The sequence below is a fragment of the Apis florea genome, unplaced genomic scaffold (assembly GCF_048593485.1).
Source record: "Apis florea isolate Af1SG1 unplaced genomic scaffold, ASM4859348v1 contig_3158_pilon, whole genome shotgun sequence".
In the NCBI taxonomy this organism is placed as follows: Eukaryota; Metazoa; Arthropoda; class Insecta; order Hymenoptera; family Apidae; genus Apis; species Apis florea.
The window spans coordinates 2,277,434-3,369,589 of NW_028256713.1; the positions used below are offsets into that span (position 1 = coordinate 2,277,434).

Here is a 1,092,156-nt window from a genome sequence, read left to right on the forward strand (position 1 = left end):
AATTCTCGAAATTATTTTCGACACATCAGGGTTTAATCGAAATAAACTCGAATCTATTTTCGCAATTTTATGGAATCATTCGTTTCCCGGCTTCCTATTCTAGTCGAAATTTATTCCCTAATTTGTATTGTCGAGTATATGCATCGGCTAATGTATTTTCCAGGGTATCCGCGCCTAAGCAATTATTCAACGTGGAACAACGTAGCAATCGTTTATGCGGATTCCTTTTCATCCGCGATACAGTGCACTTTGCGTGCCGGTGATTCCTTGCATTCTGCGGAACGGATCGATCGACACGAATCCGCGTAGAGGACTGGTTGCGTTGTTCGCGATTTCCTTCCTACGCGAGCGAGCAACGGCAGGAATTGTAAAGGTGGTAGAGAAATAAAATAAAAAAAAAGAAAAAAAAAGAAGAAGAAGAAGGTTTAATGGAAAAGAAAGTTGCGCTCGAAAAGAAAATTAATTTCTCTCCATTGAAATTACTTCACCGCTCGTTCTGTTCGTTCGCCGCAAGAACGAGTTGTTGTTGACAATTTTTACGTTATTAACGAAACGTTTTCTTTTTTTTATGGTGAGCGTAATTTTGGCTCGATATATATATGTGATCAGGAAAATATTTTATTTAATGGTTTTAAAAATATTCCGCTTTGTGAAATTTCAGGATTATATGTTGTTAATTAATTCTACGCTGTTAATGAAAAATTTATCCGTAAGAATTAATATGCATCGTCAGAAGAGAATGAATATTCTGAATTTTTCTAATTCAAAATTCTTGTCGATACTTTAATCGGCAAGTTAAAGTTTGTTGCGATTAAAATTTGAAAAATTTTTCATCTAATATAAATTTTATTTAATCGAATTAGAGAATATATAGAAAAACGCGAGGAAATGGAATCTGTCGAAGAGAGAAATATTGTAGGACAGTTTCATAATATCCAGTCAGGGCCGAGTGATTTATTTATGCGCAACACGAACGTAATATCGGAGAGAAAACTCGTCAAATTCAATTATTCCGCGATATTCCTTCGACGCAAGCGTCTCATCCATTTCTCGCTCTCTTTCTTCTTTTTTCTTTTCTATTTTATAACGAAGAGACTTGAAGAATCGTCTCGACGCTCGAGCTCGATGGGGGATTTCGATTAATTAATTAATTCCTCTACTAACTCTGACAGCGCAACACAGATAGGTTGCGCAATTTTAGCATCTTATCTCCGATTCTTCCGCTTTCCATCTACGCGATTTGCATCTACTTTGATTCGTGAAAAATTTTTTCTCCAAAAATCGATCATCGAATGATTCCACGATTCGAGAGAAAACGAAAATTGTCGAGACGACGATTTTTCAACATTTCAAAATCTACATTTTATCCTCTCTATATCAAACTTCATTTCAATCCCACAGTGAAAGTTCCATCAATTCCTTTTTGTATGCAGAATTGCGTACACCATCCACGAATTTATGGCTCATAAACGTGTACCTAAGAAACGTAGAAAGCGCTTAATTTTGAGAATGTTGAAAAAAATCGCATTCGCATCACCGATCTTTATTATACTTCCTACTCCTCTCGAAAGATTATATCGGAATTTCGTCAGCGATAGAAAGTTCGCTCGGTAACAAGGGTTGTCGAGCGATAAATAACAAGATCCACGGGATCCACGAGGATCATTATCGCGTATTCTCGCCGCTGTGTATCGAGCAGCAACCTAATGAGATGGCAAAGACGATACCGCGATCCATTATATCGTCGTCCGCATTCAAACTCTGGATACATAATGTATAATAAATATTACGAAACCTTCCTCTTCTTCTTATATATATATATATATATATTCACCGGATCCCTTTGGCCTGGCCGCCATTTGGAAAATAAGTCGCTTCCTTCCTACCTTAAGGAAACCTTAAGGGACCACCAAGATTTCCTTTTATTCGCTGCAAGTATCACTTATGCCGGGAAGAGAAGAAGTTGAAAGTAAGAACGTTTCCTCTTTCGTGACGCGGATTTCATTCTGGTGGTGGATTGTATTCTTCCGTAACGAAGAAGATTTCTATACCACTTTGAAAATAATTTTTAGATTCGTCTTCCGAAGTCGAAGATTTTAATAATTAAATTATTAATATTCTTAAGGAATATACGAATCTCTGTGATATACGAAATTAATCTCCCTTTTAATTAAAATTTGACTTTGAAGAGTCAAGACTTGTCAGGAACAAGGAAAAAAGTTTGTTTTCTTTTTCGTACAAATTCGTTCAGCTTTATAACTCCTCGCAATGATCATTAAAATTTTAAAGATCAAGAAAAAAAAAAGAGAAAAAAAAGGAAAGGAAAGAAAAAATACAAATATATTCTCGTGGCATAATAAGAAAAATTTCATGGAAGCCATTGAGGTTCGAGCAACGTCCTCGAGGCAGCGCGCAGTATATCGCATAATGATTTCGCAATTTCAGTATCTTTTCTGTGCGCGTAACGCGAGTGCCGTAATTAGACCAGCTAGCCTCAATTTTTATTATCAGGCAGGTTGTTGTCTGGAGTCTGGGACGTGCATGACTATGCTACAAATCGGGCCGCCAGTGTGTCAAGGTGAGCATACAGGTTCTGCCATCGGATACACACGGAGCCATCGACAATTGTACATAATATTTACGCGATCGATAAAATCCATCGATCAATGAACCAATGGTGAACAATGGGAATAGCGCACAATACACTCGAGGAATGTTCTTCGTTTTATTTCTGCGCGAGATGGAATCGAGGTAGAATTATCCGTATTGAAATATTTACAACTTTTTTCTTTCTTTCTTTTCCTTTTGCAAATTTTCCTCTCCTCTCCTCTCACTCAACTGATGATTCAGACGAAATATAATTTCAATCACAATTTTAAATTTCCCATCCGAAAATAAATTAAACCACGATAAAACAATTGTTAAACCATCGAAGAGAAATATACGAAAGAGATTGTTGCGACTTGTTGTTAAACGATATCGAAGCCGGCAAACTCTTAACTCTGAATAAAATTCCGATTTTACAAATTTCAAACGAAAAAGCAATATCGTCATAGTAATAACATTACAAAATAAATAAATGCTCTTCTCGAACCTAAACTGGAAACCTAAAAATTAATATTTTCCAAAACTAGCGGGGAAGAAAAGCAATTTCCAAGCTTGAAATTCGCACAAACATCGAAGCGAGCGGCCGTCACGCTTTTCCTCCATCCGCCAAAAGGTTAACAAAAGTCGGGACACGTGCAAGAGGAGCCAATAAATCTTGGCACGAGAACGAGAGGAGGACCGGTTCGCAAAACACAGGGCGAAATTAACCCGCGATTTCCCGCTACGTAAATCAAAGCGGCGGGGTTGGCGCAGCCCCGAAGGCGCGTAAAACCTTTGGGGGGGTAGTTTTCCCGGAACAAGTTGGAGGGGAGAGGGGGAGGCTCGTCCGCAGGTGCAATCGCAATTAACCAAAGACGTCTGGAAATTGAATTCGCGCGAAAGGTAAAGAAACAAACCTATCCCTCCACCCCTTCGATCCACCTCCTTTGCTATTTATCCTTCCCCCCCCTCCCTTTCCCTCCTTCAACCTTCTTTCAACCCGTTCAACAAGGCGCAACGTCGTCCAGGAACCAATCTGGCGAGTGTAATGGAAAACCAGCGCGAAAGAAAGGGGTGAGAGGGGGAAATATAGCGAGAGAGAAAGAGAGAGAGAGAGAGAGGAGGGTGGAAAGCGGATGGAAGAGGGAAGGGGCTTTCAGCTCGGGTTGGAAATGCGATATCAAACGGATGGAGAATGGCTGAGGGGTGTTTGAAACGCGTAGGGTAGAGGACAAAATACAGGGGAGAGGTACGCGGTTACCTCCGCCACCCCTTCTTCACGAAGCGGAAGGCCACGCCAGCTTGAGATTTCAATTCAATTTTCCGTGGTCGGGCTACGTAAACGCGGTGGTGGCGCGCAATCGGTGGAAAGAATTCTCCCGTTTCTTCTGAAATTTTTATGAAACAACCTGATGGCCTGAAGAGTTGGGTGAGGAGTTAAGAGCGCGAAAAGGATTTTGGCACTTTGAATCTCGAGGGCCCTGTTTAAATATTTGTTTCATTGTTATATTCCAACGATTGTTCTTGGAAAATTATGCATACCGAATTCGATTCGGCAAAGTGTTGCCTCGCCTTCTGGAAATTTTTAAAACGAACGGATTCGTTTGGATCCGATTGGATTTTTTAATCGATTGAATTTTTATTAAAAGTGATTTATATTATTGATGAATTGTTGTATTTAGTTTTGAAGAAATATTTATGCTTAACTTAAGCTTCGGTTTGTAAATCTAATATTGTCTTATATACTTCGCCACAAATCATGGTTTCGTAGACACGTCAAATTTTATGAGATTTGAGAGAGGGTGAACCACGAGTAATATCCCTTTTTCGAACACACTATCTTTAAACGATATTTATTGCCATATTTTTCGATCCAAACTCCATTTTGTAATAGAAAGGGGAGGGGAAAAAACAACAAATCATTAAATCCTCCTTTATAACCGAACTGATATAAGTGAAATTTTGAAAATCATAAGAACAAATCTAATCATCGATCTTCAAAATCTAAATCTTCAGCACGCGAAAATCAATTCAAACTGAATATCCCAACACTCGGATGAACAAATTCTCGAAAGACAATCCTCGATTACCAATTCGATTCTACGCTTCCTCCACTCTAAATGGCGCGTCTTCATCGCACAGTCGTCGCAACGACACCTCGACAATCTTTTTCCAGAGCAAGTAAAGAAAACTAAACGTGTCGCAGCGACATGTGCTCGCGATAAATCCAGTCGTGCAAATAAACGAGGCAAGATGATCGTGTTGTCACGCATGTGGATCCCGTTTCTCTTCTCCCCTCCTCTTCTTTTTTCCGTGAAAGCGCGTATTCGCGAATTAGCGCGCCAAGTCTCGGCTTAATTCCTCCACCGTCGGGAGGCGTCGCCTAAGTGTAAATATTTGCTATATAGCGGCACTCCCTCCCCCTTCCTCGCCCTTTTATTCCACTTTTTCTCCCCCTATTTTCCTTCCCTCCACTTTTCTCCCCCTTTTCGAAGCTCGCCACAGTTCAAGCTCCTCGTTCTCGATTCTCTTTCGGAGAACCACGCGGTTGCCGCTTTGACTTTCACCCCTCGCGGTGGCTCTCCACGCGGTTTGCTCCCGTTAAATCAGAGAGCTTGACGCGTTTAGAGGATCTTGCGACGAGTGCTGCTATGATGGATCACACGTACATGGATTTATTAATCGCGACGAACGATATTGTTTTTTTTCCTTTCCATTCGCGAAACGAGTAATTTTATGCTTAAGATAAAACTTTCTCTCTTAATCTTTCGTATTTCGAATATAAATTAGTGGATTGAATAATTGATTAAAAAGGTGAGGCTTGAATAATTTGCTTTGTTGCCGGATATTTTCTTGCGTATTATTTTTGGTACCTTTAAATTTTTACATTATAACATTATAATAAATTCGTACCGAATACGATTTTTTCGTTACTATGAAATTTCCAAGTTGAAAGTTCGATCGCGAGCTGTGGAAACGACGAGTTTGTTCCCCGCGACGAGAGGAATTTGTTATCGCGTAAAGCAAACGTGTCTCTGCTTCCGCGAAAACATAACGGCCGGGTTCAAAGCCACTAACGAGTTTGCACCCGATGCGATAATTGCCTTGTTGTATTTCCGCCATTGTTGCACGCGTTGTTGTAGGAGTTTAAAAAGCGACGAAAGATGCCTGCTTTCGACAATTGCTCGAATTTCTTTGTTGGCAAAGTCTTTGTTGAAATTGTTATTTTTAAATTGTTACATATAATATTTATTTATTTATCTCGATAAATTGTTTGATTATTTTTAGACAGAAAATTATATATATATAGAAAAAACATATAATGATGATTGGGGTGTTTTCCTTCTTTTTAAAGAAATTTAATCGCAATTCGTGTATGCCTTAAATAAATAAAAATCAGATATATAAAATATCCTAAACTTATTGAAATTGCTATTGTGCCAAAATTTACATTCGAAATCCTTCTAAATCAAACCTCGTCAAACCAAATGATAAAGAAAAATCAAGAAACCAAGAAAAATCAGATACACAAAATATCCTAAAATACTTGAAAAAGAAATGTAAACTTTCTGAAATTGGTACCGTGCCAAAATTTACATTCGAAATCCTCCTAGATCAAACCAAATGATAAAGAAAAATCAAGAAACCAAGAAAAATCAGATACACAAAATATCTTAAAATACTTGAAAAAGAAATGTAAACTTTCTGAAATTGGTACCGTGCCAAAATTTACATTCGAAATTCTCCTAGACCAAACCCCGTCAAACCAAACGATCAAATCGAAATCATAATTCCCCCGTTCGCTCGTACGTAGCTTTATCTCAAACGCGGCTCTCAACAAACATCCATATCTCGCGAAACATGGCGCAACATCCAACACAACGCACGCAAATCGTCCAACAAACCGTCCTCTTAACGAGCATCTCGATCTATCGCTTTCATCTCTTTGACGTCTCCTAGTTTCTAGACAAGACGCGCTCGAGGAGGAAGGGGGACGAAAACGCGGAGCGTCATAATCAAAGCAGAGTACTGTATCCAACATATTTACAACCGGTGGGCGTATTTATGCGTGTATTTACGATTCTCGACTCGTTTACACGGGTAATTATGTTTGGCTCGAATTAATGCGCCATCTTCCCTTGGACCCCTCGCCCCCCCTTCTTCTGAAAGAAGATATCGGGCGCATGCAAACTGGTTCTTAACCGAGCTCACCACGCGGAAGGCCACGGTTCGTTAATCTGCGTACACACCGAGTTTCTCTTCTCTCCTCTGTTCCATTCAATAATCGAGAACGAACACGAAGGAACGACCACCTGCGGCCGACGATTCCTTCGTCCGAGGAAGCTCGACGATGAAAAGAACGATGATGATGATGATGATGATGATGATGATGATACCGATTCTGCACGATGAGAAATCCGTACGCGGAAAGAGAAACGGCCTGGTTACGGTTTCATGATTTCTCTGGGAATTGTAACGATTCTTTGGATCTGTTCAATTTGTTATTAAACGAATCAATTATTCGTTAAACGTTTGCTTTCTGTTTGGGAAAAATTAAGAGTCGGCCTCTTAAATTCAGTAAAGTACCTTTTCTCTTTGCATTTTATAATCTCGACTTTTATTCCCGTCTGTAAAATAAAAAAAACGAAGAAACTCGAGAGAAAGAAAGAAAGAACGAAAGAAACGAGAAGACGCAAACGGTGTCAAAATTATCCACCGTGTCCTTTTTCCCCTGAAAGGGGCTTCGATTAATTCTCTTCGATTGTCCAAGAGGCGGAGCCAATCGTGGAGGATAATTAGAGGCATCTTTCGGTCGATCGACGTGCAGACGAAGGAAGATAATTGAAAGAGAAGCGCGCGCGGAGCTTATTAACGGCCGCGATTAGCGCGTGGATCCGAATTGAAACGGTCGTCGCGAAAATTCCGTGGCTCGTTAACGCTCGTTATCGGCGTGCAATTACGCGTGACGTGAGATTTACGTAAGGGTGTGCCGTTTATATACGTGTAACGAGTACGCACAAATATACTCGAAAAAGATCGTACCTTTTTTCAACCAAATATACCGATTTTGAAATCGCGCAATTAAGAAAGGGGATTGCAATTCTCGAGGAGGGGGAAATTTGAAGAAGATGTGAATCGAGGATGTGAGAACATGCAGCGATTATCTCGAAACTTTTCAACGTTATGATATTTCTTTTAAATAATTATATTAATAGATTGGTAAAGGAGAGAGGCAACGGGAGACATCTGACATTTAGACGGACAAAAATTTTTTGTAAGAAACGTTTGAACATGAATCGAGTTGCAATTCGATCAGCTCGAGTTACAATACGACACGGCCGATTTCAACGATAAATCCTTCCATAGGAATAATTAGAAGCAACGAAATGGACGAATAAATACGTGACGGCGAAAAGGATGGAGGCGGTGGATTGTATGAAACGTAATTGCGGGGAGAATTCATGAAGATTGCGATGATTGTTATGCAACGTGGCAACAGTAATAATAATTTGGGAAGCTGTTCCTGGCACGTATTCGTGCATATTTCAGGAACGCGTACAAATTTATATTTGCGCCACGCAAACGCCTCGATAAAATAGTAAACATTTTCAGGCGGCGATCGATACGCATTATTCATTGTAATAAACATTCCTACGAGATGCGCAATAACGACCGATTAAACGATCCGTTATTGAAACTGATAAATTAAGCGGCATTGAATCGAGAGGATGAAAAAAAGAAGTGTCTCCTTCTCTTCAGACAAAACGCTCTTCGCTTCGAGCAATTCAAAATTCTCACAAAAGTACGCTGTATTATTTCGATGTATCAACTATTTTATAAATATCCCATATTTATTAGAATCTTTTCATTCCACTTGTATAAATATGCAACACTCGAAGCATCCTTTTACCTTTTACCTTTTTATTTTAATCTAAAGATCTAGAAACTAACTAAATTTGCCCTAAAAAAAAAAAAAAGAACAGCACGAAGGAAGTGATAAAACTTGAGACTTTGGATAGAACATTTTAAATAAGGAAGTTCAACTTTTCCAAAAAAAAAAAAAAAAAAGGAAAAAAATCGGAGAGGAATAAATTAAAATAAAAAAAAATCGATCGATCCCCTCTTCTCCGGACATTAAAAATACAGAAGCAAGGCGGATAGACAATAAGGAAGGGGCCCACGTAAGCAAAAAACAGAACATCATCCGCGTTCTAATGAGGGTCGGGTCTACAGTGGCAGGGGGTTGCATTCGTTACTTTTATCGTCGGCCTTTCCGACACGAGCCCGAAATAATTAGCATTTTAATGTATGTATCTGCTTATCTAGCCCAGTTGCTCGCTTCGTAGTTTTGCATGTTAATCTCTATGGGAAATTACATGCACCATTGCGCCATCCGGTGACAACACCCGAAAACAACTTCGACCATGTTTTATTTTCTCCCTATGTATTTTAAACAAGGGAGAGTTCCTCGAACGAGGGACCCTTCTTTTTCGAAAGTACGTAAATCGATGAAGAAAACGACTGTAATCGATTGTATCTGGATTTTCCTTCTGAAAAGTTCGTTTAACATTGAGAAAAAGAGAGAGAAAAAGAGATAAAGTTTTGAGATATGCCTTGCAATTTGAACATTTCTTTCTCGTACGCTTTTAAAAATATTTATCGATTATCGAGAGTTTAGATATCAATTTTGGATCATTACGAGGATAGATTTTTGAAAGGGGTTATGTTTCGATATTTTATAATCGCACTTTTGACAAATCTTGCACAGTTTGCCTTCTCGATCCAATGGTATCCTCTATTGCGCAAACTCGATAAACGATAATCGACGCGCAGTGTCAACCGTTATAAAGTGGAATTCTTAGACGAGCGTACGTCGCATTTGTCTAGAGTCAAGACTCGTGAACTTTCTCGTGAATTTTTTTTAAACAATTCTTTTCTTTAAACTATTAAAAAAAAAAGAAAAAAAATATTGAAAATCCACAATATTCGTGTAATAACTTTCGTCACGACACAAATTCCTTGCGTGAACTTTAAATTAATTCGCGACTCAAATGCGAAATAATTAATTAACAATTCGTTTATTTCAATCTTTACATTCGGAGTTACGTTATTACCCAATTTTATTTAATCACTTACGCGCAACGCAAGCGTGGTAAACGAAAGAGGACGTGGAAGGGATCAGGCGTTGGATGAAAATTCCTCGTTCGGAAGATCTCGAATGGGAAAGAAATCGTTATCGATCCGTTGCCACGATAACTTGGGGCTGGCTTTCGAGGAATTCTGCAATTAATAGTTTTGGACCCGTGCTCGCCTAATGATAGCCACGGATGGTGACGTTGATTACAGGGTTCGACGAAGTAACTAACTTGCTGTGGGGTTGATTAGAGAGGCACGTTGGCGGCCGATAATATAACGTGACTACTAATGACGATCGATCCTTGTCTTGGGTCCGCGATTCCTGACTCGTTTCCAACGCACGATCGATGAAAATCGATAATAATTCTTTACTTAATAATGTTTGCAAGAAGAAAATAATTATTAATAGTTAATAATTAGCTTATTCGTGAATTAAATTTTCATGAAATTAAATATCCTGAAACATCATGAAACTATTACAAAAATTAAATATAATTATTAACTAGTTGTTAAATAGAAGTGACTATTATCATAGAAACTTATTCAGAAAATAGAGGGAATCAATGAAATCTTTTTTTATTCATTCATCCCGATTTCATAGAGCTTAATATGATGCAAAGATTATGAATGAGTTACCCAATCAAAAGCTGTTTCAAAGAGTAAAAGTTTCATACTTTTAATAAATTTTCATTCATTGATCAAAAATCAATATCTTCGAAGATTTATATTTGTTCAAAATTTTCTTAATCTCGTTAGGATTCAATCCGATTTAAGGTAAATCATTAAAAATTAGCCTTTGCGCGACTTCAATCTTCGAAACAATCGCGTCGAAACAAATCAAAAAGTAGTTCCAATATTTCCAATATTTCCAAATATTTCCAATTCTCTCACATTTACCACGAATCGTTCGTTTCGCAATTATAGCGATTTCAAAATTTCTCTCTAATTTCATCTCTAATTTGATCGAATTTCGACGTATACATTAATATCGTGGAAAAAGGTATTGAAAGAACGTATCGAAATACACGGCATAAACAAATAAACAGCGCACACTATCGGATCAACGATCCGTTCCATATCGCGGTTAATCAGGTTCTCCCATCATTGGTCTGTAAATCAACAACGGAGCATCGACAAGTTCACCGCTCGGGGATAAATCATCGTAACGAAACGGGGTTACGTAAATGTTATCGCGTCCATCCGCTGAAACATTCCTCGCGGTGTTTATCTAAGTTTATTGCACGCGATCCTGACGGCTAATCGGGACGAAAGGCCGGATCATCGGGTTCCAAGCAACTCGAGTCGAGAAAAAGAGAGAGAGAGATTCGAAAGATGGCGAAAGAAGTACAGTGGGTATAAATGTATATAGATCGGTAACGATAAATCAACGTCGAAGGGGCCATAGATCGTCTCTGTCCCCGCGATTATTGGCCAAAGTATATATCGGTGATATTTCATTGCTCTCTCGACAACCACTTACCACCCCCGTTGATTCCTTTCGGGAATGGATCGTGGACCGACGTGGACATCCTCGAAAGAGATCCTCTTTCATTTTTTTTTTCGCGCGAAAAATAATCATTTTCGAAAGGAATAATTTCAATTCGACGTTTAAAAAATGAGATGGCGAGAATCGCGAAATAACGAAACGTATTTCGTTCCTCCCTTTCATTGTTTGTTCGATGCCAATTTAACATTTCGTCCAACCCCCGTTCCACCGTCGTTTAAAAGTATACATCGGCTACAATTGCAGAGAGAGAGAGAGAGAAAACCGTAGCCCAGTTTCGTCCAATTAAGTCACGCGAAATTCGGGAAAATTCACGGTGCCCAACTAATTTTACGCGGCAATTGTCCCGACACGCGTTTCATTCCGAATGTTTTCGAGCGGCATTCGCGCGCATTTGCGTCACAGCCTCGAATATTTCGGCGTTCGAGGCTAGGATTAATGACGAACCGTAACTAATTACCGGCGAAACGATGCACACACCGTTTGACTTTCGCCACTGTGCAACCGTTCGAGATGCGGGGACACCCGTTATAAACAACCGGTTAAACGGTTATCGCCGAATGGGACGCAATTCTTCTTCCGTGGACGCGTATTATTAAACGCGCTCTCGCGACGTTCGTCGCGTAAAAAGGTTCGTTAATCAATCGTCGTTGTTCATTCGCGATCGATCGATAGAATTCTTACGTAGAATTCAGAAGAAATATACAGAATTGGTCTCCGTTTTAATGGAATTCTGATTTGCATTGGACGTATCATTGGAGAGAGATTGTTATTGTTATAGAGTATAAAGTTGACTGAAATTTTATGTATAATTTTATTATCGAACGTTGCTATTCCGTAGTTGGTATCCTTTTGTTTATCTTCGATCTTCGGTTGTAAACAGACACGTATAACGGAAATATATCCATTCAGCTAAACCACTGCGTAACCAGCCAACAGTTATAAATATAAATTTCGTAATTTTAATTGTAAAAGAATAATTCAAAATAAAGTAATGTTCTATTCGATTGTAATTTTATCCTCGAGAGGGGAAGAATTATGTTTTTTTTTTTCAAACGGTACGATGATAAATGAAACTGTTTAAATAAATTCTTTGGACAAAGCATGGGGCTTCCATCCCTTCGATCATCGAGCGAAATCACGCTCCCTCGACCTGATCTACTTAACTCGGACACAATCGAGAGCCTCGAAACTGGGTTATGACGGTGCAATCCCGCGTGTCCTCGCGGCGGACACTCATTATCCTCGGCGAGCGGGCTTGTCGTCGGCCGCGCGCACATCTGCGTGTGCAGCTCGGCAAGCGTGGAAATCCTCTGCGCCTGACACAATGACAGATTATGCAGCCGACTGTCTCTCCCACGAACGTCACGATTCTGTAATTTGTTTAATCGTGGCCATCTCCCTCATCCTATCCGAATTTCGAACCGTCGAAACGAAACAAATCGATTCCTCGAAGAGGAGGGACGAATTTTGGAAAGTTGTTCCTTCGTTTTATCCAGATTTCGAAGATAACAATTAAGTTGTTCGATACGTTTTTATTAAGATTAAGATATTATTCTTTCGTTTAATTTCTAGATCTGAGAAAAAAATTCCGAATAAATGTCCTACAACAATGAGTTTGAAAAATTGGAAAATTGTTCGTTCATTTTATCGAGATTTCGAAAATAATAGTTAAGTTATTGTATAATTAGGAAGAGAAAATTCGTTCGATACGTTTTGTCAAGCTCTTAATCTCTCGATTAATTTCGAAAAAAAATTCCGAACAAATCTTCTGCAATTGCATATTTCTCAGTACGCAATTAACAAACGAAATTAGATCGAATGAATCGAATCGAGCTTCCACGTCATCTGGAAACAAAATGCTTTCCAAACTTATGCAATCGTCGAAACCTAGAAGCTCGATTCAGCGCGAAAAGTGAAAGTGGTGTGTGTGTGTGTGTGGATTCGAGGTGAAAACAGCAAGGCGCCAAACAAGGGACACGCGGACACACGGCGCATCGTAACTCTGTGGTGGTTCACTTTCTCGATTCCGACTTTGATGGCACGACAAAACTCGGGTGTTTCCGTGGTGGACGTGGTAGGCAGAGCAGAGAACGGACTGAGCCAACGTTTGTTTGATAACTTTATGACGCACGGATCCCCGTTGTCCGGCTGGCAAATGACCACAATGGAGTTGCCGGGACATCAAACGCGGTGCCGTCCAATTTGCCGGCCGAATCGTGAATGACTCGTCTCGTTAACCCAGTTACACGTGGTGACTACGGTGAGGGATCAAAGGAAGGGTTGTTAAACATTCTATTGCATTTCCTCCCTTCGATTTTCTTTCTTTGTCCCTTCGGGAAAGGACAATTTTCTTTTTCAGAAAGTTTTTCGAGAATTTCGTGGAAATAATAATAATTGAAAATATTGCGTGCGTGTATCTTTTGTCTGTAAGGTGATTGAAATTGCTTTGAGAAAAATAGATTAACGATTTATTGTTATGGGAATGATGATGATTGAAAGATTTGGAGAGACGATCGTTTATTTTTCGTTTCGTAAAAGTTGAATTTCGGATTGATTCGTAAAGCAGAATATATTCTTAATTTCTTTGCACACGGATTATACGATTACTCTCGAATCACGTATAGTTAATCGTATGATTGATCGTACGCAAATATGATATCTGAATAACAGTGGTACAAACACATAAAGTTTGCCAATATCATTAATAATCCTCTAAATCTCTCGTCTCGCGTATCAAGGAATAAACCAGATATAATCTCTCAAATATATATATATATATATTTTCCCTAATTAACATTCCTTTATCCAAGCGTGAAATAACCAAAATAACGAGCTAATAATTCTCTACTTTAAACATCCACGATCCATCCGAATAATTAAAAATAATTCCATGTATACGCGACCAGAGAGACCAATTTCAACTTGTAAAATCGAAATTTCGTTGTATCTCCCCTCTTCCTCCTCCTCTAGAAACGTTCAAGAAGCATCGACCGAATTTCAAGTGGGGGCAACGACCGTCATAACGTTGGAATCACCTTGGAGAACGATGCGTTTTCACGGTTCGTTAATTCCAACCCTTTTAACGGGAATAAAATTTGCGGAGCGGAGGTAATCGCGGAGAAAAAGGTTGAACGCGTTGATACCATGTTGCGCTCCCCTTCTTTGGTCGGTACACACGAGAATTAGAACTCTCGACGTTAATGCGGCCCTCCTCCGCGATTCTTCCCTTCCCTCCTCCAGCTTGGTAAATAACTACGATTCCATGCACGGCTCGCAACCACGGTTTTCCGTCGTTGGCCCGTTTCCAACTTCCGGGTCAGCAACTTGGGCATCTGGGATATCCGCCATCTGCGATGTCCCGATACTTCTAACCATCTTCCTGCCTCTCGTCAACTCTCTCCTTCGTCGAAACCAGATATCCTCCTCTTTTTTCGAAGGGCTTTATGTTTCACGTGTTTTTTCTTTTTTTTTTTTTTTTTTAGGAGAATATCAAACGAATAATCAACGAAGGATTAAATTATTGTACGATAATTCCAATGGAGCAAATTTTGAAAATAGTTGTAAGGAATATCGATATGCTTCGAAGTTGTAATATATCTCACCATGGCGAAAAACATTGAAAAATGGCAAAACGATCGTCCGATCTCTTCCTTGGAAATTCAACGCTCTGGAGATTCCAATCCGGATATTTCATTGTCACGAGATCCTTCCTTCTTCCTTCTAGACAACTCGACAACTGACGTCCTAAGAATCGTGATCGCGAGATCGAGGTCCACGATCGGTGAAATCGTCCGTTCCTTTGCTCCTTTCAGAATTCATTGCTGCGAGCGAAGTGTGGTTCACGCACGAAGGATGTGACGCGATATCGGGGCGAAGCCGCTATTTCTGGAATTATGGTAATCAGAGCAACGGTGGCTTATCGCCGACTGATACGGTCGGTTCGCAATTCGAGCGTTCCGCGAGGGAGATGATCCAGTTTGATAGGATTTCGAGATTTCGAATACGTCCCGCGGAAAAATTCCCTCGATATTGCGCGGGATTTCTCGAATTTCCCGCGCGCCATCCCGCTTTTTCCCCCCATTTTTTCCCCTCCTCCTTTGTCTGCTCTCTTCTCCCTCTCGTTCGAAAAATCGAACCTCCTCCCTTCGGTAAATTACCTTCGAGCCACGATGCTCGAAATCGTTGGGTTGATGCGACGGTTCATCTGTTTCTCTCTCTCTCTCGTTCCAATGACGAATTTTATAGGGAAATATTGTTGGAAAATTTCGAGAGTGAATTCCGCATTAATCTTTTTTGAAAATTGTGCCACGCGCATGCAGTCAGTTTTTAGGTCCGTTTATCGCCGGGGAAGTGGCTCGTGCTTTTATAAAAAAAGTGGTGGAAAAAGAAGAATTGTTCTCAGAGAATTTATTATTTTTACTATCTCTTCCATGTCTCCTAATTATGCAAAGCAAATTTAATAGATCTCGTTCGCGAATTCAATATTTCGCAATTAATAAGGTTAGAAGCGAAGTTTCCTCTATTCCAAATGTTACCGCAACCGTTTCTCATTGCCATTTCGTAATTTGTTTCTTAACCGTGCGAGCCATGCCGTGCAAATTCGATCCTGCTCGTCCAGGAAACCTAATCTAGGAAAGAATGGCGTGGGAAATCGAAGATTCTAAGACGATTGCTTCCCCGACGAAACGTTCTTCTCGTCGAACTCTCTCTCTCTCTCTCTCTCTTTGTTTATATCTCTCGTCGGTGTAATTAATAATTAATTATCCACGGAGCAAACGAATTCGTTCGAAATCATTAATCTAAATGATAATCCAAAGGAAAATACGCGTGTATATATAATAACATAGCAGCCGATTTCAATTTCTTCCTTCGCGATAATAATAACGAAACCGCGCGAAATTGTCGATTTCTGAAAACAGCCATCGACCAGAAACGCCCCCATAAATAACAGAAATTACACAGGGGGCAATTAACATCGCCGCTGTTCATTGCTGGTCGACGTGTAATCCTCTTAATCGAGAGCTTAGAGAGCGAAACGCTGAGCCATAGTTTCGCGGCTGTCGTCGTCGCCGAGCGATTAAGCTACGGATAAGCGAATCTTGTCCCCTCCTTGTCCCCCTCCGTTGTTAATTCCACGCTGTCGTTTCAATGATACACACGAGGATGCGTGGCAAAAGAAAGTATTCGCGTGTCATTGTACTTGTATGACGACGTTTAAACGGCGATTAATTAAACGGGGACCAAGCGTATTATTACGTGATGATCGTGGTGATCGATGATGGTATTTTAAACTTTTTTTCCAAAAATTAATCGAAGATGAAGAAACGTTTTTCCTCCAAGAGAAATATATTAAAGATACATCCATTGAGAATGTCTTTCGATTTTTGACCTCGTCGAACATATTTTCATGCGGTTGGAAAAATGTCAAGCTTGAATCGCAAAGTACGAGTAATTCATTTAAAAAAGGATTTCCAATCTTTGGGTCAAAATATTCTTTTCGATTCGAGGGACAAAGAGGGAAAAATTAATGGAAGATGAACAAAAATTTTTCCTCCAAGTACAATAAAATATATTAAGGATACATCCACTGAGGATCTCTTTCGATTTTTGGCCTCGTCGAACATATTTTCATGCGGTTGAAAAAACGTCCAACTTGAATCGTTAATCGGCAAAGCACGATTATAATTCGTTTGATAAAGGATTTCCAAACTTTGAATCAAAATTTTCTTTTCGATTCGAGGGACAAAGATCCCTCTATCGAGACTCGGTAACGTTAACTCGATAAAGAGAGATTCATTTTCGCGGAAATTTCCTCGCGATTTCTGTCAGGAGAATCGTCGTTACGCGCGACCTGTTTCGCGGATGGGGAGCCAGTGGAACGTGAACAACGGGGGGTGGAGGGTAGCGGGAGGGTTGGTTCGAATTTTTTTCTTTTTTTCGCGACGACAAACGAGGAACGAATCGTTCCATCAATTGGACGGACGCCGCGGAATGCAATTGTCGTCCCTTTCGTTTCGAAACGTGCGGATTGCCGCACGAAGGAGAGCCATCGTTTTTAACAATTACAGATCGTTGTGACGTGGATTCGAAAGGATCGGCGCTACGATCGTGGCCGAATAATCGTTTACTCGTTTTTGGGGTCTCCATCTCTATCGGTTAAATTTTTATCAGTGAAAAATATTCACGGCAAATTACATCGCCTATTAAATTCCCTTATCGATGAATCATTTGATAAATAATAACTATGACGGATAACACGTTCAGTGAACCGAAGTTTAATATGCCAATTTCTCACTACTATTCTCACAACACGAATAACGTAAATACATACACATGCTTGGAATAATTACGTCGTCGCGTGTTTTAATCTCTACGTTTCATCAATTAGGATAAAAAAAAAAAAAAAAAATAGCACATAGTGCTATTGATTTTAAGAAATGTGCGTTATTATATGAAAATAATAGTCGCAACTATCTTATATCGTGATCTATCGTGTTTACACATGTCGCATCGTTCGATAACATCATACATTCGTACGTTCAAAAAATAAAAATAATAATTTTCATCGACGATTAATTAATCTCGCTCCATTCATGTTTCAGAATCGCAAAACGTAAAGCCGACTCTTCAACTTTCAAATCGCGTTACCTTAGTTTCCTTCCTCGTGAAAAACAATGGTTTCGAAGGAATGGTAGACAAGAGTGATCATCCAAGGATCCTCACTCGTAATAATAAATAACGACGATTGTTTTAATAACGATCTAACGGCGATCGTTTCTCATGGACAGGACAGGAACGAGCACCTTTCACCCGTCGGTCAACCAACTGTCGGCCATGGCGTCGGGTTGCGTCACTCGACACCGACGTCCACCGCCGCATCGGCCCCCCTCATTTGCATTTCCTCTCGTTACTCCACCGACCTTCTCCCGATTTCCCTCCCTTTTTCCCTCGACAAATCGACGACGCTGTCGAAGAGAAGGGAAAAATATCTTATTGCAAAATTTTAATTTCAACGAGTCGAAGAAAGACGTTGGATGTTTGTGCGCTGACCGCTTTCTTGCAACCGCTCTTTCCTTTACTCGTAATATTTTTACATTAAGCCATTCTGCGCTTAATTTATTCGTGAAATTCAGATAATTTATCGGAAGAATATTATTGTTACTTCTTTTTTTTTTTTTAAATCTTTTTAAAAAGATGCACTCAGATTCACGTACATTCTTCAAAATGTAACAGTTCACGATTTTCACGCGATCGTTCCATTTTAATTTAATTTCTCATTGCGATAAAACGTGTAATGTTGCGAATACAATTTCAACAACCGACGTATCATAACATTGTGGGCAAATTGTTTCGCCGTAGTTCGAAATTATTTATCGTAGAATATTTAAAGTTTCGAATGTTACATGTTTCTACTGCAATGCAATTTGTTTTGCTTCAATATTCGAGATTTATTTATCGCTGATAAAAACCACCATTGCTTCGCTATATTCCACTTTTTTATTTGCCCGTAGTTTTAACTAAGTTTTACTTGGGAGGGGGAAAGATGGCATCAGAATGGATCGCCGTAATTAATTTTAATTTTTCCGCTCGGGGCAAAGGAAAAATCGAGTCGTAAAGGGTCAAAAGTGACACGAGCGTTTTGTCTAGATCGCCGGTTGCACGTTCACCATGGCTAACGATGTACGCGATGAACGCTCGTCAAGGAAATACGAACGATCGCGTGATCTCGTCGCGTTTGCATTAATGATGCGAGCGATACGGTCGAAAGAGATACGGGCGTGCGGTTTCCTTGTAAATTCTACTCGCAGCCTCTGCCACGGCAAATTGAACCGAGCGAAATCTCGCCAAATCTTTCCTCCCGTATTTTACAAATTTTTTTCTTAAAAATTATCCACGCGCGATTCTTCAATCCTTTAATTTTACGACGTTTCTAAAACGAAGAAACGAAGCGAAGAAGGAAAATTGATTAAGACGGGCGATAATATTTTTAAAATCGTCTGGATTTGTAAAACATTATTTATTTCATTCAGCGCGACCAGGCTACGAACGTTTATGCATTTATGTAAAATTTAAATGAACATAAAAATGCGTGTAGAATAATGATATCGCGAAAAATATTCAAACTATAGCACGCGTTTGAAGGGTAATGCAAATTTCTATCTAAACGCCATTCTTTCTTTTTCTTTTTTTTTTTTTTAATCGCGTCCGTAAAAAATTTTATTTCGCGTCCAGACATCCGCCGTCCATCCACGACCAGACCGTGTGAGAGCAAAATTACCGAAAACAATTTTTAATCTCGAAATTTAAAAATCTGATCATTCTGAAATATTTCCAAATCGCTTCGATCAAAATTTTCGACAACTAAATGTCGCGATAAATACACGTAACCGATATCGAAATTTTATCGATCGACATTTAACATTTCGATCAACAAAGCAGTGTCGAAACCTTCGAAACACCTTCCTTGGACGCGCCGTTCCTGTGAAAAATGTTTCGAAAACACGATCGGTTTCGAATCCCTTTAATCAACGGCGCGAGCCACAAAGAAACGCCGCCAAGAACGGGGGATCAAAATTGCCGGCCGATTAATTTTACGTTTTCGACGCATTGTTCCTTCCGCAGAGGCGGAATTGATCGCGTCCGCACGCAGTCGCACGCGAACGCGCTCTTTGTGAATCGCGTTAACGATTCCCGCCAGCATGGAACATTAATTGTTCCCGCAAGCACAATAGAGGCGACTGACCGCCGAAAAATTGAAAGAACCGAGCCCGAAAGGGGATGAAAAAGAGGGAGAGAGAGAGAGAGAGGAAAAAAAGAAAAAAAGAAACCGATCGCACGCCTAATCGAGTCCGCGGATGTAACGCGATGAAATTTCTCGATTCGTCAGAGATCTCGCCGTTTTACAGGGAAACTTTCCTCGCTCGATTTCGTTTCGATTTCGTTTTTTTTTCCTTTTTTTTTTTTTTTTCTTTAATACATTTGTACGTAATATTTTTATCGAATACGGTAACGCGAGAAAAATATATTTTGCACGCGGAAATGGAAAATGTTTTCCCGTTTCATCGAGATAGTTTGACGAGTAAAATGATTACATCGATGAGATCGATAGATATTTCCTTTCTTTTTTTTTTTTGGATCTAAGCGAGAAAATACGCGTTAGAATCTCTAGGTGCAGGATTGGAAACAATTAACGTGATATAATATTTCTTTGTCGAACGTTCCATTACAGAGAAGTATATTTAAGAGGCGCCGGGATGCAATTATTTGTCTACTGGAAGTCAGCGAGTGGATTTTAATCATAACCCGTACAGCAACCCTGTGATTACGCTGTAATAAATCTTGGAAAGGTTTCAAATTTGTCTTTCTCCCTCCCCCCTTTTATTATTTTTACACAAGCTTTGCAAGCATCGATATGCGAGATACGGAAATCGATAAGGAAAAAAAGAAAGAGACAACTTTCCAAATCGAAATTTGCTTTATTATGCAAATTGGGAATCGTGTTTTATAGCAAACACGATTCCCTGAAAAGTTTTCCACATCGAGAAGAAAATATTTTCCGCGGTATTTGAGCTCGATGTTTGCAGCGGCCAGCGAAACTTTTCCCTCCCTCCCCGTATTGTATACACGGTGTTGCATATCACCGAGTGTTATTCGCCGAAATTTACTTCGGCGTTGAGATATTAAAAATTAAACGAAGGGTAAAGAAGCCACGTTTGGGAAAAAAAAAAAAAAAACGTTTACACGTTTGAGCGAAAAAAACTTTCGACGATTATATCGTGTCGCCAATATATCGTTTAAATTGGAAGAAAAAAAAAAAAAAAAAGAAAGAAAGAAAGGAAGATTATTCTGTTTAAATAACGAAACGTAATATCGTACAGCTGGTGATATTGATATGAGATTTATACAGGTGTACAGCCGTTTAAAACAGTCGTCGCTCGCTTAAAGTCGATCAACTTTTCTATCTTTCGCGCGGGGATTTCGCATCGTAGGAAGTGGAACGACAAGAAAGGTTTTTGGGAGATTTACGCGTGACTGGGCTTAATGCCACTCATCCAGAGGCTGCTCAAGATGCAAAATTTTAATGCCACTACTTAATACAAGTTTTTTATTCTCGCCCCGAGAGGAGATGATGCTTCGTTTCGCGAGGAATCTCTTCTGCCTGTTACGATGGGGAAAAAAGCAACCTTTCCAAACTATCTCTCCCTTGTCCCCATTGTTGGGGACGGAAATTAGAAACGAAGACAAACGAGAAGATGAGAATTATATAAATCAATTTGTTTTAATATAATGAAGATAACAGGTGTTTAATTACAATAACAGTAACAATTTTGAAGGCAAAATTGTATATATGAGACGAAAATCCTTGCTATATTTTCCATGCAAATTTTAATTGTCAACAACAAATTCTAAACTAATTTTTAATTGTGATTTTATCACGCGTGTCGGATTTATATTTTAACTTTAAGCCTCTTTAGAAATTTTTTTCAAAGAGACATTAAAACGTGGAATGTTTCTTTGAGTACGAGGCTTCTGCGATTTGTCGAACATTGAGATTTTATATGGATCGATGAGCAGAATGCAAAGTTCGAAATTAATAAATATTTCGATAATTATTCTCGAGATTATTATTTCGCGAAATTGTTGAAATTTCATCGAGAATTCGAATCAGCAACCCGAAACGAGTATCGAGTAAGAGAAAGAGGGAACGTGAAAGCCGGTCGGCGAGAGGAGGTTGTGAGACGGGCGAGCAGCGTGAAAAGGATCAATTCTTTCGAGCAAATAAATCCTCGTCGAGGATGAAAGCGCGTTAGAAGTGGGCAGGCGCGCCCCTCGGAGAAGAAATGGCGGAGACAAAGGGTGGAAACGGAAGTGGTGAAACGCCAGATTATGGATTCTTGCGGTTCAAGTTTCTCTTTGCGGTTCGAGCATTCATTAAGGATGATTTATGTCTGTCTCGTATTTTGTTTAGTTCCTTAACATCTTTAATTACACAAATATAAAAGATGGTAGTAGTAATTCGTTTAAAATAAATTTTACATAATTTTGAACACTCGTTTCGATTCTTCCTTTCAGAAGGATAGTTACTTCTTCCACGCGAATTTTATTGATATAGATTTATTTGTCATTCTATGGATCACTGCAACATAGACTGATTTAAATCCAATTAAAAATACGATCTTAGCCATCCTGAAACCTGCGAAACGAAATACTACTATTTGAATAAACTGCGCGACAAACGAAAATTGCTCGTCTCGTGACGTAGCTCGTTTCTCCCTCGATGAATCCACGCAAATCGCGAGATATCCCGGAGGCATCTTCGTGTCCCGAGCTCGTTAAACCGTCACGAAAGGAAGCTAAGCAAGAGGAACAGGTGTAAAGATGAAGTCTGCTCGCCTACAATGGATGAAAAATCGCCGCTCTTTTGTCGGAGCACGCCTCCTTCCGCGATTGGTCGCTCGTGAACGAGGGGAAAAATTTGTCGATGGTTGGATAACCATCCTCCGCTTCCGGTATCCATCATCCGTGCAGAAGAAGATCTTGAAAAATTTATATCACCGCCAGCGGGCGCGTGGACAATTATGCAGTTGAAGGAAATTTCACGGTGTCGAGATTTAACGAAAATGAATGAATTATGCATTAAACGATGATGATAACGCTATTTGTTTCGTTGGTTAATTACTTTTATCTGATTTCTTTTGTTAAAAAAAAAAAAAAATGAGTGATGTCAATTAAATACATCGTCGGATATATTTTTAATTAATTGTATTCGAATAAATTTTTTTCGGCGATATAGTTGTTCGAGTATATACGATGATAAAGATAAGAAATCATTGAATTGATAAGAATTAGTAAGGAAACGTTTTCTATTTTTTTTTTCTTCTTTCCATTCTTTTCCAATTCCACGCGTTATAATTCCATTTTAGGAAAATAATCATCTCGTTCGAAGAATCTTCGCTTGAAAGGGAAAAAAAAGAAAAGAAAAAACGAAATCGATCTTAGAGGCAAACTGCCGCGCAGATTAGAATTACGTCTCCTCTGCGGCTGAATTTCCACAGTCTGTGGTTGCCTTTTCCACATCTGTTACCCGCTCGAATTACCTGACTTCAACTAGAATTACGTCATCTCCTTCTAAACGAGCCGTAGTAGAAAGGTCATGGCTAATTTCTAATTCCCTTTGCCTTCTAATTCGCCAACTGCAAGTTTCACGAGTCTTGATGATGAGAAAAGAAAGAAAGAAAGAAAAAAAGTAATCTTTCGACTCGAGAAAAAGAATAATATATCTTCAAAATTCTATTCCGCCGAAGATAAATATTATGAAAAATAAAACCCATTCGAACTAATCTCACGTTCCATCGCAACCGTAAATTGCACTGGCCAACTTTGAAATTAACACGCGTCAATTAAATCACCATAAGAAATACAGAAAGACTTCCTCCCTCTAATTTGCCACGTGGCGGTCGCGCTCGCAAGAGCATGATGAAAGGAAATTGCTGTGCGTTGATTCTTCAAAAAAAAAAAAAACACGAAGAAAATCATTTCACTTGTCAATCGGCCATTTCGAAGTTATCTCGAAACAGATACAAGCAAGATTTTTTTATAATGAGACGATATAACACGTGTTACAATTACGAGGTTCGCATTAATACGTGGCTCAATTAATTCATTCGTGCTTTAACAAAATTTTTTATTACATTCAACTTTGATTCAATCTTTGATGAAACGCGATGAATTCGAGTAGAATATATTAACGAAACGGCAACGGGATGGAATTGAATTCAAATACTTATCATCGAGTAAAATTTTCATCAAAATCGTATCCGCAGAACGCGAAAATAAATCAAAAGTCACAACTCTGGATGCTCTCGACCCAATACGCGACATCGTCCAGACTAATTAAAGCCACGGGTGGAAAATTCACGCTTCGAGGCAAGAAGGAGATGAAAAAGAAGAAAAAAATAAAAATCCTCTCGCTTCTAATCTTCGAGAGGTCCTTTCGTCTCGACGCGCCCGAATAATTCGATCGATCATCGATCTGCATCGAGAGATGCTCTCCTCGTCGATTGAGCGTATCCTCGTTGCAATCTCGATTCTAACTCTCCTAAGTCGTGGATCTTAGCCGTTCCTTGGGTCAATCTTGAAGGGAAGTCGTGGAAAAACGTACGCTCCCTCGACAGTCAATTTGATCGTCTCGCGATTCAGAGTTTTCGTGATTCCTCGCTTCGTCGCCGTTGCGAGATACGATCGATTTAGGGACACGAGACGATCCTCGTGGTTTTTCTTTTTTTTTTTTTTTTGGAAGAACGTTATTCCAGGATTTATCTGATAGAACGTTTCTAATTAGATTGGATCGTTTGATTATAGAGAAGGTAATTGAGGTGTTCGCAGATGGGTTGCTCGATATGGCTTGTTTTTGGAATTGGTTAAGTGGAAGTAATTGCTTTGGAGTTTTATGAACGATGTTCGTGGGAAAGTTTGAACAGTATCTGAACGTCGATCTTCGTGTGAACGTTGGAACGATAATTTGAGATATTTTGAATGATGATATTTGTGACACGAGCGACTGAACTAGAAACGAAATGGAAAATGGCGAAGTTCTAATAATTTTTGAATGTTCGTTCGAGTATTCGATCGGAGACAATGTTGGAGCAACAGACGAAAAATTATAAGGATTATGGAAGGTTGAATCGATCGATCATACGTTATCGTCGTCGTACACCCACGTCGTCTATCTCTCTATGGTGGTTCGTTAAATCGAGTCGATCCTTTCTTCGGTTTATCTTCGATGAACATCAGCTGCTCTTCAAACCACTATTTCCTACTATCAGATTACCATTGGATCTCTGCAAATTGGATCTTCATCAATTCTGTCTTAACCTTAACCAAAAATATTCGCACAAACGAGATCAATAAACAATTTTCAATCGATTAACTCGCATACGAAAAATTAACACGATGAATTTAATCCATAATTCAAAAATAAAATGTAAATCGTGACAATCGAAATTCATTTCAAGATTTACACGATAAACAAAACTTGACATTTATCCACCGATCTATCTCCTCCAGTCAAATCTCTCTTTATATTTTCAATCGTCACGAAACTAACGTCACAGAAAACGAACGGATCGATTATCGATTACCATTCCATTACGCTCTATCGAATTTATCATTTTTTTCGAGGAGGAATCTAATCGACGACGAGAGAAGAGTCCTTGGACGAATGGGCAGAATCGCGGTCGAAATCTCGAGGATCGATATCCACGGAGGATCCGTGCAGCGCGCAGAGGTCATCGATCCACCGTCACGGTTGCAGCTGCAATTGCCAGCCGAAGATGCGCCGCCGCGTTTCCGTGATCCGATTAGGATTTATTATTCGAGCGAGCGCGTGCACACCTGCGCCTTTCCACCGATTGGCCAGCCCAGATAAAACGAAACGAATCCCACGCGTCTCTCTCGATCCTTCTTGCGTCCAAGCGTCCTCCTTGTCTCCTCGCAATAATCTTTTTTCGCGAAATTACTTTCCCCGTTCGAAAGGAGAGCGGTGACGACACGGTTTCTTCACGAGGATATTTTTCTTTGAAAGAAAGAAAGAAGAGGTTTCTAAGAGAGAGAGATAAGTTTCTCGTGATGTTGCTTTCAGGATCGAAGTTTCGAAACGGACATTTTTTTCTTTTCTTTCAATCAATTGCATAAACAATTGCTACAAGATCTCGATAGACAGATAAGATAAACCATCCTGGTGGAATTTAATCTCGAATCTTTAGGAGGGAAAATCGAGTCACCCGAATGACTCTCTTCCTCCTCCTCCTCCCTCGAAAAAAATCCTTCCCATCAACTCGAATCTCTCGGCTGTACCCCACGATCAAGATAGCCGAAACGAAATCCACGTTGATCCAAAAATCAACTCGAGATCGCCTCCGTGCCGTGGTGGCGCGGCGAGGATAAGGTAAATTTTCGAGGGGGGAGGGAGAAGCGTTTACGAAGCGCGTGATTCTCGCGCACGGAGAGGAAACGTGTCGCCGCGTGACACGTAAGAAATTTCTTCTACTCTTCCGCGTAGGTTTCGCAATCCTCGACGCGTAATGCGAATCAAACTCGCCTTTGTTCGCCGCGGGGAAGCGTTTTCCCTTCGTCACGTTCCTCGTATAAATTCGAGGAGGTTACAACGGGCATAAAAGACAACGGGAATAAAAGAGGAGGAAGAGGACGAAGGCGAGGCAGGCGATGAAAAATCGGATGGAGGGACGGACGGAGGAGGATTGGTCACGTTGGAGCAGCTGGCCACGCGGCTCTTGTCCCGCCGCGCTAAAAGGGGATTCCAAGGGGGAGAGGAAGAGGAGAAGAAGGGGAGTGACGAACGATGGTTATCGAGACCGAGGGCAGAGAGCTCTCTCTCTCTCTCTCTCTCTCTCCAAGCGGTTCCAGGATAATTGAAAGTTATGATTGCGGTCGAGAGATCCTGTTGGACGCGGCCTTCGTATTTTCGCCTCCTCGAAAACTGGCGAAAGGAAAAGTTTGCGGTTGATCCGTTTCGGTCGGCGCTATTCTTCTGCAATTTAATTTCTGGCAAACGCGGTCCAGGCTTCGGGTGAAATTGAATATTTTCTGTTCACCGTTTCAACTGACTTCCTCAGTTGCAGGGAAATATGATTCTCGAGCGTCGCGGCGATACTTTCAACTTGCAATATTTATATAAAAAATGATGGATAAGTTAGGTATAACAAAGTATAAACATTTTCGTGATTTCTGCATCGCGAAATGTATAACACGTGAGATCAAGGAGACTACGTTTTACAATTTCGAATCGCAGTCTCTTCAATGTCGACGAACCCGTAATCTCTCTCGAACTTGGACGACAATAGGCCAACGACAAAGGGAATCGCGTGTTTTGCGAACGATACGTTGGAAACACCCACGCGTGTACGTATTCACGATTCGTATATATATATATATATTTCGTTCTTCTCTCGCTGTTGGAACGAATGACGATAGCGCAGCTGCTACGAGTAACTTCCGATTAGCGTGGATCACGAGTGAAATCTACACTCGGAGAGTAGAGGAATTAAATTAATCTATTCTTCGCCCGCCCGATGGGATGCCTCGCGGCCAATGCTCCGTTCTTAGTCACGAGCCTCTTAGTCACGATTATCGTCGTTACGAGTAAGAAGATCGGCCATCTTTTGTTTCGGGATGCGAAATTTCGTGTGGAAGAGATTTTATTTTTTTTCGCGATTCAATCCAATCGCGTATTTTTTCCAATCGAAACGAGTAAAGTGAAATCTGTTGGATGGTGATTCGATGGACGAAACTCAGGATCGTTCAGAAACCTCAGACGGAAAGTAAAATCACAGCAGAAGAGCAAACAAACCTGAAACCCAACACGGACAGACAACAAACAAATGTGGCGTATAATAAAAGGAACGATGAGGAAGAGAGATTTCTAAAACGAAAGGCAATAATAATAATAATTGCCTTTCGTTTTAGAAATCTCGAATAACGAAACGAATTTCAACTCGACGGCAAACAGGCAATATTCCTTTTCTCCCGTCGATTGTCAAACTAATCACGACGGGACGTTATTAACTTGGCACGCGTCAAAATCGCAGGAACGACAGGTCGACGTCCGATTCGATTATTTATCGTGGCGATCGTGTAGCAATTTATCGGCCGTACGACAGATTCCAAGCTGAACGAGGTCAGGGAACGTCGATGTCAATTTCCTCGGGTGTTCCCACCGCATATTCGATCGCCGATTTGCCACCCGTGTCACGGGTAGAGGGCCGCCGATAAAAGCCGCGCCAATGAAACTCACGGGGATATCGTTTCATACCATTCCCTCGCCCACCCACAAAAACCTACGATTCTCCTACGATAGTTTTTATTCCATCCGTCCTCCATTCTTCTTCCATTTACAGGATTCTACTAATAATCTCTGGTTTCCAACACCGCTAATTTTTTTTCATTTCGCTCGATACCAAAAATTTTTCCACTCGAATTTTCAATAATTTCTTCGAAACTTCGGTTTAAGAAATTTCTTTTAGTTTTAATCAATTCTGAACTTTCTGAGCTAAAATTACAACGTACGATACAACGAGTCGGTTTTTTTTTAAAATATGTTCTCCTTAGAAAAATATTTACAATTTTCCGTTGAAAAATTTTTCAACGGACGATTCGTAGGGAATTCTTCTCGCGCCGTTAAAACTCTTGCGGATTCCTTCCTCGCCGCAATTTTACGATTTTTGTTTACGACACGCGTTAAATTCTACCGACACATCATAAAAATTAGTATCTGCCCCGTCCGTGGTTTATGCGCCATACGATACGGGAATGCAAATGCGTTTACGCGCACAATGGATTTATGCATGGAGATAGAAGCGGATTTCGGTTCAAGGAAGGCTTTGCCTTCGGATAACTTGTCGCTTCTCTACAAATTTTTATGGCCGCGTATCGATATTTACCTCGAAAATATAACGCTTTAGCGGGACAATTTCCCCTTCACCGCTTACTAAATATCATACCGTGTCATAAAATCGAAATCTCTTTTTAAATTGAAATTTCACTTTATAGACTCGCGTCGATTCTTTCTTAATTCGAGCGAAGACTCCCATATTCCAAGTATACATAATTACTTAAAAATTATACTCTCTGAAATGTGATCGAAGAGTAAATTGTTAACGAAACGCCATTTCCTAAAAAAAAAAAAAAAACTATCTCGTCCAATAGAATCGCGAAAAAAATCGACCTTGAGAAAACGTTTTTCCACCCCCTCCCCCATTCCTCGAGCTCCCAAATCTCCTTCAGGGCGTTTAATTTACTCATTTGAACGTGAAGCTAAATAATATAAATAATAAACCCCCGTGGCCGTCAGCTCGAAAAGCTGATTACCCTTCGCGATAATCCGCGAGAGAGGCTCGGTTGCCACCTGCAACCCGTCCGCCTTCGACGCCATTTCCGACGAGACACCCTTCTATACCCGGTTAACGAGGTCGGCCGCGAAACAACCCAGTCACCCTCTCTCTCTCTCTCTCTCTCGCCTTCTTCCTTGTCCATCTCTCTCTCCTCTCCTTTTTTTTCTCTCTCTCCCCGTGTATCCTCCCTCATGCATATTTAAATTGACCGAGCCGTGGAAATTTGTAGCCGGCTCGTCTCGTTACGACACCCTCTCCCTCCCCCCTATCCGCAGAATCGCGTCCTCGATTCGACAGAGGTTGGAGCCGAACGATCCTTGTTCCGATGATCATCGATTGATTTCGACCGGAAGGAAATGCCAGAGGGATTTGAAATCGGGGCTTTCCGAGTTTTTATGGATTTTGGATTTAGGATTTTGTTATTTTGTGCAGCTGAAATAGAAGATTTGAATTTATTATGAGTAGTGTTGTTACGGGTAATTTTGGGGTAATTTAATTTGATCTATTTAGACTCTATTAGCTTATAATATATATCTCGAGCGGAACGATTCTTGTTCCGATGATCATCGATTGATTTCGATCAATTGTCAGAAGGAAATGCCAGAGGGATTTGAAATCGGGGTTTTCCGAGTTTTTATGGATTTTGGATTTAGGATTTTGTTATTTTGTGCAGCTGAAATAGAAGATTTGAGTTTATTATGAGTAGTGTTGTTACGGGGTAATTTTGGGGTAATTTAATTTGATCTCGAATTTCGAAGCGTTTAGAGTCTATTGATTTATAAAATAGTCATGTTTATACTTTTTTTTGCAAAGGAAAAGAGGAAAGAAATATGAAGGGATCCGTATCGTGTTAAAGATTAACCATGGACGAGTATTCTCTACATGAAACGAGGTTATAAATTGAATACTTTAATATCAGAGATAAAGTTTTATTATTAACTATATATGGTATATTAGAACTTGATATAATTTTATTTAATTTTAACTTGGATTCAACCGCTGTACCATTCATGCCTCGAAGGTTGAGATATTAATTAAAAAACGGTGTTATTCGACAAATCTTAAAGGAAAAATAAAAAGTAATACGAATCGTGAATAATCCTTAACTCGATTTCAAATGAAAAGTAAAAAGAAACAGAAAGTTAAATTTCTGTCACCCCGTAGAATTGAGTAGGAATTGAAAAATAGATAGCAAAGATTCAAAAGTTCGAAACACTTTTTGTGTATTTAATTTTGTAATTTTCGTTCCAAGTTTCTAGTTTCCTCGATACAAGGGAAAAAATCCTATCGTCGATAGGAACAGGGGTGAATAAACCCTTCTCTCGCGAACGTTCCTTCCACGCGAGGCTTCGAACTCCCGTTGATCCGGATGGAATTTCATTTTCCACGGATTTGGCCGGCCCTTGCCGACTGTTAATTCGGAATTCAATTCCTCGAATTACGCTTCCGGCTGCACTTTTACGCCTGGGAATCGCGTCAGCGACAAATCTCGTTACCCCGGGACGCGATGCCCTTGTCCTGCTTTCCCGATCGAATTATCCGCTCGTTCGACGAGTTTTTATTCCATCAGCCCACCTTAGGGTCGCTTGATCATTCGGCGTGAACGGTGGAAATTTCCTTCCCCTCTTCTGTTTTTTTGCGATTTTTTTATATATCTTTAATTCTTGAAAATTCTTGGAAAGAAAATTTTTTTCCAAGGCGTGGAATTAAAATGACAAAATCTTGGCGATTTTATATTTTTTCCTATTATATTCCCTATACGAGCACGCTTGATTAAAATTATAACTTTAAAATTATTATTCTAAAATTTCACGTGGAAGGAATGTTGTATCGAATTGGTATCGAATTTATTTCAACTAGGGAAGAATGAATATTTTATTAATCCAAAAGTATCAGCCAGACGGTGCGTGTGTAATTTTGTCGTCCTACTCGAGAAAGGATCGAGTTCGGTTAAAACAGATATTTGCTTAATTATTTCCGTTCCGTGTTTTCTCCTTTCTCGGGAGGAGAGGATTCGTCTGGCAACTTCCGATCAACAAAATGAAGGATTCCGTTTGTAAGCCTCGCGTTTTCTCAACTCCTTACGACGTTCATTTACGATTCCTCGTTGTATTTCGTTCGTTTACCGACGAATAATTTATCCTCTCGTTAAGTAAAATATTTGGATCGGAGAACGCACCATTTCAAAATTGCATCGTGCTTTTTTCTCTGAAAAGATTTCTTCAACTTCATAAACGTTATCATCATCGAGGGCTAAAATATCTCGTACCATGTTATTTTGCGTTATATTATTACATCACATGCTTCTCGAATATCTCGAATACGTACATAAATTTCAAGAATTTCAAAATTTTAAAACTCCAAAGTTAAAATTTCGAAATCGTATTTTTCCAATCTTGTCTAGTCTTCTCGACCCCTTCCTCGTTGATAAAAAACAAAAAACTCGCATTTCTCACCCCCCTCTCTCCTTAAACTTCATCAATCTTCGAGAAATCCGAAGAAAAACACATGGAAACGCGTCAATAAGATCTCTCAATAAAGGGATCTTGAATCGTGCGGGTCGTCTGTTTCTCTCACTCTCTCTTTCTCTTTCTCTCATTCCGGTAAACTAAGGGTAGGGGGAGAGGCGAAACGAGAGGAGTCGAAGAAAACATTTCAACTCGGATTACCAGCTCGGGCTATTCCTATCCCATTCTCCTCGCCCCTTCTTCCTCCCCCCTTTTTCTCTCGTCGAGCGATGGATTTGGCAGGGACACCCCTTCAGGATTACGGGCGAGCTGATCGTTGATTAAAACCTCGAAAGAAGTAGAATTAAAGCTTTTCCTCGCGGGATGCCGTTTAATCTCCCCCTCGTGGCATCGTTTTTTCCTTTTTTTTTTTTTTTTTTTTCCCGTTGCTCGATTTCCACTTCGAGCGCCACTTTGCACCAGTTGATCTCGTTTCCGTTTCCGTTCCGTCGTCTTGTCTCCGGAGCGGATTCAATAGCTTTGTTTCTTGTCAAATTTCCAGAGAATTTTTTTTTCTTTTTTTTTTTTGTGCTTTGGATTTGGTTCGAATGGAATTTTGAGAGTTTTTTTTTTTTAGTAAAATTTTTTTGTGATCTTGCGAAGGAAGAAATATTTCGATACTCGATGAAGGAAAAATGGTAAAAACTAGCAGAGAACAAATTAATTTCTGTCGGTCGAGGAACGAGGGAAGTTATAAGATTTTTTAAGAAATATGTCTGGAACTTGCCTAATAAAACTTTAGGATCCCTAAGATTTTTTATCTACGGTTCGCGAGGTGCATCTCGAACACAATTATTCGCGAGCTTCAGCCTGCCTCTTATCCTGATGTATGCTCCCTACGTTAAACTTTTATGAAACGAAGGGGTATAAAATGCTAGTCGAGTACTTCCCTTATTCCTTTTTCTCTCTTCTTTCTTCTCTTTTCCTTTTTCCTTTTTACTTAACTTTTCCCTCCTCCGCTAATTTCTTATAATCTTATAATTCACATTCATAATAAATGTGAGCCATACTCGTGAGAGATAAAGCTTAATTATATAATTTCAAAAGTTTCGAAGTTTGTGAATTTTTCGTATTTCACCGTATTTTTATTTGTCTCGTTATCGAAAATCTCGTTAAACGCAAAAAGAAAAAAGTAATAGTCCGATAATAAGAACAATCTTATTTTTATATGAAAAAAAAAAAAATTCCATCGATCTTTACGAATTACGCGCGAATAATCGAGAGCTTCAAAGTTTCGAGTTCTTCGAAAAAAAAAAAAAAGCACGATCTCCTTTTCCCGTCACACGAATATAATTATTCGACGAATTCGTGCGACGCGAGGCTGGATTTTTCGATGGAAATCGGGTTACGTCAATCAAAATATGGAAAAGACATCGGGGACGGATAATTAACGAACGAACACGGCTTCGAACGCGCGAAAGAAACGGTAACATCGACTCGAATTTGTTTAAATAAACGAGAATTCTTTTTTCTTTTTAACACTTATCACGACTCGAGGTGACGCGAACCATTTCGCGAGATGACGGTTCGAATTATTCTCTCGCGATAAATTATCTCGTTCGTATCAAAGATATCGTTGTACACGATATTTATACCATCAAAGACTGAATTAAACGTATATATATATATACATCTATAATTAATTCGCCTCTCCGTTCATTTCCAACTCTCTATCCAAAGCTCGTTTCTGATTAAGAAACGACCCAGTTATGAGGTTAATATTCAAGAGATTCCACCCTCGTTAAAATGCATTTCTCTCGTGCTGAGATACTGTTCTTCATTTCGAAAACCATTTACGACTGTTCTTCTCTCATTCTTCTCTTCCCCTTTGCATCCATGTACAATCTTTAAGAAGTTATAAATGTTCGAAACAATCAAAAACTTGTGATTCCAAAGTATCGAGGAGCAGACGTGAAATTTGCGAGGGAAGGGAGGATGAAGACCGGGTTTTCGTGGATTTCCCGCAAAATTTCCTCGTCGTCGGTCGTCGACCCGTTCGGGAAGCGTGGTTTCCTCAAGTTCGAGCGTGCAAAATCGCGGCAGTTAAACCAAAAAGTTTACGCGCGAAGGCTGTCGCGCTCGTACACTCGTCGAGTTAGCCGTGACGCGAGACGGAAATGAGAAAATTCCTTTCTTCGTCGTCACGATTCTCTCTCCTCTTTTCCGAAATTAAGCATCGTTGACCTTCGCGCGGGGAAACACTTGGAATCACACTTTTGCAAAAATACACGATTTCGAATCATCTTGCGATAATTGACAGAGAACATAAACAGACTATGAGATCCATCTTTTTAATCGTCGAATCGATCAAAGAGTAGCCGATTGAATATCATTTATCAGATACCTTCTTATATTATTCGTTGGATATTTTACGTTTTCTTGAATAACGTTAAAATTCTTGCGCGTTAATTTTTTTAAATTTTCCATGAATTAAGCTCGTGGATAAGTAGAACACGTCGAGAGAATTTGTAGAGAAAACGATCGGTGACAAAATTTCTGGGACAGCGCGATTGATCGGTGATTCGTTAAACCCAATAAGGTAGAACGACAGAAGGGGAGGTTTGAATGGGATTGGCAAAGGGGAGAGGGTTCGGTGTAATCATCGTGACGCGGATGAATTTAAAATGGATCTCTTCATATTAGGGCACACCCCTGTATGATGATCGCTCCATTTCTTCGCCAACAGACCCCTGTCGCGTCGATTTTATTTACTCGTGTCATTGTTGTTGGTTTGGAGGGTTTGGAGCCTCCACCCCTCGAACTCTCAAGATGGATGTATACCGTGAAATCTTCTCGGTGTCGAGTGTCGATAAATCGTCGAAATTTTTGGATTTAATAAGAAAATCTTCTCTTTTGATAAAATTTAATTATCCCACTCGACGACGATAACGATATCGTTACAACATTGTGATTGCAATTCTAACGAAATATTTATGATTACACGGAAATTTTGGAGAATTAAAAAATTAAAAAATTAGAAAAATGTGTATTCGAAAAAAGTTCGAAAGAATATCGATTCGAAATCTCGATAATTATGTTGGAAATCTTCGAGAGGAGATTTGGAGAAGGAACTATTAGAATTTAACATCAGAAATCGATACGGTTTGTCTCTCGTTCTCGTGTCTCGACTTTTTACAAGAATAAACGATCCCAATTGCCGATAGATGATCGTCGTGTCTATTTTTAAAGGTATAATCGTATTATCACCTATGATTTTTAGTATCAATTGCTATTCCATAAACGAATTTTCATCTCGTACCGTTTACTTCGTAAATTTATGCATATTCTATTTAACTTACCTTCCATTATCTCGCACGTTCTAAACGCTTCTAAATATACTCTATTATTTGTACAATATTATTCGAGCATAATGATGCATAAGAAAAACCACAGAGGAAACAGGATACGAAGACGCAATATCCATTCCCGGATAAATTTACAGATGGTAAATTTCATCTAAAGTTCATGAACAAGGCTGATCGGAATTCGCGTGGGTTTATCCTGTTCCGGCCAAAAATACCAAACGATGATCCAACATATGTATACACACACACACACACACACACACACGTTACGATAATCGTAACTGAAAGTTAATGTCCGCGAGCGAATGGGCGTGAAAATATAATATAAACCAGCGAAGTGTGTGCTTATGCGAAGCAGCAACGTTCTCGTAATCTCCATCACCGTCTTTAAAATTAGTTACAGCTAAAGAAATAGAATTTGCATATGTAATAAACGTTGTACAGATATATTATTCACGCACAATTTGGCAAGCGTACGAGCATTAGATGTACTTGAACTTTACGTTTCACAATTCTAACGTGCCGATATAGCGTTCAGATTAGCTTTCAGAATTGCTTTTGCTCTAAAATTAATTCTTGAAAAATAATATTGTTTACCAAAGCATTTGGGAACAATATCAAAGTTGGAAATATCGCTCTTCTCCTTCTCCAATATCAAATTTAGAAATTGCTACCTCCAATTTTTTGAATTAAATTTAATTATAATAAATGATATTTCAAACTTTTTTTCAATCTTCTTCGAAACTTGTCAATTAAAGAAAAGAATATATATATATATCGGTGACGAATATTTCCAAAATCAAGTCAAAACTGATGTTCTTCGTATCCTGTACTAAATTTAAAAATTCGAAAAAAAAATCCTAATTTTCTGAATTAAATGATATTAAAATACGTTCTTACACGATCCTCGAAGCTTCTCTTCAAACGTAGAGAAAAATTACGATCGATATATGAAATCTTCCACTAAATTTACCAAGTCGCAATTTTCCAGCCCGAACAAATCTCTAATTGTCGAATCATATTGTTATCGTTTCCACGGTGAAGAAAGGAGAGCGCGTGTTTACGCGTCCCCGTCGCGACGAATTTATTTTGCTTTCGTTCGAAACGCCTCATTGTCGTTTCTCCTTCCGTGGGACGCGCACGCAAACTGTCGTCGATACGAGAGAGAAACCGCTCGACTTGAACACGATTGACGATAATTGCGCGGTATTCACGGTGAAGGCGTCCAGCTCGATATTGCGTTTCGATCTCCGTCGATGAATGTTCGCGAATCCGTCACACGCGTCACGTCTCCGTTATTCGACAATTTCGGAGGCCGCGAGATATCCACGTCTTCCGTTGGCCTTGTTAATCGCCAATGCACCTCTCGTGCCTCTAATGAATTCATTATGGGATAATTATTGCGGCGATCGAGTATATTTTTCGTAATTATAATTGATGAGCAAAATTCTATCCTTTTTTTGTAAAAGAAAGTGTGGTTGGAGATTAAAAAAATTTCGATGTTTCGAAATTGTTAAAAAAGAGATTGTTAAGTTTGATTATCGTTCCAAAAATAATTTTTAATTCGATTTAAATTATTTTGCAATGATAATTTTAATTCGTTCGGATTTAGATATATATGTGTGTGTGTGTGTGTAAACAATTGTATATTCGTCACGTCGTAAGCGCTTGATAAATTCTCCTTTCATCATCTTCCGTATTCATAAATAATAATAATTCGTTTGAAGGAAAGAAGAGATAGAGGAATTGTACGCTACATTTTCACCAAACAATATTGTGTCACGAATATTGTAAATCATAACAGCGGCGAATAACGATCCTCGACAATGGAATAACAGATTTCAAAAAGAAATTGGAATTCTTTCTCATCGTGGCCCCTTAAAATCGAAAAATATGTGCGCGCACGCGTATATCCTCGTGCGAAATCGGGAGCATGGAACATTGGGGATCGATCAGCGCCATGATCGAACGATGCTCCACGGCTGATCGAGGCGATACGCGGAAAACGGCCGCTTAAAATTCATAACCCGATTTCACGCTACGATCCTCTTCTCAAAATATTGAATTTCATCCTTGTAGAAATCTTAATTTTTTTACCTTTGCGTTTTAGGACGAAATGGAAATCAACGCGCGACTTCGAGAAATATCATTCGAATATTAAATCAATTTTAATTTCGATCCTTCGTTATAGAAATATATCTTCTTTTAAGAAGAATCGACGATGTCTAATTGTCGAGGACCATTTTCGATTCGGAAACGATCCGGAAAGGAAAAATCGGGAGGAAATAAAATTGGATAAAGAGGGAACGAAGAAAGATGCGGTAATAACTTACGTGGGTGGTTGTGATTCATTGTTCTCGCGAGATGCGCATCTGAAACGGGGGAGGGGGAGGATAATTGGCCGCGTGTCTATTCCTGTCAGCCCCGATCCATCTTCTTTACGAGGCCGTTCGTCACTGGTCATTCATTGGAGGCGCTCCGTTCGCGAGACCATCTCACGTGAATCCCTGTTTCACGATGAATAAACATCAAAGGGAACCGTTTCGCGCCATTAACTCGTTTCCATATTCGCAGTGTCGTTTTGATCTCGCCACGGAAATTATAGCTTTGCATTCTTCTTCTGAAACGAGACGAGAATAGACAAACTTAATAATAATCGTTCCACTGATCGTTATTATTTTTCTTTTACCCATTTCATAAGCAATATTATACGGAAGTTAGGTAAATTTTATTCTATTCCATTGTAAATTAAAAGTTTTCGCTTTCGACGGAAATTTTTCGTCGATACGAAAAAGATCGAATTTGCATTCTTCTTCTGAAACGAGACGAGAATAGACAAACTTAATAATAATCGTTCTGATCGTTATTATTTTTCTTTCATCCATTCGATAAGCAATACGGAAATTAGGTAAATTTTATTCTATTCCATTTCAAAATTAAAAGTCTTCATTTTGGAGCGTGGAAATTTTTCGTCGATACAAAAAAAGGATTAAAATCGAGCAGATTTTATAAATAGATCTCTATTTATTTGCTATTGGAGTTTGCAACGTGGAGTGTATTCGATGTCGCGGGATTGTAAATTCTCGATAAATGATCGAAGAAACTTGGAAGCGGCGAGTTTCAAAGTTAAATTGAAGTTCGATGTATGAGGTTGGAATCTATTGGACGACCATTGTTTGGTCGATGGAGGAAGTTCGATTTGGTGAAGGATATTCGATATCGGTTCGGAGGAGATATCGCGATCCCCCGATATTATCGATGTTTACGATAATGAAAAGAAAATTGTGCCTCGTCACTTTTAAAACCTGAAATAACGCATCTTCTTCTCCGTCAACCGTTGCGAGAAAAAAATTCTCACCACTTCAACCCCCTCTTCTTCGACCAACGATTCAATTGCACATAAACGGCCAGGTGGAACTGGAGAAGAAAATTCGAGTGGAAAAATCGAAGGAGACCACGAAGCTACGCCGAAGGCCAGTGGGGTGAGCGGTTAATGGACCACCCTTTGGTGGTCAAGAGCTGGCTCCAATCAAACGGCCGTGAAAAGGGTGGAGGCGAGGACGGGCGCAGCGCGAAAGTTAATCGTCCGCGAGGTGACATTTGAAGAGAGAGGAGGCGAAGGGAAATAAACGAGGGGTGGAGGTGGTGAGTCGCGTGAAATGGAAGTGCGAGGCCCGCAGAGATGGAAGATGGTTCTCCTCTTTCGAACGAGAGAGAAAGAGAGGGAGGAGGGGGAGAGAGAGAGAGAGAGAGAGAGACGGGAAGCGGAAAAGAGGGAGAGAAAGGGTGTGGGTGTCGCGAAGGGTGACGAGAGAGAAGAGGGCGACCGTGCGAGAGAAAGAGAAGGAAAGAGGGGGTGAAAGCTGCATTGCAGTACCCGAGCCTGGCTAACAGAAGCGCCATCCATTGGTTCGTCCGTGTGATTCTGGGATCGTTCGCCAAGTAATTGGCCCTCTTTGAGCGGGAAAGAAACGCCAAGGCGGTAGTCGGTTCACGCTCTATCGCTTTCCAGTTCGTCACCGTTAACCACTGGTACTTTGCCTGATCACAGTGTCCTGCTACATGTAATCAGACGATAAAATATATATATTAGATCTGTTAGCGATCGAGAAGAAATAGCTAGAATCTTTTTGCGTTTTGCAATTCATCGACAAAGCTAATGAAAATTGACTCTTTCACACTTTCGATCCTCAACTGTGAGATGTCTCGATCAGAGCACGTTTAGACGAAAATTTCTGATATATCCGTAAAGGAAATGCACGTGGTATCGCTGATCACATAAGTGAGGACAAATCTCGTAACTCCTCCAATCCCTGAGCGATTGCACGCCACCTATATCCCCATTCGAAGTCGAAGCCGTTCCAATATCCACCGCCTCGAGAGAAGATTCCATCAGCGGGCGCGCATCACCGAGCCCCACAATTGCCCTCGCAATTTCCAGCGTCGATTCTCGGGGAGAAGTCTCGTTCGATGAGAAGGGAGGATGCATCGTCGATGGGGTTCGCGTTACTTTTTCAGGCAAATTTATTCATTGAGGAGAGACAACCTTCCCCCTTCCAACCTTGGGTGAGAACGATTCTAATTTTCTGAAAGACGCGACAAGTTTCCCCCGCCGAGATAGCGAGCGGATTCGACGCGAGCCTATAAAATATCTTATCGCGGACGTCTCGCGAAACTCGAACGCACCACGACTCCGCGAATAATTTGTATTCCCCCGCCGTTCTTTTCTTCGTCGAATTAGCTCGAACCTTCCCTCCCCCATGAAATATTAAATTCTCTCCTCGAGGAGGATCTCACCTCAGCCGCCGTTGATACCATCGCGAAAGCGTAAAGTTGCAAGACTTCGAGTTTCGAGCCGTGGAATTTTCAACGATATGATTCCGTGCCACGATTTTTATCGATAATCAATTGATGATCAAAGAAAAAGATTCTGTTTTATAGTTTGATTCTTTATATCAATATCGCGATATTCTTGTAAAATAATATTCTTGGTGATCGAAAGAAATTATTATTCACCCTTTGCGCTCGTATTTGTATTTAACAAGATTATCGATCAATTCGGAATTTTTTTTCATATTCGATCAAAATGAAAACACTTTTCATTGGGAATATATTAAAGTTTGAAAAATAAGAACAATATCCTTAACAATAACTATAAAGAAATTTGTCTTTTTATTTTTCTTCGAGGATTTTTTTATAAATAAATGATCTCGGGAATTAAAATCAATTAGCCGGAACAAAAGAGGAAAAACCTTTTGTTTTTATTTATTTGTTTTATTTTGATTTTAATAATAATAAAATTAATAGAATAGCGAATGCAAAGGGTTAATATAGCGTTGACATTTTAGAATCCGATTTTAAATAATTAATAATCAGAAGATGGGGGAAAAAGTTATCACGTACGCGTAATCGTTCATCTCCGCCATGATGAAAATTATGAATCCGCTCGAGATCTATTCAACGCCGGCAGGAATTCTGGTGGAAGGAAGGAAACGATTATTTCTCTCCGCGAGATAATCCCTCGTTCCATTTTCTTCCATTCCCCGCAATCGGTATAAGTTAACGTGCCGATTTCGAAATAGGTGAAACGCGGATAGAGTCTTTAAATTAAATTTGTCCAACGAGTTTTTCCGTAAGTATTAAATAGCGAGCGATCCTTTTGAACTTGCGTGAGATCCTCCCATCATTAATCAGAAAAGAGAACTCGCCGTTCTGTGAAATTACTTCCACGGAAAATTTCGTTTATACGTTGTTGTAACAATTCGACGCAGGTTTTTATTCGACTCGCTGATCTCGTCCTTGGCGGACGTTAATTCGAAGGAAAGATATATTTCGAAAGATTTGAAACTAAGATTGCTCATTGGCAAAAAGTGAATCTCGATTTCGAATTAATAATAATTCGAAGAAAAGTTTGAGGATCTTTCTTTGATAAAATATTTAATTTCTACGTATATAATAATATCCAAACGGATTAAAACGTTTCCCCCTAATGCGACATCAGTCCTGAAACAAACACAGATGAATCGAATCTCGTTGAGGCAAGTTGAAATGAAACGAGGCCCAACAACAACGAACGAAGCCTAGAAAATACAATTATTCGAAGAAGCTTCCGTCGTTCGATATCGCAATAAAATTTTCTTTCCTTCCCTTCCGCTCCCAATTCAAGGAGGATAAATTCAATTCTCGCCCAAGACACGAAATTTCTTCAGCCTTCAGGACGTGCTGTTCGAATTACGTGCACGATTTTATATTCAAATTTTCGCGGACAAAGGGCTTGCTCCGCGATACACACACACACACACACGCGTATACCCAGAGGCGTAAATTTAATTTGGAGAGAACTGCGAGGCGGCGGAAACGTAGCCTCGAATTCGAGTGGCCCGCAGCTTCCGCTTAATCGGCAGAACCTGTGGAACGACATCATCCCTGCAGAGAGACCACCATCGTTGGAAATACACCGATGAATGGGGCTCGCAATTTAATCGAACCGGCCGAGTTTAAATCCCTCGTAGTGTATCTGGCCGATCCTTCTGGTTATCGCCTTTTCCACCTTCCGCCTTTTGTGCTTTCCTTAATAATGATATAACGTGGAGAAACATCTTTTTCTTTTTTTTTTATTTTATTTTCCGTGTCGTTTGTTTTAATAACAGTGTGTTATTAACGTTTTGCAAACGTGCGAGGATTAATTTGGGATTTGTTATTTTTGGACTCTCCAAAGAGTTCTCCCGTTCTTGGAGAAATAAATTACGTCGCTTCTGATACTTTGAGTAAAACGTTAATGGAATGAAACAAATGTATTTTTGTTTTGAAAGAACGAAAAGAAATGAGAACGTCGATTAATAATAATCGTAACCGTCTTGTTTAACTCTTTAAATTTTAGAATTTATTGTAGCAGCACTTTATTTCGATTAATCTTTAATTACCAATCGAAATTAAATTTAATCGCGTATCCGTCTTATTTTCTTTTTCCAAAAATTTCCAATTCGAAAGATGGAATACTTTTATCCTAGAAAAAAGGCTGCCTTTTCGTCTCCTCTTCTCTCAGCTTCCTGCTCGTTACAGATTCATCCGAAAGTGCCTTTCTTCTCCTTTAACCAGGGATGAGACCGAGATTCAATTTATTATTCGCGAGTATCATCCCATCGCGACACGGTGTTTGCGCGTCCTCCTTCGTTGGCCGGAAAAAGCTGATGAAATTTGAAGTAGCCTTTTTAACTGGCTACTCGAAAAAGTTCTCCAAGTTTTGGAAATTCGAGGAATTCTACGTATAAACAGATCCACAACAAACGATTTAATTTTCTTTCAATCTTTGTTCCAAAGAAATTCAAAGAAAGGATGAAATTTCAAAAAGAGGTATCACATTTTAAATCCCTCGTCTTTCTCGTGTCGTGTTACGATCGAGCCAAATTTCATCATCACCTTTTACAACTTTCACGAGAATTCCAGCATCCTCGTTCATCTCGAGCAGAAGAAACGAGAGAAGAATCCCGTGAAAAGATCACGATGATATTGGGCGGATGAGAAAAGGAAGGGCCTTCGATCCTTCGACCCTCTCCCCGATTTCTGGCAGCACGATCGCTTCGCAAGCTATTCGAGGCGACGGTTTCGGCGTGTAACCGGCATCGGGGACCACGTTGCAGGCATTACTTTCCTCCGCCCGACCCTATTCTCGAATCGGGGCGAGCGTGCCCGCTCCGCATTGTTCGCGACTTTCTCGCCGATCCGCTCGCGCTCCCCGAGTTCTTGCCGCGACGGACATCGATCCTGTTCGCCAGGAAGAAGAACGTTTTTTGAAACGAGATGGAATTATCGATGAAAATTTGTCGTCGTGTGAAATTTATAACGAAAGGGAGAGACGCGATACTTTTCAAAATTGTGTAAAAATTTTCGAAGGCAAAGATGGAAAGGGAGGTCGAAAAAGGCAAACGAAGGCAAGACTTAAACTTCTTTTGAATGTACAGTTTGCATTCTTGGAATACATCCATTAATATCAGTGCATCCTTTATACACGTTATCTCGCAAAATCTCGAGCAAAGTTGTATAAACAGAGAGATCAAAATTAGAATCGTGAACAGAGAATGAAAATTTTTAATGAAATATTTCAGAATCGGTTGGAAATAAGTCTGGATCTAGACGACCCTGAACCAAAGACGCTAAATACCAAAACTTTAGCATTCAAGCGCGAATTCACTCCGCGAATCTTCTTCCCAACTGAACCACGGAAACTTGGTTCATCGACAATCCCTAATCCCTGTTCCCGGTTTTTCCACGCCCAATCCACGCCCAATCGTAATTCCGATCGAGAACACCTCGAGGGCGGTGGAATTGCGTCGGCAGTTGGAGGATAGTTAGGTCAGGCGCGACGAAGAACGAGACCGGAGGAAGGAGGGAAAACCCCTTTGAGAGCAACTCGATTCGAAGTAATTTAGCGGCCTGGTCCCTAACTTGGAGGAGGAGGGGTGTGCAAGTTTCCACCATTGACGAGGATGAAAGCCGCCACCCCTTCGCCTCGAGAGGCGACATTAATCTATTCCGCATTGGCGATGATGAATTTCCACCCATAAGCTGTTTCGCGGCACTCGAATTACCTTTGGAGCCTGGGTTAAAAATTAATTACACCTCCGGCCGGTGAACGAGCCTTTTCAGGGATGCTTCGCCGGATTGTTGCCCAAGTTTCGGTTATTTAGGTGTTTGGTCGAGAGCTCTGCCGCAAAGTTGCGCGTGTTTCGTTTCCCTTCCCGAAGGAGAGATGAACGGGTGAGTGCGAGATTCCTGCTTATCTTTCGAGGATTTGGATTTGGAGTTTTTTTGCTTTATGAGAAATTTTATTTGGAAAAGTTAAAAATATTGTGATCCCGGGCGAAAAAGATTCTTGAAAATGAATGTTAATGGATACTTTAAAGATAACGGGGACAAAGTGAAATAAGTTGACCGCGGATGTTTATGGATTTGTGCAAGTACTTGGAAAATAGCAAATGACACGCGAAAAGAAAAAGTATTACGAAGCAAATCTATCTGGTTAATCTTCAGTCGTATTCATAAAAATCATGACACAAGAATCTGTTAATCCAAAGACACGATATCGCGGCATCAGCTGTTCATGAAAATTTAATGAAAAGAGGAAGAGGAAAAGATAAAGGATTCGTAATTAAAGAAACATGTTGTGCGAATTGGACAACGAATAAAATTAACTATAACGAGAAATCTTCGTTAAAAATTAACACCATAAAATTAATCTCTTCAAGGAGATACCGATACTTATATTTATATTTGTACGTGGATAGTTTTCTCCTCTAAAAATTCTTCGTCGTAGAATCTTTTCACGATAAAAGAACCGATGGTATTTTCTCAAAAAATCAACCACTTTAAAAGTATCGTAATCTTCGCTGCCTTACATCTTTCCATATCTCTTAAAAATCGTTATAATTTTCCCGCCGAACGAGAAACAAATTTAATAACCACCGAATTCTTCAATCTTCTTCCTTCCTTCCTTCCTCGCGCAAAATCAGATAAGATAAATCTCTTTATAGTCCCTCCCTTCCCCCCTCCCCTTCTTCGCGCAATCAAATCGTATTTCCTCTTTCCGGGACGTCGCCGTTTCACGTGACTTTGATTTTAATTAAACTCCTCCCCGGAAACCCGTCGAAGGCTCGACCGGACGTGATCAGGTAGGAATACTTTGGCGGCCGCCGCGACACTATAACAAATACCGTTCACGTGGCGTCGAGGGGCGAGGGGGGGGGGGGGAAAGGGGAGAGGGGAAGAAATTGCAGGTGCGGCGGGTGACAAGTTCCCTCGCAATAAGCCCGCCTCTTGCAAAAGAGAATAAAGTTTCGACGGGAATTCGCGTGTTCGTCCGTGTTGCGCGCCCGACGACAGCTCTTCGATCTTGTATCGAAGTGGAAATTCGCCACGAATCCACGTCGAGCCAATTCTCCCCTTTTTCTTTCGTCGATCCGTCGTCTATCTATCTATCCATCTATCCGAGGTGGAAAAAAATTGGATTGCGGAATTTCTTCGCAGGGGAGGGAGGGAATTTTGCGAAATTGAATTAGGCGGAGTTTCGACGACGAGGAGGACGAGGCGTGGAAATATTGGAGAATTTTTAACGCGTGACGAGGGATCGGAAGAAAGTTGGATTTGGATAACGATAAAGATGTTTCGAAGAGACGAAGAAGGGGTTTTTTTTAATTTTTCCGTCCTTTGGTTTGGGATTTGGACGGTGACCCAGTGATTCCAACGATTTGGAATTTTTCCGCTCGGAGCTGTTGGCTACTTTCATTTACCTTGGATAATAAACGAGGCTGCGGTACAGAGATGGTTTCTACGGACGAGTTTCGGGAACTTTCCTTCTTCGGGCTGAAAACTCGGCCGGATTTAATTAGAGCGAACCGCGATGGACGTGCACGCCTCGCAGGATTTTATTTCCCCCGGATTCGAGGGGCGACGAGTACCATTTAAACCCGAATTTGTTGGATATTGTTGAAATTAAAAGTTTCATCCACCGAGTACGATACTATTTCTGATCCCAAAATATATTACATTACTCGCAACGTATGATGTTAACAATGATATTGTTATAAGAAAATCGAGAAATTTTAAACCTGGAGAAATTCAGAAATTTCGATAAAAGAAAGAATTCGTTTCCAAACGATTGGACGCGAAGAAAATTGCTCGTCGAGAATTAACCCAATAAACGGTGGCTCCTCGATTCGCGATTATTTAAGGGCTGTTTTAATTACGAGCAGACAAGGAGGAGGGGGATGGCGGATTAAGGGGTGGCCCGCGCGTTAATCCGCGCGGGAGTCGTTTGCCAGGCGTGCCTCGAGCGAAACCTCGAGGCGAAGTTGCCGATATCCAGTGGCGAGGATCGGCTAAGAACTTGAGCCAACTTCCATTTAAGTTCCACTCGTCGCCTGGCCGGATCCGCTCTGGTAACGCGTCCCTGTTGCCGCAACCAGATCGCGATTACCGTAATGAACGATCGTGTAAACTGCTCGATCACAAAAGGTGTTCGATCGTGGAAATTTAAGGCTGTTAAGACTTTCGGTCGCAAGTAGTAACGATGGATTATTACGCTCGAGGTTGAAATAGAAACTCGAAATTGGATTTGGAAACTTAACTTTCCGCTGCGATCAAGAATCTGGCTTTTCAATTTTTCCTTTCGAGATCGAAAGTGATCGGTGAAAGATTGATCCAATTGAACCGAGAAATTTAATTTTCAAATTTTGCGCATTGGGACAGGAACATAGATCTATCCGGAATAGATTCTATTTATTCCTAAGTCCTAGATATTGGACGATGGAATTGAATGTTCTACTCTGCCTAATCCAATCCGCTTGTCGGCGACCCTAGAGAGAGAGAGACGTTTGAATGCTCAGTATCTTGGGAATCTTGATGAGGTCTTGAATTCGAAATCACGGCTTCTCTTGATCTTGGAACGAGCCGGCAATTGGGAATTTCGCGATCTTTGCCAATTTTTCCAACAACGAATAATAAACGTACGTAAGATGGTGTACGCGAGCTTCTCGATTCCGAATTATACGATCTCGAGATAGTCTAACCCGATTCCTACAACTCGAGAAGTTCGATATTGCTCAACACCAAGCCTTATCCTCAGATACGTGCTCCGCCTCGGGATAAAGCTTGATATATCCTTGCTCCTCGATCCACCATACTCTTGATATTCTCCCGGCCGGTGAAAAATCAAAGTATTCCACCGGTGACTTTACCACTCGGTGACGTAATAGAAATTTTATCCAACGATCCAATATTCTCGTCAACGCAATGAAATTTCACGTTTCGAATAAATTCTATGTTCTAAGAGATCCCCCTCCTTTCTTTCTTTTTCTTGCCATCTACTTCTTAATAATTTCACGTTCACGACTTCCAAGAAATCCATCATACGATGAACGACTCTTCAATCCCTCTTTTCACCGATCCGTCCTCCGATCTTTCGAGCTGACTTTGCGCACTTTAGCAACACGAGTCACGTACGATTATCGCGAGCGGATCGGTTACATCGTCGTTCCTCGCCTCGTCGCGGATCCTTATTTTAAATATATATAGAGAGAGTATAATGTTAATTCAATAGAGAGAGAGAGAGAGAGAGAGAGAGAGAGAGAGAGGGGGATAAATATAGTCGGCAAAAAGGGGGAAAACGGTGTGAGTTTGGATTTAAATAACGAGGCGATCTCTTCTCGCCGCTTCTTTTTTCTTCTTTTGATCGACAGAACCGTGAATAATTTGCGAGAGAGTGGCGAAGGTTATCGTTGTTTTATTCCCTCGAATTTTTTTTTTTTTTTTTTAATCTTATCTAGCGCGAAAAATCTCTGATCGAGATAAAAGGATAAATTTTATTGGTTTCGTTTAATCGCTGTTATAAAAATAATTAAAGTGTCTTTCTCTCTCGAGAGAGAAAGAGAGAGTTTTGAACAAAGTAAACGAGAATTTCGTTTCGAAAATAATTTTACTCGACGTTATTTACACGGAGAAAGGAAGGAACACCAACAAGTAACCTTTACGGAACGGAATCGAAAGTATAAACTTTCGGAAGCGCAAATATTTGCCATAACAGAAACATCAGGTTTTCTTCGATCGATCGGGTCTCGGCTACACTCGTGCCACGAGAGAAATTTCAAATAAGGAAACATTTCGAAATTTGTTACGCCAGAAATACGCCATCCCATCCAACTCTGAAACACGATATCGATGTTTCATCCCTTCCCGGGTCGCCACCCTTTCCTGATAACTTTGAGAAACACCATCAACTCGTTCCACGATGCTTCCAAAAGTTGGAACATCCTTTCGACGGATGTGGGTTAAACGCTCAAGTTTAGACTCGCGTTGGTTATACCTTGAATTTCCAATTTGCGTTGGATCCAACGTTTGATCCAGATCAAGTTTCTGGTTTAATGCAAATCCTCTTTTTTTCTCTTATTTTTGTAAGGAAAGATTCCAAACTCTTGGATATATCCTCAAAGTTCGAATCAAGTTTTTAACATTTTAATTGGAATTCTGAAGATAATTTTTCTTTGCAGAAATTTTATTTCTTTCTCTCTCTCTTATTAAATTACCGAATATTTCTTGTGAAATTTCTATCCCCTTCTCCAGAACGGGATTCGAGGAAATTCGTTGAAAAATCGACGATCGAAAAATCGGGGAAGGGACCGAAGAAATAAAAAAAAAGGAGCACGGTTGCGACTTTCAACCTTTCTTCACCCTCTATTCTCCACCCTTAAAGAACGCGTCCGCCTTTTAAAGGAACGACCAACCAACCAACCCGCTCCTCTATTTTTCCATTTGCATAGCTTAAGCGATTTGCCCCGCCATTTTTCCATTTACATAGCTTAAACGGCCTGTCCCTCCACCTTCTCGCTCGCTCGAAACTTTCTTTCGAAATTCGATTCCCTTCTCTCCCTTTTCCACCTTTCCTCCTCTCCTTATCTTCTTTTTCCTTTTTTCCTTTTCGAGGCGACGATCTATCGGAGAAGAAGAAGTGAGAAGAAAAAGAAAAGAAGAAGAAGAAGAAGAAGAAAAGAAAATGGCAGGAAACGCGACGCGACCGCGAAGAATGCGAGGCGCGGAGAGATCGGTGGCGGAAAAGGGGAAAAAAGGAAGCGGGAAACGCGAAAATCAATACGTCTGAGCCGCGTGGAAACTATTTCCGCGAGCATTCGTGCCTCGACAAATAATTCCAGGAGACCGGCATTGTGACCGGGATATATCGTAACTCGGTTTACAACTGGGACAGTCCCGCCCTTACCCTCCCACCCTTACCCGCGTCGTCGTCGTAGGGGAATTCGCCCGGCTGACAACCCGTTCCGCCCCGTGCTACACGTTTTATTAACGTGGGGTAAGTGAACCTTATGTTACGAGGTGTCTGGAAGAATTTGAGGACGGTTGAGAGTGATTCCCTCTTCTCAAAAAAGGGGGGGATTGAAGAGCGTTAGGATTTGCCTACATTTAAATTTTTCTCTTATTTTATTATTAAATGGAAAGAAGATTTTTATCGTCGTAATTTGAGGATGTAGATGTACAATCGAGAAGAAAATTGAGTGTATTTCTGTAATTTTTTATATAGGATAGGAGGAGATGAGAAATGGTTATCGTTTTCATTTAATTTTTTTTTTAAAAAAAGAAAGAGGATAGTCTGGTGGATGAGGAAAAACGATCTTCTCGTCATCTCCTCATCTCCGTCAGAAGAAAAAAATTTTCGAACGAAATTTACGGTAACGTAAAGACACGAAAGACGCGGAATATCTAAACTGAAGGAGAGATCAATTTTTTATCGTCCTCGTAATCTTCAACAAAAAAAAAAAGTATCTTACGAAATTTACGGTAAAAAAACGCGAAATATCTAAGCTGAAAAGATCGATTCTTTTCCTCATCCTCGTAATCTTCGCCAAAAGGAATTTCTATCGACGGGAAAAAGATCGATTCTTTTCATCATCCTCGTAATCTTCGTCAAAAAGAAAAAAAGAATATTCTTACGAAATTCTTACGAATTTTACAATGAAAATTAAAACATAGATCGATCCTTCTCCTCACCAAAAGAGGAATATTCTTACCGATGAGAGAAAGATCGTTTCTTCTTTCATTTCTATAATCTTCAAAAAAAAAAATTCTTACTAAATTCACGAAAAGAAAGACGCAAAATAGCTAAATTAAAACACAGATCGATTCTCCTCCCCATAATCTTCGCCAAAGGGGGAATATTCTTACCGATGAGAAAAAGATCGATTCTTCCCATCATGCTCGTAATCTCGATCAAAAAAAAGGGAGAAATTTTCTTCTTACCGACGAGAGAAGAAGAAAAAGAAGAAAAATCGCTCCTTCTTCCTCATAATCTTCATTCTAATCGAGAGGAAGAAATTGCCGGGGAATTCAGTTAAATATCGGAGGATAGAGAGAAAGGGTTGGTCGTGGCGAGCGGAACCGTGTCAGTGGTTCCATTGTCGCGACGTGGCGCTATCTCCGTTTCGCCGGCTGGTTCTTAGGGCTTTTCTCGGCTGTTGTCGCCGCTCACGATGCCGCGTCGACGTAGCAGCGCCGTTATTGACGAGGCGCTGTGACCTCTATTCGGTAACTGCGCGTCCCGACGCTCTTCGTGCCGAGCCTCGTCCCACCCCGTCGTCCATCCGACAAAGACGGCCAGCTGCGACCGGTTACGAGCACGTCGGAATTACCACGGGCGATTCGATCGAGCGGCCTTGAACGGACTCGCCAACCGATGCATACCTCCTCCGAGATCTCGCTCCACTCACGCCTTCGTAATTATAGTTGCGAATATATATGAGTTACCAAGCTTCTTGAAACGTTGGTGAATGCCATCCGTTGTGACACAGAAATTGTACGTTTGTCGAATAATTTTGAATCACGTGAAACATATCGACAGACAGTCGAGTCGATGCCAAAATTTTTTCCTGAGATATTATAACGCGTCTTCTCTCGCGGGATATAGTTGGTGACAAAAGATTTGAAAGATTTTCGTAAGTTGTAGGAAATGTTGATAACTGTCAGTGATAGAAATTGTAAAAATTTGTCAAACGAATTTCTCCTTTTCTTAGTAAAAGAAAAATAAATAGATAAATAAAAATCGCAAATCACGGAAAATCTGTCATTTTGCGTTAATTACAAATGTTTTTGCAAAGAAAGTTCGTAAAGGGCTGCGTAAACGGTTAAAAATCGCGGGCAAACAACCCGGTTGGTTCAAACTTCCAACCACTCGACGCGTATCTCGAGTCCTCGGTCAACTCTCGCAAACGTTGTCCGCCAACGTTCCTCCTTCCAAATCTTCCGTTAAAGAAAAGACAAACACCTCTCTCAGCTCGAAGACACAAACTTTCGTCCCTCCCAAATTATTCCGCGCGAATATACCTGCATATTTTCTTCCAATTTCCAACCAGAATGGAAATCGATCCTTTTTTTTTTTTTCTTCTTCGATCGAACATCAATTTCATTCTCCCTCTTCGGAAGAGTGATGAACGATCAGGTTGAAACAATTAAAACCCATCCGATGCTCATCAACAATCCTTTTCCAACAATTCGAATACCAGCCTCCCCCTCCCCCGTATGACCGTGACAGTGGCGTAATCGTAAGATTTATTTACGGATCGTTAACGTGGCCGACCTCTCAACGGCTCGTTAACCGTTTTACCACCGCCGCTATTATTGATTCGCGGATCTTACCCGAGTTTCGGCCACCGCTCTCGTCTCACCACTCTTTCCTGCCGCAAATGTGATTCGCTTGCCGAAGAGGGGCTGTTTCGGAACGATTTCATTGTCCGCGGGAAGTAGGTCGCTTCACGGCTCGACGATTTTCAACCCGGGGGGAGGAGGGGAACGAATTGAATTGCGCAAGATGAATTTAAACAGATCGCTAGGATCTGCTGTTTGACGATTATTCCGCTCAGGCATTGTTGGGATTTCGTTAAACGAATTAACAATGCGAGGAGGATATTTTTTTTTCTTTTTCGACAAACAATTTTCTAACTTTCGTCGGATGATTTTATCCGCGTATTCGACGTAAAATTCGAAATAGATTTTTCTAAACTTGAGTTGTAAGATTACGGGTTATTATATTATCGTATACATTCACGACACAAGTCTCGTTTTAAAAGAAATCGAACGGGGTGCAAGAAAGTCATTAAAACGGAGCAATGCATCAATGCTTGCCAACACGTCTGCGCCAACAACTGCTGTTTAACAATTATTCCGCTCAGGATTTCGTTAAACGAATACGAGGAGGATATTTTCTTTTCGACAAACAATTTTTTAAACTGTTTTTTTTTCTCTTTTATTCTAGCTACTTTCGTCGCCAGTTCGGATCATTTTATCGTATACTTTTACATCGTATACTTTTCTAAATATTAATTGTAAGTTGTCGTATATGTTCACAAGCCTTCCTCTAAAAGAAATCGAACCGAACGGCGCGCAAGAAAGTCATTAAAACGGGGCAATGCATCAATGCCGTGAACACAAGCTTTCAACAACAAAACACCCGCTCGCTGACCGTTACAACCCACCCCTTGTTACAACACCCCTCAGCAAATCAACCTCATCGCCGAACCACCATTCGGAGGCAATACTCCGGCCAAAAATCGGGAACCCAACCTGTCTCGAGCCCGGCTACATCGTTCTCCCATTAAACGAAGTCGCGGAGGAGCCGCATCGAGAACAAGAGGGGGGAGGGGAGGCGAGAAAGTGGCGCCAGTGTTTTCCCTCTTATGCAAAGCTGGCCACTTCTTGCCTCCCCTTGTCGATCCGGGGCTGCCTCGCGGGGTGAAAGGGGGGTGAAAAAGCGGTAGTGGTGGTTGCAGGATCACGTGGGCGTGCACTCACCTACACCACGCTATCGTCGGCCATCTTGCCAGGTTTTTAAAGCGAGTCGGCTAAGGATAAGGCCGGAACTGGCCGCCTCGTTTGCGGGGGAGAGAGAGAAAAAAGAAGGGGGTACGAAGAAAGGGTTGGGTTTAGATAGGGTTAAATTTCTCGATTCTATCTTTCACAGCGGAATTTTTGTCCAGGGATTCGAAAGTTTTTGAAACGGGACGCTGAATGTTGTGGAAAAATCGGAGAATGTTTGACGTCGTTTGCGATGGTGTCTTGTTGTTGAAAGAAAGAAGTTCGAAGGTAAAATCGAGGATGCGTATTGCGCTATAGTAGAATTAATATTTCGTTTACAATGGGAACATAAGGTCGATGAACGTTTGATACTGTTGTTAATCGAAGGGAAATTCGTATTGGAAGATGAATAATAATGGATCGAGTCGGGAGTTTAGAGATAATGGGATTGGAGGTGTGCACTGCGTGGACACTTTTTGGGTTGGTGTCGATGAGTTGTGGATTTTGATTGATGCGGTTTCGCGAAGTGGTCGGTGAAAGTAGTTGGGGATGGTTGGGTAGTTGTAAACCTATCGTTGTCCCTGGATTTAATGGGGATGTTTAATTAAGTGGTAAATAGTTGTGTGCGGTAATTGGAAATTTGATTGAAGTTTTGGCTCGTTTGTTACGGGTCGCGTCGAACTTCTCTGCCACGCTCGAATTAATTGATAGAGAAAATTATATTGTTATTAACCGTGGTATTTACTTCATTTCCAATTTGATCGAGAGCGAGCAATCTTTGGAGAGAAAATTATCCATTAATTATTATAAGAAAATGAACAGAGAAGAAGGATTAAAATATTTCATTGAATTTTACGAACGAAATATCGTTTGGAAGATAAGTAAAATTCGAGGGAAATTTGATAAAATTATAAAGGAAGAAATTTGAAAATGCAATATCGCATAAATGAAACTGATTTCAACTTTCCCGGAACTTGATTCCCCAATCATCGTAAATGAATCTCAAATAAAAAGGCTGGTATCACGAAATACCGGGATATTGCGCAGCTCCTTCCTTTCGTTAAGTAAACGTCTCGCAAGGATCGCGTCTCGGATCGTTGAATTATGAATGAGGATAAATTGAACGAATCTTGCCGTGCTTTCCGCCACGAAAGAAAGCTGGCTTGGTTGTCTGCTTTAGAAAAACAACGTCTTTCCAAGGAGGAAACCACCGGTCACGTAATAAAACGTCATTTCGTGTGCATATTATATTCATTATTCTCGAAAGCCACGTTCGAAATTTACTATATATCCTCGTGCAACATATATATAAAAAGTACGTGAAGAAAGAGAAAAACCTAGGAAAGAAGTAGCCGCAATATTATCTATTCAAAACTATTCGGATATTTCATCATCACTCTTACCCTTTAACAGCAGTTTCAGAATTAAAATTTTAAAAATAACCCTTTGAGCTTGAGTGAACAAGAAAAAAATATCTAGCGAAGAAGGAGTAAACGCGTTAATAGACCTGCGATATTGTTTTCTAATATTATCATTATCGATTCGACGGTAACGCTAAGCTTCCTATCATTCATACCATTCATTCAATTTTAATGAACAATATCATTCATTTAAAGTTTATCATACCTAATTCTATGAAACGACAGAATAAAGGTTCATCTCAAACTCAGAAAGGAAACAATTAGGAAGCAAAAAAAAAAAAAAAAGTAATCCAATCGTAAGATCTTCAAACTCCAATCCCAACGACAAAGTATACCTCTTCAACGAGGTACAATTTTGAAAGGAGAATTTGAAGTACGTAGGGAGAATTAAAAAGAAGTAATTTTAGACTCGATCCATCCTAATCGCGTTTCGTGATGTTCCTCGAGCAAATTTGCTCGCGATTTTTTGCGCTGGAGAAAGCACACGGGATGCTCGACGGTCAACAATATTTTCTTCCCCCGGTTTCCTCCATTTCTTTTCTCGCCGCAGAAACGCCCTCTTCGGAGTTGAAATAAGGGGAGGGGGACGATGCACGAGCGGCGCTCGTCGCAGTCTCATATTTTACGACTGTTTAAAGTGTTCTGCAAGCCATAACTTTGCATTTGCCGACTCTAACTCACGCTGTGTCCTCTCCTGACGCCTTCCACAGCCTCTCTCGCTTCCGCCTCGTGATTTCTTCCGCGATTCTTTGAACTCGCACGAGGCGGATTTCGAAATCCATCTCACAGATTCGATTGTTTGTTTCCTCCGCTTGATCGCTTCATCCCATTGTTTCTTTTTATTTTGTGTTTGCTGTGCGGTGTGCGTGCTTTTGAAATAATCTTACAATAAGAATAATAATAATAATAAATTCATTAAAATAATGGAAAATATAAATTTTATATCGTTGATTATTCTATGCAATTCTAATTTATTTTTAATATATATATATATATATATCAATTATCAATCGTAATTGAAATGAATATTTATAATTGGTATTCCCTCGTTATTTACATTTGAAATTAACAAATTAACAATCGTTAGATACAAAATAATTCTAATCCGGATGAATGTAAATATCGTAGACTAGATATGACGATTCCTCGATATTATCCATCTTCTGCTGACACTTTCCATTTAATTTCAAGTCACGCGTTTCATTTCATACCCATTATTATTATTATTATTATTTCAAATCCATTCGAATCCACTTATTTTTCTCGCGATCAAAAATCATATTCGATCCGTCGTCAATCGCATCCCCTCTCGTCCGCAAAACCTCTCTCTCTCTCTCTCTCTACGAAAGATTCGTACGTAGATCTTCCTTTCATTCCCTCCCGGTATCGAAGAGGAACGAAATATCCAAATAGATGTTCACAAACGAAATATCACGAGAAGCATCTTCCACGAACGACGTTCGTTTCGTCACGATGTTCCCCTCCCTCCAGTCCTTCCTCTTGCCCACGCAATATCATCCCCCATTTTCTCGTTGGACCTTTGCAGATTCGAGGCTCGGTCGTGCAGGAAATAGCCTGGCCTTGACCTTTAACCGCCATCTCACGTTCTCTCTCTTAAGGGTGTCCGGAGATGGCGGAAACGATGGAGAGAGAGAGAGAGAGAGAGAGAGGGAGGTAAAGGGCGAGATTGCAACCCCCATTTATCGATTCGAGCAGAGCGTGAAGCTGGCCTTTCTCTTCTCGAACTGTCGAGCAGCCGATTTTTAAACGTATTTCGGTGGGGGTGGGCAAGGTCGAGAAAAGGACAGACGGGCCTTCGACTCGGGATTTAACCCCTCGAGTCGAATGTAATCCAACGTGACGTGAAATATTCATCCCCCGTTGATACGGTAATTTTCATCCCTTTTAGAATTTTAACTTTTTAACCGCGGTTAAAGAAAGTGAATTGAAACGGACAACTCGACTCCCCCTCTCCTTGACCGCGGTTTTACACACTTTCGCTTGATCACGTGAGGATTTCTCGGTATTTTTGGACGGGACGTTCGAATAAAGAGGGTGAAGTGGATTTATATTTGGATCGGGATGATTAAGGAACGCGACGTGGATTTTTAAATTTTATATCAATGTTAATAGAGTGAAACCTCTGTACTCGTCGAATCCAATATTCGTTGTTAAAAAATTTTTCCATCGCTATTTTTCAATAAAAATTAGATTTTCGTTCGAAATTTTATTTATTTAAGTCCAGATTCGAATCGGTTGCGAACCGATTATTCCTTTTTTTCGTTAATTCTCATCGAAAAAAATTGATTTTACATTCGTCTAATTCGATATTCTTCAGGAATTAACGACGAATATACAGTTTCCATTGTACTTTACATAACGAAAAAATTTGAATTTCTCTCGAAATTTTCACCTATCTACCTATCTTTTCCTAATTTTTCTAATTTTTTAACGATAAAATTCTATTTGAAATACAGATCGATAACGAATTTCATACCCACTTTATCCCAAGTAAACAGAATATCTAGAAATATCAACGCGAAGCTTAACAAATTTTCTTCTCAAATTTCCACCGAAGAACCGACAATGGCAAAAATCTTCCACCCTCGAAACCCCTCCCTCCAACGAGAAATCGAAACAAACCGAAGAATCATGGTGAAGAAAAATCGTGACACGTGGAAAGATGTGGAAGAGAATCTCATGCTCGATGGACGACAACGAGGGTGGAATTTTCCATATTTTATTGGGGCGAACGCGGTCGAGTCGCCGCTCAATTTGCACGTAGAAACTGGTCCATCCGTTATGCGCATAACTAAACCGGTCGCGCTGGACGCGGGGGTTGGAAGCGCTATACCGGAAGTTTGCCAATTAATCTACACCGGACTCGTTCAAACGCGGACCGCTGCACGATCACCGATAACATTATTCGGCTGCGAAACACGCGCTCGTTTTGTCGCGCGTTTATTTACTTTCGAGCAGCGAAACGATCGGGCTCGATTGTTGAATCGAATCGACGACGGGGAGGGGAATGGCAGTATCGTTCCAACGGCATTCGTTCGATCTCTCTTGTGAAAAATTGTACGAATTTCCTTTTTTCATTCTCTCTCTTGCTCTCGTGTTTTTGGTTTGTTGGCATTTCTTTTATTTGGTTTCGTTTCTATTTTATGTTTCGCGACGCGATACGGGCACAAGAGGGTGGGTTTCGTTGGAAATTCGGTAGCCTGGCGTGGAAACGTAATTCTGACGTATTGTTGTAATTTTTTCCCAGTTTGGAAGAGGGACGAAAAAGGATGATGAATATAGGAAAGCGAGAAGTGGAAGGTTAATTTAGAAAAATTTCATTTCTTGTTCTTCTTTTTTTTTTTTTTTTTTTTTATATATTTTATTTTCTCGTTCTTTGTTTCCGCGATTCGACGTGTTATTTCTTTTTTTTTTCGGGATAATATTTGGCATGATGGATAATCTAGTGGGGTAACTATAATTATTCAGAGACTTGATAAAATATGGAAAGAATGTTAATTGTACGATATTATTCACGATTGTTATTGACGAGATATTAAAATATTATTCGAAATGGTGTGATTAAGCGGACGATATTATAATATATCGTTTAATTATTCTATAAATTTGATATTATCGTTGACGTTATTGTTTCGCGTCTAACATTCCTATTTACAATCGTCACACGCTACGCCAATAAGCGCAATATTAAATAATAATTAGGCAAAATATTTCATCTCTTTACGACGCGCAATATTAGAAAATTTAATGCGTCTATACGTTTACGATTTATTGCAACTGGCAATAACATTTAATAACGATTTCGTATGCATAGTGTAATTGAAACTTAATATCTGCAATAATCTCCATACACAGCGCGAATCGATAAATTCTATAGGAAAATAAGTAGCAACGATATTACACTTTAAAGATATAATACCCCCTATAATACCCTATAAAAAGAATTCTAAGATTAAATAAAAACTTCATAGAAATACAGTTTAAATTACGAAATCGTTCCTGTATCGTTCCTTCCGAAAAAAAAAAAAAAACAATCTTCAAATCTGATAATAAATATAAAATATTTAAAAATTATCATAAATACATTTTATAAAGTTATCCATAATCGATTAATCGCATCGAATAGCCTGCCTCCAATTCCACACCCTCTCTCAACGATCTCCTTCGTAATAAAACCTTAATCAAGTTCCATCCCTGGAAAATCAAAACCAGAGAGAGAGAGAGAGAGAGAGAAAGACTTAAGTACCATTCACGAGGAACAAATCCGGATCATTGTCTGTGACGAAAGAGAGAACGTGTTGGGATCGAAGGCGCGGAATCCGGGAGGAACGATTATCCAGAGGATGAAAAGGGGAAGCCAAAGCCATGAATGCTAAAGGCACGTTATTAATGCCATCTGGCAAAGTCACCGCGATATTAGGAGGGCCGGTTATAGCTGCGTTTTAGCGCGGTTTATTACAGCGATTGTGGAAGAAAGAAGCGGAAGACGTGGATGGGTGAGAAGAAGAAGAAGAAGAAGAAGAAAAAAATGATGGCCTAATGGCGAAAACCAGAAACGCGGCGGCCATCCCATAATGGAGCTCACCGGCCGCCATTATAATAATCGTAAATGCGAAACTACGCCACCGTGTCGCTCCTCCTCTCGAAGAAGGGGCTGCGAGTGCTCCTTTATGATAATAAAAAGGGCGGTATTGGCCTTTTGCCTGATTATCCTTTTGTCTCGCTTCGTTGACGAGTTGGATTTAATAAGTTTGGATTTAAATTTCCAACGAGTTGTGACAAAGATTAGAAGATTGATTTCGAAGGGATGGTCGAATTTTGAAAATGATAATTTACACGAAGAGAAATTGTGAGAGATACTCCACAAAATTCGAATTTCCTAATAAATTTCTTTCGACTATTTTACAAAATCCGAAAGATTTTGTATGATTGTTATATATTGTTTTTAACTGATAAAATTTACATTATAATTCGTGTTTTCAAGGATTGAATTTCGACGAGAATCTCCAACATTTGGAACAATCGATCTCTGTCAGCCTCAGAGATCTCGGCCAATATCGAAAGAAATCGCGCGGCAATCAGAATCGTGGGAGAGAAAAATGCGGGCAGCATTTCGAATAGGAGGAAGTTAACCGTGAACCAAGATTCGCGAGAGATGCATGCGCAACGAGACTGCAGCAAGTAGACTACAATAAATCGGTAGATAGATTGGAAACGGCCGTGAACGGGCCGTGAAAGGGCGAGGACGTATGAAAGGCGAATGAAAAGTGCAAAAGTGCGACTCGTCAGTGTTTACCCGAAGAACGAAATTTCATCTCTTTGCCGTGACGCTGCTTGTTTGAAGCCGGCCTTCCTTTTCAACTCGAAGTGTAGAAAAGAAAAAAAATAATAACTGAAATCAGCGCTCGCTATTGAACTTGTATCTCGCATTGTGCTTTTGTTTCGACGACATATCAATCCTGCGATATTTCTCGCTTCTTTCGGCCGGTGCCGGTTCGCTGATTTCGGCGACCTTGAAACAAGTCGGTAAAAAGTCGATTCCATTTGTTGCAAACTATAATAATAAAAGTAAGATTTAGAAAGTCGTAAAAATCAAGGAATCACGCAGCACCGAGGAAAGAATAGACTGGGAACGCAAGAAACGTTCGAGTTTTGGAAACAACGATGGGTCAGATCACGGCCAATTTTGGCCCAGAACCAAATATCACTGGCACAGCGCACCCGGCCACCCTTCTTCTCCCCCTCCCCTCGAAACAAATAAATTATCAAACTTCCTGCATCCGGTGATCATTTACAACGGTTATCGCCGTTCCACACCGCGAAAAGTAATTACCACACCCCTATACTCGAGAATAACACGAACCTCTCTCCGCCTCTTGTGCGCGCTAATCTACGAGAATAAAAAAGAAAAAAAAGAAAAAAAAGGAATTCCCTCGACACACCGAGATACATCCACCACGGGCAGAAATATAAATGAAAACGTTTAACATAACGTTTCCATTCCAGGTGAAATTCCACCCTCCCTCCCCCGACCTCTCCCCGAGCTTTTATTAGCTCGGTCGAGCCATCGCTGATACGCCTGTGCAAACACTATCGCGACGATTCTCTTCCGTCATCCCCTAAACTGAGTGATACGCAGCCATAAAGCCTGGAGGGCTTGAAACGCGCGGAATAAACGCGCTCTCTCCAGGTCTCCGGACGCAAATTGCACTCTAGATCCTCCTCTAGAGGGAGGCAGAGAGGGAGAAACGATCCATTCGGTACGGGGAATCGATATTTCCACGACGAGCCGTGGTGGAACGTGACTCGTCCCCATCGTCGATATTACGAGAGTGAAAGACGAGGATTCGAGTTCCAGGGATGGATTTCGGATCCTTTACGAGCGGCGAAATGTCGTGGGTGGAAGTGTGCGTTGTGGCCATGCGTGAGGCGCGAAGGTGGCGCGATCTCGCGGAAGTTTTCTCGCGGATCTTCTTCCTTCTTCGATTCTTCTTTCAAGAGAAGGGGAGAGACGGGATTTGCCGTTCGATTTATCTCTTTCGACCTGAATTTCGTTCGATTCGGGGATCGATTTCCGAGGATTTCGCCTGTGGCGGCTCTTGATTTCGAATATCTCTCGAGTCGAAGGTGGAAGTCGAAGATGAAGATACATATTAAATTGCGAATATGGGATATGGAACAAGTATTAGTAGCTTTGAAATTGTATACATTCAAATTATACGGTATTTTTAGGCATCCTCGATCGATTTATCTCTGGTTACGAGCTGCATCTAGGGAGTTGGAGTACGAATTCAACATTCGAAAGGGGGATGTCGCCTGATTCGGAGAGCGCGAGGAAAACAAACGGTCTTGAAAAGCCGGGGGAATAAAAAACGTATGAATGTCATTCCTGATTGCTCGTGCACGCGTTTACGATCCATTTTCGCCGTTGGTTGGCGAATTGCCACTTTTATCGGGAAATATATAAAAAGAAAAGTCTGAAAGTGCGGTGGATAAATAAAATGCGAGACAAAAGGAAAAATAAAGGGAGACTATACATTTATTTTTATCAATATGTGTGTTTACGAAGATGCTATAAGAACATAATGAAAAATAAATAGCTATACGGTTTCATCAATTCATGCTCGTTGCTTCGATGTTCTGAAAACATCGCGCCGCGATTAAAAAATAGTAAAACGAAGCGAAATAACGCGCGAGTTATTCCACACTTTTATATTTATCACCTCGCAACGGACTCCATTAAAAAACGATAAAAGCGGGCAAATGGCGCTCCACTGTCACGATCTCGAAAAAAAATCTAATAACTTTGTCGAACGGAAAACTACGATCAAATATACGGGAGACCTTCGTTTCTTTGGTCAAAAATGAAGAGAATGAAAATATCGATACAAAAAAAATGCAACCCCTTTTTATATTTAAACCTTCGTCCACAAACATCGGCGAGCGGAAATTTCGTAAAATATTTCGCAAAATCGAGGAACGATCCACCTTCACGAAAATATTGAATAATAAAATCGAGTCGCGTGAACGATCTCGAATTAATCGTAAGGAAAATACAGCTTCCTTCGTTGCGTAAAATAATAACAACGTCAATACAGGAAAAAAGAAAAGAAAAAAGAAAAACAATCCCGCACCGAACAATACGGAACACTGCGAGACAAAGCGACCAGTCGGTCCATAAACCATCCCCCACCCTCGCGATCCTCTCTCGAGCAGCAATACCCTTTTTCCCAACCCCTGTGAAAGAAAAAAAAGGTGCACACCCATATATTAAAGAGCGACAACAACTCTAACGAATCAAACCGCGATAATAAACCGCGAAAAGAGCACAGAAGAAAAGAAAAAATAAAACGGAGGAAGAAAGAGAGAGAGAGAGAGGTCGAAAAGAAACGAGTCCTTCTCTTTAACAAAGCCCCCTCGTCTCCACGCTTGTTTACTACCACCCTCGTCGTCGGCGACCTGGCAAAAGTCGGGCTCGCAATCGCGATCGATGTACGCTCACCCCTCTCATTCTCGTAGCCGTTCGCTATTTTTCTCCCCCAACCCTCAGCTGGCTCGTGACCCAATTCGCGCTCGCGTAGGCGAGCGTGCATTCTACGTATCGCGCGGACGCCCTCTCCTCCACCCTACCCCTCGACGTGCCCGCTCAACGGGGCGTTTTCCTCATCCCTCCGTACAGAGAGAAGGGAGATCGGGGAGGGGAGGAAGGAACGGCGGATCAACGAAAGGAGCCGCATTACGGGGATAATCCTTGCTGCGAAAGGGTTGAATCCGGCCCTGGATTAATAACCAGCGGTGGGGTGGGGAGCGCCGATTCACGACGTGTTCTTTTCACGATCACGTTGATCTTCCTTTTCACGAACGAAGGTCTTAGGTTAGGGATATACCAAGAGGTGACAGAGAAAGGGTACGAGTGATTTTCTGGACTATGTTGGAAATGAGAGAAATTTTTTTCATGGATAATTGTGTAACACTTAATATCGTTCGAAGAAAAAGAATTTTCCACTTGTCGTTCCTATTATATATATATTATAAATATTACTGTACATACTTTCGAGGATAGAGCAGAAACACCCCTCCCAAAAAAAAAAAGGGGGTATCCTTTCATCGAGTTCGTCGCGAAAGAGATGCCAAGAGCAGCACACAGGGAAATCAAATAGAGTTAAACTTCGCTAAAACCATTCGGCCCGTTTTCCACCTTCAACCACCCCCTCCGCTCCCTCCGTATCTTCGACTGGAAAAGGGGCATAATCCGCGCCGGTTGCGTGGATCGCTGTGTGCGCGCGCTCGCAGTCCTCTCCTCTCCTCTCCTCTCCTCGTAGCACTCGAAAAGGGAGAAAAGCTGCAGAGATTAAGCTCTTGTTGCCGTCGGCCGTGTGGGGGAGGGGGGACGTGGGTGGCAATTCTTTTTCATACTCACGAATCTGCCGTGTTCCGCCGAGCGGAAAGAGTATCGTTTGTTCACGAACGCTTGTGACGCTAGGTTGAGGAGGAGGGGGTGGGGAGGAGGTGGATAAGCTGAAATGGTCTGGTGCGTCGTCTCTTGCGATAAACAAAGCGGGCTGTCGCGTGGACCGGGTTTACGCTTGTTTCAACTGGGATAAGGAGGAGCGGTTCACACACATTTTCATTGAAAATTAATTGTTGCCTCTTTTCCCTCTCTTCTTTCTTCTTTGTTTTCTTCGTTTGATTTAGGCTTTCTTCTTTCGTCTTCGCGGACGAGATGTCGAAGGTGAACTCGAGACGTGATATACTCTTCTTTAACTCTTTATTTTTTATTTATTCATTTTGCTCGTTTCACTTTCGATTTTTAGGGTTTCCTCTAAAATTTGTATCTTTTTATGACAGAGAGTTGCAGCGCGAAGTAAATTATTCGCTGAGTACGAGAAATTTGGCAGAGACGCGGAATTCCTCTTCTTCCTTTTTACGAAATTTTAAATTTTGTTTTACGTTTTCCTTTTGCACGCGCGTATTTCATCAGGATAATGAGAATAGATCGTCCCTCGTTTCCTCCCTCACTATGTTTTAGGCGTTCGGATTTTTGTGTCGGAATTTCGTTGAAATTCTCTACAAGGGAACGAATGTATTAAAATAGAAATTGTTCGTAGCGTGTGAAACATCTCTTTTTCAGATACAAACGTGTCTCTTCAAATATGTTAAATATAAGTAATAAGTAAGAATATTAACCTAATCTAATCTAACGCGCAGTATCTTCTGAACGCACGGAAAACAAGAAAAAGATGAATCACAGATAGATGTTTTTTAAGGTATTTTTAGATGTTACACTATAAATTTGTCTCGACTAGAACGTGTCTCTTCCAAAGTACAATCGATCGAGTTCTTTTTATGTTCTTCTTTTTTTATAGATTCAAGAAGATAATTTCGAACCGTCTCTTCTCGTCGACCGATATCTAATATATTCGACATTGATCCACGAATGCTAATTTTATTAGAATTAGTTATCGCAGATGTGTCTTTGAATAATCGATTAGGATATCTTCGTATTTCAGGATCCACCAGATCGACTGGTTTCCTTTATTCGACACGAGAACAATTTTGAATCACGATCTTATTGATCCATCGCTCTGTAAATGCAACACTCTGATGAAAGTACAGCAAACGTGTCGCAAGTCGAATGCGTATCATGAATATGTAACACTCGATCGATTGGATATTACATTTGGGACGATTGAAAATTTGATTTTGAAAAATCCGATATCACAGAAAATAAATACGATAAGTGACGATATTAATTCTTTTTTTAAAGATTTTTAAAAATATCTTAAACTTCTCATTGAAATCTTTGCGTAGATTCATTTAAACACCTGCATACTCGATAAATTGCAAAAGATAAGATACCTTTCTCCGTGATTGAAAATTTAATCTCAAAATTTTAAAATCCCTGATGATAAATGTCTACATAAAATATATAAAAATAAAAATCCAACGGTAAAATCTCGATAATTACTTTTATCAAATAATAAAAGTAAATGGAATTTAAAAATCGCATACTCTAAACACACCCGTGTTACATCTCCTATTTATGACATTTCGAAAATATTTATTCCTAAAATTTTCTCAAATTCTGTCGAACAAATTCGTAAAGAATGTTTCTCATTCGTATATAAAATTTCGAAAAATTTCTAAAATCTCGCGCGGAATATTCATTTTTCCTATCCCCTCTATTATTCGGGATCGTGCATAGGCCGATTGCATGGAGCAGGATCCGACGATTTAATAGCGGAAAAGGTGGACTGTGGAATTATTCGGGCCGAAAGAAGCTCCACGCTTCGCCGCCGTTTAAACCTTTCAGCACATTAAACTCTACTTTACTTAACTATCTCACGGTTCGCCGATTCATCCTAATATAATAAAGTCCAGGATCGACTTTAAGCGATGCATCGCCCATTCGCCGTCTAACGATTTCCAAGTAATTAGCATCCGGCAACTTTCGTTTTATTACTTTCCGATCGCACGGCTCGTCGGCCGTGCAAGAAAATTATTTATTTTCAGGGATGGATAGAGTGGAACAGAGTGGAGAATCAGCGTGAATCTTGCGAATGAAATTTTTCGAGTCGGTTTCAATTTCGAAGCGATGAAGATAAGAGGAAAGAGATTAAAAAAAAAAAAGGAGCCATTGAGAAAAGTAATTCTCTCGATACGACGAAGGAATTCGATTGCTACGATTTTTTAATTTTCTGTTCTGGGCAATGACATCTAGTGGAAATATAAAGATTAACGTAGGGGGATAATTTTAATTAATAGATACCATTTTTTACACTTTTTCTTTAAATATTTAAATCAAAAGATGGGTATAATTGGTTCATCAAAAGTTGAATTCAAAATAATTAAGAGTTTTAAATAAATAGAATTCGCAGAAATATCAATAAATTATAAATTACATTTCCCCGTGAAATAATTATTCTCATCTTAGGGACATTGTGCCAACTGGGTTGAACTTTATATTTGTAAATTGTGCGTCCGTGTGCATTCTGCGAAACGAAATGTTGTTAAACGTGTTTTCGACAGTCGTCTTGACAATCGTACCACGAAATTGACGTAAATAATCGTGACGCTTTGAGCCAGGGACTAATGATCGTTATTACACCGGTACGCGATAATTAATTCATTAATTAAATGGGTTTTGCTACGTGGAAACGAGTACGTTTGATGTGGTTACGGAAACGGCAATTTCTGCATTAAATCTGACCCGAAGAAAGCTCAACGAATTTCGGTTTCGTGGCTGGCAATTACAGCTTGTTTGGAATGTAGGGTAATCTGTCCCCTGCTGAAACGTAAATTCGCATAACCTCGATATCACGAATATAAATGAAATTTCGAAATATCAATTGGTAACCAACAATTATATCAATATTCTATTCTATTTATCGATCAAAAACTCTATTTCATTAATAACAATAGAAAATTTCTTTTTAAGATTTGTATCGAATATTATTTTAAAAGACTCGAGGAATTATTTGATAAATTAGTTGGATTAAGAAGTGTTTGGCTCTAAAAAAAAGGAAACATCGAGGAAGATAACAAAGCGTTCCACATTTTGGGAACGATCTTCGTAAAGGATTTACGGCACACGGTGAAAAACTTGAGGATCGGTGGAAAGGTTGTGTCCCGAATTTCAGCGATGACGATGCTCGAGAAACCGCAAGATTGAACACCGCGCTCGTAGCAAAATCTCGAATCTCCGTAAATCCATGGAACACGACGCTCCACTTTCCCCGAACAAAGCTTCAAAGAGCGTTCCGTATGAAACAACCCCTGATGCACTGGGAAGAACAGAAGCCTTCCCGATCAGGATACCGAGCAAAGAATTCTATCGTTGGATGCGTATACGTTTTGAAAAGAGACAATGTAAATTGAGATTGACGATCCCTGATTTCCCATTTCCCTGTAAAATGTATATCCTATGCAAAAGTATTATCCTATTCTATCTATTAGATAAACTAAAAAATGCTGGCACTGTTTTGAAAATAATAAAAATATTAGAAAAATATTGGTAGTAATAATAATAATATTGCAAGAATAAAGATATAATGTAAAGGATGTTAACTATGTGTATTGAAGAACATTATTAAGAATAAAATACTAAAATTAATTAATAAATTAATAGAAATACTAGAATATTGATACTAATCCCAAAAATAATATATCAAAGAATATTCCAGTATCAATATAAAAATAATAAAAACAGAATATTAACAGTAACGTCAACGTTAAAATAATAAAAAGATATTTCTCTTACTTTACACTGATTCTTCATAATTCATCACGAGATCCAAGAACGTTCCAACTCCTCTCTGCAGAGGACGAACGTGGATCATGTTTCCCTGTTCACCGACTCGATTTCTCTTCGTTCTTTTTAATCGGTTGATTTATTCAGAATTGTGAAGGGGCAATTAAGCATTGCTGTATGCGTGATTTAACAGGTGGCCCCGCAATAATTTACTCGGGAATTGGGTTACGTAAATGAGCGGGATAATTAAATGTGAAGAGAGGAGGGGAAAAGGGTTGAAGTCGAAGGGGGCACATGGCGACGTTTTATGATTCGATGTGCGTGTATGTGTGTGTGTGTGTCATGTTTCCACGAGGACGATTCGCGCCAATTTGAATAAAATTGACGTCCATTTCGTACGTTCGAGTATCGAACAATGGCGGACGCTTCTGACGTCATCATCCCCGGATTAAAATAATGAGTCGATTCCAGATGGGGTTGATGGAAGGTTCGCACGGTGGAATTCGGTGGAAAAGGCTAAGTGTTCTTACGGATTAATTAATCGTGCTACTAGATTAATTCGAAATTGGACGAGGAAAGGTCGGCGAAGACGAAAACAATATTTCAAATGAAATTCCACGGATAATTAGGATCGAAACCTTTTAACCTTCACCTTTTATATTTCACATCCATCGCGTTTTCTCGAATTTTCTTTTCCAATAATTTTCTTGGAACTCTCTGAAAATAAATAACACGTTCCACGAATCACACGGCAACGCAATTACAAATACGAATCTATCAACTGTCAAATATCAAAAAGAAAAATGAAAATTCGATTAATAAAAATCGAAATTTAATTTAATTAAACAATCATTCGCGTGTATAATTAAAATCAATTGTAAGTAAAATATCGAACGAACGAATATCGGATTCGTACGAATTTTCCTAAAGAAAAAAAAAAAAAAGAAAGAAAAAGCGTGTCGTAGATGTACATACGTAGGAGAGCGTGTGTTCGATTTGATAGATAAAAAAGAAAAAAAAAATTGATTTTCAATCTCGAATTTTTGGTGAAGGAAAAAGAAAGGCCGCGAATTTCTACGATGCGTCGATGTCGAACGAGTAAAATTAATTTCCAGGTAAATTGTTCGTGCTCGCGGACCCAACCCCTCCCCCGGGATTAATTGTCGCCACTAATCCCCCCTCCTCCCGTTATGAAATATCTCGTTAGCGTGTACAACGCTCGTGTCATCGTATACCCTTTTTTTTTTTTTTTCACTCGATGACGCTTCTTCCTTGCTCGAATTTTTTTCTAATTCAACGATACGCGCCAACAATTCGAAACGAAATTTTCGTAGTTTCGTAGTTATTCACATTAGAGAATTTCATCCAACGAAACGAACATTGCGCGCGTAAGTTATTCAAATTTTCAGATATTCGCAGGACAAAAGTGTCAAAAACTTATCTCGGTATCATAATAAAAATTCTATTTATTTTTACCTCGAAATCGAAAAAATGGATCTCGCAGGAGTTCGCGCGAGAGTCGAAAGTTGGAGGCGAAACTTGGAACGTTTATTTTCCATCTGGTGACCGGGGCCGCATAATCTCGAATGAATTTTATCGATTCGGTTGGAGGAGGAGGAGTTGCATCGTAGAACGCCAATACGATTGCACTCGAATGTGCACTCGTCGCCATGACGAGCACGAGTTTCGAAACTCTCTCTCTCTCTCTCTCTCACGATGCTTATCGTGGCCCCGTAAAGGAGTGGCCCCTGCTAGGATTCCCTTCTAACTTCGGAGGGAAACTAGGGGGAGGAGGAGGAGGAGGTCAGGAAATCGAGCACTCTGGTATGGGATGCCGGAAGCATCCGCTGCTCGAGACCAGCTTATATCTTCCTGTTGGGATCGTGTGCCAGGATGCTCTCGTGGACCAGCGTGGACCGCCTTTGCACACGCCAATCTCGCATGATCACGAAATATCGTTTGAACGAGATAAGGGGCTTTCGATTATTCGATCCCGACAGTTTTAGCTTTCACGTTTTACCGACTCGATTGTTCGAATTTTCGCAGGATATCGCGTCACGAGACGCGTCGAAAGAGACGATTCCACTCGATTTGGGGGGAAATTTAGATCCTTGTCGCGTTAATAACGAACCCGTTTCGAGTATGTATAATCTCTGATTCCCAGAACTCTGCTATTCTAATCAGGCGTCCATTCTCCTCGTTCCATTGTATACACTTTATATTTTCGACGTTTTAAATTATATCTCGAGAAATTTCCAAACGAATATATCCTTTCTCCGAGTTATTAAAATTCGATATTCCCTGACAATCTTTCGGATAAGGTATCGTTATTATCCTGAAAACACCAAGGTTTCTCGCGAGAGAAGGAAATTTCCTCTTTTCCACCCTCGTCGAAACAAATTCAGCGTAAAACGGAAATTCCCGTTTTGAGGGAAAGGGAAATGGGTCAACGCGAAGGCGGCCATGCATTGTCGCAAGGTCGCGCTTTTCCCGCGAATAATTGCGCCACGGTTTCAACCCGTTGATCGATCGAATCCGAGGAAATTTCGGGAGCACGAATTAACTTGGAAACCCGAGTCTGGCCGAGCGATTTACGCGCGGAGGATTAAATACACGGCAATCAGCGATTTATTCACCGTTCATTAATATTCGACAGACGTCCGATTCATCGTTTTATTATCCATCTTACGTGGCAGTTTTCTCGTTTGAAGAGATTTAATCAGGGATCGATGAATATGTACGTGTTACATATTTCGTGGTAATGATCCCGTTTTGTAATTCTAGAAACTTCAAGAGATCGAAAAGGAAATGAATATTGAATTATAATAATTATAATTACACGCGATTATAGTGCATAGATCGTGTTCTTTTAAAATAATCGAGTGTAAATACGGGTAAGTTGGATTCAGACAATGAAGAGAAAGATCAAATATAGAGAATGCATGATCTTTCGACATAATAATAATTATGTTTCGCGTCACATTGAAAAGAAACGAGGGAAAAATGTTATAGAAATTATTAATTGAAATATCCACTCTCTCTCTCTCTCTCTCTCTCTTTCCGCTCAAAGATATATAACTCTCGTTATCATTTTTCTAAAACTTTTTTACAAACCTTTATTAATGCCGAGGAGATTAAAACCCTTGAAAGCTTAAAGTAAAAACTACCTAAACGAGTTCACCGCGAAAAGGGGAAAAGTCGCCAAGAAAGGTGAAAAGTATTATAAAATTACCCGCCACAAGTCAAAAGGTCAGGCCAGAAACAAAAGATGCATAAAAAAAAAAAAAAAAATTCAAAACGCATCGATATAACTTCAAAAGTCAAAGATCATCGTAGAAAAAAACTCAACTGTGTATGTAACTTGAAGCAATGATGGATAATATTTGATAATTGAATAAAGCCACTTCGACAATTCGAATAATCGTAGCCAAATTTATGATATGAAAAACGGAATGTTGTTCAAGCGTTTTAATAAATAATCATTTTAAATCTCAAGTCCGAGATTCACGAGAAAATAATATACTTTAAAACCGACTTAATTCTCTTCTGCTAGATATATATAATAATGTTAACAAACAGTGTGTCAAATCACGATGGCTTGTTTAGCATACAATCAACAATCAACAATGTACAGGTAACAAGGTGAATTTTCACGCGCGTTAACCGCACCATTCCGACTCGTTCCGTTACTCACGCGAACAGCTCGCGAGCGGCACGCACGTCGACCAACGTTAATCGTATGCACATGAACCGAGCGTGTTTCAATTAAATTGCACGTTTCATTGGCGACGCTCTCTCTCTCTCTCTCTCTCTCTCTCTCTCGTGAACGTCGGTGTAACGCAAATGTCGTACGCAGCTGCGACACGCGCTGCTTATAACTAACGTTACGCGAGGTACCGTAAGATCTTTCCACAGCTCGACGATCTCGAGACGCGTGGAAAATTGGATTGGCGAGAAAATCTTGTCGATTCGCTTTAAAATCTAATTTATTCCGAGAAGAATAGGATAGTTCGAGGATCAAAAGTAATCCTCAAAAGATACGTAACTTCTTTTTCGTTTCGAAGAACAGTCCAATTTGTCGAGATTAATTCGATAAAATTCAGTTTAAAAATCTAATTTGCCTCGATTATATATATTATCTCGGTTGCTGTCGACCGATGGTGAAATGGAAAGTGGAAAGAATTCAAGTTTGAAAGATCTAATAGATATATCTAGGACAAATTTTTTTGAAGATAGTTTCAAGATGGAGCGAAATTCGAAAAAGATTAATGAGGAAAATCGATTAATGAGAAATCTAATTCATCGTTTCATGATCAATAGAAACGAAAGAACTAGTGATCTTCTAGGACAACTTTCTTCTAAAAATCTATAATATTTATAATATAATGATTAAATTGAAGAGCGGAAAGAAATTGCGAAAACTTTTATCTAGAAAAATTCCACGATATTATATCTTTGGAATTTGAAAGACTGGAAATTCGAAATGTAATACCAGTTCTGTAATTGGACAAAGTATCGGCACTCTCGATTTTCATCACGGATCTTGGTCCACCGACGAAATCGCTAAATCAGAGACCGAATCCACTCGATGTCGGTCGATCGATCAAACGGAGCAGAGAAGCGTGGTTGAGCAACGAAACTTCACTCATCGACATCGAAGGGAGGCAAACTTGGAGCCAAAGCACGACAAGTAAACGGCCCACTTTCGCCACGATGGGGCTGCTCTCTGTTCCCTAATTAACAAGCGAGCCTAATTATAGAATTACAGACAGCGATTCGACGTCGGTTGCCAATAGGCGGAAATTGGGAATCAACCAGATTCATCGGACGCCGAGAATCACCTTGAGAAGCAGTGGACAAAGGCGTTCGAGGGTGACGGTGTAACAGCCTTGACCCAAAACGACCCTGATATCCCCCTCCTAGAGCCGGCTTAATGGTTATTTCGTTCGGGAACTTTGTCGCCGAAAACAGAATCCCCGTCCTCGATCAAACGAGATCCCGGTAAATTGTTACCGCTTCCGTCTCTGTTATACAATTTCGTTTTACGACTACGAAACTTGGTCGTCTTTCGACAAAATGTACTGTTTATTGTACCGAAAGAGATTCTATATTACTGGTCGTAGCGTGAAACACGTAATTTCAAATTTTTATCGCGAATAAATTATGTAGCAGTCACTTATGAACTTGTTTTTAGAATAAACCAAAAATATCTACGTTGTTCGATGATGTTAAAATGATACAGTAATTCGACGATTAATTTTATGGAATCCTCGAATAAAAATCGCAAAATTTAATATTGTCCCCTGCACCAAACGAGCAAACCGTTATATCGCGTAAATAGAAAAATAGAACCTCCTTAAAGAATCTCCCCCCGTTCTCCATTTTTAAGATTTAAATCTCCGTGCAAAGCGAAACATGTACAGGATGTGCAACGTTTTCGCCGGGCTGAGGCAAATGTCAAAGTTCGGTATACACACACACACACACATACCGGTTCTCTGGTGATCAATATTGCTCGATGTGTTGGTTCGGATGGCAGTGGCGCACTTTGAGACGCAATTGTCCTCCACAGCAAGCGGAATGGACGCCGTTTGACCTTCGACGAGGGATCTTCCGCGGGATTTTCTCAGCCGCAACGATTCCTCGCCACGCCCAGCCACGCGTAGGCCGAACCCGGCCGTCGAAAGGGTAAAGGGCGCAGTGCACCCTGGAATTCCACCACCAGGAAATCAATTACGAGGCTTTAAATCCCACGGAAGGCGACCGGCTTTCTATCGATCCCCGCCTCCCACGGTGGAAATATCCGCCACCGTTTTGCATCTGTTTATGAAAATCTCGTTACGGAGCCATTATCGAGTATCGAGCCAGCGGCTTTTTTAAACGGGGTTCCAACGTGACTGACTCGGTTACGTGGCGGAGTGTAAGTGGTAACGGGGACTGACTGGTTGGCGAAGAGAAATTTAGCGATCGTTTCGATAGTTTGACGATAGTGGAACGAACGTTAAGCGGTTTTTAAAGAGAGATTATAAAGTCCTTTCGTACGAGGATTTTTAACGTTTGATGTACGATCCAAGTTATTGAATTCGATTAATTGAATATGCGGACGTACGAACGTCGTAAAACGTTATATAGATTTTCAAACTGCCTCTCTTCATCATTAAAATTTCCATGAAATTGCCTTGCGTAATGATCCTTTCATAAAAAAAATATTACCATTGTTCATCGTCACGACGTCGTGCACACCATCTACGCGGCCGTTTCCGCGAAGCGGATCCACGTCTGATACACGTGACCCGTTCGTGAATCGTTATCCAACCCATCCATCCAGTTATCCGCAAAGCCTGTAGACCGCTTAGAGAAAGGGTCAACGCATTCCGATCCCGCTTAAACGTATCGTTGCAAAGAAACCACGCGCGCGAACGAGCGAGCGAACGAGCGAGTGGCCCCGATCTTGGCCGGCCGAGCAAGGACGAGGTCGCGAGCGCGGCCTAATCGTCGACGTTACTCTCCTCCGTAACTCTCTCTCTCCGCAAAAGGGGTTTGTGTGTGCAGCTGCAGAGTGCAGGCGCACCCCCGGGCCACGCGTTATATAGATAATACACACGGGCGCGCGAGGCGTCGCACGGCTGGCGAGGAGAAAGAAGACGAGAGAGAGAGAGGGACGAGCGTGGAAAACGCATACACGCGGAGATAGAGAGAGGAAAATGGAAAAGAGTGGGTGGTTACCGGTGGCGGGTCGCGAAACGGGCCGCGCGGAGGGGCGAGGAGGGTGGCGAGGATTCGCTTCCGTGTCCTAGTAGCACTAATGACCGCCATCCTCCCCTCCTTCCGTTCACCGTTCTCCCCACCAACGCGCCCTTGCACTCGCTCCCCACCACCGACCCCCCACTCCCGTTCTCTCTCCTCCGTCTCCCCACCACCCACAGGTTCACGATGACTCGCGAGTTACGTCATAGCGCCTAGAGCGTGCCACTTCCCCCTCCCCCATTCCTCGCCTCGCTTCCCACCGCGCGCGCTGCTCTAGTAGAAGCGCCCCCTCCACCGCGCCGATCTCCTTCCATGCCCGCGCGTATACTCCCCGATCTTCCTCGATTCTCCGCGACACCCCTCCACCCGTACCCCGTTGTTGAGAATCCAGCAGCGTATACACACGCCACGAGCGAGCTATATATCTTTTCCACTATAGCGGCCACCACTCGGCGAGATCGTGGGGGACCCGGCAGTCTCCGCTGGTACACCGAGCTGTGTGTTACCGTTCCTCGCTTGTTGTTATATCACGTTCTCCGCCGTGATCCACCGTCGACGCGCGTCCCATCTGACAGTAGACCTGTAGTCGTGGCACCGCGTCGTCGTTCCACACACACTCACACACACACATACACACGTACACACATACACCCGCGCGCAATCCTATATATATATATAAATATATAAATATATATGATATATATATATATATATATATATGTACATGTAAACTCATATATACGTGTATATATATATATATATACCGTACGTAGAAGCAGAGAGAAAGAGGGGGAGAGATATACACACTGGTGACCCAGCAACGTACACGCCATCCCCTGTAATACGCACACCGTGTACGAGGTCCGTGCACACACCATCCGCCGGCACACGCGTCCTCTCGCGCACACGGACCCACCGGTGAACAGAGGATCCCGATCCTTCTTCGTGTACCGAACGAGGAGATAGAAGGGAAGGAAGTAGCGACGCGGGTGTTCCAATCAGTGCTACGACGGAGACGCGAGGACGGAATTAACCTCGCGTTAATCTGGCAACGCGCTCGTCATCAAATAAGTGAAAATACGTCACGGGGAAGACAGACTTTTGGTGCGAACGGTTCCCCCCCGTCTGTTCTTCGTCTCTTCTTCGTTCATCGGCTTCCGACATCGAGGAATAGCACGTGCAGGTGTGTATCCGAACGCGGCGGTGCACGTGTACGGTGCACGCTCGTCACGCTACGTATGCATACGTATTTCTATGCGTGTATGTGTGAATGTGTGTGCATGTATATACATATATGGACGCGTGTGTGCGTGCGTGTTGCGTGTTTGGCTTGGTTTAGGCGATCGAAAGAGGAGGAGAAGTAGCTAAAATTTCGACGAGACGAACAGGTAGGCATAGGCGAGTTTCCATCCAGTCGCGAGTGTTACTGTTTATTGTTATTGTTGTTGTATCCTCAGTGCGTCTCATCGTTTTTAATCGATGGTAAACTCGTCGAGTCGCGAGTGTTTCTCTTTAAAGTCGAGAGGTCGCGTAAACGATTGAGGACGAAGTAACAGTGAAACCGGAAACGGCTATCCGAGACCATCGCGGTTCGAAGAAAACACAGTGAAATTAGAGTGGATGAACGAGGAATATTTCGAGGAAATTCCTTTCGATTATGCGCGGCACACCTGGTCAATCCTCTTGGCCTTTCTTTTTATCTTGGATGTATCTTTATGCAGATACGAAGGTTCGTCGTTTTTACGTATATCTTGATGGAATTTCTTTTCTTTCCGTGAGATTCAAATTGACTAATTAATCGATCCTTTCTTTCGATTTTATTTATTATATCCGAGTATTGCAAACTCGCGAAACTTCATCCCAATGTTCAAGAAAACACGTTTCTTCTCAGATCGCAACATTGTACAGATTATCGATATCTTGCGAAATTCAGCAATTTGCATAGGATAATTCTTCGAATTTAAAAACTCGTTTGAAAAGGATGTAGGATTGCGAATCAAAGTATCCACGCGTGTGCTGGAAATTAGCGTATTATTTTCAATATTCGTAAGAACAGAGGATTCGAGGTCTCGATCTTTCTTCTCGATCTCGTTTGAAAAATTCTTCTCGTCACGCCACTCGTCACGAAAATCTTGTACGAGGGTCTTAATGGTCTGTCGAAAAGGATTATTTACCGACGAATCAAGTTTCAAGGTGAGCAAAAGGCGAGGGAAACTTTCCATCCCACGTCTCACCCTTTCGCATTAAGCAGCTCGTAAATATTGACTTACGGTCGAGTAGGCGTAAAGATCGGTTCGTCATTTGTGCTCCACGAGTGGCTCCGTTGACAGCTATAATTTGTATCGTGCGCAGTTTACATTGTTCGCGACCAAACCCGCTGCCTGCATAACAGCGCGGCTTTAAATCAATGTACCACCACGTAACGTTATTGATAAAAGGGGTACGTACATGTGTATCACGTTGCACGACAGTTGCGTGCCCGTACACGGATGCTCTGTACTTTTCCTCTTTTTCTTTTTCCTTTTTCGCATCAACATCGACTTTCCAACCGTGAAACACGAAACGACCCGAATTTCCTCTGTTTTTCGGGCGCCGTATCCGAAAGTTCGAATTTATTTCGTTCGTCGAGAGAACCAAAGGATAGGAAAACGAATATTTTTTTTTTTTTTTTTAAATCGCACGTGTTCTTCTTTGCGTCGCATAAGATCTTTTCAATTTAAGAGTGATATATTTCGCGTATACGCGCCTCTTCCAATCGTCGAATCTATTTGGTCGAAAGAAATGACAAGGAGACGAATATTTTTAAATCACAGCGCGAGCGATTAAAAACAAATTTTTTTCTCAAAATGTATTTCAAAGAGTGGATAGAATTCTATTTAATCTTAATATCCAATTTTTTAATTTACAAAACCTGCGACGAATTATCGAAATCATTCAATCATTCGCGAGATTCAGATCTATCAACGACGAGATAGATTCGTCTCTCTATATTCGACGTTCTCTCAAAATCGGACACGATTCGATCCCTAAAATTTCAAAGAATGAACCGCGGTCGTAGAATTTGGCATGGCGATACGATTCGGCTTACGACAGGTGTTGTAACTGGCCCGGATTCCGGCTCGTTTACCAATAGACCGCTTAAATATATCGGTCGATTGCGCAAGAAAGGGGATGCTCGCGGATTTCTCGCGATCGGCAGGATCGATAGACGAGGAGAGAAGCCGAGAAGGAGAGTCGATCTTTCGTTTCCTATCTATCTTTCGATAGAATGCAATCTGCCATCGTGGATCTGTAATGGAAGAGCGGCCAATTAAGTTTGCTAAATGTCTCGCGCGCATTTCGATTCATCCGAGGGCCAATTTCTATACGCTCGAATCAGAGTCGATTGTGTCCACGACGCTTCTATTCCCGTGTCTATTATTCATTTGACGAGATTTATGGGTGAATCGGTTTCGCGAAGCCTCTATTTCGCGTGTGGTATTTGCGGTTGGTTTTTTTCTTCTTCCTTTTTTTTTTTTTTTTTTTCTTTCTTTGGAATTGCGAACCTTTTAACGCGAAGCGTGTAAATCAAGCGTGAAAGTTGACGACGATTGGGCACGATGGTATGTTGTGATGAGTTTCGTATTGGTGTGTTGGATATACAGGGTTAAAATTTAAACGAGCATCGAGGTTCAAGATGTTAAACAAGTGTCTTTTGAGATATTTGAATGATCGCGTGAATGCTTATGGAGATTATGGAGATAGAGTCTTTTTTTTTTTTTGATTTTGGTAGTGAATCGAATGGAGGCGTGATATTTCGATATGCACGGTGTATTTAGATTGTTTATCGAAGTTAAAGTTTTTGATATAAGACTATTGATAAATATTGAATCAATGTTTTAAAAGTTTTGTCAATGTTTAGAGTGTTTTTAATTTTAGTATTAAGCAGATTGGGCAAACTGAATGATTTTATTATATCGATATCCTTGTGAAAAATGAACATCTGAAAATGATTAACGTCTTTTTGGACACCAAAGAATAGTAAATATTTTTTTTCCTTCTCTCTTTTTTTTTTTTTATTCTTTTCCATCGATGTGTAACTTATAGAGTTGGGTAAATGGCGTATAAATATTCCGTGAAAATGCAGAATTCTCCTTAGCAAGCATTAGTAACCATGGCAACCATTCAACTTTCATAATTTTCTGTTTATTACTCGTTGAGTTATTACGTTATCATGGCAAGGGTACGGTGCGTTATTTAACACATCCACGTGCAGCATTTAAATAGAGAATTTAAATGCTTGCCTCGTTTTCGGAGCTCGGCCATTTCAAGAAGTCTGATCACGACGCGAGTTGCAAAGGATAATTTGAAATGTGATTAAATTTAAGCGAAAATACATGCTTGTTTTTAATGCATTTTACATAATATATATACACGCATGATTATGTACGCAATGATTAGGATGATAATGATGATCGTAATTCTAATAACAACTTAATTAAAGAATTAAATTGTATATTATAGATTTTACGATGTTGTTAAATTCGCGTTGAAGAACCTGTTTAAACATCAATTTTACATTCGTTCAATGATAATTAAAAAACAAAAAAAAAAAAAAAGTGAAGAAAAAAATTTACTATCAACGAAAATGAATATATTAATAAAAAATCACTTACACACGCGTTATAACTGATAGATACTTGACTTGGCGTTGAAACAATTAAGTGAAAGCATAAACTCGATAAAAAAGAAAATATCAAGTTCCTAATATTCGAAATTCGCTATCGCGTTTCCACGATAATAAATTAAACCGAGATTAAGGAATTCTCGGTTGAAATACGAATTCATTATCTTCTAATTAAACGCTAATATGACTAATATACTCATAATATACCTAAAAATATATTTAAAAAAAAAACAACTGAAATCAAAATACCTGTCACGTGATTCAAACCCAATTCGCTTCGAGTCTCTCGACCCTTCTCGATTTTTATTCCAAACATCGCGACGTTTCATAGCCGCAAAAATAACCACGAAATTCGAAAAACCTCTGAAGAAAGATCGAAAAAAAAAAAAAAGAAAGAAATAAAACTCGCGAATCATCCAATCCAACGCAATGCAATGAATTTAATTAATAACCACTGGCGATTAATTACAAGAAGCGAATAAAACGGAAGAAAGTTCGGTTGGACAAAGGACAGGCGTCGCGACGTCGTCGTTAATCGTCTTCGGGATTTAATTACGCGATTCAACCATTGGATTTTTGCGCGGAAACGCGCGCTGCCCGAAAGCTCGTTGTCGGTCTCGCGCGCGATTTCAATTCGTGCCCATATTTTTTTTTTTCCTTTTTTCTTCGTTTTCCTTTTCCATTTCCTTTCTCCTCCCTCTCTTTCTCTCTCTCTCTCTCCTTTTTTTTCCACGGCTTTTGTACGCTCGCTGCTACCGGATTTTTGCATACCAAAGGCCACGGAATGTCGGCGCGCGAACGCTTGAACCTCGCCTCGACCAATTACGTCCCCTGAATTACATACATCGCGACGCATCGTTTACAGAAATCCCGTTTTTTCATCTCGGCGAAGGTGTCTCGTGACTCGAAGTATACGATGTCAGCGTTTTAGAAAGAAAAGGATCTGTTTATCGCGATCCCAGACGAATTGTTGCCGGAGGAGAAGAGATCTTGTGCAAAGATGTGGAAAATTTAAAGGAAGATTCGTCTTTTTCGAAAGAGTCGTTTAAGCGTATCTTTCGTGAATTTGTCCGAAAAACGTTTGTTGATTCGAGAATACGATTGGAAAATTGTACAAGGATATAAGCCTTACATCATTTGGATGAAAATCTTTTTTTCGTTTTGTCACGGTGAAGATTTTTTTTTTTTTCCATCGAATTAGCTGCGCCGTGAACTTTAAATCATTGCGAGAAAAATTGAATATGGAATAATTTCTTTGATACGTATAGAAAATTGATTTAGATGGGCGTGACAATTTTTTCTATTGTTTGGGAACAATATTTTAATAAAGGTTCTTTTATCGAATTATTTATTTTTATTTCATTTTATTTTATTTATTTTATATATTTTTTATCACCAATTTTTATCGATTCTATCGTTTGAAAAGTTGCATCGAATTGTTCTTTTTCTTTTTTCTTCGTGGATCTTCTATCTCACCCGGCGAATTTGAACAGTTGAAAATGAATATGCATACACGTCTGAATATTGTCTTTGGATAATTAGAGACTGAAGTAAGAAATTGGCGACAATGGTGACGTTCGAGCTTAGCAAGGCCAAACCTATTTAAACTTGAAACGCAATTGCGTAGATAGGTGACAAATGGTATCAAAATGGTTCTAAATAAAGTTCTTTCCACTATCAGCATAATTATCAAGCATAATTATCAGCCATCACTCCATATTTCTTTTGTTTTCCTTAACACTATAACCCACTTAACACGATATATTATTTTATTTCCAACAATAAAATATTATCTTCTCACTGATATTATAATTAAACTATTTAAAATATCATTTGCTTTTTTTCTTCTTTTTATATCTATATAAATTATACACGCGAAAGACAAGTCTAAAAAAACTTGATCCAGCTTTATCTAAATTTCTTGTTTTCTCGCGAACTCAAAATTATAATTACCGCATTGTCGATTATTTTTTTTTTTTGTCGTCAGCAAGAATGACGTGTCGAAAAGTACAATGATATATACTTTAACGTTAATTGCAATATCGACCAGTCATTATATTAATATCAGTCATACAACTGATACATTTTTATCGTTATTGCGTTGTTCGTAATACTGGTAAATCAAGTATCATCTGCCTTATCTAAGAACACGTGGAAATTTTCGAAAATTTTCTTCTCGCAAATCGTTTAGCGAATTCTTATTCAAGTACTTTTTTTTTTTTTTTTAAAAAAAAAGTGTCTTTGCGTATGAAATATTTGAACTCGTGATGAAAATATTTATGATTTCGGATGGAATTGAAAATCATCGAAATGAAAAATTTTCAAATTCAGTTAAACGAAGATTTTTTTTTTTATTCATTTTTATTTCCATTAATTGTGAAGTTAGTAGGGTACAACGGTGTGATTGATGTTTTTCACAGCGTTGTTTACAAAACATGATAATATCTGAACATAGAAGATAGAAGAGTGCGAAATTAATCAATGTTTTTTTCATATCTGTTATCGAACGGTGTAACGGAACAAGTTATCAGATACAGATGAAACGTGAAGAGTTATGTGATGAAATGTAATCATAATTGTTGTTGATGGAAAAGAATACGTAGAATAAGATAATTGTGCAACGTTTTCTTTTTCCTTTTTTTTTTCTGCGTGTAATCATATCAAAACCAATATCACAAGTGAAGAATATAATAAAAAATCAAAAAAAAAAAAATCATTAATATCAAATCGAATAATCAATATGAAATTGAAAACAAAAGTTGTTGCTTCCTTAATGATTTGTTCTATTTATTATAAATCTAATCTATTTTTCAAAACTTCGATTAAGATCATCTTCCGATCATCTTTCTCTTCTTCTTCTATATAAGAAATTCAATACTTCTTAGCGACTTGGATTGACACTTTTTTTTTTTTTCAAAATTCCAATTTGATTCAATTAAGATTCTCGATACTTTCTGGTCAAGCAACTTGCTAAATTACACACACATACGCACACATCCCTCTTTTATCCATCGCAAGTGGATCCAATTACGCGTTATTGTGGGTCATGTTATTGTATCGTGCGTGTAAAGGCAACAAAAGTCGCGTAACTGGTCGCTTTTCTGGGACGTTTTTCCCTCATAACCGTGATAATAACGGCCATTAGCTGCGTTAATTATCAACCTTATCGCGAAATTTATCTCTTCAAGGTTGGCCATACCGGTGTACATTACCGAGATATTACCGCGACTGACCTGCGCAACGCATTACCCTTCGTCGAGCTCGGTTATGAATCGGGGAGGAGGGGGTTGAAGCGAGTCCTCGGTGGTTAAACCGATTTACGCCCGATCGTTTCAAAAACCGTTTCTTCGCGAATCGCGAGAATGTGAAGTTAATCTCGCGAAATTGGAACGAAGTTGAAACGTTTCTCTCTCTCTCTCTCTCTCTCTCTGACGCGAGGATCAGATTTTATCCTTCTTTGTAGTTCGTGAAGGTTTAACAGATAGTTGGAATTGTGGAATTTCATCATGGGAGGTGGAAGAAGTACAATTTCGCGGGAATTAGTGACCCGTTTTAATCCGAATCTGAATTATTTGATTAATATTTGGAGTAGAAGGGGTGTAATAACGTAATTGTGAATAGGGAAAGTTTGCTTGGATATTGGTTAAAATGGTTTTTATTTTGATCGTGACGTGTATCTGTTCTTTTTTTTTTTTTTTTTTTAGATTTTGTTAATTATTAGTTAAATCAAGTTAGAAGAAAGATCGTTTTGATTTGTAGAAGAATATATACGGTTGATTTCCGTTATGACAAAAAAACTCGGAGAAATTCGAGATACACAATTTATTTATTTACACGGAGACGTCTAGACAGGAAATTTTAAAGCGTTGAAAGTGTGGAATAATTAGCGTGCTTTATAAACCTCGATACACCATACGCGCAATGTTTTTTTTCTCTTATCGACTGTTAATTGATTTTTAACCAATTGCTTAGAATTATCCTTCAGAAAATTATCCTTTCACAGCGTTTGAACAACTCGTTAACGCGTGCTCGGTCAATTTAGAGAATTATATACGTTTTAATATAATGTGACTAAGTGATTCAATGTTGCACGAAGAAGTAAAAATAATTGATGAAAATTGCAACGATTATAGACAAATGTTATTATTGCGTTAATTATAACGTGTTCCACACTTGTACGATAATTATTCGATTTAATGAAATCTAAATGAAATTTGAACGAAGATTACAATGTTCAATGCTGCAAGAGTATAATCAATTTCTAGCTTTTTCATCGCAAAAAAAAAAAAAAATGAGAAAGAATAAATTAAAATTTATTTTTATTCATTGATTTTTTTCCTAGACAAAAAATTCCAATCTTGATCGAAACTAATTAACGTTTGACTCGGATTAATAAACGACAGTTCCTTTATAAGCAAAATATATCGATACGATTCCATAATTGAAAAATCAAACACAGATCCATTTACACCTCCATGAATGAATCGATCGATTACGCGCGATAATTGTCGACATCCCTACACATTTTCAACAAATTTAATCCGCGATATCTAGACGAGTCGAAAATTATCGCCGCTTTAAAAGCCACTGAATAATCATTCCGAGGAATCAAAAACGAGAGAGAGTTTAAATTCGAAGATTCGCATTCTAATTTCTTCGATGAGTATATATACGTTCATCCTTGTTTACCTCGTGCTCCAGTTCTTTTATTTAGAAAATATGAGATTCGAGGATGATCGAACGAGTAATAGCATCGAAACTCGGTTCTCGTTTCCATTATGTAACCATGTTTTAAAAGCCAGTCGAGGAGGTAATTAACCAGTGTTTGCCGTGCAATTATACGAAACGAGGTGTTTTCGATCCATTAGCGCGTACTTGAACAAGCGGAGAGCTATCGTTGTCGGCCGAATAGGGAAGCATTGCGAATTCACGATGAAAAATACCGTTATCGAGTCCTGGCATTTGCGGCCAAAGTTTTTCAACGGGAATAATTATTAACGATATCGTTGTTTGCTCGAACATCCAAGTCGAAATCGATCATTCAAGCGGATAGAATTTTCATTCAACTCGAAGGGATCGGTTTCTTCTTGATCGGAACATGGACCGAAAATAATAATAAAACTTTCTTTTGTTTCTCTAAGATGGAAATGGACGATCCACGAGAAAAAAAAAAAAAGAAACAAGTTTAATTAATAAACTTTCAAGAAGGACGAGGTCTACGAATTTACGCAAAAAAAAAAAAAAAAAAAAATGAACGCAAATTCTACGTGCGAACATAGAGATGGCAAAGATGACGTGGAACTAGGCTAAAAATAGAATGCAAAGATTCCTCGGCAAGCGAGTCATCGAGAATATCCACGATATCCGAAAATATACGCGATATCCGTTTTCGAAAAAAACAAAAAAAAAAAAAAAAAAAGAAATATCCGATGAAGGCAGAAGAGAGAGACAAAGGATGGAACAACGATAATTCGAACGTAACGATTAACAGCGATCGAGGAAGCGGAGGAGGAGAGGAGGAAGCGAGTCGAAGGAGTCGCGGACAGCGTGGAAAGTGGAGCAATAGCGGAGGGTTTCCGGGACGAGCGCGCGACAATCGATCCCCGGGTCTAATCGATTCGATACTCCCACGCCCGTTCCAATCACTGGCCGCACCGACTTTACACAAGAACGCCGCGGATTGGTCGGTGCAACCCACCACGGTTGCGCTTCGTTTTCGTTTCGGCATCATCCATCGCGTTTTCCGGCAACCCATAATTTTCGTCCGCGATCGCAACCGATATTCCGCGCCAATTTATGGCCTGTAGACGTGTCGAGGTGCATATGCGCCTCGTCCTTTCCAACTTCCGCTCGATTTTTCGAAAATCTTGCTTCTTTCCAGCTCGCGTGCGATGATAAACGAATTTTAAAAACTTAAAATATCGTTTATCAGTAACTAAGGATCGGTAAATGTTTAACCCAGGAAAATAGATTTTGAAGATAAATATTTTATACGTGACGGAATAGTATCTCGAATCTCGTCGAGTACGCTAATAACACTTTTTAAAATTCGATCGTAATAAATTTTTCCCAACTCTGAATACCACGTCGAAAGAATATATAATTGTTATTATTAAAGAAATAGCGGAGTCGATTGAACCGTTATACCGAAATTTTACTCGCTCTCGAACAAATACCTCGTCTGTTTGATTAAGATAAATTGGAAGACGAATCGATAGCTCGGAAATTGGAATGGAAAAGTGGAGCAAAGTAGGGATTCGCGTTGAGGATGAGGTAACGGAACGAGGCATTGGCGATAATAGGCCGTGGTAATAGCAGGGACGTTATTAATGAGCGATAACAGGTAAAAGGTGTAACGGTTCCCGTAACACGATGACAGATGCAGCTGGCGTAATTTGAGGCTGCAATGACGCGCGATTATTAATTGCGCAGCGTGGCGCGGGATCGCGAATTTTCAATGTTGGTCCGCTCGATACTTTAACGGGACATTGTTGAACGCGATGGATGGAATTGGAAATACCGCAAGCAAACCGGATAGGGCACGTGCTCGAGCAACGTGCAACCGAAACGAGTGACGTAACGAGAGAAAAAATGCCATATATATATTATATTTTTATACCGTACGTTTGATTAAATAAATATTTCTAGAAAAGTACGGATTAATTGTATAAGAAAAATTATCTCCTCGATTAGTTAAAAGATCAAATTACCTTAGCAAAATCTTCTTACAGATTGTCGAAGATGCTTGCCAACCTTGACGTTATTTAACGAAAATCTGAAATGCAAATAGAAATAAGTCAATTAGAACTAGAAATCGTTGAAGAGATATACGAAGCTGTAATTTAAATAATTCATAAATAAAAGATTCATTAGCAAGTCGGTGTAAGTAACACTCTCTGAGAGTGACTTGCGTCACTTTACAATTAAATTAAATTAAATCCTAAGTAATGATACTCGAACGACTCTTGGAGAAAATCGTTCGATCGATTTCCAAACTTTTCGAATTCCTTTCAATCTTCCACAGCGATAATCCCAAAACACGAATGTATCGAAATATCGATCGTTCGACGAAATTATTCGGTAAACGAATCGATCGTCGTCGAAGAATGAGAATGAAAATGGTTCTCAAGCAACCGCGCTCGTTATCGAAGCCATACTTCTTGGCTGTGCCTCATGCTAATGAGGTTAGTATATCATAACGTCTAGAGAACGAGTGTGCAGCCCGGAGATAAGTCCTTTATTTATACAAGGAATTAGTATGGCCTCGGTGCGCGCCACCGCATCGCGCTCTCTTCGCCGCGCTATTATTCAATGGAGGCGCGCGTGTACACGGCCACGATAAATTACGCCACGTATACTTTGCCGTCGGAAGTAAATCTTGCAGGGGTTACGCCCCCTTTTCAGAGACTGTTTTCTCGAAACAGCGACCGGTTCCGCCGAGAAATCGAGAGTCACCTCCCTGCGTTTCGTCCTGTTTTATGGGTGTACGAGCGCCTCTAATGGCTGCGCTTGCCAACCTGGTGGTCCCTGCTTCCTTTAAACACGGTTTCGATACCTTGAATCTCGTCGAGATTCGTGCGCTCCATTCGTCGAAACGAAAAGAGTATTCGAGGCTGTGCGAGTATATATATATATATGTAGGAAACCTTGAATTTTGATTTCTTCTTAAAACGAATAGATAAGATTCATATCTTCCATTCTGGAAATATTTAATCTGCATCGAATTTTGGATTTGAATTTTTCTAACTCGATTTTTATAAAATTAATTCTGTGTAAATTAAAGCTTCCTTAGTTCCATCACGTTAGGGGAATTATACTTAAACAATTTTAATTATTGTCGTAGTTTAAAGCTAGCATTATATCTCGTCGAACACACGAGTATTCGTATGGATATTTGGTAAGAAATTTTGAATTTTGATTCGTGGAATTAATCTTTATTTTCTTTTTCTAGTGATTTCTTCTTGAAAGGAATAGAAAAGATCCATATCTTCCATTTTGGAAATATTTAATCTGCATCGAATTTTGGATTTAAATTTTTCTAACTCGATTTTTCGCTTTTTATAAAATTAATTCTGTGTAAATTAAGGGAGCTTGCTTAGTTAGGAGAATTATAGTTAAACAATTTTAATTATTATCGTAATTTATAGCTACCATTATATCTCGTCGAACACACGATGTATTCGTATGGATATTTGGTAAGAAATTTTGAATTTTGATTCGTGGAATTAATCTTTATTTTCTTTTTCTAGTGATTTCTTCTTGAAAGGAATAGAAAAGATCCATATCTTCCATTTTGGAAATATTTAATCTGCATCGAATTTTGGATTTGAATTTTTCTAACTCGATTTTTCGCTCTTTATAAAATTGATTCTGTGTAAATTAAAGTTTCTTTAGTTCCGCCACGTTAGGGGAATTATACTTAAATAATTTCAATTATTACTCATAGTTTGAAGTCATCAGTGTATATTTCGTCGAACACACGATGTATTCATATGGATATTTCCTCATAATTATGTGTCGACGTGTCTGGAAACAGTGTGAAATACGGCGATAGTGCAACGTTCATTAGAGATACAATAAGGTCGATAATGGAACCTTGACCGTCACGTCAGTGACGACGTTCGAACAGAATAATAGAATCCGAAAAACGTCGTGAACGTCGTGAAAATTTCAATAGTTCGTTTTTCTCCCAAGTCACGATGATTCCTTATCTTTTACTCCGATCCAATAAGAAAATTAAACAGGGTTTGACGATGACCTCGGTGTATCACAGGTTGTTTCATGGTGATAGAAAACGTCCTTTTCGAGTGAAAGTCGGTCAAGGGATCGTGTATAAAAATTGGAACGAGTCGTTTATTGCAAAAAAAAGACAAAAGGAGAGAGAGAGAGAGAGAGAGAGAGAGAGAGGATAAGTTGGATTTGTTTCTTTTTACAACCTTCTTCGTATTTTTTTCTCTCTTGTCCTGAACGTTTTTTTTTTTCACTCATGGTGAAAAATGTGATTCTCGAAGAATCAACAGTTTTTTTTTTTTTTGCGAGTGTGCATCTATTATTTATTCGTTGGGTGTGTCCAATGAAAGTGTGTCGATGCGAGTTTCATTTCAAACAGATGAACTTGATACGCGTTGTCTGACCGCGAGTGGCATAATCTACTTTGACCGTATTCTTCGTTGTGAAAGCTTTTTATTGCATAAAAACCATTGGATTTTTCTTTCTATTAGCGAAAATTAAAAATTCTATTACTATTCCAATTTTCTAAAATTTATCGTTTCTTAATTCTCATCTCTTTCGTAACGATGATTGGACGAGTTAAATTTTTAATATTTGAAATTTCGAACGAATCGCGAAGGAAATAGTTTCGAGATTAGCTGACATAAATATTTTACGTTATGAATATTTAATTGGAATATGATATACGTTTTTAATCGATACAGTCATGCATCATTAATGCTCTAATGAAAATACAATTGATATTCCCATCTGTCGCGTTCTGTATGTTAATGAGTTTACACGATGTTTTCGTATTTCGTTTTATTTAACTTATACTTTGTGTCTTCTTCTTTCCATTTTAAAACTTTCAAAAGAATTAATTTAATGGACTTTGAAAAACGTATATATTAACCGCCGTTACGTAACGTTACCGATTGTTTCGTTTTAAAAAAAAAAAAAGAAAAACTCAAATATTTTTCTATTCAAATTAAAAATCCACGTGACCAATTATTGTTCGAATAATCTAATCGAAACTAGACTCAAATTTCTCAAAATTACCCAAATAGAATTTCGAATTTTTCATTTTTATTATTAAAAAATTCTGTATTAAAAACTTTTTCGACGCGATTCAATCTTCTCTATATTCATTATAACTTTAATTTAAAAAAAGAAAACCGATTTTACGATCGTCTTCAAAAACTAGCCGAAGAAAATTCCTCCACGTCTAATCTAACCGCGTTTATTCACCCAAAAGATAAAATAATCCACGTGTTTACCGCGAAGGGAAAATATAGGGCGGAAGGCAGGGAGCGAGTTGTCTAATCTACCGCGCGCGGAATTAATGTTAGGTGGCTTCTTCCTCATCGCGTACGTCGCACGTAGAACTTTCGAACCAAAGTAAGTTGCAATCCCCCTACACAATGGCGCATGCGAATCCATCGTTACGACTTGCTCGTTTTGGAAAGGAGGTCAATATTTGGAGGGACGGTGGCACGAGGATAAAATTGCTCGTCACACGGAAGAGATATATGCGTCCAGAGTTGTATCTATCGTTCCCTTTGCTCGAAAGAAGAAAGTCTTTCCATGTTTTTGTTTCCCCCTCCTCTTCTTTCTTTTATTACTTCCTTGCTGTTCCCGAAGTGGACAGTCGATTCTTCGTCGTTCGATTGGCGTTGTTTCCAAGAGATGTATAGAGTTGTTTGGGCGGAATATCGTATCGTAAAATCGTTGTATCGCGAGTTATACATTGGAAAGCGTCCAAGTAATGCATGAATTTTACGCAATGTCGATGATATTAGCTTTTATGAATATTTTTCGTAATAATAATGTATATATTATACCACAGTAATAATTATTTAGTTATGGTAACAATAAGTGGAAAAACAATGGGATTATTTATCATGGGTTATTTATCAATAAAGCTTACAACCTCTTTATTCCAACCCCTTACATCCCACGAGTTTACACGAGCATTTACAACGCCCATCCATCAATCGTTCCCGCATCCTCCATCCACTCGTTCCTCTCCGCCTGACCAGAGACTTACCAATTCTACTGGTAGAACTCTCCCCGCATCTAATTTCAACCTCCAAATTACACCTTCTTAATTCATCCACCTGTTAATACTAACCAAACTATCCATGTATCACGCGAAATTGTAGAAATTGTAATCCATTATTCGTGCGAAGAAACTTTACCTTTTTAACAATTAAAAAGGAAGAAAGATATATTTTCAAGCTTTCTTCTTGACAATTGTTGCCTTCTCCGCTGCACCACAAGACAAGATGATAATTGAAAAGAAAAAAATGATAACGATCATATCGTCGGATCAGATAACTCGTTCGTCGATCGGAAAAAGTACGCGCGTTTGCCGCACAGGTTTTGTGCACGGCCAAGTTGGCGGTGAGATCCGACGGTGTTTGGGATGGCGCCACTTGCCGCGCAAGTGGGCACGGGCGGGTCCACACTAGGTCACGGGTCGATTTTCACCACGTAACGTTCCAATTCGCGCTTGATATTGATCTCAGCTTTTCCGCCCACGTTACAAACCGCCTTCCGGGGCTGGCGTGGCCCCGCGAGAGGGTTGAAAGCGTCCCCAAAGGCTTGCGGGGAATTCAGGAGGGCGGTCAGAAATCAGGATCCGCCGGCTTTTAAGCGCGGCCCGCTTTGATGCATTCTTAGCCGCGTGTAATGGGCCCGGATGCGAGACGGATTCCGAGTATCTCGTTCGCCTTTTCTTAATGTTATTATTTTTCTGTCTTTTTTTCTTTTTTTTTTTTTTTGTTTAATCGTAGAAGGGAAAGAAGTTGAAGAAAGTAATAAAAGAAAGATCTTTTTTTTGGAATTTGAATTTTTTTAAATTAAGGATAGATGAAATAATTTGAAGGTATTTTTAATCATATGATATTTCGTATGATTCTTCTTCTTCTTCTTATTTTATTTTGTCCTTTTATGTATCGAGAAAAAAAATGTGTAAATGTGTTGATGTTTCAATTTATAATTTAAGTTGATAACAATATATTTTTTTCTTCAAAGAGTGAAATTTGAAAGTCGTGAAATCGTTAGTGTCTTCTTCATTATTTCTTATTTTTTTTTTAATCGTTGAGGGAAAACGTTGAAGGAAATAATAAAAGAAAGAAGATCTTTTAATAGAATTTAGATTTTCTAAATTAAGGATAGATGAGATAATTTGAAAGTATTTTCAATTATATTTACATTTCATATGATTCTTCTTCTCCTTATTTTATTTTCTCGTTTTAATTATCGAAAAATGTGTGACGTTGGTGTTTCAATTTATCGTTAAATTGACAACAATATATTTTTTCTTCGAAGAGTGAAATTTGATGGAAATGGAACTGGTGCATGGAACTTTTGCGTGGAATAGAACGTGGCATTACAAAGTCGTGAAGTCGTTCCCCAGTGACACTGGTTTCAGGAAAAGGACCTCGAACGTGCAATCCTATTTTTAAAACACTCGTAACTTTACCCTTTCAGAGGGTTGGTTTGCTTGCTTTTATTCGTGCGTGGACGCGTTATGTTTGCGCGGAATCAGCGAATTTCAATTTTTCCTTTCCTCCGTACTTCCGATATTTTTTCACCTTGCTTGTCACGTCTAGTTTTTACTTAACTTAGCGAATAAGCAAATATTTTTGATTTATAATTCGAAAAAAAGAAATTTAATCCTCGTCTGAAAATATCATAAAAAATGTTGAAGTACGAGATGGTGGAAAAAGATTCAATCATCTTGTTGAGACGATATTAATCCAATTCCAAATATTAGCATTAATGAAACAATGACTCGGCGAGGACGGAAGTCTAAGATGGAAGAATCACTCGTATCATCGCACGATACGCTGTGACATTTCTTTCCACGAATAATATTACGAATAATATCAAATTATTACGCAAAAATCCTCTAGGAAAATGAAAAAGAGAAATTAATCAAATAAAAAAAAAATATATATTTCGCTTACTCTTTCGTTCTCTCGAATTAATTAAAAACAAAAATAAAATCTTTCTTTCTCGTTATAATTCCCAAACAACTTCCAATCCAACAGAACAATAATTAACACACCCACGCTTCATCAACGTCAAACATTTTTTTCTTCAATTCGAATTCTCGCCGATCTATTATTCTCCAATTAATCGATCAAAGATCAAACATTTCTCTCTCTCAAAAAAAAAAAAAAGAGCTCATTTTCAAGGAGCACGATTCGAAGAAACGAGGGCGGGTTTATCGGTCCGCACGAATTTGAAACAACTGTTGGAGAAGCGGAAGTCCGAACAAAGGTGAAGGTAGATAAATCCGCGAGATAGGAATGGCCGCAACCCCATAGGAAACGGTCGATCAATCGTGGCGCGCGAAGTGGAGGTTCGCCACGGTGAAGTTGGCCCGTGTGTGGCGCGAGTCAGTCACGCCCAGGGTTCGACGACCTCGCGTGGCCGAGCGATTCGAAATCGTGCGGATCCGGAGTGGCACGGAATACTTCTCTCCGCCACGTCAACGCCACCACCGTTTAATTCGTGGCCGATCGATCGTCCAGGGTCGCCGGTTAAAATAGCGCCTCCCCACCCCTCCTCCTAGTTTTCGACGTCACCGCCGCCGTGTCCTTGAGAGAATTCAACCCCCACCCCTTCTATCCGTGGAGGGAGGGCTAAACACGACCGTCCTTTGTATTAGCTCGCATGAAAAAAAGAAAAAAAAAGAAGAAGAAGAAGACGTTGGAGAGATCTCGTGGTGCGCGAGGGGTTGATCGAGGATGGGAAAGGAAGGTGTTTTCAGGGAAGAGAGATTTGGAATTTAGGATATTGGTGAGAGAGAGAGAGAGGTCGAGTTGATGGTGGAATTTTTGAGGAGTAAACGCAACGATAGTTTTCAAAATTGGAAATATCAAACTGGAGAGATATAGAGTAGAGCCTATATTCCACTATATTTCCCTATTTCTAGAAATCTTATTTCCTGGATTTTGTTTGTTCGCGGGGCAAAATTGTTTCGGCCGCGATGCACAAACACGGTTACGCTCCGGGATTAAAGACTTTCATACCCCTTGATACAATTATTCATGGAAAGGGAAACACTTCCCTGTTTGCGCACGCCTTTTAATAGAGATTGACGTATCGTAAATCCACGGTAACCCCGAGCTTTTAAACGGATTCCACGGAGCTGGGGAGGGCCGTTTAATCGAGTCAAGGGCACCCTTCGTCCACACGTCCGCAAGTTTGCGCCCCTACGTAAAATTCCATTATATATCACCTGTCCTGATGAAAATTTCTAAATCGAGCACAAACGTAGATCCGGTGTTAAAATTCCCCTCCGCCCCCAAAGAGGGGAACGTTTTATTCTTGAATTTATGATCGAGAAAATATCCGTCGGTGAGTCGAGTTATCCTCCGCGTTTCGAAGAGAGATCGCTTCGAAGAAGAGACTGCGAAAGCTGAAGCGAAACAACAACCTGGGCAATAAAAACGAAACGATATCCAACACGTGTATGTATATATATATATAAAACTCGTTACCTCCGCCAGTATCTCCGAACAAAAGTAGCATCCCTTGACGGGCTAACAACCCCGAGTGTCCTCTCTTTCCCTCCCCCTTTCCCTCGATTTTCCACGATCGTCACGGATGCAAAAATCGAGCCCGTTTACCTCGCGTCGCGTCTCGTCTCGTCTCGGAAAAAAGTCGGTCGTCGAGAGGGAATGTTTTGGGCGAGCGGATCAATACCACACCCTCCTCTTCTTCCCTCCTCTCCTGCTCCTCGTTTCGCACCCCCCGTTTCGAAGAATCACGAGGCGAACCATCTCTTCTCCAAACTTTGCGCGAAAATCGAAATTTTCTCGCGCTGTATTATTCGATCGAAATCGATTTTTGGAGAAGTTTCTTCCGGAGGATCCATCCGTGGATCCTGCCTCGAAGGATGCTCGAAGGATTCGTTTCGATGGACCACGAAAATTACCGCGATCTTTTTTCTTTTTCGACCGAGGATTTTCCGTTTCCTCGGAGGAGGGATGGATTGGTTGGAGAGGATGAAAAGTGTTACGGTTACGATTTCGAGTAAACAATTTTATTCTGGAAGAGTGACGCACGAGAGGAGGACGCATGAGGGGGATATGTAATTCTTCTGGGAAACGCTCGCTTCGTGACCCGTATTTTTGTCACTGTTCTATAAATAATCCTTTTTACACGTGATGATGCGAAAGAGGAAGATTCTACATCTTATTTGAATTTGCCTTTTATAAATTAGAAATTGGGATTTAAATCGAGTTGTACGAAATACACGAGGCCTAACGCATAAGTACAATTGCTCGATTAGAGGATGAAAGGGAAGAGAGATAGAGATCCGAGACTAGAAATAGAATTTCTTGGAAAAAGGGGGATATCTTTATCGAAACGGGAATATCTATGCAGGATTCAAAAATAAGTATTGGGAGCGGTTAAAAAGATTCCACAGGCCCAACAAAAGAGCAGAAAGTGACTTTCAACCTAAAGAGGATTAGCATATCAAAGACTCTGGAAGTGAAATCGTAGAAATGATGGATTCATCGACGCGCAGCCTTCAATTGCGAAACGAGGGATTGGAAGGAAGTCGCAAGTTTCTTCTTCGCAAGAGGAAACCCTCGTTGTTTCGATCGATATTTTTCGCCGCGCCACTTCGCGGTGAAATTTCACTTGGTCGTGGAAGTGACGACTGGACGTGCATTGTTCGATCGTTTCGTTGTCGTCCAACTGGTGATCGTGTCGAGTCACAGTGACAATGGAAACAATGGGGAACGCTTGGCGTCATCGTGCCGACTTTCCCCGTCTTTTCGTATTCAAATTCCGGCTTCTAGAGCATCATCGTGCGTCGAATGATTTCGCCGACGAGCATTCGTTATGTAAAACATTTACCGATCGACTCGATCTCAAAATCTTTTCCCCCGAATAATAATTAAAACTTTGACGTTTCAACGATTGTCCATCCGCGTTTACATCCTGCGACAATTTTGACGATTAAATCGAGATCGATTCTTCCGAATTGCGCGAATTGAATGGAAATTTTAATATCAAGACGAGATTCGAGTTTGGCTCGGCTCGAGTTGGAATTAGAAGGGAAAATGTAAACGCGGTTTCACGCGGATTTTGATCGTCTCGAAGAGCGATTTTCCAATAAAGGGCGCGGGGTTCGAAATTGCGTCGCGGCCAACGTTTAATAAAGCTTCGTTTTAATGCCTCTCGGTGGTGTGCGCCGCGGAAAATGAGATTCCCAATACGTGCAAGCGTGTATTTATTGAACGTAAAATTCATAAACTGTTTACGATGTTTCCCGACAGGGGGGAGAGATGCACGAGGAAATGGATCGATGCGCGCGAGGAAAATGTCAGATTTCGGGATATATCTTGGGAGAAGTTTCGTAAAATTTGAATATTCTTGCTTTTTGCGCGTTTATTCAACGAGTTTCTCTTTGGCTCGAATCGACGGCAAAAAAATTTCTCCTTTCTTGAAAGCGATTCATCGTGTTTTTCTTCTGCTTTGAAGCAACTTCAACACAACTTTCCATTCCCGCTCTCCCGTTCGTGCTCAACTTTGCGAAATTTCCCTCTTCGGAAAATTCTTTAAACTTCTTCACGGATCAACCTCTTTTCTTTTTTTTTGCAACTTTTCCTACATCCTTCTACTACGTCTCGTTACAAAAATCATTTCAACGAACTTCTTGCGCGTGTTGCAAAAATTTCGCAATTTAAAAATATTCCAAACAAAAATTGAAATGCAATAACAACAACCTTCGACCGAACACTTTACGCGTCTCTGAAAAGAAGAAAATATTTCTGCCCAAATTTTCTTCTTCACGTAGCCAATGTAAAGGAAGATAAAAACCAAACGTATCCGTAAGAATCCGATCGAAATCAATTTCGATACATCGATGTCGTTTCGATAGAATTTCTCTTCATCGGATCCCCCAAACTAATTTCCTTTTTTTTCAAACCTGTACCTACCCCCTCAATCCTCGAGGATCCCGCGTAACACGATCCCCTCCCCCCAATTACTCGCAATATTTCGGCGCGCGAGAGAACACAACACTCCATAATTGGTGACAGCGGACGAGGTTTCGCACGTCTTCCCAGAACTTTTATTACCGCGCCTGCTATTTCTGATGCTCGGTCGCAGCCGACGTCGATGCACGCGAACCGAATTGCACTCGAACCATCTTTCATTTCTTTTTTTTTCTCTCTCTCTCTTTCTTCCACCCCTTCCTTCCTTCCTTCCTTCCTTCCTTCCTTCTTTCGTCCAACGGTTTAAAAATTGAACCGGGTCGCGCCGACTCGCTCGTATTCCAATCGAAACTCTCTGGAATCCATTTCGAGGGGACTCGTATTAATGATAATAATAATAATAATGATAATAATATCGTTTTCCCCGAATGAATATTTCCTGGTAGTGTTATATAGGCGGTCGTGAAGGAGGCGTATCGGTGTATTTTTCGAGACGACTTAATGGATCGCCCTGTGGGCAAATGGATTGCATTCGAGGAAGAGGTAATGGAGTCTTGGAGGGGGAGGGGGAGGTTGGTTTTTACGACCAAGGAGGGGAGGGGACCAGGTTTTTAATTTGTTGGATAGCGAGCGCGTAAATCAAACGAGGACGAAAGCGATTCTTTTTTCCTCTTTCTTTTTTTTTTTTTTTTTTTTAAGTAGCTCGAATGGTCGGTTTGGAATCGTTGCTTTACGGATCTGTTCGCCGATCATTCGAGCGTTGCACGTCGAATTTTTCTCTTTTTCGAAAATTATCGAAACTTTGAATACAATCGGGCGGATATTTTGACGGAAGAGTGAATGGTTTTCGAAATATTTTGATAATACGTTTGTATATATAGGTGTACAGGTCGTGAAAATAACGAGGGAAATACAGGACGAGGCGATGTTGGAAAACCGAGGTTTTTCGATCGTTCCGCCGACCACGACGTGATATAAACATTGATGACCGACATACGCGGAACTCACGCACAAAACTTTGACCCGTGAACTTGGTTAACAACTTGGCGGAGCAGCACTCGATTCACGGTCACCGTGACGATTTTTCCTCGATTAATTCGACGAGACGATGAGCAACGAATCTTTGATACACGTGTGTTTGTCTCGACGCGATGACATTCTTATTGACCGATGAAACGCTTTGCATGCATTATTAATAACGAAAGGGATAATTCGCACTGAGCACTGTTGAAAGTTGAATAAAAATAAGATTAGATATTCAAGCTTGGAATTACGTCTGAATATCTTTGCCAACTTAATCCAGTTTCTACTTTCTAAATAGATTCTTACCGAATTCCATTGTCTACGGGCTCGTCTACAGGTCGAGTCGTGAAAGTGAAGCAGTAGAGAGGAAAGAAAAAAGACGCGATTTAACGCGAGAGAGTACGCCAATTAGCATTTTGCCGATCCATCGATTCTCGATTTCCTCGAGAGTCGGCCACCTACAACCGTGTCGAATCGATTTCGCGCCTCTACGATCGCCATTTTCACTTGTCAATCCATTGCGTTTAGTGAAAGTAAATATCGAATAGCGATATCAGATCGAATCGTTTCGTCCGATCGATTCTATCCTCGATCGTAATGTTGTTATTTTTGATCCTCTTTCGAGATTCTTGAGACAATTTTGAGAGAAAAATAAAAAGTGTATATTCAATGCTGAATCTCATCAAAAATTGTTCTCAAATATCATTCTCTCACTAATCTGGCTAATCCAATCGATCTAACAATGTCTTTCTTTTCGTTTCCAGATCGGGGAACGAGGCGGCGCGATTCGAGGCGGCAGCGACCGATCACGACAGAACCGCGCAAGGTAACGCAGCTTTCACTTCATTCGTCTCGCCTTTTGGCCAATCTCAAATCCTCTGGAACAGGTTCAAAAATAAGAAATCTAACGCGTATTACTATCGCGTCGAAGTATCAGAGGAAATAATGAAGCAATTTCGAAAACGTGGTAAACAAATTTCGATTCACAACGAGATCTTCCTCGTCTCGGAAGGAAAAAGAGAAAGGAAAATTGATTTCGAGAAACGAAAAAAAAAAAAAAAAAAAAAAGAAAAAGAAAAACAGTAACTCTTTTCGACTCCCGTTACATCATAATCCAGCCAGCGTATATATCGTTGACTCATTTCCGGCCGATTTTGTTTAATATTCCGGTTGTGACGCACGCCTTTCGCCTCCACGTCCTCCGTGGTTAAATGCGTTCGGTAAATATTCAAAGGCCGAGAAAGTTATTTCATCAAAGTTAATTGACGGCCGCCCATCGTGATAAATATCGCGTGGACGAAACGAACGACGGTTTTTCATCGACGAAATCGAAGGGATCCGTCGACGTTTTCAAAAGCTGGCGTTGAACCAGCTTCCGAAGGAAAGCGATTGGGAAAAAACAGAGCGGTGATAATGAATCGTCAATGGAAATTGATAGAATATCGCGGCAAAATATCGATGACACCTGGCCACCCCTCTGACTCCCGGTTTTTCCAATTGCTTTTTGACCGATCGTCGATAAATTATTTTCGACGCTTGGATCAAAGGTGATAAATCAATCCCAATGGATTCGTGGATATTATTCCGCAACGCAACGATGAAACGCGAATAGTTCGATTTTTCGATGGACGTCGATCGATCGATCGATCGATCGAAGAAAAAAAGAAAGTTTCGCAAAGCTGCCAAGAGATCGAATCGTGTATTTTAGTAGTCGGAGTATTTCTGGACCATTGTTATGCTAATCGCGCGGCTTTTGAAATTTGACTGGTCGCCAGCCACAATACCGCTCGCTATTATATCATTTAATCGAAATGTTTACGCGAAATTGCGCTTTCTAGATGCCGATATTTTCGAGCGTTGTTACCCGTTGTTGCGTTAAACAAACAGTAACGCAATAAAAGTTCGCCGCTTCGGTTGAATGGACGCCAAATCGGTTTGTCATCGCTTCCCCGAATTGTTGTCGAGAGAATTCATCGGGAGGGGAATTTCCCGATTTTCACGCGAAATTATAATAATATTCGCAAATCGATGATGGAGAATTCGATTTCAAACTTTTTCCAACTTTTTCCGCCAAACGAACGATGTGAAACGATGAAAGCACCTCCCCAAAAAAAGCCTCGAACGTTTTTCTCGCGCGTGATCCCCAGAAAATTTTCCAATTTCAAATTCGTAATAAAAGATAATGCGTGCCAGCTGAGTCGAAGGGGGAGGCTGGCAAAACGCGCGCCTCTTTGATTTATCTGCCGTCGTCGTTGTCACGTGTTAGGCCGTCGAGTTTCGTACGTACGTGTGTCGTAACGAGAGGGGCATTCACGGTACATCGGGAAGAACGACCTTGTCTACATTATTAGACACCGCGCATTAGTTAGAACAAAAGCAGCGCTCGCATACCTCTTCCCTCGTCCTTAGAATACCGAGGGTAAAAGTTTCGAAGAAGAGGAAGAAGAAGAAGAAGACAAAAATTCTCGAGAGTATTTTTTCAGAGATATCGATACCGACCGTTCACTTGCACTCTCCTTGCGAGTTTTCCTCTTTGATTCATTTTACAGAGGTTGATAATTTTTTCCCGTTTTTCTTGCGATTTAAGTTAATTTTGGTACCTTAATATCGCGAACAGCTGCGAAGAGAATCTAAATCCACAAATCCGTACGTACAGGAATACGTGCATACGTATTTTAGATCGTGCAATCTCTTGAAATTATTTATATTTGAAACGAGTGTCGCGTATACAACTGTCCGACACGAATAACTTTTTGAATTTCTATATTCCGTCGAAACGAATACTTTTTTTTAGGTTTGGGGAGAAGAAGGGAGAGGAAACGGGAATTTTTTAGGAAAATGGCGTAGCTTAATCGCCAAGGCAAAATGAATTTATAAGCAAGGATTCGTAAGAGATAATTAGCAATTTCAAAGGTTACGACGAAGGATAAATAACGTAATAATAATAAAATGTCACCGCTCATTACGAAATGAAACTCGAAGCGAATGAAAAAGTGGCACATGTACACGCGTATTTATAACGGGATAAAAATGAAACTTTCTAAACACTCTGTATATATATCGAAAATTGAATTTCAATCCCGACGAAGAAAATAAGGTAATCCGATTAACGCGTCGCACAATGGTTCGAAAGATTGTGGCCGAACTTGACCAAATTATTCTTTCCCCGATTTTGATCTCTTACATGAAGATTTAATTTTTAGAAAACGATATCGATAACTTTTTATCATTTAATTTATTATTTCGTTAAAAATGAACGTAACGTGAAAATATATAGAAAAATTATCATTTAATCAATACAGAATAAAAAAGAGAATACAAGCAATCAAAATATAAAAATCAACCAATCAACTCGGAATTTTTTCTTCATATTCGATCAAAATGAAAACATTTTGCTGGGAATATATTATACAAGTTACAATTAAAATATTAAAATATATATACATCTTTTATTATCTTTATTATCTTTTTGAATAGAAACTAAAATTGAAAACATTGTAAATTTATAATAATAAAACGTAGGATAGCGACACGCGAGTACAAGGGATTAAAAATATACTAATTTATAAAAATATCCCAGTTTTGTATCCTATTTCAATACGAATCCGATGACTAACAAGGATGGGATAAACGGATTGGACAATTTGATTATTACAAGTTGACAAGAGAGATAGTCGAATCTATTCTATTAAAAAAATAATAAAGCTTAAAAATTCGCGCGATAATCATAAACGCAGCACCGAACTCGGCTGTAGCCGCTGAAGCAAGAAATCGAGGGAAAAATACGGCCGCACTCGGCACACGGATTCATCCGGCGCAATGCGGTAACTCGAGTCGAAAGTTTTGCTATTTTTTTCCCCTCCTCCTTCGTTCGTAAGCGGCCAACCACAATATTAGCAACCGCGTTTGACTCATCGCGGCGATTTCCCGCACATTTTCCCCCTGCTGCGAATTTCTCCCCCTCCGTTAACAAGCCTCTGAAACGGATAAAGCGAAAAATACTGGATCTGGAGCGGAGCCAATCGGACTATTCGCAGACCGAGTGGCACAAAATAGCTTTGTTGTGCGTTGAACAACGTCTTCTACCGGGACGCTGTTTCCCGCGCGAGGAGATGATGCGGATCCCCTGGAATCGTGACGCTGGAATTTTCCTGGAAACGCGATACGAATGTAATGGATGCGTGTCAGGGTAGTTTGTGTCGTTTGTTTCGAATTTGTGGAACTGCGAGCGAAGAAGAAGTCGAACGAAGGAAGAAATTTGGCGGGTTCGAATTTTGAGATGATTTTATAGGTAAAAAGTTGATAAAATTTTGCAATCGGTGTTTTTAATCTGAATTAATATCGTGATAACAAATGATAATTTGTAAGATAAAAGTAATAATTTTGAGATAGTTTTATAAAGCGAAAAGTATAAAATTCTATAAATTTGGTGTTTTTATCTGGAGTTAATGATAAATAATAATTAAAGTAAAGATAAAAGTATAATAACGATGTATCGTCCGTGATAGTAGGCGAGACAATTGCATTGACGATTGGTCCATACTAATTAAAAATCCATCATAATAAAGATCTATCCGCTACAACCACGCCCTAAAAACGCCGTCTCAATGAAACTTGGCGGCAACTAATCAAGCTTCATCATCGATCACAGACCAACCATCTCCAATCCCTCGCGAAGAAAGTTCGAGAGGGTCCAACTTCGACAAAAGAACCGTATATATATATATATATAGAGAGAGAGAGAACTCTTTTCCAAGTAATACTCGGGCCATCCATTCTTATATCACTTGGACCATCTTTTCTATTCACGATCATATAATAATAAATAAGATCGAGGAGGAAAGAGACTCGTAATGGTTCATCGAACGATCGATTATTAAATTAATAATCGTGCAAAATTTCTTCTTCTTGAAGTTTCATCGATGGTAATGCCATTCGAAAGAAAAAAGAAAAGATTCGTAAGTTTATCGCGTAAAATTTCTTGGAAGTTTACTCGGGCCACCACCGATACGATAAAATATAAGGATGGAAAAGGATACCCTATTCTTTATTCCTCATTCTTTAGCGAACAATCGACGTTATACAAATCCCAATGGTGCCAACCAACCAATATGAAAACAAGATCCAAAAAAGAAGAAAGATTCATGATGTCTCTATTCTCTATTCGACATTGAACGACGTCGTGAAATTTTTTCACGGCTGGATCTATAGCGCACCACCGATAAACAAAATTCAAAGGAAAAATGTGAAATTCCCTTATTGGAAATAGTTCGCCAATGGTGCCGATCATTGACACGAGAAACGAGATCCAAAAGAAGAAAAATTCATGATATCCTGTTCTCTATTCAACATCGAATGACGTAAAATTTTTTTAATTGGCTTTCCATCGATAAACAAAATCCGAAGGAAAAATTCTCCACTTTTCAATTATTATTCACGCGAAATTATTGGAAATAGTTCGCCAATGGCGCATCGTTGATACGATGAGAAGAAAAATTCATGATATCCTATTCGATATAAAATTTTTCATTTTCATATTGAAAGGAAAAAGGGGTTCGCCCTATTCTCTACTTTCCAATTATATCCACGTTTAAAAAGTTTCGTGCATCATTGATACGAAAAACAGAAGATCCGAAAAAAGAAGGTGATATCCTATTCCCCATTCGAACGACATCGTAAAATTTCTTCACTGGCTTTCTGTCCCAATAATCCACCATATATAAACAAAATCGAAAAAGAGATTCGACCTATCCTCCGTTTTCCATTCGTTACAATCGACGCTTTGTAAAACTCCATATCATCGCTTCACCAATGACGCGCCACCATTATACGAAGAAGATCCAAGATCAAAAAGATATCCTCCACTCGACATCGAACGATCAACCTCGTAAAATTTGAACGAACGCGAGATCTTCAAAAAGAAGAAGAAGAAGAAAAAAAATAAAGATTCCTTCTCCTCTCGTTGACCAAACGACGAAACGTTGATCGCGGGCATTAACCGTTATCCACGTCGTAAAAATCGATGATAAAATCGTGCACCATCGATACGAAACCGCGGTTTACGAGGCGGTTCGGGGGCGAGGAGGAAGCTGGCGTTCTTGTTCGGCCCATTCACAGCGACGCGGTCGGTCACTCGGTCGAGAGCGGTATTCCTGGGGTGACACACGCCGCCGCCGTCACCCCGACGGAGGGAGAGACGAGGCCTCCTCTCTATTTATAAATGTGGGTCGACGTGGCTGCGCGGCCGGCTCGTTTCGTCATTATTACGAGTCCGCGCGGAAACCGTTGTCACTCCTCCTCCCCTTTCCTCTCCTCGCGAGAGAGAGAGAGAGAGAGATCGATCGAGATCTCGGTGGATCGGCAATTGGGTCGAAATAGAGGCCGATCGAAACAATCCGTTTCTTGCCGGTTTTCCAACAAGGGGATTGCTCGTGTTGTTATTTGGTGGATATTTCTCTCCAGGGGGAGGAAGAGGTTGGAATTGAACGATATTGAATGGTGGAATCGAGCGAGGATGATGTTAAATATTATTGGCGTATATTTTCACCGCGAAACTGTGCTTTTTGCGCAGTTTTTCGAACGTTTTCCATAAATGCATAAACATTAAGTTATAATGCAAATGGAAATTCCGGTGAACAATACAGTTTTGAAAAGGGGAATGGTTGACGGTGACGAAAGATAAAAATTTAATATTCCTTTTAATTAGTAGTGGTTGTATATCCCGTACGTATCTTTATTAAGTATTACACCCGATTATCTTTTCCTCGCCACGTTGTATTTATATCGTATTGTATTTTAATTGCAAATTATTTTGGCCTTGAATTTTTTATTAAATTCAACACCGAAACACGCTCGACGATACTTGGAAACTCGAGAAAGAATATATAAATATCGAAGCGAAGAAAACTCCCTTTTTGATCGCGTGAAGATAAAAAAAAAAAATCGAACTCGAATGGCGCAAAAAGATGCAGGAACTCTATTTCGAAGCACGGATACTTTTTGCATCAGCGGAGCTCCGATCGATCGGCGCTATTTTTTTTTTTTTCTTCTCTGGCATACGTGCCGGGATCGTGCTCCTCGTCGAGAAATATCACTTCATTCGTGCACCATGCGCCGCTATAAACCATGTTTACGAAGCGTATAGGAATTTTATGAAATCCGGCATCGAATCTGTCTGAGCGCATAACGACGAGAATAATAAAGACGTGGCTTCGCGAAATCTCTCGATCCGTATTCTTTGAACGTATATTTCATCCATCGAAATATGTATATCAATAACGATCTTTTACCATATCTTTTCTAACAAAAATGAACAAAAATTCGAATTTTTTACAAATTCTTTTTAATTTCCTTAATTTTGATCGAACGATCGTACAATGAGATTGAAATTTTTTTTTTCTAAAGAAAAGTATCGGAAAGGATCAAAGTTTTAACGTTCACGTTCGAATATCTTTAAATCGTGGAAGACGATCCGCAAGATGGCGTGTACACGACATCATTTTCACGAGAAATGATCGTAGTAAACACGATTGAACTAGACGAGGAATTCGCAAGGTCGATTTCTTGAATGGTGGTCGCGAAGGAGAGGGGAGGTGTATTCGTCGTTCGAGCTTGAGCTCGTAGAATTTTGTTTAGACCTTGGAGAAACGTATATCAATCGGGGCGCGCAGCCTTGCTCGTGGAGAGCGGTCTCTTATTTTTAGAAAATTATTGGTCCGCCTTGTAAACAAGAAACTGATACTCTGTTTATCCCCACGGTGAGTATGGGTGAGGATTCTCAGCGATCCCTACAATTTTCATCAATCCGTTCCACACTTCGTTCGAACATCGATCGCTTTAATTGCTTGGAATTGGCCCATTTTAAAAAGTTGTAGAGAAAATTTTAACGAAACGAAAATTGTAATTCTTCTTTGGAACAATCACCATTCGTTGAATCCACAAAATCTTCGCTCCATTTCGCTCTTTTGTTATTGCATATTATTCATTTTTAAGTATTCGAGGAAGCCGAGGAACGAAGAGGAACGAAGAGGAGAAGAAGTTTGACAAGGAATAAGAAAAAGTAAAGGGCAGAGATAAACTGCGCAGCTTTTTGTCTTTACGATTACGAGCTGTTCTTTGTCCGGATAGAGAGAGGAGCTCGCTACATTGTGTAGATCTTATTTTTGGAGGCAGAGTTCGCGTACACGACATCGAAAGAGAATAACAAAGCTGTAAAACATCGAGACCGTTCGAACGTCGCAGTCAGCTCGCCACGTATGAGAGAAAAAAAATCATTAAATTTATTATTCTATCACAATCAATAACGAGTAATAACGAGAATAAATCCCGAGTGAGCAACGAAATTCGATATTATTATTCGGCCGAATAATAATCAGGGCATCCATCCTTCTCAACCGCGTTTAACACCGGTCTTTACGTCACGAAAATATCACTCTTTCCCCCCGGAGCTTGCATAACACCCGTTTCTAAAAGTTTCGAAAAGTGACTCACCGACCGAGTTTCATCCACGGATACGTGGAAAACGCCTGGTGTTTTTCGGTTGGACGCCGAGACGGCACGGAGCGGAATGTGTATTCGTGACATTTGAAGGGGTGTCTTAAATTAAAACGATGGCAGAGCTGGCAGCGGGAACGAAAGAACGCGGCGATTGCCACATCGACTTTTTGGCAGTCGAATGTATAACTCGCTCGCCTCCTTTTCCTCTCCTCTCCCTTCCTCGCTCCGTCACCGCCGATCATCGATGATTCGTCGATCCCGCGAATATTATCCTTCCTCTTTTCTTCTCAAAAGGGTAGGCTGTATTTTTAATACGAAACGAGTCTCTCTTCCCTCCATGCTTTTTTTCTTTTCTTTTCGATCTTTCCCGGGGCGAGCAGCAATATTCTGTATTCAAAAGAGGGTACGGCTCTTGTCTTTGGCGCAGGATTTACTCGAAACGGCGTACGAATATCGAGAGAGGGATGCGAGTTCGCTGTTGCGAATTGGTTTTCGAGAACGAAGAAGAAAGATTTGCAAATTTTCAAGATTCGAATTATGTTAAACTTTTCTCCCTCTTCGTACGTTCTTTGAGCGAACAACTTGGTTCGACATGGAGGAGGAAAAAAGAATTGGACCAAACTCGTTCGTTTTGAATTTTTTCAACAACGGACGATTATTTTGTGGAAAATTGATCGGACGAGGAAGAGATATCGAAGCGTCGGGGAAATCGAATTTATTGGACGGGCGGAAACGGAGATTCAAGGACGTGACGGCAGAGAGGGGGCGCGCACACACAGTTTACAACGTAACGTTGTAAATTATGGCGTCGTTACGTCGTCGTCGTCGATGATTGTGCCGCTGCGTTAAATAATCGTCGTTGCTCCAAGGTTACTCGAGACACGGCTCCCTGCACCCTTTCATAATTGGAAGCCGGGCTAATTACACCGTTACGGGTCAGAGCACTTTGCTCGAAACGCAAATCTCGATCCGATAACTCGATCGTGGCTAGAAGTTTCGAAACTCGAGAATTATTGGGTTTGTTCGATTCTATTTCCAAACGAGTGTGTCTTCTATTCTTGCTTGTTATTTATCGGAGATAAACCGCGAGAAGATTTTTTTCTATAATCTTTCTGAGGACGTTCTGGAAATTTATTTTTTTAATTTATCGCTCGTCTTTTACGTTCCACTATTATCCGATAGAATTGCATAACTTTACGTAATGACAACCTCTCTGTGCGTGAATATGTATATACGTGTGTGTGAAAGATTGAAAGAAGATGTTTAAACATTTCATTTTCTTAGAAACTATATAATTATTACTCTTTGAATTGTTCCTTATTTACCTTTCGCTTCAGATCTTGTTATCTTTCGAAGAAAAATAGAAAATTTTGTATTCAAAGATCGTTGGGAAAAAGAGTCATTAATCGTTCCAATTTTCCAATTTTCGATCTTCACGAGGCGAATCTCGAGGCGAGGAAGATGGCTCGATCGAGGCCGTGACAATGACAGTTGCGAGAAGTCACGGAAGTTTAATCCAACCGAATAGCGCGCCGGATAAATCGTTTTATCAGCGCGATAACAGCGGGATTTCTGCCTCTCAATAAGAATTCCGCTAATCAATTCCGTGCCCGTTCAACGTTCAGCGCGAAAAATCATATCCAGTTAATTTTCGCCATCGAGCAAGGCCCCCTCCTCCCCTCTTCCTATTTTTCTTTTATCGTTCATCGACTGCGGAAACGGACCGTAGGAATATATCTCGATATTCTCGTTTATTTTCGACACGCAAACGAATTTCCAGAGGAGAGTATTAATTGAATCGTTCTTTTTCCGATTTCACTGTCCTCCATCTGACGAACGAAGAAAAATTTAGAAGTTTTCCAAATTTAACGAATTTTCTATTTTCCAAACTGCTTTTCAATCACTATTTTTTTTTTTTTTTCGTTATTCGTGATATTGTATAAATTAATGATCGAAATATCGAAAAAAATATGTCAGATATGGAGAAATAATGCTTTTTGTACGTCTATGAGATGATCATAAATCTTAACCATCGTCTATTTAAAGTAAAGACAAAACGAAAGGGAAGAATATATATTAAACGTTTCACGTTTTTTATATCATCAAGATATGTGATCGAGCGAATGCCACGACAAATGAATGAAAGATTAAATAAAAGAGATCCATCAAACGAGGAAACGAGGTTCTGCGAGAAAAATCGAGGCTTACGAGATTATCCGTGATTGGCCGACCGAAACGGTTTCACGGGTGACCCACTAATAACAAGACCTTGGTGCGAGCGGCGTATGCCGAAGGCCGATCAATCGTCGATCGATTATTGCCAGGTTTAGACCGACAATCGGCGTTCGTCGAAGGGGAAAACAAGGTACCAGAGGATCGATTGAACGGTCGAGAAACCAGATGAACCAGATTTCCGATAGAATTCGCGCCGCGAATTTTACAGTTTCCCTTCGTTGAACAAACCGCCACTTCACTGTTTCTTCAACATTCGTTGGAGAATAAGATAATCGAACGTTTTTCACGATCGTCAATCACTTTGCTCTCCTTCTACGGGATAAAAATCCATTTTTCACTCGAGTCGAATTAAATTCGAAGAGAAAGTTCTTAAGTTCTTAAGTTTGATTGAAATCCCATCGATAATCGAAATATTCGAGTATCGTGATTAGATTATCTTCGATTAACTTATTCTTTTCTCTCTTTCGTGTTTGTCGATGAATGAACGTAATACAAGGGGATGGTCTTTTCGTAAAATCATACCTAATTTTATCTTCGATGTTGCATTCGATGTTGGTAACGTTTCACTAATTATTATTCCGCTAAATTCTTGACTTTGCACGCTTATACAACCCGAAATTAAAGAGAGATCTACGATCAAACTTCGTATCCACAATATTTTCGCACAAAAATATTCGAAAAAATGGTTGGGCATAATTTACGAATAATTTATAATCAAATTTCATTAATTCATTTTCATTCGGCTGTATAATTTTCGCGTTGAAAAGTTGTTGAATCCAAATAGTTGTTGAATCAAACTTTCGAATATTCTCGATCAAGAAAGTTGAAAGTTTTTAATAATTGTGCCGCGAGATTATTCGTAACATCAATCGAACGGATCGATCCTTTGGATCGAGCGCAACGACCAATTTATTAGAAGATTTCAGAAAGAAACATATGTTGCACAACATATGTAAACACGATCGATGTATTTATTACGACTAGTTGGCGGGATGAATTATGGAAGCTTGGTCAGATTCAAAAAAAAAAACGAAGGTGGAACGAGTGCAACGGGAGAATTGTACACGGTGAATTATTCAAAATCACGACCGATACTTACGTAAGAATCGTTGTAATAGGTTTCGCAGCGATCGCATGGAGCGTGGGTTGCTTTCTGATAAGTACGTGCGAACCGATAGAATTCCTGTAGCATCGCCCGTGTATTCCTTATACTTCGAAAAACAAACACTTTTTAAGCCAAGTTTCTTGTGAAACGAAAAGTTTGAAGAGAAATTTAATCTAGTTATTTGGTGAAGAAATATCGAAAGCGGAATAATTTATCGATAACGCTTCTAATCTAAATAATGTAACAGAAGAAAAAAATGCATTTTCGTATCTAATTTATCTCGAACAATCGCGAATCTTGTTAATCTTGAGATTATTGATTAATTTTAAAGATCTTATTGGAAAGACCTTAAGGATAATAAACTTCTTAAATGTTTCGATGGAGCCTCCGTTGATACGAACCAATTAAGGAGAGGTTGGCAATTTTGTTCAATGAGGACAAAACGAAGAATATTCAAGAATATTGAAATTCAAGTTCAAGAAATACGAACGCAAGGATTCTAAATTTTTCTCTCCGTCTATAAAAATCTTTATCTCTAAATTTTTTTCTCTAAATTGTTAAATTCACTCAAATTTATCCAAATCTTATTTTTTTTAACGATAGATGCACATAGATGTCCATAATTCCCCTCGATCGAGAAAGAAATTGTGTTTTTCAATTTCAATTCGAGTATTTTTCTAGTGAGAATAATATTTCATCGAAAACAACAAGCGATAGAACTTAATTTGCGACATATTAACAAGCATTGCGACTACGATGGAGATCACGTGTGACATAGGTGATCGAAGGAATCATGTGAAAACAGGCGACAAACGCGGTATTCCACGGTCACGTCAACGGAACTGACGCAAATCGCCCGTGGCGATTACGAATTCAATTAGAATCCTCGTCTTTCTCTTTCTCTCTTTCTCTCTCTCTCTCTGTCTCTCTCCTTCCTTTTCTCGTCAATTGACGGAAATTTTTCATCGCTCGACGCGCTCGCGTGTCCCATTCCTCGATGGTTCAATCGCAGACGGGGCGTCTCTTTACTGTTTGGCCCACGATCAGTTGAGCAATCTCGTCGACTGAATCACACGAGCGGCCGTGATTAACGAAATCTTTTGTAATTTATGACCCTCGCCCCGTTGCTGGAGATCGACGACCAACTTCGTTTAATTTATTCGTATCGCGAGAGGAGGCGTTGAGTGAAAGTTATTTCTTATTTATGAGAAAAAAAAAAAAAAAAAAAAAAAAGGAAAGAATTCAGGAAAAAATAAATTTGCGGAATTTTGAAGCGTAAAGCGCAATTCAATTTTTCAGTTTGTTAATTTTATATGGAAATTTTCCTCTTACGAGGAAATTCTGAATTATCGTCGATATTTATGAAGCAAGTATATACATGGAAAAAAGGTAATGCGGTTTTTCATGTGCTATGGAGTGATGAGTGGCAGAAAATTATTTTTTTTCAATTTTTTTTTGACGAGACGAGAATTGTTACGTTACGTTTGAACTTTCGAGGATGATTAATCTTATAATTAAATCGCGCTGATTCAGCCTCACTTCGAAATATTGTTAAATCTTATAGGTTTCTGATAACGAAATGAAGTTTACACGGTTCGTTGACAAGGTTTATTTTAAGATTCCTCGTTGGAGATAATTTGAAGAAACATAGTGGTTACTTTTGTTTAATATCATATCACGTGATTTTGAGAAGTTTTCTTTATCTTCCGTGTTGCGTAAATAAAATAAAATTCGTTTCGAAATTTCGACTGTTTGTAAATAAATCGAACGTTTCATTGTTACAATTTTGCGTAACGATGTTCTCGTTGTACGAGACGAACAAAAAATCTTCCTTAGAAACAAGGAGTGATTTATTTGCCGATTGTGAGCCGATTTTCTTTATCTGATCTTCGATGAAAATGGGTTAAAGTATTTTTAGAAAAAAGATTATTGGAAGATTTTATATCGATTGATAAGTTATCGGAGTGCCGAATTAATGAGAACTTCAACTGTAATATTTTTCGTTGACAGGACAAAAAATTACGTCCATATCTAATTAATTTTTTAGATAAAATAGATAGAAATAGAATTAGAGGATTAACCTTTTGCACTCGTATTTATTTTTAAGAAAGTTACCAATCAAGTAACAAGAATGTCCATAGAATGTAATTATATATAAATAAAACGTAGGATGGCGGCATACGAGTGCAAAGGAAAACTGATGAAAAGGAATTATAAAAAGAAAGATACACTTTTACAAAATTCACGAACGTTCTTTCAAGAACGTTCCTTGTAAATCAATTCTATTATTTTATCGCTTGAATTCTAAAATCTTTGCAAACATTGAAAATTTTTCAAAATTTCCAAAACATTAAACTTCTCTCGCGGTTAAATTAAATCAATATTATTCGACTATTCGATATCGAATTTTCGAGTATCGGAATAAGAGACGCTCGTGTTTCGCTCGTGATTTCGATTCCGATATTTCCATCCATATCGATACCTTGAGATAATACCGCAATTCGAACGAGATAAAATAAGATACGCTCGAAATATTCCTATCTCCATTTTTCAATACAATTGTAATATTCCGTTACGTGCGCACAACACAACAAATTTTCCAGGATTTAACGAGGGGGATTCGAAGCGAACGAGTTGCAATTCACGCAAGGCACGTAAGAAGACGCAATTAATTATCGTATTCGAGCCACTGTCGAACGTTGTTTCGCATCGTTTTCGAATTATTATCCGTTTCGTTGTGCAACCGTCACGCAACCGGAAAACGAAGAATAAAATTATGTAAGGTGATTAAAGAAAGGGAAGCGGAATCGTGACTTAACGTATAAACATCCGCTCGTGTGTGTTGCTTTATAAACAATTGCAAAACGCGTGCTCCAAGTGGTTGGATAACGCGTCGGGGGGAAAAAATGTCAGTTTTCAATATCAGCAAAAATATTAATCGAAACGTAATGTAAACGAAGAGAAATAACATTTTCGTTGATTTCGACGATACAAACGAATTCGAGGGAAATTCAATTCTTTCTTTCTTTCTTTCTTTCTTTTCTTTTTTTCTCGAGATTTTTTATTCTTCAGCAAATTTTCAATTACTACGAACGACACGATTTGTGTTTTCGTTTGTTATTTTCTTATTATTGATAATTTCACGGGTAATTTTCATATCTTAGCAACAACGTTTGCCACACTGATGATTACCATTTACAACAGCTTAATAAATCGACGAGTTATACACGAGTTATACTCGTTGTTTTTTCCAGTTTCACTTATGGTAATTATTAAGAGATTGCGTCAGAAACGCAGGATCAGCCGATTGGGACGAGCAAATTATGCAACTATCTAAGTAAACGACACTTGAGATATATATTCGAAAAAAGTCTCTCCAAGTCTCACAATCTCTCTCTCTCTCTCTCTCTTTCAGATATAGAAGCGTGCAAAGCAAAAAAAGAAAGAGAAAAATCCTAAATCTATTTTTAATTTCGAATCTATTCCTGCAAAATAGATTCCACAAACGATCGAACAATTTAATCGCTCGCCTCGATTCAATAACAAAATGAGATCACGAAAAAAAAAAAAAAAAAAGGAAAAGAGATCAGAGCTCATAAATAGAGAAGCTCGTAAATAGAAAACATATTCCGACGAGCAAATTTCCATGGCTGACTAATCGCGATAAGAGAGGCTTTCTTTCAACTTATCGGCAACTTCCTTTATCCAACCGATAATAACGGGTCACGATCTTTCCACGACAAATTGCCAAGGCTTATCGAAACATGGCGAGGAGAAAAGGGAGTTGAAAACATTTTGATACGGAAGAGCGCACCATGAGACGGTTGAATGAATGGCAAGGCTGAATCTCGCTCGAGGCGCACGAACCGGTGCCAGTGCGTACAACCGTGCACACGCACGCACGTGCGTCGCCGTGCTTGTGTACACGCCGAAGTGGCGCGCGGCATTGCATTTAACGTGGTGGCATTGCGCTGTACTTGGCCTGGCCACGCAATCGCGCTGTTACGTAATTGGCAGGGATGGAGTCAACAATATCGCGGCTCGTGCGATCGATACGGATGAATTTTCCACGAGGATCCACCACGTGTTTGCAAAGTGGAAAAATTAGATGTGTCAGGAGGACGAGGAAAATTTGTTAAAATTACGGGTTCTTTTTAAAACCCGATTTTTAAAAGACCTTTTGAGTAGTGATTTTTTGGTTAATCTTCCGACAACATCTTTTATCGCAGGTTTCGTTGCGCGAGTTTCAAAATTTAATCACGCAATCTAATCTTAATTTAGACGTTCGAAAGTAACAATGAATTTTTAATAACATAAGTCTAACGGAAGATATTCGTTGGAAATATTTTTCAGTGCGATTAGAAACGTAAATGAAAATTAATTTACGACCGCGTTAATGCAGAGCGACATTAGATTGTTACCTTAGGTGCAGTTGTACTTCCATGAGAGATGAGTCTCGTGACCGAGGACTGGTGCAACTTGGCTCGTGCAAAGTCGAGGTCTTGTCTTGTCGCGGCGTGACAGACAGGAATTAACCGAAACAACCTGATTCTTTCTTGTTTACTCGTATAAATGTAACAATTGCTAGATCTTGGATTTGATTTATTGTACCGCGATGTCGCGGTTACGTTCTAGACGTGTTCCTCAACTTTGCTTTCACGTTGCATTTCGCTGTACTACTACCGATAGAGTTAAAGGTTATAACGTAAAGGTTATATCAGTAACAGTAATCTCGTTTGCATTATATTATTTTTATACTCGACTCGAATGATTATCCGTATAATTGCTTGGAAAATATTGGGAGGGAGGGAGAAACGTTATCTTTATCGTAATAATTTTGTTAAAAAAGTGTTGCATACACATACACTTTTACATCGCGTATCTATTTTCCCACTCACGATCTCTCAAATGTTCTGTTCAAAATGTCTTTCTTTCGTTCAAAGATTCATTGTCATTGATCACTCGATCGATCGGTCACAAAAATTATGTATCCCTTCTTCCTTTTAATCTAACTTTTGCTCAACGTCTCATTTTCAATTGGTTCCAAAAATAACGGATCGATTCCAAACAAATATTTCTCTTTAATATTTTCCAAAGCGATTCGGATTAATAATAATAGCTATTAGGTAATTATCATCGATCAATGGTGATATACGTAGACACGGCCGTGAAAATAGTCGAGGAGCTATAAACGATATGCGCATTTTTCCGCGATAATTGCGGGCAAGCTGGTTACGAAAGCCTGTTGTTGGGTATCGAGCGCGTTTCGTGCGCACGTCGGTGACATTTCGAGAGAAGTTCAAGATCGAGAGAAGCGAAAAAAATAATTCTTCAATCTAGATGGTGGTACGAGTAAAGGTATCAAATACCGTTCGATATGTTTCTGTTATGCTAATCGAGATCCTCTAGCGGAGGACGATGCAAGAATTCAGGTTTTGCAACCTGAACACTTTGCCGTGTAGAAATATCTGTGCTTCTCTCGCCTAGCGTCGCCATTTCGATATTTTTCGAACTCGTGGAGAAATATAGTATAGGATTTTTTTCAAATTTTCAAAAAATTTTCCAGGTTTCGTCTTGGAATTTTTCTTGGAATTTTATTAAATTTCAAAGTAGTTCCGTAGTTTAATAAAATTCCAAATTAATGAACGCGTAAGATCTAACATCTATGATAAATTGGACAATTACTAGAAAATTCATTCTAACTTCGATTTGCATCCAACATCATAGGAATCTTCATATTTTTTTCGATTCATCACAGCGCATGAAGAAGAAAAGAATTCGCAAAAAATAATCAATATGGAATAAAATTTGTCTTGACATAATCGAAACATCGAAGCTTAGAAAAACATTTTCATTGCGTTACATCGAATAATCTCTCCAGATTTAATACATATGTATAAAAAGAAGAATGAAAGTCTTAATTATCTCAATTAAAAGGATCGTTTATTTATAGATGAAAAAGGAACGATCAACAGGAAAAGAATATGTTGTATTAGAGAACCAGCTTGACATCGACCTTTCTCCATAGATAGTCAATTAGATCCAGAGGAAGAGCGAGATCCCGCATTTCACGTGGGATGGATCGAGCGAGCGAACACGAGGCGAACACGGAAATGAAGCGAGAAGGGGGTGGAGGAATGGGGACGTCGATCGTTTGCGCTCGTTGAAAAGCCGGGGGAAGCCGGAAGAAATATTAATGAGAAAGAAATAGCGTGGCGTAATTAGCAATATAAAGGCGATAGAAGGGAAAAAAAGAAATATGGAAGGAGAGGAGAAGGAAAAAAACGGAAAGAGAGAGAGAGAGAGAGAGAGATAGAGGCAGCCGACTTCCATTTCCATTCGATCGCCGATAAACTTATCGGCGACACGTTCTAGAAAAGTCGGCATTTGCAATTTAAACCGGGGTACCCCCCCGGTCGATCGCTTCGTTCCCGAGTTTCGAGGAGATTAATAATAATCGGTCGAATGTTTCCTTTAAACCGTTTCCAAGTCACGTGAACGTCGTTACGTAAAAATTTCCGTCGGACAAAGATATTCTTTTTCTTTTTTCTTTCTTTTTCTTCCACCAGCATGGTGGAATTGGAATATAGAGGTCAAAGCGGTTGGTTGTAATTGTGTCGTTCGGGAGGATTTCGTCAGTCTCCGCCTTTCGTTATCTACGAAAGCCTCTTCGTTTCGGAGAATTTATATTTGAATTCATACAAGTGAATTTGTCGCGCGTAATTTAATTAACCGCGATATTGGTGAACGCACGGTTTAGATAAGATCCTGTTGAGAATTAATTAATTTGCGAATTCTGTTTACGTTTAATTATAAAAGAGATCTTTATCCATCCGTTATTATTACATGCATTGTATTTTTCAATTACAAATATTCGCGAACTCTTCACGAAAATCTTTACAACCTACGATCTATACAAAATTGGAAGCTATACTCCGAGAAAGAATATAAAATAATAAATCGATCCACACGCGTGAATCTATGCGCACGAATCTATCTTTCAAAGCTATTCTAAAATTAAACGAAATGAACCGAATGTTAAATATTTTATCGCGAGTCTAGCTGAGAGTTTAAAGTCCTGGCAAGAGAAACACGTTTTTCAGAAAACGGATGATCAGGTTGGCGAGGAACAATGAACGTGGCGCGATGAAGGTCTCCGTGGTGGCCGTGGCCAAGCCAACGAGCGCTCACGCGTGTACGCACTCGATTCGCTTGGAAATTTTATGATCGGCCGAGTTTGCGTCACAATAGCGAGCGATACGCGTTACACGAACCGAGTAAATCGAAAAACCTTCGCCTTCGTTCGAAACACACGACGACACGAGTGGATTTTTTATTCCAGTTTGGGATCGATTATTCGTCGATTTCATGGTCGACGCGGTATCTTGATGGCCGCTTCTTTTCCGTGACATTTTGTTTGGACTATTATATTCGGTTTTGTTTTTTTGTCGCGAGGGCAAAAGAAAAAATGGATCAAAGTTGAACTTTGGTTCGTTCTACTCGTAACGCTCGTAATATCGTTTCCTTTAATGCCTCCCATTTTCTCTCTTATCTCCTCGTTTTTCTCGAGATAAGTGTATTATCAAATTCTTTATAATAAAACACGAGGAAAGAGTTCTCTCGCGGAGATTTTCTTTGAACATCTTTGGCAAAGTTAAAAATTAAACATTGGTCTTCGTACGATCTATTATCCAAATAGAATATTCGCGAATTCCTTTTCTCTTGAACAATTCTATTACTTTTTCGCAACGACTTTTAAAACGTAACGTTCTTCGTAAATTTCTCGTGAAAGAAATCACAATGTTATACCGAAGTATTACAAATACATTACATTTCTCGACTGTGACGAAGCAAAAGCAATGAGGAAAAATCTAAATTACAGATTTTTTTTCTCCTTCGAATTACTTTCGAACGTGATTTCAGTCGATGAAATGCGAAGGGGATTTATCGATTCGGTTGAAGATGAAGGGGAAGGCCGAAAGCGTGAGAAAACGTTATTCATCGTTTCAAGCGACAACAATGTGTTTCCCCGTGGCAAATAACAATCATTTCTCCGACGTGCGTCATATTTACAATTCGAAATTTACCATTTCACGCTTGCGCGGCTGGTTACGAAACGAACTCGCCGAGGAAAAAGGAATATCCGAGGAGGCACGATTGCCGTCACTTTTCCACCACGCTCGATTATGCATAAATTTTCCATCGCGTTGGAACAATTTACCTAACGTCTTTACGTAACCGGTCGAGTAAAAATGTAGTCCGAGAAATTTTTGCCAATTTTTATCACAGATCATTGTCAATTTCTCGTCGAGTTCTTAGGGGAAGAGAAAGCAAAGTGTGTTTTGTGTCGCGATCAACGCGAAAAAATGTGTAAATACACGTTGAATGAAAGTTTAAATAAACAAGAAGGAATTTAATCGAGAAGAACAGATACAACGAATTCTTTGTGTACACGCTTTCCAAGTTGATTAGATCAAATAACGCGTTTCCAAACCAATTTTTCTAATAATATCGATTGATCGATCTTCACGAATCAAGAAAAGTTATCATCGGGACGAATTTCATTTTGCTCTCTTGTTCCATCTTGCTGCCAGAATTTCCTGCTCTCATCTTTTTTGAAACGCGCGTTTCCCTCGCCTTCCTTTTTCTTTCTTTTTTATCCCGCGATTCGTTAGAAAGCGCGGAAGAAATAGAAACGCGTACTATTTTTCCACAGATTTATGCAAGAGGCGGGAGAGAACAGAGAGAACACCCATTTTATGTAACGATGACATTTTATGTAAAATCGTCGATTATTCGCGCAACGATGAATTCGCCGAATGGAATCGCGATTTGTATTAAATTTCGAAAAGAATCGTCGTTTTATCGATGAAAGCGATTCTCTTCGAATCAAAGCGTCTCGGCGTACACGGGCAGAGGCCAGATGTGATCGATAATAGGATCGATTCGATGCAAATGTTTCACCGTGTATGTATATTTGACCATGTTGTGCCACGAATGTTTATAATACCACTATAAAATCATTTTTTTCCTTTTTTACGAATTCGTTCGAACAAATGGACGTTTAAATGAACGTCATAACGATGTACTGTATCGTTCCGAATTTTATATTTCTCGAATATTTATTTATGTATACGTAAAGAGCAAAGATTCGGAACAATTCGAAATGATCTCTCGATCTCACTATTATTTAACCACGCGACACGTGTTCAATGACGTGTTCGTTATCGTCACGTAATACGATCGTTGGTTACCAGAAGCAAGTTGGTGACCCGGAAACGAAGATCAAAATTCGCTTCTCGCGTAATGTAAAATGGATTTTTGTAGTTGCCAGCTCATCTATCATCCACTGACTGATTAATTTGCAAACAAGCCGGTGTTTCAACAACTCGGGGATATTTTAATGAAACGTTCTCGAAATATTGTACGAGTATTGTGGAGGGCAGGTGTGATGGCGATCGCGTCATTCATCCAGGGAGCAAGGAAGAGGAGGAATGATGTATAGGTTTAATGGCAAAAACGGGTTCTAGAGGGGACCTATTTCTAGACAGGTCGAAAATTGGCACGAAGGAAGTTGGAAAGATTCGGTTGGGTCCGGGAAAATATCAGTTTATATGACGAATGGCGACAGTTGAATTAGCTTCTTTCTAGTCTAAATATACTTGTTTTCGAGTTTTGTTAAATGTTATATTAGACACTTTTAGAATGAAAATCCAAAAATTTTCACGCTCAATTTCGTCCAATAACGTAAATAACATTTTCGCGAATTCACGTGAATCACACATAGATTATTCAACCGTTGAGAAAGTATTAAAAATATGTTCGAACGAAGCAGAAATGACCTTTAAAGTTGCATAAATTTAACTTGACCAACCTATCGTGTCTCAGCAATTTACAACAAGTAGCAATTATCATTAATTAATAGAAGAGCTAATGCGAAATTAAAATATAAATTAATCCTTTAGTGCGTATATATTTTACTATAGCGTAGAATTTTCTAGATTAATTTTTTTTTCTCCATATACGTTTACACTAAGTGTGCATTAAACTATCTCGATCTTAACTTCGCAACAAACGATTCAAATACACGAATAAGTCTAAAAAAAAAAAAAAAAAAAAAAAAAATGCGATCAACGATTTATCTACAAGGAATTGCATTTTAAAAAGTTTACTTCCAAGAAACCAAAGAATTTATCTCGAAAAAAGAAAAAAAAAGAACAATGAGAAAGAAGAAAGATAAGAAAATTTCTCGATCGAATATAATCCGAGAAAAGAAACTTTCCAATATACGTAAAACATATAAAACTCGAGAAAAAGAATCTTTCTTTCTGCTCCGATTTTAATAATTTTTGTCAAAGAGAGAGAGAAAAAAGATAAGCGAATCTCTCTCTCTCTCTCTCTCTCTCTCTCTCTCTCTCTCTCTTCTTTTGGAACGAATCTTTAGGTTCCAACGAGGGATCGACGACGAGTATGGCGCACCTCGGTTTCGACAAGGGAACGAGAGAAAGGGCGAAAAAGACGAGCTGGTAGGACGAGCAGAAGCTCGAGTGGAGTGCGGAACTCGAGACCTTGAGTGCGTGCACTCGCGCGTTGGCACGTCCCTGAGCCGCAAACAGGAACACGGCGATTATCCGGCAAATGAATGAAATCGAGTGAACCCGTTCACTCGCGTACGTACGTACGCCCGGCTCGGATCCGCCTTAAACCAGAACCACTTCTCCGCCGTGAATGGCGGTGCACGGCTCGTGCTCCGCACCGAATTACGCGGCGGAGTTAAACGGCTGTCGTACGATCATTAATCTATCTGGTCACGTGGCGTCGTCCGAGTCTTATTAGTTTCGATGCCGACGCGTGGCGTATGGCTTTGGAATGAGAAGTTGGTCGCACGCAGGCTTGCGTGAAAAATTATCGATCTATTCTCGTTTCTTCGATTCGAAAATTGATCTTTTCACGTTTCAGTCATTTCGTTTCAAGTGTGAAATTAGAACTTAGAAGTCGAATGTTTACGATTCGATATTTTCGTTGATTCCGATTATCGGCATTAATTTTTGAATCGCGCGTGATTCCAGACAATTGATTCGAATTTTTCACTGTTTTTATATTTTAGATATGGAAAGAATTTTTTTTTACGAGTTCGAACTTTGATTTCTCCTCTTCTTTATAACACTCTATATAAAACTTGGAACGAACATTGAAAGTTTTTTAATTGCAACTATGATTTATATATGTGGAGAATATCGATAATTTGTGTTGTTATTATTATTATTTTCTCTCTCTCTCTCTCTCTCTCTCTCAGAATAATAATTTTTATCGAGCGAGAGCTGAAGAGATATCTGCGCGACGGGTTCGATATTAATACCGATACTTGGTACGATTCCACGATCGCCTTGATTGTTAACTCTGCCGAGGATTACGCGTAAACATTTCGATTAACCCAAATTTGAATTAACCCTTACGAATTGAATAATGGAGTGCGAAATAATTACTTGGTCGCCAAAAGAGATGAGATCACGATTCGGGCTCGTTCTACGAATCGTACGCACGTTGGGGGATACTTCGATTCGATCCAAACCAAATTTTTATCCATCCTTGATAATATACCGGGAATAAAATTAATCGTAATGAAAACCACCGTCGTCGTGCTATAATAAATACGTGAAATCGATTGCGTAAATAGCAAGAAAGATCGTAAACTTTTTACGGTTATATCTATACTTAATCCATAAACATTAAAGTTTCAACTGTGATTTGCAATAAGTACCAATTGCATACTGCATAGTTAAAGGAATGATTATTTTTCACTGATTACATTACAAATAACAGTCGTTTGAAATAAACGATAATAGGAATGTATTCCGCGATATCGCGGCGTACACGCGAATATAACGAAAATTCGCATCGATCCCGTTGAAACGAACGAACGAACGAAACATCGTCGTGTGGAACGAACTCGAGCCCGATATATCGAGCACAGATCGAAGTAAAGCGATATTAGAGAGCCACAACCACGCTCGTAATTGTCAACCAACGTTCGATCTAATACCTAATGTCCCGTGCCACGACCAATTCATACGTTTGTTACGCCGCGTTTAACTCGTAATTAATTACACAGCGATTCGATAAATAAGCAGCGCGCAACCGTTCATCGCCGTTCGCTCGTTGAATTCGTAATCAGTCGTTATTGCTGCATTCGATTCCTTCTACGAATCGAGAAGCGCGGGAGGAAAAGTCGAAAATTGTTTTCCACGGGGAATCGGAGGTGGCCGGGTCGAGTTTCGACAACGAGTCACGTGTATACTCGCTTTATTCCACGACGTGCAATTTCACGCTCGTGACCGGTGTGCGGGTCCGCTGATAAAAGCTTAACTGGCTATCGCCGGTGTTCTCGTATCTCGCTTGACGAAATAGTCTGAAAGGCTGACGAATGACTCTGTTCTGCATTTTTCTTTCTTTCTTTCTTTCTCTTTTTTTTCTTTTTTTTTTTTTTTTTTTTTTTTTTAGAGCTATTTCGTCGACTCGAGTTTCGATAAATTTTCGCTTTGGCGAAATGGAAGCGCGCGACATTTGACCTGTTCGACGACCTGGAATGGAGATTCCAGCCGATGATAGAGAAAATTTGATGAATAATTAATTTAGAAAGCATTTAAAATCGGTACATTTGTATGATAATCTCACGAAACATCTTCGTGACTGTTACTTGAAAAAAAAAAAAAAAGGCTTGATTTTTTTTCTCCCGAATTTCTTGAACAAACCTTCTATCTTCGATCGAATACTTTTAGAGGCGAAACGAAACGGAACGGAACGGAACGGAACAATTTCATAAGAACGGAAGTAAACAGTTATCCGAGAGCGAAACGTAATTATCCAATGTCCGGTGAAAGAAAATCCCGCAACCTATCCCCCATCCACGCGGAAGTATTGGAAATAAAGTGTTCGATTACAGTTTTGTTCGACTAGAATCTATAGACAATTCCATGGAAGAGGCACCGATCGAATTAGATCGTTCAAACCGATATACAATGAAACCAGTTCCCCGGATAAGATATCGATCAACGACTGGATACGTCCCTTCCGTATATATATATATACATTTACCCTTAAGCTCCATGTGGAAATATTTCCTTGTGCGAGTGTGTTTACTTTTATAACAGCTATCGATTTTATCACTCGATAACTAACAATATCGAGGCTCGTACGACGGTTGAAAAGGGAAAGAAACAAGGCGTTGTGGATATTATTCCACACGAGACTTTAGCGACCGCGTCAGATGTAATTTCATCTCCGAGAAGAAGAAGAAGAAGGAAGTCGAGAGCGGCTCGAAAAACTCGAAATCGAAAAAGTTCGATCGATCGGTTGGTCGGTCGATCGGTCACGAGATAGATATCTCGGCTCTCTGCCGATCATCGTGGCCGAATATGCATACACACGCGGAAATACGAGGTTTGCGATCGCCTCGACTCGCGCAAATATTTGACTTCGATCGAGGCTTCTAAAATTCCTTGCCTCGGATTTTCGCAAATATATTTTTATGTCGAACGGAGGGCACGTACGTTTCCACGAATTTCTTCCACGAAAGAAACGGGAGGAGGCGCGAGTATTTCCCCGACTCGCGGTCGGCCAACGAGTCGCGTGATATTGAGAAATTGTGTTTGTTCCTTGGCGAGAAAAACAATCTCGATATCGGTTGTTATAACGTCGATTCGCTCGAGCAACGAACGTGAATTTAAGGTTGGAAACGAGTTGCCTCGCGAAAAGAAATTTTCTCCCAACGGAATTCTCGTTGAAACGATCGAAATTCCGACACGTTGTTGCGTTCGTTCTATTTTTTCCCAAAGGATCCGATTGGTCGGAAATCATTTTCATCTGGAAATGGATAGAGACACGGCCGAATTTATTTAACCTCAAGAACGATAGAGATAGGAGGAACTGCATGCCACAGTTGACATTTCGCAATCGAGAACGAAATTAAAACTAGATTCAAAGCCAATCTTGACTATTAGCTCGACGCTAACTCGATCTCCCGTTAACTGTCCCCCTTTCATTTTTAATTTATCCTCAAAAAATTTATCTTCGAATCGATAATAAATTATCAATTTATTTTATGCAAATTACCAATATATTCAATTACATTATTCAACTGCATTCCATTAAAAAATGAAAAAGTACTACTCGAGTAAGCAAGCAAGAAGAGGTAGCCGTGGCAAAAATACGGAAATTGGGATGGAAAATGCAATTGGGTAGTTCGCGCAGTAGGAGGTTTTTTTTTTTTTACTGGCCGATCGCAATATCTCGATGTTGGTTGAATTCCGCTCGTTCACGTGCCACGAGGTCAGTCGTAAAACGGTGCTGGAAGAACGTTAGCTTGTTACGCAAAATAACGATGGACGAGCGAGCGAGCGAGCGAATACTAATACAAGTGTGTTTTCAGCCTGTTGGCCGTGACCACGAAGAGAGGTGGAACTGTGCAAAATAGAAACTTGGTTGAGCGGCGCCTTCGGTAAAGGACAAACACGATTATCGGCCTGGTTATCGGTGGCAATTAATCAAGCCACGATTTATCGGCGAGCCGGGGTTGCATAAATTTTCGCATCGTACCGATTACGTACACGACCACGATCGATTAACTTCCTAGTACACGTAATCGTAACTACGCAGAAACGTAGTTTTTCCCCCGATGTATATGTGTTTGTGTGTTTATATTATAATTACATTTCCCCCTCCTCCAACTTTCTCACTTTTTTCCATTTCCTTTTCCAGAGTTTTCCTAATGTCCGAGATGTTGATCCTCGTGTCGCAATGACTTCTCGTAAAACGCGTACGATATTTTTATTTTGTTTGTTTGTTGAAAACAGAAGTGAGATTTATTAATTATAAAACGTGCTGCATGCACGATGTTTCGTTGAATTTAGAATTTAGAAGGAATATAATAAAGGTTATGAAAATGTTAAATATGTCGAAAAATATATGTGGCAAATATCGTCGTAAAAGTTATACTTTATTTCGTACATCAAGATATGAATAGACGTGAAATTTCGCGCGACATATTTTTATATTCAGTTGAAAATGAATACGGATACGATGTTAAAAATTCGGAATATTTACGAGTAAAATCGCGATGAATCTTGGTTATTTTTTCGACCGAGATAAAGTAAAGCCTACGGATTAATTGGTAGATACGCTCAAGGTGAAAATAATCGTGGCAACCGAAGAACGAATTGTTTCCGTTTCTTTCACGAGCCGCGTTGTGTTGCATCAAGGAAACGAACTTTTCCGTTGCTCGTCGCGCAACCGGCTGCTAATGTTTGCTCAGATCGTATCGCGAGGCTATATATTACTCAAACCGGTGGCCCCCGGTTTTCATGTGGAGGAAATATTAATTTGTCTACAAATCGCGATCACGTGCGGTTACCTGAATTACTCCTTAAATTAATCTATTCTAACCTCGTTTCATCTCGAATAAAATTTGATCCGTTACAAAAATATTCTATTCGCTTCGCTTCGATTAATGCATCGTATAAATTTAACTTCATCAATAATTTGATTATTGTTCCGTGAATGAGAAAAAAAAAAAAATATTCCAAAATTTTCCAAAAAATTCCTTCGACCATGACTGCGATATATTATACGCGCTTTACGATAAATTTACTTATCGGTTGCCTTGTTATTGATACAAATAATTTCTGAAATTCTTCTATCTGAAAAAAAAAAAAAAAAAAATAACAACTTAACAACTTTTGTACCTTTCCGTCTCGGAAGATCTCTAAAAGCCGAATCATCGTTACTTGGCATATTTACTATCAATTCACGCTCCGAGTTTTAAAATTGTATTATCATAAAAAATTATAGGAACTGAACGTAAATTTCAAAAATTTACATTTATTTTAAATAATACTAATCAGTCCAACCACTCGAAAAGTTAACGAACCACTCGAAAAGTTTTAAAAATCATCTTCGATCCCTTCGCATAACTAGACGTGAAGAGATTAATAATCCATACAACCTATAAAGTCTCTTAATTTATATTTAACAAATAAGTCTCGATCGACAATTTTATGTTAAAATTGTTAAAATCAATCTATATTCAATCTACACAATATATATATAACACTCTATCGAAACTTCTGGATGATGCACAATGAAACGACTCTGTGTCTCAGGATATCCCATCGATTATAACCAGAAAAAAAATCCTACTCGATCAGAATTTTAAAGATTTCCACACGCTCGAAAAGAAATCGCACGTCTCCATCGAGATCGAGGGATTAAAAATTCTAATTAATCGTCACAAACCGAAGCCAAGCCCGATACCAAGTTCCCGAACTGTTCCCCTCGTTAATCTGTCGCCGGTAGTATCGCTGTAGTAACACGGCCCCCGGTTTCCTGCTCGGATATATTATCGGATTATTGCGTTCGCGGCCTGTAAAAGTTCATACCGGTAATCCTTGGCATACTTAGACCGGACAAAGTCGCGAGCTACTACGTGCTCGCTCTTAATCTCGGTCGAAAAACCTGGCTCGGTCGAACGATATAATATGCGCGACACGTAATGCGTGTATTGTACGAGTGCGGTTTTCCGCGCTTTATGGAGAAGAGGCATTCTTATTCTCACCGTTTCTCTCACGTTGCTGCGCCAGAAAAATTGGCCAACCCGGTGCAACGAAGGAAAGGAGAGGAGAGGCAGAAGCGAGAGCGTCATGAAATAGTTTCGAGGAGATTAGAAGAAGGATTAAAAGGATGAAGAATCGAATTGGAATTCTCTAAAGTTAAAATTGAAACCGAGAGAAGAGAAGAAGTATATATATTTTTGCCTTATAGTTGGACACTTTCCCCGGAACACGAGAAAGAGATTCGTGTCGATTCGAAACCGCGTACCATGACGGGGTTAATCCAAACACGAGGGAGAGTGATTGCAAATAAAATTATATGGAGCGGCGGGAGGAACAAATAAGAGATGGGATCCGTAAATACGGGTTAAAAGGAAAGTCAACAGGGGCGGACCAAGCGTTACGGGCGTGCAAACGAGGGAGTAACTGGATCGTGGGGAGGGGAGGTGGCAGCGGAAGGAGCAGCGAGCTGGAGCCGCGTCGGGGTTGGGAAGGGGTATCGAGGAAAAAAATGGATAAGAAGAGACGAAACGATAAGAAGAAACGCGGTCGGCGTCGATCGATCGAGACGAGACTAAACCGAATTCAAGGAGGAGGAAGTGTTTCTAAGGTGAGGGGGTGGTTGGTAGGCGATAAGGAGGTGGACGCCGTGGATAACGCCGCAGATAACCGGGTCGAGTCGTTAAACATTGGAACGGAAACGAGTCGAGGAACAGTGCAATGCGCCCTGCCTTTTATTTACCGAGCGCGTGCTGCTTTCCATGGGACCTTTAAAAGGCACACGCATGAAAGGAAGAGTGAAGCGAGGAGATGAAGAATGTGTGTGTGTGTGTGTCTGTGTTGGCGTATATACGCTCATGATGTTTCCTTCCTGTTGAACTTTTCACGTGCCCGAGCCCTGCACCCCCTGAACTGTGCGCTCGTGCGTGCTTTTTCTATCGTCCCCCCATCTCTGTAAGCGTGACACATTTTACGTCCACGCCACCACGACCGGCAAATACGTCGGAGGGGATGTTAAAAAGACACACATCAGGGCTTTTGATATAAATACGCGCCGCTTGGAAAACATCCACTCGTTGATCGAATGGTTTATAGCGGAATGGGGGAAGTTGAATCAGAGTCAGATTTCGCCATTTTTATGAATAAAACGTTCGTCGTTTAAGCGTGGATGTTCGTGGACGGTATTGCAAAAGTTTTGGAAAAATTCGAAGAATTCGAGTCGAATAGAGCGAATTTGGAGCGAATTTGAAATTTATTTGACTCACTTTTGACTCGTTTTGCGAAGTTAAGTAAAGTTGGAATTGCAATAACGTGTCTCGTTTCGGAAGGAAATGGGGCACTTTTAACCACTCATAATAACTAAATGCTAGGCACCGTTTCTGAAAACTGACTCACAAATCCGCGATACTTTCCTTTCTCTCTTCCTTCGCAAGCACGCAATCTTTGATATTTTTGTTGCAAGTTTATGTAACCAATTCTAACCGATGCGTTATTTCATTTATGCATTATGTAACATGTTGTTTTGATCTTGAACAACGTTCCCTGGCCGAATATATCGTAAAACGTCTCGACATCTCCGAGATAGATCTTATAAAGTGCATTATAAATCGATACTTTAAATTCCACGTGTCTCAAACCTATTTGAAATTTCGATCGATTGTACACATCCGTGCATAAAAGATGCGTTTAATCATAAACAAATATCGATTCGAAATGATTGATGCAAGAAAAAGGAAAAGATATCGAACCAGACAATTCCATATTAGAAAATCAATAAATAAAATATATATATATAAAAAGAAATACGAAAATTCGATGCAATGACCGTGCAAAGGAGCGTGTCGAATCGAAAAACGATCCTCTAATCCTGGCGAACGAATTTACGGTAGCTGCGATATCGCAATCATCCGGCGAAACCTTTCGTCCGTGTATTACGAGAAGAAGAAAAATGGATTCCGCCCCGACACGAGTTTATAATCACGATTACGTCTCGTCGGTCTTACCTCATCGCGGAAGTCGCGATACGAATCTACCTTGCGATTTGTCGCGATTGTCTTCAGATAGGAGGCTTCCTGCACGTTCTGTTGTCGTTTTTTGTGCTTACGCGTAAGTGAATCAAGGTCACTCGATCTTGACGCGATTAAACGATAGCCCGAAAGATCGAGGCGTTACGATTATCGTTCTCCAGGTCGAACGATATATTTAACCCCCGACATTATTATGATCTTGGAAATCATCGAGTTATCCATCCGTCTTATAGAAATTTGTGTGAACGATAGAATAAGTAAACCAGATCGGAGATACGATTTCGCGCGTGATATTACCGTGTTAGACTCGTTTGCATCGTGCAATAAGTTCCATAAATAACGAGATTACGAAAAACCTAAGTGCAGAAGGCTGAATCACTAATTAAAGTTGCTGGTAATATTTTCTTGGGTAATTTGTATTTACGAGTGGATATTAAAAAAATTCAACGAGTTAACTCGATTTATAACGGACATCGTTTATACCAGCTACTCTTGGTGTTCTATTTCCCTCGCTATATCTCAACAACGGGTGGGAAACTAGGCTCTAAATATAGTTAACCAACTCGAAAGGGAACAAGCTCTCACCCTATCTTTAGTGATAGATTCACTAGATAGTTTTCCTAAACGTATAAAATAGAGCGATCTTCCCCCCTCCCTCGAAATCATCCTATTTCAGATCTCAAGAAAAGAGGGGTTCTTCGATGTACTTTCCTTATCAATGTGGCCGCAAGAAAGCAAGAACAAGCGCTAGGAAAAAAGTAGTACGTAGAGCGACCGCGACACGTCGAAGTCTCGCGCGTCCTTGCCAATTATACCCCTCTCGTGGCTCGCGGAGTGGGATCTTCCCCCACCGAAGACCTCGGTGGCTCCCCCTACTCCTCTCCCCGACTCCCCCTTCGCCCAAAGCGATATGTAAGAGGCCGCACATGTTTCCCCGCGTTCCAGTCTCGCAACGGCACTCGCGAGTGACTGTTCGTGTAGGTTTACGAATCGGTAACCGTTCTGACCAAAAAAAGAAAAACGTTCGCTCGCGGAACGAAGGACATTACAGGGGCACGCGTGTTGTATATAATATCTATACTTGTCTATATATGTATATAGATATACGCGTGTGCGGTAACGCGCGCGCGCAAAGGACGAGTTCTTTCCTCAGTGCTTCATTCGAGAACTGACACGACACACCGCGAACGTCGTTGCAACGAGCAACACGACCGAATATCGATAGAAGAAAAAACATAACGAAGAAAGGAGGAGCAGTGTCGATCGCAACCGTGACTGTTCCGATCGTTTTCCCTTTCTTCCGGATCTCCGCGTCTTTCTTTTTTTACTTTTATACGTAACGTATTTTACGCGTCAACGATACGAGACATAACCTTATTTCAATACCGGGTGCAATACCGGGATCGCAGTGAGAATTGATTACGCGAGTGACAGCTTGTTCCCGTTTTTTGGGGGAGCCACAATCTTTAGAATAGAAAAGAGTGTAATAGAAGAAAATATTTCGTGGTCGTACCTTGTAGGAGCACGGTGAGAAAGCAGAAGTGTGGATATTCCGTATTCCGGACAAGGATATTCCGAGGGTGTTGCCGAACTTAGTGATCTTCCACTGACGTCATTTCGTGCTTTCGTACTTTCATTCGAGGGACGAGAATAGTGTTCGCTGATTCGACGAAAACATGTGAGTATCGAACTTTTCTTCTATGATTCGAGAACACCTTCGAGTCTTTTGATCGCGTTCACTCCGGGGAACAGTAACTCGCGTGATCACAAGCCTGTTTTTTTTCCACAACTGTTGTGTACACACGCGTCACACGGTTAAGTAATGTATGCACAAAACCCGTCGCGATGCGAATTCTGTAACGCGTCACGCGATCGGAGCACGTTCGACATCGTAACGGTTCAAGAGTATCTTTGCCGCGTTCTGTGGCGCAGTAGTCGCGCCAAATTCTACGATTCTGCGATTATCGCAATTCATTCGATATATCGATTGCTTTGAGATAACTTCACTTACAACGTAATTTCAAATATCGCGTCGCGTCGAATCAAATATTTTATTTCGAATTGGTGATGCGTCTTTATTGTTTGAATTGATAAAAAAAAAAAAAATTGTCACAATAGCGTATATAAAATTGAACAATCGAGAATCGTTTCGAAAGTACGAAACACATATGTTGGTGATATTTTAGTAACACATATAGCATAATGATATATATATATATATAAGTGATGATTTCGTAACAGTCACAGCGATTCATCTTTGGTAATCACGAAGTGATGTTATATAAAAATATTAATCTGAAAAAAATTAGAATATTCAATATTATATCGTGAAAAAATTCTGCGATACGAAATAGTTATCTCTAATAATTTACTTAGAAGAATGATTGTTAAATATGATAAAATTCTTTAGTAATGCGCAGTGAATCAATAACCTCATAGAAACATTCAATGGCACGCTTTAACAAAACAAAAATAGATGGACAGATTTGTGTGTCATAGATTTTTGTTTATATTATAAAGATATGTGATCACGTTATTATGAATTGCGCAAAATTTCGCGAGACAAAATTCTACTATCTTTTATCCATTAAATCATTTCTATAAATAAAAATTTAATGGAAACAAGCTTTAAAAAAAATGAGCAATATTATCAATATCCTTGAATTTTTTTCACGATATTACTTACAAAATAGAAATGAATAGAAAAGATTGTGTGATGTCATTTAAAAAAATTAAAAGCGTCCCTGACTTCTTTATTAAAGAAAAAGCGTTTCAGCGATGTTTGATCCTACAATATGCATTCTCCACTCTTTTTTTTTCTTTTTTTTTTTTTTTTGCATACTTTTTACAAATGCAAATCGATACGCGATGCATTTTATTGATACTTTGCAATAAAAATATTATATTAGAATTCTTTATGAACATATTTACTATTCCAGCATTTATATTGCCTTTCGTTATCGATAGAATGCTGTTTAATATCTGTTCTTACTTTCCATTACATTGTTGACAATATTCGAAAAACCATACTAACATTTACGATGGATATCCTATGCTTATAAGTGATTACCGATCGAGCGTGTTAAGTTTTCGCGGTGAAGAAAGGTGTAATAGTGTTAGAATATCGATTCATCGAGACGATTCATCCGTTGGAATGCAGCCTCGTTTAAAAGGTAAATGAAATACCATCGGTTCGACGGATCGATCTGGAAATCGCAACTCGTTGCCAGTCGATCCGAGGCGTTTCGCTTTTCTTCAAGGTTGGATCTGGAACGATCGCCGCGTGACTCAGACTCCTGGTATTACATCAAACAAACATGCCTATTATGACAAATTACGTTAAAGTCGTAACGCCGTCTGGAACTCTTGCTTTTACTACGGAAATGGCGATTTCCATTCGCGATTTAGGCTTTGTGACGCATCGCGTTGAAAGAATTAATTAATTAGGCGCGGGTAATGTAATGAATTATAATGGGTCAAAACGCAATGTAGGTATTTACGCATTTATTTACGTCAGATTGCTCGGGTTGCTCACGAAAATAGCGCGACAATAATAGCAAGGTCGCAGTAAGCTATTCGAGATGGCGTCGACGATTCGCGTTTGATGAATTAATTGACCAGGATGGTTTAATAAATTATAATGAAATCGTGATGCAGATTTTGATTTTATTTACGATGGAAATTTTTATCAACTTATCTTATCTGTCTTGGTAATTGACTATATAATAATTTACAATCGAACGAGATTTTTTTGCGTCGTAATAAAATGATCCATAGAGCGAATATTTAAATACATTTATTTACAGAAAGCGACAGCGTAGCGCACGAATATACGATCTTTCTCTCACTTTTCTCGCGGTATAAATTTACAGATTGCAAAATAGTTTCTAATTTTTAATCATTCGCTTAATTAAAACATCGTTAATTTGAATATCTTTATTCCCTCGTAAAATATCCACGCGTAAAACATTGTACAAATACGAATATTCAACATATGGAAATTATTTAATATAAGTATTTACTATTTTGCATTCCAATATCTTTCCAATATATAATAACACGTGACGTGACGACCGATCTGGCAACGATTCTTCGTCGACTGTGACGTGTTTCTTCTGTGTTATATTTTTATTCGATTAAGAAAATAGAATGGGATTTCTGGGATTATAAATGCCGAGAATCGCCGAGATCACAATTAATTCGGATCGCAGCTAATTACAGCAACGGCGCGGATAATCGGAAGAATTTTATCGGCAAGAATTTCCTATATTTCACGTGGCGGACGTGGCCGCGTCATTTCGAGGCGCTTTTCCTCTTCCACGCAGTTCGAATTTTTTCGCGATTCGAGTCACGCGAGTCGAGGAAAACGGAATTCAATAGTTCCATTCGACGACAGAGAGAGGAGGGAATAGGGAGGAGGATAGAACCGGATCGTCCTCCCTTCTTCCTCTCTCTCTCTCTCTCTCTTTCTCGCCCGTCCTCCCTCTTCCTCCCTCTTTGGAATGGCACGAGGCAAACGAATTATCCAACTCGTGCCGTCCATCGAAATCGGATTATCGTCAATTCCTCTGCACTCAACCCCGCCCATCCAACACCCACACAGTGTGTATCGATTTTCGACGCTCTGTATACAAGCAACTTATTCCATCCCCGCGTCGTAAACATTTCGGCCCTAAGCATTCGTCGCGCGGATTAATCACGGTTTAATTGGAAAATCTCGCTCGGCAAATAAAGCTTTTGAGGCCCGTGTCAGCCCGGTCAACGAAGCCCCTCCTCGTCAGCGTGGGTGGAGGCCGTTTGAATATTTCCGCTACCTTTTCAACAGAAAAATGTCCCGGTAAAGGTTAAGAGTCAGATTTTATTTACGGAACCATGTGTATAAACGAATCTTGATATTTCGATTCCTAGTATTTTTCGTACTATTCCGTTATTTTTCCTTGTACAATAATCTATCTCTATTTCGGATTTTTACTTTTATTATTTTTAAGAATTAAAAGTTTATCGGAGCCTATTTCCTTCTTTCTTTCTTCATCCTTGTTTTAGATAAAAATTTATTTTTACTACTTCTTTTTATTATGAACTTGAAGTTTGGAAAACTCGCGAACTCGCAATTAATCAAAAAAAAAAAAAAAAAATAATAATAATAATAATAATAATCTAATGAGAACTTTGCACGAATCGTTATAATTATCAACGAAACAATCTTGGTAATTCTTATACATCGATGAATCGCGACAGAGCGGAATCGGGACGATGAAAAATCGGTTGGTAATTAAAGAGTGCGGTCGAAAGTTTCTGGGTTCGTGTACTCGGCCGAAAATTAATATGCCGATATCGAAGGCAAAGTATTCGTGCGGGCGATAAATTCTAGCCACCACGTTTCTCCGTGGTTGCGAGGAAGGCGAGATTAATCGTAGTCACTATAAAAGAAAAGAAAAGAAAAAGAATCGAGGGTTTTGGTGAGGGATGCGCGTGAAACGTGGACGATGGATGGGTTTAATTCGATGTAAAATCAATCGTGTTCTTCGTCTCCTTCCTCGTAACTAGTATTCTCTTTTAATTATCATCCGTGATTTATCCGTCTTATGGATCCCTCACGTTATTTATCGTGATTATTGGAAATCACAAGAGAATACGTTTCATATCGTGATTAGTTAGAAATTTTTCAAATTATTGATCGAATTATTGTCTGAAATGATAGTTCAGATTTTAAATAGCAAGGAATAAAATTGCAAAATTTGGGATTATGATTAAGGGGATTAAATTTCGATTTCTCGTGAATTCTAATTGATTTCTTAAATTTCATTCAACAAACAAATAAATCACCAATTTACATTCTTCAGATCCAATCTCTTAACGAACGATGTAAATTCAATTACAACCCTTTTCTTTCTCTCTGTAAGAAGAGCATATAAAAAATTGTGCTTGGAGAAACGAAAAACGAGTCCTCGCTGATGTGATCGTAATAAATTTTCGTGCCGCATTCGGCCTTTACTGGGCCATCGAGCGACGCGCGTTTTACGAGGACGAGAGCCGAATTTTCATCGCCTCTCTCGCGTAACGTTTATCCCAGATCCCTTTTCAACGAAACGGGGTTCAGAAACAGGCTGTTAATCCTCTCCTCTTTTCTCTCTCTCTCTCTCTCTCTTTCTCTCTTCCCCCCGTAAAAGGATCTCGAACGTTCGCTTCGTTTTACAGAGTTTGCGATAAATGCTATTGGCCTTGTAAATCAGCGTCCGGCTTTTACACGAGCCGGGGAATCGAGCTTCTATTTCCACGGTCCAATGCAATTTCTCACGTTTTTTATACGATCGCAAAAAGGATCTGAATCTTTGTAAGGAGGAAACCGATTCTCCATGCAGCCAGCATTAATTATTCCGTACGTATTGCAATGCTTCGAGGAAACGGGAAACAAAATATCGGAGGGGGAATGATACGATGAATCGTTGCAAGGCTATTTTTTCTTTTTTCTTTTTTTTTTTTTTTTTTGTTTCCATGCGCGGATAGGTCGGATTCGTAGGAAGATTGAATTATTTTTGTTCTCGGTATTCCTATAAAAAAAAAAGATTATAAAAAGAAAAGGATTATCTTTTGTCTCGATTATTTCTCGAAAGGGAAAGTTAATCAAAAATGATGATAAGATAATAGTTTATAACACAGTTTTACTTTCTGATAATGCGTATGCTTGCACCCTCTCGTCTTCGCGCGATAGAAATCTGGGGGAAAAATTTTATGTCGGGACAATTCTCGCGGAATTATCACGACGCAACGCGTAATTGAAATTGTACGAGGCAACTTTCCTCGTATCTGCAACGGTCACCCAATGGCGAAAGTTATTTCGAAATGTCTCGTTAATTCTAATCCCTTCTGCTTGGTTAATTCACAAAGCGTTTCGTTCCTGCACGATCTACGATCTCGAAGTACGGTCATCGCTTTTCACGCGTCACCAACCGATCCATCACAGAGGATCAAGAATAACGCTGAAAACCGTGTTCGAAACGCTTCATTGTCCGCTTCGTTGTTCCATTCTGGACGCGTAGCGGTGTACTGCTCCGTGAATCGTTGGTATTTTTTTTCGGTCGATCCGCGAAACCAAGTCTCCCCTTTTTTTGCGAAAAAAATCGAAACGTGAACGGACTGGGGAATTCGATGCAGGTAAATATCCATTGGTGGACGCGTCTCCTCCAGCAATCGTGCGATCGTTGAATGTTTCTCGAGACATTAACTCGTAAGAAAAAATTATTCCACGAGTGGAATATGAAATTATTACTGCCTCGTGATGGTTTAAATTTTCAGCTCGTTGAAAAATTGTTTCTCTACGAAATGAATATAATAACGCGTGTGTAACCTTGTGATTCGGTTCCTTTGTATTTTCATTGTTCAAGAGATATAATCGATGAGAGGAAGGAAGGAAGGAAGGATCAGGAATGAGAAATTCGACGTCTACGAGAGGATTACAAATGAGAAATTTGAGTAAATATCTTTCGCGTTTTCTACGATTTTCTACGAATCGGGAAGATAACGGATGGGAAGAATCGAAGTGGGTAAATATCTTTTGGATACGTTTCAAAAAGATCTTATTGATATTATCGATAAGTGTTGAACAGTCATAATTTTAGTCTTACGAGGAAATTGTGCGAAAGGATTACAAATGGGAATCGCGAGTGTGAGTAAATATCTTTCGTGTATATTTTTCCGAATTCCTCCGATTGTTGGATAAAATCGGAGTGGGACGTATTTAGGTAAATTGAACGTTGAATTCCCATGTTGTTGCGACTAATAATAGTTTCAGAGGCGGGAACTTAGAAAACTTAATAAAAAGAGGAAAGGGCAATGTTTGTCTCGAAGAAGATTGATTTTTTAATTGCTATAAAGTTATATAATGGGCGTAAAATTTGATTAATGGCTAATTTAGATAAAATAGCAAGAGGGAAAGTCATCGTGTCTATTGGATCGTCAATGATCGTTGTGAAATTGACGGTGAAAGCAGTGACATTTAACAAAGACCCTTTTTAGTAATCGTCATCCGTGAACTCCGTTTGACATATCGTTTTTCTTCGGTTCTGCTTCCCCGGCGAGCAAAGGTTGCAATTCTTAAATATTGCCCGTGGCTCGACGTGAACTTTGCTCTTCGCATTTGCCATTTCCTCGTGTTATATAGATACACCAATTCCGTTTTTCAATTTTAATTTCTCCTTCCCCCGAACTCTCTTATTGAAAACGAACGTCTCTCCTCGAACGTTCTCGAAATAATCGAAAAAATATTATTCCTACGACGGGAATGTCTGAACAAATTTAACCAAAAGTCTGAAATAACAATTGGCTCGAAAACAGGAGGTCACGTTATTGCTATTTCATCGTTTTCATCTCTAATACCGAATCTCTTCGTCTCTCGCTATCGAATCAAAGATCAAACAATTTCGAATCGACAATGATCGATCGCAAAACTTCTCGAATATCTCAGGATGTTTATCTTATTTTTACATAAAAGAAAAAAAGAAATTACAATTTGGAGAGTTTCCACCGATTCGTTTGTTACAGGCCGATTCTTTCGAAAAAACATTCGGCCTGAAACGAAACGAAAACTTTACAGTACCGACACATTTTAGTACCCTTCGATAGAACGGACGAGTCGAAGATGTTCTCTGTTTTGTGTTGAAACACGCGTTGCAACCTCGTTGTATTAGGATCAGCATGCTCGTGACGTAAGCGGGGTTTATTGATTCGCAGAATCCAATATAACGAAGCCAAGCGCGGGAGGGGTATCCCACCTCGTTTTATAGGCCGTATTTCTCGTATTCTTGGCAAAAATCTGAACTCGCTTTTGACTTTTTTCTCTCTTTTTTTTTTTTTTTTTCCTTTCTTTTTTCGAGCGTTCTTGAGATTCGATTGCGCAACCTCCGCGATTTTCGCCGACCCATTTCTCACCCCCTTGCGAAAATGGAACAGAAAGATCGCTCTACGCGATCGATTACGAAGAAACCTACTTCCTCGATGTATTACGAGTCGTGTAAATATAATGAAAAGTTACGCAAAAGGTATCGAGTCGGTCTGATCAATGACGGTGGTCTCCACTTGAAAGTTGGTGAAGTTGATCGCCAGTGGAAAAGTCGAGTTATAGGTGAACGTAAAGTTGAGGTTAGGTTGAAGATAATCGCGTTGGACTCTATTATGGGTAGAAAATTTGTTCAAGTATAACGAGTGAATAAACGAAAAGAATAGAATTTTAAGGGGAAGACGAATATCGATTCGAAATCTTGAACTTGCGTCTTTTATTAATTTGAATTACCACGAAAAGAAAATTGAATTCCGATTCTTCCATCGTTACGTCCTCTTTCGAAATTTTAACTACTTAAAACGTCCATTAAAATGGAAGTTTTAAACTCACCTATCGTCTACGAAAAAAAAAAAAGAAAAATGGAATTTTAATTTTTCCATGCAATTGAATTAAAATTTTAACTTGCCTACTAATTGCAAACAATTAAAATTACCATCGAAAATAGAATCCCAATTACAACTCCTTTCGTCGACTTCCAAGAAGACAGAATTGATTCCACGTTTCGAGTTCTACTTTCACAAACGAAACTCGAAGCAAGCTACTTTCTAAATAAAATTTTTCCCCTTCAACCTTTCCATTTCCTTCCCCCTTTTTCCCCCGTCGAATCTCAAAGGAAGAAGAGCAATCGCTTGTTTTACAACGATCGTAACCCGGGGATGCGCCCGTGTTTACCGTAATAAATTTCCATGCGACGTTATTGCTTGTCCCAACCTCGTTACCGAGTGTAACAGCTTTTATTTCACCTTCACTCCACCCCCTTCCCCTCGGTTTAGAGAGGGGTTGCATTTTTCGAGGGTGGCGGCACGAAGGAGAGGCCTCTCGTTAAGGGCTCTCGAGGAAAATGACAGGGTTGCCAAACGTGGCTGCGAGTCGGGGCGTAATTTTAACCCTAGGTTGTACGTAGGTTGTGCCCTCGTGTGTCGAGCCCTGTCCTCTGTTTGCTCTCGCAATTTCGCCTTGTTTTATCGCTCGCGCGATCAAAATTACGAGACTTGGCCGGCCACGTTTCGTGCGCTCCTTCCTTCGATCTTCGCCTCTTTGTGTACGTTTGTATATTCACGGAATATATATATATATATATATGTATATATAGGCACGATGTGGAAGATTTTCGGTTACGTGACAAGCGTCTTTATTCCCGTGCGTCACGAAACGGTCTCGATATATTGGTAAACACGCAGTCTGATTAAGTTTATGGCCGCCTATTTAGGAAGCCGGTCGCGTTTCGAATGGGAACGTTTATGGAGATTGATCGGTGGACGAAGCTTTCAGCTTTGTGGGTCAGTTAGAGGGTGGACGAGGAGAAAGAAAATCTTGTTTCGAGCTATGGAAGGGTTAAGATGGCGGTACTGACGAGGCGTTGGAATTTTAAAATTCGCTGGATAATTTAATTGGAAAAGTGTACGACCTGTGTGAGCTAGATTTATCATAGATAGAAACTAAAATACAATAAATAAATATTCAGTCATTATCTGTGTACTTAGTTGTAGACTCGATGTGATAATTTCAAAGTATACACACTTGTCGTAGAAACTCAAATACGGCGGATAAAAATAAGAAAAATTCCTGTTATCTGTTTGAAGCGCGTTCCTTCGAGTCATCATCGCTTCGTCATGAAAAAAAAAAAAAAAAAAAAAAAGAAAAGAAAAGGAAAGGAAAAGTAACACGTTTTTAACTCTCTCGATAAATGATAAGACGTTTCGAAACAAATCGCTCGTTAAGGTGACGTTTTTATATATTTTTTACAAAATATAAAAATTTCATTCGTAAAACCTTGAATCGTGGTCAAAGGCAACGACAGATATCGAGTGTGAACGCGGTGAGAAAACGAAGCGCCATCGAACCGCAGCTTATTCGGTGTCACGTAAAAGTAAAAGTGGATGAACGGAGGAAAAATTCTCTCCTCCTCGCGCACACACCGTGCAACGTGTATCTCGGACGGGATGACCCAGTAGCCCGTTTTCCGTCCGATTTACACGACCCTCCAAGTTCAAAGTGGCCGAGCCAAGTCGTGCATAAGCATTATCGACTATAACCGTTTAAAACGAAGCCTTTCGTTCTCGCCCCGACAGAGCCTCGTCACGGCTTCGAATCATTTATATTTATACAAAGAGGCACAAAGAGGATCGTCGAAAAACTTTGGATAATTAAGGAGTTTTGCTACGTTTTTTTTTTTTCTTTGAAATTCTTTGAATTTTAAATACTTTTACTCGATAGCTCGAAAAGTAATACATATATATGTATTTTTTCTTTTAGAATAATCAAGAATCGTATGGTTTCATAGAATTTCATAATGAATCTGGAAATTTCATCACTCCCTCGAGTCGCTCCTTCGAGTACCAAAAAATTCATTCTTATCGCGTTCGTATCTCTTTAATCGCTATGCACACGTGACAATCGTAGCTCGACGGCCGATTCCTCGAACAGAAACGAACAGTTACGGTTGGCGAAGAGCATTATCGCAGAGCGTCATTGATATATTTATCGATAGAATTTTGTAGATTCGTTATCGCTGCATGTGGCTCCCTCGTGGATAGGAACAATGGGAAGTGTTAAAAGTTAACGGATCGATCTGGCCCGTTGTTTTTTTCACCTAGGTCTGCTTTACATACTACGCGATCGAAGGAAAGGAGGATCGCAAAGGAAACCGTAATGAAACGCGAACAATGCGCAGAGATTACGCTACGAGGATAAGTGATACGCGAGGTATGCACTTTGAGACACTCGCTCTCTTTGATATACCGAGCGATGTCTCAGTGTCTTTGATGTGTCGCTGCTATGCACATACAGTATTTTGCAGTTTTATGAACTTGATACGTGTCTTACTTAAGCCTTCGAGAGTTGGTATTCGTTTCGAGGGGAGATTTCGAGTGTGCGAAGAGCTTTCGATTTTCACTCTTCGCGTTTGGTAGAGTTTTCTTTTTCGAGATCAAAAATTACGATTGCTCATTTTATAATTCGAGGAGAAATGATTTTCTAAATGATAAAATTTCTATCTCGAATAGAGATTAAATTCGCATCTATGAGAAACTTTCTATCTATGTCCAAGACAAAAATCCTTATTTTGATAGAAAAGAATCGTTATCGCACATGTGAGAGCTTAAATTAATCGTACAAAGTTATCGAAGATTACGTTGATCTCTTAAAGATAATTAATAACTGGTTGATAACTTCAACTTATCGAAAGCGATCAAAATATGATTTTACGAGAAAGTACAACATATTATGTATTTCTTTGAATGTAATTTCTCCTTTTTTTCCCTCTCTCTCTCTCTCTCTCTCTCTAATATTTTTCAGTCGTGCAGATTTCTCTGTTTCTGCCACGCTGCTTATTCATAGCGCACGATAAAATTTCGCCGATACAATTTTTGTTACAATGAATCACGTTAATCCTTGGAAACGACAACCGATTATCAGAGCACTCGTTCTCTCTTTTGTTTTTTTCCAAATGCGATTTCATTCCGTCTGGCTTTGTGTTTACAGATAAACGAGAACGCGATACAATTAGCCGATTTATTAATGTTGATAACATATTTCTCTCTTTTTCTTCTTCTACGTAACGGAATGTGTATCGATCCTCTCGTTATCTTTATTTAAATCAACTCGACGTTTATTACATAATTGACGTTTTTGTTATTACGATCATCGTTAATGGAATTACGATCTAGTCCGAGAAATTGTATTCAATGCGAAATTTCCATTTATTACACGTAACGGAATGTCAAAACGCAGACAAAAACATTACGATTCCTCCGAAATTAAAACGAATCACGCCGAAGCTACACCAAAAAAGAAAAAAAACTAATTATTCATTTTCCGATATTTTCCAATGTTTCTCGTAAATAAAGAAAAAATTCTCACGAAAATGGCCCGATTCCACGAACCTTGCAAAATAAACAAAAATAAAGAAAACGATGAAACGCGATCGTGGATGACCCAATCGATATCGTAATCGATACGATCCTTCCAAAAAAAAAAAAAAAAAAAAGAAAGAAAGAACAAGATGCAATTACCAAAAATACGTTTCCACGATCGGCGGGGGGAGTATCGAGGAGGCGAGCTTATCGGGAGCACTTTGCGCGCACCGCTCCGCCTGGCCTGTTTATCGCGATGTAACGGCTCCATCGCGATGAACGCGGTCGTGCGATATTACGTAGAGCCGCCATCCGCGGGGAAGGACAACCTGATACCGATATCACGGCGTGGAACGAGGGGGGAGAGCGCTATCACGTTTGTATCGCGCATCCACGATCCCAATTTCGCGATACCATCGATCGTGAACCGCAACCCGGGGTCGGGGTTATCTCCGCTCGGTTCGTGTTCCTTCGTGTCCCCGTGATTTCGAAATTCACGTGCCCATTCACGATTTCTGTCGTACGATGAGCACGTGATTTTTCCTCTCCCTTTTTTTTTCCTCTGTTTTCTTTTCGAAGATTAGGCTGGAAGGAAGATGGGTTATGGAAGTATTTGTCCATTTGTGAATTTTAATGATTTAATAATAAAGGTAGGGGTGGAGTGGTTTAGCAGGATCGTCGTCGAAGAAATCCATGAATGAGATCATCGATATGGCGTCTATAAACGGCAAGATAATAGAGATTGGGTTGGAGAACGTAGCGAAAGTATTAGGAATTTATCTTTTTATCTGTCTTGCGAATGGAATTATCAATAGTATATGTGGAGCGTCTGTTCCACGAGCTTGTCTGGACAATAGGGGTATTTCTCTTTTTTTCTTTCTCTCTCTCCTTTGTTTGTTGAACGGTGGATATAACTCATTTGCGAGCGAAATTTTTCTCAGCGTGCGCACGATCCAACTAAGAGATTAATTAATTTTTCTCGCTATTTTTCGGCCATTTCGTACCACTCTTTTCTTGTACAACGTTCGTGTCCAGCCGTGCAGAGACGGATTAAAATTTTAAAAGCGATCGCCCCGAAAAAATGTTTATAATAGCGTTACGAGAGCGTTGCATTTTATACAACATTATGAACCAAGTCGTAAATTCTTTGCTTCGCGTAGAAAATTAATCTCTTGTTCAAAGGGATCTTCCTAATACGAAGATCAAACAATTTTTTTTTTTGAAATATAAATTAATTAATCGTTGTATTTTATTCGTAAAACTAGTGTATATATATATATATATATATATATATGTGTGTGTGTATGTGTTATTAAAATTCTATGAGAAGGATATATATATTTTTCTATCAAAAACAGGCGTGTTCGTATTTCATTAGCGGGAATTAAGTTTGCCAGATGCTGTGTTTAATTGATACACGTCTACGAATTAATTGAAACAAGGGGAGGGAGGAAAATGGAACGAGGGAACGGAATAATTGTTGTTCCTGTTAGCATCGTTATCGACAAAACTCGCGCCATCGTTGAAATTGACATCTGTCGCAACTTGTCTCTCCTCCCTGTTCGCCTCGCGTTATCACCACGGCCTCACTGTAATATTTAAAATTGCGCGATTTCTATCGAGTTTCATAAAATTTCCCGGATTAACTTCGAACCTTGGTTTATCGATCCCCTTGAACTTTTTTTATCTATATCACGAGTATTCGTACCCTTTTGAAAATTTCGAGAATAAATCTTTTCTCCAATTTTCTCTATCCTGCTGCTATTTTCATTCGTGCATCGATTTCGATCGATATCGAGTTTTCAATTATTCCTCCGATGTTTAATTCTTTTAAATTGAAATTCCAATTTTCATTCCCGGAATTTTATTCTTCTCTTAAGATTTTCCTTAAACGCTCGATAAATGTTTCCTTGAGAGCTGCAAATCTTCCCGCATTTTTTCCAATTCTAATCTCCCGCCACTAATCTCGTAAATTTCAATTTCTTGCCCTTTATCCCTCCGAAAAATTGGCGAGAAATACGCGCGCAAACACGTCTATTTCTCGCCTATCAATCTTCTTCCGCAGGGTTCACCTAATCGCGGTTGATAGGGGAAACGTAGTTTCGAACAATTGCATCAATTTCGCGGAAACGTTTTAGTTGAGAATCAACACGAGAGCGAGTCTGCGTCTCAGGAGTAGTACAACGTGTTCTTCCCCCAGACGCGTGAAGTACAGATACGCGTGCCAAATTGTTTTCCGCAACCTGTGTGTTGCGCAATTGATAATTTATTGGGAATAATTGTACGCGGAGGCCGTACGAATATTGCGTCATCGTGTGCATACGTAAAGGCGTGAATGAGCCGTTTGTCTGTGAAACATCGTCCCGTCCTACGATGAAATAACGAATATTAACCCTTTGGACTCACGTTTGAGTTCAAAGACGACGATACGAAAATTGTCGGTGAGAGTCGTCGCGTACGTTTTTTTTTTTTTTTTTTTTCCTTTTTTTCTAAAACCCTCTGTGTGCGTGTATTCGAGATCTCACTCGACAATATAATGATTTGCTAAGTTTATCGACGCAGATAACGAGTAATCGTTATATACCGTTGCAGTTCTTTTCCTGTTCAATTGAAAATTCGATATCGAAACGATTCGTGTATTATTTTCCGAATGGTTTATGAAGAGATAGGGAATTTGAATTTATCAACACGATGACGCGTGAAATATGAATTATTGTTGGAGCTCTTCCGATGATGAAATTTTCTTCGATTATTACTGCTAAAGAAGAAAAAAGAAAAGAGCTTACAAGCTTTGCAATATTCGTGTGATAATGAAACTGATACCAGTTATCAGAATCAGATAATGACAGCTGTATTAGAGTCAAATTGAATTGATGCGAATGAAGAGGACGAATTACCAGGATTTATTAATTAAATTTACCGTTGGGATAGAAGAATGTCGATCTTCAATTTCACGAAGAAGAGAAGACGCGACGTTTCGTCTTTTACATTATAAAAAATAAACTATGTAATGATAGAGAAAAATAAACAAAAATTGCATTGCATAATTTATCGTTATATAAAATAAGAACCTTAAAATAAGAAGGTAGAAATGCGCAACAAATCGAGTTCAAATTCGCATCGATTCAAGCGACGAATCGGCATCTCGAGATTGGAAAAAATTCTCTGAAAAAATCTTTGATCTGAAAAAGAAAACGTAAGCTAACAGAGCCAATTCTCGGAAAATTTTAAGATTTAAAAAAAAAAAGATCTTCTCCACCCCCTTTCACTTCGTTCGCGTCCACCGATTTCTATCGACCCGGTGACCCAAATCGGAACACACCGATCAACGTCAGACGCACGCACCTGTGAACGTGTGAACTCTCCTCGTCGAGCTGTTGAGCCGTCTCTGATGGGCGAACGCGACCACCGACCTCTCCAAGAAATTGCCTGGCGGGCAAACAAAGCGGGACGCGCAAAGGATTTCGATAAACGATCGTTGAACCATCCAAGTGTTATCGCCCTCCGCACCGATCGAAGATCGGCCGAAGAATCGGTGGCTGCGCGGAATCACTCTTCCCACTTCTTTCCTCCCGTCTCGAGCCCCTCCCACGCGTGTAAAGTCGCGATAACCGATCGTATCGATCGTTCAAACGACCCTTGCGAACGAGCGACGTGGCGGCTGCTCGCAATTATTTTCGTTGAACACGGTGATGCATGGCGTAATTTTCGCCACGATTTTTCCTCGCTCCTCGCTCTAACTATGCAACAAATTATGGCCGACCGATCGTTGAATTTTTTTTCCTCGAGATTTCGATCGAGACGAGAAGGGGAAAGATCCACACATTTTGGTGTTTATTCAAATTTGGAATTTGTCTCCATCTCGGAAGAGAGAATCTTTCATCCGAAACGATAGAGTATATAAGTCGTATAAATAAACGATGAGTCGTTTTGGCGGGATAATAAAGATAGCGATACGATAAACAGGTATAAAAGGAAGGATATTAAGAGAGTCACGTGGCGTGGAGAATTGATTGAACCATGATTTTCGAGTTTTTATATCTGGTGTATACGAGTGAGCTTCTTGAAGTAGAACGTTACTCGCGTTATCGCTTGATGGAAGATAAAAAATTCGTCGCTCGCTGATAAGACATGGAAAGACATTTTCCAACGTGAGGCTATTCCCTGCGTTACTCGAAGGCATTGCCCAACATCGATAAGTGATTTTTTTTTTTTTTTCTTTTTCTTTTCCTTAGAACGAGTTAGAATCGTTATCTCTCCCTTTGCTATTGTTTCGCGGATCGTTTATTCGGGAAAATTTCGTAAAATAATGGACGATCAAATAATTTTTTGGAAAGAAAACAGGGGTAAAATCTAAGATTCGCGTTCTCGTAAAATTCTCATTAAATCGAGGTTCGATCTCTGGAAAAGGTATCGATTTATTTATCGTCGGAATGTTGGAGCGCCCCTTGAGAGCTGAGCACCGGCCAAACCAGACGGTTGCCAAGTGATTACGAACGAGCAAAGAATCCCAGCTTACAGAAAGTCGAGCCAAAATTTCGTGAAAATCGATAACGCTCGATAATAATACGTTAGGTAAACGTTCTTGAAGCATTGTCTAAACATAGTCAACCTTGACGAATCGAACTTCGTAGCCCATTTTACGTAACGGATAAACACTTGCCGTCCCTTATAATTATAATTACAATTATTCTCCCCAAGAATCACTTTCGAAGAATTCTTTTCACATTCAAGCGTTGTATTCCAAGCATCGATAAATCTGATACTCGAATCGAGCCTCCTAATCGAACCTCCTAATAGTTCAAATTTCCAAGTAAATTCTTTCTTTAAAAATGATTTTCCAATTAACGTGGGAACGTGGGTCGATCACGCTTCGAGCAGCCTGCCATTTAAGCTCGATAGCGGATTCGTGAACGGAACGGAAAGCGAAAAAGCGATTTACCATCACGGTTAATTGGCGTGCTAACGAATCTCTGTCGCGATTAAGATCCCCGATGATAAATTTTACAGCGTGTCGCGTCGTGAAAATGCTTTATTGCGCCGACTAATCGGCGAGAAGCGCGCGATGTTGCTCGGCTCGAACGAGTATTCGCCGTATTTTATGGCATGTAATACGTGTCTCTCTCTCACTCTCTCTATAACGCGTATCACGCGTACCCTCTCTTTCTCTGTTTGCATATTCGAGGGCTCGGTTCACTTCCGTGTTGACACGAGGTTGCAGCGTGCATGGAACGAGCTTAAACTTCCACGCTGTTATACAACTCACCGTGCGTACGCTTTGATACGTTTCTTATTAAACGGGTGTAATAAGAACGGGTTGCGTTTCTTCGAATAAGAAAAAAAAAAAAAGAGGATTTACGGCGGAATTCTTACACGTTGCTTTGGATCAATTTAACTTCAATTAATTTACATTCGTTCGTTTCTTAAACGCGATGAATCGTTGATTCTTATCTTACGGAACGATTAAATTTGTTTTTAATTAGTGGAGCGAAAAAAATGAAGAAGCGATACAGAAATAAGTTGAATCGAATCTCTCGGTTTCGTTAATACGGGGAGGAGGTTAATTGCCGCGTCATGAATGATCGATGTGTATCACGATGTTTGACTCGTTAATGGTGTTAATTATTGGCAATTCTATTGCATTAGCTTGGTCGAGTCGATGACTAAGAGGAGACATCACGGCAATTCGTCATTATTAATTGCTACATCGAATTCGTGTTTCTGGCTCGGATTTGTCGGCCCGCGTGCGTTATATATAGAACGATCGCGGCCCATTCTATTTTCACGTACCGATAAATAATCGCGTTCAGATGCGTAACATAACCGCGGTGTCTTGCCAAGTGTCGGGACCTGTCGATGACATTATCGATGAACGCTCGCGAATCGATATAATTTTTCGTCAGAAAGAAAGGGTGAATATAGCGAAGGAAATTTAGAAAAAGAAAGAAATTAGATTGTTTCTTTTTTTTTTTTTTTTTTTATCGACAACAAGATAAGAAAAGAGGATTGAATCGATCGAGGAGAGCGTAGACTTTGAGCGAAGAGAATTTTATTTTTGTAGAAATTCGTGACACAGATAAATCGAGGTATAATGGAATGGTACGATATAAATAGATAAGATTCCACCCATTTAATATCTATTCTTTACGGTAAATTGAGATAAATGAGTTCCAGCCAGCCAATATCTCTTAAGCCTAACGCTTACGTGTCATTACTTTTTATAATACCCCTCTTCTCCTCTTATAAATACTATCAAAATTAACTGGAAATTATAACGAGGATCGTGGTTAATAGAACGTGGTTTACAAAATCATTTATAAAATTAGCAGGGGAACGTCGCTCGATTGGCATTTATCGTGATACACGACTCCACGATAAATATTGAATACAATATCGAATTGTTATCTTAAAAACTCTTATTAACTTCGATCGTTCGAAACAATTACTTAATATAGAAGATATCCGTAGATACCTATTCGATACGTAGATCGGTAATTGTATCCGCCAGATGGCACCCCCGATTTCCCTTCACGAGCCAAATCCTCTCCCGGACAGCTTTCGAAAGCTTTCCTCGCGGTGAGCATTAATCCCGCCAAACTTTAGCCTCGTTCTTTTGTTTCGTCAATCCTGTTACAAAGAGAGGCGAGGCTTAGAGCCGGAAGCGCGATCAGAAGCCGTAGAAAACGGCGACTCTGTTATTTCCCCGGTTTCCGCGATTTTCGCCACCAACGTCCCCGCTTTGAACTGATTTAAAACTGCACCCTCGGATTTTCCGAAAAGTTCCGCTCGAAAACCCTCGAATTTTGAACTTTGCAGCTCTCGAACTTGATGGATGTTTTAAAAAAGTTAAAAAAAAAAAGAAACTATGTATTTTTTTTTCTTATGTTAAAGTTATGCAAAAATATGAAGAATGCGATTTATTCTAGGACGAGATATAAAGCATTTTTCACAAAAAAAAAAAAAAAAAAAAAGAAATGCGAAAGATAAGAAAGATTGGAAGGATCATTGTGGAGACACGCATGAGACAAAAATTCGTGAAATTTCACTTTTCAAACGCGCTGGGTACGCGAAGTTTATCGCGTGACCCAGTGGCGATTAATCGGATATGTCGTTATCCGGGTTAGACGTTGCGGCGTTAGAGCGTTGGAGCGAATCGGTGGTGGCGATTGTCAGAGCTCCACTTGGCAATGGTGCCGCAGTTTTTGCTCCGAATATAAAATTAGGTCTGTTTCCCCGCCGCGGCCGCTCGCCTCTCGAAGAGCACACAGCGCTCTACGTAAATAGATCACCGTTAGAATGCGCCCAAGTCTTATTCACACTTACGTAAACAGGTCTCGAGAGCGCGTCTAGGCGCTCCTCCTCCTCCTGTTCGCGCAGGAAAAGGTTGCGAGCGAGCTTCGATTCTTGTTGGAATTTCGAAACAAGAGATTGGAAAATGGAACGGATTCGGGTATGTTTATTAATAAGTGCTCTCTTTATTAATAGAAAAAGGTGGAATCGTTGATGAGAGCGGAGAGTTCGAACGTTAATGGTCGCGTTCTTTAAAAATAACTTATTCGAGAATAATAAGTAATTCGAGAATCGGTAGAGGCGTATCGGTTAAGTGAGTTTTGCTTAGCTCAGATTTAATCGATTCGGTAAAGTTTAAACGAAGGAATCGTCCAATCGCGTGAACCATTTTTAAAAAGATGTTCGTTTAGTGGATATGGAAAGAAGCGAAAGAATTAAATTAGCAAGTTACGTGGCAGAGTAAAGAATTATTCGTCGGCTTGATATTCGAAGAAAATAGATAGAAAAGATAGATTTCGTGTGTAACATTGAAAAGGTTTATTAATAGTGGAATCATTACCTGCTATTAATAGGAGTGCGGTACTGTTCGATGACAGCATGCGCTAGAATCTAGGTGACCAGATCTGTTTTATTATTATTATTATTATTATAAATCCTCTATTTTAACACGTTGCCTTTCGTTTCAAAAATTCCTTATTTACGCATCCCAATTTATTTATTTATTAACCGAACAATTATAAATTTCAAATTTTTACCAATACCAAATTCGATTGTTTAAAAAAATGGAAATTCATTCACATGATTTGAAACAATAACGATGAAAAGATTGTTCATCCAAGGTATATTTATATATATATATAAAAGAAGCGAAAAATCGAAACAGGAAATAGTGTCAACGCACCCAGAAAAATTCGACGAGCGATCAGCCGTTTTTTACGACAGGAAGCCGCCGCTGGCATCCGCCGTCTGCGGGAGAAGGATAGGATAGGCGGATGGCGGAAGCTTTTAAGGAACGGTCGTCGATAGGAAATTTTAATACGTTGTACGCGTCGTATGAAGGAACACGGAACACGGGTCGAAAGCTGGTGTATTCGTGAGCACGGCTCGTCGATGCCATAGGGGAAGAAAGTATCGATCGTCTCGTGCCTTGAAAACGTGTTTTATTTTTCGTTTCCTCTCGTGCGCGCCGAGATTAATTTTCTCGATCGTTATTTGCTTTTCCCTTCGAATCAAAACCCCATGGACGAATGTAGATTTGTTTCTCTCGATTGTATTTCGTTGGCGAAAGAAATTTTTGGAGAAATTGCGAATTTGTTTTTTTAAAAATTGAGTGCAGACAATCGTCTCTCATTCGAAAGTGTTTCGTGTTCGTTTTGTTTGAGAGTGATTGGCAAAAGCTAGACAGGTAACTCTCTCTCTCTCTCTCTCTCTCTGTCCAAGATTTTGCTCGTTTATATTTATGAAAAATTACGGAGAGGAAAGGAATGGTTAGAAATTGAGATCGAAGAGATAAGAAAGTTGTTATTGTTACGAGACACAATAGGGATGAAGAAATCACGGTGCGGGTTCAAATAATTTTCCTCGGCCCAGTTTCGTTGCAGGTTAGGGGCCTCGTTATTTCTTCGGATCGAACGGTTTTTTTTAGGATGGACTTCCGGCTGAAATATTTCTACGAAAGTAATCGGGGTTAGTGCGGCCTGGTGTCGGAGTTATTGCGTCCCGCTAGCCACAAATCTCGATTTACCGGGGCCGGTGGATATCGGTGAGATATCGACGGTTCTTTCTCCATTTTCCATCGCCTCTCTCCGTTTCTCTTTTCAGATTCAAGATAATCTATACTTTTTCGATAATTCGTTGCTTCCATTCCCCGGAGGAAGAAGAAGAAATGATTGCTCGAACTCGCTTACAAAAGAGACTCGGTATTATTATATCCAGAATAATTTTCAAGAGAGATTCCAACGTTTTCCATTCCGTTTCCGTTACAAAGGTAAATTCTTTCTAAAGAGACCTAATATCGAGGAGGAGGGAAAAATTTTGCAAATATCCGTCTGCAAAATTTTATTGCTGGAAGAAGAAAAAAAGAAGAAATAAAAAGTTTGTCAAATTCATTTCTCCTTTCTCTTCTCAAAATTCGTCGTCTTTTCGAATTTCTTTTCGAATACGAGCTCTCTCAAATATGAGCCCGCTCACGTTCCCTCCAAAAAGAAAGAAAAGTTGGCCGATTCGAAGGCATCCATTGGCCACGCAGCGCGTCAGTTATCGATTTCCGAAGCGTAATAAAGCCGTTTCGAGAGGATTCCAAGTGGCACTGCGCAAAGAATTCACCTTCTGGAAGACGTTCTACAACTCTCCTCCTTCCAACAGCATCGCCTTTCCCTTTCCGCAAATTACTTCTCGCCTCGCGTCCTATCCAAAAACTTTCCTCCAACTTTGTTTCCTCCTCCTCCTCCTCTTCCTCCTCCTTGCTGCTTTTCCGGATACTATCGAGAGAAAATTCTTCTCTCTCTCTCTCTCTCTCTCTCTCTCTCTCTCTCTCTCTCTCTCTCTCTCTCTCTCTCTCTCTCTCTCTCTCTCTCTCTCTCTCTCTGATGGACCGCCACGGGCGCGGTTTCCGATCGATCATCCTCCGCCCACGTCCTCTTCATTCCGCTTCTCGCGATAGAAATCGCGGCCAGCCCGAAAGGAGCTCCCCTCCTCTCCTCCCCCTCCCTCTTTTCCATCGGGTACACCTCTCAAAGGAGTTGGTTTTCGTGGAAAACCCGTGGAAAACTGTCGGCCCCAGCCCGCAACCCTTTGACCGCCTTTCATCGGCCTCGTTAGAGGCGGCCTTTCTTTTATGCAGTCCGTGTCAGCTACTTGAGAGGAACTCTGCGGTATCCCTTTAACGTGGTAATTGAAATTAAACCGGTCTTTTTTTCCGCTCCTTTTTTTTGCTTTTCTTGGATTTTTCGCTTTTTTTTTCTTCTTTTTTCTTTCTTTTTTTTTTTTTTTTTGGTTTCGTTTGAACCGGTTTGTTTTCGGCCGATCGCCGTTGCTCCGTTTAAAGTGAAGAGAGTTCTTCGAGAGAGAATTTCGGTGAGTTGTGGCTCGTTGAAGAGGAGTAGCTTGAAGAGGATTCTTTTTTTTTTTTTTTTGTTTCTCTTTTTGAATTAGTAAGTGCGAAGAGGAAGCTTATAGAGATTTCATTAATCCTCTATGTATTTTTTATATATAAATATCTTGTTGTCGACTTTTCCGCTTTTTATAAATTATTTAGCAAGATTCGTTTCCGATTCGCAATATATTCGAAAATAACACAAATAAGAAATTGTTAATACGTTTTCCAAAAGTATATTTTTCCTTTCAGGGATGAAGCAAAAGGAGGGATGGAACGAAGTTTCGATTCCCCTCGATTATTATCGAAAGCGTTCCGTTTTCAAAAATGGGAGACGCGTTTATCGCGAGAGACGATTTTTTTCGAAATCCATGGCGCGCTTATCCGAAATCGCGACAGGGAAGAGCAAACACCGATAGGATTTCCATGAACGCGCGCGGTTTCCGCACGGATGAACGAAGAATTTCTGTGTCGAGGCGAGATTGTCTTTCGTTTCGCGCCAACCACCTCGGCAATCCCGCGAAAACGCAACGTTCCGCTGAGAGGAGGACGCGGTTCGTCGATCGATTTGAAACGTCGATCCAAGACGAACCCGCGAAGAATCTCGTCGAGAAACCTCTGCTCGATTCCTTTCGGAATTTGGATTGGAACAAATTCGCCCGAGAAATATTTCGTTTTATCGCTCTATTATTTTTAGAAAAGTATAAATAGTTTAATAATTTGAATTCGAAACGAGAATATTTGTGTTTGCTACTTGTGTAATGTAAGCTGTTCGTTATCGTCATTTTCCTATGCACGGGAACAAAAATATTCCATGTCTAATCGCGTACGATGAATATTCATCCTCGAGGAATTCGAGTTCCTCGTATTATATTCTTTTCTCGCGAAGAAAACTACCTTTTTTTCTTCTTCCTCTTTTTTTAGTACTACTACTACTACGCCTATAGAGAATATTTTTCGTCTAATAATAATGGACGAGTGTTTTTGTGTCAGACACGTCTGACGGTAATTAAACGTCTAAGTATATCTCGGAAGAATTTGAAAAATGCAAATAAAAACTATTTGTTCAAATGTATGAACATTTCTATTATTTTCCTGCTGTTTCCACGCAGAAATAGCAATAATAGTGGTAGAGAGAGAGAGAGAGAGAGAGGGAGAGATACAGTCAGTTTAACAAATGCCGATAAATCCTCTTCTCGAATATGAAACAAGAAGGAAAACAGAATTCCCATCCTCCAACGATTTCCTTGAACGATTCCAGAAAGAGGAATCTCGTTCGTGAAGCGATGTCAATCGATCTTTGGCATATACAGTTTTATCATACCGGTTGATGAGTAATTACGAATTAATAAAGATGAGACGTTCTTGTCTCATTCTCGACCAATAACAATAATAATAATAATTCTCATTGACGCAAAATACATCCGCGTATAGACACGCTCGCCGTGTCTCGATCTGTCCGTCGACTGTCGTCAAGCTGTATCTCGTCACATTGACAGACGAATGATAGTACGAGTATATTAATTAATTTCAATTTGCTAATTCGATCGATCCATTGTGCCCTCGACGCTTGATCTCAAATGTGATATCGAACTGATTAATACCGATTAATTACAATTATCAAGCATCCTCAAAAGCTATATCTCGCTTTCCTAAATTTACCGATAAAAATACCGAGTCGAAATACATTAACAATATCGAACGATATTTTTTTAATTGCAACTTAAATCGATCCGTATACGATAAATGTTAAACGACTGCGACGAAAATTAACAAACGTTCGAAGATGGAAAGTGATAAATATTGACCGAAATCCGATTGCTGAAACTTGAACAATCGCGATCCCACGATCGGGATATTTCTAACGGTTCTGCCCCACCCTTTAGAAAGTGTTTAGAGCGTTCTTTTCGATTCTTCTCGAATGCAAAACTGCAAAGATCCCAAACGGTTCCAAACGGATTCCTGCCCATTCTCCTTTTCCCGGTTTCACGAAAATCAATTGTTTCGCCTCGGCGTTATCCTTGCAATTATCGAGGCGAACGCCGCCGTTTCTCAACTACTTCCTGCAATAACTAGGAACGATAAGGTGAGGCAATTCTCCCCGGGATTTCCCAAGTGTCCTGTCCCCGCTTCTGTTCTCCCGATTGCGGCCGCTCTGCTCCTCGTTTCGCGCGGAGGAGGGCAAGTTTGAAACGGCGCACAACGCCGCTCCCCTTAATTGATAATATTTTTTATGACGAAGTTTTAAGACGGTTACGCGGAGAATTAAGCGCCGGTATTAAAAATCGTTGGGATTAGAAACGTTGCGGAGAAGATTTCGTTATATCTTTTTTTTTTTTTTTTTCGTAAACTAATTTCAATCTTTCGTTTTAAAAATGTTTCTTCGGATATAATTTTGGTGTATATGTTATTTTCGAATTGTAATATTCCCTTCCATTTTAACAAGTTATATCACCGAGTTTCGATACCAATCTTCGATTTATAAAATATCTTCTATAACCAATACACTTTAATTCGTTCATCAATTACTTAAATCGAGTCCAATGGAAGCTTGATATTCTAAACTCGAGATAAGTTTATCGTATAAATAACTCGTTCACCTCGTCCAAAGATCGCCACAATATTTACCCACGTCGAGCGGAGAACATTTTCATTGCCCTCGATTCGTGGTTCCGCGCCGACAAATTCGTATAAACTCCTTCGACCAACATCGAAAATATGGAACCGCGAAAAGTTTAATGCGCCACGCGTCGAAAGATCAATGCCAGAAAACGATTCTTTCTTCATCAACCGTTCGATCCCTCTTCGAGAAAATAAAATAGATCGTTATTTCGATTAAATCTCGTCGTTTCCTGTTCGAAACCGTTCGAAAAACGATGGTGGATCTTCGATTAGATCGCGAGACGGTCACGAATACCACGTGAAATAACAAGGCGAATCTCTGGATCGTCCAGAGCCAGGCTCCTGAAGATGACAACCACCCGGTATTTTCCCGGATAATGGTCCTGCCTTTTCTTCTTCGTCTTCCATCTTTTATTCCTATTGCCTCGCCATCGGCCCGATACTCTCTTTTTAGCTATTAACTTCGCGGTCGCCGATTCAAACGCTCGGCTCCAGACGACGAAATTATCGAGCGAGCTGTGCTTTCGCTTCCGCGTTCTCGAGCCTCGATCATCATCTCTCGAGGACTTTATTCTTTCTCTACCTCTTTTTCTAACAAGTTTTTCCTCTTTTTCCATCAATCTTCGAACACACAGTTTGCAAGATGATGCTTCGTCGCGATCTTTTTTATCGCCCAATTTGTCGAATCGATTGATTTTTTTCTCTCCACTGGAAAAAATATAAATCATCCTATACATATGCATATATAATTTCTTAGTAAAATCGAAACCTGATCGCAAAAATTCATAAAAAAAAAAAAAAGAAAAGAACACGATCTCTCATCGAAGATCGAGTCTCAACTGTCCAAAAGGGAAAAAAGGAAAGGGAAAATGATTCCAACTCGTCGATATTCAATCGAAATCCCCATCGGTGGCACGGTAATTTCCGGAAGAGGGAGCGAATTCGAAGGGATTGACCCAGGTCGGGTCCTTTCCTCCTCCTCCACTCTCTCCGTATCTCGCGAGAGGGCGTCCTCCCTGTCGGATTTAGGCCGCTATTTAAATAGAGGCTTATAGGCCACTTTTCCCTCTTCCTCCCTCTCATCCTCCATTTCTCTCCCTCTCGCTCCGTTGTTATCTGGAGCAACAACGGTCCAACGGTGTCTGCGGAGGCTGTGTCGTATTGATCTGTCGCTCGGTCGGTCGAGAGGAAAGAGAGAGGGAGAAAGAGGGAAGAAGAGAGAGAGAGAGAAGCGGAGGGAGGAAGCCCTCCCTCTCGGTAATTTATCGCGAGGCAACGGCGGCGAGATGATTCGACGCCTCGGAGAGAAGATCCGATCGAAGACCGCGACGCCTCTCTTCTCTCCCTTTCGGTAATTCGGTCACGCGCGGGATCGATCCGGGGCTGAAAACCACCCTCTCCTCTACCCTTTGGCGATTAATTGGAGCCGCGAGATGAAACGTCGCGTACCGAAAACGCCGCTTCTTATTCCTCTTCTTCTTCTCCCTTTTTTCTCTCCACTCGTTCGTTCAGATGGCGAGTTTACTGGCGCATCTTTGTCGCCAGTGTTCGAATTTCGATTTAAAACGATCGAACGTGTTTTTTAATATCTTCTTTTTTTTTTTTTTCCTTTTATTCGAATTAAATTTAAAGAGATTATAAATCGTGAAAAGTGTGTACGTTTGTTTTTTTTTTTTCTCTCTCGATCGAATCGTTTCTGTCCATCCTTCGCGTGTTTCGATATGGCGAGGGAAGAGCTGGAGTTTCGTATCGATCGAATCGAAATATTTAAAATTCGTAATAAAATACAGCCGCGCGTCACCGAATGAAACGGAACCGTGACGAATCGCTCGATCGATTCGATGGAATCCGGTTCCGCATCGAAATTCAAGGGCGACGAGACGATTGTTACGAGCGACGTAAGCGCGTCGACGAATTCGTAAAAAGGCGGCTCGTGCGTTGGCCCCGAACGAAAATTCCACCATTTGTATTCCCGTCGTGGCGCCGTTCCGTTGCGAAATCGGAAAAATGGACGAGATCGAATCGAGAAGATTGTTGGACGGAATGTCGGAGGAGCGAAAAACCACGACGTTTCTCGGTCACGTGCGAAGGTTATTAATTAGACGGGATATTTAACCCCCAACCGACCGACTCGTTTCTCGAATGTTGACGTCGCGACATCACGCGACTTGTTACGCACGTGTCTCTCCGGCTGATGTGATGAGTGTTGACGCGAAACGAAATGCTGATCGTTAAAAGCTAATTTTTCGTTAAGAAGGATAAGAAGGAAACTAGAGGAATCGAGGGATATTTAAACGTTTGTGCTTTTTTCTTTTTTTTCGAGTCTATAAGATTATCTTTATATTTATATAATAACATTCGATTTGATTTTCCTCTCGAAGTTGTTAAAAATTATCTCAATAGACGCATCGAGTATTATACTTTGAAAGAATTATCTCTGATTTATTTCGATTTTTATTATTCGTATATATTTCAAAATTAATATTATAAAGAAATACAGGCGTGTTTACGAGGTAACGTGCACGATAAAGAAAAAGATCTTTTGCATTAAAAATAAGGAAAAAAAAAAAAAGAGAGAGATGAAGAAACGAGGCACGATTCGTTTTGCATATTTTATAATATTCCATTCGTCGTAAAGCTACTTGTACGATTCTCCTAACGGCATAAAATCATAGTGCAAACCGCGTTATTATCCTTTCCTATTATTGTTTCCCGAGAAATGTGTACTTACCTTTATTAAAAGGAATAATTAACAGAGTTCGTGTCTTCGTTCCACGTAGAAGGATTGCGATGGAAGGATTTCAATGGAATCGCGCTTACGTAGCAGAAATAAATTTCCTAGGCCGAGAAGAGAAGAGAAGAGAAGCTGGAACGGACGAGAAACTGAATGAAAAATGCTCGATGCGCTTTCGATGCGGCTCTTTTCAAACGTGGTTTCGAAAAAGATCGTATCGACGGACGTCAAAGTTCCGTAATTGAGCAAAGCTCCGGTTGAAAGGTTTCAATTCCTTCGGTAAACCCTCGTAACACAATCGACAATCTTCTTTACTTGAGAGGAAACAAGAAAATTAGAAACGTATTACGTATTGTCGATTGTGGCATCGAACACGCTTCGAATTACTTTTCCTTTTTACTCCTCCTTACTTCCCGATGTTATACCTTTTCAACAATCCTCGACGATTAAATAAAATAAAAATCTTCCCTAATCTTTATTTACTCCATGCACCAAAGATTTTCAACGCGTTTCGCAATTCTCGTTTACAATCACCCCAAAATCCAACCATCAACATCCACCGCTCTACGTTACAATACGTGAACTTCCTTCGAATACTTTTCCAATAAATTTCCACGCGTGCTTCTTTTTTATCCTCACAACTCGCCCCAAATCCACTCTTCCCCTAAAACCTGAAAAATTTCCATCGATTAATCGTATCGATTAATTCTCGAAAATCTTCTCCTCTCTCTCGAGGAGGAGGAAAGAATATAGAATAGAGAAAAGTGACACGTTCTCGCGTGACACGGCCGAAAATCGGGGAATGTCGGAGACATGCGGCAAAATGGAGGCGCGAATCGATATCACCCTGACGCGTTCGCCGATTTGTTTATTCGCGACTCCGTGCAACCACGACCTTTAAAACGTCGCCATCGCGGCGCACGTGTCCGATCCGTTGTATAACCGGTCGTTACGTAACCTCGATTCCGCACCGTTTCCTTCCCCCTCCCCCCGCCTATTCATTGTCAGAATAGAGTAATCGGAGAGTTGCCAGTGGCAGCCGCGTCGCTACGCCGATTCGCCGTAGCAACGTTGCCATCGTCGACGAGTTTGACGAGCGGGAGGGGAGGGCAACGTCGCGGCAGCCTTGAATTTTCCCCGAATCGAAGACAGGACGACGGGGAGGAGGTGGGCAAAGTTTGGAAACTTGGAGCGACTCCGAGTGAAGGATCCTTCATCCGCAACCTAATTCTAACTTGTTGTGTCGCGTTGTGTGTTTGGCTTCTGCTACATTTAGGGGTTGGTTGGTTAGTTAGTTAGTTAGTTAGTTAGTTAGTTAGTCAGTCGGGTTGTCGTTGAACAGATTCGAGGGATGGGGAGGGAGGGATTGGCGTGGAAAGACGTTTCTGACGATTATTTTTTTTTTTTTTTTTTTTTTTTAGAAACGAGATTTTAACGAGAAAGTATTCCTTGGAGAGTTATTCCTCGCGTTGAATAAACGTGTAGCAAAGTAATCGTGTTACGTTTGTTCCTCTCGTCTCCCCTCGTTTGAATACCGTGGTATTTTTCAGTGGCTAGTTTCGCGTTTGACGAGGGAGCAATTTAAACACCTTTCCACGTCGGCAGGGGTGGCTAGGTCGGGTCGAGCACCCGTGTGTCTTGACCCTATCTGGGTCGAGCCGTAATTAAATCCTCCCCCTGCCTCTCCCGTCTTCTCCATTCGACGAATACTTTTCTTCCACGGGAATCTTCGAGAATGCGCGAAAGAATTGTTAACACGTCGCGATAATTACAATTCGTTAAATTTCTTTCTTCTGATTTTGCAAAACAGAATATATATATATTATAATCTGCACCGTTTTTCAATTTCACGGTGTTCCAATATTTTCCTATATCCCACGTACGATGATAATAAAAAAAATGATATGGCTCGATTCTCTCGTTCTGAAATATCGTAGCAAAATATTCGTTCTCAACGACGGAAGAAGAGAGAGAGAAAAAAGAATCGGAAAATCGCCAAGTCTCGTCGCATTTCGCTATATTACAGTTTCAAAGTGGAACGATATAATCCCCCGCGAGAAACATTTAACGGAAATCTGCTCGTGCATGCATCCACGAGAGAGAGAGAGAGAGAGAGAGAGAGAGAGAAGTCGGAGAGAATTCTGGGAGGGAAAACAGCGGCTCGCCTTCCTAAAATCGATTCCATCGCGGTCGAGCACCACGTGGAGCGCTCGGCACAGTTCCCCCTGCATGCACGGATGCGCAATTACGCGTCGTTCATCGAGACGACGCCGTCAACCTCTCTCTTTCTCCCCTTTCTCTCTCGAGAGAGAGGGAGAACCACTCGATACGCGTCACGATTCTTCTTCTTCTTCTTCGATTCCTCTCGCCGTGAATAAAATGTAGTAAAATAAAGGGGAAGTGGAGAAAAGAAAATGAGAGGAGGAAATCGAAAGAGAAGAAGCAAAGAGAGAGCGAGAGAGAGAGAGAATAAGAAGAAATAGAACGAAAGAAGAGGGGGGAAAGATGGGATCGGATGGATTCGTGCTCCATTGACTTGGTTCTCTCGGTGAAGAACACTTCTCTGGCCCATATTCGGTGCCCCTTGAGTGCCACGTGGCCTCCATTCAGCAGGCGGCCGGGAAAGGGCGTACTCGTGGGTCTTTACGCGCACCTGCAACCAATCTCTGGAGTTCTCACCCTCAAGGTTTCACGGGGAAAAAAGGGTGTCCTTTGAATCACCCCGCGTCACCCTTCGCCAAAGCTTCCGCCGTCTGTGGTCGACAGCCTCACTTGACGCGTGTTCGTAAGGTTAATAATCAACATCCCTTTCGTCGTCATAATTTTTTTTCGAGTCAGGGGTTTCGACATTCTGTTTTGTCGATTTTTACATTTTTCGAAACGTTCGTTTGCAATAACGAAATGGAAATAAATAATTGAAATTATAGATAGATTAAATCGACGATTAAAAATCAGTAGCCTCCATCTAAATCTAAATTGTCCATCTTGCCCGATTAAAATTACCCACTCGCTCTTAAAGTTCGCGAAACGTCCAACGAAAAAATACAGTTGAAATTACGCCCCAAATTCTCTAAAGACGACTATCATTAACGCCAGCCCTACTTCGGCCTTCTACTTTTACCCCATTCGACACGATGCCCCACTTCGACTCCCCGTTTGGGCCTATTCCCATCCAATTTCAAGCCTACTTCGATCTTATTTCCTACTAACTCGCGTCGCGTATCGCTCGAACCCACTTTCGATCCATCCACCGCTCACTTCCTTCCTTCCTTCACTCGTCATCGACTCTTCTCGAAATACCCGTTCACGCCACCGCTCCGCTTCGATGGCAGCAGAGACTATCAACCCCCTCCAACATTATGACAAATACCTCGTAACCTTCTTTTCCATCTGATTAAAAGAAAAAAAAAAAAGAAGAAGAAGAAGAAGAAGAAAGAAACCCTTCTAAAAATTCACATCTTCCCTAAAATTCTCCACAATTCTCCACACGTTCAGCCCTGGACTCGATTCGTTTTTTTTTTCTTTTTTTTTTTAATTGCCGCCACAGGCACGGGACGAGTGTCTTGTCTCTTAATTAGTAGGGGTTGCGGTTGTTTAATAAGTTGTTGAGACCGCGTCGGTAAAACGCTCGAGGTCGCGAGAAACTTGGACAACGAGGCTCGCTTCGACGATAATTATCAGTCACCTTTAATCGTCCCTCAACTCCTCCTCCTCCTCCTCTCTCTCCCTTTATTGGAGGAGCTCTCCGTAAGAGAAAATATCCAGTGCGCGAAAGGAGAGGGCACGAAAACGGTTGGCAAAGCCGCGCGACTCCGTAAGGCCGTGTATTTTTAACTTGAGAACCTTCCGGCAACCCTGGTCGTGGGATCAATACCACCGGCAACCCCGTGTCGTCGTAGTGTAGTACTACTGGAGAGGCAGAAAGGGTGCAGCGGGGTTAACCTACATATCCAGCAACGACCGCCCGAGGAGGAGTTGGCTGGAACGAAAACATTTTCCTTTTGGACGGTGACGAGAGTGGTGGTGGTGATGGGGAGGGCGATTTCAGCTTCCGTCTCTTGGCAAGTATCGACGGCTCTTGAGGAATGAACTTTTGCTGCGTCGTTTCGAGCGATGGCGTTTAGATAGAAAGAGAAACGAAACAAGGCCACTCTCGAGATGGTTTTGGTCATTTTCGAGCGGATCGATCGAAATGCGAATGCGTTTTAATTTTTCGAGGCGAAAACGTTTAGGGCGGTCGGATTATTCTGGAAAAATCGATTTAGCTTTTTTTTTTTTTTTTGAAGCGCTATTACGTTGCTTGTAATGGAATTACAATCGCGTTGCACAATGTTATTTCAATACCCTGTGTGTTTCAATTTCGAAGTGGAAATTGATTTGCGATGGAATTATCGTTGGTGAAAAGATTGATGAAACGGTTTTAAAATATTTGTTGACTTGTTCACAGATTTTTCTAAAACAAAAGTGAGTTTTTCTTTCAAAACGATATATATATTTGAAACGAATTTTCGATCAAAGTAAAAAAAAATATTTTACTTTTCCGAAATTGATTTACAAAAGAATAGATAGAGTTGGATGTCTGTTGGAGTGGAGGGGAAGGATCGATGAGAATTAAAAAGAAACAAGTATGAGAACGGAAACAAAAATGGCTCGGCGCATTGTAAACGAGTTATATAAATCAAGTCGGCTAATTTGTACAAGTAGCGGTGTGTAAAGGTTGCACAAACCCTAAATTGTAACGTCAATGCCAACCGAGAATGAAGTGTATGTGTTCAATTCATTCACTTCCTATTCAACTTTGATTCATCCGCATACTGATCCACGCACTATTAATCCTCTATAGAGCAGAGCATACGCTTTAAGCAAAACTATAATACTAGCATGCTCTTTTGTTCTTTTTCTAAACGAGACATCAAAATTCAAATCGAACGAATTATAGTATTCCTATTCAAATTTCTTCAAACGAATTAGAAAAATTTTCTCGATCAAAAACAAATCGAATTTATCATTTTAAAAAATTAGACAAATATATAGATTGCTCGAGAGATGATATAGAATGATGGAGGAAAAGGACGATGGATGAAAAATTCAAGCGTCGTAACGTAAATTAAATAGTTTAATCTTCCCTCCAACGTTTCGATTCCACTTACCGCGCGACGCTAGATGCGGCACGACTTCCGGCAGAAAATTCAAACATCGCCGGTTATTTATTCACCGTTAAAACGACCATGGTGGTGGCGTTTTTTTCACGTTTAAACCGCAGCCAGGGTGTGCGAACGAGCCGCACGGAGACCGCAAAAGACGGCGTGTAGTCGCGTAATTGAAAAATACCACGCGTTGTCTACCGCTCTATGTTTCGACTGGAAGGGGCGGAACTCGCCCCTGTATACGTTGCTGTTGCAGAAGGACGAGACTGGAAAGAGAGAAACGAGTTAACCGTTTCCATTCAAATATTATTTAACCTACAATTTTCTTTTCTCTTCTCTTTTCTCCTTTTTAACTTGCGTTCCATTCGTTTTCACCTGGCTATTACATGCTTCGTAATTTTAAATACGTATAATTTTTAATCTTAACATCTTTGGATCGATTGATTCTAGAGAAACAAATACGAAAGTTAAGATAAAAAAGTATTAAATATAAATATCATTATTAATAATATTATTATAATTTATAACATTAATAATATTAATGATATTAATAATATTAATTATTATAATTTAATAAATTATGATTTAATAGATATTACTATAATTTAATATTATTAAATAACTCTATACTAAGTCTTAAAAAAAGACCCAGAACAGAAGAGGAACGGTACATACCGACGTTCTCTCACGTTTACAAAATGGCTGCCAGTTCACTGAACTCTTTACAACTCTCTCCTTCTTTCTCTTCCGAGAAAAAGAGAAAGAGACCATCACCGTGGAATCGAAGGACACGATGTGCCTAAGAGCCTCGATCCTCACCTACCAATCCTCGAAGAACGAATAATAGAACCGACCTGTGTACCGACCGTGTGTTTGAGACAAAAGACACGTGGATAGAGAAGATAGAGAAGAAGAGAGAGTGACATGACGCGTTGACGAGAGACAAAGGGAGGGAAACGAACACAAAAGGATAGGAGAGCTAGGAAAAGAAAGGGCGTCCTTTCCCTCTCGATATCGTTCGGGTTCAGAGAGCAACTTCCGCAATTGCGACGAGACGCCGGTTGCGGAAGATGGCCACTCGGCCAAGGCAGTGACTGCAATCCCTTTTATTGGCGTTTGTCTCGCCGGTCAATCGCGCGACCAGCTGAATATTCTTCTTGATACGCGCTCCACCGCGCTTCACAGTGGACGAACACTCGAACTTAACCGAAGAGGGTTGCAAGACGGTTCGGGTGATGCACTTACCGCTCTTCTTTGCGAGTTTCTCGGACGTCTTTTTAGCCGACTGCTCGACCGAAAACGAGGATCTTGAAGAACGGTTACGCCGTCTGAGTGCTTCTCCACCCATTAAGCATTTTTGTCGGAAGTGGACACGCGAATGGACGAAACTTTGAACGGGTGAATCTCGTGAACGTTTCGGATAGGACGATCGTAGAGTCGAAATTTCGAATAGTTGTTCTTGTTGCTCTTAGGGGACGAGATTGAAGTCCAATTGAAGTTCCATTCTATTCGTCGCGACTGTATTCAATATAGTTTTCATAGCCACGTTCAAAGAAGATGTTCCCATCTTAACAATCGTTAAAATTCTCACGCCGCCGTTCGAGTTCCAAATTATTCCGGGCAGATAAAGCGAGAAAGAGGGACGAGGATTCAGGTAAGAGGGCTTTGTCGGGGAAAGGGTGGGAGGGAGAGGGTATTATGCGAATACGAAACGATTGGCTCTCGTTCGACTCTGTTCAGAGGGCGAGAAGGAGTGGGTCGAGTAACCGGAAGCGGTGTTCCGTATCAATGCGCGATCGTGAAAAGGAGCCGATAACGCGGGGCCCAGCCGGGGTGAAAGCCTTTCGAAGATACTCCACTCTTTTAATGTGATTTCGCCACTCGTCGAAAAACCACTCGACACAGCCGATGGAAGAGGGCTGTGCTTCTTTCTTTGTGCGTCGCTCGCGAATTTTTATACCAACCTTTTTCCCCCCTCGTTCGAGACTCGTTAAAGGCAGTCTCTTTTCAATTCTTTGGAACGCGGCCGAATATAATATCTAATATAATGGTATTAAACACTTTACGTACGACGATAAAGTCTGTCTCTCGTTCTTTCGAAATTCTTTTGAAATATATATTGGAAAAAGTTACCAATTTTATAAATCTAATATATTGTAAATTAATTAGCGACAACTCGTCTAACGAAAAATTTCCGATTTCACGTTGCAGTCAGAGGGATCTATCTGTCCACCGAGACGAGGACAACGGGCCAATCTCAAACACCTAGACGCCGCACAGTGGACGGCCGTGTCGTCTAGTGGCGCGTGGTCGAGGGGTCGCGAGTCGTTGACGGCAAGACGGCCGATCGTGCGAGGGTGCTGAGTACTATTCCGCGGCTGCGAGGACAAGCAACAGCCCGAAGATTCTCCCAGCAAAGGGCAAGATGCACATCGAGGTGCAGGTGGCGCTCAACTTCGTGATATCGTACCTCTACAACAAACTGCCGCGAAGGCGGGTGAACATCTTCGGCGAGGAGCTGGAGAAGGCGCTCAAGGACAAGTTCAAGGGCCACTGGTACCCCGAGAAGCCTTTCAAGGGATCGGCGTTCAGATGTTTGAAGACGGGCGACCCGGTCGACCCGGTGCTGGAGAAGGCGGCGAAAGAGAGCGGCGTGCCCATCCAGGACATCTTGGAGAACCTTCCAGCGGAGTTGGCCGTGTGGGTCGATCCCGGTGAGGTGAGCTACCGCATCGGCGAGATGAACGCGGTCAAGATCCTCTACTCGGAGACGGGCGACCCGCACGACGAGAGCTCGGCCGACCGAGAGGTGACCAAGACGTTCAACCCCGAGGCCCAGTGCTTCAGGCCCATCGAGGCCGTGGGCACGTCGTTGGGCGGGCTCAGCCTTAGCCCCAAGTCCACGTCCCCGTTCCCAAGCTCGCTGGGCAGCAACGCGAGCAACGGGTCGTCGAACAACCAGCAGAGCGGCCACGGATCCGGTTCCTCGTCGGCACCGTCGCCGACCCCCATCACCACCTCGTTCAAGGGCTCGCCCAGCCCCGTTCCAGGATTCATCCCGCGAACCACGGCGCCGCTCACCTTCACCACGGCCACATTCGCGCAGACCAAGTTCGGAAGCACCAAGTTGAAGACGAGCAGCAAACGAGCGAACAGGTTGGTGGTTCTAGAGATGTGCACAGTTTTTCTAGAGATGTGTTTGTAAAGAGAGAGAAGGTAATTGTAAGGAAGTAGGAAGACGATGTAGGAAATCATGGATCAATTTTACGTTAAGCATTCGCTCACGCGATATTAATCCATTGAGAACCGATGCGCAATTTATTTTCAGCCAGATTAAATTATTGAGCTCTGCCTTTTAACATTGAGAGTTATGAAAGGGGGATTCGCAAGGGATTGTAAAATTTTTTTCGTCGCTATTTCTTTCGCTCCGTCGAATTAAGATATTTGTAGCACCATGGTGAACATTCTTTCTTTCTTTGATTTTGTGTACTGAGCTTTTGCGTGCATTATATCAGTATTCGGTCCTTAATGAGTTAAAATCGTGAAAATTTTGAAAAGACGAAAAAGTTTTTTCAGAACCACCGTTCGAAACCGAGCCAAGTCAAACTGGCTTCGAACTTTATAACACGGAATGGTCTCCGAGATACGGTCCCCTTTACCTTTCACCCTTCAAATTCCCAAGACACATACACGTACGATTTCCATCCGATGAACTTGCCTCACGCCACGCAGTGATCACACAGCTAGGATGGTTAACCTAGCCCGCATACCCGAGTGCAATCTTAACACCGAAAGGGTTGAGATACACGACCGAACAATCGCCTTCCTCCCCTCCCATCGCCCCCCGACCGCAATGGCAAACTGGCAATAGCAGCAGACAGATGAACCGCACGTAACCGTGTTGCTTTCAGAATGTCCCCGACCGAGTTCTCGAACTACATCAAGCAGCGGGCCATGCAGCAACAGATCCACCACCACCACCACCACCAGCACCAGCAGCAGCAGCAGCAGCAACAGCAGCAGCAACAGCAGCAGCAGCAGCAAGCGGCCGCGGCGGGCGGGCTGCCCGTGTCGCAAAGCTCGCCCCGAAGCCGCAGCCTCTCGCCCGGAAGCATAGTGGCGGGTGGCGGGCAACAGCACACGGATCCAAGCGCGTACTTCTTCCAGCACGGGCCGGCCGCCTATCATCCCCAATTCCCCCACCGCAACATCTTCGACTCGTCCAGCCACGGCGGCTACCTGTCCGCCGATCTCTACACAGGCGTCAACTTCCCGTCGTCCTATCTCGACCCGACCACGATCGCCGGCCACCAGTTCTACGGTGGAAGCGTGAACGGAACGAGCAACGCGGCGGGCAGCAACGGGAACTCGCAGAGCGCCGGGAATCTGGGCCCGGTCGGGTCAGCGGCGACGAACAGCAACGTGAACGGGTCCGGGCAGCAGCAGGACAAGACAGCGCTCGTCGAGGGGCTGAACAACTTTGGCCTTGGCTCAGTGGCGCCGTACCCGGCCAGCCAGTACCAGCACCTCCTCGTAGCCAACTAATACCCCGCGCGAGTGGAGACCGAGCGGCTCGAGTCGCGTCTGATCCTCTGCTGCTTCACAGGACAGGAAGGGGAGACGGGGAGGATAGTATGAGAGGCCGGGCCGTGCGAGCGTGAGTGAACGGGTGCCACGTTCCAGCCTCTATTCGTGCGTCGAGACGTCTTCGTCGTCCAGAGTCTAGGTTCCGTACCCTGACACACGTAATCACACACACACACACACACACACACACACACACACACACACACACACACACACACACACACACACACACACAGACACAGACACACAACCAGTACAACCAGATTTCGCTTGCACCATCCGATCGGAGCTCACCTTCCTGCTCACTCACCCCCACGCTATATAGAGTTCCCCCACTCTGTCTCTCTCCTGGCGAAACGAGCGTCCAAGCAACAACAACAACAACAACAACAACAACAAGCGGCAAAGGTCGGTAGCTCTGCATTGCTAGTGCAACGATAGACTCAGCCCCCCTCCCCCTCCCCCTCCCCGCCCCTTCGAGGATCGCCGGATCATCGCGACGACGCCTGAAGCTCATCGACTCCTGTCTTCTCGTTCGATTTCTTCTCCGATCTTTCGGGAGGGACAGAGAGACAGAGAGAGAATCGGTGCGCAGAGGGAGCGTGCTGATGTTGCTGTGCGGTGTGCTCTCTCTCTCGCTCTCTCTCTCTCTCTCTCGAATATGGCGATCCGCTCGATCTTACGCGTGCGAACAACGTGCGCGAAACAGGGAGACAGGGAGAGAGGAAGAGGACGAACGCGATGGAAGATGGACAACACCGAGGTCGACGCGCGCGAGAGCATCAAGACGGCGCGACGTGGACGTGGAGAAAGTGAAAGAGAGAGAAAGAGAGAGAGAGGAAGCGAGCGTGAAAGAGGGAGAACGAAAGAGAACGAAAGAGGGAGAGAACGAGAGTTAGAGCGAGAGTGAGATTATATAGAGCGTGTATAGGGGGATTCGTGTTCGGTGAGCCTGAAGCGTGCGTGGAACGCGTTCTGAAGGAGAGAAGAAGCGGAGGAACGAAAGAAGAGGAGGTGGGATTGTTCGATGCGACGGTACTCGCGAACGCGAACTTTGCGACCGACTAACATACACACACACATATATATATATATATAGAAAAGCCGCGTGTATCTTAAACATTCTGTAACCGAAAAACAGGAACAACAACACCGACACCATGGATCCGATTGCGCGATGGCGTTTGTCGTTCGACGAATGGCTACCACTTGTGTTTCAGACTAATTTGGTCGGCAGCCATCTTGAGACGAATAAATCTTGAGATAACCGTACGGTTGCGTAAAAATGGAATTGCGTGTATATAAGACGCGTACTCTACGTAGAGATCACAGAGAGACCAATTCGTGATATGCTTGAAGAAGGATGGAAGGAGAGAGTGAGAGAGAAAGAGAGAGAAAGATGAAAAGATCGAACGATGCGCCATGCGCCCACACCTGGGACAGCGAAAGAGCCAAGAGACACGTACAAATTCGTACGCGACGCGTACATAAAATTCCACACGGGCCAGATTCATACGCAGCGGACACACTCACTCCCAACCGTTTACCTGGCGACCTATATACATATACACATGCATATATATATATGTATATATATTTATACATATATACATTGTATCTACATTTGCCACGTGAACACACGGAAACGCCCCGCCTGGTGGTGGCGTGGTGACACGATCACGAGTATATACGAGTATATATATATATATATAGAGACATGGAAGGTATGCATACATATATATGTATATATATATACACACACACACAAACACACATACACACGGAGGCATCACGCGTCCGTGGCAAAGACACATTGAGAACGGGGTGTGCGGACACTTAATATCGCGCACGACTTCACCAACACGTACACACAGATATTACCAACGTGTAATAATTTATTTTTTCACTGGTATAGTCGGAGAATTGATATTGAATATATCTGTAGAGCCTATGTATTATATTCAAAATATGCACTCACTTCGCGGGTTGTCGCGAAACGGTGTAGGGACTACCAGTATCCGGTCTGTCGAAGCGTCGACGAACGAACATCCGGGAAAGCTGTTTAATCGTGACGCATCTTCTGCTAGATTATTCCTCTTACGCACATTTGTCCGATTCGGGGGGAGGGGAAAAACCGACGACCGAATCGAAGAGGAAGAAGAAGGACGATCTTTGAAAATGTGGCGGTGTTAGAAAAGCGAAGAGGACGATGATATATATTATATATGTAACACGGCTGCCGGTGGGATTCTTTCTCGATCGAGTCGCAGATGGTGCTCGCGGTTCCATACCGTTCGGAAAACTCGTCCTCGGTACGATTTTACATTTTATTTTTATAATAAATGCAGTAGAACGTAGGAGAGAAAAAAAAAATTGAAAAAAGCGAAGAAGCAAAGGAGAGGAGAAAGAGAGAGAGAGAGAGAGAGAGAGAAAGAGAATAGAAAAAGGGAAGAAAAGTAGTGGTGGCGCGAACGGGAATATGGCCGCGTTGCGTCGCTGCCCCGCCAAGGGAACCGGAGTTTCTCTTCACGGCCGTGAGCGCACCGTGGCGTTAGAGTCGACCGTCGTATTGAAGAGGAAGAAACGAAAAAAAAAAAAAAAACTTTGAGAAGAACGGTCAACGAGAAGCGATCGTTATACGGGCTTAAAAAAAATATTTGAGCTTAAAAAGAACTTGTTCTCGACCATGGTCGACGCTTTCGGTTATCGTAGTCCGTTCGTTTCCCTTGTAAGATTTTCTTTCGACGCGACCTAACCTATTTTATCGCGTAACGGAACAATCGAATGACGTTAGATTCGTCCATAACGGGGCAACATTCTCAAAATTGTGATCGAACGCGCGAACTTTCCTAATTTTCCTGTTTTCATCTCCTTAAATTCCTGTTTCTAATCTATTCGATCCCATTGACAGGAGCCATTTTCTAGGAGTTATTCGAACTAGCGTGGTTGGTGGAGTCCTGGTCCAACGATGTTCAAAGATGATGGACAAAGGGCGCGTCGAAAGGGAAACAAAGCCGCGACGGTGAAGAGGGTTTGGAGCAGCGAGCAACCAGCCGGTTCGCGTTCGCGAGATTAATTAGATGATTACGTTATTAAAGGCCGCTGTTACTGTCCTCGACGGCCGGAGATGCGACCGTGCTCGTGACCTCGAACACGCCTCCGGGCGTCGATCCGTTCAAGAAAATTTTGCCTGGAGCTATGTATCAGGATTCAAATATTCATTTTATTTTTCCAACGTGTGCAATATATCGAAGTGCAATATAGTTCGGGGGCTTCGCGATTGTTGTCGTTGTAATTCTATGAATATTTATCGATCCGTGGGGAAAGAATTAAAATTATCTTAGCTCTCTAACAAAAACATTTGAGTTTAAAGTTACGCTTGGTAGTTTTTTTTCACAAGTAAACAAAATTCATTTACCACGAATTTAAACTCGAACTTGCTCGAAACATATAAATATATATAAAGTCGGTTTTAAAGAAAAAGATCGCTCTCTTACGTCGCTCCACGCTCGACCTCGGGCTTCAAATCCAAGATCCAGTCTCCGAGCATAGCACGGATGAATCATAACCTCTCCTTATTTGATCATCGGCTTGTCAGATCGGGTCACGGTCGGCTTCGTCCGTCGAGCAATCGCGAGAAGCTGCGACAGCAACAATGGCGGAGGTGCCGCGAGCCGCGGGCCGGGCACTAGGTGCTAAAAGTATTAAAAAAAAGTGTTTAATCTTGTCGTCGTGGGACAAACGTACGGAATAAACGCGGTCATGGATTGTCGAATTGCTCGCGCGCAAAGTAAGAAAAAGAAAAAGACGAAGAAGAAGAAGAAGATCGTGTTTCGCGTCGATCGATCCGCTCGGTCCTCTCTTAGACTAGTTTCGAAAAAAGAAAAAAAAAAAAAAGAACTTTAGCGTGAACTTTGTATCGTGTAAGTGTATACAAGTAGTATAATTTTTAGGCGTGAACTTTCGTCGTCGTTCTTTCGTACGGATTTTTATATAGCAAGTTTTGTATGATCGACGCCGAGCAACCAGCTTCCTGCGGTCGTTCCGTCACGGATCCGAGAGCGTATCGATCGACCGGCACAACCGATCCTCGACGTCTTTGCTCGCTTTTTTTTTTCTCCAGTCGAACGAAATTTTCTCCTAATTTTGGATAAAACGAAAACGGATTTCTTCGACGCGGATGCGGTAAATTTTGTCGAGGGATAAGGATAACTCGTTCGGTGTTCTGAAGAGAATTCGAAAATTTCAGAAACCCGGACGGAGAATTCTCCCTGAGAGAAGAAAGTTCCTTCGATACAAGTTAAGAGACTCTCCTTAAGAGAAGAATGGAGAGAAACGATGCCGTGTCGAGGCTTCTTCCTCGAAAATCTTGACGAATCTTAAAAAACTGTCGAGCGATTCGGCAGTTGTGGTGGCCGCGCGAGGGGGTGCTAAAAAAACAAGTGTTTTTTAACCGCGGAACTAATAAGGGTAGGAGGAAGTGGGTGGAAGAGGAAAAATCGCGGGGAACAGAGGCGAGAGGGGACAAGGTGGGAGAACAGTACCCTTTATAGTAATATCTAAACTTAATTGTAACTATTAACGATACGTACGACTGTGGTAGCTATGCTAGTACCTGCTATTGTTAAAGAGAGAAAGAGGGAGAGAGATTGGAGAGAGAGAAAGAGAGAAAGGTAGAGCGAAAGAAATCGATTGAATTGAGTGGTGAGTCGAGGGAGAGAAGGGAGGAGTAAGGACTTTCGAGGGTTGGTACGTGGCGGAAGACGTCCATCGGTGTAAGGTGACCCAGTTCCCGGGCCACTTTCTCGATATATTCGGATCGTTGATCCTCGCTAGATAGAAAAAAAGAAAAAAAGAAAGAAAGAAAAAAAAAGAAACAATTTTCGATCGAGCCTCGAGAAAGAGAGAGCTCTCCTCGCGCCTGGATTATTTTTCTAATCTAATCTTTGTAATCATCGAACGAATCGAATGTCCGCGACGAAACGAAATCCTCGATTCGTCCTCGAACAAGATCCAACACGACGATCCTCGTCGCGCTTTGGCCGTTCATTTTAGATGTCTCGAGGCCTTTTTTTTTTTTTTTTTTTTTCTTCAACGATCCGATCAGAAATAGGAATGGCGAGAGAGGAACAGTAAGAAGGGAAGTTGGAGCAAGTGTTGCAATGAGTTGCGAATCAAATGTGGATCTCGGCTTGAGACGAGAGGCTCAGCTCAGCGAAGAATCAAACACACGTACACGATGTATACTCTTCTAGCAAAACTAAAAAAAAAAAAAAGAAAAAAAAAGGGAAAAAAAAAGAAAAAGAAAGAACGAACGAAGAGAGAAAGAGAAAGAAAAAGAAAGGAAGGAGGAGGAGAAGGATAGAAAGAGAGAGAGAGGAACGAGATATAGAGCATACATTGAGATACATACAAAAAGATAAACATATAGTATTATACGATTACAATACGATTGTAATGAAACACTTTGTAAGCAAGGAAACAAAAAAAAAAACAAAAAGAAAAAAAAATTAAGCATAGTTTTCCATAATCTGTAATGGATGTATTCGTTAACGAATAAAAAAAAAAAAATGACGACGAGTGGTTAAGGATAAATACACACACGGACACGAACACACACACACACACTGACACGCATATACCGTACACGAACACACAGCTGAATAACCGTTCGAAGTAACTCGGGTACACGACACACAAGAAGTAATATGAAAAAAAGAATAAAAAAAGTAACTAATAATTAATAAACACGTGAGTAACGTGACGACGTAAACAAACGGTAAATCTGTCTCTTTAAAGTATCATGTGTCTATAAACTATAGCGATCGATATTGTCTTTTTAACCGTAAATGGAGAAACAAGTAATCGTGGTAACGTAACTAATGTCATAGCGATAACCGAACACTGCAATATTAGATATAATATATATTCATACATTTATAGAGGGGAAAGTGAGGGAAAGAGAGTGAGGGAGAGAAAGAAATTGTGCGAGGCTCTGGCGCGTGTGAGAAAAAGGAAAAAAATGGAACAGAGAAAAATTCGAAACAACTCGAGACGATGTATCATCGATTCGTTCTCGAAAGTTTTTGTTCGTTGTCGAAAGTTGGATGGGAAAAAGAAGGAAAAAGGAAAAAAGAAGAATGTAAAGAGGGAGAACGATTCGAAGAACAAAATGATGCGAGACTCGCGTGTCAGAGCGGAAGTGAGCAAGTGTGATACGATCTCCAGGCACAGTTGAAAAGAGAAAGCCGTTTCATGTTGAAAAATGAAAAAAGAAAAAAAAAGAAAAAAAAAAAGAAAAGCAGCAAGAGTAAAGCAAAATGAAAGCTGAATGGAAGCGAACAATATTAAATATGCGTTTTGTGTATCGGACACACTCGAAGCTACACACTCACGCGCACACACAGACAGCAGAGACACTACTTCTACTACTACTACTACTACTACTACTACTACTACATACACACACACGCACACGACACACGGAGAAACACAAAGAAAGACCCAAAAAAAAAAAAAAAAACCTATCGATTATTCTACCAAATAATGAATTAACAAGAGGATGATCATTAGATTTGTAATTAATTACATATATATTTTTCAATACTTTAACTACTTGCTGAATGTAAACTATATACATATATAATTATATATTATATATATTATATATATATTATATATACACACACATACCGCGTAGGGCTGTATCTCGATTACAGCGTGGCGAAGAAGGCCGACCCGTCGACTTCCGATCCTCAACAAGATCGCAGCGACCGTCGACGAACGAACACCGCCAAAAACGAATGTGAATCGTAACGAGAAACAAGACGAATTGGCAACAGACACACAACGTAAAAGAAAATGTCGTTTAGACCGTTGTCGAAGACCGGAAGTGGCGGGATCAGCCCTCGATTGCGGGACCGGAGGACGCGCCATGTTGACTCGAAGGCCGCGTTCTCCGGGCAGGGACGGAGAGATCTGCGAAAGAGAAGGAGAGAAAGAAAGAAAAACCTTTTTGTACCCCACCCAAGTCACACTCTCGGTGTCGAAACGGTAAAGAAAAACCAAAAAAACAAGCAACTATGTTACTCGTGTAAGTGCATCCTAAATGTAACTGTTACGAAATACCCCTTCTCCGAAGCCCCACCCCAGGCCCCAGTCTTCATCGTTTCGTACGTAGCAAGAGAGAGGGATGAAACAAGCGGCGGAGAAAACGAGGAAAAGAAACAATAGTGCGAAAGGAAGGGAGTGAAAGAAAGAAGGAGAGAGAGAGAGAGAGAGAGAGAGAGAGAGAGAGAGAGAGAGTGAGAGAGCTTGAAATTTTGAGCGAAAGATATAAAACGTGCGTGTGAAAAGATTGCGAATCGCGTGAATTTTCCGATCGAAATATAATCATATATATATATATATATATATATATATATATATATATCTGAGAACAGTGCTTAGACGATGATTCGAGGGACTGTTGAAAACCAGTGTGCGTGGAGAAACGAAAATTTCCAGAGGCTGAGCAGTTGTTTCTCGGTTCTCGATGCATACGTGGATGGGTGTCTCTTGTTTCTCGACCCCTTCCGTGACGCGACGTTTTCCTTTTCGTTCTGTTCGCTGAGCACGGTTTGTTTACACGCGTGCGCGCCTACGTTCTTTTTTTCCGCGTTTATCGTCGTTTTAATACTTTTTCATCGTGATCCGTGTACACTCGGAATCGAATGTGAGAACGAGAGACGATGCGACGAGTGATATACGTGTGCACGTGCGAATGATGAAACGTGTATGTGTATGCATGTATGGGAGAGAGAGAAAGAACGAACAAAGTGGGTGAGCAAGTGTTGAGGATGCGTGCAAGCGAGACAAATAGCGAGACACTGTGCGCCTATATATGTATATCTGTATATAGGTACCATTTTCAACCGCTACCGTTGTTTCTTTCATACTACTTTTTCTCCTTTTTTTTATTATTATTACGATTTTATTATTTTATTATTATTATTATTATTATTATTATTAATATATTATTATTAATATTGATTATATTATTATTGTAATCGAGATGTATTTTCTGTTGGCTTTAGATTTTGTTCCTTTATTTTTGTACGAGAACCGTTTTATCTTTATTAAGTGTGCGTTAAGTAAGCTATATAAGAACGTTTTTTTTCTTACCGTCGATTCGACGATCCATCCAGATGGATCTATTGCGCGAACGACGCCGATCGTTAACAAAGATCGTCAACAAAAAAAAAAGGAGATCCCTTATCGAACAACTTGATGTTAATTTTTCGAGAAACGATCAACGTGAAAACGATCAGCGATGTTCGCCATTATTTTTTTAGATGTTAAGATGACCCTTTTCACGAATCAATTATGCATATATATGTGTATATATATATATATATATATATATATATATATATATACACACATATATATTTTTTTCCTCCTTTTTGTTCTTTTACCTTTTATTTTAATTCTTTTATTCTTTTTTTCTCTTTTTGATAGTTTGTTATTGTTGTTTTTGTCCTTTTTTTTTGTATGACATATTTGATTATATCAGCGTGCTTCGCTCCTTCTGATAATATATATCATTATATATATATATATATATTTTTGTTAATAATATAAGTGGTTTGATATAATTACAGTTACAGTGATTATCCTGTTGTAACGGATTTGTTTTCTATATCTCTTACGATCCACGAATGAGTTATTAATATATATATATATATATATATATAGAAGATACGTGCATATATATAAAAGTATAAATATATATGTATAGAACATACTTATGAGAAAATTATACATACATACATACATATATATATATATATTATATACATACACTGCTATTATATTTTGTTTAACGAGGAGACAAACCAAAAGAGCAAAAAAAAAAAAAAAAAAAAAAAAATAGCGAAAAAATCTAAGAAAAAAACAATGGGTGAGGTGAAAAGTCAGAGTTTTTCGGCGTGTTGCTTGTTCTGAATTAAACATCAGGGTGAAGAGGGTTGGAACAGAGAGGAGAATGAGTGTACGAGTGAGAAAGAAAGATTTGAAAGAAGCGTTTCTTGAAATTTTTCAAATATCCGGGTCATCCTCTCGACCCGAAAAAAGTGAAGAAGAGGAAGAAAAAGAAAAAAAGAAATTAGCGAATTATGAAACGAGAGAGGGTGAGAGAAAAATGGAACGAAACATATATATATATATACACACACACATAGCATACACGCAGGCATGTACACATATTAAACACGCGCTAACACACACGAACAATCCGACAAGTAACACACCGGCTGAAACGAGGGAGAGTGGACGAAAGGGATAAAGAGAAAAACCAAAAAACAGTCAAGTGTGAGACAAAAATGAAACTCGCGTGTAAAATATACTTATAATATCATTTTGTAAATTATTTTTTGTATTTTTATATATATATATACATATATATAAATATCAAAGCATACGAGACAAAAAGCGGAACAGTGTTTGTGCGTACGAAAAAAAGGGAGATACGGAGAGAAAGGACGAGTGAGAGAAAGAACGTTGGAGAGAGAAGAAGAAGAAGAAGAAGAAGAAGAAAGGATAGAAATTATTGAGGAGTGGAAGGATGCCGTGAGTAGAAAGAGTGAAAGAGCGAGAAAGAGTGCGTTAAGGGAAAGTGTGAGGGAAAAAGGGAAAAATGGGGATGAAAATCTCGTGACGCATTGATAACACTGACGATACTTAAATCGATCGTTGATCAAAAAATCGTCCTTTCGTTGATCGAGAGCGGCGCCAGAAAAGATGCTGTTCGTTTAATGGATAAAAGGAAAAAAAATAGAAAAAAGATTTAAAAAAAAAAAAAGAAACAAAGAAAAAAGCGTAAAAGACGCGTGCGTAAAAAGAAAAAAAAATAAATAAATAATATACAATGCGCCTGTATGCAGCCTGTTCGTGAAGGAACAAAACGTGTACACAAACACACATACAGAGAAGACATACACAATCTCACAATACATATTATGTTAATTCGTGACACATAACAGAGTCCTGAGATGATGATGATGATGATGATGATTTTTTTGTTCCCTATTATTTGTACCTTTGTATTGTATTCTGCAGCTTGTCAAATGCTTTGTTTATTACTACTATTACTACTGTAATATTATCGTTATTCTTATTACTCTTATAAAAATGATTATTCTTATTAATATTATTATTATTATTATTATTATTACTATTATTATTGCTATGAATTTGAGAGATATTGTATCGCATATTGTCGACCTTGTTTTCGTGTACCACTCGTTTGTCGCGCGCGTCCATGGAAACGGAGGCATGTGCAGCCAAGTGTTTCTTTTCTTCCACGAAGAGAGATAGAATAGGGAGAGAGGGAGAAAAAAAAATGAGAAAGAATAGGAGGAGAAAGAGGAAAGGCGTAGCACGATCGCCTCGAAAGAGTACGGACTATGCGACAACAGTGGAAACCTCGCAACAACCAGTTTAGTCGTATTTAGTAAAGCCGAGAGAAGCAGCGGCGTGTTGTTAGGTTTATTAATTAAGAGCACCGTGCGCTTGGCTGGCGAACGGAAGCGACACGCGCTTCCGGCCGTGAGACGCGTTCACGAACTCGCTACGCCGATCACTACGATCACCGGTCGAGGAGGGATGAACAAATTCAGGAGAGTCGACTCGAGAAGAGGAGGAGAGATACGGTGGATTTTTTATAATTTTATAGAAAAAACGGAGAATACACCGTCGATTCCGAACGAGTATCTCGGTGTCGACGGAATCGATAGGAAAAAAAAAAAATTAAGAGACAATTAGATCGCGGATTTTTTTACGAAAGCTTCGATCGAGAGCTCTTGAAAACGTCTAGAGGTCTCTGCACGTTGCAAATGGCGACCTCTCGCGTAAAGCTGCGTTCTCACTGAAGTGTTACGACCTGTGCAATCTTTCCTTATCCTTTCGTATTCTAGAAGATACTTGAATAAATTATTGAAATATTTTGTCCACACCGAAACACGTAATCAGAGTTTATGGTATATTTGAATTTTATTTTTGTCATCGGTCGTAAGAAAGATTGTTACTTTCTTACTCGGCGAGAAAATGTAGAAAATATTTTTTCTAAGAAATCTGGAACACGAAGAAGTTTCCATTTTGTTCGCTTCGTTGAGGATGCAGCTTAGAATGATTCGAAACGATCATCCTTCTCGACACTGTCGATCGACCGATATTTCGAACTGGATTATTCGAATTAGCGCTGTTGTTGTTCGTGGTGTTGTCTCCATCGTTCAGTGGCTTCTTCTGCGGAGATCCGTCACAGAAAAGTTTCAAGAAAATTTCGTTTCACGCGTACAAGTTAAGAGCGAGTGGGTAATAATAAAGGCGAGGGCGAGGAGAAAATGAGAGAACGTTTCCCGATTGTTTGCCTGTTTCGTGCGTGCGTGAGTGCATGCGGTGGCGGAGGGAATTTTTCGTTTCTCGAGGGTGTGTTCTTTCTTATACGATATTGTTTCTCGTGCAAGTACGGTGGACGAGGGTGGTGCCGATCAAACTCGCTTCCTGGATCGAATCCCCGCTTGGACCTCGGTCGATTCAACTCGTGTCGCCACCTGTCTCGACAATTTTGGGCAGAGTCCGGTTCCTCTGGTGATACTCTCGAGAAAAGGGTGAAATGGTCTCTCGAGTCGTGATATTTCGAATCGCTGAGCACCGAAAGTTTCGGGATCAAATCCATCCGCGATTTGGGGCGCGATATTATTTTTCGGTTATTATTACGAACGAATGAACGAGTTAAAAAGAAAACCATGTTTATTGCTATACATGATTTATTAAGAGGCGAGGCGAGAGAATATTTTATTAATGGTTAATCGAAATTTTGATATTGTAAACCTTAGGAGGATTTATTTCTATACTCCATTCTGTAAAATTGGATAGAAGGAAACATTTTACTCAGGTATATTTTGATTAATCGTTCGAATAGGATATTAGAGAAGAAAGATATATATCGTTGAATTATTAGAATAAATTAAAGAAAGAATCTAAGTAAATATAAAATATTTCTATATAAAGGAATGGAGGAAAGAGCGTAAATCTAATTGTAGAATTGGACCGTAAATCCGACGGAAGAGGGGCGCTCGTTTGGACTCTGCCCTCGGAGATCGATAAATAGATAATTTAACACGTTCGGGAGGGTGCGGTATCGGACCGAATGATCTCTTCATCGACGAAACGAGATCGGGAGGATCGAAGAGAGGAGATCCAGGATGGCGTCGGTGAGGTCAAGGGGAGGGCGCCTGGTATTAGTACACATTAGTTTCTTCGATAGGAGGCGCCATTAGTTGTTGGAATTTTGTAGTCTAGGCGATAATTCTCGATATAGTTCAATGTTGTCGAGTTTTTATTAGTTGAAGAGAGCGGACGCGCGCGGTCGTCGATGGAAACCGGAAAACGTGGCAACGAAACTTACATCACGGAGGAAGGCTCTTCCGAGGGATCGAAACGATTCGCGCGACGCTTGTTGAGTCGATGTGCGTTTCTTCTCGACGAAAGATAAAGATATATATTATCCTAGATCTGTCTCCTTGTCTTTGATAAATTAACAAGAAGACACGTTTATGTATCGCTTCAAGATCGATCGATTTAGCGAGAATAAAAATATTATTATTATGTTTTCTCCCGAAGGTTTTCGGTTTTGTTTTCTTCCTCTGTGAAGAAATGCAAAATTTTAATAGTAAGAAGTATAGAGGATGCTGGAATGAAGACGAAGCATAAAAAACGTACGTAAGGCATTGAAGCCGTTTGATGGTAGCCGATGTAATTCCTTCGAAGCGCGTCGATCTCTTTGAAACGTTTGACAAATGGCGAGACTCGATTTCACTAAAAAAAAAACCTACTAAATAAAAAAATAAAAATATCGTTTCTTTCGAGAAAAGTTTCGTTCGGATTTTCCGTTTGCCTTCCCATCGAGATCGGTGATGAAAAGCTCGGTGATGTCGGCAAAAGTCCGGTCCGATTATTCGCGATCGACGAGAGGATCGCGAGAAACGTGGAAGAGGGCTTCGAACGAATACCAGTTGGAAGGCCCTTCTTTATTCGTTTTGATACAACAACGCAGAATAGAATCTACCTGTTTAGACTAGTTTCAGAACTTTTATAGAAATTTTATACAGACCTCGAGACGAAGCACGTCCTCCAACTACTGTTCGCGATCCTCCACTTTGCTTGTGAAGAAAACTTGTTGCGATTTACGAACGTTTGACGAGATAGACGGACGAAAGCGGCGAACGAGACGTTTTCCACGAGGAATCTCGGGGAAGAAAAAGATCCTTTGACCAAAGAAAGAAATCGAGTCTCGAGAAAGAGAGGAACGACCAAGCCTAATCCGTTTTCTCCGGGCCCGAATTCCGGTTTCCTTCCGAGACCCGGCGACTCGTCTCCGCGAATCGATGTGCGGTTAGTCGCGACGTTTATCGAGTGATTAGGAGAGCAGTTGGAAAAGTGTCGTTTCGAGATGGACACTTTCCGAGTGCACCGCCTCGTTCGACACGCGACCACCGATCGCATCCCCGCGAGTCTTCGATAGACTTCCGCTTCCCGCCTCCCCACTCTCTGCTCTCTCGACCACGCTTTCGTTCGGTTTCGTTGGCTAGTTCTTGGTTGGAGAAAATCGAAGAAAAAAAGAAGAAGAAGAGGAGGAGGAAAAGGAAGGAGAAGGGAGGTGTTCGTTCGACGACCCATTTATCGTGGATGATAAATGGGTCGAAGAACGATGAAAAATTGGCGATGGAAGTCTGTAGGGTCGCGGGGTGTGACGATCGAAAATGGAAGAGAGGAGGGAGAGACGCGTCTCCGTTGCACGGTCGCTAAATCCACGACGTGTGAACGTTAGATGAAACCTTTATCTATATATTTGCCACGATATTCAATACGTGAATGAGTATATCTATTAAATAATATGGATACATAAATACATAGAGAACAGAGAGAGAGAGAGAGCGTGGAAGAATGAAAGGGAGAGAGCGAGAGAATTGCTCGTAGAGAGAGAGAGAGAGAGCGTGTTTAGGGAGAGTGTGCGAGAGCGAACGACGAAGAGAGAGAAAGTATGGTAATATCATGAAATTATTATTCTTTGTTACTTCTTTATAATTAAAACAATAAAAAAAGCTGCTGAATAAAAATTATGCCTGAACGTTCTTTTCATTTCTAGTTTTAGGGGCTCGCGATGATAATCGTCCAAGCTCTAGGATCTATCTAGGTGCGTAGATAAAAACGGTAAGGAGAATCAACTTTCGACTTCGCTGCAATTCCGTTGCCTTTAACTATCAGATTTCGTTTCGAGATGGATTTTCAAAAATTTATAGATTCATTTTATTAGAAAAAAAACCATTCTTTTCGATGTCTATATTTTAAATTCATTTTTCAACACCGACGTTTCACACAATTGATTTATCCTCTTCTTTTTTTTTTTTCAAAATCGTTCAATTCAATTCCCGATCAACCGTCGATCTCAACCGTCCATTATCATCCCCTCGAAACGTTCTCACGGCGGGAGGGGGGAAAAAAATGTCGCGAGCGCGATGGTTATCCGAAGCGCTCCCCCATTTCGATCAGGGCAAGCGGAAAACGTAAAAATTTATTTTCGTCGAAACTTTCTCGCGACGATATCACGAATATCACATTGGTGCGCCGCATTAATTCAGCGCAGATCTGCGAGCGATACGAAATGATATTTCGCACGAATCGTTCGCCCGTGATATATATATTCGTCGAAATATTTTCCCGTCCGCTGTTTATTCGATGCTCCCGTGAAAGGCGGAATTTTAAAACTCGGCACGCGTGCGAACGGCCGGGGAAAAATATTTATTTTCAAGCGTATCGCGATGAAACGTGCCCGATTTTCTCCTCGCTCCATCGCTTCTTTTTTTTTTTTTTTATTCTATATTTATTTTTGTCATCTGTGTAGTTTATTAATACGAATGGTTCAATTTTTCTTCCTGTCCCCTCCCTTTTTTTTTTTTTTTTTTTTTTTGATACTTTGTATTGTATTGTTGAATTATTTATTAAAAGAGTAACGATGCTGGAATAATTGGAGGTTCCTGTGATGTTCCGTGAAAATGGAGGTCTCGTTTATTTGTTGATTCAGTGACGATGTTGCGCTCATCGAGGCGTATTTAACGTTTCAACAGGAGGGGAGGGTGTATATTCGAAAAAGTAAATACCAGTCACTGGTTTTAATTGAAAAATCTCACTTTTCCTTTTAAATATATTCGACCAAAATCACAATGTCGAGCGACCTTTTCTTTTTTTCACCAAAATTCTAATTTATAATTGAACCGGTATTCAGCATATTTTATATTAAAAAATTATAACTTACTAGCAGAGAAGAAAATAAATTCTATTTTTAAATCCATTTTTAACAAACATTCTTCTATTGTTCTATCTAACTACGATAACTCATTTTATTTATTCTAAAACGATCATATTGCAATTACCAAAATTCTTAAACCTACGAAACTTTATAATACATAAATTCTAAAATATTTCTCTCTCGAGTGTGATAATATAAGTGCAAAAGTCTTGCATCTCAAAATACAAATACATTGCTGATCGAAAAATTCGGTCGGATGGTGAATCGAGCAACCTCGCCTCGTCGGATCAACTGTCACGGAATCCTCGAACGGTTCGCGTTCTCCGGGATTCCGCGGCCTCCGCGTCGCGTAAACTCTTTTACGTAACTCGGCCTTGAAATTGGAGAACCGGCCAGATGCGAACGCAGCTAGTCGCCGATGGTCGTCTCTATGGTTTCGCGCGTTCACCGCGTTACGTAAATCCGATTCCGTCGCAATTGGATTCCTGCGACCGGTTTGCCGGGACGCCCTCGAAACTTTGCGCCGATAATTATTTGCCTCGAGTTCCTTTTTCCCTTCCATCTTCCCTTTCGCTCAAATTTTCGTATTTCGAATTTTCAGAGTTCACCATCCTGACGTATTAGGAAATATTGAGGATGAAGAAAAAGAAAAATGTTCTCTCCGCTTCTGTTTTCGAATTTTAATAGAGAATCGCGCTAATGAAAATTGGTTTGAACACGAGATATTAAAAGGGAAGAAAAGTATGAACCTGATTGACAAATTTGTTGAATTAAATTTTCTTTTTTTTTTTTTTTTTGGATATATTATTACGTTAAAACAACAAGTATGTCGTTCTTTTAAATATTCTTCGGTTTAGAATCTGTAATTCCACGAATCCATCCGTGGAAATCTCGAGTAAAGTGAGATTAAGCAAGATTGCCATTCTGCGTGCATATCCATTATTTACAAATTTAGTAGTGGGTTCTGTTTCATAAACACAATATTGCGAAACATGTCCAGGAATCATGCAGTGTACAGAGATGTTGTAAAATGATATTAGGCGCAGCGTCTCGCGTTACCGGTACCTTCGATCATTTTCGACCGGTGGATTAACGATTTCGAAAAGTGAACACGAGCCGTGCAACGTGCGCCCGATATTTCCACCAAATGTATTGATTTACTTCACTTGCGTCACGAACTCGCGTCACGCGCAATTTCAAATTCGATTTCGGGCAATTTCTCGAAATTACATTTTGAAAAAAAGGGAGAAACAAAAACAGTTTTGAATTTCCTGAACGAGAAAAATATCAAAATATTCTTTCAACGAGAAAAATTGAGATATTCTTTAATCGAATGTCGTAACACAAAATTTCGTTCCGTTCGTTTTAAGAGTTTTAAAGAAAGAAAAAGAAAAGAAGGAAAGATCGATTCGAATTTTTATCTTTATCGCATTCTCGATGCTGTTACTCGTGGCAGAGGGAATGTACGAGAGCGTGGCAGAAAGCGTGAAAATAAAAGGAGAAATCAAGAGTGGAAACGATCAAACAGGAATAATAGTTCACCATAAATCGAGCTCGCCGCAGCGACCAATGGGAAATGATCATGCAATTGCTGGAGGAGACCGAAGTGCATGTGCATCGCGCATTGAGAGCGAGGTCGTTGAAGCGTCGATCAAAACAGACACGAAACTGGCTCAACGCGAGCCGTTTTAACGCTTAATTTTCCGTTTCTTTTACTCTTGCCTTCGTCTTTCTCTCCTTCCCCCTCTCCCTCGCTGAAGAAAACCAATGACACGAAGACCAACCATTCGAGAAACACGTTTGGAAGGAAGGAAAAACTTAGCTTTCCAATGAATATTTTGCGGTCACGAAATCGAGAGCACGACGGAAGAATATTTGCGCTTCAATGTCAAACTTGACAGGAAAAGTTAACACGTCGACTCTCGTACTCTCGAATTTTTTTCTTCTTCTTCTTCTTCTTCTTACGTACGCGTTACGTTAGATTTCGAAGCTGGAAGAAATATAATTCGATTAGAAGCAGCTTCGACCGTGACCAGGTTTACCGGGCTTGTTATAATTGCCGATCGCATTATCAAGTGTCAGAAAATCTGCGAATGGCGGCGTGCGATTCGCGAGACGTTAACTCGATTTAGTCCCGAGGCCGAATCACCGTTTCCAATTATTCGTGGAAAAAAGAGCTGATTTTACGCGGAATTTGGGATAATCGGGCTTCGCACGAATCGAGGATTCCTTACGAATTACGAATAATTATCCATTAAACGGAGAATATTCGAAAGAAACAAAATTTTCCAATTATCTTACGTAAATCGATTAAATTTTTCTGTAATTTAATCTTGTAAAAATATTTCTCCTCCGAAAAGAGGAAAAATAATTCAAAAGTATTTTCACGCAAGATGATATTTGGATGAAAAAAAAAAAAAAAAGAATCTAAAGGAATTCGAAAGATGAATCATAATTGTGGATCCTTCAAATTCAAAAGAATTTTCCAATCATCCACACAAGATGACACTGTAGATGAAAAGAAAAAAAAATATATAAAGGAATTCGAAAGATGGATCGCAATGGATCCTCGTCCTTTCAAATTCAAAAGAATTTTTGCAACCATTCGCGCAAAACGAAACTTGGATGAAAAAAAAAAAAAAATAAAATATCCAAAGGAATTCGAAAGATGAATCATAATTGTAGATCCTCATCGTTCGAATTCAAAAGAATTTTCCAACCGTCCGCGCAACACCTATACTTGGATAAAAAGTAAAGAAATATGTAAAAGGAATTGGAAAGATGGATCGCAATCGTGGATCCTCGTCCTTCGATTCGGATCGAGGTTTCCACGCGGGATACATAAGCGGCGAAGTGTCGCAAGAGAGTCGTTTCACGCCACGCATGATCAACACTCGCCTTGTCACCGTATCGGATGGCAGCAGAAGGGAGAGAAAAAGTGAAAATGGGATCGAGTTCACTCGTTCGAGGTGAATCTTTTCCTCGTCGGAGGACTTTTTCAACCGAGGAAGAAAGCCCAGGGGAGTCGCGATACGATCCAACTTTCGCTCCAACGACCCTTTCCGCCGCCAAATATGAAGCGATCGACAAATTTGGAAAACCAGCGTTACGACACTGGTGTTCTCAGAAATTGCGATGAGTTAGATAAAAAAAAAAAAAAAAAAAATGGAAATAAACTAAAGTTAAACAAGAAAGGAGAAATGAAATGGAAGGGAAAAGGACGAGAGATGGATCGATGTTGATTAAGAATGGGGGGGGGGGGAGGGAAACGATATTACGCAATTATTCGTCGGTGATCCGGTGCCAGACAAAAGTCGTTACGAAAGGCAAAAGCTGTTTGGACGCTGTCGCCGCTAATAAACCGGCCACCTCGGGCGACCGACATTTTTTCTTTGATTAAATCACCGATCGATCATGCATTTGCATCCCAGCGTCCCTCCGAGTAAACGCCTCCAGCCAGCAAGAAACCTTTCTTGTACCGACGTTCGATAAAAATGACGTTTTCCACCGACCCAACGTTTCATTTCAATTTATTACGAAGCATCTGCGCGAGAATTCTTCGACGAGATTTAATTCTGATTGACATTTAGATTTGCGATCGATCCTTCCAAAAAATTTATCAAGATTCTCCCTTTTACTTTCATTTACTCTTGCCTTCGACATTTCCTTCATCCCCAAGATATCTTTCAAAAACAATTTTCAAACAAATATCTCCATAAAGATTCCTACTTCTCTCTTGTTAGAGAACTCAAGTGTAAATTTATCTATAAAAAAATTCGTGGTCGCGCAGATCGTAGGAGAATCGAACGAGGGACACTTGGTAATCGATTAATTAAACGGCGAGGCAGCGGCGTGTCACTCGAGGCCGCCTAATTAATCGAGCAGTCTCGAATGGTACGTCCATACCATCTTACCCGATTAAAGTACCGTCCATTGTACACCAGAGGGAATGATTAAACGCGTAGCCAGCATCGCGAAACGAATCGCCCCGGTCACGGTTGATCGATGGATCATCGATCGAGGCGACGATTCAATCCCGGTTGGTCTATGATTATGTAATCGCGGCGAACGAGCGGTTCAACGTTCCTCGAATCGTTCGAGGAACACGCGAGTTTCGAGGAGCCTGACTCCCTTCGTGCTCGCGATTTCGCGATCACGAACGGATCTCCTTCGATCGCTTAGCACTGTTCGTTGCGCAATTGTCCAACAGTTCTTTTGGAATCATGGTCAAGGATGGTTGCGCGTGATCTGAATAGCGTGAACAAGTCAAGGTTGCAAAAAACGGTTTTCGAAAATTGAGTCTTCTTTTTTTTCCTTTTTTTAGAAAAAAAAAGAATGCTCGTAGAAGTGGAAAGTATCATCACTTTGAGATAGTATTTGAATTCTTTTTGGTCTAATCGATGATCGTGCAGAGCGATCGTCTTGTTGGACAACTCAAACACGGTCAATGATGGATGATCTGGTGATTATTACTCTTCGTTGTTACGTAAGCCGATTTTAAAGTTTGTACTCGTGAAGAATGCGATCTTTTTTTTAAGTTAATAACGAATAAATAACGGGCGTGACATTCATTTCGAACGAAACATGCCAATTATGTAATTTTAATTCGATACGATAGTTAGATGCATTTAAACGCAGCTCCATCCAGAAAAGAAATCATAATTCCTACAGCGTGAACTATATTAGAACGCTAATACGACGATTAGAAACTCGGCGTGTGTACGGCGACCGAGCTAGTTAAAAATCCAATCGATAAACAGCCTGTGACCTAACTCTCGCGTGCTGAATAATTAACAGCGTTACAGATACCAGTGCCTTTGATTAAGGGAATCTAAGTCAATTTGATGTATCGTCACTTCGAGCAGAGTACGAGTCAAAGTATAAATGGCATCGACGACGCGTTTTAAAGACTCGCGTATCTCTTCTTATTCTGTCCCTCCTTCGATTTCAAGAATTTATATACAAGGCGAAACATCTGTGAAAAAAAAAAAAAAAGAAGAAGAAAAAAGCGAGATCAATCAACAAAGATCTTTGGTCTAAATGTGCGTTACGATAAATCGAACGCGTGTCTTACGCCACCGTTGAAGCTATTAAACAAGTGTGTATGCCTAGGCTCGAAACGTGTGCGTGATTATGTTGCAATGGAATTGAAATGGAGCAGCCCACGTGACCTTCTAGCCTGCTTCGATGTCATTCATTTCTAGTTAACCGACCCAATTTCTCACTGTCGACCGCGAAACTTTATCGTGTAAACGTGGATGCATGAAGATGCATAAAATCGATCGATTTTACCGAAAAGATGACACGAGCTTAATGAATAAATTTTCTAGATACGTTTCCTAAATAGTCGAGTCTCCTTCGAGATTATGCCACACGTCGACTTCTAAACTGATCAATAACAGGTCGCAACACATTTAATTCGATATCGAATACGTATTGATTTTGCTCGTTTACGATTATTCCATTGTGTAATTTTATTCTGAAAAATATATTCATTCGTTCAATTTAGAGAGAGATCTAAATTAGTTGTCAAAATTTATTCAAATTTTTATTCATTCGTCGATAGTACCCATGGATCCCCATTTTATGCATCGATCACGAAAAAAGATAATGATAATAAATTTATATATAAAATACGTAAACGAGAAAAAAGAAACGTGAAGGGAAATATATTTCGTCATCGCAGATGATATCAGTTTCGAAAAATTTAAGACATTCGATCAACGCATTCTCTTTCAAAATATGCGGCAGGTGGTCTGCGCAAAAAGGACTCTTGCAACAATTTTAAGGTACCGTGCGCACGTGCGCTTTCAATGTGCCACACGTGCATAGCTTCTTCCGATGAGGATGGCTGCGTACAAAGCCGCATAAGGAACGCGCTCGTTGCACGTGGTGTGTAATTTAGCGGCTATTCGCTCGTCTATGACGCCATAGAACGCCACTGAACGCGAAACAGTGGAACCGAGGCACAGTTGTACCGCCATTATCGCCGTCTGTGATCGTCAATAATTACATTATTGTACCGATGACGTGTCTTCCGACGTGTCTTAAGATTGAGAGCGAAGAGCGAAGAGATACGAATTTTAGGGCGTGATACAACTTTATCGATTTAATTATGCAATTTATATATTTACGCTTGATACGTATCTCGTGTATCAGCAGGAAAATCCCGTGAATATTTCCTTCTTAAAGAATAAAAATTGTTTTATTTCCTTTCCGTAGAACTTTATTTTTAATGTAAAATTCATTTATATTTAAAACTTATCGTAGTTTATAATATAATATAATTCTTAAATTTAATTTCATTGCGCGCTTGATGGATGTCTCTGTTCGCGAAGAAGACAGAGAAAGAAAATGTTCCCTCATCTTTTCTTCGGATTCTACAATACTTATATACCAAAGGAGATATTGAAATCAATAGAGGTAACTATATATCGATGCAATGTACACACATTTATATATAATATGTATAATATTGATAAATATCTGCGAAAAAAAAAAAAGAATTGCAACGTTCGTGTATTTGCATAATGGTTTAGTAGTGCTTCACAGTTTTTTCACATTGTCGTCCGTTCGAAGAATGCATCACATTGCATCTTTTTTTTTTTTTTTTTTTTTTTTTTTTTTACTTGAACATCAAAACGTTTCTGTGCACTCTTCCTTAAGAAGCAAATAACGAACATTTACGATTTACGTTGCTCGATAACCCGTTTCGAAAACGTTTCGGATCGTTTTTAAAAATGCTCGATGCATGAAATGAATTTCATCTTTACAGTCTTTCTTCATGATCCACATAAAAAGACACTGTACAAAAACATTCCATGTACAGAAATATAGTTCTATATTATTGTTCCTTCATTACAGATATACAATTATCGTCTGAAAAGTTCGGAACTATCGTAGTTACGTAGAATGATCATTGCGGGAGCGTAATTATCGTCTCAAACATCTGGTGTGAGAAACTTAACGATAGACGGAATGGTTGGACGTGCAAATATTCCATAGTAGGAATAGCACTTTAATTTTCCTCATTCGTTTCGTAATGTCAAAAAACATTCACGTTTCTAGCGGTCAAGGATAAAATTTATATTAAATTCATATATTTAACGATGATGGATGTATACAGTGCGTTTTTTAGAAAATGGCGGGTGGAACGAATGCGCGATACACTGATTTCACATTCAATGGAACCACCTTCTCTAATATACACGAGATATACAATAAGTATGAAAAAAATCAAAAATTGCGTAACTAGTCATTAATAGTGAAAGAAACTTGCATCCAATATTTCAATGTATTAAGCATAGAGGTAACAAGAGGTAATTTCCATTAAACGAATTATTGAGGTTTATCGTTTAGAAGTTTTGAATTTTTCATTTAAAAAATTTGTCTCTTGAACAAATAAAAGAATTTTTATAAAACGTTTCCTTCTTTTCACAAAAAAAAAAAAAACTATCGTTATATAAAACATTTAGATTGACTTACGATGCCTCGAAGAATATGATTTGCATTAAATTGTGAATTTAAACCGCAACTTTCTTTCACTATTAGAAGTTATAAATAATACATGAAAAAACATTAGCCCTGTATATTGTTTCATCCTAATATACAATCATTAAAATGGGGCACACGATATTTTCATTATTTACCGAAAGTGTTAAATTTACAAATCAAATCATACAGCATTGCGTGACAAAAAGAATAAACGATAGACTATATCAAGATCAACTGACCTTAAAACATTAGGTGTGGACATAAACTAAGCGTAAGATGTAATAAAATATATAATGCTACAACATATCTTACTATTATATCAACATTTTCCGCTAAAAACTTAACAATGGGAGGATTTGGAAACATGAAAGATGGAGTCAGGAGGAATGAGCGGAATGCCCTTCCTTTTTTCCCTTGCACCGTCACATCAACAACAAATACTAATCATTAAATACTGTTCAAAAGCAATTAGGAATCCGATCGTTCGAATCACTATATAGTCAAAAAATTAACTACGAGTTAAAGACTTGTCCAGACTTAAAGACACAACTTGTAAATAAGTATTTTTGAATAGCACAAACATTTTGCAGTTACATAAGATATTGATAAACAATACGCGCACAGTCTGTATGTACATTACTCGCAGATATTGTGCGAACTCTCAATATCGTGTTTTATTATCCACGAACACATGTCTGTAATTATGAGCAAACCTTAACTAACAATGATAGTTTGGTAAACAAGGTAAATTATTATGTACACCTTTTATATCTGCTAGAGATCTTATCAGAGAAGCTACCTACTTGTTACGTTTAACGCGTGTTTGCAAATACACTGTACGCTAAAAAAGAAGATCTACGATTAGTCTGATCTAAAATCAGTACAAGAAGTCAGATTGTTCCCCTCTACCGCTTTAGCACAAATAGAAAAAGAACCAAATTGCTGGACCGCGATTCTAAATTGGTTATTTCTCACCCGTGAGTTGCGAGTGTTCTAACCGATCGAGCTGTTCACGCCTGGTCTTTGTCTTGCCAGGTTCTTTCTCACTAGGTCTGTTGCTCAAGATGGCTGCCATCTGCAGTATCATGAAGCAATGATTATGATTGAGACAACTAACCATACACACACGAGAGATGCGTAATCAACATGATTACATCTGGTAAAATATATTGAAAAAAACTTTTTCCAATCTATGATACAAAATATTTGTGAATCTATATGAAAGAATATAAGGTTAAAACCCAACAAGACCATGAAGCGACGGCAGCCCTCTGATGGCCACCACGGGAACTATCTCCATAAATGCGATAGAGATGTATTCACTGAGGAACATGATAGCCTAATTATTATGAGCAGTTTTAAAATAGAAAATTCGAAACTTATATATATATATATATAAAAAAAAAAAAAAAAAACACTATCCTCACAGTGTTATCCTGTGAACGAGGAAAACATCGAATGATTCTTGGAAAATCGAAGATCTACACTTATTAGTTCTCCCTTTATTTGTTCACTATATGCAAAAAACGCTACAGCTTATACATTGCATACATTACAAGTATGCATATAATAATAAAATCTAGAACAACAGAGTTTTCCATTTTAGCATCCAGAAAACAGCAGTTTTAGTAAAATAAAGTGCATAATCTAACCTCATTATCGCTCACCCCTCCCAATCATCCACCATCTTCTTAACCATACCATTAAAAAATATGTCACTCCTTCGTTTCTAACTTTTAGGAATGCACAGTTTTCCAGTTGTCACGTTTCTACGGATCGCAATGGAAACATTACCGTTGCTCGATAATAAAAAATAAAAGAAAAGAAAAGACAAAATAGGATATACTATGTAAATATTTCTCATATAGCAGAGATCACGCAGCATGATATCTCATTTTTTGTCGAATGCATCATTCGAATCGACACATTTCAAATCAATGATTGAAATTATAAACTAGCTAATCGTCAATTTCAATCTGATTCTCAATAATATTTATCAATTATTCATTTGAATACGTTTCAAAAATTCATTTGGATATGTTTATTATTTAAATAAAATTCATCATCAATTTGATTAGTCGATTTGAAACGTGTCAATAAATATTGTTATTAATTCCGATTTAATAATATATCAGTGTTCACTAAACGAAAACTGACGTCTTGATGTACAAATGCAAAATTCATTCAACAAAAACTGTATAACTTTAGTAAAAACATCGAACGAAAAGATATATAGACAATTTCTTTCTCCCATGTAGGTCTTTTTCCCTTTTTCTTGGTTTCTCTACAATGCCTTATTTACAAAACTTATCGATCAGGCCTGCCATAGCCTTAACAGGGAGTAGCTCCCGCGATATCCAAAACGAAACAAAAAAATGTGTATATTTAAATCGTGCACACTAAACGAATAAACGTCAGGAGACACTAGGTATTCCTCACGTTCTTATGAACATCATAATTGCTAAAGTTGGATAAAGAGATTAACGTGTGCCTTTGTGATTTGGTAAAAAAGAATGTGAATGTAAAGCAGCGCCTATTCAACTCGCAGAGTCTTTCTGTTCATAGGATCAAGCATTCGTTACATCATCCATATTCGATTCGTCATAAACATCTATACGCCTTGTTCGAATCCCCGCAGATTATTTCAGATATACGAGAAGATTCAAAATTCTACTGATTCGTGCCCTCGTGAATTTTGAAATAATGAATCTTCATAGCCTTGTTGTTGGGATACTTCACTTTACATCGGGGGCAAGTAGCATCTACCGCACCTTCCACCACGTAACTACTCAAATCCATCTCTCTATGGAAATTCTTGTTCTTCTCGGCGTCGTAGATGGTGTTGTGCACTGTCAGCATATGATTCGTCATAGCTGCTCTATTAAACACGTGTCTATTGCACAAGGAGCAGCTGAACATAGTGACTGTATGTGACAATTCGTGATGCTTTAAGGTCAATTGCGTAGGGAACGTGAGCTTGCAGCCGTCTATAGAGCAAGCATATTTATATTTGGGCCGGTCATTCTTGTGTTTCACAGTGAAATGCTGACGGAGATTCGGCACACCAGAGAACTTTTTATAGCAAATGTTGCATGCGACTTTGCCGTCATTGCAATGCAATGGTACACATTCCATTGTCAATGATTTCGCGATGTTCCTTATCATGTGGGACTTGTTATGTACCAATTGTTTATGTTTATACAGCACACTCATATTCGGGAAGAACTTCTTACAGCCGTGGCACATCACCGACTTTCTGCCTGCGCTCATGGCATCCATAGCAAATGGTATTTTTTTATCTTCTTCTTCTAATTTTATTTTTTTGGGTTTCGATTCTTCTTGAGACATTCTTCTCGTATTATTGTACTGTTGTGTTTGAGGTCGTTGAGAAAATATATTGCTGTGCAAATTAAGCCTGTGACGTTGTAATGACTGATTACTGTTAAATACTTTATGACAAATTGTGCATAAAGGCTGATTGCTCGAAAAAGTGCTAACAGCCACGGAGCTCGCTTTATGAAGTTTTTTGTGTCTCGCCAATACCTTTTTGGAACTGTAAAGTTTTCCACAGATATCACAAGGGAAATTGGTCTTTCGAATATCACTCAAAATGGGTTGAGCCTTGTGCCATTGTATATGTACGTTCAACGTCTCCTTATCAGGGAAAATATTCGTACAAAGTTCGCATTGGAATTCATCACCTGAAAAGGTTTTCTCGCTTTTGTTACGAGCACAATGCACATCCCATAAATGTTTCCTCAATTCTGTTACATCGTTAAACTTATCACTGCAAACTTGGCATTGGAAATTGCCATTAGGTTTTGTCGGAGATGAATTCGGATAGGATTTTCGTGCTCTAGCCGGCCGACCACTAACGCTCGTATTGAATGATTCTTCTTGTTTAGGTTCTACCAAAGGTTTTTGATCCTCTTTCTTCATAAATTTCAAACTCTGCCCATAATTTTCTCTATTGTGCCAACTTCTATGAATTTTCAACGAGCCTTCCTTCAAAAACTCTTTACCGCAAATATCGCATTTGAAACGACAATCTTTATGATAATTTTTGAAATGAAGATCTAAATTGGCTTCAAAGACAAATGTCTGTGGACATTGAGGGCATCGAAGCATAGTTTTCGAAGCCTTTGAATGTGCGGATGTGATGTGCTGATCTCGGATTTCTTTGCTCTTAAATGATAACCAACAATGAGAACAGTTGTAAGGAGGTTTCTCGATCGGATGAATGTTTCTTATATGCCTCTTGAGATTCGCGGTATTTGAGAATTGTCTTCCACATTTTTTACAATTATTATGTTTTGGCCCTGGATCCGAGATAGCACTTAAATTCATTGAGTTTGAATCTCGTGAATCATCCTCTACGGTACCGTATTCTACGCACGAAATATTTGCATTTCTCTCATTCGGGTCTTCTATTCCATGATCCTTCATGTGAATTTCCAAAGCACCTGCACTACTGAACATACTACGACAGATAACACAAGAATAGATTTTCACTTTCAGATGAAGATTTCTGTGTTCCGTTAATTCAGCTCTATTTGAGAATTCCAAATTACACAGTGCACAACTGTATTGATTGCTATCAGATAATTGATTTGAATTCATTTCAGCTTCGAATTTATCCCAGTCCTTGAACGACGTCGATATATTCTGTTTGTGCTTCATTAAATCGCTTTTCAATTGAAGAGGCTGTTTCTGATTACGCGCCATTCGATGCATCTCATGATGCTCTAAGAAATCACTAGGAGATCTGAATTTTTTGCTGCATTCAGAGCAAGTGAACTCTTTCTTTTTATGATCTGCCGTGATATGACTATGAAACTTTCTAAACACGAGATACGTCATGCCACAATGAACACACTTATAGGACGTTCTAACCTCAGACGATAAACGTTGACATAGATCTCTGTGTTTTAGCATATTAGGTTTGTACCTGTAAATCATACCGCACAAATCACATATATGATTGTGCGCAGGATCGCCGTTTTTGTAAGGATGTGGTATATTTAAACTTTCATTGTGTGACTCCTTCATTATTTCTTGTTTCGGAGATGGTAAGGGAGTTATTGGTTTTAGTTTAGGAGGAGATCGTGTAGGGGATATTAATTCCTCGTATTGTTTATCCGAATGTTTTGATAAATGACTAAGCAACTGTTTCCTATTCTGCATAGGACGTAAACACATATTACAAGTGAAATATTTCTCTTCACCTTCATTCGGTATAACGAGTGCAATCTTCATTGCACATTCGAATGACATTTTACAATGTTGTTTGTACATCGAGCGATCTGGGAATTCTGTCAAACACGCAATACACGTGTATGGCCTTAAATCAGGCATGTGTTGACGAATATGGGAAAGTGTACTTCTACGATCGTTGAAAGTTTGTTCGCAAGAATAACACATGAAAGTTTTCAATTGACTAATAATGTTTTGTTGCACTTGCGTTAATGGAGCATCTTTTTCCATGCTCATTAACTCATCTTCTAAATCTTCAACAAGCTCTTCTTCATCTTCCAACTCTGATTTTTGATTAGTGCCATTCTGTTTGTCACTGTGAAATCTTTCCATGTGCTTTGTGTAAGAATATTTAGAGTGTAGATTAATTTGGCAATGTACACATTTTTGTTTGAAAACACGTGCACCTCTAAAGTGAGTATGTGGGCCTCTTCTGGTTTTTTTCTTACTTGCTGATGTGGATGCATTGGATTTTTGGGTAGAATCAGCCTCCATAATTCTATCCTCTGTGTTTGAAAGAGGATTCAAAACAAGTTCACTACCTGTTATAGATTCTATCTCTATAGTACAATCTGTGTCATAATCCTGTGGTTCAGATTTTATATTTATATCCACATCTTTTGTTAAAGTTGATTGCTGGTCTTTCTCAAAATTAATTTCATCATCAGTTAATTCTACTTGAACATTGTTCGTTAAAGAATTCATATTCTCTTCAAGATTAGTAGCTTGCTACAAACAAAAACATAAATTTAATATAGCTTAATTTTCTAAAAATTGTTTTGAACCATAGTAAAACTTACCAAATCTGAATCATTGGTAGATTCGGATATGACTTCAATGTTGTCCTCACAAAAGTCCAAGTCAACAGGTTCATCCTTAATTGTTACAACCTATAACAAATAAAAATGATATATTGATTAAAATATATTATATATATTAAATTAACAAAACACAAAATTAATATAATATGTATACTTACCATCGGACTTGATTGTAAATTCTGTTCCAACCATTGTTGCAATTTATCTTGGGAACGCAGACATATTTCCTTATAATTATGCCACTGATTCACATTTTTAACACATTGCGCGCATATTTTCGTCGATAATTTGTCCGTCGTTAAAATCTAAAAGGTTCATGAACCCGATCAAAATATGTATGCTCCAAAATTTGAATAAAAATCGGGTTTTCTTAAGAGTATTATCGCTATAAAAACGTATTCCTTTGCCTAACAATGACCAACAATAATAAAAAGCAAAGAAACTCATGGTCACAATCTTTATCAATGTTTTTATCTATAATACATGATCCAGTATAGACCTAACCTCAATGTACCCGCATTATTACAGAAATAATATGCAAAAAGTTGAAAGATACGAAAAAAGAAAGAAACATTAAAAAGAATGAAAAAATTACTAAATAACAATATATCAAACGTACCTGAATCGACAAACACGCTTGTATTTTATTGGCCAACGATACCGGAGACTCTTCCGCTTCGAACACCGATGATTTTGGCTCGTCGGTGGAAAGGCAGAGCCTGCATACGTTTTCCATATTTTGTAACTCTATCACTTCGTCCATTATGGACGTAAACACTCGTGGTACTTCCTTGCACGATATCAGCTAGGTGTTCTGGCTGCCAGCGATACGCGCTTCTCAGAAGCAGGTTAGGGACGCAGCGTTTTGTTTGTACGTCGACATTTGAAACTGAGACCGAGCGGTCCATTTCGACTCATTCCCAGGGTTCAAGGAACAAGTTAGAAGAGGAGCGCGCGTTAGGCAGATGCACGCTCTGCTTTTTAACGTAGTATTTATTTATCAATCATAATGTTATCACGATTCGCGAGTGTTAAATATGTGGAATATATATTCAGTGATAAGAAGAGAGACAGATATTTCATTGTGGACAATAAATATATAATCGTTGAATCGTTTCGAGAGTTCTTACAACACGATTGACAGTGACAAACAAGGAAACGGAGGCAATGGTGGTAAGTCAAAAAACAATTTTATAGTTGGTCGAGTGGTCGTTTATTTTATATATATACTTCTCAATATACATTTGACATGTAACTGTTTGTCATTTGTACACGTTGATAAGATACATTGCACATATATTGCAGATAATGTTACATGATTATATTTCGTTCCATTTTTCCTTGTGTTTGTAATGACTTCGCTCGTTTGTTCAGTAATCGCGAATGAATAAAATCAAACGTTCGGTATTCTATATCAATTTTGAAATATCGATTGCAAATGATCATTGTGCGACTATAAAAGTAATATAGTAGGTATAAGATCCAAAAATTTGAAATGTAAATTGAGTTAATCGAAAATATCGTGTCGTATATATTCCATTAGATAGAAAATCTTAAAAATCAGACGTGTTAGTCACGTGACTAATGTTACTAATGAACGTTATGAAAAAACTACACGATTACACGCATACATTATAAAACAAAGTGAAACAGGATAAAATTTGAAAATGAAATACAAATACACGAAATTTTTTAAACAATTATCAGTCTAAATAAATATTAAAAGATTTACAAATATATCTTTATACACACACATATTTTTGACTGAAATATTTCAATCATTCACATCTAAAAACTAACAAGTGAACAAGCTTTTCAACAAAATATTGAGCGTTTTTAGTAAATCATGTTGTATATATGGCAGCTATAGTATATTTTGGGAAAGCTCTTCTACATAACGGTTAGTCTAAAACCGTATATCTACTTGGTACATGATGAGCTTTCACATGACATTTCATTAATTTCTCGATACCAAATTAAATACAATTTTTTTTAAATTTTTTTTTTAATCTTTTTCTTCTTTTTTTTTTCACTTTTTTCTAACATCGTAACGATCATATACAATTAGTGCAAATTAGAACCATGAAGAGATTCCCTATATCTATGTTATATATTGCAGATTTTTGTTTCGCGTTAACTATTCACATTAATGTACAGTACAGAATTAACCATCGATAAATAGATTTCTATACACGTATCATCAACAAGAGTTTTCTATCGGTTTCTTTCAAAAATACTGACATCCTATTCGTCTATAATGTTCCTTTATCCTTTAACAAATATACTTTTCTGGTGGAACAAAAACGTATTTTCATTCTTTTTGAGATTTTTCGACGATTAAGATTCGAGATTTTAAATAACTTCTTGTATATAATAATTCTACGAAGTATTATAGAAAATCAGTTTGTTTAAATAAAAAAATTGTGACAAATAAATTGTGCAAGTTCACAGAAAAATGCATCTTTCTTGTAAATCTGTAACGTTTCAACGATTTCCACTCTGAATCACGGAGACGAATATTTGAACGATCAAAATAGTTTCGCGCCATTTTTATGACCAGTTCCGGTTCATGTTCCACCATTCGTCTCGATCTATTGTAGGAAAATGTACGCGCAGGGTTATTGCGCAGTTCAGGTAGTCAGACAATTAGAATTGAAGCATGAATTTCGTTGCGATTGTTGACGAACGTAGTCCTGCACGTTGAATTTCGTATCGTCTGGGTCGTTGCTTTTCCTCGCCTTCAATTCTCTGAAATTATATAAAATAACATTTAATGACTATCAAATGCACATTGTTGGATCCGATCCAGATAAAGGTTCAATGTTATTTTGATGTTGTAGCAAAGATCAATTTACCAACTTTGTATCGCCAAAATGAAACGGAACATCGTATGTATATCATACTCTATATTAATATAAATATATATATATATATATATTATAAATATATACAATTATAAAACTGCCAAATCACATAGCGTCATCAAAATAGCAACAACGTCGTTTCGTTTATCTATTTTTTTTTTTTTTTAATTTGACAGTTAATCAATTGCACTATGCTGTTGCGAAGTTTCATTTCTAATTAGAGTCCCACATGTTTCATTTATTTATCGTTCTATTAATGAATAATGATAAATCGATGACGATTGATGGAAGGATTCAGAAGTACCTAGCAACGGCCAAGAAGGCCAATTCAACGTTCAGGCCGGTTTTAGCTGAGGTTTCCATAAAGGGAACTTTGTACTCTTGCGCTAACCGTTCACCGTCTTCCCTCTTCACCACTCGTTCAGTTCCGCAGTCCGACTTGTTACCTGAAAATATTAATTTCAATTTATTAGACCTCGTTTAACTGGAAATTTTGCTTTGATAGTTGATTGAGATGTTTGTTTAGAACTGGTCTAATGGGATGGACTTAATGAGATATCTCGAGATTAATATACATATATAACTTGTTTAGTATTACTAGTTAGGTAAACTTTTGAAGCAATAAACATATAAATTCAGTTGATATGTTCGTTAACTGATTACTTTACATTATTTATCTTGCTTTGGAAAAATGGACATTTTTTGTTTTAACAATTGATAATTTTTCACAATTTATTTTTAGGAACAATTATTTCCTGAGATCGATCCCTATCTGACAGAAAATTCGAACGTTTCATTGATCACAATTCTCTCGATCCTAATTCAAATATATACAAACTTAGTTCGAAACGTAAAGGAATTATTTAATTAAATAACTCGAACGATGATATTTTTAGAACGTCTTTCTATACTTTTACAAAAACAAGAAACTTGTTGAAACTACTGTTACAAAAACTAGTTGATCGTCGTGATAACTTTCTCGCAAAGACGATAAAGAAAGTCTCTCTTCCTTTTCTGCGTTTTTCCTATTCACTCGTATTCAAATGACACACAGATACATCTTTAACTACGCGTTACATCATTCTATGACAATGGATCTAATCTTATATTTATTCAACATTTTATTCCGATCACTTTTATCCACTCAGAAGATCTTGGTTTGCAAGATCTTGCAGCATAGTTGAGTCAGCAGTCCTTGTCGAACAGTGCTGTTGCTAGATTAGTTCCTAAGTCGTTCAAACTTAAAATAAACGATGATTTCACTATCGACTTCTTCACTAGACACTAGATTTACCGTCTAGAAATAATCGAAACGTACCCAATAGCATGATGACCACATCCTCGTTCGCGTGTTCCCGAATTTCACTCAACCAGGCTCTGATGTTATCGTAACTCGTCTTGTTCGTCACGTCGTACAGCAATAAAAGAGCTGAAACGAATAATGGTCGTTATGCAATCGGCCGTGATACTCGCGATTGATAGACGCTCGGAGACAAAAAGTTTCTATGCGATGTTTCACGTTACGCGTAAAATACCGCATACAGCTCGTTTATTCACTTTTTTTTTTATCATCAGAGGAATTTACACGCGTTTGTTTCGTTATTCGTTATCACCATTTCGCTCGTTTTTGTCGCGTGAAACGAATATTTTCACGGGTTGGCAAATTGAAACGCGAGGAAATTAAGTGTGTCTTTGCCTTTGTTCTCTCTTGAGAATGACTCTCTCGGGATATTATTCGAAGTTTTTGAAACAAGTTGCTGCATACAGCTCCTTCAATTTGAATTTTCTCGGAAAAATATTCTTTTAAATGTTCGAGCGTTCTTTTAATTTGTATTTTTTTATTGAAAATTAAAGTTTCTTTAGTTTTAAAATTCTTATAAAAACTTATAAAATTCTGAATAATTTTATTTCACAGTGTTAAAGTAACGAATAACTGTACACTCATAAAACTAATCATAAAACAAAACATTAACCTGAACACGTGGCTGCAGACCCAAAAACCTATCAGATAATTAAATACTTCTAGATAATAATTCTATTTAGATCTGAACAAAATTGATCATACTTGTTCCACAACAATTAATGAAAACAAGAATCGAATGTTGTTTCTTTTTTCTGCCATGAAAAATTCAGTTTTCTCATGACGGCTTAAAGCTCGTCACAAGACGAAAGCTCGATCGTTCGAGCAATATCCGATGATGGAGACACTATTGTCGAAACGTCTCCACGTCGTAATTGTTACCATGCCTTTGAGACGTCCGACTATTGTCGTGGCTGCATCTACGGTGAAAGAAGGTTCCTCCCCGCAAACAATGGCCGACCCCCTACGGCGGACGCCGAGTTTCCTCCACCGTTCTCTTTAACCCTTAGAATTCGCTTAAGTAGCTTTCCAAAATGAACGCCATCCTTTAGTTCCGAATCGTTCCACGACCTATTTCGGCGCTGCTGTATCGTCGAAAATGGTTATTGCATTTTAGGGAAAATTTTAGGGAAAATTTATTTTACTCGGTTGGTAGCAAAACTACTCGATTGTTTCTGAAACATTATGGAGAGATGCAAAAAAGTCTTGTTTCATTTTTATCCACGCATCACTATCGATGAGAACAGTCGTTGTTTCGAAACATTTTAGGAAAAATTTATCTCGTTGTATTTGGCAACGCTTGCTTTTGAAAGATTATAAAAGGTTGGTAGAAAAACTGACTTTTCTAATTTTTATCATACCGTCATTGTATCGATAGAAATCGATAGTCATTGTTTCGAAACATTTTAAGGGAAATTTATTTTACTGGGTTGGTAGTAAAAGTGTGGCCATTGATGGAAGTAGTTGAAAATTGAGAAATAAAAATGTAGAATTTAAATGGAATTATTACTAATTAAAATTTTTATCTTCATTCAGTTTTTAATTTTCTCTTTTTTATTTTAAAATTTATAGATTGAATATAAGTAATTTCTAAAAAAATGTACATGCATCATTTAAATTGAAATGTAATAGAACGTTTTGTCCAAGTACTTTCATTTCGCTGTTTCTAGAAAGTTTTCTTCAAAGAAATCGTTTCTGTATAGTTGAAACGTAGTTAAAGCAATAATATAGAAACACAATTTACATAAATATTCATCTATCTGTGGATTTTCCGATTTTTTTTTTCTTTTTTTTTTTTATCTTTTTGCATACCAGTTACGCGAAAACGTCGTAAATTTTTTACGTGATAACCATTCTTTTTCATTAGTCGATCAGCAAAAACTTGATACATAATTGGTAATAATAAATTGACTTATCTCGTTCGCCAATTTTTTGTAACGATATCATATTACATGATTTAGAATTAGAAATGTCGCACAATAAATAAACTTGCGAAATAACTAAAATTATCTTGTATTACAAATCTATAATAAATTGTACAAATGCGCGACCAGATTTGATTAGTATCGCGTGGTTAAAATTAGTTTCACAGACGTATATGACACAGGTATTATTATTGTAATGAAATCATAGACACGGCGGAGAATCCGCTAATTTATGCCTCGCAATGAATATTGTCATGTTATTGTCCTCTATTCCTGCTTCTCCAGACAAGTTGTCCAACTAGCAATTTCGCTATCGCCTTGTCTCGTGATTATTAGATGCAAAGCTGTTTGTAAATGGAAAACTGATTGTATAGGCGAAACGAGCTCTTGCCTATACCTCTTCTGGAAATTATTATGAAAAATTCCTTTTAATCCACGCTATTCATATCGTTAATTATTTCTCTAACTGGCAGCAATTAGAAAGATGTCGAAAGATAAAAGAAATACGTATTTAAATTTACACGTGACTAATCTAATCTAACTATTACACCGATTCTAATTAGCGATTCTAATTAGCGATTCTAATTAGCGCGTTATGTAAATATAGAGATTAGATAAAAACGGTAATGCAATTAAAATATTTTGCAATTTGCCTCTTCTGTCAGTTTTAATATTTTGCGAGTTAAAAAAAAAAAAAATGGAAACAAATCTATAAAACGATTATAATTAGATATTTTTTGTAATAAATTTGAAAATTTTAAACGACCATTTGAAAAATTATTTTCTTAACGAAAATAAATATTGATCAACTGATACAGTATACGCGATATAAGTTTGTCGTATTAAATTTGAATAAAATTATGGATATATTTTAATTGTAACTAACTCTTTATACACTTTTTTTCTTTTTTCCTTTTTTTTTATCTACGCTAATCTATAACAATTTGAATTAAAATAAACGATTCAAAATTACTTCCACTTCTCGCAAACAATCAATGATAATTTTGTCAATTGTTTGGCAACACCGTGCACAAATTTCATATCAACATAGCATAATTACCATGAGCATCTCTGTAATAGGCATGCGTCACGCTTCGAAATCTCTCTTGTCCGGCCGTGTCCCATATTTGAAGCTTGATAGACGTATCGTCAACGACGACCACTTTGTTCTGAAAATACATAGAAACAATCCATATACTCTGTCCAATAAATAATTTTCTCATTTTCAAACTATTTTCACAACAGTCACTTGGCTTTATTTCTCGTCTCTTTGATTCTCGATCACGATAATCGATTCGTTATCGCTTCGTTTTCGTTTGCGTTCGTTCCTAATGAAGATTTATAATTTCTCACCCTAAAATCAATGCCGACGGTGGTTATATAGTTGCCAGACAGGAATCTTCCGTCTCTGAACCGCGTCAGAAGACAGGTTTTCCCGACTCCGCTGTCGCCTAGTAGCATCACCTATGTTGCGTACAAATTTTCTGTGAAAATGTCAATGAAATCTTCAAGTTTTCTCGAATCGAATTCTCGCTTGATCATTTTCGCATCTATTTTCGCAGTTTTTAAACTTAAATTATTTATATCCCTTAAAAGAAAATAGGACGATATTCCTAATTTCTATAATTTTCTCTTGTAATAAAACTCGACTCAACCGTTAAGGTATTTATCCATATAATCTCTAATAGAAAGAAAACAGTGATGCACGATCCTTCGTTATTTATTTACGATGAGAAAAATGAAATGAAATCATTAAAATTCCACGACCGTTTTTCTTTTTTTTTTTTTCGTTTAATTCAACGAAAGCTAAATTTAAGATCCAGATCGAATTGTATCACGTAACGAGTTCGTGTCCAAACGCATTCAAGTGATTATCTCATTCAATTATTGATCTAAATCAATTGTAGTCAAAGTAATTTCTTGTTTTCACTTGGATTTTGATCGTGAAATTGTTCGTCAAACGATCATACTCGATCAATCGTAAATCGTTAAAATGTGGATTATTAGCATATGAGAAATAGGAGAAATGGAAATAAATGATAAAATTAGTAATTTCCACGGACTATTACCGGGATAGGAATGTTTTATAAATAGATTAAAAGATGGCCAGCAATGGTGTTATAAAGTAACTCTGAAAATTAAGTTTCCCTCTTGGAAAGACTAAAATTAGAAGAGTGAAATTGGAAAAGTGGTTTCCTTCCAAGAATGAACTCGCTGAAAAGATCGTGATTGCGAAAAAAGAGTGTAGAAGCTTACTTACAAGCATGCTTACACTTTATAAGCATAAAAATGTTATTCTTGATTGAAAAAGTTAATTTTTGCTCGTTAATTTTAGAGTTGCGTTTGGAAACGGTGATAACGTGATCGAAAGTTAGCTATCAGATAATTAAAGTGAAGTAATCATCATAAAGTTTTTCTTAATTTCCCTAAAAATCAGTCAAATAATATAATCTAAAACTGCGCACGATATCGTCGTTTCAATTATACGAAAACTCGAAAACCGGGTATCCACTAAACATTCATTCGCTGTCCATCAAACTTGTGTTGACAAACTTTTCGAATAAATTTGCGACGAGAAGAAAATGATTCGTGCCCATATAAGAAAAGAAGAAAAAAAAAAAAAAATCCCTCGCACCCTCCATCGTCGAATAAAAAAAAAAAAAAGAAAAAGCACGAGCGCAAATAAATTTCCTTCGCCGCAGCAACACAGCGTAGGACGGTAAGCAAAATCAATCGTCCACTTTTGTTTACCGTGTCGATGGATCTCCGCTGACGCAAATCCACGTCGGCGTGCGTTCGTTCGTTCGCAAACAATTCACGCACCAGTGGATACCCGGTTGCAAACGCGGTAAGGGTTGGCGCAAAAAGGTGATCCCTACACCACCGATTCTCTTTCGTTCGAGACGTGTGTATCAGGAGAGAGGGCAGGACCTTGAAAAGGAGCTCGCCGTGTTCGGGTGGGGCCTGTTGGCCCGTCGGCTCGACGCCGTCCCGCGAGGACTGCCGCCTGCCCGGGCTCTCGCGGTTGTACGCGGCTGGCTGCGAGCTGGAGGGGGTAGCCTGGCCCCTTCCCCCACCACCGGACCCAGACGCGGCCGGCCAATCGGAGGCGGCTGGCCCCGCTGCACGGGGACCGTGCCTGCTCCCGCGCTTCGTCACGCCGCGCAGCTTCTCCTCCATTCCGCTCATGGGCCCCTGCTACCGGGAGCACCAATTTGCTCTTCTTCTTCTCGGCCACTCCTCGTCGCGCACGTCGTCGTTGTCGCGGCCGTCGTCGCCGTGATCGCCGTCGTCGCCGTTAACCCGCTCCTTCTTCGCTTCCCGCGGAACACCGCCACCTCCTTTCTTTCGCTATCGAGGTCAGTCAACCCGGGACCAGAGGCGGAGAGGGACGGAGTTTCACCTCGCGCCTCTTCTCTCTGCCTTCCGCTTCGCCCGCTCGTTCGCCGCTTCGGCCGATCAACGGACGCCGAGTGAAAGTCCTCTCGGCGAGAACCGCGACCGATTGGATCGAGAGTCGGATCGATGCTCTCTCTCTCTTTCTCTCTCTTTCTCTCTTTTTCTCAATCGTGGCGCGCTCGGTGTACGACTCGAGCTCGGTGTATCGAGCGCGTGGCTCTTAGGGGGCACCTGGATTAGAGGAGTCTCGATGAGTGACTGCGCCGATTTTCTTCTTCTTTTTTTTTTTTTTTTTTTCGTTTGAGGAGGAGAAGGTTTTAGTAGGACGAGTTCGATGCGGTTCAATGGAGGATAACGATCGGATCAAAGCTGGAATGATTTGCGATTTGATTCTGAGAGATGTTTGTCACAATTTCTTGCATCTATTTGTTCAGGTTCAGGAATTTGTAGAGAAGAGAATGAAGCCTATTATGGGAATTGGCCCGTGTAATGTTTCAGCTTATATTAATCCTCTGCGTTTGTATTTACCGTGGCCATATATGCACATGTAATGAAGAGTCTCCTTTACACACGCGGAAACACCCCCGTTGTCCAAACAAGAAAAGTCGTCAGATTGCATTGTAAACAGATGATATCGCGAATAGCTTTGACAATCGAGCAGTCCGTTGCAACTTTCCAATCCATTAAACCTTTCTTCCATCACACGAATGATCGAAAAATCTTGTCGAACGTCGTTGAAAACGCGCTCATTCGTGAATGAAATTCAACCAATCTCATACACGCTCTTTACACGCGCGAAACGCGCGAAAAATGTAACGTGGTTTTTGAGTGGAAGATTCGAGCGAGGATCGAGGCAAGTTTCGCTTGGCATCGAACATTTTCGTTTCTCGTTCGAGAATGAATAATCATCGACGGAAAAATGGAACGATTCGATCGAAACGAATGGAATAGACACATAATTCGCAACGATCTGAAAGCATCATTGCAATTGCTTGGCTTGTTACGAGACGGATTGTATAATCGGGTCGACACCTATGTTGATTCAACGCGAGCGTCACGAGTCCGCTTACATAAACACGACGAGTGTTTTAATTAATCCACGAAACATCGTATCGTTTAACGACTCCATTCTAATATTTGGATGAGCAAATTCAACTTTTGGACGTTTTCGTTTCGGTTAATTGGTCCAGTCGCGTGGATAATGAACGTAAATATGGTCGGTTGAGGTTCGTCGATCGTGGTTTGAATCAGATTTCGACGATATCTGTCTGATATTTTGTCTGGCACTGATTTATCGATAGATTTTGCAACCAATTATCAGAAAATGTTGGAATGCGAGTTGAAAATAATTAACTACGTTGGATATTTCGATTCAAAATGTACTCGATCTCTCCGCTTTGTTGTGAAAATTTCAAAAAGGGTTTTTTGTCTGATTAAAAATTGGCAAATATTTATTATTATCCGAACTTATACAATACTACATAATAAAATCGAATAAATTGCCAATTAAAAATTTTCACAACTCTATTCTAAAAATTCTAAAAATGAATCGAAACTTCAATTTAAAAGTCTTTCCAAAATGTCGATTTTCCATTGTTCTTTCCAATCCCTCCCTCATCGAAACTTAACAAAAATATTAATATTAATTATCAATCAATAATAATCACCTGTAACACAAAATCGAATAAATATCCAATTAAACATTTTCACAGATCCAACTTTAAAAATTCTAAAAAAGAATCGAAACTTCAAAATCTTTCCAAAATGTCGATTTTCCATTATTTCTTCCAATCCCTTCCTCATCGAAACCTAACACAAATATAGCATTAATTATCAATCAAAAATGGTTCCAAAACAAAACGCAACAAATCGAACCAATTTCCAATTAAACATTTTCACAGCTCCAAAATTTTAAAAATTCTAAAAAAGAATTTTCCAAGATCTTCATTTCCTCACCTCTCCTCCTTCTCCAGGATTCCGCAGGATGGACGAAAGAAATAAAATATAATTCTCGTTAACGAGACGACCGCTCTGCTTAAATGAATCAAGCATGCGACGTTGAATAGCCGCGTGTTCGCCGATCGCAAAAATCGACGATCTTTACGCGGTGGCGAATCAAAGCCGGGCAATTACCAACTTGTCGTGACGCAATTATCGTGTCAAGGCTCGTGCTAAACGAGACGTCTTGCGCACCGCTCGAAAACCAAAGCCACCAGGTGGTATTGTTTCGAATAAGTTTTGCGAGCATAATCGAAACCGCGAATTAAGTCGCGGTGGTGTTCTACTCTCGTCGAGCCATTATTCTGCCGAATTCTGATTGGAATTTTGATATTGGAAGTTGGCGACGCCCGCGTGGTAAGAGATGCCACAACTACTTTTTTCGAAATTTATTTTTTACGAACGATCGTCCAAGGAAAATTGTAGCTTCGTTATTTACTTATCTCGCGAGCAAGTAAATGAGCATTAAATATAGAAAGACGAGAAACAACCGTTAATGTAAGTTTGTATTAAGGATAGAAAATAAGAAACTTATATCTTAATCCCCAAACAGGTTGGGCGAGCATTTCTACTAGAAATCGTTTGTATCCTCGTTAATATTTCCTCGTTATTTTTATATCATGTATAATAGTAAAATAATAATAATAATAATAATAATAGAAAAATATAGAGAAACGTATTGGAGGGGAAGAAGAAGAAGAAGAAGAAGAAAAAAGAAAAAGCGAGAAGAATGAAAATCGAGGAAGGTGATTCGAGAGGGATCGGATTAGCGAGTTAGAAGCGGAATCCGGGGCTATTTCGTTACAAAAACCGAATCGTGACGCGGATACAAGGCTGGCTGGTCCAGCCTACCGCTTTGGGCCCACCCACGCCGTACCTGGCGTCAAAAAAACCCTCGAGGTTACGAGGGAACGGGGCCCTCTTGCCGCCGGGCTCTACCCGACTGGTGGCGCCCTTCCCTATTCTCTTCCTCACTGTGCTTTCAAACATTTCGCTTTCACATCTATCCTATATATCGCTCTATTTAAATCGAAATTTCTCATCGAATAAAGTTTTTCTATATTCTATTTCGATTCAATGGGTATATATTCGATCAAATTTTAAGGTTTCAATTTCATTATCGAGGTGTATTCGATCGAAGTGTGCTTTGAATAATCATTATCGACCATTCATTAATTCCAAGATTTTCATTAGAATCGATTACGCATTTGATTAAACCTTCGCTATGGATAAAGAACAATCAATGTACAAGCAAGGAGATTCTGTAGAAATTGAATAATTGAGTAATGAACAGCTTCTTTAAATTGAATCAATCTTCTCGAAAGATTATAAATCGATACATCTCGATTCGTCGAATCGAATTTCATATCCTCGCGAGATCGTCGAAATTTTCACGATTTAATCGAAATATCTGCAAAACTAATTCTTACAATTTTCTCGATCTTCACCCCTGAAATAAAAATTTACCAAACTCTGAATAAATCGCAGATTCTTCACGATACCATCTCTCCGTTCCGGGACACGAATCATCTCGATGAAAAGAGAGACACACTTTCCCTCCCCCTACAATGGATCATTCCGTTTCCACACTTTCTCGAAGAACAAGAACGATCAACCGTTTTAATGGAATGTAAAGTGAAGAAGTGGCGTGTTTCATAGATAATAACACTGGTTTCCCCAGGAATTATTCTGCCCATTGTGCAACCGCCCTCGACTTCGCGCGCTCGAATATTATTATCTTCCACACGGATGACCCGTCCACGGTTTCCCTCTTTGTTTGCCCTTAACCTCGGAGGAGAATTCTTTTTCTCACTGCTTTAACCTCGAGATGGCTTCATTCTTCTCATCCCACCTATTCTGATGTTGCTGCACGAATATGATATTCCTTCTTAAAATATCTCGATGGAAGATCGTGACAAAAAGTCGGAATACCGTGTCTCAATTAACACGTTTAACAGTTGTTTTGAATTATTTTTTATCCTTTAAACGAAGAATCGATTTTAGAATTATATTTCAATTTTACTTCGTCCTGTCGTTCACTAATTTTCGACAGTATTAACAAAGCTTAAGGAATAAGAGATTCATAAGAAATTCTTCGTTTCGTAAATTTACCTAAAAATTTGATACGAATAATTAGACAAGAACAAGTTGAAAAGTTCTAAATCTATCTCAAAAATTATTAATACCAATTGATCAAAAATTATTAAAAAAAAAAAAACTAAAGTTTAATAAAATCAAAAGAAAGAACAAGTTTCTAAATAAATTTAATTCACCAAGTGACGACGAAAGTATCCAATAGCCACCGGTCAATAATGGCGCGTGCGATTTCCATCGCGAATTCGACGAACAGATTAATTAGCGGCCGGTCGAATATCCGTAAGGATTCGCAGCGAGCTTTTCACTGAAACATATCGCGATATCTCTGCTCCCAGGATGTTGTAAGCGTCCGATGCATCCGACACGACGCATTAATTAATTACGCGTCCCCGAATTAACGATCAATCGAAGCTACGGCGAAGCTCGATCAATAATTAATCCCGCGTACAGGTAGGCGTGCTGGTATTCGAGGTGTACTCGTCGATGGGCGCCGTAATAATAGGCAATCGGGAACGAGGGACACTCTGGAATGGTATTGCTGTCTGCGTTGTTCGAAAGAGATGTAAATATTATGTGGTTGATATTGGATGTATACGTACGGCATTGAAATGTCGACTTATCATTCGATAGTGGCGTGTGCATATATATGTTTTCACGTGACAATTGAGAAAATTTAAAAATAACTAAGGTATTTATATTTGAATTAAGAGAAAAAAAGCGGAATTTACCAAAAATATTTTTAACGAATTAATTATAATGATAAATAAAATTTTCTCGAATCGAGGATATCTCGAAACGATCTACGTTTCTTGATTCTACTACATAAGAAAAAAAAAAAAATAGATAAGTGTGTGGAACAGGAAGTCTTTACGTAATTGAGAGACAGAAATTTCTCGCGTAGAAGAGAGAAGAATTCGGTTGAATCGATTTTAATTGAAATCGCAGGATCATTTTGATTATTTATAATAATAAAAACGATGTTATTAAAGTTCATTAGAAGTGATCGTTAAAATTTCATTTCGAAGAAAGTTCCGTTCGAAAGGAAACGAATTACCAATTAAATCTTTCATCCCACTTTTTCCGAAGCGTTATATTACTCCATTATTTTGACCCTCCGTTTTTTTTTTTTTTTTTTCTTTTATTCTGAACTCGTGTCACGCGAGATTGTTAAAGAAAAACGGGCAGAGATAAAGGATACGGATGATGAAAAGCCACAAAGCGAGCAGCAGAACGAGAAATAAAAATTGCACGAGTTCTTCAAAGGAGAAGCCATAAATTCAAGTATGAACAGAAGGATTTCCCCTCTTCTTTTCTTTTCTTTTCCCTTCGCCCTTCTTTTTTACTTATAGTCGATCACTCGAAGCGTGACCATAATCGAAACGTGTCCCAGAAAAATGAATGGCTGGAACAAAGAGATACATCGCGAGAAACTTGGGAGAAAACGTTTCGAGAAACGAAGATCGACCAAGAGAAATAATGTTCGCAATGTGAAGAGGTAACCTTATTGTCACAAAAGGAACTTCCGCCCTTGTTACCCTCTTTGATTCCGAAATATTATTCGGCTTCGTCGTGATTCCCAGCTAACGAGGTTAATAAAGCCTCTGGCACAGTTTCGTCGTTCGAATGCCTCCTCGATTTTGTTTTTCGAAACGTGGAATCTACCTAGCCGAGCCGAATATTGCGAAATTTTCGTTAAAATAATACCTTCGATAATTGGATGGAATAACAATCCAGAGAGTTATTCAGATCAAGTTTCGGGCAAATATTTCCTTCTCTCTCGACTTCGAATGTGTTCGTTCTTGGAAATTGATTCTTGGAATTGATAATTCGCGAATTTTTCCTTCTTCTCGACACTTTCCACAGATTTTTCGTTTCTATACTTTTCTCAGTGTCTTTTCAAATTTAAAAATTTAGCGAATGTTAATTGTAACGTAATATAAGTCACGTTCTCCGTATAATTTTTTTTAGCTTTTCGTTTTAAAATAGTATCAACTAATTTCATCTCTGAATGACCCAATATTCTCTAACCAAATTAACACGAAAGTTTTATTATCTTTAAGCAAATGGATAATATCATCTCACAAACACAAACAAAACTTTCCCTGTACGAAGGTTCTGGATTCAGCTGTGAACTGCTTAAACTTTTCCCACGATTGCTCCGTAACGTTTCCAGCAATCTTTAGAACATCATTCTCCATTTTTCAGAATCAAAGAAATACCTTAGCTTCGTTCCAATTTATTACTAAAAAAAAAAAAAAAAAAAAGGAAGAAAGAAACGTGATATCAATTCGTTCAGATCACGTTCCAAAATATTTCTCCTTCAAAAATAAAATTATATATATTCATCTTCATCGCACGAGATAATATGTGTGCTCGAGCTGCAGCCATTACGAAAATTATTTTAAAATTCTATTGGTTTGATTACGACGCGTGGTGAAAACCTGCTGTCTAGTTGCGTTTCTCTTGAATAATTTGAAAGGGGGAAGGGATCAGTGTCTGCTAAGATCAGCGAAGAGGCGTTGACTGACAGAACAGTCTCGATCTGTTCACTAATTAACATGGTAATTAACGTGGTGATTGCCAGCTGACCGCGGACCGACCTATTTCCGGAATTGTGTGTAACCATTCCCTTTCCTACTCTGTAATGAGTTTTGAATTTTAGAGTCGCATCGTATCCGGTGTACAACACGTGAGAGGTATGCATTAAAACAAGCAATATACAGTTACTATTGCAGTCGACATTGCTGTGATAAAATTGAAAATTCTCTTGGAGCGTATATAAGTGAATTCTATTGAAGGATAATTACATATTCATCATGCATCGATTTGATAATCTAACTATTGTATGACGTGATGGAAAAAATTATTGAACGATTTTTTTTTTTCCGATAATATCGTGTGAATAATTCAAATTGAATATATTGGAATTACGAATTCATAAATATTTTTTTCCAAATTTTTTTAGGAAAACGTTCTCCGATTTTCGATCGATTGTACTATATTCGTGTGATATTAATTATTTGCAAATTAAAACGAATATTATATATAGGTAAAACATAGAAGAATTAAATATTAAAAAGAAGAAGTTCATACTCAGCGTAACTATGACTCTACACGTTTACTTTTTTCATAGTCTGGACGAGATCCCCAGAAATATTGAGGTTCGATCGACCAGACTCGGGGTGTAAACTGTTTAAACTCATCACTGTATGAACCTCGAGGAGGAATAAATTATACGAATATGCACTATGAATGTAAATTTCAATTGCATGACATACTTTGTTCAATATAAAAATTCCAAACGAGGGTCTCAAAGATTCGAACCTACGACCGTTCGTGTAAAATTGGGAGGACTTGAACAAAGTCTGCCACGTTAGCCATTACGCTAACGCAGCTACGAAATTAATTTTTCCTTATGTTTGTTATAAAGCAAGAATGGAATAAGAAAATAATTTTTATCGTATCGTATTTTTATAATAATTTTGCATGTTTGATTGTTTACTCGTAATATAATCGAGTTCTATTTGATAATAAGAGATAGAGAATGGAGAATAAGTAGTTTAGTTACTTCGTGCTCTATTAGATGGCACTGCAAGGCACTTAAGGAGGAAAATTCTCTTGTACGTCTAGTGTTATTTTGCGATTGGTATTGGTATGAGAATGTCACAATTGATTTAAATATTGGAGATTATATTAGAATAATTATTATTTAATTATTATAATATTTTTACAACGTAATGCGTCATTCTCGTTATTGAAATATGTTAGTAAAAAAAAAAACTTTTCTTTGTATTTAAAAATAATACAAATGTATAATTAAAAAATCAAAAAAAGAAAAAAAAAAAAGAAAAAGATTATAAGATTAAATAAGTTTAATTTAAATTGAATGATACGATTCGAATAAATTACAATAACGGAACGGAAGAAAATATTAATTATTTCGTATCGTGGAAAGATTCAGTATGAATGATCGATAGTCGTTTGTTGTAAAAATAATAAGTATTATTTTACTCTGATTATTTCTTTTTTTTTTTTTTTTTTTATCGACGAAATGAATGAAATTTTTATTTATGACGAAATGAATTTTTCATTTCCTCTGCGTATTCTGTCCGAACAGAAAGGCAGCGAAATTAATGAAAGAAAACATTGTCCTCGCTTCTCTCTAGTTACCGCCATCTTTTTTTCTTTATGCTCCTTTTCCATTGCGTATTGTGCATTGGGAACGGTGTTTGATTAAATTTTCTCCGGCTAGCGTGCGTGTTTCCATTGTACGCCGGCACATCGTTCAATTCGTTCTCCAGAGGCTCTTTTATGTCTTCCTGTATAGACACATTTAGCCAAACTCTTTTAAACGGGAGAAAGCGTGCGACGAGAAATCAAGAACGATTAATTTTTCCCCGAGTAAACAGTACACTTTTGATAATTATCATTATTTTTAGAACATCTCATGATTACTCTTCTAATCCTATAGAATTCGATTTTTCCAACAAAAGATTCTACAGTTTTGAAACAAATTGCGGTGTACAGAGAGAGATATAAATTAATGAACTATTCGTTTAAAAAAAAACGATCGAATGAAATTTAAAAATTATAGATTCGATTGCGTATTGAAGTTGCTTAAGAGTTTATTTTTAAGAGTATATTTTATCGATCTTGTAGAGAGGTTTCAACGATTGCATTATTTAGAATGAAAGATTTTTAACAATAGTCTCAATTTGTATTGTCGCCGGGAGTAAACGCAATAAGTGATTAAAAAGATTAAGAAGGAAACGAATGAAAGTTATAACAGAGTATAGTTGAAACGAATCGGATTGAAAAGAGAAGTGCGAAAGTAGGTGGTCGTAGAAAAAGGGGAAAAATAGAAGGATCGTTGGATGAATATTAATCGAGGAATAAATATGGCCGACACGGAGAATTCGCAGTGACACACTGCCTTTGCACGATAAAATACAAATGCCGATCCAAGTGACAAATTCGTGATTGTCTCGCGTCTACGTGACGTAAATAATTCCTCCATATTGTTGGTTAGTCGCCGTTCCGTTCAACCGGAAGTGACTCTCTCATGAATCTCGAAAATTCATTTATATCATATCTATGTCGAATTTTTGATTGAGCTCTGTCGGATATGTATTTTAGAATTTGATCTTAAAATATTCTTTGAATATTTTACATGTAAATAATACATATATTATTAATTAATTTCTAATTTTAAAAATCTTAGATCTTTTGCTATTTGCCGTTTAGAACAATATTTTTTTTCTTTCTTTTATAAATTCTCATGATGGTGTAAAATTTGGTTTTTAGAACTTTTCAGAGAAAATATTTGAACAAAAGTTGAAATATTAATACGATTTCGATGATTAAACGTAGAATAATTTCATGCTTTTAATTGTCGAAATTCGTCTCAATGATTTTGATCATGAATTGAATTTACAGATATATTAATCCACATCCTCCAATCTCATCTTTCAATTCATTATTTCGTCGAACAATTCAACAATTTTCGATGTCTATGACATTACATTTCACGATTAGTCCAATTCATAAATATATAAATATTCTTCATATAAAATCAACGCTATTTGTTCGACGAATATCTCTCCACTCCTTGGAAACGATAAAATCGCATTTACAAAATCATAAAATTCAATTTATTATTATTATTTTTCAGATATCGTCACTCGTAAACCTTTCTTCAGCCATTTTTACGGTGCAAATATGTTTTATGTCTCTTTATATTTCAATCGTTTCGCTCATTGATCGTACACCCGATATGAATATTTCATACAGGGATCAATTTATTCGAAAATTCGTTTGCAAAGAGTTTTCAATTGTTCTTAATCGTTTCGTATCCAAGCGATCTTTACTTTAACTCGTTCCTCCCTCGTTTCAATAATACCAATTCTATGCAAATTTCCCGCCCGATTCAACCTCAATCGAGAATGTTATTATCCTTTATCAAAGTCGATATTTCCTTCCTGCATCAAATGATACTCTCTTTATCAATATAAAATGTTTACAACGTTGGAATATAATAATTGATCCGTTTGGACGAATATCGTCGATGTGTTCTCTGTAAACGCGCCATTGCTTTTCCGATTTTCTCTTTAAATAATACGTGACGATGATGGAACATGGAAACTTTGCAATAAATTCGACGTTTGACGTATCTTTGTAATTTGTTCGACGTCGAAATGCAAATATTCGATCGTCGAAAAAGAGGAAGGAAATATAAATAAAATAATCATTTTCTACTGGAAATGCAAATGAAATGAATTCCTATCATCGAGAATTGTTTTTTAAATTTTTTTTCACTTGTTTCGATTAACAACTTTATCTTTCTTTACTGTTCCGTTTTGGATTATTAAAATAATTAATGATAAATTTGAGGATTTTGATAGAGTTATAACTAGAGTTTTGATTAAATTTTAAATTTTTATGGTTTTAATGATTGATAGTGTTTTTCCATCGTGTATTTTATTTTTCACTTTGAAGTTTTCTGTTCTGTGATATGAAATTGAAAGGTTGATCGTTCGCCGTGTTTGTTTCCATGGAAAATGGAAGCTAAGCGGTTCCATTCTGCAGGACTCGAATGAAATGTCGACATGACTTGGATCGCATCGATCGCGGGTAAACAGTTGAATTTTTCGATAAAATCGAAGGGAACGTATTTAAAAAATGTGGAAATTCTCTTTGATAGTTTATGAAATTTTTGTTATTCCTTTAAGTAGAAAATTTTTTCGTTCGATGATATTCGATCTATATTATTCGATAAAAAAATTTTTTTAAAGCATAAATCTCACGAATATTTTATATTTGATGAAATAATCTATTTGATTGAATAAATTTAGAAGAAGGAAAAAAATATATAGAACGGAAGAAATGAAAAAAAAACGGAATTCTAAATTAAAAATAATTTTATATCTCATACGTAAATGAATTTACGCGATTTTATTTTTACTTGATAATTCAAAGTTGTTTTAAACATTAAAACTCAAACTCAGATTTATGCGAAACATAAATTTTCACCGCTTCGTCCGCTCATTCGATCAACAACATCAGCGAGAGATGCAAAATGAAATAAAAAATTGTTCTTCGGTGCACGAATATATTGTAATTAAACTATTACACTCGAATAAGAAAATTCTTATTTCTCTTCCCTTCGTGAAATGAAACATTAAACAACAAATTATTTTTTCCAATACAAAAATCCTCCTTTATCTCAAAATATTTAAATTGTTATGCACATTTAAAAACGAAACTTCATGAATATTCACGCGAAATTATTGCAAAATGTTCCACGGGAAGAATTTTATAATTTATGAATCATAACAAAATTGCAAGTTATCGTTAACCAAAGCTATTAAAATCACATTTCAATTCTATGCGAACAAAAAAAGAAGAAAAAAAAAAACAATCCTTCATCGCATGCAAATGAAATTACCGATCGTTTAGATTTCTCGTCGATTTCCACCTTCAAGTGCAATCACTCCGCAGAATATTCAATTTCGATTACGATATATTCCCATCTTATTTTTATCTTAATTGTTCTTCAAGAATATTCTTCTCAAGTGCTTTGAGAATGGCTATTCGTGAAATTTCCACTCTTTCGCAATTTGTGAAAAAATATTCTCCAATATAATTTTCCAAAATTTTTACTCTCAAATATACTCGTTATATCCTAAAGTTAATGCATCTGGCAATTAGTTATTTCGCAACAAAAATTATTATCGAATGATTAACTTGCATTTGAAATAATCTGGGAAACCAACTCTCCAAAGTATCTTTCACAAATGGAAAATAATTTTAAACTTTCGAAAATTTCAGCCCTCGATCAAACAAACAGATAAATAAGCAGCTTCAATTAGAAATTCGAACGATCGAAAATCAATGGAAGAAACGTATATCCCAATTAAGTCACCTCGGGATATTCAATCGGCGAATCGAACGACATAATCGTCGCTATAAATCATTATTAAATGCGTCCATTAAGTTGGTTTCGATCGCCACGTTTGGAGTCGGTCCGCGAGGACTGGTTCGATGCTTTTTTGCGATTCCGCCTCTCCTCGCGCTTCGTTTTCTGCTCTTTGCCCTGTCGAGATTATCTTTTACCGTGGAACAGTAGCGGTTCGCGGCATACATATTTTCGACGATAACGTGGCCGTTTGCCGGTCAATATCGAGCGATTAAATTCCGCGAATTCCTCGTTTTAATCGGTCGCTCGACGTGAGATCGCGCGACCGTAAAATGCTCGAAGAGGCGAATGGAGCGCTTTTTATCGCTTTGCTGAATACTTACTTGAATTTTTCTTTTTTCTCTCGTTACTTTTTGGAGATATTTCGCATTCGAAGTGATCGAATATGACGAATTTGGGTACTTAATCGTTTTTTTTTTTTTTTTTTTTTTAAGTACGATTGAAATGTTGAAAAGGTATTGGTGAAAGGTTTTTGGAAAGATTTTTAATAATAATTTTTAATCTCGGTTCTCGATCCTCTCGAATAAATGTCTCGGTTTTAGAGATATTTGTATCACTCACTTTTGTATCGAACGCGTCATTTGATTTGGATTTTATACCGGATCGTTTCATTTGTTGTAATTAGATACGTGTGATTATTGTAAATATAATTTTGATCGCAAATTAAAGGATAAATTCTATATACATGATATCCAATGCAATGAAAAATTTAGTCTTGCATTTTGAATTAACTTTGTAAATAATTCGTTACGTAAATGTTATCAAAATCTTTGTATCTAGCGCAATAAACGTGATAAGTTATCGGGTAATAGAGAATGAAAAACGATATGCTTATTATACGAATAAATTGAATTCGCTATCACTGGGAACAATAATTGACGAAAATAAATAGGAAGGAATATAAATAATGCTTGTGATAAAAATTCTTAACGGATCTTTAAAGAATTTTCAATAGTCACTTTTTTAAATCCAAAATTTTTACTAAAACTTCTCTCTTCTTCAAAGTTAATTAAGTTTTTCAAACTTTTCGTAGTTTCCAAAGTTACGACTAGAAAGCGTAGATCGCGAAAAGAAAAATTATAATCGGATTTTTTAATGCTTCCTAATAAAAATCGTTCTTAAACGTTGCCAATTTTCGAAACCCTTTGTCTAAACTTTTATCCAAAGGACTACGAATACGAAACGGCCGTTTCCACGAAAGAAAACTGATTTTTCCTAAATCCAAAAATTCCTAAATAAAAGAAAAACTCTCCTTAAAGGTTACGTATTGTTAATCAATTTTTGAAACCTTTCGAAACTTTCACCCCGAAACTTTTACCCGGAACGGAAGACGGATCACAAAAGAGAATCGTATCTTCCTAAATCCAAACTTCTTATCGAGAAAAATCCTCGGTCCAAAGTTACGCTGTTAATCAATTTTCGAAACCTTTTCAAAGTTTTCCGTTCGAAAAGTTGCGGAGACAAAAAGAGCAAACACGAGCAAAAGCATCACACGATGATGCGTACACACACACACATATATATATACACCATAAGTCATCAAGAAGAAGATCAAACATATCGAAATAAGGTTGTTTTCACGAGCGCGCACGATCGAACGTTTTCGTGTCGCGAAATTTCGCCGAGGCGAGTCGTATTGAATATTCAGGTATTCCGTTACATTATGCTAATTCGAAACGAAACAGTGAGAGATCCATAAGTGGCATGTTGAACCGTTGTTCTACCGACGTAGAGGAACACACGAAAACACGTGGCGCGATGGAAGCAATCGAAACTTTGCTCGGCCGTTAATTTATGGAATACATTACATCGAACGAGTTCAACGTCACAATTTCTACGAATTGTTCTCTTTCTCTCGTCCATTCGGCTCGACCATATTACACGGCCAGAGGGGGAGGCTGAAGTAACCGGCGTGCGGATTTGATGATAGAGAGCTGTACGTAACGAACGAGCTCTGTTGCTGGATTTGGCCTCCACGAGAGGTGGATTGAATTATCGATGGATTATTGACAGATTCGTTTTTTTTTTTTTTTTTCTTTTTCATCGAGCCTTTAAATTTTGCTCGATCGAGTGTGGGATATAAAGTAAACGAGAATAGAGGAGGTGATCGGGTAGATTATAGGGTTAGTTAGCTTTGTTTTTCGGGGATTTGGAAAGCTGATGCGACGTCGAGTTATTCGGGAAAATGGGATGGAAGATCGAAATTGTTTATTTTGTTTTTATCTCGTGTTTTTTTCTTAGAATTTTCTGTCAATTATCTCGCTCCATCTTTCTTTTTAAAATTTTCTAATTAGTGTAAAAAAAAAAAGAGTTCTTTTTCACCTCTCCCCCCTTTAAAAATTTTCTAGGATAAAACAAGTGATTTACGGAATTTTTTACTTTTTATTCTTTTTTGCTTCTTCTCTGAGCTTTTAGTTTTAAGCTAAAATACATATTGCTCACGTTTTACAATTAACAGTTTGATTAAAAGCACGAGGAATCAAGACGACGATTCACAAACCGATTCAATTTCGAGGCCATTTTCGATCCGTGCGAGACACTAATACGTATAGCTAATTTGAAGAAGTGTGCGCACTTGTTTCATTTCGATTTGAACGGCGGCGAACCGTGAGAAAGGAAGCAAAGTCGTTGCTCGCGAACGAACTCGGGGAAAAACTCGTTTAAGGCTGACGAGGTCCAACGAGGCTTTTTTTTTTTTTTTTAAACTCTCGATCGGCAATTGTCAATTAACAGGACCTTCCGCCACGCGAATCGATCGCCATTTCGGGCAAAAAGGACGTAACGCGAAATATTAATCACTTTAAATTTAAATCGATGTTCCATCTACTGATTAATTTTTTTTTTTTTTTTTTACACATATATTGAAAAATCGTATTTTATATTTTTCGACACTTTTTCAACCTCCTACAACCTTCATCTCATCGCGTTTTTGAACTTGAAACCCATCCAATTCTCCAATTATTAAACGATTGAGATAAACGATTGAATTGAAGATTTTTTCTCGACGATAATACAATAATTATCAAGATGTTTATATTATTTCATCACGAGAAATCGTTTTACCTTCGTGTTCGATCATCGAAATTGAGAATAAGAAGAAGGAATGCAATTTCGAATGGCGCGTGTTTGGTGAGAAGAAGAGGATTTGCAGGTTATGTAGCGCGTGATAAATTCAACGTGATTAAATCCTCGAACGATATGACGCAAGATAAAAAAGACAAACGTTGAATCCAAAGTAGTCTCTCGCGTTCGATTAAAATAAATTTGCATTAAAATCGACGCAGAGTTTTCCTCGCCGGTCTGTGTTGGGATCAGCGGTTGGTATCGCGATAGGCCACTGGCAACGCACAATAGGCCGTGCAGCCTAATTGCGTAACGAAATCGACGATAACGAAGGCACGGCGCAACAGAGCCGTGGAAAGAGAAAATCGCCGGGTAATTCACGTATCGGCGAGAGTCGGGCTTCCAGAGTTGAGCCCAAAGTGGAAAGTAATTGGCTACCTGTTTACCAGCGATCGTACGATGAAGAAATTGCGCTGAAAACCGATTGCGTTAATCGAGTCTCTCCGCTCTGTGTGATCCACACGGTGAAAATATTTATATAATTGCCGATTAAGATGCGCCGAGGTAATTAACCACGAGTACGTAATTTAATGTAGGGAAGTAAAGGTTTCGATTAAAATTTATGGAATATTGAGAGGTTGTTCGAAGTAGGAAAGTTGAGAAGCAAGTTGAGAAGTTGAGTTTGGAAAATTGGTTACAACGATAAAGTTTGTGTTGTTTTTTTTTGTAGATTAGAATAAAGGAAGAGATAAAGAAAGAGATCAATCATGAATATGAATGAATATTTTAGACAAATTGCTTTCGGTTTGATGCACGCCACGCGACGCAAGAACCTTCGATTGACCTTTGTCCTCCAATAAGCGAGATATTGGAATGCGAAATCTCTTAACCTGAATTTCGCGAACCTTTCATCAAAAGCGATTCTCTTTCTATTTAAAATTGCTAATGTTCGATCGACCTCGATCGATCTTCCCTCGTAATTTGGCTTAAAATAAAGAAGAAAAGAGCAGAAAGAAGATCGTCACCTTTGATAATCGTCACATTTGTTTTACGTTCAAATTTTCTTTTCGAAAAAATTAATACGAGTTAAGGGAGATGAATTGACTTGAAAAAAATATTCTTTTCATTTTTACAACTTCAATTTGGAAATTGGACAATGAGACGAGAAATCCAAAAATGGAATCCTTTTTTTACGATGTTTTACGGGCGATCCCTGGCGTTCGCCACATAAATGGCCACATCGTCCAAACGTAACACTTGTTCAAACGTGACGCACATGTAAGGATAATAAAAGCTCGTGGCCGTTTGTGTTACTGTGCAAGTCGGCTACAATAATTTGTTTAACTGCTCGGCCGGCGTCGCGTCGTCGAGACCTCGAAATAACAAATTACGTGGCACGACTAATGATAATCCTCGCATATACGTATATATATATATATATATATATATATATATATATACTCACTTTTGTGTAATAACACGTTCGAGACCATTATTCATTGATATCGGAGAGGAATTCATGGTCACGAGCATTTTTACATTCTTTTCTTTTTCTTCTAATCCTCTAATCTTTAAAAATAAAAATCTTCCTTCCGAATATTTTTAAATTCTTTTCGAATAAGCAACGTATTTCCCAATCTTAAACGTTAAAGTCGCTGCCAGAGATATGAATATATTTTATATTAGATGGAATTGCGGTCAAGATTAGTGTGACGCTCTTGCAAAATAAAAAAAAAAAAAAGCGAATATGAATATTTATAATTTTGTATGGACGTTGTACGACAGTTTCCAACTTTTGAATCTTTTATATCGAGTAGTGTACGTATATTAATATTAATTTAAAAACGACCACGAGGGTTTATTCGTAATTTAAAAAAATGTGGATAAATTTCTTCTGAACCGCAGATTTTTTTAAACTTTTTAAAAACCTTCGACCAACTCGAGTCAAAATTCCAAATTGGAAATTTTAATTTTAAAGAGATTTTCGACGATCATTCCCGTTTAAATTTACAAAATTTTCACAAAAAAATTTTCTCAACGATATATATATATATATATACACATCTCGATCACATTCTCGAGAACGCGTCGTTTTCAGTCGGTTACAAAACACGCGTCAGGTTGGAGGCAAGGCCCGGATCACAAGTTTCCAATTAAAACCCCTTCCCCTCGTTCAAACTTTCTACAGACTCGCGGAATGGAATCACTGGAGGTATTCGACTAATTAGAGAATTGAACGGTTTCATTACGGGCAGTGGAACAAACGAAAGGATGAAAAACGAGCAAAAGCGTACGAAACGCGTAGCTCGGCACAATGCTATCGGAAGTCGAACAATTATTCTCTATCCTCTTTGTCCCTCTCCCTCCCTCTCTCTCTCTCTCTCTCTCGTCGCTTGTTTTCCTGCGAAATCAACGGAACACAAGGTATTCGAGGTACGAGCCGTGTAAACCAGGCGTTATTCCATGGAGGCGAGGTTGCCTTTACGACCAATTACACACACGTATCACCGTCCGTAGTAAAATATTCCCGAGCAATCGTTTGTTTCTTATCGTCACGAGACCCACGATCTCGAATCGCGTGGCGTTCTTCATCTCCTCAGAGAGCGGGAGTTTTTAAATTAAACAGCGTTCCTTTTTTCTCTCTTTCTCCCTCTCTCTCGCCATTTCTTCTTGAGAAGGATCGTTAAGGAGCGTGAATCACGGCAGGTGAACGCGATAAAGGGTGATTCTTATTGTGATTCAGGCACAATAAGAATCATGGTCTCTCTCGAGGAGGTCTGGAAAGAAGAGGAAGAAACGGAAGTGGAAGTCGAGATGTTAGAGGTTCTTCTTTCGTGGCTTCGTAGTCTGTTTTATCTTTGCTCGTTTTTTATTTAAGAAGTCTTGTTCTTTTTTTAAGCTATGGGAGGAATATCGAATAACTTCAACTGTTATCGGAAGAAATGTTACGAATATTTCGTATATTCTTGATTATTATTTCCCAAATTGTCGATTTTTAAGAGACACGATCGAATGTGAGAATGCACGACGATGTGGCATCAAATTCGATAGTATAAAATAACCTCTATTTTTCTCTTCTTCTTCTTCTCTTTTTTTTCCTCTTTTTATTTTCATTTCAACTTTTCGAAACAAAGCCAATAGAAGAGAATAACAAAATAACTTGCACGGTGGAAGATCGTAAATTTATTAGTATTTCCATGTTTTTCCTCCCATTTTTCCCGGTATTCTCGAATATTTATTACGAATCACTTGTATATCACGTGCGAATATGTATTTATTTACGTAATACGTAATTTGAAAAGGAGTTTCAGATCGGTTTAAGGAAACGATCTAGCGAGATCTTGGAAAGTAGTTCAACGATAATCGTCTCGATGGTACAGTCGCGCTTATTGAGCTTCGTTTAACGATTTCTGACCGGCAATGTCGCGATAAGAATTTAATTCCGTTGCGAATAATAAAAAAAGTTCCAGGAAATACAACTTTTTTTCCTTCTATATCTCGCGAATCTCGCGATCGTGAATCTCCGTCCGTTCTCGATCGATAATTCCCGTGTAATGCGAAATTTTAATATTAATCACCTCTGCAAATCGCCCACTGCGGATCGGACGAAATTTAAATATTAATACATAGGATTTCGACAAATCCGAGAAATTCTGGATCGCTGGAAGATCGACGCGATCATTGCTCATTCGCATATCTACGACTCGTAATCATCATTCGTACATTTAAATAATTCATGCGTCGGGTTTAATATAAGTAAAGAATTCATTTTCAAGTAGAGTTAAAATTTCTGAATTACAGCACGAGAAATGAATCCTCGAAGTAATTCCACAAACTATTTAGAATAAAAATTTAATACATCACAACAAAAAAAAAAATAATACAAAAGATCAAATTTCTAGTAATCCACCTTTCGAAACGAAAGCTCGATGCAATGAAAATATAACAATTGGACCTTAAATCCTTAAATTCCAGAACGCAAAGATCGAAGCGCAGCTCGAAATCGCGCGATATTACTCACAATCAGTCGACTGTTGGAGAGGGGGCACGGTAATCAGCGATTAGTATCCTCGCGAACTAACGCAACCACTTTTTCTCTTCTCCAGATAAAAGCAAGTTTATCGGCGAGGCGTCGAGCCTCAATAAATTTGAGCCGGGTCGCTCTTTATCGTTGCACGATTATCACTATGGCTCCGATAGCGACTTCCTTTTCCATATTGCGCCGCCGTTTGTTAACCGTGCTGTAACTACGTATTTCTGTGCCGCACTCTTTCACGTGTCTCTCACGTATATCGCGTATTTTTTTCCCTTTTCTTTCTTTCTTTTTTTTTTTTTTTTTTACATTTGTGTACGTTCGTTCGCGCGGATGAAATTAACGCAGCCAAGGGGAAGAATTAACGAGCAACCCCTCTTTTTGAACGGGGTTAGATATCGCGTAAATTTCACGGACGTTTAATTTAAGGAAGCTCGGATGAATTTTCCTTCGCGGAAAGAACGGGCGAGAAAAATTTGTAAAAATTTGTAAAAATTGTACAGGATACAGGTTATGCACACAGGGTTGTTGAAGCAGTGGTTATTAAAGCCCCGGTGATTGAGATCACGATTGTGATTGCGATTATATATAGTTGTTGCAATTGTTCTTGTTATTATACGAATGAACTACGGCTGATTATATGATTTTACGAGCCAAGTGTCGTATTAATTGTTAAGAAATCGTTGATTTTCGGTGGCAATCTTTTTTTGTAATTAAGATGAGAATTTTGATTAAGGAGGATCACCGTAATGAAAAGAATATAAACAATCCAATTCGCAGATGCTTTTAACGGAGACGAGAATTTCTACGCGGTTAATAAAATCGAATTTTGTTTCGTTATTTTCTTTTAAAATTTCGTAAAAAAAATAAATAAATAAAATTCCGACCAACGAAATTCCACTGCAACGGTTTTATTTCAAACCCTGTGCGTGATACCACCATTTCACACTCTGGATTTCGAGCAATTATCGTTGGGGATAGGAATAACGATGAACCGAATGTTGGGACACATGGGTAAACATTCGTGAAAACAGCGAACCACAAAGGATCGTAATTAACGGAGCGGGCGATCTCTGGAGGAAGGCGAGTGGGGGTAGATTTCATTTCAATCCCGTTTACGATCCATTACTGCTTTTTCCGCACCGATGAGACACAGTAAAAGTCACATGCGCCAGCGATGAGCCATGGTTAAAGAGAGAGAGAGAGAGGATTATTGCGCTTAAAAGACTCTTTTCACTTGTGAAAACTGTCTTCTGTCGCGCGACAGTGGCGTTTCAGAGCGCCAGGAATTCAGAAGGAATTGGAGGGGCGTGACGTTTCGACCTTCGCGTAAAATGTGTATACGGAACGGATGGAAAAAAGATATACGTATTTTTGAATGCGACACTTTGAAAAAAATAATTTAAGAAAATTGGATAAAGAGGATAGATATAATCGCGAATATTACTTTACAAAAAGTTAGAAAACAAACTAATCGTTTGCGAACTTTTTTTTCTACGTATTTTTTTTTTTTATTATTATCCGAGATGAGTACGTTGGGATTAAAATTAATTTAGAAAAAACTTTCAGAATTTTTCCATCGTTTATAACAATTACGTATTACTTGACAATATACCGTTTAATAATTCGAGTAGATATCGCAGAATATCATAAATATAAATATAATTTAAGATAATTCCAGTTAACAATTTTCGATTACAGGCAAAATTTCTCTCGATGATAATAGTTTTTAATAATAATTCTCGAGCGATTGATCGGTTGGCCATGGGTCATTAACACACGGCTATTTATTTCCACGAGCGTTGTACGCCCTAAAAATTCGCGCCGCTATTTTTAAAACGTTCAACTCGATAAGGCGAGCCGTGCGTGAACATTATGTAACAAGGGGTGGAAGATGTCGATTAATTATAAGTCGTAGAATATATCGGGCAACGCTTATGCACGGAGCTTGACATTAATGACGCAAACAGCCCCTCCCCCCCCCCTACTTAGGGGTGGAAACCGTTTTGATTACATTTACGCCGCATTAGTGACAGCTTTGCCCTGTTGTGCGAAGGGAAAAGACATCTTTTCGTTCTTACGAACTCGTTAAAACTTGTTTATAGAAGAATTTTATAGAGAACTCGATTTTCGTCGAATCGATATCGAATGGAAGGTTCTGTCATGCGTCAAATTTATTAATGATTGCTTATACGAATTGTTTGGTTTATTCGTTGTAAATAATTATTGCATGTCTAATTTTTGTTGAGCCAGTCAATTTTTATATGAAAATTGAAAGAAACTCACCCTCTCAAGTGTAATTTTCTCTTGCAATTTCTCTTTCACGGCAATATATTAAGTCAGTATTATTAAGTCACGAATGATTAAGTCAAAAATCTCTCTTTTTGATGCAAATTTTAAACCCATGTCTCGTCAAATGTATTTTATAAATCAACACTATCTCTTCTTATCCTTCTAAATACTATCATTAAAACAATCATTATTAAAATCGATAAACTCGGCCAGAAAAATCACAAAAATCACAAAAATCTCCATCCCTCCACTCGAACGCGAACTAATAATTTAATTCAATTACCTAATCGAGAACCCTAATCTGTTCGTCAAAACAGTTTCGAATCAACCACCTCGGCAACAACTTCATAAATCTCGCTTTACCCAACACGGATCCACACACGATCAAACGTGTCTATTAATTCTGTAATGTTGTATACTTGATCTTATCGCTTGACCAAACCGACCGACCCGATCAATTAATAAATTACAAATTTCCAGTTTCCAATCGAGCCGCGTTTATTCCTTCTCGTTTTCAGATAACCCGGAAACAACACCGGCTTCCAACCAGTTCCATCGACTGGCACTGGAATTCTTGCGATTTCTCTATCGCGACGAAACACGAGGGGGAAACGAGGACGATTCGTATACGATTCGTGGCCGGCCGAAGGTTGTAAATCATCCTTCTGTCAAGCGGTGGATCGAGGGGGATCCTCGAGACCGCGTTAGACCGTGCAGCTTGGAATTTCAAATCGCGATTCCTTGTCGCCTTCCAGGCCCCCTCCATGGGTCGATAAATCAAAAAAAGATTTAAATCAAAAGGCCGCTTATTAGAGTCGTGGTAAACGCGTTTTGTTTCGACCTCGTGAGAACAAGCAAATTCGATCGTTCCATTCGTGGGATCGATACGGTTTACGTTATCTCGAGAGGAGATTGACGCGGTAATTGAAACGAAGTGTCAGCAATGAAAGGGATATTGCGGTGGATATTATTGGTGGCGATTGGGGGGAGGATTAGGGGGATGCCACGACGAGTTGCTGCAATGGAAATTGGAAGATGTTTGATTTTGGAAATTTTTTTATGTCGTTTAGGATCGATGAAGGGATTGAATTTTTAAGGGATAACTGCAAGTTGTGGCAATTGGAATTGGAATAAATGATACTTGGGAATTTTTAGATGTGATTGATGAGGTTTGTAATTGATTTCTTATTGAATTTTTTATTGAATCGGTTATGGCGATGAAAATTGAAACAAGTTTGAGTATTTTTGGACGATCTCGAGAAGCTTGATGATTAAGTTTACGATTGATTTTCATGTTAAATCTAGACAAAGGTTCGTGAATTAGTCTCGAAGATCATAAATTTTCGAAGACTGGCGTGACCCATATTTGGCTGAAAGATAATGTTAATAACTTTTCTATCGCGCTCTAATATCTGTTTTCTCATCGTGGAAATAGAACAATAACCTCGTGGAAAAAATTGATTGTTAAAAGTTAGCGTAGTAGAAATTTTCTTGTATAATAATTCCTTGATATTCTTAAATAATCATTAAATAATTTTAATAGTGATGAAAATATTATACAGGAACATAGAGATAAACTTTCTTTGTATAAAAAAAGATTATCTTCTGACAAAAAAATATGTTAATTTGAAATTTACTGAATTATAAAAAATATGTACATAATAGAAACACGAGGATATTATTTTCAAAAATTAATTTCGAGATAAACTACGTTATTTTATATAATTATAATTTGTAGAAGGAATTTTATTACATCTCGAGGTTCTCAGATTTTAAAAATTTCCATCATTATAAATCCGGAAGATCAGATATATATTAAAAAGGGGGAAAAAAAAATACAAGACAAACAAATAAATTATAATTAAATTCAATCTTGATTATAATTCTACGTAACGAGATTAAACTTCATTGAAATTTTACGATCTATTCTTTTAACTTCGTTATTTCAACTTTTAACTTTGTTAATTTCTACTTCTTCTTCAAAGAGAATGAAAAATTATGATCATATGTTACTTTTATAACGATAAGAAAAATTCTACTGTAATTAGAAATAGTAATAACTTCATCTTCAAATAAAAGCCGATCTTTAATTAAGTTTTCCAACTCCGATCAATCACGATTCTTGTGATCGATATCACTTTTAATAAAAATAGCTTCGTTATATGTAAAAATACAAACTTTTATTTTCTCGTGAGATCAACTTCAACAAATTATATCACATAAAAAAATTCCAATTATTGATTCAATTTAATTATACCATACCTTCTTCGATTCAGCTCAATCATCACTCTTCTTCCTATTGCAATTATATTTTAAATCCTGAATCTTCGCGTCAAACTTTTCCACTACCCCAACAAAAATCTTCAATTTCAAAATCTTCAATAAATCTCTTCACCCTTTCAATAATTCCCGCTCGACAAATCCCCAATCAACATCTTAAATTCCTACATACCACAATTAAATTTCGCGTTGAATCTTCGCTTACTAATACCTTTCCAACCAAATTTTTGATCTTCGATTTCCACAAAAAAAAAGCTCCACTCTCAATCGATCTCTTCAAGCATCTCTCAAATCCTCTTCTTCTTTCTCATCTCTCAAACTTTCTACGCGCCACGATTAAAGTTTAAACTTTACCTCGAAATTCACACTTGAATTCTTTTCAACTTCAATTTTCACAAAAAAATCAACCCTTCAAACTGTGCACGCGCCAACACAAAATTTAAAATTTCACCACCTTCTGAACCTTTCCACCCAACCACCTCTTCGTCACCTTAACCCCCAATTTTTCCACTCTCCCTAGAAACCACTATCACTCTCGATCGACCACAAAAATCCCTCTCCCTTACACCTCCTCCCCTTCTCCTCATCCCTCGAGAAGAGGCGAAGATCCCTCCCCTTCTCTCCCCTAAAAAAAAAAGAAAGTCTCCTCGTCCTTTCGATGAACTCGTTCCTCCCTTTCCTTTTCCACAAATGGATGGAAGGAACCGACGCGAAAAACTGTCGAGAAGCGACTGCTGCCCCCCCTTCCCACGGGCGGCTTTTCCACGAGCCCGAGGGCGGAAGCACGTGTCGCGATAAGCGGGAAGGCGAAACGAGCGGGTTGATAATCGCGCGGAACACGAGGAGCGCACACGGGGAATCGCTTTGTGGCGACTATTTGCGGAGGCAGGCAGGCAGAGGAGGTTGGAAGCCGCGGGAGAAAGGGAAACCAGAGGCGAGGCGAGGCGGGGAGGGGAGGGAGGGGTGGCGCGCGCGTTCGAGAAAAAAGGGTGAGGGGGAGAGAAGCGTATCGGGTTGGAAAATATGTTTTGCTCGCGGATACCACGACGCGTATATACCTTTTTACCCTCCTCTACCTATCCTTCTCTTCATCCCTTTACTATTTTCCTCTCTCTCTCTCTCGTTTCTGGTTTCTTCTTCTTCTTCTTCTTCTTCTTCTTCTTCTTTTGGATCATCGTCGAAACGGGGAGTGTATTTCGAGTGTATATCCGCAGTTTGGATTATTTTGATCGATCATTTTAGCGTCGATGAAAGGTGTAGACGTTTATTAAATCTATGCAGTTTATTAAACTGCGTTATTTTATTTGCGATTTTTTTCTCGGTTAATTTCATCATCATTGAATTTATATCATCCGTTTCCTTATGTATATAAAAAGGAATTTTTCTTTCGTCTTTCATTTTGCAATTTTCTTTTTTGGAAGAGATTATCGGTAAAATATTCGGTTAATGAAAAAACTTTTCAATAAGTGACGAAATTTCTTCCAGGCTTTATGCTTGGAATCATGCTGGAAACGTTGGAGGCAACAGAAAAAGCGAAATTATCCACGTGTACGCATCACATCCGTGTGTACACACAGCACGGGAACAAAGAAATATAAAATGAGAGTAGGAAAATGGCGGGCGAAAATACGAGAGGGAAACGCGATAACGAAATCTCGACACAGTCGATGAACCTTTACAGGGATCGAATGGTTCTTGTTTAAACTCATTTAACGTTCCACCATCGTTGTTTCCTTTCTCCCCCTTTTTTTTCATCGAGATTTCGCGGATTACTCGAAGCGAATGGGACGCGGAGGAACGCGCAGTTTCCGCTCTGATGGACGCTCTAATTGTCCGAAAAGAAACTCAAAAGTAAGTAAGAATGTTTCTCCACAAAATATTTCGATAATTTCTCTTTTTTCTAATTTTGTTTGAAAGAGTTTAACCCTTTCCGATCGTAGAATTTTTTTAGCATCGTTGAGATCTTCGAGAAATTGTATCGATTAAACGATTCCTTTTTAATTAGAAGGATATTACAAAAAGTTTAACGTTTTTTTAAATCACTTCTAATCGTAGAGTTTCGTTTGGAATAGTTAAAAATAATTTAGAATTTATAATAGAATTAAATATCGCTGGGATATTTTTTTTTTCTTTTAGTGAGAAAGATATTCGATACAACGAACAATTGTTAAAAAAAATTTTTCATTGCGACACGGCGAAACTCGATAAAACGATCCAATTGAATATTTTTCGTTCCGAATATATTAACGAATTTGTGTATCCTCCTTTCGAAAAAATACGTCCAATTGAATCGTCAAATATTCAGCTTTATTATAATGAACCGGAATATGAATTTTCCTTTTGTATATGCATATACATATACATATACATATATATATATATATATGTATATATATAATAACCAACACCGTGAAAACAGGAATAATTTAATCTTCGGAAAATGGAATTAAATTCTACGCTACGAAGATCATCATACTTTTCAGTCTCGTGTAATTTACTAAGCGTAATTCGTCTATGGATAATTCGAGCAACGCGATTAAAAATTAACACGTTTAATTTCAACTGACAAGTACGAGTTTTTCCGCGACGATAAACGGAGGGGAATAAATTATTCCCTCTTTCAAATGCGTATCATTATCTGTTGTGTAAATTTTAATCTAATTTTTTTCTTCTTTTTTTTTTTTTTTTTTTTTTAAATAAAACGACCGATTAAACACGAGGTATCAACGATCTTGGATCATATTAGAAAGCGAATGAACGACGATGAATGGCACTCTTGGGAAATAACTACAAGTACGAAGTTATCGGATTAATTTAATGATTGTCGCGAACGAAGTCATCCGCCATGGAATATTTTATACCGCGTTTAACCGCGTGTAAAATTCGATCTGAATTTGCTGGCCCCGTCCGTTTAAACGAACCCCTTTTTTTCGATTAATGGTAAAAAAATTTCGCGGGCGTGCAAATATCGCGACAGAGCAATGAATCCACGCGAGGACTCGACGTAGATAAAGAACGTGCTCCGATTTTTCGACGAATCGAACCGATATAGGTAAATATTTGAAAGAATATTTTTCTCGTCGATCGTAATAAAAGAGAATATTATTTTACAAACAGCGAAATAAAAATTTTCGAAAAACAAGTATCCAGTGGATTTCCATAATGACGGATTTAAATATGAGGAAAATGTTTGAAATCGTTCGACGAGGAAAGTAAGGAGAAAATATAGAAAACTATATGATACAATGATCAAGTTAAACGAGTGAGGATACGAAGGGCTGAAGTGACGACTTTATGGCGCATTTCCATGCGAAAACACCACAACGAACATTTATTTCTGGTGATGGAGAGTGAATATAAAACGCGTTGCACAGGTTACGATATTGGGCGACGCAGGTGACAACGAGACAAATATTAATTGCAACCGTTGTGTATCGCGTCGCGAGAATTTACAGCGACCAATAATTGATGGAAAAAAACTTGAGTCGAAACATTCGTGATGGAAAATTTACGATGCGATGATAACAGTCGACCGTATTAATTAGAAATTTCAATCGTTTCGTTCGCCACAACAGGAAACTATTTTCGAAATCCATTGTGATTTCCTTTTTCCAAAATATAATCGTCTCCATTTTAAACGCGTTTTTCGCGACGTGGTATAAATGCATCTCGGGACAAATCTCGACGACCAATCGCGCGAATTTAACGATTTTTTCGTGAATGATCTTCATTCTCGAACGATACTACGTTTAACGATATTCATAATCATCGATATGTTATATTGTCGAGGAATCGACAAATTTACTTTTCAATACTTTGTATCAAGTATAATCATCGTGCCATTAATTTACACATTTTAATAACCTTTTAATTACAAAATATTAAATTATACCACCTCACCCGATGAAATAATTTCAACGAAGTACGAAACTCCTTTCCCCTTAATTACCTCCCCTCCACGAATGAAATTATTATTCCACGCGCGGGGAAGAGTGGAGTGGGAAATAATAGTTGCGTAAAATTAATCGTATAATCGTCGAAAAATCTTGCATGGTCAAAGGATGAGCGAGATGATTGGTTAGGGGAGCATTATCGCCGCGTTAATAAATGTGGACAAAAGCGCACGGATAGTTTCGCTCGATTTCAACGAGATTAACGCCGTCGGCGGTCTTTCCTTTTTCTTTTTTCCCCCCACAAATTTTTCACGTTTAATCCGTTTGTGGATCCGTTGGTGGACGAGTTTGGACACGCGTTGGAGGGGGTTAATTAGCCGAGCGAAAGAGGCAGAACACGGACGAGACTTCCGCCAGAAGGGTGGATAAAAACGAATTAACGCCCTCCTTTTGAACAATGAATTTTCTGTCATGGGGAAAACTCGGTGCGCAGCTTCAACATTTGTAACAGGTTGGGCTAATTTTTCAAGCCTCCGTGAATTTCGAACTTTTCGCATTATCGCCGAAGGGAAATTTAGGGACAAATTGGCGAGTTAAAAAAATTCCCCGCTGCGGAGATGTTTTGGTCTTGCTTTGGTTTGTTTCATTTCTTTTTTCTTCTTCTTTAAAATTCATTTTGAATTTATTATAATATAGGATAAAAAGGATGAAAAGCGTGTAAATTCTTTATTTAAAAGTATCATTATTAGCAAAAAAAGCTTTTCACGTAGCAACTTTGTGTAAGCGATCTTCTTTTATAAATAATTTTATTTTCTTTTTTATATATATATATGTATGAAAGAAAATTTCCAAATGATAGAACGATAACTATATTCCAGATCGTATCGATTCCCCTTCTTCTTGGTATTCTCTTTCCAAGATCTCCAAGAAATTTCCGAAATAAAGCTCCACATTCTCCTCGATCTTTCCTCGAATTCCTAATCTATCTATCTCCGAAACAGCCGAATATTTCCTCCGTACTTCCAATTCCTTCCCCGATTCTCATAAATCGATTCTCGAAAATCTCTATAGAGATTGCCTCTATAAAGAACGCATCTCGAGATAAATTTTTTTTCATATTTCGTCGATTTGCGATCTGGCTCAGGCCAGAGATGCTCTGGATGCTTTGAATTACGATCTCGGTTTGCGACAAGCATCGGGTTGGGGAATTGTCGAGGGAGCCGTCACGTTTCGGGTGGAAATTTCGGTTGCTCGACGATCCGCGCGACATCCTCATAATTGAATAACCGGCACGCGTTTCACGGAGAGCTCGTTAATTAATTGCAGCCCGCGTAATCATATCTGGGATGTGATCGCGTAATCGAGGAACCGCGGGATCCGATGGATGTCGTTTTTCCTCCAACCACGCGTCCTGCATCGTTACGAGGATTAAGATTTTTGGCCGGTGATGTTCGCCGCTTTGAATTGCAATTTTCTTGATATTTAAATAATTTGCGACTCTCAGCTAGATAAGATTTTGATACCTTTGAATTCGTTTTGCGATTGCAATTGCAATCTTTGCAAATTTATCAATATTCGAATAATTTGCAACCCTTTTAGTTATGTAAGATTTTGATACCTTTGAGTCCGTTTTGCGATTGCTTTTTTGCAATTCTTAGCTACATAAGATTTTGATATCTTTGAATTTATTGCAATTACTTTCTGCAATATTGCTATTATTTTATATATACATAACCAGTTATGTAAGATATCTTTGAATCTGTTTTGCATTGCAATTTTTACAAATTTGTCAATATTCGAATAATTTGCAATCCTCAGCTATGTAAAATTTTGAATTTGCTTTGTGTTCCAATTACTTTCTGCAATATTGTTATTATTCGAATAATTTGCAACCTTCGGCTATGTAAGATTTTGATACCTTTGAATCTGTTTTGCATTCCAATTACTTTTTGTGTTCTCTTTTGAGTTGCACGATTTTAATATTTATGAGAATTTATGAGAATCATAAATGCCACTTTTGTTGTGCCTTCATGTATCGTTTATGAAAATTTTGATCGATGATGTTTGTCGTTTCAATTTTTATTAATATCCATAAATAATGTTTTCTAAAATTTGAACTCTAAGATTACGTTGATGTGTCTCTATAATTTGCACGATTCTAAAATTTTGGTTCATTTTCTCGATTTCTTTCGAATAATGATTCCTTTTTTCATTTAGTTTTATTTATTTACTATTTTAATAATCCATTTCTTTACTCAAGTATAATTAATTCCTTGATGCTTCGCAATTCCTTTTTGAAATATTCAATATGTGACTACGCAGCTACGAGTATATTCGTACTACATATAATTTGCATGATCTCGGCAATCAACTTGATAAATAATTTTCGACTTCCATATAACATATAATTCAATGCATAAACCTCACCTTGATACCCTTGTACGATATAACGCAATTACATCAAAATAAATACTAAAAATCGTCATCTAGAAGAAATGCAAGCTTCTCGACGAACGTTTCTCTTTCCCAATATTCGCATCACGAAAAAATCGAAGATTTGGATCATAAGAGAATTCTTGCGAAAATTCAACCTCGCATCTCAAATCTTCCAATCATCCATCGAGTTTGAAGGTATCGACTACAACGATTCAACGCAATCAATTGGACGAGAATCCTTCGCCATTGGTCGAGGAGAGAGATTCGTTTCAAATTAATCCCCACGAGAACGCACACGGAACGATCATCGCGTCGATTCTGCTCTTATTAGATCTCGAACCGCGAGGACGCGACTCGAATTCCAACGTGTATCTTCGAATTCGAGCGTGTTTCCTCGAGAACAACGATATCTCGAGGTATTCCCGATGGAAACAGGAAACTAGACGAGCCTTCTCGAAATATCGAGTTTACAGAGGCTTCTCAACCGTCTATTATTCCCGTGGAAACCGAGCTCCCGAAATTTCAAGTAGCGTCTTCGCGCTACTTTGGGAATACGTGCCCGCTTGTTAAACGAGGAAAGTTCGCGGTGAATTTCCGCCGAGGGTATGGACCGTTTTAATTTCAACCTGGATCCGATATTATTGAGTCGAGATACGATAACATACCTCGCGAGATTGAATTTAACAGGTCGAACAGGGTGATGAAAAATTTTACGAAGAATGAATATTTGGGAAAATGTGCTTTGCAAATGAGACGAAGAATTTTCATAGATCGTGAAAATTTAGAGAATTTAGAGAAGTGTACTTTGTAACACTTGGAATTGAAACAGTCGAAGATAGTTTGAACATAAAATTATTAAATTTCGAGAATATGTAACTCGAGATCAAACTGTGAAAGAAAATTTAAAGAAATATTTGTAACACTTGAGGGAATTGAAGACAGTTGAAGATAGTTTGAACATAAAACTATTAAATTTGGAGAATAAGGAAAGTATATAACTCGAGATCAAACTATAAAAGAAAATTTAAAGAAGTGTACTTGGGAGAATTGAAAACAGTCGAAGATAGTTTGAACGTAAAATTACTAAATTTAGAAAATAAGGGGAATATGTAACTCGAGATCAAATTATAAAAGAAAATTTAAAAAAGTGTACTTTGTAACACTTGAAATTGAAAACAGTCGAAGATAGTTTGAGCATAAAATTATTAAATTTCGAGAATGAGAAGAACATGTAACTCGAGATCAAACTGCAAAATTCGAGCTGCTCTTAAATTCCATAATGAAACAAAGAATTACTTCCGACGCGGTACGTTCGAGCGTCTTTATTCTTCCAACAAAAACCAATCCTGTTCCCCAATTCCATCGCATCGACCATTCCCGTCCAAGTAATCGGAAACTTTTTGCTGACTTTTCCACGAGAATGTTCCCTTCGAACACAACGGCATCCCCATCGTAAATGTCGCTTCTAAACTCCTTGTCAGCTACTCCTAAAAGATTCTAGTTTTCATGGCGCCTGCCACCCCAAATGTCCCCGTTGATCTCCACTTGATCGAGTGTACATACACATCGATATCTAAATCCCCAAATTCGACAGATTAGTCGAATGGCAAAAGAAATTTCCTCACATTTTTACGTGCTTTAGGGAGAAATAAAAATAAAAATACGATGGTGAATGCGAATTTATTAACATTATCATCGAAAATGAACTTATTACTCGAAGAAATAATAAAAGTAGAACATGTGGAATATATGTTTAAATAAAATAATAAAATAAATGATAAAACTATGATTTTCTACTTTTGAAGGAATTTGACTTGATTGTTGGAAGAAATGAAAATACAAACAAATATGCATAACGATGATGGAATATATTGTCGGGAATCGACAAGGTCGACGACACGGCACCCTTGCTCCCGCACCCTTAAGAGCTCAACGACTGGAAGCAAGATCGAATCGCTTTTATCCTGCATCGGTTGCTGGATAAGGGTTAGGGACGATGATCGATGGATGCAAATGGAAATATCAGCTTTTTTTTTTTTCTTTCTTTCCTCTTTCGTCATTTTCCTTTATGGAGAAATCTTTATGGGATGACACTGATCGAGATGGAACGACGTTGATTTCTCTTGTTGAAGAAGAATGTTTGACCGGATGTTTTTATTTCGTGGCGAAGAAAGGAAATGTTACGAAGTGAGATACGACTTGTTAATTAGTTGAGTTGGAAAAGGAGCGAATTTTTCTTCTTAAAAATATCTTCTCGCATCTAATTTAATGGTTAAGTGAACACGGATATTAGATAATTCGAGTTGGAAATTAATAATCCGTGGAAATTGAGGGGTGTTTAAATGTAAATTTTCAAATGGACGAAAAAATGTAATAGGTTGCAATTTATAAAGTGACAGAATAATTTGAAGTTAACTATATCGTTAAGTATGTTGATCGTATAAATAAATAGATTGCAGAGAGTGGATTTGCATTCATGTTTATTCTACTTTTGTTATGTAAAGCTAGATTCCGGACAAACATGTTTGCGACAGATTCGTTAACTATAGAAAGCATTAGCGAAATTGCTTTTCAGAGAATTTTGCTACGCGAACAATCGATTCACGCCATTCGCTTTCGAGGTTAAAAAAAAAAAATAATAATCGCGCAACGACGATTAATCTGTATCGTTGAATTAATTTATTATAAAAATAAAACACGATAAACATTACCATAAAAGGTCAGAAAATTTTTAAAAATATTCTCAAAATATCCTGAAAATGTTTAACGATCGAACGAATTTTCTAAAATTTGAACATTACAATTTGAAGAATATTTGATCGATTTCGATCGATCGAAAGATAGATATTTAATATCTGGTGGAAACAAATGGAACACGAGTCAAGATGCAATATCGAGTTAACATTTGCCTTGTCTGTTCAACTCTTGCAAACGTTAGCATTCTATTCGTTTCTGAACAAACCCTTCCAGTCTTCAATTTTCTGAATTGGCATCGTAAATAAAATTTTCGAAATTACGATTCATTTATTTCGCTTCAAGATTGAATAAAAAAAAAAAAAGAAAGAAAAAAGATCGATTTAATCTCCACAAATTGAATTGTAGAAGCGACGTTTACGAAATCTTGCCCTCGTGTTTCTCGCGGACGAAGGTGGAAGACAAAACAGCAATTAAGGCGTTGGGCGTCGTGTCGAGCGTTTCGAGTTTGCACGCACGTGACGGTATTTGAGAAGTTTGAGTTTGTCGCAATGGATTCAGCGGCGGTGCGATCGTGATGGAATTTGGATTTGACGTTTGAACAGTCACGTAGATTTCCTCGTTCCTCCCGATTGGCCCAAGATTAACCGTGAAAATTTCTAACAGGATGATGCTACATCGTCCTATTATCAATCGTATTTCAAACAGGAAATAAATAAACAATCTGTCCCAAATTAGAAAATAAACAATGGGTAAAAGAATTTAATCAAATTTATTTGGATTAAATTTGAACAGAGATGAATTTCGATTTTCCCAATTTATTTCAATTATTCTTGTTTAAATCTCCGTTTCATGGAACGGAATTCTCGCGACATTATCTCTAATTTTTTGGAGAACAGATGAGGCGAGAAGACAGTTTCATCGTGCAAGTAACTCACTGCGTAAACGTTAATGACTGCTTCCAGTTATTTCCTGTAATGCGGCCAGATGGGTTGCGCTTCGAGTCGAACTTGCGGAAATTCCGACCAAGTTTTCCAAGTGGCTGGTCCATCCGAAAGTTTTCCAACGCGCTCAACTATCCATTTATCTCGTAATTTATACTTTATAATCGTCGAGTTATTTGCTTTCTCTTCTATGATTGGAAATTGAATTTTCAAATATTTTTCACGGGAAAAATAAATATTGTATTCGAACGATCGCAATTTTTTCTTTTTTTTTGGAGGGGGAAATTTGAAACGATTCAAAACGTAGATTTGCTTGCTCGCGCGAAAAATTATTTAATTGCTTTTGCAAAATTTAAAACGAATATCGTCATAGACGTTTATTTCATAAATTCAATATCCTAAAATCAAATTAAACGTAACCACTAAACTACTATAATATTTGTGAAAAATAAAATGTTTACGAACACGATTAAAAGAAACAGAATTTCTCTAACTATAATAACCGTAACGCATACTTTGAAATGATTTTTTCTTCGCATATCACGTAGATTTTTATGATATCCGTTTTAATATTAATAATCTATACGAATATAAGTCATTTAATAGAAATCCAAGATCAATAAATTAATTCTACGAAAGAATTGAAAAAAAAAAAAAAAAAAAAGAAAGAAAAGAAATTCTAAAAGAAGTTCAAACCGCTTATTCGTGAAACGATGGCCAATTACCTCGGGGACAGGAAGGGAAGTTTGTGGCTGCCAGGTCTCTAAACAAGGATAATGGGTGAAATAATTACAGCCACCTTAATCTCTGGTGGAAAACTCCGTTCTCTGGGAAGTTCTCAATGGCTTCCTCCTTGTCAACGTCTCGCTAGGCCGGCGTTCACACAGGGTGGAACGTGTCCGACCAACGATTCACCGGTTTGTCGCGCGATACCAGCCGTTCTCTCTCTCTCTCTCTCTCTCTCTCTCTGTGACGGAGCACAAAAGAAGGATAAGAGTGTATCCGCCTGTGCCTGTGCGTTTCCCCTCTCGTGTGCGGGAATAAAGCCTTGTGCATAATAGAGGCGTAGATCGTAGCCGGAATTAGGATCAGGTTTGGAAAGGTTTGGATCGAACGAATGTCGAAGATTACTTGTCCAAGTTTAAATTAAGATTTATATATGATTCTTATCGTAAAAAATGATTGTTGAATACAGCGATGACATTTTGGAATCGAACTTGGATGATTCTTAGAATCGCGATTAAGATGATATTAGAATATTTTTGTTATCAATTTTGACGTGTAATAAAGTGATAAGGTTTTAATTAGAGTTGCAATTTTAAAAAATAATTCTACAAAAGTAAAAAAAAAAAAGAGAGAAATTTTAAAGGAAATTTAAACTGTTAAATTATTAATAAAATATGTTGATGGAATCGAGTAGTATTGTGTGAATAATTAAATATCGTAAACATCGATGTTGAATCAATTTGATCGTAGTTTCGAACCTTTTTGAATCGAATTTTGCAAGATAATTGAATTGAAACAAGCTGAATGCTGGATTGACAAAAGGATTAAATTATCGATCGAAGAAGTATCGGAAGATGGAGCTTAACTGAAATGATTGGAAGATAAAAATGAAGATAAGAATTTCAGCTCTTTTTCGATTCTTCTTCTTAAACTTCTCGCTCAGATTTCCGACTTAGTATTCAATCGATCCATATAAATTATTTCACAACCGACTCACGTCTTACGTCAACGATTTATCGCTCTTCGACAAAGCGACTTCAACACTTTCCTTATTGAAATTTCATTTCATATTCCCTTCACACAAGTGATATATATATATATTTTCTCATCATCGTGTCCCATCCAGATGTTCATATCCAATTATCGTTTGAACAAACTATCGAAAGGCAATGAATAAAATAATAATTATCACTATACGGATAAACGTGTCTCGTGTAATTCGAGATTGCAATTCTTGCGAAGAAAATTGGATTCATCGAGTGCTAACTCTTTACAAGCATACTTTTTCCATCGATCCAAATCATTCTGAACTATCTCTTTTTTCTTTTACTCTTCTTGGCTCTCGAGAAACCTAAACAAATTCCAAGATACTCGTTATAAATTTTATTATTACATTATCGTTTACCAAATCAAATATTTAATAAAAAGCTTATCGACAAAACTAAAAATTCAAGTGAAATTTTTCTTCCAAGTCATTCGCCGAAGATCGATACGATACCATAGTTTTAAACATAATCTCGATTATTCTTCAAGACACAGCGCGATATCGACATGTTTTTCAATTTCTAAAAAAAAACTTCTCGATTCTCTTAAATCGCGAAATTTTCAAAAAAAAAATTATCCTCTCGATTCTCAGTTCAACTGCGTTGTAAACGACTTATCTTAAATCGCGAAATTTAAAAAAAATATCGATTCTTGGTTCAATTGCGCATCCATCGTGAAAGAATAGAGAAATTTTCGATTTTCAAAGAAAAACGATATCCTCTCGATTCTCGGTTCAACCGCGCATTGTAAACGACTTATTTTAAATTGCGAAATTTAAAAAAAAAAAAAAAAAAATATTCTCTCGATTCTCGATTCAATTGCGCGTTGTAAACGACTTGCCTCGAATAGCGAAATTTTCAATTTTCAAAGAGAAAAGATATCCTCTCGATTCTGGGTTCAACCGCGCGTTGTGAACGATACCTTAAATCGCGAGTAAAAAGGTAATGGGAAGTCCTTGCGATAAGGGTTCCAAGGCGAGGTTCCTTTTCCGTTTTCCGCTCCGATTTCGTAGCCCGGATACGCGCATATAGCGAAGCGTGGAGATGGTTGGCGTGGTGCAAGCGTATGCTATCGGGATAGTTAATTAAAGGCCGATTAAAGGCGACGCCTTGACGTGTCGGCCTAGGAGAACTGTCTTGCCACGTAAACGATCAACTTTGCATAAATTAAACTCCGTTAGAGACTGCTTAATTGGACTCTGTCGGATGAATAAGATAGCTATTTTGAGACTAATGTCTAAACCTGACGTTTAAGATAGATGTTGAAATAATTATGTATAGCTTTTCAAGGTTGGTTTCCAAAGTTGCTTAAAATATGGATCAACAGTTGGATCAACAATTATATTATTCGATTGAATTATTATAAATAGTTTGGTAATAACGAGAAATTTGTTCCAAATAGTTAAAATGATTTAGTAATTAATTTGCGAATAGTTAGAATATCAAGTATGTTGAGTTTCCATTCTAATATATATGTATACGCACAGCAATTTTTTTCATTTAAAATAATAAAATTAAACAACTCGATCGAACAAATCCATCCATTTTTCAATATAATCGATTTTAAATTTCGATATCTTTTTCACACTGCCATTAATAAATCCGATCAAAATTAATCGATTCAAAGACTCAATTTTCTCCCAAATCTTATCTTTCGGCGAAGCTTATTATTTTCTCTCAAATTATATTCTTCCGAACGAAATTCGAACGAGCCATCTCGAATTTCCAATAGCCAAGTAAACCAGTGGCGGAGGAGGGGAACTTTGGAAACCGCGTCTACGACGATAATTATTTCAACTAATTACCGGGGAATCGAGCTCGTTACAAGCGTTACCGGGAGCGTCTGAACGCGTGTAACACACGCGATCATCGGTGCCGCACGCGAGCCCTGCAACTCAACGTGCTTTTTCGTGAATATAAACCGATCCACGTATCGATTCGAGTCTATAATCGTTTTCGTGTACCGGCGACACGATTCGCCGCTTAATCGGCTTAACGAACGATATTTAATTATTAGTTCCAATCAGAGACTGGATTGCTTTCCTTGGATTTTGAATCATCAGATGTTTCGACTTTTCTTTAGATTTTCCCTAGTTGCTCGAAAAGATGATTGAAAATTTTGAAGAATTGATTTGTTAAAATCAAATAATTTGATATTTAATTTTGTACGCAATATTGATCGCGGAATCTAGAAAATTATCTTAATACTTAAATTTAGATATTTAGAATTCATATTGTATCGGAGTTATATCGATTTGAAATGGTGTAGATATTGTTTGAATTAAACGATTTTAAGTATAACTATATTTAAGTATAATTTTATAAATTGATTTTCTGATGCAACAAATGTTACCTAATTGGAGAATGTTTGAATAATAACATCGATATTGAAGGAATTCATTAATAACATTTGACAACTTTTTTAAAACAATTACATTCTCCGCTTGAGCGCGAAATCAGAAAGATATCTCGTCGACTATGATAATTTTAACGATTTTAGAAATTTTTCTAAAATTCGCAAACAATCTCACCCAATAAACGGCGATCTTCCACGACGATTATCCGCATTGAACGAAGGCAGGAAAAAAGCCGCGATATTCTCTCAGTGAATGCATTCCTCGAAGAAATCTGAGGAAACGATGAAATCCGATTTTCTACCGGCGGATGAAGGTGTGTATCCTGTACAACGCGATCTCAGTTACAATTGGAACCGGTAATCCCGAGCTGGCTCTCAATAAGCCAAGCTTCCTCTTTCGAAAGCTCACGAAAGCTTCTATCCGGTCACGCTGCTGGTCCATTCAGCTTCGACTAATTAAGTCTGTAATGAAATGGTAATTGGTCGAAAGTTGAATCTGACCGTCGGCCCTCGTTCGTTCCGTGCCGCCGCGTTTCGTCAATCGTTTTCGAATTAATTAATTAAGGGGACGAATTCATCGGCGAAATCGTCCCACCGTGAAAACTCGATTGTTGTTGTTCGAGTTGTCGTCTCGTGGCAAGAGTCGCCATATAAGTTCATGGCGAACCATCCGGTCGATCGATTTCGCGAAAAGTTATCGACGGATGGTAATTTAGATAATTAATTAGGAGTCGAGCCAAGATTTTTGAACGATTTGAATATTAATTAGAAATTTCGAACGATGATTGTTAACAGAATGGGAATTTAAATTTGCGAAGATTTGAATTCGGTTAGAGAAATCTTTTTAAAAATTATATGAAAGATATTGCGATTGTTTTTCGTAATACGAAAAAATATACATTTTTCCTTTCTTTATTACGTTCATTTATATAGGTATTATATAGGTATTGCGATCATTTTCCGTCAAAGCTTTTTCGATCGATGATAAATCATTTAATTATATCATTGCAGATTAATTAATCGTAATATATAATTATATTAATTATATCGTAATAAACAATCATAACAAATTATAGTCAATAAATTTGTGAATGTCATTTTTAATAATTATTCCAGAACAGATAATTTATTTTACTTGGAAATAAATTATTCGATCTGATTTTGATTTATTAAAAGGATATTATGCAACAAATTACAGTCTTCGAAACGTAATTATTCGGACGTAGAAAGGTTAATTAATTCACCAGTCTGCCACAAAATTGGTTCTCGATCAGTAATCGTGTTTTACCATAATAATCCACTGCAACCTGTTCGGTCTCGCAATTAGATAGAAACAAATAGAGTAACGCGCGTTAGAGTTTACGCAGGAACATTAATCCAACTGCTCCAAGTATGAATAGAAAAAATTTTACCGTTTCATTGTAAATTTTAATTCCATTCCAAGTTTTTTTTTCTACTGATGCTAATTACTAAATTATTAATATTTTCGATCAAATACTAATTCCTATGTTAATCGACGAAACGAATATTAAACGAAAGGAAACTAATTCTTAATCGAAAGAGGATAAATTCCACAATTTCCTTCCCTTTCCATACTCAAATCTATAAAATCATATCTTCGTCCAACTTTATTAATCAAAATTGTTCTTTAATTAATTATATCGGGATGTAATTACATCGGATAATCGATACATTCTGTCTGCGAAGTGGACAAAATTTGATCTCGAAATTTACGATCGAAAACTTGCACACGATTCGCCTTTAACCCTTTTACGGCAGGGAGAGCTACTTCGATTTCATGATGGACATGATTTGGCTCTATGAGAGAAGAGGCTGCAACACTGATGGAGCATTGGTGTCATCGTGGATAAAGATATCGAGGAGATATCCTCGAGGAGAATACTTGGAGAAAATTTTCGAGGACTTTAATTGAAAGATTCGAAGAGGAAACTTGTCTAGTTATTTTGTATGCAAAGATGCCGAAGAGTCGTTGAATATAACGTGACGTTATATTTAAGAAATATAGGATGACGAACTTTTGATGTCAATTAATTGAAATCTTTGAGAATTTGTTTATCTATTCTGTTTGCAAAGACGTTATATTATATTATCAATTAAAAAAATGATGATTGAAGAATTACTTTGAAAAGAAGAATATTGATAAAGAAAATTTTCTATAATTCGTGAAGACGTCGTGAATTTAAAGTGATGATTAAGAAAAGTATAAAACAAGATTTGAAAGATAAAACAAAATTTTACGATATGGAAAAAACTTCGTATCGAATAATAATTGAAGAAATCCCGAAGAAAGATAGTAGAAATATTTAATAATTTCACAATAAAAAGAGAAGAAAAAGACTTGGAAAACTTTTAATCTATCTTTAGGTATAACATCTTTTCAAAAAATATATATCTGTACTGTACTTTTCCATTTTCCAACTATTTTTCTTTTTTCTTTTCTCGCGATCTCGTATCATTCCTTCCTATTAAACCACGTCAGAATAAAACACGTAAAATTGCTTGCAGAGAAACATTTTGCAAAAACGAGCAGAATGGAACACTTCCATGTTACTTGTCAAACTCGCGTTAATATGTTTCCTCCTAACTCTACTAACGAATGTTTATTAAAACTGGAAAAAAGAATTGAATGACACGTGTTGTTTCGTGTTTGATATAATGTTTCTTGCTTTTATTAAAAAAACTTGACTTTTTTTAAAACAGCAGTTTGCAAAACAGAAATATTTTCTATTCCTTTTTCATACGCAAGTAGTTTTAATTCTTCATACGTTGTCTTTGAAAAAAATAAACTTGGAAGATAAAAAACGAAAATGTAAACAAAGATAAAATGATTAAAAGTTGCATTATGTTGCATAGAAAAGACTTATTAAAATAAAGTCGAACATATTTTTTAAATTCATATAAATTTATTGGTTAAATCAATTGAAAATTAATTCGAGGATAACGATTATGCCATTAGAGAATCTTTTCGTTTAAAATTATCTCTCTTTATAATTTACTGCTAAAAAATGTCTTGGAAATTATCTTAACCCGAATGATTTATTATAATCAGGAAAATTAAATACTTTGAACTAGTTTCTTAATGCATTTTTTAATCAGATGGATACTTTTAAAAAGCGCAGTATTTTTTATTAAAAAAATAATGACAAGAAAAAAACATATTTTTCATTCTTTATGAAATCTGCTTTTCATCCTTTTAAAACTGTTGTTGGTAAAATCTTATGTTCAAAAATATCTTCTTCAAAAACCACATACGTCACGAGCACCTACCTCGAGGAATTAAAAATCAACAAATCAACAAATCTTCACTTGGACAGAGGTCCAAATATATCTCTTCCACGTTGATAACTCTTTCCATCCCCTCCCTTTTCATCTCTACGAGTGAAAGATCTATGAAACAAGTGTATCTTTCGCCCAAATAATTCTCTCTCTCTCTCTCTTTTAATTCATCTTTGGAAACGTTTCAACATCTCAAACACGACCTTAATCGTTGAGAAGGAATCATCTGACCGGATTTACATCCATCTGGAATTATTCATGAACATTCTTGAGAATCTATCTTGAGGATCTTGGAGGAAAATATCGTTCGATCGTTAGGATGAAAACAAGGGGTGTTTTTCGCCGATAAAGATGAGAAGAACGTTCTAAGGGATAAGCGTTTTATGAGAAACCCGATCTGGGATCTAAATTTCATTGATTTGAATCTATATATCACGATTATTTTTTGTGAAAAATAAGGGAAAAGGACTCGTGAGTTTCTTTTTTCTTTTCTTTTTTTTTGAAAATATCTTCTCCCTCAAGAGGATATTTCTACTCAGAATCGTCAGAGGGGAAAGAAGAATTATCGTATTTGTTATCATTACGGAATCTTCATTCTCTTTTCTTTTCGTTTGAAAGTTTTGCTTTTGATTTTATTTAATGAATTTAATTCTTTGTACGATTTTACTGCTGCTAATGAATAAGGATGATGTGTTTTTTAATGAGCGGATTCGTTACGATGAATGATGAATTTAATTTTTTCGGTGTTCGAAGAAAGGGATGGATTTCAGGAAATGATATCTCAATATTGAATATTTGGATGGTGATTCGAGAACCGTGAGTATTAATTATAACAACTCTTTTCGTTTTGCCAATTATTTTTAAAAGACTGCTTTGAAATAATCTGATTTTTAAGAATCAAACACTGGATGAAACCTGAAGATTATCAATTAACCTTGCAGCTGGATAATAACTCGATACATTCTTCGTCGAAAATGGAAGAGTCCATTTTTTTCCATCTCGAAATTTTTAATAATTTCACAAACGAATTTTACTAAAAAATTCTCAACGTTTTTCAATCGATCCGATAAAAAACGAAGCGCGTTGAAAAGCGTTTGAAATTTCACTCGCGTAACAAATGAACCCAAAACTTTTATTACACGCTTCAAGAATTCTTCGAAAAAATTTGCCCCGAAACAAAAGGTGCGAACAACCAAAACAAGGTGCGAACACGTAGGGGATAACACGTAAACACAAATTGCACACAATTTTGCAATACACGAACGACCACAAGTGGCACAGCCGATCGAGAAGCAACCCCCATGCAACTGTAACCTCGTCGTTTATCGGTGTGAACGACGGGGCAAAGCGAGGCAACAACATCGAAAGCGAGCATTGGGAAAATAAAGGCTCGAGAAACTTGGAGATTCGAAGTCGGATTCGCGGTTAGTTATGGGTTAAAAGAAAATAAACGGGGGAGGAGAAGAAATTCGCGAGAATCTTCCACGCATGGTTGTTCGATCGAGAAAATTTCAAAACGTATGACGTCTCTTCCCTTCAACGCTTTCGATTTACTTTTTCAATAGATACGTGGGTAGATAAGATTGCGAATTTTTAATTTTTTAAACGAATGAAGGTTAACTTACTTTGCGATACTTTGCGTATCTTTATTCTGTAAATTTCATATATTCAAATTTTGTGCACAAATATCAGAGAATTGTAGAATTTTCTCACGATTCTAGGTTCAAGTTTTCGATATTTTTTTTTTTTTATTTGCAAAGAAAAGAATCGAAAGAAAGTCGAATACGAACTTTGTCCTCTTCGATCGCGTTAATTAAAATCACGTCACTAAAGCGCAATATTTCCTGCTTCGAAATTCACCAAATTTAGCAAAGATTTTTTCCTCGAGAAACACGAATGTGTTCGCGCGGCACGAATTCAAATACCATAGTTTGACACTTTGACTCACTGAGCAAGTGAACGAAAACCACATCCGCGCGGTTTTATTAAATTATTCGATACCGAACAATTCACGAATTCAAAATGTCTTAATGAATCCCTCGAACAAAACAACCACAATACTATCTTGACACTTTTAACGAACCCGAGCCTTTATTGAAGAGGATTCACCGGAAAATATCAATTTTTAAATCTCAAATCTGAAGACGAAGATCCGTTTTATCGCAATATAATCATACGTCGCAACATTTCATTCGATACAATTTCCATTTTATCTTCTTCTTCCGTATCAAATTATCAAATTACAATTACCTTTCCCTTCTCGAAAAGAAGGCCGAGAAAAAACGAGAATTGAAAACTCGCGGGAAAGGGGGAGGAAAAAGAAAAAGTGAATAGATAAAATTCGGAGAAATATGCAGATTTACAACAACTTCGTATCGACTCACTTATCAGGAGACACGCACGGAGAGAAGAAGAGAGGAGGCGCGGGATCGACTCGGACAGTTCGGGGAAACTGTCGGCACTGTGACGCTTGTCGAGGGGTTTTCTACCCCCTAGTGCCGCCACCTGAGGCCGCAGGGGGTCCTTGGGGGTTGTGTTGGTGGCCGCGGCACACGAGGAGGAGGCACGCACACGCTCGCAACCGAGCCTGTCAGCAGCCTTTCACCGTTTCCATGGCGATCGGCGCGCGCGTGCTGCTCGTCCGCGCGCCGGTGCATGCGCGTACCCTCCAGCGAGCGGTGGCAACAGGTTTTCGTTTCCTCGCCAACCCCGGAACAACCGAGAGAACAACGGAGAGAGAGAGAGAGAGAGAGAGAGGAACAGCTGTCCAATCCCGCGATCGAGATCGATCCGTCCACCAAACCGAGATCATCGCCTGTATTCTTCGCCTGAGGTAATCCTTGTCCGAGGTGTCGCGTGACGGATGATGGATCGGTGTGGCGGGAAGATTGGAGAGTCCGCCACGAGGAAAGAGTTTGAATTGGTTTGGTGTAAGAGGCTGAGTATATCTTTTCGCTTGGGTTTTAATCTAATGAAGATGCGTTGGCAAAGGGGGAGGATTAGATTGTTTTGAGTTAAGAGTGCTGAGATATTGGATTTTCTTCTCTTTCTTTTTTGTAGCGAGGAACGTGTTGAAGATAGAATTTTGGATTGGATGGTGTTTCGGAATGTTTAGATATTGGACTTTTTGTAATGAAGATGTGTTAGTAAAGAGAGAGAGAGAGAGAGGATTAGAGTTTTGGAGAGTTGTGGATTGTTTTGGAATGTTTTGCTGAGATATTGGATTTTTGTTACAAAGTATGAGCAAAGAATAGAGGATTAAACTCTTGATTGATGTTGGATGTTGGAGAATTGTGCTTCTCGTTGAATTAGATATCTCTTTAAATATTTTGCAAGTTGAAGTTTTACTGAGAATATAATAAAGAATATATGTAAAGAATATAAATAATGAAATTAAGAAAAAATGCAGTAAGGAATAGTTGTTAGAGAAATGTAAATTTATCGTGTAAATTTTGCTGAAGATACTGAAAGATTTCCGAAAGATATTTCTTTAACAAGGAAAATATTAACAGAAATTGGAAGATTAGAATTTTGATACGAAGGATGTTCCTAACTCGACATCCTAACTCGTCCCTAAAAATCTTTCTTCCCTTTGCCCCAGTTTCAAATGTCGACCGACATCCTCGAAAGAAAAACTTCGTTCGCTTCGTTACGATACACGAGATTCCTCGGCTTCGTAAATCATACAATTCATCTTCCAAGAAATTTCATATTAAACACGACTTATCCCACGACCGAGGAAGCATCAATTTTCCAAGAAAAATCGCCTCGAATAATTCTCGCACGCTCTCGGATCACTTTGATCCACGGTAGCAACGTAATACAACGAGGGGAACAAGAGGTGTTCATCGTCATCTCTTAGGAGATTATGGAACAGATCCACGGGCCGTAGAATGAAGGAGGTCGAGAGACTCGAGGAGGATCGACCTTCGAGTCGTGAGAAGCCGCCTCCTCTATAATCGTCCACTTCTCCACGATGTCGATCCCCCGGCTGGCCTTGCGACTTATCTCGAGCCTCGATCGAGGCTTCGACCTCGTTATCGAGCCGTTTCACGAGTTCATCTTCTTCGTGCACGCGCGTCGGCCCATTGATCGCGAAGAATAGCCGCGTTACGTAAGGGCCCAAGGAACCTTTGCTCGATAAACACCGTGAATCATTCTCCTCGAAACCTTTGCATCCCCTCCGCTGTCCACGTACAATCGGATGCTCACGCTTTTGAGTAAAGCAGTTGGACAAAGTCGGCGCTTTTCGAAAGTTTTGGCAGCGCTGCTCGACGATTCCATTTTGTTTCGTTTCGAGGTGAGAAATATTTGGATGGATAATTTACTTGAGAAATTATTGTTGTTAACAAATTGCTTTTGTTAAGAGTAAAATGTCTATTTTATTTTTCTCGATCTTCTTGATTTTGTTGGATAATATTTAATTATTCAATTATTCAAGAAATTAGATATCGTTGAGGCAACAACGTATTCTCTTCTTTCAAATATGCAACGATGAAAATTCTGAAGGAATAACGGGCGTCGCGTTGCAATAAAACTCGCTTTATTTTTACGACACCTGTAAACAGGTAACCTTGTGCCCTCTAAAGTTGACGAATACACGTCGTACGTTTCACGCTCCATTTCCTGTCCATCCGCATAAATCGAAGGTGGGCTCAAACTTATTCCATCAATTTACCAATACCGTCCTTTATAAATACCTCCACGATATTGCATCTCTGTAAAACGTTCTCATTCCAATATTGTTTACACGTGGAGAACGAATAAAATTTACATTTTTACACACTCTTAAATTCCTCGATTTGAGAAAAGAAAACTTTATCCATAAATATCTTTAACAGATAATTACTAATTGCACACCATTATTAAGATACCAATTCTTTATACAAAATAAAAGAACTATTGCGATTTTCAAAGCGAAAATTAAAATTCATCGAAAGTTTTCAATTTCTAAATCATCTCGATCTTAAATATTCATTGAGATGATTTCAACACTTCATCACATTCATAAAGATTATCTAAATATCTTTAACGTACCGTTTAATTACAACTGATTATTATTTCAATAACTAATTAATTGCAGATCAGATAAATTCTTTGTATGAAATAAATTATTAAACGATTTTCAAAACGAAAAGAATTTTTTAATATCTACAACGTAAATATCTAATTAGTTTGCAAAACTTGAGATTAAGATTCATCAATAATTTTCAAAATCTCAGAATTTTAAATATTTATCGAGGATATCTATTTTTCTCTCGACTATGCAAATTCGTGTTTGTAAGCCGCCTTGGAACGACGAACAAAGCGAGCGAGCAACAAAGTGGTCGAGAGAAAAGAGAGCAGAGGTTCCAAATTGAAGTTCCATCGAAGGCAATTTCCCTTGCGAAAGTAATTTCGCAAAGATTTCGCACGAATATTCACGATGCATCCTGTCCTTTCTTCGGCCCGGAAGAGAGTGGTAGCCGCGGGAATTTTAAATAGGGCGCGGAATGGCTTCGAATTTCCATAAAAAATGAAACGCGTTTTTTCACCTGGCCGCGTTATATATATATACGACATCATAAACGAGTCCCATAGTACAAATGCTGCGGAGGAAAATGTGACAAGCGGAAGTCGCGTGCGTGATGAAATCCCATTTTTAAACCAGTCCGCGTTTCGACTTAATTCTCGTTTCGAGAGATCGTGAGATTGCAATTTTTCGCGAGGGGGAAGTTTATGGTAGGTAGTTAGTTAATCGTTGGCAATTCGCGTTAAAATGAAAAATTTTTAATGCATTCAAGAGAAATTGGAAAAAGTGGAAATCCGAGCTTCAAGCTTCGATTTAATTTTCATGAGATCGTAAGACGGGTTCCACAATTTTTAAGGAGTAAAGGAAAGTTACACGAATGTTAAGTAATTTGGAATTGGAATGAAAAATGTATAAAGTTTTAAAAGAAATTCGAGAAACTTTTTGATAAATGAGAAATAGTGAATATCTAGAAAATAGTTGGAGAAAAGTTCGATTACTTTAATTTAATCCAATTATTATATTATTTATTACGCCACTTTAATAAGCAAATCGAGGAAGTCCATAAACGAAAAGTCAATGAAGAATGGAAGAAATGAAAAATCCGATATTTCTCAAATCGACGAATTTCTCGAAATAATCCAAAGAAGAAATCGTGCCTGTTTCAAAAAGAAAGAAACTTTTTGATTTATACCAAGCTCCGTCTTGTATTCAAAAAAGGAATCACGAATCATTTTCTTTGTCGAATGTGATTTTTCTTTTCAGAAAAATTCACGTTTCAATATGTTTGAATTGAACGATTAGAGTGAAGATTAGCGTGAAAAGGATTAGGAAAAATGAATCCTGCTATTTCAACTTGTCCAAGTTTCGCGAGGATCAGGCCGAGTTACATTTCTCAGAAGAGGCAAGCGGATTTTTATGAAATAGATAGAGAATCGATGCCTGTGTCGCGGATCTTAAACGGAAGCGGGGGGGGGTTGTGAAGTTAAAATTAGGAAGATTTATAAGTTGATGAACGCAGTTATTTGAATTATTGTTTCCATTGCAAATTCTTATATATATATAAATTTATCGTCATTTCATAATTTATAAAGAAATTATTTGTTTCTTTATTATTATCAAGGATTAAAGTTTGAGAGATTTTTTTAAGTTAAATTAAATTTACATCGCCGTTATATAATTTTGGGGGGAGAAAATTGCTTTGGGATAATTAAGAAGTAAAATTTAACTTTGACTTGAATATTATTCTAAAAAATATACAATTTTTACGATCCCCTTACGAGACAATTCTCTTTCTAAAACGCGACGTCTACCAAAAGAATAAAAATCACTGGTAGAAATTCAAAAGAAATTGTGGAGAATCGATGGATTCCAAAATTTCCGCGGAATACTCGAGGAAGATGGAATGCGGTGAAATAATTCAAGGCGGATTTTCCATACCGCGAACATTGCCACGTTTTATGCATGCACACAGCGCGCGCGCGACTTTTAAGCACTCGTTCGCAAATAGTAATACGCATAAATTTCTCTCTCTCTCTCTCTCTCTCTCTCTCTGCGATCCTGTTTCTCATTTTCCTCCTTTCTCGTACGCATTGCATTTTTACAGGTTGGAACTCGATTGAAATTGAAAATGTTACCGCGTCTCGGAGAATGGTGGAAAAATAAAATGGTGAAAATTAGTGGTTTATATAATCGTAATAATGTAAAATGTGATTAAGATATGGAAAATCGCTTTTATGACTATTCCTAAACGATTTCCGTTTTTTAGCCCAATCTTGACGCAGAATTCTAGTTCGAAAAATGGAATTTTCTTCCAAAAAATGTAGTTTTTGGACGCAAGAATCGCAGTTATGACAATATAGGGATTCCAATATAGCAGGAAATTAGTTTTCCTCAACTCAATTCTACCGAGTTACGTCAAATTTTAGTCGGAATAATCGATTTTTAAATTGTGGACAGGAAAATCTTATGATTTGAGCAACGTAGAATTCTAGTTCGAAAAATGTAATATACTGTAATAAGCTTAAACTATATCATGAAAATACATTAACGAAGAAATAAAACTCCAATTTTATTTAATAGTATAATGTAATGAAAAATTCGAAATTACGAGAATTAAAAAAGATCAAAATATTCTTTCTTTCCCAATGCGTCATTTTCTGAATCCCTAATTCAAAATTCGCGCGCTACACGATCCAAATCTCTCGAATGTAAAGCGAAAAAAAAGAAAAAGAAAAAGAAAGAAGACAAGAAGATTTTTCGTTCAAGTTTTATTTCCTTCCGGAATAAAAAAGGGGAAAAGTATCCTTTGAAAATTAATCGAAGCTGATCGAAGAGAATCTTGAGAATTTAAGAGAGGATAAATTTTTTCTTTTGTCTCTCTTTCTCTTTTTTCCTAGAACTATTTTCTCCAAACTTCTTCGGACAGGTAGAAAATGGAGGGGAACGGGGTGAGATTCGATTTAATCAGAAACTTGCGAGCGAGGACGAGGTCGTGTTGTACCAGCAGAGAGAAAAATGTATCGGGAACTTTTATCAGTCAGAAACTCTTTATTATTTTTCTCACTAAATTAGCAAACGCAAAAATAACGGTCGGATCTTAATAATTCGGAGAATAAGAGAGTTTCGATAATTTCGAAGATTATATTCGACGAATACGAAATATCTGGTCCTACATCCATTATTCACCCATCTCGTCCGTAAAACATCCGAATAATGCAAGGCGTGTGCGAAATCGATCACGTGGCGAGCTTTTTCCAAGTGGACCAGGAAGGTAGAGGAAAGAGCAACTCGAGGATTACCTCGGATTGTAGTTTTTATTTGTAAACTGAAATATTTAACCATCGGTCGTGAATTTTAAATCTTACTTTTACTTAAATTTTTTTTTTTTTTTTTTGCTCCGAGAACAAACAATTATTTTTTCTGACTATTGATTCTTTCTTTCTTTCTTTCTTTAATGAGATTTAAAATTTTGAAATTCATTAACAGCTGATGAAAGTTAGAAATCGTATAAATATATCTTGATCGATATTGCTGATAGGAATTAAATGATTTAAGTTTCATTGCTCTGTTTTAACGTACTCGCTATTGAAATCAAGTAAAACTATGCTACGCTGTACCTGTTGTGAAATAACTATATTTGAAATCTAAATTCTATGCATATTCAAGATCTTAAATACGCACACATTTAGAGAATATTCTAAGAGAAATTTATAAAGGATTTACCATGAGAATTTCTGTCAAAATTAACTCTGTTCCTTTCAACTTTCTCTATTTTTAAATATTCTCTTCGCTATAGAGAGAGAGAGAGGGAGAGAAAGAGAGGGAGAGAGAGAGGGAGAAAGAAAGAAAACACAATTAGCTCGATATTTTTCTTCGACACTCGACGATCCCTGTTCCTCTATGAATGAAACTACTTCCTGCAATAAATATATATAAATATTTCTCCATTAACTTTCGATATTAATTATTTTAGCAATAACTGATTTTACAGGTACAACGAGACATCGATTCTTAATTTTATTCGTCCCACCAACACTTCTTCCTTCTGTAAAATCACAATTAAATTCTCGTTTAAATTGAAACGGTAATGAAAGAATTTACAAGCCGTGAAAAATAAACAACGAAACGAACCACGGCTATAAACCGCGGGTAGAAACGATACGTCAGATGTGTGCACAGAAATTATTCTTGATGGTAGCGAACCAATATCCTCCCTCGTCGCCTATTCAAATTACGCTTTCTCTTTGTTGCCACGATTGTTTGGCCACGCGTTTACCATGAAGTTTCACCGCCTTATATTAATTACCATCCACACGGACGTAATTCCCGATTCGTTTTCGTTTGTCCCCGTTAATTGTTTCGCGCTGACAACGACGAAATTTGGAAATTTCGTTTGGAAATTTTTTACTTCGTTCATCATGAAAATCATCTTCGAGCTTTTTAACATAAATTTGTAAATATATATTTATAATTAATCCTTTTCTTTAAAAAAAAAATCCCTGAGAAGAGGGATCACAAATTGTTCGCAAATCTTTGCCTCGTCGACGAATCCGTTTCTTCGATATTACAATTTTTAGCTCGCGTTCCAAAAAAAATTTTCAAAAATTTATTATCCCAGCTTCCATCATTCGAAGATTTCATCGTTCATTCATTTCATTTCACAACCAAATCCGTAACAAGATCGTGAAATCTTTCAAGCGCGCGTGAATTTTTCGCAAGAAACTCTGGTCCTCGCAAAAGTTTCGTCTTTCTTCGTCCAACAGCCACTTTTGCCGCCGTCATCGTGTCCGTGAAATTACGTTTCACTTCTAAGGAAGCGACGCGATGCAATTCCTGTCCGTTTTTCCGGTTATCGGGTCTCGTTTATCGTCGAAAACCAACGTCGAAACCCGAAGATCCTTGTCATTTTCCCTTCGCTTCTATCCACCGTGAACGTCTATCTCTAACTTGTTCCTTCCACGCTTGTTGCCTTCCTTTCCAACATCCTTATACGCGTGTGACTCTTTATACTTGTACGTCCCTCTCTCTTTCTCTCTTTCTCTCGCGGATATGCTCGTCCTTGTTCGCAGACGAGCGTCTGAGTCTCTCTCTCTCTCTCTCACATATATGTATATATGTACGTATGTGTTCCCCGTGGTGTAGATTCCTTTCGCTGCTCGCGTGTACGAATTATATCTACACAGAGGGGAGGACAGAGTTAGAGCTAAAGGCTGCTATCGAGCGTCCCACTGCGAGCGAGCCCTGGAGGCCGGAGTTTATTAGCTCAACCCCCCCGTTCCAGCGATGGCTACGACCCTGCTTCGAGCGCGAATCAGCAAAGTTTTTTTTTTCACGCTCTCTTTTTTTGTTCTTCTTATTGTTATTAAAGCGTATGATATAGATGTACAGAGTGTGAAAGAATATTTAATTTTTGTATTTGTCTTGGCTTTTTTTTTTTTTTTTTTGAAACCAACGAAATTGATCGTTCATCGAGGAAAGTTAATATTAAAAGAAAATTTATTTGTCATTACTGTAGCAATTGAAGTTTGAAGAAGCGTTAGACAAAGAGAAATGGCAATTTTGTAAATACAAAGATGAATAAATTTTTCAAAGATATTTTAGGAATATTTTATACAATTTTATACAATTAGTTATATTAATATATTTAAATTGCAACGATTTTGAACGAGATTTTCTGTCTAGTTTTGATAACAAATTTTTGTAATAAATACCTCAAATAACATGATCAAAAATATCGATAATATATAAATCAATACAAAAACATCAAAAATATTATAACAAAAAAAAAAAAAAAAGGAATAAACGAGTAGGAAAATTAGAGATAGAAAAAATCAAGTTCAAGTTTTCACAACATTCGCGCGTTTCGAATCTTTCGCTGCGCCAAGTTTCGAGCCTCCACCCTAAGGCGCTCTAAGGTTTCCCTGGCGGGGAACTCGCAGGAGGCACGATAGAGAGAAAATACGCAGGGACGGGTTCTCTTGGGTCTCTGCGGCTCTGCCATTACGAGGCGAGGTGGCTAGGGTGCGTGGCAAAAACGTGGAAGGAACGGGGCGCGTAGGAGAAGAGCTTATTTGCAGTACACGAGCGGTCAGATGACTCGGTTCCAGAGTGCCACCCTCGACCCTTTCGACAGATGTTGGATGTTCCCCTGACGTGGGTCCGTCCATGGGCCTCCCACTCGCTTCTGCCGTCCACTTTTCAAAATGGCAGAGGATTGGCACGCGTTCAAGGACGCGAACTCTTATCTACCATCGCGTCTTCCTTCTTTCTCTTTCTTTTTTCCAATTCCTCCGATTTGGATTTTGAATTGGTGGGGTAAAAAACGGTTGGATGGAATAGAGCTTGATGGAAATGAAATTTTCGAAAATAATAACGTAGACGAAGTTGAGAGACGTGTTTGAGGGTGAAAATTCTTTTCTTCTCTTTCTTTCTTTTTAATCTTTAAAATTTAGGAAAATTGTAACAGTCATCGTGTTGTGGAAATGTTGGAAGATATTTGAGAATGGGAAAGGAAATGATCGCGGCGTCTTCTTTTGTCGGAGAACGAAAACGACGAGGGATGGATCAATGGTGGATTCTATTGGATGGAATCGGTTTCTCAATGAGAGATTACGTACTTCTTACTAGAATATTCTACTTCGTCTTCCAAACGATCGAATAAAGCGTAGCAGAGATAGGATTCTTCGCGATTGGTGGCGGCACCATGTGGCGGCAGAAAAAGAAGAAAATGAAGAGAACGAAGGCGCGCGTGGTGAGAAGAAATATTTTCTCCATTCTCGTTATTATTTCAAGGAAAATAATTGGAACGCGTAAAATATTCTTAAACTTACAAGATTTATTCAAGGTGTTACGTTCCGCGAAATTACAAGTCGAGACTGTACAACAATACGCTAGAGAATCAGTTACGTAAAATATAATTAGAGGTACTCGAGAACGCGAAAAAGAAGAAAAACGTAAAAAAACATCGTAGAAATTAAATCGAAACAAGATGTGTCTATTCATTCGTTTAAATTTTATCTTAAAATTATCCTTACATTCGCCTCAGAGAAAGCTCAGTTTCCGTAAACGTTGCGAGAAACATTGAATATTAGATATTCCTTCGCAGATTAAACACTTCAATTGTTTGAAAATTATCGATCTTAATTCTTTAAGAATTAATCCGCGATGGCGTGCTATTTTTTTTTTTTTTTTCGCTTCACGCTTCGTTTTCCCCACATTCCGAGGAAACCGATCTGCCTGATGCAATTTAAGGAACGAGAGTTGCCCCGAATATAATCGAGAGAGGGAGAATTTTTGAAAAATTTTGCGAAACGATTCTTGTCGCCTCGCGAAAGAATTAACGTGTCGCGGTTAATGCACTCGAGGTACACGCGTGGCCGCACTTCCTCGAATTTCCAATGTAAATCCGGCACGCCGGGGGCTTACGTAAATTCCCCGCTGCAAATTCTGCGGGGGGCTGTTACATAAATCCTAGCGGAGCCTCATCGAAACGCCTCGGTTACGAGGAAAAAAATTATGTAACGCCGATTCAAGCTTTGGAAAGTCGCCTATCGCCTCGAAAGTATCACGAGCCTTGATTATTCCTCGCATAACGATATCTCTGAGTCCAAACATATTTTTGCCTTTGAATTTTATTTTTTGGCAAATGGTTGGATTGCTTTTTTTTCTTTTTTTTTTTTTTTTGGTATCGATAGATAGATGAGATTTTTTTTAACCAAAATCGAGGAACGACGGAGGATCGAAAAAAGATCGATTTTGGAAAAATGTGTAAAAAATTCTTGGAATTTTTCAACGAAAGTTGAAGATATTTGACGACGATTCTTTTCTCTATTGAAGATGGATGCTTATTAAAAGAGGAAAAATTTCAAAAATACGAGTTTAAAAGTTCATTTCGAACGAACAAACTCGAATCGTTTCGTACCGAAATTCTTCTATTCTGCAGTTAGATCATGTTAATTAATACGTTTCAAGATTGACATCATCGACAGTGCAGAGGATTTCGCAGGGACGATTATGTAAATTGATCGTTTGCCACACTTTCCAACGCAATTTCGACGAGGAACGTGTTTATTCACGAGTTACGTAAGGTAAGCGGTATGTGTTTCAATGCTTTAAAACGGATAAATCTCACGATTGAGACAGAGTAACTAGAGTTAAAAATTTCGTTACTTCGAGTTCCGATTCAACTTGTTAAAATCCTTGAATATTATAGTTGATCCGCTTCTCATGTAACCTCGACCAGTTTGTCGCTACGATTATTTCCAATTATTTTATTTTGGACGATAAATTATCGGAGTAACCATCGAGGCAACGTTATTCGTAACTTGGAATATTAAATTTGTATCGTTCCTTCAATCCATTTAATCCGTTCAATCGACCGCATCCACCGAATGAATAATGATTAATTCATAATTATATGGTTTCTAAACTGGCCGCTTCCGAGAAGAAGAAGTTGTTGCACTCGATGGCATTAAAAATTCATGAATTTAGTGTTACGTATTCGGTAACGTACACTAATGAAAAGTGCATTGAATTTAAAGATAAGTTTCTCAGTATGGAAAAGATCGGGAATTAAATTATCATAGATAAGAAGAATGATAATTACTTATGAATGTTTCATAAATGTTCGTAAATGTTTGTATATTTACTTACAATGCTTTCAAGAGTTCATTAATCTTTCGCCGTTCCTAATTATTTAATCCATGAATTACGTAGGAGTGTGTCTTCGTCTTTCGTACGATAATTCTGGTGTTGAAAATTCTAAAATGCATTATTCTTTCTTTTTTTTTTTTTTTTTTAATAAGATTGATCGAAATGCTGAAGATAAATAGCATAGAAATAATATTTCGTCATTTATATTTCCGTCATTATGATTGATGACACGTCTAATAAATTGTTACAAACTTAACGAATAATTAATATCTCGGGTAGAGAGAAAGAAAGGATAGAAAACGATGTAGATTTCTATCTCTTGAATGCAATATTTTCGCGATATATGTAATAAAAATTACAAGAAATTCAAATATGCAAATATCGTTATTTAAACAAATTTTATTCCATGTATTTCGCGTGTGTGATACATACATGCATTATCATCGCGCAATCCACATGTCGTACAATTTTACCCGAAAAATTTAAGAAGTATGTTTATCGTGACATGCAACGGAGACAAACCTGCGAGCCACATGCTGCGGCCAAATACGATACGCTCAAACGTAAGCGTGCTTCGTACTCAAATTTTTAAAGAAACGTTTGCTTGAATAACGTTTCGAGCTTAGCGTTACATCGATACCAGAAAAATATACTTTCAGAATTCCATTCCACGAATTTTGCGGATATTGTGATGTGTCAAAATAACACATATAACAATTTTTATAACGATTGCATACTAGTTTAAATTAAAAAAAAAGAGAGAAGAGATTTATTCCATTTTCCAAATATTTTGCATATTTTTAAATATCACACTCTCATTCTTCGCTCGTACAAATTGCATAAAAATCGAAATAATGTTCACATTTTTTAACAAATTTTCGATAAGAGTTGGTGCATGGTGAATAATTCCAATTCGTGTGTTCAGTAATTACACGAAGATTAGAACACGATAGCGCACGGTGTACGAAGAAGACACAGAAATGCACGCAATATTTAACGAATGAATAAATAAATAAATCGAATCTTCATTCGAGTCTCCTTTTCGATTTTCCAAAATCAAAGAATCGCGTATCATCATCGCGTATGGAAACATCGCGTGCAACGCATCGTTTATGTCATCGCGCGCGTTTTCGACGCCGCCGCTCTTAATTCCCTCAACGAGACCGATCTCGCGCGCTTAATCCTCGAATTTATCGAGGCCGAGTGCGACTCCCTTCCCCTCCCCCTCGGTCGTGGATCAGGGAGGAGGTAAAAATCGTTACGTAAATCGTTTTGGCATCCGACGAGGCTCGCGCAAAGGCTGTTGCGATGAAATATTCATGGAACTTTTTGCAACGCGTAATACTACACGCGTTACAGGGCAATTAGGGGCAATCCGCGGGCCGGAAATGGCAGGTTCCTGGTAACGAGTTGTTTGTTCTGACCACCGAGAAAGAGAGAGTGTGTGTGTGTGTGTGTATGTGTGTTGAATTTCGGCTGATTTGTCGGGAACTCGTGCGTGGTATCAGTGTTTCATTTGTGATTCCTTCTTTGATTTCTTCCTCCTCTTCTTCAATAGGTTTATGCCTTCGATTTGGGTTATTCGATTTATTATTTTTTTTTCTCTTCGATAAGTGAATATAGCGAATATATTTCCCTTTCTTCTTAATTTAATTTCTTGTTGAAAATGATGCGATGCGTTTGAATTCATGAAATATGAACGAGGAAACGATAGATTGATTTCGAAACGAAACGATGTTTTTTTTTTTTTTTTCTTTTTTCCTTTCTATCTTAGATCGAAACGAGTTTTAAAATGGATCGCGAGCAAGTTCCATCTTGAGAAAGTTTAAATTTACTAAGCGTAAAGTAGTTTTCGATTGAGGCGAAATTCCCTCCCCTCCCCCCCGTCTAATCCATTAGGCGAAGTTGCTACTAACAGACAATTATCGGAAACGAGAATGTATCCAACGCCAACGTTGGTCGGTGTCTATCAGTTAAATTAATTCCAACATGGATTCTACGCTATTAAGTCCTCAAATTGTTCGTAATACACGACACACGATGTTCCACCAGTCTCCTTAATCTAAATTCTCTGTCTGTTCGTTATTATTGCATCGTTGACAAAACCGAATCAATGAATAAATTCGCTTCCGTACCAGCTAGAATTGTTAAATACTTCTTACATTTTATCCACTCTTCTTCCTTCTCTTTCTTTTAATTCAAGATGATTCGTTAAAATTCTCCTAAAAAAACAAAGAGTACTAAAAAGTAAAAAATATCGTTTGGAACATTTATTATTTTTTCAATCTCCGTCGAAGATCGTCTAATTGTATCGTTGATATAACGCGAATTTCTCAATTTATCCCCAAAAACAAATATTATTATACATACATCTCGACGAACAACAAAGTAACAAAATATAAATTCTCAAATATACGAGAAATCCTTGTCCGCCCAGCCTTTCTTCTCTCTCTCTCTCTCTCTCCCTAAAAAAAATTAAAAAAACGCGAACGAAACGGAACGGAGACAAGAGGACGAAATATCGCGATACGATAAGCTGATAGGGCGGGGGGAGAGGAGGGATGGCGATTTTTTGCCGTGTGGTTCCAATACCGACGAAAGCAAATCGACATAAATATTGATAACCGGACGGCTCTGTAGGAGGAGACGGTAGGACACCGTGGAGAGGAGGGAGGGAAAGAGAGAGAGAGAGAGAGAGAGAGAGAAAGGGAGGCCGCGAGTTCGTGACCGGAATAACGAGTGGGCCTCGTGGTGAGGCGAGCAAAAAGGGCCCGAAAAGAGATTCGACCGACACTCCCGTGGCTCGAAAACGGGCGCAGAAACCGCAACCTCGGCCAAAACCGAACGTGTCGCACGATTGATTCGGCGATGGTAGGCCGGCCTCCTTTCGCATTGTGGGAAAATTCCAGGGTCTCGATTCGTTGATATTCTCCTCCACCTTTTTTTTTATCCTCCTATCCTTGCTCGTTAAGAGTATGATTCTGAACGATTTTCGCGGGGAGAAGGGATCTTCTTCGACTTCTTGGCTGAAGTCGATCGACGTTCTCCCTTTTTTTTTTTTCTAATAATAATAAAATTTGGAATATAAGGGTAATACATTTTTAATTTTGCAACTTGTAATTACATTATAACATTGTTGTTTAATCAAGTTGTGAAGTTTTATGTTCGAAATTGAATTTCATATTAATTTAACGCGACAACGAGCATCCAAAGGCGAGAGAAAAAGTTGACTCGATGATTATTTAAGATTATTTAATATCGAATCGATATAACGAAATTCTGGATAAAAGAAATCGATCCGAAAAGAAAGAAGAATAGAGATCGAAAGGAACCGAAAGTTGTTGTCTATTCTTTTTCTGGAGTCGGATTTTTCCACGAGACAACGATCCACGAGGAAGCGAAATTGCCGGTCGATTATTCGCTCGATCGTTCGGGACATGGCCGTCGAGGGAGAGTCGACAATCCCAGAAAGGGAGATCCGATATGAGACAGACGATAACGAGTTTAAGTTCGCATCGACGAAGAAGGTATCCGCTCGCTACTCGAGAAATTCCACCATCGTTGCCGTCCACCGATCTATGCTTCTCTTATTGTTCCCTCGATCTTGACAGATTCTAGTTTTCGTCCGCTTTTCCCATTCCGATAAAGATCCTTCTTCCCTCTCCCATTGGAAATAATCGTATCGTTTGATGATCGGATAAATCAATAGCGAGACGATATTTTTCGCCATATTTTATACGAATATTATCGTTGAACTTTTTTCATAATGATGCAGAATTTTTTGAAAGCACGCATATTTTGAAAGCTGAAGAATATTTAATGTATTTCCTGCAAAATTTCCTAGGGTGTTACGATGCTAATGAAAAAATAAAAATAAAACAAGGATGCAGAGGATGAATGTTTAAAACATGAATCGTAATTATCATAAATAGGTATAATTGATATATTCGTTCATAAATTCCAATATATAAAAATAAAAAATACTCAAATATTAATTTAGAAAGAAAAAATTCTAACGAAATTCAAGTTTATTTGAGATTAACGATAATAGCTTCTCTTCGAAATAAAGGAAAACACGGCATTTCCACGAGAGAAGCGAGGGAGTTTCGATTACGTTCGTGAATTCGTGTCCCTGTTAAAGCGAATATAACTGTTGCGCGCGTCTAGAGACAAGGATCGATGTTTACTCGAAACATACCACGGTTGTCTGTGTCGCGTGCAAACACGCGCCGTTGAAGAGCATTTTGGAAGGCGCGGTTTGTACGCGATGCATAAGCCACGATCCGATTCACCCTTTGTGAATTTTCTACGGGGTAAATATTTGGCGAGGGGGGCCAAATCCCCTCATCGAGGATGCGAAGATCGATCGAGCCAGGGCTCTCCAGAAATCCTGTAGAACGTACAACTTTTACTAATTTTCGTAATCGAAATTCGCGGCACAAATTTTTGTCGATCGTTTTTTAAAGTTTTATTTATAGGTTCCGTGGATTTCTTCTTTGTTTGACTTTTGCGATAATCGATCGAACGATCGATCGATCTGAAAGTAATTAGAAAATGCTAGGAGTACGAGATTTTAAAAAGAAAAGAATTTAAAGAGAGCTGTCAATTATTTCCACCGTGAAAAATGAATCAAATACGAGAATTATTCCGAGTTTCGTGGCGGCTTTAAATTTTTTCGACGCGTGGGCGAAAAGGAGAGGAAGGATACGAGGGGGTGGATACAAAGCGGAGGAAAGAGGAGAAGTCGTATCCGCCTCGTCATGCGGTCCAGCCCCACTTGGGGCTGTCAGTTTGCCTGATTTATTGCTCTCTCCCCCTTTCAACCCCCGATAAGCTGGTTACACCCTTGGATCGCGTTCCTCTCTATCTCTTTTCGCCGAGTCGAATCGCGATCAATCGTTTTTATCCTTCGTATCGATCGTCGAAACGTCTCGATAAGAATGGAATCTCGATACGATTGAAAAAGATTTATCTTAATTTTCCTAGTGTTAATAAGAATTCGTTGAAAAATAATCTCTTTGAATTTCCTTCCCCCTCCCCCTTTTTTTTGAATAAAAAGAATAGAAAAATATTTTAAAATGTTTCATTGATAAATTTCTTTGCTGCAAAATTTAACCTACAAGGTTAAAAAATATAGAAACATCGGTTAACTGGATAATTATAACACTCTTGAGACAGTTTCAATCAACGTTTTTCCTTCGGAAAAACTTTCGTTCCAGCTTTATTAACAAAAAAAGTATCGGCCAATCACAAGCTCTCGTCGTGTTCACAATGATATTGCAGAAAAACCGACTTATACATAGTAAACTCACATAGTATTTCGCAATAATTAATCCTCAATCCGTCCCAAAAACATTCTTGCAAATGAGGATCCATATTCAAATCCAAAACTTCGAATAATTTCAATTCCTTAAATTTCCCTCCAATTTCCATTTTTCACGATGCCTTCGTGCCTTTCCAAAGCGCGAGATCCAAAAATCCTTATCCCCCTAAAATACACCCTCACGTTCAACTAGAAATTAAATGGATCAACAAGACGATTTAATAAGACGTGCTCGACAGCTCGTCCAGTTTTGTATCGGGATGAGTGGCAAAACTTGATTGGCAGACCGGTCATTATCGGGTAATTCCACACCTGTGCAGCCTTATTGACCGAGATCTCGATCAATCGTGCCTCGACGGCGCGTCGAGGGGGCTCGAAGTGAATATTTTCGTGGAGAAGCAAGATGCAACATGTTGCGAGCGGAAGATAACAGGGGATGGAAGGTGAGAGGGAAAAAGGGTGGAAAGGGAGATACGATCGGACGATTATCGTTGCTTCAGCTTGCAGGAATACCGTGCTGCAATTAGTTAACACTTTTCGAGAGCGGAGGGGTCGAAATAAAATCGCGTACGATTGGAGATTCTGGGGAAATCGATGAGGATGATATGTTGAAAAAAGTTTTTTGTTTGTTGTGAAACAAATTTCTTTTTTTTCGATCCAATAAAGAAATTTTAAATCAAAAATGTAAAATCGAGATGATTCGAGTTTGAAGAAATTAAGAAGAATGTGAAGAAAAATTCGTTCTATTTAATTGAAAATTTTAAATGGTCGAAAAATGAAATCTACGCGCGATCGGACGTCAAAAATTTTTCCCCTTTCCCCTTGTCAAAATTTCAAAATTGACTGATCCGAGGAGAAATCTGTGACACGCGATGGTAGATTGGATGATTGAAAAAATTTTTCTCATTCTCTCGCTCGAAACCCATAAAAACATCAAGAATATAAAGACAGGAATACGAAGATCGAGAATACATCGAGAATGTTCTTCGTGCGTTTGAAAATGTATTTCTTCCCTCGCTTTTCACCGATTTAAAACCGATTACGTGAATATACTCGCCTCGTAAATATACGCATGGAGCGGAAGTTAGAATTCGTGCATTACGTGATTAAACCAGGTTGAGACTGGATTATCTGTTCGCCGTAGTTGATCCGAATCTTATTGATAATTATATAATTCGTTGTGCATCGTCCTGGCTTGGGAATCGAGGAAGCGACTGGTTCGTGAATCAGGTTCTTAAACGGCATAAACTCTTCCCGCTTTCATTTTTCAATTCGAGGAAAAATATTAACCAGACTGAGAAGACCGATCAACGGGATTTATTGGTAAACGTTGTTTTATATATAGTAGAGTTGTTAATAAATTCACAAAAAATTGCTCGTTGAGATTTATTTAGATTAGAAGTTACCAGAAAAAATGAAACCTCTCGCTTCGTCGCTTAATAGTTTAATAAACAAGCTTCGTTCTCGAAAATATTCCACGAAGCTAATACATTTCTACATTTTTACGAATATTTACAATTATTTAATCGGAGTCGAATCATTTTCGAAACATTGTACAAAGTAAGGAGTAAATCACGATGGAGGAACCTTTCTTAAAGAAAATTTGTTAAAAGTTACAATTTATCCTAGGACAGGCGAACCGTTGAACAGAGCACAACTCCCGCACGTTTGAAAATTGAACTCGGATATAATCTCCGCCGAGCTAACATTAACACTCTATAACGCCATTTACAATTTTCACTTTCATCCACCAGTTAGATCTTCCATGCTACGTTTAATTATCAATTGAAAACACCGATTATCAATCTCGGCGAACCAAGATCAAACGTAGCGCGCAAGAAAAAGGAGGAGAAAGAAACGGAGAGAGAGATGATACTTTGTTGAACCTTTGCCCATCGGGATGACCCGTTGTCACGAAAACGGAAGCCGGCTCCCCCGTTTTCCTGTAATCAACTCGCCTCGAGTTTGTTACACGAAGGAAACGCTTTGGCGAAAGCTAATTAATTGGCATGGATTCAAACGCTTCACGGTTAATCACCGACCGAAAACGGACCGAGAAATCCGAGTTTAATTCCTAATTAAATGCTTACGCAGATTTCTTCGCCGAGAGTTAATTAATTTTAACCAGCGCATGCACACGCGTCGCGCGTGCTGTCCGCTAATGGATAATTAGAGGAAGAAAGGACGAACCTTTTCACGTGGCTTGCGTATACAGTTCGAGTGATTAATGTTCCTCATGTTGCCATTTTTTTTTTTCTTTTCGATTTTTAATATCGTTAGAAGGAACGAATCGAATCGAAAGGATTAAGAAGTCGAGTGTGGTTCGACATTATACATCGTCGTTTTTAAAGTAATTTAAAAAATGTTTAAATCTAATTCTTTTTTTCTTCCAAATACTTCGTAACACGTAAATAGAGACCGAGTTGGTATTATTATCAAAACGTTTGTATTTTATCGAGACCCTCTTATTTGATCTGTTTCGCGAATGAATTAAGCAATTGTTGCTAAGTTGAAAGAAATTAATTAAGCAGCGCAAAGGGTTAATAGAATTGTGGATTTTGAGCAAAAGTATCTCGTATCTTTCGAATAAACTGGGTTGAACTGAAAAATTTATTCGGATCCAATATCATTTAGAATATTAAATCTAGTAACCCTTTTCCCTCGAAATATATTTACAAAGTGTATTCCCCTGCTCTAAATAGAAGAATATCGCATCCCAGAATGTACAATACCCGATACCCGATACGGGGAAGGAAACGGATAAATCCATTTGCCAATCCGAGAGGCCGCAGAAATTTTCAGATTCGAATTCGAGAGGAAGATGCGCGCTCGATACGTGCTCGATGCACGCGTGGAAATTGAATAGAAATCGGGCAAACTTGGAGACGGAAGTCGTGTACTCCTCCGGTTCGTACACTTTCCACTCTCGATGGACGGACAGGTATCCAGGTAAAGCGTATATATATATATATATACACATCTCGACTGTATCGTCGAGAAAGTTGAAATTGCTCTATCAAACAGCCGCTCAACTCGCTGCAGATTTCTCCTGCAACACGTGTCTATCCCGTGATAGCCGTGTCTCGTCTCGCGGCTTTCCCGCGAAACTTTCGTCTCTCGCGTTACGAGAGTTTCTGCAGAAAATCGATCGAAATCGCGTTGAAAATGGTTGGAAGAGGATGGAAAGCTCGATCGAGATGAAAACATTCGATTGTCCGGGAAAAGGTTGAACGAGGGATAAAGAGAAGCAGCAGTCGTGGTTGATGGAATTTTATTTTATGCACGCGCCGAGTCTACGCTCGTTTGTTCGATTATCGAAACCAACGAACGAAAAGCCACGTGCGTTTAATTATTGTGATTTATCGCAATAATTCAAGCGCTCATTAACCGCACACGATATTCGATATTAACGTGATGCGAAACGTGATGGTGAACAACGTGATTGAATTGGGAATAAATAAATATAATGTAAAGACGAGGCTTCGTTTATTCATCTTGTCATTCATTGTATCGCTCGTAAAAGAAATAATATTTTCCATTCTTTTCAAATTTCTCTTATCCTCCAAGATATCCTCCAAGATACTTACTTACTGGTAGTTAATTAGTGATGGTTTAAACTTTTAATTTTCAAAGCATTTACGAATTCGTTCAAATTACAAGAAAGTGGAAAGTCGTTCGTTGCTGCGAATCTTTTCGTCTCATTTATTATTAGGAGGCAAAAAATACGATATTCGAAGAAACTGCGAAGAAGCGTTTTGACGCAAAAGTGACGGCCGTAAATTTGGTTTGGCCGCGCGCCTCATGCATAAATGCATCGTTCGCATTGTGGGCGCAAGTATCCTGCGCCGAATCGAAAAAAATTGCGCCTTGGATCGAATTTAAAAAAAGAAAAAGAACGAAATCGAATATTAATAACATAATCTTGAAAGAAGAATTTGTTCATGCTTGATTTCAACTTGATATCTAGGATATGGAAAAATTATATTATTGAAGAGAATTTTTAAGAATTTCGCGTATTAATTTTTGCAAAGTTTGTGCACAATTTTTCTCCACCAAAGTAAGAAAATATAATTTAAATCGCGCAAGATAAACATATTTTGCGACAAAACATTTTATTTTATTTTATTTTCGTACTTATGTATGCTAATTCTGAAATGTAAAATTTAGTAGAAAAATTATCACGAGGAAGGCATGACCGTTCTCTAAAAATTTTCTAGAAGAAATCACTTCGAAACGACCTCGAAGAGGGGACAGGGACTAATTGGAAGACGGTTATGAGAGGTGAAAACAAGATGAGGTTAGAAAATAAACCAAAGCGAGCAATTAAGTAGAATAAACGAATGGTTGGGATGAGGCGAAATGGAGGAAGATGGGGTTCAAAATTCGAGATCGAGAATAAAATTAATCGGCGATGCAAAGTCAAGAAGGATCGGATACTTCTTCTAATTATTAAGAATAATAGCAAACTTCGATGCTGTTTCGAATATCTTTTTCATCGATCTGGGAAGAAAAAGTAAGTTGCGAAAATTGTAAAAATTTATCGGACTTATCTTCCTCTCGCTCGATGAAACATTCAAAAACCAAGTCACTGTTGTTCCATGAAGATCGCTCTATTACATTTACCCTTTTTAATTTCACTTTTTAATATGATATTGAAAGTGATATTACCGATTTACAATTCTATTTGCGTAAGAAACACAATAATTTTCCAACTATTTTACACTTTTTTAGCATTTTGCGTGGTAAAATATCTTTGCTTAATTATCATGCAATTTGATAAATCAATAATCAAACGTAGATATTATATAAAACGAGTAATAGCTTTCTCAGTCGCAAATTAAGAACGATTTGATAGAAAAATAAAATAATACGAAAGCCATTACAAATAATACGACTTACGAGAAGAAATTTAAATCATCAAACAAATCTTCACTTACACTTTTTTATTCTTAAAAATATATATATATATATAGAACAACATTCGAATCAACTCTTCAGTTCGTCCAGTGTTGCAAGAGGTGAACAATAAATAAAAGATAAATAGAAGAGCAAGATACGTACCGTGAACCCGATGCCGACCGTAGCCGCGAAATTTCCCGGTTGAAATTTTCCAGTGTCGAACTGGACCAGCAGGGACGTCTTGCCCACGCCACTGTCGCCCAGGAGGATTGTCTGGAAAGAAAAAGAGGGGGGAAAAAAGAGAATAGTCGACTCGTCCTCGACCGCTATCGACTTCTTATCGAGTGCACGCTCGATCCTTCCATCCAGATTACCGTTCCATTCGTCTTGAGAATTGAATCGACACTCCGTGGAGGATCGATTTCGATCCTTTCGAATTTTTAAATAACATAAATTTCCTTTTCTTCCGCCACCGATTTTTATTAACAATTAATCTACGAAATTTCAAATATCCTCAACTTCTTCGTTCGTTTCAAAACGAACATTCTTCCCCGGAAGGAAGGATCGAAAACGATTTTCAACTGGGTCCCAATCCCGTTAATTAAGAATCGATCACGGGCGTGCTTTACGATTTTTTTCTCCCTTCTCAAATTACGCACGGTTCGATTTCAACCGTGAACCGTGGCGAGGTGTGTGGTCCCCCCGTAAAGGCCGCGGTCGTCAGTCAACTTTGTTGCACTCTGGCTGTTGCACCGTCCCCCAATATACCAACACCTGTACCCGCCAATAGACGTTTGACCCGCTGGATTATTACATTACGAGGCTCTGGCACCTGCTTCGCACCGCCACACGTGTTCCACGCGCGTGTGCGCGGACGTATAAGAAGTTGTCAGTATTTTTCAAGTATTTCGATTTTTTTTTTTTTTTTTTTGGGGGAGAAAGAATGAAGACGAGAGTTATTATTATCGGTTACACAATTGATTTGATAACGCAGAATAGCGTTAAATAATATGAGATCTTGTTTGGAGGGTTTTCCAGAGATGAAAACGAACGGAAAAGTTGGTTATACATTTACAAAATTATTTATTATGGGATAATCATGTTAAAAATTACCATAGAAAACTATGTACCTAAGGATCTAACTAATCAAACGAGTTCGAAAGAATTTTTATTCGAAAGAGGGATTTTTTTAGAGGACAGAAGGATGCATAGATGCTCCTTTTCTATTTTTAAATAACACTCGAGAAAGAAAAGAAAAAAAGAGAATTTTTTTACGTTTATATCCATGCGTTTGCGCCATCATTAGACACGTGATATACGGATATATATTCGCGTTTATAATTACGTAGGATGCATAGATTACTCGCTTTACGTATATGCACGAATGGCCACGGTGCCACGTAATCGGGGGAAATGAATTACAACTCGGAGAAAACGATTTTTTCCCCCCACGGATGGTCGTAACATCCGTGGAATGTTCGAATGGAATATTTCCTCGGATGTGGCGGCGAAAGGATTTTAAAAGTGTCGTTTTCCGACAACCGCACGCGGTCGGTTTAAGCGTTCGACCGCCGCGAATGCGCGAGGAATGTTGCTGATTGATACTTCGATATTTGCGAAATATCTTTACGGTTTCTTGGAATTTCACAGGGAGCATAAATTTCACTCGTTAAAATTGGGGAGGGGGAACGAGTTTGAATTAATTTTTAATCGGGAAAGGAAATTGATGACAACTTAGCAGACTTATTGGAGCGCTCGTTTATGCAAAAAAATCTTCGAAATGATTCATCGTCGATATCTGCGCTCTATTAGTGGAAGTATAACAATCAAGCGTAACGCGATACGATCGATCGCAATGGATTGGAAAATTTATAACAATAATAATAATAATAATAAAAAATTCGCAAATTCGCAATATCGAAATTCATACAATAATGGAAATACAATAGCGAAAATGATACGCGGTTATTGATAATAATGCATCGAAAAGTGATGAAAACCAATTCTATATAATTTCAGCCTAACCAGGGTAACTGGATTGTTCCGTGCAATGGCGTGTATGTAGCACGGTGACAATTGGTAATTTAAAATTTCATTATACGTGATATAAAAATGATATAAATACCGTAAATACGTGGACGACGAATGTTATTACGCACGACACGCGTGTTCAACGAATAGAATGGATTCTTACTTCTTGAATTTGAAGCGTCGTCAACACGTGTCAATGTATCGAATCGTGTGAGCTTGCAAATATCGAGGGAACACCTGGATAATTCGAGCTCATAAAGGAGATCAATGATTAGGTACGAACAGGTTGGGGTCGAAATGGAAAGGTGGTCATTTCGAGCACTAGATCCGAAGATAAGAGGATCGGTCGGCATAGAAATGGCCATTATGACTGTTATCCTGTTAGAAGGTGTATCCATAACATAAACTTTATAACGGCGTAAGGAATATTAATTATAGGAGAAAGTACTTGCCAAGACTCGTAATTTTGATTCGATCGAATTCGTCTCGGTACATGCCTTTCAATTATTAATATTAATATTATTATTATTATTATTATTATTATTATTGTTGTTGGGAGAATGTTTTTTAACGATCACTGTTTTTCACAACAACGTTCGAACGAATTTTTTCGATTCATTAATTCGTTTACAAATTCTAATTCATTAATTAGAAGGGGAACCAAACACTCGTCTCGATACCTACACGAGCTAAGATCATTGTTTCGATCATTATTATTTAGAAAATTATTTTGTTGTAGCTATTACTACTCTTGTAGATCGAAATTTTGCAATTATTTCAAAATTCGTTCGTTCATTGAATTCCACGCTATACGATCAGATCGGTGGAAAAAATTCGTTTAAAATCCAAAAAAAAACGAAACGAAACGAAACAAAAAAGAAAGAAAAGAAAAGAGAGAAAAGGAAATGAAAAAAATTGGACGACACAGGGGCTGATAAGGGGAGAAAAAAAATTACACGTTGGAGAAGGAGTCCCAGCTGCTTGTCGCCTATCCCGAAGGGTAATGCAGGTGGAAGAAGCGGTCGGTCGTAATAATGTAATAATTTGGCCCGTGGCCTGGGTCAAACGACGAGTCCCGTTTGACTTGGGTCCACAGGTGTGCGTCGTGTGGACGACGAGCCTAAAGGATACAAAGCGCGAGGGAGGAAGAGGAAAATAATGGCGAGGTAACATCAGGAATAATTTTTGGGCCCGTCCACCGATCAGCAGAAATTTATGACGAGGTAATAAAAGTCCCACTGACTAATTCTGTTACTTTTACGAGCTTCCACGGATGAAACCGGATGGACATGATCGTTTCAAACCTCAAATTTGCCGCTTTTTCTCTGTTTGTATATGATCCTCTGGATTTCTTTTCTTTTCGTTTTTTTCTTCTTCTCCTCCCTATTTCGTTTCGTTTGTTTGGAAAGAGGAATGGAGGATAGAGGGGGTCGAATGGAGTTGGAAAGTAGTTTTACCAGGGGAAAAGAAAGAAAAAAAGAAAAGAGTTTACGAGTTATTCTTTGAAGTGCTTTTCGCGCGTCAAATTCTTCCCGAATTTAAATTTCGTACAAACGCACGAACATTTGCAACGATCGATCGAAAGCGGAGCAAGAGAAAAGGATTTTTAAGGATTTTTGTGCAAAATATTCCATGCTATAAAGCAAAGTCCGAGCAGTAAGTATTTTATACGCTTTACGAGCGATCGTTCCTTATTTTCGATGATAAATAAATGGATAGCGTCTACGCGATCTTCAAGATCAAGATTCCACTATACCCTCCCCCTCCCCTCGCCTATATCGAAATATATTCTCGTTGCCGTTACAACTTCGATTCGTCTCTCGATCGATGGACAAATCGTGTCTCTTCGATAAAGCTTACGATTAGAGGAAACGAGACACGAGTAAAGTAAGCAGTAAAAGCGGGAACGAGCGAGCTTTTGTCGCGAAAGGTGGAATCGCTCTTTTCGCTCGAAAACAGGCCAGCGAAAGTTCGTCTCGTTCTTTTTTTTTTTTTTTCTTTTTCTTCTCTTTTTTTTCGTTCATGCCGTATTGGCTCTGTGACGCATGATCACGTCTGATCCACGCCGATGGATATTTCGCGGCGGAAAATTTCGAGCCGACGAAATTCGAAGATTTTCTTATATATAAATCTCGTTGTATATAAAAACACAACGATGTCGAAACTGTTTAATCGAAACGGCCTCGTCGCTTGGGAAAAATAATTTCTAAAAAAAAAAAAAAAAAAAAAAAAATAAACGATAGAACCGAGTTTCGAAAAAATTAAGGAAGGACACGCGAATTATCGAAATGTTTGAAAAAAGGAGAAAGGGCGAGAAATAATGGATCGACATGGGTCGAAAGCATGGGAAAAGGGAGCGAGAGCGAGAAATTATCTGTTCTCTGCGTGGAGGGTGAGGTTTGGATGAAGGATAGAGGGGGGAAGAGAGGGGGGGGGATAGAGCGGAACGAAGATACGAAGGATCTACCAGTTGTGGAAGGAAGGAGAGGAAGAGAGGGGAGGGCAGTGAATTAAGTTTCTCCGCCCCTGAGGCCGACACATTCGCCGACACTCGTCACGACCACCCCCTGGGGGTCCTGCGAATCTTTCAATGGAAATTCTGCGTGAAGGGGACGCCGCCTCGAGCCTCGCCGATACCAATATCGCGTTAGATCTCCCGATTGAGAAACCTCCCTGATTTAAAACAATAATATGCTCGTGCAACATGATCTCCATCCACCTCTTGAATTTCCTCTCCTCCCTTCCTCTTCCTCTTCTTATTCCAATCGTTCTGTTTCTTTTTCCTTTCTTCTCTTTTTTTTTTTTTATTCCACTCCAACAGCCTGAATATGCGCGATTTCAAATAAAATGAAATTGGACGTGGATCGCGTATAGGATATATTTATTCCTCGTGAATTTAGTTAGGTGTAGTCTTCTCAATTTTGCGTTTTTTCTCGTTGAATCGCAACTCGACGAAACTATCGGTGAAAATTCTCGATCAGTAAACTTGGATTCGATTATCTATCTTTTTACGTTTCTTTTTGCATTTCTTCATTTTCATTCAGAGCTTTCCTGACTTGAAAAGAGAGAAAAAAGAAATTGGATGACATTCATGCTTACGTTTGATTAATCGAGTCGAAAATATTCGCAACTAACGTAAAGATTTGAATCGCATCGAGTCGAGTACTTTAGTAGTAGGATGGAGAAGATTTTTATTAATGAGAAGCTCGGTCGTAACAGAACACGAGGTAACCATACCGTCCAACCACGATCGTAAAAATCGATCGACACGCGTAAACTTTTACGCGTCTATCTAGCTTCTACGTGTCATAACATTCATCTTTCCTAAGAAAATTTCAAAGAATGACAAAGAATCAGGGATTCGAGAATTTGGATGATGAGGTGGAATATCCAAGAAATCTCGCGCGAAAAAGTCGAAAATTTCGTTGCGCGAATTTGAAAGGAAATTGAGAAAAGAAAAGAGGAAGAGGAAAGAAAAAGCGGGATTCACGGCGGCAGCTGGAGCGAGGTTTGGGAGGAGGAGAGGAGAGAGGAGAAAAATCGGGGAGTCGCAAAGTTTGCGAGCGACTGTCGAAGTCGAAAGTCGTAAAATTTACGGTCAGCCGAGGAAGCGGTGCAAAAGGAAAGCGAGCGCGACGTTCGACGTGACAATGGTGGACGTGCACTTATACGGGTCGCATTGTAATTTGCATTGTGCATTCGCGCTCGAAAACGCACGAGATATCGCGTTACACGCGCGAGACGGTGTACGCGCACGTACACGCGTCGAGTTCGGAACATATGCGAGCTCGGAACGAGAAGAACGTTTGTTCCACAAGATTGTTGTTCCCCTTATCCATTGAATTTCCATTGTCTCGATATCCAAACATTCTGTAATTTGATACCTTTCCTTTTTTTACCTCTTTTTATCTTATTGTCGAAAAATTGATATTCCTAGGATCTTTCTTTATTCCCTAGTGTCTAGATACTAATTTGATACTTTTTCTTCTGATGATAATTTGATTAACCTTTTGTTTTCTTTTTGTAAAAAAAATGATATTCCTAGAATCTTTGTTATTGTCTAGTGTCTAGATATTAATTTGGTACTTTTTCTTCTGATGCCTTTTTTTCTCTTTTTATCTTATTGTCGAAAAATTGATATTCCTAGGATCTTTCTTTATTCCCTAGTGTCTAGATTTGATACTTTTTCTTCTGATGATAATTTGATTAATCTTTTGTTTTCTTTTTGTAGAAAAAATGATATTCCTAGAATCTTTGTTATTGTCTAGTGTCTAGATATTAATTTGGTACTTTTTCTTCTGATGCCTTTTTTTCTCTTTTTATCTTATTATAGAAAAATTGATAGGATCTTTGTTTATTTCCTAATATCTAGATATCAATTTGGTATTTTTTCTTCTGATGATAATTTGATTAACCTTTTCTTTTTTTCTCTTTTTGTAGAAAAATTGATATTCCTAGGATCATTGTCTAGTGTCTAGATACTAATTTGATACTTTTTTTTTTTTTTTTTATTGTTTCTTCCGATGTTTTGTTGAAGGAACATTGAATACTTGAAATTCTGTTATGTATATATTCTCTATAATTCGATACTTTTCCAGATATTCCAGATAATTTCCTCCTTTTTATTCGATCGATACAATTCTGTCCAAATATTCTGATATTTTCTGGTACATTAAAGAACATTAGTATTCGAATTCGTACTTGAATTATCCAATTAATAATCATTATTAATTAAAATTTCTTTCGTCGTTCAAAAATATTCCATTTTTCAAATTCTTCTCTCATCGAATCTATCGTCTGAACATCTCGCAGGTATAATTTATCACCTTTCGAACAGTTGTTAAAAGAATTTCAACAAAAATCCAGAATCTACCGATCTTAACCTCGCTTGATTAATCTTAACCTTAACAATAATCCCTTGGTAATAATTATAAAGTAAGACAGGAATCGTGATATGTGAGAAACACAGGAATATTTTCGGGAATTTTCCAGATACAATGCGCTTATCTCTCGCGGCTGTCCTAAGGGTTATCGATACGCGGTCAGGGACGAAGCGATCGTTTTTTCGCTATCGAAAAGGCGTAAAGATAGTCGTACAAGTGCACGGGAGAGGAAAGTTGCGGCCCGTTTCATTGGAACGGGCGCAAATTTATTACGGCCGATCCTGTGCAACGTGCCGCTGGCAGACGTTTATTCGATGCCTCGAAAGATAAATGGGCCGACATGAAACGGGCTTATGGACGTTGTAAAATTTTCAAGATGCACGGGGAAACGACTCGCGCGGCTCATTAGGCCCCCGTGATTCTATCTCGATCGTGTATCGGCACGTTCGAGTACGCGAGAAGAATTTCATTCACGTTTTTTTTACAAATTTCTGCGAGAATTTCTAAATACCCGAGGAATTTTTTTTTTTTTTTTTTACGATTCAAGTGAAACCTTTCCAATTGTGGAACATCGGATATGTTTGAATAATGTGGAACCTCTTGTTTTTGTAGGAAAGTATATGTTAGGTAGGAGTGTATATCGATCTTTGTAGATCTTTCGATTATATCTGTCTGTCTTCGATTTCGATGAAATTTTCTAAACAAAATGTTTATTCGTCCGTTAGCTTTGCGATTCCCAGCGATTGAATTTCCTTCGAAATTCTTTTACGTCTAGTGAATTAATCCTTTTTACTCTTCAAGGAAACTCAAGTGATTCGATCCAATTTTCAAATGTATTTTGAAGAATGACCGAATTTATTTGAGATACGATTAAAATTGGTGCTTCTTCGAGAATGGATCAATGTTACAGTGTAAGTAATTTGAAAAATTATTTTTGCCATTCTGACGAACATGATGAAAGATGTTCATGTTCAGAATTATTATAATAATTTTAATGGTAATTTTATTATTACACCATGTTATTTACAATTACTATTACCTGTTGAAATTAAGAGATTCTTTGAACAATACTTTTTTCAATTTCTTTCTCTTTAAATTTAATTCTCTAATACAAGCTATCTAATTTATATGCGTAAATTCTTGGATATATGGCAAAATATTTCTTTTATATTTTTTATAAGTAACAATTAATCAAGGAGTACAAAAGGGAAACAAGTACAAAGAAGAATACGGAAATTAAAATGAGAGGAAAGGAAATTACGTATCTTTATTTCATTCCTGAAAAACAGAAACATTATTTCATGGATTAAAATGTTTTCTTTCTTTTTTTTTTTTTTTTTTTCTTACTACGTATTATCTCCAATTCATCAAATTATTGGATTCACCTGTATGAACAAATACTTTATATCCCACGCAATACAATTTTTCTTCCCCGTTAAAAATTTTCACGAAAAATCCTATCTTTTGTACGCCAACCATCGCCAATTCAATTTTTGAATTCATTTCCAAGAATTTCCACGCAAAATCTTTCGAAATTTTCACCAATTATCAAAATAAAACTGGGAAAAAATTTTTTTCCCCTCGATCCAAAAATAAAATCCATCTCTTTGACAAATGTTTCAGGAAAAATCGAATTCCCAAATTAAAACGATATACTTTCCACGATCAAATTTCCAATCCAATTAAAATTCATTCATTTTCCAAATCATCCCCCAAATATTTTCCCGCAAAATTTTCCTCCTCAAATTTTCCAAGAAAAATCCATCTTGTTCGACTCGTCGCCTCGCTTCCAATCCATAAAAGAAAAAAAGAAAAGAAAAGAAAAGAAAAGAAAAAACATCTTTTCGCATCCGACGACGCAACACGACTTTTCTTCCCGACGTCCAATGGCGAGGCAAGGTCGTGTGCATTCGTATGCTAATCGTCGCTCGACAAAGAGCAGCGAGGAAGGGCAAAGAGGAGAACTCTGGCCGGAACGATAAACGCGGACGAGGATAACGAGATTCTGGAAAAATGTCCCCGTCACCGCTAAATATAGTTGGTTAATTGGCACTAATTGCGAGTATGGCCGTGCGCCATACGATTCGTGAGCGGCTCGTGATCGAATTTGGAAGCAAAGAACGTTTCGAACGTTTTAATGGGCGGAGGGCGCGGTTGGCAGAAAAAAAAAAAAAAAAAAAAGAATGGTGACCGATAAAACTGTTTCTTTACCCCCCTTTTTTGGGGACTAGTTACGCAACTCGAACTCGATTCGATATCGAGTTTATTTCGCGAGCGAATGGAAGATCGTTTTCCTCTTTGTCTTCGAAATTTCGGCTCGCTAACACGAATGAAATGTATCGATTTTGCAATTTTTCATATACGATGACGCGATTTTTCAGATCTTTGTGGCGGAATTCTGTGGAGAAAATCAATTGCTGATCGTTGATGAGATGATTTTTAAAAAGTATTTTTAAATTTTGTTCAAATAGTATATTTTTAATTTATCTTTTGGAAGTTTAAGTTTATTAGGAGTATTTTCTTTTTCAAAACTGATGAGAAAACTATTGAGTTCAATAAGATATTACGTAGATAACGTGTTTTAAGATTTGAATAATTATTCTTGGAAATAGGTGCCTTTAATGTTTATAATTTCAGTTATGCTATAATTTAAGAGATTAATAATGATAATATTACGCGAATCATGTGAACATTTCATTTGATTTGAAATTTTGTTGAAGCTAGATACCACCGCTATTAATTTAAACTGCCGCGATAACAAGGAACAAATGCAATTTTCCAGCCGGTTAATCGTATATAAGTTGCCCGTGAAATGGGGATAAACAAAATGGCAGAGGTAAATTTAATTTCCTGATGCCGTTACAAATTTTCCTATCCATTCGAAATTTATATTATCCATCACCTCGCACTTTCTACGATCAAAAGTTCCTCCATATTCATCCATATATATTTTACCAATTATTTCCTTCTTTCTTTTTTTTTTTTTTTTTTATCCTTTCGACGGAAGGAGACTTTCAAAAAATCCGAGAAATCGAATCCAACATTGTTAAAATTTCTATATTCTCAATCACTGAGCCTCTCTCCTCTCCAATCCGTCGAATTCAAAATTCGTTTGTCGAAATTAAAAAAGTCCCTCCAAGTAGATTCCTTTTTCAGATTCAAATTTCCAATTTTTAGAGAGGATTTCTTTCGACGGATGGATCCAGGACTCGAACGATCCAGCTTGCCAACGACGAGGATCAATTTAAACTTCTGTTTAATAAAAGAAGAAAAAGAAAAAAAAAAAAAAGGAAAGAAAAAGACAACTCGCGAGTGGATATCGAGAGGAATGGAGGCAAAAAGGTGGGAAGGGGAGGACTGTTTCGATTCGTCGAATATATTAGGGAAAAACTCAATTACGAGGAGGGAAGAATAAGAAGTACTCCGCAATCCCCTTTTTGCTCCCGTGCGATAGCGAAATTATTACCCGACCGCCACGTTTCTTCGCCCATTACCAGGGCAAACTAACTTCGTATCCCGTTCAGAATTGCAAATCCGCGCTCTCTTTATGTATTATGGATCTTCGGCCACCGCCCGATTCGTGAATGAAATTTAATTGATTCACCCCGTTCCCGGGGCAAAAATCGACGAATCGGGCGACGACGTTTGTGAATATGGAGGAAATTCGTCGTATAAATTAAATCCTCCAGGCAATCGTTGATTATCCTTTTTTTTTTTTTTTCAAAGATTAATTCGAGATAGATATCTGTTGGATGCTCGTGTTATGTTGGAATGATTTTTATATATATAGATTTTTGAACAGTGGCAAGTTGATCGAATGTATATTTTTTATTTGATAAGCTTCGACAAATTTATTTTTGTACAGCTTTGTACGTTCAGATAATTGGAGACGAAGATTCATTTCTGGATTCGAAAGAAAATCTTCGAATTCTCTCGATGCTTCCATACACACTTTTCGTTTATTCGTTTATTTCTCGTAAAATTATCTAAATTTTTATATAGAATAACATTTCAACGTTCATATTTTTCCTTCAGATAACCGAAAATGAAGTTTCATTTCTGAATTCAAAAGAGAATCATTTCGAAAAATCATTCTCTCGACGCTTCGCATTTCATCTGTCCATTACCTTTGCATTACCTTAATTTTTATCGCTAAACAATCTTCCTGCCTGCCTAATTTTCAATCCTAACGTTGTCTCGCGAAAAACGAGAAACGAAAAAAAAAAAAGAAAAGAAAAGAATCGCAACAAGAGAAATGAAAAAAAAAAAAAAAGAACCTCGTCTTATGATAGATAGGATGGAGGTAAAGGTTCCCTCGTTCTTTATCGAGGAGCGTTTATCAATTTACAATTCCCAGTTCGGGGAGGAGGCGAGCGGAATACCAATGGTTTCGCGGACGCGAAAAACGCGGCTTGAATCCCTCGGTTCGCCTCGACTCGGTTGTTTCGATCCGTCACGATAAAAGGAGAGCCTACCTTTTCGATCGCGCCAATGCCAGCTCGTTGGAAACGCGGGGATAGGACTACAGGGACGTTTGCCATTTTTAGGGACATTATTGTCGCTCGACACGAATTCTATTTCGGTCTACGTGTAATGCGCGCGGAATCAGGAGTCGAAACACTCTCCTCGTCCTTTCGAATTGAAATATGAAAATTCTTAAAATATCCCCTCCTCTTATAATTTCTCGTCGAAATGAAAATCTATATTCTCGTTTTACCCTATATTGAAAAGAATAATTCTAACGACTCCAAGAAAATTGAAAATTATGATCGCCGGGATATCGAGAAACAAAAAGGATCAAGGATTTTCAAATAATCTTCGAGATTATCAGATTGAAATCGTAGGTAGAAACCCTGGAGAGGTCCTCCACCAAGCTTCGTCGTGTCTTCCTCCATTACCACGAGGCCGCTAACTCAATTTGTATGCGACTGCGCGAGCCCGCCAAATGCACGGCCGGTTAAGGTCACCGCAGTTCCTAGCCGAGTTCCAGGCCGGTGCACGAGGAAAAAATCTTCCTCCTTGATCCAGCTGCTCTTTTTCTTTTCCCTTCTTCCCATCTCCAGACACCGTTGGCTTTCCTCGCCAACAACTTGGCAAATAACGACGAGAGGAGGAAGAGGAGGGAGAGGAATAGCTGGTTCGCTTCGTTGTTTCGCCAGGTAATGTGATTATAAGTTGAAGAAAGATTGGTCGCTTCTCTTTTACTTTTTCTCTTCTTCTTTCTTGTTTTTTTTTCTACGATCTGCGTGTACTTTTTCCTTTCTCTTTCTCCGTTGCTTATTACACTTCTGTACGCTTATTACTTTCTCATTGCGTCGGATGGTGCAATATTATAATTGCAGCTTGCTGGTCTTAATTCGTTGAAGAGCGGTACGTCTAGTCTTCGAAAGAGGCAAGTTTCGAGGCAAATTAAGAATAATCGTCGCACAAAATGATTCCTCGAACGTTCTATTTACGTTTTTCGATGCGCACAAATTTCAGTGAACTCGATCGTGAATGTTTGTGTTTTCAAAAGAGAACGTAATATTACAATTGCGGCTTATCTTCGAAAGAGGCAAACTTCAAGGCAAGTTGAGGAGAAAATATTCTTCGATTATTCTTTCTATTCTTTCTATTATATTCGTTCTTCGATGCGCAGTGAGATATCTTATCGCATGCAAAATATTCTTCGAGACGTCAATCAACGCTTCAACATCGCATAAGCATACGTTTCGTGCTGAAAATCCAGCCGATCTTCGAGAGAACAGAGTTTCGTCGCGCGTATCGAATCAGGAAATTTCCACGTGGATGGTCGAAATCAGCCGGATTCGCCACGTTAATGCCACGACGTTACGGCTTAATCATATTCCATCAGTCCGGCTTAAACACTCCACTGCGGCCAATTGTGTGCTCTTAATCCTCCCACGCTGCCGTTTCAGAAGCGCTCGACTCGAGTGGCGTGGATCAATCCATCGATCCAACGAGCAACACGTATCGAAGATGATTCGTTGGCGATCGATGCTTTTTAATCCCCTAGATTTCCACTAGCTCCTTATAATGGAGCAATAAATTAGGTTAACGGTCCATTGCACGCCAACGGTTCATTCATGCTTTTCTTCAACGAGAAACTTTCCCATTTGATTGTCTAATTAGCGATTGTCTAACAGCTCCTTTAATCCCGCTTTGCTACTTGATAGAATGAAGAAATTATTTTCGTATGTCGTCAGTTGATGGCCAAGAATTTTCTATTTGATCGTTGCAAATTAGAGATATACTTCCTTCTAATCTATATTTACACATCGTACGAGTTAAATTTTCTAATTATTCGATTTATTTTTCTTTAATTGGCATTCCGATGATTTTCGTTCAAGCTTTTCATTTATTTTGGAATGTGACGTGTTTACTTTTACCAATCGTATATTGTAACTATTATAATCGAGATTTTTAAGTGTTTTTGATCAACGCTTGAATAATCTTCCACGTTCATCAATCCCCTTTACTTTAAAAAGGATACCTTTTCCTCCCTCTCAAGGAAATTTAAAATCCTGAAGAGATTCGTAAATCGAGAAATTATTTCGATGATTTTCGTTCAAGTTTTCCATTTATTTTGGAATGCGACGTGTATTGTAACTATTATAACTATTATAATTTTAACTGTTTTTGATCAGTCAACGCTTGAATAATCTTCCACGTACATCAATTCCCTGAAAAACCTTAAAAAGGATACTTTCGAGGAAATTTGTAAACAAAGTCCTGAAGAGACTCGTAAAATCGAGAAATAGGATATCTCGCCTCCCCCCGCGCCGAATGATTCGCAACGGTAAGAGCCGATCGAGCTCTTCAATTATCCCCTTATAGGAGTGAATACTCGGATGGAAGGAAACGGGAGGCAAGAACCGGCTCGGACCCCCTACCGGTTTTACTTCGCCCTACCGATCACTGGAGCGGCCTTCTTCCCCTCTCCAACGAGGATTCCCTCGTTAATTGCCGTGACATCCTGAAATTCGCGAATCATACCTCCTGCGTTTCTCTTCCTATCATCTCTCGTACTCGATAATATTATTCTCGATCGAACGCTTTATCTTTACCTCGAGAGCGAGACTTTAATCAGGGGAGAAATTGAAACAAACGGATCGTATTGTTGTATTCCGTATTTAATTGGACTTTTCAGCACCCGATTAAGTTCGATCCTTCTGAACAGAGAATGTGCCTATAAATACGTGTGTACATCCTCCAGGAATAACCATCCAATTCAACTGGTCCCTTGTGCACGATAATTCCAGTTAAAATTGCAAGGATATATAATATACTTCTAGAAAAAAAGCAATAATCCAAAAAACAAATCATTCAAAATTAACTTTCATTGCTCGTTAATTTTAAAACTCGTGCCTTTCAAACCTTCTTTCCAAATGAATATCGTTCGTCCAAAACCGATCTTACTCCCGAAATTAATCTTCATATCGAAATTTCTTTCGAAATTACAATTTCCCTTAGAATCCTTAAAAATCGGCGCATTCGAACCGAAAACGTCGTCCGCGAAAAGAGAGGCGTTCGGGAGTGGAAAAATTCGATGGCAGGCGTTACGAAACCGTTAAAGATCGGCTCGACCGGTATCGATGCGATGCACAGCGCAAGAATCGCGGCCGATTCGAGGCCCGATAAACGCGAGTTTCGTTCGAAACGCGAAACCAGTTCGACGCGAAAGAATCGGCTCCAACGTTGACCAACGATCTCCACCGCGGGATGATATCTCGCGAGCACGACGGCAATCGGCTCTTCTGATCCCGCATTGTAATCGAAGGCGAATCGGAGGCGATATCGCTCGATCGTAAAATAAACCTCGATTATCCCTTTCGGATTTATCCCTCTCGAGGAGGGATTCTCGTTGCGGGAAAAGGATTCAGAGCGGGGGAGGGGGATTACGATTTTGTTTGTAGAGGATGATGGAATTTGTAACACGAATTTGTAGATTGTTTTCTTATTTTTGTGGAATGTCGAGAGAATTAGATCGCACGATTGTTAAGAATCTGAAAAATTTCTATTAAGAAGAAATTTGAATAGAATCTTTAATTTTGAGATTTATTATTAATATTAACGAGCGGTTAATGAGAGTGGTGTAGATCAGAAATATATATCCAAATCACTCGAAATGACAATCATCGATTTCCATATCTGTACAAAAAATAAATGAAATGAAATTTCAAAAAAAGAATCTAATTAAACATTTTATTAAAAAACACGAACGTTCTGAGCCCCTTCTTGAATAAAATAAATACCTAAAACAACGTAGATAAACGCGAAAATCTAAATCTAAAAATCCAAATCGCACGATTATTAAGAATCTGAAAAGTTTCTACTAAGAAGAAATTTGAATAGATTCTTCTTTAATTCTGAGATTTATAAACGAGCGGTTAATCGCTCGAAATCATTCAATTTCCATATCATTAAAAAAATAAATAATTGGCCGGCATTGACTTACAAACTTGTAATGTTCAGAAGAAAAAAATGAAATTTCAAAAAGAAAAAAAGAATCTAATTAAACATTTTATCAAAAAAACCACGAACGTACCCTTCTTGAATTCTACAAATCCATCCTGCCCTATCGCAAATTTTCCATAATCTATAAAACAACCTAAAACAACGTGGATAAACGCCTATAAAAACCTAAAAATCTGAAAATCCAAAATCTTAGAAATCAGGTAATTCTCATTGCGCGAGCGAACGAAACAAGCGAAAGCAAAAATCAACGAAACAGAAAAGCATACCGACAAAAGGGTACAGAGGATGGTTGGTAAAGAAACGGGGAGCGGAGTGGAAGGGGACAGAGGATGGAAGAGGGAAGAAAGAAGTCTCTCTCTCTCTCTCTCTCTCTCTCTCTCTCTCTCTCTCTCTCTCTCCTGTCGAGAGAGGGCCGAGAGAATAAAAGGAAGAAGTGGAAGGAAGGACGTAGGGTATCGTGTTGGGGGCCGTACCCGCGATCCTCGGGCATTCCCGATCATTATTCCGCCGGCTTGCCACGGGGAGGAGGCTGACCTTGGTACGAAGGCATGACTGACCTTGTTGCCGCTGCATCCGAGAAACACATTGTGTCGCATCCATCATGCAAATGAACCGGTAATGAATATCAAAAACCAACTTGAATGTATTTCTTTTTTTCCCTCCCTTCGTAGTAAGAGCGAGTAATACATGCCGAGAATACTCGAAATATTCGGCTAAATATACAGATACAAATATATATATTTATTTACGTGTCAGAGAGATTCTGATGGAAAGAGAGAGAGAGATATTTTTTTGAGAAAATGGAGTTTGAAGGGAAATATGTTCCAGGTGTGACCTGGGTATCGATGGTGTGGATATTGGCTTTGGGAAAAGGTGTTCGGGGTGAAAGTTAGTTTGAAAGAAGGGTATTGGTAGAGAAAGAAAGTAAGGGCGTTTTATCCTATTAAATATGAAAAGGGAAGAATAAAAGGTTTTCCCGACAAAGTGGCACAGTTTCCACAGTAAAAGAGGAAGATGAAGAAGAAGCGTACGTAAGTAATATTTCTGAGACGAGTTTTATTTAGATGCTCTGCGAAATCCGGCCTTAATCGTGCAAATCCTCCTCGCACATTCCTCTCACAATCTGCAAATCCATTTTCCACACGGTTGGAATCCATTTTCCAATCGAAAAAGACTCCGTTGCAATCCGTATGTAATAAAAATCCATCATCCTGTTCCATAAAACTCACCTTGTGAGTCAAGGCGGAGTCATCTTCTTTGGTCCTCTTGAAACTACTCCTTATGTCGTTGTAGTCTCTGGACGAGTAGCCGTAGCTGTTGTCCAACACTTCTGCGGGGGGTTTGTAATCCCGATATCCGGTCGGCGAGGGGGTCGTGGTGGGTTGACCCATCAGAGGTGTTAAACCGGTGGAAAGCGCGGCGGAGGTGTCTTCCTCCATCTCGAACACGTCGTCGCTCATGCTGTCGTCGGCCGTCATCACCTGAGGATGAAAAATCGAGATCGCGGGATGAGTAATGGGGGCCATTAATACGCTTCTCGTCTCGTTTCGAAATTTAAAAGAATTATCGCAATGGTGGATAAAATAACGGACGATCTTCTTCGCTCGTGAGATTGATTTCCTCGAGGAATCGATCTCGATTATTTTAATCCGATTATTTAAATGTGAAAATTCATTTTCGTTCGTAATTTAAATTCAAATTTCAAGTCGGATATGAACTTTTGAAATTACATCTAATCTTTATATTTTTCGGTCTTAGTAGAAGCTAAGAAACTAAGAATCTATTTTCAAACAACGTGAAAATATCCTGTATGTATAAAATTTTACAAGACGATTCCTCGTTCGTTTCTTCGACATTTTTAAATTTTTACACATTTTTCAGAATCATTCGAAATAATATCGTAAAATTTTCTCGAATCAACTGTAAAATATATAAATTTCCCTTTTATCTTATAATTTATAATGTAACCTTATAAAAAATTAATCTCTTTTGCATAAATAATTTTCTATCTATAAACTACCTTCTTTAAAAATCCACAAATTCTCAAACCCTTCGTTAAATCAAATCTCAAACCAAATGGAAAATCCAAAACAATTGAAATCCTATTCTAATCGCATCTCCAAATCTTTATTCTGAAACAATATACAAAATTCTTGCCCCCTTTGAAAATTCAATTCCAAACAACATTCACATCTCTAATCCCTAAGATTCAAACCTATCTCACAAATGAATTGAACGCATTCTGAAACAATACACAAAATTCAGCCTATACAACATTTCAGAAGAAAGCAACAATCTTTAAAAATCCGAACAACATCTCACGCACACCTCAAACTTCCAATTAAAATCTCGATTCGGCCACAATAGGCAATATCGGCCGCCTACACCCTCGAATTCGCACGTATATACCAATCGAGGAGGGCGCCGATCGAGAGACAGAGACTCCCCATTGCCAGTGGCGTTTGGTATATGGGTGCCTGTGCTCCCAGCCGGTTAATATTTTATTATAATCCGAAGGACGCGGCGTATATGGCGAGGAAACGGTCCCGTGATACGGGCCGCGATAATTCCCGGCAAAACGAGAGCCACGGCTGTCGCATTATCAAAGCCAGCGAGAAAACCAGTTCGCAGAAGCGTGCACGCAACAACCGGCCGCGAAAGCTGAAATAACTGTCCTTCGATCGGTCGGACATCTCCATCGGTTGCGGCCTTGCGACCGCTTTCGATGCCAATTAGCGTGCCACGTAGCGATCCATGCCTGATTATGAAGCGTGGATGATGCTTGATTCCTGATGAAAATTGAGACGAGCCGGCTACCTGTCTTTAGCGTTTCATAACGTTTAAATTGGCGATTAACGGCCGATCGTGATGGGTATTAATGAGTAAGTTTCTTGCGTTTTTTTGTTGTGACGATGGATTAATGAATTGAGTATTTTGCGCGTGTCTAGTAGTTTGTGAAAGTAGATAATTAATTTGAAAGCTTTTTATTATAATAATGAAGAATTAAGTTTTTTTTTTTTTTTGCTTTAATGTATGTCTTAGTATTTGTGAGAAAGTGGTAACGATAAATTGCTTTTTGTGTTTTGATAAGGAAGAATATTTTGTGTGTCTAGTTTAAATTGACGATAGTGATTGACGATGAGTAAACTCTGTTTTTTTTTTTGCTTAATCTTGTATCTTAATATTTGCGAGAAAGTGTAACGATGAATAGACAATTGCTTTTTGTATTTCAATAAGGAAGAATATTTTGTATGTCCAGTTTAAATTGGCGATTAATCACGCGATGGTGATGGATATTAATGAGTAAGCTGTTTTTGAGTTTTGTTGTGATGATAGATTAATGAATTGAGTATTTCATGCGTGTTTGTGAAAGTAGGTAATATTTGAAAGGAAGAATATTGAGTATTTTATGTGTCTAGGATGATGATGAGTAAGTAGGTTAGTATCTGGATACTTTTTTGTTGTGACAATGAAAAATTGAATATTTTATATTTGATGTTGTATCTAATATTTGTGAAAAAGGCCTCTGATGGAAATTGTGGATATAATTTATAAAATGAGCGAAAGAACCAATCCTTAGAGAAAATTTATTCCAATTATTCCAAATTCCAATTTCATCGCGAAGAATGTGTTGTCGAGTAGAAGCTCGTGATTCGTCATGACGATGCAATTTCTATCGTTACGAAAACCGATTTTGAATAAATTCTAATTAAACGAGTAAGGAATGAAAACAGTAAAATATATTATTAAATATTATTATATCGAAGGGAACAACATTTACGAATTTAGCTTCCTCTAGAGGGAAGAAACTCTGAAAGAAAGTGAGCATCGGTTGTGAAAGATTCATACGAGACTTTCAAATACGTTCCCCGTGAAAGAGAGATTACATCGGATTTCTTTGCCGCTCCCCGTAGTAAACAGAACACTTCCATAAATCATGCAGCACGACTCTCGTCTCCTGCTATAGAAACGTGTCGATACGAGCGATCGTCATGCGTAACACGAATTACTTTTATTCCACAATTAAAAACTATAAATAATACACTGTTCAATGTGTAACAATTATTAAAAACGAATAAACAAATAATCATGTTTAATAATCAATTTATAATAATCAATCACACTTAATACAAGTTATCGTAAAAGTTTATTATTACTTCTTTCAATCGCAATTATTTTCCCACCGTTATATCCACGTTTACACGTTTTTATACTTATTACCATTTTCATTGCCATTAAATGATAATGCCATTAATTATATATTTAAGTGTTTTATAATAGTTCTAAAAATGATTACCTATTCGATAATTTACAGCGTTTCGAATGCGAATAATTTTTATTGTTACGTATCATCGTTCCTTCCAGTCGCCATTGTTACGCACTCTACTATTCTACGCTTGTTTCTACCTTCGCTCTTACTTAAAAGAGCGAGAAGCTTCTTTCAGCCATCATTTGTAGATAACGTTATATATCAAACGTTAGTAAAATAATTAGAATCACTCGCTCGATATTTCCTATTTTCAACATATGACGCGCGTGAAAGATTTATTTTAATAATTTGTTTAAAAATCGTCCTCCCCTCCCCGTAAAAAGATCCTTCGAAAAGATTTCTCTCTCTTCTAAATCTAAAAAGCTTCTCAGCAAGAGAATCATTTGTTTCTTACGGAGGAGAGAAACTATTAAAAATTGTCCTTCCTCCATTCCTCTAAAATTAGATTCTCTTCTTCGCAAAGAGATAAGAGCCGAAACAAAAGCCAGCCGAGTTCGATCGAGTCGATCTCCATTGCGTGGAGAGATTTCACGATTTCACGAGAGGTTAGTTGCTTTAGAGATCTTCATTCGATGTGGCAACCCTTGCCTCGACCGGCTTCCGGAAAATTTAATTTCCGCGACGCGACGAAAGCTTGCGTCGATGATACGTGTTTCGATCGATCCTCTCTTTGCTCTCTTTATCTCCAACTTTTTAAACCTCGTTTATTATTAAAACGTCCTCGTGACGTTTCCATAAATTTCCATCGCCAACGTTTTAATTACCGCGATAATTGGCTCGATGAGCTACACGACACGATGCATAATAATTTCTTAATCGAAATCGCAATATGGAGACTCGGAGATTTATTGTGCTTTCGTTGTAATTTTATTTTTCGAACGGATGTCGACGTGATTATGGATGAACAATTAGCATAAATCTCGAGCGTGATTAACTTTTCACTTCTCCCGTAAATGAGATGAAATTGGCGCGTCTCAGAAAAGAAGTCCTTGAAAGTGTATGAGTGAAAGAAAAATTCAGTATCATTTGAAGTATTTTAAATCGAGACTAAAATAAAAAATCTTAACAGTAATCTACTTTAAAGATATTATTATTACATCAAAAATGATTTTTTCAAAAATATCAAAAAATTACTAATTTCATTTACCGAGTGAAAGTTAAATTTTTTAAAAAAACAAGTATTAAAAAGTATTACTACTCCTAATTAAAATCTAAAATAATCCTCCAACGATCAATGATTCTCTCCCACGTGACAAAACCATTAAAAAAATTAAATATATACACCATATGTTATATAAAAACTGGTTAACGTTTCAATAATTATTTTCTCACGAAATATACCTGCTTTCACCTGCCTATTCTTTTTTCACAAGTAGCAAGAAGATTACAGACAAGTCGAGGAGCGCGTTAAACCTCTGTTCGCCCTCCATTTCTTTTCGGCCAGCAGACCGCCCCGAATCGGTCCGTGTCGGAGCCAAGGGGTAGTCCCACCCCTAGGCCACGGCTCACAGCGTTCGTGCCCCATGAATTTATCAGGCTGCTCCCGTTGGAAGCTCTGCCGATTAGCCAGCCCGTATAAACCTGGAAATTAGCATTCTCGAGGGAGAATGGAACGGGATCGTGACGCGCGAGGCGTTTAAGAGCGGAAGTGGCGCGATCGGATTAAATTATTGCTGCTTTCAGCTTGATTGATCGCTACCCTGTCCCCGTTAGAACGATGGAATTGATTAAAGTCGATTGTGATATTTTTGACAGGTTTTAATTTATTTTCTTTTTTTTTTTTTTTTTTTTTATTTTTCTTTACTTCTGCTTTTTGAAATTTAAATTTTAATGACGTTTGGCATAATTTTTGGTGATTTTCGGAAAGATGAGTTTGTAGGAGTGTTTATAAAAAATGAAAATTTTGATGTATAAGCTTATTACATTTAAGTCTCTTTTCTTGACAAATCTCTTTCTTGATAAATGAAAATCTTCATTGATATTCATCGACTTCAAATCCTAATAATTTATTATTATTTGTATTATTTTCGAGAATTTTAAAATCTGTAATTTGTTCTATTCTAAAAATTTGTCAAATTCAATTTTTTGCAACTTAAATCTCGATTCGAATAAAAAATTTTTCTAGACAGTTATCCCTTATTCAAAATCTTGTTTATAAAAATTAATCCACTATTCCCAAAATCACTTCGCAATTGACTCTCAAACTCCAATAAACAAAACTTCCACTTCTCTGTAAGAACAATATTACAATCCAGAAATCTACAAAATTTAAAGTTAATTAAATAAAATTAAATTAAATTCTACCCTCCAAATTTACCATTTCCAAAATCACGTCATCCCTGATAAACAAAATTTTCACTCGACTTCTCTGAAAGAACAATATTCCAATCCAAAAATCTAAAGTTAAATTGAATAAAATTAAATTCTACCCTCCAAATTTACCATTTCACGTCACCTCCAATAAACAAAATTTCCACTCGACTTCTCTGAAATATTACAATATTCCAATCCAGAAATCTATAAAATTCCAAAACAAATCACGTCGCAATTAAACCTCATCCTAAACCTTAATAAACAAAATCTCCACTTAACACTTCTCTGGAAGAATCGACTCGAATCGACTTTAAGAGACATCTAAGAATCTAAAGAAGAGGAAAGAAGAAGGTGGTACACTTGCGTGTCATCGATAGAAAGGAGGAAAAGGGTGAATCCCTCGTTATCGCGAAGAATATCCAAGATAGGATCGATGGTCGGTCCCGATCCCGGGAAAAGAGGATCGATGGCGACCCGTACACGACTGTCGGAATACCTGCAGCACCGGTTCTCGCGTCGTCCACGACGATAAACTCGACCGCGGTAATTGGCTCGCGAAATCATCCCTTTCGAACCCGCGACGCTTTAAAAAAATCCCTTCGAGACGCGTGGATGAGGTATTATCGAACGTGGAGGATTCAGATGAGCGAAAGAGAAAAGCTTCTCAAGAAAAATTTGTGCCTTTTGCAAGATTTTTGTTGGAGAAATATAATCTCGATCTCTTTTATTTGTCTTTGGAATTTTTATTTCGGTTCCGGCGATTTTGGTTTCTCCGATCGATGTTGGAATTTATTCTTGGAATTTTTATTTCATTTTTCCTGATTTGTTTCGATATTGGAATCGTCTTTTATAAATTTTAATACAAATTTCTCTACTCGTTGTGAATTTAAATTTATTTATATTTTTATTACTATCGCAAATTTTTCACGAACGTTCTGATATTTATGAACAAAGAATGAGGATTTGTTCCATTTAGATATTTCAGAGAAAAATTTTTTATAATCTTGAAACAAGATTAGACCCTTTAACGTAAGGGTGGTATCCAGATATCGATAAAGTACAATTTGTACGATAATCTTGTACATCGTGAGACTTTATATTCACCGTTTAAAATTTTGCCAGGATTTTCCACTTATCCAACAAGAAAGTTGTAAAATTCCCTAATATTTTGTCAATATATCACGTCTTCGACGTAGTTATTCATCGATCCGTTTTTCCCTTTCTTCGAGAAAGATAATAATAAAGTTATCCATTAATATATTTTTCTTTTCTAAATATTTTACCAATTATTCCTATACATCCTAAAGATTAATCTTTCATGAAATAAATTAAGAATCTGTATCAGAGAATTGTTGTTTTACACATCGAATAAGCTATTGAAAGAAATAATTATGAACAGATTGTTTATTCCTTGCGTAAACAATCAATTTATTATCGTCGTGTATTTGCAATTGGATATCGAGAGTCGATTATTTTAGAATTATGTCAATACCATTCCGATTAAAAGCATATTCTATCCATAATTCCTGATCGTGTAATAAATGACGAACACTATGGCTATGTCTTTAAATGGCGAAACTTTTAATTTCCATCCACCCACACACACACACACACACACACAATTTCTCTCTCATTGGACATCTCTGGAAACCTACTTTCGCATTGCTATACTTACATTGAGAGACGCGGAGGCGGGGACGGTGACCATGGCAGGGACGTCACCACTTCCACCCCTCATTCTGCCCTTTTACACGGCCCACCACCCTATTCAGCGACGTCACATCAGATCTCTGTTAACAGAGAAAGCATCGAGAGTGAGCGTGCTTATTGCCTCGTAATTCGATTCCTCGTGGGGAATATTTCGTAAAAAAGAAACGAGCACACCCTCGATCACGATTATCCGCGGTGACTCTGACCATTTGTAAGGGAAAATGATGGCAATATGTCGACCTCGAAATAGGGGAAAGCGACGAAGGGTTGTTTTGACTCTTGAAACGAGATATTTTTTAACTCGACCTCGGTGAAAAGGATCAATTTTGCTTAATAAAGTTGTTCTATTCTAAAGAGGTCAGGGAGAATATTGATAATACCAACAGATTATCGAAAATTAATTTGAAATTATGTATCAATGTATTTATTACACGATTCGTGTAACACGTGTTTAACGATGTGCACAATAATCCGCAATTATCTTGTAATTGAACGTATCTACCATTCTCACCTATTATATTTCATTCCACGTAATCACGAATAAATTATATCGAAGTATAAGCGCGTTTCCGTTTCGACTCGTGTTCCTGAATCGACGATTTTTAACGAGACGTTTGCTCGGCCAGTCTCTTTTCTCTCTCTCTCTCTTTTTCTCTAACGAACTTTCGTCGAGGCGGGGTGGTTTTCAATCCGCTTAACCGCGGTTTCATTTATGCAAAAGTGACGGGGCTCGCGCCGTCGAAGATTGTTCGACTCCCTCGAGGCTAAATCCGATCCGTTTACGCAACCGTGACTTCGGCCCGATTGCGAATTCCCATGCAAAACGAGTCCTCCTGCAACCGACCATTGAAACGATCTCGTTAATTTGGATCGGAGATCTCCCAGTTCCGTGATATTTTTACGTTACGTAAGGCCTGTTATGTAATTATTTATCACTTATCTCGGCCGGAAGTCATCTTCATCCCTGCGCCTTATAATATATCTTAGCTGTAATATTAATTCTGCCTCATTGCTTTCTTAACGGTTTTGATATTTTCTCCAACGAGAAATTCAGGTTGTTGAAACAATTCCGTGTCAATCGTATTCATAATTGTCGTGAAACGAGCATCGTAAAATTAAAAATTTTATAAAATCATTTATTCATAGAAAGAGAGGAATTTCAACCAAAATTCCAGGTCAGATTTAACTGCTTAACTTCGATACGCAAAGAGAGCAATTGCACGGGTATTCAAACACGTCCGTCGCTCAAATATTTCAGCGAAATCACACGGCCGACCGTAATACCAATGCGATTCAACTCACGCGATCTACTCTCGCACAACCACCACCGGGGAAAGCGAAAGTTTACTCGAAATAAACATCCCTCGAAGCCAGAAACCAGGCTTCGAAACGAGACAAGTTTATTCAATAATCCGCCGCGTGCTTTAATACCATTTGCTCGGCACGCATTCATGGCCAGTCATAAATTCTCTTTAGGGACTAATTTCACCGTGTTCCGCTGCTCAATTCTGACCGTATTCTTCGCTAAGTAGCCACCAATACCCGTACTATATAAGTCATTTCATTTCATTCTCTTCTCTTTCTCTCTCTCTCTCTCTCTCTCTCGCTCTCTCTTTCTTTTTCCTTCGTCCAAACTCGGGGCCAATATGAGGCAACAACAGAGATATCCGCCTCTTTTTTCCTCCTACTATACTCTATGAACCTCTATCGAGATAAGCGCATCCTCTATCCTCTTCTCAGTCATGGATTTAATATTCTCTATCTTTATGTTCCGTATGTTCCGCGCGAACTTTCAGTCTCTGTCAAACAATCTGCCTCACCGTATTACAGCCTGTCCTTTTCGCAGCAACAGACTTTCTTGTTCAGTAGTATATTCTCTTTCCTCGTTCCATCAACTGATCTTCACCACGCTCCATCTTTCTCCGTTCCGTGCACGGATTATCGCTACTCTTCTCCAATGCTGATTCTTTCTCTCTCTCTCTCTCTCTCTCGTTCCACCACTCGTTGCTCGTAATACCGTCCTTGTCCCTCTATCCTTCCTCGTCCCACAAATACATCGCTCCTCCTCCGACAGACTTGCGTGCACAGTTTTTTTTCTCTCGTTGTTCCCTCCAAGTATCGTATATCGCTCCTTCTATCTCTCTCCTTGTCTCTCTCACTTCTCACCGTATACACCTCCTTCTCAGGTTCCTCGGGAACAATTCTGTTCCCCTCTCCTCGTCTCTCTGTCGTTTCTGACTCGCGTCACGCACGACGTTTTTTTTTTTGCGGCGCTTCGACCATCTTCCATCTACCTCTGTTCCTCGTCCGTTTCACGTATCGCGTCCTTCTCCCACCGATCAAGTCCAATAACTCTTTTCCTTTTTTTCTCCAACAGTGTCCCTCCTCGTCCGATCCACGGACGTCCGACTCGGTTCTCCTCGTTCCACGTCGGTTGGCTCTCCCTTCTTCACCCGTCCTTGTCGCTTCCTCGGAACCAGTGCACGCGAGAACGAAGGAGAAAACGGGGTCTCGTTGGCGGTCTTTGTCGCACGCCCGCTGCGTGGCCCACCCACCGCAATAAGTTCCACCCGCCCACGTTACCTCTCACGCACTTCTACCGCGCGATCATCCGTTGCGAATTGGAAAGCAGGCGCGTCGGCTTATCTCGCTGCGGGATCTCCCTTTCTTTCTCTCTCTCTCTCTTTCTCTCTCGACAGGATGAGAGGGAAAGAAAGAGAGAAGAAAGATGCGTTCGTTTCCTTCTCGTTTGTTCTTTCGTTTCACCGCGCCACGTGAGAAAAAGAAGGAGGGAATGATAAAGAGAAGGCGAGTTTTCGCAGCCGCGCGAAAATTCAACGATGCGGAGATGAGATGAGGACGATACGTAACGATACGTAGCGCAGCGACGATGAATCGATAGGAGAATTTTTACGGATTCGACGTGAGGTGAGGTTAGGTGAACGTCACGAGTGGCTATTTTTCTTAATCCTCTGGAATGATGGAAGATACGTGGCGTGTGTATCTGTATTTAGATTGTTTTATCTTGTTTGTTCATCGGGTCAGTGGACTTGTTAGAAAAATACTGAAAGATCAATTTATGAAGATAGATTGTATTTAAAAATGGTGGATCACCGTTATAGAGTATACGACTATATAGAGTATACGAAATATATTCCATTTCCAGCCAGTCTACTTTCATTCTTTCGATTAATAACGAGTTTATTTTTACTTCTACTAGACACGTTATCGAGAATTTTATTCGGTCAAGAATTTTTCCTTCATATCCTTCGAATTCTAAAATTAGACGTTGTTATTTTTTGACGTTTTGACGTTCACGTTTGTGTCACTAAACACGTAACATATCGCAATATAAAGTGAAACGCTTTTTGAAAATTTCATCGTGAAATGGTAATAAAATTATATCGCAAAATATAATTGGATATTTTTCACTTTTCGACGCTATGCAGATAACATATCGAGTTTCATGTCGAAGACATATCATTATATAGCTATTAGAGTGAAATTTAAATAATCACTCGTTTTTTTCCACTAGTTAATTTATCGTTGTTATTCGACGCACCGTGTTCACTCGCGTTTATCAATTATTCATCGTTTAATTGATGGATTCGCTTATATTACACGTTGTTCGACAAATTAATTTATGTTCTGGTAACGTGAACGATGAGGAACATTTTCAAATTGGTTATAGTTGATTAATTCTCGCGCATTCCTATATTTCATCCTCCCAAAGAGGAATTGGAACAGATGAAATTTCTAGGAAAATTTCTTGTATTCCTTGATAAAATTTCGTTATTGGATAATTAGATATATAATCAGCGTGTTTCGCTCGTACTTTCGCAAAAAAAAAAAAAAAAAAAATTGAAAATTTATCAAATCTTCAAACGAAAATAGTAAAAATACGAAATTCGATGATATTATCCTAAATTATTTTCATTTCAACTTCATTTTTAAACGAAGCAATCGACTTCATATCGATCGCTTCAAAATTACGATCGTCATAGATAAATCATTCTTCTCCAGCGTGAAACGAAAATTCTTCGAGATCTTCGAAGATCGAGGTCGAGAAAGAATTTCCAAGTGGCAATAGATTTTTCAACGAGCACGAAGATCGATTTGCAAGAGAGATTCCTTTGTTGTCCTTGAACCCTCCGCCCAGTGTACTTCCTCGGTCGTTGTTTCCTCGACTTCCACCGCCAGTCAAGCGAATCGTACTCATGGTCGGAAGCTTTATTGTGATCCATCGTTGAACAAAGACTCCACTCATCGGCCGCCCGTGAACCTTGACGATGACGTTCGTCTAGCCGGCGTTCCAATTAAATTAAGACGAGCTCCTGTTTCGCGAGACAGACAACTACGTTCCACAAACTTTTCATCTCTTTCGAGGATTTTCTTTGCTCGACCAACAGTTCGAAACAGTTATTATTAATCTTATACAACCACAACATTTCAATAATATTCCAAAGATATAAGAAATAATAGAAATAATCCCTAAGGCGAGCGTAACAACAACAATCCTCCAACAACATAACCTAACTTTGATAAACTAAAAGAAAGCACATAATTCTTTTTTATCCTAAGAATCTAATCACACTATAGAGATTCACATCTCCTTCGAGGATTTTCTTTGCTCGAAACTTCTATTATTATTAATCTTATATACAATTACAACATTCCAAAGATATCTCTAAGACGAGCGTATCACCAACAATCCTCCATGATTACCACAACTTTGATAAACTAAAAGCTAAAGAAGAAACACACGATCTTTTCTAAATGAATCTTATCTTAGGACCGAATCTAATCACACGTTTGGAGGGGATTAAAAACCCTTCCTCGGAGCTCGGAATCGCGATAACCGAGAGGAAGCGAAAAACAACGTTCTCCCCAAAGAACCCTTCTCCCCCCCCCCACCCCCAACTCCTCCACCACGATTTCTCGAATGTTTCGCCTCGCGAAATCATGGCGATCCGCATTGGATAACGCCAGGCTGCCCTAATGAGAGGCTTACCGGGGAACGGATAAAGGGCATCGGGGTTCGTGGATCGTCGGTGGATCCCGGTGGCACGACCGCACGCCATAAAAGCGCTCTCTATATTTAGCCACGGTTCCCCATATGTCCCCCACCTACGGACCGCGAACCACGCTCGCACGTGTTTTACGACTGTGCACGCCGGTGATCCCGAGCACCCGCCACGATTCGCGTTTCCTAGCCCGGGTTACAACCCTCCACGACCCTTTCGCTCTCCACACGCTCTCTCTCTCTCTCTCTCTCCCGGTTGTCGCTCCATTTGCGATCAAAAGCGCCCTCCGTTAATTTGCTTGTCACGAGGCGATGATCGAGGCATTCCTTATCTCGATTGGATATGGGTGTTTTCAATTGTATCTGTCGTTGTCTTCGTTGTATTCCAATTCCAATATGATCTTTTTTCTTTTTCTTTGAGAATCTTGGCCACGTTAATTATATTATCGATTATACGTTTTCGTGTTATTATTTATTTTGGGAACGAATGATTAATAATTATACCAATTCTCTATAAAATTATCAATAGAGTTATACGATATATCTGATATATATAAGAGAGGATTAAATCATCATTCGCAAATTCTTCTTCTTCTCCCCCCTCGAGTACACGAAATCGAAACGATAAATTGGCAGTGGCGATGGCCAGGCGTGAAATAAAATAAAAGGGAATAGACGAATTTTCCCCTTCGATCGCGATTAATCGAGGCTCGGTGCTAATAAAAGCTCTCGAGGAAGCAACGTTTGTCCACGCCACGTGAATAATCGCGTTAACGACTCCGACGCGTTGACTGACACGGTCCATTAATCGCGGCCAAGTAAACATTATACCTCGCCCCTCGATTTATTAATTCGATCGCGCGATCGATCGATCGTCAAACAGCCACGGGGCTCGTTTAATAAAGATCGATCGAAGCCTCGCCCGTATTCCACCGCAGAGATTTCGCGATTTATTATTGCGACTGACGTTTCAATCTAATCTTTTTTCTTTCTTTTTTGTTTTTCTTTTCTTTTTTCCTTTCCCCCTTTCCTTCCATTCGTCGATTCTCCACTCGTACACGCATACACGCGTTACGCCACAAGCTTGATCATCGCGAAGAGATCGATATCGTGATCGAGATCGATGTTGCGATCGATACATGATCGTCGCGAGTTGGGTACACAGAGATGGATAGGGAGAAAAGATAAGGGATTGGTAAGAGAAATGTCAGGTGGTTTTTTTTTTTTTTGGATATTTGGATTTTATTTTTTTTGGATTGTGCTCCTTTTTTAATTTTTCGCCGAAAGAATTTTTGAGAACGGATTTAACACGGATAATGCGGAAGATTTGTTTAATTCGAATTTAATCATTATTCTGTTCTCAAGTTGTCGCAATTTTTTTTGATTCAATCGGGAGATCGGGGGATTCGAAGTAAGTAGTTTAGAATCGATGAGATTTTACAATAAGAGAATTCACGCGCTTGATTTTCTAATCGGAAAAATTAATAAAACTCGATCTTGAATTCGATATAATTGAAAAGTTTCCATTCATTGAAAAATGGTAAATAATGAAAAAATTGAAAAAAACTTAACTCAAGATCGAATAACATAATTTTGCTTCGTTTCGAATCTTAATGCAATTGCTATTTGAATTGCCGTTTAATTTTCTTAAAAGAGTCATAACAAGTCAATAATACGGGAAAGAAATTTAAATTTTAAACGCGACAAAAATTCAATTACGATTCTTCCTGTGTTGCAAAGTTATTATCATTATTATCATCATTATTCCGGAAAACGATGTTGTTTCTAATTATAAACGTTCTAATAGGGAAACGTGATGTATTCGTTTTATTTTTTTTTTTTATCGTTAGAGCCCACATTTTTATTCCACGCGCGACAGGTCGTTTCACCTCGTAACATTTGATATTGGCTAAATGTTAAGCAATTCCGCACTTAATTAACCACGATTCGACAAAGACTTGTTCGAGAACTCTTGTTTAGCTTTAGAATTTATTTAGACAACATCGTAATGGAATCGCATCGAAATATTCTTCGAAGTTTCAAACGTCAAATATGTAATTTGAAACTTCTCTCTATCTGTCAACGAGTAGCGAAGTATATTATTATTATTAAAAGATTGTTTAAGAAAACAATCTAAATCTCCACGTATCCGTGATTCTAAACTCTATACACTTTAATAAAACCATAAAATCGAATAAAATTCTAAAATTCATATTCCAAATTCTATTCGTATTACAAAATTTATCCACAAATGAAGTAATAATGGAAACGAAATATTTATGTATCCACGTCTCAATTAAAATTCCACGAGAGAGAAATCGTTGCCGGTTAAGATACCAGTTATCAATCAAATCGTTATCATCGATCGGTGCCATAATGACAGTATATTCGACAGTAATTCGAAGATAATATTGATTAAGTATCAACGAATTTTTATGAAATGAATATGCCAGTTCGTAATCGCGCCGAATATACCAGTTTCGAGCGCGGCGTTATTTTCTCCGTGTTTCTGCAATTATTGTCCCCGACGTTTCTCCGGGAAAGAGAACTGGGTCGAAAACGTAATTCGCGATCTCTTATGCAAAAGGTGAACGACATTTCAACGGTAACCGACTTATTGCCACATTTCGGGCCCCCTCTTTACGATAATTCCGATCGTTGGAATAAACTTGTGTAAACGGAATCTCGTTTGCTTGTGAGAGAAAATATTTTAGATGCAATTAATTCACAGTTTTTTTTCTTTTTTTTTTTTGAAAAATATCCAATTACAATTAGATACATTTCGCGCGTATATTTTCAAAACTTTTGACGTTTTGGTTGGAGAAAAAAAATTGTTAATTGTTTATGATTGGCGTAATATTTTAATGAAAGAAATTAGGTGAATTCGTAATGTATCGTCGCGTGTACGTGGATAGGAATGCGCTAGACACGACTTTGAAACCACGGTTCGATATCGATTAAATGCCAGTGTACGAAAGGTTAGCCCGACCTCCATCTTGAAACTCCTGACTTAACGTTACTGTCTAACATCAAGGTCACGATTTTTGCGAGGAAAAAAAAATTCATATTGAATATTGAACGTGATCTCGAGAGGCTTGACATTTTCGCTATAAATAAATTCTAAAGAGAATTTTTCCTTGTTAATAATTGTTCAAATTTTTAACACCCTCGATTACGAAATGTAAGTAACTCGTGTTGCATTCGTATTTGTATTATAAAGAAGAAGAAAAAAAAAACAAACAAAAAGATTCGTTTAAAGCCATGTCAACTCTCAAGTACCCTCTCTCTTTCAAGCACCCTCTACCCTTCCTAAAGATTGAACCAGAGCCCGGAGGCGTCGACACCGACCAGTGACCCAGATACCCGAACCAGCCTCAAAAACATCAACATCCACCCCTTCCACTTTATCTTCCACTCTATCTTGCTTCAATTCGCGCGATTTCAACCTCATTTCCCATTCTCAACCCTAATCCAATATCATCTTCTAATCCAAAAAGAAGAAAAAAGAAAACTACATCGAATTTTAATCTCTCTAATTTTCGAAATTTCAAAAGCGTTTAATCCACTTTCCGTTATATTATTCCAATTCGACAATTTCAATTTTAATCGATTTATATCGATGCCATTTATTATATTTTCCCCTGCATTACACCGACTCGTAAAACAATTTCAATCTCACTCTCAAAAGAAAGCCCAAAAAGAAAACACTCCCTTCCTATTTCACACGAAATTCCAATTTCATCTTCGAACCCCCTCCCCCATCAACACTCGTTTCCTTCTCATTTTTTCCCTTTTTCCAACCGCTCCAATTTACAAACACACCATTCCGTTCCATTACCCAGAGAATCACGCACCAATTAAAATCGTAAACAATTTCAATTCCCCCAAAAATCAAATCCCCCACCACCAGCACCACTCTGAGAGAGCCACGCGCGCACGAAAACACCCACCGACAATTTCACAATTTCGAAGGACCAAGAAGAACATCCACACCCACACCCCAATTATTCCCACCCCTCCCGCAATCACACCGAACTCGCACAATTTCGATTTCACTTCGATCCCCAAAAATCACCCCCTCCCCACAACCACGCACGTTGCAACCCCGTAGCAACGCGCATCACCCCCCCGAATCATCCCCCAAAAAACCCCATGCGCTGAGGCCGGTGCGCGAGCGGGTATCGCAGGTGGTATTTCATCCATGGTGCATCTGCCGTGCGTCTCACCTTGTCTCACGACCCCCTTAGTCGGCTATCGATCACCACGCTCCACCCACGAAAATCCCTGGAAACCCGTGGTCGTCGTGGTCGTCGTGACTCCAGCGTCCTTCGACGCCTCTCTGCACCACCGCTTGCGATAGGTCGCGGTCTCGGTCGTCACGTGACGCGATCCCACCGACTGACACCGTTTCGTCGCAACGTGGCGGCGACCCCTTCGCTCCTCTTCTCTCTCGCGGATGGAAAGAGGAGGAGGAGGATGGAAGGACGAGAAGGGAAGCACGAAGCGAGCGTTGGAGGAAAACTGTGTGCGGGAAAGCGTGGTATGCCGCGGAAGGAAAGGAGGACGCACACGCAAGCGCAACCGGCGAGCTAACCTCCACTCGATAAAACGTCGTCCTCGGCCGTTACGTCAGCTTACGTGTTGCGTCAGCGGGACGCGTGCGCGCACGTGGTGGCCCACCATCGGTCGGCCACCAAGCTCGAACGAGAGCTGTTTTGCGTGCACGCACGGCACCCCGTCGTCGCCGTTTCTCTCTTCGTTCGCCGCAACCTTGGCAAGCTTGTGAGGGAGGAGGAGGAGGAGGAGGGATAATGGATCGGGTGTTTGGGAAAATGTGCTGCTCTCGGGGGTGTCTATGGGGGTTGGACGAGGAGAGGCTTCGACGAGGTGCGCTTCGCGGAGGGAAGGGGTTGTTCCGCTTTCGTTTTCGTTTGGAATTTTTGGCGAACGTGTGTGTGTGCGTGCGTGCGCGCGTTCGATGAGTTGATGCGTTTTCGAAATACGATGATGTTTCGCCTTCGATCGAAGGATTGCTCGTGTTACGCGTGTTTCTCTCTCTCTCTCTCTGTATATCGATTCGACTTGTTTCGACTGTTCCAGATTCAATTATTTGGATGGAAATGTGTTTTTGCGCGTCACGATGGCGCGAGTGAATCGAAAGTTGTTTTTTGGCAAGCTGTCAGGACGGAATGGGGAGGTGAGTCGAGGAGCGAAGGATTCGTTCTGGAAGGATTGTTTTCCTCCTTCCTTTTTTTCTAATCTCGTCCAAGTGGATAAGCGCGAGTGCGAGTGTCGTAAGAATGGGTAACAATGTTATCGCGTTATTTGTATCGCGTCTTCGTACAACATCGACGAAAAACGTTTCGCCGGGACAATCGATTGAACGTTGGTTCGCCGTTTCACAATTCCTGACAACCGAAATAAACGGGACGACAAGTCGGCGAAGGTTGTCAGGAAATATTTTTAGTTATAAAGTGTTATAAATTTGTTTTTTTCCAACACTGACCGAGATTGTAAAGTGGTGTAAATTTGAATTGATATTTTTTTGTAAGCGACTCTAGGTTAAAGGTAAATTTAAATCGTTGAAAAACAGGAGACGTAAGAGGTAGGCCACGAGTGGATAATTTTTTGGTAAAAGGATTAATAACACGTGTGTTATTCGGGGCTCGGTCGCCTCGTAAAGCACGGGAAATGATCCGGTGAAAGGGAAAGAGGCTAAATATGCAACGCGGACAATCCACCCTCGTTGAAAGAGAGTCCGCTGTATGTCGGTCGAACTTGCGCAGAATGTTCGAGAATTTTATGAATGAAAGCTCGTGCTAACGATCGACCAAACTCGGAATTCTGATTCAGGAAATATCGATCGTATTTAATCAACTTTCGAGGAAAGTCGATTAGACGAATCTTCTCGCAGTCAGAATCGGATCGACAATAGTAGCGATTTTCCAAATTATTGTTATCGTTTTATCATTTGTTAACGTAACGCGAATTTCAATTCTCTCAATATTCCAAATTTTTCTTTTTTCTAATATCCTTGGAATATACGTTAAATTATCGAAATGGATAGAATCGTAAAAAACAGAACGAAGAGTTGAAATTTTGCGAATGACAACACGCTTCGATGAGAGGAGGAGGAGAAGAATACAGAAAATGGGAGTAACCGCAATGTCTTCTGTCGAAGAACGCAGCAACAAGTCAAGAGACCGCACTGACCGTGGCTTTCAACGAGAACCGGAAACGAATAACCTCGCTGGCTGCGCTCGATCGTCGTTGGAAGGTCCTAAGTGATTAAGAATAAGCGGAATCCGCGTGGTCCACGATACCGGGTGACCGAAATGTCGCGCAAACTGTATTGAAACGGCGATTGGGATACGGATTGCGTGACTTTTCGACCACCCAGTGTGTGAAACGCACCTCCCCCTCCAAAGGCCGTGTTCCACGTGTTCGCGATCGATGCGGATGGAAATCGCGATCGAACCGACTCCCTGGAAGTGAGTCTGTCTGCACACCGGAAACGGCGGCTTCGAAGACGACGGATGCGCGCCCACCACGTGCTCGAGATCGCTCTCGACGATTGTGCGAACTTTTATGCGCATAATTGACTGCTGGAACCGACGGATGGAATTTTTCGAGGGAAGAGGACGGTTTCGTTCGATCGTGGATCGCTTTAATAATTCGTAAGTTAATAATGTAAACGAATGTAAACGAGAATTTCACATTTTTTTAGAGACGTTACGATCAAAACTCGCGTTTTGATTAAGAAAATTAGTTGTTGGTCGGAGAGATCGATAATAAAACGGAGATAAAAAATATATACAAGCAGACGCATCAGAAAGAATTTTCTTATCCTTATTGAATTGATATATACTTTTTAATAAAAAAAAATTTATAGACAAGATTCACTCCTTTTTTTGCTCGAGCGACCCAACAATTCCACACGATTTCCCGCATCCGTTCCGGTGAATTTCTTAGCTAACTTAAAATAATTTCACGGATAAATAAACGTAAATAAAACTTGAAGGAAAATTTGTTGAATATAATATAAAGATTATATTCTTATTTCGATTTTTTTCGACAATCCTAATGCTCACTGTCTATTATTCTTATTTTTCATCTTACTACGTCTCTAATTTTCTTCTCTCGTATTTAATAATGTCTTCATTCGAATGCCGAAAATGTAATTCGATATTATTCCACGCTTTATTAAGATCTTAGCAATCTATTCCATTTTAAAAAGAATCGACCGTAAATAAATATCGCCGTTCGCATCGATCCAAACTTTGGAGTCACCTCTCTTCGCGTCCAGCGTTCCAGGATTTAAATTCCTCGAAATTCCGTCGAATTAAACTCGCCATCGCGCGACACCCCTTCGAATAATCCCAACAATTCCTCTCCCAATCCCGACCATTCCTTTTTACACGCATCGCCAATACCCGATATGCTGCTCCCCCTCGCCCGTCCACCCTCAATTCAACCCCCAACCCAACCCTCCCCGAACCGTCCCCTTTCCACGCACGCGGGCAGAGACCTCGCGTCCCGTCGCGAGATTTCCCGAAACCGCGACGAGCAGCGCCGCCGATAAAATCGCATCTCCACCCTTCGCCCTTCGAATTACCAACCCCCCCTGCACGAAACCGGTGGAAGAAGAGGGTTGCTGCCGCTCGAGGGGACGCGCGCTTGCGCGGGAAAGCTTGGCTGCGAGGTTTCGAAAGCTCGCCGCAAGATGGCGACGCTTCTTGCGAGGAGGAGGAAGCGGGCGACGAGGAGGCCGACGACGACCCCTGCGAGGGCCAAGGGCGAATCGGCCAATCGGGGATGCAGCGAGTCCGCCGCAACAGTTTCTGCAATTCGACGCGTGGCGACCGCCATTTTCGCCCGGCCCTCCCTCCCGTCCTTCTCTCCACCGAGTCGATGATTAATCAACTCACACGCGTACGCCCTCTTTGTCGCGGGACAGGGAGACGAGGATTGCTCGTGGAGGGTCGGTGAAGGGGGCTGGAAGGTGGGAAGGGTGGCTGGTAGGAGATGACGGTTTTTTTCAAAGGGGGAGGGAGGTTCATCGATTGTTCTCTTCGGGTGCGGAGAGGGTGGCAATTTTGGAGTTTTGTGGTTTTTCACGCGGTTCTTTTTTGGGAAACATCGGGTCGATCGGTAGTTTAATTGTTGTTGGTAGAATTGCGAGAAGTTTAGTAGTAAGTGGCTGTCAAGAAGCTTGGATTTAATATATTGAAAAGTAAAATTTGGAATTTGATAAAATTGTATGGTATAATTGAATGGGCAATTTCTCTGGTCAGTTTTATTAACAAATTCTCGGCTTTCCAAGACCATCTTTCCAGACTTCGTCCTCGAAACACCGTTCCAACCAGAACCAACAACTTCAAACAACTTCGCCATCCTGTTCGCCAGAAGAAATCGTTTCTTCGGCGAAGCACGCACCTCGTCGACACTTGCTCAATTTACCTTTCACCAACGTGTCGGCAGCGTCCACCTTTCATCAACGTGTCGAATTATTTGTCGATCACTATTGCTCCACCTGTGAGCAACTTTTCGAGCAACCCTTTTAACATCCTTCGCCGTAAAATTTCCTCGAACGCGTAAAATTCTTCAACTTCGTGGTCTCATCGATATCCAATAAATATCGATAATTTTATGTGACACTTTTCTACGATATTTCAATCGTTACACGCGTATTTTTAACGTTTTTTCAATTTCTCAGAAAATTTTCAATCTCGTGGAGCTTTAAAAAAAATTCCAAAGAAATATTCAAAGTTACTTCGTTAGAATACTTTTTTCAAGCGGTTATTAAATTTCGTTTCGTGTGTAAAAAAAGACGAAAGGATATTGTAGATGGTTAAATTGTGAATCTTTAATTTGTAAATCTTTAATTTGCGTATCCCCTCAATTAAAAAGATATCGAGAAACGAATGGAGGCGAATTCGCGAGGGACGGAGGATGAATCGCAAGCAAATCAGCTTTGCAATTGCGTTAATCCATTCGCGTAATCACGAAGCGATTCAGCTGCAGCGAAACAATCAGCGATATCAGGGCAGCGTCGTCATTATCATCAGCAACCGATATTCACGTTATATACTACGTATACGTGTATCGTTCTATACATTCATCGGCTATTTTTAACCGATGCGGCTTGACAATTATGCGTGGTATCGGCAATTCCATTCATCTTGCGAAAGAAACTTATGGAATCTAAAACAGAAAATTTAACAATTCTATCGAATTGAAAGCTACGAAAATATAACGAAAGAAAGCAAATGGACAAATCATAAAACACATATCTACCACATCGTATTCCATTAAATTCAATTAATACGAATATCAGCAAAATTTATATTTGTATATTGATATATTCGTTGCCATATATACGACCATTCTCGAACATTGGTTATTAATTTATTAATCGGGGAAATTTTATCGTATCCCACGAATACGATTATTTGCTTGTTACATTTTATGCGAAATTAATATAATCAAAATGTTTCTCTTTAAATGTACGAGAACATGCGAGAGGAGAATTACAACGTATTTAATAGTAAACAATGTTCTCAACGAACGTATGATTCACCAAATCGTCCACGAAAACAAACAGTCACGCCACATTCACGAAGCTATGTTCTTAGTAAACATACGCTTCGTAGCGCTCGCACAACGCGACGTACAAATTTCAATCAAACGCAATTCGTCCACGAAAGAGAATCGAAGTCACGCCGTATTCGAAGATTGCACGATATTCTTGGCAAAAAACACTAAGAACGCTCATCGATTCCCACAAATTTCAATCTACCAATCCAAAATCCAGCAAATAAAGCCAGAAAGTCACGCCACATTCACAAAGTTTATATTCTTAGTAAACACACGCTTCGTATATAGCGCTCGCACAACGCGACGTACAAATTTCAATCAAACGCAATTCGTCCACGAAAGAGAATCGAAGTCACGCCGTACTCGAAGATTGCACGATATTCTTGGCAAACCCATCGATTCTCACAAATTTCGATCTATCGATCCACGAAAACGAACAGGCAAGGAAATAAGAAAGTCACGCTAACGCACAACACCACTGTCACAAATGTTTCACCGCACTCGTGGAAGCCGCGTGTCGAGTCACCAGCGTGAACCCGGTAACCGCAGCACCGCGATCCGTGACACGTCAAACCGTGCATGTAATCCTGTTTCCACGGCGGCAGCGAGCGACGACGGCGTCTGCGTGGCGACAGTTGGGCGTGCCATCTTGCACGTCTGCGTCCGGCTGCCCATGGTATCAGGATAACACGTCACCCAAGAAGGTAGTCGGCTCCGTGTGCGCGAAAACACGCGAAAGAAGAGGGAAGGAACAGGAGCGACGGCGCGGCTGAGCCTCGACCGAGCGAACGAGGAGAGGAGCGAGGAGCGTGGAACGAAGGTATACAGGAGTGTGGAACGGAGAGAGATGTGTTCAGCGACGGTGAGAGCGAGAGGGAACGATCTCTCCTCGTTCTTCTAATCGCGAGTTGGCCACGGACGGCGAACGAAGGGGTAGCCAGATGGAGAGCGTGTGGACGAGGGAAGGGTGATGGATGGTGGAAGCAAACCGGTGCTGCCGCGACGAGGAGAGTGTCACGCTCTCTCTGCCGTGCGTGGAAGAAACGAGGAGAGGGTCGCGGTTCTAGCAAGGCGGCAGGAAAGGCAGGAAGTAGTACGTACATTGGTTGGCGAGCAACGAGTGCAGTGGCTGAGTTGATGGCTCTTTTTGACACGATGCTGCCCGCTATTAGGAGAATACGTCGCCCTTTCTCTTCTTTGGAAGAGAGGAGGTGGCCGAGGTGGTAAGTCTGGATCGAAGCGTTGGGTCGGCTTTACGAATACGTCTGCGCGCCCGTGTGTATACGCGTGTGTGCGCGCATGTGTGTGTGTTAAGTACTTGGCGAGGATGAGGGAGGAGTTCTTTTAGGAATGTGCTCGTTTTGGTGGGGGATGGGTAATATTTTGTCTAGTATTCGGTTGTAGTATTTTATAGGAGAGGAATCTTGAAAATATGAAATTGACGAAATGCTTGTTGATTTACGATTATGATTGTGATGGATCTATGTCTAATTGTTTATTGATCTTGACACTTGCATCGATATGTTTTTCTTAAAACGAAACGAAAGAACGAAGATTTCAGCAAATAAACTCGACGATAATTAGATTCGAGTGGTATCTATTCGCGATATTTTAGCGATATTGTGCAGGTGTCAATCACACTGTTTTGAAAGCAAATGTTTAACTTTAAAACATGTAGTCATAAAACAAACTGCAAAGGCAGGCCGTTAATTTTTCACCAAACATCTGCCTTTATCCTTTTTTGTTTAACTTTGATAGCCAATTAAATAGAAACTCGAGAGATGGAAATTTAAGTTTAATAGGTAAAACAACTTCAAGAAACGCGAGAAGACTAATCACTGAATAAATAGTTAATAAATCGATCTAATGAGGTAAACAATTGGAGAGAATTACATAAGTGCCGAACGATTTTATTTTTGAAATTCTCGTTGTATTTTCTCGTTTATCGCTCCCGAAATACATAAATTTAAGAATAATCGACAAAAAAAAAAAAAGAAAAATTCATCGAAATTCCACGAAAATTTATCAACGCAATTTACCTCTTCAATAAAAAAATAAATTACTACCCCTTTCTCTATTAATCCATATTGATCTCTTCGCAAAAAAAAAAAAAAAAAAAAAAAGGAACAACAACAATTATTGGACACAACAAATTTCGCACGATACAATTTATTATTTCTCCAACAAAGAAAAAATGGGGGAAAAAAAAAATATTAAAAATTCTTCTAACAATCCAATTTCGTTGTTTCGCGTCGAGCGATAAATTTTCAAAAGCGCGTTTTAAATATCCACGCACATGCTCTAATCAAAGAGCGTATCGTTCGATGGACACGAGTTTACACGTTCCGCTCGCTCGTCCAAAACTGCATTAAACACGGCTGGTGGAATGTGGGTCGATGCAACGTTATAAAAGCGAGTACATCGCGTTGTTTGCTGTTTCAGGAAGGGGTTTTATGAAATTGCGCTGACCCAGTTTCCCTTGCTTTCCTTCGTACACGATTCGATTGAATGGCTGGTCCGGATTGATCCTAGGTTTTAACGGGGCCACCAACTTTTTACTATCGCTCCAAATGAATCGTCTTTCGTCTCTCCGCTATATTCTAATCTTACTTTATCTCGCCATTCTTATCCTCGAGCTAAGTAATAATACGATTCCAAAAGATCGTCCCCGAAATTTTATATTAGCTTCGAATTCATATTGAAGAAAGTTTCATATTTTAACTCTCTCCTCCTTCTTGACCGAATATCAGGAGAATTTTTTATACAGATTTGGAAGCTTTTCATCCGGAATTTATATATAATTTACCTTACCATTATTTTCTTTTCAAAATCCACTTTAACTAATTTTCGACGATATCGTGGAAACGAAAGGGTTAAGGATCCTTCAAAAGCGATGAACACGATGAAATCGAAACGGAAAAATGGAAAATCCATCAACATCCGTTATTCACCGCGCAAGAACGAAAGGATGTTGGAAGACGGTCGTCCATCGTCCTCGGCGAGATGAAAAATAATAAGGTGGATCGGAGCGAAGTTATGGTGGAAAATGGGGGCCGGTTTCATCGTGGACGATGTGTCAGTGACCCTGCGCTCGAGGCTGGAGTGCAGCAGGAAAACGCGAAACTACAGCGCGGGTAGATATCGATTTGTCTGTGTGTTCGCTAGGAAAAAAAGTTGGCCGGCCTTCTGACGTTCGCCGCCGATATTGCCCGCAGTCCACGCTGACGTGCCATTTACTCACTCGAACGAACCACCTCCTCGTGGCCTTCGTTCTACCTCCTGCCACGTTCCACCTCCTCGCTCCATCGAGGAGGGAACACTGAAGGATTGACGCTCGGTGTAGCGATTGATCAAGATGAAAGATGACCAAGATTTCGAAATTCGATGATTCTTTAACTTGCAAAAAGATTTTTGTTCGGCTTCAGGAAAAATTTTGGATAAAGGATTAGGATAAAATATATATATATATTTTTTATCAAGGAATTTTTTAATAACAGACGTGCATTCCAAAGAACGTATCTAAAAAAAAAAATAATATTCTCTGAGAGAAATTAAGTCCATCTGCCAATTTACTTAAACCCGATCCACAACCGCCATCAACCAACCAAGTCGAGTTCTCCTTCGTTAAATTAAAGACTGTCGATCTATTTATCCATACCAATCGCTACCACCTGTCACCAATATCATTCCCAAACACATTCAAACTTTAATTATAACGTTTTCCTTTCAATCTCTCGATATTATTAAACACTCGCTCTTTTTTTTTTTTTTCAAAAAGAAATTAATTTCCACCTGCCAACCGTTGAAATCAAGCCGACGAATACCGCCAACCAATCATTCACGAAACTCGGCCCAAGTTTAATTACCCAAGCAACGACATTTCCTTCCATTCACCTGACCAAACGGCGGCACGTGGCACGAGCCAGGGGGTGCACGAGAGAGCAGGGTTCTTCCTCCACCCCTTCTTTTCCACCTTTTTTCCACTGCAACCTTCTCTCCCCCGTAAATCACGTCGAGGGACGTGGTTGCAGCGAGTTGTGGGCGGCCAGTACGGGAGGAAGGGTTCTCTGTCGGGTAGGGCCCGAGTGGTTGGAGTGGGACCACGTGTGGGACGGAACTCGTCGGTACCTGCCAAGCTGGATACTGGGGGCCAACAGTTAGCGCCAGACGGTCAAAAACTCGCTGGACCGGCTGGGGATCCACTTTTCCTTCTCTCTTCCTCCTGTCCTTTTTCGACACCTCTCATTCATCTCGACCCTTTCGACCAAGCCGAGCTACATCACAACGCGCACTTACTTTTATTTGAATATCGAATTAGCGAGCGATGGAGTCCTACCTTTTTCTTGCCACAGTCTTGTATACGATACAAGAGGGGGCAAAAGTTATCGTAAGGAATTTCCAATTAAGCGGGGGGGATAAATAATTTAGGAAGTAATGCTATTATAAATATTGAAAATGTTTTTAGCCGCGAGTTTCGAATTAATAAAATGATATCAAAAAGATTCGATGGAAAGGAAGAAGGTCGTTACGATTTTTTTTTAGGGATGTACGTGTATTTTCTTGCTCAATGTGTCGAAGAATATTCTAATTTGAACCTTTTTAGAAAGGTGTTATAGAACGAAACAATTCGTATCGCGTACGTTCAATCGCTTTTCTATTGAAATTATCATTTAACGGATTGGCCAATGTTATTGATCGTGCAATGGCGATTGTGTTGATCGAGCTAATAGGAAATTGACGTGATTACGCGAGTCTTTTGCGCACGAAGTATGTCGATTTATATTATGGCCCACTAAATAATTAGTTTTCCGGATATTCGAATAGCTGACTTTCCAATTCAATATTCTCAATTCTCAGAGAAATATTAAGAAAGATCAAATATTACATTCTCTCGTAAAATTATTTACTCCTTCTTCCTTAACATTTTATATTTTTCGTATTTCGCGCAAAACATCTCCAGTTTTCTTATTAACAAACTGTCTTAATATTAATCCTTGACCCATCGATACCTTCACATCGCTCGCACCTGTTCCTGCACGCAAAAATTTCTGCAAAATGCAGGCAAACACTTGGTTACTAATAATAATAATATCGTATTATGCTAATTATATCGATCATCTTATTGAACTGTCAATATACAATTATACACCATCACGTTTGCACCTGTTCTCAAATTTCTCAATTCGGGAATCGTAAAACTTGCCTCAACCATCATCCGATCATAATCGAAACGACGATCTAAATAAACTCGAACCAATATTCGATAATACATATTATCATAATTGCATCGATCATCTATATATATATATATATATATATATATATATATATTTTGGACTTGCAACGTGCCCCCACGTTCGCTCGCACCTGTTTCGAGCAAAAACTTCTTCCTCGATTCCTTCGAAAGAAAATCGTAACGCATCCCTTAAGTAGCGCGTAACGATCGGTCCAGCTGCGCGAGAACGGCCGAGAAAGGAGGCGAAAGAAGAAGGAAGAGGAAACCTCTCCGACCCATGATACCCGCGAATTTGCATGCGAGCCGCCTTGGACCGGCCGCTCGAGATATCGATTCGCAGGTGGCTAGTCGAGGGGATCGCTTACAATACGATTTATTACCGGGGACCACCTGCTCGCAGAAATCTCAATCGTGCCGCCACGGATCCCGCCACGGAGCGGAATGATGGAAGCGGCCGGGGACCGCTTCCCACGGATCTTCATTAGGACATCTCTCTTTCCGCTCCTCTATTCCATTTCGAGCATCTTTGCTTCGTGGATTTCGAGTTTTTGGGTTCTTTCTTCTTTTTTTTCTTTGGAAAGATAAATTTAGAAAACGTAGAAATTTAACGTTGAGTCGAATCGGTGTTTTTCTCTCCCGTTGATCATTTCTTTTATTATTTTGTGCGGTATTAGCACTTGTGTAGACTTTCTTTTTTTTTTTTTTTGGAAAGATAGCGTAGAAATTTAGCGTTGAGTCGAATCGGTGTTTTTCTCTACCGTTGATCATTTCTTTTGTTATTATTTTGTGCGGTATTATATAGCATATTTGTATAGACGTATACTTCGTATTCGTGCAGCTTTGCTGTTGTAATTTTTTACCATTTCGTAATTGATAGAGTATGATTAATTATTAATCTTAAAGTCTAACACGACGATATTTTTAACTAGAGACACGTGTATCAATAAATAAAATTAGGAAGGGAAAGAGTTTTCGAAGAACGTGAATTCCGCTCGATCGTTTCCCACTTGTTGATAGTAGATTCCGGTGCGGTACATTTTCGCCATAAGATTCCGATACGTGAAGATGGAAATACGAATTTTTTTCCTGGAAATCGATTGCTGGAAAACGCGGTATGCACTAGCTTAAATAAATAAGAATCACGTCTCCATCGATCGACAAAAATGAAAACAGATAGCGTCAAGTTTCTGAATAATTAATCATTAATTGAACTTGGCTTTCATCTCACTCGCAGCAATAATCGATTAATTAGCAATATAATCGATACACGAAAATCGATCGTATCTGCACGGTGGAAATTGATTTCCAATTGTTCAATTTTCGAACAACTCGAGTTAATTTATTAAGTATCACGAATGATTATTGTCTTAACAAGAGCGTTTATTGTAATTGCGTAATACATACATGTGTGTTTATTTATTGAGAAATTATGTATAGCAGATTGCTTCACAATTTTCTGATAGAGTAGAATTTCATCTATCGCGTGTATATATAACATCTGTTTTAATTAATTACGCGATTCTATAAGCGAATGGCAAATATTTCTTGTTAAATGAAAGAAATGGTCCCGATTTTTATAAGGAAGAAATGAATTTTTAATAATTTATGCTTTTCCTTATCTCTCGAAAAGTATTAACCACGTGCTTTCTTGGCTCGAATCAAGCTTGAAATTTTCACATTCTGAATCTTTTGTTCAATTTGTCATTAACTTATATTTGCGCGTTGATTGAATTTGAATCGAGTTTGAGTTACGATTCTTGAATTTATTTTGCTTCTTATTATTCGAATTACATTTGAGTTGCATCGATTCGTGTTTTCACGTTCGATTGAATTTAAATTTTTTGATTTACGTTTACAAATCTGAGCCCGGTTTAAGCGAAATTCGCGCGAGTGTTTACATCCCAACATCTCTCCTCTCGTTCATAAAATACAGAGATACTGTCACGAAGAGAAAAAAAAATAACGTACTTTCAAGTGTGACGTGTGACGCAACGGTGTTGCTCGTCTCTCCTCGAGGCGTTAAAAGTCAAAGTCACGGCTTGAAATATCATTATTATGCGCGTAGCAGATATTACCGGGGACCGGCTATTGATAGACCAACCGCGAAAAGAATGCGCCTGTCGCGTTTAAAAATAACTCGTGACACGCGTTATCCGTGGACGCTATTTTAATCTTGCTCCTCCGCTCCCGTTGTTCGGGAGCGTTGTTGATGTTGAATCGCAGATCGTTGCCGGTGATTGGCCAAAGTGGCGGACGGTTCTTGGATTCTCTGACCGGTTGCGATGGACGGCCGACAGTTTGTGCAGATTTTTAAACGATCGACATCTCTTTCGACGATCTTTGTTCTAGATCTAATTCTTCTTGGAAAAGAAGAAATCGTATTTTATTTTATTCTCGATCAAACTTTCGATTTTTTAGCAATAATCTCGTGTTTATAAATCTTTTAACAAATTCGAACGCAGATGTCGATTTTCGATAAATAAGTGCAAAAAGATTTTTAAAGGATCTCGATCGGTTCTAGATCTAATTTTTGTTAGAAAAGAAGAAATCGGTAAAAATGATTGCGATCGTTGATGAATCGAATCATGGACGATTCTTGTATTCTGGCTGGTTGCAATGGAGGATCAAGCTTTGCATGGATTTTTAAAGGATCTCGAACGTTACTAGATCTAATTTTTTTTAGAAAGGAAGGAATCAATATTTTCTCGATTGATTTTTTAACAATTACCAATAATCTGGTAATAATTCGGTGTTTATAAATCTTTTAACAAATTCGAAAGCGGATGGATATGGATATTGATTTCTGATAGATAAAAAAAAAAACATTAAAAACGAAATCGAAAATGCGTATTGATGACAATATTTGCATCGAAATTCCGTGGAAAATTACTTTTCATCTTTTAGCATCTCTTTTTTGAAAATATTCTCGACAAATCAATCGTGCGCTCAGCTCGATTTTGATAATAAAAATTTCGAATTTTAAAGAATCGACGAAACATACCAAATAATCTTCCTCTCTCTCCCCCCTGATATACAAATTTATAAATTTTTCCATTTTGCCGGATATCGCGTATAACAAATTTCATTCGCAATTCTCTAAACATTCGGAATTTTCCATTAAACAAAAAAAAAAAAAAAAAACAAACAACAAAAGATCAGGATTGGAAAAAAAAAATACTCCAGTCAGGTAATATTACCACCCTGCGACATGTATCGAAAAAAAAAAAAAAAAAAAGAGCGAGGAACAAAGGACGGAGGAAAAAAAAAAGAAAAAAAAACATTCTTTCAACGTGTGTCGTCCCGTTATCGAGGATGTAACCCGCACTTTTTCGACGTCCGTTACACGTCGCAGCGATTCAGCGTCGGATAAGCTTCTGAATGGCGGGACGGCGAGTCGATGAATCGATTTTCACCGAGGAGGAGGCATCGTGACGACGTGGCATGCGATGCGCCTCGATAATTCATTATTCAACCAACCTCGGCCTCGGGACGAGACGACGATATATATATATATACCTGGGGACCGGAAAAATTTACTTTTCCAACTTGAACTTGGCCACGTTTTCTCGAACTGGAATCTAGTTCCAGTCGCTCTTCCTCAAATTCGTCGTTCGATCTTAAAACGTTTGTTCTTTTCCCCCTTCGAGTAATTCGCCAATTTTCAAGGTTGAATCGTATCGTAAACGAAAACGTGACGAATTTACGATCCGGCTTTCTCCAAAGAAGGATTTCACGGAACGAATATTATTTTATTATTGGAAAAGAAAAAAAAAAAGAAACTGACGGAGGAAAGACGAAAGATTATATCTGAATAATTTGGAAAAAAGAATCACGTTTGGATTTTTATCGGATTTAATCCGCCCTTTTCGGGTTAAGAATTAGCAACAATTGCCGGGAAAGTAATAGCACGTATTAAGCCATTGATTTGTCGCGGGAATCGAGTCGACAGTTTCTACCTGCGTTCGGAGAAGGGCCGATAACATCGGTCGGGATCCCATTATAACATCATTTAAAGTCGTTAAACGATTCTACGATTGCGACGAAACAAGAGCAAAAGGAGGGAGGGAGGAGAGAGAGGAAAGGAAAGCACGCGTATTTCCATTCTTCTCTCCGGGCCGCGACAATACAATGAGCATTGAACAACATTGCGTTGGAACGGTAGCGAAAACGCGAGCCGTTTATTCGCCGCACTCGAAATTATGCGCTCGATCACAGAATTATGGGATCCGACCGGTCGATAAATCAATCCCTTATGGGGAACGCACGTGGGCAATGGGGAACAGGCGTTCGTTTACTTTCCCGTTCCATCGATCCCGATCGAGTCGTTATTTCCTTTCCCTTCCCTCTTTCTCTTTTTCTTCTTTTCTTTTACGCCGCGCGCAAAATACTCGACGAGCCACAACGAGATGCAATGGATAAATTCGTAGAAATTTGGAGGAAGTTTTTGGAAAGAGGCTCGAATTTTGAAAGTTTGGAGAGAGAGAGAGAGAGAGAGAGAGAGAGAGAGAAAGAGAGAGAGAGGGATCGGCAAAGGAAACAGATCCATCGGAGAAAATAGAAGGAACTTTCTAATACAGACACGAAGGAAACTGGAATATTTTTACGTACGCGCGAGAAAGTTTCGAAACTTTCTTATCCTGAGACGCGTGTACCTATTCCCGGGAAAAATTAATTTCTACGATTTGAGAGTGGAATCGACCACCTAAGTCTAGGATCCATAAATTTCGATCCTGTTGAGAGAAGCAGGGGGAGAGGAAGGAAGATATAAAATTTTAATATTATTAAACCACGATTGTGGTTTTGCAATACGATAATACAATAAAAACGCGTGTTTTGCGCTGTTTACGCGTGGTCGAACGTGCGTGAATTCCATGGAATTTACGATTCAAACTGCCTGTATTGGCTTCTTTTGTACCCTCGGAACAAGTAGGAAATTACAGGGCCGATCGCGAAACATCGTGGCATTCAAAGGCTTTCGACCGATCGATAAATCTGTTCCATACGCGGAACGCGTACTGTTAAAGCCGCGTTTCCACGAGTGAATGGGCACTTGGGCGGCTCGGCTATTAACTCTTTGGCACAACTGTTGGCGAAAAAAACCTCGCCTCTTCGATCTTGTTTTCTATTATTTTCTTTTATTTTGTTCGTTTATTTTTTGTTTTTCTGTTAGATCAGATTAAGGATCATAGGCGAAGGAATAATTTGCATTCGACAACATATGATGATATAGAAGTCGGAAAGAAATTTTGCGCTCGATCGTGGCTGGTCGAAGAGGTTGAAATTTAAACAACTCGAGTCTTACGAATGCAACAAACGTTTGTTACAGGAACGTGAAGTCGGAAACAAATTCATTAAAGTCAACAACTTGAATAAGCATCGAGATTAATACATTTTTACCAATAATTAAAGAAATAAATCGTTTAACATTCGATACCTGATCTATTGAAAACGATCTATCGGATATTTCGCTACTTTCTAACGATATTCAACGAAACGTAACTCTTTCTTTCAATGAAATCCACTGTTGCAAATTCCTAGACAAATTCCCAAACAAACAACGCGCAATTCCTAGAACGAAAATATGATTATCCTCTCTTCTTCTTCTTTTTCGGATAACGCCATGATCTGGCGCTTTTTATTCGTTGCACATTTTACGAAACGAGGCAGCCCGTAGATCGGGAAGGGCAGTTTAATTGGACTCGTTAGTCTCGATAATCGATGAGGCTCGCGGCGGGCGAGGCATCGTTGAGCGTGAAACGTTAACGCTGTTAAGTCGTAGGCGCGTTCACGGCCGCCGCTTAACAGGATTTAGCGGACCCTCGCGAAATAAATCTCGGTTATTTCGGTCGTGGATCGTGGCTGCCCTCCGGCCACGCACCGCCCAGGGAAACTCGCATAAACTCCCTCGTTACCGGATTCTCTTCCGAATTATACGCGTATCGTGCCCTCGTATTATTCGATTACCTGTGATTGTCGAGAGAAATTGAAAATTTTCGAAAGAGATGAGATGAAAATTGGGATAGAATTTTAAGGAAGTCGAAGGATTGTTACGAGCGATAAATTTTTTTCTTCGATCGAAGCGAAAACGATATTTCTTTCCAATATAACACATTCGAATTACTTTACAAACCGTTCGTGGCGCCATCTGAAACAGCGTTCTTTCGTTTTTAAAGAAGAGTCTTATGGAAGAATTTCGCGCTTACTTTTTGCACTTCCAGCTTGGAAAATCGGCTGAATGGTTCGTGCGCCAGAGAGAAGGCTGCATCTTCTTACTTGCGAAAAGTCGTAGCAAAGATTTAAAGCCGGAAATTTGGAGGACGAGTTCAGGTGCACCGAGTTAGACGAATCGGACGCGAGAAGAATCGGCAGACAAGCATCCGACTGAAACGATCGGCTGATCTAAAGAAGAAAAGAAGAAGGAAAGAACTCATAACACTTAATAACTTCTATTATTATTCTGAATCAATGATGCATTCGTTTCCCACAAATCCATGGTGGATAAGAAACGCTGAAAATCATTTGACGTAAGATACTAGTCGCACGCATCCGAGAAATTATCCCGAAGGGACCGGCCAAAATCGGAAACGAGGTCGAGGAAGAAGGAGAGGAGAGGAGGCAGCGTCGTTTCGATCGCGGTAATTAAGGATTTTTCGAGCGGTGAGGCGAGGTTAACGAGCTGGTAACGAGGGAGCACGCTCGTCATAATCATCGAGGGATCGAAGGAGAAAAAAGTGGGAAAGAATCGGTGGAAAGCATGGCCGGCGGGATCCGGATCGAGGAAAACCAGTCGAGGCGTGTTAAAGCGGAGTTAAGCCGCGATGAAAGTGTCGCAAAACGTCACTGGATCTTAATCTAGGATTAGCGAAGCCGGTTTATTCGCCTCTCTCTTCCAGCCTTCCTTCTCTCTCGCGTTGGCCCCTTTTGCAGGTGATCTTTCGCGGACCGCACACCACCCTTCACCTTCCCCGTTTTTCTCCTCCTTTTATTTTCCCGGGGAGAAAATCTGCCGGTGGTGCACGGTTTTAATGAGTCCTCTTGCGGACCGCCGCTCCTCTCACAGTGGCGTAAAACTTCCGTGGCCGCCCGTTTTCCAGGCTGCTCCGTTTTCTCTCATCGAGGACCAAATTTTTTTTTTTTTTCTTTTTTCTCTTTCTTTCGTAGACAAGAAACGATGCGATAGATATTATTCACCTTTGGTACGTTTCTAATTCTTTGTTCCTCTTTGTTTCTTTTTTTTAATTGCGCTTTTATCGATTGTTTTCATCATTGTTTTCATCGTTTCGATATTCTCACTGACTTTGAAGATCTAACAATGTTTCTTCGTTACCTAAATTAATTTTTCGTGGACATAATAATTACTTTCGAAATAAAATATGTGTGTTATATACGTAGAGAGAAAAAGAAAGAGAGAGAGAGAGAGAGAGAGACAATTTAAAATAAAACGAAATCGTCCAATCCAATATATTCGAACGTGAATATATGAACAGAAAGCGGCGTTCCATCGATCGATGAAGCTTTCTTAAATCCTCGAGATTGGAATTAAAGAGATTGGAAGATGTTTCTTGATCGACAATCATTTCGAGAATTCATCACGTGCTACGACACTGTCGCACGACGGCTGTCGGTTACTTCTCTTCTCCGTTCCTCGCGTCATCTTTCTCCACGACCCGCCCCCGCAGCCCGCCACGGCCTCCTTCGAGGCTTTCAATATTCACGTGGTTGCTCGGAAACCACTCTTCCGCACAGAAACGTCTTTGCGGATCCACCATTTTTCTGCATCATATACCGCTCTCAACAAAGGAAAGTAAAAGGAACAGTGATATTCCCAAAGTGTATTTTTTCTCATATTCTCATCGTGAAAGAAAGAAAGAGAGAACTACTGGTACTACTGGTTTCAGGAATTAACAGGAAAAACATTGCCGAGTTTTTATTTATCCAATAAGTAATCTAATAAGTACTTAATTAAGACGCTTTCAAATTCTTGAAGAATTGCAAGAAAACGAATTAAAAATTGTATTAATTCTCGGTGCGTCGCTGCTACAAAACTTTATCCAAATTAATTAGAAATTTACCAATTGCTTTCCGGAATGTTCCGTCTCTTTTATCCCACGCGTTTCGAAAATTTATGTACCTTCAAATTTTATTAAATAACACCGAACAACACCGTCTCGTTTCCATTTTTCTTGAAAAAAAAAAAAAAAAAAAAAAAGGAGCACACGTCACATCGCTGCACAACAGAAAAAGAAAATGAAAATTCGATGTGCACGGTGATCGAACATAATATTCGATGGAAGGAGACAAATTCGCTGGATATCCTCGGGAAAATCATCGAATGCAAAAGTGCAACGAAAGCACGATTCCACCCCCTCCGAGACCAATCTCTTCTCCCGTGAATTCCTGTTTCTTCCGATATTTACGCGTGCCACGGGAAGAAAGGGCACGTCGCGCTGGAACAAAGTGGCTTCGTTAGATGCAAATCACTTTTGGACCCCGTCCAAGTAACGAAAAGGAGGGGGGGGGGGGAGTGGAGGGATAAAACGCGGCATTTCCGCTCGACAAATTCGTGCGGGATGGAAATCGTGGGATGCCGCGGACGCCTTCGATCCAACCTTCCATTTCGAAATTGATTTCGAGGATGTCAGCCGACCTGGAATCCACCCGTTTCCGTCCACGACGGAATTCGACCGCTTCACGACGCTTGAATTCGAGTTGTGCCGGGTATGACGGACGAACCTCCTTGTCGGGGATAGTAGGCATTGAATGTTGCATTCAACCTGATTTTAATCATAATTTTAGGACGAAATTTGTTTATCCTTTCCATTTCGAATGAAGAAGAATCTATTTTGAATTCGAGTTGTATAAAGTATGATGAATATAGATATTAGAAATGTTAAATGTCGCAGTGAATGAGATCATGTTGCGATAATTTAAGGCGAAATTTGTTTGTCATTTCCATTTCGAATTTTTTCCTACGAAGAAGATATATATATGTATCTATTTGAATTCGAGTTGCATCAAGTACGATGAAAAGATCTTGTTGGAGAAGCTTGTTAAATATTGCATCGAATATGGTTATATTATGGTAATCACGATGATTTCGAATTTTTTTTTACGTCGAAGATGGAGAAATTTAATATAACGATGGAGAAATTTAATGAATTGCGTCAAGTTTGAATTTTACAATTAATGGAAATATATTCATTCGTTATTGAACGTTGCATCGGTAATGATCGATATACGATTTAGAAAATATTGTACGACTTATTTTCTTATATTTCAGCGAGCCAGAAAATTTTTTAACCTTGTTTTTTAAACAAAAATGTTATTCGTGTTATCCTCTTAAGTTATAATAATTTTAACTTGGAATTTCATAAAGGATTAATGTATGATAGTAATAGGAGGTACGCATGATGTATGCAATTCTGATGTATGCAAATGAAGACTATTCTGAATATTTCAACGATAAACTCAACGTTGTTAAGCGTGTCTTATTCAGATAATACAGGATGAATTAAATTACGTATTGTTAAGATGTCTGTGATATTCGATTTGAAAGGAACGAGATGGAATTATTTATGGGAAAAAATATATATATAAAAATAGTAAGAGTAAGTTCAAAGTCGACCAAGGATGAAGGAAAGGCAGGTTGAAATTTGAAAAAAAAAAAGAGAAAAAAGAACGTGTCATATATTAACATCGTGGTTCCATCGTCTAAGTGGATCTTTCTCATTAACGCTGATATACTGGTTTCGTTTCTTTGCCGAGGATGTTTGAAGAGATGCTCGAAGAGCATTCGTTTAACCTTCTTCACCGATCTTCTCTTTCAGAATCGAAAAAAAAAAAAAAAAAAAGAAAATATCGATCCCAAAAGTAATAAAATTAAAAACCACACCATCTTTTACAATCGTATTAAAAACATTCCACGGAACACGCAAATTACACAAACGAATAAATTACTTATCGATAACCGAATAATAATAAAACGTACACAAAACACCCAAAAATTCCATATTCATCTCTCATCATGCACCCATAGCATAAGGTAAAAAAAAAAAAAAAAAAAAAAAAAAAAACATCTCTTCCCTAATCATCCACGCATCGATCGTTCGATTGACGAGAGCTGTGGTTGGTTAATAACAAGGTCTCCTTCACCGTGAATTCCTCGTGATCCAACCCCAAAGGCGGCCTTGCCCGTCACTCCTGTTACGTTTTATGTCATTGGGCTTTACGGGGCTTTCACGGTGGCCGAGAGGGTGGTCCGTCACGACCCGCACTGTGTTTATCGACTGTTGCCACTCGTTTGGCGCCGGCGCTTATATCGCCCCTCTCCCTCCCCACCCCGCGCAACCTTTTTAATCTCCCTTCTTGCTCGCTGCCCCCTTTTGTTCGCGCCTCGTCGTCGATTTCCTCTCCCAGCCAAATTTCCTTTGATGTCGATGATCGACTCGTGAAACGTGTTGCGCGCAGTTTCTCTTTGATTCTGGAGAAAAAAAATTAGCAGTTCGAGGGAGCACGGGCTATCGATAGCTTTGAATAATTGTTGAAATTAGATGAAAAGTGGGTGTTTCGTTCGACGAACGCGTTTCGAAGGATTCCTCGCATCGTTGCTATGTGAAGATATCTCTACGTGGAGTATGGATTTATTCTTCGAACGAGTCGATGCTAATTTGATCGAAGGATGCGTGAAAAATTTGCGACGCGAAAACAAAACACTTTTCTCTACTACGTTATTAACGAGTTCCGTCCGCGCATTTGAATTAAACTAAACCGAAGTACAAAGGATATTTTTTTAAAAATCTTTAAAAGGCCCCGAATTCCAAAACAGAATCACTTGACCCAGAAATAACTCTCTTTACAGAAACAACGTGTTTTGAACGAAGAGACACGAAACAACCAGTTAAACGAAACCAACCGAAATATAAGATGATTTTAATTACAGTTTCATCGCACTTGTTCAAGTATTTCTTGCAAATAATCCACGAGCTTTCCACGTCCGTTAACAAACAACGCAAAATCGAAGCAACAAGAACGATCGACAAAACCTTAAAAACACGAGTCGCGCAAATGAACCTCGATGAATTCAAATCCAATTCTCTCCCTTTTTCCTTCCTGCATCTATATATATATATATAGATATATATATATATATTCGAGCGAACTCGCGCAAAGTCGGTGGAGCACGAGCTAATATTTACCAGGAGACCAGAGACGCGGCGGATTTTCGTCCTTTGGCAAGGATTCCTTCCCCTCCGTGGATCGCGATGGTGGATGCAGCGGGTGGGGACAGGACGCGAGGAGGTTTTTCGGGACGAGGATACGAGGCGCGCGTGGGAGTGGAGGCCCGTCAAGGACAATAGAAGGCCCGTGAAAGGATCAGAGGAGCAGGACGCGGTGCTGGTCCCCCGTGGAGCGTGGCGGTGTTTTGGTGCGGTGCGCTGATTGGTCGGCAGGCCGGGTGGATCTTCGATTTACGATGCTGGTGCGCGCCGAATGACACGCGGCTTCCTTCCAGCGCCGATTTCGACCCCTGCTGCTCCTCTGTTCGGCCTCTTCCGTGATCCGGAACTAATCTCGAAACTTTCTCAAGGGGAGGGAGAGGGGGGACGATGAGATCTCCCCCTCCCCCCTCTTTCGTCCTCCGCTTTCGAGGAGGAATTCTCCGAATTGATTCGATAAATCGAAATTTTGAACGAACGAATGAATGGACGAATCGTAGACGAGGGAAGAATCGAGGGAAAAGGAAGATTTGTTAATGATGGTTATTTATTCGTTGTTGTCGAGCAATGTGGAGGAATAATAAAAAAGGAGGAATTAAATTAAACGAGAGGAAGCGGCGTTGTTCGAATCTATCGAAGGAAAGATTGGTAAAATGTGCGAGGGGAGGGGGAGTTGGTTTTTGATTTTTCATTTTATAATTGAAAACGGCGAGGAAATATTATTATATTCAAAGGAAGGGACGAGTTTTTGCAAATGCAAATTTTTGTTTCTTCGACTCTCGTCATCGAGTTTCCGTGGTGTAGTGGTTATCACATCCGCCTAACACGCGGAAGGTCCCCGGTTCGATCCCGGGCGGAAACATGTCTTTTTTTTTATTTTTCTTATTTAAAAATATTACTACAGTTTTTAAATCGAGATCGATGCCTATATCAAATTATTGTTTCATGCTTGAAATCTATTTTTGAATCACTTGAGTCTGAATGATATCTTCAATAATATTACGATTCAATTACGTTCTAACCGATATCGATTTACTTTCACCACTTTTCATTCCACATTGATGCGATATCGGCGACGTTCACTTTTTAAAAATTTACACGATCGATATCCTGTTGCACGATATTATTTAATATCGGCTTCAATCATTAAATTAATATCGAAATCGCGGGTGATGATGTGATAAACAAATTTTAAAAAAATACTCGATTTAAAAAATGAAATGGGAAGTATTAGTACCGTGTTGAAAGAGCTGCTCCCAACTGCGTTTCCGTGGTGTAGTGGTTATCACATCCGCCTAACACGCGGAAGGTCCCCGGTTCGATCCCGGGCGGAAACAGTTGTTGTTGCGTTTATTTTTGCAACTCAATTTTTTCATGAATTTATACAACGACACACGTGCAACAATTGCAATCTTGGACAATTTTGATTTATTAAGAAACGTTTGCAAGCGTAAGTTCAATGATCGCAAACGTCGAATATCTCTGCAAGAGTTTCGTTAAAAACAGGGGACGCAAAACGCTTTTCCTCGTTTTAAACGCGTCCCTTTCCGCGTTAATCGCGTTTCATTCGCGAAATTATGCACACACGCAGCAAGAAAACTTAATTCAAATCAATACTTGTTTCGAATTAAATATCTACCAAGATTTTACGCGTGTATTAAACGATATTAAACGATAGTTAATCGTTAATGAAAAAGATAAAAAAGAAATAACAATAAAAAAATTTCAAGAATATTAAGAAATTTTTCAGAACGAAGGAAAAAAGAATTTGTTTTTCCCTCTAATGTCAAACTTTCTTCTTCAATACTTTGGATATTTCGCGCATTATCTTTATATACGTGCCTAAACTTTGCATAACAGAGATCTCTTAAAATCCTTCTTCGATGGATAATTTTCGTTTATATCTTTCTTTCGTAAAAAAAAAAAAAAAAAAGAGAAAAAAAAAAGTATAAAAACGATACACGCAGAAGAAACCAGAAGAACACCAGAGGAACACCGGCAGAAAATTCGAGGCCGCGAATTATCCGGAACAGAGGCATCGTCCCGGCGAGCGAACAACAGAGCGGGGAGGGAGGGAGGGGGTTGGTTGGTCGGTTTTCGAGGGTGGAGCGGAAAGATATCGGAAGGAAAATCGGGCCATGAGCCAACCACCGAATCAGGCGGCCGACTGCTAGCTAGTATCGAGGTCACGACACGTTATTTCGAGACCTCTTTCGCATCGGTGCTGGCTGCGATGAAAGAGTCCGAGATGATTAACTGTGACCGGAGAAAATGCTGGTAAACAGGTAATAAAGAGGGAAAATATCAAGCAGGAATCGGTGGGATAAAAAGGGAATATAGTTTCTCGTCTCTCTTCTCCGCGAAATAAAATAAAATAAAACGTGTCCTCTTCCGATACTTTTGACCCTGGTCTTTTCACATTTCGCGCAAAATATACGGACGGTATAATGAAAATTTTATGTCGCGTTGGATTCACGGACGAGAATTATATTAAATTGTAACGTAACATTTTCACACGTGCGCGAAATAACACGAGGGATCGTACACGTGGAATTTCAGATGGAAATTATTTTGAGAAATTTCATATTTCAAAGGAAAATTACTTTTTTTTATACTCTACAGTAACAAATTGATTTTAATCTGTAACTAGCACGTCGAGATGAATTATAAGTAACCTAAAATGACGTGAAATAACGATACAATTTTATTTCCTATCGATCGAACTCTCCTCGTAATGCAAAGTTTGACAAAAAGAAAAGAAGAAGAAGAAGAAGAAGAAGAAAGAAAAAAGGGCAAAAAAAAAAAAAATGACCAATCTAACAAAAAAGTCAAAGTCATTCGCAGTGCACCCGATTTAATACCACTGTTAACGCACCCAAAAAGATTAGCAAGTGTTGGATTTATCGATGATCGGCCGATTCACCGTGAAAGTACAACTCGCCCATCTTATCGAGAAGCAACGCCAGCATCCGAGCGTTGCAGCGCTCGATTACGCCTCCTCGATCGCCTCGAGTCACCCCGTAAATATCGCTGCCCGATCTTAATAAACCAGACCGGGGTACCGTTCCCCGGTTTTATCAATCGAACGACGAGGGAACGCGATTCGTGGAAGCCGATACGACGAAATACGCGAGTGACGACTCGTCGATTCATTTTCTTCCGCCTTGCGATACGATAAAAAGAAACGGATTTACGAGCTCGCATCGATACGTGAGGCTGGTTCAAGCTGAAGATACCGTTTTGATACAACGATTAAGATATATTTAAAGTGTTTAAACCAGTGCTATTCCTTTTTTCTTTAATTTTTTTTTTTGAAATCCCAGCGTTAATAAAGTAAGTCGATAAGTGTAAGCGTGCGAGGAAAAGTTTAGGATTCTGAAGAAGTTTCTGATTAAGGTGTATGTATTTAAAGCAGTGCTTTTTCTTTCTTCTTTTTTTTAAATGTTTTTTTTTTAAAATCGCAATCACGAGTCATGGCATTAAAGTAAGTCGAGGGATAGGTCCGATATTTTCGAGGTGATTGCGTAAGTGGATTATTAAGATATAGGATGGAATAATGGAAATTTGTAAAGAGTGTTAATTTGTCAAATTGCGTTCATACTCGTGGGAATAATTTTTGATATATGAAAGTAGAAGTTTCTCATACACGAGATATCGAAATTTAATTGTTACACGTTTTTGCACAAACGTTTTGCGTGAACACGATTTGCTGCATAACTGGAAAACAAACGTATAAAACAAACTTTTCAGCTCTTTCAACCATCGCGAATGCGAATCGGCCATATTCAACATTTAACTTTCATATAGAGGATTTAAAATAAAATACCTCGCGCCGTAGCAATGAACAAATTGAATACACCATCAATATTTCACGCGTTCGAAGCAAACAATATTGAAACCAACGCGCGATCCTCTAACGGTAATAAATATCTATGCATGAAACTTTCAAACTAGAAAACTATACGATCTATAGATCGCGTTACAAATAATAAATCATCGTGAAATATAGCTCAACTCGATTCATTCTAAATTTATATACTTTCCTATCAACGCTCTCTGTATTACATAAAAAAAAAAAATCCCAAAATTTGAACGGAAAGAATTAATAAATTTATCGTCGACGTAAAAAAAGAAAAAACCGAATGTACGTAAAAGTTAAAGAAAATATTTATTCCCCAAAAAACTTTGAAATTTGAATCCAATTATTCAAATGTATCCACGATCGATTAAACGACGTGGAAAATACTTTTTGTGCGACAAAATTTTATTCTTCCTTCGTACAAAAATCCTGATAAAAATCCTGTTTAAAAATAATTACTTCGATATAAATAAACTTGATGGATCCCGAGCAACGCAAACATCCTCGAACAAAAATTCATTAAGCGTGTCGCATAGGTTCCAATTAAATAATCCTGAAACGATGTAAAAAGAAAGAGAAAAGGTTTTGGAGGGATCGAAAGAAGTGAGAAGAAGGCAAAAAACGTTGTAGGGGGCGCGATCGATATCCCGACATCCTGGCCCACGCGTGAAATCAATGCCTGCTGGCGCCGTTGAGGGCCGGTCACCATATTGCGGCCGGTCGAATCACGAGAAATCTCAGAAAAAGTTGGATCATCGCTCTACGTCGTGTGATGAAATGATTCGATGAACGAGGATGTAAAAGGATTGTAATAATTATTTATTTACAAGTATATTACAACAATAGTGTCTATACGGATATTTTACAGACGAGTTTATCGAGATTAATCTTAACGGCATTAGAGAGCATTTTATAAAAAGTTTTGGGAAAAAAATAATACGAAAGCTTTGAAAGCAACGATACTCAATAATGACAAAATTCGTGAATTTCATTATTGTCAAGCCCTTGGAGTATTATAGGTGTGTATAGTTGTATGGCGAAGAGGAAGAATTTCTTGGCAAGTTGTCAAAATAAATGTATTCTTTCGAAATTAATGGAATCCTTTTTTATTTCTCGCACATAGATTGAGCGATTGAATAATTCTTGAAAGAAGCGTAAAGGTTTGAGTGAATTGTGTATTAATATTTTTCCAGAATGGAATTATTTATTAGAGGAGTACAGGTACATTTACGAAAGTTTAAAATTATAAATCTGTAAAAGATTCATACGTTCGAACGTAAGATTTATTTATACGATATATCTTTCTAAAGGACATGGATAAAAATGGTGAAGATCGTAAATCTAAAAACGATTTGTTAAATTTGTTGCGATGTATCTTCTAAAATAGAAATTTAACGGTCGTGGATCGTAAATTAAAAATTGTTTTCCAAAATAAAATTACGAGTCATGAAAACGAAAAGTGTCAATTTTATTTGATTTTTAATCAAAGAAATTAAGCGAATTAGCGACGAAAGTTCATCAGAATCACAAGTTCATCACAATCGCCATATTGAAAAAATGCGGCCGAAATTTCTGCACAAGTTTCCTTCACTTTAATAATCCACGAAAATTCGATGCTTTCTTGCAATTAATACTCATCACTTTATTAACAACTTTCAATCCTTCGTTCGATTCCTTCATCCCAAATTTTAAGTCCCTTTTCAAACACCTCTTCCTATATTCAACGAAAGAAACACTTATTTGCTACAGAAATGGATGATATCCCTCTCGTTCACGATTTTCAGTCCCAAATTTTAATTATTCAACTTCCGCCAGTCAACGAGCGAATTACCCAAATAGACAAACGAAAGCCAAAAATTTTCTTCCACTTATTAGAGAAATGGATGATCTTCCTCTCATTCGCAATTTTCAATCCTCTTGTTGGAAGCTATTCAACTTGCGCCAGTCAAATTACCGAAAAAGACATTTTTCGGTAGAAAAATGAACGATCCTCCCTCTCGTTCGCAAATCCTTTCAATCCCAAATTTTAATTACCCAAAAACTTGAGCCATTCGACGGAGCAGATTGTTCAAAGGGAAGGCAAAAATGGATCATCCTTCCTCTCGTCCGCACAATTTTCAATTCCTTCGTCCAATCCAAATCTCTTGCTGGAAACTATTCAACTTGCTCTCCGTTCAACGGAGACGAGAAAAATTAAGCAAAAAGAGAGGGTGGGGGGTGAGAGGAAATCGCGTGGAGATTATTAATCTAGAGCAGAAAGGGAGGATGATATTAATATCGGTAGTCGCGGGGAATCTGGAATCGGCGATATATTTCACGGCGTGACTCGGAGTTTCGAGGCGAGCCGCCGCCGCCGCCGCCGGAACCGGTTTTTTTTACGCTCGGCGCGCCGCTGCGGTTGCGCCCGCTGAAAATTCTCGAAGCAATGGCGCGTGTCGCGTGACGAGGCGGACAGATACGTCCGCAAGGACGCGCTTAAACGCGATTACGTAAAACGACACTTTGCTCCGTCGCGAATCGACGAAGCAACGTCGCTACGAAAGCTTACGAGAACCTCGTTTTTCGATAGCGGAACGCTTCGAAACGCGGGAGAAATTTCGAAAGCTGTATTTGGAAGGAATCGAATTTCCACGAATACGATGGATTTTTTTTTTTTTTTGCAAAATATCTTCTTTATATTTCTAGAAAATTCGAGTGTATTTGAAATTTGCACAAGGAATGCGTACAGGAATAACGCAAGAACGAGGAGGGATTGTGTAGAACGCAATTACAGTTACAGTCGAGGATGAAAGAAAATCTTTGTTTCGAGGTTTTGTTCGTCGTTTCAGGCGAGGATTGATTTTTTGAACAAAAATCCGCAGTCCAGCAATTTACATTGGTAGAATATCGCGTGCACAGGGTACGTTTTATCCACGAGGATCTTTATGCGAGGATTCCATCCTTGATACACCACCACTATCGCTTCATTCTGAAAATGTCAGCGTTGAACTTTTGGCACGGTACCAAAACCGCACTCCCTGTATTTTGCATATAGATACAACTGCTTAACTTTGCCCCGATTAGATTTCTGGAAAATCAAAGCGTCGGTATACGCGTTGTTCTTCTCGATACCAATTCCATTATCGAACAAACTTAACGAAAAGCTCTCTAACAACTCCGTTTCCAATTACGTTATTAACCGCCTGAAATCAACGATTTCAAAGCGAACAAATTCTCAGAAAACAAAAGATGTTTCGCTCGAATCGAAAAAAGGCTTGAAAGGACGAAACCTCGACCCTCCTTCCTACAACCTCCTCTTTCTCGAATTTATTCCCGAAACGCGAGTGCAGAAGAGACGCGGGTAAGTCGAGCGCACAGAGTTATCGAAGGAGACTGGCGAGTTGAGGAGCGGAATTCGTGGGGCAAAGTCTGAATTCCATCGGTATTGGGGACAGCTGAATAAATTGCGCGACGATCGCAGCCGGTCGCACGCCCACTCGAGTGGACGCGCATCGGGGCGGCCGATTATCTTTTAGTAGCCGATAACAGTATCGGGTATGAGAACGTGGATCTACCGGGTGACCCACGCCACCCATGCCGCATCGAGCGAAATAATGGCTCGCGTCGCTCTCTCCGCTCGCCGCTCTCTTCCTCTTTTTACGACCGTTTAGACCTCGAGTCGTGATAGAGGCCATGGAAGAAGGTGAAGGAGAGGCTATTCAACCGTTTCTTCTATTCTACTTTTATTCGATATTTCCCGCGCAAATCGATCGGGCCACCGAGTTTTCTATAATTTTCCAATTCAATGACTCGATGACGTTGGGGGAACGTAGAAGAAGAAGAAGAAGAAGAAGAAGAAGGAGAAAAGCGAAAAGTTGTTCGTTGGTAATTATATCTTCTCGTTTTGTCGAGATTTGTTTACGCCTGAATTTTCGGAAGTTTTTAACTCTGAGATTTCTTGGTCTCGGCCAGTTCATAAGATTCCTTAGGAAAAGGACAATTTCCCGGGACAGGAAACTCGAGGCTAATGATAACTTCCGTTCTCCCTTGATAAATCGGCCTCCCAGCCGCCCTTTATGTTTGTACAACAACTCGAAGGGACTCGGTCTCCCCGTTTTACGCGTATTTATTTGTCGCCGCAGAGGGATGCGGCGATTTATGACGCCACTTCGAGTGCTGCTTCCTCTCGTTTGGGCCCATTAACGGTGTTAAGTAGAAAATAGATTATTACCGAACCACCGGATCCATTGTTTCGCCGATATCACATTTCAAATCAATGTTCCTGTGTATAGATGTATTCAAAGATACAATTCAATATCGATTAAACCAAAATTCATCGAATAATATCCATAAAAATCCATAAGAATCTCGAGAAGATCTACGAAAATCGTAATTCCTTAGATCGATAAAAAAAGATCGGAAAAAGGAAGATACGACAATAAAAAAAAAAAAAATAAAAATACAAAGATCCTAGAAACGAATTCGATATTGATTAAACTAAAAACTCTTCGAATAATGTCGAGAAAAATCGGCCTAAGACTCCACGAAAATCGTAATTCTTTAGATCGATAAAAAAAGGTCGAAAAATAAAAATAGAAAGATCCTAGGAACGAGATCCTCGTTCGCGAGTTAATGCTCGATAAATCCACGGAAATCATGGGAAACGGCCAATTCTCAGCATCCGGTGACTTCCAATTACGTCGCATTGTGTCCGGGAATCCTCCACGTTCCATGCGTCAAAGAAGCGCAGAGCGGGGACGAAAGAAAAAAAAAAAGGAAAAAAGAAAGAAAGAAAAAAGGAAAGAGAAAAGAAGAAAAAAAGAGAAGGGGAAGGAGAGAAAAAAAATTGGATCGTGGCATTGGAAGAGTGACAATAAAGAGGAAGGGGGAGGGGAGGGGAGAGCAGTGGTGATCGCGGTGGTGCGTGCGAGTGAAAGTGGGCTAACTTTTTGATGCGCCACTAAATAAGGGTTCGACACAATTTGTGACACATGTCACTCACACCGGGGGAATCCCCGTTCCTACGGTTCAAAAAACAATCCCGCCGGTTTCTCACGCGGAAGAGAGAAAAAAAAAAAAAAAAAGAAAGAAAAGAAGTTCCGTTTCGAATTTTTTCGACCCACGTTTCGATCTTTTTTTATCTTTTATGAATTTTCGATATCTTCTATCTGCGTCTTCTCGACTTGCGATTTCCGCTTCAGATTTAAACACAATTTATAGATAGAATTTACGAACTTTCCATTCTTTCCATCATGTTCCCATTTTCATTTATTCACTAATTGCAACTATACGTGTCGAAGTTGCAAGATGCGACTTTTATATCTCCAATTATAATTACGTGGATTTGATAAAAGTATCGAGAATCTTCCTTTCCTTTATCACTACACGATGCGTGTATCGAAATATTTAAAATCTCGAGAAATTTTTATTATATCATCCTCTTGAATCTTGCTAGGGGATAAGACTCGACATTGCAAACTCGAAGAAAAAGAAAGAAAGAAAAAAAAGAAGAAACAAGAGAATAGAGAATAATTAGGGCGCAACAACAAGGGCGCAACGAGGATAAACGAAGGAAAAGAGCAATTCTCGCGCCCTTCGTCCCCTCTCCTTTTTTTCGCCGTCGTCGTCGTCGTCGTCGTCGCGGTGCCCCGATGCTCCCTTCCTCCACCACCGGTGATCTCACGAGATTTATTAACACGCCTCGCGGGGATACAGAACCGCGTTGCGAATTACGGACGGTCAAACCGCGTGAACAAACCATCAGCGATTCCTCCCCGCGTGTAAGTATGCACACGTACCATGCGCTGTTATTTGCACACAATGCTTGACTTATGAAAAATATCTGTATTAAATAACCCCGTTTTCGACGTGGACGTCTCATTGTTCCACGCGGAGTTAAATTACGGAGGGCGGCCAGTCAGCCTCTCTCCTCGTCCTCTTCTCGACCAGGCTTCGAATTTTTTCTGTAAAAAATTTTGAACGAAAGGAATCGAAGATTCGAGTTTCTTTGCGATCATTTTTTAATGCAATTCTCGTCGTCTTTTCGATGATCGTTGACACGAAGCTTGGAATTTTTTGTGTAAAAATTTTGAACGAGAGGAATCGAAGATTTGAATTTGTGGATTTTTCTGGATCGTTTTTTCATACGATTGAATGAATAAAGGTAAGAGAGATTCGTTTCGTGTATCTTTGGATATTTTTGCCATGCGCATCTCATAAATCCTGTTAAATACCGTTGCTTGAACATTCGTCGATTCGATTTTCGCAAAGGGAATAAAAATTCTGAGAATTAAATAATCGCTGCACATGTTTATTATATACAAATTTATTGTATACAAAGCGTAAAATGAGGAAGCGTTTGCTTCGAACACTTTGATTCGCTCGTACATCCGTGTCTATATTCCGTTTCCCAAAGAAGTTAAGTTTGCTTCGAACGATTACACATTCACTCTTACATCGTGTCCACGAGATTCCATAGAGATTCTTCGTACTCGAACTCACATTGTACATGTCGTACAAACGAAATAAACGAAAAAATAAAACATATATATATATATAATTTTGACAACGATACGTGTCGAGTTGAAACGAAGCTCGAACGAATGATGGTATCGCGGATGGGTCACGGTTTTATCGGTCAGAAAAAGGTGGAGAGCCGTGACAAAAGGAGCCATAACGGAACACCACGTTTGCCGGCCAAAGACGAGCGCGCGTTAACGGTGTCCGAGGTTTCACCGCGCTAAATACGCGGCCGTTTCTCTTTCTTTCTCGCTCTAAACGTCGCGTTAAACGTCGATCCATCCGGCGCCTCCTTTTCCCGGAGGCGGCCGAAAATGAAAAGGAGCGGCGTGGAAAAAAGGGGGAGTGTGGAGTGTTGGAAAAGGAAGCGAGGGTTGGGAGCGAGAAAGGAACAGGGGGTGAATCCTCCCCTGTTCACTGTGGGAATTTCTAATTGCGGGGCCAATGTCAGGAATACGGCAGTGAAGAGGGGAAGGAATGAGATTGTTTATTAGGACTTAATGTTTAACAGATTACGTAGAGATGCGTGGATCTCGTAATTCTTTGAAAAATGTTAAATTGTTTCCCTCTTTTTCTGACATTTCTTAGATATGTCTTGAACGATCGAACATGATGAAAACTTCGAGTTTCGGATTGAAAAAGAAATCGAACGATCCAAGTTTCAAATCCTTTATTTTCCAATCGGTAAACTTTTCGACGATATAATAATTTAATTTTAAATTCCATCCAAGAAAACAAACGAAGTAAAAAGAAAAAAAAAAAGAGAGAAAATTAATTCATTGCGCGATTATACTCGCAACCTTTTTTTTTTCTTTTACCTTTTCGCCAAAAGAGTCGTGAATCCACGTTTTCGCAAAAAAAAAAGCTAGAACAAAAATACTTCTAAAAATGACAAAGAAAAGAAACATTTCGTACAGAGAGAAAAACTAGGGAAAAAAGAGAGAGAGAAATCCAGCGTTATTTGCGGCAAAAACTAAAAAAAAAAAAAAATTGAAAAAAAAAAGTCGAGGGCATCTTTTAACGTAATAATGAAAGGGTACACAGTGGGGCCGACAAAGGAGAGTCGGTCGCTGTCAATAAAACTCCTTTAGTTGAGCGGCGGAGGCCGCTTTAATTAAGCGCATTCGTTTTAATTCGACTTAAAAGCGGCTGTTTAATTTGATTTTTCTGAGTCACGATAGAATCCCGGCCCGATGCCTTCTTCTCTCCTCTTTCCTTCCTTCCTTCCTTCCTTCCTTCGACCTTGATTTATCGAATATCGCTGGCCCACTGAAAAATAAAAAGATAGTGGTGAGTGGAAAAATGGGGGGAACACGTTGAACTTTCATGGTCATTATCGTACAAAAAGTAGAATTTATCGAGACAATTTGTCAAAATCTTCCACTTTTTATTCTTCTTCTTCTTCTTCTTCTCGTCTATCTTTGATTCGATCGAGTCAACAATGCGATTGTTCAGTAATGAAATTTTCATTCAAACGATACGCGTTCCTCTTTAATTAATATTTAAGCGTTCAATTTATAATCCTCGTTTCGTATTGCGACGATTGCATCGTAGCTTTGGCAAAACACGAATCAAGACTCGTTGATTTTCGAAAAAAAAAATCGAAAGTGTAGATTTACGCAAAAGGAAGATGTTCGACGCGCGTTTTTCCATCCCCGTCATCCCGAATAATGGAAAAATCAACAACTTCGCGGGGAGAATGGCACGAGAAGGGAAGTTGAAGAAAATGGTCCAAACTTGTTGCATGCCACCCACAGACGCTTCTCTCTTCGCCTCCTCCTCTCGTTCCCCCCTCCTTCTTTCCTATCTCCCCACGGAAATTTCCCCCCCCCGTTTCCTTTCGTAATAATTCAGAATTTTCAGAAAAGGACCTCCACCACGATTCTCCCTTCTCTCCGCAAGTAATTGTCCCTGCTCCTTTTTTTTTCCACCGGCATATTTTTCTTAGATATTTAGCTCTGAAGAAAAGAAAAGAACCCCGCCTTCCGTTTACTTCCTCCTCCTCTTCTGGAGGAGGAGGAGGAGGAGAAGGAAAATTTTTCATTCTACTCTCTGCTCTACTCCACTTTTCTTTTTTCTCTTCCCCCCTCCTCCTTTTCCTCCTTCGTAATCTCCTCCTCGCCTCGCGTTCTACTTTCCCGCTTTAATTCTGGATTTACGAGCTCGTTCGCGAGCTTACTTGTGTTTCGTTTCGTTTCTGCACCATCGCGATTCCGGGAATTCCACGATCCGCGTGGAAAAATTCCGCGACGATAATCCTCGCCAGCATCAATTGGAAGAATTTGTTTCTTTTTTTCTCGACTTAAAATAAAAATAAAACGGAGGACAAATGCAAATATCCTGCTCATCTTCCTATCTTTGAAAATATACCGAGATACTGTGTCGATGAAAGTCGAAAAGTCGAAAAAAATTAAAGAAAAGGATGTAAGATCGACGACGAGTAAACAGTTTAGGATTAAGAAAAGTGGGAAGAAACGAAAATCGGGGACGGATAAAAGAAGGAGGGGAAAAATGGAAGAAAAGAAAAAAGATTGAAGATGAGGGTTGAAAGAAGGAGAGGGGGGGAGAGAGGAAGAAAGAGAGAGAGAGTCCCAGGAGAAAGCGTGAAAAAGTGGAAAGAGTGGAAAAGAGTCGGCGGAGGAGGGGGAGAGAATGAAGGTACGAGAGAAATCACGCTCTCTCCTACTTTAACGCGTGGCTCTTATGAATCGAGGGGAGGGCGTAACCCAGATTACTGTTCACCGGACTATAATATTACGCGAACAGATCGGTCTACGCGTATAACGGGTGATTCTCTAGAAATTGCCCCTCCTATCCTATCTACGAAAATAACGGAAGAAAAGAGATGATCCAAAGATCATAAGAATCATATCGTTGGAGAAAAAAGTACTCGACGACTTCCAAACGGAGTTGGGGCATAATCGACGTGATAAAAGAGAGATCATGGAAAATTATTATTTTGGAAGAAATTTTACCTGAAAATGGAATTAGAGGATGAAGGTGATGTATATAGGATGGGATATTTGTAAGATTTCTATTTAAGGAACGAGTGATTATTTTAAAAGAAGATTGGAGTGTCACTTCCTCTTAGTTAGTTCGTTATAAATAACCACTTCTAAAAAGATCACAAGTTAGTAGTCAGCTTCCATCGTCAACAATTTAATTATCGCGACAGTTACGTTACACCCACTTTGGGGAGGGAGGGCTTCAACACTTTTCTTAATAAGAGCGTTTCTCTTCGTTTCCAGAAATTCCTCGTCCTATTTTCTTCTCGGGGGAGAGAAATGGGGGAAATAAAAAGGAGTATGTTAAATGCTTCAATATAGTAGAAGTAACTTTTGAGGATTGTTAAAAAAAAAAAAGAAAAATCTAATATAATTTTGTACAACATTCTTTTGTTTTGTATCGCCCGTAATAATAATATGGCCGATATAAATGTGTGACGTATTTTGCCCTACTGTATTCCATTATTACGCTTCCACTATTATATGTAATCTTGCAAATGTGCATGATGATGACTACAATTTCAACGTGGTCATAAACGGAAATGACGTATAAATGACGTATTCAATCAAATAACATCAAGTAACGACTCGCGTCACGAAACGAGACATTGTAGCATAAATGGAAAAGTTTCTGTCGTCAATCATTAACAATTGTAGAAGAAGGAGGTTGACACGATAATCGAAACGCGTTCTGCATTGTACAATTGATTATTTATAATCGGTGCCTAAATATTTCGTAATTGCATCGTTTTATAAATTATCGAATTAATATTTTATTATAATATCGAACGATCGAACGAGCACAATCTACCTGTATCTCGCGCGCGTACGTAATTTCATATTCGATAAAATTCTAATAATAATAATTAAACCATAATTAAATTTTTCAACGATACAACGAACAAAATCTTTCAAAAATACAATTCAAATAAAAAAAAAAAAAAAAAAAAACAATCTCCTTCAATCTTCGCATTCACAATAAAAAATTCTAACAACAATCGATCCAATTAAAATTTCTCGAATTAAAAAAAATTACAAAACGTCAAAATTATTCTATATCAACATCCGTGATCGATGAACAATACAGGTAAACTCGAAACAAACGCGTCCAAACTCCTCCCTTAACCGAAACAGGTTTCCCAAACGAAGCCCATCCGCGGAATCCTGCGGGCTCACCCGGTAGGTATTCCCGAAGGATACGCTCTGAAACGAGACGCGATGGCCCCTCTCATGGCTCGACCTCCCACTCTCTCTCTCTCTCTCTCTCTCTCTTCCCTCGCGTCTCTCGGTCTCCGTCTAACGGCAGTCGGTCGTTCAGGTAGTAGTGTCAGAATTGTGGTGCAATACCGAAGGGGTGGGAACCCTTGGCAGTCCGAATTCCCAACCCCGCCGCGACCTTGCGCTTGCACATGCCGGCACACACCAGCGGAACCCGCTCTTCTCCCCTCTTTTTTCTTCTCTCCTTCCTCTTTCGTTCCTCTCTCTCTCTCTCTGTCTCTCGTTCCGATCCCGGTACACTATTAGTCATAAGTAACCTCTACCTATTATTATTATTATTATTATTATTTCGAAATGCTTCTTCTGACTCTCGTTTCGGCCTTTCTTTTCTTTTTCTTTTTTTTTTTTTTTTTTTTAAAAGAAAAACGAAAGTGAAACGTTTGAATCCTTGCGTTCGTTCAAAACAATTTTTGTGCAAAACAGTTTGAGAATGGAATTTCTCAAACGGGGGAAGAAGGGGGGATCTAAAGATAGTTTAATTTCGTTGCCTCGACCTGGTGATGTCGAGACAGACAGAGAGAGAGAGAGAGAGAGGCCAATTTCGAACAATTTACGCAGTAACGATGGTTGGGGGATTGGAAGGGGGAATTTAATGGACGGATGGATGGATCGGAATATATTTTTATTATCGTATTTTCGTTAATTTCATCGTCGTCCCTTTGGCTTCTCTTTACGGGGAATCACGCCTGTGTCAAAGGGGTCGGGTACTTTTGAGATGCAGTGTATAGATATGCATGCGCGTATGTATGCAACGATCGCGTGACCGAGTGCACGCGTGTGCGGCGCGTATGCACCGCTGCTACGTCAGTGCATTCCGGCGTGCACTTATGCGCACGTTCGTGCCGGATACGCTCAGCTTGTGCGCCTCGTCTGGCACTCGACGGCTGCGTTATGGTTACCATTACCTGTAGTCAGCGCGGGGGGGGAGGGGAAGGGGGGAGGGGGGAGATGGGTTATGGCCAACTTCGTTTCTGGCTTTTAGGATTATTAGAAGCGTCTCCTTTTTAATCAGAGATCGTTCTTTTTGAATCTTTATTTAAACGCGAAAAAGAATTGCTCGATTTCTCGTGTTTCTATATTTTTATCGATTGGATTTCCTTTCCCGTTCGAAAGGATAGTTTATACGCGTTGGCGAGATAGAATTGATAAAAGAAAGAAAAAAAAAAAAAAAAAAGAATAAAAATTAAGCATCGATGATAGGAATTCAAGTGATTCGAATTAAGACGTGATTCGACACCATACTCGCTCGAATACTCGAACGATATGTAATTCGAAACCATTGTATGTACAATGGTCGACTTTAAATACACTCGTTTCGAGTATCCAATACTCGGTTCGGATATATCGAATTACTCGAAAACGTTTTACAACCAAAGTAATTCGACACCGAGTTATTAAATTCAACCGACCACCACACCCCTACCCTATCCATCCATCTACGATTCGAAATCATCGGATAGAACACGCTCTATCCATCCAAATACGAGTATCGTTCGAGTATCATTCGAATCGTGTCAAATTGTTCGATCGACGAAAGAAACTGCTCGAATTCAAACCAAAACTCGACTCGTCCAATTCCACGTTCTCTCCTCCGTTCGTTCCATTTACCTACAAATGGAATACCCTTTCGAACGCGCGCCTCCATCCGCGCACGGCCCAAGATCACCATGGATCGCGATAATTTTGCCGCCCGATGACAACGCGGCGAAAATGTAGAGCGGGCTGCACCGATCCGCGGCCGTTATCTGGGTCAGGCAGCGCGACCGTCGCGTGCGTGTATACGTTCCCACTTGCGCGCGACGAATAATGCGGGAGCGGGCGCGTGCGTGCCCGCGTTTCGATCGGCGCCGGCCGCCTCTATGCCGGTCAGGTGCGCGCCCGATCGTAAATCGATCGATCGGCCCGATTCGAGCCGATCCAGCACCCGATTCGACTCGCTGGGGCGGCAGCGCCCCCCCTCTCTCTCTCTTTCACTCTCTCGTCACGCGTCCAGAGAGCGTAGTTTGGGACCGTTTTCAGCCCGTTTTGAATTTCAATCGCTCGTTTCGCATTTTCTTTTTTCTTTTCTTCTCTTTTCTCGTTTTGTTTCGCCGAGCTTCAACGTGTGGGTACTTTTAAAAGGTAGTTGAGATTAACGGATCGTATATATAACTCTTTTTCTTTTCTTTTTTTTTTTTTTTTTTTTTTGTATCATGCCAATCTTCTATATAAACGTCTATATAAACGAAAGATCCTATCATAAATTAAACATGGTAAAAAAAGGTTAATCCGATCTAATCGTGTTCTCCACGATTCTCACTCACGTTCGATTCCCTGCGATATTTTTCGAAATTTTTCGCGCGGTCCTCCTGGCGGTTCGATTAAAAAATATGGAGGGAGGGGAGTGGAAAGGGAGAAAGAGAAGGAACGAGGTCGAACGGAAGACAAGATTGATTAGCGGAGGGGACAAAGCAGAGACAAAACAGATCGAAACACCATGATCCACGCGCTTGGGGCGGGTTTCTATTTGAGCACCCTCCGCCACGCTCGAGTGCCTTGCTAATTCGATTAAACGACCTTACCCGTACCTATCTCTACGGCACACGTGACAGTCTAATTAACGTTGCGATTATTTCTGGCAACGCGACGGAGAGAGAGGCTGCGAGTTCGAACGAATAAATACGCTCGAAACAATAAAATTTCTCCACCGGTATTTTCTCGATTTTTCTCGAGAATTAGACGGCGAGAAGGACAGGAGGAGATCGAGTGAAGTTTTTCTCGATATTTGAATATTTGCAAGATGATTTTTTTTCTCTTCTTCTTCTTCCTCGTCGATTAATTATTTATTTCTTTCGATTTCGACGCGTTCCTTTTTAACTTCTTTTCCTTCCCTCGTTATTCCGCGGATATACAATAATGTCGCGGAAATGTTTTCGCGCGCGATGCACACGCACACATTGGCATGCGTCACGTGCACTGCGACCAAGGCCGGCCCATGACGCACCGACGCATTATAACCACTTTACCAGTTAACCCTGCATAACCCGGTGTAACTCCAGGTAACGTTTCGCGCGTTCGTGTTTCGCCCGTTGTCCCAGTTGTTCACAGGATCACAATTTTAAATTGTTGTTCAACTTAATTTTTTCCAATCTCTGTGGAGAAAACGTGACGCGATTTACGGCGTCCTTCGAAATCTCGAGGAACAAAATTCATCTTCACCTGGTAAAGCGAATTTCAAAGAGAAAGATCCATAGAGAAAGGGGATTTCTGAAAAGTTATTTTCAAGATTTGAAAATTTCGAATTGTTACAACTTCGATCAAAATTCGTCTTCGTCCTTTTTTAAAACGAGAATTTAAAAATCTTGCAAAGTATTAAATTCCATTTATCTCTATCTAACATTATTTAATTCGAATCAAAATTCGCCTTCTTCTCTCTCTTCGAAAACCCATGGACAAAGAGAATTTCTGAAAATTATTTCCATCCCTTTTTTTCTTCTCTCGCAAAATTCACAGGAAAAGCGAATTTCCAATCAAAAGAGAGAGAGAGAGAGAGAGAGAGTTTCGAAAATTATTCAAAATCTTGTCAAATTCCATTTATTTTTATCCATCTAATTCAAAACTCGCCCTCTTCCCTCTTTTTAAAAATCCATTTATACAAAGGTAATAATTTAAAAGTTATTTCGAAAGAGTTTCGAAATTGTGTTGCGACTCCGATCGAAACTCGCCTTCGTCCCGTTTCTCTCTCCTTGTTTCGAAATTTGCACAAAGGGGGCAAAGGGGCGATTTTCTTGGCGGGAGTTAACAGGTTAACAATCGGCAGGGGTTATAATTAGCGGCGCGTACAAATGCCGCATGCAAATAGGGATAACGCGGTTAATCGTGGACGCGTGTATCGAGTCGATGAATCGTCCGGGCTGTTGCGCAATCGTGCACAACGCGTGCCCGACGAACAGACGTTCCACTGTTCTCCCGGCTCCCGTTTTTTTTCCCTTCCTCCTCGACAAGCCCTCGTCGCCGCGCTCCTCTTCGTTTGCCGCGGAAAAATTGGAAATTTTTAATCTTAAACAGAGAACGGATGAACGATTTTTTTTCCACCGATTGTTCAACCGGTAAGAATTCGCGTTCGAAATCTCTTGCGAAGAGATAATGGTCTTTTTACGCAAATGCTGAGAGTCGAACGTGTCCATTAGGGAGAAGAAGAAATAATTGTCGAACGTTTGCACGTGTGTCTATTCTACGATTATTCTTTTATGGTAATATTTTTCCATTTTTTTGCGCTTAAAGTTATCCAATCCTTTAAACGTGAGTTAAGCGTTGTATTTTACTTTCAGAAATCGAGAAAAACCATATCTCTTCGGAGGGAAAATTGAAAAATCCGTCGTTTGATAAAGATGAGAAAAATATCGGGCCGGGGGTTCCGCAAACAACGCTGGTTTCGAGGGAATAATGAAATCGAATCTATTAAAAAAAAGAAGAAACGTGATTCCAAGGAAAATTGAATTTTATTAAAATCCTTTCTTTTTCACATTTCTCCGATAATAATCACGCTCCGCTCCATATAATTCGCATATTCGATTTCCTACTCCTTTCTCCAACACTCCTCCCTCATTATTTTCAGAATAACAACAAACTTCTTCCAATTCTTCGTCAAAGATTTTGAACGAGCACAAAGATAACCTCCCCCTCCCTTCCTTTCTCGACACGTTAATTGCGTGGAACACTTTAGGCGATGTTGGGCGGCCGTAAAAGGAACTGTGGAAGATGATTTCGGGACAGGTGTCGTGGCGAAACACATCCCACGGAACACAACGCAACAAGGAGAAGAGAGTTGGGCCGCCGTTTACGAGTTGGCCACGTAGAAATGGCCGCTACCGCTGGCACAGCACGCCATTTTGCCCGGCAATAATTATTTAGCCGAGAGAGCGGCGTTCGTCGTTATTTGCTGTTGTTGCACGCGACCACGTTGGAGATTCGTGGTGTTGTTAATCCACCCTCGGCGCAGGACATGGTGAATTTAACGCGACGAAACGAGACGTGGCAGGAATTTATCGTACGCCCGCGAGGCGGCCGAATTATTGGAGATATTATTGAAGACTTCGAAAGTGATTCGTTTTCGTCCTCCTCCCATTTCTTCTTCTCCTCTTCCTCTTTTCCCAGAATAATTTTCATTATTGCCCTCCGATTTTTAATCCCTCTCGATCCCTCGATCTCAGATTCTCGGAGAAGAATCGCTCTGTGTTCCGAAGTGAAACGGATTATTTCCCTTCAAAAATACATATTCCAGCGATTCCAAAGCAACTCTATCCTAAAATCCTAAAATCAATCCTCTATTCCATTAAATTCAAAAATTCGTTTTGAAACCGCTTAATCAAAAGGTTGAGTTAAAATTGATCCTTTAGATATACATATATATCGTGGAACGAACGAAATATAATTCATATTGAATTTGGAAAGAAGTTGGAAAAATATCGTCGAGGAGTTGGAGATGGTCGGTGTATAGTTGGACGATCCCCGTGTTTCCCGTGAGCAGCTTAAAAAGACGGCTCGGCTCGTGCCACAAAGAGGATAAATGCGACTGACAGCCGACCAAGTTTCCAACGGATGGTGGAAGTTCTCCACGAGAGGAGGGGGGAAAGAAAAAAAAGAGGAGAGAGGGCGTATTCAGGAGAGCTGGTGGTAAATAGGTTAAACGGCAGGTCGAGAGGGCAGCCAATTTAAATCACCGCCAATTCCGTGCACCGCCACAATTCCGATTCGATCGCTTTGAGGAATCCTCCGCTTCCGCTTTCCCTCTCGTGTCTTTCCTTTTCCACTTCCTTTCCAAACTTTACTACGCTCGAATCGAGGCTTCGTTGGGGTTTCTTTTTTTCTGGAAACAAGACAGTTTTTGAGTTTTCGCTGAAGAAAAAGACTTTCGCTGTTTTAAATCGTTACGGAAGCAAGACATTTTTGAAACGATTTTTGTCTTTTCTTGCATTCGTTGCAGAAAGAAGGAATTTTTCGAAGAAAAATTTTCGTAGCTCGAATTAAAGTTTCGTTTACAGCTATTATGGAATTATTTCGAAGCTTCGAAAAAGTAATTTCTGTGACAAGTTTCGAAATACATATCGAATCTATTATTCGAGCAATTAAGAAATTTTTACCAACTCGTAATACGATTAAACAAACACCCACTCCGTTCACTCTTCCTTTCCATCGACGACTAAACAAACCCCCCACCCCCTTGCAAATGTCGAAAACAAATCAAAAGGAAAGAAAATTTCGAACGGGAAGTAGAAGAATGGAGGAAAGAAATCGCTAATTCGGCCAAAAGCAGCTCGAGAACTTCTTCTCGACATCGAGAGTAAAAGAAGAGGGGGAGAAAAAGAAGAGAACAGTGAAGGGGTTGAAGGAGAATGGATGGGGGAAGAGAGGGAGAGGGGTGAGCGTTGGGAGATCTCTCTTCTCGTTGGCGTCGGGCCAACCATCGTCATCGCGTACTCTCCTCGTGCACGCGTAATAAAGATCGGCTTGCCGCTCGAAATCGGCCGCTTTCTGGACCAGCCGAGCCTCGGCTGATACGAATTAAACGCGGCCAACGATTCCAAAGATGAATATCGCGAAAATTGTTATTGAAATCGTGGAAAAAATTTTGGATTTAAATCCGATCGACGATATCCGAATCGATATGAGTATTTGACCAAGTTTGAGATGTTTGATTTAGGAAAGGATCGGGATTTTGTTCAGATTCTTTTGAAAGAAAGACAGAAAAAATGTTCGTAGAATTTGGTCAATAATTATCGAATAAATTGAAGCTTTTTCCTTTATTTGTAGAGTGTATTATAACGATAATATTGAAATTTACAATTTGTAGAATTGCTGATAAAACTTTTACACGTGTTTTATCATAAAACTCGTGTTATAATAACATCGGTAACGTCAACACGTAACTTCTGGCTCCCGTGTAATATTCGTTTCAATCGTACTAATTACAACAATATCCCGTTATTATTAATTTTATCCCGCAAATTGTAATTTAAAATTCGCCGTCGATATCGAATTCATCACACCTTTTTCTGAAATTTTCACAATTACTCCATCCCTCCAAATTATTTCTCCAAAAAAAAAAAAAAAAAAAAAGGAAGAGAAAAAAAACACGTCGCAAAAGAGAGTATAAAACGGTAACCGAATTATACCCGCGAATATTAAAAAAAAAAAAAAAAAAACCGTGGACCAATAACCAGGAAAATATATAAACGCGAAATTTTCAATAAACGCTGACCAGGAGAGAGGGGGAGGGATGTGTGTATGCGATATGCATGCACACGCCTCGCAAACGAGCCCTTTGTCGAGGGCGAAATTTTCGAGATACGGCGATCGATGCACACCGCAACGAAAATTCCAATTTCACCGTTATGGCGACCGTATTTTCAATTTCTCCGCAAACATGTCGGCCGAACCGCAAAATCGGGTCATCGAACGACGACGACGACGACGACGACGCGGAACGATCAACGCGGCTCGACGTCATCGCGAGGAGGAGATGAGGGGAGGGGGAGAGGGAGGAGAGTTTAGAAGCGAGAATTCAAGGGAGAATTAAAAAAAAAAAAAAAGAGAGGAACGACGACTCCTCTCTCGAGGTGTAAGTGTATCCTCCTCGATTCGCAATTCATGGCTCGAATCAAACGGAGGGAAAATCGGGTTCAAAAAATCGGGATTCCTTCGTATATACACGAGCGAATGATTGGCAGAGATTATATGTTAGCGTGACGTGATGTAGTGGAGAGTACATACATTTTGGTAAAGGAGGTTGGAATATTGAGAAGAATTTCTGAAAATCTTTTCATTTTCTGTTATTGTTGTTGTTGCAAAGGATTGGTAGATCAAGGAGCGAATTTTATGAAATTTGAAATATTCAAAGGATTGTATGTTCTTGGAATATTTGAGATAGTTTCTTTTTTTTTTTTTTTTTTTTAGAGTATTCTAATAATAATTGGAATATATAAATTAGAAAGAAGCGAATAGAGGGGAAATAATTTATTTAAGAAGGAAAGGGGAGTGGATAGAAACTCGTGCTTTAGGAAGTTGAGCGAGCTTCGCCTGCATTGCAGTTGGCTTGATTAAGGATCCGATGACGCACCGATACCACATGTGGTGCTAACCTAGATCCTTGATTTGAGAGGACGTAATAACGAAACTTGCAGTATCATCATCCTTTCCCATAAAACATCTCTTTCTCAAATTAACAAAATTAACGAAACTATCTTGATCAAATTTCTTTCTTCGAATTTCAAAATACAACAATATTTTCCAACCGACACACTGTTGTTACCAAAACCTTGCAACGCAGGAAACGAACAGATCACACGAAGAAGAAAGAAAAGAGCACAAAACTAGATATAAAAAATACAAAGATTCATTCGGTCGTTCATTTCATTCGAGTAAATAATACGAATTTTCGTACTGCTCGCTCGTAACCCATCGCGATAAAAATATCCAACCGATATTAAAACGTGTCGTTAACTTTCAAAAAAAGGAAAGAAGAAAGATCGGGAAATACTGTTACTACAGAGTAGGGTCGCGAATGGGTTAAATGGGTCGTCGTTTCACTGCAACACCGGACCGTGTCGCATGCGCAGATTCGCGTGCCGTCGCGAGAACAAGCGCCGGCCAACAATCCGCTTCACGGACATCCGCATAACCGACTCGTTATCGCGGCAAAAGCGCTTGTGATGCCGGTGTTTAGCCTCCCTGGAACGAGCTCGGCCGAGCGACGTTCGGCCGGTTAAAATAGAGTCTGATTCATCGAGTCGGTTGGACGTCGATTATTGGGGAAAATAATTGGGAAAAATTGTGAAAAATTGGTATTCCACGGTTGGAATACCACCGCTTGCTTTTCCAATCGATCGATCATCGTTTGTTCTACGGGAGAAGAATTTTGAGAAAAAAAAAAAAAAAAAAATAATGTTTAATTGATGGAGAAGAAAAAGAATTATTGGAAATTGGGAAAAATTTATATTGCTTTTGAAATAAAGAAAAAAAAAAAAAAAAAAAGAAGAAACATTTAACCGATGGAAAGAAAGAATCGTGAAAAATTATCGATGATACCTGCTTGCTTTTTCGATTGATCGATCATTCATCATTCGATTCGAGGAAAATATACGACTCGTAAAATATTCTTAGAGTAAAGATTTCACGATCGATTAAATTTTGAAGTTTAAACTTCCAAAGATATTCTAAAAAAAAATATCAACGAATTTATATTAAATACTCGCGTCTGTGAAAACTTGCATCTACGAAATTTTAATTCCAGAATTAATTAATCAATTAAGTAATTTCTAATCTAATATCAACCACGTCGAGAATTACTAAAAAAAAAATTGTTAAAAAATCTCAAATATCGTTATCTCAAAATATCAATTAATTTCTCGCATAATCAATTTCACGTCTGATATTTCAACTATTATAAGAAAACATTATCACGATAGTCAAGAGTATTAAAGTCACACCAGGCTCATTATCGGGCTGTTTGTCCATTTACTGGCACCGGTAAAACTCATTTCATCGGTTGTAAATTGCGACGTAACGACGATGTAACGTGAATATCTACTTCCGGCCATGGTTTGCCGAAGAAACGCATATTGTAACATCGTCATTGGCCAGCCGCAAATTATTTTCCATCGTTAACGAACATTGGCTCTCTCAATATGCAAATCGAAGGAAATTCATCATCGAGCTGCCGCCCGTGATAATTGCATTACAGTTTAAATTTATCCTTTCCTTCCGCTTGGAAAAAGAAAAATATCTAAATAATGAAATACATCGTATCTCGATCTCGTCGGGAATACGCCGCTACGTGAATTTTTAAAGACTGAATCAATATAATTTAGATTGGTAAATGACACAAAGAAACGTATTCTATTCTCTGAAATTAAAGAATTAATCGACGAACGATTCAAATTCATCAAACAAAAGAGCACTGGAATTCAATTTTATACAAATTTAGGATAAATTGGAAATTCAAGTGACGCAAGTACAGATGTTATTAAAAAGTATTGCAAATACTTTTCGAACACAATTACTTCGATCTAAACTTGCAAAAATTTATACTCGCAAAGATTAATCGAATCGTATATGACAACAACATACATATATATCTCACGATTTAAAATATTTTCCATAATATAAATTTTCAACGAAAATTAAAAAAAAAAAAAAAAAAAGGTGTTCGCGAAAACAAATCACGAGATTTTCGTCAAAAGAGCAGGGAAATCAGAAGGGAAAATAACAGAACGAAACATTAAACGCGATATCCGAGAAACACGAAACACATTTCCCCAGCGAGTTTTCCCTCTATTTTCGCGCATCGTGCAGTATTCCAGCATTCGAGATCGTGTACACGAGTTATACGCGTAATGCCTTCCACGGGCGGACAGAGAGAGAGAGAGGAGAAGAATTATACTTGCATGAGCCAGTCCTCCCTCTGGCCCTCCGGCTTGAATGGTAATTAAACCGTGCGAGACTTTCTTACGAGGCTCTTAATTTCCAGGCGGCGGTGGGGAAACTCGCCGATTCGTCCACGAATTTGCGATCCACGGGGAAAAGGAGGGGGGGAAAAAAAATAGAAATCTACGTTTCATTAACGATCGTTTCGAAGGCGTGGAGAAATACGCGGAAGAAAGTAGAGTTCGTTTCGTTTTGTTATTCGGATCAGAGGATTTATAATTGGGTATTCAGGATTTCGCTTCGACGTGGAGCGAATTTTGGGAGAATAACTATAATAATTTTAATAACGATGATTGAAAAATTCGAAAACGTCGAGTTATTTCTCGATGATGGAGAGTTTGATACGTTTCGGAGGATTCACAATAATTATATAATAGTATCGCTTCGATATATTGGCGGAAAACAAACTCGAAGGTGAATCGAATTTTGGAAATATCGGAGGACGGCAAAATTCGAACTGGTTTGTTTTTATTCTTCGATCGTCGACACTTTATATTTCGGAACGTTTATAATCATTCGTCGAAAGGTTGTGCTTCAATGCGGACGAACGCTTCAATCGTGGAAGAATTTTTGAATTTTAAAGATGCGCGGATTCTACGGGGACTCCAAATTTTTCGGATTCTGCGGTCGAAAAGTTTAAACAACAATTTTTGCAACTCGAGATTCCTGCCACTCGCTTCGAATAACCACAAACACAATCCTATCGGATAAAATGGATGAAATGCAACGTCCAATATGCCGATCTCGACTCGACTTTCGTCCGATATCGTAATAAATTTTTCCCAGAAACCTTTCATACCCGATCTTAGCCACGAACGAGTCAATTCAACGCGTACAAACTCGTTCCATCTTTACCGGTTTCCCCATCTATTCCCCTGCGACGCGCGCGGACCACGATCGCCCGTATTTGCATAATAAAGGTCCAATTAGCGCGACGAATCATGTGTCAGACAGAGGGAGGGGAAGAGGGACGACGCGAGAGAGAATACAGGACCCGATCCTGCACGACCGGAAACGTCGAATATGTTTTTGTTTCCGGTGTTGCTGCAAACGTCGTACGATCAACAGGTGACCAGTTGAACATCGGCCGAAAAACGACGAGGGAAACGATAACGGGGAGAATATGAAACGGGAATATCGATTCGACGATCGACGAAAATACGTTCGAGGAGGAGATGTTGGAAAATTCGGAGAACATTGGACGAATGATTCCCCCGGACGGGGGGAAGAATAGAAAAGGGGGGAGGTTCAAGGTCGAGCCGAGTTTGAGCGAAGTGTTTGAAAGTCGACTCGAAAAATCATCGTAGGAAAAAAGGATATTGGACAGTTAATGCTCGAAGTGGATGGATTTGGAAGAAAAAAATTTCCATTTTATAATATAAAAAATGACGATTGAAAGTGCGTTCACTTGAAATATATTCGATGGCGGTTGAGATCAGTTTGACAAAGGCTAAGCTCAAGCTTGGAGTACGTTTAACACTTTTCGCAGCGCGGAGCACAGTAGACCAATTGTTGCCGGTAATTGCCAGCGGTTAGAAGCGGGTAGCGAGTAATCAGTAGTAGCCTTTAACCGGCTGTAACGCGTGTTGAACGCTTCGCAGTTCAATTTAGCCTATCGATCGATATCGAAAAGAAGAAGGCAGAGTTTATCGCGCACGGAGTTGAATTAATCATCTCTAAATAAATAGTTCCAATTATAGATCGAATAATTATGTATCGTGCTCTAGATTCCCAATTATATCACGGTTAAATCATAACAACTTTTTTCTACGAAGGAATTAAATAATTCGAAAGCAATTGAACCAAGAAACTCAAAACCGAATTATCGATCTTAAAAAAACTCCAATCTAATTTCTTCCTTTTCAGGAAGAGAGATCCATGTTCGAGAATCGATCGATCGATCATTGCAACTTTCCACTACTCTTACTTCCCCACAAGTAAATAAAGGGAAATATCTTCAAACCCATTCGTCCAAAGGAGGGAACAAATGATCGAACTTTGAAACACCACGATCGTCAACGAGCGTCCTTTCTCGAAAAAAAAAAAAAAAAAAAAAAAAGGAAAGCGCGACGCGTGTGATAACGTTTTGCACGATTCTCATCCGTCACCGCGATAAATGGAGGAGGGTGAAGAAAGCGTCGAGGAGGAGGATCGGTTCGTTACGTCGACGTATTCCGGTCGATCGACTTCCCTTCGTCGAGAAGATCGTCCGTGGCCGCCGACAGCAGAAATTCCTCCAAGGGACCGTGGAGCCGTCTACGAGATAAATCACCAGGCTGGCTGCTGGCTGCCTCCCTTTTTAGCTCTCTTTCAGCGCAACGTTTCTGTCTGTCCACGTGTCCGCGCGTGTTCGCGCGTGCAACGCGAATCCGACAGAACCTCGCCAACTGCCGCTTGTATATATATGTATATATATGGTGTATACTTGTTGATTTATCGGCAGCTACACCCGCGACAAGCCGGCTTTTACCACGCCACGAGGAAGTAACGGGTTCGTGCGTCTTGATATGTCTCTGACAACGCTTCTTTTCGGTTAGACGAGGAGGAGGAGGAAGCTTATACGAGTAGAAAAAGTGTTGCTTCGATTATATTTGCGTTAGAATAATTTCGACACGAAGATCGATGCTTCGTTTAGTTCGTGTTAAGTTGTCGAGGAAGGTGTGTTTTTGGGTTATTGTTTCTTTTCGGTTCGATGAAGAGGAGGAGTGGTTTTGATTTTTCTTTTATATAATAGATTTGTAATAGGGAGGAGAGAGAAGAGTTTGAATAGCAGTAGAGGAAAGTGTTTTGATAGATGAATTTTAAGAGAAATAAAATTCCCATTCATAAATCTATCGTGCAATTTATCAGATATAAATCTTATGTATTCATATTATACTTGTCTCTATTTTTAGAAAAGAGTAGTAGTTTTTTTTTTTTTTTTTCGTTTCGAAAATTCGAAGGTAATTTGGAAAGGATAAACTCAATCGGATAATTACCGAGCATTAATCTACTCTCACTATTCACGCAACCACTTCTCACAGCCACTCACCGCCATTACATAACCACAGCGTGGATTAGACATACCTGAGCTCGACTCGTGTTCTAATTAATCCAAATTCACTGTATCCCTAATTAGAGGCACGAGCAACCAATAATCTAACCCATACACCGGCACCAAACACATAACAGAACGTTATAAAGCGATAAGATTAACTCGTTATCTGAAAAGCTTGTTTACATTCGAACGAGCACAATTTCGCTTAACTTTTAAAATTACAAACTAAAAAAACACGGTCAAAAACTCGTCCTTTAATTCCTCGATTTCATCCATTTTATCGTCGGTCGAAACGACGAGAAAACATCGTTATATACCTTGCAATCTAAAATAATCTAAAACTAGAGGCCCCTAGAGTAGAATCCGAATCGGGGCCAAAAAACGATCGACACTGTTAACGCACGTTCAAAAATTCCGCTCCATCTCTCCTCGTCGGTTCCCTCAGTGGTTGCGGTTGCCGTACGTGCGAGCCTCGCGATCCTAGAACCCGATAAGGATCCCCTGGCCCCTCTGGCGGGCCCCTCCCGAGCAGAACGATCCCTCACGCGCGCTCATCGTGCCTCCTCCTCGACCTCACCGCGTACCCATAAAACGCTCCATCCTTCTCCCACCACCAGGCCTCTCTCTCCCACCCAGAACTCAGCCCGCCACCTCCGTTTCGCGCTTGAGTTCCAACCTCGAGCTCCACACACGCATACACACACATACTCTCTCTCTCTCTCTCTCTCTCTCTCTATCTTCCACTTTTTCACCTTCCTCTCTCGCTCTGTCTCTCTCGCGTTGAATAAGACAGCGCTGTCCACAAGCCTCGCTCGCGGAGTAAAATTCCCTTACCCCCACCAGACTTGTGCGTGTCGTCTTCCGTCTTAACCCTTTATGTCCTGAAAGTAAGTTGAAAGTAACCATTTTGATTAGAATCGTGATCGCTGTGAGCGATCCCAAGCGTGCTTGGAATCTCGACGATGATTGTGAATGGGAGTTTTATGGGAGGCTTAATGATTGTAGACGAAATGGAGTAGTAATAAAGTAGTAGTGCCTATAAAGACGGTAATGAAAAATAAGAATGACGTGATATAGGATTGAAAGCGTTCAATAACGAGGAATTTTTTTTTCTTGTTTTTTGTTTTTTGTTTTTTCTATAACGAGAAACGAAAGGGGATAAAAGCTACGCGAGGGGCCCCACTCCGATGGGCAGAACCACTCCGTCTTAATCGAGAGATATTCGGCCCTCTTAACCCTCATCCGTCCCTTGTGTCAATGTGACACGTTGCGTTATTAAATATGAAAGACTGGTGTATCTTTGGCACCATTCATTTATTATCTGTACGGAATATGCTAATAATCGTATTACTCGAAAAATTTTTATTATTTTATCTCCAATAAAATTTACCAATGATCCCATCCATCGCTAACCAATTAATTAAATCGTTAAGCACTCTTTATTCCCTTCTTCCGAGTATCGCGATCAATTTAAACTATCTTCATCTCCCTTCTCGACTTCTTATAAAAAAAAAATATAAAATATAAAAAGACAGATCGCGACATTCGATATATAACTTCCCACTTTCCTTACTCGCGTCGGTCTTGAAACCAGAAGAAGACGCTCGCCAGTGGGGGAAGTCTTTTTACTCGCGAGTAAGGCTCGGACAGCACCGAGATATAGTATCTATTTATCCATCTCTTTCCATCACTGAATATCCTCTATCTCTCTCTCTCTCTCTCTCTCTCCCTCTACTGCGACACCCTCGTTGAACCGCTCTATCCTCGTTCCACCGTGCTCGATCCGTTCAGGAACGAGGGTCGTACCCGTGGTGTTCCACTCCCGTCCGTCCGGTTCCCTCCTTCCGACACACTCGAGATACTAGCCCTATCTCTGTCCCACGATACTATCCTTATTCTTCTAAGAGATACTAACTCTATCCTCCTTCCACCATAATCCCGAATATCGTTCGCGAGACCATCTGTCCTTGTCTCCCGCTCGACGAGATACTAAATTCTGTCCTCGTTCCACTCTAGTCCCGAATATCGTCGCCTTTAAACAAGGTCCGCGAGACTATCTATTCCACTCTAACCCGAATATCGCTGTCTCCAAATGAAATTAACTATTCTTGTTTCTCGTTCGACGAGATCTATCTTTGTCTTCCTCTAACACTCGAACGAGTATCGCCGTCTTTAGACGAAGCTCGCGAAACTAACGCTATCCTTGTTTCATTCTAGTCCCGAATATCGTGTCTCGTCTTTAGACGAGGTTCGCGGAGATCATTTGTCCTTGTCTCTCGCTCGACGAGATACTAGTTCTCTCCTCGTTCCGTTCTTCCGTCGGCGAACGAGGTTCGTGAAACTAACTGTCCTTGTTCCTCGCACGAGGAACAACTGCAACGCGAGACTTGCTCGTTTTTTGCCGGCTTTTTTCCGGGTTTTTTTCAACTTCGTTCACGCGTGGTCTATGAAAGTGTTTCTAGTTTCTTCTTTTTTTCTTCTTTTTACCTGATGTCTTCTTGCTCCTTCCCGAGTATGTGTTTACACGAGATCGACACGATTTTTTGTCAACTTATAACTTTAGTCGCTTTGCTTTTTTCTAGTTAAGTTTCATCGAGGATAGAATAGATTATTATCTCGTTCGTATATATAGAAGATTATCTTTTTTTTATTTCTGTGTTAAGTGTTTTTTTTTTTAATAGGAAGAGAGAATGAATGAACGAACGATCTTTCTTTCTTTCTTCTTTTTTTTCTGCGAAAGGAAATTACGACTGGACATCGTTGCATACAAAATACGCGTTATATCCTAATATTTATTTTCCTTTTTTTTTTCTTTTTTCAAATTTTAAAATTAAATTAAATTCACGAGAATTTAATCGTCGTTCGTTCAATTTTTGCTAACAAAGCAATCCTTCCTTAAAATCGATCGTACCATAAATAATCAATTAAACATCGTGCTCGTAAGCCTTCGTAACACACGCTCGCCTCATTTTCCCTCGGAAAGACATACGCTTTGTAATTGGACATCGTTGTCCCGTTTCTGCACGCGAGACCCCGCGAGCACGCACGCGTGTCTCCACGGTTTAATACTCGCAATCATTCGAGAGTGTATAGACGCGTGTACGTGACGATCACTGGCTCGTACACCGAGTCGAAAATGCTCTCTCACCGACCCGATGGGTTTATGAATAATAAAAAGCGCGGCCGACTCGTATTTTCGGAACGCGGCTTTCGCTGCCACACACGCCCGCCTCGTGAATATCGTGGAAAGTAACGTTTCAACGTTGAAAAGAGTCATTTTTTTTCCCCCAAGTTCGTGGGAAAGGTGGGACGGAAATTTTCACCCCGTCCAAAATTTTAATCTCGATATTAGCAATTTTTAAAAATTTACATCGAACGTCGCTCTTTGAATAATCGTTGAAAGAGCAGGCTAAAAATTTACGCGCTGGCTCGATTCGATTTAAAATAGAATTTTCATTGGTAGCTCGACAAGAGAAAAAAGAAAAAAAGCTTTATGCGCAGCATTTTGTCGTAGAACAAAATGCTAGCAAGCATTACATTAATTTTGGAAAGGGTAATTTACGTTAGATTTTACAGGAACCGAATTTCAATTTTTTACGAAATTTGGCGGGGGTGTGGAAAATGTACGTAAATGAAAAATCGAGGAAAAAGGAAATGGGAGAATTTTTATTTCGCCTGGAAAGAATCGATAGAGAAAATTGGTGAAATTCGCGAAACGAATGGGAAACGCGAAAAGGATCGTGCGGAACGCGCGATTTCGCGGCGTCGAGTCGATGACACTGGATTCGCGACGCACGGATCGATCGAAGTACCGTTTCTAGAACCGATAGTTCGCTCGACACGCTCTCTGGGATTGTGATTTATCGTCGGCAAACTGTTGCTTGCCACGTTGTCGCCGACACTTGCTCTCTCGCGAGGACGACGACGTTCTATGAACGAGCGTGACCACCGTTCTCGTTGTTGATCGACCCCTTCCCCCCAGAAACGCGTTGTACACGTTGTAACGACACGTGCGATAAAAACGTAGATACCCAGTGAAATTTGCAAGTATCGATGTTGATTGCGCGCTTTCAGATTTCACGTTGGAAACGCATTCGAAACGCACGAAACGCGCGAAATCCGGGCAAAAATGCGTTATAGAAAATACACATGTGAAAATACACACATTCTCTATAAATAAAACGAATAAATCAATAATATCGATCGAGAATTAACGCGCATTCGTAACCCGTACAAACGTTTAAAATCAACAGAATTTACATTAACGAATCGTTGTGTTACTTTTTACGAATTACGAAAAATTTCACGCTTATTCGCGGTACATACATCGTGAAGAACTGTGCACAATAATTTTACTTCGAGCCAAAGCCAAAAGGTTTAGAGAGAGAGAGAGAGAAATAGGCTCGATCGGGCAAGGATGCACGTGCATTCGAAATGCTAGGGCCGGTTACCGTAGCGAGGAGGCGTTTTGTTCGCGAAAAGATTCGAGATAAGAGGATGAACAGCGCGCGCCGCGTGTTCGGGCACGTGAAACATCTCGGTGCGCGCGCGCACTCGTGCGAATCGTGGGCCGATAGTGTCATCCGAACGCACGAACAAGGGACAGGCATGCATCCCCAAAGAGGTTCCCCGCCATTTTTCCGGGAAACGGGACGGTGGAATATATTTTAACGGGCAAATCGAGCGGGACGCTCGCAATTGGATCAACGATGGTGTTAATTAGAGAGATCACGATTCGTAATCCTTGTTAATATTACATGTCTCGAATCCTTTGGAAATTTTTGTGTCGATGTTAAGTAAAATCGATCGAAACGTGCGATTTATTTTTTGCGGGAAGATGGGATCAGCAAGCAATCAGAATCTTCTTCTAACGTAAATTCGTTTTTACGTGGTTTCGTTTCGAGATCGAGAAATCTCTCGAACGGGATTTCATTTCCTTGAATTCCCTGACAATTTATTAAATTTCTATTTACACTGGTTTCGTTGTTATTGGTCGTGGTTGAGCAAAGTTTAGAAGAGAAAAAAAACGATAGCGTAAATAAATAAATGCACGTGTAATCATCTCGACATCACCGATAGCTTCGCAACAACGCGAGAACTCGACTTCCCCTCTCATGATGGAAGAGCGCAACACCCGAAGGGGTTAAAGACTCGTGAAGCGAAGCGGGAGAAGGGTCAGCATGGCGGGGAACATAAATCTCTGCTCGGTGGTGGCCACCACGACCGCAATCGTAGGACAGCAACCGACCAGCACGAGGAAACTCGAGGAAACAGGCGGAACGAAAGACGAAAAGAAAGGATGTAAAGAAAACTCGAATCGAAACTTGATCATTCTGTGAATTTTTCTTTATAAGTTTTCTTATTCTTAGAAAGAAACTATACTGCAACGTAACCCGTCTCCCCTGCAATATTATTCTCACGAGATCCAAGATCCGAATCTAAAGTGGAAAACTCGTGTCCAAAAATCTTAATTGCAAAAATTCTCGAAAACAAGGTTGATCTCGAATCGAAACCGTGGTGAAAATCGTGGTCGGGAGTGGAGGCGGTGAGATTAAGGCGGAATGAAGTGGAGAGGTATCCCGGCGAGGGGATCGGCGGACAATTCGTGGGAAGGAAAGGAGGGAAGGGACGGGAGAGGCGGCGGCTGGTCGTTTCGCTTCGTAACGACCTTCGAGCGTGTTCGGCGTTGCTTTTCCCGACCCTTCGCGGCGAAACAGAGTCGTCGACTACTTGTCCTACAATGAGGACCGCCGCCACGCCAGGAGGTGGTCCCTGACCGGAATAACGAGCCGAGGAACACGGGGCCCGCGGTGTCCTTCGGCCCGTTTCGCTTTCGTCGCGGATTTCGAGGGGACGGTAACGACCCTTGAAATCGTTTCCACCCCGCCGTGGGAGGGACGCGGCTCCTTTTTAATTCTCTCCCCCCTGAAATTTACCTAACCTTTGTTTGTATTCCTTTTCTTGTTATTCTCCTTCTTCATTTTCAGTTTCTTGTCCTTCTTTTTCTTCTTCTTTTTTTTTTTTTTTTTTTTTTCGAAGAAAATATTATATATCGTGGTGATCTTTCGCGAGGTTTGGTCCAGTAGAATTTAAGAATAGAAAAGGAGGAAAGACAAGTATAGACAAGCTTCTCGTAAATGAACCGATATCTGGCTGAAAATTTCGAATAAAGTTGCTTCGAGTAATTAATTAAAACGCTCGAATAACATTCGTAGCTATCATAATCGATTCCTTGTTTCGTATAATCTCAACCAATGTTTGGCACTACAATTACTCGTAATTACTCGAACGAATAAATAAGATCGAAGAAGTAATTCGTAGAGTTTGCTCGTAATCACCGAACAGCTCGAAAGAACGATAATTGAAACGAACGAGAGGAGAATGGAAAAGTGGGCAAGCAGAACGCTGTAGAGTCGAAAAATTGAAACGAATCGGACGGAAGAAAAGAGAAGAGAACACCAGAACGATCGACGACGACGATCGATCCTGGAAGAGGACGCACACGCGACGCGCGTAACGATATTTCAGCGGTTGACGATTAACGTCCCCGCTGAAATAGCGACAATGAAGCAGCGCGAATTTACGGGCAGAGGCCGGTGTAATGTCGGCTGCTGGCCGCCCGTTATCCCGTGGAACGAGCTGCTCGACCACGCGTAATTTCATACACCGCCATAACCGCGTTTATTCTTTCCCTCCCCTCCGCAACTCGCGCGCGGTCGAATAACTGAATCTCGAGTATTTGGACGGTGGGTAACGAGGTCAGGTGTTAGAGAGACAGAGAGAGAGAGAGAGAGAGAGAGAGAGAGAGAGAGAGAGAGAGAGAGAGAGAGAGAGAGAGAGAGAGAGAGGCCAGTTGTCGAGCAGTGGAGGTGAAGTATTAGCTTTGGTATTATTTAGCTTTCGAGTCAAGGATTTTAGGATTTTATCGAAGGTATAAAATGCTTACGGCCTTGAAAAGTCCAAGTCTAGACTTTTTGGATTAATTTGTTCTTAGAAGGAAGAAATTAAGAAAGAAAAAAATCAAGAGACACATTTCGAGACAATAAAAATTCATTTAAAAGCCAGCGAACGATCGGGATTAATTTATTAACGGTTAATAAATACGAATAAAGTTACTTGGGTAATTTATCGTTCGAAACGCATAATGATAATTGCGAATAAATATAATGGCCGAGATTATACGAGAAGCGGATCGATAATATAGCTGCGAGTAAATGTTGTTCGAGCATTTTAACGAGTAATCGCTTAAAGTAACTTTGTTCTCGAAATTTTTAACTAATCACTTTTTCAACTCTGGTATTCTCTGGTATTCCGTTTCCGGAGTAATTAATTCGCTGCGCACTCCTTGCACATCAGAAAATTTTCCAAATTATTCTCTGCAATTTTCAGCTAATGAACTTTAAAACTTTGGTAACTAAATATGGGGATAATGATGATCCGGTTAATTAAATATTGGGGAGGGAAGAAAGGAAAGAAAATGGTAAATAAATAGAGATCCATAGAAGAAGAGAGGGGAATGCGCAAATACAGCCGAAAAAGACGTTTCGTGGTAGAAATCCGTGGTCCTCCTGACCTTGTTAAAGCCGTATCTCGGGGAGATCTTCAGCACGTACGGCAGGTTTCAAGAGCATACTTGCCACCTGGCGGCGAAGTATCTTCGCCTTCCTCTCCCTTCCTTCCTCCATCATTCCTGCTTCTGTGCTGCTGCTGCTGCTGCTTCCTTTCGCAGTTACGCGACAAAAACTAGTCGCATGCTTAGCTAAATGCTCTCCCGTTGCTCCTTGTCCTTGGTCCTCGTCCTTTTAGAAAGAAGCCGATGCCGTCTCCTCGGTTTCTTCCTCGCCATCGCCACCGTTTTCCTCTTCGCGTTCTATCGAGATCGAGGGAAAGGAAGGAAAGATGCTCTTCCTTTCTTTTTTTAAATTTGAAGCGTTAAAAATGAATGTTTCTTCTAAACGTTCTTCTCTAAAAGAGGGGGGGAAAAAAAAGAGAAGAGCGAATGGAATGGACTTTTTTCTCTAAATTTTGTCGTTAGAAAAATTAATTAGAAAATTTTATTAAAATTTGATGGAAGAAAATTATTTATTTGAAGAGAGAGAGAGAGAGAGAGAAAAGAAGAAAAGGAAAAAGAATTCGAATTCGCGCAAACGTTTGAGGAGCGTTTTAAATTTCCTGAAACGGTTTGACGGAAGTCGGACCGTTCACAATATTGCACGTGTTCTCCCACTCGTAGCGCCATTAACCTCGACAATTGCAGCCAGTAACCCGATGTAAGTGTCCTTCGTGTCTCTCGTACGCTGCGCCATTTACATGGCCACTGTCGTGAATTCCAAGCTTCGGATTTTACGATCGCCTTTCCTCCGCGATAATTTCGAACGAAGGAAGAAAATGGAAAAATTACAGCAATAAAAAGCGCAATACGTATAAATTGTGCTCGACAAATTGATTAATTAATTTAATTGATCTCGATGATCTTCAAAAGAAGAAGAAGAAGAAGAAGAAGAAGAAGAAGAAGAAGAAGAAGAAGAAGAAAGAAAAAATTTATTTCTTCGATTAATTAAGACAGGAAAAAAATAGATATTCCGCAAATTGGAGGAAAAATAAAATTCTTCTCTGTTGCCGCGAAGATCCCGTTGCGTTTCCTGCTACACGCACGCGCCTCTTACCTCGTTCACCAACTACAGTTACCCAAACAAATCGCTTTTCCACATACTCGAACACCCCGGGACACATCGCTAGAAAAGCTACGGTTCTAAAGCAAACGTAAGCAACCTACATGCTACGCTGCACTCCCTCGATTCTGAAACAAGTATTCTCGATCGGACGACAAATCGGCTTCTCCACGCCTCGATTCCTCGCCCCCTTCCCATCACAACCTGTCGATTCATCGTGCAATCAAATTTCTCTACTCGAATTTCTTTTTACCAAAAACACCTGTTTTAAAGAAAAGATAACAACACTCGTTCGTTCACTCGTAAAATCATAATTCAAAAATTCCAGCCTCTTCGATTCAATCAATATACTAATACAACGTATTCAAATTCGATTCTTTTCTCGATTAATTTTCAACTATCAAACGCTTTAAACGCTTAATTCTCGTGTCTTCGGAGATGAAGATGAAAATGATTTCGAATTCGTCTTCTCCCAAAATCCTTGATCTCTCTTATTGTTTTCGTTGTTGACGACACGTACAGGAAGAATATGAATCGGCGAAAAATGGGTTGGAGGTCGTTAAAGAAGGAAACGTTCGATTTACGAGGATCGTGGGTATTACGGCGGAAAGAAGAAAGCACGAGAAGAGCGAACGAGGAAACGGGAACGGTGAACCGTTATATTCCATCTGGCGAGGCGGATTGCACGGAGCATAGATCGCTGCAGTCGCGACTAGGATCGTGACGTAACTCTGTCACGCGCCATCAAGCATCGTCGTCGTCGTCGTCGTCGTCATCGACGCTGCTTCCTTCCTTCGTCTCAACTGTCCCCGGTTTGAAAACACGGGCTGCATCCAACGTGCGAAACATGCCTATGAAATATGATTCTTTGGCCATTGCCAATCTGCGATTGCCTATCTGCTTTTAACAATCGTATTACGCGGAGTGGCGGCCGCCAATTGAAAAATCGAGCGATAACTTTATTTTTAAAACGCTTGGGTAACATTTATTCCTGCATATTATTATAATTGATCGGTTTATATAACCTCGGACTGAGTAATAGATTATTAAAACTCGCTTATTCGTCGAAGACGTCGAAGAATCGAAGACAAGGAAGTGGAAGGGGAAAAAATTGGATAATCTAGTTTTTTTTTTTAATCACGATTAAAAAGGAACGTCAACGTAAGCAGATCGTTTCACTCGCGAAATTTTGAACCCTGTGTTTGAGATCACGAATGATAATCTCCTCTAATCTATAATCTCATTACGAACAACTACGCTTCGATAAGAGAGAGAGAGAGGTAGAAAAAAAAATCTGTTACATCCAACGAAAATTCTACAAAATACCATGCTTGAACAAGAAAGAAGCAACGATGCGAACTTGCCGTTTAAATTCCTCCCTTTCCCTCTCCCCCAAAAAAATCAATCGATGGAAAAAACAAAGAAGAAGAAGAAGAAGAAGAAGAAGAAGAAGAAACACACCCGTTTGTGTTTTCTCTTCCATTAAACCGAATCTCGCCGCGTCATCGTTCTCATGGATCCACAATGGACAGGCGTGTGTCTAATTAGAGGTTGCCAGCGGCGCTCGCGATGCAAAGCACGGGATGCTTTGCTCGGATGCCCTCCCCCTCTTTTGTCAACCATCGAACGGGGAGGAGGGTCGGTGGCGGAAAAGCTGGCTCGATCGAGATTAAGAATCCGGGTGAAATCGTTTTGTGCTACGTCATCGGGGCCATTGTGCCCCTCTCCTCCTCCTCCTGCCCCCCTCCCTCCCCCCCCGGTCTTATCGCTTTTCCGACCGTGTCGCGGCAAAACCGACCTCGACGTGCACTCTCCTTCTCTCTCTCTCTCTCTCTCTCTCTCTCTCTCTCTCTCTCTCTCTGTCTCTCTTTCGTTTTGACGGCGTTCATCCGCGCGTTCATTGTTATTCAGGGGACAGGGTTCGAGCATCGTTGCTTTATTTCGTTCGACGATACGCACCTTGCAATCGAATCACCGATGCGACGTGCAATGGGAATAATTTCGAACGTAATTTTTTTCTCTTTTTCGTGGTATTTTTATTCATTATGGTGTTGTTGTGGGGGCGAGTATCGTTTCGGGTATCGTTTTCTTCCTCTTTTTTCCCTTCGCGAGGGAAGAAGAGAAGTAATTAATTCGAACTAAACTCCGATTTTACAATCGATCGGTATTGAATTTGTGCTAATCTGTAAGATTGAAATAGAAAAATAGTGGGCAAGTACACTTAATTCGAATCTTATTGTCTTCGTCGCTCATTGTTTCGCTTCTTTCCTTTCCTCGTGAGAGGAAGAAAAAAAAAAAAAAAAAATTAATCGATTCTTGCAAAAGAGAATTTTATCTTATTATATCTTGTATTGTCGAGTGAATCGCTTTTAAAAATAAATTACAAACGAAATTGTTGGGGGGTTGGAAAAGTAAGTGTTTAAAAACATACGTGTATCCATAAAATTGATACGCGAAGAGAACGTTGTTATTCGGATGGATGAAAAGTCTAAAGTTTACGTTGGATCAAGGCGAGGAGGAAGGGGGTTACGGTTCCACCCCGGATGAGCGGATAAGGGGATCGAGGCTTCTCGATTCCGTGCTGCATGGATGGCCAGTGATTCAGTCAGGTGTATCGGTGTGCCTTTTCAAGGTGTGCCCCTCGTATTCGGAACACAAACGTTTACCACGCTACGATAATGCTCTTAGCATTTACGATGTTAAATAAACGAGATACGTGAATGATATTTTTCAAAAGTGTCATATTTTATCGAGTAGATCTTTGTCATCTCGAACGGCGTCGTTCGCTTTAATCGTGAAAAGAAACGTGAAAGAAAAAGAAGAAGAGGAAGATTTCCGTAATTAAAAATTCAACGCGAAGAATAAACTCGAGTTAGGGATATTATTATTATAGGGAGCGTTCTCTTAAATCTCTTTCGAGACAATGGAAAAATTAGAAAGATCGATTTTAATTCGATTTCCTCTATTCCTGTTGAAACTTTTTCAACATTAACGCGAAACGAATTCATATTTCGAAGAGCGAACGATGATTAATCCCAGGATGATGAAGATGGTCTCGATTCGGTCTCCGTATAACACATTCGATAATCGCGTTAACCCACTTTTCACCGTAAAATCTATTTAAAGATCCAGATAGTGCTATATCCGACGGAATAACTATATATATTTCTACAACAACTCTGCTCTTTCTCAGAATTCCTCATTTCAAAATCCTCGCGCGACAATATATTATTATCTTATAAAAACACTGTATAAATAAATTCAATAGCAATAATCGCAATAATCTATAACCGCGACTATAATCCATCGAAATGTCAAATATTTTACGTTTCGACTGCTCGATAAAACAGCGACCTATCATATCCTGCAATGGCGAAAAAATATATCTCGACAAAAGAATATACGCGAATAGAAACGAGGGCTTCCCCTATATTTATTTTCATTCCATCCCGCTATATAAAAAAAAAAAAAAAAAAAAAAACTGTTGGAGAAAATTAATAGACGGGTTACACGCGCTTATATACTCGATGAAACGCACAAAGTCAACGCGTTAAACGAGCACTGACCTCCATCGACAGCGATCCCGCTCTTCTTTCCAAGGGTTCCTTTCCTCCACCACACGCGTACGTTACTACACACACGTATAAATCCCCAAACACCGCAAATTATCAGTCCCTAAGCAGAACACCGTCCCATCGACCAATTAGCCGCCAATTAAGTATTATATATATATATATATATATATTCTCTTTCTTTGCGGAACAAGCGTGGCGAGACGTGGTTCGCACCTGTCGTCGTCGTCGACGTAATCGATTCACCATCGCCTGACGCAAATGACCAGGCCCGAGGAACGCGATAACGATAATAAGGGGGGAGGGGAGGGGAAAGGGGATTACGTGGCGGTAATAACGATAATGAAAATGAAGTGACACCCGGGCTATCGGAGCCTGTAATTTCTCAACACCGTTTCCAATCGTTTAAATCGCCCCTCCTCTTCTTAAAATTTCGTGGCCGACGAAGGGTAAGCGAGTTTCTCGTTTACTCCGTGATGCGAACCTTTTTTACATCCATTTTCTGTCGAGTTATCGCGTTGAAAAATTGAATTTTGATGATTCAATTTGCGAGCGGAGCAGCAGGATCGACGAGGATCGGGATAATCGGTCGTTTGCATCATTGCGAAATATTTCTCTTTCTTAATACGTTAATATACTTTGATACTTTGGAGATGAAACAAGAGGAAGAGGGATGTTTCGAGATATTTTTGTTGTTCGCCGATCTTTTATTTGTTAGAAACTCGAAGCGTCGAGCATCGATCATTGGAAAAATCGTCTCTAAAAGGAAAAAAGTGACGTCTCCATATGGGGGGAATCCCCTTTTAAGGATTATTAATTCCGACCCTCGATCACGACCCCGAAAACGTTCACGTCCATGTTTTTCAAAACTATAATCCCTATGCGACATCCCCGTCAAAATAACAGGCACGCGCTTTTATCGTGATCCTGACAGAACCAGCTCGATCGAGGCACGGTTACGTTCCGTTCTAAATATTTAACAAAAAGTTTAGATCGAGGAAAAGTTTTCCAAGTTTTAATCTTGAATAAATTTTTAAAATTTAACTAGCTACCTAAAAAAGGGAACAAAATTATACGTATTTCTATACTGCAAAAAGAAAAAATAAAAATATTTTTTCGAGATCGTAATAGATCGTAATTAAATTTCTTCTCTGATTAAAAATTTACCAGAAATCTTAAATAAAAATTTTAAAATCTAATAGCCACCAAAAAAGGACAAAATGACACGTATTCTATACTAGAAAAAAAATTTACACGTACGAAATGTAGAAAATCCTACTACCAAATTTCTTCTTCTTTAAACATTTTTCTTCCACTAAATCCTATTACAATCGTACAAATTTAAAAAATTTTGCTTCTAAAAAATTATACATATAATAGAAGAGGGAAGAAAAAGGATCCAGGTATTCTTGGAGCGCGCAAAAATTCTATCCCGTAGAAATTCGACGAGGGAAGAAAGGTGTGGACGCGGGAAAGCCCCCCGTTTAGGGAGAAAAGGACGAAGCGAAACAAGGTGCGGCATTGGCGCGTGTCGCAGGAGCCAGCTGGCCGCCGTTCGTGAAAGGAAAAAGGAGGGAAAACGGTCCCTGGGGGGAGAGAGTGGCGGCGGATATATCGCGTATAATGGGCCGAAATGGCCAAATTATAGAGAGACTCTCGAGTACGCCGACCCTATTACGCCACCGAGATCGGCTGGTTGCGCGCGGGTTTGCCGTGCACGTGGATAGCCCCTTGTCGGATCATTGTGCTTCCACTCTGTCTCTTAGATTACAGGAATCACGAGATGGAGGATATGTTTATTGGAATTATCGACCGGTATTTCGACTCGGCTTCTAAGTTGTAAATTTTACGAGGGAGGGATCAAGGTGTTGGCGGGTTTTGAGGATCGAGGTCGAGATTAAGTATGCGACGAGGCAAAAATATTTATCGAGATTATTTTTAGTTGTACAGACTTTTTTAATTTTTATAAAAGTTTTCTCGGTGGTGAGTTCATTTTAACTGGAAGTAATGTGAAAATAATAAAGAAAATTCTTGACGAGAACAACTAATTAACATAATCGGTGATCGAAAAGGATCGAAAAAGATGGAAAGGAAGGAAGGATCGTGATCGAAAAGATGGTTTTCGATCGGGAAGAGGCTGCGATGTAAATTTAGACCGAAGAAAGAGTGTGATATCTAAGTGCCCTCGTAAAAATGGCTGCCGTTTAAGAGCCAATAATAGATAGCCGGATTAAAAATAAACGCGATGTTTGCGTTTTCGCCACGGCAACTGCAAACCTTTAAAAAGCGGTATAAAGAACGGCACAAGTTGCAGATTGCCTTTCACGATAAAATTATCGGGAATTTAAAATTAAATTCCGGCTGCTAAAGATATCGGGGTTGTTTTAAAGTCGTTTAAATCAGACTTAACAGAAACGATCCCTGATCGATATCAAAGTTCCTCCGCTCTATAAATAATTATTCTTCTATACGAAAAACCTATACAAGAGATTATAACCTATACGAAAGAATATTTCAAAGCTATAATATCATTAAAAAATTACATTTATACATATATATACATATATAGAGTTTTACCTTTAAAAATATTCATGAAAACTACTACTTTCAAATCAACAGTTTTTTTTTCCGAATTTTCGCAAATTCCAATCATAAAATTCAACGTGTAATCGTAAAAAAATTATTGGAATTATTCATCTCACGAGGAAAAACGAGGAAAACGTTAAGACTTAAAAAAATTTCCCCTATACACATATAAAAAAAAAAAAAAAAAAAAAGAGAGAAAAATAGCAATCGAAGCGTGCACTCCCACTTATAAAGATACGAATTTCCAACAATGCACCGCTCGCACCACTCGGTAATTATCGTGTTTTTCCAGTGCACGCAGGCTTGCCAACCTGGCTGGTGCGTGGACTGGAGAATTATCCTCGAGAGGGTAAAAGAAAAAAGGAAGGAAGAAGTAAAAGAAGAAACTCGCGGGGAGAGAAGACGCAAGAGAGAGAGAGAGATGGAAGGGAGAGAGGGAATTCAATGAAGACTCAAAGGATGCTTCGCACGAGAGGATCCGATCTCGAGATCTACGTCGAATCAATGACCGGCTGAGAGGCTTGTCTCAGGAGCAGGGGAGGGGAGGGGCTGTGAAGAAAGAGAAGAAGAGGATTACTGAAGCGACGAGTTGCGCAAAAACCGACCGAATGAATCCACGGCCCGCTCTCGAGAACGCTATACCCTCTCCTCTCCCTCTTTCGCGATCCGCGTTGGAGAAAAATAAAGAGAGAGAGAGAGAGAGAGAGAGATATCTCTCTCGTTGCTGGGTGCCGTAAATAATTGCAGGCCGTCTCGTTTCGTGGAAGTCGAAATATCCTCGCGTCGCTCCATGGGAAACGATGGAAATTCCTTGGATCGAATCTGTTGTTCTTCGGAAACGCGGAAAAAAGGGGTTGCTTCAACCTCGTCGCGCGAACGGATCCGAGGAAATTCTCGGTGATTTCGCTAATTTTCTGAAAATAAAACTTTAACCAGTTCGAAGTAAAAAAAATGTGGAGTCGAAAAAAAAAAAATTCTCCTCGCGGAAGAAGAATTTGTAAAATGTTAAGAATTTTCGTATAATAAATAATCGTGGAATTCGTTTGGAATATATTTACGTATACTGACACCGGTTATGTTGGAAAGAACGGTCGACAACGGGGACGATTAAAATTATCACACGACATTATCGTATATTCCAAGTTGCTGCAGAAGTTAAATTTTCTATCGATGAAAATTTTCGAATGGTTATATTAAAAATATTAAGGGATAAGATAACACGTGTATCGATATATATGTATAGGGGAATAGCGGTCCTTGCGCTACCGGTCGAGCGACATTATGCTGGCTAGATGTGTCCGAGGATAGGATTACTCAGCGACACCGGAGACTCGTGAAAACCGAGAATAAGGTCTTTAAATCCGGTATCAAGAAGAACCGTGACGATTGCGTGTCTCTGAATTGCGTTGCACCTCCGCGGTCGGAGTAAACAGCTCCTCCTCCTCCTCCTCCGACTAACGCTACCAACGTGACTACCGCGAATTTTCTGCGCGTCTAGGGATTCCTAGAAGTCGCTGACTCGAGACCGGTCCATTCACGATGCTCCACCATCTTCGTGGATCGCCATCGCGTAGATCATTTAACGAGTTTTTTACAATTTTGATACGATTCCATGCGATTTGTTTTATGATAATATTTCTAGTAAAATAGATACTTAGAAGATATCGCTACAGAACCGATAATTCTAGCGTTAAATTGTATCGGATCCAAAAGATCGCGTCTCACCGACACACAATCCTCCGTATTCTTTATTTTTGGAAAAATAAGAAATTTACTTGTAAATAGAAAAAAAAAAAAAAAAAAAAAGAAGAAGAAAAAAGAACACGGAAATCTAAATATTAAATGCTTCATTTTCAAAAAGAGGAGGAGTAAGAGAGAAACCGTTTCCCGTCGAACAGTGCAATATTAAGTAAACAAAGTTTACACGCGATGAACCCCGCGCTCGACTTCCCGCTCGTCTTTCCACCACTCGTCCTCTTCCCGCATTCCGTGGCGAGAGAGCATCGGGGCCGGTAAGAGCCCCGTCTATTTAGCAAGCTGTAAATCAACGCGAGTCGTCTCTTTGACTAACGGCCGTGGCCGCGCCGCGCCGTGCCTCTCCAGCCTCTCTTACTCTACTCTCCTTCTCCCACTTCTGCCCCGCCACAGATATTCCTCCGTTGGGCCGCGTTGCGAGCAAAGAGGAGGAGGAGGAGGAGGAGGAGAAGAGGAATCCGACCGATTCGATAGATGTTGGCCGGATCCGTTCCACTCCATCGAGGACTCTCCACTTATATTCCGCGATCGTTCACCAATCATGAGAAAATCGTGGAGCAACGGATTTTGCAACGATCGAGATCACGTATCGTAGCTCAAACAATCGTATTGACAAAACTTGGTCGACGCGTATATCCATTTGTTGCAAAAATTATTCGAAAAACATACTCTCACAGAGAGAGAGAGAGAGAGAGAGAGAGAGAGAGAGTATTACGTATTAACTGATAACTTTTGTTCCGGAAGCACATTGTCCAGCCGTTTCGTAATCGGCCAGTATTGCGTCATCACCGTAATCGTCCGCGAGGAGGGTATTATCCGTGGCCAATAATCACGTTGGGCCGCCAACATCGTAGACGCAGTTTTCCAGGAAACCATTACGATATACCATACCCACCGGCCAGCCAGCTACGCGTAAATTACCGGTATTGCCTCTTCGATCGATCGTATCTGTAACCACGCGGCCTTGCTCCGCCGTGTTTACTCGCGCTCCCGCCCGAGTGAAACGAGGATGAGGCGAACGTCCATAAGCGCCGGATTCCGCTGTATTCGCGTGTATAAAAATACACGCGCTCCGTCGGAACGGAATTTTGGACGAATCGATCATCCGTCAAAGTCGCATAACTCGATGTCAAATATTTCTCGCTACGAATTATCTCCTTTTTTGCTTGTATATATCAGACACGGCCTAGAAAGCCGTATACAACGAATTTTTTTTAATAAAATAATATAACTTTTTTAGTCGCATAACGAGACATTGCGGGCCGTAAGTCGAAAAATTAAAAAAGGCGAAATGTAAAGAGCCCGTGTAGCGAGATATAGGTATAGCATTCTCTTGATATAGCAAATACACCGATCCAAAAAAAATCCGAATTTCGAAGGTAAAAGATCGTTGCATCGTTAACCGTATCCCAAAATCGTTGCTACGAATCGCTTGAACAAACTATCCGAAACGAAAGATTATCGAATTTGCGCTTCTCTAAACGCGTTTGGTAAAAATGCGAGGAGAGGCGTGAAAATGAAAAGTGACGCTCTTCTCGATCGTGGAGGAGTCTGGAATCGGGAAAAGGAGGACGGTTGGTGGGATTTGGAACGGCGCGTAGAAGCGGGGGAGGAGGAAAGGGGGTCGAAGGTCGAGCCCGCCACCTGTTGCACAATCGACCAAAAGTCACGCATGAAAGGAGATTAAGGGAGAGGAAGATCCCTCTCCCTTTTCGGATTCTCTCTCCTCCGCGAGAGAGAAATCGTCCAATTGTTTCGTCCACTATCTCGCGATCGTGGTTGGCTTAATTGGTCCAACTCTGAATACGTTCACTCGAAGATCTCTTTCTGTTTTTTCTCTTCGAAAGCAACGTTTCTTCTTTTATCGAGGAAAAGTGCACACGTGAATAACGATGTAATTGCGCTTAAGAAGCGGTAGCAATTAGCTGATAACATGTTGGATGCAGCGTGTTTGTTCGTACTTTATCTCGTCTTATTTTAAACGTGTTTAAAGGATATTAAAGCGTGCGTGGATATTTTTATCCCCCGTCTTTCCGTACGCGTTACGTAAATCGTACGAAAGGCGCGGATGCAAATTAAGTAGATAAAAATAATGCGTAATTATTTATCACGAGGAATCGAAATATAACGGGATGGGATTAATATATTAAACCCCGTTTTTGATATTATTTTTGTGCGGCGGATGAACGAGTCGAATTCTCTTATTCAAGAATTCAAGAAATTTGTAATAATAAATGTTTTTGCTATTTTACCTCGCCCTGCCTTCAATTATTCAAACCCCTTTCAGGAATCGGAGAACAATAGGACGGAAATAATCCAGGTTTATAAAACCGGAATGAGATAATGGAAAAAAAGAAAATGAATCGAATGTTTCGAATCTAATTACCCGAAGATTTGCATATTTCCAAGTTGTGAAGCGAAGAATTAAAAGAAGAATATATTTCTCTCTTATCCCCTATAATCGGAAGAAATCGATCTTTAGAATAAGAAGATGTCGACCACCGACCAACCCCCTGATCCTTGGTAATCGTTTTTTCTACGTTGTATCCGAAAGCTGACCGTGCAGTTGCGTGCCCGCCGGAAATAAGACGATCCTCGAGGACTCTCGAGGGCAAAAGTTGCAGGAACGGTAATTAGCGGACGTGGTTAAAGAATGGTCGAGAGAAAAGTAGAGGATTTTATCGTGCGCCGATTCCATTCACCTGGCATCGATAAATTAATACTTAATATTATTTTTACGGCATAGAACAACAAGTCGAACGGATTTTATTAAAATCACCTCTAAATCATCCCTTTCCTTCAAATGGAATGAAAGAAAAAAATAAATGCGCGATTTCATTCATTCGGATAAACTGAATAATAGAAAAATGCTCTTTCAACAAGAAATTATCCGAATCAATCAGAAATTTGGCAAAACGTTCTATTCTATTCGAAATGATCTTTAATCTGACAGACATTTAAAAAAAAAAAAAAAAAAAAGGTATTAGCAAAAATAAATAACGATTCGAGCAGGTAAACGAATCCGTGGAAACGATTCTTCGTTCGCAAAGGAGACATTTTTCAAGGGATCCGTTTATCCGTTCCATCGGACACCATCCCTTCCTATTCACCGTTTCGTTTCAATTGTGTGTACGCATCTCGAGTCCCTTTCCCCCATCCTTCCCTCGTCCTTTCACTTTCTACCTGTTCCTCTTCCCATTGCTTTTTCCACACGCGCGATAAGCCCGCGCGGATAAGAGAAAATCGTTGGTGTAGAGGGCCTTGCAGCGGTCGGCTGGAAGTTCTTGTCAGTAACTTATGACAATCCTTTCGAAACGCCACTCCTGCGTCGCGACGCATCGTCGTTGCAGCTGCGATTCATGGCCGGTTATGAACGATGGACCATTCCTTTTCCTGTCCTCTTCCTTCGGCTCCTCCTCCTACCTCGTCCGCCGCCAAACCTCACCTTCAACCTCATCTCAACTACTCGAGCAGCAACTTGCAATCGAGTTTGCTCGCTTTCTTTCTTAGTGTTCAATCTTAGTTAAGATTTTTCCGCTTTGATATACATGTTTCGATCACGCACAATATTTCGATAAATAAATATCACTTCAACACCTACAGTTTACAGGTCGTTCAAGCTTTTTAAATTAAATAATCGACTCATTCGTAACGAAATTATCCCATATTTTTTCCCACAACGAAGCAAGCTAAGCAATCGAATTGTTGAAGATGGAATGGAAAAAAATTGGACGAAACGGGACACCATATTTGCGCGAGGCTGTAAAGCAGCCTTATCTGCCACGAAATACGGGTGGCACGAAGTGACGCGGATAAGGTGGATGCCTTTCAAAATGGACGTTCTCTCCTCGACGGGGGTCATGCCCCCGCGAACGGATCGCCGCTCGATATCGCTCCTCTCCGTTCCATTCCCCCTCCTCCATCATTCGCCCTCCACTACACGTTTTTTTTTTTTTTTTTAAGTTCAGCCGCTTTCCTTTCCTTTCCTTTCCAATGTTTTTTCCTTTGCTTTTTTTCTCTTTCTTTTCTTTTCAGCCGTTACGCAACTACCACCGGTCGCGGGACAATTTTGGATGGCAGAAAACGAAACGGGGTCGACTCGGCTGTAACTCGCGAGACGTGGTCAATGCGGTACTTACTGGCAGTAAAAGTCGCCTGGAAACGACTGTCACGCGTTCGTGGTTTTTCTCCATCATTTCGAAGGAAAAATCGGTACCTTTTTTTCGCGATTTTTGCAGAGAGTTTAGATTTGAACTTTTCTTTCTTTTCTTACTCTCCTTAAGAATTCGATTCGTGATCAAGTAAGATTATATAAGAGATTCGAGATAAGATCCAAGATTTTTTTTCTTTTAATTCTGGGAACTTCGATGAAGTTTTATGATGAACGAAACGTAATCAATCGTGAAAAGTACAGTGTACAGTGTATAGAATTTTATTATATCATTGTAGGAAATGTTTCACATGCGACGATAGTGAAAATAGAATATAAAAAAATGACACTTTTATAATTAGAGGCAAAATAATTTTCAAAGATCTCTGTAAGGAAAGGAAAATGTAAAAAGAAAAGAAGAAAAAAAGTACGAGTACAAGTCATTTTTATTCGAGGATAATATTTGCTCCAGAAAGCTTGGCCATATGTTACCAACACCGTGAAAGCTCGTTTCCTGGTTCCGCGTTCTTCTCTATCATCGAACAGAAAAGACCACTTTCTTTGCGTTTCAAGTCCACGAACTCGCGTGACGATAAAAAAAAAAGAAGAAGAAAAAAAAAAAAAGAAACGAATCAAAAAAAACATTCGAGCAAGAGGAAGCGTGGTAATTTATGTGTGTTATCAATTTTAAGCAGGCAGGTGGCGCGCCAACGTATCTGAAAATCCGCCAATTTGTATCTAAACTGGTGGAATGAAATATTTTTTTAATAAAAAAAAAAAAAAAAAAAAAAAACGAGCCAACGTTCAATCTGTGAGATACGATCGGACTTCGTGACTTCTTTTCATTTGTTCCTTTCCATCGCTCTCTTTCCTTTCTTCCTCTTTTTCCGTTTCTCCAACAGTTCTTCTGCCCTCTCTCCTTCTGCCGGTTTAATGAAATTCGACGGCGACAGAGCGTGTAATTACCGGCTTTCGCGGACCGACGCTTGTTTAGCACTCAATTCATTAACCGGCGAATTCGTAATTATCCGAAAAAGAGGCGGCTGATTCAATTTATTTTTCCCGTCTCTCTCTCTCTCTCCCCCTGAATTTTTCTTTTCTTTCTTTTCTTTCTTTTTCTCTCTCCCTGTACGCCTTTTCATCTTGAACATTGAATTTTACAATACGCGCGAGAATTCAGGGGAAGAGATTTTTTTCTGCTCTAGTTTTAGATTTCTTTGGATTCGAGATATATATAAGAGTTTGCGAAAGAGTTTGGGAAGATTGGGTGAATTCGTTATTCGTTATTCAATATGTTCAATTATTCAAATGTCAGAACAAGTAGGTATTTGTTGACGAATGAAATAAACGTGAGAATAAATCTTAGAAAAATTCCAAGTATCTTAAACTTACTCCACCTGACAAGAATATTTGTTCAGAGAAAGGCATTCAATTAAAAAGGCACAGAGTGTCATCTTGTTGACACCCAAAAATATTGTATCCAGCTGAAATTCAAAAATTCGATTGGACACTCAAACCTTAAAATCCAAAGATATCCCATTCGACTCTATCATTTTACATTCGATATCCAAAAATATTACATCGACTCTAATTTGAAACTCGTCAAATCCAAAAACATTACACGGATTATCATACATCATATACCCAAAAATACGTAGCTGAAATTCAAAAATTCGATGGATCGAACCTTAAATCCAAATATATCCCCATCAACTGTATCATCTTGCATTCAATATTCAACTATTCCACTCCAATGATATCGCATCGACTCTAACTTAAAACTGTACATCATCAAATCCAAAAGAATAAGTTCAAACATTCACATTGCGCTTCTTGATCCAAAAAAATACTCCTCCTCGATGAATGAATAATCATCACTCGTGGCCCGCAACAAACCAGTTACTAAACCAAAAAAAAAAAAAAAAAAATACGATTCCTCAATATGGAATATATATATTTGTGGAGCAACGAGGAAACGGTTCCCTTTTCTTCGATCCGTAATCCGGGCGCACGGTTTTGAGGCTCGGATGAGACGGGATGATCGCAGCTGCCGCAAGGATATATAGGAGCATCTGGTCGTTGCACGGTCGCAACCTTGCCAATGTTGCGGGTTATAGTCGAGCGGTCCGTGGCGCGGTGGAGGGCCCCAGAGGGATAGAAAGGGAGAGGAATCGAGGAGACGAGGAGGGACGGAAGAAGGGGAGAGAGCCGTGTACACGGCGTGACGTGGCGAGGGAGAGGAAAACGACGGTGGCCTCTCGAGTGGGCTGTTCTCCAAATAGCTCCACCTGCCCTCGCGATGCCAACGCTCTCGCCCGTCTCCTCATCCCCCGAACACGCTCTCGCGATTAATGCGACTCGCCGCGTGGTTCACGGCTTAATGATCGCCCGACAACCGCGCGGCTGCCTCCTCCTCGACTCGATTCGAGCCTCTTCCTTCGCACCTGGCCCCGGAAGCGGATTCTCCTCAAACTTGAAAAAGGAAGGACGAGAGAGGAGAGCGGTCACAGGTGAATCACGGGAGAGAGATTTATTTAAAATGGCGGTGGAAGGGGTGGCATGTGTCGCAGGAATACGTCTCTGGAAATTGAAGCAAGTAAAGGGGAATGTAATTGTACGATTCGATCGATCTTTCTATATCGATCTTTGGAGAAACTTTGTCGTACACTTTGTCAGTTTTGAAGATGAAAAAGGAAAGGAAATGATGGTTTTGTTCCTGGGGCATCCTGAATGAAAGTCAACAATTAACGGTATCTTCTTATCTTCGAACAACTGGAAGATCTCTTTCTATAATTAATTCTAGCATTTTACGAAAGCGTTCCATCCCTATATATGAAATATTCGAATCGATGTGATTTGAAGTTGCATCGGTAAGAAAAAAGTCGTCCATCTTGCACAGGATGCACACGACTTAACACGAGTCATCGCATCGTGGCTCATCTTGCCTCCCTCTTCAACCACGATATTTTTATACGTTGTTTCGAAACGGGGATTGAATTCGTTGAAAATAAAGATCTCTCCTCGATGGAGATCACAAACATCCATCGGTTACAACGGGGCGATGCGACGAGAGCGTGGCGTGATTTATTAATTCATCGCGAAACTCGACGTCGGATTGAAGGCATAATGAAAAAAACGCGGCACAATGAGACGGGTAATTCTGGCTGTCCCAGAAAAGGTAGGAGGAGCACGATGAACTCGGCGATACGTACGTGTCGAGACCGACGAGAAATTTCAACCTTTTATCGTGAAAACGAGAGCCCGTGTTCCAAATACCAAATTTTTGTAGCCTCGGCGAATTTTTGTTTGGAGAGCATCAATTATGAATATAATTGCCGCGAGACGAAACTCTTCAGGGACGGAACGGTTACCCCGATTAAATTCCAACTGATCCGTATCGTGCGTCTCTCCTCCAACATCCGATTAAAAAATTATTCCAAGGAAAAAAAGAGAAAATTAAAATCTCGAAGAATTCCTCGATCGCGGAATCAAGAATTAACACGAATCCGTTTATCTTTTTCTTTTTTTTTTTTTTTTTTCTCTCTCATCGATAACTCTTGTTCAACTCTTTTGTTCAACAAAATTCTTTCAGAAAAAATTCGTTTCAGAATCGAGGGCCGGGAAAAATTAAAATAGCCTCGAACAGCACGGAAAGAAGGATGATCGGTCGAACAATCCCCCGGTTCTCCCTCCACCGTGCCCCCAACCACCCCTAAACCGCCCCCGCTCGCCCCCCTCCATCTGCGACCTCTATTAAGCGTTATATTCCGCTATCCAGCAGCGATGGAGGATAGTTCCAGTGTATTGGCATGCTGAAATACGGGGCGCGTTCGAAGCGCCGGCAGCCGTCAGGGTATTGATTTACAATGCTTACTCCACTCCGCCACCGACTCCCATAACTACAGACCCATTCACCCTTCTCCGTCCAACCAACTTGGCCGGAGAGCTTTGCCACGTACCCTCTCTCCCTCTCTTTTTCATCTTTCTTCTTCCGTTCTCGCTCTCCCTTCGCCTTCGACGATCTCTCTCGCGATCTCGATCGAAACGCGGGTTACGACAGAAGAAAGCGCGAATGGCGCCGTCCACACTTTTATCGTTTCGAATTAATGCAATGAAATAACGAGCAAAGAATGTTTGCGGGGGAAATTGGATCTGTCGTCGCTTCCTCTTTAGATATATATATATATATATTTACACTTGATCGATATTTCGAAAGTGTATTCACGTAATGTGTATCTATAACACGTTCACTTGATACTCCTGCTTGAAAAAGAGATCGTGTTAAATAGGCGAATTTCCGTCCAGAATTATTTGTCCGGAAAAGAAGAGAAAAAGTCTGCCCTCCTTATATACGTTCGATATCGTTCCTCTCGAAAACTACGATTACTCCGCAAAAATAAAATAAACCCGTCCGTTTAAAAGATGCTTACCGCGTTATCCTCCCCCTCTCTCGCAACGAGTGGGAAGCCAGTATCGAACGTCGTACCGCATCAATATGAATGAATAAAGAAATATATGAATTTCCAATCGATTCCACTGGTGTGGCCCAGTTTCCCACCCACACACACACACACAACTTTCCCCCTCGTGAGAAATTTTATTTTCAAAGGGTCGGCGCACTCTCGCGGCGAATATTGCGCGGATTTCCGTGATCTCGCGGAGGGGGGGAGGAGGAGGCAGGAGGCATCTAGGATCGGTGAAAACGTCCGATGCGAGGGGAATGATCGGAAGCAAATTCCTCTGGGCGAACGCGAAATGAATATTTAAACAGGGACATCCGTGGTGTCCTTTTCCTTTCTTCTTCTCTCTCTCTCTTCCTCTCTCTCTCTCTCTCTCTGTCTCCTCTCTACTCGTTTGTTCGCCAAACCTGCGCGCACACCTCCTGCATCGATGTCCCAGTTTACCTATACTCGCCTTTTTCTTCTTTTGTTTTGTTTTTCCGTAGCGAGCAACGTGCAACTATTTGTATCTACTCTTTGCAGGAGAGGAATGGTTGTTGTTGTCGAGGATGGAGATATTCGATGGATAACATTCCCCCAGTGCGGAATGTTAAGGAGAAACGTGGACACAAACATCTTATCCGAGCGACGTTCGGGAACATCTCTCTGGGGAGTTTGTTTCAAGGTTGCGTTTAGTTTCGACTCGACGAGAACTACGTTGCGTCGAACAGGGCTTCCTGTGTTTCGAAGGAAACTTTTGGGATTCGGCGTTTGACAGAGTTTCAATAGAGATATTGGCGGAGGAAATATCATCGAAAAACGATCGTTTTTACAATCTGTCTCGCAGAGATAGCAACGATTAAGATCTCTTAAGAATCAAAAAGAAAAAGATTATTGTTGTGGAGTATTCGGATAAAGTTCATTGAAATTTTATCTGTAATTTTATTACTGAACGTTGGTAGCAGTGTCGCCATTTCAGAGTTGGTTCATCCTTTTTTTTCATCTTCGATACGCGATCTTCAGTTGTTTTGTAAAACAGACCATTCGGCTAAATCCGTATATTGTTTATTTATCGTTGACCACTGCATGACCAGCCAACAATTACAAATCCCTTCGATCCCTATTTTATTTAATATTACGAATTTTAAGCGAACAAAAACAAAGTTAATCATTTATCCGACCATCTTTCTCTTCGCCCATCTCGTATTTTTCTCTCCCTTCAGGGAGGAGACAACGAATCATTCCCTCGACTTGGCAGAAGAAATTCAGGGTTAATACCTGAACGAAGATTCACCGAGACGCATTCTCCATTTCCGTTTATTGAAAATGAAAAAGAGAGAAAGAGAAAACGCGAGCTCTCATCCGAGATTACTTTCCCTTCCCGACGTTCTTCCGCGACGCGGAGAAACCGCTAAAAATGCACGTTTCTTCTCTTCATCGTCGATTCATCTTGTGGAATCGCGTCGAAGCAAGGGATGCATGCAAGCAGCTAATAACCAACGGTTGAACGAGGCGATTCGAGGACCCTATTGTGCGCGTTTCCACACGTACGACCGCCACGCGTCCGAGAATCCCGCGTCGCAAGGAAAACGCCGCTCTGCCTTTTACAGACCACTCACTTCTTTCACAATAACGTTCATCGTGTACTTGCTCGCTCGCTTATTTGCATGGATGAAAATAAGCGCGAAAGTAACGCGAGTTCCAATCTTGATGTACCAATCTTTAATTTTTTGGATCGTTTTGTTAATTCTTCCTATATTCCTTTTTTTATTATTGTTCGATACTATGGGGATGAGTTTCCAATTGGATCCGCTTTTGATACGTAGGATAGTTCGATTGTATCGATTCGATGGAAAATAAGGGAAACGGAGAGCAAGATTATGCTATTAGATAATCGTTCAGACTATACGATAAGAAATGCTAATTTACGGACTACTGTTTCATGCATTTCGTGAATTCTCAGATTTGATCGGGAAAAAACGCGTATCCTTCGAACCACGCTTGAACGTGCTTTAGCGTAAAAGAATTCAAGGTAAAAGAAAAAAAAAAGGGGAAAAAACAAAAGAAAGGAAATAAATAACTCAGCGAGGACGCGGTCCAAAGTAATCGTAAATTAGCCTCGCGATCTCGACGTCCCCCCTAGACGCGAGAGCTCGAGGAAAAGGGAAGACAATCGGGAGAGGGGGGGGAAGAAGAAATCTCCCTTCTTACCTGCCGAACCAGGGCGACAAGGGTGGTCGTAATAAATATATTTACACCGACGTCGTCGCCGTAATATCGCACAACTCGGCCCACGTGGCCGCCCACACTCGAAGGGCTGCCTCGACCGGAAGTTTATTACCCGATTATCCGGACAGTAACTCATTTTACGCGGTGTCGTAAAGCCAGCACCGACTCGAGACGACGCCTCTCTGTATACACGCATTTTAATAAATATCGGTAGTTGTGAGATTTATTTTCAGCGGTTGGAGAGGGATGAGAATATTGCTCGAGAATTATTGCATTCGAACATATTCGAGAATTGCTCTCGAGATTTTCACTAAACCGCTCCGAGGAAAGTAATTCTCGTTCGAGAGTTTTATGTCATCCTTTAGGTGTTTGCAATCGATGCGTTTGCGCAATTGGAAAGAAAAATTTTTCGTCGATGAGATAATAAGATGGGTTTGTAAAAATACTTATGGAAAAAGCGAAGAGTTTGAAGCGTGCCACGCGAAGAAGGGATCGCGAATAACGATAAGAGGGGAGCATCATCCCGGTAGCTGCATTCAAGTCAATATTTAGTTGTCGCTTGAATGCACGATTGCCTATTGCAATTTGAATACAATGCTATCGTAAGTAGAACAACTATTATTCGTATAACCTTGATAGTTAAATGGGGAATTGTTGGATCGTTTTGTAATCGCAACGTTATTGGCACACGTGTTAATTCTATCGAATTCCATTCGAGTGAAATGAAAAATATCGGATTCGTAAGAGTCCGAAAATTATTCGCGACGAATATTACAGAATTAATTTTATCGAAGAGGAAAAGCTCGAGCAACAATTTACAAGCTTAACCTGACGTCCTATCCTCGCTCGATTCGTTATCACTGGATCGTCGGCACTGTGGTAGTTGCAACATGCAACATGGAATATAGGTGAATCCCACACTTCGGTGTCAATGGCTCCCTGGGGACCCTGGCATGTGCGCAATTCGCAAACACGAAGCGAAACACGAAATTGCTGGTAGCCGATCACCGAAACTCGTCCTATATTTTTTGTTTCTCGAAGAATGGACATACAATGGAACGTATCCTTATTAATCCGTTTTCTGAAAAACGTACCGAATATCGAATATGGGATCAATTTTTTTTTTATAAGAAGTATCGAAGGAAGGGATAATTGGTTCTCGATCAAGTGTCGATAAATAAATGTGGAATTTTTGGACGAATATCGAAGCATTTTCCGATCGAGAAAAACGTGACGAATATTTATTGAGCGAAGAATGCGTTGAAGGAAGGAATAATTGATTCTCAACACTGTCGAAGTAAATAAGTAGTCGATATGTAAATAATAGAGGGAATATGTTGAACTTTTGGACGAATATCGAAACGTTTTTTCTTATGAAAAAACGTGACGAATATTTAACGAGCAATCGAGGTGCGTTGTCACCTTTTGACAGTCGTTCTCAACTCTATTCCCTTGCGGAAAATACTCTCGAAAATTCTATTCAGTGGTGGGTAAAATATATAATTTGTCCAAGTTGCGAATAAAGTTACTTCGACAAGTTACTTCGATAATTTATCGTTCGAAACATAATAATTATTGCAAATAATTGTGACGGTGAGATTACATAAAAAGCGGATTGACTATAACTGGCTACGAACAAATGTTATCTAAGCATTTTAACAATTACTCGAAGTAACTTTATTTTTCGACTATATTTTTAACCAATTTTACTTATTCGACCGGTTAATAAACCCTCGAATATATCCGCTTCCATAAACCAAGAAGATATACCTTCTTTCCAACTCCAACTAGATCGATAAACATTCGACGTAATTAACGGGTCAAGTTGTTGAACGGTTGGAAAAGATGAGCTTAGCACATTTCGAGCACAACGAAATCACATTCGTTTCAAGTACTAATACTAGTATAATAAAAACACGGGCATACGTTGCGTGCAGATACAAAATTACTATAATTTACAAATATTCGACAAAACTTACTTTCGCTTACTTTCAAAAATTATTTCTCAAATTATTTCCACTGCTTTCTCGTCCGCAAATACAACAACAAGCGAATAATATCCGGATATTAATTTCTCACGAGGGCAAGTCTATACATCCCTACAAACACACCTGAATAGAATAGAAACCAAAGTTCCGATTCGCTCGATGAGAGGGGAAACGAGCGGTGCGCCATTTTCGCGAAGGCGAGTCCTCGTGGTCGTCGCGAGGAGAAAAGATGATTCGAGCGGGACGTAAATTCAGCGGTGGCGGCTACCTGCGCCGGGACGGAAGCAATCGATAAGGCGGGTTAAATTACGGGTGGAATCGTCGTCGACGTCGGAAGAAGGGAGGGCGCAGAGGGGGCGAGCGCTAATAACCCAGATGCAAATTGATAGTGGTCATTATCATAGTAGCAGCGAGCATAGTAAACGCAACCTCGTAAAAGGACGTGGCGCGAGATTTATTTCGCTCGTTTAAATTCCCTCTCCTTATCGACGACGAAAAACTCGAGCGAGATTTCCCTGCATTCCTCGCGATCCTTTAAATCTTTGGACCAACGAATTAAAAAAATAGTTGAAAGGAAATAAGCGAAATATAAGAATTATTAATCTAATAGAATGTGAGAAGAGCAACGATGCTGTTCAACGAATACGAAGCGTTAAATGTACGATATTGACGTATGATGGTTATAATATTAATAGAATCGGTTGATATTAAACGAGGATGAAATTTGAATGAAAATTTGTTCGATCATTATTTTTGATATATTTACGTTCGTAATAGGTAGAGCTCGTTCGTTGGAAAATCTTCGTCGATACGATCATTCGGGGAAATATATGTGTATATATCGATCCTATTAGGCAGAAGAATATATGAGAAAAGGAAAAAGGAATTTCATCGTGATTACAATAAAACGTGATGTATTTATCATCGAATTGAATACGATGTTATGCATACGAATGCATTAGACTTTCAAAAATAATTTTTATTCAGAATCACGAATTGCGTTCGTGTGTGTGTGTGTGTGTGTCTTCGTTCGTAAAACGTATTTATGATATTCAATTCGAATTCATTAACGATACAACTAGACGGATCTCGATACGATACTTCTCCACCGATTAAGATCTTTATTCGTGCGATTCCATTATTTGTTCCTGCACTCGATCGAACTGCTGCTCGTTTCCACCATGGGAAACTCATCGTTTCGTTTCTGACAACAAACAATAAGCACATCTATATCTATGCGTCAGCATATTCATTACTTAAAAAAAATCGTACGATAGCGAGCAACTAGTAATGAAAGTAATTGGAATTTAACTTGAACTTTAAATAAATAATTCAGTTTTCTCGGTTAAAAATGGAAACGATAAATGTAACGAACGAATCACAAGGAAAAATCTTCGACGTCCAATTTCGCTTATCACGTAAGAGATTTCGTGGAAGGAAGAATCGCGTTTAAAAGTTCCTCGACCTCTCACGGCCGCGATCGATCGGCCCTAACTCGATTCCAGGGAAAAACGTGGAAATTCCACAGCGTCTAGGCGCACATCGCCGTCCCGACGAGGTGTCACCTGTTGAATCCAAGCCACCTCGCGAAACACGAACCGCCTGTTTCCCTGGAAATTTCGTACGACGGGAACAGAGGATAAAATCGAAAGGGAAACTAGTGAGTTGGCAACAATGATCGAGAACTTGTGAACGAACTTTTTCTAACTTTTTACCAGAAATCTCTTTTAAACGATAATATGTCTTGGCGATATACGGTTTCTTGCGAATTTGTTTAAAATTTATTGCTCTGGATATTGTTCAAAGTATTTTTATTATTATTAAGTCAAAGGCTAAGATCGATATTGGAGAATTTTGAAGTGAAAGAAAATTACAGAGACATTATAGTCGGGGGGAAAGTTGAGGGATCAACCTGCTCGGGGTTTTAAGGATTAAAGATAGGTAGATATTATTTATTGTCATACAAATGAACGTTGGCAATATACGCATTATCGTTTACAACATTTACAACATTTTTACCGTTTTTTGAAAAAATTCGCGATACCTAATACGACGATACGAGAAACGATAGATATGAAAAATACGCGAAGGTGGAATAAAAAAAAAATAAAATAAACGATTGACAATAAAGTTTGGAAGAATCCAAATACAGAAAGAAAAATTTCACGAACGAGAGTAAAACGCGGATGGACGTCCAGCAACAAGTAGAGATCGATCGTGAAACGGGAACAAAGCAGGCCGTAAGTAAGCAGGTCGCTTGGCGAATTACACATTTAATAATTCGTATCGCTGTTAATTGAAATTACCAGGATAATGGATTATTAGCGGTGAACGACCTGGGAAAATTTGATTAAACGCAACGAAACTTATGGAGAGAAAACGTACGTACGTTTAACGACGCGCTCCAATTTAGCGATGATATTGGCCCACCGCACATATGGAATCGTTCGTTTCCTTCGATTAAATTAAAACCACGTTGGATCCGTGATATTCCGATGTTTCATATTCTACGCTCGAATAAAGGTCGTATAGATGGATGCGTAATAACCCACGCGTTTCGATTAATAAAACTGCTAGCGATACGAATAACAAAATAGAAGAATATTACTCTTCCTGTTATCTTCCTGTATACATACTATAACCAATGTATAAAAATCGAAAAGAAACGAACCTCGAAAATTCGAAAACTAAATTATTATTTCCCTGCTACTACAAAATCGTAGAAATCTGCTGCGAAATCGCGAGATCGAGAATCGCGATCGAAATCCATCTAACGATATAACCTAAAAATAAAACCTAACCTAGAAAAAGATGAAGAAGAAAGAAAGCAAAGCGAAAACGACGGCGAAAAGATCAGGAGAGAGAGAGAGAGAGAGAGAGAGAGAGAGAGAGAGAGAGAGAGAGAGAGAGAGAGAAAGGAAAAGTCACGTGAGAGGGTCGCGTGCACGCGCGTGTCTCCCGACATGTATACGCATCGTGAGGCACGCACGGCCGCGTATCCTCTCTGGCTACGTTCACGCCGCTACGCTTCCTCCCCTCCCCTGCGCCCGCTACGCCACCCAACCCTCCCCTCCCCTGCACTCCCCTCCTCCCTCCCCCACCCTCCGCGCCGCGCTCTCCCTCTCTCTTTCTCTCTCTCCCCCGCCCGAGCGGTCCCCCCACCCCCGGCCGGCCGGTTACCCCCCTCTTGTCTCCGCCTCCTCAGTCGTCTCTCGCCCGACTGCGACGGGGTCCCGAAGGCAGCGGACAATTTATGCCCAATTACACCCTAATTACCGTAATGGCACGACTCCATGGGTACAGATGGTGCACACTGGAGTTAAGTAACTGTCACGGGAGAGACACTTGGGAGAGACACGGTTCTTCGATCGACTGTTACAACACAACCGCGGCGCTGTTTTCTACGCCTAGCCGCGGCCTGCCTGCCCCTCTCTCTCTCTTTCTGCCTCGCTCTTTCGTTTCGTTCTCGTCTAGATCCACGTCCCCGCGTGCCTCACGCCGCGACTCTCATTACTATACACGCGATCCATAAGGGATCGACAAATGGGTGGAGGGGGAAGGAGGGGGAGTTGATGGTCGATTAGGGTCGGGAGGTGGGAGGCTGGAAGCGATGCGTTTTTCGTTCCGATTTCGGCCACTGTTTTTAGATAGACGTGTGGTATGGTAACGCCGTGTTATGTAATATCTTGGATAAAAGCTCGTAAGTAAGCTACGGAAGTAAATTCGCTCGTCGCTCATCGAGTAGAGGGCGATTCAAATTGAATCCTTTCGCGTGATTCCAGATTGATTCTGGATTTTCTTTGTCCTCTTGGGGATGGAGGATGGAAAGGGAGTAGGAAGTCGAAATAAACGTATCGATGAGTTGGCGTCAAGGAGAATCCATCCCTCCCCTTCCCTCCCCCCCCCCTCCTCGATTGTTTGGACGATTATTATTATTAGACACTTAGAGATCGTTTCTTATTACGCAATATTATACGTGTAATAATTTTAATACCGGTGTCTCATGCAATGATCACGGTGATCCAACCGATGAATAAATAATGTTCACGTAAGAAGTAGTAGTCGCGAAAGAAACGACGAGGCAAGAAATTTATCCGATCGACAAAGCGGTAATCCGTCCGTTTTTTTTGCGACGATTTACCGGGAAACTCTCAACGACGCACTTTGTTTTTCTTTGCGAAGCCGTTCATCGGTTCCGATTTTCTTGGAAGAGAGAGAGAGAGAGAGAGAGAGATGAAGGTTCAAGGTTCGTTCGTTCAATGGTCACGAAATTCATTCGTTTACGGTTCGAAAGTAAATTATTGAAATCGAAGGAGGAAAATATCGAGGAATATCGATGTTGCGGATGAATTATTAATCCGAGGAAGTTCTCCGTAGAGGAAAAATGATAATGAAAATGTACAAATATATTCATTCTCGTGTAAATTTGTATTCAAACTCTTCGTAGTATCGTCGTAGAATTCATTTGGAGATGAGCAAAATTGATGAAAATCTTTAAATATATCGATTTAAAATCTCGTTATGAGGATAATAACGAATTTCGAAATTTTTAGAATAGATATTCCTCTCCGTTATTTGTCATTCCTCTGTTACTTAATCGCATCGAAATTAAAAAAGATCGGTAGGAAATCAGAAAAACAACCGATTCGTCGATATCCGAGAAATATAAATACTCGATGCAAAACAGAAATCTAATTAGATTAACGCTATTGAATTTTATTCTTTTATCCAGGCGTAACATCCTTTCGAAATTGATCCTTGTTGCCCTTACACCATCGCCATTTCTCTCTCATATTTTCCATCCTTCCACCGATCCATCGTTTTCAGTTAAGAAACGTTAGAAGAACACGAGTGAAGAAGAAATTAGTGGGATCCCATTTTCGAAGCAAATTGCCAGCCAACTTATCACCTTCGATAAGATGGTTCGATCCACGCGTTATCGGATTCCTGTTGGTCGGTGGAAAGCTTGATAGGCTCGTGGACGAGGAGACTCGTTAATAAATGGTTCTATTTCGAGGAAACGGTCTCGCCTAATCGACGTGAACCAGCCAAGATAGAAAAGCAGGCAAACGGGACCTCGGAGTGGCATGTGGGATGCACGTGCTCTGCAAGCCTCACCTTAGAAATCGTGGTTCAGCCTTGTCTCGGCTGTCGTTCAAATGACTGGATCTCGAAATTTGAGAAAAGACATTTTTCGAAAGAGAATACATACACGAATGTTTGACTCTTTCATTCATTGCTCAACCAGAGTTAAAATTAGATGGAAGAAGGTTCAAAACATAGAGGCATTTGGAATTTTTCCACTCCTTTTCTTCCTTCGAAGATCGAAATCGATTAAAATTGGCGAGAAGAAAATTAAATAACGTTGCGCATCGAGGAGAATTAAAATTTTAGAAACGAAATAAGACTGATCGATTAACCAACGTTGAATTGAAATTGGCGAGAAGAAAATCAAAGAAATATAATTGAAATAAAAAATATTGCGAAAGCGCGTTTGGCTCATTGACATCAAGAAAGAAAAAGGTATGAAATTTCTATCGCTCGGATTTAACAATTTATTGTAATCGTCGGATAATTTATCCCGATGGTAATTCGATTCTTGAACCGTGAAATATCATCAAATTCTACGAAAATCAGTGTCGAAACGAACGAGGGGTTGTAACGACAAGCATCAACCACGACCCCTAGATTCGCCCTTCGACACTCATCGATATTTAATGAGACAATCAAGATAAGGGGAAACCGTAGCGAAACGATGGAAAATTCAGTTTATTCCCGAGATTTTCTCTCGACAGGATATTAACGGATTTTCTTCTTCTTACCATACCATAAGAATAATTCTACCAATGTGATCTAATCGGTATTGGTTGGTTTTAAAACGAGAAAAGTTTAAATTATTAGAATAAATTGTCTAAATCGTTTTATTATCACGCGTGTGAAATAATGAAAGAGTAAATTTTTTTATTATTCTCTAAATTCTTTAAATACCTTCATTCGTTCAATTAAATTTTTTGGAAAAATTTTATACGTATAGTTTCTTCTTTTCTTAAATTTTCTCAAATTGGAAAAGAGAAATTGCAGAATTGCAAAAATAAACTTTCACTATTGTATTGTGTTTATAAAAATAGAGATCGGAAAATTTTTCAACAATAGGAGAAATAAAATAATCGTGCGCCAAATGTGTTGCAAATTATCGAGATGCGATGCTTCGAATCCGAGCGATAACTCTATAATATCTTCGTACCTATATTTAGAAGTTATCAGGCTATAACAGCCTCGTTCCAACTATATACATATATATATATATATATATCGAGAAAGTTTAATCTAAAACTGCAGATAGAGCCGCGTTAATGCTGCAGAAGAGGAGCTGATAACGAAGGCAACAAGAGTTTAAGTACAGTTAATCCCTGAATCTGATGCGATAAATCAACTCTTGCCTTCTCGACAAGATTTTCGCATAACATTCGAGCAGTTATCGCTTTACAAATTTCCCGGGGAGCTTGTTAACGAGCTCGTTCCGCGCTTTCATTCTCGACCAAAATTCGCATAACAACGCATCTAGTAGTCATCAAACGTCGACGTATCACACGAGGACGACTTTATTTTTTAAGCTGTTTTAAATTATAAACGACGGATACTGGAAGATCATCGTCAGATTTGTGTCATTCTTTTTTTTTTTTTTTTTTCACTTCACGAAGTTGAGTCACTTCCCTACCGATTATGCATTTATTAAAATTAAAAAGAAACCGGTTCTACGTATATTTTGATGTATTTCGCAAAAAATAGAAGTTGAAGTTGAAGCAAAAGTCATTTCCTAGAAAACATACGATTGTAAACGCCTCCTATATAACCGAACCTCTCTCCAGTATATTTCACATTCTTAATTAATTCATTCATTCTTAATCAATTAAGTCATCATTTCGTGAAATTTTTTCTTCGATAAAAAAAAAATATACGCACTTTCCAACAAATGCGACGAATCAGAAATCGCGAACGAGTGGTCGCGTAAAACAAATTTGCTCTCGCAAGAGATTTTGTCAATTGCTTACCAACGAAAGGACGAAGATGAATCGTTCGAGGAGTTCCGTGTCTTTTTTTTTTTTTCTTGTTCCGGATAGGAGAGGCAGAGAGAGAGAGAAAGAGAGAGGAAGGAAGGAGAGAACGAGGCGTGGCTTCGACCGCGACCCCATGGTATTTCACCATACCCCTTTAATTCGGCGTATAACGCTGCTCGATAACGACTCTTCACTACTCCCCCATGGGACTCGTTTTCACTCGTTCCGACTTTCCTTTCCACGACTCGCCACTTCGCCGAAATTTTCCAGGTGTCTCGAGTCTACTTCTACCGGACACGGACGGTCATCCGTCTTGGCGGGGCGAAAATCGGTTCGAGTAAATGTGGAAATTTTATCTTCAAATTTACGATCTAGAGTTTCGAATAAATTGTATCGTAAAGAACTAAGCAGAATTCCTAAGAATTTCATAGAACTCGATGAACTCAAGAACCCCCGTCGATTCCAGTTTAGAAAGAATGGATGGATAAATCACAAAAAATCGGCATCCCGCGAAATCGAAAACCGAGGATGTCGCGATCGATCGATAATCAATAATTAAATCACGATGGAAACTTCATTAAGACGATTAAGATGCTCCCTTTACCTTACCTTCGTTAAGCCGCAGCCCTTAGTAGTCGAGGCGAGCCGCAGAAACGAAACGAAAGGAAAGGATGGGGTGGAAATGAAGGATGGAAAGGGAAAAGGAGCGAGAAAAGAAGGAAGGTGATTAAAAAAAAAAAAGAAAGAGCAAAAGGCGGGTAAAAAAAACTCGAAGCGAAATGGGAGACGGGAAAGGAACAAGGGAAGCGGCCGCTAAACGCGGTTTCGCTTTCTTATTAATCAAACCCCCCCCGTCGGCGAGGGCCTAAGATCGTAATTACATAATTACGCGCCACGATGCGAGATAATGGTACGCTTCGAAACACGTTCTACCTCCTCGTTACTCGTCCGATCTTCTGCATCGCGATGCACGCGCGCTCTTGCTCTTCGAGGAAGGAAAGGGAGAGGAGGAGAGGAGAAGGAGGAAAGAAAGGAAGAAAGGAAGATGAAAACGCGAGAAGAGATTATTAGGTTGAACCGGTTGAAATTCCCGACAGAAAGATACTTTCTACTAGTTTTCCCAACAATCGCGGGCTTTGGGCCGCGGCCAAAAATAGTTGGCCGGCTAGACTTTCGTCAAGAAGCGCGCGAGCGGCAATCCTCTTGTTGTTGAACGAATTTTTTCTCTCGCGGGATATTGTAGGGATTAATGTTCCGTTTCTCTTGTTTCGATGGTTGTTTAACGATATATCATGCACGAGTACATATATACGGTTTGCAACGTCGCGAAAGGATTAATCGTACGAATCGTGCGATTCGTTCCTTCGATTCGTGATAATCCTCGCGCGTTAAAATTAGTAGCGGAAAATTTCTTCCTTTAACGTTACTACAATGAATTTATACAATATGAAACACAAGTAGTGGCAGTGCTCCTTTCGAATCCTCGCAATATCTATATTTTCCCGATCGAAACGAAAGAACAAAAAAAAAAAAAAAAAACAAAAGAAGAAGAAGAAGCAATTAGATCGTAATCGTAAATGCAAACAAAACTCCACTCGAGAGTTCGCGTTTTATCCGACTTATCGACATTACGGAGTTGTTCGCTCGTTGCCCTATTGCATACAGCGGGGAGAAGGCCAGAAGCCCGATACCGATTAAACCCGGCGACCTTCTTTTTCTCTCTCTCCCCACCCCCTCCTCGACTCTCCCTCTCCCCTCTCCCGCTCCCTGTCCCTGCCCCCCCGCGGTTAATATTAATTGGACAGCGCGTTTAACGAAACGAGTAGTAGTAGCAACTCTCGGGCCTCGGCTCTCTTGCGCTTGGCCCAATGGCTAATGGATAAAGCAGACGAGTTATGCTAATAAGCGTGCAAAGCCTTCGCGAGCCAGAACGCATGCGCCCCGCTCATGAATATTCATCGCGCTATCTGATTACGTCACTGATTGCCGGTATTCGAAAGTGTTTGCTCGCCAAAGTCCGGTACAACGTCGTATCGTGCGCGACCGTATCGCGACGACCGATCATCCTCAACGATCATCATTCGTTCCTTTGTCTCGCGGAAAATTCGATCCGTTCGAATGATGACGATTAGCTGGAGAGCGCTACTCCGTGCTTCATGACCGATTCGAACGGATGATCGAATCGAATTACGAAGAGGGGAGGGGATCTAAGATGCTTTGGACGGTTAGAAGAATTTTAATATCGTTCTATTCCTTTTTTTCACATAAATTTCGTCTTTTTCTATTTATAACAGAGATATATAATCGTTATAATCGTTGTACGAGGAGGAGCTCTATTGTACGTACGATCGTGATGCGTGAAGGAGACTTTAGATTCTAGGAATCGAAATGGTTGAAATTTAAGGACTTAAAAGCCTCCGTCTTACAATTTTTGGTATAATTAGACCGCCAAATATTGTTTGGATAATAAGATCTAATCTATTACAATTATCGTAATTACTTGTATCCATCTCGCATGATCAGTGAACAGAATGATGAATATACCGGACGTGGTTTAATGTCTCTTTAAAAAAAGTAAATAAGAATAGGGTTGTTTTTGCGTGTCGTAATATTACAGACAGAATATTATCAATTATTTTATATCAACTCGTCGTTCAGTTCACCGATCGCTCTCTCGATGAGCTTAATCGTTTATCCATTAGCCCGCTAATGTTTTCAATACACATCTAAACATTAGATATACATCATATATATCTATACTTGAAACAATCGATATTCTCGACCGATTAGAATTAATTTTCAAATTTACGAATAAAAAAGGCGTAAAAAAAACTTTACAAACTTTTCCGTCCGTCACGCACGTATCTATCGATCGCCTATCAATTTAAATATCTACTTAAAATAAAAAAAGAAGAAAAAGAAGAAGAAAACTTTTTTGAAAATTCCAAGAATATTCCATATCCATCATTGGGAAGGAAAAGTGTAATTGGTCGTAGACATCGATTCATGGAATCAAGGAACGACGAAAACTTGGATGGATAAATGATCGTCTCTCACGTTAGCAGAGTGCGAAAATAGAAAATCCGATTGGCCGGTGCGAAAGAGAGCGGAACAAAAGCTTCATGCAGAATTCAGTGTCGGCCGCTCCTCTATAATCGGAGCGGAGTATCGATCGGTAACCAGCAGATACACCTGCTCGTGTGCAAGGCATTCCCTGTGCACATCGTAGCCTCCTCTCTCTCTCTCTCTCTCTCTCTCTCTCTCTTTCCTTTTTCCTTTCTCTTTCCTTTTCACTCTCTTTGTCTCTTTCTCTCTCTCTCTCTCTCTCTCTCTCTCTCTCTCTCTCTCTGTTTTCATCCCTTCCTTCCGTCCACCGTCTCGCTCTTTCTTTCTCTCTCTCTCTCTCTCGTTCCTTCGTACGATTCTACGCATATCCCTTTCTTCCTCTTTCTCCCGGTCCCTCTGCGAACGTCCATCTCTCTCGCTCCCTTTCAGGAATTTCACCCAGGGCTACCTTGTTAATCTCGGCCGCCGACATCGCCATCTTTACGGCGCCAGCCGGCGAGATCGTGGTCGATAGCGGGAAACCTGCGATAATGCAACTCTATCATCGACGACACCTCGTGCCTCGTTCACGATCCGTGACGATCGAGGGATTCGCCGAATTTTTCTCCCACGGTTAAATGGATTTATCGAAGGTTTGCGAGCTAAATTTTTGACCGTTCGAAGAGGAATGTTGAATGGAGTAAGAATGGTCGAAGGAACATTTGTCAGTTGTTAAAATTGGTAAAGCGATTGATATTTTGCACTATCATGAACGATTCGAGGAATTCGTCGATATTTTTCTCCCACGATTCTACGGATTTATCGAAGGTTTGCGAGGTATTTGTCAGTTGTTAAATTGGTAAAGCGATTGATATTTTGCACTATCATCGACGATTCGTCGTTTATCGAGAAGTTCGTCGATATTTTTTCCACGATTCTATGGATATATCGAAGGTTTGCGAGGCAAATTTTTGACGAAGAGGAATGTTGAATGGTAAGAATGGAACATTTGTCAGTTGTTAAATCGATAAAGCGATATTTTGCAATATCATCGACGATTCTATGGATATATCGAAGGTTTGCGAGAGGTAAATTTTTGCTTGTTTGAAGAGGAATGTTGAAAAGAATAAGAATAGTCGAAGAAAGATGTATTAACAATTATCAAACTGTTACCAATTAATAAACGAAATAGAATTTTTCATTATGCTTGAAAAGACAAATCAGCATAACATTTTTTCCAGATAATTACATCCTTAAACCAAGAATGACATCAGATTGAGATAACGAGACAAAATTACTGGATGACGAGTCTAAAATCTAAAATGAGCTAATACACCCTGTCGCCCGTTAATGAATCATTTATGAGGTAAAAAGTATGGACCGAAGAATCGATCGATCGATTCTTTTTTTATTATTTCGCGAAAACAAATGCGTCATAGTCGATACAAATTGCCAATTGTGTGCAAATATTGAAATATCTTTCTGACAAATTAACGAAGTCAAGTTTCGAGAAACTTGAACAACAACGTAATAAAATCTAAAAGACGCAAATTAGATTCATCTTCGACCGATTATTCGAGCAGTGACAAAAAAAAAAAATCACCAAAAATCTGAAAAGAGAGAAAACAAACAAAAAAAAAAAAAAACATATCTCCAAGCGATCGAAAAGCTTATCAAACTACCGACTTTCCATCCGATCTAATCGGGATAGCAATCGAGCGAAAACGTGGCAGTGGAGGAACGATGGAGAAGGAGCAAAAAGGAATCTCGTTGGGATTCCTTGGTCCCAATTTCACGAGCGGTGGACTCGTTTCGAGGCGGCAAATAAAAGATGGTCGACGGTTGGAGCGGTAGTGACTTTTTTCATTTCACCTTGGCGTTGACAGCGTCGGGCGATTTTGGCGCGCAAACGAATGTCTTTTGGAACGTCTCCAGGTGCGGGGAGACCGGGTTCCCCGCCGTTTAGGACGGACGAGGCGGATAAAAAACCGACTCTAATTCGGGAACGCCACGTTCCGCGCCCCACACACGCACCGCCTCCGAGAATAATAAAGTATTCTCGTATACGGGAGCGTAATGTTGATCGCCAACCCGTTTTCCCGACGAATACCGATTTAGAGCGATCCTTCTTCGTGCCGCGAACCTCCACGAGCCGTGAATGAATCAATTCTTATGATCCACCGTATTACGTATGGCTCCATGTATTTTTCAATTACGCACCTACGTGTTTTCGACGAGAAGTTGCGAGAAAAGACACAAGAAATTTTGTACATTTCTCCACGACGTTCGTTATTGCTTCAATATCGCGAAGATTCGCGAATATTGGATGCGCTTCTATTCATTTTCGAACCAATTCTTATGTTCGAAGAAATATTTCGATTCAGCTTACTTCGAACGAATGTTCCTCGCGAATACTTTATCGCGAATCTCGAGTGCTGAAGTAATTGGTGAAAAATCGGTGGAACAGCAGCGATTCTTTCGTTCGAGCAATGGGGGGAAATAAAGGATAAATAAAGGATCGTATAGAGACCTGTTCGCGATCGTTTCAATTCGCCCGTTGCTAAATTTGATTATTATTATTTGACGATAATTCTCGTACGATGAGACGATCGATTCGGTCGATTCGCAATTAGATGGCCGCGAATGGGAATTGCAGGCTTGGTTTCTTTATGGCGCACCTCGGTTAATTCTACCACCGCGATTGAGTCAGAAACGGCGCGGCGGTGACGACCGAAATGGTATTGCAGTGAAATCATCGTTTCTTCCAAAGCGCCGCGCATACCGATCCCTTGCTGTCACCACGAATCGAGATCCATCCACGAGATCCCCATTTTCCACGTCCGTGAAACGCCTTATTCGCCGATCGCCTTCGATCAACCTTTGCGATCTCCCGCTTTCTTGGAACCGGGACAAAGCGTTCGTGTCGCGAGATTATATCCTTTCGTCGTCCCGTTATTTGCTAATTCCTTCCAATCTCTTTCGCCTTGCTAATTTCTTCCAACGAAATTTTTAACTGTCCCTCTTCGACATTTGACATTTTCGCGCAAATGTTTTCTTGGAAAACTTGGCATGGAAAGATCAATTGTCGGTAAGAACATTTATGCTTGATTTAACGATTTGAATGCGAAGGAGTGTATTAGAATTTGTTCCGATCGATCCGTACAAGTGATGAATTTCAAAGGAAAATAGAGTTTATTGGTCATACGGGACGAGATGATTAGTTTATTCGCGCGTGTGGATTATTTAGATCGGTTCGTTATCATCTCGATACGTATTTCAAGCGTTGGAAAAGATACGAAAGAGCAACGATTATTGTTTGGAAATTATTTTCTGCCGCGAGATTTTGAGGCAGAAGTCGGAAAAAATAATAATCGATATTTCAAAAAATAAAGATTATTCTAAAGAATTACTTATTTTATTTTATCAAGATGGATACATAATTGGAATAAGAGACTTGTAACCGATCATGGGAACGAATTCGGTGATTCTAAGGGTTGATCGTAATAAAATTTCTATTCCACGCGCACGTATAAAATATTTCTGTGCAATGCAACGTTCAACGATTCTTCCAAAATTCGCGTCACAATTTCGTGCCACGATTTCGCCAACTCTTTTGTCCCGTTTCGCCAGACGACACTCGTGACCGCGGATCAAAGCATCGGTAACCGCAATTACCGGGAAAAGGGTGAGAGTACGTTAATTAAAAACCGTCGTTGGGAGGGGGAGAGTGTGGAACAAACAACTTGTACTCGAACGCCGTCAATTCGATTAATAATTAACACGGCCGGGTTTTTTCTTCGACGAGAACGCCGACACTTTTAACCAGACCGAAATATAAAACCGATCAAACGGCGAATAGTTTTCTTCTCCGGCAAGGAGAAATCACCATTAATCACCAGTTTTACCCTATTTTTGCTCCTTTTTTTGAAGGTAATTTGGAAGTAATTATTGCAAAGATATATGACGTGTATTTAATTCAAGAGTTTTAATCTCGAAGGACAGATAATTTCGACGAATTCTTTTCTAAAAATCACCACGTTGAACGTTAATAACGATCAATGATTTTTTTGAAACGAATTCGAGGCGAAAGTGAAATTAGAAGGAGGGGGCGAGGATCGAAGTCTGGATGGAGGAGACAGAGATCGGACGGAATATTATTGAAGTCTCTTGAACGTCGTGGCGGTAGGTACCTACGAGACGTTTTAATTGTTCCTCGGTCATTATCTCGACGGTGTCGTAACTAACATCCGTTGCCTATCACACACTTCCCCTGTCGTCGATAAACGGACGCCGCCGGCTGTATAGCAGGGGAAACCGCATTCCAGTCACCTCTGTTCAATTTGCTCAAGCTTCTTCTTCTTCTTCTTCTTCGTGGTTTCTTCCAAGGAGAGGATATATTATTAAGCGGTAATATAATATATTCACGACTATTTCTGAAATTTTTTTACATCGAAAATAGGGGCTAGAAAAGAAAGATCTATCTATGGCGAACAGCCCGACTCGTCCCAAGAAAAATTCCTAAAATCCTTTAAACGCATCGGCCAACGTGAGTTAAGTTTTTCGCGAAATCGAAAATGTTACTGTCGAAAAGCCGGAACGTAAACGAAGCGATAAACTGAAGTAATATTTTAATATTTTTATTTTGTATATTTTAAAATTTAGTTGGGGTATATATTATATATATCACTTCTTAGTTTTCATTAATCATCTGAATCAGTCGTTCTCAATAAATTCTACCTCCACTTCTTCGTTCGTTCCAACCGTTCGGAGACTTTCCAAAGTCAATCTTAAGTATTCTGAATATAAGTCTCTAATTGACTGTCCAACTTCAACTCGGTGGAAATTCGTAACAACACCCTCCTATGTTACCACATACGGTATAATTTTAGATTTAAAATTGTATAAAGATGCAGAGTGGTTCGAATCATACTTGTCCCTCTTTTCTGTTTCCTCTTTTCGTCCTTAAATTTCAAATTCTGTGATTCCAATGTATATTTATATTTCGGTGCTTATTCCATTAAATTTCTTTCAAAATTCCGCTTTAACCCTTTGCGTATAGACGACACGATACGTCTTACCATTGTCGCCATATAGTCGCTATCCTACATTTTATTATTACATATATATATATATTTACATTAATAAATATACGTACAATATAATTACATTCTAAGAGACTCTTGTTACTTGATTGGTAACCTTGTTAGCACAAAAGGTTAAAATTTTATTTTTCTTGAACAAGAAGACGTGTCACCCATATTTAAGCGTGTTAAAATGCAAAATACAATTAATTAAATCAAGAATTTCGAATCGAGATTGATATCTCGTGTTCTCGTATCTTTCTCATTTCTGCGTTAAAAATCGCTCGCCAATCGACGAGATTAACGAATTAAACGCGCTAGTGTAACCGAGGGTGGTGGATGCTCGTTCCCTATATATATATATATATATATATATATCGGTACCAAAGCGACACCCATAGCGGTGCAACCGTGACCGTTTAATGGAATGATGAGGCAGACGGTCTTCTGGCCTGTCTGCGGTTTCACCGACAGGCAGAGACGGCCGTGGTCACAGTCCGACTGACTTGGCGTACGAGGCGTGCACAGGGACCACCGGAAGTGGCCCATCACCGCCCCACATTCTCCACTTCCGGTCTCGCGCTCTTCCCCGCGGACCTTTTCTCTCTCTCTCTCTCTCTCCTTCCCTCTCTCCTTCTCCCAAGGATTTCGAACGTTTCATTTTTCTACGGGCTGCGCAGGTATCGTTGACAGGAGAGACGAGGACGTGGAAATTACCAGGTGACGAACAACCGGATGACGATTTTTCTTCGCGGACAAAAGCGACTACTTCCACGAATTCCATGTGAAATTATCGGGTTCGGAGTAGATTGTCACGCGTGTTTGTTGTATTACATATTCGAGGCGCTTCCATGTTGTTCTTGGATGGGGAAGGGTTGATCGTTGTATGGTTTAATCCAAAAAATAATTAGTTTTTATCTCGATGCGATTTTTCGAAGAAGAAAGATATTTACTTTGATTATCTCGACACGTTTTACTTTCGATTACTTTGTTTTTTCCTAATCAAAGTTTCTGTGTATCGTAACGATAAGGGAAGAATTTTTATATATATATCGGTACGAGATAGATATAAATGGAAAATCAGGTTTGCCAATCTGTTCAGATATAGAGATGGAAACTTAGAAACTTAGGATCGAATCGATCCTGTTCTTGGATTTGCTCGGATGGATAAAAATTTAACCGTAAAGAAACTAACTAAAGATCCATCGTTCGAAGCAGGTGTTTGAAGCTCGTGTGATAATGCGGCTTAGATACCGCGGTTTAGCCGAGAAGTAATGGGGCATTACAGTCCGCTGATAAATACGTTTACGCGGAAACCGAGCTGATTTATGAGAATGAGCGAACGAAGGAGTGTTTGAATGCAGATAGGGTGGTGAGCCTGTACAGCGTGTTAATTCAACGTGTAGCTTTTCACGCGTCATTTTGTAATATATTGCGCGAAATAGTAGATTAAACTCTATTAACGACTAAGTAAATACTGTGACCCTCCTCCATCTTATGATGAATTATCGCGTGAAAGTTGGGAAAGGAAAATTTAGAATCTAAAAAAGTAAACTCTTTTAAATTTTCATTCACCGTTGTCGATTATTCAAAACGGATTCGTAATATTATTCATCAATTGGATCTTGCACAGATATCATAGATATCGTGGAAAATCATAACCTTTTAAAAACAAAACGCTCACTTATTTATCGTACTCGTACGAATCGAGGCAAACGCGATATAATGCAACTCGTAAAAATAACATTGAGGGAACCGCGAATATCGCCGTTCAAAATCGATAATCAGTGATCCACGTATTTGCGATCGAAGATCTTGGGAAATGTCTTCAAAAATATATCAGATATCTTCAGAAATGAAAAAAAAAAAAAAATACTTTTTAAAAACACCTACATTCTTAATTCGATTATTAGTCAAACTATCTTTTAAGAATCCTCTGAAAAATTTACCAGATTTACCAGTTGTGAATATTTTCTAGAATTTCTAGAAGCCTAAAAAAAAGAAAGGATATCTTTCGCGATCGACAATGAAATATTTTCGTCGATCCTAAAAACCTGCGCCGCTTTACGATTAACCAGGATATTTATAATTCGAAGCGGAACTGCCCCCACTCCACGCCGCGAAACGAACAACACGAAGCAACCTTCACAAGGTTGAAACTCGCGCGCGCCTCATTGCACGAGGGAGTCACGTGAGCGTGGCTCGGGTCACTTAACTCTCATTCTCTCTCGCGCACCTCGGTTTCGGGTTTTCGGCCCGAGAAGAAAGCGGCTCCGTGCACTGCTTCTCCTCCGAGCAGAGACGAGAGAACACGGGAGAGACATACCCGCGTCTCTAACCCGCGTGAGAAGAAAAAAGAAGCAAGAAGATTGGATGAAAGGAGGAACGCGCGGCGTGTAAACGTGAAAGGGTGGAGGAGGAAGGAATAGGCGGAGGAGGAGAATCGGTGGACAGGAAGAAGAAAGGAGTGAAAGGGCGTAGGTGGGACGAGGACGGTTGTCAAAGGCCGGTGAATTAACTGGAGCAAGACAGAGCGGTTGTTGAACGAGACGAGGGAGGAAGTCAAAGGCGAGTTTATTAAAGGCGACGCGAACAAAAAGGAAAGAAATCAATGAGCCGCGCCGATGATAGAAGAAAGAGGGGCAGGAAGGCGAGAAGGAAACACACAGGGAAGGAAGAAACACGCGGCCACTTGGCCGCGAACACGAAAGGGTAATTATAATTCCGAGGGAATCGGCTCTTCCTTGTTCCGCCTGCGCTCACTCCGTCCTTCCTTCTTCCTCGCACTCGAGGATAGCCGATGGGGGCGCCACGAGCGAAAGAGAGAGACGGCGAATGGCACTCATAGGAGCGTAACAATGGCTTTCCATGCCGGCTCAACCAACCAGACGACCGACTGACGATCATGACGAATCGTTCCCTGTGGGATTACTGGGACCAGGCCACGACTCGGGGGGGTTGCTCTCCAGTTTTCTGACGAGAATCGCCTTGGCCCAAGTGTTCGAAAGTGGTTAAGGATCGCCGGTGGTTAAGAATTCGTGCGTTGCACATCGACACAGAAATGGACAGAGAAAATTGGAATATCAATCGGTAGGAGAATTTAGATCGTCGATAACTCGATCTCCTTTTGTACGCGGGAAAAGAATCTATTGTTATCGCTTAACACTTAAATACCGTCAAGATGGACTTCGATGCAACCGTGGCAAAATTAATTCTCCGTTTGATCGAAAGTAAAACCGAAAGAACAATTCCAAGAAGTCTAGGGATCCCTAGAACTGTTTTAACATCTAGACGAATTCTTTGGCGATTCTATGGCGTTTAATAACACGTTGAGTAGAAATTTTATCTCTGATTTCTACTGCAAATCATTAATCTGCACATTTTCGTTAATTCAATAAGAATTTAGAGAACAAACCTCTTTACAAGAGGTATCGACGATAAACCCGTATACGCGTATATGTTTCGCGTAAATTCCATCCATCCGTCCAACGAACCATTACAAATCCATTACAAATCCATTAAAAATCGTATAAAAAGGCGTAGAAATGAAAAAAATAAGCAAATGTCAAAATAGGGGGCGGGGGGAACGAAAATATGGCTATGGCCACCATGGTTGACGGTTGAAAGATCGCCGTTGGAAAAATGATTGTTGATAGAATCGTTAATGGAGGTTAGGCAAACTTTATTATTCGCGTTATAATGTCGTTATACAGCTGTAACATTCGATGTTTATCGTGCGACGCAGCGATAGCGTTTTAATCGCGCATCGAGCAGCTCGTATACCGGTTGAACGGAATGATAGGCACATTAAAAAGCCGAGGAGGGAAGAAAAATAGAAAGAGGAGAGAAACGGAAAGGAACCCGAGGAAAAATGTGGTCATTGAAGCCTCACGATGCAGATACTTATCTATCGCGAGAGAAGCCACGTCGTACGAAGGAGGAAGCCATAATTTTACGAAGGTAATAACAACCGATAATGCACAAATGTGATAAACCATCTGATAAACTAAAATCGCGAATTCAACGTGTTTTTTACGAATATTTTTTTTTTTTTTTTTTTTTTTTTTACGAATATCTAAAAGCGCATCGAAAATTCAAATCGTTTTAGATCGAGAAGTTCTCAAAGATGATTTTGATTTTCGAGAAATTGTTCGTATCCTCGATTTATTAATCATTAATATCAAATCTACGGTGGAAACGAGGCGGGCAACGAACTAATTTCGAAAATAAATCGAAAAAGCGCGTACCACGAACAACATTCTGAGTTCCAATTATATTTTCAAAGCGCAAACGGAGCAGATTCTACTGACACACACACGCACACACGAAAATCGTTTAATCCGTTCAGGAAATTTCGCGCAGAATTTTCGCGTTAATTAAAGCACGGCTTGTCGCTATACCTACGATCGAATTCAGCTTCACGCGTATTTCTTCTCTTCGTTTTTCACGATCCGGCGAAAATTCGCGAAATTTTCGATACCAATTCTCAATTCCATCGCGTCTACATCGTGTACGGTAGATCACCGCGTATTTAGTCAATTAGGAAGGGGGAAATTTAGTTGGAGTAAAACCATCGAATCGATTATATTTTCATTCGTATAGGAATGAATTTCGATTTGTACGTTATTTTCGCGTTTCATATTCAATTGGTGGTTGATAATATTTAGATTTTAGAGAATAATGAACGAACGAATGATGGAATATAATGTACGAGATTTCATCTTTATTTTTTTTTCATCGCGCGATACGCTGTTCCACTCCACCCCTGAAGAATATATTACCGACGAGGTTCATTACATCTCAAACGGTTGAAAACTCGAACGAACGATGCACCGTTAATTAAAACACAATATTTACATGCATCATTCCGACGATTTCCATTTTATTAGCATTCGCACAACCGATATTCAAAGGCCTTTCGATCCAAGGGAATCGAAGAGCTTCGTCGTATCCACGAATATTATTAAAACGATGCGAAGCTTGTCTGGCTTGTTGGCCGTATCAACGATGATACATTCTCCCGCCAACCTGTTCGCTCCTCTTATCGTTAATTTCTTTAAATATGCAACGACAATCGAGAACAAGAGGAGACGAAAAACGAAAAATAGAGACGTAGGTGAAATCAATATGTTATTTTACGAATAAAATACGAGAATTATTTGGATGATGGGTTGGAAACGGATCCGCGGACTCGAACGAATTAATATATTTATATCTCGTATGTTTGAAATTTTTACCTTTGTACAGAGGTTTCATTAATTCATTCTGTGGCGTTGAATCGAATTCGGCAAATATCGAGAAATTATTAGAATTCGCGTATCCTGCGGCGGATTCGCTTTCTCCTTTTTGCGAATCGAACAGTATCGATACAGTAGTGATTCGTATAATTACGATATATAATTATATTAATCAGAGAAACGGAATTTCCGCCCAACATTCTCCGAGTACCCGATAATATAATAAATGTGGTCCTGTACATCGTACAAAACTACGTTTCTCGTCAAAGCGACACGGGGACAAGTTTTCTAGTCGCTAGAATTCTTACCTATTGCGTCACTCCGAAATTTACATAATTATCTACCACGCTGCATGCATAACGTATCCCATGGAAATCTCCAAACGTTACATCAAAACATCGGAGGAAAAACTCACTGAAAGATATCAAAATAGACGCGAAAAAATGTCTCTGAAAGGATATATTTTAAAAAATTTTCGGATCGTTCGACGATCATTCTAATAACATAGAGATATCCACACGAAATGTATCCAAAAATCGAAAACATTTCTCGCGATTGAACTCTGGATAGAACTCACGTTCAGAAATTCACATCCAGCATTAACTCCATCGCTTCGAAACAATATATATATTTATATATAGCGTTCGTTTTCAAAATTTCTCTCACTCTACTACACGCAAAATTCAATCCGTCGTTACGAGCATACGTATGTAATAGGCACGTTGTTGCACGTCGGCGCCGTAGATCCCGCGGCGGAGCACCGATCACGCGGTGAAAGCGAGAGAGACGTGTTATGAAACCGTGTGCGCGCACGACGAGGACAAACATATACTTTATCGCGTTCGGAGCGGTTGCGCGAGAGAGACAGAGGGGACGAGACAGTGGCCGTATCGGAGCGAGACGGACGGTCTACTCTCGGTCGACAGGGAAGAGAGACGTTACCAACCGAACGAGTCGAGGGGGAGAAGGATGGCGAGAATGCGAGAAACCAACGATTAAAGAAAGACGGATAGAGGCGAAACGAGCTGAAGAAGCGCGGTGGAACAAAGATAGATACTCGGATAGATTCAGGGAGAAAGAGACGAGAGACAGATAGACAGACGTACGAAGGAGAGGGAAAGGAAAAGAAGAGAGAGAGAGAGAGAGAGAGAGGAGAGGCTCGAAGTGAAACGGAGGAGAGAAGGTAACGCGAGAGTGGCGAGAGGGCTGGCAAAAGAGACGAAGGTCTCGCGCTCTCTCGCCGTAGACGGATAATACGCTCGCGCACAGCGGCGCGTCCGCGTGTGCACGTGCACGTGTGCGTTGTTAGCGAGCCCACGTATCCGCGGATGGCGCTCGAGAGAGGAGAGTGAAACGAAGAAAGTGAGAGAGAAAGAGCGAGGAAGAGGAGAGGAGAAAGAGTTGGGAGCGGTTCCCTTTTTCCTTTTTTTCCCCGCTCGTTTTTCAAAAGAGCAGACGCGCGCGTCGACGCGACGCACCGACGCGTTACATGCGTTTCCTAAAACTTTCTAGCGGGTCTCTCGGTACGCCAGCTGGGAAACCGGACGATGCCGGTTCGACGCGGCCGGGAAACGGGACCGATCCTTCCGCGAAAGATTCTCTTTTGAAATTATCCTTTCAAAATCAATATAGAGAATTTGTTTTATACGTATGTTTCGATAAATTTCTCAACATAATCGAAAATACTAGTCAGAGAATCGTGTCATATCGGCCTGCAAAATAACGATTACTTCACTCGCGTTTGCAACACGACGCGCATCGATCGAGAGGAGCGATACGTTGGATCCATCGCTGCCGGAATCGGTGCAACCATTCACGGTTAGAACCGGTGGCGAGCGAAGAATGGCTCCGTATCCGGGCGAGGAAACGAGCGTGCCAGGATCCCGCTACGCGGGTAAAGATAGAAAGAGGAGCGGAAAGAGAGTAATCAGAAGGGGGCACGAACTAGGGGGGAACTCGAGCGGGGAGGAGGGTGTCGCGGAGGTAGGGGTTAGATCTTGTTACGCGGCGAGCGATCCGGAGCTAAGCCTCGAAATCGCAGCCGGTGAGCACGCAGCCTGATTCTCTTCACGCGGTCAGGCATCGATACACGGATCCGAAAGTTCGACGATACTTCGAAAAGCAAGTCGAAGAGTCGTCCCACCAGCGACGTTCAGCCTGTGGAAAGGAAGGGGTTGGAACCAGGCGGGGGATAAAAATCGAAGGGAAACGGTGACTGTCTAGGCCAGCCTGGTGGTTTGCGTTTGCGACCGTCCCATAAGTGTAATGAGATTTTTTAGGGAGCTGGGTTTAACCCACATTTTTTTTTTTCTTTTTTTTCGTAGCTATTTAAATTGACATTAAGCATTCATTGTTCGCGATCGGTGAAATATGTACGTAATTCATAAAAGCGTGAAGGATGAGTAAATTTATGGTTGGTAATCGTATTTCGTTCGAAGGACTGACTGTGAGTTAGGCCAGTCGCGCGGTCAGTTAGACCAACCGTGTCCCCAAATCTAAGGGAGCCGAGCCAATAAGAAGCGAAGAAATCCCTACTGTCCATGTCTCATTGGTAGTTTGCCAAAAATAATATAGCAGGTATAAACGACATAGCAGGGTTGCAAAATGGGCGAGGAGCTACAATGTGCTTGTAAACGAGTAATTTACGCGTGACCCTTTTTTAAAAAGGACCCTTTTTACAGGTATCGCTTTTATCTCTAATATACTGCACACATAATATACAATCCATGCACCATATAAGATCGAGCCATATTTCTTGTCGATTATCCTATCCTAGCATCCATAAACACGCAGAATTTAGAATTAGAGAACAACCGATTTTCGATTAACGGATCGAAGACAACGAGGCGAAGAAACATCCCGCCGCCTGCCCCGATCGAACGAAAGGAATTCAGTTCGCAGACGTGTCTCGAACAACATTCGTCTTTGGCGAAGATGGAACGCGAGAACTGGAGAGCAAAGAATCGTAGAGGAAGCACCGGGCGAGGAGACGCGGCGAGATCCAATAACGCGCGATTCCTGATAACTCGCGGAGGGGGGCGTCGGAAAGGGAGTACGAAGGCCTCGCTTTCGAAATAAGTGACGAGGACGGAGAAAAGGGAGAGAAGCCACGCGGAGGAGTCGAAACGGAAGAAGGGGGGAGAAGGAGCGAAGTGAAAATCTAGGGAAAAAGAGAAAGATAAACAGAGAGAGAGAGAGAGAGAGAGAGAGAGAGAGAGAGAGAGAGAGAGAGAGAGAGAAACGATCCCGTTGTCAGTAACACTCCCCGTAGAATACGTAGGACCTCGAACTCGTCTGCGGATCGATACGAGTTCCTGGTGGACTCGCGAAAGGGGGGCTCGAGGAGGGGGGCTGGAGGGTGGTAGAAGAGGCGAGGGGCGAGGGGGGGTAGAGGGCGGGTGGTGTTTGTGGGGTGCGGGGGTGGACTGACATAGGGACGCCTCGGAGGTGTTTCCATGACGACGGGAATTATCGTCCCGGGGTGGGTGTAGGGTTCTCCGTCTCTTTCCCCCCTACCCTCTCTCCTCTCTCTCTCCGTCTCTCCTTTCTCCTTCTCTCCCTTCGAGCCTCTCCCTGCAAGTGCACCGGTACTACGACGGTGCCCTTTTTCTCCTTCTTCCACGCCACGACTTCTCTCTGATTTTCGTACCTTGCCAGCGGTTGCCTTTTCCTTCCAACGGGTGGGTGGTTTACACCCCGGCAAGCAGAGAAGTAAAACGAAGTAACAGGTGAACAGAGGATGCGGATCTGTCCTCTCTTCACCGAATTTCCCAATTTGTTATCTTCTTGTTTCTTTTTTTCTTTTTTTTTTTTTTTTTTTTTTTTTTTTTCCTTAACGTAATATTTGTTAACGAGCTTTGATCTTTCTCTCTCCGTGCACAAACTCCCCGAATGAGAACGATCGCTTCCTTTTTTTCGAAGAGATAATTCGAGGGAAGGAGAGACGAAGAAAAGTAAATACGAACGGACAGAGAGTATCGATCTATCCTTGCGGAGAATATTTGTTTAACGTAACGTAATTAGATATTTGTTGAGCGAATATGAAGGGATTTTTACGCGCGTGGAGAAAAGGCGAGGGAATACGAAAGGGATTTTCTGGAAGCGCGAATTCGTGGTGGCGGTAATTCGTTCGAAACAGGTTCTACCGTGCACCGGGGCAAAGAAACGAGCACGAGGGAATGATCGGCGGTCTCGTAAACGCATCCGCGAAACGGAAGAAAGAGAGAGGGGCAACGAGGGGCTTGATATATCTTCCAGTGGAAGCATCTCTCCGTGAAACGCCAAAGATGAGCGTACGCCGAAGATCCTCATCATTCTTCGCGAATACTCGATTCATCAGACCCAACTTCTTTCGTACATGTGTTTCAATATTCCGGATTAAACCGATTGATTAATCCTTATGCGTTGTTTCGATCCAATCGCCGAGAGATTTTCGCGAGGTATCTTTTCGGTTTGGAGAAGGAAAAAAAAAAAGATCGTTCAATCGTGATTTCTTCCGATTCAATTTCGTTTCGCGTTGAAACGAGAACGAGTTAGCATCGTGTGTTTAAAGTGTTAACCGTAAAAAAAAAAAAAAAAAAAAAAAAAAGAGTCAACTCATTAAACCGAGAACGAGAAACTCGTTTTACCTTATTCTTCCTCTTTTGGGTGCAAAATATTTTTGGAGTCGGTCAATGAACCGATTAAAAAACGAAAATTGCGTAGACAAATCAACAAATCGAACTTCTAACCTAGGAAAATATTTATACGCATCAAAGATTTTCTAATTCTCGTTGCAGCAGAAGAAAAGTCGAGGTGTCGAGGAGAACGAGATCGAGGATGAAACACTCGCGCAAGCCAAAATCGATATATGTAACGTTCTATTGAGGAAAAAAAAAATCTTATCAAAGATTGGACAAAGTGCAAGGAAAACGCAAAAGTTTGGAAAGAAGGAGCGGCGAAGAAGAACGATCGTGGACGTATTCGGCCAATCGAGATCCCGGAAAAATAGTAATCCGATCGAATTTCACGGGTGGTCTCGATCGAAACCGATGATTTCACCTCGAGATATCGATACTAACGTCGAGGTCGTCGAGTCTCGTGCCGTGGAAAGTTCCACTTGGCTCGAGAGAGGCAGGAAACCTGCGCAGACGCGGTACGCGATTTCGTTCGTCCGCGCGCAGACCGAAACCCGCTAATTAATATCTCAGCTTCTAAATAAGATATCGGGATGATTCTTTCACGGACAGATTCCTTATCGTTTCGCCGTCTTATATTTCAAATTTCATCGAAATCGGTTGAGAATGATAAAAGTTAGAACGATTTTCTGGAAAGCCCTCTTCCACGCCCGTTCCCTCGGGAAATATCAATTTTTCTCGACGACTGTCGATTCTAACCTATTCTTTGCGCCTTTTTAATCATCGGTGCGATCGCGCCTCCACGATATAAGGAATAATTAGCGGAGGAATGAAAAATTAAAGGTTAGGGGGAAAGACGTTGGTAGACGTTTCGACGAGACACGATTTTGATCGAGAATGAAACGAGACAAAGTTTCGATCAATTGTTGAAACTTAGACTCGTTGCTTGTTTATATTTAAGGAGAACGTAAATCGAAGAGTAACGCGGATTCCGTTGGGGAACAAAAGGAGGGTGTGGCGGATTTACGCGAGTTTACGAGTCGAAATCGAAAATAGAACGGCCCATAAAGACGGGCACGCTTCGCGGCCACTAGGATATGTGAAAACCGAAGACACAGAGAGTGTCCAAGATTTGTCAATCGAAAATTCCACGATGCGAATTCCTCCATGGCTAGTCTTTCTTTCTTCATCAAATGCAAAATGAAGAAATTGTAATATTGTAATAAGATTGAAACATTCGTCGATTATCGTTACAATCTCGACTTTCCTGCGTATTTGAGAATAACAATAGATTGAGAAAATTATTATTTCTCGAAAGAGAATAAAATAAGAAAATAAGATCTGAAAGAGAAGAGAAATTTTTTTCGGGAAAAATCCCGAAGAATCTACCGTAAATTTTATATTTAACCATTTTATGTTCTTTCGTAATTCTTCTAACAATCGAATCAAAGATCTCGATATGATTAGCCAATCGTTTATTTCATCTAAAAAGAAAAAAAAAAAAGATAACGTTGCTTGAATAGTTAAAGAAAAGAAAATAATAATAAAGATCGTTTCGATTCAATTCAATACCTCGTAATAATTCGTATTCGCTTAACTTGTCCAGTTAAGTTCAAATTAAATGTCGTAGAAACACGTTAGAAAAATTCCGATGGCCGAAAGCCAAATGGAAAATTTCCGAGTCTCTCGGAGATATTAAAATTAACGTTGGTCGACGTACAACGTTTAATGTTCAAAGCGTTTTGAAGAAAGAGCCATTAGCCTCCATTTCCATCCTTGATGGAAAATAATACGTTTATCCCGCTTTGTTTGTATCATTCGTGTTAAAAAGTTTACGAAGAATTTATCAAGAGAGCTCGTCAAGAGAAAAAGATGTTGTTCTCAATTTCCACAACTTTGACGAGCAACGAATTTATCGATCAAAGATGTAATAATTTCTTAATTGGATGGCAGATATAATATGGTATGTAAATTATAGGAATAAATCGTGACAAAAGTTTAAAATTTCGAGTTAAGCGAGGGAAATTTGTAAAAAAAATCTTTCGATCCCTCCCCAGGAAAAGCACATTTGAAGAGAGAAAAAGAAGGGAGAAAATGGGGGTGGAGGATAAGGGAATAGAGAAAGCAGCTTCGGCCGATCTACCACATTCGTGTCGGGACGAGTGGTCGAGGGAAGGCCCCGGACAAGCTGGCAAGCTAACAAAATGGTAGGGCCCAGCAGGCCGGACTCAAAATCGAGCAACAAGTTGCAGGCCGCCTCTGACTCCTATAGGGTGGGCCAAAAATAAACCGAGGATATCTTGTTTCCGTGAAAGGAGCTGGGAAAATTTGTAACAGAACACGCAGGTAGATATGGTCCTTCGTCATCCTTTTTACCGTATCTTTTGCGTATATTTTTATCATCCTTTCGTAGAAAATTCTCGAGAAAGGATCGAAATAATACAACGGAAAATTTTCCTAATTTATATTTTAAATGTGAGAAAATGAAAGTAGCCGAAAGAGTGGATGTAAGAATCGGAAAAATTGTGTAAACTTGACGAAGAAGAAGCGCGGAACGATGAACACGGAAAAGTATGATATAAAAATTTCAAACATCGAAGCAATAAGTAGGATGAAAATAATTCCATTTTGAATCTAACAACAGTTACATTGAAACTAATCGAGGATTGTTATCCATAATAATACGTTAAATTCAATAATTTACTCCCTATCGATCTATATCGGTATAAATTATAGCACGCATAAAATGGCCGGGTATAATAATCTCTCGGATTAACAGATGCAATTTGACGAAGATCACGCGAAATCACGGTTTCCATCGAATCGAATGGGATGATTTGATTGAACGAACAACCGTGGCCACCGTATTCGTTACAAAATAGGTCATATAATTCGACTAAACATTGGCAACGTTTCGCCATCTATCTAATTACCGATATCATCTGTCGATCGTACGTGGATAGAATTAATGGACGATATCGAGGGAAAACACGTGAAACCAGCATCGGTTGGCGTTCATCGCCGCCCATGAAAATCTAGTTTATAATTGAATAATGATCGTGCCAATTAGCGGCACGTCCGATGAATATACGTATCGGGCAACGATCACTGAATCCGATATCACCTCTATGAACCGGTATATAATCGAATTTTTCATGCTTCACGGAAGCGGGAAAATTTCCTCTCGTGCCGAACAACTTTGCACCAAATGCGCAAGCAAATGTAACAAATTGTAAATTTGTTGATTCAATGATCATTCTTCGATCACGTTGTAAAAGTAATAATATACGTCGGAAGAAATCTTATTATAAAACGTCTACTTTGAAGAATAATCGAAATTATTTTTTTTTTCGAAGCGTTTTAATCTCATTTTCGAGTATTTCATCCCATAGATCCGATATTGCTTTCGTGAATAGGTATAATCGAATTTTCCATATTTTACGTGCGCCACGAAAAATTTTCTCTCGAATCGTACGAGGACATCGACGAGTAGCGGTTTCATTTCAGTTTTTACAAATCGGAATAGGGATAAATCTAAACAAAATAATTCGAATAAATTTACGTTTCTGCTTGTGAAAATTTTCGCGAAAGAAAAAAAAATGAACCAAAATTCCATTCTAATTTTTCTTGACTCGATGAAAAACGATTATATAGACGATTATATTATACGAAAAGTGCGAGTTTATCTTAGAAAAAGATTGATTTTTTTTTCTCGTTCGATCGGTGAGACGAAGCATGCTTGAAAATCGAACGAGTGCCGACACTTTGATCGAGATACGATATCTATCGCGTACATTGTCTCTGTTTATCATCGGCCAACACGCGCGGTCGCTCGTGCGATGAAAAGGAACGTCCTCGTCGTCTTCCCACGCGTTATCGCGCGACTCCAACACTCGAGCCAACGACCGTTTTTGACGACGCGACGTTAAATTTTGGTCGGAGCACCGGTTGCCAAACAGAAGACTCTCGATACTCGTTTTCAGGTAGTAACTCGGGTGTGTTACGATTACGGTAGAACTCGACATAGATATCTGATACGTGTCGAGGAACAAACGATCTTCCACGATTTTTCATTCGAAGAGTGAATTTCGAGTGGAAAATGGTGAATTTCGAAAATTTCGATTCTCGGCTATTCTTGGGATTAAATTATTCACTTATTTTTTTCCAGTTTCATATTTTTTAATGGAGAATCGCGAACATTTACGTTTAAAAGTTTTTGAACGGATAACTTAATTGGAAAATGACGATGGAATACAATGGAAAAGTTTAAAAGAAATATTTGGCTGAATCAAAACGTTGACTAAAAGTTAATCGAAAGGAAACATCCTTAAAAAAGAAATTGTTAATTAATTTAACAATATAACTTATATTACACTTGTGAATAATAAAATAAAAGTTTTAATGATATTATAGGTAATCTAAAGAACATAATGCGATTAAAAATTTGAAATAATACTCGAGCGTTTAATGAATGAAACCGATTATTATAGGATTTAAATTTTCTTAGAAGTATCTTTAATCAAAAATAAACGATCGAAAAGAGAAAAGTTTGTAAAGGAAATAACATAATTAAGAGTGATTCGCGATTAAATATGATTTACTTATTAAAATTCTTAAAAACTGCGAATTTTGGTTTATCTTTAACATTGACGCCCATATAACGATCAGAGAAGTTGTATATGCACTTTATGCGCCATTATAACCGGTATTACGTAATTTCTGAGTAGCCAGCGTATCTTTATTACATCCTCGCGTTACTAGATGAAACGATACTTTAACGATCAGCGAAAAATAGCTTTCCATTTAACCTTTTAGCCACTTCGATTCAGAATATTTCATGCGCGCTATATCATAAGATCGTATGCGAATCTTGCAACACGGTAATTTAAAACAACACGGTAATCGAACTGAATATTGAGACCAATTGAGGGAATCGTAATAATAAAGTATTTAACTTAATTTGTACCTACCTATATGAAATTGCTGTACCAATAATATTCTTATATTCTTCCTACGATGAAAATTAAGTAATCTTAAGTAAAGATGAAAGTGTTCGTTAAACTTAAACTTAAAATTAACGATCTAAATACGAATAAAAGTATGTTACATCTATCTATCCATTTTAAATAATGATAATCAAATTTTAAAATACAAAGATTGTATGGACATAAAAGTATAATCGCAATCAAAGACTAGACATTAAAATTTCCTTTTAGAAAATTCTTTTCCGCAAAATTCATCACGCCAAACACATCGAGACGAGCCTTGAATTACAATTTTATAACACTATATCTATATCTATATTACATCGTATCAGGAATTAGGAGAAAATTAGTGAGAAAAATAACGCGCGCGTTATTTCCTTTCCCCAAAATTCCCCAAATTTTCCCCCAAAACACGGTCGAAACGAACGTGCTCAATCGTTCTCAAAATCGTTCGTTCCTAGGCAAAAAGAAAAAGGAAAATCTTCGATGCATCATTCCTTTTGCAAAATTTGATGGAAAATAGAAAATACGAACGTACCAAAATACAAAATCGTTCGTTTCGAAGCGAACGACCAAGCAAAAAGATACTCGTTCGCCGTTACCTAATCAGTGGAGGCTCTCGAGCGTCGAGAAGTTTTTCACTGGTACTCGCGCGAACGCAAACGCGCGCGCGCATGTGCATGTGTAAGCAGTATACGTGGGAGTCGCGGCGTTCCGCGTGAGCCAGCGGAGCGCACTTAAGCGCCGTGAGACGAGTTCACGCGATAACACGGGCCCGATAACGGGCGACATACACTCGCTTTGCCCGTAACATCGTACCGATTTGCAATATACACGTGCATAAGCGCACGTTCGCGAATTAAATCTGTTGTATACCGATAGATATGTATAGAATATGGGAGATAAAGAGGAATGATGTAACGATTATAGGAGACTGTCGGCGCGATAATCTAGTAATTGTACTCAAACTAGAATTGAAACGAGTGGCGGAGGAATTTGGTCTCGATATGTTCATTTCGTTTGTTTTCGTTGTGTAATGGCGATCAAAAGGACAGAGAAAATTAACAGAGAAATGTGCAATAAAGTAAATAATTTGGTAAAAATAAAATCATGTATATATGCGCGAAATATATGCATGAAAAATTCGTTTTCGATTAATGTTTTTTGCAGATTATATTATTTATATATCCTGTATTTAGTTCTAGTATTCGATGGAGCAAATTAACAAGATCCGGATTAAAAATTGATAAAACGCTACTTTATCAATTTGAATATTTGAATATTTTAACATAAGAACAGAGATCTGAAAATATAACTTAACATTTTTAGTTCGATTTTCGTTTCACGATCATACGAAGAAACGTAAATTTCGTTAAATTACGTTAAATTTCTCCCACTGACAATATATTATATCATTAACCTTAAATCGCACGATATTTAAATTTTGTACAGGATAAAGTAACGAAATTATTTAATCTCATGTTTTTTTTTTTTTTTTTTTTTACAATTTCAAACTATGAATTTTAAGTCTTTTGATTATTGATGTTACTATTAGGGAATTTTTTTTTAAATAATTAAATAATATTCTTTTACTAAAGTATGTAATTTTTCATTCAAACTCTGTATTATTATAGATACCTACGTAGTCATTTTATTAGAATTTTGACTCCTTAGGATTCATGTAAAAAGTGATTTGAACAATAAAATTAATTGAGGGATGTCTATAAGCTCGTCATGCTTATGCACAAGGCCTAATGCGTCCATCTGTATAAAGAGCGGCACATTGCACCAAGCCTATACAGCGCGGATTTCCGCTGCTGAATTAATAATCGACTTTACATAGGTACTTACACGTCTACCGGATCTCTACGTGCATACATGCTTGACAAATCACCGGTGAAGGTACCTAGCGCAAGTCATCCATACGAAAAACTGCCTGAAAATAAAGAAAATAGGGTTTAAAATTGATGATGGTATTACGTCTAGACAGTGATGAATTAGAAATGATAAGAACCGTGATAAAAAGAACCATGCAGAAATTTATCATAAGCATTTTTTACTGAATTGATAAATAAGTACTAGATAGATAATTATTGCACTAGCAATTGTGAAAGTAACTTAATTAGAAAATCTAGTAAAAGGAAATTTATGATTCTGTGGATTAATGTGTCATTAACGATTCACACCAGTGATATAAAATAATAAAATCAAATATAATAATATATTATAATTTATCTATCTACCTTGACTTATTTAAAATAGAGGAAAATTTTAAAAGGTAAACAATTTTTTCTATACGTGCTACATCTATATATAATAAAAAATAAAAAAATTCTACCTAATCAAATCGCAAATTAACAATGTTCAAAAATAAAAAGATTTGTTAAAAAATTTTTGAAAATTCTGATAATTGCGGATAAGAATTGCTTGTTTAATACGCGAATTGATTTATTTTATTTTATAACTGACATTTTTGTGATATTCTACGCTATATTCCATCAACACGGATGGATATTAAATATGTGCAAATTTTATAAAGATTATAACTAGCATGTTTCCGTTATAAATTCTCGATTAATCCAACGAAACGACAAAAGAATACGATATTGGTCAAAAATATTTATGAATAAAATAAGATTTAAAAATTCATAGAATAGAGAATAAAAGATAAATCAAATTTCTATTGTTGAATGATCTACATGAAAATTAAAAAAATTAAAAACAACTGTAAAGAAAAAAATAGTAAAATTATAAGAACTAATTTTCATGAATATTAAAAACGATCGATAATGATAATAATCGATCGTTAAATAAAAATATCGATTACATCGATAATGAGTTTTTGTTGAACATAATCGAATTGTTATAAACAATTGTTGTAATCTCTTACTTATAAAAATTATAAAATGCATATATTGTCTTCGAAAGAAGTGATAATTCGATTGTATATGAACTATAGGAAATTTTTCAATGATTTTCGTTTCACGATTGTTTGAAAATTAAAAAATGCTTTAGAATTCTATTAATAACGTCTTAGAAGAAAATGACAATAATATAATGATGACGAATAACATAATAATTACGTTTTTAATTTTCAAATTGATTTCGTACAAGTTTTCAGATATGCTAACCTAAAACATCGATTATTTTGACAACATTTTGTCGAATAGCGATGAATCTTATATAAGCAAATATGACAAATGATAAAGAAAGATATAGGAAAAGTTTTACCTTAATATTATAAATCGATTCCGAATTATTAAATACTCACTTTTTCTACCAGACGACTATTCGATTCTAATGGATCTCTCTCGAATGTTCGTGCACGTCGAAACTGTTTGAATGCACACTGAACCATAGTTTCGTACACAATACACTATAAAATGTAAATTGTCTAATTTCATTATATCAATTTCGATATTTATTAATTAGTTATCAATTAAGTAAATTAAACAATCACTAAATGTAAAATTGCACAATAAACTACTTTGATAAAATTAAGATGGCTGCCTTGTCACGAACCTGCAAGTCAATCGATAATCGATTTCTTACTACCGAATGCTATTAATCGATAATGACAACGATATGAAGATGGTAGATTAAAAAGTCGATATATGAAATGTATCTATCGATTGTCATATTTATTCAATAATAAATTATTATTTGTAATAATAATTATTTCTAACAGATAACCTATACGGTATTAAACTAATATAAAATAATGAAATTATCATGAATATGTAAAATATTGTTCAATCTTACGTGTGCTATGATTACCAACGATTCCATGCAACGTTACCATGCTTATTTTTCTATAATTTTTAAAACTTCCGATTAATTTTGTGATATTTATAATCGATAATCTCTAATTCGATATTTTGAACAATATATATCGTGCATATTATATTTAAGCATATTCCTTTTTCTTATATATGATGATGAATATATCATTGTTTTTTGCGTACATCCTTATAAATATTATCTCTTAACCTATACATGACTTTTTTTAACCTCAAACTATAGTTCACGAACACAAGATCTAGACATAAACATGGTACAATAAAGATATATGGCAATATGATTGTATTCTTGAAAGACATATAAGTCATAGAAATGATTTCGATATTCGATAAAAGACTTTTTAACCAACACGACGTACTATTCGATTTAGATCCACAAAGAACGCGCCACGCCCTGCTTTCGACGTTGCCGTGTCCGCGATGGACGGCCCGCATAATGAGAAACACGAATCAGTGGCCTCATCGTTCTCCCGTATCTTTGGTCGCGTGCGCTGCGGCTACGTGCGCGTTTGCCCTTGCTTATCGCGTTCTTGCGCAGCTTTAATTAGCTAGCCGCCATCTCTTGGTCACTACTGTATTTTTACGTATCCTCTCATTCTTATTATTTATTTTGTTCATATCCCTTTATTTATAACCATAAGGATCGTATAGTGATTTCAAATTATACATGTAACTTATGCGAATTAGATGATCCATAGAATATATTTGTCAAGATCGCTATTGTATGTACATATATTACGATTACGCAATTAGTACTAAATTCTAAAATTAAATTAAAATCATCTTTCATCTTTAATTTATCATAGATCATCATACAAATGAACAGTAACAAATCTAAAAATTTCGCGTTTGAACTACATTAAAATCTAAAAAAATTTGAAATTACTTTAAATAAATTTCTTTAAACGATATTCAAGATTAACGAAGTTACTTTAAAAATGTGAAGTAACAACAATGATGACAAAGAACAAAGAAGAATATTGCTTATGCAAAGGAAAAAAGAAAAAGGAGGGGACGTGCCATAAGCTGCGTACCCGCGGTACGCCATCTATATTGGCTTTGTGTATTCCATGGTTGCGCAATAGCGCGCGACTTGAGAAAGCCGATCGCGCGACGCACGTTGGTATTTTTGCTTTTGTGTATCGGTCATAGGGTTGCGTACAACACTTCGTACAACAATTGATTGCTCTTCAAAGGGAGGCGAAACTCAAATCAGATGGGAAAAGAGAGAAGGGGAAAAACGAAGTCGTAAAAGAGGGTACGCAACACCCATCCCGCCAACAAGCCGCCTGAACAAGGGCACAGAGACGGATTACGAACATTTCAACCAGACAGAGTGAAGGGAGAAGGGTGCAGAGATGGAGGGAGGGCGGAAGATGTAGACAAAGAGACGAAGAAAGGGGAAAGGTGCATGCGATGAGAAAGGGTGGGGAAGAGGAAAGGAAAGGAAGATCGGTCTCTTGGTGCAGAGTGTAGTGGTTATAAAGAGAAGCGGCATCGCTGCACGGCTACTTGGCTCTCCAGGGCCAGGATATTTCAATACCAACGGTGGTCGGCCACCGCCGACGTGGCTATGGAGAGGGGAAATGCTTGTGACGATGTGCGCTCGTACAATATATATATATATATGTAAATGTATATATATATATACTTCTCCTTGTGCCCCTCACCCACGTGCCCGCCCTACGCGACAGCATATACGCGATATATACGGCTTTACACACCCGTGGGCGTTAAAGAGAAAGAAGGAAAGACAGAGAACGAGATATGACCGGTGGCACGGTAGTGCTCCGCTATTCGGGTTTCCTGCACAAGGGGAAGAGTGCTGGAGAGGGAGAGAATTTGCTGTCTCTGTTTTAACATACACAGAGGGGGAAAGTTGCGGCAAAACGGAAAGGCTGTTGTCGAGGGGAATACAGGGACGCGCGCGGTACGGCAATGGGGACCTCGAACTGAACCGTCGACCGACGATTGTCCGTGAGCCCGCCTTCTGGACGAGTCGAGGGGAATGGACGTGGGCTGTGCCACTCGTCGATTGGTCGCCGTGCTGTGCGGGGTTAGAAGCATTGGTGGCGCTTCGAGAATCCCACCAATCGAGCGCCACTATCGTGGCTTTTTTATCCTGCTATTTACGCCGAAGGACGGAGAAGAGCAGGCTCCCCCATCTAACTCTCTCACTCCTTTTCTATCTCTCTCCTTTTCCTTCGCTCAACCGCTCTCCCTGTGTGTTCGTCGACACAGGAGAGGACACTCTCATTTCGGGATCCGTTGAGGTTGCACACGTTTTCACATACAGCGCCGCCCGTTTATTGCGACGCGCTATATTCTACGTCGATTTTATTCGATACGGTGTGTTATCGTTACAACGAGTTTGCGATTTTGTTAGATAATCCGATTTAAACGTCTGTTTACTGTAAAAGCATCGTATGCGACAGCCGAAGCCGTGCGGTAGTGTTATGTAGTGTGACAGTACGTCGCAAGAGGATACAGTGTTGTCAAATCGTGGGCGCGAATACAGCAAAAGCGGTATCTCGACTTGTGAAATATCGTAATTAAACTATAAGTGTGTTTTTATAAAGACACAGTGACTGACTTATTCAAATTGTAATATTAAGTGATAAATATAACGACGACATAGTAGATTTTTAACTTTATCGTATAATACGCTAGTGACATTTGGTGCGGTGCTATCGACGAAATAGAGTTGGCAACGTTGCATCGACTACTCTCATACACAAATATACGCATACACGTACCTAGAAGGGAACTTGGGGTGGCTGGCTAGCAGGCAGGCGGCAGGCAGGCAAGCAGGCAGGCAGCTTTCTTGTTCCGAGGACGGCGCTCCTGGTCGTGCCGTCTCTCTTTTCTACCTCCATTGCGCTTGCTCTTTTCTCCCTCTTCTCCCTGCCCCTCTCGTCCTCGGTCACTCAATCACACTCTCCTCCTTTTGCTTTCTCTCTTTCTCTCTCTCATGTGCGGCGCACGTACCGTTGAGAGTTTCTCCCTTCCCCTTCGATACTCTTTCTCTACCGTTACCCCCTCCCCTTCTAACCTCGAGCGGGTCGGGCGAGTCCACTAAGCTTGCGAGGGGAGTTCGGCAGACCTCGGCTCTAGTCGGCCTCGATCCGCAGAATGTGCTAGACGCTGTGAGTCGATCGCTCCAGTTTTTAAATATTTGCATATAAAGAGACTGTAGAGCGTTCACGGGGCTTGAAAACGGTTTTCCGCACTTCGTACGCGGATCCACAAGTTGCTAGTGCCTATATCGACGTTAATTTTCACCATCAGTTTGGGACGCACTCGATCAGCGTATATCCGTACGACGGCCATGTTTGGTGTTTACGAGGTGAGGGGGAATTGCTGACGTCACGAACCCCGATCTTGCACGAAGGGAGCAGCAACACCAGCAGAAGCAGAAAACGTGTTGCCGGCCAACACAGACACCAAATCTAACACAACTTCGAAATAAAACGAAACGTAGTCGAGTATCTCGAGTGCTCGACGAATATCGTACACAAGATTATTGTGCGTGAACACACGAAGAAGAAACTCAGGCGCGCAAACTGTGCCGCTTGAAATTCCCTTTCCGATGGGACGCGCGTTTTTTGTGTTTACATATGGTGTTACATTACTCAGTGGTGTATCTCAGTGACACGCATCACTTTCTTATTGGATATATTAACAACTTTCATACGCATCTAAAGAACAAGGATTAAAACATCATGGATCTAGGTGACAGAGTTTACGCTGCGGAACGGATTACGAAGAAGAGGGAAAAGCGGGTAAGTAAGAGAACTGCGAACCGGCAGATAGCGCCACTATATGGAATCTGTTTGTCTATGCGCCGTTGCCGGTTCCTCCCCTCTTCATGATCTTTCTCTTTCCCACTATCATTCCGACAATTTTGCCCCTCCCGTAGCGATTTCTATCGTGTATGATGCTCTCGATATCTCTCTTTGAACTCGACAAAACGTTTTATTGATATATAATCATTTAACGTAAAATATATTTATTTTTTTTTTTTATATTCTATTGTAAACAAAATCTTAAAAATCTATTTTAGTTCATTTATTTATGTGTTTAAGATTATAAGTTCTATATTTTCTATAAGAATACATTTATAAAAATATTATATTTATTTTTCCGTCAAAAATTTTTAAATTATCATATTTTACATGATTAATAATTTTGATTTATTACCGCATCAATCTTTATAGTAATATATTTTAAAACAGTCACAACTTATACAAGAATTTATACGTTTTTACCATACCGGTAATCTTCGGAGTAAAGTAACGATACTGGTTGAGATTGGCAACGTTGTAAATCGACATAAAACACGCGAGACTTCTCAGCTGCGAACGGCTCATGCGCGATAAACCGACGTGTCCTATACCTGCACAGTTATGTCATTGTTTTTCAACTGTCACACTGGCTGCGCACCTCGATCGGTCGGCATGCTTTCGTTCGTTGGCCGACGGCCAATAGGTGAGTCGTATGAGCAGTTCTCGTGGAAGTCAACACCGCCCGTTTTATCGACCGTACGCTCGTACGAGATAGATTCGAAAATCCGTTGTTTGACGCAGACGCGCGAAATGGATCTTTGCGATCAACCACATTTCAATATCGTAATCAACGAGGACTGGCGCCAAGAGTTTTTTTATCAGTAAACGAAATAGAATAAAATTATAAACTTGTTTTTTATTTTAAATCCTCGTTACATTTATATATATCAAATATCTATAATTTTATTTATTTAATATAACTTTATAAATTAATTTCCATTTGTATTTTCTTAAAAATTACAAAAATCATCTAGATTTCGAACATTGCTATCAAATGTTAAGAATTTTCTTCTTTTTGCCGGATACTTTTTACTGAGAAATAAAGAGACGATTTAAAAGATTTATTGATATATGTTATGATTGATATTTTAATATTTCAATATTAAATGATATTTAAAAAAAAAGAAATAAAAAAATATATATCTTTTTCGAATTCTTAGATCTTTATTTTATAGAAATTTTTTATATTTGCATAATATGATGACAGATGAAAAATATAATAAAAATGTTCAAATTTTTATGACAAATTAATGAAACGTGTTTATATTTATATTATTATTTATTTAATAATAAATTTTCATAAATTTAAAAAGAATATGTTAAATATTACGAAAAAAAATATTATATATAATTGTCAAATTTAATTTTCATATTTATTAGTTTCTTGCGTAAATATTTTTTTGTAACTATAAATCATTTTTGTTTTTTTATAGGGTAAAGTAGAATATTTCGTAAAGTGGAAGGGATGGAGCAAAAAGTAAGTGAAAAATAAAACCGATAAATATTATGAGGTTCCTTCAAATAAATTAAGAATATGATTTTTCTCTTTACAGATACAACACATGGGAACCAGAAGAGAATATTTTAGACGTCAGATTAATCGAATTATACGAAGAAAGTCAAAAAGGTGGAGATGTAACTACAAGAAGACCTAGACGGAGGGATACTAGATATAGTGTAAATAATTATTCATATTTCTCTAAAAAAAAATAGTATTATTTTCAATTTTAATTTTAATTTAAAATATTTCCATGTAATATGTATATACCTATTATATCTATATATTTTTCTTCACTATAAGTGATTATTTTTTAAATTTTGGATCAAATGAAATACGTTATTAAAAATTAAATTTATATTGAATATTATATTAATTTATATTGAATTTTTTAAATTTTGAATCAAATGAAATAAAATTATTAAGTATTAAATTTATATTGAATAATATTACATTCTTAAATTTTTTAAAATTAAATAATAAGTTTTATTATTTTCAACAACATTTAACAATTTTTGAAGAATAATATGATAATATATATAAACGTTATGAAATTAAACATTTCCTCGTATATCAGGAACATGTTTTGGCCAACATGGTTGTTGAAGAAGAACCAGGTGGAGACGAGAGAGTCGGAGAAGATAGTCAAGACGAGTCGACTACTGGTAGCACTTCTGCTCCTCGTCTAAATCCCGTTGCACCTGATGAAGACACGCTTCCGAGTTCCCTCGACGGGCACGAATCGCCCACAGCTCCAGAATTATCGGCATCCGCTTTCAGTGTCGATTCAGATAGTTCCAATAGCAGTGTAGATAGTCCTCTATTGCCAAGGAGAGAACCGAGTGGTACAAAAAGAAAAGCTGAAGTTCTTAGCAAAGAATCGGGAAAAATCGGTGTTACTATTACTACAAGTCCAAGTGGAAGTCCTCCACCAAATAAGATTCCTCGACTATTGCCATTAAAGAGTAATCCAACATCTCCCTCTTACCACGTAAGTATTCATTCACATTCCTAAATTGTTGTTAATCGTTGTCAATTTATTCTCTGTAATAATCGCTTAAAAATTTTTGATTTTAAAATGATCATTAAAATGCATGTTGTATAATAATGTTTATTTTTGAAAACATTGAAATTTTGAAACTTCATTTATAATAAAAATTATAATAAAAAAATTAACTTTATAATAATTAAGATATTCTAAATTTCATTTCAGAGTCACAAAGTTAACGGTAGAAGGCCATCATCATCGAGTGTGAAGTCGACACCAGAAGAACCGCTACCAGCAATGCCAACAACGCCAGCTCCTGCAGTGCAAGAGAAAAAGCGTGCCGAAGCCGATGTGCCTCATGGTCCTCCACCCTCGTTGCCGCGTGCACCACCCGCACCTTTATCTCCTCAAATAGATACTCCTCTGGAACAGCCTACTAAAAAGAGGCACTTGTCCGATCAAAAACAAGAAAAGTCGAACGGAGCTGTGGCGGTAGATACAAATGGTCATAAATCACCCAGTCCTACGGATTCATACACGAATAACAACAGGTTATCGACCGTTGTTAATGGGCATCATAGTCATAATAATAATAATAACCACACCAACAATAATAACAACAATAATAATAATAATACATCGAGCGTAAAACAAACAGAAATTACGAAAACAGACATGTATATTCCTCTCTCGAGTCCTGGTACGGATTATTGGCACGCAAGGAATCCAGTTGCCGATCAAGTGTTCATTACAGACGTGACGGTGAATTTAAAGACCGTTACCATCAGGGAGTGTAAGACTGAAAAAGGATTCTTCCGGGAGAGAGATCCGAAGAGCGATATCTATTAACAAGTTCTGAATAAGGACGCTTTATTGTGAATTTCTAATATTGAACCACGCTTGTAAATATAAATTATTTTCACACGTTGAAGTGTAGAGCCGAAGATGGTTATATATATATATATATGTAATCATATATTATGTGACGATATTGAGCTATACATATATAAGAACGTTTTTCTAAAGAAGTAAAACGGATTTTTTTGTGGTTACGAAGAAGATCAAAGTTATGTGTAAATTATGACAAAATTTATTAATTCGCAGTTTCTGGTATATTATGTATTCTGAACGAAGTTCCAAGAACTTTCAGAAGCAAAAAATATGAGAACCTAAAATTCAATATTATGGATACGATATCCTGTGAATTTTATTGCAAACAAAATTGAATAGTCAGATTTCCAGTATGTTGAGTGAAAAATTGTGTGATTATCAATGAATAAAAGATAGTAAGACTATCATCATGCGACAACCTTATGCAAAAGAATAACGGTACGTCATGAGTCGCTGTCACGTCGTGATATATACTTGTACATTTTTTAAAACGCTTGATAGTCCGTAAATCTCTGTTTTAAAACAGAGAAAAATGCAAAAAGATCTGAACGAAACATTTTAGAAGATAAATACATTTTCTCATTGATTGCATTTTCGCTTGTATTAGAACTCTGCAGAAATAATGGTATACCTTGTAAATTAGTTGATTTCAAATTTTACTATGATAAAATAGTACAGATCTGGAAAGAAATATTTTTCTAATTCGTTTTTAGAATAATCAAAGCAGCTTCGTAGAAGCGATTTAAGAAAATATGAAAAAAAATTTTTCGAGTATGGGATTGAAAAAAAAGAACTGTTATCTTAATAACATATTTCTCAGCATTATGATATTATATTATATTTAACGATGAATATTATTCTGATTTTTTTCTCTTTTTCTTAGCAAATAATATTGTGTCACAAAAAAAGAAACAAGTTTATTACGTTTTATTATTTATTTATAGATTTTAAATTTATAGAGACATAAACGCATTACATTGATTTTTTTCAAGTTATAGCATCACAGATATACACACATGCAATTCAATACATATTGATAAACAAATTGAAAAAGAGAAGAAAAACGATGTACGTTTACCATATACGTACAATATAATATAGACGATCATTTTATTATAATCTCTATAACGTGTTCTATATCGGTTATCGGAGTTTTTGTTACGAATCGATGAAGTATTGTTTAAATGTGTTAGCTGTTGCATTTTTTTATACTGTCAAATGTGTTTTCTTCTTTTTTCTTTTTTTTCCTCTTATTCGAATTTAAGGACTGACTGCGCATCATACGTTTTTACGCGTGCGACATTTAATTCCAACGATATATATGTGTATATATATATATATACACACATATATATATATATATATATATATATATATATATCGAGAAGTATTTATGCATATCCTTGCGAAAGCGCCATTTTATTTTTTAAGATAGGTTGTCGACATGTATTCACCAAATAGAGATGTTCCTACCTCGAAAACGGTCATCCTGAACAGAGAATTGAGTACAACAACCAAATTCTAACAATTTTTATCCAAATTAATTAATGTCGCTAAACTTTTTCAAATATCATGATTTACTTTTTTTATTTTTTACTATTTACTTTATTTTATTTTTTTTTTCTCCTTTTTTTCAACAATTTCCACCGTACAATTGGCGCGCGTATGCACCAATTTCAGAACCAGTAAATCCGTGATATAATTATATAACCGTAAAACTTAAAAGGAAAAAATCATATACGTTGCTTATTTATTGTAACTAATATAAAGAAAGAAAAGTTTTTAGGTTTTTATATTCTTAGTATAGTATTATTAGAGACTATGTGCACGATATGTCCCATTTGACGAAAAACGAGCCTCGTTCGAACAAGTTTTCTTTAATATTATTATTATTATTATTATTATTATTATTATAATTTAAAAAGTTTTATTAATTATTTAGAACAACTTGATACATCTCTGCAACGAATGTTAAATATTTAATATCAATATTTTATTCTTTCCCTAATTGTATAATCTATTTCCAACAGAAATAGGGAATGATAATTTTTATTTTTGATAATTTTATCTTTTTAAATAAGAAATAAAATGGGACTAATTGTGTACAATTAAGTCGCGTGATTCCCTTACAATTTCTATTGTAAAGGATTTAAATAAACGTTTATTAAATTGTTGTGTAATCCAATTGTGTAAACCAACACATTCTGTATATTAAGAGAGAAATATTCTGTAAAAATTGTAAATAGTCGGACATTTACAACTCTATGATAATAGAGTAAGAAAAGAATGAGTGAGAATGAAAGAGAACTCGTAGCTTTAGACCTTTCAGTTATCGTAATTGTAAATAGAAAACAAAAGCAAAAACCCCTTTAAGTTGTAAATGTAAAATCGCAAACTGCAGGTCTAGAGAATCCTTTTTAGCTTTAGAGACTTTGAGATAGACTGCGCGTACCTTTAACATTGTTTCTGTACTTATAGAATATTCAGACTCTACTTATAATAATTAAAAAAAAAAAAAAAAAATACACATACACATTCACGGAAAAAGAAAGAAAGTGAAAGAGCGATTACGCAGGCATATACGATATATGAACCCCGGTAGTACCAAATTCTAAACGGCAATTTTAGTTCTGTCTGGTACAGATTCCTTATATTTCAATAAAATCTTTATTTGAATTTTTGCTCGCGTGCAGTACTTGTTTTCCATCCACTCAAAGCCGAATAATCTATGCGCTTTATTTATTAATGCAGTTTCTAATCTGATCTGTTTTTCTCTCTTTTTCTAAGTTTTCATTTATGTTATTATAATATGTAAAGTTAAGGGAGAATAAAGCAACAGTTACTCGAAAATATTTTTTTGAACAGAGTATATTATGTTTAATACTAATATGATCAGTATTTTATTACATACTTTTTTTTTTCTTTTTTTTTATTAACATAAAAATATTAGATAAATAATATTTATTACTAATATTTTATAAATAACATGAATGTAAATAGAAATTCAAAAAAATAGATTACACGTATTAATTATTTATTAATTTTGTATTTTTAATTAATACCGATAGAATTGATAAATAACTAACTTATCAATGTATAAATTTTCTACTTCTTAAAAATAGATAAACTGTTTTATCAATATAAGATATCATTATAAACATATATAAATATATCGGTTGTTGTTATTCAAGAAGTTAATTACACAAGATATAAATTTATAATAATTTATTAATTAACTATAATATTACAGATAAGTTTATGATAGTATACATAATATATAAAAGTATTTTCGAAACAATAAATTTTAATAAATTAAAAATAGTAAATTATTTCTAATTTAATAAATGATAATTTATAATAAATTATTATATCAATAAATTTTAAAATTAATAAAATATTAGAATATTAAAAATTATAACATTTATATTTCACATTTTAAAATATATGGTAGAAATCTATAAATAATTACTTATATCGTTATCGATAAGTCAGTATGTAATTTTACCATCAAAATACTGTTACTGAATGAAAGAAAATCAATTTTGCCACAATTTTGCCATTGCATTATCATTTAGACACATCAAATATTCTATTTTTTAAAGTTGCATACAAATTTTGTATTTCAAACACAAAATTATATACATTATTATTTCAAATGAATGAAAAACTGTTATTGTACATCACTATGCTGTTTACTATCAGTAAGTCACATATTTTTTTATCTTTTCTTAATCACAAATAAATTTAGAAAAAAAGCAGAAAAAAAATATTAAAAATTTATAGGAATTATAAGGATATAAAAAAAATTAAGAATTGAAAATTAGTGTTTTTTTTTTTTTTTTTTTTTTTTTAGAATTTATGTTGCTTTAGGATTTCAAGAGATGGCGCTAATTATTTATTCTTATTCTATTTTATCTTTCTTTCATTCATTGTCTTTTATCTTTATCTTTTTCTGTTCTTATTATTTTCTTTTCTTGTCTTTAAATCAATATTTCAGAATTGATCCTCATTTTTATAGATGTCGCTAAAATATAATTTCATTTGATATCATCGATAAATATTTTTTTAAACTGATTGCATATTTTTGAAATAATATATTTTGCTATTTATATTTTTATATTTTTATTTGTAAGTATTAAATATGTAAAAATTATATATAAGACAGTTTTATTAAGTTTTATTTTAATAAAAAAATATATAATTTTCTTATAGTTAAAGATCTAGGTATTTTTTTGATACAGTTGTATAAATGACATATGAAGTTTGTTTCAATATTTGGATTGCAATAAGGCACCATGTGATTAACGTTTGGTTTGGTTAATTATATTAAACACGTGTAATTGTCAAAATATAATTTTTTTACATATATTTTATATCTTGTTGTGTTGTATTAATATATGAGTTTTATAATACCACATGTAATTATTAGGAAAATTATTGTTTTACGAGTTAAATAACAAAATGCAAATGAAATTGAGTACACGGCGCCAATCTAAAAATATTGAAATAATAGATGTAGATGATTTAGTTCTTACGAGAAAAGGTGGAGGTAGTATAATTGACCAACGACCAATTTTTTCTCATGATGGAGAGTAAGTTTTAATATTATATTAAGTATAAATAATTTTTTTTTAATATTTTTTAGTAAAATATTGCTTTAGGAAGCAAAAATCCTTAAACTTTTAATATTTTTATTTTCTCAGTTATAATTTTTACTTGGAATAAAATAGAGTTTTAAGTTCATTATCCAATATACATTTATTATTACAGATTATTGTATATAGTATGGAAACATGTTATAAGAGCTTATAGTACACAAACTGGAGATTTTGTAAAAGAATTAGAACCAGCAAGTTTTAGAATTGCAGGATTAATTATACATCCTGAAAATCCTAATCTAATCATTGCTTGCACAGAAAATGGAGAATTAAATTTTTGGAGTTGTCAAAGTGGAATTGTTACAAAAAAATTAGTATGAATATTAAATGTATTTTATGATAATATATAAAATCATATATTTTTTTAGAATTTTCATATTCTATTATTTATTAATTCTATTGTTATCATTTTTTTTTTGCAGAAATTGAAATTTCAAGAAGAGCCAAAAATAAAAACATTTCACATAGTAAATTATAAAACTCATAAAGGAAATGAGTTACGACAAGTGCTTGTAACATATATTTCCAAATGCAATACTAAAATTTATATAGTTTTATTTGATTTAGATAATGGAGTTTGTACAAAATCCACATGTATATCGTAAGAGAAACTTTTTCTTTAATGAATTCTTCTTATGAATTAAATTTTTCTTCAATTTGTTATATATTTTTGCTTATTATTGCAGAACAAATTCACATGAATATTATATTGATATAATTGGAAATCATGGAGAAAATTTAATAGCTGTTCTTCATGATGTAGATTTACATATATTAAATCCATCAAGGAATCTTATCGACAAATTGTAAATATTTTTACATAAAAAAAATGGAATATTTAAAATTAATGTTTAAAATATTTATTTTAAAATATTTAAATATTATTTGATTTTATCATAGACACAAAACAGGTAAAACTGGTAGAAGGCCAACATGTATTGCTGGACATCCAGAAGAAGAATGTGTTGCCACAGGAGATTCAACTGGTCGTGCAGTAGTATGGAAAGGTTTATTTCAAACAAGACCTTATACAGCTGTTTATCATTGGCATACATTACCTGTTACAGAAATAGTATTCAGTAAATCAGGTATATTATATATGTATATATATATTTAATTTTTTTTTTTTTTAATTTTAAGATATATACCTATTATTAAAAATCATAGGAGGACATATGTATACAGGAGGAGGAGAATGTGTATTAGTGAAATGGGTTTTAGCAAATCCACATCAAAAATCTTTTCTTCCACGATTACCTGCACCTATTAAACATCTCACTATAGCTCCAGATAATTTATATGTCGCTGTATCTACTTTAGATAATGGTATAAATATTTTTTAGTATTTTATAATTCATTCATTTTCTTTTGCAGTTTACATTATTAATATTTTCTATTAAGAAAGATATATTTATCTTTTTAAAATATGTATAATATATTATTATAGGTATTGTAGTTGTAAATCCACAAAGAAAATTGACTTCAGTTATACAAAATTTTACATGGGGTGTAAGTTTATCTTCTAAAGATTTATTTCCTGCTGGTCTTATTGTTGATCCGCGTACTAATTGTTTAGTATTAAATAGTCGCACTGGACATGTTCAATTTTATAATACTCATACAAAAAGTTTATTATATAATGTAAGTAATAATAATAATAAGATAAAACTCGTAAAAAAATTTTGCATATAACTATTAATAAATTCTTAGATAAATATTACGGCACAAAATTTTTTAACACAAGAACGCAATGCAATTATTGTAAATACAGAAGTTACAAAAATAGCATTAAATAACAATGGTATGTGGATGGCAACTATTGAAGAACGAAATGATAATTTATCATGTATAGAAGTAAGATTAAAATTTTGGAAATATGATGTTATACAACAAATGTAAGTATAAAAAATATTTTTTCGATTTATAAATTCTAAAATAGTATATTAATCATTAGGTATGCTTTAAATACATCGATTGAGCTTCCTCATGAAGGTGGTGTTAATGCTTTGCATTTTCAACCAAGTACATTATTCAATGAAGATGAAGTACTGGCAGTTACAACTGGCAAAGATAAAAAATTTAAATTATGGCATCTTGTAGAACCTTTATCTATGTTCAGTATGTAAAATTTATATATTTCATTTTTATTTTATATTGTTTTATTTTATATTAAATTTTAAGATTAAATGTGTTGCAGAAAAAACAAAATATTGGCAATGTCATAGTATAGGAGATTATAGAAATCTACCTGTATCAGATGCTGGTTTCTCGATAGATGGTTCATTAATTGGAATTGGTTTTGATTCTAGTGTAACAATGTGGACTCCAGATACTTGTACATTTAAATGTAGCCTTACACATAGTCAATATCAGTATCCAGTGACGTAAGTTTTATTATTATAAATAATAATAGTATTAATAAAATAATACATTATTGTCATTATTATTTGTATTTTGTTAGACGAATTGAATTTGGAAAACAAGAAGCTTGTCATCTTGTTGTAGCGGCTTCCGCACATCACATTGCGGTGTGGAATATTTTATCACTTACATTAATATGGAGCGTATCTTTAAAAGTTGCAACTCTTACAGCAGATCTAAAATCAACATATATGGCTGTTTTCACAACTGATAATTCATGTAAGTTTACAACTTGTCTGACAAAATATCAAACTTCGTTTTTAAATTAATCAATTAGGAATTAATCAATTAATTTCAGTGTTTATATTCACACCTCAAAAATCGTCACCTATCTATACAAGAAAAAATGTCATTGAAAATAATAGTTCAATTTTGGCAGCCGCTTTTGTACCACACTTACGAGAAAAACGAGATTCATCATACAGGATATGGCAACGAAGGTCACAACTTTTCTTTTTAGATTCTAATCAAGTATGTAGCACGATAAATATATAAATATACATGCATATAATATTTACATGCATTGTAATAAAACGTAAATTTGTTTGTAGGAATTACTAACATTGGAGCCAGAATCTGAAGTGACTATTTCTCTCGAAATTTTATCTACAAATACAAATGTTCCTGCGACTGCTTTTAGTAATCTAATAGCGGCTAAAACTATTAAGGACACGAAAACAGCTGGGCCATTTATGTATGAACAATTAGGAGTACCAGGAAAAGGAATAGTGGAAGAAGTAAGTGGATTTATAATATACTTTTATAATTATATGTTTATTCTTTTTATATCTTTTTATGTCTTAAGTAGCAAATAAATGATTTATTAAATAGGTAATATTAATTCCAAAATATTTTATTATTAAAAAAATAATTTTATTTTAATGAAAATAATTATTTATATTAAAATAATTTTATTTTAACATATTCTCATTTTATAATGAGATCAAAGAGCATTTATTTATATACAGTTTATCATATAATATAATATAAATAATTAAGTAAAAAACATAAAAGTACAAATAATATCAATAACATAACGAATAATAAATTTTATTAAAATTTTTATCTTAAAAATCTCTCATGAGATATTCTCATTTATATATATATATATATATCTTCTCTAATTTATACAAAATAAAACTTTAAGATTAATTTTAATCTTAATATAGATAATACAATATAAAAAATTAAATTAAAATATATATTATTTATATTACTCAATTTATGAACTAAATTTATAAATAATTTATAAGTTTTCTATAGAAATATTATTATAACTTGTTACTCATTATTATATAAATTTAAACATATGCAATAGAATATTTAAAATAGTTGGACGATGAAATTTAAAATATAATGACTTATTTGTATTCATCCATCCTGAATTGCGATGATTTTGTATTTGTCAATGTTTTCTTCCTAAACGGTAATTCCGACAGCGGCGTACGAGATCAAATTTTCTGTAGCGCAAACAGTGCCATTGTGGAATCTGTCGCATATTTTCGATCGCCTGCAAGTTATACATCTTAAAAAAATAATTGACTATATTTAATAAAACTCAAATTATTTACCAAATATAAATAGCATATATAAAGGTATAGCAAAATAGTTTCTCAGTAAAAGAAAATTATAATTTGAACTTCTTCTTCTATGATAATTTCATGTACTTTATGATACATTAAAAAAAGAGAATCAATTTTCATTTATATAAACTAGAATTGAGTTTAAACATAATTAGTAAATTTTTAAACATATTTCTTTTAGTAAATAAAAAAATCTGTATATAAAAAATATTTGAAATTATTTTTATACAAAAAATTACTGTTTTCTTCTAATTTTATTATTTTTAATTCTAATTTTAATACTATAATAAAATATTATATTGTAAATATATATAGACATACAAAAAAATATTTTACAAATATTTAAAAAGAAATTCGCCAAATTATAAGTTTCTTTTGTAAAATTAATAATGAACGATTCCAAAGGAATTCTCACAAGTATGAACTCTGTTTACGATACCACCTACAGTTCAATTTGATTAGATATACTAATACAAGTGGAGGAAAAGAGATTGATTTAATAAGAACCGCTTGCGAGCAATGTCCACTTTTGCTTGCATATGCATCCCACGTGCAGGCGGAAAATATGAATCTCTATTTATCTTCTTATTAATTCATAGAATGAATGTAAAAAATTTTAAAAATTTCTTTTTATTTTTGATACATTTTGCAGATAACAAATTATAAAATTAATTTGAAACTCTATTATATAGCTTCATTTTTTGTAATTCGAATATCGATGACTGAATTATATCATCCCAAATAAAATTATCAATATACACGTGTAGTATATTCTTCTTTATCTATTTGCTTTATTTTGTCCATGCAAACTCGACCTAATGATAACATTTTCTGATCCAGAAAAATGTGGTTTTTTACAATTATTACTTTGAACTATATAATTATTATTAGTATTATTTTTTTAATGAAAATAAAATTAAATAACTAATAATTGATAGAATAAAAGAAATTGCTTCATTTTAAAAAACTATATTGCAATTTAAAAATTTCTAAATATTTGCAGGATATTCCCACTTTCTATATTACAGGTTGTATTGCGATCATGACTTTCTGTGTTTGTCTATTATATCGTTCTTTCTACTGTTTCTATGTACCTAATTTCTTAAGAAGAACACAATTTTATGAATCAATTGCCCACGCGCCATTTTCAACACGTGGCTGAATTTCAAACAAGATCCACATCAAACAAGAAACAATATTTAAGTAATTTACGAAAAAGGAATAAAAAGAAAATACATAATATGAAATGTATATATACAATGAAATTTTTAATAATCAAGAGAAAATGAAATAACTTATAGGTGGTATCGAAATATAAATTTCACGTTTTACGAAGAAGATAAAATATCAAAAGAGATACTCACTATTTCTGGATTGCTAGCAGGATATGCAGATATGGTAACCGCCAGGAAGAAAACAGTTACCAAGATGCACAACACAAAATTCCACGCTGTTAACTTCATAACCGATATTGTTAACGATAACAAAATTTTCTTCTAACTTTTTTTAATGCACGAGAAGATTCACTTCAGAAACACAATCACGAGCTTATTACTGCTTATTTTAATGAAATATTTGAAGAATTCTGTTAAACATAAAAATTGACTGAAATTAAGTTTAATGAAAAATATCAGACAAATTGCAGAGTATCATCTACAAGATTTCAATATCTTTTATTTATCTTTTATTTAAATTTACCTGTTCTTTCTTATTTTTTTATTTTATAGTAAAAGTATTGAGTAAAACTCTTCATAAAAATGTTTATAAAGAAAAATAGGAGAAGAAAATCATAAATTTTTTGATAAAACAATCGATGAATAGTTACAAGGAAGAATTTCTTGTCTGGACGTTCAACGTAGAACTGACTTTGGAAGTGGCCTCGCTATGATTTAATACTTCTCCGCACTCCCACCCTCTCACGGCGTTCCAGTTGTCCTTCTGACCTAGGGCATTGTCTTCGACAAAAAAACCTTCGATTGCGCATTATTCAAGAAAATGATAAATTCGATTTGATTTTATAAATTATCTAAATATATTTTGAAATCACAGTTTGAATAGATCTTTAAAAATCTGAGTTTTAAATATTTCTTCACAAATGACATTGAAGAATTTGTTTGAAAGAATTCCTAAATATTAAATTACAACATATTAATATTTTTTCATAAAATAAAGAAGAAAAAAAGAAGGAAAAATAATATTTCATTTCATTATTCATTCTTTTACTTCTTTCTGGAATGATAAGATATATAAGTATATAATTAATTGGCTGATTGAAAATACAAGTTATTTAAAAAATAAACTGATTATCATACATTGCAAACATTCTCGAGAATAATGGAGATTGAACTTGAGTAGACATATCTATGTATATTGTTATAAAATTTCATTGCTTTAAAACCAATACAAAATCGATAGACCGAGTTTCCCTTATTGTGAACGAGTTGGAGCAACAAGTTGACGGAAAACAGAGAAAGAAAGAAACATTGTTCAGAAACTATCTTACACACTCTCTCATTCTATGTGCGATCATTTAAATGAACGCGATAATATCAGCTTGTCTAAAAGTTAAATCTTGTCCTATTTGGAGATTGCTTTCAGCGTCTGGAGGCTAAGCAAATTAAGGATCATCACCGAGTTTCTGCGGTCCCTAAGGTCACATAATCATTAATAATAACGTTATGGAGAACATAAATATATTATATTTTGAATAATTAATTTTAAAGATTTTTTAGGGATTAATTATGTCATCTTTTTAGCACTTATAAAAAATTTATAGGAAAATGTTGATTTACATATTTTGTGTATATAGAAATAAATTGGAATAAGACAATTTTATTGATTATTTAAAAGAAAGACATTTTACTTATTATTAAATATTTTTGTTATTTATATAATTTTTGACTATAATCTAATAATCTTGACTAATTTAAAATCTTATAGTTTAAATAAAATTTAATAAATATTGATAATAGAAATTTATTCATATATTCTTTGTATTCTTTTCAAAAAATATATTACAATTTATTTTTATATTTTTTTAAATATTTATGAAAATATTTCAAAATATAAATAATAGATGCATAAAATTTAAAGATGTTTAATAATGTTATAAAAATGAACGTAAAACATGTACTTTGTAATTAATTAGACAACATCTACGTTGTTACTTCAGTAGACGGATATCCGCTAACTCACTACTTTCTTACAAATTACGTCAGTTCTGTAGAATACTTAATTCTTTATCACTCATCTCGTAACTATTTCTCTTTATAATCCATTCTAAGAATGTATAACAAAGAACCAGATATATTTATTTTCAATATTTATATTCAAATCAATATTTTCTTAAACTTCTTTTTTTAAATTTCTAAATCTAATCTCATAATTCGTTCCTATTACCAAATTCAAATAATTAACATACATTTTTTTTTTTTTTTTCAATATTTCTCAATTTTTCATTCTTATAATTTTATTCCAATAAAAATGATACATTCATGTAGGATAAGTTTTGATTTTAATTAAATTTTCTTTTAATTAATTCTTTGAAAAGATTAATAAACTAAGAATAAAGAATCAACATTTTTGACAATATGTTCCTTTATTCATTTTCGTTATGATGCAAAATGGAGAACGGTAGTTTTCAACGCTGTTCCGGAACTATTTGCAAATGTTCCGATAAAACCAGGTCAGGACGAACCTGTTGGGGAAGCTAGGAACAAAGTCTTATCTCTCGCGGGAGCTGTCCTGATTGTTACATTACCTATTAATAAAATCGTATTCCTTTTATATGTAGGTGTATGTCGAAACGAGCATTCTATCTTGTTAAATTGTTTTAAGTTGGTTGGCATTCTCTTGTAAACTTATTAACAATTAATATTATTTCTTTGAAATTAAATTTATTTTTAATAATTTATTCTTTTATATAATTTTACTAAACGATATCTTTATATTTATATCTTTACATTATCTGCATATATGCATTTAAATATATTCTTAATGCATTCTTAACAATTGTTAATTTTATTTATTCTATATATTTTTTTTTTTATAAATTTTTTTAAAATCAATCAAATTATTTAATATTTCAAATTAACAATTCTTTAAAGAATTTTTTATTAGTTAGAAATCTATTAGCAATAATCAATATTTATAAATATGTTAATAATATATTGATTAAGCAAAGTTAAATTAAATTAAATATACAGAGTGCGTATTTAAATTTTTCGCAATAATATTATTTTTTTGCTTCATGAAATATCTTTTCTAGCTATTTTCTGACGAAAATTAGTGTATAAAATTAGTGTATGAGAAGAATATTTGTGTAGGTTGAAAGAAATGTGTCAACCTAGATCTGAAGTAGAAGATTACAGGAATTGCAGAAATTTTCGTTTGGGAGTGCGTCAGCCTTAAGAATAATTAACTAATTGATCGTCACTAACATCATAAATATGATTAAAAAAATAAAGCGCGCGTCATTAATTTATAAATTCATAAATAAATGTATATCATATTATTTTTATTTTTCCTAACTATTTTTTTAATTAACATATTCTTTCTTATTTTTTATCCTCTTCAAATCATGTTTTATCTTTATTTATGCTATTTTATTTTTTTATATCATTTTTTATTTCTCAAACAAACAAATAAATTAATTTCAAACAAATCTTTAATATATTAAAAATATAATGATTTTTGATATTTGAACTAATATTAATTATGTTTCAGCTCCTCAGCGTTTCAGCCCACACTTTACCGCCCATGAAAATGTTATGTACATCATTTATTACATCCCTATTGTCGTCATCTGTATCTAAAACTCAATCAATAGATGATAAAATCGATAAGTAATTTGATATAATTTTTAATTTTAATAAATTATAGCAAATCATTACAAATAAATTATAAAATTCAAACTTCAAACTTAAATTCAAATTTGAAAATAATCCAACAAATATTTAAATAATTTTTGTTATTTATTATAATATTTTATTAAAATTATGATATAATACTTATTTTTATTTTAATTTTTATAGGGATAATATAATTCAGAAGGATTTACAAGAGGATTCAGCTGAAGAAAGTGAAGGAGAATTATCACGATCAAAAAAACAAGAATCACCACCTATAATTGAAATCAATGATGTTGATGAAACAAAAGTGCAACTGGTTGATCATAATTGGTCTTTTCTCTCAACTATACTTCCAGATCGAGAAGAAATTGAACATTGATTTAGTATAAATTTTGTTTTGATTTTCTTTATTCATGTTATTTTAAATAACATTTAAAAAATTAATTATTTGTAAAATTGCAAGATAAATAATTTAATCTTTTTTAATGAATCACTTAAATGAATACAGACACAATTTATTTCATGAATTATTTATTACATTGTCAAATACAATGTTCATATATATATATATATATATATATTTTTTTTACATATTTTATAATAATTAACATAATTTTTATTGAAAACTTGCCTCAGTGCAAAAATAAATGTGCTCTATTAATTATCTAATAAGAATTATGTTGGTTTCGGTAATTCATTTAACCGAAAACTAAATTCAACTAACTCAGTAACAGTTTCTGTTAAACGTTTATTATATATTGGATCAATTTCCATGAGTTTAAGTACTGTTTCGTTTCTATTTTTAAATTCAAATTCATGATAACTGTTAGGATCACCCAAAATTTTTGCTCCCAATTTCTCATCTAATAATACAGTTTGAAAATATATAGCTGCAGTAATTATAGCGGCTAATCTCTGTTCTTCTATTCCCTCGGTTAATTCTGACCAAGCTGGAATTTCCACAGAAATAGTTTTTGCCGACTTCAGAGTTTCACATAATACACTATAGTAATGCTTTAGCATAGTTTCTTCCCAGGTTACTCGAAAATCACGGTCAGTACAAAGATATAGAAGTTGTGCTATATCATGCGCCAAAGGAGAATATCTGATCAATTGAAAATCAATCAACAGACACTTTGGAGGTACACTATTACTGAACATAAGATTATTTCCCCATAAATCTCCATGGCTAATTACATTCTTTTTTATAGACGACGTTTTCAAAGCTGCATATACTTCTTTACAAGTTTTTGGTATTAAACTAGCATCCAAATTAAGATGTTTAGCGACGGCAACTATAGCATTGACACTTACATCAAACCATTCGCTAGTCTTTCCAGTCTCGGAGAAAGCATTTTCTACGAAAGCTTGTGGATATAATTCCTTTAGAGATTTTCCAAGACGTGCTTCTGCCAACAAAGAGCATGCATGTAATTTAGCAATGGTTGTTAAACTGGACACAATAAGTTCCTTGTTGAACAATTTATTTCTTAATGAGTAACCCTTGGTACTTAAATCTTCGAATAATAATAAATTTTTTTTGACTAAGAAACAAGTTGCAGTCCATGATTCACCTTTATAGTCATGATATAACTGTGGAACTATGTCACGGTAAAAAATTTTTTCTTTCAAAAAGACACATTTATCGAGTACGTATTCAGCTTGAACTGGTAAATCGTATGGTACGGTTTTAACAAAAAAAGTTAGTATATCTTTTCCATTTGTGGTTTTAATTTCCACGTTGAGCCTTTGATGAGATCCGAGAAATCCAAGCTTTCCATCAGAATATGATCTCAGAGAGTATTTCTGTACAACTGCTTTATCACCTGAGGTACGTTTGACTAGAGTTTGCACTTCTTGAAATGTGAGCAAATTATGATAACTATGAATATTAGAAAATAATTTTTTACCATTCAAGCATTCTGATGCGATTTCAATTTCCAACTCTGATTTTGACATGGTCGAAGAAGTAAATATCGTATCGTGGAATGGTCTTTATATAAGCATCAATGATAAAGTGATTTCCTTATGTATTTATGATGTATTTACAAGAGGATACTTGTATCTTTAATTTCGTATGCATATTTATTGACAAATAATATAGAGATAAAACAGTAACGAAGTTTCGGATCATGTTAATATAGAAATACATATGTTATATTATCTCTAATTATATTATTAAACCATATTTGCTCTATCTCTTCTTTATTGAAATATACAATATGTATGCAAAATTCGTGAAATAATTATATTTAATATTAAAAAATCAATAATTAAAAAGATAATATAACTCAATCTCTATTCATATTTTAATATTTTGATCCATAAAATTTGGATCTTATATTATTTTATCTCGACGAATAAATAACCAATATGGTATTTCAAAGATACTTAAAATACTGGCGCCCATAAAAAGACCAATTGCACTTCCAACCGAAACTGAAAATAACATCAAATTATAAAATTATAATAAAAAAAATTTTTGTAATATAATATTATAAGATAATATCATGCAAAATGCTTCAGGCATAAAAAAAAAAGAATACACGATACTTGAAATATCAAAAAGCTTCTTACAAACATAAAATCAGAGTTGTTTGCTATAATATAACAAATTGTAGCTTCAATATATTCATATATCAAAAGTAAAAATTTTCCTATATGGTAATCACAACGAGAGATACATATGTTAAACAATTGATAATAGCAAAAGATGATATTTAAAAAGAATGATAATGAGTATATTCTATATCTTGATCATCATATAATATATATACATCTTTATCTCAAACAAATAAAAAATTGATTACTTTATGAAACAAAATATTTTGTGTAACATTATATTTTATAGTTCTATAGTTACATTCTAGATAAATTATTGATATATTATCTATATATGGAATCCGAGTAAAAAATGTAGTTTGTAAGATTCTTATCTAAACTTTTGAAGGTGACTTTACATCTTTTCTTCATTAATGCCGGAAGCACTATTTGTTTGATAATGATAATAGCATTAATGAAGGAAATATTATAAAAAAAAGAAGCATAAATATTTAACTTTGAATAAATAATTTTCATTTTTTTTACAAATTTATCAAATAATGATATATGATTTAAATAGATAGAATTATAATCGTTTATAATAATAATTAAATTACCTATAACATTTAAAAGATCGTTGACCACATATCGACGATATCGTGTCATTGGATGAGAAAGCAAAGTAAAATGAAGACGTGTATATTTTTCACCTAAAGGATCATATTTATAAGATTCAAGCAATTGTTCCCTATAATATAAAATATCACATTATATTTAAGAATATTATAAGTTAATTTAAAAAAAAAATTAATAAATATTTTAAAAATTAAATCACATAATACTTTAAAAAAATGTTATTTGCAATCTAAAATACAATATCTATATTTTTTTTTATATTAAGACATTTTCAATCATTAATATTTTTATAGGATTCATACACAGTCAATGATGTTCCCTCGCAATCCGGAACACATTCATTTATAAGTGATTGCATATTGAAACTCATCTTATTAGCATATATGCAAGACATTTCCGTACTATTACAAACTCTTGTTCCTTGAGGCACAAAATAATAAAAATTTACGCAACCACAGAGCTTTATCATCCGTTCTATAATTACCTATAAATAGCATTCATTTTTTACTATCAATGTGGGATCATAAATTATATGAAGTTCTCCAGTCAATCGATAATGGATAATGATTATAATATTTGATATATTTGTTATGAAAGAAAAAAATTGACGTACTTCTACATAGCATGAATCTCTGCTATAAATATCAAATAAATTATATGTTCGTTTTTCATTAGGAAATCGACAACCTCTGTGTTCGATTGCAATTTTTTTTACACCATCCTCATTAAATGTGTCTTCCATTGTAAACCCAACTCGAGTCGTGTGTCCGATTTTTAAAATTACATGACTCAAGCTTTTAAATATTGGTAACTGTAAATTGTTGAGAACATGTACCTAAAATTGCATAATTTTTATCAATTCTTTTCTTCTATTTTTTCTTTTAAATAATTATATAGTAAAACATTTTCTCGAAATGTGTCAAAATTTATAATAATAATACTGTTCAATATATATCTCTCATGATTTTATAATCTTCAATATGCATTTCTTGTAAATTTTAATATAATGAATATGAATATTTTTTCCACAATTGTTTAAGAAAACAATCAATTTTAAAAAAAATTGTAATTTTTCAACTTTGAAAATGTTTTATATTTTCACAATGATAATTATTCAGTAATACTTATTCAAGTATTATTATAAATATAGCAATTCAGACATAAAATGATTCTATGATTTCTCACGATTCACGAAAATGATAAATTATTAAATTATAAACATTTAAATATGTTTGAATAATAATCAAAGTTAAAAAAATGCCGAAAACATTCATTTTTGCTAGTATTTTTTAATTTATTTCAAAAACTAATCATAATCATTATTCTATGTGATAGAACAGATTCTAAATTAAGAAAAATATCGAAAAAAAATTATAAAATCATTTTTGTTTTTAATATAGTAAAATAAAAATATGTAGCAGAGATAATCGTCATTGATTACTATAACAATAAGTATGAATTCATATTATTATCGTACTTATTTATAAATACTCATTTATTAATATTATTAATATTAATAATATTTATTATGTATTATTTTAACATGATCTCAGATAATTGATAAAATTAACTGCATTGTTAATGAAATTTTAGAAATTTATTAAAAGTCAATAATGTGAGTTTAAATCTTTGTTTTTTATATGTTTTATTTTTTGCTTTACTTTTTGTTTTTTTAAAAAGTTTTTATAATATACTGCCATATTTCTTCAATAATAATTGTAATTTTTTAATGAATATTTTTTTTTTTCATTGAATATTGCTTATAAGATATATCTCTATATATCTCTATAAAAACTTATATTACAGTCATTCAGAATTAAAGATTAATTATTTAATAATTTCAATTATTTTGAATTTCAGCTAAAATCATTGCAATAAAATGAAAATTGATGAATTATTAATTAAATTAAAAAGTTATTAATAAAAAATAGATACGAACTGTAAATCCATTATAAAGATGTTGCTTCATTCTTGCATCTACAGAAATATCAATGATGAGATCACCATATTTCACGGTACGATTTACGAAAAAATGCACGCTCGATTTGTCAAATTTTTTCAAATGAAATGTATTTATTGCAAGACAATAACCCACACCAGTTTTTCTTATTTCCTGAAATTCAGCACAACAATCGAATTTCATGTTGTTCCAACTACATTCCGCAAAGAACTCTTTACAAGGAATACGTATCTATGATAATGATAAATATTTAATATAAATAATTAATATATTAACTTGTTCTATATTCAATAAGTATAATATATTCAATTTCATAAAAATGAGTAATAATTTTGTCACCTCTTCGTAGAAAGATAGAAGTTCTTCAGATGAATATTTAAAAACTTTTCGAGGCGCATCAGTGAACGATCCTGGATTCCTTAAAAACATTTATTTATATTTTATTCTTAGAAATTGATAATTACAGATATTCTTAGAAATATCTTTAAAAAATTCGAGTTGAGCTATGAAAATTTAATTTTAATTATAATATAAAATAATAAATCATTTTAATTTTAATATAACATACAGTTTGAAATATCTTTTCAATGTAGGAGCGGAAGTAATACAAAAAGCAACGGCAGGAAAAGGTATCTGCCAATCAACATAAGTAGTTTCGGCAGTTAAAGCAACAGGATATTGAACATAATTTATCAATACATCTTTAATCATGTTTGTACAACCCCACCAACATAATACACAAAATATTAGCCAGAATAATCTGTAAATTAATATAATAAATTAATATCCTTATAAAAACATAAAATTATATAAATTCTTTTTATCATAATTCATTGGATTAATTAAATATATTCAATATATATAACTCAAATTTTAAAGTATATAAATTTTTTGTTTATATATATAAAAATTATAATATTATTTATTCAAATCTATTAATATCAATTTAACTACAATTTTTATAATAATAATTTTTAGATAAATACAATTACCGTTCTATATATGATAGTTGATCGTCTACGAGATATTTAACACCATGTATACTGCAATTTGTTAAATATTGCTTGATAATTTTCCACCAAATAAATTTTATTTTCATTGTTAAATAAATCAAATAAATACTAAAATACCAGATTAAAACTAACAAAATTGACTAAACTGTCGTGATTGTAACGAATCGATTTAATATAAATAACTTTATAAATTATACAAAATTTGATTTAATCTTTTATTACTTACACAAATTTATGATTATTTTATTACATAGATTATGTTTTTATAAATTCTTTTAAAAATTAATTGAATAGATGCAAAAATATTCAAATTATTATATTATTTATTATTATAAATTTATATATTTTTATTAAAATATTGATAATTGAAATATATTAAATTTATAATTTGATTAGAATGAACGAGATATTATTTGAACAAATTTTTTTATTGATTTAAAATAACAATACTAATTATAATTATTAAAAATTTTATAAGAAAATTTGAATTTTTTGCGAAATTTTTCCATTCTGATAATATATAATCTTATAATAAAATTAGTTAATAATATAAAATTAATAAAAATAATTTTCAAATAACGTTATTTTTATTAGAATAGTTAGATAATTGCATTTAATTTATATTATTTTATAAATATCTTTTTTAAATCCATGCATGTTAGCATTTATACCAATATAAATTTACTCATATAAGTACTAAGTTTAAGGTTAAGGTATTTTTTGTATCAGAAATTGTTATTTAGTTTAAATTAAACAATTAACATAATTAAGAAATGACAAGATATTTTATCAAATTTTCATATCTTGGTACACAATATAGGTATTATACACATATATTTATATATATTTAGATCATAAATTTACTTTTAAATTTAATATTAAAAAATACTATTGCTAAAAAATGTTAAGAAAATATAAAATACATAATAATAATATATAATACATAAATATAAAATATAAAATGTAAAATACATAAATAACAGAGAATGAAATCTGAAATTTAGCAATAAAAATTTATTATATTATTTATATAGTATTATTTAAAACATAAAAAAATTCTATTTTTATATATAGAGGAATGCAAAAAAATGTAATTCAAAAATGTAATAAAAATGCTGTAATACGTGATATTGATACTATTCAAGGAGCTTTGGAAACTGCTTTCACAACTTTAATACCAAAATGTATAGAATGGCCAAAGATAACTTGTTCTAGCAGGTAAATAATTATATATATAATTAATATTTAATACTATATTAAATAAGTATATATTATACAATAACTGTAAAATAATTAAAATTCATAGAACAGATATTGGTGTACATAGTATGTGTAATTTAGCTCACATTGATATACAAAATAAATATGATTCTATTTATTATCCCAATAATACACTTAAATATGTGAATCGATATCTTCTTAATTGTAATCATAATATAAGGTAAATATATATTTAAAATTTTTATATTTTTTAATCATATTAATCATTTTAATCATATTAATCAAATTAGTTATATATTATTTTCAGGTTATTAGAATTTATTCCAGTAAAAAAGACTTTTTATGTAAGGAAACTTGCAACTTCTAGAACTTATCTTTATAGATTTTTGATAGCTAAGAATAAAGATGAACATAGAATTCCTGTTACAGAAATAAATCAATGTTTTCATGTCAGGTATAATTTATATTTGTCAAAGATATATTTATTATATAAAAAATTATATAAATTATATTTATTACAGATCAGATACTTTTGATATTGAAAGAATAAAACGTGCAACACAACTTTTTATAGGAACAAAAGATTTTAGAACATTCTGTGCAAAAACTATAGGTAACAGATCAATTAATTATGTACGAAATTTAGATAGTTTAACTATAGAAAAAGGTCATCCACTTATGCCAAACGATCCTTTAAGTCAAAACTTTGAATATTGGAATATTATATGTTCAGCAAAAGGTTTCTTATATAAGCAGGTATGGTTAACAAATATTTTTTTAAATAGAATTCACACATTCACACATCTATAAAGAATATAGATATTAATTTTATTATTAATTTTTTATAAACAATATTATAAATATATTAATATTGTTAATATTTCTTTTTTTTATAGGTTAGACGAATTGTTGGTGCTTTAATTGCTCTAGGTTCAGATAAAATAACAGAAAAAGATATAAGTGTAATGTTACAAGTTCCTGGTCATCATAATTATCTTCCTCAGATAGAAACAGCTCCAGCCTATGGTTTATATCTTATGAATGTTGGATATTGTCATGAAAAATTAAATGAATATGTTATAAAATATAAAATTTCTGATAATGATGTAGTTATACCATTAGATACAGATGAAATATAATATATATTTTTAAAAATTTATGTAAATATCATCAAATGATTTTTTTAATCAATTAATTTTATTTTTTCTTTTCTTCATTTTTCTTATATTTGCATATGGATAATGGATTTAAACAGTTTAATAAAAAATAAAAAATTAGAGTTAAAAAAATGTAAAACTATTGTAACTAATACACTTGGTCAAAAATATGAAGAATATAATGGAATAAAAAGGGAATTATCCTTTACAGGAACACCATTTGTGATAGATAATAAACCTGATTTACAGATTGCACAAGTAATACAAGGATTGTTCCTTAGCTCACAAGATCCAATTATAAACAAAGAAATATTAGAAAAACATAAAATACGTCATGTTTTAAGCATTGGTATTAATGTACCAGTAAAATTTGATGACATTAAGTATTATTATTGTGAATTGTTAGATTTACCTGAATCTGATCTAATTGTAGTAATTAAAAAATGTATCAGAATTATACACAAACATCGTGATGAAAATATTCTTGTCCATTGTAATGCTGGTATATCTCGTTCACCAGCGATTATTATATCTTACATAATGGCTCTTCAAAAAATATCCTATGATGATGCATATAATAAGGTAAAAAATATAAGAAATTGTATTAAACCTAATGAAGGATTTGTACAACAATTGAAAACATTACAACTTTCAACTATGTTATAATAAATAAATGTCAAATATTATTATAATATATTGTCTCATAATTTATTTAATGCTAAAGAAAAAAGAAAAAATAACACTATCTTAACAATAGATTAATTATATATATATATATATTATTACAGTAGAGAATTTATGTATTATGACATAATGTGTACAGAGAATATTATTTCATAATTACAATTACTTTGTATTTATAATTCATTAGAAAAGGTACATTCATGCACAGCATCTATCAAATTGTTAGCCAAAACTAAGCATATTAAAATTGCTAATTCTGGCATTTTGTATAAACCATGCATTGGAGATGACATAAGTCGTCGTACCAAGTAGTTTTATAAAAATTACTGTAAATCTAAAAAATATAGATGAATTTCTGTATACATGATAATATCTATTATTTTATTTGTGATAATAGTATATTATTGTACCTGCAAGTACAATAGCTATCATATTGATTATATATATGTATATATATAATAATGTAATTATTATCAATATTTATATAATGTATATACATATACATTTATATATATATGTGTATGTATATATATGTAAATATACATATATATATATATGTATATTTATATATAATTATGTATAATCTAATATTCACATTCCTCCAACAATTGAAATGAGCTGTCCTGAAGAAAATAGACAAGGCACTTGAACCGAATATTTTTTTCTTAGCTAGTTGGCCTCATAAATAGTAGAATGCAAAAATTTGCACATCATACAGCAAACAGTAAAATAGAAAGAATAAATAAAATCAGCTATTCAAAGAATACGACATATCACTTGCATTATAAATATCCATGATTCTTTTCTTTTAATGATGCCAATGATTTCGTATCTGGTCTTTAATGACTGCATAAAAGCAGTAGCATAAAAATAGCAAGGCCTTCTAAAGATTATGTTCCTCCAATATATATTATATAATCACTAATATTTCTGCTTTTCTTAAGTCCAGCATTTAATAATATACATGATCAACTATTTTTTATTGGCAGATTTATTCACTTTATAGCACATTGCAATTTCAAGAGCATAAAGCGATCTTATTAATTATACTAGTTATAAAAAAGCAGGAAAATTATATTTAGGAACGTTTTCCTTAGAAAGACCTTAAAGCTTCACATTTTGCAAAAAATTTGTATAGACTCTAATATCATCATAATGTAATTCAGAAACAATTCCACTTAAGTCCAACATAACAAAAAATGCAATTTATATGTACAAAAATATAAATAAATTAACAAAATATGCTTGGTTAAACGCAAATGCATTTAACCACGCAATCTATACGAATAGAAACAATCTGGGAAATATATAATATACACAAAAAATTAGTTCCTACAAGAGAAGCCACAGTCTTAAGTACAACATATCTGTACCTGAAAGGCATATTAGCAGAATTAAAAGTTATGAAGAAATCAAATATTTTTTTGTGAATGAAATTACGCATAATTTGCGTCTGACTGTATGTGTGAATATTTCTAACATGGCAATCAACTTAAAATCATGCGTTACAGTTACAGATACATAGGTAATTAGTATATGAACTGTAAATATAAACACCATCGTCAAATGTTATGTAGTAAACCAGTATCAGAGTCCAATAGAGTGGCCAGGTCGTATGCAGCAACATCAGTAATGGAACAGGGAACCACCTAGCACTAATGTGTGTACCCTTCTGTATTGTTTGTCAGAGGAAAGTTCATATATTATGTTTATCTTATGTTTCATTGATTTTTACTCTATATAAAATTAACGTTTCACACCCCAAGGACCATCAGGATTAGTCACAGGTACGTGAGAATACCCAGCAAATTGTGGAAATTCTTCAACACTAGCAGTATTTGGAGCACTTTGCTGTTGCTGTTCCCACGGTCCTCCTTTTACTACAAAGCCCGAATTTCCAGAATTTCTTTCATCTCGTTGAGGTGAACGCAAATTTTCACGATATTCATTTTCTAAAACATCTTGAATCTAAAATAATAATAAATATTATAAACATAAAATTATCGATTTTATGAAAATAAATGATTTTACATATATTTTATAATAAACTTACATATTCTTCTTCTAAATTCAACAAACGATCCTTAGCATCAGCTACATTTTCTTCTGTTCCAACAATTGTTACAATATTAGGATCAGGATCGGTTTTCCTTGGAAATTTAATATCCACTTTAAATTCATCCATTATTTTACGAATATTTCTACCTTTCGAACCAATTAAACGCGAATGTACAGCAGCATTTATGTGTACTTCTTCTTTCGTCAAGCCATTCTAAATTATGTGAATATATTCATTAATTATCATTATATTTATAAAATAAGTAATCTTAAATTGATAATATATTTACTAATTCATTAACAATTTTCATAATGTCATCTCTTGCAGTACAAGCATTTTTTTCGTAACCAGTGATTGTAATGATATGTTCTTCAGGATCACCTTTACGTGGAAAATTAATTTGAACATCATGATCACTACGTATCTTATTAATCACGGCTCCTTTCCGTCCAATTATTTTTGGATGATATTCTGGATCAACTTCAATCTAAAATAAAATTAGTTAAATAAATTTATTTATAATTTTTCAAAATATTATGTTATTAATATATATATATATAGTAAATTTACCTTCAATTCAAATGATTTCAAAGCTCTATCTTGTCGTTCAGCTTCCAAAGCTTTACATTTATCAAGAATGGCTTGTTTTGCATTTTCAACACATGATGGGGTTCCAGAAATCTAAGTGAAACAATAATTTTATATTAAATATTATATTAATATTATACGTTAATATTAAATATCATATTTTGTGTGCGTGCGTGTGCGTGTGTACCTTAATATAATCAAGTTTTTCCTCTGCTGGAGATAACATGATATGAACATCGTATGTATTCATTAATTCTCGCACATCACGACCTTTTTGTCCTATTATAGAACGATGAAGATCAAATGGTACCTCTACCTAAAAATTATGTTAAAATTTACATAATTCTTTGTTAATTATTAAATTGTTTGATATATAGTTACTAATAATAATATTAACTTCTATTGTAATTGGTACAAGATCAAGTAATGCTTGTTTTGCAGCTGCCACATTCTCTGGTTGTCCTGTGATACGAATAATATCACAAGCTGGAACAGTTTCGGAAATTTCGCCATTCTCACCATTCATTTGTTCTATTACACGTTGTTCATCTAAAATATGAATGTCTTGATTACAAATTTTATAACTTTTTTTTTTAAATTTCAACTAATTTTAAACTAACCATATGTATCCCGATCAGGAAATTTAATTTGTACATCATATTCAGATGTAATCATTTGCACTTTACGTCCCTTTGCTCCCATAACTGTACGATGATGTTTTTGAGGTATTATGCATTCTTCTGTTACCATTGATTCCTAAAAAATAATAATTATATGTAAAATAATTATAAAGAATGTAGAACAAAAAAAAAAAAAAATACGAGTTAAAAAATTTACCAATTCTTGTACAATTTCACGCATTCGTTGTTTCGCTGCTTCTATACATTCATGCGATCCTTTCAAAATTACACGATCACTATCGACACCAGCTCGTGGAAATGAAATTTGTACTCCCCCACATTCATCTGCTATACGATGTAATACACCTCCTCTTCGAGCTACAAAATGTCTATGATGCTTCGGATCGATACGAATTTCACCTTCAGTAATATTATCCTATAAAATAGATCAAATATAAAAAATAATTTAATTTATATGAAAAATAATTTTAATATTAAAGACATATTTTAATATAAATAAAAATAACTATGATTAATAAAGACTTACAATTTCACTAATTGTAGCTTCTAATTCAGCTTTAGCTTTTTCAACAGCTTCCTTTTTTCCCATTATTGTAATTACTTCTTTATCTTGATCATCTTCTGTTGGAAATATAATACGTGCTCCTGTGGATTCTCTTATCTAATCAAAAACACGATATATATAATCAAATATAATACATCATAATTTATATATAATTATATAATATAAGTTATATTATTAAATAACTAACTTTTTTAATATTAGCACCATTTTTTCCAATAAGGAATTTATGATGTTGTACTTTGGCACGTACTTCAGCTGAATAACTAGACAATTGCTTTTCATTTGTAAGTTCAAGTAACTGTTGTTTCGCTTTTTCAACATCTTCTTTAGGCCCTCTAATAGTTACCTATAAAAAAAATATTTTAATATTTATACATTTAATTCTAATACTTTCAAATTAAATTACCTTATCACTTCGACTCTCTGCTGTAGGAAATTTAATTGCAACACCACCACAATCTTCCATAATAGAATGAATTAATTTTCCACCAGTACCAATAAGAGAATTATAAAATTTCGGTGGTATTACTATTTCATCAGTAATAATATTGGCCTAATTGGCAAAAAATTACTTAATATAGATTAAAATTAATAATTCAATATTTTTATTAAATATTAATATTACCAATTCATTTTGTATTTTTTGAATCATTTCTTTTGCTTTCTCCACGTTCTCCTTTTTGCCCGTGATAGTTATAACATCGCTTTTTTCGCCTTCAGCAGGTAAATCAATTTTAGTTTGTGTTTCTTCTCTGATCTAAAAATTAAAAATTAAGATAATATATAGATTATATTTATAATTTATTTTAAAAATATATAAATTAAAATATTTGGATACCAACTTTACGAATATTAACTCCACCTTTTCCAATGACAAACTTATGAAATTGCTTAAAAATAGGTACCTCTAAGACATAATTATTTTCATTCAGTTCTTTTACTAATTTCATTAAATACTTATGGCACTTGTCTACATCTTCTTTAGGTCCTCTAATTTTTACAATATCTCCTTTTTCACCTGCAAGTAAAAAATTTTTAAGTAAAAATATTTTTAATTTAAATAAAAAAATAATTTTTTCTACATTTTTTTATTTAATAATTACGACATTGTTTTTAAATTTATAATTTTCTTAATTTTGTACAAAATATAATCATTTTAAAAAATAGAATATTTTGTATTACAATTTTTTAATAATTTTTAAATTTCATTCGGAATGTGAATAAATTTAATTAAAAAAAATATTTTTTTTTAGAAAATTTAAATTATATTTTATAGAATATATTTTTTATATAATAATAGAAAATTATAAACTATTAAATTAAATAATAAACTTCTAAATATGAATACTAAGCTCTCTCTTTGGCTAATTGCCAATAAGAGTCGACGTCTTTCAAATCTTTATACCTGGCATAAATCCGAGTTCTAGTTATTGCATATATTATGCTACATACCTGGACCAGGAATAGTAATCTGTACTTGATTAAACTTATCTCTAATTTCTTTGATATTATCTCCCTTATTTCCAATAATACTAGGATAATAACGATGATCTATTATTACATCTTTCTCTTTTTCATTTTCCAATTTTTTTACCATTTCTACTAATTCCTATAAATTGAAGTATTATATTATAAAATATTATAAAAAAGTTTTGATTATGTAATATTTATAATATATAAAGCAAATATTACAAACCGTTTGAGCTTTGAGTACACCAGCAAGATTTCCTTCAATACGAATCACATTACTTCCATCATTTTCAGAAATATTAATTACAACACCTGTCCCTTCTTTTACGCGATTTACTAATAAAAAAAAGTTATTAATAATAACTATATTATAATATATTAATAATAAAATAAAATAATATAGTAATATAAATTTCAATATAATCAGCATAATTAAATTATTTCAAAAAAATTTACCATTACATCCATTTTTTCCAATAATATGTTTATAAAATCTAGGATCAACATTTAATTCCGTAAAAGTAAGCTTAGATATAAGATCAGTAGCCATTAATTGAAGCTCATTTTGTGCTTTTTCCACTTCTTCAGGAGGACCTTCGATTTTAATTTTATCTTCTTTTCCAGTAAATTCTACATTCACTTTTGGCATTTCTTGTGTAATACGTTTAATATTAACACCTTTTCTTCCTATTATATATTTATGAATCCAAACAGGTGCTTTCACCACAGCTGTACGAACACTATTTGCTTTTTCATACACTTTATTTAATGCTATAATATCAATCAAAAAATTTTTTATGCAAACATTCTAACATAAAAATTTCTTAAAAAATAATAAAACAAATTACCTTGACCAAGTTTTTCCTGAGGTCCACGAAGAGTAATAGTTCCTGTTGGGGAATCTGATGCAGGCATTTCTACACTGACACCAGTTACTTGTAAGATTTCTGCTATTGTACTACCTCGTGGACCAATAACATATTTGTGTTGAGATTTTGGAACTTCAACTGACACTGTTGTACATCTCTTTTCCTAAATCAGAAATATAATTAATATAATTTTAATTTTAAAAAGATATAAAAAGTAACTTCTATTTGGTAATTTTATGATAATTTTTATTATCTATACCATATCTTTATAAATGGCTTCGATTTTTTGTTTTGCTGCTGCAACACCTTCTTTTTCACCAGCAATAGTAATTTCATCTTCTTGTGAATGAGCAGGAGGAATATTAATTCGAGCACCAGTTTCTGCCATCATGGCATTGAGATTCTCATTGTATGCACCATGTATAAATGGATGATAAATTTTTGGCACAGATATTCTTTCAAATGCTTTTCTTGACTAAATATAAAAAAATCTTTGTATATTATTTTTATCTTTATATATATATATTAAATACTTATATTAAATACTTATATTAAATATTTTTGTTTTTTTAACATTTTCACTCACTTGTTCATCTGAAATTACTTTAATTTCATGTTCAGCCTTTTCTATTCCTTCTTTAGTTCCTGTAATTGTTATTATATCTGATTGATCTTGCACAGATGGAACATTTATTTTTGTTGCAGTTGTCTTTTCTAGATCTTTTAAACGCTGTCCCTGTTTTCCCAGAATCCAACGATGATGGTCCTTAGGAATACTAATTTGTTTATTCGCCTATAATCAATTGAAAATTCAAAATTTATATCATTTTAATTTTATTATAATATTAACTTTATTTATATCAACTTTATAATATCAAACCTGGGTCTGAAATGTTGTTAAAATTCTACGTTTTGCTTCAAGCACTTGATTTTGTTTACCAGTTATTAGGAATGTTAAAGATTGATCTTTTGATGTTGCTATTTCAATAATAGTATTTGTTTCTTTCATTATTGTTTTACATGTACGTATAGATTCTCGTTCTCCAAATTTGTCACTATGATCAAATTTTCGTTCCTCACCAGGTACACGAAACATCTAAATGATAATTAATAAAATATAGAATTACAATTAAAAATTATATAAATATTATAATTAAATTTATACCTGAGTAATAGTTATACGTCCAAGTTGTAAATTGTTATTTATAGAGAAAATATTTAATTTCCCTGAACTTGAACTAGTTGACTCAGGAAGAACTGGGAATGTCTCATCATAAGTAGGTGGCTCATAGGCCGTTCCCTCTTCCATTACTGACTGCTGCTGCATGATGGGGTTGTCCTGTTTCGTGCCAAGTCCTTACAGTAGCACTATAATAAACAATTATATGATATTTATTCTTTTAAGATTAAATAAAATATAAAAAATAATCTATTAAATAAAATTTTAAAATCTTATGATTTGAAATATTAAGAATATAATTTATAATCTATTTATAATATAATTTATAAGAAAATATATCATATAATCTAGTTTATTGCTATATTTATTTACAATATTTATTCAAATTTATATAATAATTTAAGTGAAATCATTTTATTGATTAATCATTTGATAACATTGTAAAAATTGTAAAATGCAAATAAAAAAATAAAAAAAATATATTTTTATAGAAATTTAAACGATTGCTATTTTATTTGAACAACAATCTATATTAAAGAAAAATTTATATCTCTATAAAATTCTCTTTAATATCTTTTTTTAATATAAATATTCAATTAATAATTTGATTTTTAAGACATATAATATGAATCATCAAAGAATGATAAAAATTTGTAACGATGTCAAACGAGAAATAGCAAAATAGTAGATTCAAGTTATATGCCAGCATGTCAATGACCACAGAGTAGTTGAACTAGTGACCACCATATGGAATGAAGTATTCACTTGACACGTCACAAGATCGCTAACCTTTTTGAAATGAATGTATGCACGTTGCATAGATCGAAAATAGTACTTGCGTATTTCTATCTCGAAATAAAAAATAGATAATATAAGGTTGGTGCCATTATACTTAGAAAGAAAAAGACAGAATGAAAAAAAAAGAAAGGGATTCGTATGGGCAGTCTCGACATAACACGAAATAATACTTACTCTACCGTAATAAAGAAATCCGGCCAAGTAATAAACGTATATTACGAAGCCAGTTTAATAATGATTTGCCTGAAACATTAAAAAATTCATAAATATTAAACACTAATGAACACTTAATCTAATTTAATTATTATCGAGCAAATAATTATCCACTATTCTCACGAACGTCTTTCCTTACCGGTAACGCAAAGTGAAATGAGATAAATATTAGCTGGGTTGCAGAAAGTTACTATAATAGTATAGAGATGTCGAACAGCATTTTCTCATTGCAAACCTTAAAATACAAAACACACTAGAAAATTGTATTTACAAAAAATATTTACTAAATAATGTTTTTGTAAAAAAAATATATTTGAAATAAAACAATTTATTTATTAAGAATTTCATAAAAAATATACATGCAATTTTATATAATTATCATAATTTAATTATAATGAAATTAAAATATATATCGATATTTAATTATTTATCTGATACAATAAAAAAAAATACTAATATGTATTAATAAAAAATAATGATATTGATTAATATCGTTATTAATTATTTAATTATATTTTATGAGGAAATATAAATGTTCATGTTATTTTTTATTATTTTTATTATTACTTTTTTACGTATTTTCATATACAATATATTATTTTCAAATAAAAATAAATAAATAAATATATAACATAAAGCCAAATTAATTTTTTTACTTAATACTTATTTTGAATCTTGCAAAATAAATAATTTTAAAATTTGTTATCTATCTATTTTTTGTATTAATTATAATTTATAATATCACAAAAAATTAAAATACAAGGTTAATAGATAATAAATAAGTTCTAAATCTAATCAATATAGAAATATATTAAAAATAATTAAATGAACTGTTTAATTTTAAAATGTATATTATTATAATTGATGACATTTTTATTTGAAATGTATTATTATATAACAAGATACGATAAAGATTTAACGATAGGTCATTTTTCAAATACACTATATATTTAAATATTCAACTTCAATAAAGAAAAAAAAGAATATGCCTGAAAATATCAATCATTCGGGGCCATTCATAGGGGCAATTGATGAAGGAACAAGTAGCGCTAGATTCTTAGTAAGTAAATTTATGTTTAAGTTCAAACAATAAAAATAACTGACAACTACCTAGTCAAGTTATCTGAATGAAACTTGACCTTCGACATAGTCATGTAATGTGATGTTTATTTTATGATATATTTTATGATATATATAGAAAAATATTTTGGAATATTAATTTATATATAATAAATATTATTTTATGATTTGTAAGAAAATATTTTATACAATTTTTTTTTAATTAATTTATTTTCAATATTAAAGTTATTTCATTTTATTAGTTTTTTATTCATGATTCATTCATGATAAAATTTTAAATAATTTTATTTCACAATGTTAGGATTTTTATATAAAAATAAGAAATAAAGTAAATATATAATAAAAATATATAAAATATATAAAATATAATACAATATATCTTTTTTTAGGTGTTTGATGTATTACATCGAAAAGTATTAGCATCACATCAAATTGAAATTAAACAAAAATATCCACAAGAAGGATGGGTAGAACAAGATCCAAAAGAAATTTTGGAAGCTGTTATAGAATGCATAAAAAAAACAATAGAAAAGCTAAAAGATATTAATATAACTGTATCAGATATCAAAGCAATTGGAATTACTAATCAACGAGAAACTACTTTAATGTGGGATAAAAATACAGGAGAACCATTACACAATGCAATAGGTAAAATGCAATATATAGTTTATTATTAAATTATTATTTGTTAATATATTTGCATGTATATAATATATAAATATAATTATTAAAATGAAATTAATAATTTTTTGTAGTATGGTTGGATATGAGAACTACTACAACTTTGGAAGACATATTAGATAGTGTACCTAATAAAACAAGAAACAAAAATTATTTAAAACCTCTTTGTGGACTTCCAATGTCACCATATTTTAGTGCTCTCAAAATACGTTGGTTAATTGATAACATACCACGTGTTAAACATGCTATAGATGAAGAGAGATGTGCTTTTGGAACTATTGATACATGGCTTATTTGGGCATGTTTTCATTTATTGATTTTTATTTTATACAAAATATTACAGTTATAATTATTCACTAATAAATTATACTTTTTATATAGAATCTTACCAAAGGACAATTACATATAACTGATGTTTCAAATGCATCTCGTACTATGCTAATGAATATTGAATCATTAAAATGGGATCCTCTGTTATGTCGATTTTTTGGAATTCCACAGCATATTCTACCTGAAATACGATCTAGTGCTGAAATATATGCAACAATTTCAAATCCAGAAGTTCTTGCTGGTGTACCTATAGCAGGAGTATATTATTAAAATAATATATTTAAATATTAATGTTGTTCAAAATTTTATCAATTTAATTAACATATTTCATTTTTATGTATAAGTGTGTAGGTGATCAACAAGGAGCACTTCTTGGTCAATTGTGCTTAAAGCCTGGACAAGCAAAAGCTACTTATGGAACTGGTTGTTTCTTACTTTACAATACTGGAAGTATTGTATGTATTTATTTCAATTAATTATATTATTGCACATTATATGTTTTATTGAAAATTAATTTATTTGTATAATTAAATATTTAATCATTCTAGAAAGTAGATTCAACACAAGGTCTTATAACAACTATTGCATATAAAATAGGTAAAAATTCAGCAACTTATGCATTGGAAGGCTCAGTGGCTGTAGCTGGTGCAGCTTTATCATGGTTACGTGATAATATACAACTATTTAATAATATAACACAATCTCAAGATATGGCAGAACATGTGAGATCTTCAGGAGATGTATATTTTGTACCTGCATTCTCAGGTTTATATGCACCATATTGGCAACAAGATGCACGAGGGTAAGTAAATTACAATAATAATCACTTAAAAGATTATTATTTTTGATACCAAAATATAAATTGCATATATTTTTTCTAGAGTAATTTGTGGTATTACTGAAGATACACAACAATATCATATCGTTCGCGCAGCATTAGAAGCTGTTTGCTTTCAGACAAGAGATATTTTAGAAGCAATGGTTAAAGATTCTGGAACAAAATTAACAACTTTACAAGTTGATGGTGGAATGACAGTAAATAATTTACTTATGCAATTACAAGCTGATCTCACAGGGATAAGTGTTGGTGTGTACAAAATTTTATGAATTAATTTATTAATAATATTGCATATATATCTACATATATACTATATTATATTATATTAATATTATATTATATTATATTAATATCATTTTTTTTTTAATCTAAACAGTACGGCCCAATATGGTAGAAACAACAGCATTGGGAGCAGCTATATTAGCTGGTGTTGGAGTCGGTCTTATCGATGTGAACGATGTAGATGCATCTCAAGTTACGAAGTTTTCACCCTCTATTGGAGAAGATGGTAATTTTTACGAAAAAAAATTTAGAAAAAATTTTATATTTTTACAAAAATATTATGTATGTATAATAATTATGTATATTTATATTTTAGAAAGAGATTTGAGATATTCTAAATGGAAAATGGCTGTTGAAAGATCTATGAAATGGGATTGTTCTACTACTTTAATGAATAATTAAAATTTTCAAAATATCTCTGTAAATAATAGGAATGATAATAAAGAATTAAATAACATTAAAGCAAAAAATATATAAACAATGAACAATATTTTGTTCGAATGAATGCATATATAAAGATTGAATATTGTGAATTTAATATAATGAATAAAAAATAAGTATTTAAATATATAATAAACGATAAATAAGAATCTGAAATATATATTTTGTTAATAAATATGTTGGTTTATAACAGATATTTAAGAAATTATTTTTTGTTAATAATTGTTTTAGATTATTTATATTTTTAAAATACTTAACTTATAAAATTAACATTTTTATATAATTTATATATTAGCATAATTTACTAAAGTATCAATAAATAAATAAATAAATAAATAAGTAAAAGAACATAAATAGATTGAAAAAATACATTTTAAGCAATTACAAAAAAATTTATCTTTAAAATGTATATATTATATGAAATTATATATTTTTCAAATATTAATTTATAATAATTAAATAATTTTATATAATGATAATATTTTATAAAATTTTATTTTTTAGAAATTTTTCCAGGTGTTCCGAATTGGAGTTTCTTTGAAGTTCCATATTGTCGTAATCCATAACTACGCGTTTTAAATATTTTTTTTTTCGGCAAGAAATCATCTTTATCCTATTTATGTAAAATAACACTTTTCTTAGTTTATTTAGTTAAATATAAAATATATAATTTAGTTATATATTTAGTTAAATATAAAAATAGAAAAGGAAAATTCCTTTTAAATAATACCTCATTTTTTTTCTCTTGCTTTTTTTCATTCTGTAGATTCGATTGCATTATATCTTTATCTCGAAAAAAAAAAGAATTATTTTCGATACTATTAAAATCCTATAAAAATTTTATTATTTTTATGTTATTATTATTATTATTTCATATAAAATTAACTGAGTCTGAATGTTAAACTTCACCTTCGTTGGGGAATTAAAATTAAATCGAACCTTTTTCTCTTGTACTGATAATATCTATAATTGACATATAATCCATATAATCATATAAATCCAAAAAAATTAAAATGAATTATATACAAAAAAATAATATATTATATATAACTTACATTTTGTAACTCATCATTAATTTCTCTGGTACTAAAGCTATATATATCTTGCTCAAGATTCGATATTTCGTTTCTATCTTTGATTATAATTTTTGATTTATTTATATTTTCTTGATTTTGAAATTCTTTCACTTCACAAACTTGATTTGTTTGATTTTCTATTTTTTTAATTGCTTCTATTGAAATAGATTCTATGAAAGGTTGCATTTTTTCTTTTAAATTATCTTTCAATTCATTATGATTTATTTTTGTATATTGATCATGGAAATTTATTTGTCTATTTTGATTTTCTTCATTTAATTTTAAAAATGCAGAATTTTGTGTAGCTAAAGTTTTTTTCATTTCTATTAGTTTAACATCGAATTCTTGCTTCAAGCATTTTATCTCTGTTTCGTATTTTTCTTTTGATAATTTATGAGTATTCTCAAGTTCCTATTTATAATAAATGAACTTAACTCATTATTTGTATATTTATATTTGTAATTAATATTAATATTAATATTAATTATAATAATTATAGTTATATTTTAAAATTGTACCTGTATTTTTAAATGTTTTTCTAAAAGTATTTGTTCTTTTTCTTTTTCTAAAAATTCGATTTTTCCGTATAATTCCATTATTTTGTGTTCATTGTCAAAGTTCACCATTTTTAAAGATTGTTCAAGATTTATATTACGAATTTGCGCTTCTTTTAATTTATTTTCTATGTTTAAAAAATTATTTTGCATATTTTTATATTTGTTGTCAATCATATCAAAATCTTTAGCTAAACTAGATTCTATTTCTTGTCTAGTATTTAAATTTTCTCGTAATTTATCGATCTTGAAGAACAAAATTAATTTAATATATATATATATATATATATATTAAATTAATTTTATTATAATAAATAAATTTATAAAATATATATAAATTTTATTTATAATAAATAAATTATAATATATTATTATATACTTCCTGTGTTTTCGTTTGTATTTCTTTTGATAATTTTTCTTCCTTATCTATAGATTTTTCATATTTTGCACTTAATTCAGTATTATGACATAACAAATTCTCGATTTTATTTCTGCCACAAAATCAATGAATTAACATAAAACACAAGAATGTTTCATTTACACATACAAAAATATTTACTTGCATGTAACAATTTCTCCTTGCAATTTTATTATTTCATCATCTTTTTCAGCAAACAAGATAGTTAAGTTTTGTTTCTCTTCCGTAATCTTCTGTAATTGCATTTGTAGTTCTTGATTCATCGACGTGAGATTTTCTTGCTTCTGAAATCGTAATTGTTTATAATATTTTACATGTTTATCCATGATAACAACGTGTGACGATAATGTAGATAATATATTTTTTTTTTATTTTCAAAGAAACAAGATTATACACGTCTTTTTACTTAAAATAGAAAAATTAAAGTTAAAAAAAAAAAAATAAATAAAGTCTAAAAATAATATAGTTGTAACCTTTATTAATTCTAATTTTTCTTCTGTATAAACATTATGTAAATGATTTTTCTCTAAAACTGAATTATTTTTCAGTTCTTCGAATTGTTTTTTTAATTCGTTTTCAATATTCATCATTTCATGTATTCTAATAATAAATGAAACATAAATTTTTTATTACTTATTTTTCAATGAATAATTTGTATGTTTAAGAAAAAATATTTCATAAATACCTTCTCTCTTGATTTATTACTTTGTTTTCCATTGTATTAACAATATTTCTTTGCTCATCATCTATAAAAAAATATTTTGATCAAAGTTAAAAATGCAAACAAAGTTTATAATAAAATTTATATAATATTAACCTTTTAATTTCATAATACATAATTCTTGTTGTAACTTTTTCATCGTAGATTGTTGGACAACGCTGATTTCATTATATAATTTCGATAGATTATCCTTATGTTGTTGAAATCCTTTTAAACTCTCTGATATTTCATAATAATACTTAGTAATTGATTCCCAATCGCTATTCAATCTAGAGAAGAAAATTAATATTGTCTTCACTATCAATTTTTAACTGCAATAAATGTCTAAACAATACATAGTAAGTATACTGTTGTAAAATCTCCTCTTTAGCTCGTAATTCAGCCTCATGAGAAGTAGAAAGTGAAGATATAGTTTCTTCAGCGATCTGAAGCTTCTTTTGCAACTTTTGAATTTTTCGTTCTTCAATTACATGCATCTGTTTCATTTCTTCCGTAATTAAATTTTCTCGTATCTATTTATTTATTATTTATTTAATAAAAAAAACTTTATTTAATACTTTTTGATAACAACTTTCTAATAGAGTAAAAATTATATACTATTCCTGTTTCGGACAGTGGTGTTTGAATACCCATATGTTTAGACCATTGTCCTATTAAAGTATTAACAAATTTTCCACTTGGACAAATTTTCTGAATTTTTTCCAGATTTTCATTACGAAATGGTTGAATTTTTCGCTTGTTACTTTCTGATTGTGATTTCGCATCCTTTTTAAGTGATTCTAAGATGATGTATTTTATATAAAATAATTTATTTTATTTTTTATATAGCATCAGGAAATATTATACCATTTAAATATTATACCATTACTTTGAGGAGTTTTTGAATACTTATTCGGACTATTCTGAGGAGTATAATGAATTTTACGTTTGACTTCTTGTGACATTATATCTTTTCTATCAAATTCTATAGAATAATTATGATTTTATTATTATTTATGAATCAAAATGTAAGTTAATAAAACTTATCACTAACTCGGGGCGTTTTTTGCAATTTTTCCGGACTATTTTTTATACTGCGGGATACAAATTCAAGTCTACAATTTTCTTCTTGTTGCATTTTTGCGTGTTATTTTCTGTGTTTATAATCTAAACAAATCAAAATAGACAAAAATTAATTAATAGTATACTAAACTTTAAGCATTAACAATAAAATTCGTACGATGAGAATTATTATAATAATTGTTAATTTATATTAAAATAAATATTTTTTAAATAAAATTATTTCTAAATAAAATAATCGTATAAAATTTGATCAATTTTTTTGGATAATAAATAAAAAAAAAATAATATAATATTAAAGAACCGTCTTTAAATAATACAAATGTCATAATTTTTTTTTATTATTTTCGAATTTTACTACTACGTAAATAAATATAAATATTTATATTAATATCTTACACATTAATAAATACTACGTGAAATATTAGTATTCATTATAATTGCAATATAGCGAAAACATAAAATTTGGTTATATTTTTGATGAAAAAAAACTTTTAAAAATATTTTCTTTTAAATAACGTTTTCTATAATTGTAAATGAAATTTTTTTCCATATAGCTATTTTTGTATCTTTTTTAATTATTTATCGAACGAGTACATTACAGTTGATATATCGATAAAATATTTACGATATATGAAAACAATGGCCGAACTATGGCGCGCTAAATCGATCGCGCATCTTTATGATCCATATAATATTATTTACAAATTGCTTAAAAGAATCTTATTCTTTTCTATTGTTATAATCAATAGAATTCAATTTCAAAATTATTTAATGAAATAATATCAAATATTTTTTATAACATGATATAATAAAATATCGAAAAATATATGTCATATTCAAGTATTTATTAAAACATATCGGCGCAGTAAATCAATGGCGCAGCTTCATAGCGCATGTGACAACTCGCGGAGTCTGGAGTATCAGTAGGAAGGAGTCAGATAGTCCCTCCCTTCTCATGGGGATGCTCACAAAAGAGAGTTAAGCAGTGTACGCGTATCGTGACAACCTAACGTACAAGCGGAACGGTAACAGGTGACAGACCAGTTTTATCTATAAGAAAAGAATTAGAATATTAAAATGAAGGAGCACGAGGCAACAGGAACCTGTCAAAAGAAACCAACGAAACTGCGAAATCTCATTTACAAGACTGAAGCTTTTGATTCTTTGCACGCTGGAAATGCAGAAGTAATGAAAGAAATTTTTGAAATTTTTGCTTTTTTGCTTTTTTTCGATTTATTTTTTATTTTTTATTTTTAATTTTTATTGCTTTATATATTTTATATACATAGAAATTTTTATCTAAAAATTTTAATGTTTGATATTGTATATTATTGAATATTGAATAGCATAGTTTGAATAAAACTGTGAATATAGGAAAATTTTTAATAGAATAAGTCTATTATCGAAAAACAAGAATTCGTTTCGGTGACATTAATTGTATGATGCATATATATATAATATACATATTTTTTTAAATAATTGGAATAATGAATTTTAAAATAATTGAAGGAAATGTATAGTTAGAATGAAAGAAATAATATTTTTATTTGTATTTCAATTTATATTATAATCTTTTATAAAATTAAATATCTCATTAAAAGTTAAAATAATTTAAATATATGTCTATATTTTGATTAGTGTAGTAATAATGATGTTCTAATTTGAATGTTATTATAATTAGTAACATGTTAAGTTAAGTTTTATTTTATTTAAATAAATGAAATATTATTATAAAAAAAATTTTAAGATAATTAAGAAGATATAATTAGATATAAAATTTTGTGAAATTCCAAAATACTATATTAATTTTATCTTAATCTTATCTTTTCATTAGAAAACATTGTGCTCTGGTCAAGTATGTCTTGGTAGCGTTATGCAGCTACCGATTCATGGTACAGAGCCCCGATCAAAAGAAGAAATTCTTGTACATGCGAAAGATTTCCTCGAACAATACTTTTCTTCTATTAGAAGGTAAAAATTTTTTAAAACGTATTTTTAAACATAACTAAACATATTTTTATTATTTTCTATTAAATATTATTTATTTTTTTAAAAAATAGATTAAATAGTGAAGCACATCGTATTCGTTGGGAAAGTGTACAAAAAGAAGTCATAATTACTGGTACTTATCAATTAACTGAAACAGAATTAGTTTTTGGAGCGAAGATAGCATGGCGCAATGCCACAAGATGCATTGGTCGTATTCAATGGTCTAAATTACAGGTATGTATTAATTTAAACTTATAATATATTAAAGTATGTATATTATAAAAGTCTGACTCTGAAAATCTAAATTAAAAAAATTAAAAATATATTCATATTTTTTTCTTACTATATACTTTAATATTTTTTTATTAATATAAAAATAAAAATGAATAAATAAAAATATTACAATTATCTAAAAGCAAATCTCGATTACTTCTCTTTTCTTTCCAGTTCACATGTAAAATTAAATATCATTCTTCAAGTTTATAATCTTCAATTATAGGTATTTGATTGCCGTTATGTCACGACAACTAGCGGCATGTTTGAAGCTTTATGCAATCATATTAAATATAGCACAAACAAAGGAAATATTAGGTAATTAAATAATAAAAATATTTTCATTATTCAATATCATTATATTGTATAATGTTTTTATTTTATTTGATTTTCAGATCTGCAATAACAATATTTCCGCAACGTACGGATGGAAAACATGATTATAGAGTGTGGAATCATCAATTAATAAGTTACGCAGGATATAAAAATCCGGATGGTACGATAATTGGCGATCCTGCAAATATTGAATTCACTGAGGTAAAATAATTCTTTTTAATCATTTCTTACTTTTAATTCAAAATTATTACGCAATCTATTGTTTTCACAGCTATGTATGAAATTAGGTTGGAAAAGTGCACGTACTCGTTTTGACATATTACCATTAATATTATCGGCAAATGGTCATGATCCTGATTATTTCGACATTCCAAATGAACTTGTTTTAGAAGTACCACTTAGTCATCCAACGTAAGTATTTCTGTTCGTTATGTATTTTTACCATTCATTAATTTTTATTTATTTATCGTAGATATGATTGGTTTGAAAAGTTAGAATTAAAATGGTTCGCAGTTCCTGCTGTATCTGGAATGGTATTTGATTGCGGAGGATTAGAATTTACAGCCGCACCATTCAATGGATGGTATATGAGTACTGAAATTGGATCGAGAGATTTATGCGATGTTCAACGGTACAATTTATTAGAGGTATATTTTCATACAATTTTAATATTAATTATGAAAAAAATAAATATATTAAAATAAATTTTATTTTTAGACAATTGCAACTCATATGGGATTAGATACAAGAACATCTACTTCGTTATGGAAAGACAAAGCTATGATAGAAGCTAATGTCGCTGTTTTGCATAGTTTTCAGGTATATACGAGAATGAAATATCTTTATTTAAATATTTTTTATAAAGAATAATAACAAACTTTTGAAATTTTTTTTAGATGAAAAATGTAACAATTGTAGATCACCATACAGCTTCAGAATCTTTTATGAAACATTATGAAAATGAAATGCGATTAAGAAATGGATGTCCAGCTGATTGGCTATGGATAGTACCACCGATATCAGGATCAGCTACACCTGTATTCCATCAAGAAATGGCTCTTTATTATTTAAAGCCATCATATGATGCTCAGGTTCTTATAAATAAATTATATATAATAGATATAATAAAAATTTACTACATATTTATTATATCTATTATATCCATTTTTTGTATAATTATTTTATGTATAATTATTATAGGAACCTGCTTGGAAAACACATGTTTGGAAAAAAGGTCGTGATAAGAAATCAACTTCGAAAAAGCCAAGACGAAAATTTCATTTTAAGCAAATTGCAAGGTAAGTCATCATATGTATAAAAAGAAAGAAAAATAAATTTACAAAATTTACAAAATCACATTAATTGATAATTTAATTTTAGAGCAGTAAAATTTACATCTAAGCTATTTGGGAGAGCTTTATCTCGAAGAATAAAAGCTACAGTATTATTTGCCACGGAAACTGGTACATCACAAATGTATGCTGAAAAACTTAGCGAATTATTAGGACACGCTTTTCATTCGCAGGTATTTAATTATTTAATTATATAATTAAATATGTTTAAATGTTATAGGAATTTTAAATTCCATTAATCAATCTTTAAAAAATAATGAAAAATATTTGAAACTTTTAATTTTAGGTACTTTCCATGTCAGATTATGATATTAGTAATATAGAACACGAAGCTTTATTATTAGTTATAACATCTACTTTTGGAAATGGTGATCCTCCAGAAAATGGCGAAGTAAATTTATTATTTTTTATTTTAATTATTTAAAACTTAAATTATAGTTTTATATAAATTTTATTTTTTAGGCTTTCGCACAAAATTTATATGCAATGAAAATGAATGAAACGTACATTAATAGTGGCAATAAGATAAGGTATTATAATTTTAATATAATAAAATTCATAAATTATATTATAATTATTTGAATTGTAATTATAGTTTGGCAACTTCAAAATCATTTATTAAAGCAAATAGTCAAACAGAAGTAAGCAATTCAAAAAAACTGGATAGATTGGATTCTCTTCGGGGTTCAACCACAGATTCTCAAACAGAAGATACTTTTGGTCCTTTGAGCAATGTTAGGTATGTTATTGAATATATTTATTTATAATCAATTTATAAATATGAAATAAAATCTTTAATTCCTTTCTTCAGATTTGCTGTTTTTGCATTGGGATCATCAGCATATCCAAATTTTTGTGCATTTGGTCGTTATGTGGATAATTTATTAGGTGAATTAGGTGGAGAACGATTGTTAAAATTAGCACAAGGAGATGAAATGTGTGGACAAGAACAAGCTTTTCGAAAATGGGCAGCCGATACTTTCGCTGTTCGTATTTTATCTGTAATTATCCATATTTATTATAAAAAAATTTTTTAATATTTCTTGTAATTTTCAGGTTGCATGTGAAACTTTTTGTTTAGATGATGATGATACTTTGCTTGAAGTTGCCTTATCTTTAGGATCAGAAGCTTTATCGGCAGCAACTGTTCGTTTTATAGAAGCTGAACCCCAACCAATTGGCAAAGGTATATTATCCATAGTTATTAATTACATTTTTATTTTTATATTGCAATATTTCAGCTTTAAGCAAATGTCATAATAGAAACGTAACTACTTGTAATATGTTTCGAAAAACAAATTTAAGCGGTGATTCATCGAGGTAATATGAAAATTGTAAATAAATAATAGTTTCATGATAATAATATAATAAATCTAACTTTATATTTTTATCTTTTATAGTGGAACTACGTTACTCTTAGAACTCGATGATATAACAAGTATGGAAATATTATATAAACCTGGTGATCATTTGGGAGTTTTTGCATGTAATAGATCAGAATTAGTAGAGGCAATTTTAAAACGAGTACAAACTCCTTTTGATCCAGACGTACCAATTGAATTACAAATACAGAAGCAATCTCATACTCCTAATGGTTTGTTTATATATATATATATTATTGAAATTGCTATTATTATTATTGAATTTATTTTTTATTATAATTTTATTTTTTGTATATAGGAATCGTAAAAACATGGATAGCACATGATAGATATCTACCCAATTCCTTAAGAATATTATTAAAAAGATTTTTAGATATCACTACACCACCAACACCGAACCTTCTTAGATACTTTGCGTCCATTGCTACAAATCCAAAAGAACAAGCTCAACTCAATCTTTTAGCTTCTGTAAATATTTAATTAATTAATTAATTTTAATTAATTTTCAACTTAATTTTAATTAAATATATATTAAAAAAATTTAATTATGACTGTTGAAAATTACTGAAAAAATATGAAATTTTAAAATTTTTTTTTTAAAAAAGGATCCAGCTGTTTATGAGGATTGGAGACACTGGAAATTTCCTAATTTAGTAGAAGTATTGCATGAATTTCCATCTGTAAGACCTTTTGCACCATTATTATTACTTCATTTAACTCCTTTGCAACCAAGATTTTATAGTATATCTTCGTCTCCGGATGTACATCAAGGACAAATACATCTTACTGTTGCTGTTGTACAATACAAAACACAAGGTAATTCTTAATTTTAAATTATATAATATACTTTTGAATTATAAAAAGATAATTATTTAAAAATAAAATGATTTTTAAAAAATTAGATGGTTTTGGACCAATCCATTATGGAGTTTGTTCCAATTATTTACGTGAGATATCAGACGGAGAACCTCTATATGTATTTGTACGTAGGTAAGTTTTTGTTTTTAAAATTAAATTTTAATAATTCGATATATACAAAATTTTTTAGATTTTCTTTTATTTATTTTACTTAGTGCACCTAACTTTTATATGCCATCCGAATCAAAAGCACCGATGATATTAGTCGGACCAGGAACAGGAATTGCTCCATTTCGTGGTTTTTGGCATCACCGTCTCGCAGAAATAAAGCGCCGACCAGGTATAATCTGCTATATACTATATTCTGTGATTTATTAGAATAAATCTATGATATTAATTATAATCATTTCAATAAAATTTATAGATCTCGAATATGGAAAAGTCTGGTTATTTTTTGGTTGTCGTCAAAGAAATTTAGATCTATATAGACAAGAGAAAGAAGAAATGGTAGAACTTGGCGTTTTAGATAAAATCTTCTTAGCTCTTTCACGAGAACCTGGTTTCAAAAAGGTTATAAACTCAAAATGTTTTTTAAATAATTTATATCACTTTGTTATACTTGAAATATTATTATACACACACACACACACACACACATATATATATATATATATATAATTTTAACAGACATATGTACAAGATTTAATTCAAGCGGAAGCTTCACAAATTTATGATATGTTAGTGTATGAAGGAGGTCATTTTTACGTTTGTGGTGATTGTACAATGGCAGAAGACGTTTATCAAACTTTAAAACATATTATACAAACTCATGGTGAAATGACAGATAAACAAGTTGAAGCATATATGTTATCATTACGTGTAAGTTATATCATAATTATTATTAATTTATTATTAAATATATATTTTAATTTCTTACATAATATAATATTTTACATGTTTTTAGGATGAAAATCGTTATCATGAAGATATATTTGGTATCACTTTAAGAACGGCAGAAGTACATAATAGATCAAGAGAAACAGCAAGAAATAGAATGGCTGCCGAGCCTTAAATTTTATTCTGATGAACATGTAATTTAAAAAAATTTTGAACGATTTTAGAATTTTCAATTATAAGTATCATGCATAAATTAAATTAAAATATTTAGGTCCTTAATTTCCAACATATCGTACTATTACACGATTTATTATAATATAGTTTTATGATTATTATAATATATAAGTTTCTAGTATTATATGTGTATATATTTTTTATGATAATGATTGAATGATTACTTAGATATAATATTAAGATTAATATATCTTTGTCTTTAGTATTAAAAAAGTAAAATTACATATCCGAATAATCTTATTCATCATAAAATTAATTAATGTCTAATTAATGTCTAATTAATAAATTCATTTTAGCAATAATGTTTAATTATTAGAAAGATATAAAGAACAAAGATATAAAACATGACATAAAATGATGTAACATAAAATTGAATATATTCCATTAATGGATTTTACATCATATGAATGTATATAAAGTTATTAATTGAAATATATTAAAAGGAATTTGAACTTTATTTATAGTAAAACATTCGATATTTATAGAAGATTTGATTCCATTATTTTATTAAATAATTTAGATAACTATTTATTTGTTTCTATTTAATTAATTATAAGTTTGTATGTAATCATAATGAACAAAAAATACGTATGACTACCTTGATTTTTTTCTTTTATTTATACAGCAGTTTCAAGATCAGGTTTTTGTTTTTGACTGATATTAGATAACAATTTTTTTATTTCTGCAATTGCCTTTCCAGGATTCAAGCCCTATTTAAAAGAAAAATATTAATTTTTAATTGAGAAAAAAATTAGATTTTTCAAATTATTTAAATACTATACTTACTTTTGGACAAGTACGAGTACAATTCATAATTGTATGACAACGATATACTGAATATGGATCTCGTAATTTTGCAAGACGTTCCTTTGCTTTGCTATCACGCGAATCAATAATCCATCTGTAAGCCTGCATAAGTACAGCAGGTCCTAAATATTTATCACCATTCCACCAATATGATGGACAAGAAGTACTGCAGCAAGCACATAAAATACATTCATAGAGACCATCCTATATTATAAAGAGATACATTATTATATTATTACTACATTGTTGATACAATTTTATTATAGCAGGAAAATAAGAAATATAAATTTTATTAATTTTAATAATTATAATATTTAGTTACCAATTTTTTACGATCTTCAACACTTTGTAAATATTGCTTTGCACCAGTCTCCTTTGCATCACCACGTTGCAACCATGGTTGTATACTTTTATATTGATTATAAAAGTTATTTAAGTCGGGCACTAAATCTTTTACTATATACATATGTGGTAATGGATAAATTTTACTAGTTGAATTTAAATTAGTATCAATTTTGCTAAAATAATAATGATTTATATTTTAACATAACAACTCTCTGACTTCATGAAATTAATTGAAATATACCTTATACATGCTAATGTGTTTGTACCACCAATATTCATAGCACAGGAACCACAAATGCCTTCACGACAAGAACGACGAAAAGTTAAAGTTGGATCAATTTCATTCTTAATTTTAATCAATGCATCCAAAACCATAGGACCACAACTATAATAAAATTTTTAAATTAAATAAATTTAAAATAATAAAAACTTATTGAAAAATTATTAAAAAAATTTTAAAAATAACTTTTAAAATAAACTTACGTATTTAGATCAACTTTATATTCTTGCATATATGGTTTTTCATCAGGTTTGTCTGGGTTCCAACGATATACAGCAAAGCTTTTTAATTTAACTTCAGACGCATTTTGATTTGCAGATATATGAAATCCTCTAACCTAAATCAATAAATAACTAATATAAAAATGAACTCAAATAAATTGACTAATATAAATTATGTACAAAGAATTTAAAATTTAATTAGATATATATGTAGATTAAATATTTAATGTTTTATTGTTTATTATAAACTATATTAAAATACAACAATTTTCTTAAAGATATAGTAATATATTTAATTAAATTGATATATATTATACAAATACATTATAATGATATATTTAATTAATTCAATTGAATAAATTATTTGTCAATAAAATACAAAACTATTTTTATATATTTATAACTTATACAATTATATATAATAGTAAAGAAAAAAAAGTAACGTTCAAAATAAAAATATTAAGGGGCATTGTTCAATTAATCATTGTTTTAATTAATTGTTAAAATGTCAAAATATATAAACGAAAAACAATTGAATTGATATTAGTAATAGAATAGATTAAAATTAGATATCATTATAGATTTATACAATATTTTAAAATGTGAAATTAACAAATAATTCTAAAAAAAAATAATTTTTTAATTATCAAAGTTTCGATTTTTTATAATACTTACTTGCCGAAATACATTTCTGCAAGCTTGTGGTGCGATGCCAGCCATTTTTTAAAAATGAATCAAGATGAAGACATTTGCAGTACCTATGTTATGTAAGTTATACACGTGAGGATGTACCAATCTAATTGTAATCTTTGCTTACGTAGAATTTGCTTTTTGAACCACTGTCAAATTCTATATTAATATTAATAACGTATGAATGAGTTATTTAAAATAATTATTTGTAATTTATTTAATAAATAAGTTTTTCTATTTATTAAATAATATTTACATTATACAATTAATATTTTTTCAATAATTGATACATTAATTGAAATATAAATTTATCTTATTATGTAAAATATTATACATTTTATATACTATTTTAATTTTTAATTATAAACATATTTTATTATTTTTAAATAAATCTATAATTGTTCTGCTATGTATGCTTCTACGTTATAAATATTTTAAAAAGTTTGTTCATATTTTTTAATATAAGTACCTTAATTAAAATTTAGGCATTTAAATATATTTTAAATTTAGGCATTGTTTTAAAATTAAAACAACGAAATGTATTTGTAATAATTGATAATGCTCAACGTTTACGTATAGATATATAAAGAGATGATATATATATATATATATATAAATTTTATTAATATTATATAAAACGGAATTATTAAATTGTGTCATCATGTATAGGTAATATATTCTTTCGATTATAATTATTTAAATTTCCTATATGTATACATAAATAATATAAATTTATATTATTTATATGTATAGGTTATGTTTCATATTCCTTCATTATTACTTTATCATATTTAAAAATTAAATTATTTTTCTAAAATTATTTTAAATAAACTTATTATTGTTGCACAATATATATTAAATATATTCTAAAAATAAAAAATCAATATTGTAGTTGATTATAAAAATTATCATAATACATAACCTAATAACAAATATATATTTTTTATTTAAAGGCGCTTTTAAATATTTTTATGTAAATTTATTTTTATAAAAACTGAAAAAAATCATATATTTGATCAGATTTTTTATCATAATTTTAAAATTTCATTAATAATATAATTAATGATATAAATATAATTATACAAAAGAAGCATACAATTTATATATATAATTTATGAATTAATGAATATACTATGAATATTTCAATTAACGCCATGGAATTATTTATTTATTCGAAGAATTTCAATAATCTTTGTAATTGAATTTTAAATCAAAAAAGTAATACTATTTTCAGACGTATTTTATTATTTGAAAGCGCAATATTTCAAAATAAGTGCAATTTTAATAAACAATATATAGAACGAATGTATATGGCTGATATTATGAAAACAAAAGAATATGAAGGTCGTAAATTAATAGGGTGAGTCTGAAATTGAATAATTTTTTATGAATGAGTAAAAAATATTAAAAAAAATTGTTTATAACGCAGATTTTCAATGGATCAAATATATAGTGTTGTAGCTGATGTTCAAAATTATAAAGAGTTTGTCCCATTTTGTAAAAAATCCGATGTTATATTTAAAAGTGATGATATGCTCAAAGCCAATTTGGTAATAGGTTTCCCACCTATAAATGAAAGTTATACATCAATAGTAACGACAATGCGTCCACATTTAGTAAAAGCCGAATGTTCAGATGGTAGATTATTTAATCACTTAAATACATTATGGCTTTTCAGTCCAGGATTAAAAAATAATGCTCAAACCTGCGTTATTGATTTTTCTTTATCATTTGAATTTAAATCGATTATTTATTCACATTTGTCAAATTTGTTTTTTAATGAAATTGTGAGACAAATGGAAAATGCTTTTATTGATGAAGCTAAACGTAGATATGGAAGACCATGTATAAAAACAGTACGATTAGAAAGATGATGCATAATTATATTAAATTAAGAAATAATAATTAACAAATTATTAAAAATATTGTAATTTATAAATAAAAAAAATATCTTTTAAATATTTTTCTTTTTCAATTTTATAATATATTATATAATTTTATAACTTTTTCTCAAATTAAACATTTAACAATTTTTTAAACATTTTTCTTTTTCAAATTTATATAAGTTTTTTTCAAACTAAAATTATAATATATATATAGTTATAAATTATAATTTTATAATTATAATTTTTCGAAACATTTAATATAATTATTTAATAATAATGTGACATTTTAATACATTATTTAATATTATTATATATATATTATTTAATATATTACTTAAGTATGTAATCTATAATAAAATTATTGCAAATTTTTTTCATATAAAATAATTTATATTTATGTTATGTATATTTATTTTTTATTATTATTATGTATGTTATTATTTATTAATTTGTAAATTAAAAAGTTTAATAAAAGTTAAATATTCGAAAAATAAATTATTATAATTAATTAAGTCTATCATTATTTAGTAATATAATTTTCATTCTTTAATCTTTAGACATTAATGTTATACATTACATATGTAATCCATGATTTGACATTAGTATAGAATTGAGTCATTGCTAGTGTTAGTTTATCGAAATCAAGATATGTACTGCGTATGTTTAAGTATTTAACAGTATTATAAAATTTTATTATTATTGAACAATTCAAATTATTCATTTTAAATATATATGTTACATTAATATTATATATGTTTTCATAATCATATAAATTTTATTTAAAGTATTATTAACGAAAAGAAATTTTTGTAAGAATGTGTTTAATGATTGCCGCTTTAACTAATCAAATATTATTTATTCCGCGAGAAATTATGTATTTTAGCAGAAATATGTCGCGATTTTATTATTGTCGTCAAAAATTATATTGCATGAATAATTTTCTGTTAGAAAAACATTCTGTATTCTCGTTTGTCGTTAATACATGGGTTATACCAAGGACATGCTATAGTGCAGAAAACAAATTAAGTTTTTCTGATTCTTTAACGAAGGACAAAGCGAAAGAAATAGTTTCTAAATTTAGTTTAGAAGAACGAAAGCTTTTTTTAAAAGCTCTTGAAGAATGTAAATCAGAAGAAGATAGAGCTGGATATCAACGTAATTATTTTTCATAAAAATTATCATAAATATCAATTGTAAAAATTTATTATATACACACAACTTTTATCTATATATAATTTTTTTATTCATTTAAGGTCAATTAGCTGCTTTTCGATGGTGCAATAAACTTGGAAGGCCTAGTAAAATACCATCATTAGGAAATGTGGATCCTACAGGCACATATTGTCCTATACCTGAAGATTGGCTTATACGTAAGTATGGTAGGAATTTAAAAACATTTTAATTTTTCTAATTTTTCTAATGATTAGTAAATAACAATTTATAATAATAAAGCAAAATATAATTTTTTTATATTACTAAATTAACTTGCAACTTAAAAAGGTAAATTTTAATATTGTTAAAATATATAAATTTTGTATTATTCTTATTAGTTTGAATTTTAAAAGTGAAAATATTTATTATTATCATATTGTGATTCAGTATAATTTTCATTATTCTTTAACAGTATAAAAAATTTTCTTCCATCGCGCACTCCACATGGATATCAATCTGTAAGTCCATTTTATTAAATTGAATTATATATTTCATACAATTATGTGTTTTAATTATTTTACTTACTTCCTCTATTCTGACTGAACTTTCTGGATGTTTTAAAAAGACAACTACAGAACCACACTTAGGTAATATATTACATTACATATACATTCTATTTTTAACACAATATACACAATAATATTATATGCTTATAAAAGCAATTAAAATTATTCAAATTATGTTTTTATATTATATATTTTTTCAACTAAAGAAAGTATAAATTTATTCAATATAAGAACATAATATATAATGATAAATATTTGTAAATTTAAAAAAAACATTTTTTTGCAAGAATGTTTTTTATATTTCATTTTATATTTCATATCTTTTTAATAAATAAATATATATATATGTTATTTTATTAAATAATAATTCTTATAATTTCATAAAATAATTTAAATACATTTATGATTTTTTGAAGATATTGAACACTTTGAAAAATGCATATTTTTTACAAGAACTTTATAATGAGTTTCATCTATTAATTCAACAATGAACATAATGAATGCAGCAAGATACCCAAATAAAAATAAATTGAACATTTAGGTAAATAACTTTAGAAATTTTCATTATATAAACAAAATTATAAGAACTTTACATAACATTTTGTTTTTTATTACCTTCTTATCCTCAATTTTTATATATTTTATGTTTGCATGGCTCTATAAATACTCTTTTCTCAATGTAGAATATGTTTTATAAAATATTAAGCATTAATATATCTAATACTTATTACTAATATTGATATACTTAATATATTTATATATTATATTTAACAAATTTGATGTAACTACTTTTTAGATAAAATTAATAAATAAAAAAAAAATGTATTTTTGTTTGAATAAAATTTTGTTTTTCAAAATTTTGTGTATTTAATTAATTAATTTTCCTATAAATTTTCATTTTTCACTAAATAATTAATATAATTAAGTATTTTGTTTATATTGTATTGTTATTTAATATTTGAATAAATAATTTATAAAATTATTATTTAAAATTTATATAAAATCATATTTTATAAATAGTATATATATGTAAAGAAATAAATGCATGAATTTTATGTGTTATAGATATTAAAAAAAAAATTCAATTTTTACACATACTTATTAATTAATTATTATTATTCTATGTTATAAAAGCACACATCTTCAAATTTTTTTCTTTCCTATTGCAGTTGAAACTGTTCCAGAACCATCTACAAAAGTTCTAATTTTAGGTATGAATTTTTAAATACTTTAATATTTAATAAAATATTTTTTAAAAATATATGCATAGTAAAATAATTTATGTAATAGAAAATTATAATATATCTGACTTTTCTATAAAGGATATTTAATTAATATTATAAAATATAAAATATGTAATATTAATTACATACATGTATATAAATATGTAAAAACATATATTTTTACAGTTGCGATTTCAAATGCAATTCCATTCATTGGTTTCGGTTTTCTTGACAATTTCATCATGATAGTTGCTGTACGTATAATGAATATATACCATTTATATTAAAATTAATATTATCATCATTTCAGGGAGATCAAATTGAAATAATATTGAATAAAAAATTTCCAATTTCAACTATGACGGCTGCTGCTTTAGGAAATACAATATCTGATATAATAGGAATTGGATCTGTACATTATGTAGAACGTTTTGCTCAAAGTGTTGGTTTTAAAGCACCAAAACTTACACCTATGCAATTAAATCTTCGTAGAACAAAAGCAGCTGCTAATATGGTATAATATATTTATTTTATTTATTAATGATTTACATTGAATAAGAAAACTTAGAAAAAATTTTTAATTTAGGGACGAGTTATTGGAGTTACAATTGGTTGTATTATTGGGATGACACCTATTCCAATTTTTTCCTATTTTCATAACAATGATTGAAATTGTATATGTTAAATTATAATAATAAAAAAAGAATTATCTACTAGATAATTTTCTAAATATTCTTGACTTGAAATTTCGTAATTATTTGCAATGTTAATTTAATGACAATCACAATGTTTGTGTAATATATATTATATAATCTCTGTAAGATGAATATATATAATTGTAATGTATTATCAAAGCTGTATAAGTAGCAAAAGTAAAAAATAAATCATTTTATGTCTTATATCTTAATATTATTACTATCAATAATTATTATTATTGTTATCTAAGAATATAAAACTTATATTTTAAGGTTATCATAGTATAAAAAAATTAATACTTTCATAGATATTTCATATTCTTTATTGAAAAAATGATTTTGTTAGTATAGAAGTTTTTATGAATTACAAGTTAGTAGAAAAAATATATATTTTTCTTTTTTGAAAACTTTTTTAATAAAAATAATATATTTTGATAAATGTTTAATATTTTAATATATAATATTCAATGCTGATGATCAAATGTAAATTTTGTAATATAATTTACATAATATCGCCAGTCATGCAAAAATATTTTCAAATCTATGCTCAAAATTTGTTTCCAGAATTTTATTAAAGATTCATCTGATATAGTAACATCAAATAGAAATTTGGTTGTCATTGATGTGTCTACATGTTTGGTTTTATCGGTTGTTGTTTGCAATGATTTTTTCGATTCTACATCTGAATGTTGTGGTAACCAAATCATTATGGAACTTAACCATTTCCAATTTACATTAGTAATCTTGTGGATGTTAATATGTTCACAATTCTGTTGAGACTGATTGCAATTTAATGAGAGAGAAGTAGATATAAAATCTGTTGTTAAAACATTTTCTGATAAAACTTCAATAGGTGATGATGTTATATCCATCTCTGAATTAAAATCTGCTTTCATAATATCTGTAGAATTAGTTGCTTGTCTTGGATTGTTAAGTACTGTTCCTGGAAGATAGCTTGCAACTAAAGCAGAGCCTAAAAGTGTAACTACTCCTGCAGTATATGTTGCCAAACAAATGGATGATACATTTATTACAGCATGTGCTACTGCAATTAATTGCATTGAATTCATTAGACAACTTAATTCTGTATATGAAAACCAGCCTCTTTTTTGTGCTTCCTTATAAGCTATATCTCTTTCTAATTTTTGCAATCTTTCCCAAAAATCTTGATTATGAACAAAAACAGTCCAATCCTAATTAATAAAATTAATGAATAAACCATAAATTTTAAAATCATAATTGATTATAAAATATATATAAAATAATATAAAGTAATATTAATTTACTTACAATAGCTTTAAGAAAATCTTTTTCTAACCGATTTATTTCCAATATAGTCAAATCAGCTGATTGTGCCCATTCAGTATTGAAAACTTCATCTTCCTCTCCTTCATCATTTAAAAATTTACTAGCCACCATCTACAAAATAGAAAATATCATATATGTTTTATAATATTTCTTAAAAATTAATTTTATATAATAATTTTATATAATAATATATAATAATTATAATAATTAATAAAAAGATAATACCAAAGAAACAAGGAAGAGCTCAGAAGGTGCTACTTGTTGAAGATATTCTGGATTACAATCTTTTAATCTTTCCAAATATAACAATGCCAAAACAAGAGAACATGGTGATACACATGCATTTCTAGAAATTCTGCTAGCCTCTTCTACATCTAATCTTTCAAGTGTATAACCACTCTTTACTTCAGTGAATAATTCTGCTGCCAATTCTAAGAATAAATTTTTATTATATAATCATATATATTTAATAAAAAATATTTTATTTGTATAACATTATTAAAACATTAAGTATTCTTCTGGATTATTATAATAAATAAATTTATTAAATATATAAGAAACAAAATAAATAAGAAATAATAACATATAGGTTATAAAAAATATAAATTATTTTTAGCTTAAATAATATTTATAAAACATTAGTATAATTAAAATATAAAATTATAAAATATTTATAACTCTTTATTTAATATAATTTAATCAATAAAGAATATATATATATATATATATATATATATAAAATTAGTAATACTAACCAGTAACAGGCAAACTGAGGCAATCAGTCACTGGCAATTTTGCATAATAAAGCGATTTAGATATACGATTTAAAAAGTCGTCATGATTACCCATACTCTGTAAAGAAGTAGAAATCTAATAAAATATTTTTAAATGTGTTATAAAATATAGTAACGAATCACCTTTAATTTTGATGGAGTTTTCCTTTTCTTTGGAATATTTGACATTTTAAAACAATAATAAAAAAAAAACAATTTTTTTATGTAATATGTATGAAAAATAGAAGCAAAAATCAATTTTTTTTAATTCGAAAGAATGATATTTTAAAGTATACGATATATAAAACTTAATTTTGATGAGAACAAGATGATTTATATTTTCTGTTCATAATGAATGGGGCTAAAAGTAAAACATCATTCATACCACTACAAATATTCAATTAAATCTAATTTAAAAAATTAAAATATTTATTCATTAAATATATATATGCATATATATATATTTATAAAAAATATATTTATGAAAAAAGATTGAAAATGAAAAGTGTTGTATATTTATTTTGATTACTTTCATAAAATAACATTATTCAATTGTATTGTTGGCATAACTGTAAGGCAATGAACTCATAATTGAATTACTAAAATCGAACGAGTAAAATGAGTGAATAAAAAGTTTTAATTTTGATATAGAAATAAAGAAAAAAATCTCAGTATCGTTTTTCAATTATAAATAAAGTATATAATTTTATGTTTAGTGAATATTAATAACTTGTATTGTTTGTTGATGTTCATATATTGTTTCGTAAATGTAGCATGAATATACATACTTATTAGTAATTCTTTTGTAGCTACTTTCATATACTAAATAGGTTATTTGACATATGTCAAATTTCTTATTACTGAATTAGTGACTAATTGGTAGAATCGAGAAAGGGATGAACCAAATAAAAAGCGGTATCAAGTAATAATAAATCACGTGAAAATGTGGTGGTAGTGATGCGTTTAAAAGGGAAAAATAATACAAAATCATTTCAAAGCGTCTATAAGGTGCTCTCGCGTATATGCCGTACGTATTCTCTATTTAATTTCTTAATTAATTGAATTTTCCAAATCATTTTTTGTAAAGTAATTTAATTATCTTTGTGTCATATTTCTTTTTCTTTTTCATTGAATTTTAACTAATTTGATTTTTAATGAATTTTAAAAACTAAAAAAATTCATTATTTTATAATAAATTATAAATTTAGAGTATTTATATATATATTACATATATATATATATATATATATATATATATATATAGTTAAAAACTTTTATTTCATATATATTTTATGATTATGATAAAAGAAGGAATATTATATAAGAAATATTTTATGATTATGATAAAAGAAGGAATATTATATAAGAAATATTTTATGATTATGATAAAAGAAGGAATATTATATAAGAAATATTATTTTATGAAATGTTTAATAAATAAAAATAATAGATATATAAAATTAGAAAGAATTAATTGTTTCATTAGGAACTGCAGATAAAGGACAACTTGATGGTTTCATGGCTGATGGTGCAGTGCCGCCAATAAAGAATGGGCATAATTGTAATAATATGGGTTTCGCAACACAACCAGTAAAACAAACTTCTGATGTTTCTAATACTGTTTATGCTGTGGGGCAATATGCTCCAAAAGTTTTAAGGAATTTAAATGCCCAAAGACTAAAAAATCAATTTAGTGATGTAGGCCTGGTTGCTGGTGGTAGTGTTATTAGAGCACACAGATCAGTTCTTGCAGCAGGAAGTGCATATTTTAATGCTATGTTTACTGGTGGTTTGGTTGAAGAACAGCAGGAGTTAGTAGAAATTCATTCAGTATCAGCTAATATTCTTTCTCTCTTGGTGGATTTCATTTATACTGGGAATGTTGATATTACCCAGGATAATGTTCAAGAATTATTTGCAGCTGCTGATATGTTAGAATTAGATGAAGTAGTGTTTGGTTGCATTACTTATTTGAAACAGCAACTGCATTATTCAAATGCTCTTGGGATTTATAGGTAAGATAAATAAAATTAAACAATTTTATCTAGACTATTATGTAGGATTATTTATAAAATAATTACATTAAATAGATTTGCAGAAGCACATAATAGATTAGATCTTTCGGAGACTGCCCTACGCTTTATACAAGTCAATTTTCCTCAAGTGTCTCAAGAAGAAGAATTTTTAGATCTGCCGAAAGAACATCTTGTTCATTTTCTTAGTAGTGATTATATTCATATTGATACTGAATTCCAGGTTTATATTTTTATAAATTATTTTATAAATATTAACTTTTTATAATTTAATTATATTGTAAATATTTTTCAAATTTTTAATTTTTATATTATATTTTATTATATTTTATTAGGTCTTCCAAGCAGCATATAATTGGATTATTCATGATATACCAACAAGAAGATGTTATGTATTTGAAATATTAAGTCATATACGTTTACGATTGTGTTCACTAGCAAGATTGGAACGAGTTATTTTGGAATGTAAAGATGCAAGTCTTATCGTTGCATTAAGATCTATACAAAAAGATTTAGTATCAAATAAAGGATGTCTTGTGCCTCTTCATGCACAACCTAGACTTTGTGCTAAGAAAAATATTTTAGTGATTGGTGGATCTAGACGAGAACATTCTGCAGATAGTTGGGGAAGAGCTGCTGAAAGTACTTATGAAACAATTGAAAAATATGATATATTTACAGGGTATAATTTTTTATATTATTTAATATTAACTTACTAAAAATTATGCATCAAATATCAAATTATAGAATTATAATTATTTCTTTAGTGAATGGAGTGAAGTAGCACCAATTGGTATAGGTCGAATACTACCAGGAGTCGCATTATTAGATGGTAAAGTTTATGTTGTTGGCGGAGAACTTGAATCATGTATTATCGCTAATTGCGAATGCTACGATCCACGTGATAATGTATGGACTTCGATTGCTTGTATGGAAGAACCTAGGTGTGAATTTGGACTTTGTGCCTTGGATAATAGTTTATATGCATTTGGTGGTTGGGTGGGTGAAGATATTGGTGGATCAATAGAAATATATGATCCAATAACTAATTCTTGGACACTTGATGGACAACTTCCAGAACCTAGATTCAGTATGGGAGTAGTTGCTTATGAAGGTAAATAAACTGAACAATGAATAATTAAATAATAAATAATTAAATAAAATATATTAAAATATAGAATATAATATAATATTATATATTAATTTATTATTTAGGATTAATATATGTTGTTGGTGGTTGTACACATAATAGTAGACATCGTCAAGATGTAATGAGTTATAATCCAGTAACAAGAGAATGGACTCACTTAGCTCCAATGCTCACTCCGCGTTCACAAATGGGTATCACTATTCTTGATGGATATATTTATGTTGTTGGTGGTACTAATAAAAATCAAGAAGTTCTGACGTCCGTTGAACGATATTCTTTTGAAAAGGTAATTTTTTTTGTATTATAAATATATTTATTTGAATTTTTTATATATTAAAATTTTTTATTATTTTAGAATAAATGGAGCACTGTTGCATCTATGAATATGGGTAGATCATATCCTGCAGTTGCAGCAGCCGATAGTCGACTTTATGTTATAGGAGGTGATCAGTCTCAGGAAATCAATTTTTTTCGAACGCAGATTACAATTTCTACCGTCGAATGTTATGATCCCCATTCAAATAAATGGCATGAATGTGCATCATTGCCGACAAGTAGAGGTGAAGCGGCGGCAATTGTTGCACCTTTTTGATTGAAATTTTTGTTCGATCATATCACCTTAATCACGTGCATTCCCTTTTAAATTTCATAATACTTGAGCATCTATTAAAAATTTCTTGAACGTAAATATGAAATAAGAAATATCAAAGAAGAAACATATGTTTACTGATTATGTTCATTTACGTCATATATAGATTTGATGAAACAAACATAATCTTCAATGTATTTTTTTATAGATCAAATTTTAATAATCGATAGCATTTTTTCTAATGAACATATGATGCAAGAGGATTTGAAAAAAAAGATAAATGTTCCATTAATAGTACAGTGCTATTTTCTGTACCCTTGATATTATATTATGTATGCTGATTTTCATATAAAATTACATATGTTAAAAAAAGAATATATATATATTTAATAGTGAAGAAGTAGAGCTGAAACTGACTTCCATATATTTTAAACACTTTTAAAAAAATTTTATTAATTGTAGAAGTGACTGAAACCTTCACATTCTATAGTCATTTACCAAAGTTATAAAAAATACGAAATATAATATTCTATTGTAAATTTTATCACACTACAACGAGAGAAAATGGAGAGTATATTTCTAATATACATGTAATACGTGTGAAATGAAATATTCTTATTTGTTAGTGAAAAATACAAGTGTGATATATCTAGTTTTCATCAAAAATGTTAAAGTTACGCGTGCTTGTGATATTTATCAATTTTAAATCTCTATAAATTATTTTCAATAATAAACCGTATATACATATTTTGTTACTTATTCATTTTTGTCAATCTAAGACAAAAGAAACAAATACTTAATAATGATATTATTGTCTTAACTAATTTAAAAAAAAATCATGTAAAAATATATTTTTTTTTCCATCTTTATAAATTGTGAAGTCATATTTTATAGAGTCACACATAATATTTGTAAGTTGACTAATCAATTTTACGTTATTAATGTTTTATAAAAAAAATTTTCAATCGAATCTGTTTTTTAAAGTGTATCTGATATTATATTGAAATTAAAATCGAACGATATTCTTTTTATATATCATAAAATTTGTAAGTAAACTTTATTTTTAAAATTATAAAATAACAAATTTTAAAATGATATAAGACATTATAATACATTTGAAAGAAAAGTATTTTGAAGAACTAATGAGGAATTGTTTATTATATTACTTTTGCAACTTCATAAATATTAATAATAAGTACTTAGGCTGAAAATAATTTTTATAAAATGTATATATCAATGTGATTCTATAATCAAATTGCTCTTAACATTTCAATTTTTATTTTATCAACTAATATATGTATAATTCATACTTTTACCTAATTCTATGTACTTCTTATACCAAAGTTTTGTTTAACAAATAGTTTATATAAGATGTTATTGCAAAATAATTAATATAACAATAATCTATATTCTAGGTTTTAATTTGTTATTGTTTAAATTGTTAAATTGGTTATTCTTTTTAGATTTATTTTTATTGTTTTCTTTTTTTCTAGGAATGCTTTAATAAAACATTAAAAGTTTTGCACAAAGTGTGCTTTTAAATAATCAAATATTTATTCTAAAATATTATAAAAAACATTTATTGGAATGAAACTATATATACTTTTTATTACATTCAAGAATAATTTTTTATTTTTAATAATTTGCAAATTATTAATTATTTTATGTAATATATTTTATTATAATTGTATATACAAAATATAAAATTGTATTATATATTATATTTTTCTCAATAATTTTTTTTTAATAAATTAATGTAGAAAAAAGTTTAATTTATTTATTTTATAATATTTATAAACGATATATTTATTTTTATTTTAATTATAAATTTAATTAATAATTTAGGGATATATATGTATACGTTATTAAAAGTGCTATTAGATAAATGGCCTTTATATATATTTTAAATATATAAATGAGATATAAAAAATTATCTTTTAAATTTTATTTGGTTCTCAATTTGAAAGTATATATTATAATATATATGTAATTGCACTTTTATCAGGATTGAAACTAAAGGAATTGCATTGAATTCAAAAATAGTTGAGAAATGTTATAAATATAATGATGTATGTATGTGTATATTTATGCATATATGCTTTATGCCAATTTAAAATAAATCTATTTGGAAGTATAGACATTTCACATACAATTTTTATACAAAAAATATTGCAATAAATGTTTCATAAAGAAAAAAAAATATAACGTAACTATATTCTCCAATGATATTTCAAAATATAATGTACATGTGTAAGTTCGATATGTGAACATTGTTATACACAATATTCGCTATAAAATATTAAGCTGTCTTAAAAATTATAAATAAATATTTAAAAATAAATTAGTATTAATTTTATTTAGTCATTTAATAAATTTTGAAAATAAAATATGTAAAAAAAATTCTGTTTGTGTTTTTTTTTTCCATTATAATATTATTTTCATGAAAAATATAGTTTTTTATTCTTATAAGAATAATTATCTTATTCTTCTTATAAGAAACAATTATCTGAATATTGAAGCAAATATTTTGAAATAAATAAATTCAAATTCATTGCTTAGAATATGAAATATTTTATTTATAAGGACTGACAAATATTTTTTCTTAAGAATTTATAATTAGAATCAATTTTTAATTTAAAAGAATTTATATATAATTTTTTTTTATAGAAAGAAGTCCAAGAAATAAATACTATCAAAGTTTACTGTCTATATCTTATGCATCACATAACTATTTTAGCTGACTTGTAAACAATAAGCGAATGATACTATGTTTTACGAAGATTATATAAATGTATAATACACATTTTTATATATATATTTAAAATCATTATAAAACATAGTCCAATTCATATCTAATATACTGATTCTTTGGATCATTCATAATTCGAGGATAACCAGCTACAAGAGCATCTTGTCCACCTATATAAAGAGAATTATAAATTTTCCAATATACATCTCGTACTTTCCGTGCTGGATGAAATAACCCCTAAATAAAAACGTAATTATGAATGATATTTTATTATGTTATATCTATTATATTAATATTTACATAATTGAATATATACTTAATTGAATTGTAATATATACCTGCAAAGTATATTGTAATATTTTAATTGGTCCAAGAGCCACACGTAATCCATCTACTGCATCCATAAATGCTTGTACTAAATGAGGTGAAGTTTCAAAGACGTTCGGCCATACATGATTTAATAGATGTATCAATGCATCTTCACATCCAAACCCATAAACACCTAATGCCATATGTTTAATAGCAGCACATGCTGTTTGTCTATGTACTAAATCTCTGTAATAATAGTATTGAATTGAATTAGATTTTTATTATTATATTATTATTTCTCATAAAAAGATTAATTTCTCATATAAATATTTTTTTACCTATCCATAAGTGCATCTTCCAACAATGGACTAACAGCATAAATATAATCTTTTCCCATTTCACCGATATATTCGAACAAAAAAGATAAAGATTTTAATACACCATTTTGTACATTTAGTTCTGGTACTCTATATTCATTCATCAATGCAGGAAGTACTGTAAACGGACTACAAGTTTCAGCTACAATAGCTATAGCTACTGTAGTGCATACACGATTTTGACGTTCTTGTACTTTCAAATTATTCAATAAAGTTGCTAATACATCATGAGGACTGTACAAATGAATAAAAAATTTAAAACATGTTAATGTTATTAAACTTCGATATTATTTATAATTTATAATTACCCTATCGCTTTTGCAATATAACCAAATGTATTTACTGTAGCTCTTCTAATCGCTTTCTTATGAGCTTTTAGAAGCTCCAAAAGTTCAAAACATATTCTCATCCATTCTCTAGCAGATACATATTCAGGTCCTCTATCTGCAATTCTGCCTACGAGATCAATACAATTTTCTTGTACCTAATATGAAAAATTTTATATTGTAAATATATTTTTAGAATATGACTAATAATTTTTATATAAATATAATTATAAATACTCACTTTTTCATGTCTATTCTTTAATATAGGAGTGAGTCGTGGTAATAAATCTTTAATAGGTGGTGTCATTTTTGTCATTCCTATGACATTTACAATAGCTTTTAATGCGCCCAAAATACTACCTAATACTTCTGGATATTCTTCACCTAAATATTCGTAAAGGACAACACCTAAATGACCCATTAGTTTTTCCTATAAATAAATAAAAACAACAAAAATAAGTATCATCTTATATTAATAAAATTTATATGTACAAAATATAAATTTACTTCTTGACAAGTCTTCATCACAACAGCAATTCGTGATATTAAATCGGCAGCTTGTTGTCTTACTTTTGCAGACTTATTATTTAATCTCCACAATATTGTACCGCATATTTGTGGAAGATATGCTTTTACTCTTTTTCCTAATGTATTCACAATGGTACCAAAACCATTCAACATTACAACATCCTATGTTAATAAATAAATTTATTACATTATTATTGTATAATTTGAATTTATAGAAATTATAACTAGTACAGACCTCTGTTGTTTGTTCTTGGAAAGCATATAAAATACCATCAATAAGTTGTTCTTCTAAACGAGAATCAACATCTGCTGCTCCCAAGTTGCCCATTATTTTTTCAATAGTTTCCATAACCATTTTTCTATATTGTTCATTTTCATCCTTCAAATCATCTACTACACGATTTATAATTTCTGATGCACCAACTTTATTTGCAATTTCTACAGTTGTATCCACAAGCTAAAAAAATCAAATTTTTATAAAATTCGTGTATTTTATAATTTTTTTTATCAATATGTTCATTAATATATATAATATACTTGTCTATAATTTCTACGATCTAAAGCCATTCGGTGATTCCAAAAATGTTTAAAGAAATGTGGAAGGATTTCATCTTTGATATATTGCGCTTCTACACCATCTGTTCCGCAACATTGTTTCACTACCTATAATATATCATTTTGATATAATAATAATATATTTAATATATGATTATAATTAAAATATTGATATTGGTATTATTATACTTTAAAGAATTTACTTTAAGAACAATTTTCTTCATTTCTTCATCTGGTGACTGGAATTCACGAATAAGAATTAACATTACTTCACGAGTATAATAATTAGCATATTCAGCATCCATAAGAGGAATTAAATAACCAATGGCTTTTAAGAATGCAGCGAGACCTTTTCCTCTATGAGTACGAATACCTTTCCAAAGTGGTTTTAAAACAGAATCGAAACTTTCGATACCGTAAGGTGTGGCTGCTTCAGCTAAGGCAGCAATTGCTAAAGCAGTGATAGTACGAACTTTTTGTTGTTCGTCAACGAGACCTATAAATTAATCAATGTTTTTTAATTATCTTTTAAAATATAATTTAATAAGTTGTAAAAATTTAATTACCATGTTCTATAATTTCAACCAAACTCTTTAAATGTGGTAATATAGCACATCCCATAAGAATAGCAATTTGTTGTACAATTTTTATACCAGTATGACGAGCTTGCCATGATTTTTTACTACGACATACAGCTTTAAGGAATGGAAGTAAAGAAGGAATTCCTAAGGCTGATGCCACCACAGCAAATGCTCTGGCTGTTGTATTACGGACATATTCATCAATATTGTCAATATCTGGTCTCATTGTAGAAATCATTGTTGCCAAACCAGCAGCTTTTGCCAAATTAGAGATAATTTCTCTACCTTCGACACGAGCATAGTAGTCTTCATCAATAAGCAAAGGTTCAATAACGACCAAAATCTAAAAATAATTTTATTTTTAGATTTATAAATTCCAAAATAAAATAAATTTAATTATAAATATATAATTAATATATATATAAATTTATTAAATTTAATAGATTTACCTTATGTACATAAGGTCTAACCAAGTCATCAAGTTTATAAAGAATACGATCAATAACTTTTACAAGAAGATGACGTTCTTGATCTTCCAGTGTAGGAGACATAAGAAGTGGAAGTATCTGATTAAACAATGGACCTGCACCAAATTCTCTTGCTTTATCTGTAATTTGTCTCAATGCAGCTTTCCTCATTGGTGGTGTACCATTTTTAATTTTTAATAATAATTTCATGATTTTTCTTTCTTTCTGTTCTTCAGGACTAAGTGTTTCTTCATCAACATCAACTAATAATTTATCAAAATATTGTGCGTCTTCAGGTTTCATAAAAGGCAAATTTCCTTTTGGCTGATTGTCTACAAACTTTGCTGTTTTATCTTCTGTTTGAATGAAAAATCCTTGTGGTGTACCCGCGATAGGTGTTGGGGTAGCAGTGAGTTTCCTTGCAGGTGTACGAATTGGAATATATCCTATATTATAAAAATATAATTAATAATTAAATTTAATAATTAAAAAAATTTTTAATTATAATTTTGAAATCTTTTAAACATTTTATAATCTACCTGCAGGTGGTTGCAAAACTTTATATCCAGGTGGGAATAAAGCATCTAATTCATCATCTGAAAGTGGCCTATTCCTCTCATCAATTTCTCGTTCCCAGCGATATGCTTGAAGTTGTTCTGGCGTCATTGACATTAAATGTCCTGGTGTTGGAGTTGCCAATCCCATAGCTTTGGGTCCTGTTGGTGTTACACCACTAGGTGTTAAAATTGAAGTTTGATGTGGTGTTGTAAGAGGAGTTGCTGGAGTTTGTGGCGTCATAGATCCAGGGGTTTGATTTGAAGGTGTTTCATCCCATCGACTTCGACGTTTGCTAGCTGAAGGGGTAGGTGTTTCTTGAATTAAATCTCCCGCAACTCGATCTGTTCTTGGAGTCTCTGCCCAACCACTATGACCAGGTGTTTCTAACATTAAAAAAAAATTTATTATTTAATTATGTATAAAAATTTATTATTTAATTATGTATTATTTTTTTAACTATATATTTATATTATTTTAATTATTAATTGTTTAATAAAATTGTAGTATAAATTTACCACGTTCAGTTTTTGGTGTTTCATCCCAACGATTTCTACGACTTGAAACAGCTTTCTCATGAGATGGAGTTTCTCTACCAGGAGTAGCTGCACCAGGTGTTGCATGTCCTGGAGTAGCATCCCACATTCTTGTACTTAACCCTGGTGTTGCACCAGGAGTTTCTCCACCTTTACCATGTCCAGGTGTTTCATCCCATCTAATTGCAGCTGGTGTTACCTAATAACATTTTTAAAAAAATTTTTTTTTACTTCCATTTCAGAATTAATGATAACAACTATTTATTTATTTACATCTGCATTATCCCAGGATGTTGGTGTTGCAGTTGTACCAGTAGGTTTTTTTGGTGTTGGAGCATCATCCGTTTGATCCCAACGACCTCTTTTTTTAGGTGCAGGTTTTGGTTCGCCATTTGCTTTTAATGTTCCTTCTTTAGCTTTCTCTGCTAGTTTTTTTCTTAACTAAAGCAATATAAACAAAAATATTTTTTATTTATTTAAATATTAATAAAAAAACTTTATAAAAATTAAATTTGATTGAGCCTACTTCAGTTTCTTCTCCTTTCAATAATTGTTCTCGCATTATTTCAGTATATGTCCTAGAACCGATGTCGGGCGTCTTACCACCTGTAATCAGGAATCAAAAGTCACGCAAAGCGTAACCATTAGATACTTCTTCAATAAATGCTTAAATTTTCAAAAACTTCTGAACATACCTAGCCATTTTATAATATTTATTAAAATGCCCTTAGAATATTTGGATATATTCTAAGTAAACTACTGAATTCACTCTCATTTCCACGTTGCATATACCATTAAATTAAATGACAATAACACATTTTTAAACATAATAACAAATCGTAAGTAATATCGCGATATTTACACAACGGGTTTTAGAGAGCTGCAACAGTAGATGGCATATAGCATACGTACGTGAAAATTTGGTGCCATAGGGAGCACTGTCCTGCTCATGTCTTCCACATCGAAAAATACTTTAGCCATCTAAAAATCAACTCATTCTTGTTATTAATAATATTTGCACACCAATCACTCATACTATTTTTCAATATTTATGTTCTCCCGAGAAACGTGTGATACAATGAGAATTTAGTGACATATGAATTATACGTGTAGTAGTAATCAAAATAGTAGATAAAAAATTTATGAAGAAGAAAACATATGAAAATATATTAATTTATAATTTAATATAAAAAAAAAAGTCTCATTGTATCATTTATAGGACGTGACTGTAATGTTCTGTGACAATTCAATCTCGCTTAACCTTCGACATAGTATCCTCGGTTAGCAGATGATTCCAAATGTGCAGACCGTCACTAAGATTGGAAAAAAATGTAAACATTAGTATTTATTTAAAAGAATCACATTCACTCTGTTCATTCAAGCCAGTATTATTTATTTCTTAACGCTTCCATAATCTAAGCATAAAGAAATATTAATTCTAGTAATTAATAATAACTGAGATAAATATCCAAATTAAATTTTTTATGATATAAAAAAATGTGTAATGTTTTTATGTTTTAATTAATTTAAAAAGAATCCATTTAAAATATAATAAATTTCATTATGTACAATATAAAATATTTATTTTTATTTTGTAAATATTATTTATTATTATTGTTTATAATTTTTATTTATAATTTAAATAGAATTCATTTGAAATAAATTTTGCTATTCTTTCTATTTCATTTATTGTAGTTAACAATCCTACATTAACAAAAATATAATATTCAATAATTTTTTTAAAATAAATTAATAAATGAATAAATACAATAAAATTTTTACTTGTATTACTTTTTTTTATAATTCATATTTAATATTTTTTTTGAATTATTTATATATATAAATCTATTGGACTAGTATACAATCTTATATAATTGAATGATTATAGACTTATTAAACATTTTCTGTTTTTAAAAGGAAATGTATAATAAACAAATTAAATTATATATAAATTAAAATATCTTTTTATAAATTATTCAAAAAATTTAAATTTTATTAATTATCCAAAATATTGAATAATATAATTATATAAAATTTTGTTTATCTTTTTTTTTATATTGTATATTTTTTTTCAAACAAAAATATAAAAGTATGATAAAAATTATAAAAAATAAAAATCAATAGCATAGTCATTCAATTATTAAAACTTTATCATATTTCATTTTGTATTTAAGTTTATAATAATATAAGATAATATAAAGAAAAAGTCAACTTGACTATTCTGCTATTAAAAAAAATATAGATTAAGTAGTAATATATATTAAATTAAATTTTTTTTTATTATAATAAAGTCAAGTAGACTTTTTTATTCATTCATACATTGAAATATATTTAAGATCTTAAATCAGTGATAGAAGCTCTATTGTGCATGTATTTTGTTGCAATATAATTAATAGTTATATATATTAGATAACTTTAGAAAATATTAAAAATAAATATATTATGCTAATTATATATAAAATATATAATGCAAATTTTGATAAAATTATGTTAATTATGTAAAGAAAAAATAAAGATTCTTTTATTCCATTATATTGCTTCAAAATATCAACAAAAATAACAATATATAAACACACTTAATATCTAATTACCTGTTTTGTTTTCAAACTGTTTAACTTAAAGGAAAAAGTACTAACCTTCTGCAAAAGGATCAACACGTTCAGGCGATATGATCATTCTTCGTCTTTTTTGTCTATATTCATCTTCCCTGTCAGCTATAGTGGGTCGTCGTCTATCAGCAAAAGGATCATAATCTTTTTCACTCTAAATAATAAAAAAATAAAAATTAAATTAAATTAAAAATTATTAATATAATCATTAATATTATTAATGTAATATTATTATATGTTAAAATACCTGTGCAACATCATTGAGCAATGCTGCTGGTGCAGTATATCCTGGTCTTTTATTAGTACTAAAAGTTGTTGGTTCATAATCTTCATCCTTAAAGAAAAATAATATATTTTATACTTTCATATGAGGTTCTTATAATAATTAAATTATAATTATATTAGAAATAAAAAATGAAATTACCTCAATTTCATCATTGGCTGCAATAGATGTTACATAGCCTTCATATTTATTATTACTTCCATCATAGATATCTTGATCATAAAAGCCAGTTTTTCCTAATCCTACTTGTTCTTTTTCTGAAGATGCATTTTGAATCTCTTTTTTCTTTGATTGTATTTCTCTTATTTGTGCTTCAATGTCTAAATATAATTAATATTTAATTATATAAATCAATGAAATTTTATATAAAAATAACTTAAATATTAAAATATAATAAAAATAAATTAAAATTAAATATTAAACAAAAAATTAAACATTAAATTAATTATATGATTTTTATTAGTAATAATAAATAACAAGCAATTTAAATAAAAAATCAGCAAATGTTTTTTAAGATATTTATGTAATTTTTAATTATTAATTATTAAAAATGATTGAATATAATTTAAATAGTCAAAAAAATTTAATTTAAAACAATTAAACCTTCATGCGTTCTGGGAATGGAATCCATCGTGTAGCGTTAAAACTTGACAGAAAACTATCCTCGAGAACTCCGTCACTACACTTGATTTTTGTCAAGTCTTTAAAAATAAGAATTATCTTTGTAGTATTATACAAGTGTTCTTTGTGCACATCACAATATCATTTAATAAAACATGTAAAACATTTAGCAGAGAACCAAATTCCGTCCTTTTATTAATCTTTATACTAGTAATATTATAAGATGGCACACTATTAATTATTTTTAAATCGTAAAAGGGCATTTACATGAATATTATTTCACTTATTACAATTAATAAAGCACCAATAAAATTATCGTTTCATGAAAATATGTCTAAAGTTAGTCTAAAGAATATTAAGTTACTAACAAAATATAATTGTACAATTATATGATTTTATTTCAATTTGATAATGATAATAATTTGATAATAAATGATATATATATATATATATCAATATGCATATATTTATGTAAAAAAATATACTCGCTTATATTTTTATCACAAACTAAATGTAAAATAAAATAAACTAAACTAAAAAAATGGAATAGATCAATGCAGATCTAGTCTATATATTTTTATCTATGATCACATGACAAGTATAAACAAAAAAAAAACAAATAATAGAAGAAGGATAGAGATAATAAAACAATTAACTTTATTTCTCTATGGCAGATGAAACAATATATAGATACAAGAAGCAAATATTAAAAGAAAAGTAAAGAATAAAAGAGTTAGTTATTGATTCCATATCTTGAAAAATTTTCAAAAATCTTTTTAAAAATATTTAAAAGATGGGATTTATGATGTTAATTTTTATTCTACTTTATCCTGTTTTAGAAGAAATGTTTTTAACACTCAAAAGATGGCGTTAATAATCCATTCTTAATAATCCATCTTTATCATTCTATCTTTATTCTTTCTCTTATTATTTTTTATTCTTTCTATGTGTATTTCATTTACGACATTCTGGAAATGGCGTTATATCCATAATTTTTATTTTATCTTTGTTCTTTTTCTACTATTTGTTTTCTTATCTATATTTTTGCAAAATTTATGCACATAAAGACTATTCTGATATCTGATTAATTTAATCTTAACAGAGATCTTTATTTAATCTTAATAAGATTTATTCAATCAAATTTTTTTATAGATTTGATTATGGAATCATTACAACAAATCATAGATCAATTATTAGTTCAATATAATTATGTATTAAGTTAGAAAAATAATATAAGTCAACTGTTTGTCAAACTAAAAGTATATTTTCGATAATTTGGATATTTTATATATACTGTGATGATTTGTAATTATTGAACATAACAAATTAAAATGAATTTGAACTTTATATTTCTCAATAGATTTTTAATTTTTTATTTAGAATATAATACCATTTTAATTATTTTTAATAATGATTTTTATTTTCAAAAATTGAAATAATATATTATCATTATATTTTATTTATTTTTATTACTATTAAAATTTGTTTGCTAATTTATCAATGATAATCTAAAGTTTTATCAAAATATTTTATATTCTATAACAAATTCATTAAGATTTCTATCATATCTTCATAAATTAAACTTTATTATATTTCTTTTTGAGATTATGAAATACATGATTTTATAAGTATATATATTTGCTATCTTTTTATTTCAGATATATATATTCTGGAGAAAAATATAAATTTTATTTTATTTCATAATTTGTATATAAATAATATTTAAAGAAGAAATTTTTACATGAAAGTTGGAAATTAGGAAATTGGATTATCATTTATTTTTATCAAATCTTTTAATTATTTTTTTTATCAAATTTTTTAATTATTTTCTGCATTTGAATTCTTTCATTTAATTTTGAAAAATATTGATAATTATAATATCTTTCTTTTTTAAATATATATAATTCTTATTTTATTTATCATTTTGTTTTATAAAATAATCATTTTAATATACTCAAAATGAAATATATTATTTACTTACATTGATTAGACTTCAATGTATGTTTTATCTAATCAATAATATGATACATAAGTTTTTAAAATAGTTATAAAAAAAAGAAATTGATTTCTTTTCATAGATGTAATATATAAATCGGTAAAAAAAAAGAATATTATAATTCATAAATATAATTAATATGTCAAATATATATTTTATATTATTTGTTTTATTGGTTTTTTATCATTTATTTTATTATTCGAGCAAATTAAAATTTTTTTTATTATAATTGCAATTTAATTATAGATAATTAACTTATAATAAATATTTATTACAATTCATTAAAATTTTAGATTCAATAAATTTTAAAAATTAACAAGAATAATAAAAAAAATACGAAAGATGATTTAATTATTTATTTTATAATAGCAATACAAATGGAATATAAATCAATGTAAAAAAAGTAAACTTTAAACATAAAGTATGATATATCATGATATATCAATGAAAAAAGAATGAAAAGTGAAAAAAGTAAGTTTTTCTATATTTTTCAGCGAAAAATGATGTTAAGATTCAACTTAAAATACATTTGTTTGTTTGTTCGGATTATTAAATTTTTTGATTATTCTTACCATTCGCAGAAATACTGAATGAATTAAGATCTTTTTTTTCTATGAACAAAATCTCAAAATAATTTTAATAGAATATTAATAGAATATTAAAGAACAAGAAAAATACATATATATTAAATATACACTAAAAATATAATAATGTTATAAGCAAAGAGATGTCATATCATTGTTAATTATTAAAATGGATGAATTTATAAATACATTTTATGTTTGTTAAATTCATATCTATTCCCTATTTTAGGAGGGGTTGGCTTATCAATACAACATAGATGAAGTTAAAAATAGAAAATATTTCTTATAATATACACAATATATAATCTCATTGTCAGTAATATATATATATATACATATATATATTATCTATACTGAAGTTTGAGATCATCGGCAGATATTAGAAAATTATGTACATAAATTAATATACTATGTCTAATTGTATTATTTTATATTCTTTTATATTAAAGCAAACATATAAAATAAAATAATCTACAGATTAATAAAAACAGATTATATTAAGCTTAATTATTTCAAAATATATAAAAATATGTAGGAAATCATATCAGTTTTTAAACTTAAAATAACAACGTCTAATAATAGAATGAGATAAGATGTATATGTGAAATTGTATCAACAGACTCGATTAATATTACATAATACAAGAACCTAACTTAATTTCTTTTCCTAAAAAAAAAATTCGAAGAATTATTGTATTCATTGCATATATTTATATACAGTTTTTTTTTAGTTTCGATTTAAACGTTTTAGTTTCGAAAAATGTTTATAAAGAATGTGATGAAAAAATAAAAAATTATAGACAAGTAGGGATACTGATTGTTATATCATATTTTAATATCAACAACAGTTATTGATATACCTGATTACGATCAATTGTTTTTTATAAATTTCTGATTAATGGATTTCTGTTTATTTCTGATATTATCGTATCTGATGTTCTAATAATAAAAAAATTAAACTCTGGTAAGTGATATCAAAAATTAACTTTTTTTATCAGGAACATTATTAAATTTTGAAAAATGATGTTAGGATTCATAATTTTATTTTTAATGAATTAGAGCTCGGATTATTAAAAAAATACAATATTGTAATTAGATATAATCAACTTTTAAATAAATGTCAATTCTATTGATTATGATTGATTCTTATAAGTTATAAGTTCTTATAATATAAGTTATTCTTTTGAAAATAATTATAGTTTATAATTTCAAGAATAATTGATTCCAACAAACAATTTTTTGGAATATTTGAAATAATATATTTTGATAAAATGATATTTTTGTTATGATTTCTAAAAATTATATTTTATTAAATATTTTCGAAATTATCGTGAAACATTATATATAACATAGATATCTTTTCTATTCATTTTCGTATTACAATTTTAAATATCTGTTTTATCTAAGTATGAAGTGGACAATCATATTAGTAATCTTTTGCAATCAAAGTGATAAAGTTAAATGAAAACAAGCATTATATATAAACGTTATATATTTTAATGAGTTGCAAAATTTATTTTGAACGACATTTTATTTTTAGGATATATATTTCTACGTTATTAATCTGATAAAGTTCCTGGAACATATATTACATATTCGGATTATTTGTAACAGAAATGTCAAAAATTAGCATCGATGAAACGATCGAGAAAACTCATTTTTTTTGTAATTTATATGTTGAAGAGAATAATAAACAAAATTCAAAAATATTTCAAACAAAATAAAAAAATATTTCTTTTTTTAATTTCAAGTCTTAATTGTTTACATTATTGATCATATCAATTTGAAAATATAAAAAACTTTTAATTAATATTTATTATTATTATTTTTTATTTATTAATATTTTTATTATTCTATTTAGTTAAATGAGATAAGATGTGCCATAAAATATTTATGATACATGCAAATAAATTGCTCAAAATTTGTCTATTCTATTAAATGGATATTCTAAGTAATAAAAGTCTTCTCGTATTATATACGTATTTATCATTTTGCAACGAAAAATTCAAATAACGAGCATGAAACATGCAAACACATGCATATAATATAAACAAGTATAATAACAAGTATAATAAAATGATCTTTTTGCAATCTACTTATCTGTTGAAGATTTAATTTAATTTAATTTCTCTTTAACGAAATTCAATATAAGTATACGTATTCACCAGACGAACTCAAAAGAATAGAAATAAGATGAACCATATACAATAATATACTCAATGATCTAGAAAGATTCTATAAAAAAGATTATTTTTCTAATAAAAATATGTATTATCGCAGCATAAACTATATTAAATAGCAACGAGGTGATGTGAACATTGTATCATCGAAAAAATTAAACGATTCCATCAAAAGCTTCAAGCAAATCGTTATTATCTTGATTGCAGAATCGATGTTAATTAGGAAATTTTTTTTCACTACTTTCCATCAAAGAAATATTATTCCAGGCAATAGGAATGCCACCAATAGAAATCACCATCGTTTTCGCTCAACTCATTCATAACATAAACGAGTTTCTACAACAGCCATTGCATTAAATTTAATATCGTCGCCTGTTTATTATCGTACCGCGTGCTTCTTTATATTTTTCAAAACATCTACGCGACTAAATATAGCGGTGTATGAAACGATCGGACTTTTGTTGTGACGTTTCAATGAGCTGTTTCATTAATTCGTCTCGTCCCTCGGCAATATATGCTATCTGCCAATATACATATTTCATAGAAAAATTTCTGAAAAATTTTTGTCCTTTTCCTCTTCGTTTATTTTAAAACGAATTCCTGTAAAATTTTCGATAATGAAGAATTTTATGCTTGTTCGTTTCGTTCGGATTATTTTTCACTTGTCCTCGAACGAGATCGATAAGACTTATTCGAGTTACGAGGTTTATTGTTAGATTGGGACGTATTATTAATTCAACCATCGTTCCAAGTAAGGAGAATCGAATGGGATTTTTTTTTCGAAGAAAAATTAACTTCATTTATCAGAATATATACTGAGACAAAACAGATTGGATAACTTGATATAAATAGAAATTTTTCTATTGCTCACGATTTTCCATTCTATTATAACCATTGCATCTATTAGAACCATTTATATAAACATAAAATATATGATGACACAGTCAATTCTTTCTAAATAATGACTCATATTTTATGTAATAATAATTTATAATTTATAATTTATATATATATATATATATAATCTAAATTTTGTGCAAGTTTGTAAATTAAAAATTTTTATTTTTTTTCATAACATTATTTTTTTCCTATTTTTTTATAAGTGATGAATATATATCTGCTTGAATGTAATATTCATGTAATTGTAATGATAATAGATTAGAAATATGATTTTAGTAAGTAAGATACGAATAAATGGAGTAACTGATTCTACTGTAACTGATTCTTTCCGCAACAAACGAGATACGCAATCAACTGGTAGGTAGACTATGCGGTGTTTACAATGCTTTTAAGACGCACCTTGTAAGCAAATATGCAACGAAGGCCATGGTAACAGAGGCGCAATGAATCTATTTTCATTTCGCATGTGTTATGCGTTTGCGCGTGCTACGAAACCTAATAATAAAATTAAAGAAACACAATGGAGCACGTGAAATGGTTTGCAAATATCGACATGCCTTCATTGGTGAAACAAAATCGAATAATTTGTGAGAAAGAGAGATAAAATCTCGCATTTCTGTCTCTATATCTCGAAAAATTAAAAAAAAAGTTCATTTTTCTATATCTAGAGATTAGATTAAATCTCATTCATTAAATTCTTACTAAATCCATTTTCGATTATATTTGTACTCGTAATCAGTAATTTTTATATATACTTTTTGAAGATACAAAAATATCAATAATCAATATTTACATCTTTCAATAGATTATACGTATGAATATCTATGTACAATCTAAATGTTTAGATTCAAATCTAAACTTTGCTGATAATTTATAATCGATTAAATTCTGGAAGTTTCAAAACTTATACTTTTAAAATTAGATATTACAAATCGAGTCAAAAATTAAAAAAAAAAAGGACAGAAACAAGACAGAAGAAACAATCTTTTGTAACATATTTAGAAAATATGCTATTAACGTGAAACAATTTATCTGACAGATATATGAGTTATTGTTAATAATCAGAGAGATATACGGTACATCAGTATAGAATATTTCACACGCTGTTCCGCAAACAACTGATTTAGATGGTGTACGTGAGCATCGTGCGAGATGAAAACGGGCCGCATCGAAATTAGCATGAGAAAACGTTCTGAAGCGAGATTGAAATGTGCGGTCCAACGAGCATAAGTCAATGTGACAAGGAGGAAGATGGAAGATGGTGTCTAGAAATGTCATGTAGACTATCTTTTTATCGAGTTAATATTTAAAATATACTATACATGTACTATGTATATTTATTTCATCAATATTTTCAAAATGTAAAATATATAAAAGAAGAAAATAATAATTTAAAATGCAATTACATAAAATAATTGAGAACAATAAAGATTAATGATAAACATCATATTTCTGGTAAACTTTAAATGGAAATGTCTAATCATCATAAAATGAAATATTGCATAACTGATTTTTATTATATTCAAATAATTCTATCATCATTTCATGTTATGTTAAGTTAAAATAAGAAACAAGAAATTGGAGAAATCGGACTTTACTAGAAGATTTTATTTCTTAAAATAGATTAATTCAATGTGCCATTATAAAAATAATTCGCGAAGTCTTTCTAGTAGATATTGATTGATAATATCATTTTTTTTTTAAATATATATATTGATTATGTTAAACAAATGATTTAAAATGTTCGATGACTAAATTGTTAATGATTAATGATTATATTAAAAATAACAATTCTGAAAATTCTGAAAATTTATTAAATTTATAAAATTATACGTACTCTGTATATTAAATATTTAATATAAATACGATTATAATTATTTTAAAAATGTATTTCATTCGATTTTTCTCGCTTGGCTTAATCATATGTTTCAACCTGAGCGATAATAATTGATACCAACTATTTTTCTAATATATTTTTTAACAATATATTATCTGGAACGGCACAATTAATATAAAATGTTACCAGCTAGAAAATCAATTATGATTTATGACTCAATTCTATTGACTTATTATCACAATCGGTTATGTTACTTCCGAGGCATTGGGTACGAACAATCGAGATCTAATCAAAGTCAAATAATTGGAAGAGGTTCGACCGATTTCTTCGCAGAAAGAAGTCTCCTGTAGTGAAGACGAATAATACAAGTAGTGACTTATCTAACATGGATGTATGTATCACGTGTACTATGTCAGTAATGGCAGAATACATCATACGAAATGTGAGATGCTCGTTAGTCTCGTTCCAGGTGGCTCGTTATCGTTGGTTCCAGTGTGTCAAGTATCACATAAGTTAGCCTCAACGTGTGACACTCGTGTAATGCCTGTAAAAGCAGAATTATAAAAGAAAAAAAAAAAAAGAAAAGCAAGGGATAAAGAAGAACAGATAGGAGTGAAAAACAGATTCATTCGATGAATGATCCATTGACGTGACCCGTTTTTTCAAAACTGCAAATCAATCCGGATGCATCTCAAAAAGATATCTTGTTTCTCGTGTGCACGATCGATGAACAAATATTATACAGTAGATAATGATTTAATATTGACTAAAATAATAGCAGTGGTTTTTTAAAAATTCATATTTTTTTTAATTTTTCAAAAGATAATTTATACAACAAAAATTAAATTTATTGAATTTTATTTATTATTCAAATGAAAAATTTTTTTTATCGCTGAATTATTTTAAAAATTGTAAAAATTGATTAGCCATTCTGATCGAACAAATTATAAAATTGTTAAGCGATGTAGTAATTGAAGAGGACATACTTAACTGAAAGGAATATAATATGCATAAAAAAGATTAAATTCCGGAAGGTCGCGTTTCAGGCAAAAATGTTTAACGTGGAATTAGCAGAATAGAAACGCGGCTATAATCTTGCCCTTGCGATGAGATTATGGTAATACAACTCGTTTGCTGCTCGACGTATAGTGACATTTAGATTTAGTTGCCTTTTAGCGGCAACAGGCTGAAAATGATAGAAACAAATGAATATTATATACTTTGGAAAATAATGTTCTTGAAATTTGAAATATTCTTTTCATGATATACGGATACTTACCCAACTGCCATATTTATATAAAGGATTTGATATGATATAATTCTGGTAATAATCGATGTACTGGTACGATGGAATGTCATGAATCTGTTTCTCATCTTTGAAATAAATCTTCCGGTTGTCTGAATAATTACTCGTAACAATGAAAATCTGTGGAAAGAGGATATTTCATATAATTATAGTAAGAGGAGAATAATGTATTATTTAATGTTGTTTATTTTAAACAACATTAAATAATAAATTAAAAATTTAATTTTAAAATTTAAATTTACAAGAGGAAAATCTTCAAATGTTTATTGTTATTATTTCAATCGAAAAAGAAAATTCAGAAGATATTGCAAATGGTATTATGATAATCGGTAATCTGCGACTGCATGTTTCAGAACAAGAAACAAATAGCTGTACATGACATTTACATAATTTTAAATTAAGTTTATGGAATCATTCAATTGTCTAATTTTTAGCACATTGTGCGCTATTTATCTTTATATTTTGTAATATTATCTAATACGAATGGTATATGTTGAAAACATTATTTTTTATCGCTTTCTCAAATAAAACTCAAATATTAAAATTTTTGCATTTATTTATGTTTTCGACTTTTAAATAAATAAATTCTGCATTAACAATTAATCAATTAGTTTAATTTTCATGTTCAATATTAAGGATCAGGCTTTTTACAATGATATTACAAATTGATATTAAAATAACATATAAAATTATCGATTCTAAAAAATGTATAATATAAAAAAATAAATAAAAAAAACTATGATTTTTTTCTAAGATAACACGATACATTTTAAAATTATTTGGAATTACATTTATTATTGTACTGTTAATGTTAATTTATAAATTGTCAGATAATAAAACTATTTGCGATAGAAATTTAATTAATGGTTTACGAATACATGTTACTCGTTTCATTTTAAAAAAAATTTTTCGTCATTAACCGGCAAGTTTATACATTCTTCGAATCAAAGATACTTTATTATAACTTCGAAACATTTTTCATATCTTTTTTTTTTGTCTGACTCATTAATTCACAATATTATATATAGAAATAATTTGAAATTTTCCAGAAACTGGAAGTTTATTTGTCAATGTTCATTCAATGGTAAAGAAATGATATGTATTTATGTTATAATTATGCTTTATAGTATCCAATTATAATACTATATAATGTATGATTTTTCTATAAAGAATCTCACGTGCTAGCAATTAAACATTTTTATAATAAATGCGATCCACTTGTATTCAGTATATCGAACATAGAAAACAAACACATTCAAGATATTTGTGCTGATTAGATTATTTCTAAAACTTAATAAAAAAGAACTTCCGCTGAAAATTTATCATTTTTACTTATATCATTTTGATTATAATCATCTATTAGATAAATATATATTAAATATATATTAAATATTGATAGTTATATCTAATATTATAAATGTGAATATTATATTAGAAAGAATCTTTATTTTCAGTTGGACATTAATTTTTTATTACATCCATATTTTTCTCTTATGTTTTTTTAAAAATGGAAATGTTTTTATGCATCTTGTATATTTAATTTGTAATTTTAATTTGTTGTGTATACATATATATATATGTATCTTTCATATATAAAAATAAAATTCACAATGTTTTTACTCGTGACTAATTATTATTCTTAAATCGAGTATAAATAGTAAATTCACACGAAATTAAAAATTAGTAAATATTCGATGATAATGTAAATTAAATAAATAGTTTAACGACCTCGAAAGTTAAATAACTTCACAAATGATTGATATCTTATTTTCCCAGAAAGAGCCAACACGTATCACTTCAAAAATACACATTTCTTCATAAAACACCTCCGAAAAAATCAGAATTGAAATCATACTTATTAATTCAAAAAATCTTATAAATTTCTACTCGAATCAAGTTTTAAATGATCAAAAAACTCGATGTAAATATTCATCATCATCGTTCTTGTTATTACCTAAAACACAAAAAGAAAATGATAAAGTCACGTCTTTAAATCACGTTTCTTATATCAAAATATCAAAAACTTTTATCGGAATTAAGTCTAAACAGTCAAGAAACCCGTTTGCAACGGTAGTTTTTGCACAGGTCGGCTGATGTTTGCGAACTGCAATCCGCATCGCGGGAACACGTGTACAGGGACGTGGTACAGAAAAGACGAAAGAGCGATAGAGAGAGGGAATGAACGAGCGGCGGGGCGGTTTCGAGAAGAAGAGGATTTCAAGCTGTTCCATCGAGAGTGAGCGAGCGAGAAGACGGACCGTCCCACGACGGGTTCGTGGTGGGGTGTCAGTTGCGGCTTATCTGGCGACTTTATGTATATTACGATGCCCAAGGCAGGAACACGAGCAGTTCACTGCTGGCTAACTGGTCGGAGAAGTCGGTAAAGCCGAGTCTGAGCCCGACGGCCCGGTTCATCGAGAGAAACGTGTTCGAGAACTAGCGACGCCGAATTAAGACTTTCGACGCACGTTACATACACTACGGATATACAGATATATCTATATACATACTATATAAATACATATATAAACATATATATATTTATATATTTATATACATATATACACATTTAGGAAGAAAACATTAATTTGGAATACCAATCAAATTATTACGGATACATACACGCGTATATACCGGTTAGGTGCGCGAAATCATAAGCGTAGTGGAAGTCTGGGTGATCCGAAATTTGGCAAGTTGACCAACTCGCTATCAATACTTCTCAGTGATCACTACGATCCAGGATGATTGTCCTCGCGTGGTCTTTGTTCGTGCTGGTCTCGTTACTCGTCGCCACTAATCAAGCCTTTCTTGCTGCTCCTGCACCAGGTATAGACATGTGATTATTTTCTCTTCTTTCTGTTTATTTTTTTTTTTATTTTATTTAAAATCATTCTTTGCGTTTAAAGTGAAAATAATGGTGAACCGTTACTTCGTCACGTGATTTCGTTTATCGATACGATCGAGAAATTTTGGATATATCGATAAAGTGACTTTCGAATAGTTTGACAAGAAATCGATGTAAGGAAACAGTCAACGTTCTCACATGGTATTTCCGGCTGTATTTCCGTGTTGACGAGAAATTGGCTCACATGTTTTTAACCTCGCTCGTAACACAGAGAGGCGAAAACTTGTTTCAATAGAAGTTTCTGGTAAACGGTGTGACTTTCTCGCGTGTTTGATAAGACAGCGAGTGTAAACAGTGATCGGCGAGACCCGGGTCTGTTCGGCTTTCACCCGAAGACCCACGCGGATTCGTACGGTTTCGTGAATGAATCGCGACTACGATTTCGTGATGCGTGGTTCGACCGTGTGTTTCGGTGTGTCATCGTTAATCCTCTATAAATAGGATTTCACCTACTTATGAGAAATATAGGTTAGTAATTAATTTTAGATCAGTTTTTAATTTCAGATTAGTTTTCATTTTAAACTTTTTTTATGAACAAACTGTTTGTCATCAATATTATAAAATATAAGATATATATATATATATATAGATAATATAATAATAAGATAAATATATATATAATTTTTAAATGATATGATAATATAGAAAATTAACAATTAATTGCCTTTAGTAACTTCATTTTGTCTGTAATATTGAAAAATTATTATTTATTTTAACACAACTTCCATTAATTTTGACATTGTCATATAACCTCTATAGTTATAATTATATAAGGTATAATAACTGATATTATGTTGAAAATTTATGGAAATTTAATTAAATTTAAAAACAAAAGAAAGAGGAAATAAAACTATTTGAAAAATTAAATCAATATTATCGTTCTTTCATTATTATCGTAATATTTAATCATATTAAATATAATCGATTAGATATTTGTTAAAAAGGAAAATCTTATAAATTTTATTCAAATATACAATTAATTCTACACATAATTTAATTAAAATATTAAGTTTAGATATTAAGTTTTTAATTGAAATATTTCTTCATAGTTTATAAAATAGTAAACTATTTAACATAATTACAGAAATGTACGATTTCGATTTCGTCTTTTCAGTCATGTTGTTCTCAGATCATCTCTTCAAGATCATATTGAAGATCACATTATACATTACGTTTTCATTATGCTTTCACGATATATCAATCATTATCACTTTTAAGACATTTTCGTTGTCTAGCTTGAAAAGATTGTAGCAAAGACGAAGAAAATACGTGACTTCGCTACAATCTCTGATGAGATTGCACGAATAATCGGTCATATCATGATTGATTACGAGTACGATTGAATATCTTTTTATTATTGATTATATACTTGAATATTTATATTCTTTGTAATCAAATTTATTCCAATTTATTCTTTTGTGTTTAACATATCAGAAAAGAATTAGGATTTTTATTAAACATTAAGGAGAATTTTTTTAATGAGCTAAATATAAATTTATTTGTATACTAAAACATTTAATAAATGATTAAAAATATTTTGTCATTATTTTATTTAATATAGATTTGATAGAATAATGTTTCAATTTTCAAATCTTTTCGTTCAAATCAATTAATTTCCGAATATAATACATTGATTTTTGAAAAATACTTTTTTTAATATTTGAAGATACCAATTACATTTATTTTTATCATTTGCATGATAAAGCGAAAATTTAAAATAAATCGACTTTTGTATAAATTATAAACAGAAGAAATTAAGAAGTTAATTTTAACTTTAAAAAAAAATTTAATAATTTTTTATATATTATTTATGGATTTTTTTCTATCTGTATTTAACCGCTAAATAAAAATTTTTCATTGTTTAAAATGAACATAATATAAAATAATTTGATCCAAATATTGAATAAAAATAAAATAATGTAAATAAAAAAATTGCATTATTAGTAATTAATCTTTTTTGAAATAAAATTATTTGTTTCTTAAAATTACAGTTTATTACAGTTCCGGCACTTAAAAACGGAAAACGAAATAGAAATTTGATAGATTATTAATAAAGTGTCAGTCAAATAGAAAAATATTATGATACGTTCCTTAAATCTTTTGTTAGAAAAAAGACATAAGATAAAAAAATGCTGCAATTTCAAATATATAATGAAAAACAAAAAATATAAGATGTGTAAATTATGAGCCATGTGAACATCATGAATTTCCATTTTTAACTTTTGATATTTCTTTTTTAATGTTGTTATTACTTTAAATAAAATAAAAGAATTAAAAAAAAATATTATTTTATAATATTATTTTCTGCAATATTGCAAAAAAAACTTTGAAAAAGAAGTGAAACTTGCGAATTACGTAGATAGTTTGAACGTCACAAGTTTTCACAGCAAAAACCAAACATTTCTTAAAACTTTTGTCATGTTTTAACATACTCTTCTCTAAAAGATCTACGAAAATAAGCAAAATAATTTTAGATAAAATAAAATCTATAGGAGATATAAAATATTTTAACAATATAATTTTACAAAACGCGATGAAAAGATTTATAAAGAAAAATTTATTCGATATAAGTGAACAATGTATAAATTATATTAATAATGAACTTTTTAGAAATATTATCTTCTTAATTTATTTAAATTATTTTAAATTTACGATAGAAATTAAGTTCATTTTAATTCAAAGTGGACTTGATTTCATTATTTTATTAATGAAATAACACGAATAAATTTTGATCAACTATTTTTTTTTTATTGTAATCGTCACAAATGACTGAAAAATTATATATAGGATATTTATAAATTTTTTTTTTAAAACATATTGGAAATTTTTTGAAATATTCCAAATTTTTATATTTTTATCTTCTTGGAAAAATTCCTCTTCTTTCAAAATCCATTTTCAAGAAAATGAAAGGAAGAAATTAGAATCATATCGCTAATAGATTATATCGCTCTCTTAATAGATAATTAAAACTTATATCAATTTAATTCTATTAATACCTTGTAATCATTTTCCTCAAATTAAAATAAAGGAGACATCACGTATACCAAAAATAATTCTTTTTTGATTTTAGAAAAATCAAGAATAAAAACAATACATATCACGTTCTATCATTTTCGTGTAAAACGTGGATTGACCAAACGTCATTCCCCAATCTACTTCACAAAACACTCGACACTCGACGAGAACATTCCCATTGCGCAAACATAAATATCAAAGCAAGCAAAATCAAAGTGCATTTCGGACGGAATTTTTGTTAGGAAAGTGAAAATCGTGAGCGTGAATGCGTCTTTCGCTTGTTTTAAAAATCAAATGTATGGTTCGATAGAAGCAAACAGGTTCAACATTTGTTCGTTAATTATAGAACACACGAATAAAGAAAATGAACAGAAAAAAAAAATAATAATTTTCGAAAGTCTTACATCTATAAATACGATTATACATATATTGTATTGGCATACTGATAATATCGGTGCTCTTCATGCCAACCGATTAAATTTCTCTGTGATACATATGAAATGCACATATGAATGCTTTCTAGATGAATGATGTTTTTTTCATAATGTGCAATTGTTACACTTTTATGTATTCTTATACACAGAATATAAAAAAATCTCTTAATATTCGTTCTCAATATTCATAATTATTGAATTATTTCATTCTTACGCTATATGAACGATATCAATTGTACATTTCGATTTATACGAGCCTATTTGTGTAATTCCTTTTCTAGTCTAATCATTTCAATCGTCAATGATTTTTATCCGAGTAAAATTTCATCGAGCTAAGACGTTTATCTAGTTGATCTTACATGAATGACAGAATGACGAGAGAGAGTCATGAATTTGATTTTACACACGTTAATTACACGTACACATAGGTTTGGCGGGTAGTAGTTAAATACCCTGGCCCGATCGATTCGTTTACCTTAATTGTCGCTGGTTATCCGTTAATGAGTCTGTCAGCCTTATTGGCAGATTGCCAGTGGCCCTTTTAAACCCGCCAGCAAGCTTCGTCGATTGGATATTGTGGTGAATTGCTGCAGCTGCAGAAAAGGCTTGCATGTGCGCTTGCATACCTAAGGCGGGTTCGGCCTGGCCTATGTATCGGGGCCAGAAACAATAAATATCGAAGTCGCTAGGGCATGATAAATGGCAAAAAGTATATAACCTAGAAAGGGATGCTTTCGATTCTTTCGACTTTTTTTCTTTTTTTTTTTTCTTTAGCTTCTTTCGATTTTAGTCAAGATTTGTGTGATTTGTTTAATTTTGGTAAAATAATTTGCGGCGAGTTTGGATGAAATTAATTAAAATTGTAGTGTAATTAGCCACCAGTTTATTGTTATTTTTCATATAGTATAATATTTATTTGTATACATCTTGTGACGCATAGGGTGCTCTATAATTGATGAAAAAAAAAAAAAAAAAAAATTAAAGAGATAGAATAGCCGTACATTGATCTATACACAGAGATCTTCCGCTACACAGAGAGTCGATGTCCTCAACTTCCGTATTGGTCAATGATCTACACTGAACGAGGTTTGACCACGTCCAAACAAGACGATTTACGTTCGACGTTACGATCGACTGCTTGATAACGCGAATTAGTCACAGGTCCGATTAATCGACGACAAATCAACCGGTGTAGGATAATCTGTTCAATTATTTTAGACCATATATGGCAATGCACGTCACACTGTGACCGCAAAATCATCCATGAAAAATCAAGAAAAGAGCGATGATCATTGGAATAATGTGATCGTGTCATTCATTTTTCTATTTTTTTGCTTATATATCCTTTCACGAAAGTGATTATTTTTTAATTACTATAAATTTCATTCATATGTATTTTAATCATGTATTATTATAATGTATATATTATAATTTTGATAATTTATTATTATATTGAATCCTTTTAAGATACAAACTTAACCATCAATTTCATGTGGATTGTTGTGCATTCTGATTTGAAAAAACAAAATTACAAAATATTAAGAAATCCAATTTTAAAAAGAAGCCAAAGAAATAACGAAATGATAAAAGTCAAAAAAAAATATTAACATTCCTCACAAATCATCTTGACTAAATTAAAAATCTTATTGGCGCCAATAACACCAATAATAATTTTAATTAAAACATGATTTGCTTTAGAATGTGTTATTCACAGATGTTTTTCTCGATTTCAACATGAATCAATGTACATAAATAGTCAATGTTAGCAAGAATTCATTAACAGAATTCTTATGCGATGACGATTTTTATATGTTAAATATAATTTTATTGTCTCCTTCATTTTACAATAAATAAAATTAAGAAATTAAAATTATAAAGTTAGTAATTTAATTATTGCAGTCATTTACGATCCAATGATATTAATTGAGGATTAATTTAAGAATTTAATTTTAATTGAATTAATGAATTTTTTAATAGCCTGACAATTTTATGTATCGAAACATATATTTGATTTTCAAAAATAAAATATAGTCAAAATATATTGCACAAATAAAAAAGATCAATTCCAATAAAATCAATTGATCAATATTACTTATATTAAATATATAATTACAATATATTAGATAATCAAGAAATCAAGAAATTCATGTTTAAAACATATTATTATTTTTGAAGTCAAAAAACATGAGAGATATCTTACATTAATAGAATAAAATAATTTACAGCAGAAAAACAAGATTAATAAAGTCTCCTATTACAAACTTAACTACCTTTAACAAATTCTAAGTGTTTCTAACAGCTTATCTTCGAAAAATTTGCTCGTTACGATAACGAGTCACAATTTTGTTAGAAGTGCCATCGATTTCAGCAGAAACAACGCTCGTAATGAACACCTTTAATCGGCACAATGCGCTGTTCGATTTCCAGTTTGCCCCTATTTTTACCCTAGTTTCTCGTTCATTAATACACATAAACAACAGAATTTCATGCATTCGAGTATTTCGAGCGTACACAAGGAAAAAAATAATTCTGAATGAAATTGGGTTGTTTAATGAGTAATATGATTCACAAAAATCTGTTTTGATATTTCGTGATCCTATAGAGTTAAAAAATTATATTTTTATTTATCTTTTTTTTTTTCGAGTATGCATATTGCATTCTTATTGCATTACTTTATTCTCGAGAAAAAATTGATTTGTAACGATTATTAATTACTGTGACTGCCATGAAAATAAGAAATGTATACATTCAATGGAATCTGAAATCAATCATATTTTTTTTTTCCTTAGAAGTAACGAAAAATCCGATTTTAAAAAATTTCTTTGAAATTTGTTACGTACCTCTTCCTGCTTCATATTTGCATAAGAATATTCTTTATAATGGATTTTACGTATAGTTCATTATTGTATATGATAATAATGACATTGTATTTTTTTTATTATTTTCATTATGTAAGATAGATTTTTTTTAAGGCTACATTGATAGACTACTCTTTTCGGATATATCTTCTGAGAATAAAGATTTATGGATTTTGTAATTTAGCTTGAAATTTTATCATTTTACGAATGCGATAAATTGATAATCTAAAAATAAATTATAGAAAATAGGAAAAAAAAGTAAAGAAAAAAAAAACAAAATTATCATAGAACATGAAGAAAAAAATATCGATAATTGACACATGCGAGAAAATTCTTTTGCCTTAATCGTTTGAATTGAAGAAAAACATTTATTATTATGTTTATATTTATATTATTTATAAGAACAATTTAATAGAATTTGATATTCTTAAATAATAAATAATTCTTAATAATAGATAATAAATAATTCTTAAATAGTAAATAAATAGAATAGTAACAATTTTATTACTATTAAAATAAAATATGAATTTGCAATATTTCGAAATTTTAAATGAACGAATTTAAAAGTAAATATTTAATCAAATCTTGATTTGAATTGATATTTATGATTATTTATAATTTATAAAGCTTATACATTTTGAGATGTCGTGATATTAAGATTGTTCAAATATTCTGTGCGTGTTCATATAGATAAATATAGATAAATATAGATAAATATTAAATGATAATAAAAATATATTGCTTACGTATATTTAGTATAAAGAATACTGTATACAGGAATTGAAATATTAATATGAACGAAAAATAAATGTGTGATTATTTTAAATATATTTTAATTTATTATTATTATTTTTTTTTTTAATTTCATGTTACGTACGTATACCGATCTCATTAACAACGCAATTATATTTTCTTTTTATGTTTAGATAATTATATTTTATAGCAAAAATAAAATAATTTTCATATAATGTTAAGAATTAGAAAAGTCAAAAAAAAAAAAAAATATCTCAAATAAATAACAAAAAAATAAATAACGAAATGAAATATTCGTCTCGATGTCATCGTAAATAAATTGTTTTGGAATTATTTATAATAATTTATCGAGTCTTGTTATAAATAATGCAAATATTTAAAAAAAATAGAAAAATAACAGACAAATTTGTTATTTAAAAAAGGAACGAAACAATTTATACATGAATAATAGAAAATTACAAAAAATGGAGAAAAATAATATTTCAAATATATAATTTGTAATTAAATCTACATTGACCTTTATATTGAGAAGAAAATTAACATAGAATAAAAGAAAATTCTTAATTTTTTAATTTTTGCTTGTAATAAAATATTCTGTTATTACAATTTATTATTTTATCAATATCACATTTGATAAAATTATTCATTCTGTGATTAATTACATAAATATCCATTCATCATATTATACAATGCTTTTATAACATTATACCGTATCCTTAATCTCTATCTATAAATCACGATATTTAATTAGTGTCCCAGTTCGAGGCGGGGCTACCATGAATTATCCTAATCTCGGACCGCTAAATTTCTAGTCGACCGGTTCGATGACCTGGCAGCGTGCTTTGTGATGTGGATTTACGAATCTTAACACGTTTATTCTTTGTACAAACGTTTATAACAGGTCCAGAAAACCGTTATAGCTTATGGTCTGTCGTTATATTAGCGACGTCGAACAACTGTCCTCGTTTGTGCAAAAATTACCGCGTGAATACAAAGACGTTTGTACGTTGGATGAATATAAATATTATTTTCGTTCCTCGGTATTCATAAGTCGGCGAACATCGCTGGATGAACATTGAGTGCATTTTAAGAGACCGGTTTAAAATAAGATCACTCGATGTAAGAGATCTTTATACGTGGAAAGAACCGGAGACGTCTTGATATTGCTGTCTGGCCGTGAAGTTCCGGAAATGGCTACTATATATTGCCATTCATAAATATCCGGATATTTTGATAGATTTATAGCTAGGTATATAACTGTTAGATATATTAATACATATATATATATAATATATATTTAACAGTTATATATAGATATATAGAATTTTACCGAGATATAAATTAAAATAAATTAATTAAAAAATTAAAATAAATTTATTAAAAATGTATAAATTGAAGGATTCGAAAGAAGTAGAAACGAAGAAATATATAAACAATTTGAGAAATGTTAAATTTTTTAAATTATTCGAATTTTCCTATAAAATAAAAATCAAATCAAAATGTTCAATTGAAAACATCTATTCAGGAAATGGTATATTTTCTTATAATATTGCAAAATGAAGATTTTGAACATGTACAACGGAATTGCTTAAAATTTTCGTTATTCTCGGATATTCGAAGGAATTCATTCTTGTCGATTAATTTTCAATGTTTCGAAAGACATTTTCTCGGAAATATTTATGAGAAATATGGATCAGTATAATAAACATGAAACATGCACTATCTCGATCTCGTGCGCGTATCGACTTTGAAAGAAACGGTGAAGAAGGGTTGTCCCTTCGAGCCACGTTATCCGGGTGAAAGTCTAGTGTAAGCTCTTGTCTTCGTTCACGTGCACACGAACAATGGCAGTACACTTCAGACCAGGTAACAATACTTCCGATAATAATACACTACGAACGTGAAAGTTGGTCCGTGGCCAAGTTCCATCGACTGGATTCGGCCTCAAAAACAAAAGAGCCCATTCCGAAGGTCTTCTTCTTTCCGAACAAAGATCCGAGATAATTGTATAGAGTAGTTACAAAAAGTATTTACGCATACAATTATTTTCTAATAATTCTGTCTTTCTTTTATTAGGTTTTGCATTTTATATTCATAATAAATTTTTATTTTTCAAATAAATTCTTACATTTATTACGTTTCACTATTTATATTTACGCTCTTCATGCTAATATAATAAACGTATATTAATAATAAAACTCGTAAAAAAATTACTTATATTTTATTTTATTTTCATTTCAGTATTTTAAATATCGATACAAATTATTGATTATCAATAAGCGCTGAACGAAATAAAACCAAGTAAATCAATAAATTCAAAACGCAGTATCTCTCGCATATTTTATTCCCTAAGAGAAAACTCTGGGCAATTCTGTGGTGCATTATCAAATGCACGATTATATAATATCCCCAATACACGACTTCTTGTATCTGATATACAACAACACCGTAATTGTCTTAATTGCACATGTGTTTATCTAGCTAGTACAAGCTAGCTATTCTATCATTCAACGGATCGATTTGATTTTTAATCGGATCCCTTGTTCAATAAAAACATACTTTTATAACATATTCGGCGGTCTGCCGAAAATCTCATTACACGATTGCTTTTTAGATTTTACGTAAAAAAATCGAAGGAATGAATTTTACCGTTCTTTTTCGATACGTTTAAAAATAACTTAACTGAAAAATTTGATCAATAACCAATAATTGTGCTTTGCATTTTATCTATCGAAAACATATTATTTTTATCGGCAATGATAAAAAGTTCAACACGATAATCTCACTGTCAAATTATTATAGGACTCTTGTCGAAATGGAATCGTAAAACATTCTAATATATTTAATTTTTATTATAGAAAATTTGAATGGTAATGGAGCGAACTCTGATAGCCTTTATTTATTAATTTAAGATATCGAGAAAAAAAAAAAAGAAAAAGAGAATTTATTAAAATGTTGTATAACTTGAAATATTTTTATTTATTTTTATTTCAAAATTATTTAAAAATTGCAATGAGACAAAAGTAATTAAAACATATTTATAAGAATAATTAACACTTACATCCATTTTCTTTGAATAATTTTTTAATAATAATATTTGAAAATTGAAATTAAATTAATTGGCATATTTACTTTATATTTTCCAAAAACATATTTTAACAGATATATTGTTATATCCGATATCTAAAAATTAATAACTAACGAGAATTAAATATAAAAACAGATGATAATAATTGCATTAATATTAATTGCATATAAGATCATCTATATCTATATAAAATATGAAAAATTAAGAACAATTTAATATTTATGCATTTTTAGCAAAATTTTAATTCGATAATTAGAAAAAGATATAATAATTCTGTTCTTAAAACAACAAATTAGTTATTAAAAATGTTAAACGAGAGAAAAAACTTGCAAGGTTTCTTGAAGAGCAAAGATCGAAGAGTGTAAATTGAAATATTGCATCACTTGTTTACTTTACCGATTTAATTGCTTTTTAACGAACGATTAGACCAATGACCTTGTCACATGTAGAATTTATTTTATACATATATGTATATAGAATTATATATAAGATATTATTTTGTCTAAATTTTTATTATCTAATTATTATTCACAATTAATTCTGAGATATTAAAAAAAAAAAAAAAAGATATAGAAGTGACAATATCTTTAGAAAATAACGAGTAAAATTAAACTTAAATAACTTAATAATAAAATTAAACGTAAATAATTTACGTATTCTCTCAAACATTAAAACTCTAAATGTTACTACTACTATTATTGAAAACGTTCGTATCATTTTCCTCTAAATGAAAGCGAAAAAGCCGTCGATATATTAATATTTTTAATTTCATTCTTATATATAAAATTATTTTCGAAAGAAAAATATAGCAATCGATTCAAAACAGAAGATGAGAGAAGGGAAGAAGAGAGAGAGAGAGAGAATTGAGAAAAAAAACAATTAATATAAATTGGTATAAAAATCACGAAAACCTCGAACGAGACGAGATTCTCGAACGTGACCACTGTTTGTTACTAGGCGAATGAAATTTTATCGGATGACGCGATCACGCATAGTAAAACGTAGCTTGGATGATTAACCGCGCGTATACGGACATATATGACCGATTCGCAAATCGTCTACGAATAGTACAATGAAGAACTGCTTTTTACAAGCAGGAATGAACGAGAAGGACTACACGATCACTCGATACGTATATAATATATACATCATTCGAAGAAACGCAAGTAAGTTTGTCCGTGTCGAGAAAAACGAGTGGAGTAATTGATTACATGAATGTAACGTGGATTTTTTTCCATCCTCCATAATTAACTCTTTGTTCAATAGAGTAGCCTTTATGCGGTTCGATTACGAGGCATATCAAACATTACAGACATTAAAGGCTGATTATCAGAATTATAAAGTTTAACACATTGTCACGAATTGATCAAATTGTCATTGTCGTATCGACCGTAAATATTTATGCAAAATTGATATCTTTATCAATATGGTTAAAGAAATGTAAATTGAGAACTTAAAATTAGACGAGAAAATTCTCGACTTATGAGAGTATAACCTTCAAGAAAATTGATGCGATTATACTTGTTGTATAGTTGAACTCGTATTTTTATGGAAATTTTCGTAGAGGATTTTCGCTTATTATTTATTTATAATAAGATCTTAATATCTTTAACAAATCCTCTCCGCTATTTATTCTTGATCATAATCTTCTTTGTAGATTTTTCAATTTTAAAAAATTTTGTTAAAACTATAGTTTTGACAATAGTTTCAGATTGCAAACTGTACGACGTATATAAGTGCTTACCTAACTGTTTCCTTGTGACGAAGGAAAAAGTTTTTGGTACAACAAAACAGGCCTCTAACGCCACATACTTATTTATTTCACGAGTACGCCGGAATGAGGAGACTTTAAGCACACTTCCGGCCCAAAGTTTCTTCGAGAACTTTTTGGTGAAAAGTTTATCAACGAGATAGAACAGAGTAATAAGGATAAGCGTCCTGCTATTTCTTAACAACTATGAAACAAACGCATTATAAAGTGGGTCGGAACTCGTTTTAAAGTGATAGAATATTGTTACGTATATAAACGAAATGGGAGAAGTGTGTTTCACTCGCGACGAACTTTTACATTTTCTGTGCCAATTATTAGGGAACATGTTGAATCTTATTATTATTATTTTTATATTATTATCTTATTATTGTAACCTTGTTTAATGCCATATTCTGATTAATATTATTTTCAATAAATAAGTGTTGAAAGTTTTATTAAGAATTTTTATCGCAATGATTTTTGAGTCACGCGTTGTAATTAATTATAAAAGATTGGTCAATAGTGTTATAGAAGGTTAATTATTAAAAATTTTATTACGACATTGAATATCGTCATAAAAAAGATACGATATCGCATAATGGGCCACTTGTTAGCATCTTCTTGAAGTAAATTGAATGCCAATTTGTGCGAACGAACGCGTATAATTCGTGAATATCGTTACTGTATTCCCTTCTACTGGCTTCCCTCTTATTTTCATTTTAAATTATAAATTATATTTTACAATAAGCCTCTTGTCTTCCTGTTGCATTCTTTCACGAAAACATTCGTTATGATATACAGTCTGGCTCAAACATGAGAAGATAAGAGAAATAGGGAAATATTGGTGTGCAACTTCTGTTTTTTTTGGTCTTTTTATTCATTTATTTATTTATTTTTTTTTTTTCGATTTGATTTTCGTTTCATCATTTAATAAAAAAAAAAGAATACGAGTACCTTTATAAAAATATACGGTATAAAATTTACGGTATAATACTTTAAAATTTTTTTTGTTATTTGTAAAATTTTAAATGAAATTCGAAATTAACTCGATCTCTTCGATTCAATTTCAAATTCAAAACTCATTTGTGGTTAACACAGATGTTAACATGGAGCGAATTAGCGCGTAATATTGCGTTCAATGGCTTAACATCATCATTGCATTAATTACATTTGCAATTATCCGAGCAGGATAAGCATAAGCAAGCACGGGTCAATTATCTAAATTGTGTGTACAGAGTAAACCGCGAACCATTGGAATTATCGTGTCACGATTGTTTCTCCAACCGGCAGTATCACATTTCAGACATCTTGATCATAAAAGTGTCCAAAAAATTCCACTTTTTTTTTCCGCATCAGATGAATCATATATAATTATTCTTTCTTCTATTGAAATATTTAGACATGAGCAAACATAACTTGTTAGCTTTGATGATCCGGAAAAAGATGTCGTCACGATGTACGTTGTAAAAGTTTCTTCGATGATTTATCATATTATATTATCGTAGATGATCCATTTATTTATTTTTTCCTTTTTTTTTTTTTACTTTAATCAAGAATCGTAAAATTGATCGATTAAAATTTCTCGAAAAAAATACTCATCTTTTAATAAACTCGCGTTGCATATTTTTACGAGTTTTATTAATGGAACGACCCAATTGTAAAAGTGAAAGCAACCGATGACGGGCAAAAACTCTGGCCGATGAAAATAGGATCCATTCGATTTTTCTTTCTCCTCGTTGACAGACAAAGATGGAGCTTATGTAACTTTCATTGTGCCAACGTCGATGCCAAAGCAGAAAAGCACAACGGCCCGTGGATTTTCCATATTCAGGCTGTTTCATTCCCTTCGTGGGAAAAAGGCGTACGTGATCCGCGAAACGTTCACGTTTTACGCGGAATATCGCTTATACAGTCTTTTTCTTCGCTTAACGTGAAACGATTCACCAGAGTTTCGCGTAATTATTTTACTCTATACACCGTCTTAATCACCGTTGACCTTCGGAAATACGATTACAGGAGATGGCTTGACGAGGAATTGGCGAGGACTCGCATCGTCTCCAATGTACGGTGAGGCAAATTGAACATCTCGATATATACAATCTTGGCTTCTCCTTGAATCCACGATCCGATTTTTTTCTTTTTATTTTCTTCGCTTTCCTTTTTACCTTTCTTCCTTTTTCTTTTTCGGTACTATTAGGTATTTAATTTTTTCTGGATTGAATCCATTTTTTTTTCTTCCTTCTCTTAAAAGACACGAACGCCATACACGAACATCGATGGTATAAAATATGGCATGTTCATGACCTGGATACTGGTTTTTTTTTTTTTTTTTTTTTAATCTCTTTGTAAAGATCGCGAATAAATAAAGCAAAAAGAACCTTCGAGAATAAAAGAGAGCTCTGATTGTGTTTGATCACTTCCACCATTTTTCGATTCCATCTATCTTTATGGTATACGGATAAGAATGAGAAACGAGTTTTGTTACTAGATTTTTTTTTTTTTTTTTTTTTTTTTATACATTACATTAATGAAATTTTATTTTCCACGTTTCCTTTTCAGTCAATTTAATATCATGCAAATGTTCACAATTCTACGAAAAGATCATTGAATAAAAATGACATCGTTAAATTTTTTTTTTTTTTTTTTTATATTGTGGCTGTGAAAGAAGGATATAAAATCATTTTTATCATTTCTGTGTCTTTGCTGTGTCTTTTTCTATATAAGATTTATTATACGATATATAATTTTACGATGTTCAAAATATTTATATAGCATTATAAATAAACATAATAAATTAAAATTTCTTGCTATATATATTCATAGATTAAAAAAATAAATTTTTATTAATGCATATAAGTATTCATTGATTCAACAAAAATTAAAAATAAACATGAAAAAATTTAACTTCCATGTCTCTGTATCTCATAAACTACAATAATGTAAAACAACCCATTACAAACTGATTAAAGAATTATATTGGAATCGTGATTTCATTGTTTTAATTGCGTATTCTAAAAAATCAAAGTCACGATACTACAATACGTGTATTCTAATACGTAGAACTTATGAAGCACACGATAATTTTAAAATAGGTCTCCGAATCGATATCGTTCGAGCCGTTTTCATCAGACAATGTTGGATTTGAATCATCTATTCAACACATTTAGTAGCACGTTATTTATCGTGAAATAACGACAAATCTGATGAAACAACGTGACGATTGATAATAGGTAATCGTCGTCAGGATAGACGCGAATTTCTTATATAAAGCGAAAACGTTTTCTTTCTCCGTTTCTTGATAATTTTTCCAATTTTTTTCGAGCGTATGCTTGAATGGAAAATTAATCATCGCAATACCAATTATATATCTATATATATATTTTTTTTTACATGATCTGTATATTTCGAATAAAAACACAGAATAAAAAGAATAAAAAAATTAAAATTAAGAAAATTTATTATAAATAAATAGAATTTCTTATAGTATTAAAAAAGTAAAATTTAATACATCGTCGTTATTTTATTATTAGGGATAACTAGGGATAAGGAGGGATATCTAGAATAAAGTATGATATTGGTAAATTTCATTATCGCCAAAATTTAAACGTATATAACATATATATTAATATGCAATTGTAAACATGAAATTATCAAAAGAAAACACAAAATTTTCGGCTTTTTTTTTGGCACGTATACACGTATTCAAACATTTCGCGATAAGAATAATTAATACTATTGGTTGATATATAACGCAATATTATATATATATGTAAACAATTAGCAATTAAAATGCAAAATTATATATTTTAAAAATATTTTTTATTCACCATTAATCATAAAAAGAAAAAATAAAAGAAGTGATGAAATTTCTAATCAGATTAATCATTATTTTATCCATCTTTCGGGATCGTTAAATCCAATTAAATGGCGAAATATATAAAAAAAATATGATATTATCGAAAATGGGCGAATACAGCAACGAATAGATGAAAAATGACAATAGATGAAAATGTATCAAACATTTATTAAAATACTCGAAAATTTTGGTCACGTGAATCTATAATCTTGAATCATATTTAATCCCACGAACTTAGAAAATGTTTGCAGATGACAAGTTAGAGTGAAACGTGTTTTTCACTGAATTGGAACAAATGTGGCGCCGTCGAGGCAACATTCGTCTCTTGAACGATATATTGCCCCCTACTGATGACATGCTACACGTGAAATCTTTGTCATAAGATAAAATCGGTTAATCACCGATTAATCTCCTTTTATCTTTCAAGCTTTTCGTTTATTTATCAATTCTTTTTCAAATAATTCTTCCAAATTATTTTTATCTTTTCTTCAAACAAATTCTTCAAAGTGTTTTATTTATTTGTTTTTCTTCTTTCAAGTGATTCTTATACATAAAGTGCGATGTTTCAAGTATAATCTTACAATTAAACAATGATATCAAAACTTTTCAAAACTTATTAAAAAAATTGAATTAAACGAAATTTATTATTTGACTGGCTAAATAGATCCTTGAATGCTTATTCGTTTCATGCTTGTATATCACGAAGGCGTTCGCGACAGTTTCAACAGTTAGTTTTAATTTTCCAATTGTTAACCTTTGTCTGTATGTCCTCGAATGTATGCATTTGTTAAATACATGTATGCGTGTTCTTATTACAGTTCACGGAGCGTCGAGTTACGATGTCACTGGCGTGCAGCGACGATTGGAGAGCTACGAGGTGATTCATAAAGTTAATAACAACCAACACCCAGTTGATTCGACAAGCAATAATCATGACGATGAACAAACGGTTTATGTGTTCGAATTTGAATCCGAGTCGAATGAGAAAGAAGAAAGTCTGCAAGAAGGAAAGGAGACACCTTCTGGTAAGCAACCATTTATCTTTATGGATCTCGATTAACCCATTATAAATCAAGTTATTATTTAACCTTGTCGTAGAAATAATCGAATGTGATTGACACGAATTTTTTAATTTCCATAATCATAAAATTAATTCAGAATTATATGATATCTGTCTAAATTTAATTTTTAATCGTCCAATTTATTTATTTGTCTTATTTTATATTTATTCAGTTACTCGTTGATTTAATTATAAAATTATAAAATTAATTAATATTATAATTCAATTCAATTTCTATTTCGATTATTGAAACAATTATATAATAATAAAAAAGTCTTAAATATAAAGTCTATCAATTAAATAATTCGAATGAAAAGAGTTTTAAATATTTCAATGATCATAATAATAATTTATATCATAGTTCTTCCGTTCTCCCGAATTATTTCATTATTCTCCTAATTGTTTTAATTATACGATAAATTTTTTTTTAAAAAGTTAGAATTCTCACTGAACAGATAGTGATCAACAAGCTAATGATCTTTAATTATTGTTAATGATCAACACATAACATAAATTTTACTCCATACATAATATTTTGTCTAATTTAACAGTATATATTATAATAATACAATGACATCGTCAAACAATTATTAACTTTACATTTAAATTCTATGTCTATAATCTTGAAACGGTATCTAGAGGAAAAGTACATATTAAAATATCGATCAAATTGAAAACTCAACTATTCGAAAGATTACTTATAAATTCTATCAATATAAAAAGTCAAAAACAAACAAGAATTCTTTCTATTAATTCTTCGTATTAATCGAAAAATTGGAAAATTTTAGATGCACCATTGTCGTATAAATAAATTGATATAATATGTCACGTATTCAACAGCATGAATTCACGCACAGATTTACGCACAAATTCACGCAACGTAATCGTTCTATTATCAGAATTGCTAATGTCACGCACGACGATTCGTTTGTGGATTCAAGACGCGATTGATGATATCTCGAAAAATTTCCGCGTCTTATTTGTATTCCATTATCGTAGCAAAATCTTTCACAAAATATCGTTGGTCACTTGTAACAAAATTTATATATTTATTTATTTTTTTTTTTCTTCGAAAATTTATTCCTTCATCGATACGATATCTTTTCTTTTAAGACAAGGAAAAAGACAATTTTAACGTCGTTTAATTTCCCCATTTCGTGCACTATTTCCCATTTATATCTTGCAGCTTTTAATCGAGACGATTAATGATTGAAACTGATTGCTCGATCGTGTATCGTCGAATGTAATTTCCATAAGAGCTTACCTGCAATCAGTTGCTAATTGAGATAAATCAATTGCAGCATTGATTTACCGTAAATTTTCAAGAAATTTGTAGCCATGAACTAATTCTCCAGATGGTACCGTAACGAAAGACGTCAGCGGAGTAAACCAATAACTGCTTCTCCCTACTTTATATACGTACATACATCTATACTGTGATCTATTGCTTTAGATTCTCTTGCACATAAATTTAGGATTATTATCTCGAGTCGTACTTTATTTCGAAAGCTTTCTTAAAGAAATTATTCTTATTGATGTGTAAATAATATATTTTCTATGCGTTTGAATTTTTGTTGGAAAAATATTTTCTCATCATTCACGAAATTATTATATTACAAAATGGCATAAAAAATCAATATCAAAAATCAAATATCAAAATCATCAAAATTATTATCGTAGATATATCCTTATTAACATATCCCTCTCTTTTTTTCACAGGCGGATTTATTTATGTTTCAGACGAGGAAGACGATCAAAATCCATTGGATCCCTGGTCGATCGTCTGGTACATCGGTTCGTTCGGCGGTCTGGTCGCCTTTTTCCTCATCGTCAGTTGTTCAGAATGGTGCTGTCGTCGTGGTGGAAGGTCGCTATCGGTCCCTTATTCTCAACGAAACGAGGTGATCAACGGACCGGTAGTAACCGAAACACCACCCCCACCTTATCATTTGTTCGCGCCACCCTCGTACGATTCTGTGAACTATGGGGAGATAACGGACAAGACTTCCGGGGAAAAGGTTGATATATATGTGATATCGGTGCCACTTCATAGACCTGTGGTACAGGCACCAGCCTAAAATTTCCTCGAAGAGACCCTCGAACGGAGGATACCGGTCGAATTGAAATGGAAACGACACCGATCGAGTCGACATCCATTGACAATCGTTCGTTGGTCCATCAGTGGACGCAATAGTACGAGAACGATATATATATGGTATCGCTTTTGAAAGAATTTATTGAAGCTTTCTCGGTGATATATGCATCTTCCTTTAAACTGGGAGAATTTTTGACAATCGTTCGCCGATCTGATGAACAATAAACGTTGAAAACGAGATCGAGAAGAGACGAAGAACGAGCTTGATAAATTATTCGTTTGAATATTGAGGATACTTTTGAATATCGCCAACTTGGTACACATAAGTATCACGATGTATATATGTATGTGTGAATAATAAATTTGAATATTACGAAATGAATATAGAGAAGATTTTTGCTCGTCGTTGAAGGAACAAATAATCTTTCACGAAGATTATTAATAATAGGATAAGGAATTTGGAAAGGTTGGGAAGACATTTATGAAACGAAGAGACGCGAGAAGTTTCGAATCTCTCGAATGATGATTGATGGACACCGAAAATTCCGAACTGTTAAGAAGATTTCGAAATATTGTTACCGAGTATTTAAAGAGACTTTATATTTCTGTGTAAACAGTGAATGAAGAAAAGAAGAAAGAAAGGCCGGTTGTAAATATTTTTAGAATTTAAAAATATCAAAGGAGGAGGAAGAAACAAAAAAATGGCAATGAGAAATTTCATCGTATACACTCCGACTAGATCAAATTAATGAAGCAATGTTCTCTGTGATGATGTTCATAAAACGAAATTAAAATTAGAATGAAGTTAAGACGTGCTTTTTAAAAAAAATGAATCCGTTGCACGGATATTAAGCGAACAACTTTTTTTTCATTTTTTTTTTTTTTTAAGAAGCTGAATAGAAAATCAACGAAATACAAACATAATGTATATTCGAGCTCAATTTTATTCGATAAATGAACAAATGATTTAGGATCAGTCGCGAGTGTTTAATTAAACGAATTATTTATCCGATCACTGCCTGATTAGATGAATGATTCGAAATCATTCTGATCCTTTATTAACATTTGTTAGTTGCTAGTTTTTGAGTTCACGACATGTCATACCAAGTCTTGTGACTTGTCGTAGCAAGTTGAGAGAACAAAAAAACTGCCATATTTTCGTATACCATTAATTTTTAAGATCAGTCTTACGCTATTTTAAAAAAATATTAATACGATGCTATTTTAAAAAAAAATAAAACTTTACAAAACTAACAAAGTTCAGATCGAGTTGAAAGTTTTATTCGCGTTCCTAGAATTTGATTTTTCTTATATAATTTTTATATATATAAAAAAATTCAAAATTGCGATTGCAAAAGAATGGATTATCGAACTTCTATATTGATGGAGTTAAACAGGTATTTAACGAGCTAGAGATAATTGAAAAATCAATAATTCGAAGCATTTTATGTTTTACGATTTTGGGAATTAAATCGAGATGTTTTATCTCTTTTTTTTTTTTATTTCTAAGTCATTGAATTATATGATTTAATTATTTTTACGTAGAATATTTTAAGCATATTTTAAGTAGCATAATATAATAATAATAGTAAGAAGAAAAAGAAGAACAAGAAGAAGAAAAAGAACAACAACAATAATAATAATAATAATTAATAAATACTAGTAGTAATAGTAGTAATAGTAGTATTATTAGTAGTAGTAATAATAGTAATAATAATAATAATAATAATAATAATAATAATAATAATAATAATAATAATAATAATAATAAATAAGAGTGTCGATAAAATTCAGGGATCTTTTGCATAATCTATTGAAAAATAATATTAATTGAATTGACCAGTGATTGCATAAATTATTTTTACAATTTCACGTCAATAAAGACGATTAACTTGTAATTTGTAAAATTTATTTATAAAACTTGATTCGTTTTATTACCAAATTTATTATTATTGTATAAAAAATTTATTAACAATGATAACTTATAACTTGATGATATATATATTTTGATATTATAAAATTTAGTTCAACTAAACTGTATAATTGTGAGGATCCTTAAATTTTGTTACTATCGTAATTGCTTAAGTAATTTCAATTCAAAAAGAATGAATGTCTTTTTTAAAAGTAAAGAATTTATCATTATTCATACAAATGTTCAGTTTCAAGCATATTTTATATCTTTAATCAGAGCTAATTACAGATATTCTTTATTTTATTTATAATATTATACATAATTCTTCATTTCTTTTCTTGCTTTTTTCAATAATAATTCACTCTTCTTTTAGATCATATATATGGATATTGCATAAGAGGGCGCGAATGTAACGCTTCTCGTATCCTGAACGATCTATTAATGAGACACGTGTGCAAAGAAGTTCGAATAAACTTTAATATTATTACATTATATTGAGGTCAATTGCGATCATTCCAATTGTAAATGATTATATATAGACTACGACTTGACTGCCATAAAAGAAATTTAACCTAAAAGTAGTTTGTGAAGCATTAATGCGATAATGTTTCGATATAAAAACAATCCTTATATTATATGACATTTAACATCCGTGCGACTATGATCATTTTTTTTCTTTTTGACTATTCTTGAATAGAAAATAAAATGTTGAATATTTTTTATGGATATTCGCGTTAAAAGCACGTCTCACTTGTTATTTAAATTCATAAACGAAATCACGAAAAAAAAGATACTGTGTGTTCGATATAAAAAAGTACTGGTTTACGTTTAAGTAAACACGTTTTATTTAAATAATTCATTATCTATTTTATGAGTGAAAAATAAATAAAAAAAAATAAATGACTAATTCATCTTTGTTTTTTAAATGAATGCGATTCGATATGAATTTATATTATTAGCGAAAAAATATGTTCTTATGTTCTCTAAAAATTTTTATTTTTTTTGTTTCGATGTGTACTTTTAATATATTATAAAAAAACAAAAGTAATATTCAAAATATTTGATTTATAAATAAAAAGAATATTAAATGATATATTAAATATTATAAATTTAAATATAAAATATAAAAAATACTCGAAAAGGATAAATAAGATATTACGTGATATAAAAAAATATATTACGAAATCTAGTTTTATTTATGATAATGTTGTTGCATTAATCATTGTCATTTAATTTTAATCGGCCGATTATTATTCAAATAAAAAAAAGCGAGAAAGAATTTGTGTAGGAATGTGTGGAAGAATGTTTGAGAAATTTACCATAAAATAAGATTAAGTACAATGTCAATTATTATTATTATCATTGTCACTAATAATGTTATTATCATTAAATTCGTAATCGCGTTCCGAATAGCGATTGGAACACATTACGATGTATTCGCTCTCATTCAAGCTTGCAAAATTGCAATGCCATCGCTATTTATTTTTTATACTTTTATACATACTATTTATACGTATTCAAACATCTCTATGTTACCAATAAAATTTCTTTTCTCGAATTTATACTATACGTGTTTCAATTTTTCTCTTCGATTTCAATCTCGTTCGGTATGTAAGTGGCAATGATAACTTCTTCGGAGGTTATCTATTTTTAAATCTCATAATTTAAAATATTTGTTCTTTTTTATGCAACTTTATAAATTTATAAAATGGAATATATAAAGTGTAAAAGTAATAATGAAATTTAAATTGAATGAAAGGAAAAAATTTATGTGTGATCAAGAAAAATAATATTTGAAAATTCATTTTGTTAAATGAGAAAATTGTACCTGATTTGATTGCATTCTTTTTAATAATTTGTTTCAATTTTTAAGTATCACAAATTATTTATATAAAAAAAAATTGAAAAAATAAAATTTTAGTATACGGATATCAAAAAACAGTTTAAAGACGTATACAAGTTCACCAACCTAGCGGTAAAAATTTAATTGCAATTATATCACGTGGTCAACAGTCTTGACAACACAATATATGTAACTGCCTCTTATATCAAGCAATTGTTATATGTACATCTTTATTTTTAAATATTCAATAAAAATTATATATTTTAAATTTTCAAATATTTTGTTAAAATGAAATCATACGGGCTAGATAAGAAATAGATAAAAATAGTAAAAATGGAGAATATTTTAACTTGGAGCTTTAAAAACATAACCTAGTCATGGATTATTTAGGTGAAGTAATAGCGCTTGGAATTGACAGTATAATTTTTGGTGTTTGTTTGAAACAATATTTTCATTGCAAAAATGCAATTACAGCAGTCAAGGTAAAATTATATATTATTATAAAATTTATTTATATAATTTTCAATAAATTTGTAATCTTGTACTTAACCTTTTTTTATGCGCAAAATGTAATACATATTGAATAATAGTTATAATAATAATTATTTAAATACTATTTTAATATTAAATATAGAAACACATATAATGTTTAAAAATACCTCAAAATGTTTAGTTTTTTCACAGGGTGCAGAGTTTCATGAAATTGGCCCACAATTGGGAGAGCTGGTTGATAAAAGTTCTAATAATAAGATAGATTACATAGCTATTAGAGGTATTGTAAAACCCTTAGGAAAACCATTGAATAGCATCAATAATAAAAAATTAACTGGTGTTGTACAAAAACTTAAAATCAAAGAACATGTTGTAGCTAGAACTACTGCTGGCTTTTGGTAATCTTTAAAATATTTTGTAAAAATATATATATATATATATATATAGTTGTACATTATAATTATGTTTATATTAATAAATTTCTATTTGTATATAGGTCAGATCAAGAACGTACTGTTCATAAAGTATATAATACTGTTCCATTTTCGTTGCAACACGGAGGTTGTTCTATAGAAGTATTAGAACCATTATCAGCAGATATTTTGGATCTGGATGTTGTATCTAATACTTTTGAACCAATTATACCATCTTTTGCAGATCATTTATGGGGCTTCTTTACAGGTAAGAAATAACTATTTTAAATTTTATTTTGATGTTTGTAAAAATTATAATCATTAATTTTAGGCGTGCGTCAACGTGGTTTACAATCTACAGAAGAATTACTTCGCGAAGGCGCAGTTATTACAGGTATAGGTGAATTAGCAAGAACAAATTCTAAAACTCTTACATTACAACCCCCATTGGATGGTACACCATTTTACTTAACAAGTATGTCAATTAGTTCCTTGCTCCGAAAATTGGATGAACGTAGACGAACATACAGGTTAGTTATTTTATATAATCTATATATATAATTCTGAAACAATATTTTATGATTTAGATTACTATGTTTAATGTTTGGTGCAATTGGAATGTTGATTGGTGGAATAGTTCTTCGACGTTATTGGAAAGATAGAACAGAACAAAGATTAGCAGAAGAACTAAGACAATCTCTAGCTGAATCTCGGAAAGAAAGACGACAAAGAGTAAGAGATACTGATCTCAGGGAAGATCAATTGTGCGTTGTTTGTCGCACAAATCCTCGTGAGATTATTCTTCTTCCTTGTGGACATGTCTGTTTATGCGAAGACTGTTCTGAAGATATTACTAGTGGTTGTCCAGTTTGCAGAGCACCAATTTCACAAAAAGCTGCAGCATATATTATCTAACATAATAAAGATAATTTTTTTTTTAATTACTCCTTATTACTTTATAAAAATTATTGTTTCTGAGGTTGTAAAAATAAAGAAATAAATATGAAATGACTAAAAATTGATATGTTCTTTTGAACAATAAAATAATCATTAAAAATGGTTGAAAATAATACGATTTTAATTGAAATTATCTACAAATTAATAAATCTATGATTTTTATAGATACAAATATATTTAAACATATAAAAAATAATCAAAATTCTAAACTTTTTAATTTAATTTTGTCATTATTTTCAGATTTATTATTTGCAACGGAATTTATAACTTTTTTAACTTTGGTAGATTTTCCAATACCAAGTTTTGGAAGTCCTCTATTTAAACCTTCTAACATTATACAAGCTTTACAAATTTCTTGGCTAGATACAAATCCGCAACGGGAACAATTTCTTCGTTCCGGCAGTTTGATATTTTCTTTTATTTCCAATGTTTCTCCTACAAAAGAACATATTTATCACATATTATATAATTATGAAATAACATATAACAGTTATAACAGAATTATTATTTTTTTTACCAGAATGAATAATATCGAATATAGAAGAAGGTCTAACTTTCTCTAAATCTTTGAGGAATGTTCTTGCATGTCCTCTGTACGCATTTGGTGCAAATATACATTCTGTTGAAAAGTATACCAATCGTTTAAAATAAGCATACATAACAATCTCTTTTTCATATGCATATTTAAGAGGTTTACATCGTCTTATACAATCTGCCCCTGCCTATATTATAAGAAAAAATATTAATTTTTAATAGGTATACGCGTGCTTGTGTGTGTGTGTGTGTGTGTGTGTGTGTGTGTGTGTAGTGTAGTGTAGTGTAGTGTAGTGTAGTGTAATGCAGTGTAGTGTATATATATTAAAAATTATATATATAAAATATAATTTTTTTTTTATGAAAATAAAAAGACTAAACTTACAGTAATAACTGAAGTACATCTTTGTAATCTTGCTATATCACCTCTTAAGATATTCATTAAAACTGTTTCTGCAATGTCATCAGCATTATGACCAGTTGCAATACAATCTACTCCTAAAAGTGCTGCACCTCGATCTAATGCTTGTCTTCGAAATACACCACAGAATGTACAATTATTTTTTTTGCCAATCTAAAATGAAATAAATATTAAAAATTTATAAATAATTTAATATAAAATTATTATATATACTTCTGCTACAATTTCATCCATTGTCCATCCATATAATTCTTTATAGGATAATATTTTTAATGGAAGTCCATAGTCATTTTTATTCTGTTGGACAGTTTTTAAACTATCATCTCTATATCCTAGAATATAGATTTCATAAAAAAAAGATTCTGAAATATTTAAATTATAATATAATATATTACACAGTACCAGTTATTCCTTCATCAATAGATAAAAGAAAAAGATCAATTCCATATTGGTATTTATTATTTAAAGTTTTCAAAACATATGCAAGTACTGTAGAATCTTTTCCACCTGATGCTCCAATAGCAACTTTATCACCAGATTTGAATAATTTGCCCTGTATGATCGTATTGTGAATTTCACTTTCAAATGCAAAGAAAAAACATTCTTTACACAAGGCATGACCAGTTTTAGGTCTCTATAATTAAAAATATTATTTTATTATATATTATTTATTATAAAATATTAAAAATATTATATTATATATTATTTTTCTTTTATATTTTTTAAAAATATATTACATTTTAAAATTTTAATTAATCTTAAGATTTTAAAATTATTTATAACTCACTTTAAGAATAGCGTCTTTTCCACACTTTCTTGAACATGGAATAGGCATTTTGTTGAATTTTGCACTGCTGCTTTTATATCACAAATATTATAACAAAATTTGTATAATAATTTAATTTACAATTTACATATTTTTTAATAAATGTTTATTTTTCTTTTATTGAAATAACAAAAGTTCATATATCGTGTTACGATTTATTCTTATAAAGGTTATGATAATTTTGCTAAATAATTTATTTTCCTGCAGATAGAAAAATAATAACTTCAAAATATAATTTTATCAGATCAATCTTTATTTATATAATGTAGAAATAAAAAAAAATTGTCAATTTATATGAAAATAAAAATTTTTAATAATGCATATTTCTACAATATGTACGGAACACGTTGTTCATTGAACTATTTAATCTTCTGGTTTTTCTGGTGGTGGACCGCAAGGTTGTAACATTTTTTCCATAAGATTAAACCGGACACGAGCTTTTGCTTCATTTTCTGCGATAGCGAAAAAATTTAGCAGATCATAATGACCCATATAAGAACTGCAAGAATCACGATGTTGATTTACAAGCCATTCAAATTTAGTTGTATCTGCATGGCCTGTGCCAATATACTTCGATTGCAAATGTTCTAACTGACTATGAATATTATATCGTTCACCCATATCTTAATTTTTTAACGATTAAATTTCAATAAAAATATGAATTTATTTTTATTTAAACTTATCGTTTGATGCTTGATACCTTTTTGTAATAGTAAGTTACTATCAACCATAAGTCAAAAATTTATTTCAAATGTATACATATATGTCATATATCTTTTACAATAGAGAGCGTCCTTGTCGATTATGTATATAATGCTGATCTTTCATGTATTTAACAAATTTTAATATAAATTAATATAATTGTAAAATAAAATTATATCCAAAAAATACTTTACTTTATTAATATGTACTTAAAATATATAAAAAATAAATATTTTATATTTTATGATTATAATGCTCATAAATACATGTTATATTATATTATTTATATAACAATAGACAAACAGTAATAAAAATATAACATTGATCTCATATATATATAAATATAAAATATTCTTAAAAGTAAAATATTTGAATTTAAAATTTTATAATTTGAAAGTATTTAGTATAAAATTTTTAAAATATATAGAAATATATATTTTATTTATATTTGCTATTTTCATGTAAAAATTTAATAATGAATACATTTATATTTATATATAAGCATAATAAATAAATTTAATTCAGCCAATTGTATCAAGTATAATAATATTGAAGATTATCCGCATTTTTATTTACTTCATGTTTAGTCGCAAGGGTGCAGCACTTATCGCTTGTTACGTCAGACAATAATGACGTGCTAATGGTTAATGGCTTCTACTTACTTGAGCTACCTTTATGAGAAAGCCAAATACAATCCAAAGAAAATTCATGAGATATGATGCATCGGCTAGTAAAACTATAAAAATATGATTGCCTGAACATTTAATTGTTACGATAGCTATTAATCTTTATCAAATTTTACTCGTGGCCTACGAAATATGTGTTAAAACTGTTTACTGAGCAACGAACGTAACCATTACATCCATCGCTACGTTGGACCAGCTCGATGCAAAGAAATTCAACATTTAGCGTGATATTACAAGATTTATATTGCACGTAAGTACTGATATTATTCATTAATTTATAATTCTGTAAAAAATGGTAACTGATTTTTCTTTGTGAAAAGTGGGCAACTCCCTTGCCACCCAGTCGTTAACAATGGCGGCTATGCTAACTCGGCCAAAAAATTCTATTTGGCAAAATATTCTTCGAACGAACGAGTCATAAGTTTATACTTGGTAGATTTTTATTTTTATTTTAAAAATAGGATAATTTATTAAAGTTTACCATTTTCTATTAAATACATTGTAGAATTTTGATATTCGAAGATACTGTTACGTCGACTAATCTATGCATGTGCATGTTCGTGTGCTTTCTACATACATATATTATCATATGTACGTGTATAATATCCATATTCAGTTGAAAGTATTGAGAATAGGAATAATAATTTTCAAATTTTTATATTATAAATTAATATTAAAATAAATGTTTGAAGTATTTCTTTTATTTATATATTAAAATTGAATTTTACATTTGATGAAATTAAATATAAAAAATATAATTATTTTTTGTTTTATCTCAATATTTTTATAATTTTTATATGAAGTGTAATATATAGAAATTGTCAAATTTAAAACATTCTTATATATTTTATTACATTTAAATTTATGTATTTATTTTTATAGAAAGAAATATCTAAATAATCAAATGATGAATAAAAATATTATTTATCTACATATCAATATTTTTACATTTTTAGTAGGTGACATGCCTAGCGGCCGTGATATTGAAAGAGCTGAACGTAATGGAAGATTTCGATCACGTAGAAGAGGAAGTACTAGCAGTGATATAAATCGACACGGTTTTGAAGCATCTGATAAAAAACATAGAAGGCATGGAAAAAACAAAAGTTCTGGAAAAAAGAAGAAGAAGAGATCAAGAGATAAATCCATAGAGAATGTGCCAACTGTTGCTTCTTCAATTGTTAAACCTTTGGTTGAATATTCAGATGTGAGTAGTGAAGATTTATCTGAACCAGAAGCTGGTGAAATTCAGTCAGAAGATAGTAGAGGTAATAGCTATACAGATGGAGAAGTACCTGAACCAGTTTTACAAAGACGTTATTATGGAGGAAGTCCAGTACGTGCTCTTGGAGCATCTCCTATTAGTCTTTCACCATCTCCACCAGTTCAACATAGGCATTCTAACAGACATTATTCACCAAATGAGCAACAACCTTCAACAATGCATGGTGGAACACCTGAATATGAAGAAGAATCTAGACGATATGCAAGAAGAAAAGAAAAAAAACATAAACGAGAAAAGAAAAAGAAAAGAAGCATCAGTCCTTCATCTAGTTCTGGAAAAAAGAAAAAACGAAAGTCTAAAAGACATTCTCGTAGTTTAAGTCCACATCGTATTACAGATGAAATTATTATAAGTCCAGAACATGAAAAACCAGTTGGAAATTGGTCAGAATCACCGCCTTTACCATTAAAAGACAGTACTTCGCCAATATCCCCTGCCACACCCCAAGAACAAAGATGTTTAAGTGATGTAGAACTTGAAATAACAAGACAACCTCGAAATGTAACTCCTCCACCACTTCCTCCAAGACCAACTGAATCTCCCCATACTCCTTTATTACCTCCAAGAACAACAACACCAGAAAATAGTAAAGCAAGTTTGTCCACAATGAAACATACTCCTGAAAGACAGAAGCATAGTCCTAGTATTCATACACGACGTAGTAGTATTAGTCCAGGGCCCACTATTAGCTCAAGTCGTAGGAGACCTCATAGTCCAAGTCCACCATCACGTCGAAGGGACCATAGTCTAACGAGAAGAAGAGATTTCAGTCCAAGTCCAATGGTGCATAGACTCAGGCACAGTCCTAGTCCTTCTACAAGACGGAGAGAATTTAGTCCGAGTCCTGTAAGTCATCGTCGTAGAGATCCTGTTAGTTCTCCATCTTCGAGTAAACGTAGACGACGAGAAGAATCTGAACGACGACATAGACATCATGAAAAAGATAGAAGAGATAAAAGGAAATCGAGATCAACTAGAAGTCCTACTGGAAGCAGGTATACGATTATATTATGTTATATGATATAATAATGTAAAATTATATATATATATTTTTTTCAAAATAAAATTAATTTTTTTTTTTTTTTTTTTTTAGATTGCATTTACCTCTTTCTCGTTCACGTTCGCGAAGTCCCGGACGATGGCGAAAAGTACAATCACGATCTAGATCACGTTCACGAAGAAGAAGTCGTACTCCGAAAAAATCTCGTTCTCCTAGCAAATCACATAAATCAGCAAGAAAACACAAATCGAAGAGTCCACGTCCTTCGAGAATACCTTCTCCTTCTCCTCATAGATCCAGAGCAAGAAGTCCTTCAAGTATTACAGCAAGAAATCTTCGAGTACAAGCAAAGATTAGTGAAACTAGTTTATTTGCTGAACTTGTAAAAGATAGAAATATGAGAGAATTAGCATATAAAAAATTACAAGCAGCTAAGGAAAAGGCTGTTACTCAAGATGAAGTTCAAATTATAGAAGGCACTGACGAGAAAGATGCTAGTAATGCATCTTCCGAAAATAAACCTTCCACTGACAATAAAGACAAATATATAAATCATAAAGAACAATTAAAGACAACAAATGAAAATATGAAACCTGTTGATCTTGTAGATATTCCTGTTCCAATGTCGGATGATAATGGAATAGCAGGAAAAACTCCACCATTACCAATTACACAAACTGTTAATACACCAAGTGTAATACATGGAGCTAATCAGCATCCTCCAATTATTGTATATACTTCGCCTACAACTACAACTAATGTTTGTCCAGTGACTGTTACAAGCAGTCCAAGTTTTCCAGCTGTTACAAATTTGCAAGCACCACCATTACCACAATCTGAGTCTGCAAATGCAGCAGGTTTAGTATCTATGCCAGTGCCTATTCCTGTACCAGTACCTGTTCTACCTAATTTATCTGTTCCACCACCACCCATACCTATACCAGTTCCAGCACCAAATACAGCTATGTCTAAATTTAATCCTCCTAACAATTTAGTTCCTCTTAAATCAGTAGATCCTCCTAAACCTCCTATTGTGGCATTTAAAACTAAAAGTTTATCACGATTACCATTACCACCTGGAATTAATCAAAATGATTTAGAAAGTATAGACTCACCACCAAGTCGATCTCCAAGTCCTCCTAGTAAGGCACAAATGAAATTCCCAGCTTCAACTCCAAAACCACCACAGAAGAAGGGTATTAAAGATTTACCTATGCCACCAGGTAAATAATAATTTTATTGTCATTAATTAATATTTTATCGTTAAATAATATTTCTTTTATTATAATTTAATGTAGTTGTTCCTGGATCGGAAGATTTAAGTGGAGAAGATGATCCAAATGCAACACCACCTCGTACGAAAGTTGAACATGTCCCACCAAAACCGAAATTAAAAAGACCAAAAATTTTAAAGCGTAGAGGTTCTAGAAATTGTCATACTCCTATGTCAACTTCGAGCGGTAAAGATTGGGGAGAACGTTCTGTTGATGTATTTGAATTCATAACTCAAATAGGAGAGGGTACTTATGGACAAGTTTATAAAGCTCGGGACAAACGAGCTGGTGTACTTGTTGCATTGAAGAAAGTTCGTCTAGAAAACGAAAAAGAGGGATTCCCTGTTACAGCAGTACGAGAAATTAAAATCTTACGTCAGCTTAATCATAAAAATATTGTAAACTTGAGAGAAATAGTTACGGATAAACAAGATGTATTGGATTTCAGAAAGGTAATATTAAAATATATGATATAAAAAGTGATATTACATGTTACGATTTTATAGGACAAGGGCTCATTCTATCTTGTATTTGAATACATGGATCACGATTTAATGGGTCTTTTAGAATCTGGAATGGTAGATTTTAATGAAATGAACAATGCAAGCATTATGAAACAGTTATTAGATGGATTAAATTACTGCCACAGTAAAAACTTTTTACACAGAGACATCAAATGTTCTAACATATTGATGAATAACAAGTATGTAAAATATTATATAATTAATGAAGAAAAAAATGGTATTTTTACAATTTGATTATATAATTTTTATAGAGGGGAAGTCAAATTAGCCGATTTTGGACTTGCGAGGCTTTATAATGCTGAAGATAGACAGCGACCTTATACAAATAAAGTGATTACTTTATGGTACAGACCACCCGAATTATTGTTAGGTGAAGAACGTTATGGTCCTGCAATAGATGTATGGAGTTGTGGTTGTATTTTAGGAGAATTATTTTCTAAAAAACCATTATTTCATGTAAGAAAATAACAAACTTTATTTTCGTCAAAAAAAAAAAAAAAAGAAAAGAAAAGAATAATAAGTTATTGTTATTTTTATTAGGCAAATGTAGAAATGATGCAATTGGAGATGATTTCCAGAGTCTGTGGTACTCCAACTCCTGCTGTTTGGCCTTCTGTGATAAAACTGCCATTATGGCGTACCTTGAAACCAAAAAAATCACATAGAAGACGTTTACGAGAAGATTTTTCATTTATGCCAGCACCAGCTCTGGATCTTTTAGACAAAATGTTGGAATTAGATCCAGAAAAACGAATAACTGCTGCTGATGCGCTTAAAAGTGCTTGGCTGAAAAATGTTCAACCCGAGCAGTATGTTTTATTGTATTTGAATATACTTACAAAAAGAATATTATTTATGTTCATTTAATATAGAGAAATGAAAAAAAAAATAAAATTAAAATAATTTTCAATAATAATATTTATGTAAAAATATAATTGAAAAAGATATTAAAATTACAGGAATTATTATTACTATTTTTTAACTATTTTTCTAACAAATTTTAGCTATTATCTGTTATTAAAATATATATTTTTTAAAAAATTAGAATGCCTGCGCCTCAGCTTCCAACTTGGCAAGACTGTCATGAGCTTTGGAGTAAAAAACGAAGACATCAGTTACGAGATCAACAAGAAAGTTCCGCCGGAAAGATGCCTCTTCTTCCGCTTCCAAATAAAGGAGGTCCCCATAAGGCTATTGAAGATCTATCTGATGTCGGGGGGTGAGTAGTCGTAGAGAGATATTCGCACAAACTGGGACGCGATTCAATACTGACCAGATACTAATTGCTTACACACGTAGATGGCTGTGTACTGCAGTTGTGCTTGGCATTTATTTTCTTAGCAAAATGCGTTGTTAGAAATCTTATTTAAAGAATGAAAACATAATTGTTGTAGTATCTTATTTTCATCGTCCGTTTGCATGTGACTTTCAATAATGGATAAAATAAGTTAATTTTAGTTTGATTCACAGTCGTTCGAACACGACGATGGCTATAATGCAGAACAATGGAATATAGACACACGAAAATGTACAACAACGTTCTTTTCATGGGTTTACTACAGAGATTACTTTTTAATACTTCATTTTTCAAATACATGAAAACATTTTGAATGCATGTATTTGGAAGAAATACAAAATTTATAGCGATTATAATAATGATTATAATAATATGTTTCAATAAGTAGAAAAAATATTATTATCATAATATTATCTTAGTTCTTTTAAAGTGATATTAAATATTACTTGATTTAAAGAATATTAGCATTTATGTAAAAGGAAAATACGTATTCTGTCTTGTAATGTGTTTGTGATTCAATTTAATTGGATGTTCTTGAAAACTATGTGAGCTTTAAAATTATGAGATATTTTCTATATCTGATAATATATGACCAATAAGTAGATACATATTACATATATGTACATATTTACTGATCAATGTGAACATACATATGCATAAATTATGATATGTTTGTGAAAAAGAAAATGCATATATGTACAATTTTCTATCACAGTTAAATATATGCATTTACATAATTCAATGTATATGCATATAATTATTAATATCTATGATTGTATCAGTGATATAAAACAGTTATTTTCAAATAATGTTTAAAAAAAATATATAATAGGTATGATTGTAAATAAAAAAAATCGGGATTTAATGAAATTTCGTATGTTAATTTTCATATTAAACTATTGAACATTAAAACATCTACAAACGCATGGAACGATATATAAAATGAATGAGCACAGGATATAAGCGCAAATAAATGATCTTTATAATATTTATAAAGTCTTGGAGTGTAAATAGGTCTAATGGAATATAAATGGATACTAAGAAGAAGATGTTGGAAGATTGAAGACAATGGAATACAAGGAGCCAAGACTAAAATGTGAATGTATTACGTGAAATATTAACATCACGGCCTTCGTCATCGACATTTCATTTTATTTATGTTAATTCAATTTATTTGAACATTCACATCTATAGATTAGGCATATTTTAATTGATCATATTTTCTTAACTGTGTTAGAGTTATTCCGTATTGTAGATAGTTATCATAAGTTTCAATATACGAATGGCAATTTTTAATATTTGTTAACTATTCATGTTTTTGCATGTATTTTGTATTAATGCCATTCTTATAATGAAATTCAGAGTTTAGAACAACCTGATGTATTATCGTCACAATGTAAAATATTATTGATTTACTGTAATATAAAATATTTACTACATGTCCATAGGCATTTGCCTAACATTTTCATGGACAATGAATTTCTAATGTTATTAAAATATTTTATCATTTAATTTGTTTAGTCCCTTTCAATGTTTCTATATCTTTATTTATAAATTAAGTAACCATAATCCTTTATAAAAGTTATATCTGATAGTGAACACTGGGACCTTGGGAATGAATGATAATATCAATATACATGATTATACTTTTTCAAAATAATATGCATAGTACATGTTATTTTTCTACTTATTCCACAATAAGTTCGCATGGATATTTAATACATTTGTTAGTTTAATGTCTCTTTATTTTAATTATAATTTAATTATTCGTAAAAAAATAAAATAAAGAATTTCACTTTTTCATAAATATTGAACAGCATTATATGATAATAGAAGAATCCAAAGATTCATGCAATTCATTTTCAAATAAAGAATATTTCATTATAAGTTTTGTATAATTTTCATCAATTAATAATTAATAACATACAAAGTAGTTTTAAAATAATAGAATAAAATAAATGTTTATAAATTTAATAAACTTGAATAAATATTAAATAATTGATCGTATACAACAATATGTAAAATAATTTTCTTGTATAAATAATTACAAATTAAATATATTTTTTTACTTTTAACTATTTTATTTAAAACAATTGTAATGATTAATTAAAAAGGTGATGCTTTCTAAATAAAAATACAAAATAGTATAAAAAGTTCTGTAGTAAGTAATATACCAATCATAGTAATCAAAGATATAAAATTATTGTATAATAATTTAATTTCTTATTATAGATATATTTGTAATCATCATTTTTATTAGATTAATAGCTAATATTCTACATTAATAACACAATTTTGTATTATTAATGATATTTAAATGTTACAATGTATAAAATTTGTTAATTATGATCAAATTTATGTTACTTATATTAATCAATTTCTTAAATATTAATATTTCCTTCTTTTCATATTGTATATTTAATTATTATATAATTTATACAAAGTACAAGAATAATATATATAAAGATATTAATGTATATAGAATGTAGAATATATAAATAAATATATAAATATTTTGATACATAATCAATTATTTTATCATACAATGTAAATATATACATAACATATGCATTTGATTACATATATTTCTATTAAATCATAATAATGCTGTACATAATATAGATATTATATAATTTATTATATAATTTAATATATTCATATTATATTATTGATGATAAATTATATTGTGGAATTTGTAGAAAAAACAATATAATATTTAAAAAATATAAATATAACAAATAATTATAAGTAAATACAAATTGGCAAAATATCTAACAAGAAAAACAATTATGTTTCAGGAAGTAATGTTATTGTGGCTGAATGATAAAGGGCAAATTTTATAGCACTTATAAGAATATAAATAGGTAATAAATATTCTCCAAATTTGTATAATGTATGTTTATACCCAGGGTGTCCAGTTTATTAATTCACATAAGACATGGTTTTGTGTATCATATAACATATGCGCTTGGGCTTTATATACTAAAATAAAAAAGCTTAATATTCTCATGCAAGAAAGTTGAGGATGCAGTGAGAATTGAATAATCAAATTACAATTCTTATATTTATGATCTTTTATAGAATTGTTTTGTCATTTTTCTTCACATACGAATATAAGTAATATATAAATAATAAAATATATAATAAATTGTGAAAAATAAAATTTACAGAATATAAATAAAGTTGATATGCTATGCTTATTAAATTGCATGTATATCTATATGAAATATTGATTCATTAGTTTTGCTTTTATTCAGTATGCACGTTCATGAAACGTCTTTTGCATGATTTCTATTAATTATGAAACAAGTGTTACTATAGGATATTTATGTATCGTTGTCCATTTTAATAATATTTATGAATTTTTATTTATTTTATTAATTTTTCTTAAATATATTAATATCATTAATATATTCTCAATTTTAAGAAGCATTTCTTCCATTTTTATATAGTATAAATTATTATAGAAGATATTTTATAACTTTATAATATTTATAAATTTTTTATTAAATATATATTTATTAATTTATTTATATGTTTTTAATATAAAAAATATATATATATATTATATTCAATAAATTTGTTTTAATATAACATTTTGATAAATAGATATATTTATTAAAACATTTGATTTTTATTTTTATAATTATTATAATATGTTTTTGACTTGATTTCAGATCTTCCAAACGTTTAAAAATGGAAGCAGGTTACAATTCTCATCCAAATCGTCTCGGTACGGAATCCCACTACGGAGGAGATAACTTGTTCAACCAAAGCAGACCTTATATGGTTTCATCACCATCATATTATTATACTAGTCCTCCACCTGTTACACCACGACCTAAGGGAGATACTAGACCTTATATGGTCTCATCACCATCATACTTTTATGTTAGTCCACCACCTGTTACACCACGGCCCAAAGGAGATACTAGCTCTCATATGTCAGAATTATACACAGAAGATAGTCTTGTTCGAAGATTAAGTTTACTCACAAATGCATTAAATCAGGGAAAACCAATTCGTGTTGAAGATCTTATGTCACTTCGATCAGATAATGAAGTGAGTATATTTGAATTAATGATGAAATATTTTTTTAAATATTTCATTTTTAAAATTTTATATGATTATGATATTATATAAAATACAAAATTATTATATTCCTATAATTATTACAATTCAAATTACAGAGTGATCCAAAAGTAATACAATTATTAGGAGAACTACATGCTGAACTTCGACTTGCTGCAAATTCAAGATCAAGTGGACTAATAGAATCTCAGCTTCCTGTATTAAATCCACCACTTTTAGGTGAGTTTATTTTTTATGCACATTTTTTTTCTTATATTTGTAATATATTATTTTTTTATTTTATTTTTTAGATACAAATGCAGCACAGTCAGGAAATTTTGATGCACATGCAGTTTATGCTGGTGATGATGCAATGAGTTCTGGAAGATGGTCACAAGTGGCAACAGCTGGTGTTCGCAGTGCATTATTAGCGCTTATGTCGCGCTATGGTTTGGAAACTTGCAATCCTTCCCCTGTTATCACCCGACCCCCAGGTAAACCAATATCCAACCTAACACAGAACCTTTCCTTACCCTCAACTTCCTCTCAATCAGCATTCAGCTCATAATGATTTGTATATATAACTCTTTACAGCGTTCTAAACTATGTTCTGTATAAAGTTGGAAAAAGGTCTAAATTGCTATTTTTTAAATTAACTAGGCATGGAAGTACAACTGCATCCAAGTTGTTTATAGACTACTCTCTGTTCATAACTGTAAGTGCACATTCGGTGTATACTTGTATATAATGGATGTATTATTAATACGTGACCAGTTACTTAATATAGTACTTGTATCTTTAATAATAACAATATGCTCTTTATAGTGCACACTTATGCGATATATGAAATAAGAGCTTTAAAGTTTATATTAAATTAATATTTATCATTTTATCATTTCTGCATACATAAATTTCTTTTTTATATAAAAAACATTTAATCTATGTGCATACTATGAAAAATTCAAACAAAATATTTGATTTATGTAAAGATACTTTTATCTTTTTTGAAACAAAAAATAATTTGTTTTTAAAATACATAGCGTTTATTACATGATAGTTTATGTTAGGTGATATTTTGTTATATGGAATGAATTCGTTAAGAAAAAAACAAAAACAAAAAAACAAAAAAAAACAAAAACAAAAAAGAAAGAAAAAGAGGACAATGAAGGTATTTTAAAAAATTAAAATTGAATACGTTCGAAATGTTTATTTGCTGCATAAACCTTTTTTTATATACGATGTTAAATCCTTATTTATTATAGAAATATTTACGGGATGTGTAATGTACATAATGTCGAGATATAATAAAGAGATAAAAGTACACGATAGTAGGTTTTTTTTAGGACAGGTAAACTAGAAAGAGCAGAAACTAATTTTTAATATATTTTGATATATACATATTTACAAATTAACGATATTATGAATAAATTATTTTTATTTGGTTAGATATATACTTACGAAATTATGTAAAATGTTTTTTTCTATAAAAGAATAAAATTATAGCTTTCGAAGCTCAAATTATTTTTGAACGTAATAAAAACAGAATAAAAAAAATTAACACAAGTTTCACGAACGTTTCAGATTGAAGTGATTCCAAGAAAAACACTGCGAAAATGAGGTTAGGAAGTGTGCTTCTATACCGGCAAGCTGTATACAATGACCATATCATGGCGGTTTGTGCTGCGATTTAAAAAGAAACTATCGACACGCTGTAGATTATTCAGTGAAGTGATCAGCAGTATGACATTGTGGGAATGAATAATAAATTATTTGTTTTGTTGACTTTATTCGATTCTATACTCGGTGTGATAATAATATACGTAATAAAAAAAAAAAACAACGAATTAATTAACAAAAAGTGAGAAAAGGGGCAGGGTATTGAGTTGTTCTAAAAAACGATTACCTAACCTCGTTTATTTTACTGATGGCTTTGTCAGATGTTTTACAATTTGATTGTTTCGTAGACAATGAGATTGCGCGAAATGCTACGAAGAATTTTGCTGGAATGCTAGGGAAAGCATTCGAACAATATAAAAGTAAGTATGTATCATATTGTTTTTATATCGGTAATTGACATTTTTTTATTTATATTTCTTTTTATAATTATAAAAAATTATATTTACAAAATAAAAATTATTTAATATTGAATTTTTTATGTGTTATAATTAATTATTATATTAGTTACTTTTTGCGACTAAATTAAAAAAATTAAATTTTTTTAAAAATAAAATTTTTATGAAATAAAAATTTTGTATATTTCAAAATTTTATTATTGTTTTAAATATTGTATCATTACTTTTTTAATATAAATTTGATAAAATTTAATTTAATTACTTGATTTAAACATTAGACATCTTATATTTACAGAATTATGGAGTGAATATTTAAAACTACGAAAGCATTGTGAAGATGCTGATTTTAAAATTCCATTTCAATTGCTTGAATCAAATATTTATGATAATAAAGCTGTGTAAGTTTTGGTTTTATTGTTGATTTATAATTCTAAAAAATTATATTATAAATGTTATTTTCTATATTTGCTATTAATAAAATAATATATATATATTTTAATTTTTTATATTTTAGTACTGCACTTAATCCAAGCAAAATATCAGAAAATAAAAAAATATTTACATCTTTGTACAACAATGTTTGTACCAGTTCTAATTCTGATATTGATGCAAGTTTAAATGATAGTATTATAAATGATAAATTTATTGAGAAACAAATATCAGAAGAGAAATTATTGCAGAGTCCAATACTTATAAAGAAACGTTCTAAATCTAAAAAGACCAATATTACAGATAATAATTTTATTCTAGAAAATTTTGAGATAAATGAAACATATCCAAATATACCAATAAAAGAAAATATTTTAATATTAACAGGAAATAATTTTAGGGAAGATACAATACTTGAGAAATCACAAAATAAAATTTCAATTAATGAAAATAGTAATGATGAGATAAAATGTACACCTAATAAAATATCAAAAAAATTAAGAATTAATACATTATATAATGTAGATACCACATTATTACAAAATGGTAAAAAATTGAGACAGACAAAACTTATGTTTCTTCCAGATACACAATCCATTAATACTGCAACTCATGAAAATTCAAATATTTCAAAAGTACATGCATTATCTATATCTAAAAAAGACATAGAAAAACTAGAAAATTATAATAAATCTATAGAAGAAGAAGTAATTCAAAATAGTCCCAAAAAACATATAGAATTAAGTTCAAAAATAAAATGTTTAAAATTGAAAAATAAAACCTCAAATAAGAAAATAAATCAATCTAGTCTCAATTTATTATCTGTAGAAACATCTACACAATCAAAAATTGATGGTAATATTTTAAATCCATCCTTTTTTCAAACAATTTCAGATATTAAATATTCTGAAAATAAAAATTTATCAACTCCAATAAAAAAAATTAAAACATTAGAGATAGAAAAAAATATTACACCAACAGAAAAGAGAAAATATCCAGAATTAATCAATCAAATGTTTGATACCAATTCTTCAATATATGATGAAACGTATTGTCTTTTAGGAGAAAAAATTAAACAAAGACCTTATGATAAAAATGAATTAAAAGAAAATAAATTTGAAAATAAAAAGTCACCGGAATATCCACCTATAAAGAAATATTTTATGGATAGTTTTGATATGTAAGCATTATTTATATAAATTCAAAAAGTTTTAAAATATTTATATTAAACTTAATATATTTTTTTTAAGAGTTCCTAATAAAAAAAAAAAACAAGAGAATAAATTATCAAAGAAAAGATTAGAAAGAGAAAAAATGATTGGTATTACTTGTTGGGAATGTGAAAAGGTAAGATATATAATTTGAATTTTTAATATAAAAAAGCAATTTAAAGGATTAATTGAAGTAGTATTAAATATATATATTTATTTATAATTTATTTCTTCTTATTGCTGCATATTAAAAATTTAACTGTAAGTTATTTACATGTAAAATAATATCTAAATTTAAATATAAAAATATATATATATATATATATATATATATATATATATATATATGTGATTAAATACAATTTAAATACTTTCTATTAAAAATTATTTTTTTCTTTTTTAGTATTACACTAATCTTGGAATTTCTGAGGAAGAAATAAAAATGAGACGAAATAAGTGTTCTCGACATAGAACTATATATAATGAAAAAATTAATACACCTGAAGGTAATTTAATATTGTTTTATATTTTTAAAAAAATAAAATATACTTAAATTTGATAAATGTTAACATATTTTAGGTTTTTGGTGTCCTGTATTTCCTGATACTACTTTTCAATCTACTTTCCCAGATTGAAATAAAGCATGATATGCTTTTTATTTATTATCTTATAAATATCTTACAAATAATTGTTTATTTTAAAAGTTATATTAATTTTAAAGAATAATAACATAAATGTATAAATATTTCTAAATATGTAATATAAAGTTTATAGCTCAAGAAAAGATAAATAAATTTGAAGAATAAAAATGTATACAACATATTATGATTTGAACATAGAGTGATTTATTATATTATAACACATATAGTATTACATTTTGAGTAACATAGTATAGATTTATATATTATTTCATTTTATATAGACTCATTCCTTTGCATAAAAATATAGAATCTTTTATATGAATCTGTATTTAAAAAATGAAACTAATGAAACTAATGAAACTTATCCTTTGTCAAACAAACTTTTATGTTGAGTTCACAATATATATTGTATTAATTTAAAATGTAACCTATTATAATTAATATTTTTAAATTTTTGTGATTTAATTTGATATTTAAACTATAAAATATTCAGATGTAGAAGCAACATTAGAAAATAAAATTATTTTTATACTTTATATTATTTTGTTTAAAAATTTTTTTAAATTTTATTCATTTGCGATATCTAATAAATATATAGTTAATTCATAAATTGTAATTTAGTAGAAAAATGAACTAATAAATAAAAATATAAAAAAAACAATTAATGTTAATAATCGTACTGCACAATAAAAAGAAGAAATCTTAAATCAATTTATCCTGTAGGAGGCTGGATCTACAGAATAAATAGTATCATTTTAAAGTATAACACTTCCACAACTATCAATACCATAATTTATGTAAACATGTATGCGTTGTATATTTTTTTTTCTTTTCTTTTTTTTTTTTTTTTTAACATATCTTCACATTATTTTCATAATATGATTAAATATTTTATTCACAAAGTATGTTCATACTAACATTTTCACGTGATTTAAAATATTACGTTTATATTAAATGATCATATTTTAACTTCACATTGATAAAATATTCTTAAATTTTTCTTTTTAGATATTTTTATAATATTTTTTTCTTTTTAATAATGATAATACTTAATTATAAATTGAATATTGTGCAGCTCGATCATTTTTTTTCTTTACGCGTAGAAAAGAGACTGATAAATATGTAATGTTTCTTGCAATTTTTTTTATATAAAACATTACATTTAACATTTAATAAAATTTCATTTCACGGAAGCAACATTCATGGCCATCCATTTAAATCCATACTTTTTAGAACATGTAATAATAGTATAAAAATTCTGATTTCAATTTCTAATGTGGGGATCTCAATTCTCGCATTTTTAATTTTAATAAAAATTTAATTCAAATTTTGTATATTTTCAATTAAAGTTTTTATAGAGAAATTAATTTAAAAAAGCAGATACAAAAATTTAACCAAATATTAATAAAAAAAATTAATCATATATGACATAATCAATGTGAGCACCAATATTATATACATTTGATAGAATTGACTCTGAGATAAATAGAATTATGTTAATTATCTCATAGTATTTCTTGACATCTTATTTAAAGCTATTGTAAAGCACATTAGAGTAGATTTGTTTATAAGAAAAAGCAACTTAATTCAATGAACTAAAATTTTTATAATACATATGTTATAAATTCAACAATAAAATGAATTATAATATAAAGACTGAGCTACATAATAAAAGAGATAAATATTCATTTTATGATAATAAATGATATCGAAACTTGATAAAATTGTTCGCTATAAAGATTATTTCCGAAGACAAGTTTATAAGAGTACATAGTATGAATGATTCCATTATCAGCCGATATTTAGAATTCCATCGGTTGCATAGCTCAGTCTTTCAAGTCCATATACTTGTACTTGATTATCCAAGTAGGCCGTAGTCAAACGAGATGCATAATAAATATAGATTACTATAATAAATTTTTCTTTAAAAATAATTATTTGATAATATAATTTATATATATATATCTTATATCAACTGAATAACAATATATAAATAAAATATTTAAAACTTAAAAAAGTTTTCAAATTCGATATTTATATAATTCGATTTTACAACAAAATATAATCGAAATCCGTTAGAAGTTTGTAATAAATTTACTATATATTCAAAAGTATAGAAAGAAAAAGTTATGAAAAACAAAAAATATAATTTTAGATTTTTAATGCGATTACGGTCGACTAAAAATATTTGATTATATTTGTCCGGTGGATTATTAATTAATTCTTTGCCTCTGCTCATTGCGACTGCTTTTTTCAATTTGAATCAAATCTTACTGATGTTGTTTTATTGAAGAATTATTTTCTGGAAGAGGAGATTTTTCTGTAGGAGGTACAGGTAAAGCCTTAAGAATTGCATGTACTTCTTCCGCCACTGCCATGAGAACGAATTTAAATTGTTGTTTTGTGGCAACCATATTAGGTCTTTGATCTCTTATGTGTTCTAATGTAGCTGCAATATCAATTTCTTTAGCTCCTTTCATCATACGATTCAAGACCATATCGATTAAACAATAAGTTCCAGTACGTCCTGCGCCATCACTATAAAAATTATGTTTCTCATTATTCTATTAGATGAATGATATATCAAATGATATTATTAATTATTTTTCAAAAGATAATAATGAGGGTTTCTCATTACTCTTCAAAGATTAGACTTCAAAAGATAAATATAAATAATATGTCTATTTTACCTGCAATGGACAACTATAGGACATGATCGACCTTTGTAAGATTTGTTAATTTTTCTAAAATTAAATAATAAATATTAGAATAATGTTACATTTTATGTAAGTACAAATTTAAGTATTTTTTAAATTTATATTATAATATATTATAGAATAATAATTTACCGGCGGAATTCAAGAAGTGCTTTGATGGAATGTGGTATACCATTTTCGGGCCAAGATAAGAAATGGAATTGCGTTACAGTTCTTGTTTCGCCAGTACGTAGATTTTTCAAGTAAAAGGAACGCACCAAATAATCATCACACCAAAAATGCTCGGATACAAGATGTACCTCGTAGATATGATACAATTCTGATCCTTCTTCAGGCCAATAACGATGACACATGGCGATACCCTCTTCGGTAAGTCTAGTTAGCATTACGATTACGACACTGCCTTGTTCCCAAACTAATTGCCAAAAATCAGCTGTTGTTTCTGGTAATGGTCCTTGTGTAGCGATATAAGCTGGATTTCGAGGATCATGATCCGTCTAAAGAATATCAGATTTGTTTGAAATAATATTTTTTTATCATTGATTTTATATCAAGAAGCAAGTCACACGGCTTTCTTGAATATATAGCAAGCACATTTTTTATTTTTTAAATTATTGTACGTGCGATTTTTGCGATTTTTTTATATTATGCAGAGATAATTTAAACTTTGCAACATAATCAAAACTTTCTATTATTAAATTTTATATATATTAAAAGCTATTTTACTTGAATTAATATCTAAACTATACAGTGCATGTTTACTGTTTTTCTGAAATGAAATTTTATCATAATATGGAGATATAAATTTATAGTTAAATTTTGAATGTAAAAATAATAAGAAAAGTCTATATAAATATTTTTATATGGTTTTTTGATTGCATTTAAATATTTATTTTCGTTCATCATTTCTTTACTTAAAATAGCAAAAATTAAAAATGTTTAATAATAACATTATTATTAATGTTAACTATATTAATGTTAAGTATATTTAAAAATTGTTTCTAAAATTGAGATTAAAAATTGAATACAAAATTGATGAATATTTATATGAACTATTTGATTGCTTTTTATAGAATCATCTTTAAAATTATATCTACACTTATGATATCTTCAAATCATGCCTCAACTAATATTATTTAAAATTCGAATATCTACGCGAAAGCATTGTTAAAAAAGCACTGCTTTGTTATTGAAACTATACGTATAATAATAAATTTTTCATGCTTGTCGTGTGACTTACCGATTTCTATTTTGAGTTCCATTTTCAATGATTTTAAGATAAAAACCATGTATATATTATTTTATTCGGTATTTATATCCTTTTTAAATTTTAAAAATCTTAAATCATAAATTTAAAAAAGAATACTTACGATCGTGGAAGCATTAATATAATCGGAATTGTTGGCATTAGCAAGATCATTTAGAATCACCCTGGAATGATCGTAGGGAATCGCCGCGCCAGGACGATTACATTTGGTATTTACTTCATTTTGCGCGATTTCCGTTGAAGAAGGATCTACCTCATACGCACATAATGCTGCCCATTCTTGATCTAATCGATCTTTATTTTTTAAATGATCTTCCATATAATTCTAGAAAAATATAAAATGAGATTTTGATTCATCTTTATTATATGTACACAAATATACATGTATCTTTTATATTTTTTTAATATCTTCTTTTAATAGACTTAATTTTAATAATAATATAAAAATTAAAAATATAATTGATATATTTAGAAATATTTTATTTATCATACCAAAACCATTTGTCCAGTAGATATGTCCATGTTTGAAAGAGTCGGTTCTTCTCCCCAAGAGGATGTACTAGATCGATTCGAAGGTAAATTATTGGACTCATTTTCCCGACTTAAACTAGTAATTCGCGGTGATTCTGGTTTATCTGTTGTCTGTTTAGCATGCATTCTTGCTCTACATAAGTCTTGATAATCCTTCGAAGCTTCCGGATCAGGTGTAGCCAATCCTGCCAATTTGGCTCGAAATTTAGCATGTCGACGAGCAATCATCAATGTGATTATTGCAGCTACAGTGGCAGCACCAAATCCTGAAGCTAATAATATTCCAAGCATAGTTGAATTCATCTCAGATTTTTTACTAACTTCCAACGTTGCAGGTAGTTTTTTCTAAAAACAAAAGATATATATACATTAATTTTTATTTTAATAAAATTATTTCGTCAAGATATTTGAATATATTTAAATAGAGAATCATGTTTATAATAAATTCTGTTTATAATGTGATTTTGTTTGGACAATAAATTTTAAATATGATGATGAATTTAAGATGAACCTTGTCACCTATGCCTGCACGAATCACCTCGACTTCCAGAGTGTCTTTCAACTTGCCGCGTATATCATCTGAGAATATAATATAAAGGATTAATTTTTATATTCAATTATTTTTATAATTTTAAATAGAAATAATAGTAAAAATAATTAATTCATAGATTAATTAACTACCTATTTTGTTAACCACGTCAGTAGCACTATAATTTTGATTATTTTTTTCAACTTTAAATGTCACTTCTGTTCTACCAACTCGAATATCTTTTAAAGAATCAAATTTTAGTCCTAATAATTTTTCCACCTACAAATTAAATATTTATTTGATCTTTTAAAGAAAATTTTTTAAAGTAAAAAATGTATACATTCATAAATTAGCAATTACTTCTTGTACAACATGTTTTGCTTCTATCCAAGCATGAAATGGTTGCTGAAATTCTATGTAAACATGATCTAGATCAATATTATTGTAGGATTTTGAACTGTTCGCTTGTTGTACACTTTCTATTTCCTTCTTTGGAGTTAATAATACATTATTCTAAAAAATGAATATTTTAAATAATAATATCGTTTATATATTGTTTGTTTTATTTTTATATAAGATTACTACTTGCATCTTGTTCGGTTTCAATGGAAGGCCGATTTTCATTTTTCAAAACTGAAAATATGTTTGCTGTCAATTTATATCAGAAAATTATAATGCAAAATTATGAATATCAAATAAACTATAAAAGAAATAAAAGTAAATAATAATTAATAAAAAAATTATAAATATAAAATAGTAAGTACAATAAAGTAGAAATAAGTAAAAATTTACTGATTGGAGATGGAGTTTTAAATGCGTAATTATTTGTTGAAAATGGTGGTCCTGGTTTTTTAACATCCAAACGTTCCCGTCGTTTAAAACCAGCTAATCCACGTCTCCATAGAAGTTCACTTAAATCATTCTCAAATAAATTATCGTAAGTATTCTCTAAAATTATAACAAATTATAAAGTATATATCATATATATTGAAAATATGTAATAGCATCAAATATAGAATAATAATAAAATAATATACCATCGTTGCCAATGTTAGATTTATCACCAACAGTTTGAACGAGTCCTCCTTCAGTATAAATACCATTTTTTATCGATGTGCTATCCTTTTGAGGCAATTCTCCTATATCATCATAATCATCACTATCATAATTATCCTTGAGATTACGTTTCACATTTTCCAGAAGAGGCTTGTTTTTATTCGGAAGCTCAGTAAATTTTCTAGGTTTATATTTTCTTGAAAATGCTTTCTCGTACTCAACATCAAGGTTTCCATCTTCATTATTCTTTTTATCAAAATAATCATCAGATTTATCATTCACTAGAAATTCTAATTTATCAGCAGTTAAATCATCCATGGAATTTGAATTTTTATTATCTAAAAGTTTCTTCTTCAATTCTTCCTTCTCTAAAGCATTTTTAAACGATTCCATCGCGTTATCATCATAATCTCGTAAATTATATGGTTGCCGTCTGGTTCGATATAATCTTTCATCAAATCTATCGAAAGTTACAGGTCTTTTTGGCAAATTATTTTCATCATTCTCTTCATAGTTTTCTTCGTTTGTTAAAGAATCATACTCATTGTAAAATTTCGGATTGTATCTCGAATTGTACACTTGAGTATTTGTTTCTTTAAATTGTTCTTTATATGGTGATTGAGAGAATTCATCGTTGTAATCACGGAAATATTGATCTCGTGTACCAGGAGGATAGTAAAGCTCATTGGCAAATTGACTATTGAATTTATCATTATTAGGCGTGAATTTTACTATGGCTATTGTAGGTATCTTAAAAAACGAAGTTAAATCTTAAAATTTTGATTATTGAAATAAAATAATTAATTAAATCAATATATTCTGTGCTGTTTGAATTAATCAAAGTTTTTTTATTTAAATGAAGTTTTTAAAAAAGAAGATTAAAATATAAAACTATCGTTATTTTTGCTGAATATTTTTCAATTTGATTTTAAATTGAATAAAATCTTATTTTACAATTAATTAATTTTCATGTAACAGCACAAAATATATTAAAGATGAACTATGATATTATGATAAATTTACTTTAGCCTGATCAATTTCATTTTTATTTTCGAAACGTGTGCGTTGTTTTAAATGCTGACACAGCCGAAGATCATAATTTTCTCTAAAAATAAATTGATAATATAATTTAGAATCATATATTAAATATCATAGATTGTATCATGCATTATAAAATTTTCAACAATGTTAATCGTACCCATGATGTAAATTATATAAAGACATTTGCATAATACATTGCGTATAGGGATGAGACCATTTATATCCATCTACTTCCAACCTCTCTAATTGTAATCTTAATAGTTTCAATTCATTCACATCAAAGTCATATCTAAAATAAAAAAAAAAAAAAAGTTAGTTAATTTTAAATTAAATAATTTTGTTAGTAAATTTTTACGAATTCAATATGATATAAATTTAATTTATCTTTCATATTTTATTTTTTATTATGATAAACAAAAGTTCATATTCTATATTGTATTTCTAAAATGAAGATTATTACGTTAAATGAAGTAGTCATTTTATGGTCAGACAATAAAAAGAAATTGTTTCATCGTAAAAGATAATATCAATTATGTACTTTTTATAGTATTTTAAATTATTTAGAATAGCAAGTATATACTTATTACTTATTATAACAAGTATCATTGATAAATTAAAAAAAAAATTGCATCGATATAAGAAAATAAATTGTTTCATTTCCATATAAGAAAGAAATATTGAATACTCACTGATAGTAGTTTTCTTCATTCAAGTCAGAATATAATGGCAAACATCTACCAAACGCAAGATCTGGAATATTAAAAATCAAATTTTATTTTTATTATTCGTATCAATAATTATATCAATAATAATAAAATAAATAATAATAATAAAATATATTTCCTTGAGCAATTAATAAATACCATTATAACATGTTTCCGTGCGAGAATCACAAAGATTTTTGCTGAACAGACACCCTGTAACAGTATGTAAGTAGAAGACTAATGAAATTTTAATCAATAATCTATTTTTAAAATAATTTTTCTTATTAAATAGTATAATTAGATATATTTTCGTAATGAATTCATTAACTATTAAACATATGAAATGTCTTATGATACTACAAATAAAATAACGCAGAATCGTATCGTTATTATTTTCATTTATAACATATTAATATAAATGTTTATATCAATTATACAGATCACTACGTATTCCGTAATTAGAAAACTGAGTATTTGCTACATACCGCTCAATCCTCAAGCGATAACCCCTAACTTAGGGGTTAAATAATCAAACAAAAACTGTTTGCCAATGTGCCATATCGAATATCAATATCTATAGTTTTATCTTGCTTTATTGAATACTCAATATTAGAACTTAATGTCGAAAAACCTTTGAACATTATAAATTTATATATTATTTTTATCGCCTAATATAAAATGACATGGCGAAATATACATAAAAATCTAAATATTAATTTATATAAAAATTTTGGAAAACCTTTAGAATTGCTCATAAATAGAGGAAAACATTAAAATTTTCTCTTTTGATGAAATTTTACTTCACGATTTTTGAATTGACGACATGAAGTTTTATTTCTTTTCATCTTCGCTTTAGGATTAAGTTTTTAGTCAACGATTCTACAATTGTGAGATATTCTCATAATATTTTATATTTAAACTATAAAAATATAAAATTCTTTTAGAATAATAACAAATACAATTTAATAAAGAGATAAAATAATATTTAGATTAATTAAAAACAAATTTTATATCAAATATCAATTTTATAATTTTATATTTTATAATTTTAGATTAACAAAGTGTAAAGTATTAAAAGGAAATAAGTGTTAGAAATAATTAATAAAAAATAAAATAAAACGAAAAATGTAGAATTTTGAGAAAAATAACGATAAAATGGGAAACGAGAAAACAAAAGAGAAAGAATAAAAGTAAAAACCATTTGTGCGTGAAAAAGAATTCAGGGCAAAGAAGAGAAGCCGAGTTTGCAAAGATGGTGGTTGCGTAGGATGTATAGCTCAATAATAGTGAAGAGTTCGTGGGCGAAAATCGAACATCATCTTTTTTCCATTTCTTTTTTCATTTTCTTTTCTTTTTTTTTTTCGGCGTTTCAAATCCTATCCTAAAAAGAAATAATAAATTTTCAAAGTCACGATTAAATAAGATATAATATGTTAATTATCTGCACATAAATGGTTGACACGATAAAAAAAAATATTGGATCTGAAGATAGAAAATTGATGGCAACTGAAATTTGTTGAATATGGATAGAAAAAAAAGATACTGAGAAAAAAATTCAAATCAAGAAATCTTAACAATAATTTTTTACCGTCTCTTAAATCTTAATTCAAGACGAATTTTTAAAAACTATATTTTCCTTTTTCATTTTCTAACTTCTATTGTTCTTTTTTTTATTAGAAGAAAAATTCAGTAATTCTAAAAAGAATTTTTTTACAAATCTGGTGATGATGAAAAAGAAATTTTTTTATTTATAAAATTATTTTTTTTTTAATTTTTATTTTCTTTATCATTTTTTATTGGAAAAAGATATTTTTTGTGAATACATTTTTACATTAATTGTATTATTTAAGAATTCTGAAGTTAAAAAAGAAACGAAATATAATATTGAAATATTTAAGTGAACATTGATAAATTTAATTTCATGAGTTTTTCCATAAAGAAAGTTAAATGAAAACTTTTACAGATTTCTTCTTTATAATCATTTTTTTTTATCAATAATCAAACAATTAATTATTTTTTATATATTATTCGAAATAATTTGATGTTTATTTTATTATGTAATAATTTATATTGTATATGTATAAAGAAAAATCAAAAATAAAAAAGAAACAAAAAGAATTTTTTATTAAAATATTGAAATACAAAAAAAGAAAAGAAAAAAATACATTGATTAGCGAAATGAAATCTTCAGATCAAGTTGAAATAAAAACACGAAATAAAAGAATGATATTGAATTATTAAACGTCCGAGAATTAAAAATTTTATTTAATCCTTTTCTATTTTAATACAACACAACAATACAACATCTTATAACAACGTTCTTAATTTGTTAAAAATGTCTTTATTTATTTTTTTTGATATAAAAAGAAGAAAATCTGTCTATATAATATATTAAAGAAGATTATAATGATATTTGTTATAATATTATAATTTTTATGGTTAAATATCATTTAACCATATCAAGAATATTTTATGAGAAAACATTTCATTTAGTTCTCATTCTCGAAGTATTCGAAGATCTATATTTTTTTCAGTTATTCAACTTCTAAAAAAATATATCCTGATTGATAAAATAATTATAAATTTCTACTCACCAACATCACCGTCACCCAGAATTATATGATGGAGAATAAAGAGCACTAACAGCTCCGGACCTCCACGCCACCACCGTTTACGGCCCATAGATGTTCCTATAATTAAGATAATAAATAAAATAAAATAAAGATATATTTAATTTAGAAAAAGTATTTTTTTCTTTAAAAAAAATAATAAATATTTCGTTTAATTTCAATTTTATAATACATCTTTATTTTTCTTGGATGAAAGAATAAAAGAGTAGTTTAGACGAGAACAAAGACAAATTAAAATAAATACCATATTGATAATTGTGAAAAATTGTTTCTTTGAAATTCATAATTCATTTAATGGTACAATTATTTTTATTAAACTTGCTTGTCGTTGATACTTCTTACAATTAATAAAAAAATATGAATTATTATTCTTAATGGAATGGAGAAAAAAGGGAAAGATGGATAGAAAAACAATAATTGGAAGATTGCATTTATCACCTATAATTATACTTTATATAATTATACTATATATATTATATGTTTATATATATATATATATTATATGCGAATTTTTATTATTTAATATTTTTTTTTATTTTTTTATATTTTCTTTTTTGTCTTAATATTTTTCATTCCAATGTTTTCAATACGTTTCATTTATATCAAAAATCTAATTATGTCTATTTAATGTAGTTTTGATCATTCCAATTTTGAACCGCATAATCAAATTTAAAAATAGATTTTACAAAGAATTTATATAAAATTTATAAAAAGATTCTTCTCTTTTATATATTTATTTTTTTATCTATACATATATGTACACATATGTATATGTATACATTCTTTAACAATTATCAATTATATTATTAACATTTATAAATAAAATAGTTTGCAGAAAATATTTATATTAAAAATTTTAAAATGCATAGAATGTTCATATCCAAAATTTCAATTTCTCAACTAAAAATGTTCTACAATATATATAACATCATAGAAAAGTATACAAGCTGTTTGAAATGATACTTCATATAGAATAACTTGTTGAAATAATCTAATTATTTATTTGCATAAGACTATATTGTCAAATATAATAAATTTATAATAAAATAAAATTTTATTAAAAATCTTGCAAAAATTAATTATTCAAATAATGAATTGACAAATACTGCATGATTTTATAAAGGGTACGGTATACCTTTGAATAACGACATAAGCACTTAAGTTTACGCAATCATTGTGCACATCCCTATAATCGAACGACACCGAAGCAAGACAAAATAAATTAGTACATTGTTATCGGAAAACAGCTTACAACGATTTATGGAATTTAATCTTCGCTCAATGAATCAATTTTTTATGTATTCTAAGTAATTACTCCAATTTCATTTATTATACAATCAAATAAAAACTATTGTTTTTTTTCAATGAACATTCTCTTTTACGCCAACAATATCTTTCGTCTATTATCTAAGTTCAAAATGAAGAAGTCAATATCCAACTACATATAATAATAAATAAATATTCTATCCTCAATTTCCGTGTTTTTTTTTTTTAATTTTCTATGCAAATGGCAAGATTTTATATCGATTATATCTCTATTTAGTTACATAGTTACTAGAAGCATCAGGTTGTAGTCATGTTCCCTCCCCTCTTTTCCTGTCTCTCTCTTATTCCTATGAATCTATATGGCGCTTCTAGCAGCAAAAAAACGTGTCTCTTTGTTGGCTTACCTGGGCGTGACACTTGGTTGTTTTATCTTCTCAATTTTAATACATTCTAGAACTAAGATTCTTCAGTCTTCGTAAAATGTATCACGTGTTTCAAAATAAGAATACGATTGCTCATTTAACATAGAGATTATTGTCTCTTTAGATCATTTCCTCTTCTACGTATCTTATATCGCAGAGTGTCACAGACTGAATACTCTTCCACGAAGAACGAACAAGCAGGGCATGCGTTGACCACGGAATCGATTGCAAGCGCACATGCTGGGTGCCAAGCGACCAAGAATGTGAATAGTGATCGGACTAATACCCTTATGATATCTGGACTTTGAAAACAAGAGTTTTTTCCAAAGATGCTTTTTGACACTTTTTAAAAAAAGAAATTATTATGGAATTATAATATAATATAATAATATATAATATAATAATATAATATAATAATATTTATAATACACGCATATATTTACAATATTTTTCACATATTTGTAATATAATGAAAAATAAATTTGAATTGAATTTATTCATTCAAAAATAAAAATAATATATCAAAAAATATATATATATTTAATATAAAAACAAAATTTATTTTAACAATTTAAATATAATTTATTTTAACAATTTAAATTATTAAATAATAATGAGAAAAATAAAAAAGAAAAGAATACCATTTATAATAATAAAGAAATAATTCTTGATCACAAGAAACAATTTTCTACATCCTTAATCAATATTGTTGCATATTTTATTTTGAATAGTTCAAGATTTTTTAGCAAAATTTCAATTTAAAAAAATTTTTTTTCCAGATAATATAAAATTTCAAATTATATGAAATATATTTACAAATTAACAAATGTCTATATATTTTCTATTCTATTCTTTTTATATAGTCGTTGAGCATTTATTATTCATGAAGTGCGTTTATTTTTTGAAATAATAAAACACTGAATTTCTTCTACTAACTCTGAAATAAATATTGATCAAATAAAAATATTAATAAGATATTTAAAGTTGTAAAGATATTTAATTAAATGTAAAAAAATTTTAATATGAGTCATTAATTATATCTAGATAATGTATAAACAATTTATCATTAACCTTCTACAATTATTTTATTTTATATATATAATAAATTTAAGATAATTTTAATTCAATAAATTTATTTTAAAAATCATTTATTTCTGTTTTTATTATTAATATTTATTATTATATATTATTATTTTTAATAATAAAATCCATAATTATGATATGTAAAAAATTGAGAAATTGTTATATATTATTTTTAATATAACAATACAACAATAATTTTTAATATCAAAAAAATATTAATTTTAAAACTATATAAAAACTATATAAAACTATATAAAAATTGAACTATATAAATATAAGAAACTGCATAAGAATTGAGTGATAATAATGAATTCTATTATATAATAAGAATGGATTTTTAATTTCATCAAAATATCGATTTGGAACACTTGTTGCAGAAAATTTAAGTCTGAAGATAAGTTTTGTCATTCTTCATAAAAGAACAAAAATAGTAAAACAGAATAAATAGTAGAATAATTTGTGATTTATCAGACAATTCATTCAATTCGTTTTAATGTTTCAATATTTAATTTTTTTCATTAATTGAATGTATATTAATTTGCTGAAAAATATATTACACATTTTATTATTAAATAAATTAAATATTTATTTATTTATGAATAAAATTAAATTAAATTTTAATATTAATATACAATAATATAAAATAGAATTCAATTAAATATTAATAAATGATAAGTAAACAATAACATAAAAATTTAATTTAATTAATTATAAAATATTACTAACTTTATATTTATTTTTGATTTATATTCATATTATTTTTTAATTCAAAATTAATAAATAATATAATATAATGTAATTCGATTAATATGAAATTCAAAAATCATAATTAAATTTTTTTATAACCTATTATGAATTATAAGTATAAAATAATTATAATAAATAATTTAATAAAATAACTAGAATAATTTTAAATAAGTTATAATTAAATTTGTTAATAATTTTATTAATTTTTATAATTTATAAATTTTTTTGAAAATATTTTAAAATATTACCACGAATTTTTAATATTTTTCTTAAAAATTTTTCTATACTCTTTTTTTTTGCCAAATTTTCTTTTCTTTATCTTAAATCTCATTCTTGTTATCGAGCGGTATTTATTATTATTATTATTACAAAACATCGTATCACATATATGTATATATATATATACTATACCATATTTCGTCGTTTTAGAAAAAACATAAAATCAATGTAATGTAATATCTATATTTTTAAAAATAAAGATACATTGTAATTTTAAAAGAGAAATATTAAAAGTATTTAATATATCGTCTATGTGTGCATTCTTGATGTTCTTGCAAGTATAGATGAAACCAAATAATAGAAGAAAGAAAGAAAAAGATAATATAAAAATTAGTGAATCAGCGCCATCTTCAGAACGCCACAAATGAAATGAAATAGAAAAAAAAAAAGAATAGCAAATAGTAACAAAAAAGATAAAGATAGAGTAAAAATTAACTATCAACGCCATCTCTCGAATATCAGATTTCTTCAAAGACGATAAGAAAGATAAAATAGAATAAAAATTAAATATCAACGCCATCTTTTGAATGCTTTTAAAAAGATAATTTTTAAAATCAGATATTTTTGATATTCAAGAAATAGAGCTGACAATTCTTAATCTATTTTTATTTTTTTTGCTACTATTTACCTTACTTTGTATCGAATTTTTTTGTATTTTATTTATAACACTGTAAAGAGATATTTCAGAGATAATTTTCTCTGTTTTATGTTTTTCTCCCTATTATTTGTTTTCCTTGTTTATATTTATTCTACAAAATTTAATACATCAAACAAGAGATAAATATTATAATCAAAAGCCAGTGAAAAAAAAAATAAGAAATTATAACTTTTGTATGATTTAAATAATAAAATGTTTTTACTTTCTATCAAATTTTTATGAAATCATTAATGTCTGTATTGTATAAATATTAACATTTAATATTGTATATTAGCAATATATATAAATAAAATTAGTTTTAACAGTATTATATTTAAATCAATTTTTATAAAAAAATTTCACACACAAAATTGATTTATTTTTTATTTTTTATATATCGTAATAAAAAATACAAATGTAATTTTTAATTTATAAGTTCAATTCATATTTATATGAATCTATTTATTAGTAAATAATCTATGAATATAATATATATAATGTATAGAAATATTTATGAAAAAATATTTATAAAAAAAATTATCTTTAAAATCTTAACTTTAATAACTTTTGCGACCGAATTGAATCTTTTCTGCAATCATCTCTGTCATAAAGAATTAAATATATTAGTCCTATACAAATCTTGTAATTTATCTAATCACAGGTTTCATTTACATCATTTATATTACAGAATAGATATACAAATTTTTTATATCTATGTCTAGTTTGTATATTTAGAGATTCGAAGTAGAGACTTCTATACAAAATCAAACTCAACATAAAAAATTTAATCTTTCGATGATATAAAAAATGATCATCGATAGTAAAATATCGATTGTATAAATCTATTTGTAACCATATTGAATAATCGATTAGTAGTGCCGATAAAATCTTGTTTAAAATGTAATATACACGTGTATTTTTCTTAATTCTTAATTTATATAAAAATAAAAAACAAATAGTACAGAAATTGCAATGGATAATACAAATGTGAATAAAAGTGTTCCACAAATACAAATAAAATTTCTTACTAAACAAAAACAGTATGTATTCATTTAAATTATATTTTATGAACTAAATTAAGAGGTTACTTTATTTTATTTTACATGGATATAATATTATTTATATATATAATATATATTTTTCAACTTTTAGATATGCAGTTCCAGATTTTCCTCTATCAGTTCATACATCTATTGTATCAAATGAATTAAATACTCTTATAAATGAACTTTTAAAGGGTATTATATGATTCATTTTTATATATTAACTTATTATTAAATTAAATTTATTTAAAATGCTTCATGCTTAAAATTTAATTTTAGAATCAAGTGATATAAAAAATGAAATAGAATTTGACTTTTTGGTGTGTTCCCAATTTTTACGTACTTCATTGATTGAACATATAACAGAGAAAAATATTTCTACAGAGGATGTAATAATTATTGAATATGTTGAAAAATATCCACCACCTGAACCTCAAGATTGTCTTATACATGATGATTGGGTATCTGCTATTGCTGTTTGTGAGAAATGGTTACTTTTTTTATTTATTTAAAAATAAGATGTTAAAAATTATTTTACATTAAAAGATATTTTAATAGGATTTTAACAGGTTGTTATGATAATACATTACATATATGGACATGTAAAGGAAAACATCATTTGGTAATTCCTGGACATACTTCACCAATTAAAGCAGTTGCATGGATATCTTTGACTAATGATACAGCTAGTTTTGTTAGGTATAAAATTAACAAAAATAAAACAAGCATTTTCAAATAATTCTTATATTAATTTATTATTTAAGTGCATCCCAAGATCAAACAGCTATAATATGGGACTGGAATATTATGGAAAATTCAGTAGATTGTATTCATGTATGCAGAGGACATGAACGTGGATTAGAAGCTGTTAATATTAATTATGATAAGACAGTAATGGCAACTGGAGCATGGGATACAATGCTTAAAATCTGGTCTACAGGTATTTATGTATTAAAAACAAAATAAGTAATTCATAAAATAATATTTCATTTATGCTTTTAGCTAATCAAGATGAAAATGAAGATGGTGAATCTACTTCAAAGAGATTAAAATCAGAACATGGAAAAACAAGGGTAAATAAAATAAGTGAATATATAAAATATGTTTTTAAATAAAATTAATTATTATGATATTTATTATTATACCATAAAGATACCTAAAAGAACAATGAAAGGTCACAAAGAAGCCATTAGTGGTGTAGTATGGTCAGATAAAATAGAAATTATAACATCTTCATGGGATCATACAATAAAAATATGGGATTCAGAGTTAGGAGGAATTAAACATGAATTGACTGGAAATAAAAGTTTCTTTGATCTTGATTTTTCTCCATTAAGCCACACTATTATAACAGCATCAGCCGATAGGCATATCAGATTATATGATCCAAGATCTACAGGTTTTAAAATCGTTTTTCAAATTGTATTCATTGTAAGTTGCAATGAGATTATATATACATTTTTTTTTTTAGAGGGATCATTGGTGAAAGCAATATTTACTTCTCACACACAATGGGTACAATCTGTAAGATGGTCACCTATACATGAAAATCTTTTCATTTCAGGAGCATATGATAATGATATGAAACTGTGGGATATCAGAAGGTTTAATAATCATAATTTCACAATATTTATGAAATTATGTAAAGATATAAATATTTCTAAAAAAAAATTTAATTTTTTCTTATAGTCCTAAAGCACCATTATTTGATCTTTCTGGACATGAAGATAAAGTATTATGTTGTAATTGGTCAAATCCTAAATTCATGGTATCTGGAGGTGCAGACAACACCGTAAGAATATTTAAATCGAAACATATTATTCATTAATAACAAATTATTTTATAACTTTTACATATAATAGAAAAATGAAATAATCTTCTGTATAACAAATTATTAAGGATAAGTTTTTTTTATAATTTTCATATTTATTATACTCTAAATCAAGCACTGTAATCATTTAAATTAAATAGAAAATTTAATGTTTTGCTGTTGTGAAACATTGAATTATAAAATTATTGTATTCATTGTAAAATTGTAAAATAATCAAAATTAAGATGAAAATTTTAATTGCAACAACATAATTTGAAATAAACTATATAAATGCAAATTAAAATGATGTATAAAGAAATTACAAATATTTTCGTATAAATAAATACATACAATCAATAAAATTAGAAAATATAAAATATAAAAAAATATTGTATATCCTAAGAAAAAGCTCTCTGCATCAAATCAAAATTCGTATTGTTTTTATTTCAAGTTCTTTTTATGTCGTGTTGCTTCTTTTTAATGTTACCCTTGTATTTTACATTATAAAACCATCACTTAATTGACAAAAGAGATCTAGTAATCGTTCTTATACATTGCCATCACTTCAAATTTTTTTTTTTTTTTTTTTTAAGAATTTTGAATTATCTTCATTGCGCATAAATTAAAAACATTTACTCAAAATAGTACAAATCGCATCAGCGTGTAAAATATTAAATGCATTAAGAAAAAGTATTTTCCATTACCAAAAATCGAACGTAGCATATTAATTCTTTATAGTCTTACTTCGCAGAAAACAATTTTATCATCGATTAATATAGAGGCGGACGCTGAATGTTTTATTACAGAATTAGTTAGGATAATGTGGGGGGCTTATTGTTTTAATATTACTTACAAAGGACAAATATTGTTTAATCTATTGCACATGCTGTACTACTACAAATTAACAAGTATAATTTTATTAACTAAAACTTAATTGAGAAGAACGTGATATTTATTTATTTATTTATTTATTTTTTAAATCTTTTCTACTTTTTTATTTTTTTTAATTTGTTAAAGCTCACTCTTTCAGTTTTGGAAAATATCAAAAAACGGTCTCACGATTTTATCATTTTCAACATTGAAAAAGGCATATACAATAGTTGTTACTTGATTCGATAGAAGGCATATATTTTTTTAGTGTTGGAATATGTGTAAATACAGTCACTGCTTTTGTACGAGAGTAAGTTTATTTTACAGACTTTACATTTCGTTTATTCGTTCGCAAAAATGATCGTTCACGCTTCAACACAAAGGAAAAAAAACGAAAATTAATGTGTATATTCCTATTAAAAATTCAACGAAAGAGAAGTATAATGAAAAAAGGATAGAAAAAAAATAATATTTATAAAATTTGGGGATTCACTCTTTATTGAAGACTTCACAATTGTCCTGCTATTAAAAAAAACTTAGGAAAGGAAAAGAAAATGATTCGAATAAATCCCCAAAACAGATCGTTTATTGATCAAAAATAAGGGATGATAATAATTAAGAATTTGATTCTTTCACTTTGAATATACCAAACCATACTTGTAAGTAACTCTAAAAACTGTTCGGTGCACGCTCTACATACAAAGTGTAAGAAGTGTGTGACATTTAGAGCGTGCACACGCAGTGTGCAGTTTACAGTAACAGTGTATTTCTGCAGTCTGTGTCGTGTCATAGGCAGATGGTTTTTTTAAAGTACGCATTATAAATTATGCATACAACCTACACACCACACACTCGTTTCGCACTTTCTCTCTCTCTCTCTCTCTCGCTCTCGCTCGCTCTCTCGCACATCACGTTTTTTTCTTTTGTGTTCACTACTTATATCTCACGTTCTCTCTCGCGTTCTCTGTCTTTCTACCTTTTTGTTTTCTGCTTACATTTTTTCGTTTTTCTCTTCTTTTTTCATGTTTTTTTTTTCTTTTTTAGAAGACCCTATCTATAACCCCCACATTATCTCACACAAAGACTAGCGTTTTTAAACGATCCAAAATAAACTAAGGGCACTTTTAGTGGCTTATGCCCTGTGTTCTTATTTGAGTTTCATGAAAAATCTAATTCTGACCGTTGTTAAACTTTGTTGTTGTTGTTGTTACTTCTTTTTTTTCATCATTTGTATTACAGCACCTATCGACTTCTAAGAGTCCCTATTTCTTAACTAACTATGACACACTTGCCTTAATCTAAAAATTTATTACGTGCTATGCCTCGCCATCTTAAAAGTATCCGAAAACCTAATGTGTGTTCATTTTTTATTTTTTTTATTTTTTCCCCTCCCTTCTTAAACCTCGTTTATAGATGCGAACTTAATGCCTCAACATTATTTTGTTTTTTTTCTTTCTCTCCCTCTATATCCTTTTCGTTTCCTCTTTTTTTTTCCTGAAATTTACGAAATTTTTATTTTCATTATATTATTGGTCGCACACCATATAACAATTATATCCTGGAGAGAAGAAATAAACAAAATTAAGCAGATGATGTTTTTTTTTTATAATTACACGTTACTCATTCTGTCTTATGTCACAAAAAGGAATTCATGTGCAACGAAAAATAAAACGATAGGAGCTAAAATAAAAACGAGGAGTGGAAAGGATATAGTGAACAAATCATAACAAATACCAGGAGAGTCAATTACAAAAAATGGAGCACAGGGATAAATGGAAAAAAATATTCGTTTCGTTATAGCTAAAAAAAAACCTATCTCGTTTAACAATTGTAAAACAATGACTTAAAACCTTGATAAATCTAAGGACTGTACAAGTCAAAGTACGATGATGCACGTCACATTATCAGAACATCATCAAAATCAACTCAGACTCGCTTTTCTTATTATTTTTTTTTTTTTTCGCTTAAGCCGACGTTCGACTAATATTACATTATTTTTTTTTTTTTTTGTTTCGTTACTTAAAAACACCCTACGTTTTTTTCCTTTTTATTCTCATCTTTCTACATCAGCCTACGACTACTAGTTGTGAATCTAATCTAAAAAGAGGCTACGCTAGAAATTCTAGAGAAAGCTTACGGAAAGCAGCGTTGCTTGGAAACTTGTGTTCCAAAAAGAAATTGATTTTCTTTTCGTAAACCACGCCCGGCCAGCCCAAGCACCCGACCCGCGGTGCGCAGCAAGCAGTCCTTACTATTTATATTACAGTAGATAATATGTTGTAGAATAATATATATTTATTATTAATATGAATAGCCAGTCAGTCTTGACGGGTGCGAGGTGCATAGGCTGAACGGTGCCTCACCTGATGCGTTTTCCTTTTTTTTTTTTTTTTTTTTTTTTGTTTTTTTCAACAAGGAGAGGCAGTTGTATATATAACCTAACTATCAGCTAACTATCTATCTAAACTTAATTACTTATCGATTACTTCCTATCCAAAATGGTACCTAACCTATACTCATAATCAACACTAACTACACAACATCTCGCAGTGTCCTCTTTTTTCGCATATTCTATACAATAGGTTACGATGCATTCATTCTTTTCTTTCATTTTCACTCATTTTACTTTCTCTCTTATCTCACGTTCTATTTTTTTTCTCTCATTCAACTTTTTTTTTCCTTTTCACACACATTTTCTTTTTATCCTTCGTTCACGCACTTTCATTCATTCTTTCAAATTTCTTTCACTCTGCTTCTTACATCCATGACTTTCTTCACTCTCTTTTTCTCCTCTCTGCCCGCTCTCCAGTGCGGCTCCGTATCTGCGGGAGCTGGCATTTTTTTTGTCGGCCGAACCATCGTTCTTCCGCTCGGTCAGCACTATAAAAATGCTGCTCTTTTTTGTTTTGGTCGTCACAATAATAATTAGTTATTTAGTACAAGTCTATTAGTAAAATTTTTCAAAATTCACTATTTAATCACATGTGATTTTTGTTGTCAGTCGTGGTGACAATCGCTTGTGCAAACAATTACACACTCGCAAATAGGTTTTCCCTTTCGCTTTTCTTTCGTTCTCTCGCTCTCTTATTCTTTTTTTCTCTCTTAATGCATGGACTCAAATCGAGTAATAATCGGTCTCTTAAAAAATAGCTCATACCATTTTTTTCATCTTTTATCTCTTGTCATCAAATCGTGATGTACCAAAATAAACTAAATATATTATTTACTTCAAGTCTCAACAGTGTAAAAATCTTTCATACTTTAGATGACGTCAATAATAGTAATCATTAATTATAATAATACAGCATATTATTGTAATATTATAATAATAGCTACGATCGCCTCTAACTCTATCTAACTACCTGCCCGCCACTTCGAGCCCATAGCTCGCAATATTTGGTAGAAAGCTTTCTGCTAATCGTTCCTCGACTCGATCTAAGTCAGACAACGTGAAAACTGTACCGGATGTAAAAACGGGCTTAGAGGAACGCAGGAGAGAAGGGTGTTTTTTTCTTTTTCTAATCTTTTCTCTCTCTCTTTCTCTCTTTTTCGAGATATCACATAGATAGAAAATCCTCGATATTTTTATTTCGTTTCTTTTTGTTTCCTCGCGTTCAATCCTCTCGCCTATCGTTCAGCTCCAATCCCATTATCTTTTTCGTTTTCATTTGTAACACGATTTTATTCGTTCGTTCGATATAATAAATTAATTTATACTCTACCTATCATATTCCGTTGTAACAAGCCTACTCTGTTTCTTTCTTTCATTTTCTTTCAGGCGGTGGAAATTATTCTCGGTTTACAATGATCCGCCATTTGATTTCATTTTTTTTCTTCCTAGACTTCATACAGACCGTATAGATGTTTCCGGTCCATCAATCCCATTAGTGGCAACTATACACATACAAAATCTATTCGAATTTGTAACCAAAAAACAAACGTAGTGATATTCAACTGGCTACAACGTAAAAACAATTATATTCTCTTAACTAGAAGATCAAAATTTGGCTCAAGTTTCGCATTTACATACCGACGTAAAAATATATTATAATATTTTTCAGCATATCCCTGTCTAGCGGATTTGTCTGAAAAGGCACAATTCTAAAAAAAATATCTGTATTCACTGTACAATTAAAACTGATATCGATTCGTAGTAACTGTACTCATAAATATAAATCTTCTAAAAAGTACTATGTTCCTTTCCTTCTTGTTACAATAATTACATATATCCTGAAGTTTTTTTTTCTTTTAGAAATAAAGCTTTATTTTTTTCTTTTTCTCTCTTAAAATCTTCATTTCTTTTTCGTCCATAAAATATATTCATTCGTGATTAAAAGAGAACGCGAAAACTGTACTTGTAAAAGTAGATAAAAATCTCCGCATGGCAATACATACATACAATATGTGCCTGGCTTGGAATGTCTGAACGAAACAGAAGAAAACAAAAAGAAATAATCTGATGAGGGTGCAGTTAGTGGATGGGGTGGTGTGTGCTGTTAAGAAAGAGCTCTTTTTTTCATTATTCGAAAAAGAGATATTAATCCATAGCTTCTTCTCTTCGCAGCGCAGCCACCGGCCAGCCAGCTGGCACGAAAGTCCAGTAGGTACTGATTTATAAGTAACTGAATCTGAATTTTATTTTTCTTTATCAACTCTAGCATTTGGAAGTGCTTTTTTTCTCTTTATATTATTATTATTATTATTTCTTGGGAAGAATTCTCCTTTGTATTTCTGAGCAGCGTTTCTTTTATAGTTTACAGTTTTTGTTAAAATATTTTATTCACACTCTCAAGCGTTCAGCTTCAACTTATCATCTCCTTAATAAATGTAATACCTAAAGTTAATCCTGGAAGCCTATTAGCTTGACACTAAACTGTTCGTCGCAGAATATCAGTTTTGTCACTGTCGTAATGATGTGTTGGCATTACAGCGTATGGAGCCGTGCTGGTGCCGAACAATGTAGATGACACGAGCACTCGTACCCCTTTCTTATGACAACATTCATTCTCTAATCGTTGGAAAATATTAACTACTTTCACCTATTTATCTGATGGATAAAATGTATAAAAGATGGCTGGCAAGTCAATTATCATGAGGAAGAATCTTATCTGACTTTATGTAATGTATTTAGTCTCATCTATTCTTCATTAATATAATCCTTCGTATCAACAGGTGTGGCTGTCCTAACTTACATACCCCTCGATGTAATCATATCTAAAATAATATAAAATAAAAAATTGATTCATTTTTAATATATAGCATATAAAAAAACAAATCATTATAAATTATTGTACCTAAAAACCATAGCCTACTTGGGCTGCTGAGCTTGATATTGTTGGTAAGAATCATCAGGAGATGCCGCATTGCTTGTTTGTTCAGAATCACCCAATGGCATGGTATGAATAATGCTAGGAGGATAAGTATAAGGATAGGGATGTGGGCTTGCTGCTATATACTGAAAAATGAAATACAAAAAGAAAATTAATATAAATATAAATTAAATAAAATAGTAAGTAAATATAAATTAATAAAAAATTAGAATTAAAATGATAAAAATACATTACTTACGGAACCAGTGCCAAGATGTAACGTAGACATTTGTGTAGTAAGTTGAGGAATCATACTGTACTGTGGGTTACTGGGATCAGCTGATGGCATCATCTGCAATATGAAATTCTTATTAAATATTTAAGTTTAAATATTTTTAAAATATAAAACGATATTTTAAATTTAATATAAAAAAGAGTATAATAAAAAAAAATTTTATATAATAATTATATCAAAACTTAGAAATTTTGATGATATTGAAAGACTAATATTATTTTTCATATTAAATTATAAATGAGATGCATAAAGAGAAAGAAAACAAAAAATTTGTATAAAAACTCACGTCGACCTGTTGCATATGTGGAGGGGCAGTCTGCACCAAATAAGGAGTCACCCAAGGCGTTCCTGGTACACTATAACCAGGTAAAGCTTGACCATAATGACGACTATATTGTGTTAAAGTAGCTGCGGGTAGCATATGAGTAGCTGCAACCCCATTTTGACCAACACCACTTGTATCATAATTCAAAGTCATGTTCTGTGAAAATTATACACCATAAATATTAAAATTGTATACAAAAATATTATATTTATCGTTTTTTAAATAAATAAATTACCTCTCCAGTTTCTCTCCATATTGTACTTTTGTACAATGATTTTTTTTTATTACCACCATCTGCAAATTTCACCAATAAAGGATCTTTAGCCCCTTGTAATGCTTTTCCATTAAACATCTGAATTATCTGTTCACATTTTTCTTTAGATTCCATTCTAAAATATATGTAATATAGAATATTAATAATTTTACATATAATAATTAATAACAATTAATAATTATCTTTTAAATAGACATTAACCTTGCAAATCCAACACCTTTACTCTGTCCAGCAGTATCGCGCAATATGCGCGTTGAAATAACTTGTCCATACTGAGCTAGTAAACCTTCAACATCATTTTCTTTGAAGCTCAGTGGCAAATTTGCAATATATAAATTGGTGGGGTCTTGCTCCTGTTGCTGAGAAGAGAGTAAAAGTACTATGCAACTTATTGTAGTACACTCCTGGATTTATTTTTATATTTATGTGTATATAAATATCAAAAAAATTTCATATCTATCATTTTAACATTCACAATCAAGATACATATATTTATATATTTTTATATAATTATAATTACAAATGAATGCACAGACGAGATATCATTATAATAAAAAATCAATAATTACAATAAATATCATTACAATTGTTTCACATTAGTTTAAAAAATAGATATTTTAGTTTAGAATTTTTATATTTTATCATATTTTTTAAAAAAATTTAATAGAAATTGTTGATTTGTTAAAATATTAAATAATATATTTTCATTATACATACACATTTTAACATGGAATGTTAAAATGATAATTCAAAATTAAATTCCATATCAATGTAATAATGCAAGAAATTTGAAAAACTAAAATTTTATAAATAATTTTTATAAATAAAAATATTTCATATATAACTGGTTGATTTTCTAGAAAAAAAAAACAAAAAATTGTATAAATCTACAATAAGATACTAAAAGATATAGATATAAGACTATGAAATTATAATTATTTTAATTTAATATTAAATGTATACAAATAAACACAAATACTCAAAAAGATTTATTATTAATTAAAATAATTATTATTTTTGATATTAGAAGATTATCATGCTTCATGACATTATTTTTACCATGGTTTTATGATGGTTCTCTAAATTTGCTTTATGGATGCTTAAAATTAGAACTAATGTTGATATCAAATATATTTGATATTTATATGCAAAGCATGCTCACACGCATTTGGTTTTTCATAACATTTTTTTTTATTAAATGGTATATAAAACTTAAAATTTATACTTATTACTATTCTACTAAAGTTTAATAATACATAATAATAATAACTTAAAATCAAAAAATAATAGATTTATAAAAAATTACAATAGTGAATCTCGCCTGTGCATACATTGTTTATTTAACATGAATAATCAATTTTTTTATTTCAAAACACATTTATTATTAATTTTTTTAATTAAATCATTTGTATTAAATCTCAATAGTCTTTAAAATTTTTTTTAACTAATAGTGTAGAATTTATTTATAATATTAATATTTTTTATAATTTAATTGAAATATTAAATATTTTCTATATGTATAGAATTAAATTTTTTTTTATAGAATATTCATATATATTTTTTTTAATCAAATTGTCTTTCCATTACTTCTTACATATTTTTATTTTAATAATCATTTATTCTTATTATATCTTATTATAAATACTATAAATAATGCAAGCTAACTAATCATTTATAATAAACAATACTGAAGATAACCATTCAAAGCATTAATAGAATTTCGATCACATATGACACACTGTTGGATACAAGCATGACAAAAAAGCACAGGCATGTTCACATATATACAATTATATCATGAGATAGAAATGAAAATGAGTCAAATTATCTCATAATGTTATTAAAATATATAATTCCAAAATATATGCACATACATATACATGTGTTCATGCTCAAAATTTTTCTTGCTTACGATTCCCATATAGAGAACAAAAAGACAAAAGATATATGTACATTTAATTAGAATTCAAATTTGATATTTATGCACCCTCAAGCATATTTTGAGATCCACCATTTCTCTCAAAAATCAATCAACTCTACAGTTACTTGAATATACTTATACTTTACGACAATTTACTTCAATCTTGCGAATGCATTAAAACAAAAAAATAAATAATGAAAACATTATGATATAAGCTAAGCTCATGGCATCAATATACATGTATATATATTTCTTTATTATTCTTTTTAAAAATATAAAATACATATACATATATATATATATATATATGTACATACACACATTCGCACACACGCGCGCGTGCGTGTATATGTGTGTATGTGCACATATATGTATGATAACACCATAATATAATTTAATGAATTTGTATTTCAATAAAATGATTTAATTGATCAAGTGCGAATGTGTATAAAGGATTTCGAAGATATACTATGAATCACAAAAAATATAACAATATAAAATATAATGAATTGTTCTATAACTAAAATATTTTAAGCAATTATTAAGAATTTTAGAAATTCCTAAATACACATCCTAAACTTGTTTGGTGTGCTGGTTACAATTTATTAATCAAGCCAAATGTATCAATCAAAAACAACCAACACCCCAGGATTAAGATAGCACCTGATCTTTGCATAGCATTACTAATTAGTAAGTAAATACCATGTATCCTGAATACATTTAATAATCAGTATATTATTTAATTATATCATATCACATGCGACTGACATCATCACAACTGCTGATAGCACCCCGTGCTTTTACCACGGCCAGATTAGAAGAAACATACCAAGTTAGTTTTTTTTTTTAGCAATAAAAACAGAAATCAATATTTTTTGTTGAGAATATGAGTATTTAGATATGAATAAAAAAGAAATTCAAATTTAAAAAATTTTTAAATCAAATGAATAAAAATTCTAATATTTATACATTATTAAAATAAAAGACAAACATATAGCAATAATAATTTTATTTGACAGATTGCAAAAAAATAAAATAAAATATTTTGTATTTTAATTATAATACTGTATATACTGCCATAATTGAAAGCAATTTTAATAAATTATTCTAAAGAATTTTAGAATTTCTTTTAATATGACAATAAGCTATCAATCGTTTTTAATAGAACATAAACATAAATATTTAAGTATATTAGAATAATTTGCTAAAAATTTAAATTAATGCTTAAATAAATGCAATCTTAAGACACGAATGTATTGACATAGCAGTATCAGCAATTTGTGGCCGAGGTACAGCAACAAGCATTGATAGTTTGAAAGGTATATAAGATAGAATGATAGATAGAATTGGTGAAAACTAGAGATTTTCAGACAAGTGAGATAGGTTCTGGGGAGAACTTTATATCGTTTCTATATACCTCAAATTATGCATAATTGCCTGCTACTATATTTTCACTGATAATACAATTTTATGAATATTACTATACAAATGTTAATAATTCTATTACCTATATAGATATTTATACTATAAACAAGATTTTATTATTTATAATTTTTCTTAATTTTTTTTTATCAATGAAAATATAATTCATATATGAAACCACCCCTCTAGTAGCATGTTTTTTTATCTTTAAAAAAATTTCAGATATATAAAAATTTTACATTTTTTTTATAATTTTTTTTCCCTTCTCACTTGTCAATAAATTTAATTACTTTAATTTCTTTTCATGAAACTTATCATTTTTTTTTTATCTAACATTTCTATATTATTTTTACAAGACGCGAATTAAAATACTAAGAAAAAGAATCTTGTCAAATTGTCAAGATATAAATTTTATGCATTTCTAGAGGGGCTGAAAGCAGAGCAATGATGCCAATACGATGATGCCATGTTTGTCTTCCAGTTATTATTATAGAATTGAATTTAATAATTTTTAACGAATTTTTTAGAATAAATTATAGTTATATTAAATATTATTTTAATAAATATAATTTTTGTAAAATTTAAAAATATAATAAAAGTAACAACAACGTACTGAAACAAAAGTATCAATATTTATTATTTCATTAATATTTATTATATGTGATAAAAAAATTAATAATTGATTAACTTTTTTCATATAATTAACAAAATAAATATTTTATTTTAGTAATATAAAAATTTATTTGTTCATTTATTAATTTTTAATGATTTATAATTACAATTATATTATTATTATAGTTATTAATATTATTATTACTATCTTGAATATGTGTATTTAAAAAATTAAAAATAATTATTGAAAGACAATCATGATATCTATTGTGATTAAAACTCTAATATTTTTTATCTAACATTTTATATGATAAATAAAGTATATGAAAGTATATACTGTGTATATATATTTATCATAGTAATACAGGAATAAAAATTTTTTCAAATTAATGGTATTTAATAATTTTATATTAATGGAAGGACAAAGTATTATAATAATAATCAAATATAATGTAGATAGATTTGGGATCATAGAAAAATAGAAAGGTAGAAATAGAAAATGAAAAAAGGAAAAAGAAAATTAAAAATAGAGGGGAAAAGATAAAGAAAGAAAAGAAAGAGAAAAGAGGAGTTTACTGTTACTCTGGTATTACTGTACTTGCATGCACAACCAACGTACACTGGGCAGTCTAGGGAGCAACCAGATACCCACTTTCGCCATCTGCGCTTGGATGCCCTTGGCGACCAGTGCTTTCACAGCACCCTCTGCCGCCACTGGTGATTCAAAGTCTACAAATCCATAACCTATAACACAAAAATTATAATACCAATTAATAAAACTAATTTTTTATAAATTGATAAATAATGAATGACAAAAAGAGAACATAATAAAAATCTAATCACCTTTACATTTATTTGTATTTTTATCCAAAATTGCCTTTGTAGACGTAATAGTTCCATATCTGCAAAAACACAATGTATTAGAAACAATATACTTTTCTATTAGAAATATTTTTATTTAATTGTAAAATTATATTAATAATTTATTATATTGTATTAAAAATATTATTGTTTGATGTAAATGATTTTCATATTTTAAGCAATATAATAATATATAAAATTCTGATTACACGAGTTACTTACTGAGAACACATGTTAACGAGATCCTTGTCAGTAGTGTTTTGGTTGAGGCCACGAATATATAAATTTGTTTTTGACAACTGTTCTGCTTGCTGTCCTTGTATAGCATTATTGCTAAGACTTGTGCTCATTGTCCCACTTCGACTGCCGGTAGCACTGCTAGAACTACTATTAGTATTAGCTGGAGAGGAGGCTGTAGGCACCCTTTGTCCACCATACTGTAATATATTTGAAAAATCTTTTAAGTTATTATTAACATTTATTATAATATAATGGATATATATATATAAAATATATAAAAAATAGTAAATTACATTTTATATTATTTTATAAATATATAGATTCATACAAGTCTTTTTAATGATTAAATGCGAAAAATATGTAATCATATTAATAATTAATAATTGTTAAGGATCAAAACAATGTTATACAACATATAAAGAATAAATAATAGATAAAGAATAAGATAAAGAATTAATAGATATATATCATTAAACAATGTAATTGAAAGTATTTAAAAAAAAAACGTAATTTAAACTTTGAGAAGAAAGGACATCGAACGTAATAAAATAATAAAAATTATAAATATTTTATTTAGCCCCACCCAGCAAGAAAAAAGATTAAAGCTATCAAAATACAATATATAACAATCTTTTTTTTATATTTTCTATTTAAATTTTATTGAATGAGTCGGTATATTATAAAGAATAAAGTAAAAAAAAAACGAATATCTATGTCTCATTTTTATGTAAATACATATATATATATATATATATATATATATTTTCAAGTGTCGAAAAGATACATTATAAATCAAAAAACAAAGAACTTTCAATGAAAGATAAAAAGAACGAATAATCAGAAAAATTTGCACATTGTTTCTATAAGAACTGTCTGCTACGTTGTCATGGCCCCACCCGGTTTAAGAAAGGGTTAACCCTTTCGCTGCGCAAATCCTAACTTTTGTGTTGTCTGCACGCGTATTTCTCTAATAAAATCATAATTATTTTATTGAAACTCTTTCTATAGAAGTAAATTCATGATAAAATCTAAATCATTAAATGAAACACATATATTTCAACTACAGTTTATAGGTTACCTTGTTGACCGCACGAAACATGTAAGACATTTGTGCTACCCAATTCTCCAACAATCATTCTCAACAACCACCATTCTCTTACAATCAACTTGCACGTAATCCAATAAGGAATATCAACCCTTTTGTTTTACTATAAAATAATCAAATTTACCAAACAATTGAAAAATTAATTTATCATTTTTTAAATTTAAATTTCAATATTCTTCTTTCAGAATAAAAAAATGAAAAAATTAAAATAATATATCAATTATTTTTTTAAAAAATTCGATTACATCTGTATAAATAATAACCAATTTATTAATATTAAAAATACTTAAAAACCTATATGTTCATGTCTATATAATGATTGAAAAAATTATACCATGTGCAAAATGAAAACGACTGGTTATAGGAAAAATGGCATGTTTCCAATCCAATATAAAGTTCGAGTTGGTCAGGAATGAAAAGGAGAGGAGGACTTACCGACGCGTGCTGTGCGTAGGTGGCGGTGGCGTAAGGATTCGCCGTAGGCGGTAGTTGCTGTGCTCCGACGGGCATCTGGCCGGCCGCAGCTGCAGCCGCTGCGCTTGGATACCGCGTGTACGGTGGATACGCTGCCGCCGCAGCCGCAGCCGCAGCCGCGTGAGAGGGCGGCGCTGCGCCCCAAGCCGCGGCACCGCTCGCACGATACTGCACCGGGTTCCCGCCTCGTGGCCCGCCACCAGTGTTCCCCTTCAATCCGTGCCCGCCTCCACCACCGCCACCGCCACCACCACCACCTCCGCCACCGCCGCCACCACTCGCTGGACCTACACCGACGCCACCACCCGTAGCGCTACCGCCACTACCGCCGCCTCCACCACCTCCACCGCCGCCACCACCGGCGCCACCGGCGTTTCCATTGTTAGCACCTACATACGTCGGTCTTGGACCGTTTGTACCCTGAAACGTAACAAACAGGTTAATTTGATCATCTTCATTGAAAGATTCTATTTATCGATTTATCTGTATCTTATGAAATATGAAAAGAAAACAATTACTTGATTTGCAGGATATTTGATTATTTTATTTAAATATTCATCATTAATAAAAACCAACATGCAAATCGAAACCTTTCAATAGAACAAGATTCCATAATTATGATATTTTATATATTGAATATAATTGATTTTTTTGTTTTTATAAAAATGTTTATATTTAACTATTAATTGCTAAAAATAAATAATAAGATTATAAAATCAGATCTGATAAAATATTTATAATATATATATAATAAATCATTAGAACAAAAAATTTTTCAAAATTAAGAATAAACAAATTCTAAAATATTTTAATTCATTTGTCAGAAATCTTCAAAACGCATAATTTATTATTTTGCATAAATAAAAATTTTAAAAGTTCAATTTTTTCAAGTGCTTTCAAATTAACTAATTTTTTTATATTATAAAAAATAATTGGACGAAGCAGACAAAACTATACAAAGAGTAATAAAAAAATTCGATAACAGTAATATTATCTTACGGATCAATAATAATGATTTTTTTATTTCATAAAAAAAAATGTACCTAGAAGATCTTCATCGAATTTAATCACAATCACAATACCACACAAATCTTTTTAGATACGGTTGGTCTCTAAATTTAGCCCTGCAGTACAGGAATACAGAACGTGCAATCGTAATTGAAAGCATAGTCACATAAAGCGTAACATTTGTCAATATGACAAAATATAGTAAAATTGAAATCATCATTAGAGAAATTAATGCGAGTATTTCAAGAGATATTCATGGTAATTGTCTTTTTTTAGTAAACATGCTGAGAATGACCAACTTTTACAAAAAAATAATAAAGTTTATATTTCACTTATATAATAATAAGAATTATTATTTGTGATAAAACTAATTCTTGATAACATTTATCATTATAATCATTTCTATGCTAATTTTCCTCAATATTTTTAGAATAAAAATTGTTACACTCGCAAATAATTCTACGTAACATAATATGTATATACACATATAAGCGTACAACACACTCAACGCTACTATCCTAATTAGAATCATTTGCACAGCAAATTCATGTTAGTTAATGTTTTTAGTAAACATATTACAGCGACTCTTGTAAGTCTGCGTATTAGCAGTAAGCACAATCAGTTGGTCACTTGCCAGATAAATTTGTTCACAAATAGGCCTTAATTATAATATATAGATTCAAAATTATTTACAAAACAAAAAAGAGGAAAATTCAAAGATTAGTCTCAAAATGTGTCTAGTTAAAATCATTAAATCTGAACATATGTTGAAGCTATCATAGTATTTTTTTACAAATGAATTTTTTTTACAATTTTACAAATATTATTATATGGAGATATCTTTTTTCTAAAAAATATTTTATTAAATGTTTTATTAAATTGAAACATTGAAATTTTTGATATCGTTTAAATAAAATTCAAAGAAGCAAAGAAATACTTATACTTTCGTTAAAATCTTATAATATTTTCGCTAGAGTTAGTCTCAATTAACACAATATTCTCGGTATCGTAACACTAGATGATGCTAACATACAAATATTGTGGTAAATTTATAAAAATTTTGTTCGTAAGTAATACTTTTAATTTAATTTCTTTTGTTGAATTATTTCTTAAATATTTTATTTTATCCAGATTTTATTTATGACAAAATTATACATGATATATAAATTTCAGATTTGAATTAATTGATTTTTAAAAATTTACCAGTTACCAAAATCTTTCATTATTAAAAATTATATTTGTAATTTCGTTTGATATATATTAAATCTTTGTTACAAAAATATTTCTAATTTTTCAAGATATTTCTAGATACGATATATATTTAATTTTTTAATTGTTCTTTTACCAATGAAGTTTATAATTAAAAAAAGATGAAATAATAAAATAACATATATAATTAACATTAAATAGCATATATATATAATATATATATAATTTTAATTATAATTCATTTGCATAAATTAAAATGTTTCTTAAAGTGATATTACTTGAAAAATTTGATGTTTATCAAATCAATTTTTTTTTATCAACTTATCTTGCAACATATATTCACGTAAAAACGAATTATGTATATATATGTATGTAAATATATGTATATGAATGTGAATTGTAAGTATTTGTAAGTGATTGTAAGTATACGTTTTATCTATCGTGCTTGACCTCTGCGAAATTGTACCATCAAATAATAATAGTGCAGAAGTTTCATTATAAATGATTGTAAACGCGTTTCTCTCATTCGACTCTTGTTCATTTCTTATTGACGTAAATTCGAAACACCATTATGATTACTTATGTAACGATAAGATAACATTTTGCTTGAAACAAGTTTCAACCGCAATTAATGAAAACTTCATAAGGATTCTTCAACAAGATATTTTTAATATATATAATACTCCAAGAAAAATATCATGTAACTGAAGAAATTTTATATTTAATTCCTATTGTAAATATTTAAATATAGCAAATTCTTTTATTTTCTCTAATAGAAAATAAATTTAATAAATTTTAGAATATAAAAATATTTGTTTCTTATCATCTCTGCATGATAATTATAAATATTACAATATATTTTTCAAACTATATAACTAATTGATAACTAATTAAAATTTATTTTTTGAAAATTATTATCTAAAAAAAATGTAGAAAAAGAAATCTAAAAATAGTCTAATTTTTCTTGAAAATTACAAATAATTTTACTATAATTTAACTATAATAAATTATAATTAATTATTATTATTTACTATTTATTATTTTTATTTTATAATATAATATAATATAATTTCCTTTAAAAAATAAAAAACAATATAACAATCAATCTATCGAAAATAAAAATGCATAATTTTTTTCATAAAAAAAATAAAATATTATTCATTCGCAATATCATCATAATTATTAGATGAATGATTTTTTATTGAAATAATAAAAATAATAAAAAGTTATCATTAAAAATATTTTCTATAGACAATTGATTGCCGAATAGTATCAAAAATAAATCGCCATTGCAATCTAAAAGGATTTTTCTTCTGATGGAGCGGCCGCCATTACATCTATCGCAATTGCAGGACAGGCCTTTCCAGGACTTTCGAGCGCGTTGCATTCCAACCTCTTTAGAAAGGCTTCACTCGTTGATTTGCATTTTTGGCATAGTTGTGATAACACAATTTATAGTTCGTGGAGGAATGAGACGAAAGTCGACTATAAAGGAAAGGAGAGATGAGAGAGAGAGAGAGAAAATAGTATAATCGGAAATTGATACCTGAAAATCACGATTATAAATCAATTATCACAAAATTTGAACCTTGTTGTTTCCAATACTGCTTACCGATTTTTTTCCTTCTTTTCTTCCCGTCTTCCTTTCCTCCTTATTAACACATGTTAATAGAAATTTTATTTCATATTACTATACGAACTTCTTGTTTTTAAAACTTTGTTAATTTAATACATGTTTTCTAGATATACAAAACATTGATAAGAAGGAAGTGTTAATAGATCAAATCTATCGGAAACCGCTTATCGATACACTCGTGTGTCGACTCTGCTACTTCCTGCATTACCCACTAACTTTCAGTTTGTTCTTTTTTTATTCATGTGACATTAAATGGAAAGAAAGACCGGTTGAAATGGAAAATAATTATAAACTTTATGATATGTATAGATTGTATTAAAATCAAATTTGTTTTTATTAATCTTGTCAGATTTCTCGCATTTGAGTTTTATAGATATTTACACAAATAGATTAATTAGCTAATTTAATATCATTGAAGTTTATCATTATCATTGAATAAATATACTATTTTTCTATTAAGATCAGATGAAAGAATTATTTAAAATTAAATTATATTTACATATTTGTTATCAACGACGAGAAAATTATTTATAATAATATTTTGTCATGACAGATGAAAATCAGAGTAAGTCTCAAAAAGTTTCGAATTATCTTATTCCCATCGCTAGATACGGTGTACGTTACAATGATACGCAGACGTGGTAAGCAGGAAGTGGCATCCGGTCGGTACATCACGATACCCATTTCACACGTCGTTCTCTATTTCGCAGTGACCAACGGCCACGTTGTCTGCATGCCGTTCAATTGAACCGGCGGCATCTACGGGTAAATCGTCTGTCTCGTTATCGTTCCGTTAAAGTATTACAATGCCAATCCTCCATTGTCATCATAAGACTTCCACGCATTCATCTTTGGAGTCTTGTACGTGGTTCTACCCGTATGTTTTCCATTCATCGTTACGGATCTTCATTGATGTTAATTGTTGATACGAAGAGAAATATGTTACATGTATATCTGTTTTAAAATTAGTATGATATCAACAGTGATATTATATTGCTCGAAAGAATGATGTTAGTTTTATGTGATATATATATATATATATATATATAGGATGTTATTAGTTCTCATTATTTTTTTCATTAAGTTATACATTTGTAAGTCAATTTTAAGTTACTAATGATTTAAAGAAAATTTTTTAAAGAAAAGAAATTGCTAGAAAATTTGAAAATAGTTATAATATATAGTTATTAATATCATCTCAAATAATTTAATAGTTGCATTTTCTATTTTATAAATGATAATTAAAATCCGTTAAATCCGATTCTATCTAATTAACAAGAAGTGAAGTTGAACACGTTATGAAATGAATATATTTTCTTCCTCGATGAATCTCAATGGCATTATTATTGATATAAGTTCGCAAACTTCTCGTGATTAGCAGCGACAAGATAAATGTTACATTTACTATAAAACCTTAACATGAGATATAAAACTGAATAATTATAATATATAGAGTATGTTAAATTTTAATCTGTTAATTAAAAAATATCATAAAATTAAAATCTTTAAATTTTAGAATAATTTCTGTCTTTAATTAAATATAATTTTTGTCTTTAAAAAAATCTATTTAATTTCAAAATTCTTAAAAATTCTTAATAAATATTATTTATTTATTATTAATTATTTATGCTATTAATTATTAACAACAATATTGTTTATCTATTTTTCTTATATTGTATATTTTTACATTGTACTTGATGTTATTAATTTATTATCAATATTATTTGTTCTTATTTATACAAAATAAATTGAAAATAAGACTAATTTAATTATAAATTGTGCTATATTATATAATGAAATTTTATTTATCAATAATCTCATTTCATATAAAATGATTCTATTATGAATAAAAAAGCAAACATATGAAAAATATTAAATTTTTAGTTTAAATTATTTAAGGCAAATTACTAATTACGATAATATTATCGTAAATTTCAAATATTTGGAGAATTTTTTGATTATACAAAATTAATGATTTTATAGCGAACTTATATTATCATCTTACTATTATCATCTATTCCATACATTATTTTTTGAATATTTTTTTAAAGATATATTTACTCTAAATCATTAATTTATTAAATGAAATTTTGACTTTATATTCATAAATATTCATAGATAAAATATTATTTTCCTGTTTCCTGAATTAAAAAGAAGTTGTCTTAAAATTAAAACGAATAAGATGATCAATGCATGAAACAGAAACAAAGAGAGAAGAAGTACAGGGATCGATGATTCTTTCTTCTTATCAGAGAGGCGTGACTGCACGAGGTCACTGATAAATGATAATAATGGGAATTTTTATCGAGTCGTCCAGTATATGTGAAACTACAACTTTCATAAATTACTTTCTAAAACAGTTTTCTACCTTTTTTTTTATTAATCTGTTTTATTGAGTTATTGATATTTTTGAATTCTAATTAATAAAAATAATAAAAATATTTTAAAAAAGAATATATAAATGAATATAATAAATATATTATTTAAAAAAAAAGATAAAAATGATAAGAGAAAAAATATATTAAAAAGTTAATTTTTAAAAAAATTATTGATTATTTACCATTTATTTTCATATAAATTTATTTTAACTAATTTTTTAAATCTTTTGATTGCATTATTCAAAATTTATTAAAGTTTCTGAATAAAATAGAATTTTATATAAATCAAAATTGAACAAATAAATATGTTTCATTTAAAGATAATTAAGATTGTAATCTTAATTTACACAAAATATTTTAAGCAAGTAATATTCATTTTATTAATTTATTAATAAAATTATAGTAATATTCATTTATTAATTTCATTAATAATTTTTATTTATTATTTTTTAAATATCATTTATGTGATATATTTCTTTTCTTCTTTTGAAAGCGTCAGTATTGTTTTGAAATATAATATAAGTTGGCATAATCAAACAACAGATTTATGAAAGATCTCTTGATGAACAGTTTTATATATATATATATATGTATTCATCATATTTGAAAGCGTATAAATTTGTATTAATAAACTTACAATATTTATAGCCATTTAAAAGCTTCAATAATTTATTAAAATAATTTGAAATAATTAATAAGATTTACAGAATGATATTGAATGTATTTAAATCAGATTTTTTATCTCATTGATTAATTATTTATTGAATACTGTTTGCCATTAGAAATTTATTTCAAATTTTCAAAATAAAATGAACAATTGCTAAGAAATTACAGTACAAGACGAATTAAAAGACAAACAATCTCACAAAATATGGTTTGGACTGAACTTTCTTTTATGTTAATATATCTCAAAGCAGGTCCTGAGAGGAATCAGGATGTTCTACATACATATTATACAGACAACATCAGTTGTACGATCTCGCATGAATGTTACGCTCTATTAGCAAACGGATTCGTGTTTCAAATACGATCAAATTTTTTCTTTTTATTGAGATCAGAGGAAGCTACCAAAGATTCATTATCAATAAGAATAAGATTATTTGATAAATTTTTATAAAAATACTATAGTTTAAATATTTTCTCTTGGAATTAGTAAATAAATTAATAAAATAAAAATTAATAATTTTTATCGTTTGATTTTTCTACAGGATACATTAAAATAAATAAAGATTAATAATACACACTTTTCTTATATCTGTTTTGCAATTTTCCAAATTTCAAATGAAAATCACAAAAAATATGATCTATTATAAGTATAACAAAATAAATTTCTGTATATCTTTGGAAATTCTTATTTTTAATGATATCGCGATTTTTTAATAGAATCAAAATACGATAAATTTGAAATTATTTTTTCAGATATTTCTATATAATATAAAAATAAATTTAGCACATAATAATCAATGTATACAGGTTTAATTGAATCTTTGATCAATGTACAACAACAAATTTAAATTTGTCATAAAAAATAGTTATAGAAACAAGTAGATAAAGTAGGCCATGATAAAGTTCCGTGCGTTAGAACTGCAACTCGCTTTAATTCCGTTTACTGCTTCACGGCCAAGATACATACAGTCAGTGAACATAGTAACAGATAGACAGGTACTACTCTCACGCAGTGGCGCAGAATTTGATTTTTATTAAAATCGTTAATTCCATATATAAATTCATTTTTTTTTCTATCAATTCTGCTTTTTGCAATTTATTTAATCAATTGTCCAAGTACCAATGTCCAAGTAGAGTACCAATAACGTTGATTCATTAACTGACTTATAATTCACAATTTATATTTAATGAAATAAATTTAAAAAATTTGTATTATTCTAATTATTGTATTCGATTCAATAATTAGAAAAATTAGAACATCTAGAACAAAAGAAATCATTGAAAAATGCTTGATATATTTATTTATTACTGTTTCAATTGATACGTCACTGAGTATTCACGCGGCGCTAGCGTGTATGTATCTAGTGATAGGATTAATATCTTCATATGCATGCCTCTTAATAAAAATTTTAACTTTTGATATAAATATCATAATATAAATCACATAATATATTTTTCTGAATTTATTATTATTTTGAATACTTACATTTTATATTTTTATGTACATATAATTTCTAATATTAAAATGAATTTAATCAAAAATACGAATGATTGATATCTTATTTAAACTCAATATACTCGATATTTAGATACAATAATAAAATCAATAACATAGAAAAAAATCAATAAAGTTTCATTAATTATATTTCCCAAAGAATGAATCGAATATAATCCTATCGCTAAGCAACGACGAATGCGCGTGGATGCGCATGCGCATGCGCATATAGCTTTTAATGGCCGAGAGAGGACGGGAAAAGAAATGTAGCAGTGGGGAGCAGGTAAGAGGGAACTAGTTGTTAGGCTCGCTCATCCCTCTGCAAAAGAGTTCCTCTTTGCCGGCGCATACCGGACATTCCGTTTCTTCACCTTGAGAAGATTCGTATACTATGGACTCACGTAACATACTATGACATGTTTCTTTAATATTTCATGAAGATATAAGCATATATTCATATATATATATGTGACTATTTCTTATTATTTCGCTTTTGTAGTATATTTTGATAAATTTTATAAATATAATCACTTAGTTATACATTAATAGAAAAAGAACTCGATCAAATCGATATTTTAAAATGGAGATTGAAAATAGAAACTATATCTTCTCTATGTAAGACTGTACATTTCCTAACAGCATATGTGTTTGAAAACGTTTATAAACTTGGTAATTGAGGACAATTTCCACGATACTGAATGAGCTATGGAATATAAAGTAGGATTTCACACCGAAGAACACAATTAATTACTTTCAGATCGTTGTACGCGCAAGGTCGACTTCGAGGCAAGCAAGTATAAAATACCAACACGTTTACCTTCCGATTGACCGTGTTCTTTCAAGTACAAAATGCATGAAGATAATATATAAGAAGGTCATAAAAATCTGATGTATAATAAAAATTTGATTAGAATTCGATAAATTTGATTGTTTTATTGATAGTAGAAATTTAAAATGTCTATTATGATCAAAAATAAATAAACAATTCTACTATTGATGTATTTAACATCGAAATATTTTGCGGAAGAAAGGGAAAAATGTACACTTTATATAAACACAACATAATATATATGTATATATTCTAATAAAACTTTGTAAAAAATATATTTTCTTCTTGAAACTTACTAATGAAGTCAGTTGACGTCATTTGAATATTTTGTTATACGTAGAATGCAGAATAACGTTATTTTGCAGAATTTTCTGTATAAACGTGGTAAAAATTTTTAAAAATATATAGATCAATTTCCTGAAATGTTTTTTAAATTTAAAACTTACTTTTATGATATTAATATGATAAATTAGATTTATCAGTATCAAAATCTAAATATGGCGGTGGATTTAAGTAAAGATACAAGCGTACCTAATATAATTGGGACGAATAATTTAACTACTTGTTGCCTTCGATTGAATAGTCAAAAACTTACCTGAAACAGAAAGAAGAAAGATAGATTAATAAAATGTAATAATTTATAATAGAATATATATAAAAATAATAAAAAATAAAAAAATATTTAAAAATATTAAATAAAAATTATATTGCTAAATAAAAGAATCAAAAATAAAAATTAAAAAAATAAGATGAAAGCATACTATATAAGATACATACATAAGAAAAATATAAATATGTTAGATATATTACATATATGTACATCATATATATTTATCATATTTTTCATTTCTTGTTAGAAACAATTTTTTTATGATATCTTAAGATCTATTATGTCTAATATTTTTTATATATTTTTATATATTTTTAATATATTTAAATACTTATCAATTCCATATGATTAATAAAAATACAAATACAAAATTTTTATAATTTACCTCTAAATTTTAATACAACACAATTACGATATAAGAAGATTTAAAAAAAAAACTATAATAAGATATTTAATTAACTATAAAATTTTATGATTATTTTCATTCGTATTTTTTATAAATCTGGCGATTCTCGAAATGGAAAGTCAATCTGATAAAAGTGTTATGAACCATGGATATATGTAGTGAAAGTTACAAAAGATATAATGGTTTATTTGCAATTGCACAGTAGCAGGAAACACGCGGCAAAAGTTGGTAAACATATTGATCATGGGTCTTACATTTATTGGTTTTTTGTCTATAAAGAAATCATTCACATACGATGTGTATTCATATTGATTTTTATTGATCTTAATTAACAAATTAAAAAGAAAAAAAATTGTTAATTAATTGAATTCTTTTAAAGAATTCAGCTTTGTATAAATCAACTTTCATTTTTCTATAGTATTATTACGTACAATATAAAATAAAAAATATTTATATAAACATTTATTATGAATAAAACTTATAATATTGAGGGATTCAATAAAAAAATAATATTTTACTATTATAGTAAATTATAAGTGCATTTTTTTTTCAAAAATAAGATACAAGAAACGATATATAAAATCTATAGTTGAATAATTTTGTTAAATTTACTTTATTTAATTATTTCATTTTTTATTGAATGATTTTGAAACTGGAAATGGCCATCTGAATGAAAAAACAGTTGTTATCGGTCGGCGAGATATCAAGTTCACTGACACAATACATACGCGCACATTCATATATGCTAATGACAAATACGAAATTAATTATTCAACTACTAACATTGCTTTCTAGAGACATTAATAATGCTTCGGTTATCTAAAAACTATGCAGATAGAACCGAAACAAATCATGGAAATCATTGTTTGTTTCTAAGATCGATTGTATTTTGTTGTTTATTGGCAGAAAAACTAGCGTGAATTTACTACTTTATTTACGAGTGATCTGAATTACGAGCATGACATTAATTTCTTGAATAAATTATATCAAGAAACGAACACTAATATAATAAATGGGAATTTTATGCATTATTATATCTTTCGGTAATTATGAATATATATTTGAATTCGATTTGAAATTGTTATAAATTTTATATTACACAAATTCACATTTTATTTATATCTTATTATATATTTTATTATATCTTAAATTAAAAGATAAAATATAATATTAAAATACATCATTAAATAATACTCTAATATTATTTTATGAAAATAAAACATAGAGTTACCAAACTGATGTTATTTTAAATTCTAAATTATTTTGGTTTTTGTTTGAAAAAATATGTCAATGTGTTATAATTTAAATAAAAAAAAAAAAAAAAAGAATTTTATTGATCAAAATTTTAAAAATATATAACAGAAAATGATTATCATTATTTATTTTTTTAAAGACATTTCTTTTCTAATGGATAAAAAAAAGGATAAATGTATACTCTTATCGTATTCGTATTCGTTTCATGTCTTTCGACATTTTGGATAAATTCCCAAATCAACAGGTTTCGTGGCACAAAATTCGATTGCGACATGCATATCTTGTATTTGTGTTAAAGCTAGTACGCAACAAAACTGCAACTGTTGTTATTTATTGCTTGTTAATTTTGATCATAAAAATAACAAACTCAAAAACAAATGTGAATTTTAAATGTGATACAACAATAACAGGGATGGTACGAATTATATAAATTCTATCTATATTTATTTAAATATGAAATTTTAGAAATTTAGTATCATTAAAGTTACGATTTCATATAAAAGATTAAATATTTTATGATGAAAAGTTATTCGAGTAAATGATTTTGTAATTATCTCAAATGAATATAATAATTGACTTTCATTATTTCTATTTCAATTACAATTAAACGCTGAAATCATAAATGTAATATTAATATTGACGATCGATAATTAAAAATTAATTGTATTGTAAATTTAACATGTTGTTAAAAACTGATAAAATATTACTTGAAATTTATAAAGATTTAAATTGCCTTTAGTAAATATTTCATTAAATAACATTTTATAATTAATTTTTAATGATTTGAATTAAAATTAATCTAAATTAATAATAATAATAATAATTAATAATAATTAACAGACGAAGCTTTCTAGGATATAATGTTAACTTATATTTTTTTTTCTTTATAATAAACTAATATTATAACTGTATCAATAATTTACACTTTATCTTGTATTTGATCTTATACAATGTATTTTAATTCAAAAAAAGCGGCATATATTTCAAATTTATCAACAACTAATTATAATCCACATATCTATTATTCTAAAATATAATTAAAACTGTTGAAGTATAAATTATAATCCACATATCTCTATTATTCTAAAATATAATTAAAACTATTAAAATATGAATTTAAAATTGAAAAATGTTTTGATTCATGCACGTGTCACTAGTTATTACCGGTATTTAGACTTCCAAGTATATTCATGTTAACGTAATAATTCAAGACCCGACGCAGAACTCGGTCCGGTCGGAATAGAATGATTGCTCACATACCTCAAATATGCAACACATATTGCGCGCGCGTTATGCACATGCACGCTGGCGATTAAACAGAAAGTATAGTTGCATCGTTAAGGCGCGTTCTATGGATTTTCACTCGGCACATGGTTATTATATACAATTCTTATTGGATTATGTTTTGAAAGATTCGTTCTACAATTCGTATTTAGAAAATTTATGGCTATTAAAATGGTATAAGAAATGTTATGAAAGAAAATATAATAATATATTATTTGAAATTTGAAATATTTAAAATTTAATAAATTATAAGAAAAATAAATCGCGCTTTGAACCTAACCTATATGTTCGATTCATTTATGAGGATAAACTAATTCTTATAATAAATTCTTATAATAAATAATAAATAAATTCTTATAATTTGATTCTTTATTTAATAACTATTATTTGTTTAATATCTATATTAATTAAAGGTATATTAAAACAATTTATCAATATAAAATATGTGACAAAATTCGGTTTTATTCGATGTCTTTCAAGGTAGATAACCAACTAATAGTAGCTCGACATCAATATTCTCAGACTGACCTACATAAGCTACCAGAACATGAATCTCTCTTTGCATTTGAGTAACGAATTACACTTTGGATATGCAATCATATTATTTTCCTAAAGCTTGTGAATTTTTCGCACTAAAATTTATCTTTAAAGTGGAATCTCTTTGATATTTATAGAACTTTATCTTCCTTTATGTAAGAGTAATCAATGACTTTGCGCGTTTTCGAATATTTTTTATTTTTGTATTTTATAATAACTTCCAATAAAATTAAAATAGTAAGTATTGATAGTAATATAATAAAAAATTATTTTTATGGAGAAAATTTTTTAAATATAATTTTATGTTAATGTAATTAATGTAATTAATATGTTAATATCAAATAATATAAACAAAAAATTTTCGTACCTTATATATTTTTAAAACACAAAATATTCAATAACAAAATTAAAATCAATTCGATTCACGAAAATTTATCTTTCCGCGAGAAAAAATCGATCGATAATTCCATCTGGCTAAATCGTTGAAATTCCAAAAGGAAGAACAATTCTTGAGTCGCTTTTTTCATAGTAAATACATCTATGGTTTGTCTAGCCGATCGATTAATCTCACAGATGCATACATCAAAGAGGAGACATTTTGCAAACCTTCTCTTCCTTTCTCTATCTAGCATACGTATAACAGACATTAGATGCATAATATATAGTTATATAATATATTTAAATAACAAACAGTATGATTACGATTCTATATATATTCTATAGTTTTATATCGAATAATATTTTATTACCATGCTTGATTTATTTATTGTGCAATTGAAAATAAATTATTTGTATATAAAAAGAGTATTTATTTGTAAAGAAAGTTATTTATAAAGAACATTTTCAAATTTTGATACACAAATATTGAAGATTTTTAAAAATTTTTGTCAATACACAATTATTATATAAATTTAATAGATATAATATAATAATAATAATATAATAATGTAATATAATAATAAAATAGATTTGTAGCACATTAAAGATTATTTATATATATATATATATACATCATTTTTATTGATAGGAAAATTAGAATTTTATGTATTATTTATTTATTATTTTAATTTTAAGTATTATTAATGTTCAAAAAAAAAAGCAAGAAATTTTTATAAAAAAATTTTATAGATATATTTCTTAATACTTCTATTTCTTAATAAAATGATATAGAATTTTGTAATGAATAATATTTTCTTAACATAAAATTATGAATCCACAAGTTTTAATAATATGCATAATTTTTCATACGATTTCATAATGTAATAAAATTTATATTTGTTATTTGCATAATATATAATGATTTGTTCAAATATTTTCAAAATATTTTTTTTTTTATATTGAAACTAAGCTCATATAAATTAAGCTTAATGAATTTGCTAAACAATCAATTAATATATAAAATATAATATATAAAATAAATTAAAAAGAAAAAAAATAAAATACTAACATTATACATATCCAATTCTTTGCATTTTAATCTTTTTCAAATCAAATTCTTCAAAGTTTTCCAAATCATTCCAAGAAATACATATTTTTCCTATCAATGAAATCTTCACATTTATTAATTACATTTTATAATTACATTACATATATTACATTTATTAATCCAAAGTAAGTGGATGAGTGGAAAATTTTCTTATGTTAAAATGAAACAACAGACAGAAGGACGATGATCATGTACCAAACTAAAAACGACGAGCCTAGAAAGATTAAAGGAAAATAGAGAGAGGCTGGCCAGTTGCCTGGTCACCTCGAGTGTGACACCCTTTAGCCGAGTTTAAGTCGACGGTGAGTATTATTAGCCGAGAATCGCGTGCTTCCGTGTCCTTACCTCATGAAACAATGAGATCGTCCGCGAAAGATATGCACTAGACCGTTTTGCGGTTGCGATATATCGAGCTCACGCGAGACTCTCTCTTCTTCTTTAGAAATCCAATCATCTTGATATTATTTCTTTTTATTTTATTTCATATATTTTATTTCATTATTTCTTTTATTTTTCTCCTGTTGTTCCTTAATCTTTCTCTTCTCACTCTTCGTTTCCTCTCTTTGCTCTTATGCTAGGCAAATCCGTTACAGATTTTCTTGAACTTGCCGGATAATGTATTAATTGTAATGTATTAATAATATATGCCGAATGAAATCAGAACGTGATCAAGCTTCCAAAGATTGATTAAAAGAATTTTCATTAAAGTCATGAAGATATAGTAAAATTGAATGAATTCGTGAATATTTTAGTGATATGAATTTACAAAGATGATAATTTTAATCATAATATGTCGATAATTTAAAATGTGATTTGTATTTATGGGAGAAAATGGAGAAAAATACATATTAATATATTCAATTCTATTACATTTAATATGTTTGGTTATTTTAATGTTCTATCTATGTTAACATTTATATCAACTAAAATTTTTTTTCATATATTAAGATCTAAATAGATCTTATATCTGATAGAACAGAAAAATTTAGAAATCTATTAGTTTGAAATTATTTAAATTTCAACTGTATTTATTAATATTTATATAAATATAAATATCAAAATAAAATCAGAATTATAACAACCTAATAAGATACTCTTCTAGAGGTAAATTGTTTATATTTCGATGGTATATCAATATTTTGACTATGATATGATTGACATTCCATAAATTCTAGAACACAGAGAAATTTACAAAGCTACAAAGATTACAATCATAACATGTATTACATTAAATTAATAATAATTTGTAAACACGATATAAATAAAAAAAAAACGATATAAATAAAAAAATTTAATCTCTTTTTTTCAAAAAGATAGCACACAAACATGAACTTAATAATAATACATTTAGGCCATTATCTTTAAACTGGTGAATATTTATATAAGATTTAAAATTTGTTTGTTTTAAAAAAAATGGATTTTTTTTTGAGACCAAGATTCATATTAGAAATTTATTTTATTTACTATATATGTAATAAAAAAATTAATATTTTTATTTCTTTTGCATAATCAGATTGAAATGTATAAATGCATTTAATAAATTTGTAAAAACAGAGGAGTCTTCAAGCTAAAAAAGGAAATTAAAACTTCTGCTAAGATATCCTATCCATTGAAAGATTAAATTTAGTAGACTGTAACAAATTTAGCGGACCAAAACAAATAAAACTATTATTATATGAAATTGGTAATTTTATTCCCATTTAAGTCGGTTATTCGAATTTTAAATTTTATAAATCATCTCTAATTAATTAAAAAAATTTTTTAAATTTCTAATTAGTTTTTATTACAGATAAAAAAATATTTTTCATTGAATGAATAGATAATTAAAATTAATAAATTACTATTATTTGTTATAATTAGAATTTATTAATTTAATTTAATTTAATTTTTAATTAGAGAAGAGAAAATCAAGTTTTCTTAGGAATTTTGCAACAAGCATTGGACATCGTACGACCTTGACTCCGTGCAGACACGTTAACGGATACCGTTGTCTGTCTAGAAAATTTTTTCCCGGTGACCGTACCCGGTCGACTACGAGAGAACTATATGTAAGTAGACAAAGAATGACAAAAGATTGTTACACGCATACATTGTATTAACATGCAGCTTCCATTTAATGCTGGCCATTTTTATCTAACGGTCTGTATATCTATTAAAAGCACATGGTCATGTCAACAAATGAACTTTTGCATGCGCTCCGTTGCCTTGTCTCAGTGATTCAATCATTAATTCTTACACTCATTATTACCGAGTTTCTCTTTCATCACCATGACTTTGCTTATCGATCATGAAAATTAATAAGTTTTTCACTTTTTTCTTTCTTGACATTGATAATTTTATCTTAATTGATTTTTACTAATTTAAATCGTCTTTTTTGATACATGTTCAGTTTTTGTAAATTTTAAAAAAAATTTTTTTATAATAGTAAAAAAATGTATTATATTAGCAAAATCAAAATTTGATTAAATTAAAAATAATTCATTTATTAATTTATTCTATATCTGAAAAATATTCTAATTGAGAAATAAGTCGATTAAAAAATTAAATATCAATATCAACATCAATATATGTACAATTACGTATTTAAATAAAAATAGAATTTTTTTTTTATTATTTTTATTTGCTTAACATCTATATTATATTTCGATCAAATATTTCATCATACACTAATTAGTTAGGATATATATATTAATAAGAAACTTTCTTATGTCTACTAAATTCTGAATTTATTTATATAGATAAAAATAAAGAGTGATAAGCTACTTTGCTAAAAACAAAGAGAAGCACATGAAGAACAGATTAGAACGATACATCATTCGTGTAAACAGCCGCACAAATCATTCTAAAATGACTCATTTCCAACATATTAATATGTCTTCTTTTCTTCTATATCCTTCTTCAATTTTTAACAATAAGAACTATTTTTATCTTCTATTTTTTTATTTTCTTTTTTTATTTTTTTATTTTTTCTTTTCGTCAAATTATTTATCCTAATTTATACCACAATCTAACAACATGATTTTATTTTAAAAACCAGAATTTGTGTAGTCTTATTCAGTAAATTTTATTCGAAAAGATGAAAGAAAAAATTTTATAGAAGTATATATGCGAAGATCTTCAAGAAAATGTCAGACGTATGCGATATCGATGGCATTAAAAGGCACGAGCAATAAAAGCAATCAAATTATTTTGCATAAAAACGGCTAGTTGCAGGTTTCCCAAGCGGCAAGTTCGCCCGAGGCATCTTTCGATGAAGATACAATTTCTATATCGTAACGACGGATGAATCCTTCAATTTAACCAAGGAAAAAAAATAGTTTCTTTCTTTCACTATAGGTAAATCAAGGTCCTTGTTCAATTTTACATTAATATTTCTCTTTTCTCCTCTCATCATTTCGTATGACTCATCGTGTAACGCGTTTTCCGGGACGATTAATACATCTTGGCCATATCGTATATCGTATATTATCTGGCATAGAAATTACCGTAATTATGTAATCGCGAAATTGGTTTACCTCTAAGGAACAAAAGGCAAATTAAGACAAATGGTAAAAGGAATCATGGTCAAGCGCCGATAAAGATACTGGGCCTGATGTTGCGAATATTTCTTCTTTCAATAGAAGAATTCCACGCTTTCTCTGATAATTAACAGAAGATACGATTCTTGAGAGCAGAATAGAAAAGTTGAATTTCTATAGATAAATCTTGGATGTTTTATTGTTTTTGATTTTTGGTTATTAGTTTATTCTATTTCATTTATTAAAATATAATATTATTAGAAAATTTAATAAAATTTAATAGAGAAATTAATAAAGGATTCTTATGATAATATTCAAATCAAAAGAAAGATTTTTTATTATATTTGAAAATATTAAGATTAAATATATAAATAAAAATACAAAAAAAAAATTCTTGATAATAATAGGCTAGTAGCTTTATTCTAGCTACTATACTTTTTCCTTCCGTTCATGGAGACCCTCGTTCATGTAATTCGATTAAGAAGTATTTCAAAACCGGAAGGCAAAAATGAGATTAATCTCAATTCGGTATCGTTGAGATTTCCGGGTATTCATCCTCATACTTTGACGAAGGGAGCGAAGCTTTACCGCCACTGCAACCACAAATAATCGATATCTTTGCTGAGTTTATTCTTTTTACCCTACCTGGCCTTTTCTCCCTTCGTTTTTCCACCCTTCCATCTCTCGTCCCTTTCCCTTTTGCGCACTGGCTTGTTTTTTCGTCACGTGTAATTTTTATCCACCTACAAATTACTTTTCGAGTAAAGCCATCTACATCAATTGATACTTTCGTTTTGCGACTTAGGAAAAGTAGATCTATAATCTTTCATTCGTCTTTTAACTGTCTAAAGTTAATTGAAAAACTTTTGATTTTTGAAAAAAATTAAACTAAGCCTTCATTTTTATTTTTTGGCTACAAACTTAAAAAAAAATAAACGGATAGTTGTTTTATTTCTAATATTAAAATTTTAAATGTTAAATAACATTTGAAATGAAAAAATGACTGAAAGTTCAGATTTCGCATATTTGTATAACTTGTGTAATTTATTTCGAGATTTCAATCAAAAGCAATAAAAATAATTATCTATGATGAAAATTATATCATAATTATTAGTATTTTATTAATATTTTAGATTTCAAGAGATATGCAGATCGATATAAATAATCTATCTATCATTATGATCACTAGAAGTAATCGTGGCATATGAAGAAAACGGCTTGCACATATAATTGCGATTGAAACAAATCGCTTCAATTATTGTTATGAATTCTCAACGTCAATTCACTAAATGTATTTACCAAAGAATCGATTATTATTTGCAATCGAATATTACAAGCAAAGTTTTCCTATTTCTATTTTTTTCGAAAGAAAATAAAAAAAAATAAAAAATGATAATAAAGATAAAAAATAAAAAAGATAATAAAAAAAGAAATAATAAAAAAAATCACGAAATTCAAACTATATAGAACATACTTAGTTTGCTGAAAATTAATCTTTAATTATTGTAGGATAAACATGTTTTTAAGTAAAAAAAATTGAATCAAGAACGTGATATAGTGATCGATGATGTTTAATGTTTTAATTTAGAACTGCAATAGCAGAACTGTTACTGTAATTAATACAATAATTATGATCAAAAAAATAATTCTTGAATAAAATATTATTAACATTAAAAAACAATACATTAATTCAAAAGTTTTAAGAGAATATAACAATTTTATGGATCATTATTTCTACGTACACAAATAGAAAAATTAAAAAAAAAATTTTTTTTGCGGAAAAAATGAACTTTATTACATCACTAACTTTCCTTTCGTAAGATTCTGCATACGTTTAGGTAAATTTTATTTAGAAACATTTTAATGGGTAAGATCACAATTGCGATTTACCAATCATTCATATATTAGAAAAAATTTTTTGGCTTGAAATGGAATGTAGAAAAATTGATTTTTGATCATTAAAATTGAAGATTTTTAAACTAATTGATATTTTTATAATTTTGTTAGAAATTTATCAAAAGTATATGAGATCTTAAAATTTTTTAAATCAATAAAAAAAAGTAAAAAAATTTATTATGACGAAATTAATTATATTTTTATATCAATAAATATTTTTCAATTATTAAATTTAATGAATGAATTATTATTATTATACATACAAATAAAAAGATCTATTTATTATTGAAAATACATATATAATAAATCACGATTATTTTTGACAATTTAATCAATTTTGAATTACATTATCAACAATATATTCAAAATATTTTTCAATTTCAAATATAGTTAAATTTAATATTAAGAAATTATTTTTTTTCCCCAAAATTTACCATCTAATCTAATCAAATTATTTTTAAATAAAATTGTTTTAAAAAATAATTTTTATATAAATTGCATATTTTGTTTCCTTCTTGATTTGCAATATTCAAATATCAATCAATTTACCGTTGGCAAGACTGAAAGAACAGCTGTTTATGTCAAATCATTTAAATGCATTCGTAATAATCTTTATATTAATTAATAGCAAATTTTGCAAAAAGATTAAATGTTAATTTATCGATATTATTGATAATATTCTGTAATTATACTTGATACTTATTTGATTATATTATTATGAATTTCAAGAATTATTAAGAATTTATATATCGATATCAACAAATATCAAATATAATATTTTTGATTCTTATTCCAAAAGATGAATGATTACGAAAATACTTCATCAAAAAATATATGAAAATGATATTGTCTGACTAAAAGCATACGACAAAGTTGGCTACACTGGCGAGCGTTAGGTCGAATTTCAATGTGCAGATTAAGAATGCTTCCGGATAGTGTGTGTGTGCTCCACGTCGCTTTCACAAGCATCTAAATATCATATAAGCAAATAAGATTTCTTTAAATACTAATAAATAAAATGTTTTCGAACTATTATATCAAATGAATAAACTATTATTCTCATTTAATCTAAATTCATAACTGATATTTATTTATTAAAATTTTGATTATGAAAAAAAAAAAATTCATTAATAAAAAAATATAAACTGAAAAATATAAAAATTTCTTTTAATAAAAAAAATTTTATTCATTTTTATTACTTTTACAAAATCGATTAAATAAAAATGATTCGATAATATCAATATCAATTTATCTATAATTATTTTTTTTTTATTTAGTGCATTTTTATTTTTAATTATTATTTTTTTTATTATTAGTACTTGATATCTTCTATATTGAATTTATTGTATATCAAAACAAAAATTTATATCGAATAAAAAAATATATAATTATTCCACGGAAAGCGTAGCTATTGAAAGTAGGCAGAGAACAGGAAGACGACAAGAGCCTGCGCAGAATGCCAGGAACGTATGCATAAGAATAAAAGCCTGTCATGCATGATTCAAATATGAAAATTTTTAATCTGGAAATTTTAGCAAAAAAATTATGAAAATAATAAATTATTATTTTATTCAAAATAATATGTTAAAATAGTTTAATAAAATATATTTTAAATGAAAAAAACTTTTAATAATATTTTTTAGATTTATTTATAAATATATATTATAATTATATTTTAAAAGGAATTTTAATTAGTTGATAATAATACTCATAATATATCATATTATAAATGTATATATATATATGAAAATATATATATATAAAAATATATATATGATTTAACAAATTATATGTTATATTGATTATGTGATCTTCGATACTTTATTCTTTTTATATTTTTATAAAATTACAGATTAGATTAATTGAATCAATTATTTTTAATATTTTTATCGTAAAAATATAAAAAAGGAATATTTTAAAAATAAGAATTTGAATGCTAAATTAATAAAAATATATCTACTTCAATTTACTTCAATTACTATTAATATATTATTGGTAACTTCATAATATAATTATCGTAATATATATATTTCTATTTATCAAGTTTGTCATTCATAATTTATTTAAACGTTTAATTTTATTAACAAAATTATGATTAATAATCAAAAATAATGAAAACTAAAAAATTAAATGCATATATTTTAAATAATTTCAGACAAATTCTTTCCAAGTACAACACGATAGACCAGAAGAAACGAAAGAAGAAAGAATATGTGAAGACGAACGAGATGTTAAGGTGGGGGAGAGAAAGAGGAGATTGGGTGGGGCAGCAGACGCCCCGCGGCAAACTGTCAAACTACGCCGGTTCCGCAAGGTTCGTGGCCATCAGCCGTCCCCATGGTAATGCTACGTTTTCCAAGAGCGTGTATACACATGTAAATATGCACGCAGCTTAAGAACGAGCATGGCGGGTTCAATGCAGAAAATGACCGACATGATTAATAAAAGAACAAAATATGAAATATAATAATAGGAAATATTGTGTTTTCTTTACTTACTATCATTTTATAGTTGAGCTTCCTCGGCGCGGCTACATTTTCCATTCTCACGGACATGTTAGTGATATTATCGCTCGTGGCGCCTGCTCGAAACGATACCGTACCGTCCTATTACTACGGTAATATGTGTTTCTTCTCTTATTCGTATTTGTACGTTGCTGGTCTGATGTTGCCAAAAGTACGGCGTCACCCCCGTTTTTATATCTTTCGACACTAGTAGATGCAAAACCCACACAGCACGGTCACGAACGAATTTGCACTCCGATCGGCCGATAAACCGGGGTGGAGCGGAGGCAGAAAAAGAGGAAGAAAGAAAGGACAAATAGGTGTGGGTGAGACGCTTCGTAAAACGAGGGTGTTTGTTGGGAGGGGGTAAGAACGAAGTACAGTATGTATGGTTATGGATGTAAAGGGATATAGTTAGTCAGTCGGTATAGTTTTAACACAAACGAAGTTCGATGCGACAAGCGAAACGATAAATCACTTCGCTCGAAAGAAAGAGAAGAAGATAATAAGACAATCTAGAGAGCGAGAGTAAAAGAGAAAGAAAGAAAAAGAGAGAGAAGAAAGAGAAAACGAGTTGAGGGTTATGACGAAGAAAAAGCAAAGAAAAAGAAAAAGATAGACGTAGTATGTACGGCTTTCTGCAGTGATCAAATGTACACGCGGTACGTAAATGTAATAAAGGATAGAACGAAAAAGAACAAGATAAGGAAAGAAGAGGGTAAAGAGTTGAACCGATGACGGTATGAAATAGATGTTGAGTGTCAAGAGGGTGTGTCGATTATACACTTCACTATTACTATCAATCGAACACTTTTCTCCACGTTATAATTCGTTATTAAAACACGCACCACATCAAGAAAATCAGCTAGCTACACCGAACTAAGTCAACGAGCGGAGAGACTACGCGAGATTATCACCTACTTCGCTGTCGTTTTCAGCCTCAGTGGCGGCCACTGTTGCGGTACGATCGTCCTTATCCACCTCGTTGCCGTCTTCGTCGGAATTGTCCCCCCTCGTTATCCTCGTCGTTTCAGTTGCTGTCTTCTTGATTTTTATCTTTTTTCTGTTCATCCACTATTTCTTTATCTTTTTTCGTATCCGTTTTTCTTCTTTCGTATTTAGGTCTTCCAGTTATCGAGAAACCTTCCTATCTTTTCCTACTTTCGTCGTCTTCTCGTCCGTTATATCGCGCGTGGCTTCGCACCTTTCTTTACGTACAAATTCCACAAAGCACTACTAATACAGTATATTACAAAAATAGAGTTTGTGTTCCCTTAAATAAAATAAATGTACAATTAATTGTTACTTGTGGTTAGGAAACATTTAGTATATGTGTTGTCTTGTAGGTAGAGTCTAAGCTACTGCCCGGCGAGATTCGCCCATCTTGCCCGAAACTAAGGAGAATCGCCGCTTGGAGGCGCAATGTGCGCCACCACCAACGATGGGGCTCCGGCGGCCGCACCTGTCTGCACGACCGCCACTCAACACACACTCACGTATCACGAGATACAAGCGATATCTTACGAGTATCGAGTGCAACAAAGAGATAACTAACGTCTTTATAATTCGTCTAACAAAGATAGAATCTACTACCTAACGAATGACGTAAAAAGAGAGGGCTATGATCACCACGGTTTCTTCGATGAATTTCGGTGTGGCATAGTTGGCAGGCATGCGAATGAACGAGTGGCGAACACGACGGAGATCGCTAGTAACAGCACCCGCGAAAGACAAAGATCGAAAATGAAGGACGATACGAGAGAAGAGAATGAAAAAAGAGAAGAGAGAAAACGAACGACAGACAGTGGCGGGTATACTCACCCCCGTATACGCAACCCTTTGCGATACGATAATAAACGTATGTTCTTTTATATTAAGAATACTAAGAATACTGCCAACTTTTTTTTTTATTCGTCAAGTATTTATTAAAAAAAAAAAACCGGTAGATATCAAAATTTCTTTCTTTCTTTTTATAGAATGAGATCGATTCTTTCAGCCCTTTCGTTGTACTCGACGAGTTTCTTTCACACCTTTTCGCGAGAGACTCGCGTTATCGATCGTAGAACGACCTCACTCACTTCTCCTACTCCCTCGAGGTCAGGAGACAAGATTTTCCCGTCCTTTTTCGAACAACGAATCTTAATAATTTTTTTTGCGATCATCAATGTTTCTCATTCATTAAAATGCTATTAGACAAATATATAATTTTCGATCAAGTTTGCGAAAACAATATGTATTTCGCTCTTAATCAATCTTTTCTTCATATTCTTTACTTGTAACTAAATTCTATTTCTAGTTACTACCTATTGGTCATATTTGTGTATTAATCAAAAAAGTTATTCTTTATATTTGCAAGTGTAAATCAAGTGTTGATCAATAGTATAAGGAAAATAATTCTCTTGATTTGAAACAAATTCTTCATTTAATTATTTATATATTTTATTTTGATATATACACAACTATATAGCAATTAATCGTATCATTGGGAATTAAATAGATGTTTATAGAATGACATATAATTTTTTTTAAATTTCTTATACAAAAAAATATTTAAAAAATACCGAACATAATATTATTATTGATCTTATTATTGATCTTATTAGTCCAATACATACAATTACAAAATTTGTATTAACAAAATATTATTATTTTATCTAATAATAATATTGATTTTATATCGAATATATATATCCTAATATACTTTTACTTTACGAAAAAGTTAAAAAAGTTAAAACTACAAAAATAAATGTAAATCATTATTCTATTTGTATTTGTATATTTTTCACAAATAATTAATCACTTTAATCATGATGGAATAATTTTAAAAATCTAATCTTTAGAATCTATTTCTTATTAGTTATTTTGTTATTCTTCTAGTAAATACAAATTATGCCAAAAATATGCATAAAAAATTAATAATATATATTTATGAATTGTGAATCATTTAAGAAAGAGCATAGATTAACAAAAAAATAACTTTAAATTATTATCGTTCAATAAATTCTATATTTTAAAATTATTCCTAGATAAGAATATACTTACATTATTTTCTTTATTTTCATAAATGACATCGATTATTCATAATAATATAATTTCTAGTTAATAATTTTTGTCATTATCTAAACAAATTCGAATCGATAAATCGGTCATTATATACATAATTTTTTTACTTTAAAATTGAAAAAGTAAGTTTCATAATGTAGTTAGTAGAAAAGGCCAAGGGAATTTTAGTCATTAACATCAATGGCCGTTTACCTGGATTTGCTTTCCTGCCTGTTGACTATCGTTTCTTTGATGAACAAGAAAGCAGGCCACTTTGTTTTGACCGATGTCTTTTCTTGTATCTCTTCCTCTCTTTCCCTCTCATTCACGATGAAATCACGGACAAGGTCAAGGCCGTTGGCCTTCATTTCTCGACATCCTCCACAACCTCCTACGAGTTCTCTCTCTCTCTCTCTCTCTCTCTCTCTCTCTCTCTCTCTCTCCTCTCCTCTCCTCTCCTCTCCTCTCCTCTCCTCTCCTCTCCTCTCCTCTCCTCTCCTCTCCTCTCCTCTCCTCTCCTCTCCTCTCCTCTCCTCTCCTCTTCTCTTCTCTCCTCTCCTCTCTTCTCTTCTCTCTTCTCCTCTTCTCCTTTTTCCTTTCTCTTTTTTCTATATTCTTTCTAATCTTGCATATATTGATATGTAATATCTAATGAATATTTATAATATGATGACTTTAAATAGTTTTCAAAACTTTATTATTTAGCTACTTTTATTAATTTTATTTTTAATATACTATATATAATAACTACTTCCTTTTATCCTTCTTTTATTTGATTATTTTTCATTTTTTATTTCAGTAGTTATATTATGACGGATTTTCTAATGAAAAACAAAAATGTTCTTTACAGAATGAACGATCTTACTTGGTCGACTCGTCTACTACGTGTGGAATTGCACGGAGATGAGAGGACGGCAGCCACTCAGACATTCCGTTGCTCGTACGAACAGGTTTCCTACCGATTGCAGAAAAAAAGCACTTAGACTTGAGTAAGCTAAACAAAGTTATTCACGGAGAATCGATATACCCGATTTTGGTATAGAAAGAAAGAAACTTGTAAACACTTTCGTTTACATTCTTTATGATTATTTTGAACCTGTAAGATAAATATGTTAAAGATATTTTAGAGGAAATTTCGCATGGAATCATTTTTTAAACAGAATTTATATTTTTCATGTTAATGTTAATTCCTTAATTCATTGTTCTAGATAAATGCTATATACATGTTTCATTATATAAACATTTATTGATTATATTTCAAAGATTGAAAATAATACTTATTAAAGATCGTATAAATGTTGAATAAAAGTTTTCGTTTCTATATAGATATTGCATTCGATCAGTCATCAATATCATTTATTGATTACTAAATAATAGATAAAAAGATTAAAATAATTATTTTTAATTTTCTTTTTTTTAAGTAGTTTATAAAATACATTCAAATTAATTAGTAATTTTATGAATACTATATATTTATTTAATATATATACCTTTGCAAATACTATATATGGGACATATTGAAAGAGATGGTTAGACAAGATGCTCGAATATTGTGGTAAGAAATTCCACGATGTACGCTAAAATTCCCTAGGGGCACTTGGGTCAACAGGAAGTCAAGGCCACGCGGTCAATTGCCTCGCGATCCGTCGCCGTTATAAATAGATACGAGCAGTCGGTATCTACGCATCTATTTGCACGCATGCTGTAAAATCCGACTTATTCCGACCAAAGTATAGATAGTTTTTGTTTTCTCTGGACTTTTTTCCAATATATCTGAAAAATTCATAATGTAATGTAAAGTAATTCATAATGTAATGAACATATTGATCGTTAAATCCCTTAACCATTTATTTCTATTAATATCTCTTTAATAAGAGAAATAAATTTCTTTTAGATATAAATATAACTGATATCATTAAAAAACATAAGAAAAATGGAAAATATCATTTTTTGATTTCTATATAAGTTGATCATTCAAATTTGAAAATAAATAAGATCAAAATGAAAAAATGGAAATTAAAAGTTCTTATAGAAATTAAAATTTGTTTTCGTTTTAAAAATGAACTTACTATTAAATTTAATTTTGTTAAATACGAATTATGAGATATTGCAAGATATACTTTACTATTTAAAATCTTAAACTTTCATCACTTAAATTAAATTTGCAAATTGCATTTAATATATAAATTCATTTAGATTTATTTCTATTATTTTCACTTTAAACAAATGTTTATGACAAATTTATTAATTTTTGTGAAAAAAAGACACTTTTTCTATTATCTTCTATTATCTTCTGATATTTAAAATCTCATATTGTATTTTATTAAAATGCATTAATACAATGATACATTGTTGTAACAAAATGTCAGATATTATCGTAATACATAGAATTTGGACAGAAGGAAACACTTCCTATGAAACAAGAAGAGTATTTATTGATCCGGTAGATGGTGGATATAGCAAGCATGACTTATAAATGCTATCCGCCACGAAAACTATAACTGATACTAATTTGTTTTCTTTGATATGAAATTATTACTCATATCAATCTTTTATGAAAAGAATCATCAAATAACTCGATAAATAAGGTATAATATGGTCTTTTTTTTTGTAAAACGCAAAAATTAATATTAGGATGAATTGTTTAAATTCAATATTTTTTATTTCTTAAAAAATAATAACAATATTTATTTTTAAATAACCCCAAAAAGAAATTGTTTAATTTCTTTTTGTTTTTATTAATGTATATTTTTTATTTTATGATCAATTTTACTTTATTATTTTTTTCATTTTTAATAAATATTTCAATTTTTTAAATATAACATTTTAATATAATTTGATAAAAAATATAGGCCGCGGACAAATTCAGAAAAAATAACCCTGTACCACCCTATAGTAGCAGAATATATAATCTCGAGGTCATTGCCCGAACGATCTTTGGGGGTTCCACCATGCCTAGAACGAGGGTGAAGTAACTGGACAGATATCGACCATTTTCTCTTAAAAAGCTAAAATGCAAAGATGCAATTAAATATCTTTACATGTTCTATTTATCAATGTATTATATGTACATAAAAAATCATTCTTTATTTTTTAAAATAAATTTTAAAAAATTATATATAATAAAAAAAATCATCTTTCTATATTCTTTCTGTATTTCTTTAATATTTCATATTAAAAGTAATTCATATTAAAATGATTTTTATTTATCATTAAATTATCAATTTAAATTTTAAATAATTTTATTACTTTAATTTGTATTGTTTATTATGGAGAGGCAAGCAAACATTAAAAAAATTTTTAAATTATGTATGTAAAAATATAGTATTTATTTATTAATAAAGAATGAACGTAGTATTATAATATATATATATATTAGTATTATATCTATAATGTAATATATAATGTATATAATAGTAATAATTTTTGAATGCCATTATTTATAATCTTAATTCTTTAAAATAAAATTTTTATTCCTTAGATTTTATTTTTTTTTTCTTTCATAAGTTTTATTTTGTATTAATGATAATTTTACTTTATATGGTTAATCTAAAGAAACAAATATAATGTATACATTTGATTTACAATTTGATGCAATGATGTTTATTAATTCTTCTTATTTTTTTCAATGATAATATGTAAGGATAAAAATCATTTTTAATATATGAGACGCTTAAAAGAAGAGAAGAAAGATCAGAACAAGAACAAAGAAGATTCAAAAAGTATCTTATGGATAAGAGAGAGAGATAGGATAAGGGTTGTTCAACGGATAGCCATGCCTTTTGGGGCAGTGGCCCTTGCAGTGATGTCTCCGAGGGTGAGAAGGGGCAGACGAGGTCCTACGCGTTATTGAGCGGGCATTTCCCACAAAGCGCAGACGAGGGCAACCACCCCGTAGCGCTGCGGCGCGCAGAGTTCTCTACTCACTTTTCTTTCTCTCCCTCTCATATTTTCCATCTTCCTTTCCCTCCCTCTTTTTCCTGCTTCTCCGTCCCATCTCTGCATCTCTCCCTGTCCTATCTCCATTTTTATTTTTTTTTCTCGTCTTCTTTTTCTTTCTCGCGTCTCTCATCTTTTTTTCTATATTCTTTTCTACTTCGACACATATATATATATACATTTCTCAACACGGAGATCTTTTTTCCTACAAATTTCTCAATAATAATCGATACTTTTGATTTTAATTAAATTTAGTGGATGTTTGTATCTTTTGTTATTTAATTTCTTTTTCTTTTCCCTCTTTTTGAATTTTAATAATAATATAACGGAAAATTAAAATTGATTTTGTATTTAAATATCATATGTAGAAGAGTTAAAAAATTTTTGTGAATAATGATTTTAATATTGATTTAATAAGATTTTAATATAATAATCTTTAAATAAATTTTCAAGAAATCTACAGAAATTATTTTATTGTTTTTATTTATCTTTTTTTATTTTTAATTCTCTATATTCGTTTTTTGCTTATCCTTTTAATCTCCTTGTTATATTTTCTATGTGTATATTTTTTATTCATGTTTTTCAACAATTTCTTTTTCTTTTCATTTTCTGAAAATTTCTTATTAAAAAAACGTATAGTCTTCAGACAATAATATTTTTATTTTTTATAATAAGGTTTCGAAAATTATTTTTAATTATATTTTATTTTCTCTTAATTACTATAATGGTAATAGTATATTTAGTTAAATATTTATGATTATTACAATATACAAAACATATAACAATATACAAAAAATATATTAAAATATACAAAACATATTACATTATTTTTTCATTTTTATTTTATATATTATTTTAATTTTTATATTTTATTTTAAACATACTAATTAAAAGTATTTTTTATGAATACTTTATTGAAATATATCTTTATGTTAATAATATAAATATATATTTATTATTTTTTACATTTATTTTTTTGTATTTGATATAAAAAAACTATTAAAAAAAATATTTTTAATTTCACTTTTCTTAAATTTTCTTTCAGTTGCCTAAAATCGATGAATACTAACCCCCGTGAAAACATGAGGAAAAGAGAAATGGATGTATCGATCTCACCCCTAGGGACTTGCTGGGATTAGGATATCACGGTAGCCACCCACGACGAACTATGAAACACCATACAATAACGGAAGAATCTTTTAACACTTAGTAATATTATTTAGTGTCATATAAAATCTTGCGAATTAGTATTTTTTAGATCTAAATCAATTATTTTACATTTTTCAATTAAAATTTATTTTAATACACAAAATTATTGGAAAATGTTGTTATAATTATTATAATAAATTATATAAGTTATTATATAATTTACTACAAGATATCTTTATGATGTATAAAATAATAATATATATTTCTAACATTCATAAATTATCTTTTTCTTTAATTTTAATAAATTATTTTTTATTAATAACAACAATGAAAAATGTATTTAATATGTTAAATTCTATACAAAGTCGTATTGTTTTAATATTAATAATTAATATTTGTATATCATTATTCGATGTACAATTATATCAAGAATACTCAATAACTAATATATAATATAGTATAGTATAGTATACAAATATTTTTATAAATAATATTATTTTTTGATAATATTAAGATAATATTAATTTTGAGATAGAAAAACATAAATATCTATAATTTATCGTTCATCTTTGAAGTAATCATCTAATGATGCAACATATCACCCTTAACTTGCACCCTTTGCGTCACACCCATCCTGTTTCCGCATACCACATGCCCTCAACCTATATCTGTCTCTTAGGTCGTTGATCTGCAAGGATTCTATTATGCGATATTTGTGTGTGTGTGTGTGTGTGTGTGTGTGTGTATGTATGTATAATTTAAATTATTTATCGTAATTTAAAAAAAATATTTTAAATAATTAAAATAAAATATTATAAAAATAATGAAATTTTATTATAAAATTTATTATATATTACTCTGTTATAATTTTATATATCTAATATTTTATTATAATAAAAAGATTATTATTTATCAATTTATCTTATGTATATTTTGTATTATATTTTATCAATTTTTTTTATTTAATGTAAAATTTTTTAATAAAAAATAACTTATATGCTTATACATAAACATATTTATATGTTTATTTTAATATATATATTTAAATATATATATATATTATAGAAAACACGTGGTGCAAAGATGGAAGAAGATATACCGAAACTTCAACAGAATGAGTCAAATAACAAAAGACCACAATTTGGTAACAGAACTCTTTCTAACATTAACAACGTATTTCAACATAATGCATGGTATATTATTATTTAGTATATATATTTATATATTATTGTTTAGTATTTAATAATTTGTAATATTAAAGTTTTATAATTATAACCTATAAAATACGAAATCTTTTAAATAAAATTATTGTATAAAAATTAATCATAATTTAATAAATATAATCATTAATCATTAATCATAATTAATAAAATTATAATTAAAAAAAGAATTAATATATTAAACTTAAATGTATATACTTTCTCTTGTATATAATTTTTATTATTTAAATTATTATTTAAAGGGATAATATTATATGGGATGAAGAGCAGCAAAATTTAGCAAAACAAAAAGTAAATGAAAATTCAACCATAACTATGACAGATGAAAAAATTTTGGAATATGAACATGAGGCTTATAAGTATTGGGATAAGTTTTATGGAATACATGAAAATAAGTACATAAATCAATTATTACTTTAATAATTTCTTTAAATTATAAAAGAAAAAAATTTTATTTTTAATGTTGCAGATTTTTCAAAGATAGACATTGGTTATTTACAGAATTTCCTGAGTTAGCTGCTGATATTGTAAAACAAAATATTAAACAACCTCTAAGATTTAAAAATGAAAACATAAAAAAAAATGATCAAGAAACTCATGAAAATATCCTTGATTTACCTAGTAAAAATGAAAATAAAATTTTGGAAATTGGTTGTGGAGTAGGAAACACAGTATTTCCAATACTTTTATATAACACAGATGCAAATTTATTTGTATATTGTTGTGATTTTTCTGCAAAAGCAATAGACATATTGAAACAGAATTCTGCTTATGACACATCGAGGTATAATCTTATATATATATATTTTAAATAACAACATATTATAACAATACTAAATGACATTATTTATATTTATTTTAAAGATGTAAAGCATTTATTCTTGATGTAACACAAGAGGAATGGCAAACTCCTTTTGAACCAGAAAGTTTAGATATTATTGTGCTGATATTTGTTCTTTCAGCTATTAATCCTGAAAAGTAAATATATCAAGTCTATATATATTTTTATAATTAAAAATGTTAAAATAAATATATGAACTATAATTTATTTTTGCAGAATGAAACATATCATAGAACAAGTCCACAAATATTTAAAATCAGGTGGATTAGTTTTGTTTCGAGATTATGGAAGATATGATTTAGCTCAATTAAGATTTAAAAAAGGTAGTTGTCTTGCAAACAATTTTTATGTTCGAGGAGATGGAACTAGAGTGTATTTTTTTACACAAGGTATTTAATTTAATATTAAATTAAATATTTAATAAATAATATATAAAAGTAATAAATAATTAAAATATTTATTTACAGAAGAAGTTAGGATATTATTTACAAGTTGTGGTTTTATAGAAGAACAAAATCTTATAGATAGAAGATTACAAATTAATAGAGGAAAACAACTTAAAATGTATAGAGTATGGATTCAAGGAAAGTATAGAAAATAAATAAAAATTGCATTGCTATAATTGATGTAACTATTTCACTTTTTTTTTTAAATATTATTCCTTTCTAGAATATTAAAGAATACATAAGAACATTTTATTATTAATCAAAAATAATTATAATTACGAAACAAGAGCATTAGGAATAATTATGAAATATATAAAAAAATCAAAATATTTAAATTTTTATCTACATATGATAAGTTATTAGAATCTTAAAACATTAAAATATAAGCAATTTGTAATTTGTAAGTATTTAAATTTAATAAAATCTTTATACAAGAAAAAGTATTATTTATTTGTATATATTTATATTTATATAATATATTTATAATATTAATAATATAAATATATATCTATCTATATTATCTATAATATAACAGAAGAAGAAAATTATAATTCAAAAAAAAAAAACTTATATTGGCAACATTGTTTTAAAGCATAAATATGGCGGCGACCGTCATCGTTTTAGTTTAAAGGGAAATAAGTCATTTTTGTGATTCATCATTAAACTATTTACTTTAAATTTACATAAAATATAGAAAAACATGGGAAATGCTGACACAAAATTAAATTTTCGAAAAGCAGTTGTACAATTGACGTCAAAAACGCAGGTGAAAATTATTATTTATCATTTTATTCAATAACATATGATATATTTGACATTTCAAATCAATTCCAAATATGTATAATTTTTGCATTTTTTAAATCAGTAAAAGATATTTAAATAGATATATAATATTTGTATTTCTTTTATAAAACATTATTTTATTTTATATTTTTTTTAATTTTATGAAAATTGCTTAATAAATTATAGTTTGTCACTATAGGTTAAAAAATATATTTCTTTCTTTCTTAATTATAGGTAATTGACGCTTCAGATGACAATTTCTGGGATCAATTTTGGTCTGAAAATGTGACTAATGTACAAGATATTTTTACTTTAATTCCTGCGCCTGAAATTCGTATATTAAGAGAAGAAGCTCCTTCAAATTTAGCCACATTATGTTATAAAGCAGTAGAGAAATTAGTGAAAGCAGTTGATAACAGTTGTAGAACACAAAGAGAACAACAAACTGTTTTAAATTGTTGTCGTTTATTAACAAGATTATTACCTTATATTTTTGAGGATGCTGATTGGAAAGGATTTTTTTGGTCTAGTTTACCTGGTAAAGAAGATGAAGAAAGTGTACCTTTAGCTCATTCTTTACTTAATGCTCTCTGTGTAAGATATATTTTTGAAAATAATAAAAAATATTAGGAGTTATTATATTTATAATTATATATATATATTTGTACTTTAGGATCTCTTATTTTGTCCTGATTTTACAGTAGCTGCAAATAAAAAGTCTGGTCCTGTAAGTATTTTTTTATATTTATAGAATTTTCAGAATATTATTTAAATATTTATTAAAATGTTTTTGAAATTTTTTTAGGATAAAGCAGAAGAATTACAATCTATAGATAGTTGTGAATATATCTGGGAAGCTGGTGTAGGATTTGCTCATTCACCTCCTAGATATCCAATTTTAGATTCAAATAGAACAGAGTTACTAAAGTTGTTATTAACTTGCTTCAGTGAAACCATGTACAATCCTCCTTTGGATCTATCAGTTACTCCAAACAAATGGATTCAACACTTAACTAGTTCTGAAAATAGGTAAATTAAAATGTCTTTTAATTTAAATTTTAACTTTTAATATAAATTTATTATTAATATATAACAAAGTATAAAAATAATTAGTTTAAATTTTCATATTTTAATACAGACATGCTTTGCCTATGTTTACATCATTATTGAATACGGTATGTGCATATGATCCTGTTGGACTTGGAGTGCCATACAATCATTTATTATTTACTGATTCGTTAGAACCATTAGTTGATGTTGCATTACAAATTCTTATAGTAACATTAGATCATGATACTAGTGGTAGTACTCCATTAGAAGAAGGAAGTATTGGAGATAATTTATTCATTAATTATTTAAGTCGAATTCATCGAGATGAAGGTAATTTATATTTAATTATATGTTTTTTGAACAAATAATCAAATAAATTATTATTTTTAAATTTTCAGATTTTCAGTTTGTATTGAAAGGTATTACAAGATTATTAAATAATCCATTAATGCAGACATATTTACCAAATTCTACTAAGAAAGTACATTTTCACCAAGAATTATTGGTATTTTTTTGGAAAATGTGTGACTATAACAAGAAATTTTTATATTATGTATTAAAAAGTTCAGATGTTCTTGAAGTATTAGTACCTATATTGTATCATTTAAATGATTCGCGTGCCGATCAATGTAAATGATTAATTAAAATAATTATAATCTTGAAAAAATTGATAAAATTTAAATAAATACTTTTATTACATATAATAATTAAATATAATTTTGCAGCTCGTGTTGGATTAATGCATATCGGTGTATTTATTTTACTTTTATTAAGTGGAGAACGTAATTTCGGCGTTAGATTAAATAAACCATATACAGCTACAGTACCTATGGATATTCCTGTTTTTACAGGTATTATAATATTAATACATTCTATTTATTAATGTGGTATTATTTTTTTAATTATTAAATACTCGCAGGTACTCATGCTGATTTGCTAGTCACTGTTTTTCACAAGATAATTACAACTGGACACCAAAGATTACAGCCATTATTCGATTGTTTACTAACAATTCTAGTCAATGTATCTCCATATCTTAAAACACTATCAATGGTGGCTAGTACTAAGCTATTACATTTACTTGAAGCATTTAGCACTCCATGGTTTTTATTTTCAGCACCTACTAATCATCATTTAGTATTTTTTCTTTTAGAAATTTTTAACAATATCATTCAGGTAATTTTTATAGAAAAAGATTTTTAAATTTAAAATAAAATTAAAATTAACAAAATTCATTTTGTATGTTACTAGTATCAATTTGATGGAAATAGTAACTTGGTTTATACTATAATACGCAAAAGACAAGTCTTTCATGCATTAGCAAATTTACCAAGTGATTGTAATACAATTGCAAAGTCTCTCAGTAAAAGACAACGTCGTCATGTACCTGCTAGTACATCTAATGAAAATGTTAATGAAACAGCAATGGAAGGTTCACATCCTGCACAACCTGCAGAACCTGGAACTTTAAAAGCAACTTTATTAGAAACCCCAGGTAAATTTCTGATATTTTATTATTCGTTATTTGACAATAATATTTTTTAATTAATTATTTTAAAGGTATTGAAAAAATGACTGAAAAAGAATCTGCACATCCATTAAGTCCTTCAGTAAATATTGATGTAGGAAAATCTAATCATCAAAACAACGTAAGCTCTACAGAAGATTTAATGAATTCTACTAAAAACTCTATTATACCAGTAAGATTATAATGGTATAAATAATCAATGAATATATTTAATATTCATAAATTATTTATATGTTGTTTTAATAATTAAATAGAAAGGAGGTATTAGAGTGGCAGAACACAATTCTTCTAACAATACAAATCAATGGGTTCCTTCTAGCGAATGGGTATATCAATGGAAAACTAAACTTCCATTGCAAACTATTATGCGATTACTTCAAGTTCTTGTACCTCAAGTTGAAAAAATATGCATTGATAAGTAAGTATAATTTATCATTTTTCCTTTTAATTTTTTTATTATATATAAATTATAAATGTTCATTTATCTTATTAAATATTTCAGAGGTCTTACAGATGAAAGTGAAATTTTAAAATTTTTACAACATGGTACATTAGTTGGCTTGTTGCCAGTACCGCATCCTATTCTTATTAGAAGATATCAAGCAAATGCAGGAACAACTGCTTGGTTTAGAACATATATGTGGGGCGTTATATATTTAAGAAATGTTGAACCACCAATATGGTATGATACTGATGTAAAGTTATTTGAAATCCAAAGAGTTTAAATGCAATGAATATTAAGCAAATTATTATTAACTTTAATATTGAAATTTATATATTATCTTTCCTTGAAATATTTCTTAGTATAAAGAAAGAAATCTCAGTAATTTATTTATTACTATTAAATTATTTCCAATAATAATAATTTATTTTAACTAATAAATGACATTTTCATAAATATAATCTTTCCTATAAGTCTATTACACAGAATTATAGAACTGATTTTGCAAATATTAATTATGGAAAACTATGACATATTATAATTCTCAATTTTCACTAATAAATATATAAATACTTGTGACTGTGTAAGTGCCTTCACAAAAACATCATCATAAAACTAATTTAATAAATAAAACTAAATTAATAAATATATTTAATTAATATATTGATAATTGATAAATATATTTAATCAATGATAGTTCTTTTTCCTTCATCAATTTAGTATTTTCAATAAAAGAACATTACTCAAATTGTTTATTTTTTATTACTGAATATTATAATATATTTATTAAAAATAAATGAAATGTAATGTAGTAATTAGTCTGTAAATCTGTGTAATAGTAATAAAAATTTTGAAAGATATGATAATTCATATTATGCATAATATATTATTTAAAATACAAACATTTCATAATATTTTTATTTTATCATGCTTTAAAATTTTATAAATAAAATTATATAAATGTATAAAAGTAACAAATGAATTTATTAAGTTTTAAGTGCACTAATAATTTTTTTTTAGATTTTTAATGTTTTAAAGATTAGAAAATAGAGTTCCTTTTTGTTTGTTTCACATGTTTTAATTATGTATTTAAATTATTAGATTTCTAATCTCATAATATGAAGTATATTTATTTACTAAAATTTTAAAAATAATAATCATAATTTAAAAAATAATAATATTAAATATATTAAATATATTAGATATATTTAATATATATCTAATATATTAGATAAATTTATTTTATAATTAAAATACTTAAAAAAAATTAATATAATTTCTTTTTAAATAAATAAATATATATATATATATATATATATATATACATATATATAATTTTATCTTTTTACTTCAATTTGGAAAATTTAATAAATTAGTTTGTTAATATCATGATTTTTTATGAAAATATTTTGTTTATTTATATATATAGCAACAAAAAAAGTTATATAAAGAAAATGATTTTAAAATATTAAGATTTAAAAATTTCAATATTTCTTATATTTCTATATATTTATATATTGATTGCATAAAATCGTAATATTTGTATTTTAAGGTTGAAATATATTTTTTTTAATATATAAGTTTAATAATAAAATAATATTTAATCACTTAAATAGCTTCACCACAACAAAATAAACATCTGCTCTTATTCATTATATGATAAAACTATAAGTATAATATAGTTTGATATTTGTAACAAATTTGGTATATAGCAAATTGAAAAAGTAAAATAAAAATTTAATAATAATAATATTTTCCTCAATTCAAGCTATATTTTGATATGCAAGATTATAGCTTGAAAATTATAATTAATTATAAATATTAGATATAATATTCTATATAATAATGTGTTATATAAATTTATTTCAAATATAAAACAAAGTTATTATGTAACTTTCATTTACATATATAAACAGTTTTAATATTGACAAGAAAAATATATATGTATGTATGTGCGCGTACTAACGTGTATATATGTATACACTTACCTATATTATGTACAAATATATAATCAAATATTATAAAATATGTACATTACAGTTAACTTATACTTTTATTAATCATTATACAATAGAATCAATATTTTATTAATTATTTTAATTTATATTAAAAGATTTTAAATTCATTTTAAATATGGTAAATTGAGGAAAGAGTGAACAGTCTGCATCAAATATAATTTTATATTTATTTTTTCTATAATTTTAAATTTAAATTTTATTTTATTGTATAATAATTTCATTTTATAAATAAATATATTAATTTTATGTTAATTATAATTATATTATAATACAATGATTCTTTAAGTTATGAAAAAATTCTTTATAAACAAAGAAACTTCTTATTCTTTCGTCATAATAAATCATTTTATATATCTGTCTTTTTCCTTAAATAAATTATAAGCATTTATTTATAAAAAAAAAACACATTATATTGCACTAAACATAAAGTATCATGGACATCATACTAATTTTTTAATTCAGATATTGTATAATGCCCTGAATGTTACAATAATAATTCTACTATTTTATTTGAATTGATGTTATCAAGATATTATATTAATATTTGTATCACAGATGTAAAAGTTTACCTATCCTAAAAAAATTAATATTAACTTTTTAGTTTTTTATTTGCACAAATCAAAAATTTAATAATAAAGTACTTACTAATATAATTAGAGACGAACTTTTTATGAGCATCAATTTATGTTTACAAAATGTAATATATGAAAAAATAGTGATAGAATTTTATACAACTTTATATTACTTTATCGCATAACTTTGTCATAAGATGGTGGTGGTGCTTCATCCGATGAATTATTTGGTGGAATCAAAATAGCAATATGATAAGGTGGTGGTGGATTCTGTCTCACTACAGAAATAGGTCTAATATTTTCATTGGGCATTGTAGTTGTAGATGCAATGTGTTCTTCTTGAATTTGATGCTCTTCATGACTGTTATGTTGATTTCGGCAATATAAAATAGAATATAAACACGCAAATAATGATAATGTTAATAGTCCCCAAAATACAAATATTTCTATACCTTGACCCTTGAAAAAATATTTAATATTAATTAAAAAAAAAATTAAAAATTATCTATGAAAAATATTTCAATTTCAATTTACCTTGTCTCCAAAGTAAAATTTTGCAGCAGCAACAAAACCTGCTGCAAGTACAAATGTTATCCAAACACCACATCGTAATCTATAACTTGCAAGTTCTGCATCATTAAATTCCGAAAAATCTAAAAGACTTCTATTTGTTCCATTTGACGTAGTATTTGATAATATTAATTGATTATTTCCTGCAGTTGTTACATTACTATAAACATACAAAAGTTTGATATTTTAATTGTTACTCTTCTTATAATAGTTTAAAGATTCATATTACTTATAACTATTTATTATGAAGGGCGAATCATTTATAAATACTCTGATGATAGACATGTATAAGTGAGTCACCCTGTATATAAGAAGAACATGTTCCTCAGATTCCTCTTAGTAGACCTTTTTCTTTAATTACTTGGAGATGTTGTTCAGCTGAGGATGTTGAGTAGAGCCAACTGGAAAATTGTTTTGATTTTCGTTATTTGTTCTTATTGTTGTTCTTAGCATTCTGCAACTATTTATGTTACTAGGACCAGCTATATTTCCCATAGTATTCAAATTTTGAAATCGATGAAGTGGTGTAAACATTTGTCTCATATCTGCATTGTATCTACATTGATCTATAAAAATAATAAATGTAAAAATGAAATCATATAAAGTTTTTCTGCTTTTTTAATTAGAATATTAGTTTTAAATTTAAAAAAACTGTAATTAAATCAATATTCAAAAAAATTATTAAATGATATAATATAATAATATTATTGAATGAATTAAAAAATCAAAAAACTTAAAAATATGTTGAATTTTCTTACTAAAGTGTGTTTTTGGTAAAGGTGTGGCGGGGCATCGGCGGCCAGTGAAACCGTAATATCTGCCCGCCGGTTTATTAATCCAGAAATGCATGCTCTATTCTTGTCGTTTTAAAGACCCATTGCTACAAACTTTTTTGAAAATCAATTATATAAAACCTTCCTTAATAAGTGTCATAAATGTATTCACAATGAGCTTGCAGATGTTTCTAATTCAAATTCCATTGCTTGTACATTTTAAATCGATGCATCGCATCATAACATTTCTGACATTCATTATTTATAAAAAATTTAATTTTTTTAAAAATATATTTTTATTTTATATGATTAAAAATTTCAATTACATTAAAAAACATTGTAAGTAAATTCGAAATAAAGTGATAATACGTATTCGAATACATACGTCAATACATGACCAAACTGCAGGTTGAATTTTTATTATTGTCAATTTAAAATCAGGTATACCAACACTAATGAAATATATATACATATTTATGAAATGTTTAATACATAAATAAAAATATAGATAAAATTGATTTTTCGAAATGAAATTAAATGTTTGAAAATAAATTATATTTTTCTTTCAAATCTTTATAAAAGATTTATAAATCATTTTTTTATTTTTTAATTTTATTTCTTTTTTGTATTTTGTATTTATTCGTAAAAAATTTATATATTTAAAAAATATATATAATGCATTTATCTTATTCAATACATTTATTATTTGAAAAAATGAAAAAATTTTTTAAATATTTTAAATATAAACACTATAATTTCAAACATCTAAAGTTTAATTCTAATAAATCTTTTTTACCACTTTAAATAATATTTATATATTTTATATTTATTTACATTATTTATTAAGATTTATTTATTAAATTAATTTATTTATTACAAAAATTATGTATATTTAGATCAATCTTTAAAAATTTTTAATATCTTTCTATTTATCATAATGTTAAAACTTCTATTAGTTAAACTTATATTAAGTTTAATAATATTTTTTCTATTTTATGATGTATAAAAAATTTAAAATTATGTATACATGCATACATATCTATATAATTTTAAACTCAGGTGGCTAAAATGAATTATATGTATTATATATAAATTATTTAAACTACGTATAATTTATAAATGTGTTTTTGAATTGATCTGAATTATACTTAAATTATTATATATATATATATTTTATTATGAAAAAATTATATTTAAATATATTTATAAATAATATTGATAAATTAATTTTAAAGAATTTATATGCATGTTAAGATCTAACCTTTGTCTTTTTGTAATTTTAATAAATAATGTATAACAAATTTATAATTTATTAAAATGATAATATTTAAGATTAGACAATACATATTTCAATCTGAATTATATTTTTTAAAACGATTTTTTTTCTACTCTGGTATTTGGAATACCAATGATCAAGAAAACATTACTTCAAAATTAAATCATAAATCAGAATTATATCAGGAGAATAAAAAATTGTTGAAAGTTGCAATTCTGGGTTTACCAAATGCAGGAAAAAGTACATTAGTGAATAAACTTATAGGTAGATCTGTATGTATTCTAATTTATATTTAAATTATTTATTATTTTAATAATTTAATTTTTAAAAGAAAATATTTTTGATGCAGATATGTCCAACATCTTCAAAAGTACATACCACAATGCACAAAGCAGAAGCAATATATACTGAAGGAAATACACAAATTATATTCATGGATACTCCAGGATTAGTATTATCTAATGAAATTAAAACTTACAAATTATTAAAAACATTTAGTGAAGATCCTAAAAATGCAATTACTAATGCAGATGTTATTGGAATAATACAAGATGTAACTAATGTATATACTAGATATAAATTTGAAAATTTTGTTCTTAATTATATAAAAAATAAAATGGAAGATACACCATTATTGATGATTTTTAATAAAGTAGATAAATTAAAGAAAAAAGAGGTATTGTTAGACCTTACAAGAATATTAACAAATAATAATAATTATCCAAAATTTGATGATATTTTTATGATATCTGCATTAAATGGTGACGGAGTGGATGATTTAAGGGTAATATACAAATATATTATAATAATAATGTAATTATTAATGATATATATAATGAAGTATATATATGCATGTGTTTAAATATTTTTAGAATTATCTGCTTGATATAGCTAAATTAAAAAATTGGAAATATAAGAAGGAAATTTATACTGATCAATCAATTAAAACTATAATAGAACAAACAGTTAGAGCTAAATTATTGGATATACTTCCATATGAAATGCCATATAAAATGAGAATAATAATTGACCATTTAGAATTTGGAGATGATAGTATTAATACCCTTTTAACATTAGATTGTCCTAAAGAAAGATATGTAAGAACTTTATTAAAAATGAAATCTCATAAAATTAAATGTTTAGCATTTGATGTAGAAAAGGAATTACGTCATGCATTTAGAACTACTGTAATTGTACGTATAAATGTAAAATGTACAAATAGTGAATCATCTCAATTACATTAATAAAATCATTTTTACAAATAATATTTGTTTATTTTTTATATATTGTTTTATTTTATAAAATAAGATTTATAATAAATTTATTTATTTATATGTTAATATTATTTAAAATTATAAATATATAATATTATTAAAATATATAATTTTTTAAACATTTTATTAAATTTTCTGTTTTCAGAAATAAAATATTAAATATTAATTATAATTACTATTAAGATCATTAAAATAAGGAAAACTAAAATTACTTCCTTTCAAATTTTCTTCTATCCATTTATTAGCTTTAATATTAAGTTCTTCAGAGAACATGTCCTTCCATCCATTATTTTGGCCTTTTCTAATAAATGTTCCGGATGTTATAATATCACATTCCTTTAATTCTGATAAATTTACCATTGGATTGTTTTGAAAATTTTTAATATTTAGATAATCTTCTACTTTTTTTATTTCCTCCTCAGTATAATTTTTTCCAAGAAATTTAGCAATTTTTTTAATTGCTTTTGTAAAATCCTATTATAAAAAGAATTCAAAAATATAAAAAATATATTAATAGAAATTTCAAAAATTAAATTTTCAAATATTTAACTTACACATTGCATTTCTTCATAAAACATGAATAAAACATTTGGATGATTTCTATGTGTCCATGCTTCTTTCAAATGTTCCCAATAGGGACTCCATGGTGCTAAACAATTTTAATATTTTATAAAATTTTTTTTGTTTTTTTATTAATATTTAGTATGAATATTTTAAAACTTATTTAATAAAACTCACTAAGATTATTTTGGAAGTAATACCAAAATGTTGTAAAATCACCTATATATCCTTGGGTTTTAATTGCTTTATTTAAATAATACCATGAAACAGCAACATCTTTTGGATTTCTTGCAATATATACTATCTTCAGAAAATATAATTTTTGAATAAAATTATATAATAAAAAATAATAATATAATTTATTTTTGTAAATATAAATCTATTATAAATCTACCTTACAACCACTTTCTAAAATGTTAGGTAATAAACTAAATGGAAAATGTGATTTTATGAATCTCTTAGAAGGTATTTTTTCTAAGATATCATATCCTGGTTGTGCAATTTTTTTACATAATTTTTCTTTATTTTTATCTCCTTTATTTAATTCTAAAAATTCACGCGTTACCTCAGGATGATTGAACATACTAAATCTAGAAATAATATTTATAATGATAATAGATTTTTTATATAAGGCAATATAACAAATAAAATGTTCAGCTAGATAAAAATTTGAAAATATAAGAAATAATTCTCCAAATTAAATTACGAAAAAAATCAAAATCAAAATTGAAAAAATTATATTTTCGACTTTGTTTTTTAATTAAAAATGAATATACAGCAGCTTAAATATCAAGAAGTACAATTATCTTCAATTATTTTCATAGTATTTAATTTTATTTTCTTTTCTATATTTTATATAACATAAATTGATATCATTACATAAATACATTTGAACATCATTCATTACATTCTAATTATCTTATATTTATTGTAATAGAGAAATTTATTCTAGAAATATCTAGAAATATTTTTATCAATCTTTATTTATAAATAAAAATTGAATAATATGGCTAAAAATATAATTTTTTTATTTTTGATTTCTATTTTAACTTCAAAATTATTTTTTAAATTTTTAGGCGAACATTTAAATTTTTTTTTAAATCTGTAGACGAATACTTCGTATATGTAATTTACACGATTTTAGATTTTAGTTATGAAAATATTAATAAATAGTTTTATATAATTTACAATATTATTACTTTTCTATTCCGTTCTATTTCCTTTTCTAATAATATAATTATATGTTGTTTGCATGCAATATTAATCGTAGATTATTACATATCAATGAATAAGCTATATAATTTTTAACGAATGACATATAATTATTAGTCGTAATATTACATAAGTTATAATTGATTTATAAATATAATTGACTTATAAATATTATATTATATACATGCATTATTATATTATTATATTATTGTTTTAATAATCCATAATAAATTTTTAAAGTCATAATATCATTGATAAAAATTAATTTTTATATATATCTTTAATTAAAATTTTTTATTTAATTTAATTTGATTTTATAATTTTAATTATACTTACTCAAGAAACGGAAATCGTTCTGTTAAGAGTTCTGTCCTTGCTCTTTTAAAATCTAAGTTATTTGATAATAACCAGACTAATTCTTGAGTCCATGTTGTACCTATAAAAAAAAGAAAATAAAAAAAATTTTAAAATCATTTAAAAATGAATAATTAACTTTATTATTTGCTAATATTTATACATGAAATAATATCGATAATCGTAACAATCGAATTGTATCGATTATACCTGCACTATTCAAAGTTTTAAATCTTTATCGTTAATAGTCTTTTAAATAAATAATAATAAATTCTTTTATAGTTTAATGAAAAATATGTATAAAAACTTAAATATTAACTTTTAATATAATAAAACTGAGTTAAAAATAAAAATTATATTTCATTATAATATAATAATAAAACATATTTTAAAAACATATAACTTACCGGATCTAGGATAAGATAAGACCCAAATATCATCTGGTCTAGCTTTAAAGTTATAGAATCCTTTACCTTCTATTGTATATTTATGAGGAAAAAACCATTTTTTTTCACCTACAAGCACCCAACCTGTTCTCTCACCCTTAAATATTTTTAACATCTTTTTTGTATTTTCTTTGTTCAAATATTCATATTTCGGTGGTTCAAGAGTCATTCTTGTGTATTTTAGTCTATAAAGTAAATTTATATCAAGAAAATATAAAAATTTAATAATAGCATTATAATAAATAACACTTGATATTCATAATTAATATTTATGATTAATATTTCTTGAATTATCAATAATTCATAATTATAAAATATAAAAAAAATATCACCAAAAAAATTAAAAAAAATATGATAAAAAACGTATAAAAAATTAAAAATATTTATCGTAAAATATTTTTTGAATTCTTATAAATATATATATTATTTATAATATATTAGTATATTTCATTATATACTATTAATAATCCACTTATTTCAAAAAAGATTCGACTACATAAAAATTTACAAGTATATTCTTCACTATTTAACTTTTAATTGTAAAAATAAATTTAAATATTGGTAATATAACGAAACGTAATAATATATGAATAAAAATATTGTTAAATTATTTTTTTATCCGTATAGATTGATTACGATTAATTGATATATTGAGTAATCAGAATACAAATTATTAAAAAAAAAAGAAAGTTTCATTATTTTAGAATAAGTTTTATCATAAAACAATATATATATAAACAAGTAGTTTCAATTGAGAATTTATATATTAAGAATTTAAATTGATTAAAAAATAAACAAATTTTATACTATATGTTAGAAAAAATTATTATCTCTGTTATAAGTAAATTGCAATTTATATTACAATATTTTTTCTAAAATTTATTTGAAGAATTGAAATAAATAAATTAATATATCAATTTAAAGAAATAATATAATAATATATTAAAAATTAAATATAATTATTTATTCATTATTTACTAATATTAATATTATTAAGAAGTATTAAGTTGATATAAATTTTTTATAACAAATAAAAAAATTAAGAAATTATACCTGTTACTAACAAAAAACGATGTTCATGCAACGAAGAAGAATGTGTAACTGTCAGAAATCGGAATAAATATCGCTTTTAAATGAAACCTAAAGTATTGAGGTTAACAAACTTTCACCAACATTATAATAATTCCTCGATTATCCGATCTCTCATAAAAGAAAAAGCGATTACCAATTCCATCCTTATGAAAATAAAAATTTTTGAAATATAATTGAACTGTGTATATTGTTGTTAGAATTTTATTTATCTTCTAAATATTCATCTCAATAAATATATAACTGTTTATTTAAAAAATAAAATCTCTTGATTTTCTCATAAATTTAATATACTTTTAATACTTCTAATAAACTTCAAATCGCTATTAAATCAGATGCCATTTCTTTTTTCTTATTTGTTTCAATTTTGATTAATTTTTGATTGAATTTGATAAATTTCATTATGAAAATTAAAAATTACAAATACTTATATATATATATATATAATATATAATATAAACTACAAATGTTATTTGAAGAATATTAGTAAATTTATTCAAACTTTATTGAAGTAATTTTCATAAATTACATTTTTAGAATATGAAATATTAAAATACAATTTAAGTGAAGTCTTTATTTTTTAATTTTTCATTTGGTTTAAATGGCAAGTATTGTATTTATTTTAATTAAAAAAATTAAATGATAAAAATTCATTATTACGATAATAATCACGATTGAAATTTTAATATTACATTGAGATTTTTATTCCCATGTGAAATAAATTTTTAAGGCCTAATTATTTTTAATAGGAACTTCTAGTTATAAAGTTAAATACATTATATCAATTATCAGTCTTATTTCTTTACTAGTAAGTAAATAAGCGTAAGAGTATTTTATTTCACCTTGATGAAACTTTATTCTATTATTATGTAAAAAGGTAATAAATTTATAATAGCAAGGTGTTTTCTTTGGTTATAATTGAAGTTTTCATCAAAGCAAGATAAAAATCGAAATACACGATTATTGAACAAATAATGATTTAGATAATATTAATTAAATCATTATTCATGCATATCGATTTTTACATAGTATTTTCATATGCTATAGTCTATTTAATTTATAGATAAATTTGAAAAAATATAACATATTTTGTTATAAAAATATCGCACAACATTAAACCACATTAGTTAAAAATTGATATAATATAGTATTAAATTATAATTAAAATCTTAGCTTAATAAATTGTATGGAATGATTATTTAAATATATCAAATATAAATTCTAAGTATTATTAAATTATGAACTCTATTGAAAATATAATGATTTAAAAAAAATCATTTAATTTTGTAATTATATGAATATTTCTTGTATTGGTTTATAAGATATTTAATGATGAAATTTTCTTATATTGATTCATATAATTCATAGAAAAAAATTGTTAATAATTTTCTGGTCCTAAAATATTTTCAAAAACTAACAATTTTTCATTTTCTGAAATTAATTTATCATTGTTATCTACATTCTTTTCAAAAGAATTTGTAACATGATCAGGACAACTTTTATCATTTGTTGGTTTAATACAAGAGATATTTAATCCTAATTTGCAGAGATTTATTACAGTCTTTTGTTTTTCTTCTACAGTCTTTACTAATGTCTTATCATTCTGATTTTTGAGAGGAACTGATATTGAATTTGTTACATTTCCATTCTTCAATTCTGCAGTTAATTCTGCTATATTATTAAACGATATAGTTCTTTCTCTTTTACTTAAAAGATTTTTTAGATTTGGATTTGCCAGAAATGGTTTGCATCGTTTAGTATGTATTTTCATATTGTCTTGCCGATTAAAAGGCTTATCACATCCGGGACAATGGAATCTATGAATAAGATATAATTAAATTGATGTGAAAAGCTATTAAGATGTTATTAAAATATTATTAAGAAACCTTACCTAATATTACTGTGTACTGCCATATGAGCAGCTAAATGAGATTGTTGACCAAATGATTTTTCACAAATATTACATTTATACTTTCTAATACCTTCGTGCTTTAAAAGATGTTCTTTTAATATTTGGCTAGTCTTATATACATTTGGGCAAAGAGTACATTTAAATCTTGCAGCAGCATGAACCTATGAACAAAATTTAGTTATATAATCATATTTTTAATTAGTAACTAATTGTATATAGATTATATAGCAAAGCATGTATTACATTCTGATGATTATGCAAAGCTTTTCTAGACTTGACGTGTTTACCACAAATATTACAAACATAATCTTGCATATGAATGTTCTTATAATGCGTTTTTAATGCTTCTGCATTAGATAAATAAGCAGAACACAATTTACACATAACAGCTTTGTCCTTATTGTGTATAATCATATGTGCACGTAATCTGCTTCTTGAATAAAACTCTTTACCGCAAATTTTACAACTAATATCCTATAATAATTAAAAAAAGAATAAATAAAATGATAAATATGTGTTATTTAATATACAGAATTTTTTTTGATAATACCTTTAATGGTTTATGAGTAGCATTATGATAACTTAATATTTGTCTACTGGAACTTGCAAAATCACAAAGCTTGCATTTATATGGACGAGCTCCCGTATGAGTATTAATATGTTCTTCTAATAAAATGGCAGTTACATATCGCTTTTCACAAAGATGGCACGCGAATGGCTTAATCTTTAAATGACTTTTTCTGATATGGCAACGAACATTACTAACAGTAACCGTGGCAAAATCACAAGCTTTACATTGATAAGGTTTCATTTGTAAATGTCCCCAAATATGTACCTATAATATTTTAATATGTAATTATTTCATTATATTCAAATAATTTTCTATATGTCAATAATCAAAATAATTTTTAAACTTGCCTGACATTTATCCATCCTAAGATAAAAAGTACCACAAATATTGCAACGTATGTTTTTTTTATTAATTATTGTTATATTTTTTTGTACTTCTTCTGAGTTCACAATCGACATATCTACTGTATAATAACTTTCAATAGTTCGTTTTTGTTCGTCACTTATCAATTCGGAAATTTTGCCAAATGATCTATTTTTACTCTGATTTTTATTAAAACTATTTTGACTTAATTGTTGCAATGAGCATTCATTAAGATTATATTCTAATTCAGTTTTAGTATTTTGATCTGTTATATCAATTCTATTGTTTAATTTTGTAGAATCTTCTTGCATTATTTTTAAATTTGTTACATCATTAGATTGTGAAGACTTTATAACAGTCACTCGATTTTGTTCTGTGAATATTTTTGATTGTTGATTATTATAATCAGAAGAAATTTTTATGTCAGGATATTTAATAATACTTTCTTCTGCTATTAAATTCGTTTCTATATTTTCAGTTTTTTCCATTAATACGCATAAATCTGTTTTTTCTTGATCTACTTTTGACTTTTGACTTTGTATTTGATTAAGAATTAGTTGATTCAATTGTTTAGAAGAAGTTTCTGTTTCTCCTTTCTCTTGTTTCACAATAATCGATATCGTTTTATTTTTTTCAGAATTCTTTTCTGCATCTTTCAAATTATTAGATCTTATAGAATTTTTATTATCAGATTCAATTACAGTTAGTTTATTAATGATTGTATCAGCTTTATTACCTTTGGTATAATTTGCATTCATTGATGTATTTATTGGCACCTTTTCAGTTTCTGTTTGTTTAATTTGTGATTTAGATATGATTGTAGCATTATTATTTACACTATCAGATTTAGTAGTGGTACAAATAGCACGCAAACAATATCTTTTGTATTCATTATTAACATTATCTCTTTTTTTGTCACTTAGATGATTTTGAATCTTCTTTTTATAGTTTGTTGTTAAATTTACTTCTCTCATTTTTTCTAATTTACTTTTTCGCCCTCTTTTACGTCGTATAGGTTGATCTAAATTTATATTAACATTTGTTTCATTTATTTGAGATGTATTTAAATCATTTGTTGATCTTGTTATGCAATTTATAGTTTTTTCCACAATATTTTCTTTTAAATTATACATATTCTCTTTTAAATTAGTAGCATTATGTTGATCATCTTTTGATATATTTTCATGTGAAATTATATTTTTTATTATAGATTGGTTTTTAGAAATTACATTGCTTAATTGTGTTTGTGTAATCAAATGAACATTATCAATAGAAATATTATTATCTACATGATTATCGCTTTCCTCTTTATTTTTGATCCTGTATGATGTATTATTTTCAGACAGATAATTTTTTAATTTTTTTGAATTATCAGATGATAAAATTTTTGCTTTCCATTTAGTTTCACTTATAAATGGAACATTGTTTTCTTTATCTGATTCTGTATCATTAGTAGAATCTTGCAATAACTTCTCATTTATTATATTTTGATTTTGGCTCTGAAAAAAAAATATTTTAAATATCATCACTTATATAGAATACATAATAAAATATTTTTAATCCTTCAATCCTTCAAAAATAAAATATTAAAAAATTTCTAAATTATTATAATTATATTATATATACTTACATATTATAATTATATTATATATACACACATATATTATAATTTTGCAAAAGATATTTTGATAATATAATTGAATTTAAAGTAAAAATTTTGAAATCATATTAAATAAATAAAGATAATAAATAAATTAATTCTTTATAATAATAATAAATTCTTTATGATTATTGTTATTTTTTTGTTAATTTTGGAATTATTTCAATTTATTTCAAATAATAATTTTAAAATATCTTTTAATAAGATTTTTATATTATATAAAAGTATCAAATTAGTATCAAAAAGTATCATATTGTGATTAAAAATAAGGGCTTAAATATACAAATTATTTTCTAAGAACTTTTCTTTAGTAATGAATAAAAAATCTATGCGTTTTTAAAAAGACATTAAGTTATATATATATATATATATATATATATATATATATATATATATATATAAAATAATAATTTATTATATATATATATCTTACAGTTTTTAAAAATTCCTTTTGCGTAAGATGACAACGCTCGTAAAAATCGCATAGAAATTCCAGTGTGCCCAAACATCGTATACAAACAACTTGTGGCAATCCATCATTTTCTTTTACCTGAAACAACAAAAAAACTTCTGTGTCCAAAGAATGAACGTTCTTATAAACAATATAAAATTTCAAATATAAAATATTGATAATAAGTGATATTTCAATTATTTTTTAATAATGTTAATGCGAATTATCTATTTTAATTTAAATAAGAGGCCTAGGTTTAAATAAACTTAAATTAAATAATAACATATTTTTATTATTTAAGAATTCTACAGAAACATTATTGATATTAGAACAAACCTTGAACCATATTATTTATGTACATGCAAGATAAATATGAAAACATGCAAAATAAGTAAAAAGTGGAATGGAAAAAATAAAAGTAAAAATCAAATAATTAGCGGTCCCAAAAATATCGTACCTTTATTCAGAAAAATTGTAGAATCCTTAAACAAATATATGCTTTTTTCTTTATTATTGGAAAATCGTTATATATCCTAATTCATACTGCACATTAATGACCTTTATTTAAAAGTATATATGATATGTACATGTATGTGTATATATATATACACATACATATATACACATAATATATATACTTTATTCGATATATTTATTATCTCTTAGATAGAAAAGTAAACTATTTTAATAAAATTTCTTGTACAAAATAAGAGTTATTGCTTATCACTTATATTATCTAAGAATGTAAATATTATAGACAATATCCTTCGCACGATTTTATTAATTTCTCACAGGAACAATTTGTTCCGACGAAAGATAGTAATGTAATATATAATTTTTTATGCTCATATGTTGAAAAAATAAATAGGACACCACTTTATAAAAAGAAAATTTAAATAGTTCATAGTTTTATACTGAATATGTTGAAATATTATTTAATAGTACATTTTATAGTAACGCTGATCTTTCATTAAATAAATTTCGTTCTACACACTATATATATTATATATAGTATTAAATTCTACATAAAAATAATGAAAAAATTTATATTCATTATTTTAAAAAATTTTTCTAAAATAAATTAATTATTATTTATAATTTCTTTTAAAATATTCAGTATAATTTATAATTCATATTATAATTCATATTGAGCACAAAAAATTATAATTTTTTGTTTCCTTTTTAAAAAGATCAATATTGCACGTGATACATATTCAAAAAATCATCAACGCTTTTTTTCATTCTCTAATATTTTTGTGTAATATATGAATAGCATAAAGTTGATCAAGGCACTTATAATACAATTCTATTTTTTATCGTAAATCATATGTTTTCTTATATAATTTATTGTATACACTATTTTCGTAGCTAAATATTTTTGTTATTTTTAATAATATAAGATCTATCGAGCAAAGTTCTATATCTAAAGACTTTTATTGTTAATCAAAAATAATGTTTTTTATAAAATTTCAATTTTTTATATTCTATTTCATTGAATCTCTTTATCAATATATATAATATAATTTATATGAAAAATATTATGAAAAATAGAATCGAAAATAGAGTAAAATATATTTTGCACATTATATTATGTAAAGTTTTATAGTTTTTTTTATAAACAATTATAAAAATATATAGAAAACATTTTTTTCTTTATTTTTATATGCTTTTTAATTAGAAGTTTTGATTTTGGAAGCCCTATTCATATTGTATACAATTTTTTTCATGAAAAAAATTTCATTAAATTTTCTTAGGAAGTTAACTGTGCAATAAACATACAAATTTTTTATAACAATATATCCAATAATATTCTTGATTTTCTTAACTGATCATTTTTTCTATTGTGTTATCGCAATGTTTTGTCATGTTTCGCAGTGTGTCTTTATTACAGCTTTGGTAAATTCTAATCAATAGCGTTTCACGTGCAAAAATATTTTCTAATGTAATATATATAAATGGAAAAAATACTTAAATGATATCAGTACTCTCTTAAATGCACTTCTACATTATGTACAAAACCGCGGTTAATATAATATAAAAAAAATACGAGCAATAAGAGGAAGAGAGTAAATTGACTGATTAGTATTGCTATTATTCATTTAATATATTGCTCCAAAATTTAAAAGAATTATTAATAATTAATGATTAATAACTTTCTCGTGATTAAACAAATATTTACTTTTAAATCTTGCAGCAATATTTTACAATCACTTAAAAACTTATTGAATAGATATCGCTTGAAGAGAATAAGATTAAAAATTAAAGAAACATTTCTTTTGAAAAGTTCTGAACCGATTTAAATTAGTTTTAAATTGCATCTATATTATATAACAAAAAACATAATTTATTATTACTGAAAGAAATATCATAACATAATATATATGTATATATAATTTCATTAAGTAAGATGTTATATGTATAGGAAAACGAAAAAATAAAAAAAACATTCTGACAGCTAAATTTTTAAATGATAAAGTAACAAAATGTTGAAAAAATCATAGATACAGAAATATTATTTTTAAAAAACAAACGCATCAATATAAGAAATATAATAATCTAATAATTTTTACATGTGAACTTAAAAAAAAGCTAAAATAAAAAGCAAGGCAATAACAAGTACTAAAACTAAATGAAAGCATTTGAAATAGATATATAAACTGGATGAAAAGATCCACACAATGATGATGTTGAATTAGATATGGAGGTAAACTATGAAGATAATGATCTACATAAAAAAGAAATAGTTTTGAGATAAAATTGAATCAATACATTAAAAAATTAATCGAATGAAATTGCATTGCTAAGATAAGAATTAATTCATACAATGCAATGAATAACTGTGAAGGAAAAAACAAGAACATCGTTGAAAAACGCTATCGCCAACATAAAAATATAAAAGTTTAGAGAAATTCATATAACATAACTTTTATAAAATGTAAATATATTCGTTTTCGATATAATTTCGGATCTTTATTTTATTATTAGAGTTAAAAAATAATTAAAAAAAAATTCTTTTTAATTTATGTTTACATTATATTGTTTGAATCGATTGGCAATGCGTTATATGATACAATCTCTTACGTTGATCTTAATCTCTACCAATATTTGATTAATTTGTTGTATACATATAATACGAAAAATATAACATTATCCTTTCAGTTTTACTAATCAATTATATAACATTGTTATATAATATATATTTTGTTATATAGTATAGACACAATTTTACAAAAATATCAAAGCTATTTCAGTACTATTACTTTTCATTAGACGTAGTGGAAGTTACTTCGCCACTAAAAGTGTTTTTTTGTTTGCTATTATTAGTTATTTTTTCTTCAAAGTGTCTTTTTCTATGTACCTTCATGTTATCACGCCTATTAAACTTTCGCCCACATTCCGGACAAGCGTGCTCTTTTTCACCGTGCACGTGCCGATGTGCAGCCAGATGACTAGCTTGAGCGAATCTTGCACCACATTTTTGGCAGATATGTTTCCTCAGCCCTTCGTGTTTTGATAGATGTTCATTTAGGAATGCTTTGGATGCATATCTATTATTACAAACATTGCATACGAATGGCTTAGGATTCGAATGTTGTAATACATGAGCCTTATATTTGGACGCGACTTTGAACGTTTTATTGCAAACTTCACAAGTATACGTAGTCGCATGACGCGTTTTAATATGTTCATTCAAAACTGAAAGACTTGAATAAAGATTGTAACAAAATCGACATCTAAAATTGCGACGATTTTTTAAATGTACACTAGCTATGTGACTTAATAATCTCGTACGATACGGAAATACTTTGCCACAATATTCGCATGCTAAATTCTGCGGAGGTAAATGTGATTTCATATGAAGTTGTAACGATACTTTATGATGGTAACTTTGACCGCAATCTGTACAAGAATAAGGTCTCACACCTTTATGTACATTATCGTGTTCCATTAAATAGAACTTTGATTTGAATCTCTTTGGACATTTTGGACATTGTATTGGTCTCGGATTAGTATGAGTGCATCGAATATGTTTCATGACATCAGACTTACATACAAATTTAGCGTTGCATAGAATACATGTGTATTGTTTAATACCAAGATGTGTTTTCACGTGAACCATACATTTATCTTTGCGTTCATAAAACTTACGACACAATTTACAAGAATAACCATTTTGATTATTTGTAACAACGTGTTCAACGTTATCATCGACACGAATTTCTTCTCCATCAATCTTGAAAAGTTCCTTCGGATTTTGAGAAGCTTGCCATTTTTGTTCAAATTCAGCGGAATCTTCTAATTTTGTTGAATTGCCATTTTTCAGACTACTGTCGATAATTGTATTTATTATACTATTGACTTCTACACAACTTTGATTTTGTAAAAGACCAACTATAGCCTTATCAACCAAACAGGAACCTTGATCTGGAAATACTCGTGCTCGAGCAGTAGCTACATCATCACTTTCCTTTTTACATAATTCTACTGTGAAACTAATATCTTCAATATCGCTGCTTTGATTTCTAGATTCTTTCACAGAAACTTCAATATTTGGAGAATTTGACACAATACTGAGAAGTTTATTTAATGCTGATGTTGGAATTTGAATAGTATGTGGATCTTGCTGTTTTCCAGTCAATTTTTCACTATTTTCCTTAGAACAACTACGTGGACTAACAGTTAATTCCGTAGTAGTATTATCATGACTTCTAAGTCTATTTGCAATTGGTGTATCAGTAGCTGTTTCATTTGTAACAGTTGTTTCTATACTTTGTCTACTTCTAAGCCATCGTGTAGGAGTTGTCTCACATTTCTGAACAATTTGTGCATTCTCAGTATTTTTTTCATTCGTATTTTGAATATTAGTTTGATCTTTGGAAGTTTCTTCATTGCCTTTTACTTGTTGATTCTTCGAATTTTTTTGAGTTTTTGTAGTTGTTCTTAAGACATGCTGTTCTACTTTTTGAATGTTCTCATCATTTGAAGAATTAAGATTTATATTGGTGTCATTGTTGTTGTTGTATGTTGATGTACTTGGTGTAACTTCAGTCTTTACTTCAGCCTAAAGATAGATTGAAATAAAAATAAAAGTGGGTACTAGAAATTGATTAATTTTAAAGCAAATGAATTCAATCTGGTATTTATGATACATTTATTTGTACACATACATTTATTTATGGTACTTTTTATTATATAATATATATATATATATACTACATATATTATTTACTATATACATATATTATTTATTCAATAAAATTGTGAATAATTTTCCTTATTACTTCTAACATTTTCTATGAACCAAAATACCAGATGATGTATTTTTATATATATAATTAAAAATTCAAAAAAAGAAATGAACTGTTTTGGTAGCATCATAGGTGAGCGGTAGAGCTATGCATTAAATTTTAATATAAACTTACAATCTCTGTTAAGGATGGTAGAATGTATCGATCGCGTAACACTTGTTGGGTGCGAAGACACTCCTCTTGGAAGTCGCAAACAAATTCGAGTTTGCCCAGACATTGAACACAGATCGCCTTGGGCAGAGGATCCCTTTCATCTATCTGCGATTCAAACAAAATATCTAAATACTAAATATATGTGATTTTAAAAATCTTAATTGAAAATCTGATTCTATATAATTTTTAATTGAAAATTTGAAAAACTATAGTGTTTTATGAAAAGAAAATTATGAATATTATAATTCAAACCCTACCGCTCTGTAGATACACCATTTTGAAAATTCTTATAATCTAATACCCACTCTAATGTTATATATTTCTAATTTCAATATATTTCTAATTTTTTATAATCATAATTATAATACAACATTTATAATTATTTACAAATATTTAATAATAAAACTTAATTTTTATATAAACATTAAAAACTAAATTAACAATTTTTTCTTACATAAATTCTTAAAAGGAATATTAAAAAATTAACATTTTAAAAATTAAATTAATTTCTTCACTAATCAAATTGAAAAAGGAAATATTTACAAAATATTAAATTCTTAAACAAATTTTAAATGAAATGTTTTTTATAGAATGAAATATCAATATTTAATGTCAAATGTTTAAATATAAATGAAATATTTAGATTTATAAATAATTAAATAAAAATAATCATTCTTATATACTATATAATTACACATATAATTACACATATAAGTATAAAGTATTATACATTTATAAATATTGCACATGCTTAAATCATAAAATTAATTTACATACAAAAAAATTTATTCAGTTTCTTTAAATTTAATTTAAATTATATCTTTTGTTCTACACAATTTCATATAAAATAAATACATAAATAAACAGTGAGATATAGGAAATGAACTTAATATTAATATGGATTTCGTATTATAATAGAACTAAAAAAATCAAACTTTTTTAAAAAATATAATGCAACAAGAACAAAAAAAGAAGATATCTTTTCTTTACATGCTCTACGCCCCTCCGGCCATTTTTCTAACCCCCTCCTTTAACTACAATTGGGGCCCGGACCCCATGACACACCTTTTATATTGTACTTACCAGAATGTTGATTCTTGTATGAATTTTTAAGCCCAAAAATCGTTTCGTGCCTTCTTCACCAAACACATCAATGTATATACTTTCACATTGACCACAAAGTCGACAAATTTGAGCTTCTCCCTCCCCTAACTCCATTTTTGTTTACGTTGAAGGCTGCCTGAATACGCTTTCGACTACTTGCACACTGAAAATCTAGCATGGAACCGGTGCTAGAGTACTTTCTATTAGATCTTCGAACATTAGATGTTCGTTTCAATAATATCACGATTTTTAAATTCAGCTTCTTTTCGAAAAAATAAACATAAAGAAATTAAACAAAAGACAAAATTCTAACGATAGCGTTACTACTTGCTCACTGGCACGGGGATGTAGTCGCGTTCGAGTCAGCCAACATACATTCACTTCCCCCGCACTATTATAATTTTGACCAATCGACGATTTCTTTTTCGCATTATAGATTTACTGTAATCAGGATTGGTTGCTGCTGTCGCGCTACACTTGAAGCATTATATATAGATTACTAGATTGACAAAGTAATTGAAAATTTTGATTTTTTTCACATACGACTTTTCATATTTTTTCTTTTCTTATTTTTTTTTAGTATTTTAATAATAACTAATTTTAATATTGTACATTTATTGTCATCTATTATTAATGTTTTTAAATTGTAATAATATTTCATAACTATGTATAAATATATTAATTTATAACATATAACATAATATATAATAATAATTACAATAATTCTATTTTTTTTTATTTCGAATAATATATAATAATGTTTCTATTTTTTATTTTTTTTATTAATTTTTTTTTTTGGTGCATAATAAGAGAAGATAAATATATGAAATATTAAGACAAGATATTGTTTTTATGAAATTAAATTTTATATAATTGAATAACATAAAAAAATATAAATTTCAATCATTAAAAGAATAGAAAGAGAAAAATAAAATAAGTTTCATTATACAAATATAATTGATTGTATACTTTATAGGGAAATTTTCAGCTGTTTAAACTTTTGTATTGTACTAATGATATTTTCTGGTTAGTTTATAGGAGGTTAAATAATATTTAATGACAGAAAAATATAATTGTTTCTTTATTTATAAAAAATTTCGTGAAAAATGATTAAAAATGTACAAAATTAATAAAAATTTTAAAATAATTTATTTAATATTGATTACATATATATTTATATAATTATTAACAGTTTTCATCAACGTATTTACAAGTGTTAATTTATTTTATACTTCAACCGTAAGTAGCGAATTTACGACCAATTTTTTTTAAATAATTAATAAGGAATATTTCAAATTTTTTTATATTGTTTAAGGAACAGTTTCATATTTTGTTTATAACATTATTTATAAAATATAAATGTTAACATTTAGAATGACATATTAAAAAAGTATTAATCTTAAAATGAGTACTTTGAATAACTCTGTTATAATTTGTAATGTATCTCCAAAGTCAACAAAGAAAAAAACCCCTTTAGGAATAAAAAAGTCAAGAAAAAATGTAAAACGAACATTCTATGAAAGACCATTGAAGTATATTCAATTAAGGTAATAAAAAAAAAAAGAAATTTATTCAGAGTCAAATTTTCCACAAAAATTAACTAGCATATTCTACGAATAAAAATAAAAAAGAAATGTTTTATAATCATAAATATCATATTTAAATGTTATATAATATTATAAAATAGCTATGGATTAATATCTTGTTCAATAACACATAAAAATATATTATCAGTTCAATTTTTAACACAAATCATATTATCTATTTATAAAGATCAGCAAGTAAATATATTATTTGTATAAATATATTAAATATATATTGACAATACTAATATGTATTGAACAAAAGATTATTGTTATTTTTGTTATAATTTTTCAAAACAGTCTTATTCAATAATATTTTTTTTTAATTTTTACTCGTAAAAAAAAGATAAAATTTTGTGGAAAAATCTATGATGTAAAAAAAAATGTAATGTGAATAAAATCCTATGTAATATAAATAAAAAATATAAAAGTTCCTTATATAATTATAGCAACAAAAAAAGAGAACAAACACAAACATTAAACAAATTAATTCGTAAAACTAAACAGATCACAAGGAATAAAAAAAACATTATTTCTTCTGCAAAAGAAAAATCTTTACAAGATACCATAATTATTTTAAGTGATAATGAAAGTGAATCAAATAACAAAGCAGATGAAAATAATTGTAAAAAAAAAAGAAAAACAAAAAAGAGATCTTTAAGTATATTAATAAATGATAAGCAAAATACACAAAGTAATTCAAATGAAATTTTAAATCAAACAAAAATTGAAATAGAAAAACCTCCAAGAAAAAGAAGAAAAAAAAATATTGTTGCATTATCAGAAAATAATTCATCTTGTCTTTTAATATCTGATACAGAAGATTCAGAAATTACAACTGTAGATTTAGATGATGAAAACAGAGGTAAAAAATTTATTATAAAACAAATATATTTTTTTATTGTAATTTAAATTTTTATAGTTCCAGTCTCAGATTATATAACTCAAGGATCAGATGACATTGTTGTAGTATGGTCATCTACAGGAACTCCTCCACCATCTATAGATCAAGAAAAAGTAAGAACTATAGATCAAGAGAAAAATGATAGAATTTTTATGATAGATAGTACTCCAGATCCAAAGAATCTTAGTTGTTTAGAATGTGACGAGGAAATAATATCACAGCAAAATAAAAAAAATGTTCAAGAAAATGATGCACAAAATGAAGAAAAAAAAGAAGATGAAATGGAAAATCCTAATTATCTACCTTTCAGTAAAAGTGGTTTGAAACTTCCTAAACCTCATAATATAAGTAAAAACATTATAATGAGTAAACCAAAAACACCTCAAAGATTAAGGAATCTTAGACGACGAATATTGAATTATTCTATATCTAATACATCTACTACATCTATTACATCTACTACATCTACTACATCTACTACATTTACTAAATATGCTATATCTACTACTACATCTACTACACTTACTAAATATTCTAAATTTACTACACCTACTACATTTAATAAATATACTACATCTACTACATCTACCAGATGTACAGTACCAATTCTGTATAATCCTCAAACTGCATTTGCATTTAAAACAAATAATATTGGATCCAGATTTGAACTATATAGATCTGAATTATCTACAGTTGGATCATCTACACAACCATGTAATAAATTAAGGGAAATAGTAATTGATGGCAACAATATAGCTATGGCGTATGATAATTTTAACTTTTTAATAATTTATTTTAATTTATTAATTTATTTATTTTAATCACATATATAACATAAATTTAATATTTTAGACATAAAAATGGTAAAACATTTTCAGAAGAAGGAATTATGATAGTTGCAAATTATTTCAGACAAAGAGGTCATATTGTAAAAGTATTTGTACCATTATATAGGAGATCAACAAACCATCCATTACTTGAAAAGATGTATGCAGATGGAATAGTAATTTTTACACCAAGTCGTTTTATCGGTGGTAAACGGATAACTCCTTACGATGATCGGTAAATTTTATCTTCTTAATAATATGAACTATTTTAGTTTATATAATAATATTTTTATCATTTCTAGATTTATATTAGAATATGCAACAATGTGTGGAGGTATTGTAGTTTCTTTAGATCAATATAGAGATCTATATAATGAAAAACCTGAATGGCGCGAAACAATCGAGAAACGATTATTGACTCCAACATTTGTAGGGAATTATGTTATGTTTCCTGAAGATCCTTTAGGTAGAAATGGTCCTAAACTTCAAGAATTTCTAAGGTATTGAATGTAAAAAGGTAAAAAAGAATATTTTATGAAGAAATTTCTTTTATTAATAAGTTAAATATACTCATGAAATATATAAATATGTATATTCATATATGTTTAATATATACATGAGTATACAAAATTTTCGATAAAAAATATTTTCACAAATTTTTTTTAATTGTTTAATTACTTAATTACAATTACTTAATAATAAATTATAGTAATTCATATACACCAAAGTGTTATAGTTAGTAACATAAGTAAAAAATATTTGAAAAATTTAATTAAAAAAATAGTAGTATTTTTTTGATCATGAAAATATTACACGTTACATTTCTTAAGTTTCAATTCACCTTTTATACATATAAGTGCCTGAGTATATATGTGTGTATATATATATATATATAGATAATATAGGGAATGACAGTATCATAATGAAAAAACTTCCTTGTTTCTAACTATTCATACATTTATATTTAATGTACAAAAATAATTTAATATTTAAATAAGAAATAATTATAAATATAAACATAATATTTTTTTTATAAAATTAAAGAAAATAAAATTACAAAAATATAAAAAATTATTTTAAAATGAATTATTAGGAAAAAATTCTTTAAGTTCTAAATGTTCATTGTACATATATCCATTTCTTGTTAAACAGTTATTTTTCTGTGAGTACAAATTTAAATCAATATTAATTTCTTTTCCACTTGTTTAATAGAAAATTCAAAATTATTAAATAAAATAACTTCTGATAAAATATACATATAACAGATTAAATTTAAATATTAATTACCTACAACAAAAAATTAATTATTTTTTAATAATGTAGAATTCCATGTGGGTTTCCAACACCATTTCCGAGATTTACGAATATTATCCATATTTTCTTGCGCTGTTTCACGCGCTAATCGTTGCATCGGATTTTTATCATCTGAATTATATTTTGAATTTGATAATACTGTTTCGTGTTGAAAAGCAGATGTTATATCTAGAAAAAATTATTTTATATGTTTATTATTCTATATAAGAATAAATATTTTATATAAGAATAAAATTTTTTATATGATAAGCAACAATTACTCGCTTTAGCAAATAACTTTTCTAAAACATATTGATCATCTTCAATTGACTTAGATTCTTTTGTTAGCGAACATCCAAGACGTCGTCCAATTAAATGTGAGATACGTTCTCCTTCAAATAAAGCTGAAGCAGTATGATTTTCTGATATTGAACTTTTCTTATTTTTTTTTTTATGCGTCTTATTTAATTTTAAAGATGCATTTTTATTTACATTGGATAAAATCATTTGATTATTTTTATATGAAACTTTGGTTATATTGGAATCACTTTGTACAATAGTTTCATTTTTTTTAATATTAGAATTTGACTTGTTTGTTAAAATATAATTTTTATTTTCTAGTTTATTAATCGTGTTATTTGTATTGTGTTCAATATTTTTTGCAATTTTATTCTCTATAATTTTATTATTATCATTTTTTTGATTTTCAGAAAAAAGTATATTTTCATTTTTGATGATTTGTTTTGTTAAATTATTTTTACATATTTTAATATTTTGATCAATATTATTATTATAGCAACTTGAAGAACAATTATTGTTTGAAACAGTTATTTGTGTCGCAGGTACATACTTTGGGACATTTTGACTTATATTTTTGCTAAGTTTGGCTGCCATTTTTTGCATTTTTTCAATTTTATTAGATGAAAATTTATTAATCGAAGGAATTAATCTAGATTCTTGAAATAATTGATCAGACTCACTAGAATGATCATCAGTAGATTCATTGAAATTAAAAAGTTCAACTAAATCATTAGTTTTAAATAATCTACGTTGTCGTGGATCTTCTAAGACTTTATTTGAAAGAAGTATTTTAAATATTTGTCTGTGATAAATCTGAAACAAAATAGAATTTTTTCACAGAAATAAACATTTTTATTAAAATAAATAAATAAATGTTTGAGAATGTTTGTTTAGTTGTTAAATTGTTAATATTTAATAAAAAAATGTTTAGGAAAAAGAAAAATTATTATTTTACCTTTTCTTCAATAGTACCAGCAGTAATAAGTCTGTAGATAGTGACATTTTTATTTTGTCCAATTCTCCATGCACGTTCTCTTGCTTGAGCATCAGTTGCTGGATTCCAGTCTGGATCATAAATAACTACCCGATTTGCTCCTGTTAAATTTACTCCTAAACCCCCAACACGTGTAGTTAATAGGAAAATAAAATATGATGAATCCTACATGAAAAATTTAAAATTATAAACTAACTTAAAATATTAATAAACTATATTTATTATTTATTAATATACACACTCTATTAAATGAACGAATTGTTTCTTGTCGATGTGACATAGGAGTAGTTCCATCCATTCTTAAATAAGTGTATTGTTCACTTTGCACCAAAGATTCTAAAACATGCATCATCTGTAAATCAAAAATGGTCATAAATTATTTTTTAATTTGTTTTTTTTAATAAATAATTATATAATTTATTTACTTGTCTTCCTTGAGTAAAAAGAAGTACTCTGTGTCCTTGTTTCTTCCAAATTTTAAGAAGAGATCGAACTACTATCATTTTGCCAGAACGTTTCCAATATCCAAATTTCTCCAATGTTTCATTTGATATATCAATGTCTTCATCAGAATCCTAAATAAAAGTCTAATTAAATCTAATGAATGATATAATATTGCAATATATGATATAAAATTCAAATTTTACAATTGGACTTGTGTAAAGATATAAATCAGGATGGTTACATATTTTTCTGAGCGCTGATAATGCTATTAAAAGACGAGCTCTATATTTTCCATTTTCTATATTATTTTTTTCATGTAAAATGAAACTAACATCTGTAGAACATAAATATTTTTTATATAGCTTCTTTTGTTCTTCTGTTAAACTACAAAATAAAACCTAGAAAAAAATATATGTGAATTGAAATAAGAAATTATGAATTATTAATATTAATTAATAATATAACATGTTATAAACCTGTTCGTTTTTTTCTGGTAAACTAACATGATGTTGTACATCATTTTTTGTCCTTCGGAGCATATATGGTGTAATAGCATCTCTAAGCATCATAGCAACCTGAAGTGCTGTAGCTTCCTGAAGAGGTGTAGCATTAGCATATCCTCCTCGAGTTATAGGACCTGCACAATGCTCTAGAAATGCAGGTAAAGTTCCTAACTTTCCTGGTAGAATAAAATCAAAAAGAGACCACAGTTCTTTTAAGGAATTTTGCATAGGACTACCAGTTAACAAAAGTCGATGTGGTGTAGAAAACTCCTTTACTGCTTTACTGACCTGCAATAATGTAATTTTTCAATACTTTCATAATTAAAATTGAATTGAACAGTTATACTGAACATATAATTGAAAAAGTATATACCTTTGCTTGTGGATTTCTTATTTTATGGCCTTCATCAAGTATAACATAATGCCATTGATTAGATACAAGTAAGTCTTTATGTTTAAGCATACCAGAATAAGAAGTAATTATTATACCACCAGATTTTAATGAGTCTATCAAATATTCTAAATTACCTAAAATGTTTATTAATATTATAAAAATAATAAATAATATTATATTTTATATATATGATATTCTTACCATTATAAGTTCCAGATTGATGTAAAACAACTATTCTAAGAAGGGGCCACCATTCATGAAAATGTTTTACCCATTGTTCCATTAATGTAGCTGGACAAATAACGATAGTTGGTCCTAATCCTCTGAATCTGTGAATAAGTATTTATTATTAATTAAATATTATGAATTTATATAATAATTATTATAAACAATATATATTATTATATAATACTACTATAAACAATAAGAAAATACTAATGCAAATTTTACAATATTAATTAGTAAATTTTTTATTTTATGTTTTCTATTTAGATATAAAAAATTACACTTCAAATGCTAATGCATGAATTTATTTTTGCATTTTTATGAAAAATATTATTTAGTCAGAATTTAGTATATAGTGTTGAATTTTATAAACGTTTTTTAAAAAAAAACCATTGAGGAACAGTATTGAATGATTCTGAATTTGTAATTAAAAAATAAAATTGAAATAATTAGTCACTAAAAATTATTTACCTTCCACCATCGGATAATAATTCACTACAATCTAATCCTGCAAGAAATGCAATTACTTGAACAGTCTTTCCCAAACCCATTTCATCACCTAATAATCCTCCTAAACTACGAAGATGCAATTCCCATAACCATTGTACAGAGATTTTCTGATATCTAAAAAAATTAATACATAAATTTATATATAAATAAAATATTAATTATTATTATAATTATTCATACTTATATAATTTTTTCCATATAGATTGCGGAACCTTAAACAAATTATCTATTTTATGTAATGGTTCATTCTTTGAATAATCATTTTTTTCTATCCTTTGTTTATATATCTGTTCATCACCATCATCCAAAACTAAAATTCACATAATTTTTTATTAATAAAAATTATATATTATAATAAATAATTTTAATATATCATAATATATACCTCTTTTTGTATGAACAGATTTTGTAAAAGATTTCCTTTTTTTACATGATGATCCTTCATCTTTTATAAAATTAAAAAAAAAACATATATTTCATTTATAAAAAGAATTTAATAAAAAAAACTAATTTTAAAATATTTAATATCAAATTTTGAATTGATCTAGTAATAATATTCACCTGATTCAATTTGTTCATCACTTGGTACATATTCACTTCCTGAATCACTTATTACATCTATATATTTATTGTTTGTTGTATTTTTAATTGATTTTTCTTTAGTATTATCTATAGATATTTTGCAAGAAATTAATACATGTTTGGAATGCTTGGTTTCTTTGGTAGAATTCTCAATGTGAGATTTTATTTCATAATTAATATCATTGGTTTCATTTAAATTTTTCGTTATTTTAAATTCAGAAACTAACTTCCTTTTATTGACGTTGAATTTTATTTTTTTTAAAGTTCTGCATTTTTTAAAGCTAGTATTTGATAATTTTGGTTTTTTAGTTGACACTACATGATTAATGTTATGTTTAAATATTTTTGAATTTTCTTTCAATTGCTTTTTTTGTTTAGCAAGTTCAGCTTGTTGTTGAAGATATTTTTCAAGATTAAGTAAACAAGAAGATTTATTAAATATCCTAAAAAAGAAATTTTAAATTTAATTTTTATTATTTTTTCTTGTAAAATTATTATATATTATCATATACCCTTTAGTTATTGTTAAGTTAGATTGTTCAATTGCTGTGAATGGTGTAATTTCTCCAGTTAAAACTTGTTTTTCTAATTCTTTTTGTTTTGAATAATTTATAATATTATTTTCATTAATATATAATTCTTCTGTATTCCTTCTTGGATATACATTTGATTTCATAAAATCATTTATTTCTTTTGATACTTGATGAAGAATGCTTTCTTCACTTCTGACAGATAAAACCTTAAAAATATATATTTATTATTATTATTATTAAGAATAAAAAATAAAATAAATAAAGAAATTTTAAATGTTACATAATGTAATAATATACATCCAATTTTCTTAAATATAAAAATTAGAAAATTTTTATATCTTATATTTTAAATAAAATATATCATAAATTAAATAGGAAAACTTATAAAGAATACTGTCTTTATAAAAATTTTGAAATATTAATATTACAACAACAAATTCTATAGCCTAACCTTTTTCATTAAATTGTCATCCATATTTTCATTCACATGTATATCATTTAATTTTTTATTATTAGAAACTTGCTTTTGATCATTATTCTCCATGATCAAATATCTTACATTATCATAATAATATTTATGATAAACAATTATCAAAAACATTATGAAATTAAAAAATATAAAATTTTAAAATATATTTTATTATATAAATTTGCATTATATTATATACATATGTATGTATGTTATATATATATATATATCATAGTTATAAATTAATTTCACTTAAAAAATAATCTTTTTTTTAAATTGTATAACGTGATTCACATAAATTTGTATATTTATATATCTATCATATCTAATTTTACTGACATTTTAAGTTATTTTTGATAGTATAATCACACAAGTATTAAATTTGTCTTTTTATTAAATTAAAAATATAAAAATAATTTATAGAAATTACTATTAATAAATTCTCATATGAATTAGAAATCATAAAATACAAAATACATATGTATATAAAATGTTTATAAAAATTTGAAACACCTTTAGAAAATTAATTCTAGATATCGAAATAAAAGTAAAAGTTGATGTATAAAAATGTCAACTGATATTTTTTTACATTATAAACAATCTAATTTTGCACAAAATAAAATACGATTTAGAAGGTAGAATAAAACATCTCACAATCAGCTGATCCGTTAGCAGTACCGTATCGTAATAACACAATTGTTACATAGTCGAGCGTCCTAATAAAAAATTTAAAAAAAGTATATTCATATCGTTTGAGATGAACAACTCTATTAAAATTTTGCAACATAATATGTAGTGAATTTATTAATATATTGTTTATATAATATGTAATATATTATTATTAATTTAATAATATTTAATAATATTAAATAAGCAAAATTTTTAATATTTTTTATTTTGTATATTTAAAGTATATATTTATGAGTAACGTATACATATTATATATTATTTTTTTTAATTTTTTATTGAAGCATCTAAGTTTCATTTTAATCAAATGATACTGATATGATATTGATGAATTTTTTTCAATATTTTTTCATATTAACTTTTAAATTTATTTTAGAATTTACTTTATTTTAGAATTTAGAATCCTTCAAAGATATTTTTTTTGCATATGCATTAAATTTTATAGAAAAATATTTGATAATACAATTTTACTTAATATTTGAATAAGGATTTTGGAGTAACATTAGTAAAATGTAATAAAATTTCATTTCATTTTATTTTATTTTTTAACATTTCACCATAGGTGGCTAACATATGAGCCAGCTACAAAATATTTAAATATTATAATACAGTAAAAAAATTCTATCTAAAAATCCATTTGGTAAAAATTCATGAAAAATTTAGTTTTTAGTTTTTTAAAAAATCTTTAAAAAGTTTGAAAAAGTGTCAATCAAATAAAATTTTAATGTGATTAATTAAATCCAATTAAATCCAAACCCATTTTGGTGTAACACTTTCGAAATTGAAAATATCTGGATGTCCTACATGTGAAATATTAGGAAAACTTTGTGACCATTTGAATGGTGTTCGAGATTGCGATGGTCCGGAAATAGCTTCGAAACCTTTGAAACCATTTACATCGACTGTTAAAATCTTTGTATCTATAATACCGTATGGTATAGGCACATCCTCTAAATCTCCACGAAACATTAATTCTTGCAAATAATCTGTCTTTTCGTTTACAGCAGTGCAACCTTCCTGGCTGCATCCACGCATCATGTTTCGAAACTGTTCAAATGTAGTGATGTTTTTTTGTAAACACGTTAAACGAGTTTCCCAGAGATTTAAATTTTTTTTGGCAGGTTGTACGATGTCATTAGTACTTTTAAAGTTTGATATTCCAATATAAGATATAAAACCGATTTTCTTGAACTCTTCAGTGTAATTCATAGGAATAATAATGCTTGGTAATTGTTCCACTAATAATAATGTCATGGAACGTGGTTCGAAGATTATCCATTGAAGTGCAGAAGCGCCGCCATTTTGATAGGACAATGTATTAAACCAAGATTGACTGTTTGTTGCTAATCGATTTGCCGCCATTAATCTTACCGTTAGCATTACCTATATTTTTTATTATTAGCATTATTAATTAATTTTTGTATATAAAATATTTATATAATAGTTATAATAATTCATACATAATCATCCGGATATAAAAAGCTCCATTCAGTTCGATTTGTCACTAATAAAGATGTTCCGGTAACAACCAATTCACGATTTTCTCCATTTATTAAATAGAATTCATCTCGAGATGACAATGCTCCAGGATAAGATGACATCACAATCGATCGACTAGGAATTAATGCAGCAGTTTTTGTTACAGGTAATATATGATAACCAAATGTATATTTTTTTAAAAGTCTCAACATTTGAGTATATCTACAAAATCAAAAATAAATTTTTAATTTATTTGTATTAATTTTAATTATTTAAAAAATTGTTTATTTGAATATACTTGATGGAATTTATTTATATAATTATACCTACATTTATTATAATTATCCTTGTCGCTTAAAATGCAAAACTCATCAGTTTATATTTAAAATTTTTAAATAAAAATTGAACAATCAGATGATAATTCACTTACGATGCTGATGTATGATGACTAATTGCAATTAATGGTCCTGAATTTTCTCTTGGAAACGATTTGAAGTAGATCATGGAACTTACTAAAGAATCAGAAATATTGAATATTTGTTGGAAACCAGATAAATCAGAAGCTAAGGCAAGCCAGAGAAAATCTTCTGATTCTAATGAGGCCGATACACGACTTCGACGTACAGCAAATTTCCAACCAGCTTCTAAACCATCTAATTGAGCGTAAAATAATCGTACCTAAGCAAAAATTAATTTTAATTATTTTCAATATTTCATTATATGCAATAATTGTATTATATTAAATATTTTTTTGATTATAATGAAAATTAAATTGAAAATGATGATTAGTTGTATACCATATGCCAAAAAGAATCAGTAGATTCCTTCAGTTCAGCGCGTTTACGATTGACAGCAGCATTATCTCGAAGATATCGCATTAATTTTTGGCATTCGATAGGTTTTGCTTCGCATTCTAGTCTTATGGTATTGTACCAATGATGATGAATCAATTGCCAAGTGAGACTACCTTCTAAAAGTCCGGCAGCATAAGCCTGTACAGTGTCTGGATATTTTGACGATGTTTCTATTTCGATATAGGACCATCTAAAAAATTATTTTAATTGTTATTTTCTCTCTCTCTCTTTTTCTCTCATAAATTTTATAATATATATATATTACTCACGCATAATGAAATTAAAAAAAATTTATTAATAAAATATTTTTATATGAACTTTAATGAATTTCTTTTTATTCATATTTATAGTATACGTATACACATTTGATCTATTAATTTTATCTAATGAATAGATGTAATAGCATTGACCTACCCATATTCGAAGATTCCAGTTTTATAATAAGCTCGAGCTGCATGTAATGGCACAGCAGTTAGATCATTGCCTTGGCCCCAGAAGTCAATACGATATCCTCCTTTACGGTTCCATAATACAGTAGCTGAATAGATTCCATCTTGTTCGACACTGTTAATATGCAAAAATTTAATTATATTAATTATATTAAATATAATTTAAAATATAATTATATTACATTTATATATGTAATGACTATTGATTATGAGACAAATTATAGTTTTATAACTCATCAAAATGTTATGAGAAAAAATTAATAATATTTAATTTTTTTAAGTTTTTATATAATATATATGTTTATCTCACAATAAATTTTTATTTAATGAATGCTATTTTTTATATTAATTTTCAAAAATATTATTAAAATCAATTATCAAAAATCAATAAGAATATAATAAGCATTCGTGATAAAAGGATAATAATAAATCAATAATTAATTAAATAAAAAATAGCATGTATAATAAAATAATAAAAAATAATATATAAAATAATATTTAAAAAATTTAATTTAAAGCTATGTTCAAGCCAATTTATATCACGTAATGATAATAATCAATGTAAATAACAACGACGAACATATTTCAAAATAAATATACTTATATATAAAGTAACTTTTATTATCTGTTCGACGAAATTGTATTATCTGTTGTGCACGCGGCAAACAAGATAAACAAATATATTGAGTACGCAAAAGTATTTGAACCTCGGAAACAGAGTATGTGCACCAGTCGTACTACGATAGCAGCAAGAAACGAATTCGAGAAGCCACACGTCGCGTTACTCGATCCCATATCGTGACCGGTCTCATCCAGTTCGTTACTACCAGAGTTGAAAAAATAATTAATTAAAATTTTCGGATAAAGTTACTTTATGTAATTACTTATTAAAATATTTGAATAATATTTACTCATTTAGCTATTATAGTTATCTGTTTTTCATATATTTTGGCCATTTAGGATTACAATTATTTGCGATTATTATTATGTTTTAAACAAAAATTTATCGAACTAACTTTATTTGTAACTTCAATTATTAAATTTTGCCCATAACTAATTATTGTTGAAAAATGATGTTTTCAAACGTTGCAACTTGTTGCATACGTTTTACATGTTTACAAGTATAAAACAGAATTAAAATTATGATACGTTAATATTAATCTTGCGAGAAAGAATATTCATTCTTTGAAAGAATTTTAATTTCATTGAAGAGATGTGTTGCAATTGCATTGGAAGACATAGATGCAATGCATAGACATAGAATTGTCATCTTTTTTTTATAGGAAGAATTTTTTTTCAATTAAAGTTAATTTTATTAAAAATATTTTTTCTATATTTTTATATTTATATTTTATAAATTTTCATATTTATTTCATTTTTTGCCATTATTTTTTTACATTATTATTTTTAATAGTAATATTACATATTCTTATTTTTCAAATTCTCTTTCAAATTATATTTTGAATTATATTTTCATTTGTATACTTTTTTTGTATTGTACTTATATTTTCCATTTTTTAAAATAATTTATATTAATCTTAAATTTATAAATATGTTATAAATATATAAAATTAATAATATTATTTATAATGAATTAATAAACTTACTGTCCAAATTCACTAAGAATTATGGCTCCAATTCCTAGCAAAGCTACGGCGACGAGAATGTAAGTAGAGATGCGTGTCTGCAGCCAGGAAGCTCCTACTACTTTCAGCATGACTCATTGATAAGTTATACACCTTGGTTAAAAGAAGAAAAAAAAGCTGAAAAGCACGAATTTCGCGTTCTCAACCCATCGATTACAGAAGTTTGATCTTCGACTTCCTCAGGCGTTTCAATAATTGCCTATATGCGCTTGTTTCGTGGCCACTAGAAACAAAAAGAGTTTTTAATTAGGATAACCAATTAGAATAATCATTAGGTGATTTAGTTTTTATATGATAACTTAAATATATAATTGTTAGTATATTTGTGAGACATCATTTGATTTTGGAAAAATAAAAAATAAAAAAAAATTATTAATTAACTTATAAGATGAAGCGAGATGGCAACAAAGTGCAGTGCCGATATAACAAAAACGGAGCGATTTTATTCTATTTGCATCTTGCTTCATTTAATGGGAACTTTAATTGCTTATAATTTCATAAATAAGCTTCAATCGGCTTTTGTATATCAATTGTAGTGGCTAGCTTTGAAATAAAAGAAGCATTTATCATCATGCAAACACAAGATTTATGAAGAGAAATAGTAAAGTTATTTTTAACAAAACTGTTAATTGCAATATACAGATCACATGTTTCGTTAGAATTTTTCATCTCGAAAGCGAATTGCTATTGCTAAATTCAGGTTTTTCTCTTCTCCTTAATCCTTAATCCTTGGCAGTCCTGATCGGCCAAATCCAAAGGAAATTTCATTATCTTATCAATCCTAGACGCGAAAAACAAATATCAATTGCTTTCAAACTTTCTGCAAGAACACATCAAAGCTTTCATTTCAAATGTCCGTTTAGTTTTCGAATTTTCAACTCAATTCAAAACAAAATAATGTTTTACATAAAAACTGAACATTATAACTTTATTGACTTCATTAATTTTCACATAACTTCAATAAATCTTTTTATAACTTTTGTATTTGTTTTGATGCTAGAATCGATTTTCTAAAGATATTTCACGAATATTATTATTAACATTATTATTAACATTTTGTATACATATATCATGATATAATATAATATATATAATATAATAATTTTATATTAAAACCAAAATTATTATATTAATGTTACAATATTGATAGTTAAATAAGCAGTAAATTATTTTATATATAATAAATTGTATATTAAAATTATTATGATAATATCATTCAATAAAATTTTTCTATATTATAATATAAAATGTTATCAAAAAATACAAGAATTATTAAATCAAAGATAAAGTTTATTATATCTGCTTCGATGAAAAATCGAGTTTGATCACATAAGAACTGGATAGTGTTTACCTTCTATGAATTGTCTCATGTTCCATCATTTATTTGCTTCTTTATTTGGTTTTAATCGATTTTATACTAACATGAATAGAAACAAGGTTAAGATTGAATTCTTTTTTATTTGTGATAAGAAACATATATATATATATATATATATATATATAAAACATATAAAATAAATATAATTTTATTGTTAATATCAAGCTTTATAAATTTATGCTTTTCTGAAGAATAATAATAAAATTTTTAGTAAAAAAATATATATTTAATTATTAATTAGAATATTTTAGTAAAAAGATATATATTTAATTATTAATTGGAATATTTTGTAATATTACTATGATAAAACTATATTATAATTTTTATAATTATTGTTAATTTTTATAAAAACACCTTTCTAAAAAAAAGAGAAACTATAGATTCTAGATATATAATCTTAGAAATTGTAGATGAAGGTTAAGACTTGAGTTTTGCGACATTGATATTTGCAATTAGATGCATTTAGTTCTTTAATTATCATTTACTTGACGAAGTATCAATATCAAGTTGCGCAATTGTAAAATACTACTTATTTTTAAATATTAACAGACAAACTTACACTACTGTGACATTAAATTTTTAAATATTGCATCATGTTATAAATATTTCATAGATAATATATATTAAATTATATGTATATGTGTATAAAAATGTTATCTAATTTTACAAAAAATTAAATGGTTCGAATAAAATGTGATTATGAATAAACAAATAAATTTTAATACAAAATTCAAATTTTGTATATTCATATATTTCAAAAATTAAATGTATTGTTATAATAATTTTAAAATCTTTAAATTTACAAAATTCTATAACTAATTTTATATATTCATATTTATATTTTGTATAAAAGTTGATTTTGCAATAAATATTCCAATTTCTATTATTCAATTCATTTTCTATTTTATTATATACTTATATATTATTCATTTTTTTTTTTTTAGTTTATTACAGTATATATAGTATATTATTGATTTCTCTTGTTGACGATGATTTCATTGTTCAAAAACGGATCACAAGAACTGAGCCAATTTTCTCATTATCGCAAGAATTCGCTTATATTCGACATATCTATATCACTATCTATATCAATTATATATACGTTGAAAATATTTTTGTTTTTTCCTATAGTAAATTATATTTATTATTAACGAATAATGTGAGTCAAAAACTGAATTCCATTAGCATATATTTAAGATATTTCAAAAATAAATTTGACTCTGTAAAACTTCTTATTTGGACTTATAAAAAAATTAAATAAAATATTCATTACAATATTAATTTTTTAATAACAAAGATATTATAATAAATCGAATATAATATTGGTAAAATAATTTCATATGTTTTTTTAATTAAAATATATCTTAATGTGAATTAAGATATATTTATATCTTATATATATATTTATATAATAAATGCAAAATATATTTAAACACTTTAAAAAAATGATAAAATCTTTATATATAAATATGTTATAAATATGTTCTAAATATAAAATAAATATATCAGTGTAATATATTAATATTATATATATATATATACAAATGATAATATTAACAATAATATTATATGAATGATAGTAATTTTCCTTTCTCCATAGATTTTCTACATATATTTATTTAGTAATAAATTGTATGAATCATATCAATCAAGTATTATGTCGTAATCGAATAGCAGATAATGAAATTAGAATCGAGTAGATCTATCAAAGTGGGTGTGTCGATCGGAAAAATTTATCTGTTATTTTATATACTATATATAAGTTATATGTATACACAAATTCAATTCAATATATTTCAAATAAATATATAATTTCTAATAATCTATATTTATGCAATTTCCTCTGTCTATTGAAAATTATATTCATTTTAATATGTATAAAACATTAAGCATTTTTTTATCAAAAACAAAAACAAGTACTGTTTTTATATTTATATTTAAATTTAATCATTTTATTTATATTGCTTAGATACTTGATATATTGACAATCAATATATAAGAACATGTGAATTACACTTTTTACAATTATACGAAACAAATTATAAATTATTAAGCAAGAATTAGAAATAATTTTTGCAAAAATTTAAAAAAAAATATTTAAATTTTATTAATAATAAGATAATTATAATAAAAATAAAATTATAATACAATAAAAATAAAAAATTAATATTTTTGTAAAACTATAGAAAAATAATTAATTACGATAAAAAATATAAAATAGAGGAATATTATTTTAAATATGCGGAATTATATAATATTTTTGTAAAATATTAGTCAAAAAATATCACATGGATGCAATTCATATGAATCAAATCAATCTATAGTCATGATTTGTTCAATCTCTTTATCATTCGCCAATTATCAATCTGATGTGAGTCATTGTGATACATTTTAATGCGAAATATTAATTTTCAATTATTATTAAATGGTCTGAATAGGCATATATTACTATATTATATTAGATACATTAATCTCTTTAAATCTTTTTAAATTTTGTTTGTAGTCAATAAATAACGTAATAAATAAAGTATAAATCAAATGCGTTTCAATAGTAAATGAAAAGAAAAGAGGAACTTAAATTATTTTCTGCTAATAAGTCATATATACATATAACTTACAATAACATAGATTTTATTTTAAAATTTCAAAGAAAAAGCAATATATTGTAAAAAAAATTTTAGAATAAAATCTGAGAAAAAATTTAATTATTTTTATGGAATATTGAATATATTAAATAATATATTAAATAAATTTAACAATTTGTAAATAAATATTTACTAAATAATGAATTTTTATATCGAAAACGCTGCATAATCATTTTTTAAAAAAGTATTTTAGATTTTATTATTATAATTATTTCTATTTAATTTCTATATATATATTTTCATTAAATAAAGTCTGCTCTAAATATATGAACAAAATAATGCACATATTTTTATATTAAATTAGAAAAAAATTCTAATTTTCACTCCGAACAATTTGCAATTTAGAAAACTATAACCAACTTCGCACGATACAAGAGCGCGGCAAGCAAGTTACCACGTGAATAGACTTACATTATCTACTTCGCTTTAAAAAAAAATAAAATTAAACAAAATAAATAAAAAGAAAAATAGCAACTAAAACTTCTTATAAAAAAATTTCACGTAAAAAGATTAAGTTGAAATTACGAACTTTTATAAATCGTGAACGATTCATCGACCAGTCGTCTCGAAAGGAACACATATTTCTATTTGATGCAATGTGCGCGTCTGAGTCATACATTCTTTTTTTTCTTGTATAATTCTACATTTGATAACTCACCGTGGGTAATGCAAGAGAATTTATATTCAAGCGCGTTGAACACGGATAAAAAATCAATCATTCGTATGGAGATTACATTCCTTTGATATACTTTTTTTGTCGCGACTTTACGACGTGGACCAGTTGCTCCGACACTGAAGTCCAAACGCGAGCACTCGCTGCTTCTCGACTGTCGACTGCAGTAACCCGTCGACCAGAATTTCGAGTAGTTGTATGTTCCCTTTCTACCCTGCATAAGCCAACCGGCGTCGCCTTTGTTATGCCGTTGCCACTGCTGGATCATAATATTGTGGTACCCTGCACTCATATTGATACGCTCTTATCAATTCCTTTTTTTTTCTTTTTTTAAGTTTTTATGTGCAAAATAGATGCATTAAATAGTTGTATTAATGTTATTATTTAAAAGTATAAGATTATATTTTTTATATAATTTTTAACTTTAAAAAAAATTGGCTTATTTTAATAAAACTTCTTTTATATTTGATTAATTTAATTTAATGTAAATGTATAAATTTAAAATAGAATAATTAATTATTCTATTTTAATAATTGATTAATTAATAGAATAAATTAATATAAATTTAAAATAAATTATATATGAAATATATTTTATTATTGACTTTAATATTGTAAAATTATTAGTGTATTTTTTATTTAGAAGATGTAGTAATAATATGTAATAAAATGTTTAATACTAATGTTGCAATTAAAACTAAATAGAATTGTAAAAATTTTAAGAATGTACTAACGATAAAATGAATTATCTATATAATAAAACAAAATTTTAAAAATCGTTTAATTTATATATCAATTTTTAGTTTATTTTTTATTTTAGCAAAAGTAATTTATATAAATAATTGTTTTTTAGATAAGAATAATTTATCTAAATGATCATTTTTTTTATTACCAATTATCAAACATTTTATGTTTATGATACATACTTTATCTTTCAAACATTAATGATGGTATATATCTAATAATTTCATAAAAAGAAATAAAATTATTTTGAATAAAATGTTTAAAAATTGGTATAATTATAATTAAATATAGAATAATTTTTATTTTATTTTGTTTTTTATTTTTTATTTTATTACATAACAATTAACTAATGTACAATTGTTTAGCAAAACAGTTATTTATATTATTGTTGAAACTTAATGAGTTTTAATTGAACATAATTGAAAATTTTAATCGCTCAGCAACTGTGAATGACCGAATAAAGACATAGATACACTATTTAATCAGATTACGCAAGGAATGATGCTAATCCAGTGGAATTTATTTGCTGTCGTATGTAAACTCCAGAATATAACATTCCAACATTGTTACTTAAGTTAGCAGTTAATTTTTTGTTGAATAAAAAATATTAATAATCCTATATAATCCTATATTAATCGAAATATTTGCAAATAACAATTATTCATATGAATTCTATGACAATGCGTATTAAAAACAAGTTTTTCCAATGATAAGATTCAAAGTATTACAAATGTACAAAATGTAAAAAAATTATAAATGCAGTTATTATTTCCAAGATATAGTTTGCTATTCTTTTTTCTTTTTATTTGAGTCAATTTATAAGTCTTATTTCGATAAGAAATTTAATAAATTATTTATTAATATATGATAAAATTATTTATTATAAAGATTTTATATATTAGAGATTTCATAGGTATTTAAACATTCAAAGTAAGTATATTTAACTTATTCTATGTTTAATCTATTCAATACTGCATACATCATGAATTATCAATCTTTTATCAGTTAATCTTTCGATTTAAAAAAATATATTCGCAAATATATATTTCCATACTTAAACTTTTATTCTATTACTTTATTTATAATTAATATTTTATTTCTAATTGTCAGATTATTTTTGTCGTAGAATTTTTTTTTTATATCTGTTTAAGTAATTTCTTATTTTTTTATCAAAATTAATAAAAATTGTTTTGATTAAAATTTCATACTTAGACATTTAATTGTTAATTTTTAAAAAAAAACATACTATTTTATAAAATATTATTTCATAATAAAATAAAACATTTAATTTTCAATGAGTCAAAGATTTGATTAGTTTGTATGGTAAAAATTATGAAAATTATTATTATTAATTTAACAAGTAATAATCATATTATATAGTAATTACATAATATGAGATTATAGATTCTCCTAGTTAGCTGAAATGATTAAAATGTTCGATTATATTATTTATTTAATCTAGTCTCATCAACTTTTAGAAATTACTAGTATTTTCTCGATTATAATCGCTCTTTCCTAAAATCTAATAATAAAAGATATTCTTACTAATAAATCTATATGACAAGTCTTATCAAATTTTATATCATTTTGATGAATCTTAATAGCAATATTACGTAAATTATCTATGATATTTGAAATGATATTTCACAATTTATTATTATTCTTTCACAATATTATACAATCAGTACTTTGCCAACTAAGACAATCTTGAATATTACATTTCTGAAAATAAAAAATTATTTGCATAAATAATATATTTTCTGAATGAAAATCATATTTTAATTTTATATAAATATATTCAATAAAATATATTTTTTTCTATTTTTTTTCTATATTTAATCAAATTTGTAAAATTTCATTTGTTTAAAGCAACATTTTAAAATATCTAAATTCTAAGTACTTTAACATGATAGATAGATATAATAAAGATTCATGAAGATTTGATTAATTTATTAATTCTATATACTTCATGCATATTTTATAATTGAAAAAGATAAGATTTTATGAGAAAGAATTCTATTTCTTATTTCATAATAAACAATTAGTAAACTATATTGGTATAGATATATAATATTAAAAGAAATAAAAATTTCTTACAAAATCATTTATCCAATATCAATACATTTTATTCATATTCGTGAGAAAAGCCAGATTCATGACATGTCTGTCAAAAGAATTTAATGCATTCATTGATCTGAAGGAATAAAAGTTGTTTAAATTTTCCTTTAAAGAAATCTACTACAGAATAATTTGGCATCATTTCAACAAATCAAAAGAATTACTATATGCTAATGATTATATATATATTCCAATAATTTTAATATAATATTTATATAATTAAAAAAATTGTAAACATAATTTTATATACAATTCAAAGAATTTTTTAATTATTTTCATATTCTATCTATTCTAACATTTTAATTGATCAATTTTATAATAATTCAATATCAAAAATAAAAGATAAAATATATTAATTATATTTTATATTATAAATAATGTTTTTCAAAAAATGAATCATTAAAAAATTGATTTCGATATTGATGCTATTTATACTATTTTTTATTACCTCGAATAATGCTTTTCGTGAGAATTGTTCTCTCAATAAGAATTGTGGAATTTCTTGATTACGATCAGAAGGAGAAGCACGCACCGCGACTGGAATGCAATATGCGCTCTCTGGCATTTGGTTATTAAGATATTTTCTTGATGTTCCAATATTTTTTTTTCCACCTTACGAAATTCACTTAACACTATAAATACTTTTATTTACAATTACAAACATTTCAATTCGGATCTAAATTTTCTTACTTAACAAGCAATATCGAACAAAAAATTGGACAAAAAAAATATATAATCAAATGTAGATCAAATATTGTTATTATAAATAAATTTCATATCCAATTTAAAATGAAATATTATATAAAAGATTCCATTACTTAAATTTGATTTTATGACCTCAATCGGTGTAATTTTCCGTTTATTAGAAATTGATAACCTAAGTTATTTTCAAGCAAATGAACGTAATTAGAAGAAAAATAATTGAATATTAATAAGAAGATGAAACTTCTAATATTTAAATGAAAATATATAATTAGTATAACCGAGATGTAATTAGAATAGATATTAGAGTTTAATAAAAGAGTTTAATTTAATTTAAAAGAATAATGTTATATTATCATTTAAAAATTATTTTGAAACTAAATAATATTTAAATATTTATTTAATATAGAAAGTGATACATTTTACATATTTAGGATTTATGCTTTAGTTTAGATCTATGCTTGATATAAAACATTAAAATATTAAGGAATTTATATATTTCTTCATAATCTTATTAACTAAATTTAACTTATATTTTTTGTCAATTCTAATAACACTCGAATAATATTTCGAACTAATATTCAATTGCACATGCGCTAATATTACAAAGTTTGCAAATATAATTTTTATTGAAACATTTAATCAAATTTTTTATATATTCATTATTTATTTTTTTTATAATTCTTATTACTTAAAAAAATTATATTTATTATTTGTTTTTTTTTAAATAATTTTATTATTGTGATATTTCTGCGCATGATCGCCGCAGAGAATCGGCGGCAAAGCAGTATTATATGAAGTCTTCGTCCTTTCGGGTCGTTTAAAAGCTGTTAGTAGTGATAAGAAGGCGAAAGATCATAAACGTATCTGTGAAATTAAATTTTTAAATTATTTTTAAATTATGTGTGAATAAAGAATTCTATAATATATATATTAATTAATATATATTTAATATTTATAATAATATTTCATAAAAAAACAAATTAATTGAAAAAATTTAAAATGTTTTCAAAAATTTATTTGCTATTTTTGTTTGTAATTTTAAAAAATGGATTATGTTTATTTTGGCATAATCTTCATCAAAATATAGAAAATAATTCAGAAAGAAAAGATGTTCATACAATTCCACTTAGTTCAGATATCACTTTCTATTGGAGGTATATATTTAAAAATAGTGTATAGTACACTGAAAAAAAAATAAATACATGCAAAAATAATTTTTAGGGTTGATTTTATGAGTGAGATCATAATCGCAGAAGTTCATTATACAAGTATTGACAATACTTGGTTCGCTATAGGTTTTTCAGACTACGGTAAACTGAAATCTGCCGATTATTGCGTTTTGTGGATTGATTGGCATCGTCAAATTCAATTACAAGTATTTATAATACTTATTTTTAATATATAATTATATAAAATTTTTATTATATTACATTAAAATTTCAGGATGCATGGGCAGATGAAGAAGGAAAATTAAACTTAGATTTGCAACAAGATTGTGAGAATTTTGCATGGAGAAGAAGAGGAAATATAACAAAATTCACTTTTTCAAGGAAATTTGATACTTGTGATGAAAATGATTATATTATGGAGGTCTATATTTCAATCTTTTAATTAATCATTTAATTATTATTTTATAATACAAAAGAGAAATATTTGAAAATTTATAGAGAGGTACTACGCATTTAGTATGGTTAAAAGGTTTAGGACCACTATCATCTTTGACTGGTTTGCAAATATCCGATGCAGAAACTTCTGGTATGTCTAGAACAGAATTAATCAGGACGCTTCATAAAAAGCCAATATTTCCTTCAAATGCTTGGCAGTTAGAAATATTAACAGATCGTGTGAAAGTACCGAATAAAGAAACAACTTATTGGTGCCGTGTACAAAAATTACCTCCCATTTTGTCTCAAAAGTGAGTTTTAATAATATTTTTTTGGATTAATTTGGAATAATTAACTTTACGAAATTGTTGTTTTTAGACATCATATCCTACAGTTTGGTCCAGTCATACAAAAAGGCAATGAACATTTAGTTCATCATATGGAAATTTTTCATTGTGCTGGACCAATAAATTTTGAAATTCCTATGTATGATGGTCCTTGTGATGGAACTGATAGACCAGAGAAAACTCAAGTGCGCTAATTCTTTTATTTTTTATTTATCAACGAATTAATTTATTTATTAATTATATTAAATATTATCATTTTAACTATATTATAATTTTTTTACCATAACAAATTATTTTTCAATTTTAAAATCATTTCTTTTTCTATCCTTTTAAGATATGTAAGAAAGTCTTAGCAGCATGGGCCATGGGAGCAGATGCTTTTGTTTATCCAGAAGAAGCTGGTCTTTCAATTGGTGGCCAAGATTTTAATCCTTACATCATGCTGGAAATTCACTACAATAATCCTGAATTTCAGAATGGGAACATCGATTCTTCAGGAATTCGTTTCATTCTTACTAAAAGTCTTCGGAAATACGATGCTGGTGTAATTGAATTAGGTTTAGAATATACTGATAAAATGGCTATTCCTCCACGACAAGTAATAAATTAATGCAAATTAAAGAAAAGATATATATTATTATAATGAAAAATCAAAATTAATAAAATTATTATAGGAAGCTTTTACTTTATCTGGACATTGCATACAAGAATGTACAGGCATTGGTCTCCCACAACATGGTATTCATATTTTCGCATCGCAACTTCATACACATTTAACAGGCATTAAAGTTATTACTCGTCATATTAGAGACGGAGAAGAATTACCTTTATTAAATTATGACAATCATTATTCCACTCATTTTCAAGAAATTCGACTCTTACCGAAACCTGTTATTATTTTACCAGTAAGAATTAAAATCTAATACATATTTCATATTAAACATATGAATATCCTTATGTATATCTAGCAAATTTATATAAATTTTTTTCAGGGAGATTCGTTAATAACAACTTGTACGTACAATACAATGGATAGAGAAAATATTACTCTTGGTGGATTCGCCATTTCCGATGAAATGTGTGTGAATTATATTCATTATTATCCTAATACTCGATTAGAGGTAATTTTATTTTTTACTGAATATTATAATGAAAAAATTAATAAAAAAAATTAATTTTTCTTAGGTTTGTAAAAGTGCTATTAGCAATGATGTTCTAAGAACTTATTTTCGATATATGAGAGAATGGGAAAATCAACCGACTAGCACCGATAATGGTATCTCTTCAAATTATAAAAGCATCGAGTGGACCAAAGTTCGCGTACAAGCATTGCATGATTTATATGAAGCTGCACCTTTAGGTTTTTTTATTATTTGTGATATATATTTATATTAAAAAATCTTAAGTTTTGATTTTAATATTTTTAATTAATAATTTTAAATTATATTAATTAGGAATGCAATGCAATGGATCCGATGGATCTCGACTTCCTGGATTATGGGATAACATAGCAGCTTCACCAGTTAAACTACCCTTGTCTCCGCCAGCTCGAAATTGCCCAGAGATTCATCATTAAAATAAGAGATATCAAATTCTATATAAATTTTTTCCCATTATATAGTGTTATCTATTTCTGAAAATAAAATTAAAATTCACGTTTACGAATTATACATAAATCTAAAGATTAAAAAAATAAACAAAGTGTACTAAAATATAATATTCATGTACGTAGATTTACAGTGATTTCCATGAATATATAAAATTATTAGCTTACTTATAAATAAAATATTCCGTCATACAATATTTAACATATTTTCCGATATCTGCATTATATTCTTTTAAGATCATTTCAATTAATTCTTTTAAGATAATTTTATGATCTTAAAAAATACAATTCAAAATAAAATAACAATTCAAGTTACAATATAATATTGTACTTAAAATATTTCATGTAAAGGATAAATGAAAAAAAAAAACTAAAAGACTATTGAAAAGCGTATCTTGGGGTAACGATAAATGTTATCAATTATATCAATTAAAAGTTTATAAATCTCCAGTATATTTATGCATTTTAAGGGTTCTTTTTGGCAGTACATTGTCTTGCTGCGAATAAGCTAGCTTAATTGAATGTTCATTAACACAAATATTTGTTTTATAAAAAAATTGGTAATTGTAAAATATAAAATAATAAAAATAAAGATAATAATAATAATAATAATAATAATAATAATAATAATAATAATAATAATAATAATAATAATAACGATAGTAATAAGCACAGTATAATAATAATAATAATAATAGCTGAAACTTTGTCTTTACAAATTTTATGAATGTACAAAAGAGGATCGCGTCTTAATGTTAAATATGATATAAAAATTAAAAATATCCAATTATTTACGATATTATACACAGCGGATTATACATACATACATACATACACACGCATACGCTGAAATCACGCACACGATAGTTGCCTTGTTTGTTTATCAAGCTCAAAAATACCTTTTCGGAAATTAATATAACGCGATCTTTTCTTCTTCTCTGGTAATTTGATTTTGTTTCTTTTTCTTTTTTTCTTGTAATTTATTATTGTTTCATTTAATGTGTACAATATTATATTTTTTATCGAGTACTCATTAAATATATTTTTTGATTTTATCAATCAAAATCAAAATATTCTAGCGCACAATACAAAATTTTAGCGAGTATTAAATTTGTACTGCCAAATGTTTTTTTTATTGTAACTCTTTGAAGCATATTTTTGGAATAAAAGATATCAATTAATTTCTTTTCTTTTTTAAATAAAAAGCAGTTCTTCTAAAAATCTAATAATAATGAAGAGTTAATGTATTAGTTATTAATTATATGTAATAATAAAAAAATATCGTTAAGAATACTATTAATGATATAGAAATTTCAAAATGATTAATACGTAAAATGATTTTAATACTTCAAAGGTTCAATCAGAGTTTTTATTGAAGATATGAGAGAGAATCTTTCTCTTTGGTGCTAAATTAAGCTGCACTTAGACTTCCAAGATTAATCTAATCCAAGATTAATCTAAAAAAAAAAAAAAACTTGAAAAAGTAGTTGCTGAAAAAGATTGAAATAATCTTTTTGCACTTAATGATCAATGCAGCAAATTAATATATACATATAATAATAAAATATTCTTTAAACTATTTTTTAAAATTGCATATATAAAATATTTATATTTAATTTATCAAAAATTTGAAAATTTTTAAAGTTTTTTCTTTTTAAATATTTTTTAAATTTTAAATATTTCAAATGAGTTTCTAAAGTATCAAAAATACTAAATTTATGATCAAAAATCAATTAAGCAATTAATTAAAAAACAAATACGAGTCTAACCACAGCTTAAACATTAGAAACTTGATTTAAGATTATTTCATAGCATTCCCTAAGAACAATGTTTTCCAAAATATTTTTATAAGAAATAGTATTAATGAAAAAACATAGTTTTCTTGGAAAACATAAATATCAAGTGACAAAACAGAATATAGTTAGTATATTTTGCATACACTATTAAAAGCTTTATTTTGCACATCTTAAAAAATATGCTTCCTGAAATATTTAGGAACGTGATTATTTTGAATATGTGAATATTTTTGTGGACATATACGTAAAAAAATTTAGATTCTCTGCTAGGAACACGCTCCATTGGAAAAAATACTTATTTTCTAAAGCGGGGATGCATTAATAATCGAACTTCCATATTTCACTTTGCTTTTTTTTTGATGTTGTTTTTATAGGAAAAAATTTTTCCTTAGACAAGTTTTTTTTGGAAATGTTTTACGTGCAATCATCACGTAATAAAATCGTTGCTAGGTCTCCGCGAGTATATAAGTATAAAATATATATTGAGGAGTTTAAAGTACATGTTCTGTAAGATCATTTTGCTACATTGTTTGTATGTATACCAATACAAAAGGAATCAATCAAGATTTTGTCAAAGTCTGTCTACTTATACATCTAATTCAGTGTTGTATGAACGATACATCACAAAACTAATAAAATATATATTATAAAAAATCGTTCATTTTACATTACAGCGTAAGTTGCTGCGAGTTTCCAATGAGACTCGCGAAAAGCAGCTGACGCTACAATAGCTCAACAAGAACCTCTCGACTAGAGTGATTGATTGTTCTGTTGCATATGCATCTGCAAAAAACAATAAAGTATACCGGCCTGTGCCATTACGTCTACAGTCCCTGCAGCTAAAGGATCCCGACTTTTTGCGTCAGATCGCGAATTCGTACCAGGACGTAGAAGCGTCGGCCCGAACACCGTCGCTAAGTTGTGCAAGGACATTTTATTTTGAGCCTCGTGTTTATTAACTCGTATCAAATGAGCAAGTAGAAAGTCAATGACTGCCTTATTTACGGCTGGTAGACTTTCGTATACTCTTCTAAGAGCAGCACCTTTTGATAATTCGCCAGTTTGAAACGCTTCTAAGAATGCTGGATAAAGAGCATCTGTGAAGAGAGCTTCTGGCATTTCACGAAGATATAACTTCAATACACCCGTTACAGAATGAACATCAACCTTATGAAGATAATAAATCTATATTAATATAAAATTAATACTACATATTCTATATAATTTTATTAATTATTTTTATGAAGATAATAAATCTATATTAATATTAAATTAATACTATATATTCTATATAATTTTATTAATTACTTTAAAAAAAAAAAACTTTATATTGCATTATGAAAAGATTTTTGTAATATAAATACCTCTTTAAGTAATTGTTCTGCTTCATACGAATTACTTTCAAAAGATTTACGCAATTTTGTTAAATCTGAAGCCGAACCAGAAACACGATACAATCCAACTTCACCAACTCCTCTCCTTTCCACTTCTCTAACACATGCTGTTATAATAAAGGGAACGTCACGTTTTTCACGTCTATAAAAAAAAATAATCATAAGGATTAATACATGAAAAAAATTTTCAATAAAAAACATACTTATAAAAATTATGAAACATACTTGCACACTTGTTGAATTTTAGCTCCAAATAGACCTTGAGGTTTAGCCGATGGTACGCGTCTTAATGTCACTTCACTTGGAACAAAACGAAGAGCCACATCTAATGTAGCTGGACCTAAATTTAACGATCTTTCTATTTGATCTGATTGAAGCCAAGATCTACTCAATCTTTGTATACATTTGCCACGTAATACAGAACGTGTTCCGCATTCTTCATATAACAGAATTCTAACATTTTGACTTCCTTCCAATTCCACGACGAATGTTTCACCTTTGATTAAAATTAAAAATAATTAATTGAAAGAGATAATTTTTGGATTATTTCTCATTAAAATAACATTTTACCCCACGTTGGAGCTTGACCTCTTGCAACTCGACTTCTTGCTCGTTTAAAATAGTGTCCATAACTATCAACTTCAACAATGATATAAAGATCTCCAACTCTATCTAAACCTGGCGGTGTCAAGCCAAGTAAAGTTAAATGAAGATCACCTAGTAATAAACTTTCATCACGCCCTGATCTTAATAAATAACTTCCCATATCTGTTTGAAGATAAGTACGACAGGCTGTAACCCATGCTTGTAATTCGTACATCGATAAAGGAAGCGGTCCTGGTGGTTGTCCACCCTGAAAAATTATTGTTTAATATTTTTTTCCATTAAATTTTTTAATAATATTTTACTAAGATATTGTTACTTGCATCCTCGTTTTGGATTTAAATAAAATGCAAATTAATTATTTTTATATTATTTATTTACTTGAAATCTGTAAATTACGCACCTTTGACTTATCTAGGTACATATGGGAACGCATTACCTGTTGCAATGCCTCCACTGCTTCAACCCATTGAGAACGTTCAAATTCACTGGATAGAAAGAATGTATATGAATTTTGTACTCGATGCTGACTTTTGTGTGCAACGCGTAATACTAAATTTGGAGATGCTAATACTAATTGAGCTTCAAGCTCAGCAAGTTTCTTTCTATTTTTTTCTGAACCTCTACCACCAAGTCTAATTCGTTTCTCATCATTTCGTTCTTCCCATAGAATCTGATCACGTACTGTACATGCTTGTGATCTATACATATAAATATTAAAAATAAAAATATAATTTATATTATGTAAATTATTGTTTATGAAAATAGATTTATCTATACCTCAAAGCTACAACATTAGCTGGACTAGTTTCACGTGGTTCTACACCATCTTCTGTCACTGCCGCTTCTGCCACTGGTACATACCATTTCAATTCAAATGTAAATTTATCTCTACCAGAAGCTTTATACTTTGCACATACAATTACATCATTGAAAAGGAAAAGATGTCTCAATTTTCTATGACCATCAGAAAGTTCTACCACAAACGAATTTTTTACCAATCTTCTTTGTGCTCTATCATGACTCTAAAAGTAATATATTTTAATATAAAATTAATATAACTAAATTGATAATAATCTTAATTATTATTATAATTTATTTACCGGAAACATTGATTTTGTCTGAATTATATTAAATTCGTCTAGAAAATTTCTAGTCATAGCAAGAGCTTCTGAAAGTGGTGCATGATCTGCATGATTCACTGGTGTGTGCTTAAGAAGATCCTACAATCAATTGAGATAAAATTATCAATACAAATGATAAGATAAAATTTACAAAGTATATTTCCACATCATTTTATCAACTTAATCAATGTTTTATCAATGATACATGTTTATATCTATATAGATATTTATATATACAATAAAATCATAAATGATATTTACATGCAATACTAATGCATTTTTTTGTACACGAGCTACTGGTTTATGCAAGAGATCTTCAAGAGATAAACCCGGTCCTTTTGGAAATCCTCTGAGTCTTATGTCTCTTGTAATTTCACCAAATTGAGTGGAATGTGCAGAACATCTTCGTACAGTATCAGTAGCACGAGCATAATTATGTAAAAAAGCTCCATATAATCCTATATTACTGGCCATTACCTTAATTTATAATTATAAAATTATAACATTAATAAAAGAACAAAATGAATTAATATATCAATATATCAATATATTTAGTTCTTACTTTAAATTGTTCACCTATAGTAGTTTTAATATCCCATTTTTCTAATTTTTTTCTAAGACCATCCAAAAATGTTTGATGCAATGCATGTAATTCAGGAATTTTATAAAACATTGTACCAAATTCATCTTCAGAAATAACAGGTTGAGATGTTGTTAACGTTGCCCTGATAGCTTTCATATACTAAAAAAAATATTATATCTTTTTGATCAATTTAATATTACTTATATATATTATTATATATAATAAATAGATTATATACTTGTAACATAACATTTAAACATTCAACATAAATAGTTTCACTCTCCACTACTGAGTTTACAATACATTTAATCATAGATGTTCTATCATCTTCACGCTCTTTGCTTTTCTCCTGTCGGCGAGGTGTAGTTGGCGTTGGTGATTCCAAACTACCCTCACTTAAACTTAAAGGTTCTGCATCACTACTACCAGTTTCATTATCAGTACTAAGAGCACGTAATAAAATTGGTGGTGCAGGACTTGCACCCTCTTCATCTTCACTATCCATTGCAGCTCTGTGTCTACAAATAAAAATATAAATATTAATCAATATTAATTAACATCAATAAAATTTTCACAAAATAATTTTAAAACCAATAATATCTAAATACAGATAATTTACTGTATAAAATAATCAATGTTGACATAATTGCTTTGATTTCCTGGTGAATCTGGCAAAGAAGGTGGTCTTCTTGATGGTGCTCTATTGCTATTATTATTTCCAACAGGTGGAACACGTGCATCAATATATACATATTCTCCTGTTTGATCTAAAGCTACAGAATCATAGTAAGGTTCTTCCTCCGATACCTCTGCATCACCATCCTCTCCATCTTCATTAATTGCAGCATTTTCTAAATCTACTTATTAAACATAAATAATTTATTATATATTAAAACAATTAAATTTTATAATACTATATAAATATAATATATCACCTTTTTCATCTTCCTCTTTGAGAGATTCTTCATTTTTATCTTTTTTTGAGCTTCCTGTCACTTCAATTACAGTAACATAATTACTTGGCACATCTGGGTCACTGTTTCTTCTAAGTTCAGGCACTTTATCAGGACACCTAGGTATTTCACTTTTGGGTCTTTTGCATGTATTAAGAGTAGAACTTAATTCAGTTACACACTTGTCCTGAAATTTACTTATATCTTCAGATGCAGGAAGGGAAGAAATTGATGATTCCACATGTTGAATACAAGATGTGCTTGTAGAATTAGTTAAATTATTCTCTGCTGCTTGACAACTATGTTGATTTTGAGATTCTATAGGTTGCTGTTTATCAGGAGATGTTATAATATTACTATTTGCCAATTGCTTATGACGCTCAACATCTGCCAATAATCTTTCTAAATATTCTACATAAAATTCTTCTTTTTCAAGTTCTTCTCTTAAAGCAGTTACCTGAAAAGAATAATAATTCTTTTTATTTATTTTTTACATTTATCTTAATAAATATAAATAATATAAATTTAATTTTTCTAAAATGATTACAAAACTAAGATAAGCAGCAAATGATGAATCAATGATAATATACCAAATGAGCAAGTTTAATAATAAGAATAGATATTATTAATATAATAATTTTATATTTTTCAATATTTATTGATTGTAAATCAATTTTCTTTATAAATATGAAATATACAAAAAATTATTTAATATCGCAAAATAAACAAATTTTAAATCAATTTGAAATTCATATAACAAACACAAATTATATATTAGATATAATTATATCTAATATAAATTAAGTTAAATATAAATTAAGTTAATTTCCCAGTTAAGTAAGAAATTAATATGATGACTCATGGAATGAAATTCTCAATGCTTCAACAATGAAGAAGGTTTATGTAATAAAAATTTATTGAACACACTTCTTAGAAAAAGAATTTTTAATTAAATTTTTAGTTTTTAACATAATTTAATTATAAAAAAAAAGTAAATATTAAAATAAAAATATTTTCAACATACAATATTCTTTTGTTAATATATATTTATTATTATTATAAAATTAAAATCATATATATTAATTATAAATTACAATTTATAAAATAAAATTTTTTATAAAAAATTATTTAAATCAAAACATATAGGAAAATGTATGTCATTATTGTCATATATTTAATATTTCTAACTTCTGTCTGAATAGATATTTTTCTCAAAATAATAATATGAATTTTTCATTTAAACAATAATAAATTCTTTTTTTTTGTAGCAAATATAAATATATTTTTTTATTAGAAGTTTTACCTTCTGTTTATGCTTGACTAGATTGGCCCTGACATCTTCTTCCCAGGCCGCCGGCAAGGCGCTGTCCGGGAATCTTTGTACCCAGACACGCTGAAAATCTCCAAAAACGCTCATTACTCCGCTCCAGACTGTTTAAAGAGAGGACTCCTCGGAGACGGTAATCTTGAACACAATTCAGGCCGCTATGTACATTGCACGGGCGCGGCGATCACAGCTCTCACCCGAATTTGTCTGATTACAATTTCGTTTCGACGCAAAGAATCTATTGAGACCAATGTATCACCGTAACGAGGCATAAATCGTTCGTTTCGCGAACGATTTTCCTCTTATTATTGATATATGCTGAACCTGTATCCAAGAATTAACAAGCGTCATACAACTGCTGTCATCTTGTCGACATCTCCTGCGTAGCTCACGATCCGATCTCCATGCCCTCTCCTATCATTTTGACGCCTCTGCTATACTCAATTCACGGACACTGCCCTTATACTCAGCAGGTGCGCATTACGGTAATGATACTTTTCACGATGCGCTTACGCAAAATAGAAATTTGTCTTTCTTACGAAACACAATTTAAATTTTGTTCTTTTTTCTATGATAAATTAAAATTATATTTATTTTGATGATATAAATTAGTTGTAAACAATTTCAATATCAAATTAGCAATGAATTTAAATATTGTTAAAAAAAATGCATAATGAAATTATATATATGTAGAATTTTAAGTAACTATTATTATGCAGATTTTCACATGTGAAAATAATTCTACTTTAGGAACAAGTTAAATTAAAAATTTAGTTTACTTTATTAAAATTATGAATATAAATAATTTCATTACACTTCATTCAAATTTAGGAATCGTAAAAATAATTCTTTAATAAATTGATTTTAGTTTATTTTAAAGCATATTTTTATAAGTTTAATAAAATAATAAAGTTTAATACAATAAAACATATTTAAATTCTATTTGATATAAAATTAAAAGATACATATACAAAATAAAGAAAAAGAAAAAAAATAGATTTTATAAACAATATTTAAACATGTAATCATTATTAATAATGATTGTAAATAGTTATTACTTATTATATTTATTAAATACTTTATTTAAATATAATATTAATATATTTTAAAATTATTTTAATAATATTCTTTTGTTTTTTTATATAATATATATTTATTGACTTAAAATTATGATATAATATATAGTATATACAATATATACTTAAACTAAAATCAAATAGCGGGAAATTTAAAAAAATAATTTTACAAAATAATTTATTATTTATATTTATAAAACTATAAATTTATAATATGAGCTATAAAATTGATAACTATAATTTAAATATATTTTGACAGTGAAATTTATTAATTAAACTACAATCTTTTTTGTCTTATTTTTATAAGCTACTATATGGATGAAACTGTCAACCTAGTTAGCAGTATAATTTAGAGGTTATGTTTCTTTTAAAAAACTAACAAATTTTCATTAATTTTTTTATTCGTTTATAAAAATATTGAACATGGGTGAGAGACAAGAAAGCCCGATATTACAAGAATTATTTAAACATATAAAATTGGATTCGAAAAGCGGAATTTGGTCATGTTTGACACGACTTAAAAATGATTCAAAGTGTTACAAGCAATTTGCCAAAGATGGAGGATTAGGCATTTTAGTAAATTTACTTCATTGTCATAATATAAAAATACTGAATATGACTTTAAGTATTTTAGCAAATGCTTGCATGAATTCTGATGCAAGAGAAAAGGTATATATATATATATATTTACTTTTATATATTTTTATATCAATTAATAGATATATTTGTTAAACAAAATATTTTTCTTATAAAATCTAATATTTAATATTTATATATTTATATATTTATATATTTATATATTAATAATATTAATATTTATATATAATTATATATAATTTAATATATTTAATTTAATACCTTCTTATAGAATACTTTTATTAGATAGAATACTATAATACTATATGTTAATGCATTTTAAATATATTGTTATATTTTAGGTCAAAGGATCTAAAATAGCAACTCATGTAATTTCTATAATAAAGCATATAAAACTAGGAAATTCTTTGCATTGTCGTGCTTGTAGACTAATTGGTAATTTATCTGAATGTGACTGGCATGCAAAATCATTATGTGAAGCTGGAGCAGTACAAGCTTTGGTTGATCTTTTACAATTAGATATATATATGCAAACTTATTTAATGGGTATTAGAGCTATAAGGTATTAAAAAAATAATTAGTACATTAATAATATTCTTAATAATATTCTTTTCCTAGTCAATATTTAACTATATATTTTCTTTGAAGAAATATTTGGACTATGTATGAAGGTAGTAGAGAAGAAATCTTAGAATCTGGAGTAATAATTCGAATTACAAGTTTATTAGTAATGGCAAAGGAACAATTAAAAACAAATACAAAATATATAGATTTAATAGAAACCTGTTTAAAAGCCATGTGTGTATTTTTGGCTACGCTTGATCCTCGAGTTGGGGAACAATTACGAGGGGAAAATGATATGCAGGGTTATAAGTGTATTGTACAATGTTGTGATATGAATAATAAAATAGCAATCAGATGTTTGTACAATCTTTGCCAAATTGCAGAATGTCGACCTATTCTGGGAAATTTTGGTGCTATTGAAAGTTTGATTATTCTCATCAAAGATCATTTGGAACTATCTAAAGAAACATTAGTCAGTTTATGTTTGTTTTGTAGAGAAGCTGTAAATCGTGCAAGAATTAGAATGGGATTTGGCTTAGAATTAATGTTATCTTTATTAAAAGATATTAAGAATGAAAAATATCATCCTATGTTATTGCATGCTTTAGCACAATTTATTTATGATGATCCAAGTATTACAATAATGATAAAAAATGGTTTGCTTGATGTTTTAGTTATTAGATTGAAAAAAATGGTAACTGAAACAGTATCTTATGAGGAGACGAACGTTTCAAGAAAAAGAGAGAATGATTCTCCTCCTAATAAACAACTAGAATTGAAATATAATAAGACAAATTTAGGAAGGTATGCTTGTAAGATTGTTTTTAATTTATTATTATAGAAGATATAAAATCATGATTTTTTTATTTATAGATTTAGTTCAGATTATTATCGAGATGACTGGAGTCCAGGTAGTGCTGTTAGTGTTTCCTCTTCACCTCCTAGTACACCACCATTACCTTTTTATGATTCTATTGAAAATGATGAAAATACTGAAGACAATTATAGTCCAGTTTGTAGCGATACAGAAATAATGGATAATGAAGATGGTAAATTAATTTTTATATTAATTTAATATATAAAATAATATATTAAATTTAAAAAATTTGAAGAATAGCAAATTTCAATCATCTTTTTAGAACCTCAAGAAGAAGTAGAATCATTAAAAAGTTGTAAATCAATAACTGTAAATGTGGAAAAATCTCAAAATTCAGAGGAAGGAAATAAATCAAATGTTTGGGAATATGCAAATGTATGGACATTAGTATTATTAAGTCGATTAAGTCATTCAAATGATCCAATTGATCGATTGGCTGATCCCGCAACTATTGAAGCATTATCAGCCTATATCAAACATGCTAAAAATCCAAAAGCGTCTAGAATTTTAACTAGAATTATAAGGTAAATAGATAAAATTTTTTTCAATTACCATTTAAATGAGATTTATAGTATTTAATAAACAATTTTTTATATAGAAATGGAGTATATCTAATACCATTATTAAAACAAGGCTTCGTTTTTGAAGCTCAAACATTATACGGTTCTGAACAATATACAAGACAACTATGCGCCTTAGCAGAAACTGGCGGAGCGATAGGTGAACTTACATCTATATTGCTTCGTGGAGAAGAAGCTCATAAATTAGTTATCGCAGTTTCGATACCATTTCTAATCAAGTCACGATATATTCTAAAATCACTTCTGAATAATCATGGTGGTCTTCGATTAATATTTCAGATTCTATGTAATCAACAACACAATCTTTATGAAAATGCTATTTGGTCAATTTGTCAATTAGCAAATACATTGGAAATTCAATCTGAGATTGTAGAAAAATATCAAATCATAGAAACCACTTCGGCAGATTTTCCAAGAGTGTACGATAATCATCCGAAACCTGCAACAGTTACATTCGAACTAGACGATGGTACGACTATTGATGCTTGTAGACAAACATTATGTCAAAAATCGGATGCCTTTTCAGCAATGCTTGAAGGAAATTTTTCAGAATCGGGTAAAAAACGTGTCAAATTACGAAACACATCAAAAGAAGGTCTTAATACATTACTTCTAGCTGCAAATGGTTCGACTTTCGAAAATAGAACTATTGAATCTATATTAGACGCTGTACTATTGGCGGACAGGTTTCTTATGGCTGATATATCAGATATTCTTACAGAAAGTTCTATATCTAAATTGAATTATAAAAATTTGAGTAAAGCGTGGAATTGGGCGAGAATGAATTCATGTCACGAATTAAAATCTTGTTGCGTAAAGAGATTTTTGACAGCTTCAATGACAAAATCTGAAAGAGTTCAAGCATTTCAAGATTTTTCTATTACCGACAATTTTCATGAATTTTTAGACGAAGTGAAAAAAATTATAAATAACGTTTTGTGCCAACGTTAATAATAAATTAATTGTATATAATTGTAATATTTAATAATATTATTTTAATTATTTAATCTATATTTTCTAAATTTGAAACGCTTAATGAAACTTTTATATAACAAAATATTTTACTCATTTTCTACTTCAATCATGCTTTATAAATTTATTATAAAACTTAGAATTGATGAATATTAATAAGTATACAATTTATAAATGTCATTTAATTAAAAATATATATTTAAATGTTAATAATTGTAACATAAATAATTAATTTACACATATATATGTATGTACAATGATGAAAATATTTGTATTTTATTCAATATAGATGTATATGGATAAAATATTATTGCATAGAAGGAAATAAAAAAATAAAAAAAATATTTTACTATTTTTACAATTAAATGATATTTCACTTTGTTATGTTAGCTATTTTCTCTCCATCAATTTTAATTTTATTGATTGCGATGGTACAGAAATTAAATGTAAAATTAATTTTATTTGATTCTTATTTATACATTCTATTTTAAATGATTTAATTAACTGCAATTTTTAAAATAAAATCATGTCATCAAATAAGTTTATCAATTCTTAATATATATTAATATATAATTATTTACGCACCTCTGCTAATGCAAGCGATATTTGTATTTCTGCCAATTTTCGACCAATACAACTTCTAGCGCCTAAAGCGAATGGTAAACTTGCATGTGGATGTACTACGCCTTGATAAGTACCTTTTTGCGTTCTAATCCATCTTTCTGGACGGAACTCATTTGGTTGTGGAAAATTCGCAGCATCGCGACCACTCGAATAAAGTGATAAGACAAGCAATTCCTATAATAAAATATAATATGACTTTATAATATAATATATAATGTCTTTATAATATATAGTGATTTTTAATTTCTTTTTCATTGTTTATTAATATGTTTATTACAAATAAAATACAATATAAATTCATTTACCCCTTTTGGCACAAAGTAATTACCAATTACGCTATCTTCCGGTAAATATCTAGATATAAATGGAGCTATAGGATATAATCGAAGAGATTCTTTGATTATACCTTTTAATAATGGTAATCTTAATATATCTTTTTGAGGAAGATCTTTTAAATGTTTAAATAATTCTTCTTGTTTTTCAGGATGATTACATAACAATAATAATACCCACTGCAAAGTTGTTGCCGTCTGAACATAAAAATTAATTTTTTTAATTATTAATAAGTAAATAATATAAGTAAACTATATAAGTATTTAATTTTTGAAATTTAATTTGAACTTTTATTAGTTATAAGTTTATAAATTTTCTATTTTATTTATTTTTAAATTGAAATAAAATATATAATATATTTATAATATATATAATTTGTTTCAAATTCAAATAATTATTTTTATAAATTTCAAATATAAATTTTTGTTTCATAAAATAGTTACACTCTGATCTAACCGTATCACCAGCTGCTAAAATAAAATCAGTAACAATGCAGATTGCGTCTTCGGCTCGAATACCTTCATCCATCATTTTCTTTAATAAACCGTTACCACCTAATTTAGCCATTTCCGGTACTAACATTCGAACAATTTCAAAAGCTGTATCAGCAGATGCAACAAATTTTTTCCAAACAGGTAAACGTAAATTCATAGCTAATTTAACTGGTATTATAGATAATTTAGCTGAATATTCAAATATTTCGTGCAATGTTTCTGCTAATATTTCCAAATCTCGGGACAATTGATGTTTGTAAGAATACCAATACGATCCCATCAATGTGGCCATCATAGCTATAAAATAAAAATGTATCTATGAACATTGTTTATTATTATATTTTTCGGCATTGAAATAATTTATTATGTATATATTATATTATATATTACCTTCTATAGACCACTGATAAAGTTGAACTTGTAAATTCGATATAATGTCATTGGTCTTAATCTGTTTTTGCCATTTTCGTTTAAGTTCTATGGCTACCTCTTGACATGGTGCAATCATTAAATTTGTTGGATCTGGTATTAACATTACTTTGTTTAAAATCTTACGGAAATATATCCATTCTTCACCATTCCTATCATAATAAAAATATATAAAAATCCAAACATAAAAGTTAAAATTTTTTTCATTTAAACTGTAAATATATTTTTATATTTTATAGAAAAATATTTAAAGTTAATGTACATGAATAGCAAACCGCGACGACATTTCCGCATCTCATTGTAAAGTGTCCAAGCTTCTGGTAGAAAGTGTTTTGGTGTTGATCCTTCAAGTCGAAAAATTCGACGAAATTCATGAATTGAATTTATAAAAATTGCCGTGGTTGGTCCTATACGTTCTTTGTAAACAGAACCCAGTTCTTTATGTCTTTTATCAACGTATTCATGTTGTTTTTTTGGACCCCCAGATAAAATGAATGAAAAAAATGTTCCAAACACTGGAATTCCTCGCGGTTCTGGCATTTCCTGTAAAATACTTCCGCTAGTTGCTATTGCTACAGTACCATAATTTCTGTCACGTAATTTCTCCGTGATTTCTATCTTCGATCGATTCCCGCCATCTGTGGATTTCGAGATATCGGATAAATCATCGATTCTTGATGTCTGCGATGCGCCTGCGTAACCGCAACCAGGTACATTATATTTCAACGCGATGGCATTGCTGGAAAGACTTACGGATTTGCCGCTTTTCAAAATATTTTGCGTAAGATTCATTTTCTTAATTCATAAACGATTCTTCCTTATCTACCGTTACTGCGAATTTAAATAATAAACACAAGAAACACCAATGATACCGGTATTAGTTTACATTCAAAACACGTTACAAAGTTTATATTAAATTTGAAACTTTTATTTTGCAAATGAATCGTTTTTTGCTCAATCTCAGACATAACTTCATTGAAAAATAAATCGTTTAATACCTCTTGTTTTCTTTTTCTGGAATCATGCTTGATAACTTGAATCCAATCCAATGATAACACTGGTGACAGTTCAAAATAATGATAGAATTTTTTTTATGATTATGGTATTAATACTAATTCATATATTTTTTGTAATAACATAACCATTATAATTTTCTCACAGTAAATATAATCATATTTTTCAGTGATATCTTTATATACACATTAACAATTATTGTGATTTCTGATCATAAGCAGAAATATAATAAGAAATGTTGAATTATAAAGAGATAAATTCATAGAAAATGTTTAAGTTACACGCCGATTATAAAACACTGGTATACACGTGAAGAAGAAGATCGAATACCGTTTACTATGCCGTTATCTAGAAGCCGTTTACCCCTCCGCTGCAGGTTTCCACTTTCTTTCATGAGAATTCCTTCGTTTCATGATTCAATATATTCTTATTTTCAATTAATTATAATAATATTAATATTAACATAATATCGAGCGATTAATGTAAATTGTTCATAATATTTATCTTGTTATTATTTAAATAATTATTCACAATTATTTTATAATATAAATTGTATATTAAATCGATAATTAAGTTACATTGTTGATATAATTAGAGATTAAGAGAATTAAGAGAAATAATTAATGCATATTTATTATATATATACTAACAAAGAATAGTAGTATTTTTTGTGAAATGTAATTCTAATTTTTACATCAATTTATAATCAAACAAGAATTATAATAAAATATAATTAAAAAGATTGAAATTTTATTATTTACTTATGTAATTTTTTTTATATAACATTTAACTTTTTATAAATTCATTAATTTTATTGAAACTATTCATTGAAACTTATTTTTTAATTATCATTGAGTTTTTAAAAATTATTTTCAACCCCTTTTTTGCAAATATCATATTTATATTTATTGATTTTTATTAAATTCATATTCATTATTTGAAACAGAATTATAAAACTCTAAATTAAAACATTTTTATAAGTTTCATCACTGCTAATTTTTTAATTACTGATAAACACTAATAAATTTTCACGGATTAATCGTGGTTATCTCGTATCCATGACGCCCGACTACTGGTCTCTGTTTAACAGTTTCGAAGATATTTAAATCTTGTGCTGAAATTTCTTATATGGAGTGGGGACCACGTGTGAGGTTCTAAGAATAAAGGATTATGAGCTATATAAAATTTTAGTCAAACATAGAAATAAATTTAATATTAATATAATATATCTATTATATATTATATATTAATATAATATAATATAATATATCTATTTTATAATTACTATTACTTGTAAACCAATAATTATGATTTCATATCTATTTTTAACATATTGTTTAAAATAAGAATATTAAATAACAATCTTTTATATTTTTGTTATAATTTTTCTAAAATATTCAACGTACAAATTAAAAATTTTTTATAAAATATTAGTTAAAATTAATTTTATTTTTTTTTTAAATATTAAATATTAAATATTAAACTTTTTTTCTATTAAATATTTTATAAAACATTAATAATTTCTCTTTTTATGTTTTGAAAGTCTAATTTTTTTCCAGAAAAATATTTTTTTTTTTTCTTAATTCAGAATTGTAAAACACTTTTTTTACTAAACTATAATATTTCTAAGTATATTAATAAATAATAAATAAAATTTTTCTTCTATAAGTTTTCTATTCGCAATGTTAAATAATATCAGAAAACTTTGAATAAAATAATAGCATTTATAAATAATACATCCGTATTTTAAATTCACTATAAAACAAGTCACTAAAACTCATGGATTCTTTATCATTTTACATAATGCATTTTTATTTTATATAAATACAAATTTTATATAATACACATTAATTTCTCAATAATATTTTTAGTTTGGAAGAAATAATATTTATGCATATGATATGTAAAGATGTAAATCAAAAACTGTTTTTAATCATGTGCGATCATAGAAAGAATATTAATTAAAAAAAATTAATATAGGAATTAAGGAACATTATTATGAAGTATGAATATAATTGAAATATATTACAATTATTATAAGAATTATGAAGTAATTTTTTCGTAATAACTTAATAATGTCTACTATAAATAAAAGAATTAGAAAAAAAATTAATTACATATTATTAAAATTTTATTTTTAAAAATTAACATTTTTTCATTTTTAGTTCATTTTTAAAACAGATTCTTTAAAAATACATATTACATATACATGAAAATCAACAAGAGAAGATAAAATAGGTACGTAGGTCAGACTTTTTATCAGATTTGAAGATCAACAAATTTTAAAATGAAGTACGATAGTCGAATAAAGAAACATGTTTACCAGAGAATGCAAAGCATTTTTTTCTTCGCAGATCGGTGAAGCTGTCTGGTCAACGACCGTGAAAAAATTCGCGTATTCAACGATACAACAGGACACGAATAAATTTAACCGATTGTATTATATGTTTGAAGATTTCCGATCATTAATTTACATAATAGTCCGATCGATAATCATGTCATTATCGACGAGCGTGAAACGTTTATTTAATTAAAAATTATAATATCGAAAGTACACATAACAATATATGTAAGTAAATATCATGAAATTAAAAAATTTAAAAAATGTTTTCAAAAAATGTCTCCAACTTGTATCAAATTTCTGCATTTTTAATTAATAATTCAATAATTAATAAAATATAGCTTATTTTAATTAAAATGAAAAGTAAATATTAGGAAATCATATATATATTAGAAATTGTTATCACTTGAATTATATAAAATGAATATCTTGTTTTATTGAAAAATAATCTAATCTTATAAAAATAATTTAAATATATTTTATCAAACAAATATAATCATAGTTATTTTGTAATTCTATAAAAATAAAATAATCAATTTTTTGACACTATTCAAAAATAATTAAAATATAATTGAAAATTTTTATGATTTTTATGGAGCATTAAAATTATTATCATTATTTACTAAAAAATTATTATTTTAAAAACCAATAAGTATTATTAAAGTTGCTATTTACAAGTTTTTAAAAAAAAAATTTTTTTAAATACTTTAAAAAATATATTAATGCACATACATATACATAAATATATATTAAATTATAAATATTTTATTTAAAAAACTTCAATATTGAAAATAAATCCAAATTAAATGGTATTATAAAATATAATTTCTTTTCACAAATATTCAAAATATTTTCTTATCATATGTCGAGTTTAAAAAGCAGGGCAGTCAGAGATGACTTTTTACTTTAGAGCACTCTGCCGTCAAATGAGGAAGTAGTACAACTTACTTGATAGTAGTGTAGTAATACAACTACGACAAATTTTTGCGTACCTGAATCTTTAGTTGTTGGCTATCATCCCTTTTTTTTTACTACGATGGATACCGATGTTGAGTCCTGTTTGAAAGATTGGAACGACCTAGCACAAGATTACAAGGAATTAGAAGTAAGATAATTTTTTGTTAATCCTGGGTACTGATGTTGTCGATGATTAACACGTTGGACCATTTTCTGTGAGGTTAAGTGTATTTTTTATTTATCCATACTCGTAATTGGTATATGAAAAATTTAATTATTTTTAATATATTGTAAAACTTAAATGTTCTTTTTTTTATATCTTTCCGTATGAATTTAAAATATTATCATATATAAAACATTTGTTTTTTTCGTTACTTTTTGTTATTTTTCATTCTTCAATCAATATATTCTGAACAAATTTTTCCATATTGTATAAATTATAAGATTATTAAATTATTAAAAATTATTTGAGCAACAGCAATATTTAAGCAACATAGTACTTAAACATTAGCAATATTTAATTTTTTAACAGACATTAAACAAAGAATATCTTGCAAAATTAGAGGAAGTAGTTGAACTTCAAACAAAATGTTTAAAAGGAATTTCTCATCAAACATACAGAATGAGTGTAATATCAAAATCACTCAAACAGTAAGTAATTAATTTAAAAACATATATATTTTAAATAAGTAAATATATTATGTTTGTATATTTAATCTTAGATTACATGCAAGCGAAACACAAAAAGGATTAAGCAAAGAAATGGCAAAACGAGAACAGCAATTACATGAAATAGAACAAACTTTACCAAAACCAAATGGCACATATCTTCAAATTATTTTAGGCAATGTTAATGTTTCCATATTAAATAAAAGTGATAAGTAAGAATAATTATAAAAATCATTATTAAATTATTATAGAAATAATTTATCTAAAAGATAATGCATTATAAAATATATTTTCTAATAATTCATTTACATTTTAGGTTTAAGTATAAAGATGAATATGAAAAATTTAAATTAGTTCTTTCAGTAATTGGTTTTATTTTATCTGTATTAAATCTAGTAACTAATATCAGGTAATATATTATTTTTGTAAAATATAAATAATATATCCATAATATATCTATAATAATTGATAATGTATATTACAGAACTTTGGAACTTAGTTTCATGTTCCTTTTAGTTTGGTATTATTGTACATTAACAATAAGAGAAAGTATATTAAAGGTAAATGGTTCAAGAATAAAAGGTTGGTGGAGATTTCATCATTTCCTTTCAACTGTAGTATCTGGTGTTTTATTAGTATGGCCTAACACAGGGCCATGGTATGCATTTAGACAACAATTTCTATGGTTCAATGCTTATATCAGTATGTTGTTTATTTAAGCTTATGTTAAAAATTTCTTTTTTAACAACAATTTTAAGTATATTCATTTATAGGTGTAGTACAATCTCTACAATTCTGCTATCAACGAGGTGTTTTATATCGCTTAAAAGCATTAGGTGAAAGACATAATATGGATATTACCATTGAAGGTTTTCATTCATGGATGTGGCGTGGATTATCATTTTTATTACCATTCCTTTTTGTTGGATATATGTTTCAGTTGTACAATGCATATATCTTGTATACATTAATATCCCATTCAGAAGCTACATGGCATGTTTCAGTCCTTAGTGGAATGTTTTTGGTATTATTTCTAGGTAATACAATAACAACAATTATGGTAATTCGTCAAAAATTAAGAGAACGTGTAAAATATCATTTTCCTGGAGTATTTGCTTCTAAATTTGAACGTAAAAAAGATTCAAATGGAGAAAAAAATATGAAAAAACAAAATTAATTTGTTTTGTAAAGCGAGTATGATAAACAATTTAGTAAAATACAAAATAATGCTAATTCATGAATAAAAAATAATTTAAAAGTGAGAAAAAAATACAAATACAAATGTCAAAAAGGGAAAAAAAAATTATAAAAAATATAAATGACACAGATAATAGATTAATTCAAAGAATATAGACTAAAATATAGATTAAACAAAATATCTTAAAATTCTTTCTTCCATATATTGACATTTTTCTCTCATTATATATTACATATATTATTTTTATCAAATACAAGATCTATTTAATATATAGTAGCTTGCAATATGAAAATGAATTCTTTGGAAGTATTGTTTTTGTATTCCCTTTCATATTTTGACAAAAATTTTCCACTACTTATACTATCCAATATTTATTTTTGTAAGTACTAACATAATATGTCAAAATTGTGTTTATTGTTAAATTTTTTAAAATAAAACTAAAATTTAGATATTATTTAGAGTACTTATGTAGAAATAAATTAAAAAATTTCTCCATATATAATTTTTAATCAACTGATTTTTTAAAACATTATACCTTATAATTATTAATATATAAATCTATAAATTTAAAATTTAAATTTATATTTAAAAAATGATAATAAATAAATTTTGGTCACCATAAAATATATTTTATATATATTAAGAAAAAAAAATGAAATTTAATGATTTCATATGTAAAATTGCATTTACATAAGAGTATATGTATATTCGTACATACATATACTTATTATTATATACTATTATGATAATTATGATAATTAAATTAAAATAATGTAATTCACGCACACTCGTATTTTTTTACTCACACTACTAAAACTTATAATTTTATTATTTATAATTTTTATGCATGGCGATTTATAAATTTATGTAATATAATTCTTATTTCTTCTTAATGTATTTATTAAATTATATATGTAAATAAATATTACTTAATATTAAATAAAATAATAATCAAAATTATAATTATCAATTATAAGTGTGCATATGTGCTTGAGTGCATGCATTTTGCGTTTGTTTTTTTTTTCTATTGGCGCGTAAAAATCTAAAAAATAGAAAAATGTTCATTACATTAATGAGTTTTTATAACATGTAATAGAATTATATTTATAGATGAATTTAATATTTCTTTATTGTTTATTAAGTACGAAAATATTAAACTTTATTTATAAAAAAAATAATTTATTATAAAAGAATATTCAATTTATTATGAAGTTATTTTTTTTTACATTTATTACGGTTAATATGTTATAAATTTATAATATATTTTTATTATATATTTAAAGAACATACATGTACGTATATATATATATATACACATATAATTAAAAAATATATATATATATATATAATTTTATATGATAACTGTAGTATACTCGTCAAAACTTGCATTCTCTAGAGATGATATTGCAACTTTTCTTAGTCATTGCATTATATAAATAAAAATATGTGAATGCTGATATCCAAGTACATAATACTTTAAAGTAGATAAGTAGTTACAACATTGAAAAAATATCAGTCGTAATATATCTATTCATATATATTCTATACCATCAATATTAAGTTTTATCGTTAAAAATAGTTAAATATTATTTTTTTTTCTAAAAAATGCCTGTAAAAGTATCGTGGCCAGTCGCAATAGCTATTATTCATCCGAATATTGGAGGATGGGTCGGAAGCTACTTTTCTAGAAAAAATATCAAACCTTGGTATGAGGTAATTAAATCGATTAATAATATTATAGTTTAAAAATTATAAATAATAAATTTAACAAAAGAATTATTTTGATATAGAAAGCATAAAATTCTGAATTATATTAAAAAATAATATTTTTGCATTGTTAATTGCATTGTAATAAAATAATATGTAATAATTTGATTTTTATATTGATTAAATTTATATTTCTCTTGATTATCTTTTATAAAATTTTTAATAAATATTAAATTTAAATAAATCTAATTTCTAAGTTTTATTTTATATTAAATTTAAAAAAAAATTTTATGTATTTATAAAACTTAATAATATCATTATTAAATAAATTAACTCTAAATTAAATTAATATTATTATTGTTTTTATAATAAAATAAATTATTAGTATTATAATATATACTTTTTAATCATTATGTTTTTAATTATTAATTGATTATATTAAAATTGTTTTTATAATATAATTAGATTTAATAAAATATAATTAGATAATATAATTAAACATAATTAGATTTAATAGAATAATAAACTTTTCGAATGATATTTAATAGTCTTTGAAAAAACCAATTTGGACTCCACCAAATTGGTTATTTGCTCCAGTCTGGACAACTTTATATTGCACAATAGGATATTCTTCATATTTAATATGGAAAGATGGTGGTGGTTTTAGAAAAGCAATATTACCTCTTTCTATTTATGGAATTAATTTAATATTAAACTGGTCTTGGTCACCATTGTTCTTTGGATTACACAAGATAAATTGGGTATTTTGATATAAATAAGTATATCTTTTTTTTTTAATTACATTTCTAATCATATCATTCTCTTATGCTTTTAGGCTCTGTATGAAATTGTTTTATTATGGGGAAGTACTGCAGCAATGGGTGTGGCATTTTATAATGTAAATCCATATGCTGGTTGTTTAATTATTCCATATTTAGCTTGGACTACTCTTGCTACAGCATTAAATTATGCAATTTACAAGAATAACAAACCAAGCATTGAAGCAACTGCAAATGAAAAAAGAGAATAATATACTTGATACCTCTGTACCAAATAATATTAATGTAGATTATCTAATAAAAATAATGTTTTACTTTTTTTTTACAGTTATTATATCATTATTATTTAATAAGAAACTGTCTTGCATTGAATGCACAATGCTATTAGTATAGACATGTTTATTGTTTGATATGAAATAAAGGTTAGTTAATCAACCATACGTACATTACAATATATATATAATATAATATATATATTATATATATATAATTATAATTCATTATTCGTATTCATTAATAAATCATATAAAGAAACTTGTACAGAATCACTTTCATACTCTTTCATAGAGTAATCTACCCTATTCTGTGTAAGATCTAACAAAATTTACTATATATGTCATTTTAAATTTATTTCTACAATGTCATCTTTGTAATATGATCATAATGATCAATGAATTAACAGTTTTTATACAGAATAGGGCAGAATATCTTACAGAAAAGAGATATTGAGAACGGTATGGATTTGGGCGGGTCACTGCAGTCTGTTGCCAATTTTCACAAGCGCTATGTTGGATCTGTTGCATAAATGTAGCCTTGTTGTTGAAGTACATATAAACGTTTCTCAACAGCATCTTTATCTATAATAAAACAGATGATGCGCATGTATATATATATATATATATACATATGTATGTTTTTTGATTTAAAATATAAGTAAAAAAAAAAAAAATTAATTCTAAAGTAAAGAATTCTAAGGTTTTATATTAGAAAAAAATTACATTTAATAAGAAGAGCTCTATCTTGACTGTGGCTGACATGTTGTGATAAAGAATGCAGCAATATCTGTGCTGTGTGATATCGTTGAAAACATTCTGCAGGATTACCAAACAATTCATCTAGTGCTGCTGACTGACACTATTACATAAAAAAATAGTTTAGTTTAAATACATTTAACTTATCTATAAAAAAAAAATCATATACTTACCATTTGAATGGCATGATTATAAAGAATCTTATCCGCAGTAGCTCCTGTCTGATGAAGAAGTCCTGCACTATTGAGCTGTTTACATTCTGTGAGGCACGTTCTGAATTTTTCATTCATTGTATTCACAACTGAAATAAAATCATTTTTAATATTATTATATGTCATATGTAATAATTATTAACAAATGAAAATAACCTTCTTTTACACTGGCAGTTGGTTGTAACCTGCCAGCTTTAAGTTGTTGTGTTGCTAGACTTAATCCAGAACTAAGCCATTGAAGAGCTCTAACAAGTAAAATTACTTGTTCTGCTCTTCTTCTTGTTGCAGCAGTACTTGCTTGTTCAATACCACCCAAAGGCGCACCTAAAGGTCCTGCTCTTGTCCTTGCTACTTCACATACACATTCGCATAATGCAACAACAAAATTTAACTTTGCTAATATTTCGTTGTGTTCCCGCTCTAAAAGCGTTTCTTCTGGAAGTTCGGGTGCAATGAATGTCAATGGTCGATCATCTGTTATTGTAGGATTTACTTCTGGTAGAAGATTTTGAAAATTACCCGCTTCTACAAATTTAATAAATAAATATAAATTACATTAACAAATTTAATATAAAATACTTCTTATATTTATTATTATACTTAGAAATATATAATTATATACCAGATATTTCAGGAAGAGTAACTGCCCTTGTACCAAAAGGAATAACTGGTGAATGCCTCAATGTATTGTTATTATCCTGAAATGCTCTTGATGTAGGAGAACCTAACACTGCTAATGGTCCTGTTAACAGTGGTGAAGATGCACTATTATTTCCAGTTGAACGCCGTAATGGTGACGTCCCACTTGAAGTGTGTGAATGCCTTGCAACAGGACTAACTTGCCATGTATTTGGCGGTGGAGGTGTTTCACTCAATCTAAAAATAATCAGTGTGATGAACTTAAATAATGATATATATATATCATTATTATAAAATCATAATTATAAAATAATATAAAATAAAATATATAAAAATATAAAACAATCTGTATCAATGTAATATTTATATACCTTCTACTGGGTGGTGTACCAATTACAAATTGAACACTAGGTGGACTAAGAGAGCCAATATCAGGAGCATGACTTCTATGAGTATCCACACTGCGTTTCATGCTTATTGGTTGCGAGCGAGGAACAACACTGCTTCCTGATCTTATATTAGTAGAAGGAGATGATGGTTGTGCAATACTTCTCTGTGATGGAACAGGAATTGGCTCCGAAATAGGAAGAAAACATGGTCGTGGTGGACTCACTGCTTCTCTACTAGCTTGTTTAATATACCTAATTAATTAATAATATTACATGTATAATAATGATGAAAATATTTGTAGAGTATTATTGTGTTATTATTAAAATACATACTTTACTTGTTGTGTATTAGGATTATTGTCTGTGTCACTACTGAGATCACTTGGTACAAGCACAAAGTCATCTTCAGGACTAGAACACGGACTAGTTGTTTCTGGTTCTGATCTTATAGCTGTTGTTCCTTCTTGAATTGTTAATGTTCCTGGAGAAGCAGGGAGTTCAGCAGGAACTGGACTGGGACTTTCTCTAGAACCTTGAAGAAAAGGATGCCCAAAAAATTCATCAAAGGGCATACGATCTCTAGCATTACGTCTTAATAAACCCATTAGGAGATCTGATAGTTCAGGTGAAGTTCCAGGAGGAATTCTAAAATATAAGAAATTAAAACATAATAAAACTAATACAGTTTTTGTTTCATGATAAAGATATGATACATATAATATAACATACTTAGGTCCAAGATTTGCATTTTTTTCATAAAATAATTTTAAAGCTTGAGGTGTGTGAGCTTGAAATGGAGCTTTCCCAGTAAGACACTGAAAAACTATTGTTCCTAAAGACCAAAGATCTGCTTTTGCATCATATTGAAGTGACATTATAACTTCTGGTGCCATATACATTGGTGATCCACACAATGTTGCAGCCATTACACCATCTTGTAAAAACCTAGCAAAACCAAAATCCGCTGGAAAATTAAATAACATGTTTTAAAAATTTTTAAATATATCTTTAATAAATCTTTAAATTAAAAAGAAAATGAATAAATATTTACCAATTTTTAATGTTATTTGATGTGGTTGTGGACAAGCTTTACCACAATTATGACTGAGTAAAATATTTTGTGGTTTAAGATCTCTGTGGACTACACCTTTGGCATGTAGTGCTTTCATTGCACCTGCTAATTGCTTTAAAAACACTCTAATAGTATCTTCAGAAAGAGTGCCTTTTGCTAAAAAAAAATCAATAAATGAAATAAATAAAATATAATTGTAGATATTGTTCAAATATTTTAAAAATATATTTTTTAGAAAACATACCACTTAAATAATCAGCTAAATCCCCACCATTACAATATTCCATAACGAGGAAGACATTATAATTAGACTCCTATACAATAAATTCACAATAAACAAAAAATTATGTCAATATTAATTATTATATAATATTTATATTTAAAAATATTTTTATAAATATTTTATTTTTATTAATGTCAATATTATATATTAATTTTTATTATATTAACCTTACAATCCAACAATGCAACAACATTTTCATGATGTAATTCTGTTAGTTCCTAAAACATAATATTAAATAAAGAATTAAATTAATTAAATGTATTATATAATTATTAAAATAAAAGAAAAAAATATTGAAATATTAAAATGAATGAAATAACATAAATTTTTATCATATAGATGATTCTTATTTTTCCTACAAAATATATATATATTATAATTATAATGTTTTATTAATAATTAATATTACAATGATATAGTATAATTATTATGATTATGAATATAAAATGAAAATTTGAAATAAATAGATATACATTTATAATTTATTTTAGATAAATAATATAATAGATAAAAAAAATTCTGTTTTATATATTAAATAAAAACAATTTTTTGTGTATAATGTAACAAATAAAACACTACTAATTAAACACTAATATATATATAGAAAATATAGAAAAATATTAACTCCAAACCTTCAGAATCTTAATTTCTTTTCCAAGCAAATTCTGTGATTTCGCTAAACTTTTTTTCGTAATACTTTTGATTGCCACTACAAAATTTGGTTTCTAAAAAGAAAAGAAACACATATATAATTACCATAATCAATATTTGAATGAATAATTTTTGATAATTTTATCAGTGATCATATTTGTTTCCATGAAAAAAAGAAGAAAAAACAGGAAGACTCACTTTACGATGTCTACCTCTGAAGACCACAGCGAATGCGCCGTGGCCTATCAGATCTTTCGTATTATATTCGTAATCGCCGACAATTTCCATTCTTGATCGTAATTTTTCGGCGATCGAGGATTTTTCATCGATCTTCGACAAGCAAGGTCAACAGTTTATAAACATAGCACAGGCAAGGAAGATGCATTGCCTGCGGAGAGATCGATACGCGTTGTAAGAAATTTTGTACTCCGTAGAATTTTTGTATGGTATAGTTATTTTTCTGCGACAATGCTTTTGACAACACAAATAACATTGATCTACATTTTGTCCACTCTTATAAATCACATCGATCATTAACTCGTACCACGACACTGATGGTAGAGTATATCGAAAATACAAAACAACGGAATACGCACTCAGTTCTACAGTTACCTTCGCAAAATGTCAGACAATCGCGCACAGAGGTCGTGTTAACATTCATAGGCATGTGACTATGCTATTAGGTGCCCGTAACTCGTAACCTAAAATTTCTTTAAATTTGTTCATAAAAGAATATAAAATTTTATATAAGTTATAACATCATCAGAAATATTTTTTTTATTTTATTTTTCAAAAAATTTAAAGAAAAATATACAATAATATGAAAAGAATTTTATGTGAGAATAATATTTTTAATTAAATATGATATATGATTTTTGCTATTGTCATTATTAATAATAAATGCAATTTTATATATAATTCTATTAAAAATTATTTCAATTAAAAAAAATAATTACAATTAAAATAAAATATCTTAAAAGTTTTTAATAATAAAATTTTATAATATATTTTTCAATTAAAAATAAATTTATTTTATATTCATTATATTAAAATAATAAAATTATTTTATTTTTATATATTTTATTATTCTAAATGAACAATTAAGTTATAAAAAAAAGAAAATATTAAATATTATAAAAAAATATTTCTATTTTTCATTTGTGTGTATTGAGTATGTATATTATTTTTTAACTAATTTATTCCAAATATTTTATAAATATTAAATGTATTAAATAATAAAACAGTAAAAATAATATAAACAGTATAATAATTAGTATATTTTATTTTTATAATTATCGAAAGGATTTAAAAGCCCTTAAAAAGATTAATCAACTTACATTTTTATAAGATATAAAATATAATCACAGTCAGCTATTAATTGTAAAGCACATATCATATACACGCATTTTGTATGTTAATCAAGTAGCCATACTATCTTCACATATTTAAATATGTTATTTAAATAAATCATTTTGTAAATGTGATTATAATGAACATATATACATATTCTTTCAATGGCTTCTTAATCGATTTCAAAACTCTAAAATTGATTTAAAATTTTTTATGCAACATTAAAAATAGATGAATACATAAATATAATTTAAAACGAAATTTCTTTGTTTACTCATTTTTTTCAAATCATAAATTTATATATTAAATTTTTATTAAAATTATGAGATAAATTAAAAAAAAACATTAAAAAAAAATTCATAATAATGAATAAATTAATACTACTAGAAAATTAATTTTATAATTCTATATTTTAAATATTTTAAATATAATTAAAGATATTATTTATAAAATACAAATTTTATATGAAAAAGAAAATATATATATATATATACATATATTATCTAAAAATATTAATAATTAAGCGCGGAATTCAAATCTTATGCTTTATGCGCACTAAAATAATTTTGTAACTATATACGCTCTCTCCATCAAAAAAATTTTAAATCTTAAATTTTTATTAAATAATTTGTAATATATTCTTTGTTATAATAAATGTCTTTGTAAAAAAAACTATATTTATAAATTTTAATAAATTTGTATATTATATTATGTTTAAATTATATTAATATTAGTACATAACCTCACATATTTATGTTGTAATTCTAAATACAAAAGGAAGATACTAGTAAATATTGTTTAAATATGGAAGTGTAAGTACTTATTTTCTATATTTATAATTATTTTAATATATATAATTATTTATATTTATTTAATAAGTATACAAATAATCGAAATAAATTTCATTTTAGACTTAAGGAATGTTCAGCATATTTAAGCAACTATGAAGTTCTGAATATTCTACAGAGTATAAAAGCAAATAAAAAACAAAAAATGAAACAAAATCAATTGGCAAGTATAACATATCAGACTATCAGATATTTAGAAAATACTTCATGTAAAACCCAGTCTCCAGAAAAAATTAAAGACTTTTTAAGAACGATGGAACCTTTCAAACTTACAAAATGTGAAATATTAACTCTTTTAAATGTATGTCCTAAAACACCTCTTGAAATACAATTGGTAATATATCTAAAATTTATTAAATATATATAATATATCTAAAACATGTAAAAAATATGTAATAAAAAATTATGTATATATATTTTTTAGATTGTAGAAGATAGTGAAGATCGTTTAACTGATGAAGAAGTAGATTCTTTACTTCAAGTAGTAGCAAATTATTTAAATGAAAATGAACAAGATGGATAATATGGTTTTTCTATTTTAACTTTACAAATTTTTTAAAAACATTTTATATATTTTATGTACATTTTATTTATAGCAAACAAAGAAATGAAAATGATATAATATTAAATACATTATGCAAATTTTTAGTGATTGACTCATTATCTCTTTTGGTCCCCAAGATCATCTATAGAATCTTCATCAATCTGAAATATTAAATATTAAATTTTATAATTTATATAATATGTATATATTATATATAAATATATACATATATACATATATATATTAATATTATGTTATTTAGATAATATCATGTTATATTAACTATATATATTAATATATATCACTCTTACTTGTGGCCATTTTTCTGGAATTACTTCAAATAATTCATCTTTCACATCTCCTTGTATAACTATTTCATCATCTCCTGTTACACTAGATCCACATGCAAATTTACTACCAAAAAATTTTGCAGCTACTTTTAAATCTATATCTATAAATTAATGTAAATGAGATTTTAATTTAACAACTACAATTATTTTAAGTATAAAGTTTAAATAAACATTTTATATTACCGAAAGTGCTAAGACCTGTAACAACAGTAACTGATTTCTTTTTTCCTCTAGGTGCTCTAGATACAGTCACTAATTTTGGTACATCTTCTTTTTTCTTTGTTTTAAGCATACCTTTACCACCACGTTTTTGTCTTTTTTTTTCATCTTCACCTCCACCTACTTCTGTATTATTATCTTCTACTACATATAAATAGTTAAAATTATAATAAAATAGTAAAATTTATAAATAACTATGGGAATGATTTTATATATAAAAATTATATTTACCTAATTTAACTTTTTCAAATTCTGTTGGTAAATTTCTTTCTAGCCATTGTTTACACTTTTCATATTCTGGATAATATTCACAATACTGTAGGAATTACAAGTAAGAATTAAATTTAAAAAATCCAAAGATTATTATTTTGTCATATAATATGAATTTCATATATCAAATATTTAAATTATAAAAAATTATCTTACCTCAATAGGAAGAGAGCAATTTCCACAATATTGTACTTGAATCGGATAAATGATATTAGGATCAGGTCCTAGACGCAAATTTGACTGTTCTTCTATCGACATTCTTTCAGACGCTTAACCTTACTTTTGTACAGTTTGATATGGATTTGCTTGACAAAACGTTAAGGTTTTTCCAATTTTCTTAATTTACTTTTTTTTTCTGAGAAATAAATTTTTATTGATCTATAACACGCTTTTTAAACAAAGTACAGACTATCACTTATTCAAATGAATAGCATGTAAGGTAAGCAATCTGATATCTAGTAATTTTAATTTCGTTTTCTAGATTCTTAAAATCTCTATTTCTACCAATTGTTACCAATCAAAAAACGCTCCAATAACATTCAACTTCAAAAGGAACTGCATCATTTGATACATCAGCAACGACAAATAAACGTTTAAAAAATATAAGGGGTGGATCACGTGATCAAAAACTCCAATCAGAAATTTTCATTCAATGAACTGCTAGACAAGAAGACCAATCATATATATTAGACTTTGTACTTCGTTCGAAACGCACGTGCAATAGAGAAAAGCGGCTCGGAGCATCTCAGAGTTAGTGTGTTACCTCGTGAAAAGAATCAGGACGTCGTTGTGGGTATAATTTCTAAAAAGTGTGCACGCGTGTTATTGTGAATAATAAGAACGTGTTAGTTTCTAGAGTCGTGTGAAAATTTCAAAGAGATTGTCAGAGAAAGATGACATTGGGCGCACAAATTGAGACCTCTACTGAAAATGGGAGTATGAAAATTCCTCTGCTAAATGGTAATGAAAATCGAACGAATACTGGTTAGTATATAATAATTTTATAATCAACGAGCAATAGTTTTCTCATTTTCCATGGTTAAACTATGTAACCAATTGTGTTATATAATGATTTGGTCAGGTTACCATGTTTTGTTCGTTTAATATGAGCCTTTAACGATGCCGCTTTAGCCAAAAGCCGGGCCCTTGGTGTTATGTAACGCGCGAATTGCGCGAATCTATGTATGCGGGGTCATGTGAGCTACAAGTTTTACAATAGAGAAAGTAGCAGAAGACATGATTCGTGGTAGCAGACGAATTTTTACCGTTTATGGTTATAATTATATGTCTGTGATTTTTTCCTTTCGATATCTTTATCCGTTTAATAAGAAATTACACAAGAACGTATGAACGTATTTTTCGTGCTTTTTCTTTGGAAGACACATCTTTAAATTAATGTATCGTATATAATCATTTCCATTTTGTTTTTTCTATTTTGTATTATTATCAAATTATATCCATGCTATTCATATTTTGATGAAAATTAATCTTTTTGAAACACGTGATTAATTTTTCCCTGGATAATGAAACCATGTTACCTGCCCTGTTTAATCATTAATTTTGTTACATCTCACTTTAATGTTTCAAAATTATCTTTATCGTGAATGTAATCGCTTTATTTTTATTTTTATATCTTATATTTGTTTTTATTATGTTTAAGATGATTATTTTTAAATATGTATTAAATTATGTAGTAATCTTTATCGTGTAAATAATATATATTTTATTTAGTGATTTTCATTATACATGGTTACATAGAATGCAATAACTATACGATATCTACATAATAAGAATTATATAAATTATAATAAGTATAATTGTATTTTGTTTTGCATTAAAATAATATTTTAATTTTAAATGATTTTATGACACACCCGTTATATTTTACAACTAACCCATTTTCAAAATCTCATAAAAATCAAATATGATTTGAAAAAACATATAAATTTTCAATGGAACATTTATTTATTGTTTTTAATAGATTTGTTCTGTTAATTTATTATTATTTTTTTTTAGAACTTTCATTTTATAAAAAAAAATCGAAGAAAAACACGTGCATGTTAATGACCTCTCATGCATAGGCGTAGAAATACGAAAATTCAAAATATTTAATCAATTGTAGTTTATTTAATTAATATATAATTTTATTTAAACTATTTAGTATGAAATTTATTTTTTGTAATTAATTTAATAATGATAACAATTATTTATTTAAAGCAATATATATTAATATATTATTGTAAAAATCGTAAATATAATTTTTTAGAATTGCTTCATAATTATATTTATATTTATTTCTTTAATTATAATAAAAAAATTTTTTTATAATTTTTGAAAATAAAAATGAAAAATGTTACTAGACACTAATGATTTCATAAAGGATCACGTGTTCTGAAAGAACAATAGTGAATTGCAAAGAATTATCGATAACAGAGGTTATCGGTATTCTTTCTGACATGTTGCCTTTCATCTTTGATTCCGATAAAATATTTTACTAAAACATTTCATACAATTTTGAAATTTAATATATTAAATTTGGATATATTGCAATTAATACAGACATACAAATTATAGATTATTTTCCTTTCTCTCTCTTTATTTATAGTCGTATTATAAATGATTTAAAATTTATCAAGCTTCCTTGAAAATAATAATGAAATATTAAGAATGAATAAAGGAATAATGTTTGATACATTTAAATAAATGATTGATACTAATTAATATAAATTTGATGTTTATAATATTTAAAAGCTTATGTTTATAAAATTATAGCTTATATATTATAAAATTATAATTTTTTCCTTGTTTAATCTTATCTCAAATCAATGTTTAAATCTTTTTATTTAATTTAAATATAAAAATATATATAATAATGTTTAATTAATTCTTTTTTATCAATATTTATTTTTTTATTTAATCTATAATAATAAAATCTATAATAATATATAATATATATAATTATATATATAATAGTTATATTAATAATTTTTATTTAATTATAATTTACAATTCGATTTTTGTAATTATAAAGCTTGTATAATATATTTAATTATTTATTATCAATAAATATTTTTTTTTTTTACAAAACTTTATTAATATTAATGTAAAATTTCAATTTAAAAAAAAATTTTAGAAAATATTTTTAGACGAAATAAGCAAAATAAAATCATTTAGAAAAAAACTATTCTTTTTATTATGTATTTTTTTTTATTTTAGTTTTTTTTCACAGTTAAATTTCTTATCTTTATTTTTGATAAAGAATTCAAAAAAAAGAAAACTTTGATGAAATAGTAAAATGAGTGATAAGACTGCGATAAAGCAATTGGTTTATAAGATAAATTGATCTAACTTAGAAGTATATAGATATAAATATTCATAGAAATATATAAAGATTTTCAAAACATGATAAGAAATTTATTATAGATAAAATAAAACTGATAAAATATTTTATTCAAACTTTGTGTAAATTTTACATTGATTTTTTTTTTAAATAATTTTTTTTGTTGATTATTTAATTTATTCAATCTATTTAATAATAAAATTTTCATAAAATATTGAAACTATAAAAATATTGTTATAGAAATTAAAATCAAAAAAGATAAATTATTATTTTAAAATGTTTCATGCATATTCGTCTTTTATTTTTTTCTGATCTTAATATTCTTCTGATCTATTCTATTCTGTTCTAAATATTCTCTAAAATTAATAAGACTTTGATCGCAGATAATTCAATGAATAATCTATAATCATTAAAGAAAATAAATAATGAAGAATTAATTTTAATATATACATAGTATTATTTCTTTGCATTCACATGCTTATTAATAATTTATTGATCATTTTTCATAATGCTTTAAAAACATTATATAAATTTAAAAATATATACAGCAAATAAAAGAATAAATTTGTAATCAACACAGAATCATAATAATCATTGATATGCTAGTTATTTTGCTAATTGTAATTAGTATTATAGTACTTATTTAAAATTGACATATACCAGAAATGGATGTATATCGCAAACATAGTATCGATAAAATTAGTACGGCATTTGAGTCCGAACTATTTACATTGCCGTTTATTTATAAGTACATTGAATGCAAGTAGCGGTCCCACGGATATCCACTATCGTATCTAGCCGAAAATGCATTCTGCTTCTATAGAAATATGAATATGTAAATATATATTCGATTAACACTCATATATTAACTAAATCATAGAATTATAATATCGTTATTACAAAATATTAACAAAAGTTAATATTCATGATAATATCCACCTTAGAAGAAAAAAATATTGAATAATATATGATATATTATGTATTAATTAGGATTTTGTTTTCTTAATTAAAAGTTATTTTATTGTTTTTCTTAATCTAATTCTTAAAAATTATTTAATAAACTAATTCTGTAAAATTCTATTATACTTAATCTTTTACTAATCAAATATTTATTAGATACTACTTGGGTATTATTTATTTATTTTAAATTGCAAAAATAAATTTAGAAAATCAAGATTAATATAAATCAAAAATATATAATAAAAAATAATAATAATAAAATGATAATAAAATATTTATATTAAATTCAATTTTAATTAAAAATTATTTATTCAAACACTTATCAAGTAACATATTTATATTATGTAAATTAAAGGAAATATTTTGTTATATATTTTTAATTTAAATGACTTTATCTGAAATTATTTATTAACGTAATATTTCTAATAAACATTTTTACTTTTATTGTATTTCAATACAAAATTAGTTATTATTATTTTTCAATATTTCAAGTAATATTTAAATATTTAAATAAAAATTTAAATAAAAATTTCTATATTCATATGTTTAGATATGAAGGAAACTATAGAGGAAACCGGAAGTACGAGTACAGCTGCGAAAAATGTTGTTGAAAAAGGTGAAGTTGAAGCAACAAAAGAAAAAGGAAATGAAAAAGAAAAAGAGAAGGAAAAAGAAGAAGACAAAAACAAAAAGAATGATAAGAGCGAGAAAGAAGATGGTGATAAAGATGCTGGAACTGAGCAAGAAATTGTTTTCATTCAAGATATGGGATTTACCGTTAAAATCGTTAGTCCAGGAGCTGAACCCTTTGATATTCAAGTCTCTAGTATGGAGCTAATTCAGGTAAATTATAATTTCTTGGAAAATCTTTTTAATTTTCATCTGATAATAAAAAAAAATTTTTATTATTGTTTTTTTAGGAGATCCATCAATTGCTCATGGATCGCGAAGATACTTGTCATCGTACATGTTTCTCTCTTCAACTTGATGGTAATACATTGGATAACTTTGCTGAATTGAAAAATATCGAAGGCCTAAAAGAAGGCTCGGTGATTAAAGTCGTAGAGGAACCATATACAATGAGAGAAGCTCGTATACATGTTCGACATGTTCGAGATTTATTGAAGTCTGTAGATCCTGCAGATGCCTACAACGGTGTTGAATGTAGCAGTTTATCATTTTTAAACGTGGTTACCAATGGTGATATCCTCGAGAAAAAAAAGAGTAGAGCAGACTCAGTTGATTGTACCCCACCTGATTATATTATACCTGGCTGTAAAGATAGACCATTGCTACCTTTACAACCACAAGCCAAAGAACAAAAATGTCCTCCTTGTTTAAAAGTATAAATTAATATATTTGCTTATCATTTGATGTTCAAATAATGTTTCAAAAATAAGTACTTAATTTATTCATTATAGGTATTAACAACGTCCGGATGGAATCCACCGCCCGGTCACAGGAAACTTCATGGTGATTTATTATATTTACATGTGGTAACATTAGAAGACAAACAATATTATTTGACTGCGTGTGCGAGAGGTTTCTTTCTCAATCAATCGACAAAAGAAGTATTTAATCCGAAACCAGCGACTCCAAGTCATCTCTGTCATAGTTTAATTGAATTACTAAATCAGCTCAGTCCGGCATTTAAACGAGGTTTTGCTGCTATGCAAAGACGAAGAACACAAAGACATCCATTTGAACGAGTAGCAACACCTTATCAGCTGTATGCATGGTGTGCTCCTCAAATTGAACATACAATTGATGCAATACGGGCTGAAGATAGTATGTTCTGTTTTACGTAAATTAATATTTTATTCTCTTTCATATGTTATATAATTTTAAATCTTGTAAAATTTCTGTTTAAATTTAGAATTTCAAAGTGTTATTATAAGTACACAAATAATTTTATATTCAATTATTTATTTCTAATATTTCTATTTGTTAACAGCTTTCTCTTCTAAATTGGGATATGAGGAACATATTCCTGGCCAAACTCGAGACTGGAACGAGGAATTGCAGACAACAAGAGAGTTACCTCGAAAAAACTTACCTGAAAGACTGCTCAGAGAACGTGCTATTTTTAAAGTAGGCTTACCTTTAAAATAACTGCACTCCAAAACATTACTGTTATCATATATTTGTGTTTCATGAATGATTTATTTATATATAGGTACACAGTGATTTTGTTGCTGCTGCTACTCGAGGAGCAGTAGCTGTGATAGATGGTAATGTAATGGCAATAAATCCTGGTGAGGAAGCGAAGATGCAGATGTTTATTTGGAACAATATTTTCTTCTCTCTTGGATTTGATGTCAGGGATCATTATAAAGAACTCGGCGGTGATGCAGCTGCTTTCGTTGCGCCTAAAAACGACTTACAAGGTCTTAGAGTATATGCTGCTATTGATCTACCTGGTCCCTATACATTGGGTACCGTTGTAATCGATTACAGGTTTGTACGAAATTAAATACACGCATTCTTTTCATCACATTATTTGTACGACGTGGATATTTTGTAGCGGATCATTTGTACATACTTGTTCGATGTTCAGTATTCTATCGCAACTTACATCTCGATCGAAAGGATGTTAAGTTTTCGTGGTAATCACTCGTATTCCTCTGCATAGAGGATATCGTGTCACCGCTCAGTCTATCATCCCTGGAATCTTGGAACGCGAGCAGGAGCAATCTGTTGTTTATGGTTCTATAGATTTTGGGAAAACAGTACTCACACATCCAAAATATCTTGAATTGGTTAGTTTACAATAATAATTTTATGTCATTTTTAAAATATATTTTTCAATTATTATAAGCTACATGTATTATATTTTATAGTTAAACAAAACCGGTCAATTATTAAAAATTCTTCCTCATAAAGTTATCAACGATGCTGGGGAGGAAGTTGAACTCTGCAGCAGTGTAGAATGCAAAGGTATAATCGGTAATGATTCTCGGCATTATGTGTTGGATTTGTTACGAACTTTTCCTCCTGATGTCAATTTCCTTAAATGTAAGTGGATATAAATAATAACAAATTGAAAATTAATTTTAATTTTATTATATTTTTATTCTAATTTTTTTTAGTGGAAGGAGTTGAATTAAGCAAAGAAGCAAGAGCTTTAGGATTTCCAATTGAACACAAACATAAACTTGCTTGTCTTCGTCAAGAATTGATTGATTCTTTTGTCGAGGCTAGATATGTGCAATTTATTAAACATGCCGCATTTCATCTACAGCAACTTACATCTGCAAGAAGAGTGCAGAAAGAAAGTGAAACTGTTTCTGTTAGGGTAAAAAAAATTTTTTCAAAATTTAATATTAAGTAAAATAATATTAACAACAATAGTATTATTACATAGTATTGCATTAATTTTAGGAAGGTAAAAGAGAAGAATTAAATACTGTTGCAATGGATAGTAACAAAGAAGATTCTACTCATACTTTAATCGAAACAGACGAAGCTAAAAAAATTGTGGAGAGCATTACTGATTCTATTACTGGTGGAGAAAAACAAGAATGTATATAATTATTTATTATTTAATTATTTATTATTTATAATTAAAAATATCTACTAAATTTATCTCTTTCTTTTTCAGTGGAAGAAAGTACAAAAGAAATAGTACGCAGAGCTGCAGCAGCAGTTGGTAGTTTGCGTGAAGCTGAATTTGATGTCAGATTTAATCCCGACGTATTTTCTCCAGGTGTTAAACATCCAGATCCAAATGGTCCTGCTTTAAAAAAACAAAAGCAATTGGTGATAGATGCTGCTGATTTCTTACTTACTGTACAAATTCCTACTTTTGTATGTTTTAATGTAGAATATTTTTATGTTTATCATATTAATATTTGTTTAAAATTAAAATTAATTCAATTTTTATATTATAGATTCGAGAATGTTTAGATCATACAGCTGCTGCAATGGATGGTAGCATATTGGTAGAAGCTTTACATGGTAAAGGTATCAATGTAAGATATCTTGGTAAATTAGCAACTATGTTATCTACTGTTCCACAATTGCAATATCTTAAACGTATTGCTGTTTCGGAACTTATTTTACGTTCAGCAAAACATATTTTTACATTTTATATGCAGGTATATTAATCAAAATATTATCATTTTAATTTTTCTTCATGAGAAACAAAAAAACTACTTGCTAACATTTATTTTTAGGGTACAGAATTGATGAGTTTATCTGCAGCGATTAGTCATTTTTTAAATTGTTTATTTTCTTCTGCACAAATTATTCATCCACAACAAAATCTGGAAGAGGTAAGATTATTTTATCTGTTATTATTTTTTTATTTTTTAAAAATTGTTATATTTGTCGATTCAAAATAGTAACAATAACGAGTAATAATTTTTTAAATGATAATTTATATATTTATATATTTTAGCTTCAAAGTAAAACTGCGAAACGGCGCAATAAAAGAAAAGGTAGAAATAATGGTCCACAACAATCTGAAGTAGAATGGGCTTCCTTGACACCTAAATCTCTTTGGCAACAAATTAAAGCAGATTTGAAAAGTTATTATGATTGGGAAACACCATGTCCAGAATCGTTAGATGCCACAATAGAACATTTTCATCTCCAGAAAATTTCATTACTTCGTAATTTTTGTATAAAGACTGGTATCCAAATTTTATTACGTGAATATAATTTCGAAAATAAAAATAGAGCTACGTTTTTCGAAGAAGATATACTCAATATATTCCCTGTTGTGAAGCATATCAATCCTAGAGTAAGTAATACTCTAAAAGTTCTAAAAGTTTTTTTTTGTGGTTTTATACATAATGGTTTTATATATATATTATTTTTGATTTTTATTTTTTATTTAGGCTAGCGATGCATATAATTTTTATACAACCGGCCAAAGTAAGATTCAACAAGGTTATTTGAAAGATGGATACGAATTAATTAGTGAGGCACTTAATTTATTAAATAACGTTTATGGTGCTATGCATCCTGAAATTGCACAATGTCTCAGAATGCTTGCGCGATTAAATTACATAATGGGTGATCATGGAGAAGCTCTTGCAACACAACAAAAAGCAGTTCTTATGTCAGAAAGAGTTAATGGTATAGATCACCCATATACTATTACTGAATATGTAAGTAATATAAACTAAACTTATTAAATTAATAATTAAAAATAAAAAAATATTCATAATTATATTATTATTTATTAATAGATCCGTCTTGCTCTATATTCTTTTGCCAATGGTCAAGTTTCTGTGTCGCTCAGGTTATTGTACAGAGCACGTTATTTAGCATTATTAGTTTGTGGTGAAGATCATCCAGAAGTAGCACTTCTTGATGTAAGTATTTCATATGAATATTAAAAATTTGAAAAATCAAACATTTTTAATCTTTAGCAGCATTATTCATTTATTTAGAGTAATATTTCTTTGATACTTCATGCTGTTGGAGAATATGAATTGTCGCTCCGTTTTTTGGAACACGCTTTAGCTTTAAATTTACGATATCACGGGCCACGATCTTTGAAAGTTGCTGTTTCTTATCACCTTGTTGCGAGAACTCAATCTTGTATGGGTGATTTTCGAGCAGCTTTAAATAATGAGAAAGAAACTTATGCTATTTATAAACAACAATTAGGCGAAGATCATGAAAAAACTAAAGAAAGTAGTGATTGTTTAAGACATCTAACACAACAGGCCGTGGTTTTACAGAAAAAAATGAATGAAATATATACTGGAAAATCCGGTGTTAGTTTACCACCAATTCAAGTACAACCGCCCAGTATGGGATCTGTGCTTGATATGTTGAACGTGATTAATGGTATTCTTTTTGTTCAAATTAGTCAACAAGATATTGAAAATTTTAAAGCGGAAATAGAAAAACGACAGAAAGAACAAACACCTGATAGAGAAACGAAGATGCTTCAAAATGGAAACAAGAAAAATGAAAAGGAAAATAAGAAAGAAGAAAAAGATAATAATAAAAAAGAAGAAAAAGAAAATAAAAAGAACGAAAAAGAAAGTAAAAAAGAAGATAAAGAGAATAAGAAAGATGAGAAAGAAAATAAAAAAATAGAAAAGAAAGTGGAAACACAGAAAGAATTAAAAAAATTAGAAGAAAATAAGACAACGTTAGAATCAGTAGTTGCAGAAAGCTGAGCTCGTTTTAAACCGCTAATGATGATATTTAGTAGTTTTTTTCTAAGTCCTAGTCTTTCCTTGCCCGCGTCCAATCTTTTTTTTAAGAGTAACGCGAGTACGGCATATATAACTGATTGGAATAAGGTGAAAGTGTTTGCTTGAGATGAGGATCGTTATTTGATGTATCGTGTATACGTTTATAAAAGGCTATCAGAACCGAACTTTTATAGTGTGACGATCAATGACAATATAGATCAAACTTTCGAAAGAATTAGATTTCCTAACATTCGCGATGCTTAATTATAATATGCCAAGCTAAATAATTTATTTGACTGATTTACAACAGTATATAACAAATACATAAAAAAAAAAAGATTGATTCTCCATTTATGTAAATAATTCAGAATGAAAGAATTCATTGTCTTAGTGCATATATTTATAAATTTTATTTGTGATTCACAATCTATAAATCTACAAATTATTGAAGAAATAAAGAAAGAATATATCTTAGTACAATCATAAACAACAATTTCGTCTAATATTGTCATTTTTTCCAAAGACTCAATTAATTCTTTATAACAATAAAAATTATAGATTATTGCATATATTACATTTCTATTAATCTATGAAATAGTAAAAGTATTTGTTTTAGCATATTACAAAAGTGTTGCTAAAACTTGAACAAAATGCAATGTACCAATAAAATTAAAATGTTACAATAATTATCTATAACAAATAATGGATTTTATTATCATAGAATATAAGTCAATTGTTTTTTTCTATATTTTCAATAAGCTATTTTATTATTATATGAAATCATTGTTTTGTGCCATTTAGGCATTAATGTCGTTCATTTTAGTTGCTATCGATACATGCAATACATATTAAAGTCATGTTTTCTATTTTTAGATACTGCTAATTTGAGGTTAGTCTTGTTGAATTCGATATGAATATTACCGATAATCGATTTTCTTCTAAAGAATATTGATAGATTTTTCATAAATAATACATGTTTGAAAACAATTTAGATTATACAAAAATTAATAAAAGATAGTATTTGCATCGTATTCAACAAGATAAATTTATATAACTTTGTTAATCGTTTTTATACCATTCGTATACATCATGAAAAAAAAGCTTTTTTTCATTTTTGTATCACCATTGTTTTATCGTCAGTTTATGCGAAAATTTGGATCTGAAAATAATTTTAAATTAAAAAATTTTCCGTTTATACAAAAAAAGAAGTTTTATAAAAAAATAATAGAGGCATGAAAAGGATAATACAATGACAAGTATGCTATTATATTTCACGATCATTAATAACGATTATCAAAAACGATTCATTAATCAATATATTATAGGGATAATATCAATTTCCTAGTTATTATTAGAGATACTGCAATTTTAGAATTACAAACAATCTGTTACCAAGCATATATCTTTAATAAATAACATTCATTACAAATATTAACAACAAATGTTATATTAAAATTTTATCATATTGTCACACCAAATTAAGTTAAAAAAATTATACAAATAGTTTGTTAATATTTGTTTTAAATAAAAAAATTATTTTTTGTTATGAGTTACTTATGTTTATAATAATAATGATGATAATAGTAACGATAATAATAATGAAAAGCAAATAATATGAACATATAGTTTTCATTTAAATTTGTATATTTTACAACATAGATATTATATTGCACTTGTTAGTTAAAATGTACAATGAAGAATGCTAGTTAATAAGGATTATTGATTATATATAATAAAGTTAATATTTGATTTACATATGTTACCTGTTATATAATTTCATAAAGTTTACATATAAAATAAATCATTTTGTATAGAACAATAATATCTTATATAGAATTTTTAATTTGATTTAAATTCATTTCAATTTTGCTTGCTTTTAATCGTTTTCGTTTCTTTTTATTTGGTCTTTCACATGGTTTTTGAAAATATTCTCTAATATCTAATCTGTTTATTAAATATTGTCGAAATGTTTCTAAAGCATTCTTGCCACCAGTTCCTTTTTCAAGGACCATAAATATTTTTACATCATTATCTTTAGCTTCTTCATGTTCTATTACTTCAGCAAAAAAGTTACATATTAACAAAGGTTCTTTCATAACAGTTTTTTGTAATTCTTTAATTGTTTGTTCTTCAACTATATCTTCTGAAGTATTTTTTATTAATTTTTTTGTAGAATGTTCTATATCATTTGTTGTAGTTATACATTTTGTGTTATGATCTATAAATTGATTTATTAATCTTTGAGCTAATCGACGTTTTCTACGTGCATGTGACCATGTATCATTTTCTGCAATTAGCTGACATGACCAACCATTAAAATTATCAATTGGCAAATTTAATTCTTTGATTTGTACCTAGATATAAAATATGATATAAAATAAAATGTCATGATTATTATAATATTATAATAGAAAATATAAATACAATATTACATTTAATTCTTTCATTATTTCTTCCAAAAAATTAATTAAATTATCAAAAGAAGAAAATCTATGTTGTATTGGAAATTGTATTTCTGTTGGACGTTGTTGTCTAAGTAATTTTGCAATGTAATTTTCATTTTTTCTAATAACTGGAGCATTTATCAAATTAACAATATCCTTTGGTAAAAATGACCAAGCCAATCCCCATCTATAAAAAAATTAGTTTATTACAAAAATATAAAAAAAGTAAACTTGTAAAATAGTATATTATTTATATTTACCGCTTTGTGTGACCTTGACAAAATTCTGTCCATGTCACATTTTCTATATTTTTTTGTTTTAAAAATTTTAATAAACATAATAAATTATTTCTTTTACCACACATTGTGGTATAAATTTTTATTTTTTCTTTAATCTTTATACTTTCTTCGATCATTTGTGTTATAAATGCTCTTTCACCACCTTGAACTGTAAGTTCAACTTTGTTTCCAGTTGAAGCATTTCTTGGTGGTAAACGTTTTATTATTTTTTCTGATAATTCTTCTATTTCAAAAAAAGGTGGATTACATATTGTAAAGTGATAGATATTATTTTCTTTCATAATATCCTTCAATATTGTTCCCTCATCTACTTTAAATACTGTAAATTAATAAAATTATTTATAATTTATAAAATAACAAAATATAATATGATTAATTTACCTTTTATTATATGATGCAATTTATTATTTTCAATATGTTGAATTGCTGTTTGTATACTAGTTTCATCAACTTCTGTACCAATCATTTGATTTCCATACATTTTTGCAAACAATAAAGGATAAATGCAAACTGCCCCAGTACCTATGAAGAAAATATTTAGATTAAATAAAATTTTTTAATATTAAATTTTATTATTCAATTTATTTTTAATACCAATATCTATGCCAATTACTTCTTGCATTTCATTAAAAGAAATATATTTCATTAAATCTTCAATCCATAAAATATAATTTATTCGTAATGGCAGAGTTGGTACTAATTTATTCGGAGGTATTTTTACTTCTAGATTAAAATCATGTTTTAATAAAACTTCTGTAAGCACACGTAGGCTTTCTTCATTTTTAAAGTCAATCTTTATCTTTCCTGTTAAATCCTATTAACAATTTGTTAATATTATTTATAACAAAAAATGATAGTTATAAATAAAAATCTTACAATATATCTTACAATATTTGCAATATCACGAAACTCTGGATATAATAAAGCAAGTTCTTTGAAATCTGGTATTTTTTTATATTTATTTCTTGGATGCATAAATTTTCTTAATGACATTTTCAAAAAATATTCTTTTTTCTCTCCTAATATTTAATACTTATTAATATTTATTTTTAGATAGATTATATAAAATATATATATCTGTAACAATTGTCAACAAATATTTTTTATTTATAAATCTGAAATATCTGCATTTGTTTTAAATTATATATCAAACAATTTTAATGCAGTTTTGTTTATAATATTAGTTCATGAGAATTTAAAAGGTTAGTTTTATACATATCGAGAAAACGATATAATTTTTATATGTTCTTGACTATTAATTGTTTAAAGATATTTAATTTATTTTAAAATATCAGATATCGATTTGTTTTAAGAAATTGTTAAATAATTTTATTACAAAAAAAAATTCTTATATTTCTAATGTTATGAAATTTACGTATTTCTAAAATAAAATAGAACATATTTCAATTAACTTCAAATATTACTGAATGAAATTATCATTATGTAATTTAAACAGGATGAACAATATTAGTATATTTATTATGTAAGAAAATTTCTAGAAAATCAAATATACTAATGATATAGTAACTTTATTTAGTGAGTATAAGTTTATAATCGTAAATATATAATATTTTAACAATTAAATTTAATATAAATTAATAATTGTTGTTTATAAATATTTAGATATTTAAAACAATAAAAAGTAATGAAATTATTAGAGAGATAATTTTTAATATGAAAAAATCACATTTATATAAGTTAGAAATGCAATATTTGGAAGGTTGGTACCAGTGTACATGAACGAATCTATCGTGATGACAATTTTAAGTAGTGACAGCCGCGTATATTCTTCTGTACCTTATATTAGCATTATATGCACTTTTGCTGACACAGAACATAATTTTCTTAGTGTGTGATTTGTTTTACAAGGAACATATGGAATAATAATTACATCGAAGGTACGTGCTTTGCAATAATTTTAGCGCATATTAGAAACAGATGGTCGTCATGATTCGTTTCGCTGACAGTTAGTTAATTTGGATAAGTACCATTTTGACAATTTTTTCTTTTCCATCATTATATCGTTAGATATTTTTTATCAATTGTTTGTTTTTTGTGTTTTTAATATTTGATATTCAAAGGTTTATAATATTTCATTCACTTAAAAGTGATACGATATGAACAAGAACAAACTATATGTGGAGTAATACTTAATGATGTCATGTTAAAAATATTTTTATTTTTCTATTTAAATTTTAATTTAAACAGATCGTATTTTGCTTTTAATATTTTCATTTTTTTAAAAATAAATTAAAATAAAATTTTATCCAGATAACATTATTAATAATTAAAAATATATATATGCTTTTAAATAAAAAGTGGCTATTGAAAATTGTAATATTTTTATAAAAATATTAAATTGTATTGAAATTGAAATAATGATACATGATGTAATATTTCTTTATTTAAATTACAATTAAATAATATCTATATAAATACTATAACTATTATTATAATATTGTATAAATTACTTTAATTTTTAAAAAATATATTGAATTTTCTATATTTTTTAACTTAAAAAAATGTTAAGATTCATATGAATTAACATTTGGATGTAATAATGATATAAATTTCTCATATTTTTCTTTAATAAATGAAAAACTAATCTATGTTAGTTTAAAATAGACAAATGTAAATTAAATATTATAAATATTTTTAACTATTTTTTAAACTTTTTTTAAATTACATAGAATATGAAAGATAAATTATTTTGTAGATAATCTTTAACGTAGAATAATAAGAATAAAATGATTGTAAATATTAATTGTTAAATTTAACTATATATTCAAAAATTATATAATTATTTTATTTAAGTTATATAATTACTTTATATTTATACAATATTCTATATAAATTTAAATTATGAAAATTTATGTAATTTTATTGACACAATTTTATTTTGCAGGTATATAATATTCTACATAAACAAATTCTGTTTTTCCATATCTATTTATAAAAGTATATATTTAATTCAAATAAGTATTAAATTATAATTATTATATAATTTAATATAACTATTATATATTATAATTATAATTTAATATAATAACTATTATATACTATAATTATAATTCTAAATTAAATTATAATTATATAATTATTATTTTTATATGTTTTAAAATATTTTCAAAGAGCAAAGAAAGCAATAATTAAAATAAAATGTAAAAGAAAAGAATCATTGTTCAATTAAAAATTTTTTTTTCTACTTATTCAATTTACAACAGTGTTTACTAAATTGAAGAGAAGATTATAATATTGTTTAAAAAAGATAGTTTTAGTTTTTATTTTGAGCAATTATTTTCTTCATCATATTTGACTCATATTAGTATATTTTTTAAGAATTCGGTTGCTGAAATTGCAGAGGAATTATTTTTAAATCATCACATTCCGATATGCAACGAATGTGCTTTCTGTCCTTCCATTTCTTAATCGCTTTGTTTGCACATGCATTTGAATGATTGCTTTTCATGTATATAACCACATATATGTTTTGTAATAGTAACAGTAAAGCAATTCGTCATTTATGGTTATGGAACAATTAAAATAATATATTGAAAAGTATGAAAATCCAACGTAACATGTTAGACGCGCTAATCGAAGAATCCAGAATAACCAACGTACCTAACGAATTTGTTTCGGTAAATAGAGACCGGTGAAAGGTTCGTTGCTTTTTCACATGTAATTATTCCTCGTGCGAAGAGATATGCGCTTTTTCTCCATTTCCACTTCGAGCCTAGCTCATCGTAATACTTTTTCGTGTTTCGTTTCTCTTTATATTTTTGTAGTAACAAGTATCAAATTTTAAATAATATTCAATGAATAATAAATTTCCCTATTATAATAAAAATGACGAATCAGATAGAATCATTTAAAAAAATTATGATATATTTCTTTTCTTTTTTTAAATAATAATTTTAAATTACACTTGTCAATATTTTCTTTCATAAATTAATTTTATTTTATTTTGAAAAATTAGTGATTTATTTGATGCGAGAAGTAGATACAAACTTTGAAGAAAAATTATTTATTATTTTTTTTATATAACAATAATATTTATATAATTAAAAAATTTTCAAATATTTATCAAATTGTTAGTGTATGATATTATATATAATTTTTCATAAAATTTCAGATAATAATTTATATTATAATAAATAATAGTTATGTAATGACTGAATAGTCATGCAATTACACATGAATTATATTTTTTTAACAAACTAGATATCTTAACATTTTTCATTATGACAAAAATAAAAATGATATAATAAAATATGACAATATATTTTTTAAAATGACGAATTTATTTTTAATTATTTTTAATTTATTTTTAATTTTTTATTAATAATAATCATTTAATTTGATTGAAAATTTATTGAAAATCATTTAATCATTGCAAGTTTTAAATATGACAATACACAATATACAATATATAATATATAATATACAAATATACAAATATATTTAATATAAATATATTTATAAATAATTATAAATATATAAATATATATACAAATATACAAGCTTAATCTCTGTATATAAAAATTAATTTTTTTATTAAATTTTTGTTTTAAAATTCTATTTAGAAATAAAATATAAATAGTTATATATTGTAATATAAATATATACATGTATAGTTGTTTATAGAAAAAAATCGTTCAATTTTTATCTTATAAAATTATTCTGCACAAAATGTATTTTTTTATTATAAATTGGAATTTTAATTATAGATATAATTAGAAAGTTAGAAAAATTTATATATTCACTTCTACGAATTTTATAAAATATACTTTACTTTTTCCACTTGATAAAATTATAAATAAAATAAAATAAACGCTATATTATATTTTCATTGAAAAAATTGAAATAAAATTAGTGATTCACTCATTTTTGATTTCGAAACTAATAAATTTAATGAATGATTTGCTCTAATTCGGTATTTTCAATTTGATTTTACTTGATGAATACCATTTATATATTAAGAAATTATTGATCGATAAGTATTTGTATAATAATTTATTTTGTATTAATTATATTAGTTTATTACAATTATTACATTAGTTTATACAATACAATTAAAAATGATTTGTTTTTATTTTTTGCTATATGTGTAATATAAGTAATTTAATCAACAAAGAACTTATAAATCATCTAATACCTCTGCAAAAATTTGATTTTTCTTCTCTAAACACATTAATTATTCAAACGAATTAATTTACTTCAATTTTCCAAAATCATCTTATTCCTTTTGTATCTATCGAAATATATCGAGATATTTCACGATTTATGATATGTAATATTCGATTTTATATAGATTTTGAATAAATATTTAATATTAATTTACAATAAATCTTCTCCATGAATATGATGGAATGCTTTTCAAAATTAAATGTTTTTTTTTTATATCAACATTATTATTATCAACATTCTATATTGAATTTTAAATATTAGAGAAATAGATGAGATATTTTAATGATAAAATTTTAAGGATAATATTTCATTATAAAGACTACAAGTATATATTTATAAATATAAAATGAATTTAAAACTTTATCTGCAAAAATCATCTATTATCTAAAAAAACTCGATCATTTATTACGTTTTTTTTACGGAAAATTTCCTGTCGTTTCGTCACCGGAATCGCAGTCTTTTCATTTACTCTCGCATTACGAAAGAAGAGGTTGGGTGCGCATGTGGAGCATCCTGGCCTGCGCGGGCTCCATCGACCCTCAAACCATTTCGTACATATTTCCAGTATGTGTTTGGCGATCCTACTGTGCCAGTTTGATCGGAAAAGGGAACGAGATAAAATCAACATCGATTGGCCAATTAACCGGCGTCCCTTGTCGGATATCGTGCCTCGACTGCATTCGAGAGACCAATCGTTATCTCTGTGTGATATTGTGATATTAGTACATCGATTAGACAATCCTCTATACCTGTCATACCACTTGATCTCAATTTTCCTCATTTCTGGATAAATATATATATATATATATATATATATATATATATATATATATATATTTAGTTACATACGCTCGTCTATTATAGTAAATAATCTTCATTTTTTTGTTTCTTATTTTTTTTTCTTTTTAAATTATACTATTGTATTATTTTTAAATTGTGTTTTAAAGAGAAGAAGATTTTCGAATTTATGTATTAGATTTTGGTTAAATGTTTATTAAATAAATAATATTTAAAATGTAATAAGATTTTCGTTGAAATGAAGGATGATGTGTTGATTTATATAAATGTAATTGGAAATTAAAAAAACAAATATTTTGAAGATAAATAAGAAAAAGAATTTAAAATTAATGTGTTTTAAAAGAGTGAAATTGGGTTGAATAAAAGTTAGGAGATAATTTATATGAAAAATATTTTATGATTTATTTAATTGTAATTTGGATTGTAATTTAATTGTTCGTTGATTAACATTTTTATTTGGATTAGGAATGGTCTTTGGTATATAATGGACCAGAATTAATTGCAAATTGAAACAAAGGCAGCTTTTGAGATCAATTGGTGGAAGTATTCTCTTTATTTATATTTATAAGTTTCTCTTTATTTATTTATTTATTATTTTTTTTTCTAAAATTAAGATTAAATTTGATACAGTCTCAGAAAAATTGGAGAACGAATTTTTGCAGTATAATAATTTTGATAAACGATGTATCTTTTTAGATTTAAATTAAATTCAGTTTAAATTTATATATTTTCAAACAATGAAAAATAAAATATTTGTTTTTCTATTGATATATTAAAGCCAAATGTTTTATATAATTTGATCGTATATTGATATTTTTCTTTTTTTTTTTTTTTATCTGTTATCCTATAAATTGAGTTTTTTAAGTGTTTTTAAAATATTTTCTAAGAAATAAATAAAAAATAATTCCAATTTTCTACTAATATTTTTTTTTATTTTTTTCTTTTTTTGTTATTTATATATTATTATCTTTTGAATAGTTATGGACAATATCATTTGTTATTATATCAAAATCTTATACTATGTATATATATTTCCTAACGCGAATGTAGAGCGTGACATCTTGAAACATACCAGCGATATGTCAAAAATTTGGACACACCTACAATTTATTATACATTTATGAATGAACCGAAATGGGACATGGCTAGGACATGATCAGTCAGTAATCACGCGATTTTTTTTATCTTGGTAAAAAAGATTCTAATAACTTAGAATTCTCAGAACTTAGAATTAATTTAATAAGAATTTTTTTGTAAAGATAAAAGATTTATATGGATTTTTGATGATATAATAGTGAATCAAAGCATAATTTTATATTTATAGCCATAACTCTTTGAATGGCGAAAAATTTTGAAAAAATTGTACATTTGATTCAATAATTCACTTCGTTTGTGTATAATTTGATTAATAAAAGATTTGTCAAAATATTTCTTTTATTTCTATATTTATATTAAACATTTCATTTTATTATCAAAATCATTTTATTATCTTTTTCTATTTTTATTATTATTATTATTATTATTATTATTATTATCATCATCTTTATTTTTCATTAAAATAATTTTACATTTATATTTATTTATCGAAATATAATGAAAAAATGGAAATTATAGTGAATAAAGTAATTTAAGAAGAAGAGAAGATACAAATTATATTAATTTACGTTAATTTCACTACAAAATAAAAACATATATGTTAATTATGTCAACTATTATTTATTTTTATTCATCATAAATTATTTATCATTAATTATATTATTCATAAATTATTATACAAATGATACGAATATATTTACTTTCAAAAATGAGATAAGCAGAGAATGATAAACGATACGATTTATCTAGAGGATGTTATGAGTACTTCCAAGAATATGTTTTAAAGTTTTAAAGCATATTTTTTTTAGTAAAATTTATAACTTTCCATCTTTACATTTTAAATTTTCAATTATAATATCATTATTTTTTTTTGTTTGTTACATATTTTTTAATATTTAATATTTAATATTTTTTTTAATATTTATCATAAATTTATCACGTAATTGCATATATTACATTATAATATTTAATTTAATTTAATAATATTAGAAAGTTGCATCTTAAGGAATTATTTAAACGATATGCAGATGCGGAAATTCGTCATGCAGTTGAAATTTCATGATAATTTAAAGAACTAAGAAACATAAATTATCCCATTTCGTAGCCAGTATGGCACATTGTTACGAATGTTTGCATTCGTTCGCTAATTCATTTGCACGTGCTAATTGCTCAGCTTTCTTTTTGTTGCTATTGTGCATCTACTAGCTTCGAATCGAAGTGGAAAATTAAAGTTTGAAATGGCAAAAATTAACAGCATTCGTTTATCCTTTTTGAGAATAGAAAATAATGATATATAATATTATAATAATATAGAATATAGGTAAAATTATTAGCAATAAAAATTAAATATTGAATAAAATGTTTAATGTAATGATATAAATATAATGAAGATATAAGTCGTATAAATGAATATCTTAAAATATTTCAACAAAAATTCTGATGTCCAACAAAAATAACCTTGATCGAAGAAGAAGCCGTGAAACTTTTCGATCGGTTAGAGAAACTTCGGTTTCAAGGATAAGTTCTAAAATATTAACGTTAGACAGTTGCAGTGAGTCATTTTGCAAGATTTCTTTCCTGATTTCCATTAAGATGCATATTTTATCCAGGAATGGAAAGTAATCGAAGAAAAGAAAGTTTAATTTCTAATGTTGTGACAATTTTCTAATTTTATCGAAATCCTAGTTTTACAAATTTTTAAAGATTTTTTTATGTGACAGTACAAAAATGTCTCGAATTTTTAATCGATAAATTTTTGTGATCAATCTCGAAAGATATTCGTAGAAAAAGATGCAACTAAATGATAATCGATTAAGTAAAACGATTCCACTTGTTGAAAAATTGTTGAAAAATTGTACGTTGCGACAAGCATTTTGCGGAAAAATTAAAAGTAGTTGAACAAATAGAGGACTGGAGGCTGATTTCGAATCCGATTTTCGATCAAAAGTTACTCGAGTGACGAGAAAATTTCTCGATGGTTCTTCGTGGTTTGCTGGCACCAGCGGCGGCGCGATGGACACGAAATAAAACAAGGTAGAATATATGAATATTCTTGCCTTGTTATATCGAGTAATATCGTCATATTGATCTTACAATAGATATCATTTCCTTTATATCATTAAATGTAGTCTTTCATCTTTCTTTTGCACGTTTATACAAATTATACTATATCAAAAATCTCGAAAAAATTCATTGATTCTATCTACGTTATATAAGTTATATATTTAATCATTAAAAAAAATCATAAAGGTACAATTATTTAATAATATTTACAATTATTTCGCGATAGAAAATGAGCAACTTGAGAAAATGAAAAATTAATCAATATTAAAGATCTATTGGATAATTATATATTGGATCAAATAGAACAAGGTCGGATGTACTTCTATCGAATTTAAATTTTAACTATGACTTTACTATAATTATAAGGTTTTAAATTATGCTTCTTTTATAATGCCTGTGTGATACTCGATACAGTATAGATTTGAACTTTGTCTTTAGTTCCCAAACCTTCACATCGAGAATTGTTAATATTAATCGTTAATTACATACATTTTGTTTCTATTTTGTATCTAACGTGGTGACATTGAATAGCAGATGTTCACTTAAATAATTATTAAAAAAGTTTCTACTATAAGAAGTTAATACAGATCACGTATAACATGTATTTCAATATTTTTTTTCATATATAAATAATAAATACTCAAATCCCATTTAAAAAATATTTATAAAACAAAAATTACGTATAATAATTTTTGAATTTTTATATCCAATCTTCCTTCTAAAAAAGAAAATTTTAATTCAAATTGAAATAAGAATTTTTTTTCTTCAAAATTAAATTTTTTAGCGATAAAAAAAATATTAATTCAATAATTCTGGATTCGACAGATAACGAATATTTATTGGAACTATCCATGAAATTCATAGAAAAGGGCTAAAGAATGATTCGAATTTTAATTGAAGATCGATCGATTTATCATTTGAATCGATCTTATACGATTGATTTAATGACGAATTAATGAAAGAAAATATATTGTAAATTGATATTGAAAAAGATTCGTTAATAAAATTTTTACACTTTTCTTTTTTTTTCGTTAATTAATTTCCACGTTAAAAAGATGAAAGATAAATGCGTACATGTTATCAACGATTTTCCCTCAATTGCGTGAGGAAATAATTAAATTGAAATAGAAAATATAATCGTATTTCGTATTGCTTTTTTTTCAACAGCAATGCGTAATAAAACGTAAATTGTTACGTAAGAGAAAATAGGAATAAATTAACAGTTTTATACATACAATTTTTTTATAAAATATTTTTTTTATAATATAATTTTAATGTATTCTACTCCTAGATCTCAGATTTTTATAATAACAATAGAATAAAGAATATTATCTGATTTTAAAATTTCTAAAAATTTCTCTCGATACATTTTGTATCGAGCGTTTATTTATCGGTTATAAATAATTAAATGATTAATTTTATAATTGGAAACTTTGCAAAAATAATATAAATAAAAATTATTAAAATAATTTTATTTAATATACTTATATATCCTATTTAATATACTTTGCATTGATATTTTTATATGAATAATTTTTCAATTTTATATGAAAGATTTAATAAATGCATTCCTTCTCTTGATCTTATGTTTTGACTATGACATGGTCCAATTAATTAATTATTTTGATACATAATAATATCATTTAATATTATTTAATATTAAATATTATTCGCATTAATTTGCATCAGGAAGTCCTATATAATCAGCACGAAACTATAAAAGTTCCTAATATCAATTTGATTACGTCACGATATGCCACGATATATAACGATAATTGTTTTGTAGGGGTCAAGAGAAGCAGGCTGCCGGACAATTAGGATTATCGCGTTATGGACCGCAGGTGATGAGTGTATTGTGTTTATGCACCACGGTACATCAGACCGGTCAGAACAACAGCCAAACGAACAAAATACTTCCAAACACACCGCCAATCTCATCTGAGGAAGAGAGTATAAACTCGTTGCAGGAAATACCCACCGACGAACTGGCTCTATTAGCTAAGCTGGAGGAAGCCAATAGGTGAATCGTCATGTGCTAACTAATATTCATCATCATCGACATTGCACGTGCAATCAAATTATGCTTTAAATATTATATATATATATATCGCTGCTTTATGTTCGATTATGTATATTAATTCATAACTCAATATAATTACAAAATCAAACGATTGCGAGTGAGAAAAGGTTAAATGATACATGTGATAATATATTTATAAAACGAAATTTTAATTAATAATAAATGAATTATTAACGATTGAATCGATTTTTTGAAAAGGAAATCGTAGATAATGGAGAGAATTAATGAAATTCTATTTCATGAGTATCAATTATATGGACTATTTGTTTCTCAATAGATTTAGTTAAAAGTAATTATTATAGTCAAATATCAATTATATTAATGGAGAGAGATGAATATGTTTGTAACAGGAAATAGTATAGAGATTTATCAATTTCTGTGAAACTTTATAAATATAATTTTATTCGTGAGAAAAAAAGTTGAATGCAATAGAATAATGTAAAATTTTATATACTTGGCAAGCTAATGTGTGAAGCGAGTTTTATCGTTTAATGTTTCTTCAGTTATGTAATTGAAATAACATGTGTAAATATTTCTTTTCTCTTTATCTATAAAGTTTTATTGAAATTGAATACATATCTTATGTGATATTATTACTAATGAAAGTTTCATAATATTACACATACAAACTTTTCTCATTCTCAATATTTAATTCATATTTCGAATTAGAAAGATTTTTTAATTATTTTGAGTAGTATGTTTTTTTATTAATTTTGCAGTTCTGCTTATTTTGTGTTTCTCATTATTTATATTTGAAAATTAAACGATACTAAGCACACACTTTCTTTTAAAGAAAGAATATACTCTTGCATTAAGGATACTTGTTATAATCTTGGGTTGTAACATATGAAAATAATAATTTTAATATAATTTTCTAAAACTTTTTAACAACTATAAAAAAAAAAAGAACTGAATTTATTATATTTATAAACAAGAATTTTACACATTTTATAACACTTATCAGATTTGTCCATTATATGTCTCAAAATTGCAATTATTTTTAGTGAATATATTTTTCTTTGACTAATTAAATTTAAGAACATAACTTCATTCAATTAAAATTTAAATTTTCTGACAAATTGTTAAAAATATTTTCGTTGTTATTAAAGACGAATTTTTCATTTCAGTTAGCACGAACTAATCATCTCATATGTTACCACTCAAAAATGTTTAAATATATTTGAGTTAAGGAGAAGTATCTATCTTAAAGAGTTTGATATTAATTAATAACAGGCTTATCGAATCGGATGCAAAATCGTTGAATTCGCTCCAAAGCAATCACAGTAGGAAAGGTTCTGACACATCTCAAGTGTCTGTGGCGTCGGGGGGCAGCGGAGGAAATGGCGATGCTGCACCCCGACGCCACAATTCAGCTGATGGTGAAGAGAATACATGGACCCTATGGGGTCACATCGTCGCTGATTGGGATTATCATTGGAAGAAGAGGAAAGAATTCGTCAAAGAATTAGTGCGTCAAGGAATACCTCATCATTTTAGGTAATCAACCGCTTTGGAAGAAAGCTTAAATTTATCAAATTCATTAGTAATTTTGGATGATTTTTAAAATTCCTAAATTTAATAAAAATTAGTATGAAATAATTAATAAAGTGAAAAAAAAAAAAGATAAGCATTTCAATTGAGGAAAAATTGATTCGTAAATTAATTCATCGTTACAGAGGTATTGTTTGGCAATTATTAAGTGGTGCTCATGACTCTCCTGTGAAAAAGCAATTCGCTGAATATATCAAGGCTACGTCCGCATGCGAAAGGATAATCAGAAGGGATATAGCCAGAACGTATCCTGAGCATGATTTTTTTAAAGAAAAAGATGGGCTTGGCCAGGAGAGTTTATTTAACGTTATGAAAGCGTATAGCCTTCATGATCGTGAAGTGGGATACTGTCAAGGTTCGGGATTTATTGTAGGATTACTCCTTATGCAGGTACACTTAATGTTTGAGTAGGGGTAGAGGAATATGAAAGAATAAAAATAATAATTTTAAAGAAAGATAAAAAAAAAAAGGAAAAATATGGGATGAATTACGCCGATAAAAATTAAATAGGTATATCAATTTGTTGTTACAGCAAATGCCAGAAGAAGAAGCTTTCGCTGTACTGGTAGCGCTTATGCAAGAGTATCGTTTGCGAGACATGTTCAAGCCGAGTATGGCTGAATTAGGGGTGTGCATGTATCAGCTAGAACATTTAGTTGCTGACACGCATCCCGAGTTACACGCTCATTTTGCGGCTCAAGGTTTTCATACATCGATGTACGCATCGTCTTGGTTTCTTACGCTTTTTACCACAACGCTCAGTCTATCGCTGGCCTGTCGCATTTTTGACGTGTTTCTCTCTGAAGGCATGGAAATTATTTTCAAAGTTGCACTGGCCATGTTACATTTAGGCAAGGAAGATTTATTAAGCTTGGACATGGAAGGCATGTTGAAGGTAATTTCTTATCATCAGAATTTTACATCTTACTTGTAAATAAGAAAAAAAATTTATTATATCTATTTATAAAAAAAAAATCAACTATTATAGATTTAATAATTAAACAAGAATTTTATTTACATGTGTGGCTTTTTTTTTGTTTATATGTTGGTTCTTTTTTTGTTTCATTAATATTTATCGATTATTTTCTATGCAGTTCTTTCAGAAACAATTACCTGGAAGAGCAGAAAAAGATCCTGATGGCCTCATGAATCTTGCTTATAGTATGAAAATAAATCCAAAAAGAATGAAGAAACTTGAGAAAGATTATACCGTGTTGAAAATGAAAGAGCAAGAAGAGATGATTGAACTTCGTAGACTTAGAGCCGAGAATAGGTTACTTAGACAAAGAACTGAACTTCTGGAAGCTGAATCTGCAGAGTTGGCAGATAGATTAGTCAGGGGTCAAGTTTCCCGAGCAGAAGAGGAGGAAACTGCTTTCGTTGTACAAAGAGAATTAGCAGCACTTCGACACACTCATCTTGAAACCAGTCATCAACTTGAACAAGCTCATGAAGAATTGAGATCATTGTCGCTTTTGCTAGAAGAAAATGTGACATCAAAGCAATCCTCTTTGGATGAAATTTTATTAAAACAGGAAGCATTGTCGCAAAAAGAAGAAATGATACAATGTTTACAAGAAGAATTAGTGAAGGTTCGATTATACGAGGCAGAGAATGAAGCGACGATAAGAGAACTTAGAGCAAGAATACAAGAATTAGAAGAAGATAAAAAAACGTTACGAGAAACAACACCGGATAATTCTGTTGCTCATTTACAAGAAGAATTGATTGCAGTGAAACTAAGGGAAGCAGAGGCTAATCTTTCTTTAAAGGTAATTTTTCTTTTTAGAAATCTATATATTTTTTACATTTAAAAAAATAATTTTCGTTTTTCTATTAATTTTAAAATATATATATGTTTATCATAATATAAGAAATTTGTTAGGATCTTCGGCAAAGAGTAATGGAATTAAGCAGTGCCTGGCAAAGGCATTTGCAAGAACATCGTTCCGCCCAAACGCAACCAGCAAGTGATTCTACGCCGAAGAAACTTCTGTTTTGGGAGAATCGAGGACATGAAGTGCAAAAATATGAAGAAGATTTAATGACAACCAGAATTCGAGAAATGGAAGCTTTAACCGAAGTGAAGGAGCTTAGACTTAAAGTCATGGAGCTTGAAACTCAAGTGCAAGTTGCTACGAACCAATTACGTCGACAAGACGAAGGTGGAAAATTCATTAAAGATGAATTAGAAGCTGCCTTAGCAAGAGAGAAAGAACTTACTACTAAATTACGGGAGCAACAACATAAATATTCCGATTTAGAATCAAAGATGAAGGATGAAGCTATGATGGCTAGGATACGTGATGCAGAGCATGCGCAACAAGTAGCAGAACTCACGCAAAAAATATCTCTCCTTGAATTAAAAGTACTATTTTTTATTTGTATAATTCTTTTTTTTAATTTGATATTTTATGATATATTATATGTGAATATATTATCAATATATATTAATTATTTTTATTTTTTATAGAATGAAGAGATGCATGCGGAAGGTGAGCTTAGGAATAACTTGGATGACAGTGAACGAGTCAGAGAATTACAAGATAAAGTTGCAGAATTAAAAGCTGAGGTAAGTAAAAATTTTTCACTGTGTATCATGTTGCATTAATGAAAGCATTGATTAAAAAAAAAAAAAAAAAAAAAAAACTGCAGTAAGAGGTGAATGAAAAAAACTTTTTTAAAAAGTAGATACATTTTTATTTTTCATGGAGAAAAAAAATTATCAAAAGCTTTAATATATTATATATTATATATTTTGCATGTATTAATTTTTTCATGATATTTTTGTTGTTATTATTATTAAGTTTAGTATTAAATCTCAAAATAAATAATAAAATCAATCATGAAATCTTAAAGGAGCATATTTTTTAGTATTGGAAATATAGTTTACGAATGCTTTCAATTATGCACAAATATAATAATAATTATATATGTTTATATGGTCGTCAATGGTTTTCGTTAAATCTCTTCGATTAAAGTTGAAATTTCTTTATTTGAAATATATTAATTATCATATAAATTCAAAGTATCGATGGTAGAAATAATGAAGATATAGTTTATAAAGAGAGTAGAAATATCATCATATTACAGTATTTAGTTTAAAAATACAATTTTTATTCGATTTGCTATTAGATTGCAAGTTAGTAAATTTCGAAGCTTGTAGAATTACGTAATGTATGTCAAGATTTATCGTACGTATTTGAATAATTTGGAGATATGGAATTGATAGTCTCTTATAGGTTCCTCATATTAATTCCCGCATATTCATATGTCTAGTCATCAAATTATATAAGTTCTATACAAATATCGTATTCATTAACACATTTGAGTTTTCCTAATTACAATTTTTAATATATTTCTCTTGATTGTGTAATAAATTATAATTTCATACAAATGATAGTTTTTTTTTAGATATATTTATAGAATTTTTCTACGTAAAATCATTAATCTTAAAAACGATAATTCAAATTTTTGAATAGTTTTTACAATTCATTATAACAACAATTTTTTTTAATCATCTACATTTGTGATAATGCACATTTTTGTAACACCATTTTGTAAAAAACTTTCACGCTCACTTTTTTTTCATCTTGAAATTCATATTAATGAAGATTTAACACTACTATCGTTCCTTCTATCGCACTATTCATATTCGCAAAGAATTAAATTTTTAATGTACCATTAATAATATTCTAACTATTCTAATTCCCTTTAACAAGGACGATATATTAGAGAAACATATGTATATAATTCAATTGTACTTGTTGGGTGCACAAAATTATATCTATCATAATAATATGTAATATAAGCAAAGGTGTAATTTATGCTTTTATGTTATTGTGACTCACAAAATTATGCACCAAATTGCACCTCTTACTGCAATGTAATGCTAATCGTCACGCTAATAAGTAATTTTCTTTTATTGATGAAATCATGTGTTATAAAATATTTGATTATAATTTTTATTTCAGAAAGTTTTTTTTCTTCTTGTAAGTTCAATTTAATATCGAAACAAAGTTTATCAACATTAATAAAATAAAATTATCGATTTTTATTTAAGAATTCACATTAATATTATTAATTAATATAATTATAATAATATTTCGATGAACATTTTTAAAGATTTCTAAAATTAATGAATTTAAAAAAATGATACATATTTTTTACATTTATTATTAATAATTAATTGCTATTATCGACGAGAACAGTCGTTTCACACTTTTCATATTAAACAAATAACATTCCTTTAGAGGTACCTATACACATTAAGAATTCATCGCGTTTTCATCATCAAAATTGCATCTATGATTATTTCTATTTCCAATTTTATGTATTCACATAATTGTGAATTTTAAATCATAGAAGAAATTATTTACATGTTAAAGCTTCGAAGATGCATTCACGGCTTGTTATGTTTATGCTGCAATGCAAAATATAAATAATAAATGTCAAATTGCTTTTAAATTTAATCGTGATTACGGTATCCGCTCATTTAATGTTATTTTTTGCACTTGTGCAAATATTATAATCATCATTGTATCGAACTAAGACATATCTTTGAGGGCATCATAATATAAGAAAGTATCTTTACAAAATAATATTTATGTAATGATAATATCTATGTGTTGTTATATAATTTTATTCTACATTGAAAATTTGCAATAAATTAAATTCACGTGATAATAATTATAAAAATTAATTATGTAAAATATAATATTATAAAAATTTATTATAAATACATTATTATAATGATTGCAAGTACCAAATTTTCAATGTTTTGATATTAATATTTGAAATGTTTTGTGTAGACAGATATTATTGAAATCATTTTACAATAAATCAAGCTTGCCATTTATAATACTAATTGTGCTTCAAGAACATTATATTAGACATTGAGAGCTAGCACAGCACGGAGTAATAATTGGTTTGATTGAAAGAGAGAGAGGAGAAGAAGAAGAAGAAAAAGAGAAAAAGAAAAAGAAAGACACGAAAAATATATTATTTACACCTTCAAAGATATCGTTTATTTATTTTAATATTAACTTTTTATATTAATTACACATTCGACAAAAATATATAATAACTATTAACAAAAAATTATCAAATAAAAACATCATTCGTATAGAAAGATAAGATGATTTTATATAATTGAATTTTGATTTGGATTATGAGCGGAATTCTTATTGTGTAAAGGTACCAAACGCTAACACAAAAAAACTAATGCTCTTGTAAAACTAACCCTCTATTGCTGTGTTATCTCTGTCTCCTTAGTTCCCTACGCCAATCACCAGCCCGGAGACTGAGCCTTGGCGCTGGCTCGAGTAAGTCTTTATCCATCCGTAAGCATTATTTTCTTCCATTTCATGTACTTAGCATGATGTCAACGTGTATCAGAAAATTGTATTTTCTTTTTATATACATAGTTCTGTATATTTTATGAAATATTATAAATACTATATTAAATTACAGGACAATTCATCTCAATCTACAATCAAGTGCTATGAGATTCAGAAAAACATTAGAATAACAAATGTTTTTATCTTTGAATTTTGATATTCTAATGTCTTTGGACTTTTCTTTGATACCTACACATTTGTTCCCCCATTACCTCGATTTCTTGTGCTGTCTTACAATTGTACATGTAGCAGAGCACTCAGTTTGATTCTCATTTGGTATGTATATGCTTTGCAACTTGCACATCACTATTTGCATGCTTCATTTTCATTTTCTTTATTTATTTTACCACAGGTGTAAATAAGGTAGAAAGAAATGCCAAGCACATTCAAGAAATGCTTTAAGAATATTCATGATCAATCTTATGGTTTATTTAACGTGTTGCTTAATCAATGTTAAAAATTGATTATGCATGCTCTCCATATAATTTTCAACATAATATTTTACTATGATTTATATAAAATAAAAAATTAATGCTAATCAGTAAGTTAGAAATATATATTAACGATTATTATTTAATATTTAAAAATTAGTGTTACATTATAGAAATGATACATAAGCGATATACAATTAAATAGGATTTAGTATTATAATATACAATATATATACAATATTATAATATATATATATATTTTTTTTTAACAAACTATTGAATATATTAGAATAAAATGCATGTTAATCATTGTGATTATTTATATTTATTCATTTCTTGCATCTTTTAAAAATCATTATTTAGTTTTAGGTAAATTTTATTACTTTAAAAAAATTAAGTGAAGAATTAAATACAATAGAAATGTGAAAAGAACTTTTATAAGCACTATATATTATCATAAAAATTGCACAATTTTTTTCTATCATGTATTAGTTTTAAAAATTAGTATCTAATGCAAATCATCTTACAAAAACTGTCCTAAAAATAATCATTGACACAAAGTTTTATAATTAATAGAATAGCAAATTATAAATTAAAAATTAAAAACTACAATGCACAGTTATCTAACAAATTAGAAAGTAATTGAACAGTGTCAAAATATTTTTAGAGAAGAAAATGTAAAGCACATTTTTTTTTAAAATGATGATGTACAAAATCTATATAGACTTTCATAGAAATCATTCTTAAAACTTATAAACATAATTGCATATTAAATGTATGCTACAGGTCATGAGGCTAGAAAGTTGGAAGCAACGTTGGACAGGCCATGGTGGACAAAATGTAAGAAGTTTCAGTGTTGACACTGAAAGTGAATTGGACGAGCGGGATCTCAGAATTTGTTTACAGGATCATATCAATGCGACTACACAAAACTCACCAGAGGTATAGAAATCCATGTATACCAGACATTAGGCAGCTAATTATCTTTTGAACATACACAGAAGTATTCCATTGGCAAAGCAAATGGGACCTTTTCACGTTTCATGATCATGCTTTTCGATGTAGAAAACGACGAATTATAACGCACATAGAATTATAAATCAAGAACACATAGAGATAATAGCGATATTATGTTTTTAGTTAACGTGTAATATCACTATAGCTCGTGATATATTAACAGCATAGTAGCGATTAACTAGGTATAATCTGGTGGTCATTAATAACTCAATATAAAATTATCTGACCCGAATCGATTACTGCAAATAGACTTCGAAATATTTGCAAACATGCTCTTTTAACATATAAACAAAATGATATTTAAATATCTCAATCTCTCTTATAAATACTTTATTCTGATAATCGTATAGTGGTAATACTATGTTTGTGATTTTTATTACTTTATCTTAAACTTCTATTGAACCGGAAGCCATCATCGATTCATTCTATTGATTTTTATGATCAATGATACACATTTCGAAGTCTGTTTACAATCGACAAATACTATAGATTAAATATAATTATGTGACGCATAAACGACATGTTTTTATACGTATTACGCATTCTGTGTATTTTTTGTAATTTAAACCAAATGTAATTCCATTTAAGGAATTGTATATTGAATAGAATGAAATCCGTCGTTGGGAAAATTAATAAATTATGATTGTTTTTTGCGAAGGAAAGAATGAGAGAAAAAGAAATGAAAAGAATTAACAAAAAACATTTTTCCTGATACGACGGTATACTTAGAGTCTCATTAATGGGTCGCAGTAGCATATTACTCCGATTGTAGAATTCTACAGAAAAATTAAAACAACAACAACAAAATACAAACATGTAAAACGATAAAACGAGTATATCAAATACTCTGGATTCATCAGTATTCTTGTTGCGTACATTTGCGTATTTGTTATACGCTCTCGAAATGAAGAAACGACACGAGATTGATTCAAACAGTTTAACTATAAAGCAAAGAATTTTCTTAAAAACAACATAACACATACACAGACATACACTTAAATAAAAACAATAAAATTCATTAAAAATTTTGATTATTAAGGAAGGGAAAATGAATAACACTTTATAATTTTGTTAATTGGATCTAAAAGCAACTGTTGATAAAAAAAAGCAACTATCAATGTTTCTTAAATTAATTTACTAATTGCAGATTAATGAAAGTGAAAGTGAAACCGAACGAGATAATCGGGAGTACTCTTGTAAAACTTAAATAGCCCGGATAGCTCGTTCCTTATAGCGACTTCCTAGGATGTGATAATTACTTCCAACGTAAGTAGTTGCGCAGATCAGAACGTCAAAGTGCTTTTTTTTCCATCCTTTTTTTTTTTTTTTAATTTTTTTTTAATTTATTTTATTCACATTTTTTTTTGGTTTTATTTTCTAGCTTGATCAAACCCTTAACGATCCATTCTTGTTCCCGCAATAATTGTATGTTTTGAGACAGTTTAAGAGTTAAAAATAAATGATCAGGACTTATTTATTTTTAAGATAAAAGGAGTAGCTGGTCGATATCAAAATGACCATTTTTATTATGCAATAACGATAAATAATTTTATCATTAATTTTTTTTTTATTTTTTTCATTTGTCTAATGCAATCAAGAGTATTTGTTTATACTCATTAGCGTATTTTTACAAGATTAATCATAAAAAATATTTATATTCATTATATATATTCATTAAAAAGTGTTTTTTATGAAATAGTGCGAATAAATCATTTTATTTTTATTACCAGAATTATTACCAGAATATGTTAGCTAAAGTTTTTTATATAAATATTTTTTTCGAATTCTTTTATTTTAAAATAAATAAAAAACAAGTTTTTAGAGATATAAAATATTTATAATTATAAATAGATATGAATTTGAAAGAAAATTTTATTGCTCATAAAGAGATAGAAAAATGATTTGTAAGAGAAATAATATTTAATATTAATATTATACACAAAATTTGTAAATGTATTTAATATTTATGTAATATTGATTATAATTAATTATTATAGATAAATTTTTAATTTTAAATCATTTTAAATATCATATATATTTTTACTACAAATTTATATATAAATTTTATATTTTATATATAAATATGGATTATAAATTATGGAAAATATTTAATAAAATATCTTAATTTTTCAGATTCAGAGAATAAAATTGTACAAAAAGATAAATTGCAATTTTATTATTAAAATCTTATTGATAAAATCAATTATAGTTTTATTTCTGATCTAAAATTTTTTCTTAATTAAATATAAATTAATCTATTTATTTATTGGAACGTTAAGGGTTAAACACGTCCACAATTTTTCGCTTTGGCCTAAATTATACTGTAAATAATTCTGTTTTATCACGAATAATTGGTATCAAAATTATGAAAATCAATTATGAAAGCATCACCAAGAATTTTCTTAAAATAATGAAACTTTTTGCTTTCATGCACGTTTGATCGAAAAAAAATGCATGTATCTATCTTTTGCAATATTGTAAAATCTTATTATTTGAGTTCATTTATGAAAAGAGAAGGTTCAGTAATTAAATTTTTACAACACGAATGATCTTTACTCTGCAATTTAAAATTAGCAAACAAATAAACATTTTTTTTTTTATTTTCTCGTAGGCACTCGAAATTCACATTTTCACTTGCTTTATAGCTATTATATGTAATTTGAAAATCATAATTGGAGATTATTTTGTTGCAATTTTCTATTGTATTTAAATATATGTATCAATTTGTTATGGGAATTCAAATGAATACTACATACTATATTCTAATGAATAATATTTTGTATGTATATAATATTGTAATATCTAACTATTTCAAAATAATTTATGTAAAAATTTTAAATTGTAAATATAAAAAAATTTGTCAATAACAAAAATATAATATAATAATTTTTTTTATAACATAATAATAATAATTTTTTTTACTTTTTTCGAAATATTTAAATTTTATAATATATGTTATAATTAAAAAATTATAGATTTAATCTTGATAAATATTTTTAACATTTTTCATAATCACTATTTTAAATGACCACTGCTTTTAAAGGATTTAAATAAATTAGATTATATAAAAAAAATTAAAATTTTTTTTCTAATATTTAAAAAATTCAGAATTCCTATAGCAATTTGATATTTTTCAATAAATTAAAAAAAGAGTCAATGTATCGTGTCGCTTTTAACACACTTCTCTCTTTCTTTCATGAAAATGAAAATATTGTGTAAGAAAAGTCATTCCATAGCAATCTATCTATTTTAAAACAATTAATTTTAAAACAAATCATAGAAATACGCTAAAGCAATGCTTAATGGCACAAGCTCAATAATTTATTACTGTAAGAAAAGGTTTAGTTTCTCGTCTTTTCAGATATTTCGCCAGAGAAATCGAACATGTTTCTTTCGTCTATTAAAATAAGAAGAGTAATAAAAATAATTTCGATACTGCCTCATAATATTCGAGCCGACTGGATTAATTGTATAACAGCTAATGAAAGTGATCATTAAAAAATATCTAAAATTCTTTCACATCCTTTCTGCGAATATAGGTATGCGATTATCTGAAAATCAATTTTTATGCAGAATATTTTTTTAATTTTAAGCTTCTTCTAAATATTGTTCTAATGATTGATAAAAATAACAATGTGAAAAATAGGAAAGAAATCACAAGATGAATTGTATTTAATTAGAAAATCATAAAAATGCAAAATTTGTATAAGCGATTTAACTACAATTCCTTTATTAAAACTTATAAAATTATGATATATATACATGTGTACGTTAGTATTTGTTATTTTAAAAAATTGATCAGCAAATGCATTTATGCTTGATTTAATGTTTTTATCGAAAAGAGAAAAATTTATTTATTTCTTTTTTTAATAAATATTTCATTGATTTAAAGCATAATGATCAACCTTAATGCAATTTGCGAAGATCGATCAGTGAGGTATCAGCATTGATCAATCGATTCCTTGTAAAATTTTCAGTGTCTTATTAAAAAAAAAAAGATTTGATACAAAGAACTGTAATACAATTTTGATATAAATTCTTTTTTTTTTTCTAGTTATTATGAATGATGAAATTTATTTTTTAAATATTTTTTTCTACATATAAAATAATCAGCATTTTTTAAAATAATAAATATTTTTTCAGATAATATTTAATTTTAAAGAATTCTTTATCTAATTTAATAATCACATTTTTTTTAAATTTAATATTTAATTAAATTAAAATTTTTTTATCAATTCTATTATAAATCAATTGTGCAATTTCTAGAATGATTTTTCTTAGATCTTGAGTATACTAATTTTAATAGAAATGTTACTAGAAGTATACACATGTATACTTTTATATTTACAAATATATACTTATATTTTTAGAAAAAAATATTTAATATATATATTTGTAATTTTAATTATTTTATAATAATAATAATAATAATAATAATAATAATAATAATAATAATAATAATAATAATGATTATTGAAATATGAATTTGAGAAATTTTATTGATCATTATTATATCATTATATTTGTTGGTATCGATCGATCAGTGTTAATATTCGATTATTTTTCGCCATTGATAGTGCCAACTTCAGTCAAAAAGAAAAATAATGTTAAAAGACGAATGAAACTTTTTTTAGCGCAAAAGTACACGAATGATAAATATGTATATATTTTACTATTTATCTCTTTTTATGCATTTATATTTCAAGAAACTATTATTAAATACACTTCAGATATATTTATTCAATATTTTGCAATGCAATAACTTTCTATAAAGAAATTTCGATTATTTGGAAGTAACTATATACACTATGCATTTTAATTATGTCTCAAATGAGTGTTCGTTTGTCAGTGATTTTCCTGTTATACACAAAAATTTTCGACAGATAACGCGCACATTATGAACAACGATATGAACATTTGTCATAAACATTGTGGGGAATATTATAACACACATCAGGAGTAAATAAATTTTTATTCACTTTTAAAGTTGTTATCTCCTTTCCTTGTTAAAACATTGTACTGCCAAAAAAAAAAAAATTCCATAAAATTGAAAAATAATATGTGTTAAAATTTAATTTTCATAAAAAAATAAAATATAATAAAAAAATAAAATAAAAGAAACAATAACTGCGATATTTATGCATTCTTTTTTTATGCTCTATCGATAATTGAAATGAACATCAATTCTTATTCCTTCGATCATTAATTCGCGTCTTGAAACAAAAAGATTTGACTTTCTGCAACATTTATTGATATTTATTCTTATAATATCTATAAAAAAAAATCTCATTTATAGAAAAAATAATCTCATATATAGATTTAACAATCAATACGATATTCCAAAAGAATAAGAAGGACGAAACAATCATTGAAGAAAGCTAAGAAAGAAAGAGAGGAAAGTATAAAACATCAAGCGCAAAGACAAAAGCAAAGAAGCATAGTATGATTCGAAGAGAATTTATACCCATGGGCGGCGCAAGTTGTGGCAGGTAGTTTTCCAAATGGAGTCTATCGGATAGAGAGTGGAAAAAAGTAATCCGTGAAAAGGGGTTCGTTGTTACGCCGATCTGGTGCGACGTTGCCGGTTTTATACAAATAAGAAGAGCAGTTGGCTAGGTTGGTTCAGGTCTGAAACTAGAACGCTATGGAGCCCCGTGTTCTTCTTCCGAGAGGGCATTAGAATTAATCTAAATTTAAAACAATAATTAAATGAAACAAAAATATATTTTATTACTTATATCATATGATTATAAAAATCACTGTTAATAGCATGTATATAAATAAAGGAAAATTGAGATACAATTTAATAATATATATTATAGAAAAATATATCATATATTACAATGTATTTCATAGTTCATTCCGGGTACCTAAATACATAGTTGCGAGTTTGTTCGGCCCTCTTGAGATGGCGATGGCGGCAGTGTTGCCAGGCGAGACTAACCACAGCGAAGTGGAAGCGAACCTGCTTATGGGGGTTTTGCGGGAGGAAAGGAGGGATTCAAAGAGACTTGGATGAAAAAAGAAAGGTAGAATCAACAGAGAAAGAGAGAAAGAGCGGCACGCGGACCGGGCAGGGGTGGCGGGCCAATTAAATATGGCGATAGCAGTGGGGTGTGGCGCTTGCGCATGCGCAACATCAACTTTAGCTGGGGGAACAGGAACCGTGGACAGAACGGGGCAGCGACGAGAAGGAACCGGCCGGCAAGCAGAGGGATCGACGAGTACCCGGCGTACGTTTGTGTGGTGCGCGCTGGTTTCGAGAGATAGGCTTCCAGTGTCGCTCGAGAACTTGTCCGTCAACGTTTGTTTGCTTGGTCGCTCGTATAAAGCGTTTTCTCGTTTTCATTAAAATCGGTCGAACTTGTGAAAAATAATCAAAATGACGATGGCAACGGAAACAGAGAATACCGGGCCGGAAAGCAAAGAGATAAAAGATGTGAAAGAGATGAAAGAAGCATTGAAGGACGAAACGCCGCCGGACAATAAGCAAGAGGAGAAGGATGCGGCGAAAAAGGAAGAAAGTAAAAAAGAAGAGACCGCTGACGCCGCGGCTGCTACGCCATCCTCGGCACCGACCAAAGCTATCAGCGTGCATAAAACCAACTACGAGAAGGATGTTGTTTATCTATATCAGTTCTCTCGAATACCGCTTCTGCCCTCCATCTCACCTTATTGTCTCAAGGTAGAAACATGGTTGCGACTCAACGGTATTAAATATGAGGTAAGTGTGTGTGTATTATTATATCTTCCTTGATAAGAATCATTTGAATTTCGAAATTTATAACACAGACAAAACAAGATCGATGTGAGTACAATGTTCCCAAGGTTGAACTCTAGGCGTCATGTTTCTTCTTGGTATATCCAAGAACGCGTCCTTTTGACTTTTCGTTTACAAGCCGGTTGAGTTAAGTTTCAATGTATTCCTTATATTAAGATTCGAATATATACAATTCTATCAAACCGTCAAGCGTGATATATTTAAATAAGATATAAAAGATGAATCCTTTACCGATTATTTCAAAATGGCGACTCTTGTCAACCTTTGTGTGCTCAAAGCAATGTTTAAATGCGCTTTCAACATAATTTTCGATCGATTTTCGTTACTTTCTGCGCAATCGGGATTTTACTTCGATTGTAAATTTATTCTTGTTACAATATTGACAGATCATTCACTCATGATTCAAGAATTTTTGTATACCTCCACAATATCGATTTCTCTTGACTGAAAACTTGAGAAAGATATTTGCATGTTTTTTCGAATTATTAGAAAGTTAAATGCATGAGATTTTACTTAAGTTAATTTATCATTTATCAATGTATTTAAAATTTTACTATAGAACTTTTTGATTTTTATGCCATAGAGGGTTAAAGTAATCTAGTAGCTTACCTTGAATTTCAGATACAAATATTTATAGAAACCTTATAATGTTTACACTCAAGCTTTTAAACAAGCAGCGATAATGTACCCACGTCTCTTTTGATGGTGGCAAGACTTAAGCATGTAATCGTGCATGTAATAGCTAAACATATAAGAATCTCATTCCCATTATACGATATGTATACACGTCAGCTTAATCCACCAGAACATCAAACCTGTTATGTTTCGAACTTGGTAATCTTTTATCGTTAGATTTCAGTTCGATATATATATATATATATATATTTCATCAAACTTTCTGTAAATAAAATATCGATGATCTCGTTAAGATCATGTTCCAATTTCCAACGTTTCAAAAAAAAAAAAAAATAATTAATCAACGATTTCTCTTATTGCGCGTAGCTATGGTTTCCATCGTAAAAATTTTATATCCGCCACGAGAGTAAGCAGCCGGATGACGGGTGCACACGATCGAAAAGCATGAAAATACATTTTCTCGCGAAAGAGGTGAAAGGCCCGGCGGCATGCATTCCTCTACGGACTTTTAAAACGGGTTTCTGCGTCTCGCGTGGGGGGCGAGCCGGAGAGCCTATTGGAGGGCTTCCAACTTGAACAGAGGCAAAATGCCCCCGTGTGCGTCGTGGTTTGATCCTGCGCGTTTCTGTTTTCAATGGGGATGGAAAGGACGCGTAGCAGACCCCTTCGAACTTCGAACGTACGCAACGGGACTATTCACTCGATGAGATTGACGCGTCGATTATTAATCGTTGCTTCATACCATGTATTGCATTGCTTCTCGACAAATACAATATCGATATCATGTTATATTAAACAATATCTTTAATATGCTATGAAGAATTGTCGTATTTTTAGGCGCCAACATATTTAACATGTTTTGGATGACGATCTTCTTGTACTCAAGAAAAGACGGAGATAGTAGTTTCTTTTTTTTCTTTCGGGATAGTCACATTACACAGTTACTTATCTCTCTGTTTATACACGTTTTTGCATCGATTTATTTATATCGCCAACAGCATGGTGCAGAGAGGGCAATATTGGTCGCGGGTCGTGAAACAAATGATAAATAATCAGGACGTCTTATTGTAGACCTTCTTGAAAACAAGTAGATGGCGTTATTGTTTTCTTTCCATATAGTTGTATAAAATTTTATTTGAATAATAATTAAATAATAATAGATAATACATTGTAGGATGGTATTATACGTGAATATGAAATATGAATTTTGTTAGAAAATACTTCATAATTCATCATATCCTTCATTAAAATATTTTTAGATAATAACTTGAAATGAATAATTTCACCTTCAATTTTTTAAAAATAATTATTATATAACAGAATATACAATTATACAATTATAATTTTTCAAATTTATAATTATAATTCTTTTTTAAAAGAAACGAACCATTTTTATATAATGAAATTAAAATCAATGTTCTTATACATATATATTATGTGTATAGTTAGAGAATAAAAGAATTCAGAAACTTTTCTGTAGCGCCTTCGAAACGAATGGAATTTCATTTCAGGGTAGCCGTTACTTTTTGGAAATTACCTTTTTCTCTCTCTTTTAATCGTTGTTATAGTGATATCTTTTTTTATCTACCACTGTCACTGGAGTCTCCCCTCGACATCTGTTGAACATATAACATTTTTCCCTGAAGAGGAACTCACACATGGAGACTTTGAAAAGCAGATTTTAGAAGATCGAAATTTTTTTTATCCGATTTTTATCTCTGTTTATTTTTCTCTGATAAATTAGCGTTTTCGAGGTTCGTATGTCATGCTTGTAATTTCGAATAACTTTTTATGTAAGAAAAAAATGAGAAAATATATTTTCAAACCATAATTATATAATTATGTTAAAATCGATTTAAATAAAATGATATGGTTTTGTCTGGTTAATCTTTGTGGATTGGAAAAGTTATTTTTAGACATGCTAATAGAGAATTGTGCTTTATGTAATTTATCAGTTGCAATTGTCGAATGTTACTGACGCCTCCACTTCCGGTACTCGGTTGTGGATACTTTGATTCTGAGTCGTGATTTCAAACTCATACTCTGTTCTGATTGTAGCATTAATAGAATATATTGTTTTTAATATTTTTTTTATATCTTTTATAAATTGTCCGTATATTATATAATTTTTTAATTCTTTTTGAAAAATATAATTCACTTTTAATAATAAAATATAATTTAAATATATAAAACACAATTTATACATATATTTATATATACTATGTGTATACATAATATTATAAAAAAAATTTCATGGAATATTTTCAATTAGGAAATCCTGTAAAAAATAAAGTTATTCATAATGATCTTTATTTAAGTTTTTCGCGATTCTTCTATATTTTTTAAGAATTCAATTCACAGAGTAAATAAAATCATTTTTTTGTTCAAAGTTGGACAGAAATTACCCTTCGGAATGATTTTCTAGATTGTATTCCCATACGAAGAATCGTAGTAATTCTTTTATAATGAGCGCTTGTTCCAATAGTAAAATGGTGGAACTGGAACAAAAGAGGTCACAGGTAATACGGAGGAAGTTCCTATTGAACTAATCATTACCAAGATAGGTATAAATAACGCATGGAGCCCGGATCAATTGGCCAACTTGACCAATTTTGCACCAACTATATAAGCAAGTCTGTAATTTCCAAGAAATGCTTTCTATTTTTGCAAATTATATGATAAATGTACAGTGTCTCTTTATATTTGATTTTAGAATGTTATATTTAGAAATTATTATAAAGTATATTATGAAAGGCATTTTTTTATCTCATAATAAAATAAATTGAATTTACTGAAAATTATTAAACATTAAAAAAACATTTGTATAATTTTTGAATCAAAAAATTTTAACAAATCTCCAATGTTATTTGATATTATTTTTCGGGAATATAATTACAGCTTTATTTAAGGCCAAATTATTATAGTATAGAAAGATCGAAGAATGCAATCTAGCTTATTGTACTTTGTTATTTGTTCTCTTGAAATTATCTCGTGAAGGGTGTACCATGCAAAGTAATAATAAACTGTTCTTCTGGTTACTATGTTAAAATTAAGGGAAAATTCAAGATTGATATTTTGGGATTTTTATCGACTATTTTATATCAAAAGTGCTACGCTATATATTCTTCATTCATTTTTAATACGTATTTTAAAAAATTTTTCTTTTCATCTTTTTTTTTTAAATCTATGAATATTTAAATTTATATTTTCAGATAATTATTTTACAAATAAATAAAAAATATAAAACAAATGAATATATAAATATTATACGCATATTAATGCATATTAAAAACCGTAATTAAATTTACTTATATAATATTAGAAATAAATTTCAAAAATATGTTGTATATAAATTCCAAGAAATAAAGAGATAATTTATTACTTCAAACAATTACTTCTTATAATGAATTTTACAAAAATGTGTAATATAAAGGATATAATAATAGAAGTACAGAGTTTTAGAGTATGCGTCTGAATATTCATAGAAATATTGGAAGTCCTTGAAAGAATGCATCATTTGCATGGTGTTGTGAAATAAAGGAGAAGGAAGAGACCACTTTCGAAGGTGTATAATGATCTAAAATAGCACAAGTTGCTAATACGCCAAACTAGGTTATGAAAAAAATCTGAAACAAGAATTCTCTGTTTCATATCTGCTTCTCACGCTTTCTTGGCAAGACGCGCTTTTCGGTGCGAAAGTTAGCGGGACACGGGAACGCGTGAAACTGTGCTAATTTATCCATCGAGTTCTCTCTTAAGTTTTTTCTAAACATTCATATAGGTATACACACTTGTGCTCCATATTTCTTGCATATATTGCAATCTCTATGTATATTAAGTATATAGTTTTTTTTTTTTTTTTTTTTTTTTATGAAACTTTATCTAAAAAGTTCAGTTCTCTCGTTTTCTTTTACTTCTTTTTTTGTAAAATATTCGTTTTTCATATATTTTTTTCTCGTTTTTCGTTTCTTTTTTCGTATAACTCTATATAATTACACGTATCCATTTTAATCGCATTTATTTTTTGTAATAGTAATTAGAATTTCTATTTATTCATTGCTCCAAATTCCAAATATAATTATCTACGTAATTATATCTATATAATTACGTATATATATCCAACAAGTCTTATTTTATTTATTAATACGTTCTATTCTGGTACGATTTGTTACCAATTACTTATTCGCCGATCATTGTTTCTTATTCCTACTGCTAAAAATATAATTTGTTTTCTTTTCATCAACTAACTTTTAATCAAAGATTAAAATCGATTATCAAAAATTTGATTGATGAGCATTTTGGATAGATATAACAGAACATAACAGAGAGAGCAACGAATCGTGCGAACGACCGAGAAAGAGTGAACAGGACAGATAGAGACGCGTACGTAACGCGCATGCCCGAACGAAAGTCGGGCCGAGCCATTTGTGCCCGGCCAATCGATTGTTTCCGACGTTTCTCCAACACGCTAAACTCGTTTCCGGTCCGATTTATCCGCGACCGGTTTCCGTGATACATACTAAGCACGAGAAGTCGACTACGAAAGCGATACGTTATAATTGCATTGTACACTCGCCTGTTAAACGGGTGATTGTAGCGGTGGTTTATTGACGGAGGTGGGGATAGTAGCATAAAAGAGGAGAAGGAATCGTATCTGGTACTTCTGCAATAAGCAACCACATCGTACGAGGATCTGTCCATGTGCTCCATCGAGCATAAGTATTATACTTTCATGACGGTGTAATGAGAGAAAGCAGATCTCGTTGCAAAGAACACGAGTAAAGTCGATCGAGGTCGCGTGTTTTAATCAACTCGTCCGTGTATTATATGATTTTTAAGCAGTAAATCGAATATAGATTACTTTTAAAAGATTTTAGATAATTTCACATGTGATCGAAATTCTTCCTACTGATATAAATCTTATTATTTCTGAATATTTTATCAAATTTCTAAACATTTATAAAGATCTAAATTTATGGTGTTTGTTAAAATTCAAAGTTCAGATAACACGAGTTAGATCACAGTTGATAGATTAAGTATGAGTTAGGTAGGCAACGGTGTCGAAATTCTTTCGAGGAAGACAGGTTTTAGAAGGAAACCATTCTACGGAGTCCAGTTATGGGTTGGGTTGGGTCGGGATTTAACGAGCCATGGAATGAGGTGACTCATAGGAACTCTCTGGAGAACGCAGTTCACGAGGAAAAACAAAGTGGTCTGGTATTTAGGTTGGGAGAAGTCAGCAGCCATAGACACCTTTAGCGAGCTTTATTACATCGTCCAAGTGTTTCCGATTAAGCGATCATTGCAGTTTGGTCGAGTGCTTAAATTGCATGATTGATCGGCCACTTCGAATCGTTGCCTACTTATTTTGATATCGCAAATCATGGGATTGACCTTCGAGCTGGTTCAGAATGATGATCATCGGATATAAATGAATTTCATAAATGACATTGTGACTAAAATAAATTTTATTCGATTTGAAATATTTGTTGGAATTTGGATGAAATTTTATATTTATTATTAAAATTTAATAAGAAGGTTTTTGTAATCTTGTAAAGTTCTTCATTGTTTATCATATTATACGTTCTTATTATCTTTATTATTATTATTATTATTATTATTATTTTTACTAATTATATGGCTCTTTCTTTATGTTTCTTAATATAAAAGACTTTATGACTGCTGATTCATACATAGAACAACATTAATGTGTCACCTACTTATAGCTTCACGTGGCATCATGCGTTTTAGTTTTTAAAATATATTCTTAGAATTGTTTCACATTTTCAATTGATATATTGATATAAAAATATAACCTTTTCCTCTCGCATAATATTTTTAATCAATATATCGATATATAAACGTATATAATAAATGTATATAAAAACGATATGTATATGAAAAGAATTGATAAAATTTCAAATAAAGGTATAATGAATATTCCAATTTTACAATTATATTTTGTTAAAAATACGAAAATGCACATAAATTCGCGAAATGATTATAGTTTTATTTTAATATAACCAGTAGTAATATAATCAAAATAATCATATTTCGCACGCCAACACATAATTAAGAAAAATATGGGTATATAAGGATTTGAAACCTTATCCAAGGTTATGTTTCATTAAAAAAAAAAATATACAACTGCACCTGCATTAACACGTGAAAGTATTTAAAAATAATTCCAAGGATTATGGAATACATATTACATTATTTATTTATTTTTTTTTTATTCTGAAATATTTTTCTGTCTCTAATTAAAAGTTCTGTCTGATCATTACATCATAAAATTTGTTTATTACTGATAATAATATTAGGATAAAGAAGTTCTCAATATACAATATGATATTAAAAGTGAAACGGTAAGAAATATATACGATTTGCCAAGTTGTCCATATCTCATGTGAATTATACAAGTAGGTTATGCCAGTGTTAATTTGGAAAACCGATTCGTATTCTCGAAGTTCTGGATATTCATGAGAGTTTATAACGCATCAATCCCTATTGAGACAAATGAAGCTAGTTTCTAGAGACTTAATTGGAATTCGCGTTTCCTAATTCCTATAAATAATTAGACTGAATATTAGCGAGACAAATGAGTAGTTTATTTCTTGTTGTTGAAAATTATAAAAATTATTGGTTGATATTGTATTATAGTAAATTAGGATTATTTTATTCGAATTTAATTTATTTAAATTTTTTTCAAACAAGCGAATAGTAGAAATCGTTTCATAAACATGATTAACTCTTTATCAATTATTTTATCACTGCATTTATGGAAAATAATAACGTTCCATTTTGCATTGAAAAAATATATAATAATATCTTTGGTCAATATTTAATACTTTATTAACTTAATTTTTTGATAAAAAAAAAATATCAATTTGATTTTACGTAGTCATTCATCATTATCTTCTTGATTTCATCGGCAAAATCTTACTCTCGAAAAAATTATCCATTTCTTTCAGTCCCATCTATTATTTACTATCCTAGCGTGTTAAAACATAAATATTTCACGATCAAATGTTGATAATATCATGAAATCATAATTACCGAGCGAGATGATTTCAAACTCGCAATAACTTCACAATATGATCCTCTATTAGTCTCAGTTGGCAAGCGTGTTAATTTAGCAATTATGTCGGACTATAATACATGGAATTGCGTTAATAAGACTTTCATTCTGGATGGCACATAGTTGGCCTGCTACGTCTGCTCTCGATCAATTCGAGCTAAAAGGGAGAAGTGAGACAAGGAATCGTGCGTTGTGTGCACGTTTCATAGTTGAGGCAGGTCAGATTCTTTAAATCACCGGAAACAGGTAGAGAAGAATGTGGATAAACCGTTCTCTTCCCCTACTTTATTCCACGCCTTCTGTGCTTTTTAAAATAATTTCTTAAAAGCTCTATTAACGTTTAAAAAAAAATGCATACACATGCGTTGATCAACGATGTTGCCATGAAAAATTTATCTCGTTGGAATTTCCAGAGCCACTTGTGTTTAGAGTTCTTCGAATCTGGAGAATTTTACGATGCGATTATAGCGATTGTGGAAAGGTTTAAAGATAAAAAGCGTGAAGGTTAGATTTATTCTAGAGAAATATAGAGGGCGTTTGTGTAAATGAAATGTTTTGAAATGTTCGAATGTTATGCACAAGAATATGATGGAATTTAAAAGTGGAAAAAGTGTACAGATTGTTAATAGATTATGAATTACTTAAAAATAGATATTATTTTTAAATTATTACCATTATTTTAATCGATTACATGATTACAGCAATTTTATTCGTAATATAGAAGAGAAAAAGAGAAAAATAAAAACATTGAATTTGAAAAGAGTAACGGAGTAATATTGTTTTTAAATTTTTGAACGAAAATTATTCTGATTCACTGTGGGAGGTATTTGATATGCCTTCCGGCTGTTCAAATGCGTAACTCGATTCTCTTTATTAAGGTTGCTATATAGGCTTCAATGAGTGCCAGATTTTTTTCTTTAATTCTCGATAATAATCTTAATGGAAATGTTAATGGAATGGATTGTATTGGTGAATACTAATAATAGAAACATTTTCATGAAGCCTTTATGAAACATTATAACGAAACTATTAACGTTTTATATTTAAATATATAGGTATATAAATTAAGAGAAATTCTTTCAATAAAAATAATACTATTTTATGATACATATTTTTATAACTTTTTATATTAAAAAACTTCCATACTATCATACTACAAAAAATTAACCTTTTTTTATATTTTTAAATGTTAAAGTAAAACACATCGAATTTTTTTATATTCTTGTAATTACGTCAGTTCAAAATTGAAACAAAAATAAATAAAATTGCAAATCATTTAGTATTTAAACAAACGATTTTCATCATATATTTCATTTATATTATATTTACAAATCTATTCTTTGAAATTTGCTTTATAATAAAAAATAGATTTTTTTCAAACAAAAAATTAGTAGGTTTTATCAAATAATTTTAAACAATATTTTCAAAATTTTTTATTACGCTTTGTCAGAAATATCAATCAGAATTTTATTCGAATCATCGTTTCAGCTGAAAGAAAAATTTAATTTGCATACCTTATCATATACGCGATGAAATTAGTTGAAATTAAGTTCGTGATAAAATGTTTTAGAAACAAATGCATTCTATATCATTTCTGTTTTTTGTTTTTATTTTGTAATATCTGCTAAAAAGTAATTAAAAAAAAAAAAAAAAAAAAAAAACCCGAGTGAATTTTAAAGTGAAAAAGAAATTCATAGCGATATTCTTGAATATCCTTGAATTAAAGAATTTACATATATTAAGAATGCATTTTTCTCATGCCTGCATAATGATTATCTTGTGCAAACTGCGATATATCTTGTTATTTTACATCTTATATTGGTCTTCTTTGTTCTTTATAGGAACATATCTTGTTTTAGTAATAAACTGTCAAAACAAAATTATTTTTTTCTTTTTTTTTATCTATGTTTTTTTTTTACACCTTTTCTTATCAACAGAATAAATTTTTTTTCTATACATTTTTTTTTTTTTTTTTGGATAGAGATATCCGTCAAATATATTGTTAATTTCATTAATTTAACGCGTCAAACACCATTTCTTTCCAATTTATCTTCTAAGAAAAATTTCTAATCATATTGCACGTGACTCTTTTGTGCAGTTTCTTGCTTTGCAACTTAAGCAACGAAGCGAGTAGGCAGGAGTAGATGTTATCTTCAATTAAAGACAGAATTTCCGACGTAGTAACACGATCATTGGTAAATGTACAGACTTTTCTTCCATTTGTCATGATTTCCTTTTTGTCTTACATTGCTCTTACATTTTTTCATCTTCGCTCTGGATTCCGTGAATTATTCATATTGCTATTTTTAACGCAAAATTTGCTACAATTAGTTTCGTAAATTATTCGATAATACCAAAATACGAACAGATGTTAATCTAATTCCTTGAATATCTTCAATTCAATTTAAACGATAACCTATTTTCTAAAATCAAACCAAATAAATAATATATTTTTTTTTTAATAAACAGTATAATACAAGCCTCGATTTTTTGATCTCTTGTTTATGAATATAAACATGCAAACGTTCATGAACTCATAGAAAGAAATCAATTTTAATCCACCATTCAGCGAATGCAAAAGATTTGTACTCTCTGCACACAAAAGAATATACAGTATACGTATACGTATGAATGTGTGTACGCCTGAAACCTTACATACGAAGGTTGTTTTCCATCGACGGTCGTCAATAGGTATCGCATTATAAACCAACGCGACGCGGTTTCCGCCCGAGGACTGTCCATTCGAAGACGCAATTCGTGATATACGCGTTCTCTCCATTCCTATATAAAGCATCCTCCGTTCGATTTGTTCGACTCGTCCAATAGATAGTCTATTCAATCGCTTCTCGTCGTCGTGCTTTATGAATACTGATTTACTTGTCGCTTGCACATACTGTTTTATGTGCCTCGAATTCGTGCGCATGCGTGCAGAAATGCGTTCACGCGATTCATTGGTAACCGCGTAGAAAACGTTCCTCTTTGTCGAATGGTGTTGAGGTTGATCATGTTTGGAATGATTCGTGTTTGATTGGATACGATGATTCGTAAACAATTTATTAAATATTTTGTATTATAGTTTTATGGAAATGAAAAATGAATTCTTCTACGTACGGAAATTTTATTTGCTTATTCAATTGATGGTTAAAATTAAAAAAAAAAAAAAAAAAAAAAAGGGAAGACAGAAAGAAAGAAAATTCAAAAATTAATTTGAAAAGATAATTGTGATCTCGTCTATTTTATATTACTACGTTACTTTACTACGTTACGTTACTAATGAACTAAATAGTGCCTCCTGTATACAATCTAGTGGAAATTGTATCTCTGTCCAACAACACTACCTGCCATGAATCGTTAATGTCTCATATAACACGAGTTACGTTTATCTATATCAATCTCATATCAAATCTCTTTGGAACACAATCAATTTTCATCATGGAAATATTAATATTATGTGTAATTATATAACATATCAATATATTTCCATTATAATTATTTATAATTTTAATTCACTGAAAACGGAAAAACCATTAAAAGAGAAATTGTGCCTTAATAGCTGATTTTACGATAAAAGCTATTCATTATTCAAAGCTATAGTGAAAACTATTTATATAGCTTATTTATAACATTCGTATATAAAATAAATAACAACATAATGGACAATAATAATGATAATAATAATAAATAAAATAATGAATTTCTTTCATTCAAATCGATAAATGATTCTTATTTAACGAACAAAAGTGGCATTGATCGGGAAAAGCTCATCGAAGATAATTGCTCGGCTGTTCAATGAGAATGGATCAATGTATGGGCGATAAACGCCTTATCCTAACGAGGTGGTTACAAATTAGCGGATTCTAACGTAATGCGATTATGTCTCGGTAACGTGGTATTCTCCTCCTTATCGGGGAGAACGATCAGAAAACAGACGGTAATTATTCATGGTTGATGATTCACTGGAATGGTATATCCTGGAATCGAGACCAGTGAAGCCTCGATTGTTGTTACATCGTAGATTGTAAAAATATGAAACAAGTCTAATTACATAGAGGAATAAAACGATTTATTGATCGATGAAAAAGTAATAAAAATTTTCAAAGGAAAGGAAATATCAGAAAACAATCAAATGATTGTATTGTTCGGAGAAAGACTGAATTTTTCACATTTCATTTCTAAAATTAATAATAATAAATATATATTAATATTCCGCTCAAACAGAATTATAATCTGAGCGATCATTGTTAAAACAATGATTAAATAATTTTAGAAATTATATGACGTTAAGTTTCAAAGAAATTACTTTTTTGTTTATTTATGTCGGATTTTTATTAACAGATTTTTTAAAAAAATTCTTTTCTTTTTATTACCATTAATTTATGCATTATTTAATTGTTACTCCTATGTTATTCCTATATAGTAGAAAAGATTCTCTTAAAATTCTCTCTTCTAATATTTTACAGTAACAATTTATCGATTATTTTTATCGATCATTTTCCCTTATTTTATTTCCACATTATAAAAGTCTAGATTACAAGACTGCACAATCTAAGCAACAATAAACAATCGTGTGTAATATGCCTTGCTCGTAATCTGTAATGCGATACTGGTGATATTACCGATCCCGTTACGTTGACACTACTGGCGGCAAGAGCTCTCCAACTCGATCGAGAGAGCCTTCAAACTCGTAAAAGTGGTATACTGTCTACCATCTGGTGCATCGATGACACCGTAAATCGCAAGTAATCAGATCTGTACTCGAAAAACCTGCTCCAAACCTTTTCGTTATGTTTCTTGCTGCAAGAGTATACGTATATAAAAGTTACCTACAATATTTATATTCGAACTCTTTCAACTTGAAAATTATTCCCCGTTATTGAAGGAAGAAGAAATTCCTTCTTGGAACCAGTGAAGCGAGTAATTTCACACCGAAACAATATATCATAAATTTCTTTAAATGCTTGGGTTTTTCGTCTTTAACTGTCATTTTCTACTATTTATCGTCCATCCATAAAGATGAAATGAGGCTATAATTTCGTGTCCCTAGCTTGCAGCCACAATTCCTGAATTGTGAACTCGTAACGAATAAACGAATAATTCTATATTTATAGAATATGCGTCAAGATGAGTGTTTTTGTTTGAGGTTTCATCTTCGAAGAAAATTAAATTTAAAAATTCATCTTTTATTTTTGTTTTGGAGGGAAAAGAGAGACGAGATAAACAAAATATATTATAATTTAATTTTTTTTTTTATTTATAGAATAACGTTCTGCCCGTTGCATTTTAAGACAGTTTAATGTTCATAAAACATCCTATATGTACGTGCAATGTATATGATGTTTATTTTTGATATTATAACAACCAACGTGTTCTCGTCGCGTACAACACAATGTTGCATGGTAATTGAAATTTATCGCTCGATAAAATTTCATCCTTGCTTCAGAACGATAGCGTTTGTGGATCTAAGAAATGATTCATGTAATTGCGATTTAGTGAGCTCGTAGGAAATAGATTGTAGGAAAAAGGCTATAAAATATTGGCTTTTTTTCAAATAGGATGATTGGGTTATAATTCGCAGGGAAATGGGACTTTATGGAAAGTTTTAATGAAATTAATATATTTATATAAGATCCTAAAATAGAAAATCTTATGATGAAATAGATATACGTCATAATTATTAATACAAGTATAATTACTTGTTTTTTTCGAAAAAAATATCTCAATGTTTCGTAATGTCAGAATGTCATCAGAGGTCGATTGTCATACAGATATTCACATATCAATTGTGATAACTGTGTGGCGTTACGCCATAAAAGCTTCAAAAATCCCTGATTTATTTCTGTCTCTGATATATGTATAAGAAATAATAAAGAAAAATATTATTTTATAATTTTTTTTTTTTAATTATAATAAATTCAAACATTTAATTAAATTTATATTATTCTCACATGCCGTATTTTTACTCGGGATGCACGCAAATACCGAATTCATTGTATCAGAATTGTCACGCCTGAGAAACCAGCTGATGACTCACTGGGCATTTAAATCGAAAAAGAAATAAAATGTCGCACCTGATGCACTATATCGTCGTAATGATTCGCAATACCTGCATAAACCATGGATATTAACACATTATTTTTCACTGTTTCCATTTAAGGTTCGTAAGAAAAAAATTTATATAAATTTCATTGCGGCAATCGCGATTGCCAAATTAGGATTTTTCTTCAAATCCCAAAACATACGGAATGTCCCAGATTTTTCGTATCAGGACACGGTCCAAATTTGTTAAAAAGTTATTACAAACATGAATATGTAATTTCAAAAAAAAAAAAAAAAAAGTTTGCTAATAAAAGGATCGAATAAATTTCTATATTATTCTCGATTCAAATGACAATGTTCGATATATGGAACAGAGTAGGAAAAATAATGATACGTACCACTGGCAACCGATCGATCGTTTCAAGTATACAGTCCATTTTTAAAAACGATCGATAATTATCGATCCTTCCTCGTTTCATTCTTAAACTTCGTTTATTTGTTGCATTTTCTCCGAAATATATATCGAGACTTTAGTTCAAAAGGAAAACAATTAGAAATATATAATTTTCAAATTATTAAGTTATTAAGAATGTCTGTTCCAATTTCGATCAAACCTTATTATATGCACGATAAAAATTTTAAATAGTTCTTATTTTATTTAAAGTAACAATTATTGTGTATAATTGTGTGATTATTATCTACGTATAATTTTGTAGTAGATCAATGTAATTGGTTGTTGATTATTTTTTCGTTTGCATTTTTTCGTAGTGGCTTTTTAATGGTCTTTTTTTTAATCTTACTTACTTCTTACTTCTTACTTTTTACTTTTCTTCGTTTTGCAAATTCTGTTCGTGTAAATTTTTTCTATTGAGTACACGAACGAAAATATTCTATATTTCTTAATTTGCAAAGCTTTTCAAATATTCTCCTTTTCAAATATCACGTATGTATAATATTGAGACTTTTATACTCGATTGAATATGGAAATTGATTGTAGGTTTAATCTTATACAAATAAATTCAACAGGATTCACAGCAAGGGGAATCAAATATCGATATACAAACGACAAATTGTACAGATAGTGTTTGCAGAGCACTTTGCGAGTTCCTTATCATTTTCTTTTAAACTCTTGAATACATAATTTTCAGAAAAAAATAATAAATCGAAATAGTAAGAGATAGAAAATGAAAATTTATGGAGATATCCCATAAATATATGATTTATAGAAAATTCATTCGTTCATATGTATCCATTTAGTAGTAACGATAATAAATGGTGTCTACATGTCATGTATTTATAGTCCATCTTTTTTCGAATTTATTTCTTCCATTTCGGATTAGCTGTGGCAAATATCACATATATCTCGCGCTTAAAGGTTTTTAATTTTTTTTTTTTAATATGCGACGCGAAGTAATATGAAAATAATACAGTCATCGTTGAAAAGAAATTTCTAGGAAAGTTTTTAAGCTTTTGTAATGGACCCACAGGAAATCCTGACGTGTGTCCGTTCAAGATGCCACTAGAACTCGGTGTACACAAGATAAGAGAGATGAGAAAGGTCGTTTTTAATTTCCGATGACGCAACTCGTTTAAATAGCGTGTTCGCACATATTTGTTCTCCCTTATCGTAAAACTGCTTGTTGCGTTTATGTATACCGGGTGATCCATGAAATTGGGACAAATCGTATCTCCTTATTTAATTAGAAGCGATTAGAAACATACAAGTATAGAATTAAAATTAATTAATTAACAGATAAAATAAATAGTTTCGAAAATGTTTTTAGAGTTATTTTCTTTTTGATGATCGTATATCTTTATTTTATTTATCTTCTTTTTATTTGGATTTTTGTATTTTAGAATACAAAATAGATTTCGAAATTTTTATTCAATTGAAAAAAATCTCGCGTATGGTATATTTTAAAATTAATCGATGTTATCTATTTGATATTTTTATTAAGAAGAGAAAAGTAGGGGGAGGGGGGCAAAGATTCAGGTTAATCTTTCTTTAAAAAATTTTTTTTATTCTCAATGATCTCGTCACGAGACACCCTATATTTCATCGTAGACGAGGCGTGTTGAGACACACGAGGGAGATATCGAGTTTGTGGTCAAATAGGTTCCGGGCATGCATCTCGGTGGTTTCTATCGCGGCAGAAATAAAGTCCCCAGAACGAATGCGGGGGCAGTGGCTTCTTAAAATAGCGCAGAGACCTCTGGAGTTGTCGATTGCGCGTATCTCTCGTATACGTATACGAAGGAAATAATAAAGAGACAAGTTATTATTTGTCAAAGGAAATCGAAAAATTTTCAAATTTTTTTTTTTACTTTTTTAATAAATATAATCTCCAATTAAGATTTATATTATTTAATTCCTGATTTAATTCCTTTCTCATTAATTCCTCGAACGAGGTTTTGTGAAATATTTATTTCTTTGAACAAAACAAAAAAACTAAATTCTAGAAAATAAACAAATAAATAAATCATGTGATTACAAACGTATTAAAAAATTAGATAAGATGCAACATATGTGATAACGGTAAAAGTATGTTGATTTATATTTAGGTTGGTTAATCGAGGTTAGATGTAGAGAAAGTTTTTTAAGATATTTTCAGAAAAGAAAGAGCGATAAAAGGAAAGGAGATGAATAGATAATAGTAGAAAATTGAGAGAAAACTGAATAGAAAGAAGAAAAAAAAAAATAATGGTTTTATTCTTGGATTAGTGAACGACCAATAACTCGTCCATTTCTTTTTTTTTTCTTTTTCTTTCAATGAGTGATTCCATATTGTCGGATAATTCAAGCCATCGTGGCGATACTTGTTTCGGGAATTTAAGGTCGTTTAACCTTTGACTTTCATAGTGACACCGGAATCGCTTGAAGGGCATTCGTGGAATTTCGAGCATCTACGAAGCACACAATTCTACTTATCTTCGACTTCACTTAGTTGTCCATATCCATAGTTGGCGATGAGAATTATTAAAAGAGGAGATATTAAAAATATCCGTTTCAATAATAAATTATTCGTATATAGTGAATAAAAAATAATACTTGTATCTTCTAATATTTTTGTATAATTATGTTTTTTTTTTTGTGTTTAAACATATGATAATTATTAGAACAACGATTTACTATGATAACGCTTGCCCGGTATAATTTTATCTTTGATCAAAGCTGTTATTGTCGTTTTACCAAGCATTTTTCCTGTTTTCCTGTATGTTATAATCGATAAGTTATTTATACAAGGTTCTTTACCTCTTGTTGTTTATCTATAAGTATAACGAAAGAGATTTTATAAAAGATTTAATAAAAAATTCTTTTAAAAAATCGTCAAACAACGTCAAGAATGATTTTAATGATTTTAACTGTATTTATAATCTAAAACAAAAATCTCATGGAATCAAGTATACGAATATATAACGCAATAGCAGGAAAAGTAGATCAACACGACTAACTCTTAGAAACTCAAAAACTTAAAAAAGAAAAAAATTTTTCTTATAATCCTATCTGCCCATCCTCCCAATTTAAAAATATATACAATATCATTGCATTCGTTCCGTGATTCTCAGATTTAAATCTTTATTCGATCCTGTTCAAGAATTCTTCTTCATCGAATCTATCTTAATCGCGATTTAAGGATCGATCTATTTCTTCGTTCTATCTCGAACAATCGACACGTATGTTTGTTTAATGAAATTAAACATAACTCGACTCTGGAAGTACCCTTATGTATCGCAGCTGCTATAATCGGACCCCGCCCATAATTAAATTAGCTTTTAATTGGATTACAATGCGACTATACACGGGGCCCACGTTTCCGCATGATGCATGGGCCTTCGTAGACGATCCTTCGTTAATAAAACCTTCGTCCCATGAATACTTGGTTGCTCGTAATTCTTCTTCTTCTCTCCTAATTACGTTATTTATTTTTAACAAGTCGTACAATGTATACGTTTGATGCATGTATTTAAATCTATTAAATGTTTTTGGTGACTTTGTACAAAATTTTTTTCGATGCTCGTCTTTTTTTTTTGATAATATGATATTTGATAGTGATTATGAAAAAATTGTATAGATTAATGCATTTATTTTTTTTTTTTTTTTTACTATTTTTATTTATTTTCCTTTCGATTGTAAATATTTATATCTATACGATAGAAATAGATATCACGCTTATGCAATTGAATTATAACATATTTTAATGTCATCGTAATGCCAAATATAAATAATGGGTAACGATGCGAAATGTAGACGCCATTTATGTAAATGTGACGAACAACATGCAATGGATTAACCTTTGATTCAATCGTATATTCTAAGCTTACGTTTGTATTGAATATCGTTGAATATCGTTACGGCGAACAACACACAAATTATCTTTTCTTCGTTAAACAAAGATCGGTTCAAAAATTTATATTTCGACATCATCTTTTTTCTTTGGTATATAAAAAATGTTCTCAAATATAAAATTATTTTTTTCACGAAATTTTAAATATAATTAATTTCTCCATTCTCCGTAATTCTCCGTAAAAACAAATTCCGCTAGACAGATAGTCCAAGTACTTTTCCTAGTACGAACTCCGCTTTCTTATTCTTTTCTAGTTAGAACGAAGACCTAGGGCGATTAAGTTCAATGTAGTGGCAACAGAAACATCGTATGCCGGCATACCACCGCAATGTACCCAATTTATCCCCTTTGCCGCGGGTCTTAATTAATTAATCTTCCAATTGAACCTCATTACTGCTTATCTTATCGCGTTGGAACGCTCGAAAGACTGCACGCGGGCAAACGCTTTGCTCTCCGTGGCATTCCTCCACCGCGAGAAATTCGTTTCGTCTCGTGGGTTCATTGCACCGTATTTCAACAGAGAATGAAGAAGAATGAAGAGGAGTGGACATCGCGATGCGTGAATTAGAATTGTCCGAATGCTTGGAATATTCAAGCAGACGGTAGAATTTCATTTATTGGGATTAAATTTGAATTGGTAACCAATTAAGTGAATTCTTAGGCCGAGTATGAATGCCTATCGTTCGACGCCAAAAAATATTCAACATTAAAAAATAAATGAAGAAACGAGGGGGGGAAATGTTTTCGTGCCGTGTCTCGAGAATCCATTCAAACGTCTTCCTTCACGTAAATCTTCATTCACGTATCTAACTGTGTCTGAAAAACAGAAGAAAAGATTGTTCGTGTTCTCTTTCGTTCTTGCGGCAACCTTTATCGAAGATGCTGTAATCGCGCCAACTGTATGATGGCGTGACAGTCCTTCTCGAACGAGAAGAGACGCTTCCTTTGGTTCTGTTCCATTGTCCATATATCAAGGAAAAATTATCTCGAATGTTTCGTAAGACATCTCACACGCGGCAATGAAGGAAGTTCATTGTTGGATGGCCGACGATCCATCGGAACGCGGCCACATAGAAGTATAGCGACTTCTGTAGATATAATTCTGTATACGATGAGAAACTGAGGATCGTTATCTGTTTGATAGATTGAAATTTTTCTTTCTACTCGACAGGGGAAAAGAATCGTAAAGTTAAATTGAATTGCGCAACGAGATATTTATCCCAAGCGAATAAGTGAATATAAAGTAAATATAAATAGAAAAATTAAAAAAGGAAAGGAAAAAAATTATAAAATCAGTAATTCATTCGTTCAATAAATTAAAATCGATCGTACAACATAATTGTTACGCATTCACAATTTCTAAGTTGCGCGGTGAAATCTCATGTACAAGCGTGTCCGTTTCGCACGATGCCAAAGAGGCGGTAGCCCGTGTAACGACAGCGCTGTTGCACGTTGACGCGGAAACGCGGGGAACAAGGTGAACTATCTGGACACACACGTGTTGAACTGCTGGCCGACATGTGCGGCATCGAGTGTCGATCGTTGAGGTAGGCCGGCCACCGACCTCTCTACCGAGTTTTAGACTCGATTCGCTTCGTTCTCTCGATCGGTGTCCCGCCACGTACGATTGGAATTTTTTTTTTTTTTTTTTTTAATTGTCTATGGCTCTGTTCCAAACGCGTAATCAAAAATGGATCGATCGAAATGAGCGAAAAGCGGTCTATTTCCGCGCTTTGACGAGACATGTTAAAGTAATTGAAAAACATGAAATTTCTTTTATTTATCTTTTTATTATTATTTTATATATTCAAAATTGTCCTTGAATTTTGAAATTCGTGTCGAGATTGAAAGAGTTTAATACAATTAAATATTTATCTTCGTATTTTAAGTTCGAAGGAAACAATGCTCTTCGCTTTCACGGATAAATTACTGCATGATAATTAGAGATTGTCGCATTCGTATATACTAATATGGTGGTCGTGAAACATCGGTTTAATCGATATGCACGATTGTTAGACTTATTTGGGTGGATGTAACATAACACAGAACGTGGAAGTTTAGTATTCAGGTTTGCAAGTGTGCGGTATGGTGAATGTTAATTGCAGGCCTGCCATTCATGCAATCTTTTTAAAGGATTCTCATAATTTCCTACTTCCACCGGTCAAAAGTGTTTATCGTTCGTTAAGTAGGCGTTTCAGAATGAATGTAGCCGGGATTATCATTATTATACACGTTTGTGCTATGAAGAAATCGTTGTTCACCATAATTAACGCTGCAATCTTCCGATGGTAAAAACATCCTTAACCCTTTTAATTTTTAAACTACGGTTAATATGGGTCGAGTGAAAAATTGTACAAGAACAGAAATTGAATACGTGTTAAGCGGTTAAAAATAACAACTTTGTTATTACTTTAATTCATATTCAACAAATTTTATTATATATATTATACGATTAATACAAACGTTAAGAATACAATTCGCATTTAATTAATCGACTCTTGAACAAAATGAATCCAATCTTTCCAATGATCTCGAACAACTCTCTTCTCTTGTTACGAATACGACACAGCAATACAAGAAGTATCAAATATAGCTCTGGCGAGCACGTACCGTGCACGCTATCCGTTAAAATCTAATTGTATGATTATGGATCGGAATTTCGTGGCAGGAGGCAGACAACGAGGAGATTAGACGGTGTGCAGCGAATGCAATCTTCTTATGCTGTAATTTCTGCTCATACTCTTTTCAGATTCGTTGTAAGCGATTCAGACTTCTACCGCATCCCACATTGGAGCACGTATTACTTACGTAGGATTTCTTCTTCTGACAATCCGTTAGGAGGGATAATTGGCGCATACTAAATACATACAGCCTCGAGATTCATGGTCCTTCCCTATTTAAAATCTTCTAATAAAATTACACCGAGTATTTCACCAATTTCCAAAACAACGATACATTTATCTTTCAAGTGGAAATATTTCGTAATTATTTCGCGTAGAACGATTACATTCAATTAAAAATTAATGTTATAACGATTTAAAACAGATTTGCCGTTAAAAATTTCTACGTGTAGAAAATATATGAACGACACGTGTTACACAAATTATTACGCGTATATAAAAATATCTATAAAAAAGAGAGAGAAAAAAGAGCCATCTCATAAGACGCATAATCTTCGCGTCCGCTTGTCAGAGAACCGTCGTCAACGAGCTTTTTCTTCTCTAATCCCTCCTCATCCTCCTGTATCGTTTTCAGCCGCCTAATCCCGCCAAGTTAATCGTCGGTGAAGACCACGAACAGAATATAAGGGGCCACTCGTTTTACAGCTTCTGAGCATCGCGGCAGGGCGCCCATTAGGAATATTTATGGGGTACCACGATTCTGTCGCGTCCAGAAGAGCTCTCTGTTTCTCCTTTAATACTCCACGCTCTATCTTTCTCTCTTTTCTGCCTAACCGTGGATGTAATCGAGCGATGGGGTCATTTGTTAACGGTTAGATAGGCGGCCAACCTGGTGTGTACGAGTTAGACACGAGAATGGGGACCACTTTTCAGTCCTCTCCATTATGGAGGTGTACCCCGCCAGTCTCGAAAGGTTGAAGCGCATCAAAGTGACTAGGCTACGGCCATTTTACGCAACAAATTGCTCATTGTTCTCGAGATACGCAGAAAAGAAAAAAAAGAAGGAGAGAAGAAATGTTGGGGGAATCTCTTTCTACTCTTCTCTTATTCTAGAGTATTTTCCGCGAGAGCATGGTCGTCGACAGGACCATTGTCAGATACGCCGTGTAATTTCGCGTTTCCTCTTTTCTTTCGAAGCTATAGCCATATAGCCTCGTGAAACGTGGATGCCTTAACGAGGGGTACCAATCTCTTGGACTGAATCGTCCGAGTTTATATGTGTGTCAATTTTCGTGTATTTCGTGTATACGTTTTGTGTATACGTATGGAAAAGACAAATTTTTTACCATATCTTTAGAGAATTAGAAATGCAAGGGATTGGAAACAAACGTGTGTTTTTTGAATTTTATATGACAAAATTTTCTTCTATGATTTCTGTGTGTAATTTTTTTCGATATCCTTTACAAACGAAGCGTTTTACTTTATTAAACGAAAGAATTTTTTAAAAACCTCGTATTCCAAGTTTTCGAATTATCGATAAAAAGGAACTATTTTTTATTCTTTTCTTATTCGTCAAAGTATATATTCTCCATATTATTACGTAGTTATAAATTACAGAGAAGCGGTTTGCAAACTTAGTTTACAACGGTAAACTCGTGTGCGATGAATATTACATTTACTCCCCTGTGAGTCATACCTGATTCGTTTGTCTATAACATCCCCTCAAATCATTAAGCGCGCAGATAGAAGCGACTGTAATACGGATAAGAAGAAATTTCATTCAGGAAAATCGTCTGACTCATGGAACGATCACCAAGCAATTCCACGGATAGCTGGTGGTAGTTTTCTGTGCCAGCCATCTCCACGATTAAAATGGGTCTGGGTTTAGGAAGTTGTATGTACATTAAAGACACTGTTGGGCATGGACGTGCCAAGTGGCGGGTTCGTTGGACTTGGCAGTCACGGCTGCGTTTGCTTTCGTTTTCGGCCGATCGGTTCTTCTCGGCCGACTTTACGACATAGCCAGCCTTGTGCAGTGAAACTATTTACAAGTGCCGTAACCATTCACCTCTCGCCGGTATTTTCATCGAGTCGACGTGTTCCGTCATTGATAGCCGACCACATTTTTGCACGACGCGTCACACGTTTAGGCGCTCTTTCCTCTCGAGAAATAATAGAAATTTTCCTTTTCCCTTTTTATTTTTCATCCTAATTTTCTACTCATTTTTTAATATCCTAATGTATTGTAATTGTACCGGGGGGAAAAGTATGATTTTTAATTGATTCTTTGAAATGAATATTAAATAGATAATGATGGAAGAAGTTATTCAAGAAATCGTAGGTAGTTGGATTATTTTCTGCATATTTGAATACAATTGAAGATTAAAAAATTGATTTAACGTAGATAAAGATACAGTTATTCATATGATGTTAAGTATATTTGCATTTCATTTGTATGCTCCATGTGTTAGAAAACATATGGTCATGTTGTGAAACACGTCGCTTTCCTCTCTTTTACATGGTAAAGAATAGCGACACAGTGTTGGTAATACATATCGCCGTAGATACAGTTGATGATGGAGTTGGCTTATTTCGAGATATATCGTCGTATTATTAGACTTAAGTTCGACGTTTGATGAGAAGAAGTCACGATGAGTCGGGATTTTAGCTCGATGTTCCTGTTTTACACACACACATGCGGCACACATGTGATAATTCATAGTTGATGGATTTGGAGTATATGTTACGAAATTTTAATCAGACTGCTCTCATATATATATATATATATATATTTTAAGTGTTGTACATTTAAAGGATATTAATTAAGCTGAAATTAATTATTTATTAATTGTTTGGAAGATGAAAGAGAAGAGCAATTTATTGCGTTTATTTTTTTGATATCCATAACAATGGATACACGCTAAATAGAAAGGGGAAGAGGGAGAGAAAGAGAGAGGTGGTCCTATTGGTCCTTGGTGTAGGGCTGTGGCTAAACTTCACTGTTAGCTGGCGCTGGAGCAGTCAGCAACCAGTAGCAGCTAGCAGCATCCCGCACGATCAATACGCAGCGCAAGCTGCGAGCCACAACTACGTGAAAATACGGCAACGACTACCATGATCGTCACCGACGAAGACGATGACACGACTACTACGTCCATGACGAGGACTGCCTACGTACGATACCACGACATAACGGCTCGAAGCCTGAGGGAGGGAGGAGGAGGAGGAGGAGGAAAGGGAGGAGGACGTTGCCAGGCGACGGAAGCTGCCTACCGCCAGAGTTCATCGTCCTCCGGCATGCTTCTTCTCCCTTCCACCCACCTATTCACCCTGCGTTTATCCTTCTTCTCCGCTCCCTCCGCGCCACTCGACTTTGTCTTCTCCTCGCTCTTTCTCGTTTTTCATGCTCCCTCTCTCTTTTTTCCCTCTCTAACCCCACGCATTCCCCCTCCTCGATGCCTCGCCGTTGTACCACTCCCTGATTCCCTCTCTGACTTTTCTCTTTTACATTCTCATTCCTCTTTTCGTCTCATCTCTTTTTTCTTTCTACGTATGGCCCTTTTTCTTCGGGTTTTGTATTTTCTCCAGTTGCTTCTCGCTTCGGTCAGTGTTTTTTTCTCTACTGCGATTTTCTTCGCACCGTTTCTGCGGCTTTATCGAAGTACTAGTAACCCTTTCTTAAGGATCTTCTTATTCGAAGAAAATTACTCTCCTTGATTTTTACTCTTTCTTTGATTCGCTTTTCGCTCTCTCTTTCGTTCCCTCCCTCGCTCTCGTCTTACGCATTCATTTTTCTTTTTCGCGTCAATTTGTTTTCCCTCTTCAACCCTAGTTCTTTTCGATGCGCACGAATGCGCATGCGCGGTTGACTCGTGTATATCGCATCCGATTCGACTAAAATCACGAACAACGAAGACACAACTGTCTCGCCTAATTTGTACTCCATCTATCTTCCTTCTCTGTTCGATTTTTCATCTCTCGAAATTGATATATACCTTTTTTCTGCGATACTCCACCGGTAAGTTTTTTTTTTCTCTTTCTCCTTGAATTATTCCCTTATTCGAACGTACGTATAGCCGTTTTTAACGATCGTCCTCAATTACCAGTGCACCACGATCATCGCGCCATCTGCAAAACCGTAAACTCGCAAATTAATCAGTACCGACCGCGTTCATCGATTTTATACTAGAGGATATTTAATTCCACTACAGCATATCGGATTTTCGCTCTTTCTGCTTAAGTCGTTCTACTCGTTCGTTCGAATACGGCTTCAGCACCCATCGTGTCCTTTTTTTTTCCCCCTCCCCCCCATTTTCTGTCAGTGTTTGTTTGAAATATATCTCACGAGTTCAATGTCCAGCGCGAAGGTTCGTTTCCAATAATATTTCAGAGTATATACCAAGCATCTTCTCCATACTCCTTTATCTTTCCTGCTACCATTGCACATGTGTATCGTTTCTTCTTTTTTTGCCCTCCCTTTTTTAAGCTTCTCTTTTTTTTCGATTTACTCTTCCCCTCGATTGTTTGCCCCCCCCCTCTCTCTCTCTCCTCCTTTGCGTTTCCCTAGACTCTTCTCCCTGAAATTCGCATTGGCATACATCCTCTACCACCTCTTCGTTTCCCTCTCGTGCTAACCTCCTTCCTCTCATCACTCTTCTTCCTCTTCGTCCATCTCCCACCCACCCCTTCGTGCCACCCGTTCGTACTCGCCATTATCACAATCGCGCTCGCATTGCAAAACAACCTCCGTTGCACCTCCGTTGACGTGGTCGTCGTCATCATCGTCTTCGTCGTCGTAAATGTCGACGTCGTTTCCATCATCGCTATTATCACTCGCATACAAAGATGCGCTTGTCGAGGCTGTGCATTGCAGTCTTTGCAGGGCCTGTCCTCAAATCGTTCTCCCTCCCGCAAGCCAAGAGATCTTCCTATTCGACTTACTTTCGTTTATTTTCGATGACAGCGCAGCTGCACGCTGCACTCGATGATTGCCGACGATGATGAGCTCTTTCCGAAGAGATATTCCCACGTATATATCGCGACGTTGTTCCCCTTTTCGTGGGACCGGACTCGATGCTCCGGTCTCTTCGTGCGTTATTGTACGGTTAATTCAGGTGATTTCTATAGACGCGAGCGCGCACGGCTTGTTCCACTTGTCGATCCTTAATTGACGTAAGGAACGTTTTCTCGGACATTTCTTTATCTTACTTACTCCTTGCCTCTTTGAGAATAAATCCTTGAAAATGGATGCCCGTGCCGGGTTTTATGAAATCGAGGATGTATACATTTTTAGACACAGAATATGATTTATTAAACGCAGAATTATCTCTGTGTTGTATATATCTCAAAGAATTTGTAATAAAGCATGTATTTATGTATATGTTACGTCATTTATCATTTCGTATTAATTTTCTTAAAGAAAGTCGAAAATCAAGAAATTCTAGGTCACCATTCATTTACAATAAAATGCTCTAACAGATGGCCAGCAAGTAACTAGAAAGTTTCTTATATACTTCGGGTGAAATCTTGGCAATATAGATGTTATTCTCATTGACAATGTTTTAAATCGTAAGTTTCAAGAAAGTGGACCATATCCGTATTAATTTTCTCTTCGGTCGATTATTATGTTGTTATATCTAACGAAACGATTATATACAAATGAGATTTTAAACACTTTATTGGCAAAAAGAATTTTATCAAACTTCATCGAAAATAACGAACACACCATCGCAGAACGATACGCATGAAATCTTCCTCAGATGTTATATTGCGGCTATCAATATTGCTTTGCAATATGATCCACCTGTAAAGGACACCAGATATCTTATTGACTTACGATGTGCTCCATGTGTGGCGCTGGTGCGTATAAATAGGCGCAGGTGCAATTATTTGTTACGTACTCGTTGAATCAAGTTAAGCACTTATCTTAACCTTCTCTCCCATTGTGTCGATTTTTCGATCGAGTACTCTTCGTTTTAATAAATAAAAATGAATTTGAATGAAATAAAATAAATAATTTATCCGCATTAGGATTTGAACTAACTTATTTCAATAACGAGCACCTTAGTCATGAAGCTATCGAAGCCCTTTGGTGTTCCTTTACTTTTTCCGGTTTTTTTTTTTCCCCCCTATGAATCGATCGTTCGTATCGCAAAGGTTTCTCATCCTATATGCATACGCGCTTCTAAATATTGTGTAACAAATATTCAATGCAAATTGTTTTTTAATTAATTAAAATTCGAATTATTTCACATTATATAACACAAACGAGTTCTTTTTATTTTAACACATAAAATTGAAGCGAATATTTTTCTTTTAATTTCTAATTATTAGTAATTGTGTACTAAAATTGTAATTAAAGTTAATATAATTAATTAGTTTTATGTTTTCATATTAGATGATAGTCGAGCAATCAATAGTCGGACAATGGAAAGATCAGATTAAAACGAAATATCTTTTTTTTTTTTTTCAATATTATAATTAATATACTTTCTTCTTTTTTGTTACAGAATGTGGACCATAAAATGAAATTCCGTTCCAAGAAAGGCGCGTTACCATTTGTCGAGCTAAATGGTGAGGAAATCGCGGATAGCACGATTATCCTTCGCGAGCTTAGCCAGAAATTCGGTAAGGATCTGGACGCCGTTCTTACGTGTGAGCAACGAAGCGTATCCCACGCAATGATATCAATGATTGAGAACCACTTAGTCTGGGTGGTGATGTGCTGGCGAACTAAGAATCTCGATCAGGTTTTTAAGGGTTACAAGGTGAATCTTCAGCACGTGCTGGGTACTCGTATCCCCAATGGAATTCTCAATTTCTTCTTCAAACTTACGGTCGGTCGTAAGGTAAATATTAATTGTAAATTTATAACTGGAATAATGAATTAGCCTTAAATGGTCAAATTTTGGTCTCGGATTATATTTAAACATATCATTAAATTATATTATAATATGAAACGTATATTAAGTACTGAAATCAGCATGCTTGATATTCGTTTCAGGGCGCAAAGAAAGTGAAGGCGCAGGGTATGGGTGTACATACTCCAGAAGAGGTGTCCCAATTCGGTTGCGCCGATCTTAAAGTTCTTTCTGACATGCTTGCAGACAAGCCTTTCTTCTTTGGAGACGAACCGACTACGGTAAACAAAATTTCTTCTACTTCATTTATATTAAACAAAATTATTTTATATTCAACCTCTTATAAATTTCTTTCCATTTCATTCCAAACAGTTGGACGTTGTAGCATTTGCACATCTTGCCCAAATTCTGTATATCGATAAAGACACACCATACAGTCTGCGAGACTATATGCAGGAGAATTGTCCAAACTTGGTGGGACACTGTTCACGCATGAAGGAACGATGCTTCCCGGATTGGGATGAGATTTGCTCTACCCTTGATATGAATACTCATCTACCGAAACCAGAAAAACAGGAGGAGAAGGAGGGCAAGGAGGATGCAAAGGAGTCGAAGGAATCAAAGGAAGAAAAAGAGGGTGATAAAGAAAAGGCGGATAAAGAAGAGAAAGAATTGGAGAAAGACAAAGAAGTTGATGAAAACAAAGAAAAGGAGAAAGAAGGGAAATAAGCTCTCTTGAAGGACAAATAAGTCGTTCAGAGAAAGGGAAAAAGAAGATTTAAAACTTGAGAAAAGAAAATTGAGGGTGTGATCTGGTAAGATATAGAAAATCTTAGGGGGGATGGGGGTTGAAAAAAGGAAAAAGAATGAAGGTGGAAGAAAGAATGTGTATGTATGTGTGAATGTATTTTGTACGAATGTTGACAGAAAGGAATAGAAAATGAAAGAGAGAGGGAGGGAGGGACGAGGAGAGAGGAAGAGGTATTAGAGAGGATGAGTGATAAGGAAGAAATTAAAATGTGTGTGAAAGAGCAAACGAGAGAAATTCGACGTGTGAAAAGGAAGAGGGGTAGGGGGATTTCAGGTTTAGAGCTCTCTACTTATACGTATAGATATTAATAGACTCATAATGTTAAATACTTCGTTTATATACGTTCGTAACACGTTATTACGCCATTTCTCATCGACACCCCAGCACACCCGAATCGAATAACAAACTTTATTATTATATTTGACCCAGGGCCCTTTTCCCCCCCCTACGAAAAATAATACGAGAAAAATTAAGGAATGATAACAGAATGGGGCTATCTTATAAGTCATTAGAATATCGTAGGTTTGCAATATATCAAATGCAATAGCCTGACACATTCAGGTTTGTGAAAGATCTTCTTCGATGAATAGTGGCCAAAATGAATGTATCGTACCGTTGTGCAAATAGACGTAAACCATGATATGATTTATACGATGCAATTTAATGTGAACAAGCGAAATCATTCATGGTTGCGATATACGACGTTAGATAGCGCCCCTGATACTGATTCAGGGAGAAGGCGTCTTGCGGTCGCTTCATACAGCATTGGCTCTTACTGTGCAAAATGAGTTACGTACCTAGCGTTTCAGCAACGTACCGTATATCACATTGTGATCTTCGTTTGATCGTGCTTTTTTAGTTATATGTGTATATGTCGCACTTTTACAATCGCTGTACGGTATGGAGATTTTTAACTTTTTTTTATCATTTTCTTTTCTTTTTTTATATAATTCAAAGTTCATTCAAATCACTTTTCAAAGTATGATGTCATAGATTGCTTTCTAATGCATTTGAATACTCGAATGATTTCTGCAAAAATCGTTTTTCATGCAACGATGATCAGAAGATTGAATGTTAAATTTTCAGATGCATTGGAAAGAGACTGTTTTTAATTTTGACTTAAATTTTGACTTGTTATATATTTTTTTTATATGATTTGTCTCAAATAGAAACCAATTTTCTAAACGCGCGTGCGTCAAGTTATGTAATTTTTTACGATTTATTGACAATGTCTCTCCGACGAACGAAGTATCATTTGCGATTACGGATCGGCGGTAAATGATGATATTTACGATGATTTGTATATTATTAGAGATATTTGTATTACGTACATGCGGATGCAATCCAAGTGATTGTGCCGCTGGAAGCGGAAATGGCATTGTCACCGCGTTCTGAAGTCATTCGGACGCTTTGTTTCTTCTTTTTCTTTCATCAAAATAACGAAAAAAAAAAAAAAAAAAATATATGAATAAAAATAAGCTAGAAAAGAGGCACAGGCAAATATCGATCTCTTCTGTCTGGGTTTCCTTTCGATATTCAAAAATGAAATAAAAATAAAAAAGAAAAAGAAAAACGAACGAAACGCTGTGCTGCCCCCGTGTGTTAGTTCAACTTTATTAGATGACTTTTTTCTTCGGATGTGTGAGAAAAAATTTTACATAACGAAGTAAAAAAAAAAAAAAAAAAAAAAAAGAAAATACAAAAAAGTGTCTTTCACGCATCGAAATGAAAGAAAAAACATAACACACACAAGCGTGCGCGCGCGCGCGGATACACCATACACGCACACGCATACACATATATATACACGTACAGACATTTTGATGTATAATGTTATATCGAACGGGAATTGAATGTTTTTTGTACGAGGCCGGCTTTTATTAAAGCGTTGGCCAGAAAATAATTCCACGAAGACACGAGGTTAATATAATTAATATTTAAGTAGCTTACTATAATTAAACGACGATTACGATTACATAAAGAACAAAAGAAAAAAACAAGTAAACAATTAGTGTGTGGAAACTGTTTATACCTTATTAGAAACAACGCATACGTTTACATCCGTGGTTACATTATTATTATTATTAATTATTATGGATTATTATGAATAAATAGTAAATAAATAAAGATTAGTGATGACGAAAGGAAAGAAGTGAAAAAAAGAAGTAATAAGAAAGATACTTGAACAAGACCATAAACGTTGCAAGCACAGTAGGTAGGCACACATCCAGTACAGTAAGATTATAATAAGGAGAATATTAATAATAATTATAATATGACTGCTCGTTTTATGCTCGGCGCTATACATTTCATTGTCATTATTATATCACCATTTATTAACGATATACATACGAATAAATAAAATGTGTTTATAAATATAATGTGATCTTTACGAAATTTTCATCGATCTTTATTAATTGACCCGATACGATGAATATTTTTTACAAATAGCAACAAAAGAAAAAAAAATTCTGTTTTATTTCATATTGTTTGTATTTGCGATTACATCTTATTGTGCATTTAGAAAATAGCACATACACACTGCATGCAAATTAGGTTAGGTGATACGACTAATTTAGTTTTATTAAGAAAATTTTATTTCTTTAATTGCGGCAAAGAATGTGTTAGAATTGTTCGAATATTTTCATTTTTAATTATGTTATAACTATAAAAAGTGCTCCTTTTTAATTATGTTATAACTATAAAAAAAATGTGTACATACGTCGTGTATAAGTTGTACGATCAGTAATTTTTTTCATACATTTGATATAAGTTTTATATTGATATATAAATGAAATATTGAAAAATAAGTAGAAATGAGTAGGACAATATGTGCATTATATATTATAAATATTGAATAAGAATAAAGTGTCGATGTCGAGTTAGAGATTTAATAATACATAATAAAAAAAATATAAAATGATCAATAGTTTGTTTAATGTTGATTTATTTTAAAGTGCCATAAAATAAAGTGAAAAATGAAGTGTTTGAATAGAATAAAAGCATGATTGAATCAACTATTGTTTATTATCTAAAATTTAAAGATTTACATAATAACGAACGATTGAAACGATCGTTTATAAGATAATACTTCTAATTTGGCGTAATGTGTCTGTAGCTGTATTCTTTTAATATTTGTATCGAAATATATATTTAAATTATAATCAATCATAATATCTATTTTTATAATATTAGTTTGAGAATATTAGTTTTTATTATGATTGCTTTTAAAAGAATACAGCTAAGTAATACTTTTTATTATTAATTATTAATTATAGCTTTATTTTTCGATTTTCTATTCGGCACAGGATATGTATAATATTGCTATAATTTAATGCTACTTTAATTAATTTACTTACAACTATTAATATTACTTCGACAGACGGCTTTTTACTTTTGAAATTTTTTGAATTTAACTATGATTAAACATTAATTTTTATTTTCTACATAATTAACTTTTACTAAAACTTTTTCTCCAATTAATTTTTTTTTTAAATAATGTTTAATCTGCATCGATTAAAAATTAATCGATTTTAAAGTAGTAATAATCAATTATAAAACTAAAATAAATTTTCATTTTTGCTCTTTCTTTAGTGATATTTTTAATATTTTTCTTCCATTTAACTTGCTAAATTACTATCCAAAAGTTTGATTTTTAGATATGTAAAAATATATATAAGCAACTAATATTGTTATATATATATGGTCCCTAGTGGTCCAAAAATATTATGTTTTCAGAACTCTGTCATTAAAATATAATTGTATTCTAATAATTTTTTTCTAATTTATTTTCTATAAGAGAGTAATATTAAACAAATGAACATTTATAAAATTGAAAATAAATATATACATCAATGAATTCTACGAAATGAAAGAATGTTTAGCAGAAACTATATAGCTTCGAGAATCTATAATAATATTGCACATTTATTTTTATATTTTTTTATATATATGTATATATAATTATTTTTTTAAAATTTAAATGTTTTAATCTAAATATCATGATAAATTCGATTTTAAATCGAAAATATCATGTTCGAGGTAGTATAATTACGATTTTAACTTCGATTTAATTTTTTTATATTTATTAATATTTTTTAACATTATTTTAAGATTTTTAAATTCCTTAACTTTAAAAAATACAAAATAAGTATAGTTTTTTAATTAAATTTAAAAAATATAAATTTTTTCAATTCATTTAATAGATTATATAGCAAAATATAGCAATACGCGTCTACTTTCATAATTATTATTTTACATATTACTTTTTTTGTATAACAGCATTTTATATATGAACTCAAATCACAAAAAACATCAATAAATTTTAAATTTTCAATTTAAAAAAATATAAAAAATGCAATTGCAACATATTAACGTTTAAATGACATAATATATGCTTTTTCAATTTATTTCAATTTCTAATTATGTAGAATTTTATTTGCATAACCATTTATTTATCACTCTTAATCGAGTGGAATAATGAAAGACGATGCGAACAATAAAATGCAAAGAATCATAACAGCCTCAAAAGGCTGTGCTAGTCATAGATGACTGCACGCCGGACTTCGAATTCGGTTGTCCGGCGTGTGATTATAGCTACGTAGACGCAGCGAGACTTATTGATGTTGATTCAGTGACAGCTGATCGTGGTTTTACATCTAACGAATCGTAAAGTGGAAATTCGCAACAAAAGAGAAATTTTAGAAAATGAGGCACTTCAACATATATAGATGGTGGTATTGGTATTAATGGCGATGTAGATAGTTTGTAATAGCGATATTCGGCATTACTGAAATATATTAAAATATTTTAATATATAAATTTTCTTTGTTAATAAAAATAAATAAGTAATATATATAATAATGTATATATAATGACATATATGGGCTAAAAATGTATAAATTTGATTGTTTTGATTTGAAAATTAGAAAAATTGATAAATTGATATTGCAAATCGGAAACTTACTCACGATATCTCTCATCGGAAGCTCTTTCTAATAGAGGCATTCCAGATAAGAATAGAATGATGAAAGTAGTGAATATTGGAGAAGCTATAGCAATCCATTCAATGCCTTCGATTACATTCAAAGATATTACAAAAATACCCCACCATACTACTATTTCTCCAAAATAATTTGGATGTCTGGATAATCTCCATAATCCTAAATCATAATTATGAATTATTTATTATTAACTGATTAATTGAATATTTGGAAAAGATTGATATATAAAACGTACCATCATTACACCATTTGCCATTATTCACTGGATCTTGTTTGAAAGAAAATTTCTGCAAATCGGCATAAGTTTCAGCTAATAAACCAGTTACGAAAAGTCCCGTACCAGTACTGTCTAGTGTTGTCATCGTTTTAGGAGCTGGTGGTATTTTGTGTCGCGGTGAATTAATGATAATTACTGGTAAACTCACAACATAGACCCATACAGCCTAAATTTTTGTTTTTAAAATATACAAATATTTAAAATATAAATGAAAATTAATATAAAACTAATTAGAAACTAAAATTACGATAAATTAAATATAATTTCGATAAATAATTGATTTTGATTATTATTATTATTACCTGAAATGTCCAAAATACAGCAAAACGAATCACATTACTGCGACGATCTTCAAATCTTTTATCGCGACCAATTTTAATAATCCGATATAATAGATATCCAGAAAGACGAACACCCCACAAGCAAACGAATATAGTGACCATAAGTTGTCTACTATCATAAGGCTATAACATAAAATATTTACAATTATAAATTATAATATTGTTTATATAATATTAATAATATTTAATGTTTATTTTAATACTTACGATTACGATAATATTTACAATGAATTTGATATAAAAATATTAATGATTTCTTTTAAAAATGAAATTAAATATTCAAATTATTTTTTAATAACGCTATTGTTAGAAATTATATGCTTTTTCAAAAATAAATTAACAATGAATCAAATATTTCTATGTTTCTTGTTCTGTGTTCATTTGCATAGACATATATATTAACAATTTTATAATTAGAATACCTTGCCTACTTGGCCGAGAAAGAAAGTGAGAAGGGCGAGGATGATAAAGTTCGTGCCGCCGGCAAAATCTGTTAGCTTGTCCAGCTGGAAGGTCGCCGCAATTGTGAAGAATATAATTTGCATACCGACAGTGACGATCGCGCTCACCGCGAAGTGGTCTTCATCCAAAATATCGACCGCCATTGATCGATTGTTGATTTCCCACCTCCACACTTGATGAACTATTTTCGAATCTGAAGTCATTAATGAAACTGTTATATAGCTTTAGAAATATAATTTTCAGAAAAAAATATTTATAGAAAATAAAAAAATATATAAGTTATTTAATAATAATTTTATAATTAAGAAATCAAAATATTATTTAAAATTTTTTATATTTTTATTTTAATTTTTTTTATCGATATTTTTTTAAATAAAAATGTTTTGATTTTTATTTATACAATTTTATAAAATGTAATTTTTGTTTATATTTTAAAATGTTTTAATAATTTACATTATTTTAATTTAAATATAATATATAATTATGTTACAAATATATAATATATATAATATATTATGTTATATATATGTTATAATATTATAAAAAAATATAATTGAAGTAACTTGTTATAACTAGTGATGTTTGCAAAAGTTTAAACAGACTTGAAAGGATTGTATATTGAAATATATAAATCAAATACTTGATATTTTTATGATTCTGCTTTAGTTCTTGTATATGTGACCTTGATGCTTAGATGTTTTTCATTTATTGATTATATTGGTTCATGCATATTGTAGTTCCATTGTTTAATAACAGTATATATTTTAAAAATGTAATATTTTAAAAAGATAGAAAGCAATAATAATTTTATTTTACAATTTAAATTGTTTCATTTGTGATCAATAAAATAAAATTTATATTTATATTAAAATAATCAAAAATTTATATTAATATTTCATATTTCGAAATAAAAAATTTAAAAATTAAAATTTACTTCAATTTGAAAAAATTGAATGTTTTCTTTTAGGAAAATATTTCATAGTTTCTTTTATTATATATCGTTTGATTTCTGCGAATAGATTATGATCACTTTTAAGTATCTCCGCACCATTGAACGTCGCAATGCAGTTCATTTTATTCAATATTCTCACAAAAAATATTTTATAAAATATAAATTTTTTTATGACAAATTTTTATAGCATTTAAATTATCTTTCTTATTTGATATCATCATTGAAAATATTTTCAGTCATAAAATAATAGAAAAACGAATATATTATTATGTTTGTACTTACCGTTTTTTAATTCGAAACTTTTGCATCGTATAGTCACAATTCAATCTTTAATCAATCATAAAACAAAAGCCAACATATTTTTGTTAAAAAAAATTCAATATCAATTATTTATTCAAAACAATACGTGCAAATACGAAAAATTCACATTTATTACCAATTTCTAACTATCATCAAAAATTTCTCAAATCATTTTTCAACGTGAGCCATTTCAACCATTTTTCAATGGTAAAGAATAATTTCTTTGATATTATCAATTAAAAATAATGTTAGCACCATTCACAAACTTAATCATCACAGCATTGTCAAAAATCGAAACTGATATCATTAATCATCGTTCAACTAACCATCTTTGAATTCTGCATTGAATACTAAGAGAGATACAAATCACATCAAGTCACTGTCACTCGAAAACGAAAATTTTTGCGAATTCGAAATATCCTTATTTCATAGAGACATTGAATTTCTAGATAAGAGAAAATATTATTTGTGTAAAATATGTATATATCAGTTAAGGAGAAATGACGATTACCTCAACAGAGAGGAACCTCATTGTAATAACTTGTAAGATGTGTAGAATAGACCTGCTTCCACCCGCGGCGATAGGCAGCGGCAGGACTACGAGAGTATTCAATGTCGAATCTAAAACAAGAAATCCCTGATCACGTGCTATGAAACGACTGCGAGCGCATCGGGCGTTTTACTTCTAGCTCGAACCTTATTACCACTATATGCGTCTCCTTCTAATCAGTACTCTATGGTGTGACCTATTGGGTTTTTTGGTTCATGTTGACTGTCTGACATTACGGCTTATTATAATTATTTCCATAATTAGAATCTTATCATTCTATGCAATTGATATTATTATTGAAGAATTTGATTTAAATAAATAAAAAAATAATTTTGATGGAATGCGTTGTAATATCCATAACGAAATTGAAAATTTAAAAATATGGTTAGATTTTATTATTTGAAATGATTATAGAAAAGTTATTGAAGATAAAAAATAATTTTTATTTTATTATTAAATTTTATGCTTACATGTATTATATTTGTGAAAATAATTTATTTTTTAATGAACTATATATAGGTAACGTTTTCATGAAACGTATTTTTTTTATTTATTTTTTTGGATAAAATATGTGATTACTTTCTTGTTTCTTTGATAATTATTTTATCGTGATTGCTTTTTTCGTCAAAGCTTTGTAATGTAAGCCTATTTAACGTAGAATCAATACATACGCGAGCGCGAATGAATTTCCAGTTAAGTGGAACATGGCGCATTACACTTTTCATTTGTATTGTATTATTAAAGACAATGCACATCTTTTATCAAATATCGTTCAAAACGACAAAATTCATTTTATATCGAATTTGATTTTTTTAAAATTTATATAAAAATGAATGAATATAAAAAAAATCAATTTGTTGATTTTTAATCGGATTAAGAATAATTTATTTTAATATATTGTACATTATATTATTATAGTAACTTTACAAACAATAACTAATATGTCTTATTTCTACCACGCATAATGCGCATATATGATTAATTCCGAGGTATCTTCTTATAAACATTATAAAATTCAGCTTAATGAAAATAAATGATTACAATAATATTTATGATTACTCCTTAAATTTTGGTCTTGTTTTTTTGATAAAAAAGTACAGAGATCCATAGTGTGGAAATGTAATTATAATATACATGCAGTGCTCTGATTCTCATAAATTAATCACAAACAATGTTAAAAATATATTCTTTTGAATAATTTTATTGATTTTCCATTTGGAAAATATCTTTAACTAAGGTTTCCTTTATTCATTCAAATGCACTGCATAGTTTTTTAAATTGCTTCAATTTCTTTTTAAAATATTTATTTTCAATTTTAAGATTTTGTATATTTGCCCCAGATATGAAGCATAAAGACAGATGCAATAAAAAGAAGAGACATAACAAGCACAGGTACTGGTCCTCTGTAAAGAGATATTTAAATTATCAATATTTATATTTTTCCTTAATATTTATACTTTTTTTTTTATTTACTTACTATTTTATATATACTTACACTTTGATACCAGGTGAATCATCGGTATAAAACATCCACATTTCATCAGAACCAGCTCCTGTATTTCTACTCCGAGTTGAAGTAGTTGTTGCAGTTTTTCTTTGTCTAACAGTACCACCACCTGTTCTAGGTGCTATAGCTTTGCTGGGCGATCGTCTCGCAGCTCCGACTGAAGTAGAACTAGGTGCAGCAGGCTTAAAAAAATAAACAAAATATAACCATAAATTTTTAAGTCAAAAAATTATTTTCCTTTTTGTAATTGTAATCTTAAGAAATTACTTACCATTATTTGTTATCCTAATGTTAGTTTAAAAATACCAGAAGTTCACGAAAAATTTATTTTATAATTTATAATTTTATTTAAATTCACAATAAATAAAAATCTTGATATGTTTCACTTTTCAAATCTTATTATTAATTTTTATCTTATTATGAACAACATTAAAAAAATACTGAAATAATATTACTTAGTATTTTTGTAAAACCAACCTCTTTCCACTGAATAATTTAAACGTTTACTAGCAATATGAAGCACAGCATAAAGCAACGTGTCATATATACACCATCCACGTAGTGAACTCTAGACACGTCATCATATGCTGTTAAATTCACAGTGACGCATGAGCGTCGATCATTACGTCACGTTTTCATGAAAAAAATATTACCATAAAATATTTCATCGAATTATCATATTATTTTATTTTATAATCTATTTAGTAATAATTACTTTAAAATAATCAAATAATTATATAAATAATTTTTTCAATATTATTAGAAATATTTAAGTTACTAGAAATAAATTAAAATCATATGATCAAAAATTCGAGGAATTAGTATCGAATTCATAATCTTGAAATATGAACTAAGAACATGCTTTTTCGCACATTAATTTATTTATGGAATTATATTATTAATACAAAGCTCATTTATTTAAAAATAATTTTTGAAATAAAAATTTATAAATGCAATCTATTTTCAAGAAAATAAACAAATGCAAATGCATAGCAAAGATTGGCATCGGTAAATATAAAATGTTTTAAGCAATCTTAATGGACATTTCATCAAACAATATATTAAGTCAAAATATTTGTTACATGATATGGTTTACTTAGTAATATTGAATTTGATGAACATAATCTAAATTAAATTTATAAATTTCAAAAGTAATGGTTATTAAAAATTTAAAAGTATTTTAATAAAAATAAGATTTTTAAATTTTATAAAGCTTTAATAATTTGAATAATAATAATGAATTTAAATAACTGTAATTGCACAAAATAGAATTTATGAAATAAAAGAAAAATATAATTTTTATGATAGTATAAGGCATTTATTTATTATTTACATAATGTACGATCATTATTTTGTAGTATTCTATATCAATTATATTTTTGGTAATAAATAACATGTAATTTTTACATAAGTTTAAATTGAACTAATGCATATAATTTGTCATACTGAAATTCTATACAAAAGAATAGTAATTCTTGTACTACTTATATGCATATATAATAATTATATGTTCTACAATTTTTCTTTTTTATCTTTTCCATATTAACAGACTAGTTACAAAATTATGACAACATATTACATTATTTCTTATAAAATTGTTCGATTTTTTTATCATGATGAAAATATTAGAATCTTAAAATACAAAAGAAAATCATACATATTGTTACAGGAACTTTTTTTTGTTTCACTTATTGTACATTTATAGCCAATTTATAAAATATAAAACTGTTGTCTTTTCTTATGTATAAAAATTTTAAGAAAATGCATAGAAAGATTCATTATATTAATTAAAGTAAAAAATTTATAAAATAGAAAATATAATACTTCTATTGGTCTCAAAATATACAGTCTCAATGATTTTTGCCAATGACAGAAAATATTCTGTATGCTTATAAATGTAGTAATTGCATGTATTATATTTATAAATGTAAATTAGATATATTTTATATGTATACCTGTTTAAAGATTTTAAATGTTTATTGTATGATTTCAGTCATTGTAAAATGTTTTAAATGCATAAATTCTAAGTATTTCATACACTCTTATGATAACATATTGATATATTAGCAATACAAAATTTTGTAAAAGATATGTTGCATATCTAAGCTACTGTAACTTCATTATGCTTTGGCATTCTGTCATATTTTACAATATAGAAATACTTAAAGAATTAAAATATCATGACTTTTTCATCCATATAATTATTTCTTTTTTTGAAAATCAATCAAGAAATATTTTTTATTTTCTTATTATTTAAATAAACTTTTTTGTATATAAATATATACATGACAATAAGAAATATTCATATGGATTCCACACAGCAACTACTGTTTGGCACAAGACATATTTTTGCAAATTTTGATATACAATAAACATTATACAATGCGATTTTTACGCAGGCACATGTAAATCATTGTTTTTTAAGCATAACTTTATATACTGATATCATTATTAGCTCTCATTTGATATTAGAAAAACATTTTCATACAATTATTTTTTTTTAACAACAATAACATACCATAACAGGATTTTTATACATATATATCTATTGTTTTGTTCTAATGCTCTATTTTTATTGCAATAAGAAATGAATATGCCTGCAAGATATAATTATAACAATCATTGAATGTGTATTGATTAATTTTATCTTATTTTAACTGGAATTATAGACATTTGCCAAAAGTAAGATTTGTAAAATAGAAAATAAAATGTGAAATACATATATTATATATAATTTTCAAATAATAATCAAATATCTTACTACTGATCAATCTAATACAATATTTGGCAGACATATAGCAATAAATTGACTTTATTATTATATTGTATTGTATATTGTGAAATAAATATTCTTCTTAGACCAAATAAATCTCTTACTTGGTATTTAAGTACTTGTTACTCCCTTACGAGCCACTAATAGATTTAATACTGGATGCTTCCTGATATATGATACTGCTTTTTTATGAGTTACCATAGTAAAATCATATCCATTACATTGTAAAATTTTATCATGCATACGAAGACCACTTTTTGCTGCTGGGGATCCTTCGTGAACTTCAGTTACATATATACCCTGGTATTGAATGGCATTAATTAATAATATGAAACATATTTATAACATGTAAATTATATTAATCTTTTTTACATTATCAGTATAACCCTGAGGACTTTTTCTAAAATCTTGATCAATGCCACCTCCAATTTTGAAGCCACATTTCATCACCTCCTCTCCATTTTCATTTACATCTGTTTCTTTTACCAATATAATTGGTATCTAAAAAATAACAAAATAGGATAGAACAAAATAATTTTATTTAATATCGTATTAATATTTTTTATTAATGTTTTAATGTATTTTTCATTGTAAAACTCAAATTAAAAAAATAATTAACATAATTATATATTGTCAACAAAAATAATAAATTAAAGTAGTCATGAAGTTTATTGTTTTAAAAAATAATAATAATAATTGAATTGAGATTTTTTATATTCTTTATCTTTTATATTTTTTATCATAGATTACAGATGTATTTACACTTAAGCATTCCATAGCGGTGCCAGCTTGATGCTGAAAAGCCATTTTCGCGCACATAATGATAAATCTTGTCTAATTAATTCAGATTGACAATTGTTTTCGATGATTCAACGTGATTACCAATCGTTCACGCACTATATACACCGATGTAAAAATTACACGATAACTTAAAAGCGTGTATTTAAAAATATTTAATAATAATAAAAGTATTTAAAAAATATATTATTGAATAATAAAAGAATTCTGATTCACTTCCAATGAATAATCAATTGGTTAATCTTATTAATTTCTACGCACTTCAATGTCGTTAAAATCAGATAAAACAATTTCTTTTTCACGTTGACAGCCATACATATTGGTCAATGTAGATAGGAAAGTACCGTTGCAATAGAATGCACTATAGAAAATATCACAGACAAGTTATAGAATAGATATGATATCGCATGAAATATCAAGTCACATATTCAGAAATACTGATTTTGAAAAAAAGTGTGTTTCTTACGACTTTTACAATTTGTTACATATATCAACATGTACATATTTTATATATGATATATTTCGCTTAATATTTATTATCTTCATTTTTCACTAAAAGCTTTTCATTATTTTTTTTCATGGCGAAAAATATAGAATAAGAATTAATTATTAGCACTATCTTTTAAATATTATACAATTTTTTTTAAAAGCAGGATAAGATAGAGTAAGAATTGAAGATTAACGCCATCTTTTAATTTCTAAGGATAATTTTTTAAAAAGCAATATAGAATAAGAATTGAGAATCAACGTCATCTTTTGAATAAAAATATTTTAAAAATATATTTTCTGGATTTTTCGAGAGATGACGTTGACAATCAATTTTTGATCCATGTTATTTTCTTACTAATTATTCTCTTTATCTATGTTGTGTTCGTTTGCAGTATTCTAAACATGGCGCGACTTTTAGTTAAGGTACAGTAAAAAATCATTTTTTTTCACAATATATTAAAATATATCAATAATTTATTGATTATAAAATTACAAATTTTGATTAAAAAAAGGATTAAAAAGAATAAAGATTAGAAAGGATTAATCACAGGGATATATAATTACATTTGACGCAATAAATGTTTGTTCTTCTTTATTAACAAGCTGAATTTTAGCATATTTTGTGAAAGTTTGACATTTCGATAAGACATTCGATTGTTTTATTATTTTTTTTCTTTTTTATCTTATTTTCGCGTTAACTATAACGGACGATAATTAGTTTTATCGAATTCGTCCATGGATAGTTATATGGGGATATGATACATGATTTCTAAGTTTCACCGGTCTCATGTATTATACAAATAATTTGCTCAGTCACAGTAGCTGTGCTACACGATGAGTTTCTATATCACACGCATCACGTATACACGCGTTCATCAGATATATTCGAAAAATCATTACGCTAATTATTTTTTTATCCAAATTTTCTTCTATCTATAATTTTTTTTTTCTTTCTTTTTATTATGATAAAAACTACAAATCACTGATTTCGTAATTAAATTTATGCATGATTTAATTCTTGTAAAATTTATCGCGTTCATCTCGTATTTATAGACGAAATACGTATTAATGAACATATAATAAATTATGTCATTTTTTTTATAAGAGAGCATACTTTGCATATTTTATGCATATCGTTTAATTTGTCAATTTTTTAATAGAAATTTTTTACTTTTAACACGAATTTTAATCTGTTAGATAATTTCAATTTTCAATAATAGGATATATCATTAAAAAATATGCATATAAAAAATTTAAAAAAATATTCATAAAGGCTTTAATAAATTCATATATGATGAATATACATATGATAATGTAGATATTATTAAATATATTATGAGTGAAAAAAGAACTTCAAAAATCGAATAATTATAATTTATTTTTTGTAAAAAACTTAAAAAATGAAAATTTGCTCGCATAAAATCTGATGTGACAGTTTATTGATTATTAAATTAAAATATAATGATATAAATATATATATAATTTCGATTAATTTTGATAATTTCGTATACATTAATTTTGTTATTTATTAAAACATTTTTATATTGACATTATTATTATTACAAACGATCCAGTTTGTTTAAAATGTAGAAATATATTTTCAATATAAAAAAATGAACTTTCTGTTCTTTATTTTGCGAAAAAATATACGAAATATGCTCGTTTTTTTAAAAATTTTCATATTATGAATAATTGGAAAAGTACGGTCGCAGACACCATAATAACAATATTTCAATTAATTATTATAATTAAGGCAATAGCCCTAAATTAATAATTTTGTAAATTGTAAACTCTATTTGGCAAAAATCAACGTAAGCGTAGTTAATTAGCCTCAGTCTCATTATTCGAGAACGATACATGAGGATCGGACTTTAATAAATTACTCGTATCTTTATTAATCTATATAACAAATAATTTATTAATAAATTATTATGAAACTTGTCCGATCCAATAATCGACATAATTTTTGTTTTGGAAGCTGAATGTTTCATTTTTCATTTTTCTATTTCTATTTTAAAAATAAACAATTTAAAATATTTTACTTATATTTTATTGAAATTTTAATTAACTTTTATAAAATCTAATCTTTGTTTTTGTTAATTAATAAAAAAAATATAATGTAGTTTATTTCGAAATGCAAAAAAAAAAAAAATTAAATATTAAAATATATATATTAATAGAATATTTTGCGGAATAAAAACAGAGTAATATTTAAAGCTATTTTTTTATATGATGTTAATTAATCATCGAGTTCAATGTATGCCGATAAATTGTTCATCCTTTAAATATAATTCGTACATATATTTACATTTAAATATTCTTTTTCAATTATACTTTTCGATTTTTGATCGAATTTCCGCGTTTTGACGCAAATATAATCCTCGAATTGCATTATCAACATAATTAATCAAACAAAATGTTGAAACGCACGATTGTGGTTTCTTAATGCCGACAATTAGGAATGTTGTTACAATTAGCACTCTGCATAAAGCGGAAGTTATCGTGATATATATAGAGATTCGTTTTTCAAAACATCGTTATATTTTCATTAATTTATACAACAATAATTTTGTAAAAGATATTTGTATAAAAAAAAAAAATAAAAACTATCTATCCTAAACTATAATCATTGGTCACTTTATAGTATAATTATCCTAAATGCATTGAAGTAAAATTGTATTTTATTATTTTTTTTGGTTAACTTTCAACTCTTATAATAATTATCGTTAAAATTATTATTATTTGATTTTCAACGAATTGTTATAACCGTAAAATCAGTTTTTTGATTACAATATAAAATATAGTGATTTTTTTAAAATATCCTTCATTTAAATGCCAATCTTTTTTTAATAACAAAGAAACAACTATATAATAGACATTTAAACGATGTTTCTCAAAGATGATAAACGATTCTCCATACTTTACTTTCGTCGTATCTTTTCAACTATACAATCCATGGTAACAGTGTGACTAATAATACAATCTATACTATACAGTAGTTAGACGATTATACACATGTGTAATTCTTCATTCCGTGTCTAAATTGACTTGTTTCCTAACACTCTGTTGATGGATCTTTTTCTTTCTATTAATCACTGTTGCAGAATCTTCTCAGAAATATTTTATGTCTGTGACTCTTAAGTGAGATTAAATTTCAGAAGATGAGATTCTAACGTAGCTCTAAAAGACTTCTGTCGATACTTTCACGTAACTTGTTCCTGTTGTTTTCGTGTTTGGTCGACCGATAAATTTGCGAATAACGCAATGGCAGTATTCGATGCAACGATAATCAATAAATCAATCGATCAGACGACTTGTCGATAACTTAATAGCGCACTGAGAAAAATGTTTAGATATGAAGAAACGGTAGTTTAGTTTATAATAACATTTTGTTGACAGAAAACCGTGAGGTATATTACGATTTGCTACTATTAATTTTTTTTCAGTAAAATGGATATTGTTTCAAATTTGCTAAACGCTTTTCTCAGTATTCTATATATGAGCAAAGACTCTTTTTACGACAAAAATTCCTAATTAACTTGACTTTGACAAGAGTTTATATTTATTACTAGCAGATGTGTGCCACTTGCAAACATACGATTTTTTAAATTACAATTTTCCATTGACATTCTGCAAAACTTTTGAATATTCAACAATTTGTCGGAGAATTTTTTTATAACTTATCTTTATATGCTTTCGTGAAGATTTCTGCTAGAGTTACTAAATCTCGATCATACGTGTATAGTGAACTCTTGCCTTTCTTGTTCCTTCCTTTGTTGGTACCTGAAACGAAGTTGAACAAAATTATTAATGTTGCATCAAATTTAACCTCTGCTTCTAAAAGATGATAAATATATTTATTGAAAGATTAATATAATTCATGATACCAAAACAATTTTGCGTAATCAAATTTTTTCTCCCGATTAATAATAAATGAAAAGTTTAATTTGTATGTTTTCATGCTCTTCTTTTAAGCCTTAGAAGACTTCTGTTTAAATAAAATTTTTTATATATAAAATAAAAAATATTAACACAAAATACATTCAAGCAATGAGACGAAATAATTCAGAAATACAATTCTTTTATAAGTAACGTATTGGGATAAGGATCAATCTGACATGAAATGGATTTCTTGATATTTGAATACGTTGAATAAGAAACGAAAAAATTCAGAGGCCTTCCCAGGATTAAGAAGAGTACAGAATGAATCTCAACGTGTCAGCTTACTACGGTCTACGGAGGTTCGTGTCGATACCTAGCGAGCATAGATTCCACGGCCTCGATGGGCAGTCTACCCAAGCTGCCGCCGTGGCGGGTCCCGGATGACAGGCCTTGCCAATCGCGATCACGATCACGATCACGTTCCCCACGATCACGATCACGATCACGATCGCATTCTACATCGCTCAATTCGCGGCTGTCACTAAACCCGCTTGGCGGCAATAACGTCATATCTTCCACCGAACTGCACAATGAATCAGAAAAGAGAGCTCTTAAGAGATTATTATTTGATGTCGTAAAAATGTTGTAAAAATATTTTTATCGTCATTTGATCGATTGAGAGATCAATATCTTTTTCGAATTTTTTTTTCCACAAATTAATCTGGATTGGAGATTTGATTGAAGTTGAAATATAATATCTCTTATTTCTAGTATTCACGTTTATCCAGATTAATTTGTAAGTATTATTTAAAAAAATTAAAATGATGGCATCAATTTAATTAAGAAATATGATGATATGAAGATATACGAGATTAACAAATTTTCAAGTAATAGAAAAATGTAATTAATAACTCGTTATCGTATATTGTATACTAAAATTAATTATAAGAATTATACGTTTGTAAAAATATATTTTTTAATCGTTTAATAATTGTTTTCATTTACATTTTTCTATTATTTTATCTTGTATCGATACGAAATCGATAAAACCGTGAACATTGAACATAATCAGGACTTGAGTGCTATGTGGAAACAAACAAACCTTGGCTACCTGCGAGTAGACCGGCTCGGTTGTCGGCTTCGTCGTCTCGCAAGTGAAGGTGAGCCTTCGTTGTTCGATTCTGTACTCGACTCCACGCCTCGTGAAAATACATCTGCAAAGATTTCAAAACGTTAAATTCAATCTACAAGAGACTATTATTAATAAATTATACGAATCAATTTCTTGTTACCTCTGCAAGGCTTCACTGGTACCCTATAACTAGGGCCAGCGCACTCTCCGCAAGGGCTTCCGGATGTATCGCTTCCGGAACCTTGGCGACTCGAGCGCAGCTTACTTTCCGCTTCTGCGATGCTTGGGAAGTATCGTTGCTTGTGCCACCTTGGTGTTTTAGACCTGAACGTGAAAGAACACCAGAAAGAGGAAGAGAAAAGGGTTTGGGAGCGGGATATCAAGCTTTCTTGAGCAAGGAAATCGAGCAAGGAATACTTAGTTCGTCTAACATGCGTTTGAAAGGTTGAAAGAAAACAGTTACCTCTCGAAATCCACACTGGATCTCTCGTAATCGATCGTGTTGATGTCTTCGTTCTCTAAATGTCCAAACGTTTTGAATTGCATGGTGTAGTCGAGTGTGGCAGTGGTCACTGAACGATTTTCTCTTCCTGGCACACTGAACGTGGCGTATGGACTTATTTCATACATTTCTGTGAAAAGAAAAAATTATTGCTATTTAATATCATCAATAAAGATACAAAAATACGAATAATCGAAAAATATTGTACAATAATTATGTGAGAAATTATTAAAAAAAAAAAAAGAACATGAACCTGAACCATGGTCGTTCGACTTATGATTCTCTTGCTTTACCGGAGAACTGGTATAAACCTGATGATTCCTCCTGTTATCGCGTTCAGCAGTGGATTTTAATTGCATAGTGGACATGCAACTTGAAAGATGATGATGTTGTTGATGTTGCTGCTGTTGCTGGACCAATCCTAATCCCGACTGCTGATTCTGTTGTTGTCCAGGAAGTATTTCTCCTAAATAATTAGCTCTAAAAATATATAAACAATATTATTATTTTATTCAATCATGAAAAATATAAAATGGTAATTCTCAAATAATTGTATGATACCTTCCACTACGTTTTAACATCACGTATCCCAAAATGGCGGCCGAAATAATCAGAACAATAGCACAAATGAGAGGTACGACTACGTAAAGCACTTTATGATTCGGTATAGTTTTCTTAACGTCATCTTCCATAATCAAATCGTTCGGAGGACCGATGCTAACACCACTGAGAGTGGTTGTTGCGAATTCCATTTGCGTTTGCGTGGATCCAGCATCGTTGTGCGCTGTTAAACGTAAACTATACCACGAGGCAGTCTTTAAATCTCTTATGATTAAATTTTCCGTGGCACGACTCGCCACTAAAATCCATGGTTCACTGTTAATACGTCTACGGTATTCTATAGTATAATATTGGATGGAGCAACCACCATTTGGCCAGGACAGAAGATTCAATTTTACGAAAGTACCGTTGGCGGAGATGATATCTCGTTCTTTTGGCAATAGAGGCGCTGTGGAACAAATTCGAACACGTTATATTATATTTAATAAAAAAACATAGAAGAAGTTAATCTAGTATTGAAAAATTACCAGTTCCTTTCGTTGTAGCACTGATTAAGGAACTTGGATCCCCAGTGCCTACACGATTGTGTGCTGTTAAATGTGCCAAGTAGGAAGAACCGCATTTTAAACCTGATAAAATAAATTCAGTCTGTTCGGGTGATAATGCGATCTCTTCCCAGCCACCTTGGTCCCTTTTATAACTTAATACGTAACCTAGTAAAAATAACATTATATTTTATATTTTATGTTTTTTTTTCTAATGTTCTTTTATATTTTTTCTATTGCTTAATTTCTTTTTTCAACATTATCTAATATTTCTAATAATACCTTGAATAGTGGCACCTCCATTATTGGGATGACTCCACTTAAATCTTATACTATTCGTTGTCGTATACTGTAATTCTAAAATTGGCGCTCTAGGAGGCATCACTACAACTAACGTGTAAGTAATGGAATCGTCACCGAATAAATTGCTCGCTGAACATGTATAATTGCCTGCGACTGATTGTTCCAATCCTAAAATTTTTATTCTTCTTATTATCATTATTTGTATATCATCATTAATTTATTCAAAGTCTATGTTAAACTAACCGCGAATATTGAGGTGACCATCTGCAGTCAATTCGTAATGCCTTCCAGTAGAAATCTGGCTATTTCGATACGTCCATATTGGACGAGGCGTAGGATTACCCACAACCAAACAGGATAACGTGATCGACGATTTAATCGCCCTTCTTAATAATTGCGAAAAAGATGCCACTCTAGCTGGAGCTTTATAAGAATTTTATTAAATAAATATAATCTATAGATTAAAATATGTAAGGAAATTATCTTATGAATAATCAAACCTCTAGTATTCGTAGTTTGAGTTACAATAGTGGTCGGTTCTCCTTCACCCAGCCCTGTCGTTGCTGACACCCAAAACTCGTACAATTGACTAACATGTAATTTTGTTTAAAATTTCTTTTTATTATCTGTTAATAAAACTTGTAATAAAATTTTATAAAATCTTAATTACCTTTCAACCAAACCTCGCAATTCCATAGTAAGAGTGTCAGTAGGAGATGATGGTGGTTCATGCATGGTGTGTGTATTATGATTATTGGAACCTGCCTCTCTACTGTAAACCGTATATTTAGAAACGTTCCCATTTGGTTGCAAAGGAGGTAACCACGAAACTAATATACTCTCTGCAGTTAATGCTAAAGCTTTAATACCAGCTGGAGGACCTGGAACTAGAAATCGGACAATCAGATTAATTTAATTGTTCTTAATAATAATGTTTTTATCGATTTTGAAAATTTTATCCAATCAGTGAAAATTAAAGGAAAAAAATTCTTACCGTCCTCTTCTGTAGTACAAAAAATTGGAGGACTCAAAACTCCATCACCAGCACCCGTGTAAGCCAATACTCTTATAGAATAATTCGTATATTTATACAGGGTGTGTAGATACGTTTCTACACTGGAAGTCTTTTTTACTTCACGTACAGTTGATATGTCCACTGGAAATAATTTTTTGACGCAAACAATATGCTATTTTGTTCTTTTTAAAGATAAGTATCCAATACTTGAATTACATACTATTGTCAGTGGGTACAGGTCTGTAATACACTTTGTAACCCTGAATAATTCCACCATGTTGATGAGGTGGAGGAGCGCTCCAAGAAACTTTTACACTTTGCGAAGATAAAGGAACACATGATACTTGTGTCGGTGGAGTTTCTGGCACTGGTAATGAAGAAACGAAATAGATCAATAGAAAAAGTCGATTTTATTAAATTACGATATTAATAAAAAAACAAACTTTTTTGCAAAAGTTTATGTTTACCGCACCTCCTTCCTGAGTTGTTCCAACAATGGGAACGCTAGCTGGGCCACTGGCTATGCTATTGAAAGCTCTGATCGATATATCGTACTTGGTGAACTTTCTCAAGCCGGTGAGTTGCACCTTTGTAGTCGCCCATCCGTTCACAGTCAAACTTTTACTTTGATTCACACCTGACGTCGAAGATGAATGCTCTGACCATGTCACTATGTAGCCCAATAGATCTCCATTACAGGATTCCTTTGGAGGTGGCTATTATGAATGCAATAAATCCTTCTTTTATAATTTGTTAAAATTATATCGAAATTTTTAATATCTTTCCTTAAAACAAACATTATCAATTTATAAATCGATAAAACATTGAATATTGATTAAAATTTACCTGCCAGCTAACCATAAGCTCTCCAGGTCCTGCTGATTGTACTTTGATATTTTGAGGTGGTTCAGTGGGTGCTGTTAAATATAAAAATATAAAAACAATTAAAAAATTGTTAGATAAAAATAAATATTTTTAAAATATTTATTGTATTTTTGTACCTTCTTCCTGAGTTTTGGCGACCACAGGATCAGTGGGTACACTCACGTCTATCGAATTTATGGCAAATATACGAAATGTGTAAGTCACTGCTGGATGAAGTCCACCTACTAAAGCTACTTCCTGATCGTCGCTGGTAGTTTCGAAAGGAGATAAACCTAGAAAAATAACAATCGAATCGAATCGAATCGAATAGAATAACGTTTTAAAAATAGAATGGAAATTGTATATTTTTTTTTCGTGATTGGAAATACAATTACCATTTTGTGTCGGATGTATGGTGTTGCCATTGTTCGAATGTCCGGGCGTGTAAGTAACGTTGTGCGTTTTTGCGGGATTCCAGTCATCCGCCAAACCATGATTCAGAGATCGATATTGAATAACGTAATTCCGTATTGGACTGTTTCCATCAAAAGCCCTTCTCCACAATAATCGTATCGACCGTGACCCGATTTCTATGACTTCTAGCGAAGCTGGTGGATCTGGCCTCTCTGAACGCACGAAATCATAATTAATTATTAATGATTATAGAAGAATTATAGAACAGATTCATTCGAATCAAAACGAATAAAACGAGCGAAACTTATTGATATCACAGATAGATGTGAATTATACGATATAATTGGAAGAAAAGAGTACAATTGTATCAAATATTCAATTTTTTACCTTGGACAGCAAGATAAATCAGATGTTCGCTTCTGCCATAGGCGTTGTCCGCTGTGCACCTGTAAACGCCGGAATCCTGACGATCACTGCTTCCTATGGATAATTGGGATTTGAGACCGTTATCCGTTTTTATCTGACTGATGCTCAACCGATGATTGTTCGTGTCTAAACGATCACTGTTGTGCATCCATTGCACTTCAATAGGATTATCACCGATTACTGTACAATCCAAGGTCACGGATTCGCCACGACGGATAGTGACGTTCTTGCTCTGAAACTCGAATCTTGCCGGTTCTGTAAAAGGAAAGAAAAGAAAAAAATATATAAATAATATTTTTGATAAAAAGAAAAAAAAATTTTAAAACTCTGAGAAACAACTCACCATGAACGGATACGTAGATCACTTTGCTCAGACCAGATCCAATGCCGTTATTCGCTCGACAAAGATAATGCCCTTCATCTTGGGGCCCAGCTGAAGCTGTCCACAGAGATCCATTTGGGAGAATGGTTAATCTTCCATCGGTGCCATCGATCAAAGGCTGATAATCGTTCGAGGTCCTTTCCCTGGCACGCAACCACGTGACACGCGGCGGAGGAAATCCTTTCGCCTCGCAGTGGACGTTCAACGGATTTCCCAGGAGGGTAGCCACGTCTTGCGGCTCGAAGATCCATTGTGGAGGCACTTTTACCAAAAGTTCGGCCGTGTGATTCACTTTGGCCGCGCTGTTGGTCGCCACGCAAGTATACTTGCCACTGTGCCGGGAGGAGAGTTCCTTGAAGACGAGCAGGCTGAAGAATTCGGCCACCCTCTCCTCGATCTGCAATGCGAACAATTGCTAGGGGAGTTGGCGATTAATTTAGTGACGTTTGATGCTTTCTTTTTTTTCTTTACATCTAATATTTCATAATATTGGATAATTTGAATAATTGACAACAATGAAATTTCTTTGAGAGATGATGACGTACACGTAAAGAGGAAGGTAACGGCTCGCCATCCTTCAGCCAGGAGAAATAGATTGGGAGATCACCGGAAGTGACGGTGCAAGTGACTTGAGCACGGCTGCCTTCTTGGAGGTTCGAGGGGAAGTTGAAGGGGCTCATAACCGGTGGACCTGTGACAACAAGTGAAATTCTTCGTTAGTATTCTTTCGTTAATTTTTCTTTACTTTGAGTTTGAAAAAATTATTTATCGTTGCCAGCGAAAGATTAATACAGTTACAAATTAATTTAATTTTTGCTATAATTAATTTATTTCTTTTGCTATAATATATTTTTACTCCAGATATAAAGAAGCAAATAATTATTGCGGTCAACTTTTATTAGTTCCCGTCCACGCGTATATAGCTTTAGCTTCCTCCTCTAAACGCGATAAATGAGAAAAAGTTGAGAGAAGCAACGCTAGAGGAATTCTTTCGGACGTGCAATTTACTTCTTTCCCCTAGTCTCGCGACTTCTTCGCGGGCGTACCAGCCGACCCAACTGTAAAGAAACGAGAAACAAAAACTCGTTTCTCGTTAAAACGAATGTATATGTATACGTAGTGCAATAGTAGCTACAATTCTAGCCTTTACAAGAGAATACAATCTTACAAGATAAACAATTAACACCAATACTCGTAATAATATTTCTTACATTTTAAAATATAATATAATTTTCACCTTAATAAGCTCTTCGAAATAAAATATTTTAACCTCTCCAAAATTAATATATACACAGTTTTCCGAATATTGTATTAAATTAAATATTCCAATATGTTTTATTTATCGTAAATTTAAATTGAAAAGTATAGTTCAATCTTTTAGAAACTCGTCGAACGCGAAAGAACCATTCCATTTTTATCCACAAATACTCACTGCTGACAGTCAACCGGATGTCTCTGCTCGCCGTTTCGCCGGATCTCGCACGAACCATACAAGTATAAGTGCCGGCGTCGTTTGGATCCACATTGGCGATGGTAAGATGGCCCTCACTGTCAACTCGGTGTCTTATGTCGAGAGGAAGCGCGACTCCTCCACGAGACCACTCGACCGACGTGATAGGATAGCCGGAATAAGGACAAGCTATGGTTGTATCGACACCGGCTATCGCACGAACTGGTCCTATCGATCGGATGTATGGCGGACCTGAAATTATTAATCGACACGAGGTGCCTTCCGATACATTTCGCTATTACCATTCATACGATTATCGATGATTGATATCGTCCGCGGTTTACGTTTCAGCATAAATTAATATTTATTATAAATGATATAATTAAAAATGGTATATGAAAGCTTATCGACGCGTAATATAACAAAAACGAGTAGAAATTAAAATATGTAATTATAATCAGATACGATAAATTTCTGCCCGAATGAAAGGTGATTCTAATATTGTTAATAAAAAGGTATAATAGAATTCGCATACACTATATAATAATATTCCAAACAATCTAAAAATAATATTAAAAATGTTACATGTTACATATTCATTGTTAAGGATAAACTATTCAGAAATTTATACACATAATTTATCTCTCATTAATTATTCATTTAATCACCGAATAATTCACGTATCGATCTAAACGTCTCTCGACAATTAAAACCAAGCTCGTATAAAATAATTAAACTTTATCACAAGTATATATGACACATCTATCCCGCCTATTTGAATTAATATTCACGTTACATTACCGATATAACCAATCAAGATTATGATTCGAATTACCATAAATGTTCAATCTAGCTTTGTGCTCAACCGTTGCCAAGGTATTGGCAGCGACACAAGCGTAGAGACCGCCATCTTCAGCCCCAGCCGACGATATGTTCAAATGACTGATCACGTCTCCCGACTGATCGACGTACTGTCCTATCGCGTACCTGTATCGGGCATTGTGCATTGGTTAAGAAGTGGAATATTGATCGATGATGATCCAGATACGAACCTATGTCCAGAGGCGATCTCGCTCAGAGGCTCTCCGTCCAGGAGCCAAGTAAACGAGGGAGGAGGGGATCCGGTCGCTGAACATCTCAAGGATACTGGAGGACCTGGTCGCAATGCTTGCTCGATGAACGTGTATTGTAACTCTGGTACCGTGTCTGATAGGATAGATCGAAAATCGAGCATCGATTTGAGTAAGCATAGAAAATTTGCAATTTCCTAACTTTTTTACTTTTATGATAATTGGTTTATACGGTTGAAAAAGAAAAACGCTTTCCTTTTACAATAAATTATTTAATTATCTTCTTTTCTTTCGAGACTCTTTTTTTTTATCTTATTACCAAATACCAGTTTTGATACAATAAATCGCAATGATTGTATTAATTGTTTACCTGTTACCAATAAAGAGAATTATTCAGAGATGTTTGTGGTTATTAAATCACTTGGGAACGAAAGGGAAACACGTATTAATTAACGTTGGAATCGATAAATTCTGCGGAGGAAGGATAAATGTAATAATTATCCCCTTGAATTTTGCATTCGCTTATCGTCCAATAAATGATAATTTATTTTCATAAGTAAAACTTCTTTACTACAAACGTAAATCTAACGAATTATTTCCACTATAATCATAGATCGTTAATCATTTTTCATTACACAATCGACAATTACGAAACAACCAACTTTCTCAAGAAACCGAATTATAGATTCGTAGCGATATACCTCCAAGTTTCAATTCCGCGGTGGCCTGTGCGTTCTCCTTGTCGCTCCTCACCAGACACTGATACATCCCCTTGTCCTTTCGCCCGACCGAGCCTATCACGAGCACCAGAGGAGCCAGCAATCTGATCCTCGTGTCCTGCGCGGTCAATACGGGCACACCGTCGTGCAACCACTCGACGCTCTCGACCGGATAACCCTCCACCGTGCAATTCATAGTGGCCGACTCTCCGGAATTGATGATCTGTAAATACCGGGAAACGGTTAACGATTCGTGCTCGAAAGTTAATGCCCGTGCCACGCAGGGGCAAGCGATCATCCCCCTTTGACGCGACACGATTGTCCATCCGCTTCGATGATCGTTCAACTCGTGCTACATGGTTACGGCTACATTCTCTCTCTTTTTTTTTTTTTTTTTTTCAGTTTGTTTCAAATTTAATCGATACACAACGGTACAGATAGATTTCCCCGCTAAAGCGAAGTTTTAATCTTTGAGAGGAGAGCGTGGAAAAATTGTTTGTCGGAATTTTGTCGGAAAGAGAGTTTTTTTTAGAGTATTAAATTTTGAGCGTTGTTAAACGGTTCTAGAATCTGCAAATATTCTGTTATGATATCATCTTGTTATGTTAAAATATAATCAGATAAGATGGAGATAGTTTATAAGGAGTTTAAAGGTAGATGAGTAGTATAGGTCAATCGTTGGAGCAGGAAGTAGAATAAGAATGTCATCGGTTAGACAAGAGTCGATCAAATAAAAAGTGATACGCTAAATATTATATCGAATTGAAAATTTATAGTTGAAATATAATTTTTCAAATTACATCTGATAAATAATTGGTTTCATTGTTCGATGGGCTAAGACGGATCCTAATAGATTGTCTAAATGATAAAAATTGAGCAAGCAACAACTCGGTTTGTACACAGTTTGGCCATCGAGATACAAATACCGTATCTTTGAGCGGAAAGGAGAATATGCGATCTGATATCTTGCTAGGATCGAACCCCGTTTGATCTTTATGATAATTCCGGGATTCTGTGTGTAGTGGCCGTAAAAGTTAACAGTAACGGCTTCGATATCATGGCTGCCATTTATGATAAGTACTTCACTATTGTGGAGCACGAGGGTCTATTGTAATTGGATTTTATGGCTCAGAAATGACCACGATTGAATTTTCTAGCTTCCAGAGATTTTGCATAATCGATGGCTTTCGAACGAGTGTCAACGAGCTTTATAATTTGCGAAGACCGTAGAAATAATTGTCATAATTATATCTCACGTTTGTTTGTCTTTTTTATATTTTAGTCATAAATATATCAAATAATAATAACTAATAGATATAAAAAAATCTAATTTATAATACGATATATTTTATAAAAAAGAAATATCGAATTAAAAAATCAAACATTTAAGATTAATTCGATAAATGTATATACAAGAGTTATAAAATTAAATATAGAATGAAAAATATAAATTAGAAGAATACCAGATACGAGTTATATATAATTCAAACTCCTACCTGAACACGAGGTTGTATACGCGCGTTAAGTTTTGACGTGACCGACAGGTGTGTTTCCGCTCGTTGCTCGCCGACCTGATTGCTGGCTCGACAAATGTACCTTCCTGCGTCCTGAGCATCCACGCGGCGAATTTGCATCAAATCACCCCACAGTTGAATTCGGCCAAATGACTCCACCGGTATCGAATGGCCTTCAACAACGAGACACTCGTTTACTTTATGCCCGACTATACTACTCCACTTGCTAACGCGGGTATCGCGCATTTTCGTCATCACTTTCACGCGTGTTTAAAGATTATGCAAAGGAAATGAGATTATTAACGCGAATTCGCTTATTCGTGAAATTTAACGCTACGACAGGAATGAACGTATAAATAATGATAATAACGTATAGAAACATTTATATTGTGGAGAATTGACGAATAAAACGTCCGGTTGATTACATTTGTTGAAAATGAATAATCACGAAAGCGATCACGTCGCGTTGAATTATATAGCGTTACGGTACATTTAGATTACTCGGTAAACAATCCCCTAATTAAACCAACCGTTAACATCGCGATACCAAGCAAATTGCGGGGCTGGGTTCCCCTGGGCTGAGCAAGTTAGATGAACGTCCGACCCGCTTTCCGCTGAGATGGCGATCTGAGATCTCTGCATCAATCGTGGCGGCATAGTTCCCGTTGGCTCTAAAAATCGAAATAGATCTTAATAAATATCATCATCGATAAGTTTCGATTTTAATTTACACTTTGGATTATTTATTAAATTTATCTTCTTTCCTTTTTTTAAGAATCGATGAGGATCATCGAATTTGTTTTAATATTTTTTTTAATTACAAACGCAAGGAGATAAATGTTACTTCATTACGCGCCTGTGACTGTTAACGTGGCAGGCTCGCTCCTCCTCCTTTCACCGGTCAACGCGTGAAAAGTTAAGCACGAGTAGGTGGCTCTGCCGTCGTCGGGTCTGGTGGCTCTGATGTGCAGATCCCCCTGAGACGTGACCACGAATCTTCCACCTGTGATAAAATTAAATTTTCAACGAGAAAGAAAACTTTTGATTCATTTGAATGCATATTAAGAGCTTAGATAGTATTAATTTTAATTCATCGTGATTAAAGTTTATTTTTTAATAACACTCCACTCTACCCGTTCGAGACACCATTTCACCGAGTATTAAATATTTTAATTACACAACACGCCGGTTATTTATGGCATTTATGGAGTATTTATGAACCCACGATATCCCACAATTTTTACCTAGATTACGCTCTGTTAATTTTCTTCTCGCGTGCTCCGTTCAGAAGTTGGGCCGAGTAAATATTTTAATTACAATCCCACCATCGTGATTTATGGCATTTATGAACGAGGCTGGCGAATAACATCGTCAAAATAACGCAATACGTCACCAGATGACGTTAATCTCCAGTATTTGACGCAGGGCTGGCTGCGCTCACGCCACGTTTCGAATAATCCCTTTGAAATAGCTTTACAAGCTGTACAACCCGATATATGTTGCACATCGTATCGTTTAATTCGTTGTTCGATTTCACGCGTTTTTGCCCGCGTGAAATATCATTTTTCAGCGTTCCGCTCTCGTCCTCGTTTCCCTTCGCCTTTTTATTTAAACTTGCATGCAATAACCGCGCGCGCGCACCGAAAATATCATCATATATTACGGGGTTGTACATTAAAAACGATGAGAAACAAAATATTCTTTCGTCTCGCGAAATTATTTACTGAGCGCGTATGATATATTTATATGTGTGTGTGTGTGTACGTGAATACACCGAGATGAAATAGAAGAAATGGAGGTATTTCAGATTTTAGAGCTAATTTATGACAGAAATTATTTTTTCATTTTTAATTTATCGCCCGTAATAAAATCAGTTTTGCATTCTTCTGATCTTGCAGTTAATTTGTGGATGAAAATTATGGATTTGATTTAATTTCTAAGGTATTGCGAATGCTAAGAGAATATAAATTTTAATGTTCGTAACGTTGTATTTTTCCGAACGAGAGAGAAAAGTTTTGAAATTGATCCTGACTCTGATGAATTTTCTGAAAATTCTTTAAAAAAATGGAGTTTTAAAAGTGGGGTCGAATTCAGAAGTGGCGCACACCGGTATTGTAACGCGCACGTTACGCGTGTATTAATAAAATACAAAATTTTGTACAAATGATTTATTTAAAACGAAATTTAACTTGAAATTTTGATTCTCGTTAATGCTCGTTGTGAATTTTTGATGAGCAATAAATTGTAAGCGGAGAGCGCTTTCGACGATTTATTAGTTAACAGATATGAATGTGAAATAATTATATAATGAAGCAGTAAATGATAAATTACTCTTTGAAATATACGATATCAACAGTATTATCTCACAATTTTCGCATGATCTTGGTAATACATATTGTTGTTCTAACATTAACGACACTAGTTTTCCATCACAAATTCTCAAATTAAATTTCAATTTATTCTTGGATATATCTTAGATACAATTAATATCTACGACGATCTGAAGTTTATTTCATTTCATCGTTAAATAACAATCAAACAACGTTGTTCAAAATATCACACGATAATTTGACACAACGAGAACTAAATTAATTTTATCATCTTGCATGTATGATGGAGATATCGATCGGGATTTCTGTTCGAGCACGACCGCCTCCGGTGGAAAGCGGCTTTAGACTTAGCCAGGAAGCAGTCGGCTCGATCGAAAACAAAAGCTGGTTACACGCGGATTTCACGGAACCGAGGAAATAACGCGATACCTTCGATATTTTCGTCTCGATTCCGCGCGAGAGGTTATGCAAAATCCTCGGCATCTGTCGATGAAAATCCGGACGCACGTCAGGCGTGAAATTTTCAATTTGGTTCGAACGGTCGATTCGCTGGACCTTCCTTCCGTTTCTTTTCTTCCCCTTCCGGCCGAGCTTTCGTCGTTATAAACAGTCGGCCATTTTAAAGTCGTGTCCTTGATTTCGATTCAAAGTAAAACGATACATTTCTTACAATGATTGTTTCTTCCCTATAGATTGAAATGTGATTTTTGAAACTCGTGAAATTATAAGTTACAAAGTCAAACGTGAAATATCCTTTAATTAGATATCAATCGTTAAACGAGAAGTGGTGTTAGATAAGTAGTAGTACAGGTCAGCCATTTTCGTAGCACAAGTGATACGAGTCAGTCGTTAAAAAAAAAAAAGATATTCGATCAGACAAATAAGGCGTAGAAATAAAAAGATGATAAGAATATTAAAATAATCCGATCGAAAACGCCCGAATTAAAATTAGGATTAATTTTAATATGCGCGATTATCTTATCTCGTTGAAAATTTTTCCGCGAGAAAATCGTTGGAGGAGAATCGCGAGGATCGTTCCTCCTCCAAACGTTAATCCTCTTTTCACTCCTGGCGAAAGGAGGAGTTTCGGAGGAGAGAAAAGTGCTGAGTGTGTCCCCGCTGTTTCACCGGTGTGTCTGGGGCAAAACGATGTGACAGCAGGGGGGTTGCTCGGGGGTGTTGGCCTCCTTCGAGAAAATGAAAATGCGCCCACCAGACGCGGCCAAGTCGACAAAGCTGGTCGACAGACGTTTGACGGCGAGCAGCCGCCGCCGGTGTGACTCGAAGAAAAACTTCAAAAAGAATCGATAGACCCTTCCTCCCCTTCGCTTCCTGCGAGCCTCGAAGACGTGTCAGACCTTCTGATACTCGGGATAATGGAAGCCTTCGTCGGAATGAAAGCGTTTTTCTTTTTTTTTCGAGTTCGTTTGTTCGGATGTATACGATACTTGCCTAAGCGCCTTTCCTCGACAGATGGATAATTTGGACTCTGCTTTGTAAGTTTTATACGTTTGACTTATTGCTTCTTCTTGCGGCAAAATGGAATTTTGTATATATATATATTTTTTTCAATGCTGCGCCAAAAATCGAGGAGATGGATATTAATCCCTTGCGCTCGAGTCTCTGCAATCTCAGATGCACAATGATGGTTCGAGTGGATAGATAACTAATTGGACAAAATTGGTTTTTTCTTTGATTTTGAGCTTATATGAAGATTTAATTTTTGGAAAACAGAAATATTGGTATTTATTATAATTTATTGTTTCATTGAAAATGTATATAACGTAAAAAGAAAAAAAAAAAGGAAAATACAATATACGAATATATAGAAAAATAAATATAATATAATGTAACTTGCCGCGACGTTTCAGTTATTCATGCTAGATTTCGTTATCACCGATTAATAAGAGAGCGAAGTATTAATTTGCAAATAGGTTCATCTCTTTCTTTTCCTTGTATCAAGAAACGTATATAAAAATCATTTTACACACGCGCAAAATCATTTCGAGTCGCCATTTTCTTCGGCCGATAGAATGAAAAATGCAAGCTAGAATAATTAACGATACAATAATACTCGTCGTGCCGAATTAGCCTTACACATATAAAACACATCGTACGTTCAATGGTATCGAGAAATTGGAATACGATCAAGTCTCTCCGCCGAATTCTCAGAAGTCATTCCATCTGAACGAGGAAGAAGAAGAAGAAAAAAAAAAAGAAAAGAAGGACAGGGATACAGCCCGATAAAGCTCGAATCGACGTAACCATGGGTCCACATTTCCTTCGACATCCACGTATCCAAGCCGATGCCTCGTTTCACACACACACAGGCGTACACGCGACATATCCCAACGAATGTAGCCGTGCTTCCGGTTCGTATTACGTCGAGCTCCGGGTTACGAGCTATTTATCTCCGTATTTTTATTCCGTCGGGGAAAGGCGATATTAAATTGCTCCTTTCGCGGCCGTTTCGCCCCCTCCCCGAACAAACTTGGCCCTCGTCGTGACTGACTAGCAAGCAGCAACCTTATTTTCCTATTTCTTTCGCCTCACTGTATATGTATATTCGTGGCTACATTCGTTCGGCGTAAGAAAAATTACGCAGGAATGGAGAGATACCCTGTGTTTTGGGAAACAAGGATTCGTTGGATCCCTTGTTCGTTCGTGGATGTGGAAATTGGTTTTGAAAGATGGTGATACTTATTAGTAGCTGTTATATTTGATCCGTTTCTCTCCCTTTTTATCCCAAATTCAAGATTTTATGTATTCGTGGCTACATTCGTTTGGCGTAAGAAAAATTACGCAGGAATGGAGAGATTTCCCTGTGTTTTGGGAAACAAGGATTCGTTGTTCGTTCGTGGATGTGGAAATTGGTTTTGAAAGATGGTGATACTTATTAAAATGATCGAATAACGAGTTTATTCGTAGCTGTTATATTTGATCCGTTTCTCTCCCTTTTTATCCCAAATTCAAGATTTTATTACGTAAATCGGATACAAGATTACCACCGGATTGTTTCAGTCGCATAGATACCGCTCGTTTGGCGTACTTATTTGCACAGCTGATATCTTTGGCGTTGTTTATCATTGCGTTTTTAACGATAAATTATTGAGATTATCGAAGCTACTTTATTCGCAACTTCTAAATTAAAATTTGCCCGCCAAACCGGTTGCATCGTTCGATTCGCTGACCGATATTCCTATGAATTTATTAATACAGAAATAATCTCAAGCACGTCTCGTAATTTCGTAAGTTAAATCCAATCTTCTCGCGTCGTGCTCTCGGAGATCGATATCTCAAACTAAGTAAATCCGGCTACATCTGCTCGATTCTTAATTTTTCGTTCATCAATACAATATCCATTCAATCCAATAATAATCGCAAGATATGTATCTTAAATGTCTTAACTCGAAATGTATCTTAAAAATAATAATCTCGAGCAATTATTGAATTACGATCGAAAAACCGTACACACCGTTCGATCTTATTAAAAATTTCCACGTTTCTCCTTTTCAGGAAAGCCTAAAAAATCTTCGAGCAACTCGTCTTCCGACTCGAATTTCCATCCATTCCAATAATCCAGTCGCAAGATACTCGAAATGTATCTTAAAAATAATAATCTCGAGCAATTATTGAATTACGAATTATCGAAAAACCGTTACATATACCGTTATTAAAAATTTCGTAACGTTTCCTATTTTTATTAAAGTGTAAAAAATCTTCGAGGAACTCGTCTTCCGTCTCGAATTTCGCCAACAACGAAACTTCAACGCTCGATAATTACGGAACGAAAGGATCACTTTCTTTCGGTTCCGGCTCAACAGGAAGCAATTTTCGTACATACATAACAGAGGGTGTCGTTTACGTAAAAGCTTTGCGAGCTACTTTGTAAAATCTTCGAATGCCCGACGGACGCACGTTCGCGACAGATTCTCCAGGCACGTATTTCAATCGAGCGCTCGCTCGGCTGTGAAAGTATCCATTCCCCTTTTCCCTCCTCTCTTTCTCTCGTGTACGTGCGTGTGTGTGTGTGTAAGAGGGAGAAGGAGGAGAAGAATATTTTCAGCGAACAAAGGGGTGGAATAATTCTACGCACGATCGTTGAACGAGAGAGGGAACGAAATATAGAGGGATCCTTTTTTCTGAATAATTGAGAGGCGAGGGGGAAAAATTGATACGAGCGACAAAATCTTTTGTTTGAGAAACCGTGGATGAATTTTAAATTGGTAATAGTTGGTATAGCTGAATTATAGATGGCTGTGATAGTTTACGATTTTTTCTTTACTTTAGGTATGGATTTTTTTTTTTTTTACGAACGATAAAATTTGTTTTATTCTTCTTCTTTTTTTTTTTCTTTTTTTTTTTTTTTTTAGGAGGAAATAATTTAATTTCGATCGATTGCCAATTTCGAGACACAATCCTCTCTCCTCCCCCCGATAATTATCGAGTTTTACGAAATAATAAAACTGTTTTTAATGGTATTTTTTAAGCGTGAAAAAGTGATTTAATTTTAATCGATCATAATTTATGATATAATCTTTTTCGACGGACACAAGAGATTTTATTTCACGAGATAATGAAGTGATAAAATAATCTCTCGTTTGAGGTGTTCGAAGCGTGAAAAAGTAATTTAATTTTGTACCGATTATAGTATATACGCAATCTGCGATATTATCGTGGCAGAGAAATTATTTTTATCGGGGAATTTTTTTTTTTTTTTCGATAAAACGAAGAAATATCGCAGTGTTTTTCATTTTTCTCGAAAACGAATATTTACCTTTTTTTTTTTTACCAGAAGATTATTAAATTGAAATTAATTAAAAAAAAAAAGTTACAACGATTAAAATTTTCGTTTCTCCATGGAATTTATAAAATTTTATAAATATTACTTATTTATAATTTTGAAAAGCTTCCCTTTAAAATTTAGATTGAAACGTGAACGAGATCATTCGAAGGAACGATTTGTACAACGAAATGATCCGTTTCCCTCTCCCACGCCTCAATTTCGTTATCGATTTCGTAGAAATGCTTGGAACGCGAAGGGACAGTGAAATATTGGCAAATGTTTAAACACGCCAGCAAGTGTACGTACCGTGGTACAAATGCCTCTATGAAATACCGTTCAAAGTCCTTTCTTCAATCGACGTCACTGTGCTTCACGTGTCAATTCTCCCTGTCATACAATTCATTCGCGATCGACGTCCCTCGTAAACGTCTATTCCCTCTCTCTGATCCCTCGTAAATACGCATTCGATTTTGCATATAAAAATAAGAGAACACTTTGAGGCGTTAAACTGTTCTTATTGTTCTTTTTATCGAGTAAAAAATACGTATTGGAAAATTAATCTTCTTTTACATCTTCGCACCGTTTATATCGCACTTTCATTTTGTTACGTAGAGATATTTTTAAAATATTTTATAAAAGATGTATTATTTTTAGAAATAAGAAAAAGTAAGATATGCATTACTTTCTCTCTCAATCTTTTCAAGTCTTCAAACGTTCAACGTTTCTTTTTATTTTCCAACGATTTCCTCTTTATGAAGATAGCAAGAAACACACGTGTATCCTTCCTTCTCTTTATCTAAAGTTTAGATAAAGAAATTTCTTCCAACACGATAACATCTTGTATTTTATTTAACAAACTAAAATTGTCCTTCAATTTCTTTAGATTTTTATATCCCTCGAATTTCTTTGCGATTGCTTTTTATCGATTTTTTTAAATTTTCTCCAGGATTCCCTTCCTATTCTCTCCACGAACAACTTTCTTCCATTCTTTTTCGTTAAAACAAGTTGAAATTCCCCTCCCTATATCCCACGTTTCTAATCCTTTAAATTTTTTTTTCAAACTTATTCCCCACCGATCCTCGTTCGATCGACAAACTCCTTCCAAGATTTCAAAAATCTTTCACCTCCATCGATTTCCACCCCACCCAAGAATCAATCCTCCCCCCCTCTCTCTCTTTTCTCCAAATATTTTCTTCCATTCCAAAGATTCCGTCTCGTCAAAACGATGCAACCCTTTAACCCAATCTCTTTATCCACTTATCCAAAGGATCTCGCCTAAACCATCCTAATTACGCTACATTTCGCACGAAGATTCGTTCCCTCGATCGCGCGAAAGAGGGTGCAGCGAAACATATCCAACCCGATCCCACCCCACCCGTCTAACTGCGGCTCGCTTCGCCTCTGCACGCTCAGCCATTCATGTCCCATACATATTTATGCCGGCCGCTTGCACGTAACAGGTACCAACCCCTCCACCCTCTTGCACAGGTATACGAGGGAGGCGCGCACAGGATATCACGGCGAGCGCATCACGTCGTGTCGGGTTGTGATACGTTTGTTTCGGCGGCCGACCTCAACATTGTGCACGCCTCGACACGTACACCACGGAAACACCTGCGCCGCCCTCCTCCTCATCGCGACCACGTTATCAGCGTTATTCCTCGTCCAAGGAACAGTGGGGTGGCGTCTCACGACGACGTCGTATCACGTGCCAGCCAACGTCGTTAACGAGAGAGAGAGAGAGGGAGGAAGGGATTGACACGACTCGTGTCTCTGGGGGGGACGACATCGATACGATCTCGATTTTCTTTCGTGGGGGAAAGAGAGTGAAGAGATTACGGTATTGGTGGAGGATCGAAGATGAATTTGTTGATTGGATTTGAAGACAGGGTTTGAAGATACGTGGTGTGTAATCGGTGGGTTCGAAGGTTCTTTTTTTACGGTGTGAATGGGGAGAACTGGGGGTGTGATGAAGTTTGAGAATTTGTTTTGGAAGTCGAGAACATGTTTTTTCGGGCTGCCAGGGTGTAAACTGGAGGAAGGAAATAAAGGAGGAAATTAAGCGAGTCGATTCGATCTTCTTTTTTTAAATTAAAAGGAGTAACGTAGGAAAATGAAAATTGTCGTGAGTTAGGAAAGGATTGTTGTTGGTCGGAGGTGCATAATGTCGAAGGGAGCGCAGATGGCGGTTATTCGGAAGTTGATATCCTGGCGGCGGCTGATGAGCTGGAAGTCTATGGAAACTGACGTGCTTGCTCGGGTTCGATGGGTTGGAAATCGGTCGAAATCGGTCCTCGCCGATCTTCTTCCACCTCGATGGACCCCCCGTACGAGGAATGTATCTATGCTTTCGTTAAATTTACGTTACACTTCGCTCTACTCTCCTTTTATTTTCATTCGATTATTTTCGTTTCGACGAAGAGAACACGAGGAAAGTAATATAAGAAAGAAACAATTTAATGGAGAACTTTGTAATTATCCAAAGTTAGTCCGAGTCCACGTGACGCGAGGATCACGACGATGCAAGTTCACGGCCAAAACGCTAAGCTTCGAGTTAGTCAAGTTTCAGAGTTTAACAAGTTCCGTGCTCCATCGAGTTCCCACGAGTTTGGAATTGTTCCTTCTCCAACTTCTAATTTGTTTTAATCTCGAACCGCTAATCACGATCTTTCACGGCCCAATTCGTTCCCTTTAACACATTCCTTCGAAGAAAAACCCTTTAAGTCTTTAATTTAGAATTTTATGTTACATCATTTTACATGGAAAATATTTCGATTACAATTTATATACGAATTATAAATAACCGATTCATCGAACTTTCTCCAACTTGCGTCAAACAAGAACGAGCAATTGGTTGGAAACCGAGGTTATCCCGAATCAAATGGATCCATCGACTGGAAGAAGGCTGAATGATTTAAACCTTCGCCAGCTCGGTAATTGGTACCACTTCAGGAGGAGAGCAGCTAATGTTGACATCTCATTCTCCGGTTCAAACTAGCTCCCATCTCTACGAGCAACGTTTCCAACGTTAAAAATCTCCATGCTTGTTCGCCGCCAACCACCTCGAGCGTAAGTGTGTCCGCATACATTTGCCCGGCAACTTGTCCGCTACCCTTTTCTTCGTTCGAGCTCATTTTCCTCTCCCTCCTCTCTATCCCCCCCCCCCTCTTCTTCTACGATTACAATTTTATTTTTGAAGACTTCGAGTCTTAGTCTTCCTCTCCCCAAGATTTATTCGCAATCATTTTTCTTTCGACATGTTCAATAAGCCTCTTTGTCTCATCTCCTTGCTTGTTGCAGAAACTTATTTATGAGATTCCGAGGAGAATCTGGTTCCTTCCGATCGTTTCGTCCAAGGAAAAGGTAATTGCCTTCAAACGTAACTTGTCTCTTTCGTCCGCTTGTAGATTCGAGAATCCGATAAATTGTAAATTTTCTTAATAACAAGTATTTATATATTATATAAGAAATTCGTCGCTATCTAAAACGTGAGAAAGAAGTTAATAAGACAAGTTAAATGCGAGAAAAATTCCACCAAAAACTCGTTACTCTTCACAAGAGACGGAAACGCATCGAAGACAGAAATCGAGATCCAGCTCGAAAATTCCCGACAATCGTCCAAACAAATTTAATTTTCCCCTTCTTCGAACGCTTTCAAGGCTGCTACTTCTCTCCACCTCTTCCACATTTTGTCTCTGTTTGCGGTGTTCGAGAAAAAGGGAAAGAGGTATCGCGTACGAGCGTATATTACCATCTCCGAATGCCAAGCTCTCCGAATACCTTTTCCACGGCAATATTTCCATATTTCTTCCTTCCGGTGGCCATGTTTGTTTTCGCCATTGCCAATATTAAAACCGCTCGAGCGCGCCATTCCACCATTTCTCTCTCGTCCCGAAGAGGGAACGCACCGATTTCTTACTCGAGGGACATCATCCCCCACAGATGTCGCGATTCTTATGAGAACCGGGGCGGATCCGATATTTTCCGGGGAAATGGCGGAACGCTTATCGATTCGAAATTGGCGGGGAGTCCCCTTTTTACGGCGACTATTGCTTCTTTATTTCGCGCTCTGGGAAATTGTTGGATTCGCGCGCGAGACTTGCGATTTATGTAGCATGTAGCTTCGTCGGATACTTCGTAATCCACGCGTTCTCGTTCGCGGAGATATATTCGGAGAAGATAAAAAAAAAAAGAAAAAAGACGAAGAAAGGGAAAGAAAGGAATCACCAACAACAAGCATCGATCACCGAAAACTATTTAAATCAGGTAAATTCGATTGACGACGAACGGTTGTTGAATTTCCTTCTTCCTTTTAATTTGTATCGGCGATGCGTGCCACGAATTTTCGAATAACGGAGAGGAGAAGAAGATAGGAGGGGAGAGGGGGGTGGATTCGAGTGGATGGGGCGGTGGCGGCATTTTTCCCCCGAGGGCGCCTCGAGGACTGTTTACGGGAAAGGCACCGACGAAAGTCTCGCGCCGCGAAAAATGAAGTTTCAAGTTCTTCCACTTCTTCTGCCCTCTCCCCGCCCCCCACCTCCCCTCCCCTCCTCCCTTTTCCATCCAACATCGCACGCGGGCGAACCGCGTTTTGGGGATTGTTTATGCCGATGAAAAGTTGCACGCGCGTCGGGGAAATAAACGTTTAAACTTCTCTCGTGGCGTGGTTCGACTTTTTAATTGAAACCAACCCTTTCGCGGTTATAAATGCACAGGGGATGAAATGTAGACGAAAAAGAGAGAGAGAGAGAGAGAGAGAAAAAGAAAGGAGAATTTTTTGGATTAAAACGTATTCGTACAGGAAGTGATTTTATTTTTTTTATATATATATATATTCGTTTCTTTTTTTAAACAGATTTCAAAAGCGGTTTTCCCTTGAATAAGAAGAAAGTTACGTTTTGAATAATTTCACTTTCTCTTCGCTCACGCTTTTTGACGACAGGTGAGAACCAACGTATTGTCCGTACGTATGGAATGGGATTAACGATTGGTCAATTTGAAACACGCATTTTCGTTTTCTTTAATCGAAAACGACGATCCAGAGAATTCTAACGTGTCGATATATGTGATAATATCGATATATCGTGATAAAATTTAAGATAATAATTGTATGTACACGACATATATATATATATATAATTAATAATTTCGAAAATATTTCAAATCTTAGATCCTAAAACTTCATAAATGAAAATAATTTTTACGATTATGTTGAATATTCAAATTATAACTCCTCTATTACTGTATAATATGTATGGTGTCAGGATTACCAACAAAGCGTACCAAAAAAAACTTGATCAAAGCTGAAAAATTTTAAGTTAAAGAAAGTTATATGACATTCGACGAATATTTAACTTGAAAATCGACATAAATAAACGTTAACGTTTTCACCATGCTATTCTCTTCCCTCTCAATCGCTTCACTTCATTCTCAACCTGCCCCATCTCCCCATTGCACTTATCTTCCTCCGACTGAGAGGGAAAAAAAAAAGTCCCTTTAATCCTCATCAGAAGCTTCCTTCCATCGAGGAAAAGCTTCAAAGCTCGACCCGAACCTGTCCCTTCGAATTTCCTTCGTTTCGTTTCGAACTTTGAACTCCCTCCTTTCCCCGACGTTCCGCTCGAAACATCGGCGTCCAGCAGGTGGTGGCAAAGGACGTGGCGGGCGTGAAAAGAGGACGACATCGCGCGCACGAGAGCTTTGTCGATTAAGCTTTGCCGCCGTCGATTTCTGACTTAACAGCCGTCGTCGTGTTGATGAAACGTCGTGCGTCGTCACTCACGGCCGTTGAAAGGACAACGAGACACAGAAATTGTACAAAGGTAGAAAGGTGGAAGGAGAGCGCGCGCCGACTCGAAACAGTAGCGAATCGTGTGTACTTTGCCGTCTGAAAAAACCGGAAAGAGGTCGAGCGTCTATTTCCGCCGTTGAGACGTCAGTTTCAGAGAGGATGTGTTCATTATTTAAAATATACCGAGCCATTTCCGACCGGTGGAAATGAAAGAGCACGATCATCTTCTTCCGGTTTCAAGATGAATTCTTTTTTTTCTTTTTCTTTCTTTCACAACGTTCGAATTACGATTATTCAATTAGAGAACGGAATCTTTTTTTTTAGAGAAATACAAGAGGATCTGTTGTTTTTATAAAATTCTATGGATTGAGACGAACGTGTTTCTTTTTTAATATAAACATCAATATGTTAAAAATGATATCAATACTTTAACCCTTCCTACATTTTATTATTAACACACGTAAGATGTAATTACATTCTCTCGTTGCATTCCTTGATTGCCTAATCTTGTTAATATACGAGTGCGAAGGGTTAATATTTTACCAGTCACCTGGTGTATTGGGAAAAAAATAAAAGTCCAATTTCTTTCAAACAGAGTTTCCTCGAGATCGTCGAACGCATTTCGATCAAACGAACACGAAATCAATCCATCCGGATATCATCCACCTCTATCCCCAGTTCAGGCACGAAGAACGTGTTTAAAAACTATCAAACTCCCTTTACCCGAACCCCCCCTCCTCCACCGATTCGAAACACGTCCACCTTCGAACGAACAACTTCGAAACAACTCGCCAGTTAACCGCCACGTTATATTCCGCCCCATCCGCTCTCCAGTCCTTTTCGACTTTATCCCAGGCGACCCTTTCCTTTCTTCTCCTTTCCATTCGTCTCCGATCGAATGTCATCGAGCATCCCCTCTGGACCACCCTTATCGTGTCCAAGTGGATGTTTTTACGCTTCGTCGGATAGCGTTACAAAATTTCGAAACGATAATTTATACATAGGCGATAATGGATTATCGATCGTAATTGATAATCTCAAATTGATCGATCGATTCATAATTAGTTTAAGACTTAGTTTTTTCACGAATGTTTTCAAATATTTTGAATTTCGAGGGTTCGATTTGGAGATTCGGCGCGCTCAATTCTCGTAGTAGAATGGGAAAAAACGTTTCTAGACGTTTAACGAGCATAAATATCTCGACGTTAATATATATTTTTTTAATAATTAATAAACGCGTGCCGTTTGTCAGCAATTAAAGTCAACTATTTCGACGAGAAAGAGTAGTGCCGCAACTTCAAAGGGGATTAGTTTTTTAGGGGAATATGTCGGGAATGGCACGCTGTCATCCATTTTATGAAATATTTTATAGAATATTGCCTCGTCCGCCAGGCATTCTAATCATTTCGTTTCATTTTACTCTCTTTTACTTTCACCACCCACGAACGAAGAATATTGAAAATATTATAAGGTTATATATAGCGATGCGTGTGAACATACGTAGATACGTTGAATAATTAATTTTATGTCTTGCGTGTAATAAACGTCTAATCAATAAGTGTTTACCTGCGATTTTTTTAAAATAGCAGGGAAGAATTAAAAATTTCAACATTTTTAAAACATCCCATTCACTAGTGCTTCAAACTTTTAATCTTTGAAGGAATAAAAAGGATCGTTGGAAATAGCAATAGTTTAATAATAAATTATATTTAATTCGAAAATTTCAAAACAAATCTAACGTTTCATCATTCTTCCCTTTCTCCTTCTTTCACGAATCCTACGAACTTTCCAATTTTACTAATAATACTTTAAAAATTATGAAACTTTCCTATTTACTTAAAAACACGGAATTTGCTGCATCTCGAAAATTAGAAGAGATGTTAAATATTTTAAGGATATATATATATATATATCTTAATCAATGATAGATTGTTCACCTGTATCCGTGCTACCGGGTAGAAGAATGGCGTCGTCGCGGAACCAGGAGGTGACCGTCAGATGCTCCTTCACGTCCTCCCTCGCGGTGCAAGATAAAACCGCGTTGCATCCCTCCAACACTGGCGATCTGTTCACCCTAACATCGTAGCCGGGCACCGTCAACACTGGAATCCAAACAGAGAATCTCGATTAGAAGGGTTGAACAACCAACTCGTGACCAACAACCCCTTCCGTAATTAAAGCGTCGCTTCATTAAACCTCCCCTTTCTTTTTCCGCTCCCCTCTTTTCCCCTCCGATTTTTACGCTCGAAAAGTTTGAAGTCTGTCGAAAAAGAAAGAAAGAAAGAAAGAAAGAAAAATTATGGTGGAAACGTCCTTGGACGAACGTTTCGAGTTTCTATTTGCACGAGTCGAAAGGGAGGAGGAATGGTTGATAAGTTTCGGGGGAGATTTCTTTCTTCCTCGAGAATCTCCCGCGGGGACTTGGAGTAACGCAGAGTTTATGGAACGTGGATTATAGAGGATTATTGATTCGTTTTCGACCGCGTTTCGTTCGGGATTCTCTCTCCAGTGGATTAAAACTTTGTCGAAGAAAAAGTTTTTCGTCAAAGATCGATCCTCGGCCCTCTGGGGAGGGGGGGGTGTAAGAATCGATCGTTCCTTCTTACAAGTTTAACAGCGATTTGTTCAGCTTTTGATTCGAGACAAAAGATATTTTTGTTTGAAAATTTGAAAATTTGTTTCGTTGATTTAGAATTATTTAATTGATATTTAATTTTTGATTTACGAACGAGTTGAATAGTTATCCTTTTTTTTTTTTTTTTTTACAATTTTTATTTACAGCAAAATAAAGTATACAATATAACTATCATTGTTTCCACTCTTCTATTGGAAATTCGGTTGGAAGAAGGAAGATATTCGAACAAACAGAGGAAACAGAGGGAGGAAGAAAAAGACAATAATCCCATTCAATCCCCGGTGCGCAGCCGTAACATAATAACTCTTACAATATGAAAATCCTGGAGTACTCTCAATGAATAAGTACGCCTTTTGAATGCCACTTAATAACGAAACAATTTACTTATGACTTTAATGGTCAATTCAATTCCTCGATATTACCACTTTTTGGTGTTAAATCCAGCCAGAGAAATTTGCGTTTAAATTAAATTTAAGGAAATTTTTTTTCGAGCCTAGTTTCAGACTTCTATCTAGAATCATCGCACAATGAACAACGAAAACGCGTTAATTATATCTGTTCAGAAATTAACATTAAACGAAGTAATTTAAATCCAAAATTTCCAATCGAAAAAATTACCGATAACTCGGAGGAAGAAAATGGGAAATGACTTATAATACACGATAAAAACGCGAGATAATTTACACCAATCGATCAACGATTTGTAAACAGAGCAGAAGAATCGACCGAGTATTTCATTCGAGAAACGCACACGACCTATAAAAGAGAAAACGTGACAGTGGATTGGGTCCATCCGATATTTACATAAATCCCCCTTTTCGCTCGATTTTTCACCAAACGTTCCACCTTGTTTACCGACACGTTTCGTTCGAATACCGAGGCAGGGGCTATAAATCACGTGGATGGACGTGACATCCGTTCCATATCCCGGGCGGGGAAATTCTTAGGATAAAAATCGACCAAACGTTTCTGACAAGACACCCGCGATCCTTGTTAAATCGACGAATCGGATCGAACAATCTCAAAAGTCTCTTATTTTCGAGAGAGAGAGAGAAGTGGCAAAAGGATCTGATCGCTCGTATTCCAATAAGATTTGGATTTAACGAATCTCTTTCCATTCCTTCGTCGAACGATCTTCCGTAATAATTTTATTTTGCCAAAAATAAATATTCTTGAAAGAAAAATAATAATTGTATATCGATACAAGATGTATCAAAAAGAAAATTAAGCGGTGCTTTAACCGATATTCTTGGTTATTAAAATTTCCCTTTCATTCATCCAAAGGGAATCCAAAAGAAAAGGAGGACGTTTGTCGAGGTAAATTCCCTCGGCGGAGATAAGATTAGCGTCGCATCCGGAAATTCGTTTTCAGCTCCAGCAGTTCCGCCGTCGCCGCTCCATTTATTCCCAGATCTGACAGGTAGCTACGATATTGCTCTTAATAGCACTGTCAGCCAGGGCGTCACGCTGTTACGCGTCTCATTTCGGAGGCACAATTTAAGTATTAAACGTAACGCGTTTAAGTCACTTCTTCCCCGCTCCTGACATTCGAAAATTTTGCAATAATGCGAATATTCGTTCAAGGAGTACGTTCAATGTTGCTTGAAAGCAGGAGATTCAGGATGCGATTTGAATTATACCATTCTTTCCACTCGAAGATAATAATTTAATCTTCTTTACTTTTTGGGTCTTAACTTTTGTATTTTTCCAGAAGATACTATTCAAGAATAGTATTCCAGATCTTTAATTTTTCTTTGTTATCAATTTTATCTAAATATTCATTGTATATTGCTGACACGGGCGGAATTGATATTATGAAATTATTCCTTCAATTTGAACGTGAAATTATTCCACGTTTAAAGTTGCAAGTTTTTCTTAGAAAAAATTCTTCTCAATTTCTACTAGTCATTAATTTAGAAATAACATTTCGGATGGAAAGGAAATTCAAGGGACATTTAACGTGGCGTTAATTTTTTTAAACGACTTAGCTTTAGAAAGAATTTACTTGGAATTCTTGGAATTCTTGCTTACTTACGCGGAACGTAAATTGAAACCACGTAACTACCCGAAGAAACTTAGCAAAAGATTTAAATTACCGCGAGAGAAAGGAGCCTCAAAAGTGTCCACGAAATACCAAAAATACGACGAATTTAATTTTAAAATGTAATTTTCTGAGAATCGTTTCGATCGAATTTCCACGATTAGATTATCAAGAAAATCGAAAATTTCAACGATCGAAAATTCGAAAAGATCCATCGAAATTTAAGTTAGAAAGTTAGCAAAAGATTTAAATTACCGCGAGAGAAAGGAGCCTCAAAAGTGTCCACGAAATACCAAAAATACGACGAATTTAATTTTAAAATGTAATTTTCTGAGAATCGTTTCGATCGAATTTCCGCGATTAGATTATCAAGAAAATCGAAAATTTCAACGATCGAAAGTTGGAAAAGATCGAAATTCAAAAATTCAAGATCCAAGGTTGAAGAAGAAACAAGGGAATAATTCCGTGGCATATAAAGATAAAACGGATTCGAATGATAGGAAACGAGAGGTGAGAACGGAGGCGTGAAATATCGGGGGCACAAAAGGGGGAGACTGGAAAGTCGAATCTTCTGGTCGATTGCTATTTGGAGACGTGAAAAATTAGGAAGCCACTTGGAGAACGCCGAGGCTGACGAATACCTGGATAACGATCAAATTCCGTGGGAGAGGAGGGGAAACGAAACGAAACGTGCAAACGAGGCCAATATGCGCAGATCTCCATCGAACCGGGCGAACGATATTTCCCGTCGATTCGCAGCCTGAGATTAAGTTTCTTTTCGATTCACGGCACAAACCCGCGACATCTCCATCTCTCTCCCTAGATTGACGTAACACGCCGATAGATGGATCAATCCTTGAAGCAGTTCCGGTTTCTTTTTTCTTTTTTTTTGAAGAGATATTTTTTTTTTTTTTTTTTGTTATTCTTTATGCATTGTCTCGTATCTTCGACAAGAGTCGAAGCGAAAGCTCTTTGCGTTTGAACATCCTTGTTGTCTTCTTTCCTTCTGCGTATAATGTATTTGTATTTTTGAAATTTTCGTTGAAATTTTTCTTTTGTGCTGTTATCGTTGGAATTTTTGATAAATCGTTTCGATAGATAGCCGAAGTTGAAGTTTGGATTGGTAACTTTTACGGAATATCTTTGCCATCCTTTTATTTATTCTTGTGATGACATCGTATCGAATTTTTGTTTTTTGTGTTCTTTTCTTTTTCTTTTTCTTTTTTTCCCCATTTTATGTATATAAAATTGGATGTTAAGTTGAGAATGTTATCGCTCTGATGGATATAAAGTTAGATATGAAGTTGAGGATGAAACGAAGATGGATGGCCCGTTCTTTCGAGGTTGAAGAGAGAGAGAGAATTTCTTCGAATATTTTTATTCGTATCCTCTTTTTTGGTTTATATATATATAATAATAATTTATTGTTATATCTTATTGGAATTTTCCTTATTTTTATTTTGTTTCTTTCGCATAAATAGAATTTAAATAGGATAGACGAGTATTCGCTTTAGCGAGTATTAAATTTAAAGTTGAAAATGAGGATAAATGGTTTCATTCATTGAAATTGAAGAGGTTTTTTCCCGCCTTCCTCTCCTTTATTTCTCGTTTAATTATAATGCAACGATCAGAAGAATTCCTCTCCGTCTAACAACATCGAGTCGAAAATTGAAATACAGATCATCCTAATCATCCTTTCAATTTTTAAATTCGAATCTAAACCAACACCAACAACAAACATTCGTAAAAATAAATAATAAATAAAAGGATAACAGTAGATAAAAATTCCAAAGAAACTTTCCTGTTTCTCTGTAAAAAAAAAAAAAATCCCTCTTCGAGTCGATTAATCGCGTTTATTCTTTCGTGGCATTCGGAAGATGATGATCGCAAGTGGCACGACACGGCTCTCTTTCGCGAGTGTAAAGCGAAAAAGAAAAGGAAAAAGGGGGAGGAGAGGAAAGATATACGAAGAGGAGGAAGCAGAAGGGAGGAGGAAGGAAGGAAGGGGTAGCACGGCTCCCCTTTTTTCCTCAGACAATGCAGCTCTCCTCGGGAATAAGTCCTTTGGCGGACGACGAGGGTCGAGCCGATGTCATTTCAGATAAATTCCTCATCGCTTTTCACCGTGGTCCAGAAGGCCTCGCCTTCTCTCTGTATCTCTCGGCCCTTTCATACCCGCGATACCGTGCATCGAGAAGAGAGCGAGGAACGCGCGGAAATCAGCCTGCTTTGCTCCTCTTTAATCGAGTATTCCTTCTCATCACTGGTGTGATTCCATACGTGAATGCGGACGTCTTCCTTCTTTTTCAATCTCAAACAATATTTCTGATTTCTGCGATCCCGATTACGCCACTTTCAAAACACTTTGATTTTACTTCAACGGGGTTCACACGTTAATTTTGAATTTATTATTTAGGATTAGGGAACTCAAAGGGAATTTTTCAGAGTTATAGATCAGATTAATAATCGATTAATAACTGATTAATCGTTTTTCCAAGTTTCTCCATTTGAAATTGAACAGGAGAACAAGCTGTTGGAAAAACGAAGAAAGGAATAATTTCATTCTTCGTATTTTATGTATCGTATTAATTCTTCATTGGGAAAAGGAATGAATGAGTTCATCAAGTGATCAATTTTCGAGGAAATTCAATTTTTACTTTTAATTTAAAGCCAAATCTTCTTCCAAGATCAAGTCGAAATCAATTTTTATTTTCTCTCCTTTCGTCAAAATTCCCTTTATATTTTATATATAAAAAAGATTAATTCTTTGTTAAATCTTATCTCAAAAAAAAAAAAAAAAAAAAAAAGAATATCTTTAAGTAAAATCACGATCAATTCTCTCAAAACGAAACGAGTTCCGAGAAAATTTTCATTTCTAATTTAAAACTAAATCTTCTCCCAAGATCAAAGTATCCTTATATCCCCAATTAAACAGACAAAAAGAATTAACTCCTTTCTTTAAACCGACTCGAAACCAATTCTTACCCTCTCTTTTCTCCTGACTCTTCGTCAAACCTTTCGTCGAGAGTAATAACAATAAAAAAACACCTGATTCGCTTACGCCGACAAAAGTTCCAACACTCTGATCTTCCCTCCCCTCCAAACCCCTTATCTACGATCGTTGTCTCTGAAAAAATTCGCCGCAGTTCTCGCGGGGTGGCCAACGATTAATTAAACGCGGAGGGAGCACGAGGGAGCGCAAACCTCTCCGAATGGCAAAACGAATTGGCGAAATATCCCCTTCACGACCAATTAACCGTCTCATCTCGCGGTATCCGCGTCGGATCTGGCCGGTGGCAGACGCTCCAACTTCCCTCTCCCTTTTCTCCGTCTGCCGCGACGAAGATAGAGGTTAACCGGAAACGGTACGCGGTTCGGGTTGAAAGGGCGTCGCGCGTTGAAAGACCTCGCCTTGGAAAAGAAGAGGAAAAAGGAAAGGGAATGGCAAACCGCGACGGAAGGTCCGAGGCGACTCTGTCAGGGGAAGGGAGAAAGGAGGGGAGGGGAGAACGAGAAAAGAGTAGGAAGATTGGATGAAGATGGCTAGATGGCCTCTGATATCATCGCGACGAGAGAGCGAGAAACGGTGTGGGGAGAAAAGTAAGAATGAAAGGGGTTGGAGGAGTTTAACCAGAGTTGGAATCGGAGGAAGAAAGGAGAGGTGGAAAAGGATAGAGAGAGGGAGGAGGGGGTGAAATCTTGCTGAATGCCGGGTCACTCGTTTAAATAATTAAACGCGTAATTACCGCCGGCTGGAACATATTTTAATGAACTGGGCCTTTTCCACACGGGTCGCCTTCCTCGGCTTGCTTTGGAACGCCTCCTCCCCCCTCTCGGCCGATGTTTTCTGTTCCGGCTGTGCGAGACACGTCGACCTCGCAGTGCGAGCCGTGGAAGAAGACTGTGCACGCGTAAAGGGAGTTTTTGGCAGGGGTTTGTCAGTCTCGAGTTTTGCGCGTGCAAAGCAGAGGGGAGGGATAGGCTCGGTTCTTGGATTCAGGGATGGTTTCCTGCGCGGCGCGCAGTGAAAGGGTGACGTCGAGCGAAACAGAGTGGTTGATAACGAGCCACTCTCTTCGAAGAAATCTTCTTTCTTCCATCTCCTCTCTTTTTCAAGATATGGATTTATATTTATATATATATATACACGTATGCAAGGAGAAAGGCTCGAGACAACAACATCTTCGATCGTTCGAGAGATTATCGGGGATTTCGATTGGACGGCAAGTTGTTAAGAGAGAGATTCGAAGGGAAGTAACGAGGTTTAATTAACGCCGCCGTCTCATAGATGCGACTTCTGATGATCGTTTGCGTTCAACGTTCCCTCTTTCCTTTTTTCTTTCTCTCTCTCTCTTTCTCTTTTTTTCTTCCCTTTTCTTTCCTTTTCGCAGGGCGGTAATTACATTTAAGAAGAGAGGAAAGTCGCGTCGTTTATTAGTCCGGGAAACTTGTTACCACTGGAAAACTGGCGAGGAAGGGGGAGGGGGAGGAGTCTTGGACTTTGAGAGTAAATTTGGCGGAAATTCTTGGCGAATTGACGGTGATTCGATTGTTGTTGTTGCATCTTTGATGGGATTACGATGGGATTGAATGGCGTTTAATTGGAGGCCATATTTCGAGAAGGATCGAAGGGAGGAGGGGGTCTCTGTCCTTTGTAATAATTTAAGAAACAACATAAGAAGACTTTGATTAAATTACTACGATAAACTTAACTCGTAGACATTCACTTTTTTTTAAACAATGAAAAATATATCTTGTTCTCAATCAACAAAAAGATGTAAAATAATTTAACGATTTATTCTGTGTACGTTTTTTAATATTTCATCATCGATTTTTTAATCGATCATGATTCGCCGAATAATTCGGCCAATAATTTTTTGCTCAAGATATATCCATCAGTTGCACGACACTGATCGATTCGAATTGTTTCGACAAACTTCTCCGCTTTTCGCATCCGATAAATACGAACGACAGGAGGATAGCAGAACACGTGGAAGTTGGTCGATTCATGTTCGAGAAGTGGAAGAGTCGAGAAGTTGGCGAAGTGACCGACTTCCAGACGAGGAAGAATCAAAAGGCTAGAAAATGTATGGACATGATCGCGAGAGAATTCGACTTTCGAATTCTTCCTCTTTTTTCTCCCCCTCCTCCAACCCTTCCTCCTTCCCCTCTTCTGGTCAAATTGGCCAGCCAGTGTACGCGCGCGTTTCCTGTCGGAAAACTTTCCAAAGTTCGGCAGACAGGGATGACTCGACGAAAAGTAGGAAGAAGAATTTCTGTTACCATTGACGGCCCCGACTTACGAACTTCCGCCGGACGAAGAAACCGTCCAATCGATACGCGCTCCTCCAAAAGGTCTCGAGAACTTTGCCAGAATTTACTGTCGTCCTTCTTTCGAGAAACTTGGAAATCGAAATGCTCGGAAAATAAATGCCACTTCCCTCGTACTTAATTAATCGTGATCTTTGCTGGAAATTTTTTCCAATTATCGTAATGGAATAACGGGACAATGAAAAATAAAAATTTGCGTTCCATTGTTGTTTTCTTTTTTTATAAATTTTGAGCTAAAAATTTATTTGGAATCGCATTCCAACTTGAACGAAAAATCTTTCGAAACAGAGCGAATTCGCTCCAATTCCTTCTTTCGCTTAATTTCCAAAAACTAACCGAAAACTAAATATTTCCATTGTAAAATAAAATGTCTATTTTTTCATTTAAAACATATCCAATTAATACCACCAAACAAACGTTTATTCCTTTTTTCATCTCAAAGTATTCACCTAACCTCGAAAAACAATAATTATTTAAACTTACTCGTAAAAAAAAAAAAAAAAAAAAAAACACCTAAACAAAATAATTCCTCGATTCCCGGATACAATTTCTCTTTTCCAATCGAACAAAAGACTAGAGATTCAAAGCAACAAAAAAAAGCGCACGTTACGCGTAACTAAAACAGTTGGCAGTGTCGGCGAGACCGCATTAAAAAAGCAACGAGGCGAGTCTCGAAGGCAAGTTAAATGGAAGGATTCGAAATTCTCTTCTAATTTCGGTTCCCAATATACAAGTGCTATCCGTAACGGGCACGTAGCCTGTTTTACGGGTTTGTATAGCGTTGGTCGGCATAAAATCAGCCATTTAAATGGTGGCTCACGTAAAGCCCATGGCTGCCGGACCAACTTTTGTCCCCCTGTTCTCTCGACAACGTTTGCAGACGGCTCTCTCCTCCTCTTTCCCTCCTCACACCTCCATCCTATTCTCCTTTTATCTCTTTCTCTTCGCCAACTCGCTCGAATCGAACTTTCCTTCGATACAATTTAACGGCTTTCAGTTGCGTTTTCCCTTCAGTATTTACACGGAGACATCTACGATGAAAACGCGGCCTGTGTTTCCGGCATAATGGGATCTTCACCAACTTTCCGCCAGTTGTCGCGGCCGGTCACGTTTCAACGTTCACTGTATGTAATTGACGTTTATTGTGTATTCGCGCAACATGGAGGGAAAACGTATCGATGAATGGGATCGTTTCTTTTCGAGTTTTTTTTTTTTTTTTTTCGTTGGTTGCTTCGCGTGTTTTGATAGAGTGGAAGAGTGGATGTGACGATGATCTTTTTGATATGGTTTTTCGAGAAAACATTGCGTTAGTAATAAAGATCGTAAACTTGTGATGTGTTGCACGATTGAGGTTATGTAACTTAATTTGATTGATTAAAGTCATTGGTTTTGGAGAAAGTATAGTGAAAGAGATGTAAAATAAAGCTAATCTAATTTGACCGAATAAATTGAAACAGAAAGTAATAAGAAAATTTTTCATCATTTTATCGATTGATCAAGTATTCAAGCCATGTAAGTAAAAAGATTTTAATTGAAAAGCGGAAAATATAAATGCAGAGTTCGTAGATTCTTAACGCGAAGAAAGGTATTTAAGATAATAGCATTATTATTCAAACGTATATTCGTAACTTGATCCGCAACAACTTGTTTAGTGACAATAAGTAGGTGCCCTATTTACGGATCACGCTTCGCGTATAACGGCGCGGAAAACGAGGCGGAAATAGACGAAAGTTATGGATATGGATAGGTCTTATGACCTATAATGGTCATGGCCCCCATTAGAGAACCTGTATTGTAGAGAAAGAAAATCGTGAATTAAAATTTTAAAAATTGTTCATTCATATCTTTATACATCGAATTATTAATATTATATAATTTCATGTATTTTATTTTTTATTATCAAACCTATCTTTGTTACATAAAAATAATTTGATAATCGAAATATCAACTGCGATTATTTTTAAACGTCTCTTTTACGAAGCAAGAAAATTAAATGTTTTTTTTATTAAAAGGATAGAACAAGAAATAGCACTTATCCTACATTCTCAAGATAAAACGAATATGTTGAACAATTTATCCCTATTCATAAAATATTATTTCAATTTTCCTATATTTTTCTCAAAATCGAATTTCGAAAAAATCTACATCGATTAATATTTTTAAGAAAAATTATCCAAAAAAAAGGAAAATAAATAAATAATAAAATTTCATCATTCGCATCAAACGAATCGCTGTTCGCGAAAACAATAAGATAATTTTCAATTATAAATTTCAGATCGAAATTTTGATTTTACTATGCTCACGATATCGCGTGTGCCATTTCTGCGTGTGTCTACATGCCGAGCGAGATCGGGGAAAAAAAAGATATAGTAATTAATGAGCACCGCACTGGGGACACGATAATGAGACTTCTGTCTGTACCTGTGGGAACACGGCAAAGCGAACGTTTTTCCCTCGCTATATTTTACGCTATTTTTATGTTATTAACGCGCTGGACTGCTCTCGAGTACACTGCCTGGATAAAACCTAACGCACAGGATCTTTTAATTATTCTGATTCGAGCGCAGACCCTTATTTGTTTGCCATTTGAAACATATGTGTGTATATATATATATATATATATATATATATATATATGTATATAGTACGTGCTACACGTTTCAATTATGCTTCGCACTGTTGACTAGAGTAGACCAGCAGTAGAATACTATCAGATTTCTGAAGAATATTCGATTCACCGTGATAGTCTATTTGAATATAGATTCGAATCTACCACGTTGATCCGGAATCTAGATTTTATCTACGAATCTTATATCAGATAATTTATTAAAATTTTAATTCCGAAATTTCAGGAATGTTAAATTAAATTTAGGTTAATTAAATTTCTTTTCTTTTTTTTGAATTGTGTGTAATTTAAATTAAACGAGAAATGAGTTTTTAATGAAAAATAGAAGTTCTTGGAAATTCTTTTATTGTCATAAGAAATAATTTCATCAATTTCTTTTAATTCCTTTTTAAAAATAATCCCAAGGTGTAAATAAATTTATTCCAGAATTAAAAATCTTGAATTTCATTTTTTTTTTAAAAAATCTTTCTTCTTTTTTTTAAAATCAGGAAACTAAATTATAGGATAATTCGATCGGTCGATATTGAATTTAGGAAAAGGTATTACTACTAAACTCACCAGCTCGAAGAGTGACTTCTCTGGAAAGCACGGTTCCTACTGAACTGGTCGCACGACACCTGTACCTAGCGTTGTGCACTTCCGCTCGAAAATCCTGCGCCAGAAATGGCGGAAAATAGAGGGTGCCGTTCCCGAGCAGCTGTCTGAAACAACCAGAAGGAAACAAAAAAAAGAAAGAAAATGAAAACGTTAGAATTCCAACGTCTTTGCCTATTTTCCCCATTCGTCATATAAATTTAGCCTTAAACATTTTTTAACTTCGTCTTTTTTTACTTCGTCATCGTGATTTTTTTCTTCTTCCTTTTTTTTTTTCCTTTTTTTTTTTGTTACCGAGGAGAACAGAAAATTTCTTTTTCCGAGGAGAAAATATCTTTTATTAATTCCGCGGAATTAAAGCTCTTTAAAATACGGTAGAAAAATACGTGGTTAAGGGGATAATTAAAATATGTGAACAAACGAGATGAATAACGAGAAAAAAATTTTAATCTTAATATTGCACTTGATATTAAATCATAGAGAATTAAATCCTACGTCGTATTTCAACTCTGCCGCGATTCGTTGGAATTTTTTTTTTTTTTTTTTTTTTTACTTAAGAATTTTCAAGAAAATTAGTTAATTTTCATCGAAGAAGAATATCCTTCTTCTCTACTCTATTTAATTTTATCCCTTTGCAAAATTCCTTTCATCTTTATTTTCAATACTTTTAGAATCGGAAACGGAAAAATATTACGGAGAAATACTTGCATTTTTAATATCCTTATTTCTTCTTATCTATATTCCTTTCAAGAATAAACTTACACAATCGATCATTCCATATATACAAATTAAAATTAATCAGATATCTTTTATATATTTCACAAATAGTTATACAACTTCAATTCGATTTTTATATTTCTAATTTCACGTTTTTCGATTTCACGTTCTTCCCTTGTCGACTCGATAAGTCTCTAAATAAATTTAACAGAGTTCTCCACAACGATTGGAAAAACGTTCCCTCGAGCCGATTAGCCGAATCGAATTACCCGCAAACAAGATGAAACATTCAAGATTCGCGTCATAATGGCTAAAAATGTCCCTCACCCCGTATCTCACCGGTATCGATTCGACGAGAGGTCAAACCTCCGGTTACCTTCCGCTTGTCTGAACTCGTCATACGTGGAACCGTCGCGAGATTTCCGCTTGTTAGCTCGGGGATGAAGGAATTTGGGACATGGTGGTGGAAAACACGTTACTGTTTTGTTGTCCCTTTCCTTCAAAAAAAAAAAAAAAAAAGAAAAAAAATCGAGAGAAACGAATGAAAATGGATGTTTTCAAAAATTCAAAAGTGATGATTTTTGCGCTTGACAGACAGTTTTTTCGTCGGGAAAAAAAACTTTCGCGTCGTAATTCGTATTAAAATTCAATTACAAAAATAAAAGTCTATTTTATCCTCTCCCCTCCCCCCGATTTGCTCCGAATATTTAAGCACGATATCGAGCTTCGTTCGAATTTGAAATTTCGTGAATTCCATTTTGCCATTGGAAAAAAAAAGGAAAAAAAAAAAAAATTCGATCTCGAAACATCAGGATCGTATCGAACGATGGTCGAGGCATGCGAACGTTCCCAGGCGCATAATAAATACGCGGCAAGGATTAAATGCGCTGGCAAGCGCGTGATGTTTGCCGTGAGAATGATTTACATTAACGCTTAATGGGGTTCACGAACCTCTGCCCACCAGGAGGATAAGCCTGGCGCGTTTTAAATTCGCTAATCGATAGTAAAATCGATCGGACGTTGGAAATAAACTTTCCTCGAGAAGCAAAAATTTCCACGAGCAACGGTGGTGAGCAAATCGAAATCGGATCTTTTCGTTTCTTTCGTTTTTATTTCACGGAGTGTGTAACATCACGGTGAGTAATATATATTTTCAATCAAGGCGAGGGGGGAATCGGGCGAATCGATTTCGTCCAGTTTATTAATAATTCGAATTTTTTAATAAATTGAATATTAATATCCCGGAAAATAAAATTCCGTTCGCATCTTCTTCTCTCGAGTGTATCGTTTATTATTATTATTTTTTAATCATGAAATAATAAATAATAAACGTAGAATATTCGCGAAAAGAAATAAAGATGAAGAAAAAATTATATTCGAAGCTAACGAAAAAAAGAAAAAAAAGGAGTTATAAGTTTTGTAAATTTCATTCACATTCTAGTGATATATCCAGATTTAGAATCACGAGGGGAATTAAATTATAAACACACACTACGTTATACCATTTCATTAAATATATATATTCCATTAAAGAATATTAAGTATCATCGAAGAATCGAACGATTTTCACGATTCAAATTACAAAATTATCTCTCGGCCCGAGTACAGATTTTCTTGCGTTACAAGTTTAATTAGAATACGGTATTCGTCCCATAATTACACGCGGCCACGTACGTGAACAACGTGGTTACGTTTATGATAGTCGGGCTGATAAAGCGTTGCCCTGCACTACTTGTTTAACTACACACCCTGCCACACTACTTAACCAGCTACGTAACCCACTTGTACTAATTACTTACACAATCGGTGTAACAGTTGCTTGATAAAACACGCCACTGTTGTATTAGTCTGATTAGATATTGTGTCTGTCAATATTTACCTATTCTACTTGTCCGCTCTAACGCGATCGTGTTCCATCAACGCGATCGTTTATTTTGATTTCCCATCAATTCTCGCTTGTTTAATTATTATTGATGTTGCTATATTGGTTTGTCGTTATTTTCTAGCTTTTTTTTTTTCTTTTCGGAAAAGTATAACGCCTGTATTCGTCTCGTATCGATGGTAGCCTGACTATTTAACGGCTTGCTCCACTTCGACTACGCTTCCATTTCATTTCCACGTTCGACCGATGCGCTGATCGATACTACTTATTCAACAAAGGGAATTTTTCGACATTCCGATGACCATTCTCCTTTTTATTTACAATCGTTCCAAGATGAAAGTTTACCGTATATATATTATGATTATTTTTCTTTTTTTTTTTTTGTTTTATCAAAATGCAAACGCTTAACAACTCATAGATTGTTTTTGAAAAACAAGTTTCCAAAGTTTAAAAAGTTTCTTACTGATTAAACGAATTCCTATTCAAATTCTGAATTGAGGATTAATAGAATTATAGATACGTGGTAAATAAACAGCCGTGTATTAACAGCCGTTGATCGCATCAATTTACGAGATTCTACGGTAAGATTAACACCCAGTGGCAAACTTTCCACAACGTCATGTATATTCCATCGGAACACTTAACTATACAAATATTCGTTCCGCTCGTAAACTAGCTGTTTCGAGGGTAAATAAACGTTACACGCAAGACAAATTTGTTCGAGCGGATCGAATCACGTCGCGTATTAGATTCTCAGCTTCTCTCTCAGCCAGATAATTTCTTCCTTTCTCTCCTCCTTTTTCCAATCGTTTCTCTCTCGTTCATTCCTTGGAATTTATTCCACCGATTTCTCCTTCCCCTCTTTCCTTCATCGAAAAACAACCTCCTCCTCCTCCTCCTCCTCCTCCTCCTCCTCCTCCTCCTCCTCTTTAATCGATCGACTCTTGTCGAAAGATACAGTCGCCGGGTTTCGCGAAATGAAGAGAAAAGCGCGACGTCTGAATTACTGAGAAAAACCGAGAATCGAGAGCAAAAGGAAACGTTTGACGAGGATGAACGAGAGAGGCTTTGCTTCCGCTTTGAATTCTTCCCCACAGAGCGTTGCGGCTTTCGATACGGAAGTTCGTTTCAAAATGTTCCAATGCTAATGTCTGCTCCGCGTTAGATGTTTTGAATTTGATCGATCGGATATAAAGGATGAGAAAATAAAGGGAGGAGTTTGTTTCTTTGAATAAACCGGAATGATCGGATCCCTCTTGTGCGAGGGGATCTTTCTCCTGAGAGAATTCTTGAGAGCGATTATAATCGGTCGACGAGTCGAAAGTGTCTTCGTTCAACTTGTTCAGTTTTACGAGTTAAACGAGAAATTAAAATTATTTAGTGAGAATATATAATTGAAGAAATTAGACTCGATCAAAAAGCTCGAGAAGAAATCGTGTTTCATTCCGTCCCAATTTTTTTTTCATTCTTTCGCGAGATTATACTCGTTGGTTCAAAAGTTCATTAACGATGCGGGAGAGATCGAAGTAGGGTGAACGAGAGAGGCTTGCAGCCTTCCTGTGGGACGTTCTGCTTGCGGACAAACTTACCAGACGACCATTGGATAAGGAACATTTCAATTACCGGGAGGAAATGGTTTCCCCAGGTGCCACGTTTACGATATTGCCGGACGTGTGGCGTCAAACTTCCAATAATACCAAACCTTTCGTGACCTCCATACCTGCTCTGCAACCTCCCAATAAATTCTCGAAAAATTCTTATTTCAATTCCGGAATGATAACAAGTATAAAATTCTTCTTTCCTCCTCTCTCTCTCTCTCTCTCTCTCTTATTCTTTATCGTAAATTTATCTTCGATTTTATCCGTAATGAAAAAAAAAAAAATCGTCCGAAAATCTCTGAAAAATTCATCTAAATATCCATTCTCCGTTACAAATACGATTTAAAACTCAAAGAAAGAACGTATCGTGCAATCGATTAGCGATCGGTTCCAGTTTTTGGGGTGTATATCTAATTAAGGTATAATTAGCATCGCTTGATAAGGATAATAGAACAATAATCCGATCGAGTAAATCGAACACGTGAAATTTGTTATGGAATCACAATTGATCGAACGCGGGGGAAAAAATTAAAAATCGAAAGAAAGAAATTTAAAAAGATAACGAATTTCGAACCACTACTTTCTTAATCGTATCCCGTATTTTCGATATAAACAAAAGTTAAACGGAGGCGAACGAGAGATGGAAATCGTTCGAGAGACAAGCGGAAGAAGAAGAAGTTGCCATTTAATTATCCCAGCCCCCGATTAATATCAAAAGTTCAACTACGTGATTATGCGTTTCGCGGCAGCCGTATTTTTCAACCCACCACCGCTAAGTCCGCCCCGTTCGAAACTCCTACAATTTACAGCGGCTCGCAACTTCTAAATCCCGCCACGTTAATCCGCTTACCCGCTTTCTATCGCGGCAACCAACTCTTACGAATCGGCGAATTTTCCGGCCGAAAATTCGCCGATCTTACTACTGGATGGCGATACCTCTAACGGTGGAATTTACAGCGAAGCCCATTTTGAAAACCATTTTCTCTCTGCGCGTGTGTTCTTCCTATCTATCCATTTGAGAATGTATTTATTATATATGAATATAAATACGACGGCGGGTAAAGTGATGCACAACGAATATATCATTGATTATTAATTTATTTAATTCGCAAATTTGATATATTGGAAACAAGATGGATCGCGATAATAAATAATGGCCTCGTTTGTTGAAGCAAAGGTGAAATTGTTATTTAGAGATATCATAGAAATGATATTTATTATAAATATGAAAAATTCCTGTATCCAATTATTCTATTAAGATATTTCCATCTGCAAAGATTTATATTTTAAAGCCTGTATTTTAAAATAAAAGTATCATTGTGATATATTTTGTAAATTTTAATGAAAAATTTGGAAAAATTCTTCTTTTCTACCTAAGCAATGAGATATAAATACGTGAAAAGAGGGACACGGATGATCTTTACGCGGTTCAAAAGGATTTAAGACGGGGTTAAAAGTGGTGATGTTTATGTTAATTAACTCACCTTAGCCCGGGAACTGCGGTGACCGATCTCTGATCCGGACTGGTTATCCAGGTGACGTGCGGCGTTGGGCTCCCATGAGCGGAACAGCTTAGCTGGGAGCCTGTGGTATTGGAAAAGACCAGGGTGCTCGGTGGCTCGAGAACGAACACCGGCCCTTGCTGACCGACCACGAGTTCCAGAATGCAGGCTGAGGGGCAGATTAAAGACACAGATAGATATACGTTAATGGAGTTCGTGCGTCGACAAACGATCTAGGATTTCATCATCATCCAATTTTGATTTGACACATCCTCTCTCTATCTCTCCACACCAGTACAAAAGTATCGTGTATTCGTGTATCGGTGGTTAAAAAATGTTAAAACCTTTTTAAATACAAATTTAGGATTTCCTAGCTCAACTTTGATTTATGATATTGTATAAGTCTCGCCTCTCTCTATCTTTCTATAAATATAAAAGTGTATATCGTCTCGCCTCTCTCTTTCCCTCCATAAGTATAAAAATATCGTATAATATCAGTTAAGAAATGCTAGTCTTTTATTTTTCTATATAAATTTAGAATTTCTATTCATCACTTAATCACTCACCGATTTGAGATAGGTGGTTAAAAATGCTGAAATCTTTTTTTAATACAAATTTATGTAAAACACGATGAGAAGAATTCATAAATTTTGCGTTGTAAATAAATATTCGTCGAGTAGAAATTGCGCGAAAAATAAATCGACAATTAAATCTCGTAGGTATTATCATCATAACATACAATATACATACATACATACATACATACACAGTGTAGAATTGTGTGAAATTGCGTGAAAAAAATAATCGAACAAGATTGATCTCGAAAATAACGGGGGAGAAGAATCGATTGATCGTAGTACACGTAGAACGGTTATAACGGAAGAGGAAACGATTCGGCCATAAATCGAGAGGGGTTGCTGGGCTAGCAGGGAAACGGTTTTTAATCCGACGGATTTCGAATTAAATATTTTAGCGGGCCGATGACGCGGTCACTCGGTTCCCGGCCCGTTTAATCTCAGGCTTGGTGTAGTGTCAAATCGATGCGGAATGTAGGTCGAATTCGGCTTACCGGAATTGATTTCTCCGGTTTCTGAATTATCGTCCCTGGTGCGCTTGCACTTGCACACCCACCCCTCCCCACGCGCGTCTATTCTCTATTTCCCTTCGTTTCAAATCTCTATTTTCCCCTACGGATGCTTGAATATCGATGAATTCCGATACATCGAGAGCGAGGAAAGATCGCGATTCTTTTCGATCTAATATCGATCGAGAAGAATATCGAAAATTTGGAGGAAGTCGAAACAATTTTTCTGAAGGATTAATATAAATTGCGTTCTTCCCCCCTTTTTTTTTTTTTTTTAAATGGAACAATTTTATCCGTTCGAATTAAATGTTTCAAGTTTTAGAAAAGAGAAATTGTATTTTGTTTCTATTCTATTCCAGAAAATAGAGATTCGATTTCAACATTTAAATATACGCGATATAATTACGATATTTCTTCAAATTTCTTCCTTGTAATAAATACTATCAACAGCTTCAACTTATGCTTTTATTAATCCTCTATTAAAAATTCTTTTTTTTTTTTTTTCGATGCACAACGTGTTTAGAAAATGGCCAACTCTCTTCCTCGAAGCGAAGGTAAATACGAACCGAAGACAAATTCAGAGAACCAGATTGGCCGATTTCCGCGTGAAAGATCGTTCGATTTTCGCGATGCTCAGCATCGCGCGAGGATTCGAGAACAGGGAACGCGGGGAAGGGGAGGGGAAGGGAGGGGGGGAATAGGGAAAAATACGCAGAGAGCAGCGTTTTTCCAGTGCGCGCGGACAACCGTGAAAACGGTTTTCTCGTCGCGTTTGAGGTAATGGGCCAAGACAAGAAGAACTCCTTCGAAACGAAACGCGTTCGAAAAAAATCGAAAACCGTATTTTCTTGTATCGAATTGAAAAATTGCAACTTTCGCGTGTCGTTACGCGGTTATATTTCTTATTACGAGCATAGAAAAATCGATCATCCTTTGTCCGTGAAAGAGAAAGGCGCAATGGAAAACGGATAGAAGAAAATTTCATTCCATCTTCACGCCGTCCAAAAGAATAGATGTAAATAAGAAAGGAAGCTGCGTTATTTCGATTATTTCAAAGAGGAATAAAATAAATCGCGACGAAAATGGAATTCGATCCTCGTTAATAATCGAAAATTTCGTTCATCTTCACGTCCATTTAAAAAAATAGATGGTAAATAAAAAACCGCGAAAAAACTGCGTTATTTCGATTATTCCAAAGAGGAATAAAATAAGAATCGCGACGAAAGTGGAATTCGATCGATCGATCCTCGTTAATAATCGAAAATTTCGTTATCATCCACCTTCACGCCGTCCAAAAGAATAGATAGATGGTAAATAAGAAACTGCGTTATTTCGATTATTCAAAAGAGGAATAAAATAAAAATCGCGATGAAAATGGAATTCGATCCTCGTTAATAATCGAAAATTTCATTATCGTCCACCTTCCAAAAGAATAGACGGTAAATAAGAAAGGAAATTTTGCGTTATTTCGATTATTCAAAAGAGAAATAAAATAAAAATCGCGATGAAAATGGAATTCGATCGTCGTTAATAATCGAAAATTTCGTTATCGTCCACCTTCGCGCCAAAAATAGACGGTAAATAAGAAAGTTGCGTTATTTCGATTATTCAAAAGAGAAATAAAATGAAAATGGAATTCGATCCTCGTTAATAATCGAAAATTTCGTTATCGTCCACCTTCCAAAAGAGTAGACGGTAAATAAGAAAGGAAATTTTGCGTTATTTCGATTATTCCAAAGAGGAATAAAATAAGAATCGCGTTTGGATCGCGGCGAAGGTGGAAGGGCGATCGATCGATCCTCGTTAATAACGGGCGTCGCGCGAGCGGAAATAATTCATCGGATGAATTATTTGGCCCGGTTTAAAATACGTTTTCACGCCCCGCGTCTCGGCGCGCCGCCACGCCGGATCAAATTTGCATCCCCTAGTTACAACCTACGACGACGCTGCTCCTGTCCAAAAAAATGAAATTCCATTTTCGAATCTTCCCTCTTTCTCGCGGAGATATCTGTGACAGAGGAATTACTGAGATTAAACGATCAAGCCAGGATATTATTGAAAATGTATGGTAACTGTACTCGAATAATTGGAGATAATTATTACGTAATAATTAATAAGTGAGGGAAGCAAATGTAATAATAGGTGGGAGGTTTATTCGAAATTTTAATTTCGTTGACCGATTATCGATGATATAGGCAGAGTTTGACTCGTTGAAAAAAGTAATCAGTTAAAAATTTCGAATAAAGTTAGTTCGAGTAATTGTACTTGTTAACTATTTGTTCGTAGCTATTATAGTTGATCCTCGATTTCACATAATCTTGTTGTTGCAATTACAATTATTTATAATTAATATTACGAAATAATGTTATTCTATGTAACTTCAACTATTAAATTTTTGCCCATCAATGGATATAACCAAGTAGCATGAAAAATAAAGAAAAAAAAAAAAAAAAGAAGTATCACATCGATCGATGATCATTTTTCGAATCAGAAACGACAACGCGTCTTCTTCAAAGAAATGAATCTTGAAAGTGAATCAACCTTTGCGAGCGTATCTTAATCGCACAAATCCGTATGTTTAAATTTATTCGAATCTAACCGCTAATAATTAATTCAAATTAAAAGAAATCGATCCAATCTCCGTATCGATCAAAATCACCATTATTTATCGTTCATCAAAGGGAAAATTTCGTAAGAAAAGAAATTAAAAAGATCACAGACACCACCCTTCTATCTATTCCATAAATAAATTCTTTCTCCAAACATTCACAATTGAATTCCACAAACGCACTTGATCACCATCTCCCCTTCGCAATTCCCAAAATCCCCGGATACATATTCATATCTCTGGAAAGAAACGTTTAATACAACCCTCGAAAGGGGAAATCAAAAGGGAGGGGGGGAAGAAATCGCGGAATAATACGGGAATCGGATCTTTGGATAAACGCATCACAGGAATGGTGGAACGGACGAGAAATCCTTTTCTTAAAAAATCCCCTCGTTTCATCTTATCGATTATTGCTTTTCCACTTGGAGATCGAATTTTTCCATCCCCTCCGAGCGGACGACGATCGATTTGTCGCGCGACAATACGTCCGAGCGGAAGTGGAGGAACCCTCCCTCCGGCGGGGGAGGGTTTCCAAACGAGACCAAGTCTTTCCCTTCCCCTCCCCCCTTCGAATCCTTTATCATAAATTTAATGAAAGGCCGAACCTCGCCCCCCCCTTTTTTTCTTTATTTATGCCGCCATTATTCGGACGAAATCGCGCGTCGATGAATATCGAATAGATTGAATTGAATTAATAAAAACGAAATATAGAAAGGAATGGGAGAGAAAGGGGGTGTATCTGTTTCTTGAATCGAGGAGATCGGTTATCTGGAGATATCTCGAGGTAGTCTTAAACAAGGATCGCGGCTTTTTTCTTTCTTTCTTTTTTCTTTTTTTTGAATGAATTTACGAGCCCCTTCGTTGCGATAATTTTTCTTTTATTCGTTCAATCCGATTTTTCGTTTCGATTTCCATCGTAGATTCGTGCGATTGTAATCGATCGATGGCTCTTCAATGGAGACACAACGAGAAAGGAAGAAAGGAATTTTTTTTTCTTATCGTATGTTTCAACATTATCAATCCTTTGCGCAACTCGAGACGATTTTGCGATATGTGACTTATGGATAACATGATTTTATATTACGTTTCGTAATAAGAGAAATAAAGATCCAAGGGACCTATTTCGCAAACCAATACCGATTATTATTTGGAGATAAGAAAATCTAACGTGAATCACTCGAATTGCCGCATGAAACTTGCAAATTATATCACGTTATATATCGTATAAGTTATATAAATGTTATATACATTTTCACAGCTGAAAATCTGAGGGAAAAAATAATAACGAGACTCGCCTCTCGTTAATAATAGTCTGAAAAATAATTTCTCCTCACCATTCTCCGTCGAATCGATCGATCTTATTTCCCCACCAATTCTCCTCTCGAAAATTACAAATTAACGACGCGGATTGATTTCTAATTAAACGAGATCCACAGCATCGCTTGGAAACACGCCACTGAATCCCAAACGCAAAGGATGCGAACGGGTTTGAATAAGATCAGAAATGGATCTTGGTTGTCGGACAACGGGGTCTCGAGATTATGCATGTGCGAAACTACGGCCGCGTGATGGAGATAGATGAGAGGAGTTGGCAGTAGCAGATGTTCCCGTACGCCGCCACCCAGATTATAATAATGATCAATCTTCGCGCGGCCCTGTTGCCGCACACGTACAGTCCTCTCCATAAGTAATAGAATAAGTATAAATTATTTATCGTCGTGGAAACGATAATTAAATAATTATGGAATTGTTGCGGGTGGGGGGTCGATTCGAAAATCGAGACGAGAGTATTCGTGAAAATTTCTACGACGAATTAAGCGAAAAAGAAAAATATCGGAAGAGCCAAGATAACCGCGTATAACGATAAAAGCATATCGATAAAAAGAAAATTGATTATATTGTATTATATTCTTTGTTATTGAGATATATCCTCTGATGCAAACAAATGTTGTAAAATTTGGCGAAAATCATTTTGTAATAGGAAAGTGTTCGGGATATACTTGTGGACGAGGGTGTACTTCCGAGATATGCGATAAATCATGCAGGAGTGAATTAACCGGTAAAAGAAGCTGGGACAGGATGAAATTGTTTTGTCAACTCTGGTTTTCGGTGCGGAGTTGTACTATCGGGGATAATTATGGTGTTGGTATCGAGATGGTTGCTTGGGAAGGAATTTTGTTTCTGTTGTTCAGAGTTCGAGAAATGAATCTCGTTATTCATGAGATGACGATTTTTAGATTGAAAAAGTAAATAATTAGAAAAGTAGAAATTTTTTGGTTACGAGAGAACGCGTGGAAATTCATTGATATAATTTTTAAAAAGTACAATAGATGTGGGAATTGAGAGTGATAATTACAATTTAACAGTCTTTTTCTAATCGAGTGCTGCCAATTTTTAATTTGTAACGATTGTTCGATCATGGATTGGATGTATACGCGACTGATCATGTACAGATGCAAGCTACTTGTTCGACATTACGCTGGCTTGTATCACTTGTCGGGCTACGTTCGAGCTTCATCACTTGCCCGGTTACACGCAGAGCTGTACTACTTGTACTACAGAGTAAAGATTAAAGGGAAAACATACGAAAAAAATTTTGTTTCGTCTAAAAAGTTACATTATTATCTTGTGATATTGTAAAAAAAAAAAAAAAGGTTTAATTTACGTATAAGTTTCGTTTTTAAAGAGATTGAAGGTAGCATCATATTTGAAAACGTTATTGCATTTATGGAAAAGGATTTTAAACGTGAAAACAATGCAAAATTTACGACACGTAGAAAAATAAAAAATATACCGTTTTTATTCGTATATAGAATCGACAAAAATTATTTTCTTTTTCTTTTAATTGACGATAAAAGTTTAGTATTTTAAAAACTTTTCTAAATCTCAATCTCAAATGGCATTTAATGGCATTTATATTAAAAAAAAAAAACATTTAATAAACAGACTCAAAAGTTTTGAATTTTGTAATAAAATGTTTTCAAAACTTTTGCCAATATGTGTACAAATTTTATGATACATTCCGGTATGAAAATTTTTTATCTGTATTACGTGATGTTAATACAGTTTTTTCAAAATATAATATTTTACGAAATATATCTAAATTCCATTTTTTTTATAATAAAATTTCCATTATTACGATAAATCATTTTTTAAATATTCTTGTTTTATTATCGAATTATATACGAAAATAAAAGCAAAATATTTCGAAAATTTTTATCCACTGTAATTCTCTCGTTGCGGATATAAAATAATAAAAGTTCCATAAACGCAGCTATACTATACTATAAATACACCTATTTTAATATCGAAAATTTAAAATCGAGGAAAAATATTTTGAAAACTTTTATCAGTGTGAAATAATATATAAACTTTATGTTACCATGTTTTGATACGAAAAGTGTAAAAATTACACATTTTCATTTATTCATAAAGGAAATTATCCTTCTTTTTATACACCTGCGTAAAATATTTCACAAAAATTCGACAAAAGTGCGTATCGCATTTTGCACAACGAATTTCCAAATTCATCAAGAAAGATCTAAATTTAATTCGTCTTTCCATTTCGTTAAAGAGAGTTTAAAACAGAATGTTTCAAGAAATTCGTATAAATTGATCTTACGTTATCAAAAATTTCGAAACAAATATAAATTATTTTATAAAAATTCTAACCCCCGTATAATCGAATAAACCATTGCTACGAAAATTTCGCGTCCATCATACGAACATACGTAATAAATAACGTTATAACGTATAATTTCTCGCTGTTTGTATTGAGAGAAAAAAAAGAGAAAGAAAAGAAAAATAATGTATCGTCTACGATGAAAGATACAAAGTGATTCGTGGTTTCTACCATTCTCATTCAAGTACCATCGTTTTATACGTTCATTTTGGCGTGCACACACGTAGCGCAACGGTGTAGCAACAGCGCAGTATAGATTTCGTGCTTCAAATTCTACATGGTGTGAACAAAGCGCGACACGCCGACGTCTACGTTAATTTATATGGCCGCCCCCGTACAATAACTCGATCAATTTATTCATTACGATGAATGCATTATCGCTGATTTATTGACTGGCCTGGCATTGTTTTAAATGCCCGAAAGGCGATCCTTCTAGATGTTTATATACACGCTCCGACAATAATAATAATAATAATAATAATAATTCGACGTTGACACGTAGCAATTGACACGTGGCGAATTAAAAAAGTTTTCGAGTAAATTCTTCCTGTAATTACCTATATTAATATATAATCAATAACTTGATCCACAAATAGTTATATTTCTACGATATCATTGTTACAAAACGTCAAAGGTATCGTTACGATAACCTTCGAGTTTAAAAATATATTATACGAAGAAATCTTTGTTAAAAATTTTCTTTGAAATTTATAAACATCGTCGAATACCACGAATTTTCCTTTTCCCAGAATTTCACGATCCTCGAGAAATCGAAGCAACGAGAACCGCGATTCGAATAATTCGTGTATCCGATTCGGTGTGCGAATCGAACAGCCGGCCGCGTCTTCCAGATAATCTGATCAATAATCCATCTCCATCGGTGGTCGTCGCGCGGACCAATTTCGGCGACCGCGTCGAATAATCGGTTCGCCGCTCGAATTTTCCCCTCCCGTCCCGTTTTCATGATTTACGCGCGTCGACACCGATTCCTCCCAACAATTGTGGATATACGAACGATCGCCCACGCTCTGTCCTTCACTGTGTTTTCTCTTTTCCAACTTTTTACCTCGATCCGTGCTTTAAATACTTTTTGCAAATTTTTGAAAAAGCAACACGATCGAACAAGTAGTAGTAGACTGACGGTTGGAGCCAAGCAAGGCTTGGTTGGAATCAAACAGATACGGAAGAATCACGAGATGCGTGCACATAATTCATCTTCCTTCCCAGCAAGTATCTGCCAGCATTCGTTCCTTTTCCTTCAACGTTATTGGCGGAAGCCAATAAAGCACGAACGAAACGTACGCAGCATTAAACGGCATCGTTCCATCAATCGTGAAAGTCGCGGGAGTCAAAGGGAGCGCGTTGTGTCGATCGATCGACGGGGAGAGGGAAGGGGAAGCTCATTCGCGAAATCTGGCTGAACGGCGCGGCTGTACGTGGCAGCTGTACGTGAATCCGTGAGATCCGACAGTTGCAATTTTACCGCATCTTGTCACCATCCAATCTACAATGCCCACCCCCTTTCCTCCTCCTCGCGCTTTTTCCATCGCGCTTGTTCTCTCCACCTCCCTGCCCTATCCCTCCCCTCCTTCCTATTCTTCGTATCGATATTTGTCCGATATTTGTTCCTCTTCTCCTCCTCGTTTCTTCCCTCCCTTTTAAGGAGAAAAAATAGTTTTCACGAAGGATAATTTTGTCTTGCAATTAATTCTTCTCTGATCGGGGAGAGGATAATTTAATCTCTGACGAACGAATATTTTTGCGATTAAAAAAAAGCAGTTCTTTCCTTTCTATTCTCGTGCAATGTTTTATACCGTCGTTATCGGTTTATTGCGTGTTTCGAATCGTATCTTTGCGCGTGATTCTGTTTTCACTCCTTTTTTTGAACCGCCGAGCGAAGCGACACATCGTCGCTCGAGATCAGTGGAACAAGTGAATCATAGTTTATTTTTCTTCGTTAAATATATTCTCCCCTTACTTCAAATCAACTTTCACAACCTGTATTCCTCCCTCCCTCATGGTTATTACTACGTGTTTTTAATTTAATAATAGTATTCGATGCACATATATAATTAATCAATGCGCAAAATTCCACGACAATTTTTTCTCTTTTCTCACGAAAAAAATGAAATATTTCCACGAATTTCGATCCGAGATCGACGGATCGCCATCGTTTTCGAATCACGCGCGAAACACAGGGAGGGAGAAGGGAAGAGAGGCGAATAACTCATAATTGCCGTCGCACATGTTAAATGACACAAAAAAGGCCCCGTGGGAAACTGCGGACCTCAAGAACGTTTGTTATTGGATTCTGCAATTATCCACCCGGCAATAATCGTTCGCACCGCAACCGATTGGAGGGGGGGTAATTGCTCGACACGTGTGGAAAATGGCCAGGGTTCCGGTTCAATTTTCCGTTTTTAGTAGGCAATTTCGGCGAATTTGAATGGGCGAGAAAGAAAGAAAGAAGGAGGGGAAAAAAAAAAGAAACGAGGGAGAGAGAAAATAACGCATCGTTTCGTTTCGTTCGAATCGGTTGGTATTTTCAAATTTCTTCGATTAGCAGAGGAGAGAACGAACGAGTCCATAAATCGGAATAATAATTTAATGAATCGAATCGTCTCGGGGTAGTTCGAATCGATTTTAACATGTAAAAGTTTTTATTTTAGACTTCTCTTTCTCGTCGAAAAAATTCAAAAAGATTGAATTAACGTCGAATCTATATTTAATATTTTAAATATTGATTATCATCGAATTCCTTGTAATTAAATCTCAAATTTAATTTCTTTTGGATTGAAATTCGATTCGAAATTCAATACACGATTTTTTTCCAAAAAGTAAAATTTATTTATTTACGTTTTTGCGAAAAGTGGTATGTACGTATGTATGGGCGGGCACGTGGCGCACTACTAATCTACGTATGCATGGTGAAAGAGAAATCACGATGTGCGGCATGCCAGCCAAGTGGAATCGCAGTGTGCATGAGCGGACCACCAATGACGAACTTATTCATGCCGTGAAATGTATCATGCATTAACAAGAACCCTGCCGTTATATAAGCCGATGAATTTCAGTTATTTAACCGCGAAGCGGACATTCAAAACAAATTCGTTACTGTTTAAACCGTGATATTACGTTGATAAATACAAAATACCGATATCCCTCCATTTTCAGAACGAGAGAAAAGAAAAAGAAAAGAATATCAAGATTATTTTATAAGAGTATTAAATATCAAAGAAATTCGATCGACAATTTCAGAGAAAATATTTCGCGTTAAAAAAGGGATGAAAATAAGAGGAAGGGGTAAGAAAACTCTCGAATGATTCCCGAAAATACACCGGTCTCTTACTCTTTCGACGACGAGCTGGGACGATATCGACGCGTTGTAAATTGCTTCATGTTTCTGACGCGTCGATAACGTACGAGTGCTCGCATATTTCGTTCCGTGTCATTGTAGCCGGGGCCATCCGAGCCAAGGATGAGGGTGGAAAAAAAAAAAAAAAGAAAAAAAAAGAAGAAAAAACGTATCGACGTATAACTACGTCATACATTTAGAATCCCTCGACACCCCCTGAATTATAACGACGACGTCGAAACGGTTCTGCAACCTTTTTCAACCGTGCTTTTTGCTCCCTTCCATTCCTCCTCTCCTCCTCTCTCGCCTCTATCCTATCCTTTTACGATACTTTCCCCGAATAAGTTCGTGCTACATCTCCATGAAAATTAAGTAGGTTTCGAGGAATATCGTATTCGGCCGTCTGTTTTACTTTTCACTCGTTATCGATCACTTTTTCTCTTTCCTTTCTTCGCTATAAACAATTTAATAATTACACTCGTTGTTATTCGCGTTTTATTTGGAGAATCGTCTCGTTTGATGATCGGTAATGCATTTCCATATCCTTGCATGACAAAATAATTTTTTGAATTTTCTTGAAACAAACAAACTAACCAAATACTAATTTTTTAAAATTCGTTTTACGAGTGAAATTATTTCTTCTACATAATTCAAAACATATACATGTACAAAATTGCCAATAAAAATAATTACGATATAAAACTGTATTAAACTATATTTTTGCAATTATACAAGATACACACTTAGCAAAACTAATTTAATTACTTTTTAATCATTTTCTCTTCGCATAATCTACGCACAATACATACAATATCCATACGTATTGTAAAAATCATCTTTCAAATTCTCCATTCCTCCCAGGTAGAAACGAAATGGCGGAGGAAAGGAGAGCGCGAGTGATAAGCACGGTTAATCCGTTTAATTTCCAGGAGTACATTGCTGGACGTGTGCGCGGTATACGCGAAATCGCCGAATATCCGTGGAGAAAAGAAAACATCGATGCGGGGAATATTTTGGTTTTCTTCGAGTGTGCGCCCCTTTGATGAGGAATGCATGCGCGATCGCGGGCGCTGCATTTTTTATGAGCCACGGGAGAGATCGAATAACCGAAGCCCTGGGTTATTCCAGGTGAAAGAAAAAAAAGAAAAAAAAAAGAAGCTCTGGACGGTCGGTGAAAACTCATGAATGCTATCCAGTACGAATCGATTCGTGATTAATATTCGTGCCGGATGTCAGTTTCTGATAGCAATATTTTCCCTTCCTACTTTTGCAAGAAGGTTTTATTTTTTCTACGTGCGACGCGAGTTGAAGGAAAATGCGAGTATAGCGATCAAAGAAATTCGAATTTTGATTTGGAGGATTAATCGATGCTTCGTAAATTTTTAATTAATACAAATATTGTATATTACGTGGTAGACGAGCTAACATTAATATTAATGTCGAAACGTTTTACAATACATTATGTGTATTTATGGAAAAGTTAAGATGAAATAAGACGCGAGGATTTTCCAGATTCGAAGAAGATGTGCGATGCGAGTATATCGATCGAAGAAATTCGAATTTTGATTTGGAGGATTAATCGATGCTTCGTAAATTTTTAATTAATACAAATATTGTATATTACGTGGTAGACGAGCTAACATTAATATTAATGTCGAAACGTTTTACAACACATTATGTGTATTTATGGAAAAGTTAAGATGAAATAAGACGCGAGGATTTTCCAGATTCGAAGAAGATGCGAGTATATCGATCGAAGAAATTCGAATTTTGATTTGGAGGATTAATCGATGCTTCGTAAATTTTTAATTAATACAAATATTGTATATTACGTGATAGACGAGCTAACATTAATATTAATGTCGAAACGTTTTACAACACATTATGTGTATTTATGGAAAAGTTAAGATGAAATAAGACGCATTTTCCAGATTCGAAGAAGATGCGAGTATATGGATCGAAGAAATTCGAATTTTGATTTGGAGGATTAATCGATGCTTCGTGGTGAATTTGTAATTTGATATAAATATTTTACGGTAGAAGAGCTAGCTGTGTATATTTAAGGAGGAAAAGTCGCGATAAAAGACGTGAGACGATGTGGTCAGGAAAGGATAATTACGCGATGGTGTGTGGTCAGGTGATCGCGATAGTGTGTGCGTGGTACGTGACCGTATGTAATCAGGCAGGTAGCGTTATAGGACGTATATAATCGAGAGGATCGTATATAATCCGACAAGTAGTTCTATGCATCACTGTGCAAGTAGTATTCGCCGGTGCGTGGTCGGACAAGCGAGATTGCTCGTGGTTACGATGGCTAAAATGTATGTGTGGACTATTAATTTACAACGTGTGTGTGTACACACGTGTGTGAACACATTCATATTCAATATTCTTACCATTCGATGCACAGCGAATAAATATTGTGCGTTAATTTGTATTTTGTCTACTTTCACTTTGTGAAAGTTTCGTAATTTTTATTCGTACGTTTCGTACGTATAATATATCAACCTGAGATTGAAAATTTGTTATAAATTTAAGCAAATAAATATTTAATGGTATTTTTTAATAATAAAGACATTAGACTAGCGACAGAGTGCAATATTAGATTCTCCAGTCGATGCTCCAGTTTTGAGACGATTGTCTGAATATTGCATATACTCGATTTAACGTCTATCTACATCAACGTATATGTATACACGGTGAGTAATTTAAAAGCAATCTGACAGATCGTTCGATTAATATACTCGTTGTGATAATATAAACCTGACTCTTTTAAATTGCAGCTACAGAATCGATATACTCTATAAAAATTCGCATATTTCAAAATTTCAATATTGCGAATTATTAATATTATCGAAGAATACTATTAAAAAAAATAAACAGAAATAATATAATTGTAAAATTAAAAAAAATTGTTTTAAAACAATTCAACTACGAAATGAAAATAATCAATCGATTAAATAGTAGATTAATATCGACGATATAGAAGTTGAAACAACGATTTCACTCGTTTATCAACAATTCGCTCGCGAGATAAAAATTTTGTTCCAATTAATTAAATCTCATCATCGAATCTAAATATCAAACACAAACATTGACACAGACATCAAAGATCGATGTTTCAAAAAGTTTATAATTGCCAGGCGAATAATTTTCCATTTTAAAATTAATCTCGAACGAAGAGGGGAAAGAAGACGAGGAGGAGGAGGAGGAGGAATGTTTGCTCGATGATGGCGCTCGCGTCGAGCCTAAGGCGATTATGACACCGCCTCTGGATCTCGAAAATCTCATTACTGTCTCGAAGCCAGTGTTCTCGAGCTGCCTCCAAAGCGGAGGGACTCAAAGAAAAGAGAAGAAGCGGATCGAGGCAGACGAAGGAGAAACGGAGAAACACCGAAAAAGATCGACGAAAGCGGAAGTTACGCAAAAAAAAGCGGACGGAGTTTGAATTTCGATTGCAATTTCCACAAGTTACGTGGAAATATTAACAATAATATTACAATAATTAATCTAAAATATAATCGAGATATGATCCTTGATAAATCTTCTCGATTACCAAGGATTGAACGTCGTCTGTTTGAAGCGAGGACGATCTATTGCAATAACAATATTACCAAATATTAAAAATATTATAATAAATAAATTATAATTTCGAATTATTTGAATATAGCTAATTTCCAATCGTTGAACCAAGATGAACCACACATCCTTTCGTTTTCTTATCTTAAAATTTTTCTCACCGAGAAAAGCTGCAATTCCAATCGGAATCGAGAATACGACTTAAGATCAACCCTGCCTGAGAAAAACTTAAACGCAGAAGAAATATTCTCGACCAAGAGTGAATCAAAAAAAGAAAAAAAAATACCATTCACAAGGAAGACTCGCTTCGCCACTCGGCTCGGTACAAAAGAAAAATGTAACAAGGATTAAAAGGCGTCGAAGCCGACTTACAAAAAAAAAAAAAAAAAAAAGAACTTGATCAAGAGCGAGGAATTTACGAATGGAATTTAAGAGAAAGACACGCAAAGAGAGAAAGAGAGAGTAAGAGAGCTGTGGAGAGAAAAGTCAACAGCCGGGAAAGGAAAGACGGGAAAAACCAACAGAGGAGAGGATCGGTGAACGCGAGAAAATCGAGGGGAAAGAAGAAAGGAAGGAAGGAAGGAAGGAGTTTTGGGAGAGAGGAAAGAAGGAAGAGGGTCGAAAGAGGGTGGTTCGTCCGGAATATCGTCCGGGATTCCAAAGTCGACGAGAGAGTAGGTAGTCACGTCGACGTGAAAGATCGTAATTGCGAATTCGTTGACCCGCGAGTCGAGTGAGCTTTTCCACCAACTCGCGATAGGGGGCTCGTCGTTGGCTCGAGAGGGGAGAGAGGTTGGAGAGGGAGGAGGAAGGGAGATGGAAAAAAAAAGAGAGGGAAGGGAGCGAAGGTGGACGGAGATAGAGGAGGCAGCAGTTACACAGGGGAGAAAAGCAAGGAGGAGAAGAGGGGTGGGAGGGAAAGAGGCGCGAGCAAACAGACTTTGCGATCGTTTATTTTTCTGGCAATTATATTCTTCCGTGAAAAGAATCCGAGCCCTTTTCACTTCGTATTTATTTCTGTCGTGAATGCGTCGTGAAACCTTCCGACCTTCAGCGGTGCTCAAGACAGTCGAGGATGAATCCTCCATTCCTCCGCTTTTCAGCACTGTCACCGGTGATTTAAGGAGAGGGGTACGATGAAGGTATTGAAATTTTCTTCTTATTCTCTTTAGCTCCTTCTTCTTCTTTTTTTTTTTTTTTCGTTTCGTTTCGTTTGCTTCGAGAAGGAAGGCGAGATGGGAGGAGGAAAGAAGGAGAAGGAGCGTCGTCGTCGTCTTAACCGATCGAGAGAAGATCGAGTTTTTGAAGACTAATTGAAGAACATTTGTTGCAGAGAAGCGAAGGAAGACGAGCGAAGAGTTCGAAGGAAAAGGAGATGTTTGTTGGTTTTCAGGGAATGATTTCGAGAGCGAATAATCGATAAGATTAATCGGATGAGAGGTTTGCGAATTAATGATTATAATTGTACGAATTGTTTCCACTGTGTTATACACCGAGATAAAATAATCAACGATGATTAATATTCATTCAAGTTATTCGTTCAATTGTTCGTTTAAACATTCGGTTACTATTTCACGGACACACTTTATATTCATTTCTTTGTCATAGAGTCGTGTAACGACCACGATATATCGATCGCCACGATATTTAATTCATGAACCGCGCTATAAGTGTATTTCGGATACGGAATTATTTCGAGATCAAATGGAGGAGAAACTCTTCTATACGCGTTTATAAAAATCTCGAAAGGATTTAATTAAAAACTGGATGGAAAGATAAATTATAAAAATTTCGAAAGATTTGGAACTTGAAGTTAATACAATTTTGGCTGAGAACGTTTTTGGAGAAACTGGCTTAAATATATACGAGATATACGAGTTATCCTCTGCATTATCATAATTCTATTGTTCAAATGCGTAATGCAATCGATCAGCGTCCCTATACAATTACAATGGATACATTATACGGTCAATATCAGTTATATCGAATCACTTTCACAATAACATTATACATTTACATAAAATGAAAATAAAACTAAAAAATAACCTGTTCGTTTTTAAAATGCGTACACAGACATCTAAATCAAACATTGTTAATTCATCACAATTCTGATATTTCTATACATATCAGAGAAACGGTATCAGAGAGTACACAAAACACTTTTTCTTAAGTTAAAATCTTCAGCGTGGCATAGCATTGACTCGCCGAGAATAAAAGTGCTATGCACACTCTTGGAACAACGGATGGCGGAAACATTTTCGTCACGGAATCTTTCAAATCCATCGATACAGAGGGATTCTAAGGTCGAAGAAAAGAACTCGCGACGCGGGAAAAGTGTCCACGTCACGGCCACGTTCAATTCCGCCCGTGAAACGGGGACGAATGATCGCTCGAAACGCTCCCCCAGGAGGATTTAAAGGAAAATATCCGAGATGTCTGCTTTATCCTCCTCTACCCTACTGATTCTCAGGAGGAGAATCGCGCCTTCAGTTTCCTCCGCAGTTTTCGAACGTGTATGCCCCTGATTTTTATCTCCTCCCTTTCGAGCAACCGTTTTCCTTCCTGGTTTATCGTCCACTGTCCACGACAACACCCGTTTCATCGGTTGTTCCATCGAGTGTCATTTCGTTTTTGTCTTGTTTCGTTTCTGTCCTTCCATCTGTGGATTTACAGTTTGATTGAATCCGTGAAGATTTATTAATTATTTACGTTTATTTGTTATGGGAAATTTGATTTCCATTACGAAATATTTTGTTTGTATTCCTCTCGATTGCTTTATTGCGGATATATTAAGGACAAAGAACGTCATCTCGCGTGAAAGAGAGGAGGAGGTATGCTCGACGGGCGATAATTTTTTAATTACCATCCGTGTCCCTAATTATTAGTTTTCACGTTCCGACTGGCTGAGTATCGCGATTCGAGCAAGAGTCGATAACGATGAGGGTGGATCATCATCGATCGCCACTCTGCTCTAACGAGCGAATGGAGGAAAAAAGGGGGAAGGAAAAAAAAAAAAGAAGAGGGAAGAAAATGTGTTAACGAAGATTGCACGAGGAAGTGGCAGGTTCGCGTAGTTGGATGTGATCTTCGAGAGATCAATTTGAATGAATATATGTAATAATGTAACGGATGTAAGTGTCGTTAAAAAATATCTATAAAAATCTGAATAGATTTCAAAAGATTTTTTAGAAAATTTAAGAAAAGGAAAAGAAAAAAGGATACGATTATTGATCAAGTTAGAGATTATTGAAACGAAATATATTTGAGAGAATTGTGTCCTTTATCGAGGAAGAAAATTGATATCTTCCAGAAGAAGAAGAAGAAATATAAGAAAAGAAGCGACGAGATATAAATTTTATCGAAGCAAATGTTATTTGTTGCCAAGAAAAAAAAATCTATTCGAAACTCTCGAAATCGTAGAAAATCTGGAGGGAAGACGCATCACGATTGATAGAGTGGAGGATGAAACAAAAAGGCGGGAAAGACGCGACGAGGACGCGAAAGTGTCCTCAATTTAGGGCTTCCGGCTGCCACAAACAAAACACTTTTCAGAAGGAAGGGGTCGAATGAAAGTATGGCTGCGAGCGATACGAAGGCGACGAAAAGGGTCGAGCACTTAATTAATCGAAACTCGACCGAGGGAGATTCACAAACAATATTCGAAGGGACCTCCAGCAGACGTACGTGACCCTCTAACTTTTGCTCGCGGCCTATCTTTCTTCGTTTTCCCTTTTTCGCTAACCAACCTCGTCCCGAATACGTAAATATTCGTAAAATATTCCCAATTTATACTCGATTATGACGAATATGCATACTCACTCCGTCCACTATTCGTACAATATTTTTCACGTATTTATAGTAATAATTAGATCGTTCCTTTTTCCCCTTCTCCTTTTCGTCTTTTTCTCCCCTCTTTCTCTTTTGCCTATGCTTTTGCTTTCGTTCGATTTCAGTCCGATAAAAACTCCCATAAATTAAAATTCCTAACGATTAATCACGCGTTTACACAAAATACAAAAATTTCCTCTGGACTCGATACCATTGAATTCCACCTTAAATAAAAAAAAAAAAAAAAAAAAGAAGAAAATCGAAATCCAATTTCAATCTCCTCAACGTGCAAACTATCAACTAATAAACAACAACAACAATAACGAAAGCATCGTCGCAAATCAAACATCCGTGCAATAATCATTCTCTCTAAAAAAAAAAAAAAAAAAAAAAAAAAAAAAAAAAAGTTTCATTCCCTCCGAAACCTTCATCAACTCTAAATTACCAATTCCATTTCGAGCGTCGAATTTCAACGTTAAATCCCCTCCCTCATCCCCCCGAAATACATTGTTCCTGATGAACACAGCCGAATTTCACCGAGTTGGGGAGGGGTGCCCAAAATGCACCGATGACGCGTGCACAAAACGGTGTCTAGTATCTCTTAACAGTAAGGCCGCCGATCGCGCGTGGACGGACGATATACAGACGCGCAAGGGGGTGGTGGGGGCATGGTGGTCGGCGGGCGGCTAATGGCACGTTAATTAGTTGCACGTGCTGATCGTTATAATTACCGATAACAGCAACATTTTAATCGGCGCCCCCGCGCGTTTAAATAACCGCGTTGAAATTTGTGGCCGTTGTTTACGATCCGTTTGGCCGGTTTTTCGTATTAATTTCCGCTAACCTCCTTCTCCTCCCCCTCTCCTCCTTCCCCCCGCGCGAAAATTGCCCCCATAAATTCGGTATCGTACCCATTGGAGGGGATGCGATACAATTCGCCGTGCGACCCCGATAATTCAGCAAATTAATATCGAGCCATAAGTCTTTGTGATTCCTCTCCCTCTCTCCCTCCTACGTACGCCAATTTTCTACAACCGGGGGTCGTTGAAAAATATATTCAACCCCCTCCCCACGCGATCGATGTTGCTTTTTTAACTCGATATAACTCTTTGTTTTGGATTCGACGAAAATTTTTCGTTCTGGAGTGTAATTTTTACGAGACTGGGACTTCGGTATTTATGCGAATTCTCAGTTCTTTATCAATTTAAAATAAAATAATATCAAGGTTCGAAAACTTCGAAACTAACGAAAATTTCTAAAATCTTCGCCACATCTTTCGAAACCTGAGAACACTGACACTTCTAAAAAACTTACTCTTTCCACACAACTTACTCTTTTATTTCAAACTTGTATATCCCTTCTACCAAAAAAAAAAAAAAGAAAAAAAAATTCCCAAAATTACCCTTCCCCCTTCAAAACGAAAAGGAAAATCTGAACCGCCATCGTGACAGGGGGGTGGCCACGACACGACGGCTTTCACTTAGCCGCAGAAAAATGCAGCTCGTGTCGTTGGCCCCGTACCAAGTTCCCCGCGGCCACAATAGGCATCCTTGCTTCCCACTGGATATATATATATATATAGGCAGATAATTTCCACCCGCTCATTCTCATCCCATCCTCCCCCATATTCCACACGCCACACACACACACACACACACACACCTCTGGAAAACCTACACACAACACACATCACGCGTTATACGTATCTCTCGACGGATGCACAGGAAGGATAGTCGTCCGGTGGAGAGACATCGATGACACTATACATATTGACAAGACACTCGAAACCGCCTGACTGGGTCCTCGCCCTCCTCGCCAACCAACCTATCCTGTCCTATCGCCGCGTGCATCCGTCCTTCCTTCCCTGTCTCTCTTCCTCCATCTCCATCCGCGGCAGCCAGCCGCGTAACAGCGGGACGAGGCGCCCCGTGCCGATGGATCGTTACTTTTTTTCGATTCGAGAGACCGGGAGAATCCTGGAGAGTGGTGGGTGGAGAGGCTGCATCGATCTCCGAACGCGGTGAACTCGAGCTTAAACTGTCACCGGCTGTCGATACCGTATCGGGGGAGGAGATTCTCTTTTTAGCGAGCAGTTGCCAAATGTTTGGATACCAGGTCCGAAATCGAAGCTTGTTTTTTCCTTTTTTTTTTTTTTTTTTCCTTTTTTTCGATAGAAGACAGAAGAAGAGTTTTTCGAGAGTTTTTTCGAAGAATTTTATTTCGGTTGGATTTTCTTATTTTGTTATCTTGTTGTTGTTGTTTTGTTTGGGGGAAGGAGGAGAGGAGAGGAGAGTTTCGATGTACATGGTTCTTGCAACGGCGTAATGAAGTTGATCTTTGTATTTTTGGAAATCGTTTTAATATTTTTTTCTTTTTAAATGGAGGAAGTGGAAGAGGGTTTGGATTTTATATGAATTTCGATGTGCTTTTTCGAGAGAATAGAAGAATTGCTTTTGAAAGATGTTTTCTTTTATCGAGAGAAGAGAAAAGTCTAGGGATTAAGTTTAAATTTGTGTATGTTTTTTGGAAATTTTTATTCTTAAATAACGTGTAATTCTTTCGCTGCATTATACACAGGATGGACAGTATTTAAGAACAGTTTACAAGTACAATTAATCACGGTATAATTTTTTTTTTCTAAAGAAAGAGGCTTGATCTCTTTTTGATATCGTTTTGACGCGAAGAAAAAAATGATTTCAGCAACTTTGGCTATAGTTTTTATTCGCGCGAGAACGGAGCGTTGAGTATGCACTTTATCGGTTGCCATTGTACTCACAATCGTTTTTCCAACTTTTATCGCGAACAACATGATAAACGACACGATATTTTATAAAAGTTAAATGTCGACGTTGTAAATACGTACCGCGGAGGCGCTCCTCAGATATCTCCAACAAAAGTACCGTCGTAGATTATAAAACTAAAAGCTCGGAGAATTCCTCCCCCCCACCCTGAATTTTGTCTGGGGACGCAAATGCACATTTTTCGCGCCATACATTTTATTTTTTACGCCCTCGTCGAAAGATTTGACCCTTTGCAAAGATCCCTTTCCATATTCACCATTGTGCATCATCTCTCCTGCATTCTCGAAACAATTTTAAATATGGATTAAACGAGATTCTCCGATTAACCGAGCATCGACTTTTTACCAGTACTGCACATTTGCACATACATCGTCGTGATTACATCCAATTAACGTACAATAAATCACTCTATACAGGTAGAAAACCGTGGGATGGAAAAACGAGACGCGCATATTTGCCCTACAATCAGTTAATTAATTGATTCAACACAATTAATTTCATTATATTAATCCGGCAAATATCATTACACGATGAAAATTCTCAATTCTCCTAACCAATTCAACCATCATGTTGAACCAAATTTATTTAAACCCTCTCGACGTATCCTTCCCCAAATTAAAAATTAAAAATCTCCGACAACCTTTTCCCTTTCTCTCTCCCATTATAAAATAAACCCTAATACAATAATACCAAAGTAAATTTTCCACGTGTAAATAATATTTTCATTCGTTCCATTCGAACGACACGTTCTCCTTCCATGTTCTTTTCATAATACGAACATCAACGTACGATTAATCTCCAATGCAACAACAACTACCTCAACTCCTCTCCAACGAGGCCAACATTAACCTTCCCCTATCCGACGAGCATCGCGTTTGCTCGCGTACGATTCGTAGCAGCACGCACGAAAAAAAAAAAAAAGAAGAAAAAAGAACGATATTTGCGAACGTTCGCACGGAAGCCTAAATACGAGATCGAACGAGAGAGGGAGGAAGGGAGGGAGGTAACGAGAGTGAACCCGCACGGCGATAAACCGCGGGACAATGGCACGCGTTTATTCCACAATGCCACTCGAAAACTACGAGTGCAACGATACGGGAGGCCCGACGAGACAATGCGTCTCTAAACAATAGCGATATCTTTCGGCCAATTCAGAGAGTCGAAAGAGTCGATGATGGAATAGCGATTGTTCGAGATGGGGTGGCCGCGAATCGTTCCTCCCGCGGAGTCTGTCGATCACTAAATTGGAAGCGTCCCGTATCGATTATACCAAAGGGTTAAAATAAATCTTTTCTCGAAGCAACCATCTCTTGATTGAGGAACAGTATATGATTGTTCGACGAATTTTCGAGTTTCGAGGATGATTTTGAAGAGGGAGTAGTCGCGAGATTGGATTGAAAATCTTTGTTCGAAAATTGGAACAAGATAATTCAATTTGGTATATTTAAGCGAAAGAAAATTATCCAAATTAATAGAAATCTTTGAAATTATAATCGTATGTCCAATTCCATTTCAATGTTTTTAATCAGATAAGTATTCCATTCAACCTCACTTTTCCTCAATTGTTTTTATCACGTTTTTATTTTCGACTCGTGGAAAATTCGTTTCAGTATCCATTCCCAAAAATGAAGAGACGCGTAATAAAACAGAACAGAATGGAGGGTCGAAAATCGGCAAACCGAGTCTTCTCAACCAACGATGAAAGAAGGGATGAAAAGCTGGACGAAAACTAAGCCACGGGAAGGTTAGTTTCCTCATAACGCTAACGGCTCGAGTCTAAAAAAAAAGGAAAAGAAAAAAAAAAAGGCCGGTCAAATATTTACTGGGACTTCCCCAACGGCCCCTTTAATAAGTTTTTTATTGGACTTCCACCCTCCTTCCACCACCCCCCTCGGCTGGTATTTGCACGTGCTCGATCGCCCTCTCCCCCCTCCTCTTTCTCTGAATCTTCAAGCCGGCGGGCTGACAATGAACTTGCCTCGGTTGGCGGCCGGCTGCTCGCGTTCCTCGATCATTCTCGAGGCAGCTGGCGCGAGGAGGGAATGCGAGTTGATTGGCCGTAGAAGCATCTCCGGGATTTTCGTTGTTTGAACGAGAGATATAAAGCAAACATCGCCATCATTCCGTCCAATCGGCCGGAAGGGACTGTGCGTTTTTTAATCGGGGACGATGAATTCGTTTTGTTTCGTTCGAAGGAAGGAAGAGAGGGCGCGTTTGATGCACGTTGATGCGAGCATTTTGAGGAGGAGCATTGGAAGAGGAGAAAAATGTACGTTTGAATAGAATCGCAGAGGAATAGAAATAATCGTTGTGATTACTTTTTTTTTTTTTAATTGAGAGAAAGTTTGGAAGAATTAATTTTATTTGATTGAGAGAGGTTTGAGAGCGAGATGGGTTTAAGGAAAAATGGTACTTGCGATTTTTTTTTAGGGGAAGAGAGTCCTGTTTTCAGTAGGATATTTAAACGAAAAAGCGTGTTTGAATAATGGAAACGTTTGGAGTGGAGATGGTTGTTTGAACGTTGACGATGGAGAGGGAGAACAAGGATGGAGTAGAACGAAATATTTGTGATTCTTGGATCGGAGAGGAGATATCTTTAGTAGAGGATGAATAATGCAGAAAACAAAGATGATTGTTGTGATTTTTTAATTGAGAGGAAGCGTATTCCAGTATCAAAGTTCCATTAAGAGTTTCTATTCTAGTTTCTTCTCAGTGGATAGTTATGGTAAACTATTACACCATTGGTGCTTATAAAAGACACTCTATCGAAAACGATACCTACACTTTCAACGATCATCAACTTTTATAAACTCTATTTATACCACACTACGAACTTCATAGTTACGTGTTAACACCATAAACGATCTAACTTATAACCTTCCCAATGGATATTTAGTGTCTATAAAAAAAAAAAAAAAAAAAAAACGAACGATGCTTTCTCGAGTTTCCTTTCTATTTCCCTTCTATCCTTAATTCACTTCAATGAAACGACGTTCAAAAGTTAATTTAGAACAGGACAGAATTATTAAGTTTCATTAAAAAGAAGGAAAACTTGACGCTTTCTTCTCTCTATTTAATTCTATTCTAAAAATTATCCAATTGCAAATTATCTTCCAATCTCTTCCTCCTCCTTTCCGCACGAAATAAAATTTCAACGACCTAACGCCAAAAAAAAAAAAAAAATAATAAAAAAAAAGAAAGAAATTCTATCTATCTTCTTCTCTTTCTCACAAAAATTTAAACGCGCTCATATCATAAAGATCCCATTTTAAAATTGGATACCCAAACCTCTTCTTCCATTTCAAAAATCCTCACCTCTCCTTTCCAAAAAAATCGTCCCTTCTCCTCGAACACTCGACGCATCCAGCAGCTCCGGAATCAGAACGTCACTGCAGGATCAAAGGAAGGTTGCACCGTGACGGGGGACGCGCATTATCCCATCCCGGGGTAAAGGATCGCGCGTCAGGACGATCGGGAGTGGTATTAATCCCGCGCGTAGAGCAAAGGGAGGAGGAGATCGCGATGAAAGAGGAGACAGAAGGGCTGGCGTCTTTGAAAACCCGGGAGGATCTTTGTGCCTCGTACATCTCGCTAATTAAATAAAAAAAAAAAGAGTCCCCTCCCCTCTTCTGGTGTTTCTTCCTCCCGTTGCTCTCCGCCTGTCGTGCCGCTATTCTTCTTGGTGTCGGCCCGCGGGCAACCCCCGTCATTCGGTGTCTCTGACTTGGGATAAGGAACGAGGCGGATGGAGAGAGAGAGAGAGAGAGGGGATAAAGAGTGGTGGCGAGCATTGTACCGCGCCATTGTTTCCACCGCGTGTTTGCTCGCGGTGAGAAAACAGTCGAGCGTCGTTACGCACTTAACGTCGTTGATATCGAGTTATGCTTTTTCCAGGTTTCTTCTTTTTCGAAGATTTGAGATTTCTTCTCCTTTTCTAAACCATCTTCTAAACGCGTGTTTTGCACTTTGTGCTTTATTGTGATAATTGAAAGTAATCACGTCTCATTCGTAGAATTTCAAATTTTGGAGATCTCATCTTCTTTCTACTAATAAGATTCAATTTATGAAATTAAGTTCGTTATAAAAGCCATTCAAGTTTGATCAAACCGAATTTTCGATGTTATGTTATTACACGAATGAATATGAAGATTTCCAAACTTTTCTCTCCTCTCCTTCTTACCAGCAATCCCCACGCGTCCCGCCAACATCACACGAGCCCTTAATTCACCTATCTAACAATAAAACCCCTCGCGTTCTCCCTATCTCCGCCACCCTATTCATCGGCAGCCCTTTGGTCTCGAACGAGAGATCTATTCTTCCGTCATCGAGGACGCGCGCAATTTTTCAACCGAGTAGACACTTAGGCGACGATCGCGGGCGGATCAAGGGCGGGGAGAATCACAAAGTCGGTGGAGGAAGAGGTGGTGAATGATGTATCCAATGCTTCTTCTTTTTTTTCTTTTTTTTGCGGCGCGAAAAACAGGGGAGGAAAAGTTTCATCTTTGATCCACGACACAATCCGGGGAGGAAAATCCGTGGACGTTCGACGCCCGCGTTTCAATTTCCCGCTCGCGGCGACGCGAGCTCCGATTGGCCGCCATTCTTTCTTCCCCGCGCGACGATCCGGCAACGCCGCGTCATTGTTCGAGCACCGTTCGAATCGATGCTTTCCCTTTTTTTTTTCTTTTAGTTCGAACGAACGATCAATCGAAGGAATACCATCTTCTAAAATGTGGAGAACATTGATTAAAATATCTCGATTTTTTCGTTCGTGTCGTTGATCGAATTGAACGAACGATTGGAGGGAAAATTTTGTAACTAAATGCATAGAATTAGATAAGACATGTAATTTATCTTTCCCAACGAGGAGATGTCGCGTGTATTTTAAAACGCTTACAATATCTTTTCCATAAAATATATCTTGCGTGTAATTTTTCGTAAATTAATCGATATATGTTGCGGATTTTTTTGATCGATCTTCGACGTCTCGACAACGGAAATGTTAATGAGTTTCAGCGAAGCGTTTCAGTAGCGGGTTAATTTGCGCGTGTACAGTCGGATGAAAAGCGGAGATAGGGCGGCAACGACGCAGATTAGTGGAGATTGTGGCTCGCCAGAGGCGCTTTCTCACGTTGCTGCCGTTTATTACGCCGCCGACCGGTAAATAGTTAATTTATTAATGTAAATAACGCACGATGACGTATAATCGTACGATAAATCTCGTACGAGGAATCCCAACCCTCTTATATCTGTTTCTCGCAATGGCTGGATCATTTGTCAAATGGTCGGGCGATTTCAAAGATTTCTTCTTCCGTCCGCTGTTATTTTCGCCTGTTATTTCGGATATTTCCGTTTCCTCCTTACGAGGAACTGGGTCAGTCGATGAAATCCCAATTACAAATTTAACAAAGAAACCTTGATTTTCATCCCAATATACAAAAATAAAGAATTAGAATGATTTATCAAATTTCATAAAAAATGAGAGACATTTTAAAATGGTAAGATAGAGGAAGTTTGAATTAGGAAAAATAACTTTACGTAATTTTTAGGAAAGGAGAAAACTGTACAAGGAAAGAAATTAGAGATTAGGAAGTTGAAAAAGTTAGAGCGTGAGAATAAGAGTTCCAAGTTTGACGTTTCTTATCGCGACTCGACTTAACACCCCGTTTCGATTCTTTTCTCCACGAAGCATCGAATTCTCGTCATTATTTAGATTGCATCGTTCTCCTCCTCGCGGGGTGAACCGCCGCGAAAGAAATAACTTTCCGTTTGAACTTGCTCCTCGAGAAAGTTTTCACAATCACGATCCTCAAGATCGGATCTTGTTATACCGTTCCGATCGGGCATTCGATTCGAAAGTCGGGAAGATCCTTGGTATAATTCTACGATTGGACATCCTTGGAAAAAATTTTTAACCGATAACGAAGCTTGCTTAAAAGATCATCTTATGCAAAACTGTAAATATACTTATAAAGTTGACAAGTTATATATTGTTCGAATTCAAAATCTCTTCGAAATTATTTAAATAAGAAGGATTTTTACCTGAAACATTATGTATTTGTAATAAAAATAAAATAAAGTTGCGTAAAATCAATCGACAAAAAGCATAAGAAGAAATTAAAAATTTTCTCGTCCACTCGAGGGATAGGGAAGATATCGTATCCATTCGGTTGTCGAGATATAAGGATTCAAAGCGCATAAGATAACGCGTTTGTGAATGACGTTCTTCCAGGAATTTATAATATTTGGCCGACGAATTTGAGCTAACGAAACGATTAAAAATTAACTTCCTCTTTACACGATATCTCTGAAGTCGAAAGTTCGAATCGAGATAAACAAGAATGCGTTTTAAAGAGAAATGTTCTTCGAATAATCGTTCGCTCATCGTTCATCCAAATTTATTATTACTTTCGGAATTATAGCGGATCAAAGTTTCCCGAATTTTAATATCGGTTCGATCACGCGTTTCAAAGGTTCAAATGCATAAAAATTACCTTTCATTTATACAATGATACGAGATAAATAAAAAAGCATTTAAAAGTACAAGATCCCTCGCTTTCAACGATCTTTCCCCGATTCATCGAAAATCATTATATCATCGTAATTGCAACGATTTAAATTTCAACAGATCTTTTCAAGATTATCCTCCAAGAACAATCCAACCTACCTCCTCTTTTCACCCTCCAAACGAATATACTAGAGTGATTTAATCGACAAACGATCTAATCTCCATGAATGATCGCGCGATGAATAAATAAAAATAAAAAGCAACAACGAAAAAAAAAAAAAAAAAAAAGAACGACGCGTACCAATTCCCTCCCTGTTCCAGAAGTTGTCACACTTGGACGGATAAAAAAAAAAGAGAGGGAAAGAAAAAAACGGATATACAAAGCGGCTGAAAGGCAGGCAGTCCGCATTTCGCGGGAAATACGAACGGATCACCCGGCTCTCCCCGTATTTCCATTCTGTTCCAACCCGCGAGCGAACGTTCGGCTTTGCCAGGCCGAACGAGAGAGAGAGAGAGAGAGAGAGAGAGGGAGGAGGTTATATCGGGGCTTTCGAGGTATCGAGGCTTTTGGGGATCAAGTCTGCCCGTCCGTTCACGGGCTCGTCAGGGCTGCGTTGCTGTAAGCCGATTATACCCGCTGCAGCCCGCGTCCTTGTTCATCCGACACCCTCTCTCGCCCACACACCCCTCCTCTGTTCGAGGGGAGGGGGGCGTGTACCACGATAGGCGCTCGAGTTTTCAACGAAACGCGTCTGGAGGACTGGCTGGCTGGCTGGCTGGCTGGCTGGTTAGAGAAGGCGAGGAGGAACAAAAGGCGATTGCTGCCTCGATTATTTATCGCGTTTCGATTGCTGGAATGGATTTCTGGAGAGAACGAGGCGAGGTGAATATGACGAGGAACGAGGAAGGATTTACCTCCGAGATTTTCGAATTCTGTTGTGGGGAAGAGATGCGAGAAAATGTTTGGCGGATCGGAACTGTGTCGAGGATGAGCATGAGAAAGAATCGATAAGGTTGATTTTTCAAATTTCTTTTCCGTTTTGAAACGATATTTCTTCGAAAATTTTCTCGATTAAGAATCTTTAACTTTCCTTCGATCGCACATATGAATGAAAGCACACATATAATAAGAAAAGTATAAGCGAAAGAAATTCTCTCGCAAACAACTCTCTCTCTCTCTTTCTCCCATTTCTCGAGTATTTATTTCAAAAGCGGATCGGTCGACAACGATTCGATACACGCACGACGGAGGATTAAAAGAGGAAAAAATCAGAAGAGAGAGAGAGAGAGAGAGAGAGAGAGAGAGAAAAGATAGTTGGAACGGTGAAAAAACGGTTCTTCAACATCCGTCGATGTTAAATCGACGCGGAATCGAGCGTTAATCGTCACCGAATTCCCTGCAAAATCCTTCATCCTGAATCGGATAGCGAGGCGAGGAGGGCGATCGAGAGGGCCGAGCATCGAGGAGGGATTTGGAGCGGGGAGGGGTGTTAAGGCAACGGGGTCATCGATAAATTCCGGGGGAAATGCAGGCATCGTGTTTTCAAGCGCTTTCGAGGGATCGTTCGACGGGCTAACCGGACCGTTTTTGACCCGGTTTCCGCCCTGTGCATCCGTGTCTTTCCACTTTCTCGTTTCCTCTTCGTATGGAGGAGGGAACGCACTTTGGAATCCGAAACGGAAAAGGATATATACACGAGTTTCGATCGAAATATTCACGCGTTTTTACTCTTCGTTCCTGATTTTTCTTCTATCCGATTTTGGAAAGGAAAGAGGAATTATTGTTCGACGACGTCCTGGTAATTGTTTCTTCGTTGTTCGAAGGGAAATATCGGCCGATATATATTTATTTTTCCGTGTTTCCCTGTGCTATTTATGTCGGTAAATAAAAGGGAAGTTGTTATCGCGCGTGAAAGATTGCGTTGATGGGAAACATTCGACAAATATTGACGAATATTATTGCATATGAATGCTACTGCGAATGGAGTAGAGTTTTGCAAAGATATTGTTATTGAATGAAGAGGGGAGGGGTGGGGGTGGGGGAGGGGGAACAAGGAAACCCGGTTTGAAACGGGTTTTAATCGATAAAATCGACTCCGAACCAGCTGCAAAGATACAATGCCCGATGAATCGAAATTCGTGTCGAACTCGTGTTGTATTCCCTCTTTCACGCGTCGAAATTTTCACGCTTTTAAACCGACCATGATCGGCGATGAAAACGCTGTTCGATCGATCGAAACCACTCCATTCCACTATTTGCAACATTCGCCATGTATGAACACCTCCATCTTCAAAATTCGACGCCTCCGTTTGCCGGATCTTTAACTCTCCTCAAACTTCAATTCAATTCAATTCAATTCAATTCAAAAAAAAAAAAAACGAAGAAGAGAGAAAATTGAAAAAAATTGATAAAGGGAACGACACGATCGAAGATGGAGGGAATGGTTTGTGCGTGTTTCGAAAACGCGGCAACACGGGTCCTACAGAAGGGTAACTGAACTGCACTTGACCCAGTTTCCCGTTTATATCATCTCGTCGCGCGGCGAAACCTCGGATCAAAGCCAGCCAACGACCACGCCAATGTTCGCCTTTACATTTTGATTGTTTCGTCGCCTCAAAACGCGCTTTGCGAATCGTCGCCCGGAATTATTCATTCCCCTCGGCTTCTTCGAGGACCGATTCATTCCACTTTTTCCTCCCTCCCTTTCCTTTCTCCTTCCTCCCCTGCCTACTCATTTCAAACGTCACCGCGGAAAATCTCGTTCCGTTTCTTCATCCGTTTCTTTCCCTCGATTATCCTTCCACGCTCTTATCATTCCTCTTCATTGCGTTTCTCTCGATCTTTTGGAATTCGTCGATGTAATTTGATTTATTTTGAAAAAGTGGAGCTCCGCTTTTTTTTTTCCCCCCTCCTTCTTTCTCCACGCGTATATTGTTCGCGGCAAAATTTCTAGGTTATGTTCACTCTCTTTGATGGAACGTAATATTCGCGAGATAATACGAGATTAGCGATAACGTTTTAATGAATGTATGTTAGTTTTTAAAATTTTTTCTTCACATTTGAATGATATATAGGAAGATGATAAAGGTTTCAAGGAAGGTTGAGAAACACTGATAAGCACAAGTAAATTCTCGTTTCACTTCCAATTCTATCGCGTTTCTCCGATCTGTTGGAGAACGCTCGTCCATGTAATTTGGTAGAATGGAAAGAGATATATATATATATTCATAGAATTCGTACAACTTGAGTATCGATTGTAACAATTATTTTTCGATTCTTTAACTGGAATGAAAATTTCGCGCGGGAAAATAATACGATACAAAAAATACGATAATATTTAAACAAACGGAACGAAGCGTTTTCAAAATCGTGAGCGAAAAATATTTTTCGATCGAATCAAAAAAAAAAAAAGAAAAATTATTCTTGACAAGTTCGACAACGTCCACGTGAAATTTTCCAATTTCAATCGGTGTGCCGACGCTTCTCGAGATAATTGAAAGCGAGCTGAAAAGCAGGGCTGTCAACGCTTTCGAGGACAACACGTTCTGTCGAAATTCGAAATTGTTATAATCAATGATAACCGAACGAGTAAACTGTTTGCATCGCGTCATTGCCCCGTGGAATAAGTCAACCTTATAACGGATGGATTTCAAGTACAACTTTGCCAATTTGAGAATCGATCGATTGAATTGGATTTAGGAAGAGTCGATCGAGATATAATTATTTATTTCGTCGTTGATCCCGGGAGAAAGATCGGAGAATCGAATTGAATTTCGTTTCAATTTAAAACACGTGAACGTACATTATTCTTCTTCGATCGATTAAAAAATACCGAATAATTTATATCGTTACCATTGAATAATTTAATTCACACATTGAAACAAATTCTTATCCATCATCCACTATTTATTCTCCACGGCTGTTGCAATAATTTATCGAGAATATGTTCTTAAAGTGCATAACAATCGTAAGAGAAAAGATTATTTATTAATTTTTGTTCGATTTTAGATAATTAATTTTGAAAGGGACTAAACGTTATTCTTCTCAAGCATTAAATATAAAATACCAAATAATTTATATCATTACTATTGAATTTCAATCGAATAATTTAATTCGAAACAAACTGTTATCCATTATATATTTTCCACCACTGTTACAATATATTTATCGAACATATATTCTCAAATATATCGTGAAATAATCGGATGATTATCAAAAAAAAGGAAACGTCGAAGTTATCTCAAGGGCAATTACGAATCACTCGAAGCTTAATTTCTCGTCTAAAGATGAAGAAGAGGGGAAACGAAGCGCGGACTCTTTAAGCTACTCAACTCAAGATAACATTTATTATGTGAGAGGTTCCCCTTTCTGCGTCCACCCAATGGCCAGAGAATTTCGTTTATTATTTCCAAGGCTGGGTTCAAGCAGGCAGAAGAGGAATGGAGGGAGGGAGGGGGGGGGAAAGCTTCTGTTACAGGGATTACGTCATTCAGTTTTAAATGCACGCGAGCGCATGCAACAGGAGGGAAGAAATTTTAAATCAAGTAGCCGGATATTGCAACGGGTAGGCGATCTCCGTTATGCTCGATGTTACGTCCGGAAACAAGAGATTCAAAGTCGGTTCCCCGACTCGCCACTCGCTTCCTCCCGAAATTGCCACGCTTTCAAATATCGTCTCATTCAGATTTCAAGAAATAGATGGAATAGTTTTCTTTTTCCAACGCGCGTTGGAATATTGCATTATTGTTTACGTATCGTTATACACGTATTTTTATTTTATTTTATCTCTTTCACTCTCTCCCCTTCTTCTCATCACGAAAGATTTCGATTTTTCCATTTAATTTACTTCTAAGATTCGTTTTCGTAGCGTTTTCAATGAAAATTTCGGCGATATTGGATGAAAGAGTTATTTCCAAAATTCGACTGATTCGATCGATTGAAAATTTCGGTGATATTAGATGAAAGAGTTCATTAATTGGCATATTCATTTTATAATACATCAATTACGAGGTAAAGAATGTTACAAATATTTATATAATTGTAAATTGATCAAGTTTCGTTTCGTGAACTGGAAGGAGATCGAGCCGGTTGTACCGGAAGTCGGGAGGGATCCTCGGAGCGTTGACAATCTTATGTAATTTACTTGCCGTTTAACGTGATTAAAGTGTACTTTGAGGTGTGCCGGGACGAGAAATTAGCAGTGAAGTTGGGGAAACTTGGCAGGCGAAATCGACACCACCGCGATATCCCGCTTATCCTCCATAAATTTCGCGCAGGATCTCAGTTGTTGGAGGTGATTTGCGAAACTGGAGGATGAGTGGAGGGAGAGAGGGATGGATGGAAAATGTTCGACGTGTTACCTATCTTCGATTACAAGAGTTTCGCGAGAAACAGTCTCGACTCGAGTATTTCATCCGGAAACAATTTTCTTCTCTCCTCTTTGTTCCAGAGAAACTCGAAACAAATTTGCGATAAACTAAACACGCGATGCGTAACAATTATTAGAAATTTCCCTCCAAATTCGATTAATATTTCTCTAGGTATAAATAATACGAAGAAAGAAACAAAGGAGGAAAATAAAAGAAAATCGATTTCAAAATCCATCAGACGATCAGAGAGGAACGATCGAATTGAATAACACGCAGAAGAATTCAAAAATCCTATGTAAAACGCCAAATTTCAAATCAAAAAGGTCAGCCGAAAGGAGATAACATCGAATTCGATCACGAAAAGAAATCGATTTCAAAATTCATCGGACGATCGAAGAGGAACGATCGAATTCAATCGCACAACACACAAGAAAAACTGCAACAAAATCCTAGTAAAACGCCAAATCAAAAAGGTCAGCCAAAGGAGATAAGATCGAATTCGATCACGAAAAGAAATCGATTTCAAAATTGATCGGACGATCGAAGAGGAACGATCGAATTCAATCGCGCGTGCACAAAAGAAGAATTCCAAAATGACAGATTCAGAAAAAGATCAGTCAAAGGAGGTCAGATAAGATCGAATTCGATCGATGAAAAAAAAAAAAAAGAAAATCGATTTCAAAATCCTAGTAAAAGGAGAAATCCATGGAAAAGAGGATAAAAGGAAGAGGGAGAAAGGGGCGATCGAATTTAATCGTGGCTCAAGGGGGTGGTGGGTCTCGGTTTATCCAGGGGTCTCCATTTCGCCCTCATATTTACACATTAACGAAACGGGCGCGAGGAAAGGAGAGCGAGGGGGAGGCAGGCTTTTGACGAGGATGTTGCAAAGGTTCGGAAAAGCGGAGAACACGCGGCAGCTTTGATATACGACACGGACCGTCGCAATCTCGGCGTGTCCCTCGCGCGCACCCCCGTCACCACCAATAATCGAACGTTATTGCGTTAACCGAGATCAGCTCGCAGTCGTAACAACGTGCGCGTCGAAATGGAGAACCGGTCGTTGAACCGGTGGGAAAAGGGAGGAGAAAGGAAGAGAAAAATATGAGATTTCGATCGCGTCAGGGAGGAGATTTTAACGGTTGTGGTTCTCGATCGGTTGGCCAGCTTGATGATTGCTCGTGGTTGGATAAAGGGAAGAAATATTTTTCAGATTTATTTCGATACAAATACGTGTCGTGGAGCTACGATGATAATTAGATTAGGTCAATTGATTAGTTGGATAAAGTGATAATTGAAAATCGGAACGAAGAAAATTTTAGATATTTTTAGATTTGTTTTAATTAACTGTGTTTCATTATGTAAGTGACAATTGGAAATTGGAAAGAGAAGAAATTTTAGATTTATCTTTAATTAACCGTGTTGTTGCGTATGATGATGATGATGATGATTAGGAAAATGGATTTTGTTTCGTTATAGGATCAATGGTTGTGCGTGTTTGTTCGTTAATATGTAGTATGTAACGTAGATCGGATGTTGGGTCATACGATACATTAATCGAGAGTGGATCAGAATGTTAATTTTCGAATTGCGATTGAATATACGATTTCGTTCGAATTGTAAAATATACAGATATTTAGATATATCATTACAAGAATTATTACAAAATTAATTAAATCGTGCCTATTTAACATTCTTTCAATTCGACGATTTCTCAAATCTCTTCAAATTGAATATAAACAAGAATTATTTTCATTTCGCGTCGCTCTATTTATATTTATATTTCACATGGCATCCTACCGGAAGATTTTCCAATAACGAAAATAAATTTCTCGCTGTTCTTTGTTTCGATGTAACGTATCGCTGCCCTTTTCAAACAGATACCTTGTTTGCAAAATGTGGCACGGTGCCGGGAGGGTGTTTGTTGAATTTTTTTTAAAAATTTGTTTTTCATTTGTTTCGGTTTGATTGTGTACACCGCAGAAACACCCTGTATATCACGACAACTCCCTATTCCCAGTTTGTTCCCAGGCAAACAATTTATTTATTCGAACAGGGGTCTTCTACTTTCATTCGATCATTTTTCCCTACCTAGATTCCCTTTTCTACCCTACACGAATCTCCAATCGAAATGTTTATCTATAATTCCGTCGTTGGGGAAGAGAAGGAAAAAAATTTTTTTTTTTTAAAAATGTGTTCCATTTTTTCAAAAAAAAAAAATGGCAGAAGGATTAAAACCGAGCGACGAAACGATGTCACGATGAATAAAATACTTGGCGACCCGATCTGTTTAAGAAGTTCAAACTTAGAGTTCTCGCCCCCATTTCTTAAATTGGATTTATCGGTTTCCTACGTTTACTACTATTTCGTTCTATAATTATTTTTAGATTTGACATAGTTTTTTACTCGACTATCTTTACGATTCGATTTAACGCGATACTCGGTTTATTAATTTTTATTATTACCTTTAGATTAGAAAAATGTATAATAATAAATTTGGTGGATCGTTCGTAAATATTTTTTTTTTCTTTTTTTTTTTTTGTTTCGAGAAGATTAAATGGATAAAATAACGTCCCCTAACGTCCCTCGTGCATCGTTTCTTACAAGTTTAAAGTTTTTTTTCAAGACACCGCACCCTATTTATCCTAACTTGCACGTATCCTATCATATTTTAATAAACTTCACCCTACCATCCTTTCTCAACTTCCCTACGCTTTGTTACGCTACACCAATTCTCCAAGTCGTATCTTTCGAGTTTATACCATCGCAGTATCGTACGATTTACGAAAATTTTTCTCGTCGATTATCTCGTATGGAATGACGAATATCGAGCGAAAAAATCAGAAATTCTTTTAAAAATTTCTCCTACGAGATTTCAACGAAAATTTCGGAGTAATCGGAATTTCTTCAAAAAAGAAATAACTCCAAATGTCTGGATATCCTTAAAAAAAAAAAAAAAAAAGAAAAAGAAAAAACACGGATTCGCACGCAAGAGAAAGAGAACTCAATCCCAAGGGGGAGGGGTGTACAAAAATTCCACAAGTGGAAGCAACCGACTCTTCTTCACCTTCTTCCCTCGCCAAACTTCACGCTTCCCCTTCTATCTTTCCCGTTTCGAAATCGACAAAGCAAAAAAAAAAAAAGAAAAAGAAGGAAAAAAATAGAGAGAAAAAGTACAGACTAGAAAAAAGAGAGAGAGAGAGACAAACGAGAAAGAGTTGCGGTCCTCGTACAGGAAATACGGTCGAGTGGCCCTCCAAACCTTCTTTTACTCTCTCTTTCTCTTCATTCTTTTTTTCCTTTCCTCTCCCTCTCCTTTTTTTACATTCCTGTTCATGAACGTTAATAATGGCGGAACGTTATTGCATTATTCCGTCCAGCGGCGAGTGGACCATACGGAAAGATATTACCGTGTGCACACTTGGACGTTTGCAGTTCCATTATGCCGCTGATTATCGTGGAGTATCGCGAGCGAAGGTCCAACCAGCCAAGCTTTTTAACTTATGAATCGAGAGCGGTGGGGGAAAAAAACCGTGCGCTCCACCACTCGACTCGATACCCTTGCGATCCTCTCCCCCTCCACACAGGGACGATGTTCCTTCCCCACGAGGGGGATCTCTGCGATGATAATTTAATGGGGGAGGGGCGACGAGATTATCGACGATTACGCGACGCCGATTGTTACGTACGTTTCTCTCGAGTGCGGTTTGTAATAGGGGGAGAGGGAGGGGAGGTGGTTAATAATCGTTGGATAGACGGATTTCTTTCTTTCTTTTTTGAAAATCTTTCTCCAACAAATCGAGGATATCGAGCTATTCATTATCACTGTCATTAATTGCGAACACTTTCTTTCGACTGTTAAGTTAATGATCGAGGAAACTTTCGTTATTTCGAATCATCTTGGACGGACATTTATTTGTTAATTCAATTCTAAAATTCGTTTGAAATTAATAATGCTCGATCATTATTAATCGTCTCTCTTTTCCATTTCCAGGTTAATCTTGGGGTAAATAATAATTTTTGGAAAATGGGCATTAATGTTAGTACAGGATACACCAATACACCACCTCTTTCCAATCGATCAACAACCCATGAAATTGAAATTCAAGCGAAATTCTCTACTAATCGATACGACATCCCCATCTTTCAATTTAATTCAAGTCTCTAATTTTTCAACACGAAATCGATCCTTGTCCTTACAGAACAACGTATGCTAACAATCCCATCAATTTCTGGAAAACGGACACTAATGTTAATACAGAATATCCAATACACCTCTTTCCAATCGATCAACAACCCATGAAATTGAAATTCTCTACTAATCGATACGACATCCCCATCCAATTCAAGTCTCTAATTTTTCAACCCGAAATCGATCGATGTTCCACGACGATTGTCCTTACGAACAACGGATGTGAACAATCCGAGTTGTATCAATCGGAGGACGGATGACAGCCGGGCGACTCGAAGTCGGATCTCGAATCGATCGAGAGGGTGGGAGGATCGTCACAATGGCACAGTGTGCTCCTCCGTCAGGTAGAGCAGCGCGCTCCAGATAGGAGCGGAATCAGCCCCCGAGTCCATCGAACTTGGCGGGGGAAAGGAGTCAAGTGGGCCGGTTCACCGACTAAGCGGTGAATTAAATATAGCGTCATCGTGCGGCAGTCGAGTGGCTGTTCGACAAGTGGTCTAAAAAAGGCGGCCTCCAACACCCCTCGTTCGCGCCTCATCCCCCCTCCTCCTTTTTCTTTAACCTCTCGTTCGATCGAACACACCCTCTCGAATCCTCATACCGGATGATTCTTCCCCTCCCTCCTCCCCTTTATATTATTCCGTCTGTCTGAGGCATGTTTCTGGGGAAAGTCGAGGGTTGTAGGGTAGGATAATGGTTTTACAGGTTTTTATTCCCATAAACGCGTGTCTTTGATTTCTTCTTGTATATGGTTTTATCGTTTATACGCGCGCGCGTGTGTGTGTGTATGTATATAAAGGGTGATAGGATATTTATTTATTTGCTTGTTTGCTAATTTTTAGCCTTGTATATTACAAAGTTATTAAAAGTTAATTACGATCGAAATCTTCTAAATCGATTCTTAACGATCATTCTTTATTTAATTTTTGATCTTATGTATTACCAAATTTCCAAAAGTTAAAACCAACATCGTTAAATTTTTCTTCCAATAATCGAAATAAACAATAAGAAATCGTCCATTATCCAAATTTCTCCTCCAATAACTAACAAGCACCAAAAATTGAAATTTATTCAGAATCTCCGTCTCCCTCTCTCTCTCTCTCTCTCTCTCTCTCCAATCCCCTCTCTTATCAATCAACGTCCCTTTCAGAGTCATTAACAATCCCTCTCTCCATTCTTATTCGAGATCCGAGACAAGCCAATTCCAAGCTAATCGCATTAACAAAACTTGCAAACCGTCCATCCATCGAAATTAATCCCCTCGTCAACCCCCAACCACCGTCCAATCCCTTTTCATCGTCGTCAACAACCACCTCCACCCAGCCACCTAGCTTTCGTTCAGCTTCGACTCAAGTTAATTCGCGGCTTTGCACGTTTCGAGCGAAATCCTCCAGATCGTTAGAATCCGATCGTAGAAAGCGTCGGATTAAAAACCTCCCGAATCTCTTCGCCGACTTTCGAAATCATGGCGTGTACACCACGCGTGTTCATGTAGGGGGAAAGGAGGTAAACGCGATCACGTTATTATACCCGCCGACACCGATTTACCGATTTAATCGGATCCTCTCGGTTATTATGTAGATAACCTGGCCGGCGGGAATAATTGAATTTCGCGCGGCGATTGGACGCGTCATGGAGACGAGTGGGATCGGGAATTCCCCGGACCGTGAAATAGGATTCCGCGGCAATTCTCTTTCCGCGCAAATTTTTCCGGATTTATCATAAATTTTCAAACGATTCTTTTATTTTTATATATATATATATATATTTTTTAGAGATGGAATTAGAATTGGAATTAGACATCTTTGATTCCGAGTTGGTTGGGATAATAAAGAAAGAGGGGGATTAATTTTTAGAGAAATTTAGTAGTAGATTCAATTCCAATCCCAATGGTTTTGGTTTTACTTAAGTTTTAGATAAATTTAATGCAATCTGGATCGTTATAATCGAGAATTATAAAACCCTATTTCCGTTCTAAATTTTCCAGTTACGTAACGTTTTATGAGACACTTACCAGATACATCGTATCTTTTCTAACCTAACCTAAATTTTCAATTCGATTCAATATATACCAACTAACGCTTAACACCTAAGCTCTTAAAATTTCACGCAATTCCAATTCATATTTCATCCAACGTGCATCCTTTTCCGTTCCTTACTTCTAACATCGAAACCAAAACTTCCTAAGCGAGCCTAAAAACTTTCCATGTCCTATCGTCTCACGGAACGCCCGGTTCACACTCGAAACTCTCGAGAAATTTCGAGCCTCCCTCGAGAACGATTCGATTTTAATAAACAGGGCTAAAGCTCGAGCTCGCCAATTTCCGCCCCCCTCCCCCCTAATATCTCTCCGATTACAACGTTGCGCAACGCGAAGAGGGGGAGGGAGAGGATGGGAAACCCGATTTGTTGTGTCAAGCCGTGACAGCCGAGACGAACTTTAACATGCAATAACGAGGATGCACGCGTCGACACGGCGTCGCGATGCCTAACGCCCCCTGCCACACGCTGTGATGGATTAGACGCGTGGAACGACCGCGTCACAGATACACCGGATCTGAAAATCTGATTCGGTACGTGTACACACAACAGGCCATTCCGACGAGAGAGAGAGAGAGAGCACAGTTTTATAAATACAGTCGAGTTGTATAACATTTCAACGCGTGGATTACGCGAAATCTCTTTATTATTATTATTATTATTTTTTTTTTTGGAAAAATTCGATTTGGGGATGGAAAGATGAATTCGAGGGATTTTTCGAACGATCGCGATAAAATTATATCGCGTGCTTCGATTTCGATTTTTCGATAATTTTATATTGCATCGTCTCGACGATTCTACGTTTTCTCTCATTTTCTGATTTTTGACAGTTTGATCAGCATCGATTTAGTGGTTTCGGAGGTTCGTTCGAAGTGAAATTCGCTAACAAGAATGAGGATGTTGAGGTGCGTTGAAGCTGTTTTAACAACTTTTCTCTGTACGCGTCAACGTGTCAGGACATCGGATAAAGAACGCGCTTTGAAGAAAGTATCTCGATTAAACCGTTATCTCCATTATAGTCGAACTTTCTGAAATACAATTTTGAAATTGGAGAAGAGAAAAGGGGATGCGCGCTCAAAAAATTAATAATAAAATTAAATTTCGTTTTGGAGATTTCGTAGCTCGATTTCGAAATTGATCGAAATATACACGATAAAAAAATAATCGTCCATTTTATTATTAAACCCCTCGTTAAATCTCTCGAATTTAATTAATAAACAAATATTTCGAGTTAATGAACGAACGTCCCCCTCCATTCATTCATCATCATCGATCTTCGTAATTTTTAACGTTCGATCGAGAAAACTAATTTCACGCGCCGCACGCCAATCCGATTTTCATCCCCGCGTTATTACGTGTTTTTCCTTCCTCTCTCCACGGTCAACCCTCCGTGTTTCAACCCCTATTTTTCCGATTAAACCGCGTCCGCGCGCTTCAAAACGGTGGAAAAACGACGGATCTCGAACCTCGTACGTCCCACTACGAATTTTCACTCGGCTCGCGTCGATGGAAAAGGACGAAGATCTCAAATTTTTCTTCAAAAATCTTCTTTCTTCGAATCGAATCGATATTTGAAAAACTTTCGAACGAAACTTGCAAGCAGTTATAATTCCATTTTACGAGCAATCAATCAATTTGGTTAAATTATTTCACAAAAATTACGAGTTTACGAAATCATTTTTCCCGAAAGATCCACCACAACTCTTCGATTAATTTGATTTCAAATTCAAGTACGATTCTGTGCAGTTACAACTATAAAATTCACAGGGAACGTTCTCGATTCGCTGTGCACGTATCTACGAATAAAGGACCGCGCCCGTAAATGGGAGGTGATCGAAAGGGGGCCAACTATCGGCCACTATCGCGTTTGATCCACGATATTGTTAATAAAATTTGCGATACCTGGCAGCGATGGGTTCCGCTTTGTGGCGCGGGGTAAATATTAAGCGCGCGTTTTAACGCCTGTGGCAACGTGGCGTTGCTCTGTGGTCGCAACGCAAACCGTTCGATCCGGGACAAACGCGTGTAAAATCGATCCAACGACGAAATCCAACCGATCCATTTATTTCGTCCCTTCCTTCCATTTTCTTCAGTTCTTCCACACAGTATCTCTCGATACTCTCTTCATCAATTGCTCTGAAAGTTTTTAGTTATCTCCAACTCGTTCCTATGGAGCTACGAAGTATGTGGCGATAAAACTAAAATTCGTTACAAAGTTGAGTGAGAAAGCAAAATCCATATGCTTGCGAAGGTTTATCAGTCGAGATTACGGATTCGGAAGAGGTGAAAAAGTTCTCTCGAAAGCCCTCCATGCTCCATGCTCGTCTCGCGAGTTGATCAATATCATTGGACACAGCCTTCTGATCGAGCGACGCTAAGGATTCTAAGGAATCAATTCCTGGAAACTTCAAAATCCTTCAAAGTTCTCAGGTAACTGTGATCCGCAAATGTTTGTAACAATTCTTCTCAGGAAAAGCTGATCTTTCTTTGACAAATGTCAACCGAATTTCGTTTCTGAATATGTTCGAAACGAAGACTCGTTCAGAAAACGACATTATAACGTTATTATATTAAAAATTGTAACGCTTTACAAAACCACGAAAGGAAAAAAATTACCTCGATCTTCGAACCCATCGTAACACTCTCACTTTCGACAATACAACAATTCTACAAACCCTTCGATCAATCGTGTATGTACACAATATTCGAATCAATTAACGTATTCGTATAAATCGACAATTAACGAACGCATTGCGGTGCGATTACAGAGTCTCGTTATCCCTCGACATCCTGTATTCGATCCCTCGACATTTGCCACGATCGCACGAAGATCACGATTACTCGATGATCGTCGCTCTGACAATCGTCCACCAGGATAAACCTCGAACCAAATCTGATCCGATCGACGAATCCTCGAGCGAAAACGATAATGGGATTACGCGTGATCTAAACCTCCTCCTCCTCCTCCTCGAATCTGGAAACACGATCACGTAGAGACAGTTTTGGAACCGGTCGAGGTATAGGGACGCGAGCATTGTCAGCTTGAACGAACTTAGCCCGCGACGCAAGGGGTAATCTTTCCACCCCTTTTCCATCTATCGGGAAAGAGCGGCAGGAAATTGGTTGGCGAGGAATCGAGGGAGGAATCGGCGCGAATTTCGCGCCCCATTGATGCCCTCGCTCTCCGCTAATTATTATATATGATCCGATGTGTGCGTGCGTGTGAGAATATAGGAAGTTGTTTTAGGCCTTGGTTTGTCGCAATTTAAACAAAGTTGAAATTTTACGTAACGTGGAATTGAAATAATCGAAGGTATTCGTTGCAATTGTTATTATTTTAAAGAAGGAATTTTGGGGAAGAATTTCGTGAATCACGAATGAAAGAAATGCGTACGAAATCGTAAGGTCGTTTTAATATTATACAGAAACGTGACCGTTTCGATATTATATTTTCAACGTATCGATTCTCACGGATGGAAATTATTCGGTTTGTTATTTAGCAGCTAATTGTCTCTACAACGAACAACGTCGAATTACATTAAACGTGAATTTAATTTCGAGAGAGAGAGAAAAAAAAGCTCTAATTCAATCATTATATATTTAGTTCGATGATTAATCTCTCGTCGTAGAAACAATCGCGCGTCCATTTCAATTTTCATCAACGCACTTCAACGAAATTTCTAACGGGCTCCTGGATTAATATCATATTGACGAAATATATATAAAATTTTCCATTACAATTATTAACCAAAGAAGACTATAATATTGGAAATATTTATTATTATTATTATTATTATTATTCCCAACGAGTCATTAACATTACTCAAAAAAAAAAAATTTGTTTTCAATCGACAATAGCATTCGACAATAAATATTTCATTTCGATAAATAAAACTAATAATAATAATAATTATCACGAAACGAGTGATATCGATCGAAAAACCACCCAAAGACCCAAACTGACCCAAATACACCATATATATCCAATAGAAATTATTCCATTTTTCTCCTCTTTTGTTTTATTTACTTATTTTTTTTTTTTTTTTCACCGAAATAGTCGACGACGAGAATCGAAAATTTTCCAAGTGATTCGAATAAAACGTAATAATGAAACGACGGTGAAAAAAAAAAGGAGGGATGAAAAAAAATACGTCACCCTCTCGTTGTCCGGCCTCATTAAAAACGTATTCTATTCGCGAAACGTAAAACGGGAGGGAAAAGGAAAGAATCAATGGAAAACAGGGATTTGTAACGCGACGCGAAAATGATCTGTATTTTTTTTTTTTTTTTATCGTTATTTAAATCCACGCACCGATATATATTATATATATATATTACGCCGTAATTATTTCGTGCATGATTCAGCAATTTCGATCGAGATTTCGAATCGTCATCCATTCAACTCTTAATTCCATATGTTTCGAGTGAATATTGAAATGGCCGAATTAATTATTCTTTGAAAGATTATGAACAAATGCGATCCGATATTGTATCGATTTGGCTTGCTCCTTCAATCTGAACGATAATCTTTTAATCCTTGATGATGAAAGACCATTTCGCTTTTCATAAAATTTTACACGCGAAAATAGTAGTGACTGCATTCCCGATTAACGATATTATTTCTTCGACAAAAGTCCCCTCTCGTGGAACAATTTAATTCCCAATTTGCAACAACATTCTCTCCAACATTCGCTATTCGTTATTCAACAAGACACATTTCCCCGTATTCGCGTGTTCGAATTTTCTTTCAAACTTATCCCTCAAGAAGAATTACAAATACAAATATTCACTTCACCCGAGAACAAGTTCCAAACGAGTATCGACTACTTGCAACTATTCACATCGCCAACGTTCATCCAATCCTCGTCGATTCTCAATGTAACCTGCCTCGTTAGAGAGAAATACGAAATACGTTCGAAGAAATCCGAGAGAGACAATATCTCCCCTCCCTCCTTTTACCCATATATCACCCTTTCAAAACTCCATCCACGCTCCAACACCCCCGTTCATCATCCCCCAACGCGGGCGTTCTCGCGCGCGAAAGACGCGATCCGGAAGAGCGGTGGCCACGGCAAAGTCGTCCATTTTCCTCCAGCGGACACGTACCTTCGCTTAATGTCCGTTCACGGTGATGCAGGGGAGGACACGCGTGGAGGGGGAAGGGAGAAAGAAGTCACGAGTCGAGGGAGGGAGAGAGAGAGAGAGGAAGGGAGGAGGTCGGCGCAGGCAGAGAGTCGCGCAAAGAATGGCGATCGGGGTGGGTGGGATGGACCGAGGGGGGTTGGTGGCGAAGGGTAGGCGAGAGTATCGCGATACTCCATCGGCTAGAAATCGATACGGGGATGGCCAGGGGGATAGAGGGATAGAAACTACCGCTCTTTGCTGCTTGTCCGTCGTATTTTTTTTCGCGAGGGACGTCGAGAGGCGCGCGTGGCCTCCCTCGAGGGACGATGAATTTATTAGGAATGTTTTCTGGAAGAGGGAAAGGTTAACGATTTTCCAAAGATTTCAACAGTCAATGGTTAAAGAGTCGTGACAATCGGTTATGTTACATCGTTTCGTGGATAGGGAAAATCGGGGGGTGGAAATGTATAAAAATGTGTTTTCAACGTTTCAGGATTGTTGAGAAACGATTTAGCCGCGTTCATAAAAATATGAATTTGTGCATCGTGCGACACGATCGCTTCGTGAAAATCCGGATGTTTCGGTAGAATTGCGGCAATGATGCCTGAATTTTGATAAAATGTGCGAATTAAAACGTGCAACTCGGGAATAATGTCGACGGTGTTGCTGTCAGTGCTCTTTTGTGCAACTTATAATAATGCAGGGGACGAGTTGAAAGTAAAAACAAATAGTTTCGAATATTATTTGCGATCTTTGTAAACGCTTTAATTTTACTTTAAAGTTCAAAAATTATTCTTCAAGATAAAAATATCTCTTTCGTTGGTACACCAGTGGAATAAATTCTATATTTTTCTCGAGTATTATACTTGCGTTCGTACAACAATTTTGTACCATCCATATAATATCAATCAACAATAATTAGTTTTATTACAGTTACATAAAGTACTCAAATATTTGTATTTTATACATTCGATAATAATGCTTGAAATTTGTAATACCTTCTTCTCAGCAGTAGTTTCGAAACACGTAGTAGGCGTTAATTAAAAAGAAGAAGAAAATATGAATTACACGATTGAAGAGTCTTTTTTTTTTTAGTCGATCGGTTTTTACAACGGCAAGTGGCGCAATTATTGATGCTTCGCGTCAATGCTGGTACTTGGACTTAATTGTTCGCTAATTAACTGCGAGAAATTAATTAATACTTCATTCATCTCGTTACAAAGTTGTTAATGCGGACAAGTTATTCGGTATTCATTCCACCGAATCCGTATCCTATTCCCCTCGCGTTAACTCGAGTTTATCGAAATTCTAATTCTTCTTCTTCTTCTTCTTATTATTATTATTGTTACGTAATTGTATCAAAATCGAGAAATCTAATTTAAATATCTGCACAACGTATTTATTCGTTATTTCGTTAACGAGAAATTCAATTTTGACTTTCTTAAGTTTAATTTTCATTACAAATATTCTTCGGTTAGTCTTCGATTGATACGATATAAAAGTAGAAAAGTTGGAGGGTTCGAGTTAGAGTCGAGTCATGACTAGGTAGAACAAACAGAGGAAGGAGAGGAGGATCGTCTTCGGCGAGATACGTTTATCTTACGTTCTACGTTGATCTTTCGTTTAATTTTCCATGTTATGATTCTATCTTTTCGATCTATCTTCATCCACTCCCTTCGAATATTCCCGATATATAATATACTCTATAAATTAATTTTTCACCATTTTGATCTCCAGAGAAACATCACAGGTAAATTAATCGAATTTCACGTTCGATTCACCAACTTCAATTTCAACGATTAATTCGATATAAATAAATCCTTCATTAATTCGGTTTAAAAAATTTTTCTTTAATATTTAAAATGAAACGACGAGGGAACGGATCAAAAGAAAAATTCGTAAGAAAAATTGGTCGACGTTTTCAGGTGGTTCGACTGCATTCGAAAAATAAACCGATAAGAGCGATTGTTTCCTCTTTTCCTTCGTGTTTGAATAATTTGATTTAAACGAACGATCATTCTTGCATCAACGCATCGAGCACAACCAGGGAATCGTCTCCTCTTCTCTCGTCGTTCCCTACTCATCGATACTCGAACGCGGCCTATCTCGACCATCCCCTAATGGATAATTTCCATCCCATCCCCTCGAAACTTTGTACGAAAAAGGCGCACGAAGGGCCGATACGCTCGTTGCCATCCACGATTGCCTCGATCAGAAATCAATAGACGCGTCCAGAGCGCACGTGTCAATCGAGAATTTCGTTTTTTATATTTGTGCATTTCGTGACACGCGATTTCGAACCTCCTAGCACATATTTATTATCCTTTCCCTACCCTGGAAATTCACATTTATTTACGAAAATAAAATTTACTTCGACCCTAATTCCAATTCTAACATCAACCGATTAAAAATGCACCGAGACCCAAAAATAATCGTACGCGTTGACACTTGTATCGAACTTGTGTGCAAAAGAAAAGAGAAACAAGGAAAAATCTTTCTCATTTCCTTCCTCCAACTACTAATTCCTCGAAATTCTTATCCCAATTCTTTTCACATCGTCCAACATTCCATCGAATCTCGACGGTTTCCCATCGATAAAGCGTGAAATGAGAATCACTGGGGGTGTTCGGAGTGTTGGCACAGTGCTCGTGATCGATTACTCGTCATCCGCGCGCGATGTCCCGAGTTCGACGCCCACACCACCACCCTCTGCCAAACCAAACGTACTTCTTCCCCCTTTTTTTCCGCGCCCCACCCCGCCAATCCTCCTCCTTGTCTCCTGCCCCCCTTTTCCAACCCACCACCGCCACTCACGCTCCTCTCTCTCTCTCTCTCCGTCCACGTTGCATCGACCACCCTCCACACACGCGGAGGAAACACATACGCGCGCGCGCGTGGATGGACGTTTCTTCCTTTTTCTTCCCTCTTCGAGCTTCCTTCGGTGGAGGGGAGGGGGTGGCGAAGGGACGGCCAGGTTTTCGCCGGAAACCGTAGGCGTAAAAAAAGTGGGGGGCGGGAGGGAGAGGGGAAAGGAGGGGAGGGAGGAGTCGATCTCTGCCAAATCAAACTTAAGCCTCCCTTATCTCCCCATCTTTCGTTCGATGCCGGACATTGGGAATATGGTTCGCCCGGTATTCGAGGTATCGATCGTAGGTGACTACTGGCCGACTACTACTACCCACCACCTTCTTTCGATTTCCACTCTTTCTCGCATCTCTCCCGTGCTCTTCAACCCGAATTTTGAAATATTTTCTATTCCATTGCACTTTTTTTTTTTTTTTTTTATTAGTAACGATAGTTTATCGGATTATCGAGTGGTGCGTTTAAGGTAATATCGAAACTGTTTTCATTGGTGTTACATTCGTTAAAATTATAGTATTTAAATATATATATATGTATATACATGTGCGAATAATTATCAACTGGATAAAGGCAAACGTTGGAATTTGAATTTGGGTTAATTTCTTTTCGTCGATACTTTGTACAATGAAAATGGTGCCAATGAAAATATTTTCACCGCATGCATCGTGTATTATACATCTCGTTTGGTAAAAACTGCATCGTCATTGCACATAGTTGAAATGAAAGAGGATTGTTGTACGGCCGAAGGTAGATGGCAGCCAATGATCAGGAAATAAAGCAAGATAACGAGGAAATTATAATCAAGTAATTATTGGCGAAATTTGTGATGCAATTTCAACTTCGATCGAAGGGTACAATGGGATAGTGGGAAACAAATACGTTTCTCTTTTAACAATTTCAATCGATGTATAATCGATATTAAGCCGATATTGCTTTTTTTTTTTTTTTTTTGCTCGAGATTAAAATATAAAGGAATTAAAAAACAGCGAATATGCTCGGAAAAAAGGGAGAGAGAAAGGAATGGGATATGAAAGTTTTATCGAAAACCGCATGCTTCTAGAGTAAACACACACACACATATATATATATCTTTACCTTAATTAAACTGTAGGATAATAAACAAAATGTCGAGCAAATAAAACTGAATATGGGAATTAAAACTGTGCAAATGATGATCCAACGTGCGTTCTTAATTTATCCATCCACGGTTTTCGAAATTATTTTATATATATATGTACATATAATCGAATGGAAACGGACGCGAAGATGTTTAATTCCATGAAAAATTGCATGGAAGCAAGTTTCGAGATTCGATGATAAAAAAATATTGTTCACTCTATTCTCCTTTCTTTTTTCTTTTTTTTTTTTTTTTTTTTACAAAATTTATTATCACGAAATATCGTTACACCTCTCTTTAACGAGCGTACGAAATCATTATTATTATTATTATTTGGCGAAATCTTTTTCGAAACGAACGACAAGAAACATATTTCAGAAATCAATTTCACACATTCGATCCTCACACACAATCGAAGCTACCAATCATGTTAATGCAACGCGAATCGAGCGCGACTGCGGCAAAGATCAATTTAATCATTTCAATCATACGAATTTGATTGACGTAATAATACGTAATAACGGCAGCGAAATAAATTATATTAATCGAAATTAAATAACGAAAATTACCACCGATCTTAATTCATCTCCGATGGAAAAAGTACACGACGACTCGAAACGACTTTTCTTTCCTATTATTAAAAGAAAAATTCTATCCATCTTTCAACGATTTTCCAAACGCGAAATCGATGGAGCAGCTACTTCGTTCGCTTTTTAAACAACTTTGTCCATTCGAATTACGCGTTGGCGGAAAAGATTGGCCGAAGAGGGAGGGCTTCATTGTCTTAGCCCGCTTCCATATAATAAGGCCGCTATCTGTCCATTAATCTGGACACAGTGTTCGGGCACGGTCCCCCAGGATACACAACCCCTCCTTTCTTTCCCCCGCCCGGCTATTATCGAGGCGAAAGAGAGAGAGGAATAAGCCTAGCACCGGACACCCGTTGCCAATTCTCCATTGTCCTTGGCAATCGGCCATTCTACCCTTTCACCTCGCAGCAACCCTCGTTAGACCGGATATCTTGTCCCCTTCTCCAACTATCTGGAGGAACCGTGAACCTGAAATTTCCTCGACACGAGTGGAATCACGATTTTTAATTCAGCGTCGAAATGAAATATTATTTTCGAAACTGTCAACGAATGGAGAAAAATATTGGAGTGTATATATCTCGTATTATTTCGAGGTTTTTCGAAAGGGCACAAGATTCTAGATTTTATTATCACGCAAGATACGTTTCGATTAAACTCGAAATTCACCACCGACGCGTTAATCAACACACATCTTTCCTTTATTATTACGTATATCCTGATTTGTTTATTTATCCGTTTTATTATCCGTTTAGACGAGTATTATTCGTGCATATAAACGTGAATATATAAACTCACCGATCGGAAGGAGCAGTGATACGGTCGGGTCCATTCCCAAAGCCGAAACTCGTCGAAACGCAATCAATTCAACGCATTCTCGGAACATTCCTGTAACAAGAATTATGATTTTTCTTTCTTGTTTTTTTTTTTGGTTGGTTGGTCGAGGAGAAGGTGATATACCAAGGGTTTGGGATTGTATTTCTTGTCCATGTCACAGACCGGATGGAAACAGGTTTTCGGACGATTAATTGGGATTGATGCATCGATGTTTGAGAGGTAAATGTGTGCGTGTATATATATACACGTCCATTACCTCCCTCGACGATCGCATAAATTTATCCTGAGAAGTTTCAAATGTCATTCACCTTTGGTTCGAAGTCGGTTCGATTCGATTCAAATTTTCCAAAATAGAAAGATCAACATTTACGAACAATTGTAAAAGATAATTATATATAAGATAAATGTAATTTGAATCAACGATAAATTTGATAAACCGAAAGAATCTCGATATTTCTCAAATTTTTACCCCTTGTTCTACTATCGTTTTATTTTATCGCCACGTATACAGTGAGAGGAGGGTAATCATTTTAACTTAATTTCATCGGTACAACTGCACGGATGTTCTCAAACCACAAAGGGTAGCACGTGTACATAATTATCCCTAATATAAACTCATTAACATGTAACCAAAAGCGGGGCAACGTGAATGGCAGGTTAATATCTCGTTCAAAATATGCCATGTAATCTCACGCGCGTATACGCGTTTCACACTTTTACGGTTCCTCCTCGCAACACCGCAATTTCCAAAACCGCTGTAATTAACGGCAGACGGATTCGAATGGCAGGAGGAGGAGGCATCGATCGCATCGTTTCCTTCAATAATACGCTAATTTCCGATCTTCATCGCAAACAAGCCCCGAGGAGATTTCCACGAAACTTTGGTGGAAAGCAAACATGCTTCATCAGTTTGCAATAATAGTTTGTCCAAGGAGGAAAAATATGTTTCTTGCGTTAACCTTCTATCTATGCATATGTATATTCGAATAATTTAATTATTTTCCATTGAAAAAAACTTTTTCTCTCGATATATAAATTATTTAATTCGCATCTAGAATTTTGCAGAAACCGCCAAAGTACTCCATCCTTGGTTTACTTTGCTTCGATACGACGAAATAATAGTCTGAAGAAAATGTTTAAAATATTTTTGAAAAAAAAAGAAAGAAGGAGAGTTTTTCAAACATCGTGGCCATTTTGCGTGCTCGTTTCGACGGATTTTTACGGAAGCGTTAACAGCTCGGCCAGGCGAATTAGCAATGCTGCATCTGTTCACCATTAATCAATTAGCGCGATTCCGGTATTCGCGCGATGTAACGATAGAGCGTATCCCCGATGGCGTAAAATTTCGGTTAAATGGCGCTTGTTGGTGCGCGTGTGTTAAACGATCACGTCGAAAACCGCGGCGAGAGTAAAGTTTAATAACGCGGGTGGAAAACGGCACCGGTCGGCCATGGCGGTGGCCGCGTGAAATTATTTCTCTTTACGGTGTGTATCGCGGTCGATCATGGTGAAGGATAACGTACAATGTTTTCGGGAATTTGGTTGGAATATTGCACGTGAAATGCCGGTTAACGGTTCGCCAACAGACGCGTTTCGCATGGAACGTATTTGTCGAAGGATTCGTTTCGAAAGAAAGGGAGAAAAACGAAATTTGAACGATCTTGGATGGGACGAAGGGGTATAGGAGAATCGTTGGTGATCCAGTGCTTCGAAAAAGTAAGATTTCCAAGTTCTGATGAGACAAGTCCCTGATTTAGGGGCCTAGATTCAAGGATCTAGGTTCATGATTTAGAGTTGATGGTGAATAGGAATGAATAGAGTTTAAAATTTGGATTAAAGATTTGAAATCCATAGTCTAGAAATTACAATTCCAAAATTTGGAGTTTATGATCTAGGAATCAGTCTAGGAATTGGGATTCCAAGGTTTCAAGGTCCAAGAATGTAGAACAGGGTCTAAGATACAGAATTTGAAATTTCAGAGATCCAAGATTCAAAATTCTAATATCTATAGATGCCTAAGAGTTTGACTCATAGAGTCCAAAAATCGAGATGTTTAATTTAATATTTAAATTTGATGATTCGAAATCAAGGTTTGAATTGAAAATCATAAGTGAAGTAATTTCAGGAAGTGGAAGAAACGTATTTTTCCGATTCTCATATCCCGAGAAACGTGTTTATAAAGCCAGGTATAAAGTGGAAGAAAGGAAATTTCTATTCGGGGATCATTTTGATCCGACGTTTGGAATTGAAACGTATATTAGGCTGAACGTGGATACACGTATAAACCGGTCGATAAGCGATAAGATTGATGGTGGCGCGGTTAAGATATTCATTTATTTCTGAAGAGTGACACGCTATTTTTCAGTACGCTCTTCGACGAGCGTAATACATTTATCTTAATATTTCATGCTGTCCGAAATAGCGTGTGTGTATCTCTGTATGTATGGGACGAGTGTAACTGCTGCCAGTAATGTTGGCAATAAAAAGAATTATAGGACGCGTATATTTCTTTCTTCTTCTTCCGTCAACCTATTCACGGATAAATCTAGCGGATACAGTTGTATAATTGTATAAGTATCGATCACACGTGATATTTTTGCGACTATAGGGATGGATATCCGTTTTTCAACTTTTAAAACTTTTCTTTCTTATTCAATCAGAATGGAATATTCAAACGCACGTTTCACTTCATCCTTGACAATTATTAAATTTCTTTATTAAATTTGGAAATCAAAGCGTTTAAATATTCAGACGTCTGGCACTTGTCATTGTGCAAACAAGGTGCAGCAAGATCAAGATAAATATACTTCGACCCTTTCATTGTTTCTCATTGAAGGAAGTGGAAATAAATACTCTTAGGTATATAATCAAAGAAACAAATCTATTCAAATGGTCAGAAGCAATTATCAAAGTTTACGAAATACTCTTCGTTTTTTTTTTTTTTTTTTTTTTTACATCAAAGGAAATTAAAGGCAAACATTGGGAAAACATGGAGTTATAAATATTAATTTTTCATTAAATGGAAGCCCAACGAGAGCCCCTCAACGAAACAATTTCACAGTCAAAAATATTACCTTCCTATCTTTCGTCCATCTCCTGTAACACCAAATAATTAAACAGAATAAAAATAATCTTAAAATTAATTTTTGCTTTATCAAACTTTTTTCCACAAACATCACAACAAACACCACTCTCTATGTCTCCCATCGTTGTCTCAAATAAAATAAAATTAACAAAATAAAAATAACCACCACTTACGATCCCAAACTTCTACTTCAACAAACATCAATATCATCCCCTGAGAACAAATAAAAATAATTTATATAAACGATTATATATCAAATTGAATACACTATCCTCTCTCTTTCTCCACCATTTATAAATTAAATCACAAATTTTAATCTTACTCTATCAAAATCCTTCCAAAACAAACACCAGCCTTTCATCCCATTCAACCGAAAAACTCAATTCCTTTCTCAATTTCTTTCTCCTTTTTGCGAAGAAGCATCGAATTTCGCGATACAAGTTTCTGAAAAGAAGACGCGCAGTGTGCGTGCGTCGGATGATGTGAACGACGAGAGCAACGACGTCCGCGTCACGGTTCGCAGGGGTTGGGAAAAGGGACAAGGATGACCGAGTTCGAGCGGGCAGAAAGGCAAGGGAGATAGTTCGGTGGGGATGCTGGATACTGTTGGAGACCGGAACCGCGGTCATTTTTCACCGCGCGGACGTCCGTTTCCGGTGCACGATCACGGCGAAATACAAACAAAAATGGCGCAGGAAATACGTAGCAGGAGGAGGCCGAGATATCTTGCTCCTTTTTTAAATTTTTTTTCCTTTATTTTCGCCGCGAAAAATGAGATAAATTTTTGCGAATACAAAAATACTATTAATTCCTTGCATTATTTTCGTATTGTATTGTCAGAAAGGGAGGAGAGTACGTAAAATTTGGAAAGAGAAATTTGTAGAAGGCATTCTGTGAATATTTTGATATTTTTGTAAATATATATTCGATCCGTTTGTTTCAACGAGTGGAAATCGAAATTATCTCGAGTATTTCGAAGGGAGTGAGAATGATCGATGGATCATCGGGATTATAATATACTTTCCCTTATTGCGCAGCGCGAAACGCATAGTTGCAAGTTTTTTTAAACGCAATAACAACGACACGGCCTGTCAATAACCGTTCCCCATCCCGGACAATTTCATCGGGAGCGAGTTCTCGTTACGTACTCTACTCGATACTCGAGCGGAGTCCGTGTTTCCTGCTGGCTTTGCAATTTACGTTTCCACGTAGCCGTGAATACAAATTGGTTTGATCGATACACGGATAGCTAGCCGTGTGGTGGATCGAGTTTTTAAGAGCTCGTTGTTTTCTTTTTCTCTTTCTTTCTTACTAAAACTTTCTTATAAAAGAAAATACGATTGAAAAAAGACGATGGGGATGCCACTGTTTCTTTCTATCTTCTATCGATAAAAATTAAACATACGTTAGAACAGAGATTAGAAAGATAACACTAAACGTTCCCCCCATTGTCCAAATAATTATCCAAATTAATTAACCGAAGACTCGATAACGATCCCACGAATCCTCCCATCCCCTCGAATCAAACACATTCCAAACAATTTGTCCCCGCCTCGAATCGCGCCAAGTCCCATCCAACCCACCGATCCCTCCTCCTCCACAAACTCTCCATAACCATTAAACCACGCTCTCCTCCTCGTGGGAACAGAGACGCGTCTCAAAACAAACTTGGAAGAGAGAGAGAGAGAGAGAGAAAGAGAAAAAATTGCACGCGGGGCAGGAAACGAGAGCAGTTAGGAAAACCGACACAGAGAAAGCACGAGAGGAAGATGGACAGGAAAAAAAGGAAAAAAATTATTAAAGGTCCCGATGATGACACCGGTCGTTGTAACCGTGCATCAGGGATCAACCGTTTTCCACATCGCATGAATGCATTATTCGCCTGAAACCCGACCCCCAACCATCGCGGTGAGTAACCATAGACAACGCGTGAACGGATTTGCGTTCGATTTTCATCGCGGGAAAAAAGCTTTTTTTTTCAAAAAAAAAAAAAAAAAAAAAACCTCTCCCACTACGTCTGTCACTTTGCGCCGACGTTTGATGCTTTTTACTCCCCCCGTACACGCTCTTCCTCCTCCTCGTACTACATAGATGCGTGTACATATCTTCTCCTCCACCACCCTCAACGTTTCAAAGCTTTTTGCCCTGCGGTGAAAAGAAAATCGAGGGGAGGGGGAAAGAGGCAACTACTACTACGACGAGGAGGAGGAGGAGAGGAATCGCGTCGTAGTCGTGTTTATGTTGGTCGTTTTTGCAGGGAGAGCGGAGAGGCGCCGCGTAACTCGCCTATATACTCGGGCTGTATACGTTCGTTTACAACGAACGTCGAGTAAGAGCGAAGAGGAAGGGGATATTTTTTTCGTTGATATTCGATTCGAAATGGAAAAGGGAGCCTTTCAGGGGCTGCTTCTTTTCCTTTACTTTTCTCTCTTTCTCTCTTTTTTAAGAGAGAAGTTCGAGTTGAAAGGGATACGTCGAGGGGGAAGTTGTCGTGTTGGACGCGGTCTTTGAAGAAGTTTCTTCTTTCTTCAACGAATTTTTTGACGATCAGGATAATTCGAAGTTTCCTTTTTTTTTTTTTTTTTTCTATTTTGGGAGGAAGATCGGGGAGGAAGGATTCGATCGAGTTTCTCTTACTTTTTTCATTTTTCTTCCGATGATTCGATCTATTCTTACGAAGGGAGAAAGAAGAATTCGATAACCTTAAGCTTTAAGTTTCTTCCTCGATTAAGACTTGGAAGAACCTCGAAATCACTCTCATCGAGGGAGATAGAAAATACGACAGCTTCTTCGACCAGCAATTTTTGTATTCGTTTACACTCGTACGACGACGCTGTACTCAAATTCTTTTCATTTTTTTCAATATCGGTTCCCCCTTCACCCCCATCCGAAAGAATCCATCCCCGAAATTACACGTCTGGACGCGTAAATTTCGCCAGAGGATCCCGCGCTTAAGGGATCCCCTCCTTTCTGATAATGGAAACCATTATTGCGGCGAATATCGAAAGGATTTGCGGGTGAAATCGGGGTCGGGTTTAATCGGTGGAAAATCTAGTTTGGCAGAAAATTACGATATCGAATTGGTTGGCACTTTAACAAGGCTGAAAACGGGGAGGGGAGACCCTCGATCCGAAAAGAGAAGAGAAGAGAAGAGAAGAGAAGAGAAGAGAGAGAGACTCGTTCCTTCCTCGCCCTTTTGTCCGCGAGGACACGAGTTTCTGAATCGGTTATACACCTCGAAACCATCTCCCTGCTCTCCACCTGTTGAGCATTCGCCGAAAGAAAGTTGGCCGCGTCGATAACGGCGAGGAATAAGGAGAAAAGGGGGGGGGGAGGGTCTCGCGGCTGGTTGCGCGCGAATAACGGGTCAGAGCCTCGAAGGCCACGTGCCTTTCTCTTTCCCTTTGTCTCCTCTCTTTCTTTTTTCTCCCAGGGATGCGTTCCTCGATGTTTCGCCCTCCCTTTCGCGCGAGGGATCGTTTCATTCCAAGTTTAAAAGAGGAAAGTTTAACATTAGGGGAAGGAGGGAAGGGGGAGGGTTTGTAATTGCGGTATCGCGATGAATCCGGGGACGAGTTGTTCGCGAGACTTGTTGTCGTTCGAAGAACAGGAAGGGAGAGGAAGAATTTCGAGAGAATGAAATCTGCGGCGTAATAATTTTATCGAATGAAAATACTCGTGTTGAAATACTTGTGTGTTAAGTGGTCATTCAGGCGTCGAGTATAATTTAGTGTCGTTGTAAATAAAATTTTGAGGCGGCGTTGAATTAATCGTTGGAAAACACACAATTTTCATTGTTGAATTAATTGAACGCAAATTTTCACGATACGCAAATAAATAATCCGTATATTTTACACGAGCCAAATTTGAGAATAAACAACATATAAAAAGATTGGAAAAATATTTGTACTATTTTTCCGCGCGGATCGATAACACACGCTCGCAAAAACAAACGAAATAAAATTGTTAATACGACAAATATATATCTTTCACTGAATAATATATTTTTTTATACCTTTCTCGCCGGTATTTCTTTAATCGAGAGAAATTTTTCCGAATATCTAATTATATTATAACGTGAATATATATTACGTATAAAATTTTATCGGCTTTCGAGAAAATCAAGTATAATTCTTAAACGAAATAAAATTAATTCAATCGCTTTTCGCTTATTTTCAACATCGATACGTTCCTATATAAAATCTTACGAACATTTTACAAATTTGATTTTCTCGCCAAACCAAGTTTTGCGCAAAAAAAAAAATTCTATACCTTTTTATCTCGCTTTCTTCACAAAGAGTCACTCCCCAATTTCGATTTTTCTTCGAACCTCCACCTCCATATCCTTAATCGCAAAACTTTACACACTTTTTAACAAAGTAGACACGATCAACGAGTCAAACTTTCTTCCCCATCCACGAAAGATCCACGTCCGAAAATTTCCCCCGTTTAACTGTTAAAAAAAAACACTCGTTCACTCGAAGGGTGTTAATAGAATCGAAAATTTCGCGAAACGATCGACTCGCCACGGTTGAACGCGATCAACTGGGAAAGAAAGTGCGTGGAAGGGCACGGTCGTGGAACGAAACTTGTCTAAATGTAAACACAATAAGCCTTGGGTGGGGGACACGAGTCACGTAACGGCGGCGTAAACAAGCTGTAACGCCGGAGGCGAACCATTATGAAATCCAATAACGCGAGTTAAGACGTAGTTACGCGACGAACAACAAACGAAACGGTCCTCGTGTCGTTTACGTGGATCCGAGTAATCGCGGAGTACGCTCGAAAGTCGATGGTCGAATCGATTTGACATTAACAGGAAGTGAGAGGAGGAGGAGGAGGAGGAGGAGGAGGTTGGAGGAAGCGAAGATTACACGCTTAATCGCGAGGTGAAAGTTCTCGAGGTAGGTTATTCTTAAAGTAATTCCTTTTTGCGAAAATTTGGACGTAGGAATTTTTGTGTTATTGGTTTTTAATTTTGGGGGGAAGAAAGAAGGGATATTCGAGGGATATATACGAAGGTTGAAATTTTATCACGTAACGGGAACTTTTAAAATAGGAATTTTTTGTGAGGTGAGAAATTTTTAGATTTTGGACGTTGGGGTTTTTTTTTTTTAACTGGAGGAAGAAGAGATATTCGATCATGAAGAAGAGATTGAAATTTCGTAATAATGAAAACTTTTAAAAATAGACGGAGAGAAATTTTTGAACATCGTAATTTTTAATTGGGGAAAAAGAGATGTTTAATTGTGGAAATTTTATAATAATTTTTAAGAGAAATTTTGAACTTTTGTAATTAGTTCTTCTCTTGCAGAAGGGATATATAATTGTGCGGAAAGAATGGAAATTTTATAATAATGAATTTTTGATGTTATAATTTTAAATTAATTTTTAAGTTTGTTAAGAACACATACGAAACACTATTTTTTAACAATAGAAATTCTTAAAATACGATATACAATATGTTTTCTGAGATAGAGAAAAATTTTGCCCGACTTTTCTGTAATTAATTCTTCAAAATCTCGTATGTGTTAAAAAAAGTTGACAAAGAATCCTTTCTTTCTTTTCTTTCGAACCAATCCTTTAATCTTCAAATTCCTCGTGCATCCAAGCCAAAAGTTTTCGAAGTTTACAACGCTTTCTCTCCCTTATCTAGGCAAGTAAAAAGCTGGAAAACTCTCAAGACGAGTTCACGATGAGACTGACAACTGTAATCGTTCCCGTTGATAAAGCTGTCGTGCAATTTAGATAAAATTTAACCACCAGTCTATACCTCTTATACGTCTCTTGAACGTAACACAAGTTACGTTCAAGCAGCTTGCACAATTTAATCAATCACAATAAACCCTGAATATTTTCAGATTCAAATTTTTTCCAAAGTATGCGTCTAAATAACAATTTCTTCGTTATAAAAGGCATCTTGAATTTTCCAAATTCCTCTCTTTAATGAGAAAAACCTTCTCGAGATCAAAATTCAAATCATAACATCCTAAAAATATTCCCAACGATACAAAGTATATACAAATTCAGAAATAAAAAAAAGAAATAAAATCCATTATATTTAACACGTTCTCAAACAACGCGGGCTTAACACGAGAATTAAATAACAGCTGAACTCGACGCATTAACCACAGAATCCAATTCGCAATTCGTTGCAATTTCTAATGTTTATGACAGGACAGGGAAACAGGGATCGAGTGAAACAGCTAGTTACAGGTCGTGACAAAGGGGGGAAGGGAAAGAGGAAACTGGAGGAGCTCGTTAAAGTGGTCGTCGAAGCGACACCCCGTTCCGCTCTTGTCGTCCGTCACGATGCACGGAGTCGATGGTCGGTAAATTGGAAAGAGGCGACGACGAAAAAAGAGGAAAAGGAAAAGAGAAGGGAAAAAAGGATCTGGCGCACTCGTGGCATCTGATAAGGCAAGGCTATTCAATTAGTGCCCCGTGAACCCGTGTCGATCGATGAACGCCGTTATAAATACTGTGTAGAAGGATATAAAAGAGAAAGAGGAGGAGGAGGAAATGGAAAATGGTCAGAGATGTGTATCGAAGAGAAGTGAATGGCGAAAGAGAGAGAGAGAGAGATATTTTTGAGGAAACGCGATGATTGAAAAGAGGGATTTTGAAAATGACTTTTCCACGCGCGCGTGGAGCGGATGAGGATCAACGAGGATTTCTCTCGTGAAGGCGGAACAGGATGTTGGCAAGAGATAAAAATATTTGCGTGTTATTCCGTATATATCGTATAGATTCGAAGGAAATTTCACCGGTTAAAAATTTGATCGATTAATTCAATACGATTTTCGAATTATTTTCAAAAATTTGTTCGACGATAATAATTCGAAAAGTATCGATAATTCTGCTCAACTTCAAAAAATGCAACGAACCTTAAAAATAAATATTTCAATGATTAAACAGCAACTAATAATCTCGAATTATATTTATCAAAATATCTGGAACAAATTCTAAATATAAATGTTATCGAGGTTATAAGAAAATGGAATGGAAACATCTCGTAAAAACGCAATGAACGGCGGATATAAGACCGCGAACACCCGGCCAATCTCCGCTTCCTTCTCTCTCCATTTCCACCCTTCTCGCGTAATGAATCCTTCTTCATCCACCCGCATTTTCCGTGCCGCAAAATGCAGAATTTATCTTCTTGGACGGTTCATCTTCGATTCCGTCATAGGATTGGACACTTGGAAGGGACGGAGAGAGCAGCAGAGCTTAATGAGTGGCCCAATCCCAGGGGTTGGTCCCTCCAGAGGTTGGAGGAACTTCCTGACCGCGGAAAAATCGCACCCACCAGAAGGTGCTTGGATCTTTGGAAACGTGGGATCTCTGTTCGAAAGGCCGTGGACCCTCTCTGGTAAAAGGAATTAATTAAAGGTTCGTAATGAAACGTGGCGAGAATGAAGAGGAGATAGGGGTTGGACGGGATTCCGTGAATTTCTGTTTTTAATAGTACTTTTAAATGGCATTTTAAAGGGGCGGTTAAAGAGAGGAATCGATGATTTTTTTTTTTTGTGAATGTCGTTGAAAAAAAATGAACGAACTCTAAATCGAGATCGGAATATTGCGGAATATTTTAGGGATTGGATTCCGTGAAACGTGAATTTGTGTGTTTTTAATAGTACTTTTAAATGACGTTTTAAAGGGGTGGTTAAAGCAGAATTTTTGATGACATTTTTTTTTACGAATATCGTTGGAAAGAAAATGAACGAATTCTAAATCGAGATATCGCAGAATATTTTATTTAAAGAATAATTAATGTATCTGAAATGATTTGATGTTTCGGTTTAAAATTAAAGAGGATCCGTCGTTTTGATATTATTTCGATATTAATCCGGGTTAAGAAAATCGAATCGTTGAAATTGTTGATCCAAGTGTACAAGTGAGAAAGTTGTGTTACAAGTTGATGGAGGAAGGTACTATTACGGAGCGATAATGTAGAACTGAAATGCAAAATCCTTGCTCCCGTTTGTCCTGCCTCGATTTGACTATCCAACTTCAACGAAGTTTGCCTTGTCTGACTTGGCTGACTGGATTATTCCACTGAAAACCGGATTAATTCGTTTTCCTTGTAACCGGCTGTCGCTTCGCGATCACTTTTATCAAAAATCTATTAAACGATTCTCGAGGGAAGGGAACCAAGTTTGAAACGATTCGAAATTTCTCCATCGAACGTGATCGTGGAGAATATCGAGGAATAATTGTAATTTAGAAAAAAGAAGGAGAATTGGCGATTTAAAAAAATTTAACACGGAATAAAAAAAGAAACCAGAAATTAAAAAAGAAAGGAAAGAAAAAGAGAAAATTGTCAACAAAAAATTAGAAAGAAGAACGAAATTCCCGTCGAACAGATTGGAGATCCGATCGGATTTCCGTTTCCTGGAGAAATCTCTAATCTGTAACTAGCTGTCGCCTCGCGATTACTTTTATCAAAAATCTATTAGATTCTCGAGGGAAGGGAACCAAGTTTTAAAACGAGTTTCAAAACTTCTCCATCGAACGTGGAGAATATCGAGGAATAATTACAATTTAGAAAAAAGAAGGAGAATTGGCGATTTAAAAAATTAACACGGAATAAAAGAAGAAAGAATCGCAACGAAATCGAGGAATCCGAAAAAACTGTCAACAAAAAAATTAGAAAAGAAAGAAGGAAATTCGAACACGTTGGACGTCCTCGGATCGATCGATCGGTCGGGTTTCCGTTTCCTGGAGAAATCTCGGCGAGGGTATGGAGGCTAAGTTGGGTGGAAGTTGAACGGCTGAGGGGTAAGACAAGGACGGCCAAGAGTTATGCATTATGATTCGCCGTTCACAGCCCCCCTCCCTTTTCACCCTCCACCGCCAACCTAATAACATCACTTGTTGCACGGGACCCCTCGCCTCCCCTCCAAACCTCGACTCGAGCGCAAAACTATCGCCCAGACCAGAGGAATGGTCCCGTCTGAAGGATGGGGCGGCCGGCCGTCTTATGAATTTCATTTATCTCAGAAGCAGAAGACGAGGACAACGTTTCAATCCGTGATGGCCGACCGATCGTTCGAGGCTTCGTTCGATCGGTATTGCGGTGATTTGTTGGATCGAGGGGGGAGGAGGAAGTAAACAAGACTGTGCAAAGGGATTTTGGCGATGCTTGGCTTGCGATTTAAGATCTTAAGAGGAATTATTTCATTTTTCGTACGTATTTTTTATGTAAGTGGAGTACGGTTGTTGAGGGGATTTAGGTTTATGTTGGATGTGGAGGATGAAAGAGATGATGTTAAGGATGAGATGAGTTTTAAGGATGTATCTTTTTGATAGATTTAATTGGATGGTTAGATTAAAATTTGAGATATATATATATATATAAGTTAGTTATTGAAGCGAGAGGAGATGTTTCGATATTGATTATTTTTAATAGATCTCTTTTGCAAGGTGTTGGAGCAGATTAGAAATACATCAAAATTCGTAATTTTCAAATCAACGATCACTACTCGAAATCGTATATTTTTCATGATGATTTATGAATACGTTTCTGGTAGATTTAACTTCAGATATTAGATTTAAATTCGAGATATATAAGAAATGTTATTTTCGATGCATCTGCCTCGATTTTTAACAAGCATCGATCCCCTTTGTCCAAAAACGATCTACACAAAACGTCGATCCGTAAAATTTGCAATTTTCAAATCAGCAATCACACTACTCGAAATCGTCGATCAATTTGCATCATCCGCCGGATATTAAAAATTCAAAATTCCTCTGTTCTTCCACCACCTCTTCTGCTCTGGAAACGATGGAATCTGCTTTGCGATTCAATATCGCGACGCTTCGGGAAAGGAGGATCGTTAGATTTGTTGTTTTCATCGCGTGACACGATACTTTTGGCGAGAACCCTCCTCGATTTGATTGCGCGCCCCGGCTTCTGCTCGTTGTAAATCTCATAAATCTTTCATCAAAGCGATCGAAACGACGCGTCTGAGAGCGTTCTTCCGTTAACGACCAAGCGTGTCAGCTTGATATTTCGGCGAGCCGGACCCGGCTGGTGATATACGAGGACCATCGTCGCTGAAATTCAGAGGTTGAAATCGTTAACGACGGTTAGAAACGACACCGACGATGAATCAACGTTCGTCCAATCTAGATAGATATGTTTTTCCTCCGACCATTCATCCGTTTATAGTTTCGCCTGGTTGGAAAATAATCCCGGAAAGATGATGAAGATGCTCGCGTGATCTTAGAAATCCTTCTAAGAAAAGAAAATCTGAAAATTGAAATATTCTTTCGCCGTTCTGACGGATTTTTAAAAGCATCTAAGAGATCCGAACGTTTTATTCGAGGAGATACAGGATTTTAGAAATTCTTCTGGATGTTCTTTGAATATTCTATTTGATTGACAGATCCTTACAAGTCTGAGGATCGAATATTTATTCGACTAATTCTACTTAAGTAATTTAGAAATTGCTCGAGAAAGTTTAACAACCTTTTATCGTTTTACTTGAATAATAGATTTTTAAGACTTGAATTTAACGCGAGGATTCGGAAGAATTCATTTAACTCTTCCGAATCTTATGACTCGTTATTGCAAAATTCATTTTCTTGATTTGACGTCTATTGAAAGAATAGACAATTGTTAAAAAATTAGAGGAAGTGAAATGAAACGGTATTGAAATAAATTCGTAAGAAAAGAGAGGATTAATTGAGATTGAGAATAAATAGTGGTACAGGTCAACGAAGGATCTGACACGGTCTTCTGACTTTTGAGAGACCCTCAGAAGTTCCCAAATTGGCCGTGTCATTCGCGACATTATTGCCATTCGATGTGCACACGTGAAAAACTAGAAGAATCGGAGAATTATCGGTTGGTTTGGGATTGATTTTCAACGATCGATCAACTTTGAATGACGTCAAATCTCCTTAACCAAATTTTAAACAATCAAATATAGACAGCGTTTCAATAACAATCCCATAAACGCATTTACAAAAATTATTTCTCCAGATCGACGCGCGATAAAAACTCGTGGAAGTAAAAAAAAAAAAAAAAAAAAAAGGTTGGTCAAACGTTTTCTTTTTCCGCGGTCAATTCGAAATCAATGCAAGCCCGATAAATCGGTGGCCGCGTTAATCGGTGGCTCGACGATTTTTCGCCGGCCGTAAATTGAAAATTCGCCGGCTCTTTAACGAACGAGCGTTGTTCCCGATTACCAGATACCAGGAAACGAATGTCTGACCGAATGGGAATAATCGAGTTCCCCCTCTGTCGCCGCACACGAGCGAACACGCGGCTGGTAATGGCTGCATTGGAACGCAAAATTAAAAGTGCCGGGACAACTGAACTATGCGCTCTCCAACGTTTTCATCCTCGGCGATGTATAAAAAAATTTTTTTCCCTCGCCGCGAAATCACGCGAAACTTGTCTCGCTGAACGAATAATATCGCTCGAACGCACGTTATATTTCTATGAGAAGGCAAGTTATTTCAAGGTACTTCGATAATTATGATGAATTTTATACGAGATAAAGTTTATTCGAAGATGAAATCAATAATTATTTTTTTATTAGAGATAGATCACACTCAAAAATAAATTATAACGTTGGTTGGTTATGCGGTGGTGAACGATAAATAAAAAATATACGGATTTAGCTGAATGGATATATTTTGGTTACACGTGAATACACGTGTCGGGCTACAGAACGACAACTGAAGATCGCGTATCGAAGATAAACAAAAAAAGGATACCAACTATGGAACAGCAACACTGCTAGCAATGTTCAATAATAAAATTATATATAAAATTTCAGTGAACTTTATACTCTATAACATATAATATTCACGTTCCCTTAATTCTTAAGGAAAAAATTTTTATTAATTAATATAGCTTTTCGAAAGCACTGGTATTTTTCACAAAAGGAAAAAAACGCATATTTTATTAAAAGTAAACCCGTCGAGATATACTCCCTTTCTTGATTTATTCCAACCTCCCCTTTTACCAACCCTCCCCATATCAAGTTGACGTACCCCTGTACGTCGCCCCGTATCGATTAGATCGAATCTGTATCGACGAATTCCTGGCTTTTCGTCCCGAGACGAGCTTTGTCAACGATGTAATTCAAATATATAACTTTGCACGTGTATATAAACGAATCGAGACGGTCGCGTCGAACCTCGATGGCACTCGAGTCGGGAGGGGAGGCTTATTTGTCTCGACGCTTTCCACGAGATATATATTCATATCCATCGAATTGAGAAGCGAATCGTATCAAGTATTATATAATTAACATAACGTAAGGAGAAATTTTACGTATGCAAACGAGCTATTGAAACGTAGTTGAGAATCCAAGGATATTTAAATAGCTCCATAGGTAACTCGTGATTGATATAAATTTTGGTATTCTAATAATTTTTATAATAATTCGTATATGCGAATATTAAAAAGAAATTCAACGGAAAATTTTACGTGTGCAAACGAGCCGTTGGAATGTAATCGAGAATCCAAGAATATTTGTCTATTTAAATAGAGAAGCAGCCAACTCGTGATTCGTATAAAATTTTTCTAATAATTTTTCTAATAATTTGTATACGCGAATATTAAAATTTAAAATGGAAAATTCGTGAAGCGACGACGTGATCTTTGTTAAAGATTCGTTGAATAATTTGTTCCCTCGAGCAAATCTACACCGTTCTGTTCTTATCTCCTCCCGAATTTCGTCCAATTGAATAGGAACCGGCAAAATACGATCGGAAGTAGGGTTTAATAGGGTGTGTAGCGAAACGTGGGAAACTTCTTAAAGCTAAATTCCTCGAGTCGTTGAATTATCGCGACGGATTTCCAACTGAGAAATGGCTGGCTTCGTTTCCTTACCGCCACGGTGGCCATTCGTTTTCACGCTGTCACCCTCCCCCCGTTTCACGAATTGCGCTTGCTTTTATTAGAACTCGTCACTTGTCGCGATACATCCATTCACGTTCCACAACGTAATTCCAAAAAAATTGAAAAAATAAAACGCGACAAGTATTTCTCACGTATTTCGGATCGTGTTGTGTTCGAATTCGAAAGTATTTGTTCCACGTTCTTTTTTTTTTTTTTTTCTTTTTCACCTCAATTAAGTATTATCAAAATTATATTTCAAAGGGAGGATCGTTGGAAAAAGGAAAATGATTCACGCGCACGTAAAATCTATACGCTTGATTGTCGCCATTGCATTATATCCGGCTAAAAATATCGAGATATCGCCGATTGAATTTCCGCTTGTAAGAACGTAAAGATTAAATCAAACGTCCTCTGTTATTAAATGATATCAAATTGTTTATTCGAAAGAGGCGAGCTTTGAGCGCGCCGTTTTTCGTATATTATGCGCATTAAATCTAAATATATTGTAATACAATGATAATTCGTATATGCATTCCCTTGTCTCGCTTGATTTATTTGTTGGTACAGTTTGCCGCTTTTTTTAAATCATCGAAAATATGAAAATACTTCATGCGAGAAACACACTTTTCTCTCTCTCTCTTTTTTTTTTTTTTATTATTCCTTTCGTTTCGAAAGCAAGAATTCTCTTTCTCGTCGCGTATTCATTCCTATTTTTTATCATTTCTTTTCTCGATTTGCTCGTCTCTTTTTTCTTACACCTTTTTCTTCTATCCTTTCCAATCTCATCTCCTCGTTTCCTTCGAGATATACACATTATTCGTTAAAGAAGAATTTTTATACTCCTTCGAGTGAAAATTAACATTGAAAAATTTTCATCATTTTTCTATCGTTCAGTGATTTAATATAAAAAAAAAAAAAATTGAAATTTAGAAAATTAACGGTCTGCGAAAGATCTGTGACCGTGTGTAATGAAAAGAAAATAGCCAAGAGATAAAGAGAAGGAGGAAAAGAAATAAGAAGATGGTATAGAACGCGGTGACAGAATTTTGCCTATTTTGCTCAATGCGAAGCGCTTTCGCTTGTTTTCGCAACGCGATATGCATATATGCGGTTCAAAAAATAAAAATAGCTTGTGATACAATTGCTGCAATTCCACATTATCGCTGTTAAAGTATGAAAATAATTAACGTTACTTCTACGTTCATTCAACTCTCCATTTAAAGTTTTAATTTCGAGATTTTCCAAAAATGAGACGAGATACACGAGAAAATCGTCTCCACTGGAAATTATAAAAATTAGAATGCAAAATTATAATATATTAAAAAGAAAACTCGTCTGTTTTGCAGTTTCCGTAAAAAATTTACGCGTTACTTTCTAATTATTATTTCTTTTCTTCTTTTTTTTTTTTTTCACTGGCCAATATTTGCCAATCCATTTCCAATAATATTCTTTCAATCTCCTCGAACGTTTCAACGGAAACATTTTCCATCAACTCCACAATGACTTTTAATCGAAAACCATCTTCGCGCAGTTAAAAATCATCCATCTCCGATCCGAATACCTTTCGACCTTTCACCATTTTTTCCCAATTCTGTATAAAACGAGGCAAGATTGCCGGTATATGAAAAAACATTTATTACAACGCAGCACGACCGGAGGCACGCCGTCGATGGATCAAAGAAATTCTTCAATTCTCTTTGTCCACCGTGTTCCGCTCTTTCTTTTTTTCTTTTTTCTTTTTTTCCTTCCATTTTATTTCGTTATCGATGCAAAAGAAATCGCATAAACAACAGCCTGAGGAGGCTTTTGTATCCTCGAAGTGTTTTTTTTTTTTTTCCTGTGCACGGAAACAGACGCAGACGGATCGTTAATTTTCATTTCTACGGAGGAGTCGTGTTTTTTAAACGCTCGATAACACGTTCACACTGTTTCGTTTGTCGTTTCGTTGTGTATCGTTATGTACACGAGTGAATATAAACGTGTGTGTGTATTGGCGATCGAATCGTTGGAAGCAATTTATATCGAAATGGATTTCATCCCTCCCTCGAATCTCCTTTTGATTCCTATTAAATCTCTTCCAAGTCTCGACGATAATACAATTTCCATGAAACGTGAATCATTCTTTGGCACATTTCTTTTTTTGCACTTGGAAAGGTATAAGCTTGATTTTTCTAAAATGATAACGGATTGAGGAAAGTATGGTGATTCTAAAAAATTCCTATCATACATTTTAACAACTTCTATGAATCTCAATACTTTTAGCTTAGTCTGCATTGCAAAAAGGAAAAGGAAAATCTTGCCGCCGCTTGGAAAAAATTTAAAACGTCATCGAGATACATTTTATATATTCTACAACGTTTTATCTGTAAATCCTAAGCAAGTCCCTTAACAACCCCAAAGCAACATCTAGTACAACGATCCGCAACAATCTACGACCATCCCTCACGAGCTACAAATTTCTAACAACTTCCTAAACTAGCTTTCCAAGGAGAAAGGAACAAGAAATACCTTGATGCACGATTACCATCAAACAATCGTGTACACTAATCTCGTCCCTTCCAATTCTCAAAAATCTTAAACACCGTTCATACCTTCAATCATTCTTCACGATCTACAAATTCCTAACAACTTTTTAAACTATCTTCCCAAAGAAAAATAAACAAGAAACATTCCAATGTAATTCATATTGAAATTAAATTAAGTATACACGAAAAGAATTCTTTTTCATCGTCTAATATCAATTCTCAAAAAACATCACGCATATTTTTCCAATCATTCTTCACGATCTACAAATCCCTAACAACTTTTTAAACTACCTTTTCAAGGAAAAATAAACAAGAAATACGAAATTCCAGTGCATTTAAAATTGAAATTAAGTATACTAAGAAAACAATTCTTTGTCATCGTCCATCAATTTTCCAATTCTCAAAAATCCCAACTATCAAGCATACCTACAATCATTTCTTAGAGTTTACAAATCCCTAACAACTCTCTAAACTATCTTCCCAAAGAAAAATAAACAAGAAATGCGAAATTCCATTTAAAATTGAAATTAAATTAAGTATACATGAAAAGAATTCTTTTTCATCATCTAACACTAATTTTCCAATTCTCAAAAAACACCATTCATACCTCCAATCATTCTTCACAATCTACAAATCTCTAACAACTCTCTAAACTACCTTCTCAAAGAAAAATAAACAAGAAATATTCCAATGTATTTCATATTGAAATTAAATTAAGTATACACGAAAAGAATTCTTTTTCATCGTCTAATACCAATTTTCCAATTCTCAAAAAACACCACGCACATTTCCACTCGTTCCTCGCGATCTACAAATCCTAACAACTTTTTAAACTACCTTTCCAAAGAAAAGTAAACAAGAAATACCAATGCATTTAAAATTGAAATTAAGTATACATGAAAATAATTCTTCTCCATCGTCTAATACCAATTTTCCAATGCTCAAAAAACACCATTCATACCTCCAATCATTCTTTACAATCTACAAATCTGTAACAACTCTTTAAACTACCTTCTCAAAGAAAAATAAACAAGAAACATTCCAATGTATTTCATATTGAAATTAAATTAAGTATACATGAATTCTTTTTCATCGTCTAATACCAATTTTCCAATTCTCAAAAAACACCATTCATACCTCCAATCATTCTTTACAATCTACAAATCTGTAACAACTCTTTAAACTACCTTCTCAAAGAAAAATAAACAAGAAACATTCCAATGTATTTCATATTGAAATTAAATTAAGTATACACGAAAAGAATTCTTTTTCATCGTCTAATACCAATTTTCCAATTCTCAAAAAACACCACGCACACCTCCACTCGTTCCTCGCGATCTACAAATCCCTGACAACTCCGTAACAACTTGCCAGCCTACCTCTCCGAAGAAAACAACCCTCATACAACGACGAAGCAAGCACGAGCAGTGTTTCGTTATTAGAGAATCCTTCGTTATCCGTCCGCCATCCAATCGCCTAATTTTCGGCCAAACCCTCCCTCTCCCTATCTTAGAGGAGGGAGCGGCGATCCCTTATTCTCCGCACGTTTAACCCTTCCGTTCGATCGATCGGGGAAAGCCGGGGTAAAAATGAGATAAAAGGAGGAAAGAGCGGAAAGAGAGTGGGGGGAGAGGGTGAAATGGATGGGGTAGTAGACAGGTGGTGGAGGAAGAGGCGACAGGCGGGTTTGGAAGGACTCGAGGAAGGCAGAAAGGAGGATGTGCTGTCGGTCTGAAAGGATAGATTGTTAAGCTACGGGTGAATGGGAACGTCTCTCGTCTTTTTACCTCTCGTTCGCCCTTTTCTTTCCCTCCCCCCCCCCTCCGTCTCCGAAGGAGCCGACTTTTCGATTTTCTACGTCGTCGCGAAGAAAGGATATTGTTCGACTCCGGCACGAGCGCGAGCCGGGGGGCAGGGACAAGGCTTGGCTCCCAAGGAGGGGGGAGGGTGGAGCAAGCCACGAGGATTTTTCATCAGCGTTCGCTCAGCCAAAGTGCTGATTAGCGGGAAACCGAGCGCCGATGAAATTGTTTCCTGCTTCGAGCTTCCTTCCTTGCGAATGGAATCGAGAAACGCGGAGGGAGGATCCTTGGAGGGAGGAAGGGAGAGGAAAAATGAATGGGGGCTCTCCTTATTGAACCGGGAGGGGGTGGAGGCACGCAGTGACGAAATGACTTTTTCTTTTTTCTACGCAAAACGTGGGAGAGATTGATCAAAGATTTCGTCAAAAATGAAGCGATCGATATAATTCGAGTGGACGTGTTGTCGATCACGAGTGTCTAATTAGTGATTAGAAATAATTGAATAATTCGTCGGAAATTTTAAGTTGGGTTTTAATTGATTATTTTGTCTCGAAACACGTTCAACTTTGTTTTATCGCAAGATTGATCTTTTTGCAGAGTCTGTTTTTAATACAGAAGAGAAATCAATGAGAGAAGGAAGTAAGGTGATTTATCTTCGTCTCCCATCGGGCGATCAATCGGGGAAGTTGCCGGTCGGATCGAGGGTACAAGACATTCCACTATCATGAATTGACTGTGTGCACTAAACGCTGCAACGTTCGAACATCGATCGAAGGCAAAAAGCTACCCAGGTAAAAGAAAACCACGAGTTTATCCGACCAACGAAAATACCAACTCAAAGATACAACTCAGAGACGAGAGAGACTTAACTTTTCAACTCTCGAATATCTCAAAATATCAAAAAGATCTTTCCAAGATCTTCGTCCCAATCCAAAAATTATATATACTATATCTTTAATCTATCCATCACAAATTTTCAAATTTCGAATCAATCGGGTAGAATCTCGAGAATTCTCCGTCCATCCTGTACACACGTAATCCCGACTTTATCACCAGGAGGACAAAAGCACAAAAGCGATAACAAAGCGGGAAAAGCTTTGGAAGAAGTGAAGAAGAAATAAGAGGAGAGACACGAGCTCTCCCTCCTCCGTTTTAATTTCCGGTTGGATAAATTTTCCAACGCGGGGAAAACCCGACTCGAGACGCGCGGAAGGGGGGGGAGGCCGAAAGGTAAACCCCTTCCTCCTCCTCGTAGGAATGGAATCTTTTATGCGGTCGAAATGCAATCAGGTTGTATTGCACGCTGAAATATCGCCAGCAGGCACGGTTTGGATCGTGTTTGCGTATCCCCGCGACTCTCGATTCTATTTTCCAACGAAATTATTAGCGTGGAAAGGAGAGAGCGGGGGGTGAGGAGGGGGAGGGTGGGTGAGGCGCGCAGGACGTTTGATCGTCGAGTATCGCGGATCGGAAGAATTGGAGTGGTGAATGGGGGATCGAATGGTGTTTCCAGCTTTTTGATTAACACGTTCCAACCAGCTGGGACAAATTTATCTTTCTCCCCACTCGACGCGTTTTTCTTCTTCTTTTTTTCTTTCTTCCTTTCTTTCTTTTGTGTCATCGAGAATACCACTACAAGTCGTTCAAATCGTTTTATCATGGTGGTTAATTTTATGATTTTCATAACGATGTTCTTTTTTTTCTTTTTTTTTTTTTAAATCGTTAGAAGTGTAGATTTTGTGATAAAAATTGATAAATGTACAAAGTATACTGCATATTATAATTGAAAGATAAGTCTCTGTTTAATCTCCGTTTCTTTAGTCGTGTTAATACAAATTTGATTTTGCATAAACACAGATCTAATAATTACCGCTGTGATAATTATACCGCCTCAAATTTTTAGATATTTATTTGCATTTATGCAAAATTTGAATGGCTTATAGATATGATTTAAAAAATCAAAATATAACACACATTATGATATTCGAGGAATGAAGTTTGCTTTCCATGTTTAATAGCAATATTTAATTATTTTCTTTTTTTTTTTAAAGATTGTTAAAAGTGTAGATTTTTTTATGAAATTTTGATAAAAATTGATAAATGCACAAAGTATATTTATATTATAATCGAAAGATAAGTCTCCGTTTAAGCCCCGTTTCTTTAGTCGCGTTTCCACACAAATTTAATTTTCCATAAACATGAAGTTATTACATATGATAATTATTCTCAAATTTATCATTAAACTGCGGATGTTTATCCATTTATGCAAAATCGATCTACGAGATATGAATATAAATAATGATCATAAATATCCATTACGATATTTGGAGGAATAAAAGAAACAGGTTCTTTGTTCGTAATGATTTGATTTTGCGTGTGACAATAATTCTGAATGTCTTGAAAATAAAGAAAAATAAAAAATTCGTATCACGCCTAACAATTTATAATAATAATAATAATAATAATAATAATAATTTCTCGCATATTTTAGCGCAGAGGTGAATGTAACGATAAAAAATAAATATATAAAAAGGGAGACGAATTAATTATTAAGAAACGCGTTTGGGAAAGTGTATAAATTTTTTCCTAGGGATATTCGTAAATTGCGGAGGAAGGAAGGAAGGAAGGAAGGAAAAAATGAATCCGTGCAAGGAATTTATGAAAGGGTGGGACGTAACAAAAATTAATCGCACGGCCCATGCGAGAGCACGCCGGTGAACAATAAACAATGTCAACCGGGAGTGAACGTGTAAAAGTGCTTGGTACGGATTTTATAAACGCGGCTGGATATAGTGATCGTAAATTAGCGCTGTAACACTCTGGAGGAAAAATGTTTGCTGACAAATATAAATTGTTCGAAATTTCTTATTATTCAATATTTCCTTTCTTTCTTTTTTTTTTTTTCTTTTTAAATATTTGAACATTCGATAAATTGGAGGAGAGTCTTGATTAACTTTGAGAAATACATCGTTGTCAATGGAAAAACCTTCGGAAAAATTTAGTATATACTTTGTATTTTCAATATTTTGAAAATTACGGGTGGTTTTCTTTTTGTTTTTTTTTTTTTTTTTAACGGTTAAGAAAGAAGGTTGACGCCGTTGAAACGATTTAAAATCGCGAAAAAAGAATTATATATCAAAGAGGATTTCTTTTAAGAAGGTTAAAGTTGAAGACTCGAAAAGAGGGGATTTATTCCGTATAATAAAAGATTCTTTTTCCCTGTGACGGTATAAATCTATTTTCCATCTCAGCCCCCTTTTGTAAATTCGATAATACCTACCTATAAACGCCATTAAATTCTACCAACCGCTTCTCACTTCACTCGTCAAATTTATATTTACACGTTATTCACTTTGCTCGAATCAAAATTGCAAATTTCCATTCTGAACTAATAATTCTGCCGCTTGAAAAATAAAATATTACATTACACGTAACAATTTAAAAACTGGCAATTCTTCAAAAGAATTAGAAAATAAATTTCTCAATGAAACTTCCAATCATCTATGAAACAATCAACACTCCACTCAAATCGATGAAAAGTCAATCCATATTCGACTTTCAATCGGATGGAAATACATCATTCATACAATATTTCTCAAAGTTACCAAAGTGTTTCGGAATCGTGGCGAAGAATCTTGCCAACCAGATTCAATTCAACACGGGATATGATCGTTCGTCTCCTCCATAATCGGTCGAGCATTTTATTACCAGCCTTCGCTTCACCGCAGAACGACGATTAACAAGGGAGCCAACACCGATAAGATAAGGGTGTTCCAACCTGGTGTTTGGAATGTCACAATTAGCGGAAGTTTATTCCGTGCTTAAACAGAAAGTTGGAGGCGGATTTCAAGCGGAAATCCGGCGTTGATTTCGACCGACCGTTCATCGCATTCCTCTTGCCATCCACGATTGTCCCATTAACTCTGGAAGCGACGATAATGAAACACCTCTGCTAATAAAATCTGTCTCCATTTCCACGATGAATCGATCATATCGATGATGGATACTCGTGATCGGAAACGGAGGATCGTTTTTGGGATTGGAAAGATTTAAAAATTTATTTTCGAATCGATTTTTTTCAATCTTGTATAAAAAGTTGGAAATTGGGGGAGGAAAAATAACGAGGAATCAGACTTCTAGGATATTTTTCTTCTAATTGCTCTGTTCTTTGAGAGGATTTGTAAGGGATTGGAGATCTTCTCGGGAAAATTTTTATTCTTTAATAGTCTTTCGTTCAATTTTTGAGAGCAGAGGAATTATAATTTTTGTAATAAAATTTATTAACAGAGAGACGTGTTGAATTTCCGTTGTTTGAATTTATCGAGAAAAGTTTTCGTTGATCGAACGTTATTATAATTTATCTCGAATGTGAAATAAAAATTTCTAAATAAATTAGAAGAGGATTTGGATTTATTTTGTTTTATTAATCGGTCCAAGTTCGAAGATAGATTTGTTTTGGATAGTTCGAGAGAATTAATTTTCCAACTCGTAGCCAGACACCGGTAAAATGGAAACTTCCCCCAAGATATTGCCGCATCTCTCGTTAACTTGTGGATATTGTTAACATGATCGACGTTAAACTTATCTGTATTGTACAACTTGCTCTCGTAAACTGTTCGAAACCACAACTTCCTTGAGTACGCGCGCGCATATATACATTCTTAAAAAAACGTTTCAACGTTTAAAAATTTTACAGTCGGTCATTATTCTTGTAAATTTTTATCTTTCTAGATCTGAAACTAAACAAACTAAACTGATCACATATATACATTCTTAAAAAAACGTTTCAACGTTTAAAAATTTTACACTCGGTCATTATTCTTGTAAATTTTTATCTTTCTAGGTCCGAAACTAAACAAAAGTATATATTAACTCGTGACACTCGTCGAAGAAAAATTATTATCGAGATAAAAATATCCTTATCCTCGTGATAATCCCACCTCGAACAACACCCATTCGGTGAAATGGCCGCGATTCAATCAGAACAATCCGTTCATTTCCGCGATAACCGAGCTTCAAACGAATATTTCGAAGTACTCCAGTTTTTGTTTAATTCTTCTCGCGAACAAAAACCGCGAAACGCGAAGCGTTTCGTTTAAATTACGCGCCATTACCCCCTCCCTCTGTGTCTGGTTTCGATAACAAACGAACGCGTTCGAAGGAGAAACGAAGGGGGGGTCAAAGGATCAACACAAAGTGATAATTAGCCGAACAAAAGGCACGTACAATACTCTCCCCTCCCTCTCTCTCCTCGCCACTCTTTTTCACGCCCCCACGAAACACTTTCACAACGTTTCTCGACAACGAACGACGGCCCAGGTTTGCTCGAGCGACGAACACGCGATTTCTGTATAATTAAGAGGCTCGTAATGGGTGTCGTTTTAATTGCGAAATCTTTGGCCCCGCCTTTCTTCCCCGTGGAACAATAGGGGAGCGGAAGTGCGTTTCGCGAATTTCGTGAAAATGGCGAGCGAGGTGGTTTGGGGGGAGATGGGTTTTCAGAGGAACTGCTTCTTCTTCGTCTTTATCGACGATCATGTTTCCACTTCAATGCCCTCTTCGCGCACTTTCATTTGCCTCTCTATTTATTTTGGCTCTTTAAGCTACGGTTCCTCGAGAACGTTTTTTGTCGTGGAGGCTATCATTTCATCGTCGATCAGAATCGTACATCGATTCAGAAAAATTTTTTGTCCCGAGAGAACTTTTCACGTACGATCAAAATTGAGAGGCATAGAGTTAAACTCTAAAAAAAAAAAAAAAAAAGAACTGAGAGAGACGCCGCAAGAGATGCTACGCAGAATAAATTTAATCGTTGAACGGATACGTGGGAATCCGTGAAAGGAAATTTCCGAGAAGACAGGAATTTAAGTTAGAAAGATTCGGCTAATCTTTTGTGGCGAGAAAGGTGTGCAACAACGGAGGCGTTGTCACGGAGAAAAAGTTTGGGGAAAGGAAGGTGACGTCGCGTTGGAAGGACGTTTTTCAGATACGTATGTCGGGGTCGATGGAGAGGCATTGGTTGGACGATAATCGGCAAAGGGAGCGAGCGGCACTTTGAAAGGAAATGCTGTTCGAGCCACGTGGCGCACCGATTTACGAGAGTGTTTGTCGTCGTCGTCGTGGCCACTTTGGCGAATAACGGTGGAGCGCGAACATCGTGCAAGGAGACGAGTGTTCTTCGCTTTGATGGCTTAACTTTCTGAATTCTGCGGGGATTCGCCGATTCTCCTTTGTGCAGGTAAATCGACGTAACTTTCCATTACGGTGTTCTCCAATTTTTTTTTTTTCTTTCAGTGACGAAATGTAGGAGAGATAAAGAATGGAGGAGTGAAAGTGTTTCGAAGAAGAAAATATCGATGGCGTTCTGCCTAATACGATTCTCATCAGCAGCAGGTGTAATATTTTTCAAAAGAGCCTACTTTTTTAATCGTGAAACACTCTTCTTCGATTGTTATTCGATTCGTTATTTCACGCATCCAGATAAATTTTGTTTTTTAAAAGAATTAGAATGTATTTTAAGAATGAAATTTTTAGGTTATGTTCATCTTACTTTCCTCGCTACAAATACGTGGAGATAAACGAGAATGGATAAAAGTATCGAAAAAGTGAGATCGTAACACCTTTCTTCGATTATGAATTTTCTTTTTTCTTTTTAGAAAAGTATCAGAATTTTAAAAATTAAGTTTTTAGGTTATGGTCACGAATCTGTCGATTCATCTTACTTTCCTCGCTACAAATATATGGAGACCAACGAGAATGGATAAAAGTATCGAAAAAGGATCGTAGAATATTATCTTATGCGTTATCACGTTATGAATACTTCAAACTTGGAAGGTGGATACCTCGAGCTCGTTTCTCTAAATTAAATATTTCGTGCAATTCGAAAAATAATGCGAAATGTGATTACTCTCTCTACATGTTTCGTTCAACAATGTCAAAGAATCAATAAAAAAAAAAGAAAAAGAAAAAAATACACGGCTAAACAATGCATCCGTCTCTCTCTCGAAAAAAGGTAATCATACAACAGCCAATCGTATCGAGATCATCGAATGTAAAAAAACGAAAAGAAAAGTAAAAAAAGGACGCGTTTCTCATTTATCCACGATCCGCCCTTGCCGAAAATTGCGTAATTCCCTCCTGGACTATGGTTAACAAAAGGGTATCCTAATCATTGATTTTCACGGTTTCGCAGAAAGGCAGAAAATCGTTTGCGGTGAATCACATCTAAACACAACAATGGGAGCTATATGATCAACAATGGGGGGAGGGGAGGAGCCGCATTGTTTCCTCCGTCATCATCCATCCACCTCCCCCGCAACCAACTCGCGATTCCATCATCAGAACCCTGGAAACTAAAACACAAAGGCCATTTCCAATCACCGATACTATGCTACTCGCGTCTTTCGCCCTCTTTCCGATAATCCTCTCCTTTTTTCTCCCTCCCTCCCTTCTGCGTTCTCAGCTAATGCGAAACGCACAGCCTCGCACAATAGTTCGATAATCTCCGCGAGCATCGAGGGTGAAAGTCGTTTCTTCGTTGCGCAAAGGCTGTGTCTAGGGGCGGGTCGATGACATCGAAATATTGCACGTGGATGAGATGTTTCAATTTTTGCAACATTTTGGATTGTAGAGAAGCGCGAAGAGAAGGAAAAAAGTTGGTTTGTGAGATGGCTTATTATTTCGATTAAATTGTTAATTTAACTTTGCAAGGTTTAAAGGTTGCATGAAGTCGCAACGAATGTATCGAGGCTCTTCAAGTAAAAAGTAATCGCGTTGTATAAGATCGAATTTCTATTTATATACGTATTTCATTGTTACGATATTTAAGATGGCTCTTTAACCGCACGTGGCTGAGAGAGAAGAAGGAGGTGAAAGAAAAGTATCAGCAATGACGCACAATTAGAATGGAAGAATCGAGGGGACAACTCTCCCTAATACGATTCGTTAACAATTAAAGAAACAGCTGGTGTGGCCGTACGAATATTATTTTCAAAATGGAAGAAGAGGGGTATATACGTTGCTTCTTTCAATCGTGAGATCGTAACACCCCTCTTCGATCATTTATTGTTTCGTTTTTCACATATAAGAGATAAATTTTTCGAAAAGAATTAAAATTAGCTTGTTAAAATTGATTAAGTTTTTTTTTTTTTTTAAGGTTATTAAGCTCGCACGGATCTGGTCGATTCGTCTTACTTTGCCACGAATATGATGCGGGGATCGATGAGAATGGTGTGCAAAAATTTTTTCTACCCTTCAGCCTCCATGAAGCTGGCTCGAATATTTCAAAGAAAACGAGAAAAAAAAAAATACCGGTGTCCGTTTATCCGGATAATAAATAAACGTTATCGTCGGGGCGCAGAACGATTAAGCAGAAAAAGTCACGCGACGCACGGCCATTTGTACAGGATGTGCCGTGGGTGGACAGGCAAGTTTCGCAAAAAAAGTTTAAGGCGTGTAAAATCGCATAAAATTGGGGAAATTAAACGGTTCTCGAGGGGTAATAATAAATGTCGCGTGTCGTTTTTACCGAATGTATTCCAAGATATTTTTTGAAACTTTTGCTCGTTCGTTTCATTCTATCGCGTTTAATTCGCGAATTTCCTACAATTTTTCTATACGCGCCCGTTTAAACAGAATTGCGTATTTTCTTTGCACGTTAAACGACCTACTCTTTTTCGTCCCGTTTAATCGTAACGTGGTTTTAATTATGTTATAAAATGTACGTTCGCCTCTACACGAAATGGCTCCCAAGTGTCCAAACGCGATTATTTTGAGAGATACATATTCGCTTTTAATTTAATTAAAACGACGATATCTCCGTTTCGGCCCTCCCCCCCCTCTCTCGATGTGTTTTTCTCTCGATGCGCCAATGGTGAACATTTTTTAACATCGCGCGGTAATTTTGCAAAATTCGGTGTAAACACGAAAATAACGAAAGTTCCAAAAAAAAAAAAAAAAGAAGAGCAAGTAAATTTTTTCGATAAAAATTCATTTCTCTCTCGTTAAATATCCTTCTTGCTCCTCCTCTTTTACAACTCTTTTTTTCAAAGATCCAAAATTAACGTGATATTGTCACTTCCCCGTTTATCCGAAGATTTACTTTCAAACGAAACCTCGTCTCGGTTAGAATTTAATCCGAAAAACCTTCCACCTCAACAAACGTAATAAACCGTTCAATTTCCTTCAGAAGCACCGTCACAATTTGAAAAGCTTCGGTTTCACGCCAGTTCTAATTCAATAAATACCGTTCAATCTCGTTTCTTTCAAAATTCCCAACCTCGATCTCGAAAAACAACAAGAGAACAATAAAATCCCTCTTTCCAAAAGTAATCTCGGTCGGAATGCGGTGGATTTATCGAAGGAAAAAAGACTCCTCGACGGAAGCGCGCGGTCAAGTTATCGCGAAAAAGGGGGAAAAATTTATGCGGCGAAAATTTATGCATCCCGTTGAAATTTTCGAAAATGAATTTGATCCTGGCCCTGTTTAACCGGTGCCTGTGTTCGAACGGAAGCGCGACGATACGAAGGAAGTCGGGGTGGAAAATTTATGGCGGGTTGGAAATTCGGGCGTGGAAAGAATTGTTTCGTTTCAACGGAAAATTTGGTTGAATCGTGCGAGCAATTGTGCCTCGCTTTCCCGTTGAGGGGATGGAACCGGAAGGGGTTTCGAAACGTGATGATAACGTTTCGGGGGATGTAAGAGTGGAGTTTGTTTCGCTATGGTTTTTCGGATTTCTGCTGGAAACGCAGTGATTTAGAGGACGCGGTGATAGTGAGATTTCGAAAAGTTTGAATTTTAATTGTGAATAGATTGAATTATATTTTTTGTGGGTACGTTTGATGATAGAATACTGTTTTGTACTCGTTGTTTGTTGCGCGGATTCCTGGTGAAACGTGTGATTTAGAGGAGTGAGATTTCAGTGAAAAGTTTAATTTTGTTTGTAGATGAAGAAGGTTAAATCATAATATTTTGTATATATAACGAATGTTTAATGCGGAAGATTGGTATGGAAAATTGGTACTAATATTATCGATGAAATAAGGAATTAACTTTCGATTAAAATTTAAAAAAAGAAAAGTTACATCTTGGCGATGAAACAAGCTCTCTATTCTGTCACCTAAAAAAAATGATCTCGAGCACCGTTTTCCCCAGATATTAAATTTAAAAGCGATCTATCAGTGACAGGGATGATTTATCGGGCATCTCGACTCGTGGCCCTAATTCAATCAACCGACCCCTTTATTTACCCAAGAAACATTCCTAACATCTCTCAAATAAAACTCATCGCGCTTGCATAATATCACAAAAATCATCGATCGTTACTTCGCGGAAAAATTCACGTCCATTAAATTCTCATTTACGCCCGGATTATCTCGCAACTCGAACGAAACTTTCTCGTCCTTTAATAATCCACGAACCTCGTGTTACGATGAAGACAAACTTTAAACTTTTTCAAAAAAAAAAAAAAAACAACGAATCGAGAAAGAATTTCAAAACGATTCCATCCGCCAAAGAAAATCAAAAAAAAAAAAAAAAAGAAAAATAATCGAAACGAAAACATCCAACACCTGCATCTCTGATTGCAAACCATCCATTCTCCTCGATCCATTCTTAAACCATACAAAATTCACAACCATTAAACGTTCTCGTCTGCGTCTATGGGGCGAATGGTCCAATCTCTTTCCACCGCTCCGTCGATAAAAATGTAGCCGATCATCGGGTGACCATTAACCATCGGTGTCCTCCTCCGTGTGCTCATTTAAAATTCATGTTTCCATTACCAGTTTCGAGCGAAGCGAATGTTGGTCGAGTCGAAAAAAAGAAAGAAGGAGAAAAAAAGGGAGAGATAGAGAGAGAGAGAGAGAGAGAGACGAAACGGAAAAGGCAGCCCGCTTCCTCCCTCCCCCTCGACAGATCGAAACACGGAAACGAAGGAAGATGGCGCTCCTCCCCCCCCCCCCGGTTGGATCGTATATTTCATCGAGTTGGTGGCTACTGAAATTTATGTCCACGGTGGTAACCCGTTTTATCAGGGACGAGAAGAATCGCGCGGATATTTTATACGCTTTTTGCGAGGATGCATGCGACCCCTGTCTGGCGTCGTTAACACACCGGGGTGTCTCGTGTTGCGAACGGGAGGAGTGAATAAAACTGTGCTTGCTGCCTTCTTTTTTTCTTTTCTTTTTTTTTTTTTTTTTTTCCCCCTTTTAAATGGAATCGTCGCGGGGGATGCTTTCGCGCGTGATGATGGTTCGTTACGGAAATTGATTGAATTTTTTTCGAGTTAAGTTTCGTGGATAGGTGGAATTTTATCACGGGAGGGTAGAATAGAAAATAGGGGAAATTTGGGGATGTAGAAGGGATCGATAATTTGAAACGAGAAATGTTTGTAAATGATTTGATGCGCGTTTCATGCGAATCAATGTTGATAATTAAAATTGCGTTGGGCGATTACGTTTGTTAGAAGTTTAATTAATTTCGTCTTGAATTTTATTGGAAATGAAACTTATTAAACCTCAACCTCTCTTTATTAAATATTTGGGAATATATATATATCGATAGTCGATGAATATCGATCACATGAATATCGATTGAAATTTAATTTCGAACCAGTTTCGTTGAAGTTCCACTTCCAGGAACGGATTACTTTCATGCAGGCAATGTTGTAAACGTGTAAACGTGTGTGTTATAGTCGTAGATTTATACAGCATCGTTTTTACGGAAGTGACTTGGCAACTTGGGCAAAACGTGGGTTTTTTGGGCAGACAATGCCTGAAGTGGTGCGGCAACGATAATTTATTTTAAAGAGATCTTGGGAGAGGAGGCAATGAAGCGATGAGTATTCTTGCACGAATACTAGGAAACGTTATATCCTACATTTTCATAATTTCTTTTTACAGTTGAAAGCAACGTGTCGTTAGAAAATATATATATATTCTTTAAAATGAAAAGAAGCACGATAAAAATTAAAAGGTTTGGGCCTTGTTGTTTCCATCCCAAATAAAATTAAAAACAATCAAAAAAAGGTTGAAAAAAAGTTTGAATGATCGAAAGTCGAACGGCTAAGTGGGCGGCAAGTTGTATCTTCTCTCGTGGAGAGAAGAAACTAATCCCGGCTTTCATTGCGAAAGAATTATGGGGCGCGAGGAAGAAACCAGGAGAATTCTCTCGAAAGATATTTTAAATTTTAAAGACCTTGTTTTAATCCCCCGTAATTTCGCCTCGTAAATTCAACGCCCCATTTCTCGAACTAATGAAGAATAAAGTGCCATCCTTTCTCTTCTCATCTATCTCTTTCAGATTTATGAAACGACATCGGATCTAGCGAATCTCATCACCGTCCAATTTCAATTTTAATTTAAATGTTTTTTAGATTTTCGCGCAAACAGATTTTATAATCGTACAATTGCCGATACATGTCTAGAGCTCTTGTTTGCGAAACTCTGCAAATGCGATCCTAGTTTTTGTTTCGATTTTTTTTCTTTTTTTTTTTTTTTTACTTTTTCTTTTTTCTTTTGAGAATTTTTATATAGCTGTGAGAGCTATATAAAAGTTTCGAGAGTCGAAAAATATTGATATATTTTCAAAAAGCGTTTATGAATCATTTTTTACAAACTTTACACTACAGCTTTGGACGTTAAAAATTGAGTTGAAAAATTAATTAGTTTTTCAAGTAGTAATTTTATTTAAAATGCCCGATATTTACGCATAACATTTATTCGTAACTGCTAATTTCGGTGTTATAATTAACTCCGATTATTTTAATAATAAATTATTCGAATAGATAATTTTATTTTTAACTGTTAAAATTTCCCTCTGCCTTACACAAAATCCTTTCAAACCAATAATCAAAAGTTTTATTCAAACTTGTCCCAATACTTACACCCTTTTTCAAAATCAATATCCCCGAATGTTAAAAATTTACTAAATAGAAATATCCACTAAAACTCATTTCCAACGTTCCATTTCCAAAAATGCTACAATCCCAATGTATCAATTTCCCCAAATGGGTACAAATTCGAAGAAAAACGACAAAATTATTCTAAATTATTCTTAAATTTCATCCACGACTTTTACTAAATAGAAATATCCACTAAAACTCATTTCCAACGTTCCATTTCCAAAAATGCTACAATCCCAATGTATCAATTTCCCCAAATGGGTACAAATTCGAAGAAAAACGACAAAATTATTCTAAACTATTCCTAAATTTCATCCACGACTTTTACTAAATAGAAATATCCACTAAAACTCATTTCCAACGCTCCATTTCCAAAAAAAAAATTACAATTCCAATGTATCAATTTCCCCAAATGGGTACAAATTCGAAGAAAAACGACAAAATTATTCTAAACTATTCCTAAATTTCATCCACGACTTTTACTAAATAGAAATATCCACTAAAACTCATTTCCAACGTTCCATTTCCAAAAATGCTACAATTCCAATGTATCAATTTCCCCAAATGGGTACAAATTCGAAGAAAAACGACAAAATTATTCTAAACTATTCCTAAATTTCATCCACGACTTTTACTAAATAGAAATATCCACTAAAACTCATTTCCAACGCTCCATTTCCAAAAAAAAAATTACAATTCCAATGTATCAATTTCCCGAAATGGGTACAAATTCGAAGAAAAACGACAAAATTATTCTAAATTATTCTTAAATTTCATCCACGACTTTTACTAAATAGAAATATCCACTAAAACTCATTTCCAACGCTCCATTTCCAAAAAAAAAATTACAATTCCAATGTATCAATTTCCCGAAATGGGTACAAATTCGAAGAGAAACGACAGAGTGGAGCAACGCTGCCTCCCCTTACCAACGAAGCGCGAGCAGGGAAAGAGCGGGGGCGAAGAAGAACGCGGCCGTTCCGTTTCGCGCGGCGGCATATCGCGTCGTCCATTCGCACAGCGTACACACACTGAGGACGATGCAGAGGACGGCGAGAGATAGGGGGGCTGGGATCCGGTCAGAGGCACCGGTTGGATTTATGCCCTATTCATTACGTAGCGACACAGCGACGCGGCGCGTCACGCCGCAAACGCTGCGAGGGTGGAGGGGGAAGGGGGGGAGGAAGAGGCCCCCACCAGGATCGATCCTGGCGCCTGCATCTGCCGCTACCTGCTGCGACGTGTTTACCGTGCAACGAGCCGATGTTTACTCGCTACCTACGCCACCGTTACTACGCTGCGATACATTAATGACAGGCGGACGTGGATAAGCCTCGCTCAGGGCCACTCTGTCACGGAAAGAGAGAGAGAGAGAGAATTTGCCGTGGTAATGGATGCTTTCGGATTTTCGGTTCGATGGGGGTTTTGGCGGTGCGGGTTTGAAGAATGGAGGAGGAACGGGAGGAGGGTGGAACGAGTCGATGAGGCGAGGGATATTCTTCTTTCGAGGGATATTGTTTCTACGGTTTTTCTTTTTCTTCTCTCTTTTTTTAAAGGATGGATGGTGGATCGAAGTTTGAAGTGGTTGGATTAGAGTTATTGTTATAGAGGGTAGTAAGAAATCGTTTCGAGAGGAATATATTTTGGATTTTGATGAATTGGTAGAAGTTTTGAGAAGAAATTTTGGACTTTGGTATGATTGGATTAGTTATTTTATGGGGATTGAAGAAAAATAAATCGATGGAAGTATGCAATTTTAGTAGAAATGTTGGATTTCGAAGTAGATGGTTGTATTATTCCATTTCAACAGTTTGGATATTTGTGCAAAGGATTAGAAATAGAACACACGAGGATTATTTGGGATATGTTTTGGAAACATTGTTTTCAAGTGAATCGAAATTGTAAGTAAATTGGTATAAATGTTAGACTTTAAGACAAATGTTTGAATTAATTAGAGAGGATGAGCTGATGTTTAATAAATGTCTGATAAATGTTTGCTTCTTTTAACAGGGAGAATAAAATATTTCTAGCGGTGTAGAATATTTAGAATGTTTTATCTAAAAAAAAATAGGTAATTTCAAATTTTACAATATTAATGATTCCTCGTTTTGCGACAACAAAGTGAGTTAATAATGGAACGATATGGAACGATATGCTAAAGTTTCTGGGAATTTCGAAAACCGTTTTTGGCACAGTTAAAGAGTACACACTGGAAAAGAGAAGTACAAAAGTACGAAGCCGCTTTTACGCGGGGAAATGGGTCAAGGTTTAGATAAACAAGCCGGAATACAAAGCTGGAGTACTGCAGGTGGCGGCCATCTGAATATTACCCTTAAGGAGGATGAATCTGTCGATGGCCTGGATAATTCCTTCGATTCCTCTTTCCACCAGATCCAGATTCTAATTCTAATATAACGAAAGAAACTAAAAAAGAAAGAATAAAAGAAAACAGATGTTGATTTTATGTTGATGAGATTTCAAATTTAAATCTCTGATCTCTCTGACCAAATTTGCATTCCTTTACTTTTACGAAAGTCTCTTTGGAAAAAACTTTTCGAATATCCATGCTCGAAACGACAGGAACTTTTTGCATTCAAAGCACGTTGCATATTACATGTGTCATAAAATTTAAAAAAAAAGTTAGGAAAAAATTTTTACGTTTGATTTCTACTTTTGCAATTCCGTATGAATAGAACAACGTTAACAGAAATGATCAAAAAAAAAAAAAAAAATTCATAAATTCAATCTGTATAATCTCTCCCTGAAATCCTTCTTGCAAATTTTTTTTCAATAAAAGTTTAAACATCAAATTAATCCCCAAACGAATTATATATTCTCTCGACGCGTATCAATTCCATTTCTTTAAACTAATCTCAAAAATATACGATAACGTAATAATCGTTTCCAGAGATCTTAGAGATTACATATGTAATCTCTAATGCCTCAAATATCATCAACTCATTGCAATCATCACATCAGCACAAGATTTTTTAATACTACTTTAATAAACTAACAACACCAACAGAAATAAAAAAAAAATACTGTTTTGTGACGAATCTCTCGATCTAACTCGAATTGCAAATCAACACAAAAGCTTAACAAAACGTAATATCCTTTTTTTCTTGAAGAAAGACGTTTCTTCACGATCTTAACAAAAAAAAAAAGTTCTTAATCTGAGGAAGAAGGAGAGGATTACAAGAATTTAATGGAAAATAAACGATAACTGCAGAAAAGAATTAAAAATACACGAGTGCAACTGAAGAACAGGTTAAGAGAGAAGAAACGAACCGGTGGATCGCTCGATCGTTGGTATGTACACGATCTATCGAACCGGCGCAGCGGATCGGAGGAAAATACCTTTCGACAAGCCGCAATGGCGTCCGGCAAAGTTGCCAGATCCGAACGACCATCGGTTGTTTCCAAAGCAACCAGTTGTTTCAGCCGACCGTTGTCCCACCTATGTTTGTCCAATCCTGCCAGCCGCAGTATCCTCGCGTTTGATGGCTCCGTCCATTCTCGCTGAATTACGATGGAAACCTGCACCCACTCCCCTCCCCTCGATCACTCTTTGTCGGCTCGGTGTACACGCTACTTTCCCCCCCTCTCCTCCCTCGATCCGCAAATGAATCCACCCCTCCGCCGCGTGGCATTTGACCGGATATCCGATGGCGCGCGTGGTCGACAACGTTTATGATCTCGACGATGTTTCGACCAACCAGTCCACGGATGAAAGCGTAAGAGGCGAGTAAGAGTAAGAGTAAGAGTGACGGTTGGTTTGTGGGATTTTATGTGGGAGGGTTTTGCGAAGTAAGCTTTGCGAGGGATTAAGGAGTAAGAGAGAGAGAGAGAGAGAGAGAGAGAGAGAGAGAGAGAGATTTGTATTTTTAAACGAAGCTATAGGTTTGGTTAAAATTATGATAAAAATGAAAAGATGGTAAATGAAAAGTAGTTTAGGATGGATCTATTTGAAGGATTTATTTTCTATCTCTGATAAATATCTAATGAGATATAAATATTAATATTAAAAAATATATATATATATATATGGTTAATTAATTTAATGGTAGAATTTTGTTTGATGGTGGTAAGCTTTAAGGAGGATTAAGAAGTAAGAGAGAGAGAGAGAGAGAGAGAGATTTGTATTTTTAAACGGAGCTATGGGACGGTTTGGTTAAAATTATGATAAAAATGAAAAGATGGTAGTGAAAAGTAGTTTAGGATGGATCTATTGAAGGATTTAATTTCTATCTCTGATAAGTATCTAAATGAGATATAAATATTATGAATATTAATATTAAAAAATATATATGGTTAATTAATTTAATGGTAGAATTTTGTTTGATGATGGTTTTTGTTGGATCGTTCGAGAAATCGATAGTAGTAAAATGTAGAATTTTCGGGGAATCGCGTTTATCGAGACACCATTTCCATCGAAGGAAAAGAAGTGGTCGCTGCCAACCGAGTTTATTAAGATTTGCGAACTTTCCCTCCCGTAAATTTCGTCGCAATGGCCACGGTCAAGCGTTCAAGATGTTATGGAACTCTCCCTGGAGGAAAAAGTTCCTCCTTTCCTTCTATTTATTCCAGCGCAATGATATACAGCTGTATTACGACCGACCTCGTTGAGATTCCCCCCTCCCCCTTTCAGTCTAGTTTTTTTTTTTTTTTTTTCTTTTGAAAAAGATCAGAAAAATTCGATCTCTTTTTCGACCACGCTTGATTGAAATTTTCGAACAGATTAAAGATATTTAAGAATCGAATGGCCGAACTTGAATGAATCGAAGCGATAAAGTTTGTGAAAAGTTTATAGAGTTTCCCTCCCTTTTACTTTGAAAAATACAAATTCGATTTCCTTGACTAATTTTTGTTCACGAATTCCGAAATTCTTCAAGATATTTATCTACAACTTTGAAAACCAAAAATTCGCTTCTTACCATCGCCATCTCCCAATTTAATCGAGAAACCAACATAAATTTCCATTTAACGAATCAATATTTCCACTCGATTGTTCCTTATTAATCATAGAAAAAAAAAATGAATTCGTCCATTTTTCGTCCAAATAAATCGACTGCGATTAACCGATCGACTAAAATGAGAAATATATTTTCATCGATCCAAAGTAAATTACTCGACGAGGAGCGGCAAATATATATTCGGGGCAAATATTTAACGAGCTGGCCACAATTTTGCAGGAATCACGGGATGTTTCTGAGAGAGATGGGGAGGGGAGGGGCACGGAAGCGGGCACGATGAGACGAGAAGGGAAAAAGCAAATAGCAACATCTGCATCACACAACATTATACCCATATTTCCCATGGGACGACAATGAAACTCTTGTAAACGTGAGGACGCCGTTGAGCTCTCAGGTTATCATGAAAAGCTCGTGCATTTCGAGGGGAGACAATACGGTTTAAGATCTCGATAATAGATGGAGGAGGAGGAGGAGGAGGAAGAGGAAATGAAATTTCCTCCTCCGATGATTTTCCCTCTCTGAAAAAACATCTGTGAAACGATGGCATTGTCGAAATAAAAAAAAAAAAAAGAAAAGTATAACTCGTGTAACGATTTTTAGGAAGAAAGGAAAAGCTCTCGCGATCGAGAAAAGTTATTATATCCGATCGTTTCTCGTTCTTTCATAAACTTGTACAAATATTAATACAAATTTGGAGAAGTTGGAAAAAGAAAAATATGATATCAGAGAGAGAATTTGAATTTGTGACACAGTTGTTGTTTAACAAGCAGTTCTGTATTATTAAAATCGATATTGGAATAAATGTTCTAATACCTTTAAAGTGCGAGTAGGCGCAAGAAATTAAATTTCAAACGAACAGACAGAGTTTCAAGAATTATTCTCCCGTGAAAAAGATTCAATCAAGAAACGATCCGCAACGATTCATCTTTCTTACCAATTTAATCTAAACTTCTCAACCCAAATTTTCCTTAAAAATCTCTCCCTCAAGTAAATCCACAGAATTCTCGATCATCGATAAAATTCTCTTTCAACCTTTCTTATCAAGAAGAGAAGGGAATCTCCAAAGAGACCTCGAACTCTCCTCATCAACTTCAATCTCTTCGAAATAACAATACATTTGCGTCTCCAGACATCTCGCATCCACCTCTCTGGTCCTTTCTCCGACGATCCAGGGTTGAAACGAGCGTAAAACTCGAGTTTTCCCTGGGTATTAAGAACCGATTCCCGATTTTTCGAATTCCAGAAACGTTTACACCGGCATTTAAATTCGCGGCGCAAAGCGGATCGATCCCTACCCTCCCTTCCACGCGCACGTTTCCGGAGGAAACTGTAAACGAACTCGAGAGGAGATGGAGGAAACGTTGATCGAAGCTTTTTTCGAAAAGGGGGGGTGTATCGATAATATGGGGAGGAAGGGAAGAAAGAGAAGAAGTTTTAGCAGAATTCTCTGTTACGCTTTTCTTACTTGGTCTCTTACTGCAACTGGTGGAGGTGATCTTGTATGCAAAAATAAACGGAGGGAAAAAGGGAGAGATAAAATTTTTTCGTTCGAGAGGAGACTTCGTTGTCCGAGGAAATTGAATTTGGAAAACTTGTCAAATACAAAGTGAACCGGGATATTCAGAATGAATAGGTAGGATAGAAATAATGTAACGCTGGAATGAAGTGAAAAGTTCATATTCGATGAATTCTACTACAATTTTCAAAAACGTCTCCTTCTTCTTAAATATCCTCTGTTATTATTTCAAAATTTTCGAGAAAAACTCTTCATTCTTCTTCCTTCTCTCTTCACTTTTGCAACCTCATTTCCTATGTATTCTACTATTCTATTATTTCGAAAAAATATTATTTTTCTTTTTCGACTCGGCAGAGTAGCATCCTCCGCTACGATTGCGAATAAAAGAAGCAATTAATCGATAAATTTCCAACAGATCTTATTCTTCTTTTTCGACTCGATTCGCTGTACACAACGCTCCACTCGCGTTTTCGAAGTGACGTTTGATCGATGTCGAACGTGTTGTAGGAGCAACACGATTCAGAGGTGACGGAGCTTTTTTTTTTTTTTTTTTTTTTTTTCTAATGCGTGAACGAGCGGACGGGCAGGGCCGTAAGATGAATAATTTACGGGGTGAAAGCTTTTCGGGAGCAAACATCCGTGCCCGGCAACGATTTAAAATTCTGATTGACCTCGTCCGGCCGCGGACGGGTAAAACGCCCGCGGGATCGACCCTCTCCTCGGAGGTGGATGACCACTTCCGGCCGCTGCGAATGATCACCGCTTCTCCTTCGAATTATAATTTTTCCGGCACCATCGTGCAATTTCGCACGGATGAAAAGAATCTCTCCTTGAACTCTGACCAACTCAAACGTCAGGAAGAGGGATTATGAAATGTTAATCGAATCGTTCTTCTAATTGTGATTCCATGCTGAATATAATCTTAATGAGATTTCATTTCATTGTAATCAATGAATTCTAAAACAATTGATTATCTGTATCGAAGTTGTACGAACGAAAAATTCGAATTAATCAACCAGTCTGGAACAGTCTTTCTTTCCTGAAAGAATTGAAAAAACACAATCATAACGAGAACTCTTAAAAATCACAAACGCGAAATCACCCAACTAAAATCTTTATAATTAAAAATATAAAGATTGAGAAAGAAACGAGCACCGTCGAAACATTCTCTTATCACGATCGACGTCAAAAGGAAGAAAGATAAAGAGAGACGAGCACCTGCAAAACGACCACGATCTACCCAAACAACCCTCGAGAAACCCCCGTTCTTAACTCCTATCGCGCCCATCTAAAAACCAACCAGAAATCCAAACCCGATCCAATCAATTCGACATCAGTGTACACACAACCCCTAAACGAAACGATTAAAGGAGGAGACCGCCACTCGCGTTAATCGACGATTACAGATATCCATTGTCGTCGCTGCTCAGATATGCTTCAGATAGTGAGTGTGGGGTTGTGTAACGGCCTAATCCGTACAACCCCCAATAACGATAAATAGCCGTTTCACGAGGGTGCGTGGGATAACCATCTCTAAATACCCGGTGTCCCGAACGGATTCTCCCAACGCGGGGAGGAAGGACGATTAACCTCCCTTGGTCGGCGCGCGCCACGTGTAACGGGGATATAAACACCTTATGATTGCCCTTAGGGGGATCTCGTGACCCTACCCGCCGATAAACCTGCCCTATTTATATAGGGAGGGGTTGAACAAGCCGGAGTTGAATGTCGTGATTTAGCACGGCCGTTGTCGCTCGATTGAAATTGTAGTCGGTCCAGGATTAGGGGTGTTATTAGGATTTGGCGTCGCGCCAAAGGAGAAAGCTTTCTGAAAATATCTCGTTCGTGGGGGTTGATGAGAAAGGAATAATCTGTTTTGAGATGTATGTGTGTGTGTGTTTTTTTTTTTTTTTTAATAATAATTTTTCGAGGATCCAGAGAGACGGATTTGGAATCGTGCGAAAGATTTTTGAGAAATTTTGATATTGATGAAGGATCTTTGGTTTTTGGAAATATCATTTTTTTTTATATTATGGTTACTTTTATGGAAATGGTTTTCTGGACTCTTTCAGATATTTTTGTAAATAATACGAATTAAAGACGAATCAAAATTTCATCGTTCCAGCAGGGATGCGAAATAAAATGTGTCGGTTACTCCGCGTCGCGGCTTTTTCACGCAATTATAATCCACCTACGACCTCCTCCGCTAGTTTATTTCTCGCCAACTTAATTACGCGGGCGGAAACAATTTCGTTTGCATGGCGGCGTTTCAAGAATTCAAATTTTCGGGAGAAAATTTTTCATCCCTTATTTCCTTCTCCCAAACGTTTCTACGCGATAACGATCAAAAAATAAAATTCCTTCCAACATGCACATCTCGTTCCATCCGACACCGAGCAGAGAAACATAAATAAATAAAGGAAAATAATTAAAATCTCTCCTACAAACAGTCCCGTAGAACAAACAACAAGAAGGAGCTTTTGAGGCATAAATGACTCGAAAGGGAACGGCGGAGGCCACTTTCTGAAGAAACTGTACCGAAAAGGAAAAAAAAAAAAAAAAGAAAAGAAAAGAAAGGGGAGAAAAAGAGGGAAGGTAACACGAAAGTTTGTCTGAAAACGCGGCTGTTCCCCAGGACGGGGGTGGTTCTCGTAAATGAGAGCAGCGCCCATTGTCTTCTGACCCGCGCCTCTAAACCGTGTCACACCGTCACGATCGCAGATTCCTCTTAATTGTCGCGCAAATTGCTCGCGAATGCAAATTACACGCGATTAAAAACAGCTCACGATCCGAAGGGGTTGCGTATCGTGGTTGTTAATAGAGGGAGCCGGCCTTTGTTCGCTCCTCCAGATTCGTGTAATCTGCGGTCGTCGATGCGCTCGACGGTATTGTGGCAAAAATGGAGGGGAATAGAGGAGGAGCGAACGGTAGAGGTGATGCTCGACGATTGTTAATGGAATGGAATACGTTCAAAGGATTGGCACCGATATCGAGAGTGAAAAGTGAACGCTACGTTCGATGTAAAAAATGTTACGATTCGATGCAAATTGTTTATCATTCATTACATATTCGAGGAGTCGATTTTAGAGCCAAAAATATCGGCTCGAGATTACTCGTTTATTAAGTAATTAAATTCTTGCTCTACTTTCAGATACCAATTCTGCATTTTGATCTTTGGAATCGATTCATCAAACGTGTTCCACAAATATATATATATTAACAGTTAACGTGATTTAAAATGAAGAAACAACTTGTAGTTATATTTTTAAAAAGCATTTTTTAAAGAATTGTTAAAACGTTAAAATTGGGGTGAAAAGAAATAAAACAAAACACGTTTTTCTCAAGCACAATTCCAAGGGAAGAGAATCGACGAAAGCGCATGTATTCGAAAGCAGCCGTTTGGAGCTCGAGGTTCTCGAATTGAGCGATAAATTCGCATCACTTTCTCTTTTCATGAAACCACCCTCACGCACGTGCGCCCTCAATCACGACGCGCCGGCGATTCTTGCACCCTCGACACCCGTCCCGGAAAAACCTCGAGGAAGAAAGAGGGGGAAAAAGTTGTGGTACGCGAAAGAGAAATGGGGAGAAAAATTCGCGGCTTCTTCCCCGCCTGGGGAAGAAAAAGTTGTGGAAACGAAGTTTGGCCGCGGTCGAGACGAAAAATATCCTTAAATACGTTCGAAGCATTCCACGCGTCTCATCGAGACAGAGCTCCTTCCTCCAAACTTTCCATCTTTCGAACCGGTATTTGTGAAAACACGTGTAATCCAATTGTCGAGATCTAATTTTTACATAACTTTTTCCACAATTGCAACCGTTTCTCCAGCTCTCTTGCAACATTTTGGTTGTAACTGCAATTTCAAAATACGAAGAAAATAATCTCACTCTCCGTGTCCTTTCCATCTCTCCAAGCCAATCTTTAATTAAAATTCTTCTCTTCGCAACAACCGCAACGATTCTTATCGATGAATCGTTAACCGCTCGAACAAATACATATCTCTTTTACACGCGGAAGAATTGCAGACCAAAACTACCCTGTGAAGGAAGAAAAAGATCTGGAAGAAGCGAGCCTTCCAACCTTCTGAATACGTAACTAGATGGAAACGATTATGAATTATCCCGACTTCGTGCCGTACCCGCGCCACGATTACGGTTATTTCAACGGCTGTTTCGACATTGTTCGAATTTTCTTTCCAATGAAAAAAACGAGAGACAAGAAAGAAGAAAGGGAGGGGGAGGGGGGAAAAAAAGAATACTCGGGCGAAGAACGTAGAAAGAGACGCGTAGACATCGGCGGGTGTTCTAGCGGAAACGTCTGTTGGAAAAGTTTGATGGATTCCTCTCCCTTCGGACGATATTTCACCAGTTGTGGGGAGGGCATTTACATGTCAAAGAAAGGGAAAGACGCTCCGCGTTGGAACGTATTCTCCCGGAGATGGCCCGGAATCAAGTTTTTCCAACCCCGTAGTCGGCCTCTCCTTTGAAAAAACGATTCTCCGGCGGAGGAGGCGAACGAGACGAAGTGAAAATGTTGATGGCCCATCACGATGGATCCGTCGTTTTATTTATCGATTTTTTTTTTCGTGGCGCAGCGATCGATGTGAAGAAGAAAGAAGTCGGTGTATCTGGTAAATAATTTTGCGTTGGTTACACGAATATAATCCGACGTAAGTGTTTCGTGACGTATTTTCAATAACGCAATAATATCTAATAATAATGATATTTGTGTAACAGTGCTTAGTTGTGTTACGTTTCAAAGGAGAATTGAGTATGTCACTATTTTAAATGTAATATTTATTAGAAGAAAATTAAGATAATCGAGATATTGCATCGTCAACGTTAAATTGGATCTGGTATTTATTTTGAATTTATTTATTGATAGAAGAGAGATATATATATATATATATATATGTAGAATATATATGATTACTGTATTCGCATTCTATGAAATGATATAAGATATTTATGGGATTTATTGGATCAAAGGATTTCGTCCGATTCCCCGAGAGAACGAGAATCATCCTGTATTTATTTACGCTTTTGTTTCCCTTCCCGCTTCGAGAAAATTCCGAAAGAAGAACGATGTAACGAGGATGGTTAAAGGTTTAAGAGGCTTGGTGGATTAACGTACGGAAGGAAGAGGAAACGAAATACGTTAATTGTGAATATATTTGCAAGCATGTATACCGCTTTGTTCAATCGATCGAATTTAATTCTTTCTTTCCAATTTCATATTTTCTCTCTCTCTCTTTCCTTCTCTCCGTTTGTTTTAACGATATAAAATGTAAATATTATTCCCACAAGCGTAGAAATTGTTCGTACCAATAACGATATGAATTGCTAATACGATTGACATCGGTATAACAAGCGTACAAAAGTATCAACATTGATCGTGAAATCGATACGATTAAATTACACGATACTTTTACAATTTCGTTACAATCTTCGACAATTAAATTAATCGACTCGAAGTGTAAAAAAAATACAGAAAGGGAAGAAGAGAGGGGAGGAAAAGAAAAAGAATGTTTTTAAAATGATAATAGAAAGGAGCGGTATCGGTTATTAGCAGAGACGAGAGGCATTTTTATGCAAATCCTTCATCGCGATAATTCTGCGTATTATGAACGGCGAGATCCGGGATAAATCTGAAATCTCTGGTAAGATGATACGGCGCACGACGGGAGAATGTGAAATTTTCGCCGATGAGGAGTTAACTTAAGGGAACACGAATTTCAGGAGGAACGAACGCCTTTGATAATTTGCAATAGTTTGTGCTCCTATCTCGCCATTCGACACCCATCGATCATCCTTCCCTCCTTCCTTCAATTAAGTTTTGAACCGAAAGATGAATAATCGATCTGGATATCCATTGAAAACGAAGATATTTGTACAGAGAGATCAATAAATGAATCGTATCGAGTTTGTAGAACGGAGAATTTTATAAAACTTTGGAAAAATATTTAATACCGTAAATATTGAAAAATTATGTTATTATATCCTGCGAAAGAAATCTTGTATGCTTGTACGAAGAATTCGCTTTTTTAAGAAAGACTCGTTCGATTTTGGACTTTGATTTCCTCCACAAGAGAGCCCCTCCCATTGCCGAGAATAGTAAAAATAATTACCGATCCCAACACGAATCAACGTTCCTTTATCCATTCATTCACAGAAACTGAGCTTGGAACAAGCCCGATCGAAGCCTCGATCCGAATAGACACCGAACAAACAGGTTGGAACAGCATCGTGAATGGAGGCTGGCCATTATACAAATCACACGCGATTATCGGCAGGCGGTAAAAACGAGGCACAAGGAACAACGAGCAGTCGGCCGAAAGAAATCGGTAGAGAAACGAACGAGGAGAAAATCCGGAAACGGTGGGATCGGTGGTGTTTGCAGGTGGAATCGGGTGCAGGACGAGCGTGGAGAGGTATTTGCCCTGATGAAAGGCCCTTTCAGGCCGAGACAAAAGCGCCGCCGGCTTTCCGCCGCGATCGATCCGCGCCTATGAAGGGACAGATCGAAGCCGCGAGCCGACTAATTCGAGGGGGCTGTCCTCGAATCATCGCCTCGCGCTCGAAAAACCGATCGCCGACCGATTCGTTCGAGGTGACTCGACCGAGACGAAGGAAAGAGATTTTTCTCCTTTCGTTACTTTTTTCTTTTTTTTTTTGTAACTGAATCGTGGATCGTCTCGTTACGTCGTCGTTGAAACTTGTATCTTTCGTTTTGGTATGCTTTGGTGAGGTTTGGAAATGTGAGAAAGTGTGTAATTATTTCACTTTTGCGAATGTGAGTTGGTGGATTTCATTTGAATGGATAGAAATTTGTGTTTCGTTTCGTTTCGGTGTGTTTGGCGAGGTTTGGCAATGTGTTCGAAAGTACGTGGTTGTTATTTTTCTTCGAATAAATGCGAGATTGGATTTCTTACGAGGAATGATGAGATGGCTTGAAATTTTCATTTCTTTATTTTCGTATGTTTAAAGATAACGTTTGAAACGGAAATGCGCTTTATTTGATTCGTTGGTGGATCGAATAGAAGGAAGATCGTGCTGGTATTAAAGTAAAAGCTGTAACTTTAATTCCAAGTTGTAAGACTATGGATTAACGAATACAAATTGCATACGCGATATTTCGTATTTCAACATTCTGCTTTATACAAGATATTTAAAAAAAAAATTGAATAAAAATCAAAAATTTTCGTCGATGAATTACAAATTGCCAATATCCAAAATACATTAATCGCGGGAGAGTTATTCTCGATCCTCGATTATTAAATGACCGCGTCAATTTTCGCGCATGTTAAAAAGGGAAAAAAGAAAATCAATTCTCAAACCCTCGAAATCCTCTATATCAATTACGATTCTCACGTTCTTTCGCGAACGCGCGCCATAGGTTCGTTTCATAAAAAGATAGGAATATTAATTTTGGACGAATTTTTAGGAATGGAAGCGCGAGGTCGTGTGACGAGGTCACACGGGGACCGATAACGAGGTACAACCTCTCCCTCCCTGTGATGCGAGCCAACAGGACGAGGTCGAAAGGCCGACGAGGGCAACGAGACAGAGGTCGGGCTCGCTCGTCATTGTTAGGACAAGCTTTGATCTACGCGAGCCATCCATACGCTGCGGCTATGCGTATCTTCGTACGCGTAATTAGCGGCAAAACGTCCGCCTCGCTCGGAGGACGAAAAATTTACCATGCGAATTGGATTCCTTTGATGCGACAAAGAAATTATAATTCGTAGTGTCACGTGATTCGAAACGGAATTTCAAACGTAACGATAATAATATTCGTTGTATGGTAAGTCCTCAATAGGGAGGTGATATTTCGAGTATTATCGATAATTGATTGTAATTCTAATTTGAATTTTTATGGATGAACGATCTCAAGATGATACATGTTTAAAAAAGTTCAGTGAATTGTTGATATTTCGATTGGAAAGATGTGCAATAATGATGGGCGAATAATTTGTTAATTGTAATTCACGGTGTCGCGTGAAACGTAACGATAATAATATTCTTTGTATAGTAAATTGATTTACTCCTCAATGGGGTAATGAGGTAATGTTTTGAGATGTATTATCGATAATTATTGTAATTCTAACTTGATTGCATCGAATTTTAATTAAGGAAAGTTCAATGAATCGTTATTTCGATGTACGATAGAATTTTTACGACGTTGACGATAGACCGGATTCATTGCTGGATTATTCCGATAAATACCGAAAAACCGCGAACAAATGTATCACGGGTATATTTAATCCAAAATCGACGTAAGAATGAAAAAAAAAAAGGAAAAGCAAAATTCTTGCAACACCAATTTATACTCCCTTAACATAACTTCAACCCTCGATCCCTTAATCCTATCCCCTTGTTCACCCTCCTCCCCCCATGTTGAATATGTAACAGATATAACGTGTAACACTCAAAGCCCATCTATCGACATCGTGCTGATAAACCAGCGCGATAACTCCTTATTCCTTCACTCGCTCTTCCACTTCCCCGACCACATTTCCATTCATCACGTTGAAACTGTAAAAACAGGTATAAAAATATTTCCCGCTCAACTCCACCCCCTCCTGCCAAAAATATACCACGTCCAATCTCTTTTAAACGGTGTAAAATTAATTAGCCGATAACTTGAGCCAACCTCTGCCATAAGGGTAAATTATTTCGTCGGTTGGACGACAGGCCTGCACGAGTCCAGTGTACACGTAACCCATTTGGCGGCCTCGTGCACACGTACGACGAGTACACGTACAGTATACGGCGATGTGAAAGGGCCTTGTGTATCCTACTGTATGGATGTCCAGTGGGCAAATACACGCTAGGTCGAGCACGAAGGCAGCAGAAACTGTCGTGTCATTACTCTGTCGCGAGTCCTCCTCGTGCACGGGGCTCGCTCTCGTGTACGAGATCGTGGACGGCATTCGCTTCGTTATCGAAAGGGCGTGGTGTAGTATCGTGATCGATTTTAACGCTATCCGGTCAATGACAGACCGATATACACACCGCTGTACGCTTGCACGTACGTACGCGGGTTTGTATTTTCGATAACGAAGTTTCGACGTGCGGCTTGTTATTAGACCGGCCCCCCATAAAATCTGTTTGATTTACCCGTCGATATTTGTTTCCACCCTTTACTGTAATAAACGCGACGATTGTTTGCCGAATTAATAATGGACGCATTAACGGGACGTTCTTCGTTTCGATAATTATACCCCCCGATATGATCGGGCAAATTTCCGGTCTGTCTTTCTAATTCGATTCGATATTTTGATTTTTGTAGTGACGAGCAAAGTTTTTCGTTTTAAGGAAATACGGTTATGATCCTTTGAAATGTATTAATTAAGACGAATAAATATCTTGAACGTTTATAACTGTTGGTAGTAGTAATTTTCTTTCTTTTTTCGTCACAGATGAATGGTTAAGGAAATCTTAACCCTTTGATCGTGGAACCGAGTTAGAATTGTGTGCCAATTAATAAATATCTTGTATTGAACGTTTATAGGTTTTCTTCACGGATGGGTGATTAAGAAAAGTTATGTGTATTTTTGTTTTTAAATATTCAAAGAAAAGAAACGCGTCGATTGAATTTAAGGGATTACGAGTTTTGAAAGAAAAAAGAAGAAAAAGTTGCAAAATTCGTTGTAAAAAAACCAATGCACGGAATTAAATCAAAGGGAAATAAAACGTGTAACAGGTTTAACTTGTTCATACGTGTATTCCTCCTCGCACGCCCTTCCTCGAAACGTTGTTAAAATACTATTAATTCGGGCGTTATTACAAAAGTAAATGAATAATCCTTGCTCGCGTGCGGAACGTATTACGTTGCAAGTAGTCAAGGGCCAACGCTGAACCGCCGCGCCTGACCATTACGGACTTTTTACTACTCAAGTTCTTGCTGCGTTCCGCTACTAGATATTACGTAACGATGCTCCGTGAGATTTTATAACTGGTTTACAACAGCTATTAAAAGCTAGATTATAAAAAATGTAAATCGTTCAAATTAAAATTTTAAAATGATGAAATGTATAATATAAGAAAATGATATCGATATTAATACTGTACTGCGCGTCGAATGTTAAATTAATCTACTTTCGAAGAAAGAAATCGGATATTACTATTAGTGTATGTAGAGTATTGAATAGGAAAAATTAAATTATAAAAAAAGTCTATAAAATCTTAATTTCAATAATTCTAAAAGAAACCAAATAAATTCTTCTTTGCGCGTTCGTTATTATTAAATTATACGGGTAAAATCGAAAATAAATAAATAAATTTCGAATAAAATAATTTCTTTTCTTTTTCGCTCGAAAGTTACGCAAATATCGATGGATAAAATGTGTAAGTTAAATCGGTTCAATATTATCACGAAGGTGTAATTGATCACCCGTTGCTAATAACTCGAAAGCGTCGTTCCACGTCGCCAGGAATTATTTCCAGGGATAACGAGTCGGCCTTAAACACGCGACTAATTTTAAACGATCCATTAAATGCATTTGTTGACAACCGATCATCTGGTTTACGAAACGAATTTTCAAATCGAGAACGCAATTCACAACTCGCTCGCGCCACAGCTAATCACGATGACCGTCGTTTACCAAACGAAACAGGACTCGATCTCCGTTTCCAGCTCGAACGATTATTAACAATTAATAATTCGCCTCCGATATTTGCGTGATGCGACATCCACGCTGGAAAAAGATCGAAGATATCGATCGAAATTTATAAAAAAAAAAAAAGAAGAAGAAGAAGAGGGAAAATAAAAAGTGACATTAAAAATAATTCCCAATAATAAAATCTTCAGAAGTTGATAAAATTTTGTGGTATTTCTCGTAGAGTTAATTAAACACACTTTTAGAAGGAAGAATTGCAAAGTCGACAACTCTCGATCGGATTCTCCACAATCATTCAGAAGTTTTAAAATTATCGTTAGACCCACTCCGCCAAACTTTCCACAAAAGCGATCGTTTACATTTCACTCTCGAAGCTTCCCTCCTTGCCAAAAATTCCGCGAAACGACATTTCATTCGTTCGAAAAGCCAATTCCAAATAACAGGAATAATTGACTCTTCCTCGACGTAAAGTAAAAAGAAAAGAGAAAGTCTCGCCTCTCCCTCGATAATTTTCACAGAAAGAGTATAATCGCGGAAGGTGGTGTTTCGTGGCGGCATAATTGATTCCGTGGCGCATTCCATTAAACGCGACACGCCTCGAATTATTATTCTAATTAATATACGGCGTCCGATACGCGCGTATTAGCTCGCGACTGTTGCTCCATTAAACGCGACGCCTAGGCCGGATTTAAATTTCAAATCGGCCACCCGGGATCGCCTCTTCCAAATCGATCCAGCCCCTTTCCACAGATTTTCGTTTATTAAAAATTGCGGAGGAGGAGAGTTTTTTCACGAGATTGCATTGCACGCCCTCGAATTAACGAATTGCGAATTGAGAATCGCCCCCAACGGGTGAAGTGAGTTCTTTTTTTTCATGTTTTTTTTTATCACGTTTATAATTGTTTGTATCACGCATTTCCTCTTTGTCAATTTATGAATCTTCGAATTGTGTATTACAAATATCGTGCGTGTGGAAGAATAATCGGTAAGCAAACGTGATATTTTTAAAAATTTGTACAATCTTTAATTGTATCGTTGAAATTCCGTGAAAAATAAGTTTGCGTTAAGAGCGCTTGATGCAACTATTATCAACGTTTCAAGACGAGTTCACTTTTAATTCCTTTTCGAAAGGTATCATCGATATATATATTTATACCAGTGAAAAATTTAACAGTTACGAGTAAAGTTACTTCGATAATTTATTGCTCGAAGCACGATAATAATTGCAAATAATTATTTAATGGCCGAGATTATAGGAGAAGAATCGACTGATAACAGCTACGAATAATATAAATGTTATTCAAGCGTTTTAATGAGCGATTACTTGAAGTGATTTACTTTTTCAATAGGTTAATGCCCATTGACAACTCTTTGATTCTTATAATAATCTCTTAGAGGACGGACATTATCGAATGAATGAAATAATTAAAGATGGAAGAAATTTCCATTCGAAGGGCAGGAAAAAGGCTTTAAAACCGACGTGACAATCGAGAAACCGAGTCAAGTCTTAACCCCGTATCGAGCACTTGGATCCTCTTTATCCGGAATTCGAGTTTCCACGCTAGGTCTGACAGGAAGTTGCTGGTCCGCAAAACGCACAACGAAATCGTAAGCCGCTTAAAGACTTAACGGGCGAAAATTCAACCGCAGCCACCGCGAAATTCACCCGTTTTTCTTTTTCCCTCGTACGAGTTGGAAGCGAAATAAAAAATAATAACCTTGTAGCGCGCGTGGGAAGAAGATAGGCGAGTGGAATTTTCGTTGACCGAAAGAGAATGAACAGAAGCGATTCGATCGAAAGATCGACTTTTTTTCGAATTCGAGTAAATCGCTGAATTCCAATCAAACTTTCTGAAAACTTTCTGAACAGTTGTGGATACAGAAATTTGACAGCAACGAAATTTCGAAGATTGAATTTTAAAAATACAGTTTTAAAAATAATTACAAACGTAGAAAAAGTAGAATCGAAAGAAAAATTGGAAAACCTTTTCAACGAAACTTTTCACCGAATGTAATACTACTTACGAACGAGAGTATATATATCCTGAGAGAAAGAGCTCGTAATAGGGGTATGTACAAGTACCATAAATAACAGAGAGAACAGCCAACTTTGGATCTCGTTCGTCTCATAATAGTACCTGTTGCGACGTACATTTTATTCCTTCAAAATGTCTGACTGAATACATAGCAAAAAAAAAAAAAAAAATAAAATAAAATAAAACCAACACGCAACATAATATATAATTAATCTCCAAGAGAACGATGGAGAAGCGAGAGAACGAGAGAATTTCGACTCGTAATAAAACAAAGAGAAATATCGACGGATTTCGGATGGAAAGATTCAAATATTGGATAATCGATTTCGATATATCGCGGACGAATATACCATCGCTCGTGTAAGAATCGTTGGCGCGATCGTGTTTCGTGAGAATCTAATCTCTGCTTTGCGGAAGACGAGAACTCGATGGAACGCGACACGCACGCTCCGTTTCCGGGGAGGAGAGAAACAGGAGACTCTCGAACGTCACGGAACGTTTCTCTCTCTCTTCCTCTCTCTGGCTTTATATATTATGCGGGACGTTTGATGTCACAAACGGAGAGAATTCTCATTTTTCTTCTCATTTTGCGTGGAATATCGAATACCAGTGTCGGATATTAAGATGATGTCCTTTTGCGTGAGAGAATAGATTCCTCTCGGAGAAAAGAAGAAGTCGTGTTGAAGTCGAAAATTGATCTGTTTACGTTTTTATTAATAAATATATATTTTTTCATTTATTTCATTTTTCTTGATGGATGAATAATGAAATATTTTTGTATTTCTCCTTTTTTCCTCTCTCTTTTTTTGTGGATAAACTGTTTTCATTTTTGAGTGCGAGTATCAAATATGTATACGTATAAGAAATTGTGAAAGAAATTGAAATTTTTTAAATATTCGTGAATAAAAGTTCAAGAGAATTAGTGATAAAGAAAAATTAAAGAAAAAATTGAAATGATTAAAGGAAAAAAACATCTCTTCTTCGATGTTGTCCAAAAATTATTTGTCATACTGATTTTGTACAATATAAAAAAAAAATAATAATAATAAAAATGTAAATAAGAAAATCTTAATCTCTCTTTAAAACGTATAAAAATTTTCGAAACGAAAAATTAAACAAGCAACATTCATAAAGAATCTGCATTTACATGACGATGATGCATGACTGACAAACGTGTTAAATTGCACTCTCTAATTCAAAAAAAAAAAAAAAAATCTCCACTTAAATAAAAAAGTTGAAGAAAAATTGGACAGCGAGATCAAGGAAGCAACCGTCTCCTTTGAAATTTCCATCGTAGAAAAATAGAAGAAAGGTGAAAGCGTTATTCTAACCCGCACGAAGCCGCGGGGAGTCGTCTCGAAAAAAGAGGGAAGGAAGAAATAACGCGAGGATACCACGTTGCGGCAAGAAAAGTAATATCTAATTAAACGAAGGGTTTGAAACCCGGCAATTTGCGTGAAGAGGCGAACGAACAATCGGATAGAAACGTATCTCGAAAAATTCTCGATAAGAGAATCTCTGTTCCTTCTCGAGCACTTCCCATTTCATCACTCTCTTCCTTTTCGTATCGGAAAATCGATAGCGCGCGAGTGTTATAACAAATTAAGCGTGATCGTATGATCTATTCGTTTGTATTCAAATTTATATTACGCGTAGAATTTTTTCAAAAGTTATTTTGTTTCGAACAACGACTCACAGGTCGATGATACAGGAATATATTCGAATTTGAATTTCTGGCGGAATCGATGGGAAGGTACTTTGATTTTCCAACGAGAGACGAGCCAGATAGACCAATAACAGCTCATCCTTCTCCAAATCGAGAGAATACCTCTCATACCGTTAACTTTCTTAATTTCCAATTTCCGCGTCCAAAAATCTTCGACTTTTCACCTAAGACAATTACAACAATAATCGAAATAATTTCGAACTTCACTCGTTACAACAAAACTTCCTATCTCAAGATTCTTCATAGAACAAGACCTAGCACCTAATACAATTACAACACCAAACAATAATCGAAACAATTTCTACTCGTAAGAAAACAAAATTTCCTCGATCCTATCTCAATATCCAAGATTCGTGTATCTGCCAAACTTCTTCGTTCCCAGGAAGCCCAATGTAACAGAAAAGAGCTGTCGTCTCGATTCTAGCCGATTATTGCCGGGAAATTGAGGCGTATCCGATGAAAAGGAGGAGGCCATGTCGCGAAAGAATACCAAGAATTTTCCACCATGGAAACTTGGCCCACGATACAACACGGGACAACGTTATTCTTGGCGAAACTTTCCCTGTATTTGAATTTCAAACTTCTGACTCTGTCCCAGAGTGGTGAGAGATGGATGGATAGACAGAGAGGGGGAATAGTAGGAAGCAGAGAAAAAATTCCGGGGACGAAGCTGCGTCGGATAGTTCGAATTGAAACACGGGCCTGGATACACATTGGCCGGGAATATTTTGTTGGGATTCCGCCGACTTCTGGCGAATCCCTTTTCGTCCCGAATACCGCGTAACTTGGGCGCTGAAATTTGTCTCATATTTCGCCGATACGGAACAGTCTTATCGAAGGGAGATGTTTGCCCTGAACATCAGCTTTCCTTCCTCCAGTATAGTTTATAGTTTATTGCTGAGAATATTCAGGATGGAGAGTATTATATCCTGTTTTTTCCTCTTCGTTTGATTTAATTTTAACCGGTTATTGAGTCGTTTAATTGAGTTTAAGTCGGGTTGTATTATAATAAAATACATAATAAAATAAAAATTAAAATTGTACGAAAAGGCTTTAATTTGCGAAAAATTATTTTAGCATACAAATTTATGTATGAAATTTAGAATTTAATTATGTTAGTAATATTTAATAAATAATAAAACTTGAATTTTAATTAATTTATTGATTATAATATTTGGATTATTTGGATAACCTTTTAGAGATGCATTAAAATTATCTAAAGAATTTTTTTATATCGTTAGTTATATAAATTTTATTAATTAATATATATAATAATAATAATAGTTTATCCAATTTTATTTGCAGGTTGAATTTCAAATTGTAATTATAGGTTCAATACGTTAGTTCCTTTTAGTTTTTAATATTATTAATTGAACTGCTTACTTTTTTAGAATTTCTAATTTTGATTCATGCTTTATGTTTAATATTTTTTTATGAGAATATCGATCGATGTTGCTAATTTTTATATCAGCCGAAGAGAATTATGCCAATTCACGGCGCTTCTAATAAAAATATTTCTATGCAAACTCTGCGCTCAGAAACAAATCTTCAAACTTCAAAATCCTTCGTCTTCTTCCCTTAGATTGTTAAAACTTCCCAATCTAACCAACTAGAGAATAAATAATCGACTCATTTTTCGAGCCTCCCCTTCGAACCCTCGCAACGATTCCATCAACACAACTTGGACGCAATTCCACGAAAGAGACGGTGCGCAGACACAGTGCTAATGCACAGGGCGGAGGCCATACGGCGAAGAACACATTTTTCAGATTCCACGTTTATTGCCGCAGCTTTATGATACCTTATGATACGTGTACACACACGTACCTTCCTCCTTCTTTTCCCACCGATCGAGGCGTGTGCAATTCGCGTTCCAATCGCGCTCCAAATTCCACTCCTCGTTGTCCGCCCATAAATTACGCGATCGAGCTCGCCACTTTCCAGATATAGTGCTAATGTGTTGGAATATAGGCGTCGCAGCGTGAGAAGAGAATCGTTCCATTTTCTAATATTGTGCAAGTGCAAGTATCGATGGTTATTTTTATTTTGTTTCTAACCAACTACTTCTGACGTATCCTTTCTTCTAGTATTACAGTATAGTATTATCTAGTATTATATACTTGTATCTTCTCTCTTTCATCCTGATATTGCAGTAATATAAATTCTTATCTGGAATATCCCTTTCTTTCGCCTTTATCATCCGGTGTACGCTTGCTGCGTTTGTCCAATTCCTTCGCCTATCTTCTTTCTTTTATCTTAACATTATACTAATGTAAAATTCTTATCTGGTGTATTCCTACTTCCATTCTTCCTTCTTCATTCTTGTCCAGCATTGAACTAAATTTGTTTTTTCGTCTTACTTCATTTTTTATCGAACGATTGCATCAATGTAAATTTTCGTCTAATATTTTATGTAACTTTTTGCTCGATGTAAATCCATACCCAATCTTTTCTTTTATCTACACTGTTTAATATAAATCCCTGTCAAACGCAGATGATCTTCTCTTCTTTTTCTCCTTTCCGAGCATCTCGTCGATTCCTGTTTTATATCCCGTTCGATGTTTTCATCGTGCGCGAAATTAAACGATGAACAAACAAGAATTCAAGATTCATGCGCGTTTTTCTATCTATTTCATTCGTTTCGTATTCTATTTCACACGCGCGCCATGTATCTCAATCATCTAATATTCAACTAACATCTAATATTCAAGAAACGAGGGGAGGTTCGAGGGAAAAAAGGTTCGATTCTCTCGTCACTTTATTTCGATACGTGGACTCGTGAAATATTGCCGCCTCCCCGTCGCTTATGGATGTCTCGAAAAATACGAACGTGCAATTTCACGACGCTCGTTCAGATAGCGGATATTTATTGCCGTCCCTATTATTGGAATTTTTGCGGCGGCGTTAGTTAACTGTAACGAGAAGGTGAGAAACGTAACTCGCGTTTGAGAGTTGGCAATGAGAAATGGCAATATCGCGCTCGTTCTTCGCTATTCTAGATTAACTTAGAGGATAATTTAGAAAGGTCTCCTTTCGAAGGAGGGAAATAATCAGGCGTGGATCGCAAGAGCACAATTTATAAATTTCCTCGAATACGTGTTTCCGTTTTCTCCACGATTTCTAATTTCAAACAAAAATAATAAAATAATTATACCGAACGTGTATGCGAAAGGAGAGTCGAACGTGTGGAATACATTTTGTCGAATTTCGAAAATCCTCGTTTAATATATTAAAAAAAAATATTTATTAATCACTCTGATATTTGTTCCCTCAATTAATATCCTGATAACTCTTTCTTCGATTCGATGGAAATAACGAAATGAATGTGTATGAGAAAATATTTATTAATCACGATTATCAAAAAAATAAAACTTTCACGTTTGTTCCACGATTTCAATTAATATCCTGATATTTTTTTGTTCAATTCGATAGAAACATATAAACGTATCTTTATTCTCTAAAATCCTCTAAAACTCTACTCTCACATTTGTTCCACGATTTCGTCAATTAATATCCTGATATTTCTTTCTTCGATTCGATGGAAATAACGAAACATATAAACGTATCTTTATTATCTAAAATCCTCTAAAACTCTACTCTCGCATTTGTTCCACGATTTCGTCAATTAATATCCTGATATTTTTTTCTTCGATTCGATGGAAATAACGAAACAAGCGTATCTTAATCGAGGCACGTTCAATGCGGGTTGAAACGCAGAAGAGGGAAACGGCGGTTGGAGAAAATATGATCTATTCGGGCCGTTTGTCGGCAACGGGTTACCTATTTGTCCGTTTCCGGAATAATGCCACGTTAGTTCTGCTCGGCAAACCGTAAGCTCAGCGATTAGTTTCCGTGGAATTATTCCAAGCATATATTCGCGCTCCCGATTATTATTTCGATCGAGAACGAGTGCGGACGAGACGAAACAAAGGGACACAAAGAAAATATATGATGTATTAATGCGTCCAATGTGTTGAACGTTGAAAGCCAGCATTGAAAACGATCGAATTAATTTCAACAATACGCTTGAATATTATAATATTTGGATGAATCGATGGTTGAAAAATTAGTTCCCGGTGGAAAAGTGTATGCTACAACGTATGGAGGAAAGAAATATATAATATATGTAATTCATCTTTCAAAATGAATCGAATTTATTAAAACTCATAATTGAAAAAAATTTACTTTACGGGCGAAATTCAGAGTGGAGAGAATTAACGCTACAATCGATCAACGTATGAAAAATTCACTGAGACTGGAACTCTTGAAAAAAATAAAAGAGAGTTCATGGTTGAATTTACTATAGACGAAAGGATTAATGTTACAATCGACTCGAAGTTTAAACTCAAAAAGAAAGAAATTCATAATTATCTCAAACTTTCATCCATCTATCTACTAAGCCATCGTTAATCCATAGAATTGGTAAGGATTTAACGTTACAGTTCGAGCAATGGAACAACCATCGTATCGCAAATAAAGAATAAAATAATTTCTAGGATAGAATTTTTAAAACTTCGTTGTTATCGACTGATGATAAATGCACACATTGGCGCATGGGTATCGCGTTCATCATCGTTACGTCGTCGTCGTCGTCGTCGTCGTCGTCGTCGTCGTCGTCGTCGTCGTCGTCGTCCGAAAGATTCGAAGGTTGAAACGAGATCCGTACTCGAGACACAAGGCACAAAAGGATTGGGCACGCGAAACTTTGAAATATTTCAACGGGAAAAAGCGCAAGTACTAAACAAGATCCGCCGAGATTCCCGTCGCATCAAAAAGTCGGGCTCACTTTAAAAAATGCATTTTCTGTGTACATCTGCCGTGACTTCCCTCCACGATTCCCTTTTCCACGCGGCGCCCCTAGTTGAATTCGTTATATGGCATAATGTAACTCCATGAAATACCTTGTACACGCGTGACATTTTATTCAGAAACCAAGATACGAAGATGCACATTTCCACGGCAATTTGTTTTCATTTCGTATTTTCATAGAGGGAGATTCATAATGGGATCGAGACATAACGATCTTTGGTCTCGAAGAGACCATTGGAGAATTTGTCATCAAGACAAATGGACGAGGGTTAAGAGAGCGTTCTTCTTTCATCCGATTGAGAATAATTTTTAATGATTATCGGAAAATTCGATTAAAATTCACAGTTATCACGGTTTTCGGTTTAATTGGCTTTAATATCGAATGTAAACTTTTCAAAATGATATTCTTTCATTTTACAAATTTATATAGAATAGAATGTTGAAAACAGAATTATTGGAGAAACTTTGAAATCAAGTTGTACGCACGGTGTATGTATCGGTATTTTTGTATTTGTCTTTATGAATCTTTTACATTCGTGTTTCATTATTGAAAACGATTGTTACTGCTACAATTATCGCAAAACATTTTACAAAATAAAGAGCCATACCATTAACTCTGGACAAAATGAAACTTGGCGTTTCTTTATTTCTATTCGAGTGAAAATGCAATTATATAACCGTGTTACAAAATGTAAATGTGTAAGGGATACGGATATCCCTTTGAACCCCTATTCATCTCTAATATTTTCTTCCAATTAGAAAAATAATAACGTTTATATTGTATACAAATTTATCTCATCCAATGAGTTTCTCACATTACACGTAAAATTATTACATCCTAAACGTCAAAAACGTTACGAATTGATCCATCATCATTTCACGTTAATACACGCGTCCATAGTCGACAATCGTAATTACCTCCAGCAATGAGAAGATTAAAAGAAAAAGTGTCAATGACATTACTTGATTATAATTAATCCCAGTCAAATTAATATAAATATAAATCTATTAAAAAAAGTTGCAAATTGACGTTATTTTAATACACGTGCCTGCAAACACGAATATTCGATATTAAATCGTAATTATCGTGCAGAGCCAGCTTCCTTTGCCGATCATCGCAACTTTCGCCAGGATGGAAAAGAGAAAGAAGAAGAAAAAGGAAACAGATGAAATCAAAGGTATTGAAAATTACCAGTATTAAAACAAACAGTTAACTAGAATTACAGCCGATATCGCGGCCACCGTGTGCAAAATCTGTTATCCACGAGTCGATAACAACGCGATATCCCAAATTTATCGACAATAATCGTCACCGCCCGTTTGCACGAAATCCGTGTCCCCAATTTCCCCTGTTACCGTTTACTTAATAATTTATTTAATTAAACGCGTGCAACGCGGTTGTTAATCGACACGGAGGATCGAATCATTCTTCATGGGGAGGGGGTTGAAAGGGGCCAGTCTCTCGATTAGAGAGGGTTTATGATGGCCAGAGTGATATAGGATGGTCGTGAAATCGGTCGAACGATTGAAATTTACGCGTCTGAACGTGTGGAAATTGAGATAAATTCGATAAGATATGGGTTAGAAACAATGGGATAGGGCGTAGCGACGTTACGAGATTACTTGCGTGTTATCGTTAAATATGGTTTGGATTCTATCCCCTTTTTGGGGAAGAGGGGATAGTTTTTCGCGTGTAATAATGTACGTGTAATTCTAATTCGCGTATATTTTCGTTCGACACACTCTGTTTCTTTTCACAAATATTCCAGACACGAGTACGGTTCTACGGTCGACTGGAAATTTTACACGAATTTCCACGTCGATGGTTCGACGCGAAACACTTTATTGTTCCTCACGAATCCACGAGCAATATTCCTCTCCTCTCTCCCTTCCCTCTTTCATCACCTCTTGCGTCTCGTTCCACGCGTATAGCTACATTAGCACATTGATGGACCGCCATTTTGGAGTCAATTTTCGCATTCAAGAGCGAAGCTTAAATGCGAGTCTTATCTATTTTCTTTAAGCACGCGATTCGTGAATAAGTTAACAAGTGGATGCAAGATAGATCCCAAATCTATAAACATCGTTTCACCCAGAAAGAAGGAGAGATATTTGCAAAAAAGAAGAATAGGCGAACGTTTCCTAAAATTATAACATTCAAACTGCGACTTTCTTCTGTTTCTTCATTTCTCGTACCAGCAAATGGAATCTCATCGGGAGACGGAATTATCAAGAAAACAAACAACTTCCTTTCTTTCCCTTCGTTTTATTTCAAGATTTCCAAGAAGAGAATCGAACGAGAGGAAGAAAGCTAAAATTCTTCCTCCCTCCGGTCCTTTTTAAAACTTGCGCGCGAGAAGAATAATTAAAAGACAGCAGAGAAGAAACAATTCGTCTCGTGCAAAAGCTATATCGAACTTTTTCTTTTCTTTTTTCTTTAACCTCGATATAACCCTGATTCGTATTCTTCTCCTCATCCATTGTCATTTCTCCTTCGCTTCCCTCCCATATCTCCTCTCTTGCCAAGATGGATCAAGTTCTCAAAGGGTTCCGATCTCATGGTTTCGATCCTCCTTGATCCAAAAGTTTCGATTCCTTTCCACAAAAAGGGAAAGAAAGGAAGAAAGAAAGGAAGGAAGAATTCTCTCTCGATAATTGGAGAAAAAAATGTACGACCACAGGGAGAGAAATTTCGGTTAACGAACGTATAAATACGGTTTTCTTTTTTTCTCTCTCTCTCTCTTATCTCTCCATTTTTCTTTCTTTCTTTTTTTTTTCTACTTTCTTTCGTTCCCTCTTCGCGCCCAACTTTTAACGACGGAACTTTATACCTCGATTCTTGTTAACGATTTGTAATCGATCGAGAGAGGGAGGATGAAAGTTCGACAGTTTTCTCTAGACTTCGAATCGTGGAAACTGGTTTTAGGGAAACGTTATCGAGAATGATTGGAGGGAACGATTGGAGGAACGATAGGTGGTTTCGAGGGGATTTGTTTCCTTTTTGTGGACGGTAATTCATCCTGGATAGTTTAGAGAGGATAGAGAGGTTTCAAGGCAGAGAGACAAGCCAAGTTTTTGAAAAAAGAAATTTCCCTCCCATGGATTATTTCTCGTTTTCTGAGCTCGATGATCAAAGTTTTGAATTTTTCCGTTAAAATTACAAATTGCGATAAAGAAAAAAAAATGATTTTTTTGTGGCTCGTTTCCATCCGGGACCAACGATCGGTCGCCGTTCGAATCGAAAAAATGGAAAAATGAAAATTTGAATCGCGCCATTCATAATCGACGCGCAGAATCCTATAAACTCGGCCTGCGTGGATCTGCAATTGATTGATTCGAAAATGTTATGGCCTGTGCGGATGACAGCTCGATAATGAGTTTGTCAGTGAACGACAAGCCCGAGTTGCTCGCGACTCGATATATCGGCGAATTATTATTATTTCTTTTTTTTCTCTCTCTCTTTTTCAACCCCTTATAAACAATGCGCAAATTCGGACCAAGGAAATAATCCCTCGTTATCGATTCTGTCGGAACGAGAATAGAAAAAAGAAGAGAAAGAAGAAGAGAAACGGAAAAATAAATATATAATTGTCTCTCTCTTTCGTTATCGATCTAATCCCACTCGATATAAAAACGAATAATTCCTCGTTATCCTAATAAATATACCTACGCTGAAACAAACTATTAAGAATAATAATGGAAAAAAGAAGAAGAAGAAGAAGGAACGAAATCATGAAAAGAACGTAACCCATCACCAAGAAAATACGTCCGCTTCATCGATCTTAAGGAAGGATATTTTGAAGAGAAAATTGAAAATATGAAGAAGAGGTTGAAGGTGGATGAGGAAAGAAAGGGAGTGGAGAAAAGGACTCTCTCCCTCCTCCCTCCATTTTCAGAATTTTCCTTTTTTATTATTTTCATTTTTTTTTTTTTCCCCCGACAACGACAAGGGGAACTCGACGTGCTTCAATATACTAAAAACCTTGCTTGTTTTTCATCCTTTGCCTGGTGGAAACTCTATTTAGAGGAGTCGCGTGCGCGATGCTACGCGTTGCATTCACGGGACACGTGTCCCTCCCCCTCCCCGTGTGTTTTGCATATTTCGAAGCGGAGCATTTGACTGATGAAAACATTTTTTTGTGTACACGACCGTGACGTACAATGCAACGTGCATGCAACCACCCGCTTTTCCGTTTCCATGGATGCACGTGAAAACGACGGAAAATCGACGCCGCTTTAATTACATTATCTCGAAAAAAAAAAAAAAAAGAAAGGAACGTTTTAACAGGCATTTAATCACCGGGGATAGAGGTAACCAATTTTTACCTCGTACGAAATTATTATGAATTTGATACGTACGTACATGTATGGAAACTGGAAAAGATCGTCGTGTCGTGGGACGCGTGATTTTTCTTCCCCCTCCTTTTAATAACTGGACTAGCAAACAAAATGATGAACCTTTTGTTCAAGATATCTAATATTATAATCGATTAATAAAGAGATCGAACGAATTATATGACACTTCTCCCTTTTCTCCAAGACATTTTTCACGAATCGAGCTGGTGAAGAAACAAAATTCCAAAGGAATTCCATTGTTCACGACCGTATTACCTTTCGTCTTAATCTTAAAAATCCACCCACTCGTAGGAGCGAAAAAGAGAAAAGGGAAATCTTGTTTAAAGATTAATAATAACGAGGGGATAGAATTAACGGGGAAAATAGGCTGTTGGATTAGCTGGGGATTATTCAGGGAAGGGGCATTCCCAGAATGCAACGTGGATGCATAGAATCTATGCAATAAACTGCGGAACCACCCGCTGGAAACGATTCGATTTTGCGCTCGTACGAGCGTGCCTTTCCCTCGCCTCTATAGGGATGTCACCATAACACGCGCCAATTATGTCTGCAAGATATTCCCCTCGTTCCACGGCGAGAACGGGGCGTCGTCGTCAACTCTCCACCGTGGCACGAATTCGCGAAAACAAATATTTGCCGGCCGATTGATCTTCGCTCGGTCTTGTCTCGTTTTATCGCGATGGAAACGAAATTAGTTTGAACTTGATTAGAGCTTTCTAGTATTAGTGACGAACGAAAGTTAGTGACGCGATAGGATGAGATAAGATTTTTGAAACAATTAGATCGGAGAACATTGAGAAGAATAATTATTGTTCTCGATCATCTCGAAGTATAATTATTTTGGTTCGATCTAGATATAGATCGAAGTAATAGCTTTTTTTTTTCTTTTTTTTTTTTTCGTTAGCCAATTTAATGGAACGAAATGGAACGAATTCGCTTTCATTACGGAATAATTCATAACAAATAATCCATAATTCCTTTTTCCGATGGAAAAATGGAAAAAAGAAAAACAGGAAACGAAATTTCGATTATATAAAAAAAATTATGAAATAGCTTTTAAAAAAATATACTGTATACTGTTTAATCGTGATACTTTGAAAAAAGGCATTTTGATAAAAAAAAGTATTATATATCCAACGCAGTTATTCCAACGCAGAAAGTACAAAAAAAGGAGAGAGAGAAAGAGAGAGAGAAAGTAACGTTATTAAAATTATATATCGTACACAATGAAATTTCTCCACTTATGAAAATCTGCATCTGTATGCGATCAAAATCGCGGATAAAAGTTAAATATTCTTCTCTCTTATGAATCGGTATAATCACTTTAAATAACGCGTGTACTTTCGTTAAACGCGATTTCGCAAGATTTTACAAGCGAGAAGTTTAAATCTCGACCGAAATTAAAAAAAAAAAAAAAAGAAACGAAAAAATGCTTGATTTAATTTATAAAACCGCTGTAACGGAGTTTCGTTATTGATTAACGTACGATATTATCTTTTGCTTTCTACAAAACGAAAGCCTCGCCTTGGACAACGTATCCTCTTCTTCCTCGAATCGAACGCTTTTGTTCCTTTATGTCGAATCCATTACTGCCTCGATGATTCGAAAATTGTTTCTTCCCCTCGACAAATCGTGATATGCAAAGTGGATCGAATCGAAGGGAATACATTACGCGTATATCACGTAAATATTATTACGCTTTCGACGTTAACATAATGGAATTTCTTCGATTAAGTTACGTTTAGTAACGCGATTTCCCACCTTTTCACAAAATATACGGTAAAAATATAGAGCGTAAAGCGTATAGAGAAATTTCGTTGAACTTGATTCGAGAGAAAAAAAAAAACACGTGATATCAGTTCTCCATTCAAGGTTTATCATCAAGGTGTACAAGCGAGTTAATTGAATTTCTACAGCATTTCAAACATTACTGTTGACTATTCAGAGACCGATACGAGCGAATTAACCCAGTCGATCGAGGCGTGTATAGCTTCGCAGACGGTATTCTCGGATAGAATACGTTAGCTGTTCGATCAAGATGTACACAGGGTGTTCCCAATATCATCCATGAAGGAATGATTTGGATGGATAACGCACTAGCGAAAATAATTTTCCTCCTAATTACGAAAAATATCCTCATTATCAAATATATTCATCCAAATTGGCTGATCTTTTACACGAAACAAAAATCTAACTATCGCATCGATGTACAAGCAAGAAAAAAATACCTCATTTCAAGTCGGAAAAAAATCGAATCTACGAAATGGGTTAAGCACGAAGGCTGCTGCACTGAGTCGATGCGACTAATTTGGAACGTGTCGATCGAAAATTTGGAGGAGGAGATTCGGTTTCGAAAATTACGTTAAAATCATGGTGTTATCGATTTCGTAACCGATTCTCGTGGCAATGCAATGGGAAGCAAGACCGCGAACGGCGTATTACCGCCGCGCGGATAATTCGTTGGTGAGAGTCGCGCAACTGGCGTATATTTCGTGGCGAGCCTCGAAATTAACGGACAGTGAGCGTAATTATTTCAATGGTCGCGGTGATGGTCGGTCCACCGTTCGACCTACATACCGGCAAAGCAACCGAGCTATCCTCCCAAACCCGTTAAATTAGCAATCGGCCTACTTACGACCTACCCACCCAATCACCATTCCCTCCTGCGACCTTACGTCACATCCTACGCGTTAATCTGCAACTCTGTTTCAAACAATTCGGCGACAGATTTCGGCGAGGATTCAATGGGAGAGATTCTCGTGGGATTGACGAATTTTTTCTCTTAATGATTGAAGGAAATTTGTAAATTTTCGTTTCAATATTATTCGTCGAGTGATTTAAAGCAACATGGTTAAAACATTATTGAATATATGATAGAAGGTGTGTCTATGGTCGAGCACGGAAGCACGGCTCCGATCTTAATTAAAAGTCCTAGTAACGGTGTAATAAAGATGTTTCGAGATAATTCACACCTGTGAACGTTTAAATAACCGAGTGATTCAAGTAGAGAATCAAAAATCCAATTCTTGTTAATTAACATCCGTGAAACGGATCCCTAAGAGTTATTACTTTCGATTAATAATAAGAAGCACGCATTTCGATATATTTCCGTATAAACGAAACTTCTAAAGGGGCAAAAGTGAACGAAACTATTTTAAACTTTAATATTCCATTTCTTCAATTTATTAAATGTCTGTCTTCCGAATTAAATATAACCCAAATCTAATCCAAATTCTAATTCTTCGATAAGGAACTACCAACTACGGTTTATAATTATTGTAGATTCACAGTAATAGAACAATCTCAATTATTCTGTACGAACAAAATTTCTAAAAGAGCGAAAATGAAGTGAAACTATTTCATCCATTTCTTCAGCAATTTACGTGTAAAATATATATCATAATTCTCGGGTAACAGCAATCGACTATAGTTTATAATTATTGTGGATACATTGAGTCGGTGGTAATAGAACAATCTCAATTATTCCGTATGAAAAAAATTTCTAAAAGAGCGATGAAATGAACTATTTCTTCCATAATCCATTTCTTCAGCAATTACGTGTAAAAATATATGCGATAATTCTCCGATAACAACCGATTACAGTTTACAATTATGGTATATACACGGCAACAGAGAAGAAATCTCGTTGTTGAGAAAGAGTTCAACTCTGTACGCATAATAACCTCGACTCCTTTTCCAAACATTATCCGGCGGTGTTCATTTTATCACGACACGGAACGCGTTAAGCCGTGTGGAATTTCGCGTGGATCTCTTTTTATTAGAAAAGCAAGAAAATTGAATGGAGGGGCATTTAAAGCAACACGCGGGAAGCTCGTGGGTGTTTGAAAAAAATAACCAGCGGTGGTATAAAGATTGGAAAGGAAAGTAAAAGCATATTGAAACGAGTCACCCCTTTCAACCGATATCGCGTATTTCTCAATTCAAAATGTTTTCACGCAGAGTCGCTCCCTCTAATGACTCTCATATAGGTCAGCTTTTATTAAACCGTGAAATCTTTCCTTTTTCCCCCTTTCTTTCTTTCTTTCTTCCTTCCTTTCCTTCTTTTCTTTTCTTTTCATTTCCTCTCCTTTTCTCTTTCTTTATTTATTCAACGGTGGAAAGGGTTGAATGGATGTTTCACTATCCCCCCCTCCCCTACACTTTGATCCCGCGGAATCACATTCCGTTTTATCAACGGTCGTAGATCCTTTTGCAAATTTTATTCCACGCGTATTCGAGGCGTGAACGAGAGAGCCGTTCTCCAGAACGGCTGTTCTCGCAGATTGAGGATGATCGAAGAAGATGCGATATAGGTTAACGAGGGATTAACGTGTATGTATAAAATTGAAGGAGAACGAGGCTTTCGAGCAAGCGTTTCGCTTCTACCGTATAAATATATTCGGATTATTTTTCGATCGTTAGAATTTCTAAATTTAAAACGTAAAATTTACGTGTTTCGTTTACAGAACGTTTTAACAACACGTATATAGAAGGTAACACGTAGAAGGTATCGCGAAACGCTTGATACGCGGAGAGTAGGATGGAGAACGAGGATGCATTTGAGAATCCGGGGTCATCTCGGGGAGAAGAGGGAAGCCGCATTGGTGGGTTAAGTGTGCCAGAGGCATTCGGTTGTCCACACTCAAAGGAAATGGAGAGTATGGCGGATCGACTCGAAATTCATTGATGGAACGTTCTCAAACGGGCGGCCAATAATCCGCGCGGCTCGTTTCCTCAAACGGACAAATGACATTTGGCACCGATACAATGTACCATTATCGTTGTACGTGCGCGAGCTCTCTCTTTTCTACTATCCTTTTCTCCCACGTTTTCTCCACCGGTTCAAGAGTTAAAGAAGTTAGAAGAGACATCGAGGGATCGAGGAAGAGAAATCCAAATTTTAAAATCCAAATTATCGAAAAGAAATTATAAGCCGTTTAATGATCACATCGACGTGTGAGATATTTTACGCAATGAAATTAAGACGAAATCATAGATCCATCTGTAAAATTATTGTAAAAAAAAAGAAAAAAATGTTTCGATAATCTGACGCGTATTCTTAGAAAAATCTATAAGAATAATATAATTCAACCAGCCCCGATTAAACAATCCCTCTAAAAATTCTCTCATTCTCGATCGAAAAAACGAAAATAACAGAAAGCAAGCTCGAAACGCGTGTGCAATGCTGCCGAGTTGAACGGGAAAGGACACGGTTCCACATCGCGGCGGACATTCGAAGGCATTTCCTGTGCGCGCCATCGACGAGCTTCCGCGCGCTCGAGACAATGGTCCGGCGAACAAAGGAAAAAACGAAAAAGCGGCGACCAACTGGGGGGAGGGGGGAGGAGGAGGAAAAAAAATAGGAAGCTGAGAGAGAGAGAGAGAGAGAGAGAGAGAGAGAAGAAGAAAGAGAAGAAATAACGCCGTGCCGCGTCGCCTCCCCTCGCCTCTCGGTGCAATCGGATGCAAATCAAACAAGAACGCACGGAATGGAAGTGTGAAGGGTGGAGAGGGAGGAAGGGACATCAAAGTGTCCGGCGGCGGAAGCGAGACACAGAGGAGGAAGAAGGAAAGGGAGAGGGAGAGAGATCGTGTCGTCTGGCGGACGAGTAGAGACCCTCCTTTCGGGCTGGAACATCGCGAAAAACTGGCGTTATTATTAAAAAAGTTGGGGCTTGTTATCTCGCCGGCATTCATCCATTAATTGCGCCGCGTCTCTCTCGCGGGGTTTGTTTCTCCGCGTCCAACCGCAATGGCCGAGACGACTACCGACGGTTAACCCGGGATCCTCTCGCGGTGCAAACCGATTAATAATTTCGCGTTGCTATGATATTGTCGGGCGATAGTCACCTGATCCCTCGAGACACTGTGCTCTGGAAACTGTTACGAAGGAAATGGAGTAACGAATATCCTTGGGGAGTAAGGTATATACGCGAGAGTTCTTCCCCCGTTCCCTAGAAATTGATATTTACTATTTTTGATTCGCTATTCCTTTTTTTAAAAGGAAGAAGAATGATCGTGGTTTGGTGAAAGATATTGTCAGATTTTAGGGAAAGTGGAAACGATATGCGAATTGATCGATTGATTTTCAAGTCTCAAAGAGATCTGAAACCTGTTCCTATCTAGTTAAAATTCTTCTGAAAACTTTTCTTTCGTCGCAATATATATAATTCTTTCGCGTTAAAGAAACATGGAACGTTCCAAATTTTTCTAGTGTTCCCTAGAAATTGATATTTACTATTTTTGATACGCCATTTCTTTTTCTACCAAGAAGGACGATCGTTGGTGAAAGATATTGTCAGATTTTAGGGAAACGATATGCGAATTGATCGATTGATTCTTAAATCTCGAAGAAATTTGAAACGCTTCTACCTACTTAAAAACTATCTTCTTAAAACTATCTCCTTTCGCCGCAGTATATAAATCTATCCCTGTGGAAAATTCTTTCGCATTAAAGAAGCATGGAACATTCCAAATCACTTTATCCCCTACGAGAGAAAAAGCTTCGAAAACCACGCCTTTCACCGGGTCGAGAGGTCGTTCTCTTTCGATATCGACTGCCTCGACATCCCTAGCACCACTCTTCCCCAGTGAGAAACACCCCGCGAACGTTCCACATCTTCGAATAACCTCGTGGAATCTCGTTCGGTCCGCTCAATCCCTAATTAAATCGAAAGAAAAGAACGAAAGTCGAAAGAGTTTGAAAACGAAATCGCGAAAATAGTCTCGCGACACGTAATGGCGTGGATTAGAAATCGTGATTCGCGTATCCAGAGTTGACTCTGTCGCCCTTTTTCTCTTATAATTCCCTTCCAACGGCAGAATCGAATTTAATTACCGACGTGCAGATATTTACCCCTAGTGGACGGACTCCTAGCGGAGCTCGTTAAAAATTTAATTTTCCACGACACCGAGGCCCGTGTACAAACCAAAGGTCATTTCCAAACTGTGTACGAACCGGATGGAATTTATTTTAACCGGCGACTTGCCCCGATCGCAAACTCTCCTCCCCTGTTTTTCTTTCCGCCTCCATTTCTCGCTTACTTTTTATAAGAGCGGGTTGCAATATGAACGTATAGAGTGTTTTAAGAAAGTTGAGGATGGCCGGAGTTGGGGAATTTTTCATTCATTTATAAGGGGATAAAAGTCTTGGATATTGAAACTCCTCGTCTCTGAAACGCGATAGTTTGCCTTTTCGAACATTGTATCTTTCATCTTTCTTTTTTCGCGGTTTAAGTTATATTACTCGAGGTATGGGGGTGCAAGGTAGTAGTTTGAAAGTAGATGAAGAAAGTTCAAGGCTATACTTCCCCCGGTTTGTTCTACTTTGTCCGGGATGGAACAGGAAGCATTGAGATGCAAAACTTGAAAACATCTCTGTTAGATTGTTGAAACGATGAGATGTATTCTTGTAAAAGTTTTTTCAAAAAGATATACGTTTAATCGAATTTTCATATGATCCAATGGATCTTTCGTGATAATGAATTCCCCTTATCTTTGATTTCTTTGTTTACCGAAAACGAGTATTCTCCATTTTCCAAAATGGCTAGCAGCTCGAATCGACGATATTTCCAAGATCTTACGTTTGTCGTTCCCCGCGAAGTTGGAGGAAGTTCGAAACCGCTGAGTTCGATCGGCATTGGAAAGTTTCGCCGGTTGTTGACCGTCGCTCCCGAACAAATTTTCACGAATCTTATTCTTCCGCGTACCGATTCTGCTGACTCGTGGCAGGATCGGAAACAATTCCCATACGTTCGCAAATTTGCTCCTTGAAATTTCCTCGAGATACTTTCGCAACTTTCTCCCGGATTTTCTTGCTTCCCAGTTTTCCACTTCCTAAAGTTAAAGAAATGTCAACGAAAAATACAAACTTCGCGATATCGTTCCTATTTCATACCGTGAATGTTATTTCAACAATGGTAATCACGATATTCCAATCGACAAATTTTCGTATATTTTACATTGACGAGAAATCGATCTCTTAAAAATTTCCAACTTTTTTAATCGTAATGAAAACTTCTCCGTATCATCGCATCAAGAAGTTTCTACCTTGATGAGAGGTAAATGCAGGAGAAAGAACTTTCAATCGATACTATACAACACAAGGAAAATATAGGAGTTCATCGACAATAAATTGATTCCTTGAAATTTGCATTTTCGATGAACAATTATTTGAATACTATCTCGAATTCTCTAATTCTCTCCACCGTTCTTTCTTTTAAAAATAAATGCACGAGAAAGAACGTTCAATCAATATGATATAATACAAGAAAAATTTAGGAGTTCATATCGACAATAAATTGATTAAAATTTGCATTTTCGATGAGCAATTATTCGACTACTATTTCGAACTCTAATTCTCTCCACTTTAAAAATAAATGCACGAGAGAGAACTATCGTATCAATCGATACGATACTATATAAGAAAAATATAAAAGTTGGTCGACAATAAATTGATTTCTTAAAATTTGCATTTTCGATCAACAATTAATTATTCGACTACTATTTCGAACTCTAATTCTTTTCTGCGCGTCTCTTTCGAAAAAAAAAAGCGCATCAGACGAAACTAAAAGCTTCCTTCCTCCTAATCAACGCGATATACCCTAACCTAACCTATCCACAACACTACCTTTCTACGTTTCTTCGATTTTTCAGGAACACGATCCTCACGGTCTGGCCCACGACCTTCCACTTACCTAAGCCGGGGCTAACGAGCAAAGACGGGGGATGTAACCCTTCGATTTTTCCGCTTGTACGGGCGACGGTGCCAGGATAATTGTGATTACGGTCTGGCTCGAGCCGGAAGAGGAGGGAAGAAAGGAAGGAGAAGAAGAAGAGGAGGAAAAAAAAAGAACGAGACACCGTGGTGGATACTCGTTTTTTCGGTCGTTACGAAATCGGTAATAGGAGCTGCAGCAATGGAATGCAAATGAAACCGTAACACGGGAGAAATGTAAATCCGACGTTGGTGCCAGGCCGAACTCGAGGGGGATCTCGTTACTTATAAGCACTTGTTACCCGCTGGTTACCACTTAATGGAATTAATGGCCGACGTTGGCGCACGAGAGCTCCCTGTTACCTAGCCAACGCGTTCACCTCTTGACCGTTCGAAAACGATGGACACGGGGATCGAGGAAATTCTTTTTTTTTATCTCTCTTCCAGACTCTGTTTAATTATTTATTTCGAATTCGTTGAATACGGCGTGAATGATTTTTAACGACATTTTGATCCAAGCGTCGATTGAAAAGATTCGAGAAATGTTTATATCTTTCAATTCAACAATTTGTTGGAGTACTTGAATATAATTACACACGATGATGAATTAAATAAATAAATCTGTCCGGTTTTGCTGTCTCGATTGTTTCAGCTTGAAGATATATAATACGAAATGTATTAAAAGATGAGGAAATATGGAGTTATATTTCATTATAATCGATCGATGTATATATATTTATATGTATTCCGCTGCGAAATAGAAGTTTCGTGCACACGTCTGACCACACGGTTGCATTCGCTACTACGTATTTTCAATATCCTTTCCAATATATTTCCACTTAATTTCGTATCGTATGTCGTTTCTCCTGTCAAAAAATTACCATGAATAAAAGTACTAACCGAAAAACCATAGCCGTAAATTCACAAAAATCGGGGAAAATCTCTTTACAAGAGAGCTAATAATAATTCTTCTTTCTCGAAGAAACTATCCTCGAAGATCTTGTCTTTCTCGAATTTCGCGCAATTTTACGAACTCGATCCTTCGCCTCTTCGATTCTTCCAAGTCTTTTTATACAGTTTCGTGGCGGACGGAGATGTCGTCGACGAAGAAATATCGATGAATCGTTCCTCGAATGAATCAATTAGATCGAGATTTATGTGATCCGGGGAGCAAACATCGGGCATCGACGTGAAAACTTGAAAAGTATTTCACCCCGTGGAAGCCATACACCACCGTCAAGAGTGGTAAATGAAGTACCCAACCGAATCCCGGAGGAGTCAACAAAGTTTCATTAAAGCGGAAGTAGAGCTCAAGCTGCTCCACCCTTCCTCCCTCATAAACGAGTATCCCTCATGTATGGAACTTAAATCGATTTTCCCTCCAATTCCCTCGCACACATCCCGCAAACTTTAATTCCCTTCGTCGCCAATTATTCCAACACACTTTTGTTTAACTTTGTCCAAACTGAACAAAATCGCGCTTCCCCGCGTAACGAATGCTCCATCGATCCCTTCCTCCTTCCTTTCTTCCTTTTCTTTCCCAAATCGTGCCAATTATCGTGCCATTCGACGATTTCCGACGCTGTAAATTCACCGCATCACGTGAATTATCAGGAAATTTTAAATCCACGATTTCTACGATTGTTCAACTTGTAAATAAATTTCGACTCGACAACGAACGTTCGATCGCTTTTCTTAACTCTAATTATATATATATATATATATCTCGTTCAAATTGTTATTGTAATAATACAAATTTATTACCCGAACAGGAAATATCATGCCTACTTATATTCCAAAGAAGAGAAAAAGAGAAAGAATTGAAGGAGCAACAAAGGGGAGAAATGGGATAAAATTTCTCGAAATATTCTCTCGCGCCGTAAGATTCCAATCTTCCTTTCGATCCATCCCCTCCTCCCTTCCGCTAAGCTTACGACGCTATTACGCATAATGGAGGAAAAAAAAAAAAAGAAAGAAAAGGTACGAGCGTGTTAAGGAGTTAAACTGCTTCATTTACGGTTGAACAGGTTGCCGAGATTGCCGAGTGATCGGTTGAAGCAAGGAAAGAATGGTGGATCGAAGAAAATCCTGCGTGACTCCATAGGTGTGGAGACGATTTAACGAGGGATCCCGTTTATATCGCGGAGATCCAATTTTTTCTTTCACCTCCCCCTCTGTAACGCGCTCCATCACCCCTTTCGCCCGCCTCTCCTCCCTTGCCACCTCGGCGGAGGCAATTACCTATGCAAAGAGGCGAAGAAGAGGAAGAAGTAACGAGCCATTCCTCGATTCGAACGCGAAACGGCGACCCGATTTTCAGCTGGTTGTCTTGGAGAGAGAGAAAAAAAGGGGAGGGGAAAGGGATGTGTATGGGTCCGTTGATAAGCTTTCGCGTTAATGCCGGTAATCCGGGACTTCTCGAAGGGTGAGTTTTAAAAAGGATTTCGTTCGGAAATGAATTATTCCTCCTGAGCTTCCGTCGTGCTTGCATTTCCTCTCTCTCTCTCTCTCTCTCTCTCTCTCTCTCTTTTTATTTTGGATTTATTAAGAACGACGACGAAGAGATTTATATTAGGTGTCTCTAGGAGAGCAAGAGTTAATTTTTTTTTTTTTTTTTCACAGAGAAGAAGCTTGACGAGAATATTTGTTGTCGAATATTCGATTACGAGTGTTGAATTAATTTAGCAGTATTAAGCGAGGAATTTGATAAAAATTCGAGATGTTGGTTTGCAGAGGTGACGTGGAGGAAATGAATTACTCCATCGTAGAATTTTTCCTTTCTCTTTCTTTCTCTTCTTCTAGATCTTCTTCTTCTTCTTTTTTGGAGGAGGTTTTATCAAGGGAAAATGACGAAGAGATTTATATTAGAGGGGGTACTCGAGCAAGAGTGTAAGGGGATCGTTTTCTCGTTGAGTTGGTGGATGAGAATATAAGCGTCGAATTAGTTTAAAGATAAAGATCGAGTAAAGATTTACAAATAATTCGAGTTGTCGAAGGTGGAATAAAATTTTGGATATTATCTTGAAATAATTCAAGATTTAAGGAATGAAGAAGAGGACGTAGAGACTATATTGGTATATTAGAGAGGAGGCACTCGAGTAAGAGAAGTTTAATTTTTTCAATTGACGATGTGTGACTCGATCGAGCATGTTACTCGAGAGTTAGTCGTAGTATATTTGATTTTACAAGTATCGAATCAGGAATTGGTTTAGCGAGATTAAGTAAGAGGATTTAGTGATTCGAAGGGTTGTAGTGGAGGGTGGAGTGGAATTAAATGCTTCGTTGGATGAAATGTTGCTTAGATGAATGTTGATTGATATGCGAGAAGGGTTATTGAATTGGAAATACGAAAATGAACGTACAGGAATATCGTAGGAAAATCGATGTCTGGTTAGATACGTACTCGTACTACTGCCTAATTCAATATCACATTTAGTTTCTTGAATTCTTCCAGACGAGTCGATTTTTTCTTTCCAAGAGTCATTGAAGAAATTTCGTGCAATGAAATGAAAAAATGACACTACACTACTAACGATGTATAAATCACTCGAAAATTTTCTATTAAATTTTCTACAGATACTCCATCCTTTCCTCGTTGACAACAACTTTCTAATATTTTGTATTTACGAAATAAAAATGTAATAAATAACAATTTCACCTGTAAAAAAAAATGGAAGATATTTTCCGCCTTTTTTAAAATTCAGGATTGAATACGCAACTTCCAAACGATTCGAATTTTCCTCCGTACAAATTTCGAGGGAAAAGAAATCATTTAATCAGTTAAAACGAAAAATTTTTATAATCCAATGGAGGGAGAGAAAGAAAAATCCACAACGTCTCCGATAACTTTAACCCCGACAAATTAACGCTAATCGAACTGGACGGGAAGGGACGAAGTTAAAGAGTTTCTTAATATTCCTCCTCCTCCTCCCCCCCCCCCAAGCGAAGCGGCACGAAACACAGTAAACAAGGAAAAGCAAGGAGAGGAGTGATTTTCGCCTAGGCCTCCCCCACCCCTCGAAGGCTCCAAGTTTAATTAATTGCGGTCAGTCAGCGGAAACGACGTCGCCGCCCTATCAACGATAAATTGCTCGACGTTTTGACCCCTCGCCTTCGGCCGATGCCTTCGAGTAATTGAAATTTAAGACGCGAAACGAGCGCATCGACGACGTCTCTGGGCTCGATTCGACCCGATTCGATCCAATTAACCACCGCCTCGAGGAATCGAGCAACCAGGAGAAACCGCCTCCTTTCTGCTCCATTCGATTTTTCCTCGTTTCTTTCCTGCCCTTGTTCCACCCACAAAAGTGACGAACAAACACCGATGACGTGGACCAGTTTTCCAGGACACTTCGATCCCTGTGCAGTGGCAGGGCGTGATCAGAGCGACGAAAAGGAGAAAGATCCTGATTAGACGGAGGGATAGAACTCGAGGAATTTATGACACGTGTCATTTTTCAGGAAGAGATTTTTTTCTTCTTCTTTCTGATCTTCTTGGTGAGATGAACGGAAGATTTTCGTTCGTGAAAACGTTCTTCGTTTCTTGTAAATTTTTTGTAATTTAAAAGAGAAGACAAAATAGAATTGGCACGTTTCTCAAATAAAATTCGAATAATATTCCGATGGAATCGAAAGATCGAAGAGGACTGCGATCGGTGATTGTGTAAACTGATCTCTGGTATTTTTCGTTCGTTTATGCAACGACGATGAAGGCTCGAATTGTGAGCGAAGCGGGCGCAATTGTGTTAAAATCGCTATACTTATATACACTTTGCGTCTATATCCGCGCGTAAAGCTGACGCTAGTAGCCGTGAAGGTACTTAAACAAATTGGCTTAAACCGAGTACTTGTTAGGAAGTAATCTTGTTGATGGAACAAAGTATACTCTTGTGGATAGTAGATGAACCTCTGTCGTTCTCTGCGATCTAGATTTTCTCGTAAAAGTAAACTTTGGCTCATATCTTTGTAGTTAATTTCGATCAAACGCATAACCCAGCCCGAAGCACTTAAAACATCCTGCTAATTAGTCAAGTCGAGTTAATTTTACCTCGTGTGCTGCATATTCTGTTTCGAAAATTTAAAAAAAAAGAAGAAGAAAAAACCAATAAGCGACAAAATTCTTTTCTTCCTTCGCCGAATCCTTTCGATTCCATTTCCGCTCAAAGACCAATCAGAAGCGTCTGAAATCCTTCTGAAAATTATTCGTACGCGTGGAACGGCACTTCTACCCGAGGAGCGAGTCATAATCTCGATCCTCGTCGAAAAGACTTTCCCTCTCACTTCCTCCTTTCCAGCCCTCCCAAGACTTAATATCCGATTTCGCCTCCGACGGGATACAAACTGCGCTAATGCAAATCCGTGTCGAGGAACGTTTGAAAACTCGGCGAGCGGGGATTGGCCGCAAATTGCACGGGTTTAAAATTGCAAAAAGGGATGGAAGAAATCGGCGCAAAAAAAAGGACAGATAAAAAAACGATAAGTATTCGATATTTCACTCTTCTATTCGACCCTTTATCGATATCCAATTCGAATAACCAGCTATCTTTGGTCCGGTAAATGTCACTCGAACATGATTGATGAAATTCCATGAATGGGCCGCAAATGTTTACGTGAAATCGAAATTTTTTTTAACGCGGATAATAAAATGGAGTTTAAATATAGAAGATTTACTTCTAAATACTTTGATACATTTAAATTTTGCATAAACACGATCTATTCGTAAGTATAATACACTGATATACTTGAAGAAAAAAAAAAAGAAATGGTGTTATTTATAATAAAAATAGCACAGATATCGAATACTGCGATCACAGTGATAATTCTAACTGATAAATATCAAATTTCCTTCGAGAAATCGTTCGAAAATATTCGATAAGAACATACAAGATATAAGACTTCGAGTTCGAAAAATTACTTGTCTACGCTCCACTTTTTGAAAACTTGCTTATCGCATATAAAATACGAATCTACGCATTAATCCACGTAAGTATATTTCCTTCGCAATAGAAAAGAATCCTTTCGCAACTCGATCGAAGTTAAATAATATCCTCATTTGAACTGGATTCAACGTGTCTCTATTTTACGAGCCAATGTGTGCATGCGTGTTTCATGATCGGATTATCACGATTATTATTGGGGGATGGAACGCAGATAGGAGTATGAATCACTATCGCGTGATTGATATTGTTGAAACCGGATACGTTGAATCGATCCAGGATGAAATTTTTCCTGATTTGAAATGAAATTCGAATGAAACGTTTCAATAGTTAACAATTTCGTATATATAATGTTATCTCTATATGCGCAAATAAAACATTTTATAAAATATTTTAAGCTACAAGTGTAATTTAAAGGAAAGGGTATTTAATGAAAGTTCTAACGTGAGAGTTAAGTTTCAATCGAAATGTTTGCAACGCGTACAAGGGAATCCAGGACCGCCTTTCTTCGGTTAGTTCGAAAGACAAAGTGAGAACGAAGAGGAACGAAAAAGCGATCTTTTGTTTCTAATCAAGGAATTACACAATCTCGGAGCAATCGCCCCGTTCAGGGCCAATGTCGTCGTACATTCCATCGATTTAATTCTCCGAGCCTTGTTCCGCGCTACCATCTTGGCTGCATTCCTTAAAGGATCGAACAAGGAATTACATAAACGTCACCCTCCATTAATCCCATCGAATCAGATTAAACCCTCGAGCTCTATCCTTTCCTTCCTACAAGCTATCCTACAAGCCGGATTGGATAATTCTCGTCCCAACGTGATCCTGGGTAATTGCGCTGAACGAAAAGAAGTTTAAGAATAGTTTATTGATTTTTAAAAAAATTCCTTTACGCAGTTCTAGAAAAATTGTATTAATTCGCGATTAATACATCGAACATGGACAAAATTTAAGGAGAATTTAACGAGAAGGAAAGAGAGAAGCAGAATTTTTTAAAAAGAATTTCAATTATAATTAAAACGTTACGATTTCTTGACTCGAAAGCACAAGAATTAAAAAGATAAACGAAAAATGAATGAAAAAAAAAAAAAATAGCACGATCCAATCTTAATTTTCCTCTAACTTGATCACTTGGATCGTTTACCATCCACCTTTTCGAGGGATTCTTTTCGAGGCATCCTCGTTATTAATTCCCGAGGTTGCAACGGAACCCGCGGTTAAAAATTTTGAGCCACGACGCGACGAGATGAGACGGGGAGAAAACCGCAAAAACCATAGTCATTAGGAGAACAATACCTATTTCGTCCTCTTTTTCCTCTGTCCGCCGACTATTGTCCGGCCAAGGCAAACATCTACGAAACAGATTCGAGCTATTTGTACAAGTAACACGGTTGGCTGGCCCGAAAGCCTCGCCGCTACTCGTCGCCCTACTTTCAAATCAAGCGGAAAGGTGGAGGGGAAGGAAGAGAGAAAAAAAGAACAAGAGATGAATTAAATGAGAAACAAATTTCGTGGCTATTTGAATTTGAGCCGAGTTTGAATTTGAGATAATTTGGAACGATGGGATGGGTATAGACGTGGATCGATGTGAGCGAGGGGATGAAAAAGAGAGGAGGAAAAATAGAAAATCGTTTTAGAAATGAGGGGTGGTACTTCCGGCGAGTGGAACGTAACGCAATTACCGCAGGGTGAAATCACGTTTCGGTCAATCGAGTTTACGGAAACGAGCGAGCGAATCGGTGAAATTCGTTCTTCGAAAGAACGAAGAAGAATTCGCTTCTACTTCCACCCAGCCAAAATTCTTCACAATTTACTCTTTATATTTATATTTTCTTTCCGCCGTATTCTAAACTTTCCTTTATTCGAACTCGCTTGTAAAAATTCTTCGAAATCGATCCGATCTATAAAAGTAATTCATTCTGCACACACATCAACATCACATTTCCTCCACCCCTCTCAACTTATCCTACTTAACTCACGATCAACCTGAAATCGATCAAAGGATATACAAAACATCAACGATACAAAAATTCCTTTCCTCGCATCCCATATTTCATCCCTCTCGATTAAAAAGCGAGCTCTAGTTATACGATCCCGATACGGTTAGATAGATCGCGGATCAATTTTCTCGGTGAATCGAGAGAGAGAGATAAAGAAAGGAAAAGAAAAACGGCGAATGGCCGGTCCGGAAGCGGCGGGGGTTTCGCCGGTTTCTCGTTCCAGAGAGCTCGCGGCGCATCGTATCAAAGGTGGAGGAACGTAGGTGGGACGCGCGCGTACGTTCACGGGGTAACACTCGGCCGTGTATGTATTATGCAATGAAGGTGGAGTGGCGCACTCGACTCGGTCCCTCGCGCTCCACGCGAAGAGGGCGAAAAGACGAGGGGGGACGGGCGGAGGAGGCGGTGGAACCAGGGAACAGGGACGTGTTTGAACAGACACGCGACACTCGTGTCCCTCCTCCCCCCATCCCTCTATCATCCATCTCTCTTTTCCCGCGCCGTGGAACACCGCCGCTGTCTTTACTTCCGACCCCTCCCCCGACTTTTTCGACTCGCTCCCGATTCTCTCTGTCTCGTTCTTACGCTTTTTTCTCTCCTTCTTCTCCTTCTTTGTATCGTTTCACAATGGTGGACGACGCCCCCCTTCGACGCCTTCCACCCTCGCCTCCTGACCCCTCGTCCTGGGGAGGATTGAAGTGCCATTCATTTTCGAGTTGCGCGAGATTCCACGCGCCAAAAGAGTCAGTGTTCCCCTTCCTCTCCTTCTCTCTCTCCATTTTTTTCTCTCTTTCTCTCCTTCTCTCTTCTCATATTGTCTCTCTGCCCCGTAGTGCTCTGGCTTTCGTCGACCGAGTAATTCTTGCCCCGGGGAGGCGACAAAACCGGGGAGAGATGGGTCGCGCGATCTTTGCTTTCCTTCTGTGCTGGAAATGGTAATGGAGAGGCAATCGAAAGGAGGGCAGGATTGATTGAAGGGTTGAATTCGAGTGTTTTTCCCTTTTTTTTTTTTTTTCCTTTCGAATAGAGATGGTTCGAGTTGTGAAGATCCAGCGAGAAGAAGGGAACAGATGTGCTGTTCTCTATTCTTCGATAGAGACAGAAGTGAGGGGGTAGGGTTGGCTAAAGATTCGGAATCGATTCAATTCGATGAACGGAATATTTTTCTTACCTTTCCATCCTTCTTTTCATCCCTTCCAAAGAATCGTTCGGAATATGGCGAACGCGGAATTTTCCACGGCGTCAAAGATTGATTAACAACGGAGATAACGTCCATCATTAACTATCACGGTTTCCATAAAACGGGGAAGGCGAATTTAGAGGGTCGTATAGACGGCTTATTAATTACACCGACTTTTACTACGACGCCGGCGTAACAAATTAACGACAGACGGAAAACGGCCTCGTAACTAACGTTTTACGGGCCGTAATTATAAACGAGCACAACGCGGAGCACCATATCTTTCTGCAACGTCGATAGAAAGTGGATTCACGGATTTTCTTTCATCTTAATTTCCACCCGTTCTCTTGTTTCCGATTATGTTTCGCCCGCGTCACGGAACCACTCCCCTGATCGACGAAGGGAAAAACACCGTTACCCGCCGCGACGTGAAAATCATTTTTAAAGGGTCGACGTGGTAAATTGTGTCACCGGCTGTGTCCTAAGGGCTGACCTCTTAGACGACGTGTTTCACGCTTGAAATTCGAAGGGGGACGACGGGAATCAGCTGAGCGAAAAGTTGCGGAACTTCCTGCTTCCAGGGGTGGATCGGCTAGGGATTCTAGCTAGGGAGCGCGAGAATATGTTGTGGAAAGTGTGCGTTGTACTTTCTTTTTTTAAACTCGACAATTACGTTTTTTTTTTCTTTTTGGAAATTTTACAAATTTTACAACTCTTCAGATTGAAATTTTGAATTATTTATGATAGATACGTTTTTCCGTATAGTTTTTTAAAATACAAGTTCTTTCGTACTTTTTCCGTAAGCTCTTAACCACAAGTTGAAACATTTCTATCGAAATGTAAATTCTACTAGGATAAGAGTTTTAAATTGTAAAATTTTAGTCTCGAAATTTCTATAAGCTTGGACCACTTGTAAATTTCAATAAAAATATACAAGCTTGCCTTTCGGGGAATATTAAATATTCTCTCTCCTCTCGCTAAAATTCAATTTTCGCGTCAAAAAAATTTCGAATTGAGTAAATTAAAACGACACGAATTATATTCGATCGATATTTGTTAAAGTCTAAAAGTGGAAAATAGATCGCGTCGGTGTATCCTTCTTATACTTCTCTTATATCTTTGAAACGCATAAAGTAAGAAATGGAACTGTAACTCGAGGAAGAACGTTAACGAAACGTCGGTACGCGGGGTCCAACAATAAGGAAGTGGAAGATGAAAAGTGTCGGTGGAAGGACGAGAAATTACGGGGGCGGCGTAAAAATGCACCGCTGGACGATTTTACGCTTCGAATAGAGACGCCAAATCCCTTTTGCACAAGCTCCACGTATATCCAGTGACGTAATCTTGCGCTGGGGCCCCTGGCGGTAGATTCTTGCGAATATTTTTCATTCGAATCGTTGAATATAATAACTGATTAATTATAAAACTTGAATCTCATCGATTTTCAGATTTTCACATTGGATAGTAATAATTTCATTTTGCTTCAATTCTTAGCTCTTGGAAAAATATATCGATTTCGATGTTGTCGATGAAGTACAGTTGCGATGTATGGAAAATGTCTGGGAGATTAATGATGTTTGAAAAAGTGTTTGTTGTAAGGGATCGCTTTGACATCTTAGTGAAAAAGTTTCTTCCTCTTCTTTTGTTGATTTTTTTATGGTTTTTTTTATTAAATTTCGTTCTTTAATATCATCGTCGAATATCAAATTTATTCTGGAGAATAAGAATCTCCTCCATCATCGAGTGACGGGAATGGAGGATAGGTTGTTTAAAAAAAATCTTTTCCCTCGCTCTCAATCAAATTTTAAATTTTAAAAAGAAATTCAAATTTATATAGAAAGAAATGGATTATCAATCAAAAACAATTTATATTTTAATTAAATTAAAAAACAATTCGTCGATTCTCGAATTACCAAGAACCAGCCCTAATTATATTTACGGGAATCTGCATTATTCAATTATTCGAGCGACCTAATTTCTTGCTAAAACCACCCTAACTAATTATACATCCCCCCAAAACTTATTTCACTTTGCAAACCACTCAGAAACGTCTCTCAAACAACCCCAAATCGAAACTACTCTACAATCCCTTCGTCTATCAATACGCACACATCGCCAGAAAACCACTCTCTTAAGCACACCCTATTTCTTCCATCCCCAAAAACCCGCTCCGTTTTACCAAACATTTCGAAAGAATCGAAAAAAAGGAAGAACCGAAGAAATCTCGATCTCGAAATCTCGAATAACTCTTCCTAATTCCTACGTAATTTCCAATCCACTGGAACAATTACTTGAGAAGAAATCATTTATAGAGGAAGAAATCAAGCAACATCCGAGATTTTCATTCAAATTATTCTTCTCCAATTATTCTCATCTTCAAAAATATCCAGAAACAATTCGTATATAGAAGAAAAAGAAGAAATCGAACGAAGTCAAAGTTATCAAATGTTTTACGAAAACTCAATTATTGTACAAAAAAAAATTGTAAAAATTTCTTCTTCCCAATGGCGTGAAAAAAAATTTTCTAACACAAATCCATCGAAACTTCACTTCAAATTAAGTTCGAATTGTTCTTTTCCAATCGTTTCGCTACGCAAAACTTCTAATCGGCAATTATTTTATTCAGATTAAAAAAGAAAAGACGCAAAATTTGAATTTTCTCCTCTCTCCTTCTCCCCCTCAGTGGTGTCTATGTATTCGCAAATCCACCGAAACAATTATTCAGAAGAACGCAAGAACGCAAGAAGGGAGCAACGTCCAAGGATTACTGCTCGTAAAAATTCCTTCGCAAGGTCGATGTGCTCGAGAGATGCGCGCAACCGTGTTACACCCCTACGGCTATATATATGTATATATATACACACACACACACAACACACACACACACAGAGGGGTCGTGGCGAAACGAGCGGAGGAAACGAACTGCTTCGCCGTGGAAACATTTTTAAACCGACACGCTCGTTTCTCTCTTTAAATCGCTCGATGCCGCCGCGATACGTTACAGAGATCCATGGCACGGCCTCGAGAACGCTCCTCTCTCGCTCCCCCTCCCCTTTTGAGGATCGGTTACCCCCAGTCGTGGTCACCCCCTTATCCCTTCCGGATAATCGCGCCGCGATCTTCCCTCATCCGTCTTCCTCCTCCGTTTTTTTTTCTCTTTCTTTCTTTCTTTTTTTCTTTTTTTTTTTTCCTTCCCCCTCTCTCCTTTCTCGAGAGAAGAGTTTAAAGAGGGGACGAGTCGAGTCGGTCGGGAAACGAATCGGATATAAACTCGGTTTCGATGGTGTATGCACGTCGGTTTTTCCTTCATTGGGTTATTGATTCTGGATCGAAGGGGAGGGGGGATTGAGAGAGGAGTCGTGGTAATTAAAATTGGTTGGACAAGGAGGAATGACTTTGGAAAAAAAGAAGAAGAAGAAGTTGTTTTTAAAAACAACCGGATCGTTGATCGAACGATATTTTTCGTTTGATGGAGGATTAAGTGATGAGAAACGAGGATTGGAAATCCTGGGGGAGGGGAGAGGGATTTCGTTTAACTCGAATATTATCTCGCGAAAGTTATCGGGAAATGTTTTCGCAAAAGATGTTTCGTATAAAAGGGAATATTACGTTGGATAAATTATTTTTCTCTAAGGATGAGGAAAATTCTTTTTTTTTAATTTTTTCAAATGGAAGTTGTATTAAATTTTTCGTGTAATTGCGAAAATTCTAAAAGAAATCGTGCAATTTAGCAGTTAGTAAACAATCGTTAAGAATTTAAAAATTTTTTTAACGACAGAAGAATACAAATTTCATATTCGTATGAAAATCTTAAGCTTGAAAATAACGGCGATGAATACTCGAAACGAGCACCTATCTCGTTTCAATCTCGCTTCCTCGACGCTGTCGGCCACCACCCCGGCCTGATCGAACGTGTAATTAAATTACTCTCTTAATCGCGTTATGGCATTTTTCGCTGATACAAATCGACGGGGAGAGTAATGGAACGAATAACAAGATCTCTTTAAGAAGAAACCGATTCGCAACTCTTGCCTGTTTTTCGAAGTACCGATTTCGTAGCTTTCTATTAAATTTGATTACTCTCTTGAGTCGATCACCGGTCTGTCCCTCGAATTTAGCAACTTCCTATTTACTTAAACGTAACCGCCTCTCGGATCGAGAGACGAAAATTTGCTCGTACTGCAAAATTCGATAATGGAAATTGAAAGGAGAGAAAAATCACGAAGAAATTGATCGGTTAAGAAATCGATTCCTTATTATATTCTCAATACAAATACGCGATAAATACATATTTTCGACATTTCTATTTCAAATGCAATCAGAAATGTAATAATCTAAATAATCTATAATATTCGATAAAAAAAAAGTTCTTTCAGTATACAATCACAATCCAATCGCTATCACTTCCAAATCAAACATTTCCAAATTTAAAAATTTTTAATTCGTTCAAAATTGTAACCGTACAACCAGAAAGAAGTATTTATTCCATCCTGAATAACGTGCAACCGCGACGATATCTATACATCTATCTATCCGCAGGATTATATTTTCTGTTTACATCAACATTTGTACATTGGCCAGTTAATTATCCCGATGAAGTAGCGAATGAATGCTCTCCAATTAGCTTGATCGGGACTTGGTGTTCATTAGGCCGTGCCTGATCAAAATAGTTTCTATCCGCGATATACGTTCCCATTATGCAGAACGGCTGATTAAAATCCAGCGTGTCCCGTCTGAAGAGTGCGTGACTCCCGCTACTTGGATGCCTGTCGCGTCGCATTCATGCGGACTCGGCCATTCAACCTGATGGACGCGACACGTGCGGATCACCAGGCGAATTTTCAATGGAACGATCGACCGCCGGCTTTTCCTTCCTTCAATTATGTAATACGAGGAACATCGTTGTAAATTATACGCGAGTTTATCCTTCCATTTCTTTTTTTTTTTTTTTTTCGTTCTATGCGAAATGTGTTTGAAATATATTCGAAGAGAATAATTATATATGGATTGAATCTCAGGTGATGGAACGTAGTTTAACTTTATAAGGGTTGAGGAGATCGAGATGAAAAAATTAAGAAAGTAGCACTATATTTTCCCGATAGATTCATAGATTAGGTTATTTTCAAAAATTGTTTTCATAACTCGTAAATTATCAAAATTGGAAAGGATCCAGTTCAATAGTAATAAAATCAAGCACAAAAAAATAAGAATCACTGCCCCTGCGAGGGGAAAATAATATTGAATATAGAGTTATCGATATTTCCAATTTCATATAAAATGCTTTAGATTGCTATTTATGGTTACACTAATATTCGAATGAATATCTCTGCCATCGCATTATTTCCAGTTCAATTTAATCGATAGCTTCGCTTCCATCTCAATTTAACCAATATTGATACATGTGTGTAGCTTTCTTTCTTCTTCGTTATTTTTTCCTTTTTTTTTTTTTTTTTTTTTTTTTTGCCAAATTCTCGCATGGAATACCCTCTTCCAGATGTTTAATAACTCAATTACCACTTAATTAACTTGGCGCAGTAAAAATTTCGTACGAACCTCTTTTGTGGCTATCTATTTTTTTATTAGAGGAGTCGAATTTTTAGAAAAAGTAGCGGTAAAAGTAGTGCGCAAAAATTTCATTTCCCTAATCGCAACATTATGTCGTAAATGGGAAATTGTCGTTGGCTGTTGATATTACGTAGACACGAGCGATCGTGTTCGTGTACATAGCAATTAATTTATTACTGCCTGCCTTTGAAGCGTTTAACCCTTACTGGTAATTAATTACTCCGAAGACAACTTCCAGCTGCTATAAATACATCAATCGCTTTAACATGTATATATTATTATCAAAATCCCCTCTATGAAAAGAGTGTCTTATCAATCAAGAAAGAAAACAACACGAATTATCAAATCCTCCATTGCTCATATCCTGACCTATCATCCTCTTCGATAATTCTTCTTATTCTTTCTCTAATTTTTATTATTTTTTTTTTTTCATAATTTGCGCGAAATATAAATCCACGAACATCCAAAGTATCAATCAAACTCACTATCCAAATCGAATCAAAATGTCCACTAATAAAAAAAAATTACTATCAATGAATTATCCATAATCCTGATCTATTTATCATCCTCTTCTATTTCCTTCCTCTTATTCCTTCTCTAATTTTTATTATTATTATTATCAAACATAACAAAACAATTTTCTAATCCCTATTTGTTTCCCGCATACACTTTCTTATTTTCACAGAAATAATATGATATAAAGCCAGAAATATCGAAAACATCTTCATTCCTTGCGTGCCGAGCGATCAATCAAACTCACTATCAAAATCGAATCAACTAATCGAATCCAAAGCGTTCGTTCATAAGTCCGAATTCCATCATCATCCTCCATCCCCCTAAAATCCCACTGCGATACACGCGCTAATCCTTCGCTCTCCCTTGCAAACGCAAACAAACTCCCTGCACGCGACCCGCCCATCTGCCACGCCAATTACAATTACAAACACCGCCGAATCATCAACCGCGAATGCTCGAAACGCTGGCCCAGCTGCAAGAAGCAGGGCCTATGAAAGTCGATAAACGAAGGAGGGGGATGTTGGCGGTTAGGGCCGGGAGCGATCTTAAGTGTTTATTAATATCGAGTAGGCCAACCAGGTCCAACGTGTACGTAACCTGTTTGATTATGCGCCGGTTTGCGTTGTAATTAGCGCTGCCTGTTTGACCAGGCCGGGCAGATACTCTCGTGGCGGTGCTACGTGGCGCGGTAACTCATGTGACCCGGTTGCAGGGCCACTGAATTACATAATACACACGCGTACGCTGCAAATGACATTTCCATGACGTATGTAGCTGCAAAATGAACGGCCCTTGTAGCTTTCCGCCCCGGAATCCGTCGCGGAAACAACGTTTTAATAACGAGCCAAGACGAGCCCTGAACAATTAACAGTGGAATAATAAAGGGATATGGGTGGGTGGAGGAAAAGAGAGGAGGGAGATGTTGAACGATGTAGATACGGTGCAGATGAGATTTTGATTTTTACAGGGGATTTTTAGAGGATTTCGAGGAGATGTAAAAAGAAAGAAATGAGGTGTTGGAAAGAATTTAATATCTTGGAAGGAGTGGTGATTCGGGAGAAATTACGTTTTTAAGATTTTGTTCGAGAGAAATTTTGTTTTGGCTGGTAGAAATTAAATTTTTTCCATTTTCGTTCGTGGATGAGTTAAAGTTATCCATAGCTGGGAGGAGAATATCACGGACCATTGAAATGAATTGTCTCGTCGAATTTCCATTTTTACGATGGCCTGACGATTGTTTCGAATTAGTAGGAGCGGTTGATAGATATGCGTGTGGCGTAGAAAAAAAGATTTTCGGGAATAAAAGTTTGTAAAAGAAACAAAGCGGAGCGAGATTTATTTTGACAATGAAATTTGGAAGGGAAAAAAGAATTTCTCGCTATTTTCAAACAACAACGAGGCAATAAAAAAAAAAATGTTTTAAAAGAAAAACCAAACACAACGAAAAATAACGAAATTGAATATTAACAATACCTTTAAAAAAATAAACTACCGAAATTAGAATGCAAAAATATAAAAACTAATGCGAGGGATGGCAAGAAATGTAATAAACTCTGTCCAACTTCAATAAAAATTCCTCGTCGCAATAATTCCAAACTGTCTCGTTTTATTCGCTCCCCGCCTCTAAGCCTCGCATCTCTAAGACGCGTTGGCAGGCGTGTCAACCATTTTTCTCTAAAAACAAAAGATAGCCGAGACAGAGAAATTTAAATATGAACAATGGCGCGTGGATTAACATAAGCGCATCGATCATGCTACGCTACGCAGTGTCACGACGAAAAAGTTTCACGACAAGAAAGTTCCACTCCCTTCGCCCTTTATTTCCACGGAATCGAAATGCTCTTCTTGCCTCGCCTCTCTTCCTCTCTCTCTCTCGGTATGTAAATCCGGTTGGAATTAAATTTCGCCTCGATGAGGTGAGTTTCAGAGGCAATTTAAAATCCACCACGCCTTTTGTGCGAGCGTGCACCGTATCGACGATTACGGGATTAAATGGGGTGGAAGTATTAAGTTGATTGTAGCCACGACAAAGTGGATTACCGCCGCGCCATAATCGGAGATTCCAAGATCGTGAAACTTTCGCGGGAAAAATTTCTTTTCCTCTTTGGCGCGATCAACAGTAGCGAGGAAAGAAGAAGGAAGGGACAAAAGAAGAAAGACCGCGCTTCGATTCGCGAAATGTCGTGCGAACTTGAGGGATATTGGAGGGATCGACGGGTCCTCGAACGGAAGTGGAAGACTCGAGAGCGTAGGAGGAACGCGATTGAGAGGAAAAATTCCGAAAAAAAGGGGGGAAAAAGAAAGGATATAATCGTTTGAAGTTTTTGTTTCGCAAAGGTAGTAATCGAAAAAATGTCGATTCTGACTCGATGATTCGAGTTTAGAAAAATTTAAGTTCGATCGTTCAACTTGGATCCCGATTCTCTTCTGTATCGAACGTACATAACAAACATACACGTCGTTTCTAACGAGGAATAACATTTATCTGGCCGCGAACGAAGTGGAACGAAGAACAAAGGAGCTCGATGGTTAAAAAGCTCTCGAAGGAAATAAAAATTCATTCCGAAGCAGCTCGGGCAAGAATACTCATTTCCAAGGAACAAAGCGTAGCAAGATGAGGAGGGGAAAAAAAGGAAAAAAAGAGGCAAGAACAAGCCGTCAAGTAATCCACGTTTAATCGAATCACTCGTCAAAGCTCGGCCCGGGTCTCTCGGCCTCTGTCCTCTCGCGCGCGGCCCCGGGAAAAATAAATTTCCAGCTGAAATATTTGCACGCTGTCACCGGTTGTCATATTCATGAGAGTAGTTCCGTGGATGGAGTGGGAAATGGATGACAAGAATTAGATTCCACCGTAGGAAATGCTTTTCTAGACGATACCCGCGCCCCGCGTCAAAGCTGACTTCATCTCCGTCCTGTGCTCCTTTTCTCTCTCTCTCTCTCTCTCTCTTTCTCGCTCCCCCACCCCTCGATCTCTCTTCCGCTGATTTTTCCTAAACTCGAATCGCACGACGCTTCTTTTGATCCGGATATCCAGAGCGAGTTGATTTTATCCCTTTATGGAGCGTTTTGAAAATTTGGATCAGAGGTTAAGAACATTCGATATTGGTCGAAACGAAAGGGAGATTGAATAAAACGTTCCTTTCCAACGGATTGTCAGAACGAAGAGAGTATATATTTGAAGAAGATTAAATGAATTTGTATATATAAAACGAGACGAAAAAAATATAAAAATTTGTTATTAAAATTTAATATGGAAGAAATGACGATGAAAGTTTGCGAGCATGAGAAAAGAATTTATAATTATAAAGGGAATAAGGATAAATTTCGCAATAATTTAATATTCGAAGCGAATAGAAAATTTTGAAAGAGGAATGCATAAATTGGTGCAAAATAAACGAGTCGTACCGGATTAATTATGCCGGTGAATCCCTGTTTCTTTATAAGAAGGAAGAGTGTATCTCGCAGGGACACCGAGATGCAGTCGTATTTACAGACTGGTGCACTGATTAAATGAAATTAGAAGCTGGTGGATGGACGTGAATGAAATTCAACCTGGGGACGGTGTTTAGATTGGATGCAAAAGACTATAGAAAATAAAAAGTTATTAACGTAATTCCGTTAAAAAAAGAAGGATAGATAAGGATTTGCTCAATTTGTTTTCTTTGTATCGATCGAGATTGAGAAAGATAACTGTTTGCGTTAGACGCCACATCGATTTCAATGTTTCCCTTCGTTTATGGTGTTTGTTTCACGGTGATAAAAAAAAAGCAATCGTTCTCCATCCAATTTAGCTTGAAGAAACAGAGGTAATCGATAAGCTATTATTTATTTACCGTGACAATCGCGATCTTCCTTTTTGAAATTATTATTGAAAGAACGATTGAAATTTGCTCGTTTCTTTGCGACGATTTAACATTAAACGAGTTTTTAAAATCTGCGCAATATTCATCATGGATTATTTGTCGCGTAAAACTATACGTGTAAACTGGAAATCGTCGCGATTTAAAAAAAATACGTGGAAAAAAAAAAGAAAACTTCAAATGTTTCGTTATTTACGACGTTTTCATTTCTCAAAAAATCGCTTCGCTCACAAATATTCCAACATCATCTATCATCTGTAATTTCTTCATTTCTTCATCCATCCCTCGAATCTTTACCTCTACTTTATCTTCCCCTCGAATCAATCTTTCATTTCTAACAAATCCACGATCTTTCGATCGATAAATAATTCTCGGATCTATAATGCAAAAACCTTCGAATTCAAGAAAACACGTCGAAAGAGCACTGACTTCTTTTTAATTATTCTTCGCGCGATATTTATTTTAAGTCTTCAATTATTCGTCGCTTCTCAAAAAAAAAGAAAAAAAGAAACCCGCTCTTATGACTTCCATTTTATCCTTTCCTCGTGCAATATTTTACTTTTAACAAATCCTCGCCTTCGATCGAACAGTTGTGCCAACTCTGGCTACTCGAGGCTACGTCTACTGCAAAATCGAAATAGTGGTTAGACTTAAAAAAAAAAAAGAAAAAGAAATACAACGGGAGGGAAAAATCAGAAGCAAAACGAATCTCGCATGAGCGGTAGGTTGGAAAAAAAAAACGCAACACGCGTTAATTTCCAGGGGAACGGTTTAAGTACGAATGCAATTAACGCGATCCTGTAACACCGGTATCAAAAGGCTCGCATTCCGGGGTTTATTTCGCGCGCAGTAACTTTGCCCTTAAACTCGGTCGGTGTTGTAATGCCACCGTTCCGTGACCCGCCATTTTCGAAGTCGAACCAAACTTCATCGCGTTGTACGCGCCGATCTGTTTACCTCGTCATATTTAACTACGTGATCCGCAGTGACAGTGGCGTGTAATTCGCTATAGAGAGAGAGAGAGAGAGAAATAATTCTTTCTGTAAAATAGCGAGGAGGAATGAAGATGGAAGAAGAATTTAAATTAGACGGTTTCAGGATTCGTTAAATTGAACGAATTATTTGTGATGCGAATGAATTGGAGAATGAAATTGATAGATCGATTGAGAAAAGATATTAAATTTTTGAACGAATCGGTGAAATGTTTGTGTAAACAATTTTCGAATTGGAGAAGATGAGAAAGGGGGATGAAAAATATGGGAAGGAATTTTTGTGAGAGGAGGAATTGATTATCGAAGAATGATTTTTGAAATAAATAAATGGAAAAGGAATTTACAGTGATTCCTGCTTCGATTGATGAATTATGCCGAAGAAAAAGATAAAATAAATATACGTTTGAAATTTTTAGAAGAGTGTTCGAATATGATTTTACGTGAGAGGATTTACTGGAGGATTTTCTCATAAATTTACTTGAGCTTGATGTTAGACTGTGTTTAATATTTAAGAGATTCCATTTGTATGGATTCCATCTGTGAATCTCTAATAAGAAACCTTGATCTTCTTCAAACATTTTATATACGATTTCTTTTCCATTTGAAATCTTTCCCCTATATACATATATATACACATCCGATCGGTGATATTAAATATATTCTCGAATGCGAGTTTATCACTTATAAAAGAAACTTTGAACAAGCTTCTTTAAATCAAACATAGCACATTACAAAATCTTTACTCCACCAGCCAAAAGGATTCTTTAAAAGAAAAATCAGCTTAAATTGACAATCCCTTCTCAATCTCCTTCTCACTGCTCTAATCTACCAACAAGTAGATAAATTTCCAAGAAACATTAAATTCTTTTTCTTCGACGTTTCGAAAATAGCGAACGAATTAATATTTTAAAAAGTAAAATAAAAAGAAAAAAACGATGACACTGCCCTCCTCCACCTTCTCCTCCGATCTTCCGTTTAAAACAACTCTGGGAGCAACAAAACAAGAACAAACAAAGCGTGTACAAACTTTAAGAACAAACATCCACTTTCTTCCCGGAACCATTTAACAATCGCCTCGTACTCGGCTTTTAGAGCGAGAAGAACTTGGGTCAAAGTTAAAATGTGTATACATACTCTGTGTGTATCAGACACCATGAATTTCGGTCGGCGGGGATCGAAAGTGGGCGAAACGGGATTCGAAAGGAAGAAAGGTACGCTTACACGAGCCAACCCTCTCGAACAAACAGGGGGTGAAATTCGGTGGGCGTGACCGGTCGTAAATTTTTACACTCTAGATTACCCGCTTCCACGGCGGCGAATACCGCGTTTTAACGGCTCGTAAATTTTTTACCGGACTTTCCTTTTTTTTTTTTTTTATATTATATACACATTTTGTTAGACCGTCTCTGGCCGCCATCTCGTTAATTCTATTAATAAATCGGACTCGGACGTAACGAACGACGTCACGACGAGGGTTGGCGAGTGAATAAAACGCAACAGCTGAGCGTGTAAAAAGAGCGTGATTTCGTGCGAGATAAAAGAATTATTTGGGGATGTTTTTGCGAAAGATCGTGTATTCCTTTGACGAATCTCTCCACGGTTTGTTTTAGTTGAGAAAACAGTGTTGAAAATAGCGGTGTTGAAATCGATGAAGCGTGATTCTTGTTTTATCGTTCGACGATGGGACGGATTGAGAGAAATTGTCAAGTTGACAATATTGAAAAAATGTATTTAAAAGAGATAAGAATCGTACGAATTTCCTTTGGAGAGAAATATGATTCAAAAATTCTAGCTACTTTATCGTCTTTACTTAAAATTGAAGTTTTAAACTTGGCGTGTAAATAACCAAGTGTAACCAAAGAATCTAACGTCTGGTTAGATTTAAAAATTGGATTTAAAAATTCTAGCAATTTCATCGTCTTTAATTCTATTTCTCAAAAATTCAAGTTTAAAAACTTGACGTACAGTACAAGTGTAACCGAAGAATCTACTGGTTAGATTTAAACGTCCGGAGAAAATTTTTTAAAAAACCCCCTCCACAAACAACGTATCGCGGAACGAAACGAGGAGGGAGAATCGAGTTCGACAGGGAATTTAAACGTGGAACAGATGAAATTGAAGCTCCTCGAGACTTTTAAAACCCGCTAGCTATCCGGCGGCCCAAGCTTTCGGGTATCAATTCCGTTCAATCGACGTTACAAATTCAAGAGAGGGGAAATTGAGGGCGAAGCGGCGCGTGCCGTCGATATTTTAATATCCCAGCCTGGAAACTCGAAGAGAGCAAGAAGACGCGAAAATTTTCCATGCGAAACACATCGGTCTCGTTCCCGTGAATCTTTCATGCATTTCCATCCATCGAACACGGAGGGGATTACGAGAGGGAGGGGAAGGGCTAATATTTAAATCGATGATTCGTTTCGATGGACACGAGCCCGATGTAACGAGGTGAAAAATAAAAGGGGATAAAACTCGTGAGAATCGGTGCAAACCGTTGTCGATCGATCGAGTTTTATAAATCGATTATTATACGTAGCGGTGGAAAAAATAAAAAAAAATAAAAAAAGAAAGGAAAAAAAAAAAGAAGGAGAAAAAATATTATCGTATTTATTTATTTATTTATACGATGCATTTTTTGTTTTTTCTTTTTTATCGAATGCTGAATAATGATCGTGGTGAAAAAAAAATGGGAGGAAGTGGGTGAGGGAGGGAGGGACGTAAATTGAAAAATGAAACGGAACGAGCGCCGCGAATCGGAAAAAGTTGATAGTTTGGTGCGTGATATAGGAGGAGGAGGAGGAGGAGGAGGAGGGAGAAATAGAGGGTTATTAAAATTGGCAAATCGACAAATAAATCCGGAATTTTTACCGGAGAATAATAACACAAGCTCAGCAAGAGGGTGAATCCGCGAACGCCCTGTCAGCGAAAATGCGGAAACGTTCTGCCAGCTCGAGCGGACAATAACGCGAAACGATTATTAACGAAAATCGGTTGGAGATGGGCTAAATGTTTGATTCCTTTGTTCGTGCGGGATAGATAATTTTAAAATAATAGTGATAGAAAACTGGGGATTGGGAACATTTTTTATGATCGAAATTGAGACTAAAGTTACCTCGATAAGTTTACTTATATTATTCGAAGCGAATAATCGAATGATCGTGATCGATATCGTTAATTAATAATCTGGCCGAGATGGTCGAGATTAATAGTTAACAAATGTTGTTCGAGCATTTTAAACAAGTTATTATTTAAAGTAATTTCATTCGAAATTTTTAACTAATTAATTTTTCACCCCATTAATGCCCAAACTCTGGTCGGAAATGAGTAATTTTACGAAAGCACGCGCGGTAATGGAGTTTGGAATAAAATGATATTGGATCTTGGAATAAAAACATTAAATCATCTATTAAATAGAAAATAAAAAGAAGAATATTCGTTACACGATCATTAACATGATTATTAAACGTAGTAATCCGAGATCAATTTTATCAATTGTGCAAGAATTTCGTTTTTGCAAGTGAAATAAGCTTGCATATTTGCACGGACGAGTTAAGCGAAAACATCGAAGAATAAATTTTCAGACAAAGTGTCGTAGAATAACCGAAACTGCTTTGATATTTAGAAAATCGTATTAAAATCATATTTATTCTTAATGTCTAAGCTAAATCACTAAACTCAACATAATTAAACTTTATCGAATTGGGTTCCATCTCCAGTTTAGAGTATCTAAATCTAACGAATCTTGAAACATCGTTTAACTTTCATCAAAATTCGAGCCATCGTTCGATTCCTTTTATCGCTCTCTTGCGATTCCTCCGATCTTCGCGATTATCGAGAATTTATTTCATCGATAATAGCTGTTTCGAATCTTCCTTTTTCTCTCTTTCTCTCCCTTTATAAATTCTTTATAAATTCTTAATTTCTTCTTCCCGCGCACGTACGATAAACGACTGCACGCAATTTCGCCTCGACGATAAAAATCATTCGCGATTACGTAATTTCGCGATAATCCACGAAGTTCGATAATTCTCGGCAAAACACCGCGAAACGGCAACGGTGTCGTTGATCATCGATATATAAATAACGACACAGTTTTCCCTTCGAATTCGAACTCGGTTGACGAGTTTACAATAACGCAATACGGATGCGCCGCGTGGACGGTTCCGATTAAAATTACGGTGCAACGATACAGAGGGGAGGAGGGAGGGAAACCGGGTCAACCCCTTCGAACGTTGTTAACGATGATAAATGACGTTTCCACCGCGCGAGTAAAGGAACGAAAATCCGCCGACGCGCGCGCGTGTAAACCGTCAAATACCGTATAAACTGTATAAACGAAATTCCCCCCATCGAAATGACAAATTAAGAGAAGACAGATACATTACAGAACGTGGATCTTTCGCTCCATCGTGAATGAACCGAGCATAACCAAACTCTCCCCGCATAATTTATCCCGTTTCCGGGACGAGAGAGGATTATCGTGAGACCAAGGTTCCATTGTTCTGTGGCGCGCAAGGGTGGAGGGAGGGAGGGAGGGGGGTTGGGGGTAGAGGAGGGGGAGGGAAACGATACCCCGATGACGGTCCTCGCGATCCATCGATCGTTGCGCAACCACGGGAGAGGAGGCACGGGAGGAAGATTAATCAGGCCGTCACCGGCGTCGTGGATTAATTTATCAGGCGAATTAATGAACGAGAGTTAGGGTGTAGGGTTTCCCATGATTCGGAGGAACGTTAATCGCGGTAAAACATGTGCTCGAGAGGAGGGGGAGAGGGAGGGAGGGGGATGTGGATGAAGGGAAAAGCTTGAACGCGCGAAATAACAATGCGGCCGGCGATAAAACGGGGATGGAATGGGAAGAGGCGCGTTCGCGTACAGCCGAGCTCTGTCGGAGATGTTGGAAATCCAAGACTCTTCGAAACGAGGGTTTCGCGCGTCCGAACAAACCTGCGCCGGTGATAAACGCCGTTCTTGAATGGAATTCAGGTTGCCTCTCTTTGCCGTTCCGTTTCGAGTGTATATATACACACACACACACACACATATACGCGTTGATTACGGTAATGGAGCTGCGAATTGAACTTTCACCGGACCATTTAAACATTTTTGCCCGTTTTCGTTCGAGCGTTTGGGTGGATCGGAGATAAGTCGTTTTTTTTTTCTTTTGCTTGTGGGATAATTAAATGATCGTCGTGAGGATGAACAAAATGCTCGCGGTTGCTTCTCTTCTCGACAAGGAAAAAAATTTTGAAATTATTGAAATATACTTGAAATATCGTTGTCTCGATATCGAGACCGATATTTATAACCCGGACGAAAAGATGGAACTTTCGAGGAGGAAGGGAAAATAATTATTACGCTCGTTTTCCAACTATCGTGAAGAACAAAATGGAGAGCGAGGAGGACGAAAGGAAAGGAAAAAGAGAGAGAAAAAAAAGAGAAATCCGTTGGACGCGTGTGCGGAAATCCAAGAATATTCGAAAGCCGAGTTTCCGCTCGTTACGTAGCCGGAAAAGCTTGGTCGCGATAAAAGTGCAGTAAAAGGAATCCAAGCTCGCTCGACGAGCGTACCGACGTCTCCGCCGCGTTAATTGTAATGGTATTAATTACGATAATGGAGACCCCTCCCAACCAGTCTCTCCGCCACTTACTCTCCTCACACCCCTGTCCCTTTTCCTCTTCTCCTTTCCTCCCTTTGGTGGATCCACCCCGGTGTGGTCCCCGCTCCCCAACCCCTGGGAGCTTCGCCCAGCGCACGGTTTTCTTCCCATCCGTTCGCGCGCAGTCAATTAAGTATCTCAAACGAAAAAAATTCTAATAAGCCAGGAGAATCGCGGAGAGAAAGAAGAAGATCATTATTTTTTCTTTCTTTCTTTCTTTCTTTCTTTCTTTCTTTTTCTTCTTTTTTTCGTTCCCTTTTAAGAGGGAGAGAGCGTTAATTCCCCCGTTAGTTTCATGCTGAATTTAATGGCGTTTAATGGTCTTCGGCTTTATTAGGTTGTCGCAGGCGGTGGCTGTTGCTCGAACACACTTTTCCTATTGGAATTTATCTCCTTTATTTTCTTCTTTTTATCTTTTTCTCCCCCCCTTCTCTTCGTAGATGGCGCGACGCTCGTAGCGTGGCACTTAATTTATCCGAGTGCTGGTCGATTTTTAACTTTGCCTCTGTTAATTCCTTTTGTGATGATAAATTATTATGTTATATATATATTTATATTGTAAATAATTTAACGAGATGAGCAGATAGTGATCCTAATCTTATTGTTCGATCGTTATCCCACGTTTTCAATAGACAATAGAATTTTTAATGATATCTGATAAATCGATAACAGCGTTAAGGACGAACAATTGAAACGGAGGATTTTGGTTTCTGTTAAAGCAGCCCCTTTAAGTCCCTCTAGTTAGTTTTACGCCGGATTTAATGGCGTTAGATGGTCTTCAGCGTTATTAAGCCGCCATATTGGAAATCCTCGAATGCGATTTGCGCGAGGATTTATACCGCGCTTTAGAGAAATTCGAAGAGATATACAAACGGCAAAGGGATCATCGTTGGATACCTCTTTACATTACATTAACTTTCAAATTCAATAATTCGCTTTCTCCTCGATTCTCTTTTAAATCAACCGATCGAAAACTTTATTCGTTTTAAATCCTGTAACCAAATCCTCGTATTTTATAATTTATCATATCATACCACCAACATATTTTTCATTAAATATTCCGTAGATACGTAGACACCATCATCGCGGTGCTATAAAATTCCAAACCTCGTACGAATATTTACTTATACTCGTTAACGTCCAAAAAAGAATTGTCCAGAATTCTCTGGAATAAAAATTCTCTATCCACGTAATGTAACGATCTGTTACATCAAAAAAAAAAAAAAAAAAAAGAGCAAAGAGAAAAAAAAAAAGAAAAATTCAATTTTCCAAAGAGAAAAACAGCGTGGAAAAGTAACGCGATTTACCCTATCTCGGAGAGTAAAAGCCGGTCGTAAATTCGCGAGACCGCAACCCCTCCTCTGTCGAATATTCGATCGCGCGACGAGCGATCCCCCGATAAAACCGTTCCAACCGCACAAAGATACTTCCGGCATCGATCTTCCCTTCCGCCCCCTTCGTCATCGATATCATCGTGATCTTTTCTATCAATCTCGTTTCTGCCATCGACTCGATACTCGAGAGCGCCACTCGAGCCTGTTCGTCGAGGGATTCCCATGGGGAAGGGTGAAGAAGACGGAGAGAGAGAGAGAAAGAGAGAGAGAAGAAGAAGAAAAAAAATTAGAGAAAGGACTTCCGAGGATTCCTACTTTCCCTGGCGATAAATGAAAAGAAGGGAAGGAGGGGAGAGGGAGGGGAGTGCGAGTGGCTGAAAGTATATCCGAAAAGGCAAGTGGGAGAGCATTGTCTGGACGAGAGGACGAAAAAAACTTTTGTTCCACCCTTCGAGCGTCCCCGGCTCGAGCAGTGTCAATCGACATCTGTCACAGCGATCCCCTATCGCGAGCAGAGAACAATCGAACGACTCGTGATTCTTATTAGCAGCTAAGCTTTGTGACACGCTAATAAAAGTTCCGGCCTCCGCGGAGGCCGGAATATGAATATTGCCGTTTCCTTTGACGATCTCGTTCAGATGGAGCTGCTACTTTGAAATACCGTTTCCCGATTGCTTTTCAGAGAGATAAGAAATCTATAAACAACGAAAGGGATAGTTCTTCTCTCTCTCCTTCTCTCTCGAAAAAAAAGGAAGAAAGAGAGAAAGGAAGGAAGGAAGGAAGGAAGGAAGAAAGAAAGAAAGAAATTTTTGAAATGAACGTACGATATCTCGATACGATATTTCGCTCGGTGAGGAGGAAAAGTTATGATTCGACGAGTATGAAAGAGGAAGAGTTTTAGGAAAATTGAAATTTTGAGTTAATATTACGTTACGATTATCCACGAATTCTTAATGAATTCGAGGTCTTTAAAAGATCTGCGGATTTCGAACACTCGATAAAAAGAGATGAGATAATGGAATGAAAAAAAAAAGAATAATAACGAAGGGAGAAAAATAACGTACGATATGCGATTTCGGATAAATTACTTTGAGCATAATGCAAAATTGAAATCAAAGAAAGTAAATATTCCGTGTTTCCTCACGGCTCGGTTATTCGGCAAAGTGGTTGTTTAAACAGAGCGGGGAAACTTCCGCCGATTTTCCTTCGCGCGATGAAATTAATTTCCGAGTAACGAATTTCGAGTTTAGAGGTCTCTTAATTGACAGAAATTATGCGGGTTTCCGATAAATCAAGAGGGTGCACTTTGGAGAAATCTCAGCGGGGCGAATTAAAACGTTCAACTATTTCGATCCTGTCGTACAGCTCCAGTGAATATTTATAATGTGAATGGCTGTTTCGATGAATAAACTTGTAAATAGGAGTGTACAAGCTGTGTGATCGCAATTTAGTCCCGGAGATTTTAATTAATGAACTTCGAACAACTTGATAACGTGAACAAGCGCATGACAGAGAGAGGGAAGGGTGTCAAAGGGAATTCTTTTTTCTCTTTTTTTCGAAATATCGAAATTGAAAAAAAAATCCTCGTTCGATTTAATTTTTTACAAATCGATTCTTTTATGTGAAATAATAAATAAAAATGAAAAGAGACATTGGTAGAAAGCTAAAAATTAAGTAATGACTATCTCTTTTCGATGTGTTTCACGAAGGATTATTGCATTTTTGATAAACCATTCGATAAAAAAATATTTTCGATAAAGGAAAAATTAATCGAAAAATGGTTAAACTTTAATCGATGAAATTTCGTTCGAGAAACTATATTTTTTTTTTATAAATTTCTCGTGTCTACCACCGATAATAAAGAAAAAAGAAAAAGAATTCTAATAAAAACAAGTATTCAAAATTTAATCAAATCAAACGAGTTTCGTTTCAGAATTCGAAAAGTACGGCCGAATTCGTAAGGAAAATAAACTCGCCGTATCAATCATTATAAATTTTCCATATTTTCAAACTCGTTTATTATTACCAATCAAAGAAAAAGCGTACAAATTTAATGAACCCGCGTTACGTTGAAAAATTCATCGATTAAAAGTCGCCGATCACCAAAAAAATTCTTCTCCAAACATTCCATTTGATTTCGAACGAACTTTCTTTATTTCCCATTTTCCGATCTACCACTTAATGAGGGAAGAAAAATTAATCTCGTTGAAAATTTAACGATTTAAAGACCATTGGCCACTGCCGGACAAAAAATGGCGGACAAAAATGGGAGGCAAAAAATCGACCCGCATAAACAACGAGACCCCCCCTCCCCCTTCCCTTTCTCTTCGTTCTACAATGAATACGCGATGTTGCGAGCGCGACGATACATCCGTCGATTAATATAAATTTCAAGTAATTATTTCTCCTCTCCCCCACCCCCTATTTATACCCCACTCGTTGTAACAAACCAGAACGATTGAATTAACGCCGAAAGTATGAATTACCGATTAACGCATCCGATTGAATTAACACCGTTGGTCTTAACAACAACGACAAACCTCATCCCTTGCTCGCGCGTGATTTACACCATTCGGATCCGATTTATCCACCGCGCGCGCGAAAGAGAGGGAGAGAGAGAGAGAGAGAGAGAGATGGAAAATAATTATCCCCGAACGGGGTGAAGTTGTAAACGTCGAAAATTGTGTCGTTTCCTTGGCTACGTAACATATCGACGTATTAATTTATTATATACGATCGTTAAAAGCGAAGAATGATGGGGATGATGGAGGGGTAGGGGAGGGGAAGGATGCGACATGATAAAGCGTGGGGGAAGAGGAGAGGGGAGGGGAGGTAGGATTAACCTGGAGTGCAGGGGGTTAATTGACCCATTCGTCTTTATTACCATAATGCCAACGACGTTATTAACCCAGGGATTCAACGTTTCCAATGGCCCCTCTCCAAAGCTCGCGTCAATTGTTACATCAACGTTCATCAACTGTGTGCGAATTTTGGTTTATTTCTCAACGATATTGTGTTTTTTTTTTTTATTCTGTTTCTTGCTTTCCTTTTCTTTATTCGGAATAATTCTTATTTCCGAAGCGATTGGATTCGGGAAAGGAATACGTTGGATCGATGAAAAGGATTGGTATTTTGTCGTGGAAAGTGTTAGAATTTCGATATATATATATATATCCGATAATGGTTTTATTCGCGGTTATTGCGAGATGTAGAGACGGGGAAAAAGGATTTGCAAATTTGCAGTTGATAAAATGCAAATTATAATATTGGGTTAATTAAAACTGGAAGTGGAAATTAAAAAGGGGGATAATAAGGGACTGTGCGTGAATCCTTTATTCGAAGTTAATTAAAATTGAATGAGTAAATTATACCCGATTAATCCTTCTATTTTAATCTGTAATAATAATGAATAGAAGGTGTAATCAATACACAATTAAATTTTAATTAACGCCGATACAATTATACAATGTTTATGCTCTTCTCTATTAACACTATTGAGTTAATATGATAATGAGAATAAATTCGGTATGCAAACAGTTATCTCAGATAAACAAACGCAAAATTCGCCAATTCGTGTGGATCCGTTTCAAACGAAAAACCTAACTTATACCGCCGATCAATGAAATTTTGCCTAATTTCGATATCCATTTACCAGTCTTTATACTCTTCTTATATTTCGAATATACTTATAAATAAATGCGTCAATACAAATGGATACAGATATTTTCTTGATTAACACTTCGATTAATTAAACCGCGTATTAATTCAGACTTTCTAGAACGATTATATCGAATCAAAACCATTTCAAAACGAAGAAACAAAAAATACCTCATTCCATTTTCAAAAGAAAAAGAAAATATTCGTTCAAAATACACATTTATACATTTTTCTTACTTAAATTCAAACACGTCTGTGTGTCGAAATAAACGCAAAGTTTACGAATATTTTTTAAGGATTTTCAAATTGACGAACTCGATGGAAGAAAAGCGAACAGGGGAGGGGAGAGGGTGGTGGGAAAAAAGCACTATTCAACGTGTAAATTAATCATTACTCGAACTGGGCGATAATAGCATTATTATTTTGCGTTCGATTCGATATCGTATTTAATATTTCAAACAGGGTTTAATGCATGCATTCGGCGCGACTGTCGGCCAACCTATGTCCACGGGACGTGTGTCTTTCGTAACGTGATAACCGATAATGCCACGATAAATTTCATTCTACGGGAAAACCGAGCTGAATATTGACCGACGCTCGACACACCATCAGGACTACATCCCCTTTCCACCCCACCCCACCCCCCTGGAAATCATTGTGCGTACGTGACACGCGTATTTTCACCAAAGGACCGTACACGTTGCTTCCTCAGCATTCGTGAAAATCTTTTCATTAAACCTCGTGCTTTTCATTTACTTCTACTACTTTCATTTCTGTTGTTTCGGTTTAATTTAGATATGTAAAACTGTATCGTAAAAACGTTGTACTTTCAATTTATTACGATACGATCTCTACAATTTCTTTTGATTTAACTCGGATATAATTGGATAGATCGTGAAAATCGTTGTTTCAATCAAGATTCTACAATCTTTTTCGTTTAACTTTAATTCTTAAAGCAATTTTATGATTTGATAAAAATTGTATCAAAGGATATGACATTCGAGATTGTTTGCTTGTTCAAATCTTGCGCGAAAGAAATTGAAAATAGAGAAGAAAAAAGTAATAATTCATAAGTAACGAACAAGTAAAATTTGTATAAATTCTCCTTCGATTTTTTTTTTTTTTTATCTAATTTCCTAAAGAAATCTAATCGATCTTTCTAAAAATTCAAGGAAAAGTAAAAAATTGGGATAAAGTTGGAAAAGGCCTGTTTCGATTTTTATCGTGAAAATATGTAAATTGTACAGTGACGAAAAGCAAGAATTTCGATACCATATCGGATAGGATATTGAAAAGCACGGAAAAACAGTTTTGGTAAAATGAGAAAAATTTACGTGGGGGATTTTGTGAATTGAAATGAAAAAAAAAAAAAAATAACAATAGAGATAAAAGTTTATTTCGAAAAGAGTTTTTGAAAACGATAGTTTTCGCCTATTCAAAGGATTGGGGTTGAGAATTTTGAAACTGACATTTATCCAATTTAAAAACTAGGAAATCTACAAACTCGAATTTTTGTCAATAGTTAAAAAGTGAACTTGAAAATAATTTTTTTGCAAAAACTAAAAATGCAATCGCAACGCCGATCATCTGTATAAATTGCAAAATATCTCATTGTAAATTAATACTTTTCAATTTATTGAATAAATTTCATATCCATTCTGACAGTTATTATTTCATTCTGATAATGAGAAAAACAGAAAATTAATTGTTGTCTCGCGTTCAATACGTTTCCTGGTTTATTTGCAATTTAAAACAATATTAAACTGCATGATTCATTGATGAAAAAAAAAAAAAAAAAAGGAGGAAAAAGAATTATTTGTACTTCATAATTTTGCTTAACAGATGTAACGGATGCCAATTCCATATCGTTCGATCGAGAATTGTAATTAATGAGAATATGCATTTCACGGGGGGTAAAATTTGCATGCGTAAACACGATGCGTACACGAAATTGTATACAGTGTACATCTTCGTAGTTTTCATTGTGACACTGGATATACAGTGTAATTGGAAAGCAGAAATACCTAAAGATGTAATAATATAGAACGGAACAAGACGGGCAAAGTTATTTTATTCCTCGTATATGCATTCGCCAACTTCAAATTTCAATTTTATTTTAAAAATTTCCTTCCCGTATCGACGTACAATCCTACGAAACGATGTTCTTGGATTATCCAGAAAGGAAGAGAGAGACCTCGTGCGTTGATCATAAAAACGCGATATAAGTATCCCATAAAACATGGATCGAACGAAAAAACGAGCTGTTCCCTCTCGAGAAAGAGGCTGGCCTTTATCGATATAAAACAGTAGTCGCATCTAGTACGAATTTATGAGTTTCCTGGCCGATCTTGCATACAAATCTCTAGGGAGATTTGATAACGAAAATGTTTGAAATATAAGAAGTAATTTTTCTCAAAGTTCTCGAAATTGTTCAATTTTCAATTTCGGTGTAAAAATTCTGTGCAAAGATTCGTTCGTTTTAAATTTCAAAATTCAACGGAGAAATTAAAAAATGATTTTAATTCTGTGCTATGCGAAAGAAACGGATTGATGCGTGATGACACGTATATCGAGATAGCGTATATAAGGCAAAAGTTGAAATTAAGCGGTTAAGAAATGAAAGAACGAACGAATGAATCAGCCTCGAATATAAAATGTAAAAAGGTAAAAGGGAAATTTCATCGATTTCGCACAACGTTTGATTAATCGACGCTCCACGGAATAATTATACAAAAATAAGACGATATTTACACATAGGGAGTACAAATAACTGGGTAAACGGGTTGATTTCTCTCGTTATCGAGGGGGGAAACGAGACGGTGAGCAACAACGATCGACGCGTCTGTCGATCGAAAAACCGGCAGCGACGATCAAAGAGAATGCAGGACGATTGTAGAGGGGGGAAAAAAGGAAAAAAACAGAGTGTATGAAAAGTAAATTGGGCTGGGACGGATCGGCTGGACGCCTTGTTTGAATTGGCTGCGCGAAATTAGCGAGTTCGCTGGGCTACTGTGCAACGAGGTAAACGACGAAGAGAGCGGGAAAAAGAATAAACACGCGAAGAGAACAGGGCTCAGAGGAGATGGAAACGTTGCGAAAACGTGTTTCTGATGTCTTGAATGATTCAGAACTTCAAAGGGTAAAAAGGTACCATTGTTTTCCGACGGACTCAATTCCTTTCTCCCTTCTCTTCTCTCTTTTCCTTCTTTCCTTTTTTCATTTATACAGAGTATTTAAAATTAATTGCGAACGCTATACTACTAATATGCGTCGTGATGATAATTTATTTGCTCCAAAATATCCAAAAATCACCTTATATACGGCGCACAAAAATCAAAAAAATCACCCGAGAGAGCCGGACAACTACTCTATCAAGGGCAACGAACCGCTCATAAATCTTTCCAACCCCTCTCACAAATCACCCTTTCCAAAAAAAAAAAAAATCTCCCTCGTTCCCAAAAATACCATGTTCCTCCGCTCTCCGGCCAATGATCGCCCCCGAAAACAGCCGCAACCCCGATATCCGGGAAAAACGCAAAGGCAAAACGCGCGCATCACCGGTGGAAAAAAAAGGAGGGGGGAAAGGTGAAGAAGAATTTAATGGACGCGTGTACGCACGATCGTGACCGGGCATGATCGGGAAAGGGGCGATTCGTTATCCTGGTAACAGGTGCCCGGGACCGTGGTGGCGTAACAAAAACACGAGGGGCGGTTCGGCGCGCGAGAAAGGAAGCCCATTAGCGTTCGCGCGAAAGCGAAGTGGTCGTTCATTCATGAACTCGCCAGACATACCGTTGTACCCGCTATCGTACTACTACTACTACTACTACTACTACTACTACTACTATTACTACGGTTAAACCACGCCACGATACGGCCACGTCACCACCACTTTTACACCGCTCCGACGAGCGACCAACGCGTGTTCGTGTGCGGGTTCAACGTGTGTGTGCGCGTGTACCCGCAAAACCGTGCCCTGCACACCACCACCACCACCACCCGCTACTGCGATACTACCGCACAACCCGGCGTTCCTCGCGTTCTTACTCGAGTTTCCAATGCGTTCCTCTCCCCGACCCCTTGTCATTCTGCCCACCCTTGACAATGAAAATCGCTCCTGTTTCGATTCACCACCTATGAATTAATATTACTACGATGCAATTTTCCGATCAAATCGGATTACTCGGGATAGAGATGATCCCGAGTAGATATGGATTAGGAAGGGCGAGGGGGAGGGAGGGTCATGAGAACATCTTCTCTAACGATTCTTATCGATCGATATTTGGAAAAGATATGAGGCTGGTTATCTTAAGATGCTTCTTTCTTTCGTTATTATTGGTTATTCATAATATATTTGTTGTATACATTGCAATCGCTCGTATACGATTCGTGGGAAGTAAAAAAAAATTTGAAATATCTTTTATGCGTCTATGCGCGTTACGGTTTATGGTCATTTTATAGCGTGTGGTACGCCGTGAAATAAACTTGTTATTGGGAATAAAAATCGTCCCGATATTTTCTTTTTTTTTTTTTTTTTTTTTTTTTTTACGAAGAATTCAAAAAACCATCCTAGTCTACTAGAAGCACGCTAGAACCGGAATCTCTGAATTATTGATCGACCGTATCCGCCGAACGGGATCCAGTAAAATATTCCATAAAATGGAAATGTATTCGTCTCTTAATCTTCCATCAGGGAAAAATCATCATTAAAACTTTTCCACCTGGAATTTAAACCTTACTCCATACTGTTCTTACCCCTCGATTTTTCACATCTCTTTTCTTGCGAACTTATTTGAGAAAATATTGGATTAAAATGAATCCCAGTTACTCGATCATTCAAAACTTTGTATCGCGGAAATAAGAATTAGAATATTTATCGCGGGTAACTGAGCTTCAAGCGTTAAAAATACATGGAAATTTACACGAAGTGGTTCGGATTAAAGCGATAAAGATTTCAATGGTCAGTCGTCAATGTTGATAGCGCATATTTTTACGAAAGATCAATCCCCTAAATAACGAATATTTATACATTTAATGCATGTTTGCGTATTCTGCACATACATTCTGTACATTTTTAGGAATTTAAATTTCTGATAAATGCAATTGCAAGCACATGTAATTTCCCTATCAATAATAAACGAGCGATTCTCTCTTGCATAAAAATTTTGCCAACAATATCTGTTAATTTATAATTTATAAAAAATTTGCTCGTACTACGAACTATAACATACTGTAAATAAGTATTGTTTGTTTTACACTCATCAAATTTTTATTGCTATACAATTCCTGACTTGTTAAATTTCGTTAACGATACTTTCTAAAATCTAATACATTAATCGCTAATATATTTATGTCCACCGCGTCCACATTCACTGTCCTCCATAAAATTCAATTTGTTCTTTTCGAATCGGCAAAAATTCCATTTTCTCCATTCAATTTTAATACTCTTTTACGTGGAAGAAAATTGGATATTTTCGTATAATAGAGACCCGACTTGACTTCCGCCCGCGCGAGGATTATTGCAAAATTCCCGCGAAAATGTTAAATATCTTTTCGCCGGAAGCACGTTCGCGGTCGGGTCTCGAATTGAAAAGAAGTCGATTCTTGAAGCGTGAGCGTGATTTCATCGTTTTTTCATCCCCTTTCGACGACAGCCTCGAACGATTACCACGTAGTGCGAATTTTCGCGCGAGAGACAGTTCTCTTGAAAACAGTTCGGTTGACCTATTTCCTTCCTTCGTTCCAAATGACAGATTGGAATCAAACTTTTCTCGCTGAAATTCTCGCCAAAAAATAGTGGGCCGCTGATGATGTTCACAGCGGACGAAGATCGATGATACGCTCCAAGATTTTCCTATCGAAATCGTACTATCCTCCGTGACACCGATTGTATTTTATTTTATCGCGAGGGAACAAAGAAGTTATAGAAGAGGAATATCCATCCATTAACTTTTACACGACTTGGAAATAACGTAAGACGAGGGTGAAAAGAACATTTGGATCCTCGGTATCGACGCCTTGACCCTGAAGAGACACCGAACTTCATAACTTGTCCAACAACTTCCCCAAAAGTTTTCTCTCGTAAGAGCATAAAAAGTGACAAAAGTGCGCATAAATAGGATGAACTTGTACTTTTCGCGTTGAAATTGTGTTTTATGATCTCGTATAACAAGTTTAAAGTTAAATGAAACATACGTTGAATACGTTTCTTATGACTCGTGGTTATGTGAATTTACGAGAAAGGATTGTTAACATGATTCACCTACAATTTTCATTTACGCGATATTGGCGTTGTATGTAATTAATAAATGAGAAAGACGAGCAAAAAGATCGCGAAAAATTCAAACAAACGTGTTCTCAAACGTAACATGTGAGAGAACACGTGACTAACACGTACACCAATTACAACTTTCATAATTCCATGATTCTCACTTTATTCTATTGAAAAATCGAGGAGATCAGAAAAAGAAAAGATCGATTCGAATAATAAAATCTTCGATTTGAGAAAATTATGGACAAAGTTACACAAAATATTTCACAAAAATGTATCACTTGTACTTATATTTCCACTCTTCCTCCAATAACTTTTTTGCACAAAGATTTTTCCCAAGAGAAGTCGCATTAACAATTCTGCACCGAAATCAAACACGAATCTAACGATCCAACGATTCACGTACGGAAGTAGATCACGTAAACCAATTGTTCCGACCAATTGTTCGTTATTCCAAGCCGAAACGCGCATCTTCGCTCGCTCTCAGCCGCTCGATGAATCAGTTTGGTCATCGAGCAAACCCGTACTCATATCGAAACGAACAATGGAGCATCGGCGAAATTCAGTCGAAGACTGGCCCTAACAACCGCTTCGTTAAACGCGAGCCATCTCGCACGCAAGCCCGGGGTTCTCGAGGACACGTGGTGATTCTCCGCGTTCCACCAAAAACTACCCCAAAACTTCGTCAATCCACCATTCACTCGTACACAATTCCATGACTCGAAATGAAACGATCGAAACCCGACAAAACACTCGACGACAATCAAACCTTTCTCTCGTTTCTTTTTTTTCCCCCATATAAATAAAGATTCAAAATTGGATATTCGGCGATATTCGATGATTCGATCCAAGGATGGAATCATCATCGAACGGATGAAACGGATTAACTCTCTTCGATACGATCATCGATTAAATACATCTCGCACCTTACGATCATTCGTACGAATTCCTCTTCGTTTTATTCGATCGATTTATAACCGCGTTGAACACACTTTTCTTACGCATATAACGCATATAACCAGTATCATATCTTTGTCAATAGACACGTGTTGCACGAAAGTTACGTCTCACGCGTATATACATATGCATCTTAATCTCGGTCTCGCTAACTGTTATAAAATGCACGAGTCTGCACAGAGCACAATTTTTACCGAACGTCGTAAGATTCGAAGAGGAATTAATGGACGATCGAACGAGCGAGGGGAGAAACGTTGTCAGAAGGAAAATATTTTTTTCTCTCACCCCCCACAAGCAGCCAGGCCTCGCAGCTTCCGCTGGAGCTCCGACCGTAAACACACGTCGGTGGTTGATCGCGCACTGAAGTTTCCACCGCGGATCCGGCATCCGACTAGGAGGGATCGGCGAACGCCGACCAACCCCCTCCTCCCCCACACTCTCCGTCACTCGCCCCCCCACCAAATGTCCCGCTCGACGCCCGGCGTCGACGGGCAACCCCCCTTTTTAACCCTCCCACTCGAAACCGTCACCCGCCGTCACTGCACGCCCCCACCACCCTCCGCCATCCAACCACCCTGTCGGCATCACACCTAGCAGCTAGAAACCGGCCGGACGGGATGAAGTAGTTTCTTTTTATCTCGAGAGGAAAGAGAGCGAGGAGAGTGCCGATCGTGCCTAAACCTACACTTTCAACCGCTGGTGGCGAAATCTGTTGTCTCTTTCGCGAGTTTTTTTTTGGAGGGGGGGGGGGGGAGTTGATCGGGGAAAAATTGGAAATTTGCTTAGGCTTTGAAAAATATTCGAAATGAAAAAGGTGTATTTTCAACGCGAGAGAGGTGTGAAATGAAGATTTCGTTCGTAGGGATCGATGAAATCTTGGAATTTTGAAATTATAAGGTTGTAATTATAATCGTTAATATAGTTTGTAGGGATGAAACAGATTCTTCGTGAATCGAGAGAAAACCGAGGAAAGGATGAAGATCGTACCGTGAAGAAGGAAGGAGTTGTGATGAAATTTTATTGGATTTTATTAGATTTTGTTTTGAAAAATTTTACAGATGTGCAAGAGAAGTTACGAGGATTGTTTTGGAAAATTTTCAAGATATGGCAATGAAGTGAATTCATATTCATATCTCGAGAGGAAATGAATGAAATGGATGAAAGAGTGTCGATCTTTGTGATGAAATTTGTATTGTGAAAATTGGAAAAGATTTGGATGTAGATTTCATTTTAGGGATTGATCGGAGAAAATTTGATCAGTATATTTTGAATTATGGAAAATTTTAAAAATGCGAAAGAAAAAAAGAATAGGAAATAAGAAGGAAAAGAATTCTTTTTCTTATGTGGATAAGAAACGGGTGTTAATCGTTCCTTTAATATGGTAAAGTTGTGTTTTAAAATTAATTGAAAATTTTCAATTAAAATTAAGAAAAAATAAACTATCTAATAAATAAGATATTCAGAAAATTCATCCCTTTTCTGCATAAAATTCCATGTTTCCAATATGTTCTCGCATGTTTTTATTCGATCACGTTAAGCTTATTCACAAATCCAATATAGAGATTTTTCGTTCGACCAACTTCCTCGCAATCTCGAACAACAATCGAATAAGATATAAAGAAGATAAGCAAATAACAAGATTACGAAATTATTCCAAAAAAAAGTTCGAACCCAAATACTTATAATTCAACAAAAATAAAATATATTTCATTATCAAGGATGCAATAATTCGCGGATCACCAAAATTTTGTATCGGAAATTTTTCCAAAAACGATTTTTCTATAGGAAAAGAATCATATTTCTTAGGAAAAAACGACGTCGATTGCAAATTTTCCAGAATTTCAAATCAGCAAAAGTTTTTATCAATAGTTTCTTATTTCTGCGACTTGTTAAAAATTCATTCTTTTGCTTTCTCACCGGCAATCGGATAAAACTATCCGTTTACATAAACCTTACCCACTCGATGTATACACAATGAGCCATTTGAATAAATTTCCTACGATACTTTTAAAGAAGTGGAGGAAAATATTAAATGTTTTGCGATAATAAAAGTTTTCACCTTTTGGTGTATTTTCGAAATGTATTTGAGAAAAATCGATATAACGTATGAAGAGAATTTTAAATTTGTAACTACTATTGGCTTATAATAAGAGATGAATTCGAAAGTTATAAGAATAAGTTAATATGTTATTTTCGTTGAAAAGAAAATACGATAGACAAGATATATAGAATCACGCAATTATTTATCCACTTGTAGGAGAGAAAATTTTCTAAAAAAAAATAATTTTTATTCAATATCTAAACAATTCAATATTCAATATTCAAAATAAATATTCCAAGTTACATCCTTCGTAACGAAAGAATTGCTATGTAAAAATATATTCAGAATGAGTAATCTTAAACATCCTGCTCCATTTTAATTAGAAGAAACACCAAAAACACCGGATCTGTCCACGTTCGAAGAACAGATACAAGTGGAAATGCACGTGGATAGAGCATAACTAATTATCTCGCATTCTGACGGCGTAGAGGATTTTAACACAACCGCCTAAGAGGTTGCCACGCGGAGGAGGGTTAACCATGGCGGTTGGCCGCGAGATCACCGCCAACCTCCTGGCTTCCGAAGCTCTCGCCGCGAGTTTAACCGGCCTCCACGGTACTCACTGAATCTGGAGCGATTAATAGAGCCGCGTGTATGCACAAGCATGGACGAAATATAATCCTTGGTTACAGTACGCTCGCGAATAAATAATAAAGTGTGAATCACGCTCGTGATCTGAAAACGAGAGATCGGATTAGCGGAATCGATGGTAAACGTCATAATCCTTCGAATATGTGATTTTAATTGGCGAATATCATGTGTGACGAGACGGATATTCTTTTTTTTCTCTTAATTTTTTTCCTTCTTTTTTTTTTTTTTTTTTTTGTCGAAGGGAAACGTTCCATAAATTTGTAATGATGGATTTATTTAAATTAATTCGTCATTAATATTATTAATTATAAATAATTGAATACGTATGAAGAATATAGTAATAAAAAATAAATAATAACGTTAAAAATAGGGACGAATAAATTAGATATTTGCTATATATATTTCAATTGTATTATGATTACATAATGATGCAATTAGCAATTAAACTATATCAAATAATAATGATTTCCACAAAATTGTGGCAAATTGGGAACCTATTCTAACCATGTTCTCATCCACTTTATATTAACGTATTAAAATTCGTTAAAATTCAATAAATCTTCCTTTTAATGTTTGTTTGCATATTCGTTTGATTGTTTTGCAAAGAAAATAGTAAAAGAAAGTTTTAGAAAATTTTGAAAATGTAAAAAAGCAATAATTATTAAAATATATAACTACATTCTATGATCCAGATACAGAACTATTTCCACAGCGTTGAATGAAAGAATTATTGACATTTTATACATTATTTTTATATCTTTTTTAAAGTAAAGTAAATATGAAAAATTGAAATAATATAATCGCGATGGAACAATTCCTTTTAAAATAAATTTACTTACTAAAAATTCAAATAAAATGAAAAGATTAAGATAATCTTTAACGATATCTTATAACGCAACACTATATATATATATATATACCACGATTATTATTCCAACCTAACTCTAATTCAAATTAAAATCAATGTTCGCTTCGAGACTCATTTCAAACTACGAAATTTTATATCATTTCATAACTCTAATTCAAAGTATAATTAATCATTAACAATTAATTGTAATAAAAGAAAACGTGATTTGCCCAGTATGAATTATTACTATTACTACTATTGAAACGAGCATAATGACAAAGTAATAATAAAAATGACTTCCCATTCTTTGGATCTAAGAAAAAGAAAATTCAAAAGATGAGAAACCATTGGTAGTTGCCTTCTTTCATGATAATTTTCCGAGCCTTTTCTCTCATTGGGCGCAATGCCCGCTAAAATTTAAACCTTATCCGAGAGTTCCTAATTGCGAATCGCGAAAAAGAAAAAAGAGAAAAAGACTAAATCACGGAAATTAAGTATCATGGATCACATGCATAATCTCGAGCACAACGTTTCGTTTCGAGATTTATTTCGCGATCACGAAATTCGAAAAATTAATGAACAAAATTAGAATCGAGTCAGAGCCAATGATAATTCGTCTTAGCTTCACTCTTGATTTTTCAAATTATAATTCTCCTGAAACAGATTGTTACGCACCTATCCAATTGTGATAACCTGATCCTATTTATACAATTAACAAGCACATCAAAAAGTATACTATCTATCCTACCTAACCCTATATTTAAAAAAGATACACATTCGTTCTACTATTCTGACACAAACTCGACGGCAAAAAGTCTACACTAGGGAAATTTCCGAGCTTGGCATATTGTTTTCACACTCTAACTTTATGTGCCATTTTCTTGAAATCGATTGACAATGGTTAGCGATCATTGCATAAATTATGATGAATCATATATCAACTTTTAAATAAAAACATGACCAAAATAATCTATACATATTTTTTAAAGAGAGAAATTATATTTTGCTACCATTATTATAATTTGATAGATTATTATAATCTGTTATATCAAATAACGGATGTAATATTGTTATAATAAATTGTAATTGAATTAATAATATTAAATGAAGTAACAATCGAAGCGATGCAATTCCACAGTCTAATCACACATAAGCGCACATACGCGCACACACACAGTGGAAAATACATTGTGCATGATACACAAATGCATCATCAATGCATCGCTGAATAAATTGTTATAAACTTATGAATTTATCAGTCCTCGCTTCTTTCTCAAATAACATCTGAATATATAAATGAGATCATATGAATGAAATCAAGATTAGACACGGAAAGATTAAACTTGAAAATCCTGAGCTAAAAAGAATATTAGTTTATCTATTTTTTATCAAACGAATTAATATTTTTTGATTTAATATCTATTTTATTTCAAACTTGACAATTAATAAATAATTGACTCTAAATAAAATAATTAAACTCAAGTAATCTCTATATTTTCGAAATGCAATAATAATCAAAATTTATTGTTTATTGTTTTTGAAATTCAGCTATTACAAAATGTCTGCTTGCATATTAAATTTTATAAATTTCATAGATCTATCTATCTAATTAAATCTAATCTAATTTTCATATTTCAAATCATACTTAAATTTATAATAAAAAATTAAATAATTAAATTGTTAAATATATTACAATAAAAAAGAAAGTTAATGTACACTATCATTATTATATAATAATTGAAATTTTTGTTGTAACGAAAAATATTCGAATCTTTCATTAAAATATATTTGATTAAAGTTTTTTAATATATTTTATTTATTTTTACATTTATACTTTATATATATTTATTTATAAATGTATATTCCTATGATTATTTGATTATTTGATAATATTGATTAATTATTTGATGATTTTTAATAATATTCATATATTGAATGTATTTTGATTTTAGAAATAACTGCAACGAACATATATTCAATTACAGATGTTCAAACTAATTATCAATATTATATCAATTATACTAATTATTATTAATAAATATTAATAAAATAAAATTTTATTAAAATAAAACAATATCTAAATTCAAAATTCACATTTTGAACTAAATTGAGATAACTCTAATAATCAAACAGATGATCAATGCAAAAAAAAAAATTCAAAAGATTATATAATTTTGTTACAATAATGTATATAAATAGTTACGTATACACATATGCTAACTAAATAATAATTGATAAAAAATAATAGAACAATAATAAAAATTAAAAATATATATTGCGCAATTAAAGTTACTAACCTCAAGAAGAATAATATATCCTACTACCACGATATCCTGCTTGTGATTCAGTGATAGCTAGGTTTTCCAATTAGCTAAGTCCTCACTCCTATTGCGTGAAGAATTGAATGTTCGACGCCATAATTTTTTGATTTTGAATAATCCTCACTGCATAAATACGATTTATACGAATAATGAAATTTAATTTATTTTTATTTTTTCTAATATTTCTTTTATTTATTTATTATACTTAATTAAATAATAAATATAATGCTCAATCTTTATTAAATAATTAAAATAATAATTAAAGAAATATTAAAAAAAATTAAAAAATAAATAAAATAAAAAAAATAATTAAACAAAGAAATATTTTGACACATATATAATTTCTTATTATTAGAAATAAAAAATTCAATTTTAAAAATTTTACCTGATTTTATAAAAATGAAGTATTGATAGAACACACAAAAAATTTTCCCACTTAACGTCACTATTTTATCGAATTATAAATCACGAATGAATAAATGATAATAATTATTATTTAATACATTATTATCTATTACTATTTAAAAGATATATAATTAACAATATAATTAACAATAAAAATACAAAATTACACGAATAATTTGTACAAAAAATAATCGTATCGATAATCACACTATTCGAACTTCCAAATGATTCTATTCACTAAACACTACGTACATCAATACACTTGCTAGAAAGCAAACCGGAAATGTATTTTAATTAAAACTTGATACATATATAACAAGAATATACAATATTGAAACTTTCATTTTTTTAATAAATATTATTCTATTTAATGTATTATTAAATAAAAATATTGATGTTTTTGTATATAACAAAGTAATTTTAAAAGATTTATAAATATAATATAATTTATAAAATATAAAAACCCGCCAAATATAAATGTATATACAAAATTGATTAGAGTAGTAAGTTTCAAAAATATGATAAAAAAATGATTTTTGACGAAGATTTATAATTTTTAATAAATTTGTTTAAGATTTTATATAAGAAAGAAAGAAAAGATAAGAAATAAAATAAAAATTCAAATTTTAATTGTTTTATATATATATATATATATTTGTTAACATATTCATCTCTGTGACGATAATTATAAAAATGTTAAATAGCATATAAATATGTCATTACTACATATTTACAGATTATATATTATAAATAGTTTGATATCCAACATTATCTTTTGTTATCTTCAATGATACATATAATGATACAGAATATTATGTTTAACTACAAATTATAAAGTCTATAAAGAATAAATAATCTCACATCATAAGAAATATTTCTTAAAATAATTCATTGAATATATGGACCCTCCATTTTAGAAATGCTTCTGGCAGTATGGCATTTCAATTGTCTAATATAATTTAATAAACTAGTACGAAAAGTCATGTGACTTTGTTCATTTATTATTCTTTTGACATAGCATATTCTTTTTTTTTTTATTTATTTAATTACTATTATTGTTAAGGCTATCAGGTTGTGATGGTATTTTATAAAAAATTTTTTTTATCTAAGATATGAAATATTCTTAACTAGACTAGTTTTGTGCGATCAATAATGTTGCAAATTACAATACTCTCCTTCTTATTTCATTCTATTTTAAAACATGATATTTTATAATATGATTCCTATACAATTCCTTCTGTTCAAATAATTTATATCTAATTTCCATTAAAATTTTCCTTAGTTATCCTGCAAAAGCAATATTCAATCAATACTGACACATTGTCCCGTCACAGTAGCTGTTTGATGATATCTTCTCCTTCCAGCAAAATCTTCGTTTTCTTCATTTAATTGAGCTGAACAAGTTTCAACACCAGGATGCACAGGTGTAACAACAATTTGTTCGTAATCATAAACTTTTCTTCTGAATTTATAAATAACATTTCATTAAAATCAATATATATTAAAGTATAATCAAGAACAAAAAATTGTAACAATAATAAAAATTACCCCATAATCCTTAACAACAACATTTTTAACCATTTAAACAATTTAAATTCGGATGAAACACCTGGTTTAACTGCAGGATTAGCATGGCCAATGTAACTCCAAACAAGAAAAACGACAACAACGTTAGCAATAGCATAGCTCCAATGAACAAGAAACATAATAAGTAATTTTATAAGACACTATAAAATAAATCTACATTAAATTTACACAATTATATTAAAGTCATGAATTTAATAATATATAAAAAAACTTACACCTAATAATGAAAACCATCTATTACATAAAGGACTATACCAATTTCCTAATTTATTATGGATATGAATTTTTCTTTCTGAAGTATCTGTTCCACTACCATTTTCATCGACACTTGGTGAAGAATCTATATAAATATTATTTTCAGAAAGACTAGGATTTCTCTGAAAACAATGAATAAAATACTGTTACTTTTTTTATCATAATAATAAATGAAACAGTTATATATACTTACGATTAGATTTTTGTGTCTTATTCGTTCGGGAAATAAATTATCTAAATCGTTATCTATATCCGTTATCGAATTATTTCTACTTGCAGAACCATAATCACGATCAAATGTTGGAGATTGTGTTCGAAATCTTTGTTCTCTAGATAATTGTATATCGAATGTTTGTGCAAGAGCAAAATATGCATAATCCAAGCATGCATAAGTTAAAAGAAAAGGCATAGTAACAATTGGTGCAAGTGTGTTAATTTGACCAGTAATGATAAAAGTCAATGTAACAACGGCAACAACTAACATTGCATATACAGGTACCTTATTTGGTCCTTTCTAAAATTTATCAAAATTATTTTAGTATCATAATCATAAATAATTTAAATAATAAAAGTTTTTTTGTCCCACTCACTCCTCTTTGCAAACAACTAATTCCTGGTAAAACATTTTGACTAGCAATAGATTGAAGAACTCGAGGTGTACCATACATTGCACCCAAACAGCTGCTAAATGATGAAACATAAAGGCCTGCTAGTAGCAATACTGAAATCGCTGATACTGTTGATGCAATCATAAAATTCGTAAGTAATGCCTTTCGAGTACAAGTTGCCGCGAGAAATATTGAAAAACATAAATATAAAAATGTTCTGAAATTAAATTATAAAATTGTAATTAATTTTTTAATAATGAATGTAATATAAATACTTTCAAACTATTTTTTATTTTTTACCCAGTTCCCACAGCTGCTAACGTGCCATTAGGAATATCAGTAGATGGATGTTTTAAATCTCCACTCATATTAATACCAGCTAAAACACCGGTTACTGTAGGAAAAAATACACCAAAAACTGTAAACCAACTATATCCATCCTGATAGTTGGTAAAAGTGTTATTTTTTAAATTTCCTGATAACCAACCTTCAAAACCAGCTTCTATAATTTATATAGAATTATAAATATATATAGATTAGATATTATAGATTATAGATATAATATATCTAAAATAATAATAGAAATATTATAAGTTTAATAGATTATCTTATCTTACCAACATTTATATGAGTAAAACTTCCAACCATAAAGTCTACACCAGCAAGCAATAAAATTAATAATAAAATAAATTGGAGTTTTATGACCCATTTGACACCAGCAATATTAATAATAGATAGTAAAATAACAGCAGCACAAGCAAAACCTCGTTCTGCCCATGCAGATTCTAAGCCCACAAGACCAGCCATAGATTCTCCAAATCCTAGAACATTTAGAGCACAACCCACCGCCTAAAAGAAATTTTTAAATAATATTCTAAAATTATTATTACTTTTTATTATTATTATTATTATTATATATTAATATGTGATATTTTAAAAATATTACTATTATTATTATATATTTATAAATTATTTCACATACCTGTCCAAAACAATATAGTAATCCAATAGATCCACCAAATCTTGATCCTAATACATGTGATAATAAAAAATAAACTCCACCACTTTCTACACGACATCTTTCACATATTCCCACAGCAGACAATACTGTTATCAATGCAATACATACTAAAATAAAACATAAAATTTTTTCAAATTTTTAAAATCAACTATCATTGACATATAGAAACCATTGTTACCTGTACATAAAATTATTAATACAGCATTGAAAGAACCAGCTTGACCTACTATCCATCCTGATCTTAAAAAGACAATAACTCCAAAAATATTAATTAAACAAGATGTAAAAACTCCATCCCATGTTCCAAATAATACAGGCTGAGAAATGAAAAAATTTGATTTCCACCAAGGATCAGCACTCTAAAAAATATAAGTTTTAAGATCAAATCATATATTATCTTATTTTAATTACTTACATATTCTTGAGCAAATAATTCATTTGCTCCAGTTTGATACATTTCAGGTCCAAATTCTTCATATTGTCTATTATTTCTTTGTGTTTCATTATTCTTTTGAGTTTCTGTATTATTGTGTAGTCCATATCTAGACCAATCGATATCCTTATTGTTTATAACATCTCCATTTGATAATTTATTTCTTTCATTTGACTCCATATTTTCTTGTATAGAAATATTTTGTTTTTGTAAAATAATTAATTTTTACTAACAATTAAATCAGTCTTTTTGCTTTTAATCAATTTTAATTTTGTAAAAGTCTTAAATAAAAAATTAATAGGCACATAAAAAATTGTTCTTGAAGAGTCATCTCTATATCATCATTTATGAAAATACATATTGTTTAATATTTTCAAATTATCAACAACTAATATAACTTAAATGATATAACCATATTATCATAATGAAAAAAAAAGTCAAATATATTTAATGTTTATTGATGATTTTTTCTTAAATAGGTTAGAATAAGTTTCTAATATTTTAAACAAAACAACAGTTATTACAAGCTTCCACGATAATATAATATTTTAATATATTCATTTTTTCCAATTTATCAACCTCTTATATCAATCTTATCATCTCAAATATATCACCTACTGGTGACGTGTTATTCCACAACAGAGCGACCATTTTTGATTTCTTTAACGATATTAACTATATGTATATTTACTTAATAACCTAAGCGTAGTGTAGGATGTAATTAGTTCATCTTTATAATGTATATTGTATTATAATGTATTATGATACTATTTAATATCTCATTTAAATTGCTTCAAACTAAAAAATAATTTATTTAATCACAAAAGATTTCAAATAAATAATTATACAGTTGTTATACAGTTATATTCAAAAAGTAACTTATATAATTTATATAACTTATATATAGAAATTTTAAAATAATCTTGTTCCAAAGATTTAGAAGGATGTAATAAATAATTTGAAAATTTCATTATCTGATTTTAAAATATACATTTATTTGTATTCATTACAGATTATAAACAAATCATATCCACATAAATGTATTGATCTAGAAATACACTCATTCACGTCAATCATTCATTTCATAAAGGTAGAAAATCCAAATACCTTCCAGATACTTGAGGTCATTGTTCATTCATAACATAATACCTACATACAATCTATGAATACCGCTAAACACACTTCATTCATATACTCAGAAACATTCTTGCAACACAAAACATACATATTCAGCTTCTTCAAAACTGAATTCAGTGTAATAATAACAATAATCGATAGTTCTATCTCACGAAATATTAAATTTCATATTTACAACAGCATTCATGCTCCTCTTCTCCATTTTTCACCATTACTAAATTTAGTCATTTCTCGACCGCTTACGCCACAAGTACCAATTCCGACTCGACCATTCACATTTTCTGGCGTGGCAAATATACTTTTTTTAATTACACCTTTTTTTGAAGACTGCATTAAAAAATATAACAAATTAATAATTTAGAAACGTGTAATTGAAAATTTTAATTATTTATTAATAATACCTTATTTGTAAATGCTAGCCATTTATTTTTTTCCATTTCACGTTCCTCTTCAAGTTCTTTAAATCGTTGGAGTTTTCTCTGTTTCTTTTTCTTTAAATATTCCCTTTGTTTATTAGGATCTGAGCCTGCTACTGCAGCGGCTTGCATTTTTCTGTAAATTAATAAGCCCATCATTCATGAAGTTAACTAATAAAAATAAATTTATCACAATATATCCATATAAATTTTTTTACAAAACATAAAAGATATGAATAAAGCTGTAATAAATTCTATTAATATATTAATATTACTGTTAATTATTAATATGTATTGTAAAATTCATGTATAAAAGTATATAGTTTCATTACACATAAAAACAGTGATTGCTATTATTTCAGAAAGAATAATATTTATAAGAATAATGATGAAATGGAAACAGTTTTATTTCACCTACAAACTTATTAATATAAATTATAATTAAAAATTTGTTTATGATTATTAATTTTATAAATTAATAAATTTTATCATTGTGTTCTTATTATAATACCTTATTATTTTATTCATATTTAAATGTGAAATATTATATTATTTAAAAATCATGTACAATAAAAAGAATAAAAAAAGAAATTCAACAAAAATCTATTATTTCTTGTTACCTTTTCCTGGATTCCGGCGATGTACAACAGTGCGACACCAAGAGACAAATGAACAATAATGGAATTTCAGATCGAAGCACACCAAACAGTGGAGTGAATATCGTGGCCAATTGGGAATTAAGGAATAAGGAGAAAAATGAACAATTAGTAATCATTGTTTCTTATAAAACTTATCCCGCAATGTTCTCCAAAAAACTGATATGTGCTTAAAATTGCAGGGGAAGGGTCATGTTAATAATGACTATTGATAAATAAAATGAATAAATGCTTGTCAACTCACTTTGATTTTTGATCTGCCCAATCTGATGCTGGCCTTTTAGCTACAGATTTTAACTGACTAAGCATAGTGACATCTGTATTTTTATATTCATTGAAAGTTATATTAACAACACCATCTTCACTTATTGCATCTATGGTTGCCTCATAATATCTAGAAAAATGTAATAAAAATACATTATCATAAACACATTCATTTATTGATTGTAATTAAGAATAAATAACTGATAATTTATTAAAAATATATATATAAATTATATCTTCACTTACTTGCCATCTTCGCTCCAAGGTGCCATACACTGATCACCAACTTTCCACTTATTAGCCAAAACTGCAAGTAAAATAGGATCTTTAGCATCCATGCCATTAGCTTGCCTTTTTTCCTGTTGTTGTGATTTAATTAAATCGTGTGTCAGCTCTATTACTTCTTCAAGATCAATTTTTAGTTTAAGAAGTTCTTCATTACTAGGATCTGTAGTAAGTGCAGCTTCTACCTAAAATAATAAAATATAATAAAGTATAAAATTTATTTCATGTTTTGATGTCATAAACAAAAAAGAGATTGCCAAAAATGGACTCGTCATTCCATCCTTTGTGTTAGGTTAAATATAAAAATCTCACCTGTTGAAGCTGTAATTTATAATTTTGTAAATCGTCCATTGTGGGATCAAAATCAGTTACTTATTAACAAAGATCAAAATAACGTTCAACAGTCGTTCTTTTCCTATCTAATACTACTGTCAGAAAAGTAAGCAGAAGCGAACACTAGAGAATACTCTACTCTCTATATGTGTACACGATCGTATTAAATACAAAACAATGCGTAAGATGGCACTGTCATTTTAGCGCGTTAACTAAAAATATAAAAATTATTAATTTCATTACAATGAAATATTATAAAACAAAATATATTCTTTATTTCATATAAAGTACGTGTACACGTGTACAAACACTATTAAATAATATTAAATATAAAAAAATTAATGAAGTATTATTCGAATCGTATGAATGACTAGTTATCTATATGAATAATAGATCATACATATTTGTATATCTATACTTTACTGTAGTTGTCTGCATAGTATAATAGTATAGCACTAAATACATCTTACAAGTAATACTATTTAATAGTTAGTAAACAATAATCATGGCTTATCCAGTAATTATATTTCTTTTTTATAATTAATATATTCTATATATTGAAACATATTCTATGAATAAATAAAAAAATTCATGTTTTATTATTTTAAAGTGTTATCAATTTTTAGAATACAATATATGGTTCAACTAATCCTGAAACACAAATAAGTCCAGAAGTGCAGCAATGGTTTGGTGCTGTTGATAGTGATGGCAGTGGAAGAATCACAGCTATAGAATTAAAATCTGCATTGGCAAATGGACAAGGGAGTACATTTTCAGATACAGCTTGTACACTTATGATAGGTATATATATATTGTATTATATATTTTTAAAATTTATTTATTATATAATTTTTTCTTATAGGAATGTTTGACAAGGAAAAAAATGGTACAATAGATTTATTTGAGTTTCAAGCTCTTTATAATTATATTAATGCATGGCTAGGTGTCTTTCGTGGTTTTGATCATGATAATTCTGGAAGTATACAAGAAAATGAATTAAGTGCAGCTTTAATTCAAATGGGATATAGACTAAGTCCAAAATTCATTTCATTTTTAATAAAAAAAAGTGATCCTATTAGTCATTCTAGTATCACTATAGATCAATTTATTGTATTATGTGTTCAAATTCAGAGATTTACAGGTAAATAAATATGTAAAAATAAATAAAATAATAAAAATGTTAAATATTAAACTTTATATATATGTCATTTATATTAATATTATTTTTAACTTCTTTTTTCAGATGCTTTTCGAATAAGAGATAATGAACAAACAGGAGTAATCACTATAGGATTTGAAGATTTTCTAGGAGTTGCACTTAATTGTAGTGTATAATAATTCTTTTATTAAATTTATAATTATATTTATTTTGAAATACAAAAATTAGTAATAACTTATATTACTATAAGCTATATAATAACTTAGTATTCCAAAATATTAGAATTAAAAACACAATTGTATCTTATTATTAATTATTCTTATTAGTAGACATAGTACATATTTTTTTTAATATTAAACATATGTATTTTTATAGTTTAATTTTATAGATTATAAATTTTATCAATTATTTTATCAATAATTGTAAATAATTATAATAAAACATAAAATATAATATTTTAATTATGTGCTTATATAGATTTATTTAATATCGCTTAATATTAATCTAATAAAAAATAATTAACATTTTATAAAATAATTATTTATTTATTTCTTAATCATAAAAGAATATAGGATTAATTATAGAAATTTTAAAAATATAATTATGAATGCATATTTTACAAAAAATATATAAATTCATAGTAATTCATAGTATAATAAATAAATAATAAATAAAAAATTTGTTTGATGAGTTGAACATGCTACTATAACGTCAATATAATGTATAACTACAAACGAAATACATTTATATTACATTTTATTAGAAATAAAAAAAATAATTAATCTATCTTATATTAGATTATTTATATTAACATTTTTTTATATAAATTTAAATTAAACAATTTACATTACAAAACTTATATAATTTTGTTTTAAATGGCAGTTAAAGAGTATGTGCTCGTATAATTTGTGAAAAACAATTTATATTTTTGAATATATATGGATATAAATTATAAATTGTAAAATAATTTTTATGGATTAAAATAATCAATATTTTATTTAAAATAATTATATTTCAAATATATTTTGAAAAAAGTATTGCTCTAACCTAACATTCAAAGATTATATTGCATTTATAAAACATATTTCTGTTTCATAAAATATGGATTTATTTTAATATCTTTTGATATATATACTTTAGAATATTACAGGAATTCAAATTAATAATTAAAGTAACGACGGTATAATTATAAAATTATAATAGAATATAATTGTAATCATGTATGTAATCATGTGTAAAAAAGTAATTTTGAAGATATATTTTATTGAAATTTAAATTATATAGCTTGATAAGAATAAATAATAATTAAATAATAATAATAATATAACTTGTACCTCAAATGACAGTACTAAACTATAAATAATATGTTGTTTTATGTAAATAAAGAATTTTATTAAATACTCATCACATGACAAATATTATTTTTGTAATATAAATTTTATTTATACAATATCATTATTTATATTAGAAAATTAAAAATGATATTGACCATATAATATAACTTAATCTACAATTAATAATTATTTAATGTAATTAGATGTTTCGATGAAACCTTCAATGATAAAATAAAACTAAAAAATTACAATACAATAGCATCACATACTAGAGAGGCACATAAAAGAATTCAAGAATTTAATAGATTAAAGAGAGCAAGACAACTTCTTGATGCTATCTCTCTTACAAATGAATTACTTGCAGATGGTTCAGATATAGAAATATTAAGTCTTGCTAACATAATAATAAAAAGATTAAAAACTTTAGGAGTTTGTAATATACCATCAGGTAAATATTCATTCAATCAAAGATATTAATTTTTCTTTTTTGACTAAAAATAATTTTGCAGAAAATTCCTGTGAAAATACAAGGAACACATTTAGATCTCACATTGGTATCTATCATTGTTGTACATTTTGTTCAAGTGGTGGTAAGAAGGAAGCTACTTGTGGATGTGGAGGAATTATGCCTGGTAACACATTCTTTGAATAATTTTATTATATAGTATTATCTATTATAATATAAAATATAATTTAATTAAAGGTGGATATAGAGGCTGTGGACATGGTCATATTGGACATCCTGGTATACACCATTGGTCTTGCTGTGGATCAATCTTTCGTTATGGATGTTGTTTAAGTTTTCAGAAATATCAATTGTTACTTTAATGTTATTAATTTCAAAATAAATATAAATATATATTATTCTTTAAATATATTTATTTTCATGAGTATATTTTATTATTTTTATGAATAAGTATTTACATATAAATAATAATGTGAAATTATGTAATGAGATTTTATTTTCACTATAGGTTTTTATATTTTATTTTATATTTAATAATATATTTTATAGTATATTTTATAATATCTTAATATATATATATATATATATATATATATATATATATATATATATATATCTTATAATTAGTATCTTATAATATCTTATAGTTAGTATAATATTTATAATTAGTATATTTATAATATACTACAATAGTATATTAATAAATTGTACCTCAAATGACAGTTTTAAAATATTTTTGATTAAATTTTTTGATTTTTTTAATAATAATCATCACATGATAATTCATATTATCTATATATATGTTTAAAATTTTCTTATTATGATAACATACGTTTAATTTTAAAATATTTATAATCGTTATATATTACGTATATTTTTTAATATACGTTTATATCGTTTATACGTTTATAATTATTTTATCTAATAAATAACTAGAAAAAAATTATATTTGATATACCTATAATTCATTGAAATGAAAATATTCTTTATTTCTTCAGAAGTATTTAAAAATGCATCTTGATCATATTGAGTTAAAAGCATATTTAAAAGTATTTTTGCTTTTTGAAGCATTTTTGTTAAATACCAAATAACTTGTTTTGCAGCTTCAATAGCATATTCACTTGCATGACCTCTGTGTTGATTGCTCCATATGCATTCTTCACAGGATACCTGAAAAATATGTTTAAAAAATGATATTCAAATAGAAAAATGTTAATTAAAAGAGCAAATTATAAACCTGTTGACATGCAATACAATAAAAATGTAAGGCATGTGTAGGATGTTCTTGACAAAGTACAGTACGTCGTATTTTTGTAGCTTGCCATAACGGTCTTAATGAATGTTTTAATGATTTAAATTCCATTGTAATTTGTTGTTGATGTTCTATACCACAATCCAAACAAAAATTGTGAAGACATGTGGAACACTGAACCACTGCCTTAAAATAAATTATATTAAAAATAATATATTTATAAAATATTTAAAAATTTATTTTAAATTGATGCTTATTTTAAATTAATATAATATCAAATGATACTTACAACAACTTCATCTTTGCAAATGTCACAAAGTATTTTATTTGCAAATTTAGAATGGATAGCATTCATTATTAAACGATGTTGAAGGAGATAATGTGGAGGTGGAATTGCCGAATTAGCATTTGGTAATTGAAAATCACACAAAGGACAAGTTTCATAATAATTACTTTCACTAGTTTTCAATTGAAAATTTTGGATTTTAATATCTTTTGAAAATTTAGGAAATGCTACAAATATAAAAGAAAATATTATAAGACCAATTTTTAAGAAAATTAAAATTCTAATTTTAAATCACTTACACATATTCATTAATTCTGAAATACATAATGAACATATAGGATGCAAGCAAGGAAGTAATCTAGGTTCCTGCATACTTTGATTACATCTAGGACATTGAAAATCTTTATCTTGCTCCAGGGAAGAAAAAAATTTATTTTGTGTATCTTTATCACTTATTTGAATATCATAAGGTAATTTAAAAAATTGTACAGAATTTGTTTTATTTGTCCATGATAAATGCAGCTTTGAATAATTATCATAACTAAATAAACAAAATTAAACTAAATTAAAATTAGCTTTTCTTATAAAAAATTATTAATTCTTATAAATATTTTTTATTAATTTATTAATTTTTAAATAATATTAAAAATAACATTTACCATTTATTTTTAACAGAATATAATGATTTTACATTAATAACAGAATTAGTATTTTGAAATTTATTTCTTTGCTCGAAAAACATGCAATCTTTATTATGAAATTCATTATTTTCATTATAACTATTCATTGACGACTTTTCGCTGCAACAACTTTTTATATTTCGAGCATTTAACGAAGTCCATAACATCATTAAACTAATTTATTAATTAATAAAATTAAATTTTTAATAGATTATTTAATAAAAAAGCAAATAAAAACTTACTTTACGAATAAATTCGTAGTATCTTTTGCACTACTTTGCGCTTACTATTAACGTTACGTTAATAGCGTGACGTAAAGTTAAAAATAACATTAAGTGAGTACAGGCAAAACTAAATCATAGCTTTATATTAAACTTAAAATTATTTCTTATTACTTAAGTTATATATATTTATAATTATAATGAAATATAAAATATAAAAATAAGAAATAATTGCTAAAAAATATTTAAATACAATTTCAATTAAAAAAAAAATGTGAAATTAATTACTACTTTAATTATATAGACAATAAATTTTATTATTTATTCATATGCAGTGTAAAAATAAGATCGATGATATATATATTAAAGAGCAAATATTACATACAAGGGATATATGGATACAAGAAATGATTATTTTATATAAATATTAATTCCGATTATTTTCTAAGGCCGTAATCAAATCAAATTTGATCATTGTGCTATAGTACCGCTCGCATGTATACGAGCAGTATAATTATATATAATAAGTTTCAAATACAAGTGCATAATATTAATAAATATATGTATTATTTCAAATAAATCAAACAAGATGCAATGAAGTGAACGTGTTTTCTTATTTCTCTAATCAATACTTAAGTACGTCTAAATTCTTTTTACAAGTGACAACTTCTGTTTGAGAAATCATATTTTTCTTGTTAAGTACATACTTAAAATTACAGCCCTGTAACTGACTAGTATTTTACGCTTTTTTTCGTTTTTCTTTTTGGCCAAACATATACGGATGTGCGTCATTTAACGAGATTTTATATTTTATATATTCCTGAAATTATAATTAAATTACAATTTACTTAAAGAATGATTGATTTCAACAACAAGTGTAGCTGTTACCTCATGTTTTCACTCTAGAACCCACTTTAATAAAGCCATTTCGAGATTTACCATTTCTTACTTGACTGCTATTTTTCGCTTTGCGGTGTTCGAATAAGACATCGTCAGAGTCCGTATCTGATTCGGATAATACCATTTTGTGAGTTGAAACTAAAAAAAACGATAAGAAAAAATAATTATAAAGTTCCATCAATCAATATTATTTTGAAATTCAATTAAAAAAATGATACCATACATGTGTTGGTTTCGTCTTCTGGTTCTGGTTGCAAAAGAGAATATCGTGGTGGTTTTTTTTTAGTACGAAGTGAACGACGTTTACCTATACATATTCTTTGACACAAACAAACAAGACCCCAAATAAGACCAACCCAACACACGACTAGAGACAGTAATGCTATTATTACATAAAGAATACTCCAATCTGAAAAAAATATATGATTCCAAGTTAGCTTATTTTATATTAATTGATATTTTCGTATCAAAATTGTTATATTTATTTTACACATACCACAATTAGAGTCACCATTACCAAAATATTTCTGTATTAAATTTTGCATCCAAAATGCTTCACACATACATAATCTTGTTTCTTGATCACATACTCCATGACCTATTTATTAAGGATAAATTTTGTATAACAAATTGTTTATAATATAATATATAATATAAAACATTGACATACCTGAACAATTATTTTGACATACAGCAGTATCAATATTTGCCACAGATAATTGAAGAAGACCTGAATCTTGTCTTAATTTTTCTTTTAATCGTTTAACTACTTCTGGTCCATGCATAGTGACTTTTCCTTTTTTTTCAACATAAAATATTAAAACAGCTCTACCAGTATGTGGTTCTGCTCTTAAATTTCGAACAATAATTGATGCTTCATCTCGTAGTAACATTTGTAATTTTAATACTAATGAATTTTTTTGCGATACTGTTAACATATTTGCTCCGATATTCAACGTTAATTCAACTAAATGCAATAATTGAGGATCTATAAAAATATATATATATAATAATAAATTTTTGTTAAAATATTTTTTTTTTGTTTTATTCTTTTCTTAACTTACCTGGTTTTACTATCACAGATACAGTATCCTCACTATTAAGACCTTGATCATCCATTACTTTTAGTCTGAAAACGTATCTGCCTGGTACAATATCTGTCAGCTAAGAATGAAATTTAAATATACTCTTTAAGAATATTTATAATTTTTATATTTATATATATTAAATATTATTATTAAATATTACCATTAAAATTGGCGATTTGTCAGTATTTTGAACTATAGTACCTATAGCAAGACTAGATGGATCTCTTGTCCACATCCATTCACTAATTCTTAAATCGTCAATTGATCGAGATCCATTAATAATTAATGCACTAATAGGTGCTATAACAACTTGATCTCCACCTGCATTTGCTTTTGGAGGAGCATTTTTATCTATATAATAAAATTAATTTTTTATTAACTGTATAATTACAAATGTTTAATTTGTAAAATATTGGATAAAATTCTATCCATACTTTGGGTAACTTTTACTTTAACAGCATCTGAATCTTTATTTCCATTATCGTCAATTACAGTTAACTTAAATTCGTAATCACCCTTTGTTAATTTCGTTATATTCGTAACTGACTCATTCATTGCTGAGAATTCAGCATTATTTGGCCCACTGTTCAATAAAATTTAATATCATTAATGCATTATTAGATATAATAATTAAATAAACTAATATATAAACTTATAATATATAATATATAATAACTAATATATAAACTTAAATTTACCTCATTTGCTCCCAATGATATGATACAATCTTAATATCATCTTTACTTTTACGACCATCAAGTACAGTTTTTGTTTCGGGTAACGCTATAGTTATATCTTCGCCAGCATCAGCTATTTAAAATTACGTAATATAAAATCAATTTTTTAGAAAGTGAAAATAATAAAAATCCTTTAATTACCTTTTGGTGGTTTATTAGTTGGTGGTTTCACAAATACATGAATCTCGGCTATAGAAGATTGTTCTGAATCATCTGTTACTTTTAGCACAAATGTATACATTCCTTCTTCCAAATTAGATAATTGTAAATATGGTGTTCTCGTATTTTGCATATCTACTGCTTTGTTTTGATCTGAAGGACTTTTTGTCCATTCCCAATTTGCTATTCCATGATCATCTGTACTTAAGTTACCATTAAGTGTTAATGTATTTTGGGGTAAATATATAATAATATCTTGGCCAGCATTTGCGCTAGGAGGATAATCAGTTACTTTTAAAACTGTTATATTAGCACTCGTAGAATTAGTAATATGATTGGAATCTTCAACTGTTAATCTGAAAAAAATTTAAGATATTAATATCATTTTTTTAATATTTTTAGAAATAGACAATAAAATGCTAACTCTCAATACTAACTTAAAAGTATAATTGCCAGGGATAAGATTATCTAATTGTAAAGTAGGTGTATCAACTAGATTAGGATGATATCCAATAGGACCTTGTTGTAATTCCCAACGATAAGAAGTAATACGATCATCATCTTTACTTGACGAACCGTCCAACACAGCCCCTGTATTTGGTAATTTTACAACTTGTGAAGCAGGTGAAATTATTGCAATTGGAGCTTGATTTATCCTTTTAGCTATAAATAATACCAAATTATGAAATTATAATAATTATAAATTTTAAAAAAATATAAATAGTAAAAGATAAAATAAAATATAATAAAAGAACTTACGTGGCAAAACACTAACGTTTGCATATGCCTCACCATAAGCATTTGGGCCATTTACTGTTACTTTAAAAGTATATAAACCCTCAGATAAGTTACTTAATTTTACAGTCATACGATTTTGATTAGTCATTATACCAGTATGACCATCTGGTTGACTTAAAAGACTCCAAGCATAATTATAATGTTCATTTTTTTGTTCTGCTGGTACAGTATAGGCAGATAATGTTACTTCATTCTCTGGTAAGCGTACTTCTTTTGAAACAACAGAAACTAATAACCTTTTTATTGGTGGTTTTATAGATGTACTAGAATCTTTTATATTTTGTGCTTTCATTTGTGGTGTTACACCAAGTTCTATGTCTTCCACCAAAGTGCAAATTCCTATTATAATTTATAAATTATAAATTGTATAAATTAAAAAATTTTCAAGGTATTTAATAAATGATAATATAATTACCTGCCATATTGCGTTTAAATCCATTAGAACATTGACAAATTCCAATATCAGATTTATCTTCAGATTTTACACAAATTTCATGTTCTAAACAATTCGTTTGAGTAATACAACTTGATCCACCAAAAAGAATATGATCTCCTTCTGTACCATCCATAAGAAACCCTCTACAAGTATTAAAATAAATATTAATGAAATAAAGTAATAATAAAAAATTCTATATGAAATCTCACCCAGTATCATCATTCATCTGATCTAGTAAATCACTCCACATTTCATCTTCTTCCACAGGTTTAACTAGAATCATACTTGGAGGATTTTCATTTGCCAAATCTTTTCTATATAAAGGCATACATATTTTGGAACTTTCACATTGTACATGATAACAAGTACCATTATGCATAAGAGCCACATTACATGTGGTTTTGGTACAACATGTTGCCACACAGTGTTTCATACTACTTAAATGAGGTTGCATGGTATATATCCCACTAGAAAGATTTCCATGGGGTGTATAACTTGTAAAAGCTCTGGGATATAAACCAGGACACAATATTTGCCATTTTGTGTCCCAATCTGAATAATCACCAATACAATTTCCAAAAAGCAATAAATATAATTCCAAGTAAAGGATTTTAAACATTTTAAACTGCAAAAGAATTCTAGTATAAAATATTTCATAAAAAAATATCAAATTTTCCATTAAAATTATTCATTTTTAGTTTAACAAAAAATTGAAAAAAAATCCTACCTTCCTATCTCTATGATTTAAAGTAAATAATAAATATTGAAATGATCGAAAATTTCAGGTTATTTTATGACACATCAGTCACTTTATGGATTATTTTATTATCAAATACTGATTGTAGACTGCCAAAAAATTGTTCGGCTGCTATTAATTCCAACTTGTATGCAGACATACACGGCACAGGCTTATCATATATTAACAGCATGTTATTATCAACACCAGCAGCTAATCAACTATAGGGGCAATTATCATATTTCCTGTTACACCGGAATAAAAACCAAATAAAGAAAATCAATAAAGTTTTACGTCGAATTAATACGTCGTTACCAAAATAGAATATATCTTAATCGTAATATGAATTTATCAAATTCATAAAAATAAACTATTCATCGAAAATATCTTACATGCCATTATCTTCTGACAATTCACATGCTATAATACCTGTGTTCGAAGAAAATAATTACAGAGGTCGACACCAGTAAAAATAATTGACAGATAAGTAAATTTTAGGAAATTATTATATGCATTATATCTTCATTATATTATTTTTATTATACTTAATAATATAAATAATAATAATAATATATAAAAAGCTTCATTGTTTCATTAAAAAAACATATTGTTATGTATATTGATTATGTAAATGAAACGGCTTACGTTTTATCTTATTGAATAATAATTAGATATAATTAATATATATACAAAAAACTTTATGAAGGAATATTATTTTACGTTTTTAAATTTAAACTTAATTTCAATAAAATATTTTTACTATATAATTTAAAATATGTACAATTCTTATACTATATTAAAAGCAATATATAATATGTAAAATTATCATTAAATAATTATCATTAAATATAATAAAATAACATAAATATAATAATAATAATTATAAGAATTTTGATAAAAATTACTATACATAATATTACATATTTTTAGTATTTATTCATTGTTTCTAAAATTTCCCGCGTTGAATGCGCAGATCATCAATACGCATCATTGATAGTTCTGCCACTGGTGAGTTATTTGTAAAGCTTCTTATACAGCCGTACATTCAAAACACCGGAAAGAGGTATGGAGCAAGTTCATCGAGTTCGTCGTGGGTGGCCTGCAGAGAACGCAACGTGTTGTGTGGTCCGAGCTGTTCGTATGCTGGATGCAACTGTCACAGAGCATAGAAGAAGATGCAAGACACGCTTTGTTCGAATGAAACGAAGAGGGCGGGCTTCTCTAAGACTGAATATAGTAGTCTCCACGAAATAATTAGCCTATAGTAACTGGCCCGGGAACCCGTTAGTACGGATACCGTCGATGGTCCTTATTGTATACACATGGGAGATGAGTTTTAAAATTATATTTGTAGAAACGAAGATTGGAAGGATTATTTGCGAGATAGAAGTAGACACCTAGTGGTGAGAGTATCGAATTATCGGCAAAGTCCACACGCCGAAGACAACAATAGTTTTAAGGATGTATCTGAAGGTATATAATTTTATTTACAAAATATTTTTATTGTTTATTTCGATGCAGTATGTATGACTTTTTTTTTTAATAATAATATGTCAATAGTATATCAGAAAATTCTGTATAGATATAAAATTTTATAAGAAAATACTGCTATATATATTTTATTATAATTTCAGTCTTATTAATTTTTTTTAGATGATATTTTTCTTGGTTTATTATTTTATACTTTTTCATCGAGTATCATCAGAACTAACAGATGCATTTGCTACTAATTTGAATGGCGAAAACGAAACATGGAAACAAAGTTTAGAACTAAGTTCCAGAGATAGAATAAAGGATTCTAGTTACCTGCTGGGCAGGTATCCCATAAGAGAATTACCATCCGATTCCTTTAATTGTCATAGGCATGCAAAATGTGTAGAGATGCAAAAGAATACATGTATGGGCACAAGATTACCATATACTACTACTACATTGGAACTTATACCTGAACATATAACTCAAGATATTATGGAGGTACTTTTACTTTTTATTTTTTTGATATATATTTTTTTTATTTTATATATATATATATATATATAATATTTTAAATTTGTAAAAATATAAGTCTTAATTTTTAAATTTAAAAAATAAGTTCTTCAAATTTAAAATCATTTTCTGTTTTCTTTATTTTTTTTTTGTGATTGAAGAAATTTTTTATGATTGATTTCTATTATTCATTGTATGTTAAATATTATGTATTTATTTTACAGGAAAAATTACATGTATTACAAGCATTAAGACATGTGCCAAAGTGTTGGGCAGTTGTTCAACCTCTCTTGTGTTCAATATTTATGCCAAAATGTATCAATGACACAGTAGATTTACCATCACAAGAAATGTGTAAAATGGTTTCAGGACCTTGTAGAATTGTATTTAATCACACAATATGGCCAAGTTTTGTTAAATGTGAAAATACAGATTTATTTCCTAGATTATGTAAAAATGATATTAGAGAATTGAAATTTAATATTTCTAGCAAATGCTTAAAGCCTTTGGTTCCAACTGATAATGCCCTTGCCATTTTTGAAGGAGTTGAAGGTTGTGGATTACAATGTAATGACCCATTTTTTACGCCAGATGAACATAAACAAATTCATTCTTTTATTGCTTGGGCTGCAGGAATCTGTGGTTCATTCAATTTATTTACAATTGTAAGTAATAAAAAGGATTTAATATATTATATAAATTAAAATATATTAAAATATATTTATTATTTAAATAAAATAAAATATAATATATAATATTGCATTTCATTTATATTTTATTTTAGATAACATTTTTAATTGATTGGAGAAGTGCAAATAAATATCCAGCTTTAGTAATATTTTATATTAATTGTTGTTTTATGGTATCCTGTATTGGATGGCTTGCTCAATTTACACCAGGAAGTAGAGAAGTAATTGTATGTAGAAAAGATGGAACTTTAAGAATGAGTGAACCGAGGTAAATTATGATTATTTAATGTGTATAGTATATTATTATATATAATAAATTGTTTTATTCAAAATTATATCAAGTCAGATATAAACAAACTTTGTATATTACTAATATACTTGTATATTATATTTAACTAATATATTTTCAGTGGAGAAAATTTATCATGTGTCGTAGTATTTGTTCTTGTGTATTACTCTCTTATGGCAGCTATGGTCTGGTTTGTGATTCTTACATATGCTTGGCATATGAGCTTTCAAGCATTAGGCAAAATCCAAGATAGAATTGACAAAAAGGGTTCATATTTTCATTTAATTGCTTGGTGTTTACCACTTGTCCTCACTGTCACAATCATGGGATTAGGAGAAATTGATGGAAATAGTGTTACTGGTATATGTTTTGTGGGTTATACTAATCATGCAGTTAGAGCTTGGTTTTTACTTGGCCCTGTGTTGATTGTTTTACTGGTTGGAGGTTATTTTTTATCCAGAGGTATGTTTTTAATTTATATGTTTGTAATTAAATTTTTCATTATATGCAATTTATATAAAAAATATATATATATTTTTTTGTATGCTTTCCTTAAAGATCATGATTTGTAAGTATTTTTAATAAATAAAAATAAATATTAAAAAATCAAATTTTTAAATTCAATTTAAGTAATATTATTGTAAATAATTTTAGGATTAATTACTTTGATTCGATTAAAAATCAGTAGCCAAGAAATTATATCTGAAAGAGCAAGTTCTAAAATACGAGAAACTATTGTACGTATGGGATTGTTCTCGATTTTTACATTCGCTGCAGTTGTGGTGACTTTTTATTGTCATATTTATGAATTTCAACATTCTTCAGAATGGCATCAAAGTTTTAGAAATTATATGATGTAAGAAAAATAATACATAAAAAGTTAATATGTACATATATCATATCTAAAATTTTATATTTCATTCATAGATGTGCAATAACTACAAAATATTTGGATATCTCTGAATGTAAAATGGAAATCCGACCAAGTGCAGCTAAAATGCAATTACATTTGCTATCGCCTTTCTTTGCTGGTATTCTTATGTCTTCATGGGTATGGACTGGTTCAACAGTAGATACTTGGACTAGATTTCTTAGACGGTAAAATTTTAAATATCGTTTTCATTTTTATTAATTTATATTTAATAAATAATACAATAATTTTTTTATATTTTAGAACATTTAATTGTGAAACTGAAGAACCTATTAGACTAAAAAAACATAAAGTAATCGCTCAAGCATTCGCAAAACGGAAAACATTTAATAATGCTGGTCGATTATCTATCAGTTTTCATAATACTCACGAAGATCCAGTTGGCTTAAATTTCGATTTAAATTCCGTAGCTTCTCAAGATTTCAGTTCAACATGGGCAGCTGCTTTACCAAAGTTAGTTACTCGTAGAGGTGCACTCGTTGGTGGTACAACGGGATCTGTATCCAGTAATAGAAGAAATTCTGTAGATTCTGAAATTAGCTTCAGCGTGCGTCGAGTATCCGTAGAATCCAGAAGAAACTCTTTGGATTCTCAAATATCAGTTCAAATAGCTGAATTGAAAACAACGCGGAAAGTTGCTAGCAGTTCACGCGGTCGACGTGGAAAACGGCGACGAGATTTTGGAAAATCAAGATCAAGTAAAGTAGGCCCATTGTTTAGAAGAGGCAGTACAACATCACAAGAAAGTCAGCTTGGTGCACAGATATTGTCAGCGTTAACTATAGGTGGTAATTCAAGAGTACCACCTATTCAAGTACCTAATATGAAGAGACGATCGGCTAGTGCTGGTTTAGATGAACGTGCTTTGAATTCTAAGCTGTTTGATGGGAAAAATCCAGGGATGTTGCTTCCGTTTTTGTTTCCAGGACAAAGTGGTAGTGATGAAAATTTAAGTAGCGAGGAGAAACAACATCAAGGAATGCCAAGAAAAGATGTAGATATTGAAGGTGGAAATATGGAGAAAGATGATCAAGATAGTGATAGTGATGATAGTCAACCGGAAGAAGAAGCAAAAATGTTAGATCCTGAAGAACCCCATGAACGTAGCAAAAGTAAAACTAGTAACAAAAGTTCAAAAAGTTATAGTCACGAAAGTGATAGACGGAGCAGAGAAGGCCGTAAAAGTAAATATCTGCTTCAAGATGAAACCATCTTGAAACATTTGTTTCAGGAATCTAGTGATATTAAGTTGAAAAGCGATGCAGAAATAAAAGAAGTGTATAGAAAAGCTGGGATAGGTAATCTAACATCTAGTCTAACTTCATGCTGTCCTGAATTAACAAGACTCATGCAATCTGAAGGTCAGACTGGTAATGCTCGAGAAATAGCAACACAAACATCTTTGCCATTAGACATTTTAGAAATGGAAGAATTAAAACAAAGTATAGATGAGATTATCAATAGTCGAAATTGTAGTTCAAAAGGAACGCAAATTTCACCACAGTTGAATAAAAACAAAAATATCACTACGTAACGCTAATTTTTCTTTTCGAAAAACTCTTAATATAAAATTAGATATAAAAAAATAAAATATTTTTTTATCAGTCATATAATTGCCACATTACCAAATTTGATCTTTTCTGTATATTTGTAATAGACTGTATATTTATAATAGTGCAATGACATGATTTCAACTGTAAATAGATAAATACATACATTTTATTAGAGATAAAATTGTAATTCAAAAAATTTTTTTTTAAAACTTATTAAAGACATAAACGTATCATAAACATACTTCATTTTAGTTTTTATATAGAAGAATCTAAGTTTATTTTTAACATTTCTTTATTACAGTATTCTCAAAAATACATATCTTAATGTACTTAAACTGCATATAAATATTTTTTAATATAATACGCGAGCGTATGTTCAAGTACAATTTATTTTATTATTTTAAATTTATATTAATTTTTTTTACCAATATATTTAAAAAGTTATATTACAATATATTATGCAAAATATTTAAAAAATTATTTAGTATTTACATTTCTAATGTAATATTTAAAATATTAATAAAAAAAATGCACAAATTATATAAAATGCGTTTTTATTTGATAATATTAATAATTTTTTCAATTTTTATGTCTATTTTATACAAATTTCTATAATAACATAATTTGTCACTTAAATATTTTAAAAAATATCTAATTGTTTTAAATACAAATATTTCATTTTTAATATTTATTATATTATAAAAAAAGTCCATAAGCAATAATTGATAATTTCTCTATATAGTTTAAATTTTTTGATATTCCAATCTAAATTATTTCCAGAAAATATCAATTAAAGCAAAACTTTTAAATATTTATTAAAAATAATATTTTATTTTTATTTTTAATTCACCTTTAATCTAGAAGCATAACAGAAAATATTAACAAAATGTATATATGTTCTGTACTATATCTAATAGAATCTATATATTATTTTTTACATTTGTGAAATAAAAAATATTGCAACTCGATTTCGTAATATGAATATGGAATTTCTCTTTATAATCACTTCATTCTTTTTAATATGAGATCCTATGACTTGACATCAAAGCATAAACATACATGTATATTCATCATTTTTCTTTTTAATTTTCACAAAAATATTTTCCTCTTGCTCGATTCTTCAACATGAACGTCATTATGCTTTCAAATCCGGTCCGATAACTTCTGCTACGTATTTTTTTCCTATACTCGATACAAATAGAGCCATCAGTGTTTTCTTTGTTGTCAGAGTAACATAATTTGTTGAACATATAAAAATATAATAATTGCGTGTATATATATGTATTCGTGTTTTTTCATTTTTCATTTTTTTCCAGTTTTTAATTTGCATCACCATGAATATCAGACACCAAAGTGTGTAGAGAGACAATTAGTTTGCTCTTTTTCTTTCATCATATATGACACAAGCCATACAGAAGAAAATCACATCTATGTACTTATACATGCTTCAGTTATGCCACCCTCTTCAGTGAACAAATTATTAACGATCGCGTTCTCTTCGTGCTTTCTGCTTTAAAATAATAAATACAATCCTGCATTTGTACATGCACACGTTATCATATTTTTTTAAAAATTTTCGAGAAGATTTATTTAATGGCGTGTTATGCATACATGCCGTAATGTAAAATAAATGGGAAATGATGGGAAAAGAAATTAATTTTTGTTTTATTCACCATCACCTAAGAGGAGGCTAATTATATATAATCAAAATTAGCACACCTTATCACCCATGAGCAAGGTTATTTGCTTTTGGCATAAGATTTTTTATGTTTAATATATTCGTTACCCCAAAACAAGTTGTCCATTTTTTCGCCGATAAAATACAAGCCTATACTGAACGTGATCAATGTACTGAAAAACACAACTCGTAATGGCAATGATAGCACTTCCAATACTGGATATACCCAGACACCGCTTTTGTAATAAATTATATATATCCTGGAAATTTGAATAATTCATAATTACATAATAACCATTACATAATAAATACATAATAATACTTATATATATTAAATAATTAATAAAAATAAAATAAAAATAAAAAAATAGAGAAATATATTAAAATAATATATTTCTATAATTTCTATATTTTCAACATACCAAACTAAATATATAAATAAGAATATTATTATACCAAGGAGACCATTCGATCTCTTTGGATATGTACGTGGCGCTAAAATCGTTTCTACTAATATGGTAATCATAATCATAGTATGCATTAAATGATTTAACCACCATGGAAAATAAGGATCTACAGCTTTTGGAAGCACCAATTCACGATCCACAAACATTAGAGCCCAGAATGTTACTCCAACAAACTATGATCCATGAAAATCGTAACATATATAAAATATTAATTTTTTTTTTAATTTTTTTTTTTTTTTTTACTTACCATGGCAATCGGAAAACTAAGTATCGCATGTATATAATCTTTTAATTTACGTATAAATGGTGGCTTTTTGGGACTAACAGCATTTGTACCAAACCAATCATTTAACATACATATAAAAAAAAATACTGCTTGAATGATCTGAAAAAAATAAATTATATTAAATCATCGCCCACAGAATTAATAAGAAAATTTGAATATATTATTCTATTTTATAAATATTTTACTTTGAAAATTACAATAAATTAAAATTACTTTGAAAATAATATATTTTATAATATTTAACGATGATTTATGTAAATATCTAATCATTAAATCAATTTTATTAAGTTATTAAATTAATCAGAAATAATTTCTTCGCTAAAAATGTAATGTTGAAATTAGATAATAAATGGATAATATTATTTCTGCAATGGTATACTATTTTTTTCGATTATTAAATAATATATTATGATTTTTCAGATATATAATTTTTGAATATAAATATAGACTATGTAGTGATTTTTTAAAATAATTTATTTATATATTTTCAAATATTATCAATATTTATTTCAAAACTATTAGATAATTTTTTAAAAATAAATAAATAAATTGTATATTTTTCCATACAATAATGAAAATAAATATTTATTGGATGATATGATCTAAAATTATAACATATTTTGTTAAATATTATATTATATTATTGCACATAGTATAATTTTTAATAATTTATTTATTCAGAGAGATTTTCTTAATACATGTCAATTTTTAACAAGATAAATTTTTAATATATTAAATCAGTTTAAATTAATTAATCAAATATAATAATATATGATATATTATTTAATGATTAAAATATATAGATTAATTTTAAAAAAAACTTCGAATGAAAATATACTGTATAAAATAATTATACCAAAAAATATTAATAATTTTCTCGCGTGAATAAATCAAATCATATAATAATAGTCACTTGATCATACATGGATAATATGACATGACACGTGCCATAGTTCCGAGATAATATGGAGTGGTGCTCGAACAATTGAATTTTGCTGTTCTTTGAGTTCATAATGTAATATCAATGTAAAATATCTTCACATTGAAAATTATCCGACGGCAGTAAATCATAATAGAAATATTTAATATTTTCAAATTTATTGATTAAATTATTAAAAAAATAATTTATTTTAAGTCAATTTTATATTGCAATCATTTATTTTAATATCATCGATAAGAAAATATTTGAACAATTAATCTACAAATCGATTGATCTACAAATCGACTTGATACATATATTTTATGAATAGTTTAATTTACATATCAATTTATTTATTGATTCTTGCTATAAATAAATTTTATAAATTTTATAATTATATATAATGTATGTGATAAATAAGATATAAATATATAAATAATAATCTTCTAAAAATTAATATTTTATAATTTTACGTGTGATTTTCAGAAAATTGATAATTATTAACTTTGTCAGTTTTATTTCACAAATTGAATCAAACTTACATCTTTACAGAACCGTAAGTGATTATATAATATTGATTGAGTGAATAATCTCATAATATAAAAAAAGAATAAGTCATTGTTTTATGATACTAACCGCGTCCCAGAAAGTAAGAAACTTGAATTTCCCGCCGAAATTAATATGCATTTTGATAAGATTTGGAGGTATTGCAATGTACATATAATCATAATACACTGCAAATGCAAATTGCATACAAGAGATCACATGAAATCCAAAAAGTAGATCGTCTCGCATCTTTTAAGCGCTTTACATATAAGTTTTATATTCTGAAATGTTTTGATAGATTTTCATGATAGCGATCATATTTAACTGATCGAATAGAAACAATTTAATAAAAAAACATTTATTTTTATTATATAATATTCACTATATAATAAATTCCCATTTTGTATGAGATCGTTTTAATTTGTATGAGATCGATTTATTTAGAAATTCAAGAAGTATAAAATTTTTGATCCTCCGTTTTCATGAAAAAATTTTTTCCATTTTATTTTTATTTTCCATTTTATTATTTAAAATTAAAATATTAATTATATATTAGTAATTATATATTAGTAATAATAATACATTATATATTATATATAATATTAGTAGTAAATAATATTAGTAAATAATATATTTGTTTTTTATAGGTATAAATATATATAATAAATAATCTACAAATATATATATATGTTATATTATGATATATTATATTTTTTAATATTAACGAGAAATATTAATTGTTTTAATATAAGAAATATTAATTGTTTTAATATTTACATTTTCATATTATTTAAATTTACAAAATCAATTAAAAAAAAATATGAAATAATTATTATTATAGTGTTTATAAAAATTATATAAAAAAGTTTAGTCTTAAATTACTTAAATATATTTTTTTAGTATGTAAATAGTAGTATAAAAGTTGTAATATAAGAGTGTATAATAGATCATTTTATATCATCGTTAAAAACAATAAACAATAATAATAGTACAATAACGAAATAACTGCTTCTTGAAATTTGAATTATTTTAATGACTTCATTGTAAATTACATTTCCATTAATATTTCTATTAAAAATATATAACACATATATAAAAATAATATTTAATTTTAAGAAGATTTTAATATATATATATGTATATATATTTAATATTTAATATTTTTAACATTGAAAAGTAATATATTCTGAAATCTATTTATTATAATTATAATTATTAATCATAATCATTTTATAATTTTATAATTTACTTAATCAAACAAAAATCACTATTTAATTAATAAAATTCTATTAAAAATTAAACTTATATAAAGATTATACATATTATTATTATATAAAGTTTATTTATATAACATTTATTTAATATTATATGTTTATATAAAGTTTATAAATATTTTTTAATTTTAATGATTTTCAAAAATATATTTAATTCTTGCAACTATTATTATTAGAAAAATTAATTTCATTTAATTTATTTTAATACCAATATAGTAATTAATTATAAAATGTAGACTTATAGAATATTATATATGGAATATAAAAGCAGTTTAAAGTAGTATAAAAAGCAGTTTCTAAGAATCTATCTATTTTTTTTTATGTATAATCTCTATTATTAACAAAATCATATTATAAATTAGATTTTATCTATACATATTATCTATATATTTTAATTTGTAATAATCATAATTTAATCATTTCTAATAAATCATAATCTACAAAATAGTAAATTAAGTTTACGTAAATTATTTATAATATATAAATAAAATAACAATAATATAATAAAATAACTATATATTAATAAAATTTATTATCTCATGTATAATTTTTATTTTCATTGAACGTTAATAATAATTTTAAGAAAAAGGAGGATTCATTTTAATTAATATTGTTAATTTTAACTAAATTTTCAATTGTTATATTAAATGAAAAAAATTAATTCTGAACACACGTGTACAATTTATTGGTATATTATGGTTATGATCTTATAGCGTCAATTGACTTGTGATTTATATAATTTCAATAAGATAATTTCAATTATTTTGATTACCTATCAATATGTTTTTATGTTTTTCGTGGATATCTTTTACTTTATTGTACTTTTTTAATATATGTAAAATTATTTATGGTTATACAAGTCACACCAGTTTTTGGTCACATGTACAAACCGTACTAATAGTATCGACCGTGCCGACAGTCTGTAATATACTGACGGATAGACGAAAATACACTGTGAGAAAGAAAAAAATGATTCACGATGTGCATTTTCTTAATTTGGAAAGAATAAAGTAGTACAAATCAAAATTCATAGAAATATATAAAGATAACAAAAAAAAAAAAAAAAAAACAAAAGAAGATATTAAAATATACATATTGATATATATGATGAATATAAAACAAGTAAAAAAGAAAAAAAAATTTATGACTATTTGTATTCTCATATATTGTTATTACTTTATACTTGTAACAACAGAGCTAATATCATCAAACTTGTCTATATTTAGCAAGTGATATCTATTCTTTTATTTTTAATCTTTCTATTTTTCTCAATTGAAATATGCATTGACTTTGAAAGATGAATAAATAAAGGATAGATAATGAGAAATATAATTAAGATTTAATAAACAAGAAAAACAAGATATATATAAAAGAGAGAAAATATAATAAAAGATGAAAATAAGATAAAACTATAACAAAATGCGCATAAGTTTTTGCAGTCAGAGATTTTCAAATTTATTGTCAAGTATCTGATTTTTTTCTTAAACTTAATAGAAAAAAAAAAAATTGTTTTAATCTATAAATCTTTTTTAAAAATAAATATTTATAATGAATAGTTTATATCACTATTGAGAAACTTCTTTTGATTAACAAACATTTTTTAATCAAAAGTGCAAAATCATTTCATTAAGATGTGTAATGTATATACTAATAAAATGATTGAATCAAGATTAGAGAGAAACGATTATTATAAAAACGTTACGCAATTTTTTATTTCCTGTTGCATATATATATATAGACTTACATACATTGGTTAATATTGTATTATAAATAATTTTTTAATGCTAATATATATATTATATTAAATATGACAATAATATATAATATAAAATATTCAAAAATATTAAAAAAAAATTTTTACTTTTTACAAAAAATTTAAAACTTATCAGATAAAATACCTTTTTAAAATGGTTAACAAATGTTTATTTTTAGATGCTTTTATTTCAGATTACGATAATAGAATGATAATAGAATTTCCAGTAGATTTAAATGTAATTTAAATATATTAAATAATTAATATAATAGATAAGATAATAGCATTATAAATTTTACAAAGTTTTAAAAAAAATAATAACTAACTTATATGAGAAATTTATTTTATATAATAATTTTTATTTAATATTACAATATTGTTTCTTTAAAATAAGGAAAGATAATTTCTGTTAATTTTCTGTTAATAAAGAATGACGTATAATTGATATATAAATAATGTTTTCAATCATTAACTTTTATACTTTTATTTTTCATTCATATTTAATAAGTTTTATTATCTTGTTCTGATTAAAAAAAGTATGTTTTGAAAACAATGGATATTATGAAAACATTGTTATTTAAACATGAAGATCTATTATATTACATGATACTATCAATGAATCAGTATATAACCTAGTACATAACATTTAAGTCGCCATATGGCGCCATCTATTGACATTTGTGAAATAAACAATACATTCTTATATATCTGTATATAAGCATTTATAAGTCTGTATTTACGTAATTAAAAATAAAAAACTTTATTTAAAAATTATTTTCTAAATTTTATTCTGGTCGTTATTAAAATATTCGTAAAAAAAAAATAAATATTTGTAAAAAAAAAAATATTGAAAATATTTGAAAATATTCCTTATTTTTTTCCAGTATAATAATTTCAAATATATTTTCAAATATTTTTAAAAATTTATATTTAACTTTTACAATAAATATATGATATTATCTTAATTAGTTAATAATTTTAAAATTTTTTATTATAATTATTTTTTATGATATACAATTCATTTTCATTGTTTATAACTAGTTGTATTATAAGTACATATTAAAAATTATATTAAACAATGAAATAATATGAGTAATAAAATATTTAAGTATTTATAATAAAATAAATGGTTTTAAAAAATGTAAATTTGTTAATAATAGAAATATATAACTTACCACATCCCATATAGTCAAGTATTTGAATTGTCCAGGATCGAATTTAGTAAATCGAATATTAAGCGTTGGTATACGAAGTGTAAATGCTATATATAACGTAAATACATACATCAGACATGCTGAAGTGTGGAGTAACTGATTTAACGTATAGGTCATTTTGTTAAAATTCTAGAAAAAGAAAAATTAATTATATAATAAAATACTTATATAATATACTAATAATATAAATACTTTTAAAAAAAAATTATTTTCCTGTTAAATTTGCTAATATTGATGCATAATCCCTATTTGACATTTATGATGTATAGGTTAGATTCAGTAAACAATTAAATGATTCTTTTATATTATCATATTTTTATTTTTTATTACAAAAATTATAAAAAAATTTCATAATGTATTTTTTGTATTATTTAAATAATATATATTTAAATAATAATTATATTAATATTTCTAATTTTAATATAATTATGAAGAGATAAATACATTATGAAACTTTTCTATAATTTTAAAATTTTATTAATTTTAAAATATTAATATAATAATATAATTAATATAATTATTTTATTAAGAACAATTCAAATAATTTTATTTAAATAATGCAATTATCAAATATATTTAGATTTTAATTTATGTTTAGAATATATACTTGTATGTACTTATGTAACAGAGATATAAAAAAAAAGATTGATTAATTTTTTTAAATTTATAATTATGATTCTATATACATAATGATCACAATTTATTAATTTATTTACAAATTAGTATTCAATTATATATGATTCAATTATATATGATAAACAATTTTTTAATATTCGAATTACTTGAATATTTTTTAATTAATTGAATGCAATTTTATAATGTATGTATAGAATTATTTATTTGCTTTTAAAGAACAAATTATATATCAATAATTTAATAAGAAATAATTGAATTAAATCACATACATATTAAATAGAAGCACAGATTTTTTACTTTAAAATTGTTGCTAATAATTGCAAGAATATCAAGTAGAAAAAATAACTAAATTTTTATTATCGAAATCAGTTGAATAATGAATATATACGTAATATATACATCAAATGTAATTGTTGAAACAAGACTATATTTACGAAACAAAAATATGTTTATGTAAATATGTTTAATATTAAAAAACATTATTGGCATTATTATAAAACATTATTATAAAACATTAAATAAAAATCTATAAATACATTTATATATATAATATAAATATATATTTATACTATATACTATATACTATATACATGTATATGTATGTATAGTATAATATATAATATATATAGTAATAATATATAATAGTAATAAATATATATATATATATTTATACTATACGTAAAAAAAATACTGTAGATTTCTTTGGTTTCAACTTTTTTAGTTTTAATCTTTTAGTTTTTTTTTAATTTAATTTTTAGTTTTCTAAAAATAATATAAAGTCCAAAGAGTAAAAACATAATAAATAACATATTATATTATATATTATATAACAATAAATTTCAAAGAAAGAAGTCATATGACAATTTTTTTTGAAAAAATTATCAAAAATATTAAAAATTATAAATAAATTATTATTATTAAAATTATAAATAATATAAAATATTATATATTAATTAGATATATTAAAAATAAATTTCAAATTTTTTTTTTTAAGCTGAAAAACTATTATATTATGAAAAATATATATTACAAAAAAGAACGTAATTATTTATGCGTGAAGAAAAAAAAACTATTTATAATTTACATAACATGATTTCTTCGTTTTACTTACGATAAAACATTATATGTTTTTTAAATAAAATATTAAAGTTAAAATTTCAACTAACAAGGACTAATTAAAAATTGTTCAATTTATATTATATAAAATATGTTTAAAAAAAATTAAATTTTCTGTGAATTGGTCATCAATTTCTATTTTATTCACGAAATTTTATATATATTGTAATATATACATATATATGTATATGTATATGTTAATATGATTTATCTTTGTCAATTCTGCAAAGCAATTGTATTTAATTTTTTAAATAACTTATCATTCATTAATATTTTTATTTTTAATTTAATTTTCTAATCAAATTAAAAGTTAATTAAAAATTTTAAAATATTATTTTAATATAACTAAAACTTTAAAATATCTATTTTATTATTTATTATATATTATTTAATTTTATATTCTCCATTATTCTTAATTACTTTATTTTATATGAGATACATTTATCAATTATCTTAAAAAATTATTATTTTCAACTTAATTACTTATATAATTGTTATTTATATTGTTTCAACATGACACTTTCCAAAAAATTCAATTCAAGAGAATTATTTTATTAAAAAGTTGTTTGTGTGAAAAAACTTTTTGTTTTATACATAATATTATACATAAATAATTTTAATCATATTATACATTCTATTATTTATTTTTTATTATTTTTAACTCTATCTTTATTATAAAATACTTTTTTTCACTTTTATATTTATATTATAATCTATTTAACACAATCTTACTTTTAATTATCTTTTAGTTATCTTCTAATTATCTAACTCAATAGACGATTGAAAATTATTAGAAAATTTAATTATATCAATCAATACTAAATGATATTTGAATTTTAGAATATAGAATTTAAGAATAAAAAATATATGCAAATAATTCGATTCACATTAGTAAGATATAACAGAATCTTGATGCAAACCTTAGTTAATCGACGAAGTATGTTATGTACCAATTTCAATAGGAAGCTAGCCATGAACTGAACATTAGCTGTGCCCCACAACTCTCTATACCGACGACGAGCAATGATAAAATATACTGAAGATATAGAGAATCATCAACTGATATTTATCAATATTTATTCGAAATTATCATATTATTAAAATAAATTTTTATTCAAATAATTAATGAAATAAAATTTGTATTTTATTTGTTATTTGATCTGTCATATTATTATTTAATAATTTTGTATGAATAATAATATATTTAAAAAATTTTCATGATAAATATAAAATGCTCAATTCTATTTAATATAATAAAAAAAAACTATGTATTATTAAAAAAAATTTCTATATCTCTTTTTTTTTTATTAAAAAAAATTATGATTAATTATTTGTAGAAAAAAATTTCTTAAAAAAATAAAGTAATAAAAAGATCGTTTAATGTGAATTAATCGTTTATTTTTATCCGTGGCGTTAGCATCGCAGTTTTAAATTTGACTAGTTTAAAATTAGATATCATATTAACTTTTAATATTCCATTTTTAAAAAACAAATTGTAAAAAGATCAATTGTTTCAAATTCTATAATATATAATATATAAAATATAAATAATAAAAAAATTTATTTCTATAAGGATATTTAATATAAACCTTGATTTCTTTTTTTTAATAATGAATATTTAATACGACGAAGTTCGTTTTGTTTTGATTTTATTATATCTTTATTATTTATTATATCTTAAGTTAATTTAAATTATAATTTCTTATTTGAATAGATAAAATTTTTAATTATATATTCAATATATAAAATTCAATAATAGACTTTAAAAAAAGATTTTATTTTTTTTTAAAATGAGTTATCTTATCAAATGACTTTAAAAAAATACAAATAAAAAATCAAAAAATATGTAAATATGTATTTCATAATATATCTCATTTTTTTTTTTAAATATAAACATTATTATCTCTTTTATCTGAAGAAATTTGAAGAAATTATATTAGTATTATATATTTTAAAGTTAATTTAATTTATTAAATAATTTTATGAAATTATATTTACATCAATAATTATTAGTATAATTAGAGTAAAGATAAAATAAAAAATTTTTATTTTATGTTTAATTTTTTTTTTATGTAATAATTTTTTTATGTATCATCAATTAAATAATGTATTATAATATATGTATTTTTTTATTATAAATCGATTGTTACTATTAAGAATTAATCGAGGATTTTTCAGATGGTTTTCAAATCATTCAGATTTATCATTATCAATTCTATTATATACCTCACATATTAAATTGTAATAATTTTGTTTGATTTGATATTATGGATTTTAATTTATACTATAAATATTCATTGATTTTGATAATTTTTAATTATTATAAAAATCAATATTTTAATCTTTTTTTTTATTTATAATAAATGATTGATCTTATTTTTCAAAATATTCGTAAGAAACTTTTGAATTTTATTGAATTCTATCAAAATTTAATTATACTATATAGTATATTAATTATACTATACTATAATATACATATAAAATATATATAAAAATATATAAACTTTCTATAACACATATATATATATATTGTATATAACAATAAAATATGATAAAATATGATATAAATATATAAAAATAAATATATAATTTACATTTACATAAGATATATATTTTTAATATTTAAAAATTGGATCGAATAAGATTTATTATTTTTGTTTTATATTTTTTATTAATAGACATATTTAAATAAAGAAAATAATAAATCAAAATTATTTTTTAAATAAAAAATTTTGTAATTTAAAAAAGGACAAAAATAGGATAAAAATATGAGAATCGATGCCATTTTCAGAATATCGCAAATAAAAGTAATATAGAAACAAATAATTAGAAGAGGATAGATTGATAGAGTAAGAATTAACAAATAAGATTATTAGCGTCCTCTCTTGACTATCAAAGATATTACTTCAAATAATTATATTTCCGAAACTATTCAAGAGATGGCGCTGATTCAAAATTCTTATTATATATTATTGTATTTTTGAAAAAATATCTTTAAAAAATAAAAATCAATTTTTATTTTATTTTTCTCCTTTTATTTATTTGTTTATTATTACCTTATTTGTAGTTGCTTTTAATGCGGCCATAAATGAGAATATAAAATGTTGATTGAACATATTATTATTTTTCTTTCAAAATTAAAATTGATATAAAATATTTAGATATTAAATTTTTTACAATGTATCTTTAGGATGATGATTTCGTAATACATATATACACTATAATACATAATCCAAGTATTTATTACAAGACATCGTTCAGCAACAATTAATAAATAAATAAAAATTTAAATAAATAAAAATCTGGATTGATAATGAGGAAAAGAATTTTGAATTATTATTCTATTAAAAAATTTTATATTTTAAAATAAATTATATAAAAACATTTAATAAAATGATAAATAAATTGTAAATAATATGTATAATAATATTTTTAAAAATTTTTAAAAATATTTTATTGAATAATTTTAAAATAAAAATTTTTTCTAATTCTCATTAATAGTATCTTTTTAAGATTTTATAATTAAAAGAATGTACATAATAATATGGAATTCTTCCAATTATCTATTTCAAAATAGTTGATATAAATATATAAAATATAGTACTTCTATATATACTTACAAAATATTTTATAATACAAATATATTAAATATAAAATATTTAATTATTATAATTATTATAATTATATCTTTTTTATTTGTAATTTTACATTGAATATTTCAATTTTCAACAATTATGTTACAATATTATTCTAAACCGTATCGGTAAGGTTGAAAATGACATTAAAATGATAAGATTCCAGTATTTCCAGGCATGGAACAAAAAATGCATTGAATGTTAGATCTATTCCATATCTAGTTTATGCTAATAGTTTCGAACAAACAGTTTCGCGCCGAAGCTGTAATATTCACTTTGATTTATGTAATTTTTTTTTTATATCTTATATTTCAAAAAATTACTCATATATTACTCATATATCTTATATATAAATATTAACATATTTTTTCATTCATTTGATGAAGTGCTTAAGTTTAATGTGTCTATTGAATTTAACGTGGTTAAAGTTGTAAAAAACTATACTATTGACGTAGTATAAACAAGTAACTATAAACACTTATAGTTTTAGAAGTAAAAAATACAAAAGTGAAAAATATATATTTTTTTTATGTTTTCTATTATAGCACAATTCAATTTTAAGTTTTTAATAATTTAAAAAAATTTATTTTTATTTTTGCTAATAATTTTAAAATTAACTTTTTCAAATCTTAAAATTGCATTGAACTATACATAGTTAAATTTTTTTTATTATTTAAGAAAAACTGTATAACTTTTGATATCAATTAATAAGTCTGAATTATGTAATAGGTAATAATCCAGATTTTTCTGTCTTATTCCATCCTTTTTCTAACGATATAATTATAATAGTTTTTTTTTATTTCATTTGAATTATGATTTGATAATTTTCTTCAGCTAAAAAAAAATTGTTTAATAATTCTATATTTTCATATCTTATATATATTTATATATTCATACAAAATAAAATCATTATTTACAATGTAATATAAAAATTAATATTCTTTAATAAATAAATTTTTAATATTAAAATAATTTCCAAATTATTTTAAAATAATTAAAAAAATTAAAACTGTACATTAATGTTAAAATCTGATTGCATTAAAACATCAAAATCTCGAGAAATTAGGCCACGTTTTACAACGCCAAAAGAAACCGGTAATTTCTATCTTCTTCTTTACTATAGTTCTACCGTTATGTTGCGTAATGTATGGCGGTGTTATCCGAACAGATCTGTTTTCGTCCTTCGAGTGCAGCAAGCACACGGTGCACCGCAAAAAAAGTCAGTATATGTGTCATAGTTTTAAAACCGTTTATTAAATGAATTTTGCAATAGTCCATTGAAATATAATTATTTGTTTAATTATTAATTTAAAAATTTAAACATATATTATGGATTATATGTTATTCATGTTCATAAATTTTTATCAGTGTTAAGGATGGGGCAATAAGTTTATAAAAAATTAATTATTTTTTATATTAATAATTTTATTTTCAATTTGGAAGAAAAGAAGATTAATATAATGTGTGTGTTGTATACTTTGAATATATATTTTATTCATATACTTAAGTGATTTTAAAGTTGAATATCATTAGGAATTCTTTCAAGCGTGAGTAAATTGTTTTATTGAACTCAATTGAACATAACATATCATATATCGAATCACTAACCTCTATTTAACAATTTATACTCTCTTGTCATCTAAAATATAATTTTCTCAATTTAATAATTGACAGGTAACATATAATATAATCATAATATTTTTCTAATTATTCATATTTTTTTAAGAAATATACTTAAAATTATTATTTACATTTTTATATAATATTTAAAAATTCGCGTTTTTTTCACAATTATAAATTAAATATTATAAAACAATTTTTTCATAACCTTAGATTACTGTGTTTAATCTAAAGTATATCATTGGTTGTCGTCCTTGACAGAATCGATCGGTGAAAGAATTGAATGGTTTCGCGCCATAAAACAAAATCTTCCTTTATCGGATATACACTAACGTTTTAATCATTTTACCAAATATATTGAAAGCGTTCCGTACTAATATTTTTTATATGCATATTTTTTTTTTAATATGAATTTCAATATGAATTCTTGCATTAATTATTAATTATAATTACCAATCATTGATCGTTGTAAATGTTATTATCATGTAATTTATTATTTCGCGCTTTTAAATTATGACTCTGCAATAATTACATAGTATGAAAAATAAAAATTTGTTTATTTTATGAGATTATAAAAATTTTTCTTTATATATCGTAATAAATAATGATTTCATAATATCTATCTTATAGCAAAATATTTATGAAGAGCAAAATGATTGGAAAAATGTTTACAACAGAAGATATTTTATATAAATACATGCGATAAATTATTCCGGATGAACTATGACTTGTAATTTTTGATATGATATGAAATTATTTTTTTGTTTTTAAAGTAAGATACTTATTTTTTTTTTATGAGATTTAATTTTTTTTATAATAATGCACGCATCAACGATAAATTTTTGAAATATATTTGACTAAATCGATAAAAACTAAAGGCAAAATATTTATTTAATTAATATTTTTCAAGTCAATAACCAATCTTAAACACAGGTGTGTAATAAGAAAATAAATTTATCTTTAAAATTTATAATATTATCTGCTGATAAATAAGTTTTGAATTATTAAAATTATTTTTCAATTATTGCATTTTACATTCAAAATAATAATTAAATACAAAAATTTTATTATTGATAATAAAGAAATTTTACAATTGTAAAAATATATTAAAACTTCTTTATTCATATAAAGATGCATCATTGGATTTTTTGTTAAAAAATATAGAATTTTGTAATTTTATTTTTCCATTTGTACTTTCTATATATTTTACTTGTTCATATTTTTTGGAGAACGGTTTTACTTGATAGCGCAACAAGAACGATCAGTGAGTCAGCCGTACTGGTAACCGGCTTCGTCTGTCTTTCTCTCTATCTTTTTTACTGCAACTTTCGCGATCGTCCTTTTCCTTCCTTGTCAATATTTGGTCTCTCCCCCGCGTATTACTTTTTTCTTTTTTATCTCTGTTCATCCCTCTCTAGCTTTTTATCCTTTTTTTTTTTATTTGATTTTAGCGCGTTTTTTTTTTCTTTCTAACTATATCAGTCTTTTTTATATTCGATACCGAGTTATTTTTATCTCTCTTTAACTTCTCGTACTTTTATTTTTTTCGATGAAATAAAATAATGATGGGATTATCATTTTTTTATGCTTTCTTTTTATTAATTATATTCTATATAAACTTAAATCGAACATTTAAAATTTAAATTGTTAGGAAAAGAAACGTAATTATAAATGGATTTAAAAAATATAAAAATTTGGAGAATCTTGAATATCCTAAGATATTTTGCCGAAATATAATATTTAATTTATTAAAAATAAATTAATAAAAAATTAAATTATTTTGGATTTTTAAGTTTCTATGAAACTTAAGTCACGCATTTGAACCAATCTAATGCGTCTTAAATCCATCGTTATACCGCAGGCAATTCTTTTCCTTCTTTCTCCAATCCTGCAAACTTCTCTCCTTGAGAGTCTCACTCGCTCCTTTGTTTCTCAATGCTCTAACACTTTCGAGCGAATCGCAACAGGCGACTTCATTGCGCACCGTTCGCTCGTGACCGTTCAAGCAACGAGGTTCCGATGTATAAGTTTTTTGTATCTCTTATTTACAAATTTAAAATAAATATATATTTTTGATACCATGATAAATTAATTTTGGAATATTTTTAAATTAATTCATAACAAAATATAATTTTTTTCTTTGCGAAAATCACAATCGAAATTTTGTGTAGTGAATAATTTTAACAGTGATAAAACAACATAAAAGGAGTGTGATTTTTATTGCAGTGTTTTCAAAAATTTTTGAAAATATTTTACATATGTAAGTTCTTAGAAGAAAAATATAGTTTATGATTTATAACATTTTTGTTTATCGAGTCACGATTTATATTATCGCTGAATATGTACATTTGTTTTACAATATTATAATTTTTTTAATAATATAGTTTATACGAATTTAACATATGGCTTCCAGAAAAATGTCATATGACAAAATGGTGTACATGAGTATATAGTATCAAGTACATTATGCCAAAAACAATACTATGTTCAATGCAATGTATAACGATAACCTTAACTATGTCTGTATGAGTTCCTTTGAATTTTTTCGATTTTATTGGTTCTATTAATATTTATATTTAATTAGTTTTCTCAATAATTAATAAATGCACCGTAATTAAAATACAATTTTATTTCTAACAGATTATAACGAGTTATAAGAAATTTGTACTTTTTTATTTTGATGAAAATGATAATAAAAAAAAATATTGATATATTCAATATCTTCTTTTATTTATAATAAAGATATTTATTGACATGTATGTTTCAAAGTTTATCTAAAATATTATATTGAGTGTGATTATTTATTAAAAAAATGAATTATATTTTGAAAAGATAGATTCATAACCCAGATTCTTATTACAAAATGTAAATTTGAAACGATTAATCGTTCATAAACGATTTCACGCAATATATAATATAAGATTATATATTTTACGAAATATAAATATAAGATTAAAGTAAAAGTCCTGATAAATAGTTATGCAAACTAATTTCAGTTAATGTGCGAGATGTGTTATTTCTTAATGGTACTTCTCTTAGAAATGAGTCATTCCTGTAACAAATTCTTGTTTGATATCTTACTAATTAATTACTCATAATTCATTTTTTTATTACAAAGAGTGATAACATGAAGAAAGTTCAAGGAAAAAATAAAACATTGAATATCTGATGTTATTAATATTGACTGATTATTTTTATTAAAGATTATAGAAATAAATATTATACATATTATAGAAATAAATTTCATTTATAAAATATTTCATTTATTTTGAGGGAGTCTGTTTTATTTTCTTGATTTGCAGAATACTTCATATATCATTATCTATTACCATTATCGATATATACTATATTTTATATTTATTTTTATATCTTGAGATATATTTTTTGATTTATGAAAGATTATAAATATTCATATACCGATAAGATTTAAATTTTATTTAAAATCGGTAAAATACAATAATTTTTTTTTCAATTTAATTATAATTAATTACTTCAGATTTGTGGTGAAGCAGAAAAGAAAAAATTTGCAAAATGTCTGAGTATTGTGAATATATGTGGGATACTACAAGAGGTCATATGAGTTCGGCACTTGCACGAAGTATTTATGAAGAGGAAGCTAGATTTGATAAACGCGACAAGAAATTGGCCATTAAGACTGTTCGAGCAATATTACGTGAAATGCCGGATGTAGGTAAGAATTCGTAACGTTTGAAATTTTCATCATTAAAATTTTTAATGAAAATTTTTGATGAAAATTAATAAATTGAAGATACGATATTAATATATTAAAAATAATTTATATTATTTCATAAAAGTATATTGTAAAGAAAATATATATATTTTTTTTTATTATAATTCTTTTAAAGATTCATATATCAAAAAATTCTTTATATATTTAAATTCATCATAATTACTATAATTTCGTTTTAAACATTTCATTTAACTTGTCCCATTAACAATAGTAAATCAATGATTCCGTGCAAATGAATTAAGCTTCGGTTAGACTGATTCGTTTTCCATACGATTCTCGAATTTCCGGGTCGAGCGGCTTCCTGCCACTTAGTTTTTCACGTGAAGCATTACAATGACCCGTCTCTTTGCTCCTAGACTTGAAGCATTGCACGGATGAATATATTACGCGTTTCCTGTTGGCCCGGAAATATCGCACAGAACAAGCTGCTGCCCTGATAGCTGCTTATCAAGCACAAGTAGCACATCGACAGGATATCTTCGGTAATCTCACGGCTAGAGATCCAGCCTTACAGCGCGCACTTCGGGCAGGAATACCAGGTGTACTTCCTGCACGCGATAGGTACCAATTTAAAATTTATTTTATTTTACTTAACAAATCCTAGATCTTTTTTTTATCCAAATTAACATTTATAAGAAATTAGTGTTTTTGAATAATTTTTAAGAATAATTTTTTCCTTTTATTAATTTTTTTATTTCTGTACTTATATATTTTTAAATTAATTTTTAGAAAAGGAAGATGCGTACTTGTTATTTTAGCTTCACAATGGGATCCGATCGCAGTACCAGCATTATCAGTTCAACGAGCTATTTTTTTAGTTCTAGAAATACTTATACAAGATCCAAGAAATCAGGTACAATGATTAATTTTGTAAATTTATATTACATTTGAAAAAATGCAAAATGAAATTATTTAAATATTAAATATTTTTTAATCTACAATTTTGAATGTTTCATTGCTAGCAATCCGGTTTCGTGGCAGTGGTAGATTGGAGCGGATTCTCTTTACGACAGGGCGGTGCCTTAGGTGCAGCGGCATTGCGAAACCTAATAGCTGCTCTTCGGGGACGATTTCCTGCTAGATTCAAAGCTATACATTTCTTATCAGCGCCGCTTTATGTTCAAGCTACGTTGGCTCTTGTAAAACCTTTCTTAGACGAAAAAACTCGAAATAAGGTAAAAGAAATTGTTGAGAATTAAAATATTTAAAAATATTTAATTACAGTGATTTGTTATGATTTATTATGATAAAAAATAATTAAAAATTGATTAAGAAAATCTTTGATAATAACATAATAACTTTATAATTGCATATATAATCATTTAATACAGAAATTAAAGTAGTATTATATTGAGTTTTTAGATATCGGAAATTAAATATTGACCAAAAGATAATAACAATTCTAAATTATCTGAAATCAGATTTACATAAAACAAATATATAATTCTATTTAATAAGTATTTTTTTTTAATTCCAAAGAATTTCAGTATATTATCTCCCAAGAATAATTCTTTAAGATTAAGATTAATTTTTTTTTTTTAATTATTAAAATATATCTATTTAATATTTTCAGATCTATTTACATGGAAACAATTTGAGCACTCTACATGAACACTTACCCACTGATATTTTGCCAGCGGAACTAGGTGGCACAGGGCCAGCATTTAATCCAGGATTATGGGCTGAACCAGTTATTCATTCAGCAATGAAAGAAGCTGAACTGGCTGCAATAAAGAAAGAAAAAGAACAGGCTGAAAATGTAGAACAATTTTATGATAAAACATTTGAATCTGGAAACATAGAGAGTCACAAAAGAAATGAGGCAGATTCTATAAAATCGAACAATAGTATGAATAGAGAAAATGGTAGGCGATTTTTCAATCCCTTTAGTAATTCTATAAAAAATCAGACCTCAAAGAAAATCGAAGGAACAAACGTAGAACTGAATCTAATTAATCGCACTAATGGATATGCAGAAAGGAAAGAAAGTAACAGAATGATAAAGGAAGATGAGAATTCTTATTTTAAAAATAGAGATAAAATATTAAGCAATGATAATGTAAATTATTTTGATGATAAAACAGAACAGTATAAAGATGCAAAAGATAATTTATTAAAATCTCAGTCTGAAAAAAATTTAAATGAATACGAAATCTCAAATAGGCCTGATAGTGACGATAGTAAGGATAATTCATTGGATAACAGATCAGAGAATGCATTAATTGATTCAGGTAAAATCGAAACTCTTTCAGAAGAAACAAATCTCATAACGTAATATTAGTTTTTTCGATCTCTTAGATTAAAACAAATTAATAAAATACTATGTAAGAAGTCTTGACATTTTGATTTTAAATATAATTAAATCAAATGTTATTGCGCTAGGCTTAGATCTAGAATTAAATCGTAAAATTTAGTACTTGCATTTTGTAAGTTTTAAGAGATATATTGTGATATATGTCATTTTATAAGTATATAGACATTAATGAGGCTTTTTATAAATATAATATCCCTTTTTATAAATATAAGATTTTGCAATAATTGGAACCAATTCTTTGGATAATTAAAAAATTGAAAAATTAAATTACTAAATTCTGATTTTTTTTTTTTATTAATTTTTATTATTATAAGATATAAATTTCTTTTTATAAAAGCTTTCAACCATTATTATTATTATAATATGTTATTATTTTGTTAAAATGTGAAAAAAAAATACATACATGCTACAAATTTATGACAAAAGTAAAACGAACATTGCTAGAAATTTATGTTCCTCTTTCTATTTATCTAATAGACATATTTACATATAGTTTTAAATAATTTATTAATTTACATTGCTAATTTAAATTTATGATATATTTATCTGCGTAATTTTTTTCAATCGACTTTTATCATTATCCATGAAACACACATAAGTAAAAAATATTGTTGCACATATGAAATTCATACATACAAACATTACATATTTTTTAAAAGTATTTGTACAACGATTATTAGAATTGTAAATATGTATTAAATTATTATTTATTGACAACAAAAAGAAAAGTTTTATAAAATCAAAGATCTCTCATTTCATATTACATACTCAAAAAAGCGTATTATGTACTTAGAATTTTAAGTGTGATAGAAATTGCGTCATAGATATTTTTTTAGTTCTCTTAATAATATATTTTTAAATAAAATAATATTTTAATATTTCGATTATTTTTCTTAGTTTTATTTTATAATAAGAACAATATTATTACAATAAAAATTCAAATTTACAATTGTCATTATAAATCAATAAATTGTAAAATGGAAAATTTTAATTTACTATAAAAATTGTATATTATTTTTTTTTTATATATAAGTCATTGGTAAAAGAAAAATTATGATAGAATAATAGAATAAAAATTTATTTGTTTAGTATAAAATATATATGTATACGACATTAACATTAATACACATTATAAACATAAAATTTTTAATACTTTTATCACATTACCGAAAGCACCCTACTACCATGTACATAATTCGTTTTTCTTTTTCTATCATTTATTCACTCATTCTCTCTCTCTCTCTCTCTCTCTCTCTCTCTCTCTCTCTCTCTTTCTCTCATTTCGTATGAAAATAGAAAATCCTATGTAGAGATCTATAATGAGGTATATAAAAACGGTAATTAAATACAGTGTAGTAGTTTACTTATGTACAAATGTTATTACTCCTTTCAACATGATTTTTGTTAGAAAAATGAATTTTTTAACATCAATTTATAAATACAAATATACGCATCTCAATATACACATACACATATATATATATATATATATATATATATATATATATATACATATATAATATATATATCCAATATATATATATGTATAATATAATAATATACGTATAATTTCACGCATTTAACGAAATTTTAGTTCATAATCGATTATGAATCGATTCGAAAATTTTTATATTTATCATATTACGTATATACGTATAATCAGTTCCTTTTCAATTCTTCCTAAAATATTTAAAACATCGATCTATTTTTTGAATATGAATTTGTACTTTTTTTTCTGGTATGAATTAATCAGGTGTAAATTAGTTTTCGAAAAATAATAATGGCAGAGTATGATAAAAAAAATTTATGTATCATATTACGCATTAGATTATTGTCCAAAGAATAAATATATCAAGCTACGATAACCGGAGGTACCCAGCCTCCAAAACCTCTTTCTAATTCTTCAGCAACAGCTATAGTTAAACGATCTTGATGTAGGCCACCAACAATCTATAATGGATATAATTTACATAATATTAAAATTCTTATTCTAGTAAATATAATGAATAAATTAATAAATGAACTTCTGGTTTGTTAATATTGTGAATCATACCTGTATACCGATAGGAAGTCCTTGTTTATTTAAACCTAAAGGGCAAGCAGTAGCAGGCAAGCCCAACACATTAATAATAGCAGTGTATGAAAAGTTAAATGCTTTTACTAGCGGTTCATGATGTAATGGCGCTGCAGTTGGATGTGTTGGAAATAGAAATACACCATCTTCACCTAAAATATCCTATTAAGAAAATGTTAGATTAGAATACATAATATTTAAGAAAAAGAAAAAAATTTGGATATTTATGGATGCATGCTGCAACTTCAATCACTCGTTTTCTTGCTTCGTTAGCGCAACTACAAGGTCAAAAGAGATTTAAAAAAATAATAGAGCTCTTTGCTATTCGAATGGAAAAAAATTTCATTCTACATGCAGAGCAATATTTTTTTACTACTTATTAGAAATAACTCATGATACCGTAAAATACAGACTAGTATTCTGACCAGTTTGCACGATACGACTCGAGAAAGACATTACGTCCATTTTAATAAAGAGTATTGTTCCGCAATGCAATAGTAAGAAAAGAAGACGAAGAAGGTAGGAGCCAATTCCAATCCTGATGAGTTACATTACAAGTACTTATCAATGTATATAATATTGCATCAACAGTTTGTAAGACGCCATTTTTATAGTTCATAAGTATGAATAATTATTTTTGAGATTATACCTGAAATTCCCGATAAAGTTCCCTACTTTCTTGTATCAGTTTAGTGTGTTGGTCGCTTCCATGCTTCACCGCAAATCTTTCAAACGTAGCAGTAAGAAGAGCTATTAATGTATGATTACTCATGAACATTATCCATTTCAAAAATTCCCACCATAAATTTATATGACCATTTCTATTTGATAATTCATACGTGAAATCTTTCTCATCTTTACAACTCATATTTGCCATCCATAATGCAGTGCTCTTTTTCAATTTTCTAATATTGAGTTTAGTCACTTTGACTTTATAAGCTTTTTCTAGATATCGAATCACTTTCCTCATTGCTTCTTTTATTTCGAGTTCAACTGGGGATGTTAAGAGTTGACCACCGTCGTCTTCCATATAATAGAACTAAATTAAAATAAACACTTATATATTACATACAATTATTCATAACAATTTAAACAAACGATTTATACCTTGAGTTTCGAGATATCTACTTTTTCATTTAAACGTAATATATCCGCATTTTTATCTGCCAGAATTTTTAAAATAGGCGATAAATCTTGTGCATATCTGCACATAGGGCCAATTGCGAGCAATCGTTTTTGATCTTCACTTTGTGCACTCGGATATTGACCATCGTTTGAAACTATTCCTGTAGAAGGTTTATGTCCGAAAATTCCATTAAAATAGCTCGGTATACGAATAGAGCCACCAATATCCGATCCTATTCCTAATGGTGAACCAGCTGCTGCTTGTATACAACCTTCACCACCAGAGGATCCACCAACAATATGTCTAGTATTATAAGGATTTTTCGTAGTTCCATATAAACAATTGGAAGTTTCCCACCACATAGCTAATTCTGATACATTTGTAGTTGCTAGAGGGATAGCTCCAGCATCTCTCATTAATCTGATCACTTCTGCATCATATTTGGAAATAATATTCTTACGAACAGTCAAACCAGCTGTTTGTTTCATGTTAGCAACTCCAATGCAATCCTAAAAAATAGAAAGAATTTAAGTTATGTATATTAATATTTAAAATGTTATTATAAGATATATTTGTTATATTTTATGGAATTACTTTTGTAGTAAAAGGCACACCAAAGAAAGGTTTCTTTTCAGCTAATACTTGAGGAGATGGAGCATTCTGAGATTTTAAAAGTTCATCACATATTTTTGCTTCCTTGAGAGCATCTTCAAAGCGATCTTCTACCATACAATTTAACACTGGCTGAATTTCTCTTATCCTATCTATATAAGATTGTACTATTTCTTCTGACATTAACTGTAAATATAAATTTTAATGCATAAATATTTATTATATATAATATATAATATATATAAATATAAATAAATGTAAATTGTGATTAATTTTAATTTTAATATTATATATAATAATATTATATATAATTATTATATAAAATAATAATTATTTTAGAAATATCTATAATTTATTCTATAATATACAATCAGATTTAATTTATATTAAGAGATAAAATCAAATTTACCTGTCTATTTCGAATTTTAAAAGCTAAAGTAGTTGCACTGTGTAAAAGTGTTAGATCCTTTATAGGTGGTTGAGATTCTGCAGGACCTTTTAAAAATGCAATAAACATGTATATCATTCTGGCTATGAATTCAATTAGCCGATGAATTGCATTCAATACTTGTCTTTGAGTCTTCATTTTATTCTGATTTTTGTGTTTAGTTGACATTTATCTACAAAAAATTAAATATTATCTTAATTATTATATTCTAATAAATATAATTTAAATTGAATATTGAACTGAATATTGTAATATTTATATTGAATATTGAAAAAAAACTGAAAGGAAATAAAGAAAAATATGAAATTAATATATATAATAAAAAACTAATTATTATACATAATCATATAACATTATAATTTTTTTATGATGATACATGTTTAAAGATATATAAATTTTTAACCATTAATATATTTATTAAAGAATAGAAAAATATATTAAAAATAATATATAAATAAAAAAATTTATATTAGAAAATCATTTTAAAAATAAATTCTGTTTTTATTTTTTTTTTTCTTTTAATCAATTTCGAAAAGTAATTTACATTTGTTTTCGTTCTTCTATGTGAATTGAACGAATTCATGAATTTTATAAACAAAAAAAAAAATTAAAAATACAGATAAGACATAAATTATAATTTATATATTTCTTACATAATTAACAATAATAATTATTGTGCAAACTGATATAATAATCAATGTAATTTAATATTTTATTGCTCGACAATATGTTCATGTTTTAAGATACAACGTGATTATTTTTAAGTAATACAAAATTTGTCCATAATACTTGCACTTGACGCACCGAAAATGTAAAGTATAAAACTTTCGAAAAACTCAAAAGGATGCTATTGATTTTTTGAAAAAAAAAACAAAGAAATTTTTACGAATGAACATTTTATATTAATAAAAAATCAAGAGACTTATTCTAAATTATACGTTTATAAACGTTTTTTTTTTAATTATAATATTTAATAGTTAGTGAAAAAGATTAGTATATTTTGTTAATATTATTCGTAATAGCATGAATTAATAGTATCAGATAATAGAATCTAAATCAATTATAATTACATATGAATCAATTATATTCCATAATTTTATTTCATTATTATATAATTAATTAATTTTAATAAAATTATTAAATTTCATGAAACTAAAGAGCAACTTGCATTATAATAAAGAGCATCTTTATTAAAAAGCAATTACATAGAATCCATATTAATCGATTGAATCATTTGGATTATTATCTTTTTCTATGTTTATCACTTTACTAATGTCGATTAATGAACTGACCTTGTGTAACAAATTATCTCACTGTGTCAATTTGCCGGGTAGGTTTTTATGGGAAACGCCGGTCAGTTTATCGATTAATCGGGCGTACTACGAGCGTCTGGACAGACGAACATTAATGTACACACGAGTCACATTTAAATAAATTCTTTTGAAGTATATGAACACCGGCAGCGCAACAATTTTAGCACGCTGTCAGACTAATAATGATGTAATTGAGGTGTTACGCATCAAGGCTACCAGTTACCAAACCATAAGAGTTTGACAGTGTTCGTCAAGCCGGAAATTAACTCGCTCCGCATTTCAGGCGATTAATCACGATTAAATGTTTCTTACCGGTTGAAAGTTTTTAGTCTTGAAGTCATTCGCATGTTACAAAGAAAAGGTTTTGATTCATTAATAAACAACACTCGAAAAATTAGATATATTGTTAGTCGCGATGATTTATTAAACGTGTTCATTTAATGGGCACGGTCAATCGACTAGAGTCACGAAGTTACTCGCATAACGGTGATTGAATGTCCAGACATTTCAACGATAAATTTATGATCGAAAAACAAATTTTAAATATATATTAGAAACAATTCAGAATTTTTCAGATATCAATCGTATATAATAAATTATAATATTATGTATAGAATTGGTTAATACTTGGATAAATGGAAAGCATAAGAAATAATACACTTACAATTATATTTTCATGAATCAGCTAGAAGAATAAGCTGGATTAATAAATAATTCGATATCATATGAAACCTCACTAAAAGAAAACCGATTTAAGTCACAATTTGTCGAAAGCGCAATGTTGCGCTTGATACGATGTTGCTTTTTCCGACACACGTAGTCGACTGACAACGCTTACACCTTCACCGGTTTCAACTATACTAAGTTCGCGCAATCGCTATAGTTACTTGCCGGCCTGGGACTTATAACCTTTTATGCCGGAAAGATGTTTAATAGGGATAGGCTGTAAGATGGCTGCCAGATAGCGGGAAGGATATCAATAATTCTGTTATCTTTATGATATCAATAATTCTGATAAATTTATCAGATTAGATAAATCTTATTAAACATTTTGATAAACATAAAACAAATATTTTGATAAATTTAATTTATTTTATGTATTCTTATATTATATTATATATATATTGTTCTTGAAAATAAAGAATATTGCTATTGTTACATTATTTTTTCAATATAATATTTTTATGATAATGAAACTAAATTTAAGTAATCTATGATTATCAATGTTTCATTAAAGTTCAATTTATAAATTTTATTTGATGATTTTTTTTTAATTTATCATTATTTACTATTTTTTATCTATTAATTTAGAAAAAGTTTAGAATATAAAGTTTTACATAGTAAGTTTAAAGTTTAATATTTTCATCATTCATCATCTTTATACATTTTTTTACGGATAATAAATTTCGAATATATATATTTGATTTGCAAATATTCACATTTTTTTTTTAAATAATATCTTTAATGCTATTAATTACATCAAAATTTTAAAAAATATGTTAAAATAATTACATTAAAAAATCAATATATATTTGATACAAAATAAAGTTTTAAATTTGATTTGTTATGTATTATTTATATACTATATTAGATTACTATATATTATATATTATTTACTATATACTAGATTCAGCCAATAAAAATTTCTTCAAATTTAACAATATTTTTTGCTCTTTACCTTTATTTATTTTTCATTTTATTTTTTACTTTTGTTAAAATCTTTAACACGCATTTGAGATATAGAGTTCCAAACGTTGAATTGTAATACATACGTCTGATCGTCGCCTTGACTGTTAGATGGCAACGCAATCGCTCATCCATCACGAATGTAGAAGAGTAGGAGTGAGAACATGGCGTCAATGTGCGCGGGCGCGTATGTATGTGTACGAAGGGTGAATGTCACTTTGTGGCCACTTGCTTCCTTATCATTCGACAAAGAACGCTTATTATTCTTGGTGATTTTATTATTAGCCGCGTCTCGTGCTGAGTTAATAACGTAGCGTTATAGTGCAGTGAAGACTGGCTTCTACATTTTCTATTCTGACATGCGACTCACGATCGTCGATCGTCTTTTTGAGGTTAGCTCATGAGTGTGCGGCTTCGCGCCGCGGTATTGTCTCACGAAAACGTCCGTGTTGATCATCCACATGTCTCAATTTCTAAGTTGTTCTTTTTAATTGTGTAACAAGATTTTTGAAGTACGTCAAATGATCCATTAGAATATTTTTAAGATTATTTCGAGATCGAAAAACGATTTGGGTGTCGCCTCGAATTAGCTAGCCATTCTGTTTCTACGTCTCATTTCTCACTTTCATGATTAACTTTGATTATAATTTTATTATTAATATTTTCACATAGAAATGAATTTTTTTTTCAATTTTGAATGAATACGTTTAATTCCATATACATTGTTCTTTGTCATTAATTTCTATGATTAGAAAATATCAGTATTAATAGAAAATCGTGTAAAATAAATCAACATTCTTACATATTTCTTTTTCATTGTGACATGTTTCTCTCTCTCTCTCTCTCTCTCTCTATATATATATATATATTCCTTCATATTACTTCCACGTCGAAATTAATAGTTATTATTCCATTAAATATTATGATTCATTTAGAATATGTTATATTGATTTAAAAAAAAAAATAAAATCAATTTTTTTTAATTTGATAATCTTTATTTACAATATATATTTTTTAGTTACTCTATTGATTCAAAATTGTTTAATTTACTTGCATTTTAAAATTATTACATCATCATTTGAGTAACAACTTTATAATATCTAAGAATACTATAGAATGCTATATTACTATAAATATTATTATAAATCAATGACTTTATTCCTTTTACTATTCTTACTTTTTATACATTGTCATTGTCATTGTATATCTTTTTTCTCCACATTGCTAACAGGTTTATTCAGTAACACGCAATATATTTCGAATATGTTTATTGAACCAATTCTGTATTGTTTTGTTCATTTCTATATTTCTATAATTTATTTTTATTTTTTATAATGTATTTTTTGTTTATATAAAATTTATTATTTAAACAATTTTTTAATTATGAAATTAATTTTTTAATTTTTTATAATTTTATAATATATGCTCAATTGCTAATTTTAAATATAGATAATTATTTAAATTTTGATTCGCTGCATTGATTGATATAAATACATAAAATTCTTTTTAAATTTCATCATTTATTAAAATAATTTGATATGTGTTGAAAAATAGGTGGCGAAAAAATTTATAAATATTTTTTTAAAAATAATCTATTTTGTGTTTTTTTTAATTTAATTTTTTATTTTATTTTGTATTCTTCATTTATTCTTTCATTTTTATTTGTAAATAATACAAAAATTATTATAGCATTTTATGAATACATATTTTCAAAGAAATACAATATTTTTTAATATATAAAGTATTCAAGGAATTGAGAAGAAAATTGAAAAAAAAATGATATGATTTTCATTCCAAATTTGCTTTTTGATATTTTTGATTATAATAGAAATTATATGCGTTTTGCGATAAATTTAATTAAAATTTTCAAATTTATTTATCCAGCAATCGCATGTACGAACAGAGACTTCCGGCAATTTAAGTATCACCATTAAAAGAAAAATTTTATTTGAACGTTATCATATTTAATCAAAATTATTTTTCACCATTATTACCACTAATCATAATAATGACTTTTATCATTATATTTATTATAATGTCTTATTATTTATTATAATATTTTATTAATATTATATTATATAATATATTTTATTAATATTATATACAATTAATTATTTTTAATATCACATACATACATATTTTTAATTGTTATTGTTATTTACATTTTTTTGCAATTATTATTTTTATGGACATGAGATAATTGAAAGAAAAGAATTATTAAGGCAAATATTTTATCAGTAACTAACAAAAACACGAATTCTAGTTGAAACTAACAGAACGAATTTTAATAAAAAAGATTTTGATTCTCATTCACAGCTATAATTCAAAAGTGAGATAACAAGTGCAACAGTTTTTTCTGTTTTTCTCATATTCGATGTGTTACAATAAAATATCTCATGCTAAGAAAATACAAATTATAAATTTGCTTCTCTGTGAATTAAAACAAAAGACACGAAATCAGAATGAAGAAATGTCCGGCTCAAGATCAACAAGAAAAGGTAAATGAGTTAGAAGTGAACAATGATGCTAAAGACATTCAAGAGAAGATGAAGAAGGTGGAGGTGAAGTCTTCGTTGTCTGTTAGTTCTTTGGCGAAGAATGCTGTACTGTTACCTAGTGGAATTGCTCGAGTAAAGCAATTTCAGGAAGCGAGAGCAGTTAGTCAAACGAGACCATCGTCATCAGGCTCGGCTACTGGTAAGCTAATTCATTGATTGTTCAGAAATAAGCTTTTGGACTTGGCTTTTAATTTTGTTTGCTTTTATTTGTATATAGAAAATTCATTGATTATTTCATTTTCATTATTTAATTGAATATATTTAATGCATTAAACTAAGATGATGGATTAGCATATTTTATTTGCAATTTTTCCAATCAATAAAAATTCTTTTATATTTTGTTTTTTGATATTATACTTATAAAAAAAATTATTTTATATACTTATAAAAAAAAATTAGGATTTGCTCTAATACTCTCTGATTATCTTGAGAAACAAAATCTAAATTTTATATGTTTATATCCATGTTATTAAATATACAAGTTAAAACTTGAATGTTATCTGCTCTTTTTTTATATCATCAGAAAAAATATTATTAAACATTACCATTTACTCTTTCATTATGTATTGATATTACGTAATTTTAAATTTATAATTTAATTCCAAAGCATGAATCAATTTTGAAGTTTCGCAAATTGAATCTTTCAACTTCGTGCAACTTGAATCGTTTCCAAATTGTAACAGAGTATCTAGAATGTGACACGTTTAATAAATTGAAACAGTTAATTATGGCCACGATTTAAATCATATTTATTAAGCAAACTTTGATTATGTTTTATTACGAATATTTTATTTACCGCAATTACTCGGCTTTCAAAAGCTTTTGCATATATTTTATATTATTCAAATAAAATTCTATCATATTATTCCTATAGTATTTTAAATAAATTGAAAATACATTTATTTAAATTTAAATTGAAGATTCATCTATAAAACTAATACATTCTTAATTCTTGATGTAATGTTGTCAGAATCTAGAGTTGTTTTAATTAAAATTTCACAAAAACTTCATCACATACAAAGTTGAACAATTTTTATTTCAAATGAAAATAATAAATATTAAAAGATAAATAATTAATATTTAATATTAATAAATATATTTTTTAAATAAATTTAAAAATTTTATTTTAAAGATTAATTATTCAAATAATTTATCGTTAAGTGATACATAATTTTAAATAATGATAAAAATTTTTTTATATTAAAAAAATAAAAAAATCATCTTTTAAATCGGGAAATGAAAGTTAAAAATATGTTTAAATCTGGGTACAAGAAAAATAATTTTGAGAAACAGAAATTTCATCAATCTTGAAAAAGTGGCAAGAAGATTAGAAACACTTTAGAAATATTTCATAGAGCATTATTCTACATTTCTTGTTTCTTTCTCATATCATTTCGATTTATCTTCAAACTCGCTTTCATGATTATTTCAACTTCGTTAATCGAATATCATCGGTCGGAGATCAGCAAATCATCCATTCATCTCAACCAATCAATTACAATCTGATAGCTGGATCATGCCCGGTTCGCATTATTGGGTCAGGATAGGGCAGGGCAGAGCCGTTTGGCAGGTACATTTTGTCCCCTGTCCTGTCCCGATAGTGAGAATTGGTCTTACTCGTGATTGGAATTTGGAAGAAGAAAGCATCGTGGGATTTGAGATCGACGTTTCATCTCTGAAAAAGGATTTTTCTTATTTGAAAGTCGTTCCCGATTTACATTATCGGATCAGGATAGGGTAGGGCAGGGCCATTTCGGTATAACCATTCTGTCCCCTGTCCTGTCCCGATAGTGAGAATCGGTACTGAATCGAAATTATGAACGACTGTTTTTCTGTTCATTCCTTGCTTTATGAGTTTTTTCATCAAGAATAGTAGAATTTTTGGTTATCTGAATAACATTAAAAGTTCTATTTGAATTTTTTACTATTTAAAAATTTTACCATTTGAATATTCTATTGTTCAAAAGTTCTACCGTTTAAACGTCCTGTATGAGAAGTTTTACTATTAAAATAACATTTGAGGAACGATTGTTCGTTCTTTCTTTGTTTTATGAGTCTCTTTGTAGAAATAGTAGAACCTTTGAATATGTATTACGTAAAAGTTCTACTATTTCAATTTTCTACTATCTAAAAGTTCCATTTGAATGTTTATGAACAGAGCTTCAACTGTTTGAGTTGATCCATTCAAAAAATAATAGCATAGAAGCTTTACTATTTTTAATGTTATATCGTAGAAGTTCTATTATTTTGTGTTTTGTTTTGTATTACTCTAATATTTTCAATGTTTTTAACGAATATTCTAACATTTAAAATCTTTAAAAAGTTTTGTATGTTTAAAAAAAAATTTTTTATGTAATTAAGATATATATAATATTTTTTTCAATAATTATATTATTTTTGCATCATAAAAGAAAAGAAATAATAATGACTCACGAATCTCTCTTTCCAAGTATAGTACACATTATCTATTCTTTTATTTGTATATCATTATCATTGTTTATTTCATAGTCATTGTTTAACTTCCAGTTCTATAGGATTTAGTATACTTAAATGTTCTAATCGAATATTTAACGTGGGATTTAAATCCTTTGTCATGTAGGCGACAAACGTATCGGACAATTACATTTAATTGGCTACATTGAATTTTAATTGGTTTAAATAGCCTTAATTCTAGTTCAGGAATTTCATTAATCGATTCTTTTCATTAGTTGATTCATGCATTTGAGTTAAAAAAATTATGAGCAACGTCGTAAGAACAATTTTAATTTATATGCAATTATATCTTTTGCGTGAATCTTAAATAGAGAAATCTTAAATGAACATGATTATAAAAGAATTGACTAACTAATTAACTACTAATTGACTAAAAATTATTCTACTAATTGAATATAATTTATTTCTTAGAAAAAAGAAAGCAAATAATTCTGACATAAAATTTTGAATTATGTGATCACCATTTATTTTATTGCAAAATTATTAATAATATAAATATTGTAAATGATGGAACGAAAATAAAAAGATCTTATTTAAATCTTATTGAATGATATTTAATATTTTTTTTATCTCTATATTCTTAATTGTTTGAAAATCAAATATATGAATGAGAAAATTATTTTTTAAAATGTCTTTTTATTTTATTTTATTTTATATTCTATTATTTCATATTCTATATTTTAAATTTTCACTCAATTTTATATTTAATCCAAATTAAATTTTTTAATCAATTTCTTTGGAAGTGGATTTTTTTTTTTATCAGTTGATTATTCTCTTAAGTGAATCTATTTTTTTTGTTCCTATGTTTAATAATAGAGATGGAAATGATAATATTATCATTGAATTTTCTATTAGAAAATTTATATTTCATTCAATTTATATGATTAAAAGAAATAAATTATTTTATAGAAATAATTTTCTCTTATGTTTATAAAAATTGCATAATTAGTTTTGTAATAGTAAAGATAAAGAAATTTTCTTATACAATATTTAAAATTTCATCATATTATATGTGAATATTAACATCATTATACACTTGACTGAAAAATTATTCATGCTAAAATAACAAGATTAAGTTACTTCTAATTAGTAAAATTTCATGTCGTTAAATCTAAAGTGCTTGCGAACATATCTCTCAACTCTGAATTTATGTCAGCTTTATACACTATAAAGTGTTTTTAAAAAACAATATTTAAATGTTAGACAATCAATATTTAGAATCTAATTTAGTTAAATTATAAATATCTATTTTGTTTCAAATATTTTTTCATTGTTTTTGACAAGTATAATATTTTTTTTTTAAATTATTTAAAAAGAAATCAATAATTATTATTTTAAATTCAACAATGTTTCTAAATTATTAATTAATTATTAATTATATTTTTATTAAATTAAATTAAATTAAATTAAATTTAAATTTTATAAAAATTAAAAGAAAAATTAATTAATTCTTTATATCTTTATCATATATCTTTCTCAGATGTAACTACTCATAGTTAGAAAAACAGAGTTGCGAATTAATAATAAGTTGTACAATACTAAACTATATTTCTAAATCTTTGCTACATAACTCATCATTTAAATATTAGATTCTAATATATGTAATACATATCATAATACATACTAAACAACTTCACTTACTGGAGCTATAAGTAGAACTATATCTCAAAGTCAGCTATTCAGGAAGGATTTAACAATTCAAGACTGAATGAATAGTCAGCATTCGATCGAATATAGCTGAAAGAGAAAGATATCGAGTTACTTGAGAATTCAGGTTTAGGTACGTGAAAATGATATAATATATAATATCGAATATACTGTTATTTCCATAAAGAAATGTTGCCTCTAAGTTCTTCTTGACACTGAAACAATCAATCTATGTTATATATATATATATAAAACATACACATATAATTTTATATATATAAATATATTATATATAATATATAATATATATATAAATATATATATTTAAGAGAAAATCAAATATTTACAACATCATATTTGTATTGAATGTATAATAAAGGCTTGGTTCATTAATTATTAATTTATTTAAGAAAAAATTTTACTCAAACAATGAAATATAGCAATAAGTCTTTAGTTTTTATAAAATGATACTTATTAATGATAATATAATACAAGCAATAAATAAAAAAAAAATCAAGGATTTCTTGAAAAGTAAAGAATTATTCATTTCAATTAGATATACATAAATCAATAATAAATGAATTATGACTTAGAATGACTTGATAAACATATCAATGGATCTATTCAATTTTCTTCTTGTACATCCTGCATAAATGATAACAATTAAACTATACTGAAGGTCAATAGATATATACATATATAATTCCTATTTCAATAAAAATACTTGCCATACCTTCAATATCATAATTGCAGTTATACATTTAATAGTAGCTTCTCTGTATCTTTCCAGGGTTTTCCAAAAAAGCAATCAACGAATCATTTGAAATGAATTTTCATTTCAAAATTTCTAATTGTAATATCAAAAAAAAAAAAAAAATCTGAAATATTCATCAATCAGATTCAGTGCTTTCAAATTTTTTTAATAATTTCCAGAGTGAATTAATTACTTATTCGAAAGTATTCCTTGTTTCAAACCAAGTTAGCTCTTGTTATTTTCAATTTGAGATGAAATTCGGCTAGGTTCACCCTCAATCACCGCGGGCCGAGAGGCACGCGTTCACTGGCAAGAGATCCTGCGTGTTAGGCATGCCGTAGCTACTATATTGATCTACCTGTCTGAGGGCTATATCGGTCCGCGTGTTTGGTGCAGTATCTTCTAGTCCACCAGCGCGGGATCAACGTTTCACCCTGCTTCTCATCTATCGCGGTCACGTTTCCCTAAAACACACAATACATAGTTTAGTGTCGACACACAATTCATAGTTCGCGTTCATCGACATCTGTGAATTATTTTGGCCAGTTTATCCATTTTATAACATTAATGTAACAAGTCTTAACCTTAGACCATCTCTTTAGATCTTAAATTAAGGTTGAAATTGAAATCGAATTGGAAAATCATAAGGGATAGAAAGAAAAGAAAGATGAATTTTTTTAATTTCCATTTAGAATGGACCTTGGCATAGATATTGGATATTGCAATGATATTGAATTCTTTAGAGAATAGAGAGACTGTGCGCGTGTTTTTCTCGATATTATTCATCGGTGACTCTGGTCACTGAGGATCACGCTGAAAGTGACAATTGTTTGTCAATTTTATCTGAACAGAATATCGATCGACGCCACTGTTCGTTGTTTCGGTTGGTTTCCGGAACTTTTCCTGGGGGATATTAGGTCATTCAATAAGTAATGAGATTGTTTGGGTATGTATATTGGAAAAAGGAAATGAAAAATATTTTTTATAAATCCTTTGTGGTTTAAGGAATTGGACTGGACTATTTTGTTCGAATTTTTTTAATTCAGAGAAAATATCCTTTTGTATCATAACTTTCAATCGAAATCCATAAATTAATATTAATATTGGTTATGAACCATTCTTTATTGTTAAATCGAGTATTATGCATTTATAGCAAATATATAAAATCTTCAAAGTAAACTATATATTTGTTATAATATATAAATGATAAAACAAATTTGCATTTTAATAATGTTAATAAAAATGAGAATTTCCACAGATGTGGAATATCGATATATATTACACTCTAATTATCGAAAATATGAAAAAATATTCAAATTATAAATTTATTAATAAGTTGGCTTAAAATTTTCGGCTTCTCTCAAAAAGATTTTAATTTTTTTTTTTAAATTGATAAAATTTTTATCAATTATAAGATATATTCAAATTTTAGAAAATATACATTATTCATGAGATTGAATTTAAGTATAATAAAGAGTCTATATATCGACGCATAATATTCACGTTCCCGCCGTTTTTTACGATTCACTTCCATGGTGGACTATGGCTTGTTTGCATTTTTGCATTTGATGGATCGATAATTTTTTGCAGTAGATACATTTTTTATGTATTTTATATTGGAACTATTGAATAGAAATTTTGATTATTAATGTTTTAAATTTTTATAATTTTTTATAATTTTTTAAAAAACAAATTGATTTATTATATATCAGAGGTATTGATTATTGTCTTTCTTTTTTAATAAAAAAAAAAAAAAGAAAAAGAAGTTATTGACTTTTTCTATTATATTATATCATTAAGTATTTTTTAAAAGATTTTTTGAAATCGAATAATAATAAATTTTATTACAATCATTTCCATATGTTAATTTAATGAAACATTTAATGAAATATTTAGATGAAAATTTGCAATTTTAATGTTAATTTTTGTATATGCTGGTGTGTATTGTTTTTTCTTCACTTTTTGTTGCTTTTTGATCTTATCAAAAAGTAATTTTAGAACAATTGAGGCTGTTTTAGGAAAATTTTATCTGAAAGTTACATTGGATATGAATAATTATCTCGCTTTTGCGAGATCTTAATTTTATATGAGAATATTTTTATTTCTTGTATTGATGGGAAATTTTATATCAAGTAAGTTTCCCATCAAATAATTATATCGCAAGTGTATTGAAAAAATTTTATCAGAGGAATCACACATCAAAACAATCTATTATTATTTTATTTTTGTTTTGATAAAATAAAAAAATCGAAAATTAATTATTTTTATCCTTCTTTTATTCGAGTTTATTACTTGATTAGTAATTGAAGTATTTTCAAAGAGATCGATGTAAATTCATTTGCTTATAATTTAATATGAATAAATTATATTTTATTAATTCTTTCAATGATAAGATTTTCTTTCCTCACGAGCTGTTCCACGAAAACTTGAACACAAGTTTGCTTATATCTTGACATTAAAGTTTAAACGGTTTTTCTTTCTCGAGACTATATTTTTAAATTACAATGAAAAATGATCAATTTAAATCTATTTCTTCTTAGTTGTGAATAACAATTTTATTTGAAATATAGAAATATAATTTTAAAATTGAAGATATTATTATCCATAATAATATCTATATTATTAATTCTTAATGAAAAATGGATTAAAAATTATAATAGAATAGAATGGAAAATAAAAGCAAATTTATTTATAGAACAATCTGATATAGGATAATCTATTTTATTATCACATCACATTATTATACTATTAATTATAATAGTAGATTTTTTTATATCATTTGTTAATGCACTGTAATTATTTTTTAATAAAGTATAAAAAAAGAAAATCTAAGATATAAAACCATTAAAAAATTATTGCACTTTTATCTTTTTAAATTCAATTTATAAATTTATATCGTGCATATTAAGCACTAAATATGAAAATTATATAACAATTTTATCACAATTTTTATTTATTTCTATAATGTATATAACAATATAAAATTGTAAATATTAATTTGTAAACTTGTAATAAAGAAAAATAGATTTAATAATCAATATTTTGGACGTGATAATTTTTTTTTTCCAGGAAATGCATTTGATAACGCATTTTTAATGCACATTTAATGCACATTTTTATCGATACGCGTTTAATGTACTTACATATAATTAAATTTGCATTTTGAATATATTATCATAAATTTAAATGTATTTGCAAAAAATAACATATATTTTATCGTTATAAATATTAAGAAAAAAGAAAAGAAAAGAAAAGAAAATTTACTACTATATAAAAATTAATATTAAAAATTATTAAAAAAAAAATCTTTCCTTATTATATTTATATTTGAGATGCATATCGAATGCAAAGAATTAAAAAAAAAAAAAAAAAGAACTTTAAAAGAATATTGATTTAATATTCTGAATATTAATTTATCATTTTTATTACTTTCTTCTTTATCTTTTTAATCGATGGACGGCTACTAAATCTTTATTCATGATTTCTTTTATATACCTAGAAAAAAAAATTAATTATTAATTTAATGATTCAAAGTCTCATGGATTAATATTTATAATTTAAAAAAAATTATAATATATTCAATAATTTTTTTTCCTTTCTTTTGTGATACAAATGCAAAATTTCCTATTGAATCCCTACTTATTCTAAAATAACAATTATTTTAGAAAATTGATCAAACGTGTACGAAAATACATACGTAGAATTGACGGAATACAAATCCCCACGATTGAAGGGAATGAAATCATGACGATGAAATCTCTTTTCTTTCCCTTTTCGCACGAAAGATCTTTGTTTGCTCAGGGTTGGTTGTTTCTCAACTCAATGCAATTTCTATGCAGGAGGATGGTTAAAGGTTTGCGGACTGTGACGTTTCGATGAGAAAATGCCACGATGCTGCGGCGCGTCTTTGGTTTCCGTCATGGACGGCGACGGGTCTCCGCAGAGTCTCGGTTTGCAGATTCAGGACGGTCAGTAATTAACGATAATTGACTATTACTTTTACGCGAGTCTCGTTTCTGCGAACATGCCCATTGTGTTTTCCATACTCATCGACCTTCGAACCAAAGGATTTCTCCACGCGTATTTAAATATTATCGACGAATAAACAATAAATCTAGTATCTGTTCTTCGTTCAATTATTTGATGGATATTTTAAATTTAGGATATAATACGTTCTCCATTCGACGTTCTATACAAATTTAATCTTGCTAACGTTTCACGATAAATTCCATTGAGAAATTCGTAATATAGAAATATCTTAATAATCTTAAATGTTATCATATAAATTTATAATAATTTCTTTAGGTTTATTTTTTGAATATAGTTGATATATATATATAGTCATGATGATTCAATCGTAACATGATTAATTATAAAATTAGTTATAAATTAATCTTGCATATTTGTTTAACAATTAAGTCAAATGAAATATGTATTTCCAAAAAATTTTAGTTTATTAATTTGTTCGTCTATTATGACATAACTTTTAATTGACTCTTATAAACGAGATGTGCATTTCGTTTCTAGATGGAACGCGTAGTTTCAAATTATTGTATGTGAATTAATATACGCTTCATGTTTAACTACGTATTTATTCTTCTTCTCTTTTTATCGAAGTCTGTAGACGAGTTTTTTTTCATCTGTGTGCATTCAATTTGCGTCATGTGGAATAAATAGTGTAAAACGGACAGATAAATATTTCAATTAATGAATTTTTTTTAATTGCGTAACTTTTCTATTAATTTATCATTCGAGGCTCGTTATTGCAACGAAAATAATGACAAAATTAAATATACGAAATCGCGTTCAAATTCTCGAACTTCTGATGGATGAAAGAAAATATTTAAACATAGATAGAAATATTATTTAAATTTCTGATAATATGACCGTTTTCCTCTTGAAGTGAAAGCTTTTAGAAAGTTGGCAGAGAGAGTCGTCGTCATATTTCCGCTAAGTTTGAAGATTGCGTAAATTAAATTTAATGGATTGATTGTCCGCTGTAAAATTTTTTTTAAAAATAAATATATGGAATGGAAGAAATCGGGGAATTAAAATCGAATTTCAATATCAGATAGCGAATATACACATTTTAAATTGTAAATAAATAGAATTAGAATAAAAATTTTTGAAACGCATTAATAATTAATATTTCTTATAACTGAAAACTGGAACTGCGTCACTAATTGTTAACGTGTTAAATATGCTAATTCAATTTCGATCTGAATATTAAGATAAAAAAACACGCGGACAGTCAGAAAACAAAGCGGTCACGAGTTGTATTGCACGAAAAATATTTTTCAATAATACGAACATTTTAATATTAAATTTTCTTTAAAACATTCGATAATCCTTCTATTCCTATCATCAACGACGATCATCAATTACATTTGTTTTGCTCGATATCAAATTACGACAATGTATATTTTTTCATTAATTAATTTCGAATTATAAGTTTCATCATAAAAATATGAAAAAAATATATACATATAAATTTGAATAACAACACGTAGCAACCATGGATTCCCGAAAAACGCTCGACACGTTTCATACGAACGAAAATATAATTTCTAAAAATACGTCCCTCTTCTTCTATTTTCACGATCGTATCGATAAATTAAAATAAAGGAAAGGAAGGAAAACGAGGTGATCTTTTACGTTTTGCAGGCAATCCCCGAAATAAAACCGCCCTAGCGCCCGGCCACAGTTTGATGGACTGGATTCGATTGGGCAATTCTGGAGTCGATCTAACCGGCGTTGGTGGTGTTCCACGGGTCGTAACATTATCCGAGCTGGCCAGTCATAATAAGCAAAACGATGCTTGGATCGCGATTCGAGGTAACGGCTCTATTTCAAATAAAACTACATTCGATTCTAGAATTCTTTCTCGGTGCCGGGAGTGAAAAGTTTTTAAGCCTGCTTAAAATTCGTTATAACGGTGAAAGTTGTAATGTAACGTGTTAATTAACATAAAAAAGAGATCTTGAAAATTGCTCTTTCACGTTCAAGCACGTTTCGTTTTTTTTTTTAAGTTTTATTCCTCTTTTCGAATTTCCTTCCTCTTTTTTTTCGATTTACATATCTTTTTTTTTTTTTTTCAAGTTTTATATATACGAATAAAATATTGTCATTACTTCTTAGATAAAATTTCTTTATTTTTTCGAATTTAAATTTTCTTGAATATTTAATCATGTTTTTGCTTTAGCAAAAGTATCTATCTTTTAATTCGTTATTTTTGGATAATTTATACTTTATTGCCGTTATCAATATTCAAATATTCCTTCCTACTTCTCATTCCTTTTAAATAATTAAATTCTAATTCGGCAAAATTTACGGCCTCGAAGACCTATAATAAATCCCCCATTTTCCTCGGTTGTAAACCATCTAAATTCCTGTCTAACTTCGAAACTTAACTTTCACTCGGACCCGTTTCCAATAACAATTCTCTCGAACAGCTCAAACGCAGTTTCCACCAACCAAGATTATTCATTAATCTCATTTCCACGAAGGGAAAGCGGTCGCATCGAATTATACGATCAGATTGGAATTAAATCGAAGAAAAGGAGAATCGATGAACACGGAGAGTGATCTAAATTCATTTGATTAATGGGATAGTCGGTTTTAACGCGACTTCCTTGGATTTATGTATTATGAAAACTTATGACCTTTTTAAGTTTAGCTTAACGAAATAGGTGAGCAAGGACGAGCAAAGTCTTTATATAAATTGGAAAATTATGTACTTAGTGGAAATTAAATAAAATCCGAGAATCTGGGCCAAATGGTGGAATTGATGTTGGTTCAAGTTTCTCATGCGTTCACTTCTAACATTCTGACGTTTTATTTTATTTTATTTTATTTTTTCTATCTCTAAATAAATTCCAACAATTTTTTTAATCATCTTCCTTCGTTGTTCTCGATATTTCTTTTTTTTTTTTTTTTTTTTTTTAAATTCTCAATAGTTTCTCACGAAACTAGTTCCATTATCTAACAATTATCTTTTCGTGTAGTAGTAATTTTTCACCAAGCGAGCGATAACTCAAGAAAACTGCTCGTTAACAGAAAGCACGAAGGAATATTAAACGACTAGTGTTGGAGGCTAGAATAGAAACTAGAATGATAATATTATACGAGAAAATTATAGAGGAATTCTAAACTGTGGTTTTGAGCTTTGAAGTAAATTTAAATTAGGAAATTGAAATTCAACCTTGTTCCTTTTATTAAGAAAATTCTTTCCATTATTGATATCACATTTATGTATTTTCTCTTAGACGGTGATAATCGATGGGGGGCGTGATTGGATGGCGCGTTGTTCGGGCAAGAAGAAAACGAACAAACGGCGGCCGGGAGAGAGGCAAAGGAACAATATAGGGCAGCCGTTGAACGTCCGCTTTTAGTTTGATTAAAATTTACTTTCCCCAACGTCCATTGTTCCCCAACGTTGAATCGTTCAATATTTATTTTTATTCCTGTCACGATCCCTGCGCCGCTCGCCTATTTTAATTCCTACCTATGAAATTCGCCGGCGTATATTTTTGCGATCGCGCGTGACCCGACATACGAAATGAACGATGACTCAGAAAAATATGAGGAAACGCTTCGACCATTACGCCGAACAGTTAAAAAAGCAATAACAAGAAGCGAAAAAAAGAAAGATAATAAATAAATTTAGTACGAATTATGCATCGTACAATTGTAATAGTGAATTGATAATGAAGAAAGGAATAAAACAATAATGAATTCGAAACAAGTTTCAAGATAGTATCACCTATATTATGCCGTTTATAATCGAAAAGAAAAATCAAGTTGACCTTCTCAGTTTTTATTGATTAAAAAAAAAAAAAAATATTTTGCAAATTTGTAATACGCATAACAAATTCAATTTATTCGAAACGAATTTCGAAATCAATCAAAATATTTCCATTTGAGAGAAGAGAATGATGATCTTTCTATTTTTTCCATTTTGTTGAAAGAACAAAAAAAAAAAAAAAAGAAACTTTTTTCATCACGATGATCCGTTTTCCTACTCGTTCTCCTCCTAAATTTTGAAATTCACCAATTTTTTCTCCAACTATTAGGCATAGTTGCCACAATTCGTAAAATAATATTATAAAAAATACTTTTAAGAACGATGTAACGTAATAATTAATAATTACGTTTCAACGTTTTTTTCAGGAATCGTGTTCAACGTGACACGTTACATGGATTTCCACCCAGGAGGGATAAGCGAGTTGATGAGAGGGGTCGGCAAAGACGCGACCAAACTGTTCGAAAGCGTGAGTCCAATCAATATCCAATCCATCACGATCAACGAGGACCGATCCCTCGCTCGATCGACGTTTATTTTTACGTACCCATAGATCGTCCGTTGCAGGTGCACGCTTGGGTCAACTATCAGAGCATCCTTCAGAAATGCGTGGTGGGAAGGCTGAGCCGTGGCTCGATGAGCGGTTCCTCCTCGTCCTCGATGGAAAACTCCGCCACCAATTGTTCATCGACGGCCCAGAACCTGATAACAACAAGTTGCACGAGTGAGTAGAGAAAGAGGACCACCTACTACTCGTTGTGCCATTCGTTGCGATAAACGAGTGTTAGTTAATTAGTTCCGGAGAAAGAGGGAGGATTATTCTTTCCATGGTGTATTGTCAAGAGAGAGAAAAAAAATGAATGCTCTTAATGGCTTTTAAAATGATTTTATGTAGGAAATAGCAAAAAAAGATCGTCGATAAAGATTCGTGAACTTTATTGAATCCGTTGAGATATATGAATGAATGCGTGTACGTTGATGATTGTTGGTGATGTGACTGAAGAAATGATTAGTTGGATTGGTTGTGACGAATGTTGCAAATTGGGAAATGAATCTGAAAGCCAATGAAAATGGATTATTATGAATATTAGATTCACGATTTACGTCTCTTGTAGTTACAAAGAAATTTATGTAGAAAATTACGAGTTGCAATATCATTGATTGCGTTATTCAGAGATAATACTGTTTAACATTCTATTCTTATGTTTTACGCCATTTGTCGAATGAATGTGAATGTTAACGAGTTATCGAATGTAATATTTATAAGTAGTTAATGGAAGGAAAAAATAAATATTCGGTTTCTAAATGATTAAATATCATTTGGAAATATTGAGAAATAAGTCGAATATAATGTTTGTGATTGATAATGTTAATGAGGGAAAAAATAGATATTTAAGATGATTTTATGTCGTGTGTTGAGATTTTAATTTTTGGGAGGTATGAAGATTTAACAATTCAAAGATTTATTTTTTTTAAAGATTGAGTAATATGCACCGAAGAATTAAAAGATCAAGAAAGTTGAAATTTGAAAAGAATAGAAAAAGAGAAAAGACTTTCTGTTTCTATTTATATTTAATAGTTTGGATTTTTGTCTTGTTGGAATTTGTGCGTAGAAAAATAATAAAATATTAATATTGATATTATATATATATATATAAAAGAATTCAAAGATATTTTGAATTTTAAAACTAAAAGATATAAATTTTTAGCTCATAGTACCAGTCAAGAAAACGTGTCGGACGGTGATTTGTCGAATATAAAAATGGATTGGAGACAGACATCCAACACGATCACGTTATTTTACCAAACTGTTCGAGATTATCCAGGTGTGAGCTATCAATTAAGTAGGATAAGCGACTCGAAGTTGATATTCAAGTTATTTTTCGAGAAGGACATAATAACGCATCAGCTGGAACTGATAGCGGAAATAAAATGGCCGCCGATGTGCAGCAGAAATTTCGACACGATGGAGGTGATATATTTTTCAATTCCATCTTGTTAAATAAGAATTTAAGATTTAAAATAAATAACTCAATTTTCCTTTTTCTAGGTCGATTTTACATTTACGAAGCAAAAGAAAGAGATATGGAAATCTCAAGGTAGTCAAACGATATCCAGAGAGACAAATACGAATAGTCGAATTTACAAAGAATACGAAGTTGTTACGAATAAATCCCTTTCCAAATTAGTTCACCTATTAGTCGTTCGAGCGAAAAATTTCTTGGAAGTGGTGCCCATTGGCAGGCACGTAGAAGCCAAGATGAACGTCATGGGTACATATTTGTTCCTTCCATTAGCTTTTCTCTGTCATCGAAGATTTTCTAATTGTGATTCATAATTCATTGATTCGTTGGTTAATAAATTTCAAAAGAAAACAATGAATATTAAATAAGTGCTTGCTAAGAATATTGTTAAATTTGCATATTCTAATAGTTTGTATATTATCAAGAAATTGATTGAAAATTTACCTATTTTTTGAAGATCAATTAAGAAACTTATAACTAACTTCAAAATAAACTTCAATATTTTCACTTTGTTTCCAAAATTATATCAAATATTTTATTTCAGGGATGGAAGTATCACGATCGTACACGCCTGTCCCACCGTGCCTTCATCCTGACGACATAGCGCCAAATTACAAATCCGATTGTCTGTGTTTAATGATCAAAAGATACCCCCAAGGTGCTCTCAGTCCGTCCATAACCGCTCTTCAGATTGGCCAAACCTTCCTCTTGAGCAATGCTTTAGGTGCCTTTGTAATAGAATCCTTCGATCGTTATTCTGTCATTCACATGCTCGCGGGTGGCACCGGTTTGACAGCGATGCTTGGCATCATTCAACGAGCTTTGGCCAGGCGCAGCGTGTCAGTATCTCTTACGAATCATTAATCGATATTTATAGAGTTTGTTATACAAGGTGGACCGGATAAAAATGAATATCTTGCACGCCATTTTTTTAATGTATGCAATTACGAGAAAAATTTCGTCGAATAGAAATTTTTCGATGAAGAAATATCATCACGCGATTTACGTAATATTTATTGAAAAAGAATTTTTCTGGAAGCATTCGTGGTGGTAGATTTTATTGAATCGTCTAGTAGAGCTCATCTGTTTGAATCACGTGGCGATGAAAGTTTGTGCACGAAAGATTTTTGGCATGGTCGAGCCTATATCTCTTGAAATTGTACTAAATCTGGCATAGCGTGATGTGAAATTGCAAGTAGTTTGTTAGATTTATAGACCACTTGTTAGATTATAGACCACCAATGTTAATTTGTCACAGTTTTCACCAACTTTTGCTTGATTTAATAATTCTTTTTCTTATTTTGGAATCTTTTCAGGAAGACTATAAACTTACTTAACTTCAATAAAAATGAAGAAAACATGTTTTACGTGGCGGAATTAGAAAAGGCTAGTGCAGATAAAAAGTAGGTACATTAATTTATTATTTTTCATAATTTCATTCTATTTCATTGTGTTTGAATGAAATAATGACACGTTTCAGATTAAAAGTCACACATATCCTTTCGCAAGCCGAAAGCACATGGACGGGTAGACGTGGCACGATATCCGATGATTTATTAAAGGAATTGGTCGCAGAAACTTCCCCTGACGCGTGTGTTTTTACCTGTGGACCTCCAGGATTCATACAATCCGCGAAAAAGTAAATGAAAAATAATTCACCTTAATAAATCCTTACTTTTAATAATTTTTCTTTCGACTTTCTGATTTATAATTAAAATTTTGAAATATATCTTTTAGATCTCTTCAAAAACTTGACTGGAAACCCTACCAAATGTACGAATTTGACGATTAAGTGCACTCATCGAGAATGTACCTCTCTCTTTTGATACCAAATGTCGAAACATTGAACGCATGATGGAAACATTGGTAGCCGAGTATTTTCTTTGAGAAAAATAATAAATAACGTATCATTGTCGAATTTTTAAAAAGAATCTTTTGGATACTTTTACTCCTATTTCCGCCCGCAGCCTCAGTATCGTGCATGTGAGTTCATTAGAAATAAATTTCGAATATATTAAATATATTTGGAAAAGTGAGCAAATCTTATTTCAAGAATTATTATATATTTTATGTATATATGTATAATTAAATTTTAATAAATTAAAATTTCATTAAAATTTACATATCGAATGTATCGGAAGAAATTCATTTTCGTTTTTTCTTTTATAGAACTGATGTGTCTTTTGTGTAATTTCTCAAATCAAATCAATAATTTATCAAATCAATAAGATTGTGTCAAACGAGAGACAAATTTGTATTTAATACAAATGCTCACTCTTTGTATTATATCTACAAAATTCGAAAAAAAAAAAAAAAGAGAAAAACGAGAAAAATAAATAAGAAAAAAAAATAGGAGTAAGGGTCACAGATGAAAGTCTTTGGATTCTATGAGACGAATTGTGCGTATAAGCGTCCATGAATGTACTTTCTACATGAAAACAAATTATTTTTACAAATGTCTTTTAACCTATCATCCAGAGAACTGTATTTTGAACGATTTATCCGGGAATATTCACAAATATTTTCGGACGTAAACCAATTCGAAACGATCATGGTGCTATTTTTTAATCCTTTCGTGCTCGATTTTGCGTATAAGATACATTCACACACTTGAAACTATCAAATCCATCAAAAGATAAAAATATAATTATATATATATAAAAAGAAATAGAAAAAAAAAATTAGATCATGAAATGGTTAAATAAACCGAAATATATTTCTTAACCATATTCGAGAAAACTTATCTTTATTCGTTCTTTATGAAAAAGGTAAAGATATTTAATTTCTATGTAAAAAATTAGAATGATTAAAATTAAAAAAAAATTTTAGCCCTTTCCTTTGGAAATAAATTGTGTGCCAAACAAAGGCCTTAGAACTCTGAATGAACTCATATAACCAACAACATGGCCTAATCGAGATGTTAAGTCTCATTAGTTATTTATTAGATCTTAATTGATTCAGAATTTGTAGACAGATAGAAAAATACCAGTAATAATCTGTTAAAATTTTTAATTTGATCGAATACACAACACAACACAAATAACACTATTCGATAGTTTTAACTGAATCTATCTAGTTTCTATGAAATAATTCTTTACAAAATAATTTCTAAGTTTCGATCTTCGATCTTCGAAAATAAAAATTAAAAAAAATATTTAAATTCTCAGGTGTGTGTCCAGGTGAATTTAAGAAAAGCCTAACAAATGGCTAAGATCTAACGCATAAAAATATTTTAAAATTACCCTCGTAACACAAGTATCGGAATTATAATTCTTCGATCCTATCTGTAATGCTACGAGAATTAAAGTGTATGGTAGAAATGGAGACGAGAAATCCCTGAAGATCGTGTTAGAAAGAGAAAAGTACTTATATATTTCAATGTTGGAAAGCGATGCGGATAATTTTATTCAAGCATATTCGAGTACGGACCACTTTCAGCATTTACGTACATGTTAAATACGCCTATGTGTATGTATATGTGTGTACATAGTTGTTACCAGAAATAAATGAATATTTGATGGCTACTTGTCATTCTGCGCCTTCTCATATTTTCTTCTCTTAATTTCCTTTTATCTTTGAAAATTTTCGAAGATATTTTATTTGGAACCTAAAATTTCATATTTAAAAGTTTTGTGACATTTTTATTTACGAGAGAAGTTTGCCAAGTTTCGAAAATTTGAAAACTTTGGAACTTTACAGGTGACGCTGATGAAGAAGTAATTTTCATGTTTAAAAAAAAAAAAAAAACGATTCATAAGGATGAGAACATTTTTTTAAGAAAAACGAAGTTTTCGTGTTATCCTGAATATTTAAAAAAAAAAAGGAAAAATCCACGAAAAGAAGAATTAATTAATAAAATTAAAAAAGTTGTTTGGTTTTTGATATAAAAAGAATTGAAGAATTTTTTAAAAATATTTTTTAAAAATTTAATACCATTATCTTTCACTTTGTGAAATTTTATTTTTTGATGAAAATAAAATATATATAATTATAATGAATACTTGTCAAAATATAAAAAAAATAATGCTGCAAAATTAAAAATGATGATTAAATTATGAACAAATATATATATATATATATTTTCCAAAAATTTTTTCTTTCAGAAAATTCAGAATAAATTACATTGTTCCCAATATAAAATGTATTTACAATTCTACAGAATTAAGTGGGCACGTGAATAAATATTCAAGAAGCACAATGGATTTTCTTGACTATGTTTACAATGTAACATTTAAATTGAATCAATATTAATCTTATTAACATAAATATTAACAATGTCAGTTTGTTAATAAAATCTTCATAACTACTTAATTTACATTAATAAAACAAATTACAGTATTATATAATTCAATATATTTCACAGAAACTGTGTATTCAATGTAAATCCCTCACTATTCATTCTCATAACCAACTTCCTTCGATTGCCTAATTACTTCAAGCAGATCATAACTGAATATCAAATCTATTCAAACTATTAATTCCTCAACTTCCTGTGAACTTAACCATCGAATTATTAATCTTCTCCTCTGATCTATCAAATTAACATCATCCTCATCAAATTTATTCACGAGACGTCCACAATTTTATTTAAAAATTAGAATCAAATTATCTAAAAAATAATTCAATGATATAAACATAGAAATCGTGCATCGATTGTGAATTTTTTATTTTAATAAAAAAAAAAAATAGTAAAGTCTTTATTTTAAAAAAATATATCTTTTCCAAAATATTTATACCTTCCATGGATTGTGGAAACCTCTCAATTAATTTTCCAAATGAATAATTTTCAGCATTCGTTTCGATTCTGAAAGAAGAAGAAGAAGAAGAAGAAGAAGAAAAGATAATTGCATTATCTTCAATTCCGCTTTAATAATTTTCAACGATAAATTTTTTTTTCACACAAAATACGGAATATCCATCATTGATCGTGATAAGTTTCCCCCTGCAACGTGATGTAACAATAAAACGAACGACGTTCTGGCCAAGAAAAATATAAGTCGCGGCTGATTTTTGGCTTCCGGAGTCCCCGACCTTGAAAAGTCGCACTGCGAACTTGTCGCGCGGAATATCGATCTTCGCCGACCTCCACTTGCTTGCCAAACTCTCTGCCCCGATCGATCAATTTCAAAGTTTTGGAATGAACGACGTATTATTGAAAAAAGTTTAATACGATGAGATTTTTGCATCGTGGAATACTTATTACGTTGTAAAACAATTTTCGTTTCAGAAATTCAAAATTTAATTACAATTTTGAATTTTTATTTGTATTCTTTTCTTTTTTTTTTTTCAATATTTTTTTCCTATTGATTTCTTGGATTTCTATTTGATTTGATTGTTAGTTAGATTTTGCGAAAATAGAAATAGAATCGATTAGAAAAAATTCTTTAAATTATCATTAACTGATCATTGAATTCTAAATTCGAATAAGAAATGATATGGCGTTTTCTTGAGAAGATACGAGTAATTGAAATTAATGAATTTAACAACAAGATACTTCTCTCTCCGAATAATTAAGTTTATTAAAATTAATAAGATTCTAATCTGTTTAATAATTAGAATGATTCGAGGGATGGTAGACTATTGATGTAATAATTGAAGTAATCGATGAATCTTGTGCATCTTGTGTAACTTAATCGACGGAGATCCGCGCGAGGATAATGTAATTGTATCAACATGTGGTTAATGGAAGATGATAGGCTGAAAAGCCTATTAAACTCGATCTTAGAATTATGCTGCTATCATGGATCCAATATCTTAGAATAGAGATTATTCCAAATCCCATGAGTTCATTTAAATATTTTACAATTTTACTATTTTTTTTTTAATTCCAATTTAATATTGATTTATTTTAACACTAATTATTTTTATATTGCGAAAGAAAAATTTTAAGCGTAATTGATAAAAATATAATTGTTCCCTTACACAACTTGATCACTGATAGAATAGAATAGAGTACCGAAAAAATATATTTATTTAATCGATAAATGAAACGATAACAATGAAAAGTAAGTTGAAAGTTTCTTTAGATATATCGATCTTCAAGTTTATCCCAGTTCTGGACTACTCGATCGAAACTTGGCGAAATTTTGTATCCCCTTTCAATTAATAAAAAAAAAAAAAAAAAAAAAAAACAGATAAAGAAACAGACCGCTGTTTCTATTCAATTTTTGGCTACGTGCCTTTTCAATCATCCTTATCGTTGGAAAGAAGACAAAGTTTTTAAAAGGTGCGGCAAAAATGATTGAATGGAAAATTGTATAAAAGCGATAAGTTTAATTTTAGAGTTAAAAAATTTATGGATCATTGTATTTATTAATTGTCACGTTTTTCGCGATTAAGGATTTTTTCAAAGATCAAGAAATTTCCAGATTGGAACTGGTTTTAGGAAATTAAAGATGTTTCGCACAAAGAATTTCGAATTAAAGTGTTGCAAATGGTTTATCTCATCGCTTTCACATCCATTTTCTAAAGAGCAACCGACATATTACCCACCGACTTAGAAGAGTAATTAAAGTTAAACTGAAATCTTGAGAACTTAGGACGAAATTTCGCGGATGAAACTTCCTAGGTTAAGTTCCCGCAGGAAAAGTAAAAAAAAAAAAAAAAAAAAAAACGTTCATTGACACCAACAGATATATATATAATTTTCAAATTCTCGAACTTTAATCCCAACAATTCCAAATCTTAAATCATTTTGAAAGATAAAACGATCAAACGTTGCTCGCGACGCGATATGTATTTTAAAAATGAAAAAAAGAAAGCATGAAATCATATCGGAATTAATTGAATTGAAAAATTATTAATAAGAAAATTCGAATAATTTCAAAAATTTCGATCAATTCAATTTTCAAACGTGAGGCCGGTTTACAACTTGTTCCAGTTAGAAGAAATTTAAATTTCTACATTCGTCAAACTGCAAAATTCCTCGACTCGGCAAATTTTCAATCTAAAATTCGATAAATTTCCTTTCTCTTTCGAATCGTGAGATTTAATCGACCGAGATGGACTCGAATAGAAAACGACTGGTTGAAAGGAAAATTCTGGGTGAACAGGCACGCGTGACGTTAAAAGCAGGATTTGCTTGAAAATCGGTGCAAGGATCGATGGGATTCTATCCCATAATAGGAGCTGGAAGAAACAGCGACGCACAATGGCCACGGATTTTTCGAGCGGATGATACGCCGTGTACTTTGTGCAAAAGTTTTCTTTGTTCCCTGTTGGCAAGGGCATTCATCGAACGACTATCGTTCGTGGAACGAGCTGGTACTTGGGCGAAATTGTGACTTTCCAAGATACACCGAACGGTTTTTCCTCGCTCCCCTACCATCCAAGCGAGCATCCCTTCCTCCAATTCAATCGTTGTAAAAGTTACGTTTTTCCCCGAATTCTTATTTTCTCCATTCTCATTGAAAGATCAGATTTTTGGAGGGAAAAATCCTTTTTTGTAACAATCAACGACAGAAACATATATTTTTTTTCTTTCTAAGGAAAACGTAACACCGTAAAATTTAATCAAATTACCATGTCGCATCACATTCAACTTCATATTGTTTTAATTTCAATTATTACCTCTCACAGTAAAGTGAATCAAACGCGAGTTATTTGACTTTACACATTTTCCATCACGTGTTTCATCATAATGAAAATATTTGCGGAAAGATACTCGCGCTTGATGAAAAACATAATCTCGCTTCTGGATTGTTTTAAAATAAAAATTACAAAGAAAAGAAAAGAAAAGAACAAAATTAAAAAAGGGAGAAAAATCCTCGATCTAGAAAATAGATTTCCCTTTCGTTTAATCGTCAAAATAATCTGGAGTTGATCCATGGAAGAGAGAGAGAGTCCACGATATCGATATCGTTTTCTTACGAGGATGCAATTAATCGTTCTCGATCCCCCCTCCCCCCGCAATATCCAGGAGAGGGAGGTGGATTTAATTGGCGATTCCTCGAGTCACGAAATCGAGGCCGGCGATTGTTCGCCCCGGGATGCTTAAAGCTTAATGATATTTGCGCGGCGATTAATCGCAGGCCGCCTCGTTTCGGGAACAATGTTTCCGAATGAAACGCATCGACGATCGAACAATGCATCGCCACGCGGGGAAAATGGCGGTATTGTTCGACGCCGCTATTCTTCCGCCCCACGATCAAGATGGCGATGGCCTGTCGCGCGGCAAGATTGCTTTCTTTCCCATCGTCGATCTGTCCTATCTGTGCTCGGGAAAAAAAAAAAAAAAAAAAAAAAAAAGAACCGAAGAATTTTTTTTGTTTCCACAATTTTGAAAATTCTGGCATTTCGCGCCAAAAGCGATAGATATCGATCGACAAAGTATTTAATCGAATCGATAGTTCTGAGAAGATCAAAGAAGATCAAAATTTGTATCGATGCAAGGATTTTTGTGTAATTATAGAATTTTTATCGGTTATTAAATATCGATAATTGATAATTCATATTAGCTATAAAGAAGTTACCGGAAAAGTATATAAAACTTCTCGTTCAAACGACCATCCACGAATGTTGAATACACGTGCAGAATTCAACGAACGTTTAACAATTTTGAAAAATGATACGCAACGCGTCCCAGTTTCGTCACAGAGGAATTATATTCACGTCTGAGTAGAAGTTGAGAACTTTCGAACATCAGCCTTGAACGACAAACGAAATTCTCTCTTGCTCGAGGGCCACTCCGTTTCCAATGGGAACTGTAAACAAGCGTTGGAAACATTCGAAATTCACAAGTACGTATCGAGGAGCCGGATACGTACCCAGGCATCCCAAATTACGCCACTTTTCGTAACAAAACTACTTAGAAGCGATCTTGATGAAAACTAAGCGTGGCAATCGATCACTTCTCCCTAATTAAGAAATGAACGTAAGAATGAAAAGCACTCGGAAAAATCGCACGAGTACGAAATAATCCCGTGGAAAACGGTTCGTAACTGGTTAATTAAATACTCGAGTTAAATTGGATCGAGCTTAGATCGGCTGCGACTAATTTACCGTGATAGAAGAATATTCGAGATCAACGTAGATTTTTAATACGCCGTGAAATTCGTGACCGGTTTTTGAGAATGAAATTGTCGATGCATAAAAATAAGGAGAGGATAATTTATCGTAACGATACTTTTTTAACACGATTTCAACGCATCGGATATTACGCGTATTTTCAATTTACAATTTCGAAAATTTATAATTCACCAATCCTTCTTCGAATCGATATACAAGATATATCCCCAAAAAAGAGCAACTTTTCCAAAATCCTCTCAATCCTACGTAATCGAAAATTAATATCCATCCACCCCTCTCACGCACAAATTCCTATTTCAACGATCGATCAAGCTTAAAATCTATCCCCCAAAAAAACTACCCCTAAAAAAGACACTAACTCTCCATCTACCGTAACCATCCATCTTCGCTCTTATCTATTCCACCAAAAAATTCTTAATCCAAATTCCTTAATAATTTCTCCTCTTCATCCCTCCCTCCCTCGTGTGTTTCGAGGAACACCTCTCCTCCTCCTAATTCCACGCAGCGTCGAATGCATGCGTGGGAGGAGGGGGTGAAAATAAGAGGGAATCGCGCGTGGAAGAGGGTGAAAGAGCGGGAGAGCAGGCGAAGGGGTGGAAGGATGGTGGCGGTGAAACGGTTTCAGTCGCGCGACGGCTTTCGCCCCGGCCAGTCGATCGAGCTCCTCTCCGCAGGAAGAGCCACCTCTCCGCCATGAGCTCGTCGAGAGATCGAGTCGTCGATCCGGTTCGCGGCTCGCGACATCCGGCCAACATGTGATCAATCATCCAGTGTGAATCCCGTGAATCGAACCGATCCAACGGATCATATTCCATTCGATTCCACTCGAATGGGGAGGAGAGAATCGTGGAGAGTTGGCGGTTGGTCTAGATCGGGGGTGGTTGGGTGACAACGTTCACGCAACCACCTGTGTTGGTTCGAAGCTCGGATTACTTTTCGTGTAGTAACATAATGTTGTGTTTTTTGTGCGGTGTTGAGCGGAGGTTGGTCGAGGATGCTTTGAAATTCTTCCCGCGATATTTTCTAACATCGAACGGATACTGTTGCGTAGGATAATGCAATTCGTTTCTTTCTTTTTCCGTTTGATTGATATTTCTTTTTTTGGAATATTTTGGACGAGGAGGATTTCCATACTGGATCGTTTAACTGGATTTCTGGATCTTTCGTTGACGACATTTATCGATTAATTTTTCGCGTGAGAGAATAAAACGCGTTTAAAAAATTTCTGTTATCCTTTCTTTCGATGCGATGGCTGGTTTCTTTGTCTTCCGATACTTTTCTTAAAAATTTATGGTATTCTCTCCGATGAATTTTGGGAATTGTTGTTCGACGTTGCGTAAAATAACGTAACATTGGACATTGGTTGCACAAAATTCTGTAATGAATCGCGTTAAATCAATCGCGAATCAATAATTCCTGATATCACGATACGCGAAGAATACAGTTAGCATTCGTTGTTTGGTACTCTTGTATTACAAGTGCTCGCTCAATAGCGTTCTTCTAATAGCGTTACGATGTACTTGGGAGTTTACCCTTTAACTATACTTTCACGACAATAGGCTACGTAGGATTACAATCGCTTAAACTCGTTACCTCGTTACCTTCCATTACACACAACAAAAATAAAACTTTCTTACTACTTACGTCTATCCATCACCCCCCCCTCCCTTGATGTACCTCCCTGTACCGTTACCTTCTCTACACAACTTCGACGTTTCCTCTTTAATATTCTTTTCACTCCCATCACTCCACCTATACTCGTCCATTTTCCCTCACTTTTTCCCCCTCTTTTTTCCAAACAAAAATCCGCTAAAAGAATTTTCATAAAGCTTCCGCTGGAAAAAATTCGTTTTCTTTCTACCCTTATAATCATCCACGATCCTCTTATCCATCACGCTTCTCTACACGAACAATTGTTTCAAAACCTTTCGATGTTTCCTCTTTAATATCCTTTATACCTATCTACCACCCTCTCTCTCTCTCTCTCTCTCTGTCTCCCTCATCCCATCCTCCTCTCTCCAAAACGAACAGCCGTTAAAAAAAATTCTTTCAAAGCATCCACTAAAAAAAAGAAGACTGCGACTACGTTTTCCCCCTCTCCGCACAATAGCCCAGCAACCACCTGCGCTCTCAAACCCAGCCCGCCTCAACCGGTATCTGCTTAGCTGGATAAACCGACGAAAGTTGGCTCACACCTTCCCCCAAGGATTTCTCTTTCTCGTCACGAGACCATCGCGTATCCGCGTTTCAAGAAAAATTGAATCGCGGGGATAAAAGTTGTCGCGGGTCAACCCTTCGAAAAGATTGCGTTGACACGTCTCACGGGGGGGATGAATTTCGCGCAAACGAGGAGGATGGAAGGGGCGAATCCTGGCGAATTAATCGAGGGACACGATATCAGGGAATTCTTCGTGGGTCAAGGGCAGCGTAAAACCACCGAGTTCTTCCCTCGAATTTGTCCATCTTCCCCTTCCTCCCCCTCCTTCTCTTCTTTTCTTTTTTCTCTTCCCTCTTGGAGAGAGCGTGTCATATATTTCCCTCTTTGAGAAATGCGCCGTGAATTCGAACGCTATCGAGTTGTGTATGGGAACGAGGCAATGGAGAGAGAAAGGAATTGGGGAAACGAGGCTTTTCACTTGGACACGAGGTTGGAATTCGGGGCTGTTTCGGTTTGTTAGGCTGATATCGTTCGCCTCGATTTCGTTGCAGCTCTAGGGAATAAGGGATTCCTTCGTTCTCGTTTGTAAGGGGGGTGCTTTTATTTCGGGAATGATCGAGTGGAAGAGAATTTTTTTGGTATGATATGATTGGACGATACGCGCGATATTTTCGAACATATTATTCGTTTCGGTCGGTGAATGTATTTTTAAATAATTTGGGGAAAAAAATGAGAAATAATAATTACAAGGAATTGTCAAGGATTATGCACGACGTTAGAATTTCGAGGAGCTTAAAACACATATATCGCGATATAGAATTCTCATAATATCCTCGATCGAATTTACTGTAAAAATTATATTGATCTTTTCCGAAAGATTACTTAAAGATTAACGTTGCCTCTTCCGCAAACACATATGTTCGATTCCACTTTTATATCGTTTAGTAAAAAAAAAAAAAAAAAAAAAAAGAAAAGCAAATATTTGTCCAACCGTAGAAACCGTGCTTTCCACGATGCGCTCGTAACATCAACCAAGTTTCCGGCGGAAGTGTGAAACATGGTGTCGTGTTTCGTTTAAACGTGTGCCGAGCAAACATGATTAAATTGATGGGGCGACAGCGATCGTGTGCCAAGATGGACGAATTGATTTCGATTGAACCGGAAATCGTGTTGCCATTTTAGCGGCGAGAAAGCATCCGGAACAATCTATCTATCGTCGAGACATCTGGACATCGTTCAAGGAGCGCGCGCAACGATACGATTCTCTTTCTCCCGAAGTTATCGCTTGCTCTGGAGGACGATGAGGTTGGTAATTGAACGGAAAATTCAATGAAATTAATTTCTTTCGCGAAAATTTTTTAAACGAGAGTTTTGACTAAGAAAAAAATTAAAGTTATTAGTTTCGTCTTCATCTAATCTAATTCTTCAACCGTGTATAAAAAATTATCGTGAAAAGATACTCGTGATACCAGAAAATAGCATCTTTTATAAAGAATATATATATATATATATATATGTATACAATAAAACGGTAAAGAATATTCCAAAAATTTTGAAACATTGAAAACAATTTATAATTTATTATCACACATCACGTTAATTCGGAAGATTGCTTATACTGAAAATAAGGAACAATTGTCGGGTATATGGGATGTTTTCAAACTAAACGATTAAATTGCGCCATCGAAGGAAATATTGAATGAGCGAAGGTTAAGTCTGACTCGGCGAGCAATTCTAGTAAAAATATTGAAAGGAAGAAATATGGCGGAGAACGATATTTATTTGCTCTGTTTACCCGACTTCTATCCTATTCGAGATTATTGGAGCCGATATATCGAACTTTAATAACGAGATGTACGTGTAATCTTCGATTTTTCGTTCGATGAACCGTCTTTTCGCGATGAAATTCTGAAAATTAATTAATTATCTTGTTCTTGGTATAATGTTGTAACAAACAAAAATCATAAGAATATTCGTTTAATTCAAAATATCGAATGTTAAAGAATGATTATTCCAAGCGAAATATTCTATTATATAAACCTACAATTGCGAATAAAGTTTAAATCGATAACATTACTAATGATTTTCCTAAGGATGAAAATACATTTTAGAATTATTATTGAATTATTAGTTTCTCCCTACAATATAGAATATTTTTTACAAATGGACACCGCAATTGGAGAGCAATTTTCACTCTCTTACAAACCGATATCTTAATGAAAAACATTACGAAGATTAAAAATTCTTTTCCTTACACACAATTCTACGCAATTCAATTTTTAACCAAAAAACGTAAAAAATCATCATATAAAATATAAAGACGTATATATACTCCAATTACGCAAGGATTAAAAATTCAAGGATCTCGGATGTCTCGCAAATAAATGGAGTAAATTCATCTCGTCGTAATTGAGCGCACGACGCTCAAAGCGGAAGAAATCCAAGGGGGAAAAATTATTCTGATAATCGAGGAGGGAGGAGTACGAAGACTCGTCCGATATCGAAGCACGTGTACCTTTTACGTCTTCGTGTGTTGTGTAGCGATTCGCTGTTGTAATACGAAGACTTAAAAATGCCCGTGGCTTTAATATTGGCTTTGTTTCCGATTTCTGCCTCCCTATCTTTCGCGAAATTTTTTTTCGTTCGAGTGTATTTCGACGAGCGGAAAAAAATAAAATAATAAAAAAAAAGGAATAGATAATAAAAGGAAGGGTTGATCATTATTGCGAGGAAAAAAAAAGGAAGAAGAGGTAGAAAGGAATTATCGATTAATACGGAACGTTTCGAGTAGGAGATCGACACAATTAAAGGGCTCAAAGGAAAAGTGATCGCGTATTTAAAAGATTAAAAAAAAATCTTTATCCAAAATTAGTTGAAATTTTAATGGAAAAATTTTATATAATAGAGTGATGAAAAAAAAAATCTTTCGAATGATGGAAAAAGGAATAATTGTCTTTTAATTGAATTTCTGTACGATCCTTTACGCACAATTCTTTATATAAGAATAATTAAATATTACAACATCTAACGAATATTCAATTCGTAACAAAAATTCGTAACAAAAAGAGAATCTTCGTGTCCTCTGTTAATCTCGTTTTTTTTGGAAAAAGTACACTTGTGTTATTTTCTTTATTGAACTCTTTCTTTACTTCTCACATTTGCATTTTCCTCTTTTTTTCTCTTTTTTTTTTTCAATTATTTCCTGTACGCTTAACGGAATTTTAATTTCCATGGGGACGTGGACCCACGCAATATCATCACACTGATATTAAATCCGTAGCGTGTATTTTTTTTTTAATTAAGCCGTGACAAACGATTCGCATGTAATTCGTTTACCGATTTTCAACGAACTTTTATACCCTATTTTATTTATTTTTTCGCTCGTTTTTCGCACCTTTTTTTTTTTATCATCGTTATCTTTATTCATTGCGCGCTTAGTTTCGTCACGTAGTTTTTTTTTTTTTTTTTTTTTTTTTATCATTCAGATCCGTTTCGAGAATCGACACGTTATTAATCGGACATCAACCTATTTCGTGGCGATTCGTTATAATAATAATAATAAAAAAAAAAAACCTTCGGTTTCGACGAAGGTTCGATCTTTCTATCGATTATCGATGCGAAAAAATTGTTCGCGGAAATGCTGCCGCCGTGGTATTATTATCGTTTTTCGTTGGAGAAAAAAAATAAATATTGGAGATAAAACATTTCCCCGAATTAAAACAGCTGATACGATAAAATATACAATGGAAAATTTTGCGAGGATGGTAAAACAGTGTTATACGAAATAAAGAGATATAGAAGAAAATAAAAATAAAAAAAAAAGAGAAAAAAAGAGGAAGAAAATTATAGTGACAAAGTAATATCTCTACGAAGGTTAAAGATAGTATATTTTATGCACGATAGAAGAGAAAGAAAGAATTGAGTAAATTATAATACGAGTATAATGCGCGTAGTAGAACAATCTATGTCAGTGTCTTTCGCTCTTATGAGGATAAACAAGTCTTGTTTAAAACCTATTACAGATACATGAGTACGTAACTTTGAGAGTGCCGCAGCACAGTTACGGGAGGATTAGTCTGGTAGAAATTTAACAAACAGGTGAAACGCAATAACAACGGGCCGTAGCAACACATCGTAGAAAGCCAACTGCTTCCGCTCAAGTTTCAACCCTTTATTTCACGGTCCTCTGTGCACCGTTCAAAAGTGTCCCTACTCTCCTATTTACTTTGACCACTTTTGAATCGCGAGCTATCACAAAGAGAGGGAGAGAGGGAAAAAGTATAACCAAACTATGTAATCTCTCTCTCTCTCTCTCGATTATTTCACACCCCATCATGCCCCAAAATTCAATCGAAACTGCGGACTCAGATATTTATAAAAAGTGCTCACGCGCATCATCTAGAATCATCTTAAACCTCCTTGAACTTCCTCGATCACAAACGTAACTAAAAATGAAAATAAAAAAAAAAATAAACGAATAATCACAAAACGCGGCAAAATATTAAAAAAATTCAACGACGGCACTTTTGTAGAAACTTTTTCCAACTTATGATTCTCGCCGATAAAACAGCAATCGGCCACTGGGATCATTAGCGAGAGAAACTGGGTTGGATGGCGTGGATTTGCGTGGCGTTGCGTGCCTCGAGTGCCACTCGCTTCGGCGTCCTCGTCCTCCGCTTTATTTCTCTCTCTTTCTCTCCCTCCACCCTTCGACGACGGGTTGGTCGTTGCAGGCCAGCCGCACCCTGTCCAACCCTGCGGCTGTTTCGTAGGCATGAAAAGTTGGCACGATGTCTCTAGTGCACCTTGACACCACTCTCGCCGCTTGTTGCGGCTGTCCCGCAGGAGGGGGGAGGGGGGCGGGAGGGAGGAGGTGGCGACCGAGAAATTAGATTTTCTAATTGTTACGTTACGAGGCCAGTAGTCGGCAGGCTGGGCTGGGAAATTTTGGTTGGAGATAAATTGGGTTCGGGGTGGTTTGTAAATGTGGAAGAAGATGGTGAAGAGGGATTCTTTTTCTTTCTTTTTTCTTTTTTTTTTAAGAGAAATATAAATTTGAATATACGTGAGGAATATACAAGCGTGTAACTTTAAAATTTATTTTAACCATTTTGTTTTGTTTGGTGTTGTAATATCGTATAGATAAATAACTTTTTAAGTGTTAAATTTTAATTTTAACAATTGTAAAAATTCTTTGTTATTAGGTATATATCGAGTTTCTCATTGATGACAACAAATGAATTTGTTGGACGATTCGAAATTTTTTTTTTTGGATTTGACAAGAACAGCTGATAGAGAAAGAAAGCTTAAATATGTATAAAAGAAGAAGATTTTTGTGAACTTCTCTCGAATAGATTAAAGTATTAAAATCCTGAATTTTCTTTTTTCTCTAAGTGAATTTTTTTTACCATTCCGCGAATTTCATGCCAACGAACTCGGCGAAAAAATGGCATCTAATAAAAATAAAGATGTTCGTCGTCCGTAGTATTTGTCCATCTTTTAAATCCTCAAGAGACTCCAACATGCAAATCGAGGTAACTAGTCGAAGGAGTTGGTTTTTCGCCGCACCGAGCGTTGAAGAGCGTTGGTATCGGCGGCCTCTGTAAAATTTTAATAAACAAACGGCCCCTCTTTGCGACAAATGTTTTTATTTTTCTATTTTCTTTAGTTTCCACCAACTCTCTGATGTACGATAATTGAGAGAGCTCGAGATGAAAGGGTTACTTTTACGAAAAGACGACTCTTTTAACTTACTTCCAACAAAGTATTTTCTTTTAGGAAATATCAGAGAAAGGACACGAGTCAACAGTTCACTGATATTTAAGAAAGCTTATTTGGAAGACGAAGCGTCATTCTCAACATTCGGAATTTGTTAATTTTTATGATGACGATTGGTGGAAGAACAAAATTCCTAGACTCTTGACTAAAAATTGTACTCAACTTAAGCCTAATCTACGTTCGATATAACTAAAACTAAATACCTATACGTGTTATCGTCACAATGCATCTTCATTATTCAAAGATAATGACTGTCATTAATATCACGTAATCAGAATTTAACGGAGCAGAATTTGTTGTTCGACTGTTGTAATGAGATCATGTCGATAACATTGCACGCTAGCGGAAAACTAGAATCGATGCATTAATCAATATACATAAATTGTTAGAATCTTGACCACAAGGCTCAAAATAAACTATGTACGATTTCATGTATAATACGATCAAAATCCTCACGATGTTGAAACGCACAATAAAATTCTAAAACTTGGAATGAAAATAAGAAAAAAAAAAACCGAACAAAATCTATTTCAAATATACAATTTTTTGTAACAAAAGGATAACAAAAATTTTACGTTTTATTTTTATGAAATAATACTTCGATATCGACGTAACGCTACGTATATCATTTTTGACGTGTATTTATTTTGCTTGCCAACGAATCTCGATGCTCATTGTAGAGCTTCCACGTTCCATGTTGTCGCGTTTTTTTTCTTCTTCTTCTTTTTTTTTTCTTTTTTTTTTTTACTTATTACGAGAACGCGCGGCGGAAATATCCTGTCGGTGGTTGGAGTTCCGGTTGCCGCGATACTCCTCGTTCCGCGAAACGCGTCTCTCGGCCCCCCGCGGGAGTTTTCCAAATTTGTTCCACTTTCTAAAGACATTTCTGAAACACGACGAGGCGGACGTGTTCCTCGAACGCATTAAGGATATTAAATATCGAATATTCTACGAGTGCGAGAGGAAGGGAAAGAAAGAAAGAAAGAAAAAAAAAATTTCGCCCCATTTGCGAGTTTGCCGCGGATCTTTTATTCTCCAGAGAGTGTTTTCTTCTTTATTCGGTTTCGGTTCCGGCCAAAGAAATGGGTTCCAAGCGTATTAAATTGGAATTGATCGCGAATGAAGTATCGATATACTTTTTCCTTCTTTTCTTTCCTTTTTTTTTTTTTTTTTTTTTTTCGAGAAGAGATTGAAAAACGGTGACGGTATCGCCGATGTGATTCGATTATTGTGACTTCCGCGGAGGAAAATTTCACTTAAAGGATTAATTAATCCGAAAGTTGGATCTTAATTTATCAGAACGACAATTGATTCGTACGACAATTCTTTTCAATTAAATTAATATTAAATTATCGCGATAAGTAATTCTCCTTTGAAATCGAGATAATTTAAACAGGTTAGGTTATTTATTCGCGATATTCAGTTCTATCTATGCACGAGCTAAGCTCCTAAGCAAATTAACTTTCGCTATGACATAATCACGTGGTATTAAGTTGTACACAAAATCCCCACAAGATGGTATATGAAGATATACCTGCTGTGTAGCTAACCAAACCCCCTTCCAAAATAACTTCCCTATTGAGCTATTTCTCACGCATGAACGTGTCGCGTATCAAGAAGCTTTTCCTCGCACCAACACGATTTTCCAACCTTCGTTCCGTTCCATCATTATCGATCGCTATGAAAAATATGCATTCACGAAAATCCACAATCTATCGATTCATTATTTAATATCATACAGTTTTCTCGATTAAAATACTTTTTAACGTGAAAATTTTAACGCTACCATCCGTTTAATTTTTTTCAATTTTATGCTTATTTCAAAACTCTTTGGCAACAATTAATTCGAACCATCTACTATGCTTCTCTCTACTCAATCTGATCCATATTATATTCCACTGCACGAACGATTAACAATAAATCGTTGGATTACCGATTGCACCAACCGATTAATAACTTCTATTAATTCAGAGACTGATCCATCGGATCGCGTAATATCACGTGTAAAATATTCAATGTAATGTAATCTTTCCACGGTTCGGTTTATCAGCTCGATTACATCGTATTTATTCAAGAAGCGAAAAGAAAAAAGAAACGATTAACACGATTCTTTTCTCTTTCTTTTATCGAGCCGAAAAAACTTATCACTCATCGATTTGTAATATTTCTCGAACATCGCGAATTTCGATAATTTATCTCCCTTTGAGAAATGAATACGAGCTTTGTTTCTATTCGAGTTTTCCATTTCTTTTTTTTTTTTTTCCTGTTTTATTTCTCTTTGGATTTTGAACGTTCGGTTGATTTTTTTCCATCAAATATGCACACGTGTAATTAATGTATACCGTTTTAATTATGAATGAATACTAAAATATAGATATCGACAAATTCATATTTTATTATCGATTGTATTCTTTGATGATAGAACACACGAATATTTGAATGTATTTAAGCAAATAATAATTTTCGACAATAAATATGAATCGTTAGTTTGCAGGTAATTAATGATAATAACGAAATAAAATATAAATATGTAAATTAAAACACGTGTATTAAAAATTACACGGATTAAAACACGGATATATTTGTCCCATTATTTTTCAAAATATACCGACAAATAAAAATAAAAAGAAAAAATTTCAAATTTTAATTCCAAAAGAACTTAGATATTTCAGATTCGATTAATCGAGTTGTGGTAAGCAGAGTAACGAAGATACAATACATTGAAATTTAGAGGAGTTGGAATTTTTAAAAAGGGGAGAAGAGTATTAGAATCATTCCAAGTCGACCACGTTCACCCCCCTTCCTCCCCATGGACAAAGCGACCGCTGTGAAACAATGAAACGAGGTGGCGACGTTATAATAAGAAAAGTTCGATCGATCTTGGAACAACACCGTACCTCCTTCCCCGTCCCCCGATTATTTTCAACCTCTTTATTTCGCCTCGATTAGAGTGTAAATGATCCCTTCTCCATTTTCCCCAACAACTTCGAGATTGTCCTTTGTTCCTCCTCTGTTCGAATAGTTTGCGAATAAAAGGGGCGAATAGCGTTGTTCCACGGAAAGAATCTCGCTCTTTCTTCAAATTGGGAAGCGTAGTTTTAGCCTTTTAAGCTTCGACTCGCGCGAGAATCGCGCAAAGAATTCAAATTCGAACTGAAGATTTCGAAAGATATTTACGTTTTTGATTTAACACGTGACGCGAAAGGACGAAGAAAAAAATTTCATTTCAATGTGAAATGAATTTCGTAATATTTTCCCCCATTTTTTCCCGCATTTATCAAAAATCGATATTCGTTCATTCGACGTCTATTTCTTGCTACGACCGAATAAGTTGATTCGCTTCCTATTCTTATTTCATGATTTAAATTACGATGTTCAATTTTTTTTTTTTCTCAAGTTTTAAGTATTTTATTTTACTCGTAATATCGTTGAGCAGGCGAAATGCTTATCCGTGGAATTAGATATTTAGTATACCCCGCTTGGCTATCGAAGAAACTCTAATCTCTAATTAAAAGTTGGAAGCATAGGGATGTCTTTCTATATTTCCACCCTCGTAATCCACTACAATTGTACAAACTTTCGAATAGAACGTCCTACTTAGAAATCCTCGCTTATATTCCGGATCACCCAACCTTTCAAACTTTTCCAATTACAATATCCCCTAAACCAGCATTCAACACTCAAAACTCATCAATAATATCAACGTTATGGGTTACTTTAATTGCAGAACCGTATATATCGATATATGAATGAAAATAAACGAACGCAGCAAAATTAATCAACGATTATCATTATGCGATGATGGAATGATAAACGATAGAATAGAATTTGTTATTGTCGTAAATCCGGATCTTTTAAAACGTATGCAAAAAAAAAAAAAAAAGAAAAGTAAGAACCGATATAAAAATGGAAATTCTTTTATTTCGTACAAAAAAAAAAAAGCGAACGTTGAAATCAAGTGGTTTATTTGATACTTTTGAAGATATTGCTCACGCGATATCTGCTTTTGATTTGGCACGGGGCGAGAGATTGTTGAAGTGCTAGCAACAAGTGTGGACACTTGATGAAATTGATTTAAATCTCGATGTGTCTGTTTCCTATGATGGCGAGTTAAAAACGGAACAAAGTAATAATTTCATAGATTTCCACTTAATAAAAAGAAATTAATTTCTCTTTTTAATTAATTAGGAAATTGAGGATATAATCGATCGAATTAAATTAATTAAATTAATTACGATTGTTCCATAAAATAAAAGATATACGATTCAAAATAATGCGAGGCAAATTATTTATACAAAAAAAAAAAAAAAAAAAAAGAAAAAATATTCTACGAAAGAAATCTATCTTTTCCGCTCGAAGAACACGACTTTAGATTTTTAAACAATAGTATCTATATAACAGAAATGATTTCCTTGTTCCACGTCTTTCCTCCATTCCACGTTTCATTTAGCCGAATATCTTTCCAGATACGAAGTTTCTCCTTGAAAACTGATTTGCAACGTCGTCGTTCATCTCACGGTTAAATCTCTCTCCCGCCTTTCTCAGAACGAAACGAATTGCAAATGCGTTCATTACTCCGTGCTTTCTTTTATTCATCGAGCATAACTAATTTCCAAGGAAACGGTTCGTTCTGTTATCCCGCGAATCGATCGAGACATTCGTTTTTTCAATCCTCGAGAGAAAAGAAGAAATCTTCACCCTTTTCCACGACTTTTCTCCTCGAAAAGTTTAATTAAATATTTACCAGCGTTCGCAATAATATTTCATAATAATAATAATCGAGTTTTCAACCTGCTTTTCTTTCCTTCTCATATTTTTATTATCCTCGCGATATTATATATTTTCGCATTTTCCTTCTCCCGCAAAGGAGAATTTTCTTTATCTATTCATTAAAAACGGAGAAAAAAAATTCCTTACTTTTCTTAGATACTTTTTTTTCAATTTAATTCCATTCTTGGGATAATAATAAAAAAAGAATGCGTTAAATACACAAGATGCAATTCTCGATTCTTAATTCTCTTCTTCTTATGCGCTTTTTTTTTTCTTATTATCATTAACATCATTTACATCGAAGTTAAGCAAATCGTGACAAAGTGACGAATAACACTTGACGAATAATCGGTTTACACGGATTATATCAATCGAGAAAGAGCGTAATTTGTTGAATTAATTCCATCTAATTTCGTTACACTCGTTCCGTCGGTTTAACAGATTAATTCCGTCAGCTGCTTCAAAACGAATACCTCAACGCCTGTAATTTGCGAATTAGAATCCGCCTTTGATCCCAACCCATTCGAGAATTGCCCTTATTAGAATTAAAAGCCACAAAATTGGTTCCACTTCAAGAACATATCGAGATAATTTTGCGATAAGATGTTTCTTTTCTGTATTTCCATTCATATTTATCTCTTTTAATGCTTTCTTCTTTTATTTAAAATATTTTGGTTGGAGAAATTTCTACGTTAGAGAAACATCAAACGGAAAAATGATTCTTTAATGATTCTTGAAGTTGAAGATGAGTGAAAAAAATTAGATAATGTTGTCGATGCTTTTAAAATTCAAAAGTGATAATATACGCTTAAGATGAGATAGATATTTCAAGAAAGAAGATATAGTATTTAATTGAATATTTTTAAATTATTACCGTTTACAATCAGTTTAGTTCAGGTTATTTGCTCATTTCATTTTATTTTCATTACTCGTTCAAACTATATATAACACGTTGTCTTAACTTTTTGAAACAAGCATATTCCACAATTATCAAACTATCTTTATTAAATGGTTAAAAATTCATGGTTAAAAATTTTGACCATGAAAATAACTTTACTTAAAGGGATAGAAAACTTTTGAATTTTCTATTATTACACCCAATCTACGTTACAATTGAGAGATAGAGATAAGAAATTTGCAATAAATTAAAAAATTGAATTTATTTCTTCTCTGGCAAGAATAAGAACAAATATATTTTTCCTAAATTGTAAAATTTGTAAAATTGTTTATTTTACATAAAAACACAAATTGCAAAAAATTAATTTCTTGCAATTTAACATCCCTTAATATCTATTTCCATCAATTCCTCATTCTTTTGGATCCCATACATATTTCGCGTAAATGTTCCGCGTATTCCGCTCATTCTGGACACGGTGGTCCAAAGGTTATCAAGAGTGGAAAGAATACACGTTTCTTATCACGTAAATTAGTCTCGTAGAAAGTAAACACGCGAGAGAAAGCAAGGGACGATAGTAGGCGGTGAGTTTTAAACAGCCGACACGCTCTTAAGATGTCAGTTCTTGCGCCGCTAAAGTTCTCGTCGAGTCAGGAAAATAGCCCCATACGACACGTTTCCTCGTCGCGGAATCAACGCGTTTGCTCTTCTCGCGCCAGTTTCCACGAGAAAAATGCGAGTAATTTTTTAACGAGACAAATACGAGACGCGGTTGAAATAAAAAAAATTAGCTTTGGCAAAGCAATAAATCAATATAATACGATTTTTTGAACGAGAGAGAGAGAGAGAGAAAAAAAGAAAATCGATGTAGTTTAAATCATCTTTTGAAAAAGTTGAAAAAAAATTCAATTCTTATTCAAGTAAGAAATCATTTTTTTTTTTTTTTTTTTGGAAAGATCGAAAAATACTTTATAACGGACAATTTTGTTTTTAAAATAATGCGAAGAAAGGAACGAGGAAATTATCTAGAATTTTTTTGAAAAGATTGAAAGTCCTCTCTCGCTGGTATTTATAATTACACGTGAATCCAACGGCAAGAAAAATCAATATCATCCGAGAGAACGAGAGGCTTTCCCGACGAAACGTTGCTTTCACAATTAAAACTTGTCTGCTGGTGGAACAGTTAAAACCGACCTAATTAACGATCGAAACTTTCCATAATTTTGAACGATCCCTCCCCCTCGTACGACCAATTGTTTCCAACCGTCGTATCAATTCGCGGTGAATAAATATTTGCTCTTCGCGCTTAAATTTTTTCCTTCCGTGCCAATTCTTTTTCAATTATCTTTTTACTATTAGAAAAATGAACAGAGCATAAAGAGAGACAGAGAAAGAGAAGAAGAGAAGGAAACGTCGAGAGGCCGAAAAAACCTACGATGAGCGAGTTGTTTTGATGAAAATTAGAAAGAAAAAAAAAATAGGAAGCGAGGAAAAAGAAAATAGACAAAAGTACTCCATTGACCCGATTCAATCGTCGATGTTCTCGTTCGAGGATAGCTTGGGAATCTGTCCTCTGAAACAATAGAGGATTCTTTAACCCTTTCACGATTAAAATGCATATTTTGTTTTTTGAACGTTTTTATCGAATTTGTAAATAAAATTTCTCTTTTTTATTTAATTCTCTATTTTTTTTTTTTAAATTCACGAGATTCTGTTAGATAATAAATTTTAAAGAAGAGTGTAAAATTTTCCAAAATGTAAGTAAAAATGATGTAAAGAAAGAAATCGAATCTCAATAAAGAAAAAAAAAAGTTGAAATTAAAAATTTCAAATAACAACACAAACAGTATTATTCAAACAGATACTCCGTTCGTCGCGAAAGAGTTAAGCATCCCAGTTTTGTATCCACGAACTCGGAATCCTGATGAATCGAAATAATCCAACGCATCTCCGAATGTCGTTTTCGATTAATCGTGCGATCAACCAAATTATTTGCATAATCGAGTGTCGAGAACCAATGAATGTTTGCTGTCCACTGCGCGTATCGGAAAAGCCTTTTGCCAAACCATTGCAACATTCCACGCAGTATCTACAGTATCGAACATTTTCGAGAAAATCTTTCATTAATGTTCAATTTAACCTAAAACTTTAACCTAAAACTATCGACTATCGTATTCACAAAATTTACAAATCTATACTCTAAATTTTATCAATCCCACCTTTGCCTCCGAAACGTTTCCAACATGAATCTCTGAATCGAAGGACAAACGATCGCACAATTTTGAATCCATTCGCCCCTTTATTCTGACTCAATTCAAAGTCTCTCGATTAAATCGAGCACGGGTCGATTATCACCACCAGCCATCTTCCGCTCTCTTATCGTGCACACTCAACACGCAAATTGTGCGCAGAGAAATCCCCTCGCGCCTACCGGTATCCCGGAAGAACGATCTCCTCGAGGCCTCGTTCTCCACGGGTCAAAGAGATTTAGCGACGCGAGCAAGTTGTCCACAGTTAGATAAAGCGATTTAACTTGGCCGTGTTTCGATTCCTAGAGGGCACAACCGTTTCTCACGCTCGTTAAAAACTTGGTGACGAAGTTTTCGCGGGATCGACCAAGTCGCGACGAAAATCGAGGGAAAAGTGGTGGAACGGTACGTTGACTTCTCTCAGCGCGTCTGTGATCGAAGATCCGTGCGCGCTCGTTAAATATGCGTTTAACACGGGAGAATGATTCTCTCCCCGAGAAACGTGGCACGAAGTCATTTTTCGAAGTGGAATTTCCAGATTGAAAATTCGCGCGTGACTTTTTTTTTTTTTTTTTTTCAAATTTGTCGTCGAATTGGAACGAACGATTTGGGATAATGGAGGATGATATTTAATTGTTTCAATGGCCGATTTAATTAAGATGTGAAAATACAATGAGAAGTGGAAGTTAAAATATGTATCGAAATTAAATGTGAATAATATGCTTATTTATAAAAAGATGAATATTAAGAAAAATTAATGTGTTATATTAAAATTATAATACAGAATATTTTTTTAATTCAAAGTAAATATATACCCGTGACAAACAAAGATTCTCTAACTCCATCTCGTCTTACTCACGATAGAGAAGAAAGATCGAACCAGTTTGATTCTTCTCGAAAAATCACATTGAACATTTGCATACATTTACCTTCCACCTTTCTCGGGATACGGAAACGAAGGAAAAGCTGGAATATTTCATTCGAGACTCGATCGCGAGGAAAAATCTTCTCCAACGCGAGTTTCGCCGGTTGACGAAACAAAAGAAATCGTTGGACGAAACGGAGCATAAAGGTCGGTCGGCAAAATAAAAGTTAAGATCGTTCCTCCCCGTTGAATTTTATGAATCTCTCCCCTACCTCTGCCCACCGTTTATCTCCACCTATTATCACCTATATGCACTCGTTCGAGATCACGTATATCCGTTCGAATATTTTCTACCACAATTTCCTACAACGTATCAAACACACACTGTTATTAATATCGAAAGAATCGAATAAACCTCCAGCAAACTCGACGCATGAAAAAGAAAAATTAAAATTCTTCATATTTTTATCCAAGCTCGAAAAAAAAAAAATTCCTTTCGATCGAATCATCGATCTAATCGAACCAGACCTTCCATCGCTTATCCAATCCAGCGACGATCCGTCGAGTTGAAAAATCAGGAGATCAATCGGAGGAACGCGGCCTAATTCGCGCTTCCTTATCCCACGCGGGATGAAAGGAAAGAAAAGAGAGAGGGAGTGGATGTCCAACGCGGTGATATTTCATCATCGATACGCAAACGACAAAAGCACGGCTTCGTGATCTGACACGGGGAAGAAGACTATTCAGAATCGAAGCGAACGGCATTTCCATGCGAGCTGCTCCCTTTTGTATCGTCATCCTTCAATATGCATACTCTATAATAGGATTTTCCCCTCCTTTTTTTTTTCTTTCTTTCTTCCTATTCGAAAGCAGCATCGTGATTCAACAGGGTATATCGTTGTAAGAAACGGTTAGCGAATGCAGTTTTAGAAAGCAAGGGTTGAATGAAAATTCCTTCGTTTTTTGTTTTTTTTTTAATACATGATGGCTCGATCGGCATGAGAAACGATTGGAAAAGAGAGTTTCGAGAGAATCGAGTTTATTTTGAAGGTGCACGTACGAAGAGATTAATTTAAAATTACATGGTGAAATAACGAATAGCTGTTTCCACTATGATTTTTAATAAGGATGTATATAATTTATTTAAAATATGAAAATATGATTTAGACGTCTGGATTGAAAATTGGATCGCGCACGCGATTATTTCCCCAACAACGAAGAAGATGTAAAGTGCAAGATAGGAAAAAAAAAAAAAAAGTGTCTTTTTTACCGAAAAAGAATCAATGTCACGCGCGTGTTCATTAAAATACAAATAGATCCTCTCGATTTTTGGCGTGCGTTTGCGTCACGCACAGGTGCGAACGTAATAATCCTTTTATACACGCAACGATACATTTCGAATTGAAAATGTATTTTTGCAATTCTTTTAGTACGCGGATAAAAGCACTTTTTCGTTAACTCTTTGACATCCAATTTCGAGAGAGAGAGAGAGAGCTGAACTGATGACGAATTTTCGCTTTATGAATATATTTCACTGAAATTTAACATCGAAATCGTATTACATAATAAATGAAAATAGAATATCGCGAAAAAGACGCTTTTAGAAAATCAGCATTCGATATCTAAAAAAAAAAAATTTACGATTCAATATTCACAACATCTCACAGAGCGATAGATGCAATGCTATCGGCAATTCGATGCACAATGCGAAATCAATAAGAACTTCCACTATATATACACTTATACACGTATACCTTATATTAAAGAACAGAGTGCCGGTGAATAGATGCTATTTCACGTTAAGTATCGCTTATCGAAGAGAAAGAACAGTCACTCGTCTTTTACACATGTTCGTTCGAATTTATTCTCACGACTTCAATTTTTATGAATAATGTTTCTAATCGCCGAATATCCGACGTATCCATCTCGTCGAATAGTTCTGAGTCGCTTTTTCCCCTAAAATTAATCCTGTCTGTGGATAGTCTGCTTGCGCTATTAGACGTCTCTAGAGTTTCCAGTCCCACTTTGGCGGATAGTTGTCCAGTATATCGGATCAGTAATCTATCAGTCTCGATAGATAGCTTTTCTCTCCGGGGATCAACTTTATTGAATTTGAGTATCGGATATTTGCGTGAAAAGTAATCACCCATGGATATCTTTTTCGTCGATCTTACGAAAATTTAACGAGGAGAAATAGGGATGTTCGCAATGAAGGAAAAATTCGAAAAAAAGAAACTTCGCGACTGAGAGGACTGTGGGGAACGGAACAAAGGGTTAGAAAAACTAAAATTCAAGGGATGAAATGAATCCGTGAAAGAGGGCGGCGGAGAAGGAAATTTGAAAAAAGAAAAAGCTGTGTTCGGACATCGAAAAAGAAATTCCAACGATAAAAAGAGAGTAACGCAAGAATGGGGGATAAAGAATTTCAACGGTGAAAGAAGAATGGCACAATGAATGGCGTTGAAAATAAAAAAAAAGAAAAAAAAAAAAGGGATTCCAGCAGTGGGAAAAAAAAAGAAGGTATCGCGAACGTTGCTTCTCATTGAAGTTTCAAATTCGTAGTATGTGAATTTCTGCCAATTCGCGCATTTGGTGACATTTCGACCATGCAAATTTATTTTCAGACGATAGAGATTTTACGATCTCGTTATATCGTGAAAGCTGTCATAAAGATAGGCTTTCGAACAGGAATCGAGGAAAATTGTGCGCACGACAGGTGCTGATTTTATCGTGCATCGATCTTAATATTTGATGCCGGCTTATTATCGAGCTGCACTTTTTCCCCGAGAACGACGAAAATAACGAGAATTTGTGGGGATGATAACGGGCGGATTCGGCGATACCGCGGCACTAAAATAAAATTTTTACGATGATTCCTTTGTTTCGATCTTCATTCGCGAAGAAAATGGAAAATCGACATTTCTCGATTCCATACCAGCGTCAAATCCACGAAGTGGATTAATCTAAAATTTATCCCCGGAAAATTCTTATAACTTACGATTAAATACAATTTACCTCGAGAAATACAAAAGCAAAGCAATAACAAATAAATTTTGTTTATTTGTACAAACTTGATCTCGAAAATTCCTCAATTCGATTATTATTTCCAAAAACGATTCTCCCACCCTCTCAAGTATTTATCAACACCATCGATATTCATCTTTCTCCAAAAACTCTCCAACGATCGTATTCTCGAATATTTCTCCACTAAAAGCTTTCTCTGCTAAAAAAGAAAATTCACTCGAAACAACGCTCCGCTTAAAATTAACCACTTCCTACCTAAGAAAACTCGTTATCCCGGGGGAAGCATCGACATCCTCTAATTGCCTGAGCAGCCCCCGAGCGGAACGTGCATCCGCATCCACGAGCATCGATGCCGATATCGCGACGATGAAGATGGCTCGTGCACCATAATTGGCCCGCTAACTCGGCACGGTGTTTGCTCATAAAGCAGGTGACGAGAGTTCGGGCCCTCTCCCCTCCCCAACCCTCTCCTGGCGTTAATTATGGGGCGTTTCGATCGATTTCGAGGGAGCCCGTATCATCCAGCCCTGGATTCGACGGATTCATGATCCTCGCTCTCCCGCTCTCCAGATCGATTTATTAAGGCGGTGTTAGGGGAGGGGAGGATGGTGAAGAGGAGAGGCGTGTTCCGACGACGGTTAATCGACTGTGATTAAACAATGCATCACCACGTGGTGTTCCCTGACCTCGATAAACGGAGAACGGATCTCAGGTCCTTTGAGCCCTTATTGCGCGACCAAACACCGATGTTTCAACGTTCGAGAGTGGCGTTTGGTCACAGAAGAACGCTCGATATCGGGTGTAGAGCAGTACGGTAGAGTGTGGCGTAGAAAAGAGTTTGGTTCACGATAAAAATGGCGTTGGAACTCGAGAATGTGTATAGAAAAATGTAACGTTTTTCTTCAAACTATGTTCTATTTTTTTTTTCTCTTTTCGTTTGAAAAATTGATTGAGAATAAAATCGAACGATGATAATTTTATTGGTTTTAAAATTCATGAAGCTATATACGTTTCATTCTACGCATCTATAATATTCGTAGAAAGTTTAGAAAGGAAGGACTTAAACTGTAAAAGCAAATTTGCTTGCTATAAACTTCGGCTAGATAGTAATGGGTGGTAGTTGGTTAAACAATTTGATTTGTCAGTTAGATTTTATGTAAGTTAGGATTGACACAGTATAATAGCAAACTGTACTATGTACGAGCCGAGCACGACAAGTTTGGAAGTCTTTAGTTTCCAAGTCTTCTATGAATTTTCATTAACGAAATGCCAGAAATGGTAAAAGCTCTCGAATCATTCTTCTTAAATTTCTTAATTTTCACCAATGAAAACCAACCGGAAAAGAATTATCTGACGCGTACTCTCTCAATTAACCGATAAAACTACCGCCAACAAAATCCCTGAATAGCACTAAAAACCCTCTCTTAATTCATCCCTCTTAATTCTTTTTTTCCAAAGAAAAAAACTTCTTCGTTGGAGAAGAACACTTTTCCAACCAAAAATTGTATTACAATCGATTGTCCAAATCGAATTTCGCAAAAGTCGTTAACCTAACCAAAAAAAAAGAAAACGGTAAAAAAAAAGAAAGAAAACCTACCTTTTCGTCTCCCTTTTAATCTTTGAAAAAAGAAAAAGAAAGAGAGAGAGAAAAAGGATAAAAGGCGACAGAAAGAAAAAAAAAACCCTCAACGAGACCGGAAGAACCAGGCGAAAGTGGTTCTTCCCCGAAAAGAAAACACTCGACTCGCGAGTATTTTGTTAATTAACGCCGAAGCGACGACAGTAACGTTGAAAAGTAACGTCGAACGAGGGGTTAGATCCAGAGAGAGAGAGAGAGAGAGAGAGAGGGAGGTTCGGATCCAACGGACTAATCCACTTGGCCGATGGAAAAGCGAGGAAGGGAAAAGCCGGACCAGCAATTTACCGTATTCACCGTATATAACGTGATAGCTTGGCCTGGCTCCAATAAATGAATACTGGGGGGTTGAAGGTACGGGCGCAAAACACGGGTGATGGAATAAAAGCTGAAGCGTTATTTCTACGCGGCAGTCGATGAAACTCTCCTCCACCATCCTATTTTTCCTTTCTTCTTCTTTTCTTTTTCTTTCTTTTTTTATTATTATTACCGTGATACCTTCACGGTGTATACAGAAACTGTTGCAAGCTTCTTCCTTCATCTCGATTCTAAAACGCGTTACGCGAATACGTATGTATTTACGTATGTGTGAATGTATGTAACACGCGTTTCAGTATCTTCGAGGTAGGAGGAAGCTTTTTCGTGGAAGGAATTTTCCAGCTGGAAGCTTCGATGCGATTTATCGCCTCGAGAAAGACACGATGTAAAAAGGGGGATCATTGGTGAAAAGGTCTTTTATTTGAAAGTTTGAAGAGGGGGAGTTGGTGCAGTGGATATGGATGTCGATTTTGGATTTTTTTAAACTGGTAAATACACACGATTGTATATTTATTTATTTATTTTTGAAACGTCTGTTTGGAAATTTTGTTTTTCGCGGCGTTTTGAATTTTTTTCTTTCTTTGCAATATTATACGCTAATCTTTTTAGTGGCTTTCAAGAAAATTCTTTCGTTTTCATTTCTTAACGAGTTTCGTTAAGATATTTTTAGCGCGATTCCTCGCAACTCGAGCTCACGAATTGGATAAACGATACTTGAAATGTTAATATTTGTTCCATTCGGTGGAGGGGTTACGTAGGTGTATGGTGCATTTGATAAAGCTCGAATTCTGTATTCTTTACTTCTTTACTTGCTTTGGATGATGAGAAACATTAAAGGTATGTAGATGAAATTGGGTAAGGTTATGCAAGTTCAATACATGATACTTGGAAATTCAAATTTTTCTCACAGATGTTTTCTTTCAGTGGAATCTTTTCGAAAATTGAAAATATTTACAATTTTTACTTGATCAAAACTTTGTTTTGGACAATTCAACGAGATAATAATATTATTCTAGATGTTGGAAAGATGTTTAATGATTTAAATGCCAAGGGGATGGAGATAAAATTTCCAATGGATACAAATTTTACCAAGAATCGATAATTCGAATAGAAATATACATTTATAAATAATTTTTGTAACATATTCTTCGTCGATCCATAATTCAGCCTTGATAATAATTCGAACAAAAAGGATAACTTTTATGCAACGAACAGGTACAATTTTAAAAGATAAATAAAATTCGACTCGAGTTTTAATATCGAGAGAACAAATTCATATCCAATTTCTACAATTCCACAATCGTACCTCGAGATAAATCGAACTTTCAGTGGAATTTCTGGAATCGATATGACAACTGGAACGGTTCGTACATGATAGACTACCTTCTAATCGTCTGGTTGACCCGCGCCAAATGGAATCTGACTGACACCGAGGATCCTCCATCTAGATCTCATCATGGTCTCTCAACAGATCGAGGAAGAAAGATGAATTCCTCCGTGCGAATCGTTTGAAATTCTTGGCGCGAGTTTCCTCATCTGCTCCATAAATGAAACGCGTGCAACGAAAATGCCGCCTCGATTCTTTTATCGGTAAAAAATTCTACTTCCTTCCGTAATTTAATTTTTTCCCCCTACAACCTTCGCCCCTCGTTTCACGTCTTTCAATATTATTTATCGACTTTTCAACGCATATTCATAGATGTACAAGTGTACTCTTCGGCCAACTCTTGTTCCATTGTTTAAATATTGCGCGATGTGAATTTTAAAATATTCTCTGCGAAAATGGTTTTAAAAGAATTTACCAAAGAAAATCGATCTCGCGGAAAATTATTTCGAGAAAACACTATTCGTTATTTCGAATAATTTGAAATGTATCAAATGTATTGGTCTTCGATTAGAAAAGTTTTGTTTTGAGAATTTTTGACAAGTCTAAAATTAAAAAAAAAGAAATCCTTGAATTTGGAATTATAATAGTTTATTCTAGACATTCTAAAATTTACCAATCTTTACGAAGAAAATTTTTATTTTGATCTCGTCTTCTGTTATTCTAATTTCGATTATTATTAAAAAGTTTAATTAGAAAAGTTTTCATAATTTTTTAATTATCCTTTTAAAAGGATTAACTCAATCACAATTTTCCTCAGATATCAAGAATTATTCAAACAATCTTCAAATCTACAAAAATAACTTCGTCGGTCAAAAAAAAAAAAAAAAGAAAAAAATCTTCATTTTCACGATACTACAATCTTCGTTTAATTAATTCAATAACAATTTTCATTGTCTCCTATTATCAAAAACTCTCGTTCTATCCACTATTCTAAACGTTTCGAGGATTACTTTTATCTTTCTTTTGGACACCAAACACTCTGAAACTCTCTCTGTACAACTTTGAACTCACGATCGCGGCACACGTTAAATTAGATTCACCTCGATAACGAAAACTCTTCCCATTCACGAAATCAGATCCGACCAAGTTTCGAGGCACGAAGTTCCTTTAGTGCACTTTCATGCTATACAGTCTGGCACGTAATCGTTGGTAATCGTTTCCCGATCTAAACTCGAGGGGACGTGTTGTCCGATGTCTTAAACGCGAAATTTGGTTGTTCTTGCGTCATCGATTTCCGCTCAAACTCGTGTCAGCTGTGCTGGCTGTAATCGATTGTTCGTTCGCACATGCTCTCCGACTTTTTCGCTGGCTTAAAGATAATTTAATTCCTTTCTTGTCTATGTTTAGAGAAAAATTTGTGGGAAGCGTTTGACGAATCTATTCGATTTAATTGTTATAAGATTTAATGGACAGATTTATTTGGAAAATTTGAATTCAAAGAGGAAAATTTCTATCCGGAGTGTTTGACAAAGTTTCAAAGATGTATTTTTGAAAGTGATTTATCAAAATGATTAATTAAAAATTAATCAAGGGAAAATAAAGTTTTGTATATAGAGTTTCTTTGATAGATTCTCAGGATTTAATTATATGGTAATTTGTATCGTGGAGATAAATTAAAAAATCCGATAACCGGGAGATATAAATGCGCGAAGAGTTTAATTATCAGAGGAATTATTCTTGCTTCTCGCTTTTTATCGTACAAAAAATTTGTTCGTTAATTTTGATAGAAATTTAAAATAGTTTCGACGATATATAATTTCATCGAGTTCTTTGATTTTTCTCGATGTAAGTGTTATTGGAATACCAGGAAAAAAGAGTTTTGAAATTTGAATGAATGTTAATATTAAATGAAAAATGAATAGACCGCGAAACATTTCCCTTAAATGAATTTTATTCAGATGAAAATTACGATTGTAATAATTCTATTTCATCTCGTGCCTCGCTTTATTAAATAATTACACCATGAAATATCTCGTCTAAGATTTAAATTCCACGGAGAAACTGTAATTAATTTAAATCCCTCCTCCCTATTTTAATAAAATCCTGTTTACAGATTAATTATTATTACGTTGATTTATTTATTTCTCAACAAGACTCGACTGGACACGAAAGGATGTAAACAAAGGAAGGATCATTAATCATCCCGTTTCTACGTTCATTCGTTGGTGGAACATTGTCAAACAAAACATGATGATTAAACACGTCTGGACAACCACCACTTAATGGTCAGGAGGATCGAGTTCTTATCGAGATCAAAAACGTAGCCGTGGACAGAGTTTTGGGCAACGAGCCAAAAGGATTCTAAAAGCTGTAAATTCCTTTGCGTCCAATGTATCTTTGTCGCAACGAATCCGGCTCTAAAAACAATCGTCCAGACTTCCAACCAATGTATTCTGGCTCTCGCATAAATTCCGTGAAATGATAACGATGTTTTTCGAATCGTCGATAAATGTTCTTTAATTATTAAATAGAATACCCTTTTATGGAAAAAGTTTAACGATGATCCTAACGATTATATACATAATCGTAAAATGTTGTTAAAATTTTATCAAAGAAGAAAAGTTGGATTCTTCGTTCGACGGGAAATATATATATTTTTCGATCTTTCAATTTAATTTTTTAACACCCTTCTTAAATGCACAAATTCCAAAAATTGATTTTTTAATATAACTCAAAACTGACAAGTAAGAAAGTAAATTAACAAGTTTATAGGTATCACAAAATATATCGTTTAAAAGTATCCACGTTTCAGAAAACTACCATCAAAGTGAAGCAAGTTTATAAAAACTTCTATTAAAAAAAAAAAAAAAAAAAAAAAAAAAAAAAAGGAAAAAGAAATTTATCGCGCGACAATCTAGCAGCAAAATTTCAATTTCATCACAACTAACCGAATCTCCATTTTAAAACTTGCCCGTAGTGCTTTCAAGCGCATTTTAGAATCAATTAGAATCAAGATACGAAAAAACACCCTCCCCCACCCGTCCATCGTTCCATCCTCGGGAAAGAAATCCGCTAAAAGCCAAGTCTGACAAAAAAAAAAGAGAGAGAAAAAAAGAACGGAGGGAGAGGGGAAAAAAAAGAGAATCACGTATGCCGACGAAAAAAAAAAAAAAGGAAAAAGAGGGTGCGTATTTACGCGAGGAAGCAGGGCATGAATATGTAACGCCTTTAATTTCCATTCGATGAAAACGACGCGGTTTTAACCAGCGAAACGCGATTCTCGGGATCCACACGCGACAGCGGGCCAACATTCACGCGGAAGAATAAATTCACGTCACTGACAGCGATTCACCGAGTCGACGTGTTGGATTTCTTCTCCGCCGCGAAAAACCGGATGATCTCTCGCGATAAACCGATTTGAAATATCACGGTTTTGGAAAATTAGGTAGGTTTTTTTGATTAATAAGACGAGGCCATAAATTAAATCTGCGAGGATTTAATATGGATACGAAGGATTATGTTCTTTGGATATTGATGGAATCGTTGATTAATATCGATCGGGAATATCTGATTGGTGTTAATTGAGTTGAGACGATTGGCTGCTCGTGGATTATAGTTCTCGTTTGAGATTTCGATATTTGGGTATCGTTAATTTTACCCATCTTGAAATTTGATTCATTGCTGGGATATTTTGATAATTAGGACAATTGTTGTTACTGGTAAAAAAATGGTATTTCGAGGTGAGATTGTTCAGAGAGTGTGAAAAGAAGTTGAAAGTTTTGTGAGAAATTTTATGAAACAAGATACGACCGAAGCAAGATTATTATTATACGAATACAATTTTCCTTTCTGAATTGAAAAATATCGATTTTTTCCAAGTTTATTCAAATGAAAATGTAACATATACAAGTATCTTTCACGAGAAAAGAAAAGAAAAAAAGAAAGAAAAAAAGATGAAAGACGAAAAACGACAAATGGATCCATTCAACTGGACAATTAGCCACGAACGACGGGTCTCTAATATTCTATGAACACGTTAACGAAGTGCGGCGAACAATATTCAATTACACCGATTAATTAACGCGAGTTCCGTCGGGGGAAATAGTCGTGTCATCGGGTTCCGGGCTCGTTAACCACAGAAATTCCACGGAGGTTACTCGAACGAAATCGTTCCTTTGAACGACCACCTTCGCTCGGGGATGTATTTGATCACGATTCGGCTCGAACGAGGCCAGTAACCCATCCTTAACGTTTAACGTTTTGCTATTGGTTCCGAGGGAGTCGTGGCACGATCTCGTAGCCCGAGATAAACCACATTGGGCCTCGCTCGTTCTGGAAAAGCATTATGGAGTTTTTGGCCGGAAAAAAGTTTCGAAAAAAGAAGAAAAAAAAAAAAAATTCTTCTTTAAAGGATGACGTGGTATACTGGACGTGGACGTTGCTAAAACGAATATCGGTTTTACATGCTATGATTCTGAAAGCTTGGATTAAAGAGTGAATACTGAGAGATTGAAGAAAATTAAGGAAATGGAAATATTGTTGTCCAATGGATATGGAATGCGAACTGATAAAAGAAATCTTTAAATGGAATGAAAGGAAAATCAATTCTATCGTTTCGTTTTCGTGATATGAAGGTTTTGTAAATGTATGAAAGTAGATATTAAATGATTCAAAATATCATATATTTGTATTCTAATTATTTGATTAAATGAAAAATAGATAGTAGATTTAATTATTAGATTCATTAATTACTTTCACACAATAAGAGTTTCACTCTCGAATGTATTCACATAATTATGAAAATATTATTCTAGTGGTTATTCTGAAGTATTTATGTAAAACAAAACGTATACGCGATAAAAAATATTTTTCCCTCGACTGAAACAAAACCAACCAATTTATCATTCAAATAATAGATTTTTTAGCAACTTGAAGACTCAACGATTGGATCTTTAATCTTGTTTCATGGTACGAAAATAAAATAGCAGAATATTTCATTTCCATCGTTTAGATATAAATTTCAAGCAAGTGGAATCCACGTCCTCGTTCGAAAAGGCAATATTATTCCGTGAGAAACGTTGTGGTAACAAAATACCGTCTCGTCAGACTGAAAAACTAACTCGTACCCCTGTTCTGTACACAGTATGGAGCAGTTATGTTTTATCTTTGCCGTTGGAAAATGCTTCATTCCAAGATAGCCGCGTACACGTTGGAAGGAAGAAAAATAGGAATTGTTGGTGTCCACCTTTTATATCCGCCCACTCCAGAATCTGATCGCTGGATCGCTGTTTTAAAGCTCGTTTCAAAAGCTTAACAGTTAACTTTATAATTCGTTCCCTTTCCTTTTTTTTTTTTTTTTAATTTGATAACTATATTGTCGTTTAAACTATCGTGGAAAAAAAGTGGACGTATTCAGAAATTTTATCAGGAAATTCCAATTGAAACATCAAAATAATGAAATTTATACACGAGTATATATAATTCTTAGAAAAACAATATTTCGACGTATATATTTTTTCTTTTTTCAATTAAAACTTATTTATATTTAAGATAATAAATTATCAAACGTTAAATTGTAATTTTTATAATATTTTAGAAACGAATGGGTACAAGAATAATTTTGTTTTTTAATGAATACATTATAACATTTTATTTTTCGTATCATTATTCGCGCGATTCGATATCAC

At 33.3% G+C, this 1,092,156-nt stretch overlaps 66 protein-coding genes, 17 long non-coding RNA genes and 2 other non-coding genes across 209 annotated transcripts; 41 read left to right on the forward strand and 44 right to left on the reverse strand.

The window, feature by feature from the left end:
- Nucleotides 1-73,667: 73,667 nt before the first annotated feature.
- LOC100871167 (uncharacterized) lies at nucleotides 73,668-178,614 on the forward strand. Of its 4 annotated transcripts, XM_086909658.1 has the most exons (5): nucleotides 73,668-74,420; nucleotides 96,367-96,428; nucleotides 127,590-127,747; nucleotides 162,080-163,024; nucleotides 163,780-178,614. In XM_086909658.1, exons 4-5 carry the CDS (start codon nucleotides 162,294-162,296, stop codon nucleotides 164,411-164,413), a joined length of 1,365 nt encoding a protein of 454 aa, XP_086765784.1. In that variant the 5' UTR covers nucleotides 73,668-74,420; nucleotides 96,367-96,428; nucleotides 127,590-127,747; nucleotides 162,080-162,293; the 3' UTR covers nucleotides 164,414-178,614. The 4 variants fall into 4 exon arrangements, 2 of the variants coding, with proteins under 2 accessions (XP_086765784.1, XP_086765785.1); XM_086909659.1 differs by lacking the exon at nucleotides 127,590-127,747; XR_015292446.1 differs by lacking the exons at nucleotides 96,367-96,428; nucleotides 127,590-127,747; nucleotides 162,080-163,024; nucleotides 163,780-178,614 and adding exons at nucleotides 83,045-84,523; nucleotides 84,635-84,779 and having other exon boundaries at nucleotides 73,687-73,734; nucleotides 74,011-74,420.
- A 10,166-nt stretch (nucleotides 178,615-188,780) lies between these two features.
- On the reverse strand, nucleotides 188,781-194,270 carry LOC100871046 (uncharacterized). Its single transcript, XM_003698835.4, has 4 exons — nucleotides 193,992-194,270; nucleotides 193,531-193,677; nucleotides 193,352-193,441; nucleotides 188,781-193,280 (listed from the first exon to the last, which is right to left on the reverse strand). Exons 1-4 carry the CDS (start codon nucleotides 194,133-194,135, stop codon nucleotides 189,969-189,971), a joined length of 3,693 nt encoding a protein of 1,230 aa, XP_003698883.2. The 5' UTR covers nucleotides 194,136-194,270; the 3' UTR covers nucleotides 188,781-189,968.
- A 147-nt stretch (nucleotides 194,271-194,417) lies between these two features.
- On the forward strand, nucleotides 194,418-226,233 carry LOC147657428 (uncharacterized). The gene is made up of 2 exons (XR_015292450.1): nucleotides 194,418-194,545; nucleotides 224,897-226,233. It is a non-coding gene; the product is annotated as an uncharacterized LOC147657428 (long non-coding RNA).
- Nucleotides 194,562-301,167, reverse strand: LOC100870928 (ras-related protein Rab-37). Of its 5 annotated transcripts, none has more exons than XM_086909661.1 (9): nucleotides 300,867-301,167; nucleotides 291,583-291,697; nucleotides 284,554-284,805; nucleotides 268,095-268,205; nucleotides 200,875-200,985; nucleotides 200,582-200,690; nucleotides 197,555-197,665; nucleotides 196,541-196,682; nucleotides 194,562-196,120 (listed from the first exon to the last, which is right to left on the reverse strand). In XM_086909661.1, the coding sequence occupies exons 2-9, from the start codon at nucleotides 291,643-291,645 to the stop codon at nucleotides 196,003-196,005; spliced, it is 1,017 nt and encodes a 338-aa protein (XP_086765787.1). In that variant the 5' UTR covers nucleotides 291,646-291,697; nucleotides 300,867-301,167; the 3' UTR covers nucleotides 194,562-196,002. The 5 variants fall into 5 exon arrangements, with proteins under 5 accessions (XP_086765787.1, XP_086765786.1, XP_086765788.1 ...); XM_086909660.1 differs by lacking the exon at nucleotides 300,867-301,167 and adding an exon at nucleotides 292,129-293,752; XM_086909662.1 differs by lacking the exon at nucleotides 200,875-200,985 and having other exon boundaries at nucleotides 300,867-301,165.
- Nucleotides 301,168-305,481: 4,314 nt separating this feature from the next.
- LOC147657429 (uncharacterized) lies at nucleotides 305,482-307,279 on the reverse strand. The gene is made up of 2 exons (XR_015292449.1): nucleotides 305,938-307,279; nucleotides 305,482-305,844 (listed from the first exon to the last, which is right to left on the reverse strand). It is a non-coding gene; the product is annotated as an uncharacterized LOC147657429 (long non-coding RNA).
- A 16,199-nt stretch (nucleotides 307,280-323,478) lies between these two features.
- TRNAV-AAC (transfer RNA valine (anticodon AAC)) lies at nucleotides 323,479-323,551 on the forward strand. Its single transcript has one exon. It is a non-coding gene; the product is annotated as a tRNA-Val (tRNA).
- A 402-nt stretch (nucleotides 323,552-323,953) lies between these two features.
- Nucleotides 323,954-324,026, forward strand: TRNAV-AAC (transfer RNA valine (anticodon AAC)). Its single transcript has one exon. It is a non-coding gene; the product is annotated as a tRNA-Val (tRNA).
- Nucleotides 324,027-333,701: 9,675 nt separating this feature from the next.
- LOC105736897 (uncharacterized) lies at nucleotides 333,702-417,762 on the reverse strand. The gene is made up of 3 exons (XR_015292448.1): nucleotides 416,800-417,762; nucleotides 412,095-412,179; nucleotides 333,702-334,315 (listed from the first exon to the last, which is right to left on the reverse strand). It is a non-coding gene; the product is annotated as an uncharacterized LOC105736897 (long non-coding RNA).
- Nucleotides 417,688-424,115, forward strand: LOC100870486 (polycomb group protein Pc). The gene is made up of 5 exons (XM_003698831.4): nucleotides 417,688-417,825; nucleotides 419,322-419,365; nucleotides 419,442-419,565; nucleotides 419,964-420,377; nucleotides 420,600-424,115. Exons 1-5 carry the CDS (start codon nucleotides 417,766-417,768, stop codon nucleotides 421,221-421,223), a joined length of 1,266 nt encoding a protein of 421 aa, XP_003698879.1. The 5' UTR covers nucleotides 417,688-417,765; the 3' UTR covers nucleotides 421,224-424,115.
- A 1,373-nt stretch (nucleotides 424,116-425,488) lies between these two features.
- On the forward strand, nucleotides 425,489-435,295 carry l(2)05287 (WD repeat-containing protein l(2)05287). 2 transcript variants are annotated; one of them, XM_086909303.1, is made up of 16 exons: nucleotides 425,489-425,601; nucleotides 425,695-425,857; nucleotides 426,036-426,237; nucleotides 426,346-426,524; nucleotides 426,610-426,729; nucleotides 426,824-427,011; nucleotides 427,091-427,249; nucleotides 427,371-427,564; nucleotides 427,634-427,818; nucleotides 427,878-428,041; nucleotides 428,121-428,307; nucleotides 428,385-428,563; nucleotides 428,643-428,815; nucleotides 428,896-429,081; nucleotides 434,653-434,771; nucleotides 434,961-435,295. In XM_086909303.1, the coding sequence occupies exons 2-16, from the start codon at nucleotides 425,727-425,729 to the stop codon at nucleotides 435,154-435,156; spliced, it is 2,562 nt and encodes an 853-aa protein (XP_086765429.1). In that variant the 5' UTR covers nucleotides 425,489-425,601; nucleotides 425,695-425,726; the 3' UTR covers nucleotides 435,157-435,295. The 2 variants fall into 2 exon arrangements, with proteins under 2 accessions (XP_086765429.1, XP_003698877.1); XM_003698829.4 differs by having other exon boundaries at nucleotides 425,530-425,857.
- Nucleotides 429,196-431,790, reverse strand: LOC100870722 (uncharacterized). Of its 2 annotated transcripts, XM_086909309.1 has the most exons (3): nucleotides 431,626-431,790; nucleotides 431,292-431,512; nucleotides 429,196-429,869 (listed from the first exon to the last, which is right to left on the reverse strand). In XM_086909309.1, the coding sequence occupies exons 2-3, from the start codon at nucleotides 431,388-431,390 to the stop codon at nucleotides 429,750-429,752; spliced, it is 219 nt and encodes a 72-aa protein (XP_086765435.1). In that variant the 5' UTR covers nucleotides 431,391-431,512; nucleotides 431,626-431,790; the 3' UTR covers nucleotides 429,196-429,749. The 2 variants fall into 2 exon arrangements, with proteins under 2 accessions (XP_086765435.1, XP_012349020.1); XM_012493566.3 differs by lacking the exon at nucleotides 431,626-431,790 and having other exon boundaries at nucleotides 431,292-431,537.
- On the reverse strand, nucleotides 435,292-436,884 carry LOC100865966 (uncharacterized). 2 transcript variants are annotated; one of them, XM_086909305.1, is made up of 2 exons: nucleotides 436,688-436,848; nucleotides 435,292-436,603 (listed from the first exon to the last, which is right to left on the reverse strand). In XM_086909305.1, the coding sequence occupies exons 1-2, from the start codon at nucleotides 436,734-436,736 to the stop codon at nucleotides 435,453-435,455; spliced, it is 1,200 nt and encodes a 399-aa protein (XP_086765431.1). In that variant the 5' UTR covers nucleotides 436,737-436,848; the 3' UTR covers nucleotides 435,292-435,452. The 2 variants fall into 2 exon arrangements, with proteins under 2 accessions (XP_086765431.1, XP_003698638.2); XM_003698590.4 differs by having other exon boundaries at nucleotides 435,292-436,884.
- On the reverse strand, nucleotides 436,844-441,228 carry ppk13 (pickpocket 13). 4 transcript variants are annotated; one of them, XM_031919954.2, is made up of 9 exons: nucleotides 441,154-441,228; nucleotides 440,907-440,957; nucleotides 440,483-440,674; nucleotides 440,254-440,332; nucleotides 439,894-440,145; nucleotides 438,568-438,789; nucleotides 438,257-438,438; nucleotides 437,936-438,066; nucleotides 436,844-437,216 (listed from the first exon to the last, which is right to left on the reverse strand). In XM_031919954.2, the coding sequence occupies exons 3-9, from the start codon at nucleotides 440,623-440,625 to the stop codon at nucleotides 437,116-437,118; spliced, it is 1,110 nt and encodes a 369-aa protein (XP_031775814.1). In that variant the 5' UTR covers nucleotides 440,626-440,674; nucleotides 440,907-440,957; nucleotides 441,154-441,228; the 3' UTR covers nucleotides 436,844-437,115. The 4 variants fall into 4 exon arrangements, 3 of the variants coding, with proteins under 3 accessions (XP_031775814.1, XP_086765432.1, XP_012349009.1); XM_086909306.1 differs by lacking the exon at nucleotides 441,154-441,228 and having other exon boundaries at nucleotides 439,894-440,067; nucleotides 440,907-441,029; XM_012493555.3 differs by lacking the exon at nucleotides 441,154-441,228 and having other exon boundaries at nucleotides 440,907-441,029.
- A 184-nt stretch (nucleotides 441,229-441,412) lies between these two features.
- Nucleotides 441,413-443,997, forward strand: LOC100865759 (tRNA pseudouridine synthase-like 1). Of its 3 annotated transcripts, XM_012493560.3 has the most exons (7): nucleotides 441,579-441,747; nucleotides 442,002-442,145; nucleotides 442,234-442,368; nucleotides 442,456-442,602; nucleotides 442,670-442,904; nucleotides 443,045-443,308; nucleotides 443,517-443,997. In XM_012493560.3, exons 1-6 carry the CDS (start codon nucleotides 441,701-441,703, stop codon nucleotides 443,285-443,287), a joined length of 951 nt encoding a protein of 316 aa, XP_012349014.1. In that variant the 5' UTR covers nucleotides 441,579-441,700; the 3' UTR covers nucleotides 443,288-443,308; nucleotides 443,517-443,997. The 3 variants fall into 3 exon arrangements, with proteins under 3 accessions (XP_086765433.1, XP_012349014.1, XP_086765434.1); XM_086909307.1 differs by having other exon boundaries at nucleotides 441,413-441,747; nucleotides 443,045-443,997; XM_086909308.1 differs by lacking the exon at nucleotides 442,234-442,368 and having other exon boundaries at nucleotides 441,607-441,747; nucleotides 443,045-443,997.
- Nucleotides 443,390-443,997, forward strand: LOC100870599 (dual specificity protein phosphatase 19). The gene has a single exon (XM_012493564.3). The coding sequence runs from the start codon at nucleotides 443,390-443,392 to the stop codon at nucleotides 443,969-443,971; it is 582 nt and encodes a 193-aa protein (XP_012349018.1). The 3' UTR covers nucleotides 443,972-443,997.
- Dp1 (satellite-binding protein 1 Dp1) lies at nucleotides 443,989-452,595 on the reverse strand. The gene is made up of 23 exons (XM_003698828.4): nucleotides 452,512-452,595; nucleotides 452,334-452,402; nucleotides 451,347-451,549; nucleotides 451,062-451,277; nucleotides 450,768-450,974; nucleotides 450,441-450,656; nucleotides 450,161-450,344; nucleotides 449,769-450,083; nucleotides 449,539-449,648; nucleotides 449,295-449,451; nucleotides 448,685-448,860; nucleotides 448,468-448,599; nucleotides 448,249-448,395; nucleotides 448,030-448,188; nucleotides 447,804-447,938; nucleotides 447,474-447,692; nucleotides 447,257-447,392; nucleotides 447,034-447,185; nucleotides 446,824-446,952; nucleotides 446,619-446,729; nucleotides 446,338-446,535; nucleotides 446,043-446,261; nucleotides 443,989-445,957 (listed from the first exon to the last, which is right to left on the reverse strand). The coding sequence occupies exons 3-23, from the start codon at nucleotides 451,506-451,508 to the stop codon at nucleotides 445,736-445,738; spliced, it is 3,702 nt and encodes a 1,233-aa protein (XP_003698876.1). The 5' UTR covers nucleotides 451,509-451,549; nucleotides 452,334-452,402; nucleotides 452,512-452,595; the 3' UTR covers nucleotides 443,989-445,735.
- Nucleotides 452,596-453,031: 436 nt separating this feature from the next.
- Nucleotides 453,032-456,218, forward strand: Gk1 (Glycerol kinase 1). 6 transcript variants are annotated; one of them, XM_012493540.3, is made up of 9 exons: nucleotides 453,032-453,432; nucleotides 453,842-454,100; nucleotides 454,208-454,431; nucleotides 454,515-454,721; nucleotides 454,808-454,918; nucleotides 455,012-455,265; nucleotides 455,345-455,550; nucleotides 455,678-455,809; nucleotides 455,900-456,218. In XM_012493540.3, exons 1-9 carry the CDS (start codon nucleotides 453,358-453,360, stop codon nucleotides 455,983-455,985), a joined length of 1,554 nt encoding a protein of 517 aa, XP_012348994.1. In that variant the 5' UTR covers nucleotides 453,032-453,357; the 3' UTR covers nucleotides 455,986-456,218. The 6 variants fall into 6 exon arrangements, with proteins under 6 accessions (XP_012348994.1, XP_012348995.1, XP_086765436.1 ...); XM_012493541.3 differs by having other exon boundaries at nucleotides 453,126-453,432; nucleotides 454,515-454,706; XM_086909310.1 differs by having other exon boundaries at nucleotides 453,406-453,526.
- A 299-nt stretch (nucleotides 456,219-456,517) lies between these two features.
- Nucleotides 456,518-459,910, reverse strand: LOC105736885 (uncharacterized). The gene is made up of 14 exons (XM_086909315.1): nucleotides 459,816-459,910; nucleotides 459,656-459,747; nucleotides 459,391-459,572; nucleotides 459,142-459,305; nucleotides 458,890-459,062; nucleotides 458,758-458,818; nucleotides 458,546-458,672; nucleotides 458,214-458,356; nucleotides 458,034-458,145; nucleotides 457,619-457,900; nucleotides 457,080-457,511; nucleotides 456,934-456,987; nucleotides 456,755-456,853; nucleotides 456,518-456,637 (listed from the first exon to the last, which is right to left on the reverse strand). Exons 1-14 carry the CDS (start codon nucleotides 459,908-459,910, stop codon nucleotides 456,518-456,520), a joined length of 2,136 nt encoding a protein of 711 aa, XP_086765441.1.
- An 877-nt stretch (nucleotides 459,911-460,787) lies between these two features.
- Nos (Nitric oxide synthase) lies at nucleotides 460,788-467,300 on the forward strand. Of its 2 annotated transcripts, XM_003698825.4 has the most exons (25): nucleotides 460,788-461,040; nucleotides 461,690-461,826; nucleotides 461,916-462,078; nucleotides 462,344-462,435; nucleotides 462,513-462,654; nucleotides 462,725-462,864; nucleotides 462,926-463,100; nucleotides 463,171-463,272; nucleotides 463,350-463,544; nucleotides 463,654-463,751; nucleotides 463,834-463,978; nucleotides 464,092-464,196; nucleotides 464,268-464,335; nucleotides 464,401-464,544; nucleotides 464,617-464,791; nucleotides 464,862-464,991; nucleotides 465,047-465,125; nucleotides 465,206-465,399; nucleotides 465,486-465,655; nucleotides 465,793-466,003; nucleotides 466,090-466,177; nucleotides 466,261-466,385; nucleotides 466,470-466,615; nucleotides 466,733-466,924; nucleotides 467,010-467,300. In XM_003698825.4, exons 1-25 carry the CDS (start codon nucleotides 460,933-460,935, stop codon nucleotides 467,115-467,117), a joined length of 3,432 nt encoding a protein of 1,143 aa, XP_003698873.1. In that variant the 5' UTR covers nucleotides 460,788-460,932; the 3' UTR covers nucleotides 467,118-467,300. The 2 variants fall into 2 exon arrangements, with proteins under 2 accessions (XP_003698873.1, XP_086765442.1); XM_086909316.1 differs by lacking the exons at nucleotides 460,788-461,040; nucleotides 461,690-461,826 and having other exon boundaries at nucleotides 461,970-462,078; nucleotides 462,292-462,435.
- On the reverse strand, nucleotides 462,456-462,895 carry LOC147657430 (uncharacterized). Its single transcript, XR_015292349.1, has 2 exons — nucleotides 462,760-462,895; nucleotides 462,456-462,631 (listed from the first exon to the last, which is right to left on the reverse strand). It is a non-coding gene; the product is annotated as an uncharacterized LOC147657430 (long non-coding RNA).
- Nucleotides 467,301-467,654: 354 nt separating the features above from the next.
- SdhB (Succinate dehydrogenase, subunit B (iron-sulfur)) lies at nucleotides 467,655-469,643 on the reverse strand. The gene is made up of 6 exons (XM_012493545.3): nucleotides 469,505-469,643; nucleotides 468,812-468,945; nucleotides 468,570-468,713; nucleotides 468,306-468,501; nucleotides 467,963-468,187; nucleotides 467,655-467,886 (listed from the first exon to the last, which is right to left on the reverse strand). Exons 1-6 carry the CDS (start codon nucleotides 469,547-469,549, stop codon nucleotides 467,794-467,796), a joined length of 837 nt encoding a protein of 278 aa, XP_012348999.2. The 5' UTR covers nucleotides 469,550-469,643; the 3' UTR covers nucleotides 467,655-467,793.
- Nucleotides 469,531-471,900, forward strand: LOC100865640 (coenzyme Q-binding protein COQ10 homolog B, mitochondrial). 4 transcript variants are annotated; one of them, XM_086909324.1, is made up of 4 exons: nucleotides 469,597-469,697; nucleotides 470,099-470,188; nucleotides 470,754-470,879; nucleotides 470,949-471,900. In XM_086909324.1, exons 2-4 carry the CDS (start codon nucleotides 470,181-470,183, stop codon nucleotides 471,391-471,393), a joined length of 579 nt encoding a protein of 192 aa, XP_086765450.1. In that variant the 5' UTR covers nucleotides 469,597-469,697; nucleotides 470,099-470,180; the 3' UTR covers nucleotides 471,394-471,900. The 4 variants fall into 4 exon arrangements, with proteins under 4 accessions (XP_086765449.1, XP_086765451.1, XP_086765450.1 ...); XM_086909323.1 differs by lacking the exons at nucleotides 469,597-469,697; nucleotides 470,099-470,188 and adding an exon at nucleotides 469,531-469,596; XM_086909325.1 differs by lacking the exon at nucleotides 470,099-470,188 and having other exon boundaries at nucleotides 469,571-469,697.
- Nucleotides 471,901-472,012: 112 nt separating this feature from the next.
- LOC100869930 (transmembrane protein 65) lies at nucleotides 472,013-475,245 on the forward strand. 6 transcript variants are annotated; one of them, XM_086909320.1, is made up of 8 exons: nucleotides 472,017-472,072; nucleotides 472,354-472,560; nucleotides 472,659-472,775; nucleotides 473,193-473,204; nucleotides 474,293-474,334; nucleotides 474,533-474,600; nucleotides 474,657-474,860; nucleotides 474,933-475,245. In XM_086909320.1, the coding sequence occupies exons 1-8, from the start codon at nucleotides 472,054-472,056 to the stop codon at nucleotides 475,014-475,016; spliced, it is 753 nt and encodes a 250-aa protein (XP_086765446.1). In that variant the 5' UTR covers nucleotides 472,017-472,053; the 3' UTR covers nucleotides 475,017-475,245. The 6 variants fall into 6 exon arrangements, with proteins under 6 accessions (XP_086765447.1, XP_086765446.1, XP_031775972.1 ...); XM_031920112.2 differs by adding an exon at nucleotides 473,030-473,075 and having other exon boundaries at nucleotides 472,032-472,560; nucleotides 472,659-472,779; nucleotides 473,183-473,204; XM_086909321.1 differs by lacking the exon at nucleotides 473,193-473,204 and having other exon boundaries at nucleotides 472,013-472,072.
- A 101-nt stretch (nucleotides 475,246-475,346) lies between these two features.
- On the reverse strand, nucleotides 475,347-478,015 carry LOC100865522 (protein CNPPD1). 2 transcript variants are annotated; one of them, XM_012493543.3, is made up of 5 exons: nucleotides 477,267-478,015; nucleotides 477,105-477,201; nucleotides 476,575-476,780; nucleotides 476,332-476,460; nucleotides 475,347-476,234 (listed from the first exon to the last, which is right to left on the reverse strand). In XM_012493543.3, the coding sequence occupies exons 1-5, from the start codon at nucleotides 477,309-477,311 to the stop codon at nucleotides 475,506-475,508; spliced, it is 1,206 nt and encodes a 401-aa protein (XP_012348997.2). In that variant the 5' UTR covers nucleotides 477,312-478,015; the 3' UTR covers nucleotides 475,347-475,505. The 2 variants fall into 2 exon arrangements, with proteins under 2 accessions (XP_012348997.2, XP_086765443.1); XM_086909317.1 differs by having other exon boundaries at nucleotides 477,105-477,219; nucleotides 477,267-477,501.
- On the forward strand, nucleotides 478,008-481,641 carry LOC100869569 (actin-binding protein IPP). Its single transcript, XM_003698824.4, has 7 exons — nucleotides 478,008-478,149; nucleotides 478,609-479,137; nucleotides 479,213-479,378; nucleotides 479,491-479,837; nucleotides 479,923-480,269; nucleotides 480,371-480,591; nucleotides 480,661-481,641. Exons 1-7 carry the CDS (start codon nucleotides 478,080-478,082, stop codon nucleotides 480,895-480,897), a joined length of 1,917 nt encoding a protein of 638 aa, XP_003698872.1. The 5' UTR covers nucleotides 478,008-478,079; the 3' UTR covers nucleotides 480,898-481,641.
- Nucleotides 481,642-483,445: 1,804 nt separating this feature from the next.
- Sf3b1 (splicing factor 3B subunit 1) lies at nucleotides 483,446-491,648 on the reverse strand. 2 transcript variants are annotated; one of them, XM_003698823.4, is made up of 19 exons: nucleotides 491,373-491,648; nucleotides 490,911-491,089; nucleotides 490,734-490,820; nucleotides 490,514-490,640; nucleotides 488,404-488,483; nucleotides 488,151-488,318; nucleotides 487,860-488,076; nucleotides 487,326-487,727; nucleotides 486,769-487,232; nucleotides 486,305-486,662; nucleotides 485,942-486,234; nucleotides 485,721-485,846; nucleotides 485,419-485,640; nucleotides 485,163-485,345; nucleotides 484,897-485,085; nucleotides 484,638-484,813; nucleotides 484,291-484,563; nucleotides 483,982-484,198; nucleotides 483,446-483,880 (listed from the first exon to the last, which is right to left on the reverse strand). In XM_003698823.4, exons 1-19 carry the CDS (start codon nucleotides 491,398-491,400, stop codon nucleotides 483,722-483,724), a joined length of 3,948 nt encoding a protein of 1,315 aa, XP_003698871.1. In that variant the 5' UTR covers nucleotides 491,401-491,648; the 3' UTR covers nucleotides 483,446-483,721. The 2 variants fall into 2 exon arrangements, with proteins under 2 accessions (XP_003698871.1, XP_012348992.1); XM_012493538.3 differs by lacking the exons at nucleotides 490,514-490,640; nucleotides 490,734-490,820; nucleotides 490,911-491,089; nucleotides 491,373-491,648 and adding an exon at nucleotides 488,790-488,929.
- Nucleotides 491,649-498,843: 7,195 nt separating this feature from the next.
- Nucleotides 498,844-503,949, reverse strand: LOC147657431 (uncharacterized). 3 transcript variants are annotated; one of them, XR_015292356.1, is made up of 5 exons: nucleotides 503,762-503,949; nucleotides 503,236-503,546; nucleotides 502,815-503,009; nucleotides 500,166-500,312; nucleotides 499,671-500,072 (listed from the first exon to the last, which is right to left on the reverse strand). It is a non-coding gene; the product is annotated as an uncharacterized LOC147657431 (long non-coding RNA). The 3 variants fall into 3 exon arrangements; XR_015292357.1 differs by lacking the exons at nucleotides 502,815-503,009; nucleotides 503,236-503,546; nucleotides 503,762-503,949 and adding exons at nucleotides 498,844-499,430; nucleotides 502,147-502,356 and having other exon boundaries at nucleotides 499,873-500,072; XR_015292358.1 differs by lacking the exons at nucleotides 502,815-503,009; nucleotides 503,236-503,546; nucleotides 503,762-503,949 and adding exons at nucleotides 498,844-499,430; nucleotides 502,147-502,348 and having other exon boundaries at nucleotides 499,878-500,072.
- LOC100868509 (uncharacterized) lies at nucleotides 502,881-522,897 on the forward strand. 4 transcript variants are annotated; one of them, XM_003698818.3, is made up of 3 exons: nucleotides 502,881-503,018; nucleotides 519,670-519,876; nucleotides 521,631-522,897. In XM_003698818.3, the coding sequence occupies exons 1-3, from the start codon at nucleotides 502,934-502,936 to the stop codon at nucleotides 521,987-521,989; spliced, it is 651 nt and encodes a 216-aa protein (XP_003698866.1). In that variant the 5' UTR covers nucleotides 502,881-502,933; the 3' UTR covers nucleotides 521,990-522,897. The 4 variants fall into 4 exon arrangements, with proteins under 4 accessions (XP_003698866.1, XP_003698865.1, XP_086765466.1 ...); XM_003698817.3 differs by having other exon boundaries at nucleotides 521,652-522,897; XM_086909340.1 differs by lacking the exon at nucleotides 502,881-503,018 and adding an exon at nucleotides 503,221-503,565 and having other exon boundaries at nucleotides 521,652-522,897.
- LOC147657432 (uncharacterized) lies at nucleotides 518,796-521,298 on the reverse strand. The gene is made up of 2 exons (XR_015292359.1): nucleotides 521,176-521,298; nucleotides 518,796-519,721 (listed from the first exon to the last, which is right to left on the reverse strand). It is a non-coding gene; the product is annotated as an uncharacterized LOC147657432 (long non-coding RNA).
- A 2,582-nt stretch (nucleotides 522,898-525,479) lies between the features above and the next one.
- On the forward strand, nucleotides 525,480-527,684 carry Mul1 (mitochondrial E3 ubiquitin protein ligase 1). The gene is made up of 5 exons (XM_003698815.4): nucleotides 525,480-526,243; nucleotides 526,446-526,651; nucleotides 526,750-526,934; nucleotides 526,998-527,196; nucleotides 527,254-527,684. The coding sequence occupies exons 1-5, from the start codon at nucleotides 526,139-526,141 to the stop codon at nucleotides 527,579-527,581; spliced, it is 1,023 nt and encodes a 340-aa protein (XP_003698863.1). The 5' UTR covers nucleotides 525,480-526,138; the 3' UTR covers nucleotides 527,582-527,684.
- Nucleotides 527,685-527,721: 37 nt separating this feature from the next.
- Nucleotides 527,722-530,212, reverse strand: Ctu1 (Cytosolic thiouridylase subunit 1). Of its 2 annotated transcripts, none has more exons than XM_003698816.4 (7): nucleotides 530,105-530,212; nucleotides 529,366-529,605; nucleotides 528,981-529,212; nucleotides 528,792-528,910; nucleotides 528,543-528,731; nucleotides 528,141-528,345; nucleotides 527,722-528,058 (listed from the first exon to the last, which is right to left on the reverse strand). In XM_003698816.4, exons 2-7 carry the CDS (start codon nucleotides 529,411-529,413, stop codon nucleotides 527,820-527,822), a joined length of 1,032 nt encoding a protein of 343 aa, XP_003698864.2. In that variant the 5' UTR covers nucleotides 529,414-529,605; nucleotides 530,105-530,212; the 3' UTR covers nucleotides 527,722-527,819. The 2 variants fall into 2 exon arrangements, with proteins under 2 accessions (XP_003698864.2, XP_086765464.1); XM_086909338.1 differs by having other exon boundaries at nucleotides 529,366-529,432; nucleotides 530,105-530,179.
- On the reverse strand, nucleotides 529,637-530,198 carry Sf3b5 (splicing factor 3B subunit 5). Its single transcript, XM_031920074.2, has one exon. The coding sequence runs from the start codon at nucleotides 530,023-530,025 to the stop codon at nucleotides 529,768-529,770; it is 258 nt and encodes an 85-aa protein (XP_031775934.1). The 5' UTR covers nucleotides 530,026-530,198; the 3' UTR covers nucleotides 529,637-529,767.
- Nucleotides 530,213-530,712: 500 nt separating the features above from the next.
- On the forward strand, nucleotides 530,713-542,030 carry Cdk12 (Cyclin-dependent kinase 12). Of its 8 annotated transcripts, none has more exons than XR_015292350.1 (13): nucleotides 530,713-531,042; nucleotides 531,749-533,072; nucleotides 533,171-534,300; nucleotides 534,376-534,803; nucleotides 534,858-535,054; nucleotides 535,127-535,331; nucleotides 535,416-535,684; nucleotides 535,921-536,094; nucleotides 539,850-540,234; nucleotides 540,363-540,483; nucleotides 540,555-540,737; nucleotides 540,838-540,958; nucleotides 541,825-542,030. XR_015292350.1 is itself a non-coding variant. In XM_086909329.1 (13 exons), the coding sequence occupies exons 2-12, from the start codon at nucleotides 531,757-531,759 to the stop codon at nucleotides 540,936-540,938; spliced, it is 4,443 nt and encodes a 1,480-aa protein (XP_086765455.1). In that variant the 5' UTR covers nucleotides 530,713-531,042; nucleotides 531,749-531,756; the 3' UTR covers nucleotides 540,939-540,958; nucleotides 541,825-542,030. The 8 variants fall into 8 exon arrangements, 6 of the variants coding, with proteins under 6 accessions (XP_086765455.1, XP_086765456.1, XP_086765452.1 ...); XM_086909329.1 differs by having other exon boundaries at nucleotides 540,904-540,958; XM_086909330.1 differs by lacking the exon at nucleotides 540,838-540,958.
- Nucleotides 541,825-544,777, forward strand: LOC100868822 (uncharacterized). 8 transcript variants are annotated; one of them, XR_015292354.1, is made up of 7 exons: nucleotides 541,825-542,279; nucleotides 542,611-542,713; nucleotides 542,830-543,599; nucleotides 543,807-543,924; nucleotides 543,995-544,216; nucleotides 544,359-544,461; nucleotides 544,535-544,777. XR_015292354.1 is itself a non-coding variant. In XM_086909335.1 (7 exons), exons 1-7 carry the CDS (start codon nucleotides 542,168-542,170, stop codon nucleotides 544,588-544,590), a joined length of 1,359 nt encoding a protein of 452 aa, XP_086765461.1. In that variant the 5' UTR covers nucleotides 541,825-542,167; the 3' UTR covers nucleotides 544,591-544,777. The 8 variants fall into 8 exon arrangements, 4 of the variants coding, with proteins under 4 accessions (XP_086765461.1, XP_086765462.1, XP_003698868.3 ...); XR_015292355.1 differs by having other exon boundaries at nucleotides 543,995-544,091; nucleotides 544,390-544,461; XM_086909335.1 differs by having other exon boundaries at nucleotides 543,995-544,091.
- IA-2 (tyrosine phosphatase IA-2) lies at nucleotides 544,778-556,922 on the reverse strand. 2 transcript variants are annotated; one of them, XM_003698585.4, is made up of 17 exons: nucleotides 556,742-556,922; nucleotides 555,036-555,131; nucleotides 552,601-552,654; nucleotides 552,427-552,487; nucleotides 551,895-552,026; nucleotides 551,720-551,801; nucleotides 550,678-551,446; nucleotides 550,433-550,588; nucleotides 550,230-550,273; nucleotides 550,001-550,153; nucleotides 549,793-549,919; nucleotides 549,623-549,690; nucleotides 549,073-549,456; nucleotides 548,684-548,905; nucleotides 547,446-547,810; nucleotides 547,287-547,340; nucleotides 544,778-547,134 (listed from the first exon to the last, which is right to left on the reverse strand). In XM_003698585.4, the coding sequence occupies exons 2-17, from the start codon at nucleotides 555,121-555,123 to the stop codon at nucleotides 546,867-546,869; spliced, it is 3,027 nt and encodes a 1,008-aa protein (XP_003698633.1). In that variant the 5' UTR covers nucleotides 555,124-555,131; nucleotides 556,742-556,922; the 3' UTR covers nucleotides 544,778-546,866. The 2 variants fall into 2 exon arrangements, with proteins under 2 accessions (XP_003698633.1, XP_086765459.1); XM_086909333.1 differs by lacking the exons at nucleotides 555,036-555,131; nucleotides 556,742-556,922 and adding an exon at nucleotides 552,927-553,031.
- Nucleotides 556,923-560,058: 3,136 nt separating this feature from the next.
- Nucleotides 560,059-562,662, forward strand: LOC100868148 (ribosome biogenesis protein WDR12 homolog). 2 transcript variants are annotated; one of them, XM_086909349.1, is made up of 9 exons: nucleotides 560,059-560,545; nucleotides 560,658-560,743; nucleotides 560,828-561,038; nucleotides 561,107-561,247; nucleotides 561,313-561,488; nucleotides 561,551-561,621; nucleotides 561,701-561,979; nucleotides 562,113-562,152; nucleotides 562,238-562,662. In XM_086909349.1, the coding sequence occupies exons 1-8, from the start codon at nucleotides 560,478-560,480 to the stop codon at nucleotides 562,131-562,133; spliced, it is 1,053 nt and encodes a 350-aa protein (XP_086765475.1). In that variant the 5' UTR covers nucleotides 560,059-560,477; the 3' UTR covers nucleotides 562,134-562,152; nucleotides 562,238-562,662. The 2 variants fall into 2 exon arrangements, with proteins under 2 accessions (XP_086765475.1, XP_003698862.1); XM_003698814.4 differs by having other exon boundaries at nucleotides 561,701-561,947; nucleotides 562,020-562,152.
- A 3,522-nt stretch (nucleotides 562,663-566,184) lies between these two features.
- Nucleotides 566,185-598,925, reverse strand: shep (RNA binding motif single stranded interacting protein alan shepard). Of its 10 annotated transcripts, none has more exons than XM_086909342.1 (11): nucleotides 598,777-598,925; nucleotides 576,028-576,486; nucleotides 574,470-574,684; nucleotides 574,230-574,288; nucleotides 573,985-574,130; nucleotides 569,633-569,790; nucleotides 569,393-569,546; nucleotides 569,119-569,313; nucleotides 568,797-568,889; nucleotides 568,523-568,683; nucleotides 566,185-568,442 (listed from the first exon to the last, which is right to left on the reverse strand). In XM_086909342.1, exons 1-10 carry the CDS (start codon nucleotides 598,831-598,833, stop codon nucleotides 568,537-568,539), a joined length of 1,683 nt encoding a protein of 560 aa, XP_086765468.1. In that variant the 5' UTR covers nucleotides 598,834-598,925; the 3' UTR covers nucleotides 566,185-568,442; nucleotides 568,523-568,536. The 10 variants fall into 10 exon arrangements, with proteins under 10 accessions (XP_086765468.1, XP_086765474.1, XP_086765471.1 ...); XM_086909343.1 differs by having other exon boundaries at nucleotides 567,840-568,442; nucleotides 569,125-569,313; XM_086909348.1 differs by lacking the exon at nucleotides 576,028-576,486 and having other exon boundaries at nucleotides 574,039-574,130.
- On the reverse strand, nucleotides 585,510-585,861 carry LOC147657433 (uncharacterized). Its single transcript, XR_015292361.1, has 2 exons — nucleotides 585,734-585,861; nucleotides 585,510-585,658 (listed from the first exon to the last, which is right to left on the reverse strand). It is a non-coding gene; the product is annotated as an uncharacterized LOC147657433 (long non-coding RNA).
- On the forward strand, nucleotides 597,185-598,755 carry LOC147657434 (uncharacterized). The gene is made up of 2 exons (XR_015292360.1): nucleotides 597,185-597,745; nucleotides 598,434-598,755. It is a non-coding gene; the product is annotated as an uncharacterized LOC147657434 (long non-coding RNA).
- LOC116415346 (uncharacterized) lies at nucleotides 598,917-607,191 on the forward strand. The gene is made up of 4 exons (XR_004225961.2): nucleotides 598,917-599,743; nucleotides 600,129-600,640; nucleotides 602,675-602,813; nucleotides 606,809-607,191. It is a non-coding gene; the product is annotated as an uncharacterized LOC116415346 (long non-coding RNA).
- A 621-nt stretch (nucleotides 607,192-607,812) lies between these two features.
- Mettl2 (methyltransferase-like protein) lies at nucleotides 607,813-609,859 on the forward strand. 2 transcript variants are annotated; one of them, XM_003698811.3, is made up of 6 exons: nucleotides 607,813-608,105; nucleotides 608,375-608,527; nucleotides 608,602-608,916; nucleotides 608,997-609,110; nucleotides 609,190-609,362; nucleotides 609,441-609,859. In XM_003698811.3, exons 1-6 carry the CDS (start codon nucleotides 607,996-607,998, stop codon nucleotides 609,572-609,574), a joined length of 999 nt encoding a protein of 332 aa, XP_003698859.1. In that variant the 5' UTR covers nucleotides 607,813-607,995; the 3' UTR covers nucleotides 609,575-609,859. The 2 variants fall into 2 exon arrangements, with proteins under 2 accessions (XP_003698859.1, XP_012348988.1); XM_012493534.2 differs by having other exon boundaries at nucleotides 607,971-608,056.
- Nucleotides 609,860-609,991: 132 nt separating this feature from the next.
- On the forward strand, nucleotides 609,992-614,684 carry LOC100867547 (protein HID1). Of its 2 annotated transcripts, none has more exons than XM_012493953.3 (12): nucleotides 609,992-610,185; nucleotides 610,437-610,796; nucleotides 610,876-610,929; nucleotides 611,008-611,231; nucleotides 611,341-611,582; nucleotides 611,651-611,881; nucleotides 611,978-612,103; nucleotides 612,172-612,428; nucleotides 612,504-612,747; nucleotides 612,813-612,952; nucleotides 613,035-613,198; nucleotides 613,283-614,684. In XM_012493953.3, the coding sequence occupies exons 1-12, from the start codon at nucleotides 610,120-610,122 to the stop codon at nucleotides 613,503-613,505; spliced, it is 2,331 nt and encodes a 776-aa protein (XP_012349407.1). In that variant the 5' UTR covers nucleotides 609,992-610,119; the 3' UTR covers nucleotides 613,506-614,684. The 2 variants fall into 2 exon arrangements, with proteins under 2 accessions (XP_012349407.1, XP_003698858.1); XM_003698810.4 differs by having other exon boundaries at nucleotides 612,813-612,901.
- A 704-nt stretch (nucleotides 614,685-615,388) lies between these two features.
- On the reverse strand, nucleotides 615,389-618,611 carry LOC100867423 (uncharacterized). 4 transcript variants are annotated; one of them, XR_001112970.3, is made up of 5 exons: nucleotides 617,141-617,559; nucleotides 616,744-616,948; nucleotides 616,347-616,542; nucleotides 615,886-616,271; nucleotides 615,389-615,814 (listed from the first exon to the last, which is right to left on the reverse strand). XR_001112970.3 is itself a non-coding variant. In XM_086909351.1 (5 exons), exons 2-5 carry the CDS (start codon nucleotides 617,229-617,231, stop codon nucleotides 615,987-615,989), a joined length of 777 nt encoding a protein of 258 aa, XP_086765477.1. In that variant the 5' UTR covers nucleotides 617,232-617,269; nucleotides 618,417-618,611; the 3' UTR covers nucleotides 615,389-615,986. The 4 variants fall into 4 exon arrangements, 3 of the variants coding, with proteins under 3 accessions (XP_086765477.1, XP_086765476.1, XP_003698857.2); XM_086909351.1 differs by adding an exon at nucleotides 618,417-618,611 and having other exon boundaries at nucleotides 615,389-616,271; nucleotides 617,141-617,269; XM_086909350.1 differs by having other exon boundaries at nucleotides 615,389-616,271; nucleotides 617,141-617,269; nucleotides 617,541-617,607.
- On the forward strand, nucleotides 617,590-619,696 carry LOC100867224 (GTPase Era, mitochondrial). The gene is made up of 3 exons (XM_012493958.3): nucleotides 617,590-618,703; nucleotides 618,781-619,215; nucleotides 619,304-619,696. The coding sequence occupies exons 1-3, from the start codon at nucleotides 618,473-618,475 to the stop codon at nucleotides 619,673-619,675; spliced, it is 1,038 nt and encodes a 345-aa protein (XP_012349412.2). The 5' UTR covers nucleotides 617,590-618,472; the 3' UTR covers nucleotides 619,676-619,696.
- LOC100865167 (sulfotransferase 1E1) lies at nucleotides 619,684-623,802 on the reverse strand. The gene is made up of 7 exons (XM_031920001.2): nucleotides 623,332-623,802; nucleotides 622,240-622,463; nucleotides 621,815-621,914; nucleotides 620,661-620,856; nucleotides 620,444-620,570; nucleotides 620,260-620,354; nucleotides 619,684-620,179 (listed from the first exon to the last, which is right to left on the reverse strand). The coding sequence occupies exons 2-7, from the start codon at nucleotides 622,445-622,447 to the stop codon at nucleotides 619,868-619,870; spliced, it is 1,038 nt and encodes a 345-aa protein (XP_031775861.2). The 5' UTR covers nucleotides 622,448-622,463; nucleotides 623,332-623,802; the 3' UTR covers nucleotides 619,684-619,867.
- Nucleotides 623,803-623,836: 34 nt separating this feature from the next.
- LOC100866870 (uncharacterized) lies at nucleotides 623,837-635,245 on the reverse strand. Of its 3 annotated transcripts, XM_086909352.1 has the most exons (9): nucleotides 634,870-635,238; nucleotides 633,748-633,891; nucleotides 631,683-633,386; nucleotides 628,307-628,423; nucleotides 626,198-627,712; nucleotides 625,830-626,114; nucleotides 625,523-625,753; nucleotides 625,259-625,440; nucleotides 623,837-625,184 (listed from the first exon to the last, which is right to left on the reverse strand). In XM_086909352.1, the coding sequence occupies exons 1-9, from the start codon at nucleotides 635,002-635,004 to the stop codon at nucleotides 624,746-624,748; spliced, it is 4,752 nt and encodes a 1,583-aa protein (XP_086765478.1). In that variant the 5' UTR covers nucleotides 635,005-635,238; the 3' UTR covers nucleotides 623,837-624,745. The 3 variants fall into 3 exon arrangements, with proteins under 3 accessions (XP_086765478.1, XP_086765479.1, XP_086765480.1); XM_086909353.1 differs by lacking the exon at nucleotides 631,683-633,386; XM_086909354.1 differs by lacking the exons at nucleotides 631,683-633,386; nucleotides 633,748-633,891 and having other exon boundaries at nucleotides 634,870-635,245.
- A 613-nt stretch (nucleotides 635,246-635,858) lies between these two features.
- LOC100864892 (uncharacterized) lies at nucleotides 635,859-640,740 on the forward strand. The gene is made up of 6 exons (XM_086909357.1): nucleotides 635,859-636,129; nucleotides 636,206-636,437; nucleotides 636,923-637,338; nucleotides 637,396-638,140; nucleotides 638,230-638,439; nucleotides 638,507-640,740. Exons 2-6 carry the CDS (start codon nucleotides 636,295-636,297, stop codon nucleotides 638,709-638,711), a joined length of 1,719 nt encoding a protein of 572 aa, XP_086765483.1. The 5' UTR covers nucleotides 635,859-636,129; nucleotides 636,206-636,294; the 3' UTR covers nucleotides 638,712-640,740.
- Nucleotides 639,144-645,143, reverse strand: LOC100864771 (DNA excision repair protein ERCC-6). Of its 4 annotated transcripts, none has more exons than XR_015292362.1 (17): nucleotides 644,965-645,143; nucleotides 644,434-644,536; nucleotides 643,962-644,188; nucleotides 643,429-643,892; nucleotides 643,253-643,312; nucleotides 643,048-643,177; nucleotides 642,829-642,981; nucleotides 642,334-642,461; nucleotides 642,112-642,266; nucleotides 641,712-642,026; nucleotides 641,439-641,633; nucleotides 641,217-641,366; nucleotides 641,033-641,143; nucleotides 640,753-640,956; nucleotides 639,783-640,610; nucleotides 639,492-639,686; nucleotides 639,144-639,364 (listed from the first exon to the last, which is right to left on the reverse strand). XR_015292362.1 is itself a non-coding variant. In XM_086909355.1 (17 exons), the coding sequence occupies exons 2-16, from the start codon at nucleotides 644,524-644,526 to the stop codon at nucleotides 639,505-639,507; spliced, it is 3,399 nt and encodes a 1,132-aa protein (XP_086765481.1). In that variant the 5' UTR covers nucleotides 644,527-644,536; nucleotides 644,965-645,143; the 3' UTR covers nucleotides 639,144-639,364; nucleotides 639,492-639,504. The 4 variants fall into 4 exon arrangements, 3 of the variants coding, with proteins under 3 accessions (XP_086765481.1, XP_086765482.1, XP_012349266.2); XM_086909355.1 differs by having other exon boundaries at nucleotides 639,779-640,610; XM_086909356.1 differs by having other exon boundaries at nucleotides 639,144-639,686.
- LOC147657435 (uncharacterized) lies at nucleotides 641,756-642,820 on the forward strand. Its single transcript, XR_015292363.1, has 3 exons — nucleotides 641,756-641,896; nucleotides 641,969-642,179; nucleotides 642,343-642,820. It is a non-coding gene; the product is annotated as an uncharacterized LOC147657435 (long non-coding RNA).
- Nucleotides 645,144-645,659: 516 nt separating the features above from the next.
- Nucleotides 645,660-654,523, reverse strand: lama (phospholipase B domain containing lamina ancestor). 2 transcript variants are annotated; one of them, XM_012493815.3, is made up of 7 exons: nucleotides 654,248-654,523; nucleotides 649,528-649,789; nucleotides 647,886-648,035; nucleotides 647,415-647,661; nucleotides 647,048-647,295; nucleotides 646,599-646,752; nucleotides 645,660-646,521 (listed from the first exon to the last, which is right to left on the reverse strand). In XM_012493815.3, the coding sequence occupies exons 2-7, from the start codon at nucleotides 649,635-649,637 to the stop codon at nucleotides 645,883-645,885; spliced, it is 1,548 nt and encodes a 515-aa protein (XP_012349269.1). In that variant the 5' UTR covers nucleotides 649,638-649,789; nucleotides 654,248-654,523; the 3' UTR covers nucleotides 645,660-645,882. The 2 variants fall into 2 exon arrangements, with proteins under 2 accessions (XP_012349269.1, XP_003698854.1); XM_003698806.4 differs by having other exon boundaries at nucleotides 646,599-646,839.
- Nucleotides 654,524-658,611: 4,088 nt separating this feature from the next.
- On the forward strand, nucleotides 658,612-661,761 carry Tbh (tyramine beta hydroxylase). 2 transcript variants are annotated; one of them, XM_012493813.3, is made up of 10 exons: nucleotides 658,612-658,982; nucleotides 659,050-659,203; nucleotides 659,272-659,418; nucleotides 659,496-659,743; nucleotides 659,811-659,964; nucleotides 660,114-660,377; nucleotides 660,454-660,684; nucleotides 660,772-660,900; nucleotides 660,965-661,139; nucleotides 661,234-661,761. In XM_012493813.3, exons 1-10 carry the CDS (start codon nucleotides 658,828-658,830, stop codon nucleotides 661,353-661,355), a joined length of 1,779 nt encoding a protein of 592 aa, XP_012349267.1. In that variant the 5' UTR covers nucleotides 658,612-658,827; the 3' UTR covers nucleotides 661,356-661,761. The 2 variants fall into 2 exon arrangements, with proteins under 2 accessions (XP_012349267.1, XP_086765491.1); XM_086909365.1 differs by having other exon boundaries at nucleotides 660,965-661,055; nucleotides 661,234-661,587.
- Nucleotides 661,762-663,310: 1,549 nt separating this feature from the next.
- RhoGAP1A (Rho GTPase activating protein at 1A) lies at nucleotides 663,311-669,592 on the reverse strand. Of its 3 annotated transcripts, XM_012493824.3 has the most exons (14): nucleotides 669,142-669,592; nucleotides 667,821-668,295; nucleotides 667,505-667,742; nucleotides 667,124-667,403; nucleotides 666,865-667,044; nucleotides 666,564-666,779; nucleotides 666,282-666,401; nucleotides 665,959-666,203; nucleotides 665,582-665,879; nucleotides 665,146-665,428; nucleotides 664,801-665,071; nucleotides 664,546-664,717; nucleotides 664,063-664,348; nucleotides 663,311-663,964 (listed from the first exon to the last, which is right to left on the reverse strand). In XM_012493824.3, the coding sequence occupies exons 1-14, from the start codon at nucleotides 669,253-669,255 to the stop codon at nucleotides 663,840-663,842; spliced, it is 3,303 nt and encodes a 1,100-aa protein (XP_012349278.1). In that variant the 5' UTR covers nucleotides 669,256-669,592; the 3' UTR covers nucleotides 663,311-663,839. The 3 variants fall into 3 exon arrangements, with proteins under 3 accessions (XP_012349278.1, XP_012349279.1, XP_012349277.1); XM_012493825.3 differs by having other exon boundaries at nucleotides 663,643-664,348; nucleotides 665,618-665,879; XM_012493823.3 differs by having other exon boundaries at nucleotides 663,643-664,348.
- An 819-nt stretch (nucleotides 669,593-670,411) lies between these two features.
- Rnb (BTB/POZ domain-containing protein Rnb) lies at nucleotides 670,412-674,198 on the forward strand. The gene is made up of 6 exons (XM_012493826.3): nucleotides 670,412-670,910; nucleotides 671,180-671,400; nucleotides 671,487-672,206; nucleotides 672,276-672,451; nucleotides 672,542-672,803; nucleotides 672,878-674,198. Exons 1-6 carry the CDS (start codon nucleotides 670,665-670,667, stop codon nucleotides 673,809-673,811), a joined length of 2,559 nt encoding a protein of 852 aa, XP_012349280.1. The 5' UTR covers nucleotides 670,412-670,664; the 3' UTR covers nucleotides 673,812-674,198.
- Nucleotides 674,008-677,807, reverse strand: sad (Cytochrome P450 family protein sad). 7 transcript variants are annotated; one of them, XM_086909368.1, is made up of 8 exons: nucleotides 677,057-677,807; nucleotides 676,711-676,769; nucleotides 675,975-676,350; nucleotides 675,674-675,864; nucleotides 675,246-675,580; nucleotides 674,762-674,986; nucleotides 674,418-674,630; nucleotides 674,008-674,336 (listed from the first exon to the last, which is right to left on the reverse strand). In XM_086909368.1, the coding sequence occupies exons 3-8, from the start codon at nucleotides 676,250-676,252 to the stop codon at nucleotides 674,223-674,225; spliced, it is 1,356 nt and encodes a 451-aa protein (XP_086765494.1). In that variant the 5' UTR covers nucleotides 676,253-676,350; nucleotides 676,711-676,769; nucleotides 677,057-677,807; the 3' UTR covers nucleotides 674,008-674,222. The 7 variants fall into 7 exon arrangements, 6 of the variants coding, with proteins under 6 accessions (XP_086765494.1, XP_031775952.2, XP_031775951.2 ...); XM_031920092.2 differs by having other exon boundaries at nucleotides 675,975-676,255; nucleotides 676,711-677,804; XM_031920091.2 differs by having other exon boundaries at nucleotides 676,711-677,804.
- Nucleotides 677,808-679,965: 2,158 nt separating this feature from the next.
- On the forward strand, nucleotides 679,966-682,854 carry LOC100865287 (transmembrane protein 120 homolog). 2 transcript variants are annotated; one of them, XM_012493829.3, is made up of 6 exons: nucleotides 679,966-680,172; nucleotides 680,557-680,675; nucleotides 680,747-680,905; nucleotides 681,010-681,102; nucleotides 681,178-681,395; nucleotides 681,467-682,854. In XM_012493829.3, the coding sequence occupies exons 1-6, from the start codon at nucleotides 680,104-680,106 to the stop codon at nucleotides 681,868-681,870; spliced, it is 1,062 nt and encodes a 353-aa protein (XP_012349283.1). In that variant the 5' UTR covers nucleotides 679,966-680,103; the 3' UTR covers nucleotides 681,871-682,854. The 2 variants fall into 2 exon arrangements, with proteins under 2 accessions (XP_012349283.1, XP_012349285.1); XM_012493831.3 differs by having other exon boundaries at nucleotides 679,971-680,244.
- On the forward strand, nucleotides 682,845-684,696 carry Tspo (Translocator protein). Its single transcript, XM_003698798.4, has 3 exons — nucleotides 682,845-683,604; nucleotides 684,147-684,359; nucleotides 684,434-684,696. Exons 1-3 carry the CDS (start codon nucleotides 683,497-683,499, stop codon nucleotides 684,626-684,628), a joined length of 516 nt encoding a protein of 171 aa, XP_003698846.2. The 5' UTR covers nucleotides 682,845-683,496; the 3' UTR covers nucleotides 684,629-684,696.
- Atg1 (serine/threonine-protein kinase unc-51-like protein Atg1) lies at nucleotides 684,283-690,114 on the reverse strand. 4 transcript variants are annotated; one of them, XR_015292364.1, is made up of 14 exons: nucleotides 688,853-689,300; nucleotides 688,636-688,728; nucleotides 688,171-688,221; nucleotides 687,965-688,034; nucleotides 687,700-687,876; nucleotides 687,378-687,612; nucleotides 686,982-687,293; nucleotides 686,631-686,900; nucleotides 686,243-686,496; nucleotides 685,777-686,145; nucleotides 685,582-685,709; nucleotides 685,376-685,511; nucleotides 685,091-685,234; nucleotides 684,283-684,605 (listed from the first exon to the last, which is right to left on the reverse strand). XR_015292364.1 is itself a non-coding variant. In XM_086909363.1 (14 exons), the coding sequence occupies exons 2-14, from the start codon at nucleotides 688,940-688,942 to the stop codon at nucleotides 685,161-685,163; spliced, it is 2,259 nt and encodes a 752-aa protein (XP_086765489.1). In that variant the 5' UTR covers nucleotides 688,943-689,042; nucleotides 689,992-690,114; the 3' UTR covers nucleotides 684,693-685,160. The 4 variants fall into 4 exon arrangements, 3 of the variants coding, with proteins under 3 accessions (XP_086765489.1, XP_003698838.1, XP_086765490.1); XM_086909363.1 differs by lacking the exon at nucleotides 684,283-684,605 and adding an exon at nucleotides 689,992-690,114 and having other exon boundaries at nucleotides 684,693-685,234; nucleotides 688,853-689,042; XM_003698790.4 differs by lacking the exon at nucleotides 684,283-684,605 and having other exon boundaries at nucleotides 684,693-685,234.
- On the forward strand, nucleotides 690,018-691,494 carry crcp (CGRP receptor component). Its single transcript, XM_012493657.3, has 3 exons — nucleotides 690,018-690,816; nucleotides 690,916-691,186; nucleotides 691,277-691,494. The coding sequence occupies exons 1-3, from the start codon at nucleotides 690,809-690,811 to the stop codon at nucleotides 691,373-691,375; spliced, it is 378 nt and encodes a 125-aa protein (XP_012349111.1). The 5' UTR covers nucleotides 690,018-690,808; the 3' UTR covers nucleotides 691,376-691,494.
- Nucleotides 691,369-692,842, reverse strand: DENR (density-regulated protein). 2 transcript variants are annotated; one of them, XM_012493656.3, is made up of 5 exons: nucleotides 692,392-692,842; nucleotides 692,197-692,281; nucleotides 691,930-692,106; nucleotides 691,708-691,847; nucleotides 691,369-691,557 (listed from the first exon to the last, which is right to left on the reverse strand). In XM_012493656.3, exons 1-5 carry the CDS (start codon nucleotides 692,491-692,493, stop codon nucleotides 691,513-691,515), a joined length of 549 nt encoding a protein of 182 aa, XP_012349110.1. In that variant the 5' UTR covers nucleotides 692,494-692,842; the 3' UTR covers nucleotides 691,369-691,512. The 2 variants fall into 2 exon arrangements, with proteins under 2 accessions (XP_012349110.1, XP_003698842.1); XM_003698794.4 differs by having other exon boundaries at nucleotides 691,930-692,109; nucleotides 692,392-692,734.
- Nucleotides 692,843-692,921: 79 nt separating this feature from the next.
- Nucleotides 692,922-704,448, forward strand: clu (clustered mitochondria protein homolog). 5 transcript variants are annotated; one of them, XM_086909358.1, is made up of 18 exons: nucleotides 692,922-693,024; nucleotides 693,092-693,219; nucleotides 697,086-697,378; nucleotides 697,456-697,878; nucleotides 697,957-698,323; nucleotides 698,490-698,626; nucleotides 698,712-698,992; nucleotides 699,168-699,294; nucleotides 699,376-699,550; nucleotides 699,625-699,830; nucleotides 699,917-700,058; nucleotides 700,137-700,342; nucleotides 700,426-700,632; nucleotides 700,711-700,809; nucleotides 700,935-701,279; nucleotides 701,377-701,649; nucleotides 701,731-701,856; nucleotides 701,935-704,448. In XM_086909358.1, the coding sequence occupies exons 2-18, from the start codon at nucleotides 693,129-693,131 to the stop codon at nucleotides 702,673-702,675; spliced, it is 4,239 nt and encodes a 1,412-aa protein (XP_086765484.1). In that variant the 5' UTR covers nucleotides 692,922-693,024; nucleotides 693,092-693,128; the 3' UTR covers nucleotides 702,676-704,448. The 5 variants fall into 5 exon arrangements, with proteins under 5 accessions (XP_086765484.1, XP_086765485.1, XP_086765486.1 ...); XM_086909359.1 differs by having other exon boundaries at nucleotides 692,929-693,024; nucleotides 693,085-693,219; XM_086909360.1 differs by having other exon boundaries at nucleotides 692,979-693,195.
- Nucleotides 703,081-707,144, reverse strand: LOC100865169 (U6 small nuclear RNA (adenine-(43)-N(6))-methyltransferase). Of its 4 annotated transcripts, none has more exons than XR_015292366.1 (7): nucleotides 706,325-706,892; nucleotides 706,031-706,250; nucleotides 705,818-705,958; nucleotides 705,398-705,755; nucleotides 705,126-705,324; nucleotides 704,457-705,047; nucleotides 703,081-703,852 (listed from the first exon to the last, which is right to left on the reverse strand). XR_015292366.1 is itself a non-coding variant. In XM_003698792.4 (6 exons), the coding sequence occupies exons 1-6, from the start codon at nucleotides 706,427-706,429 to the stop codon at nucleotides 704,520-704,522; spliced, it is 1,551 nt and encodes a 516-aa protein (XP_003698840.3). In that variant the 5' UTR covers nucleotides 706,430-707,144; the 3' UTR covers nucleotides 704,320-704,519. The 4 variants fall into 4 exon arrangements, 2 of the variants coding, with proteins under 2 accessions (XP_003698840.3, XP_086765495.1); XR_015292367.1 differs by having other exon boundaries at nucleotides 705,398-705,743; nucleotides 706,325-706,875; XM_003698792.4 differs by lacking the exon at nucleotides 703,081-703,852 and having other exon boundaries at nucleotides 704,320-705,047; nucleotides 706,325-707,144.
- Nucleotides 707,145-707,165: 21 nt separating this feature from the next.
- Evi5 (ecotropic viral integration site 5) lies at nucleotides 707,166-730,044 on the forward strand. Of its 6 annotated transcripts, XM_031919927.2 has the most exons (12): nucleotides 714,356-714,550; nucleotides 716,367-716,600; nucleotides 717,894-718,157; nucleotides 718,337-718,601; nucleotides 718,744-719,106; nucleotides 719,306-719,983; nucleotides 720,097-720,579; nucleotides 720,685-720,783; nucleotides 723,486-723,553; nucleotides 723,684-723,886; nucleotides 724,828-724,983; nucleotides 726,206-726,324. In XM_031919927.2, the coding sequence occupies exons 1-9, from the start codon at nucleotides 714,492-714,494 to the stop codon at nucleotides 723,537-723,539; spliced, it is 2,499 nt and encodes an 832-aa protein (XP_031775787.1). In that variant the 5' UTR covers nucleotides 714,356-714,491; the 3' UTR covers nucleotides 723,540-723,553; nucleotides 723,684-723,886; nucleotides 724,828-724,983; nucleotides 726,206-726,324. The 6 variants fall into 6 exon arrangements, with proteins under 6 accessions (XP_086765496.1, XP_031775787.1, XP_086765497.1 ...); XM_086909370.1 differs by lacking the exons at nucleotides 714,356-714,550; nucleotides 723,486-723,553; nucleotides 723,684-723,886 and adding exons at nucleotides 707,166-707,334; nucleotides 728,420-730,044; XM_086909371.1 differs by lacking the exons at nucleotides 724,828-724,983; nucleotides 726,206-726,324 and adding an exon at nucleotides 723,963-724,341.
- On the reverse strand, nucleotides 724,153-725,238 carry LOC147657436 (uncharacterized). The gene is made up of 2 exons (XR_015292368.1): nucleotides 724,979-725,238; nucleotides 724,153-724,903 (listed from the first exon to the last, which is right to left on the reverse strand). It is a non-coding gene; the product is annotated as an uncharacterized LOC147657436 (long non-coding RNA).
- A 1,186-nt stretch (nucleotides 730,045-731,230) lies between the features above and the next one.
- On the forward strand, nucleotides 731,231-763,154 carry fax (failed axon connections). Its single transcript, XM_003698795.4, has 4 exons — nucleotides 731,231-731,782; nucleotides 759,066-759,404; nucleotides 759,560-759,697; nucleotides 759,789-763,154. Exons 1-4 carry the CDS (start codon nucleotides 731,441-731,443, stop codon nucleotides 760,143-760,145), a joined length of 1,176 nt encoding a protein of 391 aa, XP_003698843.1. The 5' UTR covers nucleotides 731,231-731,440; the 3' UTR covers nucleotides 760,146-763,154.
- On the reverse strand, nucleotides 741,745-742,383 carry LOC147657437 (uncharacterized). Its single transcript, XR_015292369.1, has 2 exons — nucleotides 742,209-742,383; nucleotides 741,745-741,853 (listed from the first exon to the last, which is right to left on the reverse strand). It is a non-coding gene; the product is annotated as an uncharacterized LOC147657437 (long non-coding RNA).
- An 81-nt stretch (nucleotides 763,155-763,235) lies between the features above and the next one.
- LOC100865641 (uncharacterized) lies at nucleotides 763,236-768,249 on the reverse strand. 7 transcript variants are annotated; one of them, XM_086909373.1, is made up of 8 exons: nucleotides 768,074-768,168; nucleotides 767,889-768,007; nucleotides 767,545-767,589; nucleotides 766,271-766,503; nucleotides 765,810-765,971; nucleotides 765,466-765,673; nucleotides 765,194-765,389; nucleotides 763,236-765,016 (listed from the first exon to the last, which is right to left on the reverse strand). In XM_086909373.1, the coding sequence occupies exons 4-8, from the start codon at nucleotides 766,451-766,453 to the stop codon at nucleotides 764,824-764,826; spliced, it is 942 nt and encodes a 313-aa protein (XP_086765499.1). In that variant the 5' UTR covers nucleotides 766,454-766,503; nucleotides 767,545-767,589; nucleotides 767,889-768,007; nucleotides 768,074-768,168; the 3' UTR covers nucleotides 763,236-764,823. The 7 variants fall into 7 exon arrangements, with proteins under 7 accessions (XP_086765499.1, XP_086765498.1, XP_086765500.1 ...); XM_086909372.1 differs by lacking the exon at nucleotides 767,889-768,007 and having other exon boundaries at nucleotides 768,074-768,234; XM_086909374.1 differs by having other exon boundaries at nucleotides 767,889-768,097.
- A 716-nt stretch (nucleotides 768,250-768,965) lies between these two features.
- On the reverse strand, nucleotides 768,966-770,191 carry Sec61beta (Sec61 translocon subunit beta). The gene is made up of 4 exons (XM_086909375.1): nucleotides 770,097-770,191; nucleotides 769,891-769,904; nucleotides 769,608-769,801; nucleotides 768,966-769,515 (listed from the first exon to the last, which is right to left on the reverse strand). Exons 2-4 carry the CDS (start codon nucleotides 769,891-769,893, stop codon nucleotides 769,428-769,430), a joined length of 285 nt encoding a protein of 94 aa, XP_086765501.1. The 5' UTR covers nucleotides 769,894-769,904; nucleotides 770,097-770,191; the 3' UTR covers nucleotides 768,966-769,427.
- A 724-nt stretch (nucleotides 770,192-770,915) lies between these two features.
- Nucleotides 770,916-773,565, reverse strand: LOC100866245 (tax1-binding protein 3 homolog). Its single transcript, XM_003698801.4, has 3 exons — nucleotides 773,155-773,565; nucleotides 772,765-772,893; nucleotides 770,916-772,692 (listed from the first exon to the last, which is right to left on the reverse strand). The coding sequence occupies exons 1-3, from the start codon at nucleotides 773,209-773,211 to the stop codon at nucleotides 772,504-772,506; spliced, it is 375 nt and encodes a 124-aa protein (XP_003698849.1). The 5' UTR covers nucleotides 773,212-773,565; the 3' UTR covers nucleotides 770,916-772,503.
- Nucleotides 773,566-775,904: 2,339 nt separating this feature from the next.
- Dscam3 (Down syndrome cell adhesion molecule 3) lies at nucleotides 775,905-869,911 on the reverse strand. Its single transcript, XM_031919994.2, is given in 33 exon segments — nucleotides 775,905-777,462; nucleotides 777,935-778,144; nucleotides 778,673-778,775; nucleotides 778,854-779,017; nucleotides 779,157-779,325; nucleotides 779,449-779,675; nucleotides 779,757-780,204; nucleotides 780,284-780,469; nucleotides 780,584-780,772; nucleotides 780,848-781,027; nucleotides 781,105-781,193; nucleotides 781,275-781,491; nucleotides 781,599-781,760; nucleotides 781,840-781,986; nucleotides 782,092-782,335; nucleotides 782,466-782,536; nucleotides 782,621-782,776; nucleotides 782,879-783,109; nucleotides 783,285-783,578; nucleotides 783,667-784,102; nucleotides 784,251-784,396; nucleotides 785,138-785,407; nucleotides 785,991-786,160; nucleotides 786,162-786,190; nucleotides 786,192-786,361; nucleotides 786,927-787,167; nucleotides 788,441-788,631; nucleotides 788,989-789,129; nucleotides 789,315-789,461; nucleotides 803,303-803,467; nucleotides 814,557-814,699; nucleotides 820,274-820,460; nucleotides 869,824-869,911. Coding segments are annotated over 33 exon segments (6,063 nt in total). The 3' UTR covers nucleotides 775,905-777,410.
- LOC116415310 (uncharacterized) lies at nucleotides 831,488-837,909 on the forward strand. The gene is made up of 3 exons (XR_004225905.2): nucleotides 831,488-833,719; nucleotides 833,804-835,741; nucleotides 835,933-837,909. It is a non-coding gene; the product is annotated as an uncharacterized LOC116415310 (long non-coding RNA).
- A 7,864-nt stretch (nucleotides 869,912-877,775) lies between the features above and the next one.
- On the forward strand, nucleotides 877,776-942,577 carry LOC147657438 (uncharacterized). Its single transcript, XR_015292370.1, has 3 exons — nucleotides 877,776-877,851; nucleotides 890,734-890,927; nucleotides 941,732-942,577. It is a non-coding gene; the product is annotated as an uncharacterized LOC147657438 (long non-coding RNA).
- LOC147657439 (uncharacterized) lies at nucleotides 896,125-897,044 on the forward strand. Of its 2 annotated transcripts, XR_015292372.1 has the most exons (4): nucleotides 896,125-896,374; nucleotides 896,431-896,529; nucleotides 896,671-896,741; nucleotides 896,827-897,044. It is a non-coding gene; the product is annotated as an uncharacterized LOC147657439 (long non-coding RNA). The 2 variants fall into 2 exon arrangements; XR_015292371.1 differs by having other exon boundaries at nucleotides 896,671-897,044.
- Nucleotides 942,578-986,606: 44,029 nt separating the features above from the next.
- Nucleotides 986,607-990,571, reverse strand: LOC100864265 (solute carrier family 12 member 8). The gene is made up of 10 exons (XM_003698784.4): nucleotides 989,869-990,571; nucleotides 989,632-989,812; nucleotides 989,415-989,560; nucleotides 989,050-989,281; nucleotides 988,733-988,934; nucleotides 988,415-988,649; nucleotides 988,018-988,338; nucleotides 987,785-987,946; nucleotides 987,531-987,709; nucleotides 986,607-987,444 (listed from the first exon to the last, which is right to left on the reverse strand). Exons 1-10 carry the CDS (start codon nucleotides 990,064-990,066, stop codon nucleotides 987,285-987,287), a joined length of 2,016 nt encoding a protein of 671 aa, XP_003698832.1. The 5' UTR covers nucleotides 990,067-990,571; the 3' UTR covers nucleotides 986,607-987,284.
- A 290-nt stretch (nucleotides 990,572-990,861) lies between these two features.
- Spf30 (Splicing factor 30) lies at nucleotides 990,862-993,189 on the reverse strand. Its single transcript, XM_003698785.3, has 5 exons — nucleotides 992,957-993,189; nucleotides 992,606-992,829; nucleotides 992,340-992,489; nucleotides 991,425-991,575; nucleotides 990,862-991,350 (listed from the first exon to the last, which is right to left on the reverse strand). The coding sequence occupies exons 1-5, from the start codon at nucleotides 992,993-992,995 to the stop codon at nucleotides 991,207-991,209; spliced, it is 708 nt and encodes a 235-aa protein (XP_003698833.1). The 5' UTR covers nucleotides 992,996-993,189; the 3' UTR covers nucleotides 990,862-991,206.
- Pef (penta-EF-hand domain containing protein peflin) lies at nucleotides 993,149-994,597 on the forward strand. Its single transcript, XM_003698787.4, has 4 exons — nucleotides 993,149-993,494; nucleotides 993,604-993,778; nucleotides 993,840-994,118; nucleotides 994,221-994,597. The coding sequence occupies exons 1-4, from the start codon at nucleotides 993,483-993,485 to the stop codon at nucleotides 994,310-994,312; spliced, it is 558 nt and encodes a 185-aa protein (XP_003698835.1). The 5' UTR covers nucleotides 993,149-993,482; the 3' UTR covers nucleotides 994,313-994,597.
- Nucleotides 994,598-994,666: 69 nt separating this feature from the next.
- LOC100864290 (uncharacterized) lies at nucleotides 994,667-996,347 on the forward strand. 2 transcript variants are annotated; one of them, XM_086909379.1, is made up of 4 exons: nucleotides 994,667-995,025; nucleotides 995,674-995,918; nucleotides 995,980-996,102; nucleotides 996,174-996,347. In XM_086909379.1, exons 1-4 carry the CDS (start codon nucleotides 995,012-995,014, stop codon nucleotides 996,296-996,298), a joined length of 507 nt encoding a protein of 168 aa, XP_086765505.1. In that variant the 5' UTR covers nucleotides 994,667-995,011; the 3' UTR covers nucleotides 996,299-996,347. The 2 variants fall into 2 exon arrangements, with proteins under 2 accessions (XP_086765505.1, XP_086765504.1); XM_086909378.1 differs by having other exon boundaries at nucleotides 994,824-995,094.
- Nucleotides 996,348-996,669: 322 nt separating this feature from the next.
- Nucleotides 996,670-998,447, reverse strand: LOC100864175 (E3 ubiquitin-protein ligase TRIM45). Its single transcript, XM_031919854.2, is given in 6 exon segments — nucleotides 996,670-997,106; nucleotides 997,174-997,374; nucleotides 997,478-997,701; nucleotides 997,774-998,015; nucleotides 998,134-998,286; nucleotides 998,288-998,447. Coding segments are annotated over 6 exon segments (1,098 nt in total). The 5' UTR covers nucleotides 998,317-998,447; the 3' UTR covers nucleotides 996,670-996,857.
- A 224-nt stretch (nucleotides 998,448-998,671) lies between these two features.
- LOC100864150 (dyslexia-associated protein KIAA0319-like protein) lies at nucleotides 998,672-1,003,683 on the reverse strand. Of its 2 annotated transcripts, XM_031919853.2 has the most exons (16): nucleotides 1,003,622-1,003,683; nucleotides 1,003,221-1,003,474; nucleotides 1,002,703-1,003,118; nucleotides 1,002,473-1,002,636; nucleotides 1,002,019-1,002,396; nucleotides 1,001,697-1,001,922; nucleotides 1,001,242-1,001,615; nucleotides 1,001,062-1,001,173; nucleotides 1,000,798-1,000,946; nucleotides 1,000,524-1,000,714; nucleotides 1,000,340-1,000,439; nucleotides 999,946-1,000,263; nucleotides 999,772-999,873; nucleotides 999,499-999,684; nucleotides 999,264-999,413; nucleotides 998,672-999,195 (listed from the first exon to the last, which is right to left on the reverse strand). In XM_031919853.2, the coding sequence occupies exons 3-15, from the start codon at nucleotides 1,003,110-1,003,112 to the stop codon at nucleotides 999,265-999,267; spliced, it is 2,859 nt and encodes a 952-aa protein (XP_031775713.1). In that variant the 5' UTR covers nucleotides 1,003,113-1,003,118; nucleotides 1,003,221-1,003,474; nucleotides 1,003,622-1,003,683; the 3' UTR covers nucleotides 998,672-999,195; nucleotide 999,264. The 2 variants fall into 2 exon arrangements, with proteins under 2 accessions (XP_031775713.1, XP_086765502.1); XM_086909376.1 differs by having other exon boundaries at nucleotides 999,315-999,413; nucleotides 1,003,221-1,003,648.
- A 759-nt stretch (nucleotides 1,003,684-1,004,442) lies between these two features.
- On the forward strand, nucleotides 1,004,443-1,009,224 carry smo (smoothened, frizzled class receptor). The gene is made up of 8 exons (XM_003698782.4): nucleotides 1,004,443-1,004,702; nucleotides 1,004,883-1,005,203; nucleotides 1,005,440-1,005,880; nucleotides 1,006,000-1,006,172; nucleotides 1,006,315-1,006,655; nucleotides 1,006,848-1,007,049; nucleotides 1,007,121-1,007,291; nucleotides 1,007,368-1,009,224. The coding sequence occupies exons 1-8, from the start codon at nucleotides 1,004,691-1,004,693 to the stop codon at nucleotides 1,008,656-1,008,658; spliced, it is 2,952 nt and encodes a 983-aa protein (XP_003698830.3). The 5' UTR covers nucleotides 1,004,443-1,004,690; the 3' UTR covers nucleotides 1,008,659-1,009,224.
- On the reverse strand, nucleotides 1,009,215-1,019,590 carry LOC100863832 (androgen-induced gene 1 protein). 2 transcript variants are annotated; one of them, XM_012493933.3, is made up of 5 exons: nucleotides 1,019,487-1,019,590; nucleotides 1,016,776-1,016,943; nucleotides 1,011,070-1,011,207; nucleotides 1,010,778-1,010,995; nucleotides 1,009,215-1,010,615 (listed from the first exon to the last, which is right to left on the reverse strand). In XM_012493933.3, the coding sequence occupies exons 1-5, from the start codon at nucleotides 1,019,538-1,019,540 to the stop codon at nucleotides 1,010,417-1,010,419; spliced, it is 777 nt and encodes a 258-aa protein (XP_012349387.1). In that variant the 5' UTR covers nucleotides 1,019,541-1,019,590; the 3' UTR covers nucleotides 1,009,215-1,010,416. The 2 variants fall into 2 exon arrangements, with proteins under 2 accessions (XP_012349387.1, XP_003698829.1); XM_003698781.4 differs by lacking the exons at nucleotides 1,016,776-1,016,943; nucleotides 1,019,487-1,019,590 and adding exons at nucleotides 1,012,664-1,012,854; nucleotides 1,014,620-1,014,782.
- A 3,472-nt stretch (nucleotides 1,019,591-1,023,062) lies between these two features.
- LOC147657440 (uncharacterized) lies at nucleotides 1,023,063-1,024,078 on the reverse strand. The gene is made up of 2 exons (XR_015292378.1): nucleotides 1,023,953-1,024,078; nucleotides 1,023,063-1,023,840 (listed from the first exon to the last, which is right to left on the reverse strand). It is a non-coding gene; the product is annotated as an uncharacterized LOC147657440 (long non-coding RNA).
- Nucleotides 1,023,314-1,031,029, forward strand: LOC100863711 (clavesin-2). 3 transcript variants are annotated; one of them, XM_031919950.2, is made up of 6 exons: nucleotides 1,023,314-1,023,420; nucleotides 1,027,318-1,027,512; nucleotides 1,027,929-1,028,133; nucleotides 1,028,302-1,028,425; nucleotides 1,028,535-1,028,747; nucleotides 1,029,146-1,031,029. In XM_031919950.2, exons 2-6 carry the CDS (start codon nucleotides 1,027,353-1,027,355, stop codon nucleotides 1,029,845-1,029,847), a joined length of 1,404 nt encoding a protein of 467 aa, XP_031775810.2. In that variant the 5' UTR covers nucleotides 1,023,314-1,023,420; nucleotides 1,027,318-1,027,352; the 3' UTR covers nucleotides 1,029,848-1,031,029. The 3 variants fall into 3 exon arrangements, with proteins under 3 accessions (XP_031775810.2, XP_012349384.2, XP_031775809.2); XM_012493930.3 differs by having other exon boundaries at nucleotides 1,023,364-1,023,748; XM_031919949.2 differs by lacking the exon at nucleotides 1,023,314-1,023,420 and adding an exon at nucleotides 1,025,764-1,026,081.
- LOC100863594 (fatty-acid amide hydrolase 2-B) lies at nucleotides 1,030,944-1,037,235 on the reverse strand. Of its 4 annotated transcripts, none has more exons than XM_086909390.1 (7): nucleotides 1,037,138-1,037,235; nucleotides 1,034,108-1,034,318; nucleotides 1,033,681-1,033,884; nucleotides 1,033,068-1,033,595; nucleotides 1,032,610-1,032,999; nucleotides 1,031,940-1,032,122; nucleotides 1,030,944-1,031,836 (listed from the first exon to the last, which is right to left on the reverse strand). In XM_086909390.1, the coding sequence occupies exons 2-7, from the start codon at nucleotides 1,034,312-1,034,314 to the stop codon at nucleotides 1,031,738-1,031,740; spliced, it is 1,611 nt and encodes a 536-aa protein (XP_086765516.1). In that variant the 5' UTR covers nucleotides 1,034,315-1,034,318; nucleotides 1,037,138-1,037,235; the 3' UTR covers nucleotides 1,030,944-1,031,737. The 4 variants fall into 4 exon arrangements, with proteins under 4 accessions (XP_086765516.1, XP_012349315.1, XP_086765515.1 ...); XM_012493861.3 differs by lacking the exon at nucleotides 1,037,138-1,037,235 and adding an exon at nucleotides 1,036,124-1,036,321; XM_086909389.1 differs by lacking the exon at nucleotides 1,037,138-1,037,235 and adding an exon at nucleotides 1,035,772-1,035,921.
- Nucleotides 1,037,236-1,037,311: 76 nt separating this feature from the next.
- LOC105736953 (cytochrome b5 reductase 4) lies at nucleotides 1,037,312-1,057,946 on the forward strand. Of its 11 annotated transcripts, none has more exons than XR_015292373.1 (13): nucleotides 1,037,312-1,037,537; nucleotides 1,039,462-1,039,842; nucleotides 1,050,262-1,050,432; nucleotides 1,052,767-1,052,867; nucleotides 1,052,966-1,053,122; nucleotides 1,054,108-1,054,370; nucleotides 1,054,449-1,054,671; nucleotides 1,054,967-1,055,261; nucleotides 1,055,739-1,055,825; nucleotides 1,055,903-1,056,061; nucleotides 1,056,160-1,056,405; nucleotides 1,056,592-1,056,821; nucleotides 1,057,590-1,057,946. XR_015292373.1 is itself a non-coding variant. In XM_086909382.1 (11 exons), exons 2-11 carry the CDS (start codon nucleotides 1,039,608-1,039,610, stop codon nucleotides 1,056,212-1,056,214), a joined length of 1,746 nt encoding a protein of 581 aa, XP_086765508.1. In that variant the 5' UTR covers nucleotides 1,037,312-1,037,537; nucleotides 1,039,462-1,039,607; the 3' UTR covers nucleotides 1,056,215-1,056,543. The 11 variants fall into 11 exon arrangements, 7 of the variants coding, with proteins under 7 accessions (XP_086765508.1, XP_086765510.1, XP_086765509.1 ...); XR_015292375.1 differs by lacking the exon at nucleotides 1,056,592-1,056,821 and adding an exon at nucleotides 1,048,437-1,048,565 and having other exon boundaries at nucleotides 1,037,333-1,037,657; XR_015292374.1 differs by lacking the exon at nucleotides 1,056,592-1,056,821.
- Nucleotides 1,040,719-1,053,100, reverse strand: LOC105736954 (uncharacterized). Its single transcript, XR_015292377.1, has 6 exons — nucleotides 1,052,946-1,053,100; nucleotides 1,044,791-1,045,061; nucleotides 1,044,577-1,044,721; nucleotides 1,044,015-1,044,058; nucleotides 1,043,838-1,043,933; nucleotides 1,040,719-1,041,378 (listed from the first exon to the last, which is right to left on the reverse strand). It is a non-coding gene; the product is annotated as an uncharacterized LOC105736954 (long non-coding RNA).
- Nucleotides 1,057,947-1,092,156: the final 34,210 nt, after the last annotated feature.

Bases quoted from the DNA above. Each gene is read 5' to 3' on its own strand.
- LOC100868822 (XM_003698820.4), top strand. From the start codon at position 542,168: ATGGCTTTGTCAGATGTTTTACAATTTGATTGTTTCGTAGACAATGAG. The intron at 542,714-542,829 runs GTAAGTTTTGGT...TTTATATTTTAG, and splicing joins ATTTATGATAATAAAGCTGT to TACTGCACTTAATCCAAGCA. The intron at 544,462-544,534 runs GTAATTTAATAT...AACATATTTTAG, and splicing joins AAAAATTAATACACCTGAAG to GTTTTTGGTGTCCTGTATTT.
- LOC100865640 (XM_086909323.1), top strand. From the start codon at position 469,559: ATGAATCAAGATGAAGACATTTGCAGTACCTATGTTAT. The intron at 469,597-470,753 runs GTAAGTTATACA...TACTATTTTCAG, and splicing joins ATTTGCAGTACCTATGTTAT to ACGTATTTTATTATTTGAAA. The intron at 470,880-470,948 runs GTGAGTCTGAAA...TTTATAACGCAG, and splicing joins GAAGGTCGTAAATTAATAGG to ATTTTCAATGGATCAAATAT.
- IA-2 (XM_003698585.4), bottom strand. From the start codon at position 555,123: ATGGGCCGTAAACGGTGGTGGCGTGGAGGTCCGGAGCTGTTAGTGCTC. The intron at 549,920-550,000 runs GTAATTGCTAAT...TTTAATTTGTAG, and splicing joins CAAAACATGTTGTACAAGAA to GTGGAAAAATTATTAGGACT. The intron at 549,691-549,792 runs GTAGTTAATTAA...TTATATTCTCAG, and splicing joins TGACGTGGTTAACAAAATAG to ATGATATACGCGGCAAGTTG.
- Sf3b5 (XM_031920074.2), bottom strand. From the start codon at position 530,025: ATGGGTGAACGATATAATATTCATAGTCAGTTAGAACATTTGCAATCG.
- LOC100868509 (XM_003698818.3), top strand. From the start codon at position 502,934: ATGATTGTCCTCGCGTGGTCTTTGTTCGTGCTGGTCTCGTTACTCGTC. The intron at 503,019-519,669 runs GTATAGACATGT...TTCTTATTACAG, and splicing joins TCTTGCTGCTCCTGCACCAG to TTCACGGAGCGTCGAGTTAC. The intron at 519,877-521,630 runs GTAAGCAACCAT...TTTTTTTCACAG, and splicing joins AGGAAAGGAGACACCTTCTG to GCGGATTTATTTATGTTTCA.
- LOC100870722 (XM_086909309.1), bottom strand. From the start codon at position 431,390: ATGAAGTTAACAGCGTGGAATTTTGTGTTGTGCATCTTGGTAACTGTT. The intron at 429,870-431,291 runs GTGAGTATCTCT...TATTTTTTTAAG, and splicing joins CTGCTAGCAATCCAGAAATA to ATGTATAACTTGCAGGCGAT.
- LOC100863832 (XM_012493933.3), bottom strand. From the start codon at position 1,019,540: ATGGCTAGCTTCCTATTGAAATTGGTACATAACATACTTCGTCGATTA. The intron at 1,016,944-1,019,486 runs GTTTGCATCAAG...TTCTTTTTCTAG, and splicing joins TACTTCGTCGATTAACTAAG to AATTTTAACAAAATGACCTA. The intron at 1,010,996-1,011,069 runs GTAAGTAAAAAA...CATGGATCATAG, and splicing joins TTAGTTTTCCGATTGCCATG to TTTGTTGGAGTAACATTCTG.
- LOC100865966 (XM_003698590.4), bottom strand. From the start codon at position 436,736: ATGTCAAAATCAGAGTTGGAAATTGAAATCGCATCAGAATGCTTGAAT.
- Atg1 (XM_086909363.1), bottom strand. From the start codon at position 688,942: ATGGAAATTGTCGGCGATTACGAATATAATACGAAAGATCTGATAGGC. The intron at 688,222-688,635 runs GTTTGGAGTTAA...ATTATGTTTTAG, and splicing joins AAGAAATTAAGATTCTGAAG to GAACTAACAGAATTACATCA. The intron at 686,497-686,630 runs GTATATAAATAT...GATTATTTTTAG, and splicing joins GGTACACCACCCAGTAGAAG to ATTGAGTGAAACACCTCCAC.
- LOC100865522 (XM_086909317.1), bottom strand. From the start codon at position 477,311: ATGTCAAATATTCCAAAGAAAAGGAAAACTCCATCAAAATTAAAG. The intron at 476,781-477,104 runs GTTAGTATTACT...ATTTATTCTTAG, and splicing joins CCTCAGTTTGCCTGTTACTG to AATTGGCAGCAGAATTATTC. The intron at 476,461-476,574 runs GTATTATCTTTT...TCTATTTTGTAG, and splicing joins AGCTCTTCCTTGTTTCTTTG to ATGGTGGCTAGTAAATTTTT.
- LOC105736885 (XM_086909315.1), bottom strand. From the start codon at position 459,910: ATGCAACAAGAAGAAAATTGTAGACTTGAATTTGTATCCCGCAGTATA. The intron at 459,063-459,141 runs GTATACTTACTA...TTTCTTCTCTAG, and splicing joins AAAGAGGAGATTTTACAACA to ATTGAATAGCGATTGGGAAT. The intron at 458,146-458,213 runs GTAAATATTTTT...ATTTTGTGGCAG, and splicing joins GGAGAAATTGTTACATGCAA to AAATAAAATCGAGAATTTGT.
- LOC100869569 (XM_003698824.4), top strand. From the start codon at position 478,080: ATGCGTTTAAAAGGGAAAAATAATACAAAATCATTTCAAAGCGTCTAT. The intron at 479,138-479,212 runs GTAAGATAAATA...TACATTAAATAG, and splicing joins AATGCTCTTGGGATTTATAG to ATTTGCAGAAGCACATAATA. The intron at 480,270-480,370 runs GTAAATAAACTG...TTTATTATTTAG, and splicing joins GGGAGTAGTTGCTTATGAAG to GATTAATATATGTTGTTGGT.
- Sf3b1 (XM_003698823.4), bottom strand. From the start codon at position 491,400: ATGGATTCCATTCCCAGAACGCATGAAG. The intron at 486,235-486,304 runs GTAATTAAATTT...ATTAATTTATAG, and splicing joins GGTTGAAATTATAGAACATG to GTCTCGTTGACGAACAACAA. The intron at 485,086-485,162 runs GTAAATTTATAT...ATTTATTTATAG, and splicing joins TGATGAAGACTTGTCAAGAA to GAAAAACTAATGGGTCATTT.
- lama (XM_003698806.4), bottom strand. From the start codon at position 649,637: ATGCTGAAAGTAGTAGGAGCTTCCTGGCTGCAGACACGCATCTCTACT. The intron at 648,036-649,527 runs GTAAGTTTATTA...GCATATTAACAG, and splicing joins ATTCTTAGTGAATTTGGACA to TGTCGAACAAGATGGAATCT. The intron at 647,662-647,885 runs GTAGGTCAATGC...ATAATTTTTTAG, and splicing joins ACTGGAATCTTCGAATATGG to ATGGTCCTATATCGAAATAG.
- sad (XM_031920089.2), bottom strand. From the start codon at position 676,504: ATGAATCTTACGCAAAATATTTTGAAAAGCGGCAAATCCGTAAGTCTT. The intron at 674,631-674,761 runs GTAAATGAATTT...ATTTTATTATAG, and splicing joins ATTACTTTGTGCCAAAAGGG to GAATTGCTTGTCTTATCACT. The intron at 674,337-674,417 runs GTGCGTAAATAA...TAAAAATTGCAG, and splicing joins TATCGCTTGCATTAGCAGAG to TTAATTAAATCATTTAAAAT.
- LOC100865641 (XM_086909372.1), bottom strand. From the start codon at position 766,453: ATGGCGGTCGATATTTTGGATGAAGACCACTTCGCGGTGAGCGCGATC. The intron at 765,390-765,465 runs GTACGTTTTATA...ATTATGATTTAG, and splicing joins TGGCAAATGGTGTAATGATG to GATTATGGAGATTATCCAGA. The intron at 765,017-765,193 runs GTAAGTTTCCGA...AATATATTTCAG, and splicing joins TCCGATGAGAGATATCGTGA to TAATGCCGAATATCGCTATT.
- fax (XM_003698795.4), top strand. From the start codon at position 731,441: ATGACGATGGCAACGGAAACAGAGAATACCGGGCCGGAAAGCAAAGAG. The intron at 731,783-759,065 runs GTAAGTGTGTGT...TTTTTGTTACAG, and splicing joins TCAACGGTATTAAATATGAG to AATGTGGACCATAAAATGAA. The intron at 759,698-759,788 runs GTAAACAAAATT...CATTCCAAACAG, and splicing joins TTGGAGACGAACCGACTACG to TTGGACGTTGTAGCATTTGC.
- LOC100871167 (XM_086909658.1), top strand. From the start codon at position 162,294: ATGCACATCGAGGTGCAGGTGGCGCTCAACTTCGTGATATCGTACCTC. The intron at 163,025-163,779 runs GTTGGTGGTTCT...TGTTGCTTTCAG, and splicing joins AGCAGCAAACGAGCGAACAG to AATGTCCCCGACCGAGTTCT.
- shep (XM_086909342.1), bottom strand. From the start codon at position 598,833: ATGTCCGTGAGAATGGAAAATGTAGCCGCGCCGAGGAAGCTCAACTAT. The intron at 574,685-576,027 runs GTAAGTCCTCCT...AATATATTACAG, and splicing joins CCTACGCACAGCACGCGTCG to TATGGTGGACAAAGGGTGCC. The intron at 574,131-574,229 runs GTGATTAGATTT...TTTGTGTTATAG, and splicing joins AAATACAAATAAATGTAAAG to GTTATGGATTTGTAGACTTT.
- LOC105736953 (XM_086909382.1), top strand. From the start codon at position 1,039,608: ATGAAGAAATGTCCGGCTCAAGATCAACAAGAAAAGGTAAATGAGTTA. The intron at 1,050,433-1,052,766 runs GTAACGGCTCTA...CGTTTTTTTCAG, and splicing joins TGCTTGGATCGCGATTCGAG to GAATCGTGTTCAACGTGACA. The intron at 1,054,371-1,054,448 runs GTGATATATTTT...TCCTTTTTCTAG, and splicing joins GAAATTTCGACACGATGGAG to GTCGATTTTACATTTACGAA.
- ppk13 (XM_012493555.3), bottom strand. From the start codon at position 441,013: ATGAAAATAAAATTTATTTGGTGGAAAATTATCAAGCAATATTTAACA. The intron at 440,333-440,482 runs GTATGTTATATT...AATGTTTTTAAG, and splicing joins TTGAAAAGATATTTCAAACT to GAATCCAGGATCGTTCACTG. The intron at 440,146-440,253 runs GTGACAAAATTA...TCATTATCATAG, and splicing joins TTCTATCTTTCTACGAAGAG to ATACGTATTCCTTGTAAAGA.
- LOC100867547 (XM_012493953.3), top strand. From the start codon at position 610,120: ATGGGAAATGCTGACACAAAATTAAATTTTCGAAAAGCAGTTGTACAA. The intron at 610,797-610,875 runs GTAAGATATATT...TTTGTACTTTAG, and splicing joins CTTTACTTAATGCTCTCTGT to GATCTCTTATTTTGTCCTGA. The intron at 612,748-612,812 runs GTAAATTTCTGA...ATTATTTTAAAG, and splicing joins AACTTTATTAGAAACCCCAG to GTATTGAAAAAATGACTGAA.
- Rnb (XM_012493826.3), top strand. From the start codon at position 670,665: ATGGGTGAGAGACAAGAAAGCCCGATATTACAAGAATTATTTAAACAT. The intron at 671,401-671,486 runs GTATTAAAAAAA...TTTTCTTTGAAG, and splicing joins ATGGGTATTAGAGCTATAAG to AAATATTTGGACTATGTATG. The intron at 672,207-672,275 runs GTATGCTTGTAA...TTTTATTTATAG, and splicing joins AATAAGACAAATTTAGGAAG to ATTTAGTTCAGATTATTATC.
- clu (XM_086909358.1), top strand. From the start codon at position 693,129: ATGACATTGGGCGCACAAATTGAGACCTCTACTGAAAATGGGAGTATG. The intron at 697,879-697,956 runs GTATAAATTAAT...TATTCATTATAG, and splicing joins AATGTCCTCCTTGTTTAAAA to GTATTAACAACGTCCGGATG. The intron at 701,857-701,934 runs GTAAGTATTTCA...TCATTTATTTAG, and splicing joins CAGAAGTAGCACTTCTTGAT to AGTAATATTTCTTTGATACT.
- LOC100864771 (XM_086909355.1), bottom strand. From the start codon at position 644,526: ATGGAGAATAATGATCAAAAGCAAGTTTCTAATAATAAAAAATTAAAT. The intron at 643,313-643,428 runs GTGAATATTATT...ATTTTATAAAAG, and splicing joins TGATGAACAAATTGAATCAG to ATGAAGGATCATCATGTAAA. The intron at 640,957-641,032 runs GTGTGTATATTA...TTTTTCATGTAG, and splicing joins CAATTCGTTCATTTAATAGA to GATTCATCATATTTTATTTT.
- LOC100863594 (XM_086909390.1), bottom strand. From the start codon at position 1,034,314: ATGTCAACTAAACACAAAAATCAGAATAAAATGAAGACTCAAAGACAA. The intron at 1,032,123-1,032,609 runs GTATAATCTCAA...TTTTCTTAATAG, and splicing joins AACTTTATCGGGAATTTCAG to GATATTTTAGGTGAAGATGG. The intron at 1,031,837-1,031,939 runs GTATGATTCACA...TATCCATTATAG, and splicing joins GACTTCCTATCGGTATACAG to ATTGTTGGTGGCCTACATCA.
- LOC100867423 (XM_086909351.1), bottom strand. From the start codon at position 617,231: ATGCATTTCTGGATTAATAAACCGGCGGGCAGATATTACGGTTTCACT. The intron at 616,543-616,743 runs GTAATTAAAGAA...GTATGTTTATAG, and splicing joins CAGCTGAACAACATCTCCAA to TAATGTAACAACTGCAGGAA. The intron at 616,272-616,346 runs GTAAATTGAAAT...TATTTTTTCAAG, and splicing joins AATTTTACTTTGGAGACAAG to GGTCAAGGTATAGAAATATT.
- Pef (XM_003698787.4), top strand. The intron at 993,779-993,839 runs GTATATATATAT...TTTTTCTTATAG, and splicing joins AGCTTGTACACTTATGATAG to GAATGTTTGACAAGGAAAAA. The intron at 994,119-994,220 runs GTAAATAAATAT...TTCTTTTTTCAG, and splicing joins TCAAATTCAGAGATTTACAG to ATGCTTTTCGAATAAGAGAT.
- LOC100864290 (XM_086909378.1), top strand. From the start codon at position 995,075: ATGGATATAAATTATAAATT. The intron at 995,919-995,979 runs GTAAATATTCAT...ATAATTTTGCAG, and splicing joins AGTTTGTAATATACCATCAG to AAAATTCCTGTGAAAATACA. The intron at 996,103-996,173 runs GTAACACATTCT...ATTTAATTAAAG, and splicing joins ATGTGGAGGAATTATGCCTG to GTGGATATAGAGGCTGTGGA.
- Mul1 (XM_003698815.4), top strand. From the start codon at position 526,139: ATGGATTATTTAGGTGAAGTAATAGCGCTTGGAATTGACAGTATAATT. The intron at 526,652-526,749 runs GTAATCTTTAAA...ATTTGTATATAG, and splicing joins AGAACTACTGCTGGCTTTTG to GTCAGATCAAGAACGTACTG. The intron at 527,197-527,253 runs GTTAGTTATTTT...TTTATGATTTAG, and splicing joins GAACGTAGACGAACATACAG to ATTACTATGTTTAATGTTTG.
- SdhB (XM_012493545.3), bottom strand. From the start codon at position 469,549: ATGGCTGGCATCGCACCACAAGCTTGCAGAAATGTATTTCGGCAA. The intron at 468,714-468,811 runs GTAAGTTTATTT...ATTTTATTATAG, and splicing joins TATAAAGTTGATCTAAATAC to TTGTGGTCCTATGGTTTTGG. The intron at 468,188-468,305 runs GTAACTAAATAT...TTTATAATATAG, and splicing joins TTGAAGATCGTAAAAAATTG to GATGGTCTCTATGAATGTAT.
- LOC100868148 (XM_003698814.4), top strand. From the start codon at position 560,478: ATGGATAATACAAATGTGAATAAAAGTGTTCCACAAATACAAATAAAA. The intron at 560,744-560,827 runs GTATTATATGAT...ATTTAATTTTAG, and splicing joins TATAAATGAACTTTTAAAGG to AATCAAGTGATATAAAAAAT. The intron at 561,248-561,312 runs GTATAAAATTAA...TTATTATTTAAG, and splicing joins GATACAGCTAGTTTTGTTAG to TGCATCCCAAGATCAAACAG.
- LOC100865287 (XM_012493829.3), top strand. From the start codon at position 680,104: ATGGATACCGATGTTGAGTCCTGTTTGAAAGATTGGAACGACCTAGCA. The intron at 681,103-681,177 runs GTAATATATTAT...TGTATATTACAG, and splicing joins AATCTAGTAACTAATATCAG to AACTTTGGAACTTAGTTTCA. The intron at 681,396-681,466 runs GTATGTTGTTTA...ATTCATTTATAG, and splicing joins ATGGTTCAATGCTTATATCA to GTGTAGTACAATCTCTACAA.
- LOC100866870 (XM_086909352.1), bottom strand. From the start codon at position 635,004: ATGGAGTTAGGGGAGGGAGAAGCTCAAATTTGTCGACTTTGTGGTCAA. The intron at 625,441-625,522 runs GTAATACATGCT...TTTTGTTCATAG, and splicing joins CTTTGCATAATCATCAGAAT to GTTCATGCTGCTGCAAGATT. The intron at 625,185-625,258 runs GTAAGGTTTCTT...TCTTATTCATAG, and splicing joins GCAGTACACAGTAATATTAG to ATTCCATTGTCCCGGATGTG.
- LOC100866245 (XM_003698801.4), bottom strand. From the start codon at position 773,211: ATGTGCGCGAAAATGGCTTTTCAGCATCAAGCTGGCACCGCTATGGAA. The intron at 772,894-773,154 runs GTAAATACATCT...GTTATTTTTTAG, and splicing joins CCGCTATGGAATGCTTAAGT to ATACCAATTATATTGGTAAA. The intron at 772,693-772,764 runs GTAAAAAAGATT...ATTCAATACCAG, and splicing joins CTCAGGGTTATACTGATAAT to GGTATATATGTAACTGAAGT.
- LOC100863711 (XM_031919950.2), top strand. From the start codon at position 1,027,353: ATGTCTGAGTATTGTGAATATATGTGGGATACTACAAGAGGTCATATG. The intron at 1,028,134-1,028,301 runs GTACCAATTTAA...ATTAATTTTTAG, and splicing joins GTACTTCCTGCACGCGATAG to AAAAGGAAGATGCGTACTTG. The intron at 1,028,748-1,029,145 runs GTAAAAGAAATT...TAATATTTTCAG, and splicing joins ACGAAAAAACTCGAAATAAG to ATCTATTTACATGGAAACAA.
- LOC100865169 (XM_003698792.4), bottom strand. From the start codon at position 706,429: ATGTCATTAAGAAAATTTATGCATCCAAGAAATAAATATAAAAAAATA. The intron at 706,251-706,324 runs GTAAGATATATT...AATTGTTAATAG, and splicing joins TTCGTGATATTGCAAATATT to GATTTAACAGGAAAGATAAA. The intron at 705,756-705,817 runs GTAAATTAATCA...ATTAATTTACAG, and splicing joins ATTGCATCATATAATAAAAG to TATTTAAAGTAGATGAGGGA.
- LOC100865167 (XM_031920001.2), bottom strand. From the start codon at position 622,447: ATGACTCTTGAACCACCGAAATATGAATATTTGAACAAAGAAAATACA. The intron at 621,915-622,239 runs GTAAGTTATATG...TTTTTTTTATAG, and splicing joins CTTATCTTATCCTAGATCCG to GTACAACATGGACTCAAGAA. The intron at 620,857-621,814 runs GTAAGTATAATT...TATTATTTCTAG, and splicing joins GAACGATTTCCGTTTCTTGA to ATTTAGTATGTTCAATCATC.
- RhoGAP1A (XM_012493823.3), bottom strand. From the start codon at position 669,255: ATGAGCGTTTTTGGAGATTTTCAGCGTGTCTGGGTACAAAGATTCCCG. The intron at 666,780-666,864 runs GTAAGAACTAAA...TTATAAATTAAG, and splicing joins CTATAGGTGAACAATTTAAA to GTAATGGCCAGTAATATAGG. The intron at 665,429-665,581 runs GTGCGTAATTTA...ATAATTTTTCAG, and splicing joins TGTACCTAGATAAGTCAAAG to GGTGGACAACCACCAGGACC.
- LOC100864150 (XM_031919853.2), bottom strand. From the start codon at position 1,003,112: ATGTTTAAAATCCTTTACTTGGAATTATATTTATTGCTTTTTGGAAAT. The intron at 1,002,397-1,002,472 runs GTAATTATATTA...AAATTATAATAG, and splicing joins ATTTAAACGCAATATGGCAG to GAATTTGCACTTTGGTGGAA. The intron at 1,000,715-1,000,797 runs GTATGGATAGAA...TTTATTATATAG, and splicing joins TAAAGTAAAAGTTACCCAAA to ATAAAAATGCTCCTCCAAAA.
- Tbh (XM_012493813.3), top strand. From the start codon at position 658,828: ATGTTTTCAAAAATTTATTTGCTATTTTTGTTTGTAATTTTAAAAAAT. The intron at 659,419-659,495 runs GTCTATATTTCA...GAAAATTTATAG, and splicing joins AAAATGATTATATTATGGAG to AGAGGTACTACGCATTTAGT. The intron at 659,965-660,113 runs GTGCGCTAATTC...TATCCTTTTAAG, and splicing joins ATAGACCAGAGAAAACTCAA to ATATGTAAGAAAGTCTTAGC.
- LOC100870486 (XM_003698831.4), top strand. From the start codon at position 417,766: ATGGATCTAGGTGACAGAGTTTACGCTGCGGAACGGATTACGAAGAAG. The intron at 419,366-419,441 runs GTAAGTGAAAAA...TTCTCTTTACAG, and splicing joins TGGAAGGGATGGAGCAAAAA to ATACAACACATGGGAACCAG. The intron at 419,566-419,963 runs GTAAATAATTAT...CTCGTATATCAG, and splicing joins GGAGGGATACTAGATATAGT to GAACATGTTTTGGCCAACAT.
- Spf30 (XM_003698785.3), bottom strand. From the start codon at position 992,995: ATGGACGATTTACAAAATTATAAATTACAGCTTCAACAG. The intron at 992,830-992,956 runs GTGAGATTTTTA...TTATTATTTTAG, and splicing joins ATAAATTACAGCTTCAACAG to GTAGAAGCTGCACTTACTAC. The intron at 991,576-992,339 runs GTGAGTTGACAA...ATTAATTTACAG, and splicing joins TGGGCAGATCAAAAATCAAA to AAAAATGCAAGCCGCTGCAG.
- Ctu1 (XM_003698816.4), bottom strand. From the start codon at position 529,413: ATGCCTATTCCATGTTCAAGAAAGTGTGGAAAAGACGCTATTCTTAAA. The intron at 529,213-529,365 runs GTGAGTTATAAA...TTTTAATTATAG, and splicing joins GAAAAGACGCTATTCTTAAA to AGACCTAAAACTGGTCATGC. The intron at 528,732-528,791 runs GTATATATAATA...ATTTCATTTTAG, and splicing joins TGGATGAAATTGTAGCAGAA to ATTGGCAAAAAAAATAATTG.
- LOC100869930 (XM_031920112.2), top strand. From the start codon at position 472,221: ATGTGTTTAATGATTGCCGCTTTAACTAATCAAATATTATTTATTCCG. The intron at 472,780-473,029 runs GTATGGTAGGAA...ATTCTTTAACAG, and splicing joins GAAGATTGGCTTATACGTAA to TATAAAAAATTTTCTTCCAT. The intron at 474,601-474,656 runs GTACGTATAATG...TCATCATTTCAG, and splicing joins ATTTCATCATGATAGTTGCT to GGAGATCAAATTGAAATAAT.
- LOC100871046 (XM_003698835.4), bottom strand. From the start codon at position 194,135: ATGGACGAAGTGATAGAGTTACAAAATATGGAAAACGTATGCAGGCTC. The intron at 193,678-193,991 runs GTACGTTTGATA...TGAACCTTTTAG, and splicing joins AAGCGTGTTTGTCGATTCAG to ATTTTAACGACGGACAAATT. The intron at 193,281-193,351 runs GTAAGTTTTACT...TTTTGTTTGTAG, and splicing joins CTACCAATGATTCAGATTTG to CAAGCTACTAATCTTGAAGA.
- Mettl2 (XM_003698811.3), top strand. From the start codon at position 607,996: ATGGAAGAAGATATACCGAAACTTCAACAGAATGAGTCAAATAACAAA. The intron at 608,106-608,374 runs GTATATTATTAT...TATTATTTAAAG, and splicing joins GTATTTCAACATAATGCATG to GGATAATATTATATGGGATG. The intron at 609,363-609,440 runs GTATTTAATTTA...ATTTATTTACAG, and splicing joins AGTGTATTTTTTTACACAAG to AAGAAGTTAGGATATTATTT.
- DENR (XM_003698794.4), bottom strand. From the start codon at position 692,493: ATGTCGATAGAAGAACAGTCAAATTTGCGTCTAGGACCTGATCCTAAT. The intron at 692,110-692,196 runs GTAAATATAATT...ATTTATATGTAG, and splicing joins ATTTGAAAAAGTTAAATTAG to TAGAAGATAATAATACAGAA. The intron at 691,558-691,707 runs GTAAGAGTGATA...TTAATATTTCAG, and splicing joins TTCCAGAAAAATGGCCACAA to ATTGATGAAGATTCTATAGA.
- Gk1 (XM_012493540.3), top strand. From the start codon at position 453,358: ATGCCTGAAAATATCAATCATTCGGGGCCATTCATAGGGGCAATTGAT. The intron at 454,432-454,514 runs GCATGTTTTCAT...CTTTTTATATAG, and splicing joins TTGATACATGGCTTATTTGG to AATCTTACCAAAGGACAATT. The intron at 455,810-455,899 runs GTAATTTTTACG...TTTATATTTTAG, and splicing joins ACCCTCTATTGGAGAAGATG to AAAGAGATTTGAGATATTCT.
- Dp1 (XM_003698828.4), bottom strand. From the start codon at position 451,508: ATGCAGCAGCAGTCAGTAATGGAAGAGGGAACGGCCTATGAGCCACCT. The intron at 448,600-448,684 runs GTTGGTATCCAA...TTTAATTTTTAG, and splicing joins GTGGAGTTAATATTCGTAAA to ATCAGAGAAGAAACACAAAC. The intron at 447,939-448,029 runs GTTAGTTATTTA...GTTTTTGATTAG, and splicing joins ATGGTGCTAATATTAAAAAA to ATAAGAGAATCCACAGGAGC.
- LOC100865759 (XM_086909307.1), top strand. From the start codon at position 441,701: ATGACAAGATATTTTATCAAATTTTCATATCTTGGTACACAATATAG. The intron at 442,603-442,669 runs GTATAATTTATA...TATTTATTACAG, and splicing joins AATCAATGTTTTCATGTCAG to ATCAGATACTTTTGATATTG. The intron at 442,905-443,044 runs GTATGGTTAACA...TTTTTTTTATAG, and splicing joins AAGGTTTCTTATATAAGCAG to GTTAGACGAATTGTTGGTGC.
- LOC100867224 (XM_012493958.3), top strand. From the start codon at position 618,473: ATGATAATATTTAAGATTAGACAATACATATTTCAATCTGAATTATAT. The intron at 618,704-618,780 runs GTATGTATTCTA...TTTTTGATGCAG, and splicing joins ATAAACTTATAGGTAGATCT to ATATGTCCAACATCTTCAAA. The intron at 619,216-619,303 runs GTAATATACAAA...AAATATTTTTAG, and splicing joins ACGGAGTGGATGATTTAAGG to AATTATCTGCTTGATATAGC.
- Nos (XM_003698825.4), top strand. From the start codon at position 460,933: ATGAAGGAGCACGAGGCAACAGGAACCTGTCAAAAGAAACCAACGAAA. The intron at 464,792-464,861 runs GTTCGTATTTTA...TGTAATTTTCAG, and splicing joins GGGCAGCCGATACTTTCGCT to GTTGCATGTGAAACTTTTTG. The intron at 465,126-465,205 runs GTAATATGAAAA...TATCTTTTATAG, and splicing joins TTAAGCGGTGATTCATCGAG to TGGAACTACGTTACTCTTAG.
- Tspo (XM_003698798.4), top strand. From the start codon at position 683,497: ATGCCTGTAAAAGTATCGTGGCCAGTCGCAATAGCTATTATTCATCCG. The intron at 683,605-684,146 runs GTAATTAAATCG...GATATTTAATAG, and splicing joins ATATCAAACCTTGGTATGAG to TCTTTGAAAAAACCAATTTG. The intron at 684,360-684,433 runs GTATTTTGATAT...TTATGCTTTTAG, and splicing joins GATTACACAAGATAAATTGG to GCTCTGTATGAAATTGTTTT.
- LOC100864265 (XM_003698784.4), bottom strand. From the start codon at position 990,066: ATGGAGTCAAATGAAAGAAATAAATTATCAAATGGAGATGTTATAAAC. The intron at 989,813-989,868 runs GTAAGTAATTAA...TATATTTTTTAG, and splicing joins AATTATTTGCTCAAGAATAT to AGTGCTGATCCTTGGTGGAA. The intron at 988,935-989,049 runs GTAAGATAAGAT...TATAAATTATAG, and splicing joins TTTTACTCATATAAATGTTG to AAGCTGGTTTTGAAGGTTGG.
- LOC100870599 (XM_012493564.3), top strand. From the start codon at position 443,390: ATGGATTTAAACAGTTTAATAAAAAATAAAAAATTAGAGTTAAAAAAA.
- smo (XM_003698782.4), top strand. The intron at 1,005,204-1,005,439 runs GTACTTTTACTT...TTTATTTTACAG, and splicing joins TAACTCAAGATATTATGGAG to GAAAAATTACATGTATTACA. The intron at 1,006,173-1,006,314 runs GTAAATTATGAT...ATATATTTTCAG, and splicing joins TTAAGAATGAGTGAACCGAG to TGGAGAAAATTTATCATGTG.
- Cdk12 (XM_086909326.1), top strand. From the start codon at position 531,757: ATGCCTAGCGGCCGTGATATTGAAAGAGCTGAACGTAATGGAAGATTT. The intron at 533,073-533,170 runs GTATACGATTAT...TTTTTTTTTTAG, and splicing joins AGAAGTCCTACTGGAAGCAG to ATTGCATTTACCTCTTTCTC. The intron at 536,095-539,849 runs GTGAGTAGTCGT...ACTTGATTTCAG, and splicing joins GATCTATCTGATGTCGGGGG to ATCTTCCAAACGTTTAAAAA.
- Evi5 (XM_031919921.2), top strand. From the start codon at position 714,492: ATGGTTCTTCGTGGTTTGCTGGCACCAGCGGCGGCGCGATGGACACGA. The intron at 720,580-720,684 runs GTACTATTTTTT...TATTTTTTATAG, and splicing joins TATCTCTCCTTGAATTAAAA to AATGAAGAGATGCATGCGGA. The intron at 724,984-726,205 runs GTATAGAAATCC...TACTAATTGCAG, and splicing joins CTACACAAAACTCACCAGAG to ATTAATGAAAGTGAAAGTGA.
- LOC100864892 (XM_086909357.1), top strand. From the start codon at position 636,295: ATGAGTACTTTGAATAACTCTGTTATAATTTGTAATGTATCTCCAAAG. The intron at 638,141-638,229 runs GTATGATAATTT...TTAATATTTTAG, and splicing joins GGCAACAATATAGCTATGGC to ACATAAAAATGGTAAAACAT. The intron at 638,440-638,506 runs GTAAATTTTATC...TATCATTTCTAG, and splicing joins ATAACTCCTTACGATGATCG to ATTTATATTAGAATATGCAA.
- LOC100870928 (XM_086909661.1), bottom strand. From the start codon at position 291,645: ATGAGGGGTGGAAGTGGTGACGTCCCTGCCATGGTCACCGTCCCCGCC. The intron at 268,206-284,553 runs GTGAGTTTTATG...TTTTCTTTCCAG, and splicing joins ACTCCGCCTTGACTCACAAG to ACAATCCTCCTGGGCGACAG. The intron at 196,121-196,540 runs GTACTTCTGAAT...ATATAATTTCAG, and splicing joins GCCTTCTTGGCCGTTGCTAG to AGAATTGAAGGCGAGGAAAA.
- crcp (XM_012493657.3), top strand. The intron at 691,187-691,276 runs GTAATATATCTA...TATATTTTTTAG, and splicing joins CACCTCTTGAAATACAATTG to ATTGTAGAAGATAGTGAAGA.
- Sec61beta (XM_086909375.1), bottom strand. The intron at 769,516-769,607 runs GTAAGTATATAT...ATCTCTTTACAG, and splicing joins GATTCACCTGGTATCAAAGT to AGGACCAGTACCTGTGCTTG.